Source organism: Oryctolagus cuniculus, chromosome 8, assembly GCF_051225735.1.
Source record: "Oryctolagus cuniculus isolate XC-2025 breed Fujian yellow rabbit chromosome 8, ASM5122573v1, whole genome shotgun sequence".
In the NCBI taxonomy this organism is placed as follows: domain Eukaryota; kingdom Metazoa; phylum Chordata; class Mammalia; order Lagomorpha; family Leporidae; genus Oryctolagus; species Oryctolagus cuniculus.
Window position 1 is genome coordinate 113,144,116 of NC_142874.1, and position 1,153,433 is coordinate 114,297,548.

The following is a 1,153,433-nucleotide window of genomic DNA, read 5'->3' on the forward strand; positions in this document are numbered from 1 at the left end:
GAAAAAATAAAAAGACTGTTCCTCAACAGTTGAGACAAGGGCTATTCAAAGTCATCACATCTCTAAGTGTCAATTTCACTTCCATAGATTACCTTTTAGTTGCTTTATTAGTTAGCACAGATCATGGAGAACATCTGATATTTGTCCTTTTGGGACTGGCTTATTTCACTAAGTACAGTGGTTTCCAGTTGCATCCATTTTGTTGCAAATGACAGGATTCCTTTTTTTTTTTACTGCTGTGTAGTATTCCATAGTTTACATATCCCATAATTTCTTTATCCAGTTCAGTTGATGGATATTTGGGTTGATTCTTTATCTTAGCTATTGTGAATTGAGCTACAATAAACATGGAGGTATAGATAACTTTCACATGCTGATTTCATTTACCTTGGGTAAATTCCCACAAATGGGATGGCTGGGTCATATGGTAGGTCTATCTTCAGATTTCTTAGGTATTTCCATTCTGTCTTCCACAGTGGCTGTACCAGTTTATATTCCCACCAACAGTGGATTAGGGTACCTTTTCCCCCACATCCTGGCTATCATTTGTTGTTTGTTGGTTTCTGTAGGAAAGCCATTCTAACTGGGGCGAGGTGAAACCTCATTGTGGTTTTGATTTGCATTTCCCTGGAAGCTAGTGATCCTGAGCATTTTTTCATGTTTCTGCTGGCCATTTGGATTTACTTTTTTGAAAAATGCTGTTTAAGTCATTAGCCCATTTCTTTTTGTTGTTGTTTATTTTATTATTAATTACATTACTGAAGGTTGGGTAAGCCAACAAAATGCAAGCATGTAACTGAAAAACAAATTTAGCTGACTGTACTACCACTGTCGTAAGACATTACAATAGTTTACTGACGGTAATTGGCAAGAGTTAACTTGGAAAATAACTTCATCCAGCAGTACATGATCAGTAGTACAGAATCTCTCATATATATCTCTCTATATATCTCTGTCTCTCTATAGGGAGCAAGGCACATAATGAAGCAAGAGCATACATTTACACAGAGGAAAATAGCAGTAAAACTAAGAAAAATTTTAACCTCTTCAGTGAGCTGTGCATAATACTTTGAATAATATCTTCTGTGTGATACAGTTCTGTTTGTCTTTTTCATGCTTTAGAAAAGTATTTTTCTACACTGTATCTATGGCAAAGCTCGCACATCCTGGAAGTCAGTGTAAGCTTTGGCTCAATTTTTTAAAAAAATATTTATCTATCTATTTTATTTATTTGAGAGGTAGAGTTACAATGAGAGGGAGAGACAAAGAGAAAGGTCTTCCTTCCACTGGTTTACTCCCCAAATGGCCGCAATAGCTGGAGCTGCCCTGGTTCGAAGCCAGAAGCTTCCGCTGGGTCTCCCACACAGGTACAGGGGCCTAAACACTTGGTTCATCTTCTACTGCTTTCCCAGGCCATAGCAGAGAGCTGGATTGGAAGAGGAGCAGCCAAGACTAGAATCGGCACCCATATGGGATGCCAGCGCTTTAGGCAGAGGATTAACCCACTGTGCCACAGTGCCGGCCCCTTGACTCCATTTTTTAAAGTAGTAGGGCAGGAATGGAGGCAGGGGCAACCCCAGTTAAAGTGCAACTTCCTTTAAAACAGTAAACAACGTTTTTATAACACTGAGCACAAGCTACTTGTATTTTACCTTACATGCACATCTCTGTAAGAGTTCACTAGTGACTCATAATAGAACTTAAGTAAATTCATTTGAAACATTCCAGTTAATGCTTATTTTCTAGAAGGATTATTTACAGGAAGAAAAATATTTAGGAGGTGGGCAGTCACGATAAATGGCAGTTTTTGGTATCAGGTTACAATAAACGTAACGAACAAGGGACAGCTTCCAAAAGGTAGGTTTTGTTTCATTTCGTTTTCCCCTGAAGTGCAGCAGACACGTGTTACTGCCTAGGAAGAGGCTGAGGCGTCAGCAGCCGGGAGCCTGCTCTAGGAAGCCCCTGTTGTCAGCACAGCCCCTTCTCAGCTCAGCTCTGCCCGAGCCCCTTCTCTGGTGTCTTTGGTACGAAGCAGCCAGACCTCATTTCCGTGATGAAGCCTCTCCTGGAAGACCGGCACTTCTTCCATTTCCTGTCAGGACACTCGCCTGCCTTTGCTTTCATTAGCACCTCAGAGTGTGAGTGAGTGAGTGTGAGTGAGTGTGAGTGAGTGAGTGTGAGTGTGTGTGTGTGAGTGTATGAGTGAGTGTGTGTGTATGAGTGAGTGTATGTGAGAGTGTGTGTGAGTGTGTGAGTGTGAGTGTGTGAGTGTGTGCGAGTGTGTGTGTGTGCGAGTGTTGTGTGTGTGTGAGTGTGTGTGTGATGTTATTCCTGCAAGAGTTCAAGGCCCTGATGATTACAGCAAGTGTTTTCTCTTGTAAATTGTTTAACAAGAGCAAACCAATCAGAGATTTTGTTTTTCTCCTTCTAATGTTACCAAGTATGTTTTGTTTATTTTTATTTGGAATTGATTCTACAGCTAGATTTCAGATTTTTTTTAACATATAGACAAGGGCACTATAAGAACCGAGCACTTTCTGGGAAAGGTGTAGAGATGTTCTCACTGGATTTTAAAATGAGCATCTCAAAAGACAGTGGGATGTTTACTTTTGTTCTACCTGTAGTTCTCTTTGGATCAAGTCTCTCTGAGTGGTTACGCATTCTACAGGGACAGCGATACCCTGCGCTCCTGCCATCGGATCAGCGTGGTGCGCTGGCCGCGGTGGCCATTGGAGGGTGAACCAACGGCAAAGGAAGACCTTTCTCTCTGTCTCTCTCTCACTGTCCACTCTGCCTGTCAAAAAAAAAAAAAAAAAAAAAGAAAGAAAGAAAGAAAGAAAGAAAGAAAGAAAGAAAGAAATAGTCATCTTCTCATTAAGAGTACAAGCCCGTATTATTGCACAAGCAGTCACCACACACAGTCATACAAGGTCACGGGGGCTTACCTGGCCTCACCTTGAGTGAAATCTGATTACATCAGTTACACATTTGTTAGCTCTGAGTTTATGCAGAAGTTTGGTGACATATTAAAATGGCATGGGCTTCTTACTTGTTTAAAACATGTGTTTGTAACATAAAATTGCCTTTAGTTGAGGAGCAAGGTGGCAAAGTCAGATCAAACCAGTCCGCGCTGTTACCTGGAATCCTGTGTAGGCTAACTCTGAACCTTACACCCTTGTACTCTCCAGAATGGCAGTGTCTGAAACTTAAACTGGATGCACAGTCCCTCCTAACCTTCATCCAAACAGCTGTCACTCTATCAGAATCACTGTACCCCCAATTTTGTTTGATCAACTCAACACTGTTACCAGTGACAAGTAAATGCCCAGTGGGCAGAGGGCGGCCGCAGGAGGGCAGATCACCCAGATGTAGACGCGTGTTGGGTACCGCGGCAGAGTCTGCACTAATTCACCCACATACATTCTCTAACGCAATCAGTGTTCGCTGACTTCTTGGTTCAGCAGGCTTTCTCATTGTAAACAGTTCCAGAAATTTTTAAAAGCCCAATTTACAGTTAAGTGGTTATTTCTATAAACTTCAAGATTGCTTTTCCCAGGTGAAAATTAGAGCCGCTTAGGAAAAGAACGTATCTAAATTTGCCTGAGTAGCTGAAGCCAAGTTGGTTCTACAATGAATATGGAATAGTCTAATGATTACACAGTAACACCATGGACCTGAAGTAAACTTACTAACCATGAACAGGTTCTGCCGCCCTTCAGAGTTGACGCCGAAACTTTTAAGTGTAGAGTGGTCCAATTTTCAAATTACCTATAGTAAAAATGAAGGGTGTCACTACACTTTGTCAGTACGGCCTCGTCCCCTGTCCTCTGTATTTGGGCCTGAAGAAGCCAAGCAGAGTGGCAGTGAAAGAGGGCATAGCACCAGGCTCATGTGACCGTAGGTGTTCCCGCAGGGGAAAAGAGCTACAGACATTCAGGGAGCTCTCACTGGAACTGCATCCCAGGCAGCACAGCACGGCAGGTTAAGCCACCACTCGCGATGCTGGCATCCCATACCTGAGTGCTGGTCTGGGTCCCGGCTGCTCTTTGAATCCTGCTCCCTGCCAATGCACCTGGGAAGGCAGCAATGATGTCCACGTACTTGGACCCTGCCACCAGGGTGGAAGACCCAGATGAAGTACCTGGTTCTGGCTTAAGCCTGGCCCAGCTCTGGCTGTTGTGTTGTCCATTTCTTAACTGGGTTGTTTGGCTGTTGTTGAGTTTCTTGAGCTCTTTATATATGCTGGATATTAACCCTTTATCAGTTGCATAGTTTGCAAATAATTTCTCCCATTTGCCAGTGTTCTTTAGACATCATTGCTTGCATGCCTTCTCCAAGGTTTTTGGAAAAAACAAAGAGACATGCACTCCACATACATTTTCCTGTTGACATCTAGAATTTTTCAATGCAAATTTAAATAGTTGTGGAGGATAGAATTTCTGGGATACTATAAATATTAGTGTTTAAAAAAAACAATTGTTGAAAGTGTCTTTGATTTGTAAGCAGGGAGAATGGTGAGAAGTACCCATCAACAGGTTGGACCATCTCTATTTTAAGTTCTTCTGAGTGAGAAATAGCTTGGTGAGGTTGTTCTTTCTCCAGTGTCTCATTCTGTACCCTGAGTGCTCAGTTAGCTTCATCTCAAGGAAAACATAGTGAAAGGTTGTTAGGTTTCTTTCTGTCAGGTCAACCCACATTGGACCTTTGAAAAAAATCAGATTTGGCACACTTTTTCATAAAGGACCTGAGAGTGTATATTTTAGGTGTGAGGGTCTTTTAGCCTCTGTTGTAACTATTCAACTCTCCCTTCTAGTGCACAATGGCCGTGGACAATCCATGGATGAATGTTCAGGTTGTGCTCCAACAGCACTGTTTATTCTGTTAGCATCAATCCCCATCTCCCATCCTGGTCTCCCTCCCCCTAGGCAGCCCCTTCTCTACTCTCTGTCTCTGCACATTTGTCTGGGTTCTTTTGGAAACCCACTTAGAGCTTGTTCTAGTGATTTTGTAAGAACCCAGTTCCCTGTATTAAATCCCTTTCTGCTTAAAATGCCTTCAATGGTTTCCATTTCTTCCACTGAATCATGACTGTGTCAGTCAGAATTAAAGGAGCAAAATGAGTGATATGGAGCTTCCAGCTTAAAAAATTATATAATTTATTTATTATAAATCAATATATTAAATATATTATAATATAAATATAATACTTTATATTAAGTGTAAATTTAATATAAACTATATAATGTAATTTATTTATATGAACAAATTTCATGCATTTTGTATACACAGATTTGGGGGGAGCTTCCGACTTTTTAAAAAAGATTTATTTATTTATTTATTTGAGAGGCAGAGTTACAGAAAGAGAGGGAGAGACAGAGAGAGAGAGAGAGGTCTTCCATCTGCTGGTTCAGTCCCCAAATGGCTGCAATGGCCGGAGCTGCACTGATCCAAAGGCAGGAGCCAGAACCTTCTTCTGGGTCTTCCATGTGGGTGCAGGGGCCCAAACACTTTGGTCATGTTTTGCTGCTTTCCCAGGTGATAGCAGAAAGCTGGATTGGAAGGGGAGCAGCAGGGACTTGAACCGGTGTCCATATGGGAGGCCGGCATTGTAGGCAGAAGCTTAACCTACTATGCCACAGTGCCAGCCTCAGAACTTCCAACTTTTTAAGAGCTTATTTTTAAATGTCTTATGATAGATATTAGATCACTATTATATTTAGTTTCCATATTTCCATATTTAAATATTTATTTACAGCTTCCCACAGAACTACATCTTTTTTGAGTATTTATGATGAAAAAATTTTGGTGTTTCACTTGCAGCTATGTAAGAAGGTAAATCAATTTTTTTAAAAGATTTATTTATTTGAGTGTCAGAGTTACATAGAGAGAGAAAGAGAGACAGAGAGAAAAAGAGAGAGAGAGGTTTTGCATCTGCTAGTTCACTCCCCAATTGGCTGCAACAGCCAGAGCTGCGCCGATCCAAAGCCAAGAGCCAGGAGCTTCCTCCGGGTCTCCCATGCGGGTACAGGGGCCCAAGGACTTGGGCCATCTTCCACTGCTTTCCCAGGTCATACCAGAGAGCTGGATTGGAAATGGAGCAGCCAGGACTTGAACCGGCGCCTATGTGGGATGTCAGCACTGCAGGCAGTCGCTTTACCCACTAGGCCACAGCACCGACTCTAGTAAATCAATTTTCAAAGTTCTCATAGGTGAAATGCAAGCAACAGCATCTGAAGACTGTGGTAGGCCAGATGTCATCGTCTCTGGACTGTCAGTGACAACATTGTCTCTGGACTGTTGTTTGAAATGAAGACACTGACTTTATATTTTCTGACTTTAGTCTCTATAAAAAAAGCCTATGAACTTTTGCAAGTTTTTTTTTTTTTTTTCTGGTTTGGTTACTTAAATGAAACAACACCATATGCTTACTATTTAAAACTTTGGAACAATATGCCGCGGCTCAATAGGCTAATCCTCCGCCTGCAGTGCCATCACACAGGGTTCTAGTCCTGGTCCAGGCACCGGGTTCTAGTCCTGGTTGCCCCTCTTCCAGTCCAGCTCTCTGCTGTGGCCTGGGAGTGCAGTGGAGGATGGCCCAAGTGCATGGGCCCTGCACCCCATGGGAGACCAGGAGAAGTACCTGGCTCCTGGCTTCAGATCAGCGCAGTGCGCTGGCTGCAGCGGCCATTGGAGGGTGAACCAACGGCAAAGGAAGACCTTTCTCTCTGTCTCTCTCTCTCTCTCACTGTCTACTCTGACCGTCAACAACAAAATAAAACAAAACAAAACAAAAAAACTTTGGAACAATATGGACATGATGGTTCTACTTTCAGCCACACTTTCTAGGGAGTTATTACAAGCCATAATTGATAGCTTTTATCCTTTGGGATCTTTCTGTGACCCAGGAGCAGCAAGGCAAACTCACTTTGTGAATTAGATGCCTTTTTGAAGTGCATCCTGGGACTTAAGATTTCAATGCAAAATCAGTGTGTTTCACTGGAGTCTCTTGGAATGCCTCATATAGTACCTAACCTGTACTACTCAGTGAATCTTTGTTGATACTGACCTCTACTGTAAGTGCTTCAAAGTCTTGGCAAAGAGCTGAGATGTAGATCTTCTAGGGTGTGAGTCAGAAGTGCACGTTGTGCCGGCGCTGCAGCTCACTGGGCTAATCCTCCGCCTGCGGCGCCGGCACACCAGGTTCTAGTCTCGGTCGGGGCGCTGGTTCTGTCCCAGTTGCCCCTCTTCCAGTCCAGCTCTCTGCTGTGGCCCGGGAGTGCAGTGGAGGATGGCCCAGGTGCTTGGGCTCTGCACCCACATGGGAGACCAGGATAAGCACCTGGCTCCTGGTTTCAGATCGGCCGCAGCGTGCCAGCTGGAGTGGCCATTTGCAGGGGTGAACCAACAGAAAAGGAAGACGTTTCTTTCTGTCTCTCTCTCTCACTGTCTAACTCTGCCTGTTTAAAAAAAAAAAAAAAAAAAGTGCACATTGTTAGTAGCAAAGGCTCTCTGCAAAGCCAATGCTATTTTTGAACTTAAAGATTTCATTTTTTTTCAAAAAGGGGGTACATATTACACAGAAATGACAAATGTCTTTATTTAAGTATTACATTTATGATCTGAAGAAAATGAAGTGATTCTTCTTGCCGTAACAGTTCAGTTAAGATAACACTGTTAATACTTGACAATTATAATTGCTTTACACTTTACTTTAAAGCACTTGGAAGTAATTTGATCCCAGTGAGATGGATGTGGTATGGGTTGTACCTATAGAAGCTAAGTGAGGTTTACTGACTTGCTCAAGTTCACACAGTTAAGAGTAGAGCTTGAACTAAAACATTTTGACTCCAGTGTTCTTCTACTTATTCTTTTTTAAGATTTATTTATTTATTTGAAAGTCAGAGTTACATAGAGAGAGAAGGAGAGGTAGAGGTAGAGGTAGAGGTAGAGAGAGAGAGAGAGAGAGAGAGAGGTCTTCCATTTGCTGGTTCATTTCCCAATTGACCGCAATAGCCAGAGCTGCGCCTATCCAAAGCCAGGAGCCTGGAGCTTCCTCTGGGTCTCCCACATGGGTGTAGGGGTCCAAGCACTTGGGCCATTTTCTACTGCTTTCCCAGGCCACAGCAGAGAGCTGGATCAGAAGTGGAATTGCCAGGACTCGAACTGGCGCCCATATGGGATGCTGGCACTGCAGGTGGTGGCTTCACCCGCTACGCCACAGTGCCGGCCCCAACTCCAGTGTTCTTTTCCCTACACACACACACACACAACATTTCCAAGAAACTGTCTTTGTTAAATGATAATTTGGGTAAGATGACTTTGGGGAACAATTTTGGGATGGCTGGCATATGTTACTGCAATTTTTGCATGTTGTTGCACTTCTTTCTCATATGGAAGCCAAGTGACAGTTTAGCACTGTTAAAATAACTCGGTAAATTAACTGTGGCCTGATGAGGGTGCTGTTATTCAATACATGGTTTGACAATTGATGTTCACTATAGATTATAATGTCACATAGCCACGTATTACTTTACTAAATTAATGTGTGAGTATATTTATCTTGGACCAAGTAAGAATATTGCAGTTTAATCTCACCTCTTTTTTTAAACCTGTAAAAAGAACTCGAATCAAATCTTTCCCCTCCATGCTGAACACAGCACAGAGTATCTTTTTTTTTTTTTTTTTTTTTTTTGACAGGCAGAGTGGACAGTGAGAGAGAGAGACAGAGAGAAAGGTCTTCCTTTGCCGTTGGTTCACCCTCCAATGGCCGCCGCGGCCAGCGCGCTGCGGCCGGCACACCGCGCTGATCCGATGGCAGGAGCCAGGAGCCAGGTGCTTTTCCTGGTCTCCCATGGGGTGCAGGGCCCAAGCACCTGGGCCATCCTCCACTGCACTCCCTGGCCACAGCAGAGGGCTGGCCTGGAAGAGGGGCAACCGGGACAGAATCCGGCGCCCCGACCGGGACTAGAACCCGGTGTGCCGGCGCCGCTAGGCGGAGGATTAGCCTAGTGAGCCGCGGCGCCGGCAGCACAGAGTATCTTTAAAACAGTAAGATCCTTCTAAAGGCTGGATTGATTTAACAGTGATTCTGGAGGGAGAGTGTGAGAATGGGAAGCCCTGCTTTCCCTAATCTGGTCCTAGCCATGCAGGTACCGCATAAAAATGATTGCCTGTGGCTTGGCCTCAGTTCTTAGATTAGCTTGCCTACAAGTTTGGCTATTGAAATTTATATTTACTGATGGAAAAATTAACCTCAGGTTCTGGTTTTGCATCCTAGATGTGCATTTGTGGATCGACGTGGTTCATACCTTCCTGGCTGGACCCCCTCAAGTGGCCTTTGAGCCGGTGTTGTCCCCGCCCCCTAGGCCTGGGAGGCTCTAGAGAGCATAGGGATGTGTGTGCACACAGCAAAGGCATGTACGCGTGCCCCTCAGCTCCCTAACCATGCCCACTGGCTAGCCTCTGGACAACACGTTAGTTTATTGAGACATAAATGTCCGATATATTGGACATTTGCTCCTTTAAGTTAAATAGTGCCAGACAGCAGTGACTGCCACTTTCCAGCCTGGAACCCGGGAGCAAGTTACCTTCCTTCTTTAGATTTCACTCATGTACAGGGAGTGCTAGTAATAGTTCTGACATTAAAGTGCAGGGGTGAGGATTTCAGTATACTATAGGAAAAGCGCTTTGCACATGGACGGATTGTTACAGCTAAAATGCTCCTTGAAATGAAACCTTTGACTTTATACTTTTGGCTTCAGTCCTTAAAAAAAAGTTTAACTTTTAGAAATCATTTGTATTTGAGTCTTAAATGTAAAAACACCAACCATATCATCATTCTATGAATTTACTATTGATGAATAATAAATGATAAACAGTCAGTATTTATACTCAGTCCTCCTGGACTTCTGATGGGGTTACATCCCAGTGTACACATTGTAGCTGAAAATGTAAGTTGAAAATACATTTGATACTTGGCTTACTGAGCATTATAGTTTAGCGAAGCCTACCTTATATGTGCTCAGAACACTGACACTAATCGACTGTTGTGTAAAATCACAAAGCCTATTTTATAATAAAAGTGTTGAATATTCCATATAATTTATTGTGTACTGTGACTGAAAGTGAAAACCAGAATGGTTGTGTGGCACCTTACCATTCACCTACATGGCAGGAAGCACACTGGGCCTCAGGAGTGCTTGAAGCACCGAGTTCCAGTTGCTTTCTGGATGATGGCATTGCTAGGAGGACAGTATCAACCATTTCTTTCTCTTCTGTTGAGGCTCAAGAATGGCTGGTAGAAGGCTCTGGGGCACCAGCGTTTGTTGATGGCTTACCAAGGTTAGACGTCTTCAGGAAGATGGCAAGTTCTGGCCGTACGGTTTGATTCTTCTTTTCACTATTCCTCTGTAAGAGCCCAGAGCAGCCCGTATGTGTCTCGGTGCCGTGAAATCTCTCATCACTGATGTGCAAAGACATCCATTTCTTGCAGCACCCTGTGCTACCACTGATTGTAGCAAACACCGCACCGTTGCTTTGCTGTGAGTTTTCTTGGTGCCTCCTCCTCTGCTTCAGTGTCTTCACTTTGTTCTTTTTCCAGTTCAGCTATCTCATTGGACGGCTTTTCAGCCTCAGTGCCAACAAGTCCGTGACTACCTTCTTTGTTCACATCCCATTCTAGCTATTTCCCAATCACTAATAATGTCTTGTTACTTACTAGTTCATCAACAGCAAGTTCTTTTGTGAAAGCTTTGAATGTGTTCACATACACCTTGAACCCGTTCTTTCAAATGTCATTCATGCATTGCTGTGTGACCTCTTCCCCTGCTACAGCAATGTTCTGGGTAGCATACAGAATGCAAAAACCTTTCCAAAACTCTGGGAGCATTTGGCTAGATTCAGTCACTTGCGAATATTTGTGCCAATGGTATGCTTCTAATGCAGCTATTGCATCCTTGTCCATTGGTTGAATGAGTGTGGCTGTGTTAGGCTGCAAATACACAACTTTTATTTTTTAATTTTTTTATTTATTTGAAAGACATAGTTACAGAGAGAGGGAGAGAGAAAGAGAGAGAGAGAGAGAAAGAGAGAGAGTGAGTCTTTGATCTACTGGTTTACTCTCCAATGGGTCACAACGGACAGAGCTGAGCTGGTCTGAAGCCAGGAGCCAGGAGCTTCTTCTGGGTCTCCCACGCAGGTGCAGGGGCCCAAGGACTTGGACCACCTTCTACTGCTTTCCCAGGCCACAGCAGAGAGCTGGATAGGAAGTAGAGCAGCCAGGACTTGAACTAGTGCCCATATGTGATGCCGGCCTGCAGGCCGGGGTTTTAACCCACTGCACCACAGTGCAGGCCCCAAACACACAACCTTTCCATCCAGGGTGCATGTTGCCAAAATGGTGTGGATGCTCTGGGGCACTGTCTAAGATCAGAAGGGTCGGAGTGGGATGTTGTTGTGCCTACAGTCATCTGTTGCTTGTGGAACAAAACAGTTCAAAAATCAGGCTTCAAACAATGCTGAGGTCCTCCAGGCTGTGCTTGTTGCAATAAACAGGAAGCTGGTGCTTTCTCACAGTCTCAAGTGCTCTCGGATTCTCCAAGTGGCAAGTCAGGAAAGGCTTTTATTTAGCCTTGCAGCATTTCCACCTCAAAGCAGCATCACCAGGTTTTTGAATGCCTTGGTAAATGCTCCAGGACAAGTTCATTTCATTGCTGTAAATATTTGTACTGGCAAATATTTCTCCTCTACAATTACCTTATTCGGCTCTTCCTTAAAAGCTTTGGCATCTTCAGTATCAGCACTTGTTGCATCACCACTGACTTTCACATTATGAAAATCAGGTCACCTTTCTGAAGCAATGGAACCATCCATGAACCTTAGCCTGCTCTTGTAGCAAATCAAAAGAACACCAGGCCTCAGGTGGGATCTCCAGCAGGCTAAGCAGTATCTGGTCTTCAATCCTTGTCTTAGTAGCTTTTCCTTATCATCAGTTGGCCCAGCTCTTTTTTTTTTTATGGTGACAGTGGATGTGACTGCAGTACAGTGCAATTCTTCTTCCTTTTCCTCTTCCTCCTTCCCCGTCTGGTGCTGCCGCTACTGCCACCTTCTCCTTTTCTTCCTCCTCTTCTTTTTTCTTTATTTATTTGAAAGGCAGAGTTACAGAGAAGGAGAGAGCTAGAGAGAGAGTGTGTGTGTGACAGAGAGAGAGTGCACTCTTCCATCTGCTGGGTCATTCCCCAAATGACCACAACAACCAGGGCTGGGCTAGGCTGAAGCCAGGAACCAGGAACTCTATCCTGGTCTCCCATGTGGGTGCAGGGACCCAAACACTTAGACCATCTTCTATTGCCTTCCCAGGTGCATGAGTCGGGAGCTGAATTGGAAGTGGAGCAGCTGGTTCTTGAATCAGCACCCATATGGGAGGCTGACATAGCAGATGGTGGCTTAACCTGCTACGCCACAACATGGACACCTACAATGCACTGCTTATCTTTGAGGTTGGTCATGATCATTGGTTGCAAAAGTCATGTGCAGCAGCCACTATTGGCTGCTGCCTTCACACTGGGCAGTTCTCCCCAGTTTCATCTCAAGAGTAATTGCCTTCCTTTTGCAGATGGGCATTTTGTAGGTATGAACACAAGCTCCAAAATATGGCCACCCAGTACCTCAGAGAGTAGGATTCTTTCCCCTCCTTATTGCTTGACCAACTGAGAGCTGTTGCTCACCGCAGATGCCCCGCACCATCAGGAATGGTACCAGGTAGTGTCACCTGAGAAAAGGCCGTGGAAGCCGTGGGGTTCTTGTTTTCATGCAAGAAAGAATTCAGGCGTGAGACAGAGAGCGAAATGATAAGGCTTTATTGGGGATAGGGCATCCGTCAGAACAGAAGGGACAGAGAGAGAACACCCAGTTGCTCGGACTGGGGGAGAGTGAGGTTCCATAGTTGAATGGAGAGAATACACCTGAGCAGAGAGCAGGGAGCCGAGCTTGCAGTCTGTTTGGACTCCGTAGGTGGTTTTTTTTTTTTTTTTTTTTTTTTAAAGAGTTAGAGAGAGACAGAGAGAAAGGTCTTCCTCCTGTTGCTTCACCCCCCAAATGGCTGTTACAGCCCGTGCACCGCACTGATCCGAAGCCAGGAGCCAGGTGCTTCTTCCTGGTCTCCCATGCGGGTGCAGGGCCCAAGCGCTTGGGCCATCCTCCACTGCTATTCCAGGCCACAGCAGAGAGCTGGACTGGAAGAGGAGCAACTGGGATAGAATCCGGCATCCATATGTGATGCCAGCACCGGAGGCGGAGGATTAACCAAGTAAACCACACGCTGACCCCGACTCCCTAGGTTTTTAAGGGAGTCTGTTTACCCATCTCGCCCTCTCCTCCAGGACAGGATGGGGAGTCCCAGCAGAAGAGTTTTTGGGTGAAAATTAGCAAATTCCTCCCCAGATTTGCTGGCCCCAGGCAGAGTAGAGGGGCTTCCTTAGAGCATCTGTGAAGGTTTTATTGCCCCATGTTATCAGGTCAGGTAACCCATTTGGTCCTGAGAGAGAATTCTCCTGGGAGCTCTCCTTGCGGGAAGGGCTGGGACCCCTTGGAAGGTATCAGGGTCTGGGCAGGACTTTGAAGTGCAAAATGCTGGGCTTCTGGAGCTTCCACAGTAGGTGCTGGTCTTCAGGGCCTTCTTGCACACACACAGTAGGCTGACTTTCTAACTTCCTGCCTAATGGTAGCACATTGGGAGCCTGTAGAAACAGCAAAATTCAACATTGAAAGTATGGTTTCTACTGAGTGCATCTCACTTTCATACCACTGTAAATTCAAAAAGTCCAAGTCAAACCATCCTAAGTTGAGGAATGTCTATTTTGTTAAACATACTTAGCCAATAGCCCCCAACTTTAGGAGGTAGTTTTTTTTTTTTTTTTTTTTTTTGTGAAGAGCGGGACTAGTAAGAGTAATTATAGGACTGATCACTTGAAATAGGGAACAAAGAGAAATGTCTATAAACTCAAAAGCAGGACCTTTAATGATAAGACTGTAGTAGGGAGAGATTCAGGGGCCATGCAGGAAATTAGTGGTTACTTTAGGGGAGAGCAACCCAGGTACAGGTGGCAGTAAAGGGGCTCAGGTTGCAGTGGTCCTAGCTACTCCCTCCATAAGCAAAGCCGTCTAACAGCCAGGATGGGTCAGTGCTGACGGTTGCCAGGGTGAGGGCTCGAGCAGGTCATGTAGAGTCAGATCCTTGTGTGCCTTATATCTGGAGAACAATTGTTAGGGGAAATGTACAAAGCACTTTGGGGGGCCTTTTCATTGACTAGCTATTGATATGCCATCTGTCTTTCCCCAGAGTTGTGTTCTTTTCTTTTTTTGTTGGTAGGCACTCTTTATATATTATGAATATTAACGTCTGTCCTAGCCAGTGTGTTGAAAAGTTACTTATCCTCAAGTTATTTACCACGTTTTGGTATTCACTACTTGTTTACATTGGAAACCCTCCGAAGCAGTAATTAAAAATAGGACCCCAGGTATTGTTGTTAAAACTTGTATTTGAAAAAAATAGTAATAATAATTTAGGTGTACAGAGGAAATATGTTGTGGGTAATGTAGAGTCTCACTAAGTTAATCTAAATATGAAAAGTAACCATAAGGGAATAGTGCTTTGTTCATCTGAGTTACTTTAAAATTCTAATTCCCCGTTAGGCATATTTATAATTGCAAAAGAAGGAGTTGGGGGTTTTCATATTTATTAGATTGACATTTGGGGAAATGATTCCTAATCAGTTCAGTGGCTCTGGGCTAAAGAAGCTATGGTGACTTCCTTTTCTCATTTTGTTTTCAGTTTTTGAAATGCCCTTGCTGGTCCTGTGAAACTCTCCCTTCCTAGTTAGCTCAGTCGCACCTCACTTCCCCGGAGGCTTCTAACCTTCTCTGAGTCCCTGCAGAATTCGCCAGGGAGGCCCTGTGACAGACATCTTTCTTGCTGTCAGAGCCCCACACTTGTCTGGGGCTCACTTCTCAACCTGTGATCTCAGGAATACGATCCCATCTCTAGCCTCTGAGTTCCAATCAGAATTGGCCTAAGCCTCAAACTTTAGTTTGCTTCAGATTTACATGCAGGGCTTATTAAGACACGGATTACTGCTACACCTCACCCCACCCTGCTCCAAAGCATCTGTTTCCATTGGTCTGGCTGGGGCACTTCTACTGAGTTTCTGGTTGATGCTGATGCTGGTGGTCCAAGGACTGACTTTTGAGAATCACTGATTTAAGTCATTCACGATGATTCAGTATCCCTTGGCAATGACTAGTTTACATATGGACATGTCCCAGTCCTGGCCAGTAAGGCTGGGGGTGTGGACTAACGGAGAAGGGTTATCTCACTACCAAAATTAAACGGAGACCTATTTGGAGGAAGTATTCCTATTTCTTGTACCATCTGGAAGTTCTGCAGTCACCCTGTGAGCAGAAGCAGTGAGCAGCAGGGGCCTAAGCACCGGCTCATTTCCTGCCACTTTTCTCAGGCCACTAGCAGGAATCTGGATTGGAAGAGGAGCAGCTGGGATATGCACCAGCACCCATGTGGGATGCCAGAATTGCAGGTGGCGGCTTTACCTGCTATGCCACAACACTGGTCCGACTTTTGATTCTTTTTTTTTTTTAAATTATTATTGTCTTTTCCCCAGTTGTAATTTCAATTTTATGTACAAATACATAGATACCACCTCATTTTTTTAGCTCTCAAAACTTTTTATTTTCAAACAAAAACAAAAAATCAGCTTCTTTAAGCTTATATAAACAAAAGCCTAACCTATCCCTGAGGATCTGTGAAGACTTTCCTATGAGAATTTCTTCCCATGAGGGTGAATTAATAGGTGATCAAGAGGAGGAAGAGGGATATTACACACTGACGTGTGCACAGTAGGTTACTGGGTCTGTTTATGATGAGGTAGCTGGATGATCCTGCATTACCTCTTAAGATGAAATCAAGTAACTCCACATTCTGGGAACACTGGCACATCACAAAGTGGATGAACAGCCATAACATACATTAGAGGTAATGGTTACAAACATTCATGTAAAGTAAAAACCTAACCAGCACACTTCTCACACGTAAGAAATACGTCCTCAGACACAGTGTGCCATTCTTCCCAACCCAAGAATCCTTTGGTACTAACAGCCAAGCACATCTGGCTTCCAGAAATACCTCCCAGAGATGATGGCCTGAGTGTCCCAGGCAGCAGAAGGTGCATCTTAGGAGAAGTTGGACCTCCGAATCATTCGAGTGGTGGATGTACATGGAGCTGGGGATTTACAGGCTGGGGCATTTGCAGCTGCACAGATTCACTTCTTGTTAATAGGTCTCCCAAATCCTGTAGCAACTCCGTGTCTGGTTTATGGCACATTTTCATCAGTTCTTCATATATTTCTGTTAATTCTTTACATCTTTGCAACATTTTGGCTTCCTTACATTTCTGCAGAGTCTCTGGACCTTCCTCTTCCAGTTTCTCTAAAAGCTTTTCTTCTTCCTGAAGGTGAATTGGATGCAGCCCCTTATACTCGGCGCTGTTTTTCTTTCTGTTGATGCACGTAGCTCACCCACAGACTGATGGTTGTTCTCGCGTGATTTAGGTTCCTTTGGTTGTTTTGGATCTTTTCCCATAAAGACCTCATTTGCCTCAAGAGCTTCTCCCTCTAGTCCTCAGCCATCACTTCAGCAGGGCAGTGTCTGTGAGCCTGGTGCTCTGAGAGTCAGAGCAAGGGACACAGATCAGGCTCTCATGCTCTTTGCAAAATACCTTCTTTGCCTCCTTGTGGGCCACACGCTCGTGCCCCTCACAGCTCAGGAACTGCTAGGGACGGGCCTCTCTGGCCTGGGAGGCCGTCTCCTTCACAGAACTGTAGGCCTTGAAGTCTCTGCACACAGGGCATCGGGCAGGGGTTTGGGCTTCTTGGCAGGAATGGCAGAGGTGGGGCCTACAGAAGCTGTGCCCACAGCCTGTGGGGAGTGGGAGGGTCAGGGAGCTCTGGCAGATGAAGCAGGGGAGTTCTTAGTGCAAGACTTGTGATGTGCCTGGACTCATTTTTGGGAAGGAAGAAAGCGATTATCTTCTCCCTAAGGAGCCTATCGGTGTTCCCTCCGCTGCGTGCAATAGAAGTTGGGCTATGAAGTCCACTCAGGCACTGCTGGTGGTGGTGTGGCTCACAGAAGTCTCCCCAGCTAGTTCCCCAGTTCTGGAGAAGCACCACATCATTTAAAAAATTTTTTTTTAAAAATTTATTTGTCAGATAGATTAGACAGTGAGAGAGAGAAGGAGACAGAGAGAAGGTCTTCCTTCCATTGGTTCACCCCCCAAAATGGCCACTACTGCCGGAGATATTGCCGATCTGAAACCAGGAGCCAGGTGCCTCCTCTTGGTTTCCCATGCGGGTGAAGGGCCCAAGCACTTGGGCCATCTTCCACTGCACCCCCCCCCCCCCCCAGGCCACAGCAGAGAGATGGACTGGAAGAGGAGCAACTGGGACTGGAACCTGGTACCCATATGGGATGCCGGCGCCACAGGTGGAGGATTAGCCAAGTGAGCCACAGTGCCGGCCCCCACCACATCATTTTTAATACTTAGCCTAGATGGGTAGAAAGCAACCAAATCACGTTTTTAAAATGCAGTAGAAACTTATGTGATATAATTTAAATATTTACTTAGAATTTAAAAAATTTTCATGATATCATCTCAAAATTCATTATGCTATACTGAATGTAAAAATGTAGGACATGCTTTAAACATCCAATTAAGAATAAATTTTAGCCAATACCTTGATGACACAGGAATATGTTGATACTGTGCTGAACTGATGTGGCAGCAATCAGGGAACTATTGAAATGAAAAAGTGAAAGGGACAATAGCAAGGATTTTCATGGTTACTTTGCAGAATATTTGTCTCTGATAAATGGACTTGGGCTTTTAAGGGAATTTTTAATTTATAAGCAACTCATTATAGTTATATGAAAAAATATGAGAACATATGAACAAAACTTAGTAATTTAGGATATACTTTTGTAAAAGTATGTTGACAACTACTAAATATTGTAATTGTATTTTTTTTTGACAGGCAGAGTTAGACCGAGAGAGAGAGACAGAGAGAAAGGTCTTCCTTCCATTGGTTCACCCCCAAAATGGCCTCTATGGCCGGCATGCTGCCGTAGCACCAGTCTCCCATGCGGGTGCAGGGCCCAAGCACTTGGGCCATCCTCCACTGCCTTCCTGGGCCACAGCAGAGAGCTGGACTGGAAGAGGAGCAACTGGGACAGAATCTGGCACCCCAACTGGGACTAGAACCCGGTGTGCCGGCGCCGCAAGGCAGAGGATTAGCCTAGTGAGCCGCAGCACTGGCTGTAATTGTATTTTGAACATCATCTAAAACAGAAAACATCTGATGTTAAATACTGATCTTTTATGCCTGAGTTGGATTTAGATACTGAGTATTTTCTATTGGGTAGAAAAGAACTTTTGAAATTTTTTCAGTGCTTGTAGCATGTAGTATTACTCCTCACCAAAATTTTATGAAATTTAAATGTTGGTCTAAAACTAGTTATTTTTTCCTTGAATATTCTAAATCTAAAACCTGACAATTTGGATTAGTCTTCAGATTTTCAGGACATGAAAGATACATAAATAGAGTAGCCAAGAACATGTTTTAACACATTTAGGATGTTTGCTTACAGTTAACACAGAAATACCTCAACTTTTAGATATCAAATAAAATATCCTAAGCAAACGTAGAAGGTATTTTGGTTCAAATGACTTCCTAGTTCAACTAACACATCATGTCAATTGATTTTTAAACCAATTTCTTTTTTTTTTTTTTATTTGACAGGTAGAGTTAGACAGTGAGAGAGAGACAGAAAGGTCTTCCTTCCGTTGATTCACCCCTCAAATGGCCGCTATGGCCGGAGATATACCGATCAAAGCCAGGAGCCAGGTGCTTCCTCCTGGTCTCCCATGCAGGTGCAGGGCCCAAGCATTTGGGCCATCCTCCACTGCCTTCCTGGGTCACAGCAGAGAGCTGGACTGGAAGAGGAGCAACCAGGACTAGTACCTGGCGCCCATATGGGATGCCGGCACCGGAGGCGGAGGATTAACCAAGTGAGTCATGGCGCTGGCCCCCATATTTCTTTTTTTTTTTTTTTTTAAAGATTTTATTTATTTATTTGACAGGTGCAGTTACATACAGTAAGAGAGAGAGAGAGAGAGAGAGAGAGAAAGAGAGAGACAGACAGACAGACAGACAGAGACAGAGAGAAAGGTCTTCCTTTCGTTGGTTCACTCCTCAAATGGCTGCAATGGCCGGAACTGTGCAGATCCAAAGCCAGGAGCCAGGTGCTTCCTCCTGGTCTCCCATGCGGGTGCAGAGCCCAAGCACTTGGGCCATCCTCCACTGCCTTCCTGGGCCACAGCAGAGAGCTGGACTGGAAGAGGAGCAACCAGGACTAGTACCTGGCTCCCATATGGGATGCCGGCACTGGAGGCGGAGGTTAACCAAGTGAATCATGGCGCTGGCCCCCATATTTCTTTTTTTTTTTTTAAGATTTTTTTTATTTATTTGACACGTAGAGTTACAGACAGTAAGAGAGAGAGAGAGAGGGAAAGAGAAAGAGAGAGAGAGAGAAAGACAGAGAGACAGAGAGAAAGGTCTTCCTTTCGTTGGTTCACTCCTCAAATGGCTGCAATGGCTGGAACTGCGCAGATCCAAAGCCAGGAGCCAGGTCTCCCATGCGGGTGCAAAGCCCAAGCACTTGGGCCATCCTCCACTGCCTTCCCGGACCACAGCCAAGAGCTGGACTGGAAGAGGAGCAACCGGGACCAGAACCGGCGCCCATATGGGATGCTGGCACTGCAGGCAGAGGATTAACCTGCGCCACGGGGGCGGCCCCAAACTCATATTTCTTGAAGCTTACCTGTGATCATTCCCTGGTGGCTCAGGTTGAAGGTGGATCACTGCAGGGAGGATTTGCATCTGTATCAGGGAGCTGTGGATGCCACCATCCGGCCTGAAAGAGAGCGAGGTATGGAAGGGGAGAGAGTGAGAATGCTCCCCACCCATTGGTTCACTCCCCAAATGCCTGCAATGGGGGGGTGGACTGGGCGCCCTGAAACCAGGAGCTGGGAGCTCAGTCTGGATCTCTCATGTTGGTGGCACAGACCCACGTACTTGAGCCAATATTCCCAGGGTGCACATTGGCAGGAAACTGGAATCAAGAGTGGAGCCCAGACTTGAACCCAGATACTCTGATGTGGGGCAAAGGCATTCCCGGCAGCTTACCTGCTAGACTGCATTGCAACACTTGGGTCTGTTTCAAATTCTGAGCGAGACTAAAATTTTTAGATCACTCCGGTAAAAATGCAGGCTGCAGTGAGGGTTGATGTTTTCCTCTTTCACTTAGCACCAGGATTAAAATGCACCCTCTCCTCCTAGAGGTCTGTTTTGTTTTTCTTGTATTTCACATGAGTTCTGAGGGCTTAGTGATTTTCTGTGGGGGAGGGTGGGGCGAGGGGGCAGTTCCTACTTTTTGGGAAACCATCTTCTGTGTTCCTTACCTCCAGGGATGGCTTTGAGCCCTACTCCCTGTGGCCCGTGAGGCCTTGGTGGCTTCAGGGTTCAGCCAGTCCCTCAGGGTGAGAGGCGGCCGCTGTGCCCCTTCCCCTCTGGGTGCTGTTTTCACCCAGTGTGCTCCCTCTGTGTGTTTATTACTAACTAGGATGCTCAGCCTTTTAAGGAAAAGACTGAACATCTTTTATTAAGTACTTGTATTGCTTATCGTGGGAGGATTAGCCATAGTACTGGAAATCCAACACTCTAGTTGAATTGACTCTTACGTTAATTGGAGCTCATGTTAAGTGCAGTTGGAAACATCTAGCTGATGCAGTTGAATGAATATTTTTACTTCCTCATATGCTGTGTAAAATTTATTGTTCAGTTTTCTTGTGCTTGTGTGTTCAATGTGAAAGTCTCTTATAAGCAGGAATTCCATCTCATGGTTGTTCAAACATATTCTTTATTCTCTGGAGGGATTGAAATATTCCCTCTGGAAGTCGCTATGAACTACTAAAATGCACCCAGAATTCCAGTGTGCTGTAATCCATGCTGTATCATGCAGACTGGATATTACCTGGGAAGCGACACAGAAATCATTTCTGAGATCATAGATCTCAATATGGACTGGGTAAGGTGTGACTAGTGTTTTATGATCTCTCTGCTTTTGTTTCTAAGGGCTGTACACGTAGCACTGACCCGTGTGTGTAAGAAGTACACAATGAATCATAAAGATGCATTTATAGGGGTAGCATTTGGCTTAGCCATCGACGCTGGCTGGGATGCCCGGATCCTGTATCTGAGTATCTGCATCCAAGTCCCCGCTCAGCTGTCAATTCTAGCTTCCTGCTAATGCACACCCTGGGAGGCGGGGGACTCAAGTACCTGCCTCCCTGCCACCCACGTGGGCGATCTGGATTGAATTCCAGGCTCCGGAGTTTGGCCCAGCCCAGTCTTTGTTGTTAGGGGCTTTTGGGGGAGTAAACCAGTAGATCAGAGTTCTCTCTCTTCTGTCTCTCAAATGAGTAAACAAATAGATAAATATGCATTTGTAGTCCACACTCCAGGTTAACTGAATTTGTGAGGAATCTGGTACGTGGACTTGGGTGCCAGCCTGGCTTGTATGAGGGTGCTTCAAAAACAATGTCAAAAAGTTTATAGGCAATGTTTATTACAAAAAGCCCAATGCATTGATTTTGCACCAAAATAAACTTATCTTTTATTTTCCATGAACTCCTCCTTTCTGAGTTATTATGCTTTTTCTGCACTTCACTGGCTACATGTACTTGGGCAGAGGGCTTCATTTCTCAGCCTTTGGTTCTGTACACTGGGGATGATCATTCTGATCTTGTGGAGCTGTCGTTAGTAGTCATGTTTGCAGTGGAGGATGGACCAAGTGCTTGGGCCCCTGCTCCCATATGGGGAGACCCAGTAGAAGCTCCTGGTTCTTGGCTTTGGATCAGCACAGCTCCAGCTGTGGCAGCCATTTGGGCAGTGAACCAGTGAATGAAAAACCTCTCTTTTTCTTTCTGTCTCTACCTCTCTCTTAAAAAAAAAATCAGTCTTGAAGGAGACAACAATAAGGCTGGCTGGCCTTTGCTCCAGGGTTTTTTTTTTTTTTTAAAGGATTTTTAGATTGTAAGTATAGTTTCTAATCAATTTACATCATTAGAAGGCACACATATTAAGCCAGTTTGGATTTTCTGTGATTATCACTCAAACTTATTTACTAATTATTTTTCTAAATAGCAAGATACATCTCCACTCAGTCTCCCCACCCCACCCCCAAATCAATGGTCCCATAAGAAATCATTTTGCCGTTAGCCTGGAAATGTTCCAAAAACGTAACGGCGTGGTGGCAGTCTGTGGCACGGCCTCAAGGGAGACATCAGATGGTGGTTCAAATGTGGCTTTCATGCTCTGGATCCCGCGTTGAAAGGAAAGATGCCGTGTGTCTCTGACAAGGTGGTGCTGAATAGGGTGTTCTGTCTCTGTCAGCTCATCAGCCTCTGGGGACGCACAATCCGAAAGCCATCAGTGGCCTCGTGGGCATTGCCTTTCATTGGCGTCTCTTCCGGGGCCTTGAAATACGGCGGGAGGGACCACGTGGACGCCAGCAAATGCTAATCATGTAGCAGCCGGCTGCATAAGCTGCTCTCATCTGGGGATTTAAAAACACTTTGCAAACACAGAAGTCATTAATCTTCACGGTGGCCCTCTGGAGTCATAAGCATCCATCACCACCCATCCTTACCACTGGGAAATCTGGGATTTCACTGGCACAGTGCAGGGCTGCAGGCAGGGGCCCAGGTGGGTCCTGGGATCCCAACTGTGATCAGATCATCAGGCTCTAGAACTGCTGTGGCGAGCAAGGCACAGCAGGAGGACCGGAGGCGTGGTCGACGCTCTGGAGCCAAGTTTGATTCTATGAAAGCTGTGGCTGTGGCCAGACCCCAGTCAGAAGCACTGGCCATCTTGGGAAATGTTATTGGGAAAAGACACGGCTTGCTTTTGTGGTTTTGGTCTTTTCCTTTCCTTGGTTATTTCTTTCCCTTTTTCCCCTGCAATTGCTCTTTTAATTTCATTTCTCACATCTGAAGTCATAGATTCACAGCCTTTGAGAGTACAAAGACATTGCCAGAGTTGGCCACTTTTGATCTCTCCGTGAAATTTTGATAATCTGGGCTGGGGTGAGTTTCTTGACAGTGAGGACTCAGGCGTTAGAGTAGAAGTCCATTCCTGTCACTCCATGTTTTATTGGGCACATTTTACTGGACCAATGGCAGGTGCTTCATACATATCTTCTGAATGAACATACGAATAAGGAGAGCCTTACCTGGCGTAAGGGTTGGAAGAAAAGCCACTGTGGCAGTGGCTGTACCTGTTCAGGTAAGGCGCAGAGGTTCACTGGATCAACCCAGACTTCTGGTGGCTACACTACTGGCTAGCACCTTTAATCAGCTCATGCCCCTAATTTTATAGAACAAGTTACCAAAGGCCACAGAGGGTTTAAGTGAAATGCCCCAAATCTCATAATTCTTAGAAATGCAGCCATATCGTAAAATCTGGGAAATCACTGGATTCTTTTCTACTTACGTAGAACCTAAAGTAGTTGGTGTAACATCTCTTCGTAAGTAAAGTCCTGCTCTGTCACCTGTCATGTGACTGCCCAGGGCCACTTCATTCTAATAAGCAGTCATTTCTTTACCTGTGAAATGCTCACAATGACACCACCCCTCGAGCATCACTGTGAGGATGAAATAAGATAATGGACACTGTGAGGATGAAATAAGATAATGGACATGAGCCTGTTAGGAGATTTCACAGTTTAATAATTATGTATTTTATAATTCTATTTGAAGATTTTATTTGTTTATTTGAGAGGCAGAGTTACAGAAACAGAAAGGGAGAGACAGAGAGGTCTTCCATCTGCTGGTTCGCTTCCCAAATGGCCACAGTAGCTGGAGCTGGGCCAGGCTGAAGCCAGGAGCCAGGAGCTTCTCCCGATCTTCCATGCGGGTGCAGGGGCCCAAGGACTTGGGCCATCTTCCACTGCTTTCCCAGGCCACAGCAGAGAGCTGGATAGGAAGTGGAGCAGCTGGGACTCAAAGCAGTGTCCACAGGGGGTGCCAGCACTGCAGGTGGAGGCTTAGCCTACTATGCCATGGCACTGGCCCCTATAATTCTATTTGAATACAAAGTTCCTAATGAAATGTTGTAGATAGTTCTGGCCAGTGACAGCCATTCCAAACCGAGAACCATTAGGCATTGCCTCATTGACAGTGTTGAGGTGAAAATATTAGGAAATATATTGCAGGGAGTTTGCTGGGAGCTTCCTGTATATGAGAGACAAGGCGGGGCTAAGGCAAGAGACTAAACGTCTTGTGAGTCAGTATTCTGTGGGAATCTCATCTGGATAGCCTGCAACTGCAAGTTAAACATAAAGTTATAATTTATGAGTTTATAAAGTTAATCACATCAAAAGGCTTTATATACAATAGAGGAAAGTGAATGAAAAATGTGAATAGATAAAAAAGTAAGGAGGAGGCCGGCGCCGCAGCTCACTAGGCTAATCCTCTGCCTAGCGGCGCTGGCACACCGGGTTCTAGTCCCTGTTGGGGCGCCGGATTCTGTCCCGGTTGCCCCTCTTCCAGGCCAGCTCTCTGCTGTGGCCAGGGAGTGCAGTGGAGGATGGCCCAGGTGCTTGGGCCCTGCACCCCATGGGAGACCAGGAAAAGCACCTGGCTCCTGGCTCCTGCCATCGGATCAGCGCGGTGCGCCGGCCGCAGCGCGCCGGCCGCGGCGGCCATTGGAGGGTGAACCAACGGCAAAGGAAGACCTTTCTCTCTGTCTCTCTCTCTCTCACTGTCCACTCTGCCTGTCAAAAAAAAATAAAATAAAATAAAAATAAAAAAAATAAGGAGGAACCGAGGGGTAGCTAATGTGGTCTTCATTTGTGCCGATGGCCATAAGATCGGAGCTGGTGTTTGTAACATTTCTGTCACCACGTGTTCTCTGTTCCCTTTGCTCCCAGTTTGCAGGTTGTGGTTGTACCTGGCGGGTGACCCAAAGTTCCTTTCGGGTTGGGTGTAGGCCTTTAGGTGTCCTGGTTGTGCTGACCAGCCGTCTTTATTACCAGCGGGGCATGGGGGTACTAGGAGCCACTGTCTCCTGGGTTCTGCTCGTTTTTGGCTCCTGGCCGTAGCCAGCATTGCCTGTTTTTGATTTCTGAGCTCAGTAGCTCTATGTCTTCACCCCTTCCTTGTCATTAGATTGTCTTTGTCTGGGTCATGCCTATGCTTATTTTGAGCATAACCACCCATAACTCTGGCATATTTTAAATCTGTGGTTGCACTTTTGGAGAGGAGGTGAAGACAGGCGTTGCTGTGTGCTGCTGAGCCTACTGGCACGTTGTGGTGCCCACTCTGATGCCCTCCGTAGGGGTCCTGACTGCCAGTGGGCTGCCGAGGCCTACAGCTGTGTCCTTCATGCAGTTGAACCTCATGCGCAGGGAGCTGCCTTGTGCAAGGTTGTGCCTCCTCTTGGCTGGTGTGGGTGTGAGGGGTCTCCCTCCTGGCTTCTGTTTGGAGCAGCTGTGCAGGGCATCCCAGCCCTGGAGCTCCCCATGGGAGGGACTGAGAGCTCAGCTGCAATGGCCTGCAGCAGTTTCTCCCTGCACCTCCTCCTGCCTTGGTCGCTTCCTTAGGTGTGGTGCGAGGGTGTTTCAGATTTGTGGACAGGTGGGTGTTCAGCCTAGCAGTTAAGACATGCACATCTCGATTTATCAGAGTGCCTGGGTTTGATTCCTGGCTCTGGCTCCTAATTCTGGCTTTCTGGGTGGTAGTAGGGGCGGCTCCAGTAACTGAGTCCCTGTCACTCAAGCGGGAGAACTGGATTGAGTTTCTGGCTTCTAGTGTTGGCCCAGTTGTGGGCATTTGGGAAGTGAAATGGCAAGTAGAAAGTCTCTCTCTCTCTGTCTCTCTCTCTTTTTTTATTTTTATTTTTGTTTATTTATTTATTTTTGACAGGCAGAGTGTACAGTGAGAGAGAGAGAGACAGAGAGAAAGGTCTTCCTTTTTGCTGTTGGTTCACCTTCCAATGGCCGCCGTGGCCGGCGCACTGTGGCCGGCACACCGCGCTGATCTGATGACAGGAGCCAGGTGCTTCTCCTGGTCTCCCATGGGGTGCAAGGCCCAAGCACTTGGGCCATCCTCCACTGCACTCCCTGGCCACAGCAGAGAGCTGGCCTGGAAGAGGGGCAACCGGGACAGAATCCGGCACCCCAACCGGGACTAGAACTGGTGTGTTGGCGCCGCAAGGCGGAGGATTAGCCTAGTGAGCCACGGCTCCGGCCTGTCTCTCTCTCTTTTAAGATTTATTTTATTTATTTGAAAGACAGAGTTACAGAGAGAGGTAGAGCCAGAGGGAGAGAGAGAGGTCTTCCATCTGCTGGTTCACTCCCCAAGTGACCACAATGACCAGAGCTGAGCTGATCTGAAGCCAGGAGCCAGGAGCTTTTTCTGGGTCTCCCACGTGGGTGCAGGGGCCCAAGCACTTGGGCCATCTTCCACTGCTTTCCCAGGCCATAGCAGAAAGGTGGATCAGAAGTGAAGCAGCCAGGACTCGAATCTGTGTCCATATGGGCTGCTGGCACTGTAGGCTGGGGCTTTAACTTGCTGTGACACAACGCCCCCCACCCTTGAATAAGAAAAAAAAAATTGATGGAAAAAATGGAATGAAAAGATAAGTTCATTTTGGAGCAAACATTTTTTTTTAAACTCTAGCATTTTTTTTTAAAGCATGTGCCTTTTCTGTAAACTTTTTGAAGACCCCATGTATCTCCTGAGAACATTCCACTGTGTCCTCTGGCACACTTCTCTCCACCTTGGAGCCTTTTGGGGACCCAGTCCAACTCAGACTGGCCACTCACCAGAGAAATTAGTCAGTGGCCTGCAAAAGACTCCTGTGCTTTGATGTACTGGATGTCTGTTATATTTTTTCTTAGCAAGCCTTCTCTTTTCTGAAATTGTTCTTTCTTTTGGAAACTATCATTCCCTGTGATTCCAGTCACATTATTTATTGCAGAGTTTTCCACATTCTGTGACTGTAGGCTTTATCTAGCCCAAATTAGAATTATTGCTTCTTGCAACTATGCTTTCTGAACTAGTTCACTAGATTAAAGCACTCCTTTATAAACCAATGAGTTAATAAACCTGGCTTACTAAATTGATCTACCTTTTTATTTTATCAAACACTTATTTTATTTATTTGTGGGGCCAGTGCTGTGGTGCAGTGGGATAAAGCCCTGGCCTGTGGTGCTGGCATCCCATATGGGCGCTGGTTCAAGTCCCAGCTATTCTACTTCTGATCCAGCTCTGTGCTATGGCCTGGGAAAGCAGTAAGACAATGGACCAATTCCTTGGGCCCCTTTGCCCATGTAGGGGACCTAGAGGAAGCTCCTGGCTGTTGGCTTTGGATCTCTCTTTTTCTGCCTCTGCATCTCTCTAACTCTGCCTTTCAAGTAAATGAATAAATCTTAAAAAAAAAGAGATTTATTTATTTATTTGAAAGGAAGAGTTACAGAGAGCTGTAGAGACACAGAGAGAGGTCTTCCATCCGCTGGTTCACTAACCAGATGGCTGTAATGTCCAGAGCTGGGCAGATCTGAAGCCAGAAGCCAAGAGCTTCTTCCTGGTCTCCCATGTGAGTGCAGGGGCATAAGGACTAGGCCATCTTCTACTGCTTTCCCAGGCCACAACAGAGAGCTGGATCGGAAGTGGAGCAGCCAGGGATATTTCATGTCATTAAGTGCCCTTCCATTACATACTTTTATTTTCTTCCCTAGAAACTTTTTATTTAGGGATTACAAACTTCGTACATTTCATAATTACAACTTTAGGAACATGGTGAGTCTTCCCACCTTGCCCTCCCTCCCACCTACTCTCCCACCCTTCGTCCTCCTTCCTCTCCTAGTCCCATCCTTATTTTTTACTAAGATCTATTTTCAATTAACGTTATACGCATATGATTAATTCTATGTTAAGTAAAGAGGTCAACAAATAGTATGAAAAAAGCTATTCCTCAACAGTCGAGACAAGGGCTGTTCAGTCATTGCTTCTCAAAGTGTCAATTTCATTTCCTTTTTTTTTAAGATTTATTTATTTATTTGAAAGGCAGAGTTATAAAAAGGCAGAGGCAGAGAGATGGAGGTAGAGAGAGAGAGACAGAGAGAGAGCGCGCGTGTGCGCGAGAGAGCCCTCCATCTGCTGGTTCACTCCCCAAATAGCCACAACTGCTGGAGCTGAGCTGATCTGAAGCCAAGATCCCAGAGCCTCCTCTGGGTCTCCCAAGTGGGTGCTGGGTCCTAAGCCCTTGGGCCATCCTCTGCTGCTTTCCCAGGTACATCCACAGAGAGCTGAATCAGAAGTGGAGCAGGCAGGACACAATCTGCTCCCATATGGGGTGCAGGCACAGCAGGCAGTGGCCTTATCTGCTATGCCACAGTTCCAGCCCCTCAATTGGTTTCTAACATGATTCTATCACGTTATGCAGGTAGCAGAATGTAAGATAGTGTACTTTGCTAACACTGGATTGTTTTCATAAAAGAATCTTGTCAGTTTGATGGGCAACATGGTGGTTTATTTCTTAATATTTTGTTAATCACCAATAGAAGAAACTTTTTTTAAAAGATTTTATTTATTTATTTGAGAGGTAGAGTTACGGACAGTGAGAGGGAGAGACAGAGAGAAAGGTCTTCCTTCGGTTGGTTCACTCCCCAAATGGCCTCAACAGCTGGAGCTATGCCGACCCAAAGCCAGGAGCCAGGAGCTTCTTCCCGGTCTCCCATGTGGGTGCAGGGGCCCAAGCACTTGGTCCATCTTCTACGGCTTTCTCAGGCCACAGCAGAGAGCTGGATTGGAAGAGGAGCAGCCAGGACTAGAACTAGTGCCCATATGGGATGCTGGCACCTCAAGTGGAGGATTAACCTGCGCCATGGCATTGGCCCCTAGATGAAACTTTTTTAAAAAATATTTTTATTTATTTGAAAGGAAGAATTACAGAGAAGGAAGTAGAGAGGGAGAGGAAAAGGGGGAGGGAGAGGGAGAGAGGTTGAGTTTCCACTCACTGGGTCACTCACTAAATGGCTACAACAACTGGATCAAGTCAAAGCCAGGAGCTTTGAACTCTAATCTGATCTCCCATGTGGGTGGCAGGGGTCCAAGCACTTGGTCCATCCTCCACTGCTTTCCCAAGTGTATTAGCAGGGAGCTAGATCTGAAGTGGAGCAGCTGGGACTAAAACTCGTACTCTGACATAGGATGAAATGGGGTGCTGGGGTCTCAGGTAGTGTCTTAACCTCCTGTGCCACTATGCCAGCCCCAAGACGTATTTTCATACATTTATTGTCTACCTCTCTTTCTGTGTCAGTATGTCAATTGCTTGTTCTGTCCTTTGTCCACACTTGTCTTGGCATGTTAAAAGTTTTCTGTATTGGGCCGGCGCCGCAGCTCACTAGGCTAATCCTCCGCCTTGCGGCGCCGGCACACCGGGTTCTAGTCCCGGTCGGGGCACCGGATTCTGTCCCGGTTGCCCCTCTTCCAGGCCAGCTCTCTGCTATGGCCAGGGAGTGCAGTGGAGGATGGCCCAAGTCCTTGGGCCCTGCACCCCATGGGAGACCAGGAGAAGTACCTGGCTCCTGCCATCGGATCAGCGCGGTGCGCTGGCCGTAGCGCGCTGGCCGCGGTGGCCATTGGAGGGTAAACCAACGGCAAAGGAAGACCTTTCTCTCTATCTCTCTCTCTCACTGTCCACTCTGCCTATCAAAAAAATTTAAAAAATGGAAAAAAAAAAGAAAAAAAAGAAAAAAGAAAAAGTTTTCTGTATTGTATGATGCAGGTTGTTTTTTTTTCGGTTGGGGTGTCATCTGTCTTTTAATTTTGTTTATGCAGTCTTTGGATGTATGCAGTGGTTTCCATAAAGGTCTTCACCAACCCTAGGGAAGAGACACTTGTTGGGTGAGATAGAAGGGAACAGACCAGGAGGCTGACAAAGCCTGCAGTGAACCCTAGCACCCTGACAAGGGCCCTGCCACTGTGTCCTGTGCCTCATTCAGTCTACAGGTGATGGAGCAGTGGTCTGGGGAGAATAAGAAGTAAGATTGAGGTCTCCTAACAACAGCATTGTCCATGACGGGCTGCATTACATTTTATAAAAAAGTAATTAATTTAGTGTTGGTGAAAAGGAATAATAAATTTCTTTTGTGCTTTTCCTATAATCTTATGCTGGCCACAGCACACGGAATAAGGAATTAAAAATGTCCCTGAAGCTGATTACATCTTTACACCTAGAATTGATGGTTCTAATTTATTTTTATTGATTGTGTAGCATTTTATAAAAGCTATATGGATGTCATGGTGCTTACCCAGAGCAAACTCACTGTGGCACCCACCATCCATCTCTAATTGTTAACAGTGTCTACAAATTAAAGTGGAGGCCTTTGAAACTGAAGAACAGGCTATGTCATGGTAGCTTGCCTTGTTGGCTCAAAGACTAGAAACAAGCAGCAAATGGCTGAATATTCCAGAAACGGACTTTGCCTCTAAGAGGCAGGATGCAGGGCTGTCTGGTTTAGCTAGTAAAAATGTGGAGCATCCAGTCGAGTTTCAGGTAAACCATGGATAATTTTTTTTAATATAGTCAGCTAGCATTTAACAATGGAGGTGCATCCTGAGAGATGCATTGTTAGGTAATTCCATCATTGCACGAGCATCATAGAGTGTCCTTACCGAAACTAAGACAGAGGTGACATCACTAGGTGACATAATATTTTTTAAAAGCTTTTATTTAACAAATATAAATTTCATAGGTACAGCTTTTGGAATATAGTGGTTCTTCCCCCCATACTTGCCCTCCCACCCCTACTCCTGTCCACCTCTTACTCCCTCTCCCATTAAGATTCATTTTTAATTATCTTTATATACCGAAGGTCAATTCTATACTAAGATTTCAACAGTTTGCACCCACACAGACACACAAAGTATAAAGTACTGTTTGAAGACAAATTTTACCGTTAATTTTCATAGTGCAACTCATTAAAATCAGAGGTCCTACATGGGGAGCAAGTGCACAGTGACTCCTGTTGTTGATTTAACAATTGACACTCTTATTTATGATGTCAGTGAGCAACCAGGCTTTTGCCATGAGCTTCCAAGGCTATGGAAGCCTTTTGAGTCCATAAACTCCGACATTATTTAGACAGGGCCATAAGCAAAGTGGAAGTTCTCTCCTTCTTTCAGAGAAAGGTAACTCCTTCTTTGATGGTCCCTACTTTCCACCAGGATCTCACTCACAGAGATCTTTCATGTAGATCATTTTTTGCCACAGTGTCTTGGCTTTCCATGCCTGAAATGCTCTCATGGGCTTTTTTTTTTTTTTTTTTTTTTTGACAGGCAGAGTGGACAGTGAGAGAGAGAGACAGAGAGAAAGGTCTTCTTTGCCGTTGGTTCACCCTCCAATGGCCGCCGCGGCCGGCGCGCTGCGGCCGGCACACCGCGCTGATCCGATGGCAGGAGCCAGGAGCCAGGTGCTTATCCTGGTCTCCCATGGGGTGCAGGGCCCAAGCACTTGGGCCATCCTCCACTGCACTCCCTGGCCACAGCAGAGAGCTGGCCTGGAAGAGGGGCAACCGGGACAGAATCCGGCTCCCCGACCGGGACTAGAACCCGGTGTGCCGGCGCCGCTAGGCGGAGGATTAGCCTAGTGAGCCGCGGCGCCGGCCTCTCATGGGCTTTTGAGCCAGGGCTGAATACCGTAAGGGCTGATTCTGAGGCCAGTGTGCTGTTTAGGGCATTTGTCATTCTATGAGAGGTGACATAATCTTATGGGTGTGCTGTTCTCTGTGTGACCTCTCACTGAATGAAATGTCATTATGTGATACATATCTGTATAATTGTGTCCTATGCATTATTTGGGGGATTGTTTGTGTTATGAAATTATTCATTGCTTATGTTATGTGAAATTTAAATTTATTAAGGCATCTGTATTTTATCTGTCCACCTAGGAAGAGGTACTGTTGGTTAAGCATCTTGAATACCAAACCCATGCACTGCATGTATTAGATGAGGTTGATTCTTTATCAGTCCATTGATAGTAGTTGAATGAACAAGGTGGTTTCCAGGAAAAGTCCACCAAGATCCTCAGTAATAGGAAGTGGAAATATTGCATTGGTTTCCTAGGATGACTGTCATGAAGCGACATAAGCTGATGGCGCAAAACACCAGAAGTGTGTGTGCATCAGAGTTCTGGAGGCTGGAAGTGTGAAACCAGGGAGCTGGCAGTGACATGTTCTCTCTGGCTCTGGCAGGGCAGTCCCTGCCTGGTTCTTCTGGGCTTCTGGTGCTTCCTGCTGTTTGGTTCACAGCCAGAGTGCTTCACTCTCCACTGCTGTCATCACAGGGCAAGCCCCGTGTGTCTGTGTCTTATATGGCATTTTCCTCTTCCTAGAAGGGCACCAGTCTGGTCGAGTTAGAGCCCATGCTACTAACCTCATCTAAACTTGATGACATCTGCAAAGACCCTGTTTCCGAAGAAGGTCACGTTTACAGGTACCAGAGATTAGGACCAGCTTATCATTTCAGGAGGACACAATTCAACATGTAAGATCACCTAACATCTGTGATTATATATTAACAGTTGGGAAACAAGTTTTACTGTAGGTATTTTTCTATTTGCCAATTCTAAGTACATATACTGCCCAAATCATATTCTACCCAATTATTCTCAACTGGAAAGATAATTATTTTTTAAAAAAGATTCATTCTATTCATTATAAAGGCAGACTTACAGAGAGAAAGAGGGAGAGATAGACAGACAGAAAGACACACACACAAACACACACACACACACACAGAGAAAGAGAGGTCGAGAAAGCTCTTCCATCTGGTAGTTCACTTCCCAAATGGCAACAATGGCTGGGGGTAGGCCAGGCCAAAGTCATGAGTCAGGACCTTCTTCCGGGTCACCCACGTAGGTGGCAGAGGCCCAAGTACTTGGGCCATCTTCTCTGGTTCCCGGGAGCATCAGCAGAGAGTTAGATCAGAAGTGAAGCAGGCCGGTGCCGTGGCTCAATGGGCTGATCCTCCGCCTTGCGGCCCCGGCACACCGGGTTCTAGTCCCGGTCGGGGCACCAGATTTTGTCCCGGTTGCCCCTCTTCCAGGCCAGCTCTCTGCTGTGGGCCGGGAGTGCAGTGGAGGATGGCCCAAGTGCTTGGGCCCTGCACCCCATGGGAGACCAGGATAAGTACCTGGCTCCTGGCTTCGGATCAGCGTGATGTGCCGGTCGCAGCGCCGGCCGCGGTGGCCATTGGAGGGTGAACCAACGGCAAAGGAAGACCTTTCTCTCTGTCTCTCTCTCTCACTGTCCACTCTGCCTGTCAAAAAAAAAAAAAAAAAAAAAAGTGAAGCAGCAGGGGCTGGAGCACTGCCCACATGGGATGCCGGGCTGCTGGTGGTGTTTAACATGCTATGCCACAGCACAGGCCCCCAAGATTTTTAAAAGAACAAATACAAAATCTGATGTGACAGTCTAGACTTCAAGCTTACATTTTTGTCCTTCAGCCCAAACTTGATATTGGAAGGAGGAAGCTCTGGGGACTGCTGCATTCAATCAGGCAGAAGTTTACATTCCTTGGACAGAGGGTAAAGTGTGCTTTTTGTAAAAAAAAAAAAAAAAAATCTTTTATTTGAGAGAGCAGGAGAAAGAGAGAGAGAGAGAGAGAGAAAGAAAGCACGCCTATCCGTTGGTCCATTCTTCAAATTCTTGTAATGGCCCTGACCAGGAGCTGGGAACCCCATTCAGGTCTCCCATGCAGGTAGCAGGAACTCAATCAGCTAAACTATCCCCTGCTGCCTCCCAGGGTGTGCATTAGCAGGCAACTAGAATCTGGAGTGGAGCCAGGACTCGAACTCAGGCACTCTGATATAGGATATGGGTGTCTTAGCCAGTAGGCTAATTGCCCACCCCTAAATTGTGCTTTTAAAGGAAAATAATAGTTGTTGGTGGACTCCCAGGAGTGACGTCAGGGGGAGGCTCCCACCATGGTCCCAGAGGGTGCTCTCACGCTCCTTCAGCCACTGCTAGTACAATCGACCCAGCAAGGGAGGGGGAGATGTGGTCTGAAACAGCAGTAACTTTTGCTTGGGAACTTGTAAGTCATTTTAGCCTTAAGGTGCTGTGGCAGCAAACTCACAGGAGCTGCTCAGCAGTGCACGAGCTGTAAAAGAGGACTGGAACAAGAAGCAGAGGTGGCCGAGTAACACCTGGCTTTTAGTTATGGTGTCAGGAACACAGGGTCGGTTCATCAAAGGCCACACCAGTCAGTTTTCTTTTCTTTTTCTTTTTTAAGAAAACTTTTATTTAATAAATATAATTTTAGAAAGTACAACTTTTGGATTATAATGTTTTTCCCCCATAATCACCTTCTAACCCGCAAACCATCCCATCTCCTACTCCCTCTCTCAACCCATTCTTCATTAAGATTCATTTTTAATTATCTTTATATACAGAAGATCAACTTAGTATATACTAAGTAAAGATTTCAACAGACTGCACCCACACAGACACACAAAGTATAAAGTACTGTTTGAAGACTAGTTTTACCTTTTTTTTTAAACTTTTATTTAATGAAAATAAATTTCCAAAGTACAGCTTATGGATTACAATGGCTTCCCCCCCATAACGTCCCTCCCACCCGCAACCCTCCCCTTTCCCACTCCCTCTCCCCTTCCATTCACATCAAGATTCATTTTTGATTCTCTTTATATACAGAAGATCAGTTTAGCATACATTAAGTAAAGATTTCAACAGTTTGCTCCCACACAGAAACATAAAGTGAAAAATACTGTTTGAGTACTAGTTATAGCATTAAGTCTCAATGTACAGCACACTAAGGACAGAGATCCTACATGAGGAGTAAGTGCACAGTGACTCCTGTTGTTGACTTAACAAATTGACACTCTTGTTTATGGCATCAGTAATCACCCTAGGCTCTTGTCATGAGCTGCCAAGGCTATGGAAGCCCCCTGAGTTCACCGACTCTGATCATATTTAGTTTTATCTTTAATTCGCATAGTACAACATGTTAAAGACAGAGAATTTACATGGGGAGTAAGTGCACAGTGACTCCTGTTGTCACATTTAACAATTGCAGGCCAGTTTTTTTTTTTGACAGGCAGAGTGGACAGTGAGAGAGAGAGACAGAGAAAGGTCTTCCTTTTTTGCCATTGGTTCACCCTCCAATGGCCGCTGTGGCCAGCACGCTGCAGCCGGCACACCGCACCGATCCGAAGGCAGGAGCCAGGTGCTTCTCCTGGTCTCCCATGGGGTGCAGGGCCCAAGCACTTGGACCATCCTCCACTGCACTCCCGGGCCACAGCAGAGAGCTGGCCTGGAAGAGGGGCAACTGGGACAGAATCCGGCACCCCGACCGGGACTAGAACCTGGTGTGCCGACGCCGCAAGGCGGAGGATTAGCCTAGTGAGCCGCGGCGCTGGCTGCAGGTCAGTTTTATAATTCAGACTGAGTTAGGGAAAAGAGGATCTTTAGATAATATAACAGCATTAAAGAAAAATTTGAAAAAAATGGAAAATCATAATTTTAGAAACCTTACACAAATATGTACATATTCCTCTCCTTTTATAATATTGTGACATGAGGTTTTCAGGTTAGTGGTTTACCTGTGACAAGTTGGAGCATTTTTTAAAAAATGACTTTATTTATTTGAGAGGCAGAGTTACAGACAGAGAGAGGGAGAAACAGAGAGAGAGGTCTTCCAACCACTGGTTCATGCCTCAGATGGTCACAACGGCTGGAGCTGGGCTGATCCGAAGCCAAGAGCCAGGAGCTTCTTCTGGGTCTCCCATGCAGGTGCAGGGGCCCAAGGACGTGGGCCATTCTTCACTTTTTTCCCCAGGCCATTAGCAAAAGCTGGATCTGAAGAGTGGCAACTGGGACAAAAATTGGTATCCATATGGGATGCTGGCACCACAGGCAGATGCTTAGGCTACTGTGCCACAGTGCCAACCTTGAAGCATATTTTTTATAATTTAAACGTGTCTTTCTTTGAAAAATAGTGGCCACCGCAAAGGAAACAATAAAAAAGTGAAGAGACAACTAAAAGAGTGGGAGAAAATATTTGCAAACTATGTATCAGATAAAGGATTAATATCCAGAACACATAGGGAGCTCAAGCGACTCAACACCAACAGAGCAAACAATCCAGTTAGGAATAGGTTAAGGATACGAACCGGCGTTTCCAAACGAGGAAATACAAATGGGCAAGAGACACATGAAAAACTGCTCAGGATCATTAGCCATCAGGGAAACACAAATCAAAACCACAATGAGGTTTCACCTCACCCAGATAGAATGGCTCTCATCCAAAAATCCAAAAATTACAAATTCTGGAGAGGATCTAGAGAAAATGGTACCCTTTTATACTGTTGGTGGGAATGCAAACTGGTACAGCCATTATGGAAGACAGTATGGTGATTCCTCAGAAAACTAAAAATGGGCCTGCCATAGGAGCTGGCTATCCCACTCCTGGGAATATTTCCAAGGGAAATGGAATCAGCACACGAAAGAGTTAACCTGCACTCCCATGATTATAGCAGTCAATTCACAATAGCTGAGATATGGAATCAACCTTGATGTCCATCAGTTGATGACTGAATAAAGAAGATGGGGTAGATACACAGGATGGAATACTACTCAGCCATAAAAAAGGATGAACTCCTGACATTTACAACAAAATGGATGTGATTGGAGATCATTTTGTTATGTAAAATAAGTCAGATTCAAAAGAAAAATATCATGTTTTCTCTTACTTGTGGTAGTTGATATATACAGATACACTAAAAAATAAAATAAAGGCCACCCAAATTTAAAAGTCATTTGCAACATAGGCCAGTCATATAAAAATAAGATAATGAAAGCATTAACCTGCTTGTTATGATCTGTAAGACTGGTTTGTGCTGATGGGACGTCGGAGAGCCTTGTGAGGGTTGCACACTGGGTTTCTCATGTGTAAACTCGTAATTCAGGTTTACACTTCTTTCACTCAGGTCGCTCAAGTCAGCTTGTAACAAAGGATTTTCCTTCTCATGATTTGTGTGTCAGAAAATGCTTTTTGAAACGGAGTTAGCTCTGATACATTAATATTTTTCATGGGTAATATTCTTAGGGGACATCTCTTAGTTGCTAGCAGCTTTTCTGAAAGCTTTCAGTCTGTAATCAGGGTGACACTCATCTTGGCAAGTCCGAACTCAGTAGATCTTTAGGTGATCGGATGCTTCCAAGAATCTAGACTGAGATAAGGTTGATGATGAGGGAGCCTTGTGTGCAGAGTTTCTTGGCTGGATTTTAAAATTGAACCATTGGTTGGCTCAACCACCTCTTATCACTCATTTCCTCTGCTTTTCCTCATTGGATGCTTCACAGTTAGCTGGTAGCTGCAACACTTCCTCCCTACTGACCTAGTCTTGACTCAGGTTCAAAGTCAGCCTGCACTGAGGCAGGGCACGCAGTGCCAGGTCCCTGACTTTCTGCTTAGCACTAGTCCTTTACTTTGCCTTGGGGTTTGGCACACTGGATTCTTTGACTCTCTGTGACTGCAGTCAGCCCAGGGTTCCTGCTCCAGTGACTACTGGGCCCTAGCACTGCTCTCTGCGATGCCTCTTTTGCATACCAGTGCGTGTCGGCTTCCCACCCTGGCTGTCAGTTCTGGGGCCTGCCACTTTGTCTTGTTTTTGCCAAGTTTCTCCCAAGAGTCAGGGCCTTGCCTCTACTTCTAGGCTAGGTCAGTTAGGCTTGCTTTCCCTTGGAGAAATGTTATAATGTTACTTTTGATTCTTTCATTTACTTATTTATTTAAGAGAGAAAGAGAGGAAGCCAGCTCCCATTCACTGGTTCACTCCCCAAATGCCTTCCATAGCTAGAGCTTGGCTGGGCTGAAACCAGGAGCTGGGAACCCAATCTGGGTCTGGCACTTGGGGGACCCAAGCAGGGACCCAAGTACTTGTACCATCACCTTCTGCTTCCCAGGGTGTACATTATCAGGAAGCTGGAATCAGGAATGCACCCAAGACTTGAACCCAGGCCTCCCATTTGGGATGTGGGTGTCCTCGTCTTAAGGACTACATCGAACGCTGTCCCCCTGCATCCGTCTTGACTCTGGATTCACAGGTGCTGTCCTTCACTCACGTGCTGAACGTACTTACCACTCTTGTCTTGGACTTTGTGGCTCTTTGTTTCATCAACGGACCCAGTTTCCACTGTGCCTGGGCTGTGTTCTCTGCTGGCTGGGGCTGTCTTTAGGTGAGTGTCCTGACCTGGTTCTGATCCTATCTGCAGATCCTTCCATCCCCTTCCTCCTACCTGCCCCGGGCTGCTGAGAAACCCTGTTCTGTCTTAGGCTGAGTTCTGAGACGCTGTTTCCCAAGCATTTGTAGAGGTGTCTTGAGAATGCTCACACCTCCTGATATTCCTCACTTCCGTATCCTGAGTTCCTTCTGTTTCTGCGTTGCCTGCTAAGGACCATGATAGGACAGTTTGGAGCACATGTTCAAAAATTGCCTGTTGATTAGTGAATATATACAATGAAGGAATGAGAAACCCTTTGCAGGTTGTTCAGGTTCAAAGCCAAAGCTTGGGGCTGACACTGTGGCTCACTTGGTTAATCCTCCACCTGAGGTGCCAGCATCCCATAAGGGCGCAGGGTTCTAGTCCTGGTTGCTCCTCTTCCAGTCCAGCTCTCTGCTGTGACCCGGGAGGGCAGTGGAGGATGGCCCAAGTGCTTGGGCCTCTGCACCCACATGGGAGACTGGGAAGAAGCACCTGGCTCCTGGCTTCGGATTGGCGCAGCGCGCTGGCTGTAGCAGCATTTGGGGAGTGAACCAACCAAAGGAAGATCTTTCTCTTTGTCTCTCTCTCTCACTAGCTAACTCTATCTGTCAAATAAATTAAAAAAAAAAAAAAAAAGCCAAAGCTCAAGAAGGCCACTCAGGTGGATGGGAGAGGGGTTGTAATTTAAACTCTGCATGACCTCAGTGCCCACAGGAAAGCTAAAGTGCAGTTGAAGAAATATCCATAATTTTCTCTGTAGCTAGGGAGTGTTACAACAGTTAGCAGAGGAAATATGGATAGGTTTTAACCTTTTCCCATGGCTTCCAGGTTTTCTTAAACTTATTTATTTATTTGGAAGGCCAGAGAGGGAGATGGAAGGAGAGGGGAGGTGGCGGGGGTGGTGGGGGGGAAGATCTTCCATCTGCCATACTCCCCAAATGGCCACAACAGCTCCAGCTGGGCCAGGCTAAAACCAGAGCCAGAAATTTTATCTGCATCTCCCACGTATGTGGCAGGAACTAAAGTACTTGGGCTATCACTGCTTCCCAGGTACATTAGCAGGGAGCTGAATTGGGAGCTGAGTAGCCAGGACTTGAACCAGGCACTCCAATATGGGATGCAGATATCCTGCGTGGAGGCTTAATCTGCAACGCCCACCCCAGCTTCCAGTTTTACTGATGGTGTCTTGGCATGTGAATTGTAACCTGTTATATTGCTGCAGTGTCTGTGATGATGCTGAAGAAATGACCATTGGTTTGTGTTATGGGTGGAGTAGGACTCAACTCTCCCCCAAACTCATGCAAATGTTTGAACTCTGATGTCTTAATGGTTGATGGGTTGAGGGTGGGGACTTGACGTGCATTTCTTTTTCTTTTTTTTTTTTTTTAATTTGACAGATAGAGTTATGGACAGTGAGAGAGAGAGACAGAGAGAAAGGTCTTCCTTCTGTTGGTTCACTCCCCAAATGGTTGCTACGGCTGGAAATATGCCGATCCAAAGCCAGGAGCCAGGTGCTTCCTTCTGGTTTCCCATGTGGGTGCAGGGGCCCAAGCACTTGGGCCATCCTCCACTGCCTTCCCAGGCCACAGCAGAGAGCTGGCCTGGAAGAGGAGCAGCCGGGACTAGAACCTGGTGCTCATATGGGATGCCGGCGCCTCAGGCGGAGGATTAACCAAGTGAGCCATGGCACCAGCCCCAGAGGGTGGGGACTTGCTATAATTATGGCCTCTGAGAGATGGATCTGGTGGAAGATCGTTAGGTCATTGGGAGCTTCCCTAGGAGGGTGGTTCTTTCAAGTTCAAGTTCAAGTTCAAGTTCTGCCTAGCTGCTCTCTCTGCTTCCTTGCTTCTTATGTGATTGTTCTTTTGCACCCACCATGACCAGCCTCCACTAGATTCCAGGCTTAGGGGCCACCTGATCCTGAACTATTAGCTCTAGACTGTAAGCTGAAATTAACCTCTTCCTTCCCATGAAGCTCCTCCTAGGTAATTTAGTAAAAGTAGCAAAAAGTGGATTAATATACTTTGTGTGTGACTCAGGCAATGCCTGAGAGCAGTGACAGGAGAGGGTCCTCTTGCAACTCCCCTGGAAGTAGAAAACTACCAGTGGGGTACCATGTGGTCCCTGATTTGTCATTCACTGGTGTTGAACCATAGGGAAATGTGAGCTCCAAGCAATGGGTCTGGTATTTTGTGTTCATAAACCAGGGCAGGCCTGGAGCAGGATGTATATTCTTATTCTAGCAAAGGTCTTGGTAGATCCTTAAAGGCAACTACGATGCCCCAGTGCTTGAGTTTCTCTGAAGAAGTTTTTAATCTGGTGTTTTGTGTGTGCATTTGTGTGTTTTGTGCCATAAACCTCTTTTTTTTAATTTATTTTTTATTTAGTAAATATAAATTTCCAAAGTACAGTTAATGGATTACAATGGCTTCCCCCCATAATTTCCCTCCCACTTGCACCCCTCCCATCTCCCGCTCCCTCTCCCATTCCATTCACATCAAGATTCATTTTCAATTATCTTTATATACAGAAGATCGATTTAGTATATATTAAGTAAAGATTTCATCAGTTTGCACCCACACAGAAACACAAAGTGTAAAATACTGTTTCAGTACTAGTTATAGCATTACTTCACATTGGACAACACACTAAGGACAGATCCCACATGAGAAGTAAGTACACAGTGACCCCTGTTGTTGACTTAACAATTTGACACTCTTGTTTATGGCATCAGTAATCTCCCTAGGCTCTAGTCATGAGTTGCCAAGGCTATGGAAGCCTTTTGAGTTCGCCGACTTTGATCTTATTCTGACAGGGTCATAGTCAAAGTGGAAGTTCTCTCCTCGCTTCAGAGAAAGGTACCTCCTTCTTTGATGGCCCCGTTGGTAGTCAACAGAATGTTTTTGAACACATAAAAGGAAGTATTGGATTATAAAGAAAATCAATGTTATTGGAATCTGGTAATCATAATACAGTAGGTCTAACAGGGGCTGGAAAAGGTACATTACTCAGAAGGGAATCAACAATAATGTGATGTGATAGGAAAATATCTGGGATTTTGATTGGTGATGAATGCGTAGGTGCTGCTAATATTACCGTAGCTTGTGCCGTACATTAGGGTGGAAGGAAACTTAAGTTAGAGGTTTGTGGGGAAAAAAAAAAGATTTTTTTTCTCTGACTGTGTCCCCAATGCCCTAAGTGGAGCACCCCTTTTTCTTTGGGTAAGCATAATCTGACTGCAAAGCAACCACTACAGGCTCAGTCAAGCAGGCCTCCCCATGGGCAGCCGTGGGATCTATAAGGCAATTACTCTGTGACAATTGAGCCTGGATTCATCGCCTCCCCTCTTTATGCATCTCTTTCTTCTGTGTCACTGCATGAGATGTGCTGGCCCTATCTTTACCCGAAGGTTAAGTGTAGTGATCTATGTCAAATAAAATATGTCACATGCCTTCAGGTCCTTACAAGCAAAGTCAATATTTACTAGGTGTAATTTCATCTAGACGGATGTGGGGAAAATTAAATGGGGGAGATTAGTTTTCATTATTCATGATTCTTTCTTTATCCAGTTTTTTTTCTCTTTGATGCCCTTCCTAATAAATATTGCCTCCTGATGATTTGTAGGATTATAATTTATAATTAAAAAATTGGACTAGTACTATTTTTTCCTTTAATAACATTTGGTTTGTTATTATATTATCATTAATAATTCAAAAATTTTTGTTAGTTGAAAGGTACTGAAAAAGCAAACAAAAAAAAAAAAAAGGAAAAAAATCAGCTGCAATTCCTTTACTCTTCTTTGGAGTTGCATGAAGAATTGAAAGTGATCTTGTTCTCAGTACTCTAACCCCCAAGAGACGTATGATTGTGTGGTATTTAAAATGGGTGTGCATGTGTGTGCATTTTATTGATCTTTGTGATCAACCGTGGTCCGCTCTAACACTGTTTAGCCTGGGTGCTTTTCCATGCCCTTTCTTTGGCAAGATCAGCCTTTTTGGGGCTGGCACTCTTGCCTGTGGTCCCTGGATTGGTCCCAGAGCCTTGTTTTCTGGGGACAGGGTAGGAAGGAAGCAGCAGCAGCAGGGCTTAAACGTTAAGGCTCTGGTCAGGAACAGGTATTTGAGAGGTGTTATCCAGGTTGGTTCACTTGACAATCTTTTAACATTTGCTCTCTTTGCTATCTGGAGAGTTTGAAATGCTAAATCTTCCCAGATCCCTTTGCAGTGGGGCAACCTCATCACATTTTTCTGCCAATAAAAAATAGATAGGAGTCTGTTAAGGGCTTCTGGGGAAGCCACAAAGCCAGCCCTGCCATATGATTTTCTTTAAAAAAAGATTTATTTATTTGAAAGGCAGAATGAGAGACAGAGACAGAGAAAGAGAGAAAGAGAAAGACACACACATACAGAGACAGAGAAAAAGGCAGAGAGAGAGAGAGAGAGAGAGAGAGAGAGACAACACACACACGCAGATCGATCTTCCATCTGCTGGTCTACTCTCCAAATGGCTGCAACAACCAGGCCTGGGCCAGGCCCAAGCCAGGAGTGAGGAACTTCATTTGAGTGTCTCATATGGGTGCAGGAACCCAAGTATTTGGACCATCTTCTGCTGCTTTCCCAAGTGCATTAAGAGGCAACTGGAGGGGCTGGTGCTGTGGTGCAGCGGGTTAATGCCCTGGCCTGAAGTGCTGGCATCCCATAAGGGCACTGGTTCGAGACCCGGCTGCTCCACTTCTGATCCAGCTCTCTGCTGTGGCCTGGGAAAGTGGTGGAAGATGGCCCAAGTCCTTGGGACCCTGAACCCACGTGGGAGTCCCAGAAGAAGCTCCTGGCTCCTGGCTTTGGATTGGCGCAGCTCTGGCCATTGCGGCCTCTCCTCTGTGTAACTGACTTTCAAATAAAAATAAATAAATCATAAAAAAAAGGCAACCAGATTGGACGTGATACAGCAGGGACTCGAACTACTGGTGCTTTGATATGGGATGCTTGCTTAATTTCCTGCACCATAACATCAGCCCCCAAACTGGCCACTTATTTCCAAGTCATTTTTTTTTTTTAATAGGCAGAGTGGACAGTGAGAGAGAGAGAGACAGAGAGAAAGGTCTTCCTTTTCCGTTGGTTCACCCCCCAAATGGCCACTGCGGCCGGCACGCTGCAACTGGTGCACTGCACTGATCTGAAGCCAGGAGCCGAAAACTGCTGCCGGGGGCAGAGCTAAGATGGCGGAATAGTGAGGGCGCGCACAGATAGTCTGGGAAAATTTAGTTTAATAAAAGTGGAGTTATGGTAGCCTCAGAAAAAGGATCAGGAAAAAATTGCAGAGGAAACTCTTCTGGATCTAGTGGCTGTGACTCAGAGGACCTACTGGGAGAACAAGGTCGCCCACCGCGCGGAAGCCAAGCCACGGGAGCCACAGGGTCTGCGCGCCAGTGCAGGAAGGGGAGTGGATGTCACACAGACACCAGCGGGGAGAGTTGGGACACCCAGGGCTCCGAGTCCACACATCGGCGCTGGAAGGGGAGGTGAGCTCAGTAACCCGAGACATTGGCGGGGAAACGGGGGTCAGAATCTAGAGGGGAGTGGGAAAGTGCACCAGACTGACTACAGGAGAGAAGGAAAAAAGGTGGGGGGTTTCTCCCTCCACCAACCTTGCAAAGGTTACAAGGCTGCAAGGTTTGCAAGAGCTTGCAAGAGTTTGCAAGGTTTCCAAGAGACAAAGAGCAGACCCTCACTCTGGATTTACATAACAACAGGGGAGAGCTAAGGAACTGAGTCACTACAATTCAGTAGCCTAGGCAACCCAGTGGGAGTCCAGAGGAGAAACAGAGCCTGCACAGACTCTTTGGGTAGAAGCCAGAGATCGGAAGCTAAATACCATCCATTCTGCTCAGCCGTGGGGTGCGGTATTACTTACCTCCTGAATAAATAAAATAAATAAATAAATAGAGAGAGATTTACCACGCATAACCTGAGGGTGTCACCTTTGTACACCAGTAACCCGGAAGAACCAAGCAGAGCTCTCAGGCCACACCCATCTCAAGCCTCCAAGGCTCCTCCAACCGCAGGCAGTCCACTTAACACAGACATAGTATAAAATAATAATAATAATAAAAAAAATGCACAGTGACAAAAGAAGAATTAACTATGCCAAGCAACAAACACAGAAATCGAGGGAACAAGATCAACGATGACACTATGATGCCTCCAAATAAACAAAACACCCCAAACCAAGATTATGAAGATGATGAGATAGAAGAAATGCAAGATATGGATTTCAAAAAATTTATGATAAGAACATTTAGAAATTTTCAAAAGCAAATCCTTGAACTACAGAAATCCTTATTGGACAGGATTGAAAATCTCTCTCGTGAAAATGAAATTTTAAGGAAGAATCAAAATGAAACTCAGAAACTAGTAGAACAGGAAAGTGTGACAGTGAAGAGAAATCAAAGTGAAATGAAGAGCTCAATAGATCAAATGACAAACACATTAGAGAGCCTTAAAAACAGAATGGGTGAAGCAGAAGAGAGAATATCGGACTTAGAAGACAGAGCACAGGAAAACATACAGTCAAACCAAAGAAAAGAAGAGGAAATTAGAAATCTAAAAAATATTGTTGGGAATCTACAGGATACTATTAAAAAAACCAACATTCGAGTTCTAGGAGTTCCTGAAGGCATGGAGAGAAAGAAAGGATTGGAAGGCCTTTTTAGTGAGATACTAGCAGAGAACTTTCCAGGTTTGGAGAAGGACAGAGACATCCTAGTACAGGAAGCTCATAGAACCCCCAATAAGCATGACCAAAAGAGATCCTCACCACGACACTTGGTAATTAAACTTACCACAGTGAAACAGAAAGAAAAGATCCTAAAATGTGCAAGAGAGAAACGTCAGATTACTCTCAGAGGATCTCCAATTAGACTCACAGCAGACTTCTCATCAGAAACACTACAGGCTAGGAGGGAATGGCGAGACATAGCACAGGTGCTAAGAGAGAAAAATTGCCAGCCCAGAATATTATATCCTGCTAAGCTCTCATTTGTGAATGAAGGTGAAATAAAGACCTTTCATAGCAAACAGAAATTGAAAGACTTTGTGGCCACTCGTCCGGCCCTGCAAAAGATACTTAAAGATGTGCTACACTCAGAAACACAGAAACACGGCCATCAATATGAAAGAAGGTAAAGGAAGAACACCTACCAGTAAAAGAGCATGGGAAGCTCAAAGCATATACTAGAAAATATCTCTGGGAAAATGGCAGGGCAAAGTCACTATGTATCAATAGTCACATTGCACATTAATGGTCTTCAGTTAAAAGACACCGATTGGCTGATTGGCTCAAGGAACACAACCCAACTGTTTGTTGCCTACAAGAAACACATCTCTCTAACAAAGATGCATGCAGACTGAAAGTGAAAGGTTGGAAAAAGATATTCCATGCCAACAGAAACCAAAAAAAAGCAGGTGTAGCCATATTAATATCAGACAAAATAAACTTTAATACAAAAACTGTTAAGAGAGACAAAGAGGGACACTATATAATGATTTAGGGTTCAATTCAACAGGAAGATGTAACTATTATAAATGTATATGCACCTAATTACAGGGCACTGGTCTATTTAAAAGATATGTTAAGGGACTTAAAGGGAGATTTAGATTCCAATACAATAGTACTGGGGGACTTCAATACTCCACTCTCAGAAATAGACAGATCATCCGGACGGAAGATCAACAAGGAAACAGCAGATTTAATCGACACTATTGCCCAAATGGATCTAACAGATATCTACAGAACTTTCAATCCTACAGCTAAAGACTTCACATCTTCTCAGCAGTGCATGGAACCTTCTCTAGGATTGATCACATACTAGGCCATAAAGCAAGTCTCAGCAAATTTAAACGAATTAGAATCATACCATGCAGCTTCTCAGACCACAGTGGAATGAAGCTGGAAATTAGCAACTCAGGAAACCCTAGAAAGTATGCAAACACATGGAGACTGAACAACATGCTCCTGAATGAACACTGGGTCATTCAAGAAATCAAAAGAGAAATCAGAAACTTTCTGGAAGTAAATGAGGATAACAACACAACATATCAAAACTTATGGGATACAGCAAAAGCAGTACTGAGAGGCAAGTTTATAGCAATAGGTGCCTATACCAAGAAATTGGAAAGGTACCAAATAAATGAGCTTTCAGCGCATCTCAAGGACCTAGAAAAACTGCAGCAAGCCAGACCCAAATCTAGTAGGAGAAGAGAAATAATTAAAATCAGAGAAGAAATTAACAGGATTGAATCAAAAAAAAAATTACAAAAAATCAGCCAAGCGACAAGCTGGTTTTTTGAAAAAATAAACAAAATTGACACCCATTGGCCCAACTAACTAAAAAAAGAAGAGAAAAGACCCAAATCAATAAAATCAGAGATGAAAAAGGAAGCATAACAACAGACACCACAGAAATAAAAAGAATCATCAGAAATTACTACAAGGACTTGTATGCCAGAAAACAGGAAAATCTATCAGAAATGGATAGATTCCTGGACACATGCAATCTACCTAAATTGAACCATGAAGACATAGAAAACCTAAATAGACCCATAACTGAAACAGAAATTGAAACCGTAATAAAGGCCCTCCCAACAAAGAAAAGCCCAGGACCAGATGGATTCACTGCTGAATTCTACCAGACATTTAAAGAAGAACTAATCCCATTTCTTCTCAAACTATTCAGAACAATTAAAAAAGAGGGAATCCTCCCAAATTCTTTCTATGAAGCCAGCATCACCTTAATCCCTAAGCCAGAGAAAGATGCAGCACTGAAAGAAAATTATAGACCAATATCCCTGATGAACATAGACGCAAAAATCCTCAATAAAATTCTCGCCAATAGAATACAACAACACATCAGAAAAATCATCCACCCAGACCAAGTGGGATTCATCCCTGGTATGCAGGGATGGTTCAACATTTGCAAATCAATCAATGTGATTCACTACATTAACAGACTGCAAAAGAAAAACCATATGATTATCTCAATAGACGCTGAGAAAGCATTCGATAACATTCAACACCCTTTCATGATGAAAACTCTAAGCAAATTGGGTATAGAAGGAACATTCCTCAATATAATCAAAGCAATTTATGAAAAACCCACGGCCAGCATCCTATTGAATGGGGAAAAGTTGGAAGCATTTCCACTGAGATCTGGCACCAGACAGGGATGCCCACTCTCACCACTGCTATTTAACATAGTTCTGGGAGTTTTAGCCAGAGCCATCAGACAAGAAAAAGAAATTAAAGGAATACAAATTGAGAAGGAAGAAGTCAAACTATCCCTCTCTGCAGACGATATGATTCTTTACTTAGGGGATCCAAAGAACTCTACTAAGAGACTATTGGAACTCATAGAGGAGTTTGGCAAAGTGGCAGGATATAAAATCAATGCACAAAAATCAACAGCCTTTGTATACACAAGCAATGCCATGGCTGAGAAAGAACTGCTAAGATCAATCCCATTCACAATAGCTACAAAAACAATCAAATACCTTGGAATAAACTTAACCAAGGACGTTAAAGACCTCTACGATGAGAATTACAAAATCTTAAAGAAAGAAATAGAAGAGGATACCAAAAAATGGAAAAATCTTCCATGCTCATGGATTGGAAGAATCAACATCATCAAAATGTCCATTCTCCCAAAAGCAATTTATAGATTCAATGCAATTCCAATCAGGATACCAAAGACATTCTTCTCAGATCTAGAAAAAATGATGCTAAAATTCATATGGAGCCAAAAGAGACCTCGAATAGCTAAAGCAATCTTGTACAACAAAAACAAAGTCGGAGGCATCACAATACCAGATTTCAGGACATACTACAGGGCAGTTGTAATCAAAACAGCATGGTACTGGTACAGAAACAGATGGATAGACCAATGGAACAGAATTGAAACACCAGAAATCAACCCAAACATCTACAGTCAACTTATATTTGATCAAGGATCTAAAACCAATTCCTGGAGCAAGGACAGTCTATTCCATAAATGGTGCTGGGAAAACTGGATTTCCACGTGCAGAAGCATGAAGCAAGACCCCTACCTTACACCTTACACAAAAATCCACTCAACATGGATTAAAGACCTAAATCTAAGACCTGACACCATCAAGTTATTAGAGAACATTGGAGAAACCCTTCAAGATATTGGCACAGGCAAAGAGTTTCTGGAAAAGACCTGGGAGGCACAGGCAGTGAAAGCCAAAATCAACTATTGGGATTGCATCAAATTGAGAAGTTTCTGTACTGCAAAAGAAACAGTCGGGAGAGTGAAGAGGCAACCAACAGAATGGGAAAAAATATTTGCAAACTATGCAACAGATAAAGGGTTAATAACCAGAATCTACAAAGAGATCAAGAAACTCCACAACATCAAAACAAACAACCCACTTAAGAGATGGGCCAAGGACCTCAATAGACATTTTTCAAAAGAGGAAATCCAAATGGCCAACAGGCACATGAAAAAATGTTCAAGATCACTAGCAATCAGGGAAATGCAAATCAAAACCACAATGAGGTTTCACCTCACCCCGGTTAGAATGGCTCACATACAGAAATCTACCAACAACAGATGCTGGCGAGGATGTGGGGGAAAAAGGGACACTAACGCACTGTTGGTGGGAATGCAAACTGGTCAAGCCACTATGGAAGTCAGTCTGGAGATTCCTCAGAAACCTGAAGATAATCCTACCGTTCAACCCAGCCATCCCACTCCTTGGAATTTACCCAAAGGAATTTAAATTGGCAAACAAAAAAGCGGTCTGCACCCTAATGTTTATTGCAGCACAATTCACAACAGCCAAGACCTGGAAGCAACCTAAATGCCCATCAACGGTAGACTGGATAAAGAAATTATGGGATATGTACTCTTTAGAATACTATACCGCGAAGCCAGGAGCCGGGTACTTCTCCTGGTCTCCCATGGGGTGCAGGGCCCAAGGACCTGGGCCATCCTCCACTGCACTCCTGGGCCACAGCAGAGAGCTGGACTGGAAGAGGGGCAACTGGGACAGAATCCGGTGCCCCAACTGGGACTAGAACCTGGTGTGCTGGCGCCGCAGGTGGAGGATTAGCCTATTGAGCTGCGGCGCCGGCCTTCCAAGTCTTAGTGAGAGATTTGTGTGGGTAGTAAGCCTTCATTCTCTGCTCAGATACCTTGAGAACAATCTCTTGCTGCTGAAGGAGCCACTTACCTCTCAATGTGCTACTGTTTTTGCTTCCTTTGCTTTATGGAATCTAATGAGTTGAAGCCCCGGATGTTTCTGGCATTTGCAAGCTGAAGGCCGAGCACCACCTGCCCAGAGCTGCCCCCTTTACTTCCACACGTGGACATAATGATGCGGCTTGTGGGAATCCAGCCTCCTGAGGTGCTCATGGGTGGGTTGATTAGCTCCAGTGGACTTTGACCAAGGGGCACTGGAGACCATAGGCAGCTGGGCACAGAAGTCCTCCTTTCCCTCCTCCCTGAATTGCTTCTTGTGGCCAGTTGCAGAGGAGCGCTTGTGCCCAACCAGCCTGCTGGCCAGAGTGCCTCACGTGTCTCTCCAGTTAATGAGAGGTGATCCCTTGGCCAGGAAGTGGGTAGAGTGTCACATCGCTTCCCACCTTTCCTTGCCTCTTTTCCCTTTGCTCTCTTCTCAACCATCATGGGCTTGCAACTTGCACATAAAGTCTCAGCATTCTAACCCTTCCTCCAGTTCAGCTTGCTAGAGGATTTGGGCAAAGACGTCCCTCCACATATGTTTATGATTGCTGTGCTTTGATTGTTCCCATCAACTCACATTGAAATGTAATCCCCATTGTGGGGTATTACAGGGTGGAGGCTTAACCTGATTGTGGTATCTGGAGGTGAGACCTGTGGGAGGTGATTAAGGTTAAATGCAGCCATGAAGGTGAAGCCCTAATCAAATGGGCCCGTGGCTTTAGAAGAAGGAGAGAGCTCATCACGGGCTGCACTGCTTCGCACTGGGATGTTGCAGAGTCTCCAGCAGCAAGGTGCAACCGCCTGATCTTGAACTTTCCAGCCTTCAGAACCATGAGCCAAAGAAGCTTTTATTCTTTCTAAATTACTCTGTGGCTTTCAGTTGTAGGAGCAGAAAATGGACTGAGACAGTGATGAATTGTCATGATCCAGCAGCTCTTATCTCGAGGGACGCTATAGGATGTAGTGAATTTTGATGTTTCCAAAATTGGTCTTTTAAAAAGCAATTCAAACTAAGGTCCCGTCTCTTCTTGATATTAAGCTGTGGTTATTGATGTTCATTGAAAAGTTCTTACAAAAAATGAGATGACCATTCCTTTCATCATATATGGTTATTTTTTGCTTATCATATGTGGTACATGTTAGTTACAAAAATCAGAAAATAAGAGGAAAGATAGTAATTACAACACAGATTACAGTTGGCTTATATCTGTCTAGCCACTTAATATATCTGTGCATGTTTCCTTTTTTTTTGACAGGCAGAGTGGACAGTGAGAGAGAGAGACAGAGAGAAAGGTCTTCCTTTTCCGTTGGTTCACCCCCAATGGCCGCTGCGGCCGGTGCGCTGCGGCAGGCGCACCGCGCTGATCCGAAGCCAGGAGCCAGGTGCTTCTCCTGGTCTCCCATGCGGGTGCAGGGCCCAAGGACCTGGGCCATCCTCCACTGCACTCCCTGGCCACAGCAGAGAGCTGGACTGGAAGAGGAGCAACTGGGACGGAGTCTGGCGCCCCGACTGGGACTAGAACCCGGTGTGCCGTTGCCACAGGCAGAGGATTAGCCTACTGAACCGCAGTGCAGACCTCTATTTTTTTTTTTTTTTACAAAAATGGGATCAAATAGTCCATCCTATTTACAACCAGCATTTTGTACTCAATATATTATAAATATATTTCCTTGCTATTAGTTCTATGTCATTCTTTTGCCTGGCTGCATGATACTCCATAATTTGTATAGCATGGACTAATATGAAGCAGGTTGTTGTGAGGGACAACTGGAATCAGTTACAGAATCATATATTTAAATGTTTTACTATAAGGCATGGTACTAATGTAAATCGTGATCACTGTTCTCTTTTACTGAACTATTGAGGACATGCTGCTGGTGGTTATGTGTCCCTATCCCTTTGGCTCTGGTCTTTCCTGAGTCCTCTAATCAGAAGAGGTTCAAGTAATTGTAATGAAACCTTTACGGCTGCAGCGCATGAGGTGTGAATTCTGCTGCCCTGAAGAAAACCCGTGCAGGATAGTAGGTGAGGTTAAGCCACGTGTCCCTGCAGGGCTGCTGAGGTCAGCTAACAAGTGAGCTCACCTGGTCAGACTTCTGCATGCTGCCCACCTTCCTACAGTCCTCCCCAGAAACGCGTGGCCACTACGTCCTGCTGGGGAGCAAGCGTGCACTACCATTTCAGACGTGTCAGACCTTCCTGCCACTGCCTAATGACTTTGGCTGTGCAAAGAGCAATGTCACCTGGAGGGGCTGTAATAATGAGCAATTTCTTCATCAATAATAGATGGAGCTAGTCAGCGCCAAGGTCCGAATAGTTAAGTAAATTGGGCCAAGACCCCGGAGGTCACTTGCTTTTCCATGATTATTAGGGAATAGTTTCCCTTCCTGGCTGTCTTAGAAAGCTAGGTGGGTAATTTACCAGTGTCTCGGAGGGGTATTCTTTGTGGGATAGCAAATGCCCAGATTTGGGTAGGAACTGGTAGCGCGCTGGGACCTGTGTGTTGAAAGCTTTAGTTAAAGCAGTTGTGAAGCTTCTGCATCTTTGCATCTTTACCTGGCTCGGGCGGAAGCTAAGGCACACACGCAGGCTAAGTAATACAAGACGCAGCTCTGCCGGACAGCTCACCAGCAGTATTGATGGTGTTCACGGGAGCCGAGGCTTTTTTTTTTTTTTTTTGCCTTTGAGAGTTTTCCCTGAGTCAGAAAATCTCCGTGAAAGGAACAAAGGATTTTTCCTTCAAGAATAAACACTTCTAAATATGGCCCAGAAAATTGTGGCTTGGTCTGTAGCATTTTTTTTTCTGTTTTGGGCAGGATTAATAGTGATTTTTGTTTTATTTATAATCTTAGCTAGAGAACATGGAAGGCTGTTGCTTCAGAGATACCCCCGAAGAACCACAGAGAGAGGGGCCTTTCCTTTTTAACACCTTGTCCCCTGTTGAAGTCCAAGGAGGCAGGAGACACCCCTGCAGCCTTGGGCCTCCCCTGCTTTCCAAGCTGCAGCCTGCACTGCACTTGCCCTGGCAGTGCAGCCCAGCCCCTGGGCCCTCAGCCGTCACCAGAGTGTGTGTTGAAGTTCCTGATAAGTGGCAAGTAAATACCAAGACGTGGGCTCACATCGGAAAAACTCCTGTGGTGGTCCCCAGACCAGCTCACGCTGGGCTAGGGCGGTGAGGGAAGCCTGGCAACCACGCAGCTTGTTAAAAATGGTTTTCCCAGTCCTGTTTAGAGTTTGGGTTTCTATTTCCGTCAACACACAAAGCCACCTCCTTTGGTGTTGGTCAGAATGTTTACTTTTCTTATTTATCAGCTTAGTACTTGTAAATTTCACTTGTTGGAATATTTTCTTTACTTTTTGGAAGAAGGGGGTGGTGAGTATTTATAACATAGGTGACCTTGTCCCACAGAAAACAGGCTAACTACCGTTTGTGTTTATTCTTGAGTGACCCTGGACGTAGCCTTCATTAGCAAAGCTGCCCTTTGTTAAACCCCAGAAGCTGTTTCCAAGGGATTTCTTTATACCCCTTTTCTTCCCGCGTCTTGAAGAATGCTACATCCCTGCTGTGAGCGGTCACTCAGCCACTGGCTTGTGGAAGGGTGGGGGGTGTGTGTGTGGTCGCAGAGGTCGAGGGAATTTGTAGTTTTGTTTATTCTCATTTTATTTGAAAGGCAGAGACAGAATGAGACACACACACACACACTCACAGAGGGGAGAGAGAGAGGGAGAGATCGAGCAAGAAAGCGAGAGAGCCATGTCTGCTGCCCCCAGGGTTGGCATTAGTAGGAAGCCGGATAGGAAGGGGAGCTGGAACTCCAACCCAGGCGCTCTGATATGGACTGTGGGCGTTCCGTGCGGCTGTACCACAATGCCCGCCACCAAACTCACTTTTGAGTTTAGTAGAAAATATTTATTATTTATTGTTCTGTGCTCAGAGCAGGTGTTTAAGCAATATTCTCAGGGATTTGAGGAAACAGAAAGGTGTTTCTATCTCTTTTTTTTCACATGTGGTAGAGTGAATGTTATGAATTTGTTATTAAACCAACAAATTATTATTAAATCTTAACAGTATTTTGTTTGAAAATAGATATTATAATTTTATACCACAAACACTTGTGTAAGAACAAACTCTTACCAGATTTTTTTTGGTGATGTTTCATCCGATTTTCCTTGAACTCTTTGCAGGGAGAAAATGACTGGAATATTATGAAAATAATTCATGCACATTAGTTATCCACATGGTAGTGCTTACGTATCTTTGTCCTAATTTGGGGCTTCTAACTTAGGATCTCAATAAATGTTTGCTGAATTCAATAAAGATAATTTGAGAAACAGATAAAAATCATTCAGATTCTCATCAATAAACATATGAACTATTAACATTTGGGGTATTTTGTTCCAAGTATTTTTTCTCCAAGAATAGCAAGCATTTTTCCTTGTTATTATTATCTTCATAACCATTGTTTCAACTGTTTTTTCCCAAGATGGAAAAATCTTTTTTCTCAAGATGAAAAAGACATAAAAATTCAGACCTTTAGAAATACATTAAATACAAAATACTTTATAAGTTTCTCAAAGACAATATATTTAACTGTTTCATCCATTCATTTCAAATACCTACTTATTATTCAATTCAGTTCATAGTTTACTTAGGTTTTTCATTATTATTGGCTATTTAAGATTGTCCTCCTAAATTTTTGCTATTATAAACAATGTTCCAATGAATGTCTTTGCATGTGAAGATTTTCCTATATTTATTTCTTTATGATAAAATCTCAAAATGGAATGACTGGGTCAAAGGCTGTGAGTGAACTTAAGACCTTTGAGAAAGATTTTCAAATTGCTTTCAAAATGGTTATGTCAATTTATATATTTCTACAGGGATCCATACAAATATCAGGTCTGTAACACTGTTGCCAGTATGGAATACTGCCATTCAACAGTGCACCTGAGAACTGCACAAGAAAACCAGCACTTGACTGCGGGTTTATTTTGTATTCCTGTAATTTCTGTTGGCGCATTTCCCACTGTTGGTTTGTTGGTTGTATTTTTTTTTATTTTTTTGGTAGATTGTCTATTTGTTATCGAGCTAGCCAGTTCCCTTTCCCTTATTGTGAACACTGCAAGATGGAATGCGAGTAATCATTTGCTACATAAGCTAAATTTTTGGTCTCAGTTTGAGAAGTTTCCATTTTTTATGTGGTATTTCTTCTGTTGCCTCTCAGCTTAGGAGTTCCTCCTTCCTCTAGAGTGTTTATACTTAAAAATTTTTTTATTTGAAACAGAGAGAGAGAGTTTCAGTCTGCTGGTTCACTCCCCACATGCACACAACAGCCAAGTATTCACATCATCACCTACTGCCTCTCAGGGTGTGCATCAGTAGAAAGCTGGAAGGGGAGTGGAGCAGGGAATTGAACCCAGGCAGTCTGATATGGGTTATAGGCATCCTGAGCAGCATCTTAACTGCTGTGCAAACACCCATACTTAGGGTTTTTCTCTTTTGTTTCTTTAGAGTGATTTATTTATTTGAAAGGGCAACAGAGAGGGAGACAGAGACACAAAGATAACTTCCGCCCACTTCTCCATTCCTCAAATGCTACTACAGCAGGGGCTGGGCCACACTGAAGTCAGGAGACAGGAATTCTACCTAGGTTCCCCTTGTGGGTGCCAGGAACTCAAGTATCTGAGCCATCATGCCTTGCTTCCCAGGCGCATGAGCAGGGAGCCGGATCAACAGTGGAGTAGCTGGGACTTGAAGTTGTACTCCCAAGTGGGATGAAGTTGTAGCTCCCAAGTGCAGCTTAACCCCTTGTACACAACACCCTCCCCTCTCCCCAATGGTTTTCTAGATCATAAGTTTTAACTACTTAATGTTTTAGTTATAGAAGGGGATAAAGTTCTCTATTGGCTTGCTTTTCAAATTTTTATCTCATTTTCTCTCTCTCTCTCTTACTTTCTTTCTAGATTGTATTTATTTATTTGCAAGGTAGAGTTACAGACAGTGAGAGGGAGGGAGGGGGAGGGAGGGGGAGGGAGAGAGAAGGAGGGGGGGGAGAGAGAGAGAGAGAGAGAAGTCGAGAGAGAGAGGTCTTCCTTCTGCTGGTTCACTCCCCAAATGGCCGCAACGGCTGGAGCTGCGCCAATTGGAAGCCAGGAGCCAGGAGCTTCTTCCGGGTCTCCCACCTGGGCGCACGGGCCCAAGCACTTGGGCCATCTTCCACTGCTTTCTCAGGCCATTGCAGAGAGCTGGATCAGAAGTGGAGCAGCCAGGACTCGAACCGGTGCCCCTATAGGATGCAGGCCCTGCAGATGGAGGATTAACCTACTGTGCCGTAGAACCGGCCCCATCTCATTTTCTTTGCTTCATTTACTAAACTCATTATGGTTTTCACTTGATTTCTTAATGATTAAAGACGTGCAACATCTTTACCTATGCTTTTTAGCATGTCAGGTATCTCCTGTTTAATTTTGTCCAGTTCAGCTTCTCCGTGGCTGTCGCGCGGCCCCAGCTCCCTCGCGTTATGAGGCTGCGCCCTTGGCTGGCCTAAAGATGACCACAAACTTCTTTTGGTACACGAGAAGATGTGGTTTGACAAAACACGATGATCAGAAGGGAACTTCTCGTCGGCGCAGATGAACGGGCCTGTGACCTTCTGCAGTGTGGTCCCCGAGGCCCCGCACAGGCTCTGCCTCCGGCCGCCTCGAAGTGGAGGCCCGGCCTGCCCGCTGGCCGCCCACCGGGGCTCGGCCCCGCAGACAGCCAGTGTCCCCCGCGACCCGGAAGGCGGCCACGCGGGCAGAGGACGTGGAGGACGGTAACACTGACTTGCCAGGCACTGACGACAAAGGCGGCCCGGCTGTGGGAGGCGAGGGGGCGGCAGTGCGCGGAGAAGGCCACGGCTGGTGGCCAAATCCTCCATCCTCCCGGACGTCCAGCCCTGGGCTGACGAGACGGATACGGCCCAGCTGGAAGGGGGACGGGCTGGCCTCGGGGGTGGGGGGCTACGGCGGCTGCAAGCTGCAGACCCCGTGCATGGTGGAGGCCGCGCAGGTGTGCCCGACCTCGCTGGCCGGAAGAGGAAAGCGCCTTGTTTGAGGAGCATGCGCAGAGCGCTGGCGGCGTCCCTGTCGGGATCCGAACGCCGAGGTAGCCCTCCGGTGATGAAAGACTGAGTCTCTGGAAAATATCTTTTTGTTCGATTTTATCTGGATTTATGGTGTTTTTATTGAGCTATGTATCCTATATCAGGTATGTGTTTGAATATTCTCCCTCCGGCTCATGCAGGAGTTAAATTCTCAAAGTCCTAAGTTCATGGTACCAAGAGAGCGGAAACTTAATCCAGCGACGATGTTTAGAAGTGAGGCTTTGGAGCATGATTAGGTTTAGCAGAAGTCGTTAGTGTGCAGCCCTTAAGATTGGGACCTTGTGGCTTTGAAGAAGAGGGGCCGAGGCCAGGCACACAGACACACACGCTCCCTGTCTCTTGTGGATGAGGCTCTGGACCGCCTGCGAACTCTGCCGCAAGGCGGGCGTCGCCGGATGGGCTCCTAGACCCTGCACCTCCACACCGCAAGCCTGGAGAGACTTCTCTGTAGACTGCATCGCTGAGGCAGTCTGTAAAGACCAGCACAGATAGTTTTATGGTTTCTTTTTATGATGCATTTCAAGTTAATTGTTCAGTCCCTCCATATGGATATCCCGTAGTTCTCACACCATTTGTTATCAAACACAGATTGACCATACTTGGATGGCTGTCTTTCTGGCCGTCGTTAATCTATATGTGTATTTTATACACTACCGGTTTGCTTTGATTACTTTGGCATTACTAAGACTTGAGGAGTGAGCATGTGGTACAGCAGTTAAGATACTACTTGGGATACCTGGGTTTGAGTCCTGGATCCACTTCCTATTCCAGGTTCCTGCTCATGCACACCTGGGAGGCAGCAGGTGATGGTTCAAGTACTTGGGTCCTGCACCCACGTGAGAAACGCAAATCGTGTTCTAGCTTCCTGGCTTTGGTCTGGTCCACCAACAGCTGTTGCTGGCATTTGGAAAGTGAACCATTAGATGGAAGGACTCATTCACTCTCTCTCTCTCTCTCTCTCTCTGCCTTTCTAATAGAAATCAAAATAAATATATAAAAATTAAAAAAGCTTTGGAATCAGATGTTATGAGTCCTTTGTTCTTTTTCAGAATTATTTTGGCTATTCTAAGCCCTTTACATACCCCCCCCCCCTTTTTTTTTTGACAGGCAGAGTGGACAGAGAGAGAGAGAGACAGAGAGAAAGGTCTTCCTTTTGCCGTTGGTTCACCCTCCAATGGCCACCGTGGCCGGCGTGCTGCGGCTGGTGCACCGCGCTGATCCGATGGCAGGAGCCAGGTGCTTCTCCTGGTCTCCCATGGGGTGCAGGGCCCAAGCACTTGGGCCATCCTCCACTGCACTCCCTGGCCACAGCAGAGAGCTGGCCTGGAAGAGCGTCAACCGGGACAGAATCTGGCACCCTGACCGGGACTAGAACCCGGTGTGCCAGCGCCGCAAGGCAGAGGATTAGCCCAGTGAGCCGCGGTGCTGGCCTACATAACCTTTTAAATTCTAGAATGAGCTCATCAGTTTCTACAGTAAAGCTTGCTGGGATTTTGACTGATATAATGAAGAATCTGAAGATCAATTGGTAAGTATCAACATCTAATTAGTGTTATGTTTTCTGACCGTGAATATAGGTTATATATCTTCATATATTTATATCTTTACTTTGTCTCAGTAATCTTTTGTTGTTTTCAGTGTAAGCCCTTGTGTACATCTAAAAAAACTTTAGGTACTTAATATTTTTCACTGGCATTATTAAATGGTATTAAAATTTTAATTTTAATGGTTTATTTCTAGCAATAAGAAATACAGTGGATTTTGATGTATTGCCTTTGTATCCTGCTACCCTCCTAAATTGGCTTATTATTTCTAGAAGCTTTTGTCCAGATAGGATTTGCCATCTAGGTGAGCAAGTTATGTCTACTAATAAAGACTATTTTATTTCTTTTCTAATCTGTATGCCTTTTATTTCCTTTTTTAATATACTACTGCTAAGGCTTCCAACAAAATGTTGAATAAGAGTGGTAAGAGAAAGCATCATTATTTCTGATTTTAGGGGGGGAAATATTCAACCTTTTTAGATGAAGAGTCATATTAACTGGAGATTTTTCATGTATCAGGAGATGTTATTCCATTCTGTTCCTAGTTTGCTGAGAGTTTTTTTTTTTTAAAAAACATGAATAGATTTTAATTGTTTTTCAAATGTTTTCCCTGCATTTATTGAGAGATGTTGTTTCTTCTATATCTGTTGATACCTCTGTAGTGGGTTTCATTGGTTGATTTTCTGATGTTAAACCTTCATTTCTGGGACAAACCTCATTTCATTATGGCATTGTACTCTTTTTTAATTACATATTTCTGGGTTTAAATCTACCTGTGAACCAATTGTTTCATACAATTGAGTGCCGATCACATAGGGTTTCATGAAGCATTAATTCTGTTGAAAGCAGTAGTGAGATGCAAGGTAAAGGTAGACCAGATATTTTTCTAAAACAGAATTTGAGGACAATAAGTGATTTGTTTTATTGCTGTGGTATTTTAACTGCTGCTAAAACAAAGCTGTCAGTTTTATGGAAGAGTCTTTAAAGACATAGAAAAATTTGCTGTGAATATACTTTTCATAAGACTCTGCCTTTTTTTTTTTTTTTTTTTGGTTTTGAAGTTGCCAGTTTATATTCCTGCTAGTGAGCTAGAGAAAGCTTTACAAATGGACTTCAATTATTCTACCTGCCTGAGAGCTGACAAATGCAATAGCCTGGATGTTTCTCACGGGCTTTACAATCCAATATTGAGGCTTTTCTTCCCAGTAGAATTTAAGTAACGTAAACAAAAAGAAAAGCACATGGGAGAATGACAATGTGCAGAGCCAAGTCCTTAGAAGTAGATCAGTTTTGAGTGGTGATCCGAGGGTTATGCTTGTGATACTGTTGAGGATTGTTCTGCGTTGTGTTATCTGAGGCTGTAAGTGCAGCAGTCTTTAAGCGTGCCTTTACATTTGTCATGGTGGAACCTCTCTGTCTGGTTGAAGTTCCAACTGGCGCCTCCAGGGCAAATGTGTTGGGAGCACCTAAAAATGTAGAACGAAGATCCCTGAGGTTTGTACTGAAGTGTGTGTAGCCTCTGAGAGCGCCATGTTCCTTGCCTCAGGACTGTCAGCTTTTTCCAGTGCCCCTGTGGTGTGCACTTAGAGGAAGGGACAACTATTCCAAGAATTAATCTGGAAGGCATCTGGGAATTAGCAGTCAGTAGTCAACATGGTTCCTCCATGCATGAGATGCAAAGCATCTCTATACACAAGTTAGTGTCTGGAAGATTGGTGGACCCAGGTGTTGTTTCCTGATATATAGATATTTAAGTGAAAGAGTGTTGGCTCGTTTGATCAGAAATTTTGATGTCAGAACCACCTGCATCACTCCAGTTATCCCAGGTTATAGACTTCAAAGTACTGAGGAGTAGTAGCTCTTTACTGAAAAAGAATATTAGGGGAATGAGGAAGAGAGGGGATAGGCGCCACAGGTTTAATGTTATAAAGTGTGACTGGCACATTGGTTAAGCCACTGCCAGGGACACCCACATCCCAAATTGCATGTGGGTTTGAGTCTTGGCTGTGCTCTCCATTCCAGCTTCCTGCTAATATGCATCCTAGGAAGTAGCAGGTGGTGGCTCAAGTGGGTGGGTTCCTGGCACTCACTTGGGAGACCTGGATTGAGTCTAAGGTCTTTGAATCTGACTTTGGCTTGGCCCAGCCCTAGCATTTGGGGAGTAAACCAACAGATGGGAGATCTCTGTATTTCAAATAAATAAAATACATAAATGAATGAACATTTAATGTTATAAGGAAGTAAACAAAAGTCAATGATTCTTAAAGTTAGATTTGTGTTCTGTGGGTCAACAGTGTCAGCCTTACCTGGGATCATAGAATGCAAATTCTCAGACTCCATCTCTGGGCCATTGAATTAGACAGTTGGGGAGTGGAGCCTTGTCACTGGTGTTTTCACAAGCCCTTCAGGTGCCTCTGAGGCATGGTAAGATTTGAGGGTACTGGTGTAGAGTGTTGGCTATCACCTCTGTAACCCGTGGAATTTCTAAAAAATACAAATATGCCCTGACTTTGCATGGCTTGACATAAGATTTTTTGACTCTGCAATTGTGCAAAGGAAACCATACCTAGAATTTGGAGTTTGGGTCTCTTCCCAGGTGAGTGATATTCTGGACAGTGGCAGTGAGCTGCACTCTCACTGAGTGCTACGATCCCGAGGAGAAATGACTGGTGCTCTCAGTGTGCTATATTGCCGGTGTTCTTTGGGTATAGATATTCACCTCAGGAGAGATTCAATGCTATATTGTAAAATTGGCCTTGTGTTAGATGATTTTTGCCAACCTACAGGCTGACGTCAGTGTACTGAGTACATTTAAGATGGGCTTGGCAGGTTTTGTGTATTATGTGTTTTTGACATAAAATTTCCAACTTATGGTCGGTTTACAGGGCTGTTAGTCAGTCAAGGAGCACCTGTAGACTGATGGCTGGACCTCATCCCTAGATGAGTTAAAGCAGAAGTTTTGAGAGTTGGGTCTGGGCATTGATATCTGTCAAATATTCCCCAAGTGAGTTAATATTTAGTCAGAGGATAGAGCTCCTAATATAGGTCACTGGTTTTATTTTGTGCTTGGTTTTTGGTTTTGATGTCTACTTTTTGATTGAAGAAAAAACTTACAAATAAAAGCATATGAATCATAAGTGTGCATGTGGATAAATTATCAGCAGGTGAACATATGTATGTAGCTAACACCTGCTCCTAGACATAGACCATTACCTGCCCCTTGTAGTCCCCTGAGCTCCTTCCTAATCACCTTCCTGTGCTACACCATATCTCAAAATCCATTTTCCAACTCCTAACACCATAGATTTGTTTTGTAGGACATAGGTTTTTAAAAGTGTTTATTATTGACGTCAAAATCATCTGGCATGTCTGTTAAAACACTGTCCAATATTCCTAGGCTCCTCCCCAGACCTTCTGAGTTAAATTCTTTGGGATAGAAGTGAGAATTTTAAACAAATTCTAAATAAGTTCTTTTGCGCTAAAATTTGAGAATAGCTTAGATCAATCATTGCCATCATTTATTTGGACTCTCTTATGTGCCAATACTATTCTAAGAGTTCTTTATATATTTATGCATCTTGTTTAATCCTTCCAAAAACACAGCTAGATCCTGTTATTCTTATTTTACTTTAAAAATTATTTATTTATTTAGAAGGCAGAGAGAGAGAGAGAGATTATTTTTAAAAGATTTTTTTTATTTGAGAGGCAAGTTACACACAGAGAGAAGGCGAGACATAGAGAGATCTTCCACCTGATGGTTCACTCCCCAAATGGCTGCAACATCTGGAGCTGGGCCGATGGGGAGCCGGGAGCCAGGAGCCAGGAGCTTCTTCTGGGTCTCCTATATGGGTGCATGAGCCCAAGTATTGGACCATCTTCCACTGCTTTCCCAGGCTATCAGCAGGGAGCAGGATCATAAGTGGAGCAGTCAGGATGTGAACCGGTACCTATATGGAATGCCAGAGTCACAGGTGGAGGCTTAACCTACTGTGCCACAGCACTGGCCCCAAGAGTGATATATTCTATCTGTCGTTCACTCTCCAAATGTCTGCAATGGCCAAAGTTGGGCCTGTCCGAGGCCAAGAGCCAGGAGCTTCTTCTGGGTCTCCCCAACAGGTACAGGGGCCCAAGCACTTGGGCCATCCTCCACTGCCTTCCCAGGCCATTGGCAGAGAGCTGGTTCAGAAGTGGAGCAGCCGGGACACCAACTGGTGCCCATAAGAAATGCTAGTGCCACAGGCGGAGGATTAACCTACTACACCATAGTGCCAACCCTGTTCTTTCATTTTATCATGCATTATTCAAGATTCCTATGTGAAGAGAAGGCCATCTGAGAATATGAATTATTATTGAAGTTGTAATGGCTTAATGTATTATCCCTTCAAGTGTTTTCCTAACAAATGAGTTTATTTGGAATAAAAAAGTGGAGTTTGGAGGAATTAAGGCAATGGTAGATGGATCATTTTGGATGGACATGTTTTGGGGCTTGGAGACATTTAGAATTAACTGAGTATATTCTGTGGGTGAGTGCATGCATGGTGGACCTCTGGTCTGTTTGGTGAGAATGTGAGGAAAGAACTGCATTCTCATTTGTTTGAAATTTGGTGAACAAGTCAGCAGTTGAAAATCTCAACTTCATCTCTCCAGAACTGAGGTTGGCAAGCTCTGGAGCATTGGGCCAATTCAGTGCCCTAGCTATAATTTAAAAAACATTTTAAAATATAAAATTTATCACTAAAAACTAAAAATTTATTATTAAAACATGTATTACTTAAAAACTGATTAAAAGGCAGAGGTGGGGGGAGAGAGAGAATGAGAAAGATCTCCTATAGACTGCTTCAGTCCCCATATGCCTGTAACAGCTGTGGGGCTGAAGCCAGGAGCTGGGAATTCAAGCCATGTCTTCCACGTGAGTGGCAAAGCTGAATGACTTGAGCCATCACCGCTTTGTCTAAGGGTCTGCATTATCAGGAAGATGGAGACAGGAGCTGGAGCTGGGTATGGAAGCCAGGCATTCTGACAGGAGACATGGACGCCTACCCCTTAAATGTAAAGTTAAAAAAGACTCTTAGTTTTTCTGTTGGAGCACTTGCTTAGGGATTGGGGCCCTTGTCCCTTGGCTCACAGAGCCTAAAATGTTTATCCAATCCTTTACCGTTTACGAACTCCAGGTGGAGAAGATAATTCCAACATTGCAGTTTGCACGGATGGAAAGAGATGTAGTCATGTTTGTTTTATGACATAAAGTCTTTATTTAAGACATGTTTGTTGGGTGATTATTATTATGCATGTATATGTGTGTGTGTGAGCCAACGGGCTGAGGTCCTCTGACACTTGTGTTGGAGGGGAACCAGGCAGTCCCCAGGCTCTGCTGATGCCTACCTGAGCACACCTTCCCTTGCAGTGATGTGGTTAGGCTAGCAGACTGGCGTAGAGTATCTGAATTTCTTATATAGATATTTCTGTGAAGCACAGCAGAAGGTTGTACTGTAGCCTGTTTCAGACAAGCCTGGAGCTTGTCAGGAGGAATCGCTCCCCAAACTTGCTTTCCTCAGCTCTCCTTGGTACCCATAGCCTCCTGCTGGAACTTGGTCTAGGCGGCCTACATCATCTCATTTAACACTCCGACTTCTCTGTGTGGCTTTATTCTCTCCCTTTTACAGGTGAAGAAGCACAGGACACAGAGACTTTTCGCATGGTTCTGGCTCTGATTCTTTTAATGTGGTACGGGGATGAGGGAACCAAACAGATGTAGACTAAAGCAGTGTCTGTCTTGAATCATCAGCCAAGATGGCCTTAGTATCAGAATGTCAAGTTCGTCTGTAAATAGGAAATCTATTTTTCCCCCTGGAATGCACAAGCAAATTAAAAAGCATCCTTTATGTGCAGCCGGAATTTCAGGAGCAGATGCTCGTGTTGCTGCTTGGTGCTCGTTTGCAATTCGTTCTGCAGGCTGTGGCGCCAGGCCAGCTCTGTTCAAACGTGGAACAGGAAACTGCCCGAATGCCTGACTTCTCCGGCGCTCCAGCATGAGCTGTGGGGCAAGGAGCTCCATTGCATTCACCCCGTTCCTTCTGCCTTCTCACCGAGGCCTGGAGGGCACATAACAAGGCACAAAGATTTTTCCATCCCTAACTGAAGATCCGCCTCCTAGCAGGAATTCTGGATGCTCTCATGCCACTCCATATGTCTTAATCCTGGCACCTGTCAGACGGAGGCTGAGTTATATTTCCACATCTCCAGCATCCAGCACAGGGCCAGCCCTAAAATAAGTCACTTCTTATGTATTTGGTGAATGCATAAGAGCTTACGTTTGTATTTAGGGGGAAGCAATTATTGTCAGAACCTTCCCTGATGGCTGGTTTTGACGGGGGTGGGCCCGAGTGCCTGATGACTGAGGAAGGTGTTCCAGAAGAGGAGGGAAGACTCAGAGAGAGGAGACGGAATACCAAAGGGAGTGCCATCTCTTAAGTCTTCCTTTGGCTAGCTGGAAAGGGAGCTGTTTGAGTGACATGGGGTAAAACTCTTGCATTTGTTCTTTTTAGTTTGTTTTTAAGATTTATTTATTTATTTGAAAGGCAGAGTTACAGAGAGGCAGAGGCGGAAGCAGAGAGAGAAGTCTTCTATCTGGTTCACTCCCCAAATGGCCGAAATGGCTGCAGCTGGGCCGATGTGAAGCCAGCAGCTTCTTTCAGGTCTCCCACATGGGTGCAGGGGCCCAAGGATCTGGGCTATCTTCTGCTGCTTTCCAAGGCACATTAGCAGAGAACTGGATTTGGAAGTGGAACAGCTGGGACTCGAATCAGTGCCCATTTGGGATGCCAGCTCTTTAGGCAGTGGCTTTACCCACTATGCCATAGTGCCGGTCCTTTGCATTTGTTCTTGTACAAAAATCATGCTGGTGGTTCCAATATCCAAAGGGTGCCACATGCTGCCTAGATCTATAGTTCTGTCCCCAATAATGGAGCTGATTTTGGACAAAGAGTCTCAGCAGAACCCTGAAGTTTTTGTGTGCTGGAAGACGTTTTTTCTTCTGTGACTTGGTTGTAGGGTTTGCATTGTAGGGTTTGCAGTTAGCAGCCATCTGCTGCCCTGACTCTATCAGTAGCTCCTTGGGGCCCTGTTGAAGAGTGGGGCCATGGTACACCTGGCAAGGGGAGTTAGTGGCCTGTCCACAGCAGAGCAGGGGTGCTGAATGGGACACGCCCAGGAGTGAACCCCACCGTAGATCAGTCTTTAACCAACGATGGATGGGAATCTGAGGGCAGGTACCCCTGACCCTTTGCTCTTTGCTCAGATGCACGGGACATGGGCATTCTATACTGCGCCCACTGTTCCCACACTGATGCAGCTCTGGCCACCTCCGGTGGTTTCTGGCTGGGGAGCTCTCTCTTTAATGATCACCTTCCCTCCCCTCTCGCCCCACTCACTTGCTGGGCCTAGCCCCAGCTTGCAGCATTTGAATTGCTGCCATAGGGTCTGTTGAGAATGAATTACAGGGCAAGGCCTTGTTGGAGGGTTCTGTGCAATGGACACTGGTGCCCTGGGTGTGTATGTGTTGGTTGTGCTTTGTGGTGGGGTGAGGGGTTGCAGTGCATGTTGAAGGGGCAGGGATGAGGTTGATTGGGTTTCTCTTGCCACTTGATTTCCCCAGCTCACTACAGACCATTAACTCTTGGGTGGTGAGAGGGTGAGAGTCATTCTTGCCTACAAGTAATTGCATCATCCTGGAGAATCTGTTCTGCTGCAAATAGAGTCCTTTGTCCCCAGCCCGGTCATCAATTCTGACGCAGCTAAAGTTGATGGTCTTGCTCTGCAGCGCCTCCTCGGAGAAGCCCAGACGAGCAGAGCCATTAAGCTTCCATTTCCAGCAGGTGCCAGCCTCCCTGCGCCCTTGCCCTCGTGCTTGTCTTCTCACCTGGCGGTGTTCCAGCGGCACCTGTGCCCGGTAGGGCATGTAGAGCATGTAGGCGAGGCAGAAGGGGTGCAGTCGCTCTGCTCGGCGCCATGTGTCTCCCGGTTACACAGTGTCAGCTGCAACCCATAGCGCGGGACTTAATAAGGCAGCGGTGTCAGAGCATTATGAGCGTGTCAGGATGATGAATTTGCTATAACAGTATCACCATTGGCAGCACACGTAACGCGCTATATCTCAATCAGTCATTTCTCACAGTCATGCATTCTTTTTGTCCTTTAGATTCTGAGTGATGCTTTGTAATGGTGGTGGTGAGAGGGGCAGGGATGGATACTAATTTTTGACAGCCTTGGAGTTAACTGTTGTTGGCAGGAGGCAAGGGACTCTCTCTCTCTCTCTCTCTCTCTGTGTGTATGAGAGAGAGAGAGAGAGAGAGAGAGAGAGAGAGAGAGAGAGAGAGAGAGATGGGAGTGGGGATTGGGAGAGGAGAAAGGGATTGGAAGCTATATTATTAGTAAAGCATGCAAGCCTTGGAGTGAACGTGTTTAGTGGTCATTCAGGAGACTTACGCAGCATCAAGCTTCACCTGCACTTCCTTTCCAGGGTCAATTTGCTCAGGCCTAGGGTGGGGCATCAGAAGCTGTGACTTGCAGCCCCTACTGTGACATCAGCTTGGAAAACCATCTCTAACACTGCATGTTTTCCTCCATTGCTTTTAGCTGGGCCACAGATCCCTCTAAGTGTGTGGCTGGCTTCTGGGCACAGCCTGGAGCTCCTACACAGGTCTCATCAATGCACCACTGTTTACTTCCACAAGAACAACTAAGTATCCTTCCCACTTGCTGCTCTAGTCTCCTTAAATTTTTTTGTTTGTTTGGTGTATAATTGTGCATATTTATGGGGTACAATGTGATGTTTTGATACGTGTATACACTATGCAATGATCAGATTAAAGTAGTTAGCATATCCACCACCTCAAACATTTATCATTTTTTTGTGATGAGAGCATTAAAAATCCCTTCTTTTAGCCACTTTGAAATACACAATGCATCATTGTTTATGGTCACCCTACTAGAGCACCAGAATTGGCTCCTCTTATCTAACTGTAACATTCACTCACTAATGTCTCCCCAGTTTCCCTGGTTCCTCCCCTATCCACTGGTAACCACTGTTCTACTCTCATCTTCTCTAATATCATTTCTTTTTTAGATTCCACATATGAGTGAGCACAGATGATATCTGTCTCTCTGCACCTGACCTATTTCACCTAATACAATGTCCTCTTGGCTCATCTAAGTTGTTGCAAATGATGGGATTTCAATCTTTCTTATGGCTGAATAGTATTCCATTATGTGTATACCCATCATATTTTCCTTATTCATTCATGTGTTAAAGGACACTTAAGTGGATTCTATATCTTGGATATTGTGAATGGTGCTGCAGTGAACCTGGGAGTCCACACATCTTGGTAGACTGATTTCTTTTGGATATATACCCAGTAGTGGGAGCCTTGGAGCATAGGGAAGCTTTAATTTTATTTTTAATTTTTAAGAGGGTGTTAAACAATTCTGTGCCAACAATTTTGGCAACTAATGTGAAATGCTAACATTAAAAATACAAATTCAGAATACTGACATGGAAAGAAAAAAACTTTGAATAGACTCATATGTGTTTCATTAATTCATTTAATTAAACATCTACCCCCCATCCTGAGATAACTACAGGCTCAAATAGTTTCACTAATTCTGCTAAACATTTAAAGAAGAAACCATAGAACAACAATATGTTCTTTCAGAAAATAGGAAAGGGTCAAGCATTTTCCAGCTTATTGTAATAGACCAGTGTGACTCTGGCAAGACCTAATGAGGACAAGAAAAAAATTATATAACTATAGTCCAAACAGTACAGCCAAAAACACCCCTGAACCAAACAGAAAGCAAGTTAAATCCATATCCAAAAAAAAAAAAAAAAGGTAAAAATAAAGTACAAATCACTAGGGTTTCCTTCTTTTTGTCTTTGTGTGTTTGGTCTTTCATCTGCGCTTTCATATGTCCTCATGGTGGTAGCTGTCATCATTTCACCCCTTTAAGCATTTCTTGTAGGGTTGGGCTGGTGGTGATGAATTCCTTCAGTGTGTGCTCATCATGGAAAGTTGTTATTTCTTTTTCTTTCTTTTCTTTTCTTTTTTTTTTTTTTGACAGGCAGAGTGGACAGTGAGAGAGAGAGACAGAGAGAAAGGTCTTCCTTTTTCCGTTGGTTCACCCCCAATGGCTGCTGTGGCAGGCGCACCGCGCTGATCCGAAGGCAGGAGCCAGGTGCTTCTCCTGGTCTCCCATGGGTGCAGGGCCCAAGCACTTGGGCCATCCTCTACCGCACTCCCTGGCCACAGCAGAGAGCTGGCCTGGAAGAGGGGCAACCGGGACAGAATCCGGCGCCCCAACCGGGACTAGAACATGGTGTGCCGGTGCCGCAGGCGGAGGATTAGCCTATTGAGCCACAGCACTGGCCATATATACAGTTTTAAAGGCATAATACTTCCTATTCTACCCTCCCTCCCTTTCTTTTTCCCTCCTTCCATCCTTATTTTTCTTTTAATTTTTACAATGATATACTTCAATTTTCTTTTTCATCACAAGCTTAAATCTGTACTAAATAAAGGATTCAACAAGTAGTAAGTAGAAAAAAAATGCTATTCCTCAAGAGTATAGGCAAGGGTTATACACAATAATCAAATACCAAAATGTCAATTTCATTCATATACATTACGTTTTTTTGTATTAGTTACCACAAATCAGGGAAAACATATGATATTTGTCTTTTTGGGACTATCTTATTCCACTAAGCATAATGGTTCTCAGTTGGATCTATTTTGTTGTGAAAAACAGGATTTCATTCTTTTTATGGCTGAGTAGTATTTCATCATGTATATATACACCATTATTTTTCTATCCAGACATCAGTTGATGGACAACTGGCTTGATTCCATATCTTAGCTATTGTGAGTTGAGGCACTATAAACATGGGAGGACAGATAACTCTCTCATATGCTGATTTCATTTCCTTTGGGTAAATTCCCAGGAGTGCTACTGCTGGGTCATATGGTAGATGGACTTTCAGACTTCTGAGGAATCTCCATACTGTCTTCCATAATGGTTGCACAGTTTACATTCCCACCAACAGTGGATTGGTGTACATTTTCCCCTACATCCTCGCCATTATTTGTTACTTTTGGATTTTTGGATGAGAGCCATTCTGACTGGGGTGAGGTGAAACCTCATTGTAGTTTTTGCCTTTGCCTGATGGCTACTGTTCCTGAGCATCTTTTCATGTGTCTGTTAGCCATTTGTATTTCATCCTTTGAAAAATGCCTGCTCATTTCCTTAGCCCATTGCTTAACTGGATTGCTTGTTTTGTTGCTATTGAGTTTCTTTAGCTTCTTATATGTGGGGAGCAACTGGGAGCAACTCGGACTAGACTAAGTTACTGGAATTAAGACTTATTCTATGCATCTGCTCTCCCACAATATGGCGCTGAGAAGGGAGAAACAGCTTCTACACAGCTGCCTCCAGTTCAACCAATAAACTGTAGGACCTGCTCCTGATTGGAGGAGAGCAGCGTACTCGGCGTGTGGGTAGCAGAGTTGGGATTGGTGGAAGAGGACTATAAAGGAGGAGAGAGACAACATGCACCAGGAACATCTAAGGGGAACATCTATCTGAAGGAACACCTGTGCAGCCCCCGAGAGAGCCGGCCGGCGGTGTGCCGCTCCCCCGCGGAAGTGGGGAAAGTGGCTAGGGGGAACCGCCCTTCCACGGAGGTGGAAGGGTCGGTAGCCAACCCGGGAAGAACCAGCAGCAAACCCGGGGAGGGCCGAGCAGATAAAAGAACAGCGCAGGGTCCTGTGTCGTTCCTCCACGAAGAGGGGGAGCGACACTTATATATTCTAGATATTAATCCATTATCAGATGTATAGTTTGCAAATATTTTCTCCCAAGTTTCTTAGCTTTATGTAATCCCATTTGTCTGTTTTTGCCTTTATTACTTGTGCTTCAGGGATCTTATCCAAGAAGTCTTTGCATATGCCAGCATCCTGCAGTTTTTCCTCTAGGAATTTAGTGGTTTCAGGTCTTATATTTAGATCTCTTATCCATTGTAAGTTGATTTTTGTGCAGGGTGTAAAGTAGGGGTATTATTTCAAACTTGTGTATGCGTAGATCCAATTTTTCTAACACCATTTACTGAAGAGACTGTTTTTTCCTCCAGGGAGTGATTTTAGCTTATTGACAAGGATTAGTTGGTTGTAGCTGTGTGGATTAATTTCTGGGGTCACTAGTCTGTTTCATTGGTTGACATGTCTATTCTTGTGCCAGAACCAAGCTGTTTTTTATTATGACTGCCATGTAATATGTCTTGAAATTTGGTATTTTTATGCCTCTAGCCTTATTTTTATTGCTTAGGGTTGCTTTAGTTATTCAGGTCTGTTGTGTTTCCATATGAATTTTTGGTTCATTATTTTCCAGATCTGGGAAGAACATCTTTGTATTTTGATAGGGATCGAATTGCTTTGGGTGGTATGGGCATTTTGATGATATTAATTCTTCTAATTTGAAATTGACACTTTGAGCAAACAGTTGAAGAACAATATTTTTCATACTATTTGTTGTACTGTTAGTATAGAGTTAATCTTATGTGTATAAAGTTAATTGAAAACAGGTCTTAGTAAAATAAGAATGCAAGTTGGAGAGGGAGGAGGAAGAAGGGTGGGAGTGTGGGTTGGAGGGCAAGTATGGTGGGAAGAATCACTATGTTCTTAAAGTTGTATTTATGAAATGTATTAAATTTGTACACCTTAAATAAAAGTGACCTGGGAAAAGAAGTTCTTCCAAAGAAGATGGAAGATTTTTCCACTTTTTGTGTCATATTCTATTTCTTTCTTTGATGTTTTGTAATTTTCATCATAGAGATCTTTCACATCCTTGGTTAAATTTATTTTCCAGGTTCTTTCTCAGCCATGCCATTGTTTGTGTATGTAAAGTCTTTTGATTTTTTCACTGTGCTTTATTTGAGAGGTAGAGCTATCGATAGTGAGAGTGAGAGCAAGAGCGAGAGCGAGTGAGAGATTTTCCATTTGCTGGTTCACTCTCCAAATGGCTGCAACAACTGGAGTTGGGCTGATCCAAAGCCAAGAGTCAGGAACTTTTTCTGGGTCTCCCAGATGGGGGTGGGGGCCCTAGCACCTGAGCTGTCTTCCACTGCTTTCCCAGGCCACCAACAGGTAGCTGGGTTGTAAGTCGAGCAGCTACTGGTACCCATATGGGATACGAACTGGTGCCTATATGGGTTGCCAGCACTGTAGGCAGAAACTTAACCTACTATATCACAGCACTGGCCCCAAGGCTATTGATTCTTTTATGTTTATTTTATATCCTACAACTTTACTAAGCTCTCTTATGAGTTTCAGTAGTCTCTCTCTCTCTCTCTCTCTTTTTTTTTTGACAGGCAGAGTGGACAGTGAGAGAGAGAGACAGAAAGAAAGGTCTTCCTTTTGCCGTTGGTTAACCCTCCAGTGGCCGCCATGGCTGGCACGCTGCAGCCGGTGCACCATGCTGATCCGAAGGCATGAGCCAGGTGCTTCTCCTGGTCTCCCATGCGGGTGCAGGGCCCAAGCACTTGGACCATCCTCCACTGCCTTCCCGGGCCACAGCAGAGAGCTGGCCTGGAAGAGGGTCAACCGGGAAAGAATCCGGCACCCCGACTGGGACTAGAACCCGGTGTGCCGGTGCTGCTAGGTGGAGGATTAGCCTATTGAGCCGCGGCGCCAGCCTTCAGTAGTCTCTTAGTGGAGTTTTCTGGTTCCCATATTTATAGGATCATATCATCTGCAAATAGGATAATTTGGTTTCCTCTTCCATTTATATCCCTTTGCTTTTTTTCATGCCTAATGGCTCTGGCTAAAACTCCAGAATTATATTGAATAGTAATGGTGATAATGAGGATCTTTGTTTGGTTCTTGATCTTAATGGAAATGCTTCCAGCTTTTCCCCATTCAATGTAATGTTGGTTGTGGGTTTATCTTATATTGCCTTGATTGTGTTAAGATATTTTCCTTCTATACCCAGTTTGCTTAGGGTTTTTATTATGAAAGGATGTTTTATTTTATCAAATGTTTTCTCTACATCTATTGAGATAATCATATGGCTTTTATTCTTCAATTTGTTAATGTGATGTGTCACATTAATTGATTTGCAAATGTTGAACCCTCTTTGAATCCCAGGGATAAATCCCACTTAATCTAGGTGAATCATCTTTCTGATGGGTTGTTGGATTTGATTAGCTAGTATTTTGTTGAGGATTTTTGCATCTATGTTCATCAATGATATTGGGCTATAGTTGTTTTTCTTTGTATCTTTTTCTGGTTTTGGAATTAAAGTGAAGCTGGCCTTGTGGCAGAGACCTTTGTCTTTTAATTTGACTTATTTTTAACTGACATAATTAAAGTTGTGGTAGAGGGGCTTGCGCTGTGGCATAGTAGGTTAAGCATCTGCCTGTGGTGCTGGTATCCTAAAATGGGCACTGATTCCAGTCCCGACTGCTGCATTTCTGATCCACCTCCCTGCTTATGGCCTGGGAAAGCATTAGAAGATGGCCCAAGTGCTTGGGCCCCTGTGTTTGTGTGGGACACCAGGAAGAAGCTCCTGGCTCCTGGCTTCGAATTGGTCCAGCTCCAGCTGTTGCAACCATTTGGGGAGTAAGCCAGTGGATGGAAGACCTTTTTCTCTGTCTCTCTCCCTCCCTCTGTCTGTAACTCTGCCTCTTAAGTAAATAAATAAGTCTTATAAAAAAAGTTGTTGTAGAGGCCTTCCCACAGTCAGAAGAAGAAAAAGGGAGGCATCTGTCCTGGGAATGAAATGTAGTTGTAACCTGATTGCCTATAAATGCTTCAACTGTAGCCCCTATCTGCTTATATGTAACCATTTCAGGTTCTATTAGCTAGTACAGAGCAATGATGTTAACCCCTGCCAGACAGCAGATGGCTCAGTATGTGTGTGGGGAAAAAAAAAATCATCAGTAACTATGTTCCTTTGCAGGCAGTATTATATCAATCCTGTATCAATTGTATCAATCCTGTGGCTGACATGTAACAGAATAGTCAATCAAATGAATGCATATAACAATATAAAGGAGACAAAGAGGCTAAAACTATTTATAAGAAAAAAAAAAAACAACCCTGGGGCCAGTGTTGTGGTGCAGTGGATTAACACCCTGACCTGCAGTGCCAGCATTCCATATGGGTGCCGGTTCGAGACCCATCTGTTCCACTTCTGATCCAGCTCTCTGCTATGGGCCTGGGAAAACAGTACAAGATGGCCCAAGTCCTTGGGCCCCTGTACCCGCGTCAGAGACCCAGAGGAAGCTCCTGGCTCCTGGCTCCTGGCTTCAGATTGGTGCAGCTCCAGCCGTTGCAGCCAACTGGGGAATGAACGAGTGGATGGAAGACCTCTCGCTCTCTTTCTCTCTCTCTCTCTCTGCCTCTCCTTTTCTCTCTGTATAACTCTTTCAAATAAATAAATCTTTTTTTTTAACTTTTATTTAACAAATATAAAATTTCCAAAGTACAGCTTATGGATTACAGTGGCTATTCCCCCCCATAACTTCCCTCCCACCTGCAACACTCCCATCTCCCACTCCCTCTCCCATTCCATTCACATCAAGATTCATTTTCAATTATCTTTATATACAGAAGATCAATTTAGTATATATTAAGTAAAGATTCCAACAGTTTGCACCCACATAGAAACACAAAGTGTAAAGTACTGTTTGAGTACTAGTTACACCATTAATTCATGTAATACAACACATTAAGGACAGAGATCCTTCATGGGCATTAGGTGCACAGTGACTCCTGATGTTGATTTAACAAATTGACACTCTTGCTTATGGCATCAGTAATCTCCCTAGGCTGTTGTCATGAGTTGCCAAGGCTATGGAAGCCTTTTGAGTTTGCCGACTCTGATCTTATTTAGACAAGGTCATAGTCAAAGTGGAAGTTCTGTCTTCCCTTCAGAGAAAGGTGCCTCCTTCTTTGATGACCCATTCTTTCCGCTGGGATCTCACTCACGGAGAGGTCTTTCATTTAGGTTTTTTTTTTTTTTTTTTTTTTTTTTTTTTTTTTTTTGCCAGAGTGTCTTGGCTTTCCATGCCTGAAATACTGTCATGGGCTTTTTAGCCAGATCTGACTGCCTTAAGGGCTGATTCTGAGGCCAGAGTGCTGTTTAGGACATCTGCCATTCTATGAGTCTGCTGTGTATCCTGCTTCCCATGTTGGATCATTCTCTCCCTTTTTAATTCTATCAGTTAGTATTAGCAGACACAAGTCTTGTTTATGTGATGATTTTGACTCTTAGACCTATCATTATGATCAATTATGAACTGAAACTGATCACTTTTACTAGTGAGATGGCATTGGTACATACCACCTTAATGGGATTGAATCCCTGGCACGTTTCTAACTCTACCATTTGGGGCAAGTCTGATTGAGCATATCCCAAATTATACATATCCTCCCTCTCTTATTCCCACTCTTATTTTTAACAGGGATCACTTTTCAGTTAAACACCTAAGAATAATTGTGTGTTGATTAAAAAAAAAAAAGAAAAATATCTTTTGTTCAGGGCTCAGGCTTTTGGATAAGAAATTCCACCTGGGCCTTTTGCCTGCGTAATAAAAGTCTATTCCCTGTTAAAAGCCCGGCCACAGCCTCATCGTTGGAATTTTGGAGGATTCCATCCCTTTAAATGGTTTTGAATAGTTTGAGAAGAATTGGGATTAGTTCTTTTTAAAAGGTTTTGTAGAATTCAGCAGTGAAGTCATTTGGTCCTGGGCTTTTCTTTGTCAGGAGAGGCTTTATTACTGATTCAGTCTCCATCTTGGTTATTGGTCTTTTTAGGTTTTCTGTGTCGTCATGATTCCTTTTTGGTAGATTGTCTATGTCCAGAAATCTATCCATTTCTTCTAGATTTTCCAATTTGTTGGCTTATGGCGGTTTGTAGTAATTCCTGATGATTCCTTTTATTTCTGTGGTGTCTGTTGTAACATCTCCTTTTTCAGCACTGATTTCATTTATTTGGGTCTTCCCTCCCCCCTTTAGTTGGGCCAGTGGTGTATCAAATATATTTTTTCAAAGAAACAGCTTTTCTTTTATTTATTTATTTTTTTTGGAAAGGCAGAGTGGACAGTGAGAGAGAGAGACAGAGAGAAAAGTCTTCCTTTTCTGTTCGTTCACTGCCCAATGGCCACTGTGGCCAGTGCGCTGTGGCCAGCACACTGCAGCTGGCACACTGCGCTGATCCAAAGCCAGGAGCCAGGTGCTTCTCCTGGTCTCCCATGCAGGTGCAGGGCCCAAGGACTTGGGCCATCCTCCACTGCCCTCTTGGGCCATAGCAGAGAGCTGGACTGGACGAGGAGCAACCAGGACAGAATCCGGCTCCCCAGCTGGGACCAGAACCTGAGGTGCTGGTGCTGCAGGCAGAGGATTAGCCTACTGAGCCGCGGCGCCGGCCAAGAAACAGCTTTTCATCACTGTTTTTTTTTTTTTTTTTTTTTTGTATCTTATTTTGGTTTTAATTTTGATTACGCCTTTTCTAATGTTAATTATTTCTTTCCTCCTGTGAATTTTGGTTTTGAAATGTATTGTTAGATCATTTATTTGATGTCTTTCTAATTTCTTGATGTATACTCTAACTGTTATAAACTTTCCTTTTTACCATTGCTTTAGGTTATCCCATAAATTTGATATGTTGTATTATCTTCATTTCTAGGAATTTTTTTTTAGTGTATGGTACCATTTTTATTAAATTAATTATTAAATATCCATAATAGAAAAATCTAGAGAGACAGAATAGACCAGAAGTTGTCAAGGGTTGGGTAGGAGTTGGGGCTAGAAATAAGATGACTGCAAATGAGGATTGGCATTCTTTTTGAGATGTTAAAAATACTGCAAAATTTTAATATTGGTTGCAGAACTCTCTAAATATACTGAAAACTGTTGATGTGTACACTATAAATTAAGAGCTTTATGTTATGTCATTTATATATCATCAAAGCCATTTAAATGACAAACATGAAAACCTAGTGGGTGGTTGAGTGTTTGCCCAGCAGTTAAGAGACCAGTTAAAGTGTTCACATCTCATATTAGAATACCTGTATTCAGTACCCATCTCTGGCTTCCGATTCCAGTTTCCTGCAAATGCACTTGGAGGAAGACACTTGGAGGAAGTGGTAATGGCTCAAATAGTTGTGTTCCTGGGGCTGCCCGTGACTATGGCATCCCAAATGGATGCCAGTTTGAGACCTGGCTACTCCACTCATTTCTAGGAATTTTTTAATTTCCCATTTGATTTCTCCTATGACCCACTGTTCATTCAGGAGCATGTTTGTTCAGTCTGCATGTGCTTGCGTATTTGATAGTTTTTTTTTTTTTTTTTTTTTTTTTTTTTTTTTTTTTTTTTGACAGGCAGAGTGGACAGTGAGAGAGAGAGACAGAGAGAAAGGTCTTCCTTTGCCGTTGGTTCACCCTCCAATGGCCGCCGCTGCAGCCGGCGCACCGCGCTGATCCTGGCAGGAGCCAGGAGCCAGGTGCTTTTTCCTGGTCTCCCATGGGGTGCAGGGCCCAAGCACCTGGGCCATCCTCCACTGCACTCCCTGGCCATAGCAGAGAGCTGGCCTGGAAGAGGGGCAACCGGGACAGAATCCGGCGCCCCAACCGGGACTAGAACCCCGTGTGCCGGCGCCGCAAGGTGGAGGATTAGCCTATTGAGCCACGGCGCCGGCTCTTGATAGTTTTTTACAGTTGTTAATTTCCAGCTTCATTCCATGTGGTCAGAAAAAGATACATGGTATGATTCAGTTTCTTTGAATTTGTTGAGACTTGCTTTATGAGCTAGCATATGGTCTATTCTAGAAATGTTCCATGTACTGATTTGTAATGAAATGTTGTGATATCAGTGTGGTTACTCTTGCTCATTTTTGCATTCTATTAGCGTGGAATAGCTTTTTCTATTCCTTCACTTTCAGTCTGTGTGTATCTTTGTTGGTATGGTATGTTTCTTTTCTTCTTCTTCCTCTTCCTCTTTCTCCTTTTCCTCCTTTATTTATTTGGAAGAGTTACAGAGAGAGGGAGAGATAGAGAGAGCTGTTTCCTGGGATCATTGTTGGGTAGGGCTGCTAGTCTGCTTCCCTGGGCCTGTGAGGGCTGAGCTACTCATGGTGGGCTACCTGGCTACTTTCTGGGGTCCCTGAGTTGTTCTCAGGTTGGATCAGCTGAGCTGCTCATTAGCTGCCTGCTAACTAGGGAAGGTGTAGTGTGGGCCCCTTTTTCCCTTGTGGATAATGCAACAGTGTAATTACTGACAGCTCTGCAGAACCTGGGAACTCCAATGTGGGACATGGGTGTCTTCAGGACTAGGCTATTTAGCCTGGCCCCATTATTGCTATTTTAGGTGATTCCTTCTTCCAACTCCCCTCTTCAGGAGTGTCTCCAATTATTTGGGGAAACCTCACACCTATGTATAGGGATTGAGTTCTTTTTCACAAAGATGTATTCATTTTGAATGTCAGTCACACACACACACACACACACACAGAGTGAGAGAGAGAGAGAGAGAGAGAGCGAGCTTTCATCTGGTGGTTCACTCCCTAGATGGCCACAATGGCCAGTGAATGGTTGGGCCTAAAGTGATGGTAGTCACTGTGGCAGATGTAACAGTATGAAGATGGGGACTCTGGTCCTCAGGTCTCTTAGTGTAGTCTGTAGTGACAGGGGTTCTCTCTTTGTGTCTTAAAGATCTTAGAACTGGTGTGACTGGAGTTCTTCCTATGTATTCCTCCAGATTCTCTCTCTCTCTCCCTCACGCTCCTTAGAGGGATAAAAATAAATTATCTGAAAAAGTGAGTCTGAATCCATAGAGGAGAAACAAGCATCCCTAACTGTCTTACAGTTTGTAATGTGTGACGCTGTCAGCGTAGCCTTCACTACTGGACAGTATTATTTCCTTTCCTTCCTTTTCCCTTCCAAATTGTTCTCTTTGGATTCTGCTGGGAGACTGAAGCACTGGTTGGGAGATCTTTTTGTCAGTCTCTGTCCTTCTTCTTTTCAAATAAATTTAGAAACATCATTCCATCCTCAAATGAAAATGATATACCAGTGTATTTTCCTGCAAAAGTTTAGAATTTTTACTTAGTATAGAGGTTAATTGTATATGTGTAAAGTTAATTGAAAATAGATCTTAGGAAAAAATAAGAATGTGAATAGGAGAGGGAGGAGTAAGAGGGGTGGGAGTGTGGATGGGAAGGCAGGTACAGTGAAAAAATCACTATATTCCTATAGTTGTATTTATGAAAAGTATGAAGTTTATATTCCTTAAATAAATGTTTTCTGGGGAAAAAATGAAAGATTAGCTCAAATATTTAATAATTTTGCCTCTATATTTCAGGCATGGAAAGCCAAGACACTCTGGCAAAAAAAAAAAAAGACCTAAATGAAAGATCTCTGTGAGTGAGATCCCAGTGGAAAGAACAGGTCCTCAAAGAAGGAGGTACCTTTCTCTGAAGGGAGGAGAGAACCTCCACTTTGACTATGACCTTGTCTAAATAAGATAAGAGTCGGTGAACTCAAAAGGCTTCCATAGCCTTGGAAACTCATGACTGGAGCGTAGGGAGATTATTGATGCCATAAACAGGAGTGTCAATTTGTAAAGTCAACAACAGGAGTCACTGTGCACTTACTCCTCATATAGGATGTCTGTCCTTAATGTGCTGTACATTGTGATTTAATGCTATAACGAGTACTCAAACAGTATTTTTCACTTTGTGTTTCTATGTGGGTGCAAACTGTTGAAATCTTTACTTAATGTACACTAAACTGATCTGTATATAAAGAAAATTGAAAATGAATCTTGATAAGAATGGAAGGGGAGAGAGAGCGGGAAAGGGGAGGGTTGCGGGTGGGAGGGAAGCCAATGTAATCCATAAGCTGTACTTTGGAAATCTATATTCATTAAATAAAAGTTAAAAAAATAATTTTGCCTCTAGCTGGCTATGAAAAAAGAAAAACTAAATTTTTTAAATTTTATTTATTTGAAAGGCAGAGTTACAGAAAGGGGGGGGGGAGAGAGAGGGAGAAGAAGAGAGAAAGATATCTTTTATCCACTGGTTCACTCCCCAAATGACTGCAACAACCTGGGCTTGGCTAGGTGGAAGCAAGGAACTACATCTGGGTCTCCCATGATGGTGCCAGGAGCCCAAGAATTTGGGCAGTTTGCTGCTGCTTTCCCAGGTGCCTAGCAAGGTGCTGGATTGGAAGCTGAGCAGCTGGGGCTCAAACCAATTTGATATGGGAGTTGACATCACAGTTGGTAGCTTTACCCACTGCACCGCAACACTGGCCCCAAAAAGATAAAGTCACTGAGCAATATTCCTAAATATTGAATATGGAATGGACCAAATGATTGGTTTCATGAGGATGGCAATAGAAGGAGGGAGAGAGGAGGTAGACACCCTGACTCTTATTTGGTGTCAGCAATGAGGCTATTTCTGTTGATTTCAATAACTGTTCCTTCATTTCAGCCTTGTGTCTTTCAATTCCACACACAGATTTTAGAATATAGCTGCTTTTTGACTGATTACTTAAATCCCAGTGAGGTGGAACAGCATTCAGATTGTTTATAATGACTATCATCAGTGGCAAATTAGTTTAGTCTGTCTCAGTTTATTCTCTTTGACAGCTTCATGTTTATTTCACACTATAGAGGCTGAAAAAGAAAACACGTGTAAGGGAGAACTTTTTTATTGTCATTTAATTATATGACTAATTAAACATAATCAAGAATGGGTTTAGGACCCTCTCTTGATCACAAAAGGATGCTGACCTGTCAGATGAGCTTTCTAGTAGATTTACATCATTGTTTTTATCACCATATATTGTTTTCTTTCTTGCTGAATTTTGACAAACTTCTACTTTTCTAGAAGGGAAATTTAAGAAATAGACAAGTCACGATCATTGCAAGCCATCCATGATTGGTTGGCATTTTGGATTTTTCCATTATGTCTAATGCCTTTAAAAAAAGCCTTCTAAAAATCCCTTTACTTCCCCATGAAGTCTAGAAATAAAATGTCTATAATGTAATAAAGTCTATATGAAAATTAAAAAGAATGCACTTTCTAGGATCTCACATCTTCTAGCCATGAGTCTGACAAATGATGTACCTTTACCTATGTTTTACTGCAATAGAAAGATTAGGGGGTGGGTGTTTCACCTGCTGGTTAAGATGCCCATGTCCCATGTTGTAGTGCCTGGATTTGAGTACTGGCTCTGGCTTCTGATTCCAGCTTCCTGCTAACGCAGACCCGAGATGGCACAAGTAGTTTGGTCCTTGTCACTCATTTGGGGGACCTGACTTGAGGTGCTGGCTCCTGACTTTGGCCTGGCCCAGCAACCACAGCCATTTCAGAGATTTGGGGAATAAACCAACAGAGAGGGGCTGATGTAGTGCAGTGGCCTGTGATGCGTATAGTAGCATGTGATCCCATTTAATAGCACTGATTCAAGTCCTGGCTGCTCCGCTTCCCATCTAGCTCCCTGCTAATGCACCTGGGAAGGCAGTGGAACATGGCCCAATACTTGGGTCCCTGCCAACCATGTGGGAGACCTAGATGGGATTCCTGGATATTGGCTTTAGCCTGACCCAGCTCTAGCCGTTGCAGCTCGGGGAATGAATGGAGGATCTTTCTTTCTCTGTCTCTACCTCTCTCTCTGTAACTTTTCTTTTCAAATAAATAAGTAAATCTTAAAAAATAACCCCAGAAGATAGAAGCTCAATCTTTCTCTTTGTCTTTCAAATAATTTAGAAGTTAATAATAATTTATAAATGATTTACTTATTTATTTGAAAGGCAGAGAGAGAGAGGAGAGAGAGAGAAAATGAGAGAGAATCTTCCTTCCTGTGGTTTACTTCCTAAATGCCTGCAACAGCCAGGGCTGGGCCAGGCCAAAGTCTGGAGCCAGGAATTCCATTTGAGTCCTTCATGTTGGTGGCAGGAATCCAAGGACTTAGGCCATCATCTGTTGCCTCCCAGGCACATCAGCAAAAAGCTAGATCAGGAGCAATGATGGAACTTGATCCTAGGCACTCTGATATGGGATTTGGGTGTCTCAAGTAGAGGCTTCTCCCACGTGCCACAATGCCTGCCCTGAGAATAATTTTTTCTCTCTTTTTAAAAATTTTATTTAAGGAATATAAACTTCATGCATTTCATATATACAAATTTAGGAACATAGTGATTCTTCTCGCCCCTCCCTTCCACCCATACTTCTTCCTCCTCCCTCTCCCATTCTTCTTATTTTTTACAAAGATCTATTTCAGTTACATTTATACTCATAAGATTAACCCTCCACTAAGTAGAGGAATCAACAAATAGTATGAAGAGAAATGTAAAAAAAAAAAAAAACAACACAAAAACAGATAAACAAAAAGCATTGCTACTCAACAGTCAAGACAAGGGCTATTAAATTCATCGCATCATAAAGTGTCAATTTCACTCCTATAGATGACCTTTTAGGCACTCTATTAGTTATCACAGATCAGAAAGAACAAATGGCATTTGGGACTGGCTTATTTCACTCAGTATAATGGCTTCTAGTTGTATCCGTTTTATTGCAAATGACAGGATTTCATTATTTTTATTGCTGTATGGTATTCCATAGTGTATATATACCATCATTTCTTTATTCAATCTTCAGTTGATGAACCTCTGAGTTGATTCCATATCTTAGCTATTATAGATTGTACTGCTATGAACTTAGGAGTACAGATAACCCTTTCATATGCTGATTTCATTTCCTTTGGGTAAATTCCCAGGAGTTGGATGGCTGGGTCATATGGTAGGTCTATATTCAGCTTTCTGAGGTATCTCTATACTGTCTTCCACTGTGGCTGTACCAGTTTACATTCCCACCAACAGTGGATAAGGGTTCCCTTTTCTGCACATCCTCGCCAGCATTTGTTTGATGATTTCTGTGAGAGCCATTCTAATGGGACTGAGATGAAACCTCATTGTGGTTTGGATTTGCATTTCTCTTATGGCTAGGGATCCTGAGCATTTTTCATGTATCTGTTGGCCTTTGAATTTCTTCTCTTGAAAAATGTGTGTTCAGGTCCTTTGCCCATTTCTTTCTTTTTTTTTTTAATTTTATTTAGAAATAAAAATTTCCAAAGTACAGCTTATGGATTACAATGGCTTTCCCCTGTCCCCCCATAACTTCCCTCCTGCCCGCAACCCTCCCAACTCCCTCTCCCTCTCCCATTCCATTCACATCAAGATTCATTTTCAATTCTCTTTATATACAGAAGATCAATTTAGTATATACTAAGTAAAGTTTTCAACAGTTTGCACCCACACAGAAACATAAAGTGTAAAATACTGTTTCAATACTAGTTACAGCATTCATTCACATTGAACAACACATTAAGGACAGAGATCCTACATGAGGAGTAAGTGCACAGTGACTCCTGATGTTGACTTAACAAATTGACACCCTTGTTTATGGCGTCAGTAATCACCCTAGGCTGTTGTCATGAGTTGCCAAGGCTATGGGAGCCTTTTGAATTTGCCAACTCTGATCTTATTTAGACAGGTCATAGTCAAAGTGGAGGTTCATTCTTCCCTTCAGAGAAAGGTATCTCCTTCTTTGATGGCCCGTTCTTTCTACTGGGATCTCACTCGCAGAGATCTTTCATTTAGGTGGTTTTTTTTTTTTTTTGCCAGAGTGTCTTGGCTTTCCATGCCTGAAATACTGTCATGGGCTTTTTAGCCAGATCTGACTGCCTTAAGGGCTGATTCTGAGGCCAGAGTGCTGTTTAGGACATCTACCATTCTATGGGTCTGCTGTGTATCCCACTTCCCATGTTGGATCATTCTCTCCCTTTTTTATTCTATCAGTATTAACTGGATTGTTTTGTTGCTGTTGAGGTTCTTGAGCTCTTGTAGATTCTGGAAATTAATCCTTTATCAGTTGCACAGTTTGCAAATATTTTCTACCATTCCATCAGTTGCCTCTTCACTTACCTAAATGTTTTGTTTGCAGTGCAGGAACTTCTCAATTTGATGTAATCCTATTTGTCAATTTTGGTTTTGATTGCCTGTGCTGCTAGGGTCTTCTCTAATGAGTCTTTGCCTATGCCAATGTCTTGTGGGGTTCCCCAATGTTCTCTAGTAATGTGATGGTATTGGGTTGCAGATTTAGGTCTTTGACCCATTTTAAGAGGATTTTTGTGTAAGGTGTTAGGTAGAGGTCTAGTTTCAAACTTCTGCATTCAGAGATCCAATTTTCCCAGCACCATTGTTGAAGAGACTGTCTTTGCTCCAGGGATTGATTTTTGCTGCTTTGTTGGAGACATGTTGGTTGTAGATGCATGGGTTGATTTTTGGAGTTTCTGTTTTGTTCTGTTTCTATATGTAGTTTGTTTTTGTGTCAGTACCAGGCTGTATTGATTAAAACTGCCCTATAGTATGTCTCAAATTCTGGTATTGTGATGCTTCCAGCTTTGTTTTTGTTTAAGATTGCTTTAGCTGTTTGGGGTCTCTTGTGTTTCCATATGAATTTTAGTATAATTTTTTTCTAGATCTGAGAAGAATATTGTTGGTATTTTGATTGGGATCTCATTGAATCTATAAATTGCTTTTGATAGTATGCACATTTTGATGGTATTGATTCTTCCATTCCATGAACATGAAGATTTCTCCATTTTTTGTGTCTTCTTCTATTTCTTTCTTTAACGTTTTTGTCAATTTCTTTAAATTACTTTACATTTTAGTTCAGTGTTGGATATGGATACACACATTCACACACACAAACACACATGCATTTTTTTTGTTGCAAACAGTGTTTATTTTGCTACTCTAATTGGAAGTATTCCCCAAATAATGAAACCAATGCATTTTAAAAAAAAATTTATTTGACAGGTAGAGTTATAGACAGTGAGAGAGACAGAGAGAAAGGTCCTCCCTCCGTTGGTTCAGTCCCCAAACGGCCACCACGACTGGCGCCGTGCTGATCCGAAGCCAGGAGCCAGGTGCCCCCTCCCGGTCTCCCATGCGGGCACAGGGGCCCAAGCACCTGGGCCACCCTCCACCGCCCTCCTGGGCCAGAGCAGAGAGCTAGATTGGAAGAAGAGCAGCAGAGACCAGAACTGGCACCCACACAGGATGCCCATGCCGCAGGCGGAGGACCAACCAAGCGAGCCACAGCTCCAGCCTAATCAATGCACTTTGACATTCTACCAAGAAAAGCCAATCCAATCTTCATCCTTTATATTTTCAGATAAAGGCATCAAGTTAAAATTTCTTATTATTTTTTCTTCCTGTAAGTTACTCTTTCCTCAATTGCTAGCCCTCAATTTAAATGTCACCACTCATTCTATCATGATGACATTTTTATATTGTGTATTTATAGGAATAATATATATATTGATTTAGTAGTCTTTTAGGAATATTTGCTTTTATAGACTTGAAAAAACTTTATTGTTTTGTATAACAAACATACAGAAAAATGTGAAATCCCAAGAATTATCATGAAATGAACACATTCTTGTATCCCCCACCCAGGTAAAAATTTCCATTTTGATTTATTTTCCAATCCACAGATTATTTAGATCTCTAGTTTTTAAAAAGATTTGTTTTGTTCATTTTAAAGACAGAGTGATAGGGAGGAACGGGGCAGAGAGAGAGAGATCTTGCATCTGCTGGTTCACTCCCTTGATGCTGTAACAGCTGGGGCTGGGTCAGACTGAAGCCAGGAGCCAGGAACTCCACCCAGGTCTCCCATGTGGGTGGCAGGGGCACAACTAGATGGGCCATCTTCTGCTGCTTTTCAAAGCACATTATTGGAGAACTGGACCCGAAGGAGTAGCTGGGACTTGAACCAGAGCTCATTTGGGATGCTGGTGTTGCAGGCATTGGCTTAACCCCTTGCTCCACAATGCCGGCTCCTGGGTCTTTAATTTTTAATATTCAGAATATGTGAAAGGGACTGTTACTGTGGCTCAGTGCATTAAGTGTCCATTTGGGATGCCAGCAAACCATTTCAGAGTGCCAGTTTGAGTTCTGGCTACTCCGCCTTGAATCCAGCTTCCTGCTAATGCACCCTGGGAGGCAGCCGATGATGGCTCAGTGCTTGGGCTGCTGCCACCCATGTGGAGACCAGGATGGAGTCCAGGATCCCTGGAGTGAACTAGCAGATCAAAGACCCGCTGCCCCCATATTTTGCCTTTCAAGTAGATGAAAATAAATAAATACACATTTAAAATTCACACAAAAACTTTTTAGTAGTCTTATTGGCATTCATTCGAGTCTGACTCAATATAGCCATCAATTGTACTCTATGTGATTTAAGTCTTTTGAAGTTGTTAAGGCTTGTTTTGTGACCTAAAATATGTCAACTTTGGCAAATGTTTTGTGTACGTTTAGAAAAGAATGTGTTTTCTGCAGTTGTTAGGCACATTGTTCTATGTACATTACAATTCTTCTATATCTTTAATTTTTTTTTTTTTGGGTGGTGGTTGCTGACTGATCAGTTACTGAGAAAGCATGATAAGTTTCTCACTATATAGGGACTTGTCTGTTAATTTATAAGGAAAAGAAATTCATTTCTCACAGTTCTGCTGGCTGGGAAGTCCACTTTCGAGTTGCTGGCATCTGGAGAGGGATTTCTTGCTGCATTGTCCCCTGGCAGAAGGCAGTGGGGTAAGAGAGTAGGTGCATGTGGGGGAGAGAGAGCCAGAGACTGAACTTGCATCCTCAAACCCCTTCATCATTGGCTTTGGTCCATTCATCCTTCAAGAGGGTGGGGTCCTGGTGACCTAATATCTCCCGGTAGGCTCCCCTTCCTCACACTGTGCATTGGGGATTAATATGCCTCTTGGGGGCACATTCAAACACTGTACTGGGCAATTAAAACCGTTATTATGATTTTGTGTATTGATTTTTATCTGACTTATTTTGTCTTAACGTCTGCTTTATCTGGTATGAATATAGCTACATTGGTTTCTTTTGGTTAGTATATACATGTATTTTTCTCATTACCTATGTACATATTTTTATTTTTAATAATTTTTTAAAAACCTATTCATTTATTTGAAAGTCATTGTTACAAAGTGGGGGAGGGAGGGAGGGAGGAAGGAAGAAAGAGATAGAGATAGAGAGAGAGAGAGACATCTTCCATCCTCTGGTTCATTCCCCAGATGGCCACAGAAGCCAGTAGTGAGGAGCTTCTTCCGGGTCTATCATGTGGGTGGCAGGGACCCAGGTATTTGGGCCATCTTCCACTGCTTTTCCCAGGCCATCATCTGGGAGTTAGTTTGGAAGTGGAGCAGCCAGGACTTGAACTGGTACCCATATGCGATACTAGTGTTGCAGATAGTGGCTTTACCCGCTACACCACAATACCGGTCCCCCTACATGTTTTTCTATCCTTATTTTCAAAGTGTTTCTCTATCAAATAGCATATAATATAATATAATCTTGAGTTTCAAAATCCAGTCTCATAATCTTTATCCTAACTGGGACATTTAATTTATTTAGATTTAACTATTGATATAGTTGGTTATAAATTTACCATCTTCCTAATTGTTTTCAACTTCTCACTTCTGGTCCTCTTTTGAATTAATATGCAGTTTTTTGAATTAGAGAGGCAGAGCAGGAGGGAGAGAGTGAGAGTACATGCTCACATCTGCTGCTTCTCTCCTCAAATCCATGCAATGGCCCGGACTGGGCTGGGCTGAAGCCTAGAGCTGGGAACTCAATACAGGTCTCCCAAGGGGGTGGCAGGTACCCAGCCATTTGAGCCATTACCTCTCAAGGTCTGTGTTATCAGAAAGCTCACATCAAGGGCCAAAGCTACGAATTGAAGTCAGATATTTTGGTGTAGGACTCAGGTGTCTTAACTAGGGTCTGAATTTGCTAAATGTTTTCATTATTCATTTTACTGCATAAACAGGGAGGAGTTACAAAATGTTTATGCTTTTAATGGTTTCTCTTATTTCTAGATTATAATTTGCATCCTTGATTTATCAAAGTGTAATATAAATTAGCACTTTTACATATTCTAGGAAAATTCTGGAAGTTTAGAAAAGTTTAACTGTTTATACCATCCTGATCTTTTATTGGTGTATATTTAATTCTCTGTATTTTAAGCTGTACAAGATAATATTTTTATTTCCAACAACCAGTATTTTTTTATTCTCTTTCTCCTCATTCTTTTATTTCTTGCATTTTTAATATTCTATTGAGAATTACTTTCCTCGTTAGGTAATTTTTCAAAAATAACAAGAGTTGTGTGTACTTATTGTAGATAGTAAGTTCTGAAACATGGGATTTACTTTTACTTGAAGGGTGCTTTTGGTATTTCTCAATGAGGGTCTAGAGTGGAAAATTATTTTTTTTGTCTTAAAGTGTCTGTATTATACCAGCTTTCTTGTAGGATGTTTGTGTGGAGTATAGTTAGCAGTTTCATACTTGGAATGAAAAAGTATACATTGTTATTTATTTCATTGCTTTGTTGAAAAGTGATATTTTCTTTTTTTGAAAGTGAGTTTTTATTTTCTGGGGCTATGCTCCACATTTTTCTCTTTGTGTCTCAGCAGTCTTGTGTCTCCAAGTGTTTTACTTTGGATTTATCTTGCTTGGGATTTTACAGGCTATCTTGGAGCTCTCTCACTAATGTGGGAAACACTCCCAGTCATTGTCCTTCCATTCCTACTGTCTTCTTCCTTATATGCTCTGTTTACCCTTTCACTATGCCACCTGTCTTTTTGTCCTGATAGTCCTCTTATTTTTCACTCAGTTCGGACAATTTTTAACATATCTTCCAATTCATTAATTTTCTATTTGATTATGTTTCTAGTGTGCTATTAATCCATATATAAAATTATACATTTCAATAATTTTATAATTCACATTTGGTTCTCTTGTATAATTTCTGGATCTCTCCCCAAATTTAAAGTCTTATTTTTTATTTCCTTGAACTTCTTAAAATATAGTTTTTGTGTATAATAAGAAATACAGACTTGGTCTTTGTCCCTAGTCTTTGGGGTGGTAAGATTGTCTTTTGTGTGCAAATGAAATGACAGGTTGGTAGGGGTCCCTAGACAGCTGGTCACCAAAAAGCCCAAGGTATGGGTAGAAGGTTGGAACTTTCAACCTTATCCCTCAACCCCATGGAGGGGAGAGAGCTTGGAAATCAAGTTAGCCAGTAACCAATGATTTAGCAAATCATGCCTGCAGAATGAACCCTCTATAAGTTAGAATGGCTCTCATAAAGAAATCAACAAACAATAAATTCTGGCAAGGATGTGGGGGAAAAAGATACCCTAATTCTTGGTGGGAATGTAAACTGGTGATCGTCAGTAAAGCTCTTTCATGCATTCTATGAGTTGTTCTAGCAAATAATCAAAACTGAAGAGGGGTTAGGGGAAACTCCAACTTTGTAACCAAGTCAATGAAATTGTGGTAACCAAGGACTTGTTATTTGTTTGGTGGCTGAAATGAAGGCAGTATTTTGGTCTTAAGCCCTCAAACCTGTGGAATTTGAGCTAACTCCGAATAGTTAGTGTTAGCATTGATTTAATTGAGTTGAATTGAATTGGAGGACACCCAGTTAGTATCAGAATTGGTTGTTGTCAGGAGGAAGAAATCTTGGTTATATTAAAGCTTGTATCCATTAGCTCCATTTCTTCATCCTGACTTGTCTGTATTTGTTTCTGTTTTTTCTTTTGTCTTTAGTCACTTTTTTGTCATTTTATATTCCTTGGTAATTGGATTGAGAACCAAAGAGTGTGAAGAGCAAGAGATAATTTGCAACTCTAGATGTACCACTTCAGGAAGATTTCTATTTGCATTTATGTACTTCTTTCCTCCCCCCACCTTCCTCCTCCTTTTCTTCTCATCTTCCTCTTATTGTTTTTAAGGATTTGTTTATTTCTTTGAAAGGCAGAGTGATAGAGATGGACGTTGTAAATGGCAGCTTATCCCACTGTGCCATAATGCCAGCCCCAGATCTTCTTAATATAATCTACATTTGAAGTGATAGGAAGTTGTTTCTTTTTTTTCTTCATGTAAAGATTTATTTATTTGAGAGGTAGAGTTACATACAGAGAGAGGAAGACACAGAAAGAAAGGTTTTCCATCTGCTGGTTCACTTCCCATATGGCTGCAATGTCTGGAGCTGGGCCAATTTGAAGCCAGGAGCCAAGAGCTTCTTCTGGGTTTCCTATGTGGGTGTAGGATCTCAAGCACTTGGGCCATCTTCCACTGCTTTCCCAGGCCATAGCAGAGAGCTGGATCAGAAGAGGAACAGCTGGAACATGTACTGGCACCCATATGGGATGCCAGTGCCACAGATGGAGCCTTAGGCTACAATGCCACAGTGCCAACAGCTGAATCTCAGTCTTGTATGTTCTGTTCTCAGTTTAACCTGGTTCATACTCATAGTGCATATTTCCTCAGGATCTTAAACCTAGAGTGTGGGGAGCAATCCGGACTAGACTAAGTTACTTGAATTAAGACTTATTCTATGCATCTGCTCTCCCACAATGTGGCGTTGGGAGAGAAGTAAACAGCTTCCGCACAGCTGCCTCCAGTTCAACTAATAAACTGTAGGACTTGCTCCTGATTGGAGGAGAGCAGCGTACTCGGCGTGTGGGCAGCCGAGTTGGGATTGGCGGAGGAGGACTATAAAGGAGGAGAGAGACGGCATGCATCAGGAACATCTATGGGGAACATCTAAGGGAACCCGTGCAGCCCCCGAGAAAGCCGGCCGGCGGTGTGCCGCTCCCCTGCGGAAGTGGGGAATGCGGCCAGGGGGAACTGCCCTTCCACGGAGGTGGAAGGGATAGTAGCCAACCCGGGAAGAACCAGCAGCAAACCCGGGGAGGGCCGAGCAGACGAAAGAACAGCGCAGGGTCCTGTGTTGCTCCTCCACGAAGAGGGGGAGCGACATAATGGTGCCGTGACTCGGATAGGAAACCTGACTCGGATAGGAAACCTAGGACGGATAGCAAACTTAGGAGGGAAGAAACGGGAAGAAACGGGAAGAATTGGGAAAATATCGGAGAGAGAGACTAGCAAACAGCCTAGGGAAAATACCGGAGAGAGAGACTAGCAAACAGCCTAGGGAAAAGCCGGACGAAAAGGGTGCCGGAAGAAGCTATTGAAAGCCTAGGCATAGACTCAGATACGGACTACGGGGGGAAGCTGGGAGAAATCTCTAAGGTCGAAAGTGAAAGTGAAAGCTAGAACAAACAGACTCGGACGCGGACTGTGGGGAGAGGCCAGGAGAAATGAGGGAGGAATATCGTTGGAGGAAAGCTTGGGGAAACATAGCGGGTAGAGAAAAGTGTTAGGGAAATTGAAGCCGCGGGGGGCAGGCCGAGGCAGATACGAAAGCCACTTTGGGATTCTCAAGTTAGCCCGGGAATAGGGGGCGAAAAGTTGAAACCAGAAGCTGAGACGCAAGCCAGATTGGGATCCGTCTGATTAGCCCGGGGAGCAAAGGACGGGAAGCCAAACCGTGGGGCGGAGACGTACGCTGGGTTGAATTCGCCAGGCTAGCCCGGGGAACTTAGATTGAATGCTAGTGGCGGACACGTAAGCTACACGCTGTGTGACTCGCGGAGGCTGCCGTGCGCAGAGAGAGCGTGCGGGGCACAAGTAGATAGGGAACGGGGCTGGCGTAGGCCGTGGTGCAGACGCGAAGGGCGTGGAGACCGCGGAGCGCGTGAAGCCAAGCCGCGCAAAGCCGGGAAGCTGCGCAGATGAGAGAGGCGCGGGCTGAAGCGGCTCAGCCGGGAAGCCGCCGAGAAGTAGCCTCGGGGCGGGCAGTGGGAAGCTGCGGGGATAAGAGAAACAGAAGTTTGGAAGTGGAGTGAGAGAAATGGGAATGTTGGCAGATAGAAGTAAAATGGGAGAAATAGGAATGCCCGGAGATAGAGAAATAGAGAAATAGAAAGGCCCCCCTCAACATGGCAATGAGAAAGCTTGGATTCGGTCTGCCCAATTAGTGAGGCGATGAGAACCTGCGGCGGCTAGCAGCTTATGCACCGCAGGTCACCGAAGACAGGCACAAATTAACATCAATAAGGCCTCCCCACAATACTACAATGTGAGAGCTTGGATTCGGTCTGCCTGATTAAGGCGGTAAGCGCCAGCAAGCAGCTCGACCAGAGTATAAGCTGCAGGTCACCGAAGATAGGCACGAACCAACACTAATAAGTCTCCCCCACAATACGGCAATGAGAAGGCTTGGATTCGGTTTGCCTGATAGGTTTTGTAAACACCTGCAGGCAGTTCTAGCAGAGCAGAGTATGCGCTGCAGGGCACCGAACACAGGCACGCATCAGCGCCTAAAAACCTCCTCACAACATGGCGAAGAGAGGACCCGGATTCGGTTTGCCTGATAGGACTTGTAAGAGCCTGTGGCAACTCTAGCAAGTAGAGCAGAGTGTGTGCTGCGGGACACCGAAGACAGGCGCGTATCAACGCTAAAAAATAAAAAGAAAGGGGGATCTGTGGGGAGCAATCCGGACTAGACTAAGTTACTTGAATTAAGACTTATTCTATGCATCTGCTCTCCCACAATGTGGCATTGGGAGAGAAGTAAACAGCTTCCGCACAGCTGCCTCCAGTTCAACTAATAAACTGTAGGACTTGCTCCTGATTGGAGGAGAGCAGCGTACTCGGCGTGTGGGCAGCCGAGTTGGGATTGGCGGAGGAGGACTATAAAGGAGGAGAGAGACGGCATGCATCAGGAACATCTATGGGGAACATCTAAGGGAACCCGTGCAGCCCCCGAGAAAGCCGGCCGGCGGTGTGCCGCTCCCCTGCGGAAGTGGGGAATGCGGCCAGGGGGAACTGCCCTTCCACGGAGGTGGAAGGGATAGTAGCCAACCCGGGAAGAACCAGCAGCAAACCCGGGGAGGGCCGAGCAGACGAAAGAACAGCGCAGGGTCCTGTGTTGCTCCTCCACGAAGAGGGGGAGCGACACTAGAGCCCAAGTGGGTTTTTCTGCTGCAATTTACTCCCCAGTGATCATTGAACTCCTACCCTGTGAGGCTGTCAAAACCATTAACCAGCTACTCAGCCTCTCCATTGTGTTTCCTGGGACATTGGCAGAGTTGTCTGGTAGAAAAGTGGCTCCAAATTCCAGACTCAATTGCTGGGTTTCTTTGCTGTTCTGGACCATGTCTGTGTAATTTTTCACTATTTTATCATCTCTCAGAAGTCTTCAAACAGATTAGAAAAAGTATTTCCATATTTGTTCAGCTTTTCAAGTAGTTCTCAGCAACAGGTTTGGTTTAAATCACTCATTCTGCATTAATGAAAGCAGAATCCTCTTTTATATGCCTCTAATACTCAAAGTCCTGGATTCTTGGTACTTAAAGATTTCTGGGGAATTGAAATTAAGATGAAAATAAATATTCATTTAAATTTATTTGAAATTGAATAAAAAGATATGCCAGTTTATAAAATCATGAATTTTTTATGATTGAACTATATATCACCTTTTAACATCCCCAGTTTTCTTTCAAACTTGTCCTGAACACAGGCAAAAATAATCCAACATTCTTTTTCCCAGTCTTTTAATGCGTTTGAGATAGGATGTTAAATTAAACAGGGCTTATGAACCAAGTGTGTAAGTCATCCGGGAACAAGAAACTATGCTTTGTAAGTTTAAATCCTTTTAAGTTTCTTGAATTCTTTTTCAGTCTATTTGGAAATTAACTCTAATATCTCTGGTCTGCGGACAAATGGAATTGATTTGGATTTCATCATCAGCTGAACCAGAACATCAAAGAGGAAAGAGCCTTTCCCTGAATGTTGCCAAAGTGTGGACAAGGCGGAGTTGGAGTCAGGTAGATGAAGCTCAGGGAGAAATAAAAAGAGGCTTCGTATGTATCTTCTAATCTCTACTTCGAAAATTTCCCTCCAGAGCTTATTTTTGCTCCATTATTGAAAAAGTTTTGCCATTTTCATGCACTTTCTCTTGTTTAGTAGATGGAGCTCACTGCCAATTATATTATCAATCTGTATCATATTATTCTATCATCATCAATTACTACCTCCATTACCCTAGCGAAGCAGTATGCCACAGTGTACTACCAAACCAAGGAAAATTTAGCTAATTTCATACTCCCTGCTTGCTAAACCTAGAATCCTTGGGATATGATTTTTTTAAGGGGAAACAGTAAAATTCATGGGAAAAGCATCAATTCTCCAGAGATTAAAAAAAGCCAAAACTCAATTATTTTTTTCATATACAGACTTGACTGAAAATGATTGAGTAAATAATAAGGAAGTAAAATAAAATTTTAGAAGAGGACATCCATAGAAGCAGTGTATTTTTTTTTACTTAGTAGTATTCATAGTCTGTTTCCTTTAAGTGTTTTCTCTATTTAGTGATGTGGGACTATGCATCCAGACTTACATGTTACTTCTGATTACACTGGTTACGTATGGCTTTTCATATGTGGGTTATTATCTTGTAGCTTATATATGCACATAATATTGAGTATTTCTTGAGTGTCGATGAAAAAAATAAATCATTGGTATGAGAAAACACTGGCATTATAAGGCATTCATCTGAAATTATTCAACCTTTCACAAGCAAATGAGAAAGATTACAGGATTAGACCAAATCCTGGATTCCCTTTCCTCTCTGCCTATCTGTATTCATAATAGTTGAAAGAGAGACAAATGAAGCTATTGGTTGCTCAGTCTTTAAAGCTTTATTACAATTTAAAAGCATTAAAAAAGAGAGAAAATGGAAAAATTTTATCAAAGGCTGGGGATGATCATCATATTGAGTAGCTGAAATTTCCATTTAATGACAATGAAGAATGAAGATAGGAGTTGTAAAGATATGGCTTTATTATTGATATCCTGCAGTCTTCTCAATTCCGAAGAATTGAGGGTGGAGCTTTCAAAGGCCTTTGTCAGGATGTGAAAGTGACAATTGGGCACCTCTCTGGAGAAAATGAAATGGGTCGTGATTTCTAATTCTATACAAACTGCACAGGACAAGCTCATAGCCTTGGATAGAATTCACAGCACAACTCAAGACTCCCCTGAATGGTTGCTCTGTCACATATACTCCCTGGACCCCAGGAGTGTGAATGGGTTATAGGGCAGGGCCACAAGAGCACCAAGCTGCCAAAGGAAAGGCACTCGTGTTCTCTCAGTATCTGTTTCTCTCCCCTTTCCCCAAAACGCCCTCCATTTCATCTTTGACTCCAGCCTGTGCCAACACAGCCCATGGGCTCCAGGGAAAGCAGAGTCCATCCCCAGTTCCCGGGGGTCCCTCATTGGTGGAAGGATAATTCAGTCCCCACTGTTACAATAATTGATTCTGGAATAGACATGTTTCCCAAATAACAGACACTTGCTGGGGACAATGGGGAGAGTAATTCCTTTGTCCTTTAGAGAGGGCCACTAGTTTGGATACATTCCTTTCCTCTTGACATGATGGGTAGGATATTAGGCTTGAAACTGCTGCAGCAAACCTGAAACAGATATGTGCAAAGAGAAGAAACAGAATGGAAGAGAAAAGAGCCATAACCCTGATCAAACTGTATCAGAGCATTGATTTTAGAGCTCTCTGCTTATGATTTTCCTTAATTGTTCAGGCCAATTTAAGTGAACTTCTTGTTTTAAAAAAAGATTCATTTATTTATTTGTTTCAAAGGCAGAGCATCAGAGAGGGGAGAGAGGAAGAGGGACCATTTCTTTGAGCTAAGATTATCACTGCTGAGAGAAAACAGAGACCTGTGATATTCAAGTCTACAATCAGATTGGTATATTTTACCCATCTGTTTTAATAGTGCTATCAAGTTATGACTAGTGAATTTCATAGTGTTTGTGGGTGGGGTGTGTCAAAGCTCTTGGAAGTCATAATACTTTAGATATGACTTTTTAAAAAAGAGTTTATTTATTATTATTTTTTTATTTATATGAAAGGTGGGTAGGGGAAGGAGAGAGAGAGAGACCTCCCATCCAATGGTTCACTTTCTAAATCTTGCATCAGCTTAGGGCTGGATCAGGTTAAAGCTGGGATCTAGGAACTCAGTCTGGGTCTCCCACATGAATGGCAGGTATCCAAGTACTTAGCCATCACCCACTGCCTCTCATGGTGCACATTAGCTGGGAGCTGGAATTGGAAGTGAAGTAGGGACTTGAACCCAAGCACTCAAATATGGGATGTGGATATCCCAAACATCTCAACTACCACATCAAGAAATAGCTTTTAAAAGCAATTTAATACCATTCTAAATGTATGGTGTAGTTTTCAGGCGGAAAATCTGGCTCTGCTGTATGAAGAACCCTAGTGACTCTGGACTTCTTTGTTATAATCTTAAGGCCTCTCTGTTCATTGTTACAGCCACAGAGACAGCAGTCTTATAGCTAAGAGTAACTGTAAAGCCATTTAAATAAATAAATAGCTTGGACAATGCCAAACGGAGATGGCCTTCATAAAATGCTGTGAAACTTAAGTCTTTTACTCATCTGTCTTTTGGAAGTCTTACTCACAGTTTGGTAGGTGGCTCTAATCATTCTTAGGTTCCTTCAGTTCTTCAGAACTTCAAAAATAGCCCTTTTTTATTTTATTTTTTTTTGTCCTAACTCTCTTACCTTGTGAATCTATGTTTTTTCTCTCTAGAGTACATTTTAGCCCTTTCCTATAAAAATCAATCAAGGCAATCTATAATTCTCTTATTTCTTCCTGCCACTCATTACTCAGATCTGCACAGTTAGGCCCAAGAGTTGCGTATGTGAGGAAAGAATTTTCCATGACATCATGTAAAAATATTGAACATTCATAAACAGCATTTTTTTTTATTGTTTAGCATCACTTCGATATGAGCAACATTACCTCTCCAACATCATTTCCTACCTTAGTCCCACTTCTGCCACCAAAGGATATAAGCAGATGTGTAGCATGGTCACAATTGCATTTTAGAAAGATCACTCTGATTGCTGTTTAAAAATGAACTGGGATTTTGCTGGAGTAAAGAACAGGAGAGACAGTAGGGAAATCAATTAAGAAATGACAGAATAGACCAAGAATGAGATATTGATAGTTTGGATCAGGTGACAGCAAGTGAGACAGATTTAGGTTGAAAGGTTCAAGATATATTTTGGTGATTTCTGACTAGGAAACAGAGGGGGTTGTTATCCAGAGTTTGGAATATAGACAGAAGATCTAGTAGTAGGGTAAAATACTGCAGGGTAAAATATTGAGATTGGACTTGGACGTGTTGAGTTGAGGACTTCCAGGGTATCTACTTGGGTGTTTATTTGGCATTTGACTTAGATAGGTCTAGGAGTCAGGCCAGAGATGTGGATTTTGGAGTTGACTGCTGAGCTGTGAGTTTGAGGAGCTTACCATAGAAGGTATACAGTAGAACTGGGGAGCACTGTCATTTAACTTGTGGATAAAGGAAACATGAGGGACAAAACCTGAGAATTGTTGGTTTAGACCAAGAGGAGTAGAGTCCCAATGATTGATTTATTGATCAGAGCACTGCAGATACAAGTATAGTGCTCAGTTCTGAGTGCCAGCAGATAAGGATGATCAGCGTGTCAGGAGGAAGGCCCCCAGGATGGGGAGAAATCTGGAGCCCACGTTCAAGTAAGGTGGTGAATGTTCTCATGTGGAAAAGATTTATGGGGAAATTATTTGTTACGCAGAGAGGGATTTAGCTTTGCCTTTATACTTCCAGAAGGGATAATGAGGAAGTAAAAGAAGCATGCTTCAGTTGATATAAAGAAAAATTTTACAATGTATTAAAAAACAGAATAGATTGAGTTGTTTGGATGAGCACCCTTTTTATAGAAGTGTTTGAGCATGTTCTGAGTGGCCCTTGGTCAGACATGGGGTTCCTACACCAAATAAGAAATTTAACTGTTAAGATTAGCTTCTTGTTTTAGAAGTCAGAAACTGTATGAGATTGATGCCTTTTTTATTTTTATTATTTAATCTTCTTTCTCTCTCTCTTTTCAAAAAGATTTGTTTATTTGAAAGGCAGAGTTACAGAGATACGGTGAGAGACAAAGAGAGAGAAAGATCTTCCATCTGCTAGTTCATTCCCCAGATGGCCGCAACGGCTGAGGCTGGACCAGGCTGGATCCAGGAGCTTCATCTGGGTCTCTCACATGGGTGCAAAGGCCCAAGAACTTTGGCCATCTTCTGCTGCTTTCCCAGGAACATTATCAGGGAGCTGGATTGGAAATGAAGCAGCTGACACTTGAACTGGTACTCACATGGGGATGCTGGCATTGCAGGCTACAGATAAACCCACTGGGTCACAATGCTGGCCCCTTTATTTGTATTTTTAAATATTATTTATTTGAAAGGCAGAGAAGTGAAAACAAGAGAGTGAGTGGTATCCTCCATCTACTGGCTTATTCCTTCAAATGCCTGCAACAGTCAGGGCTGGGCCAGGCTGAATCCAGGAGCCACGAACTCTATTCGGGTCTCCCATGTGGGTGGCAGGATATCAAATAGTTGGGCTATCATCCACTGCCTCCCAGGTGCGTTAGCAGAAAGCTGGATTGGAAGTATGGAGTAACCATGACTTGAACCAGCACTCTGATATTGGATGTGGGTATTATAATTGGTGGCTTAACCTGATGTGTCACAATGCCAGCCCCTGTATTTGTGTTTAATACACATACTTAAGGCTACTATGCATATAAGAGCTATGTTGTATCATTCAATGAGCCTTAAATGAATAGAAGTAGTGGCAGTTTATTCTTTGGAGGACCTAAGTGAAAGTGACATGAATCCCCGCCACGGTCATATCTGCACTCATGACATTTTGTTGAGAATTCCTCCGAGAGAGGAGGACTTAGGATTGAGTCAGTTTTGTGGCCTTGAACTGAGACAGTTGACGAGACGTCATATAATAAGAGGGCAAGATGCCCTCGGGGCTTCACATACATTTTATCAAAATGTTGTGAAGGAAAATCAATATTTTCCTGCTGGCAGTGAAAATCCACACCTCACCAAGTTGCTAGGGATAAACATTTTATTTTCAAACACCATGCCTCAGTCCCCCAACCTGAACAAGTGCTTCACTCTCTCTGGATGGAGCATGGTGTGGTAGGCTTGGCAATGACCCTGTTTTGGAATGAAAATACATTCTTCCTTCCATTCAAGGCTCTTTTTCTCCCAAATTTTGCTTCCATGAAGCTGTTCTTGGTCACCTGGTGTAAACTTTGATGCCATTCAAGCTTTCATTTCTTCTTTCTCTGTGTTATGTTTTTCCTTAACATTTATCTTACACAGAAACAGGATTTCAGATGAGGATTTGAGTGTCAGGGGTTTGTTTGGGAATTGATCCCAGGAAACCCAGTGGGGTATGAGAGATTAGACAGAGGAAGGGAAGGGGGCCTCTTCAGGGAGTGTCCACCAGCAGGTCACTGCTGTGGGCAGCTGGGACTCAGGCCCGTGGAGCATGTCTGGGAGGTGCTCTGAGCAGGCCTCTGCCACCTCTGAGGCCTGAGGAAGTCAGTATGGTTATTCCCCAGTGCACACCAGTCCCTGGGGAGGGCTGCTGTGGGGAGCTTGCTCTTTGGTGTCCCGACATATCTAGTCTGTATCCCCAGAGGCCAGAGAGAGGCTCCGTTTTGTGTCGCTCCCCCTCTTCGTGGAGGAGCAACACAGGACCCTGCGCTGTTCTTTCGTCTGCTCGGCCCTCCCCGGGTTTGCTGCTGGTTCTTCCCGGGTTGGCTACTATCCCTTCCACCTCCGTGGAAGGGCAGTTCCCCCTGGCCACATTCCCCACTTCCGCAGGGGAGCGGCACACCGCCGGCCGGCTCTCTCGGGGGCTGCACAGGTTCCCTTAGATGTTCCCCATAGATGTTTCTGGTGCATGCCGTCTCTCTCCTCCTTTATAGTCCTCCTCCGCCAATCCCAACTCGGCTGAGTACGCTGCTCTCCAATCAGGAGCAAGTCCTACAGTTAATTGGTTGAACTGGAGGCAGCTGTGCGGAAGCTGTTTACTTCTCTCCCAGCGCCATATTGTGGGAGAGCAGATGCATAGAATAAGTCCTAATTCGAGTAACTTAGTCTAGTCCGGATTGCTCCCCACAGTTTTGTTTCACCGCAGGCTGGATGTGAATGGGGGATCCAGAAGGAATTTGAGATGGGCACTGGTGGTATCTACTGGAAAACTTGTTACTGCCTATGCTGTGGCGATTTTTCTGGTTTATCTTTGTTATCTTTCTCCCACTATCATGAAAGCTTCATGAAGACAGGTATACTTCTCTGTTTTGTTCACTGTTTTGTGGTAGTAGAAACTTGGCCTCTGGGTTGTTTATTCATTATTTAGCAAATATTAATGGATGCCTCATCTGCACCAGGTTCTTCTCTCACACTCCATGATACTATGAGCTCCTGCAGGCTGAGTGGATCTCCACCAGCTTTGCCTATACTGAACCAAAAGAGCTAATTGCCCTTACATGGGTAAGATGGTAGTCAGACAAGCACATTTGCTGTAATGTGTATTTTTGAGGGCTAATGGATAACCATGACTGTGTGAGCTTCTAGGCTAGAGGAAGCTCAGTAGGGCACGGAGGAGAAAATGTAGACAACAGGTTAGAGTGCTCAGCCCAGCTTGCACAGAGCCTCCTTACTGACTGAGCGAGTTTGGGCACATGGAACCCGGAATCTGAAGCCTGCGTCTGGCTGACAGCAGGGTGCAAGTCTCAGGAGAAAGTTGCAACCATAAGATCTGCTAAACCGCACAGATGACACACTGAATTTGAAATCAACAACTTTTCCAGAGCATTCAAAAAATCATTAATTTATATTACACTTGCCATTTTACCATGTATTCAACTTTATTTAAAAAAAAACATTTATTTTATTTGAAAAGCAGAGTTACAGAGAGGAACACACACACACATGCACACACACAGAGATCTTCAATCCACTGGTTTATTCCCCAGACGGCCGCAATGGCTGGGGCTGGGCCAGGCCAAAGCCAGTAGCCAGGAGCTTCTTCCGTGTTTCCTATGTGGGTAGCAAGGACCCAAACAGTTGGGTAATCCTCTGCTGCTCTCTCAGGCCATTAGAAGGGAGCTGGATTAGAAGTGGAGCAGCCAGGGTTGGAACCAGTGTCCGTATGGGATGCTGGTATCGCAGCCGGCGGCTTTACCTGCTGCTGCAGAGTGCTGGCCTCCATCAGTTTTTTATCTGAAAATACTTGGCCCATCTTTTCATCCCACCATTGGTCTCTCTCTGAATCCTAGCTTTATTTGTTTGAGCTTCCCATTATTTCTTAATTCAGCAAGCTCATGGTTAGCTCTCACTTATCTGCTCTGTCCTTTGTATGTGCTCCATCTACTTCTCTCTCCCTTCCTCCCATCCCCATGTCCCATCCTCTACCCTTTCCAACCCATGATAGACACAATTAATCACTATTCTTGAAAACTGTGAGTCCTAGTGTATTTTTAAATTCCAATCGATTGACAAATACAAATGAATTTTTATTATACATTATTTGGAAAAAATCATACTTCTTACTCTTCTATTAATAGAGTTAATAAAGATTAAGTGGACTAAAAACAGTTTCAGGTTACATTTCTACATATTCTACTGTTGAATTTTTCCTCTGTGGTCAAATTTTCAGATAACCAAAGGTGTAGGTACACAGTCGTAGCTCCAATCACTCTTGTTAACAATTTTTGATGTGATTTCTAATTGCAGACTTTTCTATAACCAGCAGAAGAATACAGACTATTTTAAAATCACTCATGGAGTTCTCTAGAGTATATTCTCCAAATAGGGGAGAAAATTTATTCTAAATGCAAATCCAAACCATTTTTTAAGTGTAACAGCAGGGAGGAAAAAATTAAGAGACATTTGTTTTGTGCAGGCACATCTGGCTTGGAAGTAAAACCTTAAGAAAAGGCTACTTGGGGGTTGTTGGCAAATTAGGCCATCATTATCAGATAACATTTTGTCATATTATTTATCATGTGTTGTTAAGCTGAGCATTGCACAAAGCTAGATTAGTTACAGCCAAATTCCCATAGGAGAATTAAACCAGGTTGGGAAATTCCATACTCCAATTCATCAAGGCTTAGTAAGAGTGTCCATGGTCAAGGAAGTTGTATTTCTGGAACCCTCCTGTCCCCAAAATGGCATTTAGTCTGCAGTAAATCTGCCAGATCATCAGGTCACGTGTGGATCTACCAAAACCACACAGGTCTGAGACCCTAGTTTTTCTGTTCCCAGAAGCATCATATGATAGTGGCACAAAGACACAAGTAGACCAACCACTTGGTTGTGCAAAAGCTAAAAGGTAAATTAGACAAATAGAGAAAAAGCCTTTATAATATGTTAGAATTAGGGCCAACAAAATGCATGCTTTTTAACCTACATTTTTAACGGCTCCCTTGGTGTTCTATAAAGGTTTTCTCTCAAGTAAAACAATGAGCTCGCTGGTGTGATAAATTAGCAGACACCGTCTTTGGCATGAAGTATTCCTGTGTTGCAAATCACTGATTTTATTAGATGGAGCTCCAGCAGCAGTCTAATGCTGCCTCATGAAAAATCCATAACCGTTCAATCTAATTTTAATGATTTTGGAAAATAATCGTAGATATTTGAGAACAGCCCACTTACTCACATTCCCACTTTATAGTTGTGTCCCTGAAAGTGAACATGGTTTATGGATTTTTGTTGTTGTTTTTTTTTTAAACAATGTGAAAACCCAACTCAGTTCATCTTCACTGGCTCAATTCATATCCCACCTCTATTCTAAGCATATTTCTTGTACCTTGCAAATGTTTATAACTTGTTTACTTATTCCTTTTGTTTCTAAGCTCATTGGGGGAAGATAAATACTAATTCAGTTGGACATTTAGACGCCATTATAATACTTGGGAGGAATGTACATGATGGCTTGTATTTGTATTTCAGAGTAACTGAAAATATCTGTTCTTAACATTGTCTTTAGATATGTAATTACAGAATGGGAGGAATTTTTAAGATAAAAAATTGATGACAGCAATCTCAGAGTAGACTGTAACTCTGTTCTATTTGCCTTCTAATTTCATTTGTTTACCTATGTGTAAATCTTTATTCATGTGACATATTCATTGTGTGAAAGCCACGCTATTTTCCTATTTATGCAAACCTCTTGGGAATACACAAGGATTTGATGAGTTCTTGCAAATAGGTCACTACCTTTTTTTCTTTGACTGCAAGAAGCCATTTTTCTGCCACAAGCTTACTATCGGAGGAGAAAAGGATATTACTGTATTTCAGTGTGCCTTGATTCATGTTTATTAACATTACTGTCTATCCATCGATTAGACCATACACATTTTCAAGTATCTCAGGGTAAGAGAACGTGTTACTTCTCAGGTTCCACAGTTGTATAAATTCCTTTTTCTAGGAACGAATTGTTATATATCAGCATATGTTTTTACCATTGTAATCATCATGTGGCAACAGCAAATATTTAGCCTAATAAAACATTATTTTATCTGTACCTATGTTTCTATTTCTGTTTATTTTCTTGTATACTTTTTTCAGTGTAAAATACATTTATTGGTGTTTAATTTTAGCACTATGAAAACTTATTCTTTTATTTCATTTTAATGGCTTTAACTAGCATTTGTTGTTTGATGCTATTAGGAAACCCATTCTTTGCTGGATTAAGATGACGGAGCAAAGAGGGAGCTTATTTATCTAGTCTAGGAGAAGATAGTTTAAGAAAAGTAGAGAGCGTGCAGTCTCAGGGAAGAGTGAGGGAGAAAACAGCAGAAGAAACTCCATGAAGGTTGGAGGTGTACAACAGTCCTATGTGGAGGGTGTGGATGTGCACAAATCAGGACCCTAGCAGGTGAGAGCTTCCACACCAGGTTTGGAGAGTGAGGTGAGATTGAACTACAGCAGCCTAAGCCACTGGTGATAAAGCTGCAGGAAAAGCCTGGAAGGAATCTGGCTTTGAGCCCTGCAGGGGCTCCAAGTGTACCTGACAAACTAGAGGAGAAAAAATTGTGGGGGGGGGGTACATGTTTCTCTGTCCCTGATCATCCTGTAACAAGCCAATAGAGAGTGGGTGCCATTTTGGACATATGGAACAGTTGCACCAGCTAATGTCCATGCTCAGCAACTAGCCAGAGACTCCTGAGTCTGGTGGTAAGAACTTATAGAGGGCTGGATGCTGGTGAATGTAGGTGGCTTGTGTACTAGGACTGTGAAAATATTGAGGCTGCATGGGAAGTCTCAGGGTGTGGCTGAGACATTGGGCAGTCACGGTGGGAGGCTCCACACACTAAGGGCTCCCTGGTACCCTGGTGAGGGACATTGCTGGGGAACTTACTTACACTGCACAGATTGTGTGGTCCTTGTGGAAGTGCAGATGAATATTATACCCACTAGGTTTAGCGCCAGGCACTGGTCCCTTTGAGGAAAGGAAATGAGCTGAGTCTATGCCAACAGAACAGAACAGCCTCCCCTCTGTTTTAAAAAAAAAAAAGAGAAAGAAGGGGAGATTTACCACACCCAACCTGGGTGTCATTTAACTCTTCCTTTATCGTGGAACACTGAACAGAGCTCCCTGGCCACACCAAACACATGCTTCTAGGTATTCCCTGAAAGTGGAAACTCCGCTAACCCACACATAAGATAAAAGCCGCCACAGCAAAAAACAAGGAAACCAACAAGTATCTCCACAAATGCGGAATAATGAATGCATTAATTCAAGAAACAAGAATAAAGAATGCAACATGACACCTCCAAAAGAATACCACACCTCAGTACTAGATTGTGAAGATGAGACTGAAGAAATGCAAGAAATGGAATTCAAAATATTGATCGTAGGATTACTTGGAAGTAATCAGAAGCAAATGTACAAACTAATGAAATCCATATATGACATGAAAGAAAATTTCTTCCATGAAATTGAGATCTTAAAACAAAATGAAATCTTGGAAATGAAGAATTCAACAGAACAAATAAATGCAGTAGAAAGCCTAAACAACAGAATTGGTGAAGCAGAAAAAAGAATATTGGACTTAAAAGACAAAGCACAGGGAATTATATAGTTGGACAAAAACAAGAAGAGAAAATTAGAAAACTAAAAAACACTGTTGGGAATCCACAGGATACTATCAAACAATCCAACATACAGGTCCTAGGAGTTCCTAAAGGAATGTTAAAAATGTTAAGGGATCTAAAGATAGACATAGACTCAAATACAATAGTTATGGGGGACTTCAATACCCTACTTTCAGCAATGGACAGATCAACCAAGCAGAAAATCAGCAAGTAAACAACAGAGTTAGACATTATAGACCAAATGTACCTAACAGATATCTACAGAACTTTCAATCCTAAAGTTTCAGAATATACATTCTTCTCACCAGTGTGTGGAACTTTCTCTAGGATTGACCACATGGTAGGCCATAAAGTAAGTCTCAGTAAATTCAAAAAAATTGAAACCATACCATGCATCTTCATGGACCACAATGGAATGATGCTGGAAATCAGCAACTCAGGAATCTCTAAAACATACACAAACACATGGAGACAAAACAACGTGCTACTGGATGAACAGTAGGTAATTGAAGAAATCAAGAAAGAAATAAAAAAATTTCTGGGAACAAATGAAGATGACAACACAATATATTAAAACTTATGGATACAGCAAAAGCTGTATGAGGGAAGATTATAGCAATTGGTGCCTACATCAAGAAATTGGAAAGGCACCAAAAAAATGAGCTATCAATGCACCTCTAGGTTCTAGAAAAACAACAGCAAGTTAAATCCAAAATTAGGAGGAGAAAAGAAATAATTAAAATTAGAGAAGAAATCAACAAAATTGAAACCAAATAACAATACAAAAGATCAGCAAAATGAAGAGCTGTTTTTTGAAAAAATAAACAAAACTGACACACCATTGGCCCAAATAACCAAAAAAAAGAGAGAGAAGACCCAAATCAATAAAATTAGAGATGAAAAAAGGAATGTAACAACAGACACCACAGAAATAAAAAGAGTCATCAGAAATTACTATAAAGACTTGTATGCCCGCAAACAGGGAAATCTAGCAGAAATGGATAAATTCTTGGACACATACAACCTACCTAAACTGAACCATTAAGACATAGAAAACCTAAACAGATCCATAACCAAGACAGAAATTGAATCAGTAATAAAGGCCCTCCCCACAAAGAAAAACCCAGAACCAGATGGATTCACTGCTGAATTCTACTAAACACGTAAAGAAGAACTAACTCCATTTTTCTCATGGTATTCAAAATAAGTGAAAGAGGAAATCCTCCCAAATTCTTTCTATGCAGCCAGCATCACCTTAATTCCTAAACCTGAAAAAGATGCAGCAGGGAAAGAGAATTACAGATCAGTTTCCCTAATGAAAATAGACGCAAAAATCCTCAATAAAATTCTAGCCAATAGAATGAAACAACCCATCAGAAAGATCATCCACCCAGACCAAGTGGGATTTATCCCTGGTATGCAGGGATGGTTCAACATTCGCAAATCAGTCAATGTGATACACCACATTAACAAACTGCAGAAGAACTCTGGCCTCGAAATCAGCCCTTATGGCATTTGGATCTGGCTGAAGGGCCCATGAGAGTATTTTAGGCATGGAAAGCCAAGACACTCTGGCAAAAACAAAAACAAACAAACAAAAAAGACAAAAACAAAACAAAAACAAACCTAAATGAAAGATCTCTGCGAGTGAGATCCGAGATCCCAGTGGAAAGAATGAGCCATAAAAGGAGGTACCTTTCTCTGAAGGGAGGAGAGAACTTCCACTTTGACTATGGCCTTGTTGAAATAAGATCAAAGTCGGCGAGCTCAGGGGGCTTCTATGGCCTTGGAAACTCATGACTAGAGCCTGGGGAGATTACTGACACCATAAACAAGAGTGTCAATTTGTTAAGTCAACAACAGGAGTCACTATGCACCTACTTCTCATGTAGGATCTCTGTTCTTAATGTGTAGTTCAATGTGAATTAATGATATGAGTAGTGCTCAAACAGTATTTTGTACTTTGTGTTTTGTGTGGGGGCAAACTGATGAAATCTTTACTTAACATATACTAAATTGATCTTGTGTATATAGAGAATTGAAAATGAATCTTGATGTGAATGGAAGGGGAGAGGGAGCGGGAGATGGGAGGGTTGCAGGTGGGAGGGAAGTTATGGGGGGGGGAAAGCCATTGTAATCCATAATGTGTACTTTGGAAATTTATATCTACTAAATAAAAGTTAAAAAAAAACTGCAGAAGAAAAACCATATGATTATCTCAGTAGATGCAGAGAAAGCACTTGATAAAATACAATACCCTTTCATGATGAAACCTCTAAGCAAATTGGTTTTAGAAGGAACATTCCTCAATACAATCAAAGCAATTTATGATAAACCCATGGCCAGCATCCTATTGAATGGGGAAAAATTGGAAGCATTCCCACTGGGATCTGGAATCAGACAAGGATACCCACTGTCACCGTTGCTATACAATATAGCCCTGGAAGTTTTAGCCAGAGCCATTAGGCAAGAAAAAGAAATTAAAGGGATACAAATTGGGAAGGAGGAAGTAAACTATCCCTATTTGCAGATGATATGATTCTATATATAGGAGATCCAAAAGACTCCACTAAGTGACTATTGGAACTCACAGAAGAGTTTGGTAAAGTCACAGGATATAAAATCAATACATGAAAATCAACAGCCTTTTTATTTTTTTTTTAACTTTTACTTAATAAAGTTCCAAAGTACAGCTTATAGATTACAATGGCTATTCCCCCCCAATAACTTCCCTCCCACCTGCAACCCTCCCATCTCCCCCTCCCTCTCACTAGGCTGTTGTCATGAGTTGCCAAGGCTATGGAAGCCTTTTGAGTTTGCCAACTCCGATCTTATTTAGACGAGGTCATAGTCAAAGTGGAAGTTCTCTCCTCCCTTGAGAGAAAGGTACCTCCTTCTTTGATGGCCTGTTCTTTCCACTGGGATCTCACTCGCAGAGATCTTTCATTTAGGTCCTCTTTTTTTTTTTTTTTTTTTTGCAGGAGTGTCTTGGCTTTCCATGCCTGAAATTCTGTTATGGGCTCTTTAGCCAGATACGAATGCCTTAAGGGAACAGCATTTTTATACACAGACAATGCCACGGCTGAGAAAGAACTTCTAAGATAAATCCGATTCACAATAGCTTCAATAAAAAAATCAAATACTTTGGAATAAATATAACCTAGGATGTCAAATATTTCTATGATGAGAATTATAAAACATTAAGGAAATAAATATAAGAAAATACAAAAAATGGACAAATTTTCCATGTTCATGGATTGGAAGAATAAATGTCATCAAAATGTCCATACTTCTGAAAGCAATTTATAGATTTAATGCAATACCAATCTGTCGCTCCCCCTCTTCGTGGAGGAGCAACACTAAACCCTGCCTAGGTTTCCTATCCGAGTCACGGCACCATTATGTCGCTCCCCGTCTTCGTGGAGGAACAGCACAGGACCCTGCGCTGTTCTTTTGTCTGCTCGGCCCTTCCCGGGTTTGCTGTTGGTTCTTCCCGGGTTGGCTACCGACCCTTCCACCTCCGTGGAAGGGCAGTTCCCCCTGCCACTTTCCCCACTTCCGCGGGGGAGCGGCACACCGCCGGCCTGCTCTCTCGGGGGCTGCTCAGATGTTCCTCAGGTGTTCCTGGTGCATGTTGTCTCTCTCCTCCTTTATAGTCCTCTTCCACCAATCCCAACTCTGCTACCCACATGCCGAGTACGCTGCTCTCCTGCAATCAGGAGCAGGTCCTGCTGTTTATTGGTTAAACTGGAGGCAGCTGCGTAGAAGCTGTTTCCTCCTCTCCCAGCGCCATATTGTGGGAGAGCAGATGCATAGAATAAATCTTAATTTGAGTAACAGTCTAGTCCCAGTTGCTCCCCACAGATCCCCCTTTCTTTTTATTTTTGGTGTTGATACGCGCCTTTCTTCGGTGCCCCGCGGCACACACTCTGCTCTGCTTGCTGGAGTTGCCCACAGGTGCTTACAAGCCCTACCAATCAGGCAAACCGAATCCAGGTCCTCTCTTTGCCATGTTGTGAGGAGGTTTTTAGGCGCTGATGCGTGCCTGTGTTCGGTGCCCTGCAGCGCATGCTCTGCTCTGCTAGAACTGCCTGCAGGTGCTTACAAGCCCTACCAAGCAGGCAAACCGAATCCAAGCCTTCTCATTGCCGTCTTGTGGGGAGACTTATTGGTGTTGATAACGTGCCTGTCTTCGGTGACCTGCAGCCGCCCACAGGTGCTTATCGTCTTACTAATCAGGCAGACTGAATCCAAGCCCTCTCATTGCCATGTTGTGGGGAGGCCTTATTTTTCTCTATTTCTCTATCTCTGGGCATTCCTATCTCTCCTATTTTACTTCTATCTGCCAGCATTCCTATTTCTCTCATTTTACTTCTAAACTTCTATTTCTCTTATCCCCGCAGCTTCCCGGTGCCCGCCCTGAGGCTGCTTCTCGGCGCCTCGCCCCGCGGCGGCTTCCCGGCTCTGCGCAGCTTTCTGGCTTCGCATGCTCTGCGGTCTCTGCGCCCTTTGCGCCCGCACCATGGCCTTCGCGCCAGCCCCGTGTTTTCTCTGTTAGCGCCCCATGCACTCTCCCCGTTCGTGCCCCGCGTGCTCTCTGCGCGCAGCAGCTTCCGCGAGTCACACAGCCTAGCTCACGTTTCCGCCACCGGTATTCAGTCTAAGTTCCCCGGGCTAACCTGGCAGATTCAACCTAGCTCACGTCTGCGCCTTTCGGTTTGGCTTCCCGTCTTTTACTCCCTGGGCTAATCTGACTGATTCCAACCTGGCTTATGCGTCCGCCTCTAGTTTTAGCTTTTCGCCTTTTGCTCCCCAGGCTGACTTGAAGAATCCCAAGCTGGCTTACGTCTCCGCCTCAGCCTGCCCCCGCGGCTTCAATTTCCCTAACATTTTTCTCTACCCGGTATGTTTCCCTAACTTTTCTTCCAACAATATTCCCCTCTCATTTCTCCTGGCCTCTCCCCACAGTCTGTATCTGAGTCTAAGTTTCTTCTAGGTTTCACTTTCACTTTCGACCTTAGAGATTTCTCCCAGCTTCCCCCCGTAGTCCATATCCAAGTCTATGCCTAGGCTTTTGATAGCTTCTTCCGGCACCTTTTCCGTCCGGCTTTTCCCTAGGCTCTTGCCTAGTCTCTCTCTCCGGTATTTTCCCACTTCTTCCCGTTTCTTCCCTCCTAGGTTTCCTATCCGAGTCACGGCACCATTATGTCGCTCCCTGTCTTCGTGGAGGAACGACACAGGACCCTGTGCTGTTCTTTTGTTTGCTCGGCCCTTCCCGGGTTTGCTGTTGGTTCTTCCCGGGTTGGCTACCGACCCTTCCACCTCCGTGGAAGGGCGGTTCCCCCTGCCACTTTCCCCACTTCCGTGGGGGAGCGGCACACCGCCGGCCTGCTCTCTCGGGGGCTGCTCAGATGTTCCTCAGGTGTTCTTGGTGCATGTTGTCTCTCTCCTCCTTTATAGTCCTCTTCCACCAATCCCAACTCTGCTACCCACATGCCGAGTACGCTGCTCTCCTGCAATCAGGAGCAGGTCCTGCTGTTTATTGGTTAAACTGGAGGCAGCTGCGTAGAAGCTGTTTCCTCCTCTCCCAGCGCCATATTGTGGGAGAGCAGATGCATAGAATAAATCTTAATTTGAGTAACAGTCTAGTCCCAGTTGCTCCCCACACCAATCAAAATGCCAAAGGCATTTCAGATACAGAAAAAATAATGCTTAAATTCATATGGAAACATCCAAGATCCTGAATAGCTAAAGCAATCTTTTTTTTTTTTTTAAGATTTATTTATATTTGAAAATCGGAGTTAGAGAGCGAAGGAGAGGCAGAGAGAGAGAGAGATCTTCCATCCACTGGTTCACTTTCCAGTTGTTGGTAACAGCCAGAGCTGCACCGATCTGAAGCTAGGAGCCAGGAGCTTCTTCCAGGTCTCCCACATGGGTACAGGGATCCACGGACTTGGGCCATCTTCTGCTGCTTTTCCAGGCTCATAGCAGAGAGCTGGATCAGAAGTGGAGCAGCTGGTATCTGAACTGGCGCCCATATTGGATGTCAGCACTGCAGGTGGCGGTTTTTACTTGCTATGCCACAGTGCTGGCCTCCTAAAGTAGTCTTATACAGCCAAAACAAAGATGGAGGCATCACAATGCCAGATTTCAAGACATACTACAGGGTAGTTAAAACAGCCTGGTACTGGTGTGAAAACAGACTGATAGACCAATGGAGCAGAATAGAAATGCCAGAAATCAATCCAAACATCTACAACCAACTTATATTTGACCAAGGAGCTAAAATCAATCCCTGGAACAAGGACAGTCTCTTCAACAAATGGTGCTGGGAAAACTGGATCTCTGCATGCAGAAGTATGAAGCAAGTCCCCTACCTTACACCTTACTAAAAAATCCACTCAAAATGCATTGAATACCTGAATCTATGACCTGATTCCATCAAATTATTAGAGAACATTGGGGAAACCCTGCAAGACGTTGTCATAGGCAAAGACTTACTGGAAAAGACCCTAGAGGCATAAGCAATCAAAGCCAATATTCACAAATTAGAATACATCAAACAGAAGATTCTGTACTGCAAAAGAAACACTCAGGAAAGTGAAGAGGCAACCTACAGAATGGGAGAAATTAGTTGCAAACTATTCAACTGATAAAGGATTAATAACCAGAATATAGAAAGAGATCAAGAAACTTAACAAAAACAAAACAAGCGACCCAGTGAAGAAATGGGCAACGGACTTAGACATTTTTCAAAAGATGAAATCCAAATGGCCAACAGACACATGAAGAAATTATCAGGATCTCTAGCCGTCAGGGAAATGCAAATCAAAACCACAATGTGATTTCACTTCACTCCAGTTAAAATGGCTTTCATTCAGAAAACAACAAACAACAAATGCTGGTGAGGATGTGGGGAAATAGGTACCCTAATCTGCTGTTGGTGGGAATGTAAACTGGTAAAACCACTATGGAAGACAGTATGGAAATCTGAATATAGACCTACCATATGACCCAGCCATCCCACTCCTGGGAATTAACCCAAGGAAAATTAAATCAGCATATGAAAGAGTTATCTGTACCCCCATGTTTATTTCAGCTCAGTTCACAATTGATAAGACAATCAACTGAAGTTTCTGTCAGTTGAAAACTAGATAAAGAAATTATGGGAAATATACACTATGAAATACTACAAAGTGGTAAAAAAGATGAAATACAGTCATTTACAACAAAGGGACATGTTCTCCCTGACCTGTGATAACTAATAGAGCATTTAAAAGGCAGTCTGTGGAAGTGAAATTGGCACTTTGAGAAGCAATGACTTGAACAGCCCTTATCTCTCTTTTTTTTTTATTTGACAGGTAGAGTTACAGATAGAGAGAGAGAGAGAAAGGTCTTCTCTCATTGGTTCACCCCGCAAATGATCGCTGTGGCCAGTGCTGCGCTGATCTGAAGCCAGGAGCCAGGCACTTCCTCCTGGTCTCCCATGCGGGTGCAGGGCCCAAGCACTTGGGCCATCCTCCACTGCCTTCCTGGGCCACAGCAGAGAGCTGGACTGGAAGAGGAGCAACTGGGACCAGAACCCGGTGCCCAAATGTGATGCCGATGCCGCAGGCAGAGGATTAGCCAAGTGAGCCATGGTGCCGGGCCCGTAGCCCTTGTCTTGACTGTTGAGGAACAGTGTTTTTTTTTTTTTTAAGATTTATTTTATTTATTTGAAAGACAGAGTTACAGAGAGGTAGGGACACAGAGGTCTTCCATCTTCTAGTTCACTCCCCAGATGCCTGCAATGGCTGGAGCTGTGCCGATCAGAAGCCAGGGCTAGAGGCTTCTTCTGGGTCTCCCATGTGCGTGCAGGGGTCCAAGGACTTGGACCATCTTCTACTGCTTTCCCAGGCCATAGTAGAGAGCTGGATCAGAAGAGGAGCATCCGGGACTAGAACTGGTGCCCATGTGGGATGCTGGCACCTCAGCACTGCGCCACAATACCTGCCCCAGTGTTTTTTTTTTTTTTTTTAATACTATTTGTTGAACTCTTTACTTAATATAGAGTTAAACCTGTATATAACATCAATTAAAAATAGATCTCAGTAAAGTAAAGGGAGGAGGAAGAGAGTTGGGAGTACGGGTGGGAGGGCAGGCATGGTGGGAAGAATCACCATATTCCTAAAGTTGTAATTGTGAAGTGTATGATGTTTGTAACTTTAAGGCTGTATAGTTCTGCATATGTTCCTGCAGATTTACTTCTAAGGGTATTTTTAAAATTTTTTAAAAGAGGAAATACGTTTTAAAATTTTTAAAAAATTTTTAAAGTGTATTTGAAAGACAGAGTTACGGAGAGATAGAGACAGAGAGAAGTCTTCTATCTGCTGGTTTATTCCCCAGATGGCTGCAATGGCTGGAGCTGTGCCAATCTGAAGCCAGGAGCCAGGAGCTTCTTCTGGGTCTCCCACGTGGGTGTAGTGGCCCAAAGACTTGGCCATCTTCTGCTTTCCCAGGCCATAGCAGAGAGCTGGATCAGAGGTGGAGCAGCTGGGACTAGAACTGGCACCCATATGCGGTGCCAGCGCTTCAGGCCAGGGCTTTAACCTGCTGCGCTACAGCGCCGGCACCTAAGGGTATGGTTTAAAAAGGGTATCCCAAATCCCTTTAAGCTGGGTGGTAAAAATATCATTTTAAATGTTAAAATGCTCACAGGGAGAGGATTAAGGGTCTGGTAATAATAATAGATAGAATTAAAAAGGAGTGAATGGCCCAACATGGGAAGCAATCCACACAGCAGATTCATAGAATGACACTTTAAATAGCACTCTGACCTCAGAATCAGCCATTAAGGCATTCTGGTCTGGCTGAAAAGCCCATGATAGCCTTTTAGTCATGGAAAGCCAAGGCACTGTGGCAAAAAATGTCCTACATGAAGGACCTTGGTAGGTGATACCCCAGTAGAAAGAAGTGGTCATCAAAGAAGGAGGTATTTTCTCTGAAGAGAGAGAGGACTTGTACTTTGTTTATGACCTTGTCTAAATACTAGCGGAGTTTGTGGATTCAAAAAGCTTCGATTGCCTAGACAGCATATCAGGAGCCTTTGGTGAACACTGACATCATACATAAGAGTGTTAATTGCTAAATTAACAATAGAAGTCACTGTGCACTAGCTTCCCATGCATGACTTCTGTCCTCAAAGATTTATATTATAATTACGTCTAAGTGCTTGAAAAACATATATCATTTTTTGGTTCTTCTTTAAAGTTAATTTAGTGTCTAAAAAAAAAAAACCCCAAGTGAAATTAAAAAAAAGAAACCTATCTTTTAATAGATAGAAACTTTGAAAATAAATGGTAACAAAAATTTCCTAAAAGCAAATTTTCTAATTCCTAATTTTCCTAAAAGCAAATCAGAGTACTGGAAGAATAGTAGCAGAGTCTGTTTGGTTTCTTCAGTTTCCCCAGTTAAGACTTAGAGTAGACAAATCTTGAAACTTACAGATCGAAACAGAAGTAGAATTCGTCCACTTTCCTGTGTGGGTGTGCATGTGTATATAGGACTGTTTATCCAGCTAACAATCTTTTTGTTGAAATCTTTACTTAGTACATACTAAATTGATCTTCTGTATATAAAGATAATTGAGGCTGGTGCCGCGGCTCATTAGGCTAATCCTCCGTCTTGTGGCGCCAGCACCTCGGGTTCTAGTCCTGGTTGGGGCGCCAGATTCTGTCCCGGTTGCCCCTTTTCCAGGCCAGCTCTCTGCTGTGGCCAGGGAATGCAGTGGAGGATGGCCCAAGTGCTTGGGCCCTGCACCCCATGGGAGACCAGGATAAGTACCTGGCTCCTGCCATTGGATCAGCACGGTGTGCTGGCTGCAGCGGCCATTGGAGGGTGAACCAACGGCAAAAAGGAAGACCTTTCTCTCTCTCTCTCTCTCTCTCTCACTCTCACTGTCCACTCTGCCTGTCAAAAATAAAATAAAATAAAAAAGATAATTGAAAATGAATCTTGATATGAATGGGATGGGAGAGGGAGTGGGATATGGGATGGTTGCGGGTGGGAGGGAGGTTATGGGGGGAAAAAGCTGCTATAATTCAAAAGTTGTACTTTGGAAATTTATATTTATTAAATAAAAGTTTAAAAAAAGTATTTGAAAGGCAGATAGAGCAAGAGCAAGAGGGAGAGAGAGTGAGATCTTCCATCTGCTGGGTCACTCTCTGTATGCCTGTGACAGCCAGGGGTGGGCCAGACCAGAGCCAGTAGTCAGGAACTCAATCTGGGTGTCCCCGTGTGGGAGGCAGGAACTCAAGTACTTGAGTGAAAAACCTGCTGTCTCGCAGCATATGCATCAACAGAAAGCTGGTATCAGGAGTGGAGCCGAGACTCAAACCTCTGGTAGGACTCAGCATCCCAAGCAACTTCTTAACCACTTGGCCAAATGCTCACTCCAGGAAAGAACTGTCTTAACTTACAAATTTGTACTGAATTTTCTTGTGATGGGTGGGAATTCTCCAAGTGAATTCTAGAGAATATTGTGTTTTTCCATGGATTTGGTATGTTAGATATGAAGGTACTCTTCTGTAGCACATGGTAGGGCATTGTTTTCCACCTGAGGTATTTTCCAGGGACTGGGCTGTGGGGGGTAGTTGCCCCCCTGTCCTCCTCAGCCCATATCAGTATTGGTACTGATAGCTTCAATTCAGAATCTCCAATTCCTAAGTCAGTCCATAGACAATTCTGAACATGGTGGTTTTCCAATGATAGACATGGACTGGAGCAGCGGAGTATAGAATTATTAACAGCTGTGATTCTGTATTCAGGTGTTGGGAGTAATGCTGGGATTATACTTTGGAGGATATGCGTGCTGTGAGACACTCCTGTAGTGCCTTTCTTTTAGATGTTGATTGGTCCTAAACCAGTATATTGCCTCTTTCTTGACCACTTTCCTTTCTGAATGTTCTCACTTGGCCTGACATCCCGCTTCTAAGAGAGCTATGGTTCCTGAATACAAAAGTAAGATAGAAGGGCCAGTGTTGTGGTTTATTGGGTTAAGCTGCTGCTTACAATGCTGGCATCCCATATTGGAGTGTTAGTTCAGGTCCTGGCTGCTCCACTTCTGATCCAGGTGCCTGATAAGGCGCCTGGGAAGGCAGTGGAAAATGGCCCAAGTGGGAGACCTGAACGAAGTTACTAACTTCTGACTTCTGCCTGATGGAGACCTGGTTGTTGCGGCCAGTTGGGGAGTGAGCCACTGGATGGAGGCAGGTCTCTCTCTCACTCAAAATAACAAATAAATAAATAAGTAATTTAAAAAATTCAAATAGATTCCAGTTGCCCAGGAAGTAGTGAAGAACATCACCAGCACGTGTGGGGAGCTTCTCCTGGTTCGATCTGACTCACAGCCACTATCTGAATTCCTGTTTACTCTTCCTTATAGCTGTGACGGCTTCTAAAGAGCAGTTTCCCTGAGTGGGAAGGCAATTTGTACCCCACACGCACTGTCTCTTTCTGAACTGTCCTCAGTTTCTGAAGTTAGAGCAGTGGATAACCTGGGTTTTCTTATCTGTAATGTTAGTGGTGGTTGGTGCTGGGGTAAGGAGAAGATTTTTTTAAAGAAGATTTTATTTATTATTTATTTGAGAGGTAGAGTTATAGAGAGTGAGAGGGAGAGACAGAAAAGTCTTCCATCCCCTGGGTCACTCCCCGAATGGCCACAATAGCTGGAGTTGGGCCAATCCAAAGCCAGGAGCCAGGAGCTTCTTCTGGGTCTCTCACATGGGTGCAGGGGCCCAAAGACTTGGGCCATCTTCTGCTGCTTTCCCAGGCCATAGCAGAATGCTGGATCAGAAGTGGAGCAGCTGGGTCCTGAACTGGTGCCCATATGAGATGCCGACATTGCAGGTGGTGGCCTTACCCACTACGCCACCGCGGTGGTCCCAGTGCTCCACTTCTGACCCAGCTTCCTGCTAATGTACCCGGAAAGCAGCGGAGGGTGACTTAAGTGACTGGACTTATGCAGTCACTTGGGAGACCTGGATGGGGTTTTGGGCCCTTGGCTTCAGTGAGAGCTGCCTTGCTGTTGAGGCTATTTGGTGACTGAATCAGCAGATGGAAGATTCTCTCTGCCTTTCAAAAGAATAAGTATTTTTTAAGAGGGCTTAAATACTAAATTCTAGATACCATGCCATTTCATCTGTAAACACATTAGCATATATTTCTAACAGATAAAGATTTTCCAGTTGGCCTAAGCATCATATTTTTAATACTTTTTTAAAAATTTATTTTATTTTATTTTTTTTGACAGGCAGAGTGGACAGTGAGAGAGAGAGAGAGACAGAGAGAAAGGTCTTCCTTTGCCGTTGGTTCACCCTCCAATGGCTGCCGTGGCCGGCGCACCGCGCTGATCCGATGGCAGGAGCCAGGTACTTATCCTGGTCTCCCATGGGGTGCAGGGCCCAAGCACTTGGGCCATCCTCCACTGCACTCCCTGGCCACAGCAGAGAGCTGGCCTGGAAGAGGGGCAACTGGGACAGAATCCGGCACCCCAACCAGGACTAGAACCCGGTGTGCCGGTGCCGCAAGGCGGAGGATTAGCCTAGTGAACCGCGGCGCCGGCCATATTTTTAATACTTTTAAGCAATAAACAGCTCTTCAATATCTGGTTACTGTCTGATTTGTCTGAGTCATAAACATCTGAGTCATAACATTATGCTTAGCTTGATTCAGGATTCAGACAAGGCCCACAGATTGCATCTGACTGACAAATACATTGGATTCTCTATTTCCTGTAACTGGAAGAACCCAAGCAGGGTTTCTCAGCCTCAGCACTATTGACCATTTGGACTGGATAATTACTGGATGAGGAGGGCTGTCCTGGGCATCGTAGGCAGTTTCACAGCATCCCTGGCTTCTACCAGCTGGCTGCTAATGGCACTGGCCCCGGAGGTGACAACCATGTGTTTCCAGGCAGTGCCTGATGTGTCCTGGAACAAAATTGCCCTGGTTGAGGAACCACTGATCTGTTACTTTGATTCCATTTATGTTTAATTTTTTTGGCAGTTTTGGAGGACACATTGAGACAATAGCAGAACCCTAGCTTCCATCTCTGTCCCTTGTACTCTATTGCTTCCCTTTGCTTCTAGCATAAATTCTCAGTGGAGGTGAATTTCTCTCTTTCTCTCCCCTTTTTCCTTTTACAAAAAGTATTTATTTGAAAGGCAGAGAGACAGAGAGAGAAACAGACACAAAGATCTCCTATCTATTGTTTCACTCCCTAAGTGCCAGCAACAGCCAAGGGTGGAGGATTCCAAAGCCAGAAGCCAGGAACTCAGTCTGTCTCCCACATGGATGGCAGAGACCCAAGTACTCAAGCCATCACTTGCTACCTTCCAGGTTGCTCGTAAACAGGGATCTGGAATGGAAAGCAGAGCCAGGATGTGAACCCAGGGACGTGCGGGCATTCCACCTGCTGTGCTAAATGCCTGCCCCAGACCCTTGCTTTCCTCACTTAACAACACATTCTGGAGAGCAGTCTGTCTAACCGTGTAGCAACATCATCCTCATCTGTGGACTTGTGCTCTGTAACAGTACTGTGACCCTTCTTCATTCTTATGGAGCGTCCTACTCTGTTTTGTGAATATATCAAGCAACACCCTGTGATAGCATTAGGTTGTCTCCAGTCTTCTGCTATTACAAAAAAAAAAAAATGCTGCAGCAAATGGCCTTTCACTTAAATCATTTTACACTTCTGCTAGTATGTCTTTGGTAGGATTTCTAGAATCAGGCTTGCTGAGTCAGTGGGTAAATTGTGTGTGTAATCTTTTTAGATATTGTCCAAGTTTCTCTCTTTGGGGATATATTCTTTATTTCCAGTATCAAGGTCAGAAAGAGTGCCTTTTTCTTCATAGCTTCACCACAGAGCATATTGTCAAATATTTAGAATTTTGCTCATAAATTTTAAGAGATATTTGCTTTTCTTTTTCTCTGAACTGTGTCAGTTGCCTGTTTTTCTATAAATATCTTCGTATTCTTAGAGTTCTCTACCTATTAGGGATATTAAGATTTTGAAAGTGATTGAAATCTTCCCCTGTAAATTCCAGTTTGTGTTTGTCTTTTGATTTTGTTTGTTTGTTTGTTTAATGCAAGAAGTTTCTATTCTTATGGAGTTATATTCTCTTCCTTTTATTATTTCTTGATTTTATTTTTTAAAAAAATTTTCTACTTATTTGAGAGATGGAGGGAGGGAGGAAATGGAAAGGGAGGGAGGAAGTGAGAGAGAGAGAGAGAGAGAGAGAGAGAACGTGAGAAAGCATACTCACATCTGCTGGTTCACTCCCCAAATGCCCTCAACAGCGCAGCAGGGGTTGGGTCAAGGCTGAAGCTGGGAGCCAGGACAATCCAGATCTCCCGCAGAGGTGGCAGGGACCAGACCTAATTACTTGAGCTGTTACAACTGCCTCCTAGGGGTTTCTTTCTCAGGAAGCTGGTGTCAGTAGCCAGAACTGGGGACTGAATGCAGGCACTGTGATATGGGAGGGAAGCATGTTCACTGCTAGACTGCCCACCACTGCTTCTGGATTTTAAGTCAAGGAAAAGTTTTCTCCATTCCAGGTAATAAAAGAATCAGTCATGTCAGTCATGTTTTTTCTTTTCTTTTTTTTTTTTTTTTTTGACAGAGTGGATAATGAAAGAGAGAGAGAGAGAAAGGTCCTCCTTTGCCTCTCTCTCTCTTTCATTATCCACTCTGTCAAAAAAAAAAAAAAAAAAAGAAAGAAAGAAAAGAAAAGAAAAGAAAAAACAAAACATGACTGACATGACTTTGCCGTTGGTTCACTCTCCATTGGCTGCCGTGGCTGGCGCACTGCGGCCAGCGCACCGCGCTGATCCGAAGCCAGGAGCCAGGTGCTTCTGGTCTCCCATGGGGGTGCAGGGCCCAAGGACTTGGGCCATCCTCCACTGCACTCCCGGGCCACAGCAGAGAGCTGGCCTGGAAGAGGGGCAACCGGGACAGAATCCCGCGCCCCGACCGGGACTAGAACCTGTTGTGCTGGTGCTGCAGGCGGAGGATTACCCTATTGAGCTGTGGCGCCGGCCCATGTTTTTTCTTAATACTTATGTAGTTTATATAACATTTAGATTTATTTGGAATTAATTCTGGTGTGTAGGGTGAGAAACGGTTTCAGTTTTATATATTTTTTCTAAACCAACCAAAACTGTCCATAAGACATTCCACTTCTTTCCCTACTGATTTGAGATACTGCCTTATAACATCCTAAACCTCCATATTTGGTTGGCTGTATTTTTGGATTTTATTTCTTTTTCTGTTGGTCTCTTAATTCATTCGCCTGCTATGAACGTCTTATAATGTTTTCATATCTGGTGGGGTTGACCTCCCTTCCCCATTGTTCTTTTTTAGTATTTCCATGGATATCCTTGATAATTTGTCCGTTAAAATAAAGTATGTAATTAACTTCCCAGCTCTGAGACAAAATGATACTTATTTTGTATATGTTAAATTCATAAAATCACTTAAAGAGAATGAATGTCTTCATGATACTGAGTTTTCCTATCCATAAACACTTGCTGCAGCCTGATTCTGTGTCTTTCATAAGTGTTTCACAGTCTATGCACATTTTAAGGTTTATGCGATGTCAAGAGGAAGGCTGTCTCTCTCCCATTCTACATGTAATCTCCGGGGGGTGTGTATTCAGACTCATCCTGTCATTTGCAGCCGGGATCTGATATGCCTGATTCTTCCTTTGTGAAGCTTTGGGAGGCGGGGAGAAGAACTGCATGTAGAGAGTAAGGATATGGCTTTGGGGTCATACTCTCCTTGGTTTGAATTTGGCTTTCTCATTTATTGGTTCTGTGACTAAGAGAAAGGCTTCCCTGACGAAAAACAGATTTTCACCTTTAGTGGGTAATGGAGGAGCGGGATAACTTACATAAAGCAGCTAGAGTTGTGCCAGGTGTGCCTAAGAGCTCAGTTTACAGGGTTAATGATCCTTGCCATAGGCCCTGGCTTTTCCCAGTGGCTCTTCTGGTAGTGAATTGTTTACGGGATGGAACTAGAAGCCCTACTACAGGCCTTATAATGTGTTTGGAATCCAGGCATCTAAAAAACTACGTTTGTTAAAGTAAATCCATCCATCTCCTATCCATGTTAATTTCATTGGTGCCTGGCAATGCTGTGCTATTTTGAGCTTTTCCTTCTTTTCCCCATGAGTTGGCATATTTTTTAGACTTTATATTTTGTCTCCGTTTTACAAATGCTGGCATAACCTGCAAGTTGTGGCAGAAGCTTTGCTTGTGTGAGCAGTGATGGATCATCTTTCCTGGAAGGCATCAATCAACAGCCGCTAACAAGAATATGGAGTGGGGCAGGTGCGGGAGGGAGTGCGAAGGTCACTTTACTTGGTTCACTGACTACTTGTGTGAACCCTTCTGATTGATGTAGTCGCAATTTCTGCTGATTGCATCACTATTTCAGGGCGGTGTTGACTTGCTTTCTCCAAGTAGATTTCTGATTTTAGTTGAGAATCAGCATTCTGAACTTTAAAAATTTCGCACAGACAGCAACATGAATTGAGTACCCGCCATCTTGTGAGTACTACACAACAGATTTTTTTTTTTAACTTTTATTTAATGAATATAAATTTCCAAAGTACGACTTATGGATTACAAAGGCTTCCCCCCCATAACGTCCCTCCCACCCGCAACCCTCCCCTTTCCCATTCCCTCTCCCCTTCCATTCACATGAGGATTCATTTTCAATTATCTATATACAGAAGATCAGTTTAGCATATATTAAGTAAAGATTTCAACAGTTTGCTCCCACACAGAAACATAAAGTGAAAAATAATAGATGATTTTTTAAATGATGATGAAATCAGATCAGACCTATTCTCATGTTTAATCCCAGCAAGAGTCAAGTTGGGAATTGCTAATTTCTTCTTCTTTTTTTTTTTTTTTTTACCAGAAGATCAGTTTAGTATGCATTAAGTAAAGATTTCAACAGTTTGCACCCTCATAGAAACACAAAGTGAAATATACTGTTTGAGTACTCATTATAGCATTAAGCCTCAATGTACAGCACATTAAGGACAGAGATCCTACATGAGGAGTAAGTGCACAGTGACTCCTGTTGTTGACTTTACAAATTGACACTCCTGTTTATGGCATCAGTAATCTTCCTATGCACCAGTCATGAGTTTCCAAGGCTATGGAAGCCCCTTGAGTTCTCCGGCTCTTATCTTGTTTAGACAAGGTCATAGTCAAAGTGGAGGTTCTCTCCTCCCTTCAGAGAAAGGTACCTCCTTCTTTGAAGACCTTACACAACAGATTTAAAAGTAGGTAGAAGGCCCAACAGTGGTTTGCCCAGAGATTAGGTCTAGCTATGCTTTGGGGATCCAGACCTGGCTGACTGATCCATTTATAGCTCTGGGGGTGGTGGCATGAGGCTCAGTTACCATGCAGGGCTGGGAATACTGGTTCCTCCAAAGAGAAACCGAGGCAAGGAGCAGAATTGAAGTTGGGATCTTTTGCCAGAGATCAAGGAATGAAGTTTGATGCTGTGGCCAACACACCAATACGCGGCAGGCTTGTAGTCCAGAAACCTTGGTTGGAAGCTGTGGAAGCTGAGCAGATGGCGGGGCAGAAGTTAAGCCAAAGTCAGAGGAGAGGCAAACAGTCAGCATTTCTTTTGGGGGGTGGGTTGTGCTGACAGGAAGTGGGGTGCAAACACCAGCCTTTTCAGAAGGACACCCTCCAGAGTTAAACCAGTGAGCAGGGCCTTAAAGGGACCCTGTCCTCAGATCAAAGAGGCTCTGCGAGTTCAGAGCGAACGGATCCTTGATTTATCCAGTGCTGACCATACTTCAGATGTTTTGTTTCTTTACTGCACACATGCAGGGTGATGTCAATGCCTTCCCATCAGCCCTTGCTTGCCCTTTTGGTGGTTTTCCCAGAAGTATTTATGGATTTAGACTGATGAAAAATACACTTATTGGTCTCATGATAATCTATAGGAGTTAGAGGTGCCAGAGAGAACTGTATTGTCTTTATACTCACAATTTTTGAGACAGACATGCGTGCACACGCGTACACACACATACACATTGATTTATTTTCTAAAAATTCTTACCATTAAGTACAGGCACTGCTTTAGTGCTATAGATGCATGATGCATTTCTATATCGAAGATGTGTCTTTGTATGTAGAGGTCAGATTGATGGCAGCCTCAACCCGTCAGAACATGCATTGGAAACAGGTGATGAGAGAGGCCTGAGGCTGTGAACTGTTCAAGACCTCTCCTTAGGAAATACAGAATCGCCCTCAGGCAGCGGCTGGAACTCGGCAGATGAGAGCAGCAGCACTCATGGACCTCAGTGAGAAATGACAGCTGGCAGCAGAAGGATACAGAGGAACTCTTGATTTTATTTTTATTTCAGAGCCAGAGTTACAGAGAGAGGGAGAGAAAGATCTTCCATCCACCGGTTCACTCCCCAAATGGCTGCAACGGCCAGAGCTGGGCCAATCCGAAGCCAGGAGCCAGGAGCTTCTTCTGGGTCTCCCACATGGGTGCAGGAGCCCAGGGACTTGGGCCATCCTCCACTGCTTTCCCAGGTGCATTAACAGGGATCTGGATTGGAAGAGGAGCAGCCTAGACTTAAACCAGTGCAAAAATACTTCTGGGAAACTCACAAATCCCTTTGCAAATGCGGTCAGGGGAAGAAGAAAGAATCTACCTTGCAAATCTTGCAGGGATGCCATCTTACTGCTGAGAGCTTAGACATTTCTAGCCAGGGAGGATCCACTCGGAAAGTGCAGTTTGTGTCACTGCACAGATGTTGCTCTGCCTTTTTCTGCAAATTACCTGCTAGGGGTGGACACAGGGAATCCCACTGCAAGCAGAGGTCTCCACATCTCATTGCCAAACCTCTGGGCTGTGAAGGCTCACTGTGCCTGTAGTTTCTGGATTTGGTTTTGCTTGACACATTTTAATGACTTATTGATTATATTTTGCTTTATAGTAAAACTGTAACTCATAAGCATCTTGCTAAAGCAGAAACTTCCATTAGCTAGGTTTCCCTACTCTGTGTGTCTCTATGTGGAAAGAAGTTTTGCCACTAGGAAATAGGCTCAATGAAAACTTTAATTTTCATCCCAAAATTAAAAAAAAAATACAAAATTGCTCAATTAATACATGTCAACTGTACAAAAATAGACATTGTAATATGTTTACATTCACAAATATAGATTTGTCTCATCTCTTCCCCTTATTGGAATATTGGATGGTTGTAGTTTTTATTTTTTGCTTTAAATATCAATGCTGGTATAAATACAGTTGCATCTGGATATCTGTGGGGAATTGGTTTCAGGACCCCTGGATACAAAAATCTATGGACAGTTCAACTTCTTTGTATGCATACAACATACAGTTTTATGTAATCTATACAATACTTCCGTATACTTTAAAATTTCTCTGATAACTTAAAATTCCTATAATATTCCTATAAAATTCCAATATAAATATTATGTAAATAGTTGTTATACTGTATTGTTTGGTTAATAATGAAAAGAAAATCAACTTTATACACAGTCAGCACAAGTGCAATTTTTTCCCAATATTTTTGATCTGTAGTTGGTTAATCATCAGGTGCAAAATATTTGCATGCAAAGGGCTGAGTGTAATCCAGTACACATGTCCTACAGTAAGTAGTACTGGAAATACCTAGAAGTGGGTTTTCTTCCTTTTTGCTCTAAAAGAATTAACTTTTTACAGGATTTGTAAAAGTACATAATTACGGGGCTGGCACTGTGATGTGGTGGGTTAAGCTGCTTCCTGCTGTGCCAGCATCCTGTGTGTGTGCTGGTTCAGGTCCCAGCTGCTCCACTTCTGAGCCCTGCTAATGTGCCTAGGAAAGCAGTGGAAGATGGCCCAAGTACTTGGGCCCCTCACTCACGTGGGAGACCCGGATGAAACTCCTGTCTCCTGGCTTTGGCCTGTCCCAACCCTGGCTGTTGCGGCCGCTAGGGAGTAAACCAGCAGATAGAAGATCTCTGTCTGCCTCTGCCTCTGCCTCTCCCTTTCTGTAACTCCACCTTTCAATAAATATATAAATATTTTTAAAAAAGCACATACTTGTAAGTTGCCTTCCAGAAAGAGTAGGATGATTTTCATGTCCCATCAACTGTGAAGGAGAGTTCCCAATCCCTGCACTCTCACCAATAGTGGATCTGACTATATGTTAAAAAGCTTTGCTCATCTGATATCAAAAATGGTAATGGAATTTAGTTGTCTTAATTGCTTTACTGTGACTACTAGAGAGCATGGTCATTTGTTCATGTTATTATCTATTTATTTTTAACCCATTTTTATATTGAATTGCTAGACTTCTTTAAAAATTGATTTGTAGTAGCTCTTTATATATTTAAGCCAAAAATTACTGATCTCTTAAATATGTTGGAAATGTTTTTCTTAAATTCTTAGTGGCTTTTTAAAAATAAGATTTATTTATTTATTTTGAAAGAGTTACAGAGAGAGAGGGACACACACACACACACACATCTTCCATCTACAGCCAGGAGTCAGAAGCCAGGAGCTTCATCCTGGTCTCCCATGTGGATGCAGGGGCCCAGGCACATGGGCCATCTTCTGCTGCTTTCCCCAGGCCATTAGCAGGGAGCTGGGTTGGAAGTGGAGCAGCCAGGACTTGAACCAGCACCCATATGGGATGCTGGAGTCACAGGCAGTGGCTTCACCTGCTACCTCACAATGCTGGCCCTGATTTTTTTTTTTTTTTTATAATTCATGCTTTATTTCCTAAGGAGTTTAATGTTTTAGTTACATAATGAAAATTTCATTTCTTTTGAAAATAGTGTCTGTTCTTGAGACCATGTGTAGAAAGTCTTTGTATTATGTACATAGTCAACTATGTTTCCCATGCGTTGTAGATTTTCATTTTTATACTGTAGAATTAGGAATTCCTCTCATTAGGAATGCCTCTCATTATCGAAGAGAGATACCAGGGTGGCGTTCCAAGTATTTAACAACCAGTGTGCCTTGGGAGCTGACCAATCAGAATGGATGCAGCCATGAACACTGGTATTTTTTGTAGTTGTAGCTGAGTATCAGATCAGCTGTATACGACATTTATTTTTGCTCAGCAGTCAGCTGTGACCCTGGTGTTTCCCCATCCTTTTACAATACTTTCCTCTTAAATTAGGCATTTTTATATTTGGCTTTCTTTCTGGACTTTCCTGACTTCCAGTGTCATGACTGATATTCTGCCGATTCCGAGTAAGGCAGTAAGTTCAGCCCTACTTTGATTACAGGAGCTGCAGAAAACATTGGGATATCTTCTGCAATTCATTGCCCTGCTTTTTGTGGCTAGCAGGCAAGGAAAGGTGTTACCATAGTGATGGCACCCTGTCATCAGGAGGTAATAGGGCTGCTGTTACATAGTGCTGGCAGGAAAGAATGTAGTTTGCTCTGAGGTATTTCATTGGGACACAGTTTGATGCTCCTATTCCCAGTTTCAAAGGTAGGAGGAGAAATGTGTCAGCTGTGAACTTGGAAGGGCATCCTGCTAAGGGGCATAGACTCACCAAGAATGTGGATCTGAGCCATCTCACCAGGCGAGTGTTTGGACCGGGCTGTGGCCTTTTCCTTCCTCTGCCTCCTCTCCTTCCCTCTCTTCCCTTCCCCATGTCTCCCCCTCCCCCTTTCTTTGTTTCTTGCTCAAAACAAGCAAAATACTGATTAAATGAGCTTATACATTTTAGAAAGGTCCAAACAGAATTACTTTCCTTTTGTTTGACCAGATTCCTATGTTATTATATTTAAAATTGGGACTTTATTGGTGTTGAAAATCAGTACACAGACATTTGAATTTGTATACAATTCTTTTTTTAAAATTTTTAAGATTTATTTTATTTATTTGAAAGACAGAGTTACAAAGAGAGTTAGAGACAGAGAGAGAGGTCTTCCATCTGCTGGTTCACTCCCCGGATGGCTGCGACGGCCAGAGCTGCGCTGATCTGAAGGCAGGAGCCAGGAGCTTCCTCCGGGTCTCCCACGTGGGTGCAGGGGCCCATGGACTTGAGCCATCTTCTACTGCTTTCCCAGGCCACAGCAGAGAGCTGGATTGGAAGAGGAGCAGCTGGGACTAGAACTGGAGCCCATTTGAGATGCTGGCGCTTCAGGCCAGGGTGTTAACCCACTGCACCACAGGCTGGCCCCTGTATACAATTCTTAATGTAGGTTTCAGAAATCTAAAAAGCTGTGAATTGTCATTCTTTTTAAAGTTGTTCCAACTTTCCGGCTTCAAATTTGGAGGCAACTCTTCCACACAAGGATATCAAGTATCATTATCTTCAAAGGTTGATAAACTGCTACATAAATCCCACCCATGCAGAATTTCCTATCGTATATGCCACACACTCAAAATGTCAATCTTTCCCAGCACATTAACAAAATTATTAGGAAAACTGGACAACCACAGCCAAAGATGTTACAGAGTGCATAGGGTTCTTATAGAGCCACAAGAAGTGGTTATCTTCCTTTCCTTTCCTTTCCTTTCCTTTCCTTTCCTTTCCTTTCCTTTCCTTTCCTTTCCTTTCCTTTCCTTTCCTTTTCCTTTCCTTTTCCTTTCCTTTTCCTTTCCTTTCCTTTTCCTTTTCCTTTTCCTTTCCCTTTCCTTTCCTTTCCTTTCCTTTCCTTTCCTTTCCTTTCCTTTCCTTTTTCTTTCTTTCAGATTTATACATTTTATTTGAAAAGCAGAGTTACAGAGAGGCAGAGGCAGAGGAAGGGAGAGGGAGAGGGAGAGAGAGAGAGAGGTCTTCCATCTGCTGGTTCACTCCACAGATGGCCGCAATGACTGGAGCTGGGCTGATCTAGAGCCAGGAGCTTTTCTGGGTCTCCCACGTGGGTACAGGGGCCCAAGGACTTCGGCTGTCCTTCACTGCTTTCCCAGGCCATAGCAGAGAGCTGGATAGTAAGTGAAGCAGCTGGGACTTGAACCAGTGTCCATATGGAATGCCAGCACTGCAGGTGGTGGCTTTACCTGCTATGCCACAGTGCTGGCCCAAGAAGTGGTTTTCTGCAGGAAACAATTCTATTAAACAACAATATGATAGTAGAAGTACTTGAAAATTTTCAAGACAAGTAAATATACGACTCTGTCTCCAAATTGCCATTAAGTGTGCATTTTATAGTAGGATATAAAAACCACGCCCATGTATGAAATGCAAAGTTGACATTGAGATAGTCAAAGCCTCCTATAATTCAATATCCCACTGTTTTCTGGTTGTAACAAAAAATAAGCAACCAGAAAATGATCTCATCTCTTCAAAAATCATTTACACTTATTTAATGCATTTTTCTTGAATATTATATATTTAATTTATAATTTCCTTTTTCAAGGAATTTGTTAATTCATTAGATTCTCAGGGTCCAGCAAATTTGTGGTCATTACAACAATGAAATTCTCATCAATTCTCATGTTAATATGATATTAACGCAAAGACAACAGATTTAATGTAGTTCATAGATACAAGTCTAAGAATATAATGATCCCTCCTTCTTTCCATCCTGCCTTCCTCCCTCCCTTCTTATTTCTCCCTTCCTTCCTTTTGTTTCTCTCTCTCTCTCTCTTTTTCTTTACCTTTTTCTTTATTTTTGAGATAACATTTTTAATTTAAATTATAGTCACAGGCTTAATGCTTCTTTAAATAGAGTTCACAGGTAAAAAGTAAAAAGACCATATTTCAGCAGGAATATAGGCAAGGGCTATAAATAATAATAAAATGAAAAGATGTCAGCCAGCGCCGTGGCTCACTAGACTAATCCTCTGCCTGTGGCGCCGGCACCTCGGGTTCTAGTCCTGGTTGGGTTGCCGGATTCTGTCCCAGTTGCTCCTCTTCCAGGCCAGCTCTCTGCTGTGGCCCAGGAGTGCAGTAGAGGATGGCCCAAGTGCTTGGGTCCTGCACCCGCATGGGAGACCAGGAGAAGCACCTGGCTCCTGGCTTTGGATCGGTGCAGTGTGCAGGCCGCAGCACGCTGGCCGTAGTGGCCACTTGGGGGGTGAACCAACGGAAGGAAGACCTTTCTCTCTGTCTCTCTCTCTCTCACTGTCTAACTCTGCTTGTCAAGAGAAAAAATGAAAAGGTGTCCATTTCACTCATATTAATGCATTTTTAAAAAAATTACATAGGAGCTGGCGCCGCGGCTCAATAGGTCAATCCTCCGCCTTGCGGCGCCGGTTCCCCAGGTTCCAGTCCCAGTCGGGGCGCCGGATTCTGTCCCGGTTGCCCCTTTTCCATGCCAGCTCTCTGCTGTGGCCAGGGAGTGCAGTGGAGGATGGCCCAAGTCCTTGGGCCCTGCACCCACATGGGAGACCCGGAGAAGCCCCTGGCTCCTGGCTTCAGATCAGTGCAGTGCGCTGGCCGCGGTGGCCATTGGAGGGTGAACCAATGGCAAAAGGAAGACCTTTCTCTCTGTCTCTCTCTCTCACTATCCACTCTGCCTGTCAAAAAAAAAAAAAAAAATTACATAGGCAATATGTGAATATATCTTTTACTGTAAAACATTCAAATAGTAACAGTTTTATTTACTCATAAGTGTTTGTTTTATTATAGATGTAATGTGGATTTTGTTACTACGATTTTATGCAAAAGGAATTTTCTTGAATTTTACATTTAATGAGAATGAATTATCTAAAGCTCCTCATGCCCTTCCCCTGAATTTCCCAAAGTTTTAAGTACAGTATAGCCTGTATAGATATAATGGAATATTTGTATAGTAAGAATGTTCAATTTCATAAGACTCAGTTCTGTAAGAAGACTCTGCCTAGGTAAGGTCATAATTATGGATGAAGTTGTAGGCCAATGGCAGCTCAGCTAGGGAGGTCTAGAATAGGCCACCTGTGAGGCTTTTAGAAATCACTGATCGCCACAAAAGAATGGCTCCTTATCTTTATTTTTAGAAAGTTAAAAGGTAAATTATATATAGGTTTTCATTTACGAAATGTGATTTTGGTGAAATCTGAAATCACATAGAAGGCCTTCCCGTACAAGACTACTTCCAGAGTTAGCTACTTTTGACATTTCCTTTTTTGGTATTTACTTTTAGAAAGTTTTACATATACACAAAAATATGGAATATTCCTTAAGCCGTTCCCCTCCTGGATAATACTGTGATATTCTAAATCTTGTTTTGCTAATTAACATAAAGTTTTCAGTCTTTTTAAATATCACTCTGTGTAGATATGCTACTCTTTATTGTATTCAGCAGTGTGCTATCTAAATATACTGCAGCATATTGGTAATACTGTATGTTTTTAGATACTCATTTGATTATTTCTAGATATTTTTGCTAAGCAGAGTGGTGCAATATGCATTCCTGTATTTATATTTGTGTGTATTGTTTGCTAAATTTATGATTAAAATATCCAAAGTAAATTTCTGCAGTGAAAAAAGTATGTGTGTGTAAAATTTTGATAGGTAGGGCCAAGAGCCCTTAAAATATAGTACAATTGGTTTCCTTACCAACAGTGTGTTTAGTGTATAGATATATATGGGGCAGTTTAAAATACACATTTTAATGCCATTTTGGTCACAGGGTGGGTGCTGCAGCACAGGGGGTTAAAAGTTGCCACTTGCCACGCCTGCGTCACATCCTGGAGTGCCGGTTTAAGTGTGAGCGACTTTGCTTCTGATCCCTCCTATTGAGAATGCATGAGGTGCTGCAGCAGGTGAAGCAGGTGACAGCTCCAGGACCTGAGCTCCTGCCGCCTGCATGGGAGACCTGGATGGAGCTCTGGTCTCCTGGCTCAGCCTGGCCCAACCCTGGAGAGGGAACCAGCAGGTGAAAGATCTCTCTCTCTGTCCCTTTGCCTTTCAAGTAGATGAAAGTGAAAAATAAAACTTAGTCAATAAAAATGTACTTTTATATAACTTTCAAGTATATGCTTATAAATTGACTTCTAGAAAGATTTGGACACTTCTAATCTCCCACCAGCTATGACCAAACAGGTCATACTTACCTAGTTTCAAACTACAGTGCTACACCAAGGTCCTAGAAGCAGAGGTATACAGGGACTAATTCAGAAATTACTGGAAAGTAATAATTATTTTAGAAAATATAATTAGTGATAATTCCATATGTTTTCTATTTTTAAGTTGTAACTCATGAAATTTTCTTTAGGCAAATATTTATAATATGAAGGTGCTTCAAAAAGTTCATGGAATATATAATTAAAAAGTAAGCTTATTTTAGTGTAAAATTTTTGAAATTTATGTATTTTTTTCAAAATATGCATGTTTACCAATTTTTTGAAATCCTTTTTTTTAAAGATTTATTTATCTATTTCAAGGTTAGAGTTACAAAGAGAGGGAGAGACAGGGAGACAGAGGGGACCTCCATCTGCTGATTCACTCTCCAACTGGCTGCATCAGCAGGGGCTGAGACAGGCAGAAACCAGGAGCCAGGAGCTTAATCCAGCTCTCCTGTATTGGTGGAAGGCGGCCTAAGCACTTGAGTCTTCTTGTGCTGCTTTCCCCAGGCACATCAGCAGGGAGCTGGATGGGAAGTGGAGCAGCGCCCATACGGGATGCCGACATCTCAGGTGGCAGCTTTACCTGTTACTCCACAATGCTGGGCCCCCAAATAAACTTTCTTTTAATTCCTTTTTTTTTCTTCTTATATTTTATTGGGAAGGCAGAGTTACAGAGAGCAGGGAAAGAGATCTTCCATCTGCTGGTCTACTCCTGAAATGGCTGCGATAGCCAGGGCTGTGCCAGACTGAAGCCAAGAGCTTGGATGTCCATCCAGGACTCCCATGTGAGTGATGGGGTCCAAATACTCAAGGCATTTTCCTCTGCTTTCCCAGACGTGATAGTAGGGAGCTGGATTGGAATTGAGGCATCTGGGACTTGAACTGGTACTCAAATGGGTTGTTGACATCACAGGTGGTGGCTTAACCTACTGCCCCATGACACCAGCTCCCAATTTCATTTTCCATGAACTTTTGGATGTACCCGTGTATTCTGATCATTCTAAGTGTTTGGAACATTTTATTGGCTGTTCATTTTCTTTCCTTCAAGTTATTTCTGTTTTTCTTGATTTAATTCCCTTTTAATCACATTGGATAATCGCTCTTAATTTCCTTTGGTACTTTTCTTTCCCTGTTTCTCAGGTACTGCCTGGTTATGTCCTATGTGGTATGTGGGCTTGCGTGTGTGCTTAGTTAGTCCGATCACAGTGCTGCTTGATGTTGCCTTCCAACGCTTCAGTGCCTCTCTGGATCAATGAGTTAGGCCATCTTACGTTGCTACAACAAAGTACCTGAGGCTAAGTACTTTATTAAGTAAAGAGGTTTATTTGGCACATGATCTCCTGGCTGGGGGAGTTCCAACAGCACGATGCTGGTGTCCCGGTGAGGGCTCCCTGGGTGTGTCACACAGGGCTGAGAGACAGAAAGGAAACTGGCCTTGCGCAGAAGGGACCAAGATCACGACGTGGCCTCGGTTTACATTGACCTGATTGTACAGGAACTGTTGGTCCTTTAAACCAGCGTCGAGTCCCTCGTGACCAAATTACCTGGTTCTAGACTCTACCTCTGGAGGTTCTACCCCCACTGGAGGTCCCCCTCAAGTCATATTCCAGCCATAGCAATCAGTAAAGTTTTACGCATATGTGAGCCTAGTTAATGAAGTAATAATTACTTGTAAGACCTAATGTGATCAATAAGGATTTTATATAATAATGTATCTCAATTCAGATGTGATCTTCTTGTGTAACTCTTTTGTTTGGTAAATTATAATCTCTCTAGTTATTGTTCACATCCTTTTAAATTAAGAAAACCAGTTCATTGAAGTATGATTGGCATACACAAAGCTGTACATAGTGTACACAACATGATGACTTTGAAAGAATTATACTCTGTGCAACCATCACTGCAGTCTATTCCTGAAACACACCTGTCACCTTGGAAGTTTCCCTCCTGTCCTCGTTATTTATGTTACTATTTTTTGTGATAATAACATTTAATGTAACATCTGCCCACTTAACATTTTAGGTATAAATATTGTTATTGCTCACATTCTTTATTGAAGAGCATTTATGAATGATTTTTTTTCAAAATCTGACAGCTTTTTGTTTCATTAATTATTATAAATTAATCTATACTGACCTTGTTTTGATGAGATAATGTGACTTCACAGTGTTATAGAAAATATTAAATTGAAATCCAACAGAAATAAAAATATCACAACAAAAGTTATTCACATTTATTGCTTTTGGGTCTTAAGTGAGTTCTGTTTTTCTCTTCTCTCTATTAGAGGGGAGTTCAGAAATTGCATGGAAAATGGAGTTAAAGCGTAAGTTGATTTTGATGTAAATTATTTTTAAAATTTCTTTGAGACACAGAGTTACAGACAGAGAGGGAGAGACAAAGAAAGGTCTTCCATCTGCTGATTTACTTCCCAAATAGCTGCAATGGCTGGAGCTGAGTTGATCTAAAGCCAGGATCCAGGAGCTTCTTCTGAGTCTACCACATGGGTGTAGGGGCCCAAGGACTTGGGCCATCTTCCACTGCTTTCCCAGGCCATAGCAGAGAACTTGATTGGAAGAGGAACAGCCGGGCCTAGAACCAGTGCCCATGTGGGATGCTGACACTGCAGGTGGAGGCTTAGCCTATGCCACAGTGTTGACCCCACTAAAATCTTTATGAAATTTAAAGCAATATTTTTTTTAAATTTATTTTATTTATTTGAAGGGCAGAGTTACACACACACACACACACACACACACACACGCACACACACATATATAGAGAGAGAGAGAAAGAGAGAGAGAGAGAGTGTCAGAAAGAGATCTTCTACCTGCTGGTTCATTCCCCAAATGGTCTCAGTGGCTGGAGATGAGCTGATGCAAAGACACGAGCTAGGAGCTTTTTCTAGGTCACCCATATAGGTGCAGAGGCTCAAGGACTTGGGTCATCTTCCACAATCTTCCCAGGCCATACACAGAGAGCTGGATTGGAGGAAGAGCAGCCAGGACATGAACCGGTTTAGGCTTAGCCTACTATGCCACAATGCCAGCCCCAGTACAAAAATTTTTGAAATCCATGCATAGGAGGGTGTCTTCAAAGAGTTCATGGAGATCATACTATGAAAAACGGCCGGTGCCACGTCTCGCTAGGCTAATCCTCCGCCTTGCGGCGCCGGCACACCAGGTTCTAGTCCTGGTTGGGGCGCCGGATTCTGTCCCGGTTGCCCTTCTTCCAGGCCAGCTCTCTGCTGTGGCCAGGGAGTGCAGTGGAGGATGGCCCAAGTACTTGGGCCCTGCACCCCATGGGAGACCAGGATAAGTACCTGGCTCCTGGCTTCGGATCAGTGCGGTGGGCCAGCCATAGCGCGCCGGCCGTGGCGGCCATGGGAGGGTGAACCAACGGCAAAGGAAGACCTTGCTCTCTGTCTCTCTCTCTCACTGTCCACTCTGCCTGTCAAAAAAACAAAACAAAACAAAACAAAAAACAAACAAACAAAAAAAACTATGCATGGAATTCAAATATTTTGTTTCAAAATAAACTTACCTTATAATTCCTTTTTCTGGGGCTGGCGCTGTGGCACGGGGGGTTAAAGCTGGACTGAAGTGTCAGCATCCCATCATGGGTGCCGGTTCTAGTCCTGGCTGCTGCTCCTCTTCCATTCCAGCTCTCTGCTGTGGCCTGGGAAAGCAGTAGAAGATGGCCAAAGTCCTTGGGCCCCTGCACCCACATGGGAGACCTGGAAGAAGCTCCTGGCTCCTGGCTACGGATCGATGCAGCTCCGGCCGTTGCGGCCATCTGGGGAGTGAACCATGGGATGGAAGACCTCTCTCTCTGTCTCAATCTCTCTCTTTAACTCTGTCTTTAAAAAAATTCCTTTTTCCATTAACAACTTGAAGTACTTTCAATATTAAAAGTTAATAATAATAACCACATTTTGCTTTGTTTAAAAAGATAACAAATTAAACACAGGGTGTTTTTTAGCAGAGCTCAGAAGAGACACGCAAAAAGAGAGATAAAGAAAGGCATGTAAGGTACTAGAAGCGGATTTACAATTTATGATTCTGTGCCTTTGTTGATTCTTTAGAGGGCTGAGCAAAAGTAATTTTTATATAGTTCATTCTTTCTAGGAATGCACTGTCTAAGCGGGAGAACATATTAACTGCAATAATTGTGACCTTGCATTTGAAAACAAGTGTGAGTGCTGGATCATTGCTGCTTACAGGAAGCTTGTGCATTCTGAAAGGAATCCAGCCCTAAGTTCCCGTGTGAACTTGCTGGTGTGGGCTGCCGTGACAAAGTGCTGTAGAGAGACCAGGTGGCTCAAACAACGTCATCTTCTCACAGTTTAGAGGCTAAAAGTCCAAGATCAACATGTTGGGGTATTCGATTCCTTCTGGGGGCACCTTGTCTTGTGTCTTCCCATAGCCTTCCCTCAGTGTGTTGGGGCCCAACTTTTATCTTTCTCAAAGGTTATCATTCCTATTGGATTAGCACCCACCCTCATGGCCCCATTTTAACTTAACATCTACCTTATGAGGTCACAGTATGGCATCTGGAGGTGAGGACTTCAACAAACGAGTTTTTGGGGAAACACAGTTTGGCCCATAACAGCATCTGAAGAACTTCCCTGTCTAATGAGATGCTCTTTGGTGCCGTAAACCACGTAGTGACATATATGGTAGTGCTGAATTTCTTTGGAGTTAGGGATTCCTTTGAGGATGAAAAGCAGAGGCCCACAACCCAGAGACGTGTACATGTACATGCATGGTGAATTTCACATCCGGGAACCGACAGTCACTTCCTTCCCTGATGCTCTCCCTTATCTGTGCTCTAGGATGGAGAACACCTGGTACAAATGTGGTTAAGCCACAGAGTCAAGGATCTCAGTCAAATTATGCGAACTGGTTGTTTGTAATTCATCAAACATAGATAGGCTGGGCTAGTCCTGCCTTGTGCAGTCTCTGAGTTGGGGTCTATGAAGGATGACATGTGGCTATGCTTGGCTACAGAAAGTGGGCTTGAGCCATGGTTCATAGTGGATACGAGGAACATTCGATACTTGGGGTGACTTTCTACTTGGGGCCTTCCTCCAAATAGAAGTGAGATTCCTTCAGCACTTGAGGCTAACAGGGAACGAAATTTTACTTGAAACGGAATCAGATTTCTGGGGGCCGGATCTGTAACCAGTCACTGAAAGCAAGCAGGATGGATACCTTTAGCCAGGTTGTTGATTATAGAATGTAGATCTTTTGTCTTGGGTGCCAACATGCCACCCAGACTGAAGAAGACCCACGCAAGTCATGACCACAGTCACGCCACCAGAGACTGGGGTGATGCTGGTGGCGTATATCCCCCTAACATCAAATGTCACCCAGGCTACTTTTGCGTGCCACTTGGAGAGGAACCAGAGCTTCTGCCTGACTTGACAAATGGGGACATTGGACAGTGAGCAGATATGGGTAAATACCGGAAAAACGAGGCTGAGCTGCTCTGATCATTACATGGTGCAGTGAGGGCTACTGCAAGGTTCTGGGAAGGAAAAGACCCCAGAGCAAGCTGGCATGGTGAAGGCCAAAGTCGTTAGCAGAAAAGATGAAGAGAAAATGAAGTATGTGTGTGGGGGGGTTATTTTTATTTTTAAGATTTAACACAGAGTTACACACAGAGAGAGGAGAGGCAGAGAGAGAGAGAGAGAGAGAGAGAGAGAGGTCTTCCATTCGATGGTTCACTCCCCAATTGGCTGCAATGGCCGGAACTGCGTCGATCTGAAGCCAGGAGCCAGGAGCTTCTTCCGGGTCTCCTACGCGGGCGCAGGGGCCCAAGGACTTTGGCCATCTTCTACTGCTTTCCCAGGCCATAGCAGAGAGCTGGATCAGAAGTGGAGCAACTGAGACTTGAACTGGCGCCCACATGGGATGCCGGTGGCCCTGCAGGCGGCGGCTTTACTGCTATGCCACAGCGCTGGCCCTGGGGTGGGCTTCTATACTGGGGCCTTAAAGCTACATGGAAGGAAGACCATTAAATGCTAAGAAATGCATTTCAGATGAATGAAAGAAAAAGAAGGTGGAAAAAAAATTAGTCTATTTATAGACAAGGGCTCAAGATGGGCCCCATGCCATGGTTATACAGTTTTCCATAGTATGTATGGACTTGATTTGATGTTTAGACTGAGGCAGAGGATCTGTGGATGGCCCTGTTTTTTTCAGGTACATTATATAAACATGGTAATCTGAGGTCACTTACATTTTTTTTTTTTGTTGTTTGGTTGTTGTTGGTACAACCTTTTGGTAGGCTTTGTGTGTCAGGAAAAAAAATTAATATTTGATTTGATTGCAGTATTCTGTGACATTATGTAGTTTCTCTTGGCTTTTGTTTTATAGTTCATTTAGATTTGATTTAAATCTGGTGCCAAAACAAAACTTAAAAGTTGATTCAAAAAAACAGTAAAACTAGAAATCATATAAAATTCCTTATAACAAAATTCTGTGCACAAGCTAAAAATACAGTAAAGGAAAAGAAACCTTACAAATGTACCAGCAATACTTTAATTAAATTATAAATTTTTAATGTATTTTTAGTTTTGTGTGAATGTATTTTGTTGGCTTTGTCCTTCTATTCATTTGAAGGATTATGTAGTTTTGTTGTTACAAATATGTTTGCACCAGAAATTAATTGCATACAATGAATTGTTAGCAAAATCTAATTTTACCTCAGATTGATTGAATAATTTATTAAGTAAATTTATATCATATAAAATGAATTCATTTGAAGAAGGAAATTAGAGATCCTATACTTCATCAATTAAAGTAGTTCAATATTATTATTGTTTTTCAAATATAAGAATCCTTTCAATGTACTGGTTAACTTTTTTTCACTTAATCAACTCTTAGTTGTCTATGCTATTTAAGTGAAGAAAATCTTGGGTATACAAAATTAAGGTTGTTTTTCCCCCAACAAGAGTCTTAAGACAAAGCTTATGGGTTAAATGTTACATGAAATAGATATTTTAAGCAATGCTTATAGACTAGATAGTTATCAAGTTTAAACGATAGTAATGGCAGTAGTATTTACAATTTTCAATTCAGGTAGTGAGAGTTCCTTAGAAATGATTAGAAAAACTCAGAGTTTTTTTTTTTTTTTTTTTAATTTTTTTTGACAGGCAGAGTGGACAGTGAGAGAGAGAGACAGAGAGAAAGGTCTTCCTTTTGCCATTGGTTCACCCTCCAATGGCCGCCGCGGCCGGTGCACTGCAGCCGGTGCATTGCGCTGATCCAAAGCCGGGAGCCAGGTGCTTCTCCTGGTCTCCCATGTGGGTGCAGGGCCCAAGGACTTGGGCCATCCTCCACTGCACTGCCGGGCCATAGCAGAGAGCTGGCCTGGAAGAGGGGCAACCGGGACAGAATCCAGCGCCCCAACCAGGACTAGAACCCGGGGTGCCAGTGCCGCAAGGTGGAGGATTAGCCTATTGAGCCTTGACTATGACCCTGTCGGAATAAGATCGAAGTCGGCAAACTCAAAAGGCTTCCATAGCCTTGGCAACTCATGACTAGAGCCTAGGGAGATTACTGACGCCATAAACAAGAGTGTCAATTTGTTAAGTCAACAACAGGAGTCACTGTGTACTTACTTCTCATGTGGGATCTGTCCTTAATGTGTTGTCCAATGTGAAGTAATGCTATAACTAGTACTGAAACAGTATTTTACACTTTGTGTTTCTGTGTGGGTGCAAACTGATGAAATCTTTACTTAATATATACAAAATCGATCCTCTGTATATAAAGATAATTGAAAATGAATCTTGATGTGAATGGAATGGGAGAGGGAGCGGGAGATGGGAGGGGTGCAAGTGGGAGGGAAATTATGGGGGGGGAGCCATTGTAATCCATAAATGTACTTTGGAAATTTATATTTACTAAATAAAAAAAGGAAAAAAAAAGAAAAGAAAAACTCAGGTTTTATTCAGAATTTACTAGTTTTACTAATGTCTTTTTTTCTTTTCCAGGAGGAAAGCCAAAATACCTCATTGCTTTTATCACATAATTTCTATTGTTCCTATATCTTATAATAATTCCCAGACTGCAGGAATTCTGACCATTCTCTGTGTGTGAGAGTGTTTCTGGATATTTTCTCCACTGTGGCAGATTAGCAAAAAGAATCTTATAGGGCTTGGGGTTAAGGTGACTGGAATTTTAATTCCAATTTTGCTACCTAATTTGAGGGCATTGATTAAGTCACTTATGCTCTTCCAACTTCAGTTTCTTCATCTGTAAAGTAGAAATGATAACAATAATACCTATCTCAGTGAGTGGTGTCAGGATTGAATGTGAATCTACAATGAGTGGCAGTAATAAGTGTTGGTATTATTATTTCTTATTGTCTAGTGAAGATCCCAGAGAAATGAGAATTATCCCAAGAGCAGATGGCCAAGCATGATTTTATCAAGCTGGGGAGGGGGAAAGGCACTTAGCCACAACTTGAAACACCACCTCTAACATAGGCAGGAATGGGTTGTTCAGTAACATTAAGAGGCACTTCTGTTTCTTGCCAGCATGTTTATATCAAAGTGTGTAACACAGGGCCGGTTTCCTTCCTTGGCACGTTCCTGACCATTTGTAAAGAAAACGTTGAGCAGCTGTTCCTCAGAGAGGCAGATGGATGGGCGACATTTATGAGTTGTATTTTTTTTTTTTGATGGAGAAACTGAGGCACCAAGTCGTTGATTGTTTTTCTCAACCTACCGCATCCATGGAACGTCACATAGGAAATCACAGCTCATGAATATCTTCTGCCTTCTAGCTAAGTGCTGCAGAAAGAGTTGCTGATGGATGAGAGGGTAGACGTGGGGGGCTTTCTCTAAATGGAGCAGCTGAAGATTCGTGCTTTTGTGTTTGCCACAGATGGCCAACTGGTAGTACTTACTAGGGCTTCCCTCCCCTGCAGCCACCCACCCCCAAGTGACAGCTTTTTGCATCTTCTTGTCTAATTAAACTACCAACAGTGAATGCCAGTTATCTGCTCGTGTGACACCTCTGAATATTAAGTAGCTTTTGTAATTAATTATTTTTTGAGGGGGCTTGATCTGCTATAATTAAATAAATCTTTGAGAATTAATAATAGGTTGGCATAGTGTATGGACTGAAAAACACCGCAGGCAGCAAGCGGGCTTGGAGGGGAGGACTTTGCATGTGCGGCAGTGTCTCTATTGATCAGTCCTCGATGATCCGAGTGCTCCCGATGCTAACATCACAACATGTTTCTTCTTTATATTCCTGTGCACCCAGGCGGAACCAATTGTTTCTGCACAGGGTAAGATAGAAAAATGCAGATTTGCTTAAATAACTCACTGCCCAGCGAGGCAGCCTGCGTCAGACATGGGGACACGGCGCAAGCAGCTGTCTGGCTCGTGTCGCCCTCTGGGCTGTGACTGTGATGCCGTCCTGTAACTTTCGTGTCTTTTCGTGCTGGTGGTGACACTGACACCAGACAACAGATGCTGGCCAGACCTAGAAATCAAAGACACAGGAAAAATACCTCTAATGAAGTGGTGGTGTTTTCTGGGAGCTGGTGGGGTTTTGCAGAGCTGGCCCACCTGGAGTGTGTGCACCCAGTGTGCTCCACGGCCTGAGTGGGAGGATGCTCTTTCTGCCTTTGAGGGCCTGGGCAGCTGGCAGAGCAGGACAGACCTCACTCTGTGGGACGTCTGCCTTCTGGGCTTGGCATCCGGATGGCTGGCTTGTTTGGCAGAGGCTATTTAATTTTAGTCTGCAGGGCTCTGGGATGTTGCTGCCTACACTGGCTAGCACAAAGGTTTAAGCAGAAGCAGTGCAGGAGAAGGGACCATGGGTGAGCAAAAGGGAAAAGGGGTCATACCCATGCTTACATTTCAAGAATTTTTCCTGCCCTTTCCTCTCCCATGCCCTGTTGTCTTTCCTGCCTGCTTCCCCTATTCCTGTCGTTTCCCTGGTCCGCAAGTCTGGAATGTGAGTTCCTTTCGGTTAGCCTCACTGTTGACTTGCGTAGATTCCAACTTCCAGAGAAGAGGGATCACACTTTAGCATTCTAGGAGTTTCCATCTGGATGATGTCTTGGGAGCTCTGGACCGGCCCTGGAGAGTCTCGAATGTTGAAGATTCTGGGGCGATTCCAGAGTGGCTCACAGGGGTTTGACTTTTTTTTTGATAAACCTAGGAGTGGTTAGTTTAGGTGTGAGGATAATGGTTATAGTGATAATCATCATCATATATTGAATCCTGCACTCTCTGTAGACATACTGGTTTTCATGATAGTCACTTTAAAATAGGTACTGTATCTCTGTAGTACCAAATTAAAACATTATAAGAGATATCTAGTAAAAATCTCTCCCTTTCCACTGAGTTACCGTCTCCCAAAGAAACAAATACTGACTGTTACTCATTTCTTGCATAATCCTCCCGGAGATTTTTTTCATGCATAAATATGAAAATACATAGGAAAATCTCTGGATCTCTTTTCCCTGCACAAATAGTAACACATTACACATTGTTCTGCATACCACGCATCATCTTTACTTAACCCTCTCAGCAGTCCTATGTGGAATGAGCTGTTATTACCCTGTTTTGCAATTCAGCTCTAGCTGAAGAAGTCGCTCAGGGCAATGGAGCAGGCTTGTGCAGCTGGGATAACCCTGACCATCTGACTCGATCATCAGGCGGCTGTGCCGCCTGGCTCAGGCTGGTGGGAGCTCTCCAGGGCTCCTGCTGATTTGCACAACTTCTCCAGGGGCCCTGTGCGATGCGGACTCTCAACCCCAGACTCCAGCCAATAATCAGGGATTGCAGCCACACTTACCCAGTATTCTTTCATGAAGCAATGGATTTTAAAATTGTGGCCAAACACACATTCCGTTTAGCGTCTTAACCATTTTGAAGCATACAGTTTAACGGTGAGCACATTCACACTGCCGCGTACCTATCTCTAGAGCTCAGCTTACCATCTAACACTGAATATCCGTCCCTGTTGACTTCCTTTTCTCCCGTTCCCCGAGCCCCTGGCAGCCACCGTTCTGCTCTGTCTCTGTGAATGTGACGACTCTAGGCATGCCCCACAGGTGCCGTCGCATTATCTTTTTGTGACTGACTTATCTCACTTAGCATAAGGACCACAAGTCCCTCCTTGCTGTAGTATGTGTCAGAGTTTCCTTCATTTTCCAGGCTGAAAACTACCCCATTGTATGCCTAGAGCACGTTTTGTGTGTCTGTTTTACATCTATTGATGTAGACTTGGGTAGCCTCCGCCTTTTGGCTTTTGTGAATGATGCTAGTAGGGACATGGGTATACGTAACGTCTGTTTGTGGATATTAAATCTTTGGCTATCTACCCAGAAATGGGATTGCTGGATCAAATGGCAGTGCTATTTGGAACTTCCTAGGAACTGCCATCCCATTTTCCACAGTGCCTGCACCATTATACATTCCCACCACCAGCGCTTGAGGGTTTCAGCTTCTCCACACCCTTAGCAACACTTGCTGTTTACTATTTGTTTGTTTTTGCTAGTAGCCAGTGCCATGGGTGTGAAGTGGTGTTTCTTTAACATGCCACTACATCTTAATCCTCAGCTTGGGCCCACCTGCCATAGATTCAGAATTCTTCTCCTCTGAGACCCCTTCTTGACGGCAGAAAAAGAGCAGTGGAGGAAGCGCCAGCCCAGAAGGCAGTGAGGCTGGGGGCTCAGCTCAGTGCACCCACTCAGGTGTCCCCCACCTGGGCGCCTCGCCGACCTCCCTCTGGGCCTCACCATGGCTGCTTCCTCTCACTGATGATTCCTCAACAGAGCTTTCTTCACCTTTGTGGGAGGGGCAGGATGGGCTCCCATGGTACAGAGGAGCCTATCCCATTTCCTCATTAACTCACATTCTGCATTCTCCCTGGGTGGCTTCTCCCTTTGTCCAAGTGGGAGACTTTTTATGGCTAGTAACAATTAATTCAATAAGCCAAGTCATTGTTAGACATGTGCACCATTCACCTTTGCATTGTCATTTCTTTAAGAAAAAGTTTTCCCTGGGAAGAAGACAGGAGTGCGTCTCTTCTGCTGTGCAGAATTGCAGGAGAGGTCCTATCCTGTTGGTGATTGCCTTCGGCAATTTAGATGAGCCAGGATTTCTCATCTTTCAGCCCTGAGCTGTCTGGAGGTGTTTCTTGGGGATGATTAGGTGGCATTTATCGTTTAGTTTTGTAAACTTAGTGTCACTATGAGGTATTTTTCTGTAGATCGCAAGCTGTAGCCTCATGTGCTGCATGGCTTGCCTGCCATCAGGAAGGAGGTGGCGCACCTTAGTTTGTGGTGTAATCTATTGTCACGCAACTTTCTGTATGTCCTTGCATCTGACCATTTAAAAATGGTATCTTTTCTGGCCGGCGCCGTGGCTCACTAGGCTAATCCTCCGCCTAGCGGCGCCGGCACACAGGGTTCTAGTCCCGGTCGGGGCACCGGATTCTGTCCCGGTTGCTCCTCTTCCAGGCCAGCCCTCTGCTGTGGCCAGGGAGTGCAGTGGAGGATGGCCCAGGTGCTTGGGCCCTGCACCCCATGGGAGACCAGGAGAAGTACCTGGCTCCTGCCATCGGATCAGCGTGGTGCGCCGGCTGCAGCGCGCCGGCCGCGGCAGCCATTGGAGGGTGAACCAACGGCAAAGGAAGACCTTTCTCTCTGTCTCTCTCTCTCACTATCCACTCTGCCTGTCAAAAAAAACCAAAAAAAAAAAAAGGTATCTTTTCTAATCACAAAAGCAAATACACTTTCAGAGCAGAAAACTTGGAAAATGGAGAAAAACACACAGTTGTAAACATTGTAGTCGATAAGATTATGTCATAGATACTGTTTTACAGCCCATTCATTTGCTTAAAAGATTGTGTAGTTTTCCTATACTAACACCTATTCTTTTAGCATATTTGGTAGTGATAATATTCCTGGCATTATATCTGTATATAATTTATTGAAATGTTCTTTTGTTGTTGCACATTTAGACCATGTTGGTTTTGGTTGTTGGAAACTCTCATGAACATCTCAGTGTATATATCTATGAACATTATGTTATCTTTTTTTTTTTGACAGGCAGAGTTAGACAGTGAGAGAGACAGAAAGAAAGGTCTTCCTTCTGTTGATTCACCCCCCACGTGGCTGCTATGGCTGGTGCTGTGCTGATCCGAAGCCAGGAGCCAGGTGCTTCTTCCTGGTCTCCCATGCGGGTGCAGGGCCCAAGCACTTGGGCCATCCTCCGCTGCCCTCCCAGGCCACAGCAGAGAGCTGGACTGGAAGAGGAGCAACTAGAACTGGTACCCAGAGCCCCAACCGGGACTAGAACCTGGGGTGCCAGTGCTGCAGGCGGAGGATTAGCCAAGTGAGCCACGGCGCCAGCCAACATTATCTTATCTTAAAGTCCTCCTTCTGGGAAAATGTGTAGAAAGTTTTGTTCTGTAACAGGTGACCTGCCTCCACAGGGGGCTGAGTTGACATCTGTTCTATAACAGGTGACCTGACTCCACAATCCAGAGATGAGTGCTGAGAAGGGGGAGTGGCGAGAGCCCTTGCTCTGTGCATGAGGGTGGAGAGTGTCCGTGACTGACACCAGCAGTGGACTCACCCCACTCCATGGCGGCAGCGCTTTGGCAATTTCCTGTGGTGCCCAGAGTCCTAGACACTCAGGTTGCTCCTCGTTCTCCCTGCCTGCTCTCTGCTGTCCTGATGGGTGGGAAGCTGGGTGACGCTCATCCCTGTCCAACAACCACACCCTCAGAATGTAGATCTTTGCTTTTGTCTGTTTTGTGAGAGGTTCCCTAATCTTAGCACTCCGTTTCCTGAAGTAGCCTGTATTTCCTCAGGACCTTTCTTCAGTTCTTTGTTAGTCTACGTGCTGCTGAAGTGAGCACTCAGGGTGGAAGAGAGAAGATAGAGAGAGATAACTTATCTTCAGATCCCACAACAACTTACTGTACCAAAAACTCACCCTTTCAAGTAGATTTTTTTTAAATATTGTATTTTCAAATTAGAATAACACCATGATTGAAAACCTACATCTTTCTACCAGTTGACTTAGAATAAAATAAATCATAGATGTGGTGAAAAAAAAATGAGACATCTTTCTCTAAACTTTCTGTATTTTCCTTAATTAGGGATATTTATAGTAGACCTGCTAATTCAGGTAATGCAAAGTGAATGGCACATGTTGTTTATTCAAAGGAGCTAAATCTGCACAGAAAGTATAAATAGAGACTGTAAAAACACAGTTCTGCAGTGTGTTGGATGTAGCCCACATCTTGGTCTCCAGGGCAGAAGAAATGTAGGAAAGATTCCTCCTGCCTCACCTGACAGATGAGAAAAATGACTCGTATGACATTCAATGATTTGCTTGCTGTCATCATGTTTCCATTAATTCAAATATAATGAATGGCAGTTTTGCCTCCATTCTTAGAGGGCTTAGATGTAGGAGATGGCATAGTGTTCCCATCAGAAGCCCCCTTCAGGACAGAGGCACTAATTACCCTGACTTTGAGGAGTGCTGGCAGTGGACAGCACCCAGTGGGATCCCTCTCCAAGGGCTTCCTCTGGGCTATGGACTCTTTGCTGACTCTTTAACCAAAGTTACCCTCCTGTCCAAAGGCAGCTTGCATCTGATGGCTGGGGCATCTGCTTGATGCAGAGGGGCTTTGTTCCCTCAGCCCTGCTGGAATAGTGCTGGGTGGCCGCTAGGATCAGCTGAAGCCTTTGTGAGCCCTACATTGTGGCCCAACTTCTGCCCAGTGCTATCTCTTCCCTTCTCTCCAGGTGTTGCTCCTACAAGGACTTCTAATAAATGTCCTGTGTGCAAATTTCACTTGAGTCTGCTTCTCAGGGAACTGAATAGCACATGTGACAAAACTTTTGGGGGATATTTTTGATCACTTGCTCTTTTTTTTTTTCATTAATATTTTATTTTATTTATTTTTTGTTTTAACAGTTTTGTTCTTTTTTAACTTTTATTTAATAAATATAAATTTTCAGAGTACAGCTTATGGATTACAGTGGCTTCCCCCCCCATAACCTCTCTCCCACCCGCAACCATCCCATCTCCCACTCCCTCTCTCATCCCATTCACATCAAGATTCATTCTCAATTATCTTTATATACAGAGGATCGATTTAGCATATATTAAGTAAAGATTTCAACAGTTTGCACCCACACAGAAACACAAAGTATAAAGTACTGTTTGAGTACTAGTTAAAGCATTAATTCACATAGTACACACATTAAGGACAGAGATCCTACATGGGGAGTAAGTGCACAGTGACTCCTGTTGTTGACTTAACAAATTGACACTCTTGTTTATGGCGTCAGTAATCTCCCTAGGCTCTTGTCATGAGTTGCCAAGGGTATGGAAGCCTTTTGATTTTGCCAACTCTGATATTATTTAGACAAGGCCATATCAAAGTGGAAGTTCTGTCCTCCCTTCAGAGAAAGGTACCTCCTTCTTTGATGGCCTGTTCTTTTCTCTGGGATCTCACTCGCAGAGATCTTTCGTTTAGGTCATTTTTTTTTTTTTTTTTTTTTTTTTTTTTTTTTTTTTGCCAGAGTGTCTTGGCTTTCCACGCCTGAAATACTGTTATGGGCTTTTTAGCCAGATCTGAATGCCTCAAGGGTTAATTCTGAGGCCAGAGTGCTGTTTAGGACGTCTGCCATTCTCTGAGTCTGCTGGATCACTTAGTCTTTAAAAGAAGAGCTACCAGGAGGTTTGAACTGCTATCTTCTTTTTTAAACTGTGGTATTTAAAAGTGTTATTCCTTATTTATTTTAGTATTCAGAGATTTTCAATGTGGTTCAAGTTTGGATACATTTGTATACAAATACATGTGTATTGTATCAAATGCATACATATTTCTGGTATTGCAGTATCTTAGTAAGGATTTTAATTGCAACAATTCAGAAAAAAAATGTAAATTAATTCATTTTGCATTATCTTCTTTCCTCATCCAACAAATTCACACTCATAATTACAGGGAGGAGAAAATTCCTTGAGTTTTGTGTTTTGGAAGCAGGAAGGGATGATTGGTGAGAATAAGGAGATGGAAGATAGCCATGATTTTATGGAAATTAAATCTGAATATTTATAAAGAATTAAATAAAATAGAAAATACCCATGTATTTTTTCTCAAATACAAAATAGGATATCATACTCAGATTAGTTAGGATTTTTTAAAAGAAGATTTATTTATTGATTTAAAAGGTACCATTAGAGAGAAGATTTGCATATGCTGGTTCACTCCCCAGATGGCCACAATGGCTGGGTCTGGGCAGGAGCCAGGAATTCCATCTGGGTCTCACACATGGTTGGCAGGGCCCCACGCACTTGGGCCATCTTCTGCTGCTTTCCCAGGACATGAGCAGGGAGCTGGATTGGAAGAGGAGCAGCCGGGACTTGAACCGGCAGCTGTATATGATGTTGGCATCACAGGTGGATGCCTGATCCACTGTGCCACAATGCCAGCCCCAGGAGTTTTCCTCTTAACACACTGAGGAGCCCGTGTCCTGCCTGCTGTCAGTGTCAGCTGAATCATTATTTCACACAGCAGCAGATCTTGGATGCCTACTCAGCTGTAAACTCAAAAATCCTACTACAGTCTACATCCCAACATCAAAAACAGTATCTGCACTTAGTCTGTGTTTGTAAATGTTCATTGAGAGCCAGGTCAGGGCAGCTGGGACAGAGGCTGAGAGACTGAGTGTTCAGAACACCAGGGGGTAACCAGACCCCAGCAGTATCAGAGAGACAAACAGGGGCATCCCCAACATGGGTCCAAGCAGATGCCTTTGCCTTGCTGATGGCGGTCGCCTCTCTAAAAAGGAGGTGGAGAGCTAGGCACCAGTATCTTTAAGGGTGCTTGCTGATTCTCTGAGAGTCTTTTGGGACCACACAGGCTAGATCACTGGGATTGGGAAAGTGGTGTTGACTTCTTGTCACAGGGAAAGTGGGAGGGAAAGGTGGAGGGACAGTAGTGAATTTCACATGGAAGAGACTGGTCAGTAGACATCTTTCTCCTTCTCCTCCACTTCCTTCTTCCTCTCTTCCCACTCCTCCTCCCCCTCCCCCTCCTCTGCCTCTTCCTCATCCTTTTCTCTTCTCTTCCATTTAATTCCCTTGTCACTTTTCTCCTTCTTCCTCTGCCTTTTCTCATTTAGCTTTGGCAGATATTTCATTTATGTTCCAAAATAACATTTGAATAGTGGGGATGTAGGGGGGAAATGGTCGAGAACATCTGTAGAGGTGCAAAATACATTTGGGCACAAAAGAAGGTTGAAATTTAAGAGATGACAAGGAAAGTGGTTCATTCATTAAGTTTAGCATCGCCAGCTTAAAATCAATTGTAAATCAAGCTCTGCATTGTGCAGGGCACATTGGCTATGTGCATAAATCTAGTAACATTACTGCTGATAAAATCAAGTACAAGTTCAAGATGATGGGTTGTGAACCTGAATGGGAAGATATATAGGATTAGGCTGCATGGCCCAAAGCTTAATCTCTCTCAGCCCCTGTACATCATGGTGAAGGTATTGAGTTTATTTGGTCATTTGTGGATCAGGATTTGCATAAAATATTTATGACTTCTTGTGACTAGTTTGAGAGCTCAAGATGAATACTAAGCTTGAAAGCATTTATGTCGCAGGTGAAACCACCAGTTTTGTAAAGAGTACATTCCAATTTCTGTGGTATTGAGTTTATGGCATTTTGTATTTTCTGTGTTTACTTTAAACCATGTGTAAAGCACCAGAGCATCACGTCAGCCTCTTTACGCTTGTTTTTCACAACACAGTCTTTTGATCTGTGATGCAGGATCCTGGGCCCCACCTCAGGTCTGCAATATGGGGATAGTTTCTTTTAAAGCCACCGTGGCCATTTTCTGAGGCTTGCCCACACAGAGCCTTTTCATTGTGCATTATGGCGGCTAGGATGCGAGTAGCAGGCAACATCTCTGAGGCTCTAAATGATGCTGGATGGAATCTGTTAACGTGGAATCAGAGCGTATAGCTGGTGCCACTCATGCCAGACAAATGGCAAAGCTGGTGAACTTCAAGGGGGTGGGCTTTGTGATGGGCAAGTGCTTGAGTTCAGATGATCCGGGGGTGGGGGAGAGATCAATCTTCCATCTGGTTGTTCACTTCCCAAGTAGCTGCAGCAAGAACAAGGAGGCGGGGAGGGTCAAGTTGGAGCCAGGATCCAGAAACTCCTTCTGGGTGTTCCATGTGGGTGGCAGGGACCAAGTACTTGAGCCGTCAACTGCAGCTTCCAAGGTGAATTAGCAAGTAGCTGAATTGGAAAAGGAGTAGCTGGGACTTGAATTGGATCTCTGATCTCTGATACAGGATGCAGGAGGCCTATGTGGCAGCTTGACACACTGAGCCCTAACACCCGCCCTGCCAGAGGGTCTTCACCACAGTTGTATCTGATGACCTGGCTCATGCATGGGAGATTCTTTTAGAGAACTATATAGTCTTGGCCTTGAACAAAACGTCACAGGGAAGTGGGCTGTTTGGCAGGTTGTGAATTGCATCTGAGCTACAGCTGAACTCATCTACTGCGTGTACACTGCCTGGGCCCTCAGCTAGCCAGCCCTTCTGCCACTGTGGTGAAGCAGGCTGCAGGAACTACAGTGCCAGATGCGTGTGCAGCCGGGGCCCTGTATCTTGGTGCATGACGCACAAAGTCATACCCTGATGCCTCCTCACAGTTTTCAGCCTGTTCAGTGTGTAAGCACGCTTTCCCGCTCTGCTGCAGTAGCAGGAACAACTTCTTGTGTCCTTAGTGACGTAGTTCTTTATACAAAATGGCATTGAAAATGCACCCTTTATTTTACTTAACAGGTGTGTGATTGTCTCTGATATGCTCACAGGACATCTGGGGAAAAAGTATTGGAGGTATTCCAAGGATTTCTCAGTTACTGTAGCACTGGGACATCCTAGGGGCTGCTGCTTCTGTGTTGTACGGCGGAGACTCACCATGAGCAGATACAGTGGGCATCGAGGTGTGGTGGCTCCCTTGCTCCCTCTCTGAATGTTCCCGTCTGGCTATGAGGTAAGACATTTGGGTTCCCCCTGAGGACTTGAACCATCCTGACTGTAGAGAGAGCCCAGTGACTGCCTCTGTGCCAGTCTAGGTGGGAACTACCCTGCAGACCCGAGAATTGTGCTTACACGGTTGTCCCCTCTCCTCTGTGGTTTGGCTTCCAGCAGTTCCAGTTACTCATGCTCAACTGCAGTCTGAAAATATTACATGGAAACTTCCAGAAATGAACGATCCATAAGTTTTAATTGCACACGATTCTGAGTAGCGTGATAAAATCTCACACTCCCCTGCTTCTTCCTGCCCAGGGCATGAATCACCCCTTTGTCCAGCAAGTGCATCCCTGCTGTCTACCCTACTTGCCCATTAGTTAATCAGTAGCTTGGGCATCAGATCTACTGTGCTGGCATTGCAGTGCTTGTGTTCGAGTCACCCTTATTTTACTCCATAATGTCCCCCACACCCAAGAGTTGTGACACTGATAACTTCAACCTGCCCAAGAGAAGCTATAAAGTGCTTCCTGTAAGTGAAAAGGCTGAAGTTTATCATAGGGATGAATGTGTGGGAAAAAAACACAGCCTACACAGGGTTCGGTCTGTCTGTGGTTTCAGGCATCCATTTGGAATGTGTCCCCCATGGATAAAGAGGGATGACTGTTCACCACTGTGAGCTCCAGGGGGATGCACCTGCTTAGCTGGGAGGGGGATACGATAGGTTAGAGAGCAACGGGCTTCTGTGTCGGCATTGGTGACAGTGTTGCCCTTGGTTCTTGCCTTCTTGTGGAGTCTGCTAATTCTGAACTCTGGGCCTTGTCTGGAGCTGTGCCCCTTGTGAGACTGATCCTTACAGCCGCATCCACCGCACCCCCGCCCCTCCACCCAGCAGTCTCTGTCACACCTTAGCTGGCAAAGCAGGACTCTAGTCCAGATTCCTCCTGCTTCTCCAGATTCTGTTTCTGCCGGAATCTAGAACTTGCTCACACTTTGCAAGTTCTCCATGGCCAGGGACTGTGTTGATATGCTGCTCACTCCCTTGCTTCCTGTGTAGCAAGCACTTGATAAATGCAGGTGGAGTGTAGAATAGAATTGTGTATAGACTGGCACTTTAAAAGGAGATAGCATTTTAAGGTTTGAAACCTCAAAGGATAATTAGTTGAATAAAGAACATGAAAGCTGTGTCTCCTCCTGTCACAGCTATTCCTGTGGTTCCCTTGTTGCTGAGAGGTCTTGTCTATATTCTTTTCTGTTCTGAGGAATAAAAATAAAAATGGCTTTGCAATTCTAAAATACTGACAATAAAATTAGTCTGGAGCCAGTTTTATAGTGCAGCAGATTAAGCTGCTGTTTGCAACCCCAGCATCCCATATTGAACTGCTGGGTTGAGTCCTGGCTGCTCTGCTCTCAGCTCCCTGCTGTTGTATCTGGGAAAGCAGTGGAAGATGGCCCACCTGCCACCCAAGTAGGAGACTTGGTTGGAGTCTCTGACTCCAGCCATTGTGGCCATTTGGGGACTGAACTAGCAGATGGAAGATCTCTCTTTCTCTCTCTTTCTCTCTCCCTCTCTCTCCTTCTATCTCTTTCTGTAACTCTACCTTTCAAATAAATAAATACATCTTAAAATATATTTTTATTTGAGAGGACAGTGACAGAGAGAGACAGGAACGTGCACCTGCACACACACACACACACACACACACAGATCTTGTCTACTGATTTACTCTCCAAATGGCCAGTTCTGGGCCAGGCGAAAGTCAGTGGTCAGGGACTCCATCTGGGTCTCCCTCATAGGTGGCAAGGGCCAGAGTACTTGAGCCTTCATCTGCTGCTTTCCCAGGGACATTAGCAGCAAACTGTATCAGAAGTAGAACAGCTGAGACTTGAACTAGTGCTCCAATGAGATACCGCTGCCACAACACTGGCTCCAGACTGTAATCTCTGATATAATTATGCCAAGGCTACAATAAAGAGAAATTTGAGGCATATTTAAATTTGGTTTGATTTTTATTCTTAGATGCTTTAGACCTGGATTGCTGGGTTTAAATGGTGTCCTAAATCACACTGTCTTTGACAGGAAATAGAACACAAGCCTCATGGAACTGTCTAAATGCATCTTTTTCCTTTTAAGTGCCTTACTTATTGTGAGTTTTGTTACTTTTCTGGTGGAGGAAAGTACATTAACACAGATTTACTGTATAGCTAATTTTTTCTTGAAAATAAATTATTTTTCAAAAGGCAGCGTGAGAGGGGTGGAAAAGAAGGAGAGAGAGAGAGCACACACATACATGAGAGTAAGCTTCCACCTTGTTGGTTCACTCCCCAAATGTCTCCAAAAACCAGGACTGAGCCAGGTGGTAGCCAGAAGCCTGAAACTCATCCGGAGTCTCTTACCGGGGTGCCAGGAACCCAAGTGTTGGCGCAACTGATTGCTGACTCCCAAGGTGTGCATTAGCAGGGAGCTGGGATTGGAAGTGGAGCTGGGACTCAGATCCAGGTACTGTGATATGGGATGTGGGCGTCCTAAGTGACATCTACTGCTATGCCAAATGTCCACCACTCTGCAATTCAGAATTCCAAAAAGATCTGAAAAATCCTATTTTTTCTACAAGTTGGCTACAAATTTATTTGTTAGAAATACCAGAGTTTAGATAGGAGCATGCACATTTTTCTTTTCTTTTTTTTTTTCCACTTTACTGGATTTAACATGTTATACAAGTAATTTATACTTATAATGGTTCAAACAAGAAAAATGTACATGGAAAAAGTTTATTCTCTTTTCCTCTCTTTCCTCCAAACCCACCCCCTAATATAACCAGTGTTAATAATTTGGTATATATCCTTCCATACCTTTTTCTGTACTGGGCATAGATAGAGATAGAGATAGAGATAGATATTTAGGATTATAGATATTTAGGGTCACTTTTTAATATTTTCTTACACTGAATATTATTTGCCAAGGACATCCATGCAATTCAGTTATTACATCTGACTAGGCTTAATTAAATCTTTTAATTATTAATAGCTTTCTATATCCAAATTAATTAACTATTAATATCTTCCAGTGTCCAGCTTCTACTACCCCAATCTTTCTCATAAATCCCTTCATCTACCCTATGAAATAGACACTGTTATTATCAGCATTTTCCATTTGAGAAAATGAGGCCCACACAAGTTGTATCATTTGTGCAAGTCACCCAACTTAGGAAATCATAAAGCAAGAAACCCAGGCAGCCCTGCTCCAAAAGCTATGCACTTAACCTGTAAGTTAAATTCCTTCTCTAATTGTGTAATAATCCATGGATGAGTGGTTAATAATTTATTCAGCCATTTCCCTACTGATTGGAGGGCAGATATTTCCTCTTTTTTTCCCCCTTGTTTTTGGCTACTGTCAATAATGTTGAAATAAACAACAGTGAAATAAACAATAGTGTAATACTTACTGATTTCTGTTGAAGAGAATTCCACATGGATTTCTTCCTGATCCTAATTTGGGAGAACTCTACCAAGTCTGGCAGTCTGTACACTGATTAGATAAGGTGTTCTGGTTATCACAGTTCCTAGTCCAGTTAGAAATTTCTGCCTCTCCAGATCCTCTGAACACCCCACATACCCTTCTAGTACAAGACAGAGTAGAGAGCCCTGTTTAAGCCAACTTAGCCTGCATTTAGAAACAGGAGGAAGTGAACTGTAAGGGATTATCTTCTCCTAGATGTGTCAGATGCAATCACACAGCATGGATTTATGAAGTGAAGTGAAATATTTGTTTTGATTGCTCACTGATTAAGAATACACTCTAATGCACAATCTTGACAGACATCTAGGGCAGCTACCCTTCCTGTTCGAATCTGGGTCAGGGTTGCCCAACTTGCTCTAAAGCGGCGGTCTCATTTCATTAAAGGATCATGCAAAGAAGCCTCAGTTGGGACTGTCCGATTGGCTGCTTCATCCTGGGTGTTTAATGTTGCAGGAGCCCCAGCAGCTGCCCAAGTTATTGTCCACTCACTGATTTGTAATCTCAGTTTCTTTGTTGTTCTGTGTGGTTTGGATAAGCAGCTAGCTGGGGACCTTATGAACAGTGGATATAGCATTTAATACTAAATTGATTAATGAAGGTGCTTGAGAGAAGGTGCTAGACAAAACCTCATGTGTTGAAGATGTTTAGAAATGGGGTTTTGCAAAACCTGAAAATGATGTAAACAAATCATTAAAAAATCAAGAGATATGTTTTAAAAATTTAATCTAGAAGCACTGCAGGTTAGACATTTAACAACAGACTACTTCACTGTGCTACCATATGGAAATTGGACTTGGTTACTCTAAGGTAAATGATGAGATTTCATTGCTGAGAACAAAGGCATAGCATAAATGGGTCAGCCTTGTATTTGCGGCTGCAAACTATATTTTTGTGCACTTAGAGGTTACATGTGGATGGCACGTGGTCTCCTCTAAATTGGTTCTTTTAGTACAATGTAGACTTTAGGGTGATCAGCGGTCGGTCACATAGTTTGACAGACATGCATTCGTGACTTTACAACTTGATGAATGTATGGGTAAGAGTTTCTGCTGTCAAGAGCAACGCATCCCATCATCACTCTACTGAGATGTCAGTTCCTCTGTGTCTTCCCCAGCACTCCCTCAATCTCTGTTGATGTGGGGGAGGGGTGCAGGGCCATTGAGGTGAGAAGCCTCAGCCTTCTGCGTACGGGATATAGGATTCAGTGAGTTCCTTTACTCTGTGGATGTGACAGATATCTGCACCACACACCTGATCTTGAATAGCACTGTTTGCACAGCGAGAGTCTGTTTTTATACCTGTGGGACTAAGAGGTTTCCAGCTTCAGTAAAGGAATTTTAGTTCTGAAATCCTTTTTTTTTTTTCTTTTGATTTCTCTAAACTTTTTTTTTTATGTAGCTTGATCCTTTTGTGGAAAGGAAAAATTTCAAGATGAACAAGTCAATTCTTTGTTTAAACAGCATTTAATCCTCATTACAGAGAACAACAAACAAAAGATTGTGGTACATATCTTTGGAAAGATCTTTTGCAAATTTTTCTTCTACAAAAAACTATAATTTTCTTACAGATCGTGTATGTCTCTTTCAAAGGACTATACGAGGCAGCTAAATTTTATTCACAAAAGCCCCAAGTTGCAGTTTCATTGCTGAAGTAGATAAAATGCAGGGAGTCCCCCTCCCCATTAATTTGCCTCGCCATCTTCCTGTTGAGAGCATCACTGCTCCCCTACCCTACATACAAAATCATTGTGTCGACGACAGCTGGCACAGTACTCCACAGTGATTAAAGAAAACTCACTAAAGATATACCAGTGACTTTCATTTATCAACTGGACAATTTATTCCTTTATTAAACAATTTTATTAATATGAAGATTTAACTTTCCTGTAACATAAGAGAGATAATATAATATAATATAATATAAAATGGTAACAAATAAAAAAGGCAACCCTGCTCAGGTATCATCCAAAACATGATCACATTCAAAAAAAGAAAAAAAACCACCAGGATTTGGGAGACACACGTGCACATACACACACCCCAGCATGGACAGTGTATTCTTGGTATCTGAGGGAGGATGTACAGAAATTTTAACACCACATGCTGATGGCCGGACAAAAAGCAAAGTTAATACTGCCTGTGCTGAGCATACTTCAGCATCTACTCTTCTGCAAAGCAAGTTCTCGGGCTTGGGGCAGCCACCGCCTGCAGCGCAGGGCAGCTCGGCCAGCCTCCTGTCAGGGGTCTTCCCAGGCCGGCGTCTCAACAGACACTGACGAGCTATAGGGTTTTTTATTTTTATTTTTTCTTATTTTTTTTTGAAATGTTGCGAACACATTCTTTTATTTATTTGACAGAGTTAGTGAGAGAGAGAGAGAGAGAGAGAGAGAGAGAAAAGTCTTCCTTCTGTTGGTTCACTCCCCAAATGGCTGCTATGGCTGGTGCTGCGCCGATCCAAAGCCAGGAGCCAGGAGCTTCCTCTGGGTCTCTGACGTGGGTGCAGGGGCCCAAGCACTTGGGCCATCCTCCGCTGCCCTCCTGGGCCACAGCAGAGAGCTGGACTGGAAGAGGAACAACCGGAACCCAGTTGCCCATATGGGATGCCGGCGCCGCAGGCGGAGGATTAACCAAGTGAGCCATGGCGCCGGCCTCCAGATATAGGGTTTTCTTCCTGCCCTCTTGGGCTCCCTCTTAAGTAGAGAAATACAAGCGCTTCTCTACCCATACCAGTACCTACTGATGTCTGACGTACGGTGGAACAGAATAAAGGGTGGCTTCCCAGAAAAAGAAATTCTTTATGATAATTAGCATAGGCATAGGTGTTGGCAAAGTTAGGGACAACTGAAGTGCAAGTGGTGGTCCCTCTGGTGTTGGACTTCTTTCCTGTGAATGTGCATTTCTGGTTCAGACAACTGACTGCTCCTTGCGAAAAGCGTAGGCTAACTAACACACGATTGTGTCCCATTGTCTATGCTGGAGATAGGAAAATAGATTATGGACATTAAACAGTGATGAGCCTATGTAAGTCCTTAAGCTCAGCTGTTCTCCATCATGTTTCTATCTTTCTATATCGTTACTACATACTTATTTCCATTTCTAACTCAGCTCCAGCTCCAGTGTCACTCATCATGACAATTCTCTTTATATGCCTAAAGGCACAAAGGAGTTAAGAATGAAAGATCTCAGGCCGGCGCCGCGGCTCACTAGGCTAATCCGTGGCTCACTAGGCTAATCCTCTGCCTAGCGGCGCCGGCACACCGGGTTCTAGTCCCGGTCGGGGCGCCAGATTCTGTCCCGGTTGCCCCTCTTCCAGGCCAGCTCTCTGCTGTGGCCAGGGAGTGCAGTGGAGGATGGCCCAGGTGCTTGGGCCCTGCACCCCATGGGAGACCAGGAAAAGCACCTGGCTCCTGGCTCCTGGCTCCTGGCTCCTGCCACCGGATCAGCACGGTGCGCCGACTGCAGCGCACCGGCCACGGCAGCCATTGGAGGGTGAACCAACGGCAAAGGAAGACCTTTCTCTCTGTCTCTCTCTCTCACTGTCCACTCTGCCTGTCAAAAAAAAAAAAAAAAAAAGAATGAAAGATCTCTCATTCTCTAGTTCAGTCTCAGTTCAGTCTCCAAATACCTGCAACAACTAGGGCTGGGCCAGGATCTCAGTACAGGTCTTTCTCATGAGTAGCAGGGATCCAACAACCTGAGCCATCACTGGCTTCCTCCCAGGCTAGACATTAGCAGGAAGCCAGAATCGGAGCACAGCTGGGGCTCCAGCTCAGGCACTCCAGTATGGCATTTCACTGCATAACAGGCATCCCAAGAGGCATTTTAACTGATATGACGAATGCTTGCTTCATGGTTATCTTCTTGATGGATCATTTGTGTTATTTTAGTTACTAGTGCATTATGCCTAATGCAATAAGTTTTATACTGAAAAATCTAAAGCTCTGCTGAAACAGAGCAAGGAATCACAAGTTTCCGTGGTTTGGAAGGGGTTCCGCCTTAGCTTTCTGGGCTTTCTTTCACCTGTAGAGGGCAGGGTTTGGACCAGCATAGCCTTTTCCTTCCCTGAGAGGGGCTTCCTTGCCCCAGCAGATGCAGCTGTGAAACAGGGCCATGAAAAAGCACCCCGCGCCCCGACTTGGGCATGATCTCTTCCCTCATGATGGTCAACCAGGGAACTGCCGTCTTTACTGCTTGATCACATGGCCCACCCAGTTCCTGCAATGATGAATGACTATGTATGGCAATGGTGCCAAGACTCTGCTATAGGTAGAGCATGCCCTTTCGAAAGGATGTCGAAGTGGGAGTCAGTGGGATTCAACGGCTTTCCTCCAGTTTTTATGCAGTCACTGGTCAAAGAAAAAAAAAAAACCTGGTGAGTACAGTGCATCTTCCCATCTTTGCTTTCAGTTGGGTTCTGCTCTTCGCAGGCTGCATGGTTTCTTCAAGGCATCAGAGACAACCTTTGCATTAAGAGTTATCTTAGAAGAATAATGGAGCTAGCATCGATGTCTGTGTTTAATTTCAATTTAAATATTATTTTATAATAGGCTTTAGCTTCAATGTTCATTTATTCCCTCATGATAGAATTAGTCTTCATTACACAGAGAGTCTACGTAGTGCAAATTGAAAGGAGAATATTGATTCAATATGCGATACTTGTTGACCAAATCCGGGGAATGAGCAGACCCCTTGAATGACATCCTCATAAAAGGACTCCTTTGCTTGTTTGTGTGTTACTACAGGCTGCTGTTCTCTTGGTTCTCACGATTTTGGTCATTTCCAAGAGAGCAGCTTAGGTCACTGCCTGGGTGCTGTGAGAGCTTACTGGTCACCAGGAATATGAACAGGAGGACTGGAACAAATTGGCTGTTTTTGGTTCATTTTTTCCTCTGAATAGTTTAGTTCAGCACTCTTTGCTTTTCCTTGAAGTCATCAAGCCATTGGCTCAAAGACAAAGCAAGCACATCTACAGTCATATTTTGATTCTTCTTAATTTATCACAAAGTAAAAATTCAAGAAGATAATGTTATTTTATTCAGTAATCTAAAAGTGTGATTTTTATTATGTTTTCATGCTAACTTTAATATCTGCTCCCCACCCCCAGTGTGTTGGAAGAATGTCCCCTACTCTGCTTCTCCTGTTGATCTTGGGGCAGTCCCATGACACCATGGTTCTCAGTTAAATTCATGTTCGATCCATCCGTCCCCTGCTTCAGATCCGTTTCCTCAGCTTTTCCACCTTGTCCTGCACCCTGGCAGTCAGACTCTGCAGCCTCACCCTCTGACTTGAGGTTGGTTTGGCAAGTGGGAGCATTGGAAGAGATTAGAGGGAGAGAGGAGACTGAGGCCAGTGGTTTGTTTTCCCTGCCTTCTCTCTGTAGTGTTCCATGGATTGGCTGCATTTCACGGCTAGGTGAGTTTTTGCAAAGCATCTGTGTCCGGACAGCCTCTGTTCCCAGATTCCAGTGTGCACACTGCCCCTTCAGGCTTAATGGCATTTCCACAGACCAGTGATATTCACTCCATGTTGTCTCTAAAGGTTCCCTGTCGCTCCCCCTCTTCGTGGAGGAACGACACAGGACCCTGCGCTGTTCTTTTGTCTGCTCGGCCCTCCCCGGGTTTGCTGCTGGTTCTTCCTGGGTTGGCTACCGTCCCTTCCACCTCCGTGGAAGGGCGGTTCCCCCTGGCCACTTTCCCCACTTCCGCGGGGGAGTGGCACACCGCCGGCCGGCTCTCTCGGGGGCTGCACAGGTGTTCCTTCAGATAGATGTTCCCCCTAGATGTTCCTCGTGCATGTTGTCTCTCTCCTCCTTTATAGTCCTCTTCCACCAATCCCAACTCTGCTACCCACACGCCGAGTACGCTGCTCTCCTCCAATCAGGAGCAGGTCCTACAGTTTATTGGTTGAACTGGAGGCAGCTGTGTAGAAGCTGTTTCTCCCTTCTCAGCGCCATATTGTGGGAGAGCAGATGCATAGAATAAGTCTTAATTCCAGTAACTTAGTCTAGTCCGAGTTGCTCCCCACAGTTCCCCTGGCCCCCCGGCTGTGACAGGCCTTTATGATACTTTGTTCAGGTTACTCAGCTGGACTTTGCAATCAGTTCCTTGCTGGGGTCCTGATGGAAAATATAAGTCAATGGAAGCTTAGACTCCCCAGGAGGGAGCAGGGTGCAGAGCTTACCTTCCATTTGCAGAAAGACTGATCTGGGTGTGAGTGCATCCCAGTCACTGGCTAACTAGGAATAGAGATCATTTAACCGCTCAGAACCTCAGCTTTCTCAAATGTAAAATGGAGATAATATTCCTGTTTCATAGGACTGTTGGAAGAACATGTATGAGTACTCAAAAATCTTAATTATTGGTGGAATAGAGGGTCAACTGTTGGGTGCAGGGGTTAAGGCACCACTTGAGATGCCCACATCCCATATAAGAGTGCCTGGACTGAACGCCTGGCTCTGCTTCTGATTCCAGATTTCTGCTGTGAGTACCTAGAAGGCAGCAGGTGATGGGTCAAGAACTTGGGTCCCTGCTAACCATGTCAGAGTCCTGGATGGGGTCCTAGGATCCTGACTTTAGCCTGGCCTACCCCTGGCTGTTGTGGGTATTTGAAGAGTAAACCAGAGAATGGAAGAACTCTTTTTGTCTCTGTCTGACTCTCTTTCTGCTGTTCAAATAAAATGAAAAGAAATAAAAATTTTTAAAATGGAAAAGATTCCTAAAAAGAGAATACACACACACACACAGAGAATATGCTCTGAGCATGGATTTCATCAGTGTTCTCTGAGTACCTTGCTCACGGGTACCTGGTCTGATCAGTTACAAAGCAGTCATTTTTAGCTCCTCTTCCCTTTGTGTCACTGACCTTTGTCTTCCAAGTTATGTGAATCCCTTCCACCCCCACCCACCACCTTGGGCCCCACAAGTTCAGGCTTATTTAAATGGCAATGTACTTCCCACAAACGGCTGTGGCTGCCCTAGTAATCTTACCTTAAGTCTGTGGAATTTTCAGATGAGTCTTGTTCAAATGGTGAGCGGTAGAAGCAAGGGGTCCTTGGGGGAGTCAAAATCTTATGCTGGTGTCTTAACCCTGAGCGTTGGCTGCTAACTGCTTGTGTGTGCTGCAACCTTGGGTAATCCACCTGCTTTGAAGGATAGCTGCTTTTTGTGTCTGCCTTTTCAAAAAATATATCTCTAAAATGTTATGAGGCCATTTGTTGAAGCCTGAGATGTGTTGCAAGGATTAACTAATTGATTATTTTAAATGCTTTGAAACTGGCAGTGTGTTTCTTATTGACAGTGAGAAAAGCAGGCTGGGTAATTGTAGCAGGTTCACTGGGAATACAAACTGTACCAAATAGCTCTTCTAATTTGCTTTGGTATCTGGTAGGACTTGCTTATTGCATAACATGTCCCATTAAAATGAATTATTTATGTTATTACATCTAAAACATGACCTGTGAAAGTGTTTTAAGATAAAATGAGGCATTCAGACAATATACAAGACTTTTGTCAAGTGGAGTTGTAGCTGTTGAAACCGCTAGGGTTTTTCTGACCCAAGAGGAGTCCTAGGAAGCATGATGCATCCATGAGGAGCCTACTGTGTGTCAGGTGCTGGGTGTGAGTCTCCTGGTTCCCAGCCCTACAGACTAGAAGAGAAGGCAGTGCACAGTCACAGCCCTTGAGTAGCGTGTGAGAGGGGCCACTATGGATGCACACACAGGTGTAGGGTTGTGCAGTCCAGGGGTGATTAACTCAAGCTGGGAAGGTTGGCAAGAAATCCTAGAGGAGGAGAGGCTTGAGTAAGATCCATAACGACGAGAAGTTTGCAATGTGGTAAAGGTGAGAACTTTTTTTTTTAAAGATTTATTTATTTATTTGAAAGTCAGAGTTACACACAGAGAGAAAGAGAGGCAGAGAGAGAGAGAGAGAGAGAGAGAGAGAGGTCTTCCATCCACTGGTTCACTCCCTAGTTGGCTGCAACAGCCAGAGCTGCACTGACCCAAACCTAGGATCCAGGAGCTTCCTCCAGGTCTCCCACGTGGGTGCAGGGCCCAAGAACTTGGCCCATCTTCTACTACTTTCCCAGGCTCATAGCAGAGAGCTGGATTGGAAGTGGAGAAGTTGGGACTCGAACTGGCGCCTATAAGGGATGCCAGCACTGCAGGAGGCAGCTTTATCAGCTATGCCACAGTGCTGGCCCCTGTCTCTACTTCTAATTCCATCTTCCTGTTGGTGTTCACCCTGGGAAGCAGCAGATGATGGCTCAAGTACTTGGGTCCATACAACCCACATGGGTGATCCAGACTGAGTTCTTGGTTCCTGGATTTGGTTTGGCCCAGTCCCCACTGTTGTGTGAATTTGGCAAGTAAACCAGCAGATGGGAGATCTCTGTTAGCCTGTTAGTCTCTGCCTTTCAAAAAATGATAGTAAGTGCAAATTTTTTAAAAAGGATAAAGTTTGGGATGGGGCTTCTGAGAGGTTTGCTCTTTAAGGGAGTCTGTTAGTATTTGTTAGAGTTGGTTAGTCCTAGGAGGGGCAGTCTCCCCAGGATCAGGAAGGCCCCTCATGTCCAAGCATCACAATAACAATGCATACTTAGTTCAGGCCACACCCACCTGCCAATATACTACATGTTTGCCTCTTAATGGGGCAGTGCCAGTGTGGGACCAGGGTGGCTGATCAAGGTGCACCCCTTGGGCACAAGTTAGAAAGGGGTTCCAAGACTGTATAATCAAGATACAAATATGTTAATGTGGGGCTGGCACTGTGGCTCACTTGGCTAATCCTCCGCCTGCATTGCCAGCATCCCATATGGGAGCTGGGTTCTAGTTCTGGTTGCCCCTCTTCCAGTCCAGCTCTCTGCTGTGGCCCGGGAGGGCAGTGGAGGATGGCCCAAGTGCTTGGGCCCTGTACCCCATGGGAGACCAGGAAGAAGCACCTGGCTCCTGGCTTCGGATTGCCGTAGCTCCGGCCGTAGTGGCCATTTGGAGAGTGAACCAACGGAAAGAAGACCCTTCTCTCTCTCTCTCTCTCTCACTGTCTATAACTCTACCTGTCAAAAACAAAACAAAACAAAAGAAAAACCAAATATTTAATGCAATATTTTGAAGATCCAAGTTAAAACAAAATGTGCACGGTAAACTAAATATAACTTTAAATAGAGGCAGGATTACAAATAATGTTGTGGTAAGCCATTTTGGAATCTGAAACAAAAGGAAAAATGAATACTTTTTGGATTGTTGAAATTATTACGTTGAAGTGCTCTTTGGGAAATTCCTGGTACCCATGAAGGATTGTCTTTTTTTTTTTTTAACAGATTTATTTAATTTATTTGAAAGACAAAGTTACAGAGAGGTAGAGAGAAAGAGAGAGGTCTTGCATCTTTTGATTCACTCCCCAAATGGCCAGGATGGCTGGAGCTGAGCTGATCCGAAGCCAGGAGCCAAGAGCTTTCTCCAAGTTTCCCACATAGAAACATCGAAGCAAATGTATCTTCTGAGGGTCTGGAGCAGGGACAGGGAATGTCCAGCCTGCAGGCCATGTAAAGCCCATGACATCATTAGGGCTGGCCCTGCCAAGGCAACCACGAGTAGGGACTCAAAATTCGATAAATCTTGCAGGCTAATTTTTCAGTTGCTAATGTTGTATGGCCATGAATGATGTTATCAATATCCAAGTGGCCCTTGGCAGAGAAAAGGTTCCCCACCCCTGGTGGAGGAAGGTTGAGGTTGCCGGTGAAGACTGAGAGGCAAGGGCACTGAAGTTCATGTCCAGTCTGGATCTGCTGAGGAGCTGATGTGATTGACAGCCTTCCTCCTGCAGGGCATCTGCGTCTCTAGGCTCTCTCTCTCTCTCTCTCTCTCTCTCTCTCTCTCTCTCGTATCTGCAAGAGTCTTTTCCATATGGTTATGCAGTTGTTGGCACAAGTATCAAATGACTGGATGTCAGGGCTCTCTGAGCCCACCAAGGACCTCTGACATTTCTAAGGAGCGTTTCTGGAGATGTTCAAGAATTCCCAGATTTGCACGTGCCTCTGCAGCATATCAGTCCTCACAAAACTGGTAATTCTCCACTGGCTGGAGCAGTCACTGATGTAGGTCTAGGGCTGACATTATGGTGCAGTGGGTTAAGCCACTGCCCGGAGAACTGACATCCCATGTGGGCGCTGGTTCGAGTCCCAGCTGCTTCAATTTTTTTTTTTTTTTTGACAGGCAGAGTGGACAGTGAGAGAGAGAGACAGAGAGAAAGGTCTTCCTTTGCTGTTGGTTCACCCTTCAATGGCCGCCGCGGCCGGCGCGCTGCAGCCGGCGCACTGCACTGGCCGATGGCAGGAGCCAGGTACTTGTCCTGGTCTCCCATGGGGCGCAGGGCCCAAGGACTTGGGCCATCCTCCACTGCCCTCCCGGGCCACAGCAGAGAGCTGGCCTGGAAGAGGGGCAACCGGGACAGAATCCGGTGCCCCGACCAGGACTAGAACCCGGTGTGCTGGCGCCGCAAGGCGGAGGATTAGCCTAGTGAGCCGCGGTGCCGGCTCAGCTGCTTCAATTCTGATTGAGATCCCTGCTAATGTGCCTGGGAAAGCAGTGGAAGAAAGCCCAAGTGGTTTGGCTGACTGCTACAAGTAGCTGGCTGAATTTTAGAGGTCATGTTATATCAGAAATATGGATTTTTGATTCTGTAATCCTAGGGAATCCTGTAGGGTGTTCACACTGTGAGAGACAAAACTGAAGGGGGAAAAAATCTGGAAATAATAACAATAAAAAGAGTAACACTACTCACTTTTAAGCATGATACATATATTAACTCACTCAATTCTTAGAAAACCCCAGAAAGTGGTTCTTATTATTATACCCATTTTGCAGACAGTAAAACTGAGGTTCAGAGGAGTTAAGTGACTTACATGGTAGATAGCAGAAGTGGAGCTGAACTCAGGTAGGCTAGCTCCAGTGCCTTTGCTCTTAACTACCTTGCTCTATGCTTTCACTCTGTACAGTCTTTCCTCTCTGGGAAGGATGGGCTTGAGTAATGTAAGTGTTTTTAATGGTATGACCCAGATGTACTTTTTTGTAGCAAGAATTCAGACTAGGTGGTGGCATTGTGACATAGAGGGTAAAGCCACTGCCTGCAAGGCCAGCATAGCATATGGCTGAGACCTGGCTGCTCCACTTCTGATTCAGCTTCCTGCTAATGTGCCTAGGAAAAGCACCAAGAGATGACCCAAGTGTTTGGGCCCCTGTGCCCACATGGGAGATCTGAAAGAAGCTCCTGACTCCTGGCTTTGGCTTGGCCCAGCCCCACCAGTTGTGGCTATGTGGGGGCCACAGGAGATGGAAGATTTCTCGCTCGCTCTCTCTTTGTCTCTTTCCCTCTCCCTCTTTTTGTGTAACTCTGACTTTCAAATAAATAAATAAATAAATAAATAAGTCTTTAAAAATAATCCAGGCTATACTGGAAGGCATAAAGTATAAAAATAGATGGTTCCCCATATTCTTGCCTGCAGATGCAGTAAATGTTAGGGTTGTGTGTTTTCCCCCAGGATTTTTGTTGTTCTTGTTGTTTAACACAGTCTTGAAGTTTTCTTTTTCAGTTATCAGTGTAATAGACATCTTATGTATATATAATCCCACCTCCTCCCTGTAAGTGGCTGTTTTGGCAGCCGCATATTATTCTACTGAGTGGGTAAGCGATACATTATGGTTGCATGTTCCCCTATAGATGAATAGTCAGGTTTTAAATTTTTTTTGCCAGGTTTTACCCTTATAAATTCTGTGGTGACCATGCTCATTTGTTCTAGTCTTTTGCAGATTTATTTTTTTAGCTCTAAATCTTTAATCCACATGGAATTTATTTTGTGCAGGAGGTGAGATGGGGATTACAGTGATTTCCTGACTTCCCTCATTCGAATGATTACCCACCTGAAGAGATTCTGTCTCCAGGCACCCAGGTCAATACCCTGCATCTGTTACAGGAGTGTGTGGAAAGCTATCTTAAGGGGGAGTCCCTGTGGTGGAAGATGGGAGGTAGCAGGCTCAGCCAATCTGGACGTGAACAGGGAGTTCTGCTGTCTGGTTGGAATGCTGCATTTTAATGAGAAACGTTACTCCCAAATGTTTCCCTGCCGTGCTGGAGGGATTAGAGACCTCTGCTTGCTCATCACAATTCAGAACCTGCACATCAGAATGTCTAATTAGATCTTCTCTCTTGTGAAAGGTCAGCCCGTAAAATTGTCATGTTGTGTCACTCACTCAAGGTCTAGAAGTTACTCTGCTATGTGCGGGGTGGATTTTTTGTTTTTTAAGTTAAAAATTTCCCTGCTCATATCTGATGTCTTTTAGTAACCTTTGCTAGACTAAGATTCCGACAGGCCAGTGTGTGAAGGATCTTTGAAATCTCTCAGCCACTTAGGGCAATTCTAGTCCTTTCTATTCTTGTCTTTATCATTTTGGACACTGTGCTAGAGAGAGCTCTTATACCTTAAGGCTTTTGGTGTATTTGCCTTGGTGTTTATTTTCTAAATCACATGCAATTCTTTGTTTTGGGTTTTGGATTCTCTCATTGAATATTTTTTTTTTTTAACTTTTGACAGGCGGAGTGGACATTGAGAGAGAGAGAGACAGCGAGAAAGCTCTTCCTTTTCTGTTGGTCTACCCCCCAGTGGCCCCTGCGGCCAGTGCACTGCGGCTGGCACAGCGCACTGATCCGAAGCCAGGAGCCAGGTGCTTCTCCTGGTCTCCCATGCGGGGGCAGGACCCAAGGACCTGGGCCATCCTCCACTGCACTCCTGGGCCACAGCAGAGAGCTGGACTGGAAGAGGAGCAACCGGGACAGAATCCGATACCCCGACCAGGACAAGAACCCCGGGGTGCTGGCGCCACAGGCAGAGGATTAGCCTATTGAGCCGCGGCACCAGCCAATCTCTCTCATAATATTACTTTCAATTAATTTCCATGGGAGGAAAAATCCCCAAGATAAGCTGTGCTTTTCTGGAAACATTATCATCAGACTTAAACTAATGGAGCTAGGCTTTCTCAATTTCATCGCTTGGCTCTGAGTAGAGTAAGTTGGGGAGCTATCTTAATTATTTTACGCCACAAGGTTCTTGATTAGAATTCTGTGTAGAGTGACAAGTTCAGGGGAAAAGTAGAATTATGGGCAACCCATTCATAGGACAGTGTCTGCTGTCTTGCTCCACTTCCTCAGCCCTTACTCTAGGGGCCTCCTGTTGGTCTCATCAGCCCTCACTCCTGTGCTCTGTTGGGCTGTTAGCCTAGGGATCTGAGACTATGGAGAGTGGGTATTCAAGGCTTAAAGTGACCACTGCTGCTTTTTCCATCATATTACAGATTAAATTAATTTTTGTGAAAGTCTCAAGAAAATCTGACCACAGACGCCAGTATTTTCCCAAGTACGGCTGTGTCAGAGCTACCTGAGTGTTTAAACAGAATGCTGCCTATTGAATTCTGTCCCAGAATCTGAATCTCTGGTGCTGGAGTTCAGGGATCTATTTTTAACAAGCCTCCTGCACTATTCATGTGTACATGAAAGTTTGAGAGCCCCTGATTTATAGCATTACTTCTCCGGGAGAAATGTATTCCTGGTTCTACCCGACCGCTTCAAAGTATCCCTCTATCGTCTCACGTGTGGCTACGTGGGGCCTTGCCTGTGTGTGGAATCAGTGGCCCGGATGACAATCCCATTTGAAAAGTGCATGGTTAACAACTGGTGAGTAGATTACAGCTCAGGATATTCAGGTTAATTAAGTTCTCAGGTGTGGAGCCCGGGGACTCCACAGAGAGCGAGCGCCTGCCGGAATCAAGGCACGGAATGGAAATTCAGCTGGGAAGTGGAGCTGCGAGAGCCGTTCCTACATCTGCGTGGAGACGGCGGCTGCAGTCACTCTGTCCCTGGGGACTTTGGCGTCCCCTGGAATGTCCATTGCCCTACCTAACTCCTCTGGGGCTTATCTTTCGAGGGTGATTTCTGAGAGGACTTTTTTTTTTTTTTTTTTTCTGCTCTGCATCTTGTTCCTGACCTGGGATGCAAGCCCCATCTTGATCCTTCCGGCCACAAAGAGTCATTTCATAGGTCAGGATCTTCATAGAGGATTATGGAATGAAAGGTTAGGTGTCACCTGCTGTATCACCCAGCACAGAGCACACCTTGCGATCATGTGTTTAGTACTGCTGTCCCTGTCCTTGCAGCTGTTCCTGGCCACCTCCACACTCCATTTCATATCCTGGGCTCTCTCCATCTTGCTGGCTCCTCAGTCATCTCTCTAGGTTTGCTCTCAGGAATGCCAGATGTGGATGGCAGGGGCGGAGTTGGGGGGAGAGAAGCGTTTCCATCCACTAGTTCACACCCCAAATACAGTGAAGCTGGGAGCTTAGAGCGCAAATCAGGTCTCCCATGTGAGTGGCAAGAACCCAACCAAGTGAGCCATCCCTGCTGCCTCCCAGGGTCTGCCGTAACAGGAAGCTGGTTTCCAGAACTGGAGCTGGGAACTGCATCTAGGTACTACAATGTGGGACGTGGGCATCGGAACCCCTAGGTGAAACGCTGGCCCCTGTTTTACTCTTATTATCAGAAAACATCAACCGTTCTTGTGGCCCTACTCTCAAACTCACCCCCATCCCCACGACAGCATTTACCCATCCCCCACCAACCAGTGTGCTTGGCTGAACAAAAGGGCTGCCTCCTCTTTTCTTTAAGGAAATCCACCCCCCTTGGAATAAAATTTGGAGATTAAATAGCATTTTCCAAAGATGTATTATGTACTCTTCCATGAAAAATTAATTCTGCCTGGGCTTTCCTGAATGCATAAAAGTTGAGACAGTCTTTTCTTCCTGCATCAAGAGAGAAATCCTTTTGTTATGAGAGTCATCTGGAGAAAGGCAAGCAGGATTTTGCTAAGGTTTTAAAAGCCGAGAGCAAGTCAGTGCCCTGTCATCAATTAGCCTCATTAGCCCTTCAAACACTTTTGCTGCACATTTAGAAATATTTGTGGGGACTTAAAAACATTCTCGGGAAGTGGAATTAAAAATAAATTGACTCTGGTCCAGAATTTTTTGAAATCCATTCAGTTTTCTCATGATAGGTATTTTCTATGAACTTTTGGAAGATGCCTTGAATCATTTATATGTGTAGCCATGAAATATAAATATAAATGAAATCAGAATTATTTCCCACTTATCAGCAAAGACTGCTGCCGACACCAGGCAGGTGGCATATGCAAGGCCAACCCGTGATTTCTGTGTCACAAATCCTATTTTGAGAATAAAGAAAAGCAGAGTTAAGTTGTTTCCAGGGGGGTTTGCTTTCTCCCATGCTCTTACCTTTTGTGTGTCTGAGAGCTTTCAGTTTTGCCCGGGATGGGAACTCATTTCCCAGATGAGAGATCACTTTATTTAGTGCTCTTATTTTCTCTGTAAGTATTCTGACTTTTTTTTCCCCTAGTAATTTCTATTTTTATGCACCATGATTCTCAATTGGTGAGAAAATTATGATCTCATAATCTCTTTTCCTCGCACTTGCTGAATGATTAGGCTCATTTGCTGTGAGTTCCACTTCACGGTCGTGAAATAACGCCTCGCCCAGACTCTGGCTAAGCATGGCGGCTTGATGGCTTTGACCTTTTCCATGAAAACAGGGGAGATGACGAGATGTGACATGTGTGGAAATTGTCACTCAAGTGGGGTTATTTTGACCAATGCTCATACATGTTTTGCTAAATCCCCAGAAGGGGCCCATGGAGTGAGTGCTTTGCTTTTGGGGTTTTCTCATGCACGTGAGAGCCTTGTTATTTTTAAGCAATGGAGACTGTTTTTTTAAAAAAAGAAAGTCTCACTGATCACTAAGTACAAACAATGCATTTACATCCTGAATCACAAGATTTGTGAGTAGATGTATTACTGATTCTCAAGAAAACCCCCACTCCTGAGAAGCGCTGTTAAATTCACTTCATCTGCCCTGTGATAGATGTTACTCCCGCTGCGCTTAATTGGGGTAACTGACAAACTTAGATTCAGAGCATTTCAGCGACTCCAAGGGATGTATAAATATCTCACCAAATCCATTTAAACGGCGATCTGGATTTGGTCAGGGGTCTCCCCGTAGTAATTTGCAGGTGTGACTGATATTAACTTATAAATTTCCCATGACTGCTCCTTTGTTGGTTTCAGGCTCCCCCCCGTTCGGTAATGATTGCTCAGCAAGCATATTTTGCCTGCCTTCTCTGCAGGGCCTTTATGGCTCCACGATGTGCCTCTGTGTGCACGTGTGCGCCCGTGTTTTCAACAGCAACACACAAGACAGTATTTCTCACCACAGCATATTAATAGGAGCTTTTGGAGCCATTTTTTTTTTTTACTTGACACTTTTCCCTTTTCACTTGGCTGTGCTTTTAGTTAAGGGGAGTTGGATTACGTTTAGCTGAATGGGCAGTGACAAAACAATCATGATGCTGTGGAAACATACACGTGCTCTAGCAATCAGCACAATACCACACTTGGCAAATGATCCTATGGTACAATGCCAGTAATTCCCATCAGGGTGGGTTTGATGTCCAGCATAATAAGCCTAATGTGTTGCTGCAGTGGTGCTGATAAATTTATGCAGGGGTGGAAATGATTGATTTTTACAATTCACTTTCATTTTTGTGATTGAAAATGAGATTCTTATTCCTTGACATTAGAACATGATCTTTCTATATCACTTGTTCTCCCCTCCTCCCTCATTCCTACAGATTGAAACTATCTTACTTAGGGTTGATTTCCTCATCAGTGTCTGAGTCCTTTCATTTGAGAGACTTAAAAAAACTGGAATTGTTTTACAAAGATGAGTATGAACTCATTTGATCTTCACAACAATTCTATGAGATAGCTGCTTTTATTATTCTCACTTTAAAAATGAGAAACCTAAGCACAGACAGGTTAATTGACTTTTGTCTGAGGTCAAATACCCAGGAAGCTGTGGAAGTGAGATTTGAACCAATACAGGGTTGCAGATTGGAGAAGCGTGCACAGTCATGTGCACACACACATGCACACATACCAAAGGGACACTCATGCAATGCCTGGGCTCTTTTTGCAATATTTTGGACACACCCTTGAAAGTTATTGTTTACCTGAAGTTCAGCGTTATATCTGTGTCCTTATTTTATCCATTAACTTAAATGTAGATTGTTTGGTTCTTAACCTTAATGTTAATTCTGCCTAAAACCCAGGCTTGACTTTGCACACTTTAGATGGACACCTTTCTATATGTACCCAGGGTTTTATTGTTTTTTTTTTTTTTTTTTTAATTTTTTTAACTTTTATTTAATGAATATAAATTTCCAAAGTACGACTTATGGATTACAATGGCTTCCCCCACATACCGTCCCTCCCACCCACAACCCTCCCCTTTCCCACTCCCTCTGTCCTTTCATTCACATCAAGATTCATTTTCGATTCTCTTAATATACAGAAGATCAGCTTAATATACATTAAGTAAACATTTCAACAGTTTTCTCCCACACAGAATCATAAAGTGAAAAATAATAGATGATTTTTTAAATGATGATGAAGTCAGATCAGAACTATTGTCATGTTTAATCCCAGTGAGAGTCAAGTTGGGAATTGATAATTTCTTTCTTTCTTTTTTTTTTTTTACAGAAGATCAGTTTAGTATATATTAAGTAAAGATTTCAAAAGTTTGCACCCCCATAGAAACACAAAATGAAATATACTGTTTGAGTACTCGTTATAGCAATAATCTCAATGTACAGCACATTAAGGACAGAGATCCTACATGAGGAGTAAGTGCACAGTGACTCCTGTTGTTGACTTTACAAATTGACACTCCTGTCTATGGCCTCAGTAATCTCCCTATGCTCCAGTCATGAGTTTCCAAGGCTATGGAAGCCCTCTGAGTTCTCCGACTCTTATCTTGTTTAGACAAGGTCATAGTCAAAGTGGAGGTTCTCTCCTCCCTTCAGAGAAAGGTACCTCCTTCTTTGAAGACCTGTTCTTTCCACTGGGATCTCACTCACAGAGATCTTTCATTTAGGTTTTGTTTTTTGTTTTGATTTTTTTCTTTCTTTTCTTTCTTTTTCTTCTTCTTTTTTTTTTTTTGTCAGAGTGTCTTGGCTTTCCATGCCTGAAATACTCTCATGGGCTTTTCAGCCAGATTGGAATGCCTTTAGTGTTGATTCTGAGGCCAGAGTGCTGTTTAGCAGGACATCTACCATTCTATGAGTCTGCTGAGTATCTCGCTTCCCATGTTGGATCACTCTCCCCTTTATTCTATCGGTTAGTATTAGCAGGCACTAGACTTGTTTATGTGCTCCCTTTGACTCTTAGTCCTTTCATTATGATCAATTGTGAACTGAAAGTGATCACTTGGACTAGTGAGATGGCATTGGTACTTGCCACCTTGATGGGATTGAATTGGAGTCCCCTGGTATGTTTCTAACTCTACCATTTGGGGCAAGTCAGCTTGAGCATGTCCCAAATTGTACATCTCTTCCCTCTCTTATTCCCACTCTTATGTTTAACAGGGATCACATTTCAGTTTAATTTCAACACTTAAGAATAACTGTGTATTAATTACAGAATTAAACCAGTCATATTAAGTAGAACAGACAAAAAGACTACTAAGAGGGATAATGTATTAAGTTGTTCATTAACAGTCAGGGCTATGCTGATCAAGTCACCATTTCTCATAGTGTCCATTTCACTTCAACAGGTTTCCTTTTAGGTGCTCAGTCAGTTGTCACCAATCAGGGAGAACATATGGTATTTGTCCCTTTGGGACTGGCTTATTTCACTCAGCATGATGTGTTCCAGATTCCTCCATTTTGTTGCAAATGACTGGATTTCATTGTTTCTTACTGCGGTATAGTATTCTAAAGAGTACATATCCCATAATTTCTTTATCCAGTCTACCGTTGATGGGCATTTGGGTTGGTTCCAGGTCTTGGCTATTGTGAATTGTGCTGCGATAAACATTAGGGTACAGACCGCTTTTTTGTTTGCCAATTTAATTTCCTTTGGGTAAATTCCAAGGAGTGGGATGGCTGGGTCGAACGGTAGGGCTATATTCAGGTTTCTGAGGAATCTTCAGACTGACTTCCATAGTGGCTTGACCAGTTTGCATTCCCACCAACAGTGGGTTAGTGTCCCTTTTTCCCCACATCCTCGCCAGCATCTGTTGTTGGTAGATTTCTGCATGTGAGCCATTCTAACTGGGGTGAGGTGAAACCTCATTGTGGTTTTGATTTGCATTTCCCTGATTGCTAATGATCTTGAACATTTTTTCATGTGCCTGTTGGCCATTTGCATTTCCTCCTTTGAAAAATGTCTATTGAGGTCCTTGGCCCATCTCTTAAGTGGGTTGTTTGTTTTGTTTTTGTGGAGTTTCTTGATCTCTTTGTAGATTCTGGTTACTCACCCTTTATCTGTTGCATAGTTTGCAAATATTTTTTCCCATTTTGTCCGTTGTCTCTTCACTCTCCTGACTGTTTCTTTTGCAGTACAGAAACTTTTCAATTTGATGCAATCCCAATAGTTGATTTGGGCTTTGACTGCCTGTGCCTCCCGGGTCTTTTCCAGAGATTCTTTGCCTGTGCCAATATCTTGAAGGGTTTCTCCAATGTTCTCTAATAACTTGATGGTGTCAGGTCGTAGATTTAGGTCCTTCAGTCTCCCACTGGGTTGCCAAAGTTATGGAATTGTAGTGTCTCTGGAGAGTACTCACATGAATTCCGTGAGTTCTCTCCCCCACCGTCTCTTTTTTCACAGTCTCAGTTCAGTAGCACCACAAATTTACTAGGTCCTAATCTCCTGTTAATTCGCCCCGCCCAGAGTCAGGTTTTTCTGCTAGGCTCAGGGCCGGTGCAGACCTGAGGTTGCTCTGCTTATGACGTATGTCCAAGATGGCGCCTGCTCTTTGTCTTGCTCGCCCTTGAGATGTGAGCAGAGAGAGAGAAACCCGTGTCCGTACCAGTCACCTTTTTTTCTCTCTTTCTCTCTTCCAGTTAGCCTGGTGAACTTTCCCCCCCAGGGGTCGTTCCCTCTAGTCTCCTCTCTCCGCTTGCCTGCCGGTGTCTTGGGCTATTGAGGTTCAGCTCACCTCGTGTTCCAGCGCTGGTGTGTTGAGTCTGCCGCTGGTGTCCCGAACTGTGGGCTCCCACGCTCTCCACGCAGGTCCACCTCCCTTGATGTAGTCAAGGAAAGAAACTTCTGTTTCTACCAAGAAGGAGCGTAACGTTACTGTTCCAGAATTCGTATACTTTTTCTTTTTTCCTTTCTTTTTGGGATTCACCACCTCGTACACATTGAATTGGGACTGCCCTCTAGAATGTTCCCGGTAGCTTGTTGTAAATTCTCCAATGATATCGTGACGAGGCACTGTCCCACCGGTGTGCTGAACGGATTCCCCAGGAGGAACTCCATCTTGCACGGAAAGCGCGGCGGCGGACGGGGCGTCCAGTCTGCCCGCCCGGGTCTCCGCCGTCCCCAGCCGCGGTCCCGACCTGACTGACCGGTTTTATTGTTTAGAAGGATTCTTCTTCCAAGAGGTAGGGCTTACTATTTAAGATAGTTAGAAAATGTGTGTTTTTAATTTACTCTGTGCTCAGTATTGTTTCAAATATTAATGAGGCAAGGTTTCACCCTCCAAAAGAATTCACAAACTAATAGAAAAGAAGGATTTGTGAAAAAAAAAAAAACCCAGTTCTATTTTAATTCTATTCTATTCTATTCTTTTTTTACTTTTTTTGAACCAATTATTTATTTAAATGAAAAAATATTGAAGGAATTTTTTTATTATTTATGGCTTCCCCCCCATAACGTCCCTCCCACCCGCAACCCTCCCCTTTCCCACTCACTCTCCCCTTCCATTCACATCAAGATTCATTTTCAATTCTCTTTATATACAGAAGATCAGTTTAGCATACATTAAGTAAATATTTCAACAGTTTGCTCCCACACAGAAACATAAAGTGAAAAATACTGTTTGAGTACTAGTTATAGCATTAAATCTCAATGTACAGCACACTAAGGACAAAGATCCTACAGGAGGAGTAAGTGCACAGTGACTCCTGTTGTTGACTTAACAAATTGACACTCTTGTTTATGGCATCAGTAATCACCCTAGGCTCTTGTCATGAGCTGCCAAGGCTATGGAAGCCCCCTGAGTTCACTGACTCTGATCATATTTAGACAAGGCCATGGTCAAAGTGGAAGTTCTTTCCTCCCTTCAGAGAAAAGTACCTCCTTCTTTGATGGCCCATTCTTTCCGCTGGGATCTCACTTGCAGAGATCTTTCATTTAGGTTTTTTTTTTTTTTTCCCCAGAGTGTCTTGGCTTTCCGTGCCTGAAATAGTCTCATGGGCTTTTCAGCCGGATCCGCATGCCTTAAGGGCTGATTCTGAGGCCAGAGTGCTGTTTAGGACATCTGCCATTCTATGGGTCTGCTGTGTATCTCACTTCCCATGTTGGATCATTCTCTCCCTTTTTTATTCTATCAGTTAGTATTTGCAGACACTATTTTTGTTTATGTGATCCCTTTGGTCCTTAGTCCTATCATTATGATCAATTGTGAACAGAAATTGATCACTGGGACTAGTGAGATGGCATTGGTACATGCCACCTTGATGGAATTGAATTGGAATCCCCTGGTATGTTTCTAACTCTACCGTTTGAGGTAAGTCAGCTTGAGCATGTCCCGAATTGCACATCTCTTCCCTCTCTTATTCCCACTCTTACATTTAACAGCGATCACTTTTCAGTTAAGTTTCAGCACCTCAGAAGAATTGTGTATTGATTACAGTATTCAACCAAAGGTACCAAGTAGAACAAACAAACAAACAAAAATACTAAGAGGGATAATATATCAAGCTGCCCATCAACAGTCAGGGTTCTTACTTTTTTTTTTTTTTAACAGGCAGAGTGGACAGTGAGAGAGAGAGAGAGAGACAGAGAGAAAGGTCTTCCTTTTTGCCGTTGGTTCACCCCCCAATGGCCGTCGTGGCCAGCGCGCTGCGGCTGGCACACCACGCTGATCTGAAGGAGGTGCTTCTCCTGGTCTCCCATGGAGTGCAGGGCCCAAGCACTTGGGCCATCCTCCACTGCACTCCCAGGCCATAGCAGAGAGGTGGCCTGGAAGAGGGGCAACCGGGACAGAATCTGGCGCCCCGACCGGGACTAGAACCCAGTGTACCGGCGTCGCTAGGTGGAGGATTAGCCTATTGAGCCGCGGCGCCAGCCTCGATTCTATTCTAATTCTATTATTATAATTCTATTATCAATAGCTTTGCTGGACGATTAGTTGTCAGCTTTTCCCAGTAGGTTTGAAGAAAGCATCATAGAGTAAGGAATATTTGAATTGAGTCCTGAAGGTTTAATAGGAGTTCATGAGATGGAATAATAGATAAATGATGGGGGGGGGGGTTAGACCTCAACCTGGGCCTCCCACATGGTTGTCAGGGACTCAAGTACATAAGTTATCACCTATGTCCCCACTCCCACCCCGAGGCTGTATATCAGAAGGAAGCAGGAATTGGAAGCAGAGTCAGGATGCAAATCGAAGTGCTCCAATATGAGATGTGGGCCTCCCAAATGGCGTCTTTACCACTGTGCCAAAGGCCCAGTTCTGGGCCATTTTGAAAGCACAATTGACCTTTTGTTTTCTGTAAATTGCGCTTTCCTAAAATTCATGTTGATGTACTCCAGTATTGATGGTATTTGGAGATGGGGCCTTTGGGGAACAGTTAGGTTTAGATGAAGTGATGAAAGTAGAACCCTCATGATGTGGTTAATGCATAACTAAGAAGAGACCAGAATTCTCCTATCCTCTTTCCATTCCCCCATGAGGACACAGTGATTGTAGATGCCCATTCTCCGGAACTACTGAGGGCCCTGCAGGGTATGGCATTTTTTTTATTAATGGTAGCCTGAGCTGAGTGTGGCAGAGTTTGGTACCAAGAAGTGTTGTGATACTGTAACAAATATCATAAAATGTGGTCGCAGCTTTGTAACTGGGCAGTAGGTAGCGGCTAGAAGAATTTTGAGGTGCATACTAGAAATACGGATGTTCAAGCAGTTCTGGCAATGTCTCAGTAATGGAGACAACCAAGTTCTTTGCCACTATATGGCAAGGAAACTGGAAGACAGGTAAATCTTACCGTAAAGTTACAAAGAACTTGATTGAATTGTGTTCTAGTGTTTTGTGGAAGGTAAAACTTATGAGTGATGAAGCTGAAAAAAGCTTGTGAGTGACAAAATTGAATACTGAGCTGAGGATCTCTCTGTGAAAGTGTTGCTTGCTTCTTCTATTGTTTAGTAAAATGAAAATAAAAATAAAATGAAAAGTGGCTTGCTTTCCCTTATTGTTTGCTAAGATGTGAGAAGGGAGAGATCAATTGAAGGGACCAGCAAAAAGGGATCAGAACTTGAAGATCTGGAAAATTCCCCACCTCTCCATATTGCAAAATGAGAAAGATGGTTTTCATGAGAACACAAAAGATGTGGCTGAACAACTTGTTGATAAGGATTTTAGAGCGAGTGTGAACCACAACTTAATCAGCCACCCTAGCAGAAACCAGGAATACAGATGGGCTTAAACCAGCAGAAATGGCCAGCGCCGTGGCTCACTAGGCTAATCTTCTGCCTGCAGCACTGGCACCCCGGGTTCTAGTCCCAGTTGGGGCGCCGGAATCTGTTCCGGTTGCCCCTCTTCCAGTCCAGCTCTCTGCTGTGGCCCAGGAAGGCAGTGGAGGATGGCCCGAGTGCTTGGGCCCTGCACCCGCATGGGAGACCAGGAGGAAGCACCTGGCTCCTGGCTTTGGATTGGTGCAGCGCCCTGGCCTCAGTGGCCATTTGGGTTGTGAACCAACAGAAGGAAGACCTTTCTCTCTGTCTCTCTCTCTCTCACTGTCTAACTCTGCCTGCCAAAAAACAAACAAACAAACAAACAAACAAAAACCAGAAACGATACCAGTGGGAACTAAAGGAATTGGAGAAAATGGGCTGCAATGAAGGAAGGCTGTCGGACTTCTTAGATTTTTTGGGTCGGGACCCTAGAGCCATTTGGGAGCAAATGTGCCCTGTCCTTCAAGAAAAGAGAAAAAGGGCTACCAAAAGGACTCAGACATGATCAGAGCACCCACTCCCACCACAGTCTCAGAGGATACAGGCTCACCGGGCACAGTTTTCTCCTTGTCAGCTTCAAAGTGTGGGGTCAACGCCCAGCAGAGCCATGTGAGTGGGAAACTTGAAGAGAACCAAGCTGCATTCCAGTGGACCCAGAGGGCAAAGCACTGAACCAAAGGGGATTTTTCTTGAGCCCTAAGAACTACTGAAATTTTCTTGGCTAAGTTTGGACCTTATTTGGGACCTTCAGTCCTTCCTTCTTTCCAATTTCTCCCTTTTGGCATGGGAGTGTATACCTCAGACTGGTTCTGTCATTGTGTGATGGAAATACAAAACTTGTCTGGTTTCACAGATTCACAGCTGGAGAACAGTTTTGCCTCAGGATGAATTGTATCTCCAGAATCACTCATGAATGATTTAGATGATAGATGAGGCTTTGGGCTTTACTCTTCAGAGTTGATACTGGGATGAATTAAGACTTTAGGGGCTGCTAAGATGATATTAATGTATTTTGTATGTAACAAAGTCATGAGTTTTAGGGGTGCTGGGGTGGAATGCTGTGGACTGAATTTTATACTCTCCAAATTCATATGTTGAAGCCTTAACCTCCAAAGTGATGACAATTGAAGACAGGGCCTTTGGCATTGAGCAAATTAACCAAATACTTAGTCCAGTGCTGCCTATGTTGGTCCTGCTGCATTTGTTTTTAAATTTTATTTTGTTAGTGCTGAAGTAAAAGTAGAGAAGGGTTGAGAAATAAGTGGATGGTTGTTGAGCAATGTATATTTCAGGGTATTAAACATCTGGGAAAGGAAAATGAATTTCATAGGCATAGGTCTGGAAGGAAAAGACCTGGATTTATGTTATCAATAATATGAAGCTATTATGTGAAAACTAAACATCCATTCATTTTATCACATGGTATTAGAATATGGATTTAATGATATAGGCATTGAGCAAGAACTAAATTTATGTGAGACAGTTTTGCAAACTACATCATCCTATATGAATGGAAATTTTTACAAGAGTAGTTCAACTTTTCCATGGTGTGCCATTATTTGGATGGTCTCTGTAGTCTTGCCAGAGGATCATTTTTGATCAGGATGGCTTACCCTTAATCACATTTGCTATAAGGATCTTACGATCTCCTGAGTTACTTTACAACCTCGTGTTTCTGTGGTATGTAGGACATTATGCAAGGTAAGATGCTCCCACTCTTGAGAAGAAATTGGTTTTATATTCTAAACAACATACTGTGATGATGATAATGATAATTACTGAATGTGGATAAGTGGATCTGAATGCATTGCAAATAGTGGAAGGAAAAAGAGTTCTGATCTAAGTATAGAGGCCAAATACAATGATTTCATCGGTATGTATAATGCAGGAGTCAAAGGCACACAGCGTTCATGCCTGCAACGAGGTCCCAAGGACACTCACTGTATCCCACATGGTGGAAAAGGAAGTGTTGGAATCTGGGATCAGTAGCTAATATGTACAAAACCGGGCCTATCATACAGGTCTCCTAACTTTGATTTGATTTGTCCCAATTTTCTTTCCTTATTTTATTTATTTTTTTTATTTTTATTATTTATTTATTTATTTATTTTTTGACAGGCAGAGTGGACAGTGAGAGAGAGAGACAGAGAGAAAGGTCTTCCTTTGCTGTTGGTTCACCCTCCAGTGGCCGCTGTGGCCGGCGCGCTGTAGCCGGCGCACCGCGCTGATCTGATGGCAGGAGCCAGGTGCTTTTCTTGGTCTCCCATGGGGTGCAGGGCCCAAGCACTTGGGCCATCCTCCACTGCATTCCCTGGCCACAGCAGAGAGCTGGCCTTCTTTCCTTATTTAAAAAAAAAGATTTATTTGTTTATTTGAAAGGCAGAATTACAGAGAAGCAGAAGCAGAGAGATGGAGATAGATAGATAGGAAGGAAGGAAGGAAGGAAGGAAGGAAGGAAGGAAGGAAGGAAGGAGGGAGGGAGGGAAGGAAGGAAGAAAGAAAAGCCTTCCATCCTTTGGTTCACTCTCCAAATGGCCACAAGGGCTGGAGCTGCACTGATCTGAAGCCAAGAGCTTGGAGCTTCCTCCGGGTCTCCAACGTGGGTGCAGGGGCCCAAGGACTTGGGCCATCCTCTGCTGCTTTCCCAGGCCATAGCAGAGAGCTGGATGGAAAGTGGAGCAGCCGGGACTTGAGCCCATGTGGTATGGTGGCACTGCAGGTGGCAGCTTAACCCCCTACGCCACTGTGCCGGCCCCCCCAAATTTCATTCTTTGAAATTCTGCAACTCTGATGGGGGAATCTGTAAGTGCATTGAAGGAAACTGAAGTCAAAGAGGCCAGAATTCTCTGTAGTCAGTCTCCTACAATTGCGTGACTTGCTGCTGGTGAGGAGGAGTTTACTTGGCAATAGAGCCAACCTGAGGTTATATGGATCTGAGAGTTGTTCGGATTCAACCCACTGTTGAAATCCACAAGCATTACAGGCTCCCAATTTGGACCTTGGTAGCAGAGGATGAAGGTCAATTTACACCTAGTGTCTGGATCCCCAGAGCTTGTTTTCTTGATAACTTTCTCATTGATTCTGCTACATTTGTATTTGATAAAGTTGCTTTTGCCACATTAGATGCTTCAAATGGACAAACCTTTATTTCAACCTCTGTGGAAACTGTTTGTAACCAAATGGAACTCCAAGACCCAAATGAATAATAGTGCTCAGTTGTAAAATTTAATGCAGTGAAACTTACAATTATATCAGCGCTGCCATCCAACTCAAGTAAATCAATAGCTTCCCAGTTGCATTTGTACTTGAGAATCATTGTGGCAGTGGCAGATTTACTGCTGCAAACTTGAACTGTGAGCAGGTAATACCAATGGCATCTATCGACACAGCTCTGGCTGCCCAGCTGGAGGAGCAGAGGATGCCCTGGTGCACTCTTTATGGCTAATGCAAATTAGCAGGTAGTTGTGGGAATAAAGTTCTCTCCTTGATCTATGGAGGGAGATAGCTCGTCTGCAAGAGTTCATTTCAGACTGTAATTAGTTTATTCATTAAGGTTGAGGAATTCAATGACACAGCTGCGTGAGGTACCATTGAAAGCTACCTGAACATATGGCAGAAGGATAATGCAAATTTCGTTCCTGAAAGAAAAAAGGCAAAACGGTGGAGCTTTTCACTCTTATTTTGTATCCTGCAGTGATTTCCTGAAGGGGAATGGGGACTTACACTCCACACCTTCTAATATACATCAATTTTAGATGGGGGGGGGGGTTAGTATTTATTTCCTTGAGTGTTCCATAGAGTACATGTAAATGTACAACACAATCCCATTTCTATCTCTAGACATCTAGACACATACACAAAACACTGAATGTTGTTCTTTGGTTCCCAGAAAGAAAGAATAATGCCTTTATCTATGAGTATTAATAATTATTCATTGTCCCCTTCTGTTTTTAGAGTTAATTATTAGTCTGACAAGGCTTTAAATTTGCTTACAGATGTATATACAGAGGTGAAATAAAACTATCATTGTATCTGACTTTTCTAAGACTTAATGGTGATATTTATGTATATATAAATTTCAAATGTATGTATTTGGATAAACATATTCTCAGAAATCTGTTAATATGTATTGTTAAGATGAATTGGACTTAGACTTAGCCACACTTAGGTAAAGTTTAAACTCCAGAGAGTACTTAGTTACAAAAAACAAGGCCTGTAAAACAAGTAGGTTATGGAAAGAATCAAATCTTCATCATTAGGGAGGGAATTCAGTAGGTTGAAAAATTGATTAGAGTAAAGCAAAACTCAATTTGTTCTCCTATCCCACCTCCTACTCCCTCTCCCATCTCCTTCTTCATTATGGTTCATTTTTAGTATGACTTTATATACAGAGGACCAACCCCACGCTGATCATAGACTTCAACAGTTTACACCCATGCCCACATACAATATATAGGGTACAGTTTGAGGAGAGAATTTACAGTCGATTCTCATAATTCAATAGGGACAGGTCCTACGAGGGGAGCAAGTGCACAGTGACTACTGTTGTTCCTTTAACAATTAACACTCTTATTTATGATGTCAGTGATCGTCCAAGGCTCTTGCCATGGACTGCCAAGGCTATGAAAGCCTTTTGTGACCATAGACTCCGTCGGTATTTGGACACGGCCATAAGCAAAGTGGATGTTCTCTTCCCCCTTTAGAGAAGAGTGTCTCCTTCTTTGATGATCCTTTCTTTCCACTGAAGTCTCACAGAGATCCTCTGTGTAGGATATTTTTTTGTCACAGAGCCTTGGCTTTCCATGCCTGAAATGCTCTCACAGGCCTTTCAGCCCGACCAGGAAGCCTTAAGAGTTGATTGTGAGGTCAGAGTGTTATTTACTGTGAATGTCATTCTAGGAGTCTGCTGTGGGGACTGCTTCCCACGTTGGTCCTTCCTTCCTTTTTAATTATATTATTTTTACTGGGTACTTGATGTTATTTATATCATCCCTTTTAAACTGAGACCGATCTATCTGTTGTCTTTAACATTTAATATGATCATTTTAACAGTGAAGATGGCATTTATACCACCGATTCTTATGGGTTTGGAGCCCCATGGCTAGTTCTTAGGTTGTACCCTTAGAGGTAAGTCTGTATGACTGTATGCAGAACTAGACTGTTTTACAGTTTTAGACTACCTCTCCATCTCTTATTCCCCCTTTTATTTTTAACTGGGAACTTTTTCCAATTGCCTTAAAATACATATAACTAACTCTGTGTTACATAGAGAGTTCAGCATATAGTATGAAGTAGAGAAGTGAGAGAGAAAGAAAACAGAAAAAACCCAACAAAATAAAACAAAACAAAAAGGATATGCATAGTAAAAAGTAACAGTGGTAAACTGTCCCTTGACAATTAGGTCAAGGATTCTTGAAGACATTGATTCTAAAAGTGACAATTTCACTTCTATAGCTTTCATTTTAGGTATGCTATTAATTCTCCAAAATCAGGGAGAACATATGGTGTTTGTCTCTTTGGGACTGGGTTATTTCACTAAGTATGATGTTTTCCAGCTTGCTCCATTTTGTTGCAAAGGACCTTTTTAACTGCCATGTAGTATTCCATAGTGTACATATCCCACAATTTCTTTATCCAGTCTTTGGTTGATGGACATTTAGGCTGCTTCCATGTCTTCTTAGCTATTGTGAATTGAGCTGCAGTAAACATGGAGGTGCAGATAGTTCTTTTGTTTACTGATTTCATTTCCCTTGGGTAAATTCCCAGGAGTGGGATGGCGGGTCATACAGTAGGTTTATATTCAGATTTTTGAGTATCTCCATACTGTTTCCACAGTGGCTTTACCAGTTTACATTCCCACCAACGGTGGGTTAGGGTGCCCTTTGCCCCACATCCTTTCCAGAATTTGTTGTTTATTGATTTCTGTATGAGGGCCACTCCAACTGGGGTGAGGTAAAACTTCATTGTGTTTTTTATTTGCATTTCCCTGATGGCTAGAGATCCTGAGCATTTTTTCATGTGTCTGTTGGCCGTTTGGATTTCCTCTTTTGAAAAATGCCTGTTAAGCTTCTTGGCCCATCTTTTAATTGGGTTGTTTGTGCAAAACTCAATTTGAACCATTATGTCAGTCATTCTTCTGCTGTCTGTGTTGTTCATATATCATCTATGACCATTCCAAATGAAAATGTTACTGAAGTGGAAGCATCCAACTAGGGACCCAAACAGGTGTATGAGTGTAAGAGATCCCTCATACTTCTGTTCTTGCCAACTAATTTACTCTACAACAACTGCCAAAGGCTATTCATTGACTATGTGTGCTCATAAAAATGTGGCCTCTTACTCTAATGATGCTCAGTCCAAAATGATAAATGACACAGATGAGGCAAAATTCTCATATAACTAAAATGTTGACTTTGGAAAGATTTCCTTTAAAAAGCACAATAAGATGGTACTAGCAGTTTGTTCTTGGGAGTCTGATGATGAGAAAGCTTCACATCCACTGTGTGATATTCTGTGTTGTCTAAATCTTGTTGAACTGGATGTGTGTGTATTGTTTTCATACTAATGCAAGGCCTCTTATTTTCATGAATGCAAGCATACTTCTGCAGAACTGAATGTTTGCTGTTGTGGTTCTGAGTGAAAAGTGATAGCAGGCAGATGGTTATAGGTAAAGGGACACGAAGGAGACAACCACAGCTGTATGTGGTAGGTTAGGGCGAGAATGGGGATCAGAGTGATGACAGGGTCAAAACCCATATGCCTGTCAGAGCAAACCCATTAAATGCACCTATGAGAGAGTCAAATGATGCAATCTAGGAGGCAGGCAGGTAGCTTGATGTGGGATCTATTGCAGAGAGCAGCAATGCGACAGCTGGCACAGAGCTGGGATTGTGGGACTTTCCTAGATGCAGTAGCAAACCTAATATTCAACTCATCCCTGAAGACTTCCCAGTCTTTAAGCAAAACGATCCCCATGACAGAGAGAGACCTATTCAAACATACATAAGACACATGTGGAAACTCCCAAGTGTATTGATATCCAGGCCTTGACCCCAGTTGTATTGATATCCCAGATGTTAAGCTCATGAATGTATTACCACAGAGAATGGCAGAATGACAAGCTATTTCTCTGACAGTCTATGGACAATTCTGCCATTATTGTATTATTATTATTAAGTTCTTCCTGTAGGGTGTGGGGAAAATCGGCAGCATTCTGCATCTCCTGGAAGAGCTAATTTGGCTGGGTTATGCCTTGATTTTCCTGTCCTCTGCAATGGGGGATGGCCAAAGCTGGTTCCTCCCTGGAAGATGTAATTCCTAAGGAGCATCTATTGATTGACTTCTGTTTACTTAGCCTTTTACTGCTGTTTGGTGTATGAAGAAGAAGCAGAAGTTATAATCTCTGCCCTTGTGAACTTTATAGTTCTTTTGAGGGGACAAGAGAAAGAATTCTGTATTCATTTTTACGTTCAGCCATTCACTAATTATTAACAATGCTAGATTGATTAGCTATAGTAAAATATGGATAGATGCCCATAGCTATGTTAGTCTGTTTTATGTTGCTACAAGAGTACCTACAACTGGGTCATTTATAAAGAAAAAAGTTTTATTTTAGCTTGTGTTTCTGGAGGCTGGGAGGTTCAAGGTCAGGAGGCTGCATTGGATAAAGGCCTTCTTTTTGGTGTGGACTCTGTAATCCTGAGGCAGTGCAGGCATCCTTTTGCAAGAGAGGCACCTACAAGAGACAGAACCTAACTAGCTGTTATAACAGACCTGGTCTCTAGATAACCCACTTCATCCATTCAAATGCACAGAGCCCACTCACCTCTTTAAGGTCCTATCTGGATCCACCAGGTAGGACCTCATGATGGATATTAAATGGGAATTTTGGTGAGGATATTCAAATCACAGCCTGTGCCTTCAAGGAGATTCCAGCCAACCGAGTTCCTTAAATGAGGCAAAGCTTTGATTCTTCGCTTGCTCCCAGTGCCCCACCTTGCTTAAATCCTTTTTTTTATATACAAATGAAGAATAGAATAAAATTCAAGTAGGCCTTGTCGTATTAAAGCTTTGTTAATTTTACAAGATGGTTTCAGCACATTTACTAGTGCCTGATGAAGAATTGTGATAATTAAAATTCAGCTATACTAATTAAAACAAATGAACAAAGTCTGTTTAATGTCCTTTTCCTCACAATTTTAATTTCCTTTTTGCTTACTCCTGACTTTATAGAATTCTGTAATCCTCACTGGGACTTTCCTGTCATTCGGGAAATTTATGAAGTTATGCCGCTTAGGAAACCTGGAATAATTCTATAACAGTAATATTTGAATAAATTTAGGTTCCTGTGGGTCCATCCCTTTAAATCAATGAATTTAAACTAAGTATTCCAAAAGTCAGCCTTTCATGAAAAATTTTGACCAATGTTTATTAGCTTAATATGCTACGGTTAAAACTGAGGCCCCAAATGTTTACCTTCCCTTAATCTTGGGAGTTAGAAGCTATTTTTGTGATATGAAGTCAACTAAATAAAAGCTGCATAGAAAATGGAGAAAACAATGAAATCAAACATCAGCTGGGCTTGCCTCTGGGTGCTGGAACCATGAGGATATTATTTGTTTTTAAATGTCATTTCTATAGTTCTAGATTTTAAAAAATGAGAAGTTCAGATTGTTTTAAAACTACCATTCTGGGGGATGCTGAATGATGTCATGGGTTGAGGTGCTTTTCACAGCCAGCCAGCCTCGGCTCTCCCTTCAGACAGTCCACTCACAATCAAGAGGGAAGTGTCCTGCAGTTCATGTTGTTTTATAAATTTGTGTTTCGTATATTTGTTTATTTTCAAAAAAGATTTATTTATTTGAAAAACAGAGCTACACACACACACACACACACACACAGTGGGTAGGGGAGAAGAAAGTGAGATCTTCCATCTGCTGGTTCACCCCCACCAAATGGCCACAATAGCCAGGGCTGTGCCAGGCTGAAGCCAGGAGCCAGGAGCTCCACCTGGATCTCCCAGGTGGGTGGCAGCAGCCTGAGCACTTGTGCCATCTTCTGCTTCTCAGGTGCATTAAAAGGGAGCTGGATTTGAAACAGAGCAAGTGGGACTAGAACCTGTGCTCTGTTCTGGGATGCCAGTGTGGCAAGTGGCAGCTTAACCCACTGCACCAAAATGCCTGCCCCTTATATAATTCTTTAGAATCCTAACTCTTTATGTTCTTTCTGAGCTAATTTGAACCAATGGAAAGCTCAGCTTCATCCTTTTAGTTTAGTTTCACTTTGAAAAAAAAAAAAAGTATGGTGTTGCCCGAGGGTTTAGTGTAATATCAGTATCAATAACCACAGTAATATCTTTGCAACATGTCAGAATCAGAGACATAGGGAGTTTTGAAGGAAATCAGATTCTCACTGTCAATATGATTCCCACCTCCTGCTCCCCACCCCAAGAATAAGAAACATGTAGTAAGTGGTTCCAATTGAAGAGAAAGAGTTCAGGCTGGCTTCACAAGGGAGGGAAGAGACTTAAGGGCATGTGTGGTACACCTGAGATATGGGCCTTTGGGGAGGGCTTTGTGGTGCAGTGGATTAAAGCACTGCTTGGGATGCCACTTCCTGTGTTGTAATGCCTGGTTCAAGTCTTGGCTACTTCACGTCTGATCCAGCTTCTTATCAATATGCCTGGGAGGCAGCAGTGATGGCCCAAATACTTGGGTTCCTGCTTCCGGTATGGGAGACACACATGGAGCTCCTGGCTTCTGGCTTTGGCTTGGCTCAGCCCTGGCTTTGTGGACATCTGGGGAGTGAACCAGCAGATGAAAGATTTCTCTCTCAGGCCGGTGCCGCGGCTCACTAGGCTAATCCTCTGCCTGCGGCACCGGCATCCCAGGTTCTAGTCCTGGTTGGGGCGCTGGATTCTGTCCCAGTTGCTCCTCTTCCAGTCCAGCTCTCTGCTGTGGCCCGGGAGTGCAGTGGAGGATGGCCCAGGTGCTTGGGCCCTGCACCCACATGGGAGACCAGGAGAGGCACCTGGCTCCTGGCTTCGGATCAGTGCAGTGCGCCGGCTGCAATGATCTGGCCGTAGTGGCCACTTGGGGGGTGAACCAATGGAAGGAAAACCTTTCTCTCTGTCTCTCTCTCTCACTGTCTAACTCTGCCAATCAAAAATAAAAAAAAAAAAAGCAAAAAAAAAAAATATTTCTCTCTCACTGTCTGTCTCTCCCCACCCCCATCGTTCTGCCTTTCAAATAAATAAATTTTTTTTTTTTTTTAAAGAGAGATGTCCAGTTGTTGGTTTTACTTCCTAACTCTGCCTGTGCCTGTGTGGTCTTTTTTATTTTTATTTTTAGTATTTATTTATTTGTTAGAGAGGGAGGGAAGGAGGGAGGGAGAGAGAGAAAGAGAGAGAGAGAGAGATCTGCTATCCATTGGTTCACTCCCAAATGCCCACAGCAGCTGCGGCTTGGCCAGGCTAAAGCTAGGAGCCAGGAGCATCTTCCAGGTCTTCCATGTGGGTGTATGGACCCAAATGCTTGGGGCCATCCTCTGCTGCTTTCCCAAGCACATTAGCAGGGAACTGGATTGGAAGTGGAGCACCTGGGACATGAACAGGAACCCATATGGGATGCCAGCATTGCAGTTTAGGGGCTTAACCTGATACACCACAATGCTGGCCTGCTTAATGTTTCTGAGTTTCCTTACATGCACAAACATGGAACAGATTTTCTACTTCAAGACCATAAGCAAGAAATGTCCATGAGGCCAGCACCGTGGCTCAATAGGCTAATCCTCTGCCTGCGGTGCCGGCACACCAGGTTCCAGTCCCGGTCGGGCTGCCAGATTCTGTCCCGGTTGCTCCTCTTCCAGTCCAGCTCTCTGCTGTGGCCCGGGAGTGCAGTGGAGGATGGCCCAGGTGCTTGGGCCCTGCACCCACATGGGAGACCAGGAGAAGCACCTGGCTCCTGGCTTCGGATCAGTGTGGTGCACCGTCCGCAGTGCGCTGTCTGCAGCGGCCATTTTGGGGGTGAACCAATGGAACAAAGGAAGACCTTTCTCTCTGTCTCTCTCTCTCACTGTCCACTCTGCCTGTCAAAAACAAACAAACAAAAAGAAATGTCCATGGCTCACGTAGTTGTTATTGGAATGGAAGAAAGATGCCTATGGGTAGAAAAGTCCTCACCAGGGTTTGTATCCCTGACTGCCTCATCTCTGGAAAATCCATGCTTCTCAAGAATAATTGTCAAACTCAGACAGGAAGTTATGAATTACCATGACAGATTTTTGTTAACGATACTGAGTCGTCCTACAAGTAAGGAATCGGCACCACTGCCCACGCACCAATTACCTTCAGCCCTCACTAGGAATGTGTGCCTGCAGACATTATTTCATTATTTCTTGGCTCTATTTTTTCTCACAAGGATGCCATCCAAGAGAATACTTAAATAAAAATCCAGTTGTCATGTCTTGCTGTTAGCTGAGCAAGTGAGGGTAAACACCATCAAGGTTAAATGCCTTATATTAACCTCTGTTGAATAAGGTGCAAGAAGTACCCCCATTGAGGCTGAAGAACACCCAGGTTTATATTTTTTTCATATTATTATTTGAGAGGCAGAGGGACAGAAAGGGGGAGTAGGAAATGGAGAGCGAGTGAGCTCCTATCAGTTGGTTCACTCCCAAAATGCCCTCCACCAGGGGACCAGATAAGGGTGAAACTAGGAGCAGGAAACTCAATGCAAGCTTCTCACGAGGGTGGCAGGAACCCAACTATTGGAGCCCTCACCACTGCCTCCCACGATCCACATTAGTAGGAGGCTGGAGTCAGGAGCTAAAGTCAGGAATTGAACCCAGGCCCTCGGATATGGGACAGTGGCATCTGTTAGGCCAAAAGCCTGCCCCAGGCAGGCAGTTTTGATGACAACATGGTACCTTCCAAACTTGAACTTGGGTTAGCTGGGGCTATTGGCCATGTTTACTCCCTTGAAATCACAAGATGAGAACTGTTTAAAGTTGCTCCCCTATTTTGGGCCTGTGTATTGCCTGTAATTATGCACCCTGTTCCAGGTTACACTTGAGCATGTTTAATATCCTTCTCCTTCGCCTCTGCATTCTCATCAGGAATTATTTACTGATCAGCTACTATGGCCAGAGCACTGAGCTAAATTGTGAGAGATCCGAGGACGTTTGACAGAATCACTGCCTTCCATATCTGCTTGGGCGTTCTGGTTACTTACTCAAACGGCATGGAAAAGCCATGGTACCAGGCATCTTGATGATGAAAAATACCAGATGAGTGTGTGTGTCAGATACCCTGTGTTGACAGCGTAGTAGAAGTGGAGATTGAGCCATTGGTCCCTCTCCAGTTCTAATAGATGAAAACATTTTGTCTACTTTCAGTTTCCTCAGGTTATAGCAGGTGTGTTGCCGTGGTCCGCCTTTTCTACAGGCAGTAAAATCCTAAGGTGTCATCTAGAATTTAAGAGTCATGCTCCGTTAACACTAATGAGTGACTTATGGTGGAATCTTCATGGATCAGTCTGAACATCTCCCGATAGGTGTTGGTTCACATTTCATTTTCGTGGGCATCCCACCAGCCTGCACTAAAACTGCTTGCATCATTTAACCTGTAAGGTTGTCCAAAAACCCCATGATTTGTGGCTTGGAAAATATTCAGCTTGGTCCAGACTGTTATTGAAAATTTCCTGGTTTCTTGGTTACACACACTTTCATGCTTAGGTCAAATATAATTATAAATTTCCAGGTCTTCATTATTTCCTATAGGACTCAGGTCAAGATACTTTATATGTGGAATAAGGTGACTTTAGAATGACTGTCCTAACAATAATGAAATCATATAAATTTACTGCTAAGAAGCTAGAGATTTAAGCTAAACATCCATGACAATTGAGTTGCCAAACTGTATGTATTTGCCATTCTAATGGCTTATAAAATAACCTTCAGATTCTCAGGCATGTGGGTGAGCGATTTTAAAAATACTTTAATAAAAAAGCAGAAAGGACCAATAAAAATCATATTTCTATTTCCCATATAAGTCTGAATAGTGTTTATATTAATTGTGTCTACCCCGACTGCTAATTTAATGTCAGGACACATTGCTCGGCTGCATAATTCAAGGTCAGCCAAGAAGGTATTCTGTTACATGACTTAGTCATGAGCCACAGCTTGAGGCATAGCCCTCCTACCACTAATGAGTTACCTCCAGATTCCCTCCATAGCTGCAAGATTGTGAACCTTTGAACGGCTTCGGGGAAAGTCGTGGTGCCTGTGTGTTTGGCCCTTTCATTTGGGGACCTGGTTGTCTCCAGCATTTTCCTAACAAATCAAATCTGTTGCAGGCTGGCTGTTGGATTGGGAGCCATTAATAATTGGCAATTTGTAGCTGTCATTATGATGCTGGGGATTTTCCAGATGGCTTTTCCATTTCTCTTGAGAAGGACTAAGAACTTGCACTTATTCCTTTTGATGTGGCTTTGATCAACAGACACTGGTCATGGTCCTTGATCCACAGTAGGACAGAGGGCACCTGCTCACCAGGACTGTGGCTTCTGATGAAAAGACAGGGCTCCAGGAGGGTGGGCATGGGCTGTTTTCAGATAGAGGTGATGGAACTATTGGAGGGTTGGAAGTGTAAATTATAAAAAAAAATGCTCAATTGACTTTTAAAATAACAACCAGTTTTGAAGGGAACAGAAAGTAGGATGTTGACAGCATTATGTCTCTTTTGAGCCTATCTTGGTGCAACTCTCAGAGTAGGCACTTAACACAAATCTAAATAAAGAATAGTATTTTGGTAGCAAATAATTTTCTCATATCCATCTTTGGTCCCTATCTTGTCCCTATACCTCTGCCACCCAACCTTAAAAAAGGAGAAAAGGCGCAGCTATTTGGAATGGTAGCTAAGATGTTTGCAGCCCACATCAGAGTACTGGGTTCAGTTCTCAGCTCTAGCTCCCGGTTCCAACCTCCTGTTGATGAGCACCCTGGGAGATAGCACTGATGGCTGAAGAAAACTGGATCCCTGTCCACCCGCATGGGAGTCGCAGATTGAGTTCCTGACTCCTGGCTTCAACCCTGGCCCAGCCTCAGTCCCAGCCCCAGCCCCAGTCATTGTAGGCATTTGGGATTGAGCCAGTGGATAGAAGATCTCTCTGTTCTGTCTCTTTCTCTTTCTGCTTCTTGCATTAAATGAAAAATAAAAAAAAGAAAGAAAAAAGAGAAGAACAATTGCCTGTGAAGCTCCTTAGTTAACGCTGATGAGGAGCATTCTGTTGAATGGGAATGTCGTGGTTGGTAAATCTCGTTCCTGCAGGTCTGATGAATGTTTCAGCGTTAAGCTTATTTTTTCTGCCTTGGTTGGGATTCTCTGTCTAACGTCCTTTTCTCTATGGCTTCCTTCAGGTCTCTGCTTAAGTGCTGCCTCCTCCCATACTTCCCTTGGCCTGTGCTGTGGGCAGTAGATTCTCCTCCCTGCCCATGACATACTAAGTCCTCTGATTGCTTTGTTCTTCTTTGTGGCACCCACACTCCCCATGGGACTGCTTACTCTGCAGGGAGGCAGCTCCGTGAGGGCAAGGACTGTGTCTGTACTGCTACCCCCCAGAGCTCAGGACCTGGTGGAGATTCAAAAGGTATGTATTGAAGAATATATATTTTTTTCCCTTTTAGGCTGTGAATGTGGCACCCTGAGTCTCTACAAAAAGCAGCTATACTGTGCTTGTTATATTATCAGAAATTCTTTCTCTACATGTGCACTTCTTCAGATTTTACCATTTCTGAAACTGGGATACACATTAAAAATATACATTTAGTGTGGTCGTGGTTCCCATCCCTCAAATTTGCTACCAAATGGATATAGTTATTGGTATCTTAGGGTCAAGAACATTGTGCTAGAACAATCCTCCCTTCCCCGTGATGTCCATGTCTCATTCCCCAGACTTGTAAATATGTCACTTTACATGGGAAAGGGGACTTTGCAGATGTGATTGAGATAAGGGTAGCATGACAGAGAGATTATCCTGGATGGGTCCCATTGGCCCAGTATAATCACAGGGTCTGTATATGAAGGAGGTAGGAGGTCAGAGTCAAGAATCAAAGGCAATCTGATGACATAAGCAGAAGTGAGGGTGATGTGTGGCTGCGAGCCATAGAATGTGCACCTCCAGGAGCTGAAGGGACAAGGGAGTGGATTCTCTCCCTGAGTCTTGAGAGTGATGATAGCCCTGATGATCCATTTTAGATTTCTGCCCTTCAGACCTAGAAGACAGCACATTTGTGTTTAAGGCTACTGGGTTCATGATTTGTTACAGCAGCAATAGGAAGTTAGCACAGACAGGTTATTATAAACACTAGTGGCCACTGCATTCTGAAAACTTTAATGCCCGGTATCACGATCCTGGGCATCACCAAGGCATGTCATTGATTCCATCTTTCTGAGAAAAAATGTCATTGACTTTCCTGGGGTGTCATTATGGAATCTTTCGATGCTGTTTTTCAGATGCTGTTGCTGCCCCACCCATATCCTCTTTACCTACTCTAGAGATTTCCCTTGTGTAGTTCTTGTGATAGAGTGAGCAGTCATCCCTGTTTGGCTGTTTGATACTTAGGGGTTCACAGGAAGATGGACTTTTCTTTTCTTTTCTTTCTTTCTTTCTTTCTTTTTTTTTTTTTTTGACAGGCAGAGTGGACAGTGGGAGAGAGAGACAGAGAGAAAGGTCTTCCTTTGCCGTTGGTTCACCCTCCAATGGCCGCCGCAGCCAGTGCGCTGCGGCCGGCGCAACGCGCTGATCCAATGACAGGAGCCAGGTACTTCTCCTGGTCTCCCATGGGGTGCAGGGCCCAAGTACTTGGGCCATCCTCCACTGCACTCCCGGGCCACAGCAGAGAGCTGGCCTGGAAGAGGGGCAGCTGGGACAGAATCTGGCGCCCCGACCGGGACTAGAACCTGGTGTGCCGGTGCCGCAAGGCGGAGGATTAGCCTAGTGAGCCACGGCGCCGGCCAGGAAGATGGACTTTCAATGCTAACACCAGGAGATTCCTGTGGGAATGTGGATAGATGATCACCCTACCTGTACACAGGGTGGCCAGCTGCTTATGATGAGGGCGTTCTTGGGTCATAGGACCCTCTTCATCTTATGTACAGATGTGGTAGGAGTTTGAACTACAGCAACATCTCTTGAGCAATGAGGGGTGAGAGCTGGTGGCTGCGTACCCTGCTGCCCTGGCTCTGTTCAGTGAGAACCTTGTGAGGCACATTTCACGCCCTCCTCCAGGCATTCCTTCTAGAATTGAGTCCAGCTCATCCATAGCACTCATGAATGACCTTCTTATTGACTTGCCTTGCATAGCTTCCTTCTCTTACTTCTTCAACCCTCGCCGTGCTTCTTGAATTGTCTCCCAAATAAACTACTTGCTTCCAATTTTTGTCTCAGGGAGTACTTTTGGATGAACCCAAACTAGGACATCACCCTTGACTCAAGAATCCCAGAAGTGTAAAATCCTTCACATGGCCTCATACAGCTGAATCCTGTCCTGTCTCCCAGCTCCATCCCTGTTATCCTCTCCTTTGCTCACCAGCATCCAACCATGCCAGCCAGTATCAAGAATCAAATCTTTTCCACATTCCCCTCTCACATCGGTCCCTCATGCTTGTTGCTTTCTGGACGGTCTTCCCCGTCATCCTTTAGGTCCCTACCGAAATGTCACTTCCTTTTTGAGGTTTTCATCCTCCTGTGCTTTCCTTCAGGTCACTTCGTACAAATGAAAGGAGGTAAGTGAATTCTGCAAAGGGACCAAGTACAGGAATATCACATGAGCTGGTGGAAAGTAAGGCTTACTGGAGAAGCCCAGGCCTCTAAAGGGCCGTCATAGTTCATGTGTCCTTGTCCTTAGGCCCCTGGTCAACAGCTGAGATGCCTGTGGGCTGGGCACAGCTGTACAGAATCTGTGAAGTGTTCCAGGAACAGGTCCCTGTTGTGTACACTGCACATGTTTATAAGGAAACTGTGAGAGGCTGGGAACGCCTCATCCCAACACAACAGTGGAGGCATGTGGAGCAGAGAGATGGCCTTATCGGACCAGTGCTAGCCAGGAGAGGGCCCAGCACAATTTTTAAATGGAAAAATCCCATCAGTTATAAAAAGATGTTGAGTCCACATACCCAGTCTGTGTCTATTTATTTATACGTTTATACATGTATCACTGTCAAGCTCAATGTCAGATTGTAGAAGAGCGGAATTTCTTTTTTGAGGTAACAAACAGAACCAAAATATAAAAAGTAAAAATAAATAAACTTTCTCTACATATTCCGATAGCACACACACCACACCTTGGAGATGGTTGCTTTAAAGCAGTGCTCTCATGAGCAAACAAATCATCCAGGGAGCTTGTGAACGTGCAGATTCTGCTCCGGTAGGTCTGGCTGTGTCCTGGGACTCTGTGCGTCTAACCAGCTCCCAGGTGATGCCAGTTGGTTTGTGCACTGCACTTTAAGTAGCTGGGTTCTAAAGCTTGCTTTTCAAATATTCATAAGCCACTGGGATTTCGCTGCTCAGTTTAGACAGGGTGATAGGGCATTGTCTATTATTTTGGAATAATTTTCCTCTGTCTCAAGCTTCGCTATTTCCAGGCAGCATCTCTGGAATGTGCGTGACCTTTGCTGTGTTGTTGAACGATTACCCGTCGGAAAATACAAAAAGTTAAGGCCAATTCGGCCTGCTGCAAGTTCGTTGACTCTGTATTTCTCCTGGCCTTGAAAATTTCTCTAACAATCTGTTTCTGTTCCTCTGAAGAGATGGCAAAAACACACCAGACCCCATGAATGGACTCTCTGCTGGGTACTTTTTATGTGCCATCTCATTTCACATCTGGCGAGAAGGCAGACAGCAGCCTGGGTACAAAGAGACTCTCTCACACACACGCACGCACACACACACACACACACACACATGGCCGTGTCTTCTTACCCTCTGGTTGAGCTGCTGGCATGGATGCAGCAAAGCCTTCAGGCTACCTGTGGTCAGGGCTCAGGGATGCCGTGAGGATTTCCCAGTGAGCACGGAGCCTGCGTGATTTGTGGGCATTTCTGTGCTCATTGTCTTGCCTTCTAGGCATCTGTGGTGTTGTATCAGGAGGGCAAGAGGGTTCCAAATAGATTTAATATTCTTTGTATGAGCTTCAGCCATCTGCCCGCCAGCTCTCAGTGTGAGTATAATGTATGTTTCCAGAATCAAACACAAAGACCCTATTTTTTCCCTTTCTTTTTTCTTTCTTTCAAAGCCTTTTAGAAGAGATCATTTGTGTTTTCCTTATCTTTTAGGGTAGGTTAGTAGGGTCACCTTTTCTGTAATTATATTTATTTTTTTTATCTTTTCTGATGCCCCTGGCATATTTAAATGAATGCCTTACCCCTTTTCTGATCTCTGTATACCTCCAACAGATTGTATCATTGAAATAAATGTCTCGGAGAGCTGCGACACACCCTTGAAGTGTTTGGGGTTATTAACCAGCAGGCAGTCCTGGTGGGTGCACAGAAACCATGAATGTCAGGCAGTTTTTCCAAGGCTAAATGAGAGTTCTTTTCCTTTGAGGAAAACACTGTTGATGAGATATGCAAGCAGCTGTAGGTCATTGTAAAAGTTGTTTGGGTGTTGGGTCTTTGACCTAAGCTATTATGTCTTAAAAAAAAATAGCTGACATGGGGTACCTTAAACTCTTACAGAGGTGAAAACTAAGTTGAGCTGATCAAATGGAGTCCTGAAGATCTTACTCAGGTAGGTTAGGGAAATTGGACAGAAGAATTTGTAGAGCTCTTTTTTTTTTTTTTTTTTTTTTTTTTGACAGGCAGAGTGGACAGTGAGAGAGAGAGACAGAGAGAAAGGTCTTCCTTTGCCGTTGGTTCACCCTCCAATGGCCGCCGCGGCCGGCGCGCTGCGGCCGGCGCACCGCGCTGATCCGATGGCAGGAGCCAGGAGTCAGGTGCTTTTCCTGGTCTCCCATGGGGTGCAGGGCCCAAGCACCTGGGCCATCCTCCACTGCACTCCCTGGCCACAGCAGAGGGCTGGCCTGGAAGAGGGGCAACCGGGACAGAATCCGGCGCCCCGACCGGGACTAGAACCCGGTGTGCCGGCGCCGCTAGGCGGAGGATTAGCCTAGTGAGCCGCGGCGCCGGCCTGTAGAGCTCTTTGTATGACAGTTGGGTGGCAACACTGTTGGGATTCTCTTTGCATTATTCAGCAAGGCAAGTGCTGGGCAGAGCCTGAACAGAGAAAAGTGAACTTGGAATATTCTCTTCTGCAGGCTTGAGGGCATAGGGATCAACATTCTTGATTTTTGCTTATTTTCATTCTGTCAGCTCAATTTATATTTTCTTGCATTAGACAGTATACAATTAAAATGCTTCCCTTCTTCCTACAGGGTGGGCCTGAGAGCTCAGTCCTTTGGTGCTCTTCCAGTCTCGTGATGACGGGTTGTTGCCACCGTCTCATTCTAGCCACGTGAACTTGGGGAGATAGCGACATCTCCATGATGCATTTCCTAAGCTGTAAAGTAGGGATTAAGATAGTATTACCTGAAGGAGTTGGTGAAATTATGAAATGTAATAATGCAAAATAATATATCTGAAGTGCTTAGCATGGTACTTGCCACGTAGTAACATGCTGATCATTGTTACTGTTATTATGGGTAGAGTCACCCTTATTCAAAATGCTTGCGACCAGAAGTGTATCAGATTTCAGATTTTTTTTTCTAATTTTAGAATATTTGCATATTTATAATGAGATCTTGGGGATGGGACCCAAGTTATGGTTCATATACATATAATATACATATACATATAATATCTTAAATAATTCTTATGGTGTGGAATTTTCTACCTGTTGATCTTCAGAAAGTTTCAGATTGTGGAGCATTCCTGGCTTTGGAGTTTCAGATTAGGGATCCTCAACCTGTATCGTAGAAACAAAGGATGGAGAAAAACGAGAGAGAATTACAGATCATGACTTGTGCTGGAAGATGTTGTCTAAGATATGTCTCTGCCCCTGGAGAATTGAAAGGTCAGGGCTGATAGGGAAAGGAATAAAGAAGGAAAAATTACTTGAAAAAAAAAAATAAAAAGCTCTGGTTTAAATATGTGGAGGTGTGTGGCTGGGTGGAGCCAGAGTGGTGCAGGATTAGTCTTGGCCGCTTCCCTACGTCCCAGGGTGTTTGTATTTGGCCTCACTTTGAGTCATTTTGAACAGTATTGGTTGTAAGACTGATGGAGCTGCAGGGGAGACCTTGTCCCGATGTCTTGGCTCTCAGCATGTACCTGGTGCAGAGCAGACATGGGCCTCCGTGGAGAGTTAGAGCTGAACTGTCCCCCAGCCATTAGGGGGATGCAGTGGGTCTGGCCAGGGCCAAAGCCTGTCCCTTCAGTTGTTCCCAGCCCTTCCGTGGCCTGTCACAGACGGAGGTCACACAGCTGGGAGGGTGGGTCAAAGGAGGTATGTGAAGTCATGGAATGGAAAGAAAAATGGCATTTGGTTCACATCCTTTGGGGTGATCTTTTGGGCTTTTGGCTTTTGGCTCCCTGTGCCCGCCCCCTAGAGGACCTGGGCAGGCTCCTGTGTTCAGCACAGTCCCCACTGCAGGTCTGCTCTGGAGCTGCTTTCTCCCCATTGTACGTGTGACCTCTACACCACCACTGCAGGCTGGCCTTGGCTCTGACGCTCCTTGCGGCTCCCCATGGGTGCACTTGGCTCCAAGGGCTCTACGTGAGGCTTCGCTGTGTTTCCCAGTAAACTTTGGCTCTCTGCTCTTGTCCTGTCCTTCCTAAGGGTGCATGGTCATCTTGATGCTCTGGTGGGCTTTGCTATTGTCCTGAAGTGCTATTCTCCCTACTGGTATCACTGTCGACCTAGGTCCTCCCACAGTCACCCTGTTTCCTTTGCATACTGACTCTTGTGTGAGGGTTCTTAAAAATTTCATGGAAAATGTGTATTATGGGGGTCGGCACTGTGGCACAGTAGGTTACTCCTCCACCTGTAGCACCGGCATCCTGTATGGGCACTGGTTCTAGTCCCGGCTGCTCCTCTTCTGATCCAGCTCTCTGCTATGGCCTGGGAAAGCAGTAGAAGATGGTTCAAGTGCTTGGGCCCCTGCACCCACATGGGAGCAGAAGAAGCTCCTGGGTCCTGGCTGTGGAGAAGTGCAGCTCTGGCTGTTGCAGCCATTTGGGGAGTGAACCAGCAGATGGAAGACCTTTCTCTCTGTCTCTCCCTCTCACTGTCTGTAACTCTACCTCTCAAATAAATAAATAAAATCTCTAAAAAAAGGTGTATTATGAAAAAAACTATGATGTTTTTCAATTATATTTTGTAAAAAATAGACATCTTTTAATTCTACTCTCCAAGAACTTTTTGATATTAAGCCTCACACTAAGGGAGGGGTAGTTTAATATCCTATAATTCCTATAATATTTCGGCTTCTCCATTTATTGATTCAGTTTCTCTAGGCTCTTCTTCTCTTGTTTGTCATAATCTGAGTTCCTCTCCAGCTTGGATTGGAAGATGATTGAAAAACTCCTCAAATAACATAACTTCCTTTGATGTTGACCATCTGCCAATTATTTATTTTTATTTTATATGGTAAACATTTGTGCTCCTTTTTGTTTTTTGTTTTTTAAAAGATTTATTTATTTATTTGAAAGACAGTGTTACACAGAGAAGTAGAGACAGAGAGAGAGGTCTTTGATCTACTGATGCATTCCTCAAATGGCTACAATAAGCCAGAGCTGAGCTGATCTGAAGTCAGGAACCAGGAGCTTCCTCCTGGTCTCCCACATGGGTCCAGGGGCCCAAGGACTTGGGCCATCTTCTACTGCTTTCCCAGGCCATAGCAGAGAGCTGGATGGGAAGTGGAGCAGCTGGGACAAGAACCAGCGCCCATATGGGATGCCAGCACTGCGGGCCGGAGCTTTAACCTACTGTGCCACAGCGATGGCCCCCAACCATCAGCCAATTATAGTGACCTGAATCTTGAGCCTTTTCCACATTGCAGTATGTCTGCTACCTATCCAGGACAGCCAGGGCAGGGCTGGGAATGTCCAGTGTATCTCATTGCTCCTTGAAGTCCCTGGCCATCACCTTCAAGATGTGCTGCAAAAACTCTTCCAGCGAGTCCCATTATGGCTTTTCAAATAAGGAAATCTTCCTGCCAGTACTTAGGTTTGAGATCCAGCCCTAGCTTCTGCTCCCTGATACTGCAGACCTGAGGAGGTAGCAGGGAATGGTTCGAGTAGTTGGGCCCGGCCATCCTCAAGAGAGACTTGGGTTGAGTTCTAGGCCCCTGGCTTTGCCTTTGCCCAGCTGCAGCTGTTGCAGGCATTTAGGGAGGGCACAGCAGATAGGCGTTCTGTTTCTCTATTTTTTTTTTTTTTTGACAGGCAGAGTTAGACAGTGAGAGAGAGAGACAGGTCTTCCTTCCCAAATGGCCACTACGGCCGGCGCCGGCGCCGGCGCCGGCGCCGATCTGAAGCCAGGAGCCAGGTGCTTCTACTGGTCTCCCATGCGGGTGCAGGGCCCAAGGACCTGGGCCATCCTCCACTGCACTCCCGGGCCACAGCAGAGAGCTGGACTGGAAGAGGAGCAACCGGGACAGTTACTGGAGCCCTGACCGGGACTAGAACCCGGGGTGCCAGCGCCACAGGTGGAGGATTAGCCTAGTGAGCCGCGGCACCGGCCCTGTTTCTCTCTCTCTCTTCTTTCTTTGTCTCCCAAATAACCAAACAAGACTTGACAGCTTACTGTGCCAGGTCTCTAAATCACTGTGCCAGGGGAATAAGCTTAGCTCTGATGTGGTACCAGGATACCTCCAGGACATGATGCTGAGTTCTTTTCCCTCTGTCCACCTCTCCCACTCTCCGTTCCTCTTTCCTTCTTTCTTTTCATACCTAGCTTGATCAAAAATATTATTTTTTTTTCCTGGGCAAAATCTCATCCCCAGCATGACTTAGGGAAGGCTGCGAGTTTCACACAGGGGGAGCTGATGCAGTGATTCAGTGGAAAGAACACTCTCAGGAGTCTGACCCAGCTCTGCCAGTACAGAGTAGATGTGAAGAGTTAGGCAAGGTGCTTAACCTCTCTGGGCCTCTGAGACTTCGTCTGTAAAGGAGGACGAGGATGATAATGATGTGTCTGTGTGTATGAGTACATATACATGTAGTGGGAGATTGGACTAAATGATTTTTTTAAAGATTAATTTATTTAAGAGGGAGAATCTTCTATTTTCTGATTCACTCCCCAAATGGCTGCAATGGCCAGGGCTGGGCCAGGACAAAGGCAGGAGCCAGCAGCTTCTTCTGGGTCTCCTGCATGAGTGAAGAAGCCCAAGAATTCAGGCATCCTCCACTGCTTTCCCAGGTGCATTAGCAGGGAGCAGCATCAGAAGTGGAGCAGCCAGGACTCCAGATGCTGCCCTTATGGGATGCCGGTGCCACAGGCTGTGGCTTTACCTGCTTTGCTACAGCACTGGCCCCAGACTACTCAATCTTAAAAACACTCTCTTTTGTTAGAAATTAGCTTGCAGCAAGTAGTGATGATGCCCATTCTTAATATATATGAAGCTTTTCCCCTGCCTTCTTGGTAAGGCTGAAAGGGACCCAGGTGCAAGCTACAGGCGTGCTTATTGTACCAAGAAAGAAATGAGACAAATATGAAGTTTAAATCAATAGCATTAGTTGAACACAGAAGATGAAACCGTTTTTCCCCAAATTGTTTTGATTGCTGCCAGTAGCTGCTATTTGGTATGAAATCCATTCAGATCATCAAAAGCCAAAGAAACACACGGTGCATGAAAAGAGGTGGTAATTGGCACCATTGTAACTCTATACGGTGTGTGATCTCAGCTGGGAGGAGAGAGTTGTCGGATAACTTGTAATCTAATTTTCTTTGTTGTAAAATAGAATGTTACCATTGTATTTCTGTGGAATAATAATTATAACATCTCAGGCAGATGGAGTGCCTTCCTCAGGAGGTGTGGAAAGAGCTCTGCCTTCATGCATCCAGCCCCGTACACGCAGTAAAACCTGGGCTGGCTCACGTTGCTCTCAACCGCAAATTCCTTTTAACCAGCATCCCCTCTCATCTCTCCTGTGAGGATCAATGATTTTCATGCGATGAACCCGACACCCCAGGAGACAGCGAGGTGCCTTCCGAATCAGTGAATACTTATGAACCTTTCGGTGGAGTTTCAGTGTTAATTGCAATTTATGACAGCCTAATTTTTTGAAAAGTGGTAATTCACATGCTGCGTAGATGATCAAATAGTTGATTAACCAGACTGCCGTAGTTTCTGGCTACACTGAGAGTTCCCAGTGCCTGAGCACTGGCTCTCCCTTGGGGAGTCACAAAGGAAGCAGTGGTAGGGAAAGTGCTCTTCTTTATGTCTTGGCATAACGACCACAAATTACTTAGTCTGTACAAGTGATAATTTCCAGAGGTTTATTCTACATTCTCTTCTATGAGAAGTGAGAAAATAGGTAAGGTTTTAAAACAGATTATATTTGCCTCTTAAATATATCCTATTTGCCATCCCCAGAGACATGGCTATGGTTGATAACTGGACCATTGGCTCTTACAATAAAGGTGAGAGAATTTAAAATGGGATTTTGGATGTTTTTTATTTTATTTTATTTATTTGAAAGACAGAGTTACAGAGAGAGGTAGAGACAGAGAGAGAGGTCTTCCATCCTCTGGTTCACTCCCCAGATGGCTGCAATGGCCAGAGCTGCGCCGATCTGAAGCCAGGAGCCAGGAGTTTCTTCCGGGTCTCCCACATGGGTGCAGGTGCCCAAGAACTTGGGCCATCTTCTATTGCTATCCCAGGCCATAGCAGAGAGCTGGATCGGAAGAGGAGCAGCCGGGACTAGAACCAGCACCCATATGGGATGCTGGCGCTTCAGGCCAGGGCATTAACCCGCTGCGCTGTAGCGCCAGCCCCTTGGATGGTTCTTAGTAGTACAAACACTATACACCCCTTCAGGAGAGTATCAGGGCGGTAGATTTAGATGCGTTAATTGGTCCATTGTAAATATTTTATCAAAGCAATAAGATCTCTTTCTTCCTTCCTTCCTTCCTTTCTTCCTTCCTTCCTTCCTTCCTTCCTCCCTTCCTTCCTTCCTTCCTTCCTTTCTTTGAGAGGTAGAGTTACAGACAGTGAGAGGGAGAGACAGGGAGAAAGGTCTTCTACCTGCTGGTTCACTCCCCAAATGGCCACAACGGCCAGAGCTGTGCCGATCCGAAGCCAGGAGCCAGGAGCTTCTTCTGGGTCTCCCATGTGGGTACAGGAGTCCAAGCACTTGGGCCATCTTCTACTGCTTTCTCAGGCCATGCAAAAGAGCTGGATCAGAAGAGGAGCAGCTGAGACTCAAACAAATGCCTATATGGGATGCCAGTGCCACAGGCGGAGGATTAACCTTACTGCGCCACAGTGCCAGCCCCCGATCTGGTTCTAACTCATTGTCTATGTGGTTGTAAGCTGGGCAGTCCTATTAGACTCAACATAAAGCAATAAGATCTTAAATCAGTGAAGACTAACTTGGTGATTTTTAATGCCCAAATTCTTAATTATAAGATTGTGAATTGGTATTGTGCTCAGGTTCACAGCAAACAATCTATAAAACTTAGGAATGTGTAAAGAGAAAGTAAAAATAATCCACAGTTGCATCACCCAGAGAGAACTATTACCACATTTTGGTGCATTTGCATCCCTTTTCCCTCTATGTATCCATACGTGTAAACATTTTATGAACTTAGGATATACTACACATACTGCATTCTATCCCCTACCAACACTATATGAGGGGTCTTCAAAAAGTTCATGGAAGGCCAGTGCCGTGGCTCACTTTAATAATCCTCCATCTGTGGCGCTGGTACCCCGGGTTCTAGTCCCGGTTGGAGTGTCGGGCACTAGTCCCGGTTGCTCCTCTTCCAGTCCAGCTCTCTGCTGTGGCCTGGGAGGGCAGTGGAGGATGGCCCAAGTGCTTGGGTCCCTGCACCCACATGGGAGACTGGGGAGACCGGGAGGAAGTACCCAGCTCCTGGCTTCGGATCAGTGCAGCGCCGGCCATGGGGGCCACTAGGGGAGTGAACCAACAGAAGGAAAACCTTTCTCTGTCTGTCTCTCACTGTCTATAACTGTCTCTCTGTCTCTCTCTCTCACTGTCTAACTCTGCCTGGCCAAAAAAAAAAAAAAAAAAAAAAGTTCATGGAAAACACATAAAAATAAAAACCATAAAGGTAATTCAAAATATTTTTGCAACCAAATAAACTTATCTTTGAATTGCATTTTCCATTAACTAAAAATTATTAGAGAGATAGAGTGACAGATATACCAGAGAGAGAAAAAGACAGAGAGAGAGAGAGAGAGAGAGAGACAGAGACAGAGAGAGAGAGATCTCATCTACTGGTTTACTTCTCAAAAGCCTACATGGCTGGCCAGGGCCAAAGCTGGGCACTGAGTACTCAATCCAGATTTCCCACATGGGTGGCAGAAATCCAGTCACTTCACCCATTACCACTGCCTCCCCATGGTCTCAATAGCAGTAGGTTGGAGTCAGGAACCAGAAAACCAGCTATCAAACCCAGGCACTCTGATATGGGATGCGGGCATCCTAACTATTAGAAAATTATTTATTTTAAAGGCAGAGACAGAGAAAGATCTTCCATCTGCTGATTCACTGCCCCAAAACATGCCAGGGAGTCAATCCCATTAAGGTGGCATGTACCAATGCCATCTCACTAGTCCCAGTGATCAATTTCAGTTCATAATTGATCATAATGATAGGTCTAAGAGTCAAAGGCATCCCATAAACAAGACTAGTGTCTGCTAATACTAACTGATAGAATTAAAAAGGAGAGAACGATCCATCATGGGAAGCGGGATACACAGCAGACTCATAGAATGGCGGATGTCCTAAATAGCACTCTGGCCTCAGAATCAGCCCTTAAGGCATTAGGATATGGCTGAAGAGCCCATTAGAGTATTTTAGGCATGGAAAGCCAAGACACTCTGAAAAAAAAAAAAAAGACCTAAATGAAAGATCTCTGTGAGTGAGATCCCAGTGGAAAGTCTGGGGCCATCAAAGAAGGAGGTACCTTTCTCTGAAGGGAGGAAAGAACTTCCACTTTGACTATGATCTTGTCTAAATAAGATCGGAGTCAATTAACTCAAAAGGTTTCCATAGCCTTGGCAACTCATGACTAGAGCCTAGGGAGATTACTGATGCCATAAACAAGAGTGTCAAATTGTTAAGTCAACAACAGGAGTCACTGTGCACTTACTCCTCATGTGGGATCTGTCCTTAATGTGTTGTCCAATGTGAAGTAATGCTGTAACTAGTACTGAAACAGTATTTTACACTTTGTGTTTCTGTGTGGGTGCAAACTGATGAAATCTTTACTCAATATATACTAAATTGATCTTCTGTATATAAAGATAATTGAAAATGAATCTTGATGTGAATGGAATGGGAGAGGGAGTGGGAGATGGGAGGGGTGTGAGTGGGAGGGAAATTATGGGGGGGGCCACTGTAATCCATAAACTGTACTTTGGAAATTTATATTTACTAAATAAAAAAAAAGTGAATGTGGATCTGATTCACTGCCCCAAATGCCTGCAACAGTAAGGGCTGAGCCAGGCTGAAGCAGCAGATGGGAACTTAATCTGGGTCTCCCATGTGAGTAGTGTGGACCCAAGTACTTGAGCCATCATCTGCTGTCTCCCAGGGTCTACATTAACAGGAAGCTGGAAAGAAAAGTGGAGGCAGAATTGAAACCCGGGCACTTGTGTACAGACTGCAGGCATCCCTAGTGGCATCTTAACCCCTGCAGTAAACAGCTGCACACCCCCCCCCCCCCCCGCCAACCGACATCTTACCTGGTAGGCCAAATGCCCACCTCTTCCTTGAACATGCTTTTATAAACATATGCTTTAGATCATTAAATGTCGTACTGACTAGATGAACTATAATATATTAAACCCCTTTTCTGTTGGATTTCAGATGGTTTACATATTTTGGCTGTCTAGTGTTGTAAGTGTCTGTGTTTGTTCTCTTGTTCATCCATCCATTTATTAAATCAGCTTTGATTGAATATTGTAGGCCAGGCTTGGGTCAGGAGCTGAGATGTGTCATTAATCAAAACCCACCTAATGGTTAATGTTTATTATTGCTACTTACAATGGGCCAGGTATTTCATTAGTATTAGTATGATAGTTATGTGCATATATGAGTGTGGGAATCACTCTAGTAAATTATCAGAATAAGATGAACTAATTAAGTTCTTATGAGGTAGGTATTGTTACTACTCCCATTTTTTTTTTTTTTTTTTTTTTTGACAGGCAGAGTGGACAGTGAGAGAGAGAGACAGAGAGAGAAAGGTCTTCCTTTGCCGCTGGTTCACCCTCCAATGGCTGCCGCTGCAGCCGGCGCACCGCGCTGATCCTGGCAGGAGCCAGGATCCAGGTGCTTTTCCTGGTCTCCCATGGGGTGCAGGGCCCAAGCACCTGGGCCATCCTCCACTGCACTCCCTGGCCATAGCAGAGAGCTGGCCTGGAAGAGGGGCAACCGGGACAGAATCCGGCGCCCCAACCAGGACTAGAACCCGGTGTGCCGGCGCCGCAAGGTGGAGGATTAGCCTATTGAGCCACGGCGCCGGCTACTACTCCCATTTTCCAAATAAGGAAAGAGAGGCTTAGAGAATAGAGGTGTGACTTGCCCAGGATCACCCAGGTGGTGACTGGCAGAGCCAGAACTCGAGCCCAGGCAGCCTGAATCCAGTTTTGCCCTTTTAACCATGATGGCTACTCTGTCAGTAGAAAAGTTGCTTGCACCTGTGGATGTGAAACAACTTAAAATGTAGTAATCTTTGAGTGATTCTCTGAGTATTTTCTTAGGGTAGGTTCTAGAAATGAAAATACTGGGTCAAAGATATGAGCAACCCTTCTAGGACATGGTGCTGTAGTCAGAGTCCTCGGTGAGGGAAGACCAGGGGTGATAAGGTTATCCACATATTTGCTCACTTTGCTTTCTTGTCTTTTTGTCCTGGGTCTCTGTCCTTGCTGTAGCAGTGATGTCAGAGATAGGCATGGCAGCGACCCTGATCTGGGCTTGCCCTGGAGAAGGTCTGGGCGATGTTCCCGCCGCCCAGGCTGGATGAGCAGGTGGTGCCTCTCAGAACTGTTTATTTCCTCTTCTCACTACAAGAGGCAAGCTGCCAGGCAGGAGGGGGTCCAGAGAGGAAGCGCTCTTGAGAGGAACGGTCCTAGGTAGTTAAGTGAATGTAGAGTCTCTTAAGACAAACATCATCACAAGAATACACCTCTGCCCTCCAGCTGAAGGGTTTCTGATTTTAATGAATATTTAGTGTAGTCTCCCTTGCACCTAAATCATTGATTGTTCATCTGTGGCAAGTGCGTGTAAACTTTCCTGCTGCTCGTAGTCACTGCCCCACTTCACAAGCCTCACTCCCCCAGATAAACATGGTGCCTGTCTTGCATCCCCTCTCCTTGAGTCCAGCTTTCAGAGGGGGCAGTACTTGTACCAGAAGCACAGCCTTGATGTCCTAGACTTGCTCCTTGGATCTGCTGTGTGGTTTTGGACATTCTTTCTGGTTCTCAGTTTCTCACCTTTAAAGTAATACAGAGTTGTAGTGACAATCAAACAAAATGCCATAGATGCCATAAACAGCACTCTGGCCTCAGAATCAGCCCTTAAGGCATTTGGATACAGCTAAAAAGCCCATGAGAGTTTCTCAGGAATGGAAAGCCAAGACACTGTGGCAAAAAAAAAAAAAACAAAACAAACAAACAAACACAAACCTAAATGAAAGATCTCTGTGAGTGAGATCCCAGCAGAAAGTACGAGCCATCAAAGAAGGAGGTACCTTTCTCTGAAGGGAGGAGAGAACTTCCACTTTGACTATGGCCTTGTCTAAATAAGATCAGAATTGGCGAACTCAAGTGGCTTCCATAGCTTTGGCAGCTCATGACAAGAGCCTTGGGTGATCACTGACGCCATAAACAAGAGTGTCAATTGTTAAATCAACAATAGGAGTCACTGTGCACCTATGCCCCATGTAGGATCTCTGTCCTTAATGTGTTGTACTATGTGAATTAATGGTAAAACTACTACTCAAACAGTACTTTATACTTTGTGTGTCTGTGTGGGTGCAGTCTGTTGAAATCTTTACTTAGTATATACTAAGTTGATCTTCTGTATATAAAGATAATTGAAAATGAATCTTGATGAAGAATGGGATGGGAGAGGGAGTGGGAGATGGGATGGTTGCGAGTGGGAGGGAGGTTATGGGGGGAAAAGCCGCTATAATCCAAAAGTTGTACCTTTGAAATTTATACTAAATAAAAGTTTTAAAAAATAAAATATAAATTTGCAATAAAAAATGCCATGTGTAGAAAAAAATAAACTGAATTCACTGAGTTCTTATTATAAAGAATTCAAAATAAAATAAAAACTGTTTTAGGGGGCCAGCGCTGTGGTGTAGTAGGCTAGGCCTCTGCTTGCCGTCTAGCCATCCCATACGGGTGCTGGTTCTTGTCCTGGCTGCTTGTCTTCTGATCCAGCTCCCTGCCTGGGAAAGCAGTGGAAGGTGGCCCAAGTGCTTGGGCCCCTGCATTCTTGTGGGAGACCTGGTAGAAACTCCCAGCTCCTGGCTTCAGATCTGCCCAGCTCTTGCTGTTGCAGCCATTTGGGGAATGAACCAGCGGGTGGAAGACCTTTCTGCCTGTCTTTCCTTCTCTCTGTCTGTAACTCTCTCAAATAAATAAAAATCTTAAAAGAAAAACTGTTTTAAATACATACTTTGCTTATTCTTCAAAGTAACTGCTTCGTGAGCAGGAGTTTAGATTGCTTTGTGATTGTGAACTCTGGTTTTGATCACAGTACATTAGATGGCAAAAGGGACTTGGGCGATATCATTAAGGTGACTAATCAGTTAACCTTAAGAGAGGAGGATTATCCTGGTAACCTCAGATAATCATGTGAGCTCTTTAAAAGCAACACGTTTTCTTTGGCTGTTGGCCAGAAAGAAAGTGAGTGATTTGAACCCTGAGAAGGACTCAGTGTCGTGGCTGCTTAGCAGATGGACAGGGAGCATGAGAAAGAGGTCAGACAACTGCTAGGAGTGGACAGTGGGCTCTGGATGGCAGCCAGCAGGGAGACGGGGACCTCAGCTTTACAGCTGGGAGGAACTGAATTCTGCCTGTAACCTGAATGAGTCTGGAAGAGGATTTTTCCCAGAGCCTCCAGATAAGAGCTCAGCCTGATTGGCATATTGCTTTAAGCCCTATGCAGGTGAGCCCATTTAACTTGCAACCCATAGAACTGTGAGATCGTACAATGAGGCTGCTAAATTGTGATGATTTGTTAGGACAGCATTAGAAAACTCACACAAACCTTTTGTGGCCTGGAGTTTTTTTTATTGAGTCCACTATGTAGATGAGGACACTAAAGCCCAGGGGAATAAAGTCACTCACCTGAAGCATTGCTGCTCCTGGGTGTCTTAGTCTCATTCTGCTCTAAGGGAATACTATGGCCTGGAGGACTCACACAGAACAGAAATTTATTTCTTGCAGTTCAGGGGGCTGGGAGATCCCAGATCTCGGTGCCAACATCTGGTGAGGGCTGCTCTCTGCTTCCAGGATGGCACCAGGACCCTGCCTCCTCCAGAAGATGGGCAATCGAGGCGGTTCCCTCGTCAAGGCCTTTTGCAAGGGCACATAGTCCCATTCATGGGGGCAGAGCCCTAACGACTCAATCACCATCCAACATCCAGGCCTCTCAATACTGTTGCATTGGGGATTAAGTTTAACATGAATTTTGGAGGGGGTCGAGCGCCTCCAACCCATAGCGGTATCAGAAGTGGGAGTCAAGTCAAGGTAATCTGTCCCCAGGATGCTTGTTTGTCCCAGTGGCCCAGTGCCTGAGATATTCACAGGCTCTCATCCTGTATTTCTCTCTGTCTCTCTTCCTCTCTCTCTGTGTCTCTTGTTTTAACATGGCCTGACTGCCACATTTCTCAGCTATGCTGCTGGGGATGATCTGATGCTGTGGCAGGGGGCCCTGGACATTGAAGGATGTCATGTCAGCATACCTGGAGCATGAGTGTTGTTCAGGGGGGTAGGCCTTTTTCATTTTATAACAAACCTGAGTATTTCGAATAGAATTGTCTAGAATGTGGGAAACAAAAGCAGAGGTTGCAAAGGAAGTTTATGCTGTAGATCGTGTCTTTACAGTGAAAGGTGCTTGACTGAAGTCGTTTGAGAAACATGGAGTTGCCAGTTCCATACCAGTCTCACACCTTTCCCGTTTGTCCCTGGATTCCCACTGAGTCTGCCGTCTGGGTGAGAATTCTGGAATGAGGATCAGGAAATCTGGACCAGGCTTTTTCATCCCCATCCATGCAAACACTCATCCTCCCTTCCCTCAGGGTCACAAGCAATTACTGAGCACCTACTGTATGCTCCCAGTGTCACTCACAGCGTGGCACATTCGTTTTCATGCATATAAATGAAATGATTGGACAAAACTTTGTCCAGGGTCCCAGTCTGTCACCGACTCTCGGGCTTTCACAGTTCTCCTAAGAGCTGACTTCTGAATTGGACACAGGAGTGCATTTTATTTTTTCCTCAGAGTACAACCACGGCACCACCTGCAAGGAAATCTCCAGTAGGGGTGCGGCACTCAGATCGTGAGGTGGTCCTATACCTGCTGAGTCAGAAATCCTGGGAGTTAGGGACCAGGACTTGGCACGTATACACACTAAAGCTTGCACAGCAATGGGGATGCCAAATAAATATCCTTATAGGCCTGTGTCTTAAAGTATATTCTGTACTAAGACAGGCTCACAGGTTTGGAAAGAAGGGCCGCACCTGGCTGTAAGGGTCTCGGCCAGCCGGAGGCAAGGTCAGGAGGGAGCTGTGATTATTTATGCAAAATCCCTGGCCTGGGCCTTCGAAGCCCCCCTCACCCTTTGGTGGCTCACCTGTGTCTGCCCGACTCAGTAACGCGGCTTAAGGGGCGGACAGGAGGGGGAGTTTTTTCCCACGGGCTTTGGAAGGAAGGGTGGGGTTGGCGCAGGCTGGGCGCCCCCCGGGGGCAGCTCCTGTCTCCCAGTGGCCACTGGCAGGGTCAATGAGCTGACCCGGCCCGAGGCAGCCGCCTTTTCTCGACCTGCGCTAGCGCGGGCGAAGGCACCCCTGGCAGCTGGGGTCCTGGCCGGCTCCCACAAGGCAGCGCCTCTCCCGCCGCACACAAGGCACCCGCTCCGACCCAGCGGCGGCGGCGCCCGCCGGTTGCCCTTGCCCGCGCGCGGCCGCCCGTCCTCCGGCGCGTTGGCCCTCCGCCACCCCCTCGGCGGGGCCCTTCCCTCCGCCAGGGCGACCGTGACATTCAGCGGGAAAGGCGAGTGCCGACCGCGGCGCCCCGGCTCCCGCCGCGCCGAGCTCCCGCCGCCCACCGCGCTGCGCGCCCCGCGCTCGCCGGGGACTGCCGGGGGCGGGCGGCAGGCGCCTTTTCCATTCCCGGCCCGGCCCAGCCCGGCCGCCGCAGGCAGCTCCTGAGCCCCGGCCGGCCGGGAGCCTCTGGTCAGACCCTGCGGCTTGGGCTGTGGCGCAGGGCACGGCACGGCACGGCACGGCACGGCACGGGCACGGACAGGAGCTGCGCGCCGAGAGAGACCCTGCCCCACCGCTCGTCTATGGCAAAGTTTCTCGCCGAGCTTCTGGGCTGCACGTTGCCGAGCAAGGGCGCCTCTCCCATTTTCGAGGTAGGTGGAGGGTGTGTCCCCGCGGGCCGGGCCGAGCCTGGGGGTCCCCAACCAGGCCTCCACCTGGACGTCTGGGGCGGAGCCGGGAGAGGATGCGAGCGGGAGACCAGCAGCCCGGAGCCCGAATTCCTGGCTCCTAGGAGCCCCGCGAATCCGCCTAGCTTCTCCTCCCCTAGCTGACAGGTGAATGCATTTCTGTCAGTCTGGACTGAGTTTGGCTAGTTGCTCCTTTCCTCAAACGCCAGAGGCCCACCAAGGAACAGTATCCCGTAGTGCCCCCTTTACCGCCTACTTTGTCCCCTCCCTACCCCTTTTAGTCTGAAAAAATTAACAGAAGAATCTCTTGGTGAAAAGGTCTCTACCTTCCTGCCCCTGCCAGCCCCTCCCCTCCTCCAGCCTCCAGGGCGCTGCAAAGTCCACCCGAGTTATAACTCGGTTTTCCTGTATATGAGACACACAGGGTGCCGGCAGCATTAAAATGGGCTTTGCCAAATTAGGCGCAGCTCTAGAAGGCAGGTGCATCTCCTTGCGCACACCTGCCTGGTGTGGCGAGGAGGCCGGTGTGAGCGCCGGTGCGGAGTTGCTAATGAGAAGGTTGGCTCGCCCATTACGCTGTGGGGGCGGTGGCTTGAACTTGTGGTGGCTGCTGGGCGAGACTTTGACGCTGTGTGACCCACGCTTGACCTCCTTTGGCTTCCTTGGTCTCTGCCTGTCCCACTCCACCAGATCGCTTGGCCTGCTTGCCTGGCCCAGAGCGAAGTGGCTGTGACCAGGGTAAGCAGTGCTGCAGGCTGAGTGTCCACAGTACCTCCCAGCCGGTCCCAGGGGGCCCTGACAACGTTCCCTGCCTGCCTCAGGGCTGCTCCTGGAGCTGCCTGAGCACTCCCTGTCTGAGGTTCCCTGACCCGCCAAGAGAAACAGAACCTGGTCCCGTCTCTCCCGGACCAAGGAGTGTGTCCTGCGCAGCCTCCAAACTCTTAATGTCTCCCCAGGCCTTGTGGTCTTGTGTGAGCCTCTTCTCACCTGCAGCAGCTGCAGCCGTTCTGACCCACCCGAGTTGTAGGGTCACACTTGTTTCATTTTGGAGCTCAGCCCGCCCAGTGCATGATCTCTGCTCCTGACAGGATGGTTTCCAAGCAGGGAGATCCCAAAGCAGGTGATGAGGAGGAGCTGCGAGCAGCCAGGCTGGAGTGCCTGGGCAGTGGCCTGAAATCTGAAAGAATAATGAAGAGGCTGCAAAAGTAACGTTTTCCAGGCCTGCGGTGGGAAGGGGCTGGCTCCTTGGGCATGCAACGGTGCTGCTCATTTGCTTCCCTCTGAAACCAGGGATCATTCCAGGGACTTGAGGCGCTCCTTGGAAATTGTTTCCTCTTCGGCTTTCTCTCCACTTGCGTTTGGGCTTTTATCCTGTTACCAAAACCTATAGAAGGTGATGTTGGTTGTATGTGATACCTTTTGGTGGTATATTCAGGCAAAAGATGCCAGACCTTCATTTTTAAAAACTGATTGGCTCCCAGTCATTCCAGGGAGGAAATAGCTACCAAGATTAACAATAGGCATGTTTAGGCATTTTCCTTGGAGAGTCTGGGGGAAAGGTGGCTCCCCCTATCCTTAGTAACTCCATGTGTCCTGCTTCTGTTAGTTTCCACTCATTCACACTCCCTGTCTTTCTCCAAATGCTTGATCCAGTGTGGGCTGAATTGGCCTCAAGCACTCCACCCAGGTGTCACGGTTAATCAGGTGTTGCTGCAGAAGTTAAGTGATCATCCCTTTCCTACCTGTGGGGAAAATCAATGCACAGAGAGATGAAAAGCTGAGTCTGGAATGTGCTTTGAGGTTGCCTGCATTCCAGGCAATAACCCCTTCAGCGCATTCTTGCCAGTAAATGGAGAGCCAGTGGTTGAGCTCCCTGTACCTGGGGGAGGGGGAGGGGGAGAAATATGTAAAGAAGATATTCTTAAACCTTGCTATATATTCACTTCCTAGAAGTGAGGGTGCTAGGACTTTAATTTTAGGCAGCATTTGCTTCTACCAAACGCACAAATTCTAATGTGGGAGGTTACCTTTACTGTCAGGGAGCTCAATGGAAGAGGTGGGTGTTTTCATAATAAATGGCCTTTGGCTTCATTTTGGTTAGAGTGTGGCCAAAATGTGGTTTCTTTCTACACAGGCCGTTAGGTTTGCATAGAGGAGATTCTGTCCCAGGGGCTAACTCCAGGACCTCTTGTGTGTTTGCAGTTGTCTGATGAGGGGGAGTGGGTGACAGGCTATGGGGAGCATAGGGCTACCAGAGTGACTGTGTGTGCCTGCTGTACTGTCTTCAGGGGCTCAGGACATTGGAAGCACAAAGAATTGTAATGATCACTTTGTCACCCCTTTCCTTTACTTGTTTCTAGAAAATTATTCAAGTTGTTCCACAAGACTTGGTTTGCAAACTTAAAAAAAATTCTAGAAGAAAGCAAAGATGATGATGATGATGGCAGTGCCCTGAGCATACCCTAGATTTTGGGAACGGTGTTTGTTCCACACATAGGTAGAGCCCCTATAGAAAGAGTGTGTTTGCTCTGTAGTCTGATACCTAGAAAGGTGGGGCAGAAGTGTATGGGCAGGTAGTTTCAGACCCAGCAAGTTGCTATGTGCTTGGATGAGTGGGTATCTGGCCCTGGCATACATTCCTTCCACTTTGAGCTCGTATGTGTTATGAACCTGCCCCTGACCTCCAGCTTTACATGGATCCTGCTTTAGTGATAATCAGCAATGGAGTCTGAGTTCCATCACAGGAAGAGGCAGGAGAATAATATAGCAGAGGTGCCCCTTCCCCTGGTCTACAAACATGCATTTTTATTCGTCATCATCCTTTATCATCTACACTGGTGGGATAGCTTAAGGTGCCCCATCCATTGGTCTGAACCTGTATGGCTCTATAGAAAATGGATTTTCATTCCTTTGCTACTCAGACTTCAAGTATATTCCATGCATTTCCACATTCTGTTCTCCATCTGTGATTATAACTTTATTTTTGTCTACACACAATACATAGTAAGTATTGGTTATTGTCAGCTCTGACAGGCATTGTTCTACAGGGTATCGTGCAGATGATCTCAGCTGTCTTCCTGATAGCCACATGATACAGGTGTTAACTGCCTTGCCTTACTGATGAGAAAATTAAGGTGTACAGAGTTTAAGTCATTTTCTTAAGGTCACTCTCGTAATGCGTGCTTTGGTGACAATGCAAACCCGAGTGTTTTATCTCAGAGTTCACCTACCTCCTCCAACTATGGTTATTGGATATTTTGTGCTTTTTTTTTTTTGCTTGGTTTTTCATTTAATTTCTAGGTGCACACTTTTTGGAAGAAGGAAATGTAACTCTCCCCTCCCCCTTCTCTCAGGCCCTCACTACGTTGCCATTGGGGTGGCATCAGTGCTCGGTCCCCAGAGATGATCAGGCAAGGGCTGATTGAATCCACAGAAGTTGTTCCGGGAAAGCTTCGGCTGCAGTTGCATGACCCTTTATCGATAGCTTCTATTCATGGAGCATTCCCTCTGTTATGTCTTGTTTGTCCCCTCTGGTAACGCCACGAAGTGACATTGCCATCCCTGTTTTAGAAATGAGGAAACAGGCTCAGAGAGATTCCATGTGTTGTCCAAGGTCACTCTCCCACTGAGGTTCTGATCGGAGAGGTAAATCATGAATTCTGATGCCGCCGTGCTCTGCCAGCCATTCGCATCAACTCACCGGGTTTCCTGGCCTCCGATGTTTGTCTCGTCCCCTCCGTCTTTTGCATCCTTCATCCTTCTAATGACCCAGCTCAAATTAGAGGCTGCTTACCCCAGATTCTGTGGTGCCTCACCATTGTCTGTGGATCAGGCAGAATTTGCAAAGCCTCTGTACAGTATGGTCAATGCCTAATTTTCTTGCCTAATCTTTCCTTTCTCCACTATGTTCCTGGTATTCCCATACCTCTAGTCTATTCTCATTTTTTCCCTCTCTTTTTTTTTTCTCTCCTTCTCCCTCCCTTTCCTTCTTCCTTCCTGGGATAGGAAACTCCAATCTACTGATTGACTCTGTAAATGCCACACAATAGCAAGGTCGGGGTAGGTGAAGCTGCAAGCTTGGCACTCAGTCCAGGTCTCCTAGGTGAGAGGCAGGGACCCAAGTACTTGGGCCATCACCTGTGGTATCGTAGGATCTGTGCCAGCAGAAAGTTGAAATCTGGAGCCAAAGCTGGGCATTGAACCCCGGGACTCTGAAGTATGACACAGGCACATTACCTGCTACGATGATCTGGGATAAGTAAGTGGGCTAGGATACATGCTCACAACACCCCCATTTCTTGATCATGTCTTCTTGGCTCCAGGATGGTCCTCTGCCTGGAGTAGTCTTCCTATAATATGCAGCTCTTAAAGTTTCATCTGTCATCAAAGTTTAGTTCAAATGTTACCTTCAGACCCACCCCTTACTGGACAATATCCACCTATCCACCACGAGCCCACAGTGGCAGAATATTTGTGTGTGTGCATGGGTGTGTGTGTGTGTGAGAGGGAGACTTTGGACAACTTCCTGTTTGAACTTCTCAATGTTTCGGTTATGCCTTCCACTGGGACAGTGGTCGTGCTCAGTGGAGAGTGGTGAGGGTTACATAAGTTAATGCGCACACAGAACTTTAGGATGGTGCTCACTGCATGATAATTATCGAGACTGTTGCGTGTGTCCCTGACCTCCTCAATGTCAGGATCCATTGCATAGTGTTTGTACATAGTTTTACATAAAGTAAATGTCTGATCAAATTGATTTTGCAGTCCTAAAGGTTCGTGATTTTCTTTGCTCTTAAATTATTTATTGCTTATCTGAAATTCAGACTTAACTGTGCACTCTATATTTTTACTTGGTAACTATGGAAACCCTATGTTTCCTTCCCCCTCCTCCCCATGAGAACATAGACCCCAGTGTCCAAACTTGCTCACCTGTGGAACTCTTTCCCCATCTTTCCCTCTTTATTGCCTCTACTGTGCCGAAGATCTTGCCCCAGGTTATGGAAGCCGCTCTAGGGAATCACAGCTGGGTCAGTTCTGTCCTCACAAGTATGGAAATTCTGGTGCAGATGAGCGTCCCATTCCGAATGTCGTGGCGCTCACTGACAGCTGTATCACCAGCATTGGATTTGGATATTCCTCATGTGTTCACCAATTCATTGGCTCATTCATTCAACAGATTTTTTTTCCTTTTTTTTTATTTAGTAAATATAAATTTCCAAAGTACAGTTTATGGATTACAATGGCTCCCCCTCCTCATAATTTCCCTCCCACTTGCACCCCTCCCATCTCCCGCTCCCTCTCCCATTCCATTTACATCAAGATTCATTTTCAATTATCTTTATATACAGAGGATCAATTTAGTATATATTATTTTTTATTTATTTATTTTTTTGACAGGCAGAGTGGACAGTGAGAGAGAGACAGAGAGAAAGGTCTTCCTTTGCCATTGGTTCACCCTCCAATGGCCGCTGCGGCCGACACGCTTCGGCTGGCGCACCGCGCTGATCCGAAGCCAGGAGCCAGGTGCTTCTCCTGGTCTCCCATGGGGTGCAAGGCCCAAGCACTTGGGCCATTCTTCACTGTACTCCTGGGCCACAGCAGAGAGCTGGCCTGGAAGAGGGGCAATTGGGACAGAATCCGGTGCCCCGACTGGGACTAGAACCCGGTGTGCTGGTGCTGCAGGCGGAGGATTAGCCTAGTGAGCCACAGCACCGGCCCGATTTAGTATATATTAAGTAAAGATTTTATCAGTTTGCACCCACACAGAAACACAAAGTGTAAAATACTGTTTCAGTACTAGTTATAGCATTACTTCACATTGGACAACACATTAAGGACTGATCCCACATGAGAAGTAAGTACACAGTGACTCCTGTTGTTGACTTAACAATTTGACACTCTTGTTTATGGCATCAGTAATCTCCCTAGGCTCTAGTCATGAGTTGCCAAGGCTATGGAAGCCTTTTGAGTTTGCCAACTTCGATCTTATTCAGATAGGGTCATAGTCAGAAGTGGAAGTTTTCTCCTCCCTTCAGAGAAAGGTACCTCCTTCTTTGATGGCCCCATTCTTTCCACTAGGATATCACTCGCAGAGATTTTTCATTTAGGTATTCTTCTTCTTTTTTTTTTTTTTTCCCCAGAGTGTCTTGGCTTTCCATGCCTAAAATACTCTCATGGGCTCTTCAGCCAGATCCTGATGCCTTAAGGGCTGATTCTGAGGCCAGAGCATTCAACAGATATTGACTACTCTGTTTGTGCTACATACCCATGGAAGCTCAAGAGACACTCTGTGTTGACTGTGACTCACATTAAGAAATATATTTGATATTGCAATCCGTGATGCACATAGCTATTTTTACATGGATGTCAGGGACCCAAGTACTTGGGCCATCTTCTGATGCTTTCCTAGGTGCTGTAGCAGGAACTGGATGGGAAGTGGAGCAGCTGGGACTTGAACCTATGCTGCAACATGGGAAGCCGGAATGTGAGGCAGTGGCTTAACCCACTGTGCCAAAATGCCAGCCCCACCATTGTCTTTTATTTAAAACAATGTGCCTGAATTTCAGTTTCTTTCTTTCTTACCATCTACCAATAACAAATGTGCTTCACTGATTGGATTGATTCCCAGGGCTACATTTTGTGGATCTTCCCAGTTTTATATTTTAATTGACACTGTCCTTTCTCTCTTCAACCCATTATGTCCCATCATTCTTTAAATATGTCAAGACTTAAGTTGAGCAGTAAATATACCACTTACAGTAACTATTAAATAAATATTATGTCGTGGAAACATTCACAGAATTGAAAACCTGGGCCTTAATGGGTTAAGGTAGTTACATTTTCAAGCTGCTTTCTCTGATTTGCTTGTTAAAGATCTTGATTTTATCCATTACAATGAACAGCTGAGCTGCTTTGTGTAAATGAATCTTGTACACTCTCATCCATTTGGTTATTCTGATTGGCTTCAAATAGTGGCCATGTGGTCAGGCTATTTTGAAAGCAAATAACTTAGATGAGTATGGCTATAACTTCACGATTGGCTGCTGGCAGATGATCATGAGAGAGAAGTTTGAATAATAGTCCCTATGGCCACAACTGGGCTTTCTGTGAGGGTCATTTGAATTTTAAGCTAATGGAATGGGGTTTGTCTTATAAATTCACAGTTCAGTTTGTTTGAAGGCCGATTGGATTGCTGCACTGCATCTGAGCCACGGGGGCAACTTTGCTTACTTTTGTGTGTCAGCTGCTTTTAGACACCACATGTGGTCCTAAATGCATGCATTTATAGGAATATTTGGTCCCATTATGATTACATCGGTCTAATGGCTTCTTGCTGAGACATCGTGACATGATTTTTTCCTTTCATATTTTGATAAGGAAAGGCTGGTGTTTCATATCTGTCAAATGGCTGGTGCTGTCACAGGGAGCGGGGACAGGAGCCTAACTCTTTGACATATTTCCTTTTGCTTCTTTCTTTTCCATCTATAATGGTGTTTTGGTATTTGATGAATTTCTTTACACATTTTTGATAAAATACAGTCAGTCTGTAGTGACATTTACACTGGGCACGTTCTACCTGCCTGGCATTATCTATTGGCAACTTTTGTTTATATGAATTTGGGGTAAGGACTGGATGTTCCACCCTTGAGAAGTCTTAAATATAGCTAATGCCTCTTTCTCCAAATACCTATACTATATTAGGAATATTACATGCTCCTTTCAAACCTCTATATATTCAAACCATTCCCCTGTGTACCCAGCTGGAACCCACTTCTCCTCTCCAAGTCCATTGTCAGCCAAAAGCACCACCTACTTCCTTTTCATCTAGAGTAGCATTTTGGTGCCATCATTGCTTTCTTTTTTTTTTTTATTTTTACTTCCACAGACAATATGTGAATGATTCCTGCAGATTATTTCTTGTATATATACCTTTCTTTTTTTAATCCACTCTACTCCTCATTCATTGGTTTGACAAACATTTATTGAGCATTTACTAAGGAACAAGCAGCTGGAGGGCCTGTAGAGGATTTTACAATAAGCCATGAACTAATGGTCTTCCTTAACATCTTACTTCCCTCCACCCTTTCTGAACAAACAGCTAGTATACCACAGTGCTTTGCAGTGCCACTCTCCTGCATAGGAGACTACGTGATTTTCCAAGAAAGTTTATCATAGTTCCAAAGGCTCAGGTCTCTAAATTCTGTCTGGATTATTGTTAAGGTATTCTGTTAAGGTATCAGACCAAGCCTAGCCAAGTTTACTTCCTGTCATTGATTTTCTTCAGGGATCTTTACATGTCAAATATGAATTATTGCTCCTATGCTGTGGTTGAGGCTACCTGTCAGTCCTGTACCATGAGCCATGCATATTCTTTCCTTTTTTTCCTAACTGAACTCTAAATAATCTTCAGGGTCATGACAAAGAGCCAGCCCTTCCTTCATGAATCCTTCCCCAAACATGGCTGGCTTCCAGTCTGGCTCCCCCTCTTCTTAGCTATGTGATCTTCATTAAGGGAATTTCTTTTTTGTGTCTGTTTTATTTTCTGTAAAATTAGACTACTGCTAGTCTAATTAAACACGACAGTTCAAATAAAATACTTAGCATAATGTTTGTCATGTAGCAGTTCATAAATCATATTTGTGATAAAATAAGTATTACAGACTTTCATTTTGACCCTTATATCCTGAGTTATCACTATTTTTTGACAGTCTTACAACCTAGCTTACACTCTTCTGAATTCTCTACAGTTCTGAGCAAAACATAGGTGCTCAATCAATGCTTATTAATTCCAAAAACATTCCATATGCTGGTTCGGCAGAATCTGGGAACCAGTTTTCTTCTGGATATATTTAGTTGTATTTCATGATGATGTGGCAGCCACTGTCTTTCACTGCCTTGCCCCCTGATCTATGAGATGTATATTGATGTTAACTTAGGCTACAGTTGTATAATTCATGATAATGTCCTTCTTCATACAACTGTGGCAGAAGCAGTACCTCAAAGATTATGCCAATTATAAATGTCATGTACATGGATTTCAACCATAGATTGCAAAATATCTCCATACAGAGTTTAAAAATTTTTTTTCAATTGGTTTGCAAACATGTATCCTCAATATAGATCAAGAGAGGCAAATTCGTTCGCTAAGTCAGTTGTATTCATTGGATGTTTGTTTTCCATGCTGCTGGTAGAAATTCCAGCTGGAAGCCAGGTTAGATTACTCCAAAGTAACTCACTTTGCTGAACACCTCCCCAGTGGGCTTCCTCATCACATTCCCAGTGAGAAAGAGGGAGCAACGAGACTCCGCTTCCCTGGAAACTCTGTTGGGTTCCTGGACACGAAAATTTGCTTTCCTGGAGATTATTTGAACTTGACTGGAAGTCGAGTGAGGATGCCTACAGAGAGGCTCCTGGGGCGGAAAACTAGAGTGGCAGTGTTACAAATGGCAGTGAATTTGCAGGGGCCCCTGTATCTGGATTCAAAGCCTGGCTTATCCCTCACTTAACTGTTTGCTCTTGGAGGAAATCTCCCTTTCTCTTTGAGTGTCAATTTTTTTGTAGCTCAAAAATGAAAGCATCAGTATTCGATTTGCTTCACTCCCAGAAATGATTTGAGGCTCTCATGTGGTAATACATGTGAAAGGCCTTTATAAAATGTCAAGCATTATACAAATGTGAATTGCCATCCCTGATGCTGCCACAAAGAGAATGGAAGCAGAAGGCACATGATTGGCATCCTGGGCATGCAGGAACCTGCTGGTGAATGGACTGTCAGGCATGGTGTGAACAGTAAAGAATAAAAATGCTTCCGTTTGAAAGGTAGAGAGGAAAGATGAAGTGGGCAGAATTTACAAGCAGAGTTCTGGGCTCCTGAATCCAATGCTTAGGTCACAAAATTGGTCTTTTTGTCTTTTGTCTTTCTCAGAGGATGTCTTGGGGTACCACCTCAGGAACTTTGTGCCCTAAGACCCTTTGGTCTTATTCTATGGGGATTTATTTCCAGGTTGGTGTTATTCAGCTTGGAATGTGATTGTGAGGGGGTATGGTGAAAAGTGATCTGACTGTGACTTAGACCTCCTAAGAAGGCTGCAGGGTTGCATGGATTCCTAATGGTCGCTAGGTTTAAATTTTGCATTGGGCAGAGTCTAAATTTTACTGGAGGAAGTCCTTGATTCTTTTTAACTTCTCATGATGCCTGGGGTATCGTACCTGACCCAGTGCTGGGAGTCCTATGGAGAACTCAAAGCTGGGTAAGGTTGCTGAGCCTCGTGGTTCATGGGGAATCCCGAGGGTCTGAATGGCTCATCCTGCTTCTAGAAGTGGGCCCTCAAGGACGGGTGTTGTGGAACAAGCAGCGTGAACTGCTGCCTGAGATGCCAGCAGGCTATAAATGAGTGCTGGTGTGAGTTTCATGATGGCCCAAGTGCTTGGGTCCCTGCCATCCATGTGGAGTCTTAGAGCTCCTGGCTTCTACCTGGCCCAGCTCCAGATATTGTTGGCATTTGGGGGTGTGAACCAGTAGGCGGGAGATCTCTTTTTTTTTCTCTGCCTCTTTTTCTCTCTCTTTCACTCTGCCTTTCAAATGTATTCAATCAGTAAATACATATATTTTAAAAAAGAAATGGGTCCTCACAGTGGCCATGACTAACCAGGCACGTGAGAGATTTACATGCCTCTTACTTTGTCCCTGGGAGTCCTTGTTCTCAACTTTGTGAACCTGGTTAGTCACTGACATCTCTGGGCTTTGACTTCCTCTTTGTAAGGTAGGTATTTTAGTGGATGCTTCCTTACGAGCATATGTGATGCACTTCGCTCAGTGCTGGTGGCATTGTCCTTCATGACCGCAATCACAATCTTTCTGCTAAGCCTGTCTTTCAACATCCCATGGTTTTAATTTTTAAATATTAATAATTATTTAGAATTTGCCAGCTACTTACAGTCTGCACACTTGTATTGTGGCTAGAGGGGAGAAGGAGATTAGAGAAAAAAGGAATACTGAACATTTGAAAAAACATGGGTCAAGAGGCATCAAGATGGTGGAATTGGGAGGGAGCTTACTGCTCTATTCTAGGGGAAGAGAATTAAAAAATAAAGGTGGAGAGAGTGCAATGTCGGGGAAGAGTTAAGGGAAAAACAACAGGGGAAACTCCATGCAAATAAGAAGAACACTGTAGACCTATGTGGAGGGTGTGAACATGCACACCTTAGGACCCCAGCAGCCAAGAGCCTCATCACTAACTTTGGAGAGTGAGGTGAGACCAGAATGCAATAGCCCAAGCACTGGCGATAAAGCTATGGGAAGAGCCTGGCTTGAGTCTGGCTTGGAGCTCTCTGGGGTCAGTATACCTGACAACCTAGAGGGAAAGGGGGCACAGTTCCCTAACCATCTGGCACCAGTGTCCTGTAACCATCTGAGAGTGGTCAGGCACCATTTTGGACATATATAACAGCCGCACCAGCTTGTTTGGGCACTCAAAAACCAGCCAAGAGGAGATACCTGAGTCTGGCTGGGAGAATTTACAGGGGCTGGGTGCTTGTGACTATGGGAACCTTGTATGCTGGGACTACAAAAACATTGTGGCTACATGGGAGGGGACAGGGTATGGCTGGGTCTTTGGGCAGTCACTGTGGGCAGCTTCACACACTTGGGGCTCCCTGGTTCCTTGCTGAGGGTCATTGCTGCGGGATCTGTGCTCATACCGAGGACTGCATGGATCCTTTATGTGGTTCTTGTGGCAGCATTGATGAATATTGTACCCACTGGGGCTAGTGCCCAGATATTAGTCTCGTTGGAGGAGGGGAGGTAAGCTTAAGACTACGCCAACAGAGCTGATCAAACCTCCCCTCTGATTAAAAAAAAATTTACAAATCCCAATTTGGGAGTTACCATGGACATTCCCTTCACCCTGGAGCACTGAAGAGAGCTCCTTGGCCACACCCAGCACATGCCAAATGTATTCACAGAAAGAGCAGACACTCCACTAATTCACAGAGGCATAGTCCAAAGATAAAATCCATCAAAGAGGGAAAAACAGAAAAACACCAAGTATCTCCAGAAATGACTAAAAATAAACACAGCAATCAAGAAACAAGAATAAAGAAGACAACATGATGCCCCCAAAGGAACATAACACTTTAATACTAAAATGTGAAAATGAAGAGATTGAAGAAATTCTAGAAATGGGATTCAAAAAATTGTAGGATTACTTAGAAGTAATCAGAAGCAAATCCACGAACTAAAGAAATCTGCACATGACGTGAAATAAAATTTTTCTCCTGAAATTGAGATTTTAAAGAGAAATCAAAGCAAAATATTGGAAATGAAGAATTCAATAGAACAAATAAAAAAATGCAATGGAAAGCCTTAACAACAGAAACAGTGAAGCAGAACAAAAAGTATCCAAGTAAGAAGACAAATCTCTGGAAATTTTACAGTCAGACCAAAAAAAATTAGAAAGCTAAAAAAACTGTTGGAGATCTATGGGATACTATCAAATGACCCAACATATGGGTCTTAGGAGTTTCTGAAGGTGTGAAAAAGAGAATGGATTAGAAGGCCTTTTTAGTGAAATAATTACAGAAAACTTACCCAATTTGGATAATGAAAGGGATGTCCAAATACAAGAAACACATAGAGCTCCTAATAGACATGACCAGAAAAAACCCTCACCATGACACACTGTAGTCAAACTCTCCACAGTAAAACAAAGATTCTAAAGTGTGCACAAGAGAAATGCTTAATTACTTTCAGAGATCTCCAATTAGACTCACAGCTGACTTCTTATTAGAAACCCTAAACCCTACAGGCTAGAAGAGAATGGCAAGATATATTCCAAATCTTAAGAGAAAAAAACTGCCAATCCAGAATACTGTACCCTGCAAAGCTGTCATTTATGAATGAAGGGGAAATAAAGACCTTCCATAACAAACACGAATTGAAAGAATTTGTCACACTCATCCAGCCCTACAAAAGATGCTTAAGGATGTGCTACACACAGAAACAGAAACATCATCACTATGAAAGAAGGTGAGGGCAGGAAATCTCCCAGTAAAAGTACAAAGGAAATCCAAAGTAAACAATAGGAATATTTATGGAAAAAGGGCAGGGCCAAGTTGCTACTTATTAATATTCAGTCACTTTGAATGTAAATGGCCTCAACTCTTCAATTAAAAGATATAGACTGGCTGAATTGGGGAAAAAAAAGAAACTCAAAACCCATCTATTTGCTGCCTACAAGAAACACATCTCACCAACAAAGATACACATAGACTGAAAGTGAAAGAAAGGAAAGAGATATTCTAACAGAAACCAAAAAAGAGCTGGTGTAGCCATCCTAATATCAGACAAACTATAACACAAAAACTGTTAAGAGATAAAGAAGGGTACTATGCAATGATTAAGGGATCAATTTAACAGGAGGATGTGACTATAATGTATATGCACCTAATTACAGGGCACCAGGCTATTTAAAAGCAATCTTAAGGGCTCTCAAGGGAGATATAGACTCCCATACAATTGTAATGGAACTTTAATACCCCACTTTCAGCAATGGACAGATCAATCAAACAGAAAATCAGCAAGGAAACAATAGTTAATCGACACTATAGACCAAATGGACCTAACAGAGATCTACAGAACTTTTCATCCTACAGTTGCAGAATACACATTCTTCTCATCAGTGCATGGAACTTTCTCTAGGGTTGACCACATGCTAGGCCATAAAGCAAGTCTCAACAAGTTAAAAAAATTATCAAAATCATACCATACATCTTCTTTGACCACAGTGGAATGAAGCTGGAAATCAGCAACTCAGGAATCCCTAGAACATATGCAAACACTTGGCGACTGAACAGCAAGCTCCCGAATGAACATGAGTCATAGAAGAAATGAAAAGAGAAATCAAAAAACTCTTGAGGAACAGTTTCTTTTCATATTATTTGTATAGAGTTAATCTGCTGTGTATAATGTTAATTGGAAATAAATCTTAGTAAAAAATAAGAATGAGAATAGGAGAGGAAAGAGAAAGAAGGAGGGAATAGGAGTATGTGGGCAGGTGTGGTTGAAAGAATCACTATATTCCTAATGTTGTATTTATGAAACACATGGTGTTTATATACCTTAAAGTTTTCTGGGGAAAAAGATCAAACCTAAAAACAAAACATGGGTTATAAAATGAAAATTCCATTTCATTCTATGTATGTGTGTGTTTTAAAGATTTGTTTGAAAGGCACAGTTACAGAGAGAGTGTGATACAGGGAGAGAGAGATCTTTCATCTGCTGGTTCATTCCCCAGATGACGCAATGATGGGCCAGACCATGCCGATGCCAGGAGCCTGGAACTCCATCTGGGTCTCCTGTGTGGGTGGCAGGGACCCAAGCACTCAGGCCATCTTCTGTTGCTTTCTCAGGTGCATTCCCAGGGAGCTGGATCAGAAGTGGAGTAGCTGGGACTCGAACTGGTACTCTGATAGGGGATACCAGTATCTCACGTGGAAGCTTATGTCATGGCACTACAATGCTGGCCCTTGAACTAGCTTTACGAATTATGTTCTATCAGTGTGGAGGGAAAGAGATAATAATGACAGAAGGCAAATGGCAAAGAGAAGCTGGTGGACCAGACCCAGAAACAGGCTGTAGGATTGCAGATTGCAGGAAGTAGTTGGACTTCCTTCTTTTCCTCCGTCCCTTGAGCCTCTCTTTTCTGTGCCAGGAAAAAAAGAGCTTCACATCAGGTCACCCAAGCAGTCCTGTGTGGGGCCCTTTGGAGAGCAGAACTCGGAGGAGGGAGCCCTTCCAGCGCAAGGCAGGCACAAGGGCAGAGCAATGGCCAGCAGCTGCTGTAGGGGCAGTGGAGGCACAGGTGCCCTGGAGCCAGCATGGCCCAAAGGCTACCTGGACTGCTTCATGATGTCACTTCCCCCAAAGGACCCTCCTGATACGTGGCTCAGGTGTAAGGTGATTTCTTTCATAAGGTTTCATATTTGGGTCCATAAAACTGGTGCATGTAAACCTGTCGACTTCTTTTCCTATTGCCTTCTTGAATCAGTGTTCCCACGGGCTGCAGCAGGCACCACCCCTACCCCCCAGCATGCTTGTTCTTGATGTTTACTTTGGCCAAATGCCCTGCATGGTAAAATTTGCTTCTTATCCGTTAGAAGACAAGGTGGTATGGGAGAGGTCACACACACACACACACACACACGCGCGCGCGCGCACACACACACACACACAGAGTCGCCTACAGACAGACCCACAGATTGACACACAGTGATTTGCCCCTGGAATGGCCACGATGGTTCAACTATCCCATGACCCGTAGTTAAAGCAAATCCAGACATATCACTGACTTTATTGACCTATGTTGCTCCAAAACTTTAGATGTGCTTGTGTGTGTGAGGCAAAATACATGAGATACTCCGCAGGGGTCAGCAAGTTGAATTTCCTTTCTTTTTTGGGTTTCCTTTGATTCCCCCCTCCCTCTTGTCCAGTTCAGGAAGTTCCTTTCTAAGAATCTGTGACATGGCTGTGTGAAACTTTCATTTTTTTTTTCATCTCATTCTACAAATAGCAACTGATTTCATTTTTTTCTCATGTATAAAGAAATGGTGCATGTGATTTCACAGACTGGGAAGAAGTGATTGGAAAGCATCCAGCCGTGCCCTGGGGAACTCCCTAAAATTACTCTCTACCTTATGGGCCGTCCAGATTGTTTGCATGTGTGGCTGGGGAAGACGGCATCAGGGAAGAGGGATTTGGGAAATAAAATGTTCTCAAGCCCAGATGCTGTGAGTGAGTCAGATGGCCGGGTGAGTGCTCCTGATACCTACTGTGATTGGTAGGAGTGCATTTGCTTGGTGCCAGGTTTGTATGTCCAAGCAGCTGGGCTGGCGCCTGGGCTTCCCTGTGAGAGCAGCTCCCTCTCTGTGCGTTGTCTGGATTTCTCTTTGTGAATACTTCTTAGAAAAATGAAGGGATTCTCTTGGCTTACATTAGGTTGCATCTTTGGTTCGAAATTGCCGTGAATTAGAGACTAAGAAATATGTACTCAGAGTTGATGGAGACTAAGCAATAATAATAATGATTCCTTAGAATTTAATAAAGCACCTTATGTACATTATTTTATCAGAAGCTGAGAAACTATAGGGAGTTGTTTTACCCTATTTACAGATGGAAACACTAAGAAGTGGAGAACTAAGAATTAAGAAATATTAGCCATTGGAAATCAGCCATTGGATTAGCCATTGGATATCTAAAGATATCCAGCCAGTATTGTGATAATAAAAATAATTTACCATTTTTTCTATGTATGTATTCTTTAAAAAAAAAGTATCTATTTTGATTTTATTGGAGAGAGAGAGAGATCATCTGCTGGTGCATGCCCCAAATGTCTGCAATAGCCAGGGCTGACCCAGGCTGAAGCCAGGAACTAGGGACTCAGTCTGGGTCTCCCTTGGGGGTGACAAAAACCCAAGGACGTGAACAGTTACTGCTCCCTCCCAGCATGTGCATTAGCAGGAAGCTGGAATGGAGAATGGAGCCTGGACTCAGGCCCAGGCATTCTGGTACGGGGTGCAGGTGTCCCACGTGGTGACTTCATGCTGCACCAAATTCCTGCCCTTGTCATCTTTTTAAGTACGACGATGGTTACCAGTGATAGAGGGGTGATAGGAAATGGGGAGATGTAGAAAAAAGGATACAAAGTTGCAGATGTGTAGAGTGAATAAATCTAGAGATCCAATGTATAATGTGAGGACTATAGTTAATAATAGTCTACGATATTTAGGGTATTCGATAAAAGAGTAGGTTTTAGGTGTTCTTACCACACACAGAACTGTTGGGGCCAGTGTTGTGGTGCAGCAGGTTAAACTGTCGCTGGCAACACCAGCATCCCGTATCTGAATGTCTCTTTGAGTCCAGTCTGCCTTGCTTCTGTTCCAGCTCCAGCCAGTGCACCTCGGAAAGCAGAAGATGGCCCAGGTATTTGGGCACCTACCACCAGTGTGGGAGACCCAGATTGAATTCCAGGCTCCTGGATTTGGCCTGGTCCAGCCTTGGTCATTGTGGCCATTGGGAAGTGAACCAGTGGATGGAAGAACTCTTTCTCCCTCTTTCCCTCTGTCTCTCTGTTATTGTTCCTTTAAAATAGATAAAATCTTTAAAAAATAAAAGAGTGTGTGAGATGATGGATATGTTGATTTGGTTGGCTACAGAAATCATTTCATTATATATATCAAAATATCATTTGAGAGCTTAAATATATATATACATAAGTACTATAAAATATCAGTTGAAATCATTGATATGAAATTCTCTGAAAATCAGAAAGTGATTAATAACTTAAAATATCTATTTCAAATGCAGTTTGAAACACTGCAGGGTATACCCAAATATGTAAAATGTTGTTATTACTTAAATGAAAAATCCCATCCTTAGTAATGGACCTTTTTCCATTTCTGGCCTTGCAGATGAGTAGCATAAGCAAATGGACACAGTTTTTTTTTTTTTTAAACTTTTATTTAGTAAATATAATTTCCAAAGTACAGTTTATGGATTACAATGGCTTTTCCCTCCCATAACTTCCCTCCCACCTGCACCCCTCCCATCTCCTGCTCCCTCTTCCATTCCATTCACATTGAGATTCATTTTCAATTATCTTTATATACAGTTAGATTGGCTCACATACAGAAATCTACTGGCTGGCACCTTGGCTCACTAGGCTAATCCTCCGCCTTGAGGCGCTGCCACACCAGGTTCTAGTCCCAGTCGGGGTGCCGGATTCTGTCCCAGTTGCCCCTCTTCCATGCCAGCTCTCTGCTGTGGCCAGGGAGTGCAGTGGAGGATGGCCCAAGTGCTTGGGCCCTGCACCCCATGGGAGACCAGGAAAAGCACCTGGCTCCTGCTTTTGGATCAGCGCGGTGCACTGGCCGCAGCATGCCGGCCGCGGCAGCCATTGGAGGGTGAACCAACGGCAAAGGAAGACCTTTCTCTCTGTCTCTCTCTCACTGTCCACTCTGCCTGTCAAAAAAAAAAAAAAAAATCTACCAACAACAGATGCTGGCGAGGATGTGGGGAAAAAGGGACACTAACCCATTGTTGGTGGGAATGCAAACTGGTTAAGCCACTATGGAAGTCAGTCTGGAGATTCCTCAGAAACCTGAATATAACCCTACCATACAACCCAGCCATCCCACTCCTTGGAGTTTACCCAAAGGAAATTAAATTGGCAAACAAAAAAGCTGTCTGCACATTAATGTTTATTGCAGCTCAATTCTCAATAGCTAAGACCTGGAATCAACCCAAATGCCCATCAACAGTAGACTGGATAAAGAAATTATGGGACATTAACTCTATAGAATGTTATACAGCAGTAAAAAAAAAAAATGAAATCCAGTCATTTGCAACAAAATGGAGGAATTTGGAAAACATCATGCTGAGTGAATTAAGCCAGTCCCAAAGGGACAAATATCATATGTTCTCCCTGATCGGTGACAACTAACCAACCACAAAAAAGGAAACCTGTTGAATGAAAGGGACACTATGAGAAACAGTGACTTGATCAGCCCTTGTCCTTACTGTTGATGTACAATTTAATATTTTATCCCTTTTAGTATTTTTTTGTTTTACTTAATACTATTGGTTGAACTCTTTAATTAACACACAATTATTCTTAGGTGTTAAAATTTAACTGAAAAGTGATCCCTGTTAAATATAAGAGTGGGAATAAGAGAGGGAGGAGTTGTACAATTTGGGACATGCTCAATCAGACTTGCCCCAAATGGTGGAGTTAGAAATGTGCCAGGGGATTCCAATTCAATCCCATCAAGGTGGCATGTACCAATGCCATCTCACTAGTCCAAGTGATCAATTCCAGTTCACAATTGATCACACTGATAGGTCTAAGAGTCAAAGGGATCACACAAACAAGACTAGTGTCTGCGAACACTGATAGAATCAAAAAGGGAGAGAACGATCCAACATGGGAAGTGGGATACACAGCAGACTCATAGAATGGCAGATGTCCTAAACAGCACTCTGGCCTCAGAATCAGTGTGCTGCGCTGATCCGAAGCCAGGAGCCAGGTGCTTCTCCTGGTCTCCCATGCAGGTGCAGGGCCCAAGCACTTGGGCCATCCTCCACTGCCCTCCTGGGCCACAGCAGAGAGCTGGCCTGGAAGAGGAGCAACCAGGACAGAATCCGGCACCCCAACTGGGACTAGAACCCCGGGGTGCCGGCGCCGCAGGCAGAGGATTAGCCTAGTGAGCTGCGGCCGTGCCGGCTCGGCACAGCACAGCTTTGATGAGCTGTTTCCAAAAGTGTTCCCAAGACTTCTTGGTGCATAAAATGAGCATTAGTCTTCCTCGTCATTCCTAAGCATGCCCAGCTCTCCAGTTCCCTATGTCCTGGGCTGAGAATACTCAAGCCATGAGTCCTAGGGAATAGTGCGTCTTCTCTCTGGACTAATCATTCGTAAGGTACAGCAGGTTGGGGTGGTTGCCCAGGATGTTAGCTCAGGGGGTCTCCTGTCCCATAGGCGGCTGAATTATCAAGGGAGGAGAGTCATCATCACAGTTACGGCTCAGAGCTTTATAGCTTCTGAAGCACTTTGACCAAATCTTCCTAACAGCTTTTGAAGTAGAGCGTTCCCATTGGACAGATTTTGAAGCTGAGGTGCAGAAAGGAGAAGTGGATGTTCCTACGTAACCACAGCCAGAAAGCCATGGGGCTAGGACTTCAGCCGTAAGTCTCTCTTGCCACGTTCCCCCACTCTGTCTGTCTAGGAGTGTTACCTATGATGCCTTCACTGACATAGAGACAGCCAGGACTCCTATGCATGAATCGTCTCAACAATGAGCGCAACATCTCCATGGCAGAGGTGTGGCACTACACACTCCCTGTATCTGTGACTGCTCCCTATTGTTGTTATTTTATTCAGGAGGTAGATATACGCACACACATTAAGGCAGACAAATGGAGTTCCCACCTGCTGGTTCACTCCCCAAGTGTCCACCGTAGCTATTACTGTGCAGTCAAAGCCAGGAGCCAGGAACTTAATCTAAGCCTCCCACATGGATGGCAAGAACCCAGCTACTGGGGCCATCACTTGCTGCGTCCTAGGATCTGCGTTGTCAGGAAGCTGGAATCAGAGGCTGGAGCTTGAACTTGAATCCAGGCACTCTTACATGAGTTGTTGGTGTCGTAACTGCGAGGCCAAATGCCTATTTTATGGGTTTCCCATCCTTGGTTATCTACTGGAATTTAGATTCAAATGTTTCCTCTGTCATTGCCATTGTTATTTGTGTGACCATAGGCAAATTATTTAACTTCTCTAAACTTCAGTGCCTTCATCTATAAAACCAGGACAGTGGTTATTATGAAGATTAAATAAGAAAGTATATGTAATGTGTTAAGTACTCTGCCTTGTACATAATTAATGATAGGTTTGACCATTCTGCTTATTATTTTTCCTTATTTTCCACTTCCTGGTTGGGCTTGATTTGTTGGTTCCTCCTTATTAATTTTTGGTGGGAGTAGGTTTTGAGTGAATGAATAATAGCAGTGATAAAAGCTCAAGAGTAGGCACCTCCCTTATACTTTATCCTTTGTCTACATGAAAACCAAATTAGATTCTACAACATTAGCAGTGATAGAAGATTGGTTTTATTTCTTTTTTTCAGTGTAAATAAACCAGTATTTGTTTTTCTTTCTGAAATCTCTGGCGCCTACACATACTGAGCTTACTAATTACTCATTGAAAAGTGTTTAAGTCCAATTGTGTGTCCTATTTTTATGCTTGGTGCTATAAGAATCACAAAAGTAACAAGACAAGGTTTCTGCCTAAGTTTACCTGGGGCGGCTTGATTTAAAAGCATGAAACCAGAGGCGTATTCTGAGCTGAGGTGCGGTGGGAAACCACTGTGCCTGTTTGAAGGTAAAGTTTTCAAGAGTGGGTTTTTGTCTCAATGTACTACCAAGTGCTGTGACCCCGCTTACCATATTTCTGGAAAGAAAGAGCTAATTTCAGAAGAAATAGGGCTTTTCCAGATTGTTGCTGGAAGTAGACAGAAAGATGTTATTGTTGGTGTCTTAGCAGTTTCCAAGATACAAGTAAAGATTAAAAACAGTAAAAATATTACAAGCATGTCTAAACTTGAATTGTTTGTATAACCCTTTGAAACAATGTCTCTTCATTGGATTTTCTGATTTTGCTTTGTAGTTCCTTAGGCAAATTGTCTTTTTTTTTCTTTTTTTCTTTTTTTGACAGGCAGAGTTAGACAGTGAGAGAAAGAGAGACAGAGAGAAAAGTCTTCTTTCCGTTGGTTCAGTCCCAAATGGCCACACGGCCGGCGCGCTGTGCCAATCCGAAACCAGGAGCCAGGTGCTTCCTCCTGGTCTCCCATGTGGGTGCAGCACCCAAGCACCTGGGCCATCCTCCACTGCCTTCCCGGGCCACAGCAGAGAGCTGGACTGGAAGAGGAGCAACTAGGACAGAATCCAGCGCCCCAACCGGGACTAGAACCCGGGGTACTGGTGCCTCAGGTGAAGGATTAGCCTAGTGAGCTGCTGCACCGGCGTAAATTGTCTTATATGTAAAATGCTCTGAATAAAAATTTCTTACTGGCTTGCTGTGCAGATTAAATGAGATGTGATGTACAAACATTTAACATAGTGCCTAGCACTGGCAGCAGATCTGATGAGCAGTATTTTTCCATTTACATTGGTGAATATGTTCCTTTTGTTGCTTGGGTTTGAATTAATTCTTTCTTTTGAAATCATTTGCCCTGATGTTCATTTTTATTCTGCTATCCTCTGGAGCATTTCAGTATGGTCTACAGCTAGGCGTGGTTCTGCATGCACAGCCCATCAAAGAGTTAACAATGGTAAGTTCCAGCCTTTTTGGTTTGCTGGAACTACTTAATCAGAGAAATTATTATAGCTCTTTTTGTGCAACCCATTGATGTCCAAAGCAACTAATTAGAGAGAGGGAGTATAGAAAATCAATCTTTACTAACATTGACATTTCTTCCAATTTAAGCAATTGGTTTGCTTACGTTCTTTGTGAAAATCCATAGAGAGCTAGAATTATCCCAGATGACTACATGAAAAGGTTCTAATAGGTTCTTGGTGTTAGAGTGAAGATTATTTGAGTGCTAAATGCATCATCAGACTTTGGAAGGGGTCCAGCACATTACATGAGCCAGACAGGTGGTTTGCACTCATGATCCGCTGAAGAAGCTTCAGGCAAAGGAAGGTCAGTGTAATTCCTGGAGGCCCTCGCTGACATATAAGAGGGAAGAGGATTGTGTTGATACATCCTTTATCCCTTCTGCTCTTGATTTTTCTCCATCCCAGGCTCCAGGAAGGCAGCCGTAGGAAGTAGATCAGCAGGCCTCAGTTTCTAATTGGAGAGGACTGGTCAGAGACCGGCGAGAGTGGGGATTGTGAGGGCAAGGCGTTTGCTGTCCCAGCCCCTGTCTGCAGGGTCTGCTTTGGCCGGCTGTTTCCCTTCCTCTAGGATCACAGCTCCTGTAAGGCAAGCCTCTCCACTCAGCCTTCTGTTTCCATTTCTAGGACTCTCCCTTCCTTTGCAGCTTTAGAAGTGGAAATTTGGTAGCTTACTAGCCTCAAGATACTGCACAATGTCTTGTAGTTTTCTTACACAGTTCCTGCATTTTTTGTAAGTAGTGAAAGTTTTGTTGGCCTTTTCTGAAACTACCTTGAATTTGAAGATATCCTTTATTTCCTACCAGAACCCTGAATGATAAAGGATCAGTAGCATCTTCCTCTTGGAAGATCCAAATGACTGACTGCATTATTGATAAGCAAAAATTTCTGTCAATTCCGGGATGTGACACAGTGGGTTAAGCGGCTGCTTGGGATGCCCATATTCCATATCAGAATGCAAGTGAGTCCTGGCTGCTCTGCTTCCAATCCAGCATCCTGCTAATGCATCCGGGGAGGCAGCAGATGATGGCTGAAACACTTGGGTCCTTGCCACCCATGTGGGAGACCCAGATGGAGTATCCTGGCTTCAACCTGACCCAGCCCTGGCTGTTGCTGGCATCTGGGGAGTGAACCAGTGGGTGGAAGATTCTCTCTCTCTCTCTCTCTCTCTCTCTCTGTTGCTCTGCCTTTGAAATAAATAAAAACATATTAATAAATATTTTTGAAAATTCTATCAATTCATGAAAATGTTGTGGGCCTCATTATCTGTGTTAACTAAAAGTGGGTAAATTCACAAGAATGGAATATAGTGATGTAGCTTGTGTTGGTTGTAATTTGTGTTTAAATGAAGGTCATTTGGGTTAATGAGGATATTATCAGAGCTGCAATGATGCCAGAATCTCGAGACAGAGCCTTTAAAGATGGAGTGGGCCACAAAGTGCGTGGCATTTCAGCTTCTTAACTTGCAGACAAGGAGTCTGAATTCCAAGAAGTTAGATGAGGTGTTCAAGGCAAGACGACTAGTGGTTGTGCCATTTGGGCTGCTATCACAAAGTAGCATACACTGGATGGGTTTGTAAACAACAGAAAAGTATTTATCACAATTTTGGATTTTCTAAGTCCAAGATCAAGGCACTGGCAGACTCCGTGTGTCCTCTTAGACAGCCCTCTTCTCATGCTAACCTTACATGATGCGAGGGTGAGCTCCTAGGCACTAATCCTGTTCATGAGGGTTCTGCCCCCAAGACAGATCACCTCCCAGAGATGTCAACTCCAAGTACTGTCACCTTGGGGTGAGGAACTCAACATATGAAATTGACCAGCACCTAGGGTGCAGCAAAGGTTGATCTTGAAGCATGTCTGGTGATTCTGGGATTAGTGATGGTTTTAGTGCTCCAAATTACGGGAGATGGTTGAATTTAATTTCTGGTGAGTGAAATACAAGGAGTTGACTTTAAATGATTAGTTTGTAGTTAACTAGAAATGTGCTTGAGGCCAGTGTTGTGGTTTTTGATTTGTTTTTCAATGGGAAATTAAATGCAAGTAAGGAATTTCAGTTTACAGTAAATCACCTGTCACATCAGCTTATTCAAACAGAATGATGTTATGAAGATGTTAATGCTGTTTTAGAATTTGTTCATTCATAAGGGATTTTTTTACAGCATGATTCTATAAGTTTTAGAAAATATATATATTTTTGCTGAGTGATGAATTATGAAAACACGCAGACAAGAGTTCCAATCAATGTGTTCCATTATTAAAAGAGTTTCTAGGCAATTAGCTTCATTCTTCATTGTTTCATGTCTGAGAAATATTTGGGTTTCTATTGTGCATGTGGTGTGTACACCCTGAGAATTGGAATCGTTGTTATGTGGAAGGTGTCAATATTTATACCCTTAAGATAATAATAGCCTGCTGCAAGGGAGATAGAGCACAGATTATATCCAAATTGAAAAATAAATGGTAAAATGTTCTGCTCGTGTCAACCATCAGGGGAACCTGCTAGATAACCCTCTCAATTAAAGCGTAAGCCCCTGAGGTCAAGGGGGAAATTTTGCATTTCTTTCACAATCTTGTCTACCCCTTTACACAGCAGGCTGGGAAATGGTAATTACTCAGTAAATATTTGACAAATAAGTAATGAAACCATAATAGGTGTTCTTATAGTATTTAAGGAATTGGAAAGGGAGTTTAGTATAATCTATTGTTTTATCAGCTTCATAGTGGCTAGCCTAATGGCTTGTGCATCAGGAAAATTATTCTGCTCTACATTGTATTTGGGTGTGGTGATAATTTTTTCCTATTTATGTTTAAACATAGAAAAATTGGATTAATAATTCAATACTATCTCTTTAATAAATTAAAAAGTGAAACTGTTTAGGTAAACGATAACGTGATGGCTTTGATCAATTTTAATATGAAACATCATCACTTTTTCTGTGCATAAAACCTTGAAAATTAATAAATATAAACTGTTTATTGGCTTCAGCTTTTGCTTTTGATGCTATGATTTATAACAACAGTGACTCACTTCAGTTGTGTTGATTTTCCTTGCTTTGTTGTAATTTTCTAAGATGGTCTTTGCTCTAATTATGCTTTCCTGAATAATGCTTCACATGTACTCTATCACATGTATATTTTAGAATTTTCAATGACCAATTTCTCCTCTTGTAATGCAAATCTACTCCATTCCCTTTATAACATCATGAATGGGTGCTTCCTTTTTAACTTCAAGACTGGATTGATCATCTTTTAAATGAGAAATCTTTTTGAGAAACAGATTTGTTGGAAATATAATGGGCCAGTATATAATTACCTAGGTGTAAAAATCATATTATGATACTGACACTTTCTCCAAAAAGAAAGTTAAGTAGAAAGTTTCTCCATTGTACTCTGAGGAGGGGGCCTCAATGCCTCTTTGTTTCACATCCTATCAACTTAGTTCTCTTCCCTAAGGAATAGAATTTGACTCCAAAGAGGAAGAATACAAATCTGACCGGTTGCAGGACTCAGTTGGGGCCATATCTGTGAGTAGGTAGAATCTGTTTCTTCTTCCTGTCTTCCTTCTGAAGTGGTAAGGACCTGGGAAATCTCCACTTGAGAAAACGCACAGTTACCTCTTTCTCTTTGTTCCTTCCTTCTCTTTCCATTCTTTGTTACTAGAAAGATGTTCCTCTGAAGAGGTGCAGCAAGCAAGTTTTCTTGCTGTGTCTGGACTCACTCTCTTCCTTCTGCTTCCCAGCAAGTGTGGAGTTACCCAGAAAGAATATCAGTGCTAGACTGTGAGAACAGCCAAGCTCTTCAGTATTGCATCCCTAGCACTTAGCGATGTTTTCCGAAGAGCAGGCTCATCAAATGAGTACCCGAATGAGTCCATGTGTAATGCCGCGTCATCCTTCCCCACAGACCTTCTCGTTCCACTCTTACTTCCACCATCACTAAGGAAACTTGAATGACATTCTCCTCCACTAGTGCACATATTTAAGAAGATATCATACTTTTTTTTTTGCATGGACTCCTTTACTGTGTCTTTGGCCTTGAAAACTTTCAGATTTGAATTTCAGATGAACTGATTCCATTTGCTTTCAAATATTGAGATGCAAAGGAAGGTACGTTAGCATTCCTGGTATGATTTGCTCTTCCTTAGAGACAGTAATGCACCCTGAAATATTTTAGTGATATTAATTATAAATTCTAATATATTATGATTATAACTTTAATGTTTAAATTGATTAAGAATATTTGTGTGTATCTGACTTTTCACTTGATACATTTGTAATTTTTTTCAAGTTATGAGTATCATTCAATTGAGCAAAGCAACATAATTTAATGCAATTTTACTTTATTTTTGATGCATTCATGTGCATCTCCTGAGGCATGTTCTGTACAAATCTTCAATCACTGTTAATTGGAACATTCAGATAAAAAAATAGAGATTTTCTTAAAGTAAACTGTTTCTGTTGTATTCCAAGATGTTTATAATTTTGAAAGGTATTTGAAAAAATGGAAAATTTCTTTATTATCATAAATACCATCTTAAAATATGAAAATGTTTCATAAGCTTTTGCTATGATGTCTTTTTCTCCCCTTAAAAGAACCTTTTATTTAAGGAATACAGACTTCATGCATTTCATAAATACAAATTTAGGAATATAGTGATTCTTCCCACCATACCCACCCGCTCACCCACTCTCCTACACTTCCACTTCCTCCCTCTCCCATTCCCATTTTCAATTAACTTTATATACAGAAGACTGACTCTATACTAAGTAAAATTTCAACAATTTGCACAGAACAAAAACCAAAAAACCAAACCAAACCAAACAAAAAAACTGTTCCATAACAGTTAAGACAAAGGCTATTCAAAGTCATTGTATTTTGAAGTTAATTTCACTTGTATTTTAGAAAATTAACTTTAAAGAAGCACCCAGGAATGATACATATGTCTTTTAAAACAGCCCGGTTGACTTTTTTCCTTGAGTTCAGGATCCTTTCCTTATCCATGTGACTATCCATGGTTCTGAAGACATACTGTCTTTTTAGACCTATTTGTAAACTAATTGCAACCTGAGAAGATTTCTGGCATAATCTCCCCTCCCCCAACCCGCATTTTTAAATCAAGAATTCTATAGTGTTAACTAATCTGTTATAGCTTGTACTGGCCAGCCAGAACAATATTCTATGTGATTTCCCCACCACACCATGCTGGCAGGCCTGCCTCGAAGCCCGGAGGACCCAGCAGACATAAATGCACAGAACTCTGGGGTTCAGTTTAAAAAAGAAGTTACTATATTTTGAGCCTTTATAAATACTTTGGATACAAGAAAATATGTGGAGGGAAAATATTTGTTGGGAACACTAATGAAATTTCACTAACTTGTAACTCTTGTTTTGAGAGCTGTAAATCCTGTTTTTAGAAAAAAACTTTGAAGAACAGTCTGGGCTGATGCTGTGGCGTGGTGGATTGAGCCTCCAGCTGTGGAGCTGGCTTCCCATATGGTTGCAGGTTCGTGTCCTGGCTACTTCTCTTCCAGTCCAACTCTCTGTTTGTGGCCTGGGAAAACAGTGGAGAGTGGCCCAAGTTCTTGAGCCCCTGCACCCACATGGGAGAGCTGGAGGAGGCTTCTGGCTCCTGGCTCTGAACTGGCTCAGCTCTGGCTGTTGCAGCCTTTTGGGGAGTGAACCAGCAGATGGAAGACTTCTATCTCTCTCCCTCTCTCCATCAGTAACTCTGCCTCTCAAAAAAGAAAAGAAACCAGTCTGAGTATTTCCTCACCTTTGAGTCTTTTGAAGGCTCTCTTAAAATTTTGACTGACTTTGGAGTATTTTCCAGATGTGAACAATTACCTCACCTTATAGTTAGTTGTCTATTTAAGAAAGGAAGGAAGAAGGGTATGGTGAGAAGTGCCACTGTGCTCCTAAATCTGTATATATGCTATACATGAAATTTGTCCACCTTACATAAATTAAAAAATTATTTTAAAAAATCACTATACATGAGTGGCTTTAAAAAGAAGCATTTGGTTACAGTATTCAACCAAAAGTATTAAGTAGAACAAACAAACAAAATATTAAGAGGGATAACATATTAAGCTGCTCATCAACAGTCAGGGTGAGGGCTGATCAAGTCACCGTTTCTCATAGTGTTCATTTCACTTTAACAGGTTTCCTTTTTGGTGCTCAGTTAGTTGTCACCTATCAGGGAGAACAAGTGGTATTTGTCCCTTTGGGATTCGCTTATTTCACTCAACATAATGTTTTCCAAATTCCTAACAGGGATCACTTTTCAGTTAAAATTTAAACACCTAAGAATAATTGTGTGTTAATTACAGAGTTCAACCAATGGTACTAGAACAAAAAAAAAATACTAAAATGGATAAAGTATTACATTGTACATCAACTGTCAGGACAAGAGCTGATCAAGTCACTGTTTCTCATAGTGTCCATTTCACTTCAACAAGTTTCCCCCTTGGTGCTCAGTTAGTTGTCACTGATCAGGGAGAACATATGATATTTGTCCCTTTGGGACTGGCTTAATTCACTCAGCATGATGTTTTCCAAATTCCTCCATCTTGTTGCAAATGACCGGGTTTCGTTGTTTTTTGACTGCTGTATAGTATTCGATAGAGTACATGTCCCATAATTTCTTTATCCAGTCTACTGTTGATGGGCATTTGGGTTGGTTCCAGGTCTTAGCTATTGTGAATTGAGCTGCGATAAACATTAGTGTGCAGACAGCTTGTTTGTTTGCCAATTTCGTTTCCTTTGGGTAAATTCCAAGGAGTGGGATGGCTGGGTTGCATGGTAGGGTTATATTCAGGTTTCTGAGGAATCTCCAGACTGCCTTCCATAGTGGCTTAACCAATTTGCATTCCCACCAACAGTGGGTAGTGTCCTGTGCTGAAACTTAACTGAAAAGTGATCACTGTTAAATATAAGAGTGGGAATAAGAGAGGGAAGAGATGTGCAATTCGGGACATGCTCAAGCTGACTTACCTCAAACGGTAGAGTTAGACACATACCAGGGGATTCGAATTCAATCCCATCATGTACCAATGCCATCTCACTAGTCCCAGTGATCAATTTCTGTTCACAATTGATCATAATGATAGGACTAAGAACCAAAGGGATCACATAAACAAGACTAGTGTCTGCAACTACTAGCTGATAGACTCAAAAAGGGAGAGAATGATCCAACATGGGAAGTGAGATACACAGCAGACCCATAGAATGGCAGATGTCCTAAGCAGCACTCTGGCCTCAGAATCAGCCCTTAAGGCATGCGGATCTGGCTGAAATGCCCATGAGAGTATTTCAGGCATGGAAAGCCAAGACACTGGGGAAAAAAAAAAAAACCACCTAAATGAAAGATCTCCGCGAGTGAGATCCCAGTGGAAAGAATGGGTCATCAAAGAAGGAGGTACCTTTCTCTGAAGGGAGGAGAGAACTTCCACTTTGACCATGGCCTTGTCTAAATCTGATCAGAGTCAGTGAACTCAGGGGGCTTCCATAGCCTTGGCAGCTCGTGACAAGAGCCTAGGGTGATTACTGATGCCATAAACAAGAGTGTCAATTGGTAAAGTCAACAACAGGAGTCACTGTGCACTTACTCCTCCTGTAGGATCTTTGTCCTTAGTGTGCTGTACATTGAGATTTAATGCTATAACTAGTACTCAAACAGTATTTTTCACTTTATGTTTCTGTGTGGGAGCAAACTGTTGAAATCTTTACTTAATGTATGCTAAACTGATCTTCTGTATATCAAGAGAATCGAAAATGAATCATGATGTGAATGGACGGGGAGAGGGAATGGGAAAGGGGAGGGTTGCGGGTGGGAGGGACGTTATGGAGGGGAAGCCATTGTAATCCATATTCTGTACTTTGGAAATTTATATTCATTAAATAAAAGTTAAAAAAAAAATCATTTGGGCCGGCGCCGCGGCTCACTAGGCTAATCCTCCGCCTAGCGGCGCCGGCACACCGGGTTCTAGTCCCGGTCGGGGCGCCGGATTCTGTCCCGGTTGCCCCTCTTCCAGGCCAGCCCTCTGCTGTGGCCCGGGAGTGCAGTGGAGGATGGCCCAGGTGCTTGGGCCCTGCACCCCATGGGAGACCAGGAAAAGCACCTGGCTCCTGGCTCCTGCCATCGGATCGGCGCGGTGCGCCGGCCGCAGCGCGCCGGCCGCGGCGGCCATTGGAGGGTGAACCAACGGCAAAGGAAGACCTTTCTCTCTCTGTCTCTCTCTCTCACTGTCCACTCTGCCTGTCAAAAAAAAAAAAAAAAAAGAATTAAAAAAAAAAAAAAGCATTTGGGAAAGACGCAAGACTTAGACAAATAAACCATCAGATTACCAGATTACTAGGTGAAAACTCTAGATAAAATATGAGCTACCCTTATAAATTATGCTTAGCAGAGTTTTATATTGTAAGACTTTATTTCTTTTCAGGACTGTTTGAGATACTTCTTAGCTTGATCATGCAAATTGGATTGCTCAGTTTATTTCCCTCTTTATTTTTGTCATGATTTGACTGTCTTACTGTTTTGTGAAATGCTTGAAATCTATTTTGATAGTGCCTTTTAAAGTTTAATAAGATTACTTGTATTTAATTTAGAATACAGGGAAATGTTTAGAGACAGGCAGACACTGTGTCTTCCAAATATTAGCTATATGAAAAATAGCAACAACAAAAAATCAAACCCCAAACCAAAAACTCCTTAAATTAAATCCATGAATTCATTATATTATGTAAGTGAATAGTATTTGCTCCTAAATGTACTAGGAAAAATTAATTTGTGACTGTCTTGTTTTTCTTTTATGAATTTTGTTTTTAAATGAAGGTTATGCATATTTGTGTTTATAGTGTAATATTTCTTTTTTTTTAAAGATTTATTTATTTATGTGAAAGTCAGAGTTACACAGAGAGAGGAGAGGCAGAGAGAGAGAGAGAGAGAAAGAAAGAGAGAGGTCCTTCATCCGTTGGTTCACTCCCCAAACGGCTGCAACAATTGGAGCTGCGCCAATCCAAAGCCAGGAGCAGGAGCTTCCTCCGGGTCTCCCACGCGGGTACAGGGGCCCCAGGACCTGGGCCATCTTCCACTGCTTTCCCGGGCCATAGCAGAGAGCTGGACAGGAAGTGGAGCAGCCGGGTCTTGAACCAGCGCCTATATGGGATACTGGCGCTTCAGGCCAGGGTGTTAACCCACTGTACCACAGTGCCGGACCCTGTTTTGAGACATTTTAAAATTCCCTTCTTGATGTCCTCATTGACCCTCTGGTCCTTCAAGGGAATATTGTTTAACTGAAATGGATGGCTGCCAGGCCAGGCTTGGTGTGGGAGGATACTGCTGTTTGTTCTATCAGCTATGTAGTGGACACCTGACTGACTTCCAGGTGGGGCACAGGTGCTGTTTTCCAAAGTGGTTGGCTCATTTCACATTCCCTGTAGCAGTGTCTGATTGTTCTAGTCTCTCCAGATTTTCACTAGCACTTGGTAGAGTCAACCTTTTTAATTTTAGCCATTCTAGGATGTATGGAGAGATACCTCATTGTGATTTTAACTTGCATTTACCTAATGACTAGTGGTATTGAACATCTCATTATGAGCTTGTTTTCTACCCTTATAACTTCTTTGGTGAAGCAGCTGTTCAAATCATTTCCTGTTCTTTGCCCTTTATTACACAGTTTTGGGAATTTTTCTAACTTCAAGATAGAAACGCTTTTTCAGATGAATGATTTGGAAATCTTTTCTTCCTGTCTGTGACTTGTCTTTTTTTCTGATTAACTGGGAGTCTTGACAAGTAGTAGTTTTTGATTTTAGTAAAGTTCAGTTTGTCATATTTTCTTTTATGGGTCATGCATTTAATATGTGTCTAGGAAATTTTTATTTATCTTGCGATCAGAAAGATTTTCTCCTACATACTCTTGTAAAAGTTCAGTTTCTCCTTTTGCTTTTAGGTCCGTGATCCATTCTGACATAGTTTTTGTGCACAGTATGAGATTTGACCAAAGTTCTTTTTTTTTTGCATATTGATATCTGATTACTATAGCACCATTTTTGAAAAGATGATACTTTCCTACTAAATTGCCTTTTTATATTTTGCTCATTTGTTTCCACTCAGTTTTGCTCTGGACATAAAATTGCTCTAAAAATAAAATCCATTAAATAAAAATGAAAAAGGATACAACACCTCGTTTGGGGTAGACAAATACTCGGCTCAAGTTTGTAGAGTTCCTCCGCCAATCTTCCGAGTCCTCTTTGGGAAAGTCCCGCCTCTTACATACTCTGGTAGCTCTGAGCTCTGTCTTCTCAGTGCACTGGATACCCTGGGATACCCCTCTCCCGCCATCACCCCCAGGGGCCACAGCCTGGAAGCACTCTCAGGAGAGTAAGCCAGAACAATCACAGGCCTCACCTTATTTGTTCTTGTCTCTTGAAGATCATTGCCCGCTCTCCAGTGCCTTGAGAACCATTGCTTCATATGTCCTGGTTGTTTCAAGAAGGAGGGTATGGGCTGTTGCCGCGGCTCACTAGGCTAATCCTCCACGTGCGGTGCTGGCACCCTGGGTTCTAGTCCCAGTCGGGGCACCAGATTCTGTCCCGGTTGCTCCTCTTCCAGTCCAGCTCTCTGCTGTGGCCTGGGAAGGCAGTGGAGGATGGCCCTGCCATCCTGCATGGGAGACCAGGAGGAAGCCAGTGTTTGGGCCCTGCACCTGCATGGGAGACCAGCAGGAAGCACGTGGCTCCTGGCTCTTGGCACCTGGCTCCTGGCTTCGGTTCCGCGTGGCCAACTGGCTGCAGCGGCCATTTGAGGGGTGAACCAATGGAACAAAGGAAGACCTTTCTCTCTGTCTCTCTCTCTCACTGTCTAACTCTGCCTGTCCAAAAAAAAAAAAAAAAAAAAAAAAAAAAAAGAAGAAGGAGGGTGTGGGGCGGGCTGGTGCTGTAGTGCAATGGGTTAACGCCCTGGCCTGAAGTGCTGGCATCCTATATGGGTGCCGGTTCTAGTCCCAGCTGCTCCTCTTCTGATTCAGCTCTCTGATATGGCCTAGGGAAGCAGTAGAAGGTGGCCCAAGTCCTTGGGCCCCTGCACTTGCGTGGGAGACCTGGAAGAAGCTCCTGGCTCCTGGCTTTGGATTGGCGCAGCTCTGGCTGTTTCGGCCATTTGGAGAGTGAACCAATGGAAGGAAGACCTTTCTCTCTGTTTTTTTTTCTCCTCTAGTTTGTCAGGTACAATATCCCCCACTGGGCTCCAAGCTGGATTCCCTCCAGGCTTTTCCTCTAGCTTTATTGCTAGTGGCTTGGGCTGCTGCAGTCTGGTCTCACCTTTCTCCAAAGCTGGTGCGGAGGCTCTCGGCCGCTGGGGTCCTGAGTTGTGTGTGTGTGTCTACACCCTCCATGTAGGTCCACTGTGTCCCTCTAATTTTTGTGGCATTTCCTCTGCTGTTTACTCCCTAACTCTTCCTGAGACTGGACTGTCTCCACTTTTTTAAAACTATCTTCTAGACTAGAGTGATAAAGTCCCTCCATATTCTACCATCTTAATCCAGTCTCCAGAAAATGGGCTTCTTAAGCAGACTCTTAACCACTCGGGTAAATGCTTGCCTTTCAGCTTCCTTATGTTTAAAATGGGGAAAATGGTGGTGATTGTTAGGATGAACAGAGCTTGATCCACATCAATCTCAACAAATGTTGGTTGCCATTTTGTATATATATATATTTATATATACTTTTTAAGATTTATTTAAATATTTAAGATAAATATATAAATATTTAAGATTTACTTATTTACTTGAAAGTCAGAGTTACAGAGAGGCTGGGGGAGAGATAGAGGTCTTCCATCCACTGGTTCATTCCTCAAATGGCTGTAATGGCCAGAGTTGGGCTGATCTGAAGACAGGAGCCAGGAGCTCCTTCTAGGTCTCCCATGTGAGTGCATGGGCCCAAGGACTTGGACCATCCTCTGTTGCTTTCACAGGCACATTAGCAGGGAGCTGGACTGGAAGTGGAGCAGCTGATACTTGAACCAGTGCCTATATTAAATGCCAGCACTGCAGGCAGCATCTTTACCTGCTGTGCCACAGTGCCAGCCCACCACTGTATGTTATACTGTGAAGATGAGATGGCAGTTGGATTGAAATATTTTGTGATATTCTATCTCCTGACATAAAATTACTCATTTTTATCATAGAATCTTAGAGTTGGAAAAACCATATTCAAGTGTTACCTTCATTCATTTCTTCAGCTTCATTTTATTTTGCATTCTCAGTCTTTGCCCATAGAATAACAAACATTTAGAGGAAATTGAAAAAGCACTGGATTTAGATGACTGATGCTCACCCTGATGGTCATGCTGAATTGACCAGGCAACCATGACTAAATTACTGTATTTTTGTGTGTTCCCAACTTTTCACCTGGGGGTCAGTGTGTCTGTTTGTGTCTCCCTTTCTCTCTCTGTCATTCCTGTTATGTCCTGCTCCTGTTGGAATAACCTCACAATGGTTTGTCTTCTGAGAGAGTACTCTGTCCTCTGTAATGGAGTCTGTAGGAACAAAGTTCCCATTGCCCCTCAAGAACTCCTCTTGTCCTACAAATGGAATATTGTACAACCAGTGTCCTCACAAGTGATCAGGGGAATTCAACACCTCATTGTCACCACTTTGTGTAAATATTATTCATGGTTCTGATTTATTTATAACTTTTTAATCAATGCTTTTAAAAGTATATTTTATTTTAAATAGGTAACTGTTATGTATCTGTGGGGAACAGTGTGACTTTTCAATACAGTGTGCCATGACCAGATCATGGTAACTGGCATAGCAGTTGCCCAAATTTCAGTTTTAGTATTATGATTATTATTTTTTTATGGGTAGATTGAGGAATATTTAAAAACTATATCATGGTTGCCCTCTTCTTCCCAGAATCCCTCCTTGGTCAGTCTCTGCCTTTCACATTTATCCCCCATTTGAGATACAGTCAACAGTTTTTTAGAAACTTTGACCCAAAGGTTAATGAAATGGAAACTAGATTGTGATAAAAGAAACTAGCCTGGCCAGAGGTGGCTTGCAGGTGAGATCCTTTTAATGCAGGCATTTAATTTTTCAGGATGTGTCTGTCTGTGGCTTGGGATAGGTTGCTTTCTTATTACTTCATTTGCAAATGTGGTGATAGTGTATGTATATCATTTTAATGTGTTTCAGATTTGTAGAAGTCAATTTCTATTCTCCTGTCCTATAAACATGAGAATTACTAAAGAAAATTCATACAGCATACCATGCAGGTATTGGTTCTCTTCCTTATCATCAGAACTGTAATAGGGTTTTATATTTTGCCATGTAGAACACTTTTAAAAGTCATTTTGGTGAGCAGAGGTTTCCTTGCTTGCTTTTCTTGCCCTGACCTATTGCTTTTCTTGGTCTTAAACATCATTCAGGTTGGAAATGTAGGGGTGAAAAGCTTTTTCAAGTTTTCCTTGGTGTCAGTTAAACCAATTTCTTTTGGAATTTTGCCTTCCTTTAAGGAAATTAATCACTGTAGAACTAAACATGTCATCTGGTCATTTGAAACCTTATGGATTATATTTAAGTTTAAAATTGATTAGAAGCAGTGCTGGTACTGGTCTGGCGTGAGTGAGAAAGGAAGGAAGCAGGATTTGTTATTTGGCGTTGCCCCACCCCCACAATCTATCACACTACAAGAGCATTTTTTGCAGACTCATTATTGTGAGTGTTTCAATAGGCCTCACCATGAAAGGTGAGTGTATTAGAAACTTGACCTGATTCACAGGAGAGGAAAAGAAGAATCTAAGAAATTCTGAAAAGATCAGCAAGATGTCATTAATTCCCAAATTTCTTCCTTGTATACTGTTTCAACTACAGAAATACTTGAATTTTTAACAGCAGTAGTCACTACTGACCTACACTTCTTTCCCATGATAATTTTAATTAGGTTTCAGAGAAATTCAGGAACTAAAAAAGTTGTTATTGATTACACACATACTCCATTAAAATAATTCTATTAAAATAAACTTCAGGCACCAATATTTAGCCTAGTGGTAAAGACCCTAGTTATAACCATGTCCCATATCAGAGTACCTGGGTTTGTTACCAGACTATAGCTCCTAGCTCCTAACTCTAGCTTCCTGCTAATGCAGACCCTAGGAGGCAGTGGTGATGGTTTGAGTAAGTGGGCCCCTGTACCCACAAGGGAGACTTGAATTGAGTTCCCAGCTCCTGCTGCCAGCTCTAGCCAGGGACTATTGTGGGCATTTGAAGAGTGAACTAGAATATTGGGATCTCTCCCTCCCTCTCTATGCTACATGTGCGTGTGTGTATGTCTGCTCTCAAATAAATTTTTTAAAAATCTTAAAGTTTAAACTATGCAAAAGGTCATCTATGATAATAGTATGAGAAGGCACCAATGCAAAAACTATGCAAAAACTATTCATAGATTTCAACAATTTGTTGCATCAATGGGAGGGCATTAACACAGCAGTTAAAAGGCTGCTTGGGATACCCACATCACGCATCAGAGTGCATGGGTTTGAGTCCTGGTTCTACTCCTGAATCCAGCTTCCTGCTAAAACACCCTGGGAAGCAGCAGATGATGCTCAAGTGCTTGAGTTCCAGCCACTCCTGTGGGGGACTCAGACAGAGTTTTGGGTCCCTGGCTTCACCCTGGACCAATTGATTTATTTATTTACAATGCAGAGCCATAGGGAGAGGAGGACAGAGAGCATTAGAGCAAGAGAGAGAATGATATCCTCCATCCACTGGTTCACTCCCCAAATGGCCAGGGCTGAGCCAGGCTGAAGTAGGGAGCCCAGAGCACCATCTTGGTCTCCTATGTGGATGGCAGAGGCTGAAATACTTGGGTCAGCATCCATCGTCCACTGCCTTCCCTAGCATATTAGCAGGGAGCTGGATTGGAAGCACAGAGCAGCCAGGGCTCAAACCAGCACTCATTTGGGATGCAGTGTTGCAAGTTGGGGCTTACCCTTCTATGCTACAATGCTGGCCCCTACATGTGTGTGTGTGTGTGTGTGTGTGTGTACTGTGATAGACTTGGAGTTAGAGGATTTAGTGCAAATGAAGTTTTCTTCTTATTTGATCTCATTCTTTTTTTTGGGCCCTAGTGCAGTCTATCTGCTCTTGTCTGGTGCCTTGCAAGAAGATGTGACCTCCAGTTTGTAACTGTTTAATTCCCTATTTTTCACCCTTGCCAAGGTATTGTTTTTTAACCATCAGAAAAGCCTCCCATAGCAACTGTTAGTAAGAGTTAATCTATTCATTCTTATCTAGCTAAAACCTCAATTCCTGCAGGAAGATCTTCTATTAAATTGCTGTTCCCTCTGGCTGTGCCATTGGGACAGTATCAGCACATATATAAAATTCCATTTGAATAATAATGCTTCTCATGCATTTAATGTAGCTTTCATTGCAAACTGAGCTTCGAGTAAGTGAGCAATAATGCATTGTCCTGTCACCTTTTCTTGTAGGAGACCAATAAGGAAACCTTATGTAACCAGAATCTATATTTATTAAAAGCTTTAATGTTTCAGGGTGAAACAAATGTTGTAGGAAAACAAAGGAGGATGAGTTTAGATGAATTGGGTTCTGAATTAGAATTCATAGAATTATTGTTCCATGTTACAAGTAGGAACTGGTAAGCACATCACCAAATTTGCTGGCTTCCTCTTGAGTTTGGTGAATTGAGGGTATAGGGAATCAGGAAGACACAAGCTTGGGATGCTGATTCCCCTGGGGGGCTGGATTCCCCTGGGTTGTCTGCCTCCCACAGTGAAGACCAAGCTTTGTCAAAGAGTCCTCTCCACCCAGCTCCCTCACTTTGCGGTTGTGGAACTATTTTCTTTCTTTTCCCTTTCAGGTCTAGGGGTACTAACAGGTGCCTCGTTCTCACTAGACCTGAGGCAGTTGTGGTTTTTCCCTGTATTCTGCCAACAAATTTTTAATTTTTTTTTTTGCAAGGTAATAAGGTTTTATTGAGGATAGGGCATCCATCACAATGGAAGGGATAGAGAGTGCCCAGTCACTCGGACTGGGGGAAAGCAAGGTTACACGGTTGAATAGAGAGAATACACTTGGGTAGGCCAGGCAGGTGGCGTAGTGGAGAGCAGGGGCTGAGTACACAGTCTGTTTAGACTCCAGGTTTTTAAGGCAGTCTCTTTACTCCCTCCCCTTTCTCTTCCAGGACAAAGGATTTGTTGAATTTATGTAAATTAGCAAATTCCTCCTCAGGTTTGGGCATGGGGCAGAGAGGCAAAGGAGCTTCCCTTAGGGCATCTGTGAAGGTTTCATGGCCCCACGTTATCAGGTCAGGTAACCCATCTGGTCCTGAGGAGAGAGGATTCTCCTGGGAGCTCTCCTTGGGGGAAGAAGGGCTGGGACCACCTGGGAGGTTATCAGGACCTGGGCAGGACTTTGAAGTGCAAAATGCTGGGCTTCTGGGGCTTCCACAGCAGAGCTGGTTTCTTCAGGCCATTCTCTCACTACACAGGCTAATTTTTAACTTCCTACCTAACATCCCCCTAAAGAGAAAATACCTGTAATCTTATGGGGATAAATGGCTGAAGGTCCATTTTCTGTAGCTGCTTTGGAAGCTGATAAATGGGTGTCAAGATAGGTATGGGTGTTTTACTCTTGCTCTCTGTCCTATGGAGTTTGAGAGTGGCCTCTGAAAGCATTGTCCTGCTTGGTCCAGAGGGCTGGTCATCTTGTCTGATGAGGTAGGCTGGAAGCCTTGTATCAGAAGCACCTGGGTCTGGGTGGCTTGTTTTCTGTTAGAGACAGAACAAACAAGGACATTAAAATACAGTAGTCTACAGAGAAGCAGAAAGAATGCAGATGATATGTTGCTGAGGAGAGGCAATGACCAGGATTTCCATGACCAGATGTTAGGCCAGATATTTTAGCTTTGTCTGACCTGGTCCTGGAGTTGTCTGGCCTCATACAAAAAGCATCAACATGATTTTGTACCCATCTAGTTTGTCCCTAGTTTGGGGGCACTTTCTTGGGCATCAGTTAGCATGTCTAGGCCAGGCCTGTTTTGAAGGACTGAATTAGCAATCCCTTTGTGAGAGCCCTAGTCTTGGCAATTTTCAATGGATGAAAGCTGTGTTTTGTTTGTTTTTCCCAAAGGAGGGGGCTCTGCTTTGGCTCCCTGTTGTGAACCTGATTTAGGGACCTTGTTGTTTCCCTGTATCTAGGAATCTGTAACCTGTTAAGGAAATGACTGGCACTGCCTGAAGTTTCCAGAAGAAAAATTTGCTGTATGGCCCATATCCTCTCTGGGGCTGGTTTTCCCTCCCTAGGGGTGAGGATAAAGGTTAAATAATTCACGTTCTAGTGGACTAGCCATGCTTTCCCCCCACCTCTGGATGCCTACAAGCTATGTTTTGCTAGGAAGTTAAGCTAATGCGCAAGACCAGCGTCTCAGGCTGGGAAAGGAAACAGACTAACAATCAATTTACATTTAACCATCTACATTTGGTATTATTTTTCACTCCCTCAAGAGATAGATTCTTTAAGTCCTTGGTGTGGACCTGTCCAGATAGGAGCAGGACTAAGTTAGCTGTTACTCTAAGCCCTGTTTTTAGGAACTGGCAGGAAGAGCTTTTTAAACTTAATAATATTTGGATAGGCTTTATTAAGGCCTAGCCAGGTATATGTGGGGCCCAACCTATCTCTTGGGGGTGTTGGAAGGGAATTACAAGAGAGGTGTGAATCTCCTTAAGGGAGCCACTCTGTTGACTCCCATTCCATGGCTGGATTAGGAGGAGAGCTGAATAGGAGGCTAGTACAATGGGCAACTTACGTTTCACTGACCCTAGGCCATACCCTCAATAGCAATGGTTAGAGTTGGAAGCTGGGCAGAGCCTGGGCAGAGAGCCAAAGTCTTTTTAGCTGAGGGCCAACAGGGTCTGTGGTTCTGAACCAAGAGCCCTTTGACCCCCCGGGGCAGTTCCATGTCCAATGGCCTTGCTCTTGGCAGAGCTGACAGAAGCCAGTTCTGTCATGACAGCTGCTTGCCTAATGCCCTGGCTCCTCATATCAAAAGCAGGTGCCATTTGAGGTGGACTGGCCTTGTTGAGTCTTCTTGATGGCAGATCACTGTGGAAAGCAGCCATTAATTGGCCTGCTGCCTATCCTTACATTGCTCCTGCCTAGTTCTCTCCTCTTTCTCCTGGTCTTTAATAAAGTAGATCATGGAGGCAGCCTCTACGATGTCAGTCAAGGGGGTGCTCAACCCAACCGATTCATGATTTTTGAAGATTTCTTTTACTATCATCAGAGTAAGCTAGAAAGCTGTGGTCATGGGCAAATGCTGACACTTCGTATTTTTCTGTGAGTTAAAACCGCGCCCATGAGGAGAAGTATGACCTTTCAGGTAAGATCAACTGTGGTGACCTGTTTATATGTTTTGAGGTCATCGGTACAACTTCCTATCTCCCTCTACATTTGTTTAAAAGGGGAGTTTCTGCCCATTTACTGTGCACACAGAAAGATCAATCTAGCTGTAACATTATCTCATAATTTAATCTCATTTTCTGGCTATGCTATTTGGTCCTCTATATTGTGGCTAGGCATTATCACAGAAAAGGTCACAGTGATCCCTTTTATAAAGTCTGGGGATGAAACCATGCCTCACAGTGGAGAGTCCTGCGGAACAGTCCGCTTTCCCTCTGGAAGAGAACAGAGGAGAAGGGAGGCAGCAAGTTGGGCTTCCCTGATTGCTTAGCTTGACTTCCTGGGATTTCAGATTTCATTGGTGTTTGACCAGTGCTTACTGTGTAGCCTAGGTGATACGGAGATAGCCAAAGCAATCTCTCGGTGGGGGTGGGAGTCCCAAGGCTCTCAGACACCTGCCTTTCCCAGTTGCCCTTCCCTTTTTTTTTTTTTTTTTAAACAATCCCTCTGGAGTATCAGCTATGGCTACACCATGGCTGGGGGTGGGGTGGGAAGTGAGTGGGTGCTCCATATCCTTGGAGGGCTGTGAGACGCCAGGAGATCAATTCCACAGATCTGAGCCCATTTGAAGGAAGGAATACTGATCTGGATGGAGTTTTCTTTTAATCCTTTCCTGATCCCTTCGTGAATTCCCTTCACAGTTGCCAGAAATATGTCGCTGTAGAGAAGTCATGGAGTTCTTGTCTTCACATGAGAAAGAATTCAGGGGTGAAACAGAGCAAAGTAATAAGGTTTTATTGGGGATAGGGCATCTGTCAGAACGGAAGGAATAGAGAGAGAGTGCCCAGTCACTCGGACTGGGGGAGAGCAAGGTTACAGGGCTGAATGGAGAGAATTCACCTAGGGGGCCAGGCAGGCAGCTCAGCGGAGAGCAGAGTGTGAGCACCCTGCTGCCTACTTTTGTGAATACTGCCTGTATTAAACTTTTCTCATTTACCCATTTTCAATGAGTCATTTGTTTCCTGTTGGGACTCTATTCTACACCTGAGTGGAAACTGATATAGAGGTGTCACCAGAGAAAAAGCTGAGGGTCCTTGTCTTTGCTCAAGAAAGACCCTCTTTGTGAGACAGAGAGCAGTGGAAAGCAAAGTAGCAAAGTTTTTTAGGGTAGGGACATCCACAAAAACGGATGGGCACCTCTCCAGACAGAATCTGAGAGTGCCTAGATTACATTTAGGCTGGGGTTTTTAAGGGGATAGGTCTTGCCTTCCCACTTTTTCTCTCCCCCTCTCCTTCTTCTCCTCCAGAAAAAAAGGACTTCTTGGGTGTAAATATGAAAAAGTTCCTTTCTGAGTTTTCCGCTGCAGTTGTCAGACAGAGGAAGCCAAGGAGCTTCTCTCTAGGGTGCCCACCTTAGAGGAAGGGTGTTCATCAGGCCAGGTAGAAGGGGGGTGGGACCACCTGGAAGGTTGTCAGGGTCTGGGCAGGACTTTGAAATGTGGGTGCTGGGCTGGTGCTGCGGCTCAATAGGCTGATCCTCCGCCTGTGGCACCGGCACACCGGGTTCTAGTCTCTTGTTGGGGCGCCGGATTCTGTCCCGGTTGCTCCTCTTCCAGTCCAGCTCTCTGCTGTGGCCTGGGAGTGCAGTGGAGGATGGCCCAAGTGCTTGGGCCCTGCACCCGCATGGGAGACCAGGAGAAGCACCTGGCTCCTGCCTTCGGATCAGCGCGGTGTGCTGGCCGAAGCATGCCGGCCGCAGTGGCTGTTGGGGGTGAACCAACAGAAAAGGAAGACCTTTCTCTGTCTCTCTCTCTCTCTCACTGTCCACTCTGCCTGTCAACCTTCTCACACACATAGGCTAATTTCTGACTTCATACCTAACAGAAGTGCTTCCCTCCTCCCTTTTAACAATATTTCATTTATTTAAAGGGAAAAATGTTCATATATTTCATATATACAGTATTAATAGGATAATGATACTCCCAACCCTACCTTCGCTCCCTCCTAACTCCTACTCCCTCTTTTCTTAATTTTCTTTTAATTTTTATGACAAACTTTCAATTTTCTTTATAATCACAAGTTTAACTCTCCAATAAATAAAGAACTCAACAAGTAGTAAGTAGAAAAATCATTGTTCCTCAAGAGTACACACAAGTACTACAAACAATAATAAAATTTCAAAATTTCAATTTTCACTTCAAAAAATTTCTGAGTGCTGCAGGGACTCCTTCATTGACCAAACTATAGCCAGGCTCTGCTGAGCTCTCTTCTTGATTCAGCCTTGGTCTGCTGGGCCAAGCTGAGGGGACCCCTGTCCCTTTAACATGCAGTTGAGTTCCTCATGCCCCCAGGCTTGATACCTGCCTCTGAGTAATTTCCCACCCTTGACTCCCCCATCCTGCCAGTCCCCAGCTGTCCCTGTTCAGTGTCAGTCTCTCTCCTGCTATGAAGGTCTTTCCCTCCTGCAATATCCTTGAATAAAATCTTCCCTGTTTACCTTGTCCAGTGTGGTTTCTCTTTGGCAATGCTTTTTGGGTTGGGTATACATTCTTTTCCTTATTCCTTTCAGTACAATATCTTCTCTTATCAACCAGAGGAATATTAGTGTATTTTAAAATGTTTGATTTTCTATGCATTGTTTCTACATATTTAGAGTCTTTTTTTTTTTTTTTTTTTTTTTTGCTTTTCATATGAGGCAGTAAAATTCTGACTGGAAGTTTTGTGAGTGAAGTCGTGTCAGATGATGGTCTTTGATGTAGGATGATCAGCCTAAGCTGTTGTTTTCCCTCTGCCTTTTTTTTTTAAAGATTTTATTTATTTATTTGAGAGGTAGAGTTTAGAGAGAGAGAGAGAGAGAGACTGAGAAAAATGTCTTCCATCTGCTGCTTAGGTTTTCCAGAGAGAAATTTCTGGAACTCTTGCCTGCTGGAGGGAGATGTAAGTGTAAAGTGAGATCTGGAGTCAAGGGTGACAATCTAAGAATTGTCACCTTTTAAGATGTGGTTTTGTGAAGGAGGTACCTTTCTCTGATGGGAGGAGAGAACTTCCACTTTGACTATGGCCTTGTCTAAATAAGATCGGAGTTGGCGAACTCAAAAGGCTTCCATAGCCCTGGCAGCTCATGACAAGATCCTTGGGTGATTACTGACACCATAAACAAGAGTGTCAATTGTTAAATCAACAACAGGAGTCACTGTGCACTTACTCCCCATGTAGGATCTCTGTCCTTAATGTGTTGTCCAATGTGAAGTAATGCTATAACTAGTACTCAGACAGTACTTTACACTTTGTGTTTCTTTGTGGGTGTTAACTGTTGAAATCTTTACTTATTTTATGCTAAATTGATCTTTTGTATATAAAGAGAATTGAAAATGAATCCTGATGTGAATGGAATGGGAGAGGGAGCAGGAGATGGGATGGTTGCGGATGGGAAGGAGGTTATGGGGGGAAAAAGCCACTGTAATCCAAAAGCTGTACTTTGGAAATTTATATTCATTAAATAAAAGTTTAAAAAAAAGATGTGGTTTTGTGTAACCACTCTACTGCTATCGTGACACCCATTACTCGCTTGTCCCTGGTGTCCCCCAGCCCACAATGCCCCTTATTTACCGTCTCCAGAGAGAGAATCTAAAATCTAGGATCTCCCATGGGTGGGAATGGGGGAATGTTGAGAGGTCTAAGGGCCTCTTAAGCAGATGCTCAGCCAATTTTTCTTTCTTGTTTTTACTGACTCACTTTTCCACTCTTTTGGGTCCAGCATTTTGGTGCAATGGTTTAAGTCACTGCTTGTGATGCCAGCATTCATGTTGGAGCACCAGTTCAAGTCCTGGCTGCGCTGCTTCCCATCCAGCTCCCGGCTAATATGCAGAAAGCAATGCAAGATGACCCAAGTATTTGGGCCTCTGCCACCACGTGGGAGACTCGGATGGAGTTCCTGCCTCCTGCTTTCTGCCTGGCCCATTTGGGAAGTGAACCTGTAGGTGAAAGATCTGTTTCCCTCTCCCTTTCTCTGCCACTCTGCCTTTCAAATAAATAATCTTTTTTTTAAAGATTTTTTTTTATTTATTTGAAAGAGTTACAGAGAGAGGTAGAGACAGAGAGGTCTTCCATCCGCTGCTTCACTCCCCAGATGGCTGCAGTGGCCAGAGCTGCGCCGATCTGAAGCCAGGAGCCAGGTACTTCTTCCCGGTCTCCCATGCGGGTGCAGGCGCCCAAGGACTTGGGCCATCTTCTACTGCTTTCCCGGGCCAAAGCAGAGAGCTGGATTGGATGTGGAGCAGCAAGGGCTAGAACGGGCACCCATATGAGATGCTGGCACCTCAGGCCAGGGCTTTAACCTGCTGTGCCACAGCGCCAGCTCCAAACAAATCTTAAAATTTTTTTTTTCTCCTTTGGAAGTACAATGTGACCTCATTGATGGTCCTTTTCATGGTTCTGAGGAAATAATCCATAGTTTCCTTCATTGCTGGTTTAGGATTAAGCTTTCTTAGGTCTGCTAACTCAGGGGCACTTGTCTACTTTCTGCTCTACATCTCAATATTTTGTTTGTCTTCTGTTTTTTTATTGGTTTTTCCCAAAAGTAGAGTTACCAGAAGGTGTTCAATGCATCATGTGTACCTATGAGTAAATGCATTTATTTTAGGAATTTTTACAAGATATTAGCTAATTAGCTTTGGTTTACTCTGTTAATAAGAAATTCAATTTACCTTAATGTTCCAGTCCTTCCCAACAAACTCAGAATAAACAAATTGTGATGAAACCATTGAGTTATTATGTAACTAGATCTACTGGGTTTCCTTGACACCTTTCAAAGGATGTAAAGCAGTACTATATTACATAATACGATTGAAGGCCAAGGCTTTAGAACAGAATAAATTACGTAAGTGAAAACTCCCTCACTCACCATATTGCATCAAAGCTGAGGATTATCTCTGTAATCACTTAACAATAGAGGTCCCTATTGATTTTAACTGCTAATTACACCAGGGATGTGCCCTCTAGTTAGAATTTTAAATCTAATTCCACATAGTCTGAAAGTGCTTCCTGAACTCTAAGTGGGTTGTAATTTCAATAGAGAAAAAATGGCAGACCATGTCACAACAACATCTGAAAAGCTTATCCCACATGAAAGAACTTATAAACTTCTCCATCACCTTTTATCCTAGCAGCGTCTGGCCTTATATTTTGGATCAAAGAGTTATACATTAGGATAATTAAAGCCAACCCAAGTAAAATAAAACCTCCAACAAACTCAGAATTAATAAATAATGATAGAACTGCCCAGTCAGTAATACTGGATATTTCTCTTGTTAGTCAAGGGCATTTGAGTGAAAAATGAAACCTGATTAGAATTTAGAAAGAATTAAGCAAGGTGAGGAAGCATCAGGTGTAAACATAGAGGGGAATAATGGAGTCCTGCCTGGTGAAATCCAAGATTCATCTTTCTCTGAAGTCATGCCAAGAGTGCTTCTTGGGCCAATGTGAGTGACGTTCTTCATTTACAGAAATTATATTTGTTAGTGACTGGGATTTTTGAGAAATAGTTTAGGTTATTATCGACCAGCCACCCAGAATAATCCTGTTTAGCATAGGGTCCTGAAATGTCACCCAAACAGAACAAAACATCTGACATTAGATATAAAATGTGTTGTTAGGGGATAGGTATGAATTTTTGATTAGAAGATTAGCTTAATTGACTCCCTTTTGATGCCATTTCAAACTCATTATAATGTTCCATAACATTCCCAAAATGTTTTTTTAAAAGATTTATTTATTTATTTTAAAGACAGTTACAGAGAGGCAGAGGCAAAGAGACACAGAGACACAGAGACACAGAGACACAGAGAAAGGTCTTCCATCCATTGGTTCAGTCCCCAGATGGCCACAACTGCCGGAACTGGACCAGTCTGAAGCCAGGAGCTTCTTCTGGGTCTCCCCATTCCATACAGGGATACAGAGGGCCAAGCACTTGGGCCATTTTCCACTTCTTTCCTAGGCCAAAGCAGAGAGCGGGATCAGAAATGGAGCTGCTGGGACTTGAACTGGTGCACACATGGAATGCTGGCACCACAGGAGGAAGCTTAGCCCACTATGCCACAGCACCGGCGCCTTGCCTATCCCTTTTACTGTCCTGAATTTTTCTATAACCCAGTAACTAAAGAATTAAAACCTGTGGGTCTTCAGGGCCCTGCATTCATTGAGTGGTCATGTCTAGGATATATGGTTGTCAAGTACCTGGGCTGCCCGCTCCCCCCACCACCTATATTGCCTTCTCCCACTCACGGGGTGGGGGTGGGGGAATGCAAATAAGTTACAATGGGAGCTCGAGGTAGATTTTTTTCAGTATGCAAATCAGCTCTTTTTGGATGGGGGAGTATAGAATGCAGCATTTTGCCAATTCTGATGGTAATGTTTGCTTAAAAATGCTGAATTAAAATTAAACTTTTTGGGGCCGGTGCTGTGGTATAGCGGGTAAAGCCTCCGTCTACAATGCTGGCATCCCTTATGGCCTCTGGTTCGAGTCCTGGCTCCTCCACTTCCAATCCAGCTCTCTACTATGGCCTGGGAAAACAGTAGAAGTGCTTGGGCCCCTGCACCCATGTGGGAGACTTGGAGGAAGCTCCTGGCTCCTGGCTTTGGATGGCGCAGCTCCAGCCATTGCGGCCATCTGGGGAGTGAACCAGCAGATGGAAGACCTCTCTCTCTGTCTCACCTCTCTCTGTAATTCTGTCTTTCAAATAAATAAAATTACAAAAATTAAATCTTTTTCTTCAGTGTATGGCTTTTCACTTCTCTTTAGAAGTGTTTTACAATCTTGCAGATTAGCTATTGAAAAGAATCCATAGCCTTGGCTTAACTGATTCTTAGAGTGTAGATCATTTGTGCCATTGTTTGTTCAAGTATTTTTTTCAAGTTTTAAACTATTCAATCTGTGCTATAAGCAAACTGAGTTGTGTTGTTATTGGATTTGCATGCTTTCTGGCCTCTTGTTTACATATCAGCATTGATCTCATCAGTATTTCTTATGGTCTATCCTGGTCACCCATGTGGGTGTCAGTGGCCCAAGCACTCGGACCATCTTCCACTACTTTCCTTGGTGAATTAGCAGAGAGCTGGGTCAGAAGTGGAGCTACCGGAACTCCAATCAGAATTCATATGGAGTGTTGGTATCACAGGCTGTAGCCCAGCCTACTGGCCACAACTCCAGCCCTGAGTATTCTTATTCTTTTTGTCCTTTTGGTTAATTTGTTTCTAGATATCAAAGTCCTCTACATTTTTTCTAAGTATTGAAAGTAGTCTTTTAACATGACTATTTCCTAAAAGGCAAGTGAGAAATTTTCCCCGATTTTGTCACAACTGCCAGTCCCTGCTGAAGGGGGATGTTCTTTGTTGAGAGTGGGATGTGACCTTGTGCAGACACTGGGCAGAGTTTCCTGGGTGCCTGTTATAAGCCAGTAGTTATTCTTTCTTTGGTTTTGTAAGTTGCACATTCCTCCGTGCTTACTTAGATTTTTTTAAAATTATTTTTATTTATTTGAAAGAGTTGGGGAGGGGGAGGAAGGGAGCGAGAGAGGTTTTCCATCCATTAGTTCACTACCCAAATGGCCGCAATGGCTGGAGCTCAGCCAATCCGGAGCCAGGAGCTTCTTCCAAGCCTCCCATATAGATGCAGGGGCCCAAGGATTTGGGCCATCTTCCACTGCTTTCCCAGGCACATTAGCAGGGAGCTGGATTGGAAGTGGAGCATCCAGAACTGGAACCAGCACCATAAGGGATGCTGGCACTACAGGCTGGGGCTTTAACCTGCTGAGCCACAGTGCTGGTCCTATATTTAGATGGTAATGAAGTCTCTGGCATTACCTCTGCCTCTTGGGTGTCATCTACCTGAGTCTGAATACTCTATTGGAAGGAATGAAGCTGCCTCATCCTGGTGTATACTGATGCTGAAGGTCACTATTGCATAATGGAGGGGATGACTCTCTTCTACTGATGTCTTAAGCATTTACCCGAAGTGACTGGGATTTAACTTGTCCTGCTAATGTAGTTTTCCACTATGTTGCTATGTGAGTCAACAACAGAAAGCTCAGATGTCACAACCTTGACTTGGGTCTTCATTGCTTTCTTTTTCTTCTCAGGTTCTCCTGGGTGGGCATGGCCTTTGATGATGTAATTTTAGAATTTCATAATCATCAAATTCTGGGTTGCAGCTAAACAAAGCCCTCAACTGATAGTGTTTTCTCCAGCTGTTATGAATTCAGTGCTTCAAGAAAATAATTTTCCCTATAAAAACACTGGGGACCATGCTTAGAGTATAGGGGAAGACAAACAATTTCTTCTCTCCTCTCCAGTTCTTGGTTGTGACAGATCCCTGTAGTGAAAGAGAGATGAGCAATAGAAAACAAGCAGATGTTTAATAACACGTAAAGCTCCCACACGTGAGGGCGATAACCCCCAGCAATGAGCAAATCTCCAGAGCAGAGCTTGAAGAGCTGTCATGGACTTCAGGAGTAAAGACCCTTGTTCTCTGAGAGGGAGGCTCCCTACAAATAGAGATTTTCCTTTGTACTGTGTGCTTCTCAGAGCTTCTTGTGGTCTGCAGTTTCTCAAGATAAGTACATGGGGTGGGTATTTGCCCTAGCAGTTAAGATGCCGGTTAAGAGCCCCTGTCTCATATGAAGTGTCAGGGTTTGAATCCTGCCCCTGGCTCCTGACTCCAGCTTCCTGCTCATGCAGACCCGAGGAGGCAGCAGGTGATGGTTCAAATGGTTGGGTTCCTTTTTATCCGCTGGGGAGATCTGGATGGAGTTCCCAGCTTACAGTTTTAGCCTGGGCTCAGCCCTGTCTCTTGTGAGCATTTGGGGGTGAACACGTGAATGGAGGTTCGCTCTCTCTCTCTCTCTCTCTCTTTCTCTCTCTCTTTCTCTGCCCTGCAAATAAACAAATATATTTTAAAAATAGCTCAAAGTAATTCTCATGCTAAAACATATTTTGGAGTGATACATTCTGGTATCCTACAGATACATTTTGGGTGATATCCTGAACCCCATCAAAGTTTCAGCCTCTTGGGCCTCTAGAAGACAATTATGAGGGCCAGTGCTGTGATGTAGCAAGCCACCATCAGCAATGCCAGCATCCCATATGGGTGCTGGTTCAAGTCCTGGCTGTTCTTCTTCCAATCCAGCTCCCTGCTAATACACCTGGGAAAGCAGCGGAAGATGGCTGAAGTCCATGGCCCTTGTACCCATGTAGGAGACCCAGAAAAAGCTCCTGGCTTCTGACTTTGGTCTGGCCCAGCCCCGGCCATAGTGGCCATTTGGGGAATGAACCAGCAGAATGGAAGACCTTTCTTTCTATCTCTCCCCTCTCTCTCTCCTCCCTCCCTCCCTCCTTCCCTCCCTCTCTCCCTCCCTCTCTCTCTCTCTCTCTCTCTAATTCTGACTTTCAAATAAATAAATCTTCAAAAAAAAACCCCTAGTTTTGAAAATGTTATTTAAATTAAAAAGTAGTATGTTCTCAATGTAGAAATCTTAGAAATAATAAAAAAGAGCTGCCCCGCCCCCTGCCCCCACACATAGAAAGAACAACAACAACAATCATTATATCCACGGTAAGGTGGCGCGTTTCATGAACTTTTCCATATTGGCCTATAAATAAGGTCTCATCGTTGCACTAATAGTGTGCACACATTCTGTGTTTTCCATTTCCATTCTAGAGTCTTCTTTTTCAACTTAATTTTTCTGTTTATCCTTTGGCTACTTGCCAATTCACCAATTTAAAATGGTTCAATGAAAGTGTGTTATCATGGAAAGAAACAATTATTTGAGAAAGATTTCCCCTTCCCTGCTTTTTGTATGGGAAGGGTTCTGGAATATATACACCCTTCTCCCTCCTCACCTGAGACATGTGCTCAGTCATTCCCTTATTGCCCCCTTTCACCTGTTTTTTTTTTTTTTTTTTTTTTGAAAAAAAAAAAATGACTTATTTGAAGGGCAGAGATGTATAAATCTATGTGAGTGTATATTTCTCTCCCCCTTCCATCTGTCAGAGTGATGTCATTGGCTGGTTTACTCCCCAAATGCCCACAATAGTCAGGGTTGGCTGAGAACAAAACCAGGAACTGGGAACTCATTCTCTCTTCTGTGCAGGTAGCAGGGAACCAGGCACTTGGGCCATGGCTGCTGACTCCCAGGGTGCACCTTTGGGGAAGCTGGAATCTGGAGCAGAGCTGGGGACTAGAACCCAGGCACTCCGACACGGGATGCAGGTGCCAAATGCCCACGCTTTCTCTTAGCGCTCCAAGCACTTTTCATACACATATGTGAATAATATTAGAAATGTATTTAGACAAAAACAACAAGTAAAAGAAATGTTCACCTTTGCAGGCAGAGTTTTTCATTTTATCTGACATTTCCTTCCAAAGGTAAACACAGAATCTTGTGTGTATGCATCCGAGGAATCTTATCAGTCAGGATCGCACATGATCACCGATGCTGTGAACTGATTCATTGCTGTGTGTGCACTTCTGTCAGCATGCGACTGGGGCCTCTGTATTCAGGTAGCCAGATCTGTAACATACCTCTTCTCTGCCATGGGTCCCGTCTCAGAGGCCAGGCCTCCTCCTCCCGCTGCCGCCTCCCCTACCTGGGATTATGCAGATCTGGCTTAAACCTCTTTATTCTTTTCTGCAAGTGCACAGCATGTCGGGCTTCATTGCTGCGAGTAAATTATAATGGATTTCAGCTTTCACCAGTGACATTTGGAAACCACGCATCTTAAATAATATGGGTGCTGAGCCACGGGAATGGTCACCCTGTACTGGCAGTGAGAAAATACAAATAAAAGCGGAGTGCTGTAAACACGCAGAGGTCAACTCTTCACAGGAAGGTGGGGAGTCCTAATTATTTTAATGGAGCCATTTTTATGAGTTTTCAGGCTGGAAGCAAAGGACAATCTCATCTGCAGCAGGTACAGGGAGAATCAGGAAGGGCTTAATTTATTCTGTCAGAGAGTCAAAGCCATAAAACATTTCAACAAATCCAAACCATCGTTTGAGAAAGAACAAAGATGAAAAGCCGGCTTTGGATTCCACAGCTTGTGTCCTTCCTGCCCTTTAATCTGCACACCAGTTTCATGGTCAATAACGCATTCTTATCATTGATTAGTGCTCATTTTGATCTTATCAGGTATGCAGTTGTTGTGGAGGCGCCATTTCTTGTCGGAAAGAACTTGGCACATAAGGAGAGACGTAATGCGTGCAGGGTGTCAGGACAGAGCTTTGGTCATCTTGTAGGACCTGGGTTTTCTGGCTGCAGCCCACACAGGTGGGGGAAGCAGCATCACAGGAAGGGCCTGTGGGGTGAGGCTGTTTGGAAAGAGCGGGAGTGTTTTCCCAAAAAGCAGTGACCTTGAGAGATGAGATGAGTGAAGCCACAAATGCCAGTGCAGGTTCTTTTTGTTTTGTTTTTATATTTTTATTTGAAAAGCAACGAGAGAGAGAGAAAAAGAGAGAGAGAGAAAGAGAGAGAGAGAGAAAGAGAAAGAGAGAGAGAGAAAGAGAGAGAAAGAGAGAGAGAGAGAGAGAGAGAGAGAAAGAGAGAGAGAGAGAGAAGAGAGAGAAGAGAAAGAGAAGAGAGAGAGAGAAGAGAGAGAGAGAAGAGAGAGAGAAGAGAGAGAGAGAAGAGAGAGAAGAGAGAGAGAAAGAAAGATAGATCTTCTGGGGCGGAGCCAAGATGGCGGAATAGTGAGGGCGCGCACCGATAGTCCGGGAAAATTTAGTTTAATAAAAGGGGAGTTACGGTAGCCTCAGAAAAAAGAACCAGGAAAATATTGCAGACAAAACTCTTCTGGATCCAGTGGGCGTGAATCGGAGGACCTACTGGGAGAACAAGGTCGCCCACCGCGCGCGAAAGCCGAACCGCAGGACCGAGCCGCGGGACTGAGCCGCGGAAGCCGAGCCGCGGGACTGAGCTGCGCAAGCTGCAGGGTCTGCGCGCAAGTGCTCCAAGGGGAGTGCAACAGCGGGGAGACTTGGGAAGTCCAGGGCTCCGAGTCCACACATCGGCGCTGGAAGGGGAGCAGACCTGCGTGGAGAGCGTGGGAGCCCACAGTTCGGGACATCAGCGGCAGACTCAACACACCAGCGCTGGAACGCGAGGTGAGCCGAACCTCAATAACCCGAGACACCGGCAGGCAAGCGGAGAGAGGAGACTAGAGGGAACGACCCCCGGGGCAGGGGGGACTTCACCAAGCTAACTGGAAGAGAGAGAGAGGGAAAAAAAAAAAGGTGACTGGTATGGACACGGGTTTCTCTCTCTCCGCTCACCTCTCAAGGGCGAGCAAGACAAAGAGCAGGCGCCATCTTGGACATACGTCATAAGCAGAGCGACCTCAGGTCTGCACCGGCCCTGAGCCTAGCAGTAAAACCTGACTCTGGGTGGGGCGAATTAACAGGAGATTAGGACTTAGTAAATTTATGGTGCTACTGAACTGAGACTGTGAAAAAAGAGACGGTGGGGGAGAGAACTCACGGAATTCACGTGAGCACTCTCCAGAGACGCTACAATTCCGTAACTTTGGCAACCCAGTGGGAGACTGAAGGAGAATTTGAGCCCACTCTAAGGGCCGAACAGATTCCCTGTGTGGTCCTTGGGAAAGAGCTTCTGATCTCTGGCTCCTGTGGGTATATCATTTGCCTGCTAACTACCTCCAACTTTGTTCAGCTGTGCAGAATAACTTCCCTGTTGAATCAAAAAAAAAAGAGAGAGAGAGAGAGAGAGGTTTACCACGCCTAACCTGGGAGTGTCACCTTTGGCACACCAAACAGAGCTCTCAGGCCACACCCATCTCAAGCCCTAAGGCTCCATCAAAAACAGATAGTCCACTTAATCTAGAGTCATAGTATAACAAGAAAAAGCACCACAGTGAAGAAACCAAATATCTCCAATATGACAAATAACAAACGCAAAAACCAAGGTAATAAAAACAAGGAAGTCACCATGAAGCCCTCAAATGAAAAAGACACCCCAATTCAAGATTATGAGGATGATGACATAGAAGAAATGCAAGAAGCAGATCTCAAAAAATTGATAAGAACATTAAGAAGTTCTCAAAAACAAATTCTTGAACTACAGAAATCCTTAATGGACAAGATAGAAAATCTCTCTCGTGAAAATGAAATATTAAGGAGGAATCAAAATGAAACGAAACAACTAGTACAACAGGAAACTGGGATAGTGACTGAAGTGAAGAATTCAATAGATCAAATGAAAAACACATTAGAGAGCCTTACAAACAGAATGGGAGAAGCAGAAGAGAGAATTTCGGACTTAGAAGACAGAGAACAGGAAAGGATACAGTCAGACCAAAGAAAAGACGAGGAAATTAGAAATCTGAAACATATTGTCGGGAATCTTCAGGATACTATTAAAAAACCCAACATTCGGGTTCTAGGAGTTCCTGAAGGCATGGAGAGGGAGAAAGGATTAGAAGGCCTTTTTAGTGAGATATTAGCAGAAAATTTCCCAGGTTTGGAGAAGGACAGAGAAATCCTAGTACAGGAAGCTCACAGAACCCCTAATAAACACGACCAAAAGAGACCCTCACCACGGCACGTTGTAATTAAACTCTCCACAGTGAAACATAAAGAAAAGATCCTAAAATGTGCAAGAGAGAAACGTCAGATTACTCTCAGAGGATCTCCAATCAGACTCACAGCTGACTTCTCATCAGAAACTCTACAAGCTAGGAGGGAATGGCAAGATATAGCCCAGGTACTAAGAGAGAACAACTGCCAGCCCAGAATATTATATCCTGCAAAGCTATCATTTGTGAATGAAGGTGAAATAAAGACTTTTCATAACAAACAGAAATTGAAAGAATTTGTTGCCACTCGTCCAGCCCTACAAAAGATGCTTAAAGATGTGTTACACACAGAAACAAAGAAACACGGTCATCAATATGAAAGAAGGTAAAGGAAGGAAACCAAGGAAGGAAAGCTCACAGCAAAAGATCACAGGGAATTCAAAGCATATATTAGAACTTATCTTTGGCAAATGGCAGGGCAAAGTTACCACTTATCATTAGTCACATTGAACGTGAATGGCCTGAACTGTCCAGTTAAAAGACACCGTTTGGCTGATTGGGTTAAAAAACAAAACCCATCTATTTGCTGCTTACAAGAAACACATCTTTCCAACAAAGATCCATACAGACTGAAAGTGAAAGGCTGGAAAAAGATATACCATGCCAACAGAAATGAAAAAAGAGCAGGCGTAGCCATCTTAATATCAGACACCATAAACTTTACCACAAAAACCATTAAGAGAGACAAAGAGGGACACTACATAATGATTAAGGGATCAATTCAACAGGAAGATATAACAATTATCAATGTATATGCACCTAACTACAGGGCACCGGTTTATCTAAAAGATTTGTTAACGGACTTAAAGGGAGACTTAGACCCCAATACAATAGTACTGGGGGACTTCAATACTCCACTCTCAGAAATAGACAGATCAATAGGACAGAAGATCAACAAGGATACAGTAGATTTAAACGACACTATAGCCCAAATGGATCTAACAGATATATACAGAACTTTCAATCCTACAGCTAAAGATTATACATTCTTCTCAGCAGTACATGGAACCTTCTCTAGGACTGACCACATACTAGGCCATAAAGCAAGTCTCAGCAAATTCAAAAGAATTAGAATCATACCATGCAGCTTCTCAGACCATAAAGGAATGAAGTTGGAAATGAACAACTCAGGAATCCCTAGAGCATACGCAAACACATGGAGATTGAACAACATGCTCCTGAATGAACAATGGGTCATAGAAGAAATCAAAAGAGAAATCAAAAACTTTCTGGAAGTAAATGAGGATAACAGCACAACATACCAAAACTTATGGGACGCAGCAAAAGCAGTGTTAAGAGGAAAGTTTATATCAATAGGTGCCTACATCAAGAAATTGGAAAGGCACCAAATAGATGAGCTTTCTATTCACCTCAAGGATCTAGAAAACCTACAGCAAACCAGACCCAAATCTAGTAGGAGAAGAGAAATAATTAAAATCAGAGAAGAAATCAACAGGATTGAATCAAGAAAAACATTACAAAAAATCAGCCAAACGAGGAGCTGGTTTTTTGAAAAAATAAACAAAATTGACACCCCATTGGCCCAACTAACTAAAAAAAGAAGAGAAAAGACCCAAATCAATAAAATCAGAGATGAAAAAGGAAATGTAACAACAGACACCACAGAAATAAAAAGAATCATCAGAAATTACTACAAGGACTTGTATGCCAGCAAACAGGGAAACCTATCAGAAATGGATAGATTCCTGGACACATGCAACCTACCTAAATTGAACCAGGAAGACATCGAAAACCTAAACAGACCCATAACTGAGACAGAAATTGAAACAGTAATAAAGGCCCTCCCAACAAAGAAAAGCCCAGGACCAGATGGATTCACTGCTGAATTCTACCAGACATTTAAAGAAGAACTAACTCCAATTCTTCTCAAACTATTCAGAACAATTGAAGAAGAGGGAATCCTCCCAAATTCTTTCTATGAAGCCAGCATCACCTTAATTCCTAAGCCGGGAAAAGATGCAGCACTGAAAGAGAATTACAGACCAATATCCCTGATGAACATAGATGCAAAAATCCTCAATAAAATTCTCGCCAATAGAATGCAACAACACATCAGAAAGATCATCCACCCAGACCAAGTGGGATTTATCCCTGGTATGCAGGGATGGTTTAATGTGCGCAAGACAATCAATGTGATACACCACATTAACAGACTGCAGAAGAAAAACCATATGATTCTCTCAATAGATGCCGAGAAAGCATTTGATAAAATACAACACCCGTTCATGATGAAAACTCTAAGCAAACTGGGTTTGGAAGGAACATTCCTCAATACAATCAAAGCAATCTATGAAAAACCCACAGCCAACATCCTATTGAATGGGGAAAAGTTGGAAGCATTTCCACTGAGATCTGGGACCAGACAGGGATGTCCACTCTCACCACTGCTATACAATATAGTTCTGGAGGTTCTAGCCAGAGCTATTAGGCAAGAAAAAGAAATTAAAGGGATACAAATTGGGAAGGAAGAAGTCAAACTATCCCTCTTTGCAGATGACATGATTCTTTATTTAGGGGACCCAAAGAACTCTACCAAGAGACTATTGGAACTCATAGAAGAGTTTGGCAAAGTAGCAGGGTATAAAATCAATGCACAAAAATCAACAGCCTTTGTATACACAGACAATGCCATGGCTGAGGAAGAAATTCTAAGATCAATCCCATTCACAATAGCTACAAAAACAATCAAATACCTTGGAATAAACTTAACCAAGGATGTTAAAGATCTCTACGATGAAAATTACAAAACCTTAAAGAAAGAAATAGAAGAGGATACCAAGAAATGGAAAAATCTTCCATGCTCATGGATTGGAAGAATCAATATCATCAAAATGTCCATTCTCCCAAAAGCAATTTATAGATTCAATGCAATACCAATCAAGATACCGAAGACCTTCTTCTCAGATCTGGAAAAATTGGTGCTGAAATTTATATGGAGGCACAAGAGACCTCGAATAGCTAAAGCAATCTTGTACAACAAAAATAAAGCCGGAGGCATCACAATACCAGATTTCAGGACATACTACAGGGCAGTTGTAATCAAAACAGCATGGTACTGGTACAGAAACAGAAGGATAGACCAATGGAACAGAATTGAAATACCAGAAATCAACCCAAACATCTACAGCCAACTTATATTTGATCAAGGATCTAAAACTAATTCCTTGAGCAAGGACAGTCTATTCAATAAATGGTGCTGGGAAAATTGGATTTCCACGTGCAGAATCATGAAGCAAGACCCCTACCTTACACCTTACACAAAAATCCACTCAACATGGATTAAAGACCTAAATCTACGACCTGACACCATCAAGTTACTAGAGAACATTGGAGAAACCCTTCAAGATATTGGCACAGGCAAAGAGTTTCTGGAAAAGACCCGGGAGGCACAGGCAGTCAAAGCCAAAATTAACTATTGGGATTGCCTCAAATTGAGAAGTTTCTGTACTGCAAAAGAAACAGTCAGGAGAGTGAAGAGACAACCGTCAGAATGGGAAAAAATATTTGCAAACTATGCAACAGATAAAGGGTTAATAACCAGAATCTACAAAGAGATCAAGAAACTCCACAAAAACAAAACCAACAACCCAATTAAGAGATGGGCCAAGGACCTCAATAGACATTTTTCAAAAGAGGAAATCCAAATGGCCAACAGGCATATGAAAAAATGTTCAAGGTCATTAGCAATCAGAGAAATGCAAATCAAAACCACAATGAGGTTCTACCTCACCCCGGTTAGAATGGCTCACATTCAGAAATCTACCAACAACAGATGCTGGCGAGGATGTGGGGAAAAAGGGACACTAACCCACTGTTGGTGGGAATGCAAACTGGTTAAGCCACTATGGAAATCAGTCTGGAGATTCCTCAGAAACCTGAAGATAACCCTACCGTTCGACCCAGCCATCCCACTCCTTGGAATTTACCCAAAGGAATTTAAATTGGCAAACAAAAAAGCGGTCTGCAGCCTAATGTTTATTGCAGCACAATTCACAATAGCTAAGACCTGGAACCAACCTAAATGCCCATCAACGGTAGACTGGATAAAGAAATTATGGGATATGTACTCTTTAGAATACTATACTGCAGTAAGAAACAACGAAATCCAGTCATTTGCAACAAAATGGAGGAATCTGGAACACATCATGCTGAGTGAAATAAGCCAGTCCCAAAGGGACAAATACCATATGTTCTCCCTGATCGGTGACAACTGACTGAACACCAAAAAGGAAACTTGTTGAAGTGAAAGGGACACTATGGGAAACGGTGACTTGATCAGCATAGCCCTGACTGTTAATGAACAACTTAATACATTATCCCTCTTAGTAGTTTTTTTGTCTGTTCTACTTAATATGACTGATTCAATTCTGTAATTAATACACAGTTATTCTTAAGTGTTGAAATTTAACTGAAATGTGATCCCTGTTAAACATAAGAGTAGGAATAAGAGAGGGAAGAGATATATAATTTGGGACATGCTCAAGCTGACTTGCCCCAAATGGTAGAGTTAGAAACATACCAGGGGACTCCAATTTAATCCCATCAAGGTGGCATGTACCAATGCCATCTCACTAGTCCAAGTGATCAATTTCAGTTCGCAATTGATCATAATGAAAGGACTAAGAGTCAAAGGGAGCACATAAGCAAGTCTAGTACCTGCTAACACTAACCGATAGAATAAATAAAGGGGAGAGTGATCCAACATGGGAAGTGAGATACTCAGCAGACTCATAGAATGGCAGATGCCCTAAATAGCACTCTGGCCTCAGAATCAGCCCTAAAGGCATTCGGATCTGGCTGAAAAGCCCATGAGAGTATTTCAGGCATGGAAAGCCAAGACACTCTGGCAAAAGATCTCTGTGAGTGAGATCTCAGTGGAAAGAACAGGTCTTCAAAGAAGGAGGTACCTTTCTCTGAAGGGAGGAGAGAACCTCCACTTTGACTATGACCTTGTCTAAACAAGATAAGAGTCGGAGAACTCAAGGGGCTTCCATAGCCTTGGAAACTCATGACTGGAGCATAGGGAGATTACTGATGCCATAGACAGGAGTGTCAATTGGTAAAGTCAACAACAGGAGTCACTGTGCACTTACTCCTCATGTAGGATCTCTGTCCTTAATGTGCTGTGCATTGAGATTTAATGCTATAACGAGTACTCAAATAATATATTTCACTTTGTGTTTCTATGGGGGTGCAAACTGTTGAAATCTTTACTTAATGCATACTAAACTGATCCTCTGTAAAAAAAAAAAAAAAAAAAAAAAAAAGAAAAGAAAAGAAAAGAAACTATCAACTCCCAACTTGACTCTCACTGGGATTAAACATGACAATAGGTCTGATCTGATTTCATCATCATTAAAAAAAATCATCTATTATTTTTCACTTTATGTTTCTGTGTGGGAGCAAACTGTTGAAATCCTTACTTAATGTATACTAAGCTGATCTTCTGTATATTAAGATAATCGAAAATGAATCTTGATGTGAATGGAAGGGGAGAGGGAGTGGGAAAGGGGAGGGTTGTGGGTGGGAGGGACGGTATGGGGGGGAAGCCATAGTAATCCATTATTCGTACTTTGGAAACGTATATTCATTAAATAAAAGTTAAAAAAAAAAAAAAAAAAAGAAAGATAGATCTTCTGTCTGCTGGTTGACTCCCCAAATGGCCTCAAGGGCAAGGGCTGGCCAGGCTGAAGCCAAGAGGCAGGAACTCCATGTGGTTCTCCCACATGGGGGCAGGGGCTCAAGCACTTAGACCATTCTCTGCTGCTTTCCCTGGACATTAGCAAGGAGCGGGATCAGAAATGGAGCAGCTGGGTCTCAAACAGGTGCCCATATGGGATGCGACATTGTAGGCAGTGGCTTAACCTGTGGCACCACAGCACTGTCCCCACAGTGCTGGTTCTTGAGGCAAAGCAGCAGTGGGAATCAGTTTCCTGCCTTCAGTGGAACACATCCATGCCATCTAATCCAGAAGAGGAAGAAGCAGCTTTTCTGCCCCACATGCCCAGGGGAACCCTTCCTCATTTTGCACCCCTGAGTCATCTGGACTGGGCATTTGGTGTACTGGCTTGGGACAGTGGCACCTCCGCTTCTGCATCACATGTCTTTCAGTTGAGGAACCTGTCCTGGTCAACAGTGAATCAATTTGTTCTGACAGCCTAATTGAATGCCTCCCTCAAACAAGTGGGTCACGGGGGAAAGGGTAAAACCTCAATATGCAGATTGGAATCGAAGCTTCCAGAGAAAGCTGTTTTACAAATACAGATTTCTCTAGAGAAGTAGCCTCTGGAACATATGCAGGGCTAGTTATTTGCTCAGCAGGATGAATATAAATCAATCTATTTATATGACTGCTATTTTAATTTAACTTGATTCCTGCAGAGAGAGAGAGAGAGAGAAAGAGAGAAAGAGAGAGACTGACTGACTACAGAGTGGCCCCTACAATGAGAAATTTCTTGAAGTCTTGGGTATGTAGATCTGTTTTTTAAAGTGCCATACCGATTCCATTTAGCACATTTCATCAACGATGTTTAAGTTATTTGACATCATTAATATTTAGTAAGCTGCAACTTTTTCTTAAGTGGATTTGGTATTCATTTAAGTAGCCCCCTGGGAGTGTAGGAGAAGAAAGGGGCAGAAATTTCTCAGGTGAGAGCTCAGCAGTATGTTTGCTTCTTTCTATAGCCCTGTCTCCAGTTCATAGAGGAGCAAATGCAGGAAGCTTGGGCAGCTTACTAGAATCAGCCAGACTCTGGGTCTCCAGGTCCAAGCAGACATCAGAAAGGCTCCCCTCGTATCCTTTTTGGGCATAAATGCAGAGCACACATTACACAGGCACAGGTGTCCATCTCTCCTCGCCACCTGGAAGGATCAAGGTTGACCCTAAAGACAGTTCTTGCCTTTATCAGCCTGGAGAGGGCATTGGAGGAATCCGTGTGACAAGCTTTACTAACTGGTCTTGACCTTCCGCTTACTTGTTCAAAATCCTTGTCTTTTGAGCCTTAACTTCTCCAAAAATGTACTGTTTGTTGAAGATGTTATATAAACTGGAATCAAACCCCCTCTTGGAGAATTACTCATTTCCTCAATGTCCCCTATATATGAAGTGTACATGCTAATAATAAACTGCTACTTGTTTTTCCCTTGCTAATCTGCCTTTTGTTGCAAGGTCTGTCCCCTCAATGAGCCTAGATTGGGTGAAAGAATATTATTTTTCCTTCCCTCCACTATGTGACATACTGCATACTCTGACCTTGTAACATACTACTGACCTTGTAACAAATCGCCACACATTTAGTAGCTTCACAAAACAAAGTTTTGATTTTTCAGTTCTGGTCAGTTGTCCAAAGATGGGTCTCACTGGGCTAACGTCAAGGGGTCAGCAGGCTCGCAGCCTGTTTTGGAAGCTGTGGGGATGAGTCAGTACTCTTGCCTTTTCCAGCTTTGAGAGGCTGACTTTATTCCCTGAACTAGGACCCTTCCTTCATCATCAAAACCAGCCAGGGCTGGTTGAGTTTTTCTCCTATTGCATCGCTCTGATTTCTACCTCTGTCATCACATCTCTTCCCCTGAACCCCTCTTTGACCTTGCTCTTCCACCTTTAAGGACTCGGGATTATTTTGACTCACTTAGATGTTCTTCCCAGTTCAAGGTTAGACGGTCAGCAGCCTTGCTTCCCTCTGCCATGGAATCTGACATTTTCTCAAACTCAAGGGGCTAGGGTGTGGACGTCTTTGGGGAACTGCCACTGTCTGTTGGTGAGCAGTGCGTTTGCCTTACCACACTCTAGGAAGTCTCTTGTAGCAGAATAATATTGTGGCAAGAGGCCCAGGGTCTGCAGTCAAGCTGGCTCAGTCCTGAGTCGCTGCTTTCTAGAGCTAGCCGATCACATGGTCTGCACCTGGGCATCCATGTTTGTAAGACAGGACTGAACACTTGTGGTGGAGATTGAGATAATGTTCTCAAGGTGCTTGGCATTTACCAGCGCATGGCATAGAGTTAATGTTATTAATAATGATTGTTAATAATAATTAGCTGTTATTATTTATGGACGACATGCATGGGCTTTGCTGCATAAAAGGTTCCACAGGTAGTACTTTGTTAGCTTTCATACCACTCCATGGCACTTTCTATTAATACATCTATAGTTTATTACGAACTTCTTTTAAGTCAAAGTTATAATTGCAAGAAGTAATACAACTTAAAGAAAATTTTCGGGAGAGGAGTCACCGTGTTAGTACCCTAACATAATTATTCCTTTGTAAAGCACATCTGAGTCTTTGCACATGTTCTGTAGTTGTTTGTAACTTAGCAGACAGCATGGCCAATGTTTTTGTTCATTCTGTAGACGCTGGCTTGAGCACAATTAGTGTGCAGTAAATGCAGGTAGATGACAGAATGAACCCAAGGAGGCTGGAATGGCCAGAGGTGAGGGCACGGGCTGGGAAGCGGTAAGGCTTTTGCATTCTTTCATTCGTTTTTGCAGCATTGAAAATCCCCTAGAGCGTCACTTTTCTTTGATGTGTTTAAATTTTCTCAACTCAGCGAGGACATTGCAACTTATTAAACGTCGCCTTGATCAACTCAGTGAATTTGGCTTTAGTCATGTGCTAGTGACTGAAAACTGGTTTCAAATTCTCTAAAACAATAAGGGATTTATCAGCTCATGTAACTGAGCAGTCACAGAGGTAGGTCAGGCTTGAGGCCAACAGAGTTCACTGATGCCATCATTTTGTCCTTGTCTTTCTCTTCTCTGTTTTCACCATGCAGTTTAGTCTAAGGCTGGCTTCTCTTGTGGTCATAAGACAGCTGGGGCAGTTTCTAGGTGGGGGTGGGACTGCCTTGCTGCCTTGTTCCTGTCCTGCAGGAGGACAGAGCATGCTAAGTAGCACTCAAAGAAAAGGGAAGAAACTGTCCTTAGAAACCTCCAAGAAGCAGCTCTTCATATCTTGTTGGCTTAAATTAAGTCCCAGTCTCTTCTGTCATTTCTGAACCAAGCACAAGGGCAAGCAACGTGCAGATCAAGTGAAGCCAATAACAGTTCACCTTTGGCTGTGTGTGTGTGTATGTACATGCACACACACACACACCTTTTCTCCAAAGTGGAGTTGCCAAATAAAACATAGGATAGTCAGAAAGTCCGTGGGCTTGTCAGAGACCTTTATCACGCACAGTAAGAAGAAACATGTTTTCTAGGTAATGGAATCTAGCTGAGTTGGAGTCATAGGCTCCTGTTCCCTTATAAGCAATTCTCTTTAATCATCCTTCTTGCTCATCATCTTGTTAATTTATGGAATATTTTCTAAAGGTTTCAATGCTGATATTTGCTTTTAAAGTACTTCATTTATTCATTTGCAAGGATTTATCTAACAGCTACTTGTGCGAGCTGCTTTTCTGATGAGTGGAGTTTCAAAAGTGAACAAAGCACAGATCCCAAATTTGAGGATTTTACTACTGGCCAGAGCCTCTGAACTGCTAGGATCCTGGTCAGATTCAAGGGCGAATCTTTGTCAGATGTGCAGTCTGTTTATCATTGGGCCAAGAGAGCTAAATCTTTATGTCTGTATAGAGCAGCGTGGGCTCACTCACTTCTCTCAGAGGGTTCAACGTTGAGGAGCAGAGTTGATGCTTTTGGAAGAACTCAGTCTGTAGAAGAGATGCATGGTCAGCAGCAGACCCTGGTACCAGGAGATGGGGCACAGCCACTGGGACTGGGATATAGAGGGTGTAGCCCGATACATTCCACAGGGGTCTGGTGTGAACTGAAATGAGAGGTTTGAAACTCTGCAGTTGCATCACAGTTCATGACCTCTGTTGGGAGGCCCTAGAGAGAATCTTGGATCGAATCTGTCAATTAAAATTCTATTTTCTCTCCTTGAAGTAGGCCCTCTGGGTCACCCTGAGAGCTTCTACTGTTGATGAACTTCATACTTTAACTGCTTTGTCTCTAAATAGCTTTCTCCCTAGGGTGGCAGGTACAGATCCCTTGGTGCACATGAAACGTAGTTAAGCAATTAAGCGACTTCCTGCAGGTCAGTCAGGAATTCCCACAGGGTAAGCATTTAGATTAGGGGCAACTACTAGGGTTAAAACACGTGGCTTAAATTGCTTCCCCTCACCTAGTTGCCGTTTCTTCTCAATTTTGTGATAGCTGAGTGCTGGAAGAACAGAGGAAGCCTAAGTATGTTGGAAGACATTTAGTACTATCATCAAATAAAATCTCATGCAAAACAAAAAATGACTCATTCATGATATTTTGAGTCATTATTATACATTTGCAATTAGTCATAATGGTATTTTTTGCCAGTTTTCTAATTAGCATTACATTAATGGAGCCAGAGCAGTTTCAAGGTTTCCCTTCCTTTTGTTAGTTTTCTAATACCCATAAATACCATTAAGACAAGTTTAGATCCCTAACTTGAACCCCTCTATGCTGCCTGTGGGCTAAAGAAGGCAGGAGTTAGGACAGTGGAGTGAAGCAGATGAGGTCAAAATGCCACTTTTGTTACTAATAAAGGCTTAGCTGAAAGATGAACTTAGTTGGATTTTCCTACCCAGTCACTGGTTGTGCTGGACCAAGGCCTATGCTCTGTGGCTTAAGGAGGGGGTTGGGACTCCAGCTGCCTGGAGAAAATACTAAATAATTGGGAAGTAAATGGGAATATTTGAGGTGAACATGATTTTTTATTCCTCCAAAGTTCTCAAAGTAAGTCACCCCCCAGAGGTCATGGGTGTGACACTACATGAACTGCCTCTGCATGGAAGCCTTTGTCAAGAGCAGAGAAGACGTGTTACCTTTAACTGTGTGAGCAGCTTTTCTGAATATTTTATGTAGTTTATTTGCTTTTTATATACTGATTCAACCACACTGTCTTCCAAAGACTAGATCTCGGATTCTGAGCAGCCATGGACTTTCTGTATTTTCTGTCATCCCCTCTCCTACTCCTGTTTCTAAGTCTGGCCTGTAGGCTCTGGCTCCTTGAGGTCCCCTTCTATATCTGTTTTAAATTAATTATATTAAATCCCATATTTAATCCTGCTCAATAGGATTGTAGCTTGTCATGTGCCGGTCACTTTCTATGCTTGTATATTATCCCCTTTAATCCACCACAAACCTGGGGAGTAGGATTTATTCTTATTTGTAGATGTAGAAGCTAACTGTCAGTGTAATTCATCCAAGCTTAAAGAGAGAGTAATAGTGAAAACAGGATTCAAACCTGTCCCTTTCATGCCAAATATCTACATGGTGGCCAGCGCTGTGAGAAGCTGATAATCCCAAGTCTGTCTTTCTCCAGACTTGGTGGTTTTGAAGAATGGGTATGAACCAGAGAAAATGCAACTACCATGTCCTGTGAAATGAGAACAGTCACCCAAGTCTTTGCTAGAAGAGTGTTGGAAAGAGCGCAGTTGAGCCTTGGGCTCCCTGAAAAGGGAGAGGGAGGTCAGAGAAATGTAATCTGCATTTCTAACATGGGCATCTTAGCCCCGCTCTACCCAGAGAGAGGGAAGGAGCTGGCAGCAGCAGGTCTGTTTTCTAGCTTTGCTGCACACAGAACAGCCCTGGAGCAGAGAGATAGTCAAATGTATGAATAGTTGGTTAGTCTTTTGACCTGTTCTCAATCAGGCACATGTGCACAATTGCTGCCGCCCTACATACCCCTCTCTGCTAAGACATCTCTTCCTCTTCTTCCCTCTTCTTCCTAGTCCAGGAAGCTGGCAAGAGTGGAGTGCGTGGCAGCCAGCACTGCCAAAAACTCTGAGTTGCCTGGTCAATAGGAACTTTGTGGTGGAGGAGAAAGTAAAGAAAATGTGCATTCTATTTTTCTTAGTGAGTGGGCAGCTGTGCCCATGTATCCCTATTTCTTAGGATGCATGTCTTCTTAACCATCACTGTCTGGAACAGAATGCTTTCTTTTACTTTCTTCCTAGGGAAGAAACCGTTTCTTACTTTCTTCTCTGGGAGTACTATGTATGTCCCACCCCAACTTCACCCACCTCCAAAATCATTGGTTGAAATATGAAGACAGCCCGTCATTTAAATCTCATTTGCCTGTAGAGTTACCCAAGAAAGCATCATCAACTTGACCGTACCATGTGCATAGCAACTTGCTTTTTGACTTGAGACACTTGTAATTGTTATAGCTTAGGGATAGTGTGCAGCTCCATTTATCATGATTAATTCTCTTCTTTTCCATTTATCTGGGTAGCTTGTAAGAATAATAATAATAATAAAGTCTCACCCAGAACTAAGGGCAAAAATCTAAGCCTATGCTGAATGAATAACTATGACTTCCAGATGCTGGCAGTGCCCTATTGGTCTGTTGTGTGCTATGGGCCTGAGTCACATCATGAAATTCTAATTACAGAAGGGTGGCAAAGTGGATTTTCAAATATTACTAACTTAGAATTTCCTATAACATACTTAGAAACATACCAGGGGATTCGAATTCAATCCCATCGAGGTGGCATGTACCAATGCCATCTCACTAGTCCCAGTGATCAATTTCTGTTCACAATTGATCGTAATGATAGGACTAAGAACCAAAGGGATCACATAAACAAGAATAGTGTCTGCAAATACTAGCTGATAGAATAAAAAAGGGAGAGAATGATCCAACATGGGAAGTGAGATACACAGCAGACCCATAGAATGGCAGATGTCCTAAACAGCACTCTGGCCTCAGAATCAGCCCTTAAGGCATGCGGATCCGGCTGAAATGCCCATGAGAGTATTTCAGGCATGGAAAGCCAAGACACTCTGGGGAAAAAAAAAACCTAAATGAAAGATCTCCACGAGTGAGATCCCAGTGGAAAGAATGGGTCATCAAAGAAGGAGGTACCTTTCTCTGAAGGGAGGAGAGAACTTCCACTTTGACCATGGCCTTGTCTAAATATGATCAGAGTCAGTGAACTCAGGGGGCTTCCATAGCCTTGGCAGCTCATGACAAGAGCCTAGGGTGATTACTGAGGCCATAAACAAGAGTGTCAATTTGTTAAGTCAACAACAGGAGTCACTGTGCACTTACTCCTCATGTAGGATCTCTGTCCTTAGTGTGCTGTACATTGAGACTTAATGCTATAACTAGTACTCAAACAGTATTTTTCACTTTATGTTTCTGTGTGGGAGCAAACTGTTGAAATCTTTACTTAATGTATGCTAAACTGATCTTCTGTATATAAAGAGAATCAAAAATGAATCTTGATGTGAATGGAAGGGGAGAGGGAGTGGGAAAGGGGAGGGTTGTGGGTGGGAGGGACGTTATGTGGGGGAAGCCATTGTAATCCATATTCTGTACTTTGGAAATTTATTTTCATTAAATAAAAGTTTAAAAAAAAAAGAATTTCCTATAACAGGGTGTCCTATTGCCGAGTCTCTGGTTCATGGCACATGGCTTTTGCAGATTTACTCATTTCTCCTCTTAATACCAAAAAGTAAAATAAACAAGACAGTAAAAAATTCCATTTTCTGCATTTCCCAGGAGACTGTACAGTTAAGCCTTTAGGAAACAGCTTGATTTTAAATTCTATGCATAGATGCATAAGAAGAAACCATGTTTGATTGATTTTTCTCACTCTGTGTCCATCTGCTTTACAAATAAAACTGGAAATTCTGACAAAATTCTACTCCATTGATTTCTTTTATGGTTGGGGGGATGAGGGAGTCTACCAGTCATCTCTTTAAAATTGTGTCTTTTTGTTGTTTGTGGAGTACTTGAGAGTTTGTGTCCTTGAACTGATTCCCACGAATGGACTCATTTATGAACTTCAATAGAAATATGTAACCCACACATCCTTGGGTTTGGCAAGACCATTGAAAAAGTTTCTGTGGGTACACACAATTGTCCGTGGGTTTGGCAAGACCATTGAGAAAGTTTCTATGGGTACACACAGTTGTCCGTGGGTTTGGCAAGACCATTGAGAAAGTTTCTATGGGTACACACAGTTGTCCGTGGGTTTGGCAAGACCATTGAGAAAGTTTCTATGGGTACACACAGTTGTCCGTGGGTTTGGCAAGACCATTGAGAAAGTTTCTATGGGTACACACAATCTTTAGTTAGGAGGCGCTCTAAGTGTCATGTTGTAGATTGAAATAGGCAAGGTAGTTCTGGCTGAGAACAGATAGACCATTGAAGCTGATCAGTGTGGGGAATCTTGGCTTATTTTTAATGTGTTTCCATGTCAATAAAAAAATCATTTGACTCAGTTTTTGTTTTGTAATTGCAAAGAGTTGTTTGTGAGGGGAAAGTGATGAGAGAATACTTTAACTTGCCACAGGATCCTCCCTTTGCCTTTTCTATTCATAGCCTTTGTGCTTAATGAAGTGGTACACTGAGAAATGTTTCACACGTAGTGATCAAAAAATAAGTTCTGATTTATAGCATTTGTCAATTTCTGTGGTGTAAATAATCCCACTGTGGCCAATTTTAAGCCATGAATGTGATGTTCCTGAAAAGGAGTCGAGAAGACATGCTAGCAATAGGCTCTGGTGAACTACTAGGGTTTAACTGAAGTGTGACACCGGCTGAATTATTTTACATGAAGTAACCTCTCACAACAAGTGCATGACTGAAGTGCTGTAACCAATATTAATAGATGAGAATATTGATGCACCAAGAGGCAAATCAACTTCTCCAAGTGACATGGCCAGCACGCGGGATAGTGAAGATGTGCGTGCAGTCTGACTTCATAGTCCATGCTGTCAGCCACAACAGCACTTCACCTTCAGCCTTTGTAGTGGTGTCACCTCTACTACCACAAAATGAGTTGCTGAGTGTGCGGATTATAAAGTAGAAGATTGTTAATATTACTCTCTATATTATGTAAGCTCATCTCTGCAAATTATTTAAGGTAATGGCTAAGAGGAGTCATCAGTTTGGGGCTAAGGTAGTGTCCGTATGGGGAAACATGTCTATCCCAAGATAGAGTGCTCATTTGGAAAGATGGAGGCTGGGGAAAGCCTGTTGACAGATGGTGGTTGACAGAGGTAAGGGTCTGTGAGCAGGCCCTGAGTGACAGCCTAGGCTCCTGGCTGTGAGTCCTTTGTCACCCTATTGGACCTGCTTCGTGGAACACTTCTGTCTGGATTTCTTAGAGGAACACCTCTACTTTCTTGCCCATCTGCCAGATGAGTAGCTTTAAAAAGTGAGGTGTCTCCATCAATTGAGACACGAGCCCAAGGCATGGAAACACACCTGCTCAGCAACCCCTCCTTAGGCTGCTTGATGCAGTTTGGGTCTGTGAGTGTAGAGTTACATGTGTAAGGGTAAATGAGTTTGTAGAGGGATCCTAACTGATTTAGGTGTCATTCTGTTACAAAGAAATATACTTTCACTATTTTTTAACATTCAGTCAATGCCCCTACATTGGTTTCTAAAAGTCATGCAGATGTCTCTTGAAGGAGGTGATTCCTGGCCACCTCTAATTTAGTTCATAAACCATCCCAGTGTTTGTCAAGCACTGTTCCAGTGTTGCGGAGTCAACACAGACAGAAAACAGTAGCGCTTTCCTCCCTCACTACCACCACCCACCACCTCCTGTGCTCCGCTTCATGCCAAAACCGTTCACCAAAAACCTTTGTGTCCAGAACGCACTTCATAGCTAGCCAGCGGGTTTATATTCTGCAGCAACACTAGTACCTTGACGTTGGAATTTAATTTTGGCAAGCACACTCACAGAAAGCCTCGTGGTCATTTCCTCCAACCCAAACTTGCATTTTTTTGGTTTTCCATTTCTCAGTTCTTCTTTACGGACTTCAGCTGCTCCAAAGTGTTCTCCTATTTCATTGTCCAAAGTCAGCTCCAGCCACTTCTGTCTGTAAGGTAAAGACCCATTCACGTGCTTTGACAAATACAAGCCTTCTTCCTCCTCCACTCATTTTTAACAGAAGACAGTGCTGAGAGCTTATTCTTACTGATATGAGATCTGCATCCACGAATGTCCCTCCCAGCCCCCAGGCAGAGCCAGCTTTCTGTTTGGATTCTGGTAACTACTTTATCCTTTCCTTTCACATAGGACAAAAATAATTATGGAATTTCCTCAAATACAGTTTGGTTGTAGGTTAAGTAGTAATGATAGGGCACTTGAAATCATTACTCAATACCATAACTGTGTTCTGTCCTTCAGGAGGTACATCTGGGTTGTAACTTACGTCAATGTTGATTTTTATAGTGACGCTAATCAGCAGAAGGGTGGGTTTTATAGAATAGAGACTGTAGATTTGTCTGGCAACAAGCACTGTGCCCAGGCATTTTTTTTTAACTTTTATTTAATAAATATAAATTTCCAAAGTATGACTTTTGGATTATAGCAGCTTTTTCCCCCCACAACCTCTCTCCCACCTGCAACCATCCCATCTCCCACTCCCTCTCCCATCATTCACATCAAGATTCATTTTCAATTATCTTTATATACAGAAGATCAATTTAGTATATATTAAGTAAAGATTTCAACAGTTTGCACCCACACAGAAACACAGAGTACTGTTTCAGTACTAGTTATACTGTTAATTCGCATAGTACAACACATTAAGGACAGAGATCCTACATGGGGAGTAAGTGCACAGTGACTCCTGTTGTTGATTTAACAATTGACACTCTTATTTATGATGTCAGTAATCACCCGAGGCTCTTGTCATGAGCTGCCAAGGCTATGGAAGCCTCTTGAGTTCACAAACTCCGACCTTATTTAGACAAGGCCATAGTTGCCCAGGGATATTTGAGGGGTGCCCTTTCCCAGGCCTAAGCTGTCTTAAATATGCTCTTGGATAGGTCTCAGTAGCACCCACCAGTTACAGAGTGTTCAGGATTAGCATCCTGCAAACCAGGTTGTTGTGAAAACCAAGTCTTAGACTAAAACTTTTCTCTCATGCAGAATGTTACTCACAAGCACAGTCACATAACTTGTCCTGCAGGCAGAGGAAACCCCAGTTCTGGCTCCCTGTAGTCCCAGAAACATTTTGCAGGGAAGATTCACCTGCTGCAATGTGGCACTATTCCAGTGTCAGGATTCAGTGAACTCTTAGGAAAACAAAAATGGTCAGTGAACTGTTAGGAAACCGAGAACCTGTTGATCCATTGGCTGAGCACGAGGTGTTTAGAGATGAGGCTGCAGTGACAGGGCGCTTTACTTTTTATGCTTTTTTCATGGATGTGCAGGGAATTGTCTCAATCCACCTGTTCGGATACCTCTGATTTCACCAGTGGTCACCCATTTCTAGCATCTGTGATGCTTTTCACTGGTGACAAACTCTTTCAACATTATTAAGCCAATTGTCAAAGCCTCTGGTGTTGATCAGAGCTGAGAACAGCTGAAGGCTTGTGGTTTGTGTTTCTATTAAACTGTGGCCGACTTCCTCCAGAGTATGACTTTTCAGTTATGGAAACTGTGGTTAGATTGTAATTTAACAGTTATGCAGTGCCAACTAGGAGCTGCAGGGAAAGTATCCTTTGTCCCGAGATGTTTAAGATTCCGAATGTTCCTTCAAATTACAGGGCATCATTACTTCTCCCCTCCAAAGAGTGTCTCTTGGATGACAGTTTTCCTTTCTCCATGGCAGGAGATTATAAACAGAATGGACATGAATGGAGACAGTCTGGTTTGGTAGAAATACATCTTGGAATCATTGTAATGGGTTAAGCCTTAGAACTTCCTACATAAATGGATATCCACTTTCCTGGCATGTAAAATTGTTTCCCTAAAAAATGAACTGGAAAAAAAAGGCTTTAAAATGTAGGAAAAAAAATCCCCAGAAACCTCTATGTGGTTCCTTTGTTTTTCATTTATTTCAAATTCAGGGAGGTAAATATTCATGATGTGCAGACCATATAAAAAAGCCCATGAGAGTATTTCAGGCATGGAAAGCCAAGACACTCTGGCAAAAGATCTCTGCGAGTGAGATCCCAGTGGAAAGAACAGGTCTTCAAAGAAGGAGGTACCTTTCTCTGAAGGGAGGAGAGAACCTCCACTTTGACTATGACCTTGTCTAAACAAGATAAGAATCGGAGAACTCAGAGGGCTTCCATAGCCTTGGAAACTCATGACTGGAGCATAGGGAGACTACTGATGCCATAGACAGGAGTGTCAATTGGTAAAGTCAACAACAGGAGTCACTGTGCACTTACTCCTCATGTAGGATCTCTGTCCTTAATGTGCTGTGTATTGAGATTTCATGCTATAACGAGTACTCAAACAATATATTTCACTTTGTGTTTCTATGGGGGTGCAAACTGTTGAAATCTTTACTTAATGTATACTAAACTGATCCTCTGTAAAAAAAAAAAAAAGAGAGAGAGAAAAAGAAATTATCAACTCCCAACTTGACTCTCACTGGGATTAAACATGACAATAGGTCTGATCTGATTTCATCATCATTTAAAAAAAATCATCTATTATTTTTCACTTTATGTTTCTGTGTGGGAGCAAACTGTTGAAATCCTTACTTAATGTATACTAAGCTGATCTTCTGTATATTAAGATAATCGAAAATGAATCTTGATGTGAATGGAAGGGGAGAGGGAGTGGGAAAGGGGAGGGTTGTGGGTGGGAGGGACGGTATGTGGGGGAAGCCATTGTAATCCATAAATCGTACTTTGGAAATTTATATTCATTAAATAAAAGTTAGAAAAAAACAAAAACAAATAAAGCAACTCGACTTCACACTTTTCAAAAAAAAAAAATGTGTGGCAACTTCAAACTCTGCCCATATTAAGTCTGTATTTTTTTCTGATAATTTTGTGTCTCAATTCAGACACACTGATGGCTTGTTCCATTAAGGAAGAAAAAGACAAATAAAGAGAGTGGACAATTAACCTTCCTAACCAACCTGCAAAATAAAATATGCATGAAAACAAACTTTGGTTCTTAATTAGCTAAGGGCAATGGAAAACCAAGATTATGAATGGCCATTTGAAAATTAGGTTTGCAGACACTTCTGAATTTTTACATTGTTCAGGTTAGATGTCAAATCAATATCCCTAATTAGTGTCTCAGACAGCTCAGTGATAAAAATCTTAGTGGAGTTTCTTTGAGGGAGTTAGCTAGTTATGAGTTACTGATTATTGTTGTGTCCTGGGGAACAGACCTCAAATTTTGATGCCCACTGTATATTTTCAATTTATTTGAAAGACAGTGACACACACACACACACACAAACAGACATACACACATATACACACACAGTGAACAAGTAAGAGAGAGCAAGCCTCCGACTGCTGGTGCACTCCCCAAATGCCCACAACTTCTGGGCCGGGCCAAGGCAGAAGCCAGGAGTCAGGAATTCAATCTGAGTTTCCTACACAGGTGACAGGAGCCCAGATACTTGGGCCGTTACTGCTGCCTCCCAGGAATCTGGAATGAGGAGGCATATGTGCGTATTGAACCCAGCATTCTTTGCTGGATATAAGTATATTAACTTGACCTGATGCACAAGATTTGAAAGGTAGATTTGAATGCATGGGTTCCTATCAGTCCTGGTGGATTGCCTTTGCTTGCACTTTCTACGTTTCCAGCTCTTATGTCTTTGAACATATTCCCCCTAGTCTGCATTTGTCTAATTCTCTTCTTCCTCCATCTCTGACCTCTCCAATCTAAGCCATATAATTTATGTCATATTAAGGCTGAGATTTCTTCAACAATAGGGTGGTGGAGTCAGGAAGGAGACTTGGATTTGGATCTAGATCCATTCTGGGCCTTGGTGGTAGGATTAGAAGAACAGATCCAATTGCGACTGCTTGGAAGTTAGTAAGCATGGAAAGTTAACTATAGTACCTAGCAAGGAGGGTTATTTAAGATCATACCAAAGAAACAGGGATTAGGAAGGATACGACCCACCAGCCTTCCTGCTGTATACCAGGGACAGCCACCTTTAATTGATGATGACATCCTTTCCTTGGACCCTAGACATGGCCTTGAAGTTCTTTTCGATATACTATTCTATTCAAACCAATACACTTAAATGAATGGATCATTCTGGTTGGGTAAACAAAAAGCAGACAGATCTAGTGATAGGGAATTACAGAGCCGGCAGCCTCTGGAATAGCAGTCCTGAAGGCTGTAAGCGTGCTTGGAGAAGCTGTCCCGTGAACTGGCCTGGACTGCTCATTCTTTGGAAAGTGACAAGCAAAAGCAAGTCACAAAATGCTTGGTTGGTAAGATGGTGACATGGGAAGGTTGCCAAGATGGGAAACAGGATAGAGTTCCAGAGCCATGCTTTCAAGTGGGAACCAGCACTCAAGAAGCCAGAAGAAAGTCATTTTATCAGGTTTAGGGGGAAAAGTGGAACTTGGCTTAGCTTCAAGGAGAGCTTGATGCTGTTCCCTGGAGTAAGTGACCAGAAGGAGAAAATGATCTTCCCTGTGTACCTAGGACTGTTTGGTGCTTTACAGACTTGATTTTATTTTAGAGGCAGCCCCCATAGTCCTTCCCACCTAAAAGGAAGCTTATTCCCAGCTTGCAGAGGCCTAGTGCCAGGTCAGAGCCAGTACTTGCTACCTGCTCTCTTTTTTTTTAAGATTGATTTATTTATTTTTGAAAGGTATAGGGGCTGGTGCTATGGTGTAGCAGGTTAAGCAGCTGTCTGCAGTGCCGGCTACCTCTCCCTGTAACTCTGACTTTCAAATAAATGAATAAGAATCTGTATTTAAAAAAATAAAGTTACATGGAGAGAGGGAGAAAAGGAGAGGGAGAGGGAGAGAGAGAGATCTCTTCCATCTGCTGGTTCACTGCCCAGATGGCTGCAACAGCCAGCACTAGGCCAGGCCGAATCCAGGGGCTACGATCTTCTTCTGGGTCTCCCATGTGAGTAGCAGTGGCCCAAGTACTTGGGTCATCTTCTGCTGTTTTTCCCAGACCATTAGCAGGGAGCTGGATCAAAAGTTGAGCAGGCAGGACATGAACCAGTGCCCATATGGGATGCCGGCATCACAGGTGGCGGCTTTACGCACTACTCCACAATGCCAGCCCCTACCTGCTCTTCTATTACTTACCTTTTCAAATCCCCAGTTGGATCTTAAGCTCTTGAGGGAAGACACTGGGCCTACTGCTTGTATTTTCCTCAGGATCACACTTGACCTAGGTTCTTGGATACTCATTGATTGCTTCGTCTGCTACTGTGTCTTCCACTTCAGAAGAACCATATTTCAGGGGATTGTCTCTAAAAACAGATTTTTGTGAGGCGAAATCCTGATTGTCCTTGCAGTTGTGTAGTCACTGAACAAGCTGAGAATGACAGTAGGAGGTCAAGTCTAGATCTAAATGTGTTGTAGGTGATTGGACAGAATTCACCCAGTGGGATGTGCCCTGCACGGTACCTCCATGAGAGTAGGAGTCGGGGCTGAAAATGCAGAAATCTGTGAAAGGAAACAGCACAAAGTTCTGATAGCCTCTCTGGGATGGGCTTCAAGAGTCCTGGGACGTATACCCCTCGACCCCGTGCTCACTCAGCATACCCTTCATGTTGTCTGACATTCTGACCCTGCCTTCCTCTGCCTTTAAGTTAAGTGCTTGAAGTTGTAAAAATACAGTCCTTGTTGGTTCTCTGTTAAGCAAAATAAAAATGATGACACTCTTTCTCTAAGGGCTATCAGTTTTTTTTTTTTTTTTTGACAGGTAGAGTTATAGACAGAGAGAGACAGACAGACAGACAGAAAGGTCTTCCTTTTCCGTTGGTTCACCCCCCAAATGGCCACCACGGCCGGCACTGCGCTGATCCGAAGCCAGGAGCCAGGTGCTTCTCCTGGTCTCCCATGTGGGTGCAGGGCCCAAGGACTTGGGCCATCCTCCACTGCCCTCCCGGGCTACAGCAGAGAGCTGGAGTAGAAGAGGAGCAACTGGGACAGAATCTGGCGCCCAACTGGGTCTAGAATTCGGGGTGCTGGTGCTGCAGGCGGAGGATTAGCCAAGTGAGCCGCGGTGCCAGCCTTAAGGGCTATCAGGTTGAGCTTGGTGTTGCAAAAATAATTTGGGAGGAAAATTGTGTCCGGATTAAAATGATTACCCCATACAAAGGCAGGCGCAGTCCCTATTGCCCAACTGGGGCTACTTCCTTCAAGTACTCCTGCTGGACGCTGAGACACTCAAGTGAAATAACATGTGCTTGGGAGCTAGCTCCTTCAATTCTGCCACTTATTTGGACAAGATAATAAACACCTCTGATTCATGTTTTTGCTTCCTCTGCAGTGAAGATCACAAAACCTATATATATACACGATATTTATAAGAACATAGGAGAATACTCATGAACTGCATAGCATGTATTAGATGCCTGATAATAGTGTGGATGTTATTACCAGGGTTTTCATTAGTTTTTGAAAAGTAGCAGATGAGCCCATTTTTATCTTTTTTTCATCTCACTTTTCCTTGATCCAATAAAGTCCAACCAAGCAACCAAGTACAAAGTCATTGTAATGCCCTGCCTTTCTGTATCTTTAGTCGTTGGCTATGGATGTATCTACCATTTACTCATCACTAACGTAGCATGTACCATATGTGTGTGCAAATGCAAATACTGAGGCAATGGCTTACAGGAGCCGGAACATTTTACCCAAGTGCTCAGGGAGTTTAGTTGGTTGACAAGGGAAAGGTGAATCTTTGATCTATAATGCTGTCAAAGGAGGATGGCCCAGGTGCTTGGGCCCTGCACCCCATGGGAGACCAGGAAAAGCACCTGGCTCCTGGCTCCTGGCTCCTGCCATCGGATCAGCGCGGTGCGCCGGCCGCAGCACGCCGGCTGCGGTGGCCATTGGAGGGTGAACCAACGGCAAAAGGAAGACCTTTCTCTCTGTCTGTCTCTCTCACTGTCCACTCTGCCTGTCAAAAAAATAAATAAATAAAAAAATAAATAAAAATAAAAAAATAAAAAAATAAAAGAAGCAAACCCACATCTTGAAAGGTGTATGAATTCCAAAGTACATATATGGAGGCCATCTCTTTATTGCAGGCCCATCCCTGGCACGTTCTTCAACAGCTCAGTTTGGAATATTTGTTCCAGCTCTCAGATATTTCTCAATCCCAAGTGATATTTGTCAGCCATCTCTCATGTCTCTTATATGACATGACATGATGTGACAAATCAAAGTGAGATGTACTGAAGCAATCTTAACCCAACAGGGTCTTGGCTCAACTTTTTATTTTAAAGAAAAATATAAATTCATCATAAGAGAGAGCCTGCTGTGCTGTGTGTGTGTGTGTGGCCCTGGTCACTATAGAACTGTTTAGTATTCTACAAAAATATTTTTACAAGTTTAGTTCCAGTTACTATAATCATGACAATAATTTTTCACACCCTGGCACCTATTGAATTAGCAATGAAGATTTTTTTTCTTGAGCCATTATTCAAATGGATTCCATCTGCATTCAAATTAATTTCAAGATCATAGAAATTAACATTGGGAAAGGTACATTAAATCACCTCATCCATTTCTTTGCTAGGGGAAAATTGATCACTATATCATAATCCCTAGTGTTTTGTCCAGTATGTTTTAAATATCTTGAGTAAGTGTTACTTTGGTTCTGGGTGGTCATCTTGTCAAATTCCAGGGGAAATTCTTTTTCGCAGCCTCCTGGAATATAGATGGATTTTCTGATGCAGTGCAATTAGCCAGTGTGGAGAGTCTGTAGGAATCGGGCAATGAACTTTCCAGAAGAGTGTATGTGTGTGTAACAGGTATGTGTGCATTGATAGGGCTGGGTGAGATATGGAGAGACAGACAGAAGGAAGGCAACTTAAGAATGCTGTGTTTGATTATATTTGAGACTTGACCACTGTTTGCTTTCATTTTGTAATACTATGAGTGGCCTAGGGAGCAGAATGGGGGAAGTAGGCATAGTTACTAAAGTAAGGGGGGCGGGGGAGTGGGCGGGGGAGTGGCCGGTGTCATGGCACAGTAAGGTTAATCCTCTGCCTGAGGCGCTGGCATCCCAAATGGGTGCCAGTTCTAGTTCTGGCTGCCCCTCTTCCAGTCAAGCTCTCTGCTATGACCTGGGAAAGTGGAAGATGGCCCAAGTGCTTGGGCCCCTGCACCCGCATGAGAGACTGGGAGGAAGTACCTGGCTCCTGGCTTCGGATCGGCACAGCGTCAGCTGTAGTGGCCATCTGGGGAGTGAACCAATGGAAGGAAGACCTCTCTCTCTCTCTCTCCCTCTCACTGTCTGTAACCCTACCTCTCGTTTTCACTGTCTGTAACACTGCTCTCAAATAAATAAATAAAGTCTTTTTAAAAAATAAAGTAAGGGAGGAGCACTGAAAAATGTGGGTGGGTTTGATGCCAATTTGGGTTGTAATCATGAAATTTTTATGAGATCAAATAGTTAGAAGCCAACTGAAAAATTCTGCAACTTAAGATTATTTTTAATTTTTCATACATATGGATAGTTTGTTATGGATCTAAAATAGAACTTCAGAGTCTAGACATTCTAATATTATTTTTCTTTTTTAATCAGTTGCAGCCTTCCTGTTAGATATATAGATAGCTAGATAGAATAGGCACCTATATTCATATCAAGTTCCAGTAGCAAAATATTGTTGATATAGTGAACCTTTCCTTGATTATTGTCTTATTTAACTGAAGTGTTCTCAGTTTTCTTATTTATAAAATGAGGTAAAGTAGAAAGGCCAAATGAAACACTCCATAAATGTTAGGGCACAGAAATTGTGTGATTAAAACAAATTGCATGATGAACAACATGTTCTTTATTAAAACTAGACAAGTTTCATAGAGGTCAGAGAAGGATTGATTCCCTAGAAGTGACATGGAAATCACCAGGTTTTTTTCTTTGAGACTCTCATGGAATACGAAGGATCACACAGGTCTTGAAATCCATTCACCGTGTGTTGTGCTCCTTGAATTCCCACTTTAACTTCTGAGATGAGTATTTGTGCAGCTCCTGCCTGAATACTTTCTGTGAAGGAAAAATCATTAGCACTCAGGTCTTCAGTAATAATGGTTTGATGGTTCTCATTTCCAGTGAGATCCAAACTCAGCCTCCTGTACACTTCAACCAGTGCGTCCTAGACTTAAAAGCCATCTAGGACTAATCTAATCTCTTATAACAGTGCCTCACACATCTGAACACAAGTTGTCTTTGCTCCTTTTCTCAACCCTTGGAGCACTCCACCTCCAGGTTTTTTTTTTTTTTTTTTTTTAATCTAATTCACTCTCTCAGACACCACTGCTTTCTCCCCTTGGTTGTACGTGACTGACTGTCCTAAGTGGCTGCCCCAGGCAAACTCATTTTTTGGTGTTTCTGAAATACATTCCTTCCATGCTTGGGACGTAGCAGAGTAACAATCCATATTTGCTAAGTGGATGAGCTTATTCCAGCCAATCACATACAATATCTATCTAATATTATAAACCTCTGTCTAGAAAAAACGTCCCTTTCATACCCCCCGGATAATTTTCTTCTACAGTCTCAGTCATTAGAAGAAAAGATGAGACTGTCATTGCTTCCACAATGATCCATCCTTTTTGGTAAGCCAGAAACACAGCAAGAATTATGTCAAGCCTTCTAGTCCTCCAAAGAAGAGACCAGCTTGCCTCGAATTAAGAACTCGGTCTCTGCTAGCTGGAATGTGTTGGGTCTACGTTGTGCCAAGACTTCAGAGAGCTCCTTTAATCCCTGCGATGACATAGCATAGGTCATAGGCACCGATGTGACAGTATTTCTCAGGTCACTGCTCATATTTGTGAAGTCCTTGTGCTAAGTAGGAAAGCAGATGAGCCCCCAGGAAGCTCCCCTACCCTCTTAGGCAGCCCCTCCCTTCACCAGGCATCTTTGTGGGCTCACCCTCTTGGACAAGCAGGTGACTAACAACCAGAACACTCTTGGAAAAGCTTGTTGGCTGAAGAATGATGTTTTAATAATAAACACATTAAATGCCAATACGTTATTTTGTGGAAAATTTGGCCCCGCCTGTAAATCAAGGCTGCTTTGCTTGGTCACGTACAGTCTTACATAGATAAATATTAACAAAGCCATCAAGGGTGAATAAGGCTAGTAACTTGAAACTGGACTGTTTGTGGCTCCTGATGCCTTCATGTTCACTGACTGTGGCATCACTAACCTTGACTTTTCAGTTAAGTGGTGCTGTGCAGACAGAAGGTGGAGGAACCACCCCAGCGGGTTGCCTGCTGCCTGATGGTCCCCGCTCTCCAGCCCAGATATTTGTGTGATGATGAAAAGCTGAGCCCACAAAGAAGTAGAGGGGATGGGATGAAAGCGTGAACGCATCCCCCCTGGGGAGGCCAAATGTTAGATCAATGCTGTCTTCCAGCCACTGCAGTAACTGCGGAGAATGAGATGTTAATTTATGTGCAGTGGCATCAGGAGCCTGGGAAGCCTAATCTGTCTGATCCTCAAGCCCACATAGCTGCCTCTCTGTAACCTTTGGGCTCCCGCAGATGCAAACCTCTCCACTGGGATGGCCACCTAGGGGATCTGTGGACCAGGCTCCTGCTCTTCCTTTTCTGTCCCTGCTGCTGTGTCTTCTTCCTTGCAAGTCTCAGGTGCCCTGGTGGTAGCACAGTAAGGAAAACCTTGCATCCACATGGGACAATCAGTGACTGCCTGAAAATGTTTTACTACAACCTGCAGGTAAACAATGAAAATGCAATAGGTTTATTTTATATGGTTTTGAAGAGACTGTTAGGAACCGTGGAAAATAGCACCCAGCTTTTCAGTCCTGGAAAGTTGACCTTCCAGTGTGTTTATGATTTTCCCCACCTCCCCCTTCCCATAGAAAAGCCCACAATCTATCTTTTTGGGGGATAGAAGGAAGGTGGGTTGGGGAAGAGGTAAAGGGACCATCACAAAAATCCAGAATTCATGCCCAAGAAATATGAATCATTGGAAGTGCTTACATGGAAATTGGCCTGGTTACAGATGACAAACACATTTGTTGATTTAAAATGAAATGTTCCCAGAAGCACACAGGCTTTAATTGTTCCAATCCCAGAGCTTTAATGAACCCAGGAATAAGCCATGTTTTGTAGTATCTTTGTGGCAGGTGGCCTGGACGACAACAAAGCTCTGTTTAATAAAATTACCTCTCTAGATGTCATGAGAAGACTCAAGGAGCAGGGCTTTGCACTGCATTGCAAGTGGAGTATGCCAAAGGTAAGTTCCACCTGCTCTTAGTTTGTATTCTGTCATGTGTAGGACATCCTGTAGGGTTTAGTTATGTGCTTGACCTCAGTGAAGTTCTCTGTCCAGTTTTCTGATTTTTCTCCTCATCTCTCCCATGTTTCTTACTCAGGGGTGCATGGAGGAAAGATGACATGATTGGAGTTTGAAGAGGAGGGCAGAGGGCAAGTGGAAAGCTAATGACATGTGGAAGGGTCAGACTGGGTGAGGGGGCCTATCTGGTGGACCTCCTAGCTGATGACTCTTGCCCTCATGTGACTGTGTAGAAAAATATGATAGCTCTGGGTCCTGGGGAGAGATTTGTGCCGTCGTTTCCAAGGTTGGCTGGTTCTTGAAGTCAATCCACATGCTTCACTGGTTCACAGAATCAAGATGCAAGTGTCCAGTCTCCAGGGGTGTCTCTGCATTGTGTTCAAATTCATATTCACTAATTCCATTTATAGACCACCTCTCAGTAGGAATCATCTTTGAGAATACTGCATCCGTTTTACTTTACACTCACTCGTCTTCTTGGTAAGGTGCTTCATGCAGTGAAAACAGTTCTGGATTGCAAGTGGTGCAGCCCACTGGCTTTACCTTAAGTGCAGGCTTCAGCTAGGACTGGTCCATCAATGAAAGCTGGACACTGTGCGTTCCACTTTCACTCTCACTTCCTCTCTCTATATCTCTCCATGTTGGCTCTTTTTTCTTTAAGATTTATTTTATTTGAAAGGTAGAGTGACAGAGGGAGAGAAACAGAAAAAGAGATCCTCCATCCACTGGTTCACTCCCCAAATGGCCACAATAGCCAAGACGGGCCAGGCTAATGCCAAGAGCCTGGAACAACATCCGACTCTCCCATGTGGGTGGCAGGGACCCAACTACTTGGGCCATCCTGTGCTGCTTTCCCAGGTGCATTAGCAGAGAGCTGGGTCAGAAGCATAGCAGCTGGGACTCCAACTGGTGATCTGATAGAAGATGACAACCTTATAGGCTGTGGCTTAACCTGCTGTGCTACTGTGCTGCAGTGCTGGACACCACGTGGTCTCTGATCTCATGGGCTTACCTTTTGCCACTCTGGTCTCCATACCTTGCTGTCACCAGGCTACATGACGTGGCTTATCCCTGCATTCAGTGCTGTTTTAAAAGCAGGCAAAGAAATCTTTGTTCTTAAGGAGCTTACATCCTAGTTGGAGAGAGAGAGAGACAGTTAAAAAGATGCACATACATGTATGTATGTATATAGGGGAATGCAGGAGGCCGGGTAGAGCCTGTGATACTGTGCTGTTGCTCCTGCTATGCTGAAGAGCTCTACCAAGTGCCTGCCACACTTGTTTCTGAGTAGCCAAAGCCTGAACTTCTTTATCCTTCTTGGATTCATTTACTCATATTTGTTATTTATTGATATGAGCTTTTTGAAATATTATTGGCATGTAAAACTGTGTGTTTTTATATGCATATATATATCTTGTGAAATGATTACCATATCCCAGTTAGTTAACATATCTATAACATCTGGATAGTTAGTATTTGTGTGTGTGGCAAGATTTAAGATCTACCCTTTTAGCAAATTTCAGGTATAAAATGCAGTATTTTAAATATATACTTTGATTTTTAACTGACATAATTATACATATTTACATGCGTAAAGAGTAATGATCAGATCAGGGTGATTGGCATATCTATCATCTTAATCATTTATTATTACTTTGTTTTGGAAACATTCGACATCCTTTCCACTAGCTTTTTTGAAATACACAATGAACTCTTGTGAAAATGACCCAGCTGTTTTATTTTAAACTTTCATCCTTGTGCTGTATGTTTTACCTGCAAAACATTGTCATCCTAACAAAAACTTTGTACTCTTTGACCAACATCACCCAATTTCTCCCCATCCTCTAGTCCCTAGCAATTATTCTGCCTTCTACGTCTGTGAGTTTAACCATACGTGTAAGTGAAATCACACAGAGTTTTTCATTCTGTCTTATTTCAGTCAGCATAATGTCTTGCAGCTCCAGGTCTGTCCATGTTGTCACAAATGGTGAGATTTCCTTTTGTAAATAAAGTCAGAATAATGCTGTGCTCTGTGTGTGTGTGTGTCTGTGTGTATGTATGTCTGCACATTTTCTTTTTTTTTTTTTTTGGAAGATTTATTTTATTTATTTGAAAGTTACAGAGAGAGGTAGAGAGAGAGAGAGAGGTTTTCCATTCTCTGGTTCACTCCCCAGATGGCTACATCGATCAGAGCTGTGCCAATCTGAAGCCAGGAGCCAGGTGCTTCCTCCCGGTCCCCACGTGGGTGCAGGTACCCAAGAACTTGGGCCATCTTCTACTGCTTTCCCAGGCCATAGCAGAGAGGTGGATCAGAAGAGGAGCAGCCAGGACTCAAACCGTGCCCATATGGGATGCCAGCGCTTCAGGCCAGGGCTTTAATCCACTGCACTGCAGCGCCAGCCCCCACATTTTCTTTTTTATTCATCTGTTGAAGGACATTTAGATTTTCCCCCATATCTTGGCTATTGTGCATGATGCTGCCATGAACTTGGGAGGGCAGATATCTCATATACTGATTTAAGTTCCTTTGGACATTTACCCAGAAGTGGGGTTGTTGGACCATATAATGGTTCTATTTTTTATTTTTTTGAGGAACCTCTGTACTGTTTTCTGTAATGGCTACACTCTTTTACATTCCCATCAACAGTATGTAAGATTTTCCCTTTTCCCACATCCTTATCAATATGTGTTTCCTTTTGTCTTTTTGATATTGCCATTTTGGGTGTGAGGGGGTATCTCATGTTTTTGATTTACATTTTCCTGATGAGTATAGTTATGAAGCACTTTTTACATGCCTGTTAGCCTTCTTTTTTTTTTTTTCCTTTAGGGAAACATGTATTTAGGTCCTTTGCCCATTCAAAAATGGAATTATTTGTGTTTTTTGATTTTGAGTTGTATGAGGTCTTTATATATTTTGAATATTAACTTCTTCTCAGATATATGGCTTCCAGTATTTTTTCCCCATTCCGTGGGGTGCCTCTCCATTTTGTTATTTTCTTTGCTGTACTGACCCTCATCAGTTTGATATAATCCTACTTGTTTATTCTTGCTTTTGTTATCTGTGTTTTTGATGTCATATTAAAAATTATTGCCTAGATCAATGCCAGATATGTTTTCCCCTGTGTTTTCTTCTAGGAATTTGGTTTCAGGTCTTCTATCTATGTCTTTAATCCATTTTGAGCTGATTTTATGCATGGTGTGAGGCAGCGGGCCAGTGTTTTTTTTTTTTCTTTTGCATGTGAATATCCAGTTTGCCCAGCACCATTTGTTGAAGAGACTTCCATTTTCCCAGCATGCATTCTTGGCACCCTTGTCAAAGAATGAAGAAACTCTACGTGTTTACTTCTGGGTTCTCTCTCCTATTCCATTGGTCTGTGTGTCCATTTTATGCTAGTGTCATACTGTTTGGATTATTGTCACTTTGCAATTTGAAGTCAGGAAGTATGATGCTGATGGCTTTGTTCTTACTAATTATTGCTTTGGCTATACAGGTCTTTTGTGGTTCTAATATCCTTCATAGAGTTCTGTCACTTACCCCCATAGAAATGGGAGGAAGGGAGAAATTTTGCTGCAAACAGAGAACTGCTTCAGGAACACCACAGAAATAGACTGAATACAGTCATCCAAAAACCTGGGCGTTGCCTTCATCTGAGCCCAGGTGTTTGACGTGGGTTGATTGAACTAATTAATGATAACACTGAAATATTATGCTCATTACTACTCACTTCCAAATGGATGAGTATTGCACATAGACAGTGCTTTGCTATTTAAATAGAATGTTCTCATACACACAACCTCATTTCAGGCTCACAGCAGTCTTGCGAGGCAGGTGGAGCAGATAGCATCTTGCCCATGGCACTCTCAAGCCCATGCGTTTAGATCCTTCTGTGTCTCCCTGAGAAAGTAACCAAAGTTCACAAATCCCATTTCTCCATCTCTAACGTGGAGATATTAATGTTTACTTTGCACAGTTCTGATAAGGTTTTCATGGAAAAAAAAATGTAGGTAAGTTCTCTACACAGTGCCTGACACGTCTTGGGAATGCTAAATGACAGTCCCGTTGTTATTTGCAGTTGAGGAAACTGAAGCTCACAGGGCCGCAGGCTGCCTGCTGTAGGCTGGGTGCTTGCCTGTCCTCCCACCCCACTTCAAATTTGTGTCTTCAGAGCCCTAGGCTCCAGTGCGATACTATTTGGAGGTGGGGCCTTTGGGAGGCAATTAGGTTTAGATGCGATTCTGAGGGGGGAGCCCCTGAAAGGGCATTCGTGCCCTTAGAAGAAGAGAAAGAGACCAGAGCAAGGAAATGGCAAGGAGGAGGTCATCTGCAGACCACAGTGAGGTCCATGACCCGGCACCAAATCTGCCAGCACCTTCAGCTTAGAATTCCCAGCCTCCGGAACTCTGAGCAGTGATGTGGTGTGACCCACTCAATCTATGGTGTTCTTGTTGCAGTAACCCGATTACACTAAGACGCTGCCCAGGGCCATTGGTGATGGTAAGACTCTGTCACTTTTCCCACTGCAACCCCAAGTTCCTGTGACTCTGCTGTGTTATTGTTAGGAAGCTGTGGGTTACCCACACGAAGTTTCAGACTCGCGGTATTATCATCCCATGGCAATGTGAAAGTTTGTCAGATGACTGATGCGATTGATCTTGGGACGTGGTACTGATTTCAGGGGGAATGAAATCTGCAGTCAGAGACAAATAGTTTTTGGGGACCTGGGTGGTTTTCAGGTCCTGAAGCGTCCTACCAGGGCAGAGTGAGAAAGCCTTGGGGTGCTGGCAGATGAGTCAAGTGCTCCTGCTGCCTTTTTAAAATTTTTTTAATGAATTTTTTTAATTTATTTAACAGAGTTAGACAGTGAGGGATAGAGACAGAGAGAAAGGTCTTCCTTCCGTTGGTTCACCCCCAAATGGCCGCCACGGCCGGAGCTATGCTGATCCAAAGCCAGGAGGCAGGTGCTTCTTCCTGGTTTCCCACATGGGTGCAGGCGCTCAAGCACTTGGGCCATCCTCCACTGCACTCCCGGGCCACAGCAGAGAGCTGGACTGGAAGAGGAGCAGCCGGGACTAGAACCAGCGCCCATATGGGATGCCGGCACCACAGGTGGAGGATTAACCAAGTGAGCCATGGCGCCGACCCCCCTGCTGCCTTTTTAATGCAATAGGGACTTTATTTACCTAATCCCAGGGATCTTCTAAAAATATTTATTCATTTGAAAGATGGAGTGAAAGAGAGGAAGATAGGGAGGGAAGAAGGGAGAGGGAGAGAGAGAGAGAGAATCTTTCATCTGCTGTTTCATTCCCCAAATGCTCACAATAGCCAGATGTAGGCCAACCCAAGCCAGAAATCCATCTGGCAGGGGCCTAAGTGCCATCATCTTTTACCTCCCAGGTGCTTTAGCAGAAAGCTGTATTGGAAGCAGAGCAGCCAGGACCCCAACCAGCACATCACACAGGATGTGGGCATCAGAGTTAGTGGCTTAACTTGCTGCATCATAATGCTTGTCCCCCGCCCCCTGCCCCAAGGGTGTTGTTTTAAGTGATAGTATTTTCCACCCTGAGGTACCATGATGAATCATTTCTTGCATTCGTGCAAATGATTGACATATTCCTTGGACTCCTCCCTGACAGAATTGTTGGGGTAAATACATAGCTTGCACATAGTACTGAGAAGAGCTTACAAACAATTGCAACACCCACTGGCCTTTGTCTACCTTCAAGCACAACTACTTTTTTTTTTTTTTTTAAGATTTATTTATTTATTTGAGAGGCAGAGAGAGAGCGATGGTGGGGGAGGGGGCTGATTCACTCCCCAAATGGCCGCAGCAGCTGGAGCAGGGCCGATCCGAAGCCAGGAGCCAGGAGCTACTTCCAGGTCTCCCACATGGATGCAGGGGCCCAACAATTTGGATCTTCTTCCACTGCTTTCCCAAGTGCATTAACAGGGAGCTGGATGAAAAGTGAAGCAGCTGGGACTTGAACCCGTGCCCATATAGGATGCTGGTGCTGCAGGTGGCGGTTTTACCTACTGTGCCACAGCGACACATTACTTTTTAAATAAAAAGTAAAAAAAAGTTTTCCCTGTTTACTAGCTTTAAGATCTGGAGGATGTGGCCTAACCTTGATCTACTTGATCTGTCTACTTGATCCAGGCACTAATCAGGGTTCCAGGGGTCCCAAGTGGTATCTTAACCACCAAGCTAAACACTAGCCCTGACAACTGGTAGAGTTCATCATGGCCCAAGTTAGAAACACGTAAGCTGATCACTGGGTTGGTGATTTATTTTGTTCCAACTTAAAATATAAACAAAACACTTATGGAGTCTCTCTGTGCATCACCTTCTCTGATGGAAGTGTGTGACACAGGACAGATTTCATCTTAGTGTCAAACCGAAGAGGTAGACAGGCACAAAGTCTGATCATTCCCGTCCCTTCCTCTTCAATCCCCCTAGTCCTAATTTCTCCAGAAGTCCACTAGAATGGACACTGCAGAACTTGAATAGGCCTTGCAGTAGTCAAGGCTTCGATGTGCTGGGCTGGTGCTGTGTGCTCTGTGCTAACATTGGCTACAGAGACATAGTTGTTCGAGTGGGGCTCCGCGTCAGTTGGGTCTGAATGGGGATGGAGTTAACCCTCTCGTATCTTACTATAGGCCTAAGACAGAAGCATTTAGTCGTCAATTGCTAGTCAGTTCCAGTGGTGAGAAAATGCTAAGGACCAGGTCACCAAGGAGAGTCATTCATTTATGTATCTAATCCAGAACTTTCCAAAGTAAGCTCCCGATACCCAGCACAGCACCTTTGGTGAGCATTTCCTGTTGAAGGGATGAATGAGCAAGTAAGTGGAGGATAAACACTGTGCTGTGGAGCAGGTAAGAGACTGCTCAGAGAAGTTTCCAAGTGGAGGAGCTGTGGAAGAGGAGACTTGCCAGATGAGTAGGTATTTATGACGACATCAAGAAGTGTCTGACAGCCTGCAATGCTGGAATCCCCTCTGGGTGCCAGTTAATGTCCTGGCTGCTCTACTTCTGATCTAGCTCTCTGCTAATGACATGGGAAGGCAGCAGAAGATGGCCCAAGTGCTTGGGCTCCTGCCAACCATGTGGGGGATTTGTAAGAAGCTCCTGGCTTCAGCCAGGTCCAGCCTTGGCCATTGTGGTCATCTAGCGGGAGAACCAGCAGATGGAGAATCTTTCCCTCTCTCATTCTCTCTGTTAACTCTGTCTTTCAAATACATAAATAATTCTTCAATAAAACAAAAGTGGGGGCCGGCGCCATGGCTCACTTGGTTAATCCTCTGCCTGCAGCGCCAGCATCCCATATGGGCACTGGGGTCTAGTCCTGGTTGCTCCTCTTCCAGTCCAGCTCTCTGCTGTGGCCCGGGAAGGCAGTGAAGGATGGCCTGAGTGCTTGGGCTCCTGCACCCACATGGGAAACCAGGAGGAAGTACCTGGCTCCTGGCTTTGGATTGGCGTAGCTCTGGCCATAGCGGCCATTTGGGGGGTGAACCAATGGAAGGAAGACCTTTCTCTCTGTGTCTCTCTCTCACTGTCTATCTGTCAAAAAAAGAAAATAAAAAAGAAAAGAAGTGTCCAAGGCTCCTCCTGAGTCCTCACCGTGGGAGGACTGCACAGAGGGTGCAGAACAGGAGGTACTGGCAATACAGGAATAGAGCTGGAAATGAGAAGAAGTTAGCTTCATCTTCTTTGAATTTCCTGTTTAATAATTCCCAGCACTAACTGTGTAATCAGCACTATTCTATGTGCTTTGTAAATCCATTCTCAAAAAATGGTGGGAAACTGAGATTCGAAGGAGTTCAATAACTTACCCAGGTCACATGGTGACCTGCAGGTGGAGCCAGGGGCCACCACAGACAGTACAGCTGCAAGGCCGGCTTTCTTAATGCCTCCCCGTGGCAGTGCTTGTTGGTGATGGGAGACTTTGACTTTCAGAGCAGGGCAGGCACAACCCGATGGGGACTCCTGGGGGCTGTCTCCATACCGGGGCATGCAGGCTTCTTCCACCCACACAGACAGACAGGTGCTTTGCACTGGGATAACACAGTGGCCTAAGGAAGGTGACAAAGATTCTTCTCACCCTTTCCTGACTTTGCTGATGTGTGTACAAAGGAGGACAGAGCAGAGAGAGGGTCTGTACATGGGGTGGAGGGAGGACTGTAGTTCAGGGTTTTGGGAATTTATCTGTCTCTTTGTTCCCAGGGGGCGGGTGATTGCTGGTCCCATGCGCCTGGCGCTGCCCGACTGGGGCTTTTGCTCTCTGTTGCTTTAGATGCGATCAGAGTCTTCAGATCATTCCTGAATTGGGGATGAGCAGAGTCAGTGCAGGGCAGACATAATTTGAAGATGTCTTCCCTGAATTGCCTCAGCCAAATCTTGGTGGGCCTATTCAGAAAGTTTTAGGAGATGTATAAGCTGTATATACATCAGTCAAGAGTTAGTCTATTTCCAACATTTCTGGAGAGAGAGGTAAGCAGTCACTATGTTTAGGTGGTGGAGTGACCACCGGTTTTCCTGATCAACTTTTGCAAATGGCGTTCTCCTGGTGTTGTCTGTCTGTCAGTGGATGTAACGCCTGTGATGGCATTGGGCCATTTTCCCCAGAAGGCCCATGTGGATGAGATTCCTGAGACGAGCTAAGTGGTGGAGCAGCAGTCATTCAGTGTGCTGGGTTCCGCTGATCGAATGACTTTGGGTGAAAACAGCATGCAGCTATTGTTTCCAATAGATTTAGCTTCTCACCTGCCTTTCCCGACTGGTCCCTGTGGCGACTGTGCTTTGGCTTCTGGACCCAGGAGCTCAAGCACATTTCTCTCTCCCTAAAAGCAGTGTCATTTCCAGAGGGCAATGTGTGCTAGAAGCCTGTTCCCAGAGTCACTTTGTCAGGAGGGGGGGAGATAGTAAGAGACTTGGGAACAAACAAAGACATCCTTGACACTGGCGATTTATCTTGCTCCCTGCAACATGCCCCTTGGTTTGATAGCTGCACGGGCTGGCTGGGATTATTTATCTTGAGCTCCCAGGCTTTCTGCAAGGTGCTCTTGGCAGGCTCCCTTCCTGTTCCTTCCCTGCCTGGCCAGGCTCCTCTGCTCACTCGTCCACGTCAGAAGGCCGTCAGCCAGCGCTGTCCTGGGGATTAGAGGGCAAGGCGAGGGCCTACAAATATCTGAGGAGAGATGATCTCTTTTGAAGCAGGACTTTATCTGCTTTCTTTTTTCCTATCAGTGAAGCCCCAGGGAGCAGACACCTGGGAGAGTATCTGGCAGGTGCAAGGAGTAGCATACTGCGCCTCTCTCCAGCTGTGCATCTCCTCCAAGCGAGCCGGGTTTCACATTTTGCCTTCTCTAAAGAAAGGCATCCTTTATGCGGCCTTCTGCTCAGGCTTGTTCCAGGTGATGATCCCGTGGGACTGTTGCAGGGGCCTTGGGCACCAGCCCCCCTCCCCTTGCGCCTAAGGAAAGACTGCCCTCTACGCCTGACTTCTCCTGATGGAGTCCTGCTGCCTGTGTGCGTGTTCAGTGCAGGCTGGACCTTTACGTACTGTACCTTGCCTGGTTTCCCATCTTAGACTGTGCAGTGTGAAGTTGGAGCGGGAGTTGTTCAGGGGGCCTCTGGGTACTGGCTCTGATGTCTTTCCCCAGTGCACTCTATACTCTGTCTCACACATGCTGCCTCAAAGGACAATGTGGCCAGATTCTTGCAGGTTTTCTTGTTGGCAAGAGACGGCTGTTGTTTTCCAAAGGAAAGAGTTTAAAAAAGGGACTGTTCTCAGCAGTGCTGGTGAATTAAAGAACCAACCAGGGACACGCGGCAGCAGGACTGGGCAGAAGCAGGAACAGAGCAGGCGATGCCTCGAGAGGGTGGAGAGGGCCATCCGCCATCCTCCATCGCTTCACTCCCACTCCTCCTCGTGGCCACAGCTGACTGGGAGCCAGGGCAGGAGGCGAGGAGACACAGTGATGGGTCTGCAGAGGTCGCACTTCCAGGGCACAGAGCTAGCCAGGGGAAGGTAGAAAGTTTGGGGCTGATGGGCTGGCATGCAGTGGCGAGGGGCAAGTGGGAAATAGCACAGAAATGCTGATTTGTTGTTTGACGAACCCTTTGGGCAGTCTGGAACGCCTACCGATTCGTTTTCAAAATAATGTTTCCAAACACAGACATAAGCACGTAGGATTACAAAGGACACAATTAAGAGTAAAATACAGTTATCAAAATACCAAGAAGACTAAATTGTGGTACTTTAGTATAGATGATTGTGTTTTTTTTTTTTTTTTAACACATGAAGCCATAAAATCTAGGAGCAAATCTAACAATGACCAAACCTTATAAATGATAACTGTGAATGCCGCTTTAACGTACTTGCCGTGGCTGAATTGTCCATGAAAATATCTAGCATTTTTATTGGTGATCAAGTCTTTAATGTTTCTACTACTGCTATGTCTTGTTGCCTACATGGGTAGCTGAAGAAAATGCTAAATATCAGTTATAGTTGAGTGATGTAGATAAAGATATAATTCTGTGCCCCCCTCTATCTAATTTCAAGGACTTCTGACTTCCATCCAAGAACGCCCTATCTAGGGGCTTGGAAAAACCCAGCCTGGGAACTCTGGCCTTGAAGAGAAGCGCAGGGATTGTTACAGGCTGTTGCAGCGGTGATGGGAGCCTGAGCACTCGGAGGCAGCAGCATAGCTGGAATCCAGCTGCTGGACAGTGGGTCCTTGCTGGGAAGGGTCCTAGGGACCTGGACAAACCCATGCTAAGAAACAATGCCTGCGCCCGACTAGCCTGTGGCCTCTACTTCTGTTAAGGTCTCTCTCCTTGGTGATGCTAGAAGGCAAACGGTATGAGGACGTGAAATTTTAAAACTTGTAGGACCAGCGCTGTGGCATAGCGGGTAAAGCTGCCGCCTGCAGTGCTGGCATCCCATGTGGCCACTGGTTTGAATCCTGGCTGTTCCACTTCCTATCCAGCTCTCTGCTATGGCCTGAGAAATCAGTGGAAGATGGCCCAAGTGTTTGTGCCCCTGCACCTGTGTAGGAGACCTGGAAGAAGCTTCTGGCTCCTGGCTTCAGATTGGCACAGCTCCAGCCGTTGTGGCTAGTTGGGGAGTGGACCTTCGGATAGAAGACCTCCCTCCCTCTCTCTCTCTCTCTCTCTCTTTCTCTTTCTCTTTTTCTCTCTGCCTTTCCTTCTCTCTCTGAGTAACTCTGACTTTCAAGTAAATGAATAATTCTAAAATAGTAAAACCTGTTAGTGAAGTATAGATAAATTTACTTTGCATATATGCTAAGTGCATGGCTTGGTGAATTTTCATGAAGCAGAACTGGATTGTTACCAACATCCCAGGAACCTCCAGTGGTCCCCTTCCTGACACCCATCTTCCTTAAGGGTAACTATTATCCTTCTTTCTTTTTTTTTTTTTTTAAAGATTTATTTATTTATTTGAAAGTCAGAGTTACAGAGAGAGAGGAGAGGCAGAGAGAGAGGTCTTCCATCCGTTGGTTCACTCCCCACATGGCCACAACAGCTGGAGCTGAGCCGATCTGATGCCAGGAGCCAGGAACTTCTTCCTGGTCTCCCATGTGGGTATAGAGGCCCAAGGGTTGGACCATCTGCTACTGCTTTCCTAGGCCATAGCAGAGAGCTAGATATGATGTGGAGCTGCTGGGACTCAAACCAGCACCCACAACGGATGTTGGCACTGCAGGCGGCGGCCCTGCCAGCTAAGCCACAACGCTGGCCCCTATCCTGAGTTCTAACAACATAGAAGCTTGCTTGTTCTTATTTTTTATATAAACAGGATAATGAAGTATATTAGAGTACATCACAAAGTTCATGGAAAATGGAATTAAAAAATAAAGTTTATCTTGGTACAAAAAATTTTTGAAATTCATGCATTTTCCACAAACTTTCTGCGGCACAAACATTCTTTTGTGTCTAACTTCTTTCTCTCGACCTTATATTTGCGAGGCTCACCCATATTCCATTTAGTCAAAGATGATTCATTCGCATTGTGTGATTCATTCATTCATGATTCATTCTCATTCATGCTGTTGCCTGAATTTATCGTAATGTATCCATTCTGCTGCTGATGGGAATTTGGGTTGTTTTGAGTTTGGATTACTATGGGTAATAATTGTTTTTTTTTTTAATTCGAAAAGATGCCTTTAAATTGAATTGTTTGTGGATTATAAGTGCATGGGAGTAGACTTGGAAGGTCATAGGCTGAGAGTGTTCATCCTTAGCAGAAACTGCCGGTTTTCTAAAGCAAGTACATTGACTTAAACTTGCACCAGTTCCAATTACTCCCTATACTTACCAGTATGCAGCACTTTCCAACTTTTAAATTTTAGTCATCTGATGGTTGTGCAGTAATAAATATCTCCTTGTGGTTTTAATGACATTCTCCTGATGACTAATTCAGCCAGGCATTGGTCTTTGGGATAGCCCCTTTGAGGAAGTACCCGTGCAAGGCTGTTGCCAGTATTTCTAATGCCTGCCTCAGGACATTTTGGTCAAATTATTTAATCATTCTCAGTCTCCTCATTTGTTAAGTTAGAGTATTAATAGAACCAATTGATAGGGTTGTCATGGGGATGAAGAGAGATATGTATATAAAACTTGTAGCCTAGTGCCTGGTCCACAGTAAATGCTCAATAATTGTGACAATTTTTATTAATCCCCAGTGCAGTGCCCGTCATGGGTATTCCATTTGTACTCATTGAACAGCTGAATTTTGCCAATATTGTTGCAGTGGCATTGCAAAGAGGGTCTGCTAATGTTGGTTGCCTCTGTGTGGGAAGCTCGTGGGCTTGGAGAAGGAGTGGAAACTCATTTTTTTTTTTCTCTATTTTGTGTCTCTTGAATTTTTTTTTTAACAGTGTGAATGTATTTCCTATTAAAATTTCCATTTAAAATTAAACTGCACCAAGAATAGCTGAAATGGAATCGGAAATATTCTGGAATGAGGTTGAGGTGTGAGCTATGTGACCTGTGCTTCCCTGTCTACCCAGGCTGTGTATGGAGAATGAGCATGTTTGGAGGCGGTGAGGGGGAAAGCTTTTGAGGAAACACGTTTCATCAGAAAGGTGTGATGGCAATGTATTTGCGTTGGCCAGTGTTATGCTGCTGTAACAGAGGGCCAGAGACTGGTGGGGACATTGTCAACAGTAGAAACTTATGGCCGGTGCCGCGGCTCACTAAGCTAATCCTCTGCCTGCGGTGCCGGCACCCCAGGTTCTAGTCCCGGTTGGGGCACCGGATTCTGTCCTGGTTGCTCCTCTTCCAGTCCAGCTCTCTGCTGTAGCCCAGGAAGGCAGTGGAGGATGGCCCAGGTCCTTGGGCCCTGCACCTCATGGGAGACCAGAAGAAGCACCTGGCTCCTGGCTCTGGATTGGTGCAATGCACTGGCCGTAGCAGCCATTTGGGGGGTGGACCAACGGAAGGAAGACCTTTCTCTCTGTCTCTCTCTCTCACTGTCTAACTCTGCCTATCAAAAAAAAGAAAGAAAGAAAAACTTATGTGGCTTATGGTCCTGGAGGCCCCAGAAGTCCAAGAGCAGGGAGCTGGCATTTGGCAGGGGCTTCTGTCTACATGGTGACATAGAAGAAGGGCAAATGAACATGCACAAGGCAGAGATGAAGGGAGGAGGCTAGACTCGCTTTTATAACAAACATAACACACCCAGTCTTGTGATCACTAACTCACTCCCACAGTAAGGGCATTCATCCGCTCTCAGGCACCTCCTGTTAGGCCCCGCCTCCTAACACTGTCTCACTGGGACATGATTATGTTCCCAGCACATGACTTTAAGGGACACATTTGATCCAGAGCCATGTTCATGTAAAAATTATGAGAGTGGAAGGACAGGTAAATTATTCATGTATGATTAGTGTTTGAGTGTCCCCAGAGCTTAATGAGATGGGATGTGAATTAATGGTGGGAGTCAAAAAATATCAGAAGAACGAAATGGAGTGGAATGCCTTAGTCATGTTCAGTCCAGCTCTGTACACTCTCCCAGGCATTAGGAAATATTTTAGTCCAGGGTTCTTGAGGGTGGAGGCACACATCTCTGTGTCTCTTGGAGATTTGTTTATATATATATCCCATATATATATATATATACACACACACACACACATACACATACATACATATACATGTTCTTGGTGAAATTATGTTGATTTATCCTAGATTAGTCATCTTTGGGTAAGCCAGAAGGAGTTCCGGCTGTGTGTTTTAAAATGTTATTGTTGGTAATAACATTGGGCATCTTTTAGTTTACCAGAGGTTTTACGAAGTTTTGAAGTACTATTAAATTCATGCTCTTATTAGCTCTTCATACCATGCCCTGAGAAGGATGCATGTTGTGTTCTGCTTCCTGTGGGCAAGAGAACGGAGGCTCTGACAGGTGCAGGGAAATGAAGCTATGACTGGGAACCACTGAGGCTCTGGGAAGAATCCAGAGGCCTCTCCCACGGACAGTGATGGGTGTGACCTGCGCAGAGGCTTCTCCCACGGACAGTGATGGGTGTGACCTGCGCAGAGGCTTCTCCCACGGACAGTGATGGGTGTGACCTGCGCAGAGGGTGAGATGAGGAGTGGCCGGGAGGTTTGAGTGGAGGATGATGGATGGAGATACTTGAAATGGAGAGCTTGGTTCCCGCTGCCACCGGGGGAGATGGCTGTGGTGTCATTCCATGGGGCGTCCCTCTGGCTGGTGTCAGTTCTGAGCTTTGATGAGGTACCAAAGCAGTATGCATGACATCAGCCGTCCCTACAGTGACTTTCTAAATAGTCATCCGTGTGGTTTAGATAATGTGTGTGTGTGGTTATTCTTAAAATTCAGCATTTTCGGTAGTAGGCATTTAGCTTTGCTATTAAGATGCTGGGTAAGAAGCCCACATCCCCCCTCAAAGTGCCTGGGTTTGATTCCCAGCTCTGGCTCTTGACTCCAGCTCCCTGGTAATGTGGACCCTGTGAGGCAGCAATGATGACTTGAAGTGGGTGGGTTCCTGCCACCTATATGGGAGGCCTGGCTTGCAATGCAAGCTCCTGGATTGCGTTCCAAGCTTCAGTCTGGTCCAGCCCCAGCTGCTACAGGCATTTGAGGAGTGACCAGCACATGGGAGTGTGTCCTATTTTTTTTTCTCTCTCTCAAGTAAATAAAATAAAATAAATCAAAACTAAGTGAAATGCGAAACTAAGTTTCGCATTAATCACCATACTGCCCAGACTCTTCTCCTTTAGGAGTCCTTTGATTACTTCCCACATCGAAAGGGAACCGCATTTCACTCTGCTTGGTTCCCAGGTCATTTACTTAGACGCATTGGGTAGTGGGCTTGGGAAGCAGATTTACAATCACTAACATTTCACAAACGAGGAGGAGAAGACACAGAGAAGCGGGGTGACTTGTCCAACATCAGAGCCAGTTAATGCGGACATGAAATGAGCTCGGGAGAGGAGCAAGGGAGCTTTTCTATGGGGTTGAGCTTTTTTTCTTTTTAAAAAGATTTATTTATTTGAAAACTCAGTTATAAAGAGAGAGGGAGAGGGAGAGACAGAGAGAGGTCTTCCATCTGCTGGTTCACTCCCCAGATGGCCGCAATGGCTGGAGCTGTGCCGATCCAAAGCCGGTAGCCAGGAGCTTCTTCTGGGTCTCCCACATGGGTGCAGGGGCCCAAGCACTTGGGTCATCTTCTACTGCTTTCCCAGGCCATAGCAGAGAGCTGGAGCAGAAGTGGAGCATCTGTAACACGAACTGGCGCCCATATGGGATGCCGGCGCTTCAGGTGGCAGCTATGCCACAGCGCCTGCCAACTAGAACTGTTTCTTTCCAAGTGTTCACCATGACACAGAGTTCAAATAAAAGCTCCCTGCTAATGTGCCTTGGGAGGCTTGGGCATTTGTAAGGGAGCAGCCTTCCCCCCCACCCCCATGACAATGTGAAGCTCTCTCAGCCAACTGTACTTCCAGCAGCTTTGCTCTGCAGCACTGAGCCCTGGCAGCTGGGGGTGGGAGTGGGGCCGCAAAACTCTAGCTCAGGAAGAGCCATTGGTGGTGCATATTTGTGATGTTTCTAGTATGCAAATTCGAAAGCACGATTCATTCTTTAAAAAAAAATTATTTATTTGAAAGGGAGAGAGAGAGAGAGAGACAGAGACAGAGACAGAAACAGAGAGAATCTTCCATCAGCTGGTTCACTCCTCAGTTGGCTGCAATGGCTGGGGCTAGGCCAGGCTGAAGCCAGGAGTCTGGAACTTCATCCAGGACTCTCATGTGGGTGACAGAGACCCAAGGACATGGGCCACCTTCTGCTGCTTTTCCAGGTGCCTTAGCAGGGAGCTTTTATTTGAACTCTGGGTCGTGGTAAACACTTGTAAAGAAACAGTTCTAGCGACAGTCAGCTGTGTTCTCCTGATTCATAGACATTCTGTGAATATTCAAAACGGTTGAGAAACCTCAGACTCATGTCCAATCCGGAGGGCCCTGAGGTGTGGGGGTGCAGAATGTTCATGATGCCTATACACAGCCTTCACTGAAGGGCAAAGCAATGCAGTGAGACAGCACCCCTGGGGAGACAGACCAGGCAAGTGCATTTGAAATGCAAAACAGCCTGTAACTGAGAGTCCATACGAATGACTCCAGGCAGGAAAGCCGAGGTAACACTGGACTTACATTCCATTCTTTGCTCTCTTACAACAGGTGTGGAAGTTCTCCTCAATGCTGGAAGTATTTTGACCCTTAGCGTCCTCAGGGGTGAAGGGGGTGTTCCCATGAGAGTTCTAATCTGCTGCTAGCAGAAGCCAGGTCTTTCTGACTTAAGGGGAAAAGGAGGTGCTGGGCTGCTAATAGAATGTGTGAGGTTTGAGGCCCAGGCTTGGGCAGGCCTGGGTTCTGAGTGTCAGGGACATCTACTGTAGTGAATGAGTTCACCAGCCCTAGTCTCTTAGTTCCATGTATCCTCCTTTCCTGTGCGAATGTAGACAGTCTGGGGCTGGATCTCTGGGGATCCTCCTGGCTGAACCTGTTTTTTGGTTTCTCAATGTGTTAGCAAATGAGGTAGTTTAGCTGCCCCATTGCGTGTAAAACCTGATCAGTGGCCCCAAGTTCTGGGGAAAGAAAGGCTTTATCTGTGAGATTGGCCAGCATGGAGATAGGAATAAAACGCATTTCTGTCTCCCTGATTGGAGCCTGGGTGAAAGTCATAAGATGAGAAGCAGAAGTCAAGCTGTGGACACTGATAGGGAAATTTGTGGGTGGCAGGGCCTGCAGCAGGGCCTGGTGTGGACTAGTATGAGAGAGTCCGGTCAATGTGTGTTGTAATTTGTTGGATCCTTCACTTTCTAAACCTGCTCAAGTCTTTTGCTTCCACTCACCCTCCCTGCTTTGATCTCCCAGGAGATGCAGTGTCAGTTCTGCGTGTCATTGTGTTGCAGTCCTACTTTTAGCCCATGTGTGGCTCAGGGGTCAGCCTTGATCTGCTGGAGACTGCTGGAGGCCAGCCTGGTGGTGCAGCCTGTCCAAGCAGCTGAAATAGTAACCTGCCTTTTCTGGCTGGAACCTGTTGTTAAAGAATAGGGCAGGGAGGTTTGGGGGGGGAAGGAACAGGGAAACACAACAGAGGGCTTTTGAGTTTTGGGGTGTCAGGGGAGCCCTGCTCAAGGGGGAAGCAGCCCAGTTTCAATTCCCCACTTCTTCTGTTCATTCCTCTCCCTTGAGGATTCAGAGAACGTGGGCACTGACAGCTCTAGCTCCGACTCCCTACCGAGCAGGGCTGTGGACTGCATCTGGGGGTATGGGCATGGGGAATGAACCTGGTTTGTGTTTAGCTGCAAATATGCTTGGCATTTTTTCAGTAGAATTTTGATTTGCTTGGAGATAATGCACTTGTTGTCAACCTGAAGCTTGAAACATTTAATACAATTTTGTCATTTAATAAAATAAATAAGGTGGGAAAGGCTCTAGAGCTTGACATACTTGACATTTAAATCTAAACTTGCAAAACCACTTACTAGGCTAGAAGGAATGTGTTGTGCTTTCTTGGGACTACTGGGATGTGTTGTTATAGGACAGTAATTGGAAGTTGCATTTTTATTTTCTCTTTTGTTGAAATAGATTCTCTAGGTCAGGCCTTTCTCTGTGCTGGCCATACATTTAGCAATGGTAATAAGAACTACATTTTCGGGAACTATCTTTATGTGGAAATACAGTGTTAGTGAATACGTAAGAGCTTTTTTCTGCTTTTTTGAGATTCAGTTGGAGTGTAGCCTGAAGAACTGAAATTCACACTATCCAGTTTAGTGCATTTTACTCACCTACTTGGGAGTTTAATTATGTTAGGTATTTCTTCAGCTAAAAGTTACTGAGAATATTTGCATACTGCTACAAGTATTTTTAATCAGCAAGAATTAAGTAAACACAAAATACTGCTTTTCATGTTGTTTTTTCCCTCCCTATAGGAATACTAGTAGGTGAGTGAGGAATGCAAGAAAGAGACTCAATCTTAGTTTCACAGCCAAGTATAGCACAGGGTGCTCTGTGCATCTGGCGGTGTCGAGCAGCACTGCCCTAGCAATCATCAGCGACAAGGATGAGCTACGGAAATGGTGCCCTGTTGTTTCCCATCAGCTACCCCAGGTAGCATCTCCTGTAGGTATAAACCATCATGTATGCCTGAGTGGAAAGCCCACATATTCTTCATGGGAAAATGTGGCAGAGGTGGGCAGCTGTGCCCCCAAATGCGTGCTCCCCTTTCCGCAGAAGGCGGTATCCCTGGTGAGTAGCCCCCCAGCAGGGGCTGAATTCTACCCCTTCTTTGATCTTAGCGTGGCCATATTCTCATGGAAATGAAGTGTGTCACTTCCTAGCCATAGTGTATTGAGAATCAGGGGTGTTGCTTCCATGTTGTCCCTTTTCTAGGAGGTGTGGGTAAGTGACCCTGCCTGTGCATGGTAGAGCCACAAGATGACACCATTGGGAAGTGGGTTGCTGCCTGTCAGCTAGGAACAGCCACCTTGTATTCTTATCTCAGCAAGAAAGAAGTTTCATGTTTGAGTTTTTAATCTACTGAATTAGCTAGTACTGTCCTGGTATAGGAAGTATGCTCCCTTTCCCTGGGTATACTTCTGAGCTTGCCACTCTGTTATATCCTTGAAATTCTGTCCATATGAACTCATACTGGAAACAGATTAGTTTATACCTCCTATATTTATAACATACATAGGAGGACAAAAATACAAGAAGAAAAGCTAACTCTCCCTAGATTTATAAGCATCCTTTTACATTCTTCTCCCAGATATTTAGCACACTGGGAGATAGTATGGCATAGTTAAGGATATAGTCTATGGACTCATAATGCCTGGGTATAAATCTTGTCTCTGTTGCTTACTATCTTTGTGAACTTGGTAAAATTGCTTAACCTTTCAGTGTCTCTGGCCCTTCATCTGTCAAATGCAGATAACACTGCCCGTCTCTGAAGAATGTTATAAAGATCAGATGAATCAATAAAGCTAAGTGCTTAGCATGTTTTCTAGCTCATAGTAAATACACAATAAATGTCATTTCTTGTCATTATTCAAGGACTTTGTTGTTTTGGTTTAGCTTAAGACTCCTAAGGACCCCTGCATTTATTTTAAATTTTTTCACATTCATGTAGGAGAATCTGGGAAACCTTTATATGAAGGGATATGATATTGTTAAAATGACAGAAGCAAATCTACTACAGAATAAAACAGTAGCTACCTTGTGGTTTAGAAGATGTAAAAACATGATGTTGTACTTGTTATAGTACTTGTTATGTGTCATGTTTTAATTTTACATACATTATCTCAGTCATCACAAAACCCTGTAAATTAGGTGTTAGTTTTCACATTTTACAGATGGGAAAATTGAAACACAGGAAGGTTAAATTACTCACCCCACATCTCACAGTTAGTATGTTGCAGTTCTTGCTTCACACCCAAGAAATCTGCAGAGGCCATGCATGGGGAACTCTGTTCTTTTTTCTTTCTGTCTTTCTTTCTCTTTTCAAAAAAAGATTTATTTATTTGTTTGAAAGGCAGAGTTACAGAGAGGCAGAGGTAGAGAGAGAGAGGTGTCTTCCATCCGCTGGTTCACTCCCCTAATGGCTGCAACGGCTGGAGCTGCGCCAATCTGAAGCCAGGAGCCAGGAGTTTCTTTCAGGTCTCCCATGTGAGTACAGGGGCCCAAGGACTTGGGCCATCTTCTGCAGCTTTCCCAGGCCATAGGACTAGAGCTGGTGCCCATATGGGATGCCAGCACTGCAGGTGGCTTTATCTGCTACAGCACTGGCTCCAACTTTGTTCTTTTTAAAAACCTGGTCAATGGACTCTTTTTAATTTTTTTAAAGAAATACTTGTTTTCATTTATTTAAAAAGGAGGGAGGGAGGGAAAGAAGGAGAAAGAGAAAGTTTCTGTCTGCTGGTTTACTCCTCAAATGCCTGCAACAGCCAGAGCCTGGCCAGGTTGAAGCCAATAGCCTATAACTCAATCTGGGCCTCCCAAGTGGGTGGTAGTGACCCAAACACTTGCGATATCACTTGTGCATTAGCAGCAAGCTGAAATCAGAAGTGCAGTCAGGACTTGAACCCAGGTACTCACATACGGAATGCAGGTGTCCCAGGTAATGTCTTAACTGCTGTGCCTAATGCCTGTACCCAGGAGCCTCTCTTCTGTGAAGTCTTCTGGAAAGAAAGCTTGATCTGTTCAGGAGGTCGGTTCCAACCATCTGTGCCAGCCACCACTCTATCTTGTACTGCTTTGATTGCACCAGGAACCCCTTGTCTTGTAGTCATTTGTCATTTTTTTTTTTTTTTGACAGGCAGAGTGGACAGTGAGAGAGAGAGAGAGAGAGAGACAGAGAGAAAGGTCTTCCTTTGCCGTTGGTTCACCCTCCAATGGCCGCCGTGGCTGGCGCGCTGCGGCCGGCGCGCCGCGCTGATCCGAAGGCAGGAGCCAGGTGCTTCTCCTGGTCTCCCATGGGGTGCAGGGCCCAAGCACTTGGGCCATCCTCCACTGCACTCCCTGGCCACAGCAGAGAGCTGGCCTGGAAGAGGGGCAACTGGGACAGAATCCTGCACCCAACCAGGACTAGAAACCGGTGTGCCAGCGCCACAAGGCAGAGGATTAGCCTAGTGAGCCGCGGCACTGGCCGTCATTTGTCATTTTTGTGAGGCCTTACGCACATGGGCGAGGTTAGTACCTGCTGAACTCCAGTGTGTGTATATGAATCACCTGAGGATCTTGTTAAAATGCTGATCCAATCTAGTAATCTAGTAGGCATACTGGTTAATTTTATGTTTTGACTGACTAGACCGTGGAGTGCCCAGATATTTGCTCAAATATTATTCAAGGTGTTTCTGTGAAGGTATTTGTGCCTGAGATTAACATTTAAAGCAGTAGACTTTTGTGGAGACTGCCCTCCCTAATGTGAATGGACATCATCCTATCAGTTGAAAGCATTTAGAACAAAAAGGCTGATATCCGCCCTCCCTGTGCAAACCAGTAGGTGAGAATTCCTCCTGCTTGCCTGTCTTTGAGCTGGCACATCAGCTTCTTCCTGACTTTGGACTTGAATTGAAACATCAGCTCTTCCTGGAGCTTGAGCATGCTGGCTTTTGGACTAGAATGACACCATCAGCTGTCTTGGATCTGCAGTTCTCCAGCTCACCTTGAAGATCATGGGACTTGTAATCAGACAGGGCAATTCCTTTTAATAAATCTATGCTTACAGGGGGAAACGGAGCCAATATGATATTGGTAGGAGAGCCCCACGTAATGCAGTAGGTGTGGTGTGGCTCCATGAGAGTCTCTGTTTCTGTCAAGTTTCTTGGGCATGCTGGTGCTGCAGGCCAGCAAACCACATCCTGAAGAACAAGGGTAAGACTGTCACATCCAGCTTTGCATCCTTGGTCTTTAACCTGCAGTAGGCACCAGGCAGATTCTGTTGAATGTTTTGTATGATGTCTTTTTTTTTTTTTTTTAAGGGGAAGGGTTTATTGGTGGGGGGAAACCCGACAGACCACAGGGAAGGGGCGAAGAAGAAAAAGAGAGTATAAGAGAGAGAGAGATCAACAGAGAGAGTGAGAAATCAAGAGACATAGAGAAAGACCAAGAGAGAGTGTGTGTTCGGGAACAGGTCCTCGTAAAATTTTGCCGGGGGGGTGGGCAGGGAAGTAGGAGCAGTGAATGTATGATGTCTTCTTACCAGATGGAAAATTGTCTTTAAATGAAATCTAGAAAATAATGATAAGAAATAATTCTGAGAATTGTCTCTTCAACTGTAACATGGACCAAATTTGACCTGAATAAAGGGAGGAAAGAAAAGGTTAAATCAGAAAAATGACAAAGTATAAAACTAAATATCTAGGAAATGGAAAGCATGATTAATGAGACTGATTGGGACTGACTGAAATCCACCAGTGGTTAAGCATAGAGAAGATGAAATTAGCTTTAGTACTTAGGGTTTTAATAGCATGGATTTGAAACTAGGCACAGCCTGTGTATCTTAATGTTATTTAAAATTTAGTTCCATGCATTCATGCATTGAAAAGTCATTTTAATCATTTGTAAGGATGATAATGTATCCATGAAGTTTGAGCCCGATAACCTTCAGTTAGTTTCATGGGTCATTATTTTTTGCTATGGAGATGGTGCGGCTCATTGGCTGTGTTTCCTCTAGGAACTTTGTTCCTGAAGTTTGGTTGCACTATAATCAGCTTACAGATGCAGCCTTTAATTTTTATATGGCAAGTGTTGACAGGCTGCTTTGTCTCTGGCTTTGTTTTTTCTTGGAAACTAGGGTTTATTAGATTTAAGTCTATGACTATAAGATTAAAATTTCCTCAGGAGGCACATAAATGATGAAAATGCTGAAACAATAACAAGAGAAGATAATGGGAGTAAGACACATACACATAGATGTACCTGTACAATCTAAGAGACTCGCGATTGTAAGATGTATCATCGTTCAATGCATATGTATAATAGTATATACTGTTGCTTGAATTGAAAAAGAATGTTGCACTGTAATAGCAGTATTATAATGTTATAGTAATGTCATGTTAGTAGATTTCAGAGATGTTAATGTGTGAAAATTGCATTGCAGAATTTCTGAACTATATTGGGTATTAATGGATAAATGTATATATGTGTAGATACATAAATTAATTATTATATATATTTATTTGTATATACCCACTCAGATACACAGGCAGCTTTAAAGGCCCTGTCTCTATAAGTTGTAGGCCAGATTCTGTTTGGAAGGCTGCAGATACTGCTTATTGAATATACAGAAAAGTGTGTTTCCACTGGTTCTCAAAGCCTAGAATCTGAGATCATTAGTGACATTTTTAGGCTTATTTTAGATCTTGGGAGTCATTGAAGCAGAAATCCAATGTAGTGTTTATAGGGCCTAAGCTATTTCAAGCTTCCAAAATACTGCTTATTTTGACTGTGACTCTGGGAGCTTTAGTTAACAGAGAGAACTATAATTCATAGGAAGGTTATTTGGTTATTCTTGTGAAGTATGTGCTCCCTGATATATCCTCCTGTTGTCTTGATTTTTGTTGTTGTTGTTGTTGATGTTTTAGTACAAGACCTGTCACATTTTAAAATCTTTTGAGCTGGGATCTCTCTCAAATTGACCTTATTAATCAAACCAAATTGCCAAGCCTTTCACTTACATGACCTTGGTTAAAATTGCAGGTCAGGTTCAGAACTGCTTCATACACACAGAGCTCCCAGATGTTCAATAATGATTTTTAGTGCATGTGAACTTTGTGACAAGTAGCAATGGACTTTATGTGGGAAACAATTAAAATAGCATCAATACTCACTAATGTCTTGTGCCAAGGGATTGGAACTGTGAAAATGCTGTGGACCCCAGGAGCATGATGGATATTGTACACAAACCACAGTTTTCCTGGAAAAGCTAATGATCATTATTTTTCATGGATGAAGCTTTCATGTTGCCAATAAAACCTTTCTAATGGGTGGACGTGTGTCCCTCAGGAAACATGTTTAGGCATTGTTAAAATCTGTTTTCTCTCTTCCTTCTCCCCAAAGCCCCTTTAAGAGATTGATTATTTAATGCTGAGTGCTATTTTATTTCATGTGCTTTCTGTGGATATCTTGTACTTGAGATAAGAAGGTTAGTTTATTCACTGCTAAAGCAAGAAATAAAACATGAATATTAAGGGGCAACTGAGAAAGCAAGATAGCAAGACTATAGGAGGCAATAACAATAAGATCTCATTTTCTGAGACGTTTCCATTTGTCTATCAAAATTTGTGAAGTCAGGAGCTGGGACTTCTATCTAAGTCTCTGACATGGGGTATGGGCTCCATTACGTGAACTAGCACATGTTGCCACCCAGGAGCATTAGTTTGGAGCTGGATGGGAATTGGAGTAGTTGGAACTGAAACCAGACATTCCCACATGGAATGCAGGCATTCCAAGCAGTGATTTAACACATTGCACCACAATGCCTACTTCTAAAATACCAGTTTTTTGAAATTTGAAAAGGCAGAGAGAGAGGGAGGAGAAGGAAGAGGAAGAGAGAGGTTGATTTTCCATCTCCTGCTTCACTCCCCAAGTGGCCACATAGTTGGATTGGTCCGGTTGAAGCCAGGAACTGGAACTCCATCCAGGTCTCCCATGTAGGTAACAGGTGCCCAAGCGCTTGAACCCTATTCCACTGCTTTCCCAGATGAATTAGCAAGGAGCTGGATTAGAAGTGGAACAGCCAGAACTTGAACTGGCACCCCAGTATGGGATGTGGGTGTTGCTGTTGGTGGCTTAACCTGCTGAGCCACAATGCTGGCCCTAAAAATCTCATTTTTTTGTCTTTTATTTCTTTATTTTTTTAAAACTTTTATTTAGTAAATATAAATTTCCAAAGTACAGTTTATGGATTACAGTGGCTTTCCCCCCCATAACTTCCCTCCCATCCACACCCCTCCCATCTCCCACTCCCTCTCCCCTTCCATTCACATCAAGATTAATTTTCGATTATCTTTATATACAGAAGATTGATTTAGTATATATTAAGTAAAGATTTCATCAGTTTGCACCCACACAGAACATAAAGTGTAAAATACTGTTTCAGTACTAGTTATAGCATTGCTTCATTTTTAAGGACAGAATGACCATGGGCATTTTTTTCTACCCCTAGCATTGAAGGATAGGAAAAGGAACAATTCCAGGATCTAAAGCTGTATAGGCAGGACTGCCCAACAGGATCTGTGGATGTTGCCAGGCTCAGAAACTGCAGAAAGAGAATGGGGGAACCAGTACGCAACTTCACTCACTTTCAGCCCTCAGATATGCTGCAAAGGTACCGTCCGTTGGCTGGATCCCTCTGGAAGCCAGAAGGCAAAGAGCCATTGGTGCAGTCACTGTGACTCAGCCTCCTGAGGCATGGAGTCAGATGGGGCATGGGTCTGGAGGAGCAACAGAAAGGCAGCCAGTAGCCGGCTCTCCAGGTTTCAGGGCTGGGCTCAGGGACAGGTGCAGACAGCCCCTGTGCTCCTACCTACTCCTCTGCATGGGTTATGGAGAAGGCCTTCCGTTTTCCTTCACAATGGACCTAGGGGTCACAAAAATTCAATTGAAATGTCTGAACAGCCCAAAGTGCTAAGATATTTGTTCCTTCTTTAGTATCCAGTTAAAATGTCATTTGTAGCATCGCACAGTTCTGGAGGAACAGCCTTCCCTGGGTTCCACGAAGTTCAGCTTTGTCTTTGGCTCTTGATGACTATTTGTTCTGTTATTTCACCCTCCCTGGCTGGCTGCTCTTTCACTTTCGGGAAAGCATCTCTAATAATTATTTTAGATGAAAAAAGAAAGTTCTTATCTTAAAGCAATCTTTGTGGCAGGTAGATTTGGGAGTATTTTGCAATGTCAAGAAAGTATCTGTTTCCAAAGAAGATGAGAAAATTGCCTTTTAGTGTATATGTCAAGGTGCCAAATGCTTAGAGAAAAATGGTGCTCACTGTGACCAGGCAGATAAATGAATAAATGATGGTCTATTTTAATACCAGGACGCAGTTTTTCTGTAGATATCTGATTCATGAGGATTATTCAGTCATGTTTTCCAAAGTCTATTTGAATACCAATGATATAATAAACTGCTAAACTTCTTACTAAAATCCTTCAACATTTTCCTTAAAAAATTACTGTTTGCAGTATCTTAAATAAAGATTGACTTAATAGATTCAGATCTTTACACTGATATTCACTTACTGGAAGATAAACTTGGACTACACATTGGTTATATCTTGATTTTTATTTTTTTAATTTTTGAAAAATATATTGAAAGATTTGCATGTTAAAATGGAATGATATTGTGATGTTTTGATGAAAGCAAGTTATTCTTTACAGGAAGTAGGGAACCCCAGATTATCTAGAGATCTCTGGGAGCCCTAGGGCTCAGCATGGGGAGGGGTAGCCTTGGTGGAAAGTCAGTTTGATGATTATTCCAGGAGTATTGTTATCTAATTATTATCTGGTAACTGATTAATAGTAACTAATGTATAGCTTTAAAACTTAAAGTGCTTTTATTCACATATATTATTTTATCTAATATTCAATCCTATGAGAAAGTTATTGTTATTACTCATTGAAATGTAAATAAGGAAACTGTTCAAAATTGAGTGTTTATTTCTCTGGGAGGGAAAGCCAGAATCCAACTGCATTTTCTGAGTCTTCCATTTGAATCTCTTTCTAATTGTCTAACACTAGGCAAAAAGGCAGAACCGAGTTTGTAGCTGATCTTGTGTGGGAGAATACCTCCTTGACCAAGTACAGGCAACCCATGGAAAGGCAAAAGCAAGGCTGGGTTTATTGAGAATTGGACATTTAATTTAAAGCGGGTCCTTAAATGTAGACCCTTGATTGAGTAAGGACAACAATTTGACAACAGGGTGAAGAGTTGTTGGTCTTTCAAGAAATTCTTGTAATGAATGATCAAGTTGCTTGTCTCAGCAAGAATCTCCTGGAATAATGAAGCAATGCTAATGAAGACTATGGAAGAGTTAAGTCAGGCAAATCTCTCTTGTTGGGGACACTCTCCCCCTCCCTAATAGCTCTAGGCATGGAAAGGTGTCTGCATAGCCCCTTGCCCTGAGGACTGAAACATTCTGCGATAACTAAAGAACATCCTGTGCTTAAGATAACACGTGCCTGCTTGTGATAACTATGTCCTGCCACCTGACCTTCAACCCTGAACAGATCCTGAAACAGCTCCTCTTTCCCACCCTCTACTGCTTCCCCTAAGAAGCATATAAACCCCTGTGTAAAAAATAACTTTGCAGCTTGATCAGAACTCTTGTCTTGCTGCCTTCCTTGTGTCTCCTGCCCCTTTCATTCCTCCTTCTAGGTGCTTGGCCCTAGTTGACGTCCCGCGGGACAGGACACTCTCTCTCTCTCATTCTCTCTCGTTCTCTCTCTCTCTCTCTCTCTCTCTCGTTCTCTCTCTCTCTCTAATATTCTCTCTCTCTCTCTCTCCAAAATAAGATGGATCCCAGGTAGTTCCTTAGAGTCCACACTGTGTATGCAAATAGATGGTTTAGGTCCTTTGTGTTCCCCCATGGGGACATTCTGTAGCCTGAACTGAAGAAGAGGTCATTTATACCCAGAGCTGTGGGTATAAATGCTTCACCAGGATCTGAGGTGTCTGTGATTGTTTCATTTTTTTAAAGATTTATTTATCTATTTGAAGGGTAGAGTTACAGAGAGAGAGATCTATCTGCTGGCCCCCTCCCACAATGGTCACGATGGCTGGAGCTGGGCCAGTCTGAAGCCTGGAGCCAGGAGCTTCCTCTGGTTCTCTCGTGTGGGTACAGGGGCCCAAGTACCAGGGCTGTCTTTCTCTGCTTTTCCAGGTGCATCAGCAGGGAGCTTGATTGGAAGTGCAGCAGCCGGGACTTGAACCAGAGCCCATGTTGGATGCTGGCTCAGCTAGTGGTGGCTTTACTCACTGTACCACAGTTCTGGCCCCTGAATATTTTCCTGCTCTTAATGATCTTTTGTTAGAACATTTGGTGGGACAGATACCAAATGACAGCATCTAAGACCTTGAAGCTCACACATTTGAACACATGACAGAAGCAGATCTGGGATTATTACCCACAGTATTTTGGTTTCCTTTGTGTGTGTCTTGAATCATTTTAGTGGCATTAAAAAGCCAAGAGAAGTTGGTAGGCTGTTAGCACAATATCATCAAACAGCACAGGGCCCCCTCAAGAGGCCCGTGATATACACATCTCAGGCAGCTCTATTCTGAGCCACATCTGTCCAGTTTGTTCTCTGCTCCTGGTGCCATTGTGTAACTCTACTGCTAGTCTGTAAACCATGGCATCTAGAATTCGTCCTCCTTTCCTGGCCTCTTGCAAAGTTTGAAGTGAAAGAATTTGCAAAGAGAAGAAAGTAATCAAGAAATTCCCAAGCAGTTACTGATTTTGATTCTTGTAGTGGGGCCTAATTTTTCTCCTTTGGAATTATTATCTAATGATCTTTTTGTTCTAGATCACAAACTAATGGGTTAGAATGGACCCTAGGTGATCTCAGGGACAATCCCGAAAGCAGGCATTAGTAGACCAAGTCAGGAAGTTTCTGTTCCATTGTAGGTGGTGGTAAATAGGGTTTTCTTTCGTAAATACAGTAGCAGTCATTAGGGGTAATGTAGTGATCTACTGTTGGTCAAGAAATCCCTATGGGGAGGTGGCATCATGGTGTGGCAGGTAAAGCTGCTGCCTGTGATGCCAGCATCCCATATGGGCACCTGTTCAAATCCTGGCTATCCACTTCTGATCCAGCTCCCTGCTAATGGCCTGGGAAAAGCAGCAGAAGATGGCCTAAGTACTTGGGCCCATGTCACCCATGTGGGAGACCCTGATGAAGCTCCTGGCTCAGGGCTTCAGCCTGGCCCAGCTTTGGCCATTGCAGCCATCTGGAGAATGAACCAACAGATACAAGATCCCTCTCTGTGTGTCTCTCTTTCTCTCTCTCTCTCTGAAACACCCACTTTCAAATAAATAAAAATATCATTAAAAAACCATAGAGGGACGTCAATTAGCTCTGTAGCATTTTGGTGCCACTCTATAAGAAGAGCATTGCAGCATGGTGACAGCTGTGTGTCAAATCATTAAGTGGCCCTGAAGCCAACAACAACAAAAGAAAAGAAAAAAGGAAAAGTAATACATCATAAAATCTGTGAAAGGGAGACAGCTTCCAAATACACACCACCTTAATAAGCCACTACTGCCTTCCTAAGTGGCAAATGCTTTCTCAGAAAACAAAGTAAGTTTTCTCCTGAGATTTCACTTATGCTTCCAATTAATCTGGGGGCTTTTTGAAATGTGTCAGACCTTGCTTATGTTGCAAAAATAGTTGTGTAAGACCATTTTTGTTTATTATCAGACTGGAGAGAAGTAGTATCTCGAGCAAAGTCTGCAATGAATGCAAGTCCCTCACGGCCACTTTGGCTGCTTCTGTGCCCCACGCACATTCATTTCCCAGACTCCTCTGTGCTCGCATGGCAGGGGTGACAGCCCAAACACTTGACAGTTCTATAGATTACTTGTATACCTGGGTCTGTGTCCTGACGAGCTGTATGAATTTTCATACACTTGTTGAAGTTATTTGAGAAATGGAATTGGCAGTTCCAAAGGGAGAGCAAATGAAAAACAGAGAAAGGTGTAAGATGTTTTCACAAAGCAGCATTTCGACACAGAAAATAAACAGGTTTTGGACAGCATCCTTGTCTTTGAGGACATAGCCACGCACAGCAGGCCGTTGAGCATATCAGAGTAGCATGCTGTATTTTGATGTGTTCTTAGATGAAAGTATCCTGGCCTAAGTTATGCCTATATAACCTAATGTACTCAAAAATGGGCTGAGGATGTGCCGTGAGGTCGCATGAAGGTTACACCTTAGCTAACCAAGACTGTCACCTCCATAAAAGCGATCACTTCTTATCTGCTTGTACTATGCCAGAAACTGTGCTAAGTGATTATTTAACCTCATGGCAATTGAATTGAAATGGCTATTGCTGGCACTCACATTTTGTAGATGACAAAGCCAAGGCTTAGAAAGCCTAAGGAGGATAGTAATGGGCGTATGAACAAGCATGTGGTAGAGCACATATATAACTACAGGTCATTCTGACTCAGCAAAATACGAGCATGAAATACCCATTTAACTGTCCAAGGGATCAGGTCTGGGAGCAGTCCCTAGAAGACCCGAAAGCGAATGTCATTAACGTGATAGTCAGCAGGATTCCTAAATGCACAATGTGTTCTACAGTGGTGTCACAAAAGTACTAGGTGGTACATCTGTGAGAAGGTTTGTTTTGAATGTGTGGTTAGGAGGTCTCTGATCAGTGGCTCAAATTCTCCTCGGAGTCCTTGACAGCTGAGGTCTAGATGGAGATGACTGGAGAACAGTTGTGACCTCAAAGCCAAGTCGAAGTGATCTGAATCCAAGAAAGCAGAATCATCCTTTGAAAAAGACCAAGAAGCAGAGTTTGTCGGAAGCAGTGTGCATGCATCAGTCTTTGATTCTGCCAGGCAGGTGGGAGTGCAGGTCTCTTGACACTGAGATTATGCTTGGAGAAATGCAAATAGAGGCTTTATAGTAAAGTAGGAAATGTGGAGAGGATGCACTGTAGATGACCACAAGCTTATTCTGTTTAGGGGGAGGGGGTGCCTGAGCATTTTTTGGGGATGTAATAGGGTTTTTGGTGACTTGGAGGAAAACCTCTTATGGGGAACATAAGTGGATTTTACTAGACAGTTTTAGAGTTTAGACTTTCTATGTATTTCTTTCTTTCTTTTTTTTTTTTTTTTTTTTTTTGACAGGCAGAGTGGACAGTGAGAGAGAGAGACATAGAGAGAAAGGTCTTCCTTTTTGCCGTTGGTTCACCCTCCAGTGGCTGCCGCAGCCGGCGCACCGCGCTGATCCAAAAGCAGGAGCCAGGTGCTTCTCCTGGTCTCCCATGGGGTGCAGGGCCCAAGCACTTGGGCCATCCTCCACTGCACTCCCTGGCCACAGCAGAGAGCTGGCCTGGAAGAAGGGCAACCGGGACAGAATCCGGCGCCCCAACCAGGACTAGAACCCGGTGTGCCGGCGCCGCAAGGCGGAAGATTAGCCTACTGAGCCACGGCGCTGGCCCAGACTTTCTATGTATTTCTTTTTATTATCTTGAGAGTTGGAAGGGAAGCTTAAGTTTCAGGAGAATAAAATTAAAAACTAAGAAAAACACAGCTAGATAGGCTTGTGTGTATCAGTTTTGCTGCAAACACACTGTTTTGTCAACTTCTGTTTTAAATATTTGTTAAAATTGTTAAAAATTATATACTAATACAGTTTTAATGACTTTGTGACTATTTTAACATTTATTTAACATTCTCGCCCAGTGACTCTGGCTAAAACTTTCAAGACTATGTTGAATAGCAATGATGAAAGTAGGCATCCTAGTCTGGTTCTAGACCTTAGTGGAAGTTCTTCCAATATTGCCTTGATTGTGTTGAGGAATCTTCCCTCTATATCCAATTTGCTTAAGGCTTTCATCATAAAAGGATGTTGTATTTTATCAAATACTTTCCCTGTATCTATTGAGATATCATTTTTTTTTTTTTGCACAAAGATCAGCATTTTATGGAGGAAGACACTTAAGAGGCTAAGTAGCTTGTCCTAGTGTGAGATGAGAAAATGTGGAGACCCCAGAAAACCACCTGCAGAATGCAGGAAGGAATGCCCAAGGTCAGCCAAGAACAGGAAGTCTTCTTGGCTAAGGCTGTCCCTGTTGCCTGAGGATCATACTGACCACAGTCACTGTGCTCATGCCTGTGTGAACCCTATGGGAAGAAGAATTCTGTGCACTGTGGTGTGCATTGGCTCAAGTCATTGCGCAAGTCAGTTTGCAATGCTGTAAAACAGCAGGAGGCTGGCTCATCTCTGAGCATCTTCCACCTTTACAAAGCCTATTTCATAGACTCAGTCATCTGTGGGATAAGATGTTCTGTAGATATCAGGTCCATTTGATCCATGGTGTTGATAAGCTCTGCTGTTTCTTTGTTGATTTTTCTGTCTAGTTGATCTGTCCTTTGATGAAAGTGGGATGTTGAAGTCCCCTATTACTATTATATTGAAGTCTGTGTCTCCCTTTAGATACAATTTATTTAAATTTAAAAACAAATTGTTAAAATTTTTAAAAACATTTGTTTTAAATAGCCAGGTGCCCTGGTATTGGGTGCATATACATTTATTATGGTCATATCTTCCTGTTGAATTTATCTGTTATTCATTACATAATGCCGTTATTGGCCTCTTTGAACAGTTTTTCTATTAAAGTTTATATTGTCTAATACTAGCATGGGTATACCTGCTTGTTTTTGCTTTCCATGAGCATAGAATGTCTTTTTTCATCCTTTCACTTTCAGTCTGCTTGTATCTTTGTTCATCAGGTCTGTTTCTTGTAGGCAGATGATAGATAGGTAATGTTTTTTAATCCATTCAGCCAATCTGTATCTTTTAATCAGAGAGTTTAAGCCATTTCCATGAAGGTTACTATTGATAAATAATGACTTGGTGCTGCCGTTTTCTCATAAATACTCCTATTGTTTACTTTGGATTTCCTTTGTACTTTTACTGGGAGATTTTCTGTCTTCACCTTCTTTCATAGTGATGACCATGTTTCTGTGTTTCTATGTGTAGTACATCCTTAAACATCTTTTATAAGTGCTGACAAATTCAATTTGTTTCACATTCATTCATAAATGAGAGCTTTGGAGGGTAGGTACAGTATTCTGAGTTGACAGTTTTATTTTTCTTTTAAGACTTGGACTGTGTCTCTCCATTTTCTCCTAGCATGTAGGGTTTCTGATGAGAAATCAGCTGTCAGTCTCAATTGGAGATTCTCTGGAGGTAACATGGTTTTTCTCTCTTGCACATTTTAGAATCATTTCTTTTTGTTTTACTGTGGGAAGTTTGACTACAATGTGTTGTGATGAAGATCTTTTCTGGTCATGTCTGGTAGGGATTCTTTGTGCTTTGTGTACTTGAACATCCCTTTCTCCAAATTAGGGAATTTTTATGTAATTATTTTACTGAATAGGCCTTCTAATCCATTCTCATTTTTACACCTTCAGAAATTCCTAAGACCTGTATGTTGAGTCGGTTGATAGTATCTCATGAATCTCAAATACTGTTTTTAATGTTTCTGTTTTTTATAATTTTATTTAAGTTATATAACCTTCGTGTATTTTATATAACAGATATTTCTCACCCTACTCTCCCTCCCACCTATGCTCTAACCCTTCTTGTTTTTTAATGCTTTCCATTTTATTTTTTGACATATTGAATTCTTCATTTCTAATATTTCAGTTTGATTTCTCTTAAATCTCTTTGTCATGAGATTTTTCATCCATGTTATGTATGGATTGCTTTAACTCAGGCATTTGCTTGTCATTGCTTCTGAGTAATCCTATGATCGTTCTTTTGAATTCCTTTTTAGGCATTTCACCAATCTGTCTTCTCATTCGAATATTGAATGTTGTGTTCCCGTGGGGGAGTCATGTTGTCTTTCTTGTTCTTTTATCTTGTAATTCTGCTTTTAGTTTCAGGCATTGTGGAAACACTTGTAGGTTTTCTTCACTGATAGGTTTTATCTCTGAAGTATGCCACTGTGGCTTAGTGGAGTCTGCTCCTTTAGTGAGTGTGCAAAGGTGTGTGCAGGGTGGGGTCAGGGAGCTCTGGTCAGTGCAAAAGTGTGGGGCAACAATCTAGGGTGATACTCCTATATTGTTAGCAAGGAGGAGGGTATGTTCATGCCTGCTAGTGTAATCACAACCTCACCTCCCCTCTTCCAAGGTGATCAATGCCCAGAGTTAGCTGACAGTGTCTAGAACCCTCACCTACTCTGGCACATGAATTGCACAAAGGATCTGTGCAGTCCTCAGTGTGCGCATGGAAACCTTTGCAATGACCCACCTCCAGTCAGTCAGGGAGCTTTGAGCCTCTGACGCCAGACACAGTGATTGTGCAGAGACCCAGCTATACACCATGGCCTGTGGTGCAGTCACAGGATTCCCATAGTCACAGTGTGCAAGACTCCCAGTCACAGGGTTCAGAGGATCCCCTCTGCCCCTCTAGCCTGCCCTGACCACAGAGAGAGCAGAGTGATTTCCAGAGCCACCTGCCTGTGGATGTTGCACCTTGGCAGTCCCCGGTGCCTGTGAGTGCCCAGCCCCCTGTCAGCCCTCCAAGCCAGACTCAAAGTCAGTGGGAAGCACAGATTTTCCCTCTGGTAAAATTCCTTGGTTGTGCATGTAAGAGCCACCATGGCCACTACTGGTGTCAAGATGGCTCCTTCCCGTGGGTTGCTGGACACCATTTTAGCTGGATGAGAGAAAGAAATGTGCTTTTCCTTTGCTGGATTAGTTGGATACCCTACTGCCCTCTAGGGCTCCAGGCCAAACGCAAAGTCAGTGTGGTCTGTAAGGCTTTACCTCTACCAGTGACAGGCTGCTGCAGTCTGCTCTCGCCTCAGTCTGATATGCTGGCATCTCCTCTGGCCCCTGGCTGCAGAAGTCTTGTGTGGTGCCCCCTCTCACTATTGTGCATCCATTCTTTCCATGCCACTTGACGACTTCTTTTTTGTAGAATTTGCAGTGCATACTTCTCTCCAGCTCTCCCCTGGGAATACATTTCTTCCCTTTCTTCTGCTATCTTCTCCTCATCAAAATTAGCATGTCTTGGCTGGTGCTGTGGCTCACTTGGTTAATCCTCCTCCTGTGGTGCTGGCACCCCGGGTTCTAGTCCTGGTTGGGGCGCCGGATTCTATCCCAGTTGCTCCTCTTCCAGTCCAGCTCTCTGCTGTGGCCTGGGAAGGCAGTGGAGGATGGCCCAAGTGCTTGGGCCCTGCACCCGCATGGGAGACCAGGAGGAAGCATCCGACTCCTGGCTTTGGATCAGCGCAGCGCCGGCCATGGTGGCCATTTGGGGGATGAACCAACGGAAGGAAGACCTTTCTCTCTGTCTCTCTCTCTCACTAACTCTGCCTGTCCAAAAAAAAAAAAATAATAATAATAATAATTAGCATGTCTTTTCCCTATTCAGCCATCTTGGACTCTCAGACAAACTTTTCTTAAGGTCAAATGCGAGTCAGTTGGAAAACTGGATTTGTTTTTTCAAAAAGTCTTCCATACGTGACTTATCATACATTATTGTTCTGGTTGTGGTTAATGTTGACCACATCTCTTCATCTTGCATCTGTGGGATTGATTCCACAGACTGTTGCTGTCAGAAGTGGCGCAGAGCCTGGCACTCAGCTGCATCTTCTGCTCATGCACTGTTCCTGGTCTGGGCGCTGTACTTCCTCTAGGTCTTGGCTAAAATGTCCCCTCACAGGTTTCTCTTGTTATTCTTTTTCTCAGGCTTTTCACTTGCTTTATTTGTAATATATAACACAAATTTGCAATTATTTGTTTCTCTACTTCTGCATACATAGACTTATGTGTAAAGTCCTTGAGAATAGGGACCATTCCTCTTTTTTTTCTTTTTAAAAAGATTTTTAGTTTGTGTATTTCAAAGACAGAGTTACAGACAGAAGCTGAGACAGAGTGAGGTCTTCCTCATTTGAAAGGTGGAATTACAGAGAGGCAGAGGCAGAGGCAGAGGCAGAGGCAGAGGCAGAGAGAGAGAGAGAGAGAAATTTCTTCCATTCACTGGTTCATTCCCCAAATGGCTGCAATGAACAGAGCTGCGCCGATCTGAAGCCAGGAGTCAGGAGCTTCTTCTGTTTCCTACGTGGGTGCAGGGGCCCAAGGACTTGGACCATCTTTCACTGCTTTCCCAGGCCATAGCAGAGAGCTGCATTGGAAGCAGAGCAGCCGGGACTCAAACTGGTGCCCATATGGGATACCAGCACTGCAGGCAACAGCTTTACTGCTACGCCACAGCGCTGGCCCCAGGACCATTCCTGTTACACAAGTTCCTTGCTTGGTGTCTTGCACACAGTAGGTACCCAGTAAATACTTGTTGAGTGGATGATCTTGGAAGTCACTGTATCTCATTTTTAAAAGGGTTACAAGTCATATAGTTGAGCTGAGAGAAGATGGTGGAATAGTGACAGGGAGGTCTGCTCTAGGCTAGGTGAACTTGGCAGGAAAAGAAAGTGGAGAAAGTACCCTCTCAGGGGAATGTTGCAGTGGGAGGTCCTGTGAAAGCACTGGAAATGCCCTGCACCTACATGAAAGGCGCAGCTGCCCTGCAGTGAGCACGAACACAGCCAAGGACCCGGCAGCCTGTTCTGGGTGAGCAAGGTGAGGTCAGACTGCCTGGCCTGTGCCATTGTTGATTCAGCTGGAGGGAGAGCCTTGTGGACTGCACCATTTTTGAATTTGGCCTGGAACCCTCAGGGCAGTTGAACAACTGCTCACCCAGAGGGGAAAAAAGAGAAAGAAAAGAAAAACGGGCAGCATTACTCCCTCTCCCCTTCTCCCCTGCACCACACCAGGACCCTGTGGGAGGGCTGCCGCCATTTTGGACATAAGCAGGTAGCAGCTGCTCCAGCTCTTCTGAGTGCCCCAAGTCACTAGCAGAGGACAGTCTCTATCCTGTCGCAGAGGCAACCACAACAGTTCGAGTCAGTTGGTGGGGACTGTCTCCACCTTGCCAGTGGGGCAACAGAACCAGCTCCACTGTGCACATGGGGCAACAGGCAGGAAGGAGGAGCCATGACCAGTGAAGGGAAGTGCCACCCACAGGGACTCTTCTACATGCCCAGCACAACTGTGAGAGGAGTAGGGCTGTGGCCACCGGGTATGGTGCATGCTTGTGATCCAGGGATTTTATCAGGGGGAAAGAATCCACATTCCCCACTGACTCTGAGTCTAGCTGGGGGGATCCAACTTGATCCACCCCAGGGGAACACACATGGGCAGCAGCTCGGGGAGTCCCCCAGTCTCTCTTTGGACAGGAAAGGCTAGCAGGGTAGAGTGGATACCCTTGTGCTTCTTGACTGTGGGAGCCTTCAGTGCTGAGACTGTGAAAACATGGTAACTATGTGAGAGGGAGCAGGATGTAGCTGGGGTTCTGGGCAAGCTCTAGGTGCAGAGCCACACTTTTATTTTTAAGTTATTTATTTATTTATTTTCAAGGCAGAGTTACAGAGAGGCAGAGGCAGAGAGAGAAAGAGAGAGAGAGAGAGGTCTTCCATCTGCTGGTTCACTCCCCAAATGGCTGCAATGGCTGGAGCTGGGCCGATTCAAAGCCAGGATCCAGGAGCTTCTTCTGGGTCTCCCACACAGGTGCAGGGGCCCAAGGACTTGGGCCATCTTCTTTCTACTGCTTTCCCAGGCCATAGCAGAGAGCTGGTTTGGAAGTGGAGCAGCCAGGACTTGAACCAGTGCCCATATGGGATGCCAGCACTGCAGGAAGCAGCTTTACCTGCTGCACCTCAGTGCCAGCCCCCAGAGCCGCACTCTTGAAGCTCCTTGGTTGCCACAGTAGTTCACTGCAGCTGGAACCACGCTCTCCGTGAGGAGTGCAATGATCATTTGTGTGGTTCATACGACGGTGTGGATGAATGTTGAACACACTGGGGACTAACGCCAAGGCATTGCTCAGCTTGGAGGAGAGGAGGTGAGGGGGTGATCACACCAACAGATGTGACCATTCCCCTCATTTTGTTAATGTTAATAAGAGGAGAGCAACAATGCCCAACTTGGGTGTTACCCCGGATACTCGCCACACTCTGGAACACTGACCACAGTCTAGCCACATCCACCACACACTGCTCAGTATTCACTGAGAGCACAGACATTCCACTAAGTCACAGAGGCACAGACCAAAGATAAAAGCTATCAGAGGAAAAAAACAGCAACAATTAACGCCCCAAATAAATGCAGAATTATAATAAATTAATTCCTAAAAATAAATGCAGAAATTCAAGAAGCAAAAATAAGGAAGACACCATGACCCCATCAAAAAACACAACAACGTTTCAGTATTAGAATGCAAATATGAAGAGATTAATAAAATGCCAGAAATGGAACTTAAAAATTAATTATAGGATTACTGAAAAGCAATCAAAGTAAATGCATGAACTAAAGAAAATCATATGTGACGTGAATGATTTTTTCCCATGAAATTGAGATTTTAAAGAGAAATCAAAATGATATATTAGAAATGAAGAATCCAATAGATCAAATAAAAATGCAGTGGGAAGCCTTAATAACAAACTTGGTGAGGCAGAAGAAAGTATATCAGCACTAGAAGACAAATCTTTGGAAATCCTTCAGTCAGACCGAAAAAAAAAAGTAGAAAACTTAAAACACTGTTGGAGATTTATAGGATACTATTAAATGACCCAATATATGTTCTTAGGAGTTCCTGAAGGTGTGGAGAGAATGGACTAGAAGACCTATTCAGTGAAATAATTACAAAAAACTTGCCTACTTTGGGTAAAGAAAGGGACATCCAAGTAGAGAAAGCACATAGAACTCCTAACAGACATGGCCAGAAAAGATCTTTACCACAACACATTGTAGTCAAACTTTTTACAGTAAAGCATAAAGAAAAGATACTAAAATGTACATGAGAGAAAAAACAGATTACTTTCAGAGGATCTCCAATTAGAGTTATCTAACTTCTTATCAGAAATCCTGCAGTCTAGAAGAGAGAGGCAAGAAATAGTCCAAATCTTAAGAGAAAAAAAAACCTGTCAACCCAAAATACTGTACCTTGCAAAGCCATTGTAATTCATAAACTGTACTTTGGAAATCTGTATTTACTAAATAAAAGTTAAAAAAAAAAAGAAAACCTTAAGCAAAATTGGATATAGAAGGAACATTCCTCAACACAATTAAGGCAATCTATGACATATCCACAGCCTGCATCTTACCTAATGGGGAAAAATTGGAGGCATTCTTACTAAGATCCAGAACCAGACAAGAATGCCTACTCTTACCATTGCTATTAGGTATAGTCCTGGAAATTTTAGCCAGAGCCATTAGACAAGAAAAAGAAATCAAAGGGATACAAATTGGGAAGGAGGAAGTTAAACTATCCCTATTTGCAGATGACATGATTCTATATATATAGGGGATCCAAAGGACTCCACTAAGTCTATTGGAACTCATAAAAGAGTTTGGTAAAGTAGTAGGCTATAAAATCATAACAAAAACAATAGCGGTGTGTACACAGACAATGTCATAGCTGAGAAAGAACTTCTAAGACCAATCCCATTCTCAATAACTAAAAAAAAATTAAATACCTTAGAATAAATTTAACCATGGACGTCAAAGATATCTATGATGAATATTACAAAGCACTAAAAAATGAAATAGAAGACATAAAAAAGTGGAAAAATCTTCCATTTTCATGGATTGGAAGAATCAATATCATTAAAATGTCCATGCTACTGTAAGCAATTTATATATTCAATGGGATCCCAATTAAAATACCAACAACATTCTTTTCAGATATAGAAAATATGATACTAAAAATCATGTGGAAACACAAGAGACACCGATTACCTAAAGCAGTCTTAAACAACAAAAACAAAGCTGGAGACATCACAGTACCAGATCTCAAGACATACTGCATGGCAGTTATAGTCAAAACAGCCTGATACTAGCACAAAAATAGATGTATAGACCAATGGAACAGAATAAAATGCCAGAAATCATCCCATTCATCTATAACCAATTTATCTTTGACAAAGGAGCAAAAATCAATCCCTGGAACAGACAATCTCTTCAACAAATGGTGCTGGGAAAACTAGATCTCCGTATGTAGAAGCATGAAACAAGACCTCTATCTTACACAAAAATCTACTCAAAATGGATCAAAGACCTAAATCTATGACCCAATATCAACAAATTACCAGAGAACACTGGGGAAACCCTATAAGACCTTGGCATTGGCAAGGACTTCTTGTAAAAGACCTCAGAAGCACAGGCAATCAAAGTCCAAATTGACAAATGAGATTCTTAAAACTGAGAAGCTTCTGCACTGCAAAAGAAACACTCAACAAAGTGAAAAGACAACCAACAGAATGGGAGAAATTTTTTTTGCAAACTCTGCAACTGATAAAGGATTAATTTCCAGAATCTATATAAAGAGTTCAAGAAACTCAACAACAAAACAAGCAATTCAGTAAAGAAATGTGCAAAAGACCTGAACAGACATTTTTCAAAAGTAAATTCAAAAGACCAACAGACACATAAAAAAATGCTCAGGATACCTAGCCATCAGAGAAATGCAAATCAAAACAACAATGAGGTTTCACCAGACCCCCATTAGAATGACTCTCATGCTAAAATCACCAAACAACAAATGCTGGAGAGGTTGTGGTGGAAAGAGTATCCTAATCTACTCTTGGTGGGAATGTAAACTGATGCAGCCTCTGTGGCAGAAAGTATGGAGATACCTCAGAAAGCTGAATATAGACCTTCCATATGACCCAGCCATCCCACTCCTGGGAATTTACCCAAGGGAAATGAAATCGTTGAAGCTTAATTCACAATAGCTAAGATATGGAATCAACCCAGATGTCCATCAACTGAAGACTGGATTAAAAAAAATTATAGTGTATATACACTGTGGAATACTATATGGTGGTAAAAAAAAGTAATCCTCTCATTTGCAACAAAATGGGTGCAACTAGAAACCATTATATTTAGTGAATTAAGCTAGTCTCAAAAAGAAATACCATATGTTCTTTCTGATCTGTGGTAACTAATAGAGTACCTAAAATGTAATCTATAGGAGTGAAATTGACACTTTATGATGTGATGATTTTGAACAGCCCTTGTCTTGACTGTTGAGAAACAATGCCTTTTGTTTGTTTGCTTACTTTTTCTTTTTTTACATTTTTCGTCATACTATTTGTTGATCCCTCTATTTAGTGTAGGGTTAATCTTATGAGTATAAAGGTAAATGAAAATACATCTTTTTAAAAAATAAGAATAGGAATGAGAGAGGAGGAAGAAGCGTGGAAGTATGGGTGGGAGGAATCACTGTGTTCCTAAATTTGTATATATGAAATGCATGAAGTTTATATTTCTTAAGTAAATTTAAAAAAAATTTTTTTACACACACAAGTCATAGTTGATTTTCCAGAAGCTCCATAAAAACCTATTTATTTCAAGGATGTAATTCATAGCTCTAGGATTAGAGGCTTATTGACAGATTGTGAGAGTAGAGGCTGGAAAGTGGGATTCAGGAAAGTAGAACAAATAATTGGTTTTCATTTTCCTATATACAGATTCAGCTTTAGACAAATCATAGTTTGTCTTCAGAATTGTCATACTTCCTTTCCTGCAACTTTATTTCATTTTGACTGTTGTAAGGAATAAAAGAGATTATATCAGGGGTAAAAGAGAACAGAACCAGAGCTCTAGGGAGTTATTGAGAGTAAACATCCCTTCTCTTCCCTCCTTTCCTGTAACATTCTCTGTTTTTCTGCTGTCTGGTTTACTCTGCTTACTTATGACATGGGTTTTCAAAAGTCACCATGGCCAATGCTTACTGGAGACCTTTTTAGATTATAATTCTTAAGATTTAGTTATTAACTGTCTCAGAGTTCCATTTCTGAATTCCCAGCATAGAAATCTGATCTGCTCTCCTTCTCTTTCTCAGCTAAAACATGATGTACTTGCCAGCCTGTTTGTTGGGTTCCCGTTGGGTTAGTTGTCTGCCCTTGGACCAATCATCTCTGCCTCTGATAAGAAGTGATGCCATGTGATGGGGGGGGGGTCACACAACCATGGAGGCAGCAGATGTTGTAAAAGGAATGTGCATTGGCAGGAAAAAGCCACACCTAGTACATGTCTCAGTTCATAACACCCTCTACTCAGCCTGCCAGCTTCCTCACTCTGGCCCAAGCATCCATTTCAGACCCTAACCTAAAGCTTGCCCAACGTAATCCATAACTTTCACCTTGTGGTCAGTCAAAACCATTTACCTCAATGCAAAGGATAAGATCCCTATGTGTCAGGCACTGTGCCAGTCATGTGAGATACTGAGTTGAATAGAACAGAGCCCCTACTTTTAAGAAGTTTGCTATATAATTAAGGCAGTGAACGACATCACTTGTGTTTCAGTGTACTCAATGTTGTTATTACAGATGGGTCTAAGTGAAGTATGTTTTCAGAGTGTGCCAAGCAATGTACAGAATTCGACTTGAATAGAAAGAGAGAGCTGGGTAAGACTACACAAGGGAGCTGGCATTGCAGGTGGGGCTTTGCAGGTGAATTGGAGTTGAGTACAAAGTGAGGGCATTAGCAAAGCTGTAGAGCTATAAGCCCCAGCCTTGTCTGACAACTACAGTCCCTGGGACATGAAATACATGAGAGCAGGGATATGCTAGATTTGTGCTGGAAAAGAGGGGTGGAATCCAGCTCCTGGGCTAAGGGCAGCGAAACCCCAGGCAAGGAGTCATGCAGATGTGCAGATGGGATGTGAGAGAAACACACATTCCATATACAACCTAACTTCAACTTTATACTAGAAGTACATACCCATTTTTGTTGATTCAGTTTAGCGTCATGAGCATTTGCTAAGCATCTACTATGTATTTTTTTTTTTAAAAAAAGAGTTTAAAGGAGAGGCATGTTTTATGGCCTCATAGTTGGACCTATGGTTGTGAGTGATGTCTCCCAGGAAGACCATACAGATCAAAAATGAACTGGTGGTGGTGTTGGTGGGCAGAAGGGACTAACATACAAGATATCCCAAAATAGCATAATTGACATGGTAGGAGGAGATCCATGGGAGAGGAGAGAGAGAAGCCAAAGGCAGGACTCAGGTAAACAGGAATGCTTGCCAATGTCAGGAGCTGCAAAATGATCAGCTAAGGTGGAGAATGTGATTTGGCATTTAGGAAGATTATTAATAGAGTGGGATACAGAGCAAGGAGGCCGTGGGGGTCCTGGGGGCAGAGGGTAGCAAGGAACTATCTCTCAATCTCACTTAGAGCTAACCCTGGTCAAAGGCGTTCCATTTAACGTGATTTGAACACATTGTTAGCAGCTTTCAGAAAAGGTTGGTTGAGGAAGGAGATTGAAGTCCTTGGCCTAAATGAGGGTTCTGAGTTATTTATGGGTTTAATTTATCCCTGTGATCCATGTCCCCTGTTGATGCAGGCTATCAAGAGTTAGCTGCATTCTTTTATTCTTGAAAAAGTAGGGAGACTATTTAATCATAAATGAGTTATGCCAATGGAAATTTTAATAAAACTGTGCTGAGCTAGGCCTGGGAGGTTGCATAAGCAATGGGAGAGGGGACTTGTTCCCCTGGGTGTACTCTGTGCATGGACATCATTCTTAGGCCTGAAATCTGGTATTTAATCCAAAGAACTCACAGGGCTTTCATAATGAAGTTTAATGTATAGTCTCTGTGAATACATGCAGTGCAGAAAGCACAATTTTCTGGCCAGTATCGTGGCATAGCAGGCCAAGCCACCACCTACAACACCCACATCCTGTATGAACACTGATTCAAGTCCTGGCCGGGTCAGAAGTGGGGCAGCCAGGACTCAAACCGGTACCCATATAGGATGCTGGGATCACAGGAGGCAGTATTACCCACTGCCCCACAATGCCAGCCCCAATAGTATGCTCTTTTAAGCTACTTTACCTTTGGTGAAAATCAAGGTAAAGTCTGAAACCTCACCTACCTTTCTACATACTCAGTTTTTCTTTGAGGATAAGTTAGAGAGCCCAAAGGGTTACTGTCTTCTGGAGCTTTGAAGTCATCTAGTGCAGCATCTTTGTTTTTTGCAATGAGGGAACTGAGGGCCACAGAGAGAAATGACTTTTGCAAAGTGCAGATTTGTTAGTGTCAGGGCTAGTGGAATCCAGTTACTGGTTTAAAGTATTTGCCATAGAATTGAGTTGAAGGTACCGGCTTTACTACCGATGCTGTCAGTAAAAAGGCAATATGAGTAAAACCCTACCAATTGTCCTTCCTCAGTCATTGATTTTGTTGTTCAAGTTTTCTTCTAGAAAACAAATCTCATGCTCTTATTCCTTCGAAGAGGTAACAGTCTTCAAGGTCTCGCATTGTGTATTTGTGATTTCTAGACTCCTTTGGGTATAACCTGGTCCCTACCTACTTCGCTGGTTGTGTGTTCCCCCACCCTGAGCCTCAACTCTCCCTTTGGGACCTGCTTTAACCATGTGCAGTCCCAGACTCACTTTCTCTGGTCCCTTTTCCCACTCTCGGAAGTCCCCGTGTTCCTCCTCCCACCCTTGGCCTGTGTGCCCCCACTCCCAAGAAGCCTTCCTGCACCTGCCCCTTGTGCTGTCACCCCCCGGGCTGCTGCACTGGTTGCCATACCTGCCACTCTGGTGGACAGCCTTTGGTCTATGAGCTTGACTCTCGGACTAGGAGATCCTAGAGCGCAGAAGAACATTTTACTCTTTTTTATTTCCTGAGTGTTCAATGCCTGTGACGTATTGGTGCTCATTAAATGCTTAACAGAATTTAATCAAACCATAACAACAAACCTGGGTAGTTGTGAGCCCCTAATAGAAAATTGAAGTAAAATTGTGTATCACGAGCCCTCACCAGTTTGAAAGTAGCCTGCTTTGTCTACCTCTTCGGTCTATGCTCTGTAACCTGATGGGGAAATTGATTGATTACTCTTCCCCAGGGACACCATGTGTATTTGCTCTCTCCACCGTTCTTGTCTGTGGCGTTGCCCTTGCCTGTCAAGCGCGTCCTCCTTGCGTATTTAGCAGCTGTTGACTACTTCTGTGTCTGCAATTGAGCTGGGCTCTCACCGTTTCCTGCCTAAATAGCATTTCACTGGTGAAAGCCTCCTCAGCCCTACCCACATTTACATCTCCTTCCTACCGATCGTCTCAGCCCTCTGTTTTTTTTTTATATATTTATTTATTTATTTGAAACTAAGAGTTAAATAGAGAGAGAAGGAGAGGGAGGGAGGGAGGGAGAGAGAGAGAGAGAGAAATCTTCCATCCATTGGCACACTCCTCAATTGGCCGCCAACGGTCAGAGCTGGGCCAATCTGAAGCCAGGAGCCAGGAGCTTTCTCTGGGTCTCCCACATGGTTACAGGGGTCCAAAGACTTGGGCATCTTCTACTGCTTTCCCAGGCCATAGCAGAGAGCTGGATCAGAAGTGGGGCAGCTGAGACTTGAACCAACACCCATATGGTATGGCAGCACTGCAAGTGGCGGCTTTACCTGCTACGCCACAGCACCAGCTCCATTTCTCAGCCCTCTTTATCACTTTATACTTCCTAGAGGTCCTGCACATTTGGTACTTAGCATATGCTACTTTCAATCATTATTTTTGTTCCTTCTAGCCATATTACACACCTAGCCAACTAAATTATAAGATTCTGGAAGGTGGAGCTGTTTCTTCAGCTCCTAAATTTATGAAGAGCCTCAATAAATGTTGGCCAGTGATACAGAGGACTTGTGGGTGTTTTCCTGATGAGGCTCTGTGGTTTCACTGCTGATTCAGCTGGTGTGTGTGCAGTGATGGAAGCAGGTCAGCTGGCTCTGGTGTAGGGATTCTGGAACTGCAGGGTAACTTTGGGAAGCGTAATTGTCCAAGTTCATTACAGCTAAATATCTCCCATATGGGAAGATTAGATCACATAGATTTCCCCAAATTGCAGTGATTGGTAGACTTAATACCGTAGCAATTAAAATCTAGTTGGGATGGGGAGTAGTGGATCTGAGGAATATAGTTAGAATTTGCTTCTGTAAAAGCATGCCGTGAGGGGGCTATCCCTATTTGATCTTAAAGCACGAGAATCCGTGATGGTTGTAATATTTTATACTCATATGCAAATTGAAAAATATAGGGTTTTTTTTTTGCTGCTTTATGTATTTGTGTTTCATATTATACCTTAGTGCAAATGTAAAAAGGCCTAGGAACAATCCCCTTTTGCTTTCAGTTTTTGTTTGAGCTCCCGGTGGAGAAAGCCTTCAGATGCCTTTTCCTTTCCCCTTCCCCTTCCCGAGGGCTTCTGGGAGAGACACTGGACTGCCCTCAAAGAAAAGGCATTGGGAAGTACTGTTCCTTTAAAAAAAAAAAAAAGAAAGGCAACTCCTTCATATAAACATTTAATTATGTGCATCCAAAGATATCACAAAACAATGACAAAGGGCAGATTCATCCTATAAATATATTCGGAATGACTACTTAGCAAATTGGGGGAAAATCAATGTAAGCAATCTAGTAAAAGAAACACTAAGTAGATTAAATAATTAAGTGTACAAATCAAGCCACAGTCCCGCCTGAAGGAAATAACCCGAGGACTTAGCAGACCTCAATGGGCGTGTACTACACGTGCCTGAGGCTAGAGAGGCACCTGCTGATGACATCTTTGCACATGACAGCCTACAGTGATTGCGTGGACGCTGCCCAGCACTGTGTGCTTGACAGCCGCTGGCACACAGTGGGTTCCACAGCTGCTTGCGAATGGAGAGATGCATGCATGCATGACAGAATGTGTCGTCTCCTCCATCCGGTCAGCGATGAGGCTCTCTAGATGTGTGGACATGCATGGCTGTCCTTGAACCCTGGAAAGAGGAGAGCAACAAGTCAGGCCCCACTGCGGATGCCTCAGGGCCGTGCTAGTCCTCATGCTTTGTGGAAAGAAGATGTGGGAGGCTTTGAGATTTCAGGACCCAAAGAGAAAAGTACTAAGAACTTTGAAGGGTGTAGGGCGGGGAACGCATGTGGTGGGAATGTTTCTAAATGCTCTCTCAGCGTTCTTGATCCTCTTCCTCTTTTTGTGGTAGCAAAGACAGTTGCCTTGTCCTGTTCCATGTCCTTTCTCTAGCCAGTTGTAGCTAGCAAGAGTCGCAAGCTGGAGCCTGGGCTGCGCCATCTGGATTCTGTTAGTTTCATGACTGTTCCAATTTAGGGATCAGCGGACTCATGACACTGTGGTCATAGCTGGTTTCTGTGGCTTCCTGAGGGCAGGGCTGTATCTGTCTGCTCCTGCACTCAGCCTGTGCCCGTTTTGCAGTAGAACTTAATTTGCAGAATGAATGAATAAGGACCTATTCTACATCAGCAGAGAGTGGGAGAGAAGGCCTCTGGGAGGTAACTCTTGATTGGAGTACATCAAGTGAGCATATCTGATGTTTATTTATGTTTTCTTGGTGGAATTGTGTTTTCAGAGAATGCTCGATATTAGATTCCCACCCGTTAATTAGCTGCAGAGATATACCAACCCAGAATACATTAGAGTCGTTTGTCTTGGCCTTGTTCGTGCACGGAGTTCATCATTGTTTTATTTTGAGCACACTCCTCTTCCCCTCTGTGCTGGAGATTATGAATAGTAATAAGAGCTCCCCAGCTTCAGTCAGCGGCGTGCCTGAGAGGGATGTTCAGAAGCGATAGGAAAGATTCATCTCCCACGTAATTTGTATGCCGGGAGTACCACTCCTTAGAAACTCTGCTCTTTGTGGCTGACAGGGTTCATGATAGGGCTGGCAGAAGGAGCGAAGCCAGGCAGCCCGGGCAGGCAGGCAGGAAGTGGAGCCTGGAACTCAAGCTTGCTTCCCCCACCCCAGGGCTAGACAGCTGCTCTGTGTGCGCGAGGTGGGGCCACCGGGTGGCAGAGGGAAGGAAGAACAGGCAGATAGGTAGACCATATCCTACAAGCCGTCCTGGAAGACAGGTGTATAGGAGAGGTTCAAGTGTACTGGTTAAGAAGGGCAGCTTTGGGAAGTCACCCGGGTGTCCGTCGACAGATGAATGGATACACAAAGGTGCCGTGTGCATATCATGGAGTGTCATTTAGCCTGGAACGCGAAGGGCATTTGGAAGGCTGCTATGCCCGGGACGCACAACAGTCACAGGAAGTACGTTCTAACACCGACTCCGACCTGCATGAACCTTGAGGACATGATGCTGAATGAACTCAGCAGTCACCACTCTGTGATTCCACTCACATTAGGCGCCTGGAGTAGTCAAGTTCACAGGGACAGAAAGGAGCGTCGCGATTGCTGGGGAAATGGCGAGTTGTTGTTTAGGGGGTGTAGAGATTTGGTTGTACAAGATGCAGAAGTTCTGGATATTGGTTGAACAACTATGTGAATATCCTTAATGGTACTGGGGTACACTTTATGTTTTGTGTATTTTATCACAATTACAAAAATGTAAAACTCAGAACTGACCTCAGTAAATAAAAACAGGGAAAAAGGGGCAACTGTGAAGACAGGATGTCTGAGTTCCAACCCGGCTTAGCCACTGATTAGATGTGTACTGTGGACCAGGTAGGCTCTCTGGGCTTTGCTTCCCTTTCAAATGTAGGAGTGAAAATAATAGGACCTCTGTGATAAGACTGATATCTAAACGTATCTAATGGCACAATAACTGTTGGTTTGCACTGCAGCAGTAGGGAGAAGGTGTCACATTGCAAGTGACCAAGCAGATAGACAGTTTGCCTTAGAATGTCTGTGAGCGTTTTAAGCAGTGGACTTTGTGGCCCAGCAAACCAGGCTCAGACTAAGGAACTTTTTTTTTTTTTAAATTTATTTGACAGGTAGAGTTATAGACAGTGAGAGAGAGACAAGAGAGAAAGGTCTTTCCTCCGTTGGTTCACTCCCCAAATGGTCGCCACGGCCGGCGCTGCGCCGATCTGAAGCCAGGAGCCAGGTGCTTCCTCCTGGTCTCCCATGCGGGTGCAGGGCCCAAGCACGTGGGCCATCCTCCACTGCCTTCCCGGGCCACAGCAGAGAGCTGGACTGGAAGAGGAGCTACCGGGACTAGAACCCGGCACCCATATGGGATGCCAGTGCCGCAGGTGGAGGATCAACCAAGTGAGCCACGGCGCCGGCCCCCCAGAAGGAGGAACTTAAAGTCAGTTCTTAGTGGGGTGTACAAAGAGCAAGGTCTGCCCTCGTGCCAGAGTCGAGGAAGATGTATGGAGTTCATAGTAGGTGTCAGGTGCTGCTCAGTGGGCTAGAGAGACAACAGATCCTGCTCATGGGATGGCCAGTGGATTCCTAAGTCACTAAGATGAAAATTCAGTTATGGGAATTGGGATAGATGAACACTGCTTAATATAAAGCATAGTGCAGGAGCCCAGGCAGTTAGAGTTGTGGCACAGATAACAATTAGATGAACTGGAGTGCCTACATTTACGAAGACTTTGCCAGTTGTTAGTGGCAGAATCCCAAATCAAATGGGCCTGAACACAATATTTAATTTATTGCTTTCCATAACAAAAATCCAGTAGTATCCTGGCTTCAGGTAGGGCTGGATCCAGGTATTCCAATGATATTGGAAGTCTATCTCCTAGCAACTCTTGACTCTTCATTCCCAGGCGACTCTTCATCATGGTGTATTGTAGTCACTAAGGTCACTATATTCCACCAGGTGGACACTCTGGCCCTTCCTTGCCATGCTTTTTCTATCCTCTTCCTATCCCTTCCTGAACTAGGACTGTGCTGGGGGCAGAGGCAGGAAGCCGTGGTGGCACAGGGCAGGGTGATAGAGCCCAGTGCAAGTGAGAAGGGCATTCAGAAAGGGTTGATAGTGACCTGGCCCAGGAAGGCAAAAACCCACGTGGCATGAGGAGGGAGGGCATCCCAGCTGGAGAGTGGTCAGGTGCAGTGCGTCAGAGTTGGGCTAAGCAGAGCCTAAGCAGAGCATGCAGCGAGAAGGGCTGCTCGGTGTATGACGTCAGAGCTTGCGGTGAGGAAGGAGGGCGTGTGGGTTGTTGGAGACCAAGCAGGATGAAAGTGTCCAGCAAGGAGGGCACGCGGGCATGGAGTGTTGGAGCCCAAGGTGGGCAAAGGGGGCCTGTGAAAGAAGATGCCTGAGAGAGGGGTGCCAGAGCCTGGGGAGGCAGAGGGACCATCCACGCGAGGCCGGGGAGCTGGGAGAGAGGGCTCTGAACTGGGGAGGGGCCTGGAGCACTTTCTTCACCAGAAGCGGGCGGCAGAGATGGAGGCTGATCACATATGGTCACTGGTAAAATAATTAACTATGTTAAGGGTGACGGAAGCCAGGTTTCTTACTGTTAGAGAAACATGTCAAAAATACAGACAGGGAGAGAGCAAAAACCAACCTTGGTGGTAAATTGAAATCAGAGGTTTTGGTGTGAATTCTTAACCTTCTAGGATATATAGGTAGGTGGATAGGCAGGTGGGTAAATGAATGCATGGATGGATATGCAGAGAAATAAATATATATGGAAATGCATGTAGATCTGGCAGAGACTGGTTTTATTGTACATCTTTCTAGTTACCATTCTCCACTCTAAGGAACCAGAGAACCTTGGAGATGGGGGTGATTGAAAGACTGGGGCTCGGAAGGTACCAGAGAAGCCTGGAATATTTTGTCTGTGGAGGTAAGGAGTGGCTCAGAGCATGAGAGGGACAAGCACTCAGGAGGGGCTGGCGTTTGGTGCAGCCACTTTCAACACTGGCATCCCATATGGGAGAGCTGGTTCAAGTCCTACCTGCTCTACTTCCTGATCCAGCTCGCAGCGAATGCACCTGGGAAGGCAGTGGAAGATGGCCTAAGTACTTGGGCCCCTGCACCCACATGGGAGGCCCCAGATGGAGTTCCAGACTCCCAGCTTCAGCTGGCACAGCCCCAGCCGTTGCAGCCATTTGAGGAGTGAACCAGTGGATGGGAGATAGCCCTCTTCGCCACTCTGTCTCCCAGCCTGCCTTTCAAATAATAAGTACATTATTTTTAAAAGCACTCAGGAGCAGTTTGTGGGGCTCCCACTGACTACATCTGGGATAATTTGAGCTTCAAAATAAATAATGGTAGCTTATAACTCATTGAATAAAATGGGAAACCGTGTGTTCAGATTGAAATACATTGAAAGCTGATGAAGCGCTATGAAGAAAAGGTATATATGCAGCGTCCCCACGAAATAATTAATTACAAAGGGCCCTGAGGTGGCCTCTACAGACTGAAACTCCCTTGTCTTCTGCCTTCCACCTGTGCTTGGCCAAAGGGCAGTGTTGGCAGGTGCAGGGGCAGGTGAGAGGACGAATGGCAGGTGAAGGGGTGGGGTGAGTGGACGAATGGCAGGTGAAGGGGCGGGGTGAGTGGACGAATGGCAGGTGAAGGGGCAGCGTGAGTGGACGAATGGCAGGTGAAGGGGCGGGGTGAGAGGACGAATGGCAGGTGACGGGGCAGGGTGAGTGGACAAATGGCAGGTGAAGGGGCAGGGTGAGTGGACAAATGGCAGGTGAAGGGGCAGTGTGAGTGGACGAATGGCAGGTGAAGGGGCGGGGTGAGTGGACGAATGGCAGGTAAAGGGGCGGGGTGAGTGGACAAATGGCAGGTGATGGGGCGGGGTGAGAGGACGAAGGTTCTTTTTGCCAGCTGAGCTGCGCTCTGGCAGCTCTGTGCTCCAGCAGCTACAGCTCTGCCTGCTGGTGAAGCCTCTCTCTTTGCCCCGTGGGGCGGGCAGTGGCAATCACTGGCCACAGTTGGTAGCCTGGGGTGCATCCCTGTCCCCCCCCATTCATTCCCTTGACCCCGTCTATAGCTCTGGACAACAACATCTCATTAAACTCTCCCTAGGGTGCCTGTGTTTCTTTCCAGGAAGAAGGGGATGATGAAGGGCAACCAATAACAACCACAGCGGCTTCCCTGCTTAGCACTCACCAGTCTTATCCCCCACAGATACGATCAGGCCCACAGCTGTCCTGGCTGTGGCCCTAGGTGTGGGAAGAGAATGAAACCAGAGAGAGGACATCTAGAAGGGCCTGGTGGCAGCTCAGGGTGACCAGAGAGGAACTTTGTCCTGTCATTTGTACCAATGCTTTTCTACAAGGAAAGACTTCCTAAATTCCTATTGCAATCCAAGGTCCAGGCAATGAGGGGATGGCCCCATGCTGTGAAAGATTACAGTTCAGAACATCGTCTGCATTGAACTGTCTTCAGGATGAGTATCAAAAAAGGTGGGATTCAGGGGAGCATCTTGACTGCACCGTTAGCACCCTGTGAAGTATGAAGTGGCAAACACTCTGGTTTCTGGAACTTTCCACAGAGTCTTGTGTCATTCTAGAAAGCAAGCAACACAAGGACATGAAGTAGGAGACTTTCTTAAAGTGGCATCAGCTCAGAGGTGTCTTTTATCCAGCCTCTGAACATGAGGTGACACTTCCAAGCAGGCTACTACTGCCATAAGTTATTGCGTTGTTAATCACCCCGTTTGCAAGGTGATCCCTTTACAGCACCCCGTGGCTTTCAATTAAGGGAACTTAGACCAGAGCTCCTATTTAAGAGTGTTCTCCCATCAGTTTCATCTTGGGGGTTAAATTGAATTCTCTAATGTTGGGAGAGCAAAGTGAAACATCTCCCAATTCTGCTAAAAATAGCAGAGAAATGAGGAATTATAAAACTAGGACCCCATTTCCAACATAGACAGGATTGCTTGTGGGGAACATGGCTGGAGTTTGCCGGGAGAGGCCACTTACATCCCCTCTTGCTTTCTGTGAAAGTCTCACAGACAGTGTAGTCCATCACCCCTGCAACTTCAGATGTCAGAATGTTCATTTTCATAAATAGGTGTTGGAATGTGATTGCATTTGCCCCTCGCTGTTTTGAGCTTCGGGGTAATTTTAGAGGCACACTGCTTTAATTAACATTTACTTGTTAGAGGTAAAGGCAGAATTTCTGGTCAGCTCGGTATAAATTGATGCTAGATGAAAATCCTGGATGTCTGTATGGAATTTTCTTCTGCTGTTGCTGCCTCTTTGTGTGTGTGTGTGTGTGTGTGTGTGTATGTATATGTATGTGGGAGTAGACGATTAACACGACTAGTAAGTTGCTTTTATTTCAATGTCTTGAGGTCCACAATTAAATGCTATGCAGGCCTGGGCCCATATTTAAGAGTTAGGAGGGGCTGGCTTTGTGGCTTAGCATGTTAAGCCTCTGCCTGCGAGGTGCTAGTTTAAGACCTGGCTGCTCCACTTCAGTACAGCTCCCTGCTATTGGCCTAGGAAAGCAGTGGAAGAAGGTCCAAGTCCTTGGGCCCCTGCACCCACTTGGGAGACCTGGAAGAAGGTCCTGGCTCCTGGCTTCTGCCTGGTCCAACCCCGGCCATTGTGGCCTTTGAGGGAGTGAAACAGCAGATGGAAGATTGATTCTCTTTCTTTCTCGATCTCTCCCTCTTTGTAATTCTACCTTTCAAGTTAAAAAAAAAAATGAAAGGTAGGGATGCCTGATTTGTGAATGCTTCTTCCACAACGCAGCACCAGTTGCATAACAGTCCTTGCCCTGCCTGCCCGTGTGGTGGTGTTCTGTTCTCCTTCCCCTCTATCACCCTTCACTGGTTAGCTGCAGAGAGCAATCGTGGGGTCCTTGGCCACTGATAACAGCTCAAGTCTGACTTGGATAAGTTTAGGACCTACTGCCTCTTCTTCACAACCTCTGCCCTTTCTTTATGCAGTGGTTACTCATACAGTTTCCATGTAATCTCTGGTTTTCAATACTCTGCACCCAGCCAGTCTTCCTTGGGTAATTTTTCTTGTATAAACAGTAGATTGTTTAAGACCATGGACTTTGAAGCAGATGCACTGGTTCAAGTCTTTGTTATACCACTAGTCAGTAGAATGATTGCACAAATTATTGTGCTTTCTAGGCCTCAGCCTTCTCATGTTTAAGGTGGGGATAATAATGCAATTCCACTTAACTCTTAGCCATGTTATGAAGATCATGTAAAACAATACATGGAGGTTGGATGGTGTTGTGAGAACACATTGTAAGTGCTCAAAAATGTTGCTGGTGTTTGCTATTGTCATTATGATTTTATTTTATTTGAAAGGCTGTGGCAGACACAGACGCACACATGCGAGTGCACGTGCATGCACACACACACACACACACACTGGCATGGAGTGTTGGAGTCCAAGGTGGGTAAGGGGGGGCCTGTGAAAGAAGATGCCCGAGAGTGGGGTGTCAGAGCCTGGGGAGGCAGAGGGACCATCTACGCGAGGTCGGGGAGCTGGGAGAGAGGGCTCTGAACTGGGGAGGGGCCTGGAGCACTTTCTTCACCAGAAGCGGGGCGGCAGAGATGGAGGCTGATCACATATGGTCATTGGTAACTATGTTAACTATGTTAGCTCAGAGAAAGAGAGAGAGGGGGAGAGAGGTCTTCCATCCTCTGGTTCACTCCCCAGTTGGCTACAACAGCCATAGCTGGGCCAGGCAAAAGCCCCACATGGGTGGCAGGGACCCATGTACTTGAGTCATGACCTGCTGCCTACCAGAATGTACATTAGCAGGAAGCTGGATCAGAAGTGGAGGAACTGGGACTCTAACCCAAGCACTATGATGCGGCTCATTTGTTACTATTTTTATTTTGGTCTTTTCTTTATTTTTCTTCCTTGTCCTATATTTCTTTTCTAAATTTTATTCAATAGTTTGATAAAAACAAGTTATTTTTCCTTTTGATTTTCTGTCCCATCACCCCATTTCTCCTTTGTTGAAGTTGAGGCACAATAGACCATAGTCGGCTGCCAGCGCCAGCTAGTCTGGCACAGTGTATCTGCTGCCTCTGGGATTGCTGTTTTGCTGTTGGACTTACTGCTTAGGATTCTCAAATGACTCCTCCGTAGCTGCTCAAGGTCAGGGTGATGCTGGTGCTGCACTTGAAACAAACAAACAAACAAAAGCACAAAACCTTATACTTTGGAGGAGAGAGCATCAGACCTATTAGCATTGAATGCCATGTCTTGACATTTCTATACATGTTTCCTGAATTCTGGAATTTCTAGCTTAGGCTTTATTCTCTACAAATTACACATGTTTTTGATTCACATTACTGCTCAAGCTATGTAGGAAAATTAAACCAGTTCCTTAATTGATGCTGTTATTTTTCTGTGTTGTTTAATTATTAGTATTGTGACAGTTTGCTGTTTTATTTTTTTCTTTGCAATTGCATAGCATTTCAGTTATATTAGAGGTTAAATAGGCCTCTTTGGTGTAGCCCATAACGTTATTTTTAAGGGGCAAATATCTATAGTCTTTAATAACTAAGTATGAAAGAATTGTTTGGAAGGCCACGAGCTTGTAAATAGGGACTGACCGCATGGCAGGATGTGTGCAATGCAGGTGATATTTGATGAAGCTCAACGCCACTCCATCTAGATAAGACATTTGCCAGGGACCCAAGAACTCATTTAATGTCAAGTGAAAATGGTATTCCTTTAGAGTTGGATTGGCTTTTAATGTCCTTTATAAAATAAAGGCTTGTCCTTTAAGTCATGCTTACTCTCATGACTGTTGTATACGAAGGTCATACTCGTAGATGTTTATGGCATTTACTATGGTATAGAAGCCTATATTTCTAAAAATATAAATACACATAGAATTTATGTGCTTGTATTTATAAATTGGAGAAGTGCAAGAACTTTCAGAGTAGTTTGAGCAATTTGCCAGGAGTCAGCATGTTTCAGTTCTGTGGCCTACCCACATTGTTGAAGCAAATTAAGAATTCTAACAGGGGGCATTTAAAAGGGAAAGGGAAAGAAGCTCCGTCATTCAGAAGCTTCAAAGAGAAAGGGAGGAGGAACTTGCACCAAGTTCTTCTGTCTTCCTACTTGTCATCCCAAGTTACCGTTGTCCCTGGCAGACGAGTGGTTCTCAGGTGATAGTTTGTAGCCCATACTTGTGAAAGTGCACATTCCTGGAGTTGGGGGAGTTGCGTGCTTAACAGCATCTTTATGAGCACTAGAGTTTTGAGAACCACCATCTTTCTCAGGGTTTGGTTTACAATGAATGGGATGATAATGCCTCTTTTGACTCAGGTCTTGGTTTTGCTAGGATCTTCATTTTCCTGTATTCTTGACTTCATTGGTACAGATTTGCCAGGATCTATGTATTAGTTTGCTAGGGCCACCATAATAAAATACTACTGATGTGCGTCTTCAATAACAAAAATTTATTTTTTCACCATTCTGGAAACTGCAAGTCCAAGACCAAGCTGTGAGAATGGTTGGTTTCATACACAGGCCTCTCTCTTTGGCTTGTAGCTTTGTCTCATTTATGTGTGTTGTCTGTGTCTTAATCTCTTCCTTCAAGAATGCCATTCATATTGAATTAGACGTGCCCATCTGACCTCATTTTTGCCTTATTTATCTCTTTAATGACACTAGATCCACATGCAGTCAGATTCTAAGGCAATAGAGTTTATGAATTTTGGTGGGAAACAATTCTGCTCCTGACGACCTAAATGGATTTTAAAATGGTATTTGGATAAGTGGAAGATGAACACTACTGATTTCTTATCAGACTGCTTTCCCCATCCTCATTTCTGTCTGTCAGAAGGAAGCCTATTCATGACTGGGCCCACTTCTTCAAGGCAGCAGGAAGGAGGTAGGGACAATGACAACATGCTTTTCATTGGCTCTGTTCCTTTAAGATCCATTTCTCTGAAGGAAGGAGGGTCTATTTGCTATTGGTCCAGCTGCTTTAAATGAGTAAGGAGGTTGGTTTTCAAAGAGAATTGAAAAGTCAAAACTCTTCATAATTAATATTAGGGCCATTTTCTTCGCCTTTTTTACTGAGTGATATTTGCACTGATTCTGTAATAACAATGGTGGTTAAACCTGTTTGTGCTGTAGCATGCCTTCAAGTGAGGTCTCCAGACTGTACTATTAATCATTGTAGTTTTACCACTGCGCATTTGCATTGTAGGAAATAGTGGACCTGATTCACTTAGTAATGCCTTGATGAAATAGTGAACGTTATTAAGTTTGCTAGGTCTCAACACAAGAGTACACATCTTTCTAGTATTCTTTGTCACATTCAATTTTCAGTAGTTGTTTTCAGGAAAAATATCTGTGATATTGGATTATAAGCTGAACTACCCTCTTTTTTTAATGAAAGACTATTAATATTTTTCTCATTATATTTGAGAGAGATATTTGTTCTCCATCTACTGGTTCATTCCCCAAATGTCCACAATGACCAGGGCTGTTCCAGCCCAAAGCTAGCATCCTGGAACTCAATCTGGGTCTTCCACATGGGAGACCAAATGCCCACCTTACGAAGAACTACACACATAAAAAAAAAAAAAAAAAAAAAAAAAAAACACCAAGAAATAGGCCAGCGCAGCGGCTCACTAGGCTAATCCTCTGCCTGTGGCACTGGCACACTGGGTTCTAGTCCCAGTCGGGGTGCCAGATTCTGTCCCGGTTGCCCCTCTTCCAGGCCAGCTCTCTGCTATGGCACAGGAGTGCAGTGGAGGATGGCTCAAGTGCTTGGGTCCTGCACCCTCATGGGAGACCAGGAGAAGCACCTGGCTCCTGCCTTCAGATCAGCGTGATGCGCTGGCCATGGCAGCCATTGGAGGGTGAACCAACAGCAAAAGGAAGACCTTTCTCTCTGTCTCTCTCTCTCACTGTCCACAATGCCTGTCAAATAAATAAATAAATAAAATTTAAAAAAACACAAGAAATAAATCATGGTTCTCAAGTTCAAATAGTTGGCAGATACATTTGCAAAAATGGGTCTTTCAAGAAAAGCAACTGACTGTACTTGTTGTCCATGATAAAATTCAAGCTCTCTTGAGAAAATTAGAATGTTAGAAAACTTGTACTGCTACTGTGAACTTCATAGCTTAACTGCAGTTGGAGATTTTTCAGGTGAGATTAACAAATGTGATATTCTGGATATCATGTAATGAAACGGGACAACATGGAAACTTTGCAAAATTCATGCAACCACTGTTTCCTGAATGACCCGAATTTAACTTAAATAAAATGTATGATGCTACAAAAGATCTGTTCTAAAAGAGATCAACAGTTTTTTTTTTTTCTGTAACAGAGCAAATATGTTCACAATAAGATTTTAGACTGTACATTGCATCTAACCCTTAAGAGATTGCCATTTTTCAAGTTTTGGCATATTAAAAAGAGAATATCTACAGCTACCTGAAAGAATTATTTCAAATACTGTTGTTTGCCAACTATGTATCTGAATGAGGACAGATTTTGTTCATTTACTGTAAACAAATACCTCTTGAAATAGATTAAATGCAAATGCAAATATGAGAATATCACTATCATCTATTTAAATGAAACATTAGTGATTTGCAAAAATGAAGATGCCATGTTCTAGCTAAATTTTCTGTTTTGGTATATATGTAAAATTTATTAACAGGTATATATTATTGCTATTGTAGAGTGAATTAATATTTAAGTTTTTAAAATTTCCAATGTGTAATAAAGCGAATATCAATAAATATAACTTACATAAACAAAAACTCTTTTGGAGCCCTGATGTTTTTTGAGTGTAAAAGAATCCTGAGACAGAAAGATTGAGGAATGCTGACTTAGGAGGACATTTTTCTAGCTATGCTGTGGTAATTGGTTTAGAATTAACTTTGATTTGTGGTGCTCTTAAAGCCAAATATATTCACTATCTGAATACTAAGTAGAGTAAGCTTGACTTTTGCTTTTCTCCTATTGGGAGAGAAATCATGAGAAATATTCCCATGCACAGTTTGATGGCTGGTTTGTCCTTCTTAAACTCAAAATCAGTGTTGACAGTCATGAACAAACTGCATGAACAAGAGCCCTATGTAAGAACTCATGTTTCTGAGACATCTGTTTCATTCCAGTGAGAATTCATTTAAAGGAGCAGAGATGAACATCTTTGCTGTGGTGGTGCACTTGGGAATCTTGCCCTCAAGGTGCTCTGTTTGTGTTCTGCCTGTTTTTCCCTCTTGCCAGGACGTTTGTTTCCTACCTCTTCCTCTTTCTTCCTTGCTTTCATCCATTTCCTCCCTCTTTTTCCTTATGTTTTACTGTTGCTGCAAGTGTTTCTTCATGTGCTGCAGTTTTGCGTTGCTGTCAGCGTCCTCTCAGAAAGATGCTGAGTTGGTAACTATGAAGGTGGCACTGACGGAGTGTAGGTCTGCCTCTGCTTTCTCAGCTCCAGGACTTCAAAACATCTTTGCATTCGATATGTGAATGCACAGGAGGCTGTGCCCTGTTTCTATTCTTAGACTTCTAGAGGTTGGGAAGCGAAGTTGGGAGAAAGGATTTTAACTTAACACTTACACCTTCTAGAAGAAAATGACTTCAGAGTAAATTTCTCTATTATACCATGTTCATAGATTTCTTTCTCATTTTTCCTCTAGTCCAAAAGTCACTCCCGAGTTGGCCTGAAATCAAGCACCAAACAAAAGGTATGCATTTATTCTTTTGTATTATTCTTGTAAAAAGCAGTTATTTGGGATGTTTTTTTTTTTTTCATTTGCTTTACCTCCAAAATAATAAAATTGAATCGGAGAGAGATTGTTGGTATGACATAGAATTGGAGAGAGAGTCTTGCAATGCAGTGTCAGATTGTGAGAATCCCTCGATGGCTTACAAGCAACTGTGGGAGTAAGGTCAGATGTTTCTCTACTAGATTCGGCTCTTTCATTTTCTAAGTCCATCACAGTGAAGGACTTCGGCCCTATCACAGCTCATAGCTTTAACTAAACTTTATTCTCTGTTCTGCATCAACTGGAGAGAACGATCCTCACCTACGGCCTGCGGTGAATTGGGTAAAACATGAGCTCTGTGCATCAGAAAGAATTGATTTCAAATCTTTGGCTCTGTCCCTTTACTATATGACCTTACACATGTTTGCACCAAGATGATCATACACACTGGTTTAGTCTATCCTCTGGGTAAAGAGAGGTAATACGTGTGAAAGTTCTTATATCTGAGTGCTTAGCACATAATAGGCACGAAGTTATTTTTAACAATTCTACAACATTTCATTGATAGGTCAGAAATCTGGAACAATAGAAAATTTGAAATTGGAAACTCTTAATCTTCAGACACATTTACGTGCACACATATACACACATCTAAAATTGTGTTTTTCTTTTGAACCATGTGATGATGATGTGAGTGAGTTAGAGGAGTCCAGGCTCAGCTTTGGGGAGGTTCATGTTAAAGTATTATTCTAATGTGGAAGTTTGCACTGCTTGGAGGATAACAGACATGTTAATGAAGGACACCTTTTTTCCCCAAAAAAAGATGTGTTTTATTTATTTGAAAGGCAGAGTGACAGAGGCGGGGACAGAGAGAGAGAAAGAGATCTTCCATTCATTTGTTCATTCCTTAAATGGCTACAATGGTCGGTCAAGACTGGGCCAGGTTGAAGCCAGGAGCCAGGATCTCCAGCTGAGTCTCCAAAGTGCGTATGGGTTCCAAGTACTTGGGCCATCCTCCTCTGCTTTCCCAGGTACATTAGCAGGGAGGTTAGATCGGAAGCAGAGAAGCTGGGGACTTGAACCAGTGCCCACTGTGCCACAGCACCAGCCCCAGAATACCTTTCTTGATGACCACTGTGAGAGACAGAAAATACTGCAAGAACATACAGTAAGAGGTGGTTAAGATTTAAGGAGGTGACCCATGTAGAGGCACTAAGCCTAGCACCTGTGTAGATAGTAGCTCTCTTAAAGTTGATTAGGAAGATGCACAGCCCTGGGCTCCAACCCAGCCTCAACACTTCCTGGACAATCAACTGACACTGACCTTGTAAACCTTGTGCTCCAGGCACAGAATGAGCACTTTACCATGATGAACTCGTTTAATGTTCTCAGCAACCCTCTGAGATTGGTGTTTTAATAGGAAGAGCTGTTAAAAGCTCTAAAGTTGTTTGCTCTGTAATGGAAGCAGTGAAAAGGGAACAATAAGGTTCAGTAAGGCATGGAAGTAGCAAGTCCAGGGAGCAGCTGGGACCCCTGAGGCTAAGAGAACAAAGGAAGTTGTGATTAATAAGACTTCTTAGATATTTTGAGATAGGGCCCTACAGAGCTGACAGACCTCTGAGGAGAGGGTGCTGGCTGTGGATTCTGGTCTCCCCAAGGGGCACACAATGAGGTTGATTCTGCAGGTCCTAGGAAAATGCCATCTGGATCCAGTGGTGGTGCAGGAAAGGAAGCAGCATGGTCCTTCCAAGATAGGGCCCCTAGTGAGCACCCTGGAAGGAGTTAGTCCCTTCTTCCTTCTGTAGCTCCACAGCCTTCCTCTAGCGCCTCCTAGTGGCAGAGATAACAAGAATCCAACAGACTAAGCAGAAATTGGTTTTGCAAAGTCTGAGCCCCCAGCATCCTAAAACACATTATGAGAAGGTGGATTTGGAAATGAGAGATTATAACTGAGTAACTGATGCAATTATGAGCTCCATTTGCAGATGAGGAAATCAAGGCTTAAGCTATGTTAAGTTCTGTTTGCTCCAAGTCATACAGTTAGGAGAGGCAGGTTCAGAATTTAAACTCCGCCAGTTTGGCTCCAAAGTTTGTGACCTTAGCCAGTTAAAGAAGTGGCCATAGCCAAAAACAATTCTGTGACTCTTACTTTTTAAATCTTCAGAATGGAGATGATAGCTCTAAGCATGTAGAACTTTTGTAAAGATTAAAGGAAACAATATACACAATGTGCATATCATACTTCCATAAACATAGTAGGTGCTCAGTAAATACTGTTTCTTGCTAAACATGCCATTTTTCTCATTTTGAGTATAGGAACTTCATTTTGCCACAATGACTTTGTGTGTAATTTTTGTAGGATTGCCTTTCCCTTATTGTGGTCTCCTCTTTCATGAGTTGTTTGTTTAGTAGATCTCTACAACTTAGCATGTTTTAAAGTTTTCTATGTTGGAAAATGAACAGCAGAGAGAAGCTAATGCTGGAATTTGATCAATAGAGGCTTCACTGATGTCTTTAAAATCAGAATTTGTCAGGGTTTGTATCAGAGCATTGAGTTGGTCTTTCACTTCAGATTTTAAGCAGTAAGAGAAATCATCGTGTTTATTCATTGGTTCTTGAACACTACAATTATTAATTGAGTATGCAATTGCAGTAGACACTGTGCTGGCCATCAGGGCTGATATAAACACTGACAGATAGGCTCTGCCCTCAAAATGATTTCTCACAATATAGTGGGAAAGCAGCATGCAACACCTTAGCTGCTAATTCTCATTCTTCCTTGTTCTTGACAAATGGTGAGGTGTGTGTGTGTGTGTGTGTGTGTGTGCCTTAGTCTTATTTCATAAGCTCAATGCTGTCAAGTGGGCAAAACATGTATTGGGTCTATTATAGAGCTGACCCTGCCCAAGGCAGGTTTGTAGGTAAAGGGAAGTATGCAGAGGCAGCCAGCCACCTCTCCTGAAGGCCAGTCATTCATTTATTGGGGAATGGGTAAGTGTCAGATCAGACACAGGCAGAGAGTGAGAGAGGTAGACAAAGCTCTGTCCCTGGTTGCCGGTGATGTGATGTTTGTTTGCAGGGATGATAGAGTGAAGGATCCAGGCTGGATGCTGTGAGGCTGTGCAGGCCCTTTTGCTTTCACATGGGTGATAGTCTGGGAGACAGGACCTGGGAGAGCCCAAGGCCTTAGAGTAGTCAGGAGAAGGCCTTAGGTAGCAGCTAACTGGTAGATCAGAAGCCTCTCCTATTTACATCAAGCTATTTTGTGTTTTGTTTTTGCCCCTGCATTTCCTTTTGATTACAAGTGCTAACTGCATCAGCAGTCATGAAAGAACTCAGAGAAAGGCTTTGTGCACGTTCTTTAGCCAGTGTCTTATGGAGAAATGAATCTTGAAGGCCAGCATGGCAGTGGTGGTATCCAGGACCCTTGTGAGAGAACGACAAGGTCACAGTCTTGTGGTCAAGGTCATACTAGTTCTTTGAATCTTTCAGGAAATTTATGTGGAAAATAAGGATGCTGGGTTATATTGAGATATGTAGAACATGGGAATATCTAAAACCTATCCTCAATCCCCATGAATCAGAGGCAAATAAATTCACAGAGGACGAATCCTGGCAAAGGAATACTGTTACCTAATATAGAACTTCAGTGAGCGAGACTGAGATAAAGAGCAGACTCCATCTCTTTCACAAAACATGCTTGCTGCTCGCCAAGCATCTTTTCAAGATTTATAACAACATTAATAGAAAAGTAGCATACAACCAATGTTCTGGTTGCATTGCAAATGTTCAATGGTTATATAATTTGCATTCCACTCATATTTTTTTGACAGGTAGAGTCAGAGAGAGAGAGAGAGAGAGGTCTTCCCTCCATTGGTTCACTCCCCTAATGGCCACTATGGCCGGTGCTGCGCCGATCTGAAGCCAGGAGCCAGGTGCTTCTTCCTGGTCTCCCATGCGGGTGTAGGGGCCCAAGCTCTTGGGCCATCCTCCACTGCTTTTCTGGGCCACAGCAGAGAGCTGGAGTGAAAGAGGAGCAGCCAGGACTAGAACCTGGTGCCCATATGGGATGCCGGTGCCACAGGCAGAGGATTAACCAAGGGAGCCACGGTGCTGGCCCCTCCACTCATATTTTTAATATCACCTTGATTTTGTAGAGCAGTTTTAGATTCACAGCAAAAATGAACAGAAGGTACAGCGATTTCCCATTTCCTGTGCCCCAATCAGACACAGCCTTGCCTCTTATCAATAACCCATGAAATTAAAAGACAATGCATATTTTCCATTAACTTTCTGAAGCCCTGTACAACACCAAAAATGACTCCTACCTTAAAATATGGCTTTGGGTGATAACGATGTGTTAGATAGGAATCATTTTTGGTGTTGTACAGGGCTTCAGAAAGTTAATGGAAAATATGCATTGTCTTTTAATCTCATTTCCCCACAGACCTTTTGGTGTCCCCTTGTATGCTGTATGGGCCTTGACAGATGCCTGATGACCTGTGTCCATAATTGGTATCCTACAGAGTATGTCCAACTTTCACTGCCTAAAAGTCCCCTGTGCTCCTCCACCTTGTCATCCCTGTCTGTCCCCATTACCTGGAAACTACTGATCTTTTTATTACATCTGTTTTTAAAAATACTTTCATATAGTTGGAATCATAACACTGTGTAGCCCTTTCAGATTGGCTTCTTTTATTTATTAATACAATTTGCATTTTCACCATGTCTTTTCATGGCTAATAGCTCATTTCCTTTTAGTTCTGAATTGTGTTCTGTTATATGCAGAAGTACCATGGTGGATCCATTTACCTACTGCAGGACAACTTGGTTGCTTCCAAGTCTTGGCAATTATGAATAACATTGTTATAAAATGCATGTGTAGATTTTCGTGTGGACGGAAGTTTTTGATTTTTTTTTTGGTAAATACCAAGGATTGCTGGACTGTGTGAGAACAGTAGGATTAGTTTTGTAAGAAACCAGCAAAACTCTTTTAAACTGGCTATACTGTTTTGCATTCCCACCCACAAAGAAAAGAGTTCCTGTTGCTCCACCTCCTCACCAGCAATTTGGTGTTGCCAGTGCTCCTGTGCGGTGTATCTGATTGTTGTAATTTGTATTTCACTGATGACATGTGATGTGGAACATCTTTTCATATGCTTATTTGGCATCTACATGTCTTTTAGGTGATGTGTCTATTGAGGTCTTTTGCCCATTTTTGATTCAAGTTTTTTTCTTATTGTTGAACTTTATGTGCTCTGTGTATATGTTGGATAACAGTCCTTTATCAGACATGTCTTTTGCAAATATCTGCTGCCATGCTATAATTTGTCTTTTCATCCTTTCGATAATGTCTTTTGCAGAGAGAAGTTTTAAATGTTAATGAAATTCCAGTTAATTCTTTCTTCCATGGATCAAGTCTCTGGTGTTTTCATTCCTTTTATCATAGAGAAAATTTGATTTGCTGAAGCCTGTGTTAATAGTGTTTTAAATATCTTCAGTCCCCACCCATCCATTTCTCTGCTGTTTGGTGATCTTGCTTGCATTACCCTTTTTTCCCTATCAAAATCATCTTCTCAGAGAAGGTAAGTAAATTCATAGTAAGTTACCCTCAAACTATATGGCTTTAAGTGCAATCTCTCCTAAGGGTATTTGCATTTTAATAAGTAGTGGAGCTAATGAAATTGAATTGCAGGGGTGGAATGTCTGGCACTAGCAAGCAGGTTTCAGTTTTTGGTTGGTGGAAAGATCTTATCCTTGCTCCTAAAATTACATTGCTTACCTCTAAGATCAGCTCAGAAGGAAACATTAACTGGCGTGTGACCGGGAGTCACGAGGGTACTGCTGGTGAGGAGCCAGCACTGCAGGCTAGAGCTCAGACTCCTGTTATGCAGCCCACAATCGGCTTTTCTTCCTACCCCGTTCTCTGTCAACCTCCTTTTGTGAGTACGGCGTCCCTCTTTCCCAGTCAAGCGTGAGCTGTCCTCCAAACAGAAACTTGCTTTGTGAATCTTTGTGTCTTCTCCCTGCTCCTCCTTCTCTTGCGTCTAATATCCAAGAACTTCATAAATGTTGATGAATACATACTCCATGCCCCCACCTCACGGCTGTGCGTGTCATGCCATCAATAGTCATGCTTCCCAGCGTTAGTTTCTGGTATCTGGAGAAGTAGCTTTTAGTTTTTGTCACTGAAGACTGAAAAGGCTCCCAAAGAGTTCCTGTGGAATTATTCGCATTTCCTCTTTCCACCCTGATACCCAATTGGCCGTGTTGTCTTATCCTTTTGAACACTCCACTCAATACCTCCCCCTACTGGCACAACTTCCCCCATGTGCAGATTCCCACACCAGAGGGAGGCATTTGTTATGACTGATAAACCTGCATTGATGCTTCATTATCACCGAAGTCCACAGTTTATATCAGTGTTCACTCTTGGTGTTGCACATTCTATGGAGTTTGACAAATGTACAATGACATAGCATCCAGTCTAATAGAACATCAGACTAAAAATCCCTTTGTGTTCTGCCTGTTAGTCTCCCTCCCCCCAGGCCCTCGCACGGGTCTTTAGCATCTCCATCATTTTGCCTCACCCAGCGTGGCAGGTGGTTAGGATTCTCCACTGTGCAGCCATTTCAGGCCAGCTTCTTTGACTTAGTCATGTATCTTTATGCTTCTTCTGTATCTTTTCATGACTTGATAGTGCGTTTCTTTTTAGTTCCCAGCCCCATTGTCAGGATATGCCACAGTTGGTCTCGTCCACTCACCTACGGTAAGACCTCTTGGCTGTTTCCAAGTTCTGGCAATTATGAAAAAAGCTGCTAATAAGCACTGATGTGCAGGGTTTTGTGTAGACTCAGTAGGTATCTAACCAGAAACACAATTACTAGGCCAATATTTATTTGTCATTTTCTTCTCACCAATGACTCACAGCCTTCGCTCTGTTTCTCTCAAATACCTGACCAACTGTTGGGTTTTCCCACCTGTGCTTCTTTGTTTTGGGTTATGTTGTTCCTGCATTACGCTTCTGGGGCCGCAAAGAATGATCCATGGCCCGCTTGGAACGATGTAAGGGAATATTGAAACACTCTATAATCGTAATATACTTTTTAATGTAGCAGCTAGATTTGGACAAGATAAAAAGCAGAAAGCAGAGAATGAGTTTATAGCACCCGAGGGTTAAATTCCTGTCCCATCATGCGGTTCCTGCTAGCATCAGAAAGAGTGGCTTGGGCCTTTTCCATCACTGTGAGGGCCTGAATACTGCGTGTAGCTTAAGGGAAATGAACAGTCATCGCGTTCTGTTAGCAACATTTCTCCTTGAAGGTCTGATGGGAGATGGAAAGGAAATCAGACTCCCTAGAGCAGAGTCCACTTTATCTTTAGTTCATGTTATCTTTTTCCATGGCCTCTGCAAGAGGCCCAGCGGCATTCTGGAAGGTGCTGCCTGAATAGAAAGTGACAAAACGAGTGAGATGAATTTAAAAGACATAGATCATCTCCATGGGCTCACAGCAACAATGGCCCTAGGAGAGTTTACTGTTTCTCCTACTTTTTGGGGTGGGGATGGTGGGGTGAGGTGGGGAGAAGGAAGTGAATTACCTCTTTTGTACTTTGTGTAAAAAATGATTTTTATTTTTGATAGAGTATAGTTTCTGAGATAGTTATTATTTAAAGGATCAAGTTCTATATGTCAGACATTCTGACAGTAACTTTTAGAGTCATCTCTAAATTTCAGGCATAAAAAGACCCTGAAGGACAAACTGGGCATTTTAGCAATGTAGGTCAAGTTCCATTGCCATGAGCTCCAGGGGACTGGCTGGCTGTCCAGAGCTTTTATTCTTCTTGAATTTCTGTTACATATGATAGGGTTTGGAAGATATGAGCCCAAGGCTGAGACTTTGGGAGTGTATCATGTGTTCTTAAGATCTTATGTTGTAATGGACAAATGTTAGTTGCATATATTTATGGGTTTCAGTGTATCTTGGATATATAATGTGATGATATTTGTTAGCTAGTGGTCGGAGTGATTTCCCTCTTCATTTTATTTCCTTTCTTTTCACTTGCCTTGGTGGAGAGTGACCTAAGTTTGACCAGTGCTTATTCCTCCTCTGCATCTCATTCCCCTATGGCTGTGTCAGGGGTACCCTTCATGCCTGCGTTCTCCCTTTTCCTTTGCAAATACTCGGAGACTTCCCAAAGATAGAACGCATGCTCAGACCCAGTTCAGTTACAGCTTAGCATCTCACACTTGGTGGAGTCCACATCAGGGGTGGCAAAGGCCAGTGGTCTTAGGGACCCATTTCATCAAATGGGTTCAGATGTTTTCTCATAAATCCTGTGGGAAGCCTGGCCCCAGCTGGGTTGCTCAAAGCATTCACCTTGTATTTCTGGAGCAAAGGAAAAATAAGAATGTTGGAATGCAACTCACCTTGGTAAATATTAAGCACGTCACTGCCCAGCTCCCCTGTAAGCCTCAGTTTAATCAGGTGCCTTGGGCTGGTGCTGTACTGTGTTTTTCTAGCCCATGAGTTAAACTCAATGTTTCAGAGTGGCAATTACTCTGCAAAGAGAACCTGTGGGCTGAAACTTACTATGAGGAGGGGACAAGGGAGGCTTTCCTGGGAAATGTCATGGATCTGTGATGTAGCCCAAAAGTGCTACAGTTTCTCCCTTAAGAGAGAGGAGGAGTAACTGAAAAGTTCCTGAAGCTTCCACTCAGAAAAGCTGGCCTGCATACCCTGGGCCGGGCTGTCATGACACTGACACTTGGCTTTGGTGTTTGCAGAGAAAGTGTTTCAATTGCTCAAGTTAAAATCGCCCGGGCCTCAGAAACACTCAAGGTAGGGCTTCAGAAGAAAAGAATGAAAATGTGTCTCCTTCCTCTCTTTGTTCTTTCTTACAATAAAGACTGTTCTCCACTCAGGCATTGGAAATTCATATCTCAGACTTGTTAATTTTATCCATGTTTTAAGAGTCCTAAGCCAATATTTAGAATTGCATTTTCACGTACATATTTAGGTTTCTGGCTTGTGCTGGAAAATTGGGATATCTGGAGCGTTAGCATGAGTTTGCTAATGACCAGGGGCTGCTACCTCCTCTAACAGAGCAAGGAACCTCTGGTTTGCCATAGTCCTCAGTCCGGCGCCCTCTACAGACCATTCACTGCTTTCCTTGCCCCAGCGGCGTTTGAGCTTTGCGCCTGTAAGGTGTGGGATATTATCCTGTTTTTCCCTTTAATAGTTCTAAGTTCTTATACTAATGTCTTAGATCAGCCCTGTGATGTCTATTTAGCAAATATATGAATTAAGATTCAGATTTTCGGGCCGGCGCCATGGCTCACTAGGTTAATCCTCCGCCTGCGGCGCCGGCATCCCATATGGGTGCCCAGTTGCTCCTCTTCCAGTCCAGCTCTCTGCTGTGGCCCGGGAAGGCAGTGGAGGATGGCCCAAGTGCTTGGGTCCCTGCACCCACATGGGAGACCAGGAGGAGACTCCTGGCTCCTGGCTTCAGATCAGCATAGTTCCGGCCATTGTGACCGTTTGGAGAGTGAACCAACGGAAGGAAGACCTTTCTCTCTGTCTCTCTCTCTCTCTCTCACTGTCTATAAACTCTACCTGTCAAATAAATAAATAAATGAAAAGATCCAGATTTTCTTTGAATCATGTTGAACTTCAACAAAGTATGGATATAAACAAATATTATTGTGTTTACATTTAGGATAGTTCAATTTCCTGCAGTCCTATATGTTCTGTCAGGCCTTAGACTTAGAAAATGATGGTTTTACATTTTATTTAAACCAAAAAACCTTTCTCTTTACAATGAAATTGAAGGTAGACATTTACACATGAACATGCTGTCTTCTCACATAATGACATTAGTAACCCTGGATGTTATTCCAAACATGAATCTTTTAAGCCAAAAGCAAAATATTCCCAAACATCCATAATCCAATTATAAAAACCAAGTTAGGGATAAAATCAGAGGTAGAATTTAAGGAAAATCTGGGCACTGAAATATAAATAATAGGATTCTCAGACACTGGTACCTGAGCCGATGGCTCCAGAACCACAGGGCATCATTGCCATGACCAAGTGTAGGTCTAGGGTAAGGTGAGTGAGGCAGGCCCCAAATTCGCTAGGGTATGAACAACTCAGTAATCACCATGAATAATACTGGGATGAGTTCTGTTACGTCCCATACTTCTCCCCAGTTTATAGCTGAGAAACTGAAGGTTAAAGGTGTTGAGTAACTTATTCAAGGTGAACACCAGTTACAGAGCCAGGATCCAGGCAGCTAGCTCTGTTAGAGGAGGTAGCAGCCCCAGGTCATTAGCAAACTCCTGCTAACGGTCCAGAACTTGCTTCTGTCCATGGTTCTGTACCACCTACAACTGCCAGGATGACTCAGTCCATGGTTAGATCACCACATTCTGGGGATGATGAGGTGACTCCACTATCCTGGCAATACCCACTGGGTCAAGGTCATGACGTGAGGGCAGCTAAATTTATGTAGAGGGAAGATGTGACATGTCGGTTTTCTTATACTGAATGCTTGCTGTGCTATCTGATGTTGCAGAAAGGGTGGGTGGGGGAAAAGCAGCTGAGGGAAAGGAAAAGAGAGAATCAGGGAAGACACACACACTCAGGAACAGAAGGCTGAAGTCCAAGACATAAGTCCCTGCTGTTGGCAGAAGCAAGAGCAATGAGGATGAGGCTTGTTTTACCCCAGAGTTTGGGCCCAGGGTGTGGAGCAAAGGGAACCACACAGCTGATGTGGATTCTCATGAAACAGAGCTAAAACTGTGTTTTCCCCTGGCTCTTCTTCCCCTGCCCTTCCCTACATGTTCATATATTTACACATTTTAAAATGTATTTTTTTTTATTTATTTGACAGGCAGAGTTATAGACAGTGAGAGAGAGAGAGAGAGAAAGGTCTTCCTTCCGTTGGTTCACCCCCCCCCCCCCCACAAATGGCCGCTACGGACGGTGTTACGTTGATCCAAAGCCAGGAGCCAGGTGCTTCCTCCAGGTCTCCCATGCAGGTGCAGGGGCCCAAGCACTTGGGCCATCCTCCACTGCCTTCCCAGGCCACGCAGAGAGCTGGACTGGAAGAGGAGCAACCGGAACTAGAACCCAGTGCCCGTATGGGATGCTGGTGCCACAGGTGGAGGATTAACCAATGAGCCATGGTGCCAGCCCTTAAAATATATTTCTAATTGATCTTTTCTTAATAGCTGGAGAGAGCCTAAGGTGTTTACTGCAACCCCAAAGGGCCCAGCAGAGTGCCATTCACCACTCAGACTGGCTGTTCCCTCTCTCAGCTGTCCTGCCCTCCCATTCTCTGCCTTTTCCTTTCTTCCTGGCCACGCTGCCTCCTTAGCCATTGTTACACTTTCATGTGCAAGCTTTCATCCACTGAGCCAGTTTTCCTCTAGCAGCACTTCCTGAAACTGTAAAGAGCCCCTTGTTGGTGATCCCTGGCTGCCTGTCCACGTGAGTGCTCCGTTATCTGTCAGTTCCTCCATGCCTGTAGGGCTGGAGGCCCCTGGGGAGGAGCTGGGCAGGCTGCCTGGGGAGGGGCGGAGCCGCGGTGTAGCGAGTGCTGAACATGGCTGCCCACCTGGGAGGTGTATTTCCTGGAGGATATGTCCCTTCAGTTGCAGACTGTGCCCACTGCTGTGATGGGGCAGATCTTCCAGCACTGCTCAGCTCACAACGAAAGTAACACCAACTGTTACTGAGAGATCCAACTCAGTGTCTTCAGTCCTGTTAGACCCAACAAGCGCTTTTGACATCAAATATTTGACAAACATCTTGTAAGGGTGACCCCTTTATGATTTGTATGGCTAACAGGAGAGTCCCTCAAAAGGTTCATGGGAAATGAAATAAAAGATAAGTCTATTTTCATGCAAACATTTTGAAAATCTTTTTTTTTTTTTTTTTTTTTTTTTGACAGGCAGAGTGGACAGTGAAAGAGACAGAGAGAAAGGTCTTCCTTTGCCGTTGGTTCACCCTCCAATGGCCGCTATGGCTGGCGCGCTGCGCTGATCTGAAGCCAGGAGTCAGGTGCTTCCTCCTGGTCTCCCATGGGGTGCAGGGCCCAAGCACTTGGGCCATCCTCCACTGCACTCCCAGGCTACAGCAGAGAGCTGGCCTGGGAGAGGAGCAACCAGGACAGAATCCGGCGCCCCAACCGGGACTAGAACCCGGTGTGCCAGTGCCGCAGGCAGAGGATTAGCCAAGTGAGCCACGGCGCCAGCCCATTCTGAAATTCTTATGAGTGCTCAAATAATACATGAAAAATGCATATTATGAAAAAAGTGTATATATTATTTCAAACATTTTCACAGTGAAACATATTTTACTTTAATTTTCCTAAAAGCCTTTTCGAGTACCTTTATATAACCTATTTATGCATAATTTTAAAATTCTCTAACTTGTACAAGAAGAAGTAAGAGGAAAATAATTTAATAAATAGATAAAGTACATAAAAAGGCTGGTCAGGACTTTACTAGAGACACATAAGGTCATTCAATATTTCTATCTCTTTCTAGAGTTATTGAGAATGGGGCTGTGAGTATTCAGTCTGATACCTGGACCCAAGCTCCTGCATCACTGTGGAATGGTGGGAAGGGTAGTAAATGCATTATTTTTCCTACTTCTCCTTCCCACTGCTTCCCTGTGCTATGAGCAATAGCATATTTGTGATCTCAATTAGAGATTTGATATCTCAATTTAGACTTAAAATCAAATTGAGATTGTCCTTGGTCTAGCACAGAACTTAGCCCATTTGAGACTCTCAAAGAATGATTTGTGAATAGAACACATGTATAGGGGCCGGTGCTGTGGCATAGTGGGTAAAGCCGCCACCTGTAGTGCCGGCATCCCATATGGGCACCAGTTTGAGTCCCGGCTGCTCCACTTCCAATCCAGCTCTCTGCTATGGCCTGGGAAAGCAGTAGAAGATGGTCCAAGTCCTTGGGCCCCTGCACCTGTGTGGGAGACCCGGAGGAAGCTCCTGGCTCCTGGCTTTGGATCGGTGCAGCTCCGGTCATTGCAGCCAGTTGGGTAGTGAACCGGTGGATAAAAGACAGAGATCTCTCTCTCTCTTTCTCCCTCTCTCTCTCTCCCTCTCCCTCTCCGCCTCTCCTCTCTCCATGTAACTCTGACTTTCAAATAAATAAATATTTTTTTTTAAAGAATACATGTATATTAACAGTATTTGTGCTAACAGGATGTTGACATTTTTAATGTTTTCCAAATTTTCTGCTTTCTACAAATCCAGATTATTTATAGCATAGTTTCTAATTATGCTTCAGTTTCTAGTTATATTACCTGTGAAACAAAAAGATAAAAAGTAATAATTTTAAAAATTACTGGATTTATTACACTAATGAGTACATGTTCAGTTGCACAATGGACTTTTACGTATTAAATTTAATCTTTTGCTTCAAAGATTCATGCTTGAATCAACTCTCTTTTATTGTAATGAGTATTGTTGCAGACGTTAATTGTAATACCTGGTGTTCACACTGTGGTTTTCACCCAAAAATGCAGAAATATTTAAAAATTCTGTAATCCCTTAAATATGCCTACCAAAGAAGTTGGGCAGCAAATATTTACTATTTATTTATTTTATAGACGAGCTCATAGGTTGACTAATAAAGCAATAGCTGCAAAAAACAGAATGTATTTTTTTTCTTCCATCTGATAGGAAATATTCTTTTTTTTTTTTTTGCAAAGCTTTGGAGATTGTCTCTAAAGCTTATCATTAATGATGCTGGTGAGGTTTTCTGAAGTACATGTACGTGTCACTACAAACCCGAGTAGGGAGACTTCCCCTGCGGTTTTGATTTATAATTTCATTAGCTGCAGAATCAAAGACCAGATCCCCCCTTGTTTTGTTCTCTGGTGTTTGAATTCCCGGCAAGGATGTCTGCATGCTGCTTCCCAGATGGGGGCCTTTGATTGTTTCTAGTGGTCTTAGCTGCGGTTGTGCTGGGTCAGTGTGATAGCCCTGACGCTGTGTGCCTCCCGCCTTTGCCCTGCCCTGCCCCCGTCACAGCAGGATCAAACCTTGCAGGTGGGATGGATTCCCAGGCTCCTCCTTGTCAGCTTCTGGCAGCAGTTAACCAGTGGGAGGTACTGGGAGGTGGGACAGTGAAGAAGCCAGGGCACCGCCAGGTGATGCATGGTGCCTCTGCCTACTCCCTCTCACCCAGGTTGATGGTGGTTTCCTGCTGATGCTGATCTCTCAGCTGCTTTGCTTTCCTGTTGGGTGTCTCATGGCTGTTCCATGGCCATGATCCAAGTACATGAAGTGGTTCTTGATGTCCTAGCCAGACCCTTACTGTACAGGTATCATTATCTAAGGATGCATGCCAGCAAAGTGGACCATTGTCTCAGGGAGACTCTGAAAAATTAAAGCTTATAAAATTTACCTCATGTTAAGCCTCATGGAAGAAAATACTATGGGAAAACTGAGGAGATAATAACCGTATCATTTTGTAGGCAGGTATTTCTGAGCTGATGAAGTATTTTATGTACTGCTATAAAATGAGACGTGTTAATTACATGGGCTTGTGATTTTCTTTATTGTACACCTTGGATTTATAACACTTTGGACTTAGTGAGTGATCTAGTGTGGTATAAAGCAATGCTACTAAAATACATTAATTGAAATATTTAAGCATTTATCCATAACAGCACAATTTCTTTGTCCTTATTTGAGGCGCACATCTCCCTTAGAATTAGCATCAGACAGACTGGGAAATAAGTTTGTGTGTTTCTCTGAGACAGAGGAATAAGGCCTAGCCAGTGGCACTCGGAAGCACTAATGGGTAAGGATCTGTCTTCTACTGTCTTTCACCCTTCTTAAATCACCCAGTATTCTGCAGCGGGGAAACCAGTGGACTAGACGATCTCACCTGAGATTAGAGGCAGGATATGCAAGAGAGTTGAAGGAAGGATCTGTAAGGAAAGGAGGCTACAGGACAGGGCAGGGAACCAAGATAAGCAAAGATGGGAAGTCCGATCTTAGCCTGATCACACAGGGAGCTCCAGTTTGAATGGCACTTCACAGAGAAGTCCTGCTCCAGCATAGTGTGGCTGGCCTTGTACACCTGTGTCACTCAGTCCTTCGCTCAGGGCAGCTCCTGCGGTAGAAGTACTTGTACCCAACCTCCCAGGCATTTATGTCCATGGAAGGCAATCATCTGGGGGAAGATAGAGCTATAGGCACTTAGCAGCAACAGAGACAGCTGCTGAGAGATAAACTGACCTAATACAGGAGAGACGTGGGGACACCCATAGCAACTACTACAGATACTGAGACACACAGTATCCTGTCTCTGCTACATGCAGTCCCATTGGCACTGGTCAAGACGCATGGCCGGTCCAAGCCTCAGGTTCCTTATCTGTTTGAAAAATGAAATGGACAAGCAGTTAGTAATAATTACTACCCTCACTGTCCCTCATAAATGTACTTTGGAAGAAATCACATGCTATGAAAATAAATGTTTTCCTTCAGTCGTTAGTGTGTGGCAGCAGAGACCAATGCAGTGTTATAAAGCTATTTGAAAACTCCAAGTTAATCATGACCATGGTCTTACTGCAAGATGCTATGTACATGAGAGTATTTCAGAAGTTCAAAGAAAAGGGAATTAAAAGATGAGTTTATTTTGGTGAGAAAAAAAGGTAAAGTCCATTTCTATGAGGGATCTTCAAAAAGTTTGTGAAAGGGGCTGGCATTGTGGCTTAGTGGTTACAGCTGCTGCCTGCGACACTGACATCCCATATGGGCACTGGTTTGAGTCCCAGCTGCTCCACTTTTGATCCATTTCCCTGCTAATGCACCTGGGAAAGCAGTGGAAGATGGCTCAAATCCTTGGGCCCCTGCATCCATATAGAGGAGACCCAGAAGAAGCTCCTGGCTTCAGTCTGGCCCAGCCCTAACCATTGCAGCTATTTGGGGAGTGAACCAATGGATGGAAGACCTCTTTCTCTTGTGTCTCTCCTTTCTCTCCCTCTGTAATTCTGCCTTTCAAACGAGTAAAATAAATATTTTTTTATAAAAGTTTGTAAAAATGTGTATTATGATGAAAACCATGCCTGGAGACAAGGACTCGGGGAAGGCAATTTGTTTTGGAGATGACCCTAGGAGGCAGGAGTGGGAATAGTGAGGTAGGGATGGAGGAAAAGCCAAGAAACAGGTGTGCCACTGTGGCCCCTACTGGGGCATGGTGGGGCCCGATCACATGCACTTGAGGCGAGCTGCCGTCAGCGTGAATGAAGTCAAGGTCTGCCTAGCACTGTTCAGTCCACTGCCAGAAGCATCTTGCCTGCTGCATGACACTCTGGTTCTGCTCAGATTTTCCAGCATTCGTCATTAATTCCATCTGTCGTGAATCGTCAAAGACTACGCTGAACCCTGCCTCCAAGAAGAGATGTATCAGATCAGAGTTAGTGCAACATGTTATAGTTTGCATACTGCAGCTGATTCTGAGGCCACAATTGATATCTGCTGTCTCTCTCCTCCACTGTCCCTCCCAGACTTCCCTTGTCCTGAACTACTCCTTCTGAATGGCTTGGTTGGTGGGTGACCCAGACTGTCACCCCCAAGGTGCCTGACACTGGATTGACTGACTTTCCCAGTTGCCTGTTCCCTGTGATCACTAGGTCTTAGAAGCACTAAGAGATGCCCTGCTGAATTGCCTGATGTAGACTTATTCCCCCACCCCACTGTGTTGCAGCAACTGTGTCCTAGGATGATTGCAGAAACTCGTTCACTTCTGGTCCACTGGCGTGAGTAGCAAGACTGATCAGACTCAGTGTCCCATGGAGGAAGTGCTGTCTGCTGAGAACCAGGTCTCTATTCCAGTAAAATTTAGGTTGGGGAAACAGGAAATCAGTGAAGCAGTTGTGTCACCAGCCATGATAATGAGAGGCGCTGACCAGTGCTTGCACACTTGCCCAAGTGCCTAGTTTTTGGGTAGCCAGCACCGTGTGGAGCTATTGTTTGGATGCATGTAATGCATCCTGCAGAATAGCACCTCAAGTCTACAGGTTGTCAACATGAGTTGGTGCCATATCTGAGCAAATATGAGACTGTTTTGATGGTCAGGCTGGGTTCCTCTGGGTCCAAGGTCATGCATCATTATTGCGAGAGAACTCAACATAAAGTGAATATAATTCACACAGATGTCAACCCAGTTATAGCTTTTTTTTTTTTTTTTTTGACAGGCAGAGTGGACAGTGAAAGAGACAGAGAGAAAGGTCTTCCCTTGCCGTTGGTTCACCCTCCAATGGCCGCCGCGGCCGGCGCACCGCGCTGATCCAATGGCAGGAGCCAGGAGCCAGGTGCTTTTCCTGGTCTCCCATGGGGTGCAGGGCCCAGGCACCTGGGCCATCCTCCACTGCACTCCCTGGCCACAGCAGAGAGCTGGCCTGGAAGAGGGGCAACTGGGATAGAATCCGGCGCCCTGGCTGGGACTAGAACCCGGTGTGCTGGCGCCGCAAGGCAGAGGATTAGCCTAGTGAGCCGCGGCGCCGGCCCAGTTATAGCTGATACTAGAGGAAAACCCAAAAGAATGTCATTCAAGACACCAGATGTGACTGCTACAATTACCATCACAGATATTTTATGAGTTTTCTCCTTGCGTATGAGGCTGGGCTAGGGGCTGTACCATCTTTGATTTCCTATCCTGTTCAAATTGTTTTCTATCCTGTTCATATTCAAGAAACACAGTGTTAACCATTATGTGCCAGAATCTATGTTAGGGATACAAATATGAGTAAGTTTCTGTCCTTTGGGAACTTACCACATAGCACAGGAAATGAGAAAATCCTTCCAAAAGTTTCTGGACACATTGAATTAAAAGATAGTGTACATTTTTCATAGACCTTTTGGAAGACACCTAATAGATCTATAGCTGGTGAACTATATTTTTAATTGATTATTTTAATATAGGAAGAATATAAACGAGTAATTACTTCTGCCTGGAAAAGTATGAAAAGGCTTCGTAGAGGAGGTGGTATTTGGGTTGACCATTAAAAGATGGATATGGGTTTTCACAATGACATTGGTATGTAGGCGGAAGGCATGCTGGGCAGAGAGAACAGCATGAGCAAAGGCTTCGTGACATCAAAGAACATGGCGTGACCAAGAAACGACAGAAATACTAGGGACTAAAACAAGGGGGGTGGTTTGGGATGGGTACCTGAAGGGTGAGGGAGAGATGCGGTGAAAATGTTCTGAATCCCTACTTGGGTAGGCGCTTGGGAAGGGAAATGGGTGTCCCACATGTAGACTGGTGATGGGGAGGCCATTGTAAGTTGTCTGTGTGTGCACGTCCCTCGTCATTCCAGTCTCAGTGTTGTCTTGGAGACTCAGCGAGTCTTGGAACTGAAGGTGGTGCAGCCAAGTTGTAATATACCCCATCTCTGTGTTGCTCTGAGCTCTTACCTTCTGTAGCACGATGACACCTACATTCTTCCTACGTTGATCCCCGAGCTAGTGATCTCTTTGTGATGGAGGGGGAAGGGGCTCGGAGGAAACAGCCGTGAGCTATGGCAGAAGACCCTGCTGGATACCTGTGGGTTTTTTAAAGCTGCTCCCTCTTCTCTTCCACTAGTAGAAATGCTCATGGGACACCCTTGGGGGAAGGAGAGGTGCCCAGTGAGCCTCTGAGTTCTGGGGTATGTCATCTCCCTTAGGCATGTTAGGAAGAAGGGGGCTTCAGGACCCCTCTCTCTCTCTCTCTTTTTTTTTTTTTTTTTTGACAGGCAGAGTAGGTAGTGAGAGAGAGACAGAGAGAAAGGTCCTCCTTTTGCCATTGGTTCACCCTCCAATGGCCGCCACGGTTGGCGCGCTGCAGCCGGCGCACCGCGCTGATCGAAAGGCAGGAGCCAGGTGCTTCTCCTGGTCTCCCATGGGGTGCAGGGCCCAAGCACTTGGGCCATCCTCCACTGCACTCCTGGACCACAGCAGAGAGCTGGCCTGGAAGAGGGGCAACCGGGACAGAATCCAGCGCCCCGACCAGGACTAGAACCCGGTGTACTGGCGCCGCTAGGTGGAGGATTAACCTATTGAGCCACGGCGCCGGCCCAGGACCCCTCTTTAACCCCTGCTTTTTCTTATATTTCTGATACATTCTGGAGAGAATCCTTTTTAATTTCGTGTTAGTCACAAGACCCAGAAAATTGCTAGCTCCAGTACTTATTTATTACAGCCCCTAGAGTTTATAATTAGTTCTAATTAATGATAGCATTTTTAAAATGATACATATCACTGCAGAAAGTTTTAGGCTCGTGTGGCAGATGGTTCTGTACAAATGTGAGCACATCCTTCCTGCTTTAGCAGTGGGCACGGAGTAAGAGGAAGAAACATTCGTGTGTGTTCACTCTGATCCTCTGTTGTAAAGGCATTCACTTTGACACAGTTTTGAGCCCACAGTTTTGAGCCCACAGTTTTGAGCAGGTGACAATGACATGAAAAAGAAAAGATGGCTGCAGAGAGCTATGTACTTGGGTGATTTGTGGGGTAGAGCGGCTAGATGAGGAGGACTGACTATTTTATAACCAAATCTTTTTAGTGAAGTAAGGTTAGTACAAATCCATATGGTGGTTCTCTTCGTGGAAAGATGTTTTCTATTTCCCCAGTGGATTTTAGAAATATTTAAGTGGTATGAAAGAAAGGGTATGGTTTCACTATTTTATAATTTCATCCAACTGTTTTTGTTCACTTAATTAAAAATTTTAATTTGTCACACAAAAGCATGTATATGGTTCTTAGAGTCTCAAAGTACTAAGAGACACATTTAAAAAACATTAGTCACTCCATGCCCCAGCTCAGGGATATGCTCCAGTGACAATTAACTGCTTACAACTCTTCCTGTTCTATGACTTCCTATTTTGTGAAGTCAGAATTTTCAGTCTCATACCCTTTCCCCTCACTGCCTATATCTTTATTTAGTTCATAATTTTTAATTAAATCTATAGTCATGTTTTTGGCTATTATAGTAAATGTTATTTATGCTGAGCCAAACAGTAAGCTATGATCACATTTGCTTTGTTTTTGGACACCTTTTGTTTTTATTGGAATTAACAGCTACTTTATTCATACTTTTATGTACCTCACTGCCTTTGGCCCCAACTTACCTCCAGCAGGTTTGTGTCACAGTCCAATCTATCAGATCGTCTGTCCTACCCATTTCTTCTCATGAGACTTCTGGAAATTTGTTACTTGATTTCAGATTAGATTGGCGCTCCAGAGCCTGTCTCAGAACCGGCAAATGGCTCATGCACTGGGCTGCTTCTCTCTCAGGTTGAGGATTCCATGGTGCTTCCTTCCTTGGGCTATTTATTCCTCTTCCCATAGCTTCCTAAAAACACACAGGAGGTACATTTGAAGAGAGTGTTTATTCTACCATTATGCTTGATTGATAGTTTGGCTAAATCTAGAAACCTTGGTTGCAAGTCATTTTCTTTCAGAATTTTGAAGATATTCCCCTGTTGACTTCTAGCTTTTAATGTTTCTTTTAAGAAAATGAATGCTTTTCTGATTCTTGATGTGTTGCCTGTGACCTGTTTTTCCTTGCTAGAAACTCCTATGATCTCATTATCTCTGATATTCTCACCTTTCACAATGGTACTCTTAATTTGGGTTACTTTTCACTTATTTTACTTTGTCCTTTAAACAAGAAATTCATGTTTTTCCATTGTGTAAATTTCCTTGACTTGTTTTCTTGGGCATGTTTTCATCAATGACTTCTCTGTTCTTTCTTTCTGGTGCTTCTACTCTATTGGTTGGATTGAATGTCTTAGTTATGCTTTCTGTCCTATTTTTCACGTCTTTGTTGAATGAATACAGGGACTCTGATATGGGTTATTGATGTCCTCCGTGGTGTCTTAAGCATTGTGCTAAATGCTCACCTCTTTCTTGTCTTTTTTATGTTTATCTTTATAGTATCATATTTTTATTTCAAGGATATAATTTGGAGTTTTTTTAAAAAAGGTTTATTTATTTGAAAGGCAGAGTAACAGGAGCCAGAGGCTTCTTCTGGGTCTCCCCGGTGGGTGCAGGGGCCCAAGGACTTGGGCCACCTTCTGCTGTTTTGCCAGGTGCATCAGCAGAGAGCTGGATCAGAAGTGGAGCAGCCAGGACTTGAACCAGCACCCATTTGTGATGCCAGCATTGTAGACAGTGGCTTTACCCACTGTACCACAACACTGGTCCCTCATAGATATAATTTTTTAAAAATTAGGTTTAAATTGCCTACTTCTTTCCATACCCAGAAGATAATGCTAATATGTCCCTGTGCAGGAGAGGAGGCGACTAGTGCATTCCCATGCATGCTGGTGAGAAACTTCCAGATCTATTGACATTTAGTTAGTGTCTTTGAGGCCTTCTTTTCTCCCTGTACTGCCCCTGTCTCTTCAGAGTTGGTTTTGTTGTCTCAAGTATTTATTTGTGTGTCTCACTTGAGTATTGCAGACTCCCCACAGATGTTTGCAGTCTGGCTCTCCATTTGTATTTAAGGGCAAGTCTTTGGAAAGCTGGTTGGAAGTTGTGTTTATTTGGTGGGCATTTTTAACTGCTGAGCTTCACTGAAGGGCCATTCAGATGACACTGCTTTTTTTTATCAGGGGCCTTCAGATGTCAGAATCTATAATTTTTTTTATTCAAGATTTCTTTATTTGTTTGAAAGAGTTACAGGGAGAGAGAGAGAGAACGAATGAATGAATCTTCCATCTGCTGGTTCACTCCCCAGATAGCTGCAATGGCCAGGTTGAAGCCAGGAGATGGGAGTTTCTTCCGAGTCTCCCACATGGGTGCAGGGGCCCAAGGACTTGGGCCATCCTCCATTGCTTTCCCAGGCCATTAGCAGGGAGCTGGATCCGAAGCGGAGCAGCCATGACTCGAACTGGTGTCCATATGAGATGCCAGTAATGCAAGTAAAGACTTTACCTGCTTTGCCACAGCGCCAGCCCCAGAATCTGTAACCTTTTGTCTAGGATTGGGTTGCTTGTCCCAGCGATGTTTCCTTCCATTGTCTGGGAGTTCTGTTAGGTCTACAGACTTTCATGGAATCCCTGTGTTTTCATTGTCAGGTCTCACCTTTAGTCCCCTGTCTGCCTCGAGTCTCTGAACTGGACCCTTATCTTCTTCTGCAGGGGTGAGAAAGCAGTTGTCAGACCCAGCCTCAACTCTACCTGTGAGGGGCTCCCAGCCTGTGTGGGTTCCATGAGTGTTTCCAGTTCACCAGCATCTTCCTTTGCTTCCTCTCTGGCAAGTTATCTACTTCTCTATGGTCTTTGCTTCTTCTCTAGCAAGTATCTTCCTTCTCTATGGCTCCCCCCCCCCCCCATTCTATGGTGCGGTTAGAATTAAAACTATTGGCTAGACTAATCAGAGATAGAATTTCTGTTTCTGATTCTTATTTCCCTGAGAATTGGGGTGATTTTTGAGATGAGAGAGGATGGAAATATCTACTCTCTTGAACATGAAAATCCAGCCATCATCCCTTTAATTATAATTGAGAATAATTGGGGTTGACTAAATACGTTGCTATGTGGAAAGACTTTCTTCTCTTAAATTTCCCATCTGCTGAAAACTGACACACTGATCCTCTGGAAAATATACCCTTTCCTTAAACGTGTGGGAGCCAGTAGGGAAACAATGGAAGGGATTAATTGTGATTAAAAATCACATCGCAGCATTTTTTTCTCCTATCACTGATAGAGTGGGGGATTTTTTTTTTTCTGTCTTTTCATACACAGTCACTCTTCTCAATCACTTCAAGGCTAAGATAAACATGGAAGGTAACCAAATTTTCCAGGTGGCCTGAGGCACTCTGCACTTTGGCACAGAAATCCCAAGTGCAGTGCTGCCCTGTGGAAGGGGAGCTTGGCTCCCTGGTATTGTCTAAACTGATGTTGCCATGACAAGCAACAGAGGGGTAGAGTACGATGGTTGGATTAGGATGGGAGAGGGTGCTGAAGTCTTTCCTGAGGGAGCCAGGCTATGGGAGAGAGACAAACAGAAATCAGATTACAGGCAGCTGAAGAGGATGGTTGATGATGATTGATAGTGAGTACCTACTGCATGACAAGGACTGACATCGGAAGTGCTTCACTCACATTGCGCTGTTTAATCCTCATCAAAAACCCTGCACAGAGCATATCGTTACCTCTGTGTCATAGGTTAGGGGGCAGGAAATGCAGAGATTTCCCCAAATTTGCACTGGACCAGGGTTCAGGCCGTGGCTGCCTGGCCCCGGAGGAGTTTCTGCTGCTGACTCTGGTAGTGCTGGGGAAAGCGGGGAGAGAGTGAGAATAACAATGGATGGCAGCCCGGATTCAAGGAGCCGGTGCCCCAGGGGCCGAGTGAGCATGGCTGAGAAGAGGAGTGAGGGCAGGGCTGGGTAAACATTTGCTTCTGCTTCGCTGTGCACCTCCCAGCACTCCGCCATCAATTAGGGGGACCGTCTTGAAGAAGGCTGCCTCGGCTTTTGAACAGAAGACCCCAGGACATGCATTAACGAGAGGAGGGGGAGTCACAGCCGACAGAGGAATAAAGCTCTCGGAGGGAGCCCTGGGCCCCCAGTGAGGCCTGGAGCTGGCTGACAGTACAGCAGGAGCCCCCTGCCGCCGGGCTCCCCCCTGGCTCTGCAACCTCCCTGCTGCATCTCGGAAGGACTCTCCTGCCCGTATGACTTGCCTTATATGGGGCAGTTAATGAGGAGTGCCCTGCCAGGAGACACCTCTGCATCCTGTTGGAGCCTGGGCTTGCAACCAGGCACTTGGCCGTGGCTCTGCTGGCTCTGCTAGCTAAGTGCCTTTTCAGCAGCCTGCAGACTGAGCTTGGAGAAGCAGAGGGCACAGGCACAGAGACGGCACATCTCTCATTGAATTAGCCCATAGCTTTGCAGAGGAGCATGAATTTAGAAGGGAGTGCTGAGTTGCAATCCCTCTCTGTCCCTAGAATTTCTCTGGACAGGATTGAGTGGATCTGATTACCTGCTAATTCAATACAGAAGGAAATCCCTTACACAAAGTTGAATATTTACAGGGCTGTCTTCTACTTAGCTTGTTTTGATTCTAAGAGGAATTATTATTCCCCCTTTTCAATTACTAATTGCTTTGAGAAGTGGACAGGCAGGGAGGGAAAGAGATCTCTCATCAACTGGTGCTCTCCCCATTGCCCCCACTGCTAGGCCTCAGCTAGGCCAAGGCTGGGCACTGGGAACTCAGTCCAGCTCTCTCACATGGGTGACAGGAACCCAGCCTCCTGAGTCAGCACTGCTGCCTTGCAGGATTAGCTTTAGCAGGAATTTGGAATTAGGAGCCAAAGCTTGGTATGGAAACCAGGCTCTCCAATATGTATCTTAATGGGTGTTTTAACTGCCAGGCTAAAGGTGCACTTTTGTTGTTCCCATTTCAAACATGAGGGAACGGAGCCTATAGATGCTTCTTTAAATGCTGTACTCTAGGCACATAGAGGTTGAAACAAGCAGAACAGCACTGCCTGCTCCTGATCTGGAGCCCCTCCTCAGTACCACATCATGTTGCCCGCTGGGAAGCATTTGCTAAAGACAGTGACCACTCGAGTTTCCATGAGATCATCCCAGTGGGATCCGTGAGTCAGTTGGTCACTCCATAGGCATTCCCGTTTGTGGTTGTACTTGTGCTCAGTGTGTTTCCAAGAATGTGAGGAAAGAAGTCAAGTCAGGTTTTCTATCAATAAGTAGTTTACAGTCACATTGGAAGATGCAAAAGATGTAAACATGAAATACTTACAAGAACAGTTGAATTCTCAAGTACAGCTAATTGGTAAATGCAGAGTTGCTTGTGGACATGGGGGATGACATAGGTTGCCATGCTTTGAGAATGGGGATGAGGGTGTATGGGTGGATGTGCAAGATGTAGGGATGGAAAGATGAATGAGAAGTGAGAGGGCAAGAAAGGGTTTTCTAAGAGGGGAAACAGAATTAGAACAGGAAAGGGAATTCTCTGGAACAGCTTAAGAGTTGTGGCTAATGGTGCAGGAATTGAGGAATGTGTGTATGCAGATACATCAGAATATTCATGGGAAATGGAAATAAAAAGGTTCATCAATGGACATATCAACTAGACAGAAAATCAACAACAACAACAACAACAAAAAAACAACAGAACTAATCAACACTATGGACCAAATGGATCTAACTGATATTTACAGAACATTTCATTCCACAGTTGAAGAATACACATTCTTCTCATCAGTGCATGGAACTTTCTCTAGGATAGACCATATGCTAGGCCATAAAGCAAGTCTCAGCAAATTAAAAAAAAATTGAAATCATACCATGCATCTTTTATCACTGCAATGGAATGAAGCTGGAATTTAACAACATAAGAATATCTAGAAAATATGCAAACACATGGAGGTTTTTTTTTTTTTATTTGACAGGTAGACTTATAGACAGAGAGAGAGACAGATAGAAAGGTCTTCCTTCCATTGGTTCACTCCCCAAATGGCCGCTACGGCCAGTGCTATGCCAATCCGAAGCCAGGAGCCAGGTGCTTCCTCCTGGTCTCCCATGCGGGTACACGGGCCCAAGCACTTGGGCCATCCTCCACTGCCCTCCTGAGCCACAGCAGAGAGCTAGACTGGAAGAGGAACAACTGGGACTAGAACCCAGCACCCATATGGGATGCGGGGGCCACAGGCGGAGGATTAACCAAGTGAGCCATGGTGTTGGCCCCTCCACATGGAGATTTAACAACATGCTTCTGAATGAACAGTGGGTCATAGAAGAAAGCAAAAGAGAAATCAAGAATTCCTGGAAATGAATGAAGATGACAATACAGCAACACAATACTTATGGGATATAGCAAAAGCAGTGTTAAAAGTAAGTTTAGGCCAGCGCCGTGGCTCACTAGGCTAATCCTCTGCCTTGTGGCACCGGCACACCGGATTCTGTCCCAGTTGCCCCTCTTCCAGGCCAGCTCTCTGCTGTGGCCAGGGAGTGCAGTGGAGGATGGCCCAAGTGCTTGGGCCCTGCACCCCATGGGAGACCAGGATAAGTACCTGGCTTCTGCCATTGGATCAGCGGGGTGCACCGGCCGCAGCACGGCGGCCATTGGAGGGTGAACCAATGGCAAAAGGAAGACCTTTCTCTCTGTGTCTCTCTCTCTCGCTATCCACTCTGCCTGTCCAAAAAAAAATAAATAAATAAATAAATAAGTTTATAGCAATTGGTGCCTAAATCAAGGAATTAGAAAAACATAAAATAGCTAAGCTATCAATGCATCTCAAGGACTAAGAAAAACAATAAGTCAAATCCAAAATTAGTAGGAAGAAAGAAATAACTAAAAATAGAGAAGAAATCAACAAAATTGAAACAAAAAATACAAAAGATCAGTGAAATGAAGAGCTGGTCTTTTAAAAAAATAAACAATTGATAAACCATTGGCCCAACTAATCAAAAAAAAAAAAAAAAAGGGAGAAGACCCAAATCAATAAAATAAGAGATGAAGGAGGAAATATAACAACAGATACCACAGAAATAGAATCATCAGGATTACTACACAGAGCTATATGCCAACAAATTGGAAAATCTGGAAGAAATGGATGGAGTCCTGGTCACACACAATCTGCCACAATTGAGACATGAAGACATACAAAACCTAAACAGTCCAATAACCAAGATGGAAATTGAATCAGTAATGTCCCCACCCCCACCCTCACCCCAGCAAAGGGAAGCCCAGGACCAGATGGCTTCACTGCTGAATTCTAGGATGTGGAAGAAGCTCCTGGCTCCTGGCTTTGGACTGGCCCAGCTCTGGCCATTGTGTCCATTTGGGAAGTGAACCAGCAGATGGAAGATCTCTCTCTCTGCCTCTGTCTTTCTGTAACTCTGCCTTTCAAATAAATAAATGAATCTTTTAAAGAAAAATGTCCTTCAGTAACAGAGAACTCAAAGTTTGTGTGGTCTGCAAGGTTCTCCCGTAGGCAGTATCATCAGTGACACTGCTCCTGCAGTCTCCTCTCATTTCTCTTTAACAAGATGGCATCTCAGGGCCAGCACTGTGGTGTAGTAGTAGGTTAAGCCTCTGCCTGCAGCACCAGCATCTCATGTGGGCACCTGTTCAATTCCCGGCCACTCCACTTTCGATACAGCTCCCTGCTGATGGCCTGGGAAAGCAGTAGAAGGTGGCCCAAGTGCTTGGGACCCTGCACCTATGTGGGAGACCCAGAAGAAGCTCCTGGCTCCTGGCTTTGGTTCGGCCCAGCTCCAGGCATTGCAGCCATTTGGGGAGTGAACCAGCGAATGAAAGACCTCTCTGTCTCTCCATTTCTCTCTCTCTCTAACTCTGCCTCTCAAACAATAAATAAATCTTTAAAAAAAAAAAAAAAGGAAGGAAGAGGAAGAAGATGGCATCTGCTCCTGATGCTGATTCTGACACTGGTAGGAGTGGCACAGAGGAGCAGTGCCTGACTTTGTGAGGCCGAGTTTGGCACACTGCAGGAGTCGGGGAGGGCAAGAAGCAGGTTGGCTTCCCTGCTCCAAACCTAGCAGTTGCTTAAACCCCAGTCAGCTCCCCTGGCTGAAGTCAGTGGGTGACTGTGGAATTCCCTCTCAGCTAAAACTGGGGAGCCGGGTACGTAGTGTTTTCTTCCTACCTTATTGTGGTGAGGTAGTGGCTCACAGCTGCCAGCTGGCTGTGCCATGCGGCAGGCTGCAGCCATGTCCCGGTCCTCTCTCCTCCTGTCCCACAGAATCTTTGCTGTTTTTTCAGCTCTTTGCTGAAAATTTCAGCCTGTCAGGTCTCATTTTCTGTCTCGTGAAGTGTCCAGGTGAACTTCTGAGGGCTCCTTCAGTGAGGGAAGTTCGGGGAGATGCAGAGGGTAGGTCAGCAGGGGCCTCGCTCAGGAACTCAACGGGGGTGGATTTTAGTGACAGCTGGTGAGCTCTACCGCATCCCGGCTTCAGCATGTCCTGACTGTCATTCAGGCAAGCTCGTAGCTTGCTAAGCTTCCATTCCCTCCTTTGCACATGGGAAGAATATACTTGTCCTGCAAGGTTGTTGTCAGTCTTAAGTGACACCACTTAAGCAGAAATGCTGAGCAAGGGCTTATATATGAGCACTCTTTATAACCTTGTTACTTATCACATTCCAGTTTATTTAAGATACGTATGAAGACACTTGTGCTAACGTTTACTTTTCTTCAACCAGGGATCATGGCACATCCAAAGCTAGAGCAGCCCAAGGAGCATATGTGGTCCCACGTCTGAAGGTAGAAAGAGAAGTGGAGACTTTCAGATGAACAACTTTGCAACTGGCACCATGGCAAATACTCAGGCCAGGGTGACACATGGTATCCACTTGGTCATGTGAACTTTAGGTGAAGATGAGAATATTTTGAAAACTTCCTGCAGATCTGCTAAGAGAAGTTACATACTGGCCGGCGCCTCGGCTCACTAGGCTAATCCTCTGCCTGTGGCACTGGCACTCCGGGTTCTAGTCCCGGTTGTGGCGCTGGATTCTATCCCGGTTGCGCCTCTTCCAGTCCAGCTCTCTGCTGTGGCCCATGAAGGCAGTGGAGGATGGCCCAGGTCCTTGGGCCCTGTACCAGCATGGGAGACCAGGAGGAAGCACCTGGCTCCTGGCTTTGGATCAGCACAGCGCGCCGGCTGTGGCGACCATTTCGGGGGTGAACCAACGGAAAAAGGAAGACCTTTCTCTCTGTCTCTCTCTCACACTGTCTAACTCTGCCTGTCAAAAAAAAAATAATATATATATATATAGAAGTTACATATTGTCCCTGTAGAAGGCCATACGCTATCCTCATGGTGCTAGATGGAATGGAATTATCACAAACTTGTCCAAAAGACCAGAGAAGTAAGAGGCAGGAGCTGGGGACAGAAGAGCTGAGGAGTTCCAGGACTCAGGGCCCTGGGAAGGAGAGGAGGGACTGGGAGGGACGTGGAGCTGTGGTGAGCTGCCTCGGTCCTCCCTTTGGCCTGAATTGCTCATGGTTCACAGCTGAGGCCTCTCCTAGCTCAAGATCCCAGCCCCTCCCTCACCAAGAGGCAGTACCAGCCATGATGGCTTCCCCTAAGGGCCCTTCAGCTGGGCAGCTCTCTGGAGTTAGCTAAGGTCTCTGTTGCACCTGAGTTCAACTTTGCGTCCTGCCCAGGCCCATGTCCCTTGCCCTTCACAGTCGTGGTTCCTCATGAAGCTCCTGAATGCGATTCTCCGTCGCCACTTGTCTTCTGGGGAGCTGGACCTGTGAGAACAGGGACAGGAAGGAAGAGGAGGAGAAGAAAAAGGGATGAAAGCAAAAGAGCAGAGACCCCAAAGGGGCGGAAATTTCCCTGAGAGCCCGTCATAGACATTGGTCCTGAGGGAGTCTCTAGAGAATCCCGTGTGGTTAGCTGACGGAACTCCACCTTGAAGCAAAGGACTCTGGGTGCACTCCTCTGGGTTCTCTTGCTATGCTTGCCCAGCTACCGGTGAGTTTGCTTAATGATGGTTTGTTCCACTTAATTTCCACTAGCATGGGAATTCTGTAGTCAGAGTCTGCCTTGTGGAAGAAATCGGATTCCTCTCACCCTGCCTAATTCCCCCAACCATGGTCTAACTCACCCAGTTCTGCTCAGAACTGAACAATTTATGTGTTAGAAGAAAAGGGAAAAATACTACTCAAGTGAGAGGCTTTCCCAGGAGGGCTTAGGCTTGCGTCTCCTGCCAGCACAGTAAGTTTCGTGGTCTTTAAGGTCAAGCACACAGTGGACCTGCAGAAGATACATTTGAGAGGCTAGCACGGTGGCGTAGAGGGTAAAGCCACTGCCTGCAGTGTCACTTCCTTAAGGATGTGGATTTGAGACCTGGCTGCTCCACTTCCAATCCAGCTCCTAGCTAATGGCCTGGGAAATCAGTTGTGGGTGGCCCAAGTGCTTGGGCCTCTGCACACACATGGGAAACCCAGAAGAAGCTCCAGGCTCCTGGCTTCAGATCCGCCCAGCTCTGGCCATTGCAGCCATTTGGGGAGTAAACCAGTGGCTAGAAGATCAATCTCTCTCTGCCTTTTTGTAACTCTGTCTTTCTAGTAAATAAATGCATCTTTTAAAAAATACATTTGAAAATGAATTGCATGGGGTCTGCTGTTAGTGGGGTTTTCTGGATGGGGTATGTGGGGTTCCCTGGAAATGTGACCCCTGAGACGTCCTCCCTTCACACGTGCTCAGCCTTTATTTGTTTGCTGCCATTTGAGGGACTTGTTTGGTAACAAGAGCTCCCACTTGAAGGATGCTGTTAATATTCCGAAATTTCCTCCCATTTCAAGAAGTTCTGTTTTTTCTTTGCAGAAGGGTTTGCCACTCCAAGATTCAATTTCCTTGATAGAAGTGTTTTCCGGCCTCCCATGTGTGATGAATTCAGCGGAAGCGTTTATCTGTTGTGATCTAAATGTGTATTTGTTTTACCCAGAGCCAACAAGACAATTACAAATGTTGTCTCGCCTGCAAGCACAGGCTTGGAAATGCAGTTGTCACAGCAAAAGCCACAAAGCATATGAATCCCAGACTCTGGGCTGACACTTGACTAGCTGAATACATGCCAGATCCAGAAAGTGGAAAATGTTTTACGGGAGATGATGAATGTTTTTCTGCCCTGCAGAATTGGCAATGGGCTTTGCTGGGGCCTTAGTGTGGCCCAGAGTTGTTGCTGAAAGTGTGCAGACACAACTGTCTGTAGTACAACACACCCCTGGGTACTCCAAGAATATGAATCTTCACATGGAAGGGCTCTCTCTTCTCTCTCTTGCCTCAGGGTTCTCATCGTCTCCAAAGGCTCTGATTGGCCTCAGCCTCTGGGACTGACTCTAAGACTGACTGCCACTTGAGATAGTAGCTCACCCTGGAGCTGGTCAATGCTCACCTTGGAAGGTCCAAGGATGTGGCATCTCCATTGCTAACCTGGAGAGGGTGGAGCCCAGTTGGCCATTCATCCACATCTCATACAATCTGCTTAAAACCCATTAGTCCTCTCCTGCCCTGTGTTTAATAACCCTAGTAAGTACTTTTCTGGTCTCAGGCCCCAGCTAAATAGAGTGCAGAAAGCAGGGATGATAATGAAGATATATGGATAACGGTGCCGTCCTTGTCACTTCAGCTGAAAAAATGGGACTCAGGTGGTGCTGCTCATTGTGACAATTCTGAATATCTTGTGCTATCTTGAGATGGTTCCTTGGGGAGGAATTTTGTTTCATTTTCTTGTAGCTGTCACTCTAATGTACTGAAGGGAAGTTTTATTGCCATTTGCATATTCTTAAAGTTTACTGATTTTCAAGAAATGTGTGCCTGAGAAGTAGCCTGTGCTGATATATTTAGGAATTTGGAGTTTGTATTCCTGGTTGGAAATGCCAAGCCTGGCTGCTGAGTGAAAAATTCATTTAGTAGAGCTTTATGTGGAGGTAGTCCAAGGACTTGGGACTTAAAGAGAGAATCGCTATGAGTCTGGTCCACAAATAAGGGAGCCAAATAAATGGAAGCAAATAACTGGAGTCCAGGATGTTCAATGGAGTGATGGACCAAGTGCTCTGAGAGAGGAAAGAGGTGTGGGCTTTTCACAGTGCGAGGGACATTTGAACCAGATTTTGAAAATAAGTAGGAGTTTGGAGGATGAGGAAAAATAACCAAAATCACCGTGGAGTAAGACATAAAGCATGAAAAGAAGCGGAAGTACAACGCAGTGGGGTGTGTGTATGCGCACGCGCACACCTGTGGACTTGAGACCTGTTCTGTGGCCCAGAAGGTACAAAGAGATGGTTCAGAAGCTGATTAGATAGTCGAAGGGATTTACAGCAGGCAGGTGGAGTTGCACAGGCTCTCAGACAGGAGAATGGGAGTGGCAAGAGTCAATTCCTGCAGAGTAGGATGAGATGACTGCTCCTATCTTGACCTTTAAAGATAGGGACTTGTAAGCCGGCGCCGTGGCTCAATAGGCTAATCCTCCACCTTGCGGCGCCGGCACACCGGGTTCTAGTCCCGGTTGGGGCGCCGGATTCTGTCCCGGTTGCCCCTCTTCCAGGCCAGCTCTCTGCTATGGCCAGGGAGTGCAGTGGAGGATGGCCCAGGTGCTTGGGCCCTGCACCCCATGGGAGACCAGGAAAAGCACCTGGATCCTGGCTCCTGCCATCGGATCAGCGCGGTGCGCCGGCTGCAGCGGCGGCCATTGGAGGGTGAACCAACGGCAAAGGAAGACCTTTCTCTCTCTGTCTCTCTCTCTCACTGTCCACTCTGCCTGTCAAAAATAAAAAAAAAAAGATAGGGACTTGTGTGAGAGGAGCAGGAAGCTAGGCGTGAGGTCCTCGCTTCTGATTCACTAGCTGTGGGGGCTCTCCACCCTGGAGGAGAAGGGATGGTTCTGGTCAGCCTCACCCTGATGGAATGTGACAGCATTTGGGACAAGAGCTTTTCACATCACAGGAGATGCTGCATAACTTGGCGAAGCTGTTCTTGAAATCTTGGCTTAGGCTTTCTCCATTTCCTTATTGATTGCATCTGCTGTCTTAAGCTGTTCCCAAACTGTTCGAGCAACCCACCAAGCCTACAGGCTGGGAAAGGAAGACAAGAAAGTGGCAGCTGGGTTTTGCTAGGCTTGATGAGTTTGAGGATACTGAGACGTGCTGTGGGGAGTAGGCGCCTGAACACAAGTGCCGGTTGCAATGGCTCATTAGCTGCCCAGGTGTAAACCAGGTGGAGGCCGAGTGCTGGGGAAGCTGGGGGACCTCTTGGCACTGGGAGTTCTCATGCAGGCAAGGACTGCTTGTGCAGATGTCAATGATAGTGGAGGGGACTGGAGCAGAGATTCCTGTGTTCCTGCAAGAATTCAGGCACGAGACAGGGAAGAGTGATAGCCAGGGCAGCAAGGGCATCATCGGTCAGAATGGATGGGCATCACTGCAGATGGAATCCGAGAGAGAGTGCACAGCCATGCAGCCTGGGGTAGGCGAGGTTACATAGTTTAGTGGACAGAATACACATGGCAAGCCAGGCAGGCAGGCATCTCAACAAAGGTCTGTGAGCTCAGGGAGCTGAGAGTGGGGAGCAGTACACCTGCTAAGACTGGGCAGGTATCTCAGGAAAGAGCTGAGCGTGCAGTTTGCTTTCAGACTCAGGCATATAAGAGATAGGGGTCCAGTTCTTTCCTCCATTTCCCCTTCTCCCTATCCTCTTTTCCTGCATAAAGGGTTTGTTGGGTGTGAGATAAGAAAATGTCTCCCAAGGTTTTATTATTCAATGTTATCAGCCTGGGCAGAGAGCCTTCTGCGAGGTGCCTTCCTTGGAAGAAGGCTGTGAATGTTTATTGCACAGGGTTATCAGCCTGGGCAGCCCACCTGGTGCTGGACAGGAAGGATTCTCCTAGGGTGCCTTCCTTGGGAAAAGGCTGCGACCACCAGTAGGTCTTTGGGGTGTGAACCGGACTTTGTAGTGTAGAACACTGGGCTGCTTTCAAGCCATGCTTCTGAGGCTGCTGCATTTCTTTCCACGGATGCTTGGTTTTCTTTAGGCCCCTTTCCCACTCACAGGCTTCCTGTATAACGTGGACAGGTGAAGTCTCTGCCTTGGCATCAGTGAGGAAAATATAGCAGTTGTTGTGCGACCCCACCCCCACAATGTGCTTTTACTGTGGCAAATGCGATCCCAGAATACAATAAAGAAGGACTGAAACATGAAACGAATGTCTTTTAGACAGTAACATTTTGGTGTATGTGGTGCTGAACAGAGAACAATAAAGCCACTGTGAGATGCTTGTGCCACACTTGTTGGGGTCACTCACCAAGTTCATCCTGGGCAAGCTCAAGGATGATTGCATGACATGGTCCTTCAGAGCTCACTTGCAAATAGTGAGACTGCAAATGCTAAATCTACACATACCAGTGGTCTTTGTTTTGTGTGTTAGCTCTAGGCTTGATTCGTAGTTAAACTAATAGATCAGGTAGTAAAAATGCCAGCTAAATCTTTACCTTTTAAGTTCTTTTTATGTTGGTTGGAATCTAGTTATTTAGCAAGTACTTGATAACTGAGTTCTCAGCCATACAATGTAACTGAGACTGTAATAAGAGTCTATGGATGTTACTTTTGTCATTGATATTCCATTTAAGAGATCCTGAGCTGCCATCTTATACAGAGTCTCAGATTTCCCCCAAAGTTTCCCTCATTTATAACCAACATAGACATGGTTTCAGGTAGTTACAGTTTTAAGAAAATAGTTTGTTCACATCATTAGAAAGTGGATGTATTGCATGTAGCCTTCCAGTTCAAATTTCATATTGAAATATTTATCAGAAGTCACAAACTGAAGACTGAAGGTGGAGGCAGATTTGTTGTTTATGTGGCTTTCATAAAATTAGTTATTCACTAAACTGAGAGATTTTACCAGAAAGTCAACGTTCCCCAATGACACAGGTGTTTCAGCTGGTGGAGCTGAATCATCCCTACCCCACTGGAAGGGGCCTGGTGGGCCATCCCCAGGTGGCCCCAGACCCCCACAGTGCCCACTTCCCTTATTTACATTGCTTGCCAGACTCCTGTGGGCATTTCTTAAAATATTTATTTCTTCATTTAAAGGTCAGAATTACACAGAGAGGGAGACACACAGAGAGGTCTTCCATCTGCTGGTTCACTGCTCAGATGGCTGCAACAGCTGGGGCTATGCTGTGCTAAAGCCAGGAGCCAGGAGCTCCATCCAGGTCTCCCACATGGGTGCAGGAGCCTAAGAGCTTAGGCCATTTTCCACTGCTTTTTCAGGCCATATGCAGGGAGCTGGATTAGAAGTGGAGCAGCTGGGATACGAACTGGTGCCCATATGAGATGCTTGTGTCACAGGTGGGCTTTACTTGCTCCTCCTGTGGGCATTTAGTTATGACTCAAGCAATAGCTTATGATTGAATAAGCAAACATTGTTACCTAGAACTCAGATACAGATTCCTGAAAAATCATGGTGTTAACAAAATTCAACCATTGATCATAAAAGCTGTATTTGTGATATAATTTTTTTTGAATTTCTGGTCTGGGCTATGCAAAATTTTTAGTACTTCATCATTTCCTCTTTATCCAGCATTCTTTGAACATTTCTTAGGCAAGGCTATTATTTATTCAGCTTAAAAAATTGCAGTCAGAGAATTTGTTCTCTGGTCCCTCTGGTGGTCTTCCTGGCCTGCTCATTCAGGCTCATCCGCCTTCTTCATGCTCCTGGGGAAACCGGTCCTGCTCCAATTCCTTCTGTTCCCTCCAGTGCATTGTTCTGTGCACTGCTGTCAGTATTGTCTTGTATCTTGGACAATGTTATTTAGCAATGAAGCGTGTGCCTGAAAAATCGACATAGATCTTTAGTTACTATTTTGGTAAAAATACATACAGAAATCCAGTGTGACTACTTTAATATAAACAAAGCATTACATTGATCCATTCAGTCATTCATGTAGCAGGTATTTATTGAGGGCCTAATGTGTGCCTGATGCTGTTTCTCAACCTTAAGGACGTCCTGGTGCACAAAAGAAGACAATGTCCAGCCACATTCTAGTGGGAGAGACAAAACAGTGAAATCCTGAAGTTTGCAACAAAATAGGTGCAACTGGAGATCCTTATGCTAAGTGAAATAAGCCAGAACCCAAAAGACAAATGGCACGTTTTCTCTTATTTGTGATAGTTAGTATACAGCATGTAAGAATTGTATGGATGTCATATCATTTGGTATATAGTTATAAATAGTGCTTCACTAAATTATGCCGTGTAAATGACAGTATAGTCTTACTTTATAGGTTTAAAAAAAAAAGAAATGGAGAGGGAGGAAGAGCGAGGACTCTTGGAATACAAGTAATGCTTCGTTGTTAATTTTAGGTGTTGGTTATGAGTATGATCAGATGAACAACAACTCAATTACCTGTACTCTTATGTGCATTTCTTGGTATATATATATTGTAATTTAATAAAAACACTAACAACACTAACAAAAAAAGCCAGGTGCCTGTTGTTGCCATGCTGTGAGGAGCAGTGATGCAGGGCAGGAGCAGATTCATGGGGATGCTGTTCTATGTGAGCCAAGCAAGTGCGGCTTCTCTGGAAAGCAGAGACCTGAGGGAAGTAGGGTGAGAGGCAGGTGGAGGTTTATTGGATGCTGTGGGAGTAGCTTGTGTAAAGGCCCAAAGGCAAGAATGTTGTTGGTGTGTTCTGGAAAAGCCTGGAGGCTCCTGAGTCTGGAATGGAGTAACTGAAGTCTGTGGGCTTTGTAGGCCTGGAAAGGAATTTGAGTTTTACCTCCATTGTGGTAGCAAAGTCTGCAAGGAAAGTTTGTCATTCATTGAAAGATGGACTCCCGTTGAACATGTATCTGTATGCTGCATAGAGGAGCAGGCCCTAGATTGTCAATGGTGGATTCACACCTGACACCAACTGCAGGCTCCACTTGACTGAGGTGGTGCACAGAGCTTGACTGGAACTATGGCCGTTCTGCCATTGCCCTGCCAGTGCCCAAGGCTCCTAACAGCACTTTTCCTGACTCCTGGGCCAGCACCTTTCTGGAACAAGATCTGGAGATTCTTGCTGGGTGTAGCACACAAGAGAAGCCTTGTGTGCAGTGGGTTTCTCATGCTTTTGTGATTCTTAGTGTCCTTATATCAGTGTTCATTTGAGTCTTCTGGGAGAACGTGAATTCCAGCAATGATAAATATATGATCTAATCAACATGAGTAGGCACTCAGGACACCTGTGCATTTATTGGAACCGATGGTGAAAGTCCAGGCTTCGCAGCATTCTATTCAAATCTGCCCAGATGCATGTCCTAATTGGGTATGCATTTAGTCAGGTGCATCTATTAGGAGGTGTAATTCTGAAAAACTAATTTGTGATACTCCATTGACCAGATGATAAAAGCATTCACTTTCTCATACTCTAGAGCACCTCAGTAATTACTTAACAGTTTGGAATTATCATTCTCATAGCAACAACCATATCACCTTTTTTCTTATACTCCCTTTCCAGAAGGACACTGATTGGTCTGCTGTTCTAGTCGAGAGGGTGGCCCACCACTGAGTTCTAAGAAAGCTCCATAGGGGCCAGTGCTGTAGTAGAGCAGGTAAGGCTGCTGCCTGCATTGCTGGCTTCCCATACAGGTGCCGGTCCGAGTCCTGGCTGCTCCACTTGTGTTCCAGCTCTCTGCTGTGGCCTGGGAAAGCAGTGGAAGACAGCCCAAGTCCTTGTGCCCCTGCCCCCATGTCAGGGACCTGGAAGAAGCTCCTGGCTCTTGGTGTGGCTCCGGCCATTGCAGCCATCTGGGAAGTGAACCAGCAGATGGAAGACCTCTCCTCTCTCTCTCTCTCCCCTGCTCTCTCTGTGTAACTTAATTCTGACTTTCAAATAAATATTCTTTAAAAATAAAAAGCTCCACTGATAATAAGTGTGTCCCTTGTCAAAGGTTCATTTTTATCCTAAGCTTAAATGATTATTTTAGTATTGATTTATTTCCATTTTCTCTTTGGCATGATTTTAACTTAGAGTAATATTGCAGCACGACTCTAAATGTTACCTGGTTCTTTAGTCAAAATACTTCAGGCATCCTGGCTTTCTTGTCCAGTCTTAGTAGTTTTTTTTTTTTTTAAGATTTATTTACTTTGAAAATCAGAGTCAGAGGGGAAGAGAGAGAGCGAGAGAGCAATAGAGAGAGAGAGAGCTTTCATCTGCTGATTCACTCCCCAGATGGCCACAACAGCTAGCTGGGCCAGGCTGAAGCCAGGAGTTTCTTCTGGGTCTCCCATGTGGGTAGCAAGGGTCCAAGACTTGGGTCATTTTCTGCTGTTTTCCCAGGCTGTTATCAGGGAACTGGATCAGAAGTGGAACAGCCTGGACATGAGCTGGCACCCATGTGGGAAGCCGGTGTCACAGGTGATGGCTTCAGCTACTACATCACAATACTGACCCTTCCAGGTGCAGTGTTTGAACTTGGTGTTTGCTGTGCCTTAGCAGTTTTCCCCAACATAAGCATGGTGCTGCGTCCCTCACTTCCCTAGAATTCCTGCGTGAAGTTCAGCTTATTATGGAGGCTTTCCTGACCATCTTTTATAAGATACCTGACCCCTGGGCCGGCGCCGCGGCTCACTAGGCTAATCCTCCGCCTAGCGGCGCCGGCACACCGGGTTCTAGTCCCGGTTGGGGCGCCGGATTCTGTCCCGGTTGCCCCTCTTCCAGGCCAGCCCTCTGCTGTGGCCTGGGAGTGCAGTGGAGGATGGTCCAGGTGCTTGGGCCCTACACCCCATGGGAGACCAGGAAAAGCACCTGGCTCCTGGCTCCTGCCATCGGATCAGCGCGGTGCGCCGGCCGCAGCGCGCCGGCCGCGGCGGCCATTGGAGGGTGAACCAACGGCAAAGGAAGACCTTTCTCTCTGTCTCTCTCTCTCACTGTCCACTCTGCCTGTCAAAAAAAAAAAAAAAAAAAAAAAAAAAAGATACCTGACCCCTATCATACCCAAGGTCTGGCCCTCATCTCTTCTCTCTGCACTATTTTTCTCTATCACATGTATCGGCTCCCAGCGTGATTCCTGTTCACTTGGTTACTAGTTTATTGCCTCCTGCACCAGAATTCAGCTCTATGGAAGCAAGAACTGCTTTATCCCTAGTTTTTAGAACACTTATTCACAGAGGAGACATTCAATATTTTAAAAAATGATCTATGATGATTATTAGCTGGTGAAATCAAGATTGAGTCCCAGACATCTGTTAGTTGCATATTCTCATCAACTGAGCCACTTCCTGTAGCGATAACAAAAAGCTAACGTAAGTAATCCTCTAGGGGAGCTGTTTAGCCCAGTGTTTGAGATACTGTTAGGATGCCTGCACCCTGTATCAGAGCGCCTGGGTTGGATTACTGGCTCTGACTCCTGATTCAAACATCTTGCTAATCGGCACCCTGGGAGGAAGCAGATAGTGGTTCAAGAAGTTGCATCCCTGCCACCCTTGCGGGAGACAAAGCGCCAGGCTTTGTCCTGTCCCAGCCTGAGATGTTATAGGCACTTGGTGGGTAAGCGAGCAGATGGGAGCCTCCCCTCCATCCCAGCACCTGTCAAATAAATAATAAAGATTAAAAAGTAAAAAGTTTTTTTTCTTGCCAAGTATTTGTTCAGGTCCATTTTCTTTGTTGGGTTGCTTTCTCGTAGGAAATAAACTTGCAAGTGTTGGTCGTAACAACTAACGGGCTGTATTGGAGGGAGCCCGATCCTTGCTCCTCAAAGTGTGGTCCTTGATCATCAGCTTCGGTATCACCTTGGAGCCTGTTAGAAATGCAAGGTTTCAGGGCCGGCGCCGCAGCTCACTTGGCGAATCCTCCGCCTGCGGTGCCGGCATCCCAGGTTCTAGTCCGGGTTGGGGCGCTGGATTTTGTCCCGGTTGCTCCTCTTCCAGTTCAGCTCTCTGCTGTGGCCAGGGAAGGCAGTGGAGGATGGCCCAAATGCTTGGGCCCTGCACCTGCATGGGAGACCAGGAGGAAGCACCTGGCTCCTGGCTTCGGATCAGCACAGCGCCAGCCGTAGTGGCCATTTGGGGGGTGAACCAATGGAAAGGAAGACCTTTCTCTCTGTTTCTCTCTCTAACTATCCCTGTCAAAAAATTAAAAAAAAAAAAAAATGCAGGGTTTCAGAGCCCACCCTCCCTACTTCATCAGACTCTGCACTTTAATACAGGTGATTCCCATGCTCGATTCAAGTGTGAGGAGGACAGTTTTGGATAGCCAACTCTGACCTAGAAATCAGAGAACTTCTTGAGCTTGGTCACTTAAGTTGGTTTTGGACATCACTAGTAAAGACGTCATTTGAAGCTTTTTGTATTGCCATTTTTCCTGTGAAGTTGGAAGTGGATATAGATGTCGAGTCAGTCATTTAATCTGTCCTTCAGTTCCTTTCTGTAGGAAAAGAACTGTATTTGTATTTCTGTATTTGTGTGTCTGCATGTGTACATACACGAGTGTATGTGGGCATGTTTGCAGTGTGCCTTCCAGGCCTAAGCCAGAACAAGTAGCTTCAGTTCCCTTTTCCCTTTGCCTTTCCTACTCCTATCCTCAGAGTGACTGCAGAATTTTACAGATGGGGAGATTGACCTTTTTAGGAAAATGATGACCCTATTATAATGAAGAGAGCAGGCCACTGCCCTCATCCCTGGAAAAAATCCCAACAGTTGTGCTAGTTGGGTTGAAAGCTGTAGTTATTCGAGCTCTTATTCCATGTTGGGTCCTATGCTTTACAAGTTTATCTGATCAGAAGAACAACTTGGTGAGATGAAAGTGATGCTGTTATTATCTCATTTAAAATCATGGAAACTAAGGGCTGGAGGGGTCAGTTTGTCAAGTTTGAACAGTTCCTAGTGTAGAAGCTGAGATCCAGCCCAGGTGCTCTGGCCCCAGGACCTGAGTAGCTCACGACTTCTCAAAGAGGATCTTGCAAATTCACTAAGACCTGCTAGAGAGCAACATGGATTAAACATTGTGGAAGGCAACTGCAGGCACTTCAGCAGGACTCGTTTGAAAGGCAGACGTGAAATGTGGAATTTTGACCTGAGTGATCAGCTTTATTTATTCCTTTTGAGGCTCCTATTTTAACCTTTTGTTATGCAAAGCTGCCAGTGTGATTTCTCAGCACAAAAACTGTCCGGAATGATTAACAAGCTGTACTTATTATTCACTGCAACTACTAACAAGTAGAATAACTTGAGATTGTTAAAACTGCTCTCAAACCACCTTCAGGCAGTCATTAGCATGCGAGTGAGAGGAGGCAGCACAAAATGGTAATTCTCCGGTGACTTGGCGAGGGGAAGAGCAGGAGGAGGAGAAACCAAGATGTGTGTTTAACAGGCTTTCTGTGCTGGGTGTCCTACACACGTTATCTCATTTAATCCTCACAACACACTCATGGTGTTCTATCATTTCCCCCATTTTTAAAAAGAGGAAAAGCAAGGTTTGGAGCTGTTAAGTTCTTACTATGAATGTTACAACTGGTTACCAGCGTGTGGAGGCAGGTTTAGCACACCTCAAAGCTCATCCCTTCTCCCAGTTTAGCACTTTGGAGAAAAGCAGGGAGGTGCAAATGGTGGCCATTTTAAATATTACAAATATGGATTTCAGTTCCACATATTTATTTTTAAAATGCACACTTCCCCATCACCATTCAAAAGATGTCACCAATTCATGTTAGTGGAAACAGTAATAGAAGTACATTTTTAAAAGGTTAGGTATGTGGTTTCTAAATACATCAGATGTCCAAAACAAACAAAAAATTAGAATAGTGAATAACTGATCAACATGTAATCCAGACATCTTATCTACTGCATGTCTAGTTTTGGCAAATTGTCGATTTGTTCACTTTCTTTGAGGGAGGGGTTGGCTTTGTGTGCAGGTTGCAGAAGCTGTAACTATATACCTGCGTCTTAGCTTCCTTAGCATTGTTCCCCATGCCTGGTGTGCATTGATCTGTGCAGTAAACACACTGCACAGGAAATCTACCCCACACTTTACTGGGTTCAATTGCTCTAATGCTGGAGAATTCTCCAAAATGAAAGATGCATGCTGATTTCACCTGGCCTCCTCCTCATCCTGACCAAGACATAAGAGACGTTGATCCACATAGGTCAGTCCAGCCGTCCCTACGAGGCAGAATTCCTTGACAGATTTCTAGGGGTGTTGAGAGTCAGCAAAAAGAGAGGAGAATATCTTTTCATGTAAAAAATGCACTGTTTTTCTTCCAAAAGGAAGGCAACTGGGTCTCTCCATCACCGTCACCATCACTGTCACCGTGGGAACCTTCATGCTGGCTTTCTACATTTTGCAAAGGTGCTGTTGTTGCCTTTAATGAGGCGACAGCAGCCTCAGAAATTATCAGGGAATTGACATATTACGTGTCTTTCCCCTATTCCCAGTTCAAGCGGTTTTTCCCCTTTATAATCAAGGACTTCCTGGAAGTCCTCAAAGCAACTCCTTCTTTATGCCGCATTTTCTCGTAGCTTTTCCTTTCTGTGCATCTTCCATGCCTGTAATTTGGGGCATCATTTTTGAACGTGGTGTTATCAAAGCTCGCAGAGCAATCATTTTAGTTTGAATCACCCTTGCTGTGTATCTCGTGCTGATGGAAAAGGGAGGCCAGTTGTGTCTCCTGCCTCCTTCCCTACCCTGGGCTTCCTCACGTCCTCACAGTCACTCTCCAGTGACAGTATTTTTCAGCGTCCGGAGGCAGCCAGCAAGACTCTGATGTAAAAGGATTTGTCATTTTGATTCTAGTTGAAATGAACCATTTTGTACAGTACATGGAAAAAAAATATAGAAGTCTTTTCAGTGGATGAACAGCCTATTATCCATAGCAAAACTACTGTGTTTTATGTCTGTCTGAGAATTACTGATTATAGCTGTGGCCCAGGCAGGAAGCTGCTAAGCTGGTGTTGAATTGTCGTGGCCTAGAAATAGATGGGAGCTTTCTTTTTTTTAAGCACTTTCAATTGGTCCCATGGTCTCCATTTTCGAAAGTACAAATGAGCACTTTGGCTAGAAACCCTGAGGGTGCAAGGCAGCTACCTAAATGCAGGAGACGGTCTGTGACTGCTGTCTCAGTTCTGGAGCTGGAGGGGAATGAGGGCTCACTGGTTCAGTCCACTGGTGACAAAGCTTGCCCCTTTGAAACCTGTTTATCTTTGTAGGATGACCCATCAGCATTTCCCAGCCGTGTCTGTGGTGACTGATTTGAGAGGAAGATCAGTGCCTTATATGACTAATGTGTTTTGATTTTTGGCCAGAATACAAAATAGGCTTTTTGTTTTGTTTTGTTTTTTTAAAGATTTATTTATTTATTTGAAAGGTAGATTTACAGAGAGAGAGGCAAAGACAGACAGAGAGAGAGAGAGACCTTCCATCCAATGGTTCACTCCCCAGATGGAGCTGAGCAGATCTGAAGCCAGGAGCCAGGAGCTTCTTCCAGGTCTCCCATGTGGATGCGGGGGTGTAAGCACTTGGGCCATCTTCCACAGCTTTCCTGGGCCATAGCAGAGAGCTGGATTGGAAGAGGAGCAGCCAGGACATAAACTGTATGGAATGCCAGTGCCTCAAGCGGAGGCTTAGCCTACTATGCCCCTGCCCCGGCCCCAGCCCCGGCCCTGGCCCAGCACCCAAATAGGCTTTTATGGAGACTTAGCTACAGCTTCAGTGTTTGAACATCATGACCACCAAGGTTTAAGCTTACCTCTCTTGCTTCTTGCTTGTAAAAACCCTAACTCCAGGTGGGGCAAACAGGGTAAAGATGTAGTCACAGAACCCGTTGTTTGATATTTTGAGAACTTTGTAGTAATCACAGCCCCATTGAGTGCTTTTGGTTCTTGTACTCAGGGCCTGCTTGAGGAGGATCTCAGAGTGGCCACATATTGGGTTTAATGCTCTGCTGTCAGCTTCAGGAAATTCTTGATCATTTTGAACAAGGGATCCTCCATGTTTATTTTGCACTGGTGCCACAAGTTTTGTGGCCAGTCGTGCTTGCAGTTTAGTCTTAAATGACAGGTGGAGTGGGAACTCTGACCAAGTGTTCCTGTCTCTACTTACCAGTTGAGCTTGGTCCCCACTTTCTACTCTTGTTCTATTTTTTCTCCTTTTGTTTCTTCCATACGGGGCGGGGCGGGGGGGAGAGGGAATCTGAGTAGTAACACAGGCTAGACAGAGCCTGAGACGATGCTATTCCACATTTACTTGCTGTGTGTCCTTGGGCCAATGACTTGCTTCACTCAGCCTTACTTTATTTGCAAAATTAGGGAATAATAACAGCATTGAACTCCCCATATCTATAGAATAAATTAGATGATTCTTATTTAAAAAAAGTGGCACAGTACTGGTAAGCACTCAGTAAATGAGCTATGAATTTTATCTTTCACTGATCTCTAACATTTTATAAAAATTATTTTAAAATTTACTATAAAAATTATAAAAATATTAGAGAAACAATTTCTATGTCCCAGGTTCTTCCATTAACATTTTAGTATACTTTATTGTGTATCTATCCACCTGCGCAACTCTCTACCTACCACTAGTCCATCCTATTTTTTGCAATTTCTAAGTAAATTGCAGACACGAGTACATTTCCCTTAAGTATTTCAGCATTCAGATCATTAACTTGAGTTCAATATTTGGTTCCCATTTTCCTGTAGAGGTAATATTCACACAGTGAAATGCCCAAATCTGAAGTTTTTGTTTCCTTAAGTTTGACAAATTCTTGTGTTTAATTCATAGCTTTTGCTTGAGCTACAGTAATAAAGTACCATAGACTGGGTGGCTTATGCACAACGGATTTTTTTTATGATTTATTTATTTGCTTATTTGAAAGGCAGAGTTACAGAGAGACAATGACAGAGAGTGACAAAGAAAGAGCTAGAGAGAGAGAGAGATCTTCCATCCACTGGTTCACTCCCCAATTGGCCACAATGGCTGGAGCTGGGCTGATCTGAAGCTGGGAGCCAGGAGCTTCTTCCAGGTCTCCCACGTGGGGTGCCAGGACACAAGCACTTGGACCATCTTCCATTGCTTTCCCATGCGCATTAGCAGGCAGCTGGATTGGAAGTGGAGCAGCCAGGACTTGACCCGGTGCTCATATGGGATGCTGGCATTGCAGGCTGTGGCTTTACCTGGTACACCACAGTGCCAGCCCCACAACAGATGTTCTTGAGGCTGAACACCATGCTCAGGTTCCAGTGGGGGTCCTCTCTACACAGCTGCAGACTGTAGACTTATTCCCTCACATGATGGGGAAAAATGAAACCTAGCTACCTCCCTGGTCTCCTGATAAGGGCCCTCATCCCATTCATGAGTGTTCTATTTTCATGACCTAATTACATCCTAAATGGCCACTTCCAGATACCCTCATACTGGGGATTAGATGTCAACGTATGAATTCTTGGAGTACTGAAACATTCAGTTCATAACAGTTATGGAACTTAATCATTGCCCCTAGAAAGCACTTCATGCTCCTTCCCCGTCACTCCCTACACCATATTCTGCCCTGGAGGCGACCACTGTTCTATTTCTTTTAAGCCTTAGCTTTGTTTTGCCTTTTCCCAAAACTTCATATAAATGTAATCATACAGTTCACTCTCTTGTGTAAGACTTGCTTGCTTTTTTTTTTTCCCCACCCAGCATGTTTTGAGACTCATCCTTGTTAATGGGTATTTGGTGTTCAGTAGTTCATCTGTTTTCATTGCTGCAAACAATTCCGTGTATGATTGCACCACCATATGTGTTACCATTCTCCTGTTAATGGGCTTCTTGTCTATTTTCAGATTTTGACTATTAATAAAGCTTCTATGAATATTCCTATAAAGTTTTTTGTGAAATTCCTGAATCGGAGAGTAGCTATATAGTTTTTTAAAAAAATATTTTTAGTTTTATTTCTTTTTTTTCTTTTTCTTTTCTTTCTTTCTTTCTTTCTTTTCTTTTCTTTTTTTTTTTTTTTTTTTTGGACAGGCAGAGTGGACAGTGAGAGAGAGAGACAGAGAGAAAGGTCTTCCTTTTGCCATTGGTTCACCCTCCAATGGCCGCCACGGCTGGCACTCTGTGGCCGGCGCACCGTGCTGATCCGATGGCAGGAGCCAGGTACTTCTCCTGGTCTCCCATGGGGTGCAGGGCCCAAGCACTTGGGCCATCCTCCACTGCACTCCCTGGCCACAGCAGAGAGCTGGCCTGGAAGAGGGGCAACCGGGACAGAATCCGGCACCCCAACTGGGACTAGAACCCGGTGTGCCAGCGCTGCAAGGTGGAGGATTAGCCTAGTGAGCTGCGGCGCTGGCTCATTGGAGTTTTAAATTTGCAGTTCTTTGGTGACTAAGGATGTTGAACATTTTTTCATGTGCTTATTGGCCATTCATATATCACTTCTTTATTGGAAGAGTTGTTGAATTCTTGTCTGAGTTTTCCAGGGAAGATTTGCCAGAAAAACATTTATCTACCTCTAAATGCCCAAGACATTCTCCTACCCTTTCTTCTAAAGCTTTATTATTTAGCTTTCATGATCAGTGTATAATCCATTTCATGTTAGTATTTGTATTTGGTGTGAATAGAGGTTAAAGTTCATTTTTTTGGCATTCGGCTTTCCAGTAATATGGCAACTTTTCTCTGATTTTTCTTTCCCCATAAGATTGTCATTATCTCAAATTAGTCGTTCTGTTTCTTGTCTCTCTGTTGCATTGAATTTCTTGTTAATTATGATACCAGTTACACGCTATCTTAATTACTGTTGCTAACTAGCTAGTCCTGAAGTCAACTAATTCAAATCCCCCAGCATTTTTCTTCTTTTTCTAGAATGCTTTGGGGATTCTAGATCCGTTGCATACATTTTGGCATATATTTCATTAACTTGAGCTTGAAGATATAGCAAGTAAATGTTTTATGCAATAACCTGGTTACTTTCGGAAATTAAAATTTCCTTTTAAGCTTTTAGGATGTTGTGAATATTTTATAAATAATAAACATCCATTCAGTAATTTTCCAACACTGTATCAAAAATATTGTTAGTATTACTTTATTTTATACAAAGAGTAACTGGGACCAAGGGGTTAATTGGTAAATGCCGTAAGATTATTTGGTGAGGTAGGAATCATATTTTCTTTAGGGACAGTGAATTCTGGTAGCCCTTGCTGCCTGAGGCCAACAGTGTCAGTTCTCAATAAAAGAAGGAGCTAGCTTTGCCACCAAGTCTCAGCATATGCCAGCAATTACTGGTAATTGTCAGTGATCTTTGTTGCCTTATGTAGTTTGTATCATAGATTAGAAAGAATGCTGGTGGACTAGAATTCCAAACAACATTTGCATTCCAAACAATGTTTGGATTCCATGTTGGAATCCCTTCTAAAAAATGTTATAGCTAATTATACCTCCCTTCTAAATCTTAAACCATGAAAGGAGTACGTATAGAAGTTAGGTAAGACTCAAACCTTGACTCTGACGTTGGAACAGTGGATTCAGAATCTTATGTTTGAAATGGCCTTCCTGTTTTTTATCTCCTGAGTGGAGTCCACCCACTGAGATGTGGACTATATAGGTGGAAAACTAAAGGTCTCCCTATCCACACAGGGTCAGGACCTGTCCTGGAGGACATTCCCACAGAGAGGAGGCAGAAATGGTGAGAATGGATAGGATCTGTGTGCTGGTGGCCCTGAAAAGGAGAGAATCTAAAGAGAGCCTTGGCCAGACAGGGTATGGAGTCCTACCTCCTCCCATGGGGAAGGGCATACAAGCTAAAGAAGATAGAACAGGATTCCCCCTAAAACAAGAGAGGTGGGTTTTAGGTAGGAACGTTGGAAGAAGAATCTCTGCTGGTCCCTTGCAGCCATGGGAAACCCACTGCCTGCCAAGGCAGCATACTTACGTGCTTGTTTTGAAACATTTCCACCTATGATAAAATTTCTCCTTACGTTAAGTTGAAACTTCCTCTTTAAAACTTGCTTTTTAGTCCTGATTCTGTCCTCTTGGCCCGTATGGGCTAAATCTATAAACCGTTTCAGCAGACTTGAAGAATTTGAACTTGTTATTAAATCTTTATTCCTTGGCCTGCATTTTGTTTTCGGCTTTGTCACAGGTTCTGACATGTGCATCTTACATTTTCAGCTGCTCAGCACCCATCCATCTCTTCTCTCTTATTTTGTTAATGGTCCTCCAATTTTTCTTTAGGGAACCTAATTTTCCTGACTGTCCTATTTAATTGGGTGATGCTATGGTTTCAATGTTCCTGTCTTCTCCAAGATTCATGTTGAAACTTCGTCCTTAGTGCAAAGTTATTATGAGGTAGGGCCTTTGGGAGGTGATCAAAGGGCACCACTCTATGAATGGGGTTAATCCCTTATTAAAGGACTAGAGAGAACAAGGCAGGCCCCCTTTCTGCTTTCCATCTCTGCTGCCCTGTGGGGACACTTTTCAAGGCACTGTCTTAGGAGCAAGGACTCACCCTTACCAGACACCTAACCACCTGGTACCTTGATCTCAGATTTTCTTGTCCAGAGCAGTGAGAAATATTTTTCTCTTGCTTGCAAGTTACCCAGGTCCAGGTGTCTTAATAGCACCACAATTGGACTAAGACAAGTGGGGTTGAGTGCTGCCTCCTGCCTCTATTTTGCCCCTTTCTCCAGGAGTGGGTACTTGATCTCATGACCAGTCAGTGGATTTGAAGTCACCAAAGTCAAGAACTCACAAGAACTGACTTCCAAGGAAAGAGTTGCATACTTAGACTATTTATCTTCTGGGATACTGTAATACTAAAGCATTATGGGTATTCCAAATGATGCATTGATGCCAAGGTTAGCATCCAGTCGGTTTTGAGGAAGAGTTAGATACTAGCCAAAGATTTCTGCAGTTGCATTGACTTGCTGTCATTGGAATGACCTCTAGAAGGGCCAGGGAGAAGTCTTGGCTGTGTGTATCTGCATCCTCTGCCTCCTGCTGTGCATGTACGGGCAAGTCCTTCCTGCTGGGCATGATTGCCTCGGTGAAGCTGAATTGCTCTACTCCACAAAATATGCTTCTATGCTTCCCTTTGGATTCCTGCAAATTACAATGAATGATGAAGTATTTTTATTTTGTCCTCCTTATTTTCCATAATTAAGAATGAAATTTATTTGGTGAGCTGTACTGGCTACTGAGCATTTCTGCATTACCCAAGGTAATTGTTACTCAGAATCAGGTCTTTATTGCCTGCATTTAAAGCTTTATTTTTCTTTTGTTGTGGTTCTTGGCTTCGCTCCTGGCTGGGCTGACAAATTAATAGGCATCAGGTACTAAAAGTATTTGCAATTAAAGCAAACTGGTAATAAAGGTCACCTGTTCCAAGAAAGGGTTTCTTTCAAAAAGAGCTGTTTAAATCAATGCACATTGTGTGGGAATCGCTCTCTGGGCTGCAACCTCTTGTCCACAATCAGATTTTAAATATTTTTTCTGCTGATTCAAAGCAAGTAATAATCGCAAGTGCTTAGCTTTACCACATTTCCTATTTGTTGTCAAGTGTATTTCGAACTAGATGTCTGATAACAACAGAGGCAGGAGTAATTACACCTATTTTAGCTCCCTTCCTATTCACTGAGTTAAAAAAATGTTGAGTACTTCTTTTGTGTTCAAAGTTAGGGACATTGATGTGCAAAGATATAAACTCTTCCCTTGAAGAGTCAACATCTAGCAAAACACACACACACACACACAGAGAAGGGAGAGAGAGAGAGAGAGAGATGCTATACAACATGATTAGTTCAATAGAAGAATGTTTGAATCACAATAGAAGTTGTGATCAATTCTGTCTTGAAAGGCAGAATGTGCAGTCTTTGGGGAAGAAGTGTTTTTTAAGCGATGGGTAGGGGATGTGAGGTGGAGGGAGGAACCTGTGCCAGGCAAGGCAGCATCAAACCATCTTCTTTTGGGAGCCACAAGCAGTGTGGTGTTTCGGGAATATGAGGTATGGGGTGGAGAGCGGACATGGGGCTGGAGGATTATGTTGTGAAAGACCACATATTCCACCTGTGTTGGGAATAAAAGGACTTTTAAAAGAGGGAAGTGTCATGATGAGCATTCTATTTGGGCAGGTTACTCTAGAAGCAATCCATGAGTAGGTGTTACTTGTAAATTTAAGGGATTGCATAGTCAGCAGCCAACCCTTTATGATAAATTGGGTCTAGGAAATCATAAATAATTGAAATCCTCGTATGAAAATTATTTGGTTTAATCAGTAAAAAATAGGCCTTCAGCTTGGACCCCTCCCACTGCCAGTAAGTTAACTGTATTACTTTGGGAAAGTCGCTGTAACTTCCACTGGCCTCAGATTCCTCCTCTGATCAGTGAGGCAGTTGAATGAAAGCTCTTAAGTCCCTTACCAGGCTCAGGTTTAATGGATGTGAACCAGCGGATTCAGTTTCCTTCCTCACCCCAACTCTTATGAAAACTTAATTGGCAAGAAGGATTTTCTCCTGTCCTGTACTACCAGTGAAGCATAATGTATGTTATATTCTCTAGAAATAGGATACTTTACTTTGATGAATAAAGAATCGATTGACCTCTTTTTAGGACACTCTCTTGCCCTCCTCCCAAGAAAGCTATCTGTGCTTTGCCGAATCTGAAATTTTATTTCTTGGGTTCCAAAGCAAAGTTAGAAGTTCAATGATGTGAGAAGGCTGAAGACAGAAATCATGTTTTATTTATCTTTATATCTTCACTATCCTTAGCAGATTTTCTTTCTAAAGAAGTAACTTGCATAAATCTTTTTTGGACCTTTTTAATTGACTTGCTTCATATTTATCATATTATCATATTCTACACGCATTTCTTCGTCCATTTCTTCTGATTTTTAGGAATTAATTTTCATTAATCTCAAGGGTTAGAGACTTAACAGAAAAGGCAATAACTAGCTCTTCCCTGTTACTGGAATAGGTTGAAGAGCAGGCTCTTTCCGTAGTGGTCTTTATCCCAAGTAATGATCCCGGAATGATATGGAATCAAACTAGTTTTTTTTTTTTTTTTAATAAGATTTATTTATTTATTTATTTGAAAGGTAGAGTTACAGAGAGGCAGAGGCAGAGAGAGTAAGAGAGGTCCTCTGTCGGCTGGCTCACTCTTCAAATGACCGCAATGGCCAGAGCTGGGCCCATCTGAAGCCCGGAGCCTGGAACTTCTTCCAGGTCCCCCCATGTGGGGGCAGGGGCCCAAGGACTTGGGTCATCCTCCACTGCTTTCCCAGGCATATTAGCAAGAGGCTGAATTGGAAGTGAGGCAGCCTGGACTTGCACCAGCGCTCATATGGGATGCTGGCACTGCAGGCAGCAGCTTTACCAGCTGTGCCACAGCACCAGCTCCAAAACTAGGTGTTCTTAAGAAGAGGTTCAAGCCAATGCAAATGACCCCAGAAAATGAAATATGTGAGCATTTTTTATCCTCTGCATTAGAGTTTGTTCTAATATGACCCACTGGTGTGTGGATTAGGATGTAGCCATAGTCAGCTTGCATCTTTTGACCTTTTTAACACTGACCCTGATGTAATATACTTGACTTTTGATGTGATACTTCTGCCCCTCAACACCATTATAAAAGGGAGATAAAATACTAGAAAGCTGGAGACGTGAAAGTGTAAAGAATCATAGAAGGTACTTAAAATCATTTTCCAGTTATTAAAGTGATAAAAGGAGTACACAATTTCTATAGCATTTACATTTTTCAATACTTGGTTAATTCTGTTTTCTATATATTGGAGTTTGAAGTTCCTAGAACATCACCTTATAAAATTCCTAGAACATCATCCTATTGTAAAATTCGCATTCAGTACCCTCCATGTTCATTTCAGAAGGGCTTATGTAATGATGGAAGAAAACAAAGCAGCCTCTCCTCTCTCTCCTCACACTGGTTTGCATAGTTTGCGTATGATTCACATAATTTAATGTCAAAATGAACAGAATCTTGTTTAGCCTTTGCAGTTTTCTCACTGGTGTCCTTTAGTGTTTATTTTTTCCTCTGAGTAACTTAATCTGTGTTTGTTGATTACTTTTACTTGCCCTTCAGTTTCCAAAATGAAGCACTTTGGATTGTAGGAAACCCAATCTTCACTTTGCCCACTGGTGTGTGTTCTCTTTTATCTGTACATGTTTCAGTGATCAGTTGGCTTAGGAGTGGCTGGTTTCCTCATTATCCTGGGCTTTTAGGTGTTTATACTACATAAGACTTAGATTGTTTTCATCCTCGGGAGGAGTAATAAACAGCTTGGGAAAAACATGCACTGCTTCTTAAAAGCATGGGGCAATAGAATATGGCAGTTATAAACATGACACTCCATCCATGATGCCTGGATGTGAACCCTAGCTCTGCCACTTATTGATGACATACTTGGGTGGTTACTTAAACTCTCTGTGTCTCCATAGAACGAATAAACTGTATCTCTCTTACAGAGTTTGTTGAAAAATTAAATTAGTTCATTCATTTTAAAAAATTAGATGAAATCATTAGAGATATTTGCTATTGTCATTATTTGAGGTCCACACTAATTCCTACTTAACTTGGTACCAGAAAGGCAGATGGAAGGAGGGATCTGAAAAAAAAAAACTATATATATGTATATATATATACATATATATAATTGCTATTAAGAGGGACTCTAGACAGTTACATGTAAGTATAAAACTGTTCAGCCTTTAAATTAATCCCTACACCTTGTCACTTACATTACAAACAACAACAACAACAAAAAACCCTGAACAAAACAAACCTCCCAAAACACTGTTCCAGTATTTCATTAAAAAGTACTTATACCCATTTAACTCTTTATTTCTTAAAAATATATACAACATGCCTATAGCCTTATTTGTACAAAGAAATAAAAAACATCTTTCCGCTAGCTCTTCGTCTTTTAGTTCTCTCTCTCTTTCTTTCTTTCTCTCTCTCTTTCTTTCTTTCTCTCTTTCTTTCTTTCAATAAATAAAATAGTGATGTTCCTTATGAACAGGAGCGCCTTAGAGTCAGTGACACATGACATAGGACACTGTGCGTGGCACACTGAGGAGGAGGTCACATTACCCTCCTCAGAGAAGGTGTTGTAGTGGTCTTTCCATCCCCAAAGGATTTCTCCATTAACACCCGAAAAACTCAACCTGCATTTGCTTTTGCTTCCCGTGCTGTCTGCTCTGCATTGCTGGATTTTCTCTCTCCCTTCCTCAGTTCCACTGCATTTTCTTTTTCTCTCCTGATACAAATCACATTATCCACTGGACTTCTGTTAATCTTCAGTTCACCCTGTACCTGAAGTTTGTGCAGCAAAAGCCTCAGGCCTAGACACAGGACCCATTTTTTCTTATAAAGTAGAGGAAGGGGAACAGCTATGAAGGCATTGGTTTGGGGACCATTGTTTCTCAAGTAAAGCTGCAGAAGCATGTTTCTAATCTGGTACTTACCTCTTCAAGCTGATATATCTGAGCCTTTTACCACTTCTCTCTTCTACCTGTTTCTTAGACATCAAGTTTCTTAGACATCAAGTAGACATCACAGTCTACTCTTGGTGGAGAGCACGGCTGAATAGATTAACATGATAGTAGATCTCTGGGTTCCAGAGATTTCTTTTGAAGCTGAACATGGCTTATGGTAATATTTTTCCATAGATGATTCTAAAGACAATCTCTGCCCCATTGCTAAAGTGTTTATAAAATGTAGGGAGCAGTGGGAACTCAAAGGAGGAGTGGCCAGGTTAAGTGGGGGAAGGGATGACTTGACATGTAATCAAGTAGGAAGAGGTATTTTGAAGCTGTGATACTTGAAAGGTACTTTTAGAGATGAATACATGTTGAATAGTCATGCGGTCAGGGGACAATTGGGTAGAAAGGAAGGGATGTGAGAAAAATTCAGGCAAAGATACAAGCAAATACAGTCAGGAGATATTCAGAAGAGCCCATTCAGTGGGAAATGAGGAGTTTGGTTTGGGTGAAGCACGGGGTTCAAGGAGAAGCCTGGATTTATGGGGAAAACATCATAAATTGAATTTAGACACACTGAGTTTGTCTATAAACCTTAAAAGTGAAGATAACCAAGAGGGTTGTGTATGGATTTTGAATAGTAGCAAGTCCAGAAGTAGAAATATAGATTTGGGAGTTTTGCACATTGGAAGAATGGGAATGGCCTGAAGAAATATAATAATGATTCTGGATGGGGAGGTGATTATGGAAACAGATTAGTATATTTCAGGTTAGGATGTTAGAAGTTGAATGATCTTAGGATATGACAAACTCTAGGATGAAAAGATTCACATTAAGGTAAAGTAAAACAATATATAGGATAGCTTTTATAATTACACTTGAAAGTGACTTTGTTGTTTACAGAATTCTTTTTTTTTTTTAGATTTTTATTTATCTGACAGGCAGAGTTACAGAGAGAGAGAGAGAGAGAGAGAGAGAAAGAAAGAAAGAAAGAAAGAAAGAAAGAAAGAGAGAGAGGCAGACAGAGAAAGGTCTTCCTTCTGCTGGTTCACTCCTTAAGTGGCCGCAACCGCCGGAGCTGCACCGATCTGAAGCCCGGAGCCAGGTGCTTCCTCCTGGTCTCCTATGTAGGTGCAGGGGCCCAAGCACTTGGGCCATCTTCCACTGCTTTTCCGGGCCACAGCAGAGAGCTGGACTGGAAGAGGAGCAACCGGGACTAGAACCCGGCGCCCATATGGGATGCTGCGCCGCAGGCAGAGGATTAACCTAGTGTGCCATGGCGCCAGCCCCCTCCCCCTTTGTTTTTGCAGAATTCTTTTCAAATAAAACTATAATGGGTATCATGAGAAGTGGACCAGTGAGCTGAATATCTTGTTTTCCAGCTTCCCTAAGTTCTCATGCAATTGAGTTGCTGGTAGAAAGTAAACACTCAGTGGGGACATCTCTGTGGTGCAGCGGGTTAACGCCCTGGCCTGAAGCGCCAGAATCCCATACGGGCGCCGGTTTGAGACCTGAATGCTCCACTTCCAATCCAGCTCTCTACTATGGCCTCGGAAAGCAGTAGAAGATGGCCTAAGTCCTTGGGCCCCTGCACCCGCGTGGGAGACCCAGAGGAAGCTCTGGGCTCCTGGCTTCAAATCGGCACAGCTCCAGCTGTTGAGGCCAATTGGGGAGTGAACCATCGAATAGAAGACCTCTCTCTCTCTCTACCTCTACCTCTCCTCTCTCTGCTGTGTAACTCTGACTTTCAAATAAATAAATAAATATTTAAAAAAAAAAGAAAGTAAACATTCCTAGGCTTACATAAGCTTTGGCTTCTTCAAACTTCCATTTTTTTTAATTTTTTTTAATTTTTTTAATTTATTTGAGACACACACACACCCATACACACACACAGAGCTCTGAACTGCTGGTTCACTCCATGGATGCCTGCAATGGCTAGGGCTGGGATTGAATCCAGGAATGAGGAATGCATTCCATATCTCCAATGTGGGTGGCAGGGACCCAGCTACCTGAACCATCAACTGCTGCCTCCCAGAGTCTGCATTAGAAGGAAGTTGGAATCAAGAGTGAAGCTGGGACTTGAACCCAGATATTCTGATATGGGATGCAGGTATCTTAACTGCTAGGCCAAATGCCCATGACCGTACTTCTTTGAAAGAGAGATTTAGAGTTACATAATTTGCTCATTGTAAACTATCTCTGGAATTGCCAGTAGGGATATAGTGGAAATATTAGGGATTTACAGTCAGTAGTCAATATGAATGCCTCCCAAAATAAGGCAGGTTATAATGGGCCAACACAGACGTGGAAGTGCCTAACCACAGGTGAGGTTGGAGCTGCCTGAGGGCCTCCTCTAGGTTCTGCTCCTCCTCATGGTGAGGTTCCCTGGGGCAGAGTTGACTTGGGTACCTAATTGTCATCGTCTGAGGGTGTGAATGAACTTTCATTGTTGCTTGTTCAGACTATGTGCTGTTGCCTTGTTCTCTGCCTTTGAGAAAGCTGATTCCTGGGATTTGCCTCATTTCATCCAGCACAGTTTTATAGTGATGCCATATAGATGTTATATTCACCACTCTAGTCTTTTGGGCAGTACTGGATTCATTCCATTTATTGGAAGCAGTTCTTGCTGACCTGTACGTTCATGTGTTAATTATGTCAAGATGATTTTGATGATGATCAAACCCTTTAAATCTTTAGCCATTTATCAAAAATTAAGGAACTATAAAGAGATATATGTATAAAATATGAGGCTAGACAAACCTCCTTATTACTAACCTGAATTTCAGGTCACAAGCCATTCTGTGAGTTCCAGGTCTCCCGGACAGGAGAATCTATGGCAACTTTTCCCAAAGTAGATGTGAGGCTCCTACCAAAAATGTACCCCACCTCTTCTTTGGTCTTTTGTCTCCCATTTCACTCTGTATTATTGGGTCCATCCTGGTGGTCAGGGCAAGCGAGGAGCAATGACTAAAGGAAAAGCGAGTACATGTGTGAGACCATCCTGGCACAAAAGGACTGAGGCATTTCCTACAGGCCTCACTTAGCCATTTCTGCTTGCCTTACTGCAGGGTGTTGCAGAGAAGAGAGGAGGAAGACAGTGCCGTCCTCCTGCTGCGAGGCAGGAGCTGGAGGCGGGCAGGAGGGAGAATCCAAGAGAAGTCAGGATTCAAAAGCTCACATCCAGAGTAGACATTATAGTCCCAGAAACAAACATTTAGATTTGGTGCACCACAGCCTTTACCCTCTGTGATTCAATAGTGCCCTAGCCTCTGTCCCCATCACATGTTTTCTTTAGGTGTGGGAGAATAGTGATCAGTAGTTATATATTTATTCCTTGAACACATACAAGTTTTAATAACAACTAGGCATTATTCTAGGCACTATGTGAAAATATGTGATAGTGAGAAAGAGAGAAAAACAAATTTTGATTGTTCTGGATTTAAACAAAATAGAGACACCCTCAATCCCTCTGATATATTTAGTCTACCTTGGGAACAACTGTTCCATATCACGTGGGTGGGTAGTTTCTATAATACCACCTGTTAGATTTTAAAGTCTTGTGCTCTCTTCCTTCAATATATTTGTAAAGAATTTGTTAGTATACTATACTGAATTACTGAAGATTGGGAAATTATCCAGGTCTATTTTCATTCCAAGTTAAGACATTGATTGGGGACGTATCAGTTGATTGTCTTGGCAGGTTGCTTAAAATAGCTCTGTGGTGTTTGGTCTCCCGACAGCGTGGGTGAAGAGTGCCAGGTTATTTGGCGAGATTTCCGTCCCACTGTGCAGTCAGACAGACATATGCTGAGTGGTGGAAAAACCCGCACGCTTTTCTTTGCCTGGGGACCCGCAGACCCTCTGGGGATGGGGATCACAGTGGCTCACATGGAACTTGACATTGAAGACCCTCCAGTAGACAGATGAGGTGGTCAGTTTGTGTCTCTTGGTTGGGAGTACACCTGAGACACTTTGACTGAATGTGAGGTTTCTGTACTGCCAGTAAACTGGCTAGAGATTACCAGCACACAGGGATGCTCCCCTGCTGATTTTTGGCCAAGAAATTTGGCACCACAGAAGGCTTTCCCAGCCAGGCCTCCTGAACAAACTGGCCCAGAGTCTGACATTGCGAGTTGACAGTTCTCCAAAATGGAAGGTGAAGGTATGTCTTCCGGAGGTTTCAAGGTCTGTTTTTACCCATCTTGTTTTTATTTCTTCTCATAATTAATTTCCTATAAATAGTGATGATTAATGCTAATATTTTCTTTATGAATTTCTGTATTAATTGCATTTAAATTCAATCAACATGGTCTTTATGCTTGCTAAGTGAAATTATCAATTATTTGTAGAGAGAATTGGCAGAGCATATTCTCTGTTTTCAGTTGAGTTTAAGTTAAACTCTGCATTTGGGGCAGTTTAAGAGATTTCAATCACTTTCAGTGGTAGAATTTGAAAATTTCTTCCTAAGGATTATGAGCGAAGAGTCTGGTAGGATGAATTAGATATGAAAAATGTAGAGTTAATGATAGCATTTATCATCTTAGAGCAAGTTTGTTTTCCTTGTGGTGACCCTCTCTGTAGAGATGAACAGCATGAATGGCCGCAGGTTACTCGACTTTGACTTAAACAATTCATTGAAAACCCTTGATTCTTCCTTGGTGGAAAAGGGGAAATTTCTGAAAAGAGAGCAAATGCGGCCGTGTTGGCATGGATGTTGGGAGCTGCAGAACACCTTCACTTGGGCCACCCCTGGCCCCATGCTTTTACTACCTGCTCTGTGTTTGAATAGATTAGTGTCCCACTTGGGTGCCCATGTACTTAATCACTCACTCTCACTGTGTCTCTTTCTGTAGATCTCCATTTTTTGCCTTGTTCCTGGTTTTCACCAAACTGTATTGTACAGAGGTGTGATGCATTTGTGTCTTATTGACTTTTTTCTGCAGTTATAAACTGCTTTTTATATCAGAGGTACACAAGTTTTGCTCTAAATTTTCAATACTAACGGTTTTTATATTTTAGCAGCTAGCCACAGGCTTTATGACATAGGGTTACTCTTGTAAATTATGTCCTCCTTTGATAGCTGCCTTTCCTGTGTTGAAATAAGATTAGCTCTCAGTTAGTGTGATTGCCTATTTCTAGGCATGGGAGGGAAATGCATCTATGGACTTGAAAATTTCAGGATACCGTGGGGTGGGCAGGAGAGTCAGTGCCAAAGTGCTAAATACATTTTAAAACCCTAACTACTCCTCTTGGATACTTTCTCCACTGATATATTTATCTCATTTCATAGACATTATGTAATTTAATTTAATTTAATTTTTATGTACCATTGAACCCATGACTGGCAAACCTAAGTCCCATCATCTCCAGGTTAATATTTAAGAATTGCCAGATTCCAGGGGGCTAGAGAATTTTTTTGTTTCTCTTTTATATCATAATTTTGATGAGATCTTTATTTCTTATCATTAATTGTGGCACATGAATTGATTTTTATCTTATTTTACCTAAAAACAAAAAAGAGGAAATGAAATATCCAAATAATTGGACAAAAGAGATACTGTGACACAGGCAAAGGCGATGTCACTGCTGGAACTAAACCAATGACCGGTGAGTTGACAGTGTCATACTGTTATGGTCTGAGATGGTGCCTGGACTCTTTATGTTCAGCAGTCCACTTTAGGATGGAAGTACTTTGGGGAATATTCATGCAAATGTGAGTTGTCCAAAGTCTAAATTTATAAAAATATGACATCTTTATATAATAATTGCTATGATTTAAAAAAAAAAATCACTGGTCATGGGCAGGGCTTTATGACTGCCCAGAGGCCTGGAACCCAAGGGGCAGTCTTCAGGATGCCTTACAACATACCCAAAGATGTGTGATGGCCTTTGGCTTGGTCAAAGCCATTGTTCTTATAGTAGGGTATCTGTCATAACAGGTGCAACAGAACAAGGAGGTGCATATGTAGGCCACTTCCTGCTCCCAGCATTCGCTTTATTCTTTTGCTGCTACGATGCTGTAGACAAACTAGACCATTAGCTGTTTCCCCAAACATCCGTCCTTGCACCTCTGAGCCTCTGCTGTCATCTGCTCTGTCTGAAATGATTTTTCAGCCTCATTCATTTGACAAACTGGAACCTGTTATTGGAAGGCTTGGTGACCTGGAGTGGGTTATGATGGGACTTTTAACAACCCTTCACCTCCCCCACACCAGCCAAACACAAAATTATCCTTTCTCTGAAATTCCATAGCACTGTTTACTTCTTTGTCACATTTTAGTCTGTACAGTAATTAATGGACATCTATGTCTCTTCTACCAGATTAGAAACTCACCAGTGAAGAAAAAAACACATCTTATTCATTCACTTACCTATTGCCTATTCTTGTCTGCTCTGCCCTCCTCACTTTTAACTGGAATTGTGTATAGTAGATATTCAGACAGATATCAAATTATCCTAAAAGTAAATATCACTCAGCTCTGTAAAATAAGATTAATGCACATTTAAGACCATTTAAAATTATCTTAAAAAGGAAAGTAAAAAAATCTTGCAACTTTGTCTTTGAAGCTTCTTAAACCAAAATCATGATAATGTTGCATCTAGTAGGATAGTAACAGACCTCTTATTTGACTGCCTAATGTCAGATTCCCTGGACACACACTGTAACATGGAGATTTCTGTGCAGTTTGTGTATACTTACAATTATAGGCAGGAAGAAGTAATAGCTTTTCCTTATCCATTACTAGGTCCATAGCTGGGACCCCATAACAAAAGACAGGGTAACAAGGGAAAAATATAACAAATTTATTTAACCAAAGTTTTATGTGACAGAGAAAAGTTCAGAGAGCCAAAAGACCCAAAGATCCAGGAAAATCTGTTTTTATGGACATCTGGGCAGGAATATAATTGGAGGAAAAAAGGGAGCAGTCTGATATTGATAAGCTGAGCAGGGAGGCTTAGTAAGCCTGTGCGGCTTCTTTTTTGTCATCTTGTGTGATGCTTCTTGCCTCTGAGTACGGGGAGGACCCCTGTCACATGAGGGTCTTTGAGGGAGAAAGGACAAGATCCTTAGAGAGAGACCCTTTCCTGTTGCTGCAATTTTCTCAATTTCCTTCAGTTTAAAATGCTCCATATGCCCAGGTGCGCTGTATTTGGGTATCGTATGCCCAGCCCTGACATCGGTGCCTGCAGAAGGGAGGGGAGGGGAAGCAGGTTGGGGTACAGACAGCATGGGCCTCTGCTGATCCCTTGGCAAGCTCTGGAGATGGGTGGCACTGGAGTTGTGCCATGTCAAGTTGGGAGGGCTGAGTGTCTACATCACCATGGTGACCACTGATTGGAAGAGGGATGGTGACATTGAGCGAGGCAGCACTTTTTGGTTGAGAACAGTTGCTAGAGCATGACTCAGCTGAGAGCCATCAATGCCAACACTCCCAGCAGCTGGCGGAGTGGGGCCCTCAGTCTGGAACAGGGGACCCAAGTGTACCACAGCAGTGCCTAAAACACCACCACCACTGGGATCAAGTGGAGGAGCCTAGGAAATGAAGCCTACATCCAGAGATTCCCCATTTCAGCTTTAAAATATGAATGTGTGTTTATTTGCCAGGCTTTTAATTGCAGGAACAAGGCCTTCGAGTATGGGCCTTTGGGTGATGTTTTACATCTTAGGCAAATGACATCAGTAGATCATGTGTAACTATGCCGTTAATTTAGAGATGCTTGTGAAACACTGTTGTCTTTTGTACGCATAATTGAAAGCAATAGTTTAGTGATTTGTTATGTCTTCATTTTTAGGATTTGTTTGAGAGGCAGAGAGAGAAGGAGAGACAGAGCTTCCATGTAGTCATTCACTGTGCAAATGCCTTCGTCTGGGAGCTGGGGGCTCAATCTGGGTCTCACATGTGGTGGCAAGGGCCCAACTGCTTGAGCTATTGCTGCTGCCTCCCCGATGTGTATTAGCATGAATCCAGAATTGGGAGTGGAGCTGGGACCCAAATCCGGGCCCTCCAGTATGGGGGTAGGCATCCCAGTTGTTGGCTTAGCCCCTAGGCCAAATGCCCACCCTATCCTGGTTTTTAAATTTGATATTTTGCCATAGTATAATGCATGTATTTCAGAGCACAAATAGTTCTAAAAAATTTTGTCTTTAAAAATAACAATACTCCCCGGGGCCGGTGCTGTGGCGCAGCGGATTAAAGTCCTGGCCTGAAGCGCCAGCATCCCATATGGGCGCCGGGTTCTAGTCCTGGCAGCTCTTCTTCTGATCCAGCTCTCTGCTATGGCCTGAGATAGCAGAAGATGGCCCAACTCCTTGGGCCCCCGCACCCATGTGGGAGACCCAGAAGAAGCTCTTGGCTCCTGGCTTCGGATCGGCGCAGCTCCCACAGTTGTGGCCATCTGGGGAGTGAAGCAGCAGGTGGAAGACCTCTCTCTCTCTTTCTCTACCTCTCTCTGTAACTCTGTCTTTCAAATAAATAAAATAAATCTTAAAAAAAAAATAATAGCAATGCTCTCTTCTACCCTTCCTCACTCTTGATACCTTTTCTCCATGGGCACCCACTTCAACTCTCTTTTATGGTTTTCATCTGGCTTCACCCTTTTATAAACATCCCTAAGTTTATGTTTTTTAAAAAAGATTTATATATTTACTTATTTGAGAGAGTGATAGAGAAAGAGAGAGAGAGACAGACAGATCTTCCATCTGCTAATTTACTCCCCAAAAGGCGCAACAGACAGGGCTGGATCAGGATGAAGTCAGGAGCCAGGAATCCCATCCAGCTCTCCCACATTTGTGGCAGGAACTCAAGTCCTTGTGCCTTCATCCTCTGTTTCCCAGATGTATTAGCAGGGATCTGGATTAGAAGCAGCGTACTGGGATCAGAACTAGCACTCTGATATGGGATCATAGGTGTCCCCAGTGGCATGCCACAATGCCCTCCTCTGCTTAAATTGTTTTTGTTTTAGTTTTTAAGTTTCAGATTACTTTCTATGAGGATGATGAGTTTCTATGTGTCCCTCATTCTTCAATACACATCTCCCCTCTTGTCTTCCGAATATAGTAGTACCTAAAGTGTAGCTTTCCTTATTGATCCTATATTACTGCCATTTACAGTGGAGCCATGTCATTTATTATGATCACGTTTATTTCCTATGTAATTTTTAGAGGTTTTGCTTTTTGGAGTTGGTAAGTACCAAGAATTCTTTATGCCTCAGTTTCTTTAATTATACCTGTACCTATAAGGTAGTCAGAGCTATATGTGTTAATAGTTTTCATTGACTTTATCTTTTAATGTAGTGATCCCTAACTCATCTCAAACTTTCTAACAGAACTGTAAATATCTTTTCAGTAATTTTACTTCATACTAAAGAGTAAGTGAAAAATATGTATAGCCAACATGCCAATCTGAACCTTATAAGCAAGAATGTTATTTAACTGAGAGAGCAGTGCCTTTGGAATTCATGACCAAGGTGTGAGTCTACCCCTTCCTAACTGCATGATCCTGGGTTAGCATATTTGAGTTACAGTTTTATAATCTGCAGTGGGAGAACTGGGCTAGGATGATCCTTGGGGTCTTCTCCCACATTATGATTCAAACATGAGGTAAAGGATTTGCAAAAACACCAAATTATGAAGATCTAAGATAGTAAATGATGTTAGCTGCTACCACCTCTGGGTGGTCTCTTAACCCCTCTGGCAAGATTGTGATGACGTCACTCACCTGGGCTGAATGGGGAATTGTGCTGAGTCATTCTACCTGAGCAATTCGCCTACCCCTTTGGGACACCTGGTTGTAATTTGAGGGAGCCACCACTAAATGTCGCTGTAGGTCATATAACTAAGTGGCCAGGAGCTCTTTATGCTTCTGTTGTTCTACAAGCCTTGAGAACCACCATTTAGTCTTCTTACACATTTAAAACTACACAGTTTCAGTACTTAGACATAAAAAAAACCCTAACACAGAAATTAAGTATGATTTTAAAACATAGGTTTTGAAGCGCTCTTTACTTCTTCCGTATCTGTTTGTCCTCTAGTGCTGTTCCTGCATCTCTAGTGACTGGTATAAACTGGGTGAACTGGTATTTAAAGGAACTCCCAGTGGAGTAAATGGCTGACTCTAGCCTCCACCTTTCTGATTTTTTTCTCCCATCGAGGTAGGGATTAAGCAGAAGGAGGAAGTAGGGGTCTCTCCGTTTCCTGGTTCTGGCTGCTGTTGTGTCTCCAAGCTTCTCTAGAGTCCTAGACTTACTGTATTTCATTGAGTTTCATGAATACACATATATTTTCACATTTCTGGAGTTGGGATGCTTCATATAATCCATGGAACCTACCGGGCAGAGCCTCTCCTTTCTTCATGGTATCTTGTAATCACCAATGTCTTCTATGTGATAAAATACTACCTATAGATGATATTATGGTGTATCCTTTTTTAAAAAACTTTTTTAAAATATTTATTTACTTGTTTGAAAGGCAGAGTTACAAAGAGGTAGAGGCAGGGGGCGGGGAGAGAAAGATCTTTCATCCACTGGTTCACTCCCCAAATGGCTGCAACAACAAGGCTGGGCCAAACCCAAGTCAGGAGTCAGGAGCTTCTTCTGTGTCTCCCACATGGGTGCAGGGCCCCAAGCACCTGGGCCATTTTTTGCTGTTTTCCCAGAAGCATTAGCAGGGAGCTGGATTGGAAGTGGAGCAGCTGAGACTCGAACCGGCACCCATATGGGAAGCCAGTGGTGCAGGCAGCGGCTTTACCCGCTGCACCACAGCATTGGACCCTCGTATATCCATCTTAATTTATTAGAGTTTGGGACTGCTTCAAACATTGTCTGACAAATCAACTTCCTTTTCTAGTCTAATTAAGGAGCTCAGGGTGGAAGAGAGAGTAACATGAACAGTCTCCCAGGTGTCTGAGCCATGTGGTTTGCATGTATAATTGTATTTAAAGCTCAGAACATTACAAGCTGGTCTCTTGTTTCCCTTTTACAGGTGAGGATACAGGTCCAGAAAGTTCAGCAACTTATAAAGAGTCATGCTGTTACTAATGTGGCTCACTGTTGGAAACAGTGCATGTCTGTATTTCTTTTAAAATTTTTATGTATCTTTTGGGAGAGATAAAAAAACACTGTCTCAGGTTAGTTCCTTTCTTACATAGCTGTCATGACCAGAGCTGGGCCAGGGTAGAAGATGGAAGCAGGGAACGCAATTCAGAGCTCCCAAGTGGCTTGCAGGAATGCGATTACTTGAGCTTTACTATTGCTTTTCAGGGTCTGTGTTAGCAGGAAGCTGGAGTCAGGAGCTGGGGACGGGATTCCAAACTCCCGTACAGGATATGTGTGTCTTAACCAGGTTCTTAACTGCTAGGCTAAAACATCTGCCCCCATTTCTGTATTTCTCACTGCACTTACACCTTTTTTTACCAGGTTACTTTGTTCTTTTTTTGGGGGGGGGCAGGGGTGTAGCATGCCTCTTTAACAACAGAAGATGTTTCTAATGTGTTACAGAACTTTAAATGGTTCATGGGAAATGTGCATTATGAAAAACTCTACATGGATTTCGAATTTTTTGCACCAAAATAAACATCTTTTAATTCCATTTTCCATGAACTTTTTGAAATACCCCTATATAGAACTCAGCCTTCTTTGAACGATATAGAGTGATTCTCTAACAGCCCTTTAAAAATGTTGAATTCTCTGATGAAACGATCTGAGAGGTTTCTGAACTCCAGCCTCAATCAAAAGGAAGGAGAGAAACTCAATGCCTCCGAGAGATGACAGCTTCTCCAGAGAGTAAGCAGTGCTGGGAAAGAGCTGGGGCAAATCATGACTCCTTGAGGGCATCTGGATTCTCTTCATCTGCTGGTGGCCATTTTAGGATACAGCTTTCCTAATGCCTTGAGCTTAAAGACAGAGAGAGAGACAGTTCCTCCAAGACTGCCACTTACATCAAGCCAGCGGATCAACTTTAGGACATGGTTTCTATCAGCATTCACCAGCGCCCTGTAGACATGGGTTGCAGGCAAAATAGGAAGGATTTAGTCCTTGTCCCGTGGCTCTCCCAAGGCAGTGTTGAGAAACAGAAAGCAAATTGCTTTTGTGTGCCTCTTTGCTTTGGCAGTCCCCTGCGCTCCATGGCAAAGTCGAGAAGTGCAGAGAGGGAAGCAAGCAGTCTACTGATCATCATTGTTTGCACAGACCCAGAGTAGCTAAATTTCAATTCCCAGCACTCTCAGAAAGTGCTGGAATGCATTCCTTCCTAATTTCCCACCTCATATCCTGAAGGGCATTTGTTGTCTACAGGCTGTACTGAGGTTTCCATTTCCAAGCCTCCTCATTTCAAGTTTCCCTCATTTATGAATCTAAAACCAAAACATTAGCAATCTGCCAGAGGTTCTGTTCCATCCATTTATCTAGGAATTTATCATTGAAATACTCATTTTTAGCAGCAACTTGGGATTTTATGGCGATAAATAATGTGTTGTCTTATTTTTCAGTGATTCCTTAAATTGAGGGTTTAGGATTACGAATGTAGGAAATAATAGCCAAAAACTCATGCTACTGAGATACAAATTGATTTCTATTGTTCAGAGTTTCATTGACTTCTAAAGATAGCACTATTTGTTGAAGCAATTTTCAAATGATGTATTTAACTTTCAATCTCTTAAGGGACATAATGGCTCTATTATGTATTATCTGAGTGAAAACTATTGGATGAAACCTTTTTGCACCTAGTTAGAGCCATCCATCCATCTTCATAGTGATTGGTCTGGGAGGAAGGCCAAGTAACAGCCATGAGGTTTTCATTTTATCTCAAATTCTTGGACCTTCCAACATGAAGCTAATGAGAATTAAATGAATATATGCAGTAAGATGTAAGAAGTGACCCTGTAGCTTTGTGAATATTAAAATCAAGGACATCATTCAGTCTTTATCTTATGTGATTTCTTAGCTGCATTTCACTCATTTTGTCAACCATGTATTCCTGCCATCCTTCAGTGTATATATATTGAGCACTGCGCGTCATGGACTGTACCAAGCACAGAGAACACACTGTCAGTAAGACCGTCCCTGACTTTGAGGAACTAATACTCTGTGAGAGTACGGAGAAGTAGGCAGCTCAAGTGCACTGTGATAAGCCCTCTGATGGGTTAGGTATGCTGTGAGGTGGGAAGAGATAGCAGAGGAGCTTAATCCTGATTTGGGAGTTCATGGAGGGTTTGTTTCCGGAAGTGCTACCCTAAGCTTGCATCCGTGACAAGACTGTCATCTGGCTTTTCTCCTATTGCCCTGACTGCTTTTTGTCACTGTCCTCAGTTGGCTCGTCTTTCCATTTTAGTAAATACCAGCATTCACTGGGCTTGTCTCAGTCCCTTATTTCTTAGTGATCATACATTTTCCTAGGCAGTCTTCATGCTACTTGTGGCTTCACTCTGTCCTTCTATGCAGTTGGTGTCTAACTATATCTCTCAGCAGTTTTAGACTATTAAATTAGTGATGCACTCATTTTACCATGTACCAGAGTAGCCTAACTAAGAGATATGCATAAAGTTGTCACCATTAGCACTCACCGAGTTTTCATACTATCTATTGAGATAAGAAACTATATGAATATGGGAGAATGAAGAAGTGCAGGAACATTGAAAGGGAAGCCACTCACTGCTCCTAAAGGAGCCAGGGAAATCATTGCAGTGGTAAATGAAAATTTGCCTGGTGTTTAGGGAAAGGGATTTTTAGGCAATGCAGAAGGAATTAAGAGTGCATGTGAGGGCTTGGAGGTCACCCAGGTTTGTCCAGAGAACAGTCACAAGTGTCGTGTGGCCAGTTGACAGGAGGTCCAAGTGGAAAGCCTCAGGATCTAGCCTGATGAAATATGGTGTAGTCAGAGTGTCAGCAGACACTGTGCCCAGAAACAAGTACATTTTCCTGTAGGCATTAGGGAGCCATCACACATCTTTAAACTGGCAAATTTCAAAGTCAGATTTGGGTAGATTCTCTGGTGGCAGTGTAGAGGATGGACTGGTGGCGTGGGGAATATGATAGAAAAATAAGTGGTGACAAAGATCTGGGCAAAGGCAATGATGGGCAATGAAAAAAGAAATCTTCATAGTTTGGGGGTTTTCTGAACTAGAATCAATAGGATGTGGTGGGTACAGAAGAGAGAAGAGTGAGGAAAAAGTTGTTGTGGTTGAAAGAGTGAATAGATGGTTTCCCCATTAACCAGGATATGAGCAAGACATGGGATAGAGGAATACAGTGTGCTCAGTTTTGAGCCAGGAAGCTGCAGATGGCTATGAGGGTGTCCAGTGGAGATGGCAAGCAGGCAGTTGCAGACAGTACCTTTGAAGCTTGGGAGGGAGGATCAGGAATGGACAATTGCATTTAAAATAATGATCATTTCACTAGTAGTTGAAGCCATAGAAATAGTTGATCTTCATATTTAACACATATTTTTAAAGTATCTACTATTTTAAATCTCTTTATGAACATGGAAAAAAAATATCCATGAGTCCACTTCCTGCTAAGGTATGCGCTTGGAGGCAGCAGAGATGGCTTAAGCAGTGCAACCCAGGCAGGAGATCTGGATTGAGTGCTGGGCTCCTGGTGTTGGGCTGGCCCAGTCCCAGCTATTGTGGGCATTTGGAAAGTGACCTGGTAGATGGAAAAATCTCTGTCTTTATGTCTCTCTGCCTTTTGAATAAATAGTTAAAGAAAATGTAGATAGCATTTGTGCTATTCAGAATAGGAGTAAGATGACATGGCTATGGAGTTTGGGCAAAGGACATAATCAAAGCAATGCTGCGTGGTATGAAAACAGTTATTAGGGAAGTGCACATAAGGTATGGAATTGGCACAAAGCAGAAGGAGACCACACAGAAAAGATGGAAAACACACAAGAGGAAAAAAAAATCCAACGACGGAACTCAGCAGAACTCCTCAAAAGAATATGAAAGCTTCCCAGGATCTCTGTCATCCCTTGAAGGTGCATGTTATATCTCATTCATCTCTGAACTCCCAGTAGCACCTAGCCTAATCCTGGAACATAAATGACCAGTCATGTTTGTTGAATAAATGGTCCCAGGGCAGTTGGAAAAGAATGAAAGAAGCAGCAGCAACGTGGGATCTCCCCAAGCCCCGAGGAACCATGTCGTCATCTCCTGTTAGCCTTTTGCTTGAAGAGCCTGTGCAGGTGGAACTCGAACTCCGTGAAGAAATGAAGAGGCTGCCATTTAGAAGCAGGGTGAGGACTGCATCTGTCAGAGCGCTAATTATGCAATGCGCCTATGACTATCGGGCCTTTTTATTCTGATTTCTGTTGTGCAGTAAAATTACATAGCCATCGATTTCCTGTCAAGCCGTCACTAAGAGAGTCTGAGATAATGGGACATCACCATTCATTTACTAATGACAACGCAGGGCTTTACAACTGGAACCCATCTTGTTGGGCATTGCAACCTCCATTCTTGTTGTGTGGCCATTTAAATGATATGTAATACGCAGTAATTAGGAAAATGTCTGTCTTCTTTGACCTTTCCCTCTCTATCATATTTACCCACAAGTATTTCGCCCGATTAACTTACAAACACACATAAGTGGTGTTTATTTTTTTTTTATTTAAAGATGACTCAGTTTAGGTATATATTAGCATGCAGAATTACTATGAAAAAGAAAAAGTAGAAAAACATTGTGTTGGGGCTGGCACTGTGGCATAGCAGGTAAAGCCGCCACCTGTGGTGCAGGCATCCCATATGGTTGCTGGTTTGAGTCTCAGCTGCTCCACTTCCAATCCAGCTCTCTGCTATGGCCTGGGAAAGCAGTAGAAGATGGCCCAAGTCCTTGGGCCCCTGTACCCATGTGGGAGACCTGGAAGAAGCTCCTGGCTCCTGGCTTCGGATCCACGCAGCTCAGGCCATTGTGGCCACCTGGGGACTGAACCAGCGCATGGGAGATCTCTACCTCTCTGCCTCTCCTTCTCTGTGTAACTCTTTCAAATAAATAAATAAATCTTCATGAAAAACACTGTGTTAAGAGGCTTACAATAAAAGATGCTCATTCATCCCTACTCTCCTCACCCCTCAACACATACTCCAACACAGAGGATCTCTCCCAGGCCTGGGCGCCTTCACTGCCCACGCTGGCCGTCAGCTCCGTCCCCTTTTTTCCTGGGTACTTTGAAGGAGACAGTCTTCTCATCAGCCACCCACAGCCAGGCTTGGGACCAACTTACATTTTAACCCACCGCCTTCACCCAGTTAACTGTGGTCATGGTGGAATGTTTTCTCCTTGTTTTATCTGGCTGACATTTCATTTTTCAAGTTACGATATTTTTTCCTGGTTGTGTTCTAACTCTTGAGAAGATCAGACTTTTCTGGAGGGGGAGCTGTGGAATCTCCTTCAATGTGTTTCTTTCTTTCTTTCTTTCTTTCTTTCTTTCTTTCTTTCTTTCTTTCTTTCTTTCTTTCTTTCTTTCTTTTTTTTTTTTTTTTTTTTTTTTTACAGGCGAGTGGACAGTGAGAGAGAGAGAGAGAAAGGTCTTCCTTTGCCGTTGGTTCACCCTCCAATGGCCGCCATGGCCACGTGCTGTGGTCGCTGCAGCATGCCGATCCGAAGGCAGGAGCCAGGTGCTTCTTCTGGTCTCCCATGGGGTGCAGGGCCCCAAGGACTTGGGCCATCCTCCACTGCACTCCCTGGCCACAGCAGAGAGCTGGCCTGGAAGAGGGGCAACCGGGACAGAATCCGGCACCCCAACCGGGACTAGAACCCGCTGTGCCGGTGCCGCAAGGCGGAGGATTAGCCTAGTGAGCCGCGGCGCCGGCCCAATGTGTTTCTGAACACTTCAGACTGCAAGTGTAACCGTATGTGTGTGTTGTGTGTAGAAAACGACCCCTATCACTTTTCTTTCCTCTCGGGTATTGCATGTTGTTCCCAGGATAAGTTGTTATCGATGCCATTTAACTGGGAGCATGAGAACTCACCAGCATATACAAATATGAAGATTGTCTGAGAACAGGAAGGCCACTCACTGCTTCCTCCCTGTTCTCAGCCACTGACTTTTCTAGAGCCCAGGACTCAAGTAGCTTAGCTTTCCCTTGCCTTCCCCGGGGGCACCGTCATGTGCTTTAGTGACACAGATCCATCTTTGTCAGTGGGCATTTGTGAAGTCTTTGGAGTAAGTGTGGTTGGAGAAAGCAATGGAAGTGTCCAGATTTCTCAGAAATGATAAGAATATCTTGTTTATAGAGTACCCCTCAGAATACTCTCTGGCAGACCATCTTGCTCCCATTGTACAGGTATGGAATTCAGGCTCCAAGGATTTGAGTGGTGAGTTCCAGGCCACACACCAAGGGGCTGAGCTGGGATTTGAGCCCATTCTCTTTCCGTTAAGTTACCCTGCACCCAGGCGGGGCTCCTTTGGCCTACCCCTGCTTTCAGGTGAGCATCTTTTAGAAGTGGGGTGTCCAGTTATTCAGTAGCCATGGCTTGCTTTGCTCTTTTGAAAGCGGTGGTGATGCTGTGTTAAGGTAGAAGGAATGAGGAAAAAGGTAACAGAAGATACGAATTTTCTCATGCTCACTTCAAACCTGAGTCTGAGGAGGTAGGAGCTAGGACTGATTTGGAGACAGTACTTACATCAAGGAAATGTACCATCTTGGGAATGGAGAATTAAAATAATTAATTTGGTGAAAGAGCCATACTTTCTAAGGACTTACAACTGTGGAGGGTGATACTAATAATTTGCAACTGTGGGGAGCAACTCGGACTAGACTGTTACTGGAATTAAGACTTATTCTATGCATCTGCTCTCCCACAATATGGTGCTGAGAAGGGAGTAACAACTTCTACACAGCTGCCTCTCGCCAACTTAAGTGATGACCTGCAGGAGCTGATCCTGCTCCTGATTGAAGGAGAGCAGCGTACTCGGCGTGTGGGTAGCAGAGTTGGGATTGGTGGAAGAGGACTATAAAGGAGGAGAGAGACAGCATGCACCAGGAACATCTATCTGAAGGAACACCTGTGCAGCCCCCGAGAGAGCCGGCTGGCGGTGTGCCGCTCCCCCGCGGAAGTGGGGAAAGTGGCAGGGGGAACCGCCCTTCCACGGAGGTGGAAGGGTCGGTAGCCAACCCGGGAAGAACCAGCAGCAAACCCGGGAAGGGCTGAGCAGACAAAAGAACAGCGCAGGGTCCTGTGTCGTTCCTCCACGAAGAGGGGGGAGCAACAGCAACCATCTCCTCTCAGTTCCTCAAGGGCATTCAGTGAGTTAACTCCTAACTCCTCAGACTCAGGTTTGGAGTGAGCGTGAGAAAATCCACATCCCTGGCCAACTCCTACCAATACCCTCCCTGCTACCTTTACCTCAAGGGCACTAAGTGGGTTCCAGGGAGGTCTGCAGCTCCATGCAATTGTAGCAAATGATATTTCCTCCCGTGAGATGTTTTCTTTACTCCTTGGTGCTTTTTCTGGCTTCACCTTGTGCCAGACCTGAAAATCTGGGGCTGTCAGCTTCCAGGGCAAAGTGGCAATGCTCCAGTTCCTGAGAACCGTGAGTGTGAAGATGTTTTTGCATGCAGGGGAATATTTATGGCTTTGTCAGCTGCTGGCACCATAGGAGCGGGCTCAGATGGCCAGAGGAGCTTTAGCGGATGATGAATGTTTGAATAGAATGATCATCCAGGGAGCTGAGTTACAGTACTGCCTCTCAGCAGTCGGCCTGTCCTACACCAAAAACATCCCTAAAAGTAGAACCTCTTCATCCAGCAGTAGCACAGGCTCCAGTGTGACCAAAGAAGACAAACCTTTGCCTGTGGCATTGCTGTTTATGCCAGAAGGTCCTCGGCTGCCCATACCTTGGGATGTGGCCTGTATCCTCCCACCCTTTTTCATTGATTCCATCTGAAGATATGAGTGATGCAAAAGGCATATGTGTTTTGTACATCAGCCCTACTACATGGCCCAGAGCAAATGATCATTATCTTGGCCTTCATATTAATATTAATTCCTGAAGAGCAACATAGGGATAACTCTATTAAAGATATGAAAAATGCAAAGTATGTTGTTAACATATACAGTGTTTTAAGGTATGACTTTTACCTCATCCTAAAATAACCTTTCTGATAGGCAAGGAAAAAAAATCATGCTCTTTTGAAGACTGAAGCCAATGATCTAATCAGTGTTACAAGATTAATTGGTAGAACCAGGACCAGGGCTAGGTTTTCTGATCCCTGGATCTATACACAGGAGTAGACAAACTATAGCTGGCAGTCCACTGCCTATTTTTGCATGACTTACAATCTAAGTGTATCTTTCACAGTTTTAAATAGTTGGGGAGAGGGAAGGCAACAAAAAGATACTATCCAGTGACACATGAAAATTATATGAAACTCAAACTTCAGGTCTATAAAATATTACTGACATGCAGCTAAACTTGCTCATTTTTTCCTCTTTTTTTCAACTTTTATTTAATAAATATAAATTTCCAAAGTACAACTTTTGGATTATAGTGGCTTTTCCCCCCCATAACCTCCTTCCTACCCTCAACCATCCCATCTCCCACTCCCTCTCTCTCCCATCCCATTCTTCATCAAGATTCATTTTAAATTATCTTTATATACAGAAGGTCAACATAGTATATACTAAGTGAAGATTTCAACAGACTGCACCCACACAGACACACAAAGTATAGAGTACTGTTTGAGTAGTAGTTATTCCATTAATTCACATAGTACAACACATTAAGGACAGAGATCCTACATGGGGAGTAAGTGCACAGTGACTCCTGTGGTTGATTTAACAATTGACACTCTTGTTTATGGTGTCAGTAATCACCTGAGGTTCTTGTCATGAGTTGCCTAGGCTATGGAAGCCTTTTGAGTTCGCCAATCCCGACCTTATTTAGACAAGGCCATAGTCAAAGTGGAAGTCCTCTCCTCCCTTGAGAGAAAGGTACCTCCTTCTTTGATGGCTCGTTCTTTCCACTGGGATCTCACTCACAGACATCTTTCATTTAGGTCATTTTTTTTTTTTTTTGCCACAGTGTCTTGGCTTTTCATGCCTGAGAAACTCTCATGGGCTTTTTAGCCAGATCTGAATGCCTTAAGGGCTGATTCTGAGGCCAGAGTGCTGTTTAGGACGTCTGCCATTCTATGAGTCTGCTGTCAAATTTGCTCATTTACAGACTGTGTACACCTCCTTTCAAACTGCTGTGATAGAGCTGAGTTGTTGCAACAAAGCTCTTGTGGCCTTCAAAGCCTATATGGAAGAACAATAAATGGAGATCCTGATAATACTGCCTGCATTAGTTTGCAAGGACTGCTGGAAAAGGCACCACAAACTGGGTAGCTTAAAACAACAGAAACTGTCTCATAGTTCTGAAGTCTAGAAGTTCAAAATCTAGGTGCTGGCAGGGCCACACTCCCTCTAACTGGATAGAATCCTTCTGTGCCACTTCCAGCTTCTGGTGGTGGCCCATGGTGCTTGGTGCTCCTATGTAGCTGCATCAGTCCAGTCCTTGCTTCCAGCATAAACGATTGTCTGCACCTTGTTTTCCCTGAATGTGTATCTTTGTCCAACTCCCCTTTTTGTAAGGATGGTGGTCATATTGGGTTAAAACCCATCCTGGGGTCTGGGCTTGTGATGCAGCAGGTTAAGCTGCCGCTTGCCAAGCTAGCATCCCACATTGTAATGTGAGTTAGATTTTCAGCCACTCTGCTTCCCATGCAGCTTCCTGTTAATGTGCCTGGGAAAGCAGTGGGTGATGGCCCAAGTACTTGGGTCCTTGCCACCCATGTGGGAGATCCAGATGGTGTTCCATACTCCTGGCTTTGTCCTGGTCCTGCCCCAGGAGATGTGGCCATTTGGGCAGAGAACCAGCAGATGGAAGACCTCTCCTCGTTTCTCCTTCTGTCTTCTACTCCTTCCCTTCCTCTCTGTCACTCTGCTTTACAAATGAATAAATAAATTTTTAAAAATACACGAAGACCCACCCTAGTTATCACATCTTCTCTGGATCATCTATAAAGACCCTGTGTTCAGATAAGACCACCTTCCCAGGTACCAGGGATCAGAACATAAGCGTCTCAATTTGGGGAGTACAAGTCAGCTCTTAACGATGCTTTCTGCTAGTGTGCCCTCATTATCATTACTCTTCCTTCTCCCTGCCTTCCTCCCTTAGTCTCTCCTTCCCCCTTCCCCATTTGCCTTCTTCTGCCTTGCCTTGCTCACTACACTTCTGATATTCAAAAAGTCCCTACTATGTTCATATCTCTATGCCCATCATTGTGCTGCAGGATAGGGTAGAAAGATGATTAAGAGATGTTCTGTGGCCTTGATGAGCTAACAGTGCAATGCAGAAAGTATACAGCTGTAAGGAGTTTGTAAAAGGCCCGGTGGAGATTTAAAGAGCACTTAAGGATTTAAATTCTCAAATATCGGGTAATAATCTTTTCAAGTCACTGTTGTGGTCCCATCATTGTCAGTAGCACAACCAACAGTGTTTGCTCAAATACAACAGATGCTAAGATACACAGAATTTTAGTATAGCAGTTCCTGACTATTTATTAAAAGTCAAAATATATAGAAATGTTCTTTTCTTATTTTTTCTTTTTTTGCCTCAATTCCTTCAATGCTTCTTGCCGTCAGCACTTACGGATTAGGATGCTCTGGGAGGAACAAGGGAAGGCAGCCCTGGGTTTGTGATGGCAATGGCTTTAGGCAGCATTCCACTACAGCTTCGTGGACTGGGCTCCTGGCCACTCAGTGCCTTTTGTCCAAAGATGTTGCTTTCTCTTCTATCTTCTTTGAGGCTCTTTGTTGCTCGGCTCTCTCCTCCTGGTACTAATTGGCCACATTCAAAGACTGTCATGAAGTGCATGAAATGTATTCTGACAGCTTCTTGTGCCCTAGCCCCAAGGCACAGTCTCAGGGTCAGGGGTGCGAGGCAGGAGGCAAGGGGAGTGATTCCATTCCTCGTGGCGGTTCTAGTGGAGGCTATTTAAGGACAACATCACCCGGGTCTTCGCATTTTACTCTGTGCAGTTTGTAAACCAGCCTGAGTTCTCTTTGCTCTCTGCAGAGTGAGAGATTCCTACTCATTATCTCTTCCCAAATGAAACGAGTATTCTCTGCCTGGGGTTCACACTTACTGCTGACCTTAACTTTGCATCTGGACTTCATGGATACATTTCTTAGACTCTCTTCACCCTAGCCCTTTTCCGAGTGCTTTTTTGATCTCCTTTATCTAATCCACTATGATTGGGAAGGCCCCTTAGTGTTTATAAATGATGCTGAGTAAGAAGAAATTAATTTTGATTTATTAAATAACCATTGGCATTGATATTTTGAGGCTAAGACAACCTCTTTTTTTTTTCATTTTTAAATGAATTTCACACCGTGCTCCTGCAATGATCCCAGGGTACAATTCTCATGGCACAACCTAACAGATCAGAATGTGATTCATAGCTACCTTCTGGAGTAGTTTGGAAGTTCAAGTTTAACCATGTGCATGAAGGGGCTTTAGCAATGGAAAGCTTTGTATTAACATTAGAAGTTAATATTATTGCTAATTAAAATTATTCCCTGGAAATTCCAGAGACAACATTTATCACCAGTGTCAACTAAAGTTGGGTATAGCTTAGACTACTGGATCTTAAGGTGTGTTTCCTAGACCAGGGGTATCCACCATGCCTGAAAATGTGTTAAAAGTGTGAATTCTTGGGGCTGGCACTGTGGTGCAGCGGGTTAACACCCTGCCCTGAAGCACCAGCAGCCCATATGGGTGCCCGTTCTAGTCCTGGCTGCTCCTCTTTCAATCCAGCTCTCTGATATGGCCTGGGAGAGTAGTAAAAGATGGCCCAAGTTCCCTGCACCCATATTGGAGACCTGGAGGAGGCTCCTGGCTCCTGGCTTCAAATCAGTGCAGCTCCAGCCGTTGCGGCCATCTGGGGAGTGAACCAGCGGATGGAAAACTTCTGTCTCTCACTGCCTCTTCTCTCTCTGTGTAACTCTGACTTTCAAATAAATAAATAAATAAATCTTTAATAAAGAAAGAAGTGTGAATTCTTTGCCTTCCGTCTAAATCAGAGCTCTGAGGAGGAGCCCAGCAGTCTGTGTGCATACCCCCTCAGGTTTTTCTCCTGCCCCTGCCATTGGAGCTCCACTGGCTTGGATAGGTTTTGCTCAGCTGGGTTTGTGCAGGCTCTGATTTGACTGATGATTTTCTTCTGGGCTTTCAGATGTGAATGGGATTTTCTGTGCCTAAGATGTCAAAATTAATTGACTTCCCACAACATACCAGTCAGCTAAGTGTGCCATCTTTCAGTACAGGCCCAGATGCTAGGGTTGTGGGACCTTGAAGCATCAGCTTTGTGAAACACAGACTTCTCAGGGCTCATGGTAGGGGTCTGGGGAGGGAGTTTGAAGTGCTCCCTACTCAAGTGCGATAGTAATGATTGAATGAGCTCACTGTGAAGTTCTCAGTGAAATTCAGTAGAGCTGCACGGAGCTTGATTTCTCTTCTGGCTGTTTCTGAACATTGGGATTTTGCCTTCCCTCTACCATCCTTAGTCTTCCTTACATTATCACCACCTATTAATGAGTCTGGGATCCTCCCCTGAGGGACTCTGCCAGGTATTAGAAAAATTCAGTTGTCCCTTACCCATGCCGTATTTCCCCATCATGGCCCTGGATTATAACTGTGCTTTGTGGGGCCAGCACTGTGGCATAGTGGGTAAAGCTGCTACCTGCAGTGCCGGCATCCCATATGGGCGCTGGTTCGAGAGCCAACTGCTCCACTTCCCATATGGCTCTCTGCTAAGGCCTGGGAAAGCAGGAGAAAATGGCACAAGTCCTTGGGCCCCTGCACCTGCATGGGAGACCTGGAAGAAGCTCCTGGCTCTGGACCCATCCAGCTCCAGCCATTGCAGCCATCGGGGGAGTGAACCAGTGGATGGAAAATCTCCCTCTCTCTAATTCTGCCTTGCAAATAAATAAATCTTTAAGAAAAAAAAAAGCAGGACATACTGTCATGTCAATTATATAGAGGAATATTTAAAAAAAAGATGCTGTGACTGTCATCATATAAAAGTGGACAGTAGTTACTTACATAAAGTGAAAACCAGAGCTACAGATTCAATTAAGGGGGAGGAGAGAATGAGGTAGAGAAACATTAGGGGTATTATGGTGCTGTCATGTTGATCTACAGGGCAGAAGCACATGGTAGGTGTTCAATTAATGCTTATTGAATGACTGAAGGAGAAAGGAATTTGGGTTTGGGGAGCTAACCTGGCTACTTAACTTACAAGCATCTATCTTATCCCAAGTGAACAGACATTATGCCTTGATTGAATGAACTATTAGATATGTTTAGTTTTAAATGCAGGCATAAATAGATTTGATCTTTCCATGGTTCAGATTTCCTCCCATCAGCTTTCCCTTAATTATCCACAAGTGTTCCAAGCCTTCATTAGCTAAATAGGATGCAGATGATGGCCATTAGTCTGGGCTATAAATCCTGCTGGCACATTCAATGGCTTTTCACTTGGTTAATTGAAATTTTCAGTATTCATAGACTACAAGAAAACACTGTAATTTTATCATTTATTTAGGGGTATAATTTTTTTCCCTTTGGCTGATGTTTCATAATTATGCAGTTAAAAAAAAACAAATGCGATGCCATACTTTGCCTGGAGGAGATACCGCTGTGTTTGGTGTATATGTATCAACACTGGTGTACTAAACCATGAAGACCAAATGGAAATTTATATTTTGCTTAGAAATCCTAGCATTGGCTGGCTAAATTATCTAAGGAAGCACCCAAGTGGTGTGCACTTTGGGGCCCCAATGATTCAAGCATAAGAGACTTCCAAATTGTTGGGAATCTGAGTAGGTCTAGTCCTGATGTCTACCAGGGAGTGAGACATCATCCAATGTGTTTGTGAGGTGCAAACTGCACATATCAGATGGAGATTCTTTATGCAGTGTTATTCCTTTAAAGGGCTCTTAACTTTTCAGTTGTGTTTAACCATTCATCAAAATGAGCTGACCTCTGTCTGCTGGTGTCTGGCAGAGTGAAAAACACACGAACACACAGACATACAAAAAGGAACAGCTAGTGCTTGAAATAAAATTCCATAACATTCCCATCTTAGAGATTCACTTTCTGAATTCCCTAATTTTTCTAATCTAGTAGTTAAGCAACTCTGTTCTCTTATGCATGACTGTTCTAATTTAATCCAGTGAATGTTAGATGTTTGCTGTTTTTAAAATACATAAATCCTAGTTACAGACATCACACTGTAGAAATTGGCTTAGTAGTTAGAGTATATTTCTGTTTCTTTTCCTAAACCTAATTTACTGGGAATAAACAACACAGTAATAATTCTAAGAGGTAAATTCCCCCTTAAAAGGGGATATAGAACAGATGGTGTCTGTTTCCAGTGCTCAGACACTCTGTAAGTCATTCCCACCACTGGGAATCAGGGAAGCAGCTCACTTTCTGGAATTCTCTTTTGTTGGCTGGACAGAATGAAATGTCTATTTCTGATCTTCCATCTGTAGGTTCCCTGACCAAGAACTTACTAGGATCAGTTTTTCTTCCCAAGTTACTTTTTCTTCCAGGTCAACTTTGTTTCTGCTCACTTGGAATGTTTATACCAATGGGCATTAATTTAGGGAAGCAATGTTTTCAGCACTTAAATCTTCTAAATTAATAATTATTGTGTCTCAGAGCCAAATGCCAAGATATTGTGCTTTCACGGATTCCCTGTTGTAATTAATTTTATGTGATGGTCAACCTGACAGGACTAAAGGTTGCCTTGGTAGCTGGTGAAACATTACCGTTTCTGGGTGTATGTGTGAGGTTGTTTCTGGAAGAGATCAGCGTTGGAATTGGTAGAGTGAGTGAAGAAGATGCGTCCTCACTGGTGTGGGCCAGCATCATCTGAACTGTAGAAGAGAAAGTTGTAGGAAGGGCAAGTTCCCTCTCTCGGTTGTTCTTAAGTGAGAATACTCATCTCCGCTCCCAGCCTCAGAGCTCCTGGTCCTTTAGCCCTGGCACTCTGGGATTTGGCATCTTCACCTCCAGTCCTCACCATGCCCTCAGGCTCTTGACCTCACACTGGGAGTGACCTCATGGACTTTGCTGGCCCTCCAGCTCCAAGAGTCAAGCTGAATTACAGCAGCGATTTCCTGCCTCTCCAGCCTGGCTCTGCAGCGGGCAGATGGCGTACTGTGGGTCTTTGCAGCCTCCATATTCATGAGCCCGTTTCCACACTGAGTCTCCTCTTCTATACACGTACATCGCCTAATGGCTCTGTTTCTCTAGAGAACCCCGACTAACGCTCCCAGAAAACTGTCTCCAATGACGTGGTCAAGAGCTGACCACGTTATTCAATTTTTTAAAAATCAGAGTAGCCAGGATACTCATTGATTTTGAAAGAATGTGACTGATAAAATCAGACTTATTTTCTTCAGATTAGCCGGGACCCTCATGACCTAAAAGGAAATGAACTTGGTCTCCTTATTTCACAGTGAAGATGGCAGGATCTCAAGGCCTGTGATCTCTCTCAAGCTCTCAATGAGCTCTGGTGTGAAAGGACAAGGATTAGCACCTAGACTTCTCAGCAGATATTCTGTTTGCCTTTCTCTCCAAGGGTTCTGACCAAAAGGTTGCTGACCAACAGGCTTTCAGCTAGAATTAAGGGGGTTTGTGTTCATCTACAGTCAGTCTGCCACAGCCAGGATCCGCCCTTGGTAAGCGTGTGTCTGAATGGCATGTATGGTAGTGGACTCAGCCATGCTCCGCACAGATGTCCCTGCTCCTGCCTGCAGCTCTCAGCTTTCGCACTGAATTGCCCTTGGAAAGAGTGGTGTTGCCCAGGGGTCGAGCTGTCTTGCCAGGGCAGCCCCTGGCGTACCCCGGTTTGAAACAAGTCTGTGCGAGCTTCCACACTCCCTACTGGGTGGGTTAGCTGAGATCGTTATTGACTTTGCTGACAGTCCCACTTCTTCCTCCGCCCCATCTTGCACCCTTCCCTTTCTTTCTACAAGTAGCGATCCAGAGCATGCTCCCTAGCACACACGCTGCTGCGCTCCACCTCACAGTCTATTCTCTGTGGAACCTGCAACCTGTGGCTTTGGCTCTTTCACCATTACCTTGAGTGTCCAACAGGGTCCTTGTGATGTAAGTCCTCATATCCCTGCTGTCAAAAATCTGCCTTTGAAATTATTTAAAAAAATAAAATACCCAGTGCACAAGCATCTGCTTTTGGAAAAGATCTGCTAAACTCATTCCCCTTCAGAGGGGACAGACTAATGATGTTTAGTGCACAAATCCAATTTCCTCCATTGCAGTGAACCGCCCCCCACCCCATACCTTAGCATTCCTCATGAATTTGTCTATTGAGATTTCAAGCCTTATGCTAACAACAGAACTGTAATAAATGAAGTTTCAGGCCCTGGTGTATAGACAGAAGTAGGGCCTCACCTTCCTGAATACCTTTGGGGAATTGCTGAAACCGTCCCTTTGTAGTACTGCTCAGCCCACTCACAGGATTAGAGCCCAGTGCTTCAAAAAAGCCCGTGTGCTTTTCTATGCCCCTGCTCTTGTGACAAACACAGCATCATGCAAATTCGGGTGAAGGTGACTCATTAGGGGTTTCCTCTTTAGTAGAAAAATATTGATGCAATAATCAAGAAGGTCACAGCATGGGTAAGTCACCATGCTTTCAGTCTTTTATTTTCAGTAATTACAGTGAACATGTTATTGGAAGGTTTAGGAAGCCCACCCAAAGTCATTCACAATAGCTGCAATTAGGAAACCAGAATGCCAGTTAAAGTCATTTGAGGGGAACCAAATGAGACTGACCAAGCATATAAGTAAAATTCCCTTAGAAAATGACTGAATTCAGGATCTGGACTGCTACTGATCCATGCTATCCCTCTGTCACACTCCTTTCAGGATTGTACATTTGTCCATTGGCTTCCGTGGTTCCTTTCTACAAATGCAACACTTAGAGCTCCGCACGCATGTACATTCTTAGAGTGAAGTTAGTGTCACCTACCTCTGACTCTCAATTGTCCTCTGGACATGCTTCTTGGGTCACCTGAGACGGTTCTTGAAGGTTGAATGGTGTCATTTAATTTTGAAGATCATTTCCCCTTGGGCTGTAACACAAACGTGTGCATTCTTAGACGTGTTCCTTAATTCACTCTCCCCGCGGTGGCCATGCAGGTGCACTTTTAGCTTAGTTAAAAAGGCAATTATCGTCCTGGGGGTTGTCCCCACATGGAGGCTTCAGTAGGTGGAATTTGGTTCTTCTGTAGATCGTCACTCCCATTTGGGAAGGAAGATGAAACTTGAATTCAGGGTTGGGAGAAGAACACCCCACCATCAGACTTGTGTCTCCTGGGATGCCATAGGTTACGGTCGTGTGGACATGAGGGTCATTTCCACAATTAGCCCACTGAGAGTTTAGACCAATTCTTCTCAGCTGGGGGCAACGTCACCTCCAGGAAACATTTGGTGAGGTCTGGAGACGTTTTTGGTTGTCCCAGCTTAGGTGGGCAGGGGACTGATACTGGCATCTAGTAGGGGGAGGACAGAGATGCTGCAAAGCATCCTCCAGCACACAGCATGTCCCCTCACCTCCCGGCAACAAAGAATCATCTGGTCCAAAATGCTCATAAGGCTAACGGTGAACCCCCACTGGTTTAGCCAAGCCAAGTGGATAATAGATGATAGTTACACCTGTGGGTCTTATTCTGAAGGAGTCTCCCTCTCTCCCCCCCTCTCCCCCCCTCTCTCCCCCCTCTCTCCTCCCTCTCTCCTCTCTCCCCCTCTCTCCCCCTCTCTCCCTTTCTCTCCCTTTCTCTCCCTTTCTCTCCCCCTCCCTCCCCCTCTCTCCCCCTCTCTCCCTCTCTCTCTCTCTCCCCCTCTCTCCCTCTCTCCCTGTGCTTTCAAGTGCTATCATGTGTGGGGCTGCTTTTCTAGCACCATGCTTCCCACACATAGTTTTGTTCGGGTGGACTCTAGCCTAGTGGTTGAGCTGCTGATGGTTAGGAAGTCTTTGTTTCATATTTGAGGGCCTGGGTTTGAGTCCTGGCTCTGCCTCCCAGTTCTAGCTTCCTGCTAGTTCAGAACCTGGGAGACAGTGGAGATGGCTCGGGTAATTGACTTTCCTGCCAGTCATGTGGGAGACAGGAATTGAATTCTAGCTCCCAAGTTTGGCCTGACCCAGTCCCTGCTGTTATGGGCATTTGGAGAGTAAGCCCATGTACGGGAACTCTATCTGTCCATCTCTGTCTTTCTGCCTCCCAAAATTTTTAAAAACAAAGGTTTTACTTTGGGATAATGACTATAATATTGCCTGATGTTTTGCATCTATTTAGTACATATTTATCACAGGGTTTCTTTTTTATTGTTAGTTGCTGCAGGAGGATAGGATATGAAAGAGAAATCACTCATGAATAACACATATTACTTATATAATTGAAGAGAAAGTAGAAAAGTTAGATGAAAAAATCTCAGCATCATTTGTATGGCCAGCTGTAACTATATTCCTGTTCATTAGCTAGACAAGACGGAATAAACTTGTATGTAAATTTCAGTGTGACCTTGAATGCTAAAGTACTTTTTGAGTGGTTTATTTAGCTAAAAACAAAATATTCACACAAATATGTAAGAAGTCAACCACGGGGATAGTGAGCATTGAATTGAAGTGTTAAAGAAAGTGGGATATATATGATAAGCCCCTTCACTATTATTCAGGCTCACCAACTTCTTTAATAGGGAGACACTTCACTCTCCCAGCAGACTCATAACAGGTGTCATTTGAAAGAGCTTGGGCGTTTGGCTCCTGTCATTTTGCACTTCTCTCTTCAGGACAGAGTGTACTGTGTGATTAAAGGTGGGTTCTAGAATCAGACTGCTTGGCTATGATTCCTGACCTAAATATACCCAATGTATATGATCTTTGGCAGTTAACCCAACTGTGTTTCAGTTACCTTGTTTGAGAAATGAAGATAAATATAAGCCCTTACTTCACTGGATGGTTGTTGGCCCATAATGCACGATGGTTGTTGGGTAGGCTGGCTGTGTGACCAGTGAAGGCAGACGTATAAAATCCAGAGCAATCAGTGGAGTGACGGGAGGTAGTGCCTACCTTGGAATGGAAATCAATAGGGAAGGGTCAATACATTACACTGTGACAGTTCTGATGTGTTTCCCTCCTTCCTGTTTTGTAGACTACAATATTCAGCACATTGGCCAGTGAGAAGTCGTTATCTGACTGCAAGAAGGTAAGTCACCATCTACGAATTCCAGGATGCTGTCAGAGATACAGGGCTTCTGAATTGCTGATGTTCAGCTACACAGCTGCGGATGGAAGCACTGAGAGTGTTTTGATGGCGTATTGTGGCCCTCTTTCTTTGGAGATGGAAATGTGAATGGTGCAATTTAAGGATGTGGGAAACTCCATTATTGTTTGAGGTTTTGTTATAGAGAAGCTTTGTTCCATAAATGTCTCTCTTGCTATTATGTGATGTTTTATTCTACTACATGAGTATCAGGCAAGTTCAAAGCACATTGTACAAACTGCATTGCAGGCTTTGATATCTGTGTTTTGCAAATTTAGAGCTTGCAAACTTAACCCCAATACAATATAAAGATGATTTTGTATTTTGAAAGCTGATCATATAGCATAAAAATCTGGTTTGGATTCACCACAGTGAGATGTGAGAAGCTGTCATGCTTTGCAAAAGGATTAGCTCCACTAGCATCTGATGGAAGATGTCCCTGTAATAGATCGTGTCTGGGGACTGCCTGCTCTACTGCGTGGCTAATTCCTGGCCTTCACAGGCCAGGGGTCACTTTTATCCACCTCTTTAATCTCTGATTTAACTAGATCGTCTCCTTTTGAGGGGGAAAGAAGGGATTTCACAGTCCAAACAGCTCCAATAAATTCTTTGACACTATCTATTGATATGGAAAACCAGGTGCACAGAGTTGACCTGTGCATAATATATTAGTTATTTGGCATTTATTAAGATTTTATACCATGTCATTGTTTGCTGTACCGTTTCCATTTCTCTTGTTGCTTGGTGTAGAAGTGGGTAGCAGGGATACTTATCTTTAAAGGTGGTGTGGGGCCCACGGCTCTGAATACCATCCATCTCCTTATTTTGATAGTTTTCAAATTACCTACTAAATCTCCATCTCACTTGAGTGCTGTTATGTTTACCTTATTGTCTGTATCAGATATGAGTTGCCTATTATTTCTAGAATGATACATCTTAGAGAACAACAACAACAAAAAACTTTAGAAGAATGTTTTTTTTTTTTTTTTTAAAAAAACTTAGGAAAAAACGCAGCCTTTTCAGGGTAGGACTGCCATTGACAAGTGTTGTGGAGCTCTGTCTTCTACCTGAATATATTCTATTCACAAGGAGCCCAATGAGCCTGACTATTCACTGGTGACACAATCCACAGTATTCAAAAATTCTGTATTCTACTGAGTTGGTGCCTGCCTCCTGTAGATTCCCACTTAGTTGTTTAAGAATGGAGCCAATTCATATGCTTTCTTCTGAATCTCCCTCCCACCCCACCCCCAGGCTAGTGATTTTCTTTATCATTTCTAATAACACATATATGATAGGTTTCCAAGAGGATGGACTGTGGGGGTGTAGCTGTCTGGTTTCAAAACCCAGCTCTGCCATTTACCCCTTAACTGACTTGGAGTTGTTTAAGTAACTTATTGGTGCTCTGTTTTTATTGTCTGTAAGATGGGAATCATTGTACTTACCTTGTATAAGATATGCATTAATATACGTAAAGGGCTTACAAGAATGTCCAACACACATATTAGCCACTATTATTGTTGCTTCCAGTCCAGGTTGTCATTTTTTTCTCACAGTCTTTGACAGCAACATTAAGAATTATATGTCATTTTCTAGATATGGTCCAGGTGACGTTAAGGTCCCTGGACTCTTCTCTCTCGGTTCATCAAGCTTTGTTCACACACTCAGTGTGTGCCAGGCGCAGCATAAGGCATGGGCTATGTGGAGATGGCATGCTGGAGTCTTCTTGGAGTATAGCACTCACACTCCAATCATGCACTGTAAGATGGCATCGTGTCTTTTGCTTAAGCCATAGCCTTCTGTTGGTCTTGTGAGCTGCTGTTGAAACATGACTCTTACATCTATGTACCAATTCTTCAAGTACAAATGTATGCCATTATATTTACTCTTGTTCATTTTTAAATTTTGGTCAGCCCAGATAATTTGTAAATCTACCTTCTGTTATCCAGCATATTTACTACTTCTCCTAGTTCTTTTCATAAAGTTTATCATTTGAGAGGGAGACAGACAGACAGGAAATGCCTGACTCCTGGATTCACTCTCCAAAGGCCCACAACAGCTGGTGGGGCTGGGCCAGACCAGAAGTGGGAGACTGAAATTCATTCCAGGTTTGCCATGTGGGTGGCAGGGACCTAACTACTTGAGCCATCACCTGCTGCCTCCCAGAGTCTGCAGTCGACAGGAAGCTGGAATTGGGAGTGGAGTCAGGACCTGAACACATATGCTCCAATTTGGGATGTGGGTGTCCCAACTGGCATTTTAGCCTACAGGCCAAAATGCCCACCCTTCCCTAGTTCTGTGTTGTGTGCAAGTCCAAGTAGCATAGGTTATTTTTAACTGTCTCATTTTCATCAGGTAAAAAGTACATACGCTGTACCTATAATGTGACATGGACTGGAATATGGTAAACAAGTCACATATGCATTATTTTTATTCTCACAGAACTAAAATACCCAAGAGTTCTTTTGTGGGGGGGCAGGGAGAAAGAAACTGTTTATGTCATCTTACAGACTGAGGTTACAGGATGACAGCCCCAGAGTCTGGCATCTGGTGGAGGCTGGTTAGGGTCCATGCTGCGATTTTGATCACAGAGCGACCAGAGGAGAGAGAGCGAGCCCATGGCCAACTTGAACTGAAGTACTCAAACCTCTCAGGAGAACCTTCCCCCCCGGTTATTCCCCCAGTGACCCAAAGACTTCCCACTGACTGCACCTCTCAGACACCCTCATTGAATTGAATTTCCACCTCAATCCATCAAATGTTAACAGATACCAGAGTGGAAACGACTGCATGCATTCTGGGGGAGACAAATCCTGCTGTACCCACAACAGATCGTGCGATTTTTAAGTTGGAAGTTTGTAAGACCCCATTCTAGGAGTCCCAAACCTAATCTAGGAGCTGGGGTAAACTGTCCAAAGAAATGATATGTAGCAGAGTCCATAGAACAAATGAGATTTGGCTTTGTGAGGACAGGGTGGAGGCAGGAGAGCACCAGGTGTGACTGTCCAGTGCTGAGAAAGGGAGAGCTATAAGATGTTCAGTCTGGAAATTACGACTCGAAGTAGAGAAGGAGAGAAGGCTAGCAATGAGACAAAAGAGGGCCCAGTCGCGGAGGGCTGGATGAGAGTGTAGACCGACCTTAAGGGTAACAAAAAATGCATAAAAGGCTTTGGTTTGGGACAGAAGGTGTGTGTAACAGGATGTGCTTTTTATTTTCAGATCCCTTGACTGTTCAAGGACTGAAGCAGTATGAGTTCAGACCTGATGTTGAGGTGCAAGGCTACTATCATAATCTAGTCAAGAGATATTAGAGACCAGAGTGAGAATAAGCAGTGAGGTGCAATAGATATTTGGTTGATAACATGAACAGAATCTGACCATAGTTTGGATATATAGGAGAGGAAGTAGCCAAAGATACGGGCAACTGGCAGAATACTGCTGCCATTTTCTGAAACAGGAACACTAGCCAGGGGGCCGTGTTTTGTGAAGAAGTTGTTGCGCTTAGATTGGTACACATAAGTTTTGTGTTGTCTGTAAGATCACCTGGTAAGAGTGACCAGCAGACAGTCAGCATACCGATGTGTATTCCACATTGTGGTCTGGGCCTGTGGATATGGGAGGAATACACAGATGGGGAATGACTGAAAGAGTGGGAGTGGGTGAGATTCCCAGGGAGGGTATGTGGAGTTGCAAACAGAAAGGTTTACAAGGATTTGAAGAGAGTTAGCATCTAAGAGCTGGGAGATGACTTATGGACTTTGAAGGAAACAGAGAAGTCCCTTCTGGTACTTGGGAGGATGTACCAGAAGAATGTGGTATCTCAGATGCTGTCAGTACAAAGAAGGAGTCAGTGAATAGAGGTAGCATTGGTATAAAAGCCATTGCTGAAAGGACTGAGAACTCTCTGCTGGCTTTACTAATACCACAGGCCATTGATGGTTTTATTAAAATCCGAGTGATGAACATGGAATTCAGACTGCAGTGGAGTAATGATTGAATGGCGTGAGAAAAAATAGAAATGGTAGAAAAACAGAGTCCTTTTTAAAGGATTATTTTGCAAAATAGATGAGTCATGGATAGAGGGGTTATGGGACTCAGGGAAGTTATCTTAAACTGTTTGAGTGTGTTTCTATGTTGTTAGAAACAGGAAGGCAAAGGGTGAGGGGCCAAACCCTTACTTAAAAACAATCGAGAGATTTCAATTTTACTCACAATGAATTCCAATTCCTCTTGAGAAGTTACTCCTATTCCTATTGTTTCTAGCCTGCTCAACTTGAAGAGTCATTCCCATTGTCTAGCTTCATCTCCTTGTACTCCACGAGATGCTGCAGGCTGGAGCCCTTGATTAGACTGTTCCTGAGGGTGAACTCATTGAACAACTTTGTCCTGTGTACAAACTCTTTCCTCTCGCTGGAGTGTGTTCCTCTTATCTGCCTGGACAACTTTTACTCTTCCATGGAGTAAGACTTTCTGGGTTTCACCCCCTGTGTTCATAACATTTTCTATTTAGCCGATAGAAAAGCCCTAACAGCTGTCACATAGCTTGTCAGATGGCTACCCCATCCCCAGTCCTGTGAGAAGTGCTTACATTGCTTATTCATTAGATTTGTATAACATCCCTCAGAGGTTGGTAATGTTATTTCTATTATATTATAGACAGAACGTTTTGAGGCCTGGGGACATTGAAGAAGTTGCTTGAGGATACTGCAGTAGTTGATGCTGGGGTCCAGCTGTGAATCCAGGCAGTCTGATGCCAGAACCGTTTGCTTTTGGTATTTTTCTACCTTCTTCTCCCATTGAAAATCCTTCTTTATGGGTCCAGCTTCCCCTTGCACTGTCAGCTCTTTCTGGGAGGAATAATGATCGATTCTTATAGGAATCATAAAGCAATACCTTATAGATAATAAAAACTCAGTAAAGATACAGCCAATGAATTGGATTTGTTATCTATGGGTTATCAGTTAATGTGAGATTATTCTAGGATCATTTTGTCTTTAAAAGTCATCTTTTTTCCTTTTTATAGGAGTTGAGAAAAGAACATTTATAGTCAATTTATTTATGAAGGTCATTTCTGTACCAAAATAAGGTATTAATGGAGAGCTGGAAGAGTGATGTGTTTAGTTTTGCTAAAGATGGCACCCCCACCTCCAACACACAGACCACCAAGGCCTGCCTTCCAAATACCACTTTATAGAATCCTAAGAACCCTGTTTCTGATTTCTAGACAAAGACAAATTTACTCCTCACTTTGGAAAGCCTAGAAACATCTAGGGTAGATACTGGCATTCATTCATTCGTTAAGAATTATTTATTGAGTGCCTCCTATTGCCAGGCAGATGTTATTGTTAACATGTTACAGAGGAAAATCTAATGTGCTGAGACAGGAAGTGATTTACTCTAGGGCACATATTAAGTGCAAGTCCGGCTTTGAGAGGATAGGCCTAATTCATATCTTCTCATACTTTCCCTTTACAACATCTCCATCCCACACCATGTAAAGTAGAGTTGATGTCTGGGGAGTGTGTGGTGTTGATGAGCTCCAGAGAATGATCCCTAAGCTCCACCATGTCTAATGGCACCTGTTTTATGTTCATTGAAATTTACATCTTTGTGTCTTGCTACTTTTTATCTCTCAGTGTGGGATATTCAGGCACAGGTATTTTAACCCAGCACTTTTTTGGTGCAGAGGCATTCTGACACTGCACTAATAAACTTACAGCATTTTAATGGGAAAGTAATGTACACAAGAGATATCCTCACCCCTTCTCTGAGGCTTGCTCTGACCCCGAGCCCTGGGGCAGAGATCAAAGATAATCTAGGAGGGAAGGGCAGGTGAGGGTGATGGATGGGTGAGGGTCAGGGATAAGATGATTCCCAGGAATGGGTTAAAGTCTCGGATGTCTGCTCCATAAATTACTTGGAAATGAAAAATGGTGTTTTCCCCAGTTTGTTATCTAAATGGCCAAACTTTATCCTGTTGTAATTTCTGTCTACATATGGTAGGTAACCAGAACTCCTATCTATAGTAATAGAAATTAATAGAAATAGTTTAGAATAGTAATAGAAATGGTTTCTTTAGGTTGGATGTTTATTTTTAAAATTCAGCTACCATTTTGATGGTTTGGGGTGTGTGTGTGTGTCCGTCCGTCTGTCTGTCTGTCTTTGGCTGTATGTTTCTCCCTACTTTTTTTTCCCCTCTCCAAACTTCTGATATTCTAACAAATATAAAGGACTTTAAAATAAAAAAAAACTACTTTAAAAATAGTTTAGAAGCTATCCAGAAAATGTATTCCTATCGTAAAAAAAATGTTGGTTGTAGATAGGTGGAAAATGAAAGGAAATTCATCCGTTGGCACTGGTAATTGTGTGAGCTTGTTGTGGCTGTGTTAGCTGTTCCTTCTTTGACTTGGGTGCTATGCACTGTTACTACTGCTGCATGAATGTACCAGAGAATGTTACCTCATGGTCTCAGGCCACTGCGTGAAGTTTGTATTTCTTTGGTTTTTATTATTATTATTTCTAATAGACATTGGTCATGCACATGGATAAAGTAATTTTCTTTCAGGAAGGGAGAACTAAGAATGTTGAATGCAGTGGGCAGTGGGAGGATCCAAGCTTTTCATTGACGTTGATGAATAGGTCTCTGTGTAGATAGAAGCCAAGATAGTAAACAGCTTTTTTACAATTAATAAGTATATGGGTCCCTCTTTTAAAGATTAAGACCCTACGTCTAGATGGTGTTCACTGACCTCCACAGAGCTGGCTGGCCAGATTCCCATGACTCCCAACCTCTTGGCAGAATGTCCAGCCTGGCAGGTCACGGTGGCTTCTTCCCATGCCCTGAGAAAGGGCACAGAGATGAAGTCAACCCTGTTAGCCTTGAAGAAATTCCTCAGTTCCTCTCCAGAATGACAGACGCCCAGGTTCTCCAACAGTCACAGTGAAGGGCATCATGTCACATCATTTTAAATGCTGTTTACTTTTAAAATGGGTTTTTGGGGACGCAATAAGGGTTCATTCCTGGCAGGGTGCTATTTTTGCTAACTTGCTGTGGGGCGCTCAGCTGGACACAGGGAGATATGTACACATACATGAAGTTCTTATCCGGCTTTCAAATATACCAACACGGAGGGAAATCCCCATGACAGTTGAGCAGTGGGGAGTGGCTGCAGTTTTTCTTCCCTGCCTCCATCCCTTCCTGCTCCCCATCTCTCTTCTCCTTTCTTCCTCTCCCTGCTCTAGCAAAGACGGAGCTCCTAGCACTTACTGACTTGCAGTGTTTGGGGTGGGAGATCATTGCTTCTGGATTCCATGAACTCCCTTTTCAGTCTTACTGCCTGGTTCTTATTGTCGCATTTTTCCATTATACTCTCCTGAGAGGCAGAAAGGAGTGCGAATGAAGAGCAGAGGCTCTGGGGCCCTCGTTCTGTGATTGCAGTCCCAGCTCTACTCTCCATGGACTTTACAGCTTTGCTGGAATTGCTTACTCTCCCTGTGACTCATTGATCTTATAAAATGAGACAAATAATAATGGCAATCTGTGGAGTTGTTGTAAGGAATGGATATGTGAAGCCATGTAAAATTCTTGAACATTATCTCAGTAAGTGTTAGGTGTTACTTTTTAAGAAATTATTTAAATTCTACCTATTTATGGGATTTTTTTTGTTGAACATATTTATTTTTTTTAACTTTTATTTAGTAAATATAATTTTCCAAAGTACAGTTTATAGATTACAATGGCTTTTCCCCCCTATAACTTCCCCTCCCACCCACACCCCTCCCATCTCCCACTCCCTCTCCCATTCCATTCACATCAGGATTCATTTTCAATTATCTTTTTTTTGATCGATTTACTATATATTAAGTAAAGATTTCATCAGTTTGCACCCACACAGAACATAAAGTGTAAAATACTGTTTCAGTACTAGTTATAGCATTAATTCACATTGGACAACACATTAAGGACAGAGATCCCACATAAGGAGTAAGTACACAGTGTCTCCTGTTGTTGACTTAACAATTTGACACTCTTGTTTATGGCATCAGAAATCTCCCTAGGCTCTAGTCATGAGTTGCCAAGGCTATGGAAGCCTCTAGAGTTCGCTGACTTCAATCCTATTTAGACAAGGTCGTAGTCAAAGTGGAAGTTCTCTCCTCCCTTCAGAGAAAGGTACCTCCTTTGATGGCCCATTCTTTCTACTGGGATCTCACTTGCAGAGACCTTTCATTTAGGTCCTCCTTTTTTTTTTTTTTTTTTTTTTTTTTTTTGCCAGAGTGTCTTGGCTTTCCATGCCTAAAATACTCTCGTGGGCTCTTCAGCCAGATCCAAGTGCCTTAAGGGCTGATTCTGAGGCCAGAGTGCTGTTTAGGACATCTGCCATTCTATGAGTCTGCTGTGTATCCCACTTCCCATGTTGGATCGTTCTCTCCCTAGTATTAGCAGACACTAGTCTTGTTTGTGTGATACCTTTGACTCTTAGACCTATCAGTGTGATCAATTGTGAACTGAAATTGATCACTTGGACTAGTGAGATGGTGGGAGAGGGAGAAGAAGAGGGAGAGGGATCTTCTTCCAGGTCACCCATGTGGTTGCAGGGGCCCAAGGACTTAGGCCATCCTCTACTGCTATCCCAGGCCATAGCAGAGAGCTGGATCAGAAGAGGAGCAGCCAAGACTAGAACTGGTGCCCATATGGAATGCTGGTGCTTCAGGCCAGGGCATTAACCCGCTGCGCCACAGTGCAGGCCCCAGTTTCAGTTCTTACATTTAGGTCTTTGACACATTTTGAATTGAATTCTGTATAGATTGAGAAGTAGGGAATGAAAGTTAATTCCTCTGCATATGAATATGTAGTTTTCCTAGCACCATGTATTGAAGACGTTATCCTTCTCCAATGTATTTTTTAAAAGTTATTTATTTATTTGAAATGCAGAGTTACAGGGAGACATTGAGAGAGATCTTCCATCTGCTAATTCACTCCCCTGGTGGCTACAACAACCACAGCTAGGTCAGTCCAAAGCCAGGAGCCAGGAATTGCAGAACTGTTTCTCATATGAGTGGTAGGAGCCAGGTACTTGGACCATATTCTGCCACCTTTTCAGGCACTGGATTGGAAGCAAAGCAGCTGTTACTTGAACCAGCACTCGGATAGGAGATGCTGGCATCTCAAGCCGTGGCTTGGTCTGCTGTGCCACAACACCAGCACTTCCAGTGCATGATTTTGATGTTGAGAGTCAGTTGACCATAGATATATGGATTTATTTCTGGAATCTGTATTCTGTCCTGTTGATCTCTGTGTCTATTTTAATGCCAGTGCCATGCTGTTGGTTACAATATTTCTGTGGTTTGTCTTTAAATCAGATATTGTGATGTCTCCAACTCTTATTTCTGCTCAAGTTTGTTTTGCTTATTTGGGGCCCTCTGTGGTTCTGCACAGATTTTAGTAGTGCTTTTCCTTGTTCTGTGAAAAATGCCATGGACACTTTAATGAGGATTGAATAGAATCTGTAAATCACTTTAGGTAATATTTTAACAATGCTCATTTAATTTAAAAACATGGGAGACCTTTCAATTTTTTATTATTCAGTTTTTTCATTAATATTTTATAATTCAAATTGTGGAGGTCCTTTGCTGCCTTAGTCTAATTCATTCCAAGGTATTTTTTGGTATCTAATGTGAATTCATTGATAGTATATAAAAGTGCTACTGATTTAAATGTGTTGACTTTGTATACTACTTTACTGAATGTCTGTTTTAATAGGAGTCTTCTGGTATAGTATTTAGGTATTTTATATATAGAATCTTTCAACTGCAGAGAGGAATAATTTGATTTCCTCTTTTTCTATTTGTATGCCTTTCATTTCTTTCTCTTGCCTAATTTCTCTGGCTTCCAGTATAATATTAAATAAGAGAGGTGAGAGTGAACAACCTTGTTCTAGATTTTGGAAGAAATCATTTCAGCTTTCCCCATTTTTGCATGATATAGGCCGTGGGTTTGTCAAATACAACCTTTATTAGGTTGAGGTATGATCCTTCTATACTTAATTTGTTTAGGTTTTAATCACAACTGAATGTTGAGTTTTATCAAATGGTTTGTTAGTGTCTTTTAAGATGATTGTATGATTTTATCCTTCATTCTATTGATGCTTATTGATTTTTGTATGTTGAGCCATCCTCTATCCATGGCATAAATCCCATTTGATCATGGTGGATGGCCTTTTGATTTGCTAATATTTTGTTGATTTTTGCATCTATGCTCATCAGAGAGATTGGTCTATACTTTTCTTTCTTGTGAACTTGTCTGTTTCTGACATCAAAGTAATACTGGTTCATAGAATGACTTTGGAAGGTTTCCTTCCCTTTCAATTCTTTGGGATAGTTTGAGAAGAATTGTTAGTTCTTTAAATGTTTGATAGCACTCATCAATGAAGCTATCTACACCTGAGCTTTTCTTTATTGGTAGAATTTTTATTACATTTCAATTTCATTATTTGTTATTGATCTGTTGGGATTTCCTGTGTCTTCATGGTTCAATTTTAGTAGGCTATATATGTCCAGAAATGTATTCATTTCTTCTAGGTTGTTTAGTTTGTTAATGAATAAATTGTTCAGAATAGTTCCTAGTGAACCTTTGTATTTCTGTGATATGTTGTAATATCTGCTTTTCCTTTGTGATTTTATTCATTTGAGTCTTCTCTCTTACTTTCTGAGTTAGTCTGAGATTTTGTTCATTTCATTTCAAAAAATCAATTGTTTGTTTCACTGATTTTTTTTTTGCATTATTTCTTTAGTCTCTATTTTTATTTCTGCTCTGACCTTTATTACGTCTTCTCTTCTACCAATTTTAGATTTTCTTCTTGCTTTTCCAGTTCTTTGAGATACACTGTTCAGATTGTTTATTTGATATCTTTTTATTTTCTTGAGTGTAGACACTGCTATAAACATCCTGTTCAGTGATGCTTTTGTTGTATCTTTGAGTTTTGGTATATTATATTTCTGTTTTAGTTTGTTCTAAGACATCTTTTGGTTTGCCTTTTGATCTCTCCAATGACTATTATTCAGAAGCGTATTGTTCAGTCTCCATGTGTTTGTGTAATTCCTAAGTTTCTTTTGTTGTTGGTTTCTGCTTTTATTCCATTGCAAGTCATAAAAAATACATGATGGAATTTCAGTGTTTTTTATTCTCTTGAGACTTCATTTGTGGCCTAATATGATCTATCCTAGAGCAAGTTCTTTCTGTTGATGAAAATAATGTATATTCTACAGTTATTGGATGAAATGTTCTGTAAATGGCTGTTAGGCCCATTTAATCTATGGTATAGTTTAATTCCTCTCTTTGTTGATTTTGTTTTGTTTGGATGACCTATTGGTGAAAGTGGAGTGTCCCACTATTATTGTATTGGAACTTATATTTCTATTTAGATCTAATAATTTCTGTTTTATAAAATTGGAGACTGAGGCCGGCGCCGCGGCTCACTAGGCTAATCCTCCGCCTAGTGGCGCCGGCACACCGGGTTCTAGTCCCGGTTGGGGCGCCGGATTCTGTCCCGGTTGCCCCTCTTCCAGGCCAGCTCTCTGCTGTGGCCAGGGAGTGCAGTGGAGGATGGCCCAGGTGCTTGGGCCCTGCACCCCATGGGAGACCAGGAAAAGCACCTGGCTCCTGGCTCCTGCCATCGGATCAGCGCGGCGGTGCGCTGGCCGCAGCGCACCGGCCGCGGCGGCCATTGGAGGGTGAACCAACGGCAAAGGAAGACCTTTCTCTCTGTCTCTCTCTCTCACTGTCCCAAAAAATAAATAAATAAATAAAATAAAATTGGAGACTGCACTATGAGGTGCATATATATTGCAATAATATGTTTTTTCATTAAATTAGTCCCTTGATCATTATATAGTAACTGACCTTCTTTGTGTCTTTTTATAGTTGCATTAAAGTTTATTTTGTCTGATATAAATATAGCTACTTCTGCATGGAATATCTTTTAGTTCCCATTTGCATAGAATATCTTTTTTCTGTCTTCACTTTTGGTCTATATGTGTGTTTACTGGTAAAGTGAATTTCTTCTTTGACAGCATGTACTTGGATCTTATTTTGTATGCATTCAATAAGTTTGTATCTTTTTTTAAAAAAAGATTTATTTGAAAGAGTTAGCTAGAGAGAGAGAAATTTTCCATCTGTTGTTGTACTCCCCAAGTGGCCACAGCAGCTGGAGCTGGGCCGGTCTGAAGCCAGGAGCTAGGAGCTTCTGAGTCTCCCATGTGGGTGCGGAGGCCCAAGGACTTGGGCCATTGTCCAGTGCTTTCCCAAGTCAATTAGCTGGGAGCTAGATCTGAAGTGAAGCAGCTGGGACTTGAACCAGAGACCATATGAGATGCTGGCGCCACAGGCTGTGACTTTACCTGCTACACCACAGTGCTAGCCCCAGTTTGTATCTTTTTTTTAAAAAAAGATTTATTAGTTTGAAAGAGTGACAGAATACGTGCATGACTGATCTTCCATCTGCTGATCCACTTTCCACATGCCCATAACTCAGGTCTGAGTCAGGCTGAAGTCAGGACCTGGTCTCCAACAAGGGTGGCAAGGTCCCAGGTACTTTTGCCATCTTCTGCTTCTTTCCCAGTCACATTAGCAGGATAAGAGGCTGCTAATGTGGGACTCAAATTGGCATTCCAGATGGAATACTGGTGTCACAAAAAACATCTTAACCAGCTGCACACAATGCCTGCCCTCAGGTTTTATCATTTAATGGTGGGAATTAAACCATCTACATTCAAGATGTTTATTGGTGGTAAGTAATGCCTTCATCCTTAAAGTTTAAAATTTTTCTAATGTTTATTTTGAATTTATTGTTCATCGTTGTGGTTGGCAGTTTACTGTATTGATGAGGTTTGATTCTTTTCTATTTCTCTTTTGTGTTTTTGCTCTTTTGGGGGGTTTAATACTTTCACATGTTTTTGTAATATATCTCGCTTTTGCTTCTCTATGTAGGACTTCTTTAAGTAACTTTTGTGAGTTCTATCTGGCTGTAATGAATTCCCCCAGTTTTTGCTTTTCTTGGAAAAGTAATTGTTTTTACTTTACTTATGAAAGATAGTTCTGATAAGTAACATATTCTTGGTTGGCATTTTTTTTCTTTCAGATCTTAGACTATATTTGTCGCTCCCCCTCTTCATGGAGGAACGACACTAAACCCTGCCTAGGCTTCATATCTGAGTCACGGCACCATTATGTCGCTCCCCGTCTTCGTGGAGGAACGACACAGGATGCTGCGCTGTTCTTTTGTCTGCTCGGCCCTTCCTGGGTTTGCTGCTGGTCCTTCCCGGGTTGGCTACCGACCCTTCCACCTTCGTGGAAGGGCGGTTCCCCCTGCCACTTTCCCCACTTCCGCGGGGGAGCGGCACACCGCCGGCCGGCTCTCTCGGGGGCTGCTCAGATGTTCCTCAGGTGTTCCTGGTGCATGTTGTCTCTCTCCTCCTTTATAGTCCTCTTCCACCAATCCCAACTCTGCTACCCACACGCCGAGTACGCTGCTCTCCTCCAATCAGGAGCAGGTCCTGCTGTTTATTGGTTGAACTGGAGGCAGCTGTGTAGAAGCTGTTTCCTCCTCTCCCAGCGCCATATTGTGGGAGAGCAGATGCATAGAATAAGTCTTAATTCCAGTAACAGTCTAGTCCGAGTTGCTCCCCACATATATTATTTCATTCTTTTTTTTGCTGAAAAATCGTCTGTCAGTCTAGTGGGGTTTTCTTAAATGTGACTGGGCACTATTTTGCATATTTTAGAATTGCCTTTATGTTGTACCTTTGAATTTTGCTGATATTGTGTCATAGTGAGGATCTTTTCTGTTCATGCCTATTTGTTTTACTCAGGGCCTCCTTAGATTTTTCTCAAGATCGGGGAAGTTTTCAGCTATTATTTCACTGCATGGGCTTTCTATGCCTTAATTCCTTTCCTCTTCTGCAATCCCCAGTAGTTGAATATTTGTTCATAAAATGATGTCCCACAGGTCTTAGAGGCTGTGATTACTTTTCTTTTGTCTGATTGGGATATTTTTTAATCCATATCTTCAAGTCCAGGTGTGCCATCTTCTGCTTGATCTAATCTGTTGTTGAGGCTTTAACTGTATTTTTGGGGGTTTGACTTATTGTGTCTTCCAAGATTTTTGTCTGGGAGATCTGTCTGTGCTGAATTCCTCATGCATATCATGCATTGTTTTCCAGATTTTGTTAAACTATCCATATTCTCAAACCTCTTTGAGCATCCTTGTAATCATTCTTTTGAATTTCTTATCAGGCGTTTCATCAATCCCCTTTCCTTTGGGATCTGTTACTAAAGCTTCATTGTGTTCCTTTGAAGGCTTCAGAGTCTCTTGTCTTTATAGTTCTTCTGTGTCTACATCGAATGTCCACATCTGGTAGATCAGTTGTCTCTTTTGCTTTTAAAGCATGGCTTTCATGGTGAAATTCTTTTTGCTGAAGGTGTATCTTTGGGTGTTGGTTTGGTAAGCTACTTTGACTTTAGTTCCAGTTGGACACCAAAGTATAATTTCCCTATATTTTCTTCTTCCACAGTTGATGGCAGGGGCACCAGGGTTCTGGGGTGTTCTCAGTCCTAGCAGGGTGATGTTGGGCCCCCCAACAGCTAGCACTGCCCAGGTCGTAGGGGCCTGGGAAGAAATTGCAGGACTAGGCCCAAGTGCCTCTGTTTTGGTCCTGGGGGCAGGGTCTTCCTGATGTTCTTCAACTCCTTTCCCTTGTTGTACAGAGCACTATGTGAGTCAGGCTGAGTTTGTAGTCTGGTGGGGGTAGGTGCTGCAGTCCTTACTGATCGGGATAGTTTTGGGGGCCGCGGAAACTCCTTTCTCAAGGTGGCAGCATAGTTGCCACACCTGTGAGTGATGATAGGGCCAAGAAGAGACAAATGAGTTGCTTCACGAAGCAAAGCTGCTGAGCACACTCCAGTAGCTCCTTTTTTTTTTTTTTTTTTTTTTTTTTGACAGGCAGAGTGGACAGTGAAAGAGAGACAGAGAGAAAGGTCTTCCTTTTGCCGTTGGTTCACCCTCCAATGGCCGCCGCGGCCAGCGCATCACACTGATCCGAAGGCAGGAGCCAGGTGCTTCTCCTGGTCTCCCATGGGGTGCAGGGCCCAAGCACTTGGGCCATCCTCCACTGTACTTCCGGGCCACAGCAGAGAGCTGTCCTGGAAGAGGGGCAACCGGGACAGAATCCAGCACCCCGACCGGGACTAGAACCCCGTGTGCCGGCGCCGCTAGGCAGAAGATTAGCCTAGTGAGCCGCGGCGCCAGCCCAGTAGCTCCTTTTACAGGGCTGCGGTTTGGTGGTAGGTCCCTCCTGCCACTAGAATTGCCAGCACGAGGCAGCGTGGAGATGGACTGTGCCGGTTACCCTGCAGTGCAGGTCCAGTGGCTTCTTTCCTCTCTCTGCCTTCATCCCCTTTCTGTTTCTCCCTCTGCTGAGTTCCGGTGTTCTCCGTTAGGTGGGTGCTCATCCTGAAATGCAGCTATTTATTTACCGTTTTGGTTCTGCTCTGCGGAGATGTGAACTGGGCATCTCTGGCCATCTGGAAAATCCCAGGGTTGATCATTTTTATCCCACCCGTGTGCTTACAGAGAATAATCTGAGCCTTGATAGCTTTGAGTCAGGCTGATTTATTTGCTCCAAAAGAATAATGGTAGCAAGGAAAGTGCATCAGTAGATTTGGGCCAACATCAGCATTTGGAAAAAAGGTAAATGATGCCGGAGAAATACTCTTCTATGGGTCTTTAATTCTTAGTCATTATAATTTCTAATACTTAAAACACACTCAAGTTCAGAATTGTTATAGGATCCAGCTTTGCAGAAGCAAAAAAGCATTTCTCAAAAAATGAAGCAGAAAACCTTCCTGATTGTACAATGACTACATGTTTCTGTACCTCCAGCACCTGACACGATCTGGAGCACATGGTAGACATTTAATAATGCTTGTTAATTCATAACCTCAACATAGTGTTCCTCCAAAATTCTCCAGAGGAAGGCTTGTGGTAGAAAAGGAATGAAAGGGAAGAGTCCCTTCTTGGTGTATCTTCTTAGGCCAGCACCTTTTCACAGGTAGGAAAAAATACCTTACTACCTGCTTAGAGATGCAAAATAAAGCATGTAACTTCCCTCCGCCTCTAATAAATATCAGTCCATTCATTGGCTTTTCTAAATGCTGACGCTTTTCGAACATTAGCATTAATCTCGTATGTTAGGGGAGGTATCACTTCCTGTAGGCCTGTAGGCTTTTCTCTTCATTGGCAGACTTTTCAGTGGGTGGAGGATTTGGGCTGGTGACTAGGAGGTGCTGTTGGAACCATGCACTCCCTTGCTCGCGGTGTGGCAGCCACGAACACAGCTGAGGAGAGTGAATGCTGGTGAATCCCTCATGACGTTAGAGTGCTCAGTCCCTAGGCCAGGAATTTTTTGTTCTTAGACGTATTTTCAAAGGGAACAACATACCTACCTAGGGTCAAACCCAGTTGTCATCATTTACAAGAGCAAATAGCTTGTGGGAAATAGTCTCATAACCAGGAGGAATGCACCGCCTGTTTTGTATGTCTCCTACCCAAAGCAAGAATAGATTATAATCATGTTGTTGTGCCTGAGCTATAATCTACATTGAAGAAAATGTAGTGATTTTTTTTATAATAAAGTTATTTTATTTGAAAGGCAGAGTTACAGAGAGGGAGAAACAGAGACAGAGACAGAGATCTTTCATCAGCTGGTTCACTCCCCAAATAGTTGAAATGACCAGGGCCAGACCAGGCCAAAGCCAGGAGCCAGGCACTTCCTCCGGGTGTCCTATGTGGGTGGCAAGGGTCCAGGTACCTGGGCCATGTTCCACTACTTTCCCAGGCACATTAGCAGGGGGCTGGATTGGAAGTGAACAACTGGGACATGAACCTGCACCCATATGAGATGCTGGCGTCGCAGGCGGTGTTGTAACCCACTGTGTCACAATGCCAGCCCCTAAAATGTAGTGATCTTGTGTACAGTTTCATGATACCGATTTTTAAACTTTTGCAGCAGATTCTTACCTGCACGTTTGGTAGCATTACCTGGTGCCTTTTTGTTAGGGGTGGGCGTTTTGCAGATTGGGCCTCACTGCCAATTACCCCACTGTGGATGCTGGAGCATGCCCCGTGTCCTCTCGTAGCAGCTGCTGTAATTGTCACTGTCACTTCAGGATAAACAGCATGTTTGGATCCACAGATTGCCTAGATGCAGTTGTTGTCTGCAGGGGTAACACTGCTAATAGGCAGGAAGGTAGTGAAGGCAAATATCATGAAATATATTGCTGGGAGCCCCCTCTGCGGTGTAATTACCCTGGCTGCATCTGCATGAAAACAAGTTTTAAGAAGATGACCTTTGCCGACTGTGGATGGTTCAGGCATAACTGCCCATGTAATACACATTTTAGGATAAATTAGAAATGGTAATAATTAGCAGTATACATGCACACTGGAAAAAGAACAATTCCGAGTTCCACATAAAACACGGATTTTTGTCACAGTAATTCTAGACTGCCAAAATAATTTAAAAGGATAGCAGAAATAAAGGCGCGTTGACTAGTTATTCATGCAAAAGGACATTTAATAATTGTACTGTTTCTTGACAATTTATTTTTTGAGGGAAAAGGCCACAAGCTATCCTCTCCTCAGATGTATAATTGCCTGCCTGATTCCACTTGTTTTTTTGTCATGTACTAAAGATATTATGGTGAACTTTGTGGCTGGAAATTGTGTTTCCCTTGTGATTATGGAGTTTTTCTTCTTGGCTGTTATGTTATTGTACCTTCAGGGTACTTTAGCAACAGTTCCTTCTTCCTTTAGTGATCATTTTCCTTTCAGATTTTTCAGAATCTTACATAATCAAAAGTGGGGTATAGTTCTTTAAGTGGGGAACCTGTACACGCACACACACACACATTTAATTTTACATAGACATTCTGGAAGATTAAATTTTCTAGAGATATTTATCTTATTTTCTTAGTCTATAGCAGAATACACTAGAAGTGAAAAGCAGAAAAAATTAAAAGATGAATCAATACAAAGGGTGGAAAAAGTTTGTGTAAATTGGATGTCTGCACTAGCTTACAACCCTTTTTTAAAAAGTGGAGTAGTCAGAATACTTAATTTATCTCAATTAAGAATGATCGCTGTGCCTATTGTTGCTCAAAATGGGACCAAGTCACTCTACAATTGAGCTAATTGCATCCTCTGATCTAGCAGCTTAGCTCTCTGCTTTTCCTTTTGTTTACACAAATGATCTGTGTAGGCAAAAGCAGTCCCTCCCGCCTCCCTCCTCCCATGTTGATTGTTTGTCTTTATTATTTTAATTCTACACTTTGATGATGGCTATAATCTTCTCAATCATTGCTCAAGCCAACCACTAAATGAGACATCTGTGGGATGATGACCTCAGAGCTTCTTGGTTAAGGAGCTGGTGTGGTGGCTGCTCTGTGTGGTCCAGAATTTGCAGCACCTGGGCTTGTAAATTTCCCTGCAGGCTCAGGCAAGACACAGAGTCAAAAACAGTCTTAGGGACTGGGCTGTTTCTCCCTTTATTGGAGGTGTTGTAGCGATGACCTCCTTGATCATTTTGAGCTCAAATATAAAGATAATTGAAAATGAATCTTGAGGTGAATGGAATGGGAGAGGGAGTGGGAGATGGGAGGGGTGTGAGTGGGAGGGAAATTATGGGGGGGAAAGCCATTGTAATCCATTAACTGTACTTTGAAAATTTATATTTACTAAATAAAAAATAAATTTAAAAAATGAAAAAACCACTATGATTTCAACACTTGTGATGAAGAAGAATGGTGTTGGTAATTTTAGTACCAGTTGTGAATTCAACAATGGGTATTTTTTGAGGTGCCATTGTCTTCAGATCCCAGTTCATAATAGTGAATAAAGTGAATCAAAAACTTAGCTGTCATCTTGGAATTTATTCTGTTGGTAGGAGAGACAGACAACACACAGTACACAAAATAAAGTAATTACATAGTATTTTAGAATGTGAAGTGAAACAGTGGTAGGTAGGGTAGAGTGGGAAGTTGTTAGGAGAGGAACAGGTTGCAATTTTCAATAGGGTTGATATAGAACAACCCCTGAAACTGGTTGGAGGAGTTGCTATAGAACCCTCCTCCCCATACTGAGTCTGCTCACCAGGTACCCAAAAAGCCAAGCACTGACATGGGTATGGTGGAAGAAAGGGGTTTACTGCAGAGGACAGAGCAAGGAGCCAGGCCATTATCACTTATTTCTCAGACTCCCCAAGGGTTAGAGGTGAAGGTCGTTATGGGTTGAAGTTGGGATGAGAGGTGACGGTCAGCATGTGTCCATGTTCCTGGTTAGTTGGCGGTGCTTGTGGCCTTCCTTTGATTGGTTGGCTAACCTGTGTTCTATAGGGACTTTTTATCATGGGCAATTTAGCTTCATTCAGTATGGGAGCTCCATGCAGGTGGTACTTTTTGCCCTGGACCTGGAATTCCATGAAAAGAAATCCCTCAAGACATACTGACCCCCAAGGTGTTATCTATTGGAGAAGCAAATGACCTCATGGGTTCAATGATTAGAACCTTACATGGTCAGCTGCACCACCCCCTTAATCCATCGAGTTAATTCTATTAAGCGGTTGATTAGCAATCAGAAAGGCAGGGCAATGACACTTCAAGGGAGGGAGGCCAGGGGACTGGAGCCTGACGGTATCTGGGATCTGCATTCTGAGTGGTGTATGTGGGCTTGGTTTCAGAGTGATCCTTCAGGACATCATTTGCTCAAAGAAGAGGTGAGATCCACAGATCCTTAGGGAGAAGAGCATTCCAGGCTGAGGGAACAGTCAATGCCAAACCCTAAGACAAGGATGTGCCTGGAGAAGAGTAAGTAGGCTAGTGTGGCTGAGTCTGTAAAAATAACGAAGGCTCACATTTGGTAAAGCATTCTTGTGTGCTATGTTATGGGCCTGTGTATCCTTATCTTTAGGTTCTTGTCTCCTTGTAGATAAGAATTTAAAGCAGAGACATAAATACAGTAGACAAGTGAGAGAAGTATTTATTCAAGAGATAGAGTGAATATACATTCAAGTGTGAATGTGGACCAACCCGCACAGACATACCTGTCCTGCGTGGGCCAGAGAGCTACCTATCAGGTGAGAGAGGAGCAGGAGGCCAGAGAAGTACCTGTAACCACGGTTCAGCAGCCAGGGGCAAATCAGACTCTTAGGAGATAGGAGATGGTGCCCTAATTAATATGCAAATAGGGAGGGGCTTGATTTGTGTGAGGATTTCTGGGGGTTTCATAGCGCCTCCACATGGAGTTTAACTTCCACATGGCTGTCACGGTGCCCCCTCCTTCCTGGTCCTGGATGAGACAAAGGTGTGTCACAGGAAAGTGGTAAGGGGGTGGGGTCACAGTGCGGGACTGGCAGAAATTCCAGTTCACCTGTTCCTACCTAATCGTCCTGCCTTGTTTCCCCGTGTCACCAGGAACTGTAATAAACCCTGTAGAGGGGCTCATCTGTGTCATCCTCACAACAGCTTTATGAGGTATGCTCTATCACCATCTCCATTTCTAGAGGATGAAAAGCAGGCACAGAGAGCTTAAGATCACCCAGCAGTAAGAGGCAGACTGCAGACTGAGGTCTGGACTGGCTTCAGGGTTTTTATTTCCTTTACCACTCACAATGAACAGAGGGTCTCCGAGCAGTTTCCACTGGTGGCTAATGGCATTCCAGATCCGTGCGAGAGTTTTATTTAATTCAACAAATCCATTAGTGTTAATTAGACTAATATTACTTATTAATTCACTAGTAAATATATGTTATGTGCTAGGAATTTGAACACTGTGTAGTATGGTTACAAATGACATAAACCGATTAAAACTGGTTTAAGGAAAAATGACCCATGTAATTTAAAAAGTGCAGGAATAGTTAAGTCAGGTATTACTGGATCCAGATTCTTTTTTTTTTTTTTCTGTTGGATCCGGATTGTTACGTGATGTCATTAGGAATTTCTATCTTTTCATCACTTGGTTACACTTTCCCTAGTTTTAGTTTTAAGTTCCAATAGGATCTTCCCACCTAGTAGCAATTGACTATCCAGACTTGGAGAAAGAACTTAACCTATGAACATCTTTTAAAAAATTATTTATTTCATTTATTTGAAAGGTAGAGAGAGAGAGAGAGAGAGAGAGAGAGATATCAGTCATGATCAGTCTTCCATGTGCTGGCTCACTCCCCCAAAACCCACAACAGGCAGAGCTAGGCTAGGTTGAAGCCATAATCCAGGAACTTGGAACTCAGTCTGGGTCTCTCACATGGATGGCATCCAAATACTTGAGCCATCACCTGCTGCCCCTTGGGTGTGTATTAGCAGAACGCTGGATTGAAGTATAGGTGGGACATGAACCCAGGCACTCTGGTACTAGGTGTGGGCATCTCAAGTGACATCTTAACTGCTGGGCCACATGCCTGGAAGAATCTTTTTTTTTTTTTTAACCTAGATAGCTTTTATTTAAGGAATATAAGCTTTATGCATTTCATATATATAAATTTAGGAACATGGTGATTCTTCCCACCCTACTCGCCCTCCCACTCACTCTCCCACCCTTCTTCTTCCTCCTTCTCCTATTCCCATTCTTATGTTTTATAAAGATCTATTTTCAATTAAGTTTATACACATAAAATTAACCCTACACTAAAGAGTTAAACAAGTCGTATGAAAAAAAAAAAAAGTGTTCCTCAACAGTTGAGACCCTTAATCATTTGAAGTACATGAATAGCTTTCCAGAAATGCATTTTTTTAAAAAAAGATTTATTTGTTTATTTGAAAGAGAGAGAGAGAGATCTTCTATCCCTTGATTTACTCCACAAATGGCTGTAATGGCTGAGGCTGGGCCAGTCTGGAGCCAGGAGCTTCTTGCAGGTCTCCCGCGTGGGTACAGGGGCCCAAGGACTTGGGCCATCCTCCACTGCTTTCCCAGGCACATTAGCAGGGAGCTGGAGCAGAAGTGGAGCAGCCGGGACTCAAACCAGTGCCCATATTGGATGCTAGCACTGCAGACAGTGGCTTAATGCACTGCGCCACAATGCTGGACCCCCAAAATTCATTTTCCATGAACTTTTGAAGACTCCTCTGGACATGGATTTCAAAAAATTTTTGGCAGGTGAGTAAACTTATATTTAATTCCATTTTCCACAAATTTTTTGGAGTACTGTTATATAATTCAGAGTCCCAAGATTGATCCTTATTAGGGCCTTGCTTGGACAAGTAACCACCTATGAATAAATCATAATGTCTGGAGAGCCAGGATTTGCTGATTGATCTGGGCTGTAGGCCCGCCTTCAAGTCAAGGCTTTGATCAGGGCCATTCAAAACTCTGGAGTGAGGAGGGTAGGGAGTGGGTTCTACAAGGGAAGTTCAGAGAGATGAGCAGCTATATCCCACATCTTCCTGCATCTTCCGCTGCGTCGTGTCTTCCTCATTTCCTTCTTAATTTTTTTCTCATATCCTTTGGCTCTTAATACTTATATTTTACCTCCTATTTTTAGTTTTTCTTCTTTCACTTAGTAAGGCAAGAATTTATAAGCATGAAAAAAAATCATCAGGGATTTGGGAAGACACAGGTGGAAAGCAATTTTTGAAGTAAATTGTGTTTTATAGAGTTCTGGGTGTACCATTTCAGAATACTGCATTTCATAGCCCCTCTAGAGAATGAGCCTCTGATGTGGGAAATCATATAAAGTATTTAACATAGCTCATGTCTTGCATACCATCAGCCTTCAAATATTGATAATCAACTAGGTAAAGGGCAGTTTGCAAAATGCTTTGGGAATATAGGGTTGCAGTAATATATACAGAAAATGAGCCGCAATGGATTCATTTAGTGATAGTTAAAAGTGTTATCTGATGCCAATGAAATGCAGGGGTGAGAACACACCCAGAGCTGCGTACACCGTGTTGTTTCCGGCACGAGCTGTGTTTCACTTCTTTCCTTGATTCTGTCAGTAATAATGATGACAGTGTCAAAGAAGGGTGCAGGATGGAAAGACACCCTGTAAAGTCACCAAGGTGTTGCTAATTGAACTATTTCATTACAAGAGCCATGGGGAGGTAGAGGTAGATTTTGAGACATTTCATGACATTTGGGGTCTCCAAGGGTCCAGTACTCTGCCCTTCCCTTTGGACAAGCTCTGAATCTATTCCAGATTCTCATGCAGCCTGCTTTTGATACTTTATGTTTTATGTTTCTACTCAGCTCAAGTAGATATCAGCTTAGACAAGCATAGGTTGACACCTGAAGCCTGCTTATATTTGTGGTGATAACTGAATACATTCGTCTGAAAGATTAACAAGAAGAGTTACCTTTCTGGATTTTCATTATTGTACTGTATCTTTGTCTACAAAGTCCATTTTGTTGGGGGAAGAGCCTGCATTTGGCTTTTAAAGTAGATATAACCTAGCATGTTTTTTTTTCCAGCTATAATTTCTAGTCTGTGCATCTCAATAATTTTGCATTACTCTTATTCCTTTCTCTTTTTCCTCATTTTTTCTGTTGTATTTCTTTGCTCACTCCTTCTTTCCTTCCTGCCTTCCTAGTTTGACTGATAAATCAGATAACAAGGTATCAGAAGTTGTTTTCTTCTCTGTACCCTTTTCCCTACACACACAGGAAATTTAGCCAAATATTCAATATTCTTTAGGCCTTGGATGAGAGGATGGTTTGGATTCATTTAGATTCAATTCATTAATTAATCATTTAATGTACATATTGAAACTCTCCTGTGGTTTTTAATTTTTAAATTAAAAAATACTTATTTGAAAGGCAGAGTTACAGAAAGACAAGGAGAGACAGAGGGAGACCTTCCATCTGCTGATGCACTCCCCATATGGCTGCAGTGGCCAGGGACTCAGCTTCCTCTGGGTCTCCCACATGGATGGCAGAGGCCCACCACCTTTCCAGGTGCAGTAGCATGGAGCTGGATTGGAAGTGGAGCAGCTGGGACATAAACCAGTGCACAAATGGGATGCCAGGGTCACAGGTGGCAACTTAACCTGCTATGCCACAGTGCTGGCTCTTCGTAGGGGATTTTTGAAGCAAGGGTGGGGAACTTCCAGCCTGCAGGCCATTTAAGCCTCATGAAATCATTTAGTGTTGCCTTGCCAAGGTAACCACAGGTGAAATTCAAAATTCAATAAATCTTTAGCAGGCTAATTTTTAGGTTAATAATTTTGCATGGTTCACGGGTGATGTTTAAATGTCCAAATGGTCCAAGGCAGAAAAAAGGTCCGCTACCCCTGACTTAGAGGATAAAGGACAAATGAAGGCCTGTTGTAAACCAACTCATAGTGTATTGTTTGGGGGAATAAAACTATACTTGCAAAAATAAACCACAACATAGCAAGCTCTATAAAAAATGTGCAAGCTAAACACTTCCATAGTAGAGGAAAGGTGGTGAGGAAAGCTGTCTAGGAGAGCCGCTAACTTGTCCTCCAGTCCAGTGCTAAAGTCTTAACGGGGGCAACATCTAAATGCATGTCTGAATATTCAATAGGTCTACTTGGTGGCCGAGGACCGTTTATGTTCTGTGTCTGAGGCTGCAAGGTTGTGTTCTCAAGGAATTGCCTGCGCCATAGCAATGAGTGGGCTCCCTCTTTCGCCTTGCTAACACTTTAAATATTGTCATAAGAGATCATAAGCTCTGTCCTGCTCTGTTTGGGGTTGAGCCCAAATTTAATGATCTCCTTTCAAACTACAGACCATGCAGGCTTGCAGAACTGCCTATACACGTTGAAAAAAAAAAAATGGTGCTGCTGGTATGGAATTGCAAGATAAGCAGGGAATGCAGTAAATGACTCAGTGGGAGTTTTCCCCAAGGGAAGGTTAAAGAAAAGAGTGCAGTGGTTTTTGGCAAAGGAAACTGGTACTTAATGCAATTATTGCAACTCTGGGCACTTGGCTTGGCCCGTCAGGGAATTCAAACGTGAAAAAGGCAGAACTGCTCTTCCAAAGGTGAACCCGCATGAGCTCAAGTGTCCAGTGGAGATGTCAAATGGCCCACATCCCTGGCAAGGAGAGCCCTTTAATTAATTAGCACCTTGAGCTGGCAGCTTGCCAGAAAAGCACCTGAACATAGTACCCTGGGCAAAGAACTGTGCAGGGCCCTTTGCCAGCGACCTGCTGCTCTCCCAAAAGCCTGCGGTAAGCATCCACCTGTCTCCCTGGGAAAGACAGGTGCTGTGTCCTCCTGGCGAGGGATCTGTTTCTACTTGGCATTCTTTGGAGAGAGGTTGCTGGCAGAGCCTTTCCCCTCAGGCAATCCTGGAGGCAGGACAAGGATGAAAAGGAAAGTTCTGTTTTCTGTTTCTGTATCGAGAGCTAGGAAAGTGCACGCTGGGCAAGCAGAAGGTATCTAATGCAAGGCTGCACTGCTGGCTGGATCCGACTTGTTACCTTGCTTTGGAAATTTCCAGGTTATTCAAGTGGAAAGAGAGCTTGAGCCTCTCTGGGGTCATCAAGGGGATCTAGCATTTTGAGAGGTGTCCCTTCTTTTCCTGCTTAAGGTGATTTGGGGCTCAGTTGTCAGCAGCAGTGCTGCCCGGTGGCTCACAGGAGGCGTCCTGCAGCTTGGCAGCTGCTTGGCCTGCCCTTGCGTTCCCATGCTGCTCCGTCTGCTTGTGGTGCCATAGAGGATGCCCTCTGGAAGACCTGCTTTGATGGACTTAGAACAGAGATGTGCCTTCCTCCTTGGACAGAAACGTACTGTGGCAGAAGTCACGTGACTGCATGAGGGTGACTGCGCAGCTTCTGGTCCCAGTCCACCCCAGGGCATCCAATGTGCTTCCTCTTCTTTTAGCCCTGGGTCACTCTTCATCTTCGTGGGGAAAATTCTTTGATGACCATTTCCTCAAAGCTCCTCCTAGGAGCTCTCTAAAGTATTTCTGAAAACGCTTGAAGCTTCTAAAGAGCATAGTACAGGTTGAGTGTCCCTTGTCTAAAATTCTTGGCACCAGAATTATTTCATATTTTAAAGTTTTTCAAATGTTGGATTACTTGATAGAGTTTTTTTTTGTTTGTTTGGTTAAGTTTCCCTATCCTGAAAATCCAAAGCCCCAAATAATGCAAAAATCTGAAACTGTTTGAATGTTAGGTCACCACTCAAAAATTTTTGGATTTTGGATTTTCAGATTAGGGATACTCAACTTGAAATCTACTTTTACAGATCAAATGGGATTGTCAGCACCTTAAATATTATATAGCCTATGTTCAGCACCAAGGGACCTCATTTCCAGCTTATCTGTAACTGCTCGATGACTCTGGGTCCAAGTTGCCTGTATAAAATTTGGCCTCTGAAATCATTAGCTCCATGATGCTGAGTGGAGTTATTAAACCTCTTTGAGGGGGCAGCACTGTGGCTCACTTGGTTAATCCTCCACCTGCAGTGCCAGCATCCCATATGGGTGCCAGGTTCTAGTCCCGGTTGCTCCTCTTCCAATCCAGCTCTCTGCTGTGGCCTGAGAAAGCAGTGGAGGATGGCCCAAGTGCTTGGGCCCCTGCACCCACATGGGAGACCAGGAAGAAGAACCTGGCTCCTGGCTTCGGATTGGTGTAGCTCTGGCTGTAACGGCCATTTGGGGATGAACCAACAGAAGGAAGACTTTTCTCTCTATCTCTCTGTCTCTCTCTCTCTAACTCTGTCAAATTAAAACAAAACAAAACAAAACAAAACAAAACAAAACAAAAAAAAACCTCTTTGAGCCTCCATTTCCTCATTTTTAAGATGAAGAGGATAATGTTATTTACCAGCCACAATGTGAAACCCAAAGTCCTGAGTCCTCCAGGTCTCTCCATCATTTTTGGATGTCACTTCTCTTAAAGGGCTGGAGACAGTTCTGCCACCCCTCACCCCCATGGCAACTTATCAGTGCTGCACACATGCCGCAGACAGTGATGGACTGGAAAAGAGAGAACCACACAAATTACTGACATCAGAAAGGGGGAAACATGGATGCTTGCTGCAGCTGATGGTTGGAGAGTTCTGTTGACTGTGGGCCACTGACCCTGGAGTAGGTCTCTCTTCTGTTTCCAGGAGATAATTGCCCAGGCGCCTGGCTCTCCCTCTAACAGGGTTGGCTTCTGTTGATACCCTTCTTAGCCACTTCGAAGATGATATCAGAGAATAGGCCCTCTTGTGGGAACCACTTTCTTAGCCTACTTCCTGGTCACTTATCAGCCTCAGACCCTTTTCACTCCAGGATCTAGGACTTCTCTCAAAAACTTAGTTGTCTTTTCCTACTTGATTCCCATATGCACATTCGTAATTCTTTTACTATTTTATTATATTTATATAAATAGAACAAATTTTATGTATTCCATATACAGTTTTAAGAGCATAATGATACTTCCCACCCTACACACCCTACCACCCTCACTCCCACTCTCCATCTTTCTCTTTTTTTTTTAAATTGAAATATAACTTACATACAGAAAACACATGGATTCTAGCTATACCAGCTCAATATCCTTTGCATATTGCCACGTACCCACCATGGCACAGAGGTACAGCACTTTGCCTGTGCCCCCGCCTACTCCTTTACGTCCCCTAGTCAGGCAACCACTTTTCAGAATTTTATCACCACAGATGAGTTCTGGCTGCTTGTGAACTGTATGTAGGTGGAATCACATCCTATTTTCTCTTGTGCTTCTTGGCTTCTTTGGTCCAGCATAGTGTGTGTGACAGTCGTCTGTGCTATTGCATGTGGTGGTTCTTTTCCTTCTAATGCTCTTCTGCATTCAATCGCAAGGACACCTCATCATTTGTTAATCTATTGACGTGTTGCTGCACTTTTTAGCTGCTTCAGTTTCGAGGCTAGCATAAGTAGCAGTCCTGTGATTGTTATTGTACAGTCCTTATTGCCACAAGCACTCTTTCCTCTGGGCTTATACCCGAGGGTAGAGTATCTGGGCCAGAGGACACACACATTTATGTTTAGTGAGCACAGACTTCCTAATCTTTTTCCAGAGTGGTGTACCAAATCTTTTCAGTGTCTTGTAAGGGATTATATTACTGTAATCTAAAGCTCGGTGAGGTTGTACACTCTACACTACGTACAGTGTTTCCCCCCATGCTCCAATGCTGTTCATAGGACCTGGGGGAGAAACTGTTCTGACCAGATTGCCTTGTTGGCATGAGTCATTTCTATTCCTAGTGTGTTTCCTTCCATTCTGGAAAGAAGGTGCAGTCTACCCAGGGTTCTGTGAGGTGTGCTGGCTCCCTGATCCACTTTCTTGGGATATTTTCCTTTGGCAAAGGGGAAAGGGCTGGTTGAGCTTTATCTGCTCAAGGACCAGCACTTACCTGTCAGACTGACATCTGCTCTCAACTCTTGAAGGAGCACCAGCTCTCCTTGCATAGCCTCAATACCATCGGTGGGAGCCTGGGAGTCACACTCCTAAGTTAACAATGATTCTAGAACTTTCGTAATACCCATGTTTACAAATAAACTGCTCTGTGTTCAGAGACCCCTTTGGGGAGGGAAGGATACTGTGTTGTCTTGAGGAGCCAGCAGCACTCACTTTATGCCCACTCAGGGCAGCTGGCTCCCCTACCTCCTCCTTCTCAAGCTGTCCTCAGGGAAGGAAGCTGTTGGAGAATACTGTGATCTCCAGGCTATTCTGAGCACTGAGTGGATTGATCAAATGTAGGTCCAAGGTCAAGGAGTCTGAGGGATCCTGGCTAGGATTCTGGTCTTCAGCCTGCGCTGAGGGTAGGAGAGTCCTGGGGCTGGAATGGGATGAAGAGAAGGAAGCAGACTCTGCTGGCCCACTGGTGACCTCTGCTAGACTTGGTTTTAAAAAACTGTAGCTTTGTTTAGTGTGGTATGGTTAGGTTGATCTGACGTAAGGACAGAGGGGATGGACAACTGTATGCAAAAAACTTCCAGGGAGCGCCCTTTAATTCTGCGAAGGTTTTCAGTTGAGAGGAAATTCAGAACCCAAAATCCTAATGCTGTTACGCAGGACTACATTTTCTCTTCATTCTCTAGTCTTTGGTTTCAGTAGAATTCTTTCTGTTAAATTTTAAAACAACAGACCATAGAATTTGCTTTATCCAAGGTGTTTTCCCTGAGTGCCCCAGGTCTTGCCAGGTCGTAGTTGTAAACATCAACACTGAATACTTTTATCTGTCAATTCCTAGCCCCGACCTGTTGGCGCAGGCAACTCAGTTCTTGTCCAAGTTTTGCACACCCCGTGTTTCTGGAAGTGCCCGGGTGTTTTCCCACGGACTTGCCGGGTTTCCTCATGGAAGCCTGATAACTAGAGTGACCTGAGGGAGGACTGTCCCTGCCTTGGCTGATGGTGTTCCATGAAAACTCGGCTTCCCTGTCTGGGCACCACGTCCGGATCGCTGTGCTCCATAACCTTGCAAGGCGCTGCTGTGGTTTGTGATGAAATGGCAGCACACCTCTCTCTCCTGCTCTGCTCAGAAATCACACCCTTAGGCTTCAAACAGGCACTACTTTTGCTCAGAGTTTCACAGAGTCCTCATGAATATGATGCCTGCAGCTTCTCTTCTCACCACAGTTCTCTGGGGTCTCGTATCCCGAAATCTAAGAAGGAAGACATCCTAGCATCCCCTCTGTTAGGTGTGTCCACACTTGCCCATCTACTTTATCTCTTTATATCGGACAACCTTGCACCAAAATTTCTACACTCTCTTTTATCCAAATGCAGCTCCCAGTTTTCTAAGTTCATAAATATATATGCTCAGCTGCTCAGTGGCCCAGTTCCTTACAAAAGGAATCTTAATCCTGACTGGGTAGGATATTGTAGTATTCTACTCTTCTTACCTGGTGAGTTAGCCCCTGATGTCTGCTCACAAGACTTTCAGTTCTAGCAAAGGGTGAGGGTAAATTTTAAAAACTGCTGGTCTTTTGTTCCTCCAGACATCAATCAGTTGCTAGAGGAAATCCATGTCTGTATTGCTAATGGTGTTTATCCCTGTAATGTTGTGCATTTCAACAGTGTCTGGATTTAAAGGATTGAGAGAGTTAGAGTGTCTATAGATTCTTATCTTGACCTCCATTCACAGAGAGAAAAGGAAGCTAAGTCACTACTGAACAACCCATTCAACATCTGTGGAAGGAGGATTGCCTCCTCAGCACGTTCATAGTTGCCTTTTGTCCGCAGGCAAACTCTTTTCTAGTGGGATCAGCGGGTACCAGGTAAATTCATGACCTGGTTAGGAAAACCTGTCAATTTGGCTTCAATTTAATGTCATTTTCTTGCTATTTCCAACTGTGAATATTTTAAAAAGATATTACATGGAAGAATGGGCACAACTCCAGGAATATCGGAAAACTGAAATGAGATTGATTCTGTGAAAATTAGCTACAGATAACTATTTGTGCTCCCGAAAAATAACGTTGATTGATACAGGGGAGAGAACATTCTAGTTGGCTTGATGTAGTAGAAAGACATAGATCTTGGATCTGGTTTCATTATGGATTTGTGTCATTTGGAGGAAATCTCTTGGTTTCTGTCTCTATAGCCAGCCTTTTGTATCCATGGCTTTTGTATCTGCAGATTCAACCAAACATGGATGGAAAATATTTGGAAAGAAAAATTGTGCCTAGGCTGAACATGTACAAACTGTTTTTTGGTCATTACTTCCTAAACAATAGAGTATCACAAATATTTACATAGCATTAACATTAGGCATTGTTAAGTTGTCTAGAGATGATTAAAAGCAGGGGTGGGGAACATGTGGCCCATAGTCCATAAAAAGCCCACACAGTCATTTGGTTTGGCCCTGCCAAGGCAAGTGCTGGCAGGACTCAACCTTCCATATACCTCTAGCAAGCTACTTTTTAAGTTGCTAATTTTGTTTGACCCACAAATGATGTTATAAATATCCCAGTGGCCCATGTTAAAGTATATGGGAGGATTTGCCCCATGCAGACTTGCCATTTTCATTTATTTTTTAAAAAAATATTTATTTATTTGTTTGAGAGGCCAAGTTAGAGTGAGAGGGAGAGACAGGTAGAGAGGTCTTCCATCTGCTGGTTCACTCCCCAAATGGCTGCAACAGCCGGCTGAGCCGATCCGAAGCCAGGAGCTTCTTCAAGGTCTTCACATGGGTGCAGGGGCCCAAGGACTTGGGCCATCCTCTTCTTCTTTCCTAGGTGCACTATAAAGAGCTGGATCAGAAATGGAGCAGGCAGGACTCGAATGGATGCCCATATGGGATGCTGGCACTGCAGGCGGCAGCTTAACCTATGCCACAGCATTGAGCCCCAAACTTGCCATTTTCTATAAGGGACTTAGGTATCCATGGCTTTTCGGTATCCCATGCAGGTCTTCCATCCACTGGTTCACTCCCCAGTTGGCTGCAATGGCCGGAGCTGCACCAGTCTGGAGCCAGAAGCTTCTTCCGAGTCTCCCTCGCAGGTGCAGGGGCCCAAGGACTTGGGCCACCTTCCACTGCTTTCCCAGGTCATAGTAGAGAGCCGGATCAGAAATGGAGCAGCCGGGACTTGAACTGGCACCCATATGGGATGCCACCACTGCAGGTGGCAGCTTTACCCGCTATGCCACAGCGCCAGCCCCAGGTACACCATTTTTAACCCCTACTGCTGCTTGATCGTGCTGTAAAGAATAATAGGAGTTTGTTCATGGGATAGAGGAAGTGACAGTTTGGGGACTTTCAGGCAAATAAAGGAATCTCTTTTGTACTTTCAGTCCGATAGTTCGTTTCCTAAAATGTGGGGCAATTTGTGAAACCACTATTGCCACAGTAATACTGCAAATGTTGTGTAAAAAATGCATCAGGACTGAGTGATAGTCACCATAAAATTGGGTGAACTTGTACAAATATTCAGGGTGGTGTTAATAAAACATTTAAAAATCTGGCCTTGGGGGCCAGTGCTATGGCGCAGCGGGTTAAAGTCTCAGCCTGCAGTGCTGGTATCCCATATGAGCGCTGGTTCTAGTCCTGGCTGCTCCTCTTTTGATCCAGCTCTCTGCTATGGCCTGGGAAAGCAGAAGAAGATGGCCCCAGTCCTTGGGCCCCTGCACCCACGTGGGAAACCCTGAAGAAGCTCCTGGCTCCTGCCTTCAGCTCAGCTTAGCTCTGGCTGTTGTGGTCATTTGGGGAGTGAGCTAGTGATGGAAGACTGTTCTACCTCTCTCTGTAACTCTTTCACATAAATAAAATAAATCTTTTAAAAAATGACCTTGAAACATTTACCACTGCCAAAATGTAGACTTTAAAGAAATATAAACTCACTTGGGCCTTATTTACGCACTGCTGAGATCTGTTTACATTTGTTACATGAATAAGTGAATCAAGGGAAATTGGATTAGAACTTCTAGAACTTTCTATTCTGTTTGCAAACCAAAACACTAGGTCCTAGAGAGACTGGAAAAATAGTGGGTTGACTAGATGGTAAATATTGTGGCATTTAAGCAGCTTTATCCAGATAGTTCTGAGATTTGCCAAGGGAGAATGAGGTTATCTGCAAGGCTGTATTTTTCATTTAAAAACAAAGACTTATATCTAGTATAGGGAACAGCCAAAGATAAGCAGGAAATAGATATGACTCAGGAAATCATTTGAGTAAAAATATTCAGCATTGAAATATGTTGCAGGGATAAAGAATGAGAGTAGTTGAATTTCCAAGATCACCTTGAGTGGAGGATATTATTATGCAACAAGAATTTGCAACTGTAAGATAGACAAATACAGAAAACCTAGCTAGATTTAGAGGCTTTGAACAGAAGACGAGGAGGAGCAATGACAGTGGCATTGCCTAGTCACTTGAATTAGCTGAGCTGTCTTAGACCTGTGACTTTTCACGTGCCCTTCCTTTTACCTGTCCCTGCTGGTCTCTCAGGGAAGCGCTTCTTTCAGACCCGGTTCACGTGTGTGCTGTAGCCTTCTCTGACTCAGTGCCCAAGCCCATTAGATGTATGTTTTGTGTTTACAGCTCTCATTCGTATGCATTTATGGAGCACCTTTCAAGTGTCAAGTCCTCTGAGTGCAAAGATGAAGATAAAAACGTTGCTTGTAAAGGGCTCACGTTTGCAGCAGAGATGGGAAAAGGTGTGCGGAGGCTGGGCTGTGGGAGGAGGGAGTGCTGGTCATTTCACATGGGGGCTTCAGCCTGAGAGCCTGGGCGTGCATTTCCAGGATTGCCAGGCATTCACTGTGTAACACTCAGCTTTGTCTCGAATTCTTGGTTACACTGACGCACTTGTAATAGAAACCACACATGGTAGGTAGCGTTAAAGAAAATTGCACAGAACTCTGATCAATCTTGTCTCAACTCATTTTCAGATCAGATCAGATCTCTCTGCCTTATTGATTACTCTTATCAATCAGATTTAAATTTCTGACTCTACCCACTTGGAGGAATGGACCTGTTGGGGCCTGGGCCTTCTTTCCTACAATGCTGCCGGCTTAACGTCCTCGTCTGGCCTTCACCCCACCCTAGCCCTTTATACTGGAGCCAACCACGAACACAATCAGCCAAGGGTAGCTGGCAGCATTGAGGACTTAGACTCGCACCCTCCTCGTTCATTCTGACTCATTTGCCTTCCCTCTGCTCCAAAATCTGACTCATAGTTGATTTCAACAGCCAACTGCAGCCTGTTCCAGATTTGTCACACTTTCTACCTTTGCCGCTAGGATTTGGAGCTTTAGTTTTTAAGTCTTTAGTTTAGCTCACTCACCCCACTGCTCTCAGGTAGGTACACATAGGAGCATGTGTACACATACTGTCATCCTGAGATACAGGCGAATGGAAGTGTGGTACAAGATGAGCGGTGGGTAGTTGTCGGAGGTCAAGTGATGAGTGCCCACCTAGGAAGTGTGGGTTTCATCCTGCAAACCTTGGAGATTCTCTGAAGTAGGAGAGTGGCGTCTTAGAAGGCTCTCCCTTTCTAAATGCAGTGTGAAGATGATTCAGAGCTAGTTGGCTCTAGCAGGATGCTGCAGTATTAACCCAAGCCAGAACTAATGACTTGTGTCTTAACCTGGTTGTTTCTGGGCCTGTCCTTATTTCTGACTCTTCCCTTTGTAATTCACAAGACACTCTCTTTTTTTCCTACCTTTGTGTTCTGCCTGCCATACACTGGTTGCTCGATCGATCAAGGTTTTAAAAGTTGAGTCAAGCAGGCAAGCTGGTTCTGCACAATGGATGCAAATAGTCAGGAATCAAGGAGGAGATAGCAAAAAGGGACCAAAAAAGAGAACAAGCGTGGGGGGATAGGGAGATGGAAACGGATGAAGCCTAAAGTGTTAGGGAAGATATGTGCAGATTTCGACCAGGCACACGTCACGCAAGAAGAGTCAAGTGAGAGAGGATAGCAGTGCAGCTTCAGTGGCTGGAGAGAAGAGAAACTTGATGTAATTTTAGCTCCAGCTATGAAGCTGAATTCAAAGGAGAAAGCCATTGCACATGAAATAGCAAAGGAGAGCTGTGCACAGGTGAGACTGTTCTTGCATGAAGTCTGTAAGGAAAGGTACAGTTTATGCAGAATAAGAGTTTTGTGAATGCAGGTCTTCAGAAGACATGGAGAAATGATTTCAGGACGTGTATCTTTCTGCATGTAAGAATGACAGTTTAGGAGAAGAATTCAATTTACATCTTCAGAAAAACTGGTGAAGCCCAAAGAAACCAAATCTGAAATGTGAAACCAGCTACTTAGAATGAATTGACTAGAATATGAGATCAAGTTATAATGTTGAAATGAAATTTACAATATGGATAATAAAATGATGAATCTGGTTAATGGAATTAGCAATAATTATGTGCCACAGCAAATAATAATAGATGTGAAATGTAAACTCGATAAAATAGCTTTTGAAACTCTAGCTATGGCAACAATCCTGCCCTTCAACCCCCCACCCTTCTATATACACACATATACACACAAGTTAGGAATTCTTGGCAGGGAAAATTTTGGAAAAAAAAAAGTTACAATCTTATTAGAACAAAGAAGAGAAGGAATAATCAGCTTATGAAATAAAGTCGGGTGACACTGAAGGAAAAGCTGTGAAGATAGAACATTTCATTGTGAAACAAATCAAGGACAAGTAAAGTGGGAAAAAGTCAAACAAAGGCAATACCCTCCCAAACAGGGAAACTACAGAATTAGCAGCAGACTTTGTAGCTCAGGAAGTGGGCAGCACAAAGTTTGAAGAGGGTTAGGCATTCTGAGCTTATGAATTTGTTGTCGTGCTGGATAAAGCTCCTAGAGGATGGTATGGGGGAACCCTTTGCAAACGGGATAAAGGAGAAATAAAAATGAATATTAAAGACTAAGCAAGATATTGAGAACTGGAGACCACCACTCTATTCTGGAAACTTGTTACAAGAGATTTTACCTGCAGGACTAACCGCAGTGTTTGCTTAGATTAACAAAGGGCACGTCAAAAGATTTCTAATACAGCATACTTGGTGGGAAACACATGAATTAAAGGGAAATTCCAGAACATTCCAGAGGAAGCAGTGAATAGATGTTATGTTTGAATTAAGAACTGACTTTTGTTTGATCCAATGAGCTAGGATTATTTTTCTTGAAGACCATATAAAAATTAGCGGTGCTAATAAGATTTGCTATAGAATCTTAAGGTGCCCTCAGCCTATGTATTCATTTCTGAAATTGTTAAATAGAAAGAACAGGAAATGAAAGCATGAGGGCAATGATACTTGACAATATCAGTCTTTATTCCACACATGATCTGTTGTTAGTTTCTGTATCAATCAGGGTTCACCAAGAGAAAAAGAACCAGTAGAAGACCTACATGAAGAAGTTTACTGCATGTAATTGGTTACGCACTTAGCGGTTGGCTGATCACTTCCAAAATCCAAAGGGTAGAATGTTAGGAAGCAAAGCCTATGGCTGAATCTTCTGCTCATGATTGGAATTTCTTCTTCAGGGGCTCAGCTCTCATGACCTTTCTACTGGTAGAATCAGATCCGCCAGATTATTTAGGATCTCTTCCCTTATGTGGAGTCCACTGATTACATACTTCAATCACAGCTACAAGATACCCTCACGGCGACAGCTAGGTTAATGTTGGATTGGATGACTGGGACTATAGCCTGGCCAAGTTGACACATGAAAAGAAAACTCTCTTAAGAAAATTTGCTTAGAATAGAGTCTCTCTTCAGAAAATTTCCTAAGAATGGAGTGTTCAAAGAAAGAAGGTATATAATTAAAGGAGCTCAGAGAACATGCTGGTCATGCATCTCTGACAAAAAAAAAAAAAGAGAATGGATTTAAAATATAGGCCTGGACTATCAGAAATGCTGAATGGAGCAAAGTAATTTTTACATACACTTACTCATTCATAGATTTGCTCATTTGTCAAGCATTTGGTTCTGGTGAATGTATCAGACACTGGAGTTAAAGTGATGAGGCACGACCCTTCCAGTAAGTAGCCCCTAGCCTAATGAGGGAGTTAGAGACATAAAAATACAAAATAGCATGTTTTAGAATATGAGATTATAGAAGTGTGTATGGGTGCTATGGGAACAGCACGAAGGAGCCAAGTGAAAATGAAGTTGTGTTAAAGGTGTAGAAACAGATGATGGACCAGGGGAGAATTCTTGGCGAGCATGAGAAGACTAATAAAGAAAATGGGAATAAAAATAAAGTTTAACAGTCAGCAAGCATGGGAGGGTAACATTTCCTATGCTGGTTTTCCTCTTACATATTCATGATGTGTGGTTTCCCTCTCCCGGAGAGTGAATATGATCCCACCAACAGCAATGAATATCTTTTTATGGCCTATGAAAAAATAGCACAATCCCAGAGGGCAGCTGTACATCTGCTAGGCTAGAAGAAAAAGAACATGTTGTATAGAATTTTTTCTTACTTCAAGGTTACTGTATTTCAGCTTTGGGAAGCTAGAGGAGGACAATAATGGTTGGATACCTGGTAACTGAAATACTAGATGCCTGAGTCAGCTCAGAAGGTGACACTGGAAAGAACTTGGTCATATCCACCCAAAATGGCCCCAGGTGTATTATCTTCTTCCCCTCCCTCTAAGCTGCCTTCCAAAGTAGATTCCAACTGTATTGGCTTAGTCTCATGGTTGCAAATAACAGAAATCAATCCAAAGGCTGAACAAAAGCTGATTGATTTTTAGAATGTAGGAATGGCTCTTAGAATTAAGTGCAAGTAGGTGGGCTGATCTCAGAAAGAGACTGGGCCAGGCATTGAGATTTTCATCCCTTTTCTTCTCTCCTTTCTGCTCAGTGGCTTCATTCATGATGGTCACAGCCATACAGAGACATTGTCCTAATTTCAAATGATTGGGTGATTGGCCAGGTTGGGGTCAGGTGTCTGCCCTGTTCAATCAGTCATGGCCCTGGGCCAGTAGAAGAGATTTGAGGTCCCTCAAGGAGAGATGGGTCAAGGGCTGGTCAGATCTCTCCAGGGAAGCACACAGAAGAAGAATGGAGGTGGGAGGTATACCTTCCTCCTTCTAAATCTCACATGGCAAATTCCCTATGGCCATCTTCCTTTTATTTAATTTTATCTTGACCTGGAGGATGGGCCTTAAGATCATAGGCCTAGAAAATGAAGATGCCTGAGGTGCACAGAGAAATCTTCTAGAGATAACAGGCAATGTGTTTCGGTTGTTTTTCCCCACTTGTAAACTTGCAATAACACTGAATTACACATTCTCTCCTTTCTTCTCTCACCCCAATCTACCTACCCAGAAATTAAAAACAAACACTCCAACAGATCATTACCTTTCACTTTGCCCCTCCTATGTGCTCAGTTTGTGGAAATAGGTATCAGAGACTCAGAGGATGCATGAAAAATGGATGATGAGAAAATACAGTTTTTAATGTGCTGGAAGAATAGAATGGAAGGTTGTGGACAAGATTATATTCTATCAGTTCATGTTCTCATACAACATATTACTATGATGTATATAAAATGCCACAAAGTTCAAGCTGGAAAAAAAAAGCACTTGGGGTCCATTTCTTCTCTGGGCCTCATGTACACTGCTGGGACAGCCTGCACTCACCTCCTCCCTTCTCAGGGAGATAGGAGAAAGGCTGGTGAGATTGAGGCAGAAACCCCAAAGAGATGCCTGGCTGGAAAGAAGCTTGACACAAATCCTGAAATGTTTCTGACCCTGTCTAGTGGTTTTTGAAACCAAATTTATTAGATTGAACCCCTTCTCCATTCGCCATGCTGCTTCTCTGTGGATCTATAAGTGATGATAATTGCTCTATTTTTCTGAGCTTTAGCCCCTGTAATAGTCTTATAATGATAATATATTTTACATGGTAATACCCTAATAAGAATACTACATGTAAGATTAGCTGAATTGTATTTGACAAATTTAATTTTTAAAAAGCCAACAGGAAAAGCCTCATCCCAATGAGATTAAACGCTGACTTAAGTTCTCAAAGTGGGAAATTGCTGGAGGATTGATTTGGCCTTTATCACTGCCCTGCTCCCTACTCCCAGAGGGCTTTGCAGCTGTTCTCAGAGCCTGCACCCTGTGGGCTCATGGGTGAATGGTAGGTGAACCTCAGAGTGAGTTTTTCCTACTTCTGTGATTACTTATCTCTCAATGAGTTCTATAAAGACAAGTTAAGCAGATGAAATCTAAGAGAATGAGGTTAGAGGTTTATGGGGGGATATGATCACTAGGTTTCAAAATAATTCAGTGCTTCCTGGCTCTGGATCATTTTCTCCTTTTGCCAGAGTTCAACAGTGCAAAATCTCCATTGGTTTTGTAAGAAAAAGGTGGTGTGCTTTTTCACTGTATCAGTGGTTTCCATGGTTGGTTTTACACACACACACACACACATATATATACCTTATACCTTATATATATATATTTTATAATATATAATGTTTTATGAATTTGATAATGATATATTTTACATTAACATAATGCATTTTATATATATGAAAATCTCAACATGTCTGATAAGGGTCTCAAAGCTGAATTTTAATTTTGAAGGTGATCACATTGCATAATGCTTTTGTGATATGGAATGGAGTCGCCCTGTGAAATAGTACCAGGAAGGGAGACCACACTGACAGTGGCTCACAGAGAATGATTCTTGGAAGAATCCTTGTGTATCTTAAGTTTGCAAAGGAAGCAACTTTTGTTGTAGGGATTCATTGGAAAACAGCTTCAATTTACTATACTAAAGTAAATATGAAATCCAAGCTTAGTGATAATGGGAGATACTATATTTTTCCTCTTATCTCTTCTTGTGCCTACTGTAATACGTGGACTATTCTAAGGTTGTAGCAATTAATTTTATGTGTTAATTTGGCTAGGCCGTGGTGCCCATATATTTGGTCAAACATGATTCAAGATGTTTGTCTGAGGGTGTTTTGGGATGAGATGAACATTTACACTGGTGGACTTTGAACAAAACACACTGCCATTCATAAATGTATGAGCCTTCTCACATCAGTTGAGCAGCCAAATAGACCACAAGACTGTCTTCCTCCCAGCAAGAAGAGATCCCATAGTGCGTGGCCTTTGAACTTGAACTATAGCATCCACTCTTCCCTGGGTCTCCAGTCTGATGACCCCCTAGATTTTAGATTCAGCGGCCTCCGTAACTGTGTGAGCCGATTCCTTAAAATAAATCTGCCTCTCTATACTTCCTGTTCATTTTGTTTCTCTAGAGAACTCGCTAATATGGAAGTTGACTCTATTATTTAGAGGAAAAAGGAAAAGGGAAAAATTTTAAAAAGGAGGCAACTGCCTTGAGACGTGACTTCCCTTACAAATTTAAAAGGTTAGGGCTGGTGCTGTATCATCTGAATACACAAACTTGGGCGAGGTGATTGATTGATTAGGTAGTTTTCATCAGGTAGTGGAACTTCAGCTCTTTTTTTTCTAAGCACAATAAAATACCTTGGAGTCATAGATACAATCTCCTTTCTTTCCCTCTCCATGTGTCTCCTTCCCTGAAGCCCCATCCCTGTGAGTGGGTTGGCTTTGTGCCAGGTGGTCACGTGGATGCCATTGGCGTAGCATTTGATGTTGAGTACACCCCTTGGGTGATACTGATACACCTGCACAAGAATAGCTTGTGACACCTCTAGTGATCCTTAGGAGGGCAAGATCTATTACTGTGTAACGGGTCCTGACATTTGGATGGCACTTGGCAGTTTAGAAATCTCATTCTCCTTTCATCTGTGCACAAACGTCAAGAACACTTTGTTTTTCCCATGTTTATAAGGAAGGAGGTGCAGCCCACTTAGCTGAACTCACTTGCTGCAGTTTCATAATCTAATGGAAGGGGAAAGAACAACCAGTCCCTCCAGACATAGCTGCTCATCACCTGGAGGTTGAAAGTCAGCTTTCCCATAATGCCCTCCTCCTTCCAATTCGGTTCTACCCATTGGGTGGATTAGCTCCACACTGGACCCACAAGTTGCTTAGGTAATGGGATTCTGTTTGCATTTTCAAGGCTGTGCTTTCAAGGAAAATATTAGCAGTTCCCTGCTGCATTCTGGTGAATGGCCTCAGATGTCCATAGACTTTTTTTCCCCAAAACACAGTGCTGACTTTGCAAACTGCCCGATGAAGTGCAGGCACTTTGAAAACTCAGCCATCTGCACACAGCAGAGCTGAAAGAGTGGCATCCTAACAGTCAGTGGTTTGCAGTATAGCCTGACTTGCCCTACTTGCTACATGCATTCAAAGAAGAGATGACAGCAGGTTACCCATGTACCTGTTATCTAGGAATCTGAATTTGGAAACTGTGGGAATCATACTAAGAATAATTTATGATGGATTTTAAAAGCCCTCCCTCAAGTGGAAAATATGTGGCCCATGGTCTAGCCTGGCTTTTAACTGTGAATGAAGAGTAAATGAAGAGTTTCCTATGAGTAAAGGAACAGTCTCTAAATCTCAGAGAACACACACAGAGGACAAGAGCTATGTCCATTTCTCCTCTGTCTGCCCAAAGACTGTACAGGGAGCTCAGACACACAGATTAGAAGAACAGTGGCCAAGATCTGCAGACAGTTCTTTGTGGTTACAAAACACACTGCCTCTACAGTTAAGGAGGAATTAGCAATTCTTTCTTTCATTATGTTTTAGCCCTTCTTTCCTTGAAGGGGAAACTTGATTATCTGAATCTCTCTTCTCTACTGCAAAAACTCACAGTTTGTGAATACATCTTCAAATTGAGTTCACACGTGCCCTAATTATATGTTTTCATCCTTGTGAATTTATTTTTTGAGGCTTTTGCCTAGACATTTATAGCTGCTTCATTCTTTCTGGCTCAGTGCCACAGGGACAATTGTGCACAAAACAGACATTAGCAGACTCAAATACAAGATCGATCTCTTTTTGTGCTAATTACTGCTGTTTCTTGCTGACAAAAGCTTCAAATCTTAAAGAGAAAACAGTTTACCTGAAAAGCAGGGGCAAGATAGTGTGTGTGATTTTGTCTGGTTGTGTGTGTTCTGTGGCAGAGGGCACTGACTTTTGTGGTCTGTGTACAACCTAAATAGCAATTGTGGTGACAAGGCCAGCACTGGGCTTGCATCCTACAGCTAATAAACTGAGCCTCGGTTTCCCCATCTATACACCTGGCGCGATCACAGCCATCTCACTGTGTTTGAAGAACCAAGGAGATACTAAATGAGAAAATGCATTATAAGCTGTGCAGCGCTCCAAGCTTAGCTGTGATGATGATGAACCGTGAGTTTTGGAAGCTTGTTCTGCCCTGTCTGTTTTGAGTTGTTCTTTCCCCATTTGTTCTTTTAAGATGAACGCACTTGTCTGTAGATAGAGCAGTAAGAAGCAGCTCACACACACACGATTCTTTGGAGGTTTCTTTCTTAGAACTGTCAAAAGATTGGCCTTTAAAATCATAAAGTCACATAGTCTTGAGAGGCATTGGCAAATGGAAATAAAGTTTTATTGGAACACAACTTTGTCCAATTTAATGCTTAACTGGCCATGACTATTTTTGGTGTGCGATGCAGAATTGAGTATTTGCCATAAAAACAATGCAAGCCGAAAATTGTCACCAGCTGGCTCTTTACAAGAAATGTTGGCTAACCTCTCAATTAGATCAAAGGATCTGGGAAAAATAAAAGGGATTTTAACTTCTAGATATGAACATGTCTTGTCTTATCCCTGGTGGTTCAGTGAAATGGATGTTTTCAGGCATTGGTGGGGAGAAAGGTGTAGCCTTTCTAAATGGCAATTTTGAAATAGGTGTTCAGAGTTTGAAAAATTCACATCCATTTCTAGTCACTGAATATAAATACAATGAATATTAACAGTGTTTACTTCTGAAATAGGGGACCTCAAATGCTTTTGGAAACAAACAGAAGTTCTTCCTACTTTTAAAATTCCATGCTGGCACTTCAGAATCTGTTAAGCACCTGATAAAACTACGAACTTACCCACTTAGGTGACACTGGGGAGAATGTGTGTCCCTTGTTCAGTGCCCTTTCCATGCTGATGGTTTAAGAAGCTGTGGTGTGAAGCTTTTCAGTGGAAAGACATCCATTGATTTATGTATTTTACAGGTGGAAAGCCTTTTAAGGATTTCTCTAGGTTAAATAGATCCTGAGCTTTAAGACACTCTCTGTTCCTTCCAATCAAATGCTGCTGCTTCTCTCTCTCTCTCTCTCTCTCTCTCTCTCTTCCATGGTAATTATAGTAGCTTCTTGAGATGTCTTAAGGTTCAGTGAAACAGTTTTTGGTAGAAGAGCTAAAGCTTCAGTTGCAACATCTTGCCCTCAAACATAGAAACCAAAACCAAAAAATGTAATATCAGTTTCGAGCCCTTGCTCTGGCTTAAAAATGACATTATGCTGGACTCTGTTTGCGTGTATTATTTGCTTGTAATTGTTGTAGGCTGCAGTCAGTGTCGCTGGTGTAGTCAGTGATAGAATGAGTCATTGGTCTCTTAGCTTCTTCTTCTAGGCGTTGTTTCTGTCAGGTGGTGGTAACCCATGGCAACCAGGCACCCTGTGAGAGAGCAAACTAGCTTGGAGGTGTGCTTAGTATTTTCTTGGTGAGGAAACCTTGTGGAGATTTTTCCTTTCCTTGTTTGGATAATTCACTAGGAACCCAGTGCTGTGAAAGTCCTAATGAATGCACTGTGAGATTTGCTGCTAGTAGATGGCACCTACTTAACAACTTTTGAAGTTCAGTTTCAAGGCTGCTGGGGACTTTCAAGTACATATGCAAAAGCAAAGTGAGTGCTATGCAAAAGCATGTGTTTTCTCACACTCAGAGGTGCAATTTTGGTGATTACAGAGTGGCTTTTGCTTCAAGAAAGAATCATTAACCAGACTCATGAAAAAAGATTGTGAATATATTGGTTGCGACAATCGTGCACACGTGAAGGTAGCTTAATGTGTTCCCTGAGTAGCAAGGGACTGGATACCCTGATGAAAAATCCTTCACAAGACCAGGCTTTTCCCTCCCTCCACCCCCCGCCCCACCCCCCAAGCTAGGAATGCAATGGATATTATTTCTGCTTTTACTGTCAAATTTTTCTACAAAAAAAAGAAACACTTGCCAAACTGATGGTTAAACCTGAGAATGTAGACAAAGCAAGAAATAATTAAAATGTGCAGGAAAGGGCTCATTGTATTTCACAGGTACTCAGAGGCAACTCTTCCCAAATTAAAAGACAACATTAACCTTTTAAGGATAAGAGTTGAAGTATCTAAGTACAACTTTAACCAACACATAGCCATTTATTTTAAATCATGTTGTGAGGCAAGTCGGGGAACTATCACTAATGTCTCTTATTTAAGGGCTTATGATTTAGATAACTTCAGAGTTATCCTATTTTAGTTCACCCATGAAATCAATATTGTGAGAAAGATTAACCCAAGGCCGGCGCCAAGGCTCAATAGGCTAATCCTCCGCCTGCGGCGCCAGCACACCGGGTTCTAGTCCTGGTCGGGGCGCCGGGTTCTGTCCCAGTTACCCTTCTTCCAGGCCAGCTCTCTGCTGTGGCCCGGGGGGTGCAGTAGAGGATGGCCCACGTGCTTGGGCCCTGCTCCCGTGTGGGAGACCAGGAGAAGCACCTGGCTCCTGGCTTGGGATCAGCGCTATGTGCTGGCTGCAGCAACCATTGGAGGGTGAACCAACGGCAAAAGGAAGACCTTTCTCTGTCTCTCTCTCTCACTGTCCACTCTGCCTGTCAAAAAAAAAGAAAAAAAAAGAAAAAAAAGATTAACCCAAAATCCACTTATATTAAGCCAAAGGAGGAACATTATTTACTCCTCTGCGAATCCAGTGGTGGACTGCAGATGTGCCAAATGGCTAAAATGAGGGGTCACACAACACAGTCTTCATCTTCTTATTTCTGTTCCACTTGCATGTTGGTATATTTCTCTTCTGCTACTGACATGCTGTTTTTCTTATGTAACATAAAGGGAGTCTTGGTTAATTAGTTATGTTTCTGAGTGCATAGTGATATGGACAGACTTCCTCAATATCTACTCTTAGGATTCTTAAAGAAGGACTCCTATTGGCTTGTTATCTGTCATCTACCAGTTTCATAGTCATTCATTAGATCTAGGGCTGTATGGTGCTGTGATTGACCTGACCTGACCTGGCTGACTTCACCTGGCTACTTCTATTGATAGGAAGGGTGATTAAGAGAGTGTTAAGATGAGGAGCTCAATAAAGTTATCCCCCAGAAACCAGAATAGGTATGGAATGGGACAGCATTTAGGAGATGAAAATATTAGACTGTTTGTAGTATATTACAGGAGATATCAAAAGCCATAATTTTATTTTCATGCTCACCCTAAACGTGATTGGATTCAGTTCTACTAATAGCCACAAGTGGACTGAGGCCAGGGACTTTGGGAACTCCAGATTTTATGTATCTGTTGTTAATAAAAGACATTCTTTTTTATTTATTTTTTAAAACTTTATTTGAAAGGTAGGTAGAGTAGAGATGGGGAGAGGGAGGTGGGGGGAGGGAAAGAGAGAGAGCGAGCGAGCTAGCTAGCTCATCTGCTGGTTAAAATGCCTGCAGTGGGTGGGGATGGGCTGGCCTCAAGCTGGGAGTCAGCAGTGTAGTCAGGGTCTCTGAAGTGAATGGCAGGAATTGGATTACTTGTGCCACCACTGCTGGCTCCTCTAGTCTGCACTAGCAGGAGGCTAGAATCAGGAGCCAAAGCTGAGAAACAAACTGGCTACTCCAATGCAGGCGTCTTAACTGCATGGCTAAATGTCTGTCCTAATGAGGGACATTCTTAAATCTAATTGCCACACCTCCCAAGAACTTTCTCCTATATTTTATTTATTTATTTATTTATTTATTGACAGGTAGAGTTAGTGAGACAGAGAGAAAGGTCTTCCTTCTGTTGGTTCACCCCCCAAATGACTGACACGGCGGGCACTGAGCTGATCCGAAGCAGGAGCCAGGTGCTTCCTCCTGGCTCCCATGGGGTGCAGGGCCTAAGCACCTGGGCCATCCTCCACTGCACTCCTGGGCCACAGCAGAGAGCTGGCCTGGAAGAGGAGCAACCAGGACAGAATCCGGCACCCCAACCGGGACTAGAACCTGGGGTGCTGGCACTGCAGGCGAAGGATTAGCCTAGTGAGCTGCGGTGCCGGCCTCCTATATTTTAAAATATTGAATATCTATAAAATTATGACTTTTCTGTATTAATTTTTTTCTTTACAAAAAAGGTCTTTGTCCTCTTAACCCAAAATTAACAGGTTATTGAGAGACAAAACTAAAGTACAAATAGGCTTAAATAGTTTATCTGCACAGCACATCAAACAGAAGTCAGAAGTTAATCATGAATTTATGTCTTACTATGCATACTTTTCTTTTAAATTTTAGGAAGGCCAGGGTGGACCCAAGACTCAAGTATAATAAATTTCAGAGAGAGATTTAGCCAATAGTGATGTCATCAAACCGTTACTTGATGGCATGGCGTTGTTAGAGATGCATGGAGGACATCTGAAAATCCTGTTTCTTACTCAATAAATTATGAAAATTTTATAGACATTGACTCTATCTGAATGAGACTTTGTAGTCCAACCTTTGAGTTTGCAGTTCATCTAATAACTTGCCTGACACTCTGGGTGAATAATCCAAACTTCACAGTTGTTTCAAGACTCTTTCTAGCTAGGAAGCTCTGACCCAGGGCAAACTCCTTCAAGTAATTTTTCAGGTATGATGTCATCTAAATGGCCTCAAAGTGTAGGTTAGACACCAAATTATAGAATATTAAAAGCACAGAATCCCCATTTCTCTAAATATACATCAACATTTCTAAAAAATGCACAATTGAAAGTCTTGGTCCTGTATTTTACATGAAGAAAGCAAATGGGTTTCAGGCATAACTATGTTGGTAAAGGAGGCAGAAGGTACAGTGGCTGACACTATGCTTAAAGTCAGAGCATCTTAAAATTTCATTCTGGGCTGGCATTGCGGTACATGGGGTTAAGCTGCCACTTACAACACTGATACCTTATCTGAGTCCTAGTTCAAATCCCAGCTGCTCCACTGCTAATGGACCTGGGAAAGCAGTAGAAGATGGCCCAAGGACTTGGGCCCCAGCCACCCATGTTGAAAACCCAGGTGGAGTTCCTGGATCCTGGCTTTCAGCTGGCCTAGCCCTGGCTATTGTGGCCATTTGGGACATGAACCAGAAAGATTCTCTCTCCCCGCCTCTTCTCTGCCCATCCCCCAACTTTTCAAATAAGTAATGAATAAATATTTTTTAAAGAGAAGGCATTTTTTAAATTATTATTGACAGAGTCAGACAGAGAGAGACGGAGAGAAATGTCTTCCTTCCATTGGTTCACCCCCTAAATGGCCACTATGGCTGGAGCTACGCTGATCTGAAGCCAGGAGCCAGGTGCCTCCTCCTGGTCTCCCATGCTCGTGCAGGGCCCAAGCACTTGGGTCATCCTCCACTGCCTTCCTGGGCCACAGGAGAGAGCTGGACTGGAAGAGGAGCAGCCGGGACTAGAACCCAGTGCCCATATGGGATGCTGGCGCCACTGGCGGAGGATTAGCCACGGCGCCGGCCCCATGAATAAATATTTTTAAAAGATTTAATTCTGCATTTGCTATGTGACAACATTCTTGAACAGTTTCTTTACCCTTCCAAGCCTGTTTTCTTCTTGGTACACATCAGATAATGCTTTCTAGGTAGTTTTGTTGAAAATGCTAAGGAGGTAATGTTTGTAAAGGAGTTATCCCAGTCCCAGGTATGTATTAAATGCTTGTAAGTCTCTGTTTAAATTGTTACTTTCAACCATCACAATACGTAGTTTTACAAAATAAAAAAAACTACCAAAATCCATGCAAGATTGTGTTGTCTTTTATTTACTTTATGTCCTTTTATTTTCTTACGTCCTTTATTTACGTATGATTCTCTTTTCTTATTCATGGACCACAGGATGTGAGCCTAACTGTCTGAGATTGCTACGTTAGGACTTTTTTCTTGGTGTGTAAGGGGCCTGAGTGGTGTTGGAACCTCACTGGGGCCATCTTTCCAGATGGTTCTGCATATGCTCTGAAGTTAAGAAAGTATTGTCTATTATGTCAAGTCATCCTTCTCCTTCCTCACATGGGAAAATCACAGAGTGGCTTCTAGGAAAAGCTTTATCTCCCTTGGGAAAGAGGTGGATTTCCTCTTCTCAGATCAGAACGACTTGGGTGACGTATCACATTTTCCTCTTGCTCTTGTTTGTCAGGAAGACTGGAGTCGATCTTTTTGTTCAATCACAACCACCTGACTCACTTATATTTTGGATATTTACTTTTCTCCTGTTGGCCACTTAAAATCATGTTTCATTAATGTATTTGTATATACTGTATACAATTATATAAAGTATTTTTCTGTGCCTCATAAACTTTTGGGAAAGAAGTGAGGCATGTACACACATGCACACATGTAAGAGAGAATTTCATAAATTTCATGGAAAATGCACATTTTTGTTTAACTCCATTTTCTTCTTATCCAGGGTCTTTAACAAGTCTATAAAAAATGCATATAAAAAAGCATGGATTTCAAAAATTTCGGCACCAAAATGAAGTTCTTTCAATTCCATTTTTTACAGATCCCTTGAAGTGCCCTCATGTATGTGTGAGTGATATACAGAAATATTTTATTAATTTTTATTTGTAAGTTTGATACCCAAGTTTTGGTATCAACAACCCCTTAACACAATGAGTTTTTTCTTTTCCCTTTGTTCATTTCTTTCACAAGTTTGTCCAGCAAATATTTCTTGGTGCCCAGTTTGTTGGATTTATTTGAGAAAATGCCATGAACATGCATCCAAGATCCTTGTGGGGGTTTTAGACTCTTTTTAAAAATATTTATTTTCATTTTATTTTAAAGGCAGAGAGAGAGAGAGAGGGAGAGGGAGAGAGGGAGGCTGGACCAGGCCAGGCTGAAGCCAAGACCCCTGCATTCCATCTGGGTCTGCCTTGTGGAGAGCAGGGATCCAGGTATTGAGCCATTGTATGCGGCTTCTCAGAGTGTGCATTAGCAGGAAGCTACATTGGTAGTGCAGCAGATGGCACTTGAACTTGGCCCTGGACATGGGATGAGGGTGCCCCAAGCAACGTGACTTCACTGCTCTGTCTCATGCCCACCCTGAATATGAACACTTGAGGGGAAGGGCAAGTCTATTGGCATGAGAGTTGCTTTCATTTAAAAAGTTGAAATTTGAATAGTATGCTGTTAATTTTGCAGGAAAAAAACGATAGCTTAGAGGGAAGCCTGGGCTTTTTTTTTTTTTTTTTTTTTTTGACATTATTTGCTGAAACTAATGGATTTTCACTAGCGGGCCCATAGCCTCGGGTGAAATTGGGTTTTCTGTTTGTTATCTTGGTGCCTTTTCTACAATAGCTACAAATAAGATGTCCTTTCACATCTGTGGGAAAGAGAATGAATTTTGTTTTGTCACATCCCTGACTTTCTTCCTTAAAGACAGGGAGAAAATATGGCAGAAGAGCCCCTGGTTGTTGAATCCCATTTTCTTGTCATTCTGTAGTAGGCTTTATGATATTTCTGAGGACGACTTACTGTCCTTGCTTAATGTTGTTATATTTTCCTCCCTGTGGTTGTTTAAGGCAACAAGAGGCCTTTTATCCTATTTCATGAGGAAACGCAATGCATTATTTATCACACGTATTTTATTTATAGGCATCACTGCCTCCGGAGAGCCTGGGCCCCACCAAGGAGAACTCTTCCTGCGCTCAGGTCTTGGGCCTCTCTGGGGAGGATTCTTTTCACCTCTGAGAATTTTTTTTTTGTACTTTAACATAACAGTATATTTTATTTAGGAAAGCGGCTCCCCAGCGTTACGAATGATGGCACTCGGTTTGGATTTCTTTTCTTGATGTCTGTTCAGCTACCCCTGGGAGTTTTGTACCATGTTGGGCGGTAGACGGAACCTTGCTACTCTATTCTCCAAGTCTAGAAGAAAAGAATATAAATTAGCCTGTAGGTATATAATTTTTGTTGGTCTTTCAATCTTTGATTGTAAGAACAGCCACTATGGATGAGAAGGAATTCATGAATATGGTTTAGATCCCTGGTTATTAAAGCTGGAGTGGCCAGTGGTCTTGGTTTTAGCACCGAATGCCTTGTGTTCCAGGAAGTACCTCAGCTTGGAAGCACAAGAACAATTTGGCACCCTAACTTTGAAGCTCAAACAGAAACTGAGCCATAATCCATTAGGTGGCTGTGGACTGCAGGGTCGTCATTCCCAATGAGACTATCTTAAACACAATGTTTTATTTGTGAGCAAAAGGTCCGAACTTGTTAGCTTATTGGAGATCAAAGAAAACCTAAGCATCCATGCTTCGGGAAAGGTGAGGCTCAGGGTAGTTATGATGGTCTCAGTGGCTCAAGTTCAAGGAATTTTAATCTAGAATTAACACAGTTAATGTGAGCTAGCACCAAAGTTCCTCAGACTCTGTGTCTCTTAGTCCAGGTTTTCGAGAGCAAGAATTTCATTGGTTCAAATGTGCCTCTGGATAGATTTGTGTGAAATTTGTGTCCAAATCTGGAACATTCAGCAGTGGCTGGTACTCAGCTAGGGATGGATGGTTGAAACTGGGTGGCTAGCGGCCAGCCCACAGCAGCTGATCACAGTAAAGGCCCTCCCCTTGCCTTTGGGTGGTTTAGGAATAGACGTGAGACCTGAGGGGGAATCTGTCAGAGAGCTCCTGGAAGTAGTTCATAAATCCTCAAAGTCAGGCACAGTGTCCTCTGGAATATTGTCTTGTCTGCTTGTATGATCTGGAACTGTGGCAGCTATTTTTTGCTAGCAGTTGGAAGACGAGGTCTCTCCAAGAAGGTCAGATAAAAAGAGAAAAATGCTGAGTCTCTAATGACCTCCTGGAGCCACTGAATCAACCCAGAATCTGCCCCACCTCTGGACTACCTGTAATTAGAGAGTTAAAAAGCATCCTTTCATTTTTAAAGCCATTTTTAGAAACGCATAATGTATCCTATATCCTAGGATATAGAATGCCTTCTAGTGAGCACCAACTAGGTCATGAGTTCTAGGGCTACTTCTATGAATGGAATATGTTCATTAAGAAAGTGTGGAAGGAGGGGCCCCCTCCTGTCACCAGCATCCTATATGGGTGCCAGTTCGTGTCCTGGCTGCTCCTCTTTCAGTCCAGCTGATGGCCTGGGAAAGCAGTGGAAAATGGCCCAAGTGCCTGGGCCCCTGCACCAATGTGGGAGATCTGGAAGAAGCTGTTGACTCTTGGACTTGGATCGGCCCAGCACCAGCCACTGTGGCCATTTGGCAAGTGAGCAGTGGACAGAAGACCTCTCTTTCTGTCTCCTAACTCTGCCTCTCAAATAAATAAATAAATAAATCTTTTTTTTTTTTTTAAAGCATGATAGGAAAGAAAATGAGAGATACCAGTCTATATGACTAAGCCAGTGGCATGCAGCAGCTTCTCTGGTTTTGAACTTTAATGACTTCTTACATCTCTTTAAAGGGATTAAGAGGTTCTACACCCTCTCATCCACAAACACCATAGCTCTAGAACATTCTAAGAAGAGCTCAGTAGGCCATGAGTCCTGCTATCTGTTAGTCAACAGAGGACTTCAACAATAGTCATTGTGATAGGTTAGAAATTTAGTATTAAATCAGGAGCAGGAGGGATCTGAATCCCCAGAGCACACTACTGAGCAGTTCATAGTGGAGGGTCTACAAGGAAGTTCCATTGCTCAAGGCTAAACATTTTCATACCCGTCTGGGTGTAAAGCATTGTGGCTTTGTTTCCATGTTTATGTGACTGAGATGGAGCTCTGCATGTCATGATTGTTGATTCATCTCTGAGTCTTGGGCTTTCCCATGGCAGCAGGAAAGCTCTATGGAAATAGGTGGTATTAGATCTTAGAAAACTCTGACTGCTAAAACAGAGGCTCAGGGCTGGCTGCACAGGTGTGTGATCCATGCAGTCCACAGGCTGCCACCCTTGGAAGGGTCCGGCTCTGGCTTTAATGTGCTGCGGCTGCCATCTTGCAATTCTTACTAGTTTTGAACAAGGATGTTCTATAGTTTCATTTTTCACAGGATTCCACAAATTATGTGGCTGTTCCTGAAAATGATTCTATACCCAACTGGATCTACTAGCATCAAGTAGTTATATTCTTAGATCTGGTTAGGAAATAGAATGTTGGACGTATAGCCATTAGTTCATATTGAAAGCTCATAAAACAACGTTTGTGGAGATTGGTGGAAGGATTTGTGGCTGTTTCATTCCTCTGAACATGCTAAAATCAATATCAGGATTAAGTCGGACCAGAAATGCATAGTGACTGGACCGCGTTTGCTGCTCTCATTCCAGGTCTCCTGGTGCTGTATTGAATTGCTCTTTGGAACTCAGTCTCATACTGAAGGATGTCCAAAAAAAGTCCATGTTGCACGCAGAACTATTTACCTGAAAGATGTTGTTGAGGGGACTGTTTGTCAAATTATCAATTATCTTTACCCTGAGGATCAATGAAAGCTATTTCTCTTTATTCTCTGTGCCAAGAATGGCTGTGTTTTCCTGACCAATTTATCTCTTGAATTCAGAACTGTGTGACTGTGTCTCCCTCTCTGTGTTGGTTGTAAGGAGGCTTAGAAGCGTGTGACTAGTACATGTACCAACCTCATCCTTTGCATTTTGTGTAGTAACTCCATACTTGCTTTCATCTTATCCTCTATACACCATTTTTCCTCCACTTTCATTTTCTCACCCATTTTTTTACTTTTTTAACATCATTCTTTCATGTTATATTAGGTACAATTCTATAAGCTATCTTTGGTTACTTTTTATTGGAATATGGTAATAGCAATATATTCCAGATAAAAAAATTTTCTTATATGTATCATGTTCTTCTTGGCAACATACAAGGATAACTTTTTTTTTTTAATTTTTATTTGAACGGTAGAGACGGGATCTGTTATATACTTTTTCAATTCTCAAATGTCTACAACATCTATGGCTGGGCCAGGCCAAAGCTAGAAGGCTGGAGCTCCATTTGGGTCTCCCAGGTGGGTAGTAGGAACCCATGTACTTGAGCCATGACCACTGCTTCCCTGGGTGCTAATTAGCGAAAAGTTGGATACTGAAACAGTGTCTGGTATTGAACCCACGCACTGTAGTATGGAATGTGGGTGTCCCAAGCTGCCTCTTAACTTCTGTGCTGCACACCTAGGATAAATGACACCAGTGGCATTTTTACTGTGTAAAGACACAAAGGAGTCATTTTAGAATGGTGTTAATGCAAGAAATGGTAAGAAAAATGTTTGGTAATAATAAAATACGACTTGAAATGGATAGACTCTTAACCTGATAATCACTTATGTTGGAGTTTTACCTCATAGTGACTTCAAAAAAATTCCTCTTTTTGCCATGCTCTTATCTCTAAAGAGTTGATATTGATATATATGCTGTTTAATATTTAGAAGAGGTATTAACTGTTACTACAGTTTAAAAAAGCTGCCTTCAATAAAGATATTTTCTAAGTACAAAAATTTATTGCTGATTTTTAATAAGGATATTTTTAGTGCTGTTTCTTCCAGTTATTTATTTATTTATGTATATTTTATTTTTGGTAAAGAGTAGAGGGCTGCCAACATAGAAGATATAAATTTAGGAAGAAAGACATGGCATTGTGATATATAACTGAGTTGTCCTTTTGAAACTTGCACTGTCATGTTTTTCTCAATGTTTTTGTTCTAATGATTTATTTAGTGTTCATTCACAAATATTTATTGAGGATCTGTTATGTTCCTGAATTTTTTTAGGTACCAACTAGAAAACTAAGTATATCAGTAAACTGAGAACAACCTGCCTTCATTATTTCCCCCAATTTACCTCCACATATTTCTTGACTTTATGTCTTTTTTCCAATGTTACGTTTCCTTTTCTTATTGGTATGTTAAAATCAACTTTCCTAAGAGATAATATTTACCTGTATTCTAGGTTTTCCTCTTTTTCTTACTGATCAAATAGTTGGATGCTTTACTTGATTTGCTAGTGAACTACATATTTTACTGATTATGGGGGTTATGTGATGTGCTTGATTTGGGCTAATTTGCATAATTTTCTGATTAAACTACATATTAGCCTTTTGACCTTTGTACTTCTTCAAAGGTAGAGGATAATTAGCCTGCACAATTTGATAGAGAAAATTCACATCTGCTATTTTTTTTCATTTTGCCTAATAGACACTTGTGAAAATATATAGGTTGTCTTCCAGGCTAAATATGAATAAATTATTTTCATTCTGGTAAGCATTGCATCACTGAGCATTTTCCATATCTTTGTAAAAACTAATGCCACTTCTTATTCAAAATCAGTAGAAAAAATATTTCAAGGAGTCTGACAACAGAAGACAGAAATTTCTTGGCCTCAACAGCTTTTTTGTTTTACTTAGAAGGAAATAAAAAAAGGTGATGCTTTTCACAGGAATACATGAGTTTGCAGTTAGCACACAAATGACTGTGTACCACAATGTCTGGTTAGATGACGATTTGAAATTCTTTTTGTGAAGGATTGCAACTTAACTATGCAAGTCACCTCCCTGACTAGATGGAAGAAGGCTACCTAGACAAAGCTTTGTTCTGGCGATAATTACCCTGGAGGAAAGGAGTAGTATGACTTTTTTTTGGGCCACGGAGACTTTCATCTGTGGTCCTGTACTTTGTGAGGCTCCTTGTTCTCAGATGCTCTCTGCTGGATCACTGTCCGTTCCAAGCCCAAAAGAAATGCATCGGGAAGAAGGGGGAATTCTCACCTGCCAGTGGGTGCTCACCCTCTGGACTTCAAGGCTGGGTGGAGGGCGGATAAAGTTTTATCTACCTGGCTTGGCATTGCTTTCAGAACTATCACTGGCTGTGTTACTATAGCTAAAGAACAAAGATCTTTAAAGTCAAGGGGTTAACCTAGAAGGAACAGAATCTCCTTCCCTTGGAAAACCAGTCTTGCTTGCTTGCGCAAGGGGCTGAACCAGCTGCTGGAAACATAGAACACTAGGCAATGGCCTTTTGGGCTGTGTGAGCTTTCGATTGTGATGTGTGGCAGTGGCAGCCACAAGAGCACGGGCAACAGAACCGAAAACCAAGCCAAAATCAAGCGAAACTGGGCTGAGCACAGTTTCCAGCTTTCTCAGGGCTAGGAATTTGGGATGAAAATTTTAGTAAACTTCCAAGGCTGCTGGAGTGGGTAGTAGGGACCAGAGATGGGCATTTTTAATCTGGAAATAAATGAAATGAGATGATCCGATTACATCTATCAGATTAGTCCATGTCAAGATGTTTGCAAGTAGATTGGATGCAGTAGTCTTTCTAAAGCCACAACACAGAACAGTTGAGTTAAACAGCATTTGCAGATCAGTTGGTAAAATAACGTGATAGGTCTTTCCAGTAGTTAATGTGAGTGGTGTCATTTTGAATTAAACAGTTACCATTTGACTGTGTCTGTGAGTCTTAAGAGTATCCTTACTATTGGAGAAAGTCTGTGTGGAGTTGTAAATCCAAACTTCTTGAATTTCACAGCTCCTCCTGGGCCATGGCAGAACAAGAGCATTTGGTCTGTTTTCAAAAAAGTGCCTCAGACTGCTTGGGTCCACGACCCTTTTGTATTCTTCTCTCCACCTAGAAACATCGTTTTCTTGGGATCTGGAAAGAGTTTTATTTGGTTCTCTTGGCCCAAAGTGTTATGGACCTATGTATTTTAATCTTTATTCCAGATTCTAGCCTCTGTGGAGATAAGAATTCAAAGCAGAGGCTTAAATGCAGAGAAAGTAAATATATATTCATGTGAAAGTATGGGCCACCCACACAGAGATACTGTTGTGAGTGGGCCAGAGGGCTACCTATGAAGAAAGAGGGAGGGAGGAGCCAGGGAGGGATCTCCAAGCATGGTCAAGGGCAGGGGAAAAAGGACCCTCCCATGTTATCAGTTTCCTGTACGAGACGGGGCGGTGCCCTAATTGAATATACACACGGGGTAGAGTGTGGGTGGAGTTTAGTGTGAGGGAGGCTTTCATAGCACCTCCACCTGGAGTTTAACTTCGACGTGATCATCATGGCACTCCTCCTTCCTGGTCCTGGATGACACACAGGTGCAGACGGGTAAGGGGACAGAGTTATAATGTAGGACTGGTGTAAATTCCAGCTTGCCTATCTGTATCCAACGCCCTGCCGGTTTCCTAAATATCAAAAGTAGTCTCATCATAAGGCTTTGTTACTGATTTGCTTATTAATAATCCAAAATTAATAAGCTGTGTGGGTTCTTGCTGTATATTCAGAGAATTCTGAATACTGGCACAAATAAACTAGGTGACCTGGTAAGTTTTTAAGCTTTTTATTCAGTGAGAGCAATGCATAGGAGAGTGAGGGCTCTATCTAAAAGAGAAAAGGAAATCTGGATTCATACTGAGCACCAGGAGCCAGCCACGTAGAGGAGCATGTAGGCCGGGAAGCATGGAGTGGGTGGCCCCAAGGCCAGGGGATCAATGGCAGGGAGGAAAAAGGGGGGCAAAGGGAAAAAGGGCCGGGCCCACCACGTTTCAGGCCTTTAATCCACTTCCAAAAGGGAGTGGTTAATAAGTCTGATTGGCAGGTGGGTGCACAGGTGTGGTCAGGTAGGGGCATGAGCTTGCACGGGGGCATGGTGAAGGTGTGGTCTTCCAGCTCACAATCGGTTTTATCCTATTCGCCTGCGTACAACTGCTTTAATATGGAGTTCTTGTTTTTTACTTTCCTTAGCTCTCCAGTAGACCTTATTATCTTTATTTTTTTCTGTGGTAGCATTGGTTGAAATGCTCTTCGGTCCCAGCAAACTCCCCAAGGACATGTTGCACAATAGGGTTCAGCCAAGTGTGGTTTCTCATCAAGCTAAAGTGTGAGTTAGAGCACGTTTTTTGTTTCCGTTTCAAGAAATATGCTCAGTGGTTTAAAAACTCAGTATGTCATGGCTTGGAAAAGCTTTGGCAGGAGAAATAGGTTTGATATTGCCCAGCACAATGCCTATCACATAGTAGTCCCCCTCCCTCCCGTGAGTGCCTGTTGAAAACATGAATGAATAATTTCTTATTAAGAGACTATGATCTTTTAGAAGGGACAAACAAGAAATATTAATGTTAATATCATATTAACCAAATTTGAAAAAGGCTGCCTGAAGTCCCAACAAATAACTTATTATTATTAGAAAGAGAAACAGGGAGAGAGAGCCCATTCACTGATTTACTCCCTAAATGCCTGCAACAGTTGGGTCTGGGCTGAAGCCAGGAGCAGGGCACTCAATCTGGGTCTCCCTTATGGGAGGCAGGGACTCGACTACACTTGAGCCATTATGTGCTGCCTGTCAGGGTGCACATTAGCTAGAAGCTAGAATTGGGAGCTGAGCTGGCAACTCAAACTCAGGTGCACTCATACGGGGTGCACACGTCACAAGTGGCATCTTAACTGTTATGTTGAAGGCCTGCTCCCCCAGGGATAAATTTTGAAAAGAGGCCTAATGACTGGAATTTAGAAAAAGCATATGGCCTTTTCTTGATCCCTGATCTCTGATTGGGCAACCTAAGTGAGACAGGTGTGTACAGACAGTAATCACAGCATTTCTCGGGAATAAAGATTCTTCTCCTTCAAACTTTTAGTAAACTTTAAGGCCTTTGAACAAGTCAGCAGGGCTGCCCTAAGAAAGTACCAGAAATTAGGTGACTTCAGCACCAGACATTCTGGAGACTGGACGTCTGAGAACAAGGTGTTGTCAGGGTTGGCTTCCTCTAATGCCCTTACTGTGTGAGGGCTTCTCCCTGGGTATTCACATGGCCTTACCTCCATGCATTTCTGTGTCCAAACTTCCTCTTCCTATGGGGACACCATCATATTGCATTATGATCCACAGTAATAACTTTGTTTTAGCCTGACTACCCCTCTTTAGAACAGTATCTTCTGGCCGGTGCCACGGCCCAATAGGCTAATCCTCCGCCTGGGGTGCCGGGACACCGGCTTCTAGTCCCTGTCGGGGCGCCGGATTCTGTCCCGGTTGCTTCTCTTCCAGGCCAGCTCTCTGCTGTGGCCAGGGAGTGCAGTGGAGGATGGCCCAAGTCCTTGGGCCCTGTACCCACATGGGAGACCAGGAGAAGTACCTGGCTTCTGGCTTCAGATCAGCGCAATGCGCCAGCCGCAGCGCGCCGTTGGAAGGTGAACCAACGGCAAAGGAAGACCTTTCTTTCTGTCTCTCTCTCACTGTCCACTCTGCCTGTCCAAAAAAATAAATAAATAAAAAATAGAGAGAGAGAGAACCGTATCTTCAAATGCAATCCCATTCTAAGTTACAAGGGGTTAGGACTTCACTCTGTGAGGTTTGGGGGAAGGGAGGATACAGCTTGGCCCATATCATTGTCTAAGGATGATAAACACTACAGGTGAGCTATCTGAATCCAGAAATCTGGAATGCTCCTAAATCTGAAGCTTCCTGAACATCATGTTGGTACTCAAAATTAGTTTTTGGAACATTTCAGATTTTGGGTTTTCCCATTAGAGATGCCCCAATGGTAAAGTCAATGTAAATGTTCCAAAATTCAAGAAACACCCAGATCAGAAGCACTTGTGAGCAAAAGCATTTCCCATAAGGGTTACTTAGCCTCTGTAGCGAAGAATACAAAGTGTGGAAGGCATAGAACTATCTGGGGGCTGTAATTTTAAACTGGATTGTCAGGAGAAATCTCTCTGAGAAAGGGACACAAAGACCTGGAAGAAGAGGTGAAGGAGTCACACAGATGTAGGGAGTTCCAGGGCATTCCAGAAAGAGCTAGACAGTCCTGTTTCTCGTCTGTGATATCAGTAATGACTAATGGTTCTGAGGATACCAGCTTTTGAGAGAATGTGGAGAAAAGGGAAGCCATGTACACTGCTGGTGGGAAAGCTGTAAATTGTTGTAGCTACTTTGGAAAATATTTAGGCTTTTCCAAGTAAGATTGAAGATGATGACTTAACAATTCCAATCCTTGGTATACTCACAACGAAACCTGTGCCTGAATGTCAGGAGAAAATCACAAAATTATTCCAGAAACATGACAGCATTCTTAGAAGCAATAAATAGGAGCCAATCCAAAAGTCCATCAACAGTAGAATTAATAATATATTTTATGTATTAGTAAATTTAACACTGTATAGCAGCATAAGTGAATGGAATGCAGCTTTGTGTATGAAGACCGATGGCTATTAAACTCACAGTGTTAAATTCATATACAGTATGCTTCCACAGAGTAAAGTTAAATAATAAGCAAAACTAAATGATTTCCTTCATGCATACACGTGCACACACCCATTTGTGGTCAAATCAGGAAGAAAAGCAACAAGATGATGAACAAAAATTCAAGATAGAATTTAGTCCAGGGAAGGAAAGAGATGAGTTGGGAAAGACTACACAGAGGAACTTGAAGATATTTTTATTCTGTTTCTTAAGCTGTAAGTTTATTAGTATATGGGCATTTAAATAATCAAATATAAAAAACCCCTTGACATGTTAAAGTTAATACAGAAAAATATATCAGTCAGGAATTCAGCCATAGAAGATAGGTTAAGAACAGATTTTTGTTTTCAGTGTTTGGTGGTCAGGAACGTATATTCCTGCTTAAGTCAGAGCTGAAAAGGAGCATTTTCTCCAGGTACAGCCTGGAGGTTTGCATGGTGGGACTCTCTTTTCCCATTTAAGCAGTTATTTTTCTGTAAGAGTCAGGGGGATGCTACCCGTTCCTTAGGGTGATATTAATGCTAGATTTATCAATGCACCTTTTCTCCTCACACACTGGAAAAAGAAAGCTAACGTTTTGTCTCTTCGAGTGGAAGAGCAGATTCAGCACAGGGCCGAGTGAGGACCAGAGTCAAGTTCAAAGCAGGCACAGCTTTCCTTCCAGCCCTGCACAAGGCTCTCGAGCCCTCCTTCAAACACCTGTTCCTTTCCTTCTGCTCACAGGCCACTTGGCTTCTCTGTTGACCCGAGTCAGCTGCCAAGAGAGAGAAAATAAACTCATGTTCTCCTGTACGGAGGTCTAAGACTTACTCTTTTCCTTCTGGAGTTGTGATAATTTCAGGATATGAAAAGGACTGATAGTAGTTTCAACAGGGAAAAATCATTTTATTATGTGCCTACACACAGGAGCCACACACACAGTATGTGACTCAAAGAGGGGCAAGGTGGCTGAGCCTTGTATAGAACCAAGCCAAAGCAGGGGGACTTAGGCTTCCGAGGGAAGGCTGGGGGAGCAGGTGCACAGTGAAGAGGGCTGACTTGTGAACCAGATGAGTCTCCAGGTAACAGCCAGGTATCTGGGCCAGGTGTCAGACCCTGGTCTCTTCTTCTGTGAAAAGATCTTTTCTGGGCAGAAAGGGCAGGTGGAAATCCGATAGAAAAACCTGTTTCTAGCCAATGGCTCTTTACCTCATGCATGTAGTTTGCTTTTATGGATATAAAGTTCTTTTACAAAAAGACAGCTATTCAGAGCTGCAGTTTTTCTGCATAACCAACTTGAAATATGCCAAATAAATACAGAACTATGGGGGGTGCACTCAAAATGTTTATTGGCAAGTGGAATTATTGAAGTCCCTTTGCTTGTGCCTAGAGTTGGAAATCCTTTTCCTAGGTGATGTGTCTTTAATCAGAGTGCTATGTAGGCTTTATCTTTAATTTGTATCCACGTTCACACATTTCCTGTCTTGAGCCTCAGGTGTAGGTAAACAGCTGGAAATCCAGCAGAGTCAAATGATCTTAATACCAGTAAGCCCTCTCATTAATAAATGGAAGAGTCAGAGTTGAATCCAGATCTTCTTCCTTCTTGTCCTGTATCCTTTGTCTTATACCATGCTGCCTTGTCCTATATCCTTTGTCTTATACCACACTGCCTTTCACTGGTCTCCCAGTTGACTGGGAAATACGTCATTTAGGAAGGATTTCTGTTAGAAGTAACAAGAAACGAGAACAGAGGTACATAAAGAGTGGTTTATTCTTATCATGACACAGCCAGGGGGGAGATAGGCACCGCTGATATTGGATTAAATTAAAGGCTCAGAACCATCCTAACAGATGTCTTGATTCCCTCATGATCACAACAGTTGTGACAACTTCAGATACCATGTCTGCACACACACACATTGGGAAGTGGTACCAGCAGATTTCTATTTCTTTTTGTTTAGAACTGTGACGTATAGAATCTCTTATTAAAAGAGATGCTGGGCTGGCGCCGTGGCTCACTAGGCTAATTTTCCACCTGTGGCGCCGGCACTCTGGGTTCTAGTCCTGGTTGGGGTGCTGGATTCTGTCCCAGTTGCTCCTTTTCCAGTCCAGCTCTCTGCTGTGGCCCGGGAGTGCAGTGGAGGATGGCCCAGGTGCTTGGGCCCTGCACCCCATGGGAGACCAGGAGGAAGCACCTGGCTCCTGCCTTCGGATCAGCGCGGTGTGCTGGCCACAGCGCGCCGGCCGCAGTGGCCATTGGGGGGTGAACCAACGAAAAAGGAAGACCTTTCTCTCTGTCTCTCTCTCTCACTGTCCACTCTGCCTGTCAAAAAAAAAAAAAAAAATTTCCAGTGTAACATTTAATAACTATTATTAGATTTTTTAAAAAAGGAGATGCTGGGAAATTGCTTTGTCTGGTTCTGTTTGTTTTCCCACCTCTGTAGCAGAGGTAGGCGAAGAACAGTGTTGAAGCTGAGTTGAGTTGGGGTGAGCCAGCATAACCGTGACACTGGAGCCAGAGCTTTCCTTAGCCAGTAGCTGCACACACATTCTGTCTTCAAGCTTAAGAAGCTCTTTTTTATATTTTTATTTATTTATTTTTTTATTTTTGACAGAGTGGACAGTGAGAGAGAGACAGAGAGAAAGGTCTTCCTTTGCCATTGGTTCACCCTCCAATGGCCGCCGCAGCCAGCGAGCTGTGGCCAGCGCACCACACTGATCTGAAGGCAGGAGCCAGGTGCTTATCCTGGTCTCCCATGGGGTGCAGGGCCCAAGCACTTGGGCCATCCTCCACTGCACTCCCTGTCCACAGCAGAGAGCTGGCCTGGAAGAGGGGCAACCGGGACAGAATCCGGAGCCCTGACCGGGACTAGAACCTGGTGTGCCTGTGCCGCAAGGCGGAGGATTAGCCTAGTGAGCCGCGGCGCCAGCTAAGAAGCTCTTTGTAAACCCGTCTTCCATTGGCTGTTCCACCAGTGGACTGTAAGTCTATCAGTTAGGAAGAGGATTCCCGGGAGAGGTAACACAGCCATTAGCAGCAGTCCCCTGTGGTTGGGAGAGGTAACACAGCCATTAGCAGCAGTCCCCTGTGGTTGGGAGAAGTAACACAGCCATTAGCAGCAGTCCCCTGTGGTTGGGTGACTTCCTGATCAGCCTTCCGAGGAGCAGCAGCTTGTCTTGTCCTTGGGAACGTACAGTGTTGCCTCTTGCTTCCACACAGCAACACAACATCAGATAACTGGAGGCTGCGCAGATCAAAGAGTCTAGATGCTAAGGGCTGAATGTATTTTTATGTTTTAATTCAACAAAACATGAATATCAGGGTGTCATCATTGCTCTTTTTATACGCATTTATGTAACCCCAGGGATATGGTATATGCTATAAAGCAGTGATGGGCAGATAGTCTCTGTGAAGTGCTGTAGAGTTCATATTGTAAACTTTGTGCCATGACTGCCTTTCTTTTAGAATTAATCAACTCGGCTGTCACAGAACAAAACCAGCAATAGGCAGTATATCAATGAATGGATATGGCTGTGATCTAATGAAAGTTTATTTTCCAAAGCAGGTGGGGGGCCAGATTTTGGCACTGTAGACATGACTTGTCCACTTTTGCTTTAGGGAGAGGCTCTGGGATAATTCTCATCACTGGAGTAATTATCATCATCTCAAATAATAGTCAGGCATGCCTAATATTTATGTGCCAGACCTTCTTCTAAGTCCTGTTCAAATAGTGTTGGGTTTAGTTATCATAATACTTCTGTGAGTTAACTACTATTATTAATTCATTTCTTTTTTTAAGATTTATTTATTTGGAAGGTAGAGTGATAGAAATTTTATATCTGCTGGTTTATTCCCCAAATGACCACAACAGCCAGAGCAGTGCCTGGCTGAAGCCAGGAGCCAGGAACTCCATCTGGATATCTCATGTGGGTGGCAGGGACCTAAGCATTTTGGCCATCATCTGATACCTTCCTAGGCACATTAGCAGGGGGCTGGCTTAGAAGTGGAGCAGTTGGAACTCAATTGGCACTCAGATAGGAGATGCCAGCATCACAGGTGGAGGCTTAATCCACTGTGCCACAATGCCAGTCCCTATTAACTTATTACTTTGTGTGGAAGCCAACACAGAAGTTTGTCTTACTCATGATCCCTAGGACTTGATCATTTGGGTATTTAAATTCAGTCTGGCTTTGCTGTGTCTACTCTTCTGAGAGGGAAAATTAGAAAATAAAGCAAGAGTGTTTTTTCATAATCTATCCATGTATTCTTAGAGCCATCCAACCACTCATTGAAACCAAGTCAACAAATATGTATATATTGCCTGCTGTGTGGTCAGTGGTGGTGCGGCAGTGGACAGAGCTGACAAGACCCCTGCTCTCATAGGGCTGTCACCCAGGGCACAGTGCCAGATACATAAACAAGTGCGTGTAGACAAATCCCGTAATGCCACAAACAGCAGAGGATGCACAGGGGTTAGGTGGTATTGACAGAATTGGCCAGGGAAGGCCTTTCTGAGGAGGGCGATCAAGTCCTTGATGGGCGATGTATATAAGAAGAGCTCAGCGGCGAGGAGCTGTGAGGGGAAGGGAGTTCCCGGCAGAAGGAAAAGCAAGTGCAAGGCCCTGAGAGCAGGATGAGCATGGCCTGAGGGATGTGCAGAGTGCAGGCAGGGCCTGCTGAGCAAGCCCCGGGAGGCCAGCTCGGAGAGTTCTAGAGAGTTCCAGAGAGTTCGGGGAGTTCGGCAGGGGCTGACCCTGAGGCAAAGATGCAGGCTTTCAGCCTCCTTCTAGGTTTGCTAAGAGGTCCCTGGGGGTTTTAAGCAGGAAAGTGGGTGACCTGATTCCTAGTTTGACTGACTCTTTTCTACTCCAAGGAGAATGCAGGAGGGACTAGAGAGGGGACAGGGGCCTGGCTGGGAGGCCAGTGCAGAATCCAAGGGAGAGAGTGTGGTAGTCTGGTGTTGGGGCTAGAAATGGAGAGGAGAACTTTATCTGGGACTTTATTTTTTTTGTTGACGGGGTGGACAGAACTGATGGATAGATTGGATACGGGATGAGAGGCTGAGTGTGTGCCAGGACAGCTCATGTGGTTTTCCCTGAGCCCACGGCAGCATTTACAGAGAGGTGTGGGAGCCCAGGACAAGAAGCAGATTCTGGGGGGAAAGGGGCCATCAGGAGCTCTTTTCTGAAAAGTTATTTTCATAGGACTGCTCGAGCATGCAGGGAGCATGTCAATAGGCAGTTAGATGTAAGAATCTGGGTGACAGAAAGCCTGTTGTGGCTCAAAGAATTTCAGTGTTCCCTCTGAGTAGATGATTGTATCATTGAGTGTTGTCCCTGCTACATGTGACAGGAAACCCGGATCAAGCCAGGTTAGAGGGTAAAGGCATTTATTATTACACATGAGGGAGGCCTAGGTGTGGGTAGGCTGTAGACTGGCTCATCCAGTGCTTCAGTGAGTTCTTCAGGGACCCAAGTATTTCTGTTTCCTATTGAACCCTACCAAAGTCTCACAAAGTTGGAATTTGCAATGGAGAGAATGGAGGAGGAGCTGTTGGCGGAGGAAGGGGGAGAGACTGACTGGTTAACTCCAGCTTTCTTTTGGGAACAGAAATCTTTTTCAGAACTCTGCAGCAAGCTTTCGCTCACATCTTACTGGTCCAAATTGGCTTAGGCCTGCTCATTCCAGAGCCAGTCACTGGCAGTAGTCATAGAATTTCTGCAACTGATTTAGACAAGGTACCTGGAGTAGAACCACTTGGAGAAGTTGGTCTCCACGTCCGTTACTTAAATCCATGAAATCACATAGGGGAAAAGGTCAAGGTGTAGACTATCAGAGGTCCCAGGACTGTGCCCTGCAGAATGCCAATATGTGACAGTTGGCTTGAGGAGTAGGAGGAGAAAGCAAGGTGGAAGGTAGTAGCCTGGAAGGGAGTAAGAAACGCAGGGGAGTGTCATGTCATACAGGCTGAAAGGACAACGTGCAAATGCACACTGTGCAAAATGCAGCTAAAGGAGAATAAAGTGGGACACGCAAGTGACCATCAGATTTTATCAGGGTCAATAAGGTCATTTTACTATACAGCATTCATCCTGTATTGGGTCGGGGCTGGAGTCAGGGTATGAACTTCTTGCATAAAATCCCAATATTGGCACATTATTGGCTGTAGGAGAGGGTGAGATGTGGAACCAGTTTATGGTTCTTTCAGTTTACCGGTTGTGAACTTATAGTCATAGTGGAAAGTAGCTTTCCATAATAGGTCATGTTATGCTGGCAAAGGTGTTTTTTTTCATCTTTCAATGTCTAGTTTTTGATAATTGAGCATACGATCAGATGAAAATGTAATTGCAAGGAGCATGTGACAAAATCAGTCTCTTATTCTCCTTCATGGGATTCTGCCTTTCGGGTTCTTTTTTTCACAGCTGCATGCTTGAGCAGAGCACAGCTGTGCCAAGTACATGTGGGTCAATCTAGCCGGGGCTACACAGGTGGAATTTGCACGGATGTCAATGACAACTCCTTGTCCATTTTCCTGAGAAATAAAATCATGGATGGTGGATGTCGCATGAGTAGAATTCTGGAGATGAATCTTCAAAACCACTCCATCAAGCCCAGGGTGAGCTGTGATCAGAAGTCATGTAGTTGTCAGGGGAGGGGGTAGGAGCACAAAAAGAGATATGGCAGAATCATAACACAGCGAGTGTCACAGAGCATTTGGGCTTTCTTGTTTCCTTATTTATAAAATGTGAGTTTTTGACCCTCAAAATTCTGACCTTCTTTAGTGAAGGAACTGGGTTTTATTTACTTTTGTATTCTCAGGGCTTAAGTGGCATGCTATGCCCATAAAAATGTTATGTGCATGTAAGAAGGAAAGGGAGGGAGGAAATGGAATAAGGTATGTCGGCTTAAGACTGTGGTTACATAAAAAAAAAAAAAAAAAAAAAAAAAAAAAAAGAATGGTTCTACATCTTTGTTTGAAGTACAACCTGGCAAGAGTATCCCTATGTTTAAAAACTAGTTGCCCAAAAGGACTCATCAGTCCCCTTAAGCCTGTGCTTCATCCATGGGTGATTTTTGTCCCATGGGGACCATTTGACAACATATGAAGACATTGTCACAACTTGGATGTAGGGGGTGCTATTGGCCAGAGATGCTGCAAAAACATCCCACAATGCACATGACAGCCCCACAATGAAGACTCCTGCAGCTCCCAAAGTGTCAGTAGCTCTGCCTTAATCACACAGTGGTACCATCTTCTGCATAATAACCATGCATTTACTTCCCATTTCCTGGCGGAATGCAGCCTATAGTTATCCAGGTAATTATACCTGGCGGAGAGCAGAAGTAAACCTAGATTTCAGGGTCACGTGGACTTTACAGACAGACACCTTGATTATAAATAAGTTCAGCCTTACCTTCTTACATCCAGTTCTCTGGAGAGAAACTTCATGGTTATTTACACACAGCCTTAATCTAGTATACCCAGAGAGCACAACACACACTAAGCAGGAATCGTATGAGTGACAAGGTGTAAAGAGATGCGCCGTGTTTTGTGTCTCCCCATCCCCCAAATTGTGCTCAGATGGGACAGCACTAAAACATGGAACAGTGCTGCTGTGTCCACCAGCGTTTTCTGTGTGGAAGTAATCAGTGGGCTGGTGTCCAATGAGCTGAAGGATGCTGAATTAAGCCTCCACACAGCTGTCAATAGCAGGGAGATCCCCACAATAAAGCAGGGAGTGTGTGTGGATTGTTCCAAATCTGGCAGACTTCAGGGCCATCGCACTGCGTGCTTAGTTGTGATATCTCTCATTACAATTTTAAATGACGAGCTTGTTTTTTAATGCACATAAATTGCCTTCAATAGACTTGGTGATTGAACACTGTAAATATTTTTCTGTGGCACTAAAAATAGTAAGGAATCTGCAAAGCGTGTCTCTCTCCTTTTCTGCAAGGCTTGTCTTGCTACAGCACGTAAGCTCCTGGGTGTAGTCACTCACACGCCTCCTGCTTGCAGCCTCTTTACCTTCGGAGAGCTCTGTCAGGCCTGGTCAGATCCCGCTGGCCCTGGTGGGGCTGAGCTGGCCTGGGGAATCTGGGAGCCTCCTCTATCTGTGCCTGTGTGCCGCGTGGGGGTGGGGGTGGGGAATGCCTTTGGGAAAAGCTGCTGAACTGGGGACAAAAAGGGCCCTCCTCCAGCAGGCTGCCTTGTCACGTGCCTGGACGCCTGCACCTCTGTTCCTCCTGGCAAACAAGCAGCTTGCTGTTCCTGCACATTTTCCTGGGCCTGCCGTCCCCCGAGGAGCGGCTCATGCAAATTATGTGTGGCAAAGGTCGCCCTTCTTCCTGTTAGGTTGTCTGTGAGCTCTCATCTCTACCTTGCTGCACTCGCAGACTTGATGTGGGGCAGAAGTGCCCCGCCCCGATCCAGGCCCCAAGAATGTATTCCTGTACCATGCCCTTGTGCAAAAAGGACATATATATCCATGCTGGTGTTCTGAAAAACACATACATATCCATGTCTGTGTGCTAAACATATAAAATATATTTAAACATATGTAATATATTTAAACATATATAATATATATAAACATATATATCCATGCTTGCATGCTAAAACATGCATAAATATATATTCATGCCCATATGCTAAAAAAACATATCTATGCCTCTGTGCTAAACATGCGTATATATCCGTGTGTGTGGTTCCAAGTCCGATTGTCTTAAGATATTCCTAAAAAAAAGCCTCCCCCCACCAATTCATATATATATATATATTTTTTTTGACAGGCAGAGTGGACAGTGAGAGAGAGACAGAGAGAAAGGACTTCCTTTGCCATTGGTTCACCCTCCAATGGCCGCCGCAGCCAGCGCACTGCAGCCGGTGCACTGCGCTGATCCAATGGCAGAAGCCAGGTACTTATCCTGGTCTCCCATGGGGTGCAGGGCCCAAGCACTTGGGCCATCCTCCACTGCACTCCCTGGCCACAGCAGAGAGCTGGCCTGGAAGAGGGGCAACCGGGACAGAATCCGGCGCCCCGACTGGGACTAGAACCTGGTGTGCCGGCGCCGCAAGGCGGAGGATTAGCCTAGTGAGCCACGGCGCCGGCCACCAATTCATATTAAGGACAAATGGATTAAAATGAGAAATAAAAATCTCCTCCCCAGTACAGAGTTTACGGGAGTTGAGGATGACCTTCAGACATTGCACTCGTGTTTGCTGCGTGTTTCTAGAATGCTGATGCATTTCCAGCTTGCCTTATAATTTGAGAGAAGCACAGTGAGTTAGCGTGCAGGAAGAGTGTAGTTCTTTTGGTTCTGCTACTTTGTTTTCTCATGTTATTCCCTTAAAGTAAATTTTACATTTTTGTAATCTTATAGAGAAAGTGTAGAAAATGTTTCTGACTTCTTTCCCTTATATTGGAGATTGTCATTGTGTGAGTGAATGTCCTTTTTTGGAGAGATAGCAGCTGAGATTGGCAGTCCTGGGTCAGTGTAAGAACTCTGCTCAGAAAACAGGTGCTGGTCCTGCCTCCCAGCCTCTGTGTGTCTGTTTTTTTTTTTTTTTTTTAAGTTTATTTTATTTATTTGAAAGTCAGAGACAGAGGGGGAGTCCCAATCACTGGCTCATCCCACATCAGCCAGGGCTGGGCCAGACCAAAGCCAGGAGCTGGGAAGCCAGTCTGGGTCTCGATGTGGGTGGCAGGGACCCAACCACTTGTGCCAGAGTGTTCACCAGCAGGAAGGTGGGTTGAAGCAGGGCCAGGACTTGAACCCAGGCACTCCAGCATAGGATGCTGGTATCCCAAGAGATGTCTCAACCAAATACCTGCCCCCACTCCGTCTCTTTTGGTTCTAATATACTCTGCTGAGTTCTTCCAGCCGTAAACCAAGGAGAATATGAATCTGTTCTACCAGCTCTCCTACTTTTACATCTGGAGCCCCAGACTATTCCCCGGTCAAGATGTAGGCACGGTATTACTGGTGATGATGATCTGCCTCCATTGACTCCATCTGAAAATGAAAAGGCAGGTGCTCATGGAATCCCGGAGAAACTGGAGTGTCTGTGCTTTGCAGGGAAGAGAATGAGTGCCCTCCGTCTCTGAGAGGGGTGTAGGTGTGTGCACATGTGTGTGTGTGTGTGTGTGAGAGAGAGAGAGAGAGAGAGAGAGAGAATATGTGCTGAGGTCACCAGAAGCTGCTGGAAGGGAGCAGACCCGGGCCCAAGTGCCACATGGACACAGCATTAGGATAAGGGCTTTGGGGACTTTGTAGCTCTGGGGTGTGAATCTCCCCACCATGGTTGTTGTGGTACCATCAGACCTGAGGGACAGCCCTCAGGCTGCATGGAATGCAGAGGGGTCTTTTTAAAATTTTTTTTATTTATTTATGTTTTTGACAGGCAGAGTGGACAGTGAGAGAGAGAGACAGAGAGAAAGGTCTTCCTTTGCCGTTGGTTCACCCTCCAATGGCAACCGCGGCCAGCGCGCTGCGGCCGGCGCACCGCGCTGATCCGAAGGCAGGAGCCAGGTGCTTCTCCTGGTCTCCCATGGGTGCAAGGCCTAAGCACTTGGGCCATCCTCCACTGCATTCCTAGGCCATAGCAGAGAGCTGGCCTGGAAGAGGGGCAACCGGGACAGAATCCAGCGCCCCGACCGGGACTAGAACCTGGTGTGCCAGCGCCGCAAGGTGGAGGATTAGCCTATTGAGCCGCGGCGCCGGCCAGCAGAGGGGTCTTGCAAGATGAGAAGGAGAACTGGGATCCATCTCCTGGCTGTAAGTGGGCCTGGTGGTTCCTAGGAGCAGACTTGGGGCGCAAGGGGGCAGACCCTGGTAGTGGTTGTGGCCCGAGTCTCTCCTGGCAGCTCCTTCCTGAAGCAGAATCCTCAGGAGTGAATTTATGACCCACACTCTCCAGTCTTTTTTGAAAATAGTTCTGCTATCAACCCACTCACAAATAAAAAAAATTTATTATTCAGATTGCTAAGAAAATAGCCTCCACATTAGCCCTTCTGTTTCAATAGATGGGCAGAGCAGGCCACGTTTCTGTTCTGTTTTTAATTTTAGAACTTTGAGTAATGTTAAATTAAGACCTGAGGCTTAGTTACCAAGAGCACAGAAAATGTGTTCTTCAGGCCTCATGGTGAGGAATGCAAATGAGGATTCATCTTGAGAAGACGCAAAGCACAGAATACGCCCAGTGCTGGTACACGAGTGTACTTGTCGGTTGAGAGTGATAGGAGATGGGCTACAAATTGTAGCCCAGTGGGTCTTCCCTTCACTCATTTCTGAAAGAGAATATGATGGCAAAGTTGTCTTACCAACCACAGCAGTAATGACGCCGGCCTAAGAAATTATTTATTGGGCCTTATTTATTCTCAGTAAAGAAGAACAAAACCCAAGGGAGAGTGCAACAAGGAAGGAGGCAGCAGTAGCTGTGATGCCGGGCTCCACCAGGCTCTGAGACTGTGATGCGGGAATGTGCCAGCCAAGTCACCAAGGGGCCCCTGGTGTACCCGAGAATGGTCTCGAGAAAGCGGTTCAAGGGCTGGAAATGTCTTAAGTGAATGTGGAAATGAAATTGCAGTAAGGAAGTAGGGATGCAGTTGTTCCTTGCTATCCATAGGAGTCTGGTTTCCCAGACCCCCTGTGAATATCAAAACCTGCAGAGAAAATCAGTACTCCTGGGGCCAGCATTGTGGCGCAGTGCATTAAACTGATGCCCGTGACACTGCCATCCCCCATGAGCGCCGGTTCAAGTCCAGGCTACTCCACTACCAATCCAGCTCCCTGCTAAGGAGAATGGGAAAGCAGCACATGATAGTCCAAGTACTTGGGTCCCGGCCGCCCACATGGAGAGCCAAATGAAGTTCTAGGCTCCTGGCTTTGGCCTGGACTAGACAGGGCCTCTGCAGCCATTTGGGAGTGAGTCAGCAGATGGAAGATCTCTTTCTGTCTCTCTCTGTCTCCCTGTCTCTCTGTTTCTCCCTCTCTCTAGAAGTCTGCCTTTCAAATAAATAAATCTTAAAAAGAAAAGAAAATCAAATCCCTTATATAAAATGGTATGGTGTTTTATCTGTAGCTTATGATACTTAACAAAATGCATAGTCTATGTAAATAGTTATATTACATTGTTCAGGGAATAATGACAAGAAAAATGTGTCCAATACAGAAGCGATTATTTTTCAAATATTTTCCGTCTGTGGTTGATTGCATCCAAGGATGGGGAAGGCTGAGTGCAGTGCCTAGGGCTTGTTCAGAAGAAGAGGGAGGGCTAGGCAGTTGATAGTGGCAGACACTGAAATGCAGGAAGGTTTTCACTTACTAGAAAGCAGTGAGGACATTAATAGGTTGAGAGGAAGAAGCTTTGAAAGCAAGGTTGAAATAGAGGAAGAGGAGGAGGCAGCATGGAGAACCCCCACACAATGTGGGAAAAAGGCACACCTGATGCCCAGGAAGGGAATGTCTTGTTCTCAGAGGTGACAGAGAATGATACTGGGAGATCAATTTGATGATGGCGAGGAGGAGGAGAAGGGAGTTGAGCTTTTGCAAAGATGAACTCATCTCTTAACAACAGCAAGTAGGTAGGATAGGGGCTCCATGATCAATATGAAGTATTGAAACTTCTCCCCTGTGAAATGTGAGACAAAGTTCACCAACGCAGGCCCAGGAATTGCTGGGTGTGGGGAGCAACTGGAAGCAACTTGGACTAGACTAAGTTACTGGAATTAAGACTTATTCTATGCATCTGCTCTCCCACAATATGGCGCTGAGAAGGGAGAAACAGCTTCTACACAGCTGCCTCCAGTTCAACCAATAAACTGTAGGACCTACTCCTGATTGGAGGAGAGCAGCATACTCGGCGTGTGGGTAGCAGAGTTGGGATTGGTGGAAGAGGACTATAAAGGAGGAGAGAGACAACATGCACCAGGAACATCTAAGGGGAACATCTATCTGAAGGAACACCTGTGCAGCCCCCGAGAGAGCCGGCCGGCGATGTGCCGCTCCCCCGCGGAAGTGGGGCGAGTGGCCAGGGGGAACCGCCCTTCCACGGAGGTGGAAGGGACGGTAGCCAACCCGGGAAGAACCAGCAGCAAACCCGGGGAGGGCCGAGCAGACGAAATAACAGCGCAGGGTCCTGTGTCGTTCCTCCACGAAGAGGGGGAGCAACACTGGGAGGTGGAGCAGAGCTTGGGAGCCCTGAGGTGTTAATGGTCCTGGTTGATGTGAAGCTAGTACCTTTTTCAAAGGCACTCCATGGCCTGGGTAGAGGAACACAGAAGGCAGATGGTACAGGGATTAGGGAATCTGAAGGACAGGTGCAAGGGTCAAGGTTAAGTGGGTGAAGGAATTAAAGATCCCAGCCAGTGAGGAGCTGAAATAATGTCTGCTGAGTCCATCGTGGGAGAGGAAATGATGATGGGAGGAGAAAAGTAGGAAGTCCAGCCACATGGGATGTGAATGAAGTCTTAAAACAAAATCTTCAGAGTTAGGGCTCATGTGATACTGTTTTTATGGTCAAAAAATAAAATTTGGGGTTATGATAAAAAGGATTATTCTAGTAAAGTGTGATTAAAATCCATTGAAGTTTTGTTTTTAAAGGCAGAGATTCACCGTTATCACAATTTATAATGAAAAATAAACTGAGGCATAGCCAGCATTGTGGCACAGCAGTTTAAATCTCCACGTATGATTCCAATATCCCATATCAGAGTGCCAGTTCAAGTCCCGGCTGCTCCAGTTCTGATCCAGCTCCCTGCTAATGCACCTGGGAAGGCAGCAGAAGATGGCCCAAGTACTAGGAGTCCTGCCACTGTGTGGAGACCTAGATGGATTTCCTGGCTCCTGGCTTCCGCCTGGCCCAGCCCTGCTCTGTTAGCCATTTGGGGAGTGAGCTAGTGGATAGAAGATCTTTCTTGCTCTTTCTCTCAGGTCTCTCCCTTTCTCTCTCTGTTTTACTCCACCTTTTAAATAGACAATTAAATAAAACTTTAAAAAGAAAAGAAAAATACATAAGATGAAGTCTTTGTGAGGAGTGAAAGACAGGCCTAGAGCTGCAGAAGATGTGCACATTGGTAAATAATGGTGAAAGGATTTCCCCATAGGAAAGAGCGTTGACTTGCTTATTTGTTTTGCACAGGCTTATTTAAATAAAAGGAGTGGACAATCTGGGCTTTTCCATTTTTTTAATGTCAAATAAATCCCTGGGAGCTGGAGAAAAAGCATCACAGATGTGATTACTGCTCTAAATAATGAATTCTCCTTCAGTGCCACCAGATTGCAAGAGATTCGTGATGTGGTGCACTCATGATTATTGCTTTAATGAAAATGTGACATTAAGATATTCCCAGCGACGTGGTAAACTGCTGCTGAAACACTGGGCCCTTCATTAACCCTTGCACAACACACATCACAGGATGCATTTTCTGTGCATCAAAGCGTCATGTCTGAATCTCATGTATCTGACATGGACGTAGTTATCCTTCCCAATATATAAGGGAAGAATGTAGGTCTTTACTTTCCAGTTTGACAAGCACCATAAACCCACTGAAAGCCAGACTGACGAGTGGAACATATTGAAATCTTGGAGCACAGTTGTCTCGGAAAATGTTAAAATCTCTGTAAACCCAGTGAACCGATAGCCCCTAACTAGCTTAGATTTAGATTTTGTTTTAGTCCATTTTGTGCTGTTATAGCAGAGTACCCAGGCTGGATGATTTTTACAGAATAGAAATTTTATTTCTAACAACTTTGGAGGTTGGGAAGACCAAGGTCAGGTGCCAGGGCCCTGTCTCTGTGCTACTACAATGGCACCTTCAATGCCGTATCCTCCAGAAGGAAGGGACAGGGGCAGCCACCCATGCGAGGAGCCAGGTTTTTAATAAGGGGATTAATGCAATCATGAAGGCTCTGGCCTTGGAGCCAGTGGGCTAAGCCACTGCCTGCAACACCAGCATCCCATATCAGACTACAAGTTCAGATCCCGGCTGCTCTGCTTCCAATCCAGCTCCCTGTTAATGTGCCTGAGACGGCAGCAGAGGATGGTCCAGGTGCTTGGGCCCCCGCCACCCATGTGGGAAACCCAGATGGAGTTCCAGGTTTCTGGTTTCAGCCTGACTCAGTCCAGGCCATTGAGGACATCTGGGGGGTGAATCAATAGATGAAAGATACCCCTCCCCTCCTTCAGTCCCTCCCTTCTCTCTCTCCCTCCTTCTCTCTCTCTCTAATAAATAAAATTTTTAAAAAGGAGGAAGATAGAGCTCTCATAACCCAAATCCTCTCACTAAGTCTCACCTTCCAACAGTGTCTCCCTGGGGGTCAAGTTTGCAATCAATACATGGGCTTGGGGGACACATTCACACCAGAGCCGCCTTTATGTGTTGCATTGTTTCCTCTTTGCCTGCTTTTGAGAACAAAGTTGATAGAAACACAGAGAACAGGTAAACTTTGTGTTGGTTAAAAACAGTCTGTAAGACCAATCTATTTGGTTTCTATGACTCAAGTCTTTCACTTTTAAGAGATTTGGTGAACATATCAGGTCTTAGGTTGTGCTCTGGAATATTCCCCATTATTTATGGTGCAGTTTGATTTCTCAAACTGTGTGTCTCAAACTGCTGCACAGGAAAAGTCACAGCAAATTTACCTGAGCTTGACTTCCACGAGCTGGTGAGCAACATGGAGGCTGCCAGGGTCCTGCCAAGCGTGTACTTCTCAATTGAGTTTGAAAGACTGGACAACTGCTGGCTCTTGTTTTCCTCTGCCTGGTTTGATGTGATACCTGGCCTTTGCCACAGATAGTCTGGATCAAAGGGTTTGGTCAAAACAGAGCAGGCAGAAGCAACACAGAAAAGCCACAGAAGTGTGTGGCGACAGAGCCAGAGATGAGTGATGGACAGCCAGTGGGACTGGACAACTGGGACAAGGCAGCCCAGCGCAGCCTCTGCAAGCTCCGGGGAGCTCGTCTCCCTCCACTTCCTCCATCTGGAATCTTTTCAAGTAGATTCATATTCCATATGGCTGTTGCTGTGGTCTGAATGATTGCGTCTCCCCACGATTCCAGTGTTGAAATCCCAACCGCTGAAGTGATGACATTAGGAGATGGGGCCTTTGGGAGGTGATTCTGTCCTTGGATTTGGGATTAGTGCCCTTATAAAAGTGGCCCCAGAGTGCCACCTGGCCTGCTTCCACGGAGTGAGGGCACAGCAGGAAGGCGGCATCTATGAACCAGGAAATGGGCTCTTACCTGAACCCCTCTGCCAGCACCTTGGTTCTTGGGCTCATTCATCCAGAGTGTGAGAAATGCATTTGTTGTGTAGAGGCCAGCCAGGTTATGAAAGTCTGTTGTTAGTGCTGCCTGACTAGACTGAGCAGCTGTAGCCACATTTCCTGAGTGGCTGTTACTCTCCCCTCACCTCAGACTGCCCACGATTCAGTGTCAGAGTGTACAGACCTGCCCTTCCGCAACAAGACAGATCATCGCGCCTCTAGACTCGAGTTCTTTCTGGCCCATTCCTTGTCAGAAGCTTGTTTGCAGGAACCAATGATTGTGAAGGAGCAGCTGTAGGTGTTGTAGCCCTCCCACTCCTCCAGGGAGCAGAAGTGCTTCCCTTGGACCACCAAGGAACTGTCCACCTTGCTGCTTGAGGCCAGTCCCTTGTAGAGCTGCCTTAGATGATACACACTTCAGAATTAAACTGATCTTGGCTGGTGCCGCGGCTCACTAGGCTAATCCTCCGCCTTGCGGCGCCGGCACATGGGGTTCTAGTCCCCGTTGGAGTGCTGGATTCTGTCCCGGTTGCCCCTCTTCCAGGCCAGCTCTCTGCTGTGGCCAGGGAGTGCAGTGGAGGATGGCCCAAGTGCTTGGGCCCTGCACCCCATGGGAGACCAGGATAAGTACCTGGCTCCTGCCATCGGATCAGCACGGTGCGCCGGCCGCAGCACACTGGCCACGTTGGCCATTGGAGGGTGAACCAATGGCAAAGGAAGACCTTTCTCTCTGTCTCTCTCTCTCACTGTCCACTCTGCCTGTCAAAAAAAAAAAAAAAAAAAAAAAGGAATTAAACTGATCTTGACTCCCAAGCCAGGCTTTCCTGAGCAACGTCTGAGCAGCCTTTGGATTTAATTTCATTGTGGAATGTATTTGAATGCATTGCCCACCATGCCTCACGAAGTCTCTTTGTGGGACACATAGGAGACAGGAAACCTCATGTTGCTACTGGATAGTTGCCTTGTCTTCCTCTTAAGGAAACGAGGCATCTTGTAATGTTACGTTGTTCTCTCTCAGCTTTAGTCTTTAAAAAGTTAGACCTGGGGCAGGGTTTTGGCACAATGGTTAGGCTGCTGCTTAGAACGTCTGCATTCCATATTGCAGTGCGTGGGTTCAAGTCCCAGCTCTGCTCCTTTCCATTCCAGCTCTCTGATGTGCTCCCTGGGAGAGGCAGCAGGTGTAGTTGGGTTTCTGCCACCCACTTAGGAGACGTAGTTGGAATTCTTGGCTTCTGGGGCTTTGGCCTGGCCTGGCCCAGCTCTGGCTGTTGTGGGCATTTGTAGGAGTGAACCAGTAGCTGGAAGATATCTCTCTCTATTATTTTTAAATTTATTTGACAGGTAGAGTTATAGACAGTAAGAGAGAGAGACAAAGAGAAAGGTCTTCTTTCCGTTGATTCACCCCCCCAAATGGCTACCATGGCCGGCGCTGCACCGACCAGGCCGCTCCTGGTCTCCCATGCGGGTAAAGGCACCCAAGCACTTGGGCCATTCTCCACTGCACTTCCGGGCCACAGCAGAGAACTGGCCTGGAAGAGGGGCAACCAGGACTAGAACCCCGTGTCCATATGGGATGCCGGCACCACAGGCGGAGGATTAACCAAATGAGCTACAGCGCCGGCCTGGAAGATCTCTCTCTCTCTCTCTCTCTCTCCAGCCCCGCCCCGTGTCACTCTGTCTGTCTTGCTCTGCCTTTTTTTTTTTTTTAATTCTTTTTTTTTTTTTTTATTTGACAGGTAGAGTTATAGACAGTAAGAGAAAGAGAGACAGAGAGAAAGGTCTTCCTTCCGTTGGTTCATTTCCCAAATGGCAGCTCCAGTCGGCGCTGCACTGATCTGAAGCCAGGAGCCAGGTGCTTCCTCCTGGTCTCCCATGGGGTGCAGGGCCCAAGCACTTGGGCCGTCCTCCACTGCCTTCCTGGGCCAGAGCAGAGAGCTGGACTGGAAGAGGAGCAACCAGGGCTAGAACCCGGCGCCCATATGGGATGCTGGCACTGCAGGCAGAGGATTAACCAAGTGAGCCACAGCGCCGGCCCCTTGTTCTGCCTTTTAAATATATAAAAGAAATACTTTCTAAAAAGCAATATGGAGGTATGTTTGGGACCTAACTCTGAAAGTAAACACTAATTTTATCCTTTGCTTTCTTATAGTATCATCTATTTTAACTTTTATATTATCATCTGCTTTGACTTTTCTCATCTACTTTAACTCCTTCAAGAATAGTATATCCCAGCTGGCGCCGTGGCTAACTTGGCTAATCCTCTGCCTGTGGTGCCGGCACACCGGGTTCTAGTCCTGGTCGGGGCGCTGGGTTCTGTCCTGGTTGCCCCTCTTCCAGGCCAGCTCTCTGCTGTGGCCCTGGAGTGCAGTGGAAGATGGCTCAGGTCGTTGGGCCCTGCACCCCATAGGAGACCAGGAGAAGCACCTGGCTCCGGGCTTCGGATCAGCACGGTGCGCCGGCCGCAGCCCGCCAGCCACAGCCCGCCAGCCACAGCGGCCATTGGAGGGTGAACCAACAGAAAAAGGAAGACCTTTCTCTCTGTCTCTCTCTCTCTCATTGTCCACTCAGCCTGTCAAGAAAAAAAAATAGTATATCCCTTTGTGATTCCTGTATTAACAGCTAAATAAAATTGGTCTCTATTATGAAAGAAAATTATGATACAAAGTTTCTAGGTTTTGCAAGTAAAATGGCAAAAATGTTGCTCTTGATGCTCCAAGAAAATGAAAATAATGAGCTCATGACAACTAAGAAGCCCAGGAGTGCAAGCAGTTCAGTTCAAAGTACCTGTACATTGCACAGAATGACAGCCACGAGCTTTGTGCCATCCATTATAAGTCAGAAATACATGGCTAGAAACTGTTCTCTGGAGTGTGCTCTATAGAAATTAGTGCTTTGTAAAGGGTTCCATGATCCGAAATGTCTGGAACACTCAAAGGAGTGCGTTTAGCCTTTTTAGAAACTTAGCTCCAGGATTTCTTGAAGCCCTTAACATGCACGTGTTGTCAATCTCCTGCAGTACAGACTCGGTGGTGTAGGTTTTCCAAATGTATGTGGCCACTTATTTTTCCTGGACTGTCTTCCAGAGCTAATCTTCTTTGAGAAATGTGGGGGTAGAATAATGCATTTATAATAATTGTTATTATTAGAAAAGACTTTCTGTTTCTTCATAAAACATACAGGGCAAAGGCTTAGATGTTTATTGCTAGAATTCTTCATATTTTAAAATTGAAATGCACTAAGAACAAAAGAAATAAAAATGTTTAAAAGCCTCATGTGGTGTTTTGTAGACTTATTTAGTGGAGTCTTTCATGCTTAGTTTATTCCTTTTTAATTTAATGCTTAAGGTTCATAACTGTAGGGTAATGTGGTGTTGAGTAGGAATCCTTGGCAGCATGTTGATTTGCTGACTTAGTTACCCTTCAGCAAGGCACAATAGGGCAGTAACTGGTGTCCAGAATCAGACATGGTTTCAGTTTATGGCTCTACCACTTATTAGACATATGATCTTGAGACATTTCATAAATTCTGGAAGTCTTGGTTTCCTAGTCTGTAACGTATGGATTATACTTGCAGTATGCATGCCTCATGGACTTGTGAGGATTAAATGAATTCATATAGGTCATGTGTGTATATGCATATATCTGGTGCTTAGCACATGGTTTTTATGTTGTGGATACCTACTGGTTTTTAACTGTTAGGTTTGTTGTTTCAGCAAAGGCTTATTGAGCAAGTGGTAGATAGAGGTACTGTGTTGCATGCCAATACCAGTGTGGAGGAGTCTGGTGCTGTCCTTGCAGAGCTGTTGACAAACAGCAGACCTTTGCAAACTTTTGTACAGTTAGGTGTCTGCAGATTAACAGCAAATATGAGTACACAAACCGTGGAGTCACAGAAGAGAAGATTGTCAGTGTTTAGGGGGCAAGGGTGGAAGGTAACTTGCATGAGAATTCACAGTGGATGCTACCTTCGAGATGAGTTTGAGAGATAATTGTTGGCCAGGGAGGCCAAAGGTGTTGCCTAGGGGGATTATAGACAGGTTTGCGAGCACAAACTCAGGTGCAGGAAATTCAGGAAGCTGAAAGCAGCTCAGTAGAGCTGTGAATTGACTCAGGCACATCAAAAGTATGGTGAGAAATGGGGCAGCAGAGTTTGACAGTAGCTAGGCAATAGAGAGTCTTAAATCCTGAAGTGAAACAGCTGTGAGTTGGGCTCCACCATGGGTGGGAAACATCCGGCCCACAGGCCGTATAAAGTCCATGAAAGTCATTTGGTCTGGCCCTACCAAGGCAACCACTTGGGGGACTTGAAATTCAATAAATGGAGATCAGGCCAATTTCTAAGTTGATAATTGTGTATGACCGTGAATGATGTTATAAATACCCAAATGGGCCCTTGGCAGAAAAAAGGTTCCCCTCGCCCGTGTGTAGAGTAACCATGTCAGATGTGTTTGAGATCAGTATTCCTCCAAATGTGGCCTCTGCACTTGCTAAGTTAGCGTTATCAGAAATATAAATTCTCAGACTCCACCCAGAATTTCTAAATCAGTCTCTGGAAATGGGGCCTGGAATATTATATTTTGGCCAGTGTTCTATGTGATTGTTTTTGGTAACATTAAACTCGGGGAAGACTGTTTTAGACTGACCAGTCTGAGTATTGTAGAGGATGGACTGTGCATCCTACAGTGAGATGCAGGGAGATGAGATGAAGGGTGAGGAGTCAGTGTCCAGGCGAGGAATGATAGCAGCACCTGGATTAAACTAAGCAACGTGGAGATGAAAAGGAGGGGAGAAAATGACTAGAAATAGGTGAAGCACACTTCAGGGAGCCTTAGCACCTGGGTGTTGTATTTGGAAAAGGGAAGATTCAGAGGTGACCCCACGGTCTCTTGTGTTATAGTAGGATATGGTGCTATACATTAATGTAGGGAATATAGGAACAGCATAGAGTGCTTCGTCTGGGTCTTCTGCAATGACTGGGTGAAGTCGTCGTGACTTTTGTTTCCAACATGGAAATGTGCCTGTGGAGCCTTCAGGTGAAGACGCACTGACTGTTGCTTGTTGGACGTACGGACCCAGTGCTCGGGAATGAGGTCCTGAGCAGGGTTGTGGATTTAGGAGTCATAAACATGTGTGAAGCAGCAGCAGGAATGGTTGGGATTTGAGAGAGATCCGAGTGTAGAAATTTGGGTAATGACAGAGATTTCCCTGGGCCTTTATTATCAGGGTTCTGTTTATCTCTCTGATCTCATTTTGTATGATTTCCTCTCAGCAGTCTACACAGCAGTCAAACCAAATCACTTAAGGTTCTCTGAGCACAGTTGCTGCCTTAACCTCCAGGTATTTGCTTTAAAGATGGATTTATTTAAAAGCCAGAGTTACAGAAAGAGGGAGGGGGGAGAGAGTGAAAGAGGGAGGGGGGAGAGTGCAAGACAGCGAGAGCACTCTTCCAGTCACTGGTTCACTCCTCAAATGGCCACAACAGCTAGGCTGGGCCAGGCTGAAGCCAAGAGCTAGAACTCCACCCGAATATCCCACATGGATAGCAGAGGCCCATTTTCTTCTGCTTTCCCAGGCACATTAGCAGGGAGCTGGATTGGAGGTGGAGCAGCCATGCGGGAACTGGTGCTCACATGGGCTCCCAGCACCACAGTCAGCAGTTTGATCTGCTCTATCCCAACACCAGCCCCGAAACTTCCAGGTCTTTACACACACTGTTCCCCCAACAGCAATATTCCTGGCCTCTTTTCCATGTTTAGCTCTCTGTACCTAGCACACAGCTGTTGATATTTCAAGACTTACCTCCAAAGCAATCCCCTTCCCAGGAAAAGTGCCGCCCCCAGATATTTTTCTTAGAGTTATTGTGCCAGGTAAAGTGGACTGTTTACCACTGTGTTCTCTTGGTGCTATGGTCCTGGTGGTAAAGTCTATGTCTGTTTTAACTTTTTACCACACTCCCCAATGGGGTGCTTGACACATAGCAGGTGCTTAATAACTAACTAACTAATGAATTGTAGAAGAGTGGCCAGAAGAGGAGTTGTCAAAGGAAGACTAATAGAGGATGATATTATAAATAGGAGTGTAGGGAAAGAGTGGTGGCATGGAAACCAACAAAGGGAGTTTCTACAAAGAAATGCCAGGAATGTCAAAGCTTCCAAGCAATTATATAAAATCAAGTCTTAAAATGTCCAGGATCTGAGGATTGGGTCAGTAGTTCTCTTTCTCGAGGCTGGTTTCAGTGGGGGTGAGCTCTCATGGTAGGAATCGGATTGCAGAGCTGAAGAACCACTGGTAGGTAAACAGTGGAACTAACACTGTGAGGAACAGCCACATGACAGAGAGGGTGGAAGGGGACATGGGTCAAGGGAAGGCTGTTTGAAATGAGAGGTGATTTAATATGCGTGTTCTCTGAAGTAGGGCCTGATCTATCTAGGAAATTAAGGAAGCAGAGGAAAGACCAATAACTGTACAGTTCCAGCTTGGAGGAGAGGGATCCAACTTCAAGAAGACGGATTAATCATGAGCAGAGGACCTGGGAAGGGGTGAAGATGGCTTGGTGTCGATAAGTTTTTAGGGGTGAGAGAATGAAGTTCAGGGAGTTGAGGATTGACAGGGACAAGTTTATTGAGTGTGAAACTCTGTGTTGTATGTTTGTGTGTGTGTGTGTGTGTGTGTGTAGGGGGTGGTTTGGACAGAGAACAAGACCTGGGGGACATACTCATGAAGAGGAGTAAAGGTTCCAGGTGGTCATGAACAACCTGGCAGAGGACCTGGACAGAAATACATTATGCTTTCTCAGAAGGCAGCCCCCTCAGTTTCCGTTATGGATTACAAGGTTTTATTGATTCTGATGAGAATTTTTTATTGAGTATATAGGGAGGGCCATCAGGTCATTACTGATTTATGGTATTACACTTCAGAGACCATAACTGAGGACAAATTGTTTTGAAAGGGCTGTCCTTCCATAATTCAAAAGAATATCATTTGGGCCACCCTCTCCCTACTTATACACCATGTAAGTGACCTGAACATTTAATAATGCGATCTATGTGAGCTGCCCACACTACCGAAAGAAGAGAGAAGAATCCAATCATGTTATTGCTTCAGTGAAGTTTATAATATCCCTTAGTTAAACGCATGAGTAAGGCATGCTGTGCTGTCTTGAATTAACTATTAATCAGTATAGCATAGAGTGATATGCACTTTAAGATCATGGTGTTAGGTCTCAAGTGGCACTGTAATATTAAACATTAACACTTACTGAGTTCTTACATAATGCATATATTGTGCTACAAGCTTTCCTAGTATAATCTCATTTAAACTTCCTAATTCTAGGAGATAGGAAGGTTTTTTTTTTGCCTTATTTTGTAGGTGAAGGAACTGAGACTTTAAAAGAGGTTGCTTCTGTTTTAGCTTACCATTCAAAGGAAAAGATGGAAAATTCAGAGAGGCTGAAATTGAGTCACTTTCCAGTTCTGCATTTTAACTGCAATTTTGCAACTTTTCTAATTTAAAAAATTTAATAATTTTACAATACTGATTTACCTAGATAGGGATGTGCAAAAGCATTGGCCAGGGCAAATGAGCACTGTGCTCATAATGAATAAATACAGGGCACATGTGCCTCCCCATCCTGCTCCATGCCCGGTACAGACGTGAATAAACCATCCTCTGGGACCTCAGCTTGGTCTCCCAAACCTTCACAAGATAGTGTTCTAAGCAATCGCCACTAATTGATTTACCATCCAGAAGCTTGTAAATCCCATCTGGAGGACAGGAGTGTCAGATCAGATCCTCTGAGCAGTAGCCAAGACAGGATTAAAAACTACCAGGGCTTTCTTGTGGGAAATGACTGTGAAGACAAAGAGGAAGACCACAGTGCAGTGCTGATGGCCTGCTAAAGAACAGAAGGAAGGGAGGACTGGATGGGGAGGGTCTCAGACTGCAGTGTGATTCTGAGAATGTCTCAGGCAAGAGAATAGATTCCCAGAGCAAAGGTGTCTCTCAGAAGAGTCCCCCACAGGGCAGGAATCAGCCCACTGTCACGCCTGTCTCCTTAACAGCCTCGCTCAGTGGCTGTGGGTAGCTCGGGGGAAGCACGGCCTTGGAGTGGCAGCCGGAAGCTCCTCTTAGCAGGTTCTCTTGCTCAGGATCTGAACACACGCTTCCATGCCAGCCTCTCCTGTCCCTGCAAGTGTCCTAGCTGACAGCAGTGACTCGGCTGTGAGCTCTGTGCCACCAAGGCTGACAACTCACGAAGCCAACTCACCTAGTTTCTTTGCAGCTAGAACGTTATGCCCACACTTGTCTCTCCTGGAGTTGTGCCTCATCCTCCCGAGTTTGGGGGAATTTATGTGGAAGAAATTCCCATTGGGAAACTGTTGATCTTCTCACCATCAACTCCTGAGAAAGAAAAAGAAGTGGCAAACACTGTTATTTTGTAACTGATCCCTGCTTTGAGCACTTAATCCAATTGAAACTGTGTTCCAATTTCACTGAGCAAAAGCTTTCCATTTGGTTACAAGGCTTGTAAAATAGCAAAGTATGACTCATGAAATATCACAAAACATTAACATCTACAAGGAATATGTTTAAGATCTTCCAGTATTCCCTGATATTACAAACAGAGGCATATTTATACAGCTGATGGCTTTCTCCCAAATCATTTCTTCACGGAAAGACACATGCATTTATCTTTCTTATGTGATGGACATTTATTTTCTTTATAAGGAAACAGAGATTGGCATTTCCAGCGCTCCTAATGATAGTAGTGGGTCAGCAGGACCTTGCTTTAGTAACTCGGTTTGTTTCCTGACGTCACTCTCCGAGCACGGGAGAGTTAAGATGTGCTTGAGAAAGACATTGTAATGATGACAAGAATCACTCATTGATGGCCTAAAAAGTGTCAGGGCACTGTATCCGAAATACGTTAATATCAGATTTTTGCAACCTTGGGAAGCAGGTGTCGCTCATTTTGGATGTTGTCTGAAGCCTGCTGGTACGTTTAGCTGCTGGGGGAATGTGATATTCACGTGAGATGGCAGAGAAGCAGAGAAGGTCGCCAAGCTCACTGAGAGTAAGTGAGGGAAAACGTCTCGGGTGCTGCATGTCCGAAATCTGCTCAGTCATCTGCTCTGCTCTGGGATTCAGGGTGGTTCTTTGTGGGTACGATTTTCTTACAGGACACAAAAAAGAGGTAATTGGCTGAACCATTAAGCAGAGAAAATGAAAAGGAACGTTTGGCCACTATTTCTTTTTTAGAGCCTTATTACAAGTCCTGGAAAAATGTGTGTGACAGATCAAAACAGCCAGGTGTTTGGATAGCAGCCCTCTGAGGCCGGCTGGCGGTGGGCAGCTGGTCATCACAGTGGATGGGAGAAAGATTGTCTAAGAAAGCAGACAGCCTGAGAGGTCGCAGGGAGGCACCCGATGCGTGGGAGGCTGTGGGCGGGTCATAAATTATGTGGAAGAAGAATGAATTAAAGGAACACATTTTAAAAGGTACCGGGGTCTAATAAAAGGTCTCTCTCATCAGCAGAGGCAGACACCCGGCCAGGGAATTAGTTGACCCTTCAGATGTTGACGGCTCAGAAAACACACTCAGTGTTAGAGCTGTGGAGTGACTTGTGTGGACCCGCAATGTCGATTCTTTCAGAAAATGAACCACGAAGCTCAGGGATCTAAATCTTAAGCGAAGTCTCTCTAGGTTGAGGGAAGAGATGAAGGCTGCTAAAATCTGTGTGTGTGTGTGTGTGTGTGTTTATATATATATATTTTAAGGGCTGGCACTGTGGCATCTGCTACTTCACTCCCCAAATGGCCACAATGGCTGTGTGTGGGCCAGGCTGAAGCCAGGAGCCAGGAACTCCATCTGGGTCTTCCATGTGGGTAGGTGGGTGGGGGCTCTGCAGGTGTATTAGCAGGGAGGTGCATCAGAAACCGAGCAACCAGGACTTGAACTGGTGTTCATATGGGATACCAACATCAAAGGTGCTGGCTTAACCTGCTATGCCACCATTATCAGCCCCTTGGCTGCTCATATTTTGACAAATCTAATGTAGCCTAATGATAAAGTAACCCAAAATGCATGTCTTGGATTATAAACTCCCCATCCAGTGAAATTATGTAAGAATATCAATTGACTCTGCAAGGGTACCTCAGACATTTTATGGAAAAGTACATTTGAAAGTTAAGACCAGCGCCCTGCTCACTTGGCTAATCCTCTGCCTGTGGTGCCGATACCTGGGTTCTAGTCCCGGTTGGGGCACCAGATTCTGTCCTGGTTGCCCCTCTTCCAGTCCAGCTCTCTGCTGTGGTCCAGGAGTGCAGTGGAGGATGGCCCAAGTGCTTGGGCCCTGCACCCGCACGGGAGACCAGGAGGAAGCACCTGGCTCCTGGCTTCGGATTGGCGTGGCGGCCATTTCGGGGGTGAACCAACGGAAGGAAGACCTTTCTCTCTGTCTCTCTCTCACTGTCAAAAAAAAAAAAAAAAGAAAAAGAAAAGAAAGTTAAGTTTATTTTGTTGTAAAAAATTTTGAAATCCATGCATAGTTCCCCCTCCCCCCAGTATTCATTTCCATGAACTTTTGAATGCCCTCATATTTAGAAGGGAGAAATTGAGAGATTGTGGCCTCCTTCTCCATCCCTTCCAGTTCCCTCTGACTCTGCTTATATTTCCAAGAATGTACTGTAAATGACCACAGCACCACAAGAGCTTGTTTGGCACCTGTTTGATGTAGGCACAGTTCTAAGTGTTTTCTATAAACTAACTTGTTCATCTTCACAGTAGCTCCCCGAGGTGACCTTGTAACCACCCGTCTTTTACCGGCAAGGAAACTGAATCAGAGAGGGAATTGATTTAAAACAAACAAACAAAAAAAACCAAAAAACAAAAAAACAGCATCTAACACTTAATAGAGGAACGAAAAATAGTCACAGCATTGTCAAAATAATGTTGCCAATGATAGTAACTGAGAGCCGAGTTGACAGGCAGAAGGGCAGACAGGAGAATGGACTAGAGGAGTGGCCTTTTTTTTTTTTTTTTTTTTTCAGGCAGAGTTAGAGAGAGAGAGACAGAGAGAAAGGCCTTCCTTCCATTGGTTCACTCCCCTAATGGCTGCCACAGGCAGCGTGCTGCGCCGATCCGATCTGAAGCCAGGTGCCAGGTGCTTCCTCCTGGTCTCCCACGTGGGTGCAGGGCCCATGCACTTGGGCCATCCTCCACTGCACTCCGAGGCCACAGCAGAGAGCTGGACTGGAAGAGGAGCAACCAGGACAGAATCTGGTGCCCCGATCGGGACTAGAACCCGGGGTACTGGCGCCACAGGTGGAGGATTAGCCAAGTGAGCTGCGGCGCCAGAGGAGTGGCCTTTTTTAAGGGAGAAAAGGAGATTAGTCTTCAAAGAAAAAAGGTAGGAATCAGAGCTGAATCTCTAAAGTGGGACAAATTTTCATGTAGTAAGGGAACTTGAGTGCTGAAGACACTCTCGAAATCTTGGAAATAAAGTCCATTGTCTTATACTTTCAAGTCAGCCTAATGGTCATGCAGTCTTGAAAGAGCCCTAGAAATAAAAGACAGCAAAGCAGGGGGGAAAAGAGGTGGCAGAGGGGGAGGCGAGGAAGAAATGGGGTGGTGCTGTGCCCTGCGTGCTGATGGCCATCTGTCTGGCCCATAAACCCTCAGGGCTTGGCTCCTAAACCCGAGCACTCCCGCATATTCCGCGGCGCCCTGGGAGGGAAATTAACCAGGCGCCCCCTCCCCTGGCACAGCAGGCTGTTGTTGCACATATGTTCACACTGAGACCCCGACTCCCAGGAGAACTGCTTTTCACTGGTGCATGTGCAAGCGGAATCAGCCAGCCAGGAGGGGTCCGGGGCTCAGCCTAGCCCTCTTTGGCCCTGTCTCTATGCTTTGGCTCTCACTGCTGCATCTGAAGCAGGTGCACCCCGCCCTGAGTTCATGGACCAGAAGTCCCTGAACAGAGCAGAAGTCTCAATGCCAATTTCAGCTGGAGACTTGGTTGCCAAGAACTGGGCCAGAGAAAACACAAAGATGTTTTTTCAGCCAGCCAGAGATGGGCAAATGTACGGGTTTGAAGGGAGGTGTGGGGCAAATCTGGAGTCCCAGCTTCTGAGCAAGAGCAGAGAGAGAGGTCAGCAATGAACTGATTATGCCTTGGAGGTTTTAGGTGTAAGGGGATTCATGGCTCTCGGTGTCCTTGAAAAGGCTGGAAGCTGAGTCCTAAAACATGAACACCCCTCACTTTGTGAAGTTGCCATCAGAACACTGTGACCTTACATGACAATCTAGCTTCCTCATTCTACAAGGTGCCTGATGCCTTTATGACGTGAGCGCTTCACAGAGCCATTAGCAGAGTGGGCAGCTCTGGAGCGATGCTGCAGGTGCCCACTCCTGCCCGTCCTGCCCTCAGCTGCTGTAGCAGGGCTGCGGAATCTTTTTTTTCCTATCAATGGTCATTTGGATATACAAAATTGTCAGCTTAAAAATGAGCCTGCTGTGGATTTATTTTATCTTGACCCCTGCCTGTGCTTGGCTTGGCACGGCCAGACCAATTGATTTCTCAAACCCACATTCCCCACCCAGAAGGAGGGAGGGAAGTCCTTCCCTGCCTGTTTTCCTGCACCCTGGAGGTTACTGTTTCTTTTCTGAGGAGGTGCACATCTCCTGAAGTCCATCCTATGGAGGCTACGAGATGGGCTTAGGCAGTAAACTGGAGAGGAGACTGGAAGGGACAGAAATCCCTCTTCCTGCTGGAAATCCTAGCAGACCGGGGCAGGCAGAAGTGTGTGTGTGTGTGTGTGCGTGTGCATGTGTGTGTTTCAACAAACAACTGTCTTGGCTGTTGATCAGGTCAATCTTTGGGATAAACTGATAAACGTATTGCAAGACACGCGAATCTCCACATTGTTTATTGCGAAAGTGGCTTTCCACACTGTAATTATCTGGGAACCTTAAAACATCCGGATGTGTGGGTGCTTCCTCCCAGCGAGTCAGGTTCCTTTGGCCTGGGTGTGGCCTGCAGGGCAGGACTTTTAAAAGCTCTCCAGGTGGTGCCCATTTTCTTCAGACAAGGCTCAGAACCAGCAGTGTAGGGTTACTTTCTAATGAGAATCTTAGGGGCTGCTGGGTGTTGGTGACAGCATCAGTTAAAAGGAGAAGACAGAGGAGGACTATCAAAATGCAGGGCTTTCTGTTTACAAAACAGCAGTAGCAATGGCCATGAGTCAGTTGGGGGAGGGGGCAGGCACAGAATGCCTCTCAGTTTTATTCTTTTTTTTTTTTTTTCTGACAGGCAGAGTGGACAGTGAGAGAGAGAGAGACAGAGAGAAAGGTCTTCCTTTGCTGTTGGTTCACCCTCCAATGGCCGCCAGGGCCGGCACGCTGCGGCCGGTGTACCTCGCGGCGCCAGCCTCTCAGTTTTATTCTTGTCATTTAACCTGTGTGTATCAAGAAACAGGATGGTGAACTCAGGTGTCTGGAAGCTCAGGAAGCCTGCAGGCTGAAGGTACAACTTGATTAGCAGGGTGTCCTCTGGTTCTCCCGGGGAATTCAAGCAGTAGAATAATCTCTGTAAACAAAAGCCCCAGTTTTCAATGCACAGCAAGAGAGACACTGAGATGAGGCATTTAGATCCGTCACCCCTCCCGCCCATCTCTGGGTAAGCAGACTGCAAGGCCAGAAAGTGATAGCACAGGGGCTTAGAAAAGAGAAGGTCAGTCAGATTCACATTGTCCTTGTGCATCTCGGGATGGCCAGGAAGCTGTCAAGACACGACTTGACATTAGTCAAGGAATTGCCCTCCCTGTAAATCTATCAGGGACTGTCAGTGGGGACACAGCTTTGCCAAGCACTTGCTGTGTACTAGGCGTTCTGCTAAGGGAAGTATGTGTGTGAGCTCATTTATCCATCACATCGACTAGAAGATGTAGACACTCTTTTCCCTATTTTCTAGGTGAAGAAATTGAGACATTGTGTGACTATTTGACATACTAGTATCTTGCTGTCGGTAAATGGTAGAATGAGGAGTTTTTAAATTTTGATGTGTTTATCTGATTTTTAAGAGAAAGAGAGGGAGGAGTTGATTGATGTCCCATCTACTGGTTTACTCCCCAAATGCCTGCAATACCTGGGGCTGGGCCAGGCTGAAGCCAGGAGCTTAGAACTTAGTTTGAGTCACCCCTGGGAGTGGCAGGGACCAATTACTTTTTTAAAAAAATATTTTTATAGAGAACTTTTATTTAATAAATATAGATTTCAAAAGTACAACTTTTGGAATATAGTGGTTCTTTCCCGAAATAACTACTCTCCCACCCGCAAACCATTTCATCTCCTACTCCCTCTCCCATCCCATTCTTCATTAAGATTCATTTTTAGGCCAGTGCCGCGGCTTGCTTGGCTAATCCTCTGCCTGTGGCACTGACACCCCGGGTTCTAGTCCCAGTTGGGGTGCCAGATTGCTCTTCTTCCAGTCCAGCTCTCTGCTGTGGCTCCGGAAGGTAGTTGAGAATGGCTCAAGTGCTTGGGCCCTGCACCCACATGGGAGACTAGAAGGAAGCACCTGGCTCCTGGCTTTGGATTGGTGCATTGTGCCGGCCGGCCGTAGCAGCCAACTTGGGGGTGAACCAACAGAAGGAAGACCTTTCTCTCTGTCTCTCATTGTCTGGCTCTGCCTGTAAAAAAAAAAAAAAATTCATTTTTTTTATTATCTTTCTATAGAGAAGATCAAAACTCTATATTGAGTAAAGATTTCAACAGTTTGCACCCACACAGACACACAAAGTATAAAGTACTATTTGAAGATTAGTTTTACCATTAATTTGCATAGCACAACACATTAAGAACAGAGGTCCTACCTGGAGAACAAATGTACAGTGACTCCCGTTGTTGATTTAACAATTGACACTCTTATTTATAACATCAGTAATCACCCGAGGTTCTTGTCATGAGCTGCCAAGGCTATGGAAGCCTCTTGAGTTCACAGACTCCGACCTTATTTAGACAAGGCCAGAGAAAGGTGCCTCCTTCTTTGATGGCCTCTTCTTCCCACTGGGATCTCACTCAGAGATCTTTCATTTAGGTCATTTTTTGCTACAGTGGGGACCAAGTGCTTTAGCCATCACCGCTATCTCCTAGGGTACACATTAGAAGAGAGCTGGAATCGGGGGCTGAACTAGGACTCGAACCCAGAAACTGTGATATAGGATATGGGCATTCCAAGAAGTGCCTTTACTACACCAAAAGCCTACCATAGAGCGAAGATTTAAATGTAGATTTGTAACTTCAAAATCCAAGCTGTTAAACTGAGTTATTGTCCATGATCTATAGTCTCCAGGATATAATAATTTTGCCTTTTAAAAAAATATTTATTTGAAAGAGTTATGAGGGTGAGGGAGGGAAAGACAGTGAGAAAGATTTTCCATCTGCTGGTTCATTCCCCAGGTAGCCAAATGGCTGGGACTGGGCCAGCCGAAGCCGGTAGCCAGGAGCTCTATACCAGTCTCCCATGTGGTTGGCAGGGGCCCAAGCACTTGGACCATCCTCCACTGCTTTTCCCAGGCCATTAGCAGAGAGCTGGATTGGAAGAGGAGCAGCCAGGAAACAAACTGGCACCCACATGAGATGATGGCCTCACAGGTGGTGACTTTACCTGCTATGCCACAGCGCCAGACCCCAGTTTTGCTTGTTTTTTTTTTTTTTTAATCCTTTGATTCATCTCTTCCTAGAATCCAAATCTAGTCATTGTAATGATGAGTAATTTTTGTTTTTGACTTATTTAAAACTATGGCTTTTTCAAGAGAAAGTTTGCCAGTATATACAAGAGCCTCAAACAATGATTTGGGACAGAGTGTTTTCTTTATTCCATCTAGTCAATCTGCAGCAGGAATCAAGGACAATTTTAGTTGAGGTCATAGGTTTTTGTGGTGCAGCAGGTTGAGCTGCCACCTGTGATGCCAGCACTGGTTCGGGTCCCAGCTGCCCTGCTTCCAGTCCAGCTCTCTGCTGTGGCTTGGGAAAGCAGCAGAGGATGGCCCAAGTGCTTGGGCCCCTGCACCCACATAGGAGACCTGGAGGAAGCCCCTGGCTCCTGGTTTTGGCCTGGCCCAGCTCTGGCCATTATGGCTGTTTGGAGAGTGAACCAGTAGATGGAAGATCCACCCCACCCCCCAACTCTGCCTTTCAAATAAATAAATTTTTTTTTAAAAAAAGTGTTGAAGTCATCAAGAATTGCTGAATAAACTCATCTGATGACACATCCCATAAGTGCTGCTATTTTGACAACATCAAAAACTCAGCTTTCTGTTTTATAATGTTCCATTCCTGTTCTTGCTAATGGTTGTTACAACGTTTTGCTGTATCTGCCAGAGATACTTGAAAATCTTCCCAAGGCTGTCATCAGCAAGTAGTATAAAACAGGGCCAGGGGTTCTCTGCCTGTTAATACTTGGGTATATGGGATGAAGATGTGAGCCATGATGATATGTGAGCTTTTCAGCACTGACAAAGAGTCAGTGACAGAGGACCAAGGGACAGCGGATAAAGACCTTGTTAATCTCTACCTGAATGTGAGTGCATACACAGGAGTCCTCTTGCATGGTCTTCCACCCACTTCTTTTTATTTATTTATTTGACAGGTAGAGTTATAGACAGTGAGAGAGAGAAAGGTCTTCCTTCTGTTGGTTCACCCCCCAAATGGCAGCCACAGCCGGCGCTGCACTGATCTGAAGCCAGGAGCCAGGTGCTTCCTCCTGGTCTCCCATGCGGGTGCAGGGGCCCAAACACTTGGGCCATCCTCCACTGCCTTCCTGGGCCAGAGCAGAGAGCTGGACTGGAAGAGGAGCAACCAGGACTAGAACCCTGCACCCATATGGGATGCCAGCACCGCAGGCGGAGGATTAACCAAGTGAGCCACAGCGCCGGCCCCTTCTACCCACTTCTGTCCTGTATGGTTCGTGTGATAATCCAGCCTCTGCCAAGGTCTCTCCTTGGAGTGCAGGCTGAGTGAGTGCATCAGGCTTCAAGTAGTGTCTGAGCCTGCCCCACTCTTCGGAGGGCTGAGATGGGGAGGCTGTGCTCTGTCAGTGATGTTTTTCTGACCATTCCAGGATAGCTGGGGCCCCTAGCAAGGGGCCCTGCACTTCATCTCATGGTGTCAACGGGTGAAGGCCATCCATGTGGATTTATGAACTCTGCAGCACCTTTAAAACCTATTGCAACTTCTCCATCTTCTGAGATCAGAAAACCTAGAAGAAATAAACCTCAAAGATAGGTTTACTTCCTGTTAAAGCTTTTTTCTCTTCTGCATTTTTGCTTCCCCAAATAAAGCGTGTAGTGACTTGTGTTTTTATGCCTGTAGGCTCCTCTGACTTCTGGGCTCAAGGGCAGAATGGGGTTGAGGAAGTGAGGGAAAGAGGAAACGCTCTGCCCCCTCCCCTGGCAGAGCAGCCCGTGCATGCGTTGTCCCCAAACTATGGGATGATGTGCGAGGCAGACGTGGGAGATGTCCTTAGATGATGGGCCCAGGTTTTGTCTCCTTGAGGTGTATATTATAATTTGCATCTTTACATGTGTCAGTCTACATAATTCTACAATATAAATTATAGCTAAATGCATTTTGGAAATAATACAAATACAATGCCATGGTCTATAGATGCATGGTCTATAGATACAATGCCATGTGCCATGGTGGTCAAGAGGGCATTGTGGGACTTTGCGTGGTGCTCCTTGGCTCTCTCTGGTTTCCTGTGGTCTGTGCATGAGGACTGCAGTTCCCCACCATCCCCTGGGACTTGATGTGCTACTCTGGCCAATGAAGAATCCACGGATGGAAGCGCATCTCTGGGGGGGGGGGGTAGCTTTAAGAGGCAGCAGGCAGCACACAGCACTCGCCTTCCTGGCTCCCATGGTGCTGACCGCTCCCCCAGCCCCGTCCCTGAGGCAGTCACCTTTGTCCTGCAAGAAATAATCCCTTGTTGTTTGGAGCAGCTGAATCTTGGGGTTATTTAGGCTTGCAACATAGTCTGATTGATAAGGAAATCATCATGCTAAGGCCCCATTTGAAGGTGTAATAAAAACGTGACAACGGAAATTGCTCAAGACAAAGAGCTTGGTAATTTCTTATTTGTTTATTTTACCCGTAAGAATGCTTAGACCAGTAAATGTAAGAGAGGACTGAAAAGATGTTAAAATGCCATGCAGAGTCCCATAATGCCTCTGTTTTTGTTTCTTATTGTAATTGGGTAAATGCATGTAATATGAAATTTACCCTTTTAACTCTACCTAGTAAATCGTCACACCCTATCCCTCTTCTCCCACCCCTGGCTTTGCCTTTCTGCTCTCTCTCTCTGTGAGTTTGACTCTTCCAGGTACTTTAGGTAAGAAGAATTGTATACTATTTGTCCTTTTGTGTCTGATTTACAAACCTCATATTTATTTGCTTATTTGGTGAAAAGATTGGATTCTAGTTTTGGCTGGCCTTTCATTGCACACACACACACACACACACACACACAAATGTAAGAGGGGTAACAAGAGTCTTCCAGGAAGCCTGACTCTGCAGTGGGCCAGCTGGTGGTGGCTTTTCTGGCCAGAGGTCAGCAGCCTTCCCAAAGTGGAACACCAGAGCTCTAAGTCCTGTGTTTCCCTTGGGTCAGAGTTCAAGGATGCTTTCAAACCCCAAGTAGCCAAGATCTGTCTCCTGCTGACAAGGGAAAGGCAGATTGTTTTAGTCTGCAAATCGAGGAGGGTAGAGAATCTTGACTTCTGTCAGTAACAGAGGAAGGCTTGGTCCAGCGACAACAGATGGTTACTGCTTTCAGTAGGGGTTGTGACAATGGTGACAGGTCCCAAAGCCACAGGAGCAGTGTTCTATGAACCATCAGGGAAGGAGGGAAGGTTATCATTCTTTTTACTTGAAGAGAAGTCATGTGTCAGAAGCTGTCTGGGGATGGTTTTACCCTTTCTGTGGATTGCTTCTCTTTTCCCAGAATTGCATTAGAAGTGCATGTGGAGCCTAAAGTCAATGGCAGAGTGGGGAGAGCAGAGTCGAGGCACCCTGGTTGGAGAGTGGGAACTCCGCTACGTGGACGAGATCCCCGGAGACAGGCAGCCTGAGAGGAAATGAGTGAAATGTAGCGCCTCCAGGCTCTATGAGATTCCAGAGCCCAGGTCGGTGTGGTGGTGAAATCCTTGGCTTCTGGCTACTTTGGAGTTTCAGTTTAGAAATGAGCAGCATTGTTTGTTTTTTAAAGGGCCATGGGGAAGTTCATAATTGTTTGTCACACAGACAACAAACTACTCTGGCTTACTTACACATTTGCTTCATAGATACCATTCTGTCATCCATGTGTCAGGTGAGTAGGGGGTACAATGAGAGCATAAACACATAGGGTTTCCTCCTCCATGGAGCTCATGATCCAGTGAGGAAACAAATATATTGTTATTTTAAAAGATAGATTTATTTACTTGAAAGGTGCAGTTACAGAGACAGAGAAGTAGAGAGTGAAATCTTCCATCTGTTTGTTCATTCTCCAAATGGCCACAGTGGCCTGGCTGGGCCAGGCAAAAACCAGGAGCCGGGAGCCTCTTTGTGGTCTCCCACATGTTTGCAGGGGTGCACAGACTTGGGCTGTCTTCTGCTGCTTTCCCAGGCTCATGAGCTGGGAGCTGGATGGGAATTGGAGTAGCTAGGCTCAAGCCAGCACCATATGTGATGCTGGCACTGCAGGCCATGGCTTTAATCTGCTGCACCAGCACCACAACGCCAGCCCCCAGACAAATATTATTTACTCAGTAAGTCAGTCAGTAAGTATTTACTGGGTCTGCATTGTGTTTCAACCACTGAGGATCCTACAGAAAGCGGATGAGACACAGGCACGTCAACCAAGTGTTACATGGCAACTCCAGCGAGGGCTTGGAAAGAAAGGGGCTGCGAGCAGGGAGAGCTTGTGTAGCAACCTGAGGGACCGAGGGGTTCACCCACGTGAGCAGGGATGGGACGGGCAGTCCAGGCAGCAGAAACAGCACATGCAAAGCCCTGTGGCAGGAAGGACCTTGACCTTGATGAGAATGAAGGAGGGAGCTGATTGTGGTTGGAGTTGGGGAAGAAGGTTTGGTAGATGAGTTAATGTTGGAGGGGCCCATGGGAGCCATTTATAAATGTAATAAGAGTGTAGCGTATCATTTTCCTTGTTGGGATATTCATATCCCCTCTTCCTGCTGTGCAGAGAATCATGGTTTAGAACAGGATTTGGTAATCAGATTGTTGAGGTGGGAACCTTGCTCTCCCACTTACAGACTTTGTGACTGCAAGCAAGTTAATCAGCCTCTGTGCCTCAGTTGGCTTGTCTGTAAAATACGAATCTAGTAGCACCTACTTCATAAACTTGTCAAGAAAATTAAATGAGTGTGTGTGTGTGTGTTGCCTAGGACAATGCCAGGTACTAGTTATAAATATGAGCATCACTATTCCAAAGATATGTCCCAATTCATTTATGAATAAGAAATCTCCACTTAATTAAATGCAGGGTGTATAAATATCCGTATTAGGAATAGGGAAACCTAAAACTGTCTCTTTACTATGCATTTATGATATGGAAAATGCCTTCCTTAAGTAAATCATCTTGACAAAGGCTTCTTTCAAAGCTGAGATAATTAAACTGTCTTCTGCTCTGTGCAATGTGTATTTGAGATTTTTAGAAGATGGATTTTTTTTAAAATTTTTAAGTGACCAAGGAATCATTTACTGTAAGCATTTTTATTTCTAATATTTTCTTAGTTATTTGAAAGGCAGAGCAACACACGCACATGGGGCAAAGGTACAGAAATATCTTTTATCTGTTGTTTTGCTTCCCAACCAACTGCCGTAACAGCCAGGGCTGGGCCAGGCTGAAGCCAGGAGCCAAGAATTCCATTTGGAATGGAATTTGGAATGGGGTAGCAGGGGCCCAGGCACCTAAACTGGTCACCTGCTGCTTTCCAGGTTACACACCAGCAGGACACTGGATCAGACGCAGAGGAAGGACTTGAACCCAAGCTCTCTGATATGGGAGGTGGGCATCCCAAGTAGTGGCTCAGCCTGCTGCACCACAATGCCCACCCCAGCAGTGTATTCTTGATGGTGATTCCGGGGACACTTAGGGCTGACTAATAGCAGAACTTACCTTGCATCCTTTTATCATTTTATCACGAATGCAACTGAGCAGTCTTGGAATGGTAGAGCCAGAAGCAACCTAGAGATTAGCCAGTCATTTGTTCCGATTTAATTGGCTGTTGGTTTCTGCATGAAATGATCACATTAGAAGAAAAGAGCTGCCAGCTTAAAAATTTAATAGACAAGCAATTAATTTAACTGAGACGCTTCTGTGAAAATCACAAATACCATCTGCAGCTTCTCCTCTGGAAGGTGGCAATGCATTTTTGCTGAAGTTTTTATTTTAACTCTTTCCAAAGAATAAAAGCAATGAGCAGCTTTCCTTTGTCCCGGTAGATTTGGGAACTATGTGATTCATGCCTTTAAGTGGATGGTGCTGTGTTATTAAACAAACAAAGTTTTTTGAAAGCTCACAAATGCGTGCGGCCTCATGATGGATGCTTTTATAGGGTGCCGCATTTAATCCTCACGGTAATAATGTGGAGTCTGGGGCTGCCTGCACTGGGATACCGTCTCGCCCTCCCTCTGCTGTGTTCTGCTTTGCAAGGGGCTGCCGCCTGTCTTGTCCACTGGCTCTGGCCAGTGAGAGGCACTGGAGGGTGAGGTGGAGAGGGAAACCAGGATATTTTTCTCCTCCCTCTTGGCCTTGACCCACATCTTCTCTCTGGCTCCAGCTCCCAGGGGACTGGCCAGCCATGATTCCAGCTGCTTCTTGGTGGCCCCACCACGAGGCTCCGGTCATCTTGTCCTCTCCCCTGGTCAAAGGATGATGGAACATCCTGTTCTGCTCACATCTGCATGACCCCAGTGCCTGTGTTTGGCCAACAGTGTCCATCAGCCATGTAACCAGTTCCCTGTGTTACATTCTCTCTGTTAACTCTGTTTTTGGTTAGCCTCCAACTGATAGAATTTTTAAACATTATACCTGATTTTTTTTTTAACAGATAAGGAGACTGCAAGATAATTATCACCATCTGAAGTCCAGTATCACAATCTGATTAAATCAAAGGTCCTCACAGTCCTGAGTTCATATATAATTTTCCTACTGTAATACTCTGGGGCCTTCCTGGCTCTCTAGAGAGGGGGAATCTTTGCAGGGGAGAGTCCTGTTGGATCATCAGTGCCATGAAGGGTTTGTCCACAGCCCTATGTCACTCCAGCTGTAGGATGGAGACCTACAGAGGGGTGGCTCGGAAAGTCAACATCTGACATCTCTCTGGACCCGGAACGAGCAGGCCCTCAGGCAGTAAACCAGAAAGATGCTCTTTTGTGTTGCCCCTGAGACTTGGGCCTTTGGGAATCCTCCACAAGTCCATAGAGCCAGCCAGTTCTGTCCACTCATCCATGATGGATGTTCCAGGTTGAAGAGAAAACCGACGTCTTTATTCTTCACCTTGGATTTACTCAGAACCAGGACAAGGGTACTTCTAAATTATAGTTAACTCTCTCATATAATCAAAGACTTCGGACTTTACCATAATTTTAGGCTTAATTTTTAGGCTCTCTTCATAGGAATAAATCATAGACTGAAATGGTTTTGATCTGAAAATACTGAAAGACTCTTAGGGTAGCATTAATGTGTAGAGACTCCTCTTATGAATAACCTGGCATTCTATAAAGAATAAAGAAAATGTTAAACCGGCAGTAAAAGCACAGCCTTTAATTTCTCCCCCTCTGTTAAACAGTAAGAATACATATATGGCTAAGGAGTTAGGGTAGAGAGAGAAGGGGTACAGTGTGAAGCCATCAAAACAGGGAGTGGTTTAACCAGGTGTTTAGGAAAATAGGTAACATTGTATAAGACAAACTTAGGAGTGGGGAAGAGGGTCTGGTTAGAGAGTATTGCTATAATGCTATCATGTATCTATAGCATCTGTAGCATACCATGTATGAGTGTACTTACAAAGTCCATGGACAGAAGAATTTAAAAGGTAAATTCATTTTGGTGCGCAAGAATCTGAAATACATTCATCACTTTTTCATAATAAGTATTTTCCACAAGCTTTTTCAAAGCCTCTGTGTATATATTGCTATTGTGATTATTAAGAAGAAAGATCCCCGGGGCCAGCGCTGTAGCTTAGCGGGTTGATGCCCTGGCCCGAAGCGCTGGCATCCCATATGGGTGCTGGTTCGAGTCCCGGCTGCTCCTCTTCTGATCCAGCTCTCTGCTGTGGCCTGGGATAGCAGTAGAGGATGGCCCAAGTGCTTGGGCCTCTGCACCCACATGGGAGACCTGGAGGAAGCCCCTGGCTCCTGGCTTCGGATCGGCACAGCTCCGACCATTGCAGCCATCTGGGGAGTGAACCATTGGATGGAAGACCTCTCTCTCTCTCTCTCTCTCTCTCTCTCTCTCTCTCTGCCTCTCCTTCTCTCTCTGTGTCTCTGACTTTCAAGGAAAATAAATAAAAAATCTTTAAAAAAGAAGAAAGACCCCAAGGACTTGAACTAAGTGACTTGGAGTAGAAGCTGCAGGAGACTGATGGGGAGGTAGGATTGTTAGGACTGGATCACTGACTGGGGTCGGGACAAAGCAGGAGACTAAAACCGAGGATGGTTCTGAGGTCTGAGGTCCCATGACTTTCTCTTTTCTTTGCTCATATCCCATCCAACCCAAGTAACGGTCGTTCCGACCCTGGGAAGCTGGTTGATGCGCGTCCTTCCTCAGATGAGTGAAGAGCGCGGCACTGTCTCCATCTGAGTCCAAAAGAGGGCACGGGAGAAGCGTAAGTCAGCAGTGCCGTCCACCAAGCCGAGAGCAGCAGATACGGCGAATGGGGACCTTGCACTGCTCCCACACGGGGAGTGACTGCCACGACACTTTGCAGGAATCTTTAGCTCTCTAGAACATCCTTATATGGCAGGAATGTTGTACAGGGTCAGGCAACAGATGAGGTAACTGTCTACCTCAGACCCAGCGTGGTCACCGGGAAGCCTACATGGGGTAGATCCCATGCCTTGCATACCCTTCCGCGAAGTCAGGCTGGTCTGCGCACTGCCCTGTGGACAGGCCGTGCCCCTTCTCCCGTTTGTGTCCTGGCTTCTGTTGGTCTTCTCACCTGCAGGATCTGCCCCTGCCCAAGTCCAGAACTGTCAGCCTTCGGAGCCTGAGTGCCTTCTGCTGCCCTACTCCCTCCTAAGCAGTGTAGTTTTCATTTTTAAATTTTTTTTATTTTATTTAAGGCATACACATTTCATGCATTTCATGTGTACAAATTTAGGAACATAGTGATACTCCCTACCCTACCCTCCTTCCCACTCACACTCTAACCCTTCTTCCTCCTCCCTCTCCTATTCCCACTCTTAATTTTTACAAAGATCTACTTTCAGTTTACTTTATACTCATAAGCTTAACCCTACACTAAGTGAAGAATGCAACAAATAGCAAGAAAAAAACACTGTTCCTCAACAGTAGGGATAAGGACTGTAAACAGTCATTGGATCTCAAAATGTCAATTTGAAAGGCAGAGTCACACACACACACAAACGCATGCACGCACGGCAGGTGGAGAGCAAGGGATCTTCCATCCACTGGGTCACTCCCCAAACGGCTGCATCAGCCAGATCTGGGCCAGGCTGAAGCAAGGAGCCTGGAACTCAACCTGGATCTCCTAAGTGGGCGGCAGAGGCCCAGGCACTTGGACCATCTTCCACTGCTTTCCTAGGTGCATTAGCAGGAAGCTGGATTGAAAGTGGAGCAGCTGGGACTGGAACTGGCACTCTGTTATGGGATGAAAGCTTAACTTGATATGCCACAAGCCTGCCCCTAATTTGTTTTTCTTTAAACTATCACAATGTGTATATTTAATATTATTTTGCACTTTGTTCTACATTGCATTCTATTGCCAGCCCAAATCTATTTTCTGTTGCTATAATAAAATACCTGAGGCTGGATACTTTATAAAATATGTGGATTTATTTAGCTCACAGTTCTGGAGCTTCGAGAGCATGGTGCTGACTTATAATCATTGTCTGCAACTAATCGAGTGTCATGAGACCTGCATCCATCCCTTCTGAGGGTGGAGCCCCCACCACCTTTCTCCCACTAGACCCCCCTTCTGAAAGGTTCCACCACCTCAGCCCCACCACGATGGAGACCAGGCCTCCAGCACATGCAGCCCAGGGGACAAACAACATCTGAACCATAGCATTACCTTGGATTTCTCCAGTTGTGCTGGTCTTGTCTCTCCAACTGCATGCAGACTCCTGGAGGGAAGAACTCTTTCTTATTCCTGGTTATCACCCACTGCACCCAGTGCAGACGGACTGCTGGCTGAATAATGGATTGAGTGTGAAAAATGTGCCCCATCTTCTCCCAGCCACCTGTCTACCTGGTTACCTTACTGCTGCTTTTTCAGTGATTGGACCACCAGCAAGCATATGAACCCAGGCCACAAGTTTTGATTACAAAACCATTTCTTCCAGGCAGAAGAATACCGAGACCCTACAGCCTGCAGGCCCTGTGGAGAGGAGGGAGGGACAGAGACAGAGGATTCCTTTAGAAGTACAGCTTGTTCTTTGACCTGGGTGAACTTGCTTGCTGAAAGTTACTGAAAAGCAAAGCTGCTCAGGACAGTTATCGTCCGCCTTCAGACTCTGGTATGCCTTAGAAAAACAGTGAAACAGGAAATGACGTAGTCCACGAAATTCTTGGGGGAGGAGGGACCCTTGGGTCAACAGTGCTTTTTGCTTTAAGAACATTGGCTTTTATGTCAGTGTGAGATGCCAGCAGGTCACTGAACCGGGAATGCGATGGTGACTTAATATACATGTTGAATTTTTCACCATAAATGTAGATGTAGGTGTTTAAACTCTACTACAAATGATGAAGCCGAGATCTAGAGAGTTTAATTTAACAGCAATGAATTGCCTTTCCCAGGAAGCCTTCCCTAACCGTCAGGATGGGTTAAGCATGGCTGCAGCTCACACAGCAACCTGTGGTTTTCTTTCTTACGGTCTCTATGTATGATTTCATATAATAAATGGAATAATACAACAATCTGCTTTTCTATATCTGCCTGCTGAATTAGGCGGCTGCCTTGAAGAGGATAGGGGGGTTTAGGTCTGAAGTCTAGGACCTCTCCCTATGTGTTACATTGGCACTGCTGTTTTCATGCATGTCCTGGACCTTTTTTTTTTTTTTTAAGATTTATTTATTTATTTGGAAGGAAGAGTTAGAGGGAGTGACAGAGAGAGGGAGAGAGATAGAGAGATCTTTCATCTGCTGGTTCACTCCCCAAATAGCTGCAATGGCAGGGGCTGGTCCAGGCCAAAATCAGCAGCCTGGAATTCCATCTGCGTCTCCTATATGGACATGGGCTCTCTTCCACTGCTTTCCCAGGTGCATTAGCAGGAAGCTGGATGGGAAGTGGAACAGCCAAGACACGCACTGGCACCCATATGGGATGCAGGCTTTGCAGACAGCAGCTTTACCTACTGCAGCACAACACTGGCCCCAACCTTGGGGTTTTAAATCATGCCCTTCAGGGCTGGTGCTGTGGCATAGTGGGTAAAGCCATCGTCTGCAGTGCCAGTATTCCATATAGATGCCAGTTTGAGTCCTGGTTGCTCCACTTCCGATCCAGCTCTCTGCTATGGCCTGGGAAAGCAGTAGAAGATGACACAAATCCTTGGGCCCCTGCACCCATGTGGGAGACCCGGAAGAAGCTCCTGACTCCTGGCTTTGGATCAGTGCAGTTCCAGCCATTGTGGCCATTAGGGAGTGAACCAGCAGACAGAAGACTCTCTCTCTCTCTCTGCCTCTCTGCCTGTCTGTAATGCTGTCTTTCAAATAAATAAATGACCCTTTTAAAGAAAAATACCCTTCAGGAACAGAGAATAGGTATTCAAGGTTGGTCAGCATGTCCTCCTGCTCCACTGAAGGGAGTTTTTTCTCCTGAGACACCCATCTCATTGCATTTCAGTGGAGCCTGGTGTTTCTGGAGGTTAATGTCCAGAGAGGAGTGTCCTGGAGTTGCTCCCTGGAGAGAGGTTCCCGGGGATGCTGGAGAGCATTCCCGGTTAGTTCCATGGAAACATGACTAATGGGGCAATTCTCTCTGCCACGCAGCCTCCTCATGCTGATAGAGCGGTGAGCGCTGCCGAGCAGGACACAGGCCGTGCACTCTGCCCCTGAGCTCCTGGCAAAGAGAAAGCAGGCAGATGTGACTCACTCCGCTGCCTGTGGGCGGCCTCAACCTCAGCTGGCCCCAGCTGGGCTGACAGCAGCAACGTGTGATCGGCTTTGGTGCAGAGACAGCCACCCACCAGCCAGGGCTTTGTGGCAGGGAGGCCTAGGGTTTGCATCCTGTGAGAAGAAAATCACAGCATCAGTGAGCTTTCTCTGCCGCCCAAAGTCTCACTGGGCTCTGTTGATCTGGGAGGTTCACTAGATGATGCTGTGACATGTCCTAGATCCCGCAAGAAATCAGGTGCCCTGCTAGGGTGGACACCTGGGTGATCCCACTCCCCAGGCTGGGGCTCTCTCTAGAGACCACGTAGGAAAAGGAGGCACGAGCAGGTGTTTTGGAAGATGTGAAACCAGGCTAAGATCAACCTGCCACTTGGATAACTTGCTTCTTCAAAGCACCCACAATCCCCCAGGTGTTCAGTAACGGCACTGGTTTGACACAACAGCTTTCAGTGTTTCCTAGAGGTTTCTCATAGATGAACCCAAAGAGATATTTCAGTAGCACAGTCATCAAGTATGCGTTGACCTTTGTTGATGTAGAAGAAACAACAGCGACACATGCAAGCAGGGGTATAATTGGGGATCCTTTTCTGTGTCAGCAACACTGTGCCTTTCAAACAAGAAGCAGTGCTGTATAATTAAAATTACAATCATCATAAAATACTTTGAAAAAGATAATAAACAGCTTGAATATGCTAAACACGTCACTTGTTCACAACGCTTTGATGATGTGTTTCATCTTCACGGCTACTTCTGCTTACCCTCAGAGGCAGGAGCAGTCCCCACTTTGCCCATGAAGGGCCTGGAAGCAGAGATGGTCAGTGATTTGCTGAAGATCACACAGTGGCCTCTCTGAGAACCGGGACTAGAATCTTGGTTCTTGATCTAATGTTTTTGTGTAGTGAAGTTCATGATCTCTCATCTGAAATTCTGAACACCAGTAACAGCAGAAGTTTTTTTTTTCTTTTCTAACTTATCTGGTGGCAAACACTGCCTGTTCTGAATTCCCTGTTCTGAGATGATGTGAAGCTCTTGGTGTCCTCGCTGGGGAGGAAATTCAGGTGTTGCCACAGATCTTTTCATGCATCCAGTTACAGGTCACAGCCGTAGACTAGCACATTCTATTTGCTATATGCGCTGTGTTGGCTCCCTAAAGTCCCCCAGATTTTCTGAGTTCAGAAGCACACCTGAACAGAAAAGCTTTGGGTGTGAATTGTAGCCCTGATAGACTGGGCCATGTAACAGTCAGGAAGTGAGGAGTTTACGCTCATCAGATATTCTAATAGTCACTGCAGGTGCCATACCTAGTATTGCTGGCATTGAACAAATCAGACTATAATGAAATACATTAAAGACCAACTCAGCAGGTGTTATGAGGATTGAATAAGACAATTCCCGTAAATCATTCGGCTCAGTGTTCTGTTCCTAGGATGCATCCATAGCTGGTGTTAGCTATTATCTTTTTAATGAGATTCACATCCTCATATCAGAGATGAGGAACTGGTACTAGGCAGAGAGAGAGAGGTTAAGTGACTCGCCCAAGGTCACACGGCTGTAAGTGGCACTGCCAGGACTGGACATGCAGACTGTCTCTTCCGCACAAAGCATATGCATAAACAGTGGGGTAGAGGGAATTCTTGGAACTGCCAGGGAGTGCTGGACATTCTTCCAGATCATCATTATGGAAATTAATTACCGAATCATTGGACTGTAGTGTGTGGAAGTGCTGTTTAATAGCCTGCTGGTTAAGCCAGGTTTTGCTGGCTACAGAGAGGGAGAGAGAGAGAGGGAGGGAGGGAGGAGGAAAGGAAAGAGAAAGGGATTAAACTACTAGAAAATGCTTTACAAATAAAAAAGCTGGAATGACTGTATGGAGGGATTCAGCAACCTCTATTCCAGGGAATTATTACGAATACGGTCACTCCCTTGGTTGGATTGGATAAGGATTTTCTGGGAAAAAACTCTGTGGATCGGGCCAATGAAGCCAGTGGTTGGACGGGGTGAGGAGGGGAAGGGCGATCTGTGTATGGCTGATGAGAATTTTCTCCCCGGCCTTCCTGGTTTCCCTACTTTGAACCCAGGACTTCTGAGTGGATGGCCTCAGAGGTGGGTGTCTGAGAAGAGAGGAGTGCTGTGCCTGTCTCAGAGCTCCCTCCCCGCCCCCAGCCCCCTCCCAGCTGACGTGAGGGGAGCCCGAGTGCCTGGCACTTGTGGTCCATCGGGCCAGGCTGGCGGGAAAGAGAGCCCCTCAGAAGCTAAGCCCGAGATTAAGGGGGTCTCGGTGTGATTGTGTTGGCAGCTGCTCGGGCTCTCGCTGGTGCTGAGAGGCCCCCAGCGCTCCGCTCTTGAAAGTGGGCCCCTCCCTCAGACTCCTTGACATTTGTCCAGAGATTAATTGGGCTAATCCCCTTCTTGGAAGAATGGGTTGGCGGGCGTGCATGCGGGCAGGGGGTGGAGGCAGGCTGGGAGTGCAGAGGCGAGCAGGAATGAAAGCTTGGGCCTTGCTCGGCTTTTGAAGGAAGAAAAAAGAGCAAATTTCTCTGCTGTTCCTGGAGGAGGCTGACAGGTGGGCAGAGAGACTGCAGCTCCGCCTGGCTGTGCCAGAAGGCCTGTGCGCACCAGCAGTAACCACTCTTGACAGCACCAGCTGTCACTCAGGGAGGACGCACTCCCAGGACACCTCGGCCTGCCGTGCTCGCTGCTTGTACGGTGGGCAGAAGGTGAGAGCCCCAGAACGGGCCATCCCTGATGGTGGAAGGCACACATTGCTCCGATCCTTGTCTGAGCCAAACTCCAAAAAATGCATTTATATTTTGCTTTGAGTCAGGCATTAAAAATGAGCCCCATTTATTATATTATAATTAATTAATTTATTTTTGGTGAACAGAAGACAGGTACCCTGGACAGTGTTTTCTTAGGCTGTTTGCAGCTCAGGGGGTCAGGAAGCTCTTCCCCATATTATCTGATAGCAGGCTCCTGTGTACCAAGAGAATTTGTCATATGCCAAGGCACTGTTCGAAACATTGCGCATGTGCTAATTAATTTCTTCTTAACAGCCCATATAAAGTAGGTGCTAATGTTGTCTCCATATCTCAGAGTCAGTAACCTGTCTGAGGTCATTTGTCAATTGTAGCACCAAGACACAGGCAGCACAGTTTGTGGCCCTGCTGTCTTAACCGCTCCACTAGGTTGCGTGCACCACTAGCGAGGAGAAGGAAACCAGCATTCTTCCTGGGCTAGACCCGGGTCAGAACATGACTTCAGTGAGCCGGAAAAGGCAACCTGGGAAAGCTGAGGTCAGCTCCTATGTGCCTAGTTGAATAACAGGTAGAAAATTTCTTCCAACCAGAAAGATTCAGCTTGTGTGCTGTTTCTTTGTGAGACAGCAGACGCTGGTGTCCTACACAGGAAAGCACTGGCAGTTAATCAAATGAAGTTCTAAGAAGACAATCAATGAAGTCTATATTGAAAACCACTATAAAAACTATTAATAATAAGGAGTTATAAAAATCTGCTCGTGGGACAGGCATTGTGGCTTAGGGATGCCCAAATCCCATATCAGAATGCCTGGGTGAGTCCTAGCTCTTCCGCTTCTGGTCCAGTTTCCTTCCAGTGCACATCCTGGGAGGCAGCAGGTGATGGCTCAATTACTTGAGTCCCTTACACCAATGGGGGTGACCTGGATGGAGTTCCTGACCTCTGGGTAAGCCCTGCCTGTTACAGGCATTTGGGGAGTGAACCAGCTGATGGAAAATCTCCCCCTTTAACCTCTGCCTTTCAAATAAGTAGATTAAAAAGTCAGGGCCGGTGCTGTGGCATAGTAGGTTAAGCCGCCACCTGCAGTGCCAGCATCCCAGATGGGTGCCGGTTCTCGTCCCAGCTGCTCCAGTTCTGATCCAACTCTCTGCTATGGCCTGGGAAAGCAGTGGAAGATGGCCCAAGTCCTTGGACCCCTGCACCTGTGTGGAAGACACGGAAGAGGCTCCTGGCTTTGGATCAGCACAGCTCTGGCCGTTACGGCCAGTTGGGGAGTGAACCAGTGAATGGAAGGCCTTTTGTTTCTCTTTCTGCCTCTGCCTCTCTGTAACTCTGCCTTTCAAATAAATAAATAAATAAATCTTTAAATAAATAAATAAATAAAAAGCCATTGTAAGGTAAAAGGAAGTCTGCAAGGATATGAATATCTGTTGAGTCTTTGTCAGAGGGATGATAAGGTTCCAGAAATCGTTTTGGAAGGGAACTGAAATGACAAAGCAATGGTTAACATCAAACAGTGGTTCGAGAGTTTGGGGCATGTTTTTGTGCTTGTGTACACATGGGCAATCTTTGATTGGGAGTGACACTGGAATAGGCCCCCTAAAATATGAAATCGGAATATGGCCCCCTAAGTGTCCCATCTGGGGTGCCATGTGAAATCGGGATATGGGGTGTCATATGATATCACTGTATGCTTATTAATAAATTCTCAATATTAGTAAGCCTATGTGGGTTCTTGCCTAATATTCAAAGAATTCTGAATACTGGCATAAATGAATGAGGCAGTGTGATTCATTTTTCAGCTTTTATTTAGAGAAATGCATAGGAGAGAGGAGAGTGAGAGCTCTATCTAAAAGGGAAAGGGAAATCTGGATTTCGGAACCAGCCACATGGAGGAGCATCTAGGCCAGGAAGCATGAAGCGGGTGGCCCGAAGGCCACGCACCCTGTGCGGGCCCCAAATGGCAAGAAGCCAAAGAGGAAAAAAGGGCTGGGCACACCGTGTCCCAGGCTTTTAATCCACTTTCAACGGGGAGTGGTTAATTAACCTGATTGGCCGGTGGGTGCACAGGTGTGGCCATGTAGGGGCATGAGGTTACACAGGGGCATGGTGAAGCCATGGTCTTCCAGCTCACAAACCTGATCAATTTTATTCTGTATGCCTGCCTACAACAGGAGCTTCTAACTTACAGCTGCTTGTCTCATCTTGGTAACCCCCGAGCACACAGCAAGGAGCACACATTCAGCCTCTCTTCCTTGGGCTGTTTCCTTCTCCAGTAGCTGGAACCGGTCTCCTGGCCTGAAGGCCAGTACAGAGTCGCAAATGGATTAAGGAAGCAACAAGAGAAAAGGCGTGAACTCACCCCACCTTAATTGGTTTTCAAAACAATGATGTGATGAGGAAACTCAGGCCCAGTGAAGTTGCTAACCCAGGACCGTGAGGATTGGGGCATAGGTGCGGATCCGGAACAGCGCTTTGCACACGGCATCCTACTTGTCACCATGTCTGCAGCACCAGGAAACAAAGATTGCAAAGGGAGGGAAAGGAAAATGTTCTAGTCTGTTTCCTCCTGTGCTTTGCTGCCAGACCATTTTGCCACACCCATTACCAGTCTTCTTGCCAGAGGAGGGGAGGAAGAGCAGGTGAAGAGAGTTGGTGTCCTTGTTTCTTAATTCCCAATTCTGGATCCTTCACCCAGTTGAACCACAACCCCTCTCTCTCTCATTTCCCACCTCTGCTTTCCATCTTCCAGCTCATGGACTTGAGGACAGCTCCACTACTGCTGAGTCCTTAGGACAAAATGACCTTGGAGAGGCTGGCATTGTGGCATAGCGGGTAGAGCTACCATCTGTGATGCTGGCATCCCATATGGGTGCTGGTTCGAGTCCCAGCTGCTCCATCTCTGATCCAGCCCTCTGTTAATGGCCTGGGAAAAGCAGCAGAAGATGGCTCAAGTATTTTGGCCCCTGCAATCCATGTGAGAGACCTAGACCCAGATGAGGCTTCTGGCTTTGCCCTGGCCCAACGCTGGCTATTGTAGCCATCTGGGGAGTGACCCAGCAGATGAAAGATCTCTCCATCACCTCCCCTACCTCATAATTCTTTCAAAAAATAAATCTTAAAAAAAAGATCTTGGTATGTTGTATTAATCTCTACAGCCCGACAAATCCAAAGAGAAAATTTCCCTGTGTGTGCAGGGGGTTCTTGAGTGCAGGATTGCAGCTGAGAAGTCATTATAGCCAGCAAGGCTAGGAGCTAGAGGTTGTCAGAAGAGACTTGTTCCAACCCAAAGATTTCCAACTAAGCTGTGAAACAGATTGAGGGCTGCTGGCAAAATCTCTTTTTCATCCATACAGAGTCTTTGTTTCTGATTTAAAATAAATGCTCGGTAGTTTGCAGGTTGAATCACTTTTTAACGTGAAGATCAATATGTTAGCTATACCAGGTAATGAAATCTATATTCATTGGACTTTAACATGGCTTTGTTTGATAAATGACGGGAAATTAAACCAACTGTTCCTTCCTTATGTTGCCTTGGTGCCCTGGGTACAGCACACCGCTGCGTGCTTCAGAAAAATTCCTGTGGTCGTCTCCTCGCTTGCCTTTGCCTCACACCGCACGCTGAATGCCTGAGTTGCTTGGACGGTGTTTGTACTCATTTTGAATTTTAGTGTAACATCCTTCCATTCCTACCCTATCCAATCCATTTTCAACAGAGAGCTTTCGAAAACGTAAATCAGATTGTGTCATTCTCTTGCTTCAAACCCTTCAAAGTCATCCCACTGCGTTAAGATCAACTGTGCATGCCTGACCAGGACTTGCCACCCACACAGGTTCTGGTCCCTGTCTGCTTTCTGACTTGCCCCAGGGCTGCTAGCCTCTGTCCAGGGCTCCAGGGCCCAGGGCGCTGCTGCCTCAGGGCCTTGGAGCTTGCTCTTCTCTCTCTCTGGAATGCTCCTCCTCCGGCTTCTGTGTGGCTGGTTCCTTCTCATACCTCCAGTCTTAAATGCTTAAATGTCACCTTAATGTCACAGAGACCTTTCCCTGATCACACCATCTGAAGTGGATCCTCTGTGTGACTTTGTCTCTACACCCTGTTTATTTCCTCCCTGGGAAATATCACCATCCGCGAGTCCTTTCTTGATTGACTTTGTGGGGTTCTTTGTTACCGTCATTGGTGTGAAGGCCTCAGGAGGACAGGGTCCCCATCTGTTCCCAGCTGTGCCTTCAGCACAGAAAGTGGAACTTGGAAACAGCTATGCCCCGTGTATATGTGCATGAGCACAGGAATGAATGGACAAACAACAGAGATTTTCCAGTGGTCATTATCCTGCAGGAATCATGTGTCGAGATTCTACCAAAGATCTGTGACTTTTGTGTTTACCCCAGTAGATAGTGTGGATGCTCACTCTGGTGAACACACCAGCCACGGGGTGCCAAGAGAAAGGCTGCTTTGTTTATGGCAGAGCCTTGCCTGGGAGCAGAGGTAATAGTCAAGGATCCCAGTGATATTCCACATCCCTGCTACCTGTGCCCAGCCTGCCCACTCCCCACGCTGAATCCTGTCTCTTTTCCAAACCTGAGATAACCAGACTTTCTTTGGATACCCCAAGTACTAATGACAGTGAATTTGGGAGGTTCACTTTCATAGCTCTTTAAAGGAAGTATCTGCTTTTACAAGAAACTTTAAAATCAGTGGAGCTGACCACCTTCAGACATGATGTTTCTATTGCACTAGCCAAAGCGTTGTGTTTCTCTTCCAGGTCTTGTCTTAGCACCCAGAGAAGCAAGGGCGTGAGTTGCACCCCAAGGCTCTAAGCACTGAGGGTGTCGTCTTATTTGGCTCAGCCTGACAACACTCAAAGTCATTTTAAAAGGAAAAGTGACCAGCACTCTGAGAGATGAGGGTTACACCAGTACCCTTCTTCCCCTCAGATTATACAATCAGGCTGTTGAAAAATAGCTTTGGAAAACAGCTCCTACAAAGGAGTCACCTTGTAGAGGTCATTTGAAATGCGCCTTCTTACATGGAGATGCTTTTTCCTTTGAAATTTTGTATTCATCTATGCGCACAGCACTGGCTCACAGGGTAAGTTGCTGTAGCACTATATTAACATTAACCAACATAGACTCAAAGTAGAAAACAATAGGGATTTAAAAAAAATTGATTCAGGAAACTTTTATTTTTATGTCTACATTATCAGCTCTTTTGAGATTGAAAAATAATTTCCTAAATTGTGGCCTAAGGTGATAATCTCTTAAATATAGTCTCTGCTGTCAGCCAGGGGGCTGGAGTCCTTGTTTTGTTTATTGCCTTTGAATTATTTATAGATTTCAGGCCACCCCACTGAGCACCGTCTCATCTGCCAGGTGCATTGGGCCTCAATGGGTTGGAAATGAAATGTGGGGTCCCAAACAGGGGAAGGGGTGGCAACCACATTCACAGTTTATTTGCTCACAGATGTTCACATAATAGAAGCCGAAATTTAAGAAGTGGCTTCGTTCTCTTTGTGTTTGACAATAGACAAAGAAAACAGTTGTGTGGGAGTCCAGGCGGCAAGGGGAGAGAAAATAGAACTGGGAGAGGAGTTGGGAAGAACTGTGGTCCCCAGCACGGGCCCTGAGAAGCAGCTCATTGACAAAGGGATCGATTTTCACTCCCAGGAACACGGACCAGGGCATTTGGCTGTTTGTTGATGAATCATCAGCGTCTGACTTTTACATGAGCAAGGGACTTGGGCTTCATCCTGGATGCTGACTCCAAGGCCTGGCCATTGATTTCTCCCCTTGACCGGTGCCCAGAGGAGCTGTAAGGAGACCATGCAGTGTCAGGGTCCTGGCAGTTCCTGACACCCTGTGATGCACTGGCTAGGATGTTAGCCATACGCTTTCCGTCTGCCTGAGTCAGGACAGTCTGTTTTGGTCTGTGTTACTGCAGAGACCCGTCACATCGGGGTATTAAGTTCTGTGTTCCCTGGTCCAAAAGAGTTGGGGCAATGAGAGTGTAAGGGAGATGTAGATGTTTGGTATGACTGTGCAGGTTTGGACTTTCTAGGCTAGAAGTTTCAAAGCTCTGTTATTTCTCTCTGTGGGTGATGCTGCTATAATGATCATCAGTGGCCAAATGAACATCAGTGTCTAAATTATGACTTTTATGGTCTGAACAGCTAGATGTGTTTTATTTTTTTTTAAAGATTTGTTTATTTATTTGAAAGTGAGAGTTACACAGAGAGAGAAGGAGAGGCAGAGAGAGAGAGAGAGAGAGAGATCTTCCATCTGCGTGTTCACTCTCCAAGTGGCCGCAATAGCTGGGCTGTGCCGATCCGAAGCCAGGAGCCAGGAGCCAGGAGTTTCTTCTGGATCTCCCATGTGGGTGCAAGGGTCCAAGGGCTCAGGCCACCTTCTACTGCTTTCCCAGGCCACAGCAGAGAGCTAGATTGGAAGTGGAACAGTCAGGACTCGAACTGGCGCCCACATGGGATGCCAGCACTGCAGGCGGTGGCTTTACCTGCTAATGCCACAGCGCCGGCCCCACTAGATGTGTTTTAGGTTTGGCTGAGTCAAAGGCTATGATGTTTTTCTAGTATACTGAAGATTCATTTAAAATATATTTAATTATATTTTAAATTCCGTTTACCCAGAGTTCTCAGGTTGGGATGTATCTCCCTCCTGTCTTGCCCAGCAGCCGTGCCTGTCTCTATTGAAGCAGCAGCACACCAGGACTGTGCGAGTTTCCAGGCCATAGGCTGTGCTCTTGCTGTCTCTAAGCATCTTGTTTTCACTAGATTGAAACGAGAGCACATATTTTTGAGTCCTATCCTTGCTTTCTCTAAATCTTTGTTTTATGGATAGTAATAATAATACTCATGAGGCAGGGCAGGTTACCCTGTGTATGAAACAACTCTTAAATTTAATGGCTTCATTCAATAAACATTTATTTGTGTCCAGATGGGAGGGTTAAGGAGATGTTCTATCTAGCCCATGACCCAATTTCCTTCCATCTCATGGTTCTACTCTAGTGAATCCTTGGTGTTTTGTTCATTTAGTGGCAAATGAGAAAAAGAAGCAAATTTTATGCCTTGGGAGTATTTATGGGTCAGACCTAATGGAGTTCACATTACATATTCTGTTGACTAGAGTGTGTTCTTCCAACCACACTCTAGGATGAGGGACACTAACAATTGAGTTCAAGCTTCAAAGCCAGGAGAAAATAAGAGAACACAGATATCGGTGAATACGAACAGTCTCTTGCATATCTAAAAGCTGTAACGGGTGCTGGTGTTTGGTTCAGTGGATAAGCTGCTGCCTGGGGCACCTGCACTCAAATCAGAGTTCCTGGGTTTGAGTCCTACTTGTGCTCCCAATTCCAGCTTCTGCCAATAGAGACCCAGGAAACAGCAGGTGATGGCTCAAGTTTGGGTTCCTGAGATCCAGATGTAAGACCCAGGGTAAGTTCTAGGCTCCTGGCTTCAGCCTGGGCCAGCCAGCTACCCTCTTCCCCCTCCCCTCTTTCAAGTAAAAATGAATACATATTTTAAAAACAACAACTTGAAGCAAACCGTATACTTTTTACTATTCACTGTGAGGTACTACATAAGATATCTCATTCTTTTTTTTTTTTTTTTTTTTTTTTTTTTTTTTTAAGAAGACTTTATCATTCGCCCTATAAACTTGAAAGTGGTTGGCTACACATGCCCTGGGATTATTAGCTCCCAGATCAGAGCACAGAGTAAATATTTGACCAGCAACTGAATGCTTGTGTGCACACTCATCAGCATCATCTTTAGCAACACCTTCGTCCAGAGCTGACCCAGGAGCCTCTGAGGTTGAAGCAGGCGTTTGTACAGGTGCTGCAGGAGCGTGTTTAACACCTTTCTGATCATGCTGTGAACATCTGCCTCTGATGGAAATCATTCAGTTCAGCGCATGGAGTAATGACGGCCTCATAATATTGAACAGCCTTACCATGTAATCAGTAGTGGATGACAGGTTAATTACTTAGGATTTTCTCCTTCTCTGTTCTCCTTCTTGAGAGATTTCTGAGTTAGTGATAGATTTACTTGGCCAGTTAAGGAAATTCATCCTGGCTCTCTGCTTGTGGGACTCTCGAGATTTTAGACAATAAGATGTCCCATGAGGGGACTTCAAAAAGATTGCAGAAAAATGAAATGACGGTCTACATTTATCCTGGTGCAAAAATTTTTGAAACCTATGCATGTGAGAGCTCTAAAAGATCATGGAAAATTTGCATTGTGAAAAAACTGTACATCAGTCTCAGAATTTTTTTACCTCTTTTAGTTCTGTATGTCCATGACCTCTTGAAGTACCCTCATATTTGACTTACCTTTGAATTAAGTTGAACCATAGGGTTGTCTGGGTTACTAAATACTCGATGATCACACACCTGCTGTATGTGAAAATGCTCTGTATTGCGTGTCTTTTTTGGCCCATTATCCTTGGAGCCCTAGGACTTGCTTTATGCACATTGCATCTCCCTGGCTTTCTGACGCTGACTTTCTAAGCCTCGATGAAAGTTCACTAAAGTGGTTCTCAAGTGTGACCTTGGGACCGGGCATAACAGCATCACCTGAGAACCTGTTGAATATGCAAACCGAGCCCTCTGCAGACCTCTGAACTGAAGACTCTGGGGAGAGCCAGCAATCTGTGCTTTAAAAAGCTCTTCTGATACAGGCTAAAGTCTGAGAACCACTCATTGACTAAACTGAAATGGATGATTTAAAACCTGCACACACCTCAGCAAGATTTGTACTTCATTGTCCTTAACCATGTTTAATCTCTCCTTGTCCTGTAACTCAAGTTTATTTTCTTGAGGATTTATTTTATTTATTTGAAAGGCAGAGTGACAGAGAAAGAGCTCCTCCATCTACTGATCCACTCTTTTTTTTTTTTTTTTTTTTTGAACAGGCAGAGTGGACAGTGAGAGAGAGAGAGACAGAGAGAAAGGTCTTCCTTTGCTGTTGGGTCACCCTCCAATGGCTGCCGCGGCAGGCGCGCTGCGGCTGGCGCACCGTGCTGATCTGATGGCAGGAGCCAGGTACCTATCCTGGTCTCCCATGGGGTGCAGGGCCCAAGCACTTGGGCCATCCTCCACTGCACTCCCTGGCCACAGCAGAGAGCTGGCCTGGAAGAGGGGCAACCGGGACAGAATCCGGCGCCCCGACCGGGACTAGAACCCAGTGTGCCGGTGCCGCAAGGCGGAGGATTAGCCTAGTGAGCCGCGGCGCAGACCCCGATCCACTCTTCAAATGGCTGCAATGGCCCTGACTGGGTCTGGCTGAAGCCAGGAGCCTGGAACTCCATTGGGGTCTCCCACATGAGTGACTGGAGCCCAAATACTCGGGCTGTCATCCAGTGCCTTCCCAGGCACTGGATTAAAAGTGGAGGAGGCTAGACCCTGATGATCTGATATGGAATACCAGCATTCCAAGTGGCAGCCTAACCCATTGTGTGCAGCACTGGCCCCTTTAACAAAGTTTAAGTGAAAGATACCGAGAGCTTTTCTTCTAGAATCAGATATTTCTGAGATTTATCCACAATGGAACTGTTGTCATTTTCCCAGATATCCCATAAAATCCCAGTCAATATCACATTTAAACCTTTCAGATGGAAAGATCTGGAGGTATACATCTTTTGTATTTAAAATAGTTTCACACTAGAAACTTCTTTTGGAGTATTCCTCAAAGGGAAACAAAAATTTAATACAATACATGCTTTTAAGAAGTATAAGTAGCTTTATAGCCAGTGAAGATATGAACTGGAGCGTTAGATGGTGCAAATCTGATGGCTCTTAGTGACTTGTGGCCTAGGGCAAAGTATTTAGCGCTCATCTGGGTCTCCCTTGTGGGTGCAGGGGTCCAAGAACTTGGCTCTTCTTCCACTGCTCTCCCATGCATATTAACAGGGAGCTGGATGGCAAGTGGAACAGCTGGGACTCTAACCAGCACCCATATGGGGTGCATGTGATGCCTTAACCTTTTCTACATTTTTAGTAAGCTCCTTGGGTGACTCTCATGCCTAGTAGAGTTTGAGGAACATTGCAATAGAGCAACATATCATGTCAAGAAATGCTATCCCCTTAAAAAAAATTGCATGTCCTAACCTGTGATTGTTAGCCTGTGTGGCAGGAAAGGAAAAAAAATAGTCTTTGCACATTTAGGGCTGTTGAGATGGGGAGAGTATTGGAGTATCCTGCATTGCTCAGGAGGTTTGTGGATGTGCTCACAGTTATTAGAAGGAGGCAGAGGAAGTGCTACTCACAAAAAATGAGAAAGCGGAGACAGAACAGCAGATTTAAAGATACTGGCTTTGAAGATTGCAGTGTTCTGCCCACAAGCCAAGGGAAGCTGGCAGCCACCAGCAGCTGGAGAAAGCAAGGTAGGATTTTCCTTAGAGCCTTTGGAGGAGGGGAATCCTTGCCAATATCTTAATTTTTTAAAATTTTTTTGACAGGCAGAGTGGACAGTGAGAGAGAGAGATGGGACTAGAACCCGGGGTGCCAGTGCCGCAGGCGGGGGATTAACCTATTGAGCCATGGCACCAGCCTCAGTCATCTGTTTTTAAAATGTTTCTCTGTCTCTCTCTCTCTCCCTCTAATTTTTTGGATTCATTGTTAAAGCATTCCTCTATCACAGAGGAACAGATTAAAAAGAAAAAGGAAGAATAGAATCTTTAGTAAAATAATCAGTGGTTTTTCAAAAATTCCTTGTAGATACCTGTCAGGGTTGGTAATTCTCTCTCTCTCTCTCTGTCTCTCTCTGTCTCTGTCTCTCTTTCTCTCTCTCATCATTTAACAAGTGTACACTTTTCTTTTTGTATTAATTTTTATTTTTAATTAGTTTTTAACAGTTTCAATGTGATTTGTAGATTCAATTCTAAGAACATAATGATATTCCCTTCTTCCCTCCTCCTTCCTTCTCTCTCTCTTCTGTTTTAGTTTTTCCCGTAACATATTTTAAATTTACATTACAATAAACAGCTTAATAGTTTACCAAATAAGAAGTTTAACAAATAAAAAGCAAAAAGATCGTAGTTTAATGGGAATATAGATAACAGCTATGAACAATAATTGAATGGAAAAAAGATGATTTCACTCATATACCTTACACTTTAATCACAGACCATTAAAACTATGGTAGTATATAACATTCTTTTTTTTTTTTTTTTTTTTGACAGGCAGAGTGGACAGTGAGAGAGAGAGAGAGACAGAGAGAAAGGTCTTCCTTTACTGTTGGTTCACCCTCCAATGGCCACTGTGGCCGGTGTGCTGCAGCCGGCACACTGCGCTGATCCAAAGCCAGGAGCCAGGTGCTTCTCCTGGTCTCCCATGGGGTGCAGGGCCCAAGCACTTGGGCCATCCTCCACTGCATTCCCGGGCCACAGCAGAGAGCTGGCCTGGAAGAGGGGCAACTGGGACAGAATCCAGCGCCCAGACCAGGACTAGAACCCGGGGTGCCGGCGCCACAGGCGGAGGTTAGCCTAGTGAGCTGTGGCACTGGCCTGTATAACATTCTTAACAATGGGTTTCAGAAAGGTATAAAACAAAATTTTACAAAACTATATCTGCAGCAATACCGATACACACAGACATTTCTTTCTCTTTATTTTTGTTTGTTTTTTAGATTTTAGCTCCCACATATAAGAGAGAGTATGAGCTATTTGTCTTCTGGGTCCAGCTTATTTCATTCAGCATGATGTCCTCCAGTTGTGTACATTTTGCTGCAAATGGTAGAGTTTCATTCATTTTTATAGCTGAACAATACTCCTTTATGTATGTATACCACATTTTCTTTATCCATTCATCTGTTGATGAACACCTTGGTTGGTCCCAAATTTTGGCTACTGTGAACAGTGCTGCTATAAACATGGTGGTGCAGGTGTCTCTTTGATTCATTGTATCTTTTGGGTATATACCCAGCAGTGGGATTGCTGGGTCATACGGCAAATTTGTTTCTAGTTTTTATGAAATCTCCATACTGTTTTCCACAGTTGTCACACTAATTTTCATTCCCATCAACAGTGTATAAGCGATCTCCTTTGTCAATATCCTTATATCCTTGCCAGCATTTGTTACTCTCTATCTTGGATTTTAGCCATTCTGAGAGGGGTGAGGTGACATCTGATTATGGTTTTGAGTTGCATTTCCCTGTGATCTTGAGCTGGTCTCTGAGGTGGGTATCAGGGGTCCAAGCACTTGGGCCATCTGCTGCTTTGCTCAGCCCATTAACAGGGAGCTGGATGGGAAGTGAAGCAGCCGGGATTCAAACCAGGGCTCCGCTGTGGGATGCCAGTGTCACAGGCAGAAACTTAACCCATTGCTCCACAACACTAGCCCCAGATTCTAATATTTTCCTGCCTTACACTGATAGTCTTTGAACTTGCTGGGAAGGAGAGGTTGACATAGAGGTAGAAAATAGAATGGGATCTGCCAAGCTGTGACAGAAAGACCCGAGAAACAGAAAAGGGGAAAGAAGGGGAGAATGAATGACAGAAGGGGCTGGGGACCATTGTGGGAAAGTAGAAGTGGTTATGCAAATGTCCTGGTTGGGTTTCCCCCAACACAGACTTTGAGATGGAGATTTGTGTGCAGGGAGTTTGAGACCAAAGTCCTGGGTCTGGGGAGAAGTTGGGAGGAGGTGATCTGGTGTCAGCCAACCACATACACTGGGAAAGGTCTTGAGAGTTGTCTGAAGTCGGGGTGGCAGGGCATGAGTTTTTACAGCCCATGCCAACCAACCAGTGGATGCTGGCTGCCTTGCTGAATAGAGTGTGACTTTGGGGGAGGCAGCAGTTCCCTGCGGGGGTCCCATTGCTGTAGAACATCCTGTCCAGCAGCAGCTGTGCAGTGCTCCCCACACAGGGCTGGGGGAATTGAATAGCCTTATGGTGAATGAAGCCAAAATTAAATTAAGATATGCAGAAAGTAAGATTTAATTTTAAAATATTAATTTTCCCTTCTAGGGCAGATTCTCAACAAGGACCACATATCCTTCATGGAGAGAACATTGGTTCCTTGGGATGGAAAAATCATAGTCTTTTATCATGTCCAAATATACAACAGCAGATAAACAGATATATAACATATATCTTTGCCATTAAAATCTCACAGAAAGGGCTGGTGTGTGGCACAGCAGGTTAAGCCACCACTTTCAATGCCAGCGCCCATGTCAGAGCACTGGTTCAAGTCCAGGCTGCTTGGCTTCAGATCCAGCTCCCTGCTAAAGTATCTGGAAAGGCAGAATAAGATGACCCAAGTACCAGGACCCTGGCGCTCCCAGCAGAGACCCAGATGGAATTCCTGGCTCTGGCTTTGTCCTGGTTCAGCCCTGGCTGTGGTGGGCATTTGAGAAGTGAACCAGTAGATGGAAATCTTTCTTTCCATGCCTCTTCCTCCCTCTTTTTCTCTCCCTCCAAACTCCCCCCCCCACACCCCTGTTATTCTTCTTTTCAAATAAATAAATAAATCTTTAAAAATTTGCACAGAAGAGGGTGGTATTAGAAAAAATGCCTAAGAGTTCCTTATGGGGTGATATTGAGGAAATGGTTGAGAAACACTGCTCTTGGCAATTAATTAATATTAATTGTGTGTGTGTGTATGTATGTGTGTGTGTGTGTGTGTGTGTGTGTGAGAGAGAGAGAGAGAGAGTTGTGTGTGTGTGTGTGTGTGTTTAGGGAGTGGTGGAATGGAGTATTCTATTTAAAATACAATCTTTAGAATTCAGGCCAAGGAAAATATCCAAAAAGAGGGGAGTCCTTCCTTCCCCACAGGAAACCAAGAGATCGTGACAGAAAAGCCATTTTTTTCTCCTTTCATCTTTGGGCTTTTCAAACTCTTAGGCCTTTCTCAACAAAGTCCTTGAATCTTGGCTGTGATTCAGGCGATCAGTGTACAGGGAGCTGGTGGCCCCTTGCTTAGAGCAGTCCTAGGGTGGGAGTATCAGTTACCTATCAGGGAGAAGGGACTGAGGCCCCCAGCAGACACTCAATCCACGCAGTCACACGAAGCCGTGACAGCTTAGGACCTAGCCCATTAACTGGAGCTTTCTTCATTTGAGCACCCAATTTTCTAGGACAGGATGCAAGTCACTGTCCTGCCAAAGATGGATCCTCCCTCTGTGGCATCTGACACTCCATTTTTCTTAATTACCTTCCCGGTGGCACTCAGGAAGGTAGGAGCGTATCTCTGTGAGACTGAGAGAGGGCAAGTCAGACTCTCCAAGTGTGAAGCATTGTGTAAACTAAAGGGACCCATTATGATCAACAAGCTGTCAGAGGAAATAACAATGAAAAATTCCATTCAAAGAAAACAAATTTCTATACCGAAAGGAATCAGTTTCCAGTACTGTGTGGGTTGCGTGTGAACTAGACTGGGCCTTAACCCATGGCATCCACAAGGGTTATATATAGTGCCCCCTAGGTTTGTGTAGCACAGGAGTGGTGCAGGTACTCAGCAGTGATTAGGAAATACTTTCTGGGTGGATATTTATGCTGGTTGTTCTCTCAACTTCCATGATCACTGCCATGCCAGGGTCTAGCAAAACCTCCTCTGGTCTTCCTGGTGGTTTGACCAAAAGTGGGTGGAGAGTGTGACCTATTGTGTTATAGGTGGGTGCTACTCATGCCCTCCTTTTGTAGATCTGTGTGTCCGTTTAGGGACCAGAATTCCTCTGGCTCCATTTTGGCCCTTTGGCCTTGAATTAGTTTCTAGTCAAATACTAGGGAATTGGCTTAGGTCTGCAGAATAGTGGCTGTCCAGTCAGACATTCGACAAGCGGTTTTTGCAAAGCTGCTACGTGCCAGGCATTAGGCTGTATGTGGGAGGTACAGAGATAAATGACTCTGCCCTTAGTTAGTTGTTACTAAGGGTGTGGCAGCCCCTAGAAGATGGAGGGGGCGTTGTCAGGAGGACAAGGACAAACCTACTGGTGCAGGAGCTGCGTGGAAGATCTGCATTTGAAAGAAGGTTGTGCTGTTGGCACATATTGTGGGCCTCGTGGAAATAGTTGAAGACAGAAGGTCCAAGCGAAATCTTACTGATACTCAGAAAAGAGGAGAAAGACAAAGCTGCTGTGGCTCACCCTCATCCCGTCCGTAAGGAAAAGGAAAAAGACTAGTTGTGGCTGGTGTTAATGGTGTCGCAGGTAAAGCTGCTGCCTGCAGCACCGGCACCCCATATAGCCTGCGGTTCAAGTCCCAGCTGCTCCTCTCCGAAGTGCTCAGTTAGTAGATGGGACATGTTCTAGAATTCAGGAGGCAAGAAAACAGAGCCTAAAAGAAATGGAGCTAGATTTTAATAAAAATACAAAAGCTGTACATGTCAGGAAACCAAATATTTTTCTCCAATGTTTGTAATAATACTTGAAAATAGGACTTTGCATTTTGAGCAGCTAATAGCCAAAGTCACTAGATACCTTAATCTCTAGCATTTATGCAAAACAAGCTTTCTCTGGCCCTTCTTATTAGGAGACCAGGCTTTGAGTAAGGTGTATGTATGTGTGTGTTTCAAAAAGTTTCTGGAAAATGTTATTAAAAGATACATTTATGCTGGTACAAAAATTGTTTGAATCCATACATAGAAGAGTCATCAAAAGGTTCAAGGAGGGCATAGTAGGCTAAGTATCTGCCTGCAGTGCCGGTATTCCATATGGACACCAGTTCAAGTCCCCGCTGCTCCACTTCCTATCCAGCTCCCTGCTGATGGCCTGAGAAAGCAGCAGAAGATGATCCAAGTGCTTGGGCTTCCGCAACTGTGTGGGAGACCCAGAAGAAGCTCTTGACTCCTGGCTTAGGATTGGCTCAGCTCTGGCCATTGTGGCCATTTGGGAAGTGAACCAGTAGATGTAAGACCTCTTTCTCTGTTCATGGAAAATGTATGTTATGAAAGAACTATGCATGAATTTCGAGATTCTTTTGTACCCAAATAAACTCACCTTTTAATTTCATTTTTTACAGATATTTTGAAGTACTTGTACATGTGTGTGCATAGAGAGGTAAATAGATAGATCATGAAAGATAAATGTTAGTAGTAGCAATAGATTTGTCTCCCATCCAGTCTTTCACCCAGCATTTGTGACACCATTGACTGGCATTTTTGGTATGGATTATGTCCATGGAACAATTTTCTGTATGACACTAAGTGACATATACAAGGCGATTTAAAAATATGGAAAACATTGACTCCAAAGATAAGTTTATTTTGGCGCACACACAAAAAATTTCATGCATAGTTTTTCATACTATGCATTTTCCACGAATATTTTGAAGACCCCTCCTCTGGACATCAGATGTATGGCAGGGGTCCTGTAGGAACTGTGTACCAAGTAAGTGGGAGAGCAGAGATGCTGCTGACATTTTTACAAATCTGTAAAAAAGAGTGTTTCAGGGCTTATATGTATAATAAATCTGCTTGCAAAAGTGATAGAAGATTTTATGTGATGAGGAAGAAAAATTAGCCTCATGCCCGTGTACTTCTTTGTTCCCTGTTCACCACAGGGAGGCTGCCTCCGTGCAGCTGTTCCCCACAGGGAATTACATTTCAGTCATTAATGAAAGACACCCTTCAAGTGCAGCACGTGCAGCCTCTCCAACATCGAGCCAGAATACGCCCCTGTTCTCTGACCTTCGTTGCATACCTATCGTGCAGTCCATTTCACGGAGCTCTTCAGCGATGAGTGGTTGAAAGCCACAGGTCTTCCGAGGTAGCTTAGGGATGACTTCTTGTGCCATAAGCCGTTCCCTGGAAACTCACAAAGTTCTCTCCTCTCCACTCTCCTGGAGCTGGGGGCTCAGGGCTGCTCCACATGACCACTCAGAGCCTGCTGGGACCTTACTAGTTAGAAAATGGACAGAAAATTACAAAGGAGAAAGAAAAATGGTGGCCAGTGCTTTAAAAGTGCAAACCTGCAGATTTGTGGATGAGCGGGATGATAGGGCCCGAGGACTTGCCTCTAACTTTATGTTTTTCATAGTAATCCGTGAAAGGACCGTTCCACCATTCTCTGTGCAGCCAGGATAGCTGTTGCTACATGAATCACCTTTGAGAGAAATGAATATCTTCCTCGAAGGAGTTAGCATTATTCCCCTTCTCTCTTGTTAAGCCACTGGTCTTTAAACTTTTACTATTGTCTTTGCCTCTTAGCACCAAAAACTTGAGGAAACAGTCTCCAGAAATGTATAGATTAAATTGTGTGTGTGTGTGTGTGTGTGTGCTGTTGACTCTTTTATTATGAATATTACACAATCCCAGCCCTTGCCCATCAAATTAATCATATTGGAATGCCCATGGGTGTGAATAGCATTGTTATTTAGGCTATCACTTACTTGTAACTCTTAGCAAAAAGAAAAGTAGCTCATATGTCCACATATGTCTCAATATCCCAAAGTGAGAGACCTAGGATCAGAAGACAAAGATGGAGTGACTTCTGCCGAAGGCTGGCAGGCAGGTGATGACAGAAGTCGGCACGTGCCTCGTGCAACTCTAGTGCCTTGAACACCTGTTTTGTGCCTTAAAGCAAGACAAGTCCCTGCCCTAAGGAGCATCTGTTCTCCTGTGGGAGCCCAGAAGCCTGTTATAGGAAGTGCCTTTCCAGGGCCCACATGGCCCCCGGTTTGTGAGGGGGTGGTGTTGGTGAGGGAAATGAACATATATGCTCTGTCAGGTAGAGGGAAACTCGGGGAGGAAGGGAAAGGGAGGGTGGAGAGTGAGCAGACACACACACACACACACACACACACACAGAGGCGGGGGAGGGCAGGCTGCTATTTCCTATCAGGGAAACCTGAGGAGGAGAACTTGAGCCTGGAGTGAGTGCAGGGAGGCAGCTGGTCCTGTGAATTTGGTAAGAAGAGCATTGTGCGTATTGATTTTGGGTCCCATTCCCGCATGCCTTCTAGTAGGTGAGCAGAGCCCAGCAGATCGGGGAATGGCCCGAGGGGCGCGTGAGCTCCTTGGGCACAGCTGTGCGAGCCACGTGAGTAGGGTCCCAGGACTTAGTAACCTGCAGTCTGCTCCCCGCCAGGCCCAGCCAGGCAGCCCGCGTTGTGTGGGCTACTAACAGATTCCCTTTCCGGGCTGCCAGCGGGTTCTGAAACGCTACCTGTGTGTTGCTGAGCTTGGCCCTCTGTGTCTGCTTCTCGCTGATGAAGGCCCTGGCATCAGATGTCTCACAGACTCTCCTGGGTGTGGATTGCCATTGTCCTGTGTGAAGCCTTTCCAGGCCGTGCAAGCCCTTAAATCAGCAGCCCACTAGATCCCTTACTGACCAAATATGATAGAAAAATGGTCTTACACACCAATGCTTGCGCTTTTGTTCTGATGACAGAGAGGTGCTTTCACAGGTCTTTCTTCCCATGTGTCCCCACTGAACTTCTTTTTATTATAGAAATAACAATTTTTAAACACACCTGATGATTCATTAGTATAGAAACTTATAATTCTTTTCAATCAGCAGAATAATGGAGATGGCTGGCATGGACTCTAAGGCAGGCTGCCTGCTGCACATCTGCCTGCCACTTGCTGGCTGTGTGAACTTTTGCATGTGTTCTTTTATGTATTTTGGCCTCAAAGTCCTCATCTGTGAATGAGGGTGTTATACTACATGTGTAACATAATGCATTTAAAATAATACCGGGTATAGAGTAAGCACTAAACATACATGACTATGACTAGCCTAGCTTTTGATGTAAGTTTCTTTCTTTGTTTTCTCTTAGATCATTTTATCAAACTTGTAATTGTGAATTTTTAACAGCTCATAATGCTACTGAATATGGATCAACAGTTAGTTAAACATCATATTTTAGGAAGCATTTGACTGTTTCTGTATTTTTTTTTTTTTTTGACAGGCAGAGTTAGACAGAGAGAGAGAGACAGAGAGAAAGGTCTTCCTTCTGTTGGTTCACCCCCCAAATGACCGATATGGCCTGCGCACCGCGCTGATCCGAAGCCAGGAGCCAGGTGCTTCTTCCTGGTCTCCCATGCGGGTGCAGGGCCCAAGCACCTGGGCCATCCTCCACTGCCTTCCCGGGCCACAGCAGAGAGATGGACTGGAAGAGGGAAAACTGAGACTAGAACCCTGCGCCCATAGGGGATGCCGGTGTCGCAGGCAGAAGATTAGCCAAGTGAGCCACAGCAACGGCCCCTATTTCTGAATTTTTACATTTGGGGTCAGTGTTGTGGTGTAGCAGGTTAAGCCACTGCTTGGGACACCTGCATCCCATATCAGAGTGCCACTTGGAGTCACAGTAACTCTGCTTCGAATCCAGCTTCCTGCTAGTACACACCCTAGAAGGCAGCAGGTGATGGCAAGTGCTTGGGTCCCTGTCGTACATATGGGAGGCCTGGATTGAGTTCCAGGCTCCTGGCTTTGGCCTGCCCCACCGATGGCTGTTGAGGGCATCTGGGAGATTGCATAAGTAGATGAAAAATCTCTGTGTCTTTCCCTCTTTCTCTATCACTCTGCCTTTCAAATAAATAAATCTTTCAAAAAATGAATGTTTACTCTTACAGACAACTTGGTAATAAAGACTTTTGTACATGTATCTTTTTTGTATACTTTTGTTTGTAAAAGAGAAATTCTTAAAAGTGTGATTGCTAGACCAAAAGTCTTGAGATTTTAAAATGGGAATAGCTATCCCCAAATGTCATAGCACTTTGCACTCATACCAGAAATATATGAGTGCTCATTTCCCAATGTGCTCACCAGTAGTGAGTGTTATCAATCTTTCATTTTTTTTTCCAGGCCAGCAGGCCAAAAATAGAATCTCATTGTCATTTTAGTTGACATTTCTCTGACTGCCAGCGAGGTTGAGAACATTGAAGGGTTCTAAGCAGGGACGGGGCTTAGAAAGATTTCCTGTGTGAAACATCACCAGGGCTGCTACTGGGCAGCTGGGTGAGGATGGGACTGGGAAAGTCTGGTCTGGAACTCAGGAGGGCGTGAGGTTATTGTTTTGACAATAACTTCTGCTCTCGGGCATCAACCTGTACGCTTTGATCTGGGTCCCGGGTGCCAGCAGCATCATTTGTTTCCTGTTTCAGACAGTTCAACAGCAGCATTGGTTGTGGTGGTCGTTCAGACTCCACACGTCCGCACTAAGATCCTATCTGATATTCCCCCCTCCCCAAACCTACTCTTTCTCCTGTTTCCTTGAGTTGGTTAATGACCTCCCGATCTCCCTAATGAAATACAGCAGTGTGGAGTCAGCTTCGCGTCTCCCCCGTGCCAGCTGGTTGCTCATCAAGCCCGAGGATCCGCCTGTCATTCTGTGTGGTTGTCACCAACCATGGCACCTACAGCCTCTTTTTCTGGGTTATTGCAATAGCTTCACTGGGACCATCTGATCCCACACCTTCGTTCTCTTCTTTGTACTTGGAATCTTCTTCCCTCCTTTGCTCCTGCGTAGTGAGAAGGACCCTTCTCCCAAGCTCTGCTGGAGGGTCCCTGTGAGTGTGGGTACACTGTTCTTCACACTCGGGCTGCCACAGGACGAATACTTCTTTTCTCTTGCTCCTTTGGCACTCTGCACGTTCTCAGCTGGCAGAATCCCTCCACGTCATCACCACTTGCATACACAGAACTCCTTTCTCCTTCAAGTATCCATGACCTCCTTGCAAATATGGGCCACGTTTACCTCACCTTTTTATCCAGCAACAATGCCCAGCAAAAGGTAGACCCTAGCAGTTTGTTGAAACAAGGAAAGAAGACTGGTTTAAAGTTTTGCTACATAGAACAGAATTGTTAATAAAGAAGTCTTTTAATTTTTTTTAAGTTGTGAAGCAGCACTTGCCCCCTGTAGAAATTTTTAAAAATTTATATAAAGGCAGCAAATCTCATGTATTTCATATATACAGTTTCAAGAGCATAATGATACTTCACAACCTACCCTCTCTCCACTCTGGCTCCCATCCTCCCTCCTCCTCCATGTCTTATATTTCTTTTTTTTCTTAAGATTTATTTATTTGGTAGGCAGAGTTACAGAAAGAGAGAGAGAGAGAGATAGAGAGAGACAGATGGAGAGATCTTCCACCCACTGGTTCACTCCCCAACTGGCCATGATGGCTGGAGCTGAGCTGATCTGAAGCCAGGAGCCAGGAGCTTCTTCCAGGTCTCCTGCATGGATTCAGGGGCCCAAGCACTTGGGCCATCTTCTACTGCTTTCCCAGGCCATAGCAGAGAGCCGGATTGGAAGTGGAGCAGCCAGGGCTCAAACTGGTGCCCATGCGGGATGCCAGCACTGCAGGCGGCGGCTTTACCCGCTACACCACAGTGCTGGCCCCAATAAGTAAATCTTTAAAAAAATAGTTTGAGGGGCAGGTGCTGTGGTGTACCTGGTAAAGCTGTCACCTGCAGTGTTGGCATCTTATATGGGCACTGGTTCAAGCCCTGGCTGCTCCACTTCTGATATGGCTCTCTGCTGTGACCTGGGAAAGCAGTAGAAGATGACCCAAGTTCTTGGGCTCCTGTACCCAAGTAGGAGACCTGGAGGAAGCTTCTGGCTCCAGATTGGCCCAGCTCCAGCCATTGCAGCCATTTGGGGAGTGAACCAGCGGATGGAAGACCTCTCTCTCTGCCTCTGCCTCTCTGTTACTCTGCCTTTCAAATAAATAAATAAATCTTAAAAAATTATTTTAAGAGTCTACAAGCAGTTTGCCCAATATTTTTCTGAGATTTTCAACTTTATACTTCATCCTGTAATGTATGAAAGGGACCATTTTGTCACAACATTCCCAACAGTGGATGTTAACAATTAAGAAGAAATCCCTGATAATTTGGTAGAAATGCTGCTAGCAAGTTTTTACAGGTTAAATCTTTTTTTTTTTCTTTTCTTTTTTTGACAAGCAGAGTTAGGCAGTGAGAGAGAGAGACAGAGAGAGAGGTCTTCCTTTTTCCGTTGGTTCACCCCCCAAGTGGTTGCCACGGCTGACATGCTGCGCTGATCCGAAGCCAGGAACCAAGTGCTTCCTCCTGGTCTCCCATGGGGTGCAGGGCCCAAGCACCTGGGCCATCCTCCACTGCACTCCCTGGCCACAGCAGAGAGCTGGCCTGGAAGAGGAGCAACCAGAGCAGAATCCGGTGCCCCAACCGGGACTAGAACCCGGAGTACCAGCACTGCAGGCGGAGGATTAGCCAAGTGAGCCACGGCACCGGCCTTACAGGTTAAGTCTTAACTTCTTCAGGAAATGAAGGCTGACAGAGACTTCATCACTCTGGAAAGATTTTCAAGAAGGTTCATGTCTGTTCTGATGACTGTAAGTGTTCAGAGATCCCTCTAATGCTAAGCCAACCCGAGAGCATGGGTTGGTGCACCATTCACAGGGTGCGCAGCTCTGCTTCCAAAGTGGGTGTCATAAACACTACGTGCTATGTCATGCTTGGGTAGGAGTGACAGCTTATAGAGATGGCAGTTGAGGGCCCCTGGGGGAGAAGAAAGGAAAGCAGCAACTTGATGAGGGAGTAGCCTGGAGAATCTACAGAAAGACCAGCTGACCATAAATCATAATTTTATGACCAAAGAGTGGTTTAAAAAGGTTACTGGGGGTTTGCTTTCTTTTTCTGCTAAAACACACATACTCACTCACTCACTCTGCATTAATCAGGCCTGAGAAAGGGCGGACTGGCCCAGTAAGACCTTGTTTCTCCTACCTCCCTTTACATCAGAACACTGTTCATTGAGCCCTGTCTTTTGCTGCGTTGGATTAATTCTGTGGAGCCATCTGCCTTTCCTGCACTTGTGAACTGCAAAATACAAGGTTTGAGTTTCCAATCACTGTCTGGAAATTGTAATTTCAAAGTGTCCAGAGCTGGAAGTTGCTATTTGTAGCCGATACTTTCCAAATGATTTCTAGAACCTTCCAGATGTTTCTCAGTAATCACCACCCCTTTGCTGTCCCCGTTGTTGTTTCTTAATCAAAAACCTGGTGTGGGGAGCTGAGCTGCTGCTTCCCTCCCTTATTCATTTTTGGTGCTCAACTAAAGCCACTGGCAAAGGTGTATTTGTTGTCTACTTTATGGAGGACCTAGAAAAAAGACGAAGGAGGCTGGCTGACTCTCATTTCACCAGATATTTCTGTTTAGGAAAAAACTACTCTAGGTTATTCACAACAGAATGAAGTTCTGTTTCCAGAGAGGTTACAGTCAGATTTGGTAGAGACACACGGTTATTAACAGAATTGTTTCAGTAGTAACTATATCAGTTCAGGACCAAATGCTGGGCTGCAACTTAGAATGCAGACCACAATTAACAAATGACTATCTTCTGGAGCCGAACAATTTAGAAAGAAGGTGCAGATGAATTGTTCTCTCTTGAGCTTTTATTCCATCCTGTCCAAAATAGTCCCCATTTTACAGCTAGAGAAGTTGAGGCTCAGGGGTCTTAACTAACTTGTCAAGCAGCACCCTGTGAGTCAGGACATAGGCAGAAACAAACACCACACGTCTGTGGCTCAGTGAAGGAGTTATCCTGCCCGGACCAGAAAATTTTACATAGTGATTTGTAAGGAATAAGGTTTTAGTGGCAGTGTAAAGGTCTTTAGAGAGAAATTAGATGACTTTTTTTTTTTTTTTAAAGTCAGGAGCAGACGTTTGAGGTATTCAAAGGGATAAGTGGTGTAGGTATACAGGTCAAATTGCAATCGGGAGACATTTAAATAGATTGTCTAAATACTTTCATAATAGCTGGTGGGTGGACCTCCAATGTTGGGTGAGAGGATGATGTAAGATGGGGAAATGATCTAAATGAAGACTGCAAAAAGCATGGAGGTCTTGGCCATGGAGTGGACGAGGTTGGTGATAAGAAGGGGAGAGCACGAGGTGATTCTGTTTGGAGGCTGAGGGCAGGTTTCATTCAGTTGACACAGACTGGGACCCATGAATTCTCAGGCAGCCAAACCAGCAATTCTCTGACAGCACTTCCAGGGCCAGAGGAGTGCGGGCCTGGAGAGAAGTTAGAGTCCCCAAGTTAATTCCCTGAGGTGAGCTATCAGATAAGGGCGACTGAAACCCTGAGGAGGAACTGTCCTCAGAAATGAGGCTCTGGGGTTGTTGAGTGTGTTTCTCTACTACAAGAGCAGCAGCACCAACCCTGTCCCCACTTTTCTGCCTTGTTGGGGGACAGTGCTCCTTCATGCGGCACATGGACAGGTAGAGACTGAAGCTCTTTTTTAATCTATGTATTTTCATTTTATTGAGAAAGAGAGAGAGAGAGAAAGAAACAGATAGAGAGAGATTTTTCATCTGTTGTCTTCCATCTATTGGTTTACTCTCCAAATGCCTGAAATGGCAGGGGCTGGGCCAGACTGAAACCAAGAGCTTGGAATTCAATCCAGGTCTTCCATTTGGGTGGCAGGGACTCGTGTACTTGGACCATCACCTGCTGCTTCCCAAGGAGCACATTAGCAGGAAGCCAGATCAGAAGTGGAGCCAGGACTCGAACCAGGCATTCCGATATGGGATGCGAGTGTCCCAAGTGATGTTTAACTCCTGCACAAGGTGCCTACTCATAGAGTTCTTTAATAACATGATTTCCATGGTGAGGAGGTATAAAGTTTTCAATCTCCTTGCAGAAAAGTAGATGTAACTAGTACACTAATTTGGATTTCTCTAGCTCACCCTGACTAGCAGAATTCCTGAGGCTTCCTTTAACACATAGCATATTCCTGCTCTTGTAGTCATACAAGTTTGGCCAAGTCGGTAACAAAGAGATCTTTGGCTACAAGGATGTCCTAAACAGATGTTGATATAATGAGTAGCTCATGGAATAATTGCATTTTCATGTTCCAGAGGTGTCTTTAGTTCAATAAGAAGGGAAATAATTATGTAAGTGTGATATTACATGACCTTATTTAATGGCATTTGGTGAACAATGGGGAGGAAGCCAGACAGGGCATCTTCAGCGACATAGAAGAATCAGGATTTTAAAGTGGCTTCTAATTTACTTGCATTGTTGCGAGTAGGCTGAGGAAGTGTAATGTTAATGGGAGGTGTTAAGTCCTTTTGTTCCCAGTCCTTTTTGAGTAGATGAGACCTTGAGCCAATAGCTGTAATTAGTGGTGCCCAGATGCCAACTCTTTGATCAGAAATGAGAAAAGGAGTGCAATGCATGACCTACTGGTGTCTGGGGAAGAAGAGAGGCTGAGGTCCTCCCATCCCTTCCTTCCCCTCCTCGCTCCCTCCGCACAATCCTCCTCCTGCTCACCACAGATTTTTTCCTACCTTCTCCTAACTGGCTAGGTTATCCGTGCGGACTTTCTGCCCTGGAAATCATTATATATTGGGTCCTAAGAATGTATTTGTAGGTCGGTAAGTACCTGCCAACTCACTCTGAAGAACCTAGTTAGCAGGTGTTTACTGAAAACCTACTATATGTCCCATGCTAGTTCCTCTGCCAAAAACATCAAAACTTATGCTCCCAGCTAGGATGCCATGGTCTGGGATTTGGACACTCCTGGGACAAGAGTTCCTTAGTGAGTGAGTGTCATGTGCTGCCAAGGCTTCTCAATGCCGAATTCCTTTCAACTTCTGTGGTGTGTGTGTGTGTGCGCGCGCGCACAAAGTCAGAGTTACTGTTGCTGAGCCAGGGGCAGAATGGAGTAAAAAGAGACCTGAATCGAGGATTCTACTAGGATTTTTTTCACTTTGCTAGGAGGTTTTTTCTGGTTGTCTAACTTTGGCCCAGAAAAATTAATTTTAATTTTAATTTTAATAGCGACAAAGAGAGATTTTCCAAACACTGGTTTACTCCTTAAATGCCCACAACAGCCAGGGTTGGGCCAGGCTGAAGCCCAGGGCCTGGAACTCCATCCAGGTATCCACATAAGTGATAGGGCCCTAAGTACTAGAGCCATCATCCCAACCTCCCAGAGAACACATTAGCAGGAAGCTGAACTGGAAGCTGAGCCAGGACTCAAACCCAGGCACTCTGATATGGGATGCGAGCATCCCAACAAGGATGTAACCAGGGTACTACAACACCTGCCCCAATGTTGGGCAAGTTCTGTGGTTTCTTTATATCTCAGTTCTCCCATCTACTAAAAACAAGTTCAGCTAAATGCCGTTTATGCGCCTTCCCTCAGCTCTAACATTATTAGCATATTCTATTTAACTTTATTTTTTTTAAAAAAGATTATTTATTTGAATGATAGAGTTACAGAGATGCAGAGGCACAGAGAGGGAGAGGTCTTCCATCCGCTGGTTCACTCCCCAAATGGCCACAATGGCCAGAGCTGCACCTATCCGAAGTCAGGAGCCAGGAGCTTCTTCCATGACTCATGTGCGTGCGGGGCCCAAGGGTTTGAGCCATCTTCTACTGCTTTCCCAGGTCATAGCAGAGAGCTGGATCGGAACTGGAGCAGCTGGGACTCGAACCGGCACCCATATGGGATGCCTGCACTGCAGGGAGCAGCTTTACCCGCTATGCCACAGCGCTGGCCCCCTATTTAACTTTATTAGGAAAAACTGGCACTTTCTGTACCTTTCAAGTGCTTGATAAACTGTTGTGAACTATACTGATTTGATGACATGTGTAAAAGAGAGTTTGCTGGCCATTCAAAAACAGTTTGTTGACATCCCTGAGAAGCACATCCACTGGAATGGATTATCTGCACGATCTAAGCCCACTCCTCTTTTCACTTGGGGGTTTCGTGTGTGGGACAAACAGATAACTTTGTTCACAGGAGATAAAACTTCTGAAGTTAAGCTATTTTACTGCATCCACTGTGGAGAGGCCGTATTTTTCATTTTATGGAAAAATGATGCTTTGTTTTCATAAGATTAATATGGGCATAGAATGTTTCCATGGTGGAAATGGGGAGATTAGGTGGGAGGAATATAGGGGAATGAGAACCAGGTCAGTGCAATACAGATCCTAATAACATTTATGTTTCTTTTAGGAGGGAAAAAGACACAGCTGTTTTTATGCATCTAAAATAAACAAAGACTGTCATTTAATTATTCAGTTACATACTCCCTATAAGCTGGATCATCTATTTAAATTGAATGGTCACAGCACATTTTTTGGGCCTTTGCTACTTCTCCAGCTGAGAAGTTTACTCTCTGGGTTAACTTCAACCCAGTCATGCAGGTCTGCCTGTCCTTGACAGCAGTAGCACCTAGGACATGGCAGGTGAGCGTAGGGTGGGGAAGGGGAAGTGGGTCCTGGGACCCACTGAGGAAACCCAGGCTCTCTAAGAGGGCGAGTTGGTGCCTTTCCCTGTGATGTGCTGTATCCTGTGATTCTAGGGCACGATCACCATTCCTTTGGTTGCTTTTGACACCTGTTCTTTTGAACCAAAGTTGGACTCTTCCACAAGATTCCCTTCCCAGAGTTTAAAGCTTGCTCTGATCTATCCCCAATTCACTGCAGGCTTTTGTTCCCTTGCCCATTTCTGTCACCTTCAACTGCAGGACGCAGGACGATTTTGCTAGCAGCTAAATCTGGTCCCTTGATAACTACCAAAGGCAATGGCTTCCAGCGGGGGCCTCCTTGGCCTTGGGCTTGCTGTGTGGTCAGACTACTGATTGCTGCCTCTGATGTTTGTCACAAATGCCCAGGAATGATGAGATCCCAGGGTAAGCTCATTTTTCTACCTCACATGTGAATTTGAAGTTTCATACAGCCGGTACAAAGGGGAACAAGTGGAAGGCCGGCCATTAAACAGGACACAGTTCCTCTTGGGTGTCACTTCCGCATCTGGCCAGTGAGGAGTGTTATCTGAGGTCATTGTCACCTTCAGTACACCCAGGACATCCACAGTTTTATCACGTGTGTCTTCCTGAATCCCTGTTCAAATTCTGTGCACTCTGTGAGGCCTCGTTGGTCAGACTACCCTGCCTCCATCTGAATTAATTCTCTTTGTGATGTCATCTCACTGCATATTCTATTATACCTCTTGCTACAGCTCGCTTTGTATTTTAGACCTTGGATCTGACTGTCTCCCTTGCTGGCCTGTTAACTCCTGGGTGTCCTGGGCTGCTCATGTCTTATTTATCTTGTCATTTCTTACAGTGCTTTCTGCATTTCAGGCAGGCGCTTAGAATTGTCTGAGTTGAACAGCTTTCACTTGCAGTCATAAGGTAAATGATCTCTGGGCTAGGCCTTAGGAATACAGCAGGCAGAATCTCAATTTCTATTAACCTCTTCAGAAGTTTAGCACTTGAGGTGCTAGTTAGCTCCTTGCTCCCAGACCAAAATTAATTAAAAGGACAGCTGGCTCCAGGAATTCTAGTTCCCTAATGCATTTTTAAAGTTCTGTAGCAAACAAGGCTATTTCAGTTCCTGCCAGATTAATGATCCCATAGAGAAGCAGCCTGTACAAATATTCCGGAGATAGCAAATCTTAGGATTCATTGAAAAGAAATGCAAAATGATGCTATGCATTGTTTTTCTCAAGGGTTTACTGAGGGGCTGGCGCTGTGGTGTAGCAGGTAAAGCTGTCACTTGCAGTGTTGGCATCCGGTTCAAGTCCTGGCTGCTCCACTTCCCATCCAGCTCTCTGCTGTGGCCTGGGAAAGCAGAAGATGGCCCAAATGCTTGGGCCTCTGCACCCGTGTGGAAGAACCAGAGGAAATTCCTGGCTTCGGATCGGCGCAGCTCCGGCCATTGTGGCCATCTGAGGAATGAACCAGAGGATGGAAAACCCCTCTCTCTTTTTCTGCCTTTGCCTCTCTGTAACTCTGCCTTTCAAATAAATAAATAAATCTTTAAAAAAAAAAAAAAAACTAGTTTACTGAGTCTTTAGTATGTCCACAGTATTGCAGGTCATAAAAGCTGAAGGAACAGACCTCTGCCCTTAAGAAGCTTACAATTTTACAGGAAGTTGTAAGAAAGCACTGAAGTAACTCCAGTGTGGGGCTGAGATTCATCAGTGCGGTGAGCGAGTGCAAATATGCCAATTACGGGATTCAGAGGAGAGAAAGCCACATCTGACAGGAAAGTCCAAGAAGCTTCCAGGACAATGTAGAATTTGAGGATGGCATTGAAGGAGAAACAAGATTTTAATAGATGATGGAACTGCATGAACAAAAGTGAAGAAATTGAAAAACCGGAGCATAGAAATCATGGTCCAGTATATGCAGAATGTAGATTACACGTAAGGAGTGATGAGAAAGTAGAGGGGAGGTGGCGGGGGGCGGGGGGGCGGCTCTTGCTGTGGACTCTGTTGGATCCCAGAGAGATGGTTCATCCTGAAGTCTGTAAACTATTGGGTATTGGAACTCTGGTCTGAGGAGTACTGTAAACCAGGGGCTGGCAAACTCTGGTGGGTGACCCAGTGGGGCTTGGTGGGAATCTTACTGGTCACAGCTTTGTCCACCTTTGTGTCTTGTCTGGGGCTGCCTGAAAGAGCTGAGTGGTTGTGACAGAGACACAAGGCCAAGGGACTCAAAGCCTTAAGTATGTACTATCTGACCTTTGACACAGTCTGTTTGCTGACCCCTGGTAGAAACCTCCTTCCTTCACTTTTTGACCAGTTCAACAAAAATTTGGTTCTTAGGGTTAGGGATATGTGTGGGTATTTTTCCCTGTGATTTAAAGTTGGGTCTTTAATTGCCCTTTGGAATTATTCAAAGAGTTTAAATTTTGTGTAATTAATATGGCTTCTTCAAATGTTCTGAGAAATATTCCTTTGTCTCACACTTTTGGCTAATCTTATCAGGGCCAAAGTTCATTCAATATTTATATCAGTGAATCAGGTATAAAATAATAATGTAAAGTTATAATCTAAATAATGCTAGAAGGGAGAAATTTACTATATTGCGAGTTAAAGGAGGTCAGTTTGCACTGTTTAAATAAGACTTAATTTGGCCTCCTTGTCAGTAACTGCTCTCTCCTCCTAGGTAGGATGACAGCGAAGGGAAGGGTCTGGGCCAGTGTCCCCACAGCCTCATCACCACCACTTCTCCCACTTCTACTCCTGCAGTGATCAGCTGAGGCAGGGGTGGGCAACCTTTATTCTGCCAAGGGCCATTTGGGTATTTATAACATCATTTGAGGGTCATACAGAATCATCAACTTAAAATTTCTACTGCTATAGGTTTATCAAATTTTGAGTGTGGCCTGTGGTTACCTTGGCAGGGCCAGACCAAAGGATTCTACTGGCCTTGTGTGCGCCTGTGCTGGACGTTCCCCACCCCTGAGCAAAGGGAACATAAGTAGTCCCATGAGGACTGTGTTCATCTGCTGTGGCTGCTGTAGCAAACACCATAGCCTGGGTGGCTTACACTACAGAAATCTAATTTTCTTTTTGTTCTGGAAGCTAGAAGCCCAATGTCAAGGTCTGGGCAGGGCTGGTTTCACTGGAGACCTCTTTCTGTGGCTTGTAGGCAGCTGTCTTCCCCGTGGCCTTCCCTCTGTGCATGCCTCCACTCCCATCTTTGCTTTCATTAGGACGCCGGTCAGATTAGAGCAGGACCTACCCCTATGACCTCATTTTACCCTAACTCCTTCCTTGAAGACCCTGTTTCCAAACACAGTCACATGAGGTGCCAGGGGTTAGGTGTGAACCCGTGAATTTTGGGGTACCGGAAACGATGCCCAGTTTTTAGACTGTGCACTGTTTTTATTTGTATATTTGAATTTAGTTGAAAGGATAACCATTTAGGAGAAACTATAAAGTTTCAAGAGCAACACTCATCTCAGTTCCATTTGTGTACAAAAATTGTGACACTGTGGGTGTGAAAGAGTGGAATACATCCCCGTGTGAATCAAGCTGGGCTGCCATCTGTTTACCACTGACCTTTCAGTTAACTCTGGCAGGGCTTGGCCTCCAGTCTCCTCACACCAATGCTATTGGCTCATGTCCCTAGAGGGCAGCTCTGAGAATCTCCTACTCCTGTGGCATCTTAAGGAAAGGAATTGTGTCCAACTTACCTATGAACCTTAGGAGCCTCGCTCATTGCCTGAAGAGTGATGGGTACTCAGCTTGTTCATGGAAATGGGAATGCAAACATATGACATAGGTGATGTTCTAGTTACCCACCTGCATAATAAGTGACTTCAAAATGTAGTCACTCAAAGAAGCGTTTTCTTATTCACAAATTCTGTGTAAGCCAGATTGACTTAGATTTGTTCCACACACCCTGAACCATGGCTGAAAAAGAGTTGAGTGCTGGGAATGACCTGATGGCTGGGGTTTCTTCACTCATATACATTGCACCTGGGCAGAGCTGACTTAACAATGTCAAGTGGAGCAGTCACTTGTGGGCTGTATGGCCTGGTCCTCGTAGCTGCAGGCTGATCAGACTTCTAACATGCTGGCTCAGTGCTCCAACCACAAGTATGCCAGGAACAGGGCGGAATCTGCAGCATGTATTATTATTACCCAGCCAAGGGCATCACACTGCATCATACCTACCATGCACGCATTCTGTTGGTCAAGGTGTCATAGGCCTACCTGAATCCATGGAGAAAGGGATTAGATTCCACCCCTTGTTGGGGAAGTGATACTCTCCCATGGTGCATGAAAAATGTAGAATGGGCACTATTGTTGTAGCCACTTTTGGAAAATAAAATCTACTACCTAAAAACAATCAAACTAGCTTTATCATCAGATACTATACAGAATTCTTTTTTTTTTTTTTTTAGTCACCATATGTCAAAGAGGCTTGAGAATGAATAATAATATATTCACCTAAGATCAACAATAGAGAACTGGTTGAATAAACCCTCTCGTTGGTCTTACCCAGCCATCAAAAATAGCTATTTATAGCAATGTGTAATAACATGGAAACGTCAGCCACATTACCAGTTAAGGTGGATTAGAGAACGCAGCCTGAATTGTGGCCACAGTCAGGCTTCCTATTAATTCCCTTCCTGAATTAAATACTCCCACCCGGAATTATAGGCTTTCTTGGCCATCATGCTTTCTTTATAGAGAAGCCAGAATATATGCTTATGTAGGCAGACAGATCTAGAAAAAGGACACTCGTATGCTGACATTTTTTTAACTCATTAACTCAACCCAGATGGGCCAATGGAATGTCGGATTTTCCAGCTCACCAATCAGATGTGAGACACTTGATGCCTTGGAGATGGAGAATAAGGCCAGGAGCAGTTCCATGTTTTCAGTTCTTACGGAAAATGTCTTTCCTAAGCAAAGTCTGAGTGGTGGAGGTATGTTCCTCGGCTAACATTTACATAAAAGTGAAAAGATACATTGTGACTCCATACACATATAGCACCTCTACCCACCACCCACACACTTACCTAAACCCTATGTAGAGAAAAAGGAGACTGGAATAGGATACACCAAAATAATAATACTAGTTATCTTTTGGTTGCAGAACTATAGATACTATTTTTTTTCTTTCCTTCATATTTCAGTATGTATCATTTTGCATGTAATTAATACGAGTTGCTCTTCAGTGAAAAATCTATGCTGACTAGAACTTAGAAAGTAAGTTAAGTTAGTCATCTCTGTACAAGTTAATTACAACTCTTTGACTCCTGAAACTGTCTCTTTTGGAATATGTTCTGTTGTATAATTGCTGTAAAAATTAGTGAAGCACTTTGTATTTTTTTAAAGGTATTTTATTTGAAAGGTGGAGTTACACAGGGAGAGAGAGAGAGAGAGAGGGAGGGAGAGGGAGAGGGAGAGATATTTTCCATCCACTGGTTCACTCTCCAAATGGCTGCAACAGCTGGAGTTGGACCAATATGAAGCCAGGAGCCAGAAGCTTCTTCCAGGTCTTCCACATGGGTGCATGGACTCAAGGACTTGGGCCATCTCCTGCTGCTTTCCCAGGCACATTAGAGAGCTGAATCAGAAGTGGGGCCACCAGACTCGAACCAGCACCCATATAGGATGCTGGCCCTGAAGGCGGTGGCTTTTACCACTACGCCACATCGTGGGCCCCGGTGATGGCCTTTGAAAAAAAAAATCCCGAGCACAAATCTCACTTACTGGAAACTGGAACAAATAATCTAAATCTAAAATCTGATAGTCTTTGAAGAAGTGAAAAAGTTAGGTAATAAGAAAAACATTAAGGTACAAACTGGTGAAAGTTCTAAATACACACACACACAAACACACATATATCTGTTTTAAAGTTGATTCTCAGAAGGATTATGCAAAGACAACAACAGCACTTATTGTCTTAGGGTAACGGACTTATCAAAGTCTGTAGTTTTCTTGTTAGTATTTTGTAGTGTTTTCAGTTGTGAGTGTGTATTCCTGTAATCCTCAAAACAAGAAAGAGACAAAGCAAGTTCAAGAGCTAGCCAACCAGTGAGACCAACAGAGAGATCATTGATTTGGATTTGGGTTTGCTTTGGCATAATTTTTGCCAGGAAAAAAAAAAAAAGAATGAAATTTCCAATTGGAGAGGGAGCAGAAATGAGCTTTTTCCCTGAGCTCTGAGCTTGGTCCTGGCCTGGGTTTGGATTCAACAGTCAGGGACTTCTTTAAAGGAGGTAACAGCAATTGTCCCTGCAAAGGCATAGAATGAGGTGCACCTGCAGACCCTTGTGGACTGCCGATGCGGTGTCTGGGTGCTGAATTCGGCACATTTGTGTTGTCTTTGGCATCACGATGTTGTAAGAAAGTCGAGAGGTTTAGAGTAAAAATCTGGCATTTGGTGTCTAAAAAGTATGAAAGCATTTGGTGTGCATTTCAGTATGCTTGACACAGCTACTGGGAAGGGGCGTGACTGCCATTGGTTCCTGTGACTTCAGTGACGCAGGTATAGAGCTGTGGTTGCAGTTCATCATCGCGCTAATTCCGCTCCATGGAGTAAAAGGCCAGGTCATAAGCCCCTCAGGCTTCAGGAGACAAACATTCTCTTGCAGGAACATGTGTCGTGCACAGCCTTGGCCTGCGTATTCACCTACGACACCTGCCTATGCCCGCAGTCATTTGAAGTCACGACCCTCTGGAGGTAGCAGGAGCCAGAGGAAGCAGGTCTCCCAGCCCTGCACCAGGCTGGGTGAGACCAAGGGAAGGGTGTGATTCTAGGAACACGACACACCCCTCTGTCATCCACCCTGGAGTTTGAAGGAGGTCTTGACCCTGCTGAAAAGCTGAGTCAGTCAGAGAAGCTTAAGGAAACAAACAGACCCCAAATCTCAGTCGTAAGCCAGGGGGTTTTATTTCTTCCTTATCCTACACGCTTGGCTATCATGTATGAGCTCGGAGCTTCGCTTGCCATCATTATCACACCAGCACCTCAGCCCACAGCGCAGACACCCTCTGGGACATTGCCAATATCTGTTGCAGAGGAAACGAGTGCTCTGGAAACTTGCTCAAGGGCACGGCAGAATTCCACTTGGAAATACCGTGTTATTTTTGCTCACATTTCACAGCCAAAGCGAGTCACATGACCGTGCCTAACCACAGAGGCTACACTTGGTACCATCCAACATGCCTGGCAGTCAGAGACCTGGAACGGTTTGTCAGGTAGCACTGAGGACCATGAACTCTGCCTCTAGAATCTTAACTTATTGGTCCTGCAGAAAGCGTTTGAATTGGTGCATCTTGAATTGAGCTTTAGAAAGAAACGTCTGGGGCTTGTGCTGTGGCATAGTAGGTGAAGCCTCCGCCTATGGCACCTGCGTCCCACATGGGCACCAGTTCGAGTTTTAGCTTTTCCACTTCCAGTCTGGCTCACTGCTAATGGCCTGGGAAAGCAGTGGGAAATAGCCCAAGTGCTTGGGCCCCTGCACTCATGAGGGAGCCCCTGAAGAAGCTCCTGGCTCTAGGTCATTGAGGCCATGTGGGGAATGAACTAGTGGATGGAAGACTTCTCTCTCTGCCTCTACCTCTCTGTAACTCTGCTTTCAAATACATAAATCTTAAAAAAAAAGAAAGAAATGCCTCATAGTCACATGATTGGTGGTGTTGACAGCCGTATTAGCTGGGGTTCTCCAGAGAAGCAAAACAAACAGGAGATTATTATATATCTTATAATAAATCTCTTCAGTTCTGTATTATATGTATATCACTGACTCGGTGCATTGGACAGGTTTATATTTTCCTACAGGAATGCCTCAGTATTGTTCCCTGGAAGACTTTAGTGGGTGTTTAGAGGCATTCAGACAGACATTTTAATCTTTCCGGAGAATTTTAGCTACTGAGAAGTCACATCTACTGTCGTCAAGATTTATACTGCTTTTTATTTTTAAAGTGCCTCCGTATGATTTGTTTTCGTAGAGAGAGGAAGGTTATTTATTAAAAATGTTCATGCAGACGTGGAAGAATGTTGGCCCACAAATGTGACCTGCAACTGAAAGCAGTCTGGATATTTATTTCCTGGCATCAAGGAGGGATGATGGAGACTATTTCTATATGCTGATTAAATAGAAGATGCAGAAAACAAGGATTATACTAAAGTACACTTAAAGGAAATAGGTGCCAGGAAGCTCCATATTGCTAATGTACAACTTGGAATTCTTTTATCTTCATCAAGTAATCAAAAACCTTTTTGTGAGTTTCTATATGTTTTACTTAGGCTGTAAAAAGGAGACATGGAGAATACTGTTAGAATTTCTTTTATGAATATCTTCCCTTTTTAAACATGTCATCCATAATGACACAGTTATTGGTCCTTCAAGTCAGGCTCATTAAAGACCCTCAGGGCTTGGAAAGCAAGATCACAGTGCCCCTTGGTTGGTCATCTCTTAATCCATGGAAGTGTGGGATCTGAGTTGCACTTATCAGTGGGTTTCTAGTACCTGGGTTTGTATGGCATAAATAGTTTGGATTGAGAGTAGGAGTAAAGATGACCTCCATAAAAGGAATGGTAAAATGAACTGTCCTTTTGAGCAAGTGTGTGAGCGCTCTGAATGCCAACAATCACCAGAAAGTCTGGTCTCCTGGCTTCCTGCAGCCAGCTTCTCCCGGTCCCAGCCTCACCTTCCTCAGGGCCAGCCCCTTGGCTGTCTCTCTACTGGACAGCCGATACGCTAGCTGCCCCCAGAGAGAAGCAGTTCTGTTCACATTAGGCTGCCGCCTTTCCATCTAAGGACTACTGAAGGGCTTTGCAAAGAATAAAGAAATACTTTTGATGATCATGCAGACCATGGTATCCAATCTGATAGGTAGAGAAACTGAGCTGGAAAACTTCAGACAAACCAAAGGCCATTCTTGGTGTATAGCAGGTGACATTTTCAGATGGCAGGCACAAGTTGTGACTGTGATTCTGGGTGATGTGATTAAGTCACAATTCATAGGCTTACTTATTTATTTATTTGTTGCATCTTCAAAATTAGCTCTAAAATTAAGCATAATTAGACTTAGCTCTTTTGTGGTACCTTTCACCCAGGAAACAGCAAGTGCTTCACAAATATTAATTAAGCAGCACAACACTCCTTTGAGGAGGGTAGGAATTATCCTGCTCTCAGATATGGTGAAGAATTCAGCAAATTATCCATGATCACAATGGGGAATGCTATCCATGGTTCCACACAGCTGAAGTCTCTCTGTGGTCTTCTTCATTTGGAAAATCTTCTAAGTGTGTTAATAACCCTTTGTGACAGGTATTTCCAACAACTTATTATCAACATTTTCAAGTTATTTTTAATATTGTGAACCTTCTCTCTCTATATATATCTATTATAAATTTTAAGTCACAGCTTAAACTAGAGGGAGCTTTTTGGCATTTCTTTTGATTAAAGTATAGCACACTAAGTAAGAGCTCACTGCATAGCATATAAGGGCACTTCAAAAAGTTTGAGGAAAAAAGAAATTAAAAGATGGGGTTTATTTTGGTGCAAAAAAAATTTAAAACCCATACATAGTTTTTTCATAATATAAATTTTCCATGAACTTTTTGAAGATCTGGTATGACTCCAAGTCTTACCAAATGGTAATCTGACTGATTATAACCTGAATTATAGTTTGGAATATTAATATTTATTTGAGACATTCAATAAATAACTGTACATTGAATATAAAATATTTATATCTGAAGAAATACACAACACTGATATCTTCAGAAATGAAGTGAGCGCCAATATTGGTTTATTGAGTCTTTTTTTTTTTTTTTGACAGGCAGAGTTAGACAGTGAGAGAGAGACAGAGAGAAAGGTCTTCATTCTGTTGGTTCACCCCCCTAATGGCCGCTACAGCCGGCGCTGCACCGATCCGAAGCCAGGTGCTTCCTCCTGGTCTCCCATGCGGGTTCAGGGGCCCAAGCACTTGGGCCATCCTCCACTGCCCTCCTGGGCCACAGCAGAGAACTGGACTGGAAGAGGAGCAACCAAGACTAGAACCCGGCACCCATATGGGATGCCAGCGCCGCAGGCAGAGGATTAACCAAGTGAGCCACAGTGCTGGCCCCCCCCCATATGGTATCTTAACCACTGCACCAAATGTCTGTCCCAAGGTTTTAAAATTTCCTTTTGAGACATATTAATGATTAATATATAATGATCAGTTGATTCCACTTTGGCTTCTCAAAATCAGCTCAAGCATCATTACAGATGTGCTCTTTAAATGCTTGAGTTAATGTATGGGTTAGTTTGGAAAATTGTTGGCTTTAAGCATTGAATTCCCTGGAAGAGGAAGCTTGGACAGAAAATTGCTATGGGATTTTAATTTGTTGGATCCTAGATCAAGGAGCCTCATGTTGAATGATACTGTTGAGATGATAATGGTTGCAGTGATCTGAAGAGAAGTGTAGGATATTTCTTTCCCTGAATCTCTTGTTGCTAATTAAATACATTTCACAGATTCCTCAATCACCATCGGAGCACCATTTGTCTAAGCCCATGACACCTTTTCACCATCTTGTCCTGTCTCCCTTTTCCTATCTCAGAAAATGGTGATGGTTCCTCAAGCTAGAAGCCTATGTATTCTTTTTATTATTATTATTAAGATTTTTATTTATTTATTTGACAGGTAGAGTTACAGATAGTGAGAGAGACAGAGAGAGAGGTCTTCTATCCACTGTGGCCTCAGGTGGCCACAACAGCTGGAGCTGTGCTGATCCGAAGCCAGGAGCCAGGTGCTTCCTCCTGGTGCAAGGGCCCAAGCACTTGTGCCATCCTCCACTGCCCTCCTGGGCCACAGCAGAGAGCTGGACTGGAAGAGGAGCAACCAGGACAGAATCTGGCACCCCAACCGGGACTAAAACCTGGGGTACCGGTGCTGCAGGCGGAGGATTAGCCTAGTGAGCCGTGGCACCGGCCATGGATCAATTCTGTTTCTACTTAACACTCTCCAGTGATTTCACATTGACTTTAGGATAAGGTCCACCATCATTAACTTGGCCTTAAATGTGACCCGTGTCTCCCTTGCTTCTCTGCCCCCAGAGGTTTCATGCTTCAGCAACACAGGCCTCCTTTCTGGTCCTTGAGAGCACATGTTGTCTTCAGTCACATGGTTTCTCTGTGTTCTTTCTTTCCCTGGCTAACTCCTGGGGGTTCTGCAGGTCTCAGACTTAACGTATTTCTTCAAGAAAGCAGGAGCTCATGCTTCCATGCCTCACATGGTTGGGTCTCTCCATGGTATAAGCTCACAGCACCTTTACTTGCAGTTATGGTTCCTACTTAGAATTTTGCATTCAGTGCTTAATTTCCCTTCTAGTCTATAAGCTTTATGAGAGCATTGATTCTGTTTTTGAAGTTGTTACTTATTTCTGAGAGCCAAAAAAAGAGAGAGATGAAGGGATAGTGAGAGCTCCCATTGCTGGCTTACTTCCCAGTTGTCTGCAATAGTCAAGGCTAGGCTGTGGCCAAAGATGGGAGCTGGCAAGTCTCCCATGTGGACAGAGGTGTCCTAATCAACACCAACCCCTAGGTCAAATGCCAGCCCCAGAGCAGTAATCCTACTTCATTTGTTTATGCATCTCTACTATAAGTGCTCAATAAACATGACTGTCTGATTGGATCATGGTTTTCTATAGCCTAGATTATGCTGTTAAAACCACCAAAGGAAACAATAGAAAAATGTTTTCAAATGTTTATATGATACTTAAAACAGTGAAATCAATGAAGGAAATTGTCAGTTTGTGAAACTAAGGATAGCAAATCCTTCAAAGGAGATTATCAAGACTTTATACTGATACTTACTGTATCCAGTTTTCCCAGATTGATTTTGTTACCAATAAATCTGAATCTCTCATATGGGGAGCAGGGACCCAGGTGCATGAGCCATCATCTGCTAACTCCCAGGCTCATTAGCAGGGAGCTGGATCAGAAACAGAGTAGCTAGTGCTAGGGCTTGCACCTGCTAATAAATCTGGAAAGCGGCAGACATGGCTCAGTACTGGGGTGCCTGCCACCCACACGGGAGATGCAGGTAGAGTTTCTGCTTCCTAGCTTTGGCCTGGCCTGGCCCCAGCTGTGGCAGGCAATGGAATGCGAACCAGCAGATGGAAGATTGCTGTGTCTCTCTGCTGTTCAGACCATCAAACAAACATATCAACAGAGAAACTTGAATCACCTGGAGGTTTTAGTATGAGGGCAAATTCCTGTTCCCATCAGAAACCTAGCGAATTAGAATCTCTGGAGTATGAGGACAGGAAACTAATTTTTAAAATAAAATCCCAGTGTTTGAAAACCATCAGTCTAGTGCTTAGTCATTCACAGGTTTAGGGGATGACAACGGGCATACATGAGATGAACTTCGGGGAATACAGGATTACAGTTGGTGCATGCCTTCATCAGTAAGGTCACGCTCGTCAGCCTTAGCCTTGAAACAAGCCTAAACCTCTACTGTGGTAGAAGTCATGAGAACACACGCTGAGAGCACCTTGGAAGATCATGTGGTTAATCTTATTTCAGACATATTACACACAAACCGTATTTGACCGTTTTTTATTTAAAGATTTATTTGAAAGAGTTACAGAGAGAGAGAGAGAGAGAGAGAGAGAGAGAGAGAAACAGAGAGGTCTTCCATCTGCTAGTTCACTCCCCAAATGGCTGCAATGGCTGGAGCTGGGCTGATCAGGAGCCAGGAGCTTCATCCCAGTCTCCCATGTGGGTACAGGGGCCCAAGCATTTAGGCCATGTTCTACTGCTTTCTCAGGCACATTAGCAGGGGACTGGATAGGAAGTGGAACAGTAGGGACTCCAACTGGCACCCGTGTGGGATGCTGGCACTGCGAGCGGAAGCTTAACCCACTGTGCCACAGCTCTGGCTCCCATATTTGTTGGTTAATGGTCTGTTTCTTTATCAAAGATGTGAAAGGATAGACACTTGGTAATGTATCTGTTTTTTTTTTTTCACTGAGTCAGATAATTTCAGATGATCTTTCAATTCAACCAAAACTTTGTGCCTGCATGTAGAATCTGTTTCTTCCGTTTGGTTCTTTGTAAATGTGAAGAACAACTGACAATCGCCATGTTCAAGTCCTTACATGAAGATACCCTCTCTTCCCTCAGGCCTGGTGCTCAGACTCATTGAGTTGGAAGAAACCTTAGATGCTGCTTAAGATGAATATCCTCATTTTACAGACAAGGAAACAAATGCAGGAATTAGCTACCACTTGGCTGTAACTCTGCCAGAGTTATAGGCATATGTCAACACTTCAAAGTGATTTTTATCGTGGGTTAGATTTTTTTCACGGTGGAGCTGGAAAGCATCTGGCCCATCTGAACTCAGATCTGGCTCAAATGCTTCTCTGTCACTTACAGCCTTCAGATTTCAACACAGGATTCAAAATACTCAAGCTTCACTCTCATTATATGGTAAATGAGGATAAAATCTGTTTGACACAATTGTATTGAGAATTATGTGAGATATAGGGCTATGCCCTGTATATAGTAGGTGCCTCATTGGAAAACCCATATGTTAATGAGGCAACTTTGGGGAAGGCAGGTCAGCACCATGTATCAGAATGTTAGGATCTGCACACTTGTGACTTGACAATTCCACTTACTATAGTGGAAGCAGGCCCCGCATGCAAAGTTCAGAAACCTCACTCATCCTGAGGGCAAAAACTTGGTTTATTTTTTAATAGAGATTTATTTTATTTATCTGAAAGGCAGAGTTAGAGAGAGAGAGAGAGAGAGAGGTCTTCCATCTGCTGGTTCACTTCCCAGATGGCTGCAGGAGCCCAGAAGCCTCCCCCCTCCTCTGCCTTTCAAATAGAAATAATTTGTAAAAAAAAAATACATTCATGCCATAACCCCATCCCAGACTTTTTGAGCTAAAATGGTGAAAGACAGGTATGGCTATGAATACCTGTCGTAACCATTAGGCTTTCTATTTCTACGCCTCTTGTATGTGGTCTGCTCATTAAAAAAATGCACTACTGTACAGACCAGGACCTTAATCAATTATTGCTGCCCTGTTTTCACCTGTCAAACTCTTCTGCAGCATCTTTGAATTGCCTCCGGGAGATCTTAATGGAGAACCCTAATTAGGTGCAGATGCACTTAAGTATTTCTGTTCCTTACTAATGGTTGGGTGTAGGTTTCCTTCTCTCTGTCTTCAAGGAAGCTGATGTTCTAAGGCAGCCACAGACGGCAATAAAAACATGAGGAGGAAGGGAGGAAAAATCTTGGAAAACGCAAGGGTCTGCTGTTTCCCAGACATGCCCTAATCTGCTTTTGACCTTGCTCCAAAAGGAGTGGTTTCCACCCCAGTATGTGTGCAGTATAAGGAACCCTACTGGGGCTGTTCTGCCTTAGCTGTCAGCCTTTCTTTTCTAGAAGCCTGGCACTGGATCCGTGGGATCTGCATGGCTACTTGCTAAGAGGGGGGCTGGTGCTTGGGCCCTGCTTTGTCCCATCAGCCATCATCCTAAATAGCAGCGCTGAGCCTGTCCCTTCTGCATCAACATCCCTAGATTGGGTGGAACTAACTTGTGCCCCACGTAGTTTACAGATGTTCATTAATGATATCCTTCTACTGCTAACCAGCCTGGCCCGGTAAATAAGCAGGGAGCTAAAATAGTTTCTCTTTACATTTGAAGACAAAAAAAAAAAAAATACTGAGGAAGATTTGCGAGGTGAAAGAATCTGCCCCAAGCAGCCCGGATGCTGGGAGAGCCAAGCAGAACTCCACTCTGGTGATTCCAGTCTATCAGGCAAGATAGCCTCCAGTGTGCTGCAAGGGCCGTCTCCCTCCTGCTCTGTCTTCTGACCCCACCTTTTCTTCGGAGACAGACAGCAGGCTTGGAAGAAGGGTCAGCTGTCTGGGTGACTTGGCGATGACTTCCATTAAGACGGCTGCTTGCTCCATAATGACGAAATTCAATCTCACAGTTTAAATGCTTGTCCCAAAATATTTCGAAATGTGAAATACATACGAGCCAAATGACAAAAATGTTTTTTAAAAAAAACAAAAACATGGGCTTCTTGTCATCCACCACACTAGCTGTTGCCATGTCTGTTCAGTGAGTAAATTATTCTTTCTGATCTTCATTTCTGATGATATCCAGATGGCCTAAAAGTCAATCTTTTCTGTGTGAGAGAGAAACCCTCTGTGAAGTTATAGTGAGTAGCCATCATGTTCAAACAGTGCGAGTAGGAATTAAGTGACAGAAAGATGATCTATACTCCATTAATAGTGATTGATATTTAAATAATTACAGTGGCTGTGTTAAGCTTGAGGCTGGGCTTTGTTGTTAAAGTTCTTACCTCTTAGATGAAGACCACATTTTTCTCCCTTAATTAAGGACTGTTATCAAGGCCAAAGTTGCTAACATCAACTTCTCTTCCTTTCTGTTTCCCCTAGACCTTCTAGAATTAAAATTATGTTTTGATGGGCTTAAAGATATTCTGTAGTCAGCCTGCTACAAGTAGATTCTGAAAGCTTGAAATGGATCATATTGTGGGTTACAGTGTTTAAGGTTTATTGTATTTCTTTTTAAATGTAACCATAGTGGTGGGCATTGTGGTACAGCAGGCTGAGATGCTGTTTGGGATACCTGGATCCCATATCAGGTGGGTGTCTGGGATTGAGTTCTGCCTCTGCTTATGATCCAGCTTTCTGGAGGTGATGGCTCAAGTATTTGGGCCGCTGCTACCCACACAGGAGACCTGGATGAGTTCCAGGCACCTGGCTTTGGCCTGGCCCAGCCCCGGCTATATTGTGGGCATTTGAGGAGTGAACCGGTAGATGGATGATATCTCTCTCTCTGTGTCTCTCTCTAAGCCTTTCAAATAAATAAAAATAAACATTTTTATAAAGCAAGATTAAATGCTAATTAATAATAACTTTAAAGTTAATTTCTATTTAAATTACCATCACTACTACCACTTTGAAAAGAAAATAACAATTTTCTGTTTCAAAATGAAAATCGATATTAACCTCTCTTTTTTTATAAGATTTTATTTATTATTTATTTGAGAAGTAGAGTTACAGACAGTGAGAGGGAGAGACAGAGAGAGGTCTTCCAACCACTGGTTCAATCCCCAAATGGCTGCAACGGCGAGAGCTGGGCCAACCCAAAGACAGGAGCCAGGAGTTTCTTCTGGGTCTCCCATGTGGTTGCAGGGGCCCAAGCACTTGGGCCATCTTCTACTGCTTTCCCAGGCCATAGCAGAGAGCTGAGTCAGAAGAGGAATGGCCGGGACTAGAACCATTTGGTTCTAGCCCATATGGGATGCCGGCATTGCAGACAGAGGATTAACCTACTGCAACACAGCACTGTCCCCAGCCTCTAACTCGGAGTGTCCTGTGCTAAGCACCATAGTAGTTGCTCCCATTTATTATCTCATTTAGTATTTTTTAGAGTCCATGTTCTGGAACGTAATTATCAATAGTTTTTAGCCCCCGCAGAAACAGGGGCTGAGAGCATTTCAGTAGTTTTCCCACAGTTGTCCAAACTGCAAGGAGAGGAAGGCTGGACTCAAAAACCCAGACTCTCTCTGCTTCGCTGCGTAGCTTACTAGTTTAGAAACCTCCCCAGGCCATGTTCTTGTGCAGTGAGTGAAAGGTGAGAAGCTTTGCTGTGCCATTTGCTCCTTTATATCTAGAAGCCAAATGGAAACTGGCAATACTTCACTTCCCCTTCCCACTCACAGATCTAGGAAAAAAGAGGTATTAAATAAAATTATGAGAGGCCATTGTTTTTGGCTGAGCTCCTGCATCAGCCCCCACAGACCAAACCAAAATGGAACCCCTTGTGCTAAGTGCCAAACAATTAAATTGAAACTTCAAAGAAGCAGGAAAATCCCCAAACAGATCAATTTTTCCCAAAAACTCCATCCAGAGCACTGCTCAGAAAGGGCCCAGCCAATGTGAGGGAGTCTGATAAGGAATTCCCCTGTTCCTTACCCCTCAAGGAGAATGACCTAAAGTAACCTCTTGTCAACCAATCCACTGCTTGTATTATCGTTCCCTTGTTCTTGCTCCAACTGCTGTGTCAAACCGACTGTTCTGCCAGGCCCAACGGAGCACCTATTTTGTTTTTTTTTTTTTTTTTTTTTTTTTTTTTTTGACAGGCAGAGTGGACAGTGAGAGAGAGAGACAGAGAGAGAAAGGTCTTCCTTTGCCGTTGGTTCACCCTCCAATGGCCGCCGCGGCCAGCGCGCTGCGGCCGGCGCACCCCGCTGATCCGATGGCAGGAGCCAGGAGCCAGGTGCTTTTCCTGGTCTCCCATGGGGTGCAGGGCCCAAGCACCTGGGCCATCCTCCACTGCACTCCCTGGCCACAGCAGAGAGCTGGCCTGGAAGAGGGGCAACCGGGACAGAATCCGGCGCCCCGACCGGGACTAGAACCCGGTGTGCCGGCGCCGCTAGGCGGAGGATTAGCCTAGTGAGCCGCGGCGCCGGCCCGGAGCACCTATTTTGAATGGATACAATGTTGCCCAGTTCACAAACCCCTAATAAAAGGCAATGGGACGTCAACACTTGATTTATTGACATTTTATCTTTTGACGCAGGTTAGAAGCTGTTGATTTTCTCGTTGGCTGGGTTTGGGGAGAGAAGCCTACGCAATTGTGTGTTATAGGGAGACCCTCAGATACAGAACTCCCAGCATGTATTCTGTTGTGAAAATCAAAGAAAGCATCAGAATTTGGAAGATACTTGGGGGCCGGGGAGAAAACGGGTATTGCCATATGGGATTGACTAGAGGATTTCAAAGATCTAAAAATCTCCACTTTTCCTTTCCTTTCTTGCTCCCTCATCTCCCTCCCCCATTCTCCTCCCCTCCCTGTCTCTCTCATTTCTGTTTTTATTCTCTCTTTCACTCTCTGGCTTTCTGATTGTAAACAGCTTTCATCTGTGACTCCCCAGGAGGCTGTTGCACCCCCTGCCAGCGAGACACTCGCAGCTGCCCGCGACTGCTGGGGGCGTGGTCAGTGAGCCGCGGTCCTTGCTACTCCTCGCAGTGTGGCCTGTGAACCAGCAGCTGGGCACTGCCGGGAATCTGTCAGAAGTGCAGGGTCTTGGGCCCCATCTGAGACCCTGAGAATCAGAGTTTGCTTTTTTCATAAGGTCGAACTGAAACGCACAGGAAGTCAGAGACACACGCAGCCCCAGAGGGGTCTACTAGGTCTCTCTCCCAGAGCAGGGCCACTGTTTCCAAGGGGAAAGGGCGGGGCGGGGTGGGGGTGGTTCCAGGGTCCTCCTGTAGAACAAGGGCTGTTCTGGGTGTTGGGAGCCATGTGTTACCACGGAAACACAACTGCACAACACTGCACAGGTAACTGGTGGGAATGCTACACACCACTCTACTTCCACCATGAATAAGGTTGCCATGAAGCAGGTGCTTGGGGACTTGAGCTCCTGTGGGAGCCGTATCCTCGATTCCCTGCAAGGGTACACAGACCTGCACATATGCATGCACACGCCACCCCCACATCAAAATAGACTGAAAAGAGCAGGTAGAGAGAAACCCAAGTCTATATGGGTCTACTGAGTGGTAGAAAATGTACAGCTTTTGCCCTACAGATGAAGCAGAAGGTAGAAGATCATCAAGTTATCGTGAGTGTGCATTCAATTGCTAGGCAAATTTCATTAACCAGAACCTCTGCATATTTAATAGGTTTATAACTGGCGTTTTCAGTGATGACCTCATCACATGACTAAGTGAAATCATGATTACATTAAGTGATGAGATCCTGAAATTCTAGTTATCAAAGACTAATTATAGTAAAGTTCTCATGTTTATAACATAATCTTAAAAGTCAGTTTCTAAATGACTTCAAGTGCAAAGCATATATTCTAGCCTAAATATTATATATTTTTAAATGTTTATTTATTTATTTATTTAAAAGGCAGAATTTACAGAGAGTCAGAGGCAGAGAGAGAGGTCTTCCATTATCTGGTTCACTCCCCAGATGGCTGCAACGGCTGGAGCTGTGCTTATCCAAAGCCAGAAGCTTCCTTTTGGTCTCCCATACAGGTGCAGGGGCTCAAGGACTTGGGCCATCTTCCACTGCTTTCCCAGGCCATAGCAGAGAGCCAGATTGGAAGTGGAGTAGCCGGGACTCGAACCAGCGCCCCTATGGGATGCCAGCACTGCAGGTGGCAGCTTTACCCCTCTACACCACAGCGTCAGCCCCAATATTATACATTTGAGCCTCACTGTCAGTAGGTTGACAGAAGTTTCCTCTTTCTGGAGTTGGAGACCATGCCATGAGCATGGCAATTTAAACAGTCTCCCCCTTGCCAGTCTCTGGGAGCCTGTCTTTTATAATATTCCTTTCTTTCATAGCAAGTAATAGTTTCCCAGAGCTTGTCCTCTGTAACGGCCACTCTTCCTGGCACGGGGTTGTGTCGTTCTAGTAGTCTATTCCTGTTACGGTTCTGCCTGGCTGAGTGATGGGAGGCTGTTTTGGAATCCCTTTGGGTCTCAGTTGTGCCCTCTGGGAAATGTTGAAGTCGTAAGCTTGCCTGGGTTCTATGTTCCCTCTCTTCCTATGCTAATACTCTAGAGTCTACAAGCAGAATATTTTAAAATAGAATGTGTCCACAAGGATTTAAATGGATTCAGCTGGGTCTCACCACATGCTTCCCGCGCTTCCATGCATCCAAAGTCTGTATTTCCTGAACTGCCTCTCTTTCCTGAAGTGTGACTTGTGTCAGATGTCAGCTCAGCTACTGGGAGGAGCAAGAGAGCTGGCTGGTGGTAAGGTACTGACTGGTGATCACTCACCGACTTCTGACTACAGCACGGCTTCAGAGGTTTATTTTGTTGTTGAAATGTTCACCATATATTCAGGAAAATGCAGAATATGGCCTGTGCTAATTATTTGAAAATTACAAAACATTGATAATATAGGGGAATAACTCTCTACAGAACCAGGTTTTTGAATGGCAATATATGCAAGAGAAAGAACATAAGCTTTGAAGTTAGGATTTGTGTTTGGGACTGGCATTGTTGCACAATGGGTTAAGCTGCCATTTGCAACACTGGCATCCCATATCAGAGTGCTGGTTTGCATCCTGGCTGCTCCACTTCCAATGCAGCTTCCTGCTCATGTGCCTGGGATGGCAGTGGAGGATGGCCTGAGTATGTGGGCTCCTGCCCCCATGGGAGACACAAGTAGAGTTCCAGGCTGCTAACTTCAGCCTGTCTCAGCTCTGCCTATCATGGCTGTTTGGGGAACGGATCAGGATGAAAGGTGATGGATGGAAGATGTCTCTGTCTCTGTCTCTGTAACTCTGCCTTTCAAATAAATAAATAAATCTTAGAAGTATATATAATAAAAAGAAGGATTTGTGTTTGTGTAATATCCATTATTTACTGGGTAATTCTGGGAATGAAAATTACATTCTCTAAAACCCAAACTCCTAATGTCTTAAATGGGGTAAAGCTATGCACTTGTAGAATTACTAGAAGTGTTCAAGATAATGTACAAGGATCCTGGCAGAGAGTAGAAGCTCAATCAATGTCAGTTATTACTTGCAACTAGAAGGATGATTTCTAAGTGCCTGTTTGTAAACCAGCATGATCTTTGAGATCATTTTCATAATTCCATGAGAAGTAGTATAAAATGGTTATAGTGCAGGTATTTTTCCACAAATTTAAATTTTTATCTTGTTTCTTTTATGCAATGATATTGACAGTAGTTGGTAATTATGGTTTTTAACTTATTTAGCAAAATAAAGAACTAGTAATTCTAAGACAGCCACCCATATTTTGCTTGTCTCATCTGTCTGATCTATGAATCCAAAATAATAGGATTCATTGAATTAAGACACCCTAATTGTACTGAATGTTAGGGTCTACTGAGTGGGATGAATTTCACTATCAAATCATTTTAATGAGAGCAATTGCATTCCTTATCCATTTCAAGCATCAGCCAGTTACTGTCTCCTGAATTCTTATACTACCAATCAACAGAATAACTCAGCCCATACTCATGTGCGTGTGTGTGTGCTTGCATGCATGTGTGTGTTGTAAGCACCGTTTCTAGGGCCAGTGTTGTGGTGTAGTGGGTAAAGCCACCGCCTGCGATGCTGGCATCTCTTAATGGGCGATGGTTTGTGTCCTGGCTGCTGTATTTCTGATCCAGCTCCCTGCTAATGACCTGGGAAAGCAGCAGAAGATGGCCCAAGTCTTTGGACCTCTGCCACCCATGTAGGATACCTGGAAAAAGCTCTGTTGTGGCCATCCAGAGAGTGAGCCATTGGATGCAAGATCTATCTTTCTCTGTCTCTCTGTCTATATATATCTTTCAAATAAATAAATAAATTTTAAACAAAGAAGAAAACCCATTGCCAAATATGATCTTAGTGTTTTGTGTCTTTCCCAACAATGCAAAGACACCATAGAGCCTAAAGCCCTGTATTCAAACTTCCAAGGTTCAAGTCCTGGGTCTACCACTGGCTGACTGTGTAACCTCCAGCAAATAGCTGACTTCTGTGTGCTTCAGTTTCATCATCTATCAAATTAAAAAAAAAAAAAAAACCAAGAACCTATATAATAGAGTATTTGTGAAGACTTATGAGATAATATATGCATATAGTGTAATTCCTGATCTATGGTAATGGTTCAATAAATAATGGCATAAACAGCAGATAGACAAGCAAACATAAAGCCAAAAAAGGCCAGAAAATTAGCATCTCTGCATCTTTTTCCTCCTCTATGTAATACCTACTTGACACATTTTTTTTAAAGATTTTATTTATTTATTTGAGAGGTAGTTACAGACAGTGAGAGGGAGAGACAGAGAGAAAGGTCTTCCGTCTGCTGGTTCACTCCCCAAATGGCTGCAATGGCCTGAGCTGTGCCAATCCAAAGCCAGGAGCCAGGAGCTTCTTCCGGGTCTCGCATGTGGGTGCAGGGGCCCCAGGACTTGGGCCATCTTCTTCTGCTTTCCCAGGCCAAAGCAGAGAGCTGGATTGGAAGAGGAACAGCTGGGTCTAGAACTGGCACCCATATGGGATGCAGGTGCTACAGGCAGAGGATTAATCTACTGTGCCACAGTGCTGGCCCCTACTTCACATATTTATTGTCAGTATCAAATAAGATATGATAAGTAACCCAACTGTGTTTGCCTCATAGTTGCACAATAAATGTTTTATGTACTCCTTCCCCTTTTACAAGTCTGTATTCTACATTGCCCTACAACTGTCCTTTGCCCATTGTAATAATTAATAGGCATTTACTGCACCTCTGTACCCATCTCTTTGTCACTCTGTCACCTGCATTTTCAGTTACTCTGTGAGGGAAAGCAGAGCCTGATACTGGGTGGGACCATGGTTACCAAGACCTGCTGGCCATTGCTCTGCTTTGGCCAGGATTATTGTCTTCTGCTAGAATTCTCTGATGACAAGAGAGGTTATCAGCAAGGACCTGGATTAGAACCATGTATGATATCTCGTCGCAGCTGGGACAGATATGGACCCAGCGCACTCTTTAAAGATAGGACACATTAAGAAGCTTGTGTGTGATGTCTCCCTGTTTTCCGAGAGCTGCTTCTTCCTTTTTGTGATCCTCACATCATCAGCTCCTGAGGCAGAGGTGGGCTGCACTGCTGGGCTCCGCCACCAGCCCTGGCACAGTTGGGGAAACTGGACCACACTTTCCAGCTCATATTCACACGTCCCTCCTGGTAAATCAACTCCTTTACAAAGCAAATACCAACCTCTTCTACAAGCCATTTGGGAGTGAGATGATGTTTTATTTTCACTGCTGGCATTAGGGTAATGTAAGAAAGAGTGACTGTGGAACAAATCACAAGGGCAGTTTTCAATAGAAAAAGGCCCCCAAACCCTGCCTTCCTGTAATGTTCTACAGAACAAGGATACAGCGCTACTTGCTTGAATTCTGTTCCTGTGCCTGTTCTCGGCCTCTTAGGACCTGGAGCATGTTTCTTATCCTTTTTTTTTTTGGTAACACCCCTCCCCCCAATGGATGCACCACTTTGGAGAAATTTCTTAAAAACATGAGTGTTTACAAGGAACAGTTAAAACTGGCTCTTCATCCCCTGAAGCTGTGCTCTAGCAAGCATTGGGTTACAGGAAGGAAGGTGTGTGCTGCACAGGGCCCAGTAACGGTGGCACCGGCACCTTGCCAGGATCGGGAAAGGAAAGAGCCATGGAGGCTGGCATGCTGGCTCTGGGCACAGTTACTGCAGTGTGCTGCACCACAGGTGTCGCTCAACCTTCCTACCTCTCAGAAGAGACAGTTCCTTTCCTGTAATTCAGTCACTTAGCCCAGCTCCAAAGCCAGTGCAACTGCTGGGGAAGAGACTTCGTAAAATCTCCCCAAATATTTATGCTGTTGCTAAAGCTTTGTGCGATGGGTCAGTTTAGACTAGGCTTGGTGCCCTTAGCCTTGCATCCTTTTGAACTTGACTGCTGTGTTTCTCGGCATCCTGAGAAAAATGAGATCAGGGTCCAGGAGAGCCTCACCGCCCCCACCTCCACCCCGAAGAAGACAAAGAGGGGTGAGAAAGCAAACATTTCCTGATAGCAGCCAGGCTCCATCAGCTGTTCTCAAACTGAAGTTTCTCAGAGGTTGTTCATGGTTGGTTTTGGTTTTGTTTTTGTTTCTATAGGGCACTTCAAAAAGCTCGTGGAAAATGTGTGTTATAAAAAAGCCATACACAGATTTCAAATTGCTTCTGCACCAAAATGTATCTTTTCATTCCATCTTTCAGGACTTCCGCAAACACCTTCATTTATCACTTTTTTTTTTATTACTTTAAGAATTTCTTCTTGAAATAGATGCACTTTATGAAACATAGTTTTGTCCTAAGAAATGGCTTCTAAGAAATTATGGGTTTTATATTCTATGTTCCTAACACGTTAAAAAAATCTGGCCGGCGCCGCGGCTCACTAGGCTAATCCTCCGCCTTGTGGCGCCGGCACACCGGGTTCTAGTCCCGGTCGGGGCGCTGGATTCTGTCCCGGTTGCCCCTCTTCCAGGCCAGCTCTCTGCTGTGGCCCAGGAAGGCAGTGGAGGATGGCCCAAGTGCTTGGGTCCTGCACCCCATGGGAGACCAGGAGGAAGCACCTGGCTCCTGGCTCCTGCCATTGGATCAGTGCAGTGCGCCGGCCGCGGTGGCCATTGGAGGGTGAACCAACGGCAAAGGAAGACCTTTCTCTCTGTCTCTCTCTCTCACTGTCCACTCTGCCTGTCAAAAAAAAAAAAAATCCCAGGGGTGGGTGTTGTGGTGCAGTGGGTTAAGCTGCTACTTGGGATGCCAGCATCCTATACCAGAGTGCCTGAAGTTGAGTCCTGTCTCTGCTTCCAGCACAGATCCCTTCTGATGCACCTGGGAGGCAGCAGGTGATGGCCCAAGTACTTGCGTCTCTGCCACCCACAAGGGAGACCCAGATGAAATTCCTGGCTTCTGGCTTTAGCCTGGCCCAGCCCTGATGTTGTGGACGTTTAGGGGAGAAGTATGACCCAGTAGATGGAAGACCCTCTCTCTCTCCTTTCCCCTCCCCCTCTGCCTCACTCTGCACTTTCTTTTCTTTTTCTTTTTCTTTTTCTTTTTTTGTTATTATTTGACAGGTAGAGTTACAGACAGTGAGAGAGAGAGACAGAAAGGTCTTCCTTACGTTGGTTCACTCCCCAAATGGCTGCCACGGCTGGCGCACAGGTGCTTCCTCCTGGTCTCCCATGTGGGTGCAGGGGCCCACGTACCTGGGCCATCCTCCACTGCCCTCCTAGGCCACAGCAGAGAGCTGGACTGGAAGAGGAGCAAACGGGACTAGAATCTGGCACCCATATGGGATGCCAGTGCCGCAGGCGGAGGATTAACCAAGTGAGCCACGGCGCTGGCCCCTCACCCTGCCTTTTCAACAAACAAACCCAAGACAGCTAAAATTAAATGCTAAAGTATGTTATTGAAAATTGTCTTATGTAACACTACTGATACTAAATTTTGAAAAATGATGAACTGAGTTGCCCCACAGCTGAAATTGAAATCAAGAATTAAGATGATGGTACTGGCATTGTGCCGTAGTGGATAAAGCCACACCTGCAATTCCAGAATCCCATATAGGCACTGGTTCGAGTGCTAGCTGCTTCACTTCTGATTCATCTCCCTGTTAGTGAGCCTGGGAAAGTAGTGGAGGATGGCCCAAGTGCTTGGGACTCTGCCACCCACGTGGGAGACCTGGAAGAAGCTCCTTGCTCCTGGCTTCAGCATGGCCCAGCCAGGCCATTGTGGCTATTTGGAGAGTGAGACAGTGCATGGAAAACCTCTCTCTGTGTGTGTGTGTGTGTGTCTGTCTCATACACACACACACACACACACCCCTACGCACATGCACACCTACGCACACTCACACACTCTCTCTGCCTTTCAAATAAATACATATTTAAAAAAATCAAGATCACATTACTAATATAGGTTCAGAAATGTAGATTCTTAGAGGGCTGTTAAAGGGTCATAGACAAATGGCATTGAAAGATAATAAGAATTTTCCATGAACTTTGAAGCCCAGGTTGTAGAAAAATCTATGGGTGCCTCATGGTGTCTAAGGCCTCCTTCCCTCTCTGTCTGCGCTCAGCTACTCTAATTCTAATTCTAAATTCTAATTCAGCTACTCTATTCTAATTCTTGAAAAAAAATCACATGCGCCTGAAAAATAGGATTGTCCCTTCTCCTCTGTTTCGTGTGTACTTGGCCTGCTTTTTTTTTTAAGAAATTTATTTTTTTTATTTATTTGAGAGGCAGAGTTACAGTGGATCTTCCATCCATTGGTTTGCTCCTCAAATGGCTGCAATGGCTGGAGCTGGGCTGATCTGAAGCCAGGAGCCAAGTCCTTCTTCCAGGTCTACCACATGGGTTCAGAGACCCAAGCACTTGGGCTACCTTCTGCTGCTTTCCCAGGTCATTAGCAGGGAGCTGGATTGGAAGAGGAGCAGCCAGGACCTCAACCGGCACCCATATGGTATGACGGCACCACAGAGGAGGTTCAGCCCACCATGCCGCAGACTGGCCCCTTTGCCTGCATTTCTAAGTTCTTTGCTTCTTTAGTGATTGTGGTCTGTGAGTGGCCAGCCTCAGGCTGACAGTGCCTGCATGTAGGGGTTCCTTTGCCTTGGATTCCTCTGGCATGTTTCACTGTGTTCTCTGGTTTCTGTTATTATGGAACTCTTGACAGTCAGCTAGTATGAAAGGCTTCAATGGCTCTGGGAAGGTCCTGATCTGGAAGAACTCTGTGTGAGCAGGCACAAGGCCATTGTCAGTTAAAAACCAAGTCCTCTGCGAAGAGAATTGGTGAGAATCTTAAAACAAAATGAGTCTGCTTCAAGCTCTCATAAACATTTTAGATCTGAAATGTGAAAAATGCGGGCCACCCTCACTGGTCCTCTCATCAGCTGCTGCGCCAAGCTGGGTCCAGGGCTGTGAGAGTAATGACTCCCAAATACTCTCCCACATGATCTCACGCTTCTCACATGCTCCCCAGAGACATGCGCGGTGCCAGGGGCTGGAGAAGCAAATACAAAGTCAGAGATGCTCAGGCAAACTACTTGTCTAAAACCCAATCTTCTTCTGCTGGTTTAGGACTCTCCTCACTCATCTGAGTTGCCTCACTTTTTTGTTTAAAGCTGAAAATAATATGCATAATTTGGCACAAAATAAAAATACCTAAGACCTAAGACGGCAATGAGAGGACCCATGAGGGTGGTCCAGCCTTACCAAAATACTCTGAATGAGATGCAGATTTTCTTTTAAAATGATTTATCTAGTTATTTACTTACTTATTTATTTGAAATGCAGAGTTCATAGAGAGAGGGGGAGACAAAGATCTTTCATCTGCTGTTTCACCCCCCAGCATGGCCACACAGCTGAAGCCAGGAACCTGGAACTCCATCTGCGTCTCCCACATAGGTAGCAGGGGCCCAAGCACTTGGGCCATCTTCCACTGCTTTCCCAGGTCATAGCAGAGAGCTGGATTAGCAGTGGGGCAGCCAGGACTCCAACCAGCACTCACATAGGATGACAGAGTTGCAAGTGGCAGCTTAAACAGCTGTGCCACAACACCAGATCCCAAAATGTGGATTTTTTAAGGGGCAAAATTTATAAATTAGCACTGAGAAATGTTATTATTGCTTCTGTAGTTATTAAATTCACAAGAATTCCATTGATAAAAATATCACCTGGTGTTATTCCTCTGGTAAATGGATTGAACATGGAGCTGGGAGACTGTACTGTCTACGTTGAATTGTTTGTCTGGAGGCTTCTCTGTACTGGTTCAACCCTTCAGTTTCTGTCTCGCTGAAGATGGGTCATGCCATCTGCTGAGCAACTCAAGTGCAGGGACACACAGAGACCCCAACACTTCCGGTGTCTTCTTCCTCTGAGTTTTTCATTAGGTTCTGGAGATCGTAAATTCCTGCATCATACTTATCCACATGATCAAGTTTCAAAACAAAGTGACACAGCCCAGGGAGGCCTGGGGCTGGGGTGGAGGTGGAGCGTCTGCAATGAGGATGTTCTGTGGGAGCTGCCATGCTGGGACTTCCCTGAGAGACAAGCAGAAAGTGCTGTGCCTGCAGTACTGCCTCTCATCCCATCCACATCCCAACCACAGATGGATGTGCCTGAGAGTTGCAAGCCCTTTACAAGGATATCTGAACAATGCTTTGGGTTCTTAGACATTGGGAAGGAGTCCTTCCTCATCAACATATGAATGTCTTAAAACTTAAAGCAATCTAAAAAGCATGCATGTGTAAGAAGTGCACCAAACGTTTTTTAAATGTTTATTTATTTTCTTCTATGTACAAAATAACGAGACAGAGAGAGAATTCTCCATCCACTGGTTCACTCTCTAAATACCTCAACAGCCAGGCTTGGGCCAAGCTGAAGCCAGGAGCCTGGCACCCTATCCAGATCTCCCACATGGGTGGCAGGGTCCCATGTACTTAAGTCATCATCTGCTGCCTCCCAGTGTGCATTAACAGAAATTTGGATTGAAAGTGGAGAAGCTGGAACTGAATCCCAGGCACTGTGATATGGGTTGGGGGTATCCTGCTGAGCCCAAATGCCTGCCCCTTGGGGAGCGTTTCTAGGGATTGAGAATTGTTAATGATTTTAGAAAAACGAATCTACTGACATTGTACAACCAAACAGGCACTTTATATAAAGAATAACAGAGGTTTGAGTTTAGTTGATGAGACCCACCCAAAAAATGAACAAAGAGAGCACTTCAAGGAAACCAAGGCCAAATTTCCTTCCTTACTCGTCTGCATTTCCATCTTCTACAAGGTTTCTTTGGAATTCCCCACACATCTACCTTGTGTCGCCACAATTTATAAGGCAAGGATAAGGTTCTTTGAGTTTAAAATGATTTGTTCATTCATAATTCAATGCAAAGCTCTACTTAAATAAATACACTAATAAATAATTGCAGAGTTCCTTAATCCTAGAGCTCTGTCTTCAGCCCATTTAATTTCTGCACTTGGCGTTAGTGCCATACACACTGATAATTCATGTATGGAAAAAAAAAAAAAGGACATTGCTTGACTGACGAGTTTTTTCTGAGTAGCAGCTACCTGTCATTCTGTCCAGAGGACACCTGTCATTACCTTGCAGAAAGAGTGCCCTGGTCTTCTCCACCCACCGGATCCTTAGATCTGGGAGTGAGAATTCGCATCAGTCTACAGACCTGATCCCTCTGTGGTTTAAGCAAGGGAATGCATCACAGTGGGAAGTGTACTGGAAACCTGCTTTCTAATCTTGGTTTTGCCATTGAAACAGTGGTTTAACCTCTGCTTCATACACCAAAAATGTTGGATTACCTCTGGGCTTGTCTCACGTACCAAATAAGAGTTGGTGGTCACGGCGTGCTGAAGCACACAGAGACAGAATCCAAGATTGCATCCAGTAAGGGTGGGAATGAGGAGTTTCATGGACAGACTAAGATTCAGGCTTGTTCTGATTGGTTAACAACATCTGTCTTAGGTCGTAACATGCGAACCTTATATGTATTAATGCCAGCTAATGTACTACAAGGAACATCTCAATTGTGTCTTAGAGAGATGTGACCCAATGCCTTGAAGAAGCAGTAAGATTGTTTGATAGCTTTTAGAACCAAAAGTAGAAATTTCTCTTGATCAAGATAGCTTTTTAGATATTCAATTCTTTTTATTTTAATTAATTCATTTTGATTTAATTAATATTGAGGGACAGAGAGACAGTGAGAGGGGAAGCTATTCCCATCTGCTGGTCCACTCCTCAAATTCCTACAATGACTGAGGTTGGGCTGGGACCAAGAGACTTGATTCTTTCAAAAGCCGTACCCAGCTCTCATCTTCTCCTTCTGAGTGTTAATTACCAGTTGGGATCAATGGCCAGATTATGCACTCGGTAATGAGTGGCAGTACCCAGATATTGCATCCTCATTCACTGTGGTAAGACAGGACCTGGGAGGTTTGGTTACCAGTCAATCAACTCATAATACTGTGGATGAGATCTGCTCTGAGAGGTATTTCAATGAGGCAGATGTCATAAAATGACTCAAGTGTCTGTATTCTCTGGAAAAAGCCATAGAGTTGTAGTGTTGATTTCCTCGCTTTGGGATTTGTGATAAGTGCCTTGACGAGTTTTATATATACAAGTGTGTCTTTTTGCATGGTTGTTTCATGAAGATTTTCCTGGCTCCTGAGAACCTCAGAAATTCGAGGGAGACTTGGAATGCAGTTTATTTATCCGTGAGAATCATTTACTTGAATTAAAGCCGAGGTTTCGTAGTCACCACTCATCACCCTCTGTCAGCGAATTTTGTATTTGAGTAGAAGCCAGCGTTTGGGGTTTCTGGCCTTATTTTTCTTTTTCATTGGATCTATTCCTAAATTTTAGAAAACTGTTGAAACACAGTAAATTGGCTTCTCCCCCGAACAATAGGATATTTACTTCTTCCTCTTGGCTCTACCTCAAAGATATTGAAGGAATCAAGCAAGATACAGGAAGTGCTTGGAGGCCCACTGGTGCAACTCACTCCTGCTGTTACCATCTTCCTCGTCTGCTGGGTTGTTATCTACCTGCAGTTTCCATGTGCAAGAGCCCTGACTATTTTCCTTGGGTACAGAGATGCCATTTCCAGCTCTCAGCAGCTGCAGAGCTCTGAAGAAATCGTTTTGGATGTGATGCGATGATTTTTACCTTAATCTACAAAACGAGTTTTTCCACTTTGGTATTTCTTACATGTCTGGGAGAACTTATGCAACAGAGGCTGCTACCAGGCCTAGGGGTAGATTGGCAAAGTCCTGAGCAGTCTATACTCATTAGACTTCTGCAGGGTGTTTTCTAACATCTACTCATTGCAACAAAGCGCAGGAGTCACTTGTCATGGCTTTACTGCCTTAAACAATCTTTTAATTCCAAGAAGCCAGATCCATTTATCTTTAGAGAGAATACATTTTCTGAAATTTTTTGAGATGCAGAAAATACAGGTGAAAAGAGAGACAGAGGGAGCTCCCATTTGCTGCTTCACTCCCCAAATGCCTGTTGTCCATATGGCCTGGGTCTTGGCCAGGCTGAAACCAGGAGCTTAATCCAGGTCTCCCTGCTGGGTGGCAGGGACCCAATCACTTGAGCCATCACCACTGCCTCCCAGAGTTTGTACTACAGGAAGCTGGATTCAGGACCTAGAGCCAGGGATCGAAAGGAGGCACTCTGCGTTGGAACCCAAGCATCTTAACTGCTGTGCCAGATTCCTGTCCCTGAGAATGCAGTTTTATTTCAACTGATCTCTCCTAGACTGTGAATTTCAGTGAACTGTTTCCCTGTCACTAGAACTGGTTGACTGTTTCTCTGTCAATATCAATCTGTTCTTTTTCCTTCTCAATCCATCTCCTCATCCTCCATCCCATAGGAGCAGTGGTAGGTAGGGTAAAGTTGAAAAACTAGATCTCTGAAGGAGAACAAGAACCTGATTTGTAGAGTTTGCCAATATTGTGGGGTAGTAGATAATCATGGCTGTTTTTATGTTTTGTGTTTATTTGAAAGGAGAGAGAGACAGAGCTCAGATCCACTGGCTCACTCCCCAGATGCCTACAATGGCCAGAGTTGGGCCAAGATGAAGCTGGCAGCTGATAACTCAGCCCAGGTGTTGTACACGGATGGCGAGGATCTAAGTACTTGAGCCATTATATGACACCTTCCAGGATGTGTATTAGCAAACTCCTGGGCTTGAGAGTGGAGCTGGGCACTACAATATAGGATGTGGGCATCTCAAGTGGATCTGAACCACTGTGCCTTATGGGTATTTTAAAGCTACCAATGTGACTTCATCAAACATGGGAAGAGATGCACAGGAGCCACCATTTTATAGTAACTGCATCATATAAAAATAATAGGTGTAGGGGCGGGCACTGTGGCACAGTGGGTTAATGCCCTGGCCTGAAGTGCCAGCATCCCCTCTGGTTGCCAGTTCTAGTCCCGGCTGCTCCTCTTCTGAGCCAGCTCTCTGCTATGGCGTGGGATAGCAGTAGAAGTTGGCCCAAGTCCTTGGGCCTCTGCACCTGTATGGGATTCCTGGAGGAAACTCCTGGCTTCTGGCTTCTGGCTTCGGATCGGCACAGCTCCGGCCATTGTGGCCATCTGGGGAGTGAACCAGCGGATGGAAGACCTCTCTCTCTCTCTGCCTCTCCTTCCCTCTCTATGTAACTCTTTCAAGTAAAATAAATAAAAAATCTTTAAAAAAATAGGTATAAATAAATTTACAAACAAATAATTGAAAATGTAGTAAAATAATTAGGAGGTGATAAGATTTGAATATGTTTCCTCTGTTTTCAAATATATTGCATTTGTTAGTTTTTATAGCTAAAATCCTAATAACACTTGTGTTTAATAAGTGGCCACAATATTCCTGAGAATTTAACAGTTGGTTCTTGTGAGCTCATGTGATCTGCTCTGATTGCCCACCATTCTACAAGATATTGAGAAAGTAAAGTGTATCAATTTTCTGGGAATGTTTGAAAAACTTGTGACTCTAAACTCACACCCTAAGCAAAGTCAATGAAAGAGCAGGGTTGTGTCTGTCTAACATGCTTTATTTGGTGCCAGCACAAAGCCTTGGCATCGGTGCACTTAAAGTGTAGATTGTATCAGCAGCAAGAGTAGTGAGAACAGGCTTGCCAGGGAGGCCACTTCTGAAGACATCAAAAGAGCTCTTTAAAAAAATTGAAAAGAAAACAAACAGAACCTAAGAAGAAGCCAGAAGAATTTGGAGGGAGACATCTTGACAGAGTTAATCTAGATAATGTGAACACAGAAATAGTATTAAAGCTATCTGTCTGGGAAGGCAGTACTGTAGGTATCATTGTTCATTGTGTGAGCCATGAGGGAGGCACAGAAGAAGGGCCAAAAGGAAACAAAGCCTTAGGGTTTTATGTATGTAGGTAGATTAAGAACATATAATTTGTATTTACCTTGGCTACAAGGCTGAGACCACCATAAGGCTGTCTTCAAAGCTTGGCTGCTTGGTTGAAAAAGTACAAGGTTCCAGGAGGAAACGTGAATTTTACTGTGTTTAGCAGTGGTGGGATAAGAAAAGTGAAAAGATCTTTCGTCTTCTCCAGAAATTGCCTGCAACCAGCATGCTCTGTGACTCCCCACATCCTGTTGATTCCACCTTCTCTACAATGCCAAACATTTGTCTGGAAATTTCTTTATCCAGTTGTTGCACAGCCCTCCTCCCTGTCTCCTTTCAACTTCTGCCATCCTTGGAATTAATTACAGCTTGTGTTTCAGTACGGGGAAGGTTCCCTTGACCTCAAGTCCTAGCTGGAAGACACACTGAGTTGAAATGTTTTGCGGGACTGGTGCTGTGGTGTAGCTAGTAAAAGCTGCCGCCTGCAGTGCCGGCATCCCATATGGGCACCGGTTCTAGTCCCGGCTGCTCCTCTTCTGATCCAGCTCTCTGCTATGGCCTGGGAAAGCAGTGGATGATGGCCCAAGTCCTTGGGCCCCTGCACCCACATGGGAGACTCAGAAGAAGCTCCTGGCTCCTGGCTTCAGATCAGCCTAGCTCTGGCCGTTGTGGCCATTTGGAGAGTGAACCAGCGGATGGAAGACATCTTTGTCTCTCTTTCTGCCTCTGCAGAAGGAGAGGCAGAGAGAGAGAGAGAGGTCTTCCATCTGCTGGTTCACTCCCTAGATGGAGCCACACTGATCCGAAGCCAGGAGCCAGGAGCTTCTTCCAGGTCTCCCACGAAGGTGCAGGGGCCCAGGGACTTGGGCCATTTTCCACTGCTTTCTCAGGCCATAGCAGAGAGCTGGATTGGAAGTGGAGCAGCTAGGTCTCGAACCTCCCATATGGGATGCTGGGATTGCCAGGTAGTGGCTTTACCCACTATGCCACAGCGCCAGCCCCAAATCTTTTTTTTTTTTTTTTAATGATTTGCTTACTGGTTTTCCCTCCAATAGACTTAAACTCACTGAGGATGAAGGCATGTCTTTTGTATCCCATGTGCCTAGAGAAATCCTAGTTATATAAGAGGTGCTCAATAAATGTGTCTTATAAATGAATAAAATAATGGACCAATGCCCACAGAGGAGACAGAATGCAAAGGAACCTGGGAGGCTGTCCATTGCTTCATGCACATAGTAACATTTACATTACCAGGTGATCATACTGTTGTTCCTGCCATCTCTAAATCAATGAGCAGAACAAAGTCAGTAAAGGACTTTCTTTCGATGAATGTACCTCCTGTTGCCCTTCTTCGTGCTGGTCCCTGTTATTCTCTGATCAGCCATATTTGTATCTGTTTTCCTCTTTCCCCAACTGCATTCTGGGGCTCCTTGATTAGCATATCAAATACAATGGCTCATCTGCAGAGGAGGGCAGTTGATCCCAGGACAAGGGCCACGCCACCTTTGCGCACCTGTGTTACTTCTCTCCTCCCTTTACCTCCACCTGAATAATTAAATGCATGCTCTTTTGTGTTGCATCTCTGCATTCTGGCAATCACTGCTATCTATGTATTCATGGAGACAAAGTGGAGTAAGGAAAAATTACAGGTTAGACAGGCCTCTGGTGATAGCCTAAATTATTATCTTTGCAGAAAGCAAAAGGTTGACGTAGGCCTTTTATACACCTCCAAAGACATGAAATTCAGGTTCTAAATTAGAGGTAGAATTCCATTATGTAGTTTGGCCACTTATTCTTGGGTGTGTAGGCGATGTCTGGAAGTCAAAGCCTTTAGCACCTGTAAATGAACTGTTTCAGTTGGAGGATTTGTCACTTGCATGGTTTTAAATAGGCAGATATGCTTTGCCCTTTGAGTCTACGGAGATTTACTTCCTTCAGTCTGTGAGACTAAGCATGAATTCTTTTCACTGCCCTCTCAAAGCCATTTATGCCCAACTGATGACAGTCTGTCAACAGTGAGACTCCAGCATGTGGGATGTCCCACTGACGCGGGTGAAAGGTTCAGTCCTAATCTGCACTTTTTCTGCTTGCTTCTCCTCTCTACTAAGTATGAGAAGCCCAGACACTCACATTAATCCTTCAAAGGCTTCCAGAACAGTCTGAACAAGACGTTAACATGGTAGTTTTTATCTCCTTAGCTACTGGAAATGGTTGTTTGGAGGCTTACTCGTTAATGGTTTCTTCTTTCTTTGTTGAGTTAGATAGCAAATGTTACAACTGGCAATAGTTTAAAACCTTGAATTCCCCATGGGTATTTATATTCAACTTTTTTAAAGGATAGAAACCTCCTATTTTGCTTAATGTAGAACTAAGTTTTGTCAATCCTTTGACTCCGCTGAGAAGTTTAAAAGAGTTTACGAACACTGTCACATTTGTACCCATGTAAATATCAGGAATATTGGTTCAAAATATTTTATCTACATGAATGTCATTAAGAAAACCTACATTAATTGCTTTCTTTATTTTTAGTAACATATTTATTTATTTATTTATTTGAAGGACAGAGTGACAGAAAGGGAAAAACAGATCTGTCCACTGGCTCCCTCCCCAGATGGCCTCAACAGATGGACTAAAGCAGGAGCCAGGAACTCCATCGTGGTCTCCCAGCTGGGTGGCAGAGGCCCAAGTACTTAGTCTATCATCTATTGCTTTCCCAGGCACAATAGCAGGAAGCTAGATTGGAAGTGGAGTGACTGGGACTTGCACAGGCACTACAGTAGATGCTGTGGCTTAACCCACTGCACTACAATGCTGGCCCTGGTAATTACTTCTATATAATTTTTAAAACATTGTTTTTCAAACCATGAACTAGTCTTCCTGCATCTTTCCTGGGGAGTCTGCTTAAAATTCAGATCCCTGGGACTTATACAAGATATCAAATATCAAAGACCCAGGAATCTGCATATTTAACAGGCTCCTAGATGACTCTGATATGCTTTGTAGACTAAATTTAATACATTACAAAATACAGTTCCAGAATTACCCTGTCTTTTCTCTCTAAACACAGAGAAACAGAACTTTCCCCATCACTGCTGTTAGCTGATAAAAGTACATTGCTGCACAGCCACATAGGTGGATATGATGGTAGAACCTGGACAGCAGGGGTAGAAGTTTGAGATAAGCTCTAAAAATTGATAGCGTTATGAGTCAATAGAAGAGTGACAGTTGAACATTATGGCCCATTATGGAATAGTCAGACTCAATCACTATAGGTGGGACGGAACAAGTAAGTTTTCTAGGCCCCAGGAAATGTGCTTGTTTCTCCACATGACGTCTGTAGGTTACGTTATAGATGGTTAAAAATTTCCTGGACTCATTCATCCATTTACCCACCCATTCATTTATTGGACAGATAATTATTAGGCATTTACTTTCTCTTAGGCACTATGCTAAATTCTGGAGACATAGACATGAGCAAAAGAGATGTGTTCCCTGCCATTATGAGATTTATAGCAGCATAAGGAGGAGGATATTAAATAAATAATCTTAGAACCACAGAATAAGTACATAGTTGCAATTTGTGGTAAATACCATGAAGGAAAACTACATGGTGCTGGGAGAATAGGACAACAGGAACTGATGCTAACCAAGCTATAACATTTGAATTTATATTGCAACTGGTAGCTCAGCAGAACAACCTGGGTGCTTCTTCTACATCTTTTGTTTTATTTTATTTTATTTATTTATTTATTTTTATTTTTTTGACAGGCAGAGTGGACAGTGAGAGAGAGAGACAGAGAGAAAGGTCTTCCTTTTGCCGTTGGTTCACCCTCCAATGGCCACCGCGCTGATCCGATGGCAGGAGCCAGGAGCCAGGTGCTTTTCCTGGTCTCCCATGGGGTGCAGGGCCCAAGCACCTGGGCCATCCTCCACTGCACTCCCTGGCCACAGCAGAGGGCTGGCCTGGAAGAGGGGCAACCGGGACAGAATCCGGTGCCCCGACCGGGACTAGAACCCGGTGTGCCGGCGCCGCTAGGCGGAGGATTAGCCTAGTGAGCCGCAGCGCCGGCTTACATCTTTTGTTTTATATGTAATGAACAGCATCACACTACTAGCTACCATCATTGAGGGTCAACTTTCTGTCACAGAATCATTGTAGATGTTTGCAAATATTTTCTCATTTACCCTTCTCAATAACCCTATGAGATTACATGTTTCAACTGGGGTTCAAATCCTGGTCCACCCAATCTCAGTGCCTGTGTTCTGTTCAGTACAATACATTAACTAGGTGCCATAGATTCGTAGAGTTTCCAAACCAGATGGCAAGTGGAAAGGCATCTAGCCCTCTACCTAATACTCCATTTTATGTATGCAAAAACAGGGGTTAAGCACCTATCAAAATTCATGTCCAAGCTATCTGAAAACAGAGCTGGGTCTAGAAGCCAGGTCTTGAGTCCCAAACCAAAGGTCTTCTTACTCTGCCTTGTTACCCTGCATATCAGTTGCTTGTGCCTGCAGGGAACTTAGCATGTAATTGATTTTGTGTGCTAAATTTTAAAAACTTGTTGGTATAAGATGCAGAGATAATATCCAGTTATCAAAAATTTCACTCTACTCTTCTTTTTTAGTATTAATAGCACCCTTCTAAGTATTCAAAACCCATCTTAGGATCTATTAGTAGTAATGTGCTACTCTTTACACCCAAATGCTATGCTGCCAGGATGCTCTCCATAAGAATATACTTCTCACTTGCATTTTCCAATGTGGAAATGTATTTATTTTCTATACACCCTGGGCACAGTAATGCAACCCTGAGCACAGTGTGGCAACATACCCAGGGTCCATAGACTTGCAGGATAGATGTGGTACATCTGACTTGAGCATGAATTTAGTCGATGATAAATATTGTTAACCCTTTCCTTTAAGACTATAGCAAACATGACAACGTTATGGAGTAGAAAGTGAAATTAGAATGAGTTTTTAAGATAAATAATGACTCCAAAGAAATTTTATTCATGTAAGCAAATGCTTCAAATTAGCATCTTGAAAAGCATACTATGTCCCCTTTCCCTCCAAGATGTGCATATACCTACCCACCTACCACATATGCCCACTCCTCTTGCCACTAGGTAAAAAAAGAGAAGAAATGGCGTAAGTTCGTTACACTGTTAGGGATTTGCCAATTCCTAATGGTGTCACATAGAGGAAAAATGTTGAGCTTTAAGATCAGTAAGGCTAATCTTGATAACGAAACTCCATAGGCAGGTGACTTCTCTACTCTGAACCCTAGGTTCTTCGGCTATGTAATGGACATGTTTCGGTATTCAACATAAGCCTATTTTGGTTAGTAGATACATGTAAAGTATCAAGTGCTCTGAGACATAGAAGGCACTCAGGAAATAATAGTTGATCATGATCACATGTTTGTCACATGGCAGGCAGAGCATACAGGCATGGACTGTGGCCAAGGAAAAGGAAAGCTACTGGTTCGAGAAAGGTTGACACCACCCTATCTCCGTTTCAAGAGCTTTGAAATAACATTTGAGATTAAAGTACACAAATGTTTGTGTGTACACACACTCACACACCTGTATTTATGAGGGGTCAGGAGAAGCAAAGAGTAGGTGGGATAGATTGGACTGGGTGTGGGAATAGGGACTTAACCTTGAAGCTTTTGCCACGTGAGAAAGGAGCAAATATGAGTAAGACTAGGGGTCACTTTCTATCTTGTTGCTGCCCCTTAAACATTAATTCATATATAAAAGTGGAACAATTGGATATGACTTTTTCTCCTAGAGATTTTAACTCTAGTCTATTTTTCTTTTTGCAACAACTGCTAAAAGAGTGATATTATTTGTGATATTAGGATCAAAAAATACATGTGCCAAAATTTGTGTGACTCTTCTTGGATTTTGCCCTAAATTTCAACTTTTTTATCTTCCAGTTTATTTTCCCACTTCCTGTTTCCAAGGCCAAGAGCTTTAAAAAGATCAGAAAATAATCATCATACAGTATTAGAGCCACAGGAAAGAGTGTTTTTATGAGTCAAGTGCGAATTAATCAGAATTATATGACTTAAAATATTTTCAGAAAGCTATATATAATTTTATATGTAAAAAAATGGGTTTGGTTCATGAGGTATGGAAACTACTGTCAGTTGACGAAACCAGCCAACAAATTCCATACTCCTTAGGCATTATGTTTGTAAGTGCCCGCCCACACACACCCACGGAGCACAGTTCTTTACAGTGCCCCTTCAGTATGGTTCTTTCAGGGAAGAATTGAAGAGAGGGCAATTGCTCTGAAAATGAGAAGAGGGTTGAGTGTGGCTGTTGGCCAGAGAAGAGGCTGCTGGAATGAATTCCAAGCCTTCTTCAGAGAAAATATTCTTCCCACTCTGTTCTCTCCAAGGAATCTCACTACACCCATTAGTGATGAACAGATCAGCCTCCCAGTATCATCTTCTCAAGCTACAGAGAGGACAACTTCATGGTCTCTGTCTTCAAACCAGCAACATGACCACTCGTTTCTTAATTAAGCTTATGAGGAGTTTTAATGTCTTTATTCTTTAATTTGTTTAAAATGTTATTTCTCTTTTAAGATTTATTATTTTTTTGGGACCAGTGCCGTGGCAAGGAAGATTAAGCCTCTGCCTGCTGTGCTAGCATCCTTTAGGGGCACCATTGGAGTCTGGGCTGTTCCACTTCTGATCCAGCTCCTGGCTAATGCACCTGGGAAAGCAGAGGAAGATGGCCCAAGTGCTTGGCCCCTGCACCTACGTGGGAGACCTGGAAGAAGCTCCTGGCTTTGGCCTGGCCTACCCCTGGCTGTTGCGGCCATTTGGGGTTGAACCAGTGAATGGAAGATCTCTCTCTCTCTCTCTCCTCTCTCCTCTCTCTCTGCCTTTTAAGTAAATAAATCTTTCTGTTTTTAAGAAAATATTGATTTATTTACTTGAAAGTCAGAGTAATAGTAAGAAGACAGAGGGATTGATCTTCCATCTGCTGATTCACTCCCAAATGGCTACAATGACCAGGGCTGGGCCAGGCTGAAGCCAGGAGCCAGGAACTCCATCTTGTTCTTCCATGGGGTGGCAGGGGCGCAAGCACTTGGGCCATCTTCCTCTGCTTTCCAGGTGCATTAGCAGGGAGCTATATTGGCAGTGGAGCAGCCAAGACTTGAACAGGCACTCATATGGGGTTGCCAGTGTGGTGGGGGCTTAATCTGCTGCATCACAACATTGCCCCCTTAATGTTATTTCTAAGAATAAAAAAAATTTGAAGAGAATTAAGAATCTTCCTGAATCACATTCCTCAAGACTCTGTCATCCTTCTAGGTCAGATATACTTCTTAACACATCTCCTTTTTATACCTTTTGAGTATATTCAGAGCTACCTGTCCCTTTAAGAACAGGAAAGAGCTGGAGATGACACAGCTCTCGGAAATGCTTACTTTTCTTCTGCCAATCATCTCTGAACATTGCATCACACTCAGATCTACCACAGTAAATTCTTGCCAAGCTTGTAGGTGTCATTGGCCGGGCCTGCCTTGGAGAGAAGATCCACTGATCATCTCATAGCATATGACCAAGGCATACACAGAGGGAGGAAAATGCTGACAGTCTGGATCAAAGGCAGGGATGGCCTACACCGGATGCAGGTGATTGTCAGGACGAAAAGCTCAGGCCGTGTGAATCATGCTTGCTTCAAAGAGAAATCATGAGGCATGGCATCCTTAGGAACTCGTTCTGCTTAGTGGCAACAGAATGAGATGGAAAAGAACGTATGGGAGGGTTTCTAACAGGTACCATTGATAGACTGATGATTGATTGATTGACAGGCAGAGTTAGACAGTAAGAAAGAGAGAGAGAAAGGTCTTCCTTCCGTTGGTTCACTCCCCTAAGAACCCGGGGTGCCGGCGCCGCAGGCGGATGATTAGCCAAGTGAGCCACGGTGCCGGCCTCTAACAGGTACTTTTTAAGCATTAGCTTCCAAGAAAACCATGGGCATTCAGGTTTCACATACTCGAGAGTTTAAGTTTATTTTTCTCCTGATTGAGTGTCATTTCACAGACACAGCCATAAGTAGGAATTTTTTTTCATAATAGGTACTTTTAGATGATAATTGTCAGTGCAGAGGGTCAACTCTGAATTGAGGTTAAGAACACTCGCCACGTGGAATGAATTATTGGTGCCTTTCTCTGTTTTAGCAGGAAAGGAGAGTTCGGAATTTGCAACTTAGTACAGATTTGCCTAAAACATTTCCTAGCCATGGGCAGTTATTTGCAGAATGTGAACCGTAAAACATTTCTTCATTCAACAAATACTTATTGAGTTGGGCCTGTGCTCCATGCTGGGAGAAAAAAGAAAATGCAAATTCCTGACCTCATAGAGTACATACATCAGCAGAAGGGAGGCATGACAAATATTTGCACAGGTCGCTGGAACCCCCAGATCTCCCATGGGCCCCACCAGTAAGTACCCTGGTTTCTCAGCTGTCAAGAGTATCCTCAACGTCTTGCCCACTGCTGCATCATTATCTCTGCTGCATCATTGTTTCCACTACATATGTCTAGGGCCTACTCAGTCTCACGGAGTGACAATCTCTACTTGAGAGGGAGGGAGGGAGGGGGACAGTGAGAGAGGGAAGGAGAGAGCGCGAGAGAGAATTCAACCATCCACAGGTTCACTCCCCAAATATGTGCAATGTCTGGGAGCCAAACTGGTAGTCAAGAACTCAATCTAGGTCTCCCACTAGGGTGGTAGGAACCCAATTACTTGAGGACCTCTGCTGGCTCCCGGGGTCTGCATCAGCAGGAAGGGGGAGTTGGGAACCAAGACTGGGACACTAACTCAGGCACTCTGATGTGGTATATGGGCATCTTAACCTCTAGGCCAACATCCATGTCCAATCTCTGGCTTTTTAACAGAATTCTCAAAATATGTATGAGCCATAAATTCTTATATCTGTGAACATTTTTATTGTGCTAAGGCTTTACAGTGTTTCTGTAAACACATGAGCAAGCATGTTGGTTTGTGGTTGAGTGAGCACTGGGCTGTGGTTTTCAGACACAACTTTCAATGTTGGTTCCTCCAATTACAATTTTGCTTTAGTTTCTTTATCCCTAGACCACTGCAGAAATACATGAAATGGTGCCAAGTCCAAGGTCTGTGCTTGATTCTTTTGGCTTCTTTTTCTAATTAGTAATAAATTATTGATAAATAATGTTAAAACACAAGCCATAGAAATGGAGAAGAAATTTGAAATATTTATAAATAACAGATAAGTAGTATTATTCCTAATATGTTTAAAAAGGAATTCCTACAAATCTTTAGGTAGAAGATAAATGACTGTTTTGATTGGCAAAGAGTGTATACAGGTGAGTCACAGAGAAAGAACTCTGAATTAAAACATACTCTATAATCTACCAAGTATATGCAAATTAAAATAACTATGAGGCACATGTTACTGTAATCTTTCAGATTAGTAAAAATTAAGAAGTCTGACAATACCAAGAGTTGTTAGGGTATGGCTGAAATGGTACCCTCCTCACTTTCCGATATGGGGGTACCATCTGGTAAATTCAAGGTGTAGTACCTGGTTCTCAGTAAGTCCATTTCTGTGTCCATATCCCACAGAAACTGGTGTGTGTGCACAGAGTCATGTGACAGCATGATTACTGAATCAGCATCATTTGTAAAAGTAAAAACTTGGGAACAATCTTGATGTTCATTGCTAGAGGAGTGGGTAACTAAACTGCACAATTAAGCATGATGACCCAAGTCAGCTGGGTAGATCTTAAATGAAAACAAGAAGAAAGAAACACTCAGTATGAATCATTTACATAAACAAAAAGAACACAAATAATATTACATATTGTTTTGTGATGCATGTTATCTATGTAAACTTTATTAAAACAAAATGAGTCATACAAAAAATTCATGATGTCTGTTGCCTAAGAAAAATAATGGGAAAGTGATAGATGGCTAAGAAGATGTTTGACTATATCTGTCATTTAATGCCATAAAGTCAAAATATTAAAACCGAGAAGGAGTAAATGTTAACAGTTGATGTAACTGGATCATAGGGCTATGCATGTTTGTTGTTATATTATTAGTCATAGTTTCCTGCAAATCAATGTTTCTGAAGATTAAAAGAAGGGAACCTGTTATTCTTCATTGTTCCATAGCTCTGTTTGAGTAGAGACAAGAGGTAATGACTAACCTGGAATGCAACGAGGGATGCTCATGGGAGGAGGGTCTGGGGAACGTGGAAGTTCCCACCAGACATCCAGGACTGTCCCATGGAGGAGGTCTCAAGATACAAACTGGGGGCTAGTGCTGTGGTACAGTGGATAAAGCTGCTGCCTGCAGTGCCAGCACCCCATTCAGGTGCTGGTTCAAGCCCCAGATGCTCCACTTCCGACCCAGCTCCCTGCTAATGCTCCTGGGAAAGCAGCAGAAGATAGCCCAAGTCCTCGGGCCCCTGCACCTACGTGGGGGACCCGGAAGAAGCTTCTGGCTCCTGGATTTGGATCAGCCCAGCTCCACCGTTGAGGCCATCTGGGGAGTGAACCAGTGGATGGAAGACCTCTCTCTCTGCCTCTGCCTTTCTGTAACTCTGCCTTTCAAATAAATAAGTAACTAAATAAATCTTAAAGAAAAAATAGAATACAAACTTTGTGTGTGTGGTATAATTGTATTTGTTTTCATCCTCTCAGCTGCTGTTTGTATAGACAGTGAGATGGCCAGGCAATCGGGGAGAATAAAGAGCTCCCTTTCTTTTCTTCTAGGTCCCCCCTTCTCAACCTATGTGAGGTTTGGCAGCCACCACTGGCTGCTGCTCTTGGCTTCCATTTTATCTTCCTTTTAGGTGGTTGCCGGGAAAGTGTAAAGGGAGCAAGGGAAAGAGAAAAGGAAGGGGAAAGTGAGTGAGTGGGTGAAGGAAGGCGAGGTCTTGGTCTTTCAGCTGAGGATCCAGTTCATGACCTGAAGGAAGCAGGGTTTTAGAGATGAAGGCTCCAGGAATTCCTGACTTCCGGGTGCCTGAGAGGTTTTGAAGTGACCCGTAAGTCCTTGCAGCCTGACATTCAGAAATGCTGCACACACATACACACACACACACACTGAGTGCAAACCCCTCTCCAGCCTCTTGTGTTTTCATCAAACCCCCAACTTGGTTGGATAGCATCTGTACTCAAGAACAGAAATCAGTGTGCCCAAGAGCGTGGAGTAGAATGTACCATGTTCATTCTGACGTGCTTCTTCATAGTGCTCCAAATGATACGGCTCAAAGGAAAAGAGAGTTAGTCATTTGTCTGTAAAATTGAGCTGTTGTCAAAAGACTTTTAACTTTGATAACCCACATAGGTTTTCCTCTTCTTGGGAGGAGGATAGGTATTTCTTTTGTTTACTATAAAAGAGCTGGCAGTGGTTCTAAGTAGCATGATCGTAGGACTAGAAATATCAGTGTCACCCAGGAACTTGTGAGAAACACACACATTTGGGGTCGACGTTGTGATATAGCAGGTTAAACTGTTGCTTGTGACACCAGCATCCTATATTGGAGTGCTGTTTCCAGTCCCAGCTGCTTTGCGTCTTATCCAGCTCCCCGCTAATGTGACAAGGAAAGCAGCAAAAGATGGCCCACGTGCTTGAACCACTGCTACCCACGTGGCAACTCTGATGGACTTCTGGGCTCCAGGTTTTGGCCTCACCCAGCCCTGGCCAATACAGCCCTTTGTGGAGTGAACCAGTGGTTGGAAGATCTCTTTCTGTCTCTACCTTTTTCTCTGTCATTTTGCCTTTCAAATAAATAAATCTTTTTTTTTTTATCACAAAATCTGGGGTTCTGCTTCCGACTATTACTGATTACAGGCCCAACCGTCTGTGTTTTTCCCAAGACTGCTACAGGTTAAAGTGTGAGAAGCTCTCCCCTAAGGAGCCAGCACCAAAAACACGTCAGAAGAGGAGAATTCAGGACTCGACTTCAAGACCGATGAGTTGTGCCACCTTAGCCAAATAACTTGTTCGAATGAAGTGGTCTTATAGAGCGTGAGCCCCACAAATGTGCATTGAGTGAGTAATGTCTGTGAAAGTTCTCTGAAAACTGTGAAGGACTGTACGATTTAAGCTGTTAGAATTGTTGTTACGTCATCCTGTGAGTTGGTTTCCTTGCTAAATCAGCTGCTTCGATAGAAGCATCTCTTCTTTTAAGTGACATTGGCTAATATCTATGAAGACTTACCAAATTCAGCAAGTACAAATTTGGAGAGGAGTCAGGGTTAACTTGTATTTTAAGTAAACCACGGGTATTTAAAAAAAAAAACATAAATATTTTCCAAATGTTGTCTGGACATAGTTGTGCTAAAAAATACTCATTATTTTAGATAAGTCCTGTACTTAACCTATTGTTCTATATTCAATATGGCAACTCTATTTTTGGTGGTTTTTTTAAGGTTAGAGACCAGGTTTTATTGAGTCCAAAATGTCCATGTATAGAAAAGAGTGCTTAAACTTACTGCCCATGTAGGATCTCTGTCCTTAATGTGTTATACTATGTGAATTAACGGTATAACTACTACTCAAACAGTACTTTATACTTTGTGTATCTGTGTGGGTGCAAACTGTTGAAATCTTTACTTAGTGTATACTAAATTGATCTTCTGTATATAAAGATAATTGAAAATGAGTCTTGATGAAGAATGGGATGGCAGAGGGAGTGGGAGATGGGATTGTTGTGGGTGGGAGGGTGGTTATAGGGGAAAAAGCCGCTATAATCCAAAAGTTGTACTTTCAAAATTTATATTTATTAAATAAAAGTTTAAAAAAGAGAAAAGAATGCTTAAAGCTGCTTGGGAATCTGGTGATGGGATTTGCCATACACTGGGAAATCATCTCAGAAGGAGATGGCTGAGTCTAGAAAGAGGCTAATGGCTCAGACATCAGGGATCTTCTGGGTTCTTGTGATTCTCTTGGTCTTTTCCTCGTCATCACAAAATGGTTGCAGGAATCCTAAGCATCAGCCCCTCACAGAGCCTTCTTGTCAGGCAACTTGATAATGTCATTGGGAGGAACTGCTTTCCCAGAATCTTTCCAGAAAACTAAATACCTAATTTTTCCAGTCTCGAGAATGGAGGTAACCAAGGGGTGGGGACAGGATTGGAAAGTGTTGGGCATAGCTAATTGAAAGTATTAGTGCCTAGTATATGTCATTGTCTGGATTTACATACAAAGACGTACAAGGCAAAGTTCCTGCCTTCCAGAGCTTCTATACTATTCAGGGAGGCAGATATGAAATGGAGGAGTTGATGTTATTTGCTCTGTGCTTTGTTAGAGATGTGTACTGGGTGTAATAGGAGCTGCCAGGAGAATTACTCTCTCGGACCAGGAGTACAGAAAACATACTGCTGCTTAGCACATTGCAGATCCTTGGGGTACTGTGAGGATTGAGTCATCGTATGCATCCTTGTGCGACATATATCAGTATATACAAGTGGTCTCCAAAAAGTTCATGGAAAATGTGTAGTATGAAAAAGCTATGCACATACTTCAGAGTTTTGCCACCAAAACAAACTTCTCTTTAATTCCATTTTTCCATGAATTTGTTGAAGTGCCCTCATATTTGAATGTAGGTATGTATGTATACACATACACACAAATCATTATTTTAGTTGCTGGCTCATAATAGGGACCCAAGAGATGTTGCCTCTAAACATGATTATTATCCTTCTGGGGCCAGTGATTGACAGGTCCCATGCCTGTCCATCATTGATTGGCTGATCTAATTTAGATGTGTCCTGTCTGTCATAAGGTTAGGAAGTTGAACAAGGAGTGAAAATGAGCAGGAAGCAAGAAGAAAGTAAAACCAGGGAAATTAAAATTCATAGATCTAAAGAGCTACCTAATCAGTGTTTCTCAATATTTTTATAGCTCATGCTTCCTGGTGTGTGTGTGTATGTGAGAGAGAGAGAGTGATCCTAATGTAATTACTAATATATTAATGCTAATTAAAATTTAAAGTGAATTCAGCTATAACTAAAAAGAAATCCAACCATGGGACAAAACACAGCTTTATTTTCAAAGTGCATCACATTTCCCCTCACTGTGCAAAGCCCTCTCTTCTGCTTACCCTCTTAGGAAATTTGTGATTTGGAGAGCATATGGACGAGTGCTTTTTCATTCTGTGGTTCCCCAGGTCCCTGGAGGGTACCATAAATAGCACCTAAGGGGTTGAAGGGGAGGCTAGATTTTCTGGACTCTGCTGTATAAACAACCTCATATCCTCCTCCTCCAGCACGTACACACACACACATACACACACACACACACACACATCACACAGGACTTCTATTTAGCCTAGAGGTTAAGCACCAGGTTGGGAGACTCAGACTGTCTGTCTTCCACTAGCTGTGTGGCCTTGAATAAATGTGTTAACCTTCTTGTGCCAAAGTTTCCTCGCCTGTAAAACTGCGCTGACAACAAAATCTCCTGTTTTATGGAATCATTAAGACTGGGAATTACATGACGTAAACTCTAATTGCGCAATGATTGTCCATTAGTGGTAGTACCATTTTAGTCCTAGATATTAAGGATTTGAATATGGTTTATCTCAACACCAAAGAGTTCCACTGCCGAAATAAAAAGGAAAAAAAGGGAAAACAACCATTATTGTAATACAATCCTCTTCTATTACTGAGGCCACTGAGACTTGGAGAAGTTAAGTGACTTGCCTGGGATCATTTGTTTAGTGGTGGATTGAGATCTAGACATAGGGTCCCAGACAATCATGGTAAAGTTTTATGAACTCACCATTCACAAAGTTTCACAGCTCAAAATAACTTTACCTGAATGATTATTAAGCTGGCACCAGAGACCAACTGCCCATATTATTTATTTATCTATTTAATTTCCAGTACTGGTTTCCTTGCCTTAAGGAATGTAAACAATGTAATATCTACTTTAACAGTAGATATTAGTAACCACCCTACAGATCCACAGACAAGCTTCTCTTCCTAGTCTCTCTTCAGTGGCTACCCATACGTGGTTCCACTCAATAGTCTCAGAGGGCACTCCCTCCTGGCAGGCTGCACCCTCACTAACCTGCTAAATAAACTGAGAACATAGGCTTCCAAAACTACAATTTGTCTCATCTCATGGAGAAAGCCATCTATTCCTTATGGGTGTCAGTTTAGAAAACTAGAATTTATCTTTTACTCTTCTCTGTGCTCCCCACATACCTGTATTACCTTCTATAAAGCATTCAAGGCCTTGATCTAAAACCTAGGTCTGCCTGGTCTCACTAATAGCCTCTTCTATTAGCTGAGTCATTCTCCTCACTGGACCCAGCAGATAATAAATTCATCTAAACTGGGCTTCTGCATTAGGAGCTATCATCACACTGGACAAGAAGTGCAAGGAAGGCAGTTGGAAAGTTGACCCCATGGCTCCTCTCTAATTTTCTTGTGTGCCCTCATGATGCAAAAGTGGTTACAACAGTCCCCGAGATCTTGTCCTTCCAGGACTTCCTCCTCTATGTGGCTCTTTGTTTATCATGGAGGAAAATCTTTCCCAGAATCCTTCAGTAGACTTGCTCTTCTGGGCCAGATTGGGTTCTGTTGTCCGTGCCCTAGCTGCAGAGGCAACTGGGAGACTTCATGGTGAAAGGCAGCCTATGTCAGGGAGGGGAAGGTTGTTTAGTAGTTGTATTATTCGGCTATGGCTGCTGGAACAAAGTACTGCAGTTGCAGTGGCTTAAATAGTAGAAATTCCTTTGCCCACTGTTAGTTTTGGGGGCTGGACATCTGAGGTCATGGTGTTGGCAGAGTTGGCTTCTCCTAAGACTTTTCTGTTTGGCTTGTGGATGTTTGACTTCTCATGGTGTGGTTTTTCTTCTTTGTAGGCACATCCCTGCTGTCTTCATATAAGAACCAGTCAGGTAGGATTAGGACCTACCCTAGCGGCCTCATGTTAACTTAAATCATACCTTTTATTGAGCATATTCTGAGAGGTCAGTGTTGTGGTGTAGTGGATGAAGCTGCTGCCTTCAATGCTGGAATTCCATATGGGTGCTGGTTCAAGTCCTGGTTGCTCTGCTTCCAATCCAGCTCCCTGCTAATGCTCTTGAAACAGCAGCAAAGGCAGCCAAGTACTTGGGCCCCTGCCACCCACATGGGAGACCCAGATGGAGTTCTAGGTTCCTTACTTCAGCCTGGCTCAGCCCTGGCTCTTGCAGCCATTTGGGAAGCGAGCCAGCAGATGAAAGATCTGTTTCTCTCTATAACTATTACTTTCAAATAAATAGATAGATAAGTCTTTAAAAAAAAAAAGACAATCCCTTCAAATACAGTCACATTCTGAGGTACTGATGGTTAGAGCTTCAATTTGTAAATTTTAGGAGGGAATACAATTCAGCCCATAACAGTAGGCAATTAATTGTGCCTGTCACACAGTGAAAACTTTCTGTCTGCCCCAGGGCCTTTGCTTGTGCTATCCTTCCTACTTGAATTACTTTCTCCTTTCTAGATGTTCAAAATACAATCATTTTCCAAAACAAATCCAAATCCCACTTCTCATAGTGGTCCCATCCCTTGCCTTTCCTTTTGTTCTCAGCCCACTTCAATTGAGCTCTACCTCAATTTATATGCATACATCCTTATCATTGAAGATTTGTCAGCCTTCTGACAAACTTGATTGTTTGAACTTGCTTAGAACTGAAGACAAGTCATGACAAATCGCATAGTACGAGTACTTGTTAGGACAAAAGCTGGATTTTCATTTTAATGAACTTTGGCTTAAGTGGAGGAAGGATTTATCATGCTGAGATGGGAATGTGTTCTGAAATCTTTTTGAAGATCTGCAATCAGTGTCATATGCTGAAGTGAGCTTGAGGGGCGTGGGGTGCTCCTTCTGTGATCTTTTAAGGGGGCCTTAGAAAAAGAACTAGAAGATGAGTTTCTAGTTATAAAAGGGAAATTGGTTGGGTACCTTATTATATACAGTTGAACAGTGATCAGGAGATTCACAATGGAATTACAGCCTCGTGCTATCTCCTTTCTCCTCCCTCCCTATTATCCTTAGTATAATGTGCTAGTATGGAGATGGAAGAATGGCAATTTCAAGATTAAAAAACTCAGTTCATCGACTTTTATAGCAGCATCTAGGCCTCAATTTGATTTTGAAATGTGCAATTAACTTCTTAGTCCTTTATCCAAAGAGTGTATTTCTCCAAGGAGGAGAGATCTGAAATCCCTTATAGACAAGATCTTCCTGAGTGTGGAATTCATGTTTGTCACAACTTCTTTTAGTGATTAAAAGAACTCTTTTCATTTGCTTATTTTTTATTGGAAAAGTAGAGAGACACAGAAAAAAGACAGGGATTGAGAGAGAGAGAGAAAGAGAGAAAGAGAGAATGAATCTTCCATCCACTGGTTCACTCCCCAAATGCCTGCAATAGCCATATCTGGGTGAGCCCAAGCCAGCAGCCTGGAACTCAATCTGGCACTCCCACATGGATGGCAGGGACCCAACCATTTGAGCTTTCGCTGCTGCTCCATAGGGTATGCATTATAGCAGGAATCCACAATCAGGAGAAGAGCTGGTACTTGAACCCATTACTCTGATATGGATGCAGGTAGACCTCATCAGTGTACCAAATGCCTACCCCTGGTGATTTTTTTACTAATACACTTGCAAGGTTATATAAAATCTGGAATTTAAAACCAGTGTGACTAGGTGCTCCTACTTAAGGCTTCAGTGCTTTCAAGTCTCTAGGTGTCACTGCAAAGGTCTTTTTATCTCTGATCCGCGATGCACTTCAAAGCAAGGGACACATTTTGCACATCCTCCTGCCCCACCGTCTGCTTTCTATGCAGGTTTTATTGAAAGGAAGCCAGGGCACACCTACAGACACGACGTGTGCACAAAATAACAAGAATCCGGCGTTGGGCCCCCCAAGGCTAGTCTCCCACCCTATGATGCTATGAGCTGAGAAATTGGCCTTCACGTCCATAGTGCCTCCTAACAGGATCACAAAGAAAACAGCTTCAGAAGTTCTGCTTTATGACTGCATGGCCTGCTATTTTGTAACCTGCACATTCGCCATGCTTCCTTATCTAAAATCAGCAGAAGTCTACCAACTTTAATACCTAATGTTAAACTGTAAATGACTGGTACAAATAAAGTGCGACAGGAAGACCAAGTGAGATACATGAGCTCTGTCTGACAAGGGAAAAGTAGTAGATGAGCTGAAAGAGAGGCCGTCTTGAAAGGTGCATTGGGAAGGATTTTATGATTGGAGAGTGAAGAGTTCTAGGCAGGGGTGGGCATGGGCTCAGCTGTTAAGACACCACTTGGGACACACATCCCCCTCTCGGAGTGCCTGGGGTCAGTGCCTGGCTCTGCTCTGATCGCAGCTTCCTGCTGATGCACACTCTGGAAGGCAGCAGGTGACGGTTTAAGCGCGTAGGTCCCTGCGACCCAGGTGGGAGACCTGGATGGAGGTTTTGGCCCCTGGCTTCAGATTGGATCAACTCTGGCTACTAAGGGCACTTGGGAAATGAACCAGTGGATGAAAGAGCTCTGTCTCTGTCTCACTTCCTTTCAAATAAATAAAAATAAATTACCTTACAACAGCAGGGTGGATGAAAGTAAAGGGTGAACTGGAGGACTAAGAGCAGTGGCAGAAGCTGGGGGCGCCAGGATGAGGGTGGAGAGACAGTGCTTCAGAGAGAGGAACCAACTGCACAAGCCAGGTCGTAAATGATGCAAGGTACTAAGAAGTCAGAAAAAGGAACTTCGGTGGAATAATGAAGTACATAGGGAACTATCTTGACAGTAGTAATTATAGTTACTATTACAGTGTCAATTACAAAGGAAGGGACTGTAGATCCATAGTAATAAAGCACTTAGCAGAAAAAATGACTGTATTATTGTGTGCCCAGGTGTACCGGCAGGGCTGTGCACGTGTATTTAGATGCTGGGTTTGTTCAGAGGTCAGCATGTTCTGAGAAGTCTTGCTGCAGTGGACAGAGATGGGGCCAGGTCTGACAGGTCAGGAGGCTTGAATTATCAGAGGAAGGGTGAAGGCAGTGTCCCTGCGCTACGTCTCAGCCGCAGGATCACAACTGTGGGAACAGAGGTGGCAGCTCTGAAAGGCAGTAATGTTCAGCCCAGTGGTTTTGAGGGAGGTTAAGTTGGAGTCAGTTGGCTTATTCCAGTGCTCTTCAACCTTGACTGCACACTGGAATCACCTAGAAATGTTTAAAAAATACCGATATCTGGATCAATCCCAACCCCAAGGATTCTGATTGAATTGGTCTGTAGTGTGAACTGAGCAGTGGGAGGGTTGAGATCTCCCAGAGTTTGGAGAATTAATGATAGAAAACATACAGTGCTTATGTACCAGTCACTGTCCTCAGTGTGAGACACACGTAACTCATCAATTGATAGTGCTCCTATCAATCCCATTTTTTAAAAGAAACTGAGGTCAATGACTTTCTCAAGTTCACACCTGGCCTGTGGAGGGTCAAGGTAGACGACTTCTGCATCCCTGCTCTAAACCACTGCTGCATACGAAGTGCCTCCATTGTAACCGCTGAATACATTACTCATGCATTTCTTTTTTTTTTATTTTATTTTTTGACAGGCAGTTTGACAGTGAGAAAGAGAGACAGAGAGAAAGGTCTTCCTTCTGTTGGTTCACCCCCTAAATGGACACTACGGCCAGCGGGCTGCGCTGATCCAAAGCCAGGAGCCAGGTGCCTGCCCCTGGTCTCCCATGTGGGTGCAGGGCCCAAGGACCTGAGCCATCCTCCACTGCACTCCCGGGCCACAGCAGAGAGCTGGACTGGAAGAGGAGCAACCGGGACAGAATCCTGCGCCCCGACGGGGACTAGAACCCGGGGTGCCGGCAGTGCAGGCGGAGGATTAGCCTTGTGAGCTATGACGCCGGCCACTCATGCATTTCTATACGGAACTAATATCAGTGGCTAGGGGGCGAAAGAGAGACCAGGAGGATGGTGGCACCATCCATAGAAATGGGGAAAAGAAGCGAGGCAAGAAAATCGTCATGTTCCAGGAGACTCTGCCACATCATGCCCTGCCCAAGGCCATCCATTGCCTAATCCTCTTATTCCCTCTTGGAATAATTAAGTCCACCCTAGAACTAGATTTGTGAGTGGGAGACCTCCCAGACTCTTCGTTCTCTAAGCTAAATTTCCTCCAGAGACCCCCGAGTCCCCCAGGGCCCACAGTCACCAGGCAGGGCTGTTGTGCGTGGCTGTTCACGTTCTCTATAATCTCAGGGCCACATCCACACCATTGTCTATGCCATCCATGGAGTTGTGTATGCACAGTCTGCAAGTTCAAACTCTTTCCCCAAGTAAGGCCAAGCAAGTGGTATGCTGGGCCGGTGCAAAATGAAAATGCAAGGGTCCCATAATCAAAAAGCGGGAAGAAAAGTTGATAAAGTACGAACATTTTAAATGCTTTAAACTTCCTCCCTCTTTCGTGTTCTCCCTGTCATCTCAATGGCTTTACTGTTATTTGATGTTGCTGTCCCTTCAGCATGGGGGAGTAGTACAAGTTCAGACTCTCACAGGTGTCCAGGGATCCCACCCTGCAACTCAACCCAGCATCTCCTAGTTCCCCACTTTTTCCAGATACCAGATCAGCCCTCATGCTTGCCCTGGAAGGGGACAGAGGGTGGAATGAACCAATCTTCCCATGGACTTGCTGTCCCAACCCACAGTGATTGGGTTTGGAACCTCCAAACCAGGCCATGCTCCACACCTGGATCCAGATGCAGGAGAGACCTACCTCCCCTCTCTCGTCCTCTCTTCCTCACTTCTCACCTCACCCTGCTTCCCACCCCACCACTGCCATCCACCACACATGCCATGATGATGCCTGTCTGGGGTTTATGCTCTGTTCTGGATGCCAGGGCTCACACACTGGATCTTTTTTTTTTTTTTTTAAGATTTATTTATTTATTCAAAAGGCAGAGTTACAGAGAGGCAGAGACAGAGAGAGAGGTCTTCCATCTACTGGTTTACTGCCCAAATGGCCGCAATGGAGCCAGGAGCTAGGAGCTTCTTCTGGGTCTCCCACGTATGTGCGGGGGCCCAAGCACTTAGGCCATTTTCTACTGCTTTCTCAGACCATTAACAGAGAGCTGGATTGGAAGTGGAGCAGCTGGGAGTCCAGTCGGCACCCGTATGGGATGCCGGCACTGCAGGCTGCGGCTTTACCTGCTACACCACAGCACCATCCCCGCCACACACGCACTGGCTCTTGATCCTCCCTGTATGCATTCAATGTGTGCCATGAATGAAGGACAACGGCAGTCATTGAGGGGTGGGGAAGGGCAACTTGGGCAGTGACAGACTTTGGCAAGGAGTTTGGAGTTCCCTTAAAGTCACAAGAATATGTGCAACCAATCGGTATGCTCTTCCTCATAGGGTGATACATTTACAATAGATGCATTCAGGTTAGCTACATTTATTTTTAGGCTAAGACCCAGTACCCGTTGGCAGTCAATTCCCATATCTCCAGTGTTCTCCCCTACCACCACCACAACCCTAGAAAACCACTAATGCACTTTCTTGCTCTATAGATTTGCTGATTCTAAACATTTCATATAGAGTCGGACAATATGTAACCTTTTATGTCTGACTTCTTCCACTTAGCATGATGTTTTAAATGCTCTTTCATGTTATAACATGTATCAGCACTTTCTTAATTTTCATGGTTGAGTAGTAGTCTGTTCAATGAATGTACTACATTTTATTTATCCACTCCTCTGTTGATGGATATTGGATTTTTTCCTACTTTTTGGTTATTACAAATAATACTGATATGAACATTTGTGTATAGGTTCTTGTGTGTCATTTTTCTCATTGAAAAATTAATTTATTTTAGAAACAGCTACTTGCCTGCTATGTTGACATTTTTGTGTGGATGTGTTTCCATTTTTCTTGGTGTAGGATTGCTGGGCGCTTGGTAAATCTGTGTTGAACGTGCTTTTTTCCCCACAGCATCTGTACTATTTGACATTTTTCTTTTCCTGCAATATATGACGTTCCCAGTTCCTCCACAACATTACTAACACTTATTATTTGCATTTTTGGTTTTGGCCATCCTATTGGGTGGATGTGTGTCGTTAATATAATTTTGATTTGCATCTTTAAGCTAATGATGTGGAATATCTTTTCATGTCCTTATTGGCAATTTGTGAATCTCCTTTGGAAAAGTGTCTATTCAAATCCTAAACCCATTTTCCACTGGGTTATTTTTTTTATCAGTGTTCTAAGAGTTTTTTTAAATATATTCTATGGGTGCAAATCCATTATCAGATATATGGTGGGCAAACATTTTCAATTCTGTCTTGTAGGTCATCTTTTCAGTTACTTGAAGCACAATTTTTTTAAAAAAATTTGATGCATTCCAAATCATCTATTTTTTTTTTCTTTTGTTGCTTGTGCTTTTGTTGTATTTAAGAAGGCTGTTTAAGCTAAGGTCATGAAAATTTACTCCTATGATTTCTCTTGGGAGTTACATTTTAGTTCTTACATTTAGATCTGTGATCTATTTGGAGTTAATTTTGTGAGAAAGGGGTCCAACTTCATTTCGCATATGGATATGCAACATTTGTTGAAAAAAATGATTCTTTCCCCATTGAATTGCTTTGGCACCATTGTCAATAATTTATATGTCTGGCCTTATGTTGCCTTGTCTTTTGAGTGAGAAAATAATCCAAGTTTGCTAAATTCTCGAGAATATGGTGCTAGTACTGTCCTTTGTCTGATTTATTTTATGTCACTAAAATATTTTAAGTATTCTACCATTATCTTTTTAAAAATTGATCCATCTAATTTAGTCTTTGACTCCTTCATAAGGAAATTGGTGGTAAAAAAAATTCTTTTTTTTTTTGTTTTGTTTTACTCTTCTGAAAATGACAAGCAACCAAGCAAACTACGGAGACCAAACTGAGGGCAGAGTTGCACCTGCGCAGACTGTTTATGTCACGCATTTCCCAAACAACTCTTTCTCTTGGCATACTTTCCTTAATGCATAACCCAGCTGGACTGACAGTAGGTTTTGTGGCACGGTAACCTTGCTTAATTTTTTCTTTAGGTTTATCACTGTGGATTTTTTATATACGTCTAGCAGTCTTGTTTATCAGTCACTAATATCTTAAAATCCTTTCCAAATGTGCATTGTTCCTCTGCCCTGAAGGTAAAGCACAGTACTCTTTAACAGCAAAGCTCACGTGGCCAGTGGTTCAGGAGCAGAGAGATTGATTGACCTCCCTCTGGGTCGTGTCCTCATTAGTTCAGCCAGAGGATGAGGTGCAGAGGCTGCAAAGGGGTGAGCAGGCCAGCCAGGCAGGGCCACTCTCCACTGAAAGGTGAGGCAGCCTATGGGGACTTTCAGGGCCTGTTCAGCCTACTGAGTTCGAGAGACAGACGGTGGGCAGCCAGCCCTGGGGCAGAGCTACTCTGTATCCCAAAGGGCGCAGCTGATTTCCTAGTCCAAGCTGCCCTGGCTGTGGTCTCTGTAAGTTGGCCTAACAGAGCAGAGGGCAGGTTGAACCCAAAGAGGGAAGCAGAAAATTATTCTGGGACGGAACTGGTTCTGCTGAGCCTTGAGATTCAGTGGTTGCCTCCCCACTGCCACATTTCATCCCTTAGTGGGGGTGGTGGGGGTGACGTAGACATAGGACAGAAAGGAGTCTCGGTGAGAGCAGAGAGCACTAGGAAGATAAACAACATGTGATCAGCCTTGACACATTTTTGCGAGCTGATGTAAGGAATCAACTGTTTTGTTTTCTGAAACTAATGCCTGGATAACTCTGTAAAAGTGTCTGAGAAATTAATTTGCTGATGATTCTGTAAGGCACCTATAATTATGCCATTTGTATGATGTGTGCCAGCTTCTACTTTGTTCTCGTGTGTGCTTGCCAGAGATATCAAATAGTTCTATTCCTCCATCAGACATGAACATGCTGTCCTTGCTGGAGTGATTTTTTCTATGTGGGTGAATGGAGGATAGAAAGGTACAAGTAATCTATCATTTATTTCCTTTGAATTTTCCTTTGAAGGACAGTGTATTTATTCTTTAGAATGTGTAAGATGGATGTATTTGGAGTACTTTTATAGTTTTAAAATTCTAGGTCTCTCTCTAAACTTTCTACTAAGTTAAGAGTTTTCAAACTCATTTGAATTAAGACATGCTTTTAAATTCAAAATAGCCATGGTTAATGGTGAGTGCAGATCCCAGTGTAGGGGTGGTATTATACCTGCAGGATATTGAGAAAAGTGTCATCACAGACTAAGGGGACTAATGGAGTATAGTGGAGATGCTAAATGTATTGCAACGTAAAGGACCATCCTACAAAACCAAAAATTTCTGTAGGATGTGAATAGAGTACCCTGCATCGAGAAAAATAATTCAATCACTTGACCTGGCGTCTGTGTGTGTGTGTGTGTGTGTATGCTTGTACACGGACTGACAAGTACATGTCTGCACATCCAGGGTCTGACAATAGCAACAGTCACAGCTTGGTCTAATTCAGTGCTTGTTTCCCTTCCTGCTTTTCCTGTGATCTAGATTTACCCCTACTCTGTCCCTACCATCTTCCCTGCACAGCCTTGTTCCTGCCCTCTGATCCTGGTATTCACTCCGTTACTCTTCATCATAACAGCTAATATTTGTTAACTTAGTAGCAGAGAAGATAGTGCATAGTTTTCATCCATTATTTTATTCTGACCCCTTATTAATCCCAGATTGGGGGGGCCAATGTTGTGGCGTGGCAGGTGAAGCCACCATCTGCAACCCCTGTAACACCGGCATTCCATATGGGTATTGGTTCGAGTCCCAGCTACTCCGCTTCCATTCCAGCTCCCTGCTAATGCCCCAGGAGAAAGCAGCAGAAGATGCCAAAGTGTTTGGGCCCCTGATACCCACATGAAGACCTAGATGAAGCTTCTGGCTGCAGGCTGGCCCAGCACTGGCTGTAGTGGCCATCTAGGGAGTGAACTAGTGGGTGGAAGATGTGTGTGTGTGTGTGTGTTTCTCTCTGTCTCTCCCTCTCTCTCTGTAACTCTTTCAAAATAAATAAAATAAATCTTTAAAAATACATACCAGATGGACATTAGAATGACATTCACAGAGGTAAAACTGAGGTTTTGAGAGGGTTAATTTCTTGCTGAAAATCAGAGGGAACAAGAGTAGAGTGTGGAGCTGGAATTTGATCCCAGGTCTGTCCAACTGCAAAGCTGTTTCTCGGACCTGAGGTTGCACTGTGTCCCTGGCCTCTGTCCCTTGCAGTTGAACTTTGTTCTGCCTCTGGTCAGCTCGCTTGCCATGCGCAATGTTCCCCCTTCCTTCCTTATCCTCATCCCAGGCGCCTTGGCCTGGCCAACTGCTACTGTGTCAGCAGTCTCACATCCTTGCAATCCCCTTTTGGGTTAGGAACCTGGTCTCTGGGGCCCCAGTCACTGGCAATAATGACAACGTTTCAGTGCTGTTCCCGAGTCTGTGCCCCTTCCTGTTCAGGGAGGGGTTTTGCCTTCTATAGAGCTGTGTCTTCAGTTGCTCCGCCTCGACCTGGCACACACCAGGTGCCACCCAGTTGTCTAGGAGATGTGCAGATGGCTGCTTGGTCTCACTCCTCAGGCTCAGCCTCTTCCAGCAGAGGCTCATGTGGGCTTTACCCCCAGCCTCAGCCGTCCAGTCACAACCCGCCTTCCTGACTGGGACCCTTTGCCAGTGAGCTGATCAGAGCCTGGGTGGGGAGCCCGGCAGTGATGGAGAACAGAGGCGGGGGTCCAGCAGGAACTCGGTGGCCCTGTGGCAGGACATATGGGACGATGGGGAGAAACTAAACTAGTGGTGCGGACTCCGTGGCCGTGCAAGAAATTGGCACAAGGCTTCCCGATCCAGTGATCTCCTCCAACCTTAGTGTCATTGAGATGGAATACAACCTGGTCTAGTGGGGTCCCCACCCCCAAAATCCTTCAGCCAATGTGAGAGGAAAGAAAGCCAAGGAATTCATGAGGAAAAACAACAAAGAAAGAACATTTCTTGAGTAATGCTTTTGACATTTAGCATCAAAGAAACAAAGCTCATTACATCCAAGTCAACCACTCAGGTGCATTTTTGTAGAATTATGTAACCCATCCACATAACTATTACCTTGTGACAGTGCTTACAAGGTGATAGGAATATCAAACAGGTGCAGGTTCAAGTCCGTTTTTGCTTATTTATTTTTCCGTCTAATCCTTACCATAATCCTGAGAAATGGACATTGTTTTCCTTATTTTACATATAAGGAAACAAATGTTATGTAACTTGCCAGAGGTCAAACACCTCCTAAGTGGCTGAGGTAGAATTTATCCTCAGGTCTGTCAGAATCTAAAGTCCAGCATATGCGCCACCGCCCTGGCTGTGGGCAGCTCTTCCTGGGCATGCTCCTTTCACTTCCTCATTCTTACAGAGAGTGTGTCCTGTGTCACCTTGGGCGAGCCAGTTGGCTGAAGAAAGCACGAGGAAAAGGAGCCTCAGGTGTGACGGGAGTAGATGGCTGGAGAGGAGGATACTTTTTTAAAAAAATTATTAATTTATTTGAAAGAGTTAGAGGTAAAGAGAGAGAGAGAGAGAGAGAGGTAGAGGGTAGAGTGTAGAGGGTCAGAGGGTAGAGGTAAGGTAAGTAGAGCTTGGCTGGGCCAAGCTGAAGTCAGGATCCAGGAACTCCATCCTGGTCTCCCACATGGCTGGCAGGGGCCAGCCTTCTGTTGCTTTCCAAGGTGCATTAGCAGAAGCTAGATTGGAAGTGGAGTAGCTGGGACTTGAACCAGCATTCCGATATGGATGCTGATGTGTTAAACAGTGACTTAACCCTCTGTGTCACAATGCCCACCCCTGGAAAGAGAGATACTTACCTTCTCAGATACTTACCTTGCCCAGAAAAATGGCCTAGCACTTCTGCCAGGCTGTGGGTGCAAATGGTCTGTGATAGAAAAGTGAAGACTTTATTCATTCTTATCCAAAATTTGTGTTCTATATCCAGAAAAATATTCAGTCTGACTCAACAAGGAAACCTAAACTCATAAATAGATCTTCCTGAACATAATCAAAATGATAATTTCCTCCTCTGGGCTAGACCAGCCCTGGACACCCAACTGCATTTACCATCTATCTGCCCATCTACTGTGCTATTTCATTTTGTCAATCCATACTAATTTTCAGGCAGTGCAAAGAGTTGGGTGTTTTTCTTTTTTTTTTTTTTCTTCCTGCAGCTCATATCCTTCTAGTCTCCAGAGGCAAGCATGACTGCTGTAAGTCAAATCGAATTTGCAATTTCCGTGGTAGCTTTTATCACTGTTGTGCAAGCCCTGTCTTTTTATAAACCAGCCTGAGGAGCGGCATTGATACCTGCACATCACCTGTCTCCACAGGGTCGGAGTTGAGAAGTCCACTGTCCTTTTAGTCGGGCGATGTGGCCGTGGCCTCGCCATGCCATGACATGCTCTTCTGTTCCTCTGAAGTGTTTGCTCCACACGTGGTTCCATCAGCAAACCTGGCCCATTGCTAAACAAAAGAGCAGGTGGAGGTGGGAGGTTGCGAGTGCCCTTTGGAGGTTAACATTTTAAGTGTGTGCATAAATATGCCCATTTATGAGAGAGTCACTTCCTGTCCCCTGAGCCCTCTGCAAACACAGGACACTGTCATGAGGTGTAAGAGGTAGATAATTACAGGCAGGCTCCAGGGACCTGTTCAGAGCTTGTCATCAAGAGGGCTTCTGACGACAAGCAGGTGAGCGCTCTATTCTCGTTGTCCAGAGAGAGAGCGAGCGAGCTGATGAGAGTGAGATTTTGGCTTCATAGCCTGTCTGCGAGCACTGATGCAATCAGCTTTTGATAATTTACAGGCTGTTTTTCTGCTCGGTGAATGATTTAGGCCCTTTTATTCTGTGATTGCCAGCACTTCCCTCACAAGGCGGGCAGGGGAGGGGAAACCGGAGAAAGCTCAAGCAGGAGCATTTTTCCGCTCAGCGGCAGCATCGCTGAGGAGCTGGCTGTGGCCTGGAGAGTAGCCCCCATAGCTGCGAGGCCGTGGGATGACTTTTGGAGGAAAGTACCTTGAATTTTTTGCTGGCATCTATTTTTTAAAGTCCACATAGATGAAATTCTTTTAAACAAGATACATGATTAACTCCCATTTCTGTGCCCTAAGATATAAATAGCAAGGTCCATGTCCCTGTGACTCAGGATCTCGCTCTGCATTCGGCATGGTGGCCCACACCCTGTTCTTAAATCTGTCTCTCCCTCACTCCCCTGTCTCTGCACTCCTTCTGTCTCCCTCCTACCTCTCTGAAACACCCTCAGCCTGCTTTGCCAACTTATTCTCCCATTCAATTCCATACAGGGGAGCTGCTCCAAGCTCCGTAGTCGCCTCCTTCTTTGCTCTGTTCTCTTCCCCAGAGCTGTCCCATCCCATCCTGTGCCCTCACACTCAGCTCCCATTAGTGCTAAAGCGCAGCATCTCACTGCCTGACTTCCGGCAGGCATCTTAGACTTAATTAATTGACAATCAAACTAAACATCATCCCTTCCCTTCCCTTGTCCACCCAACCCACCCTGTTCTCAGAGATGCTCATAATTAAGAATTTCCACTTATCACATAAATTGCTTTCACCTTCTCTGAAAAGAAATCTGGATGATCGAGTTACAGTTAAAAGTACAAATATCCTTTAACCCAGAAATCCCACCACTGGGGTCAAACTTACTGAAATCAAAGCACTAGTCTCTATTAGGCTATATGCAGGAAGATGTCTATTGTTTGCGGTAGTGGGAGTCTGGGAACAATCCCCATGCCCATCAGGGGAGAATAGATGACAATGAATGACAGCCATTATGCAGCTCTCTGATGTGAAAGATAAATTCTGTGATAGAGTGTGAAGTGAAAAAAGCAGCTTGCAAATTAATATGTATATTATCCCATTATTGCAACTGCAAAAATAGCAAATATCTCTACATATGTAAATGTGTCTGTGTGCTTGAATAGACATGGAGAGCGGGGCGTATGCAGCGCACTCGCTGTTGTGTTCCTAGTGGGGCCGTGGTAGGGAGGAGCACACACGTGGTACCTTAGTAATAGTTGGAAAAATGTCTAATTGCTCATCCTCCCATATTTCTTGCTCATCGCTCAAGCAAGAATGTTAGCATCATCCTGGACTCATCCTCCCCTCTACCTTGTGCAATGACTCATCGTTTTTGTCCGTGTCCTCCTCTAGACTGTGATGTCACTGAGGGCAAGGACTGGGTGAAGTTCATCTTGTCGCTGTGACTTAGGATCTCGCCAGCATTCAACACTGTCTCTCCCTCACATCCCTGTCTCTGCACTCTTTCTGTCTCCCTCCTACCTCTCTGAAACATCTCCAGCCTGCTTTGCCAACTCCTCATTTTCCCATTCAGCTCCATAATTGGGAGAGCTGCTTTAGATTCCATAGTCGCATCCTTCTCTGCACGTATCTTTCAACACATGTTCTTTTTTAAATATACTTACTTATTTGTTTAGTTGTTTAGATGTGAGGTGACAGAGAAAGGGAGAGACAGAGAGAGATCAATCTTCTGTCTGCTGATTCACTCCCCAAAAGGGCACAATACCCAGGACTGGACCAGGCTGAAGCCAAAGCCGGGCACTCCATTCTGGTCTCCTACATAGGTGGTAGAGCTCCAAGTACGTGGGCCATCATTTGTCTTCAGCTGGATCAGAAACAGAGCAGTCAAGACTCAAACTGGCACTCAAATACAAATGCTGGAAATGGTGCTTTAACCCACTGTGCCACAAAATTGGCCCCTTAACATATGGTTACGGACTTGAAATGAAGGTTTTATTGTGTGACTGCCCCATATTTCTATTACGTGCATATCTCTTGGCTTCTATTTCTAGTTCAGAGGGATAGCAGTTCTGACCAAAATGCTCAAGTCACACACTGCCTTCCCCTACCCTGCTTTGGAGAATGCAGCTGTGGATTATCCAGTACCATGTTGTATGCTTTTTCTTCCCAGGTCTAGTTACTAGGTCTTCTCCTACACATATTCATACCCAGTACAGCATCCCACTTGAAGTATCATTTGGAGTCCCTTGGCTAGGAGGCAGATAACACAAGCAGAAAGCAGTCCCTGAAGGGCTGTATGCATATTTTCACTGAAATAGGCAAAGAATAGCACCTGTGTCAAACACAATGATGAACTTGGGCAAACATCCACGTGTCACTCAATGTCAAATATTTGGAAATACAAAGCAACACTTATAAATTTTAAAACTAATTCTTTAAATACTTTTATCTCTATTTTGCAGATTGGATAGGGGATCCCATCTAGTGAGCCTTGTGTCACACCTGAGAAAATCTCTTGCCATCCATGGCCTTCTTCATACACCTGCACCTACTCTCATACTCACACAGTCTGCACTGAACTCTACTGAAACTTCAACTTGCTAAATAGTGATTTCACTGGCTTGGCTCCAGTGGCTTTCCAGGACTGATGATTAGTGTCTGAGTCCCCTAAAAGGGCAACAGCGGATGTTCAGTCAGACTTGATGGATGAATTGCTCCACCAGTCTTTCTTCTAGTTCTGCATCCACTATTCCATTCTGCATTCCAGAGCCTTGACGAAAGTCTGACCCAAAGGACAGCAACTAGCCACCCTCACACTGTGTTGGATTGCACAGTACATTGAATAACTAGGCATGATGTCATCTTCATGCAAAGGGACATCAACATAGGATCTCTTAAAGCAGGTTGAGTTAATTCATCAAGGTGCTATTTATATTCTTAACACATCCCAGGCTGAGTGTTCCAAAGCAAAATATCAGATATTAATCATGCTCCTCATTTGTTCCTGGAGGTGGCCATATGCCGCTGTTGGCATTTTACTAGTAGAGAAAGTAAGACAGTAAGACACTCTTATAAGAGAAACAACTTGACCTTCTATTAAAGAATTTAAACTCTACAAACAGTAAGATTCAAGTAGTTAAAAATAACTGACATGAACCTTTTTGTGTTTCCTCAAGAAGGCCACTCTTTGTGATATCTATACATAATTATATATGTCAATAGGTTCTAGGCTGAACTTGGTCAGTAGATAAAATTTCATACAGGAGTTATGCTTCTAAAACCTTGCTGTCTGTGTGTTTTGCATTTTGAAGAGTTTGTCCATCGGGCTGGTAACTATGAAAGGACTTGTTTTTCCTATATTGGAACTCACTCTTGCATATGTCCTCCTCACTCCCATCAGTGGCCTATTCCAATTGTAGTCAAACTGTGGGGGAGGTCTTCTTACACATCTTGACTTTGCATTGAGCCCTCCTTCCCCACCACCCTCCTGGCCAAATAGGAAATGCAACCCCAAGCAGTAAAATGCCCTTTGAGTGAGTGTAATCTCCAATCATCAGAAGTTAGTGGGAGTTTGCCCAAGGAGAGGAATTAGAAATCAGCCCATAAAAATAAATGAATCTGTTTCCATAGTGACGGGAATCTTTCTCTCCGTAGTTTTTATCCTGTATTCGCCCACAGATCCCTTAGGCAGAATAACAATAAACTCGGAGAAAACATTTTATTATCTTAATGGATTCTTAATTTAAAGCCAAAAGACTTTAAATTATCTTCCCAAGAATACCATTGGCCATAACTTTTGGAATTGCATTCCTGAACAGACTTCCAGGACTATCATCTCCGAGAACCCACCCAGGCAGGAGGAGTGGGGTGGGGACACCCAGTGGGTAACACATGCATTTTGTATTCAGCCTTTCCTGGTGGGTAACGCACCTGTCGTGTTTAATATTTCATTGGTGAAGGAAATGTGCATCTGTCTGTGTTCATCTGCCCGGTGAAATTTTGCGCTGATGAGGCCTACATGCGGTGAGCACGACACTGCTCCCTCATTAATCCCCTAAATCGTATTCCACAGCAACCAAGAGGAAGCCGTACTGACAGCAAGACCTGAACTGCGTTCTCTGCCCCCAGGGTCAGCTCCAGGGGACCTTTTACGTTTGCTCGGACAAGCTGTGCCTGGGCCTGGGCCTGCCCATGCTCAGGAGGCTTACGGAGGCCCAGCAGCTGTAGTTCCAGAAGCAGGGATGCAGGAACAAAGGACGCAGAGAACACATCCCTGGGCAGACAGATTCTAGAATTTGGGTGGGAAGCTGAGAGCCCCACCAGGAAGGCAGAGTTGGTGGAAACGTCCTGTGCACACACGGCAAACTCCTGGTGCTGCTTGGCCACGTGGGGAATGGTGTAGATGACATGATGAAAAGTTGTTTCAGGATTGCGGCTTGACCTGCAAGGCCGCACTGTCGGGGAGAGCAGGGCGACAGTGACTTCCACAAGCAGCACCGGAGAGAAGTTTCAGTGAACACGTCCGTCTTTATTCACAGTCACGGAGATTTTTAAAGGGCAGGTAGAAGGGGCGTAACCAACTCAGGGGAACACTAATTCTATAGGACAGAACCGACATTGGCACCAATATGCTTCTCCCATCACCTTGAAGGTCATGTGTCTGGGATAACTTTCCAGGTGGTCCTAATGGGCCTGGGCCGCATCCGGGAGCAGTTTGCCTGATTGGCAATTACAGGGCCCTCTAACAGGGAGTGGGGGTGGGGAAGAGTATGGGTCTTCAGCTACCTGTGAGCAGTCAGATTGTGGGGTCCTTTCCCGGAGGCGTGGTTTGCCATCCCCTCTCAACCTCCTGCATAGGCAGGGCAGGCAGACTCCCCACCAGGTACAGTATCACCCACAAGGATGGCCACAAAACAGAGCATGAAAAGACTGAGTAAATATGACTTTCTGAGAAACCGTCTCAGTGGAAAAGACTCCTGACTGTTCCTTAATTCCTTGTCAGGGTGAGCATATGTCTTGATTTTCTTGGAAGGATTAGGTTTTATGCTCATTGTCCCAGAGTAACTATTAATGCCCTTACCATTCTCAAAAATACCTCTATTTTTTGAACAATAAATTCTGAGGACCTCTGACTTCTAGTCCACACTGGGGAGTCTAGTCTTCCACCACTGACATTTTCTCTGTTTTTGTTGTTGTTGTTGTTGTTCTATAAAACACCTGTGGTTTCCAGACAGATTGGTGTCACTTCCCCATAAGGTAGCAGCTACCAGGTGTAGACACTTTCAAGTTAAAGATGAATGGGGCTGGCCGGTGCCGCGGCTCACTAGGCTAATCCTCCGCCTGCGGCGCCGGCAGACCGGCTTCTAGTCCCGGTCGGGGCGCTGGATTCTGTCCCGGTTGCCCCTCTTCCAGGCCAGCTCTCTGCTGTGGCCCGGGAGTGCAGTGGAGGATGGCCCAGGTGCTTGGGCCCTGCACCCCATGGGAGACCAGGAAAAGCACCTGGCTCCTGCCATCGGATCAGCGCGGTGTGCCGGCCGCAGTGCGCCAGCCGCGGTGGCCATTGGAGGGTGAACCAACGGCAAAAGGAAGACCTTTCTCTCTGTCTCTCTCACTGTCCACTCTGCCTGTAAAAAAAAAAAAAAAAAAGATGAATGGGGCTATGAAGACTTTTTGTCAAGATGGAAAGTAGAGAATGAAGGAGTTGCTTCTTCCTTCTATTGTAATAGTTAAATTGTATAATAACCCCTTATTTGGCTTTCCACGCTTGATGTGAGGTTGTTGAGGATAAAGGGAGAATATTACCTGTTACTTCCAAGGGCAAGTTAGAGGTATTCAGTAGATGAGTGTGGCTGCATTCATAAAGGGATGACTATTGCAATAGTTAGGGGAGAGTTTATTTGGGCCTTGTACCAGATACACTTTGAAGGGGTGGGGTCGGGTGCTAATTCATGACAGTAAATGGCGAGGCAAAACAAGATGAGGGACTGGAGAGAACAGTATTTTCTGTCTTCTCATCATTTAGCTTTTCCCTAATTGCAAAATGTTACACGTTAATTTTAGGATATTTAGAAAGAGAAACGGGCCAAAAAAAAAAAAAAAACAGAGAGAGGAAGAAAGAAAAGAGAGAAGAGAAGGAAAGAAAAGAAAAGGAAAAAAAAGGGAAGGGACGAGAGGAAGGAAGGAGAGAAGGAAATCACTTACATCCTAGAACAATCATGACTTCCTTTCTGAGGAACTGAAGTCTTGTGCCTCTCACTCAGGTTCACCTGTGGATAAATGTATGTCTGCGTATTCATATGGTTCTCAGAACACAGCATCTTATCAGGATCACTGCACTGTGAGCACTGGCAAGCTTCCTCATACACTGTAGTCAGTGGGGCTGGTGCTGCTTGCGATGCCAGCATCCCATATGGGCGCCACTTCATGTCTCGGCTGCTCCACTTCTGATCCAGCTCCCTGCTATTGGCCTGGGAAAAGTGGGAAAAGATGGCCCAAATAATTGGGCCATGGCCACCCACATGGGAGACCCAGAAGAGCAGGCATTAGCTTCCTGCTAATCGCCACCCGGGGAGACAGAAGGTAGTTGCTCAAGCACTTGGGTCCCTGCAACCCACAAAGGATGCTGGCTTGAGTCCTGACTCCTGGCCTTGACCTCACCCAGCTTTGCTTGTTGTACCAACTGAAGATACACCTCTCTCTCTCTCTCTCTCTCTCTCTCTTTCTCTCTCTCTCTGTCTCTCTGTCTCCCTGTCTCTCCCTCCCTCAATCCCTTTCAATAAAATCAAAATGTTTTAAAATTTTTAATGGATAAGATGATTTTTATTCCTGTTTTTTGGGCTCAACAATGTTCTTTCTGAGTCTATCCAGTCTAAAGGTCTTCTGCCTTTGCCAGAGTCTTCTGTCACCAGGATCAGGTGAGCACAGTCAGGAACACTGTGTGTGAAATCAGAAGATTGGTACATGCATTCAGAATTAGCTACTTCATTGCTGTCTGACAACTGAGTGAGTTCTGTAACCACTTAGAGCCTCATTTTTATCACCAAGGAGGTATTTATTCTCAGAACATAACAGTGCATCAAGGAGATCAGAAAGATACTTGAGAGTATCTAGGACAGAGCTGGTAATCGGTGGCTGGTGGGTGATGTAAAGAGAAGGCAATATGTTCTTTAAGGTTCCCTAAGGAATGGCGTTGGTGGAAAAAACACAAAATTTAGAACATGAAGATGGGTTTGCGATTGGACTTAGAACCCACTGACTATGAATATAAGGCAATTGACTTAAGTTTCCTAAGCCTTAGTTTTCTTATCAACCAACTGACATCATTTATACAATAAAGTGTTGATGTAGCAAATTTTGCATAATTGATGACAGTGATGAAAATGGTAGTCTATTAGTAAAGTTGGAAGGTGAAGGAAGGGGACAAGAGGAAGAAGGAGAAATTCTTTATGCTAAAGATAGATGAGAGACTGACATTACTTATTTCTCAGATCCTACAGTTTCAAGTTGAGGCTCTGTTGCAGCTGTTTTACTGGAAGAATTAGAAAAAAATGAAAACAAACAAAAAGGCACAGTGCTTAATTCCAAGTTCAATGAGAATTGCTGAGGTTAGGCAGGGTCGCATCTTTTGAAAGCCCTGTAGACCATGTTCATAGGCTTCCAGGGCTCACGTGTGTCCATGCCTTCTAAAGAAAGCCACTGGCAGGAAACACGGCTAATTTTCATTACTCAGGGGGCTTGGACAGGAAACTCATTGGTACCCTGCACCCGCCATGGTGGCAGGAAGATGGAAAAGCCGAGAATGCACTGATTGGAGCTGGGGGAGCTGGCCTATCTGTGGAAAGTCACTCCTTCTCAAGACGCCGGATGCTTTCAAGCACAGAGTTCAAAGGCAGTGGTGTGTTCAGCTCAGCAGGGAAGGCCCCTATGAATTTCAGATGTGAGGGATCATTGCAATTCTGGGCATTCATCCCTCCTGTGGATGACTGCAGTGACTCCCTCCCTGTCTCTTTTGTCTCTAGTTTAACCCTCTGCAAGCTGTTTTCACAGAGTTTAGCGAGAAGCTTGTGTTCCTATCTATTTCAGCATAACTGATTACTCCATACACAGCGGCACGAAACAATGCCCACGTATTCGCTCGCATTTCTGCAGGCACCTGGTTGCTGGAGTCTCTGCTCAGGGTCCCAGACCAGGCTGAAAGTGTGGTGTTGGTTTACTGTGTTCTCATCAGGAACTCAGGATCCGCTTCCAAGAACATTCAGGTTTCTGGCAGAATTTGGTTCCTTCCCATGGTAGGACGGGGGTTCCTGTCTCCCGGCTTGCTGTCAGCCAGGGGTCCGTCTCAGTTCCTACAGGCCCTCCCGTTTTTTTGTCACATGGCCTCTCTGGCAGCGGAGAATTTCCACACATCCGATTTATCTTCTGCTTTGAATATCTGTCAGGAAGAGTGCAATCCCTTTTAAGGGCTCCTTGGCTTAAGGCAGGCTCACCAAGGGTAGACTCCCGCACTTAGGCCCCTAACTACAGCTACGGAATTCCCTCACAGAAATACATGCTTTGCTGTGTAATTCAATCACTAAGAGTGTTCCTGGACCAATAATTGGACCTTTGAAGCCCGGAGCTTGGATAGTTAACTCACCAGAGACAGAGCTGGTCAGAGGAAAGTGTTTATTGCAAGAAGCTGCAGTCTTGGGGAAAGAGCAGTCTTTTCTCCCCAAATGTGCTCTTTCTGCCATTCAGACCAGCCAAGAGGGTTTTTAAAGGACCAGGGTAGCTGCCCAGGTGGTGGGGGGACGTGGAGGGAAAGTTAGAAAAAAAAAATGAGTCCAGTCACCTGATAAGTAGACAGATTTTCCAGGTGTTTTTTTTTTTTTTTTTTTTTTTTTCTGATGATAGTCCTGGCAATCCATGGTGTCGGGCAGATTTATTTATTTATTTGAAAGTCAGAGTGACGGGGCGGGGAGCAGAGAGACAATGAAGAGAGAGATCTTCCATCTGCTGATTCACTCCCCAGATGGCCACAATGGCCAGGGCTGGGCCAGGCCAAAGCCAGAAGCCAGGAGCTTCCTCCAGGTCTCCCACACGTGCAGCAGGGGCCCAAACACTTGGGTCAACCTCTGCTGCTTTTCCCTGGCCGCTAGAAGGACGCTGGATCAGAAGTGGAGCAGCCGGGACACAAATTGTCACCCATATGGGATGCTGGCATCACAGGTGGCAGCTTTACCTGCTACACCCAGTGCTGGTCCTTGGAAGCCCTTACCTGGTCATGGGATCTGCCATTCCAGTTAGCCCCTTCCAGTAGGCCCCTGAAATTCTCATTATTATTTATAAGACTCGTCACGGGTACCTCAGGAGATCAGTCATGGGTAATTCATGATGTTAGTAGTTTTTGTTAAAATATGAAAAGAATGGAAAGAAAGATGCCTTTATTACAGTTACAGGAGAAGATATGTAGACATAAGGGGCTGAGCTGGGTATACACGTAAAATTTTTCAATAGTGCTCTGATTCAAACATGATTTGGTTCCCAAACTCATCAAGGGCCTTAAACTCCATAAGTTAATAGTGCTAAGAGGGTAGAAATCTAATCTAATTGTGGTGTTTAGCAGGTGGGCCTAGTGGGAGACCTTTAGGTTGATTGGGTTATGCACTTGCTAAGTAGTTCCTGTGTGACGATTGGTTATAAAAACCAAGTCAGGCCCAGCCATTCTCTGTGCCTCCTGCCCCACCTCATGATCTCAACTCTGCAAGTGCTCCACCACTGCTGTCTGCAGCCCTCACTAGCTGCCCAACCCATGTCGCTCTCCAGAACTGCGGGCCCAAATCAACCTGTTTTCTCCGCAAGCAGCTTATCGCAGGTATTTTGTTGTAGTAATGAAAGGCTGACTAATACAAATAGCTACTCATTTCACTGACCAGATGAAGTCCATGTTCCTTAGCGTGGCATTTAGACTCTCTGCAATCAGCTCTAGTTACTCTGTGCTCCGCAATTTGCTCCAGCGACATTATATTTGCATCACTATATTTGCACTTTTTGTGGGCTTTCAAATACTTTTTTGTTTCTTCTGAGCTATGCTTAATGCTAGCTCCTGTGCTTAGAATGCCTTTCCTATCCATATTTACAAGAATAACCATTCATAGCCCAGCACAGCTTTCATCTCTATGAATCTTTCCCTAGATTCACTCGGCAAATACTCACTGAGCCCCTTCTGTGTGGCAGTCACTCTTCCAGGTACTAGAGACACAGCTGTAAATTTGATAATGTCTCTCTCTCTCTCTCTCTCTCTCTCACATACACACACACACACACACAGCTCAGCTTCTAGCGGAGGAGGAGGCAGGCAAATGCAAAAATAAAAATAAAGTTTGTCAGATGGTGATAGTGCTATGAAAAAAGAGTAAAGCAAAAAGAGACAGAGAATAATGGGTGAGCTGTCATTTTATATCCCATCAACACATAACGCTTCTGTCATAGGTGACATTTAAGCAGGGACCTGAAGGAAGTAAAGGAGTAAACAGTGCACAAAAATGAAGGGAGAGCCCCAGGGTCTCTGCCCTTGCTATTTCTTCTGTCTCCATTATTTGCTGAATGGATGAATGAACCAAAACCAAAAAAAAAAAAAAAAAAGTATTTCAGGCAAAAAGAGCTGCAAGTACAAAGGGTCAGAAATAGAAAAGCTTCAGTGCTTAGTTAATATTTGCCTGATCTGATGTGAGCATTAGACTCTTCAGGGTAGAACTTGAGTCAGGTGAGAAAGAGGAAGGTGCATAGAAGTCAGGGTTAAGTTCTTGGGCAGGAACAGCACAAGCAAAACCAGGTTGCATGCACCAACTAGGTAGAGTGAGCTCAGGGTGGAGGGCTAAGCCCCATGGGGGTTCTGGGCCAGAAGCAGGGAAACAGAGGCCATGTGGACAAGTTGGACTCATTGAGGGTAAGGATCTTAGGGGCAGTGGGAAGCCTGAATTGATCCCTGGCTGTGGATTTGTTATCATCCTCAACATTCCCTTTGCACTTTGAGAATCTACTGCTGTTTATCTCAATCCAGCGAAAGTGACAATTTTCAGGACTGGAGGTGGGAATTAATACGGGTGTCCCTTGTGTCTCTGATATCTAGCAAGTGACCAATAAACACAGTCTCCTCTGGCCTGATCAGGGAGCAGAATGAGGTGCGGTGAAGTGTGAGAGGAGGCAGGACAAGACCTGGTGCTTTGAGGAGGCCTTCCAGATTGTAAAGAAGCGGGATCTTCTCAGGGTAACCTGGGAGAGACAGTGTTTGCTGAAGGGCTATATGTTGATTCCGTCTCTAATTAGGACAACAACTAGAAAGCTCTCATGGTAAGCTCCAGGAAATGAGAAAGTTCACTCGTGGACCTTCTTTCTCTCTTGCTGAGCCTACCTCCCAGCATCAGCTTTGTTTTCCTTTCTTTGTTAGGAGGGTTTTTCTACTTAATCAGTTTTGATGGCCCCGTAATTTTGAATTCCACCTGCCTTTGACTTGCTGTGAATCCAGCTCCACTTCATGGGTTTCTTTTTTTTTTTTTTTTACAACTTCAACTCATAGCACCAGTAGTATGGTGTATCTGTGTGACTTAATTCAAATTTAGGAGACAGAGAACTCAGTTGTCCCAGCTCATCTTTTTTAATTCCAGAAAGCCAGAGGATTAGCTTGGTCGGTGCAGATGCTGCCTATTAGCTTAATTCCCTGAAGCCTAGACAAGAATAGGGAGAGGGAAGAAAAGAAAAGTGATTGTGTGGTTTAAAATGTAGTTGCTTAGGTCTCCAGGGCTCAGGGTTCACTCAAAAGATGGTGTGTGGGGGTGAGTGGACACAAACTGGTGTCTGATTTGGAAAATGAGACAGATTCTTTCCTAAAATTTATTTTATTTATTTGAAAGGCAGAGTTTTGTATAGACACACACACATATATGCACACATTTACATATATATACACATATATGTACACATATATATGTGTGTATATGTATCTATATATACATAGAAAGAGAGAGAGATCTTCCACTTACTGGTTCACTCCCCAAATGGCTGCAACAGCCAGGAATAGCTCCTGCCAAAGCCAGGAACCCAGAACTCCATCCAGGTCTCTCATGTGTGTGGTAGGGACCCAGGTACTTGGGGCCATCTTCCACCACCTTCCCAAGTGCATTAGCAGAGAGCTGGACCAGGAAGCGGAGCATCCAGGACTCAAACCAGGGCTCCAATATGGGATGCCAGCATTGCAGGAAGTAGCTTAGCTCACTGCACTACAACACTGGCCCTGAGACAGGTTTTTGAGGGAGCTTAACCAGGGAGCTTCAATATCAACCAGTGTGACAGAGTCCCATTCTCTCATGCTTGTGAGAGAATAAGGGGATCAATATTCAGGAGCCAGCAGAGGCCAGTTCAGAACAGAAGACAGTGAGCAATCGAGGAAGGAGTCTTAGGAACATCTCTAAGGGAGCCTGATCTATTTGTTTTCAGAGGTCAGCACCTGCCACATGTACCTCACTGGGCAATGCAGGAAACAGGACAAGTCCTCAAGGCCTTAGCCTTGTAGAGAGATGCATTAGACTAACGCAAGGCAGGAACTGAACGGAAGCAGGGCGTCCATCTATTCAATGACAGTCAGTGTGTCCCAGTGCTTGGGTCTCATTCACTGAGGATTTCCTTGGCTCTGCAGGAATACAGCAACCCTCCCCCACCCTTAGCACTTACCCTGCCCCATGTGTCATGTGTTTTTGTTCATAAAGCTGTTATCTTTCTGAAATTCTGCCTATTTCATCCACTTGTTTATGTTTTGTTTCATTCCTGGGACCTCAGTTCCATGGAATCTTATCTCCAATGGAGCAGGAATGTTCAGTATTTTGCTCTGCATTGTATTTGCAGCATGAAGAGAGCACCTTACTCAATGATTACTTATTGAATAAATGAATGGATTCCACCATTTACCTAAGTTACACAGGAAGGAAGAAAAATCACATTCATAGTAAATGAACACTCCTGGCATGCATTGATGGGGCGTTAATATTTTACTGCATTGTAGGATTTTCCTCTGATTGGGCATAAAAAAGACAACTTCAACACGTTTACCATTGTAACGGTCAACATAGGTTACATTATGCTGTACTAACAAATTAGACCCTAAAATCTGAGTGGCTCAACTTAACACAATGGCACAAAGCAGGTGCCCTGGTGTGGTTGCTCCATAAAGTCACTCAAGAACCTCGGCTGGCTGTCTCCAGTGTCCTCTGGCACAGTCCCGTCCACCTGATCCTTCAGAGTTTGCTACTCCAAGAGACATGAGAACAACCATAGCACATCGCCGTCTTCATGTCTGCTCAGAGCCCATTACTGGAACCACTTGTTTCTCCAGGATGACCTCCAGGAAGGCTGAGAGGGCCTCCCCTGACTTAAGGAAGGAACAGAGAATCAGCTGCTGTAGTCACACCCGTCTCTATCACACTGGTGACCAGTGCCATGGGGCCAGCACTAATATTTCACACAGAAAGCACCCAGCACAGAGTCAACTCTTTGGATTAAGTTGTTTGGCTTAGCAAGACTTGAAATTCACAGTTAGAACTAAAGAATGATCATTACATGAATGCTATAGCATATGTATGAGTCACATTTAAAGCAAAAGTTTTAAAGAAACACTGGGAAAAAAAACCAGCACTAAGATGTCAAGAACTGGTCATTGACTCACTCATGTGGTTCAGTCAAGACTCTGGCATGCTGGGAAACTGCATAAGTACAGCACCTCCCAGGACTTACTCCTGTCTCCCCACTGAGAAGAGTTTGGTTTTTCCCTCCTATTAGTGTGGAGTGGCTCCTGCAGCATCTATTTTTCTGAGTCATCCACGTGGATCTGACCACCGAGGCCTCATTAGGCAGGAAAAGCCAGTGCTCATAATCTTCTGAAGACAACAGATTCTGGGATTCTTTCTTTCTTTTTTATCTTATTACAAAGGAAATTCCATCATATCAGCTCAGTCACTGACCTCGAATACTCAGACTTGGCAGGAGGAGTTGTGCATAATGTCAACACAGTGTTTATAAATTCACCCTGCTCCCCACGGGAAATGTGTGCAGAAGCGGTTGTATAAACAGGCAGTGTAGGCGGACAATTAGACCTTTCCCAGTCCTCTCAAACTTAAAAAAAATAGTAATAATTTCTGGGTAGACTCCTAGTCACATTTGTTTGTATAAGTAAAAGAAGTGGAATATTAAGCATTTTTTAAAATAACACTCTTTTATAAATCTGTGTTCATTGTAAAAAAAAAAAAAAAGAAAATGCAAATATGCTCCCAGAATGCAAGTCAGCAACAAGGACTCAAAAAAATATATACTCATCGTGACCTATTTTGCACAAGGCAGAATGGTAGATATTTGGGATATATAGTGAGCAAACAGAATTCTGCCCCCCTACAGTTCTGTTTAGAGATAATCACTATTAAATATTTCAATGTTAAGCTGAAATCCCTCTGGTCATTTTTGTTAGCACACATACGCACACCCACACATTCATAATTCACCACAGAGGCAGAAGCCAGTGGACACAGTCACAGCCTACAGCTGTGTGGGGTGTGGCCCTTCTTCAAATCACAGTCATCCTCAGAGTCTGTATCAGACCCTCAAAATAAGCACTTGAACATTGAACTGCTGTTGTGACATGCACATTATAGATTACAAGATGCAAGCAAACATCTGCATCTGAAAAATAATTTTTCACTAAATTCACACAATTCATAGCTATGTCTCCAGTTTTTGAGTGGCACCTTCAGAAAGTAACCAAGGGGGCTGGCACTGTGGCTTAGTGGGTAAAGATGCCGCCTGCAGTGCTGGCATCCCATATGGGCGCCAGTTGGAGACCCGGCTGCTTCACTTCTGATCCAGCACTCTGTTATGGCCTGGGAAAGCAGTAAAAGATGGTCCAAGTGCTTGGGCGCCTGCACCCACATGGGAGACCAGGAAGAAGCCCCTGGCTCCTGACTTCAGATCAGCCCAGCTCCAGCCATTGTGGCCATCTGGGGAGTGAACCAGTGAATGGAAGACTTTCTCTCTCTCTCTCTCTCTCTCTTTCTCTCTTTCTCTCTTTCTCTCTTTCTCATTCTGCCTCTGCCTCTCTGTAACTCTGCCTTTCAAATAAATAAATAAATCTTTAAAAAAAAGTAACCGAGGGAATAATCTTCTCAGTCTATTACAAGGTTAAGCTGACTTTTAGTGTTACAGCTAACACTGACATTAACTAGATTCTAAATTTCAGCCAAAACAAATAGATTTCACAGAGACCAGAGTTCAAAACTAGTCAAAAGTAGGGGGAGTGTCTTAGATAAAAGTTGGTAAAAGAGCTCTTCCTTACCCTGTGCATTCTGTCACCATGCTTCCTGTCATTTATTTAGCAGCCAGTACTAGAAATTCTTAATTCTTATCATGCCAGGTCAAGTAGAGTTCAGATAAAAGTCAGATATCATGATAAATTAAGTGGATCAGCTTTCTTTATTACTATTTATATGCATATAGTAATAGTAAGGCTAATCTCTAAACTTAAAAAGAAACAGCTAAGAAGAATATAATGGCTGTGTTGCCATGTTTAATTCATGAATCAAGAAAATCCATTAAAATTATACATTGGGCAAGAAGGAATTAGAGAGTGATTCAGTGGAGCTAAACATCAGATTGCAAATACCTGAATTCCAGGTTCCAGGCCAGCAGTGGCAGCTCATTCTCAGAGTTTGTAGCTAGGTTTTTCAAAAAATTCAGAACCTCAATTGATCATTCCCCATCAAGAGCTTAATTCCTACCTCAAACTTTCTTTAACTAGTGAGAGGGTGTTTTCACGGTTCAGAAGTAATTTTTTAAATGGTTATAAATCAAATTCTGGGGACCCTCAGAATAGACTGTCCTTTCTGTGTGTTGAGGATTGAAAGATGCTCATTCGCTCGGTCTACATCTTCCCGCAGTTGCAGGAGTGGCTTTGCATCTCTGCTGTGCCTGCCTTCTCAGAAGCGGCTCTGTGTCTCTGACGATGGCAAGGTGTGTCTCCCTGCCTGGGAACATGGTGGAGGGTGAAGCACACGAAGGTGTTCAGACTCACCTGCTGTAATCTATCAAGAAGTCGGTTGCCCACCTTCTGAAGCCTGAAGTGGCACCCTGGGAGCAATGGTTGGTATGCATGTGGCCGCGAACCAGCCACCCTGGTGCGCACTGCAGGAGCAGAAAGCACTGACACCCAGACTCGCTCTGCGTTTGGATGGAGGGCACAGTTACCGCTTTTCCTCAGGGCTGATTAATTGCACAATTTGCATTTGGCAATCGCTTGTAAATTATAAACAGCAGGCAATAAATGCTATTGTAGCTGCTCAATGGTAATTTTTAGACAGGAGTATTCAAAACAGAATTGGTTTATGAAACAATGTAATTAAGTAAAATGCAAACAGAAAACATTTCCACTCTTCTTCCACTCTACCCTTGTCTGTTTGGCCAAGGGAAGCTCTTTGTTTTAAGGACTGATCATTCTATTGATTTCTAGGCGGTTCCAAGGTTGCCTTTAGGTGTTGTTTGAGTTCATAGGTGTAGCCATGTGATACACAGTCATCTTATTGTGAAGCAAATCTTAATTATTTGTGAAATTTTCTTTTTATGTTACTCGTGTGTTAGAATCACAAACTTAAAAGCAGAATCAAGAGAAACACCATCCAAAGAAGGAATTCTCTTTGTTTGAACAAAGGGTCCCTGAAGCACTTATCAGGGGTTATGGACCAGGAACACTTTATGACAATCAAACATCAGGAAACCGGCACCAACATAACAACTCAACAAGGTCAAACACCTTTCCATGCTAACCAACCAACCAAAACACATCAATCTTACAACTTATAAAATTCTCAGATTCTCATGTTAAAGCAATACAGTGTTTTGATAAATTGATTCAAATTTAGTAGGTATCTAGAAGAATGAAATAAAGCAGAGCACATCAACAAACAGGATTATATTTCTTCTCTACTATCCACGCACCCTGAAAAAAGTCATCTTTTAAAAAGAAGAGTGGAGACATGAAGAAACATATTGCTGTTTATGACCTGGTGGCATTCTGATCTGCAGTGTTTTAGAGATGCAAAATATTTTCAGAATATGAGTTACCATTATTACCCAAGACTGTTTTCAGCTCAGTTGGAATGCAGCACCAGTAACTGCCGGTAATGGAGAGTATTCACAGTTTGTCATGCACTCCACTCCCTGGAATGTTCTGTCATCCTCATGACACATCTACTGCCTTCTGTTGGATAGTCTACACAGACACTGGAAAGCATAAAGAACTCACGAACCTGGTTGGTGCTGTTTAATATCAGAGTTAACATATTCTATTCTAAATAGCATCCATAAGTTAATCAACTCTTCTTGGCTTTCAAATGAATTGATATCAGTGTGGTCCACTGGTGAACAGCACAGTCTTTGAAGCCACATAATCTTGAGTTCATATTCCTCCTGATTCATCATTAATTACTCCTGATCTTAACCAAGTTATCTCAACTTATTAAATGTCAATTTCCTAGTAAATGTTAATCAGTCTACTTCATTGAGTTTTGCCTACCACAGTACCTGTGTAAAATTGTCAAATAAGGAAGATAGCCAGAAATAATCTCAGGTAATCAGTGTGTGTGTGTGTGTGTGTGTGTGTGTACATGCACACAGTATCTGCTTGGTAAATAGTCAGTACGGGGTTTGCATAATGACCTCAGGATCTTTCTCCTTGTTTTCCTAAACGTGGATTAGCTCTCTCTGGTGTTGTCACATGTCTTGTGAAGTTTCTATTTGAAAGCAACAGAAACAGCTCTGGCTAATGTAAGTAGAAAAAGAAATGTGATTAAAAGATACCATTAGAGGAAGTATACATTTGGTGGACCTCATGGTGGTATAACCACTTTGGAAAATTATTGGCATTGTCTACTCAGATTGAATATATGGGGAATCTATGATACAGAAATTCAATACCCAGTAATATACCCCATAGAAAAACATGAAGGGGGCTGGCGCTGTGGCTCACTTGGTTAATCCTCTGCCTGCGGCGCCAGCATCCCATATGGGCACTGGGTTCTGGTCCTGGTTGCCCCTCTTCCAGTCCAGCTCTCTGCTGTGGCTTGGGAAGGCAGTGGAGAATGGCCCAAGTGCTTGGGCCCCTGCACCCGCATGGGAGACCAGGAGGAAGCACCTGGCTCCTGGCTTCAGATCGGCACAGCGCCAGCCGTAGCAGCCATTTGGGGAGTGAACCAGCGGAAGGAAGACCTTTTTCTCCGTCTCTCTCTCACTGTCTAACTCTGTCATATAAATAAAAATAAAAAAAGAAAAACATGAGCATGTATGCACCAAAAGGCATGGATAAAGATGCTCATAATGGTATTACTTGTAATAGTTCCGAACTGAGAACAATTCAGATGTCCATCAGCAGTGAAATGGGTAACGTGTGGAGTCTTTACAGAGCAGAGTGCCACAGGGCAAAGAAAATGAATGAACTGCAGCCGTGCACACTGGTATCGTGAGCCTCATGATGGTGAACAGCGCAGATCCAAGAGAATCTATTCTGTTTAATTTCATTTTAATGTAGTTCAAGAATAGGAGGGAAAAAATCCTGGCTTTAGAAACTAGGATGGCAACTTCCTTTGGAGGTAATGTGTGGGAGAGGCTGTGGGAGGGTTTCTGCATGGATGGAGTCTTTACTGACCTCCAGGTTGCTGAACAGGAAGGTGCAGGTAGCTTCTGTCCTCTTTGGCCCTGGAGTTCTGGGAAGCCCCAGATCACCTTGCTGTGAGATGAGAGAGGAAGCCAGGTCCACTAAGAGACACAGGGCAGGTATGACAATATCTTGAAAGATCCCATATATTGGATTTTTGCCTGCTCCCACAGGAAAATTAAAATAAAAATGTTACCACCATGCATTCTGTCCCTAAGAGAAAATTATTGTAAATCAAATTTTTTTGATAGAGGGGGAGAGAGACAAACTGTGTGTGATACTATACATTCTACTTTGTGAGGCAGGCTCATCTGCTTTCTTGCATAGAGTATTGCTTCAAGAATGAAAGGCAATGGCAAATATGCCTCCATCACTGGGTCTTTCCAAGGAGGAGTTAGTCTTAAGAATAAAGCTATGAGGTGGTTAGGGGAGGTACAAGAAGCAGTAATAGTATCTTTACTTCGTTTTGGAGGAATCAGAAAGAGAAAAGTCTCAAATCCAGACCTGCTGATGCTCAATTCTGTGCTCTTCAATCTCAATGCAGTTTGAATAATAGATCACACTTCTCAACAAAGAAAATGACACAGCTGGCTTAATAAGAGCAAAATGAGCACACAGCAGGTGCCTCCCTGCTCCTGTCCACACAGGAGCCACCTTGGATCTTGTCCTGAATTCCAGCCCCGGGGAGGGCTCTGCAGTCAAGGGCCAATTGCTGCTTCCACAAAACACTGTTTCTCTTTCTGACAGTAGAAACATAATCACGATTAAATACCTAAAGTAATGTGGATTACATGGTATAGAGCCTGCAACAGACACAGTATGTTTAGGGGCATTTATTTTATGTGTTTGCCCCATTAAACAGTAGATTAAAATGGGGAGGTCTGCTTGTGGCTCATAAATCACTGTGGTATGGAACGTGCAGTCAGGGAAGGTCAAACCTCAGTGATGGGGCACACGCAGTATGGGGTGCCCCACAGCACCCTCCTCCCCATTACACTCATCGGTTACTCCTCTCTGCTCTATTTCACGCCCAGAACCTTATTTCGAGAGTTTATCAGTCATTTTCCCCTTATTGTGAATTAAAACCAATGTGCCGTATCTCCCAAGGTAATTTGCACGTTAAGCCTTTCACTAATTACTAAGCACAGAGTGAATGTGTGTTCCCTGGAGAAGAGAGTCCAGGTGCAGGGATCAATGGGTGGGGTGGCTTGCACCTTTCTGCCTCCCTGCTCTCCAGGGAGTTATGTCTGTGGGTTATGGCTGCATATCATCTGCCAAATAACTCCACTGGATTTCCCTAACACAAGATGTTTCTAGGAAGACTAGTTAAGAGCTATATTATTTAGGAATATTTTTACTGATATGTACTTCTTAGACATATTAAAATATTTCTGATCAATTTTTAACTTCAAGAAGAGGAGACTGATGGAAGTATCTTCCATGCTACCTAAGTTCAGGGAAGTTCCTTATAGGAATCAGTGAGAACTGAATCTAAGAGTCACTACAAGGCAGAGAAACAAGGAAAAGCCCTATAGATGTGAGAAGTTGAGTTCGATCATAAAGGATGTCTGGGCATTTTCATTTTTGTATTATTTTAGCGTTACATAAAATCTTGTACCAATAATGTATTTCATCTTTGGCAATAAACATTTTATTTGTCTAGCTAGTCTCAGAATCCATGGCCTACATGGAACCTATAGTTCAAGTACGCACAGGTGCTTGGACTACACAAAACTCAAAAGTGTCCAGACAGATGTTGCTACTGACTTTAGAAGCCAGTGTGACTCTCTCTGTCACTTGTACTTGAGCTGGACTTTGACTTGGGGAAAGCACAGCAGTGTATCAAGTACAGGCTGTCAGAGTCCTCTACCCTTTTATCGAGATAAATTTGTCGGTGAGTGCAGGTCTCACCTGTTAAGCCAAGCATGCCGTGGCAGTTCAGACAGACAAACCAGTTGTTAAAATATAACCGAATTTTGTCCAGTTTAATTTGTTTCTTTGTCTTTTAGGGGGTCAGAAAGTAGTTGTATATATACAACTGATACATAAAAAGTTGTATTATTTATGGCCGCCATTGTGGCACAGTGGGTTAAGCTGCCACCTGAGATACCAGCATCCCATATGAGCACTATTTTGAGTCCCAGTTGCTCCACTTATGATCCAGCTCTTTGCTAATGTGCCTGGGATAGCAGCAGAGGATGGACCAAGTGCTTAGACCCCTGCACCCAAGTGGAGACCCAAGTGGAATTCCAGGCTCCTGGCTTTGGCCTGGCCCAGTCCTAGCTTTTGTGGCCGCTGGGGGAGAGAACCAGTGGATGGAAGATCTCTCTCTCTCTCCCCTCTGTGTGTGTGTGTGTATGTGTGTGTATAATCACTGTAACTGCCTTACAAATAAATAAATAAATCTCTAAAAATATTATATGTATCTATGAAGCACCATCTGCTATTTTGATACCTGCATACATAGTGCAGTGTTCAAATAAGGATAAACACATGTCTCTCCTCAAACATTTATCATTTCTTGATGGTGAAAACATTCAAAATCCTTCCCTCCTGCTTTTTAGAAAACATGCCCAATACATTGTCTATAGTCACCCAATACTGGAAAAGAACACCAGAAATCCTTTCTCCTATACAACTACAACCTATGGCCTCTTAATCAACCCTTCCCCCATCTCCACACTCTGGTAGCCACCTTTCTACTCTCAGCTTCCAGGGGGTGAGTCAGCTGTGTGTGTAACTGCTTCCCAGTGGGCTTGGTGGGTATCTTGCCTGTGCTTTCTTTAAAAAAAGAATAAAAAAGATTTATTTATTTATCTAAAAGGCAGAGTTACAGGGGCAGAGAGAGAGAGAGAGTGAGAGAAAGAGAGTGAGTGAGTCTTCCATCCTGTGATTCAGTCTCCAAATGTCTACAATGGCCAGAGCAGGGCTGATCCGAAGCCAGGAACCAGGAGCTTCTTCTGGGTCTCCTATGCAGGTGCAGGACCCCAAGGACTTGGGCCATCTTCAACTGCTTTCCCAGGTCATAGCAGAGAGCTGGACTGGAAGAAGAGCAGCCAGGACCTGAGCTGGCACCTATATGGGATGCCAGCACTGCAGGCAACGGCTTTACCCGCGCTACACCACAGCGCTGGCCCTTGTGCTTTTTCGCCTGGACATGCTTCCCCTTTTAGCAGGACTGGCTTCTTCACTTGCAGGCCCCTGCAAAATGTTGCTATGGGGCCCTTTGTCCGAAAAGCAAGGGAAAATGTTCCATTCAAGAGCTGAAATCAAAAGTATTTACAGCAGTCTGAATTTATCATGGTATTTAAAAATTTTCTATTTGATGTTCTAAGTGAAGAAAAATTTTAAATTATTGGTGTGAATTTTCTCTTTCTTTATATTGTGCCACATCAGCAGCTCTAAATGTAAATATAAAAGCACTTCACTCATATGCAGAATCATGGAAATTATACAGTTTACATTCAGCTGTTTTTCCATGCATATGGATTGCTTTCTTGACAGAGCAGTGGACACACTGCCCGGCTGCCCTAACTGTTTTTATTCTACTCCTTGATATACACACTTTCTACCCACACTCTCTATCATAGGCTTGCTGAAAGGAAAGAACTACGGATCATCCCAGCTTTTCTTTACCTTCTGTGTCATTGTTTCCCTCAGAAGTGGTTTGTTGGTCAATACAGGAAAGTAGCATGAATAGAAAAGATGTGATAGGCTCCTTGGTTGTTTGTATTTCTTACAATACCATTGCCTTCGTGTAGCATTCCAAGCAAGTTCTGGTTCAAATGCAAAGCATCCTCTTTGAGGCTGTCAGTGTCTTTGTTATTCAGATACAGCCATAACATACTCACCTTGCACTTCCTTTGTGTCTCTGAACTCCCAACACATCATGGTTCCCCTTGGAATTATGTGTTCAGAGAATACTGCAAAGTCTCTTAGATAGGGTGCGGGGAACAGCAGATAAACATATTGTGTTTATCTCTTCTGCAAATGCATACTCTCCATTTCTCACTGGGCTTCACTGCTGGTTTCTCTGCTAACTGAAGCAAAATTTTAAAGATAAAATTAATAATTTTTAAATGGCAACAGCGTAGCACCATACCAGGCCTGAGGCTCTTCTGAGTGCCCAGCCCCATGCTACTGCACAGGTCATAAGTGCATAAGTCGGGCCCTGATAAAGCTATGGTGAAGGCAGTGTATTGCCAAAGTGTCATACAGAAGGATATCTACTACATATATTTTTTAAAGATTTTATTTATTTTTACTTGAAAGGCGGAGTTGCAGAGAGGAAGAGGCAGAGGCAGAAAGAGAGAGATCTTCCATCTGCTGGTTCACTCCCCAAATGGCCTTGACAGCTGGAACTGGGCCAGTCCAAAGCCAGGAGCCAGAAGCTTCCTCTGGGTCTCCCACGCAGATGCAGGGGCCCAAGGACTTGGGCCATCTTCCACTGCTTTCCCAGGCCATACCAGAGAGCGGGATTGGAAGTGGAGCAGCCAGGACTCGAACCACTGCCCAAATGAGATGCCAGCACTGCAGACAGAGGTTTAACCCGCTACAGCACAGCGCTGCCCCCTACTATCTTTATTTATGTCTTGTTTATTTATTTACACTACCTCTGCATGTTTTGTTCCTTTGCTCTGGACCAAAACAATATGCTACAGGATGAGAGTCAGCATCCACATGAGTATACAAACTTTTTGTGCCATTGATGGACACCCTCTGTTCCCATTCCTCTCTCAATCTCTAGAAGCATCTCTACTCTGCTCAAAGACAGGATTCTGGAGGCAGGTGTTATGGTGCAGCAGGTTAAGCCACCTCTTGAGATGCCCATATTGTAGTGCCTGTTTGAGTCCTGGCTGCTCTGCTTCTAGTCCAGCTCCCCATTAATGTGCTTGGGAAAACAGTAAAAGTTGGCCCAAATACTGGGGTCTCTGTCACCCATCACCCACGTGGGAGACCCAGATGGGGTTCAGCCTGGCCTAGCCCTAGCTGTTATGAGCATTTGGGAAATGAACCAGCAGATGGAAGATCTCTCTCTCTCTCTCTCTCCTTCTCTCTCTCCTACTCTCTCTGTCACTGTACCTTTCAAATAAAGAAATATTTTTTAAAAAGACACAATTCTAGTTCCACATGGATCTGGATAGAGATAGAATATGGACAGGGCCAGCATTGTGGTACAGCGAGTTAAGCCACGGCTTACAACACAGGCATCCCATATTAGTGCTGGTTCAAGTCCTGGCTACTCCACTTCTGATCCAGCTACCTGCATCTGGAAAAGCACCAGAGGACGGCCCAAGTGCTTGGATCCCTACTTTCCACGTGGGAGATGTGGATGGAGTTCCGGGCTCCTGGCTCCTGGCTTCAGCCTGCCGAGTTTCAGGGCCTCCAGCCCCACAGTCCTTTAATCCATTCTTCACCACAACACTGGACCGTTCCTTGCAGAGCATGACTAATCTGGGGGCTTCCTTGGTCTCCTGCATCTTTGTGATGGTGAAGGCCCTTCCCGCCTCTCCAGCTTCCCGTGCAGCCTATGACCTTTCAGAGAACTGGCGGTTACTTAAATGTGTTTGCCCTCTCGTCTCTCTATACGAGTGCATTTACCCCCTGCCTGGAAAATCTTACTGCCTTGTCTTTGCATGCCCCTCTCTTCCTTGTCCTTCAAGAATTGTCTTAAGAATTCACCCATTCATTTATTCAACTATTCATTTATTTGCTCAAGAAATGTTTGTGCGTGCCTGTGAAATGCCAGGTGTTGTGCTCGAGTTTGGGGATTCAGTGAAGGACAAGAACAGAGGTGGTCTTGATCCTTGGGGAGCTTAGTGTCATGGGGAGATTAATAATATGTGCCCTTTTATTAAAAGTCACGCAAGGTGGCCAGTGCTGTGGCGTAGGGGGTTTAGCCACCGGCTTCAGTGCTGGCATTCCACATGGGTGCGCCAGTTCAAGACCCATCTGCTCCACTTCCGATTGAGCTCTCTGCTATGGCCTGGGAAAGCAGTAGAAGATGGCCCAAGTCCTTGGGCCCCTGCACCTGCATGGGAGACCAGGAAGAGGTTCCTGGCTCCTGACTTTGGCTCAGCTGAGCTCTGGCTATTGCAGCCAATTGGGGAGTGAAGTTGGCCAGCAGATGGAAGACCTCTCTCTCTCTCTCTCTGTTTCTCTCTCTCTCTCTGCCTCTCATCCATGTGTAACTCAGACTTTCAAATAAATCAATAAATCTTTAAAAAAAAAAAGTCACACAAGCATACACGCCAACAAATGCCCTGATTGATTGCCATTTTGATGAAGGGTATAAAGAAGAAATGCATTGTGGGAAGGGAGTATAGAAGGAAGTCAGAATAACCCAGTGGAAAGTGCATGTGGAGCTGCCTGCTGGAGGGAGAACAGACCCACTTAAAGGGGAGTAAGCAGTGGGGTCTGGGGACAGGAGGAAGTATCTGGAAGACTGAAGAGCACAAGCAGAAGTTCTGTGACAGCAGAGAAGCTGACATTTCAGGCACGGAAAGGAGGAGGAAGATGCTGCGGTGTGGGTCAGAGAAGCAGGAGGAGGCCTGAGCAGAAAGGGCCTGCTAGGCCCGGGTGAAATGTTAGTCTGCGTCTCAGAACATGGGAAACTTCTGCAGTGTTTGATGCAAGGGAAAGAGAATACCGTGGGAGGGTCACAGCTACATTTATGTTTTAAAAGGCCTCTCCAACTGGGGCTGGCATTGCCGTGCAGTGGGCGAAGCCAGCACTTGGGATGCCCACATCTCTTCTCAGAGGGCTGGTCCAGGGTGCTCTGCTTCCAATCCAGCTTCCTGCTGATGCTCCCCGGGAGGCATTGGATGATGCCCCAAATACTTGAGACTCTGTTCCCCCTCCCCCAAGGGAGTCCTAGGTGGAGTTGCTGGTTCCTGGCTTCGGCCTGGTCTATCCTGGGATGTTTCAAGCATTAGGGGATTGAACCAACAGATGGAATCTTTTTTAAAAAAGATTTATTTATTTATTTGAAAGTCTGAGTTACACAGAGAGAGAAGGAGAGGTAGAGGTAGAGGTAGAGGTAGAGAGAGAGAGAGAGGTCTTCTATCCACTGGTTCACTCCCCAGCTGGCTGTAACAGCAGGAGCTGAGCTGATCCGAAGCCAGGAGCCAGGAGTTTCCTCCAGATCTTCCCACGCAGGTGCAGGGGCCCAAGCACGTGGGCCATCTTCTACTGCTTTCCCAGGCCATAGCAGAGAGCTGGATTAGAAGCAGAACAGCCGGGACTTGAACTGGCGCCCATATGGGATGCTGGCGCTGCAGGTGGCTGCTTTACCTGCTATGCTGCAGCACCAGCCCTATATAGAATCTTAATCTCTCTCTCTCTCTCTCTCTCTCTCTCTCTTTAAAATACATAAGCCAACCTTGCTTTATAAAAAAAATAGGTGTGTGGGAGGACGAAGAATGTACCTTTAAAGCCAGAGCTCCACAGCGGGGAGTGTTCCTTGTGCCTTTGGTGCAGAGGCGCACCGGCCTCAAAGAAGCCCCTCCTAGTCCCTCAGCTCCACCCTTCCGATGTCCTTCCCTTTCCTATAATCCTGTTGGGACTCTGTACTCGGGTCTTCACTTCTTTCCTTCTAGGAACCTGACCATAACCAACCCTATCTCAATATCCACTTTCTGTGTAAATTCCGATTATTTCAGTCCTACACTATTCCTTAAGTCTCCTCTAGACTTCCTGCCACTTTGCTAGTCTCGACATCCAGGCGTTAGCTTATCTTTCCTGGTTGGCAGCAACAGCCGCCCAAAGTTTCCTGGTTTACAATCTTTCCTCCACTCCAATGCATCCTTCTGTCTGCTCTCCAAGTAATCCATTGAAACCCTGCCATGAAAGAACCATGGGATTCCTGTGTGTCTTTCCTGTACCCTCTCTCGCCATCCCAGTCCTACGGTTCACACACTCAGCATTCCCTTTATCCCACACCTCTTTCCTTGCATGCATGGTTTTTCTGATTCCACATCCACCACAAACCTCTTGCTGTCCCCAGACTCTCCCCCTCCTCCTGCTGCTGTTTGGTTGTGGTTTCAGTGTGTGTAGGAAGTCTGGTTCCTTGGATGGCGGTGATAAGCTGACAGTTTAAGAGAAGGGGCCTAGTGGGAGGTGACAGGGACGTGGCTGACCTCTGGAAAGAATGGCTGCTGGTCTCTCAGAGTAGATTCAGTCTCTCAGGAATGGGTTGTTGGAAAGAAAGTCAGCTGTCTCAGCTCTGTCTCCTGCTTCCTCTCTGGCCGTGGGAACTCTGCCTCTTGCAAGTGTTCCCACCGTGATGCCAATACCAGGCTGGGATAAAAGCCAGGAGGCCCTTGATGAGCAAATGCAGGTCCCACTTCCTTGGGCCTCCAGAGCTGGGAGCTAAATAAACTTCTTTTCTTTATAAAGTGCTCAGTCTCGGGCATTTCATAATAGTAGCACAAAATGGACTAAGAACGCCTCCCACCCCACACCACTTCTTTGCCTGCCTGCCCTTTATTCTGTCTGTTTAGCTCATGCACCACCTCCTCCTGGAAGCCTCTCAGCCTCAGGCAGCTTCTCTCCTGGGTGCGTTGCAAGCCCCTCCATTTGCTGCACTGCACCTCTGCCTGCCTCTGTCTTTGGTGTTTCCTGCTCCTTTGATGCAGTGCCGGTTTACCTCCCTCTCCCACTAGACTTGGCGGATGCTCCTTGAGAAAAGGACAGCATTTTATTCACCTGGGTATCCCTGGTGCCCTCTCAGTACTGAGGTCCAGAACTCCCTGCAGTCACACCTCTGCATCCGCTTTGTTGCTGGTCACCATGGCACCCTCTGCTCCATTCATTTTGAAACCTCCCTTTCCTGTGCCAACCTCCTCCTGCCTGGAAGCCTTCTCCACTGACACTGAGACTCCCTTGGGCTAGGATGTGTTATGTAACTTTTCTAGGGTCACCATAATAAAATACCACATTCTGGGTGACCTACACAGCAGGAATTGCAACAGTTCTGGAGGTTGAAAGTCCCAGATCAAGGTACAGTCAGGGTTCGTTCTTTCCAAGGCTGTTCTCTTTGGTTTATCCATGGCTGTCTTTTCCCTGTGTCTTCGCATGGTCATCCGTCTGTTATATCTGTGTCCAAATCTCCTCTTCTGATTTTTTTTTTAAAGAAATACTTATTTGACAGGTAGAAAGACAGAGACAGATAGACGGTTGGATGGTTCATTCCCCAAATGCCTGCAAACAGTTTGGAGCTGGGCCAGGCCAAAGCAAGGAGTCTGGAATGCAATCTGGTTCTCCCCTGTGGGTGGCAGGGACCCAACTACTTGAGCCATCACTGCTGCCTCCCAGGGTACGCATTAGCAGGAAGCAGAGTGAAGAGTCAGAGCCAGGGATTGAACTCACGGATTCACATGGGGCTCGGTGTCTTAGCTGTTCAGTCAAATGTCCACTCCTTAATCTGCTCTTCTTGTAAGAACACCCAGTCAACTTGGATTACGGCACATTCAGATGACCTCATTTTTTTAAGTTTTTTTTTTAAATATTTATTTATTTGACAGGTGGAGTTACAGACAGTGAGAGGGAAAGACAGAGAGAAAGGCCTTCCATCTGCTGGTTCACTCCCCAAATGGTGGCAATGGCTGGCGCTGGGCCAATCCAAAGCCAGGCACCCAGAGCTGCTTCTGGGTCTCCCATGTAGGTGCAGGGGCCCAAGCATTTGGGCCATCTTCTGCTGCTTTCCCAGGCCATAGCAGAGAGCTGGATAGGAAGAGGAACAGCCGGGACTAGAACTGGCGCCTGTATGGGATGCTGACATTGCTGGCGGAGGATTAACCTGTTGCACCACATTGCCGTCCCCATGGTGGCCACATTTTTAACCTGATTACCTCTTTAATGACCCTTCCTCCAAATGTAGTTATTTTCTAAGGCACTGAGGGTTAGGACTTCAAATTATGAATTTTAGAGGACAGAATTCAGTCCATAACATGCTTGCTACCCATTAACACATTTCCCAAAATTGCTGCAGATGGCCAAGTAACTCCCATATTCAGAAATGCAAGTTGTTGCATGCCTGACTCCTACCTCTGTTAAAAGCACTGTTGCAAACTTAATTCAGGGCCCCTTAGACTTCATTCTTCTGGGATCATTTTGGGTATGAAGTTGACATCCAGTGACCTAGGGGAACTGAAGAGAATGATTTTTTTCCTAAGTGATATTTCTCACATTAGTATAGATGACTTCCCATTTTCATTTCCCTTGTTACCTTTCCTGAACTCCTGAAGAATCTTAAGTTCATATCAAACAAGAGAATGCACTGTTATGCGCTGTAACTCACAGAAGTCTTGCATTTGACATTCCAAAGAGGTATCTATTTTGTATAGATCTCTTTTGACAGAGATCAGAGATTGTTGGTTGTTTCCAGATATATTGCCTTTTTGAATATTTTTTAAAAGCTAATTATGCATTTTGCTTTTTGTTGCTAAAGAAATAAAACTCAAAGAGGTTGTGTTCCAAATATGTGTCAAAGCTAGTTTTCAATCCAGGTCTTTAGACTGGGAGGCCAGTGTGCTTCTCACTAAATCATTGTTATTTTACTTATAAAGACCTTCGAGGCAGAATACTTATTTTATAAGCATTTACCATTTACTTCCTTTATCAACTTATACTTGAGTACCTTAAAACATTTTAAGGGCAGGCATGGTGGCAGAGTGGGTTAAGTCATCACTTGGAACACCTGCCTCCCATACTGGAATGCCAGTTTGAGTCTTTGCTACACCATTTCTGATCCAGCTTCCTGCTAATGTGTCCTGGGAGGCAGCAGATAATGGCTCAAGTGATTGGGTCCCTGCCACCCATGTGGGAGACCTGGGTGGAGTTCTGGGCTCCTGGATTTGGCATGGCCCAGCCCTGGCTTTTGTGGCCATTTGGAGAGTGAACTAGTGAATGAAAGATCTCTCTCTCTGTCTGTCTCCCTCCCTCTCCTTCTTTCTCTTTCCCCCTCTCTCCCTCCCTCTTTCCTTCCCGATCTCCTTCCCTCTTTCCCTCCCTCTCTCTTTTTCTGTCTCCTTGCCTTTTAAGTAGATGAAAAAATTAATATTTAATAAATATTTAACTTAAAATTTTAATTTATAACATAAATGTGTTTAATATTTAAAAACAAGTATACTCAGTTAAATTTATTTAATAAATGACATATTCCATTATGTACCTTTTATAATTTGACAATTGTAATTCTCATTAAACATTTTTATAAACTTCTACATTTCTTATAAATATATTACATAGAAATTGTGAAGTTATCATAGAGCAGTTACAGTATTTGGATAAGATTTTGCTAGTTGGCAACAGTGGAGGAGATGTATATATTAAATTATAATAGAGAATCATAGGCACTTGTTATTTTACTCTGGAGAGAGCACCATGAAAGAAAAGCAATAAATATTTTTAGTAACATATAAAATAATAGTAGTATTTATGTAAATTCCTTTGCTTCCTATAGGGTTTATGTCATCTGATGTTATATTTGGGGAAACTGAGGCTTAGCAAGGTTCAGTAGCTTCCTCAGGGTCCCAGATCTATTAAGGGACAGAGCAGGAATTAGATCCCATGGTTCTGACTCCACGTTCATTGACTTACTGTGACACAACTAAAGAAATCATGGGATAGAAACATAGTCAGGATTACTCACTAAAAGCTGGCGCATGTTGGGTGTAGGCACTCGAAGCCAGTAAAGAGGACCTTGGTCATTGGGTGTGAGTTACTGAACTTCTGTGGCTCTCAGTGTCTTCATCTATGAACACGAGTTGAGTTATGGAATTTTCCTCATGACTTTGCTATGGGTTTTTTAAGGTTTATTTATTTGAAAGGCATAGTTGCAGAGAGAGGGAGATAGAGAGAGAGAAAGAGAAAGGAGATCTTCTATCTGCTGGTTCATTACTCAAATGGCCACAACAGCTGGGGCTGGACCAGACCAAAGCCAGGAAGCTTAAACTCCATCTTAGTCTCCCATATGGATGGTAGGGACCCAAGGACTCGAGCCATCTGCTGCTGCTCTCCCAGGTGCATTAGCAGGGAGTTGCATTGGAAGAAGGACAGCTCAGACTCGTACTGGCAATCATATAGGTTGCTGGCATTGCAGGTGGCGGCTTAACTTGCTACACCATAATGCTGGCCCCAAGTTTGCTGTTTAAAAAGTCAGTGTGCATGTGTGTGCATGAGTGTGTTTGTGTTTACAGTCATACATATGTACCTGATGGATCAGTTGGGGATAGCCATGACAACCAGCCCAATCCTTTTGAAAGGCAGTAATTGTGTAATAAATAATAAGAGCTGTCAAAATGTTTGTAACATTGGTTCAGGTACGCTGTTCTGGGAATATATTCTAAAAAAATGCTTCAAAACACACACACACACACAGAACAATTAATTATAGGGAAAATGGAAATAAAAAAATATCAGGCTACCCAATGCATTATACTCTATCTTGTTAATGGAACATTGTGTCATTTCTAAATAGTATATATCCAAAGATTGTTCAGCTACACAGAGAACAGGCAAGACGTGAGGCTCAGTGAATGCAAGGGCATATGAAGGTGATAGTCTCACTCACACACCTGCATCTGGGCAAGCCTGGCAGGAAACCCCGAGCCGTGGGAGTGTGGTGAAGGGAGTGCACCTGCTGCCTTCCGACGTCCCATTAACCTGGAGAGCTTCCACTGCGCTTGTTGTAATGTTCTTTGTAATGGTAGCCTTGTGGTAGGTGCAGGTGGTACTGAAGATGCATAAAATATCAGGAAGGGAGGTAAACACGCAAGGGACAGTTTAAAAATCAGCGTGTAAAGCATCCAGGAAATGGAAATTTAAATGCAAAACTTTCGCAGTGCTTTTAAAGGCAATGGGTCCCCAGGGAAGTGCAGAAGAGTGTGTAAGCAGGTCAGGCCCCAACAGGATCCTGCCTAGAAAACTCAGAAACCAGACCATGGGTGAGTTTCTTCTCCCCCAGGACCTCCTTTGCTTGCAAGTGTGTGATAATAGCCCAAAGGGCAGGAGGAAAACGTGGCGGTAGGCACAATTTACTTCAATTCACCAAAACTGTACTCGTCGGTAGAAAATGGGAGGAAGTCTGGTCAAGCCTGAGTGAGTCAACGTGTAATTGCCCTCCACCCAGTTCTCCTCCCTTCCCAAGGCCACCTCACCTCTGTCTGCCTGACCCTCTGAGGAAGGAACTCCAGCTGGGGTGGGTGGGGTGAGCCCAAATCACTGTTTGGTTTGCCTCAGCAGCCAGGCTGGGGGCAAGAGAGAGCAGGGACCAGGGCAGGGGTGATGACCGAGATCCCATTGTTCCAAGATCTTTCTCCTTCCTCGGCTGAGTGTTGGAAGCGCCTCAGTTCCCTGAGCATCCAGGTCCCCGAAGCAGCTGTGTGGCTTTGAGCAGCGTGAGGAGCTAGTGCAGTGCTTTGTGACGCATCTTAGAATGCACACTCCACATGCATGCAGGGTGCAGGTCTTTTTGCTCCTGATAAATAATGAGTGATAAGGCGAGGCTGCAGTGAGGAATAGCAGTCTCTATGGTAGAATCTGCTTCCATTTCAAAACATGATATAGTGTTCCTAGCCTTGAGGTGTGGGGAAGAGTGGTGTGCGGTTGATGGGCACAACCATCCATGTTTTATATGGAGTGAAGTATGCATCCCTTCCTTTACTGTTGCTAGGTCTTTTAAGTTGCTGGGGATGCACCCAAAGAAGGTAACATTTGGTGTGATCCTGTTATGGGCTTATGTATCTTTACCTTTATTCTAGCTTCTTTAGAGATAAGAATTGAAAACAAGCAGAGGCATAAACACTGTGCACAGCTGAGAGCAGAATTTATTTAAAACGAAGAAAGATTGAATATGCATTCCTCTGTGAGTGTGGCCCACTCAACACGGGGAGAGTGGGTCAGACAGCTGCCTGTGAAGAGGGGGCAGGGAAGGCCAGAGAGAGACCCCCAAGCAGCATGGTCAAGAGCAAAAGAAGGGCTCCTCCCGTGGTATCAGTCTCTTCTTCGAGACACAGGATGGCAGCATAGTTGAACAGACAAACGGGGTGGAGTGGAGCATGTGTGGGGCTCTCTGGGATTCTCATGGTGCCTCTGTGTGGAGCTTAACTTCCACGTGGCCATCTGCTCCTTCCTGGTCCCGCCTGAGACAGCATGGAAGAGTGGGTGTGTTAGATTGGCAGGTAAGGGGGTGGAGTCATGGTGAAGGAATGGCAGAGGGCTCAGCTCACTTTTCCCTAGCTACTTCCCTGCTGGGCTCCCCACGCCGTTGCCACTGCTCAACCAGCAAGCTGAGCCTGCCAGGGACCCCCGATGTCTCTTCTCCCTGGAAACCTATGTCTTTCGGTTCCCTTGCACCGGGAGCTGCTCTGCTACTTCAGGAACCAGGGTGAACACTGAAGGTGTCATTACATGCAGTTCAAGGTCTCGTGCAGGAGTCTAATCCTAGAGTAGCACCAGGCACTTTTCATGTGAAGGTGTCAGAGAAGTTCAGGAGCTTTTTGGAGTGCTTGAAACTTATTATGGGAAGGAGAAAAGGGGGCAATGTCTGCCCACCACCGTTTTTTTGTTTTTTTGCCTTTTTTTTTTTTTTTTTTTGCAGAGATCTGAAAGGGATGACTGATTTGCCCAAGGACTCAACAGTGGCTCTCAAATTCTAGTTCACTCCTCTCCCTGTTCCAGGTCTGTTCTCAGCACCCACACCCTACATTCTTCAAATGGTGCCTTGACAGGGGACAACAGTAAAGGCCAGCTACTCAGTCACTGAGCTCCATGCCTACCCCAACAACAGTTGCCTGGGAGGAAAACCTAAAAACCAGGGCAGAGAGTAGGAGAAGGACACACCATCTAATAGTATCTATATACCCACCACTACTTTGTGTTTCGCCCATATGCCCATTATTTCAGAAATTCCCTTTTATGTGTGGCCTAGAATTGTAACACCCTGTCTTAACCAAACAAATAATTTATAGGTAAGAACTCTTTGTTTTGCAACTGCTGGGTAGTTGTAGTTTTAAGTATACCCAAAGCAAACGTATCAAGGGACTGCGCGTGGTCTAAAGAAAATCAGGCTGCACAGCACCCTAAGAAAGCTAGTTACACGTTGCCATAGCAACCGGACCAGCCTCAGACTGAAGGGCAGAGTTCTGCAGATTCATCTACTGCTTCCGCAGATTGACTTCCTCAAAGCAGAATCATGTTTCCTGTTCAACACTGAGACTGTTATTTTCATTTAAAAAAAAAAAAAAAAGATGCTGTCTCAAGTTGATATATTTTGGCCTTTTCCCTGGTGCCATTCAATGTCTTTTTATCTCTGGAAGGTGGAAGTTGGTAATGGAATCCTTTGGAACTTTCATCTGTGCATTCATTAATATGGTTGGGACCTGCGCCAGTGGGGTTTGATGGTAATTACACTTTGATGGCTGGAACATGACCTGTGAAATGAGTTTCTGGTCTCAGTTTAACTCCTCATGGGCAGAAATCCACATGTCTCTCAATCCAACCAGAGCCCCTGCTTTCAGACCCCGAGAAGAACTCAGAGCTGTGCGCGGCTTCTCAGGAACCACGGACGACCCTTCCAGGCTGCAGATATCTCTGCAGCTACTCTCCCAATGCCATGTGAGAGCAGTGTAAATAACACAAACCACGTTTACAGGCAGGGCCACCCTGGTTGAGAGGACAAGCAATTTGCCATGGGTAGGGAGGGGTAAGCTAATTAGGAACAGCAGGGTAGAGATTCCAGAGGGCACACTCCATTCCTTGGCTGAGACCATGGAGAAATCTTCCTTTTCCTCAAGAAACACAGCCAATTAATTGGACAGTGGGCAGTGAGAATGGGTCAACACTTGCTGATACATTATTAAAGTTCATTTTGATCGCTTCTCGGCCTTTTGGCTAAGATCAAGTGTAAAGTTCATTTTGATTTTCTGGGGGTGCATTGATAGAGTTAAAATGTTTCGGTAACAAATCTCTTGATGTCTCTTCTAATAAAGACTGAGAAGAGAGAGTGAGAAATTTGTGTAATAAAAATTGGGACTGGGAGTTTCATAGAGTTGGATTCAGTGGGGTATTTTGGAAATCAGTAAAGGCATAAAGTGACTCAGCTTATGAAAAGAAAGTGTATTCTAATTGGAAAAGAGAAAACAGCTCCTCCATTGTATAAGACTTGTGCTAGACTGGAGAGGATGCAACATAACTAAGATATTAGTCCTGCCCTCGATGGTCCACACTCCCTACGGGCAGTGTGACAAGTTCTCTAGTGATAGCACCGTGGGACTCTGGGAGGGAGAAATCTGTTCTGACTCCAATCCGAAACACAGGAAAGTCATGAACTCTTTCCTAAGGAACTTGAGCTGGGCTTAATTGGACAGGTAGGAATTCAAAGGCATGTACTGAAGAATTAGAAATCAGGAGCAGCATCAACAAAGGCACAAACCGGGCACTATTCTCCACCAACACACTGACCAGTGTGGCTGAAGATTTAGGGTCAGTTGTGCAGCCAAGTTTGAAATGAAGCTGACAAAGTTAAGGCTCTTTTGGGAGGTTTGCAATAATCTGTAAAGAATGTTAAAAATCACCCCATAAGGAAGCAAAGATTTGAAAAACAGAGGTTTACATGTGTTCATCGTTTCTAAGAAATGAGATCTTAGTGCAGTTTTTTTTTTAATGGTTCATATAATCTGATTTTTATTCTAGGAAGATACCTTCACAGATAAAAATGAAAATGTTTTGAATTTCTGTCAATATCCATGTATGGATTCTTTCAAAATCTCATAAATGATGTTGTATTATGCCCCTGTACAAAGTTAAATGGGTTTTCACAGACTGCAAACTGAAGAGGTCATGGAAAAAATGCTGACTCAGGTATTTCCATGACAGCTCTTCAGTTTAAATGCCTGAGGCACTGTTGTGAGTAGCAGGCAAGTAGCTCTAGGCAGCTGGAGAGCCAGTTAAAGCCCTAAAATTTCTTCCTCTGTGTTTTGCTTTTCGTAGGAGCAGCCATGGAAGCCTTCTGTGTACAGCAGCCTGACTCCAGCTTGCTTTACAAGCCCGCTGATTGAGAAGCCAACAGGCAAAGTAAGAATGAATCTGCTTCCAGTTGACCAGTGTGATTTGAGCCCACTGGCCATTTCTTTTGTTTTGAGCTATTTGGCTGAAATTAACCAATTGATCGCATAAAAGTGGCTGAAAAAATTCCCAAATGTGAACTGTTTGGTCAATCCTAGTGGGACTTGTCCTAGGCAAAACATTGAGTTTGAGAAGTGCTCACCTGAGATTCCCTGGCCTCAGTACCTGCCTCTGATTCCATTCCAAAGACCTCCCCATTTTCTTTTAACCTTCCCATCTGTCACCTCTTTGGCCCATCTTTCCCTTCCTATCAGAACTTGCTAGAAAGAAAGAGGGTACTTTTAGTCATTGACACCGCAGTGTGAAATTCAAACAGTATGCAATACTTCTCTTAAAGTATTTTTCATTTAAATCATCTGTGGATTGAAGACTTTGCTTCTGGAAATTACAGATGCACTCCTGAACTGCTTCTTTGGTTTTGGATCACATTCCCAGCTGTCAATCCCAACAGGGCATGTACAGCCCAATGGGAAGAACTGAGTTGTCTGAAGTCAGCCTACCTGGGTTCGAATCCCAGTGCCTGTCTGACTTTGAGCAAGTCCCCTTGAAAGTAACATGATAATACTACCTGCCTTATTGCACTGTCACAATTACTAAAGAGTGTAGTATAAATCTATAGAAAAAGCCTTAAACCTATACCCAAGCACTCAGTGAGTAATGAATGGAAATGAATTGAATGAATGAATGAATGAGTGAAAAGCTAAATAAAAAACTCAGAGAAACCAAATGCCCAATTTGCTTAATCCAAGAAATATGAGAAGATGACCTATTTCAGGAAGAGAAGCAAAATTCAATTCAGTAGCTCACGGTCCCTTTCAAGGCCCAACCTAACAGAACGACCACTGCCTCCCCACCCTCTCCACTGTGGTGCATCCCAGCCCACGCACAATCCAACATCTAGATTGAGACATAGTCACTGCTGAGAAAGCTTAAATAAAATTCCTTTAAATAGGGCTTTTCCCTTTAACTTACATACATGGAGATGTCCACGAAGTTCACAGAAAATGAGCATTATAAATAAGCTATGCATAGATTTCAGGAACGTTTTGCACCCAAACCTGTCTTTTAATCCATTTTTCCACAAACTTTTTGAAATACCCTTGTATGTGGAGAGAACTAACGTTTTTAAAAGGAAATGAGTCTATTTTCCCAGCTAATTCTTGGTAAATTTGCCTTGGCTGCAATTCCTGCCCAGGCAGCTGTGTGCAGGGTGTGAAATCCCGGGTGGACCAGCAGCCTCCTGCTTGCGCTGTCAGCAGGGCTGACGTGTTGCAGGCGTAGCAGGGGAGCAGCCCAAGTTTCTTGGGACAGTGTTTCTGAACTTTTTGTTCGGAGAAATCTGCACTTCCCGTCTGCTGACTCCAGTTCAAAGTGACAAGAGTGTCATTTGGCACCAAGATAACCAATCAACAAAACATGCCCTGAATGTCACAAAACAAGTTGGCAACTGTCCCAACATTCACTGCCTTGCCCCACCATTGTCCCCTCCCAGCATCCTTTGCCTTTGTTTATATAGGCTCTAAATAGACCACCACTTTGTCATGGGGATGGAGAGAAGGCATTTCAAAGGCTGAGGTCAGAAGTCAATGAACCCCCGAAGGAGGCTCTTCTGGCTCAATTTCGTTTCAAACCAATAGATGGTCTTGAGTTTACTCAGTGGTTTCCTAGACCTGATGAGGAACAGAAACAGTCATGTAGAAAGGTTAGGGGGTGATTTTTAGAAAGCTTTCCAGAGACTGGAAGTGAAGCGGGACCAGTATGGCCATTCTTGGGTTAGTGCTATGATTCCTCTGTGTGACTATTAGATCTTCCTCCCAACCAGGGCAGAATCAGCAGGTAGGTCACCTGTATGGTGTCAGCAGGACTGTCTTGGGTTGAGTAGAACTACTTTCAATGGATACCCTTGCCCTCTCTTTTCTCATAGTTCTGGCTTCTGGACCTAATGCATCTGCTACAGATTATTCTTCTGAATTCATGTGTAATCAGCTCTGATATTCATCCACCTGAGGGAAGAAAATGACACTGAAAATATAAGCCAGGCTAACCTGCAATTATATAGGGATCAATGGAAGGCAGCATTTGGGATAGATACTTGACAGTTAGCATCAATCTACCCAGAATCCAAACCTTCTCCTTCTCTGCAAGAAACTTTCTTTTGAGTGTGAGGCTGGCCTGTTAGGATCTCTGCCACCTGAGATCTGGTGCCCCACGCTGAATCAGGAACTACTTTTTTCTTGTTGTGGTGAGAGGAAGGGTCTTGTAAAATTTTCCAGTTCAAAAACAGAAGAATCCAGGGCAAGCTCATAATAGAAAAAAGAGTATTTTGGAGCCAACTTGAATCTTATAACTGGATAAATCAAGTGGTGAGTCTTTTCTTTAATGGCTATGATTAGAGGGTAAGTGGGAATAAAGGAGGAAGCCCCTGGAACAGGAAGGGAAACAAAGAAATTACTCAGTATATAGGCGAGCAAACTTAGCATATATGAGGATCCATCCTCAGATAAAGAAGATCTGAGTCAGCACCTTTTGAGTGGAACTTACAAATTTATGTAAATATAAATGCAAATATTAAAAATACGTGTCATGAGATTTCCTGGGGATATACTAGAGCTTTGTCTCTTTTTCCTTTGCAACTGCCAAGGATTGTGTTGTGAATGCTGGAGCTGACTTTATCCCACCAAATCCTACAATGTTTCGACCAGAGGACTTTCCTTTGTCATTTCTAGGAAACTCTCTTGAGGATGAATTAAGACAGAGTACTGTAGATGATAAACATGGTACTCCCAAGAGGTTGCGCAGGCTAACAGTAAATGCGAAAAGGATTTCAGGATTTCAATAAATTAATAAGAGATCCAAGGTGGACTACAGAAAGAGAATTAGATAATGATGATGGAAACAAAGGCAAGAATTTAAAGAGATAGAGAGAGGCAGCATTGCAAGATGATGTAAAATTCACCTAGTAAGCCCTCCTACAAAATTCTCATTTATGCTACTGGCAAAGCATTGTGAAGACCATAGCAGGTCCAGACAACCCTATAAAGTGCCATGTCCTCAGCAAACAGTATAGTATCCTCCAGGTACACAAGCAGAAAGAGTTGTTTTGGATTAGGGACTGCCGGTGACCCTGACAGTGGCGACCTACCTTTCTCAAAAGAATTTAGGCCACAGACAGACTTGGCCATGATCCAAAGAAATGTAACTTGAATGCATTATTTGATTTGACTAGAGGGAAATGGAGAGAAAAACCACTTTGAAGGAAAGTGGTGTTATTAAATGGAAGGGAGGCTAAGAAAGTAAACAAGACTCCCTGAGCCTTCTGTATTTCTGAGCAAGTAGAGGGGAGACTGATGGAGTCAGGTGGAAGTCACTGGGTAAACAACAGATAAAAAAGAAAGGAACTGATGAGTTTAGAATCAACAATAGAGCTGCTTTATTTCACAGTTGGGAGACATCTGTGGGAAGAAAGAATAGATGTCTTTTTCACAAATTAATCTTTAGCTCCTTTTACTGCTGGTCAATTTTTCTTATCAAAGGAATGTTAGCAAACATTTTGTAAGAGTAGTCTTCTGAACCACAGTCCTGTTGAAATCATTGAACTTTACATTACAATGTCATGAGTGAGTCTGGACCAACAGCATCGATTCTGTAAGAATAGACTTGAGACTTAAGATTCATTATTTAGGGTTCTCAGTGACCCAAGAAGATGGGGAAGCCAGCCCCCAAATTAGCCCGTGACCTACTGCTTCTTCCAAAAATATTAAAGGTCCTGAATGGAAGAATTATAAGATAATAATTCTTAGCAAAACAAGCCCTTGTGATTTCCATGATTATAAATAAATAGTCTTGGGTTTTTTGTATGTGATCACTCCTGATGTGGCTAGATCTTTCGCTATACATTTAGCATCTGGTTATTGAGACAAAGTACATTAAGCCAAGTATATTTCTTCTTGACTTCTTGTGACAGAGTGAAGAAAACTTTCAGGTTAAAGATTCGTTTTGTTCTTCTTAAATAACAAAAGCTGTGTCTGGGCATATGTCCACCCAGCTAATGAGTAGGTTTTTCAGCCTCTCTTGTAGTTGGATGTGGCTAGAGGATGATTTATGGCCAATGGGATGTGAGTGGAAACAGTAATGCAATTTGTAGGTCATACCCTTCAGAGGAAAGTCCCACTCTTCTTGCTGAATGGAATACAGATATGGTAGCAGCAGGTGGAATGCAATAGCTCAAGAGAGGATGGAAGAAACGACATTGAAAAGTTAGAATCTTTGTAGAATCCTCAGCTGCTTGTGCTCCAACTGGTATTGCCTAAAAAACAGAAGCCAACTTCCAACTCCTTTATACCACTACTATTTTGGTCATTTTTACTGTTACTGCAATGATATTCTAGTGCAAAATTACACAAAGCAGGAGAGAAAGCGTAGACAGTCTATTGTAGGAGAAGTCATCTAGAATCCAGTGAGGGTAAAAGGCAGGGCCTGGGACAGTAATCTCTGTTAAAGGAATGAAAGTGTTGACTCGCTGACACCCAGCTCCCATACTCAGCCTGGTTGAGAAAGCAGAGACAAGGAAGCTAACTTCTGGTTTTGAGAACCAAGGGATGAGCAGGACTGTGCTGCAGAGAATCTTTCTTTGAGTTCAGCAGTAGTAACCCTAAATATCTAGTTGCAAAGAAATTGTCCTCCGGACTGGGGCAAACAGTTTTCTACTGAGTATACTCAAACATAGCAAATGACATTTCGATTGCTACTTACTGTATGCAGGAGCTGTTGTTAGCTAAGAAAGATTCACGAATGTCTTCAGGTCTGTATTTGGCATCGGATTCTGATCTTTCATCCTCTGAAAGGTGTCCAGATTCCCTGGGCAAACATCATGGGCTTCAGCTTTTGCTATAACACCACTGTACAGGGTACTGGGGAAGAGTGAATTGTTACCTGACACTTCATTCTAGATCTGTCTGCCTTTTAGTTAAAATTAAGTAACGCTTCTTTTTTTTATTTTTAACTTTTATTTAATGAATATAAATTTCCAACGTACAGCTTATGGATTACAATGGCTTCTCCCCCATACCGTCCCTCCCACCCGCAACCCTCCCCTTTCCCACTCCCTCTCCCATTCCATTCACATCAAGATTCATTTTCGATTATCTTTATATACAGAAGATCAGTTTAGCATACATTAAGATTTCAACAGTTTGCTCCCACACAGAAACATAAAGTGTAAAATACTGTTTGAGTATTAGTTATAGCATTAAATCACAATGTACAGCACGCTAAGGACAGAGATCCTACATGAGGAGTAAGTGCACAGTGACTCCTGTTGTTGACTTAACAAATTGACACTCTTGTTTATGGCGTCAGTAATCACCCTAGGCTCTTGTCATGAGCTGCCAAGGCTATGGAAGCCCCCTGAGTTCACCGACTCTGATCATATTTAGACAAGGCCATGGTCAAAGTGGAAGTTCTCTCCTCCCTTAAGAGAAAGGTACCTCCTTCTTTGATGACCCGAAGTAACGCTTCTTTGGCATAGTAAGTTGACTCTCGAAAAGGTCAGGTGTTACCACTATTGCATGTTGGGTTCATTTCAGTTTCCTTTGTCAATTGCCTAACTGAGACAGGCACAGAGTCCATGGGCAGCGCCTGTCTGTTGCGAAATGTATGAAGAATTTTATTTTGTTATTCAGTCAGGCATTTTCATCTTATCTTTGCTCATAATCATTGCGAAAGTGATATTCTGTTACTATCCTACTGTATTTAACTAAACACAAAGAATTAATGATTTAGTCATTATTTTTGAAAGAGTGACCTGGAAAGACACAGAGAGAGATACATCTTCCATCTGCTGGTTCACTCCCCAAATACCCTCAACAGTCCAGGAGGGGCCACATCAAAACCAGGAGTCAGGAACTCCATCTAGGTCTCCCATGTGGGTGGCAGGGACCCAAGTACTTGGGCCATCAACTGCTACTTCCCCAGGGAGATTAGTGGGAAACTGGATCAGAGGCAGAGCAGCCAGATTGCCACACAGCACTCTGAGTAGTAACTGTGTGCTGTACCACAATACCTGCCCAAGATGAAGAATTTTTACAATCAATATCGTTAGTACTGTTTTGTGGATAGTAAATAAACAGAAGTGGAAATATATCCAGATATACCTTAAATTTAGATTCCTGGATTCTCACCACCACTCAGACACAACTTGGCCTGATGTTTACTACACTAGCTATGTCCTGAGGCATCAGTCCGACTGGGTGAAAAATGCAGCCTTGCACAAAGACAAGAAGCCTACCACCCCAACATTCCTACCCGGCAAGAAAGCTGTGTTAATAGGCTTGATAAGCTCAAATGAGTTGTCGTAAGATTGAATAAATATGCTTAAACCAAAGGCACTGCAATTTTTGTCCTCTCATAAGCATAAAAATATTCAATGTTGACTCCCAAAAGCCATGAAAAAGTGAGTATGAATAATTAATATGTGTAGGATGTGTTTATTAGGTTTATAAAATTAATTTCCAAGCATGTAGATTCTTTCACCACTATAAAAATGGGAAACAATAGACATTAGAAACAGATGTCTTTTTTGTTCTTCAGGTCTGGCCTTACAGCTCATTTGTAAAGGTTGAAATATGCAGTACAACAGATAAGGACTACGTGCACAGATATGCACAGACACACATACATGACACGCCCTCCCCAGACTGTGCCACTGTCAAAGGGCATGCAGTCACATGTGTATTTCAGAGACAGTGTTTAGTCCTTCCCTGTCTCCATGTGCTGATACTTTCCCTTAACACTGCCCCAGTTCCTCTCCCAGAACCCAGCTGAGAAATATCTACAGGAACTTCCGATGGAAAGATGCTAAGGAGACTGCCTGTTATATTGTTGAGGTAGAAGTAAACTTTAATTTGTATCACTTGGGAGTAGAAAAAAAAAATCAGAACCTGAGGCTGTCATAGGATAAATATGCATTTCTTTCATATAGCTGAAAAAAAAAAAATCAAGCTCCAAGAAATTGCACTCAGAAATTATCAGCAGAATTCATGCAGTTTTCCTGCCTTCCCGGTACTCTGGGTACGCTTAAGGAAGCCCAATGAAGCATGTCTTAGAAATATTGCATTCTGAGCTAAGAGCTAGCCAAGCACCCACTAAGAAATACAGACATTGAGTACCTACCATGTCTGAGACATGCAGCAATAATAATAAGAGCTACCCTTGTTTGAGGACTTGGTGTCAAATAGAAACCTAAGTCCTTTATAGCAGTGTCTGTCTTAATCGTTTCACAGATGAAGCCTAGAGGATAAACAGGTGTTCAAGGTCACAGAGCTGGTAAGTGGTAGAACTGGCATCCAGACCCAGGCAGGCTGGCTCAAGCACCTTTCCCTCAACCACCTGCTGGAAAGATTGTTTTCCCTATTTTTTTTTTTTTTTTTTTGACAGCGTCTTTCCTATTCCTAGTGGAACTATGATCAAAGTTTCCTGATAGGATGCAAGTGGATGCCAAAAAAAAAAAAGTATGATCTGGCTTATGTTATAGGTCACTCTGGCCACAGTTAACTAACCTTGGATTTTCATTTTTCCAGAAGACCTTGGGTATAAATAGCAATGCTGCACAAATGGGAAATAATGTGCGCGCTTGCAGCGTTGAGCTGCCCCTTTAAAGATGGTTGCTTTATAAAGAACTTGAAAGGGGGAGTGAGCTGGTAAGGTGGCACCGTGAGGTGACTCAGATCAGAACAGCGTTCTTCAGAAGCTGCTTCATACATTTAGGTGTCCCAGTTTATCGCCTCCGGGACAAGGGGGCTTAGTGCTCACCTAATCCGTGAGGCTAAGCCTTTCATTTAAGAACCTGCACGCCCTCTGCCAAGAGTCAACATGATATTATTAAATATCCCTCCAGTTCAGTCTAACCAAAGAATCACAATAAAGTCAAGGGTGGAGCTGAAATCTCCATTTGCCACTAATGCCTGTTAAGGTTTTGCATATGGGCAGCTTGGATGCCTGTTAAAATAAATGAGTACGAATGAGGTGAGCAGAGCGCAGATCACATAAAAGTTTATGGTCTGAAGAGTAGGGAGGTAATTGGGGTGCGATGAACTCCCCAATTGTGTCTCTGTTTTTAAAGGTCATTTCCTGCATTTCATGAGAAGTGAGGAATTACATCTGGGCCCCCATAGAATGGTGCTTGTACCATTATGAATTTATTTCTGCCTGCCTCATTTTAAGCTCAGTTGATTGCATGCCTGTCTTTAGCACTGGCTCGTAATCCCCTTGGCTAGGGGTTGGGGTGGGGCAGGATTGTGCCTTATTCATTATTTATGTCCCCAAAGCACCAAGCACATTCTTTCTACATAGTAGCTGCTTGTTAAGGAGAGGGAGTGGGAGGAAAAGAAAAGGAAAGGCATCCTCACCTTGAGGAATTGGAGGTCCATGCTTGGTGATTACCTGAGTTCAGGCTGCACTTCATTAAATGCCTTTCAGAAAGCTCTCCAACAAATTCCTTAGTGACAACTTCAGCTTTACCTCCAAAGACAGCTGCTGACAGAATGATAATTCTCCAACAAACTTATCTACTCATTTGCAAAAGTCAGAAACCACAATTATACACAGAGGACTTTCCAAGGGAATCAAAGGTAAGGATTAAAACAACATAGAAAAAAGGAGAGACAGAAAATGTGGTTCTCATGCTCTGTGGTGGGGAAGTTGTTTCCTCCATGCCACGCACCAGTGGAAGTGTTCCAGCCAAGTTCAGTAGGAAAACCGTAACTGCCAAAGCCAAAGGATCCACTCCAATTCCCCTCTAACTTGATCTCTGCAGCACTTGGCTCAATTAAACTGTTCTGGAAAGTCGTTCCTCCCTTGTATTTTGTGAATGCAGACCATTCTCTCTCTCTCTCATCTGACCTTCTCAGTCTCTCTTATAATACTTCAGTCATACTTCCAGTTTTCTGTTCCATCCCTGGTGAATTGCATTTTGAGCTAGACATTGGCTAAGTGTCCACTAGGAAATAAACAGACATTGAGTACCTACCATGTGTGAGGCACACGGTAATCCAAGGCAATTTGGTATAATTTATAGCAACAATAGTAATTACAGTTTTCATTGTTTGATGACTGTGCCAAATGCGAATGTAAATTATTTATAGCAGTTTCCCATTCAGTCAGTTTACAGGTGACGCCTAGAGGATAAAAAACTTGTCTAAGGGCACAGAGCTAATAAATTCTATTGGTTCGTTTACTCTCCATGTTCAAAACTAACCTAGTGAGCCTCTTCCCCTTCTGCTTCCCTCATTGAGTGGTTCCTGCCTTCTACCCAACAATTCATGTCATCCCTAATTGCCCCCTCTCTTTTGTCTGTTTAGTCAGACACCAAATTCAGATGCTTCAAAAGCCGAAACATCTTGCCCTCTCCTTCTCCATTGTGATGGCTCTACCTATCATCCTTCATCCGGATATTGGATACAGATTGTAAATATGACCCATTCCGTTGACTAGGGGGTGGGATGGCTTCCCCATGGCTACTGAATGAGCTCGAGTCTCTGAACAGCAGAGTGAAGCAGGTGTGACACATCTGCCCTTCCAGCCCCAGCCCTCGCAGCCATTCCTACCAATGCTGCCCGCAATGCTTTTCAACGTTGTACCATTCTCCATGCTCTTCCTCCTGCTCTTTCCGCATTCATTCTCTCCTCCTTTTCAAAATCTGTCTTGCAAGTTACATCCGCTTCTTTTCCTCCCCTGCTGTAACCTCTATTCTGCACGTTGCATTTTCTTCTACTGTATTATTGCTCTCTCTTGATGGAAGGTGTTTGCTTGTATTTCTGTCTCCTCTTAGTAGTGAGGCACATTTTATATTTTTGTGTTGAGCATGCGGCTCAACGTTTGGCACACACTAGGAACTGAAGTGTCCCGACATTCTGTTTGTGTCTGTGAGTAGCTTCTCTATTCTGCTCACCACGTATCTGGAATCTGGAGTTCTTTCCAACCTAAAATTCTGAATTCTTCTCTTAGTTTATATATGTTAGAGTTCTCTTGGCCAGAGTACCAGACTTTCAACTTTCAATAATGAGGAAAGCAAACACTTCTTTTCCTCGCAGATGATTAATGCCTATGATTACATTGGAACTCACTGTAAGAAAAGGAATGATTTTATCAGTTAGAGACCATAAAGACAGGTACCTTGGCCAGTATGAATTCCTCTCTATTAACTGATAACAATGAGATAATTGAAGAAGATAGGCATATTATCCTATTTAAGTGATTCTATCAGATCTATTTTCTTAAAGAGAATTGCAGTGGGAGTTAGAACTGTCTGCTATGTCTTTGTGGTCAGGGTTTCCAGGTGATGTATGTATGAAAAGGAGGGAAAAATTGCTTACTGACTCTAGCTTGGACTTTTCATATGAAGTCCATTACAGAAGAAAATTAGGCTTCTTGTACCTTGAAAATATCTGGCCTTTTTAAAGTTGAGCATTCTGCTAGAGGAATGCCAACTGTGAAAAGATGAGAATATGCACATGTGAGTTTAAACAATGCACGAATAAGAGTTGACAAAACTAAAATCCACACTCTGGCTTTAGTCAATAGTGATAATAATAATAAAAAAAACTTTACTGACATGCTTCATTTAGAGAGCATGAAATACCAAAAAATCAAAATCCTCATACACCTTCATTTCAGAATAAAATGACTGTTGCGATGAGTAAAATATATATTTATAACTATATAATCACAAAGAGTTATTGACTGTATTAGATGAATATCATTTGTTTAGTAGTGCTAGGGTATTCTGAAAGATTAAAAAGAAATTATCAAGCCATAAGGGATATAGGCGCTGATTGGAAGGTAATTTAAATGTCACCTATTCCAACTTCCCATCTGATGCTTAATCTGTCTGACAAACATCTGCCAAGCCTCCTGTGAATATTTTCAGTGAGGGAGCTTTCTGCTTCCTGGGGCAGCTCATTTCATGTTTATACAGTTCTTACCATTAATAATAATTGAAACTGAGTGCTTGATAAGTGCCAGAACTTGAGCCAAGAGTTACATTTTCTTTTTTTTCTTTTTAAGATTTATTTATTTCTTTGAAAGGCAGAGTTACAGAGAGGCAGAGACAGAGAGAAAAAGAGAGAGAGAGAGAGGGAGAGAGAGAGAGAGGTTTTCCATCCAATGGTGGTTCACTCTCTGAATGGCTGCAATGCCTGGAGCTGGGCTGATCCAATGCCCGGAGCCAGGAGCTTCTTCTGGATCTCCCATGCAGATACTGGGACCTAAGCACTTGGGCCATCTTCTACTGCTTTCCCAGGCCATTAGCAGGAAGCTGGATTGGAAGTGCAGCTGCCAGGACTTGAACTGGCACCATATGGGATGCCAGCACTGCAGGCAGCAGCTTTACCCACTACACCACAGCACCGGCCCTGGGGTTTCATTTTCAAAACTCCTATTTAATACTGATCACAGCATTATGAATGATGAATACTACTGTTATTATTTCCATTTTACAAATGTTGAAATTGAGGATTAGTAAGGTTGGTTCACTTGCCCAACCTCACACAGCTGGTAGATAGAGGACCTGGCATTGTCTACATGGTCTGCATTCTTAGACCTTACAGATAGGCAACCACTCTAGCTCAACTTGTCCCTTAGGTTGACCTCTAATCTACCCTGTTCATGAGTCCTAATTTAATGTCCCACACAATGGGCGACAATAAACAAATTGAATCCCTTTTCCACATGGTAACACTTCAAATAGATAAAGGTTGTTATCTTATCGATTCTATTTCTCCAATCTTCCTCTTAGATTCACAATTGCATTGTGTTCCATTTTTTTTTCTTACAGGAGATTATTTTAAGGCACTCACTATCATGTTCATTGTCCTCTGAACAAAATCTATTACTGGCTCTTAATGTACACAGCATAAAACTACATTTTATGTAAAATTGGCTTTATTGGTAGAGTAGAATCACAGGGTGAAGTCATATGCTCGTGGTCAACCAAGGTGACTATTTTTGGGTAAACTTTATCTCTGCTATTCTATATTCTGCCTATTTTTTTTTAACTTGAGTTTAGAATTTTGTATTATCACAGTTATATTTTGTCTTATTAGTATGGTTTACTGTGCTAGAATGCTAAAATTTCTGAGAATCAAGATTCTGTCATCTAACATGTTTTATTTCCATTTGTACCCATTATATATTGTAAATTAAGCCATCTCAAACTTAGTGGATTAAACTAATGACTTTTCTCCTAATTCTGTGTACCAGCAGTTGGGTTGGGCTCAGCTCAGTGGTTCTTTTGGACTTGTCTGGGGTTCACTTACGCAACTGTGGTCACTGCCAGGTCAGGTGAGAGCTGGTTGGTCCAGAAGAACCTCAGCTGGGATGACTCAGAGCTGGCCTCTGCTCGACATAGTCTCTGTTCCCTCAGCAGATTATCTTGGCCTTATCCATGTGGCAGGGGAATGGCATCATAACAGCAAGTGAAATGAAGAAAGGCCCCATGAATCCTAGGCTAAGGACAGGCACACCCTTTCTCGCCCCGTGTTACCAACCAAACTGTTTCCCAAGATCAGCAACGTTCAAGACTGGAGAAATGGGCTCCCTCTTTTGATAGGAAGGTCTTCAACATCACTCTCAAAAATCCTACACATGAAGACATGGAAATTGTGGCCATTTTAAAAATATTCCATTCTCTTAGGATCATGTCATTTGTGGATTATCCTTTCAAGTGTTACATAGGATTTTATTTCAATGAGGTCCAACATTAAAGCCCTGTGTAGCATACTGCTTGTGCTCTTGTAATCTAGTTTGACAACCATAACCAATATGCTGTAAACAGTCAAAGAAAACAAAATACGTGCTAAACTAATCCATCTGTTTCTAAAGATGTGTAATTTTAAAGAACAGAGGACCTCCCTCAGGAAAATGCCTGTAGATGAAATTAAGCTGGGTCCAGACTTGAGGGAAAAAAAGACCAAAATCTAGACTGGCCAAGGGGAACAAGAAAGATGTTCAGGTTAGAAAATTAGCATGCATAAAAGCACACAGGATCAGTACATAGAGTGATGGTTTTAGAGCATTAACTCTGAAGAATGAATGGGAAAAGGAAAGGGTGCCTAGATGGTGGGATACTTGAACTTGAATTTGAATTTGCTTTATTAAGCCATGGGCAATGATATAGATGGTCCTTAAGCAAGATGTTAATGTGATTTAGATATTTGCAAAACTAGCCTAGCATTAGTTGGACTGGAAGTTTTTGGAGTCAGGGAAATCATTCACAATAAGTCTTATACACCATCCTTCCATTTCCCAACTCTGATTAAAACTAAGTATTTGATATGTATTTTCCTAGAGTAGAAAAAAAATAGCCTAAATAATTTCATTTTTGCCAATTTAAGGAGCAGACACAAGGTGCCAACATTTGGAAAGAGATAAAATGTTCCTTCTCTTAAAGAGGGGAGAAGGAACTATAACTCCTTCTACTTACATTTGAGTCATTATATCATGTAGATTTTTTAACAATTTAATTTAAAGTATACACATTTCATGTATTTCGTCTATACAGGTCTAGGAACATAGTGATTCTTCCCACCCTAGACTCCCTCCAACTCATGCTCCCACCCTTCCTCGTCCTTCCTCTCGTATTCCCTCTCTTAATTTTTACAATGATCTACTTTCAGTGTACTTTATACTCATAAGACTAACTTTACACTAAGTAAAAAGTTCAACAAATAGTAAGAAGAAGAAGAAAAAACACTGTTCCTCAACAGTAGAGAAAGGGGCTGTAAACAATCATTGAATTTCACTCCTATTTAGTATATTTTTGGTACTGTATTAGTTACTACAGAGAAGGGAAAATATATGATATTTGTCTTTTTGGGACTGGCTTATTTCACTAAGTATAATGGTTTCTAGTTGCATTCATTTTGTTATAAAAGACAGGATTTCATTCTTTTTATGGTTGAGTCGTGTCCCATAGTAGATATATATACCATGATTTCCTTATCAGTCATCAAATGAGGGACATCTGGGTTGATTCCATATCTTAGCTATTGTGAGTTGAGCTGCAATGAACATAGGGGTACTGATCATTCTTTGCTATGCTTACTTCATTTCCCTTGGGTAAATTCCCAGGAGTGGGATTGCTGGGTTATATGGTATATCTATTTTCAACTTTCTAAGGTATTTCCATACTGTTTTCCACAATGGCTGTACTATTTTATATTCCTACCAACAATGGATTAGGGTACCTTTTTCCCCACATCCCCACCAGCATTTGTTGTTTGTTGATTTTGGTATGAGAGCCATTCTAACTGGAGTGAGGTGAAACCTCATTGTGGTTTCATTTGCATTTTACTCATGGCTAGTGATTCTGAGCATTTTTTCACATGTCTTTTGGCCATTTGAAGTTCCTCTTTTGAAAAATACCTGTTCAAGTCCTTTCCCCATTTCTTAACTGGATCGCTTGTTTTGTAGTTGTTGAGTTTCTTGAGCTCTTTATATAGATTCTGAATATTAATCCTTTATCAGTTCCAAGGTTGCAAATATTTTTCCCATTCTGGTGGTTGCCCCTTCACTTTGCTGAGTGTTTCCTTTGCAGTGCCGAAGCTTTTCAGCTTGATGTAATTCTGTTTATCTATTTTGGCTTTGATTGCCTGTGCTTCTGGGGTCTTTTCCAAGAAGTCTTGGCCTGTGCCAATGTCTTGCAGAGTTTCCCCAATGTTCTCCTCTAGTAATTTGATGGTATCAGATTTTTTTTAAGATTGTTTCTCTCAATGGTAAAATAATGGTTTGCAGGAATAAAGAGCTGACACTTTCAAGACTGAAAAACTTAGTGATTGAACAAAATAATCACAAAAATGATAGTTTTCTATTCTAGAAGTGCTATATACTGTAAGAGGATACAACTGGCACTCAGTCTCCTAAGATGTTCTTTCAGATGCAGTTCCGCTATATGGTCTATGTAAAGAATGAGTCTTTCTCTAATGTTCCAAGGTCAAGACACCAAGAGTGTTGAGAAAATTACTGAGTGTTTAGACAACAAATTGTGTTCCCCTTAGAAAAGCATTGCAACCATTCAAAATTCCATCACTAGACTGAGTTTTGGGTTCCTAGCTTTTTATTTATTTATTTATTTATTTATTTTTGACAGTCAGAGTTAGACAGTGAGAGAGAGAGACAGAGAGAAAGGTCTTCCTTTTGTTGGTTCACCCTCCAAATGACCGCCAACGTGTTGTGCTGATCTGAAGCCAGGAGCCAGGTGCTTCCTTTCTGGTCTCCCATGCGAGTGCAGGGTCCAAGCACTTGGGCCATCCTCCACTGCACTCCCGGGCCACAGCTGAGAGCTGGACTGGAAGAGGAGCAACCAGGACAGAATTTGGCGCCCTGACGAGGACTAGAACCCTGGGGTGCCGGCACCACATGTGGAGGGTTAGTCCAGTGAGCCGTGGTGCTGGCCAAGGCTCCTAGCTTTTTCCTGGCCCAGCCTCAGGTATTGCAGGCATTTTGAGAGTGAACCAGTAGAAGGAAGATCTCTGTCTTTGTCTTTCTCTTTTTTCTCCCTCTGCTTTTTAAATAAATAAAAACAAGTGAATGCAGATTTTTATAATGATATTTAAAAAATCAGGAAATATTGAGCCTGACCAGATATTAGATATGAAAGAATTATTCTTAATATTGATGGAGATGTTGATTGTTGTTTATAAAGCTGTTATCAGCTACAGATATATTCTGTAGTATTTCTGTGTTATATAATATTATGTCTGAGACTTACTTTGGAATGTGCCACCAAAAGAACCTTGGGGGAAAGGAAGAGAATTGATGAAACAAAAATTGCAGAATATTGATAATTGTTGAATGTGGGGGTAGTAAGTACATGGGAATTCATTATAATATTTTCCTACTTTTGTATATGTTTGAAAATATCCATTCAAATTAGGTGAAAGTCTTTGGAAGAAAATCACAAAGGAAACAGTTTATATAATCCATTACATAAGTAAAATCCAGAACCTCTATGCCTTCTTAAAAAAAGGCTAGGGAAAATATTAGTTACAAATATGGCAGATGAAGAAATATATTTAAATATACACATGCATATACATATACCCGTGGAGATTGATAGGAAAAAATACTAAGAAACAAATAGCTAAGAGATTTAAATATAGACTTCAAAAGGGAATGTAAATTGCTTATAATATTCTTTTAGATATAATCATAAAAAAGAAAATTGAATTATTTTGAACTTCTAAATAAAAGTTATCCTCTAGAACCTAATGTGTCTTTTATGCCTTGGGAAAGATTTACTTCCTATGATCAATAGAGAAAAATTTCAAAATAGTAGCAATCTTTTTATTAATGCCAAAATAGAGTCTTGTGCTGTATAGTGAGGACTATTTTTGGAAAGTCTTTCCGACACTTCTCCAGTGCTGATAAAACTCTGGCCAAGAACCCTTGCTGGGGAAGAGGAGGGAGTGTATCAGAGAGTGGGTTGTGTCAAGGAAGGGCTTCACAGTGTGCCTCTAGAGGTGTTGACAATGTTCTGAATTTGATTGATAGTGACTATTCCCTGATAACTGTTTCTTAAACTCCACACAGAGATCTTGTGCTCTTTTTGGTAAAAGCATTATAATTTGTAATAAAAAAAATTTTAAGGAAGCCTCAAGTGTGGCCATCTAGATGATTGAGCTGTCGTGTGGTGGTTGGCCTGAAATCACTGAGTGGCCAAGGAGAATCTAATTACCTTAGAATTGAGGCTGACATGAGGGTGAGCCTGAGATCTCTGTAAAGGCAGAAACCGTCTCCCAAGAGGAACTCTTAACTCATGCTTGGTGCTGGGGTTTCCAGAGGCCTTCTTGGCTGTTAGGTGAATGTTCAGTTTCAGAACTACCCTGAAATTAAAGAACTCAGGAAAATCCAGGACTCTCCTGAGATGTTTTCTTTTTCTTAGAATCTCATCCACAGGGGATATTTTAAATGGTCAGAAGATTCCCTGTGTGTATTTTAAATAAAGATACTGTCATCAGGCCTACCTGAGAATGGATAGACTCCACAGGGAAGATGGTCTTATCCTTAACTATTTTCTTCTTCCTACCTCACTCCCTCAGTTGAAGGTAAAAGGTTGGGATTTGGTTAAACTATGATCTTAAAGAACAATCAGGTTCTTTCCCCATTGCTAACTTTCTGCTCCATGGTGCTGTGAGTGGTTTGTAAGTGACATGTCCAACAGGCCTGTGTGTTAAACATTCATAATGGTCAGTAACAAATCCTAGTCTTAGCACCAGGTGTTCAGTAATGATTGTCTGTGGTCATGCAGTTAGAAAAAACCAGATATCAAAGAAAGATGTGGCTGTTTGTGAATACAGTTGTGGAGATAATCTACTAAAAATATTTTTTCTGTAAAACCTATGAGTGACTTCAGATGAGTAAAAATATAAATGTAATAATTCATCTTTAATGGCTTCTAGTAAGTCATTGCATTCTGTATCATTTAGAACAAGTAACTAAGTTTTTCCTGAAAGTGTATAACTCTCATTATGCTCTGTCATTATTTGTCCACACTTCTCTTTTTAGTCTCTGACTCCATCAAATTACTTGCAGCTAGAATGTCCTGTTCTTTCCTCAAGGAAGTCTCTCCTAGGGACAAGAGATTTAGTTTTTAATTTTCATCCATGAGTTTAAAATGTTAATTAAGGACAGATAGCAATGGCACTTGGTTATTTACAACTCCATTTGGATATAATTTCTTGGTTTTGGAAAAAATAAAACTCTTTTCTAATTATGGAAGAAATACTCCCTCAATCTTCCTCTTTAGGGTAATTTGGAAAATTTAGGAAAAGTCAAGAAGGAAATAAAAGTTTCCACAATCCAAAGATAACTACAGTTAATATTTTGGTATATTTACATTCATTTTTGTTATGTGAGTTATGTTATTTAACATGAAGTTTGTTTTTAAAGATTTATTTTATTTATTTGAAAATCAGGGTTACACAGAGGAAGAAGGAGAGGCAGAGAGAGAGATAAAGGCCTTGCATGCACTGGTTCACTCCCCAACTGACTGCAATGGCCGGAGCTGCGCCGATCCAAAGCCAGGAGCCAGGAGCTTCTTCCTGGTCTTCCACGAGGGTACAGGGCCCCCAAGGACTTGGGCCATCATCCACTGTTTTCCCAGGCCATAGCAGAGAGCTGGATTGGAAGTGGAGCAGCCGGGACTCTAAGCAGCCCCCATATGGGATGATGGCACAGTAGGCGATGGCTTTACCTGCTATGCCACAGCACTGGCCTCCTACTCAACATTTTTTTAAAAGGTTTATTTATTTATTTGAAAGGTAGAGGCAGAGAGAGAGAGAGAGAGAGAGAGAGAGAAAGAGAAAGGTCTTCTATCTACTGGTTCATTCCCCAAATGGCTGCAAGGCCGGAGCTAGGCTGGATCCAAAGCCAGAGTTTGAAGCTTCTTCTGGGTCTCCCGTGTGGGTACAGGGGCCCAAGGGGGCTTAGGCCTTGTTGTGATGGTTTCCCAAGTGTGTCAGCAGGGAGTTGGATCAGAAGTGGAGCAGCCAAGTTTGGAACAGGCGCCCATATGGGATGCTGGCATCCCAGGCAGAGCCCAACTTGCTAAGCTACAGCGCCAGCCCCTACTCAACATGTTTTAACTTCACATTATAGCATTAGCATTTTACAATGCTATTACATAGATTTCAAAAATCTCAATTTTAATAACTAATATTTGAGTGTATTGCTATAGCTTAACTTATTTTTACCAACAGTCAATTGTGAACTTATTGGTTGCTTCTAACTTTTGTCTTGATAAATAATGGTAAAAATAGATAATGTAATTTCCTAGATCTATGTAAGTTTCGAATATTACTTCCTTATTGTTTCTAGCAATGTGTGAAAAGGTTAGAAACTTAAAATCTCACCATACATACTGCTCTATTTTGCATTGCAAAACCGCTTTCAGTCTAAGTTTCTACCAGTAGTATGTTAGACAGTTGATTTCACTCTTTCCAAAAGCAATGTTGTAAGTTTTCATCTTTGCTGCTTTGATAGGATAAATCATGTCTCATTGTTTTCATCTGCTGTTGTCTGCATACTAGCAGAGTTGGTTTTGTTTTCTGTATCCATTTGTTTTTCATATTTCTGCTTCAGTAAAGTGTATGTGAATGTCTTCGATCCTGTTTCCTATTGGAACTTTAGTGTTTTCATAGTGACTTTTTTTTACACATGTGACAAGGTCCATAGGAAAATATAGCATGTGGTTGTTTAATTGCTGAGTGTTTGTAATTGCTCCGCCTTTACCTCTCTCTCCCATTCATCATGGCCTTACTCATAAGAAGGAATGCTGACTCCGTGGATTGGAATATGAAAAGGTGAGAGAATACAGGCTACACTGATGTACATAAGAACAGGTGCATAAATATATACAAAAAGAAGATTAGAAGTATAGAGATACTTGGTTGGGTGGGAGTAGGGGTAGGGGACAGAGAGGAGGTATGAAGATAGCCAGAGGTTGGAAACATTTGGTAGAAGGGAGAAGAAGGAGACCAGAAAAAAAAAGCCAGAATGGGCTTCTAACTGGGGGCAAGATGATGAGGGATATGAGCAGTTGCTCTGATTACTGAACTTTTGATTAAAATTATGGACAAAGAGTTTTTTTGTAAATTTTACTGTGTTTTATGTGGTAGAACCTCATGTTTGTTGCTACCTCTGCCCCTCCAAAAAAAAAGTGTCATTTGGGTAAAATGGGCTGTAGGAGGGGATAAGAAATCCTAAGTTTATTTTTTAGCTTAAAATCACATGATAAATAGAAATAATCACTCATAATTTTAAATGAATGTTTTTCTCTGACCTTAATTATTTAAGGCTTTCATAAAACTTTATACCAAGGGTATATATTCAGATTTTCCCAGTTGGCATAACATATTAATTGGTTGAGATTCTAAATGTAGGTATTCTTTCATGAGAGTACTTCAAAATTTAATGAAAAATTGAATTAAAGTGTTTTGAAGGAAAAAATTTTGAAACCCACACGTAGTATTTTTTTAATTAATTAATTAATTAATTTTTTTTGACAGGCAGAGTTAGTGAGAGAGAGAGAGAGAGACAGAGAGAAAGGTCTTCCTTCTGTTGGTTTATCCCTCAAATGGCCACTACGACCGGTGTGCTGCGGCCAACGGCGCCAATCCAATGCCAGGAGCCAGGTGCTTCCTCCTGGTCTCCCATGCGGGTGCAGGGCCCAAGCACTTGGGCCATCCTCCACTTCCTTCCCGGGCCACAGCAGAGAGCTGGACTGGAAGAGGAGCAACCGGGACAGAATCTGGCACCCCAACCGGGACTAGAACCCGGGGTGCTAGCACCGCAGGCAGAGGACTAGCCTAGTGAGCCCCGGCCACCCACACATAGTATTTTATAACCATATACAATTTCAATGAACTTTCTGAAGACTCCTCATATAGAGCTGTAGAATAAGAATCTACACAGGCATTCTAGGAAGAAGATAAAGTTACTGATGGAACTTAGACCAAAGATTGTCCTTTCCTATTTGGGAACAGTGTTTTCTTTAACCAGATCCTGTAGGAAGCCTCAGACGCACATATGCTGTAATGAGGTTTGAGAGAGCACCCTCCCCCACAGTGAAGCAGGTGACTTGGGTCAATGCTGGCAATCAGTTGTCACAACAGGAAGTCTTCTCATATCATTTATATCATTACCACACTTTTGGACATCTAAGTAAGTCTCTTTTATCTGTATATCTCCATAGAGTTAAATTTACAGATGTATGAATATGTATGTTTGGAGGGACCCAAGTTCATCTTTCCTGAGAGTATTTGAGTGGTGTCAGTATTTACATTTAATATGAAAATAATTATTGGAAGAATGGTTTTTCATGTTTAGGATGAGGTGAAGATCTAGGATGATTGCTTTTTCTCCACATTCCCCAATTACTTCCAGAGCCATCATGGGGAAGTTCATTCCCTCCCTGTTAGTATATGATGCATAGAGCTAATTGTACGTTTTGAATATTTATTTTAATCTGGTGACCATACTGCTTTTAACATTTAATTAGAATGTTTTATTGTTCTCCTGGATTTTCTAAACAGAGATGTATACTCCCTATAGCTAGAAATACAATATCAGAAAGATAAAATCAACTCCATTTATATATATATATATATATATATATATACATGTTTTCCTCTCTTTTATTTATTTATTTTTTCTTTTCTCGCTGTCTGTGACCAAATGTATCTGTGAGCCCGACCTGGGGGGACAGGGCTCATAAGTCACAACTCCACAGCCTTTTGGGCCAGCACCTGCCACAGGCAGGCAGGTGTCTAATTTGACACAGCTGTAGCATTTTTAAATATTTTGGTCAAAAGATATTCCAGGGAAAGTTTCGGGATAGCTTGCAGCTAACCAGTGACACTTCTGTTTAACTCTGTGATAACACAAGGCTGTCCATTGAGACCACTTTTGTTGGGGAGACATGACAAATGTCATTTCATCTACTCATTAACTTTGTGAGGAAGGCGTCATTAATACAGAACACATTTAACCCCGGTTAAGTACATAATACGTCAATTCTGCCCTATGATAGATGAGGAAACCCAACTGTGGAGAAATGAAAAACTTGCCCAGTGTCAAGTGTGCAGTAGCATTTGAGCCCAAGTCTGTATTAGCCTAGTCTGTTCCGATCTCAATGTTGTTGCTTATTTGACCTTCCAGTAAAAGCAAAACCTTCCATTTGCAAATAGCTTGAAATTTTATAAAATGCATTTACACACTTCATCTCGCTTTTCTTCAGAATTAACCTTTGGGTTAAGTAGGCCCTTGATCATTCCTAGATAAAATGAACGAGACACTGAAACAGAGCCTCAGTGGTGGTTAAGCTACAGCGCGGCGTCTGCCGTCCATTCTCTGCAGACAGGTAGTAAGTGAGACAGCACTGAAGAGAAGGCCGCTGCATCTCAGAGTCGCTCCCGCTGCTTTAAGTAAAACTGGGTTTTCTCTCCTGTGGAACTGATGATAATGAACTGGTGAAATTTTGTGAGAAGACTGGTGTAAGTTTAGGGGTTTGGAAGAAATTCAGGCTAAAAAGATTAATTGTCCCATTATGGTGGGAAGGAGGGCCCACGTGAGAATTTCAAGTCAGTTTGTGTGAAGGGACGTGATAGATTCCCCGCTACCACCAATTTCAAACCCTACCAAGAGCAGCGTTTGGTCTTATATTTTGAAACAGACTCCAGCATGGATTCCTCACAGCCTGATGGAGGTTTCCCAAGCGTGTGTGCCCACCTATGAGCTGATACCATTTCTGTCTTTCTTTTAATAACAATTGGGGTGTGTTTATGTTCTTTCCATCTCCCTTAGAATGAAAGCGTAGATTTGGGCTTTAGGCACGTGTGTCATTCCTGTACTCCTACTCTGCTCATCTCAAGGTCACAGTGGCCTTTATCCCATTTTCTCATCCCCGGACTAGATCAGGTTGGGGTGGAGCTCTGACTGCTAACTCTGAATTGCAGTGACATAGAGAACTGAGAACTACTTGCTGCGCCCTCCATAAAAACAATTTGTAATGAGTTCAGCTAGCAAAACAGTACTCAAGGGAGTTTTCGGAAGGCAGGCTAGATTGCTCTGGGCTAAATTCTACTTTTTACGCTAGTGTGTGTGCCTGGGCTTGAATGTGTGTTGCCATTTCTGATCAGAATGATGGAGCTTTTTCTTGACTCATTTAGGCAACTGCAGGTCTTAGACCTCCTAATACCCGGGGGATAATTTTTAATGGCATTACAATAGCCAATTTGATTGGCAGTTTGGCTTTTCACACATGATAGTCATACGCTGAAATATTATGTAGCCACTAAATGATAGTCATACTCTGAAATATTATGTAGCCATTAAACATTAGATATTTAAAGAATGTGTAAGAATTTGGGAAGACATTTTCTAATTGTCAACTTAAAAAATGTCAATTCAATCCCAGTCCCTGGTATCATCCCCTACCCAGCTCTGGCCATGGAAGGCATTTGGTGATCAAACCATAGAGTGAGAGCACTCTCTCTGTCTCTCTCAAATAAGTTTTTATTTTTTTATATTATTCAGCATTGTCTCAATTTGTAAAAGTTGAAAAGCCCACACAGACTTTCCTGCCGCCAAATCACAGGGCAAGGGAATGGCCAAGCTGTGCATCTCCTGACTCTTAGTCCTGACTGATCTCAGCCGCACACTATACTGCCTTCCCTGAACCAGAAGAGATAAATGCCTCCTACTGCAAGTCAGAGCCTGCAGATCATGAATCTTTGCATGTACAACCTACCTGCAAACTGTACTTTGAATCTTTCAGGATTGGAAGTTTGTTAAAATTATACCCTGTTGATGAAACAGAACTCCAATCCTCAGGTTTCCATAAGCCATCATTCATTTTGCTCTGAGCTACATTTCGCTGCGGACTTCTGCTTACACATGGTCAGCTCTGTCTGCTTCATGTTAAGTACGAACAATGGAAAAGCAAAGGAAGAATGAGGAGGTTCCCAGAGGTGAAGTACAATCTCCCTCTATACTTGGTCTCTCTCTCCGTGGGGTGCTTTGACTTCCTTCCCTTTGCTGTGTTCCCTCTTGATGGTTTAGCATGGTCTCTTAAGAGAATTCCGTCTTTTGAGTTCAGGGTGAGGTGGAGGCTGGGATGGGCATTAAGGCAGATCTATGATATGAGGGAAACGGAAAGGAAGGTTAGAAATATCTTTAAGTTTTCATTCCAAAACAGGACTTCAAGCTGAAATGAAATACCACCTCTGGCAGGAAAAGGTTCCCGCACAGCTTTGAAACTGGCTCCTGTGGAACCTGGGGGAACAAAAGTCCCAAGGGATTGAGTGAATGCTGGGCATCAGAATGCAGAGATAATCCTGGCTCTAAGGCACTCACAGTGTGACAAATCCCCCTGCACAGAGCCTCAGAAAACGAGGGGCAGCGTGCAAATAGAAGTCCTTGAACTTGATTTTTAGTTTATTTAGGGTTTATTTCACGGTTGACTTAGAAGAGGTTGAGCTAATATGATGCATGTCCCTTGAATGACAGACTCAAGATTCAAAAAGTCTCAGTAATCCGTAAGGATAGCTTGAAACATTACCCAAAGGGAAAAAAGGAGATGAAAACTTTTAAATATAAATAGATGCAAAATATGAAACTCAGAAACAAGCAAACAAACTTTAACTACAAATAAGGAATAGGCTGGTGTTGCTTAATGGTAGTTGACATAAAAACATAGTTGAGGTTCAGTTTATTTGAAGCTAATATGTGTCAAGCATGTCGAAAGCCCTGAACATGGGAAACAATGTGGGAAATCATTCTTTTCAGGTTTTAGTTTTCCATATGAGAAAAATGGCAAAAGCAGACTGAAACATGCTCCACGTAGGGAGGAAGGTCCACAAACTACGCCTTAGCAAATAAGAACACTGCTTGGGGTGAGGATATTTACTTTGGGGAATGGGAAGGAAGAATATGTATCCTGGTTTTCAAATGTCTGTGAGATTTTCATGGAGTTAGAGGGCTTTGGTTCCAACCAAAGTTTGAATGGACAGGAGCAGAGCCCATTTCAAAATGAAGAGGATCTCTGTAAGGATCAGAGCTATCCCTAAAGCTGAATGAATATCATGTGAGGAGGCGTGGTCCCTGTTGTTAGAAGAGCTAAGCAGAGGTTAAAGAACATACCAGATGAAGGTAGGATTTCTCCTAAGACTCATTCTATGAATGAATCTCTGTATTCACAGCTTAATGGTAATTTAAATAGTTTTTTTTTTCTTTTAGTGCTACCATTGCACTTGCTATATAAGGCAGATATTGACAAAATTAGGATATTAAAATGACTTAGAATAACAGGTAAACATCAGCAGTAAAGGTTGTCACCATACATTATTTAAGTAATGGGTTTGCTTATACTTGTGAGTGTGCAAAGAGATCTCTGAAATGTTTACTTCCAATTTCCTTGGCAAGAATTTGTTGAGTGTTGCCAAGTGCCCTGTAGGCACTGTAGGGTCAAGATACAAAGACGCAAAAGACATAAGCCCACAGAATTCAGTTGTATTTAGGATTATAATGCAAATCATGTTGAGGATGATATGTTCTTAACGCTACAATGAACTTCTGTTTTAAATTCTTTCTTGATTGAATGTTCCCCATTATGTTAGATGGTTTGACAACCTTAGAGGAAAGTTCTTCAAGCATACCTTGATGAACCATCCCTAATGTTCTAGTAACTTCCATGTAAAACTTTTTAATGTATATCCATTAAGAAAAATGGCTTCCTGACATTCTTTTAAAATGGAGAACAATTAAGTGTGTATTTATTGGAAGTACCTTCCTCTATGCTGCTTTCTTTGAATATGTGATGGGTTTTATTCAAAGTACTTATACATGAGATATCTTTTTATCTTATTAGTTGAGCTGGTGAAATTTAAGTTCTGAAGAAATTTCAGATAATTAGAGGTCCTTTGATTTAGAGTATTCCACAGTTAATGTGTGAGCAGGTGTTGGCTCACATTAAGCACTGAGATCAAAACAGAGTTAAATGGGAGGTTGGCTTTGCAGAAGGCTTCAGTAGTGTCCAGCTGGTTCTTTGGACTTCTGCTTAGACATGAGGCAGTGGACAAATCACTTTCCGATATTATTTGCTCCTTGAAGGCTTTGCAACTAGCTTCTGCTGCTTTGTGTTTTTTACAAATTGCATCAAGTTGTTAAAAAAAAAATAGAGCAACCTCTAAATTTCCATTTATTTTGCAAAAACCACCACATCTATGTATGAAGGATAGGGAGTAGAACTTGAGAAGAAGTTTTTTTTTTTTTTAATTTGTTTCTCTTTTTTAAAGGATTATTATTTTTAGTTTTACATTTTACCACATTCACTTCATATGTACACATTATATATGTAAACATATTTGCTATTTTTTTCTTGACCAAGAATTTATTGCTATGTTTGAGCTGAAAGGTGATGCTTTGTAACATATTCTCTTTTTTTTAAAGATTTATTTATTTATTTGAAAGGCAAAGTTACAGAGAGGCAGAGGCAGAGAGAGAGAGGTCTTCCATCCTCTGGTTGACTCCCCAGATGGCTACAACAGCTGGAGCTGCGTGGATCCGAAGCCAGGAGCTTCTTCCAGGTCTCCCACAAGGGTGCAGGTACCCAAGAACTTGGGCCATCTTCTACTGCATTCCCAGGCCATAGCAGAGAGCTGGATCAGAAGTGGAGTAGCTGGGACTTGAACTGGTACCCATATGGGATGCCACCACTGCAGGAGGCAGCTTTACCCACTATGCCACAGGGATGGCCCCAACATATTCTTAAGATGAGTGAATTGCTGAAAGTAACCACTAACAACCTGTTTGCAGATACAAGAGTCTTGTAAAGTTGAAAAAATAGACCTCTCAAAACTCATTGTAAACTAAGAGTGGGTTGTACAGGTGAGTCACATGGAATTAGTTGATCCGTATTATTCTGTAAATGTTAAAATACATGAATTGGGTTTGTTTAGCAGGTAGAGAGCCATATACACTCATAGCACTGTCATGGATAGCTATTAAGTGATTCCATTGAATCAGGAGAAGTTGGTTGTAGCTATAATTTATCAATAGTCAGGAAAATAATTTACCCAAGGACGTTCGCTGGATCAGGAGACTATATCAGGTCAATTGGCTCTGCTGAAACGGCAATGCAAACGTACAGAAAAGCGTTTTCACAGAAGAGCTCCCACTTCGTGAGGGACCTGGGAAAGTCTCATGAAAGGGACGCAGTTCACAGAGAGAATGCTTGGTCATTTTCATCGTCAGAAAAAGGCCCCATGTATAAAGTTGCCAATAGGTAGACCTGGCGCTTGCAAGTAGAGCTTTTGGACCTCACCAATTCACTACTTCATTTGAACATTAGGAAAGCATCTTTTGTTTGAAACAACAACTGCACTGTTTAAGTGGTATGTATCATTTAAATGAGTGGTTCTAGGGCCGACGCTGTGGCGTAGTGAATAAAGCCGCCGCTTGCAGTGCCAGCATTCCATATGGACGCCGGTTTGAGACCCAGCTGCTCCACTTCCGATCCAGCTCTCTGCTATGGCCTGGGAAAGCAGTAGAGAATGGCTCAAGTATTTGGGTCCCTGCACCCGTATGGGAGACCCAGAAGAAGCTCCTGGCTCCTGGCTTCGGAACAGCGCAGCTCCGGCCATTGCGGCCAATTGGGAAGTGAACCAGTGGATGGAAGACCTCTCTACCTCTCTCTCTCTCTCTCTCTCTCTCTGCCTCTCCTTCTTTCTGTAACTCTTGACTTTCAAATAAATAAATAAATCTTTAAAAAATAAATCAGTGGTCCTAAAAGTTCCAGTGCATGATAGTCCCCTAGAGAGCTTGTTGCAAGGCAGATGTCCTGGCAGCCTGTGCACGAGAGACTCTGATGTAGTAGGTTTGAGGTGAGGCCCCGTAATCTGCTTTCAGAATCAGCACAGTGGTAATTTTGATGCTGGTTCCATGAAATCCACTTTGAACAAGTGTGGGGAGCAATTGAGACTAGACTAAGTTACTGGAATTAAGACTTATTCTATGCATCTGCTCTCCCACAATATGGCGCTGGGGAGGAGTAAACTTCTACGCAGCTGCCTCTTGCCAATTTGACTGATAAGCTGCAGGAGCTGATCCTGCTCCTGATTGGAGGAGAGCAGCGTGCTCGGCGTGTGGGTAGCAGAGTTGGGATTGGTGGAAGAGGACTATAAAGGAGGAGAGAGACAACATGCACCAGGAACATCTATCTGAAGGAAACATCTGAGCAGCCCCCGAGAGAGACGGCTGGCGGTGTGCCACTCCTCCGCGGAAGCGGGGAAAGTGGCAGGGGGAGCTGCCCCTCCACGGAGGTGGAGGGGTCGGCAGCCAACCCGGGAAGGACCAGCAGCAAACCTGGGAAGGGCCGAGCAGACAAAAGAACAGCGCAGGGTCCAGTGTCGTTCCTCCGCGAATGGGGGAGCGACAAACAAGTGTGGAAAAAACCTGGACTTTGAAAGTGGACAGGAGACTACAAATCCTAATTTAGTTCTCATTTGTCAGTAGCCTTAGACAAGGTACTGCATTCTACATTGGGGGTTCCTTATCTGTACCATGAGGATATGTACTCCTATGGGACTATTGAAAAGATAGAATGAAATGTGTTTAGAAATGTTCATTTTCTCCCAAAGTCTCATTGGTCCAATCAAAAGCTAGCATTAAGATGAAATTTGGAGGGAAATCTATGTCTGCTGTTAGTACATGACTATGCACTTAATGCCAATACTAGAATACTTCGTAGCATGAAGAGGATGCTATTAGTCATTAAGCTGAGATGGTTGATGTAAACCAGGCCTATATGAGGAGCCTTCAAAAAGTTTGTGGAGGGGCTAGCACTGTGACACAGTGGGTAAAGCCGCCGCCTGTAGTGCAGTCATCCCATATGCACAAATGTTTGAGTCTTGGCCGCTTCACTTCCATTCTATCTCCCTGCTAATGCACCTGGGAAATCAGCAGAAGATGGCCCAAGGCCTTGGGCCTCTGTAGCCATGTGGAAGACCTGGAGGAAGCTTGTGACTCCTGGCATCAGCCTGGCCCGGCCTTGGCCATTGCAGCCATCTAGAGAGTGAACCAGTGGATGGAAGATCTCTTTCCTTCTCTCTCTCTGTAACTCTGCCTTTCAAATAAATAAATACAATCTTTTAAAAAATGTTTGTAGAAAATGTGTTTTTGGTGTAAAAATTTGAAATCCATGCATATTCTTTTTTTCCTAAAGATTTATTTATTTATTTATTTATTTATTTATTTGAAAGGTTGAGTTACAGAGAGGCAGAGAGAGAGAGAGAGAGAGAGAGAGATCTTCCATCTGTTGGTTCACTCCCCAAATGGCTGCAACAGTCGGATCTGAGCCAACCTGAAGCCAGGAGCCAGGAGCTTCTTCTGGATCTCCTACACAGGTGCAGGGGCCCAAGGACTTGGGCCATCTTCTACTGCTTTCCCAGGTCATAGCAGAGAGCTGGGTCAGAAGTGGAGCAGCTGGGACTCTAACTGGTGCCCATATGGGATGCTGGCACTGCAGGTGGTGGCTTTACCTGCTATGCTGCAGAGCCGGCCCCCATATGTACTCTTATAGTCATCTTAATTACCAGTAAGATGAAAGACCACATATTTGCACATTTGAAACCTGGTCTACTCTGTGTGATTCATAAACTGAGAGGAGTGGATATGGTCTTTGTGGTTGACTTTGGAACAGCCTTAAAACCATTCTTAGTAAGCTCCTTCCAGTCAAAATTCAGCTAATGCATTTGTATTGCTCCTGCATTGCCTAGCATTATTACCATTACTGAACATAGAGCTATTAGATGGATAACCATCAGTAACTTATTTCCTGTATCAATCCAATTATTTCCAAATTAAAGATACTCTGAATCAATAGTTCTCATTTTCTGTTCTGTCTGAACATTTCTAAAGCACCAAAATGCTGTTCAAATTCCTCTATTTTTTTCCTTCTATATAAAACACTGATTGCCAGTCAACCAATGTCTTCATATACCCAAGGATACTATTTTAACAATGGTCAGTCTTGCCTTTGAACAGGATATTATACTTGCTATTGATAGATACTTGGAAGTCATGATAAGAGAGACAGTAAATAAGAGATTTTAATTATTTTAATATCCTTGAGTTGAAATTATTTGACATATAGAGAAAATGGAATATGAAAACATGTTGATTTGAGGATATTTATTACAGAAAAGTTTGTATTAGCAAAGGACCAGAAAGAATCTATGTCCAACAAGATGGGGTTGCTTAAATAAGTAATGGTAACAATTCTCAAAATGTGGTCATAGTCTCCTAGGGATGAGTGCAACATGAAAGCTATTTTCTTAGCAATACTAGGACAGTATTCACCTTTTTCATTGTTTCAGCATTTCCAGACGGTGCAAAAGCTATGGTGGTAAAACTACTGGTGCCTTAGCGTGAACCAAGTATTCTTCCATGCTTAATAGTTTCACTTAAAAAAAAAAAAAAAAAAAAAAAGGAAAGAGAAAAACAGTTTCACTTAGCATTCTTGATAAAGCAGTGCCAATGACCAATTTAATTAAATCTCACCCTTGAAAACTTGTCTTAACATTCTCTATGACAAAATAGGAAGCATACAAAAGAATTCCTGTCCTTTGTCCCTTTCTTGACTGGAGTATTTGGGTTTTTGCTGTTGTTGAGTTTTTTTAGTTCCTTATATATTCTAGACAGTAATTCTTTGTCAAATGCATCATTTGCAAATGTATTCTCCCATTCTGTTGATGGTCTCTCCATTCTGTTGTTTTGCAGTGCAAAATCTGCTTAGTTCAGTATAATCCCATTTATCTGTTTTTGCTTCTGCTTTTTTTTGGTGGTGGTGGGGAATCGTATCCAAAAATCATTGGCCTATGCCAATGTCTCAAAATGTTTCCCTTTTGATTATTTTTGGTAGCTTCATACAAATGGCCAACAAATACATGAAAAATCATTCAGTTTCACTGGTCATCAGGAAAATGCAAATCAAAACCACAATGAGTTGTCATCTCATTCCAGTTAGAGTTGCTATTATCAAAAAGACAAAAAATAGCAAAAGTTCCTGAGGATGTGGAGAAAAGGGAACTTTTATACACTGTTGGTGAGAATGCAAATTAGTATAGCCATTATAGAAAACAGCATAGAGGTTCCTCAAAAAACTAAAAAAAGATCTGCCACATGATCCAACTATTCACTTCTGAGTGTATGTAAAGGAAATGAAATCAGTATATGAAAGAGATGGTTGCACACCCGTATTCATTGCAGCACTAACCACAAAAGCCAAGATATGGAATCAACCTGGGTGTCCATCAACAGATGAATGGGTGAAAAAAAGGTTGCATACACACACAGTGGGATATTATTCAGCCATAAAAGGAATGAGACCCTGAGGCTGGTGCAGTGAAATAGCAGGTAAAGCCGCCACCTGCAGTGCCAGCATCCCATGTGAGCACTGATTGGAGTCCCAGCTGCTCCACTTCCCATCCAGCTCTCTGCTATGGCCTGGGAAAGCAGTGGAGGATGGCCCAAGTGCTTGGGCCCCTGCACTGGTGTGGGAGACCTGGAAAAAGCTCCTGGCTCCTGGCTTTGGATGGGCACAGCTCCAGCCATTGCGGTCAATTGAGGAGTGAACCAGTGAGTGGAAGACCTCTCTCTCTCTCTCTCTCTCTCTCTCTCCCTCTATCCCTGCCTCTGCCTTTCTGTAACTCCACGTTTCAAATAAATAAATAAATCTTAAAAAAAAAAGAATGAGACCCTGACGATTGCTGCAAAATAAATGGAGATGGAGATTATTATGTTAAGTAACATAGACACAAAAAGAAAGACAAATATCATATGTTCTCTCTCACATGTGGAAGTTTAAAAAAAAAATTGGTTTGAACTTAGAATAATGACTATTAGAGGGTGGGAAGAGCATGGGAGAGGGGATAGGAGGTTGGATAGCAGGTACCAGAGCAGAGTCAGATAGAAGTAACAGGTTTGAGTGTTCTCACGGCATAGTGGGCTGACTATGGTTCACTACAATGTGTTATGTACTGTAGAAAGCACTGGAATAGAGGAGCCGGTAGGCTCCAAACACAAAGAAGAAAGGGAAAGTCCAGTTCCCCGGTTTGATTGGTTTATGCTTATATATTTCTTGAAATATTACTCCAACCCCATAAAAGTGTACGAATATTACATGATAATCAAAAATATTTTTAAAATAAAATAATTTAAGGGAAAAAGCATTTGTGCTGCATACCACAGTGAGAGATTTATCACAATTTAATGAAATTGTTTGAGTTGAAAATTGAACTATAATGAAATGTTTGTCTTCAAAAAAAGACTTACAAGACATATTGATTCAGAATTGGGTATTTGACAGATGCTTTCTCAAAAGTAAATGTATGTGAGTGAAATCGACATTTTGAGATTTGATTATTGTTTATAACCCTTGTCTATGCTCTTGAGGAACAGTGGTTTTTCTATTTGCTACTTGTTGAATTCTTTATTTAGTGGAGGGTTATGGTTGTGATACTAAAGTAAATTGAAAATATGTCATTGTAAAAACTAAAAGAAAAATAAGAAAATAAGAATGAGGGAGGTAGGGAGGGAGTGGGGGAGAGAGAGTAGGGTTGGAAGTATCATTATGCTCTTAAAACTGTATATATAAAATACAGGAAATTTTTACCTTTACACAAATTAAAAAATTTTAAATAAAGGTAAATGAAATGAACTTGCCACTTCAAGGGAAACAATAGAACGCGTATCTTCATGATGATAAAATTTGAGCTTTTGAGGGAAATTAGAATGTTGGCAAGTTTATATCTGCTCCTATGAAATTGGTAAGATTCTACTATTGAAAATTTTCTAGGAAGGGTAGTGGTAATGTTAGTGAATATAATTGTATGATGCAATAAAATTTATTAACATTTGGAATATCTGTAAATAACTGAATTCTATTTTCCAGATGCTTAATGCATGATGCTACAAAGTCACAAATGGATAAATGATTCATTCAAAGAGTAAGATAGACCACTAGATTTTAATATAACAAAGTAGAAAAATTTATTAGCATGGTTTTGGATTCTGTATTGCAACTAATATTTAAGAATTTTGATGAGTTTAAGTGCAGTCAGAGAAGAATATTCACAATTGTCTGCAAAGGCTATAAAAATACTCCTCCCTTTTCTAATTGTGTATCTGTGTAAGACCAGATTTTCTTCATATGCTTCAACCAAAACAGTATTTTACAACAGATTGATTGCAGAGGCAAATGTGAAAATCCAATTGTCTTCCATTGTGCCAAATATTAAAGGGACTTTCAAATTCTATAAAGAAGCACCATTTTTTCTAAGTACTTTTACTTTGAAATATAGTTATTTTTAATTGATGAAACCTATTTCTCAGTTAATACATAATTAATATATTTTTAATTTTTATCAGGGTTAATTTCTATTAGATATTTATATTGATAAATAAGTATCAAGATAAATATGAAAAACTCTTTGGCATCTTCAGTATTTTTAATGTGTAAACCTCCTGCGGACCAAAAAGCTTTAGAATTACTTAGTTGTGATACATGAACAAAATGGAATCTTACACTGTCGAAAAGAATAGAGTAGACTTTTAAGTGCTTATCTGGAATTCACTGCATTGTACATTGTTAAGTGAATGAAATAAGTGCCTAAGTGTGTATTGTATGATTCCATTTGTATAAAAAGGGAGTAATAAGATATATAGAAACAGAATTACATATATATACATATATGGTTATTTATGTGTATATCATATATACACACACAGAGACATATACACATCATTAAAATAAATAAACTGTGGATACATTTGGAAAAGTGGCCCAAGTTTTACGTAGATAGGAGAATAACTTCTCATGGTATATCCTTTGGTATTCTTTAATTTTCTTTTATCTTATTCAGGAAACTACTTAGTACTTAAAAATAAAAATCATACAAAAAGTGTTAGATTGTCCAACAAATATTCCCTTGAACAGAACTAGCCATGAACGCTAGGACTATGAACACTGCGTTTCCCAACTTTGGCTCATTAACTATTAAAAGAAATATCTCCTTTTGAGTTCACAGTTTCAAATGTTACCTTCAACCATTGCAAGTGAGTGCTTTTTGTCCTGCTTCCTATCTTTCTGCAAACATTTAGTTTTCATTAGTATGAAGCAATTTTACTGGGAGTGCTTATTTTTGTTAAAGTGGAATAGCAAAATTTCACAGACAGGAAATGTCTTTTCTTCTTGCTGGATTCAGTTTATCGGAAGAGGGAAAGAAAGACAAACAGAACACCAAGGGCGGAGAAGATAAGCATCGTGGTGGCAGTAATTACCACAAAGAATAAGGGGAAGGATTCAGAGGAGGAAGGGGTTGGGTGGGGATGAGAGTGGATGAGAATGGAAGGAAGAAGAACATTATGGAAAGAAACCAGGAGAGGAGGGGACCTGCACTAGTACAGGGTCAGACAGCTGGTGGGGGTGGGGGGTCGGAACTAGCAATGAGAGGGAAGGATAGAGAGAGACATGTGGGAACAGAGTGGGAGACAAAAACCAACGGGCTGAAGAGAACTCATTTCCAGCAAGCGACTGAGGGATCGCTGGCTCTGGCTGCAGGAGCACTGGGAAGGAAGAGCTAGCTGTCCACGGGAATGCAATAGAAGGCCAGCGGCCACGACTTCGGGCCAGTGGGCCACTAGGGAGTTTTGGCTTAGATGAGACTCTATTTGGATATGAACTCTGGGCACACAGTTTCCTGGCACAGTGAAGGGTCTCCTTTAACCTTCTGTCCCTGTGTTCCATTTGGAAAGCTGCTGCCTGGTTAGGGGGGACGTGGAGCTGAGATGGGTGAGCGAAGGGCAGGAGCAGAGAAAGACATCCCTGTGATCCGCAGCCTGTGAGGAGGAGAAAGAGGGGGCGCTGAAAGAGCCCTTTATCTCTTGGCCCCGCAGCTGGAGACTGTGTGTCTGTCTCCCCAGCTGAGCCCGAGCCCAGCCACTTCTGACCCAGACAGTCAGTGACAAACAGTGTCCCACCCACCAGCTCGGACGGTGGCCAAGGAGCTGTGGGAGGCAGGGGTAAGCAGAGCAGCGTCCAGGCCAGAATATTAGGGAAATGGAAACTTTGAGAGAGAAGAGGAAAGAGGGGCTTAGCGTCAGCAAAAGTGAAACTGTCCCAGTAGAAAAACTCAAATTGAGGAACAAGGGTATGAAGAGGAGCTCTCACTCAAACAGGTTAACGATATACTTGGCTGGAGTTTGAAAAGCTTATTTTTTATTTATTTCAAAGGCAGAGAGAGAGAGAGAGAGAGAGAGAGAGAGCGCGCTTCCATCTGCTGCTTCATTCTCCAAATGCCCTCAATGGCCAGAGCTGGACCAGGTTGAAGCCAGGAGCCAGGAACTCCTAGCAGGTTTCCCACGTACGTGGCAGTGACCCACGTACTTGAGCCATCCCTTGCTGCCTCCCAGGCTATGCATCAGCAGAAAGCTGGATCCTGGGTCAGCAATGGAAGCAGAAGTAGATCCCAGGCACTCTGAGATGAGACGTGGGTGTCCCCAGCGGTGGCTTCACCACTGGACCACAGTGTCTGCCCTCAACTCAATTCTGACTTACAGTTTGCTTATTATTCAACTTGAGGAGAATTTTGGGGGGTTCCATGTCGGTCATTGGTTAGATTTGTTCTCATCACCTGGTGCCAGATCGCCCAGTTTTATCATTTAAGGCTCAGTTCTGGCAACCAGATTGTGTCTAGCCTTGATCAGCTCTTTGCAAGTGGCTTATTGTGTGAGAGAGGGAACACCAGACAGCTGTACCAGGCAGCAGCCAAACTAGCTGCACCAGGAGGCTTTCCTGCGTCGTTGGTGTAGAACATTTATTAGCCTTCAGTGGACAGGGGATGGGGTGGTGGGGTGCACATCCACAGAAAACGAGGCTGGGACAATTCACTCATACTCTTGTCTTCAGGGATGCTGTGACCTGTCTATATGGAATCAATCTACGCAGGGACTAGCAATGTAATAGTCCTATTATCAGGCCAACACTTGAAGAGAAGCAAGTGTTCTTGAGTAATAAGAAAAATGGGCCAAAAGTTTTAAAATTACAATCAAAAATGAGTTATCCTGAGACATCTGGGGATGAGTCATCCAAGACAGCTGACAATTTTTCCTTGAAGCACTAGAATATTTTTATTTCTTACTTGGAAATCGTATTGAAAACAGTTCATTCTTTGCTTTCTTACAGTATATTTTCATTATAATTTTGTATTTCCTTTATTAGTGTTAACTGTTATTAACACTGAGTTGTTTTCCTCTCTAATTACATCATGCTGATCTGGGTGCTATGAGAGGTTATATGCTTGTCTGCCCCTAGGCATCAGCCCTCGATCTAGACATGTCAATGTTTTCTTTCTGTAATTTTCCGTCCCTTTCCTTATTGCCACACTATCAGCATCTACTCCACCCTACTATTCTCCCTTTCCTGGCTGCTGTCTCTAATCTATTAAGGGCTTGGAAGTCAAATAGTTTTGTGAACAAAAATTATGGATCAGGGAGTAGGGAACGAGCTGTGTGAATCATCACACAAGCAAAGCACCTGAACTTCACTGTGCTGAATCTGTCAATCTGTTGGCTTCAGCATATGAAGTTTGGGACATCACTTGGATGCTTATAGTTTTTTGTTTGCTTTATTTTATATTTTCAGTTAACAGAAACTGGCTGGTGTTCTTTCAGTGTATATCAAAGAAATTCTATCCAATTGTCAAAGTTTCACTAAAAAGAAACTCAAGAGTGGAAATAAAATTTGTGGAAAAGAAGGGTATATTTTCTTCTTTTGTTTCAAAGTGCATTTATTTTCTAAAAACCTAATTCATGCCTGTTTTATAAAACTTGATAAAGAAAACTGAAAAACACAAACATCTCAAAAATCTTTCCAAAGATCCCTACTATTAGGATTAAATTTTTTTAAGATCACCATTTAAAAGAATGCTGGTTCTCTTTCGAATGAGAGCAATGAGACAGAGTTACAGACCTCTACTCTTTTTTTTGTTTCTTTTATTTACATTTGTATTAATATGAAATGAATATATTTCCTGTAGTTCATAGGTATAATTCTAAGACTATAACAATATTTCCCTCCCTCCCATTCCTTTCTTTCTTTATTAATATTTGTGGTAACATTTTTAATTTACAGTCAAAGGTTTAATGCTCTACTAAATAAAGAGTTCACCAAATCATAAGTAGAAAGACCACAGTTCAGAAGGGATGTGTATAAGGGCGATAAACAATAATCAGTTCCACAGATGTCAATTCTACCCATATAAATTAAATTTTTATACTGTAGTCATTTTTATGTACAGTTTATAAACTCTCTACTTAATATATTATGAAATTTTTGCCTTCCTACATACTCTCCATGAAGTTTGATGATTGTATAATGAGTGCATACACTTTAAAAAAATAAAATTTATTTATTTGAATGGCAGAGTGGCAGAGAGAGAAGGAAAGACAGAAACAGAGATCTTCCACCTGCTGGTTCAATCCCCAAATGACCACAACTGGGGAGACTGAGCCAGGCCCAAGCCAGGAGCCAGGAACTCCATGTGGGTCTGCCATATGGGTAGCAGAGATCCAAGGATGCAGGCCATCTTCTGCTGCTTTCCCGGGTGCATTAGCAGGGAGCTGGATTGGAAGTAGTGCAGCCAGGACTAGAACCGGTGGCGGTATGATATGAAATGCTGGTATACCAGGCAGCAGCTTAATCCATGCCAGTCCCTAAAGGCAAATACATTACTGATCATATGAGCATAGTACATGACAGTGTATTTGTATTTTTCTACTCTTTTAGGAATTTATATATTTTGGACATAATTTTTGTTTATCAGATAGTTATAATTTTCCCTTAATATTTTATTTTGTCAATTATAACCATATAGGTTAATTTTCTGAGAGAAAACATTCTACAAAGATATGAAGTGTCTGCTATAACTAGTACTCAAACAGTATTTTTCACTTTGTGTTTCTATGTGGGTACAAACTGTTGAAATCTTTACTTAATATATACTAAACTGATATTCTGTATATAAAGATAATTGAAAATGAATCTTGATGTGAATGGAAGGGGAGAGAGAGCTGGAAAGGGGAGGGTTGTGGGTGGGAGGGAAGTTATGGGGGGGAGCCATTGTACTTTGGAAGTTTATATTCATTAAATAAAAGTTTAAAAAAACACAAAGATATGAAGTGAAAAATATAGTTCATTTGAATGGAGATTTTCTTGACAGCAAACTCTGAAAACACACTAATCAAAGACATCTGGGGTTGTTTTGCTCAGATGTCAAAAAGTTTTCTCTCTCTTGCTTATTTTAAACTCTGTCTTATTTTATTCAAAACAATGATTTTTTAAATGCCACTCCTTTTTGGAATCTCTTATATTCTCCAACTAATAGATAAAATCCCTTGCCTCCTTTTGAAGAGTCAGTGACTACGTCCTTAGACTTAAACCATGTGTGCTGTTTTTATATTCATTGCTAAGTAGAAGATGGTTTTGCCTGACGGCATCCAAATGGAAGGAGAAAATTGCTCTGAAAAGACGTGCATGCTAGAGGGAAAACCAGGTCACCATCATCTTCCATACACATACGTTCCGAGAAAGAAAACATAGCTCTTATCCCTCTGCTTCTGAAATTAAGAAAAAAAAAAAAAAAAAGATAGCAAGGAACTTAAGTCTGTTTTATCACTTAATGATTTATTAGAATTTATTAGTTATGATTCCCTAGCATGAGTTTCTGTCAGAGGAGAAACATTCCCATTTACATTTGGAAACGCTATGATAGACTTAAGACACTGGACTCAGGTGGTTACCCTTTTCCCAAAGATTTCTGGTGACCACGAGAAGGAGACTAAATGCAGCAGGTAAAAGTTACATAACCCTTCTGCTTTGGGCAGTCTAGCCATCTCAGATCTGCTAGCAGCATGCTTTCTGAACCTGAGCTGGTGACCAGGCCTCCTTCTTCATTTCTAACATGGAGACTTTACATGAGCTCTCAGAGAACCACAGGGTGCGACCTGAACGGAATCTCAGAGAGAGGAGGCATTAGAATGCTGATCTGAGACGCTTAGGGCTTTGGATGTCCTTTGCTTACCACACTGGCCCCACTCCTGTGGAGGTGGTGGGAAAACAGTGCCTCCTCCCATCATCATGACAGCTGCCGCTTTCATTTCCTCCTTTGGAGGAACCCCCTGCTCTGACGTTCAGGAAGGCTGCTTGAAATAGCAGTGAAAGCAGAAACTCCAGGCAATATAGGAAACACCGAGTGGACCTACATGCAGGCGAGGGAACCCTGGCTGGCTATTGTGATGAGTAATTTGGAAGGAAAGGTATTTAACAATATCCACTTTCTCAAATAATACCTTCCTTAAATGCATGTTCTCCTTAAAAGATGCTAAACATCTGGGTCAAAAATTTCAAGGTACAACCTTCCCAGGAAGTTTTTTTTATAGTAGAAGTAGATGTTGTCATCAACTGTCAGAGGTCAGTTGGAATTTTTTTTAAAATTTTATTTAGTAAGTATAAATTTCCAAAGTACAGTTTATGGATTACCATGGCTTTTCCCCCCCATAACTTCCCTCCCACCTGCACCCCTCCCATCTCCCGCTCCCTCTCCCATTCCATTCACATCAAGATTCATTTTCAATTATCTTTATATACAGAAGATTGATTTTGTATATATTAAGTGAAGATTTCATCAGTTTGCACCCACACAGAAACACAAAGTGTAAAATACTGTTTCAGTACTAGTTATAGCATAACTTCACATTGGACAACACATGAAGGACAGAGATCCCACATGAGGAGTAAGTACACAATGACTCCTGTTGTTGACTTAACAAATTGACACTCTTGTTTATGGCGTCAGTAATCTCCCTAGGCTCTAGTCATGAGTTGCCAAGGCTATGGAAGCCTTTTGAGTTCACTGACTTCGATCTTATTCAGACAAGGTCATAGTCAAAGTGGAAGTTCTCTCCTCCTGGAGGATTAGCCTATTGAGCCGTGGCACCGGCCAGAATTTTTTTTTTTTTTAATAAATTTCCATCAATTTACTAAATTAAGGAGGCAAGTTAGCAGGCAATCAAATAGAAAAGCTCTTGAAAGAGGCTGATAGTAGAGATGGCTTATAAAGAGTGCAGAATCATCAGAGCCTTATTTTTATGGCTACTCTATGGGTTCAGTATCCCTTATCCAAAATGCTTGGGACCAGAAGTATTTCAGGTTATGGATTTTCTAATATTTGCATATACATAATGAGATAACTTGGGGATGGGACCTAAGTTGAAGCACGAAATTCACTTACGTCTTCTAGACACCTTATACTCATCCCATAGCCTGAAAGTAATTTTGTACGGCATTTCTCATGCACCTGCACTTTGACTGCTGCTTGTCACGTGAATTCAGGTGTGGAATTTTCTACTTGTGCTGTCATGTTGACACTGAAAGTTTCAGACTTCTAGAGCATTCCAAATTTCAGATTTTCGAATTGGGTATGTGTGGGGAGCAATCCGGACTAGACTAAGTTACTCGAATTAAGACTTATTCTATGCATCTGCTCTCCCACAATATGGCGCTGGGAGAGAAGTAAACAGCTTCCGCACAGCTGCCTCCAGTTCAACCAATTAACTGTAGGACTTGCTCCTGATTGGAGGAGAGCAGCGTACTCGGCGTGTGGGCAGCCGAGTTGGGATTGGCGGAGGAGGACTATAAAGGAGGAGAGAGACGGCATGCACCAGGAACATCTATGGGGAACATCTAAGGGAACCCGTGCAGCCCCCGAGAGAACCGGCCGGCGGTGTGCCGCTCCCCTGCGGAAGTGGGGAATGTGGCCAGGGGGAACTGCCCTTCCACGGAGGTGGAAGGGATAGTAGCCAACCCGGGAAGAACCAGCAGCAAACCCGGGGAGGGCCGAGCAGACGATAGAACAGCGCAGGGTCCTGTGTCGTTCCTCCACGAAGACGGGGAGCGACAGGTATGCTCAACCTGGGCTACTTATTTTGCCACATGTGTGTTTGGTGTGGTTATGGACTTGCTACTCTGGATGGCCAAAGACACTGCCCCAAGTTCAGCATCACTCTGCATTGTTGCTTATTCTCTGAACTATGCAGTAGTCCCAGCCACTTCCAAGGCATTTTCTGCCTTTTTTTTTTAAACCACAGCCCATAATGGAAATGCATCTAAACCATGAAGCAGCACTCCTGAATGTGAATATATACATATATGTGGATAAGGAAATATATCCAAAAAAAAAAGTCTCCAGAAATGATAAATTCACCATATGAGATGCAGCATGAGATTCTCTGTTTTAATCTCTGTTGCTTTGCCATGGTGACACATGATACTGACTAGGTGTCCACAAATAGGTTTTAGTCACAGCTTGAAAACCATTGGCCTGGATGAATAATACGTATGATAAATATAATAAGAGTAAATAATAATACTATAACAAAAACTTCAGCCAACAGAACCTGGGCCTTCTTTAGGCAATTCGGTTAAGAGAGACCCAGGGCGTGAGATGTGGGGAGATTTTCTGAGGCAAAAATAAATAAAACTGTGACATCCACTTTGTCCCACTGTAACTTTGTTCCTGGGTCACCTAAATAGTGTTGTATGGAAGTCTGAAAGATCTAGTCTAAACATACTCTGGTCTTAACTGGACTTGGGAGTTAGAAGAGAGCTTAGATTTATAAGACACCATTGCTTTATGAGCTGCTAAGAGGGAAAAAATGCTTCTAATTATGAGTATAAAATGCCACCAATTATAGGATAATTAACAGAAATGTTATAATGTGAAAAAATGTACATTTTAAAATCTACGTTGAACTAATTACTCCCTTGGGGCTCTCCTCAAGGCTTCTAGGTCCCCTGTTTTTTCCTTAATAGGACAAATGACAGTTTTCTTATCCACATGGGAAATTATCCAGGGTAGCAGTTTATTAATTTTAAATCTTTATTTATTTCATTTATTTTAAAGCAGAGAGACTTAGCTACAGAGATAGAAAGAGATCTCACATCTGCTGATTCACTCCCCAAATGTCCACCACAGCCAGGGCTTAGTCAGCTTGAAGCCAGGAGCCTGGAACACAATCCAGACTCTCCAGAGTGAGTGGCAGGGACCAAGGACTGGAGTCATCACCTGTTGCCTCCCAAGGTTTGCACTGAGAGGAAGCTGGATTGGAAGCAGAGCTGGAACTTGAACTCAGGAACTCCAGGATGGGATGTGGGTGTCCCAAGCAGCAGCAGCAAACACCTGTCCTAAGAATTCCAATTGGAAAGGCATCCTCAGTGACAATCTGGACTGGACTCTTTGTGCTGAAGAACATGATAACTAGGGACCTGATGTGACTTGCACCAGACAAAATACCGAAGTAGAGACAAAAGGAAGGATGTTTTGTGTGTTTTTTTCTTTTTTGCAAAAAAATAAAACATAAAAAGATCTAGGATGGGACCTGCCATGTGGTACAGTAGATTAAACCGCAGCTTGCAATGCTGGCATCCTGTATGAGCTCTGGTGTGAGTCCCGGCTGCTCCATTTCAGATCCAGCTCCCTGCTAATGCACCTGGGAAGGAAGTTGAAGATGGTCCAAGTGCTTGGGACCCTGCCATCCATGCAGGAAACCAGGATGGAGTTCCCCCTCCTGACTTCAGTGTGGCCCAGCCTGGGCCCTTGCGGCTATTTGGGGAATGTACCAGCAGATAGAAGATCTGTCTCTCCCTTTCTCTGTGTAACTCTGCCTTTCAAACAAAACAAATAAATCTTTAAAAGACAGACAAAGATCTAGGTTGTTAGACAGGAAGGAGAAAATAGAGGTTATAATCCAAAGCCTCTGATGCATTTATTTTGTCTCTCAGTTTTGGGGAAGGAATTGGTTATAACAAAAACAAGACCATGAAAGGGGGAAATCAGAGACTCCTTTTGCCTTTTGAATCCAGTGTCTTCATTCTGTGGGGAAATCCAAATTATAACCAGAAACTAGCTTCCTACAACATCATTTTCATTATAATATTCTCTTCCCAGGAACTTGGGAGCTACCTTGGCTTCAAACCTAGTAACATATTTTTTTTTTCTATCAGGTGATTAGGATCTCCCAGCATCATTTTATTTATGTCTAGAAATTATATCCTGCCTTCTTCTCAAAAGCATTAGTTAGATCAGCCTTTCACCCACTTAACTTAATAGAGTCATATTATCCTCATTCTCACTGATTCTTGATAAAGTCCCAACCTGCGGTGTAAGTAAATCCACCTGTCATCATCCACATGTGATGTGCGGCTTCCCACTTCCAGTCCCTTACAAATACTCCTCATTGCCAGTTCCTGTCTATCTTTTGCTTTTATATCCAGCAGTTACTGCTCCCCCTCCAGAAAACATTCTTTAACCTTGTTTGGGGACCAGCATTTGTGGCAGAATGAGTTAAGCCGCTACTTGCAATGCCAGCATCCATGAGCAGAGTGCTGGTTTGAATCCTAGCTACTCTACTTCAAATCTAGCTCACTGCTAATGTTCCTTGGGTAGCAAGAATGATGGCTCAAGTACTTGAGTTCCTGGGACCCATGTGGGAGATCCAGGTGGAATTCCTGGCTCCAGGCCTCAGTTTGGCCCAGACAACCATCTGTGGAGTAAACCAGAGCATAAGAGATTCTCTCTCTCTCTCTCTCTCTCTCTGTCTCTGTCTCTGTCTCTTTCCCTCTCTTTCCCCATGTCACTGTCTTATAAATAAATAAATAATTTTTTTAAAAAAATTACCCTTGTCTTGTGATCCACACATGCTCAAGACATATCCTACATCCCTTTCATTTTTGCTCAGCAGTTTACTTGGAAGATGCTTTCTAGTTGATCTGTTTTCACACAGTATGTTCTTAAGGGCACCACTTTTGTAATACCTCTGATTTCAAGGAAAATGCTCAGCCTAAAATGACTCCGGACACATGTGGCCCATGTCCTCAAAGAGTATAATACCTAGTAGGGAGGAATATTCAAGTACACACACACACACTTCCCATTGAGACACAGGAAGAAACAGGAACAAAACAACAAAGCTATGTCAATGTTTATTCATAAAGTGTTGCTTCACCACATAAGGAGTAGCTGATGGGACAGATATTTGGCTAATTTGAAGATTCTGGTCTACTCTTCTCAACACTCACTATCTGCTTCTTAATATTGAGTCCATAATTAATCACTTCCAATTCTTCAAGGATGTTTTCTCACCTCTGTGTCCTTATTCTCATTGTTCCTAGCTTGGAGTAGTTCCACCACCTTCTTCACCTGGACCCTGTGTGTCCTCTCCAAAATCTTTCCAAAGAGTTCATTCTTACCACCACTCCCCACATTCTCCCCTTCACTGTGCATCCGTGGGCCATGAGTCACAAGGCTTCCGTCATAGCGCACGCCATGGTGTTGTCATGGTCTGCTCACGTTTCCCTTCTCAATGGCTTCAGGGGTACTTGAAATAAGGTGCCACGGCATCCTGGATGAATGGAGTTGGCAACCCTAATTTGTGACCAATTTATATTCTCCCAGGAAAACAAGAAGAAAATAAACGCAAGAGAAATGCTACGTCCAGCACTGGAGGGAAGAACACTTTGTGGGGTGAGTGAGCCGACAAGAACCAGTTATTCCTCCTTGATTTGGGGAGTTCTTAGAGGCAAGTTTCTCTTTAGAGTTTACCTTTGATGGGGAGTAAGTAATACAAACATGTTAACAGCATCTTAGAACAAAGTCCCATCTTCTAAAAGGTTAGAGCCAGCTGGATTTCTGCTGCCAAGCTCATGAGGCAGCCTTAGAAACACTGTTTCTCTTTTTAATGATGCAGCAATCTAATCACTGCTGTAATATTGTCTGGGTTGGATAGCTCATGTTATATTACTTTGCTTATTGGCCCTTGACTTATGGTTTTCTTTATCCTTTTCAACTAGTTGTGGATGTGTTAGCATTCATAAAATTCTGCTAACTCACTTCAGTTCATTTTATTGTCTACCACTGCTGCCATCCCATTGGCAATGTTTTGAGAGTCAGAGGAGGAATCTTCTTACAGAAGGAATAGGCAAGCAAGGTACATTGTCAAGAAACGAATCTGAAATACCTAAACAGTAGTCCTTTCACATTCTAAAGTCATAAACTGAGAGGCATTCCTTTCATCTTGCTAGACAGACTATGGGTAGGACTCAGACATGAATCACATAGAGTGTCTCACTGTCTTGCTCTGCCAGAGGTCAGGAAGTTTAGCTTAATAGAAATAGAATGGACTCTGGAGTCATATAAATGTCGGTGAAATGTCACATACAATGTAAGGATGATGCAAAGGGCACCTGAGTCACATAAAGCTTCATAAAGCTCCTCTGTTTGCCACCTTGGTGATGTTGGGCAGTTTACATTACCCCTGTGCCTCAGTTACCTCATCTGTAAAATGGGATGTCAGACACTTGCTTCATAGGGTTGTAGTGAAACACACATGAGAAAGAATATATGTAAATCTCATATATGTTTAATTCCAGGTATATATTAAATGTATACAAAGATTGGTGATTCATGGTGTTACCACATCCAGGCTATTTTATAAAAACATTATTATGTTAAATAATTTTTCATTGGTATCTCTGATTCTTCAAAGATTTAAATTTGAAAAACATAGTCAGTAGCCTATGGGTTTCAGCAGCAGCCTTGACATTGTAGATTTAGAATTTCTTATGTAACTTTTCTCATTTTGTCTTGATTTTCATTCAGGATTTACTGCTGGGTTACCTCATGCTACACATTAGTATTATTAAAAGTTGAGTCACATATTGGGTCCAGAATACCATTATTGATATTCAACAGACGTCCTTGTATATGGAGTCCTTGGTAACAACTCTCTGGTGGTTTCTCTTGGCTTCATCCATTACTTTTGAAAACTTTATTGATCAGGAAAAACCTGAGCTGGGCGGACAACATCATTAGATGAGTCGTAAATTCAAGAGACTGCTTTCAAATTATTTTGTCCATGATCTATAGCAAGATGGTACAAAGGCAATGAGAAAGAAGAGGGATTTACTCCAAAAAATACAACTTTGCTTACTTAGGCCATGAGGAGTTGCCTCAAGGTTCTGTTTATTCAATCAAGGTGTGGAGATGAGGGGAAGGAGAGATCAAGCCTACTTAAAATAATGCAGCATTTTGGAAAGTTATTTCTAATTTATGAGAAATGGCAGATTATGAAATAAAATCCAGGTATAGAAATATTAAAATTTCAAGAGAGTGGTGGGATTACAGGTGGATTTTCTCTTATTTATGGTTATTTTCTTTTAAATGGTAAGTGCTTACATCTTACGTAGTAAGATAAAAGTCAATAAAAAAAGAATGTGGTTTAAAATTTATCAAAATGAAGTTCAAGATGTTTATATCAGTACTTGTCATCTGTATCAACTCATCTAAACTATTGGTGTAAATGTAAAATGAAAAGTGGAGTATATTTGAAGTATCTTGGCTGGTATACCCCTGGGAGCCTCAGTGTTGGCAGCAATATTGTTCAATACCTTGGAGAACAAGACAGATTTCTATAATGTTCTTTCTCTGTTGATGTGGATAATAACAGCTTCCACAGAATATTTTCAAAGGTACTTTGCTTGCATCATTGAGACTCACCTGCACTCTTCAGTATTTCAGTAAATGCAATTGATTGAAACTGTGTTGTTGTTAAAATTATAATCCTATCATAAGAAAGAAAAGAATCTGTTTATCATTGCAAGGGAGTGGCCCAGAAGCTGCATGGTAAAGAAGTGGTTTATCTTACTGGTAGTAAGCTTGCAGGGCTTATTATAAACCCAGAGAACTAAGAGGAACTCAACAAGCAGGATTTGATAAAAATAAATTATATTCATAAAAATGAAGGTTGACATATTTTGCAGAAACTTTCCCAAAAAAGCCAGCTTATCTTATATTTCAAAGTTAAATCTTAGTAATTAAAGTTAAGAAAATGAATAGTAGAAAGACTTACTATATAACTGCTTACCACCAAGAACAAAACATGCCAAATGTCAGGCCACAGAGTCACACGGAACCCAACTTCCTCCTAAAGCAGGCAGGATAAAAGCAATCATGTAGCAGATGGCTGTGTGTTTTCAACTTTGGTTAGTTTCTGGTTGGAAGATGGAAAAGTCTCCTTCTGAAAATGATTCCAAGCAACCTAGAAGGTGAATTCTGCTGGGAAGCAGCCAGTAGACATTGACTTTTCAGTTAGACCTCAGGTGGAGGAGACAGGAAACCAAGAGGCAGCTACTTTGAGAGAAACACTTCCAATAATTCCACTCCTGTTAGTAGGTGAGCCTCTCCCTCTCATGAATTAAAATCTGGTGTTGATTGAAAGCAAGAAGATCCTTTGGGAATGCCAGGAAAGTGTGGTGTGATATTGGCTTGCTCACTTTTGTATAACGATTCTTATCAGACACGAGTCCTTTGTGAGAGAGGAATTGGAGTGTGGGCTAATTACACAGTTCTTTCATAAAGTCTTGTGATTAGTCTCTACCTTTTCCTGCAACTTTAAACACTGCTTGTCTTGAATGAAAAATTATATGGTCTGTGAATCATTGATCTTTCTTAGTTATTAATTCTAATTTATCCAGGAATCTATAGACAAGGAGGTCTACCAATAGAAGCTTCAAGCAGTGATAGGCAGTCATATTTCTAGTCTTTCCATTTACAGACTTTTCAGGGGTGGACATTTGGGAAATTCTACAAATTCTTAAGCCCACTTTTAGTGGAACAGAACATGATTTCTACTATGATAGTGACACCATTCTAACAGTTAAGGAGAGAAGGGGGGCCGGCGCCGCGGCTCACTAGGCTAATCCTCCACCTAGCGGCGCCGGCACACCGGGTTCTAGTCCCGGTCGGGGCTCCGGATTCTGTCCCGGTTGCCCCTCTTCCAGGCCAGCCCTCTGCTGTGGCCAGGGAGTGCAGTGGAGGATGGCCCAGGTGCTTGGGCCCTGCACCCCATGGGAGACCAGGAAAAGCACCTGGCTCCTGGCTCCTGCCATCGGATCAGCGCGGTGCGCCGGCCGCAGCGCGCCAGCCGCGGCGGCCATTGGAGGGTGAACCAACGGCAAAAAGGAAGACCTTTCTCTCTGTCTCTCTCTCTCACTGTCCACTCTGCCTGTCAAAAAATAAAAAAAAAAAAAAAAGGAGAGAAGGGGGAAGTTGTGTATTGGACTCATTACATATTACCATGACTTTGTAATTAATTTATTAGAGTAGTCTCAGAAGAAGCTAGATTGTGGACTCCATGTAGGTCTCCTGTCAGTCTGTACTCATAAATACCAGTGGTTTTAATTATAGTAGGAAGTGTCATTTCTGTCTACATATCATCTTTTTAATTAGTGCAAAGATTTTTCCAAATGTTTCTCAACCAAGTAGTGACCCATTTCCTGATCAGTAACAGTAATTTGATCATTATAAAATCTAATGTCCCTAAAAAAGGAATGTTCACATATACTATCAATATTTCTAAATATATAATTATGTGATGTTTGTCATAAGGATGGATTCTGCATTTTTAAATTATTTATTTATTTGAAAAGCAGAGCAACAGAGAGGGGGGAAGGGGTGGCAGGGAGGGAGAGACACAGAGAGCGAATCAATCTTTCATTCATTAGTTCACTCCCTAAATGACCGCAACAGCCAAGACTGGTTCAGGCCAAAACCAGGAGCCAGGATCTTCCTCCAGGTCTCCCCCATGGGTGGCAGGGGCTCAAATATTTGGGCCACCTTCTGCTGCCTTTCCAGGCGTATTAGCAGGAAGCTAGATCTGAAGCAGAGCAGCCGGGATGTGAACCAGCTCTTTAATATGAGATGTTGGTGTTGCAAGCAATGGCTTAACTTGGTTCACCACAACCGCAGCCTTGGATTCTGGATTATTTATCAAAGAAATATTTATTGAGAAATTGTTAGTACCAACTAATGGGGAAATCTCCTCTTAGGGCATTTAAAAATCAGTGAGAGAAACCGACAAGTGACACTAAGAAGTCAGAGTGATAGATGTGAACTTTGAGTACAAGGATAATGTGCTACAATACATTTAGTAATTAATTGCCTCCTTTTTCTGAAATGTGTAAGGCTACACTAGCCTCAGGGCCAGCTAGATCTAGGGGCTCAAACAGTAGAATCAGGATCGGGATGCTTTTCTTACTCCCTCCATCTCTCAGATTTGCCTTCTTTGTGAAGGTGTCATTCTCCGACAGCAGATTGGTTCCGACAGCTCCAGCCCAACAGATACTGCAGCACATTAGCTCATGCAGAAGTTCCAGGACTGGGTCTGATTAGCTCTTTTTAGGTCATATATCCACTTCTGATGTAAGCACCATAGTTCCTATGATAGGGCACCATCACTGGCTCTCCAAGGAAAAATTGGACTACTACGAGGAGAAGCAACAGATGCCTACATGCATGGTTGCTGTTTATGTTAGACAATATGAACTCTCATAAGCATTAGGTCTGGTGACTTTTCTTTCCCAATTTCTACTTTATATCATGTATATACATTCTAATCTTGTATATAATCTATAGGGAGGGGTCTATTCTATATTATTCAAGGTGGACATCAAAGACCTGAACAATATTCAAATGTACCACTAAAAAGTGGTTTGAAAGAGACTGTGTTGGAATGGAGAGTAGAATGAAGGGAAGGGAAAGGATGGAGAGGAGGAGAGGAGAGGAGAGAAAAGGAATGTGAAAAGGAAGGAAGCATGGTGGGACCAGTAGAGCACAGTCCCACACCCTCCGATCCATTGGTGTTTACACACTGCTTCTATCAAGGATTGTGGAGATTTGTGCCATCGGCTTAGAAAAACAATAGACTAAATGAGCTACAATGACTTATAAGTAATTAAAACATTCCAAACTAAAAGAAATGTTTTTCAACTCTTTAACTTTTATCTTAGATACTTGAATAAAAACAAAGAATAAGCAAGTAAAAAAATCTTGACAATAATCTGTCTTTTGAAAGAAGGATATTTGTTTGATATTCTAAAATGTTGTTTGAATAATACTTTAACATGGCAGGTCAGTTATATAAGCAGGAAATAAATTATAAGCAAAAACACATAATTGTGTTTTTCCACAGGACCAAGATGTTCTAATGGTTTCCCAGTAAATGAATTTACTTTATTAAAGATCTGTTTTAATAAGTAAAGGTCATTACTGGCCATTACTACCACGAGTATGTCATTAGCAAACAAACAATCAAAAGTAAGCACATTAAAATAGAAATCCAGACCTGGAATAGTCATATATTAAAAAAAAAATGAAGCCTAAGTACTTATCTTTTATATGTTCACAAATCCTTCTTTCCAATTTAAGAGCTAATGATTATGTTAAAAAATTAGCTGTACCTCACTATACTTTATATCTCTTAACTGGTCTGTTGTAATATTTATCATTTGCATTCTTACAAAATTTGTGACATGGTTTTGTGGGAAGGATTTGTGACAGGTGTCATTTGCCTGTTTACATGTCTGCCTTTACACCTGGACTATGAGCTCCTTAAAACATCAAATATTTATGTTTGTATTCCAGGTAGTGTATTTAGCTTCTGCAAAAGTATTCAATAAATGAGTAAAATAGTGAGTGAGTAGGTGAATTAATAGACTGTTCCATTTACCTGACTTCCTGAACACCTGTTTATCTTGTTTATTTTTTTTTCCATTTTAAGTGCTTATAACTCAATTCTATACAAGTTAGCCAGCTCCCAAGTATAAACTTGCTTACAAAATTAGGTTATAACATGTGCTGACAGTGGGGAATGACGACTGGGGCTGGGGCCAGGTTCTCGGCTGGAGCATAGGTGTGCAGGCAAGGTCTGAATAACACAGGACCGACTCACCAGTTGTCTTTTTGTGCTGGGTGAAAAACACATTGGATAGATCATGTGGGTGCATTTGGCCAATTCTTGAGTCTACTCCAAAAGAGATTTTCATGGAGGAAGGGCCCTGCACGGGTTCTGGAAGATGATTAAATCTAAGGGAAAATGCTAAGGTGACCAGCCAATGGCACATTTTTTTCCTTCCAAAAGAATGAATGAAATTCTGTGCACATGTCAGGCTGCTGCTTGGATTGTCTCTTCCCATTCGACCCAGCAAAGGGAGAAGGTAAGTCAGAACTGGAAGAACTCTCTTCCTGAACTCTCTAAGAATTGGGGCTGCAGGGTAGACTAGGCTGGAATCCCTCAACTAGAGTGTTTTCTCCCATTCAAATGCATAGTCTAAAAGGAAGAAATTGAATTCCCATCTTAGTGTTTGCTCAAAACCAGAGACTTCTGTCCTCTTTCCCATCAGGGCTATGGCTATGAAACAGTTTCTAGCTTCTGTGCCAACCCCATATCTGCTTGCCTACTGAGGTGGAAAGGAGGAGGTAACTCCTTTGGGGTCGGCGAGAATGGCCCTGTGTAAAGTGTCTGCTGCCTGCTCCTTACGACCCGAGTCTGGACAGTGTCCCTCATGTCTTCCAGCTTTTTCTTTCCACGTGATGACGCACAAAGGCAGAGGGTCAACTTCTTACCTTTCTCTCTGGACGCTTGTCAGCCAGCGGCAGGGTCAGTGAGACAGGCTCATGATCTTCGATGCACCGGGCTGGGTGGTAAGTTTCCTCTGAAGTCCCATGTCTCCCTCGCACTCCCAGGCCACTCCAAAGCCTGAGTGTGTGGAGGGAGGATGGAATGACATATGTTGGCTTTAGATGCGAATGGCATTCTCCAATCTAAATTTACCATAGCTTACAGGGCCTCGTGGGCACTTAGTAAATCAGGTTCTTTAATAAACCAACAAGTGTTCATCAACAAGCTGTCAGCTCTCCCAGTCTGTGCTGTATCCACTGGAGTCAGGGTGCACCATCACCCACCTCACATACACCTGAGATGCTGCACTGATACTGTTGAGGCTCAGGGTATCAGTGGAGCAGGTGCCTGACAGGGTAGTAGCAGAGGGGTGACATGTGTCCCTGCCAAGCCAGCCCAGAGGGCTTGATGGGGCCTTGGTGAAGCTCACTAGGTCCATCTGGGCTTGCTGGAGCAGCTGAAGGACAATGAGCAGCGCTTTGCTAGGTACTGACGGAGGAGCTGCAGTGCCAGGTACCGGTAGAGGTCTGCTCATGGTTACATGGGAACGTGAGGTGCTGGCTACTGACCCAGGGTTGGGTGACAGTGTGCCGGGCCACTGTCTGTGGCTACTGAGGAACTGTGTCATGTAGATAAAGTGAGTGCGACTTCTTAAGTGATCTCTTTCTTTTTTTTTTTTTTTAAGACATATTTATTTATTTGAAAGTTAGAGTTACACAGAGAGAGAAGGAACGGCAGAGAGAGAGAGAGGTCTTCCATCTTCTGGCTCACTCCCCAGATGGCCACAATGGCCAAAGCTGCACCGATCCGAAGCCAGGAGCCAGGATCTTCTTCCAGGTCTCCCATGTGGGTGCAAGGGCCCAAGGACTTGGGCCATCCAGGCCATAGCAGAGAGCTGGATCGGAAGTGGAGCAGCCGGGTCTCGCACCCGTGCCCATATGGGATGCCAGTGCTTCAGGCCAGGGTGTTAACCCGCTGTACCCAAGTGATCTCTTTCGTAGTCACAAAAAGATGACCCCTGGGAGAACCCTCTTACTCTCCATCTGAGCACTTGTTCATCAGAGCCCCTAATCCAAAGCGGTGACTGCCTTGGGGATATGAACCCATTCACAACATGAAGTACTGGCTGTGGTGCGTGCTGCCGTTTAAATGACGACCAGCTGAGAGGTAAGCCACTTCTGTCATGTGGCATTAATGTGCTACTTCAAGTATTTTAAATGATTTTGTATTTATTTCCACAAGCACTGAGTTTGGATTAGGGTGAGAAGTAAACTCGCAAGCTAGAAATGAAGGTTTATTCCTGAAATTATTTTTCAAAGCCAGTATCATTAAGTGGATTCTCTGTGTTCTAAAGAAATTCTTTTTTCTTGCCACCTAAAAAGCACCTGGCAGATCAGAACTATTTGGTCTCAAGGTGAATTTCTTCCAACAAAGTTATTATTTCAAAAGATACTGCCAGATCTGCATACGTTTACGTCTGAAGACTATTCTAACAAGTAGATGCTGCTTAATGCATTTTTAAAATTTGACTTTTGACTTTGCATCTACATACATGCTTGTATATATGTATATATACAAGAACTTTTGCTATGAAATTCATCAGCAAATACTATGGCTATACTTTTATATTATGGTTATGATTTTATATATTTCTACATTTCCTTCAATTTTTATTTATTCACTTTATTTCCATTTTCACATATTAGCAATATTTGTTTTGCATTTCAATGAGATGAAACCTAATATAATCCTGAAGCCACAGAAATACTTCTGTGTGTATTACAATATTCATATGGTTTCTATTCCTGTACCTCTCAAGAACAAGATTTAATCAGTTATTCTCCATAGCCTGGTTCAGTATTAGAGTTTGAGGGTTTTCAAAGAGCAAATTCATATCTGAATTGAGTGTAATAAACCTTCACACCATTAATTTAGAATCATGTATTTAAGGGATTACTTAAAAATGACATTTGTTCACAGTATTCTCACTGAGTAAGCAGTCCCTAGAATGTTTTTCCAGCTGTGTTGACAAGTTGACAAATAGAAAGACATCTTCTTTGCAATCTTGACCCTGTAGCTTTACCTCAGAGGTGCTAGCAGTAATAGTGCTCTGTCCATGGGAATATAATTTGGCATGATAGAGTGAAGTGGTGGTCTTTTGACAAAAGGAGGCCGGGTCTCAAATCTCAGTTCTGCTACTTCCTAGCTATGTGATCTTGAACAAGTTGCTGTGTCCCTGTGCACCCCAGTTTCTCCATATGTGAAATAGGGGTTGCACATGCATGCTGAGAAAATTAAGTAAGACCACGTTTGTTGAGTACTTCTGACTTGGTAGCACTAAGAAACACCAGTTTTGATAGCACATTTCTGCCTGGAAGTTCAGCTCTCTGTGTGGGTTTAATCTTCCATTCATCTTTATAATAATTACAAAATCATAGGACTTTGGAGCTAGAAATTACCTTAGAGATCAGTTAATTAAGTGGTTATTTCATGGATGGGGAAACCAACATACTGGAAAGTTAAATGATGTAAGAAGTTTTTACTCTATATTTTTCATAACAAAGGAATTGAAGGCAGAATTGCTACTTGTTCAAGTTACTATTTGAAAATGTGAGGGATAAAAACAACCTATAGAGAAAGGGTAACAGCTGTGAGGCAAGTTCTAATGACAACTTAGGGCTCAAACCTAACGTAGAATACACTCAACCTATTCTGCTACTTATAACTCACCGCAATGCTTTGGAGAACTCTGAAACTTATAAACTGAGGTCATGTTGTCAGCTGCCCGGTGTCTGGAAGTGGACATTCACTGTGATTGAGAAGTCAACATCCCGAAGATATTTTAGATACACTTGAGGTATTTTCATCTGAGACAATAGTCTCAGGGATATTAATTTGACTCAGAGAATTAACAACTAGGCCCTAATTCCCACCATATTCCACATATAGAGGGCTTTATTTTCATATACAGATCAAAAGAGTTACATTTGAGGAGTGTTTCCCACTTGGAGTCTTTCACATTACCCATAGTTAAAATTCCTATTGTGTACATAGCTGTAATAGTTGCTTTTTTAAAAAACTGCTTCACTTTCTTTTAAACTTAACTGCACCCTAAACAATAATAGCCAGGATGTGGTACATTGCTATACTGAAGATATTTTTTCTCTGATAAAGATAAATGCATGACTTTGAAAAGAAAAGTGGCCTGTGTATACCACTTAAAATAGTCTCATCTTCCAGCCCGCACATCAGTGTTCTGTTCCTCCTGCTCATCCCCAGGGTTGTTCAGAACAAAGTGAGGTCTGCAGTGACAAAGCCCTTTCCATTCTCAATACTTGGTCTCTGAGATTAAAAACAAAAAGAGCCACCATCACGGATCCATGTGTTCTTCGGAGGGCGGAGGAGATAGGAGAGATAGGGTGTGATCCATGTGCTTTGGGATAAACACCAAGAGAACATAAAGGAAAATGCACTATAATTTCCTGTTCAAAAGGTTGACTTACAGGATTGAATGACCACAATTGGGAAGTATTGTTTATTTTCAGATTACTTCCAGTAATATCAAATTAAATCTAAGTCTTACTTATCAATTTGCATTTTTTCAAAGAAGCTTCAAATGAAAACTAACATTCTTTAATGACATTCTTAAAAGCCTATGAAAGTTTTAGCCCCTAAAATAATATTCTTTCTAAAAATAAAATATTTGAATAGGGACAAATGGAAGAAAGAACGTAAAAATCAGCCTTTATTAATGAAGAATGTATATTTTGGAAAAGACCCAAGAGAGTGAAAGGAAATTGCAGCCCCACATATTCCCCTGTAGACATTGAGCTCTTGACTGGGCTGGTTCATTGTCAAAAAGTTCCTTCTGGTCACCAAGAACTAAAAATTTCATTCTGCCACTTTTCTCAACTCTAATAAATTCATTTTGTGTTGTTTGCATTAAATATGTAAATAGAATCAATTTTTTTCAGAAAGATAGGGGATATATATGTGTGTGTGTATGTGTGTGTGTGTGTGTGTGTATATATATATATATATATATCTGTACCTATATAATTAACACAGACATAGAATGCTTTTTTGGGAGAACTTTAGTAAGCATTGATTTAAGCATCACCCAAACTGTGCACTAGAATTTCCATGCAATGTTAAATGAGTGTTCCATTAAAAAAAAGGATTCATAAGCAAATACTGCTTATAATGGATTTAATGAAACTAAAAACATGCAATATTATATACATTTTTGATTATCCTAGAAGAGCATAGGGCAGTATTCTCCCAACTTTAATATGTGTATGAAAATGTGTATTCAGGGGCTGGCTCTGTGGCATAGCAGGTTAAGCTGCTGCCTGCAGTGTTGGCATCCCATATGGGCACCTGTTGAAGTCCTGGCTGCTCCACTTCTGATCCAGCTCTCTGTTTATGACCTGGGAAAGCAGTGGAGGATGGCCCAGGTGCTGGGGCCACTGCACCTACATGGAAGACCCAGAAGAAACTCCTGGCTCCTGGCTTCAGATCAGCCCAGCTCCACTGTTGCAGCCACTTGAGATTTAAACCAGGGGTTGGAAGAGATTCTCTCTCTCTCTCTCTCTCTCTCTCTCTCCCTCTCTCCCTCTCTCCCTCTCTCCCTCTCTCCCTCTCTCCCTCTCTCCCTCTCTCCCTCTCCCTCTCTCCCTCTCTCCCTCTCTCCCTCTCCCTCTCCCTCTCCCTTCTCTCTCTGTAGCTCTGCCTCTCAAATAAATAAATCTTAAAAAAAAAAAGAAAGAAAATGCATGTTCAATAGAGCTGGGATTCAGCCTGAGGTGCTGCATTGCTAACAAGCTGATTCCACTGGGGACCACACTTTGAAAAGCTGGGGTATTTTTCACAAAATGTAAACTCACCAGTGAACTAGGCCCCCTTGTATAGTACAGTTTTTGAGGTTTCTAGATCATTGGTTGTTGTGTTGTCTGGCAGATTGGTGTTTGTTGGTTTTGAAAATAAACTTCGATGTTCTGCAATTTTTGTAATTGTTAGTATAACTGAATCCCCTCACTTTATATAATGGTGAGTATCAACCTTACAAAAATACTCGAACCATAAAAGGTAAAACTTATTTTTACCTTTCCATTGCCTTGTTTTACTCTGGCTGTTCTTGGAAGAACTTTAAATCCTACACTCTTTCAGGAAGGGATGCACGGTTTAGGAAATAAAGGGATATGTGGCTTGAGTTCTATTCCAATAAAGATTGTCCTCAATTCACAAGCATACTAAAAGTGTACTTGACTCTTACAATCAAGCTAAAATTATATTAGCAAACAATTGTTCTTATTTATATTGCTAACATTTTTTGTAATTATGCAGAGAATCACCCAATATCTTTAGGTATACAGAAAGCCAGCCAGCCATTTTACCTACTCATCTACCACTACCCACTCACCTGTCCATCCACCTGTCTGCCTATACATCCATCCAATCACATATCCCACTCTCCACCCACCCACCGATTCAGTCATGCATCCACCCACTGTCCACCTGTCTACATGTCCACCCACTCATCCATCCATGTGCCCATTCCTGTATATAATTCATTTGACGGTATTTATGTGGCACTATTTCTTTGTAAAAGTACAGTAAAAAGCAAAATTAACCTCTGTGTATAAGGCAGGCAAAAGATTAAATTCCCACTATGGTGCAGTCTCCTCCATCATTTACTAAGCTTTCATTCTGTACAAAGGCTGGGGTGGTGATAGTGCAGGGATTAAGTGTGCTGCCTGCAAGGTGAGATGTGAGGTATCCAACATAGCTCCTCAACATATGGCATTCCTAATTCTTGATTCCAGGAAAGATTCCTTCAGTCCTCTCCTACCACAAAGGCTGGTATTCCCCTTCATGCTACTCGCTAGCCAGCTGAACCATGCCTTTGATCGTACTTTCCCCTCCACCTGCATTGTGCTTCCTGTCCATCCTCTATGCCTAGCGTATAGTCCAGGACATCTCTTCCCTCTCCAGGAAAGTTTTCCCAGGTCTGCTCTCCTCTGATTTGTCATCCACATCTCTTTTGACCTTGTATTCTAGTTCTTTATGGGTATGTCTGATCCCATCTATTAGACTCTCGTCTCCCCAGAAAAATGAGACTTGTGCTTGATTTATCTTTGCATCCTTCACAGAACCTCATGCAGGGCCGCTCAGTAAATCTTTCTGGAATGCATGAATCAACCTATCCACACTTCTGATTGAATGAAGACTGACTGCTGATTTCATGAGAAACTGAGGAGTTGGAGGCTAAGAAATATCCAGTGTCCATAAAATTCTAAATCAACTGTGTGGACTCTTTTGGATAAGTCTTTTATAAAATACTTTGCTATGCCTTCAACTGAGAGTGTAGGAGTGTTTCAAAGTGACGTTATGCTTTTGATTTAATGAAAGGATTGCCTTGCAGGAGCATAGGCTATTAGAAGAATATATTCACAGTCTTAGATGTAGTTATTCTTACAGTATTTTCCCCCTCTAAAACATTCCTTCTATTAATAGTCAATTCAATGTCAAACTTGTAAAGAATCACATAGAGTTATAGTTTGAAACTTTTTATCCAGTGATAATTTCCACTGCTACCCCTGACTTTCAGGTCGCATTAGGGATGCAAGGTCTTTTTACCACCAGCAAAATTCTTACCTAACTTTTTTGTTTAAGAAAATGATTATAACTATTCATTTCTTTGCATTGTCCCAAACACTATATGAATTCTCAGTCATTGTATCAGAGAGAAAGAGAGAGGAAAATGACACAGCTGGTAGCTGAAAATCATCCTTGGATTGTTCCAAGGCTGAAGATAAGAATGAATTTGTGTTAAAATTTTATTTTTCTACAAATGTATTTCTTCAATTTGTACTCTGATACTCTTCACGTCCTAGTGTTTGTGCCTTTGCTAATTTGCATAATTGTGTTGGGATAGGTTATGGATTTTATCAGGGTTCTTCTTCTCCTCACCTTTATCATCAAAATCTGCTTGATTACAACTTTGAGTCCCATCTAACACGCACATCTTTACTTTGAGTAGTTACAGGAAAATGTAAAGATGGTTGCATTAACGTGTAATCAGTTGTCCATGTAAATTTCCCTGAACTTTTTCAAGCTAGAAGTGGAAGTGGCAAGCTCTCAGGTCTGGAGCTGCTCCTCAAATGCCCAGGACGTCCTGGCATGGTTACTGAGTGGTGACATTGGCGCTCTGCTTCTTAGGAACGCTTGGTCGGCCCTGTCCACTGAATGTACTGTCATGCTAGAGGAATCATTTCTTTTCAGAGGCAATGGATCCTCGTGGTTCACATACAGTGGTTGAGACCCATGTATCATATCTTGCTGTGGCCTGCAGGTCTTCTCCATGGTCTTCCAGACACGGACCACCTCTGCTACTGCCCTGCTTCCCCTGGCCTTGAAGCTGGGGCTGTAGCCTTGGGACCTCTATCAGGAAATGAGCTGTGGTTTTAAAAATCTAGGATTTTTGCCCCCTCATTAAATAGAAGCAAAAGAGAAAAAGGGCAAAAGAAGTACATGTCAGCCAAACATAATTGTGGGGAGCAACTCGGACTAGACTGTTACTGGAATTAAGACTTATTCTATGCATCTGCTCTCCCACAATATGGCGCTGGGAGAGGAGTAAGCAGCTTCTACGCAGCTGCCTCTCGCCAATTTGATTGACTGAGCTGCAGGAGCTGATCCTGCTCCTGATTGGAGGAGAGCAGCGTACTCAGCATGTGGGTAGCAGAGTTGGGATTGGTGGAAGAGGACTATAAAGGAGGAGAGAGACAACATGCACCGGGAACACCTGAGGAACATCTGAGCAGCCCCCGAGAGAGCCGGCTGGCGGTGTGCCGCTCCCCCGCGGAAGTGGGGAAAGTGGCAGGGGGAACCGCCCTTCCACGGAGGTGGAAGGGACAGTAGCCAACCCCGGGAAGAACCAGCAGCAAACCCGGAAGGGCCAAGCAGACAAAAGAACAGTGCAGGGTCCTGTGTCGTTCCTCCGCGAAGAGGGGGAGCGACACATAATAATTTCCCTGTCTTGGAGCCTTGAACAGTTTAGTGGATAAATATTGGATCCGTTTTTAATTTCCAACACTCCTGAAAGGAACACTCACCATAGGAAATCTAGACTCTTACTGGATGCCCCATCTGGCCTGCCTGCCCTTGAAAACCTCCCTTGACACGGGCATCCTGTCTCAGAAGGCCCTCACTTACACATCCCGCCCTCCTGCCAGTCAGCTGCCCAGCATGAAGAGCCACAGAGAAGTAGCCCCAAGGGGTACCACACCTAGAGTCTCATAGCATCAGTTATGCACCTCTGCCTTCCCCACCAAACTCTTTCACCTTGCAAAGCCTTGGAGGCAAGAGGGACCAAAGGAACCATCAGCACTTTCCCCTTGAGAGACCTGGAGAGGGACCCATTCCAACATTTCCTACATCGTCTCCTTTGGAAAATAGAATGTACAGGCCAAGCAACCGACTTCCCAGTGAATTTAGAGCACCAACTGCACTCAACTTGGAGACTGTCTGTACTTAGACTGAGGAAGTGAGTTTGCGCATACAAAGTACTGTCTGAGTGCTGTGTGAGCGCTTAACTTCTTCTAATATCATTTAGTTCTCTAAAGACAGGAAACTGCAGGCACCTGCTTTCCCACCCATTCAGGAATCGCTTCGCACCTTTTCAGAAAAAGAGCTGAACTATGAAATGAATTGTGTATCGGATTGGAGCGGAATATTTTCGCAGCCATTCAGAAGTCTTTTTTTTTTTTTTTGATGATATGTCATCAGGTAGCGAGTTTATGAAGTGCTGCTATAGAAATGCTTGGTCTTGTCACTCAGATGTGAGAGCATGTTAGGGAGTGGGAATTCACAGTCGCACATAATTTTTTCCTTGCAGCTGGGGAAACTGAGGCAAAGGAAAGAACATTATGCAGGATCTCAGGAGGGAGTCTACAGTTTGGAGAAAATGATCTTCACTTTGTCATGTCCAGGGGGCTGGGTGAAAGCTCATCTTAGGTTCAAATAAGCTTGGTTGTCTGGGAGATTATTGGCCAAGCGATCATTGAAAAGGTGGTATGTTTTGGGAATAAGGTTAGTTATCAGACTTCTAACAAAGACAAAATTTAAGAAAAAAAATACATTTTTATAAATTTTTAACAAGTTCACTTTTATTGGAACTTGTTGGATACTAGCAAGAAAATTAGTTTAACACAAATTTAAGAGATACTTTATTTATGAAAAATAATAAAACTTACTCCCCAATTTAAAGTAAAATACTAACACCATAGAAGGTTGCTACATGTTTTCTTTGATAGCTTGCATTTTCCCTTCAACGTCTAAAAAGAGGTAGCTACACTCTCGATTTTATGTTTTTCTTATCTGTGGCTTTCTTTTAATGGTTTTAATCTTGTAAGCATTTATCACTAGCCAATCCAATGTTGAGTTCTGCTTGTTTTATTGTACTTCAAAGAAATGGTACCGTGTTGTGTGTATTTTTTGGCACCTTGGTTTTTCATTCCAATATTATGTTTTTAAGACTCAGGGGCTGGTGCCGTGGCACAGTGGGTTGCTCCTCTGTCTGCGGCGCCGGCATCCCATATGGATGCTGGTTCTAGTCCTGGTTGCTCCTCTTCCAGTCCAGCTCTCTGCTGTGGCCCGGGAGGGCAGTGGAGGATGGCCCAAGTGGTTGGCCCCTGCACCCGCATGGGAGACCAGGAAGAGGCACCTGTCTCCTGGCTTTGGATCGGCGCAGCTCCAGCTGTTGCGGCCATTTGGGGAGTGAACCATAGATGGAAGACCTTTCTCTCTGCCTCTCCTTCTCACTGTCTGTAACTCTGTCAAATAAATAAATAAATAAATAAAAATATTTTTTAAAAAGACTCACATATTATTACTGAAAGCAATAGTTTTAGTTTACTCATATTCATTGCCATATAATAGTTTAGCATATGGCCTTATCAAAATGTATTCAGTCATTTTGAAAGTGTACGTTTGAAATAAGAAGTAAAAGGCAAATAATTAGGGCTAGGCAGATGCACTTATCCAAGAACTTATGTAGCTAAGTAGGTGTTAGTGTTTTTTTACTGCTATAAAAAAACAAATAAAATTTATAGTGTACCCCAATACACATATACCCATAAATATTTGAAACAGTCTAATGAAATAATACTATTTAACCAAGTATGATGTTGTCTAATGTTTCTCTTCTGGTCCATTCCATATCATTTTAACTTTTTTAATGTTTATTTTTATTTATTTATTTTTCATCTTACTTGAGAGAGAGCGAGATTGATCTTCCATGTGCTGGCTTCCTCCCTAAATGTCCACAACAGCCAGGCCTGGGCCAGGCTGAAGCCAGGAGCCCTGATCCATCCAGATCTCCCCAAAAGGAGACAGGGGCCCAAGCACCTGAGCCATCATCTGCTCCCTCCCAGGATGCCTTACAGGCAGCTGGATCAGCAAGTACTCTAATCTGACATGTGGGCATTCCACAGCTTAGCTTGCTGTGCTGCATTGCCCACCCCTATTTTTACTTTTTAATTCTTCACTGACATTAAATGAGTCCCTCTAGTTTGATTTCTTTACCCTGTGTGTTCCAAATCACAATTTGAAAAACACTGTTTTACCCTGAAGAATGATTTCATACTTCAGAAAGTATAGCATGCTTAATTTTAATACTATTAATTGGATTGGGGGTTAGGGGAAAAAAATATAGCAAAATCCATGAAATACTTATGCACATTTTTAATTATGATCAGTATAATGATAAGATCTTGTCCTCATATCAGTAAAGCTTGTTAATGAGAAAAAAAAAGTGTTCTACAGATTTAAATACTTCTAGGAGTCTCTTTATCTAAACAAAACATTGAAAAAAATCCAGCGCAAGATAAAGGAGAGTTTAGCAAAATAATTCTTCAAATCACTTTGGCAAGTGAAATTTGCCATGGGAAAGAGGAATGTACTTTTTCCACTTTTATGTGCGTGCATGTGTGATAGGAGGTAACAGGCGATGTTCTCGTTCAGGGTACACCTTCCACCTGGACATCTGCCCATGGCTTTCTAACTCCAAGCAACAGACAAAAGATACCAATAACCTGAGCTGTACACCCATGTCACTTTACATGAACCCACCGCAGGGAAAATGCTATCTTCTAGCCTCCTAAGGGGGACATTGAAGAAATGTCTCTGCCATCCAACCCCAACTGCAAACCAGTCCTAACTCCCCTTTGTATTTTAGCAGAACTGTTGGGGATTTACCTTCAAGAAAGGAATTTGGGGTCCTCAATGAGGCGCCCCAGATTTTAGAAATTTCCATTTGCCTCTAGGCCTTGTCTCTCTTGCTTAGGAATAGGATTATTCTGTACTAGAAGAACTTGCAGTTTTCCCTCCAAGGAAAGCAGGAAATATTTTTAGGAAGGATTAAAAACATATTTTTATAATTATGATAATACTGGGTTAGTCTTAGATTATAAATTAGCTACTTCCTTCTTAACCTTCTTTTGGGTGGTGGGGGCCCAAACACTTGAAGCATTTTCCACTGCTTTCCCAGGCACAGTAACAGGAAGCTGGATCAGAAGTGGAGCACTGTGGGGAGCAACTCGGACTAGACTAAGTTACTGGAATTAAGACTTATTCTATGCATCTGCTCTCCCACAATATGGCGCTGAGAAGGGAGAAGCAGCTTCTACACAGCTGCCTCCAGTTCAACCAATAAACAGCAGGACCTGCTCCTGATTGGAGGAGAGCAGTGTACTCGGCGTGTGGGTAGCAGAGTTGGGATTGGCGGAAGAGGACTATAAAGGAGGAGAGAGACAACATGCACCAGGAACATCTAAGGGGAACACCTGTGCAGCCCCCGAGAGAGCCAGCCGGCGGTGTGCCGCTCCCCCGCGGAAGTGGGGAATGTGGCAGGGGGAACCGCTCCTCCACGGAGGTGGAGGGACGGTAGCCAACCCGGGAAGAACCAGCAGCAAACCCGGGGAGGGCCGAGCAGACGAAAGAACAGCGCAGGGTCCTGTGTCGTTCCTCCACGAAGACGGGGAGCGACATAATGGTGCCGTGACTCGGATATGAAGCCTAGGCAGGGTTTAGTGTCGCTCCTCCACGAAGAGGGGGAGCGACAGAGCACAGGTACTGGTTCTCTGATATGGAGATGCCAGTGTCTCAAGGAGAGGCTTAACTTGCTGCGCCCCAACGCTGGCCCCTTGTACATAGTTCTTAACATACGTATTGAAAATCTAAAAGCCATGAATTGTTGTTCTGTTTTAAAGTTAGTCCAGTGACTTTCCAGCTTCATATTCAGATTTGAAGATACTTCTTCCTTAAGACACTATCAAGTACCAGTATCTTCAAATGTTGATAAGCGGTTATCTGAATCTCACCCATGCAGAGTTTATTGTCATATACACCATCTATTCAAATTTGTAATATTTCACAGCATATTAGCAGAATTATCAGGAAAAAGTGGATGACTGCAACCAAAGATGCTACAGAGTGCACACTATTCTGAGAAAGCATAAAGAGTGGTTTTCTGTAGGAAGCAGTTCTATTGAACAACAACATGGCAGTACAAGTAATCAAAAATGTTCAAGACAGATTAAATGTACAACCATAATGCCGAATTGTCATTTAGTATGTATTGTAGGATATATAAAAACCCACCTATGAAATGCTAAACAGGCACCCAAGACAGTCAAAGTCTGCTGTGTACTACGAAGGAAATTCATCTTTTCTAGATGCTATTATTTAAGAAAGGTCTTATCTTTCTTTTTGGAAATAAGCTCAAGGTGATTTTCCCATAAAGAGTAATCTTTATGGAGCTCCAAAGATCTTAGAGTAAGTCTTGTTGATGGTATTTTTCATTATTGGAAGAGGATTTAGATTTGTATCAGATTTAAACACATCCACAATGTCAGCTTTCCTTTCAATAGCAATATAAACAGATTCCTGTCCCTTGTCTAAATAAAAGGAAAGCACTCTTGGTTGTAGGAACTTAAAAAATTAATGTTAAATAAAACAGGTTCCCAGAAGCTCCCACTCTCAGACCATTTGATGAACTTAATTTAACTAACTGTAATTGATTGCATAAACAGATTTTCCGGGAAAGAGGCATAGACATACAATACACAGATAAACATTCAAATGCTGAAATTTCTTTGACCATCCACTCATGGCATTATCCCCTTTATCCACTTCCTTTTGAAAACACAATGCAGTTTTCCCCTAAGTAAGACTTTATCATGATGTACAGTGTCCTTTTGTCAAGTTAGTCCTATCCAGTTTGTCATTGTGTTTTATCAGCATATGATGCTATCACATGTCACAGGGTTTCCTGTGTATATTTGCTTCCCCAAATAAGTTTTAAGCCCCTGAATCAAGGTTCCCCTTATACTATTTATAATCTCACTATAGAGGCAGCGAAGTCCTAGCCATGTCACAATCACCCAGTGAATGCTGACTGATTGATTGGTTGGTACTTCCACAAATCTACTCTAGGATCCAGTGGAATTAAATCCATATTTACCCCAAATGAAGCAAGGAAGCGAGACCTCATAACAGAAATTGTTCACCTTCCCTTAACCTCTTCCTCAGGCCCCTCTGGTTCATCAGTGACTTGCAAGTGTAGCCAATCCGAGAAGGAGCTCCAGCTGGAGTTAAAAAGTCTAGGTTTTAGTAGTGCACTTTAGCCAGGAGTTTAAATTGCCTCAGTATTCTCATCCATAAAATGGGGAAAATTCACCTCAATGGTTTGAGGACTGAAGAAAATACTTTATAGAAGATACTTAGGGAGGTCATTATACCTTCTTAAGTACGGGTGCCAACTTGACACTTGAAGTTGGTTTTTTTTTTTTTTTTAGATTTTTGACAGGCAGAGTGGACAGTGAGAGAGAGAGACAGAGAGAAAGGTCTTCCTTTTGCCATTGGTTCACCCTCCAATGGCCGCCGCGGCTGGCGCGCTGCGGCCAGCGCACCGCGCTGATCCGATGGCAGGAGCCAGGAGCCAGGTGCTTTTCCTGGTCTCCCATGGGGTGCAGGGCCCAAGCACCTGGGCCATCCTCCACTGCACTCCCTGGCCACAGCAGAGGGCTGGCCTGGAAGAGGGGCAACCGGGACAGAATCCGGCGCCCCGACCGGGACTAGAACCCGGTGTGCCGGCGCCGCTAGGCGGAGGATTAGCCTAGTGAGCGGCCGGCCTGAAGTTGGTTTTATCAAAGCTTCACAAGAGCCAAGTCTGTAACCTTTTCCAGCTCCCAAACCCGTCAGGGAGTGGCACCACTAGCCATCTGCTTGTGCAGGCCAAATTCTAATAGACCTATTCTCTGACACTCCTCATTCCCTCATCCACATTTCCCACTTCCAAACCAATAGAAACCCATTGCCTCCCAAGTCTTCGCAGACCTCTCCACCTTCTGCAACCACCAGATGAGGCGCCATGGCCATCTCCCCTCACTGGCTCACCGTGGTGCCTCCTATGGAAACTGCTGTCATCCTCCGTGAGCGTCTCTTCTCCCATTACAAGCGTGTCCTTCCCTTATGAATGCAGTCTGGTCACATCATTCTCTTACTGCCTATCACTTTTTGCACAATTGATCCTCAGATCCTTGACCAACGTGACTGTTCCATACTGTACAGGATATTTTCTATCTTTAAAAAGAAGATTTATTCCTTTATTTGAAAGGCAGTTGGGCAGAGAGAGAGAGAGAGAACTTCAGTCTACTTGTTCACTCCACAAATGGCTGCAACTGAAGCCAGAAGCCAGAAGTTTCATTCAGATATCCCACATGGGTGGCAGGGGCCAAAGCACTTGGGCCATCTTCCATTGCCTTCCCAGCAGCGATAGCAGGGCACTGGACTGGATGTGGAGCAGTCGGGGCTTGAGCCAGCAGCACCCATATTTGATGCTAGCATCGTAAGCAGTGGCTTAACCCACTGTGCCACAGCACCGGCCCCAACACAGGATATCTTCTGTCCACCCCTCCTGCGCACTCCATCCTCCTCTACCCTGCTGTGTGTCCCAGTAGCTGAGCTTCAGAGACGTCCTCAAGAAGTTCTAGCCCTCACTCATGTCCTGTCCATTTGACTGAAAACTCACGGGCCATGCAAGGCGGCCAGAGACTGCAGAGTGGAATTCACTCCCGGCCTTTCTGCCTGCTTGGAGGCTCAGCCTAACTGCGTGTCCCTACAGAGGGCCACGCTTGCTGCAGGAGTCTCTTTCCTGTAACTATGTTCTCTGATAAACACTCCTCCTTGCACTTGGATGTCCAGGCAGAGGAGCAGCCTCCCATCCTTGCTGTCCCGGGGCCCTGTACGTCCCTTGTGGATTTCCCACAACACTACCGCAATGAGCCACTTTATGGAAGCGTCCTCACTGGCTCTGTTGAAGCGTGCCCGGGGTGTGCTGCTAGGATCCCGGCTGGTGGAACTTTCCCTCCCTGCTGGATTCTCTGGCTTTTCAATACTTCAGCTATTCCATGTCTTCTTCTGCTTCTAGATGAATCTAACTCATCCCTGAAATTTCAGCTCAAATATCGCTTCCTCGTGGAAGCTTCTCTTGACTCCCTAAGTAGGTCAGGCGACTCTGCAATCCGCTTTCCTGCTTCTATGGAATTTTCCACAGCACTTGTAATATGATAGCAAATTCATCACTTAGTTGAAGGACGTCTGTTCTGTGACTATGGGCATCTTGTCTGTTTTGGTCACCACCACACTGATACTTAACACGGTGTCTGGCACACATGGTGCTCAGAAAACAAGAATGAATGAATTCAACTTGCTAGCCTCTCATGATATGCTGGTATTGCAGTCTGTGCAAGGTGACCACATGTATATATTAATTTTGTAGAGCCACGTCACACATGCTAATCACATTTTGGGCAAAGAGAGTATTTCTTATTGCTCCAGTCAAAATGTCCAAAGCCAAGTCGTCCCCAGTCCTTTTATGGTAGGAGTTTCCTGACTGCTTCCTGGCCTCCAAAGACTCTCATGCTCTGCTTTATTGTTTTCCTTGCAGAATGGGTTTCTCCTTCCCATGATCCCTTCTTTGGAGCCTGGGTTGTCGCTTCCCCCAGATCTTTGTGGCTGATCCATCATCTCCTTTTAAGTTCTGCTCAAAAATCTCTACATGGAAGCCTGTTGTGACCACACCATTTAGAACTGCCGAAGCATCCCACTCTCCTAATCCCCCCATTCCATGCTATTTTGATAACTTATTATCCCCCTCTAATGTCATTTATGTATTTACACGGCTTATCATTTTAAAGATTTATTTATTTATTTGAAAGGCAGTGTGACACAGAGAGAAAGTTCTCTTATCTCCTGGTTCACTTTCTAGATGGCCACAATGGCTAGGGTTGGTCCAGGCGGAAGCCTGGAGCCTGGAACTTCATCTGGATCTCCCACATGGGTGGCAAGGATCCAAGTACTTGGGTCATCTTCCACTGCATTCCCAGGCCTATTAGCAGGAAGTGGCCATTGGAAGTGGGGCAGCCAGGGCTCGAACTGGTACTCTGATATGGGATGCTGGCATAGCAAGAGGCAGCCTAACCTGTGATCCCTCAGTGTGGCCCCAATGATGCCCATTGTTTATTGTCTGTCTGCCCTAAAGAAATCCATCTTCACAAGTGCCTGCACCACTGCCTGGCACACAGTCGGCATTCGAACATATTTGTGGAATGAATTAGGTTGACATCCTTTTCTCAACCTCTGATTGACCTATCCCTCTTCATCTTCAGCTACTGTTTTTCTATAATGAAAGGCAATAATAGATTTAGAGGTTCTTCCTTGATCCATCCCCCATCTATACAAAACTTGCTAGTGGAAAATTTTTAGAAGAAACCCTATATTATGTAAAGGAAATGCCCTTACCATGCCTACATTTAAAATTCTTAGTTAAGCAATGTGGATACAGGAGTCATGATTCTGGATTCATCATCCTGCACAAAGTATTGTGGTATAGATAAAAAGGAAGGTGAATGGCATCAAAAGTCCATAACGGTGTAGATGCGAAGTCTAATCTCTATTTGCCAAGCAATTAATTTCGGTCTCCATCCTCTCTGCAAGTCACTTTAGAAAAGATGCATGATGATTTATCACGTAATCTAGTAAAAGGAACTCCATATGCATTTGTACTTGGGCCGTTCTGTGTTATTTTGCCACTCATATTCAAAACAATTAGTCAAGATTCTGTAAGATCCCGTGTGATTTATTAAACATTAAACTTTCAATAGCATTTTGGGCCACCTCTTATTTTTTGCATACTTATAATCCACGCCCTTTATACATAGTTACTCTCTAGTAACCAGAATATTTCAACCATTATTCCAGAAGGAAATATCTCTTAAATGCCTAGCAGATCCTCATCCTTGCATTTTTTTATTAACCAGAACACAGCACTTGTGAGCATGCTAAATGTTGGGAATTTACTGTCTTAATAACAACTACAAAATATCTTGGTCTGAAATTACTTTTACGCAACTGTCACTCAGTGGCTGAGGGAAGACTGAAGCCTGGTTAGCATTCATGTCAATTCTCATACCTCATGATACCCAGCTCTCTCTTCTCTAGGCTTCTATCTCCTTTCTCCTCATGATTATTCATGTGAAAATCTAATTGTTTTTTCCTCCTCTAACTAAAACATGACAGAAAACTTTATCTGAAATATTTTATGGATCTTTTTTCTCATTTGCATTGCATGTTAATAAAAGTCATTAGACACTACAGGGGAGGGGGAGGGGAGAAAAATTGATTCTCAATTCTTCCATATATTTCATCACAAGGATAAGAACTATTAATTTTAGGATATTTTTTTTCATGGCTTTTTTTTTTTTTTTTTTTGCGCACATTCATGCACACACAACAGTGATCTGAAACATGGCAATAGTGGGAACTAGGGGAAAAAAAAGTGCCAACCTATAAAAGTGACATTTATAAAAAACACACCAGAAAGGGGGAAAGAAAGCAGAAGGCAAACCTAGCTTCTGGGGTAAAGGTTAACAACTGAAGTGTCATTTAGACTTGATGATTTGCTTTCTGCTCACTTAGAACTTTCAGGGAATTCCTTTATGGTCCCAGGCAGCTTTCTGGGCAGGCAGGGGGAGGGTGCCAGTTAGCCCTAATTATTACGTTGTGTTTTGCATTCCCACTTAAACAGCTAACCCCCTTTTTTTTTTTTTTCCTAATGGGTCTGGACTCTGGCAGCCACAGCTTGAACCAACTGAGCTGTTCTTTCTCTAAATGGCCTTTTGTGTGTGGATAATGACCCCACTCTCTTGAATAGGGTTTCTCTCTCCATGCTGCAGCTAAATGCATCATTGGCAAAAACAAAGAGAAATTGCAGTAAAATGGTACATAATGGCCTCCTGGGGGTGGGGGGAGCCTTGGCTCTCAGACTTCCACTCTTTCCATCACCTGTGGTTTCATGCAGAATAACATTTGCCTTGGAGCAGGCGGACTCAGCCCCTGGGATCTGGGCTGTGTTCTGGCTGTGGACTGGGAAGACGGGCTGTCCCCGAATCCAGGGGCGCCTGAATCCAGGGGGTGCAACACGGCTCTGCTTCTGTACCTGGGTCACTGGCTGAGGAAGTGCTCAGGAATAGCAGTGTCTGTCGTGTCAGTCCCAGGTTTGGGCCCTGTGCTACAGTCCAGTCTTGACCTCTGAATTCCCCATGGCCATTGGTTACCCGGCAGTCTTTGCAAAACAAATGAATGAATGCCCTTGGTATCCCATCACTCTATGGATGAGATTTAGAATTATCAAAACAAATGCTTCCCCCATAATAATAATGGGAAGTAATGACGTCAAAGTTCATGAAATTGAAGCCAGTGTTGTGGCACAGCAGGTTAAGTCGCCGCCTGCGACACTGACGTCCCATGTAGGACTGCCAGTTCGAGTCTCAGCTGCTCTGCTCCAATCCAGCTCCCTGCTAATGTACCTGGGAAAGCAGAAAGTGACCCAAGTGCTTGGGCCCCTGCTACCTCCATGGATGACCTGATGGAGTTCCTGACTCCTGACTTCGGCCTGGCCCTGACCTGGCTGTTCATCTGGGGAATGAACTAGTGGATGGAAGATCTCTCTGTTTTTCATCTGTCACTCTGCCTTTCAAATAAATGAATCCTATGTAACTTTACCTGGTACTAGGAGTTTACAATAATTTCTTTAAAAAACTAGTTCATAAAACTTTAAAGCAGATTCTTGGCTCAACTATCTTACATTTCAAAACTAATTAAGGAGCTGTTTAGGTATTTGTGTAGTCCTTGTGTTTTTCATTATCTCAGAGTAACTCATTTAAATAAGGCAATCTTTTTTTTTAATGATTTATTTATTTATTTGAAAGTCAGAGTCATGCAGAAAGAGGAGAGAGAGAGAGCCTCCATCCGCTGGTTCACTCCTCAATTGGCCGCAACAGCTAGAGCTGCGCCGATCCAAAGCCAGGAACCAAGAGCCAAGAGCTTCTTCCAGGTCTCCCACGTGGGTGCAGGGGCCCAAGCACTTGGGCCAGCCTCTACTGCTTTCCCAGGCCACAGCAGAGAGCCGGATCAATCGGAAGAGGAGCAGTCGGGTCTCAAACCAGCAGCCATGTGGGATGCCGGCACTTCAGGCCCGAGCATTAACCCGCTGCGCCACCACAGTGCTGGCCCCTAAATAAGGCAAGCAATCTTAAGGTCTGCAGACCATATGTATTGGTGAAATCTCAGTCCCTGGTCTAATTCACTACCTTCTCCTGCGCTCCCTGTGTTTATCCTCCTTTGCGTAGACACAAAGTGTAGAAGCACAAGTCAGCAAGAGCTGGAGCTCATGCTTCCTCCTAAGCCCTATCCCCTCCACTGCACCTTGTTTACTCACCACTTACTGCAGTCAATCCATTTCTCCTACTTCATCCCTTGGGTATTTTAATAGTTGCATTTAATGAGCTAATAGCTTATTACGGGTTAATAAAGGGCAGTTAGAGATGCTGGGGTACAGTTCTTTGAAGATCTATAAGGGACATCCCTTGTTGATTTATTCACTCCTTGCTCTGGGTGCCTCAGCTTATAAAAGGGATCTAATGATACCCATCTCCTTTGCTAAAACAAGGCAGACACTGGTGTGATGTGTGTGTGTGTGTGTGTGTGTGTGTACTATTTGTAAAGTGCAGCCTCTGTATAAGCAAGAGGGCAAGAGTTGGCTGGAATGTGGACAGCATGAAGAGGAAGGGGTTGCCTTCTCCTAAGGACGAACTTCAACCAACTTCGATCATTTTTGTTTCATAGTAGGGACCCTGCATAGGTCTGAAGAGTGTAGCAGTTTTATAACACGCTGTTCATTTTAAAAATCAAAGAAAAGTGTAGTTTGGAGAAAATCCAGGAATCAAAGAAAAGTGACGTTTGGAGAGAACTCAGGAGATCAAACTCACTCTCTGTGGAAGTGCGATCCGGCTGCTTTTGTCTGCTTCTAGTGCTTCCCAGACATTCTGAAGCAAGTACAGATGTGTCCACTTGCTTTGGGCTGTGGCTGCTGCCGAGGAGAGTGTTGTCAAAGAGAAGTGCTGACCAGTCTGAAAACCTGGACTTTCTGTGTGGGCTAAGCACCTTTGGACTCTGTGGAACTTAGAATTTAGGTGTGATCTGATCTTTAAGAGCCAAATAAGAATCTAGAAGGTCATGAAAGTTTCTATGGCTGATGGGTTTTAGAGTAACTTTCCTCTTCTTGAGGCTGTTTGTTGGTCTACGGATGTGTCATCCTGAGCTGGCCCATTTGCCTGTGACCTGGATCAGCATGGACAGGCTCGGAAAGCGTCGTAGACCAGGGGCAGAACAACGACAATTAGATCAGTGCCGATGAAATAGTGAGATGCTGCAACACTTGGCCATGTGGGATTTGCTTATTCATAAATATTAGGGTATTAGGGTCCAGAGATGGAGAAGATAAATAAAGTAGGGTGATCACTACTCTCGGGAGAACACATTCCACTGGGAAAGATGCAAATGTAAACAGATTCATTGTAGATAACAAAATATGGCTCTCATTATTTAATTCAAGTGCATTCCTCCCAACATTATAGGATTTGCACACCCTCCCTTATTTAATCTCACAAGAGCTCTGTAGGTACATATAATTAATATGCCTTTTGTACGTACTGAGCCAAGGCACAGAGAGATTTTCATCCTTATACAGGTCACATAGCAGTGGGGAGTGGAGTCAGGATTCACACCCAGACCCTGAGCTTTTCACTGTGGCCTCTGACAACATGTTCTGAAAGGGAGCTGCAAAAGAGTGACCAGGAAACCCTGAGGAGGGATTACCATTGTTTTAAACCATTGTTTTATTTTTATCTTCCACATATAAGTATTGTCAGGAGTTTGGTTCATTGCTGTTCATCTTTCTACACAAAGGGTTTTGCTGCCTTTTTTTTTTAGATTTACTTTTAAAAAATATTTTATTTCTTTTTATTTGAGAGGTAGAATTACAATAAGAGGGAGAGACAGCAAAAAAGATCTTCCATCCACTGGTTCATTCCCCAAATGGCTGCAATGGCCAGAGCTGAACCAATCCAAAGTCAGGAACCAGGAGCTTCCTCCCCCATGCAGGTACAGGGGCCCAAGCACTTAGGCCATCTTCTGCTGCTTTCCCAGGCCACAGCAGAAAGCTGGATAAGAAGAGGAGCAGCTGGGACTAGGACTAGTGCCCATATGGGTTGCCTGCGCTACAGCAGAGGATTAACCTGCTACACCACAGCTCCCGCCCCTTTGCTGCCTTTTAAAAACACATAGCTGTAATATGACATGCATTGTACATTTGAAACAACACGTTTAACACAATAATATAAAATAGTACTAAGAAATGACAGATGAAGTCTATAAAACCCATCATGTAAGGGTGCTCATGGCCCAAGAAATATGATTATTTGGGTACATTTTTTAAAGATTTATTTATTTATTTGAAAGGCAAAGTTACAGAGAGTCAGAGGCAGAGAAGGAGAGAGGTCTTCCATCCTCTACTTCACTCCCCAGATGGCCACAATGGCCAGAGCTAGACCGTTCCAAAGCCAGGTGCCAGGAGATTCTTCTGGGTCTCCATGCAGATGCAGGGGCCCAAGAACTTGGGCCATCTTCATTGCTTTCCCAGGCCATAACAGAGAGCTGGATCAAAAGTGGAGCAGCCAGGACTCAAACCAGCAGCCATATGCAATGCTGGCACTGTAGGCAGCAGCTTTACCTGCTACGCCACAGCGCCAGCCCCATTTGGGTACATTTTTTAAAAAATTAAGAAGTGGTCATTTACTTGTATAAAGTATAAGAGGAGTGTTCAAAAATTCATGGAAAATGTGTATTATGAAAAAACTATGCATGGATTTCAAAAAAAATTTGCACCAAAATAAACATTTACTTCTATTTTCTATAAAGTTTCTAGAGTGCCCTTGTATAGCATGATGATAAACAACTTATCTTTAAGAACCCTCAGTATGAAGGGTCACCTTCAGGTTGAAATAACCAGAAGTCTCAGGTACCAAAAAGACATTTGCAACTTTTCCATCCTCTTGTTAGTGAAGCTTAATTGTTTATCAGAATTGTAAATGCATTTATAGTCTTACTAATATCCACCAATATTTGCAAAGAAGTCAGCCGGAATATGTTACTTTTATAGTGAGTCTGTTAAAACAATGGAAATGGGGGAGGGGAGTATAATCATAATTAGAGCCAGTGTTTTCATAAAGTCTGTCTGTTTAAGTTTTAAAGATGGTGTAAACAGGAGCACACTGCACTCCATGGAATCCACCTCTCACCTATTAAACAGGCACAGGAAACTCTTGTTAGAAAAATGAGGGAGTTGCTGGAGGGAACGTGCTTCAGATTTTTTAACTGTAGCTACTGACTTCCATTTTAGAAGCCAGTTCGCACCTTCGAAACCCCAGCTGATCTAATCAGATTTTTCTTTCAGCATGCCAAGAAATGCGTCTAACAAATGAAGCCCTCCCGTGGTGGCTTGATTTCCTTTCTGCTTCAGTTATTTCCGATAAAATACTGACGTGCAAAGGGAGCAGTGTTCGGAGAGCGCTGGTCACTGAATCGTAGCTGCACGTTGACATCCCATGTAGGGTGGACTTCCTTGAAGAGGAAAACCCAGTGCCTGGGGAGAAGCACTTCCCAGGCTGGCTGGACAAAAGCAGAGTAAAATTGCATGGCCATGGAGTCGTAAAAAGACTCTCGACATCATGCCTGTCTTTTTCAGTAGATCTCTCTCTCATGTCAGTGTGAGCGTATTCAATAGTATGACTTGGCTTAAATCTATATCCAAAATAAGCTTGAAAAAATAGCTGTGTTCTCCGACCTAGGCACTGTACTGAGATGATCTCTCCTGGTCCTTCAGAGAACACTGTGAAGTAGCTACTCTGATTTCCGTCACCATAAGAAAAGAAAAAGGAAGCACACACTGTTACATTATCCAGTTCGCAGTCTGCAGTGAAGGAGGGGCAGGGCTGGCACGTGAACATGGGTAAAGCTTCCCAGAGGTTTCTGTGTGGCCACTTCCTCATTGGAAATCCTCAGTGGCTAATAGCTATTGGTAGCCAGCAGCTCATCAACCCAGCTGACAAGAGTAGAGCAGACCAGGTTATATCTTTGGGGTGTAGGGAATGAGTGAAGGCACGGGGGGATAGGAAGACATGGAATTTTTTAAAAATAAACTTCACAATCCAGTCTCCCCTGCGAGCTGGTGAGTCTGTCTACTCCCATTCTCAGGTTCATTCTGGAAACTTCTGTGCCCTGCCTTCATGCTGTCTGGCGTCTAGCTGGCCTCAGCTAAAGGAAGGCCCTGGCAGGAGAATGAAGGCGGGAGGGGCAGCAAGGTCAGGGCTTCTCTTCTCCACGTCCTCCCTGTTCAGCGCACCTCTCTCCAGTAGCTCCATCTCTCCTGCCCCTTCAGTCTCAGGGGTGGTAGCAGCCTCCTGTTGCTCACATGTGGATGCTCCAACACTGCTTATCGCATCCTTTAATCCCACAAACCTCTTTCAGTTACTCTTTTGTTAAAATGTCGTCTCCTTTTTTAGACAGATTTTTTCATTTGTTTATTTGAGAGGTAGAGTTACAGAAAACGAGAGGGAGATACAGAAAGAAAGGTCTTCCATCCATCCACTGGTTCACTTCCCACATGGCCGCAACAGCCAGAGCTGCACCGATCCAAAGCCAGGAGTCAGGAGCTTCTTCCAGATCTCCCACACAGGTGCAGGGGTCCAAGGACTTGGGCCATCTTCTACTGCTTTCCCAGGCCATAGCAGAGACCTGGACTGGAAGAGGAGCAACAGGGTCTAGAACTGGCACCCATATGGGATGCTGGTGCCGCAGGCAGAGGATTAACCTAGTGTGCCACGGCACCAGACCAGTTACATATATATTTAAGAATTTGTTTTGTTTGAAAGGCAGTTACAGAGAGAGACACAAAGACACACACACACACACAGATCTTCCATCTGCTGGCTCACTCCCCAAATGGCCACAATGGCCAGGGCTGGGTCAGGTGAGCCATGAGCCAGGTCTTCCAAGTCTCCCACATGGGTGCAGGGGCCCAAGCACATGGGCCTTTTTCTGCTTCTTTTCCAGGCATATTAGCAGGGAGCTGGATTGGAAGCAGAACATTGGAGACTGGAACTGGCACCCATAAAGGATACTGGTGCTGCAGGTAGTGGCTTAACCTGCTATGCCACAGCACCAGCCTCAATAAACTTTATCTTCTATTTCTATTTTCCATGAACTTTTTGAAGTCCCTCCATGTTTTTCTTAAAATTCTAGCATTGAGACTTTTCTCCAGTACCATGAAGGGCTATAGTTTCTTTGCTAACAGTGAAGATTCTAAAATGAATTCTAAAAGTATTTACTGATCACCCCTCATCCAGATCTGTTTCCAAGAGTTTACAACTGAAAATTTCATGGGAACAGATGGAATTTTCCAGAGTAGGCTGAAGCTGAGTATCTGTGCCTCTAGAATGGTTGATTTTCAGAAGATAAAGAGATGATTGTGTCATGAGATAATTTATGGAATTATTAAAGCATTTCCCCCTAACCCTTTCCAAGTAATGCACAAGACGGCGGGGCTTCTTTGCCTCTGGGAAGCAGTGTTTTGAAGGAAACACAAGTTTCCCACAGAAAACTTGCCTTCCTGACTTTTCTCCATGGAAGCCTGTACTTGTAGGTGGGAAGGCAGAGATGAAGGTGGTGGGGGCAGGACATGGAGAAGACACTGCTCCCGACAAGGAAGGGAGCAGGCCTGCTGCACAGCATCCCAGAGAGGTGCCATGGCTCTGTGTCCCCTGGAAGGCTGAGCTGGGTACTCACAGGTGAGAAAAGGACCCCAGGGGGCCAGACCAGAGCCTCAGCGAGGGTTCCTGTGGCAGACAGGATTTCCCTGTGCAAGCTCTGCCAGCAGCACAGAGCCACCTGCTTTGGGGGGACACAAGTGGCAAGACACCAGGGCACCATAACTTCTTCAGAAGCTTGCTTTTCAAATAAAGCAATTGCACACTTTCAGATCCTATTTGCTTGATTTCCCAGCAACCTGACAAAGTGTCCCCTATTTTCCCAGTATCAGGGCCATTTAGTGGATATCAGCTCAGCTCAAACCTATACCTAAACTTATTTGCAAAACCCTAGGCTGCTGTTGAGAAATGAAATTGTAGTTCCATGGATAAAGAAGAGCATTCCTTCCAAAAGGGCAATGAGTTCTCCCTGTATGCTTGAAAAGGAGAAGAGGGGAAGGAGATAGCAGGGGAAAGGATAGCAGAGAGGATAGGAGTTGGCAAGCTATGTCCCTTAGGACCAAATCCAGCCTGATACCTACTTTTGTATGGTACATGAGTTAAGAATGGGTTTTATGCTTCCATATGGTTGGAAAAAAAATAAAAACGCAGAAATACCCCCCCAAAATTCCCCAGTATCCAAAGCATATTTTGTGACACATGTGAATTTTAAAGTCTTACTGGAACACAGCCATACTCATTCCTTTCTGTGGCTGCTTTTATGCCATAACAGAGTTGAGTTGTGTTGATAAAGACCTGCAAAAGCCTAAAATATTTAAAAATATCTGGCTCTTCACAGAAATTTTCTGACCCTTGATGGTTTATTTTAAAAGTATTATTTTTTTTTATTTTTGTTAATATAAAGAGAACAAATTTCATATATTTCATAGTTGAAAGGGAGGGAGAGAGATTGATAGAGAGATCTGCTGGTTCATTCCCTAAATGACTGCAACAACCAGGTCTGGGCCTGTCAAAGGCCAGGAGCCAGGAACTCCATCCAGGTCCCCCGTATGGGTAGCAGAGGTCCAAGTACTTGGGCCATCTTCTGCTGCTTTCCCAGGCCCATTAGCAGGGAGCTGGACTGGAATCAGACTGGCCAAGACTTGACTGGCACTCTGATATGTGATGCTGGCTTTACAAGCAGTGGCTTAGCCTACTGCCCCACAACACCAACCCTGCGTGTGGCAATTTGTGTCCCTCAGCTTTCAACTTAGCTATCCAAGAGAGAATCTTGTCACCTAACACCTAGCTTTACTTCTGTTTATACAAGGAGGGGAGGATGGCTATTACTCACTCAGGAGTGAGGTTGGCCTCAGAAGAGACTAACTCCAAAGAGAGGGCTGTGTTCTTTAACTCATGGATAAGCAGAAACCAATGCATGTTGAATGAGCTTAGCCTGACACAGGACATTCTTCCTGTGATTATAATAATAATAGCTTCCACTTGCAGAACTCTTTCTATTTCTGGTTCTTCTATTAGCAGCTCAATCCTCAAAACAACCCAGAAGGAGAGGCATTTTAAGGATATTGTAAAGGTGGTGCAGTTGATTGAAATAAAGGTGTTTGTGGCAGGCATTTGGCCTAGCAGTTAAGTTGCCCACGTCCCACATCAGAGCACCCAGCTTTGATTCCTGGCTTTACCCCCAATTCCAGCTTCCTGCCAGCATGCACCCTGGGAAACAGCAGATAATGACTCAAGTAGTTGGGTGCCTACCACCCATTTGGGGTACCCAGATTGAGTTCCTGGCTCTCGCCTTTGACCTGGCCCAACCCAGGAATTTGGGAAGTAAACAAACCAACAGGAGCTTGGGAGCTCATATGTCTCTATTACTTGCCCCCTCTCTCATGCTCCCTGACTCAAGTTAAAAAAAAAAATGTGTTCTGTGTGGACTCCAGAGGAAGGGTAGTGTAGAGAAAGTGCTTTGAAATACAGTACAAAAGGCTAGGATTTCTGCCCACTTGACATGAGGGTTTGGTCTTGTGTCACAGAGGAAAACACTGACTTGATGGAGTTGTTATAAGGAATTGATGACCTACCTTATGGGAAAGCACCTAACAGTGTCTGGCAAGTAGTGGTTGCCCAATAAATGTCACTTTGTTTCCTTCCTCTTGTTCTCCAAATTAAATTTTATATTTACTAAAATGTACTCTGGGTGTCATAAAGAAATATTGGCAGAGTAGAGCAGCAATTGATAAAATGCTTATCCAAAGGGGCAGGGGAGGGGGGAGAGTATAGGCAGGAATGGGGCGGGAACACTGGTTCACCATATACATTGTCCATATTGTTTGGATTTTAAACCAAGTGAATATAATTGCTATCAAACCATTAATTGAAAAAGTGTGTAATGAGGTGAATTTGTCACTGGTAACTTTTTGAACCTTCCTTGTAGACAATCGTACTCGATAGTGGTTCTCCTCAATGTGATTTTATCCTATTTTGGTCCTTTTTCTCTCTATTTTAGATTTAATTTATTTCTTGACTTGAAAGCATAATAATCCCAACATCTTGGCTTCCAATGTGTACTACTGATTCTTCAAAACTTAGCTTCTGAGAGGTGTTGCATCTGTTTTCATGTATTCTTTAGTAGGTACCATACTATTTACCAATATTATATAAAATTAAACCATATTTAGAAGACATAAGAATTTTTTTTCTAAACTTACCAAAATATTTAAGCAGCTTGTCAATGTAGAAATATGTTGAAGCTTCTCTACAGGCTGCACAGGACCCTCTGTGTCCTGGACCCTGCTTTCCTCTTAGCCCACCTCCAGGTGAGTGCTGCTTCCCCTTCCAATGTCACCACCCTATTTGCAGCTCTCAGCATCTCATGCTGTTTCTCACCAAAGTGCCTGTCACTTAGGACATGCTTAGAAAATATTTGTTAAAATGATGAATGACCAGTAAGCTTGAATAACCAATAAGCTTTCAGCTAAAGATTCAATTTTCCAGATTGGTGTTGCCATGAGGAAGAAACTAAGTAGGCTGAGTTATTTAACATATGTACATCCCATTCCTCTCACTGATTATCTGTAATTTTCTAAATTATTAAATTGGCTTTTATGAATCAGTCTCTCATGAGTTCAGTTAACATAGATCAAGCCATCCATGGGTGAACAGGTTAAAACAGTGAGCCTGTGGCTTGATACATGTCCTGTGGAAGGAAGCACAAACAAATGTAATCACCTCCACTCACAAGACTCTCGCGAGTTCTTGGCCCTAAACCTCGCCCCTGTTCCATTCCAGGTTGCGGTAACCTGTCGAAAATTCCTCTCTTCTCCTCATTCTGAAAAGCTCATACATCAGACTCATTAGTTGAGATTTTATTCAAGGCTCTTCATTAACTGGGCTCAGTCTACTCTTTTCAGAACCATCTCACCCAATAAACCTCCCTGCTCTGATTAGCCCAATTTCTTGAAGACATGTGATGTGTTCATGCATACCTTCAAATCTGAAATCATGTCCTTCCCATTACAGAGGTCTCCCAGATTTGTTTTATTATTGAAGTGCTTTGTTGTCTTTATGCCAATTAAAATTCTATGTATCATTAAAGCCTACTTGAAAAACCATCACATTCCTATCATCTTTCTTGGCACCTGCTGTTTATACCCAAACATATAATGACTTAGCTCTATGTGCCCTAACTGCTTCCTGTTCCATGTAACTTTATGCACTTTGTCTCCTCCAAAAGAAGGAATTTTCTTCTGAGACAGGTTAGGTTTTCTGCTTCTTTTTCATTTCTCTTACTGCTGCCATTGAAGTTGCCCGACAGAGTAGATATGCTAAGGGTACTAATTTAGGCCATTTAGCCTCTTTAATAGATCCCACAGTCTGGATAATTTATAAAGAACATTCCAGACCACTCTGGAAGCTGAGAAGTTCAAGGTCAAGGCACTGCCAGGTTCTTTGTCTGGTCTCTGTGCCTTGAACATTGTCCTCACATGGTAGAAGACAGAAAGGCAAAAAAGGGACCAACTCCCTCCACCAAGGCCTTTTATGCACATCCCTAATCCCACTCAAAGGGGCTAGGGAGGTGCCCTCATGGCCTAAACACCATGGCAAAACCCTGCTTCTTAATACTGTCACCTTGGCAAGACCTGAATTGGGAAGGACACATTCAAACCATAGCAGATATTAATCAGTTAAACTGGATCTCCAGAAAACAATTTCAAATTTGGAGGCAGAAAATGAAAACAATGAATTAATAATATGTGTCATGGTAGGTATTCTGTTTTATTATCCAACAAAATGCTACCAAGTGTTTATTGTTAGCCTAACTTTTTAATGATGAACTGACATTTTTGAAAGTTTAGTGACTTGCCCAAAGTCACACAGTTAGTATGTGGCAGAGCTGCAATTTTCAAACCCGTCTGCTTGGTGCCAAGACTTCTTAAAAAACCTGTTTCCATTCAATATTTTACTGTTACAACAATCTGTGGCACTGAACAGTATAAAATGATATTATGCACTTAGTGGGTAATTCGATGAAAAACATAGTCTTGCCTGCAAAGTGTTTTTAGTGTCTTTGTTTTAAAATAAAATTGAGGGGCCAACACTGTGACATAGTGGGTAAAGCGCCACCTGCAGTGCCACCATCCCATATGGGCGCCGGTTCAAGTCCTGGCTGCTCCACTTCTGATCCAGCTCTCTGCTATGGCCTGGGGAAGCAGTAGAGGATGGCCTAAATCCTTGGGCCCTTGCACCCATGTGGGAGATCTGGAAGAAGCTCCTTCCTGGCTCCTGGCTTCAGATCAGCACAGCTTCAGCCATTGCTGCCAACTGGGGAGTGAACCAGCAGATGGAAGACCTCTCCCCCCGCCCCCTCCCGCTGCCTGTCCTTCTCACTCTGTGTAACTCTGACCTTCAAGTAAATAAATAAATCTTTAAAAAATAAAATAAAATTGAAATTGCACAGGGGACAGCTTGTCTTTATCAAATAAAATATGGAAACATAGGAGACTTGATGGGGGAATGAAGTCAGTAGTTGGGGAAACAAAACCTTCTCAGCTGAGTTAGCTAACAAAGAAATCCTGAGTCTAGACCAGCTTCATGCTCCCAGACTTTTTGGAGGGTCAGGAGAAATATCAAAAAGGATCTTTCAAAATCCAGATGTTTCTCTTCTTTTCTCCTTTGTTTAACTTTAGAAGCCAAACTAATATAGTAGTACAAGCTTAATCCCTAACACCTCCCAAGGCTGGGTATTTAATCTGGTGGTGAAGACCTACGTTAAGATGCATGCATCCCACATTGGTGTTCCTGGTTTCAGTTCCAATGGCTCTGGTCCCAGCTAATGCAGACCTTGGTAGGCAGCAATGATGGTTTATGAAATTGGGCTCCTGCCACCCATGTCGGAGACCTGTATTACATTTGTGGCTCCAGTCCTGACCATCCTGGGCATTTTGGGAATGAGGCAATGGACAGAAGTATTTCTGTCTGTCTCTCTCTCTCCCTCTCTCCCTCTGTCCCTCTGTCCCACCCTGTGTGTGTGTGTGCATGTGTGTTTCTTTGTCTCTCTGCCTCTCAAAGGGAAAGCAAGCAATAAAAACATGTTCAAAACAAAACTTAGACCCAATATACAGAGACCAAATGGCAAAAAGCAGCATCTTAAATTTTTGGTTTCTATAGCAGAGTACCCAAGACTGGGTATAATTTATATAAGACAGAAGTTCATTTAGTACCGGTCGCAGAATCTGAGGAGCCTATGAGTGTGGTGCTATATCTGATAAGGGCCTCTGGATGCATCTTAACATGACAAAGGGCAGAGCAGGTGCCCTGATGTGCTCTGTCTTCCTGTTGCAAGGACAACAATGACATCATGGGGACTCCATCTTTATGGCTCCATCTCTCACCACCTCCAGAGACCATTGACAAGGGGAGCCAGCATCTGCTCAGCTTTTGGTGGAAGCCTGTGTGTATCTTCAACTCATGCTGGAAAGAGAAGGGGGAGGCTGGCACCGTGGCTCAATAGGCTAATCCTCCACCTTCGGTGCCGGTATATTGGGTTCTAGTCCCGGTCAGTGCACCAGATTCTGTCCCAGTTGCCCCTCTTCCAGGCCAGCTCTCTGCTGTGGCCCAGGAGTGCAGTGGAGGATGGCCCAGGTGCTTGGGCCCTGCACCCCATGGGAGACCAGGAAAAGCACCTGGCTCCTGCCATCGGATCAGCACAGCGCGCCGGCCATGGCGGCCATTGGAGGGTGAACCAACGGCAAAGGAAGACCTTTCTCTCTGTCTCTCTCTCTCACTGTCCACTCTGCCTGTCAAAAAAAAAAAAAAAAAAAGAGAGAGAGAGAGAGAAGGGGAAACAGACACTTGCAAAACAGGAGGGGCAGTCCCAGCAGATTGACAGATGCCCTGGGAGAAAGGCATCCATTCCTCTGAGGGACCCCTCCCAACGCTGCCACAGTGGCAGTCACTTTGGTGAGAACAAACCAGATTCAAACCATAGCAAGCAAAACTTGACAGTTCTTTGTTAAACACCCATCTCCTTGTTCCATCTCCTGACCTCAACCCCATTATCTGTCATCCTTCTTCCTGCGCCCCAACCTGTCCTGGAAACAAAGTATGTTTCTTTTCTCTCCTTTCCCTCAGGTGAGCCCTTTCATTGCCCTCTGCTTCCCCCACACCGGGGTACCTAGGTTGGGCAGCAGGCAGACACAGAGAGAATCCTCCCCACCCCCCAAGGAGAGTTGCAGCCCCCCATATGAGATGACCACAGAAAAGCACGCTTCATTGACATCGTCTTTATTTCCAGTTATCCCCACTGTTTCTCCTGCACCGAGATCTGGAAACGCTCCTGATAAGTCACCCCGGTGCACATCCTCTTGCTATGGATACTGACGCCGGATAATAAGAGGAAGGGAAAGGCTGAGGGGGAGGCAAGGGGCTTTCTGCGGGGGCTGAAGCTTTCCTTACATAGAAAAGCCATTTCCCTTTACTCTCACCTCAGGCTTGTTTTAATTTTAAGCTATTAATTTGAAATAGCTAATCAGTGCCACAGGCAGACACAGGCTGCCAGGATTGCAAACTCTCTGCCCTTCTCTAATCAACCCCAAAGTGATAATGATTTATATGTATCGTGTGCACTCAGTCGGAGACGCCTGGGCACTTCCCACAAGATGATCGGTGCAAAGCATGCAGTGGAACTTTCAAATTCATACTGCTGGCTGCGGGCCCGTGGAGAATGGTGATGTTTTCACAATGGAACAAGAGCGTGAACACACGCACTTTAAAAACAAAACGAAACATACAAACTCTAGGAAGAGATTTCACGAGGCTTATTTTAGCCATCTATTTGGACAAGTATCGTTTGGTTTTGAATGTTTATCATTCTCAATGGGGCCCTAATGGAAATGCCCCCCAAGAGTCCCCAAAGAGAAATAAGGTTTACATAGCATGAGCTCTCATCACTGCTCCGATACCAAATATTTACTGGGAAGCAGGATGGGTTTCTTCATTTAATGAGAATTCTTTGGTTTGTCTTAATGAAGCAGGAATTAAGCGTTAACTGTAGCACTTAACCCACTGCTGTGATGTATCTGTCTTTATTAAGGAAGTCTCCTGTTTACTTGGCAGGTCACAGCAACCTATACATATGAGGGAATTGGTAAGAAAGAAGACCATTGATTCTAATTGAAATGACAGCGGGCATTTGAGCAGTATGTGCTAGTCTGCATTGACATGTTACTGCTGCCCCACTTAGAGCTTGGTGCTGTCTTGTACTCGAATGGCCAAGCAGCTCTCCCTGGGCTTGCAGGGCCGTGTCTTGGCCTCCTCCTTCCACCTCTCTCCGGGGTCCCCATTTCCATAATGGGGTGCTCGTTCAAGGGAATAATACCACTCCGGCATCATTAGGTGCCAAACCCAGCCTAGCAGCTTCCCTTGGAGCTCTGCCATCCAAGTCAACTGTGGTGTTGACCTAGTTGAGATTATGAAATGCCTTGGCAGCATTGTAATCCCAGGGGGCACAGTTGCAAAAAGATCAGTTTACATTTACTCCAGTTGGACTCATCTTGTCCACCAGAAAGCCTTTCTTAAATGAAGGTGTATTCAATACCATAATTGAAATGTACTCACCATTCAAATAAGTAAAGTCCTGAGAAGAAATATTTTTATTATTGGGTCCATAATAATATTAGAGAGAGGGAGCCATGAGAAAGAAGGGTTGTGGGAAGCAAGAGAAGCAACTGAAGTTGAGTTTTCAAGTAGAAATTCTATTTGATATGCTAGTTTGTGGTGGTGCTATTTTATTGTCATGCCTGCCTGCTGGAGATCTTAGAATACACAGCCGCATCTAACCTGCAGACATGCTTTCTGGATCTGCATATTTTCAATTTATTGAATTTGGGAGACATGTTATACAGATTGGGGGTTTCTCACAGAAATACGGATTTGGAGAGTTTTAAAAATCTGTCAAAATACCCCTTTATTATTTATGTCTCAGATTCTTTTATAACTTCTGTAATATGCCTTTTTTCTGGTCATAAGAATCCTATAATTTTTTTTGTCCTTTACTCTAGATTCTTTTGTGTCCTAACCTAGTATCTTAATGAGGAAAGAAACCCTATATTTCCTAGAATGGGTAGGAATGTGTACATCTTTAGGTTCTGTTCTCTGTAGAATTGGTTTCCCACTCAGTGTTAGAACTGTGGAAAACAAGCAGAATACTGAATGAACTTGCTCTGTTGCATGACAGCAAGGTGGCCAGTTGATAAAGTGAGCCAGACATCAGATCCAATCCTTGCCCAGTACTGTTTGCTTAGTTCCATATCGGACAGTGACTTGGTGAGGTGCTATCTGCAGAACACCCCGACACCTTGGGAGGAGGGAGCCATGATCCAGCTGCCCCCATCCAATGCTGAACAAATCTCCCGCGGTGGTGTTAAGGGAACTGAGCATGCTCCTTTAGGATGCCCCACGGTCCTTCTGGTCCAAGGTTTCTCTTTCCCCGTTATCACAGGCATCATCCACCTGAGATGATTCCATCTCAATGTGCATGTTACCTATCAAAATGGATGTCACAGTACATTTCCCCCACAGGAGACAGCCTCTGTGGCTGAACGAGGCACATGTTCTGGGTTGTCACCTACTCTAGAAACCCCCTGGGTGTTACAAATGCTCCAGATTTATAGCTGCTAGTTTTAGGGGGTGTGAGTGTGTAGGAGACTGTCAATCAAACATGGAGCTTAACATTTACTGTGACTTTTGATGTTGAAAAAAGATTCCTTTTCTTCCTCTGCAGTAAGGACAGAAATGGAGTGGAACAACTTAATTAAAATCCTGGCAGCTTATACTTCTCAGCCACTGATAGCTTCCAATCAGCACTTCTCTGGAGCATTCTTTGTCGTTGTGGAGTGACTCTGGAGCCAAAAGAAACATCATTCACAAAATAAGATCGCTTCTCCTGTGCTCTTTCGACCCTCTCTGTTAAGAGCTGAAGGCCACAATTTTGTGGACTGCTCGTGAATGCTTTTCCTTCTCTCTGCTGTCAAGGGAAGTGTGGGGGAACATCACATTTCATAAGCAAATACCTAGAAAATAGCTTTATTAGCAGGGATCAGCTTGTCTTTATCTATGCGTAACCAATTGAATTGTCTGCCTACCAGCACCAGCTGATGCCTGAGGAATACATAACAACAAGCTTCCTGGTAGGACTGTAAGATTATTTTTGGTCCTTGCGGTCCTGGAAATAGAAATAGACCGGAAGAGACTTATTTGTACATTGGCTTCTTTGCTCTGTGAGAAATTATTTGAAGAATTATTTTTACACTGAAATATTTGACTATACAAGGGTTGAGAATGTGATCATGGAATATTCCTCTTTCAGAAGATGTAAGCCGGTGGTCCATGGGCCACGCCCAACCAGCAGGCATCAGACACACTGTCTGTGGCCTATGTGTTTTGCCATGAATTACAATGCGAGACATTTCATGAGAACTGGAAATTTCTTATGGAAACATGGACTTGGGAATTTTTTGAAAATCCATCAAAACTGAATCTTTACTATTCCCAGATGGGAGCTGAAGAGCAACTGCGCCTTTTACATGAAGCACATGCCTTCCAACAGTCGAATCCCTGATGTCGGGCGTCAATCCTCCAGTTACCCCTACAGGTGGGACAACTCGGGTATAAACCCTCCAACTGCCCCACTGTAGACAGACATGAACCCTCTAGTTTGCCCAGTTCTCCTAATCCCTTATACAAATCCCCAAATAACACCCTACTGTAGGCCTTACCGCAGACTTTTGACGTTTTCGGATCCCTGTTCTTGATGAAGAACTCTTTGATGTCATCCCGTTTGTCAGCAATGGTAAGAGAGAAACTCGGATAAGTGCTTTTTTGAGTTCCTTAAGCAACTTCCCTCTCAAGGAAACATGCTGTCCTGTTGAGAACCTATCCTGTCCCAGGCACCCAGCTCACCTTCCTATTGGACGCATCACAGCCACACCACCAGGTACACAATTGCATGGAGAGAACGGAGTTCTGTGAGACTGAATCGCTCGCCTGAGATTGTGCAGTGCTTGAGTGGTAACATCACATTACCTTGCCTGAGTCCAGCACGGAGACTGTCCCACTCTGCCTCCCAGGGACATCAGAGGACACTCCACAGGCTCTTATTCCTTGGACCACATCCTCGTTGAGGTTAAGGAATTGAGTACAGAAGCGTACAACACAGAGGGAAATTCTGAATGTTCTCCCCTCTGTTGCTACATCATCATTGCCTTCTTAGAATTGCAATAACATTACCTGCTCTGGTTTTTGAAAGCACTCAAGACAAACCATATCCCTGACTGATGGACGGCTCCTGTCGGCAGCTAGAAGGTTGGCATCCATGGCTTTTATTCTTTCTCTGTGTATTCTCCCCTCAATGGCTGCACAGCTCTATGGAGCTCAATTTGTAATAAAAACGGTTTAGTGCAAACCATACATACATAATGGTCTCTGATTTCCCCCTAGGCTTTGAAAATCTCTCTTAATTATCTGCCTGTAGGCTTGGAATGTCTTTGCCAAGTCTATCTTCATTTACTGAAGAGTCTCCAGCGTACGACTTTTAGGGGGATTTCTTCAGAAGTGGAAACGACTCCCAAGCCCGCAGGTTGAGGAAGGTCAGTGGAGTAATAAAGTTGACTTCAAACTTCCTGGAGCGACCATGGCTGTTAGAAAAGGCACTCTGTGGCCACTCAGCCAGGAAACCTGTGAAAGCCGGGTGAGGGCGGCCAAGCAGAGCGAGAGCGGGATGAGGGGGGATTGTTTAGCTGAGCTGATTCCCTAGGTGATCTGGAGCCCTTCCTCCTGCTCTGTGCACCTCTGACTTCCTGCTCGGCCCCCACACACACACACCTGCACCTTTCTCATACTGCCACTCATGAACCCTTCCATGTGCCCAATGACTCGTCCCAACTCCTCTGAGCTCCTAGGCAGAAGGACACGTCTGCGATCCTCTCTATCCCCTTGCCCAGCTTGTGTCTGACCTCCACCCTCAGCACCACCCCGTCACATTATCTATTTGCTTTCTTTTTTATTTCTCTCTCACACTTAACTGTAAGCTCTTTGAGAATAAAGATCTGACCTCATTTTTTCATTGCTATGTTCCTAGCACTTTGTGCATGGCATGTAGTAGGAGTTCAAGAAATACGTTATTGAATTCCTACTATCTGCTTAGGATCTAAACATCAATAAGGCATGATTCTCACCTTCAAGGCGTTCAGAGAATTTTCAGAAAGGGAGATATAGCCATAGATGCAACTCACATGATGAAAACTTGACTTGTATTTATGACTTCACCAAAAGTGATGTAGCGGCTCAGCTATTGGATTCCATGGGTATGAGGGTTAAACATATGTTTCTTCTTGACTAGGCCATGTGGTAACCAGGTGTTTGGTCAAGCTTTATTCTGGGTGTGTCTGTGAGGCTGTTTCTGGATGGGATTAACATTTGAGTCAGTAGACTGAGCCAGGCATTGGGCAAGCCTCATTGGATCAGTTGATGGCCTGACTAGACTGGCAAGGCTGACCTTGCAGGAGTGAGAACCCCTCCTGCCTGATTGCCTAGAGCTGGAGCACTGGTCCATGATCCCTAATGTTGGACTGAAACATTGCCTCTTCCTGCGTCTCGAGCCTCCTGGCTTTTGGACTAAAGTGCATGTCTTGGGCTGTTTCATCCTCCTTCGTTGTATGAATCAGTTCCTTATAATATACCCAGCGGTTTTGTTTCCCTGTGCCCTGGCTAATACAGTGGGCCAAGCATACGCAGTTTCAGAAGCATCATTCCCCAAGAGGCAGATGCCAAACACAATTAGATGTGCAAGAGGTTAGCTGAGGAAAGAGATAATGAAGGATGAAGGGGAAGGCGAGAGCCAGTGTTGTGGTGGATTGGGTTAAATGACTGCTTGGGACACCAGTGGCATCACATGTTAGAGCAGGGGTTCTAGTCTTGGCTGCTCCACTTCCTATCCAGCTCCCTGCTAATACACCTGGAGAAATAGAAGATGGCCCAAGTGCTTGGGCCCCTGCCACCCACATCGAAGACCCAGGTGGAGTTCTTGGCTCCTGACTTCAGCCTGGCCCAGCCCCAGATGTCATGGCCATTTGGGGAGTGAACCAGCAGATGGAAGATTCATTGTCTCTCTCTTTCACTCTCTCTCCTCTCTCTCTCTCTCCCCCTTTCCCTATCCCTCTTCTTCTCTCCCGCCTTCTTCCTCTCTGTCACTCTGCCTTTACTATTAATAAATATGTATTTTAAAAAAAAAGTGGGAAAGAAGTGCAGTAGTTTGGGGCAGCCCATGATACAGTTCTGAGAGGAGTGAACAGAGAGGAAAGGATTAGGCAGGAAGAGTGTCAGACCATACCACAAAGGAAGTTTTGGTCAGGCTGACGGAGAGTCCCTGAACCAAGAGTGCCTACTTGAGGAATCTCCCTTTAGGTAGGAATAACCCAGCCCTCACAGCCCCACTGCACACAGTCATTGGCTGGGGGGGCATGGCCTAGCGATGAGTGCTGCAGGAGATCCAGAGCAGCTCCTGACAGTTGTCAGTCCGCTGCACCTGACACATGGGCTCTGGAGAGCTAAGCAGGGCACCTTCACGCCCAGTGCTGCTACCAGGCCCTGCTGAGACTGGCCTGAGCTTTTGAAGTTTGTGTAGTCATCAGTTCTCCTAGGGAATGGTCTTGGAGCCTTTACTCATACTTGCATTGTATATTTGCCAAAGTCAATCTTGGAGCTACTTCTGCTCAGAAGTAAGAGTGAACTGGTTGAATAATGATGGTGGTGGGAATCCAGGGATAGGCATGTGTGGAAGCTGGAATGTCTGTCAGCTCTGCCTGGGCCAGGCATACAAGAAAGCAGGCTCCTGGCACCCTGAGTGATGGGAAGAGGACCTGGTTTTGGAAACTAACACTTCACCAATCCCTGGGCCAGCTTTGATACCTGCACTCTGCCTGACAGTGGCTATGGCTCTGAGGCTATGTGCCACACCATAGACACATTTCAACAGAGCTGGAAGGAATATGTCAGAGTCCAGCTCTTCATAGCTGGAGCAAAAAATCTCCCATGGGTAGGCAGAAAAAGATATTAAGCCACCTGTTCTTCTGGCAAACCACATAGCGCTTGTTTTGTTTAATAGTTATAAATCAAATTCCTTCTTTTATTCCTCCTTTAGGATCAACATGTATTAGCAATTCAGAGGACTTGTGTGGGCTGGGCTGCCCTGGTAAACATTCCCCTTCTATAATGTATTTCCCTACTCTACAAATTAAGAGAACTGCCACTTAAAGCCTGTAAAAAAAAAAAAAAGCAACCCTGTCAATGAACTTGGATGGAATCCTAGTGCTGAGACATTACTGAGTGCTAGACAGGAATCTGGAGGTCATTTACTGCTCCACGTAGGAAAGTGCACAGCCAAGGTCGCTGCGTTGCTGATGGCAGAGCACGATCAGAACCCAGGACTTTGTTTCACAAGCCGGAGCTCTGTCCACCATGGCTTTCTTCTCGGATTGGATCCTGCTTTTCAATTCCTTTAAACTGAAGACATACTCACTTTACCAAAAATGTTTCATAGCCTCTGTAAAACATGATTTCCCCTTTTCTAGGAAACCACGTGTTTTCTCTGGCTAGGAGTTTGGTGACCCGACTTAATTTTAGGAGAAAAAAACGATACTGTGTTCCAGCAGTGTGTAAAAATGTCATTGCTTTGAAAAGGGACAATGGCTGAAGCCTAAAATAAACCCTGTGAAAGGAGTCAAGGTTAGAGAAGCTCAGGTCCCCAAATCACCCAGCTTTGTAACTGGTAGAGCAGGCACTGGTTCACTGATCTGGAAGATTCTGGCAGCTGCTTGGTTGTAGTCTCAGAAACTTCTTTGAGCTGGAAGGAACCTTGGCAATTATCTGGAAGGAAATAGGACCCCAGAAAGAACAAGTCCTGTGACCGTGGTCACAGGGCAGTTAGACATGGAATCCACGCTTCCAACTCTTCGTCACATGACGGGACAGAATCTGATGAGGTGTCCAAGGATGAGGCTTTTAAGACAAGCAAGTGCAAATAAGGAAGTCCTGCCAGAAGTCAGTACTGCTGCTCTCATAATCACTGTGTGGCTCTTATTATGTTCCAGGTACTGTGTTAGGGCATGACGTGGATTGATAACTTCTTTGCACGGGGCTGATTTTATTTGTCAACTTGCACCAGACTCTGTGGTAGCCATGACCCCAAATCTCTCCTGGTCTAGGGCAAGAGAGGTGATGGGTGAATCTTCTTCAGTGCAGGACCCAGGGTGAACAGAAAGACCCTACTTGATGTATGCCACTCTCGAGGCAGGAGGAAAGGACCCTTGACCCAGAAAGCGTCTGCTCAGTCAAGGCATATGCCACTTCGACTCAGTGCCCCTGGTCATCACAAATCACATGGCCAGGACTGATGTCACTGAAAGGAACACAGCAAGTCCCGGGACAACAGCCAGGGATGGTGCAGTGGGTTGACTGTGTTCTCCCAAAGCTCAGGTGTTGACATTTTCACCCCACTGTGATGGTGTTGTGTGGGTGATCCTGTGCCTGGCTGGGAGACTGCCTGCCTAGCCCATGTAGGAGGTTAAGAAGGCATGGCACACCATGCCCTCCTTGGGAAAACCCTGGATGGAGACCTAGCACACTGAGAGCCACACATGACCTGACTGCTGGCAGGTGGCAGGGACATCAGGCACATTTTCCCCACCCCCATTTCCTGCTGAGGGGCCTTATAATTGTCAACTAGGTAAACAACTCCTGATGTGGCCCAGACCCATAAAACCATCTGGAAGACTACATAGGCCACATGACCTTCAAGCTGGTTGAAAAAGTGTGGAGGCGTCAATATCTGCTTTTCTCTGTAGAATTAGTGTTGCTGCCCTGAGCTAGCTACTCCTCTTTGCTTGCCCTATATTATAAAAGCTTGTGTCTGACTGTTAAACGGACATGTTCACCAAAACTGTCTCTGGTGCTCCTTGTCAAAGAACACTGTTGCCCCACCATCCCGTCAGTGCAGGCCTCGAAGGAAGAGTCCACAGTGTTGGAGGTGAGGTCTTTCAGAAGTCATCAGGTAGTGGGGGCTCATGAATGGAATTAGTGCTCTTGGCCAAGAGACCACAAAGAGCTCTGTTACCCTCTCAGTGTCACCTGAGGACACAGAAGAAGCCAGCAGTCTGCAGCCAGAAGCGAGCCCTCACAAGGACCCGGCCATGCTGGTACCACAATCTCAGGCTGCCAACCTGCAGATCCGTGGGAAACGAATGTTTGCTGTGTAAGCCATTCCGTCTATGGTGATTCATTACAGCAGCCTGAACGGACTCAGACAGGTGTGTGTATATGTGTGCGTGTGAGCGTAAAAGGCAGTGAAGGAAGTGAAACAATATTGCAGTCTTTCACAATGGGAGTCACCACTGCACATTTACGAGCGCATTTGATCATCACAACAAAACTGTTGAGATGGTTTATGTAACAATAAGAGACAGAGCTTGTATCTGAACCCATGCAGTTTGCTTCAAGACCCAGTCCTAATCAAGAGGCCCAGCTGCCTCTCAGGATCTGCTGCCTTTTATTCACTTGCTCCCTCACCCCCCTAAAGAGGTCCCCTCTTCCTACTCCCGTCACCAACTGGCAAAGTCAGTCTAATGCCTATCGCCAAGACTTCAGCCATCTGTTATTTTTACCTGCTTTGCCACATTCATTTATTTATTCAAAAAAATATAGATTGAGCATCTGTGGGCCTCAGATGTGATACAAAGCAGTAGGCAGAGAGTGGGTGCAAATATAAATCAGAAATAGATGATGTGCCCTGCACACACAGCCCTTATTAATGTACATATAAGTGAACTGCATGGAATAAAAGGATAGTTTGTGAATACATGGCAACTTATTGTTCCATTGCTATAGGAAGACTACAGGACTAAGAGAATTGTTCTGATTAGGGAGCTCTAGAGAAGGGGAGGGGAGAAGAAGAGGGGAGGGCACTTAGTTTGACCTTTGATGGACAGGCTGGGCCTGAGGATGGGTGTATGGAGGAGAAGGAAAGAAATTCATGCAGATGGGTGTGGGATCCTGCCTGGAAGAATTAATACCCTGCCTCAGTTACACATATACTGGTGAGCAGGAAGAAGTTCTCACTCTCCCTTTTTAATTTTTGTTTGTTTGGAAGGCAGAGAGACATACAGAAAGATCTCCCATCTACTGGTTCACTCCCCAAATGCCTGCAACAAGAAGGGCTGGGCCAGGCCAAAGTCAGGAGCCAGCAACTCCATTCAGGTCTCCCATGTGGGTGGCAGGGACCAAAATACCCGAATACATGAGCCATCACCTTCTATCTCCCAGGTGGTCAAACTTTGTAAGTTGGTATCTGTATTCTGTGTCACACTGGCTATGATGACTACAAATGAATACTTTTATGAATCCTATAATGATCTCTGAGTAACATACGTACCTTACATTGTGTTTCATAAACATTATAGTATTAATTTGGTAGGCATTATCTTCTAAACTATATCAAATTTTAGAAATTCTGTTTGTCTTTTCTTCACTTATAAAAAATACACCAGGAGCCACTGCTTTGGCATAGTGGGTTAAATCCACCTCTAATGCCAGCAACATATATGACTGCTGGTTCAAGTCCTGACTGCTCCAATTCCTGTCCAGCACCCTGCTAATGTGCCTGGGAAAACAGTGGAGGATGGGCCAATACCCATGTGGGAGACCCAGAAGAAGCTCCTGGCTTCTGGCATTGGCCTGGCCCAGCCCTTGCTGTCATAGCCATTTGGGGAGTGAATGGGTAATGGAAGATCTCTGTCTCTCCTTCTCTCTCTATATATATATATATAATTCCACCTTTCAAATAAATAAATAAATCTTTAAAAAAATGCACCAGCAGCTTCAAAATTGAAAGTAGGGACCAGTGTTACAGCACAGTGGGTTAAGCCACCACCTTCAGCATTGACATCCCATATCAGAGTAATGTTTTAAGTCCAGGCTGCCCACGTTGTGATCCAGATCCCTGTGAATGCACCTGGGAAAGTAACAAATGATGTTCTAAGTACTTGGCTTTGACTTGGCCCAGCCCTAACCATTAGGACCATTTGAAGCATGAACCAGTGCATGGAAGACCTCTTTCTCTCTCCATGTCTCCTTCTCTCTTTGTCACTCTGCTATTCAAGTAAATAAAATCAATCTTAAAGAAAAAACAACAAGGATTTCATGTCTTCCAATGCTTCTACAATGAAGCAGTAGAACCAGTGTATAATCCTCTTGGCTGGGGACATTGTTCATTCATTCTCTCAACAAATATTGAGCCCTTGCTATAAGCAAGGCATTCTTCTAATGCATGAGAGACACGCATTTCTGCCCCCACGGAGTCTGCACTCTGCTAAGTGTGTACACAGAAGTGGTGAGAGCGGAAAAGCTAACCTGCTCGTTTACAGAGAGAGACCTTGACAGCCACATGGACCACTGTCGAGTTTCTTCTGCAAAGCAGGGAGTAGCTGAAGGTTTTCTGCTTGCACTTGGTGGGAGCTGGGCCTGGGACAGGATTGGGTAAATGAGGCAGCATTGCAGCAGGTGGGAGTGAGATAGAAAGGACTTGGGCCGAAGCAGGGGCATCCTGAAGCAGTGCATGCTGGTGTTCAGCAGGTGAGAAAGCAGTTCTGGACCAGGGAGTCAGGGTGCTGCACAGGCTGGACAGGATGAAAACAATCCCCAGGAGAGGGCACACCCAGAGAGGAATTCCTGATAGCATGACTGCGGGACCAAGGGAAGAAGGGAAAATCAAAACCCCTGACCCGTGCAGCCTCGTCCCTGGTATAGGTAAAGTGGCTGAGCCCAAGAGCGCTGTGCTGAAAGATGACCCTCGCCTTGCAGGCTGCTCTCAACATTTAACAGCTCTAAGACTTTTGACAGTTTTGTGTAACTCTTCAGAGATCTGTGAAAGTGAGAAATAATCCCTAAATGCAGGGGTTATTAGTATAGATTATTAAATATAATATATAGTATTACATAATATATTTATAGAACATTATTATGATATCCCTAAATGTAGGGGTGGATGTTTGGCACAGTAGCTAAGACACCATTTGGGGGGCCAGCACCATGGCTCACTTGGCTAATCCTCCGCCTGTGGCACCGGCATCCCATATGGGCACCGGGTTCTAGTCCCAGTTGCTCCTCTTCCAGTCCAGCTCTCTGCTGTGGCCCGGGGAAGGCAGTGGAAGATGGCCCAAGTGCTTGGGCCTTGCACCCGTGTGGGAGACCAGGAGGAAGCACCTGGCTCCTGGCTTCGGATCGGCGCAGCACGCTGGCCGTAGGGGCCATTTGGGGGGTGAACCAACAGAAGGAAGACCTTTCTCCTTTCTCTCTGTCTCTCTTGCTCACTGTCTAACACTGCCTGTCAAAAACAACAACAACAACAACAACAACAACAAAAACCACCATTTGGGACTCCTACCTCCCATATCTGAGTGCTGGAGTTTTTTTTTGTTTGTTTGTTTGTTTTTTGTTTGTTTTTTTTTTTTTTTTTAACTTCCTTCCTTTGATTCACTCCCCAAATGGCCACTATGGCCGGCACTGCACCCATCCGAAGCCAGGAGCCTGGTGCTTCTTCCTGGTCTCCCATGCGGGTGTAGGGGTCCAACCACCCAGGCTATAGCAGAGAGCTGGACTGGAAGAGGGGCAACCAGGACTAAATCCGGTGCCCATATGGGATGCCAGCGTCGCAGGCGAAGGATTAACCAAGTGAGCCACGCATGCCCAGGCCCCACAGGGGTTTGAATCCTAGCTGTTCTGATCCAGCTTCCTGCACACCTGAGAGGCAGCAGTGATGGCTCAGTTCCTTGAGTCTCTGCCACCCAAGTGGCAGCCAGGATGGAGTTCCCAGGTCCTGGCTTCATCATGGCCCGGTCCTGGCTGCTGTAGACATCTGGGGAGTAAACCAGCGGATGGGAGATCTCTATCTATCTGTCTGCTTGCAAATAAAATGAAAATAAACAGATAAATAAATTTTTAAAAAGATAAGTGTAATGCACAGAACACAGACTAGGCTCAGAGCAGCTTGTGATTATTATGGTTAGGCAGAAGATGAACTGGCTTAAGGCATACGTTTGAAGTGACTGCGTGATATCCGGAGAAAATGCTGAGTCACAAAGACGGGTGCTTCAGATGAGCCCCTGTATCTGTCCATAATAACAGTGTGAGAGCACTTCAAAGAGTTCACTGAAAATGGAATGAAAAGCTAAGTTTGTTTGATACAAAAACAATTTTTACATTCACACATACAAGGGATTTTCAAAAATTCATGGAAAGGCCGGTGCCGTAGCCCAATAGGCTAATCCTCCGCCTGCGGCACCGGCACACTGGGTTCTAGTCCTCGTTGGGGCGCCGGATTCTGTCCTGGTCGCTCCTCTTCCTGTCCAGCTCTCTGCTGTGGCCCAGGAGTGCAGTGGAGAATGGCCCAAGTCCTTGGGCCCTGCACCTGCATGGGAGACCAGGAGAAGCACCTGGCTCCTGGCTTCGGATCAGCGCAATGCACCGGCCGCAGCGGCCATTGGAGGGTGAACCAATGGAAAAAGGAAGACCTTTCTCTCTGTCTCTCTTTCACTGTCCACTCTACCTGTCAAAAAAAATTCATGGAAAGATTATTTTTAAAAACTGCATAAATTGGCCGGCACCACGGCTCACTTGGTTAATCCTCCACCTGCAGCGCAAGCACCCTGGGTTCTAGTCCCGTTCGGGGCGCCGGATTCTGTCCTGGTTGCTCCTCTTCCAGTCCGGCTCTCTGCTGTGGCCCGGGAAGGCAGTGGAGGATAGCCCAAGTCCTTGGGCCCTGCACCCATATGGGAGACCAGGAGGAAGCGCCTGACTCCTGGCTTCGGATCAGTGCGGCACACCAGCCGCGGCGCACTGGCGTAGGGGCCATTTGGGGGGTGAACCAATGGAAGGAAGGCCTTTCTCTCTGTCTCTCTCTCTCTGTGACTGTCTAACTCTGCCTGTCAAAAAAAAAAAAAAAAAAAACTGCATAAATTTAAAATCATTTTAAACCAAAATAGCTTTATCTTTATTTCAAAAAATTTCTTTATTTGAAAGGCAGGAGAGAGAAAAAGAGAGAGAGATTTCATTCATTAGTTCACTCCCCTAATGACAGCAATTGCTGGGACTGGGCCAAACCAAAGCCAGGAGGCTGGTGCTCCATCCAGGTCTCCCACATTGGCGGCAGGGGCCCAGACCCTTGGGCCATCCTCTGCTGCTTTCCCAGGCATCTCAGCAGAGATCTAGATTGGAAGGAGAGCAGCTAGGGCTAGAACCGGCCCTCTGATATGGTAAGTCAGCACTGCAGGCAGTGGCTTAACACGATGTGCCACAGCACCAGCCCCAGCCATTTCATTTAATACCATTTTTCATGACTGTTATGAAGCACCCTTGTATCTTACTGCAGGACATCCAGAGATGTTGCATGGACACTCAGAAAGATGGGGGGCTTACATGTGTTCCTATGTGGATTAAAAACAATGTACTAACATTTATTTTCTGAGCCTTTACTGTGCTAAACATTTGACAAGCTTAGCTTAGTCCTCACAACAAGCCTAGGAGGAAGATATGGTAGTCATTATTTTTAATTGAATTAATTTATTTGCATTTTGTTTGAAAAACAAACACAGACACAGAGAACAGGGAGTTAAAAAAAGGAAATCTTTCATCTATTGGTTCACTCCCCAAATACCCACAACAGCCAGGTCTGGGCCAGGAGAAAGCCAAGAGCCTGGAACTGCATCCAGGTCTGTCATGTGGGTGGCAGGAGCCCAGGTACTTGAGCCATCATTTACTTGCTTATAGGGTGCACATTAGCAGGGAGCTGGATTGGAAGTGGAGGAACAAGGACTCAAACCAGATGCTCCAATATGGGTCGGGGCTGCCCCAAGCAGTGTTTTAAAATGCTTGCCCCTGTCGTTACTATTCTATAGATGACAAGACTGAGATTCAGTTAATTAATCTTAGCACAGCTTGTGTAGCTAGTGTGGGACAGAACTCAAATTCATGTGCCCTGGTCTCCAAAGTCCCTACTCTTAAAATATTGACGGTTTGGAGGCAGCCCTCAGTTTTGCTTAGGAACTCTAACTCCCTCTTCCATGATCCTGCTATGCATCCCCCATCTGTCCCAAGGATGGCACTGGTTCTGCTGGGTTTAAGAGGGAATGAGTTTGCTGACAGTCCTGCCCAGGCCAGCAACAGCTTTTTGTGGATTGGAGGAGATTTTGCTGTGTCCTCTCAGACACCCATCACCATCGCACTCAGCTTTTGGACCCTGGAAAGGTAGTCACTGCTTCCGGGTGTGCCATGCCCTCCTTCTGACAGTTTGACCAAGCTCTCGGGCTGGAAGTTAATGTGATGGAGCACAGCAACCCATCAGCCAGGACCTGGGGTGCATCTGGGCCCTCACCTCTTGCTCCCTGTGTGATCTGGGGAAGTTCCTTGCCCTTTTGAAGTTTCTTTCTCTTCCTCATTTGGAGAGCAGAGACAATGACTCCAGGCTCACAGCAAACAGCAGACAGGGGAGCAGCCTGCAGAAGGGATCACTGGACCCTGCCCTGTTCTGCTGGGGCCCAGGTGGAGGAGTGAGGAAGACTGGGCTCTGAGCCCCCGATGCCCAGGGAGTTGTGATCCATGGAATTCTGCCTGACTCCTTAATCAGACCACCTTGAATTTTCGTGCGATCCCTTTCTTCTTGTTGTTTCCCAAGTTGAGTCATATTGAGTGATTTTTCACTCCAGGAAAAGTGTCCCATTGCCAGGAAGAGCTCTGTCCCTTCTGTTTTTGGGCTAATCTTAGCATTTCCTGGGTGGATTACAGGGCGCTCGAGCCCTCCTAGAACAGAACAGAGGCAGCTTTCTGACTCAACTTGAGTTTAACATCATGCATGTTAATAGCTTTGCCACTTCTCAGGGACCAGATTCCAGCAATAAAGACTGCTATGGTATTCTTGCCTAATAATTGCCTATATGTGGATCTGACAAATTGGCTTTCAAACATCCATGGCACAAAGATGGCATTTGCGGACCAGTTTGTGGGAAGAATTCGATATTATCAGAAGAGCACGTGATGCAGATTGTTCTATGTGTAGTTCAGGGGAGCTTGACTTTGCTTCTTATTCTAAGTCATTCCCTTTGAAATATTAACTCCGCCCGCTGAGCATTGAGCTCCCTTTTCTTTTAATCAACATCCACTTCTCACTTACACAGCCCCGCAAGCAGGCATTTTCTTGTTTTTCTTTTCTTTGCCTTTAATGTACGATCTGGCCTGTCTAAGCAGGCACCAAAATGCCAGCGCAGTGGAGCGAATAATCGGCATTTACCCTGGGCTCTGCCACGTTTTCCAAGCAGAAGGCCGGTGGAGCTGAATGAGTGGGGGTCTCTGTGCCTGTGGCTTTGTGCGGCAGGCCTGCCAAGCATTACTATTCCAGCCCTTAAACCTGTGCCAGACTGTTAATGTCTTAATGCTTATTCAAGTGTCAGGGAGTGCTGGCAGATGTCAGAGAGAATGGGAGGCTGTCAATAAGGAAATCACTTACATTCGCAGGGTGATTGCGGCAGTCTGTCAGGTAGGCTTGAGAGGATGTCAAGCTGAAGAGAGGGAGGGAGGGAAAAGGGGGTGGCAGCGCGCAGCCTTCGGGGAGGGCCCTGTGTAAAAAAACGGTTCAAGATGTTTTCTCGCTATGTGTAGAGCTGCACTCCAGGTACGCAGCAGTCGCAGGTCAAGAAGTAAACAAGAGGATGCTCCCTGCTCCTAGAGATCTGGAGCCCTCGAGCTGGGTGGCAGGGATCTTTTGTTTCTTGACACCAATCAAATGATTCAAGCTCTTTGCAGAGAAGGAAGCAGGAGTCAGTTTCTTGGTCTCTAGAAACACATCGGTTTCCATACCTTATGTATCTCATTCAACAGCTACCTACCAACTCCCTACTATGTGCTAGGTATGGTCAATAGCATAGTGACTAAACACACAAAGGAAATATATTCTTAAAATTCTGTGTAAGAGGTGCCAGCACTGTGGCATAGTGGGTAAAGCCACCACCTGCAGCGTCAGCATCCCATGTGGACACCGGTTTGTGTCATGGCTGCTCTACTTCCCATCCAGCTCCCTGCTAATGTACCTGGGAAAGCTACAGAAGATGGCCCAAGTGCTTGGGCCCCTACACCCACATGGGAGACCTGGAAGAAGCTCCTGACTCCTTTTTTTTTTTTGACAGGCAGAGTGGACAGTGAGAGAGAGAGACAGAGAGAAAGGTCTTCCTTTGCCGTTGGTTCACCCTCCAACGGCCGCCGCGGCCAGCGTGCTGTGGCTGGCGCACCACACTGATCTGAAGGTAGGAGCCAGGTGCTTCTCCTGGTCTCCCATGGGGTGCAGGGCCCAAGCACTTGGGCCATCCTCCACTGCACTCCCTGGCCACAGCAGAGAGCTGGCCTGGAAGAGGGGCAACCGGGACAGAATCTGGCGCCCTGACCGGGACTAGAACCCGGTGTGCCAGCGCTGCAAGGCGGAGGATTAGCCTAGTGAGACACGGCGACGGCCTGAAGCTCCTGACTCCTACCTAATTCAGATCAGCCGAACTCCAGCCATTGTGGCCATTTGGGGAGTGAACCAACGGATGGAAGATATCTCTCTCTCTCTCTCTCTCTCTGCCTCTCCCTTTCTCTCTGTAACTCTTCCTTTCAAATAAATTAATAAATCTTAAAAATAAGTAAATAAATTTTGGATAGGAAGAAATGTGCACCCTGGATGGCAGCAGAGGATGGCTTAAGTAATTGGCTCCCTACAACCCACATGGAAGACCTGGATTGGGTTCCTTTCTCCTAGCTTTGGCCTGACCGAGCCCCAGCCATTGCCGACACTGGGGGAGTAAACCAGCAAATGAGAGATCTGTCATATCTTTCTCAGTCTCTCTGCCTTTCAAATAATTAAATAAATTTTTTTAAAAAAGGTATCATTAGATATGCCTATCTTTTAGTAGTTGTGAGTTTCTGAAAAGGTTCATTTTAATTCACACATAACTTCTGGATTTCTTGGAATTCATATTAAAATTCTGGGGGCAAACATTTAACCTTGTAGTTAGATGCTTGCATCCCACCTTGGAGAACCTGGGTTCAATTCCTAGCTCTGGCTCTTGACTCCAACTTCCTACTAATGCAGACCACAGGAGGTAGTGGTGATGGCTCAAGTACTTAGTTCTCTGCCACCCACAGGAGATGCCCAGATTGAGTTCCTGTCTCCTGGCTTCAAACTGACCCAATCCTGTCCACTGCAGGCATTTTGGGAGTGAATCAGAAGATGGGTGGTCTCCATATCTTTCTCTCTGTGTCTCTGTCTCTGTCTCTCTCTGTCTTTCAAATAAATAAAAGTATTTATTAGAATTTTTAAATTCTAGGGAGGAAGAGGCATCCCCTTGCTGTGTGGGTTTGAGATGAAGAATGTGGGTGAGGTAGTGTCCCAGCCATGCCACTCTGCCGTGCCTGCCTGTCATCTCGGCCTGTGTGGGGAGGACTTGAGAAATGAGCCCCTGGAGGAAGAAGCTGGAGGCCACCTTGACTTTAAAATCTCTCTTAGTTCTGATCTTGGTCCCAACTGGCTACTGTGATTCTCCTTATGACCTCCTTGTACCTGTGATATTTTATTGTGCCTCATTTCTCTACTTGTCTTTATTCTTGGTACCCATTCCTCCAGTGTGTGCACATGAGTCTGTGCATGGAAGGGGAGGGGAGTGAAAAATACTGTTGTCTTTTGTCAGCACTCAGATGCAGTGGTCTAATTACAAGAAAAAAAAATGCTGGCGTAGTTACAAAATTGACCTTCTCCATGCAAGGTGAGGCCCCTCAGCATCACCCTGGAAACAGGAGACACATCACTGCATTTAAAGGAAACAAGGAAATTCTGTTCTTGCTTAACAGTGGCTTTTTAGGGCTGTCTACGCTTAATTTCCCACATTTCCCATTGTAACATAGCTCCCCTTCATACTGTAGAATTTCTCCCAGAAGGAATAAAGGACAGGAAGCCAGGTACTTTTGTTAGTTAGTTTTAGACTAGTCAAGAAAAAGCAAGCATTTTAGTGATGGCAACTGCAAGGTTAATGGAGCCCAAGAGGACAAGAGTCAGGCACAGGGCACTTTCTCACTGAATGCCTGGAAGATCCTGCAGCAGTGGCCTGTCTCTGTAGGACAAAACTGGCTGGGTTAGATGGTTGGTGAAAGCTCAAGTCTAAATGTGGTCTGGATAGGGAGATGGCCCTGGACAGATTCCTGTGGGCCTACTCTCCATGCGCTTCCTGTCCTACACAGTGCCTGGCTCCTCTCCCCGGGGAAGCGTGTGGCATCCAGATGAGAGCGTGCTCACGTCCACGTCAGCCCAGTCCTCCCAGGACATTTCCAGTGTACAATGGCAGCGAGTCTTGGGCCCCTTGTGGATCAGGTCCCAGGGCTCTGGGAGGGTCCTCTGAACCCCTACAGTGCTCTCCTCAAGGGGGACCATGCACAGTTCTATCGGGAAAATGTGGTAGAACTTAACCCACCCCGAAGGGATTCTCCCAGAGACCCTTCCCATTTCAGGAAAGAGTAAACTAGTTTCTATGTAGACTTAGTTTAGGTTTCTTTGTTTTCCTTGCTAAGTGGAAGCAGAGGGAAATCTGGTAGGAAACTGTGACCCACGTATTAGCTTTGAAATATCTGCTGTCCTTGTGTCTATGGGTTCTCTGTACACCCAAGTACAGTCAACCCATGCCTTCCTACTGTAAGCTGTATACTAAGCTGTGGGTGAAAGAACATGGGCAAAAATCCATCAATCCAAGACTAACACTGAAAGAAATTCTTAAAAACACAGAAAAGCTTACTATCAGTAGATATGATTAATATCAGGACAAAATCCCTGGGGATGACATACAAACATTAACAAAGCATTACATACCCCATATGCATTGACTTTCCTACTTGGTTACTTGTTTTATAGCACTCATTTTACTAACTGACTTTTGTTTTTTAAAAAATGAAAACCCACTGGTATCACTTTTTAAAATTTTTTAATTTATATAAGGAGAACATACTTCATATTTTTAAAAGATTTATTTATTTATTGGAAAGTCAGAGTTACACAGAGAGAAGCAGAGGCAGAGAGAAAGAGAGGTTTTCCATCTGCTGGTTCACTCCCCATTTGGCCACCAACAGCTGGAGCTGAGCCAATCCGAAGCCAGGAACCAGGAGCTTCTTCCTGATCTCCCACGTGGGTGCAGGAGCCCAAGGACTGGGACATCTTCTACTGCTTTCCCAGGCCATAGCAGAGAGCTGGATTGGAAGTGGAGCAGCCAGGACTCGAACTGGTGCCCATATGGGATGCTGGCACCGCAGGCGGTGGCTTTGCCCGCTACACTACAGCGCCAACTCCTTTATATATTTCATATATACAGTTTTAAGAGCATCATGATACTTCTCACCCTACCCTCCCTCTCTCCCTCCCTCCCTCACTCACTCCCACCCTTCCTCCTCCTTCCTTGCTTAGTTTCCTTTTCATTTTTGTGGTGATGTACTTTCAGTTTACTTTAGAATGACAAGCTCAACCCTCCACTAAATAAATAACTCAACAAGTCATAAGTAGAAAAACCCCTGTTCCTCAAGAATATAGACAAGGACTATAAACAATAATCAAATCTCAAAATGCCAATTTTGCTTGTATACGTTACATTTTTTGTACTCTGTATTAGTTACCACAAATCATGGAAAACATGATATTTGCCTTTTTTGGGACTGTCTTATTTCACTAAGTATAATGGTCTCTAATTGCATCCATTCTGTTGTGAGAGACAGGATTTCATTCTTTTTCACAGCTGAGTAGTACTCCATCATATATATATGATACATACACACACACACACACACCACAATTTCTTCATCCAGTCATTGGCTGATGGACATCTGGATTGATTCCATATCTTGGCTATTGTGAGTTGAGCCGCTATAAACGTGGGGTACAGATACCTCTTTCACATGCTGATTTCATTTCCTTTGGGTAGATTCCCTGGGTCATATGGTAGAGCTATTTTGAGATTTCTGAGGAATCTCCAGTCTTTCAAAATGATTGTACTAGTTTACATCTCCACCAACAGTGTACTGAGTTTCCATTTTCCCCACATCCTCACCAGCGTGTATTGTTTGTTGATTTCTGTGTGAGAGCCATTCTGACTGGGGTGAGGTGAAACCTCCTTGTAGCTTTTATTCATATTTCCCTGATGACTAGTGATCCTGAGCCATCCCAGGATGTCTCTGTTAGCCATTTGTATTTTACCTTTGAAAAATGCCTGGATATATAACGAGCTCAAGAAACTCAACAACAGCAAAACAAGCAATCCAGTTAAGAAATGGGCTGAGGATATGTGCACAGGAATCCCTCTCTTTAAAATATCAAAGTCCATAGTACGTTCAAAGGATTCTCTTCTTTTCTCCTGCCCTTGTTGAGATTGCTGTTGATCTAAATGTTTATTTTTGTTTAATCTGGTTTATTGACCAGGTACTTGTCATGGGACAATGAGAGAAGTAAGTCAGTAACTATCATCAGTTATTAGGATAACTTCTTTGCATGAATTGTCTCACTAAAACTTCAAGACAATCTGTGATTCCTATTTTACCGGTGGAAACTGAGATTTAGAAATGTTGTACAACTCAAAGAACCTAGATTAGTCATCCCAGTTCAAAGGTCATTCTTTCAGGCACCACGACCCTCAGCTAAGATGTATGCCTCTTTAAATGTTCTTATAGTCTCATGGTATTATAACACCTTGCATCTTTCCTCAAGTTCTTTCTTCATTTCTCCCTCCTCCTTTCCCTCCCTCTATTCCTGCCTTCCTACCTTCCTTTATTATTTGAAAGACAGAGACAGAAGAGAGGGAGGGAAGGAGCACACACACACACACACAGAGAGACAGAGAGAGAAAGAGAGAGGTTGATTGATCCCATTTACAGATTCACTCCCCAGAAGCCTGCAATAGTCGGGCAAAGCAAGAGCCAAGACCTCCATCTGGATTTCCCGCGTGGGTGGCAGCAGCCTCCTGCAGCCCTGTGGCCTCCCGAGTGCATTAGCCAGAATCTGGATCAGAAGTGGAGGTGGACTGGCTCCCAGGTGCCGTGATGTGGCATGTGGGCATCTCCAGCAGTGGTTTACTCCACTGCGCCACAGTGCCCACCCTTCCACCATAGTTCTTGTACGAGTTCTTAATCTTACATTCATTTGTGTAATGATTCAATATGTGTTTTCTCTAGACTCTGTATTCTAGGACAGCAGACACCATGTCTATTTTTGCTATTGGGGAGCCTGTTACATTGTAAGTAAGATTATAATGCATATTGCATGAATGAATAATGGAATGGCTTAATTAGTGAATAAATGAACCTCTATATTTAACTTCAGAATCTGACAGCTTTACTTTAGGTGGCAAAAGTTGCTTTGTAAATGAAGTCCTCAGAGAGGAACTCCATGTAGTGCTGTGCAACATGCTACTCTATGGAGTGCTAGCCAAGTGCCTGGGTTTGAATCCCAGCCTCACCACTTTTGAGCTATGTATGGAACTTGCCTCTTACAGTTATGAGGATAAAATCAGTATGCAGCCTCTCAGCACAGCGCCTGGTTTTTGGCATCTGTGTATGTGCTGGGTATTATCATTCAGAAACTTACTCAGTACACAGAAATAAAATATCCCAGACTAATTTCATTCAGAGACCCTTGTGTGCTGGCATTTATCCATTTGTTCAAACTTCTGTTCTGGTCCACCTGATAGGAGGGACCTAAAGGTGTTCATTTTTAAAAAACCTTTATAGGGCCATCGCCATGGCGCAGTAGGTTAATCCTCCACCTGCAGCGCCACCATCCCATCATGGGTGCCGGTTCTAGTCCCGGCTGCTCCTCTTCCAATCCAGCTCTCTGCTATGGCCTGGGAAAGCAGTAGAAGATGGCCCAAGTCCTCGGGCCCCTGCACCTGCATGGGAGACCAGGAAGAAGCACCTGGTTCCTGGCTTCGAATCGGCGCAGCTCTAGCCATTGTGGCCATTTGGGGAGTGAACCAATGGAAGGAAGACCTTTCTCTCTGTCTCTCTCTCTCTCACTGTCTGTAACTCTACTTCTCAAATAAATAAATAAAATCTTTAAAAAATTTAAAAAAACCTTTTTAAAAAAGTTTGAAATTCATTATTTATTTCTCCATATGTAAATATACATGTTTGTGTGTGTGTATATATATATATATATGTGTGTGTGTGTGTGTGTGTATGAATATATGGGGCTAACATTGTGACCCAGTGGGTTAAGCTGCTGCTTCTGACACCAGCATCCCATATTGCAGCTCTGGTTTGAGCTTTTGCTGCTTAGCTTCCAATACAGCTCTCAACTAATGTTCCTGGGAAAGCAGCAGCAGATGGTCCAAGTGCTTAGACCCCTGTATGTAAGGTGTGGGTCAAGATCCAGGAGCTTGGCTTTAGCCTGCTCCAGCCCCAACCGTTGTGACCATATTTTTGGAGTAAACTAGCAAGGGAAAGTTATCCCTCCCTCCCTCCCTCGCTCTCCTCCTTCTTTTCCTTTCCTTCCCTTTTCCTCCCTCCCTCTTTCCCTCTCTCTGTCACTCTGCATTTCAAATAAATAAAACAAATGTTTTTTTTTTTTCTAAAAAAAAAAAAAAGGAGAAATGAGGGGCTGGCATTCTAGTGTATCAGATAAAGCTACTGCCCGAGATGACAGCATCATATGGGCACCAGTTCAAGACCTGGCTGCTCCGCTTCCAATCCAGCTCCTTGCTAATGTGCTTGGGAAAGCAGCAGAGATGACCCAAGTCCTTGGGCCCCTGCACCCATATGGGAGACCTGGAAGAAGCTCCTGGATTCTGGTTTAGGACAGGCCCACCTCTGGCCTTTGCAGTCATTTGGGGAATGAACCAGTAGGTGAAAAAAATCTCTCTCTCTCTCTCTCTCTCTCTCTCTCTTTTCCTCTCTCCCTCTCTGTAACTCTGCATTTCAAATAAATAAATACATCTTTAAAAGATTTATAAAGGAAAAATGAGACATGAAATTAAAGCACTTGCCTGGGAACTTGTCCTCACTTCTGCTTCTGACTACCTGATTTTGAGCAACTCATTTATCCTATCTAGGTTTCCTTTTGCTCATCAGTAAAAATGAGACCAATCATCCCTAAAATGTATGCTGAAATTATTTTTCCTTCCTCTGCCGTATCTGGTTAAATCTATCATTATAACAGTAATAATAGTATTGTTTTCAGTGTATACTTCTCCTAAATCGTTTTCACTTTTCATGTTACTGGCTCATCATATCAAATTTGGGAAATATTCAAGTTAGGTACAACCCACCCTCCTTTCCAGATAAAGAAATGATGCTGAAACAGAGAGAGGACATATGACTGATTGTTAAGGACACAGAGACCCTAGAGCAGAGGGTTTTTGTGATCTGTCAGGCTTTTATGTTGCACCTATTGTATGCATCGGGCCAGGCAAAATGCTCATGACATTCCTGCACTAGAATGCACACACAGACACACACACAAGATAAGTGTAGTAGATGCTGAGAAGCAGGCGACTAAGCCACAGTTACTTTCCACCCTACCAACTCGTCTTTGGAGCAAGAATCCCTCTTTGTCTTAGATTAGATTTCCCTGTCGCTGTGGGCCAGCCCCCAGTCTCTTGTGGCATCCACAGAAAGCTGAGTGACAGAAAGAGGTTCGTTTGACTTTGACACCATTATCTCAGTGTTATGTAAGCACCAACTTTGGGGTAGATATCTTTCCACAAAGTTCTACTTGAACTCCACCTCAACCTCTGTGTGTTTAAATGGAATCTCCCACTTTGAAATTCTGGAGAACAACAAAAGCATGCTTGGAAATGAGCTTGAGAAGTTTTCTTCTGAGGTTTTTCCCGAGTCCATGTTTTAGGACCGTGGGTGTATGAGAAATATGCAGGGGTTCAGTTTCATTTCCAGTGAAGCCAGAAATTCAGAATTGATTCTGAAACTTCACAAGGAGAATAAGGGCTATAAGAACGTTTGGGATACTTTCTCATTTTACAATATTCATTTTCAGAAGTTTTGTTAGGGCTTTATGGAATACTAATTTTTTTGAATATATGATATTTTCACACAGTTGCAGTACCATGTATGAAAAGGTGTCTTGTGACATTTCCTCCCACTTCTGCCTCCCACTGTCTTCTACCCACCAAGTTCTCATTCTCTCTCCCAAATCGTTAACCACTTACCACTTCCTTATTTATCTGCCCAAAGGTTTTGTGTGTGTACGTGTGTTTGTGTGTGTGTATGGGTAAAATAACACAGTACAAATATATAGTCCATCTTGCTTCCTTTTTATACAACAGTGTTTCTACCTTACTTCAATAAAGATTAGATGCACCATCCATATAAGGCTGTCTTACTGTTTTCTTTTGTAATTGCAAAATGATTTTGTCAACATATCAGAATGCATTTATCCTGTTCCTTATAATGGATGCTTTGATGCTTCTAATCTTTCACCATGAGAATGTAGCTGATGTTGCTCATGTGTTATTTCATCTGATGAGTGGGGTATGCCTGTAGGATAATCTCCCTTACTTAGAATTGCTTGATCAAAAGATGTGTGCATTTGTAGTCCTCTACAATACTGCAGATTTTTGCCAATCACCTATATCCTGAATGTTAATTAATATTAAAGAGAAAAATATCTTGGAACAGTTTTAATTTACAATTGCTACTGTAATTAACAGTAAGCACTTTTCATTTGTGTAACAGCCTTTTTGGATACAAACTGCATGTGCGTATCTGTTTTGTTGGTGATGATTTTCACAGAGTGGCAGTATGATAGGTAAGTGCATAGTCAGCTCTTTCCTAAATTAGGCTTCTTCTTTAGGAGGAGGTGGTCATTCCTAGCCTTTTTTTAATTTAAAGCTACAGGGGGTTAGTTGTGGCAAGCGCTCAAGAACCATTTTGGGTTCTGAGATTTGGCCAAAGTTGAATTCAAACAAATGCAAGCGTAACTGTACCCCAAAGCCTTCCTCCACATGGTTGAAATTTTCTCAGTAAGTCTGAAAGAAACAACAATCACTCAGATGAATTCCCAGTCTTTCTTCCTCCTTAGGTAATTTTGGAACTATTTCACCAGCACTTACCATAAGAACTGGAAAAACTGGTAATATGAAAGGAAAAAGAGCGGGAGGGAATTGGCTGGGACAGAGTTAAATTAACACTAGCAAAATGATTACTCTTTTTTCCTCTCTCAGAAGTTTGAACATTTCTTTTTTTCAACTGGTAGTTTTTGGGAATTTGGAACAAAGTGCCTTTTTCTGATTTCTCTAAACATACTATAAAGTTAACCCATTGGTTTCATAGCACATAATGTAATCAAAAAGAAGAAAACCAAAGTATGAAAGGAGGCTAAGGTTTCCTGTATCTGGAATATTAATCCATCAACAATTGATCCAGTATGTATTATTGAGCAGTAACTCAGCCATGCATCGTGTTGAAGTGAAAATAGGTGGCAGTAGACAGAAGAGGTGTGCATCTGGCCATTTCAGAGCTGAGATTCTAAGCCAGTCACTCTCTGGAGCGTCACAAAAATGCCAATGCCTTTGTCCAAGTCAACAATCTCTGGGGATATAACTCTGGAACAAATATTTGTAAAAACCCCAGGTAATTCCAAGTGAAGCCAGAGTTGCAAACCGCTGGTCTAGCCCTACCCCAGAAGATAGTTAGGAAACCACAAATATTTTGAAGAGGAAGTGGTTGTGGAAATTTTGATATGATGACATATGAACCTATTTAACATTGACTTTGAAACATTCTTGCCATGATGTTTAACTTAAAAGCAATAAAGACCCATGACCTACATTGTTATTTATAGATAGCATAGAGAATAGATAAACAAGTTAATGACACCTTGAGGTAAAATATCAGACAAATCCAGAAAGTGGTACTTTCTTCAAGATAAGTGGCTTTATTTCTTCAAAAAAAGGCAAGAAACCCTGGGGCTGGTATTGTGGCATAGTAGGTTAAGCCACCACTTAAAACGCTGTCACCCGTATTGCAGTTCATGTCTCAACAACTCTGTTTCTGACCCAGCTCCCTACTAATGCACCTGGGAAAGCAGTAGAAGATGGTCCAAGTACTTGGGCTCCTACCCCAAAGTGGGAGACCTGGATGGAGTTCCTGGCTCCTGGTTTCTGCCCAGCGCTGGCTATTGCAGCCGAACCAGCATATGGAAGACTCTTTCTCCCTCTTTCTCCCCTACTTTCCCTCTCCCTCTCTCCATCTCTCTGCCACTCTGCCTTTCAAATAAATAAATAAATCTTAAAAACAAAGAAAAGGAGAAAAGGATAAGGTGTGAGGTGGAAACTGATACAGAATAAGAGTGAAGAAACACCCACAACATATAATACATGAACTTTGATAACACCTGATCAAAATATCCTCGGGGCTAATTGTAGAAATTTAAATATGTACTAGAAATTAGATGCTATTGGGGAATATTGTTGATTTTAGGTGATAATGACATAATTATGTACATACCAGAATATCCTTACTTTTGGGAGAAGCACATTTAAGTATTTTTAAGGATGTCTGTAACTGCCCAATGGGTTCTTTGACACCATAAAATAAAATCACACAGAAGATAAGCAAATACCGTCTCACTTTCTAAAGAAAATAGGAAGAGGCTGAGGTATTCAGGGTGACAGAGGCTGCTGAACAGTGGTGATAATTACATTTAATTAACTACCTTTTCTTGTGTGAGTTCTATATTCCAGATACTGTGCTAATGACTTTATCTGCATGATTTAATTTCATTTTTAAAACAAGTATTATTATCATTGAAGAACAGTGTTTTTTTTTTTTTATACTATTTGTTGAACTCTCTACTTAGTGTAGGATTAATCTTATGAGTATAAATTTGCTAAAAATAGATCTTTGTTAAAAATTGGAATGGGGGGCTGGCGCTGTGGCTTAGTGGGTAAAGCTGCCACCTGCAGTGCTGGCATCACATATGGGTGCTGGTTCAAGTCCTGGATGCTCCATTTCTGATCCAGCTCTCTGCTATGGCCTGGGAAAGCAGAGGAAGATGGCCCCAGTCCTTGGGCCCCGGCACCCACATAGAAAACCCGGAAGAAGCTCCTGCCTAATTGTTTATGTGATTGTTCTGTAGAAGGTGTTCTTATAATTTGGAAGGCCTCATCTTTGGAGTTAGACCCAGTGGGTTTAAATCTTGGCTCTGCCATTTTTTAGATGTTTGTTCCTGGGTAATTTTTAAAAACTTTCCTAGGTTCAGCTGCTTCTTCTATGAAGCTAGAAATTATAGAAGTTTCTTTTTTAAAATTGTTATTTATTTATTTCAGAAGCAGAATTACAGAGAGAGAAGTCTTCCATCTGCTGTTTCACTCCCTAGATGACTGCAACCTCTGGACCTGGGCTGATCTGAAGCCAGGATCTCCCATGTGAGTACAGGGGCCCAAGCACTCAGGCCATCCTCTGCTGCTTTCCCAGGCCTTTAACAGGGAGCTGGATGGGAAGAGGAACAGCCGGGACACAAACCAGGGCCCATATTGGATGCCAGCATCACAGCCTAAGGTGTACCTACTACACCACAGCACTGGCCCCAATTATAGTAGTTTCTAGGATTGCTGTGCAGGTTAAATAAATATATAGGCATGATCACTAGTGTATATTGGATGATCAATAAACATGTGTTTTACTCTTCCACCCATTTCCCTTAAATTTATTTTTGGAGAGCTGCAAATATTCAAATTAATTGCCAGGACTGGCAAACTCTCAACTTGACCTCAGGGCCCATGGCTTTGAATCCCTAAAGCCTACAACAGAACTCAACTAGTGTTCAAAATATGTATTTGGGGGCCAGCACTGTGGCACAGTGGGTTAAAGCCCCAGCCTACAGTGCCAGCATCCCATATGGGTGCCAGTTTGAGTCCTGGCTGCTCCGCTTCTGATCCAGCTCTCTAATATGGCCTGGGAAAGCAGTAAAAGATGGCCCAAGTCCTTGGGCCCTTGTACCTGCATGGGAGAAGCTCCTGGCTCCTGGCTTCAGATCAGCTCTGGCTATTACGGTCTTTGGGGAGCAAACCAACAGATGGAAGACCTATCTCTCTCTCTCTTTCTCTCTCTCTCTCTCTGGCTCTACCTCTCTCTCTGTAACTCTGTCTTTCAAATAAATAAAAATAAACCTTTAAAAAATATGTATTTGTTAGTGTTCAAACATCAATGTGATGGTCATTAAGAGTCATTTGTTAAGGCTATGCCAGGTAGTAAATGTTTCCTCTAGGAAGTTGAAATTAAGATCTTATAAAATAGTTTCCTAAAACTCATGCAAAAAGTTATTAATGATCTGTTTGGAGCCTATGAAAGTTCATTTCAGATAAATGGAATTGTCTGAGGAAAGTCACTGGGGTTGGGAAGGCTTTGGCTGTTTTTTGCTGTGTTTTCCTAAGACCTCTCGTCTACTCAATCAGATTATTGTGCATAGAAAAGTGTAAATAAGAGGTAAGACTGGAATGTTTGGTTGAAAGCCTTGATTGCCTAAATATAGCAAAGAGTTGTCAGTTTTGAAGCAAATGAGCAATCAAGTTCCTAACATACCACATGGCAGATACAGTGTGTGTGTGTGTGTGTGTGTGTGTGTGTGTGTTGGGGCAGAGGGGCAATCAGGTAGGTGGTTATTTCTCTAATCTTTGAATGCAGTAGGACCAGTAATGGCAATGGAAAGTGAGAATTGCAGAGATACAGCACAAGAGAATACAGCTGCTGACTGACGTGGGCCACAGGCTTCAGAGGAGGTCATGTAGGCAGGGAAGCCTGAGCTGCCAGGAGGAGAAAGGCTCCCCCATCAGCAAGGAAACTGGTCAGGGAGGGAGCTGGCTTGGGAGAGGTGCCCTTTAAAACCTAGTTACACTGCATCCCATAGTTAGAGGCAGGGAGTCATAAAGCTGAAGGCCTAAAACTATGAGCTGTATCCCTTCTCAAGGTAGGTAGGAGAGCAGCTAACTTCTTATGGTCCATGGACACAGAGCGAAAGAAAGGAATTAAAAAATGTCTCTTAGGGCCAGTGCTGTGGTGTAGCTGGTAAAGCTGCCACCTGCAGGGCAAGCATTCCATATGGTCACTGGTTCGAGTCCCGGCTGCTCTGCTTCCAATCCAGCTCTCTGCTATGGCCTGGGAAAGCAGTGGAAGATGGCCCAAGTGCTTGGGCCCCTGGGTCCATGTGGGAGACCCCGAAGAAGCTTCTGGCTCCTGGCTTCAGATTAGTCCAGCTCTGGCTGTTGTGGTCATTTTGGGAGTACACCAACAGATGGAAGATCTCTCTCTCTCTCTCTCTCTCTCTCTCTCTCTCTCTCCCCCTCTCCCACTCCCTCTCCCTCTCCCACTCCCTCTCCCTCTCCCTCTCCCTCTCCCTCCCTCTCTCTGACTCTCCCTTCCCCTCTCTGTAATGCTATAAAATAAATAAATAAAACTTTAAACAAACTGTGGGGTCAGTGCTGTGGCATAGGGGGTAAAGCCGCCTCCTGTAGTGCCAGCATCCCACATGGGTGCCAGTTTCAGTCTCAGCTGCTCCTCTTCCAATCCAGCTCTCTGCTATGGCCTGGGAAAGCAGTAGAAGATGACCCAGGGGCCAGTGCTGTAGTGCAGCGGGTTAACACCCTGGCCTGAAGCGCCAGCATCCCATATGGGCGCCGGTTCTAGTCCTGGCTGCTCCTTTTCCCATCCAGCTCTCTGCTATGGCCTGGGAAGGCAGTGGAGAATGGCCCAAGTGCTTGGGCCCCTGCGCCCACATGGGAGACCCGGAAGAATCTCCTGGCTCCTGGCTTCAGATCAGCGCAGCTCCAGCTGTTGTGGCCATCTGGGGAGTGAACCAGTGGATGAAGACCTTTCTCTCTCTCTCTACCTCTCTTCTCTCTGTGTAACTCTGACTTTCGAATAAATAAATAAAATCTTTAATAAAAAAAAGAAGATGACTCAAGTCTTTGGGCCCCTGCACCCGCAAAGGAAACCCAGAGGAAGCTCCAGCTGTGCAGCCATTGTGAACCAGCAGACTCTCTCTCCCCCACCCCCCCCTTCTGCCTCTGCCTCTCTGTAACTCTGCCTTTCAAAAAGTAAATCTTTAAAAAAAAAATTCACACACACACAAAAATAAAGCAAATTGCTCTGTTAGTAGGCACAGACTGGCCTGGAAGAGCCAGGGCCTTAAGCCGGTGGTATTCCCATGGGATCTCTGATTCCATCTGCTTTATGGATAGACTGGGTGAAGGAAAGGGAATGACTCAGGAAAGTGAGTTTCCAGGTGTGCTTAGTAGATCAAAACGTAGCAGTGTTTTCATTCACTTATTCAACAGCTACTGAGCACCTACTGTATACCAAATATTGTGGGCATCAGGATGAAACAAAGCCTTTGATAGTGCAGTTTTTTATTCTAATTATTAGGATTTTTATTTTAAATCTAATTATAATAGTAAATTCTTAAGAAAATAAAGAAAAAATATTAGAAAGTATAAATATCCTCCCAAGGTCTTTTTGAAGTCTCTTTTCATTCTTAGCAATAATCTAGCACTAACTTTTCCTGGCAATATTCATAGCTGACTTCTCATTGTTGAGGTCTTTCTTTAACAGACCCCCTTCCTGGAGGCCCTCTGTGCAGGATCCCACAGCTGTTCTCATCCTCTGTAGTGACTGGTCATTTATTCTTTTGTACAGTGTCTGTCTTTTTGTCATGGATGGCACTCCCATCACAGCAGGAACCTCATCTCATTTGTGCTCATTGGATTCCCAATGCCTAAGGACATGGTCATAGAAGATTCTTAATAAATATCTGGATGGCGCCACGGCTCACTAGGCTAATCCTCTGCCTGGGGCACCGGCACCCCAGGTTCTAGTCCCGGTTGCTCCTCTTCCAGTCCAGCTCTCTGCTGTGGCCTGGGAAGGCAGTGGAGGATGGCCCAGGTCCTTGGGCCCCTGCACCCACGTGGGAGACCAGGAGGAAGCACCTGGCTTATGCCGGCTGTAACGGCCATTTTGGGGGGTGAACCAATGGAAGGAAAACCTTTCTCTCTGTCTCTCTCACTGTCTAACTCTGCCTGTCAAAAAAAATAAAAAAAAAATCTGAAATCTTGGTGATCAACCATCTGGGTTTGGTTGGAACTGAGGGTTTGCCCAAGACTATGGGATAAACAGAACCATGCTGGTTCAGGGCAAATCAAGACAGCTTGTTACCTATACAGAATGGATATCTGCTGAATAAGAAATTATTCTGAGAAACAGTCCTCCCATCATTGAGGTTGGATCTCAAGAGTGTTTGACCCAGAACCACAGCAGAGGTATCACTCTGCCAAGGTCCAGTTGCAGCCCCCCCTTCTAGTGTAGGCCTAAGCCTTAAGGAAAAAATGAAAGCAAATCCCCAGGGACTCCTTCAGTCATCCAAAAGAGCAGTATCATAACGCAGGCTTTGCACACCAGGCAAAAGATATGCCCATAATCTCTAACTTCAATAGGGTTGAGTCTAATCTATTGTTTCTAGGCTTCTCAAGCCTCTTGGTTACTGAGGGATCCAATGGAACCAGTCCAAAACGTAACAATTAAAAAGTCTTGGGAAATAGCATTGAAGACAACTCTGAATTGCTGTGGCCTAATCCTCTCACTTTAGAGTTGAGAACACTAAGAATCAGAGATGTCAGCCTCCCCAGTAGTGAAGCCTGCTTTATGGGAGCCTCTTTACTTTGTAAAGGTTGGCCAAGGGCTCTTGCTCCACGGGTGGGACAGGGAGGTCCTCCCACTGTTTGCACTCAGTAGGTTGTCATGTTTTGCATTTCCTTCCTCTACCTCCATGCTCTGGAAGGAGTTCTGTTAGCCATTTTGCAAATGACAATTCAAAGTGCATGTTGTTTCTCCCTAGGAATTGCTATTCTGCAAGATCAAACATTCCTTCTTTCCTGCGGTATAGGTTGATTACTCCTGGATTTTGGAGAGAATGTACTTGGCAGATTTTAAAAGAGAGAGGAAGGAAAGATGGATAAAAGGAAGGGGAGGGGAAAGAGAACCCAAAAACACCTGTAAAGATGTTTCAAGCCTAATAAGCACCTTGCTTGGGAGGTGAGATGTTCCTCAAGTTCATGTCCTTGTGATCAACTTTAAAGGTTTGCTCTGACCATATATGCATGTTTGTTTTCTTTTGTTTTCCATGTTCATTTTTTGTTTGGCTGTGTATTCTCAATCTAAAGATGACACTGGGTCTGCCATTAGTCAATGCAAGAACTGGGACAGGACTAACACAAGCTGCATCTATTTAGAGATGTTTTCAAAACAGTACGTCCTGGTTGAACTATTTTGGGGGAAAACACAGCATGTTGGTATGTTGGAAGTTAGGAAGTTTGAGTTCACGACTGACTTTTATAACAGCTGAGGCATGGCTTTTTTAACTTGGGAAGGCAGGCCATTTTTTAAGTTTGTTATAATTTCTTACCAAAACAAAACAAAACAAAACAATGCACAGAACTTAAGACAAATATTTTATTTATCTGCAGCGCTTGATGCAAACTCAGACATTCTATTTTGCCCTTGGCTGTGAATTTCTTGCTGTGAAAGGTATTAGATTGGTACTTCGGTAGAGAAGGCTTTTGTCTGTCTTAGTCTCTTAAATGATTGAGTGAGAGTTTGGGTCAGAAAACATCTCTCTTTTGCTTCCAGCTCGTTCCAAACTCCAGCTCTGCCAGCAGCAGCCACACCTTTCACCCCACCTCCCCCCTTCCACATCCCCCCTCCAGACTCCCCCCCCACCCCCCAGTCTCACAACAGACCGGAAGTCTGGGCCATTCCACTCTCAGAGGGACCTATGTGTATTCAGGCTCCTCTCCTTCAGCTCTTCAGAGACAGCTCATTGGAGACACTGATGGGGATAATTGTAGATTCTAAAATTATCACTGGTTAATTCCAGGCCCTAGAAACATTAATCATATGCTAATGGTGTTAATCTGTGGGAGAGTTGACTTTGAAGCTGGTTCATTGAAGAACCAAGCTCATTTGTGTGTTAACGATGTGTCACAATGCACATCACTGTCTTCGAGGGGACAAACACAGTCACAGCAGAAAGCAGGAGGGGGGCTGATTTGATCAGCTACACAAGAGGTGTAACATTCTTTAATAAACTTTACATCTCCTATATTCTAATTTTGCACAGTAGGGCCAAATAAAATTCTCTGGCCTGTTGATTGGCAGTTACATTTTATAAGTGTGATTAATCATCAAACAGGGGAAAGTCAAGCACTAACTTCACCAGTGTATCTAGGCATCATTTTAAAATGTAAGCTTTCAATATAGAAATACAAGGTTTTGGAATATAGCTATATGAAAATTTTTAGTTTTAATTATAAGATTCTTTCTTTTGGGGGAGATGTTTATAAAATAAAAAGGCACAAACACATGTGTGCCCAGTGTTCACAAATGACAATATTGAAGATTTCATCATGATTGTTATATGCCTTTCTGTATAAGAAATCAAAAAGGCAGTCTCCTTGGTCTTCCTGTCCCAGCGCCACTTCTGCGCCTTCTCAGACACAGGCCTTCTCTTTCTCCACTGACATTCCATTAAACTGTAGGATCTGTTCCATTAATTTTTGTGCTAAAATAAAGTTAACATTATGTTTTTCTATAACAGTATCTAAGCATATTACACAGAAATGTTGGCTTTACTGCTGAAGGAATAATTATCCATGTGTCAGAATAAATGTTTGCACAACTTACAAGTTTAAACTTCACAGAACCATCCAGAAATCATAATTCTTTAGGGAAATGCTCTAACACTTTAAAAAGACAATATAGTCTTATAAAAAATCAATTACTTTATTACACAAAAGGGAAAACACTTTAGGTACATGCTTTTCTGATAATAACGGTAAATGCTAATTAGAGAAATATTTCGATCAGCATTTTTTTTTGGATATACCTTATAGAAGCTGATTATTGGTGCAGAAACATGGAGACCTTAATGATAAAGCAATCAAAGTGTTTACTATGTGACTACCCTAAATATTAAAATAAGGTAATAAATGGTATTAGTAACAATCGGAAAATTCCAATAAAAGGCATTAACAATTCTGGAGAATTCTCCTTTATTATTTTTTCAAAAGGTTTTCAACTAAGGATATTTTTCATCTATACCTGAAAACAAATTGTACTTCTTTCCTGTCAAAGTGATTCCATAGATTCACCTGTCCAGAAACAATTAGGAAATAAAAGCACACAGTGCTTGAAGTCCTGAGATTATTATCTGGACTCTGAGTGGTGTGACTTTACTATTATCTTGTTAGTGTTGGATGGATCATTTCATCTTACTGGGATACAGTTTCTTCAACTCAAGAATGCCTTGGTTGGTGATACAGGGATGACAAAAGCTTAAAAGAAGTGATCATTAATATTTCTCCCAACTCTAAAATATTATTATTCTATTACTTTCTACCTTCTCTCAATATTCTAGGACATAAATTGGTCATTAGTCAAAACTGAGGGAAACTTCTAGCAAAATAATCAGACAACATTAAAGGCAAAGAATCTGAAATTTTTTTGAAAGTTACCTTAATTCATTATAAGATCAACTCATTCAGAAAGGAACCAAGCAAAAACTGCTGTAGTGAGAATTACAAATGGGTTTTTTTATATTTATTATTCAGTACAAAGATGTTATAATATGAAGAAGATCTGAATAAACTCATGGTAAACATATCTACTCAAAACAGTGACAATCAAAACATATCTAATCAAAACGATGTATGTTTAAGATTATTAACTGTCTTTTTTTTCAGTGTGGAAAAGATAAGTTACTGTGCATTATGTAATCAGAGAAGAGGCAGACAATCCCCTGACCTTGTGATCAAATCAAGTTCTTATTGCTTTTCGATCATCAGTATTCTTCCTGAGAATGTTGCAAATCATTACTTTGTAGGAGGAAACAAGAAATGGTAAATGGGTGAAATAACAGTGCTTATTAAAGGAAAAATAATGAAGTTTGGTTTCAACAGTCCTTGTCTATAAAGGAAGAAAGATATAGTGAATTTTTTTTTTTTTACATCTTTGTAGGGAGTTGGAAAAGGCAACATATCTGTTGTGGAATTCCCCATGCAGTTATTACATTCTTTCATACAACTTTAGGGTCTGGGAGATAAAAAGTGACAGTGATAAAGAATCGCGTGAACATGTGAAAGAGATTTCCGGAAATCATCTTTTCTAGTCACCTCCCTTTATTTAGGAGTAGCTACTTAAGTTTAACCAGATGACTCTGTAGAATATATTTAGCGATCCCAGAAGAGGGAAATGTATGCCTGCCGTAATGACCACTGTCAGAATTCAGTGACCCTCACACATCCAGTGTCCTCCCTAAATGAGATAATGGATGTGAAAGAGCCCCGTCAACTATAACAAACCTTGGAGGTTAATGCTGAGATGGTCATCCCCAGGCTGACCCAGTTGCTGGTTTCATCACAAAAATTCCTTCTAAGTGGCAGGTTCATTTTACAGTCATGAAGGGATTGATGGCACTGGGCACGAAAACAGGATCTTGAACATCTCAGTGTTTATGTTCTTGCTTTGGCTAATGCATCTCATCAGGGTCCAGGGACAGCTCTGTGGAAAGGCCCTTGCCAAACACAAGCACACGCGTCCATTACCACGCAGCTCCAACAAGGTCCCCTCGTAAGCTGGGTTGGCCCACGGTCACACATCTTTTTACTCAGGCTAGAAGCGGAAGCGGGCTTGAAAACAAAGCCCACCAAAGAGCCTCCTTCCTCGTTTCCCTCTAGGACCACAGTTAATGAGGAACAGGAAGTATTGGGAATGTGTGCACAATAACAAGCAGAAAATAAGTTTCTCTCCAAGGCTTGGAGCTGGGCTGGTCTAGTTGGCTTGTTACAGGCCTTAGTGTAAGAACCCGTCTTTCCTTTGCAGCCGTGTGGGTGAGAGACCCCAAGATCAGGGGTCCCAGGAAGTCCTGTGGTTCTTCAGTATCTTTGTCCTGGATTCATCAAATCCCACAGTACTTCCTCCTTTTCTGTGAGGGCAGAGTAAGGGTGGAATAGTTAAATTTTCTCCCCCTGCTTTAAATCTAGTCTCTATGAAATAGCAATTCCTTTTTGTCAATGTAAAATAGTTTGGTATCTGTGTAGTATTCTAGGTATCATAGGTTATTTTACTTCTTACATATTAAAAAAATCTATTGAAGCTGTTATCTATTCCTATGTACCTTTCCCTATTTAGTCCTTTCTGGTGTTTTGGCTTTTTCTTCCTCTTTTACAAAACAAGTTTTTAACATTTGAGGACAGTTATGCTTTATGAGATGTCCACTTAAGGTTCACGTGTTTTAAAAAGTGTGCAAACCACAAATGATGGTATTAAATTTGCATCCATAAAGAAGTAAGCATGTCTTTGAGACAAATAATATCATTGTTTTGAAGGAAAACCACTGGTTTCTGGCTTAATTTAAATACACATGTCTACTAGTTTTAAATATTACTTCATAAATCTTACAGTAAGTAATCAAATCAATTTTATGGGGTGGGAAGACGGGTGCATTGGACTCAGAGATATATGGCTTTAATTTATGGTTTCTCCAGCTGAGTGGTCTTGGTGAGTTATAAGCCTCATTCCTGTATCTTGGAAATGGAAATAATTGTCTCTGTCTCATGGTCTCAATGAGGATTAAAGTTAATGTAAATAAAAAACGTACCACAGGTTGGTAAGCCACCAATATTGGGGGAACGGGATAAGCAGCATCAACACGTGTTAATGCAGATAGATGCTCAAAAGGCTAAGTGGGAGGGAAGGCAATGAGAAGCCAATCAGACTGCACAGTAACATCTACACTCACGCGGTCCTCCAAACACAACACTGTCCTTGCTCCTGAACGCTAAATACAGAGTGGCAAAAACTCGGATGTTAGATGGGAAGTGAAAGGTGTGAGCATAAAGGAAAGTGGGTTGATGTGATGACTGCTTGCTCTCGTGCACCTTAGACACAAGAGGGTCAGAAAGGACGACGCTGTTTAGCCCAGAGACTGCCATGTCGTAGACAGGCAGTAGCAGCCCCTGGTTTTGAACACTGGAGTGAGGCATTCTCAACAGGACTTTATTCCCATCGGTATCACTGCTGCTGTTGCGCTTACTGACATTGACAGGTGTAAGCACTGAACCATTGGAGTCAAAGGAACAGGAAGACACTGTGAGAAGAAGAGAATGGAAAGACTCTTGTGGAGGTAGAGAATAATGGAGATATACTAGTAATGACAGCAATTATTTGTTGAGTGCTTCTCATGTGCTAGGGTTTAATTCACTCATTCAGTCCCTCATTGCTTCAATACACACTATTGAGTGCTTGTTATATGTCAGACACTCAATAGTGTGTGTTGAAGCAATCTCTTAAGGAAGCCTGAGTTACTCCAACTCTTTGAGATTTTATTTATTCATCCATCTGAAAGGGAAAAGACAGACATCTGCTACCTGCTGGTTCACTCCTCTAATGCCCACAAGCCAGGGCTGGGCCAGGCTGAAGCCAGGAGCTGGGAACTCAATCCCAGTTTCCCATGTGGGTGGCACAGGCCCAAGTACTTGAGCCATCACCTACTGCCTCCCAGGGTGTGCATAAACAGGAAGCTGGAAGCAGAAGCTGTGCCAACACCCCACCCAGAAACTTCACTATGGATTTGGAGTATCCCAAGCATTGTCTTAATTGCTGTGCCAAACACCCACTCCGTTCAACCCTCTTCATCTATTCCTACAATACTAGCCATCTCAAGCGCAAATGACTTGCCCAGTATCATATAGTCTATTCCAGAACCAGAAAAAGAAAACCGAGCTTAAAAAAATGACCAGCCAGCACATCCACAGAGCTGCACAGGACCACGCAGGCCTCCCATCTTGCTCCACATGGCTGTGTGGCTCTCATTTCAACTGCACGGTCGCCACAGGGGAGCCAGAGGCTCAGCTAGGTGAGAGCGAGTGACTAAACCCAGGAGAGGCTCATTTACAGAAGGAAGGAGGGAGGCTGATAGAGAGGAACACAAGTCAGACGGGGCATGCATGACGGAAATGACGTGAGGAAGGAGCTAGGAACAGGGCCGGGGTGAGAGGGGGAGGGCTTTAAACTGTGTCTTCTCCCAGAATCAGGGAGGGATGGTAGGGACCACGCAGCAGGGACAGCAAGTGTTCCTCTGGCTCGTCATCCTAGTTACAGCCCTCCGGGACAGGTATGAGTAGTGCCGATCATACACCCACTGCTGTTCTCTATGCAGTCTGCAGCTCAGAAAGCCTACTTTCCTTACTCAAGGTCACGTGGCGCGCAGGAGCCAAGTGACCCTGTAAAATGTTCCCGTCTCTGCCTCTTTTCGCTCTGTGTTTCCATTATTTCTTCCCTCAGCCTCCTTTTATGTGCACAAGGTGAGGTGTTGAGGTCTCACCTTTATTTCTAAAATAGTTACCAAGTGTCCAAGGATAGAGTGAGTATGTGGTTCCCATGACAACACAGCCGTTCCTGGGGACTGGCTTCCCGCCTGGCCTCCAGAATCCCGTTTCAGAGCGGCCCTCCTTTGTGAACTTCAGCGCTCGTCATTTCGCGGTGTTTGGGGGTGGCTCGTCGCGCACTGCCTTTCCCTCTCCAGACCGCAGCGCCTGGCCTCATTTGGCCATCGCGTGCCCCAGCGTTGCGCACCACGTCCTGTGCTTCCTCTTCTGCAAGTTGCACGGACGGTAACCTTCGGCTCGTAATGATTATGTTCGGAGATACTGCACAACGAGTCGGGCCGGTCTTTATAGGTATAAATGAATACACACACACACACACACACACAGCGCTGCGCAAACAGCCGGTCTTTACAGGTATAAATGAATACACACACACAGCGCTGCACAAACAGCCCCGGGCAGGTGCACTCAGGGCGTAACGCACGCCGCCTGGGCGAGCCCGACCGGCGCTGCTGCAGAACGCGGCGCGCAGGGCCCCGGCGGCCTCCGCGGCGTGGGCGGGCCCCAGGCCCTGGAGCGGCGGGAGTCCCCGGCCCACTGGGGCTCGCGGGCAGGTCCCGGGGCGGCGTGGGCGGTCAGCCGCGCCGTGATTGGCCCGCGCCCGGCGGGGCGGGGCGGGCGCTGGGGAAGGGGGTGTGCGCGGCGGCCGGGGCCGTAGTTTCAGTATAAACAAGGAGCCCGGCGGCACAGGGCCGATTTTCCCCTCGGCTTCCCGCGCTCTTGCGCTCCCGCTCCTTCGATCGCATTCGTGGACGCGCTGCAAACGGCCAGGAGGCGGAAGACCCGGGTGACCGGCGGGTAGGTGGTTCGCGGGCCAGGCTGGTCTCCCGGCAGGGTCCCGCGCCCGGCGGCGGCGGGGGTCGCGGGACTGTGCTCCGCGCCGCGCCGTCCTCGGAACCCCGCGAGCTGGGCTCTGGGGCTGCGCCCCGCGGCCGGGTGGCGATCCTGGGGCCGGGAGAGCGCTGCGCCCAGCGCCAGGCGAAAGCCTGGGGCCGCAGGAAGTCCCCCTGCCGGGCCGCCGCGCTCCCAACAGGTGCGAGGCTGAGCCGCGGAGTCCCGGGCGGGGATCAGCGTGGCTGGAACGCGGCTGCGTCCTCCCCGACCCCGCACCCAGGCCTCCGGTTGGAGATGTTGGTAGTTTCTGAGGCTCTGTCGGAGTTCAGGTCGCGTCTCATCTTTTTCCCATCCGTCTTTCCTTCCCGTGCACACCTGCGTTGTTTCCTTCTGTTTCTGGGCTACCTTTTTCCGTGTGTGTGTGTGTGTGTGTGTGTAAGTTTATTTCTTTGTCGGTGCGAGAGGGTGTGGGGTTCGACTCTTAGGAGAAGGGGGCAGGCAACAGAAACCTCTACCCCTGACTTTCATCCCTGGTTCACCTGGTGCCCTTGGGAGACACTGAGTCGCATTGCTTTTTGTCTGAGCTCAAGTGAGTCGCCTTGGGTCACCGGCCCGGGAGATACTCATAGGAGGTTGGGGGTTACAACTGGGAGTCTCGCGTGCTGTCAGTGTGAGGGAGGCTGTCGGACACCCTCACTGCTGTACAAGACAGGGGTCTCCGCGCGCGGCGCGTGTGCGTGTGTGTGTGCTTGGTGCCATTTGAGTATTGCCAACCAAACTGGTGCAGTTCAGGCGAGAGCAACGTAGCTGAGTCTTCTGACCGCGCATGGGGAGCCCCGTTCGGATGAAGAGCACCCGGGAGGTCCAGGCAGAGACTTTGTCCTGTGACTGTGGATGCGTGGGTCTTCGCCTGTGAATTCAGTGTGCACGGATGAATGCGCACACACGTTTGTGTATGTGTGTTTGGGCTGAAGCGTCTCCAAGGAACCCTTCGTCAGCAGCGCCATGTGATGACGGTCAGGAACTGCTGGTGTGGTGGATCTATATTTAGCTCCCATGATCTCTCGTGGCCCAGGGGGCGTCTCTGAACCGGGTGCATAGAGGGCAAGAGGCCAGGGGACGGGGAGGCGCTCTTGCAAGACATCTGGCACAGTCAGACTCAGATGGGGTGAATAATTAGTCTTTGCCCCTGAAAACAGTAGCTACAGCTTGGCTTGTGATGGCTGAGCCTTGAGAAAAACAAGGGGCTTTACAGTTAAGCCACATATGTACCTGGTGGGGGATTTGGGAGGAAACAGCTGATCAGATGAGGTTTAGAGCAAATGTAGATGCAATTTCCAAAAAAAAAAAAAAGGAAGGTGAAAAATTCTTGGCTGTTGAGATTTTTTTCAAGACAGGAAAGAATGACAGCTTGTTTGGCCCTGTGATTGTAGGTGATCTTATTTGGGGGTGGGGGGACGGATGATGGCTGAGTCAGTGAGGACCCAGGGCACTGGTGACAGAGGTCAGAGTTCTTGGGCAGTGCTTGCCATGTCATGGCCTTCACGTGGATTTTTTGCAGTGGAGACAAGATCAACCGCTGAACAGCAAGTTTTTTTGTAGGTATTCTTACCCTGTGTGTCCATCAATCCTTTGTTTTCCTTGGGATGGTAATGTTCTGGCTACTAAGCCTGCCGGCCTTGTTCTTTCCAGGGGTCTAATGAAGTGTTCAAGTCTTTGAGTTGATTTCTCGCTTGGAGCATTTGCAGCCTTGCTCTATTTATGTGCTCCGCTAGACCTTTTATCGGATGCTACCGCACTTGCTAGCGTGGGGTCATGCTGTCTTGTGGCAAAAAGCATCCCCAGAAAATATTTGGATCTGTTATCTTTTTCGCACAGCTTAGCGTCTCACCTTCTCTATTCTTACGTGTATATAACCAAATATTTCTAAGTATGTATCATATAGCAATATATATTTCTATACTAACATTTCATGTTCATAATCTAAATTAGCTCCCAGTTAATGGTGTACAGTAGACACAGTAAGACTGATGGAGTGCAGTCTACCCAGAGGAAGGAGAAGCAGTAAGGAAATGGAATGGGGAAGCACAGGTCCATGCATGTGAGCTGAGAGGTCTGATATGGCACAGGACTCAATGGGATGGTCTGTATCCATTTCCAAAGGCTTCCTGAGGAGTTGGACTTGGGAGGCGGATTGGATGGTCCTAAAGAAGGTACCCCCTTGGAAAGGAGGTGGGGAAAGGGGCTTACTCTGCCTTCCTTGGGAGGAGCAGCCAGAGTCCCTGAAGTAGGGATTGTCTCTTGATTCCAATGCCACAAATAACAAATGGAAAAACCATGATAACACGTTGTGAAGTCTTCAAGAGGCGACCTGGTCTGTCGAAAATGCTGCTTAAGGTGTATGGGATTTTTGCTGGGAGTGGCTGAACTCAGATATCACTTCCTTCCCCTTCTGTTTTTCTAGAACTATGGTTGTCCTTTTGTGGTTTTCCGGTTAAATCCAGGCAAACTAGATCTGTCTCCCAGCCTGGTGCTGGGTGGATTTCTGCCAGGCGCACGAGAAGACCTGGGGCCTTACTGGGTCCTTTACCCTCTCCTCAGGCCTGCAGATCTGCACGCTGGGGCCTGGAGCTGGTGGCTCCCTCTTGGCTCTGTCCTAAAGGCTTCGTTTTGTTGTGCCGTCACCTCATGCACTTGCACCCTGTCATAGGAATGGATGCAGGAAGGGTGAAGTGATGTGTGGTTAGGTCTTCAGCTGCTTTTTGGGTCCATGGGAGTAAGGAGGGTACAGTGACCTTTCCTTGTGCTGATACCTTTATATAGAAGTTTAACATTTTCTTTTAAAAAATTTATTTATATGCTTATTTGAAAGAGAAAGAGAGAGAGGGAAGGAGAAAGAAAAGTCTTCCACCTGCTGGTTCACTCCCCAGATGGCTGCAACTCCCAGGTCTGGGCCAGGCTAAAGCCAGGTGCCTGGGACTCCTGTGTTGGTCTCTCACGTGGATGGCAGGCACCTGAGCCATCCTCTGCTACCTTCCCAGGGACGCTGCATGAGACGCAGAGCAGCTGGGACTCTAGCCAGCACTCAGATAGGGGTGCTGGTATGGCAAGTGGCTGCCCAACCTGCTGTGCCACAGCGTGGCCCCAGATTTGACATTTTCTTGGACAGTCTTTGGCTTTGTTTTCTCTGTGAGTTTGAGTGTTAAGAATTATGAATTTCCAAGAAAGTGAAGGTCAAGATTTCCTCTTAGCCTATTAAATCGATGTTGCTGTCTACCAAATTTTTAAGGTCTCTATTGACCAGTCACTTTGTTTCCTTGGGTTTATGTATTATTTAATTTCAGGGTCTCTCTGTATCTGAAAATTGTTCAGTTGAGTCCAATTGTATTAGGAAACCCTGGGATGAAAATGAGTTTAAGACAGAGAAAGCGCAAATGAGCCTTGTAAGAGAGGAAAAGACTCTGTAGACCCAATGTCTATCTGTTTACATAAAAGAAAAGAATGGAGGGGGAGGGGTAAGCATAGCTTTTCAAGAACTTACAGCCAAAAAAGAAAATTATTGCAGTCATCATGTTACATAAAAAAAGATAAGTAGAAAATTCGACTTCTTACCAAATGTCCTCCCTAAGTGTCAGATTATGTTCCTGCTGAAATGAATTGGATGTCGAAACATAAATCTTTTCATAAGGGGTGCTCCCGTATGATGTTCTACAATTTAGCTTGAGGTCTATCAGGTACTCATTTTTGCTGTTCATTGTAGTAGCCACACGGAGACATTTAATGTAAATTTATTTTAAATTAAGCAAAATGTGGAAGTCAGTTTCCCAGTTGCTCTGGTACTACCAGTCCCAACAGCTTCCTGTAGCTGGGAGCTACTGTACTGGACAGTGTGGAAGAGGAACGTTTCCAAGATCCCAGAAAGTCCTTTCTGATAGCCCTTGATTAGATAATGATGAATTTGATTATCCAGATCATTTTTATTCCTCTGGGAGTTCTCATCAGAGAAGCGCACCAAAGACTTTGGGAAGCGGGACGGACTGGCTTCAGCGGCCAGTGGGCTTCACTTGTATAGCCTGAGTGCAGCCACTTTCCCAGCTCAATAAGCGGAGAACCCTCACACCAGTTTCTCTGTATTTTTTTTCTCTTTGCTTTTCTAAACCTGTCCCAGCTGTTACTGCTGGAAAGCCCCAACCCTTTCAAACACAAGGGAGAAGGAGCCATCTACTGTTCATATCAGGAACTGCATGAAAGTAGGAGATGATAAACGTACTTAAGGCTTGATGAATGACAACTTGTATTGGATATTCAGTTCCCACACAGTGCAGCCTTATCTCTTAGGAAAGTTTTAGAGGACCTTCCAGACCTGTTTAGAGTTTCTGTGTGCTAAAATGCCATTTTGTGTTTTGATAAACTTCTAACAACATCCACAAGACAAAAAATAACAAAGCTTTATTTTTCTTCCTGGGAAACCAAGGGTGGTAACCCTTTGAGTCAGAAGTCCCTTGCCCCATCAGCTAAGAACTACTGAAGTAGCATTGAGAACAAATCAAACAAAATGCAAGTTCATGTTTTTGTAAGGGTGTTTATAACTCACAGAGGGGAGAAATAATATCACATTTCATTGTGGAGAGAAATAGGACTTCCAGCCTCAAAAATACTGATGTTCCTCCCTTAAGTCTGATGTCTGCAAAGCCTCTGGGACTCAGTGCCAAAGAATGTACTTATCTCGGAGTTCCTTACTTTCTGTCCACATGCCAAAGAAGTGAGTGGATCCTGTATCGCCACCTTAGAGTTATTTTCCTCTCCATACAATATTTCCTTTTTCAAGGAGCTTAGCAAAGGTGTAGCACTTAGACAGTTTCTGGAGATGCTAATAGAAATATCTGTTGTCAGGATTTCCCTGTCTGAGAAAAGAAATAAGATAATCCTCTAGATGTTTTCAAACTCAAAATAAGCTCTGTTTTTAGAGTCAGGAACTTGACTTTTGCCTTTCGCCTGGACTCAAACCCAGAGTTAGATTCACCCTCGAAGGGTGCAAGCTTTGTATTCTTCAAGCAGTGCCAAGAGGGAGCTAGAACTGAAGAGGCTGGCTGGAGTATGCCTTATAATTCAGATCACTGCTGCTCACAGTGAAGAAACCCAATGTTGAAGGTTTATCCACGGTGCAAGTTCCTTGGAAATCCAGATGGGAACTGAGGAACCAGCAGATCCAAGGTATTAAATTAAACTTCTTCCCACTAAACAGATCTGCTCTCAAAGTTCAGCTCTGATGGGCAGGACTTCCTCTGCTTCAGAGTTCCTCTTCTTTGTCATCGGTCCTTTTTAGTTGAGATACAAGCCCAGCATTTGAACGGAAATTAAAGTATTATGGCCAACGCAAAGGCATTGACTTTAGCACAATATCTCAGTAAAGCACTGTGCCATGAAATATGGTTTTTTAAAAAATATTTATCTTTCTTTTGACTCCTACATTTTCTATCTCATTCTCAGGAGTGTAAAGGAAATGCTGAATTGGCATTCTGGTAGGGATTTACAAGGCACCTGTAACGGACATTGAGGGATAGCTTTTGATTTAGGTCCCACACCATCTTTTCCTCGACCTCTCTTCCAATTTGAATAGTCACCTGAAACCACCTTATCCTGGCGCACCTGCTTTGTCATAAATAACCGCGCGCAACAGCAGCCACTGATTCAGACACAGGCTGCTGTTTGGAGAGAGGCAGCTTTTCGTCTGGTGTTGTCGTTGCCCTGAAACCATTAGGCATGCTTTTCAAGTCCACTCGTCCCATTAATCACCCAGAGCTTGCTTCCTTGCCGCCGGATCAGTGTGAGCCTGAACTTTTTCAGGGTCCTTGGAAGAACATGATATATCTTTGTGACTGAATTAGCTGGCCCTGGAAGATGCCTCGGCCGTCAAGCAACGTTTCAGCTTACCAAATCAATTTCAAGAATGAATATTCATCGTGTGTACCTGGGTTGGATATACCTTTACTTCCTGGAGGAAACCTTTCCAACATACCCTGCCCTCTGTACCCTAATGTGGGGGTCTCTAAGCTTTCCCAAAGCCCATTTCTGTTGACTGTTACCTCACTGCATCTCCTCCTGCCTCAAAAGACTGCCCAAAAGCCGTTTTGCATAGCTTCACTCAAACCTAAAGAGTCCCCATTTTTTGCTTCTCTTTAACTCAGTTTGATTGCAACTATCGGGAAACACAAGTATTTCTGGGTTTTTGAGGAACCTGGATGTGCTGGACCAGGGTTCCCTTCAGGGCTAACAAGCTCTACTCTGTGGTAGAGAACTAATAAATGGGCTCCCATGCAAGCCGGCACAGCGTCCACTGATTCTGGGGCTGGAACTCCTTGAAAGTATGATTCTGTGGGGGGATGGGGAAAGAAGTTTGTGATCTCCCTAAAAAGTTAAGAACCACTGAATAGAATAATATTTGGGGTTGCAAGAGACTGGCTGACAAATGAAACTCTTTTGTAAAGTGAGAAACACTCGCAAGATGAACCTGTATGATTTCTATGAAGTTAGCACAGAGATTCGCCACCCACCCACCCTCCCAGGAAATGACTCCTTTGAAATTTGGCTTAACAGTAAACTAATGACGGAATTTGACTTGCTGCTATGTCAATTTGCCTTGCGACGCTTGGGAAAGAGTCAGCTTAGCCTTGCTTCCTGGAGCAGTCGTTAGCAAGTGGACTTGATAGTACCCAGAGATAAATACGGCTGTGCATGCCCATGTCCAGTACTTTGGATCTGAGTTTCTTTCTTAACAAGAACTAAGCCAGTGTTTGATCTTCTGGGCCTCACTTTTCATTTCCAGAACAGGGCTAATGACCTGGACATGGGCTCTGAGTAATTCTGAACCAACAGGAGCCCTTGGTGTGGGTAACAACAGGGAGGCACTTGAGAAAGAACAAACCACTGTGTTTCTCTTCTTCGATGTTTAAAACCAAGATTCACACACAGTACAGTACTTTCTGTACCATGCTGCGGACTTCTTGTGTTGACCAAATGCTCTGTCACACAGGCAACAGAGCCTTCAAGGAAAGCCTAGGCTGGCCCCCTGGCTACCAAGTGTCCAGATGATTCTGTATGATTACTGTGACTCACGTTCTTTGTCTGTTTTTTTTTCCTAGATATCTACAAAATATATACAAAAATATTGTCATTTTACTGGGCCCAACATCCCATCCATCATAAGATGCTCTGTTCTTTCATATGTTGCTAAAAACTCCCTGTCAGTTAAATATGTTTTCTTATCTCTCAACTGTTTTCATGCACCTCAGTTTTTAATTTGTATTTTTGTTTGAAGTACATGTTAGAATCTCTGAAATCTCTTTGTCTCCCTGTGCTTTGATTACCAAGGTCAGTGGCTTTAATACTGCTGTTGACAATGTGACTTTAATGAGAGTAATTAATGCTGTTCATGTTTCTTTGGAGCCAAGATTTATGTAGAACAAGTAAAACATATAAATTATCCTAATAACCTATTAGATGGATTCAAGACACATTGGCAGGCTTTTTCATTTTATGGCTAAACGTTAGAAGTTCAAAGAAGACCATTTGCAGTCTGGCATGATGTAGTGCAATAAATTTGGAACCTAGGTTTGAAACCCTACCTTAACTGTCCCTTCCTTGATATGTAACCCTTGATGGATAACCTTGATGTGTAGCTTTTCTGAACCTCAGCTTCTTGTGCAGTCAAAAAAGTATAAGGCTACCTGCCAGATGGGGCGTAGTGGAATTCAGAAAGGCATGGTGGCCAGGACACTTAACAAGTGGGAACCAGTGACATTTTCAGAGCATTCCGTGCTGTGGATCTCAGGAGTGGAGCTTGCAGGGGAATTCAGAGACGTCAAGGCTGTGGAATGGGGACACCTTTCCTGGCACATAAGATCCTCTAGTGAGAACGTATAGCTGACAGAGAGAGGAGGAATTAAGGACTGGAAACATTGTCCAAAGCACACGGAGAGGTACCAAACTATGACGACTGTGCACAAAGAAGGGTCTGGAGTCCCTGTCAGTGCATTGCATCTCTGCACTTGGTTGATGATTGCTCTGCGCAAGTCAGCAGTCAGGGTGGCTCCTAGAAAATGAAGCCCACCGATCAGCAACGTAGCTTTGGGCTAATTAGTAGGCAGAAGGTGGCCTGTGGCATCCTCTCTTCTTACAATTGATTTTTCAGGCAAAATGAGTTCACCAATGAATTCACCTTGCTTTGGTTTCCATGACTATTTTGTAGCAGTTTCTTCTGGCGCCTTGTTGGAGAGTGCTTTCTAAGTGTTGATAGTTTGTAGCTCTTCAAAGAAATCTTGCGAGTGATCCATTTGCAAAGAAATAGTCCTAGGTGACAAATTCCAGATCCTTCTTACTCACCCACCTGTCCCCAGGCAACCACTGCTAATTGATTGCAGTTGGAAAGTGAAATGAAACCTACTCTCTAATGCCTGGACCAGGTGATGTCTGTGGCAGAAGAAATCCCAACTGCTAGGACAGAGTGAGTTCCTTTTCTCAGCCTGCATATGAAGGCCACTATGTACTTCGTTAATAGCTGTTGGCTTTTTTAACCCGGAGGCAACCAAATCCAGACAGAGGGCTTTCCAAGGTGGTCGGAAGTAACTTCCAGGTGCTTCTCGTCTCGGCTCCTCAGCTGTCCATTTTAGGACATTCTGATTTCTCAGGCAAGGGTAGCTTGATTCTTCCCACAAAGGACGGCTCATTTACAGCGATTATATTGCATCAGGCTTGTACTTGTGGAAAACTGGCTATCTGAAGAGTACTTTGCCCACTGCCTTTATAAATTGTTCACGTTGAGTTATTTATTTAACTACAGTTTCCACATATGAGCTCTTCCCAACTAAGGGGATCTGGGTGACACTTGTGCTAACTAACATTGCAGCCCATCACGCCTGATCCTTTGGCTTTGATAACCATGCCCTACCCAAGCTAGGGGTGTGGAAACTGTGACCTTGATACAGACAGATCTCCTGCAAAGAGTGGTTCTTAGTAACCACTTTGCTTCCCATCTATGGCTATTTTTCCATGGGTCTCTAAGTTCGCCCTTGGCACTGGTGTGTGGCTGGGACAGAACACCCAGAGCGGAAGTCTTGTTTTGATTTCTTTGTCTTGATGCTGCTTTTGCTAGGTTGGCTTTACTGTTGGTGTTTGCCCCCTAACACTCCAGCTCTGGCCGACCCTCTGGTGAGGCTTCTATTCAGGGGGCCTTGCTCCGTGTCCATCCTGAGCTGTAGCAGGAACAGATGCACCCGGATTGATGGATGTGACTTCCCTGGCCAGGCTCCACACCCCACCCCCATTTAGATGCAAATATCTTTTGATATCTTGAAAAGAAGGATTAAGCCAGGTTGTGTCCTCCTGCAGCCTCCACACTCCCTGTGAGCACAAGGCCTGAAGTTTGGCTTCTCCTCATTGTTTGCCTTCTGAAACCCTGAGTCTGGGCGGCTCTTGAATGCCTTCATTGTCCAGGCGTGCTGCCAGAAACCAGGAGTCTATTCTCCCGGCCTGGTGCTCTGTCCCTAGAAATCCAAGTAATAACTTAATAGCCTCTGGTCTCTGCTGAGCGCCCTGTGACAAGGGCTTTGTGAGTTGCAAAGCACACAGATGGAGAGGAGCAACTTGTCTTGGGACTGTCACAGGCCTCCTTGTTGCCCATCAGGTGTCTTCCTAGCCTGCCTATTTACTGAGAGCTGACATTCCCAGAATTGGACTCCAAGCACTGAAAATAACAATGTCCGATCTTCTAGGAAAACCTAGGGCTTCCCATTGAGTGTCTTGATACTTGCATACACAGGAGGGGGCTTCAAAAAGTTCATGGAAAATGCAATTACAAGAACATTTATTTTGGTACAAAAGAAGTTTTAAGATCCATACATAGTCTGCTCATTGTATGCACTCTCCATTAGCTTTTCGAAGTCCCCCCTACATACATAATAAGCACACCCACATGCACTGTGTATTTTACTCCATTTGCAAGTTAGCTTTCTCAGCTTCTGTTTTGCTTGTCCCTCTTGGGTATGCTGTACCTCCTCCCAGCCAAATTAGAAGGCTTCTTCATTTTACATCAGGGAAATAGTCCACATAGTGCACTTAAGCAGTCCAGTCACCCTTCACAACCAAACATGAAGGAGTGATACCCAGATATGGCAGCCAGAGGCTTAAATGGAAGTCTACTTTCACTCTTTCAGGCTGAGCATTTTAAGGTATTTGTATGAGATTGATGCTCAGAAGTATGCGTACCTGTGGCACTCAAAGAGCAGTGTGGTTCTTGTTGCACTATCATCCTGTGTCAGAGCCTAAACTCAATTTTTTAAAGATTTTATTTATTTTTATTATTTATTTGAAAGGCAGAGTTACACAGAGAGTGAGAGAGGTTGATCTTCCATCTGCTGGTTCACTCCCCAAATGGCTGCAACAGCCAGGATTGAAGCCAGGAACCCGGAACTTTTCGCTGCGCTCTCGGGAGCACTAACAGGGAGCTGGATCAGAAGTGGAGCAGCTGGGACATGAACTGGTGCTCACAGGATGCTGGCATCTCAGGCTGTGGCTTAACCTGCTGGACCCCATATTTTTTTTTTTTAACTTTTATTTAATGAATATAAGTTTCCAAAGTACGAATAATGGATTACTATGGCTTCCCCCCCATACCGTCCCTCCCACCCACAACCCTCCCCTTTCCCACTCCCTCTCCCCTTCCATTCACATCAAGATTCATTTTCAATTATCTTAATATACAGAAGATCAGCTTAGTATACATTAAGTAAGGATTTCAACAGTTTGCTCCCACACAGAAACATAAAGTGAAAAATAATGGATGATTTTTTTTTAATGATGATGAAATCAGATCAGACCTATTGTCATGTTTAATCCCAGTGAGAGTCAAGTTGGGAGTTGATAGTTTCTTTTCTTTTTTTTTTTTTTTTTTTTTTTTTCAGAGGATCAGTTTAGTATGCATTAAGTAAAGATTTCAACAGATTGCACACCCATAGAAACACAAAGTGAAATATATTGTTTGAGTACTCGTTATAGCATTAAATCTCAATGCACAGCACATTAAGGACAGAGATCCTACATGAGGAGTAAGTGCACAGTGACTCCTGTTGTTGACTTTACCAATTGACACTCCTGTCTATGGCATCAGCAATCCCCCTATGCTCCAGTCATGAGTTTCCAAGGCTATGGAAGCCCCCCGAGTTCTCCGACTCTTATCTTGTTTAGACAAGGTCATAGTCAAAGTGGAGGTTCTCTCCTCCCTTCAGAGAAAGGTACCCCCTTCTTTGAAGACCTGTTCTTTCCACTGAGATCTCACTCACAGAGATCTTTTGCCAGAGTGTCTTGGCTTTCCATGCCTGAAATACTCTCATGGGCTTTTCAGCCAGATCCGAATGCCTTTAGGGCTGATTCTGAGGCCAGAGTGCCATTCAGGACATCTGCCATTCTAGGAGTCTGCTGAGTATCTCACTTCCCATGTTGGACCACTCTCCCCTTTATTTATTCTATCGGTTAGTGTTAGCAGGTACTAGACTTGCTTATGTGCTCCCTTTGACTCTTAGTCCTTTCATTATGATCAATTGTGAACTGAAATTGATCACTTGGACTAGTGAGATGGCATTGGTACATGCCACCTTGATGGGATTAAATTGGAGTCCCCTGGTATGTTTCTAACTCTACCATTTGGGGCAAGTCAGCTTGAGCATGTCCCAAATTATATATCTCTTCCCTCTCTTATTCCTACTCTTATGTTTAACAGGGATCACATTTCAGTTAAATTTCAACACTTAAGAATAACTGTGTATTAATTACAGAATTAAACCAGTCATATTAAGTAGAACAGACAAAAAAACTACTAAGAGGGATAATGTATTAAGTTGTTCATTAACAGTCAGGGCTATGCTGATCAAGTCACCGTTTCCCATAGTGTCCATTCCACTTCAACAGGTTTCCTTTTTGGTGTTCAGTCAGTTGTCACCGATCAGGGAAAACATATGGTATTTGTCCCTTTGGGACTGGCTTATTTCACTCAGCATGATGTGTTCCAGATTCCTCCATTTTGTTGCAAATGACTGGATTTCGTTGTTTCTTACTGTGGTATAGTATTCTAAAGAGTACATATCCCATAATTTCTTTATCCAGTCTACCGTTGATGGGCATTTAGGTTGGTTCCAGGTCTTAGCTATTGTGAATTGAGCTGCAATAAACATTAGGCTGCAGACCGCTTTTTTGTTTGCCAATTTAAATTCCTTTGGGTAAATTCCAAGGAGTGGGATGGCTGGGTCGAACGGTAGGGTTATCTTCAGGTTTCTGAGGGATCATATTTTTAAAAAATAAAATTGCCTGTTTTCCTCCTTGCTCTTAAAGCTTAGTGCCAATCTAGTTGGCTTTTCCTTTCGCACTGCAGATTGCTGACACCGCGCTGTCTTCCCTTCTCTGTAGGAAAGCATGCCTCAGACGCCTCCCTTCTCAGCGATGTTTGACAGCAGTGGCTACAACCGAAACCTCTACCAGTCTGCCGAGGACAGCTGCGGAGGGTTGTGCTACCATGACAACAACCTGCTCTCCGGGTCCCTGGAGGCCCTCATCCAGCACCTGGTACCCAATGTGGACTACTATCCCGACGTAGGTGTTCACTTCTTCTGAAACACATCTGCAGTGTTGAGCAGAAATGATAATACAGTAGGCAGGGACCGGGAATTCCTCTAGGAAATTTTTTTCAATAAGAAATTGCATGTTGACTGTTGAGATCAGTTTGAGCCTGAGTGTGAGTCAGATTTTGGTGTACTCTAGTTATCAGTTTCTTTTCAAGCTATGTACCCCATTGTAGGCAGTCCAGTACCATCCAAATGAGGTCTACATAGAGTTGTCTCACACATACACATGGGTCCTTAAATAGAAATGCCACAAAACATTGGAAACTCCCAGAATATCAAATGCTCCTTTGGTTTTCAAGACCATCACTGTGCTGGAAAAAGTGAACATAGCCAGGGAAAGTAGGTGGAGAGAGCACAATATTTCTACTCAAGATGTGGTTCCTTATAGATTGGACATCAGATGTTGTGTTAGCTTTTGTTTTATGGTGATAACTTACATTCATATAGACAGTGCTTTCTAACTTAGGGCATTCATTTTGTGTTGTCTCAATCTTTATATTACTACCAAGAGGATAGAGAGGAGAAAACTGAAATGAAGGGTGCTGAGTGTTCACTCGTGGTCTCCCTCCCAGCATCAGGGAGCAAACCCAAGGTTTCTTTCTGGAGCAAGTGATTTCTATCCCCCTCCCTTATACTGCAGCTGCCTCTGTGGCATCAAGTTCAGTAGCACAAGGAGATTCACTAAGCAGCTGGTTATTGGTAAAGATTTTATGAAAATATCCAGAGACTGCATTCATTGATTTTTATAAACATAATAATAACCTCAGTGTGCAAAGGATGGCTTGTGCCTGCCACACCAATTCACCATCCTGTTTTCTTACTGAGTTATCTCTCTGTGAGATTTGTTGCATAGTGTTTTCAAATATGTTGCCACACAGGGAAAACTTGTCATCAGAAGTAAAAAGAATTCCTTATTCAGCCCTGTTAAGTGTTTATGAGCTCCTGGAGGTGCCTAAGGGGGCTGGGGGAGAAGCCCTGGAATTTCTCTTTTCGCCGGGAGAGCGAAACTGTTCTGGAAAATAAGCACAACTTCATTACGGGCTTCTGGGGAGACAATGTGGTTAAAGAAAAGTAGAGAGTGTTAAATTGTGCTTGATCAAATTGCATGGCCCTGGGGCGAGTGAATAGGCCCTTGGAGAGGCTGTGTTCAGTGTCCTCCCACAGACACTGCAGCGCGCTGCACAGGCATACTGGGCATTCTTGAGCTGAATGTGGGTAGGGTGGGTGGTTTTTGTTTGTTGTTGGGTTTTTGAGTGTGTGTGTGTGTGTGTGCACCCATAGAGTGCAGTTTTTATTGGCTTTGGTTTTGGTTCACAATATCTGGACACAACCAGATTCTGTATGGGGGGTGTATTTCAGTTGAGCTTCCTTCTCTCAAGGGTGCAGTTCATCCTTCTTCACTGGCTCCCTGACGATGAGTGGGAAATGTGCTCTGAATGGTTCCGGGAGCCAAACTCACCCTGTACTTCTGTTATTTTTAGTGTGCTTTAAGGGAGCGGAGGCGGCAGAGGCTAAAGAAGATACCCCCGTTACACTGTTCCACTGCTGGTCGCCGTTCCTTTTGACCCTGCAGATGCTAATGCTGCTTGAGAGAAATTAGTGAACGGAGACGTAGAGTTGATAGGAAAAATCCTAACTTCAGAGAGCGTGTAACCATGATGCTGTTTTTCTCTTGCTGCAGAGAACGTACATATTTACCTTCCTGCTCAGTTCCCGGTTATTTATGCATCCCTATGAGCTCATGGCCAAAGTTTGCCACTTATGCGTAGAGCACCAGAGACTAAGTGATCCTGAAGGCGATAAGGTAATGATACATTCTGAACTTTACATTTTTTTTAACCTAGGTAGGCCCACACTATGGCTTAGATCTTGCGAAGCTGATTTTCTTAAGTAACCCCAGCATAGCTCCAGGCTGAAGTGCACACAGGCAAAGGGAACTGGGATGGTCTAGAGAAAACAGTGTAAATTCAATCATTGGAGGAATCTGGGGTCCCAGAAGCACTAGAGCTGCTTCTTCCAACCCAAAGACTTTGCTCTAGAAGTGTATCCATGACACTGTTTGTAATGATTTATTTGATGTAGTCCACAGGGATTCAAACCACCGAATTCAATTTGCTTTTTTGTCCCCCCTAGAACCAGATAAGAAAAATCGCACCTAAAATTGTTCAACTCCTGACAGAGTGGACGGAAACATTTCCTTATGATTTTCGGGATGAAAGAATGATGAGGAACTTAAAAGATCTGGCTCACCGCATAGCCAGTGGCGAGGAGGTGGGTAACCCGAGTTGGGCACAGCCACTGGCTTTTCCAGGCACAGGCTTGGGTGGGGGAATGGTGCTGAGATACGCATCAGAAGCTCACCTGCTTCCTTTCTGTTTGGCCTTTGGGCATGCCCTACACACGGCATGTTGGTCTGTTGGATATGCCAAGTGGGGATGATTACACCCTCCCACTTCAGAGGGAAAAGATCTGGAGGTATAGGTGATTAATTTGGGGGTATGTTCTTGTCGATTCATGCACAGGACTCGTGTTGTAAATAGGCTTTGATTTCATTTGATTTTGCTTTTGCCTTTCATCCTTCCACAAAGTTTTGACATGGCTTGTTATATAACACACAGCATATTAATAGATTTAAACACTGAGATGTTGAATTGATAACATAGTAATGTATTAGCAGATAGTAAGAACTATATGCATAAATCTTAAGTAGAAATACACTATGGAAGGGAAAAGCAAATCTATGGTACTGACAGCCAGTAGAGCAGCTTCTGGGGTTTGAGTTGAAGTTCAAGGTAAAAGAGAAATGCAGTTGGCTATATAATTTTCAGTGTCAGGAGAAAGGTACATTCATCTTGAGGGCATTAAATGAAACTATTAAAAACTTTCTTTGGGGGCTTTGTTTAGAGGGCTTAGGCAGAGGTGCTGTGTGTAGCGCTGGGTACAGTGTTCACAACAGAGACTCTTGATCAGAGCTGAAGTCATAGATTAATGTGCCTACTGACAAGGCTGACACCTGGGGGAGGAGGAGAAGACAGAGAAAATGATCCAAGCCTTCAGGTGCCTGGAGGTTGATCCAAGGCTAGGACCCAGCATAGGTGCAGATGGAGAGTGAGTCTCTGAGATAATCTTCCATAAATATCCCTTCCGTCAACTGAGCCTTTGATAAGAGCTAACTAGCTGTGACAAATTCAAGGTTATCCTCTTTGAAGCAGGCCCGGAGGGCTGGTCTTCTGTGTGGAGGCGGGTTGGGCAAGGCTGTCTTTGTAGTTTCCATGTTGCTGCTAAGCTTCTGGGAGCAAGCTCGATAGGCAGGGAAACAACATTTTCATAGAGAAAAGAGTAGGCAAAGCGCTTGGCAGTTGACAGTGATGTCTCACTTTACTTGTCTTAAAGTGCATTTCCCCATCATGAATAATCTTCCCTGAGAACTCCTTCTTCCAGTGATGTGCTGGAAAGATAACATAACAGGACACCCTATCTGTTCTGTCTAATTCTTGTGAGTACATGTTAACGCCATTTCCCCAACTTAACAACAACAAAAAAAATCAGAGCAGAATTATGTGAGATTAACACTTGGAATATTTCTATACGGCTTTCTTGCTTTGTGTTTTACACATGAAAATCACTCAAAAGGCGGGGAGAACTGAAAAGAGCCAAACAAGCAGCCTTTTGACCCTGGCTCCTTATCCTGGGTTAATCATATAGTCTTGGTAGACCCTGGCTCCTTATCCTGGGTTAATCATATAGTCTTGGTAGACCCTGGCTCCTTATCCTGGGTTAATCATATAGTCTTGGTAGACCCTAGCTCCTTATCCTGGGTTAATCATATAGTCTTGGTAAACCCTGGGAAGTTGAGAAGGTTTTGAGCATGAAAAGAGAAATCAAGTGTCACTGAGAAACTGATTAATCTAGGAGTTGACTGGAGAGCGGTCACCTGCCAGGATAAGCTTGCGTTTCCCAGGGAGGTGTTTTCTTTGGCTGCGTCCATCCAGGGTTCAGGAATTGGGTCCACACTTGATGGTTGGTTGTTGTGTGCTTTGGCAAATCCTCCAAATTCTTTACCCCTTCCTCATCTGTCCGTCAGAGTTAGCAGCTCTCCGTGAATGTCCTTGTCAGCTCCAAATTCCATGTATGTGTGCGATGCGTGCTCTTTGCCCGGCAGGCTCCTTATCTGTCTTGAGCTTAGGCGCTCCTCCTGCCAGAGACCCCCACCCCCCCAACTCCAGTTACACCCTCCCTCCCGTTGTTGCTCCCCCCTTCACACACCCTGTGATTAGTAATGACTTCCTTTTTTATTGCTTATTTTCTAGGCTCCATGCTGTGCCCTCTTTGCTCACTCTAGCGTCCTTAACTGCCAGCTGAGAGCCTGCACCTTAATAGGCTCTTGGTCGTGTTTGGGAGAACGAATGAATGAGCAAACAACAAAATCAGCTCCTGGGTTAGGAGAACTGTGTCTCCTTCCACTGGAAGCAACCTGAGCATGGGTCTGCCTGGTTGCTTCCTGTCTCTGACTTTCGATGTATAGAAATATATACAAATTTATGTTCTTGGCAGCCAGTGAATCCAGGTGTGCCCTCTGTATAATTTAGTCAGGTTCTTCTGAATCTGTTAGGACAGTTCCACATAATTTGGCTTAATATGTTTCCCCCCTGGGGATCTGCCCAAAATGAAGTGGTTTATTAGGACTTGCCTGCAAGAAACATGAAATGAAACTAATGATTGAATTACATGACAAATGACTATAGTGGGTAGAATGCAATTTTCTCTTCCTTAAGGGGCTGGTCTTTATAATAAGAACTTCTATCCTTATTTGCCAGGTAATTACCGTCGCTGGCATTTGAAGTTATAAAGAAGAATAAGTGCATATTTAGCAATTCATGACTCAGTGAAGAAGCATGCGCAATAACACAAAGCTTGATTTCTCAAATGGAATCAAATGGTGGCAGGAAACTTTTGAAAGTGGTTACATACATTTCTCTCTCTCATGTCCACACACACACACGCACACTGCTATTTGAATAACCTCTTTTTCTATGGTATACATTTTTTTCCCTTATGTGAGGATCCTTCGAAATGTTTGTGGAAAAATGCAATTAAAAGTTGAGTTTATTTTGGTGCACAACACTTTGAAATCCATGCATACTTTTTCTACAATACACTTTTTCCATGAGCTTTTTAAAGACGCTTTGTATGCAAGGATTTCAAAATGTTTTGCACCAAAATAAACTCACATTTCAATTCCATTTTTCCATGAATGTTTTGAAGTACCCTCATGTTTTGCTGCTGCTTCTTGTTCCCTGGCTGTACAATTTCGCCACTTGTTCCTTTAAAAACTCTTTAAGTGCAGAATAAAATCAACCTCCAGAAATGGTAGTGGAGCATTTGTGCTCACGTGCTGCTGTGTGTCAGAATCGATTGAGGAACGCTGACACTGTGTTGCACCTCAAAGCAATCCAGGGGTCTCTTGGGGTAGGACTGAGACTGCAAGCTGATTCCCTACAGCTATCTCTTTTGCTGGACAGTGGTATCCTCAGGTGGTGACCTGAAGAAATGTGGTAGTTTTCGGGTTAAGATACTTTCTGTGGGAACCCGGGGAGGGAATGGAAAAGATGTGTGATACAGGAATGAGAATGTGCATGGAATAGAACATATCATGAGATACAGAATACTGGTGATGTTTTTTAAAGATTTATTTATTTTTTTGAAAGTCAGAGTTACACAGAGAGAGGAGAGGCAAAGAGAGAGAGAGAGAGAGGTATTCCATCCGCTGGTTCACTCCCCAATTGACCATAATTGGCCCAATTGGCCAGAGCTATGCCGATCTGAAGCCAGGAGCCAGAAGCTTCTTCCAGGTCTCCCATGCGGGTGCAGGGGCCCAAGGACTTGGACCATTTTTTACTGCTTTCCCAGGTCTTAGCGGAGAGCTGGATCGGAAGTAGAACAGCCAGGACTTGAACCGTTGTCCTTATGGGATGCCAGCACTGCAGGTGGTGGCTTTATCTGCTACTACGCCACAGCACTGGCCCCACAGATAATATTTTGAAATGAGTTGTTGTAAGTGTTCCAAGTGAAAACACCTTTTATTTTTTTAAACACGTCTTAACATCTATGTTATCTATGGATGTGGTTTGTGTTTGTGTGAGTTTGACATTCATCATATCTTACTTTTTCACTCAGTAATATATCATGGGAAACTTTCCTTGTCAACAGACAGTGGTGACCTATTTGGTATCCCCACATGGGACTGGGCTGTGGCTGTTCTTTCTAGAAACTCTGTTCTTAGAAACAGAATTTATTAGAGGAAGAGAGAGAGACAGACAGACAGAAAAAGACAGAAAGAGAGAGCGCTCCCTAAATGACCACAGGGCCTGGGTCAGCCTGAAGCCAGGAGCTGGGAACACAGTCCAGGTGCTCATGCGTGTGGCAAGGCTCTAATTACCTGAGCCATCGGCCTGACTCCCAGGGTGTGCATTAGCAGAAAGCTGGAATCAGGAGTCAGAACCAGGAATAGAACCCAAATACTCCAATATGGGACACAAATGCCTTAGCTAATAGCCTAGATGTCAAAATCCTCAAGCAAGTAAATTCTTCAGGCAGACATTTTAGAAGTTTTCTTGGGAAGACAATGAAAGTCCCTCAACCACATCAAACTATGTTTAATGAGTAGTGAGTAGAGTAGTAATACAATGGCAGTAGTGCGTTGCTCGTACAGATCAACTTGTGTAACCGTGGAACTCGAGCATAGTGACATGGGGGAGAGTTCTTCCAAAAAGTCGTGGAAAAATGGAATTGAAATGTAAGTTTATTTTGATGTGAAAACATTTTGAAATCCGTGCATAGAGCTTTTATAATTCACATCTTGATGAACTTTTTCAACTACCCTGGTACCTCCAAGAATATGTAAGACCATGGGAAATATTTACATACTCTTTAGGAGTCGTATCTAATTCTCTTGTAGGCATTTTTTATGACACTGGGGTCAGGGCGCTGAAGAAAGCATTTTAAAATATCACTCCACATTGTGAAACAAGAAGGGATGGTAGAACAGGACTGAGGGAATTAAAGTGACCCTCAATTCCATCTTGAACAGCTTGGAATTCCACGTAAAGAGCCATTTGTTTTCCTTGTCAAGCACACTGGCAAATGGATAGCATCTTCTCAATGCTAACCATAATGCTGTCTGGAAGGCAGCTCTTTTTTAAGTTTCAATTTTTAAAGCATTTGGGTACTTCTTTGGTGATTTTAGGGTTGCCTGAGAACGTAGGGAAGCATCAAGGTCATCTAATGGACCAGTGAAAGATACAAGTGGAAAAGCAGTGACAAAAAGAAGGCCGTTTGTGCTTTTTATCTTCAACTAGGAAAGAATGGACCACTTCCAGAAGTGTTGTCATTTTCCTCACCTGCAAACACTTCTTCATTTAGTTTTCTGTAATGTGCTGTGTTAAACAAAATTGCCTCTGTAAAAAAAAAAAAAAAAAGGTTCTTACACTTACTGGGTTAATCCCATTTAATTTTTAGATAACGAATCTCAGTAAATGATATTACGGAACCTTTAACAAGTTAATGAAACACACACATTGGCCTTTTATGTCTGTGACTTCCCTGGGACTGTCCTCCTCTGGAGCTGGTGTCTCAAGGATCCCGTTAGCATCAACTCAGCCCATGCACCTTTCTCTGGTGCAGGCAGCATTTACCTAGCAGCATAACTGTTGTTTGGCAATTTTTTGGCCCAAGGGGTGGTGTAAAAGAACGCCGTAACTTTTTTTTTTTTTAATTTTTTTCTGACAGGCAGAGTGGACAGTGAGAGAGAGAGACAGAGAGAAAGGTCTTCCTTTGCTGTTGGTTCACCCTCCAGTGGCCGCCGCGGCCGGCGCGCTGCGGCCGGCGCACCACGCTGATCCGAAGGCAGGAGCCAGGTGCTTCTCCTGGTCTCGCATGGGGTGCAGGGCCCAAGCACTTGGGCCATCCTCCACTGCACTCCCTGGCCACAGTAGAGAGCTGGACTGGAAGAGGGGCACCGGGACAGAACCGGCGCCCCGACGGGGACTAGAACCCGGTGTGCCGGCGCCGCAAGGCGGAGGATTAGCCTAGTGAGCCGCGGCGCTGGCCCGTAACTTTTGATAGCTGTACCCTAGAGGTCAATTGATTGTGAAGTCATTTCTTTGACTTAAGTGTTTTAAACATCAAGAAGCTGACGCTTAGCTGACGCTTAGCCGTAATACACACATTGCCCTTTAAACTGGTTTCTCTAAGTATGCGGTTGTAGCATAATGGAGTGGTGAACAATGTTGCACCTGGTGATAGCATTATGGGGAGAATTGCTACATGGGAGAATTTGGTTGTGAACTCTAGAACTGACTCATAAATGCAAAAGAAACAGTCATGAACCAAATAGAGGTCAGACTGCAAAAACGAGTATCCTCTGATTCCTCATGGTAACTCGTGTTGTGTGTGGGGATTAGCAAGGTGCTTGGGAGAACAGGGGAAAGAAATGGAGTGTCTATGTCCTTAGACCTTTGAGATGGGCTATGATGGCATGGAGATCAGGAAGGTAGCCCTAAGCAAAAGGACCAGAGAACATTTAGTTAAATAATAGTATTCGGTACGCTGGATCCACTCACTAGCTATAAAATGTCTTAGTGTTTCATGGACGCACCTGATTGGTGCTCTGAATAGCAGGTGGAGTAAAGAACTAAACCTTACACGTCTGAAAAGATACCGGCTGTTCATGTGTCTTAGCTGCCAGAGCTGGCTCGGTTCTCGTGGGGGTACCCTGAACCGGGCTGATGCTTCAGGGGGAAGGTAGAGTCATTTGGAGACATTGTCTCTGAGTTTGCCTGGCGGCAACCAAGGACACCCAGAGCGAGGACGTCATCGTGTGCTTGTCCTCCCCCGCCCCCCGCAGACGTACCGGAAGAACGTGCAGCAGATGATGCAGTGTCTGATCCGCAAGTTGGCAGCGCTCAGCCAGTACGAGGAAGTGCTGGCGAAAATCAGCTCCACATCCACAGACCGGCTCACAGTCCTCAAGACCAAGCCGCAGTCCATCCAGAGGGACATCCTCACCGTCTGCAGCGACCCATACACGTTGGCCCAGCAGCTGACTCACATAGAACTGGTAGGGCTGCTCTCATCACCCCTGCCCTGAACAATTGTGGGTTTGATTTGCTCTGGCAACCAGACCATGTGTTTGCCAGCGGTCATGTCATGGAAGCGGTCAGAAGCACCCAGATGGGAATAATCTACGAAACAGCCAAAACCTGCTTTGTTTAGGAATTTGAATATGAGTGCTTCTGAGATTCTGGGAATTCCCTTGTAAACCAGGCAGAAGAGCAAGAAGCATGTTGCCCTTCCTCATCCTTTGCCTCTTCTTAATTTCCCGCATTACTCCCTCAGTCTTGCGCCCTCTTGTGGAATGTTGACCTTCGCGGAAAATTGCCTCTGTTTAGATCTTGCAGGTGATGAAAGTGTTGGGGCTTAAAGGAGTATTTTATAAACTACTTGAAGGAACGGGAGCTGGTGCCCAGACTCAGTAGAGGGAGTTGACCATCCGTTTCTTTCTGTTTTCTTCAGTATCATTGACCTGCTGCTGGATTTGTCTTTCAGGAGAGGCTCAACTATATTGGGCCAGAAGAATTTGTCCAGGCGTTCGTGCAGAAGGATCCTTTGGACAACGACAAGGTAATCAGGAGTTCAGCCCTGAAGCTAGAAATGGGATTCCTTAGTCTGTGGTCTTGGGTAGAAAAGCTAGAAATCGAAACCATTCTCTTTTTGGTTTTTACATCAGAAAGTTGCTTCTCCCATTAGCCATGTCTGATTCATGGCAGTTTTTCTTGAGCTGGGTCTCCCGAGTGCCTTCCTTCATAGGATGTTCTTACACCATCACTACCTTTTAGCCTTTCCTTCCTCCTCATTGGGAAATTCAATTCGCCTTTCACAGCAAGTAGCTGCAAGCATTTGTGGTGATGAGGGTGGAGGATGAAAACACAATGGATTTATCAGATTAAGTCAGAAAGAAAATAAAAGCAAATGCCCCGCTCTCTGCTCATGATTCAGCAATAGCAGGGGCGGGACAGGCAGGAAGCGCATCCAGCTTGCTGAGCGAGGGTCCTCACTGCTTCGGGCGGGTTTTAAGGTGACTCTCTCATGACAGGCTTGTTGCCTGACGAAAGCCCACACGTCAAGAAAGCAGTCGTGGCTGTGGACTCTAAAGTCAGTGTACACAAATAGGCATCTGCTCCCCAGTGACTTCTAGACGTACGTTCACTTGTTAGGCAACGTAGCATCACCACTGATGGAAGCCACTTTTGCGAGGAGCAGCAGCAGCTGTTTTCCGGCCTTAGAATGTTTCTCTTGGCACAGGAAGTGAAGCTCATGTTTTGCAGCAGGAGGCTCGTGGACTCTTCTGGGGATTTTTTTTTTTGTTTGGAAGGAAGGAAAGAGGAGTATAATTAACCTCTTTAAGCTTGGCCTTGAACTTCAAGATGAGATTAACTTCTCTGGCTTTTGAACAATGTGTTACTCACCCTACTGAAGACTGGTAGGGTAGGTGTCCATTGATCCACATTAGGAGATAGTTTCTTGGTACACGAAGCTCCAAAATTGTGTCCTACGACTTAATTCGCTGAGAAAACGTCTCTAGTCCCCTGTTGTCTTAGCCTTTCCTGGCTGTGTGGAGAGCAGTCAATGCTCACCTCTCATTACTCAGCCACGACTGTTTTAGAATGCAGCCAGAACCCCTCCTTGGAGTTGTGCTTCTGAGGACAGATCCCAGCCAGGGTAACCTCGTTTCCTAGGAAGAGAGGGATGGGCACTTGTATGACTGCACAAAGTACATTCCTAGTCCTTGTGGCTTCACCGGTTTTGGTATTACTGGAAGGACAGTCTAGAATGTTAGAGGACCACTTTCTCGTCCCCTCTTCCCGCTCTTCTCCCGACCCTTTTCTCTTTCCATCTCTTTCCCCTGTATTCTCTCTGGTCCTAGAAAGCTCCCCTAATCCAAATCCAGAATAAAGGCCCATACCCGACAAAATGACAGCCTGATCCATTCTGATTCCCTCCACCTCATCCGTTCTCGTTGCTCTCTCCCTAGAGTTGCTACAGCGAACGGAAGAAAACACGAAACTTAGAGGCCTATGTGGAATGGTTCAATCGCCTCAGCTACTTGGTTGCTACGGAAATCTGCATGGTGAGGAAGTAGATCTTCTCTGTGTCCTAGCTCTCAGTGTTGTTTTCTCATACTTCCTTTACAACCGTGGGGCTGCCTGTTAGGTAACTGTTCTCCCGTGGCCTTTCCCACACAGCCCGTCAAGAAGAAACACCGAGCAAGAATGATCGAGTATTTCATCGATGTGGCTCGGGAGTGTTTCAACATCGGCAACTTCAACTCCTTGATGGCAATCATCTGTGAGTATTTTCTGGAGGAAACATGCACTCTTCATTTTTTTTTTTAATGAGTACTATAAAGCAAGTCCCCTGTAGATTTACAAATAGTCTGGTTTTGTGCCTGAAAACTGCTTTCTAAACCTGGGTTATTTTAGAATGTCCATAGCTGCTTTGGTGTAGGTGTGTGTAATCTCTCTTAAGTATGTAAGAATTCATTTAATGTTTTAGTTAATTTATCCCCAGCTAAGTATTCGTCTGTAGAATTTTATTAGAATACAACCATACTTTGTTTATGTAATGATCTAAGGCTGTATCTGCACAGTGACAGTATTTTGTAGTTAAAATACTGTCCCTATGGCCTGCAGTTCCTAAAATGTTTATTTATCTCCCTTTATTAAAAAAAAAAAAAAGCTCAATCCCTTCTCAACATAAATGGTAAATTCTCTCTTTCTCTCTCTCAATGTCTAACTCTGCCTGTCCAAAAAAAAGGGTATCAATTAAGTTGTTTCTAGATTTAAAGAGAATTTGCAAGAGAAAGTTGAAAGTTGGAGCTTATTGGTAACTTAATAATTTGCAGGATTTTTATTTGTACTTAATACTTTTTAGGAGTGGAAGTTAGAATGATTTTTCTTATTTCTCTGTTTCAATGTTCTCCTTCTCCACTGCTGCCTCCATTTTAAATGGGAAGCTGGAATGAATATGAGCCCAGTCTCTCGACTAAAAAAAACCTGGGCCAAAGTGAAGACAGCAAAGTTTGACATTCTTGAGGTATGTGGCATTGATGCCGTACTGTGAAGCAACATTGTACACCTGGAAAGTGGCATTCCTCCGTATGGTCTGCCTCTCCGTAAGATAGTACTATAGACCTGGGAAAAGAAAAGAAATTGGAATTGAAAGAGGGGAAATAAAACAGGTGGTGGACCTATCCTTTTAGAAATACAGGTGTCCATTTGGGGGCTAATTGATGGGAGAAGTAGTGACCTGTCAATCATATCACATTATATATCAGATTGGAACAGCTGAGAGTTTGCCTACAAGCTTCATTTACCTACAGTGTCTGAGAGACAGAAATACTCATTCACCATCCTTTCAACAAATTGAGCTAACCTGTATAAAATCCTTCCTAAAGAATTCTGAAGGTAGTAAGAATTGTGCACAAGGGCATGAATGTTTGAATCTTATTTATCTTTGGATTCCTTGGTTTGTTGGCCCTTTGAATCTGCTATCTTTGGCAGCAATAAGAAATGCTTTCCCTGGTTTTCCCCAAATTAGGAATTTCCATTAGATACATTATGTGATTTTATATATATATATATATATATATATATATAAGTATATATAAATATAAATGTATTTTCCTTGTTAAATGGTATGCGTCAATATTTGCAAATGATTTGTTAACAAATGCGAAGAACAAGTTCACTGCAAAGTGTCGGGTCACATGGTTGACCATCAACTGGCCCACTGTGTTTCAGATGAAACCAGGAAATATTTCTAGAGCTAGAGTTGGACTCTGTTACCAGTTTTAGGGCTGATCTCAACAGTTAATCTGGAAATGTTTGGTTTAGTTTTAACAACATTAAGGCTGACAGCAGCTTCTATAAACAAACCACGTGTCAGGAAAGAAAACACCTGTGTTCTAAATGTGTTTCATGTACATGTGTGTGCTTAAGAGGGATTAATCATTTTCCTAGTGAGTTCCCTAACTTATTTTGAATTTTCAAGATATTGTTCAATCTGTGATCTTGTAAACTTCCTCCCAGGGAGGAGTAGTGAATATTCTTTTCTCATCCACAGCATCAGATGGACCCTTCCAGCAATTTCTATAATTACCGCACAGCTCTTCGAGGAGCAGCACAAAGGTCTTTAACTGCTCATAGCAGCAGAGAGAAGGTACGTACTGAAAGCACCGTGTAATTCACGCTAGAGTTGCCATGTCGCACATTGTGAACAGCCACGCTGAGCCAACTGCAACTGTTCAGATCCGACAGAGATGTGCATTCGAGAAATTCTAGCACTTAGCACATAGGGAAGGGAATGCTAAGGGGAAGTTGGACTGAGGAAACAGGTGGCTTGATGTAGGACTTTGCAAATACATATTACTGTGTTATTACTTACATTGAAGGGGGTCTTAGTTGTGTTTCAAGCAATAAATTAAGTCATATGTTAAGATGACTAATAGCATTGCAGTGATTTGGCTTAATGGAAAATAGACATTTAAGCTTTGTACAAGGTAGCTGACTTAATGCAACCTTTTCTCTTAAAAGAATTAGCTTACCTCCCATGGTTAAGTCATTTATTTTCAGAAAGTAGGTTAGTTGCTATAGTGTTAGGCCTGCTGTGACTAATTGGCTGTGCAAGTGGCAGGGAAAAGTGCAGGGATGATATCTGAGAAATTAATGCTCCTACTCTCTCTACCCTACACTTAGACAAGTTAATCCCATCCTGGATGTGCCCCCCTGGACTCTGAGGTTCCTTTCGGGGCAACAGTTGAGTGTTACATTTTCCTACAGAGAGGAAGGCTGAGTGTTTGAACATTTGATCACTTGATGATCTTGGTGATTGTGTTATTTGAGAAGGAACTACCCAGTTATAGCAAATGGACTAATGAAAATTGCTTGATGGAGGAAATTTTCTATTAGATCCTGTCTTCAAGCGTGTCTTCAACGAATAAAAGAAAATGAGGATGAAGAATATTTAACAGCATCTTAGGGAGCTCCCTCTAAAAAGCTTCAGTCTTGATAATCGCAAATAAAGACAAACACAAAAGCTGCCTTCCAAAATCTCCAAACTGGTTCTTAACACAATCTGAAATGTCAGTCCTGATCATATTTGATAGATCCCTAAAGACATTACATTTTTAAAATTAACACTGACAAAGCCAAGGAAGGGGTGAAGTAGAGCCAGCCATCTCTCAACTTAGCCCAGTAGGATTCTCCAGCTTTGCAATATTACTTGCTCAGATCCCAGTACTGCTGTTACTAGATTGAGAAATGGTCCAACCTGAGGTTTTCTAAGACTCAGAAAATGAGCACAAATGTGAGAGGATCCCAGCCCACCTAGTCTCAGGGTGCAGGGGAGGCTGCAGGTGGCTTTGGCAGCTTTCTCAGTGCTGGATGCCAGCCAGGCGCTCTCTGCTGGGTCCTCAGTGGGTTAGGTAGGCTCTGCCTCCAAGAGGAGTCCTAGGAAGCTGCCGCTCTGGCCAAATTCTGAAACTCAACCTGCAAAAAAGATTTCACTAGTGGGACTTCTACAGCTTTCTTTTTCAAGAAAAAGTCCCATGTATTCACCCTTTTTGTATCCAAGAAATTGGAATTTTTTTGGTCAATTAAAAAGTATTTGTAATGGATTTGTTCTGTAACTTCTAAAAATGGATTCGGAGTGGGCATATGAATTACACTCTGCCATTGATAATGAAATTTATTGAAGAGGTAGACAGAGACAGAGTAAGTTCCATCTGCTTAACTCCTCAAATGTGCACAATGGCAGAGGCTGGACTGGGTTGAAGCCAGGAGCTGGGAACTCAGTCTGGGTCTCCCACATAGGTGGGAGGAACCCAACCACTTGAGCTATTATGGCTCTCTCCTAGGGTCAGCATTCCCAGGAAGCTGGAATCAGGAGCCAGAGCCAAGTGTTGAAGCAAGGTGCTCTTGCTATGGGACATGGGGTCTTAGCTGTCATTTTAGCCACTAGGCCAGGTGCCTGCCCCTCTTTCCTTTTTTGAGGTTAGGGGAAGTTTTTCTTATTCCAAAATAAAATCACATTTTTTTATTTTAATGCTTTGTCATAGTAAGCCCATCTTTTTTTTTTTTTTTTTTTTTTTTTTTTTTTTTTTTTTTTTTTTTTAAGATTGATTTATTTGACAGGCAGAGTTGCAGGGAGAGACTGAGATTTTCCCATCTGCTGGTTCATCCCCCAAATGGCTGCAATGGCCAGAGCTGGACTGGTCCAAAGCCAGGAGCCAAGAACTTCTTCTGGGTCTCCCACATGGGTACAGGGGCCCAAGCACTTGGGCCATCTTCTACTGCTTTCCCAGGCCATAGCAGAGAGCTGGATTGGAGGTGGAGCAGCCAGGACTCCAATCAGTGGCCATTTGGGATTCTGGTGCAGCAGGCAGAGGCTTAACCTTCTACGCCACAGCACCGGCCCCAGTAATTTCCTATTTTATAATCTTTCTGTCAACATGATTAGGATAATAGAAATCTTTGCTCTTTCACATCACAAGTTTATGTGCTTACGGATGTGCCTGGTTTTCAGGCCAGTGGGGACCAGGGGTGCGAATGTGGCTTCCAGAGAGCTGTCAGGGGATGTGAGGGTGATCTGGCTGCGACATCCGTCACTCCATGCATCACCGGGGTTGATGCGGCTGATCTGGCTGGCTAGGCGGGTGTCCCCTTCCTCCCTCACCACTCCACGTGCATCCCTCCCAACGCTGCGTGCTTGGTCCAAGAGGATGACCTTCCCCACTAGAGGAGGACCGGTCTTCAGTCAGGGGTATGCGAGTAGCTGCCCTCCCCTGCTAGAACCTCCAACAAGCTCTCGGAGCTGGCAGAGCCACATGGCCCAGGCATCTCCTCTTTGGGCCCCCAGTTCCCGGGTTCCCCCATGGAGGAACTGATCCTTGGGGTTCCGTAGCTCTTGTTTTGTTGTCCATGTGGGCAGGGCCACGCAGGCTAGAGCCAGGGTCTGTGTGGGGTTGTTTTCGGAGGTTTCAGCCCGGGGCCTGCACCCTCTCTGCGGCATTTACTTTGTTGTGCGCTGGTCTGTGCTCGCATGGTGGATGGTGAGTCAGAGGGGGGTGCGCGTGTGGGAGGCACGCAGAAGCTGCGGCTGCTGAGCACTGTGTCTCAGCGATCCAGTCTTCCCTCTCAGCACTGTGCTGTGAAGAACCGTTGCCAGCCATGCAGTTGATATTTACAATAATTTTTCACTTTTGCCAAAATGTAACAGTTGAAAGACATCCCCATCTCCAGCTTCCTAATATTTTCTTAAAAGACTTCCTGTCCCTTTTATACACACAGCAGGTGAATAGTGGTTTGTTTTTTTTTTTTTCTCCAACCTTCAATAAATTTCAGTGATCAGGAAAGAAAAAAGTTTATGTGTTTAAAGTGTCACATCTCTAGGTACCTAATAGAGAAAAAAATCAAATCTGTCTCCTACACAGGAACCCTAAAATGTGTTTTTTCTGTATTTGTGTTTCTATGTAAAGTTATTAGCCATTACTTACAGGATTCCATGGCATCCTGTTTCTATGCCTGTGAACCTGATCCTCCCAGCAGCGGTCAGTTCTGGGTGAGGAACTGATGAGAACTTCAAGGTCTAGTTGCCGAGTCTCTGAACTGAGAAGCTTTGAAAGAGCCTGGGAAACATTATGCCTCATGAAGTCCTCCTACCAACGACATCGTTGGCAGGACCTTCTAGAATCCAGACTTTCACTCTCTCTGCTTAATGACCTGTACATTTACTTAGCTTGTGGAAATCCAAAGTCCTAATAATGCTCTGGATTTTTACTATGTTGGATTTGTATAGAGGCCACAGGTTTGAGGGGAGTTAGCCACAAACAAAGGAGTAGTTGAGGAAGACTGTGAGGCTATCAGGAAAGGAGTAGTAAAGCACTCTGTTAGATTATTCCTGTGGATAATAACCTAGTAGATTTGTACAGTCAGTAGCACAGCACCTTGCAGGCTCCTATGAGTGCAAAAATCACTGTGCCACCTAGAGTCTATAATCCAGCTAAGGACAAATGACTTGAACTTATGAGAAGTTTGAATATTGTCATGATACAGTAAATGATCAGCCCTACATGAATCTCACAGTTTAAACACCAGAGTAGAGCATAGAAATAAAGTTCTTCCTTAAAAAAACCCATGTTGAGGAAATAAGACACAGGATCATGTTTGTACAACATTTGCATTGCAGAGAGTTTTGAAAATTTGGAATTTACTGTATCTGACCTTTGTTTTCCATGAATTAGGGGTTTAGTAGGATTTAATGTATTTTATTTATTTATTATTTTATTATTTTATTTATTTTTTATTATTTTATTTTATTTATTTATTATTTATTATTTTATTATAAACAAATGTTACCTCATCAAACCAATGAATTGAGGCAGGAAAGTATTATCAAGGAAGATTCTGTTTTTTTTAAACAACTATTACTTGTAATTACACATTTATATTCCTCTTTCACTTGAGGCACATCTAACTCACATGTTGTGCAAGGTCTATCTGAGGTGATTTCCCGGGAGAACAGGTGCTAACTTGTTCTGTCATATACAGGCCAAGTGTACTCAATAGGAAGTTGGTAGCTAATACTGCCTAAAACCCCACAATATATTAAGCAAGGCCTTCCAGTATAAAATAAAATCTTCTGAAAAAAAGTTCATCTAAAACATAGATACTTTACTGATGTGTGGGTTGTGTTAGAGAGAGGAGTCTCACATCTTAAAATCTTGGTACCTGTAATGTTAGGTATTCTGTTAATATTTTGGTGTAATGAAGCCATTGTTAAAGAGAAAGCAAGAATTCTTTAAGACATTTTTTCCTTTCATCTTACCTACAATTTCTTCTTTACAACTAGATGTTAGTGTGTACTAGCATTAGAAAAACTAGGAAAAAAATTGTAGGAAAAGCATTACCCTGTCCACTTCCCAACAATACTTGTCCTTGCTGTGTTTGGGTTGTTAATAGCGTTTACATCTTAAGCACAATGGCAGTAGGGGGGAAACTGGTCTCATACCACTTTAATACATTGTGGCCTTTCATGTAATTCAAAGTTAATGTCCCTCATTAATCTTTTGTATTACTTGACAAGAGGCTAAATGTTTATTTGCCCAGACAAACCAGAATCTTTTTTTTTTCTCTAGATTGTGATACCATTCTTCAGTCTCTTAATCAAAGACATTTATTTCCTCAACGAGGGCTGTGCCAACCGCCTTCCTAACGGTCATGTCAATTTCGAGGTGAGTGTGAAAAAGTAGTGTGCAAGCAGAGGGTGAGGGGCGGCTTCTCCAGCCTTGTGTCCCAAGCTGGTATCTGAAGCTGATTCTGCAAATTCAGAACAAATGTTCTCTTTCCCTACTACTTTATAAGAAATCAACAAGACTAAGTAAACTGTAGCTGATGCATTATTATTATTATTATTATTATTATTATTATTAGAGTGAACTTCAGTTAAGTTTTAGCAATACCTAGCAAATAAAGTTTTTATTCAATTAAGAAAATTATGTAATGCAGAGGTTTGAAAACCAAAAGGAAGTATTCTGAATATGGAATTGTTTCTTTCAGGCTCCAATTTTTTTTTAAATGACGCCTTTAAATTCTTTTCTCTGATTGTCTTCCAGAAATTTTGGGAATTGGCCAAACAAGTGAGTGAATTTATGACGTGGAAACAAGTAGAGTGTCCGTTTGAGAGGGACCGGAAGATCTTGCAGTATCTTCTCACAGTACCAGTTTTCAGTGAAGATGGTGAGGCCAATGAGTTGGAACTGCCGCTAGCATCCCCAAATCCTGTATTTAGGAAATTAGTATAGAAATGCATGGTGGTGCTTGGTTCTTTGTGTTGTATGAGGGCTGTCCTCTGTCTCTCCCACCTTAAGGGTTTTTGTTGCATAGAAAACCTTATGACTTATTCCTTAAATATTTTTACTTAATAATCATGCATAAATAGTATTTTTCTTTAAGCATTCTTTCTGGCATAGGAGGGGCTTCAAAAAGTTCGTGGAAAATGCACATTGTGAAAAATCTATGCATTAGTTTTTTGAAAATTGAAAATTTTGGGCACCAAAGTAAGCTTCTCATTGTTTTTGAAAGGCAGAAAGACACAGAGATCTCTCATCTGCTGATTCACTCCTCCAGGTGCCTACAACAGCCAGGCCTGGCTAGGCGACCGCCAGAGCCAGGAACTCAGTCTGGGTAACTTACGTGGGTGGCAGGGACCCAAGTGCTTGAGCCATCAACAGGGTCTGCATTAGCAGGAAGCTAGAATGAGGAGCAGAGGCAGAAGTTGAACCCCACACAGCAATATTTTCTTCCAGGCTCATAATTTGTGATGACATTCCGAAACTGTATCTTAACTGCTATACCGAATGCCCACCCCTAAACTTATCTTTTAATTAAAGTTTTCCACAGAATTTTGTAGTACCATTGTACCACATCTGCAAAACTTTTGGCACAAGCGGAATGTCATGGAAATATTTTTTTTTCATTGTTTGGGCTTGCTTCAATGGAGAAAAGGACGTTTTGTGTGTAGATAGGGTAATTTGGGGAAGGAAATCCAGAACAGTAAATTGCTATCCCCTGCTGTTTGAAAAAGTAGTGCGAAGATTTGACCTGTTAAAGCTTTTGGGAATTTGGGGGCTGGCGCTGTGGCGTAATGGGTAAAGCTGCCACCTGCAGAGCTGGCATCCCATATGGGCACTGGTTCAAGTCTCAGCTGCTTCATTTCTAGTCCAGCTCTCTGCTATTGCATGGGAAAGCAGTAGAGGATGGCCCAAGTCCTTAGATCCCTGCACCCCTGTGGAGACCCAGAGGAAGTTCCTGGCTTTGGCCTGGCCCAGCCCTGGCCATTGTGGCCATTTGGGGAATGAACCAGAGGATGGAAGACCTCTCTATCTCTCTGTGCCTCTGCCTCTCTGTAACTCTGCCTTTCAAATAAATAAATACATCTTTTTTTAAAAAAAAAAAAAGCATTTGGAATTTGAAACAAAAAAAGTAATTAAGTATTTACAGAAAGAAATCACCAGGAGAGAGAGTTCACAAAAGACTTAGAGATTTATTCTACTGATTTTTTGTCCTAATATGGGAAGCAATAACAAATATTAACTAATGATTTCTCATAGTAGATTGATAGTGTTTACAGTAATGAGTGAAGAACATTTTGGGTTAATATTACGTATTTCAGAGGAAACATGCTTGTTTTTAATCTCTATAAATAGGATTAATAACAAGCCTTTAAATTTCTGGGTGAAGTTTCTTTCTGCTTTAAAAATAAGAAAAACATATTAGAAGGATGGAAAGTGGCCCCAGAGACCTGCCTTCTTACCACCTGAGGGCTTCTCAGAGCTAAGCTCCCAGGAAAGGACCTCCACTCCTTTGTAAAGAACGTGCCATGGAGTGCGTGACAGCGTCATGTGACCTGAATTGAGTGTGCCTTTAGCCTCATAAATTCTTAGTTAATAAAGTGCCTTTTAGGCCCAGACATTCTTGGGGTTTGTTGAGATGGTCAATCAGATGCGATACCCCGTGTTCTTTGTGAAACAGTGAAGTCTCTCCATCATGATGCGGTGTCTTGAGAGCATGTTTTGTGACAGGGTTGGGTTCAAGTTGAACAGGGGATGGATGGGGTGTATGTACTGGGACAAGGCACAGTGGTGATGCACTCTTTCTTCATGTTGATTGTAGCGCTCTACCTGGCTTCTTATGAGAGTGAAGGCCCTGAAAACCATGTAGAGAAAGACAGATGGAAGTCTTTAAGGTGGGTCTCCTTGCTTCTCATTGTTGTGCTGCTCTACAGGAAATGACCGTTTATTTGAAGAAAGCTGTGTGCTTTGTGCGGGAAGTCCCTGCCTACTGTCCCAAGTCCTCTACACCGTGTATCCTGTTACCCACATCTCTGTGGCCTGTAGTTCTCGTTACCATCATTCAGTTTTATTGCCTTTCTTTGTTTTGTTGTGCTTGATTTTTGCACTTGCAGATGAATGATGATATTGTTCTTGTAACCCTCTCCCATTTTGAAATGGAACGAGGAACTGAAATTATCCCTTGCTATAGTTGAAAGAAAGCACCAATTCTATTTGTCGAAAAGATCCAAAGTTCAGCCCTTATTTCTGAAGGGTTCTTCAAACACTAAAATTTTATTTGCCTTGTGATAAAACAGAACTAAGTACAGCTGACTTGATAAAGTTGGGTGTGTCACTTACCAACCAGATCTCAGTACTCACTGGTTTGAAGGAGAGTTTGGACTTGTAAACTAATCTGGAGTTTTTTCAAATTTGAAAGCTTTGCTATTCGGTTAGTATTTGCAGACGGATCTCGGATAAGTAACTGTGCATTGTAAGCATTTGAGGTGCTTTAACAAATCAGTCCAGGATACAGTATACAAAATCGAGGTTGCTATCATTGTTTTTCTACCAGTAAACTCTGGGAATGTGCACCTTCTTGTTCTGGAATTGCTAGGCTTATTTTCTTTTCTACCTGTTGTGGTCCTGGCATCATTTCGGAGTCTTCATTATACTTGATGTTAGAGCCAGGATGGCTAAGATATTCACGTACTTGGTTTTGTGAGGTCTAGTTTGTTTCAAAGGATATTTTAGGCCTCTTTCTTGGTACCTCTCAGGGAGGAAGGATGAGGTGAGGGACACACGTGTTGGAATTACTTTGCTTATTAGAACAGGTCATTCTGATGGGTAAGGGCTGGAGATGTGTCTTGTATCCACAGACAGAAGGTACAGTCAAGGCTTGCAGTTGTGAGAATATAACAGGCTCACTTAGCTGGTGCTCAAACCTATTTTTTTTTTTTTTTACAATTATGTGCCAGCCAGGGGAACAACATTTTGTATTGAAAGACATTTGCTTCACTCTCTTAAATTTTCATGTACAAACATGAACCTCAGAGTAAGCATCTTGCTGGATAAAAGATTTGGGAATTAGTCTTTTTTAAATTATCCATTTTTTTAAAGGTTTATTTATTTTCTTGAGAAACATAGCTACAGACAGAAAGAGGGAGAGACAGAGAGAAAGGTCTTCCATCCATTGGTGCACTCCCAAAAGGCCGCCACAGCCGGAGCTGAGCCAATGCGATCCGAAGCCAGGAGCCAGGAGCATCCCCAGGTCCCCCACGCAGGTGCAGGGGCCCAAGGACTGGGGCCATCTTCTACTGCTTTCCCAGGCCATAGCAGAGAGCTGGATCAGAAGTAGAGCAACAGGGATGCTGGCACCGCAGGCAGAAGCTTAGCGTACTGTGCCCCAGCGCCGACCCCTCAAGTTATCCTTTTAAGATGACTCTAGCCTTTTTTATCCTATATTTCTGCTTTTTTATCCTTCCTTTCTATTTTTTGAGGCCCTTGGGATAACTTAGATATTTTTACTTTCCTTATAGTTGTTTAAAACATTGGTGAGCACGTAAATTGGTATGCATAATTGACACCTGGCATCCCTGTTACCTGTGGTCTCGAGACATATTAAAATAAGCCAGACCTACCTACAGTTTGGTGTTTTTTTTTTTTTTTTTTGACAGGCAGAGTTATATAGTGAGAGAGAGAGACAGAGAGAAAGGTCTTCCTTCTGTTGGTTCACCCCCCAAATGGCCACCACGGCTGGCACTGCACCGATCCGAAGCCAGGAGCCAGGTGCTTCCTCCTGGTCTCCCATGCGGGTGCAGGGCCCAAGCACTTGGGCCATCCTCCACTGCCTTCCCGGGCCACAGCAGAGAGCTGGACTGGAAGAGGAGCAGCCAGGACTAGAACCGGCGCCCATATGGGATGCCGGCGCCGCAGGCGGAGGATTAACCAAGTGAGCCACGGCAGTGGCCCCAGTTATTTTTTTAATTTATAGAGTTTTTTTACTTACTTATTTGAAAGGCAGAGCAACAGAGAGGTATTGAGAGAGAGAGAGAGAGAGCAAGCGAGAGCTCCTCCAACCACTCCCCAAATGGCTACAACAACCAGGGCTGGGCCCAGCTGAAGCCAGGAGCCCAGGAACTCCATCTAGGTCTCCCACATGAGTGTTGGGGCTAGAGTACTTGGGCCATCATCTGTTGTGCTACCTTCCCAAGCACATTAGCAGGGAGCTGTATTGGAAGCAGAGTAGCCAGGGGATGCTGATGTCCCATGTGGCAGTTTAACCCCACACCAACACAGCACTGGCCTCCAGTTATTTTTCAGACATTACTATTCTATGACAGTTTCCTGTTGATCAGTGGTTAGGGTGCAGAGATTAGCATGTCAGAGGCTTGATAGTAAAAGTTAAAGATTGAATTTTATAATTTCTTACTGTTTCTCCGTGTGCTGTATATGTACACAGTGTACAATAACATATGACAGTTGGCTGGTTGAAATGTTACCAAAGAATTCCGTGGAGAATTTAGAAATGTGAGGTGAAAAAGAGGGCGCCCTAGCTTAAATTCCATCCCAAATCCATGAATCGCTCTGCAGTTAACTCACTTGCTTCTGGGAAGGACTGGTTGAGGGACAAGCAGTGGCACAAAGCACTGAGTGACATATGAGGAAAGATTGACGCAACACTGAAGGACTCGTTTCCGTGTGAAAGTTGGATTTGAGGAGACTTGAACTACAAGCTCTCCTCTGTGTCTACACTGTAGCCAGGCACTGTCTTGTCCACGCCTCTCTACTCCTTGGTCCACCTCCCCGCTGAGCGCAGCTGTGCGAAAGCAGCTTCCTCTCTTTTTAGCAGCCACCTGTCGGTTGGTGCCGTGTGTGTGGTTCTGTTCCCTGCTGCCATGGAAGCCTGTTCAGGGCCAGCAGCGGCCCCTTCCCCAGCCCTGCACACTCTGTCTTGTGCCCCATTGCTCTCCAGCCCCTGCTCCTGCACTGCTGTGGGATCGGTGACTGCAGGTGTTGACCAAGGCATAGCAACCGGCAACTGCATGAATGTCACGTGGCTACTTAGTATTCTGGAATGATAGTAGCTACCTGGAAATTTGTCAGTATATCAGATTTGAAGACAAGCAGGTATTTCTACACAGACGCTTCCTGTTGTCCCTGGAGCCATTCATTGCAGGCCCGTACATATATCAGTGGCAGTGACATACACCTTTGAGGGCACACACCTTTCTTGTCACCTACTACTTAAATGCTCCCAGTGGTCATGGAAGCTGGAAGGTGAAAGAGGCTTCTCTCTTCTAAATAAACACTTCTGCCTTCAAACCAGTGCATAACGGAAAGCTTTGCAAATCATTTTTGTTTTAATATAAATAAGACCACTCAACTTACAGATGTATCTGTACACAGGGCTTTGGCCATCCTCACTAATAGCTGTGTGGTTTCAGGGACCTAAAAGAGCCAGTAGGACTTCAAAGCTTGACTCTCCCCCCATCCCTACCCCCATTTTAACCATGGAAAATCAAACTTAAAACAGGAAAGATAAAATGACTAGCAGGCAAGGCATTTTATTTTAATCCAACTTCAGGTCGTCCGCCTCTTCTCAGGACTGTCTTCTGTGTTCGCAGGTCCAGCCTCCTAGGCAGAGTTTAACATACGGGAGCTCATTGCTGCTGCTGCTGCTGCTGCTGCCGCCGACACACACAACACACACCGTGCAGATTGCCGAGGGGCTGGCCTTTGTTTTCTGATGTCACATTCTACAAAAAAAAAGAATCAGGAAAACTGCACAGTCCTCCAAGTGCCGCACTCGGCCAGGCAAGCGCGTTCACTGGCGAGCAGATGGGGAACTGATCACCCACGGCCGACAGGTCCACGCCGATTGTGTGCGGCTGCCGTGTTCACGGAAGACACTTGAGGAAGGCTTCTCCCCAAAGATCCTGGCTCTGCACATGATTCATCTCCTGGAATTTCCATGTGAATCACAGCGCTGCACCTGGATCCAGTTCGCTTTTGTCTGTGTTTGTTTTTTTTTTTTTTTTTTTTTTTTTTTGGTTGAACATTTGCTGCTAATGGGACTTACTCAGCTAAGTGCTGGCTCTTAGGAAGCCCATGTGTCTTTGTTAACTTAAATGAAAAAGGGAGAGGAGGGAGGGGAAAACACCCTCACTTTAGATTCCAACCCTTAGCTGGAGCAGCTCGGGCAGAGAGGGACAGACTGGCTGGATGCTGCCTCCGAACTTTGCCCCCTGTGTTGTGTGCAGTGTAGGAGGTTCCTCTCCCCCCTCCTCCGACAAGGTTTTGAGTTGGCTGCTGGTTAGCAAACTCGTTTGTACCCATATAAGTTATTTAATATAATAATGAAGCTCAACACTGTGGTAGGAAAATAGCCACTAGGAAAAAAAAAAAAAACAGCAGAGTTTGTCGTTGGACTGCTTAGCAAGCGAGGACTTTCTGGTTGATTTTGCCTGAGCTGTTTACAACGGACCACTATGTTCTACAGAGGCATTTTTCAGTCTTTTTTTTTTTTTTTTGTTATTTCATTTTCTTGTAAATTTAAATAATCTGACTGTATAGGTCTTGGAAAAACCCACAGCATAATGGCCTAATTGCAATTTAATTTTTTTTAACTGTTATTTTTCATTTCTTGTCAGTCTCCTGGAGACTAAGCCTATAAACAAAGAACACACTGGGGAAGTTAACTCCAACCCCCCACTGCAGGGGGGAACAAAACCAATGGGAAACACCTCTTTGTTAACTCAAGGACTGATTGGATTGTGAAACAGTTGCCCTTGTTAAACATCTAAATAAGCCTGTGGTTGCTCTGCGAACAGCCATCCTATTTATTTACTCTAGGAGAAACTGTAGAGTAGTAATCCGTGCTAATGAAACAACAAAACACCACGTCTAAAACAGAGATGTATTTAAAAACTTAGTGGCATGGTTTCCAGAAACAGAGCATGTCTGTGTGCTGTGCGCCATCTCAGCACGCCTCAGATGTCTCCCAGTTGCCTCTTAAAAGCCATCAATACATTTTACACTCTGCGGTCAGGATTCGTGGCGTCTTTTCTTTTGTGGACGGGTTGTTGGGTGGGTGGACTATAGGCAAGATCTTCCAAACAGGTGACCATGCCTGGAAGCGAGTGGAAGTCTTTCAGGGTATGTACACGGGCATTGAGTTTCCAAAGACGGATAATGGTGGATATTTAATAAATACCATTTGCCAGGCTCTAAGTTTTAGCAGACATTATGTCATCATCTGCCTTTTTTTTTTTTTTTGGTGTAGAGACAATTAGAAAATAATAATTTGTCCAAGGCCAAATGACTAATGAGAAGCACAAAGATTGGAACTAGGCCTTCTGATTCTAGAACTCAGATTTTAAGCCACACCGCCATGGCAGGTGCAACTTCAGCATCCTGGCAAATCACCTGGGGTCTTGTTTCCCTGCAGATTTTGGTCCTGCAGGTTTGGGGTGGGGTCCAGGGGCTGCTGATGCTGCTGTCCTGGGAGCCTGCCTAGAATCCAGGGCTCTCTTGTCCCATTTGTCCCCCTGAGATGTTAATTTCTGGGGGTTATCCCAGAGTGCCACGGGAAATTTTCTGCTACATTTTCCCAAGACAAGGGGGCCACACCACACCACAGAGGGCACCAGGGAAGCAGCGGTGCTGGTTGGGAGCAGAAGCAGAGGTGAGAAAAAAGTGTGTGGCCTTTATTGAGGTGTCCCAGGACGGGCACAGCAGGGCAAGGTAGCCGGTTCCTTACTGGGGAGCTTGAATATTTCCAGCAGGCTCTGGGCTGTGAGGCGGTCTCTAGGGTTCTGGTACCCAGGCCTGGGGTGAGTTAGGCCAGTTTCTGTATTGGCTTAGAGTGTGAGAGTCAGATAAAGAGGGAGGTTGTAGGACTGGTTGGTTTGCATACGAAAAGGATATTCCTGGGCCTAGCACCTGGCTGAGTTACCTTTCCCTGGGAAAGTCAGACTCTGGCCAGCAAGATACTTAAGATGTCAAAACATCACAGGATGCGGGAAATGTGGTTAATACAAGTCCACAGTGCTGCCCGTTTCCCCGAACTCTACCGCCTCACTTGGTAGCAGCAATGTTAGCCTCCCAGCCCTCTAGGTCAGGGGCCTGCGAAGTGTGGCTGCTGGCCAAACCCAGTGCTGGCTGCCTGTTCTGCGTTGCCCACAAGGCATTGGTGGCAGAAACCAACAAAAAGGTTAATTCATGGCCAGCGCCTCGGCTCACTAGGCTAATCCTCCGCCTTGCAGCACCGGCACACCAGGTTCTAGTCCCGGTCGGGGCATCGGATTCTGTCCCGGTTGCCCCTCTTCCAGGACAGCTCTCTGCTGTGGCCAGGGAGTGCAGTGGAGGATGGCCCAAGTGCTTGGGCCCTGCACCCCATGGGAGACCAGGATAAGTACCTGGCTCCTGCCATCGGATCAGCGCGGTGCACCGGCCGCAGTGCGCCGGCTGCGGCGGCCATTGGAGGGTGAACCAACGGCAAAAGGAAGACCTTTCTCTCTGTCTCTCTCTGTCCACTCTGCCTGTCAAAAAAATAAATAAATAAATAAAAAATAAAAGGTTAATTCATGACATGAAAATTATGTGAAACTCAAACGTCAGTGTCTATACGTCAAGTCATGACCGTGCTCCTTTGTTTTCTTGCGGCTCTCTTCTGCTGTAACTGTGGGTCTCAGAATCTTCAGTATTTACTCTCTGGCCCTCTACTGAAAGCATACTGCCCCCTGATCTAAGTGGTCTATAGTTTACAAAAGCGCTATGAGCGCTCTCTTTCAGCATTAGATACCTAAATGTGGCTGCTGAAAAAAATTTTCTTAACCTGGCCTTGGGCCTGCAAAACCTGATTCCAAGGCTAAATGGGTTTTCACAGATTGCGTTCTCATGTTCATCCGTAGCCTCTTGTTTTAAAGTCCAGGGAAGCCAGAGGCTTAAACCCCGCGTTGACTGTGGACATCGTGTAGTATTCTCCCTTTTGTGCTGTGTGTGTATTTGGGTTCCTCAGCGGGTTTATGGGTGGCTTTTACAGTTTAGTTGGCTGGATGGAGGCCTGGGCAAATACAAGCGCAAACATGGCCCTGAGCTCCTGCCATTCAGGTTGTGCTGTGTCCGGGCACGCCTTGCATTCCAGAGCTGCTGGGCCCCGAGGGGCCCTCTCTGCTCGCTGGGATTACGGAGGTAAAAAGAGAAGACTACATCCCTTACTCCTGGAGGCGTCCCCTGCTGTTGAGGACACAGTGGAGTTCCCCACCAACAAAGACGCCTAACTGGAAACTGATTGTCTCGCTTTTGTCTTTGGGGGATTTTAGCCTCACCTCTCCACCTCACCTGGCTCTGGCACCGCTGCTATTTCCTCTTACCTCGTTCTTCTAGTACTCTTTGATTTCCTTTTGTACCTTGTTTTTCTAACTGCTGTTTGCACATCCTCTGAATAGGAGCCTATGAACACATAGCCCACATTGAAAGCCAAGTTGCTCAGCTCCATCAAAATGGAGCTGTAGATGAACATCCTGTACCTTCCGCTGGGGTGCTTTTCCTTTGCCCCTTGGTCCCTCGGGACAAAAGACAGTGCTTACCTCTCTTGCAGACCTGTCTCCTATTCTGATGGAGAATTTGCAACCGAGAAGCACTAAGCAGCTTAGGCTAATTTTTCTGTTGGAGGTAGCTGGGAAAGGTTCAGAGGAATTCCCGAATTCGTTTCCTGTGGGGAAAAATGTGGTTAGCGACCTGGAAACTACTAGGGAAACAGAAAACATATTCTGATGGCGACTCTATTCTTTATTCTTAACAAACTTGAAAAGGAAAGGCTTTTGTCAGACTTGGGCTTTTAGCGGTTTAGTAAAAGAAAAAAAAAATGGGGCACTCCCTGGATAATTCAAGCTGAAGGTTTTTTTCCTTGGGTTTGAATGATTAGATAATTGTCTCAATTCTCTGCTTCTTGCAATCAAGATCACTTGATTCTACTCAACGCTAACAAAGAGAGGTTGGGGTTCAGGGTTTACGTATCCAAATTCTAGTTTAGGAATGTGTCATTCACAACTGTAAACAAGACTGGTTCTATGAAATAACTCAACCATCATTCTATACTTAGGAATCAACTCTTCTTAAAAGATGCCCTTTTTTTAAAAAATGTAATGCAATAAGGCAATTCTTACATAGTCAATATGTTTTTAGTGCAAACATCATTGAGCAGGCTCAAATTCTGCTCTGCAAGCCTGAAACCGTCACTTTTTTAGAAATTTTAAGATTTATTTATTTATTTGAAAGGCAGAGTTACAGAGAGAAGGAGAGAGAGGAGAGGTGAGAGGGAGAGAGCGAGCTTCCACACACTGGTTCACTCCCCAGATGGCCCAATAGCCTGGCCAGGAGCCAGGAGCTTCGTCTTTGGCTCCCACCTGGGTATCAGGGGGCCAAAGCACTTGAGGTATTTTCCACTGCTTTCCCAGGCCATTAGCAGGGAGCTGAATCAGAAGTGGAACATCTGGGGCTCAAATCAGAGATGCCGGTGTCGCTGTTTGCCATGACGTCGGCCCCTTGCTTCATTCCTCTAAGATTCTGTGTAATAAGAGGTGCAGAACCACATTCTGAACAGTAAGAAGCCGCTGGCTTGGAATATTATGAACTGTTGGCTGATTTAAGTGTGAGTGTGTACATGATCTGTTCTAGCATTTCTCTAGGTAGGTTATAACTTAGGGAATTGGAAAAGAAGGGGACTGAAACTTCTTATACTAAAGAAGAAAAGTATGTACTCCTTGATGAATGCCAAACCAGTGGGCTTTCTATCATGAAACAATGTTTGCTTTCTTTCCCTCTTTCCACCTACGCGGCTTGGAGCAAATCAAAGTGTGAAATCATATTTCTCTGGATGATTCATTGTGGGAAAGTGAGTCTAGCAGAAGGTGTTGTCAACTGGGTTGAGACAAGGCAGTTGGAGGACTGTAAGCGTTGTTCAATTTGTAGGGTGATCATGGTTCCTCCTAGAGGCAGGTGAACTGTGATGGGGAATAAATGCATGCTCAGTAAACAGATATTGAAAACATGAGCAGGGCGATTGTTGGCCTGGTTCTCATGGGTGATTCACAGATTTCACTTGAGTTGGCTGAGTAAGTCTCAAATGTACACCTAAAATATCTAGAGAAGTCAGCAAAGGACGTTGAAAACACTGAGAGTTTTTAAAAGTATGTGATTATGGGGCCGGCACTGCAGCATAGCAGGTAAAGCCGCCACCTGCAGTGCTGGCATCCCATATGTGCGCCAGTCCTGGCTGCTCCACTTCAGATCCAGCTCTCTGCTATGGCCTGGGAAAGCAGCTGAAGATGGTCCAAAATCTTGGGCCCCTGCACCTGCTTGGGAGACCTAGAAGAAGCTCCTGGCTCCTGGCTTCAGATCGGCCAGGATGCAGTCATTTGGGAGGTGAGCCAGCAAATGGAAGACAGCTCTCTCTCTGCCTCTGTCTCTCTCTCTTTCTGCTTTTCAAATAAATAAATAAAATCTTTTAAAAAAATCTTGAAAAAAAAACCAGAATGAGCTTGAAAAAAGTATGATTATGGATTAGATTTTTGCCACTTATTAATTAGTACCAAGAAACATGGCAATAAATACATCCTCAACAATAAAATAAAACTCCATCATAAAAAAGAAAAAACTGGCTCCACATGGTTTAAGGACATGGGCTACATTTGAAATCCACTCTATAAGATCATTAAATTAAGAATGAGGACTCAGAGGTACGCCTCTCTCCCCCCAGATTTCTGGGACTTTAGGAAGGTCTTTCAGAACCTCAGAATCCTCACCCTTAAGTAATGGGTCTGCACTAATTGATATGGAACGGGCTGTGGGAGGTCTGAGTCTCAGCTTGCTGGCTTAAAAGGGGAATTAGCAAGTCAGTGCAGCAGCCTGCATCTCTGCCTCCAACCTTTGCCTTCCTGCCTGACTCCTTTGTATAATTGTATTTGTAGAGAGAGGGGATAAGAGGCTAATTGCTCCCCAGTAGGAGACAAAGTGATAAAGGCTCAACTAGCCCCTCCAGTTGCAGGGTAGGGTCCTTCGTAGTACAGAGAGTCTGGGATCCCTTGTACAATTTCAAGATTGTTGGATTAAGAAAGCATATTTTCTAAAGACTGCAAAAATATCTTTGTTGCATTGACTGCACCTTTGTCATAGTAATTGTTGTAATTGTGCTTGTTGATATAGACAAAAACATAATGGAGTGCCTGTTCACACTAGTCATTTACAAATGAGTCACTGTTTGGCTTAAAAGACCAAGACTTATAGGGGTGGTATTTAGCCTAGCAGTTAAGACACTAGCTAAGATGGTCAGGGTCCCACATTGGCAGGCCTGGGTTCAATACCCAGCTTTGACTCCTGACTCCACTTCCTGCTAATGCAGACCTTGGAGGCAGCAGGTGAGCGCTCAGATACTTGAGTCCCTGTCACCAACGTGGGAGACCTGGACTGACTCTCCATCTCTGGCTTTCTGCCTCTCGAATAAATATGTTTAAAACTTTTCTTCAAAAGAATAAGATGTAGAAAATAGTTTATTAGAGTCCACTTCTGCATTTAATTCACTTTTACCTCTTGAGCAAGAGGGGGAACCTCCTTTGAAGGCAGTGCCAACAGCAGTCAGTTGTTGAATTTGACATGTGTGTCCTGGGGAATCCTGCACTAAAGGGAACCTGAAAAGACAGGCGTCGGTCCTGGGATACTGGGATTCTGGGATTCGGGGATACTGGATGCCTTCTCTCCTTGAACTATAAATGCTCATGATTCCCAAGCAGGAGGCGTCTGCAAAATAGAAAACAGTTAAAGGAAGAAAAAGACAATCAAAAATTCCTAAAGGGGAGAAACATGTAGAGGGATATGTAGATGGATAGAAGATCTTTCTTTCTCTGTCTCTCCCCTCAAGAGAGGTCTTCCATCCGGTGGTTCACTCCCTAAATGGCCACAAGGGGTTGGATAAGACCAGGAAGCAGCCGGAGCCAGGAGCTTCTTCTGGATCCCTCACATGAATGGCAGGGGCCCAAGTACTTGGAGCATCTTCCACTGCTTTCCCAGGCACATTAGCAAGGCGCTGGATTGGGAGTGAAGAAGCCTGGACTCAAACTAGTGTCCATATGGGATGTGGCTGAACCCACTACCCACAAGGCTGGACCCAGTAAATAGCTTTTGGGAAGTGGCAGAGTTTAAGAAGAGGTGTGACATTAGTGTGGTGTCTGAGCAGCTCCAATACTCAAACTCATTTAAAATGTAATAAGAAAACAAGCCAGGAAATGTGTTCTTTCAGGAAATCACAAACTATTTGCTGTTAAGATAGATTTTAGATAAATGAATAGAACTGGAGAGAGGATTACTTTCAATTATAGTAATTTATTGAAAGGTCTCCATCAAGTCAATTTTATGGAATTGTAGGAAATAAGCATTGCCAACCTCTCTCCACCTGTTCATAAGTTAACAAGGCCTTCGTGAAGGCTAAAAAGGAGTTGGCTGGAGTGCTTGCTTTTTTTTTTTTTTTTTTTTTGACAGGCAGAGTGGACAGTGAGAGAGAGAGACAGAGAGAAAGGTCTTCCTTTTTGCCGTTGGTTCACCCTCCAATGGCCGCCGCAGCCGGCGCACCGCACTGATCCGAAGGCAGGAGCCAGGTGCTTATCCTGGTCTCCCATGGGGTTGCAGGGCCCAAGCACTTGGGCCATCCTCCACCGCACTCCCTGGCCATAGCAGAGAGCTGGCCTGGAAGAGGGGCAACCGAGACAGAATCCGGTGCCCCGACCGGGACTAGAACCCGGTGTGCCGGTGCTGCAAGGCAGAGGATTAGCCTACTGAGCCTCGGCGCTGGCCGAGTGCTTGCTCTTTAAACCAGTTCAGACTTAGTGGGGAGCAAAAGACAACCAAACAGGATCTTTGGTGACCCCCTCACCCTAACCCAGAATTGTAAAATGATTATTTCCCTTGCAGGCATGCAGAACATCTGGTCCACAGGCCATGTAAGGCCCACAGAATCATCTGGCCCAGTCTTGCCAAGGCAACCACAGGCAGGACTAGAAATTCCATAAATGGCAGGCTAATTTCTAAGTTGATAATTGTGTATGGCCTGTGAATGATGTTGTAAATATCCACATGGCCCTTGGCAGGAAAAAGTTCCCCCTCTTCTTACATAATTAGGATAAAGGGTTAATCCGATTCCACTGTGATGGTCAAGGCTGTGGAGTCTATGTGACTGATTCTTCAGCTGTGCCCTTGAGTGCTGTAAGGCTGTGAGAGTGCAGGTGCATTACCAAGGAAGTCTTCCCTACGGAACTGTTCAGAGCTCAGAGCACAGCAAAGGCAGCTCTTTGATTTTCCTCCTTAAGCTATTCTTTCTCTGCCAATCTTGAAAGAACCTAAAGGGAGTCTCTCCTGGCCCCTCCTGCAGGCCCAGGTGTGGTTGCTGGGCCTTTCCCTCCCAGGCTCTTTTTCTTCACGGACCTCGCCATCCCACTGGAGATGGAAGCAGTGAAGGAATCCGCTTGTGCTAAGGTCGGCTTTCTCTTCCTACAGCACAGTTCCCGGGTGGAGTCAGGTCTAGACTCTTTTTTTGGCTTTATCAAAGAATTCCATCAATAATCCTTACTTGGAATGGGCCTGAGCCCCGGCAGGTCTGTAGACACGTGTCCCGTCCATGTCTGAAGAGCACTGGGGGAGAAGGGAGGAGACGCAGCCCTGCTGATGACCACCAACACTGTGGCCAGTAAGGCTGGTAAGTTCCCACACTCGCATGATTTCCCAGTGCTTTCTTTCAGTCCAGCTCCAAATCAACACGTCCCTTTCTTCATGTTTTGCTGATCTTAGCAGGGAATAAGATTTGAAGGTTTAACATTGTTCCTCTAATTCATACTACTATGTGACTGAGAATCCCCTTAGGCTGGCTTTCCAGCTGGAGAGTTTTAGAGCTAACAGCTAACATTTAAAAATTCATACAGTGAAGGGGAGAGATGTAGATGGGAGGAGCTCAGGAAGTCATAAAGTGTAAGAAGTTTAATGGTATTACTGAGGTGGTGGACGCATTTAGCCATCTAGCTGGTTGGTGCCTGGCCTGAGACTAGAACCTCAATCCAGGACTGTCGCCCCTGCGCTAAGTGGATTCATTCCAAAGCAGGCCGGCCTGCCCCAGAGCCTGCCGATTTACTCCCCTAAGCAATGCTTGGTGTGTTCGGCTATTCTTCTAGGACTTTTGAATTCCTAGATTCTCTTTGTTCAGGAGAAAATGGAGTTCATTTGAGATTGAGTCCCTGTGTATACTACAAACTATGCATGGTGCTGGAGATCCCAAGACAGGGCAAGACCCAGCACCCTCACTCCTTATCCCCTGGGGATACAGCCCTGCTGGTGCAACAGGTGTGCAGCAGGTGTTCAGAGCCCGTCTCTCAGGCCAGGCCTCTTAGCTCCCTTGCCCGGGGCAACCAGGGATTTCTCATGACCGCTGCAAACCCGAGCTTTGGTGACTGTTGGCCTGTGGAACTCCTACTGCAGCGGTGAGCACAGGACCAGGCAGCCATGTCCCGGCCCGTCCTTTGATCCTGCTCAGGACTGAGGAGGACAGCTGGGAATTGGAATCCACGAGACTCGCGGTCACCAAGCTGTTTAGGAAGGGTGCTTTACTGTGACTCCCCTCCTCTGACAAAGCCCCCGTTTCCTAATGGGCACGAAAGCTTTTCATAGACTGGCAGCAGCCCTGCGGAAAGACACAAGCAAAGTGCTCTGTGCAGGGACCCACTTTGTGTTTGTGGTGGTTAAGAATATGATGAAGTTGAGGCTTTGAGGGGAGTCAGGGGCTGATGGGGAAAAGATTCTGACTTCTCCCTGAGGGATTGCACTTTGTACTGAAAGCTGCCGTGGAATCGCTGAGAACTGTGGGCAGTGAAGTCAAGGTCACAGGCACATTTTAGCAAATAGCATGGGCAGCTCAGTAGAGGCTGAATGGTGGCAGTGGTGGGAGAGGGGGTTTATGAGAAGGGACCAGAGAGGAGATTCTTGCCTTAGAGCAGACGAGGCATTAGGGAGCCAATGCCGGGAGGATGGCGAGCAGGAGATGGCTTTGGGGAACGTGGAGGATGTACAGGTTTTGGGTGAAGATGACAGAACGTGTGGATACCATTGAGAATGCAGAGAAGTTGAGGCTGGCAAGCAGCAATTGTATGGAGGTCTGTGTTCTGGGTTGAATTGGGTCCTTCCACAAAAAAAAGCTATGTTGGGAGCCCATCCCCAGTGTGGAGATGGGGTCTTTGCAGAGGCCGTTGGATCCCAGACGAGGTCATTAGAGTGGGCTTAATTTGACCTATGTCCTTCAAAGGGGGAAAATTTGGACACACACACACACATACAGAGAGAGAATGAACCTCATATGGAGATTGGAGTTAACATTGGCATAAACCAGGGGATCACCAGGCTAGGGGAGTGCTGCAGCGGGTAATTTCCTGTGCTTTCAGAGGGAGCGTGGCCTGCTTACAGCTACCTCTTGGACTGCAAGCCTCCAGAGCGTGCAGATAATACACTTCAGTTGCTTAAGCCACGCAGTTTATGGGACTTCTCATGGCATCCGTAGAAAAGGAACACAGTCTTTCTCTTTAATGGTTACATTATTCTTTGAGTGAACTCTGCCATTAGTTATATCCCTTAAATGAAGTGGAGGGTTATAAAGGGATTTAGCAATACTTTACCTTGGACTCTACAATGAGACCCATTCCGTTTTATTGCCAAATATCTTTTTAAGTTCCATATTTCATTTATTTTTATTGCCTTCACTTGTATCCTATCTTGATCAGTATGAAGGGAATGGGGAATTTGAATAGAATACCCAAATCAATGAAATGCACACCATGGAACTTGATGTGAACCAGTTTGAGATCCAACCCACCTTAAGCTGGAATAGATGAGACAAACCATAGAGGCAGAGAGGACTCCAGAGAAAATAACGCATCCTTCAATTATAGACCCACACATTGAGATCCAGAAAATCAGTGTGACCTTGGACAGGTGATTTAACGAGTTGGTGCCGGATTAAAGATTTAATCTCTGAACCTGTAGCAAGTTTCTTCTCATACCACTGGTGAAGTGCTGAACTTCTCTTTGAACCGAATTCATCTGATCCCAACTCCAGTTTTCGACTATAATTACTAAAAGTCAAGTGATCAGAGATTCCCCCTCCTTTGGCAGTTTAAGAAAAGAGCTGTAATTAACAGCAGCCCATAGGAGAGCAAGTGGGAGGTATGTGTTCAGAGAAAAGGGATTTAATTTAAAAATGTACCCCACTGATCCTTCTCAGTCTTCTTCACTAAGTACCCCTCAATCTCAAAACACCAGATTCCCCCAGGATTCAAGGACTTCTTTTTGCTTTTTTTAATTTGTTTATTTGAAAGTCAGAGTTACAGAGTGAGAGAGAGGGAGTGAGAGAGAGAGAGAAGTCCAGATAGACAGAGAGGTCTTCCATCCTCTGGTTCACTTCTCAAATGGTCACAATGGCCAGGGCTAGGCCAGGCCAAAGCCAGGAGCCGGGAGCTTTTTCCAGGTCTCCCATGTGGGTGCAGGGGCCCTAGGGTTTGGGTCATCTGCTGCTGCTTTCCCAGGCCATTAGCAAGGACCTGGACCTGAAGTGGAGCAACCAGGTCTGGAACTGGTGCCCTTATGGGGTGCTGGCATTGTAGGTGACAGCTTTACTAGCTATACCACAGTGCTGGTCCCCAGGGACTTTTTTATTTGCTTTCACTGCAAAGATGATTTTATCCAGTGCCATCGCTTTAAAGTCCTCTCCCACCTGGTAACTTTTGCTCTTGTAACTCTAGGCCTCTCACCTAGAAGTAGACTCACCCTGAAGCTTAAACTTTAGGGCTTCTTATTTGACCAATGCTCCTCACCCCCTTCTGATTTTCTGTGACTAATTTTGTCCTGAGTCATGTATGCTTTGGCTTAAAGAAGCTTCTCCACCAAATGGCATAAACTGCAAGTTCCACAAGCCTGACTCCAGCCCTGACTTCAGGTTGGAGCACAAGATCCCAGCTGGGAGGGAGTCCAATAGCAAATTGCAGGAGGCTTGGAATAGACTCCCAAACTCTTGCTTGCCTGTGGCCTGTTTGCCACCGTTCAGCGAGGGTAGTCCTTTAGAAGGCAATTCCGCTCGCATTGCTCTCAATCCCACAGCGGTTTCTCATCTCACTCAGCGTGAGCCCCAAGGTCCTGCAACATCTAACCCTGCTGCCCCTCTGCCTTCACCTGGGGTTGTGAAATGCAAAGGCCCTCTTTGCCTTGTCCTTGCCACTCCCTTGGCCTGGAACATTGTTCCCAGGACAGCCCTGTGGGTTATTCCCTCTTCCTTCCTTCTCAGCTTTCTGCTCCAATATTGCCTTCTCCGTGAGGCCTTGTGACTCCCTTAAATCAGCTGCTCTCTCCCTAGCCTTCCCTTTAGGTCAGACTAACAAGACAAATCACTATTCTTCCATGCTAGGCGCCGGTTAAATCCCTCCTGTAAATAAATTGATTTACTTACAACTGTCCTATGAAACGGAAACGATGATTCTTATTCAAGTGGTACAAAAATTGTGGCTTTGAGATATCAAAATTCACTTACAGTCACAAAACTGCTAAGTAACGGAGCTCATATTTCTGTGTCCATCTCTTATAAAGCCGTGTGGCATTGTTCTGTTCCACAGATAAGGAAGATTCCAAAGATATATTAAAATTTGATTTTGGAAGTTCAAAGAAATATTTCTGACATCCTATTGGCAAATAAATTGGGAATGTATGACAGCACAGTTGGGAGATGCAGAGCTTGCTCAGTGATGGTTGCTACGGAGTGTGAGCCCATGGATCAGGATCCACCTGGATTCAGGTTGGTAGTGGTCAGTGTTCTCACTGGTCTTGCTCTCATTCTTATCATTAACCAGGATGAAGGTTTGACAGGTCACAAAACTGATAGGCATCAGTGTTTTTTTTTTTTTTTAAAAAGTTGATTTTAGTCATTATTATAGCAAAATAAAACCAAATGAAGCTGACAGACTGAAGTTAAACTTTGCATTTAGGTTCAAAACCCAATCTTGTTATTCGGGTTAGATATGATAGGTTGCACAAAAGTTCAGGTAAAGTAACCTAGTGGTTTGTAACTGACCTAATTTCATGTGGACGACAGTGAGGCAGCTATCGTCTTCTCATTAAGGAAAACTCTTCATCTAGATGGAGAGAGAGTTGAGGTCACTGGGATTTCTAATCTGCATCTGTTTTCTTTCATCCTGTTGTTTTGCATTCCTATTGTTTTCAGTTCTGATTATGAGGCTTTAAGGGGGACATTGATAGAGTGCCAAGAAGATCTGACAGACAGTAAGTCTTAGGAATCAAAGCCAAGAGACAGAGAGTTGTTAAGCCTAGAAGGAAATTATCACAGTAAGAAGGCTTACCCTACTGAGTCAAAGGGAAGAGTTAGGGGCAATAAGTGACAATTACAAGGCGGCAGATTTGAAGTCAGTGTAAGAAACACCCTGGTCCATCAATATGCCCCATGTCCCTACTGGTTATGGAAAATATTTCAGTGGCTAATAACAGCATGATCCCGCCCTCAAAGTGCTTGCTGACCAATGAGAGATGGTTTGGGTTTGCTCAGTTATCAATGGGGACCTGCTTGCATGCAGTCATTGCTGTAAAAGTCGGCGGAAGCAGCACAGAGGAAGGAGTGATTAATTCTCTCTCCCTAGGTGGTCAGGGCCACTTCACAGAAGTGATAATGAAAGCTCAGGAAAGAGCTTTTCAGATGTGTAAGTGCTAGGGAACTATTCCCAGGAGAAACCAGGAAGGGAATTGGGGCTATCCTAAGAATGGGATGAAGCCAGGCAATTTCAGGTGAAATCCTTCACTTTTGATGCCCTGGGGAAGTCTGGAGCATACATCACACCCCAGAGTTTCTTCCCCTAGGGGCAAAGGAACTGGGCTTTCGTGCTTCCATACCAGTCTGTCATTGGCTATGAGCCCTTCTGATGGCAGGAAGGGGTGGAGGGCTATGCATCTCCCAGGCATATCATGCACAGTCTGGGTATTTCCACAACAGTCCTCGGAAGGTCATAGGTGTGGTTGTCTTAAGTAGCAAGACGTGGAGAAGGTGGAGATTGCATGCAGGATGATGTTAAGGGATCACACATGCATGGTGCAGTACTTTGAGCTGAGCTTTGCTGGGCATGTCTTCTGCTGGCCTGGACTAGCCTTGTTCTCATGTTGGTGGTCAGCTGGGTTTGGCTGGTTGACAATGGGGTGACTGGCCCCTCTCTCCACATGGCCTCCTTCCCTCAACCCTAGGCCTGAGCCTGTTCACGTGGATTTCTCAAACTCAGAAAAGCAAGAAGGGCACACTGGTTTTGAAAGCCTCTGTGTGTGGTGGGATTGCTGCTTTATGGCCAGAGCAGGTTACATGTGCAAGCTCAAGTCAAGGGGTGGAGCAAAACACTTCATCTATTGATGAGAAGAGCTCCAAAGGCACTTTGCAAAAGGCCATACATACAGATTTTCCATTTATCAGAAGCTTCAGGTGCCAAGGAGAGGGGCTTGGAACTTGATTGTATCTCCTCCTCAAGGAGCCACTGAAGATTTTGTAGCACTGGAGTCAGATGACCCCACTTGGTAGTGAGAATTGTCCCTCTGTGGCTGTACGAAAGAAGGATCAACAGGGGGGCACTGGAGGTGACGAGACTGGGTGCAGATGAAACAGAGTGAAACCTGAAGCAATAGAGCAGCAGTTCAGGATGGAGAAGAGTGGGCAGGATCCAGAATATCTAAGAGTTAGAATGGACAAGGATTGAAGATATAATAAGTTGAGACAAAAATAACACCTGAATTTAAAAACATTATTGTTTTGCTTTTTACAAGAATGAAATTTACTTTATTTATGGGAAAATATGTATATATTACATATAACATGTGTATATAATTTATATATTGGTTAGTATTTATTTGATACACTGTTGTCTGTACATACTTAGATATCAGTCATTTCTAAATGAATATTTCAAGCTACATGTGCATCATGTCTTTATGTCCAATTAATTTCCATAAAATCATTGGTAGACAGAAGTAGATACGGTTGTACCCCATTCCTTTCCAATGGTTTCATTAATTTGTAGTCACAGTCCGGAAAATATAAATGTGGAAGTCCAGAAGCAGGTGTGCATGTATGGCTCAGCAGTCATTTGGCCCTTTGGGTGCCTGTATCCCATGTTGGAGCCCCTGGTGTGAGTCCTGACTACTCTGCTTCTGTTCTAGCTTCCTACTTATGTGCGCCCTGGGAGGCTTTATGTGTTGGCCACTGCCACCCATGAGGGAAACCTGGATTGAGTTCCAGGATCCTGGTTGTAGCCTGGACCAGCCCTGGCTGTACAGCATTTGGATTGTGAAACAGTGAATAGTTGATCTTTATTCTCTCTTTCTGTCTCTCTCACTTTCTATTTTCTATGACTTTTGTATTTATTGATATATAGAGGATAGGTTTCATGAATTTCATAGATATGATTCCAAGAATACAATAATACTTTTCTCCCTCCCTCCTCCTTCCTTTCCTTCCTTTTAATTTTTTTTTGCAATAATGTGCTTTCAATTTACTTTATAATCACAGATTCAACATTCCCCTAAATAAAGTAAAATGTAGATAGACTGCTGTTTTGCAGGGGTATGAAAAACAATCAAATCACAAGATGGATGGAACTGGACACCATTATGCTTTGGGAAATAAGACCCCAAAAGACAAATATGTTTTTCCTGATTGGTTATAGCTAATACATAGTGTACAAAAGAAACTTCTAAAACATTTCTTTTTTCCTTTGAGAGACAGAGAGATAAAGAGAGATAGACAGACTCAGAGAGACACAAAGAAAGCTCTCATTCACTGGATCTCTCCCAAAATGCCTGCATTGGCCAGGGCCAAAAGCATGAGCCAGGAACTCAGTCCAGGTCTCCTACACGTGGGTGGCAAGGGCCTAATTACTTGAACCTACTGCCTCCCAGGGACTACATTGGCAGGAAGCTGGATTGAGGAGTCAAAACCAGATCCAGAAATCAAATCTGTGTGTGAGACAAGGCCATCTTCACCGCTAGGTTCAACATTTCCTTCTTATGATTTTAGATTAAATCAATTCACAGTAAGAATTTCCAATTTCTCTTGGACCCTAAATACTTCTCTCTTCCCATCGCATTTACTTTCTTCAAAACTCCTTCTACCCTCATCACTATTCACTTCTGTCTCCTGATACACCAGAAAATTGAGGAGGTCAACAGGAGTAAATCAGGGTTACTTCTAACTTCCTGCACCTGCTCCTCATGTTCCTTTACAAGGTGTGCGCACACCCAGTGTGGCTACTGGCCGGGCTCTTGAAGGGCAGTGCCGCCTGCTCCAAGGTCAAGGCCTCTTCCCATGTGCTCCATCACCTCCTGTACTTTCATTGGATCTTGTCCTATCTGCTTTTACAAAAGGTTATGGTTCCGAATATGAGTTTTCCATATTATGGGGAAAGAGGGATTCCATTTCTTATAATGCAAATATATTTTAGAGGCACACTTTCAAACTTTCTGTTATGGGTGTAGCAAGCAAACAGTCAAGTACTTCAAAGACAGTTTGGACATTGTATACAAATAAGGTGACCAACAGTGATGTTTCCTTGTATCCGGTTCTAACTTTGGAACTGTATGTTAACCCTCTACTGAGTCTGTACACCATGTTTTTCACAGAGTAACTCTTTTCTTTCACCTGAGACAATAAATCGTCAGTGAGGTGTTGGGGCCCAAAGGAGATGGAAATCCTGGAAGGAGATCAGAGAATAAGAACAGACATGACCGAGGGAGTGGGAGGCTGCATTTATGTGCAAACATGAAAGCAGAGCTAACTGGGCAATGACTAATGACATGATAACTGTCTGCAAACACCAGTGTGTGTGATTGTGTGCCAAGACGTCATTGCCTCACTCGGCACAAAGATACGATCTGAGCAGTAACATAGTAGACAAAAGAGAGTATCCTGAATTACTACCACGGGGGTGGAAATAGATTGAAGGGATCTCTCAAAACTACTTCCTGTCTGAGGGCAGCTCCCTAACATCCATCCATCCATCTGTCCATCCATCCATCCATCCATCTCTTGTTTCAACAAACTTTAAGTACTTAAGGAGCTATAAAAAAAAAGCTCTTCCGCTCTTACCACTCACACTTCAGAAGTACCAGTCACTAACCTTTCTTCTCTTTCACTTCTTAAATGCTCTTCCCGAATCTGCTCCATTGTTTTCCCCTAACACCATCTAGCAGAGACACGATTGCTAAAAAAGGCTAAAGCAATAGCAAAGTGATATGTATGTTAACTCATTTCAGGAAAAAAATAAAACCCAAAACAGCTTTGTCATTGCATTCCAGGCCACTGTTGATCCCGGAGGCACTAGCCTGGAGCATGGGTATGGTTCAGTGCATACTGTGAGTTGTGGTTGCTGACCCCTCATTCACTAATTCTCCCTATCTCCTATGGGATATTGATGTATGGCTTCTGTCATCATCCTCATGGATCTCCAGTAGCAGTGTTGGTTGGCCCATTTCTAAGCAGAGGTACTTCTTGGGAAATTCATCATCAGCATCACTGAAGCTAAGGAAATCATGATTTCACTATTGCCCATTCATCCCATAGAGTCACCTTGTGTACAGACGTGGTGTAGGCTCTTTGCTGTTGGTTAAAAGCTGGCATCACAAGAATGCCCAAGACAGGGTCTCAGCTTCAGGGAGCTGTCTGGGGACTGCCTTCACCACCAGTCACAGTTAGTTAGGAGCTGCATTTCACAAGGGATCAGTGTCTAAAGCTCTGTGTGGGTCGATGGGTATAGAGGGTCCTGGGAACTGCGTATGTCAGTGGGATAGGGTCACGTAGGAAGGAGTTGAGCTCAGAAGAAGCTGTGAGCTTCTGGAGGAAGGATCAGAGAAGGCTTAGTTAATTATGGTGAGGCCAGGGCTAAAGGTGGAAAATTACTGAATTTCTTAAGACCAACCATGGAGATTGTGTGAGTCTGTGAACTCCTACAGTGGCTCCCACGGAAAATGCCAGTGACAGCTCAGAAAGAGCTGATGGACCTAACAGATGATTGGGGCATCTGACTTGCAGTAGAATCCAGGGCATCTGGAACAGAGAGGACTTGGGACGTGTGGATAAAGGCGTGGATGCTGAACTTTGGAGCAGAACTGCCAGGTTTCCAAAGGCAAAAAAAAAAAAAAAAAAAAAAAAATTCAGCATTTGCCGTTTCAGGGGTCTTTACTGCCATCAAGTGGTGAAACAAACCTAGTTCTGCATGAACCCAATATGAATCAATTTTTCTAAGCAGCAGGGAGGCTGGAATCTCTCAAATTTGAATGTAGTTCTTGGATTTGCAAGCCTTTATTTGATTAGGGTACCATCATAATTCTGGAAAGTTCCCTCTTGTTATAAATTCCCTCGATCTCTGTTTCTGGCTCTAGTGTTCAATTCCTGTAGCTGCAGGGCACAACTCTATTATTGGAGAAATGCTGCCACCTTGTGGCAGATATACCAAGACGCTTGTGTGTGTGTGTGTGTTGTGGGCGATATGGCAAGAAGCATGCAAATGCCATTTCTTAACAAATGTCCAAGAGAGACCTGGGCACTTTAAAGGAGAAATTTATACTTAAGCAAAAGTATGAGGCAAGCAGAATTAGTCTTTGATATTTCTGTGCTCCTTAATATGGGAAAAGGGCATGCATTATTTTTGAGTTGTCATTTGGACACTTTGGTGTGACTTAGCATCAGTTTCCTTATCTGTAAGATGGACATAAGAATACATAGAGCACACAATAAATATGAATAGTTTACTTTATTTTCTCCCTCCCTTCTCCATTATTATCTGCTGCTTGTATTTTTCCATCCTCCGGATAGAAACAGCCACCTGCTTACCTGGATTCACACTAAAGTGTGTGTAACGGTTGTGCTGTTTCCTAGTCATGGTGCATTAAATGCACGTGGAGGTGCAAGAATAACTGTTTAACTTTACAATGGAAGGTGATTCTCTACACCTTGAACCCTCCCCACTCCTCTCTTTGGCAGTTTCTAGTTTTTTGAGTTCAGTTCAGTAGAAGCTCAGGCAAACTGAAGAGTCCTGTTCCTGAGTTCCTGTTTTTAAAAACTCTGCCTCCACTCACCCCCGGCAGGCCACGTTGTGAACCTTGTCACTCCCTTTGGTACTCTGCCAGCCTGCACAGCAGATCTGGAATGGGGGTGAGTCCACGGGTTGCACAAACACAAATTTCTCAGGGAGAGTGCAAGGACGTGGTCCAAATCTTATCTACGTCCATTCACATTTGACATTTGTACAGCACACAGCTTCCTGCTTGTTTACAGTGGTCAGAGGACCAATAGGTCACTGAGTTGGAGCAACAGTGTTTCCAAAGATTAATTAATTCGAACGGCAGAACATCGGAGAGAGGCAGAGATAGCGATCAACCATCTTCCATGAGCTGGCTCACTTCCCAAATGGCTGCAATGCACAGATCCAGACCAGGCCAAAGCCAGGAGCCTGGAAGTGCATCTGAGTCTCCCATGGGTGTAGCAAGGGCCCAACTCTTTGCACAGTCCTCCCCTGCCCTCCCAGGAGCATTAGCAGGGAACTGTATCAGAAGCAGAGTAGCTGGGACCTGAAGAGCCACTCCAACATGGGATACGGGCAGTGCAGGTGGTAGCTTAACCCACAAGGTCACGACATTGGCTCCTGGGGCTACCTTTTTAATGAAATCTTAGTTTTTCACAATGAATCAGAAACAAGGCCATCAATTTCCCCTTTCCAAAGTTAACAACTCTGAAGTTGGTAACCCACACACAAGAAACCTAGGACTTCCTCCATGACTGAAACAAGACATTTTGTTCATTTCCAGATCCCAAGCGCCACCTTTAATTATTAGGTAGTGAAGGAGAAAGAGATTCCATCCTGTCTGGCAGACCCTCAAGGAAGTGGAGCATCTGAGACTCACCTTCCCACTTCACCCAAACAGCCAGCAGAGGGAGCTAGAGCTTCCTTGTAGAGAAGGTGGCTCCGCTCAGCCGAGCTGAGGGCTGTTACCCACTTCCCCTGTCCACCGTGTCTGTCTCCCTGTGTGACTCCTAGCTCTTCTTCTCTTCAGTTCACCACATTTAAGAACTATAGAATCGTCACGTTTTCAGCTTGGGGGAGGCGGGACTAGTTGTATTGGCAGATGCACATTTCTTAACAAACACTTGGCCTCAGCCTTGAGTTCTAGATACATGCAGAAGACAAGTCAATTACATAATAAACCCAGTTCTTTGTCAGTCGTGGCCATTCCTGCGAGGTGAGGAAGGTGTCAGGTGGGAAGGGTTGGGGCGGATGCTGTGTTAGTGCTTTGCTGTGTGTTACCTGGCAGTGTTTTGTTAGCACAAAGACAGCATTGCCTGCGGGGAGGCCCGGTTTCCAGTTTTGCCTCAGATTCCTACTTCCTTCCTAAATGATGTTTTGGATATCGTGCTATGCCCATCCAGGGGCCCAGAACAGCCTGCATTGGCACTGGCCACGCCCAGGTCATGTAGGGGGGCGTTCCTTTGTTCATCCCTTTCCAACTGGTGACAAATGCATTTGCCTCCCAGAATGAAACGGCATCTCTCTGCAGCCCAGGGGTTTTCTGACTCCCTGGAAATGTTTCACATGGATTTGGGTCAGCCAAGCAGTGATTATGGATCATTCCTGTCTTACGATGTTAGGGCCGGGAAAAGTCAGTCCACGGAGCATAGCACATGCACACCCATACCCCTCAGATTTTAATTCCACGGCCTGGGTCTCAATCTGCTGGCAGGAAAACGTGTGGCCAGATGCCATGTCACTGGGGAAGAATGAGTATAAACTGGCGATCCTGACCTGGAGTTCACGCGTAGGTTTTAGGGGACCCGTGGCCCTCTGCCATGGGATATAAATGCTCTGTGCACTTGTGTGAGGAGGAAGCCCATGTGTGTCACAGCATCTTCAGAAGGCTTTCCAATCCCCCAAGATGTACGAGGTCCACCAGACAGCTTTCCACCGTGTCAGAATGTGCTCCTCCAGATCAGTGAGTCATTCTCTGAGCGCTCAGCTAATGAATCCATCATAGGGAAAAAAAAATACTTAACGCACATCTACGGGATATCCAATACATGCCAGGCATGTCCATAGAAGGCCGTGTAGCTCATCTAATCATCTCAACAACCAGGCAAGGTCTCTATCAGTCCCCACTGATCATGGGGGAGGAAATAGAGGCCCACAGAGGTCAAGTACCTCGGCCAGCAGAAGCTGGGATCCAGACTGGTATTGACAGGCTCCACCCGGTGTGTTGATCACTTGTTGTCTTGGTATCTTCTCCTTCTCCCTTTCTTGTTCTTTAGCTCCCCCTGCTTCTGTTTTGTGAAAAATCAATCCTATCTGGCAGGTGTCTGTCCTTTCCCTCACGTGTTCTTGGCAAGCAACAGAGTCATACCCTGCTGTGTCAGCCGATATAGATTTCTAATGATGAGCGGTATCTTACCAATATTTAGAATCTTGGTAAAAATTTGAATTTCAAACTGCTTTTGCAAAACCAAAAGATCCGCCAATACTGAGCCCATGTTCTCTCCTGGTCTGTGGAGCTGGGCCGAGCAGATGGGGCCTGGCCTCCAGCTCATTGCAGCCCTCATCCCTCCCCATGGCGTCTCCTCGCCAATCACCTGCTGGGAGCCTTTGGCCTCTGAATTTTCAATTCCTGGCTTCTCCCTTCTTTTCCTCCCTGCTTTCTCCTCTCTCTGCCTTCCATACTCTCCCCCAACTCTGGGCTCTCCCTCCCCAGCATAAACACCTCTGCATTGTCCTTGGTTTCTCTGCCTTTTTCTCTCACGCTCATCTCTGCTCTCTGTCCCCTCTTTTGGTGTAGAACTAAAGACGAGAGGCAAATGGAGACAGTGCTGTCTCTTTAGTCTACATAGGGACTTCAACAAGTTTGTGGGATATGTATGTTACAGGGAAAATGCATGAGTTGCAAACTTGTTGCACAAAAGTAAACCTCTTTTAATTCCATTTTCCATAAACTTTTTGAAGTACCCTCATATGTGTTAGTTCTGAGGAGCTGAGGTACCAACTACAGCTACGCTGACCCAGGGGTTCCCCTAGTGTTTGCCTTAAAAGAACAACTAGGCAGATGGAAGTATATTGGAAGCCAGTTTTATTCCAACTGTATTGCCTCTTAAAAATGACCAAGTTGGAGATAATGGAAAAACATCGGCAGATCCATTGATTTGCCTGTGCTTGCCCCATCCTTCCAACATTCCATTGGTCTTCCAGATTTGAAGTTTCCACATCCATGGGTTCAAGTAACTGTGATTGAAAATATTTGAAAAAACCTGTGTCCATCCTGAACATGTAAAAACCCCTTTCCTTGTCATTACTCACCACACGGTACTGCATAAGAACAATTTACATTGTACTAGATACTATGAGTAATCTAGAGAAGATTTGAAGTATATGGGGAGGATAGTGTAGGTTATGTGCAAATACCATGTCGTTTTGTATAAGGGACTTGAGCATCTAGCAATTTTGGTATCCACAGGGGTCCTGGGACAAATAAATCCCAGTGGATACCAAGGATGGCCGTGGAAGACAAGTGGACTCCAGGCTCCTTGAGCTACCACGGATTTTCCTGTAACACTGAGTATGTGAATCAAAATTTTGATTTTCAAAATTTTGCTGTTAAGCTTTTCAAGCCTAACATGATTGGATGTTTGCTTACTTTATGATACTTTATTTACATATGTAAATTTAATATATAAATTGTGCTAGCATTCCAACATGTCACTTTTTCTCTGTTACTGGTCTTGAGAGGCAGGCAAAGAGGGTATAAAAGACAGCCGTGGAGAGATGCAATAGTATTAGGGCTCCCGTGCTTGAATTAGTAAGATGCTTCCATTACGTTCCCTAGTAACTGTGTTTCTACCAGTTCAGTGGTGGTAAAAGGAGGAGATGGAACCCAGCAGGGAGGAGGGTGGTATGTTTTTGGAAAAACACCCTCAAGGCTCTGCAGGTGGCCACCGTCTCTGCATGCATCATCGTTATACGTGGTATGGCCTTCACAGCCCCACCGTTTGTTCAACAGAATTGTCCTAAGTAGTGTGTAATGACAATCAGTTTGGGTATTGATTCTTAGTGGATAGTGGTTCTTATCTCCAAGTGTATCTGTATGAATTTATTCATTACGTTTTCCGACAGAACACACTTCAATACATTTAAAGGCATTAGCTAGTCCAATGATTTGAACACTTAGGGCTACAAACCACTGATGGCAACCACGTTAATGCTGGAGGCACACATGCTAGCACCATCCGTTACTAGGCTGTGCACTGACCACATGAAGTACCACATTTTACAGTCAAGGGAATTGAGAGCCACTAAGTTAAATTCAGTTTACTTTTTTTCCATATAGAAGTCCTTGGCTGGGTGATTCTTGTTGGACAAGAACACGTCACAGTAGCAGTAGTCCTGTTGTTCCAGGCTGGAGCTCCTCCTGCTGTACTCCCCTTCTTGAACCAAGAGAAGGCCCCAGGGAGGGAGGACTCCTTCGGCAGTAACCCCTCTGATAGTTTGCTCCAGTGACATTGGTGGTGACAGCCTGAAAGCACTTCTTGTTCTCCTTGTCTCAATTTCCCAGGGTGGCATGAGAAGGCAAGGTCAACCTGTGCAGGGGTCGGTGGGGCTGGAGAAGCGTCTGCACTGTGATTTCTTCTTGCTCAGCTTCCCTCCTTGTCTTTGCTTGTAGGCACAGCATGGGCATTATCCTCTTAGCTAATAAAATCTGCTTTTCAAATGTGCCTTTATGGAGCCTGTCTGTTTCCCTAATGCCTTTGGCCAAGACCACAAAGCCAATGTGTGGTGCATCCAGGAATTGCATTAGCACTGATAAGATTCCCCGAAGAGCTACTATCGTCCCTGTTCTATTTCTTCATGGGCCATTGGTCACTGTGAAACCACATACTTTACAGAAGGCCTTAGATGACCCTGAAGAGCTCATCAGAGATCCAGGAAATGTGGGGCAGGTATTTGGTACAATGGCTGAGCTGCTTCTTTGGAAGCCCATATGGGAGTCCCTGGTTCAAGTCCTGGCTCTTCTGCTTAGTTTTCTGCTAATATGAACGCTAGGAGACAACAGGGATGGATCAAGTCCTTGGATCCCTGCCACCCAACATGGGAGACCCAGACTGAGTTCAGGACTCCTGGCTTCGGTCTGTCCAGCCCTGGCTGTTGCAGGCATTTGGGAAGTGAGCTAGTGGATAGAAGATCTCTCTGTGTCTCCGCCTTCCGCCTTTCAAATAAAATGAAAATAAATAAATAAAGAATTAAGACCCAGAAGACTAATTTTGTTCCAGGGTCTACCATCAATGTGGCCTTGGATAGTTCCCTATGTTCTTCTAATTCTCTCTCTTTCGCAGGTAGGGTTGTTGAATGAGACTTTTTCCCTTTTGTTGAAAATGTCAGATGCTTATTTTCAGCAATTCAGCTGCTGTGTTTCATCTTTTAAAAAGATTATTTATTTGAAAGGCAGTATTACAGAGAGAGAGGGGGACAGGTGGAGAGAGAGAGACAGACAGACAGAGAGAATCTTCCATCCGCTGGTTCACTCCCCAGGTAGCAGCAGTGGCCTGTATACTGGGTCAGGATAAAGCCAGGAGCCAGGAGCTTCTTCCAGGTCTCCTACATAGGTGTCAGGGGCTGGAGAAGAAGCTGTAGCATTTCGAATGTCTTGCACCTGTGTGTAAAACACTGTTGCAAATATTTGGTGGTAGTGTGTGTGCTTGGGGGTGGTGGTGGTGGATGCAAAATAAAGAAAGGAATGAAGAACTTTATGATGATGTTGTTATTCCCAGTTTACACACACATAGACTGAGGCTTGGTCACACAAGGCCACTCACCTGGGAGGATCTGTTGTTCGAACACAAGTTATCTTGATTCAGTGTCTCATGTTTGCCACAAAGATGATAGAATATGCCATTGTTTCCAATGGGCTTTTATTTTTTAAAGATTTATTTATTTGAAGCTCAAAGTTACAGGGATGGGGGAGACACACACACACACACACAGAGAGAGAGAGAGAGAAGAGAGAGAGAGAGATATCTTGTATCCACTAATTCACTCCCCAGATAGCTACAACAGTAGGGGCAGGACCAGGCTGAAGCCCGGAGCCAAGAGCTTAATTCAGGTCTCCATGCAGATGCAGGTGCCCAAGGACTTGGGCCATCATCCACTACTTTTCCCAGGTCACTAGGAGAGAACTGGATCCAAAGTGGAGCATCTGGGGCTCAAACCTCGTTGCCTATATGGGATGCCAACATTTCAGGCAGCAGCTTAACTGCCATACCCCGTCGCTGGCCCCTGAAGGGGCTTATAGTCTCGCGCAGGAGATAGTATGTGTACAGTAACTGTAATTCACCTGACGGTCCCTGAATTCTGCCTGGTAGTCAACACAGGGCTGTGTGATAATGGTAAATGCAAAAATTGCTTAGGATTATGTTTGGGTGTTTGTTATTGGTGATGATGTTACCGTGGTTACTACTTGAACTTCCCGGTTCTGAATTGAAGGCTGCACATGTGTGTATGCAGAGGCTCTGATGTTAACGGGTAAAGTCAGCCATGGATGACAGCAAAGGCTGGTGTCACAGGGAGGCTTCAGCTCTCTAGCAGCTGTGAGGAGCAGGCCCTGGCACTGTTCCCAGACTCTGCACCAAACGCTCTGTCTATGGCTTGTGCAGCCTTTTCTGTGAGTGACGAGGACAACTCCTCCAAGAATCAGTGCTGCTGCTCTGAGCTTGCCCTGTGGGTGTTTCCTAAGGGTGAGTTAACACCATTCTCCAAATGTGGGAAGGCAGGATTTCAGAAGTCCCACCGCAGGGTTCTGTAAGCCACCTAAGGCTCATGCTCTTGCAGAGGTTAAATCCCAGGCCAGATTCCAGATTCTTATCCTCTGAAGCTCTATGAGAGACTTATTACTGCATTCAGAGCCTAAGGAACTGGCCCAATAAAAACAAACCAATTTATAACTGTGTTACAGACACATTCCGCTTGTAACGCTCAACCAAGAGGCATTACACGCTACATGTGCAGCCCAGTGACCGTTGCTGTTGCCAGACCCGAGGCAAAGGTTCATTTGATTTTTAGATTCAGCATTCTTGGGATCAGACAACCAAGCTCTGCATGCCCAGAAGGCTGCTCACATTGGAACACCTGTAACCATTGCCCGAGGATTTAGGAAGCACTTGTTCCAGCTGTCAGCCTTGCCAAAAGCCTCCCCACTCCAGAGAAATGAGATCTGGCCCCGTGCAGAGGGCAGGGGACCCCCAGCTTGCATCACATTCTTCCAGGCTTAATCTACTCAACAAGCAAAGTGGAAACAGCTTCCACGCCACTCACAGCCAACTGCGTGTCCAGCGCGGCCTAATGTCACATGGCAGCCATAACAGTAAGGAACTCTACACCCGCTTCCCCCAGGGGGATCCAGGACTCCCTGGGAGGGAATGATCCTTGGAAAGGCAGTTCTTCCACACGAAGCAGGACAACCTGAGGTGCACCTGGAGAAAGGTGAAGCTTTGCATGCCAGCGGTAGTTCACTGGGTAGTATTTATTTCTAAATTGTTTCCTTTCTTCAGAACAGCTATGGTAAGGAGATGGCACAGTCTGGATCACGTGCGTCTGGAACTTCTACTAAGATGACAGCTAGTCCCTTCGAGAGTGGCCCAGTTAGATAGTCACACAGATAGCCTTTTCGTGCCTCCGTGACTTTATTCCTAGGAGCAGGAACTGGGAAAAGGCGAGTCGAGGCTGACTTCACGGGGCATGGCAGATTGAGCCCTGCGAATGGGCTCCAGTAAGTGTGGGGGCTTGTGGTTTCGGAGCTCACACTTCGCTGAGTGTCTCGGCCAGCCCCTGGGGGGACTCTGTGCAGAGATCAAGTGTCGGTTGGTGTTTGTGTAGTAGTTTTCTGACATGAAAGTCATAATTTCAAAAGTTATTTCTAGCCAAGTCTCTTTGCCATTTAACTTCTCTCACTGCAATTTCTTATATCCGGTCTCTTCTTTATTTACAGCTAATGTAATATTGGGTAACCTGAAAGAGAGTTAGATCTGAAGGTTTTTGTTTTTTTTTAAAACTTGGTTGAGAAACCAAGAGGAAAAATAACCATTTGAAAAATTAAGTATTTTCTGCCTGATTAGAAACAGAAGGTTGAATTTACCTTTGGGGCAGACTATCTTTTTTTTTTTTTCCTGGGGAAAACCAAACAAAACAGAAATGCTTTCATGGCAGACCAGTTCAGTTATGCAAATGTATCTAGCACCGTTATTGGAAGAGGAGCTGAGTTCAGGGAAGCAACCTAAAACTGGGAAATTAAATGTTCCGTTGGTAACACAGACCACTGACCTTGAGTTTGTTAAGCTCTTCTAGGAGAGAACTTCAAAAAGGTCATGGACAAATGTAATGGAAAGATACGTTTATGGAGTGAAACTTTGGTCTAGCTGTGAAGACACCCATGTTCCATTCAGAGTGCCTGAGTTCAACACCCCACTCTCCCGACTCCAGCTTCCTGCTAATGCAGACCCTCAGAAGCGGTGGTGATGGCTCAAGTAATGGGGTTCCTGACACCCATGTGGGAGACCTAGATGGGTTTCTGAACCCTGGCTTTCATCCTAAGCCTGACCCTGACCATTGGAGGTATTTGGGGGGAATGGATCAGCATTTTCTGTCTTCCTGTGTTTTATCCATTTTTAAATAAAACAGCGTTTTTGAAATACATACCTAGGTTTTTCATAATATGGATTTTTTATGGGCTTTTGGGAGACTCCTTGTTAATTGCTGTATCCATAGCACCAAGAAGCGTTCAACACAGAGAACGCGGAGCGGGCACGCGTCAGCACTGCTCCAAGGCCTGACTCACGCTTGCTGCCATCGTGTCACTGGTCATGCAGCTCCTTGTTACAGGGTGAGTTGGTCTCTCTTATGCTATAGTAGGGTGGGCCTTAGCATATGCTGTGTGTTTCTCCAGATGTGTCTAACTTGAATTCTTACAAAATAAGAATATAAAATAAGGAAATAATATAATAATAATAAAAATACAGGAAAACGTCATTTAAGTTGAAACATTTTGGGTGATTATCTTAGGAAGAGGAGAATAGAATATGTTTTATTTGTTTGCTTTTTTATTTTTTGGAAGTATGCAGGTACTTTAAAAACTTTATTTTAAGATGAAATTAAAGTTCAGTTTATTTTGGCCTGCTCAGATTTTTGTAATCCTTGCATAGTTTTTTTTTTTTTTTAAGATTTATTTATTTGAAAGAGTTATACAGAGAGAGAAGGAAAGGCAGAGAGAGAGAGAGAGAGAGAGAGAGAGGTCTTCCATCCTCTGGTTCACTCCCAATTGGCTGCAATGGCTGGAACTACACTGACCCAAAGCCAGGAGCCTGGAGCTTCTTCCAGGTATCCTACGTGGGTGCAGGGGCCCAAGGATTTGGGACATCTACTACTTTCTCAGGCCATAGCAGAGGGGTGGATTGGAAGTGGAGCAGCCGGGACTCGAACTGGTGCCCATATTGGATACCAGCACTCCAGGCGGCAGCTTTACCTGCTACACCACAGCCCCGGCCCCAGGTTTGTTTGTTTGTTCGTTTTTTTAATCGTATATATTTTTTAATCAGTTATTTGAATAACTCTGATATACATGGATTTTAAACTTTTTTAAACCCAAATTATCTCATCTTTTTAAAAAATTGTGTTTATTTGAAAGGCAAAGTGACACACACACAAATACACACACAGAGAGACAGAGAGAGAGAGATCTCTTTCATTTACCATTGGTTCGCTCTCCAAATGGCTGCAACAGCCAGGACTGGGCCAGGCTGAAGACATCATCCAAGAACTCCATCTAGGTTTCCCTCCTGGGTAGCAGGGGCCTAAATATTTGGGCCACCATCTACTGCCTTCCCAGGTGCATTAGCAGGGAACTGCTTCAGAAATGGAGCAATCAGGGTTGGACCCTACACTCTGATATGGGAGGCCTGTGTTACAAGTGGTGGCTTAACCCACTGTTCCCCAATACAATCACCTTGAACTTAACTTCTAAATTGATTTTCCATGAACTTTTTGAAACCTTTTCTATAAAGCATCCCAACTGGGTGGAGAATCAAGGAACCCTGCAAATGAAAATCGATAAATGTTGTTTGGATACATAGTACTTACAGCCTGTAGGTCTAATAATATTTCTCGATTTTCTGCAACTGCAGATTATTAAAGTCTATTGGATCACAGTTGTTGAGCTCCTAAGTGTAAATCCAGTCTCTTTGTCCTGTGGCACAGAGGGTTTCTGCTGTGACTCAACAGCATTCAGTGCACAAAAAACTGTAGTTAACAAAAGGCTCAACTAGGTGGAAAAACTCCTGGATTGATCTGGCTCCTCTGAGCTCAGCACCGACATGTTTTGTGCTGACAGGTAAATATTGACCAACACAGATATGAGAGCTTTAGGCAGGCAGGCAGGCACTGCTCCTGCACGAAGGCCACCGTTTTCCTTGAAGATTTCAAAAGGTGATTGCTAGTCCAGCATCGCATGGCCCAGTCACGCAGAGCTCCCTTCTGCTGTTTTGGGAAATGTGGGTAATCCGGTTACCCGCCTGAGGGAGTGAGAAAGGCTCATAGAGATGGGGAGAGAGAAGAAGCAGGAAGTGAATTGTAGCAGGTGAATAGTGTGTCCTAACAGGGAACTGGAGCTAAACAACTAGCCAGAAGTGATTAGAGATAGGAGGAAGGTAAATTTCTAAGCCAAGAATGTGGGACGTTAGTTCAAAAATGAATCCTCCTACACTCACTCTGAAAAATGTAGTTTTATTATTTCTACTCCAATACAGAAAAGTATTTCTCTAATTTGTCCCTGAATATGAATTCATGTTGTGGCCCATGGTGGGTACAATATTATGTAGGTATAGCAAGAGGGACATTAACATTTTATGCTTCTTCTGAAGATTAAGAAATGATTCCCTAGCTAAATATTGAAAAACGGTAATAACATTATTCAACCACAAAGGCAGACTCTGGTACATCTAAATAGTGAAAATGATTGTTAACATTCATTGTATGCTTCTTTTTTTATTTAAGATTTATTGATTAGTTTGAAATAAATAAGGCAGAGTTACAAAGAGGGAGAAGCAGAGGCAAAAGAGAGAAAGAGAGAGAGAGAGAGAGAGAGAGATCTTCCACCTGTTGGTTCACTCCCCAAATAGCTGCAATGGCCTGGGCTGGGCCCCGCTGAAGCCTGGAGTCAGGAGCTTCATTTGAGTCTCCCATGTGGGTGCAGGGGCCCAAGTACTTGGGCGTCTTCTGCTGCTTTCCCAGGCACATTAATGGGGAACTGGACCAGAAGTTGAGCAGCCAGGACTCAAACTGGCACACATGTGGGATGCTGGTGCTGCAGGCGGTATCCCAACCCGCTGCACCACAGCGCCGGCCCCTACTGTACACTTCTTACATAACAGGACTGCTCTAAGTACATTACGAGTACTATTTCATTTAATTTTCATTCGACCTTAGGAGGTGGAGTATTCAAGGTCAGTTTTCCCTCCATGATGTTTCTCATTGTCCCCCATCCCCTCTGGCCCCGTGCTAAGTTCAGTCTCACCATTTCTGTCCTGGAGCACTGTGTGGTGCCATCTCCCTGGTCCTCTTGCCTCACTGAACATGTTGCATGTGGCCTGCTGTTCCTGATCTCAGCTGGATTCGAAGTACATGCTCACTTTGAACAGGTGAAGAACCTGGACTTTCCCAGAAGATAGAGCCAGCCAGCTATTGCAGACACCTGCGTTCAGACAGATGCGCAGGATTGTGCTGAAAGCATCCTTAGGGAAAAGCTGTGGGTGACAGACAGTGAGAGCTGCTGCTGAGGAGTGAAGAAGGCAATTTCAAGGGCGATTCAGGACGGCTGTTGTCGGCTAGATCTGCAGGTGCCATTCTCAGCCAGGAAATACAGGCAGAATGAGCAAAGAGGTGGGCGGCCGGAGCCCAGAGCGCCGGGTGCCTTGGGTGGGACGCAGGCAGAGCAGGCGTGTGTGTTAGCATGCAGTAAGGAGAGCATCCCCTTTGAGTCCGGCTGCTCCCAGGGCTCCTGTTTATGTCTCTAAGGTTTTTATCATTGACATAAGAACAGTTTTGTTAACGCATTTCCTCAACAAGATCTGCTACAGAGGCTGCACTTTGGACAACGTGCTGCCCCAGCCTCAACTCTGATGCTGGAGCCAACCCGAGGACCTGCCCAGACACTGCCCAGCGCTCACTGATACAAAGGAAGCAGAGTCGCTCTCTGCAGGGACAGCTGAGATAAAAGCCACCTTGGGCTTCCTCAGCACAAGGAACCCATGCCCTGGGAGCTCCTCCACATCTCTGCTTTTGTGGTTTCCTTTCTTGTCTGTGGTTGGTCCCCCCGGGTTGGTTTGCAGGAAAGTTATTCTGGGAACATGCTACTACCTCAGGCACATGGAGCAGAGCGGGGTTGCTCTGTCTGGAAGTCCAGGGGATTCTGGGGTTCTGTGTGGGGGTTGCCTGGCTGGCCTCCCGGAGGCTGGGGAAGGGCCAGGGGAGCTGAGTCCAGGGGGAGGGAGGCCACAGAGCGGGAGCTGCTTCTGTGCCCTGCTCCCACGCCTGTACCATGGAGGCACCTCCATACAAATACGTCACTGCCTTGAGGGTCACAAGGAGTCCCGTGGGAATCTAAGTATTTTTCAGGAGCATTTTGTTCAATCATAGTGTAGGTAGAAGGGTACTTCAACAAGTTCATGGAAAGTGTGATTAAAAGATGCTCAGTTTGGTGCAAAAAATCCAAGCTCTATGCATATGAGGGATATTTAAAAATGAAAATGCATATTATGAAAAAGATACACATGGATTTCTAAAAATCTTGCACCAAATAATCGTTTCATTCCATATTCCATGATTGTTTTGGAGTGCCCATTTTAAATGTCGGCAGTGTCCATTAGCAAAGGGGACGCTAAGGTAGAAAACATCTGACTCACAGCGCTTCCAGGGCTGGGAGGTCACAGGGAGTGGCCCGGATCCCAACTCAGCCCTCAGGAGTCTCTGTTGAAACTTGGGATTCCTCAAGCAGTTTGCGAGACAGGAGCAGCCCAAGGAGAGGAGCACGTGGCTGAGCTATTAAGAGCGAGCTTAGAGCCCCCCAGGTCTAGGGAGCACACCCACCCAGGAAGAGTTATGTGGCCTTGAAAAGGCCCCTTCCCATTCAGCTTTCCCACTAATAAATGAAGACGGTGACTCTTTTCCCCGCTCTACAGCTTTGGGCCCACGAGCTGATACCTTAGAGGCTGGCTGACTAGGGAATAAGTGACAGTTTTCTCTTGGAGCAGACCCCCCAATGCTCTGTGGATACCTTTTCTTATCATCCCTTTCTTCTTCATGAATACTTCCCCCACCCCACACCAGCCTCTCAAACTAATATAATCACCCAATCAATATTCTAATTAGTCCATTATAATCTGATTGAATTGATAAGCTGATAATCGAATTAATGTTATGATTTAGGGAAAATGGCATAGTAAAAGCTCATAAGTGCCAATATTACTATTTATTTGCCTTTACCTATGGAGTACCTGAGATATTAGATAAAGTCATCATTCATTGGATCTCACAGACTTCTGTTCTTTGTTTTTTCTTTATTAGTGTTCCATAAGCTTGGTGGTGTGGTGGGAATTTAATACAAAGTTCTAAACATTTTCAGGATTAACTAGAGTAATGAGGAGCTGTCACTTGCTCCATTAAACTGGCTCACTAATGGCCCATGAGTCATCAGATTAGTGTGTTTGCTCTCTGTACAGACAAATGAGACTCCACACTGAAGCAACAGTAACCTGAGGATTCCATGCCCAGGATGGGATGTTGGGCAGTTAGCGCCTTCACCTTTGCTCTTTGTCCCTGTGACTTTCTAGCAAGTGGACTGGAAGCTCCGACAGGGGAGTCCCCACAGCCAGGCAGTTCCACACATGGCTTAGTTCTCTCCCCCACAATTTTCTGCTCTTTCTGAACTCTTCCCTCTTTGACTTCAGAGTAGTAAAATAAGCTGTTTGAAGGCAATAAAACTGGCACCAGCATTGTGCAGTGGATTAACCTACTGCCTCTGACCCCAGCATCCCACCTGATAGCTGATTCAAGTCTCAGCTGCTCCACTTCCTGTCCAGCTCCTTGTTAATGCACCTAGGAAAGCAGCGGAAGATGGCCCTAGGACTTGGGCCCCTGCCAGCTATGTGAGATACCCAGATGGAGTTCCAAGATCCTGGCCATGGCCTGGTCCAGCCTTGAATGTTATGGCAATTTGGAGAGTGAACCAGCAGAGATGGAAGATGTCTGTGAATCTATGCCATTCCCTGTCTCTGTCATTCTGCTTTGAAATAAATACATAAATCTTTAAAAGAAGAAAGTAGTGAAATTATTTTTCCTTAAATGAATTCCTCAGTTCAAGAGGATATAAATGAGCTGTCAAAAAAAAAAAAAAATCCCCTAAAAAGGTTTTCCTACGGAAAGAGACAGATCCACTATCCAGCCAATGATTATCAGTATCTTCTATGTACTAGGAGTTGTGAACATGCAAATCTTAGGTTAAATGAAATTGATTGAAATAGTCAAGATTTTCCATGAATTTAGAGGAAGAAGAGATAACAGAGCAAGCTATGTACCCAGAAAATCAGTTCCTTCAATCCTGTTTGCCTGCTTCTTCCTCCTCCTGCACCCCAATCAACATGCAAACTTTGGGTCTGAGACCCAGGACAGTGAGGGGGCATCTCCAAGGCACAGCCGGTGGTTAAAGAACTGCTGACCCTCCCCCAGGGCTGGCGATCTCCCCCGACCTTTTGGGGTGAGACAGGAAGTACACTGCACAGGTTTTTTGGACAAGAGAGGACTTGTCATGGGTTTTACAAGATGGATGGAATTTGGAAAAGCAGGAATTGGGAAAAGTGATTCCGGCTGGAGGAAATGATAAATGCAAGCAAGGCCAGGAAAGTGGGAAAAGAAAAACCACATTCGGGGAGCACTGAGTTTTCTTGGTGGGTGAGATCCAAGGAGGGAACTAAAATGAACATAGGACTTGTCCTTGAACCCTGCACATCAGCTCTGTGGTTCCTGCTTTAAAACTTTTGAAGACTGCTTGTTTAAAGTTCAGACTCCTTAGTAGCAAATTAGCAGCCTTTTCCATGTTGACTTTAATCTCCTTCTCCTGTCTGTCTGTCCTTCTGCCACCCAAGACTACTGTTCCCCAAACAGGCCTTCCTGGGCACGCTTGTGACCCTATGGTGTGCTTACACTGTTTGTTGTTTGGGAATGCTTTTCTCTCTTTCCACCTGGCCAAATCACTGCGTGTGTGAAACCTCCTACAGCCTTCTTCCCTCCTTTGCAAATATAATTAGTCATTTCTGCCTCTGCTACTCCAGTATCAGTGTTTCTCCCTCATGATGGTACTCTATGTAATCAGGACTTTAAAACATCCGTACTTGGGGCTGCAGCAGGTAGACACCACCTGTGATGCCAGCATACTTTATGGGTGCAGGTTTGGGACCTGGCTATTTCACTTCTGATCTGGCTCCTGCTAATGTGCCTGGGAGGGCATGGAAAATAGTCCAAGTGCTTGGGACCCTGCCGCCCATGTGGGGGATCTGGAAGAAACTCCTGGCTCCTGGGTTCACACTGGCCCAGCTGCTGCCATGGCTCCCATTTGGGGAGTAACCAGCAGATGGAGGATCTCTCTGTCTCTCCCTCTTTCTCTTTCTGTAATTTTGTCTTTCAAAGAAATATTTTTTTTTAAATCTATACTGCGAGTGACTTGAATACTGGGATCTTGTACAGTGTCTTAAACTTTATAGGTACTTCATTACAGTTTACTGCATGAATGTGAAGCCTGAGTGAAGATCTATCCATTCACATTTTCATTAGATTCTAGAACATTCCAGAATATTCAGTGTTGTGTGACAGTAGAAGATCAGAACCAAAGGGTATATTGTAGAGTAAGGTTGTGGCTTGAATTGGAAGAGTTTTAGAGATGAGATTCTTTTATACAAGCTCAGTGCAATGACAACGTAGAACCAAGGGTCCAGAGGAGGGGCCAACACCTTAGTGAGGGATGGGATGGACATGTAACCTCCCCAGTGTTACCCTGTGTGAAGAGAAATACAGGGAAGAGAACTTTAGCTTCAGACCTTCCTAAAAGTTCTAAGTTGTCTTCTGGGTCGGAGTGCTTTGGGATTCCTAGTCACTGACTACTTGCCACAGAACGTATTTAGGATGCTCAAAGCAAATGGGTTGAATTGTCTGAGACTAATAAGGACATGTTTCTCCTCTATCTTAAGGACTAAGCCAATGTGATTGTGAGTCGGGGACTCCCTCACTTCTTTCTTCCATAGGCCCACATCATGTTCTTTGCCCTCAGGATCTATCATCATCTATCTATCATATGAGAGGTCTACATGAACTGTCTCCACACAGTAGATACTTGAATCCTATACAGAGAAGAAGGAGGCGTGATGTGATGCTTTAAACTATAAGTAACAGAAAATCAGTCCCAAACTGGCTTAATCAGGAAATTTGTTAGTTCTGATAACTCGAAGTCAGTAGTATCCTCAAGGATTTGGGTTCATTCTGTCTGCTCTGCTCTGTTCTGTGTCAATTTTATTTTCTTTTAAAACAGATACTTGCATTTATTTTTGTTTGAAAGGTAGAGGGAGGGAGGGAGGGAGAGAGAGAAAGGCTTCTATCCACTGGTTCATTCTCCAAATGCCCAAAACAGCTCAGGGCTGAGCCTGTAATTCCATCCCACAGGGGTGGCAGAGACCCAGCCATCACCTGCTGCCTCCCAGGGTACACATTAGCAGGATGCTGGAGTGGCAAGTGGCGTCAGAACTTGAACCCAGGCACTTCAGTCAGGGATAAAGCCACTCTAAGCAGAGTCTGATCTGCTGTGCCAAATGCCTACCACCCAACTTCATTGTCAACTCAGAGCTGACCAAAGATAATCAGGGCTCGCTACACCTAGCAGGAGATGAGAAATGTCCAGAGATGGAGTGCAGGTTCCTTCCTTTCGCTGATTAGGCCCTCACATCTGTGATGCAATGGAAGAGCAGCCAGGAAAACTGCAGCACGAGTGGGCAGAGACTAATCGGAGTCTCCCTCAGGGATTAGAAGTGAAGTGGAGATGAGAGCAGCAACTAGGGTACCCCGAGAAGCGGTGGGGGTTGGTAAAGCAGAAGAATTCAGTTTTGGGAAAATCGTGGTACAGGATCTCTACAGGGCTAATAAGACAGAGTGATTAAAATGTGTCCCTGCCTAGGGAAAAGCCACCCTAACTAAAGTCAGCGTCTCGATTGAGCATGCTTTTATTGTCTGTACACTTGGATGAGATTTGGTTTCAGGATGGAATGTTTTTATGGTATTCATATGCCATGAGCTTGTAAATCCAAGGTTATTTCATAAGAAGGCTACAAATCTCCATCAAGCTATGGCATTTAAATGTTCTCCAAAGATTTGAGATATATTTGAAGAAAATAGCACGTAAAAGATGAGGAGTAATTAATTAGCCTTAGGAACTTGCATCATTAAAATGTGCAATAGTGAAAGAAAAAGCAAATAGAATTAGCCAAAACTGCATGAAGCATAGGATGAGATTTTTTACCTGAGGAAAACAAATGTCCTAAGAGCACCTGTGGTTTACTTCAGCGAGTTTACTCATGGTGTTAACCTTAGATAATTGAGATAATACAGAGAATACCACCTTTTTGGGTACACTACACCAAAGCATGAAGTTTGCAAGGAGAAAGTGTAAAGGATGGGTTTTTGGAAGAAGTACTTCAAATACGTCTCTAAAATTGCTGCACTAATATTATAATCACCTGGAGAGTGGCTGTTTATTTAGAAATTCTGATCTCATTGGATGGGGTGATTTAAAAAGCCCTCACCCAGTGATTGAAGTGTACAATCAGGTTTAGATGGATCTAAAGCAGGCCAGGGCACCATAGCGAGGCCATCCACTCTGGGCTTAGGCCCCAGGTCTGATGTCTAATGGCAAGAGACTTAAAATCTTAGGTCATTGATTCTAAGATGTGCTCCACAGCCTCTGCCCACCTTTGCCAAATTTGTCCATCTCTGTGATTGGGATGAGGCCAGCCTGCACGGCACGTGCATCTCCGCCTGCAGCCGGGGTAACAGCAGATTGGAGGAAAATGCCAGGACAAGCAAGGGCTCCTTTAAGAAGCACAGCATCTCACCATGCACGGGTATGCACTAGAGTAACAGGTGGTAAAATCTGTCCAAATAAACCTTACAACAAAGGTAAGGAGGAAAATTCTAAGTAGGGCAGAAATCTGAGTTATAACTTAATTGGTAGTAATTTTTCCTGCTTAGTGGCACATAATACAATGGCATGGTTTGGAATTCATGATATCTTAGATTTGATGAAACATGGTGATAGTTTAGCATTGGAGTACAGATATTTTCTTTTCTTTTTTTTTAAAGATTTATTTATTTATTTGAAATTCAGAGTTACACAGAGAGAGGAGAGGCAGGGAGAGAGAGAGGGAGAGAGAGAGAGAGAGAGGTCTTCTATCCGCTGGTTCACTCCCCAGATAGCTGCAACGGCCTGAGCTGTGCCAATCTGAAGCCAGGAGCCAGGAGCTTCTTCCGGGTCTCCCACATGGGTGCAGGGGCCCAAGGACTTGGGCCATCTTCTACTGCTTTCCCAAGCCATAGCAGAGAGCTGGATTGGAAGTGGAGCAGCCGGGTCTCGAACCAGCACCCATATGGGATGCTGGCGCTTCAGGCCAGGGAGTTAACCCACTGTGCCATAGTGCCAGCCCCTTGGAGTACAGACATTTTCAAAAGACAAATGTGTGGATTATAGGATTGTATTAAAGAAATATCCACTTTTTTTTTTCTACTGTGAGAACCAGATCCTTGTTTTCTTGAAAATTAAATTTTTCTTACTGTCACAACAAAGTTGTTGATGCACTCCAATCTACCTTCTCCCCAAGTAGTAGTCTTTTTTTTCTAACCCTGTTGTCAATATCTTTTGTTGTAGTTTTAGGCAGTCATATACTGACTTTATAGTATTTGTTAAAGGGTGCTAAGAAGTTTGTTCTTGACAAATGTAGCATCCATCATCAATACCCAGAATTCAATCGATAGAAATATTTTATTTTGGGGTAAGATATTATTATTGCAAATTTCTTACCATATGCTTGGCAGGGGTAGTACATATGGTATCTGTTTTCTCACCAATGATTAAATTGGTTTGTGGGAGTATTTCAAGTGTGTGGATATCTGAAGATAGGATTTGATGCAGGAGAAGAAGGGGAGAGGAGAAAGAGTAGGAAGATGTGTACAAGGCAGTGGGTTGCTGGTTTACGACCTCCAGGAGGGAAAAGCCCTTGTCTGTAGCACGTGCCAGTTTCTATGGTGTAACTGCCCCTTCTGCACCATGGCCAATGTCAAGGTACTAACCTGCTGTCATTATGCACAGACTCAGCTCTCATGAGCAGGCAGGAGCTAGTTTCAGCATACCCCTGAAACATGGGAGTTTCTCCAAGTATCCAAGGGATTGCAGGAGCACAGGGGAACCTGAGAAAATTCTTCAAGCAAAGAAAAATCAAAAACATTAGAGGGCAGGTGGGAGGGGCAAAGTTTTGTGGTTTTCTCAGGTCTATGGAGGGAGCCATCGTCCAGGGCTATGCCTCCTGTCTCAGGATGATTCTCAATTGATTTCCCAGTTTTTTGAGTCTAATGGACACAGAGTTACAGTCCCACCATTCTTTATTTTTTTAAATTAAAAAAATTTATGGGCTGTTTTCATGACTTCATAGTTCAATGGAGAGTGGATTATTTCTTCAGCTAACATCTGTAGAATTGAGCTGTAAATCTGTGCATCTGGGTGTTCAGTTACTTCTACTCACATGACAGGCATGCAAGCATTTTTGGCATTTGATCAAATAAATTAGAAGATTCTCTTATTTATGGTTCTCTTAATTATATATGTACACACACACACACGTATCCCATTATCTGTAGGAAAAAGGCGGGTGCTCCAAAACAAGTAAATTCAAAGGGAGTAATTCTGCCACTTTAATCTCTTTTTAAAAGATTTATTTATTTGAAAGACAGAGTTACAGACAAGAGAGAAGGAGACAGAAAGAGCAGTCTTCCATCTGCTGGTTTACTCCCCAAATGGCTGCAACAGACAGAGCTGGGACAATCCAAAGTCAGGAGCCAGGAGCTTCTTCCAGGCCTCCCAAGTGGGTGCAGGGAGGGGCCCAAGCACTTGAGCCATCTTCTGCTGCTTTCCAGGCCATGGCAGAGAGCTGGATTGGAAGAGGAGCAGCCGGGACTTGAACCTGTTCCCATATAGAATGCTGGCGCTGCAAGCGGAGGGTTCATCTACTCTGCCACAGCACTGGCTCCTACTTTAATCTTATCAGTTATTCAATAAATGGGAATGTCTGTTATACTCTGTCCTTCAAAGAGAAAGAATCATATGAAATGCTAAATATTTCAGACTTTTGAGAGAAATGAAGACATTGTACCTTCCATAGGCACTTTGGCATTAAAGAAATGATAAATGTTTATTAGAAAAGAGGCACAGGTGGCCGGCACCGCGGCTCACTAGGCTAATCCTCCGCCTAGCGGCGCCGGCACACCGGGTTCTAGTCCCGGTTGGGGCGCTGGATTCTGTCCCGGTTGCCCCTCTTCCAGGCCAGCTCTCTGCTGTGGCCAGGGAGTGCAGTGGAGGATGGCCCAGGTGCTTGGGCCCTGCACCCCATGGGAGACCAGGAAAAGCACCTGGCTCCTGGCTCCTGCCATCGGATCAGCGCGGTGTGCCGGCCGCAGCGCGCCGGCCGCGGCGGCCATTGGAGGGTGAATCAACGGCAAAGGAAGACCTTTCTCTCTGTCTCTCTCTCTCTCACTGTCCACTCTGCCTGTCAAAAAAAAAAAAAAAAAAAAAAAAAAAAAGAGGCACAGGTTACAGGCAGCCTTGGAATCTGCTTTTCTCTCTAATTAGATACGTGCCCCATGTCACCTTCTCCATTCCTATCCCAGATCAGCCCCTTCCTCGTCAAAAATCAGGATCCTGTACTCAGGAATAACCTGTAACCGTTTTGTGGATAATGACATAATGGATGTAAGAGATGTGGTCAAATAGGAGATTTTAGGTGAGAGATGTAGAGAGTGTTGGAATACGTTCCACCATTTTTAAGCACAAAACAATTTTTTAAATCTATAATTTCATGATTCTATATGAAACTGACATATGAGCTTGGATTCATAAGGTGGTTGTGGGGGCCGGCACTGTGGCATAGTTGGTAAAGCCACCACCTGCAGTACTGGCATCCATATAGATGCTAGTTCGAGTCCTGGCTGCTCCACTTCTGATCCAGCTCTCTGCTATGGCCTGAAAAAGCAGTAGAGGAGGCCCAAGTCCTCAGGCCCCTGCACCCACGTGGGAGACCTGGAAAAATCTCCTGGCTCCTGGCTTCGGATTGGCATAGCTCTGGCTGTTGCGGCCATTTGGGGAGTGAACCCGTGGATCAAAGATCTCTCTCTCTCTCTCTCTGCCTCTCCTTCTCTCTCTTTGTAACTCTGACTTTCAAATAAATAAAAAACTAAATCTTTTTTTTAAAGGTGGTTATGAAAGTTCTTGTGGTTATGGCCCCATCTTTGCTGCTCTCCTCCCCTTTCCGGGTGCACAAGGTCTTCCCTCTGTCTTGGGAGAGGCCCTGGATGGTCAGCAGGAGAATGGGCCTCTGTGTGCACCTTTGCTTTAACCAGAACGATGTGCTTATTTAACTCTCATTTGTGCTTCCAGCCCATGAAAACCTTTGTTGAGCTTGGAACAGTGTCAGAATTTTGATGGGTCTCAAAAAATTGTAATATTTCTTTTCCCACCCCATTTTCATTTTTTTTAACAAAAATGTTATGCCCCATGAACTGTTTAATGGAAAACACCCAACAAAGGAGAAAGTCTTTGTTCAGCTAATCAAGTAGAGAAAAATGGTGTAGGAGTTTTCTGCAGATAAATAAATGACATTGTTTATAGATAAAACTGATCAGAGTCTGCTATCAGAGATAGCGAAGAGCTTCTTTAAACGTATATATTTAGAAGATATATATATATATACACACACACACACATATATATATATAGCATCTGTACTGTGGCAATTCCAAAAGTTTGCAGAAAATGGAATTTATAGATAAGTTTACTTTGGTGCAAAAAAATGTTTTGGAATCCACACGTAGTTTTTTCATAGTACACATTTTCCATGAACTTTTTGAAACTCTCTCATCTGTATGCATGTATGTGTGTGCGCACTTTTCCATTCATATTTTCCTATGAAATAGTCTCTTGGTTAGCTGTTTGGGGTAAGCATCCATAGCCCTGATTTGGTAATGTTAAGTTTTTCTAAGGATACACAGGTCACTTGCAACCGTATGCAGCTACATGCTTTCTGCTAACAAAACCAACCTTTCCAGGGTAATGGTTTCTAAACTCCCGACGTCTCCCGGCACCTCGGCTGGGTGAGCAAAGTGCAAACTTCACGGAACGGGCAGGTCTGAGTCTTGGGCATGAGCTGGGGACAGGGTTCTCCATTCCTGCCTTCTCAGACACCTCTTGCTCTTCACTGCCATCCCTAGCCAGTTCAGCCACGAGAGCCATGGGCCGCCCAAGTGTTTATGGGACACCTGCACCTGAGGGTTTGATAAGGAATTCCTGCTGCGATAAAAAGTGCTCTTAGGTCAAGCGTGCTGTGGTAAAATTAATTGTTTTGAGACTGTGTGTCTCAAGCCATCTATAAAGACCATATTATTTACTGCCTAGGATACCACCTGGGTAATGCAGCTGTCTCGACCATTCACACACACACACACACAGAGAGAGAGAGAGAGAGAGAGAGAGAGGAGAGAAATGATATTCTAGGGGAGGTTTTATTTGGGTTAAAGCCATACTCTCTTGAGGTTTTGTTTTTCACCTAATTGAAAACATCTACAACCTTCCTGCCAAAGAACCCAGAACACAGGCCAATCTGGAGATGGGGCCTTCTCGTCTCCAAACCATGAATCATTGATGAATTTGCCTCGAACGCAGCCCTAAGTATAACGTTCTGCTTATCAAATAAAAATAGTAGCAAACAGCAGGATCACTGAAGTGACAGCTCCTTGATTCTCAGCCAAAAAATTGTCATTGGGCTTTTAGTCCCCAAATGTTTCATGGCAGTAGCTGAAGTGAGGCTAATTTTAAAGCTCTCGGGCAGCTCTGCAAACCTACTTTCCGCCTTTCCTCCTTGGACTGCTCAGTGCGCGGCTTACTTTGCAGTTTGACTTTTCTTACCCTGTGTGCCCCGCCTCCATTTCTCCATATGCATCTGAATACTGACAAGGCCCTGCTTGGTTAATTTATCCCTCTTAATTTATCAGTCTCAGTTAATTTATCTCTGAGGTCCAGTTTCTTTGACAAGACACAACTAAGGGGAGCAAAGAGCATTTTGAGGTCAAAATAGAGGAGGCTATTTTTTTTAAAATGTTTATTTAATTGAGAGGCAGAGAGAGAAGGAGAGCATTCCCACCTGAAAGCCAGCTTTCCAAATGCCCACTAGGGGCATCAGGGCTGGGCCAGGTTGAAGCCAGAAGCTGGGAACTCAATGCGGGTTTCCCACAAAGGTGGTTGGAACCTAAGCACTTGAGCCATCACCTGCTGTCTCTCAGGACTGACACCAGCAGGAAGTTGGAACTGGTTAACTAAGATCAGGGTGTAGCAAACTGCAGCCCACAAGACTAATTTGACCCTTTGCCTATTTTTGTAAATAAAATTGTGTTGGAACACAGCCACACTTATACATTTACATGGTGCCTATGGCTGCATTCACACTACAGCAGCAGGGTTGGTGAGCTGTGACAGTGTACTCCATAGAATCAAAGAGGTTTACTTTCTGGAACTTTATAGAAAGTGCTTTCCCCACCCTGACCACCAGAGGTCAGTGCTTGAGGACTTTTCTGGATTTTGCAATCAGGCAAGTAAGTGGACAAGACTTCGGAGCTCAGGAATAAAGAATGGGATAAACCTCCAGGAAACGGGGGCAGCAGGGCAACTTTGGCCTTGGTACATGCATCAGTGGTGAGCTGTCTGTCAGCACTCACAAAGCTGGCTGTATTTCATTGAGGAGAGCATAATTTGGGTGGTGTTTCCTAAACATTGTTGCAAAGAACATTAGGGTCATGCAAAAGCTACATCATTTCATGACAAAAGGAATCCCTGGGGCAAATAAGTTTATTGAATACTTGGGCTAATCCACATTCAAGTTTTCTTTACTCCAAGACTGATAATTGACTAATGTGTTGTGGAATACAAGAGAAGTATAATGAGCATGGTATTTCTCAATCTTACTTGACCATAGAAAGAAAGTCTTTCTTAGAACATCCAGAAACATCTTGTCATGGAATACAGTCTAGGAGTTCTCTCCAAGGTCTCAGCCCACATGAAGTCCAAGTGTTTCCTTTTCTCAGTGTTAATTGCAGTTCTCTTTTCCAGCTCGCAGTGCTGGTATTCACTGGGTACACGGGAGTCTGGCTTGTCCAGTTGTTCGATGTCTTGAATTACTCCCATACTGATTGGCAGATAGCACCTCATCTGAGCCCCCAAACACCCCTGTGGCCCTGGCTATCCTGGGTTTTTTCATGAGCTCCTCCACATCTCTGCTCATTCTAGCAAATGAAGCTCTCACTTGACAGGGAACGGGGATCAAGGAGGAAGAGATCCTAGGATTATGCTCCAGTACTACTAGTGTGGGTTTTTTTTTCCCTTAAAGTTTATTTTATTTTTTTTTTGAAAGATGAAGTTACAAAGAGAGAGAGAGAGAGAGAGAGAGAGAGAGAGAGAGAGAAGCAATCTTCCATCCACTAGTTTGCTCCCCAAATGGCTACAACATCTGGGGCTGGGTCAGGCCAAAGCCAGGAGCCTGAAACTCCATCTGCCTCTCCCATCTGGGTGGCAGGAGCCCAAGCACGTGGGCCATTCTCAGTTGCTTTCCCAGACACATTAGCAGGGTGCTGGATTGGAAGCAGAGCAGCCGGAACTTGAACCTCTGCTCATATGAGATGCCAGTGCATCAGACTGTAGATTAAGTCACTGTGTCACAATGCTAGCACCCCCAATTCCATAGCCCCCGTCACTGTGGGTTTTGACTGGTTATTGTCCGTGCCCTATAGGTCTTTAAATAATTTTAATATCACTTTCCAAATGTTAGCATAAGTACATCTGTTTTCTAACCCCCTAAAATATCTTGCCTGCAATGATGTAGATACCACAGAATTGCTGAAGCCCAGTGGATTATGGTGGCATAGCAAGTTCAGCAGCATCAGGACGACTGTGCAAATGTGCAAAGTTTAGAGCAATGGCCTAAATGCTTACTAGGTACCTCATCTCGTCCATCTGAGAAAACACAGCTTATTGGAAGTGATGTGCAAGCCAAGGAATTATAGACCTCGGATATTGTCTAAAAGGCAAAAAAAGGAAAGAAGGAAGGCTTGGAATTTTAATGATAATTAATACATTTTTGACACATCTTAGTAGTAATTGATCCATATCCATGTATTAGAAGCATTGGTGTGGGGCCGGTGCTGTGGTGTAGAAGGTTAAGCCATCACCTGTGGTGCTAGCATCCCATATGGATACAGGTTTGATTCCTGGCTGCTTCACTTCCAATCTAGCTCCCTGCAAATGCACCTGGGAAAGCAGTGGAAGATGACCCAAGTTCTTGGGCCCTGACACTCATGTGGGAGCCCTGGAAGAAACTCCTGGCTCCTGGCTTCAGCCTGGCTCAGCTCTAGTCATTGTGGACAACTAGGGGAATGAACCGGAGTATGGAAGATTTCTCTCTCTCTCTCTCTCTCTCTCTGTAACTCTGCCTTTCAAATCAATCAATCAATCATCTTTTTTTTTTTTTTAAAGCATTGGTGTAATGGGGGATGCAGCCGAATAAATGACCATTGTAATGTGGTAGAGAAATGCTGTGATTAGGAGAAGCCAAGGACCGAACACCTTAAGCCACATCTTTTGTTTTTTTGAGGCTTATTTTACGATTTGTTTGAAAGACAGAGTGACAGGGAGAGAGGGAGAGACAGAGAGAGAGAGAGAGAGAGTGAGAGAGATCTTCCATCTGCTGGTTCACTTCCCAAATGACTGTAACGGCCAGGACTGAGGTAGTCAGAAGCCCAGAGCCTGGAACTCCATCTGGGTTTTCTGTGTGAGTGACAGGGGCCCAAGCCCTAGAACCATTACCTGCTGCCTTCCCAGATGCATTAGCAGGGAGTGGGATCCGAAGTGAAGCAGCCAGGACTGAAACCCCTGCCAGAATTGCAATGGCAGCTTAACCCATGATGCCACAACACTAGTCCTGCAAGTCTTAAAGTAGGGATTAGTTAGGACGGGAAGGGTGGAAGAGATTCTTCAGGGAGCGGGGACCAGGTTTTCAAAGCTTGGTGCTTCTCCCCCTGCTCTTTCCTTTTGCAGCCACACCACAACACAACACAGGGCCCTGTCTTATTTACTTTTATGAGCTAAAAGAAATGTCTCCCTCAACTGCTCCAGCAGGCCCACCTGATGAAAGTGAAAATGATGCTTCCGTTCTCTTTTAGGATTTCCTCAGAATCTTCTTAAAAATGTAAAATGACACTAAGTGATCACCAACAGAGCAGGTTACCATGTATTAGGCACTATCCTAGGGATATTCTGACACGGTTTTACTGACAACTCTTCGGATTGCCAAGCAACAGATATCCATTTCCAACTATTTCATGCATAACTGGAATGCAGTGTCAGTCCGCTGAATTAATTCACAGATACAGAAAGTTAGCTAGTTATCGGGAAGAACAGGGACTAGGCACTCGGCAGATATCAGGAAACTAAGAAGAATTCTATCATTCTTCTTCTCCTCTTCCCCTCTGCCTCTTTTAGAGACTATTCCTGGCATGGCATGCAGACAGCTAAATACCATCACCCACATTGTCACTCCCCTGGTGGAGGAACCAACCTGCATTGTCTGCTGTCTCTTGGTTCTAGATCCAGATTCTGGAAGAATTTGTTTGGATCAGTTACTATTTCTTCAGTAATGGGTGTGGTGCTAATGTCACACAGTACAGATCAGGTTATTTCAATCTCTTTGCTCCTCTGTGCAGGTGAAATTTTCAAAGAGACACAAAACCCAACTATTATTATACTCGTGCCAATTTAGTGTAACAACAGTTTGTAGGCAGGTGTTATTGTTCCCATTTTATTGAAGAGATAACCGAGGTTCAGAGGCATCCAGTGACTTCTAGTAGATAACAAAGCCAAGAGCCCTAATCAAACCTGCCTGACTCCAAAGCCTGGTGATCTGCCCTCCTTGTCTATTTCTCAGTTCCTGGCTAGGACACAATTTGCTTCAGATGGGAGATGATAACCTCCTTAGGCAGAGTTGATCGAATACGTTCCCAGTATTACAGAAGTTGTGCCAGTAGGATTGCCATTCCTCACCAGAAGTAGAACCAATCAGGAATAAACAAGAGCATCTTCCTGGGATCTGTTCCCCAGGGAGGTGGCAGAGCCCTTGGGCAGAGTGCAGGATCCTGGGTAATACTGCTAAGGACTCCATACCATCTCCCCTGAGAGACTGGCTGAATCATGAAGGAAATAGCCGCATGTGCACATACAGTTTAAGTTTAATAAAAAAGACATTATCGGGAAGTCAGGGTTCAGGAACCATCCTGAATGGCTTCTTATCCACTTTTGACAGAGTTATGCTCATCCAGAGAGAAGCGAGAACTGCTTCATGTCAGCGATGCCCATGAGCTCTCCATGGTCTTGTTGGTGCACACCCTTGTCTGTCCTTGAGCGGCTGCAAGCACAGGGTCCATCTGGTCTCAATTACAGAGTTCACGCACTCCCTGGTTTTGCTCCCTTTCACGTAAGCAGGATTTCTCAGCAGGTCTAAGACACTCAGACCGAGAGCCCCACTGCCCTGCCTGACTTCATTTTGTCCTTAGTGCCCCCTCTTTCCCAAATTTCCCCTAAGGGAGCTTCTGTTTTTTTCTTCTCTCGACAGACACCTTTCTCCTTGGTCTGTTTCTCATCTTTTCAATGTTTTGCTCTTCATCCTGTTTTAACCCGAGGGGTACTAATGCATTGGCCTCCCTATAAATGTCACACAGTCATTCACGCTCATTTAACTGGAGTTCCTACTGAGCGACTCTGGCATGCACTTTGGCCATGCTCTTGTCAGGCACTTTTCTGTACCCCTCCCCGCACCCCACTACACTAAGCTCCTGGCCTCCCTCTTGAGGTGTTTCTAGTAAATGTTGCCAGCTTCACCTTGGTGAGTCCCGCAGTGCCATCTCACTATTCCTGTGATCTCTTCAGCGCCCTCATTGGCTTCCCCAAGCAGGTGGGCAGCAAATCAAAATCACCAATGATGGCAAAATGCAGGTTTTTCATCTGAGTGATCTGTGGATTATCAATCAACAACTATTGATTAAGCGCTTACCTACATGGTCCTCAGCTCAATGTAGAAAGCCCCAGGTGGCCGATCCACCAACCAATCCATCAAGAACAGTTCTTGTTCTGGGGACAGTTATGAACTAATAGACACAAGAAGACAATGGATTAAAAAAAAGTCAGTAAGGAATCAGTACCCAAAAGAAAGATGTCGGTCACTAGATTATTTTAGAGCTCAGAGGAGGGGAGGGCTTCTGTTCAGGGTGGGCTGAGCAGGTAAGCCAGGGAGAAATCAAGATGAGAAGACAGAGAAACATGGACCTTGCTCCATAGAGTGTGCAGAGGGCCGTGTCAGAAGAAGAGTGACCTGGAGGAAATATGTGGGAGTTGAGGCTAAGCAGGTAGCTGGGACAACTTGGGAACAAGACTTAGATTGAGAAAAGTAAAACCAGGGTCTTTACTACAGACATCCCACGTTTATGTTCATGAATATCCCATGCTGTTATTGCTCCTTCTCTTGTTTCCCTCTCTTCACTTACCTTTTAATTAGTATAGAAAGATAGCAAGGCCTCCGTTCATCAGATATTTAGGATGTTTATTTTTAGGCAATAAGATTTAGGATCATCTGTGGGTTTTTTTTTTTGTGGGGGGTGTTGTTTAAAAATTTGTTGTCTTTAATTTCTATCATTTTTATAAAAACAATTACATTATCCCTAATGGTAGAGTTAGAAATGTGCCAGGGGATTCCAGTTCAATCCCATCAAGGTGGCATGTACCAATGCCATCTCACTAGTCCAAGTGATCAGTTTCAGTTCACAATTGATGATAATGATAGGGCTAAGAGCCAAAGGGATTACATAAACAAGACTAGTGTCTGCTAATACTAACTGATAGAATCAAAAAGGAGAGAACAATCCAACATGGGAAGCAGGATACACAGCAGACTCATAGAATGGCAGATGTCCTAAACAGTACTCTGGCCTCAGAATCAGCGTTTAAGGCATTAGAATCTGGCTAAAAAGCCTATGAGAGTATTTCAGGCATGGAAAGCCAAGACACTCTGCCAAAAAAAAAAAATAGTGACCTAAATGAAAGATCTCTGCGAGGGAGATCCCAGCAGAAAGAATGGGCCATCGAAGAAGGAGGTACATTTCTCTGAAGGGAGGAGAGAACTTCCACTTTGACTATGACCTTGTCTAAATAAGATCGGAGCTGGCAAACTCAAGAGGCTTCCATAGCCTTGGCAACTCTTGACAAGATCCTCACGTGATTACTGACGCCATAAATAAGAGTGTCAATTGTTCAATCAACAACAGGTGTCACTGTGTACCTACTCCTCATGTAGGATCTCTGTCCTTAATGTGCTGTACTATGTGAATTAATGGTAAAACTACTACTCAAGCAGTACTTTATACTTTGTGTTTCTGTGTGGGTGCAAACTGATGAAATATTTACTTAGTATATACTAAATTGATCTTCTATATAGAGAGATAATTGAAAATAATCTTGATGTGAATGGGATGGGAGAGAGAGTGGGAGATGGGAGGGTTGTGGGTGGGAGGGAGGTTATGGGGGGTAAAAAGACGCTATAATCCAAAAGTTGTACTTTAGAAATTTATATTTATTAAATAAAAGTTAAATCTTTTTTTAAAAAAAGTCATAATTGCAAATGTACTTGGAAGGAAGTTAAAAAATGACCCCAAGGCCTTTGTGTCACGCAGGGGACAGGCCACAGTGGGGCAGCGTAGCTCCAGTTACACAGAGGGACGCTGTCAGGGTTGAAAAGGTCTCAGGTTGAATTCTTTCTAGGAGTTTGTGAGCATTTTCCTCTCTGAGGCCAAAAAATGGTTAAAAAATGAAAAGTAAAGTCTAATACTTTTCTTTAAATTGGGTTTAATTCTTTGTTTTAAGATTTATTTTATTTATTTGAAAGACAGAGTTACAGAAAGAGGCAGAGACAGAGAGAGGTCTTCCATCCTCTGGTTCACTCCCCAGATGGCCACAACGGCCGGAGCTGTGCCGATCCGAAGCCAGGATCTTCTTCCCGGTCTCTCACGTGAGTGCAGGGGCCCAAGCACTTGGGTAATCCTCCACTGCCTTCCCAGGCCATAGCAGAGAGCTGGATCAGAAGAGGAACAGCCGGGACTGGAACCAGCGCCCATATGGGATGCCGGTGCTGCAGGTCAGGGCTTTAACCCACTGTGCCACAGCATGGGTCCCTGGGTTTCATTTTTTTTAAAAGATTTATTTATTTGATATTTAGAATTAGAGGGAGAAACAGAGAGAGACAGAAAGAGAGAGAGAAAATCCACTAATTTCCTCCCCAGAGTGGCAATAACAGCTAGTGTTGTTAGGACCCAAACACTTGGGATCTCTTCTACTTCTTTTCCCAGGTCATTAGCAGGGAGCTTATTGGAAGAGGAGTAGCTGGGACTCGAACTGGAGCCCATATGGGAATGCTAGCGCTGCAGGTGGCAGATTTACTGGCTACACCAGCCCCCTAATTCTTTTAACATGATGGAAGTCAAATAGGTGCAGTTTCTCAAGTTATCAAACTTTTTAAAAATCCCTGTGGGTTTCACACACATAACAACCTATCACTCAGCCTGTGGAACAGTTAATAGCCAAATATTGAGTTACATTCAAATTTAAAGCACTTCACACTCTACCACTGGGGACTTCTCCATCTTCTCGCCCACACCATCTTGCAGGCTTGCCAAGGAGAAGCTGGGTCCCCGGATAGCCTGATCCAAGTAGACATTGTGTGCTTAACTCTCGGACAATTGCATCGTTCCTCCTAAAACTAGCCATCATCACAGACTTATGCCGTGCATTATCTCAGGTCAAAGGAAAGAGAACTAACACGGACTCACCTGCATTTTAAGTCAGGAGAAGTCTTAGAATTTTGTTCTAATTATAAGTCTCTTACAGTTTGATTGGCTTTTGAGAAAACATTTGTTAAAAAATTCCCTATTGTAGTTGCAATTACCTTGTCAAACATTATAGTGCAATGTGCTTTCATAGATTACTAGGTGAGTTAAAGCCTGCTGCTCACATCACTGCCAGCCTATAAGGCTAACATTCATCTTATACTCCATGCCAGAATCTGTGGCATGACATATGTTTTAACAATTGAGATTTGTTCTCCTTTTTTACCAATATTTAAATGTATATTGTAAAAAAAAGCCCACTTATGTGATTAAAAATTGAGAAAGAGAAAAAAACCTAAAACAGTTTTGGGACATGCACAAGATTGTAAAATTTAATTCTCAAAGGATCAATATTTAGAATGGCGAATGAGTGATAACAGTGGCTATTACATATGCCTTGTAAGGACATGGTTCACTCACTGAACATTCAATGTCAGCTCAAAGCTTTTCTTTTCTTTTCTTTTCTTTTTTTTTTAACTTTTATTTAGTGAATATAAATTTCCAAAGTACAGCTTATGGATTACAATGGCTTCCCCCCCACCAATAACTTCCCTCCCACCCGCAACCCTCCCCTTTCCTGCTCCCTCTCCCCTTCCATTCACATCAAGATTCATTTTCAATTCTCTTTATATATAGAAGATCAGTTGAGCATATATTAAGTAAAGATTTCAACAGTTTGCACCCACATAGAAACACAAAGTGAACAATACTGTTTGAGTACTAGTTATAGCATTAAACCACAATATACAGCACATTAAGGACAGAGATCCTACATGAGGAGTAAGTGCACAGTGACTCCTGTTGTTGACTTTACAAATTGACACTCTTGTTTATGGCATCAGTAATCACCCTAGGCTCTTGTCATGAGTTGCCAAGACTATGGAAGCCTTTTGAGTTCACCGACTCTGATCATATTTAGACAAGTTCGTAGTCAGAGTGGAAGTTCTCTCCTCCCTTCAGAGAAAGGTACCTCCTTCTTTGATGACCCGTTCTTTCCACTGGGATCTCACTCTTGGAGATCTTCCATTTAGGTTTTTTTTTTTTTGTTTTTTGTTTTTTTTTTTTTTTTTTTTTTTTTTTGCCAAAGTATCTTGGCTTTCCATGCCTGAAATACTCTCATGGGCTTTTCAGCTGGATCCGCGTGCCTTAGGGGCTGATTCTGAGGCCAGAGTACTGTTTAGGACATCTGCCATTCTATGGGTCTGCTGTGTATCTCACTTCCCATGTTGGATTGTTCTCTCCCTTTTTTATTCTATCGTTAGTATTTGCAGACACTAGTCTTGTATATGTGATCCCTTTGGCTCTTAGTCCTATCATTATGATCAATTGTGAACAGAAATTGATCACTTGGACTAGTGAGATGGCATTGGTACATGCCACCTTGATGGGATTGAATTGGAATCCCCTGGTATGTTTCTAACTCTACCATTTGGGGCAAGTCAGCTAGCTCAAAGCTTTTCAATAACTATCTGGATAGTAGTTTCAATCCCTTGGTTTGCTTCATTAGTGAGAAGTATCCTATTTTCAGAATAATTGCATTTCAGAGCTGGGAAAGACCTTAGCAACTTCCCAAACACTAGAGCAAAAGACAACACCATCTGTGAGGCTTAAAAACAACGATGAGATCTTGTATATGATCATAAAACTCTCAGTTGCTCACCAAAGAAATGGGATGATTATAGACAAAGTAGTTGTTTAAATCTGTTCTGTTCTTTCCATATTTTCCCCACATTTCTATTAAATAATATCTTGCCACAAAAATCTGTAACATTTTAGTAAATGGTAGAATGGTCTTCCATCATGTGGGAGAATCATAATTAATTTAATAGTTTCATTCCATTTTGGAAATGTAGATTGCTTTCTGAATCTTTATTAAGATAAATACCCTCTCTTTATGTGTACTTCTGAACATAGTTTAGGATTAATTTTTTTTTTTTAATTTTTTGACAGGCAGAGTGGACAGTGAGAGAGAGAGACAGAGAGAAAGGTCTTCCTTTTGCCATTGGTTCACCCTCCAATGGCCGCCGCGGCCGGCGCACCACGCCGATCCGAAGGCAGGAGCCAGGTGCTTCTCCTGGTCTCCCATGGGGTGCAGGGCCCAGGCACTTGGGCCATCCTCCACTGCACTCCCTGGCCACAGCAGAGGGCTGGCCTGGAAGAGGGGCAACCGGGACAGAATCCGGCGCCCTGACCGGGACTAGAACCCGGTGTGCCGGTGCCACAAGGCGGAGGATTAGCCTATTGAACTGCGGCACCGGCCAATGGCTACATCATTAAAGAGATAAGGAAAACAAGATCCAGACCGTGTAGTTGAGCTACCCACATTTGCATGATTGTGGTGCAGCTAACATAGAGCCAAACTAGCTTGACTTTTTTTTTTTTTTTTTTTTTTTTTTTTTTTTTTTGACAGGCAGAGTGGACAGTGAGAGAGAGAGACAGAGAGAGAAAGGTCTTCCTTTGCCGTTGGTTCACCCTCCAATGGCCGCCGCTGCAGCCGGCGCACCGCGCTGATCCGATGGCAGGAGCCAGGATCCAGGTGCTTTTCCTGGTCTCCCATGGGGTGCAGGGCCCAAGCACCTGGGCCATCCTCCACTGCACTCCCTGGCCATAGCAGAGAGCTGGCCTGGAAGAGGGGCAACCGGGACAGAATCCGGCGCCCCGACTGGGACTAGAACCCGGTGTGCCGGCGCCGCAAGGTGGAGGATTAGCCTATTGAGCCACGGCGCCGGCTAGCTTGACTTTTAATTGGGCGTTCTTTCGCTTCGTAGTTCTGTAGCTCTGCTTTCAAAAGAAAATAAGTAAATAAATACAACTTTAATAACACATCCAGCACATCCAGTGAAGTTAGGAATATCATAGATTTCTTTCCCCATCACAAAATTTTGTGTCACAAATAGATAGCCTTTATTACTCTGACTTCTACATTGTATTCCAAGGGATAGGAATTTCTCTTAAAAATGTCATTGCCAGTTTGATGCATAGGAATGCTGGGGACAATTTTCCAATGGGAAATTCCGGGGTTGGGGTGGCGCCCCTGCCACAGTGCAATCTGCTATGTGATGTGCGCAAGGGGGCCCTCACAAAGAAGGGACCAGTTTCTGCTGCTTGCCCCTGAACCTCCAAAACTGTCTATGTGTTTGTTATTTGGAAGGCAGCTATGCTCACCACTATACCACCAACGCTAACGCTGTGTTTGTTATTTGAAAGAGCATCAGAGAGAGAGTTACAGGTGGGGGTGTTGGGGAGAGAGACACCTTCTGTTTTCTAGTTCACTCTTTAAATGGCCATAACAGCCAGGGCTAGACCAGGCTGAAGCCAGGAGCCAGGATCTGCATCCCAGGCTCCCACATGGAAGGCAGGGGCCCAAGTACTTGGACCATCTTCTTCTGCCTTCCCAGGAGCGTTAGCAGGGACCTGGATTGGAAATGGAGCAGCCAGGTCTTGAATTGGCGCTCACATATGGGATCCCAGCAACCCACGATGAGGGGTTGTCTGCTGCACCACAATGCCAGACCCCGAACCTCTTTTCTTTATATAGCACCCAGCTTCTGGTATTTTGTGACACCAATGGAAAATAAGCTAACACAGGAATTTGCTTATCTATAAAACTTGTATCTCTCCTATTTCAGCCCAAACTCTTTAAAGTTACGCAAAAGTATTTCCACTTTCCAAAATGCTCTCAGAAAAAAAAAAAAAGTTCTAATTTAAGTCAAGAAACTTCTAGGCAAAGGCGCCTTTTCTTCCTCTTGTAAAAATTGATTTTTTTCTTTACAATGTAGATAATCAACAAAACTTCAAGAATCAAAACTTCTGCAAGTGCCTATGGTAACCCAGCCCTTCGATGGATCTAGGAACTCCCTCCCCCGCCTGGGGTTTGCAGCCCTAGCCCCGCCCCCCCACTGCTTTTATAATAATGATATATGAGGGTCATATACAGAGGCTTTCCCGACATCCTCTAAATTAAAAGTCATTGGAGCAGGTAGTTTAAGGAACAGATTTATAACAAGTTTCAAATGAAACAAAGGTATTCCTCACAGCTGTGAGCCATCTGCAGCCAATTTTCTCATACTCAGGGTATACCGAAGATGAATATTCTCCCCATACCCACTCCACCCCCTCAGCACACACAGGGACTCATATAATATGCCACCCAGAGGAACCTTAGCGATTCCAGAGTGAACAGCTGCTCACTCTCCCTATGGCCTCTCTGGAGTAGTTCATATCGATTTCAAATCCTTGCGACACTCACTAACCAGACTCTGACAATGCTATTTAACCTGAAAATGCTGCTTAGACAATCAGGATCATTCTTAATTGCTACAAGGCTCACAGCTATGACTGATTATTCAGTGAGATCATGAGTAATACTGGAATTATAGTCAGGATAATTTCCCATAAGAGTGAAGAGAAGAATATGATTATATAGCAATATATCCTAGGGGTCCAAAGCAGAGCTTGGATCTGACAGACACTGGCTTAAGGTTTTCTACTTGCTGTGTAACCTTGGCCTCTGTTTTCTCAACTGCAGTTTGGGGATATAAATAATACTGACCTCAGTGGGTTCTCGGGAAGATTAAACATGATAATAGTTGTAAAACGCTTGGTAAAATCTCGAGCAGGTATTTAGCACCAATAAAGATTAGTTATTATTATTAGTTTTATGAATGGTAATACTTTCAAAATAGCCTTCCTGATGATCACATAATAAAATAGTAAGATGTGAATGCCACAGGTAATCTCTTTGATCTATCATCTTATAGTATTGCATCCTTCACTACAGGATAGAAACCTGTGTTTATCCCAGTATTTATTTCCCAAATTTTCCTCCATAGAGGACACATACACACACACTGGGGATAAATGAGATAGGGAAGTATCAGATTGAATACAATTAAGCAGTCTTTCCTGCAGAACTTCCCAGAACATGTATAGGTTGTCAGTCATTTTCAATGTCATGGTGGCTTGGTGATGGGAACTGAAGTTTACTCTGTTCCCCAATTTTTTTTTCTTGACAGGCAGAGTTAGACAATGAGAGAGAGAGAGAGACAGAGAGAAAGGGCTTCCTTCCGTTGGTTCACTCCCCAAATGGCCGCCACGGCAGGCACACTGTGCCAATCCGAAGCCAGGAGCCAGGTGTCTCCTCCTGATCTCCCATGCGGGTGCAGGGCCCAAGCACTTGGGCCATCCTCCACTGCCTTCCCGGGCTACAGCAGAGAGCTGGACTGGAAGAGGAGCAACCAGGACAGAACTGGTGCCCCAACCAGGTCTAGAACCCAGAGTGCCGGCACCGCAGGCGGAGGATTAGCCAAGTGAGCCGTGGCACCAGCCTACTGTTCCCCAATTTTAAGTGATGAAAGAGCAGCCCCCATAGCACAGAGAACCTTATTTTATATCTTATAGATCTTTTATATCTTATTTAGTGATCTGAACTTGGTGTTCAGTTACTGCCTTCAATTGGAAGCCTTATGTCATAATGATGTAGTTGGCACAGCTTTCTGGTCACCTGAGTTCAATGCAGTCCAGCTAAAAACTGCCACCTCTCTTCCAGGGTGCTAGAGGTGGTCCTCTCCCTTCAGCACAGACATTCTAGGTAGTGAGGGAGCCCTGTTGGTGGCTTCACCTCCCTCCTCCTCCTTCTTGGGGGCTCTATTTCATTTGTGTTGGGATAGGAAAGAAGACAATGTTTACAAAGATCATACATTCTTTATAGTTATAAAATAAATAAGAATGCGAATTAATACCCTACTGTGTGCCATGGGTTTGTAGGGGTGCAGGTGAACTGTGGAGCCCTTGTGTGACTTGATATGCCAGACATCCAAAAGCCAGTTCTCTCAGAGGCATCTGCTTACATCCTCTAGGAGGCAGATCTTCACTACGTGATACCTGGATGAGCTCCTGACTGACTCTTTCAAGTTTCCTAGTTCTCACCAGCATGGTGCATCCCACAGCCTCTTGCTTCCAGGGATACCTCACTAGCTGGATTCCTCCTAGGTGGGTCCCGGGACAATGGCACAAGCACAGATATGTACCAGGGAGTGTAGGTTATTCCACTGCCACTCCTTCCCTCCTCTCTCTAATCTTCCACAACCCGACTCCATCACAGACCATGGACTACCTCATGGGCAGGGGATTAGATACACATCTCTCTTCCTTAGAAGCATCGCCAATTCCTCAGAGAGCCTCAGCTAGCACCTTTTTTACTTGGTATCTGGGGTGAAGGAGTAACCTCTCTTTTTACTGGGAGAGAAGGAGCTATGTTCTTACTCATTCAGATCAAAGACCTTGAACCTATGGCTTTTCCTTTCCCACTTCCTCCTTCCCTATTCTTCATGCATAGAAAATGGGGCTGGGTTAAATGAAGTCTTAAAAAAGGGAGGGACAGCACTGTGGCATGGGAGGTTAAGCCTCTGCCTGCAGTGCTGGCATCCCATGTGGGTGCTGGTTCAACTCCTGGCTACCCACTTCTGATCTAACTCCTTGCTAATGTGCGTTGGAAGGCTGCAGATGATAGTCCGAGTGCTTGGGCCCCTGCATCCACATGGGAGACCCGGAAGAAGCTTCTGGCTTTGGTTTGGCCCAGCCCTGGCCGTTGCGGCCATTTAAGGAGTGAACTAGTGGATGGAAGATCTTGCACTCTCTCTCTTTGTCTCTCTTCTCTCTGTATCTTTGCCTTTCAAATAAATAAGTAAAATCTTTAAAATAATAAAAAAATAAAATCCAGCTGGGCTTGGGTGGTGATGGCAGTTATCAGAGGTAGGTCAGCAGCCACTCAGCAAACCCCAGAGATAGTGAGGATCTGGTCTCCACTGGCTTAAAAATCTTCATGCTTTAGAATGAGGATTGTTCCTGACTTGGGCCTTATTGGGCAGAAAAGCCTGTCCCACACTTTTGTAACAGCTGTTAAAAGTCCTTAGGCTGTCGGGTGGGCGCCATGGCTCACTTGGTTAATCCTCCTCCTGTGCATCCCATATGGCCGCCGGGTTCTAGTTCTGGTTGTTCCTCTTCCAGTCCAACTCTCTGCTGTGGCCTGTGAGGGCAGTGGAGGATAGCCCAAGTGCTTGGGCCCAGGAAGAAGCTCCTGGCTCCTGGCTTTGGGTCCGCGCAGTGCTGGCCATAGCGGCAGTTTGGGGAATGAACCAAGAAGGCAGAGCTCTCTCTGTCTCTCTCATGGTCTATAACTCTACCTGTCAAACAAATAAAAAGAAAAAAAACCCCTTAGGCTGTCAAAATCTGTACCATACAGTTCAGCAAAGATAAGATTGTAAATTTCATAAAGACAGGGGCTATAAATTGTCTTGCTCATTTTTTTCATCCTTCACTATTTAATGGGAACTCATTCAATGTTTGTTGAATGAAAAAATAAATGAACAAGTGATTAAATGTAGTCATTTAAATGTTGGATGGATAAGAATCACTTGGGGAACCTGATGCTAATACAGATGCCCAGAATTCAATGCCAGGAATTCTCACTTAAAAGGTCTGGAGAAGAGTAGAGTATACTTGGAGAAATATTTGGTTGATCCATGAGTAGACTAGTCTTAGAGGATTTTACATCTACTGCTTACAATTGCTTCAACACACACTTCGCACGGGATTTTTAGCCACTCAGTTTTGACTGTATATGAAAAAGAATCTATTCAGGTTCAAATACACACAGGACAAACAGGTAAGACTGGAGAGGAAATAAGGCACAGAACTGACATCTGAATCAAGGCTTTGGGACTCATGAATGTATAACATCATAAGGGAGCCATGTAACCACTTTTGACTTTTACATGTGGGTAAAGGTTGCTTTACTTATTGTGATTAAATCACATGCTAACATGCCACAAATCAAGATTCCGTCATTCCTAGGGTCCTTGTCTGCAGTGAAACCCAGAAGGAGCCATGATGGGGTGGGGGAGAGGAAGCTGTGGGGCTTCCATTTTGCAGGTGGTACCTGTTAGAAGAATAAATTATGGATTCGATTCTCTGGAGGTTGTAGTCCAATGTATTTCACAGCAAGGAATAAAAATCGTAACCTCAGTACTTCCCCAATGTGGTCAGCCTCATTGCAGGATTTGAAAGTGCGCACCAGGGATATGTGTACCCTAAAGAACTTGATGTAATTAGGGAAGGTTTCAGCAGACAAGGGTTAAACTTTTCACAAAAATGAGCTCAAATATCTACAACTTGTTCTATTTCACTTGAAATTATGTCATTGAAGTAAACATACAGAAATGTATTCCATATATGTGTTTTCATTCTCAGTTACATTGCTCAAATTCTTTTTTCAGAAATATAGAATACAGATTGTAAAATTCATCGCTTATTATGATCATGTAATAAATAACAATGGAGTTTAATTACACTAGATCAGGTTATTATTATATTATAAGCCTTGCCATTTACAAGTGTTTTCCTAAGGTGAGAGCACATTAGTTTTACCATCAGGTAGCTCTGGAGTCCCAGAGAATAATGAGACAAGACAGGATATACGTGAACTCGATCACAATGGCAAAGGGTTAGCATGATGACCTTGTCAGAGCCAAAGTCAGCAAGAACTTGGTCCAGTGTTCACCCAGGGGGCGTCATGCCAAAGTTCCCTTCCTCCCCTCTTCCTTTCCTTTTTTCTTTCTTTCCCTCCCCTCCCAGCCCTTTCCCTCCATTTCCCTCCCCCTCCCTTCTCCCTCCCTCCCTTCCCTCTCCCTCCCTCTTTCTTTCTTTCTTCCTCAACTTCTGATTAAAAATTTCTTTTTAAAAGATTTTAAAAATTTACTGGGAAGGCAGAATTAGGAGAGAAAGAGAGAGAGAGAGAGAGACAGGGGAGAGACAGAGAGAGAGAGAGATCTTCTGTCCCTTGATTCACTTCCCAAATGGCCTTAACAACTGGGGCAGGACCAGGCTGGAGCCAGGAGCCAGAAACTTCTTCCAGATTTCCCACATGAGTGTTGGGACCCAAGCACTTGGACCATCTTCTGCTGCTTTCCCAAGCCATTAACAGGGATCTGGCTCAGAAGTGGAACAACTGGGACTTGAACTGGTGCCCTGGGATGCCAGCACGACTGGTGGCAGCTTAACCCACTGTGCCACAGCACCGGCCCCCTGATTTTTAATTTCTATTTGGACAGCCTTAAATGGCTAACAAAGGAGACACTGTAATCTGGAAAATCATACTGAACCACTACCTAATTCCCGAGTCCTATAAGAGGGATCAGTTTTGAGTCTATAGTGTCTTTGGTCCCCCGTGGACATGTTTGCGAGTGGGAGTGACCATGGGATAGTGAACTTGGGGAGGGGGATGGGCCAGGTGCTTCCAGTGACCTTATGAAGGCCACTCAGAACTGACTTATTAGAGGTCTGAAGTTTCCCCAGCATTTCACTTCCTTTCAGCACAGAGCTGCAGGTACTTGTGTAGGGTCATTATAGAAAACCCAGTGTGCATCTAGACTCCAAGGGTAGCGTTCACACAGCAATAGGACATCTGCGTCATCTCTCTGAAGCTCCAGAGAAGATGCTGGGTGAAGCAGAGGTGGAGCCCTGCAGGACAGGCAGTGACTTCTTGGGTCACTTCTCTCTGTCTGTAAAGCCAGTGGCTCACTGGTCCTGTCCAAAGCATGGCATTGCTAGTGGCTCTAGGGGCTGGCATTTGTCACACCTATAAGGCATATTTTTTATCTAATCACTATCCCAGTTATGTTATGCTAAGGATTATTTGCCTTGTATTTCAAGAAGTGTTATTGATTTAAAAAAAAAAGCCATCTGTCTGCCTACGCATAATTTCTGACACTGAGGGTAGAAATAGGTCTTACTCAACACCCGGCCACTAGATTACCCTGTGTTCTAGGCTCACCAGGACCCCTGCTGTGTGACAGAAAAGGGTTGTCTTGCTGAGACCGCTACCTCCTGTGGGACATGGAGCCATAGACTGCAAACCTAGAGGGCTCTATAAAATGCTGAGTGATTTGTGGACCTGAAGCAGAGATTCTAACATGCACCTTAGCTTCAGGGGTCTTTGTCAGTGTTGTGAGTAAAAAGAAAAATCAGGAGTGTTTTAACTATGTCCTCTTTTTTCCCTCTTGCTTGCATTATTTAATGGAAGTATTCAGGAATAGCAGGAAAAATAAAAAAATAATTCTGCGAGGTGTAATTATGACCTCTGATTACACTGTGAATCAATATCACACATACATTTATGTCTTGTGTGAAGCTTACAGCTCTCCTATGATATCCAAGCACTTTTCTGCTGAGTTAACAGAAAGACATCTTGCTTTTCACTGCCAAATTTCTTCTGCAGGTGCACTATTCCCAATCCATTCCTTTAAATAGTGTATTAACTCACAGTTTTAGGTGAGATCCTGATGATCAGCTGTAGGTTGACAATTTGAAAACTATTCACAGTGTATATTCTTCATCTTCTTTATTCTTTCTTTAAAAGAATATATTTATTTTGTTCAAAAGTCAGAATTACAGAGAGAAAGAGAGAGAGAAAGAATCTTCGAATTGATGGTTCACTCCCCAAATGGCCACATGGACAGGGCTGGGCCATGCTGAAGCCAGAAGCCAGGAACTTCATCTGGGTTTCCCATATGAGTACAGGGGCCATGTTCTACTGTTTACCCAGGTGCATTAGCAGGGAGCTGGATCAGAAGTGGAGTAGCTGGGACTCGAACTGGCAGGCATATGGAATGCTGGCATTGTAGATGGTGGCTTACCTCACTGCCCCACAGCGCCGACTCCCTGTTAAGTATTCTTTAGATGAATCTATATCAATAGGAAAAAGCCCAGTTAGAGGTAGTCTGGGCATTAAAGTGAAATTACTACATTTATTTCCTTATTTAAGCATTTTTATTTATTTGAGAGGCAGAGATTGCAATAGAGAGAGGACATTTCCATCCACTGTGTCATTCCCCAGATGCCCAGGAATGGGGGACCCCGTCCATGTTTGCTACATGGGTGGCAGAGGTCCAAGTACTTGAGCTTCCAGGGTGCATATTAGTATGAAACTGGATGGGCAGCAGAGTCAGGACTCGAATCCAGGCATCCAGCTATGGATGTCCTAACCACCGTACTGAATGCCTGCCCCTAAATTATACATTCAAATTATGTATGCATGTGTGTCTTGTCTTAAGATATAAACTGATATACATCTCTAAATTGGTAGGCACATATACATTGTCTTCTGATTGCTCACAACCTAAAACTAAGAACTAAGTGAAGTTAAATTTTATGAATCAAATATTAAATAAATTTTTTTTTTATCAAACTGTTCTCCAGCTCTTTAAATGGGCTTAGCATAGTGGGATAAATTTTGCCAGATTTTCAAATGAGTCGAATGCTAACTTTTCTTTCTTGACCCAAAGAATAGCCTGACCAATACACTTGCCCTGTTCATTATGACCGTAGCACAGCTCCGTACATGCCATATAAAAACATACGACAATGGAGAGAATTGGTAAACTTCTAAAACTTCCACATGGTGTTGACTTGTACATGTGTCTGCCTTGCGGACTGAATGTTGTCTTCTCCAAATTCGTATGCTGAAGCCCTACTCCTGGATGAGACTGGGTTTGGAGCTGGGACTTTTCAGAGGGAATTCCTTTCGGATGAGGTCCTGAGGGTGGAGCTCACATGATGGGATTAGTGCTGTTACAACAGGGCAGGAGAGCGATCTCTTTTTATCCTGGCCCGCTCACCCAGGAAAGGCCACCTGGCACAGGCCATACGCAAACACAGTGAGAAAGCAACTGCCCATAAGCCAGGAAGACAGCCCTCAGCTGCAGTAAAGCCTGCCAACACCTTGATCTTAGACGTCCAGCCTCCAGAATCATGAGCAATAACTTTCTATTGTTTAAGTCACCCAAACTCTGGTGTTTTGTCATAGCAGCCTGAGCGTAGACACTATGGATTCAGTTATAAATGACTGAAGAGTCTTTGAGAGCAGGTTAAGCTTGGGGTTTACTTGTCTCGCACACACAATGCAGGGAGGAGATGCCAGTGAGGGCAGGTAAGGTGGCTTCCCAGTATATGTGTGAGCCAGTCTACGATCTTCAGCTTGAAGCCCTCATCTCCATGCTTGTCGTCTTATGTCACAGAATGGTTGCAGTGTATACAAGTCTCCCCTCTGTCTTTCAGGTGTGAGAAAAAGGTGGAAAGAAAGTTGAAGGCTATCATGTTTTCTTTCTTAAAAAGTTAGTTTTTTGAAAGGCAGAGCAGCAGAAACAGAGAAAGAGAGAGAGAATCTTCTATCTGCTGATTCACTCCTCAAATGACCATAGTGGCCAGGTCTGGACCAGGCTGAAGCCAGGAGCCAGGACCTCCATCCAGGTCTCCCACATGGGTGGCAAGGACCTAAGTACTTGGGCCTTCCAAGGTGCATTAGCAAGAAGCTGGAACAGAAGCAAGGGACCTGGGTCATAAACAAGTGCTCCAATATAGTAGCCTGCACTTGCAAGGGGTAGCATAACCCCCTGTGCCACAAAGCTGACCACTATTCCATTTTCTTACTGCAGCTGTGCCTCTTTCCTTAGGAAAGATCACCCTCACCAGGAATTTCTATCTCCCATTGGCTGAAATTGGCATATGACCACTTTGAGCTGTGGGGGAAAAATGCTGCACACATCTACAGATCCTGGGATTTTTGAGTTGGGAAAAGTGGTTAGTAACTGTACCACCAGGACGTGCATCATCCATCCAGATGCTGCTTCTCATAAATCATCCTTGTTTGGAATATATTTGCACCCTCTGTGAGAATCACAATGCCCAATTCTTCCCTCAGCCACTGCACTCGACTTGAAGTCCAAGATTCCTCAGTGATGAGTGGCTCTCCTTGTCAGATCACAGTAGGCACCTACTAGCCTAGGATACGGGAGTGACCACTGAGTGTCGGGTGTGCCTTGGGGGCGCGAATGTAAGGCGCCAACAAACAGCATCTACCTTTTACACCCTTCATGTCATCTATAACCTTTACAATGCTGTTTGGCGATGTGGTCACAAAGCCGAACAGAAAGCAACCTTGAACTCTGTCCAGGTCAGAATTCTTACAAATTGAGTCTTTGCAAACTCTGTGGTGTTGCCTAATGCAGTGAGTTGGTTTTGTTGTGTCTACAAATCATCAAAACAACGAGGCGACTCAGTGAAGAAAAACAGAATCCTGGGTTCGTTCAGTCAGGATGACCAATCTTGTAACCTTGCAGAGGCACAAATGCTGAGTGCTTGCTTTCTGATACCCTCGAAAAAGAGCTCAACCAACAAACAAGTAATGAACATGTCTCGAATGCACTTACAACACCCGCCTCTACCACCTCCTAACACGAGCCGTCAGAGAATTAACAGCCTCTCCACTCTTTCTGCACAGCCTCTACTTCTTCCTTCAAGTTTTGAGGAAAATGCCAGGACTCCTAGGAAGGGCTGTGTCCCATGGAGTGGTTCGCTGTAAAAGCAACAGTGCTGTCTGATTTATGCTCCCTCTGTGACGCGGAAAAGGCAGGCGCTGCTTGTAGACCACGCGTTAATTAACACCACTGTCTTCCCGAGGCACTTGGCAGCTTTGCTTAGCTCTTGATCAATGGGAAGAGAAACAGCAAGAAATGCTCTGGCCCCCAGAGCCAAGGTGGAGAAGCGTGGCTCACGTGGAAGCGCTCACACGGCCGTTTGGAACGTAATATCCCGATCCTGGATTACTGAGCAGAGATGCGATATGGTTGCTCATGAACCATTCAAGAAATGCAGGCCAACTATTTTAAGGAATCCACTGAGTGTAGGTTTGGCCCTAAATTCGGGTGTCTCTGGGCCCTGTAAGGACACCTAAGGACAGCTTCAGGACTGTTAGAATGTAAATGAGGCTTGAGCTACAGCTGCATTTCCTTTAGCCACTAGAGGGCAGCATGGCACAGAAAGTGCGGTGCCTGCCAAGAAACTCTCTGCCTTCTGGGGAGGGGGCTGGCCAGGAGGGAGTCTTCACAAAGCAGATGGCCAAAAACTAACCCCGGCAATGACCACCATGGGAAAAGTTAAACAGATGTGTGGGGATGGCCGCATGTTTTTGGAATTCATGGTGGTTAACTAAAGAAAATCACATGTACATAGCTAGATATGTATCCTCCATATCAATCTTGGAAAAAAGAAGGAAAAGCTACTCAGTTAAAGCCGGGGCAAGACACCACGGAGCAACAGGCGGGATCAAGTGCAGTTTTCCTCTTGGGGAGGGGGGTAAAGACACTTGCAAGCATTTAGAACCAGACTGACCCAGGTTGATAAACCAGGGCCAGAATTTACTCAGCTTTGTGGTGTTGGGCAGATTGTTTGGTTTACTCGTCTGAAATATGTGCAGAATAACAATTGCTTCTTCATGGAGGGATTTTTAAAAAGTATACATGGGGCCAGAGCTGTGGCACAGCAGGTGAAGCTGCCACCTGTGACGCTGGCATTCCATGAGAGCACTGGTATGAGTCCCGGCTGCTCCACTTCCAATCTAGTTCCCTGCTAATGCTCCAGGGGAAGCAGAGGAAGATGGCCCAAGTACTTGGGCCCCTTGCATCCATGTGGGGAACCTGGATGGTGTTCCGGGCTCCTGACTTTGGCCTGGCCTAGCCCCAGCCACTGCAGCCTTTTGTGGAGAGAACCAACAGATGAAATATCTCTCCTTGTCTCTCTGTAACTCTGCTTTTAAAATAAATACTTTTTTTTTCCTTTTTTTTTTTAACTTTTATTTAATGCATATAAATTTCCAAAGTACGACTTATGGATTACAATGGCTTCCCCCCCATACCGTCCCTCCCACCCACAACCCTCCCCTTTCCCACTCCCTCTCCCCTTCCATTCACATCAAGATTCATTTTTGATTATCTTAATATACAGAAGATCAGCTTAGTATACATCAAGTATGGATTTCAACAGTTTGCTCCCACACAGAAACATAAAGTGAAAAATAATAGATGATTTTTTTTAAATGATGATGAAATCAGAGCAGACCTATTGTCATGTTTAATCCCAATGAGAGTCAAGTTGGGAATTGATAATTTCTTTTTTTTTTTTTTTTACAGAGGATCAGTTTAGTATGCATTAAGTAAGGATTTCAACAGTTTGCACCCCCATAGAAACACAAAGTGAAATATATTGTTTGAGTACTCGTTATAGCATTAAATCTCAATTTACAGCACATTAAGGATAGAGATCCTACATGAGGAGTAAGTGCACAGTGACTCCTGTTGTTGACTTTACCAATTGACACTCCTGTCTATGGCATCAGTAATCTCCCTATGCTCCAGTCATGAGTTTCCAAGGCTATGGAAGCCCTCTGAGTTCTCCGACTCTTATCTTGTTTAGACAAGGTCATAGTCAAAGTGGAGGTTCTCTCCTCCCTTCAGAGAAAGGTACCTCCTTTTTTGATGACCTGTTCTTTCCACTGGGATCTCACTCACAGAGATCTTTTTGCCAGAGTGTCTTGGCTTTCCATGCCTGAAATACTCTCATGAGCTTTTCAGCCAGCTCCGAATGGCTTTAGGGCTGATTCTGAGGCCAGAGTGCTATTTAGGACATCTGCCATTCTATGAGTCTGCTGAGTATCTCACTTCCCATGTTGGATCACTCTCCCCTTTATTTACTCCATCGGTTAGCGTTAGCAACGAAATCCAGTCATTTGCAACAAAATGGAGGAATCTGGAACACATCATGCTGAGTGAAATAAGCCAGTCCCAAAGGGACAAATACCATATGTTCTCCCTGATCGGTGACGACTGACTGAACACCAAGAGGGAAACCTGTTGGAGTGAGGTGGACACTATGGGAAACGGTGGCTTGATCAGCATAGCCCTGACTGTTAATGAACAACTTAATACATTATCCCTCTTAGTAGTTTTTTTATCTGTTCTACTTAATATGACTGGTTTAGATCTGTAATTGATGCACAGTTATTCTTAAGTGTTGAAAATTAACTGAAATGTGATCCCTGTTGAACATGGTGGTGGGAATGGGAGAGGGAAGAGATGTATAATTTGGGACATGCTCAGGCTGACTTGCCCCAAGTGGTGGAGTTGGAAGCATACCAGGGGATTCCAATTCAATCCCATCGAGGTGGCATGTACCAATGCCATCTCACTGTTCCAGGTGATCAGTTTCAGTTCACAGTTGGTCATGGTGGAGGGACTGGGAGTCAAAGGGAGCACATAAAATAAATACTTTTAAAAAATGGAGTAGTATATATGTCAGAGTTTATCTTAGCTAGTTAATCCTCAAAAAAATTAGTCAGACTATGACAGGGGAGGTCCTATGGCTTAAGGTTGGGAATAAGCTTTGTCCTTTCCAAGACTTTAAGTTTGGGACTTGGGCTCTTTTTTTTTTTTTTTTAAAGATTTATTTATTTATTTGAAAGGCAGAGTTACAGAGAAGCAGAGGCAGAGAGAGAGAGAGAGAGAGAGAGAGGTCTTGCCTCCGATGATTCAGTCCCCAGATGGCTGCAGTGGTTGGCTGGAGTTGAGCTAATCCAAAGGCAGGAGCCAGGAGCTTCTTCTGGGGCCCAGATACTTGGGCCATCTTCTACTGCTTTCCCAGGCTATAGCAGAGAGCTGGATCAGAAGTGGAGCAGCTGGGACTCGAACTGGTGCCCATATGAGATGCTGGCAATGCAGGTGGTGGCTTTACCTACTCTGCCACAGCTCTGGCCCCAGGAACTTGGACTCTTAAGAGATAGGGACTAGCAAAATATGGGTGGAGTAGGAAAAGGAAGAAGAGTTGACAATGCACTATGGCCAACATGCTAGTGCTCTGGGTTTGGAGTAGCTGAGCTACCCAAGTGACATGCTGTGCTGGCCAGTTACTGGCTGTGCCTCCCAGGCTGTTTGTAGAGAGCAGGTGGGCTATGATGGCAGGCCAGAGTTGGGCTGGACTGAACAGCACCTGCTGATTTCTGCTGCCTGTCCTTTTGCTTTTAAAATGCTCTGCTGAGCTTGTAGCGGCATGGCCGGAAAAGCCAACAGGTGAGTGGTTGAGCAGGACTGCTGGGCAGGGGAGGGCTGCCCCTGCCTCTCACACTTACTCGTACTTGGCTTGGGACTCTTCTTCCTTTCTTCTTTTAGTCCTGCTGCTAAGCACAGCAAACTCCCCCTGAAACCATCTCTTCTGTTTATCCATCCAACTAAATATTTATTGAGGACGCAACTGTGCATCTACCAAGAACACCGTGATGAACAGAGGTCAGTGCTTGGCTCCAACGAAGCATTATTTCTGGTCAGGAAAGCAATAGTAAACAGGCAAGCAGATGTGACCCTTTCTGACAGTGGCTAGGCTGGCGATACCCGGGAAAGGGTGCAGGAGATGGAGTGGTCACAGAAAGATTCCCTGAAAGATGACATTTTTTTTAAAGACTTATTTATTTATTTGAAAGTCAGAGTTACACAGAAAGAAGGAGGTACAGACAGAGAGAGAGAGAGAGATCGAGAGAGAGAGAGAGGTCTTCCATTTGCTGGTTCACTCCCCAGTTGATCCCAATAGCCAGAGCTGAGCCGATCCAAAGCCAGGAGCCAGTAGCTTTTTCCGGGTCTCCCACGTGGGTGCAGGGGCCCAAGGAATTGAGCCATCTTCTACTGTTTCCCAGGCCATAGCAGAGAGCAGGATTGGAAGTGGAGCAGCTGGGACTTGAACTGGTGCCCAAATGGAATGCTGGCACTGCAGGTGGTGGCTTTACCCACTATGCCACAGTGCCAGCCCCTGAGAGATGACATTACAACAACAGACCTGAAGAATGAAAACAAGCCATCCACGTGCAAGTGCAAAGGCCTTGGAGAGGACCTGCTGCAGTCAGGGGCAAGCCCGAGGCCTGCGGGGGCAGTGAGTGAGGGGTAAGCTCTGAGGTTGGTTGGTTCCTCATGTTCAGTTTCCTTTAAAGCAAAAAGAGGAGTGCCTTTTAGACCTTAAGAAAATGTCCACTCCTTCCAGGTGACAGAAGCAAGTTTGTGTTTCTGTTCTGAAGGCCCTGTGCGTGAGACACCTGTTTCTCTCCTAAGTCTGGCTGACCCAGCAGGCAGGCAGGGCCCTTGCTGCCCCCCAATCTCTGCAGAGCCCAGGCCCAAGTCCTGATGAATGTTTCCCTGACGGTGGTGAGCCCCCGGGACTCACTCTGGTCATGGGGAGCATTAGAAAGCTGTAACCTTCTATTAAAGTAAAGCAATGCCACCTATTTTCTCTGTTCCCAGTGAGGTTTAGTTCTAAGAAGACTCAATGAAATCAAATCTCCTTTATGAATTCAGCAGCACTGACGGCATCATGGCTACAGGACGAGCCAGGGGCAAAAATCTCCATTTCCTGGCATCTGGACCACAGCAATGAGCTGCTCAAGTCTCAAATGGTTGCATTTGTTTATTTATTTATTTACAATTGAAATTCTGGAAACAAAATTAGGAGCTTTGCCCTTGAACTTCTTATGGACACCAGAAAAGTTGGCACCTTGGGGTCCACATTGTTTGCTGTGCTTTGTTCAAACAAGCCTCACTGAGCCAGCCGCCATCCAGGGTCACATGGACGGGTCTTGCTCACACCCTCACTTGGAAAGAGCAGGGCATCAGGGAAGCACCGTGCACAGCTCTCAGAACGCAGCTCCTGCGGCACTGCTGCTGAGTTATTTAGTTGACTCAAGCAGAATTCTCCTCTGGGCAATAAAGACAGCAAGCTTTATGCTAAAATATTCTTCAATTCACGCACTAAGGGCTCTCAGATTTTCAGGAAAAATTTTAGTTGAGGAGCAGGAACAAGGATGATGAGAACTTTTCAGCTATTACCAACTTCAATTTCCTTGACCACACTGATGTTCTTCTCCCTTGGCTGAGCCTTGAGGTTCAGGTTCATCTCCAGCTCCAGGACAGCTTGGGGGAATGTCGCTCTCAAACTCACATGGTGTTGGCTCACCATCGGGCTTGAAGATCTTGGTGCAGGAGCCAAACGTGGCTTCTCCTGGTTGAGCACTGGCTGAGGAAGAGCTCAAGTGGTGACATTCAGAAAAAACAAGGTAGCGTAGGTCCCTTCCCCTATTCATAATGTGTTTCCCATGTGATCTGGGAGGGAGAAAGTTTTGAGAGTCCACGTATGGAGCACACTGTCTCTCCAACTCCTAGCATCCCAGCATGGTGCTGGTAACTGGTCCAGAGTGAAAGTGGTAGCTTGTGGGGAGCAACTCGGACTAGACTGTTACTGGAATTAAGACTTATTTTATGCATCTGCTCTCCCACAATATGGCGCTGGGAGAGGAGGAAACAGCTTCTACACAGCTGCCTCCAGTTCAACCAATAAACTATAGGACCTGCTCCTGATTGGAGGAGAGCAGCGTACTCGGCGTGTGGGTAGCAGAGTTGGGATTGGTGGAAGAGGACTATAAAGGAGGAGAGAGACAACACGCACCAGGAACATCTATCTGAAGGAACACCTGTGCAGCCCCCGAGAGAGCCGGCCGGCAGTGTGCCGCTCCCCCGCGGAAGTGGGGAAAGTGGCAGGGGGAACCGCCCTTCCACGGAGGTGGAAGGGTCGGTAGCCAACCCGGGAAGAACCAGCAGCAAACCCGGGGAGAGCCGAGCAGATGAAAGAACAGCGCAGGGTCCTGTGTCGTTCTTCCACGAAGAGGGGGAGCGACATAATGGTGCCATGACTCGGATATGAAGCCTAGGCAGGGTTTAGTGTCGTTCCTCCATGAAGAAGGGGAGCGACAGTAGCTGAAGGTTATGCAGAGTTACCAGTGACTGAAACACATGCTTTTACTAGAAGAAATAGAATTCTTTTTTTTTTGGTATTTTATTTTTTAAATTTTATTTAACATATACAGACTTCATGCATCTTTTATATATACATTTAAGAACTTAGTGATGTCTTAAAAGTGCGTGTCTTATTCTCTGTATTCACGTAACTCATGTTCATTGAGCACTTACTATGTGTTGGGTAGCAGATGTGTAAAGATTGACAAGTTTTCTGTCCTTCAGTAACTCATAATCTACACAGGACTGGGATTTCAACCGCTCCCCCACCGCTGGGGGCTAGCCAGCTCATACACATGCAAGAGGGTGGCTAGGTGCTCTTGTAAGGACAATGCTAACTGACATTGGCCCCTATATTGAGTGGACACAGGAGGTGGTGGCGTTTGTGGCAAACGGGACAGTCCCTACTGCACCTAAGGGAGGAGCAGGTACTCATGCAGGAATGTGGTTGTCGTGTAGAATGGAAGCCCAGTGTTGTTGCATCTTTAACTTTTTGAAAGAAGTAAGAAATCTGTATTATTTCATAAAGGGTGCTTTATTAAAAATGTAGACAACTGATTTGTTTTTGTGAGGAACAAAACAATAACTTTATTAGCTACATACATTAAAATTCATACATTTTATATAACACTTTAGATTTCCTACCTACATCTATGTCAATAATTCAGATTTTTGTTAGAATAAAACAAAGTATTTCTTTATGCGTACACCTGATTTTGGTGTTTACATACAGATAGATACAAGATATATAAAATAAAAATCTTACCTATCAAATATCTGTAATTAATCTCCCCAATAAATCTGAGTATCTAATGCACATCCTCTTATTTAAATTGTAAAACAATTTAATGTCACGACCTACTTCCATGAAAACATACTCTAGTTTACATTTGACTTGTTGACTGCCTACAGGAAGTTAATTCACAGGGCAAGGAAAATTGGAGCAAAGCAAAGGAAGAGCAGAGGCTTGGACATATTCGTGACAAAGCACATGCAAAGTCTCTAGTGTGAAATGCCACCAGGAGAAATAAAATCCCACCTCTGCTGTGTCATTGTTTCTATAGGATGTTCTCAAATGTGAATCTCAACATCATGGCCTTGGCCTTCCCTTCTTTAAATAGGAGTGGCTGGGAAAGAAAGGAGGCTCTGGTTAGGATAGGTTTATAAACCAAAGAAATGCAACAGTTGTAACAGGGTCTGCCCCTGCCAACTACTGAGTGAGCAAGAGTCAGATGATGGTTTCCCTCCAGCCCGAGCATTGTCATCAGAACTTGTTTGCTGCCTTGAAATTTACTTAGTGCTTTCTGAAGAGAAGAGATATACAGACCAGTATCTGAAGGGTCATCCGGGCAGCAAGGCTGGGAGCCATTGCAAGGAACCCAGGGAAGGGCACAGCCAGCCCGTGCGTGGGTTCCCCCTAGCAGTGTTGAACACAGCCTTTGTATACAACAACCCCGTACACTACCTAAAAGAGCAACACCAGTTGAAAGAAATAGCCCAGATGTTTCTCGTTGCTTGTTAAATAAAATACCACAGAGCAAACTGGGGGAGACGGCATCAAAGTTGCCTGCAAAGCTGTGAGCGGCGCCCCAGCTGTCCCTCCAGCTTTCCTGTGTGTGCTGTGGTGCAGGGCCATGTGCTCCTCGGGATCTGGCCTGCCCCGGTCTGGAAAGCACACAACCAGAAATGGTGTCACAAGGACGCCCACAGCGGATTCTTCTGCAGAAAAGAAGCTTCTTTCTTCAGAAAAAGATGAACCAGTGCAAGGTTCTCCAACAGACTCTTCACCTCCAAGAGAAGTAAGGAGTTCCCATGTATATCTTTTTTTTTTTTTTTTTTTTTTTGACAGGCAGAGTGGATAGTGAGAGAGAGAGACAGAGAGAAAGGTCTTCCTTTGCCGTTGGTTCACCCTCCAATGGCCGCCGTGGCCGGCGCGCTGTGGCCAGTGCACTGCGCTGATCCAATGGCAGGAGCCAGGTGCTTCTCCTGGTCTCCCATGGGGTGCAGGGCCCAGGCACCTGGGCCATCCTCCACTGCACTCCCTGGCCACAGCAGAGAGCTGGCCTGGAAGAGGGGCAACCGGGACAGAATCCGGCACCCCGACCAGGACTAGAACCCGGTGTGCCGGCGCCGCAAGGCGGAGGATTAGCCTAGTGAGCCGCGGCGCCGGCCTTCCCGTGTATATCTAAAACCACAAAGCAGGTGGAGGCTAATTCAGAAATCCTCCGTGTCAGGGTCCTTGGTCTGACTTGTTTCCCTCAAGCCAGAGCACGGATGTGGGAGCTCCTGAGCGTTTGTGGCTTGTTGTACTTGTTGTCTTAGATTCCTACCCACTTCCATGCCACCAGCCTGGTTTGGGAAGGCCCGTATTTGCTCTTGGGCTGCTGGAACCCACTTGGCCCAGTTGAAGCACTTAGGAATTCATGAACCCCTAGGAGCATCCCTACAAATGACTTAAGAGGGCAGGGGTCTGAATCTCCCAATTCTTCTACCCCTTAGTACGTTTGGTACCTTTCTCAGAGCTTTCCATTTGGATCAAGCTCCTGTTGCCCGCTGAGTTAACTGGCTTCATAATACATTCCTATTGACTGCTTGTTCTCTGCCTCATCTATCTGATCTTCTTCCCCAGTGAACTAGGCATATTCAATCCTCATCTCAGGGCATGCTTTCAGGGGAACCCAGCTCAAACCTACCTCTACTAAAGTAATTTCCCACCTTTAACACTTATATGCAAAGGAAATACATCCTCTCAAAAGCAGGTGGTACCACAGGTGCAAATCAGCTGACATGTCCTATCAAATATGCAACCACCTGCTGACTCTATAGCCATGACGACTTTGGGATTACCAACCTCACCCTTGTCCAGTGCCCTTCACTTTCTCTGTGCTCTGCTCTGCTTGTAGCTGGGAGGAATTCAAGTTTAGGATAGACCAGTGAACAGCAGATTACAGCTCAGTGTTTCTAGTCCCTCCCTACTACTATAAGGGTTGTTCTAGTCCAGCATTCTGAGCTGCTTCTGTCCCTGCTTAGGGCAACACAGCAGCCTGCTGGGCTGGGTACAGTTTAGAGACTGTCAAAGACACTTTGGTCACATTTCTCAGCTATGTCTATATCCTGCTGCCTTGTTGGGGCTCCATGTGGAAGGGTGAAGTAAGTAGAAGAGTGAAGTGGGATGGCTTTAAGATAAGAGAGGTGGTCACTATCTTACTCCAGCTAATTGTTGCTATGATACAGTATGGGCCTGGGGTGCCAGAGAATCTGAAGTGAGAACTGTCATGTAGCATCTCCTGATAGTAACTGTGTGTAACCAAGACAGAATGATAAATTACAGTATTGAGGTGAAATGAAGTGTATCTCTATGGGCCAGCCGTATAGCCTGTCAGTAGGCAAGTCCTGACTTAATTTTATGTATGTGTGGGTTGCAGGGGAGGGGATACAATGAACTAAGCAAAGAATAAAAAAGAAATCTTAGAACCAAAACTCTGTCTGCCAATTTTCAAAAAATATTATCCCAGAAAAGAAGACAGTATAAAGAACCATATTAAATTTGAAGAAAAAGAAATTTCCAATCTAGTTTCAAATGAGGAAAAGCAGGGAGTGGAAAGAGAGCTCAATTTAAGTCAATTCCCAGTGATTGAGCCTGCACAGTCTTTATTCTCCTTCTAATGGCTGTTTCATCCTCAAACTCAAAAGCAGATACCATTGAAATTCACAAGCATTTCTTCACTTTGAAGCTGATATCATTCCAAGTATGATCATGAATGCTCTCACTCAGACATAACCACTAATCTGTAAGTGTAGCTCCTAAAATGTTAATTAAAACAATACATTCAACTTAGGACACCAAAAAATAAGCCAGGGCCAGAGGAATGCAAGGGCTTGCTAAATGAAAATAGGTCAGCTGGGATCCAATGATGACTTCAATGCAGATATCTCATGTCCTAGATCAATGCCGTGGATTTATTGGGAAGGATTCAGAGTGAGGACTGCATACAAATTTGGAGCCATTGCCCAGGGAATTGGTCTAAAGTTCTCCATAGTGAGATCCACCTTTCCTTTTAGAAGGCTGGGAGAGGAGATTTGGGGAATGCGTAAGAGTGAAGGAATCTTCATGGTTAGGGCTCTGGTTGAAAGTCCAAATAAAACAAAGTCAAAATAAAACAAAACCCAACTCCAACCAGTCTAAAGCTAGAGGAAAAGTGTTTTCTCCTACAACAAAATATTCCAGGAAAGGATGGTTTAGCTCCCTCCAGGATCTCTGGTGATGTGATCATGACTCCATTACACCTCTCTCATGGCCCTAACTGAACACCCACACAGAAGCTCCAGGATAACACACTAGTCTCAGGTTCAAGTCCAAGAAGAAAGAGTGTAGCTCATCCTGTTCACTCAGCCCCAAGCTCCAGGATTAGCTCTGCACCAACTTGAATCACATACCAACTCTTTTTTTTTTTTTAAGGATTTATTTATTTATTTGAGAGGTAGAACTACAGAGAGAGAGAGAGAAGGAGAGACACACAGAGAGATCTTCCATCTGCTGGTTCACTCCTCAAATGGCTGCAATGGCCAGGGCTGTGCCATGCTGAAGCTAGGATCCAGGAGCTTCTTCCCTGTCTCTCACATGGGTGCAGGGGCCCAGGGTGCATTAGCAGGGAGCTGTATTGGAATGGAGCACCTGGGACTTGAACCGGTGCCTACATGGGATGCCCGCACTGCAGGCTGCAGCTTAACCTTCTATGCCACAGTGCCAGCCTCGTGATTCCAAATCTTGGCACAGTCCTGTGTCCAAGAGAACATTTGCACCCTGACTGGCTAGGACTGTGTTGGGTCGCAGGGCACAGTATTGGAGCTTTTTGTTGTGTTTTGATTTCCCCTCATTCATATTTTTCCCTAAGTGCTTCAGTTTGGGTACTTTGTGCTGATCTGCCTTTCAGTTAATGAATGTTTTATGTTCCCATCTGCTATTAAATCAATTTGTTGAGTTCTGGTTTTCATATATTATGTTTTTCAGTTTTAAACTATCCATTTGATTCTTTTTTATAGATCCACTTATAGATGTGTATAAGTATATTCAAAGATGCATTATTTGGAATAGTCAAAATTAGAACCAAAATAATTTCTACCAAAAGTGGAATGTGGGGTAGGCGTTCACTGGGCAGTTAGGATCCTGTTTCATGTGCCCCCATCCCATAGCAGAGTGCCTGGGTACAGTTTCTGGCTCTGGTTCCTGACCCCGGCTTCCTGCTAATGCACTCCTGAGAGACAGCAGTGATGGTGCGAGTAGTTGGGTTCCTGCCACCCCCAGGGGAGACCTGAATTGAGTTACCAGTTGCTAGCTTTGGCCCTGGCCTATCTTTGCTCTTGTTGAGGGAATGAACCAGGAGATGAGGGCTTACTCTCTCTGTTTGCTTGTTTGTTTCTGTATATGGATATGTGTGTGTGTGTGTGTGTGTGTGTGTGTGTGTGTTTGGATGTTCCCCCATCCCTGTCGCTTAAATAAATCAATAAATTTTTAAGTGGAATAGATAGCAAAGTTGTACTATGTTTATAGGATGAGATACCATATGGGAATGAAAGTGAGTCAACTCCACGTATATTCAACATTATGCTTGAACGTTAAAAGCATACAACTAAGACAGAGAAGTCAGATACAAAACAATGTATGATTATCTTTATACAAATTTCACCAACTAGTTAGGAATAGATATTTGACAGCAAAATATCAGTAAAAGCAAAGACATAATCTATTAACAAAGCCAGAATGTGAATTTCGAGGTACACGTGTTATATTTTGCTTTAAAGACAGAGTCATATAAGGGAAAGGGGCAGCCGTGAGTTCTGGCATACCTATGAGAAGGTGGTGGTTTACTTCTGTCTTTTGCTTTTATGGTCACTTTTGTTGCCTTCTTTAAATACTATCACACACTTCTCATAGTGATGAAGTTCTTGCTTTGTGGCCTGAACTCTACACTCATCCTAACGTGTGGCAAGCAATCTTATCTCTAGACCAAAAAACTTAGTGTGCCTTCTAGGAAGTTAGCTCACTGTCTCTGTCAACTCTATGACAGATAGTAGCTGCCTGGCAGGTGGGAATCAGACAAACCAGACTAACACTGGGAGTTAAACTAAAAAAAAATCAGGCAATGGATCTAAAGATTTTTAAATTCCTGCTAAATAATAGATAATATTTACTCAATATTTGCAAATGCTAATGTCCTAAAAGTGTTACATACTAAATCCTTACAAGGATTTTATGAATTAAATAGGATTATTATCTTAGTATTGCAATGTAGGAGACTGGTGTTTAGGGCATTTTCAACCTCAAGGTCATATGGCCAAGATTTAATAGAAATGATATTCAAACAGACACCATCTGGCTCCTCAGCCCTTGTTTAGTCCTCTCACATTATAATATCTATTAAGGAGATGCAGTGGCTCTCAGGCCTTCATCATACATGGTATTATTTAGCAACAGAAGTGTAGAAAATCACAATTATTTGGAAGTTCAAATCATGGTGTTTTGCAGAAAGACGGAGTCCAGCAAATAGACTCTGGTTCTTATGGTCCCATTAGTTTAGGGCTATTTCCATAGAGAAACTGGATATAGCAGCCTTCATTAGCCTGGAGATATTAAATGTTTTAATTATGCAAATAACCTCTTGTGTTCTGAATTCTTGTTTAGCATGCAGCCTTCTGATTATAATTTGACTTCTCAAAAAAACCTCTTTGGAATTTATAGTCTCTCCATTTGAATATTCCATTCAAATCTCCATTTGAAAATATGTTATATCTTTTATATCTCATTATCTACCAACATATTAGCTTTGCTATTTGTATATTAGTTTCTCAAGCTATAGAAACATGTTAGAGACTAGCCTTGAAATCTGCATCTCCAGAAATCTGACTTCCGAATCTAGAAGTTTGAAGACTACTTTGGGAAGTTCTTCCAAGTAAATTCATCATGCAGCTTTACTTATTTGGGTAATATTCCATTAATGTTTTTCTACTGAGACCTTAACCTTGACATGGGGTTTCACTTTTCTGTTTAATATGTGTAAGCATATCAATTGTTGTTATCTGGTAGCAAACTGTCACACTGCAAGGCCAAATAAACCATGAAATCATTTGATTTCAGTGAACTAATACTGTAGGAAGTGGTTTGGAGGGGGCCCTTCCCCCAAGTTCATATGTTGGATCGCTAGCCTATAATGTGATGGTATTTGCAATGGCGCCTAGGTTTAAGATGAAGTCATGAGGATGGGGCCCTTGTGATGGGATTAGTGCCCTTATAAGAAGATCTACCAAGTGCTCCCCACACCTGTCTCCTTCCCTCTCTCCTCTCTTGCTGTCTCTGTGAATGCACAAAGAGGAGGTCATGTGAGTCCATAGTGAGATGTAGGCCTTCCACAAACCAGGAAGATGGCCCTCACCATCATCTGACAGTGCTATTGCCCTGTTCACGAATGTCCAGCCTCCAGAACCATGAGAAAATAGATTTCTGTCATTTATGGCACCCAGACTACAATATTTTGACCTGGCAGCCCAATCAGACTAATGTAGGGATTAATGAAAAATAGAGAGATAACCATTCTTTGAGGAACTGAGAGTTGCAATAACAAGGGTACGGCAGCATCAAAAGCTGGAAGACATCATTTCAGGGAGAAGAATCTGGAGAGCTACCTTTGCTTCCTGGAGGACTGCCTTGGGCAGGGCTTTCTGCTCTAGGACTTACTTCTCTCTGTTTTTTTCTGTTTGCTACCTCTGTTTCACAAAGTGGAAGTGACACACTCATTGTTGACACTCAGGGAACTTTGAGAAAGTAAAAGTAAAAGAAGTAAAGAATTTTTTTTTTTTTTTTTTTTTTTTTTTTTTGACAGGCAGAGTGGACAGTGAGAGAGAGAGACAGAGAGAGAAAGGTCTTCCTTTGCCGTTGGTTCACCCTCCAATGGCCGCCGCTGCAGCCGGCGCACCGCGCTGATCCTGGCAGGAGCCAGGAGCCAGGTGCTTTTCCTGGTCTCCCATGGGGTGCAGGGCCCAAGCACCTGGGCCATCCTCCACTGCACTCCCTGGCCATAGCAGAGAGCTGGCCTGGAAGAGGGGCAACCGGGACAGAATCCGGCGCCCCAACCGGGACTAGAACCCGGTGTGCCGGCGCCGCAAGGTGGAGGATTAGCCTATTGAGCCACGGCGCCGGCTCAGAAGTAAAGAATTTGACTCTCTAAAAATGTGCTGTCAAATAGTAATCCTTTCACAGACCATTCTTGCCTTTCAGGAAGAGAATCAGGTTATAAAACCCAGGAATGCAGTTAGCAGGACTGTTAGATGATGTTTGATTTTTTTAAAAAAAGCCTAAGCATCTGACCATGGTTTTTCCAAGTCAAACAGCAGTTTAAAAACTAAGAGGCTTTGAAGTCATAGGCCTGTCATGCTGTGAGTGACTTCTCTCTCTCTCCTGAAATAGTAAATGAGCTCAGATGAGAAAATTTGCAGATACTGTTTGTGTCTCTCGGCTTAGAAGGTCATTTGTTAAGAGTCTGTCCTAGAAACTTTACTTAGATCCTATATTGTGGTGAACCACTTTTTTTTGGAAATGTATAAGAAAAAATTTCAGTAGGATGAGAAAGACTTATTTAACCACATTGTTATTACATTTAAACATCAAAACTGTCATTTTCAAATGAAAATGACATTTTCAAATGAAATATTCAGGCTTTCAGCAAATCACATAGAAAAGCAACACCAATACTGAGCTTAAAATCCTATGAAGAGGGACCAGTACTGTTATGCAGCAGGTTATGCGACATGGCTACTCTGCTTCTAACCTAGCTCCCTGCTAACGCACTTGGTAAAGCCGTGGAAGATGGCCCAAGTGCTTGGCCCTGCCACCAATATGGGAGACCTGGATAGAGTTCCAGCCTCCTGGCTTTGGGCTGGCCCACCTCTGGCCATTGCAGCCAGTTGGGGAGTGAACCAGGTGATGGAAGATTTCTTTCTGTCACTTTGCCTTTCAGAAAAATAAAATAAATCCCAAAACAAAAATAAACTCTTGATGACAGGGACTTCTTTAAAAGACACCAATAATAATAGCTATCTTTTCCACTGTACCTACAACATGACAGTCATCTTGCTTTTTTTTTTTTTTTTTTTTTTTTTTTTTTTTTTTGCATTACTTTTCACTGTTGCAAGTCAATGTCAGTGTAAGTTTTCCTAATGGATAAGGAGTAAGAGGTTCAAAGTGGTTATATTATTGGACCAAGAACACACTATTAGAAGAAGCTAGATCAGACTGTAAGACCAATTTTCTTCCTCTGAAATCCACCTACTTTCTGTTATTGTGTCATGTGGCATCCTTAGTGTCATCTACATTTCTGGAAAGACTCCATCAATCTGTAATGAATTGTATGTCACCAGGAAAGCAGAATACCTGCAGAGAACAATAAACACAAAAGAAATTTGCACTGGGGAATTGGTTTGATTGACTTGAAGAAGAGTGATGCAGTTGGGGTAGTTATAAATTGAGGCAGAATGGGTGGCTGGCTCCCTGCAAGATTAGAGGTGTAAAGGCATGTTTGCAAGCAGATGCCTGCGCTAAAGAATGGCTTAGTCTGCTGGGCAGATCCATCCTGTAAAGAAAGAAGGTGTCTTATTAGCTTCACATCTCCTCATGGTGATGCTCACAGGATAATCCAACTCCCCTCGTTCTGATTCTGTGTTCCCTGAGCAATCTTCCGATAGGAATCAAGTTTCCTCGGTAGATTTCTCTCTTGGGAAGGAAATGAGTGGACAGACTGCCATGACTATCCAATCTGCTTGGCACTGTGATTTCTCACTGGAAATTCAGTTCCTGCCTTCTGTACTTTATGTAGGTGGCTGATATGAGTCAGGTCTCTAGGCCTGACTTCTCAAGGCTCTGGGTCTGTGGAGCTGATAATAGCAACCATTTATATTTATAGAGTAATTTACAGTTTATAAAACCTTTTAACCCATGTCATCTCATTTAGCTCTCACAATATGTCAGTGAGACAGTTATGATATCTGTCTTATTGAGACTTGGAAAGGTTAAGTGAATTTCTCAAGGTCACAGAGCTAGTTAGAGAAAAACAGGATACAAAACCCAGAGTTTCTGTTACTGAATTCCGAGTTTTTCCACTATTGGTGCCAGGAAAGATCAGGGATTCTAGACACTTATGAGGTAAGTTTGTAACAACTTGTAGCCTTACTAACATTCTGCCATCACAGGACCTCCTCCTTTTGAATGGAGGGGGATTCGTTTCAAAGCTTATTTAGGCGTCACCTGCTACCTCCCCATTCCCCAGCCCTAGGAAACCACTTACTTACTTTCTGACCCTATAGATTTGTGCATTGTTTTATAAAAAAATTTTATTTATCTGTGAGTCAGAAAGGGCACAGGGAGAGATAGAGATAGAGATAGAGGAGAGAGAGAGAGAGACAGAGAAAGCGCTAATTCCCCCCAATTCCTGCAACAGCCAGGGCATGGCTGGGACTAAAACCAGGATCCAGGAACCAGGAAGTCAATCCAGGTCTCCTACATAGTGGCAAGAACCCAACTACTTGATCCATTACCACGCCTTCAGGGTCTACATTATCAAGAAGCTGGAGTTAGGAGCTAGAGTTGGGAAATGAACCCAGGTACTCTGTTGAGAGACAGACATCCTGACCCATGTCTTAACTTCTAGGCTAAATGCTCACCCCTGATTTTTGTATTTTTGGTATCCTACTTAAATAGAACCAGGCAATATGTATTTATTTAATTTTTTTGCATAATGTTTTTAAAGTTCATCCATGTGTCCTTGTGTCCTGCATTTTATTGTATTGCCATATAATGATCCATTCCATGGATATACTGCACTTTGTTTATCTATTCATCATCTGGTGGACATTTGGGTTGTTTTGAACTCACTGACTATTTTAAGTAGTGCTATTATGTACATTAATTTACAAGGCTTTGTGTGAATATGTTTCCATTTCTCTTGGGTATATAGATAGGAGTAGAAAGGCTGAACCACATAACTCTGTGGTTAAACATTTGAGGAACCACCAGAATATTTTTCAAGGTAGTAGTGTTCCATTTTATCCACATTCTCACTGATATTTGTTACCATCTGATAGCCATCCTAGTGAATGTGAAATGGCATTTTAAAATGGTTTTGATTTCTATTTCTCTAATAGTTAGTGATGTTGAACACCTTTTCATGTGCTTATTGGCCATTTGTATATATTTGGAGAAATGTCTAGTCACATCTTTGGTCTTTTTTAATTGTAATTTTTCTTTTTTAAATGAGTTTTTTAAAAAAGACTTATTTTATTTACTTGAAAGAGTTACAGAGAGAGGTAAAGACAGAGAGAGAGGTCTTCCATCCACTGGCTCACTTCCCAGATGGCCTCAATGGCTGGAGCTGCATGGATCCGAAGCCAGGAGCCAGGAGCTTCTTCCAGGTATCCCACGTGAGTGCAGGGACCCAAGGATATGGGCCATCTTCTACTGCTATCCCAGGCAATAAGAGAGAGCTGGATTGGAAGAGGAGCACCCGGGGCTAGAACCAGTGCCCATATGGATGCTGGTGCTTCAGGCCAGGGCTTTAACCCACTGCACCCTTAAATGAGTTTTAATAGTTCCTTTGATTGGTCTATATAGAAGTCCCTAATCAAATATATAATTTGAAAAAATTTTCTCACGTTCCATAGATTATATTTTCACTCTAAATGGTGTTCTTTGCAGCGCTAGAATTTTTAATTTTAATAGTGTATCAAATTTTTCTAGTTTTCTTCTATTGCTGTAAGGATGATTATTTTTGAATAAGGACAAAGCCTGATTAGAGGTATGAATGGCTTTTTTTCACAATGACATACTTTCAGTTTATTTTATGATCATAAGATTAACCCTCCATTAAGCAAAGAATTCAATAAATAGTAAGAAGAAGAAGAAAAAACACTATTCTTCAACATGACAAGGGCTGTAAACAAAAGTAAAATTTCAAAATGTCAGTTTCACTCATATACATTATTTTTTTTTTACTCTATTAATTAGCCTAGATAAAGGAAAATATACGGTACTTGTGTTTTGAGGACTGGCTTATTTCAATAAATATAATGATTTCCATTTTCATCTATTTTGTTGTGAAAGACAGGATTACATTCTTTTTTGATGGCTGAATAGTATTCCATGCTTATTTTTGCAACATTTTTCTTTATCCAATAATGAATTGATAGACATCTGGGTTGATTCTATATCTTAGCTGTTGTGAATTGAGCTGTAATAAACATGAGGGTACAAATAACTCTTTCATATGCTTATTTCATTTCATTTATATAATTTCCCAGGATTGGGATGGCTGGGTCATATGGTAAATCTATTTTGAGCTTTCTGAGGTATCTCCATAGTGTCTTCTGCAATGGCTGTACTAGTTTACATTCCTACCAACAGTGGATTAGGATATCCTTTACCTACATCCTTGACAGCATTAACTATTGATTTCTGTATGAGAGCCATACTAATTGAGGTGAGGTAAAACCTGCATTTCTCTGATGGCTGGTGATCCTGAGCATTTCTTTGTGTCTATTGGCCATTTGAATTTCATCTTTTGAAAAATGCTTGTTTAAATCCTTTGTTCATTTCTTATCTGGATTGTTTGTTTTTTTTGTTGATAAGTTTTTTGAGCTCTTTATAGATTCTGAATATTAATCCTTTATCATTTGAATAATCTGCAAATATTTTCTCCCATTCTATCAATTGCCTTTTCACATTGTTGAGTGTTTCCTTTGCTGTAGAGAAGCTTCTTATCTTGATGTAATCCCATTTGTCAATTTTGGCTTTGATTGCCTATCCAAAATTGGATCTTTTCCAAGAAGTCTTTGCCTATGTCAATGTCTTGCAGTTTCCTCAATGTTCTCCTCTATTAATTTGGTGGTATCATGTGGTAGATTTAGATCCTTAATCTATTTTAAGTTTATTTTTATAAGGTGCAAGGTAGGAGTCTTTTATTTTAAAGTCTTTGAGAACAAGTTTTATCATTAATTAAAGAAGCACCTAAGGAAATAAGCAATGGAATTGGACACTTAGGCATAACTAAATTTATGAGACATAAGAATATCCTCCACTTAATACACTAAAATTAAATAAATCTTTGAGAACAAGTTTTTTTTTTTTTTTTTTTTTTTTTTTTTTTTTTTTTTTTTTGACAGGCAGAGTGGACAGTGAGAGAGAGAGACAGAGAGAAAGGTCTTCCTTTTGCCGTTGGTTCACCCTCCAATGGCCGCCACGGCTGGAGTGCTGTGGCCGGCACACCGCGCTGATCCGAAGGCAGGAGCCAGGTGCTTATCATGGTCTCCCATGGGGTGCAGGGCCCAAGCACTTGGGCCATCCTCCACTGCACTCCCTGGCCACAGCAGAGAGCTGGCCTGGAGGAGGGGCAACTGGGACAGAATCCGGCGCCCCGACCGGGACTAGAACCCGGTGTGCTGGCGCTGGTAGGTAGAGGATTAGCCTATTGAGCCGCGGTGCTGGCTGAGAACAAGTTTTACTGTTAACTCTTATAATACAACTCTTTGAGGTTAGAGGTCCTGCATGGGGAGTAAGTGCATAGTGACTCCTGTTGTTAATTTAACAACTAACACTCTTATTTATGATGTCAGTGGTCACCTGAAGCTCTTGACATGAGCTGCCTAGGCTATGGAAGCCTTTTGTACCCACAAACTCCATAAGTATTTAGACAAGGCCATGAACAAAGTGGAAGTTCTCTTCTCTCTTCAGAGAAAAGTACATCCTTCTTTGATGACCACTTCTTTCCCCTGGGGTCATGTCCCTGTAGGACATGTTTAGCCACAGTGCCTTGGCTTTCCATGCCTGAAATGCTCTTGTGCCCTTTTTAGCCACACCAGAATTACTTAGGGGCTGATTCTGAGGTCAGAGTATTACTTAAAGTGATTGTCATTCTATGAGTCAGCTGTATGGACTGCTTCCCATGTTGGAGCATTCACTCCTTTTTAATTCTATTTATTATTATTAACAAACACTTAATCCTATTCATATGATCACTTTAACACTTAAAATGTTATTTTTTTCACCCAGCTGAAGGGGATTTGGGGTCAGGTAGCAGTCTTGTTTCATACTTCTGCATGTGGAGATCCAATTTTCCCAGCACTATTTATTGAAGGGACTGTCCTTGCTCTAGGAATTGATTTCAGCTCATTTGTCAAAGATTAGTTAGCTGTAGATACATGGGCAGATTTCTGGGGTTTCTATTATGTTACATTAGTCTACATGTCTATTTTTGTGCCAATAACAGGCTGTCTTGATTATAACTGCCCTGTAATGTGTCTTGAGATCTGGTATTGTGATGCCTCTGACTTTGCTTTTGTTGTTTGGCTTTTTTTTTTTTTTTTTTTTTTTTTTTTACAGGCAGAGTGGACAGTGAGAGAGAGAGACAGAGAGAAAGGTCTTCCTTTTACCGTTGGTTCACCCTCCAATGGCCGCCGCAGCCGGCGCGCTGCGGCCGGTGCACAGCGCTGATCTGATGGCAGGAGCCAGGTACTTATCCTGGTCTCCCATGGGGTGCAGGGCCCAAGCACTTGGACCATCCTCCACTGCACTCCCTGGCCACAGCAGAGAGCTGGCCTGGAAGAGGGGCAACTGAGACAGAATCCTGCGCCCCGACTGGGACTAGAACCCGGTATGCTGGCGCTGCAAGGCGGAGGATTAGCCTAGTGAGCCGCGGCGCCGGCTTTTGTTTGGCATTTTTTTTAGCTACTTGGTGTCTCTTATGTTTCCATATGAATTTTAGTATCATTTTTTCTAGATCTAAGAAGCTGTCGTTACTATTTTCATTGGAATCACATTCAATCTGTAAATTGCTTTTGTTAGTATGGACATTTTGATGGTATTAATTTGTCCAATCCACGAACAAGGAAGAATTTTCAATTATTTTGTGTCTTCTATTTCTTTAATGTTTTGTAATGGTCATAGATATCTTTTACCTCCTTGGTCAAATTTGTTCCAAAATATTTAAGATTTTTTGTAGCTATTGTGAATGGGACTGATCTACAAGCTCTTTCTCAGTCAGGGCATTGCCTGTATTTACAAAGGGTATTGATTTTGGGGGGTTAATTTTATATCCTGAAACTTTAAAAACTCTCTTATGATTTCTTTCCTTTTTTTTGAAAAAAAAAAAAAAGATTTATTTATCTATTTATTTGAGATGTAGAGTTACAGAAATAGAGAGGGAGAGACAGAGAGAGGTCTTCCATCCTCTGGTTCACTCCCCAAATGGCTGTAATGGTGATCTGAAGCCAGGAGTTTCTTCCTGGTCTCTCACATGGGTGCAGGGGCCCAAGCACTTAGGCTCTTTTCCACTGCTTTCCCAGGCCATAAGCAGAGAGCTGGATTAGAAGAGGAGCAGCTGAGACTTGAACCAGTGCCCATATGGGATGCCGGTGCCTTGGGCAAAGGCTTAACATACTATGCCACAGTGCAGTCACTTAGTGGAGGTTTTTCTTCATTTAAGGCAAACAAATTTCACGTAATTTATATATACAGATTAAGAAACACAGTGATATTTCCTACTCTACTTTCCCTCCTGTCCATGCTTCCAAATTTTCTCCTACTTTCTCTTATTCCCTCTATTAATATTTGTAATAATTTACTTTCAGTTTACTTTATACTCATAACACTAGCCCTACACTAAGTAAAGAGTTCAATAAATAGTAAAAAGAAAAAAAAAAAAAAACTGTTCCTGAACAGTAGAGACAAGAGCTGATAACAATCATAGATTCTCAAAATGTGGATTCACTCCTATATATATATATATTTTTTTTTTTTTGGACAGGCAGAGTGGACAGTGAGAGAGAGAGACAGAGAGAAAGGTCTTCCTTTACTGTTGGTTCACCCTCCAATGGCCGCTGTGGCCGGCGCATCATGCTGATTCGAAGCCAGGAGCCAGGTGCCTCTCCTGGTCTCCCATGCGGGTGCAGGGCCTAAGGACCTGGTCCATCCTCCACTGCACTCCTGGGCCAAAGCAGAGAGCTGTACTGGAAGAGGGGCAACCGGGACAGAATCCAGCGCCCCGACCGGGACTAGAACCTGGTGTGCCAGTGCTGCAGGCAGAGGATTAGCCTATTGAGCCATGGCGCTGGCCAACAGCCTTTTAATACAAAGTCAATGCTATGGCTGAGAAAGAACTTCTAAGATGAATCCCACTCACAGTAACTACAAAAAAATAAAATATCTTGGAATAAATTTAATGAAGGATGTCAAAGAACTCTATGATGAGAATTATCAAACATTAAAGAAATAGAAGAAGATACAAAAAAATGGAAAAACCTTCCATGTTCATGGATTGAAAGAATCAATATAATCAAAATGTCCATCCTTCTAGAAGCAATTTAAAGATGCCATAAATAAGAGTGTCAAATTGTTAAGTCAACAACAGGAGTCACTATGTACTTACTCCTCATGTAGGATCTCTGTCCTTAATGTGTTGTCCAATGTGAATTAATGCTATAACTAGTACTGAAACAGTATTTCACACTTTATGTTCTGTGTGGGTGCAAACTGATGAAATCTTTACTTAATATATACTGAATTGATCTTCTGTATATAAAGATAATTGAAAATGAATCTTGATGTGAATGGAATGGGAGAGGGAGCGGGAAATGGGAGGGGTGCGGGTGGGAGGGAAGTTATGGGGGGGGAAATGCCATTGTAATCCATAAGTTGTACTTTGGAAATTTATATTTACTAAATAGAAGTTAAAAAAATACAAAAAAATTCATTGTGACACCAATCAAAATACCAAAGATTCTAAGATCTAGAAAATATGATATTGAAATTCATATGGAAACACGGGAGACCTTGGATAGCTAAAGCAATCTTAAACCACAATAACAAAGCTGGAGGCATCACAATATCAGATTTTAAGACATACTACAAGGCAGTTAAAATCAAAACAGCTTGGTAGTGGTAGAAAAATAGATGGGTAGTCCAATTGAGCAGAATAGAAATGCCAGAAATTGATCTAAGCATCTACAATCAACTTATATTTGACCAAAGAGCTAAAACCAATCCCTGGAGCAAGGACAGTCTCTTCAACAAATGGTGCTGGGAAAACTGGATCTCTATACAAAGAAGTATGAGCCAGTACCCCTTCCTTACACCTTACACAAAAATCCATTCAGAATGGATTGAAGACCTAAATCTACGACCTTATGCCATCAAATTATTAGAGGGTATTGGAGAAACCCTGCAAGACATTGGCACAGGTAAAGAATTCTTGGAAAAGACACCAGAGGCACAGGAAATCAAAGCCAAAATTAAAAAATGGGATTACATCACATTGAGAAGCTTCTATATTGCAAAAGAAACACTCAGAAAAGTGAAGAGGCAACTGATAGAGTGGGGAAATTATTTGCAAACAATGCAACTGACAAAGGATTAATAACCAAAATATATAAAGAGATCAAGAAACTCACAACAGCAAAATAAATAACCCAGTGAGGAGATGGCCAAAGGACTTAAACAGACATTTTTCAAAAGAGGAAATCCAAATGGCCAACAAACACATGAAAAAAATGTTCAGTATCACTAGCCATCAGAGAAATGCAAATCAAAACCACAGTGAAGTTCTACCTCACCCCAGTTAGAATGGCTCTCATACAGAAATCAATAAACAACAAATGTTGGCAAGGATGTCAGGAAAAAGGTACACTATTCCACTCTTGGTAGGAATGTAAACTGGTAAAATCATCTTGGAAATCAATTTGGAGATACCTGAAATCTGAATATAGACATACCATATGACCCAGCCATCCCACTCCTGGGAATTTTTCCAAGCAAAATGAAATCAGTAAATAAGCACCCCCATGCTTATTGCAGCTCAATTCACAATAGCTAAGCTATGGAATCAATCTAAATGCCCATCAACAGAAGGCTGGATAAAGAAATTATGGGATATGTACTCTATGGAATAATACACAGTGGTAAAAAATGAAATCTGATCCTTTGCAAGAAAATGGATGAATCTGAAAAACATCTTACTTAGTGAAATAAGCCAGTCTCAAAGGGACAAAAACCATATGTTCTCCCTGATCTGTGATACCAAATAGAACAGCTAAAAGGAAATCTGTAGAAGTGAAATTGATGCTTTGAGAAGCAATGACTTGAACAGCTCTTGTCTTGACAAGAGGTATTTTTTTTTCTTAATGAAGAATGGGACTGGAATGAGAGAGGGAGGAGGAGGTGGGCTGGGAGTGGGGGTTGGAGGGTGGGTATGGTGGGAATAATCACCATATTCCTGAAGTTGTACTTAAGAAATTTGTATTCATTATATAAAAAGTTTCTTTGGGGAAAAAAAAGTTCTAGTCCTTTGCCCATTACTTAACTAGATTGTTTACTTTGCTGTTATTGAGTTTCTTTAGAGATGCCGGATATTAATCCTTTATCATATGCATAGTTGGTTGCCTCTTAATTTTTCTGAGTGTTTCCTTTGCAGTGTAGAAGCTTCTTAGCTTTATGTAGTCCCATTGTCTATTTTGGCTTTGATTGTGTTTTTGTTTCGATTTTGTGTGTCCTAGCTTAGGTATTCTTTCTTCTGCCTCACTGAATCTGTTATGTTTTCCCACTGTATTTTCATTTGACATATTGGAATTCCTCATTTCTAATATTATTTGTTTGATTTTTCTTCAAAATCTAATTTCACGGGAAAATTTTTCATCCATTTCATGTATGGATTTCTTTAACTCTCGAATTTTCTTCTCATTGCTTCTGAGTAATCCTATGATCATTCTTTTGAATTCCTTTTCAGACATTTCATGAATTGCTTTATCTCCACATCCTAATATTTAAGAGTTTGTTCCTTTGGGAAGGTATATTGTCTTTCTTGTTCTTGTTTCTTGTATTTCTGCATTTACTTTTAGGCAATTGTGGAAACACGTGTGGTTTTTTTCCTCTAATGCATTTTATCTTTGCCCTGTGCCTCTGTGGCTTAGTGAAGTGTCTTCTCTTTCAATGAATACCTGGAGATGTGTGCTGGGTTTGACCAGGGAACTGTGGTCAATGCTCAAGGTTGCAGCAAGTATCCAGGGTGGTACCCAATTTGGGCATGATAGATCCCCCCTGTTGTCAACAGGGGAGAGGTTTCATCATGCCTGTTGGCATAATCACACCTCAGCTCCTCTCTTTCAAGATGATCAATTACTGTGTGTGTGGGGGGGTTAATGCACAGTAGGTACAACCCCCCTCCCCCATCTACACTGACACATGATCCACACAAAGGATCTGTGCATATCTCAGTTTGAGCACAGAACCCTCTCAATGAGCCACCACAGGCCATCAGGGAGTTCCGAGCCTCTGTTGCCAGACACAATGATTACCCAGAGAACCAGCTGCACCCACACCCTATTGTGCAGTCACAGAATTCCCATGGTCATAGTATACAAGGCTCCCACAGTTATGAACTGCATAGAATCTGCTCAGTCATATGAGACTTCTCCATCCATGGAGAAAGCAGAGATGTTCCCATAGCCAAGGGCATGGGGTAGAAATCTGAAACTTTGAACACTAGAGGCTGAGATATGCTGAGAGGATGGAAGCACCTTATGGTCCTTCGTGGGTACCTAACACCATCAACCCGCTCAGCCAGACTCAAAGTCAGTGGGAACACTGATTTTTCCCTCTAGTAAAATTCCCTGGTCACACATGTGCACAAGAGCTGTCTACAGCCTCTACTGGTGTCAAAATGGTGCCTTCTTCCAACCGGTTGTTGGATGCTTTCATGGGGAGATGGGGAAAAATATACCTTTCTTATACTGGATTAGTGGTTACCCTGCCCCTAGTTATGGCTCCAGGCCAGACTCAATATCTGTATGATTTGCAATGCTCTCCCTCAGGCTATTTCACCATGGCACCTGCAGCTACAGTCTGCACTCACCTCATCTCAATGCTGGCGTGTCCTCCTGTCCCCAGCTGCAGGAATCCCGTGTGTGTTGTCCCTATTCACTGTTGAACTTCCACACTTTTCATGCTGATCCATGGTGTTCCTCTTCCTCCTGTGGAATTCTCACTGCCACCTTCTCTCCAACTCCCCCCTGGGAATGCACTTCCTCTGCTTTTCTCTTGCTATTTTCCCCTGGTCAGAGGAATCACATCATTTCCCTATTCAGCCATATTGGAATCCCCAGATTTCTTTATCTCTTGAATTTGCTTCTCATTGCTTCTGAGTAATCCTGTGATTATAGTTCGGAATTCCTTTTCAGGCATTTCCTCAGTCTCTTCATCTTCACATTATAATATTGAAGTGTTGTTGTGTTCCTTTGGGGAAGTCATATTATCTTTCTTGTTCTTATTTATTGTATTACTGTATTTATTTTTAGGCATTTATGGAAGCACTTGTTGGTTTTCTTCTCTGATGGGTTTTATCTTTGCACTATTCCTCTGTGGCTTAGTGGAGTGTCTTCTCCTTCAGTGGATATCTAGAGACATGTGCTGAGTATGGCCGGGGAGCTCTGGCCAGTGGTCAAGGGTGGGGCGAGAATCCAGGGTGGCATCCGTGTTGGGCATGGTAGATCTCTATTGTCAGCAGGGGTGATGGTGTGATCACATCTGTTAGTGTAACCACAACCTCACTTCTCTCTTCCAAGGTGATCAATGCCCAGGGTTAGCTCACAGTGGGTACAACCCTTACCCACATTGGCACATGAACTGCATAATATATCTGTGAGGTCCTCAGAATGAGCAATGCCCCCAGCCCCATACACTCAGGCAGCTCTGATCCTCTGACATCAGAGACCCAGCTACATCCCACGCCCTATCATGCAGTCACAGAATTCCCACAATTCATAGCACACAAGGCTCCCACAGTCACGGAGTGCAGAGATCCTCTCTCAGCCCTACAAGCCTGCCCTGTCCATGAAGAGAGCAGAGACGTTCCCAGAGCCATGTGCCTGTGGGTTCTCTGCCTTGGCTGTTTGAGCCCTGGAGCCTGTGATAGGTTGAGATATTTGAAGCACCCCCAAATCCTAAGGCTTGGTGCCCAAGCCTCCTTCAACCCTCCCAGCCAGACTTAAAGTCAGTGGTAAACACAGATTTTTTTCCTCTGGTAAAGTCCTATGGTCATGGGTGTGAGAGCCACCACAGCTTCTACTGGTGTCAAGATGTCACCTTTTCCCTGCCGGGCACTGGGCACCATTGTGGGGAAATGGGGAGAAAGAAATGTGCTTCTCTTTCACTGGATTAGGTGGGTACCCTCTCCCCACTGCTAGATCTACAGGCCAGACTCAAAGTCAGTGTGGCCTGCAAGGCTCTCCTTCATGCAATATCACCAGTGGCATGGGATGCCACACTCTGCTCTCGCTTGGCTCTCAGAAGCTAGCTTCTCCTCCAGCTCCTGGCTATGGGAGTCGTATGTGGTATCCCTGCTTGATACCGTGTACTGCTCTTTCCGTGCTGCTCCATGGCATACCTATTCTTTCTACAGGATTTCCACTGCAAACTTCACTCCAATTCTCCTCTGGGAATATACCTGCTCTACTTGTCTTTTGCTATCTTCTCCTGTCAATATTGTCACTTCTTTTCTCTATTCAGCCATCTTGGAATTTCTGAATGACTCTAATTATTATTGCAAGGTAAAACATAAAAGAAAAAATGATCTCAAGATAAATGTCTACTTTCATGAAGTTTTCATCGTGATTTAAAGAATAAGTAAAGAAAGATAAAAGAACAAATAAAGAAAGAATAGAAACATTGAAACAAATATTAACAGCAGCTTGGTACTAGCAATGTTAATTGTCCTGTTTCTTTGTTGTACAAACTTATGTCAGCATAATATACCCATCAAATAATATGTTTCATACTTGGATTTTTTCATGTCTTCATAGAAATGAAAAGAATCATGACTGTATTGTAATTTTCCTTTAAAAACTGATATAGGTCAAATATGTTGTTCATAATTGTGTAAGACTTGAAAAATTATTTGAAAGGCAGAGTTACACATAGAGGAAGAGACAAGAATGAGAGAGGGAGGGAGGGAAGGAGAGAGGAGAGAGAGAGAGAGAGAGAGAGAGAGAGGAAACCTTCCATCTGCTGGTTCACTCCCCAAATGGCTACAATAGCTAGATCTGTGCCAGGCCAAACCCAGGAACCTGAAATTTAATCCAGGTCTCCCATGTTTGTAGCAGCAGCCCAAGCAATTGGACTGTCTTCTGCTGCTTTCCCAGGCCCATTAGCAGGCAGCTGGATGGAAAGTGGAGCAGTAAGGACTCAAACTGCTACTCATTTGGGATGCGGGTGTCATAGCGTGGCTTCATCCTCTGTGCCACAATGCCAGCCCCTAATGATTTATTTTAAACTCTTTACTTTTGTATATGTATGGATTTCATTACTAAAGTGGCACTTTGGTTTATATGGAAGTCTTAAACTTCTTCTGAACGTATTAGAGTCCTTTTTAAGAAAACAAGATATATGTACCTCCTACCTATTACACAATTAGATTTCCTCCCCAGTCTGTTGACAGATATTTTATGAGTAACATCTGCAATATCCAGTAATCTGCTGCATGAAATAGTGCTGATTTCATTAGAAAACAATTTGCCTTTCAAAATACTACTTCATATAATCTAAACACTCTAATAATATAACTTAATAATATGTCATCAAGGAAAATGCTAGGTACAGCAAAGGAAAAAATAAGCATATTCAGTTCAATACTGAAAGAAATGTTGAGTGGAGAAACTCTCTTTATCCATGCTTTTGCACATATATGTATCATTAAGATGTTAGTAGTGGCTCTGTACCCAGATTTATATGTAGGTTTAGTTTTATTTACTCATCAAAAGTTAATTTTGAAGTGTAGATGGGCTACACACTAGTAATAGGATGGTTATGGAATTAAAGCAACATTCTTAAGCTCTTAATAATAGGTTTAACCAAACTGTTATTTTTAGGAACATAATAACTTTATTAAACCATATAAGTATAAGCAAGCAAATACTGTATTTAAAAATGAAGTCTGTGGGTAACTCTGAAATAAACCAAGCTTAGTTTATGATTTCTTACCTTCCCCATTTATTTTCAATTTTTCTCTTTCAGCTAATTCCAGCCTTATTTTTTACTAGGAAATTCTTCTCTGGCTGAACCTACCTGTCTTATGTGAAATCTGAATCTTTCTCAGATTTGGACCAGCTTCCCAGAAGTTAGGATATTTTGGTAACAAAGTGATTTTTGGATTCTTTTTTTTTTTTTTTGACTTGTTTGCTTCTCCTCACATCTAACTGATTTATTTTTCCAAAATTTGCGTCTTTCTCTTTCACTGCCTTCCCGGGTGCATTGGCAGAGAGTTGAATTGGAAGTGGAGCAGCTGGGATTTGAACCAGCGCTCCAATAGGGGACACTAGTGTTGCAAGTGGTGGCTTAACCGACTGTGCCACAATACCACCTCTGGTTATTTTTTTCCAGTAATTTCCTTCTGCTTCCAAACTGTAAGAGTAACAGCTAATGATGGAGATAAGGGTCCTCAGACCCCCAGAAAGACCCTGGAGGCCAGCTAAGGTGACTTGAGGCACTAGGTTGGCTCTCTCTTCATGGGTTTCTGCTTGGCTTTCTTGCCTGGGTTTTGTGAAAATACACATGAAGGAATGTTCCTGAATGATTTCTGCCACTTGCTAATTCATGTCCTCACTCCTGCTTCCACGTTTGAGCTCTATGCTTCCCAGTATTTTTTTTTAAACTTAGCCAATTCCTGCCAGTTGTACTTGTTATTATAACTGTTTCATCTAGTTGAAAATTAGGGAATATAAGGAAGAAATAAGTACAAAAAAATCTTTTGTTGTTATGAAAATGAAATTTTTGGGGAAGGGTTTAAAATTGAGTCACTTAAAAAGTAGTATACATGGGGTCAGTGCTGTGGTGCAGTAGGTTAACGCCCTGGCCTGAAGCACTGGCATCCCATATGGGCGCCGGTTCGAGACCTGGCTGCTCCACTTCTGATTCAGCTCTCTGCTATGACCTGGGAAAGCAGTAGAAAATGGCCCAACTCCTTGGGCCCCTGCACCCACGTGCGAGACCTGGAAAAAGCTCCTGGCTTTGGATTGGCACAGCTCTGGCTGTTGCGGCTAGTTGGGTAGTGAACCATCAGATGGAAGACCTCTCTCTCTTTCTCTCTCTCTCTGCCTCTCCTTTCTCTCTGTAACTCTTTCAAATAAATAAATAAATAAATAAATCTTTTTTTTAAAAAAGTAGTATACAAAATGAGCTGTAAATCTTCAATGTGCAAAAATGAAAAAAATTTTATGCAAAAAAAGTGCAAAAAGATTGTATTCAAGATGAACCATAAAAAATCTGTGGAAAATGTGACAGGTTTAATTAACTAAGTTTAAATTAGAAAGTGGTCTAATTGCATTCATTTGTTTTTTAAAGGTTTTATTTAATGAATACAAACTTCGTATGTACAGCTTTTAGGGATATAGTGGTTCTTTCCCCCTATTCCCGCCATCCCACCCCCACTCCCATCCCACCTCCTACTCCCTTTCCCATTCCATTTTCCATTAAGCTTTGTTTTTAATTGACTTTACATACAGTAGAACAACTCTATACTAAGTAAAGATTTCAACCGGTGCTCATGTGGTATGTTGGCCTCGAATGGGGCAGCTTAACCCACTGTGCCACGACGCCAGCCCCTAGAGTTGCTACTGAGAGAAAGGGAATTCTCACCTTTCAGAGCGTGCCCGTGCCCTCCCTTGACTTTCCCTCTTCACCTTGCTAAGGAACGGCATCCACAGGGAAGGGACGGGAAGTGGGGGTGGAGTGGTACCAGAGTGGACTTGAGGCTCAGTGAGGTTGCTTCAGCCAGAGATGTGTCTTCTCACACTTTGTCTCTCAGACAGAGGGCCTCCGTGTGCCCTCCACCGGGAGTGTTCTCACTGCAATCCACCTTGTGATGCTACAGGCCCAGAGAGCATGTCTGGGAAATAACAGGTGCAGAATTGCTTCTAAAAGTCTGAGGTCCCACACCGGCGACGTGGCTCACTAGGCTAATCCTCCGCCTGTGGTTCCGGCACCCCGGGTTCTAGTCCCAGTTGGGGCATCAGATTCTGTCCTGGTTGCTCCTCTTCCAGTCCAGCTCTCTGCTGTGGCCCGGGAGTGCAGTGGAGGATGGCACAAGTGCTTGGGCCCTGAACCCACATGGTACACCAGGAGGAAGCCCCTGGCTCCTGGCTTCGGATTGGCGCAGCGTAGTGCTCTGGACGTAGTGGCCATTTTGGGGGTGAACCAACAGAAGGAAGACCTTTCTCTCTGTCTCTCTCTCACTGTCTGACTCTGCCTGTCCAAAAAAAAAGTCTGAATGGGCACATTGGGGACTTTCCTCTGTCCTTCTTCACACATCTCTCAGAAGCCTGTCTTCCTCCTCCACACCAGAAATTCACTGGGGTTTCAATCAGGGGCCCTGTGCCCCCAGGGCAATCCAGACACCAGCAGGGGCTCTGGCCAGAGTGCTGAGACTTGCCCTGACACCTACACCTGCATGTGGGTGTATGACACCTCCACGGTGTGGTGTTTTAGTAGCCAGCTCAGCACCCTTCATGCCTCCTCCTGGGAGTCCTTCAGCCTCCTTCCCCTGAGTCAGCCCCTTCGCTCTTTCGTCCTCTGCACTTTGCCCTTAGTCTCCACCTCTGTGGAAACAGAAGCTGTCATTCTTCCCTTGGTTTCCTGTCATGCTCTCCTGCACTGGCTCAGGGCTGTGTAACCTGTGCAGCTGCACAGATCTTTGGCCTCAGGGCAGCCCTAAGCTTGGTTTGGTGCTCTGCTGCCACTGTTCTGAAATTCTTAACCATTTCTGAACACGGATCCTGCATTTTCATTTCATACAAGATCCTACAAATTATATTCTGCCTGTCCTGTCTGTGACACCCCCAGCATACCGGTCCACTGTCATGGTTAGCCTCGGGACACCAGCCTCGCCTAAGGCCCTGTGCAGAGATGGCAATAGCAATGCATCTGAGGCTCCTGCTCTTTCTCTCCTTGCCAAAATGAGCGTAATTGTACCCATGGCTGGAAGGAGTCAGTGACACGAGCTGAGGCTGCCATGGGGATGTGAGGGGTTGAGCGTCAATTTAATGAGCTCATTTGGATTGAGATGCTGAGAGCTAATATTGACTCACTCTTTCCTTCTCCAAGACAGTGTTTAATGAAGAGCGAGGAGAAGGAACAAATTCCAGCATCCTCGTCCTCCTCCTCTGCCATGGCCTGGGAAAACACAGGAGACCTAAGCTGCTAGGGTGGAGATGCAATTTGAACATGAATTTGGAGTGATGTGGTTATTGAGTAAGATTGGTTTTTTCTATTCAGTCCTAGCTTTATGTATACAATAAGGAGTATAAGGTGACCTGCCCAACATCCATCCAGAGGCAGAGAAAGAGTAAGGTGAGAGGCTGGGTTCAAAGAGATGGTGGCAAGAGGGAGAAAGGTTTTTGCTGGTACCTAATCGAATCCAACTCATTTAATAAAGTAGATCTGAGAACAATATTGCCATAAGGCCCATGGGAGGTTGAACAAACAGATCAGGAGAGTATAACCTGTATTAAACCACAAAAACTATATAAGTCTCCCCCAGAATAAGTCAGGGACTTATCTAGGTCCTACTGAAATAATAACCAGTGTTTTCAAATGCTCACTATGTGTTCTAGGTGTTATATCATATCTGCTTCATAATGAAGTATTTTAACAGATGTATTTGGTTGATGAGAAAATTGTGTGTGAAAGTCACAAAGTCACATAGTGGGTAAGTAGAGGATCCAACATTGAAAGCCAGACCAGCCAAGCTCCAAAGTCCCTTGTCTTAGTCACCACCTTATTTTGTCCTTAAAGGAGCTCAAACACTGAATTATTGAGATTTTTCAGCGTGCACTTCTGGCCAGTCTTCTTTGTGATAATCAATAAGCACTAAAACAGCATAATTTCTATTTCTATACTTCAAACAGTAATTACACTAAAATTAAAAATTCAAATCAAATTCAAATTCAACTATCTGTATAATTTTGAACTTCCCATTCAGCTGAAAAAAAAGGACAAAGATGTTAACCCAACTTTCTGTCTATATAAAACTTCAGGTTGGTAAGGAAACACTGAGAATTACTGTTCTATACCAACATCTGATCAGTAGGGGAGAAGTCCTTGGTGAAGCAGGGCGGTGCCCTATAAGAGGGCAAGGCCATGGGCAGATGCATCCTCTGAGTTCAGGAAAACAGCCTAGAGCTAAGAGAATGGAATTAAGCTTTCAGAATTGCAAGTAACCATGGAAATGAGAGGACTGTATCTGAGGGGCAGATGCAGCTCCTCAGAACACTCCTCATCAATCTTGGCTTATGCAGGAACAGGCATAAGAAGTGAAGGAAGGAATGCTTGAACCAGGAGTTGCATGGACCCACAAGGATACCATGAAATAAGTGATAATTAGAATAAATGAAAATTTATACAACCTCCCCTAATCCCTGCTGAAGTATCAGACATGCTCTACTTCGATATTTCAAGAAAATAGTGTCTGAATCCACCCCAGCCCCTGTCCATTGCCAACTCCCCACCCCACACTCCCGAATAAGTTTAGAGGAAAGACTTCAGACTGTTGGCATTGGGAGAACCCCATGCACGACAGGGACGGGAGGGGACCAACCGACACAGTAACTGTTCTCCCTCCCTCATCCTGGGAACCTTGACCTTGTCTTTTGGTAATTCTCCCATAAACCTCAATTATCTGAAATAGAGAAAGATGACATTAAGAGCACAAAAATGGAATTTTCTTTTTATATCTTTTTTTTTAATTGAAGAGAGAGAGAGAGAAGGAGAGGGAGAGAGAGAAAAGGGAGAGTTATCTTTCACTACTGGTTCAAATGCCTGTGAAAGCCAGGTTGAGGCCAGGAGCCAGGAATTCAATCTGAGCCTCCCAGTTGGGTAGCAGGGACCCAAGGATGTGAGCTGTCACCTGCTGCCCACCGGGGTGCACATCATCAGGAAAGTGAATCAGAAGCAGAGTAGTCAGAACTCAAACCAAGCCCTCTGATATGGATGTAGGCATTTGAATCTGTGATTTAAGCATATTCCAAATGACTACCCCCATAGTAATAATTTCTAACAGCTAGAAATGAAACTTTTTTCTACCCACCCCACCTAGCCTTTATGGCATGTGGTAAAAGAAACATGTATTAGTCAGAATCTCCTTCTATCAGAGGAATGTGATCTTGGGAGAAAATTTTTAATTAGTGGATTTGGACATGATGGCAAGGGAACCATGCAATAGGACCATAACCACACCTGCCTCAAGGGGCAGCAGTGAGCATGACATGTTCCAAGACCCAAAGCTTGGTGTACAGCAACTGTATCACAATTTTCTATGATTGCCTTCTCTAGGATCTTACTCAGGTTGAGTTAGAAGATAAATTGGCCTTTATCTGCCATATTTACCTTTCTTCTTTAAAAAAAAAACTTTGTTTTCTATATATAAGCTACCACAAATGAGAGAAAAGATGATATTTGTCTTTTTGGGTCTGGCTTATTTCACAATAACAAAAACAGTAACAACAAAACTGAATGCATAAGAGTGAAACTGACATCTTTTGATTTGATTGTCATTTATAGCCCTTGGCTGTATTCTTGTGGAACAGTGGACTTCCTACTTTTTTACTTGTTAAACACTTTGTTTAGTGGAGTATTAAGTCTGTGATTATAAAGTAAATTGAAAGTATGTTATCACAATGATTAAACAAAAGAAAAGAGAGGAGGTAAGGAATTATCCTTATGTTCTTAGAATTGTGTCTTTGAAACATGTGAAATCTCTTCTCTTTATATTATTAACAATTTTTAAACATATTAAACTTTTTATAGATTTATTTGAAATGCAGAATGATAGAGCAAGAGAGAGATCTTCCATCTGCTGGTTCACTCCCCAAATGGCCCCAGTAAACCTAGAACTCCATCTAGGTCTCCCACATGGGTGACAGGGGCCCACACTTTTAGATCTTCATCTATTATCTTCCCAGGCACATTAGTGGGAAGTTGGACAAAAAGTGGAGTAGCTGGGATTCAAACTGGCACTCTGATATGGGGTATAGACATTGCAAATGACAGCTTAGCCTACTATGTCACAATGCTGGCCCCAAACTCCCCCTGCCCCAAACGAGGACATTGGCCCATCTTCAGACAATTCACCTCTGTTCTTTGTCATTCCCTAAGAGAATACCAGCTTTCCTGCAGCTTCTCCATTCCATTCTCAAGCAGGAAAATATACTATTAATTCATAAGGGCCAGGGAACGTTGCATAGCTGCTTACAATTTCCACCTCTATTTGGAACTTGGACCTTGTTCCAATAACTACCACTTTCCTTAACAGAGAACTTGAGTGGAATGGACATTTGGCAGTTCATGCTTTATGTCATCCATCCCTGAGACTAAGCCTGTGTTTTCCTTGTCTTGTTCCTTTTCCGGAGTTTGAAGGAATTTTCAATGCTTTTGACATCTTGTATCAAGGTATTCAGAGCTATAGTGCTCTGCCTGCTATGCCACATCTGCCCCTAGTGGAACTGAGGACCTCTGAGACGTGAGTGGTGAGGTGCAGGGAGAATTTGGGCAGTGTCCTTTCATACTCACACTGAAAGACAGTCCTTTTTGCATAGTAAGGGGACACAGAGAGCAACAAAGAATTGAAAGATCATCCTCTGCAGCTTAGGGCAGGAAGCCAGCTGCTCCCAGCCCTCACACAGCTCTCTGCCTCTGGAGAGCCTGAGTCTCCCACCTACCACCCTCAGTGGTGGTTACAGTGATCCCAAGATGGCTTTATTCAGTTCAGCCATAGGTGAAAGATTGAAATCCACAAGGGAAAGAACATTTATGAAAATCAATGCAGAATGTGGTGTGCAAGTGTAAGTTATCTGATTGCTAAAAGCACAAAAATGAATCCTGTTTGAATATTCCTGGGAACATACCCTTCAATAATACAATAATAAAAAATAATAATAATACAAATCCACCGGTTTTCTTGGGCCCAATCTAACCTCATTTCGTTAACCTTGAAATAATAACATCAGGTCATGCATGCTTGAAAAAGTTTTTGGAGTTCACTTCTCATATCGTTAGTGGGTGTTTTTAGTCTTTGTTGATTTATGGATTAATTAATTTTATCACCATGAAGTGATCTATTCCAGAAGCATGATTGTGTTTTCCACGGTGCAACATCTTCTAAGCATTGTCTAAAGATAGGGATTGTTTTTCTCAGGGATCTCAAAATGTGAACAATGGCATAAACTGCAGGGGGAATGTGTGCTACTGTGCTTTCAGCAGCTGAGTTTTGCTCCTTGCCTTGCCCTGGAGCCAGCTGTGTGATTTTTTGAAATAGTCAAGTAATCTCTTGGAGTTTCCATTTCTTTAACTTGTAAAATGTGAGTGCTATACTACAACCTAAGATTCCTTGATTACAATCAATTCATTTACAATGATTGTACTTTTTTCCTTCTTTGAACTTGGAGTTCGATACATCACCGCACAAGATTCACATTTTCTGGCACAGATTCCAATTGAATTTGTCAGCTTCCTACTTGATTCCCATCTTTCTCCTCTTAGAATAGTGAATACAGCACTCACAGAATTGCCGATGAATTTAAGTGAATGATTTTAAATCATTTACATCCTGATGTTTACATCATGCTTACATCATTGTCTTTTAAGCTGTTTTATGGATAATTCTGTGGAAAAGAGCTAGCATACCAGGCCTGACTACTCAGGCAACCTATGCCTGGCTGGCTTACAAGGCTGACCATTGTCTGTAGTTGGGAAACTTGGAATTTGGGAAAGTTCAAACCAACTCTACTAGTAAGAATGCCTCACTGTCTAAACTGGGTGAGTTTGACTTATGTTTATTTGGTTTATGTTGAGTGCCTACTTTCTTTCTGGAAGTCTAGGGTTTCCACAGGTGCTAGGTATAGGATGCCCACGTGACCAGCTCCCAGCATGAATCCCAGACCCTAAGACTCTACTGAGCTTTCCTGGCAGGCAGCATTTCCTGTGTACTGTCACAACTCATTGCGGGGAGAATTAAACACATTGTTGTTGACTCCTCTGCTCCTGGTTGCCTCTGGACTTTGTCCTATGTGCCTTTTTCTTTTGTTGATTTTTGCTTTGTATCTTTTTGCTGGAATAAACCATACTGGGGAAATCACTGTGTGTGAGCCCTGTGAGTCTCAGGATCACTGAAACTGAGGGCTGACTTGGGGAGCTCCGACGTAGTCTCTTTGAAACATTCCCTATTCCCTGCCTCACTTCAGGAGCTAGTTCACTGTAGAGATGTTCCTAGCAGGGAAAAGGAACTGTGCCAACTCTTGGTACTAATTCCCAGCCTTGCACAATCAAATGCAACGTGTGGCCACGTTCATTGAGCCAGGGTATAAAGCTACTATGGTGTTTTTATCCAGATGTTTCTGAGAACATGGATATTATAGAAGGGTGACTTCCAAATTAATTTTCAGCTGTGGAATGGTTTGTGCATAGAAAATCCCCAAGAAGGCTTGTGTGTGCAGCATCTTAGAGTAGGGCTCCTATGGTGGAGGAAGGCCCAGAGCCTTGCCTACTTATCATCTCTCCACTTCCTGACACTGAGCTGGGAAGTGTGACGTGGTGTTCAGTTATTGTTTAAAGTGTACAGATGAGCAGCTTAATATGTTATCCCTCTTAGTATTTTTTTTGTTTGTTCTACTTAATACTTTAGGTTGAATACTGTAATCAATACACAATTCTTCTTAAGTGCTGAAACTTAACTGAAAAGTGATTGCTGTTAAATATAAGAGTGGGAATAAGAGAGGGAAGAGATGTGCAATTCAGGACATGCTCAAGCTGACTTACCTCAAACAGTAGAGTTAGAAACATACCAGGGGATTCGAATTCAATCCCATCAAGGTGGCATGTACCAATGCCATCTCACTAGTCCCAGTGATCAATTTCTGTTCACAATTGATCGTAATGATAGGACTAAGAACCAAAGGGATCACATAAACAAGAATAGTGTCTGCAAATACTAGCTGATAGAATCAAAAAGGGAGAGAATGATCCAACATGGGAAGTGAGATACACAGCAGACCCATAGAATGGCAGATGTCCTAAACAGCACTCTGGCCTCATAATCAGCCCTTAAGGCATGCGGATCCGGCTGAAATGCCCATGAGAGTATTTCAGGCATGGAAAGCCGAGACACTCTGGGGGAAAAAAAAACCTAAATGAAAGATCTCCACGAGTGAGATCCCAGTGGAAAGAACGGGTCATCAAAGAAGGAGGTACCTTTCTCTGAAGGGAGGAGAGAACTTCCACTTTGACCATGGCCTTGTCTAAATATGATCAGAGTCAGTGAACTCAGGGGGCTTCCATAGCCTTGGAAACTCATGACAAGAGCCTAGGGTGATTACTGATGCCATACACAAGAGTGTCAATTTGTTAAGTCAACAACAGGAGTCACTGTGCACTTACTCCTCATGTAGGATCTTTGTCCTTAGTGTGCTGTACATTGAGATCTAATGCTATAACTAGTACTCAAACAGTTCTTTATACTTTATGTTTCTGTGTGGGAGCAAACTGTTGAAATCTTTACTTAATGTATGCTAAACTGATCTTCTGTATATAAAGAGAATGGAAAATGAATCTTGATGTGAATGGAAGGGGAGAGGGAGTGGATAAGGGGAGGGTTGCGGGTTGGAGGGACGTTATGGGAGGGAAGCCATTGTAATCAATATTCTGTACTTTGGAAATTTATATTCATTAAATAAAAGTTAAAAAAAATAAAAAAAAATAAAGTGTACACCAGAAACGTGATCACATTATCTCCTGGTGAGCTGCTGAGTGCAATGACAAAATTAGGTTATGATAATATCGTGTTATGTCTTTAACAGGAGCACCTGGAGAATCACAGATGCCCTGCTAATGGCACTGGAGTCCGCCACACCTGGCTTGTTCCTCGTATGTCAAAGAAAGAATAGGGAACTAATGGTGTTTAAATCATCAATTATTAGAATGTCCTTTGTTTTGGGGACATGCTCAAGCTGATTTGCCCCAAATGGTAGAGTTAGAAATGTGCCAGGGGATTCCAATTCAATCCCATCAAGGTGGCATGTACCAATGCCATCTCACTAGTCCAAGTGATCCATTTCAGTTCACAATTGATCACACTTATAGGTCTAAGAGTCAAAGAGATCACATAAACAAGACTAGTGTCTGCAAATACTAACTGATAGAATCAAAAAGGGGGAGAACGATCCATCATGGCAAGCGGGATACACAGCAGATGTCCTAAACAGTATTCTGGCCTCAGAATCAGCCCTTAAGGCATTCGGATCTGGCTGAAGAGCCCATGAGAGTATTTTAGGCATGGAAAGCCAAGACACTCTGGGAAAAAAAAAAAAAAAAAAAAAAAAACTAAATGAAAGATCTCTGCAGGTGAGATCCCAGTAGAAAGAATGAGCCATCAAAGAAGGAGGTACCTTTCTCTGAAGGGAAGAGTGAACCTCCACTTTGACTATGACCTTGTCTAAATAAGATCAAAGTCGGCGAACCCAAAAGGCTTCCATAGCCTTGGCAACTCATGACTGGAACATAGGGAGATTACTGACGCCATAAACAAGAGTGTCAATTTGTTAAATCAACAACAGGAGTCACTGTGCACTTACTCCTCATGTAGGATCTCTGTCCTTAATGTGTTGTCCAGTGTGAATTAATGCTGTAACTAGTACTCAAACAGTATTTTACACTTTTTATGTTCTGTGTGGGTGCAAACTGTTGAAATCTTTACTTAGTATATACTAAATTGATCTTCTGTATAGAAATATGATTGAAAATGAATCTTATTGTGAATGGAAAGGGAGAGGGGAGGGGTGCGAGTGGGAGGGAAGTTATGGGGGGGGGAAAGCCATTGTAATCCATAAACTGTACTTTGGAAATTTATATTTGCTAAATAAAAGTTAAAAAAAAAAAGAAAATCACAAGAGGCATCTTCTCTCCATTTTACAGATCAGGAAGTAAATGCATGGTCTCAGAGTTGCATTTGAATCTCTGCCTGCCTCTTTTCGCATTGCATATTGCATCCCTAAGTGTCAGCCCATCAGGGCATGTACGACTTGGCTGGACAATTCTGATCACTAACTTCATGAATGGTGGTCCTTTATTTTGTAACTGCTGCTGTCTTTTCATCTGATTGAAAAATGGCTAGAGGGCCCTACTGCTATAGGTTTTGCAAAATAGTTGGAGGGATTAGGGGATAGACACGTGCTTTTCTCTCCTCAAAGAGGAGGCATTGAAATCTAGATGAGCATGTAGCCAAAAATACCCTCGGCCGTCCGGTAGTCCTTGCTATACTGAGCACACAGGAAATGTGCTTTAATTACCACCGCTAACTGGAAGAAATGCTGTCTCTGATAACTTCTTGTCAGCCTGTTTCCTAATTGTCCCCAGTTTTTCTGTTTCTTGAAGTTGTGCTTCAGTGAATCTGTAAGGCACTTCCTATTCCCTCTCAGCTCATGATTATCCCACTTCAGTTGCCATCCAGCAGCTGTCTGGGATCCAGCTCTCATTCTCCAATGCTTGTGGGCCATCCAGCAGAAGGGCATTTCTATGGACCCTGGCTTAGCTCTAAGATGGTGTGGTACTATTTCTCCACTCAGAGGATGGACTATTGAAAAATGAAAGAGGGTAGGACAAAGTTCATAGTTAGAAATACCCAGTATGTTATCAGGTGTGGTTCCAACAGGTGACATGCACTTGGAGAGCAGAGGCAGCCTGCGTTCATATAGATGTTGGCTCCCTCTCTCAAGGACCACTGACAACAGTGAGATGCTTCACATTTCTGAACACTGCTATGAAGCATGCTGGGAGTAAGAGGTTTCGGTTTTAGATAAAGACGGCAGGGCACTGGGAAACTGATCAGCATGGCAGGAAAATTGGGTTATAGTCCACAGATACAAGTACAATATTTATTGTCACAGACCAAGCAGAAGCAACACAAATGGTCTTTGGGTCCAGTCGGGCTCTGGAGGCCTGTGGAAAGATTTTAAAAGTATTAGCCACTTAGTTCCTATGGTATATTTTAATTGTTATGCCCTAAGGAATATCAATAATTCTACAAATTAGGAAATAATTGCTCTGGGAGTTGAAGAACTTTGTCTAAATTACTATCGTTTGTAGGTGGGAGAACCTGGCTATGAGCCTTGTATGGCTGGCCTGAAAGCTGGTACCTATTGACTATGTCACTTTGTGAGCAAGCAAGGGCAGTGGTATCCTGCCGTGCAATTCACAAACTGAACTCTTTGTCATGGCCAGAAATGGGACCTCCTTTGTTCACTCCTTATCTTGGATAATGGCACCATGATCCACGGGTACCAAGTCTAAAGCCTGGGATTCATCTTGGCACCTGCTTCTGCCTTGCTCCTCAGTACTCCAATCATGTCACAACCTTCACTGTCTCTCTCCACCTCCAGTTAAATGCTACCTCCACTACACACCCTACCATCCTCAGCATCCTGTAACATATTGTGTGCCTGTCTTCCTCATCCACTTTAACTATTTCCAGAGGACAGGGAGGTTTCCCACGCATCTTTGTGCACCTAGCAATTGGCAAATGACTGTCACAAAGTTGATACTTTAAATGAATGATAGAAAGAATAAATGGATGAATGAATGAATGAACATGAAAATATCCAGAAAGTATATTTCTTATTTAAATTTTTCCCTTTAGCATTAACTATAAGAATTTTCACCCAGGAGTATTGAATATTATAGTGGACATTGTCCTTGGTCACAGTTTTGTAATGTGTGGGAGGGAAATGCCAGGTACACAGTATTTTTATGGCTTTAATAATCACTAATTAGATACTTTTGATGTATTATTATTATTAGATAATATCAGAGAAAACAATGCTCCTCCAAGGTACTTCCTCAAATATTCAATTTTTTAAAACAACGGTACAGAATAGAAACTCCAGAAATCAATCCAAGCATCTACAGCCAACTAATCTTTGACAAAGGAACTAAAACCCACCCCTGGAGAAAGGATAGTCTCCTACACAAATGGTGCTGGGAAAATTGGATCTCCATGTGCAAAAGTATGAAGCTAGGCTACTACCTTACACCTTATAAAAAATCAACTCAAAATGGATCAAGAATCTAAACCTATGACTTGATACTATCAAATTACTAGAGGAGAATGTTGCGGAAGCTCTGCAAGACATTGGTATAGGCAAAGACTTCTTGGAAAAGACTACAGAAGCACAAACAATCAAAGCAAAAATTGACAAATGGGATTACATCAAGCTTAGGAGCTTCTGCACTGCAAAAGAAACACTTAGCAAAGTGAAGAAGCAAACAACAGAATGGGAGAATATATTTGCAAACTATACAATTGATAAAGGATTAATATCCAGAATCTATAAAGAGCTAAGGAACTCAACAACAACATCAAAGCAAATGGTCCAGTTAAGAAATGGACAAAGGACAGAGATTCCAAGATGGTGTATTAGGGAATGACATACTGCTCTAGGCTAGGGATGAACAGTGGAGAAATAAGTGTAGGAAGTGCACTCTCAGGGGAGAACTGGAGAGGAAACCACACTGGAAATCCTGCAGGATGAGGAGGAATGCCTTGGATCCATGTGGAGAGTGCAGACTCGCAGCAAGAACATGAGTACAGTGCACGGCTGCAGCAGCTGAGAGCTGGGTGGGCAGCGGCTTGGGGATGGAGGTAAGCCCAGACTGCAATAACCTGTGGTAATAAAGACAGAGGGAGAGCAGGGCATGAGTGGGGACTGGAGCCCCGGGGGTTATGGTTGCTAGCAGTTGCCTGCAGCTCCAGTGGAAGTAGAGGGGTACGTTTATCTCACCCCAACTTTCCCACAACAGCACCCACTGCCCGGCTGAGAAAGGGTGGGCACCATTTTGGGTTTTGGGCAGGAGCTGCAGAAGACTTTTTGCACATACACACAGCAACTGGCTGAGACAGGACGGCATCCTCTCAGTTCCACTTCTGATCCTGCTCTCTGCAATGGCCTGGGAAAGCAGTGGAAGATGGTCCAAGTCCTCGGGCCCCTGCACCCATGTGGGAGACCTGGAAGAAGCTCCTGGCTTCAGATCGGTGCAGCTCTGGCCATTGCAGCCAACTGGAGAATGAACCAGCGGATGAAAAACCTCTCTCTCTGCCCCTCCTTCTCTCTGTGTAACTGTGAGTTTCAAATAAAAATTAAAAAAAATGAATGTCTAGATCATATTCAAACACATGGAGACTGAACAACATGTTTCTGAATGAACAGTAGGTCATAAAGGAATTCAACAGAGAAATTAAAAAATTTCTGGAAACAAATGAAGACTCAATACATCATATCAAAACTTACAGAATACAGAAAAAGCAGTGCTAAGAGGGAAGTTTATAGCAATTGGTGGCAATATGAAGAAATTGGAAAGGTACCAAATAAATGAGTTATCAGTGCATCTCAGGGACCTAGAAAGACAACAACAGGAGAAATCTTTTTCTTTTTTCTTCATACTATTTGTTGAAGCCAAAATCATGAGCCAGAAACTCCATCCAAGTCTCTCACATGAGTGGTAGGGGCCCAAGTACTTGGGCCATCTTTCAATTCCTTTCCAGGAGCATTAGCAGGAAGCTAGACTGGAAACAGAGCAGCTGGGATTCAACCCATCACTCTGATATGAGATATGGGCAATGCAAGTAGTGGCTTAACTTAACACTGGCCTTGTATGATGTTAAATAATATTGCACATGAACCAAAGTTTGTGTACACTGAGCCATCAGAAAGCAAAAGTGTCACTCTCCCAGCCACCCATGTGGACAACCTGTCATTGTCTGAAACCATCATTCCTGACTCTGAATCTAATTGCCACTAATAAGCAATCATTTTGTGACACTATGATTTGACTGCCCCTCATATGAGATCAAGTGTGGAACTTGCTACAGTAGTGTCTTGTCAGTGCTCAAAAAGTTTTTAATTTTAGAAGATTTTTCTATTTTTGATGAGGGATGACCAGTCTGGATTACATTATTTGGTGGTCAACTTCAGTGCTATAAGCATTCATTCTTTCACAAACAATTGTTCCTTTACCCACGGGGAGATCACCAGATGCAGTCATTAGCACCTCTGTTCTTTGTCATAGATTCTACCACCAAGGTCATAGGTGCCAGGGCCGAGGATAGGCCCACCCATGCTATAGCTATTGCTAAAGAAGCTTGCTAGGCTGATTCAGTTGTGGGTCTGCTGATGAGTTGAGTATCCAGGACAGGAATATTTCTTCAACATTTGCATGGGATAAGAACTATAGTTTTCCTCAACTGCCTATGTTTTATCTTATAAACACTGTGAATGTGATGTTTGATTGTTTTCTTCTTGGCTTAAAAATTCAGAAATGATATGAATAGAACATTTTCATATACAAGTATTTATTATAATATTTCCCCTGGTTTATAAAAAATATTTTGTGTATACTTAAAATTAAATCTGATTGCTTTTTCCATTATGTATCCTAAAAATATCAAACATTTTTAGATAGAATTATGTTAAAAATATAAGGATGGCTTCTTTGTGTGTAAGGAACAATTTTTAGTATTGTCTAAGTCAGATGTCTTTCAGAAAAAGTCATTATGATTTATCATCTCTGACCATTTTTATTATATGGAGTGTAATAATATACCCTAACAGGAAAAATCCAGTTAATAAGGTAATAAACTTTATTTACATCTCTGAGAGAAGTAGACAAGGGCACTGGATTTAAATAAATACCTTTTACATTCACTGAATAATGTATTTTTAGGGGTATATTAAATATTTTCATGCATTCACCAGGCGACAGTGCTGAGTATGTAAGACTGTTCATTTGCTTAAGCATTTCCTAGAATTTATCATGAAGTTGTCTCCATGCATAAACAAAGTGAAGATGAATTTTATTTCTAGAAAATGTCTCTCATGTGCACAGTTGGGGTCTGTCTTGTATTGTTAACTACAATGTTTACTAACTAGTTAAATGGATGAAAAGACCCTTGGTATTGTATCTGATACTATTTAATAAATATTAACTAAAGAATCAAGAAATTACCCAGGTACTTCACTACAATTCCTATCAATCCATCTCATTTGATCAGATTATGGATAATTTGATCTTAAAGCCAGGTGACAGAGAACCATCTGGGAAGATGTTCCTCAGTCACAGTGCCTCAGTCACAGGCTGCATGGCAATGCCAACCAGCACTCCCAGAAGTAAGCACTCAGGATCAGGAAGAAAGATGTATGAGATAGGCAGGCTCCAACCTCACTGGCACAGGATTGTGTTAACCACATCCTATTTGCAGAACAGATGCTTCCCTATAGTCGTCATTTAAGTGCACAAACAAGAGTCAGAGTTTGTTTAGACCAGGTCTAAACTTGACCTTGTTTTTGTGGGACTCACCTTACCATATTCAGTGTCTCTGTTCTGTTAGTATATTAGGAATGTTGCTCCCCACCTTGTGCTATATGAAGATGTGATGAGCAAATACCTCGGGTCTTTCCAGGAGTCCAATGAGTGACCAGCAAAGGACTTGCCACTTAATTTTAAATTTATTTTTATTGTATATTTAAGTGTCCAACATGATTTTTGTATGTACATATAGGAAACCTACATCATACATGTATACACATATGATTACATGATGATTACGTAAATAATTACTACAGTGGAACAACTGAAATATTTCATCTCTTCTCATGGCTACTCCTGTTTTTGTAGTAAAAGCATCTGAAATCTTCTCTCAGCAAATTTCCAGTAGATCTCTAAGCTTACTCATTGCATGTAACTGCAGCCTTGTATCCTTTGAGCTACATTTCCTCCCTTTCCCACCCCAGATAACCATCATTTTACTGTTCTTATGCATTCAACTTTTTAGATTCCATGTGCAAATGAGATCACACAGTACTTTTCTCTCTGTGCCTGATTCATCTCACATACCATAATTTCCCCCAGGCTCACCTATGTTGTTACAAACGGCAAGATATTCTTTATAAAGTCTGAATAATAGTCCATTGTATTACACATCACATTTTGTTTACCTATTCGTTTATCAAAGAACCCTTTGGTTGATTTCTTTAGCTATTGTGAATGTTGCTCCTGCAGTAGGGATGATGTAAGCACACTGATTGCATTTTCTTTGAATACCTGGAAGTTAACTGGTGGATCACGTTGAAGTTAATTTTTGAGAAATGTCCACACTGTTTCTGTGATGTTCCATTCTGATTTACTTTCTCTCCAGCAGAGGAGAAGAGTTTTCTTTTCTCCATATGCTCCCCAGCACTTGTTCTCTCTTGTCTTTTTGAAAAATAGCTAGCTAAAAAGTATGAAATGGTATCTCATTGTGGTTTTGTTTCCATTTCCCTGATGATTCATGACATTGGGCATCTTTTCATGTATTTGTTGGTTATTTGGAGAAATGTTTATATAGGTGCTTTCCTTTTTTTAAATCAAATTGTTTTATTGCTATTGAGTTGTATGAGTTCCTTATATATATTGGGAATTGACTCCTTATCAGATACCTGGTATATAAGTATTTTCTCCCCATCCATCAGCTGACTTTTCATTTCATTTTATTGTTCCAATCATTCTGTAGGAGCTTTTCAGTTTGGTGTACTCGTGTTTGTTTATTTTTGCTTTGGTTGCCTATTTTTGCTTTGGTGTCATTCCAAAAATATCATTGCCAGGGCCAATGTCAAAGAGTCTTCCTCTGCTTCCTTGTAGGAGTTTTACAGATTCAGATCTTAAGTGTAAGTTGTTAATCCATTTTGCACTGTTTTTTTGTGTGTGATATAAAGTAACTCCAGTTTTATTTTTATGTATGGATATCCAGTTTTGTTTAAAAATCACCATTGCTACTTTATTTTCAGAGATGTTGCTACATGATGGCATTCTCTAAAGCAGTGTATTCTGGGAGCATATTTATGGGTTCAGAGTCCTAGTGGTAGACCAGACTCCAGTCTGAGCACAGTTAGGCTTTTTTTTTTTTAAAGGGTTTTTATTTATTTATTTGAGAGGTAGAGTTACAGAAAGTGAGAGGAAGAGACAGAGAGAAAGGTCTTCCGTCCGTTGGTTCACTCCCCAAATGGCCACAATGGCTGGAGCTGTGCTGATCCAAAGTCAGGAGCCAGGTGCTTCTTCCTGGTCTCCCATGCGGGTGCAGGGACCCAAGCACTTGGGCCATCCTCCACTGCCCTCCCAGGCCACAGCAGAGAGCTGGCCTGGAAGAGGAGCAACTGGGACTAGAACCCGGCACCCATATGGGATGCCAGTACCACAGGCAGAGGATTAACCAAGTGAACCACGGCGCCGGCCCCCACAGTTAGGCTTAAAAGAAATAAGGTATATGAGGGCCTTCAAGAAGTTCTTGGAAAATGGAATAAAAAAGCAATTACTTTTTTATGCAAAAAATTGAAATCTATGCATAGCATTTTCATAATGGGACTTTTCTATATATATACACATTTTATTTATATAAAACAAACAAATTTCATGCATTTAATATATAAAGTTTTAAAAGCATAATGCTACTTCCCACCCCACCATTCCTCCCTCCCTTGCTCCCTTCCTCCCTTCTCCTCCCTTTCTTATTTTTTTTTTAATTTAGCTTGTGATCATAATGGTTATTTTCCATTGACACTTTGAAGGCCCCATGTATTTGCATCTTTAGGTTTCCTTTTACCAACGTGGGGCCTTCTTGGAGGGTGGCTACTCACCCAAGGAGAGGATCCTGGCCCTAGAAATTGTTGAATTTCAACTTCAGCCCCATCAAATCCCAGGGCAGGATCCCCAGATTTCCATTTATCAATACTGTAATCCTGATAGAAACTACCATTCACAAGCACCAGCCTGTGCACCAAGCATGAGATTAGGGTCATTATACACATTGTCTCATTAATTCCTGAACCCAGAGGGAAACTAGGAAAGAGATCCAAGATGAGGGCCATAAGAAGGTTGGAAGTTATAGGAGTCTTCGTAACTTTCTTATATGGTTATTTGATGTTTTGGTAACCTTTTTCATCGTTTCAATTACTTCAAATGATAGGGTCATTGTTTTAGGAGTCACAAGAAAATTTATGAAAGCTTTCCTTTACTCTAACGCCTGGTTTGAGGCAAAACAGAATCCAGGCTTGAGAAGACAGAAGCAACACAAGTGAAAAGCAAGAGACCCTAACGGTGTACATGGTCCAAAGTAGCTCTGAGGATGGGGGAAAGCCCTGACTTCTGGAGTTAGCTCGTTTCCCCTGGTGTCTACATCCCCCTTCCCTGCTGCACCAGGTTCAGTAAACTATTATGATGCCACTGAGCGCGGAATTGGGAAGAAATGACACGCGTGACTTGTTTGCTGATTGGGCGTCAGCTCCAGAACATCCCTTAGAAGAAAAGTGCCAGGAACGCCCTGTGTGCTGAGGTTGGGGCCCGTGAGGTCATTCAGTGTCCTCACTGAGCTTGGAGCTGCCCGAAGCTGGAATCTGCTGATTCCCCCTGATACCCTCAACGTCTAGCACAGCATGCAATGCGCAGCATGCTTGTGCGTGATGTGAGGAACGAGAGCCTGGATTTGTAATTTGGCTCTTTACTAGTGTTTGACTATGAAGGTGTCACTTAACCTCTGTAAGCTTCGTTTTCCCTTACTTGAATGATTAGAATCTAAAGTAATTCTTTCATGTCATTTCTGTCTCTGAGAGGATATGAAAATGCACTAATTTTCTTCAAGATACATGTTTATAATTTTTCTTTGAAGGAGGTACCTTTCTCTGAAGGGAGGAGAGAACCTCCACTTTGACTATGACCTTGTCTAAACAAGATAAGAATTGGAGAACTCAAAAGGCTTCCGTAGCCTTGGAAACTCATGACTGGAGCATATAGGGAGATTACTGATGCCATAAACAGGAGTGTCAATTTGTAAAGTCAACAACAGGAGTCACTGTGCACTTACTCCTCATGTAGGATCTTTGTCCTTAATGTGCTGTACATTGAGATTTAATGCTATAACTAGTACTCAAACAGTATATTTCACTTTGTGTTTCTATGGGGGTGCAAACTGTTGAAATCTTTACTTAATGTATACTAAACTGATCTTCTGTAAAAAAAAAAAAAAGAAATTATCAATTCCCAACTTGACTCTCACTGGGATTAAACATGACAATAGGTCTGATCTGATTTCATCATCATTTAAAAAATCATCTATTATTTTTTACTTTATGTTTCTGTGTGGGAGCAAACTGTTGAAATCTTTACTTAATGTATGCTAAACTAATCTTCTGTACATAAAGAGAATAGAAAATGAATCTTGATGTGAATGGAAGGGGAGAGGGAGTGGGAAAGGGGAGAGTTGTGGGTGGGAGGGACGTTATGGGGGGAAGCCATTGTAATCCATAAGCTGTACTTTGGAAATTTATATTCATTAAATAAAAGTTAAAAAAATAATTTTTCTTTGATTTCTTGCTTTTTAAAAACCATTATTTTATCATTTATTTTTGTTTGAAAGACAGAGAGACAGGAAGCGAGATAGTCACACACACACACACACACACACACACACCACGCACACACACAGATTCTTCTATCTGCTTTCACTCCCCAAATGCATACAATGGTCAAGTTGGGCCAAGCCAAAGCCAGCAACCCAGAATTCTTTTTCTTTTTAAAGATTTATTTATTTATATGAAAGACAGTTACACAGAGGCAGAAAGGGGTGGGGGGAGAGAGGTCTTCCATCCCACTGGTTCACTCCCAAATGGCTGCAACAGCCAGAGCTGGGCCAATCCGAAGCCAGGAGCTTCATCTGGGTCTTCCATGCAGGTGCAGGGGCCTAAGGACTTGGGCCATCTTCTACTGCTTTCCCAGGTTATAGCAGAGTGACAGATCAGAAGTGGAGCAGCTGGGACTCAAAATAGTGCCTATATGGGATGCTGGGACTGCAGGTGATGGGTTTACCTGCTACACCACAGTGCTGTCCCCCTGCAACCTGGAATCCTATCTGCATCTCCCCTGTGGGTGGCATGAACCCAAGAACTTGGGCCATCATCTGCTACCTTCTGAAGCACATTAGCAGGAGGCTGGATCAGAAGTGGAGCAGCCAGAACCCCATTTGGCACTCTAATATGGGGTGTGGTTGTCCCAAGAGGCAGCTTAACCTGCTGTGCCACAACACCCAACCGGAGAAGAGACCTAGACATTGAGTTCATGTCAGGTTGAAGTTGTGGGGGAATTTTCTAGATTCTAGCAGCAGCCATCCTACTCCTTGTAGACCGACTGGATTTCTCTGGGGCAGAAGAGAATTACTATCTGGAACTAAGGACTAGCTGACATTAAGAACTAAGGACTAAGAGGTGGGGCAGGAGGCTCCCCAGGGTATAAGGTGAAAGAGCAAACTCAAAACCTAATCAGCCCCTTCTCTATGACATGGATGTTTCTCTTCTTAAGTACACTCTAGAGTGTCAAATCAACCACAAGGGGAAATAGGGAGGAAAAATCTGATAGAAGATCTTCAACATCTTCTGAATGATAAACCTGAATGATCAAGAAAATAGTTGAGCTGGGTTGAGTTTCAGAAATGAGTAGACTGATCTATCAGGTTCAATCATGGCTGGTAGCCATACGTTAAGCCTGATTATATTGAATTGATAATTGTGGAATGCTTACTTGACAAAATCATAATCCATCTTAACATTTTGTTAGAAATTTACACCATGTTCCTTGGTCTTTCATTGTTTTCAAATACACTTCCCTCTTGCTTTTTGTAAGGCAACAATTTTTACTTCTAGATTCTGAATATCTCTTTTGCTTTCTGTAATGCAAAGTTACACAAGTGAGCAATGTTCCCATTTGCAAATTTTGTCAGTACTTTGGGAAGGAATTCATCTCTGTCTGGAGTTTTGTGTTTATTTAAAACCACTAAGAGCTTTCCAACTGCTTCCCACTTATCGTGGGTTCCCATTCCCTTGCTGTCATGTTCATTCAAGCTTTTCCAGCTTGAAGATTGCTCTTCTTTGCGGATTATGGTGTACTGAGTAGATAGATAACACTTATTTACCGTCAGTGTCAGTTGTGGTTGATAAATGAGGGTTTGTGCTACAATTAAATGTAGTCCTCAGGTCATATAATCCAAGTGAAGTGGAGAGCTAATATAAACATACAAGTGAATGCAATCAAGAGCATTTTTTAATTGGTCTAGATGAAGTGGTTTTGCATCTTAAATTATTTGGAAACTCTAAGTGTCTCATTTTGCACAGAAAAGGTTCATTGGCAACAAAAAAGCACTGTGGGAAGATTTTTAGACAATTAGATTGTTGTTGTTGTTGTTGTTTTTTTTTAAAGGTGCATTTTTATTTGAAAGGGGGAAGGGAGAGAGGAGAGATTGTCCTTCTCCAAATGGCCCCAATGGCCAGAGCTGGGCTGATTCTAAACCAGGATCTAGGAGCTTCTTCCAGTCTCCCACATGGATTAAGGGGCCCAAGGACTTGGACTATCCTCCGTTGCTTTTCCAGGTGCATTAGCAGGGAGCTGGATGGAAAGTGGAGCAACCAGGACTTGAACCGGCACTCATATGGAATGCTGGCACTGCAGGTGGCTGCTTTACTTGCCAAGCCACAGCGCCAGCCCCTGGCTATGCCACTTTTTTTTTTTTAAGATTTATTTATTTATTTGAAAGCCAGAGTTACACAGAGAAAAGGAGAGGCCCAGAGAGCAAGAGAGAGGTCTTCCATCTGCTGGTTCACTTCCCAAATGGTTACAGCAGCCAGAGCTGCACCAATCAAAAGCCAGGAGCCAGGAGGCTCTAATGGGTCTCCCATGTGGTTGCAGGGGCCCAAAGACTTGGGCCATCTTCCACTGCTTTCCCAGATCATAGCAGAGAGCTGGATCAAAAGTGGAGCAGCTGGGACTCAAGCTGGTCCCCATATGGGTATCGGCACTACAGACCTGGGCTTTAACCTGCTGTGCCACAGTGCCGGCCCCTATAACATTTCTGATCTTGCTTGCTGATAATGCATTGTGAAAGCAACAAATAATGGCTATAGTAATTGAGTTCCTACCACCCATGTAGGAGATCTGGGTGGATGTTTTGACCATTGGGGAGTGAGCCACTGAATGGAATATTTCTCTCTCTCTCTCAATCTGCCTTTCAGGGGCAGCGCTGTGGTTCACTTGGTTAAGCCTCCGTCTGCGGCGTCAGCATCCCGTATGGGCACTGGGTTCTAGTCCTGGTTGCTCCTCTTCCAGTCCAGCTCTCTTCTGTGGCCCAGGAGGGCAGTGGAGGATGGCCCAAGTGCTTGGGCCCCTGAACCCGCATGGGAGACAAGGAGGAAGCACCTGGCTCCTGGCTTCGGATTGGCGTAGCTTCAGCCGTAGCAGCCATTTTTGGGGGAAACTAATGGAAGGAAGACCTTTCTCTCTGTCTCTCTCTCTCTGTCTAACTCTGTCAAAAAAAAATCTGCTTTTCAAATTAATATATATATATTTAAAAATTGACATCCTTCATGCACAGAACATACTTAATAATGCAACATAAACAATTTAGAGTCCACCATAGCTTGATAGGAACTGCTGAAAAAGAACCGAACATAAATTTGTAGCAACTTTACAAACCCGGAGACAGTTTGGGTATGAGGTTATGTGTTTTAATACCCTTGATTATCAATAATTTCAAAAAGCAGACTGAGATCAGTCCTGTTAGAAGAATGAATTTCTCCTTTATTCCCCTTTATATAATATTTTAGTAAAACCCATGGTCTTGGGGCCGGCACAGTGGCATAGCGGGTGAAGCCGCTGCCTACAGTGCTGGCATCCCATATGGACGACGGTTCGAGTCCTGGCTGCTCCACTTCCCATCCAGCTCTCTGCTATGGCTTGGGAAAGCAGTGGAAAATGGCCCAAGTCCTTGGTCCCTGCATCTGCATGGGAGATCTGGAGGAGGCTCCCGGCTCCAGCGCAGTTCTGGTTGTTGCGGCCATCTGGGGAGTGAACCAGTGGATGGAGGATCTCTCTCTCTCTCTCTCCCTCTCCCTCTCTCTCTCTGCCTCTCTGTAACTCTGTCTTTCAAATAAATAAATAAATAAATCTTAAAAAAAAAAAAACATGGTCTTATCAAGAGGTAATAAGAGAGTGTGCAGCTGCTGAACCTGTTGGGAAAAACAGTTATTGAGCTATGTTAGCTGCAGCAATTATTTCATAAAAACCTTTTTATATCATTCTCTAGATTTTTGCAATGTTACAAATATCTTTCAGCTTCTTAAAATTTGTAATTGATGGAATTGATGGAAGGGTGTTTCAAATTGTCAAGTGCTGCCTGGACAGTTGGCTTGGCACTGAAGCTCTTTCATTCAGGCTCCACCTTACTAATTGTGTATCCTTGGGCCACTTCCTTTTCTTATCTGTAAAATGGAAAGAAATGAGCCCCACTTACAGGATTGTGGTAGGCATTTCACAGTGATCTCTCTTATTATTACAGGTTATAACTGGGATTCGTTACCAAGACCCGTGTCAAATAATGCTTCTGAAAAGCTATGGGGGAGTTACAGAGACCTTTTGAAATGAATTCATTGCTTTTTACTAACAGGTATGAATTTTTATTTTAATACTTTCATTTATATGAGATTTACAGCCATGAATATAATGCTGACGTCTAGTTTCATAATTAATGGTATCTTGAGTTTTTAGCTTAAGTATTATGAACGAGAAATACAGCATGTTGCTAAGCCTTAACTATTTTGTCACATCGTTTATCTTGTATAACAACAATAGTAGGCACTGTTAAATAACCAGGACCTTGCAGATATCCTGAGATTTTGGTTAGTTGAATTAATCATTATTAATTATTAATTCATCACTCTTTATCAGTTTTTTAAAGTATATCATTTTCTTATTTTTTAATATTTATTTCCCCAGAATAGCTATAAAGAAAAAAAAAAAACTCCCAAATTTTGATTCTTTTGTTCTTCCTTACCCCAGCAGGAGAGATTTCTCCTTTTCTCCTATTTGAAAACTTTCTTCCAATCCATAGCCATATCACTCGTAGAGCTAATCAGGGGAATGGGGGTGCTTAGCCTTAGAGATCAGACAATAAGATAGGAGCAGAGAATTGTGAAGAAAATGACACCACTCACTGGTACTACAAGAAAAAGCTAGGGGATGCTATGTATGTGCCTTCCATGAGCACCTGAGTCTACTTTCCTGGCAACAATGTTCTTTCATGTACCTCCCCAACAGTGATTCTCTTTTGTCAGTGAATTTCCAAACTTGATGACCTCCCCTGTGGATTACTTAAATGTTTCAGTTATAACTGGTATACAACAAAACACCCTTAGTTTGGGACTGTAGAATGGTAGCATTTTATTATGCTCATAGATTCTGGGGGCTGTGACTTAGGTATAAAGTTTCCTTTCCTCTGCTCTTTGACACCTGGGCTTCATCTGGGAGGACTGGAAGAGCTAGTGGTGGTGACTTGAATGGCTGAGGGCTGGAATCATCCAGAGGCTTCTCCACTTAGTGTCGATGCCTGGGCTGCTTTCATTCAAGTTTGGCTTTGTCTGGAACTGTTGCTGGAGAGTCTACTTGTGGCCATAGCACTTGCACTTCCTCATGGCAGTTCAGGACACCAGGAAAACAAGGTAAAAGATGGATGGCCTTTTATGAGACAGCCTCAGTAGTAACAGTATCACTTCTGTCATACTTTATTGATAGAAGCAGTCACAAGCTTACCCAGCTCCCAAGAAAGGGGACAAAGACCCCATTTTTCCAGTGAAAAAATGGTATGGGACTTCCAGCCATGTTTTAAAATCGCTTCAATGTGCAAATTTACCTTAACAACCGAGGACCGGGAAAGAACACCTACAATGGACTTCCTTAGACACAAATCTTAAGAGAGAAATCTTGGTAAGAAAAGTGAGGTAAGCTACTGTGCAATCCAAGAAAGGCAGTGTTCTGTAGGCCAGAAAGGGCTTTGTAGGATGGAGACTGACAAGTTGATATCCTGTACTCTATGCTTGAGACTTTCGATCTTGAGGATCAATTTCCCTGGTTGGCATGAAGAGACAGAGATAATGTGAAGACCAACATAAGCCTTCTGTTAACATACCAGATCAACGAGACAAACCTAGAGCAAAATTCAATAGCTGCATATACTCAGTCGTGATTTAGACGAATGGATCACAGTTAATTAGAAAGGAAACTATGATTCTTATGTCATTGTAAAGTTTAATTTTGTGAGAAACGTCCTGGTTTTAAAGACCTAAGTCATTCTTCAAGTCACATAACCATATGTCTGGTTTATCTGTGAAATAAAAAATAATAACAAGAACAAACATTTTGAGTGTTTATTATGTACCAAATATTAGACTAAGCACTTTATATGGGTTTAATCCTACCAATATTTTTATGTTATCTGCTTGTTAGAGTGGAGAACTGAGGCTTATGTAGATTATGTACTTAATGAAGTTCTGGAAGCTGGTAAGATATATAGTGATAATTTGAATCCAGCTGGCATATTTTATAATGCTTAATGATAAAAGTTTTTGCTAATGTGGTTACCCATTTAGTATGATACCAATATAATATCAAATTAAATTCTGTCTAAATCTAATTAATCTAAGCCAATAAATATGTGCTGGATAACTCTTCAATCTAACTGAACTGGAATTTGGTAAGAGGTTAATGTGAACCAGGCAGTGGCATTTGGAGTTGACAAGATGAAGCTTCATCTTCAATGAGAGCTTATTCTCTATTAGAAGAGTAAAAATACAGAGATAGATAATTTTAAAAAATTATCTATTTATTTGAATGCGTGACACAGAGAGAAAGAGTGTGAATGAGACAGATAGTGGTGTTGGTGGAGGAGAGATAGAGAGATTGATCTTTCATCTGCTGACTCACTCACCAAATGCCCACAAAAGCCAGACTGGCCAGGCTGAAGCCAGGAGCCAGAAACTCCAACCAGGTCTCCCATATGGGTGGCAGGAGCTCAACCTGGGCCATCATCTGCTGCCTTCCCTGGCACATTTAGCAAGAAGCAGCGTAGCCACGCGTCACACTGACACTCCAATGTAGAATGTCGGCATCCCAAGCAGGGAATTAACCCCCTGCACCACAATTGCTGGAAAGTCCAACTGAGTTTTAAGCACTATCTTGGTGCTACAGAGGTTAAAAAAAATACGTAATGTCTACTGATGTAATATCTGCCTTCAAATACTGGCAGATTAAATTAGTGTATGCTAAATCTTTCTTTTTCCTTTTGTGGAAAGCATTTCCCATTAAATTTAGTTTCTTAGTTGCATAATTCTCCCTGTAACCATAAAATTTGGCTTAATAAATACTAGCCATTATCACTGTTGTTGATTCTCTTATTGTTCTCTACAAATCCTTATGTATATTGAAATGTTTTGATCATGTTGTCTATTTTAGCAGTTCTTAAGTCCTCCCTCCTGGAGTCCTCCATCCTTCTCCAATTTCTACTGATTTCTCCTAGAATTGCTGTGCAGGCACCATAGCACATATTTAATGCCCTAGGAGCTACTACGTTTGGAAAACATTTGTCTTCCTCTTCCTTAGTTTAATCCATTGCTTTACATGGATTGATTAACTGACTGACTGACTGATTTCATCTACCAGTAGCTTTCTAAGAAAGGGTATGTCAGAGAATGAATTTTCCACATGACTTTTCTTCTAGGGGTCCATGTCTCTTTTGGAATGTTTGCTGTCTGCTACCTTTGTCTTGACCTGTTTTCTTCTCTGGAAGTTTTTTGGAAGCTTCTCCTTATGTCTGATAGTCTAAAATTTTAAAATAATATTCACTTGTGTGACTTTTCTTTTTTCAATTAAATGGGATGGGTATTCATTGAGCCCTTTCATTTTCCTTTAGTTTCATCACAGGAAAGTTTCTTGTATTTGTCTTCCTACTGTGTTATTTGTTGTTTTCATTTTTAAAATTTCAGGAACCATATTATTTTCTGAAAGGTTTTACAAAATCACTTTGAGAGTCTCAAATGCTGCCTTTGATTTGATTTTGCTCTATACCTATCGAGAGTCTTCTGATTAGAGTAGTGATTTCTACAACAATCATTCATTCATATGACATAAATTCAGAATTTAATTTGCTTACATTTATTTTATGTTGTGCTCCTTGATTTGCAGTCATTTTGCTGGACACTTGATGAGATTCTTCAAGCTGCAAATTAGGGCCTCAGAGAAAAATACAACATAATATTTAAGCTTGTTAATTTCATAACCTAAGAGTTAAATCATATTTTATTTCTTTACACCTTTTCAATGAATCTTATGGTCTTAAGCAATACTGAATTTATACTTTGTATTTAATAAATAATGTTTATTAAATATTATTAACATTATTAATAAATAATGTTGACATTACTCTATGTATTTGTTATACAGACCTGTCATGGACTTATTTAATTTCTTTCAGTTCCTGGTGTCATTGGGCATTATAAAAATTATTTATTGAATGAATAAATGGTGGAAAAGTAACCCACCAAGAGAACAGTTTTTAAAAAATAACTTCCTGTTCCAAATTAATTTTTATTTGTGTAATATATGTAGCGAATGCATTAGAAAACCTTGCCTCTTAGCTGTGACATGATATACAGGATAAAAGCAAGGTAAATGTGAGTACTTCTTGGGTTGTGTTTGTTTGAAGGACACTCCTGTTCTCAGTGGCCATTGTAATATTATTTTCCTCTGGGAATACTTCTCCAGTGTATCACAAAATTCAGTGTGAGAAAATAGCCTTTCCTTTATAGAAACTTGTTCTGTGTTTAAAGTGAATAGAAGCCATCTGTTCAATAAAAAGCAAAATGCTTACAAAGAAACCATAACAAACACATCCATTGTATGCTGTTCACACTTATGATATTATTAGATCTCTTTTAAATGAGAGACACTTAAAAACACAGCTTGAAGTATAGCCTTAGACTTTGCTAATTTAGTCCCTTTTTTTTTTCTATCTCCCTTCAATTAACCTGATGGGGTAAATTGGAAAGCATAAGTCTCTTGTGAGCCTAACTCAAGGTCTCAATTCATCAATGTCTTAGTGTTTCTAAATTTCTCATAATGTTCTCCTTTAAATGCAGTGTAGGTTTGCATATTGAATGTTTTAGAAAGGAGATTTCTAAGATGCTTCAGATTTGGCTTTTAGTGGATGAAAATGATAGGCTCTGTATAGTTTGTTGATACTTTTCATATGAAAGCTGATTAGCACTTATAGCTAGGCAAATACTGGGCAAAGTTTCATTTGATTTTCTCCAAGATTGATCAAGATTTTCGCTTGTCTGTCTCTTGTTTTCTTCTTTTACAATTTCTTCCTTTCTAAGGGTCATCAAAGTAGGATGTACTTTTCTCTGAAGGGAGAACTTCCACTTTGAATATGGCCTTGTCAAATACTGATGGAGATTGTGGACTTAAAAGGCTTTCATAGCCTTGGCGGCTCATGTCAAGAGCCTTGGGTGATCACTGATGTCATACATAAGAGTGTTAACTGTTAAATTAACAACAGGAGTCACTGTGCACTTAACTCCCCATGCAGGACCTCTGTCCTCAATTAGCTGTACTTGAGAATTAACTGCAAAACTTGTTCTCAAACAGTTTTTTTTTGTTTTGTGTGTGTGTGCAAATTGTTGAAATCTTAGTATAGAGTTGGTTTTCTGTGTATAAAATTAATTGAAAATGAATCTTAATGAAGAATGGGACTGGGAATGGGAGAGGGAGGAAGAAATGGGATGGGAGTGGTGGTGGGAGGGCGGGTACGGTGGGGAGAATCTTTATATTCTTAAAGTTGTACTTAGGAAATTTGCACTCATTAAATAAAAGGGTTCTTTGGAAAAGATAAAAACAATTTCTTCCTTCCTTCACATCTACATGAAGAGGCACAAATTAACTATCAGCTTATTCTTTGACAATGTTCCCATTGTGTTTTGTGGTTTCCCTGAAAGATGTAGTCTGATTAGATAATATGGTGAGACAGGGCTGCTGAAGGAGGTAAGAGTAAGGTGAGTGGGTTGCGTGTGTGACAGTCTTCAAAAGAACCATCAATAGGCTGTGCCTGGTCTGGAATGCATTTTATTATTAATTTAAATGGACATTATGGCCTAGGAATTGCCATCTGGTTCTAACACCAGGCTAAAAGGGCTTTGAGAAGATCACATAGCTAATCACCCTATCCACCTCCCTCCCTTCCCTGCCAACCTACCCTGTGCCAGACACCACGCTGGTGAACAAAACAGATGGAAAGATACTGACAGAGAGATAATTTATATATAGTTGATAATTTATGTATGTATTATCTTCTAGAGTAATAGGTGAAGTGAAGAAGTCTAAGGCAGAAGAAGGCATAGAATATGCTGGAAACAGGGAGTGAGACTACAGAATCTATCCAAACCCACTGGGTCAGAATATCCAGGGGTATGTGAGCATGGCTTGTGAATTATAAACACGTTCCCTGTACTAGTCAGAGTTTCATGACTACAATTAAAACCCCTGAAAGTACGTTCTTAGGAAGGAACAAGGTTTGTTTTGGCTTGCAATTTTAGAGATTCATAGTCTAACACTGGGTGATCCCAAAGATTTAGGCTTCTGATGAGACTAGAGGATATCGTAGGGAAGATCACATGGTGAGCCAGGAAACAGAAAGAGACAGGAAGCACCTCCAACTGTCTCATGAGAACTCTACAGGAAGCATTTTCAGCTTGTACACCCAACTGTCTCGTGAGAACCGCCCTACAGGAACATGCTAGCTTGTACACTCATCTGTCTCATGAGAACCACCCTACAGGAAGCACACTCAGCTTTTACACCCAACTGTCTCATGAAAACTCCCCGTAAGGGCAGGCCCCCAGTGACATAAAGATCTCCCACTAGGCCTCCTCCCAGATGCCATAATTATATCATGTATCCACCTTTCATCTACCAACCATTAACATTAATCCATTAACCACTAACATAAGACTTTGGGGTTTAAGAGACAGCAGGAGTTTAGAGAGACGAATCCTGTTCAAACTCTAACACTTCCCAACGGATTGTGATAATTTACACAATTTGAGAATTACTGATATCAATTCCTAGTCATGCACTCATTTCCTAAGTTGTAAAAAGCCATTCTTCTCCAAGTTTCATAGATTTTGTCTTTCATTCAGATAGCCTTGCTCCATTTGTTTTTTTCCTTTGAACACACTGAATACATCTTAGCATCCCATGCTCTTTCCCATTTACTCACATGCTGATATTTGAAGGTTGGCTTTCAGAGGAGACAGTGAAGTCAGTACTGGACATCTAGCCTGAAAGGCATAATGATTGGCCACAGTAAAATAGCCCAGAGAAGATGTTATTTAAACAACAAGAGTTCTAACAAAATAATTAACTATTATATTAGTTTATTTAATTATACAGCAGTATTTTTGTTTGGACAAGAGGATGCAATTCCATTTCCTTCGGTGAAAAAAATGCAGAGTCATAAATTTTTATTATCTTTATCTATGGAAACAGACTATTCTGGATGTCTCCAACATCATACAACATGTTGACCAAACATTTGGACAAAGTGATAAATCATGATGAACTTTGTCTAATGCTCTTATTAGTGAAAGATTAAAAGTTAAAATATCCAGTAAATGATTTAATAAGTAACCCTTGCTCTTCAGAAGCATAAGTATTGGGTCTTCCTGTAGGGAACTGTATTGGAAACACAATTATTGGCTCTCAGCTGCTCTTAGCAACCACGTGTTTGTCTGTTAGTAGATCCTGGAGTCCCTATTTGAGCTGAATATTTGTGCAGAGCACATGAAAATGCCTTTTCTCTGGAACTCTACCTGAAACATGAGAAATGGGATAGAAATAAGGGTAGGAAATCAGTAGGGCATTTCCTATTTATTTTCCAATGAGAATGTGTTTTTTTTTTAAAAAAGATTTATTTATTTGAAAGGCAGAGTTACAGAGAGACAGAGGTAGAGAGAAAGAGAGAGAGAGAAAGAGAGAGAGAATCTTCCATTTGCTGGTTCATTCCCTAGATGGCCACAACAGCCAGAGCTATGCCCATCTGAAGCCAGGATCCAGGAGCTTCCTCTGGGTCTCCCACAAGGGTGCAGGGGCCTAAGGACTTGGGCCATCTTCCACTGCTTTCCCAGGCCACAGCAGAGAGCTGGAGTAGAAATGGAGCAGCCACGACTTGAACTGGTGCCTGGTGTCCACATGGGATACCAGCGCTGCAGACCTGGGCTTTAACCCACTGTGCCACAGCATCAGTCCTGAGAGTGGGTTATCTTTAATTTACTATTTTAAAAATTACATAGGCCAATATTATTTTTGTTTTTTAAGCATATGACTTGAAGACAATCTAACTTAACTTTGGCTTCAAAGCAAAGTGGATACACTGGGATGTATACCGATTAAGAAAATACAAGTGTACTTCAAAAAATTCATGAAAAAATAAAATTAAAAGAGAAACATTTTGGCACAAAATTTTTGAAATATATGTTTTTTTTTCATAATACATATTTTCATGTACTTTTTGAAGACCATCCACATACATGGATTTCAAAATTTTTTGCACCAAAACAAACTTATCTTTTCATTTCATTTTGCATTTTCTCTTTTCTCTTAAGAGACTCTTCCTTTTTTGAATGGTTTCTACCCTTAAAATTGCTGGGGTCTTTTTGTAGCACTTCAGGAGCTAAATAAGTAAGTCAGAGGCATTCTGATATAGTAGAGGTAGTTCTAAAGTTGAATGCAGAGGAGCTGAGTTTGAATTCATGTTACTACTAATTATTTATATAGTTTTTATGAGCTTCCATTTTTACTGGAATAAACTGAAGCAATGCATAAATCCGAGGGCTATTGGAATGACTTAACAAAATCACATGAAAAAATCATCGGGCAAGCTGTGTAGCTTACAGAACACGCTCAACTGACACTAGTTCATGTAACGGGACAGGAGGTTTCATCCAAGAAGTGATGCACATTATCCACTTGGTGAATCTTCCTATGCCTGTAGGAGACCTTCCATACAGAAGAATTTATTCACAATGATTTTAGTAGAAATTTTGCACTTCTTGGGAATTTTTTTTATTACCTTTGTTGCATGTGATCATACAAATAAAATGCCAGGACCTTTCAGGCAGCATTCTACAAAATAGCGTCATTTAATAATACCCTCCATTAAGAAAATATCTGCTTGCTGCAAAAAATTATCTGAATAGTCTGTGTCCTTGGTTCTGTTGGTCCCCAAGATAAAAGAAAATCAGACCGTGTGTGGGTAGGTGATGGAAGAAGCTGGGGTGTGTGTGTGTGTGTGTGTGTGTGTGTGTTTGTAGGAGCAGAGCATTATTATGAGGATTCTGGTATTAAAAGTGTAAGTGTGTGAAGGACTAGAGTATGATCATGGGCTGTGTTGCATGTTACCTTACCTTTTCAGGTCCAAGAGGCTGTAGGCACCTTGGGGGCTTCTCCTAGACAGCAGTGCAGGTTCACTCTTGTTTGATCCTTTTCATCTTGGGTTGCCACAGTAGGAGTGGCAACAGCACTGAGCTTCAGATCCATCTTTGCAGACAAAGGGAAGTCGTAGGGCTTTAGCCAGAATGTGTAGAGAACATAGGATGGCTTCCCTCTGGCCTTGCTTTGTAATTCAGGAAATATGCTGATTCCTGGGAAGCATCACTGGCTGCTTATGGGGCAGAAAAATGAAATACCCTCTTCGAGAGCAACAGAACCTAGGTGTGGTTATGAATATGCAGCCATGGCACTTGCCTTTTTGTGCTACAGTTCACTGAGCTTGGCATCTACACATTGGACTAAGCAGACAAAAAGTTTGTAGCAGGAGAACAACTTACAAATTGTTTCCTTTAATAAAGGACAGAGGGTCTTTTTATCATTCTTTTCTTTGTGAGTGCTATTTTTACATTGGATTAAGCCAGGAAAACTCTTTTAAAATTAGTCTGTACCTATTAAACATTTCATAAATGTTTTCTTTCAGTGTGAGAGATATAAACACTAAATGATTAGAAGTGGAAAATGAATTAGTACAATTCTAAAACAGCGTGTTATTCCAAAATCAAATAATGTCGGAAGTGCCTCTGGTATATATTCATAGCCCATTAGTAAGACACTATTGTCCATGCAGATTTGGTTTTAAATTGCTTCATGGGGAAAGATGTTGATTATGGGTAGGCTCTTTTCTGAAACTGTTTGCCAGTGGGGCTAGAATGTAAGCTTATGGAGTCTCAGAACTGGTTTTCCTGAAGGCATTTTCCCCTATAAAGGTAGTTCTCTTCAATAAAGCAATCTCAAAGCAATTTCCTCAAAATGTACACAGGGTAATGCAACACAGGAGGGGTGAAGGAAAGCAAGGGAGAAACTACGACGTGAGCCAAGGTCTGGCCTTACACTCGACAGGCCCTAAGGCTCACTGGGGGAAGGTAAGGCATAAATAGGACCTGAGTTAGGCAGCAGTGGTGGATCTATGTCCAAAGAATGGTGCAGGCAGAAGGATTTCTGAGAATGGAAGTCCAGCCAGTTGGATCAGACTGTTGGTGTAAGTGCAGTTAAAATACATCTCCCTGGGGGGCATTACTTAAAAGTAAAAGGGAATGGACTGAAGCAGGTGGAAAGCTGTGTGAGTTTTATAGACGTGAACTTGGCATAGCAACAGCTCCAGGGCTTGCAGATTCAAAATGCCGTAGAGGAAGTGTTCCTTAAACTGTGCTTAACATTTCTAAGTCTCCCAGGAGTCAGACACAGTTCCTTCACTTGCTGGGTGGGCATCTTTTCTTTAACTAAAGCCATCCTGTGTCAGCGAGGGACTGAGGAGCACGGTGACTTTGTTCCTCTTCTTAAGACTACTAATGGGGGAAATGGAGAACTCGGAGTCTAACTCACAATGCACTATTTTGGGGAATGCAGAGTGAGGTAGCTGGGCTGATTCTTCTTTTCTTCTGCCCCAGGGCCTACAGGCAAGTGTGCAAAACCTTATAGGCCAATAAAATGTGAATACAGTAGTCAGGCTCTGAGGGTGCCCTTTAAAAACAAACACATTAGCCTGAATTACTCCGAAAATCAATTTGAAACCTCAGTGACTTTGCTCTTACTGGAAGAAGTTTCCTCAGACTGTATCTGCTCCATTTTTTTCAACTCTAGAGTAGTAAAAGATCCATTATTGGATGTATTTCAGCGGTTATTAGTTTTTTGTTTTTTGTTTTTTTTAAATCTATAAAGCACATACAGTCTGAACTAATTCAAGATTCTGTGGTTCTCACACTTGTGGGTCTTGGAAGACTGCTGCTGGGTGTGCCCTTGAACTGCCTTTCCTGACTTTCTTTTCACGACTCAGCGAATTAATTATCAATATTTTACTAATTTTGCCCATTGATTTCCTGATTTCTTTAAGGTGTCTGTATTGTCTTACATTGCATTGAGTTTCCTTACAATAATTATTTTGCATTCGATTTCTGGCATTTCACAGATTTCCTTCAAGTCAGGACCTCATTCTGGGGAACTATTGTGTTCTTTCAGAGGTGCCACAATACCTTGCTTCTTCATGTTTCTTGTGACATCTGTACATCTGGTATAATAGTCCTTTCTTCTTTGTGGAGTAGGTTTTATTAGAAAAGAGTTTATAGTTTAGCTGGAATGCAGGGTATAACTTGGCTGGTTGTTTTGGCTTTGGTTCTAGTTGAGCCTAGGAATGTAGCCTCTGAGTGATTTCTTTGGTTTAACCAATGTCAGCTGTGCCTACAAGCGACACAGTGGTCTATCCTGCCGCAGCTTGTAAGGAAGTGTGACTTTGGGGTGAATGAGGGCTTCCTAGGATGGGTATGTTCAGTGCCCAGAGAATTCAGCGTCAGTTACACTGGGGATTGTGATATTCAGGGCCTTGTTCTTGGTGCTAAGGGATACAAAGGGGGCTGACCCTTGTCCCACTGGTAAGCCTGGGTGGTGCTGGGGCTTGCGGCACAGATAGCTATGGCTCTAGGACTGTGTGATGTGGATGGACCCTTCCTCAGGTCCTGCTAGAAGGGAGCATTTGTAGTGGGGCTTGTAAAACAACACCCCTATCCCAGGACCAGGGCACGTGGACTCAACCCTCCTCCAGTCCTTGTAGGTGATTACACGGTATACAGGAGATTTTGCTCTAGGAAGGTATGGGTCTGAAGAGGTGGAATACAGGCAGATACCTCCATAGATCCCATAGGGTGCATGCTGGTGGGTCTGAGGAAATGAGTACTTACTGTTACAGCCTTGGTGTTGCAGGGTACACTGGAGCCCATGTCAAGTTCTCCCATGGTGGGAGCCAGGTGTTGGGGTCAGTGGTAGCCTGAAGCGGAGCAATACACGTAGAGCATTCTGGGTACCATAAGCAAGTGCAAAACTCCGGAGGTGATAATACCAGCTGTAACAGTCCCAGTTCCACAAGCCATGGATGAAACTGCCCCCGGTTCTCACTGGGTGTGCAGCGTGTTGCTGGGGTTTGTGCCTGCAGATCCCAGCGCTGGGAGTGACGAGTTGTGGAGGGAACTCCCTCAGGTTGGATCCAGTTTTTTTTTTTTAAGATTTATTTTTATTTATTTATTTGAAAGGCAGAGTTACAGAGAGAGGGAGAGAGAGAGAGAGAGAGAGGAGAGAGAGAGAGAGAGAGAGAGAGAGAGAGAGAGAGAGAGAGAGAGAGAAAGAGAATCTTCCATTTGCTGGTTCACTCCTCAAATGTCTGAAGCAGCTGGGATTGTGCCAGGCCTAAGCCAGGAGCCCAGAGCTTCTTCCAGGTCTCCCTTGTGGGTGCAGAGGCCCAAGAACTTGAGCCATCTTTCTCTGCTTTCTCAGACAATTAGCAGGGAGCTGGATCGGAAGTGGAGCAGCTGGGTCTGGAACTGGTGACCACATGGGATACCAGTGTTACAGGCAGCAGCTTAACCAGCTACACCAAAACGTTCACCCCAGGATCTGGACTTTTTATGGGCTGCTGCTGGTGCTAGCCCCCAAAAAACTAAGGGGAACGCGTCTGGATAACGTAGAAGGAGTGAGCACAGCTCTTGGGGTTATGACCCAGATTCCCACAGTTGCAGGATGCATGGGGACTGTTTTCTGCCCCATTAAGTTGCCCTAACTCTGGCTCTGGTGGCTTCTTGTAGCAGCAGAAGAGAGATCAGCTCTGTGTGAGTCTACGCTGCTGAGCCTGGTGCTAAGTGAGTGTTGGGGAGGGGAGGGCGGCAATGTGGCTTCCCTTCTCAGAGCCAAGCAGTCGCTCAGACGTCGGGCTGGAGTTAAAGGCAGTGAGAGACTGTGGAATTCTCCCCTGGCTAACGCTGTGGGCAGTGGGGTGCACAGCACCGTTTCCCCACCTTTGCTTGGGAAGCTAGCGACTCATCGCCTGCAGCTCGCTGCACCAGGCCGCCAGCCTCAGCAGTGTGTCCGTCTGTCCTCTAGCCCTGGCTCAGGGAGTCTTTGTTCTGCTCTGACACTTCTCCACAGACGCTTCCTGTCAGTCAATCTCCTGGAAATGTGGGTCTCTCTCTTTGTTTTTTATATCTTCCTGTGGCCGAAATCCCTGTGATTCCCACTATTCAGCCATCTTGTTAATACACAAGCCACTTCTTACAGTAGCATAAAACATTTTAAAGAGAAGGCTTTCTTCTAAGCTTTCCTTGTGTTAGGTATGGTATCTACAGGAGAGAATGTAGCACTCTCTGATTGACATCTTTGTCATACTTAGGTAAAGTACAGAAAATATAGAACTTTTCTGTATTTAAATAAATGTAGTGTTTTAGTTGACTGGATTGAAAGTATCTACTGGAGTTTAGAAAGAGGTTATCTTCAAGTAAACGCCATCCCCAAATTGTAGACCTTTTATTTTGCTTACAAAAGTTTGTGTCAACTAAAGCAATCTGAAAGAAAAAGTCAAGAAAAGATAAGAGAGAAAATATATGTCCATAAATTGCTGAAAGAAAAGTTGTATTTCACATCTGGTTATGTGAAGCAACACCTTTCCCCCTCTGTGACTCATTGAAACAAATTGTTGAGAACAGGACCTTGTCTTGGTAAGAGGACAATACTCTACACTTGGGTAGAAAGTCATGGTGATAAACGATGTGGGCGGCTGGCGCCGCGGCTCACTAGGCTAATCCTCCGCCTAGCGGCGCCGGCACACCGGGTTCTAGTCCCGGTCGGGGCGCCGGATTCTATCCCGGTTGCCCCTCTTCCAGGCCAGCCCTCTGCTGTGGCCAGGGAGTGCAGTGGAGGATGGCCCAGGTGCTTGGGCCCTGCACCCCATGGGAGACCAGGAAAAGCACCTGGCTCCTGGCTCCTGCCATCGGATCAGCGCGGTGTGCCGGCCGCGGCGGCCATTAGAGGGTGAACCAACGGCAAAGGAAGACCTTTCTCTCTGTCTCTCTCTCTCTCACTGTCCACTCTGCCTGTCAAAAAAAAAATAAAATAAAAAAAAAAAATAAACGATGTGGGCAAGAGAGAGGGGCGATTTTGTTGCCTTTTTTTTTTTTTTTTAGTTTCCATTTTAGTACTTTATTGTAGTTGCTATTTAACTCTATTTTTTTTTCTTTTTTCAAAAATATTTATTTATTTATTCATTTGAAAGAGCTACAGAGAGAGGGGGAGAGACAGACAGAGATCTCCCATTGGCTGATTCACTTCCCAGATGGCTGCAATGGCCAGAGATGGACCAAGAGGAAGCCAGGAGTCAGGAGCGGGTACAGGGGCTCAAGGACTTGGGCCATCTTCTATTACTTTCCCAGGTGCATCAGCAGGGAGCTAGGTCAGAAGTGAAACAGCTGGGACTCAAACCAGTGCCCATATGGGATGCTGGCATCACAGATACCAGCTTAACTCACTGAACCACAACTCTGGCTCTTATCTGAGTCTATTTTCACCAATGAGGCAATATTGTGAGATTTTTTTTCCCTCCTCTCTCTTCATCAGCTTTGGAAAAGACATAATTTTAGTCCACTCTATATTAAAAAGGCTTAATTCACCACTAAAAATACTCAATAAATAAAAAGTAGGAAGACCCAGTTCCACAGGTGTACAAATAAAGGCTAAAAATGACAATCATATCCTCAAATGACCATTTAATTAATATACTTTTTTTTTGTATTCTATATTAACTGCCACATATCAGAGAAAACATATGATATTTGTCCTTTTGAGACTGACTTAATTCACTAAGCATAATGGTTTCCAGTTGCATCCAGGATTTCATTCTTTTTTATGGCTGAGTAGTATTCCATAGTGTGTGTGTGTGTGTGTGTGTGTGTGCGCACGTGTGTGGGGGGGTGTGATTGTGTCACATTTTCTTTATCCATTCATCAGTTGATGGCCATCTAGTTAATTCCATGTCTTAGCTATTGGGAGCTGCTGTAGGCATGGGGATTACAAATAACTGTTTCATATGCTGATTTTATTTTGTTTGGGTAAATTCCCAGTAGTGAGATGGCTAGGTCATATGGTAGATCTAATTTCAGATATCTGAGGAATCTCCTACTGTCTTGCCTAATGGTTATACTAGTTTACATTCCTTCCAACTGTGGGTTATGGAACCTGTTTCCCCACATCCTCACTAGTTTTTATTGCTTTTGTTTTCTACATGAGAGACATTGAACTGGGATGAGATGAAACCTCATTGTAGTTTTGACTTGCATTTCCCTGATTGCCGTTTGTATTTGATCCTTTGAAAATTGTCTATTCATGTTCTTTGCCCATTTCTTGATTGAATTGTTTGTTTAGTTGTTGAGTTTCTGGCGCTCCCTAAAGATCCCAGATATTAACCCTTTGTCATATGCATAGTTTGCAAATATTTTCTCCCATTCTGTTAGCTGCCCCATCGCTTTGTTAAATATTTCCTTTGCAGTGCAGACACCCTTCTGAGCTTCATGTGACCCCATTTGTCTATTTTTACTTTAATTGTCTGTACTTCTCGGGTCTTTGCCAATAGGCTTTTGTCGATGTAAATATCTTGCAAAGTTTTCTTGATATTTTTCTCTAATAATTTGGTGTCAGGTTATATATTTAGATCTTTGATCCATTTTGAGTTGATTTTTGTGTAAAGTAGGAATCTTATTTTTCTCACTTCTGCATGTGTAGATTCAATTTTTCCCAGCACCATTTGTTGAAAAGACTATCCTTTCTCCAGGGATTAATTCCAGCTCATTTGTCAAAGATAAGTTGGTTGTTATAGTTCTCTTTCTTTGTTGTATCTTTTTCTGGTTTTGGAATTGAGGTGATGCTGGCCTCACAGAAGGAATTCGGGAGGATTCTCTCCCTTTCAATTGCTTTGAACAGTTGCAGAAGAATTGGAATTAGTTCTTCTTTAAAAGTCCAGTGTAATTCAGCAGTGAAGCCATTTGGTCCTGGGATTTTCTTTGTTGGGAGTGTCTTTATTGTTGATTCAATTTCTGTCTTGGTTATTGGCCTGTTTAGGTTTCCTGTGTCTTCACGACTCAATTTTGGTAGATTGTATTTGTCCAGAAATCTATCCAATTTGTTGGCATATAGTTGTTTGTAGTAATTCCTGATGATTGTTTTTATTTCTGTAGTATCATTGTCTTTATTTCTGTGGTATTATTCTTCATCTCTGATTTTATTGATCTGAGTCTTCTCCCTCTTTTTTTTGGTTACTTGGGCCAATGATGTATCAATTTTGCTTATTTTTTCCCCAAAAAGTCTGCTGTTCATTTCACTGATCTTTGTATCTTTTTTGTTTCAATTTTGTTTATTTCTTCCATAATTTTAATTATTTGTTTCCTCCTACTAATTTTTCATTGTTGTTTGTTATTTTTCTGAGTCTTTGAGATGCACTGATGTGTTTCCAATTTCTTGATATAGGCACTAGTTGTTATGAAGTTCCCTCTTGACACTGCTTTTGCTGTATCCCATAATTTTTGATGTTTTTTTTTGTCATCTTCATTATTTTCTAGACATTTTTCGGTTTCCTTATTAATTTTTTCTATCACCCACTGTTCATTCAGAAGTGTGTTTTTCAGTGTCCATGCATTTGCATATAATTCTATAGTTTATTTTTTTTAACTTTTATTTAATGAATATAAATTTCCAAAGTACAGCTTATGGATTACAATGGCTTCCCCCCCATAACGTCCCTCCCACCTGCAACCCTCCCCTTTCCCACTCCCTCTCCCCTTCCATTTACATCAAGATTCATTTTTGTTTCTCTTTATATACAGAAGATCAGTTTAGCATACATTAAGTAAAGATATTACATTGTTCATTTCCAGCTTTGTTCCATTGTGGTCAGAGAAGATGCATGGTATGATTTCAATTATTCTGAATTTACTTGGACTTGCTTTATAGCCTAGCCTATGACCTATTCTAGAGAAAGTTCCATTCACTGATGAAAAGAATGTATATTCTGTAACTGGGATGAAATATTCTGTAGATATCAATTAGGTTCATTTGACCCATAGTGTATGTTAGTTCTGGTGTTTCTTTGTTGATTTTCTCACTATTTGATCTTTCCATTGTTCAAAGTGGAGTTTTTAAGTTCCTCATTATTATTGTATTGGATTCTATGTCTCCCATTAATATTTCTTTTAAATTGCCAGGTGCACTGTATTTGGTGCATATATATTTATTTTAGTCACACCTTCCTCTTGAATTTATCCCTTAAATCATTACATGGTGCTCTTCTTTATTTTAACAGTGTTTGTGTTTGTCTATTTTTTCTGATTTTAGGATGGCTACCACAGCTTATTTTTGCTTTTCATTAGCATGGCTTCTATGGCTGGAGTAGAGGTAGTTAGGGAATGGTGAAAAGTGATGAGGACAGAAACTAGAAAAGGAAAGGTGTAGAATTGGTTGAGCTTATCATGAGTATCTTATGGGATATAGTAAAAATTGGGACTCTTGCTGTGAACAAACTTGGGAGCCACTCTAGATCTCATCAGGAGAATGATGCAATCTGTGAAACTGATTAAATGTATTCCTCTCCACCCCCCCCCCCCCAATTCATGTTGAAGTCTAATCCCCACTATGGTGGTATAAAGGAGCAGAGACTTTTGGGAAGGACACCAACTTAATGGTAAATTTTTGTTACCAATAAATTATCCAGTATAAGATATTTTTGTTATCATAGCCAGAATAGACTAAGATTATCTGACTTATTTTGAATCACTCTAGCTGTTTGGGAATAATCACAAGGGGCAAGAATGGCAACTGAGAAACCAGATAGGAGACTACATCAGCAATGCAGGTATCAGATGACGGAGTCTGTGTCTAGTAACAGCAGTGATGGAGGTTAGAGGTATTCTGAAGCTACCACTGCAAGAATTTCCCAAGGAACTTGTTTATATCAGACCCTGCAGGATGCTGCAGATGGGCATCTGTTGAGGACAACTCCAGTAGTGCATTTTGCCTTAGGTCTGTCTGTGTGTAGGTCAGGTTATGCAAGACTGTAGCCCCATTCCTCTGTTATCCTTTATTCATTTATGGATTTTTAATTTTTTTTTTAGTTTTTGAGAGGGGATTGGAGAGAAAGATCCCATCTACTGTTCATTCCCTAAGTGTTGGTCCAGGATTTGAAGCCAGTAGCCTGGAATTCAGCTCAGATCTCCCAAATGGGTGGCAGGAACAACATGACTTGAGTTATCAGCATTGCCCCTGAGGGTGTGCATTAGCAGGAAGGTGGAGTCAGAAGCTAGAACCATGAATGAAACCCAGGTACTCCAATGTGAGATGTGGCATCTTAACTGCTAGGCTTACTCCTCACTTATGTATTTCTACTTATGTATTTGTTGTATGTGTTTTTCTTGTTAATGAATTTCTATCTTTGAAACTTAGGGTAAAAAGAATGTAAAATAACATTTAACCATTGTACAAAGCACTCCCTGTGCTAGGCATTTTAACTGCATATAATGGCTTTACTAATTTTAATGAGTGCTTACTTCAGGCCAAGCACTGTGTTAAACACTATTATACAGATCATCTTATTTAGTCCTCTAAATAATAATCATTGAAACCATTATTACCTGTATGTATGTGCAAACTGTCTCCCATTAGATTAGTTCCTTGCATACAGGAAAGTTAAGTACAGGCATACCTCAGAGACATGGCGGGCTTGGTTCCAGACCATTTTAGTAAAGCAAGTCATAGAGGCTGGTGCTGTGGCCATTTGGGGGTGAAGCCACTGCCTGTAGTGCCAGCATACCATATGGGCACTGGTTCAAGTCCTGGCTGCTCCACTTCTGATCCAGTCTCTGCTGTGGCTGGTAAAGCAGTAGAGGATGGCTAAAGTTCATGGGTCTTGCTTCTGGTCCTAGCTTTGGATCAGTGCAGCTCCGGCCATTGCAGCCATCTGGAGAGTGAACCAGCAGATGGAAGCCATTTCTTTCTCTCTCTGCAATTCTGCCTTTCAAATGAATAAATCTTTAAAAAATAAATAAAGCAAGTCATACAAATTTTTGGTTTCCCAGTGCATATTAAATTGTTTTTATACAATAATCTATTAAGTGTCCAGTAAAATTATATATAAAAAAGATGCTGGGGCTGGTGCTGTGGCGTAGCCTGCAGTGCCCCCACATGGACGCCGGTTGGAGTCTTGGCTGGCCCATTCCTGATCCAGCTCTCTGCTATGGCCTGGGAAAGCAGTGGAAGATGGCCCAAGTCTTTGGGTCAGTTTACCTACATGGGAGACCTGGAAGAAGCTCCTGGCTCCTGGCTTTGGATCAGTCCAGCTCTGGATGCCTGTTGGAGTCCTGGCTGGCCCATTCCTGATCCAGCTCTCTGCTATGGCCTGGGAAAGCAGTGGAAGATGGCCCAAGTCTTTGGGTCAGTTTACCTACATGGGAGACCTGAAAGAAGCTCCTGGCTCCTGGCTTTGGATCGGTCCAGCTCTGGCTGCTGCAGCAAGCTAGGGAGTGAACCAGTGAATGGAAGACCTCTCTTTTCTCTCTGCCTCTGCCTCTCTAACTCTGCCTTTCAAATAATAACTAAGTAAATCTTTAAAAAAATGATGCACATACCTTAATTTTAAAATGCCCTATTGCTAAAAAATGCTAAAAGTAATCATTCTTCAGTAAGTTGGAATCTTTTTGCTGGTAAAAGGTTTTGCCTTGATTCTGATGGCTGCTGAGTGTTCAGGGCATCAGTAGCTGAAGGTTTGGGTAGCTGTGTCATTTCTTAAAATAAGACAACAATGAAATTTGATGCATCAATTGACCCTTCCTTTCATGAAAGATTTCTCTGTAGCCCCTGATACTGCTTTCGTAGCATTTTACCCACAGTAACTTTTTTTTTTTTTTTTTGACAGGCAGGGTGTACAGTGAGAGAGACAGAGAGAAAGGTCTTCCTTTTCTGTTGGTTCATCCCCCAATGGCCGCTGCGGCTGGCGCGTTGATCCGAAGCCAGGAGCCAGGTGTTTCTCTGGTCTCCCATGCGGGTGCAGGGCCTAAGCACTTGGGTCATCCTCCACTGCCTTCCCGGGCCACAGCAGAGAGCTGGCCTGGAAGAGGGGCAACCGGGACAGAATCCGGCGCCCCAACCGGTTCTAGAACCCAGGGTGCCGGTGCTGCAGGCAGAGGATTAGCCTATTGAGCCGCGGCTCTGGCCAGTAACTTTTTTTTTCAAAAGATTTATTTATTTACTTGAAAGTCAGAGTTACACAGAGAAGGAGAAGCAGAGGCAGAGAGAGAGAATCTTCCATCTGCTGGTTCACTCCACAGATATCTGCAATGGCCGGCACTGCAGGCGGCGACTTCACCCACTGTGCCACGGTGCCAGCCCCCACAGATTGGAGTCGGTTCTTTCAAACCAAGTTGATTTATCAACTGAGTTTATGTAGTATTTTAAATCTTTTATTGTCATTTCTACTATGTACACGGCAACTTGACCAGCAACAGATTACATGCAAAGAAACCACTTTCCTCATTCACAAGAAACAACTCCTTATTTATTTTACCATGATATTGTGGCACTTCGGTCACACCTTGCTATATCTATGATATCTGCAGTTACTTCCTACACCCAAGCCTGGAACCTCTTAACAGCATCCATGATGTTTGGAATCAACTTCTTCCACATTCCTTTTAATGTTGAATTTTGAAACAGCAGCTTGTCAAGACATTAGATTCTCATGGTCACAGTAAATGCATGATAATTTCTTTAACGAATTGTCATCAATACTCACATTAATCAAATATTAATATAAGGAGAACAGATTCTATGTAGCTCATAGATATAATACTTTCTTTAAGGTTTATTTATTTATTTGAAAAGCAGAGTTTACAGAGATAGAGAGAAGGAGAGACAGGGAGAGAGAAAGCAAGAAAGATAGAGATATATTCAATGTGCTTGCCAAATGGCTGCAATGGCTGGAGCTGGGCCTGTCTGAAGTCAGGAGCTTCTTCTGGTCTCCCATGTTGGTGGCAGGGTCCCAATAACTTGGACCATCTTCTGCTGCTTTTTTCCCAGGCCATTAGCAGGCAGTTGGATTGAAACAGGAGCAGCTGGGACTCGAACTGCTGCCCATGTGGGATGCTGGCATTGTAAGCAGCTGCTTTACCCCTGGTGCCACAACACTGGCCTCAGTATATTATTCTTAAACATTGACTTGACAAAGATACAAAACAGTTTGAGAAAACTAGAAAACTATATTTGCAGCAGTACTGAAACACACAGGCATTTATTTTTCTCTCTCTCTATTTTCTTAATTTTAGCTCCCACATATAAGGGAGAAGATGCATTTTTGTCCTTCTGAGTCCAACTTATTTCACTCAACATGTCCTCCAGTTGCAAACATTTTGCTGCAAATGGTAGAATTTTATTCTTTTTTTAGCTGAATAATAGCTCATTGTGTATTTATATACCATTTTCTTTATCCATTCATCTGATAATGGACACCTTCGTTGATTCCATATTTTGGCTGTTGAGAACCATTCTGCTATAAACATGGTGGTACAGGTATCTCTTTGATACAATGTGTTCCTGTCTTTTGGGTACATATGGGGAAGTGGGATTGCTGGATCATATGGCAGATCTATTTCTAGGTTTTAAGAAATCCCCATACTTTTTTCCATAGTAGTTACATTACATTAATTTAAATTCTCTTACAGTGTATAAAATTTCTCCTTTCTCCACATCCATGCCAGCATTTGTTACTCTGTCTTTTGAATAGTAGTCATTCTAATAGGGGCGAGGTGATATCTTATTGTGGTTTTGATTTACACTTTCCTGATGGCTAGTGATGTTGGGCATTTTTTCATATATTTGGTTACCATTTGTATTTCTTATTTTGAGAACTGTCTATTGAGGTCCTCTGCCCATTTCTTAACTGACTTTCAAATAAAATAAAATAAAATACATCTTTTAAAAAATAGAATATTATTAACCTAATTGATTTTCTTTTACATACACCTTGACACTTATCTCTTACTGTCTTTTTTTTTTTTTGTCAGGCAGAGTTGGAGTGAGAGAGCGAGACAGAGAGAAAGGTCTTCCTCCCGTTGGTTCACCCCCTAAATGGCTGCTACAGCCAGCGCGCTGTGCCAATCCGAAGCCAGGAGCCAGGTGCTTCCTCCTGGTCTCCCATGCAGGTGCAGGGCCCAAGCACTTGGGCCATCCTCCACTGCCTTCCCAGGCCACAGCAGAGAGCTGGACTGGAAGAGGAGCAACTGGGACAGAATCCAGCGCCCCAACCGGGACTAGAACCTGGGGTGCCAGTGCCACAGGTGGAGGATTAGCCAAGTGAGCTGTGGTGCCGGCTCTCTTTCTGTCTTTAGAAATCTCTCCTTTCCCTTAACTTTTGACAGTTTAACTACAGTGTGCCTTGGAGAAGATCTTTTTTTGTTTGTTTGTTTGTTTGTTTGTTTGTTTTTTGGTTGAGTCTGCCTGGGGTCCTTTGAGCTTCCTGTATCTGGATGGCCAAGTCTCTTTCAAGACCTGGGGAATTTTCAACTATTATTTCACTTAGGTTCTCAACACCTTTCTCCTTCTCTTTCAGGAATCCCTGTAATACAAATATTTATTTAATGGTTTCCCATATTTCATGCAGACTTTCTTCATTTTCTTTATTTTTGCCTGATTGGGTTATTTCAAAAGTCATTTCCTCCTGATCAGAAATTACTTCATTTGATCTATTCTAATGTTAAAGCTCTGGATAATTCTTTATTTCACTGATTAAAGTTTTCATTTTCAAAATTTCTATTTGGTGCTTCTTAATATTTTTATCTTCTTAGTGACTTTTCCACTCATTTCACCCATTGCTTTCCTCATTTTAAAAAGATGTCTATCTGTATTCTCTTGCATCATATTGAGTTTCCTTAAAACCACTATATTGAGTTCTATTTAGGGTATTTCATAGATTTCCTTCAGATCAGGATCTAACTCTGGAGAACTGTTGTGTTCTTTGTGAGGTGTCATGTTACTTTGCTTCTTCATGTTTCCTGTGTCCCTATGTTGACATGTGCGCAAATGATGTAATAGTCCCTTCTTTATGGAGTAGGTTTTTATTGGAAAAGAGTTTATGGTTTATGTAGAATGGTATGTTGGTTTGGCTTTTGTTCTAGGTGATCCCAGAAGTATAAACCTTGAGTGATTTCTTTTGATTGCTTTAATCAATATCATCTGTGTCTATACATGACACAGTGGTCTAGCCTGCAGCAGTTCATGAGGGTAGAAGTATGACTTTGAGGTCTATGTGGGCTTCCTAGGATCTGTTTGTTCAGTGCCCAGGGAATTTGGTGTCAGTTACGCTAGGTATCGTGATAGCCAGGGCCTTATTATTGGCGCTGAGGAATACAAAGGGGCTTGTCCCCTTGTCCCATTGGCAAACCTGTGGTACTGGGGCTTGCGGTGCAGATAACTGTGGCTCTCGGACTGTGAGATATGGATGGGCCTTCCTCAGGTCCTGCCGGCAGTATGCAACTGGTGCTGTAGGTTGCCCTGACTCTGGCTCTAGTCATTCTGGTGGTGGTCTCTGGGGCTTAGGGTGGCAATGTGGCTTCCCTCATTGGAGCCAAGCAGTCACTCAGATACCAGTCAGCTTCCCAGGCTGGAGCTACAGTCGTTGGATACTGTGGAGTTCTCTCCATCAGTTAAAACTGCTAGGTTCAGGGCATGTGATAAGCTCTTCCTACATTAACTTGGGGAGATGGCAACTCCCAGCCATAGCTGGCTGCACCATGCACCTGGCCTCATCAGCGTACCTGTACTCCTTCCTTGCTGTCCCATGGAGTCTATGTTCTCTTCTATCACTTGTCCACTGACGATTTCTGTCAGTCAGTTCCTGGAAACATGGTTCTTTCTTTTGTTTTCCTTGTACATTTCTGTGAGTGAGGTCAGCATGTCTTCTCACTGTTCACCCATCTTGGATCCCTCTAATGTTAATTTTTTTTTTCATTTTTAATTTATTTTTTATTTAGTAAATATAAATTTTCAAAGTACAGTTAATGGATTACAATGGCTCCCCCCCCATAATTTCCCTCCCACTCACACCCCTCCCATCTCCAGCTCCCTCTCCCATTCCATTCACATCAAGATTCATTTTCAATTATCTTTATATATAGAAGATCAATTCAGTATATATTAAGTAAAGATTTCATCAGTTTGCACCCAGACAGAAACACAAAGTGTAAAATACTGTTTCAGTACTAGTTATAGCATTACTTCACATTGGACAACACACTAAGGACAGGTCCCACATGAGAAGTAAGTACACAGTGACTCCTGTTGTTGACTTAACAATTTGACACTCTTGTTGATGGCGTCAGTAATCTCCCTAGGCTCTAGTCATGAGTTGCCAAGGCTATGGAAGCCTTTTGAATTTGCCGACTTTGATCTTATTCTGATAGGGTCATGGTCAAAGTGGAAGTTCTCTCCTCCCTTCAGAGAAAGGTACCTCCTTCTTTGATGGCCCCATTCTTTCCACTGGGATCTCACTCGCAGAGATATTCCATTTAGATCTTCCTTTTTTTTTAGCCAGGGTGTCTTGGCTTTCCATGCCTAAAATACTCTCATGGGCTCTTCAGCCAGATCCAAATGCTGTAAGGGCTGATTCTGAGGCCAGAGTGCTATTTAGGACATCTGCCATTCTATGAGTCTACTGTATATCCTGCTTCCCGTGATGGATCGTTCTCTCCCTTTTTGATTCTATCAATTAGTATGAGCAGACACTAGTCTTGTTTGTGTGATCCCTTTGACTCTTAGGCCTATCAGTGTGATCAATTGTGAACAGAAATTGATCACTTGGACTAGTGAGATGGCATTGGTACATGCCACCTTGATGGGATTGTATTGGGATCCCCTGGCATGATTCTAACTCCACCATTTGGGGCAAGTCCAATTGAGCATGTCCCAAATTGTACATCTCTTCCCTCTCTTATTCCCACTCTTATATTTAACAGGGATCACTTTTCAGTTAAAATTTAAACACCTAAGAATAATTGTGTGTTAATTGCAGAGTTCAACCAATATTACTAGAACAAAAAAAAATACTAAAATGGATAAAGTATTACATTGTACATCAACAGTCAGGACAAGAGCTGATCAAGTCACTGTTTCTCATAGTGTCCATTTCACTTCAACAGGTTTCCCCTTTGGTGCTCAGTTAGTTGTCACCGATCAGGGAGAACATATGATATTTGTCCCTTTGGGACTGGCTTAATTCACTCAGCATAATGTTTTCCAGATTCCTCCATCTTGTTGCAAATGACCGGATTTCATTGTTTTTGACTGCTGTATAGTGTTCTATAGAGTACATGTCCCATAATTTCTTTATCCAGTCTACTGTTGATGGGCATTTGGGTTTGTTCCAGGTCTTAGCTATTGTGAATTGAGCTGCAATAAACATTAATGTGCAGACAGCTTGTTTGTTTGCCAATTTCATTTCCTTTGGGTAAATTCCAAGTGTTGTTCATAGCATTTAGAATGCACAATCCCTTCCAGAAAGTTTTCAATTTATTCGCACAGATTCATGAGAAGAATCACCATCTATGGCAGCCAGAATTTTGGGAAAGGTACTTTTTGGATAAATTGGGGCTCTTACTGTGAGTGAACCTGGGAGGCACTGTAGGGTTTTAATCAGGAGAATGACATATTCTGTTCTGTACAGTAATTTGGAGAGTCAAAATTACTCTTTAATCCATGAGATACAGACTGGATTTGTGAGCAGGCAGAAAGCCAACATTAATATCATTGTACATATCAATAAGAGCTCCTGGATGACCAGGTGCAAAATTAACAAGAAGTAATATGTTGAAATAAATCTTTTTTTCTAAGCAGGAACTTTCAACAGTGGACTTAAAAGGATTCAGTAAACCATGTTATAAGCAGTTATGCTGTCATCTAGGTTTTGTTGTTCCATTTATACAGTACAGGCAGAGTAGATTTAATATAATTCTGAAGGGCCTAGGATTTTCCGAATGCTAAATGGTCACTGGCTTCAATTTCAGATCACCAGCTGCATTAGACCCTAATAAGAGAGGCAGCCTATCCTTTGAGGTTTTGAAGCCAGGCATTGACTCTGTTCTTGAGCTATGAAGGTCCTAGATGGCATATTCTTCCAATGGAAGGCTGTTTTGTGTACACTGCAAGCCTGTTCACTGTATGCACCATCATCAGTTAACATAGCTAGATCTTCTGGGTACGTTTCTGCAGCTTATACATTAGCACTTGTGCTTCACTTTGCACTTTTTTTTTAAAAAAAGATTTATTTATTTATTCGAAAGTCAGAGTTACACAGAGAGGGAAGAGACAGAGAGAGAGAGAGAGAGAGAGAGAGAGGTCTTCTTTCTGCTGGTTCACTCCCCAATTGGCCACAATGGCCAGAGCTGTGTCGATCCAAAGCCAGGAGCCAGGAGCTTCTTCCAGGTCTCCCACGCAGGTGCAGGGGCTCAAGGACTTGGGCCATCTTCTGCTGCTTTCTTAGGCCATAGCCGAGAGCTGGATTGGAAGTGGAGCAGCCAGGTCTCAAAACGGCAACCATATGGGATGCTGGCGCTTCGGGTTAGGGTGTTAACCTGCTGCGCCACAGCACAGGCCCCTCACTTTGCACTTTTATGTTTTGCAGATGACTTATTTCCTTAAACCTTGGAAGCAAATATCTGCTAGTTTCAAACTTTTCCTCTGCAGCTTCCTCACCGCTCTCAGCCTTCAGAGAATGGAATAGAATGGAATAGAGTTAGGTCCTTGCTCTGGATTAGGTAGTGGGTGATTTGATCTTCTATTCAAACCATTAAACTTTCTTGCTATCTATCAACAATAAAATTGTTTCACTTTCTGATCATTTATGTGTTCATTGCAGTGGCACTTTTAATTTCCTCCCAGAACTTTTCCTGTGCATTCACAATTTGACTCATGCAAGAGGTCTTGCTTTTGCTCTGTTGTGGCTTTCCACATAACTTCATCTAAGCTACGCTTAATTATTTCTAGCCTTTGGTTTAAAGTGAGACTTTGTGGCTCTTTCTTTCACTTGAAAACTGACAAGCCACTTTAGGGTTAATAACATGGCTTAATTTCAATAATACTGTGTTCAGGATGTAGGGAGTCCTGAGAACAAGGAAAGAGATAGGGGACTGGCTGATAGGTAGAGCAGTCAGAACTCATATGATGTGTATTTTAAGTTCACCATCTAACAGGGCATGATGCTCCAAAACAATTACAATGATAACATCAAACATCCTGATCACACATCACTGTAACAGATTAATGAAAAATTTGAAAAATTGAATGAGTTGCCAAAATGTAACAGAGACACAAAGTGAGCTCACGCTACTAGAAGAATGACACTTAGAAATTTGCTTGATGCCAAAAAAAAAAAAAAAAAAAAACAACCCATTACTTTGTAACAAAAAATGATATCTGTATAGCACAACCAAGTGAAACACAATAAAGCAAGCTAGGCCTATGTACACCATAGTCCCAGGTATGGTATGTTGAGAATAGTACAGGTTGAGTGGATATAAGTTGATTGATGTTGTGCTCATTTCATGAGCTCATCTTATACCAGATGCAGGGTCAGAGTCTACTTCTTTGTGTTCCCCAGAGTACACACTGCGTAGTGCGTGCATCAGAAATGCTACTCATGGCATATGTTGGTTACTTAATCTATTTCTATCTTTGTGATTCCACAATGACTCTTTCAGTTCTCACCCAGCTATTTTGTCTGCTATGACTCTTATGAGAAGAAACAAACACTCTTTTTTTTTCCCTGGAACATTTTTATTGTACTCCCACTTGGGCAGTTAAAAATGAATCTGACATCAGACCTCAAACAACAACAGTGTTCACATGGACTTACTTATGTTATCTTTCTTTACCAGTCTCCTGAGCTCTCCTAAGAATACTAAATTTATAGTATTCTTAATTCCTTCAACGGGTCCTACAGGGGAGTGGCAGAGAGCTGGTTAGTATTTTGAGCCAAGACAAGAAAATGTGGACAGATATCATAATGTAGGTCTATCCTAATTCAATAGTCAGAAGCTTAGGTTGGTATCCCAAAGAACAAAGAACATAGAAGATCTTATAAAGGATTATTTTACTGGTACATACTAGCTTCTTGCCCTGTTTTGAGTATTTTCTTTCTTTTCTTCCTCTTTCTCTCTCTCTCTTTCTCTCTCTCTCTTTTTCTTTCTTTCTAATTTTAAAGATATTATTTATTTATTTGAGAGGCAGAGTTACAGAGAGAGGGAGAGACAGAGAAAAGTCTTCCATTCATTGGCTCACTCTCCAAATAGCTGCAATGGCCGGAGCTGAGCCAATCCAAAGCCAGGAGCCAGAAGCTTCTTCTGGTTTCCCATGCAGGTACAGGGACCCAAGCACTTGGGCCATCTTTTGCTGCTTTTCCGGGCCACAGCAGAGAGCTGGATAGGAAGTAGAGCAGCCGGGACAGGAACTGGTGGTCATCTGGGATGCCAATGCTGCAAGTGGAGGCTTAGCCTACTATGCCACAACACAGCCCTCCTTGAGTTTGTTCTTCATTCACAGACCATATTGGTAGTTTCCACTTGTGAAAACCAAACAAATACGCAATCATCAATTACAAGTAGTTCATACTTCAAGGATAATGTAATATTTTTCTCTTTTCCTATCTTAAGAACATTGATTTCTTTTCTCATCACAAGGGTCTGTATTAGTCCACTTGGACTCTCATAACAAAATACCATGTCTGGGTGGCTTAAGCAACAGAAATTTATTTCTTGTGGATCTGGGGGTTGGGGAGTCTGAGATCAAGGTGCCAGCCAACTTAGTTAACTGCTGAAGGCTCAACTCCTGGCTTGCAGACGACTGCCTTCTAGCTGTGTCTTTAGATGGCATCCCCTCATTTGTTGGTAGAGAGAGAACTCTGTTCTCTCTTCTTCTTCTTTCAAGTACATTAAGTCTGTCTGAGCAGAGCACCTTCCCATGACCTATTCAACTTTAACCACTCCAGCTAAGGCCTATGTCCACATGCAGTCACATTTGCAGTAGTGCTTCTATCTATGTATTTGGTACAGTGTGAAAATGGACACAATTCAGTCCCTAGCAAGGTCCATCTTTGCCACTTATGTAAGATTGGAACTTACCTAGTGAATTACTGAGTATAAATCTTCTTTATCTGTAGAATAATTGCTCTTACTACTGATTATTTAGGAGTGATAGATCTGTTTCTGGGATAGCTGAGTATATGTTATTCCTATTTCAAATGAAATGAATAATAACTTTAATGGTAAAAGCAGATGTGTAAAATCAGCCTTGGGGGACTGAGTGCTACTGTGTAGTGTGTCATCAGCAAATTTTATTAACAATTTAGAAAGTCTCTAAAATGATCAGGCAAATCCATTCTACTATATGCTCTAGGGTAAAAATACTCATTTCCAGGTATACTAATTTCCTTTTTATGCATTATGTTATAATATTCTAAGTTAACATAATATTCATATTATTAAAATTTATATTTTTGCCTTGTGATATAGTCACAATAAAACATGTCATTAATCCAGCAATGTTATAAGAAAGAAGAATGTTGTTAATCCATTTTAGGCATTAACATACTAGAATCATATTCAACCTCACCTAACCTATGTTTCTATGACTTTCTAAATTTTTGTTAATTTAGTGAAATAGCTGGCCAATACAATAAGTGAATATTTGAATCAGTTTTTTGATCAAATACATGTGATATTGATTGTATTGTTTATCTTAAGTCAAAAATATAAATTGTGATGTTAAAGACTCATTTGGTATATGGCCTGCCAAATTAGAAGCTTTTGATACAATCCTGGGAGAGGAAGAAACTTTAGAGATCTTTAAGCTCAACCCCTTTTTAGTAGGTAGAATTGTTACTCCAGAGGCAATGTAAGAAGGGAAGTGCCCATGCCCACCAAAACCTGGAGTAGGACTTGGGGCCAGGTCTTATCCAGTTGTTTCAAGCTTCTCACCTGTATCCTGTCTAGGTTTGTGTTATTTCTAAAATATGCTGCCATATTCTCTAGCCAATAAAACATTGCTAAACTAGTAATACCAGAGAAAGTTCTTGACAGAAGGTTTTTAGAACACATGGAAATGTTCTTTTTTTTTCTTAAAGATTTTATTTATTTGAGAGGTAAAGTTACAGAGAGAGAGAGAGACAGAGAGACAGAGAGACAGAGAGAAAGGTCTTCCATCCACTGGTAAACTCGCCAGTGGCTGCAATGGCTGGAGCTGGGCCAAACCGAAGCCAGGAGCTAGGAGCTTCTTCTGGGTCTCCCATGTGGGTACAGGGACCCAACTAGTTGGGCCATCTTCTACTGCTTTCCCAGGCCATAGCAGAGAGATGGATCAGAAGAGGAGCAACCAGGACTAGAATAAGCACCCAAATGGGATGCCAATGCTTCAGACAGAGGCTTAGCCCCCTATGTCACAGCACCAGCTCCTAGAAATTTTCTTAAAAGGATATGTGAAGTAGCTTTTCCAAGGTATCCAAAGAACTATAATACCTTTAAATTTTTTTGCATTATTTAGCATCTGTTTTAACATTTATCTTTTTAATATTTTATTTATATAAATAAATTTATAAATGTACATATAAATATATATTATATATTATTATACATATTATATATAAATATATATAAATTTATATTTATTTATATAAATACATGAAATACAAATTTCATGTATTTCATATTTGTGGTTTTAAGAACATAATGATACTTCCCACACTAGCCTCCCTCCCCCCTTCCCTTCTTTCTCCTCCTTCCTGTCTTATTTTTCTTTTAATTTTTGCAATGGCATACTTTCAATTTACTTTATAATCACAAACTTAACTCTCCACTAAAAAAAAATTCAACAAACATTAAGTAGAAATAACACTGTTTCTCATGAGTATAGACAAGGGCTATAAACAGTAATCAAATCTCAAAATGGCAATTTCATTCATGTACTTTTTTTTAGTGCTTTGTATATTAGTTACCACAAATCAATAAAAACATGGTATTTGTGTTTTGGTAACTGATTTATTTTACTAAACATAATGGTGTTCAGTTGCATCCATTTTGTTGCAAAAGACAGGATTTCATGCTTTTTTTATGTCTGAGTAGTAATCTATAGTGTATATGTACCACAATTTCTTTATCCAGTCATCTGTTAATGGACATCTGGTTGATTCCATATATTAGCTATTGTGAGTTGAGCTGCTATAAACATGGGGCTACAGATAACTCTTTCTTATGCTGATTTCGTTTCCTTTGGGTAGATTCCCTGGAGTAGAATGATTGGGTCAAATGGTACATGTATTTTCACATTTCTGAGGAATCTCCACAGTCTTCCATAATGGTTGTACCAGTTTAGATTCCCACTAACAGTGAATTAAGGTATCTTCTCCCCCATATCCTTGTTAGCATTTGTTATATTTGTTATTTTTCGATATTTGTACGATAGCCATTCAAACTGGGGTGAGGTGAAACCTCAAAGATCCTGAGCATATGTCTACTGGATGTTTGTATTATAATAAGTTTTCTTAGAAACTCATAGTTACAAAAAGTTAATAGTTTTTAAAGTTTAAATCATTTGTCTGAAAGGATGTCTGACGTTTCTTTGCTAGTTCCATCCCTCTTTCTCAGTTCTCTTGCTTTGCATTCATGTTTCAAATTTATGAAACTTCTCTTCCTTCTCTCACTAGCCCTGAAGAATCCTCTCTTACTAACCAGGTACTAGGAGTAGTGCTGAGAAAACCATGCAAGCCCAGACATATACCTTCAGTGAGGAATTGATGAATTGTCACCCTTTGTTTTTGAAAGCTACAGAAACACAAGAATAGGACTGTGTATATTGTTGTAAAAGCCACATTGCAATCATTTCCTATTTCTAAGTGATGCATGATATGAAACAGCTGTTTTAAAGATAGGGCAGGTATGTTGAGAATCATGTACATGAAACACTTAAAAATTTTGCATTGGTTTTGATAAATAGTATGAGACTTTGAGAGAGTCTGAATGTTTTCCAACACGTGATATGTTGAGATTGCTGTAATATTTATGTGGCTAAATGGTCCAATTCAAGGTTGAAAAATGACTTGGTTTTCTCATGCAGAATGATAGAGTAAAAACATTGCATCATTGAATTGAATTAAGATATGATATATACTAAAGAAGTATATATATAAGTTTATAGATAATATATATTTTATATATGTGTGTGTATATATATATGTGTATATATATATACATATATATATATTCTACTATATAGAGAGTAGGGACACTGAATTCCATGAGAGCTACAAAGACAAATTAGAGTGCTGGAGAAGATAGGCATGTCAACATTTAAACAGCATTGGTTTGAAGATGATCAAAGCTATGATAAGAAGTCAAGAGACTTTAGATGAGGGTGGGAGAGTTTTGGGAAGGATAGGGAGACACTGAGGTTAGTATTCTCCAACAACAAACAAACCCTTCAAACAAGAGAAAGCACCACAAAATATATACTTTGCCTCCTTCACAATTGCTTCTAGGCCTGTTGACCAACCCAGATTTCAGTTCCTAGGAGTCATGAGAACAACTTTCAAAACCAGGCTTTTTGGGATCAAATCCCTGCTCTACCTCTGACTAACTGAGGGACTTGGGAAATTGCTTAACTTCTTTGTGCTTGGTAAAATGGAGATGATGATAGTGCATGTCCTACGGGATTGTCATGAGAAGTGAGTAAATATACATAAAAGACTTTGAGAGTTAAATGACTCAACTCAGAAGGTCAACCTGGCCCACCATAGAGGTGATGGGAGAATGTGGGCTAGAATAGAAAAAGGAATTACTTTCCCTTACGTTTACTAAGGACATCATATTTTCCTTTAAAAGTCTGTAAAAAATGAACAAAAAACCTCCCTGACATTACTAAAACATCAAGCTTATAATTTCAAAATTAAAAAGTCCTAGGAAATGTGAACTTGATGACTTTCATTTTAACAGTCATTTCATAGAGGTTCTCAGTTCATTTTATTGGAGATGAAAATTCAATCATTTTCTGAATCAAATTACAGAGGAACAGATGAGTTAACATTGTTTTGTAGACATATGACTTCCTGATTTGTGGGTCAGAAAGGAGAAAACACCCTGTCTTCATGTAGCTGTGCCCCCTCCCCCAGCCTTTATCTGAGGACAACAAGGTTCTTTCTGGAGTGGGAGGGTATCCAACTGTGCAAAGTGTCCCCTAGACTGGTGGCTCATTTCAGAAGCAGCATTTTGGTCAACACAGCAAAATGCAAGAGATTTGTTTTACACTCATGTACTTTATAGGCACCTGTCCTAAGAATTGTAGAAAAATCTATTTTTTGGATCTAAATTAGATATTTTTGGGTGTTTTCCTTTCAAGATTTTTTTTCCCTACAGATCATTCTGAAAAAATACAACAGAAATTACTACATAACTTACTCAATGATTTCCAGAAGCGAGATTGCTGGATTATATGGTAGTTTGTCTTTTAAAAAGATTTGTTTATTTATTTATTTATTTAAAAGGCAGAGTTACAAAGAGAGAGACAGAGAGAGATCTTCCATTCACTGGTTCACTCTCCCATAACGGCCACAATAGGAGCTTCTTCCAGGTCTCCCACTTGGGATGCAGGATCCCAGGCGCTTGGACCATCTCACATTGCCCTTACAGATACATTAGCAGATAAGTTGGATTGGGTTGGAAGTGGAGTAACCAGGAAATGAACCAGTGCCCATCTGGGATGTTGGCATCACAGATGTTGGCTTAACCCACTGCGCCACAATGCCGATCCCCATATGATCGTTCTGTTTTGAGTTTTTTGAGGAATGCTCATACTGTTTTCCAGAATGACTATACTAGTTTTTTTTTTAACTTTTATTTAATGAATATAAATTTCCAAAGTACGGCTTATGGATTATAATGGCTTCCCCCCCATACCGTCCCTCCCACCCGCAACGCTCCCCTCTCCCACTCCCTCCCCCTTCCATTCACAACAAGATTCATTTTCGATTCTCTTAATATACAGAAGATCAGTTTAGTATACATTAAGTAAACATTTCAACAGTTTGCTCCCACACAGAAACATAAAGTGAAAAATAATAGATGATTTTTTTAAATGATGATGAAATCAGATCAGACCTATTGTCATGTTTAATCCCAGTGAGAGTCAAGTTGGGAATTGAAAATTTCTTTTTTTTTTTTTTTTTTACAGAAGATCAGTTTAGTATACATTAAGTAAAGATTTCAACAGTTTGCACCCCCATAGAAACACAAAGTGAAATATACTGTTTGAGTACTCGTTATAGCATTAAATCTCAATGTACAGCACATTAAGGACAGGGATCCTACATGAGGAGTAAGTGCACAGTGACTCCTGTTGTTGACTTTACCAATTGACACTCCTGTTTATGGCATCAGTAATCACCCTATGCACCAGTCATGAGTTTCCAAGGCTATGGAAGCCTTTTGAGTTCTCCGACTCTTATCTTGTTTAGACAAGGTCATAGTCAAAGTGGAGGTTCTCTCCTCCCTTCAGAGAAAGGTACCTCCTTCTTTGAAGACCTGTTCTTTCCACTGGGATCTCACTCACAGAGATCTTTCATTTAAGTGTTTGTGTTTTGTTTTTTTTTTTTTTTTTTTTTTTTTTTTTTTTTTTTTTTTTTTTTTGCCAGAGTGTCTTGGCTTTCCATGCCTGAAATACTCTCATGGGCTTTTCAGCCAGATCCGAATGCCTTTAGGGCTGATTCTGAGGCCAGAGTGCTGTTTAGGACATCTGCCATTCTATGAGCCTGCTGAGTATCTCGCTTCCCATGTTGGATCATTCTCCCCTTTATTTATTCTATCGGTTAGTATTAGCAGGTTCTAGACTTGTTTATGTGTTCCCTTTGACTCTTAGTCCTTTCATTATGATCAATTGTGAACTGAGATTGATCACTTGGACTAGTGAGATGGCATTGGTACATGCCACCTTGATGGGATTGAATTGGAGTCCCCTGGTATGTTTCTAACTCTACCATTTGGGGCAAGTCAGCTTGAGCCATGTCCCAAATTGTACATCTCTTCCCTCTCTTATTCCCACTCTTATGTTTAACAGGGATCACATTTCATACTAGTTTTCATTCTGACTGACAGTATACAAGGGTTTCCTTTTCTCCACACCATCCACATAGTATTTGTTATCTTTTTGTCTCTTTGGTAGTAGCCAATCTAACTGGAGAGAGGTAATATTTCATGTAGTTTCTATTTGCATTTCCATAATTGTTAATGATATTGACTATTTTTTCATGTGTATATTGGGAATTTATACATATTTTTGGAAAACTATCTGTTTAATTCTAACACTCCCTTTCAAATTTGGGTTTATTTTTGGCTATTGTTTGGGTTCCTTGTATATCCTGGTTATTGACCCTTTTCAGATGCATAGCTTGTGTCGCTCCCCCTCTTCATGGAGGAACGACACTAAACCCTGGCTAGGCTTCATATCCGAGTCACGGCACCATTATGTCGCTCCCCCTCTTCGTGGAGGAACGACACAGGACCCTGCGCTGTTCTTTTGTCTGCTCGGCCCTCCCCGGGTTTGCTGCTGGTTCTTCCCGGGTTGGCTACCGTCCCTCCACCTCCGTGGAGGGGCGGGCCCTCTGCCACTTTCCCCACTTCCACAGGGGAGCGGCACACCGCCGGCCGGCTCTCTCGGGGGCTGCTCATGTGTTCCTTCAGATAGATGTTCCTGGTGCATGGTGTCTCTCTCCTCCTTTATAGTCCTCTTCCACCAATCCCAACTCTGCTACCCACACACCGAGTACGCTGCTCTCCTCCAATCAGGAGCAGGTCCTGCTGTTTATTGGTTAAACTGGAGGCAGCTGTGTAGAAGCTGTTACTCCCTTCTCAGCGCCATATTGTGGGAGAGCAGATGCATAGAATAAGTCTTAATTCCAGTAACTTAGTCTAGTCCGAGTTGCTCCCCACAAGCTTGCAAATATTTTCTCAGTCCTGTAGGCTGTTGCTTCACTCTGCTACTTGTTTATTAGGTTTTTAAATTTAACTGAAAAGTGATCCCTGTTAAATATAAGAGTGGGAATAAGAGAGGGAGGAGATGTACAATTTGACACATGCTTAATTGAACTTACTCCTAATGGTAGAGTTAGAAACGTGCCAGGAGATTCCACATCAAGGTGACATGTACAATGCCATCTCACTAGGCAAAGTGATCAATCTCAGTTCATAATTGATCATAATGATAGGATTAAGAGTCAAAGGGATCACACAAACAGGACTGGTGTCTGCTAATATTAACTGATAAAATTAAAAAGGAGAGAACGATCCAACATGGGAAGCAAGATACACAGCAAACTCATAGAATGGCAGAGGTCCTAAACAGCACTCTGGCCTCAGAATCAGCTCTTAAGGTATTCAGATCTGGCTGAAGAGCCCTTGAGAGTATTTCAGGCATGGAAAGCCAAGACACTCTGGCAAGAAAAAAAAATGACCTAAATGAAAGATCTCTGTGAGTGAGATCCCAGTGGAAAGCATGGGCCATCAAAGGAGGTACCTTTCTCTGAAGGGAGGAGAGAACTTCCACTTTGACTATGACCTTGTCTAAATAAGATCAGATTGGCGAACTCAAAAGGCTTCCATAGCCTTGGCAGCTCATGACAAGAGCTTCGGGTGATTACTGACGTCATAAATAAGAGTGTCAATTGTTTAATCAACAGCAGGTGTCATTGTGCACTTACTCCCCATGTAGGATCTCTGTCCTTATTGTGTTGTACTATGTGGGTTAACGGTATAACAAGTACTCAAACAGTACTTTATACTTTGTGTTTCTGTGTGGGTGCAAACTGTTGAAATTTTTACTTAATATATACTAAATTGATCTTCTGTATATAAAGATATTTGAAAATAATCTTGATGTGAATGGGATGGGAGAGGGAGTGGGAGATGGGAGGGTTGTGGGTGGGGGGCAGGTTATGGGAGCAAAAAGCCACTATAATCAAAAAGTTGTACTTTGGAAATTTATATTTATTAAATAAAAGTTAAAAAAATAAGAGATTTATTTTTTATTTGAAAGACAGAGTTAGAGAGAGAGAGAGAGAGAGAGATCTTCCATCCACTGATTTTCTCCCCAAATGCCTGCAATGACCAGATCTGGGCTGACCCAAAGCCAGAAGCCAAGAACTGCCTCCAGGTCTCCCACATGGGTGTAAGGGCCCAAGTGCTTGGGCCATTTTTGCTGCCTTCCCAGGTGCATTAGCAAGGAGATGGATCAGAAGTGCAGCAGCCTGTGGCTTGAATTGGCACCCAGATGGTATGATGGCACTGCAGGCAGCAGCTTAACGCACTACACCACAGTGCTGGCCCCACAGTGAATTATTTTTAAAAATTGCTTTTTATTTCTTTTGATAGTATTTTCTTGAGTAATTTGCATCAAAGTTCAGCAAGGATATTGGTCTGTAACTTTACATTTCTGTTGTGTCTTTGGTTTTGGTATCAGTGTAAAGCTGGCTTCATAAAATAAGTTTTGAAGAATCCCTATTTCTTATTTTTTTGTATAATTTGAGAAGGATTGGTATAAGTTTTTTTTAATGCTTGGTAGAGTTCAGCAGAAAAGCCATCTGGTTTTGGGCTTGTCTTTGATGATATTTTTTAAAAATTATTGATTCACTCTTCCTACTTATAATCGGTCTTTTCTCCATGACTCAATCTTGGTAAGGTGAATTTGTCAATTTCTTTAAGGCAATCAAATTTGTTCGTTGGTAATTGCTCATGATTTGTAAAAATCTTTTGTATTTGTGTGGTGTCAGTCATAATGTATTCATTTTCTTCTCTGATTTTATTTAAATCCTGTACCTTTTAAATTTAGCCTAAGTTTTGTCAATTTTCTTCATCTTTATTTTCATTTTTAAGAAACTTGAATGAGTGAGAGAGAGAGAGTTCTTCTGTCTTCTGGTGTACTACCCAAATCTCCATAACATCCAGACTAAAGGCAGGAGCTTAGAACTCCATCCAAGCTTCCCACATAGGTGACAAGAACTCAGGTACTTGAACCATCATCTACTGCCTCCTAGGATGCATGTTAGGACGAAGCTGGATGAGAAGTGGAACAGCTGGGCCGGTGCTGTCGTGTAGTAGGCTGAGCCTCTGCCTGTGGAGCTGGCATCCTATACTCTAGTCCCAGCTGCTCCACTTCTGATCCAGTTCTCTGCTATGGCCTGGGACAGCAGCAGAAGATGGCCTAAATGCTTGAACCCCTGCACCCATGTGGGAGACCCGGAAGAAGCTCCTGGCTTCAGATTGACCTAGCTCTGGTTATTAAGTCTATTTGGGAGAGAACCAGCAGGTGGAAGACCTTTCTCTCTGTCTCTCCTTCTCTCTCTGTAGCTCTGCCTCTCAAATAAATAAATAAATAAATATCATTAAAAAAGTGGAATAGCCAGGAATTGAATCAAGCACTTTGATAGGGGTGTAGCATCTCAAGCAACAGCTTAAGCCACCATGTCCCTGTTTCATTACATTTTTATATCTTTTTAAAAATCTTTTATTATTTTCTGCTCTGAGCTAGCTAGCTTTCTTTCTTTCTTTCTTTCTTTCTTTCTTTCTTTCTTTCTTCTAATACTGGGTTTGCTTTGTTCTTGTTTTTCTAATTCTCTGAGATACAGTGAAAAGTTGTTTATGTTTATGGTATATTCAATGCTTTTTTGGTGTAAGCATTGATTGCTATAAATTTCCCTCCTTTATCTTCTTTTGTTATATCTCTAGGCTTTGGTATATTGTGTTTCCATTTTCATTCATTTCAAGAACATTTTAAATGTCCTTTTTAATATCTTTCTCAACCCATTAGCCGCTCAGGACTAAGTTATATAATTATCACATATTTGTAGATTTTGTTTTCATGCATTTCTTGGCCATTTGTATTTCTCCTTCAGAGAATTATCTATTCAGATCCTTTGCCAATTTCTTTATTTTTTAAAAGATCATATTGATTTTTTGGAGGTAGAGTCACAGAGAGAGAGAGAAAGAGACAGAGAGAAAGATGCTCCATTCTCTGGTTCATTCCCCATATGGTTGCAACAGCTGGAACTAGGCTGATCCGAAGCCAGGAGCCAGGAGCTTCTTCTGGGACTCCTATGTGAGTGCAGGGGCCCAAACACTTGGGCCCTCTTCTACTGCTTTACCAGACCATCAACAGAGATGTGGATCAGAGGAGGAGCAGCCAGAACATGAACCAGTGCCCACATGAGATGATGGTGCTACAGGCAGATGCTTAGCCCGCTACACCACAGTGCTGGCCCTATCTGCAGAGTTTTAAAAGGCTATTTGTTATTGATGTCCAGTTCTATTGTATTCTAGTTAGAAAAGATACCTGGTACAATTTCTGTTATTAAAGATTAGCTGAATGGGCTGGTGCTGTGGCATAGCGGGTGAAGCTGCCGCCTGCAGAGCTGACACCCCATATGGGTGCCGGTTCAAGTCCCAGCTGCTCCATTCTGATCCAGCTCTCTGCTATGGCCTGGGAAAGCAGTGGAAGATGGCCCAAGTCCTTGGGCCCGTGTACCCATGTGGAAAGACCTTGAGGAAGCTCCTGGCTCCTGGCTTCAGATTGGCACAATTCCAGCTATTGTGGCCAACTGGGGAGTGAATCAGCGGATGGAAGATTCCTCTCTCTCTCTGCCTCTCCTTCTCTCTCTGTGTAACTCTGACTTTCAAATAAATAAATAAAATCTTTTAAAAAAATTAGCTGAGATTTGTTTTGTGACCATATTTGTCACCTTTTCATTTCTTTCACTAAAATACCTGAGAAGAGCTACTTAGAAAGAAATAAGGTTTATTTAAGCTTCCAAGTGTAGAGATTCAAAGTACAAGATTTTGTGGAGGAACCCCACTGATTTATGCATTGGTGGTGAATGTGGAGATTGTGAAGATCACATGGTAAACCAGGAAGTAGAGAGGGAAGTGAGGCTAAACTTGCCTTAAATGACCACCCCTCTCATGAGACTATCTTCTAAGGGCAAGTCTCCAGTGACCTGAAGACCTCCCACTGGGCCCACCTCCGGGACAACACAATTAGAACAAGTCTTTATCCTTAATGCATTGATGGTTTAAGACTCACTTCTGTGAGTTGGAGAACCAATCCTGCTAAAGCATCACAGTGACCTTTGATCTGGTTGACCCTGGAGAATGTTTTATTACTTGTGAGAAGAAATGTGTATTGTATAGCTATTGAATGGAATGTTCTGTGGACAACTGTTAGGTCTAATCAACTCAGGGAGCAGCTCAACTCTGCTGTTTCCTTGTTGATATTCTACCTGGATGATGTTAAAGTCCTCTCCTGTTACTGTATTAGAGTCTACTTCTCCATTTAGGTCTATTAATGTTTGCTTTATATATTCAGGTGCTACAATACTGAGTTCATTTATATATATTTATAATTGTTATTTCCTCTTGCTGAACTGAACCCTTAATCATGGTATAAAGACCTTGTCTCTTTTTACTGCCTTTGATTGAGAATCTAGTTTATCTCATGTAAGTATGGCTATTTATGCTTTCTCATAGGTTCTATTTACATGGTATATCTTATTTCATTACTAGAGGTGAAATGAACCTCTGGAAAGCAGCATTTATCTATTTTTATTTTTTAATTTTTCTAATCCATTCAGTCACTGAGAGAAAAATTGCCAGCCCAGAACATTATATCCTGCAAAGCTCTCATTTGTGAATGAAGGTGAAATAAAGACCTTTCATAGCAAACAGAAACTGAAAGAATTTGTCGCCACTCATCCAGCCTTGCAAAAGATGCTTAAAGATGTGTTACACACAGAAACACAGAACACGGTCATCAATATGAAAGAAGGTAAAGGAAGGAAACCTCACAGCAAAAGATCACAGGAAGTTCAAAGCATATATTAGAAAATATCTTTGGGAAATGGCAGGGCAAAGTTACTACTTATCAATAGTCACATTGAACGTTAATGGCCTCAACTCTCCAGTTAAAAGACACAGATTGGCTGATTTGGTTAAGGAACAAAACCCATCTATTTGCTGCTTACAAGAAACACATCTTTCCAACAAAGATACACACAGACTGAAAGTGAAAGGCTGGAAAAAGATATACCATGCCAACAGAAATGAAAAAAAGAGCAGGTGTAGCCATCTTAATATCAGACAAAATAAACTTTAACACAAAAACTGTTAAGAGAGACAAAGAGGGGCACTATATAATGATTAAGGGATCAATTCAACAGGAAGATATAACGATTATCAATGTATATGCACCTAATTACAGGGCACCGGTTTATTTAAAAGATTTGTTAAGGGACTTAAAGGGAGACTTAGAATCCAATACAATAGTACTGGGGGACTTCAATACTCCATGTCTTTTTCTCTCCCTCATATCTAAAAGATAGGTTTTGCTGACTACAGTGCTGATGGCTGGCAGTTTTTTACTTTTAGTACTGTGAAAACTTATCGCAGGCCCTCATGCTCTATAGGATTTCTGCTGGAAACCTGAAGCCAGGTAATTTGGGACACATTTGTGTGTTATTCTTTCCTCTGTCTTGCATCTTTGAGAATCCTCTCTTCATCTTTTTTAAAAATTTTAAAATTTTTTATTTTTGACAGGCAGAGTGGACAGTGAGAGACAGAGAGACAGAGAGAAAGGTCTTCCTTTGCTTTTGGTTCACCCTCCAATGGCCACCGAGGCCGGCGCGCTGCGGCCAGCACACCGCGCTGATCCGATGGCAGGAGCCAGGTGCTTCTCCTGGTCTCCCATGGGGTGCAGGGCCCAAGCACTTGGGCCATCCTCCACTGCACTCCCTGGCCATAGCAGAGAGCTGGCCTGGAAGAGGGGCAACTGGGATAGAATCTGGTGCCCCAATCGGGACTAGAACCTGGTGTGCCAGTGCCACAAAGCGGAGGATTAGCCTAGTGAGCCGCAGTGCCACCCCATCTTTTTTTTTTTTAAAGATTTAAATTACAGAGAGAGAGAGAGAGAGAGAGAGAGCAAAAGAGAGATCTTCCACCCACTAATTCATTCCCCAAATGGCTACAACAGCCTCAGCTGAGCCAGGCCGAACCAGGAACCAGGAGCTTCTTCCCAGTCTTCCACAGGGGTGCAGGGGCCCTGGGACTTGGGCCATCTTCTGCTGCTTTCCCAAGTACACTAGCAGGGAGGTGGATAGAGTGTGGAGCAGCCGGGGACTCAAACTGGCATCCATATGGAATTCTGAATTCTGGCTCTACAAGCCATGGCTTACTCCACTGCACCACAGCACCAGACCCTCCTCTCTTCATCTTCAACTTTGGAGAGCTTAAATTGATTCTTGGAGTCCACTCAGTTAAGTGAATGTGACTGGTGACCTCTGATGTTCCTTTATACCTGGAAACTTTTATATGTCTGGGTTAGGGAAGTTTTCTATTGCTGTCTCTTTTAACATGTTTTCTACTCCTTTTGTATTATCAAGTCTGAGTGGAACCCCAATGATTTGAATGTTTGCTCTTTTCATACTGCCCAGAGTTCCCATAAGCTTCTTCATTTGACTTGATTCTCTTTTTCCCCTCTTCTGACTATATTTTCAAATAGCCTGTCTTTGACGTCACTGATTTTTTTCTTCTATTTTATAGTTTATATATTCTGGTTTTGATTCTGTTTTTTTTTTTTTTTTTTTTTTTTTACTTTTGCTTAGTGTACTTTTCAGTTGAATGATTTCTGTTGGACTTATTTTAATAAGTTCCATCTCTCTGTTGAAGTATTAAATAGTTTCTGGGTTCTGTTGAACTTCATTGTTTATTTAAAACACATATTTTAAATTCTTCTTCTAAGAATTTGCAAGTGTCAGTTTCTATCTGGTTGGTTTCTGGCACCTTATTTTGTTAATTTTTTAAGATCATGTTTCCTCTAAAGTTCTTGACATTTGTTGGCATATGATGTAATCTGTGCATTGAAGAATTAGTGATTTTTCTGATTCTTCATAATCTGGATTTGTTTGTCACAGTCCTTCTAGAAATTCTAAGCAGTCTCCTCATTTTCTCTAAGCCTGTGGACACTTCTATTTCTGCATCAGATGGTGCCCTGATTCAAGTTTGCTGCAATCTGCTATTGATGTATTGTTACTGATTCAACTGTCTCATTGTGGCTGGACCAGATAAGGGCTTTGAGGCAGAGTCCTGAGCTCACCTTTCTGCCCTACTCCCCGGAGTCTGGAGTCTTGGCTTCCTGTCTGCCAGATTGGGGAGGGGTTGGAGTGGTCCTTTGGCTGCTTGATTAGAGAGGATCTGAATACTCAACCTGCAGGTGGTGACCCAGAAGAAGGAGCCACAGGGCCCTAGCCAATGCTGGCTTTTATCATGGTAGGCATAGTAATGGGTATTAGGCCCGAGGGCTGTGCTCTATTCCCTCTTTCTGCCCCCAAGCAGGTGGGAAGGTGTCACCATGCTATACTACTTAGAGCTAGGAGAAGGGTGACACAGTCAACATTTTCCATCCTGCTTTCTTGAACTGGTTTTTTCTTATTATTTTAATAAAGCCAGGCACTGTGGTCTCTCACTTGTCTTTCTTATCTCTTCTAATGGTGATTTGGTGTGTGAATAGCTGTTCAAATAGTTGTCTCCAGGGAGTGGTGGTTGCCAGAGGGTCTTACTCAGCTGCCCTCTTACTCTGCCTCTATATTAGGTTTATATCCATTATTTTTCTTGTTTTTATTTGATTTTTAGGGGGGTTGTTTTCTTAGAGATAACATTTAAATAGTCATGCCCTCTTGATTTAGTTGTCAGCAAGACAGTAGAGGGAATTTAGACAAGGACTTAAAAGTATGGTAGTAACATAGTACTTAAGGGATGACTCCATTTTACACCCATATTTGGTAATAGATCACAGGGAAAAAAGAACAGATAAGTAAGATTTCTAAGTCACCAAGCTAGGCAGAGCTCTTGCTGTTCTCTTAAAGGACTAAGACTACAATTCATCTCTTTGTTACTACAACATGGATAATGTTGCAAACCTAACAATTTTAGAATATTTTTCAATTGTAACACTATTTCTTGAAGTGTTTTATAGTATAACAATAGCTATTGTTCAATAAGAAATATATTAAAAGAAGGAAGAAAAGGTAACTAGCTAAATTTTGGGAAAATACTACATTAAAGAATGTTACATAGAATTCTTTCTTGAAGGATATCCTACTGTCTTTAAGATGTCAGTGTGTGAATTTGAGTCTTCAAGTTGGGATGGAGATAACCACCACTATGCCTTTCCCAAAAACTTTTAGGCTTAAACTTTGGGGGAAGTTTTGAGTTACAAAAACATTAAGTTTGGATCATTTCTTTCAAATACACAGCTTCCACTGAACATCCAGCAAAAGTCTTATGGGTGATGTCAGTTCAAATGTCTTCATGAACTGGATGAAAATCTGAGGTGGTTATAAGTACTCTGTAGCTATGAAGTCCAGATCTAAACACATTCATATTCAAAATTTTTTTTTAACAGGCAGCGTTAGACAGTGAGAGAGAGACAGAGAGAGAAAGAGAGAAATGTCTTCCTTCCGTTGGTTCACTCTCCAAATGGCTGCTATGACTGGCGCTGGGCCGATCTGAAGCCAGGAGCCAGGTGCTTCCTCCTGGTCTCCCATGCAGGTACAGATCCCCAAGCACTTGGGCCATCCTCCACTGCACTCCCGGGCCACAGCAGAAAGCTGGACTGGAAGAGGAACAACCAGGACAGAATCCGGCGCCCCAACAGGGACCCGAAAGCATTCTTCTTACCAGGTATATTGATTGACTATAGCTTTATAACAGATTGTCATAAAATATACCATATTTACCTTGAGACAATTTTTATTAACAACAGCTGTACACAATTATGGTATACCATGTGACATTTCAATATATGTGTATAATGCATATTAATCAAATCAAGGAAATCATCATTTCCCGCTCTTTGGCATTAGTTTATGATCTTCTTGAAGATCTTTTACTTGCACATAAAACATATAATAGCTTACTGTGAACTACAGTCACCCCACTAAGTAACACTAGGAATTTATTCCTTCTTTCTAACTCTGAGTTGGTACCTGTTCTCAAACCTCCATCCTTTGCCCCTACTCCTCCCAGCCTATTCTATTCTTATTTTTTGTTGTTGTTGTTTTCTAGCTTCTACATATGAAGGTTTTTTATTTTTTAGCTTCCACATAAGAAGGAGGACTTATGGTATTTTTCAGTTAAGATATAGGCAAAGGATTTGAATAGTCATTTCTCAAAAGGAAGAATACAAATTACCAACAAATGTATAATAAAATACTCACTATCACTAGTCATCAGAGAAATGCAAGTCAAAACTCCAATGAGATATCACCTTACCCCTGTTAGAATGGCTGTTATCAAAAAGACAGAAGGTAACAAATGCTGGTGAGGAGGTGGAGAAAAGGGAATACTCACACACTATGGGCAGAAATGTAAAACAGTGTAGCCACTATGGAAAACAGGATGGTGATTTCCTAACAACAACAACAAACCACAACACAGACTAGAAACAGACCTGCTGTATGATCCAGAAATCCCAGTACTGGACATATACCCAGAAGACATGTACTCACTGTTTCAGAGATACCTGCGTCACCGTGTTTATGCAACACTGCACAACAGCCAAAATACGGAGTCAACCAAGGTGTCCCTCACCAGATGAATGGGTAAAGAAAATTTGGCACACATAAATACATATACACATTGGAGTATTATTTCCATAAAAGGAATGAAATCCTGTCATTAGGGGCAACATGGATGGCGTTGTAGGACATTGTGTTAAATGAAATAAGCCAAACAAATAAAAATACAGCATCTTTTAGCAAATATTTATGACTTCATGTTCTGTGGCTTGGGAATTTGGAGGAAGCTTAATTGAGTGGGTCAGGCTTAGGGTCCCTCATCAGGTTTACAGTCACATTTCATCCAGAGCTGTAGTTATCTGAAGGCTTGACTGCGGCTGGAGGTTTCTCTCAAGCTAACCTATATGACTATTGGCTGGAGATCTCAGTTCGTTGCCACACGGGCTTCTCTATAGGACTGCTCACAACATGGCAGCTGCTTCTTCTAGAGTGAGTGATCCAAGAGAAACAAAGAACGAACAGAAAGCTGTGGTACCTTCATGTTGCTTCTAGTTTTACAGGTAGAATTGTTCTCACAGGGCCATCATAGCTGAAATATGATCTCTGAGAGGCCTTCTTCAACTTGCCTAAAGTGGACTCCTCTTCTGTCACTGTTTATCCAATTACCTTATTTCAGTATTTATGAAATCATCAGTCTCCAAAACTATTTTATTGGTTAATTAATTTATCTTTATTTCTAGAATGTAAGCACCATGAAGACAAAGATTTTGCTTGATTCAATCATTGCTACAGCTCTGCCATCTAGGATAGTGACTGGCATCTATTGTATGAATATTTAGTGAAGAAATAAATGTATATGAGTTTTTGTTTCCTGACATCTCCTTAACACTTGAGATTATCATTTTTTTGAGATTATCATTTAAAAAGGCTTTGAATTGGTAGAAATCTGTATTTTGTTCATGGTGTAACTTTATATCCTTGGTCACTATTTAGGTGGAACTTCTTTTTCCCTATTTGTTTACCGATTATCGTAGTTCAACTTTTAAGAATCTGTAACAATTCTTTATTTAGCAACTTGTTTACTGATATATATGTGACTGTGGAAAATTATTCCAAATGAATTTCTCTATCCAGGTCAAATCAGACCTTTGAATTCCAAGGTGACGGTGACAGAGACTGATCATTTCAATAAGTATGACTGAAAGGACTCATTCTGTTCTTGGAAGTGTGGTCGCAGCTGCTGTTTGCAGAGTTGGAGACTTCTGCTTGCTCTGACTGAATCCCCAGTGTTAGCCTAAGGTCTTTAAAAGCACAACCCCAACAGACCAATCTGACAAAGCTGGGCCTCAGCATTCAAAGCTGTGCTTCAGGGAATCCTTAAAATATCCTCCTGCCCCATCCTGCTGTGGCTGCCCTACTTTCTCTCACAATTATGAACGTTCCTTGAGTGTCTGGTGGTCATCTGTTTCCCACGCTGGGCCAGTTCCTAAAGCCGTGCCAAGCTGAATATCACTTTCCTTTTGGACTCTCTGGATGGCCATTTCCTGTTGAATAGATGTACAGGGAATGCTGTTGGAAATGCTGAGGAGAGCAGTGGCTTCTGAGGTAGGTGCAACTCTTCACATGCTCAGAGCTGGGTTTCCAGCTTTGAAGTCAAATTCTATCTGATGATGTCCCACAGGAGGTTAACCTTCTTGGTTATGTTTCCTTCTTTGCCAATCTGTACAATTTGGATTGACTGTTTGATCACATTTTTCAGGGACTGCTTCTACCTCTACATGACTGAAGAATCTCTTTAAATATAGGTAGATTATCCTGGGACAGTTTAGCCTGTCTTGATCATCTATCTACTTCTGTCTATCTATCTATCAATTATCTATCTATGAGGCTATTTCAGAAAGTTCATGAAAAATGGAATTTAGAGACAAATTTATTTACATGCAAAAAGCTTTGAAATTATGTATCCAAGGGGTCTTCACAAAGTTTATGAAAAATGCATACTATGAAAAATTCACAGTTTATGAAAAATGTATACTGTGAAAAAATTAAGTATGGTTTTCAATTTTTTGCATCAAAATAAATTCATATCTTAGTTCCATTTTCTGTAAAGTTTTTGAAGTCTCCTCATGTCTCTTTCTTTCTACATATGAATCCACCCATCCATCCAGCCATCCAGCCATCATCTTTCTATGAAAAAGAGGAGAATGAATTATGATAAGTGAAAAGTTATGAGTAAATATGGTACTCATAAATAAAACTCATAAATACTCATAAATATTTGTGATGAGGGACTGCATTGTAATTACCTAGAATATGTTTAAAGTAAAGGCATTTTAACAGTGTTTTCCTCTATTTAATATGACAAGGAAGTGGTAAGAACTTTAGAGTTCAGTTCCACACTGAGGTTTTAGTTATTATAAAATTAGATGATTGGAGTTGGGTAGAGTTGGACCAAGGAGTGAGAGAAAGTCTTCATGCTGCCCTTTAATTAGGTATTGACTGCAAGCTTTTCACTGTACATTATAAGGACATAATTGAAGTGTGTAAATGTAGTACATCAAAGTTAAAGTGATTCTTCTATAAAAATTCTGTGTGAAATTTCAGAAACTCTTTGCCATACTTTTTTTTTAAACTGACTTGGCTTAAGTTCAACATGTAATTGAATTGGGGCAGTGATAGAATCTTCTACTCAGAGATGATTGCAAAATTGTTCTTCTTGAATTGTTAATGTAGATGTGAAATTGAGGTCATGCTGTTAATTCTTTTTGTTGTTGTTTTTGATTGAAAACAGTACGGCATTTTGGTATTTTCCTCTAAGAAAGGGCAGTCCTAGTCATAATCTTTTATTTCATTTTCTTAGAGAGCAGTTTAATTGGGCCATGGTCATTTTCATTTCCATTTAGGATTCAGCTGTGGGTCTGACTATATGCAGAATGTAACATCAGAGGCCCCACTAGAAAACTTATTTTAGAAATTACTCGCTGTAAAGGACCTGTGGGCTTTTGTGGCTTGCCATAAGTATACGGTTCCATCAGTAGGGAACATATACCTTTTTCTTTAGAAAAATGCCTCTACCAACTTTTTTACTTTAGTTTTCTCATCTTTGCAAAAATAAAGAATTTTGTCTCTCAGTGTGGCTGATTAACTAATTTGTTGTACAAAGGAAAAGCAAGTATCTTACTAGACACTTTGCAAGTCACAGTCAGCAAAGCCTCTCAAAAGGCCCATGTTTTAAAACCTGCTGAAGTAGGGGCTGTTTGGGCAAGAATCTAAAACCCATGGTTGTTACCTACTATGCTAAGCACCATCATCTATCTCATCTATCAGGACTTCTCTGAAAGAAGTTGATATTTTTCACTTGCTACATTTTCTTTGCAATTTCATTCTTGTTTTGCACTGAGTACTATATTTGTTCTTTACTCTTTGGAATTGAGTTACACTATATAACATAAAATAAGGAAAGTGAAGCCATGGTGAAGATTGAGCACATCTTAAGATCACATTTCTATTAATTGGTGCACTGGAGAAAGTTCATTCCAGCTCCTGCGAGCTGATTGTGCTTATTTCTTCCTAATAATACATTCAGTTGTATCACATCGGAAGTTTGAAATGAGCTATGGTGGGAGGTTTCACACCATAGAAATTGGAAAACATCACGGTAGGTATGGTTTCCCTCCAAAGAGACACTGTTGTTAAACCCTGGTGTTCGAACAAGAGTTGAATTCTACTTGCCAAGCGGATGCAACGTATCATGTGGTCCTGAGACACAAATTCGGACCCCTCTGATTCTCTTTTCCTAAACCTCATGGAAAAAGACCACTTGGGTGAGAAAACACTTAACTGAGGTCTAATATTCTTGAGTTTGATGCTAATCTCAGCTGCTATGGTTTGCATATGGCTTGAGCCTATCTCCCAAGGACTTGTGTGTGGGAGGCACAGTCACCAGTGTGCTGATGTTGAGAGGGGTGGAACAAACAGAGAATAGGAAGGTGAAAGTTAATCATGGTAATCCATAATGCCACCAATTGGTGGCAACAATGCCACTATTTCAGTTACAAAACAGTTCATGTAAACTGAGACTATAAAGTATTGAGAGATATTATTTTGAACCAGCACAAAATTGGTATATCTAAATATATTTTCTTTGAAAGTTGTTACTGTGAATATGATGCACTTGTTCCACTCTGTGGCCATTACTCAAATCAGTTTCAAAACTCCTTTTGAAACCAGTTTCAGAGAAATTTTAATGAAGCACAAACACATTTTATTACTTTAAAATCAAATATGTAATGATACACGAATGCTAAAATACCTTCATTCTTACCACATTTTGATATGGACCAGGTGTCATCACCAAGCATTTCTCTACTAACTTCTCTTTGTCCCCAGAGCTGTGGTTCCCAGCAAGGAGTAAGTGCTGTGTAGCTCCTGCAGCCTCCACCTCTGAGATCCATTACCTGCACTACAGTCTCTCGGGTGCTAGGTTGTGGTGGGTAGGGACAGATCCTGGTCCTGGCTCTCTCCACTGGTCCTCTACACACTACCTTTCCGAGAGTACCATATTTCTTACTGGAGCAGCATTGAGCGGTTCCTGGTCAATGAATGAAACATCAGTCTCCAGTTCTCATAGTCAACTTAAACCTTATCAGAGTTCTTGTGGGATTGTCCCTCATTGTATTCAGAGAGGGAAAAGTCCTCTTCTAGCAAAGGAAGCTTCAAGGAAGCAATAGTTACTTTTTATTAAAAAAGACCCACTGTGCTGCCCTAAAAGATGAACTCTCTCTGCCTCCCAGTTCTTATATGGTGCTGTGGTATGGGAAGAGGGGAAAACAGGAATGCCTTGCACTAACAACTCAAGTCCTGGAAGGGGGCAGACCCCAACTTCTCACAGTTTTTAGGAACTTAGCACCTTTTTTTTTCAGCCAAAGCCACAGTTGTTTAAAAAGGCAAGGTCTCATCCAGCACCTCATGTGGAATCCTCTTGTAAAAATAAATTTAGTTTTTACAGCTTATATGCCTCAGAGTCCAGTGTGTGAAAAAGTGCAGGCGATGCAACACGTCGGACTTTTAAATGCTATGGCAGAGAGGAAATGGTGACCTTGTATGTGGATATGCTCGTGCGAAAGTTTGTGCATGGAGAAATCAGCACCTTCCTCTTCTTCCAGTAGCTGCACAGGTCTCCAGAGGGTTGTTCATATTACTGTTCATTCATTTAGTCTTAGTCCTAATCTTTTGAGGAACACTCTTATATTTTATAACTTTATCTTGTAGTACTCCTCCTATCATTTGTAAAGAAAAGGTGGAAGCTCATGAAGAGAAGAAAAGCTTTGAGAAATTGTGTGACATATAAGGTTTACTCATTTATATGCTGTTTAGAGAAGCAAATTCACCTAACATGTGCCACTGATTGGAAACAGGTGGACACAGTTGTAGAGCAATGGTAGGAATGTGAGAAATGTGGCTCCTTTAGAATTTCCCTGTTAAGTCAGTATTGACATTTGAGGAATTAGATGCGTTTCATTTAGAACTGCTTTGAATGGTGGCTGGGGTCAAAGCTTTGCTGTATACAATGTGGAAATGGGAAAGAATCAGAGAGCAGGTAGGTAGACTGGAGTGGGTTCGAGGATGCCAATGGTGACAGCAAGGGCAGAGGAGATGGATTGAAGGGTCCCCTGCATTAAAAGGCAGGAGGAGTAGGAGAAAGGGCCCTCTGGGAAGAGGTGCTTATTGTGACTGGATTCTACTGTGGCCAGCCCCTAAACAGTGCTGACACAGACCAAAGGATTGTAGCTCCAGGACGCAAACCACTGAATAAATTCTCTAAGATGAACAGCGTGAACTAGGGGAAGGTGCTAGATGCATACTTGACACATCATGGAAATTCAATTAGTGTGTGCTTTCCTTCCCTTCCCATGCTTGATCGTGCTACCAGGCAGCACATAAAACACGTGGCACGACTGTGGGTCAAAGCATCATGGTGACAAGATTTTCTCAGCAGTATTTCTAAAGCAAGTGAAAGTTGAAGCTGACGTGTGAAATGGTGGAGTGAGAAAAACAGCAGAGTCACAGATCAGGATAGAAATAAAATTCTCACTTTGCCTGGAGTTATGAAGGAAATAATAGGAATCTATCTTCCCTGTGGGGAAGCAGAAGTAACTGTAGGCCCAATGCTTTCATCCCCAGAGGCCAATTCGTGAATTTGTGACCATGACCATGAAAATCAAACCAAGCTTAGAGAAGAATATTGGGAAGTTATAAAAACAATCAGGTGTGGACCCATAAGTAATGAACCATACCCTTTAGAAGGAGGTCATGATGCATAGGATCATTAAAAGGATAGGCAGCTCGGCCGGTGCCGCAGCTCACTAGGCTAATCCTCCACCTTGCGGCGCCGGCACACTGGGTTCTAGTCCCGGTCGGGGCACTGGGTTCTGTCCCGGTTGCCCCTCTTCCAGGCCAGCTCTCTGCTGTGGCCGGGGAGTGCAGTGGAGGATGGCCCAAGTGCTTGGGCCCTGCACCCACAATGGAGACCAGGAGAAGCACCTGGCTCCTGCCTTCGGATCAGCGCAGTGCACTGGCCGCGGCGGCCATTGGAGGGTGAACCAATGGCAAAAAAAGGACGACCTTTCTCCCTGTCTCTTCTCCCTTTCTCTCTGTCTCTCTCTCTCTCACTGTCCACTCTGCCTGTCAAAAAAAAAAAAAAAAAACAGGATAGGCAGCTGTCTACTTCATCTGAGCATGTCCCTATTTCTTGTGTTGCCTTTTTTAGTATTTCCCTCCAATTATGAAATTAACATTTATTTTTTATAAAGTTTGTATCCTTTATTTTTTTTTCAAATATTTATTTATTTGAAAGAGTTACACACAGATGGAAGGAGAGGCAGAGAGAGAGAGAGAGAGAGAGAGAGAGAGAGGTTCTCCATTCGCTGGTTCACTCCCCAATTGGCTGCAACAACTGGAGCTGTGCTGATCCGAAGCCAGGAGCCAGGAGCTTCTTCCAGGTCTCCCACATGAGTGCAGGGGTCCAAGGAATTGGGCCATCTTCTACTGTTTTCCCAGGCCATAGCAGAGAGCTGGATAAGAAGTGGAGCAGCAGGGACTTGAACTGGTGCCCATATGGGATGCCGGCACTGCAGGCGGCTTTCCCCTCTATGCCACAGCACTAGCCCTGATTAACAATTATTTGTAAGAGAAAAAACTCTTGGTGAAAATTCCCTCTTTGCTATTTGACTGCTCAATCTCAGTCTTCCTTTAAATATTTAACACACACACACACTACAAATTTAGCTATAATTTCTCATTACCTAGAAAGTCAATCCCATTTCCCTGAGTCTTGAGACCTAGAGCAGATGTCACATTAGGGAACTGACTCCTTCCCGAGGGGTTCTTAGGCTATTCTAATGCATTGTAATAATTGTGAAAAGGACTTCAGATAACTCTGATCTGTGCGATAGGTCTAAAGGTCCTCTAGATATGATATTGGCTCCTTGTATTCATCTCCAGGATGTTTGTTGTTTTCTGCTACCTGCAATGAACTCCTTGTTTTTAAAAATAAGATAGCCTTATTCTCTAACTATTTTATTCATGTATTCATCTATTTATTTATTTATTTATGAGTCAGAAGACTCCTGTCCAGTAGTTCACGCCCCATATGCCCACAAGAGCCAGGACTGGCCAGATCAAAGCCAGCCAGGAGCCAGGAATGCAGTTTGGGTTTCCCACTTGAGTGGCAGGAGCACAATTACTTGGGTCACTATTGTTGCCGTCCGAGGTCAGCATTAGCAGGAAACTGGAGTCAGGAACTGGAACTGCGTATAGAACTCAACTCTTCCTAGGATATGGGCATCTTCACTGACATTGTAACCGCTGGGTTAAACAACAGCTCTAGGTAGCGTTCTTTTTTGGGGTGGAAATTATCCCTCTTCCACTGTGTGTGCTGTCTTGTGCTACCATTTGACAAGCCCTGCCTTCCTCTTATGCATCATGCTCAGCTGGACTCCAATGGAACTCTCTACATATTTAAGTAGGAGGAGATTTATTACAGAGTACTGGGTCTCCAGGAATTATTTGTGGAACAAACCTTGTTTACAAAGAGAAGCTGAGGAATTAGGAACCATGGTATCAGCTTCTGGTTGCCACTGCAAAAATTGCTCCCAGATATGTGCCTTAGCTGTGACTGGGGAATTTTATATGTCTGCTGGGACCGCACCTAACAGAGTGAACAACCTATGCCATGCCTCTCCATACTTTTTAAGTTTGTGGCTGGATACTGAGACCTCAGATAAAAATGGTGCAGAAAAATCAAACACCTTGACATCCATGCTCCAAATCAGAAATTGCAGAAGCAGCACAGGTGTGGCCTCTCTCTCATTTTTGCCTTTCTGATCTCACATAGATGCATGTGATCGGCTGGACATCATGCGCCTTTTGAACCACTGACTCTCAGGAGACCTAGGAATAGTCCTTAGTTTTCTAGTCTATACGGTGACCGATACTGGAAAGAGATCAGAATGGATATCAAACATCAACCATCAGATGCATGACTGACTCTCTCCCCTAGGCTTTGATTCTTGAGCCTAGTGGCTAGAGGGCAGAGGACACCTGGCTGGAGCCAATAGAACCCAGTGTAGTAGCCTGAGCACTGGCCACTTAGATCCACACAAGGCCTTGGTTTCTGTGCTTTAAGGCTTCTGCTTCTGTAGGTTTCCCTTTGAGTCTGAGAGCCTCACCGTGACCTCGCATGATTATCCTTTCACCTGCAGTTAGCCAGAGCTGAGTTCTGTTATTTCTACCCAAACCACCTTGATGGATACTTTTCTGAGCCCTAGCTTGTAGCATCAGCATCCTCCAGTTCTTGTTGAATGAAAGCATTAACTGCATGTGGAGCTGGCTGCTGCTTACTTGTGTTAGTAGCACTCTTGGACCTCTAGTTTCTTGAACTCGAAAGCCACAGGCGATATCACCCAAATCAACTTCTCCTGTTCTTTTTTTTTTTTTGACAGGCAGAGTGGACAGTGAGAGAGAGAGACAGAGAGAAAGGTCTTCCTTTGCCGTTGGTTCACCCTCCAATGGCCGCCACGGCAGGTGCGCTGCGCTGATCTGATGGCAGGAGCCAGGTACTTCTCCTGGTCTCCCATGGGGTGCAGGGCCCAAGCACTTGGGCCATCCTCCACTGCACTCCCTGGCCACAGCAGAGAGCTGGCCTGGAAGAGAGGCAACCGGGACAGAATCCGGCGCCCCGACTGGGACTAGAACCCGGTGTGCCGGCGCTGCTAGGCGGAGGATTAGCCTAGTGAGCCGTGGCGCCGGCCCAACTTCTCCTGTTCTTAAAGATGAATTTGAAACACAGGGAGTAGCTAAGCTCATTTTTCCACTTTTTGTCAAATACATTCCTTTATTATTGACGGTATAGGAATTCTTCCTGAAATAGTTCGTGGACATTACAAGTACAGTCATCTGACAGCATGCAAATGTCCTTGAAGACAAAAAGGTGTATAAATAACTTAATTTCTTTTTAAAAAGTAGCATACGTTTTAAATCGCTCCTGTCATTAACTAAGAGTTTTATTATAGATGTTGTAGCCAGACTTGTGAAAAATTTATAAAGATCTTATGGGAGTCTCTTTGATAAGGAAAACCATACTCAGTGGAAAGCTTTGGAGATTTCAAATTCTCAGTGGAAAGGCCTTTGGGGTTTTTAATGAAGCAATTGGTTTTCCCTTCTTACATTTGAAAACTACAATGGGCCCATCTGTCACAGCCTGCAAAAAAATATTTTCTGATGAAAAATGTTCCACTAGGTTTTCTATAGTAGTGGTCCAAAGACTTTGCAAAACATCCTTAAGGAGCTTCTACAGGAACTTCCAATTTAATGAATTTTAACAGCTGTTTCTGCCACTAGCCCTAAAGTGGAACTTGATTTCCCCCGAGGCAATCCCATTAATTTGTTTTTATTATTTTAGGATAGCTAATATGCTTTAGCTGGCTGGGTTCTGACACTAGGAATGGTGTGGGTGGCACTGCAATTCTGGTTCTAATCAGTGCTCCTCTGAGGGCTTCCCCTAAAGGCCACCCAGGTGGACGGTGGGACAAGCGCCAGTGGTGCAAAATCGCTCTGTTCTGTACCCAGGGCAGAGCGTTCCTTCCGAGTTCTCAGGAGTTCAGACCACTCAGTGGTTTCTGGAGGTGGCAGAGGAGGATGCGTGTTATTTCCTCGCAGCTTTTAATGTGCACCACATCCTGCAGGTGTCTAAGCCCATACATGTTGGAGCGCATTAGGAATGCAAGGCTGGGAGAGCTCTGCTTATAACACAGCTTGGCTTCTGAGTTGTGGCTTCAGATGCTGTATTAGTGCTTTAAGGATAATCTGCCCTGCTGATGTCCAAGTGCTATTACATATGAACTACGTGGAGATAAAGTTGAACACACTTTGAAAAGAAATACTACCACAGACTTATCACGTGTTTCTTTTGGACAAGGAGCCTAATATTAAACTTACCTAAAAGCTTTTTGCCTTATGGATTATCTCTCTCCTTACAATTAGGCTAAGATCAGGTTTCTTTCTCTTCTTCTTATTTAAAAATAATCTTATTGGCAAAGGTGAATTCAAATGGGAAAGGTTAGGATATTTCTTGCAAAGTCTGAGCAGTTTGGTCAGTAAAGGTTCTCTCAATGATTTATTTCTGGTTAATCACTTTGGTCCATCTAAAAATTATTTACATGATAGAATGAAGCATGGTGTGGTCAGTTAAAGTCTTTTAGGCAAATTAATTTGTAAATCTCTAACATAACTGGTCAGTCTAACAAGGATGCATTTGAATTGTTAACCGAATGTGCAGATGAGTTCATTTTGTCTCAAAATGGGCTTTGGGGGAATATGTAAGGAAAGAATGAAATTGTGTACTCAGACTGGCTCCATGTGGTTTGTGTTTGCTTACATCTTTATCATAACAAATCATTCCTGGGTTTGCCTGACTCACAAGATCTAGTTTTCAGAAGCCAGTTACTCTGCAATTGATTGAGTTGGAAGTGATTTCTCAATGAGCAAAGTTACTCTGTTATTTTCATTTTTATTCCCCTGTACATAAACTTGACACATTTTTCTTTGGTTACTGTTTACCAGTTGTGGAACAGGCATAGCTGGAAAGATGTGGGTGTGGCTGGACCCATTTAAAAACATTTTTTTCTCCTGATTTCAAGAATTATACATATTTACCATATAAAATATGGAAAATTCAACAAAGCATGAAGACAGAGATGGAAATCACCCCAAATCTCAACGTTCAGAACCAGTTGTTTGTAACATTTGGAATTTTCTGTTTTTTATTCATTATACACATACATATTTCATTTTCACAAAATTTATACTATTCTGTGATCTTTATTCTTGTCAAATATTACTCATTTTTCTATCCAATGAATATTTATTGAGTTTCTTCAATGATAACGTCTAAATACCTGTAAGTATTCAATACGGTCTATTCCTTAGTTACTCATTCCCTGCAAAGGGTGGGAGACCATGGCCCTTTCCTCTCTATTGTGTGTGCTTTTAGTGTTCAGCTTGGTGGTATGTCTGAAATACTCTCAGTTGATTTTCTAATGACTCTAAAGTTTGAAGGATTCATAAAAATCAGAAAATATTGTCCATGAGTATATGATCCACTACTTTAATCTCTATCAGTAGAACTGATAGCTGTCATCAACACTGACTATGCCAAGACCATATACCTTATATCAAAAACTCTTTCTGTAATTTTAATAACTTAAAATCCTGAAATGTTTTATTTAATATGAAGAATTATATTATGTTCACTTTTTCTGCCATATTCAAATAAACTGAACATGTGTTTTGTAGAGTATGTGTAAATAATCTGGTTGGGGCGCCGGATTCTGTCCTAGTTGCCCCCCTTCCAGGCCAGCTCTCTGCTGTGGCCAGGGAGTGCAGTGGAGGATGGCCCAAGTGCTTGGGCCCTGCACCCCATGGGAGACCAGGATAAGTACCTGGCTCCTGCCATTGGATCAGCGCGGTGCGCCGGCCGCAGCGTGCAGGCTGCGGCGGCCATTGGAGGGTGAACCAATGGCAAAGGAAGACCTTTCTCTCTGTCTCTCTCTCTCACTGTCCACTCTGCCTGTCAAAAAAAAAAAAAAAGAAAGAAAAAGGATACAAAGGTGAATATGAACTGATCTCTACTTAGAAACCTCACATCCTATTTGGGACTGTATTAGGCTGCCCAGGGTGCTGTAACACAATACCACAGTGTAAGTGGCTGAAACAATAGATTTTTTTTTCATTGTTCTGGAGGCAGGAATTCAAGATCAAGGTACCGGCAGATTCTCTTTCTGCTTAGGTCTCTCTTCTGGCTTGTAGACACCTCCTTGTTGTGTCCCACCTGGCCTTTCCTTTATACATGATGGAAGAGCGAAGTCTCTGGTGTCTCTTTCTCTTTGCATAAGGACACTAGTGTTATTGGGTTAGGGTTCCATCCTATGACTTCATTTAATCTGAATCACCATATCTCCAAATACAGTCATATTGGAGGTTAGGACTTGAACATAGGAATTTTTGGAGGGTCATAATTCAGTCCATAATAAGGACCCATTGGGGCCAGCATTGTGGAGTAGCAGGTAAAGCTGCTGCCTGCAATGCTGGCATCCCACAAGGGCACCGGTTCATGTCCCAGCTACTCCACTTCTGATTCAGCCCCCTGCTAATGGCCTGGGAAAGCAACAGAAGATGGCCCAAGTGCTTGGGCCCCTGCACCCAACTGGGAGACCAGGATGCAGCACCTGGCTCTGGCTTCATCTGGGCCCAGCCCTGGCTGCTGTGGCTAACTGGGGAGTGAACCAATAGATAGATCTCTCTTTATCTCTCTCTCTCTGTCTCTCTGTCTCTCTCTCGGTAACTGACTTTCAAATAAATAAATAATCTTTAAAAAAATAAGAACCCATTTATGAATACAGTTACCTAACATTTCACTGGATTTGTAACAAAAATATAAAGTGTTATAGCAATTTACAGGCTTGAGAAATTAATTCTGACTGGGGACCCTGGAAGCCTCGCAAAGGAATTCAGCATTTTTGTTTTAGTTAGAATTCCCTAGACAGACCGTGTTTTGAGGATTCTCATGCAATTGATTTGAGGACACGCTCTCAGCAGAAATGGGTAAGGCAATGGGGAACAGAGCTGGGAAGAGAAAGAAGCCAGTGTAAGGGTGCCTGCAGAGGGAGCTTCAGCCTGATATGCAGGGAGCCCTGGAGGTTGCGGTCCCTCTGAGTCAGTCTGAGTTGACTCAACGGGAGCCGAGCTGGGTTACACACTCCTGCACCAGACAGTCAGAGGCTGAGGGTTGCCAGTGGCCGGTGAGGGTGAGAAGGGTGCAGGTGTTGCACCCGCCTTCCCCCCCCCCCCCCGCCTTCAAGCTCTGCATGGGAGTATATGGAACAATGATCCTGCCACAACGGCTCTCAGTTTCAGGACAGTCCTCTGAACAGAGTCATGGATACAGGCTATTAGAAGAGCATGGAGCCCAGGGCAGAGACACCCAGGAGCATTCAAAAGGATCCCAGAAGCTCTAGGGGGGAACACTGGCTGTATTCATTGCAGTGTTGGGCATCAAAAGGAAAAAGAATAGAATGAAACAGATTCGGAAAGATGGAAAGACGTTCTAGACCCATGCTGTCCAATCCGTCAGCCTGTAGCTCCATGTGACTGGGACTACTGTAATGCACAAGGCAAACACAGAACATGTCCGTCCACAGGAAGAGATCTACTGAATGGCACTGTATCTAGGACGGAGGAGAGCAAAATCTTACAAATGTGAAGGAGGAAATCGTTCTGTAACGATGAAAGTCAAGATAGATAGCTGGCATACACATTGTGAGTAAACCATTAAAGCTTTGGAAGCATCGATCCGGTGATTGTAGGATCAAAACAATAGCTGTTGGCCAACAGTGCTTACTACTCTGAAAACAGAAGTTGGCAGTACCTATGTTAGCAGTCCTATATTACCTTCATACCTGGCCCTACGCTAGGCATCTTGTGCCGATAGCTGGAGACCTACTATCTTGTTCTGTCTTCTGGCATCTTTTTCCCTCTGGCTCCCTTTCTAGCCATTTCTCATGTGTCTTGTTCTACTGCCTCCCTATAGATCCATGCTTAATTTTTTTTTGACCGGCAGAGTGGACAGTGAGAGAGAGACAGAGAAAGGTCTTCCTTTACCGTTGGTTCACCCCGCAATGGCCGCTGCAGCTGACGTGCTGCGGCCTGCGCACCATGCTGATCCGAAGCCAGGAGCCAGGTGCTTCCTCCTGGTCTCCCATGAGAGTGCAGGGCCTAGACACTTGGGCCATCCTCCACTGCACTCCCGGGCCACAGCAGAGAGCTGGACTGGAAGAGGAGCAACCGGAACAGAATCCGGCGCCCCAACTGGGACTAGAACCCGGTGTGCCAGCGCCGCAGGCGGAAGATTAGCCTATTGAGCCACAGTGCTAGCCTTAATTTTTAATCCTGATTAAGAAGATGTTACATTTCCTACCTGGAAATTTAAATGTCTGGCCCACTCTTATGAACTTCCTCACAATCAGTTCCCCATCATCTATAAGGCTTCAATTGTGGATATAAAGCTGTAGGAAAACATGGGGAGGGGGTAGACTGAGACAAAATCAGGCCAGTGAACTTGGAAGTACTGAGCATGTTGAGTAGACATGGACATGGAGTAATGTTGTGTAGATATGGAGATGAAGTAAGGCAAGAACCGAAATAGACAGGGGAGATAATTAATGAAACAAGGAAATTTAGGGGGCCAGCACTGTGGCATAGCGGGTAAAGTCCTGGCCTGTAGCACCAGAATCCCACCTATATGGGTGCCAGTTTGAGTCCCAGCTGCTCCACTTCCGATCCAGCTCCCTGCTAAAGCGCCTGGGTAAGCACTGGAGGATGGCCCAGGTGCTTGGGCCCCTGCACCCATATGGGAGACCTCGAAGAAACTCCTGGCTCCTGGCTTCAGATCTTCTGAGCCCTAGCCATCACGGCCATTTGGAAAGTAAACCAGTGGATAGACGACCATGCTCTTTCTCAGTCTCTGCCTCTCACTGTAACTCTGTCTTTCAAATAAATAAAAGGAATCTTCAAAAAAAAAGAAAGAAAAGAAAATTTAAGGCGCTGAGTGATCTACATTGTTGAAAATTATCTCTACCTTCATCTCAAAGGGGAAAGGACATATTTTCCACCAATACTATCTGCATAAAAGGGAAACAAAGCTATTGTATCATTAAGTCCTTGTTCTTTGTGCTTCTTGTAGAATGAAATCTTAATGAATTCATTCCTACTCCATTGTTTTTTCAACCTACATTGTTTTCTAGATATGAATTTGTGAGAAAAGAGAACGACAGAACTGCAGGCTTAAATCATGGTTTTTAATATTAGTTAAAGACAGGGATGGAGGAGAGAGACAGACAGGCAGACAGATAATGCTCATCAGTGGTTCACTCTCCAAATGCCAGAAAAGGCCTGGGCTTAGACTTAGCCTAGGCTTGAGCTAGAGGCTAGGAACTCAACCATGTCAGCCATGTGAATGGCAGATACCCAACTATTTCAGCCATCACCTGCTGTCTCCCAGGGTCTCCATTGGCAAGAAGGCAGAATCAGGAGCCAGAGCCAGAAATTCAACTCGGGCACTCATAGATGAGAAGCAGATGTCATAACTGGCATAATTTTCTCTTTCTAAATTGTTGAAAAAAATTCTGGTAAACAGCATGTAATATCAATATTACCATTTTGATTATTTTTAGGTATGCATAAAGTTTAGTAATGTTAAGTTGTTTTAGACTGTTGCATAACCAGCCTCCACAACACTTGCCTCTTGCAAAAAGCTTTATTCCTATACAGCAATTCCCCATGCTCCTCAGCCTTTGGCAGTTGCTGTTCCACTTTCTCTCATAATTCCTCTCTCTATGGCTTTGCCTACCTCAGATATCTAGTATAAATAAAATCATGGAGTGCTTGTCTTTTTGTGACTGGCTTCCTTCATTTAAGGTAATATCCTCATGCTTCATCTGTGTTGTAGCACATGTCAGAATTTCCTTCCTTTTTTGGGCTGAACGATAGTCTGTCTTATGTATATACACATTTAAAAAATCCATTCATCCATTTGTGGACTAATGGGTTGGTTTCTGTCTTTGAGCCATGGTGAATAATGCTGCTATGAATCATGTAATTTTTCCAGATAGATATTGAGAAATATCATTAGTTGGTACAAGTCATCTTTAACTTCACATATTTAATATTCAGAAGGGCAATCTGAATGCACATCAGGAAATTTAAAACCATGAGAAGCGTCTGTAAGGAGGCAGGTTCCCTTATTCAGTCATTTTATTATTTGTATTCTGTATCTTGGGCCCTCGAGTCATAGTGATTACAAGCAGAAAACTATTTTTGAAGGTGTTGAATATCTTATTATGCTTTCCTGTTATCATTATTTAAGATGTAATTAAATTTTATATAGTATACTATGATGTCTAAGGCAGAATGCTAATCTAACACATAGTTGCAAGATTCATGAAAAGTAAACATTGAAATAAAAATCAATTATGGGCAACATTTTCTCTAACCAGAAAATGTGCTTAACCAGAACATAAGCATTCCAATGCTTACTGACTGAATTGCAACTAGGAAGAATTCTGCCTCAGAGGATGTGAGCCCTTGGTTTAATCAAATGTTTAAAGACTGAAAATGGCATTTGTGTGTGGTTAATTTGGGGTAGTATGTCCTCAGCCAGATGCAAGAACAACATCATTTCAAATAGGTTCTTTCAGTGTTGAACTTAACCCCAATACACGAGGCAAATCTTTTTAGAAAGATGAATTCTTCAGCCAATTCAGCGGAGTTTCACCAACCATAATTTTTGCTGTCATGAATGCCTTCTCTTAGGATTTCTGTTCCTTTTTTGGGAATCTGTTAAATTGCATGGTGAAGTCTTTTTGCACCGCATACTTGCTTGTGGTCCCAAGCCCATGGAAGGCCTTGCTACTTGTCTGGTCAGCTGATAAACAACTTCACAAACACAGCCATCGTGAGCAATGGATAGTCTTCATTCTTTTTTAAGTTACAGTGGTATCTTCAGTGTGGGAGAAGGAATGTGTGATATTGGGTGGATGGCAAATATTCAGGTATCTGAAATATTTTTGTGGGGATGGGAAACAGTCAATCCCATTAGTTTCATTAACCCAAAGCAAATCTTAGTACACTTGAGTCACAGTTTCATTTCTTCACTCCTTTTAGGATTGTCAAGGTATTTATATTCAACCTGTAACTCAACCTCCTCTCCCATCCCTAGCCTGGCTTTTAAGGAATTAGTGATTATTATTATATCCTGATCTTATACTTCTGTTTTTAAACTCTCAATGTGAAGAATAGCAGGGCTGAACTTCTGGGCTAAAGGGCTTGGCTTTCTCTTTTCTCTATCTCAGCGTTCTTTAAAAAGGAGCACGGCAGATACAGGAGAGCAAAACTCAGAAGCCCGACGCTGTTGGCAAAGCTCGTAATCATGGCCAGCTAGCTGGCTTCCATGGTTCTCACATTCAATGCCATCCATGAGTGGTAATATCTGTTCTCTCTCATTCCAGCTCCTTTCAGAGGGATATAATTTTGTCACATGGGCACTGTCCACTAAACCATCCTGAACAGACAGCGAGTTGTATAACTGTGTACATGGGCAAGGGACGCAGGAGGAATTTGAGGCTGTGGTACACAGTGACCCCAAACGGGGAGAGACTTCCTGGAAACTGAGCTTTAGCCGAAACCCAGGAGTTTAAAAAAGGTAAGAAAGTAAATGTCAATTTATACCACTGGAATAAGTTATTGACAGTGGATTAGAGTAGGAAAAAAAATCATAGTAATTATCTACACATTCCTATCAACTATGTTATTTCATAATTTAATAATATTTCTATTAGGTTTTAAAATGGTTTCTCCCTGTTCATATTTGAAAATGGTATTTTAAAAAATGAAAACAGAAAATATAAAAAGTATGATTGTCTATCTAGTAAACTTATTTTCCTGTTTGCCTTCTCTGGGCTCATGGACCTCAATGGGGACTTTGTAAGCTAATTTGTCACATGATTCTCACTCACTGGAGAACTACAAGTGAAAGATATATGTCAAAGACCAAGTAGATCGGATCAGAGGTTTATTTTTCCAATTCATGGAAACTATGCACTTCCCTTTAGGAAAGGCTTTAGGTTGGCATTTTTGCTTTTGCTTCATTTTGACCCATGTAGGTCATTTGACCCAATAGGAGGGTAATTCAAAGAGCTCGTGAACACTGAATTAAAAGATAAGTTTATTATAGTGCAAAAAACTTTCGAAATCCATCCATTGCTATAAAAAAGAGCTATATATTGACTATATGAATAATTTATTGAGAGCCTCTTCACACTCTTCAAAGCATTGTTTTATTCATCCTTAATGTAATCCTATGAGGTAGTTACTATTCTCCCATTTTACAGAGACAGGAAAATGCGCAGCTGGATGACACCTGCTGAATTTCTAGCAGATGGTGGAATCAGGATTTAGACACTGGTCTGTAGGAATAAATGGCTTGAGGGTCTGTAGTCTTAACCATTGTTCTATAAAGCTCCCTGCTAGCTTTCTGACATGTATTAGACCCTCAAGGGCTCCCAGATATGTCTTGGCAATATCTGGGACAAATGGATGATATTATCTTGGTACTGGAAGGCTGATGTTTGTGATGGACTTTTATGAAGTTTGGGGATTCGGAGCATAGGATAATATGAGGAAGTATGCTTTAAGTGATTATGCACTCTTGCTCTTAATAATGTCATGTATTGCTCATTTATTCCTTTTCAATCAATATGGGAAGGTGTTCTTTAAAATGACTCCGAGTTTACAGATGAGGAAACCATAGCACAAAGAAGCCAGGTGACTTGCTTAGAGTTATACAGGTGGCAAGAGGAAGAACAGGGACTGGACAAGTCCAGTCCAGTCCAGTTCCAGAGACCCGTGTTCTTATCCACTGCACTGCATCGCTAGGATCTGTGTCCATGCAAGCATATCCACATGATATGTGATTCTTATGACTTGGTGCCGACTCCAGCATTTTGATGCCATTCTTTCCAGTGATAAGTTACACATGCAGAAAGCATGCACATCCCGTGTGTCCACATTCACATGATGGTATATACTCCCAGGTCACACTCCTCAGCCCTTAGTACAGGCAGAAAGTAAATCACATAGGGAATTTGACCAAGATGAGTAAGTCCTATCCCTTAGCCTGTCCTCTTTATCTCTGCTGCTTCCGAAGCTATGTGCGTAGAGGGGAATGAGCTGGGGCTTTGGAGGGAGACCTGGTTACAATCCTGGCCGCATCACGCTGGCCAGGGCACAGTGTGGCCTTGGGTAGGTGGCACAGGTACTAAGTGTTGGTTTTCTTTATAAAATAGATACGTAGCACTAACGGGACTGTTGTGAGGAATGAAGAGGTCGTTTGTAGCACGTCTCCCGTAGCCTGCTGGCCTAGGAAACCCCGATTCCTTCCACCTCGCCTCTAGTGGAAGGCAGTGCAGTCATCTCAGCACTTCAGCATTCTGTTTAGAAAAGCATTAAAATCACTAAATCATTGAAATTCATGTGAACTTTTGGAATATCTAATGCCCAAGAGGGTTTTTAGGACATTCAAATATCTGATGATCTTCACATATGTAGCAACACAGCAGTCACAGGTGGCATCTGATGCCCCAGGGGGTGACTTTGTTACAAAACTTACCTTAATATTTTTTTAAGATTCATTTATTTGATCTTCTGTCTGCTGGTTCACTCCCAGATGGCTGCAATGGCCTGAGCTGGGCTGATCTGAAGCCAGGAGCCAGGAGCTTCTTTCAGGTCTCCCATGCGGATGCAAGGACCCAAGCACTTGGGCCATCTTCTACTGCTTTTCCAAGCCATGGCAGAAAGCTGGATTGGAAGAGGGACATCCGGGACTAGAACTGGGGCCCAAATGGGATGTCGATGCCACAGGTGGAGGATTAACCCACTGCACCACAGCGCCACAGCACCAACCCTCTGACTGGGGCCAGCACTGTGGCATAGCGGGTTAAGCTGTCACCTGCAAAGTCAGCATCTCATATGGCCATTGGTCCCTGTCAGCATCCCATATGTCTGCTGTTCCACCTCTGATCCAGCTTCCTGCTGATGCCCCTTGGAAAGCAGTGAAAGATGGCCCAAGTGTTTGGGGCTCTGCACCTGAATGAAGTTCTTGGCTCCTAGCTTTGGCCTGGCCGTTGCAGCCATTTAGGGGTAAACGGTGGCTGGAAGAATCCTCTGTCTGCTTCTGCCTCTACCTCTCTGTAACTCTGCATTTCCAATAAATAAATAAATCACTAAAAAAATGATTATTCTGACCATTGTGTGGCTGATTAGTTTAGCCAGTATGAGTTACATGTGTCATGGAAACCATCAAGATAATTCATTGGATGAAAGCTCTGTGTCCTGGAACTTGGAGTCATAGTGCTCACACCTCAGGCGGCCATTTTCAAACAGAGAAGCAGGGAAGGTAGAGGGACATTCCTGCCTGCTGTTAGGAAATACACCTTTTACCTTATTTTTTAAAAAATCTGCTGTTTCTACTTATGTTTTTAAGATTTATTTTATTTCTTTGAGAGAGACAGAGAGGCAGAGAGAGAGAGAGAGAGAGAGAGAGAAGGCTTCCATCTACTGATTCACTCCCCAGATGACTACAATCACCAAGGCTGGGCCAGGCCAAAGCCAGGAGCCTGAAACTCCATCCAGATCTCCCACAGGAGTGACAGGGCCCAAAGCACTAGGGCCAGCTTCTGCTACCTTCCCAGGTGCATTACCAGAGAGCTGGATCAGAAGTGGAGCAGCCAGAACTTGAACTGGCACTGGTATGGGATGTCGGTATTATAGGTAGCAGCTTAACCTGCTGTGCCATGAGGTTGTCCCAACAATTGCTTGTTCTTAAATAAATTGATATTCCTGCACCGAAGAAGATTATCTCTAGACCTTAGAGAATTTCTTGAGTAGGGGAGAGCCTTTCCTGAACAGGGAGGGTTGCCAGAAGCTTTGAGAAGGAGGATTCCAAGGGTGACTTTCACAAGAATACAGATCTCAATGTCTTTTCCATCTTGAGAGTTTTGGGGGGAAATGCCTGATACGGTCTGGCACACAGCCTTTCTGTGCAGGAAGGACGCCACTAAGGAACACATCCTTGTTCATTCTGGCAAGATCAAAGAAAGGAAATGATGAAAGAGAGCCCCGAGGAGCTGGAGATGGCCTGAGTGAGGAGGGAAGCAGAGCAAAATGGGAGACTTCTCATGCTCTGGGACGTCCAAACAGAAGAAGTCGGTGACCAGCAGGAAGAAGAAGGTAGAGCGGCTGCCACCCTACCAGAGAGGAAAGAAGGGAAAAGGCCCCTGTGGAAGAAGTGCGGTCTATGCCACACCAACGTTCTGCAGCTACAGACCATGACAATACATGGTCAAAGCAAGGGACACTCTGGACAGCTTGATGATGAGGCTGAGCTCTTATCTGGTATGGGCCATTTGCAAAGATAAGATTAAATTATCCAGGACTTAATCTGCATGCACAAGCCAGATAAACTTTGTGTATTAATGAACTGAATTAAAGTCAAGTAAAAGCATTAGGCTTCCTGGAACATAGGAAATGACAGAAACGCAGTTAAAGCCGATGCAGAAAACAAAGCAGTGTGAAGATCAAATAACAGCAAGACCTAGCCAGCTCCCCAGACAACCACAAAGGGAAAATGTTAACACGCCGAAGCAAAACAGTAACAGGCCCTTAATACAGTGAGAAATCATGGTGGGGGTGGTGGCGACAGTGACAGTGGTGAGAGAATTGTCTAGAATTTTTGGTGGAGCATCCCAAAGAAACTGAATTTTTGCAAAAAGTTTTTCAAAACAAAAAAGGCATCTTCCTATAATGTTGACCCAGGTATAAATTGTACTTGAGGGTATGAATGATTTTCCTTGAAAATAAAGCACTAGGCTGGGTGTTGTGGCACAGGTGATTAGGTAATGCAATGTGCAATATGCACTGGTGGTTTCTGCATATGATGAATCCATTGAGATTCAGAATCATGAATTGCCGGTTTCCCAACAAGACAGCAACAAGGCTGCTTAAATAGGTAGGACCTTGTGAAGCATTTCGTGGTCACAAGTCTTAGTGTGCTTTAACACGTAGGGAAGACTGAAAGAGGAAAATACAGAACTTGAAGTAAAGGTGAATTAACTAGAAAAACTTCCTGTGAGGCGAAGAACTTGCCCATCAAAGCAATTCATAAGTGCTTTGAGATATGGCCAAACACATCTGTGCACCCTTTGGAGTCCTAAGTCAAATTTGATGACTAAACACATTTAACACTTTCTGTCAAAAAGTAGATTTCTCATTTCAATATTTACTCAGTTGGGGAAACACTTGTGACATGCATGAAATGTAACGTCACAGGCCTGTTTATTCTGGGGAGAAGATTGGCATTTACAGCCGTAATGTTCCATGTAAATATATAAACCACGGCTCCTAGCTACATGAGGATGCTACAAGGTGTTTGTTTTGATTGCTTTTTACAAAATTGGGCGTGTTAAACTTGGGCAAAAACAGACTCTAAATGATATGAGTACTTTCAGCAGAGATACTGACTGAAAAGCATTACCTTTAAGTTTGAGGTGCTGGTGTACTGAACAGCCCAAAGGACAACCTGATTTAATTTAGCAAAAAAAATAATAAATTAAATCTAGTGCATCCTTTGAGTGCTGAAGAGACTGTGTATTGAGAGGATGTTGATCTCAGCAAGTTTTCCATGTAACTAGCACAGCACTTGTAAACCAGTAATATCTGTAAGTGTTTAGTCTATTTTTTAAAATTTATTTATTTATTTGAAAGGTAGAGTTACAGAGAGTCAGAGGCAGAGAGAAAGAGAAGTCTTCCATTCACTGATTCACTCTCCAGATAGCCACAATGGCTGGTGCTGCACTGATCCAAAGCCAGGAGCCAGGAGCTTCTTCTGGGTCTCCCACACAGGTGCAGGGGCCCAAGGACTTGAGCCATTTTCCACTGCTTTCCCAGGCCATAGCAGAGAGCTGGATCAGATATAGAGCAGCCGGGACTTGAACCGGCGCCCATATGGGATGCCGGCACTGCAGGCAGCAGCTTTACTCGCCATGTCACAGCACCAGCCCCTAGTGTGTGGTCTTAAAACTAAGTGGTGGGGCTGGCGCCGTGGCTCACTTGGTTAATCCTCTGCCTGTGGTGCTGGCATCCCTTATGAGCGCTGGTTCTAGTCCCAGTTGCCCCTCTTCCAGTCCAGCTCTCTGCTGTGGCCCAGGAAGGCAGTGGAAGATGGCCCGAGTGCTTGGGCCCCTGCACCCACATGGGAAACCAGGAAGAAGCTCCTGGCTCCTGGCTTCGGATCAGTGCAGCGCCGGCTATAGCGACCATTTGGTGGGTGAACCAACAGAAGGAAGACCTCTCTCTTTGTCTATAACTCTGCCTGTCAAAAACAAAAACAAAAACAAACAAACAAAAAACCCAAAAACCAAAAACCAAAAAAACAAGTGGGAAGTGCACTGAGATTCAATTAAATAGCCATACTCGATAACCTTCATTGTGTAACAAACTACCTTAGGGCATGGTAACTTAAAACAACAACCATTTATTTGGTCTCAATTTCTCAGGTCACCAATTTGGACCAGGTTGAGTTAGGCTGTTCTCCCCATCTTTGGGATCTTGGTTGGTATTATAAACTGACCTTGTCTCTCCCACCTCCCTAATTGTATGCTAAAGTCCTAACCCCAATACCTGAGATTGTTGTGGTATTTGGAGAGAGGGTCTTTACAGAAATCATTGTTAAAGTCATAAGGTTGGGCCCTAATCAATATGTCTCGTGTCCTTATAAGAGGAGATTTGGACACAGACTTGGAGAGAGTAGGATAATCTAAAGATACAGGGGGGAGACCATGGGACCTGAAATCATTTGTCTAAAGAGAGAGCCCTGGAATGGATCCTTCCCTCACAACCTTCAGAAGGAACCAATACAGTAGCAAACACTTTGAGTTTAGACTTGGCAGCCTCCTGAGCTGTGAGAAAATATGCATTTGTTGTCTAGGCCGACTGATCATTGGGATTAAAGCTTTGCTCTGGCAGCCCCTGTGTGCTTATAGAGCAGGCTTCCTCCTGCATCTGCAGGCAGCTGGTGGGGCGGCCAGCCTGCTGACTCCGATGCGTGCAGCCGGAACAGCTAACTACCTGGGACCTCTCTCACTCTCCAGCAGGCTAGCCAAGCTTGTGCACTTGTCCACAGGGCATTTGCGGATTTTTAAGGAAGTCAGTGCAGAAGCTCTAAGACCTCTTGGAACTTAAAATTGGCACAACATCCTGTATCCCATGTCCTACTGATCACACACTAGTCCCAGGGCCAGCAGATGCAACAAGAGGGAATAAAAGACCTTGCCTCTGGGCCAAGGATGTGAAGGCTACTGTGGCCGTCACCATCCCCCACGGTGGCCATTGACTTTACAACAGTAAAGCTCTTCCATAGATCAGAAGCATCAGACTAGGTTATGTTCCAGTATGAATTCTGGAAACCCCTCGGAATTCTGACTTTTGTCAAAATTAAACTAAGGCCAATATCTAGGCAATAAGGACTAGGTTTTCAAATATTAGATGATTTTCCATGCTGCCTATTCCTATCAACAAAGAGTGTTTTGTGCAGCAGCTAACAAGTTAATAGTGTCATACAGCAGCTATAAATCACGGGTTAAAAAGAAAAAGAAAAAAAGCAAGACTCTCTATCCAATGGTCTAGTTATCAGATATCAGTGTTAATGCTTAGAATCAAATAATTAACATCATCCTAGGAAATCATTACTTACTGATAGCTGCCTTTCCCAAGTTCAGATTGTTGAAAGCACAGTTCACTTACTTCGCCTTAACAAAAAAGACTGTCTGGAACCCTCAAGATCATTTTTGAAGGTGAATCTCATTGACTGCTAATTAATTAATTCACTTATTGAAAAAGTATATGTTAAAGGCTTTATTGCTTGCAAGTTTCCAGTAATATAGCAGCAAACAAAATGAACCTGACCCTTTTCTCAAAGAACCCCAGAAGAAAACATTAAATTAATAATAGCACACATAAAACAAAGTTGTAACATTTCTACAAATATAAAGTGTGCAATAAAAGACCATTCAGTAAGCATGAGTCAAGTGGGTTATTATGAGCTGGTTACATGCTTGACACTGGCGATGCCAAGGTGAATGAGTCAGACACATGCCTTTCTTTCTTCTAGTATGACAGGAAGGCTGAAAGACTGATTAGCTAGTTAATTAAAATCAACAAGGTGTTATAACTGTCATATCATGTAAGCACTTTGGCAAAAACACACGAATAAAGACCAAGACAAAGCAGGTCATCTTTACAGACTGTGATCTGTTAGCAATGTCCTAAGAAGGTGTTATCGAAGCTGAGACTGAAAGATGAAGGAAGCTATCATATTAAGAAGAGGCGGACAGATGCAGCGGGTGAAGCCATTGCCTGTGACACCAGCATACCATATGGGTGCTGGTTGAAGTCCCAGAAGCTTCACTTTTGATCTCTTCTATAGCCTGGGAAAGCAGTAGAAGATGGCCCAAGTGTTTGGGCCTTTGCATCCATGTAGGAGGCCCGGATGGAATTCCAGGCTCCTGATTTTGGCCCAGCCCAGCCCTGTCCATTGAAGTCATTTAAAACCCTCTAACTCTGCCTTTCAAATAAATAAATAAATAAATAAGTCTTAAAAAAAAAAGAAAAGGAAAGATAAAGAAGAAGAGGGAGGCAAATTCCAGGTAGGGGAACAAGAAGCACAAAGCCCTGAGTGGTGGCTGATCCTGATATGATGGAGCAGAAATCTTAACTGAAGACCAGTACCCAGGGAGGTGGAAGATTGCAAGCCAGCTGGGAAGAGTCAGATCATGCAGGGGCAGGCAAAGAAGCTGGGATTTAACTCTAACAAAGTGAGAAGCCACTGAAGGATGTTAAGCAGCAAGTGGCATGGCCACTTTACAGGTGTGGTTTGCTGCATGTGGACAATGGATTAAGAGGATGAGAAATAGGAGTTGTGGGACCAATTGCAAAGTTGCTGCAGTAGTCAGGTAAAGAGCCATAGTGACCTAGGCTAGGGCCAAGGGATGGAGCAAAACAGGATGGACAGGGTAGTCTAATGGGAAGGCATGAGATAGAATAGAGACGTAGGGAAGACATTAAGGTTTTATTTAAGTAGAGAGTGGTGGTGTAGGGTTAAGAGAGAAGACTTCATGCATGTTGTGAAAGCAGGGCTGAATTGAGCACTGAAGAATCCCAAAGTTCTGACCAAAGCGTTGCTCTCCCTTTCTCCCAGCAACATATGTGTCCCTAAGGAATTCAAAATAAAACAGCATTAGATCTCTGAACAGGTGCACTCGAGTTCCAGAAAATTCACGTTTCCTCCACCATGTACACATTAGTACTGTTATTCAGGTCTTCACAAAACTCATGGAAAACAATACTATGAAGAAACTATGTACAGATTTCAAAAAATATTTTACCTCCAAATAAACTTATCTTTTAAGTGAATTTCCATAAAAGTTTTTGAAGTATCCTTGAATTTTTGAAATTTCAAATATTAGATTATTTCAGGATGGTTTTGATGTGAAATCCTGAGCAGGGGCTGACTCATTTGTTTACATGCAGCTTTTAACAAAGCCACTGCAAATGGAAAGGATTTGGAGTGTTTTAACCATTTTTTTTTTAAAAAGATGACTTACTTTTTGAAAATAAAATGTTTATTTGAAAGGGGAGAAAGAGAGAGAGGGAAAGAGAGGGAGAGAGAGGGAGGGGGAGAGAGAGAGAGAGAGAGAGAGAGAGAGAGGGAGGGGGAGAGAGAGAGAGAGAGAGAGAGAGAGAGAGAGAGAGAGATTTTTCCTCTGTGGATTCACTTCCCAAATACTCAGCTGAGGCTGAACCAAGTTGAAGCCAGGAGCCTGGAATTCAACTCAACATAGGTCTTCTATGTGGGTGACAGGGACTCAAATACTTGAGCCTCTACAGCTACATCCTGAGGTGTGCATTGATCAGCAGGAAGCTGGAATCAGGAGCTGACACAAATCCATGTACTTGGAAGTGGCATGCTGATGTTCCAAGCAATGTCTTTAACTGCTTTGCCAAATGCCTGTCTGAGTTTCAGCAGCAGCCCAGCCCTAATGGCAACAGCCAGGGGCAGATCATGAAGTTATTGGCCAGCTAAATTGGGGCAGTGGCTTAGAACAAAGAGATAGGGTGGGACATTAAAGAGGAAGAGGAGTAGGGAAGTTAGGACATGACCGCAGGGACCCACGTGGACATGAGTGTGTGGTTGGGTGACAGGTGTTGGTGGCAGTGGAGTTCACTTTTTCATCAGTTACAAGCCAGGTCAGATGTTTCTGGAGGTCAATTTTGATCAGACAATGAGCAGCTTACTTACTCTAGTTCTCTAAAAATACATTATTTTTATCTCACGTCTCTATTTTGACTGGAGAAAAACAGAGTGGAGAGTTACTTTTGCTTGGTGCAAATAAAATGTCAAAAGCAATGTATCGGTCTACTGACTTCTTCTTTGAAAGGACTAAAACATGTCATCGTTTTTATATTTGGAAATTCACTCTCACTTTGTTCTCTTTTGATCTGTATGGTTTGCTTTAAAGATAATACTGTAGCGACTCTAGTCTGTATGTCATGCAGTGGCTTTTAACCAAATGCATTAAAATTCTGACCTTACCTATAATAATTCAGTTTTGACCGTACCTGCTTAATTTTTCCTTTTTGTGTTTTCATTTTCCTTAACTCTCTTATTAGGCTATAAGCGACTTATCAATACTTGCATTATTCAATTCTTTGGTTCACAGGTTTTGTAAACTTGAGGCAAGTAGCCCATTCATCTTCATATCAGGAGCAAAAACAAATGGTAAGAAACAAAGCAGCCTCCCAGTCTGCTCCTGGAAGGGAATTCGGACAGTCTCTGCCCGCTGGGAGCTTGCGAGGCACTCTGGGAGTAGCTGTGCATGAAATGACATGCAGTGTTGTGAGTGGAGGCTGGCAAAGGCAGGGCATGTCTGTCAGTGAGGAAGCAGGGGAGGGAGAGGGTTAGGTGTGCACAGCAGTGTGGGGAAGAACATTAAAGGGGTGCCAGAGGAGCGGTTGGAGGACAAACCAAGTTCAGGGAGACACCAGGCAAAGAAGCAAAGGGTAGTCAGAGATGATAAGGTTTCAGAATCCTTATATATCCCGGCATGGACCGATAAGAACTTGAGCTCAGAGATAAGTAGGAGCAAAATCACACAGGATTTGCAGGCCTCGTCATGAAGCTTGGACTTGGCGGGGTGAGGGTGGGGAGGGCCTTCGTGTGGCAGTAATATGCTCAGATTTACATCCTGCAAAGGGCTTGTTGGCTGCAATGTTGGGATGATGACTTTTTAGCATCATATACGAGGGTACTTCACAAAGTGCATGGAACACAGTTAAACATTTTATTTCCAAGCAAAAACTTCTGTGAAATCCATAGGGATCTTTAAACATTTCATAGGAAAGGAACATTATTGAAAAACTTGTGCAATTATTTCTAACTTTTTGGAACCAAAATAAATTGATCATATATATGTTATCATATATATGTATATAACATATATTAGAATTATGTATACATATAATGTATGTATACAGATGTAATTACATATAATTACATATACACATATATAATATATACATTTATAACTTTCTTTTATATATATAAAAATCATATTTCATTCTCTAATCATCCTCTCTCTACCTTATGGTTACTATTCCACTCAGCATATTTCCTCACTGCCACACATACAAATGATTGGGACTCCCCAGCCAATTTCTTTCTCTGGACACTTGCAGTGGTTTCCTAATCGCTATTTCTGCCTCTAATCTTTTCCCTGGACCTTTGCTCTTCACATGATTGCCACAGCAGTCTTTCTGTTATACAGTTTTGATCATATCACTTTGTTACTTGGAAACATCGATGACTCTTCAATGCCATGTACAAACACCTTGCTTTTTTGTAATGTGTCCAAAACCTGTTTTCTAGACAGAAATTTACTTATTTCACCTAAATAATAACTCAATTAATTAAATATTGTGATTCAAAGACATTCTGATATACTGGTTTTATGACTGCATTGTTTCAGGTAGGTTTCAGACAAGTGGGCAGAGGGCCTCTGCCTCACTCCCACAACCACACTCACTGTTACCTTCAGTTACAAAATTGATTAATCAAGCATCCTGTTGTAGGTTGACCTGTCTTCTCTCAAAATAAATGTTGAAGCTCATATCCCCAGCACTGGTGAATGTGACCTTATTTGAAAATGGCTCTTTGCAGATATAATGAAGTTACAACCAGTTCATTAGGGTGGGTTCTCATTCACTATGGCCACTGCCCTTATGACAAAGGGCAATTTGGGTATAGTCATGCAAGAAGAATGATATGTGATGACAGAAGCAGAGGGTGAAGTGCTAGAGCTGCAAGCTAAGGAATGCCAAGGACTGACATCTGCCACTGGAATCTAGGAAGAGGAAAGGGAGTATTTCCCCGTACAGGTTTTAAAGGGAGTGTAGAATAGCTGACATCTTGATTCCAGAACTGTAGCTTCTGGAACTGGGAGACAATGTATTCCTGCTGTGTTAAGCAACCAGGAAGTTTGTAACGGCAGCCCTGGGAAACCAATATACTGTACTCTTTAGGGTGCGAAGGAGCCACAAATCCATCCTCTCTCAGCCTCCAGTTGCTGCTCTGGGAGCACTACTCTTTCATGGCAAGGGTGCCTCAGACTTGGGGAGAAAAGTGCTGCCACTGTCCTTTTCTATATAAGTTTATAGCACTATCTCTGCAGACTTTATGGTCTATGGCTGCCTGTTCAAGAGATTGTTTATGAATGTTGTACTCTTCCTGTTCTTGATCCGAGTGCAGCACTGGAAAAGGCATAGCTTCACCCACAAGGACAAAGCACAGTGAGCAACCAGTTACCCCTGAATCCAATCTGTGCCTTCAGCTCAGTGGTAGCTCATTTCCAGGCAAACTTGTTCTTTGATAACAGCTGTAAAATGTGACCTGGTCTCCTATTCACAACTTTACTCCTCTTTTAATCTCCAGCTCATAAGTTCACTCTAGCAAAGACTTTGTATCTTTTTTCTTTTGAACCTCTAAGGTATTGCAGGGAGTAATATTTGAACAAAAACTGTGACATTCTCTCCTAATCTCAACAAGGACCCCATATGTATATTGTTGAGAGAATACTGGATATAAGACACAAGTGTCATGTTTGCATCCAGAACTCTGTAATTTGGGCTTAGAGAAGTTACAAGGGGTGGGGTGGAACTGAAACCCGGTTCTTTCTTATCAAAGAATCAGTGCTCCTATTTCTTCGTATCTTGCCATGCCAGAGATCTTTCTTAAGTCCCCCTACCCCCTGCCCACACCAAATAGTCACTTTCTCCTCGAAGTTCCTACACAGTTTGGTTTGCTCATACTTTTAATGAGACAGCATGTTTTATTTTTGTTATTTATTTAAATGTGTGGGCCCACTAGGTTGAGTTTGGCAAGAAGGGAAATATTTTTTTTTCTGTTTCAGTAATAGCCCATAGTGGATGCCTAACAAATACAAAGTGACTTCAGAAAGTCCATGAAAAGGAATTAAAAGATAAGCTTACTTTGGTTTGAAAAATTTTGAAATCCATGCACATGATGGGTGTTCAAAAGGTTCATGGAAAAGCCATGTAAGGAAAAAAAACATAAATTTCAGTTTTTTTTGACAGACAGAGTGGACAGTGAGAGAGAGAGACAGAGAGAGACAGAGAGAAAGGTCTTCCTTTTCCGTTGGTTCACCCCACAATGGCCGCTGCGGCCAGTGCACCGCGCTGATCCGATGGCAGGAGCCAGGTGCTTCTCCTGGTCTCCAATGTGGGTGCAGGGCCCAAGTACTTGGGCCATCCTCCACTGCCTTCCTGGGCCACAGCAGAGAGCTGGACTGGAAGAGGAGCAACTGGAACAGAATCCGGTGCCCCGACCGGGACTAGAACCCGGTGTGCCAGTGCCACCGCAGGTGGAGGATTAGCCTATTGAGCCGTGGTGCCAGCTGTACATAAATTTCAAAAAGTTTATGTACGATAATAACCTCATATTTCAATTTATTTTCCATGGACTTTTGGAAATACTTTCCTATTTGTTGAATGGATTGATGTATGCTAAATAAATTCACGTGAGGAGTATAGGATTATAGAGCTTTCTCTTTGGAAATTTGTGGAAGATAGAGTTCTTGACTTTTTCAGAATTAAAGTCTGTTGATTGAATGAATGATTTGGTCAGTGAAAGAACAGTTGAATGAGAAATCAAACTAGATGTTTCCCTTCCATAGTTTACAAGATTTAGGAGCAGGTGGAAAAAGGTCATACCAAAGTCCAAAAGTTTGTCTAATCTCTGTCAATCTCAGATCAAATGCAACTAGTCTAATTTCAAGATCAAGAAAATATATTAAAATTGAGAAATGCTTTTGTTATTTCATTCATTTATTCATTCACTCACTCACACTTGGGAGTTGAGAAAGCCTCCTACAGCTAAGTAATTCTCAAGTGGGTTTTTTGGGGGCAGGGAGGAGGTAATTATTGGAAGATAGAACTTGGGGAAATTTGTCAGGCCATTGGCTGAACTCACACACAGCCACAGTGGTGACTGCCTCTGAAACCACCTGTGACATATGAAGTTAAGCTCACCAATCAGACCAACGGTTCTCAAGATGTGGTCCAGGAGTCCCCTAGACCTTTTCAAGTTATCATACTTCTTTCAGTTCTCACTTATTCAGTGGAGCTTCCCAGATGCTGTATCGTTCATGATATAACAATAGGGTGACAGTAGATGCCAATATTCAAATTTAGCCACTTTTTACTAAATCAAGTATCAAAGAGATCTGCAAAAATTATACAATAATGCTTCTCTTCACTAATTTTTTAGGAAATAGTTATTTTTATGAAATATGTAATGGCTTTATAATAGTCATTTTGAATGAATAAATATTTATAAAACTGTCTTAGTTTTAATTTTGAATATGATAAATAATGATAGATATAACCCACATAAACAAAAGTATGTCGGGGTCCTCAATAATTTTAAGACTATAAAAGTCTGCTGAAACCAAATGTGAGAACCACTGAATTAAACAAACATGGACTCACAAGAAGGTTCAAACTCACTGTCCTCTCAGGAGACATTGCTACAGAATGTTTCGTTCTCACTGGCGTGTAGGCTGGGTGGAAAGGCAGGCGCAGTTGAAGTCCACATCTCCTTTCCCATGTTATTCCTCTTAGGCTGCTGCATAACAGTAGCTCTTCTGCTTGCCCAGGAATCTGCAGCTACAACTGGATGTTTCATCTCTGGCCTGAGGTCAAATTTTGGTGTCTACTCTTCCTACTGCAAATGCCTCAGCGTGTCCTCCTAGCATCATGGGACCTCAGTTTTCACCCAAAATCTTTTGAAGGGTGAGTCTCTTCAATCAGTTACTGGAAGGTGTGTGATAATTATGTTGTTTCTGGAATGTTTTCTCAATAAAGGAGCCATTCAGTAATGGGGAAATAAAATAATTCTTATTCACTGTTGCATAATCTCTAATAAAAATCTTGAATTAAAAAAGCTGATCCACAAATATTCTTACTTTTATTAACTTGCCAAAAAAAAAAAAAAAGAAAACAAAGCTAGTGTTCAATATTCAAACACTTATCCAAGAAATGTTGAGTATGCATTATGTGTTTGGTACACACTGTGCACGTTTGTAAACCTCCATTCTAAAAGTTGTTCTGAACCCTATGACTGTCCCCGATAAAGAATTTCAGCTCTTATAAAGCGAAATAACTGGAGACCAGGACAAACTGTGTATAAAACTTTATTACTTTCATTAATACAGGAACCTGTTTTAAACAGACCAGTAGTTTAGTCCCAACAAGGGTTTCCAAAGGGAAACTAGATGTGTAAATTGCCAAGTCGGCAACAAATAAGACAGAAACCAATTAGAGCATCCTCTAGCTGCGGTTAATCAGTAGTTATTCCCATCAGCGAAGTCACGAAATGGAAATAAACAGTAGCCTCTGACAATGTGCTAAGACAGAAGCCTGTGTAGCTGTGATTCAGAGGCTGGCTCCACAACATGCTGGCTGGATACAGGTCTGGAGAAGATTTATTATGCACTGCTGTTGAGCAGATGGTTCTGCCTGTGTTATGGCGTCAAATGAGCTCACTTAGTGGTCTACTGTTTACACAGACAGAGCAAAATCTGAAAAACAATTTGACCCAAGGAAGGACTGAAACTAAACAGGATTCCCAATTAACTATTTCAGGGAAATATTATTGCTCACTGATTAAATGAAACTTTTGGTGTCTGGAGGACTTTCTGGTGGGAAGAATCGGTTACAGACAGTTGGGGTTTGGGAAATGCATCAACTTTATCTCTCCAACTAGGTCCTAATAGACTTAGTTCCTCTTGAACAGTTGCGTGAAAAGATAAATGTAATGTAGTTCAAGCCAGGTTTCTGCTGTTTAAATGCCAGGATGAATAAGTCATAGCCCCGTGTCTAAATGGCATCATCCTTTAACCTGAAAAAGCTAAGTGAGAAGAATCACTCGAATTATTTTTATTTATCTTCCAATAGTTTGAAGGTAAATTTTCACTGTCACTGAAATAAATTATTTGTATTATTTTATATAACAGCAACATAAGCAGTAGAAAACAGAGACAAGCAAAAACAGCCATATTAAAAGACAGCGTAGCTCCCCTAGCTGGTGCTAGACCACATAAATGTTCTTTTTTAATGTATGGTTTGGGCTGCCATTTATAGTGCTGTTGCTGTGTGCTATTTGGATTTGCTGGGACATGTGACAATTGCGTGCCAAACCAAGTAGCCCATCTCTGGTTACTGCACAATGGGTTGTGCTGAGAGATGGAATTATTTCCCAGCATTCAAGAGCTATGTTGCATTCTGGCTGGAAGTTATAATGGGGTGTTTTTTTTTTAACATTATTATTTTATTCACTGATCTTCATTGAGCAATTACCAAGGAAAACAGGTCATCTGAGCTGCATAGGTAGTTATAGTTTAATCATAAATAGGTACATGAATATATGATACTACACTTGATCTCAGCCAAAAGGCCGAGAAGCGATGATGAAAATATGATAATAAAACTACCTGATACAAGCTGAGATACGGGCTGAAGCTCCACCATCTTCTAACATTGGGAAGAAAGGCTGGAGGTAGGCTAAGGCTATGAGTGTGTGTCTGGAGTGTACACACCTCTAGACATGAGTGCTTATCATTGTGTTTGCTGTTCCCTCTGTCTGACCCTCTGCCCTCAGGGCCAGTATTCCATTTAGGATCGCCTCATGGTCTCCACCTTCTAATCCTCAAAACCATCCTTCTCCTGTAAAGATTTACCATCAGGCTGCTGGTGCCTCCCGGCCTTTGATCTTCCAGGCCACGTTAGGTCTCATGGTGCTCTTAGCATTACTGGAATGCCCAGCCGAAGCAGGCAGGGCTGTTCTCCGGAGCCTGGCTATTCAAAGTGTGATCTGTGGATCAGCAAAAAATAGCATTGTCTGGGAGCTCGTGGAAAATGCACTGAAGGATCTCAGCCCTCTCCCAGATCTACTGAATCAGCCTGGATTTTCTCAGGTGATCAGATGCACATTAAAGTTGGAAAAGCACTGATCTAGTGTCTCCTAGGAGGCCAGCAAACTCCTGCAATATCAGACAAGTTATGAAATGCAGCTCCAGCATGCTGGAGAGCCACATTAAAGGTCTGAGAGTTTATTGTAACAGCAATGGAAAGGAATTGGAGGTAGGACCTTTCCAGGGTCCCTAAAACTCTACAGTTCCTTGATAACTGAGGGCCGTGGGCACTGTGATCGTATGCCTAGTGTACCTATTAGTGTAACACTTGGGGCAGGGGAGTGACAGAATGTGCTTTGAGTTTGAAAAGACCACTGTGACAGCAGTGTACAGAAGAGGCTAGTGACTAAGCTGGGAGCAGGATGAGCTGCAGGGAGACAGTGGGGACGTGTGCAGAGCAGCCTGGGCAAGAGATGAGGCTGGCTGTGGTGCTGCAAAGAATCCAGTGAGCATCAGAAACATGTCTGTGGCAGAACTGCTAGGACTTTTTGATGGACTATCTAGGAGGGGCAGAGGGAGGAGACAAGGATGACTTCCTGACATTCACATGGAGAAGCTGAATTGGATGTTAGCTCATTTGTGTAAGAGATACAGGAGGAGGAAAAAAAAATCTTAAGGAAAAGCTGTTCCTTTACATATGGACATGATGATGTTGAGGGGCCTGTATCTTAGATGGTTGAGTGAAAATACTGAAAAGGTAGCCAAATAATCTGTTCTGGGTCATAGAGGAGAAATTGCAATTGGAAATATAGATTTGGGAGTTACTGGTATATGGGTGGTGATTCAAATAAGGCTGTTTTTAGGCTTATTCCCCACCCCCCACTGCAGAACTACAAGGGGTCTTACTCTACTTTTTAAGATTATTTATTTATTAGAAAGGCAGAGTGACAGAGACAGAAGAAGAGACAGAGAGAGAAATATCCCATCTGCTGGTTCACTCTCCAGATGGCCACAACAGCCAGAACTGGGCTGGTCCGAAGCCAGGAGCCTAGAGCTTTTTCCAGGTCTCTCCTGTGGGTGCAGGGGTACAAGTGCTTGGGTCATCCTCTGCTGCTTTCCTATTCACATAGATGGCAGCTGGATTGGAAGTGAAGCACCTGGGACTTGAATTGGCACCCATATGGGATGCCAGCGCAACAGGCAGCAGCTTTGCCTGCTATGCCACAAGCCTTCCCTGAGATCCTACTTTTAAGAGCATGCTGACCACAGGGAGGAAAGAGACCTTGCTCAACAATGCAAAGACATTCAATATTTATGGCTTACAGGCCAAGGGTTCCTCTTATGACCCCAGCTCCAAATAAGGTCACATTCCAGGGTTCTGGGAGCTAGGACTTCAACATTTGAATTTTGGGAGGGGGTGGATAGCAGTTCAATTTATCATAAAGTATTATTTTCCTTCGAAGAGTCAGGCCAACTACCATGAGTCCTTGGTGAGATGAAGGGTTGAAGAAAGAGGAAAAAACTTGCCATTTACAGTTTAATAGCTAAATGATGAGTAAATTAAGCAGGATTACTAGAAACCATTTGGGACCTGGATGAAACTGATAACAAGAATTTACAGTAGGGGTGGGGCATTTGGTCTAGCAGCTAGGAGACCTACACTCCATATCAGAGTGCCTGGTTTTGATACCACACTCTGGCACCCAATTGCAGGTTCCTGCTTGTGGGTACCCTAGGAGGCAGCAGGTGATGGTTCAAGTAGTTGGGTCCCTGCCACCCATGTGGGTGACTTGGATTGAGTTCCTGGCTCCTGATTTTGGCCTGGCCCATCCCTGGCTGTTTTTGTATTCAGAAGTAGAATTGCCAATGGATTGTACATATTTGTAATTGGGATCAAGCCTGCCAGATGCCTCTCTAGAATGAATTTGCAATACTAATTTCCTGCCATTGACCTGAAGTTTAAGTTTATGAGAACAGAGTCCATGTAGGCCTTATTCTACCAGCACTCGTCATCCAAGTGCAACAAAGAAGGTACAAAGCAGGCTTCACCTGGTTGTCGAGGGCAAGAATGTGACATAATGCACTGCTTACTAAGCTGCAAGCAAAGACAGAGAACAAGTAAATAGAAAAACTAGCAGTCACCCTAAGGTCAGCAACATGTGAGGAGAATGTAATTGAGCAAATAAACTTGGAAGACGGAAAGTTGTGGTCACAGGATAGAATGTCTGTTCTTATTCTGAGTTCTCTAGAGAACAGAGGCCAAGGCTTTCACATGCTGAGATTTTATTGGGGTGTTATCCTAAGGAGAGATAAAAGGGAAATGAGAGAGAGAGAGACGGAGAAAAGACTAATTCAAGGTGGTACATTAGTGACCTGTCTCCGGCTTCTCTACACAACAAAACTGGCTGCTGAGTCATGCTACACAGCCCCAAGCACAAAACTGTGGCTTCTCTGAACAGCTCCTGGGTGGGCAGGAAGGGTGAACAATGTACCTGTTGTCTTGTTCCTGGCTCCTGTCCCTCAGTGGTCAAAGTCAACTCCACAGGGTATTAGCTCCACCATATTTCTGGGTTGTGTTTTGGGTCCTTCCAGGTAGCAGCTGGGGAAGCCAAAGCCTCTGTGGGTTCAGTCAAGCCATCCCAGGGGGCTGAAGCTACTGAGGCTCTGCTCCCTCCACGGTGCGTGTTATGGAGGCCATGCTTGGCTGGCCCTTAATCCAAGGAAGGCCAAGGTCAATGACAACACTAGCCTTGGCCTTACAACTATGAGCCCCATGCTGAGAAGCAAAGCAAAGGTCTTAGCCTTGGGTGCACACACACCCACCCTTAGCATCAGTGACTTTAGTGGCGACTGCAGGTGTGACTGTGGGAGTGGGTGGCTGAAGCTGATCGAGACAAAGGAAATGTTGGCTATTGGAAGACTAAAGTGTCGAGAAGGTGAAGTGCTGCATGGGTGGTCTATGTGGACTTTGAAATAGTGCAGGATGGTGGAAGAGCAAACACTGGGAGTCTGGTGAATAGACTGTATACACCAGCTATATTACTTCATGGATTCCTATAACGAGAAAGAGTATCCCTAGTTAGGCAAGTCAGGGCAGATAAAACCAGAAAATTAAATGTACTTGTATTTCAGTTTGTTATAGTAAAATTTACTATTACTTGATTGATAATTAAGCAGATTATTAATTTCTAAATTAAGTACCATTCTTTCAAACAACTGTCTTTATTTGATTGATAATTAAGCAGATTATTAATTTCTAAATTAAGTACCATTCTTTCAAACAACTGTCTTTATTCCAAAAGGAAAATCAAGATCACCCTCCAAATTCCTGGTATAGAATTTCAGGAACATAAGTACAGTGCTTCTGGGTCGTGAGTTGAGGTTCTCTATCAACTCTATGGCTGTGCCTGCTATGGGAGACATATAGCAAGATGAATCAGATGTGAACCATGCCCTGTCAACACCTGTTTGTCAGGGGAGATAAGAAATGTAGAAAGATGACAATAATACAAGGTAGAAAGTGGCAAAAACCATCTAAAAGGCTGATAAAGTGTGGTACTGGGGGAGAAAGTGAAGACATTTAGAAGTTGTGATTGGGATGTGGCGGAGAAAGAGAAGAGATTGTTGCCAAAGACAGAATCCTGGGAAGATTTGGCTTGAGTGGGAATGGGAATAGAGAAGGAAGAGCATTCAAGAAAGATATGGGCCGGCTGGTGCCGTGGCTCACTTGGTTAATCCTTCGCCTGTGGCACCAGCATCCCATATGGGCGCTGAGTTCTAGTCCCTGTTGCTCCTCTTCCAGTCCAGTTCTCTGCTGTGGCCCGGGGGCGGGCAGTGGAGGATGGCCCAAGTGCTTGGTCCCCTGCACCTGCATGGGAGACCAGGAGGCTCCTGGCTTTGGATTCGTGCAGCGCTAGCCGTAGCAGCCATTGGGGAGTGAACCAACAGAAGGAAGACCTTTCTCTCTGTCTCTCCCTCTCACTGTCTGTAACTCTACTTGTCAAATAAAAAAAAAAGACGTATATGGGCAAGATGGATTGATTCCAAGTGGTGGACACGTGGAGGTTCTGGCTGCTGCCTGCGGAGCGCTGGGAAACAGCCCACGTGTGCCCGGAGCTGATGCTGATACGGCTTACTCTCCTCCCCACCAAGGACCATGAAGGAGAGTGTTGGTAACTGATAGGCCACCGTCCTCTTGGAAAGAGAAGACAGGAATTGAGAATGATGCTTCCAATGCCGGGCATGGAAGGTTACATGATATTAGCAATGAGCTGTCATGCAAAGAGTGGAGACAACATGTGTTGGATTCTCTTTATCTTAAAGTCTCTTTAAATCTTGGTAAACATTTAAAAAAATAGACAGTAGAATAAAGAATGTGATTTTAAAATTGACTTTTTTAATAAAATTATTTTATTTATTTGAAAGTCAGAGTTAGAGAGAGAGGAGGATAGAAAGAGAGAGAGAGACATCTTCCATCTGCTGGTTTAAACACTCCCCAAATGGCTGCAATGGTCAAGGAAGGGCCAGGCAAAAGCCAAGAGCCTCTTCTGGGTCTCCCACGTGTGTGTGTGGGGGGGGGGGGCAAGCACTTGGGCATCTTCTGCTGCTTTTCCCAGGCCATTAACAGGGAGCTGGATCAGAAATGGAGCAGCCGGGACTCCATCCAGTGCCCATATGGAATACCTGTGTCACAGACAATGACTTTAACCCACTATGCCACGACACTGGTTCCCTAAAAGTTGTTGTTAAACAATGAAGAAACTTGAGCTGCTGAGTGTTCTGAAGGCCTAAGAATTAATCCAACAAATATTGCTCTGAAGTCTAATAAATAATGGAAATGTTAACAGGTGTAAGCAACTGGCATCACCCCATTGCCATGGGATCCCAGAGGAGAGACCCACCATCCTGCATGGTCAGTGAGACTTCAAGGAAGAAGTAGAGATTATGAGAACTCTGTTGGAGTCTGTTGGTACAGGGATCTCACAGCAGTGATGTGGAAACCTGGGCAGCAGGAGCCCCAAAAGCAAATGGCACCTTTCCTGGGTTGGAAAAGTGATTGGCCAAGCCAATCAGAAAGAAGGGCACAGTGAACCTGAAGTTGTAGGATCTGCAATGGAAATGGCTGCTCTTGGGGTCGCTGTGGAATGATAAGCAAGCCTGAAGATACATGAAAGTGTGAAGGGGAGAAGGGAGCAAAACCAAAGAGACGGTGGAAAGACAGAGTGTGGACACCTACAAAGGGGTTTTGTCCCTTATGTCCCAGGCAGAGCTGCTGGTGCTACAAAGATGGAGGCTCAGCTTGAGCCGTGGAGGATTCTGAGTTGCAAGTTCAAATGCTGTGAGCTCAGGGATGCTCTGATCGGTGGCCTGATAATACAAGGGCGACTATAGAACCTCCTGTGCAGAAATGAGGCCCAAGGAAATGGGATTCAGGTTGGATAAGCGTGAAGCACAGTTTAGTTACCCAGGGGCTTAGGAGTCTGAGTTCAGCACGGGAGCCTTCCTGGACTCACTCCCCAGCTCAGCCCCTTGGATGCAGATTCTTAAAAGAAAGGGAAAGTAGGAGAAACTGAGAGACATCCGGAAAATATTGGAGCCAAATGGGGGACATTCCTAAAATTACCCTCGCCATCTCCATAGGCTACCTCTGAGCCTCGGCATCACAAGAACCCTAGGGCTCTGGTGACCATGCTTAGTAGAGACCATGATGCCCAATGGAGCAGGCGCACAACTAGCAGGAGCAGCCTGACTCCTGGATGTGTGTCCTGCACAGCCAGTGGCCCAGGGAACCATCACAGAGGGGTGAATGGAGGGCAAAGGCCCATGGATTTTGGCTTCTGCCTCTGTAGAAGCACAAGTCAAAATTGGAGGCTCTGTAACTACACAGCCTGGTTCTGCAACTTGTTAGCTTTGTGAACCTGATGAAGATTTTTAGCTCTCCGGGTTTGCTTCCTGAGGTACACTTACCTATTTTGGCAGACAGAGTAAATGAGGAATTGCAAGCCAAATCTTTAACACATGGTGCAGTCTGACTTCATACAGAAGGTTCCTTCTGCTCGAAGGTGCTTCTACTCACACCCCGTCTGACTCTTACACATCTTAAATTTAAATGTTATTTTTCAAGTTCCTGTTGCAGACTCTGGTTTGTCGACTTAACACCACTGCCACCTTCTTTATTTTGTGTCTCTCGTCCTAAACAATGCCATCCTGGAGGGTTCAGGAGCCAAGATCCTGAAGAGCCCAAGTCAATCACAGCCATTCTCCCCTCTGTTCCTGGTGACTTAGGGGTAGGCAGGGGAAGTCTCCTGGAAGTTTCTGAGAAAGATTTCTCCATTCTTGCAAAGAGACGCTGTCTGCTACCTTTGGGCACTGACAGTATTGTCTGGAAAAACAGGGGGTGCTCCAGCCCTCCTGGGGCACAGCTGCCTGTAAGAAAGGCAGGGGAGCTAAGGGACACAGCACAGGTCCTTCCGTGACTTCGTGAAGTTGCTCAATTCACCCAGCGGAGCCTCCTGACCTTGGGACTTCTTGTGATATGCATCCATAAATCTATCATTCAAGCCAGTTTAAATTGGCTTAATTATTAAGTGCACCTTCCCCCATCTAAATGATGAACCTGTGTTTTTTTTTCTCTCTCCTATTCTCCTCCAGATTATTTTCACACATATAGTTACTTTCATGTTTAACATCTGTTTGTCCCCAGGATTCTACAAATTGTTCATCACTGAATTCCTAGTTTCCAGCACTGGGCCTAGGACAAAGGGGCTGCCGAAAGCGTATTTGTTGAAATACTAAAGAAAGGATGTAAAAATGCCCACTGGCCTCCGCCCCTTCCCCTTCCTATTCTGTCTTCTTCTCCAGCTTCATCATGGCACAGCTGGGAAAGTATGGGATTGCTAGGTGGTCCCTAAGATCCCCTGGAAATCCGACCGGGCGAGTAGCCCTGGGCTGCAGCCAGCAGTGTCAGCGGCGTTCAAGCTTCCGCCGCAAGGAGCAGTGAGACAGCACGCATCAGGTAGTCGGCCTGCAGGTTTGACTGCACCAAGACTTATCAGAACTGTTAACTCTCACTTTGTGTGTGATATGCTCTGCTTTTCAGTCTTTCCATATTATTTATACATTACTAGCTTTGACTCAATAGATCACTGCTAGGACTTACTAATTAGCGACTCACGATTTGAGAAAACCTGGACTAATACAATGTAGACTTTGAAAAAAAAAAATCTCTGCTTTTCTCCTCTTTGTCATTTACCTGCTCAACAAAAAATCCAGTCCATTGACTTAAAAGTCCATCGCTGGACTTCATTATCTTCCCTTTTCTTATTTCTCACCCCGGCCTCCTATGGCCAGGCTCCTATGGACCTGCCTGAAATGTACAGATTCTGGCCTAAGGTCATGAAAAAGTACTTTGTACTTTTGCTTATTTTTCCTCAGCACAGAAACAAACAGGGCTATACTCCCCATCCTCGGAAATGCAAGGACCCCATTCAGCACGGTCGGAAGGTAAGTTTGTGTGTGTGATACCGTCCGCCAGTGAGCGGGAGCCTCTCCCAGCCTGCGGCTCGGACCCCCGGCGCAGCCGGCTTCTGACAGCCTCTGGACGCTGGGTGAAGAATAGACCCTCACTGTATGGCCCACGCCTCGACACAGAAACTGCCCTTGTCCGCCGTTGGGTTTGCCGGTGACATTCCTCCCGGGGCAGGAGGAAAAGGGAAACGCCACCCGGAGACCTCGCCACTCCAGAGCACAGCAAATAATGCGGTGGGGCGAATATATATATTTAGAAAACCATAATGCACGCCTCAGGCGGGGAAAAACCAAACCAGGGACTCCAGAGGCCAGGGGGGAGAGGTGGGGAAGGCAGCTCCCGGTCAACACGCAGGGGCGGGAGGGCTCCTGTCTGTCCCTCGACTCGGCTCCACCGCGGCCCCTACCGTCGCGTGAACTGGCAACCCAGGGACAGGTTAAGGTTCCGGAGCGCGCGGAGGGCGCGGCGCCACGCTGCCCCGGGTCCCACCGAGGAGAGCAGGTCCGGGGCCCGGAGGGCGAGGTGGCGAGAGGCTGCTGTGGAAACAGAACAGAGGGATGCGGGAGAGGGAGGGCCAGGAAGAGGAAACTCCCTGAACTTTCCTCCCCCTGCCCCCCCCCCTCCCCAGCGCGCACACTTGAAATAGAAATAATGACACGAAAAAAAAAATTGCTTACGACCATGGCGTTATCGCCCTACTTAAGGAGGCTCCGCCGGAGGGCATGGGCTCTCAAGCGCACACTGCAGCGGGGCCGGCCGCGGGCTCGTCTCGGGAGGAACGGTTCGGGCTGAAGTGGGTGCGCGCGCCGGTGACCCCACCTCTGGGGAAGCCGGCTTCTGCTTGTCCGCGCGCCAGCCCGCCCTGACCCCCGCCCTCCTCCTCCTCCTCCTCCTCTTCCTCTCCCGCCCTGCTTCCTCCCTCCCTGCTGGCCTCCTCTGCACCGGCCCCCGCGGAGGAGCGAGGCGGCAGCACCGACGCCACCGCCGCCGCCGCAGCGCCTGCCCGCAGCGCGCTCGCCGGCGCCCCCAGCTCGCACACAGCGCGAGCGGCGGCTCCTGCAGCCCCGGCAGCCCCGGCAGCCCCGGGCCCGCGCTGCGCCCCGTGTGCACGGCCCCGGCGCACTGAGCTGACCTGCTGTGGGTTCGGGCGCCGCGAGCGGCTGGGGAGGGCAGCGTGGGAGAGGACACCGAGACGCAGGGGCCGCGGCACGGGGGTGACAGCTGCGCACCTGGAAAGTTACCCGGCTGACTGGTGAGGCTTTGGGCGTGCGGGTGCGCGGGGAGGGCCGGGGTCGGGCCGCGCGGTGTGCGCCTCGGTTGCACACCCAGCCCGTCTCCTGCGTGTGCTGTTTTCCTGTGGACCTGTGCGCGCGTGGCGTTCGCTCCCCATGTGGCATCTCCTCGTGGAGCTCGGTATGGCATATCTCACTGTGGCAACACCGGCGGCCCGTGCTGCTACCTGAGGCTGGGGGCTTGGCGGTGCTGTCAGGGCTGTGCGCTCCCGGCATCGTTTGCCCAGCTCTCGGTAGCTGCTAGGACTTTTACAAGTCCTTGTAAACTTGTGTGGGTGTCCTGTGTCACTCTCGGCGCCGAGAGACGCTGCCACATTTCTGGATTTCCTGGTGATGGAATAAGAGCAGACTGAAACAAATCAGCCACTTGGGACATAATAACAAAAGAAAGTGGGTTCAGGTACAAGTACACAAGAACTAGGGGCCACATGCGTTGCAGTTGAGGCCAGCCAGAGCTGAGAAAAGAAGACACGTCGCAGTCAGAATAAATGGGTAGGAAGGATGCTTCTTGGACAGACGCCTTGGTTTCCTGGTCGTCAGTCAATCATCCTTTTTCCAAGAGAGCGGGGTCTGCCCCCACCCTGAACAGCATGCAAAAGAACAACACACCTGCTGCCTGCCACACCCCCATATTACAGTCCGTTAGAAATGATCTATTTTCTTCCAAGTTTCTATTTAATTCACGAGAAGGCGAGCGTCCCACATAGCACACAGCAGCGGTGCCAGTATTCCTGTTTAGTTTTGCATAGGAGGGGATGAGCTAATATGGTAGAGACTCATTTTTGGAGAATTAGGGATCATCCTCTCCATTGGAACATTGTGTAACTAAGAATAAGCTACATAAAAAGAAGATGCTCTTTCTCTTTTGCGTGAAATGCTTCGCTCCAGTCTTCCCAAGTCATTATAAATGAGGCTAATGAGAATTCACCTCACAGGGAAGGCATATGTTGCTTGGATGTTGCCCAAGTCCTGTGGCCCCATGTTGTCTCGCTTCCTCTAGGCTATTTTTCTATCTTCTCTTCTCTGGTGTTTTCATTTTCTTTTTATTCCATCGTTCATTATTCTGGGCTTGCAAAAGCTCTGAAGTTTGCAGTATTCTGAAAATGCTTTGCACGATCCTTGGCCCCATCCTGAAGTCCGGACTAGGAGCATCAACTGTATCTGTAGTTGTCTGTAATTGGCTTTCCATCCTGACTACTCCACACCAGGGAAAATTCAACACTTGCCCCTGGCAGCTCATTTGCCTTGACAAGGCTGTGGGATTTGAACTACAGCTTGCTTACCTTTTGAAAACCTATCTTCATGGCCTCTCTGAAACTTGTCCTAGAGCTCTTCTTTGACCAACTAATCCTTCTGCTTCTCCGCTGGTTGCTTCTCCTTTCCCCCTTTTCCACAAATAGTATCCCTAGGTATTACCTATATGTTCATACTTTAACAATAGAGGCATTCCATTATTTTCTACCTTATTGATTCATCTATCAATGGGACTTCAGGTCTGACCTCTATTTTAAAAAAAATGTTTATTTATTTATTTGAGAGGTAGAATTACATGGAGAGATAGAGAGAAAGGTCTTCCATCCATTTGTTCACTCCCTGAAATGGCTGCAACAGCCAGAGCTGGACCCATCCAAAGCCAGGAGACAGGAGCTGCTTCTGGGTCTGTCACAGGTGTGCAGGGTCTCAAGCATTTGGGTCGTTTTTCCATTGCTTTCCCAGGCCATCAGCATGGAGCCAGATAGAAAGTGAAGCACCCAGGTCCTGAACCAGAATCCATATGAGATGAGGCGCCACAGTTGGGGGTTAGCCTACTAGGCCACTGTGCCGGCCCCCAGTCTGACCTCTGTAGAGCAATCTCTTTCCTTGGCTCTTCATTGTTTCTGCTTGCCAGATATTTTCACCTTGATGACTTCAAACTCAAGGCGTGTAAATCCTGGCTCGTTGCTGGTTCTCATTCTGTCATTGTCACGATGTCTAGCCCATAGGTGGTGCTCCCTGTGTCATTTTTGAATGCGTGAAGAGTGACTGGTGTTTCCTTCCTCCAAGTCTTCCAAGATAAAAACATCATGATTCTTGTGATTCCCCTCATGTGTGCATCCATGTAATAACCAGGTTAGAGACTACCCTGCAATGTCCCTCCACACATCCTCAACTTTTAGTATTTTTTTTAAAGATTTATTTTATTTATTTGAAAGAGTTAAAGAGAGAGGTAGAGACAGAGAGAGGTCCTGCATCCGATGGTTCACTCTCCAGATGGCTGCAATGGCCAGAAATGTGCCAATCCAAAGCCAGGAACCAGGAGCTTCTTCCAGGTCTCCCACGTGGATTCTGGGGCCCAAGGACTTGGGGCCATCTTCTACTGCTTTCCCAGGCCGCAGCAGAGAGCTGGATTGGAAGAGGAGCAGCTGGGACTAGAACCAGGGCCCATATGGGATGCCGGTGCTTCAGGCCAGGGCTTTAACCTGCTGTGCCACAGTGCCAGCCCCTCAACTTTTAGTATTAAACTGTCGACAGCCCCTCTCACTTTAACCAAGGCCATGGCTGCTTCTCATCGTATCTACTTTCTTTCTGACCTCAGATTGACCTAGACACGCTTCCTCTTCTCTTCGCTGATCTCCGGGGCACTTCCATCTGCTTCTCCAGCTTCAGGCGTCCCTCATGGATCAATACCTGCTAAATATCTTCAGTTTCCATTCTTTTGATTTTCTAGTCCCTCGTTTCTTGCTGCTTACTGAAATTCTCTCTCTTCTGGTTTCCACAGCTCTGTCAAATTGAGTATGTCCGAAGTTAAATTCATAGTTCTACTCTTAACCTGCTGTTCTCTGGCTAATGACATCATCGCTTACCCAGGTGCTGCAATGTGGACTTCCAGCTCTTTCTACCACCACTCAGATTCCGACACCTATAATCTCTTGGCTTATACTGCTATGCTTTGAACATTTTCCCCCAAAACTCATGTAGTTTAATCCTCAAAATCTGATGTTAATGGCACTACGAGAAAAGGAATTTAAGCCAGTTGTGATATTGACAGCTCGAGCCTTTGAGAAGTGATGAGATTGGATATTGGGGTAGAGCCAACATGACCAACTCCTGGTGGCTGAATACATGGAGTGAGGGAGGAAACCAGTTGGAGAGGCCGTTTGTGCGTTCCTGCCATTATGTGCTGCAGCCAGGGGCACCCTCACCAAAGCCAGCTCTATACTCTTTGGACTTGGAACCTCCAGAATCTTGAGCCAAAATAAACTCTTTATAAAGTGGCCTGCCTCAACTATTTTGTTGTAGTCATGAAAAGCTGACTCTCCCTCCCACCCCCCTGAACACACACACACACACACACACACACACACTTCTGTGTGTTTATCTGTTAACATAGCACCCCTCCGATAGCTAATGAATGGCATGCTACTAACTTTGATATTCAAAATATAAGCTATGTGGCTTTCATCAGATTCACTGTGAGCATTCTCCTGGAGGGAGAGAGGGCACTTCAAAGAGATTGGCAGCCTTCAGAGGTGCTGAAACTTTGGTGTAATAAGCTCATGTGACTGCCTGTCAAGAGGAAGTTATTCTCTACATCAAGATGCTGTGGACAGAGAAAACAAGCAGTGGATTCAAAACTCAGCCCCAGGTCAATAGTCACAAGGTCACATGGACAGATGCTTTGAAATGTGGTGTTGATGGGAAATTGAGCCCTTTCTCACAAGGACAACTTGGAAGAAGCAGGGACTTATGTATTCAGTGGTGGTTAATTATTTTCTAAAGGTACTATAGTAAGCAATCTAGTGGCAAAACCAACCTGCTCTGCATGATTTTCGTATACACTTAGAATATTATCTATAAAAGCCTGTGTAATTCACGCCTCTGATTTCAAGCTAAGCTGCCCATATCATAAAAGGAATCTATTCTGCTTTCCATGATTTACTGAAGGGAAGGAAATTATTATTATAGTTACCTATAGCCTTCACTTTTACGGAATCTCTTTTTATAATGTCATTCTCTTCTGGTTACCATGGAGATGATCCATTTTTTTTCCCTCCAGTTCAACAAATCCAACTCATTTAATAGGGTTGGGACTCTGGACTGGTCTTACGCCTGTATTTATCACCCCTTACTTTAATTGATGCCATAGTTTCTTAGTTTGTCTTACTTCTTCTAAACTTCTTTTCACTCAATTCCATATTTATTCCCAAGAAAATTATTTCTTAAAGGACAGAGTTGACTATACAACTACGAACAAACCTTGACATGCATTAAAATCCATATATACCTTACTTTAATATTCTTACTTTTTTAGTGTCATTACTCATCATTTTCTTCTCACCCGTCATGTATTTCAGCTGTTACCTGAATATGCTGTCAGGTTTCCTGCAGTCATGTCTTAGTACATGCTTTCTGTTTTAAAGTGGTTTTAGGTTTATGAAACAGCTGGCTGAAATCAACCAGCAGTTCCTTTGTGTGTCTCCTCTCACCAATTTCTCCAGATCTTAGCATCTAGCAGTACTAATAGGCCATATTGATATGTTGTTATTAAGTAAAGACCATAATTGATATTAGGGATCATCCTTGTGTTGTATATCTCATGAGTTTTAACAAGTGTGTAGTGACATGTGTATACTATTCTAGTACCGTATAGAAGAGTTCCACTGCTCTAATAATACCCTGTGTTCCACCTGTTTGCATCTAAGTTTCAACAGTTATAAATAAAGCCGCTATAAACATTTGTGTGCAGGTTTGGGTGAAGTCATATGTTTATCAGTTGAGGAAATACCAAGAAGCACAGTGCTGGATTGTATGGTGAGAGTGTATTTAGCTTTGTAAGGAATGCCAAGCTGTCTTCCACAGTGGCTGCATCATTTTGCATTCCTATTGGCAATGAGTGAAAGTTCCTGTTGCTCCATATCTTTGTCAGCATTTGGTGCTGTCAGTGTTTTGGGTTGTAGCCATTCTGACAGGTGTGTAGGGTTTCTCATGTTTTAATTTGAACTTCCCTAATGACACGTGAAGTTGAGCATCTTTCACATGCTTATTTGCTGCCTGTGAATCTTTGATGAAAGTGTCTGCCCATATCTTTTGCTTACTTTTCAGTTTTTTTTTTAATTGTTAAGTATTAGGGATTCCTCCTTTATTATTTTTTAAAGATTTACTTACTTACTTATGTATTTATTTATTTTAAAGACAGGGTTACACAGAGAAAGAAGGAGAGGCAGAGAGAGAGAGAGGTCTTCCATTCATTGATTCATTCCCCAATTGGCCACAATGGCTGGAGCTGCGCTGATCTGAAGCCAGGAGCCAGGAGCCTCTTCCAAATCTCCCACGTGGGTCCAGGGGCCCATGGACTTGAGCCATTTTCCACTGCTTTCCCAGGCCGTAGGAGGCAGCCGGATTGGAAATGGAACAGCCGGATTCAAACTGGCTCCCCTATGGGATGCTGGCTCTGCAGGTGGTAGCTTTATCTGCTATGCCACAGCGCCGGCCCCATCCTCCTTTATTAGATATGTGTTTTGCAAGTATTTACTCCCAGACCATGAGTTTGGGTTATTGATATCATTTTCTTACCACTTCCTTTACAAAGTAGAAGCTTTATGTTTTAATAAAGTCCATACGATCACTTTTGCCTTTAGTAAAATCATACTTTTAATCTTTTATTTTTAAAAAATCTGCACCAAACCTAAGATCAGCTAGATTTTCTTCCATTTTCTTTCTGTGTTTTATAGGTTTTTGTCTTACATTTAGGGTGATGATCCTTTTTGAACTAATTTTCATAAAAGTAAGTTCTGAATCTAAATTCTTTGTTTTCCCCGTGTGTGGATGTCTAGTTGTTCCAGTGTAAGTTGTTAAAAAGACTGTCCTTTCTCCGTTGTTTGGCTTTGCGCCTTTGTCCCAGATCAGCTAACTGTATTGTTTGGGTCACTTTCTAGGCTGTCTTTTCTGGTCACCAATCTTCATGTATTTTGTTTCACCAGTGTCTTCAAAGTCAGTTTCACTCTTCACACTGCCTTGATGATTGTGGCTTTGAAATCTGTTTAGAAGTTGGTAGTGCCAGTTCTGACTTTATTTTCCTATCATCTTGTGTTATTTTATGACATAGTTTTGATCAGTAAATTTTTCTAACAAAAATTATTTCATTGGGTAAACAATATTAACAGTAAGACTAATACTAATATTTATTAAACACCTACCGTATACCTGTCATGGCTTCTCTCATTTGACCCATTGTTTTGTCTGTCTGTCATCTCTGTCTACCTGTCTGCCTGTCTCTTCGGTTGTTGACACTCAAGCTCAGTATCTTGCCCAAGGACATACACTGTCACATATGTTAAGTAAAAGTGCTCAGATGGGGCCTCCGTCTCTGTGATCTTAGCGAGCACTCTACTATCTCCCGTCCTTTCAGAAATGCATGCAGCTATATGAAAAACAAGTGTGTGTGTGTGTGTGTGTGTGTGTGTGTGTATTTATATCAGACTCCAGATGGGTAGAGAAAGAAATACATGTGATCTTGATCACAGCCAAGATTTTGGTTTCAAATTACTTTAGGGCTGGAGGAAAAACAGACAACAAAGCTTGATTCCTCCCACGTTGACTGCCAGGTGTTAATCCGCCTGCCAGCGCCTTCACAGTTTCTCTCACTGTCTTTGTGTCTCTTCTGTTTATCACTGGGCGAATAGCATTTCCTAAATGGTGAGGAAATTAACGCAGTAATGCAAACTTATAATATCCTATGATTGCCCGCTCCTCTTGCTAAATGCCACTGTTTATGCTTCCTGCTTCTCATTCCTGGACTCAGATGAGAATCAACACATCTCTGGTGAACCATGCCTTGTGTTGCCTCCAAAGATAATTAAGTGCGCCTTTGGGTTTAAGGATTTCACTGTAATATGTGGAAAAAAAAGTAGGGGCTGCATGAGGGAGTTCCACAGCACAGGAGCTCCTGCAGTTCTGGAATTGGCTCTGTGTGATTTTCAAAGCGTTTTCATTTCTATCTTTCGGTGAGGTTTGTTTCCAAGGCTGTTCTAGAACAGCTCCTTTTCTCAGCAAAAGATGCAGTTCAGGCAGAGTAAAATCCCTCTCTCTAAGGGAATATTTGTGCTTCTAGAGACCTCTTGTCTGGGGAGCGGGCATGTGGTGTAGTGGTTAAGCCTGGGTCTGATGCCTGGCCCTGGCTTGGACTCCAGGGTCGTGCTCCTGTGGACCCTCTGGGGCAGTAGTGACAGCTGAAGTAATTGGGTTCCTGCCCCTTTGTGGGAGACTTGGATTGAGTTCCTAGCTCCTGGTCTTGGCCAAGTCCTGGCAAAGTGCTGGCTGTTGCAGGGATTTTTGGGAGTGAATCAGTGGATAGGAGCTCCATGTGCATCTGTCTGTCTCTCTCTCTGTTTCAAATAAATAAATTTTTAAAAATAGACTTCATATCTGAAGACATCAGTTTACTAGACATCTGTCCTATCCAGAAGTGAGCCCTCTGGCTTCCCTCACAATAAGACATCAGGTTCCAGTATCTCATCCCACATTATGATAAGAGCGACTATTTGCTTGATGCCTACTATATGCCAACCATTGCACAGGGCACTTTCTAAGCATAATCTTCGGAGTAACCTTATGAGACAAGTATAAGTGTATCCACTTTATAGATAACAAAAACTAAAGGTCAGAGATTCTAATTTATAGAAGGCTGGAAAAGGGCAAATTGTTTTCTAACCCTGAGTGGCCTGACTCCATCACTCGGCTAAATTTTGGTCTTTCTCTCCAAACTCCCTTCTTATTACATCATGTTCTGCCTTCTGAATATAAAATTGACTTTAACAAGCCGTAGTTGCTAGATTAATGGAGCAACATCCTGTGGTTCAATTCTGCTTGTGACTAACAATACGTATTTGAGAACTAGCTTATTTTAGTGACTGATACAGGAAACAGACTGAACCTAATTAGGTTTTATGAAACCAGAGATTTGAAGCTTTGACTTCAGGGACGACAAAATTTAAATGAGTGAACTAAGAAATCAGACTGCTGTTTAGACATTTAATAACTTACTTTTCTTAACTTAGTGATTTGAAAGATGAGTTGGTTACTCTCATTTCACTCCTCTTTGGAATTCTAAATAGCTTGAAAGATTTATACAGCTTCCAAATTGACTTCATTAAAACCAGGGAATAGTGGGTGTTTTGGGAGAATTGAACACCTTCTGCCTAATTGTGTTTCATGTTTGTAAAATTATTAGATTGGTACAGAATTCTTTGAATACTAGGCTAAAGCAAACATGACTCTAACCCTTTTCATAGTGAGCATGCCAAAAGTGTTTTATCTGTCAAATTTGACTGTAAATCCATGAAGGAATGTGTCCCCACTGTATAAGTAGTAGATGACACTTATTTAGATCTTACTCTACAGTTGTTCTTTGAATAAAAGAGGAGTTGCTAGTTTAATATTGTATTGTAAAGTTTTAGTGTTTGCTTTTTTTTTTTTTTAATAAAGCAATTGCCTTTCCTCTTAAACTTCCTCTTTCCCCACTGGCCTAAGAATGCTTGTTCACGAACTAAAAAGCCCATCTAGAGGGATCACAGCTGCATGTTAAAAATTTGTGCATGTATTAATTTAAGATACCTTCGGGAGCACCGTTCTCCTGCCTGCAATTCAGAATCTCATTCAAGTTTATTCTCAGACTCCAGTCTAACATCTTGTGTACTGCTTCTTTGGGATGCAAGTATGTCCAAGGCTATGTCCTCAGTTTTCCATCTCCTGAGCCTTCACATATATTCTTCATGTAAGAGAACGAAAAATGCTGCCAACTCAAAGAAAACTTACAGGTGATGCCTACCACATCTTGCAACAGAGACAGGCAGTTCTCTGGAGGCTAATGTTTTTTAATGACAAGTTTTATTTGAAAGTCAGAGTTATGGGGGGGGGGAGCAGAGAGAATGGGTCTTCTATCTGCTGGTTCACCCCCCAGATAGCCATAATGGCCAGGGCTGGGCCAGGCTGAAGCCGGAAGCCAGGAGGTTCTTCCAGGTCTCCCACATGGGTGGCAGGGATCCAGGCAGGCATTTGGGCCATCCTCTGCTGCATTTCGAAGCTGTTAACAAGGAGCTGGATCAGAAGTGGAGCAGCCGAGTCAACTGCCATCCATATGGGATGCCGAGTCTTAAGAGGCAGCTTTACCTGCTATCCCACAAGGCCAGCCATACAAGATTACTTTTATAAATACATTCATTTTCTGTTTGTACCATCTGTGTTATGCAACTTACAATTTTTGATTCTATCTGAAACTGAGATGCTGTGTTATATTCATGCATCCGTGCCTTTGGTGTTGTCAAGACCACAATTATTTTGGCAAGGCTAGAGAAATATATCTAAGCATTTCATTTCTTTCTGAGCTAAATTTGGAGGCAGAGAGGGGCAAGAATCTGCAGGTTGTAAAATGTCAAAGTTACTTGTTTCTCTTCTGATTTTCAATAACCAGACCTACTCCAAGCATAGTTTACAAAGGTTCTAAAGTTTCTTGGACTATCATTGTCAAAAATCACATCTATACAAGAAAAATGAACTTTAAGTAGGTCGCCTAAAAATTCTTCAGCGTTAGAGTCATTAATCAGACCAGTATTTCCCAACTTTCACTCATCTGAGTTCTGCTCTTATGATTTTCTCGTATGTACTTATTACCTGCAGATTATTTGTTTTTAGTTTCATTGAACTGGCTCAGTACACCTAAATACCTAACTTAGCTCCAACTAAAGCAATAATATCCATGAATCAGAACTTGGTGTGGTGCTAATTGTTTGTATGCCTAATAAATGTTAAATACATAGTTATTGAACCATTAAAGTTTCTGAGTCAACTAAGATCATTCCTCATCACTCCTTATCTGCATAGTACATCTTGAGAAGCCCTGGATCAGTGAACACATTGGGATCTACCCGAGGATATTTTTGATAGGAAAGCACTAGAAATTTTTGGACACCTTGGCTGTAGGCCATAAAGTAAAGAAAGCAGTAGAATCTGGATGTCTCTGTTTCCTTCTAGTGACCACAACCCAGAAGGTCTTAATGTTATCAGAAATATGATATCTTAAGGTACAGACAGTAGGAGAAGAGCAATAACAAGGCCTCCCCAAGTCTGCCTCTGCCCTCTGAGAGATGCAGGTGTGTTATTCTCTAACGCAGGGGAGGTGTTTCACTCTGGCTGCACAAGGAGCTGTGAGAGCTGTGAAATTTCCAAGCCTCTGTTACTGTGACTGCTCCTTTGAGTTTTATCTTTGCCATGCTGACCTCCAAATCGCAGTTTTGTTGTGAAGCGTTTGATGGTTGTCCCGCAGATGACCAAAGAGAGCAGCAGGTGATACTAGCCGTGTGTGCAGAATGCTTATGTGTAGAGCTGTCGTCACAGTGGGACAGGGGAGAGCAAATTCTAATGCTAGGTTCTCTTCATGGTAGGAAAAGGAAAATTGATCAGTAGCATTCCTTCTAGACACATGGGGAAATTTATTGCTTATCCAATGATGCTGACCGGTGTGTTGCGACTTATGAAGCAGGCTGTACGGAGAGGGTAGGGGTGCTGCTGGAAAATGGAGCTTCCCTGGGTAATTCCCAATCCTGTGCCCTTTCTCAGGTCCCTGAGCAAAATGGGAAATGGTTCAGTGAAACCCAAGCATTCCAAGCATCCAGATGGCCACTCGGGGAACCTCACCACGGATGCCCTGCGGAACAAGGTGGCAGAGCTGGAGAGGGAGCTGAGGAGGAGGGATGCTGAGATCCAGGAGCGGGAGTACCACTTGAAGGAGCTGCGAGAGCAGCTGTCCAAGCAGACTGTGGCCATCGCCGAGCTCACGGAGGAGCTGCAGAATAAGTGCATCCAGCTGAACAAGCTTCAGGACGTGGTGCACGTGCAGGGAGGAAGCCTGCCTCAGGCCTCTCCAGATAAAGTGCTTCTTGAGGTGCACAGGAAGACCTCGGGGTTGGTCTCCCTGCATAGCAGGAGGGGAGCAAAGGCTGGAGTGTCTGCTGAGCCAACAACCCGAACCTATGACCTCAACAAACCCCCCGAGTTTTCCTTTGAGAAAGCAAGAGTCAGAAAGGACTCCAGGTAAGAGGTTGCTGCAGTTGCTGTGCCCCTTTGCCTCGTGAAAGTGAAAGTCTGGAGTGGGCTCCTTAGGAAGCCTCCTGAATGGTAACGGGCTTATTCACCCTTTCATGTTTAGGGATGGAAGGGTTTTTTCAAATGGTTTTGTTGTGCAAAAGGGTCTCCCATGAAGCAGTGCTTTTCTTTAAAGCATGACTTGCACTTTACCTGGACTTTGAAGATATGTGTATCTGTCTCTCGCCGAGAAATTGAGTTTACTGAAAGTCATTTCATTCTCTTGAAAACCCTAGGGGGAATGAAGAGGTAGGTTTAGGAAGTCTAAACTTCTCTATCTAGTAGGGTGGAGTTAAAAATGTACAGAAATCTGAGAAGGTGTTCAGTGCAGCTGTTAAGACATCCCTTGGGAGGTTCACATCCCACATTAGAGTGGGTTCAAGTCCCTCTTCTGCACTTGATTCCAGCTTCCTGCTAATGTGTATCCTGGGGGGCAGCAGGTGATGGCTCAAGTAATTGAGGCCCTGCAAGCCACACAAAGGAGACTTGGTTTGAGTTCCAGGCTCCTGGCTCTGGCCTGGTGTGGCCCTCACTGAGTCAGGGTCCCTTTTCTGTGTGCTTTTCATTTTGTTCTGAAAAAGTAATTAATTATTCATTTGAGAGGCAGAGAGAGAATGAGAGAGCGAATGTGGTCCCCTTTGCTGGTTCACTCCTGAAATGCCTGCATAGTGGTCTGGGGCTGCTGGGTAAAGTTAGGAGCCAGGAACTCAATTCAGGTTTCCCAGGGGGGTGGCATGGACCCAAGTACTTGAATCATTACTTGCTGCCTCCCAGGCTGTGCCTTCGTAGGAAGCTGGAATCTGAGTCTGAGCAGGGAGTCTAGCCCAGACACTTGGATATGGGGTGCAAGCATCCCAACTGGCATTGTCACTGTTATGCCTTATGTCCACCCCTTATGTTCAATTATTAATTGAAATCATGTCTTTCACAATGATAATATCTTGGCTGAGCCTGGATCTCTGATGCAAAATGCACAAACTGTGAAATTAAATCAAATTTTAATTTATTCACAGATAAAAGTAATATAAATCAAGATAGAACATCTGACTTAAACAAATGATTACTTTGACAACAAAATTATAAAAGGACGTTTAATTCATCAATTTGCTGACAGTGCTTGGCAAATAGTGAGTGATCAATAAATATTTGTTAAAGAAGCTAGTCATGCTGGATTATTAATCATGATAATCTGTGACTAAAAGAGCTCTAATTAATATTAGATTTCAGGAGAATTCTATTAAGCCAGAATTTTGTTATTAATTGGCTTAAAAAGGTTTTATCTCTTTCTTTTTCAATAGTAATAATCACTTATTTTTAATTGTATGAATTCAGAAATCATAAATGTCACAAACTTATGCTTGTTTTTCAGAAATTGAACATCATCCAGGGTTCTCTTTTGATAGATCAGAGATATATCAGTGTGTAGTACTGTTATATACTGTGCATTATATTGCATAAATAGGTTTATATAACATCTAAAATACTTTTCAAATAGCAGTGTGTTTTTATATGTAGGACAGCATGTAAGAGAATTTAATAGCAATCCATCTTCTTTGACTTCTCCCTACACATGCCTCCAGAATTCTGCTCTTGAACCAAGATTATGTCATTGCTTTGTTCAAAGACTTAATGTTCATCCTGAGGCAAAACACCATTCTTTCAGTGTTGAGCAATCTAAGATAAGCATATTCCTATGAATTTCTTTATTAGCTATTGTAACCAGGCAAAGAAAATCAGTAGGTTTGCACAATTTCTGGACCAAACCCACACAGTGAGTAGAATTCAGGAAAGACAGTCTGTCCCCTGAATTAGGATCACCAGTGATTCCCCTCATCATACAGGAAACACAGATGGGTGCCCGTCTGGGTGAAGGTCAGGTTGAAGAAAGGGGCTCGTTCATTTCTTAATGATTGGTGCTAAGGAGACCAAAGTAGATTACCCATGCCCATATGCTCAGCTTCTTTCAGAGGGCCTTGTGGTTCTAAATTGAAAAATTAATAACATATGGAAACAACTCTTTTTCCATTAATTGGATTGTGCCTCAATTTCCCTTGCAAAAAATACAAACATATCTCTCCCTGAGTCCTAAATCACTAACTACACACAGACAGCTAATTCAGAGACAATTTTCTGAATTTTTTCATAAATGCTCAATATTACAGTTCATTTTCCATTTCAAAAGTTATCACTTTAGAGAAAAGCCAAAATAATATTTGCATATTTTTGTATTTCTTTTCTACAATTTATCCAACATCTTAGGAAAAATAATTTTCTGGAAGATAGAGCCTTAAAAAAGATAGGCGTATCCTTCATGATAAAAGGATGGTGTGACTTGGCTGGTTGGTTTGTTTTTCTTTCCTAAGAAGTTCCTGCTCAGTATTAGAGAATTTTAGATCATCAGTTAAAATAGCTCCTCTGTTTATTTCTTGGACTCTTAGTTCTCTTAGTTTATTTCTTGGACTTTTACAAAGTTTCACAACAGCATTTATGACCAAATTTGTTCCTACCAACATGTTTCAACTACATCTTGGATTTGAAGTTCCTCCTCCACATTGGATCGGAAAGGCATTAAATGGCTTTTCTGTCTTTGTCAAAAAGAATGTCTTTTGACTACTTATCAGTGAGGAAGAAACTGAAGGCAGACTCTCCTGGTGACAAACTATAGTCAAGAGACAGGAAGCACTGATGGAACCAGAGAATAAACTTGATGGGAAGATAGATTTGGAACTTGAGAATTCGGTTTCAGTAATCCACGAGAGACTGTATATCTTGACCTATTAGTCTGCGATTCTGCCGAGGCCCTTGTTGCAGATGAATTGTGAATGGTACAGGGGCCTCATCACTCTTGAGGCTTCCCAGTTCATGCCAGCTTTGTTGTCCTGTACCCACCAAGTGTACTGCTAAGGTCTGAAAGGGGTTACAAAAACTGTGTAGTTACATTTCCCTGCTTTAAATGGGGGGACTTGTAATAGCCCTATGATGGGATTGGGGAATTCTGTCTCTTGCAATTTGCAGTTGACATCTATCTCTTGAAAAAAATCAGGGGTGTGCTGCTTGAGATCAGTCTCTGGAATAAGTTAGCACAGTCCAGTGGAACCTTTTTGCAGTAATGTCCAATATGGTAGCCAAAAGCTGTGCATGGCTATTGAGCACTTGACTCCTGGCTAATGCCAGTAAGGACACTGGACTTTGAATTTTAAATAATTTTAAGGGTATTGGATAATAGAGTTCTAGACTGCATGGTTTTGCCTGTAGCAGTGCTTACCTGAGATGGAAATTATGACAGAGTGGTTTGGGGACACATCGTAGACAAAGTTCAGTTTTAGAACAAAGCCATAGAAAATGAAAATGTGCCTGTCAGACAGAGGTAGGCAAAGTGTGGAATTGCTGTTGAGCCACACCAGCCTGTCCACTGTGACTTGGCATTGTGCCTGCTGACTGTTTTAGATCTTCAAAAGCCTGCAGCTCTGTGGGCACGTGGCCTGTTTCTATTACAAGCACTCAGCTGTATTGAAGTACTATAAACCACATGATGAGACAGACTATTACAATATATCAAACACTGTGATCTGTGATTTAAATTTAATATGGTGAACATCAGAAGACTTTTGACTTAAAAAGAAACTTAGAGCTAGTTTCATGCTAACCCCTTCTCTGAAGAAGTGAGTGAACAGGTGCAGGAGAATTACAGATGGGCATGGTAGATGGCAGAGCTTAGATTGGAATTCAAGACTCTTGGCTCTGAGGCCAGGTCTTTCTGCCTTCTGTCCTGCTCCAGTGTTGTCAGATCTACCCACAGAGATGAAAGCCCTCCAGCCAGACCAGTCTGGGCACCTGTCTGCCTTGTGATGACTTGTCCCAGTGATTGGCAGTAAGATCAGTTGGTGTTTCCTGGTGCCTCCTGGCTTCCTCCATACAGAGTTGACCATTACAAGGGGAGCCTGCCCATTGCACCAGCATTTACCAAGGATTAGATCCTCAGAGGGTAGGCCCTGTGAGAAAAGGACATGGAGAAAGGGCTTGATCCATCTCATGGCACAAACTGGGATATCTGAAAGGTCAAATATGGATTTCCAAGTCCTGGAAATCAGAGGCAAAGAGCAGGGAAGAACTCAGATAGCATTTCTGTCCCTGTCTGACCTGCCTTGGGCTCCAAGATGATCACGCACCCACAGGTCAGACCTCTTAGTGAAATTAAGTTTGCTGTTTATGTAGACATTGTTTCGCAAACTTCAGCGCTGGCAGAGCAACGGTATGGCTCATGCTGAACGTCTGGTGGAACATAGGCAGATTAATCAGAGACATCTGGCTTTCAGGAAGAATGGGTAGACTATCATTTGGAACTATTGTTCTCTCATGAAAGGGAAGATAGAACAAAGGCCTGCCATCTGACTTGAGATGCGAACTCCAGTTTTAGGAAGGACAAATGCTTTTGTTTGTCACTGCCAGCCCAGGAGCAGAATAGGTAAAAGTGCAAAAGGCTGGTGAGTCATACGTTGAAATAGGATGTGGGAAAGGAGCAAGAAAGAGCACGTTTGTTGTTATTTGTGCTTTTCTAAAGCAGTGTGGAGCACTTGAGTGTGCATTACAGAATTGTCTCTCCTTTATTGAACAGGAATGTTTCTGTGAAAAGGTTTGCCTATCACTAATTGTATGTGGCCACCACTCTGAATGCTTCTCAAATACTGAGTCATTGAATCCTCACAACAGACTTAGAACATAGGTAGTGTTATTATCACCCTCATTTCATATATGGGAAAACTGAGGCATGCGGAACTCTGTAACTTGCCTAAGGCTGGAACCAAGATTCACAAACAGAAATCCTGCTGTCTGGGGTCTGGTCTAATCACCCTGCATGTGATTATCCCAGGATAAAAACATGTTTTGAAATTTGTATTTGTTGTTTGTGTATCTGTCATTTTAGAAGCATGGGGCGATGTGGCAGAGAAAGAGAGAGAGAGGGAGAGAGAGAGAGGGAGAGGGACATCCAGTGAAGGGGACTAGACCAGGCTAAAGCCTGGAGTTAAGAACTCAGTCCAGGTCTACCGTGTTGGTACTAAGGACCAAGTACTTGAGCCATCACCTGCCACCTCTCAAGGTTTGTATTAACAGGAGGCTGGAGTCAGAAGCTCAAGCCAGGAATTAAACCCAGGTACTTTGATGTGGGAAGAAGGCGTATTTAGCCACTAGGCTAAATATATGCCTTGGCTTCTAGACATTTCAGCTGAGAAATCTCATAAAAAATTAAATATATAAGGAAATATTTTTACATTGTTGTGATAAGAACTCCATGCTATTGTTACTTCTCTCTGAAAACTATCCTTCCAGCAAGTGCTGCTCTGCTCTCAGGTTACGGTAGACAGGAATTTTGATTGAGGGGAGGAACCCTTGTCCCCTGCCCATGAAATAGTGATTTCCATGTTGCCACACCAAAGGATCTGTATTTAGATTTTAGATAAATAAGGACATGTTAAAGAGTGTGTAATAGACTCTGGATTATCAGTTAGAGTTTAAAATTTGTGTACTTTCAATAGTTAACCATAAAAAAAAATTGGTGCATGTACATACTTACTGTCACTTCTACTTGGGGCTTTAGAGAAGAAAAAACCAAAACCAATGGTATCTGTATAAAGAGGGAAGAAAAAAAATTTCCAGTTGTGTGGTGGCCTGGTAGCCAGAGGTGCAGGTTACAGGTCGGTGAAAGTTGTCAGGATGCTGAAAAAACGCAAGATTCTGTTGTGTAGCAGCAATGTTCATGTCAACACCTGCGTCAGAACTGGCTGTGCAGGGATGGAATGAGAGGACCACGTTATCAGCTAACTGTTGGATGCTTGTTGTTTCCCATGTGTTGCCTCGTGAAGGCTTTGGATAGATCCAGTGAGGCGGGCGCGGCCTTTCCCTGCTACTGAAGGTGAAGTTAGAGCTCGGAGGCATTCGGCAACTTGCCGGAGGTGGTAGCCTTGCACTTCCTCCAGCCGCATGTCCAGCGAGCCTGTGCAATGTCAACCGCGTCCTCTCTACCTGCATTTACAGGCTGTGCAGCCTACAATGTTAATGGCTCCCTTGGGGATGCACAACCACACCACGCTGGAGGCTTTTCTGCAGGGGTGAACAGTTCTGCTAAAGAAGGGAGAGGTACAAAAAGCACAGGGACGTTTCAGAACTTGGTGGCATTGACAGCTGCTGTGACATCTAGGTGAAGGTAAATGAGCTCTGGCAGCCTCTCTGAGCCTGGGCACTCCACCCTCTCACTTCTGTCTCGGCCTCTTCTTCTCTGGAGGAGTGAGAGGCCCCTGAGTGCTGCCCACTCTGCCTCCTGCTTTGGCCCACTCTCAGCCTCTCAGGTGATCTTCTCACTGGTTTCTTTCTGCCCTTTACTCCTTCACACTTTATACTCTTATACTCAAAAGTTCCAGTCTGACATTTGCTGGGTGTGAGGAGAAATATTTAATCAAACCTCAAAAAATGGGATTAAAAGATTTGACTGTTTAAATTAAAAAAAATTATTTATTTGAAAGGCAATAAAGAGAGAGCAATAATTAAAAAAGCAATGGGAGGAAGGGGGAGAGAGAGAGATAGAGTTAGAGAGAGAGAGAGAGAGAGATTTCTTTCATCTGCTGATTCACTCCTTAAATGACCTCTAACAGCCAGGGCTGGGCCAGGCTGAAGCCAAGAGCCTGGAACTCCATCCAGGCCTCCCATGTGAGTTCAGGGAGCTGGAGCCAGGCTGAACAGCTTAACATGCTGTACTATAAATGCTGGCCCTGACTTCTGTGCTTTTGAATAAAAGTGTATGTGCTCATTGTCATTGTTAGCACCATGCTGACTCTGAGGAGCCTGCCCTTGCTTTATACTTTTTGTTCTACACAAAAATCATACCAATTTTTGACCCAACAGCCTTGGCTAGCTGCTGAAGCATCTAAGATTTCTGTTTCTCCTTCAGGTTAAGACATTCAGTTCAATATTTATTGAGTGCATATTGAATCCACGAGGCTTATTCTTTAATTCTGCTTTCCTCTACTTTTACTCCTCTTCTTTCTTTGTCCTTTACCTCCCAAGTTTTTTCACTGATACTTTTATTTTATTCTTTCCTTTTCTCCCATTAATCAAGGACCATCAGTACCAATTGTGAGCAGCAACTACAGGCCAGGCACACTGGGCGTGGCCTGTCTGTGATAGCTGTCTCACTGACTTTCACTGTAAATCTATGGGTATTACCATCTGAGGCTTAGCATGCAGAAGTAACTAGCTCATAGTCATTGCCAGGAATGCCTAAAGCTCCTTTAACCTTTCCTGGATGTTAACACAGGTGCCTCTAGACTGCAGCAGCTATACAACCTGCAGTCATTTTATTTTGCTTGCTGTCTTCTTAGTATATAGGATATTTATAGCAATTCCAAATATGTTATTTGTTCCAGATGAGTTTGTTCAGGTGAATGGAGCAGTGTTGGGTTTGAACTACTGTCTTGGAAGTTGGGCTGCAGCCTCCCTCTGTCCTGACTTCTATCTTCTGAGTGCCTGCTGAAATGTGATGGCTTGTTCTGACTCATTTTTTTTCTCTCTGAGACATTCCAAGCCATTCTGAGCACTGTCTGTTTCCTTGCCATATCCTGGGTGAAAGACTTTGGTGAAATAGCATAGTTGAGAAGACAGTGCCTTTCTTCTGCTTGTTTGTTGGATCAGAGGGAAGTGTTGCCCCCTGGCCCTTGCCTGCTAATAAGCAGTGCCATGAGTTGGCAGGGGGCTGCCCTTTGCTTTCTGGAAGCTGAGCTACTAGCTCCTGCCACCTGACTTTTCCTAAGGTTTAAATAGCAATTCAATTTTTCAAGAAGGGAAAAGATCTGAAGAGAAGGTTAAAACGGTTTCTTTTTTCTAAAAGGATTTATTTATTTGAAAGCGTTACACAGAGACAAGGACACTCACACACACACCACACACACACACATGCACACAGATATTCCATCCACTGGTTCACTCCCCCAGATAGCCACAATGTCTGGGGCTGGGCCAGGCGGAAGCCAAGAGCCAGGAGCTTCTTCCAGGTCTCCCACTTGAGTGGCAGGGACCCAAACACTCAGGTCATCTTTCATTGCTTTTCCCAGGCTATTAGAAGGGAGCTGGATTGGAAGTGGAGCAGCTGGGACATTAACTGATGCCCATATGGGATGCTGGCATTGCAGGTGATGGCTTTACCTGTTATGCCACTGCTCCAGCCCCAAGTATTATTTTTAGACTCATTGGAAGTACCTTTTTTGTGAAAGATAACATTTCTTATATTTATTCTTACTGTTGCCTTTCTGTGAAGTCTCACTTTAGAACAATTTGTCTTTAGAAGTACTTGTTGTATGTTTTTTTTCTTTTGTTGATGTGCCTCTGTGTGTGTGTGTGTGTGTGTGTGTGTTCTGTAGCCAGGAATGGATAGAAGATAATTTAAATATATTTTATCCTAAAGTGTGAGTGATCAGGACACCCAGATACTCATGTAATCCCCCAGGGTCATTTTTTTAATTATGCCAAATCAATCTTTTAAAAATAAATTGAGCTGTGTATTTTTAAGAGATAGAACTTGATGTCATGGGAGATATAGAGAGTAAAATGGTTGCTATAGTGAAGTACATTAACATATCCATTATGTCATATGGTTACCCATTTTTGTTTGGTTTGCTTTTTGTATCAAGAGCAGCCAAGTTGATTTTAATTGGTGAATTTTAAGAATATGTTTAGACAGCTAGGGGCTTACAAATTAAGCTCTGGGAAATGGGAGGGAAAGAAAGATCTGGAACTTCCATTTCTTTCTGTAGAGATGAGGAAAAGGGAAATAAAAACTTAAGAGAACAAGCTATCACTTGAAATTTCTTGGAAATAGAGACTCTTAGAAACTTAGCTGAGCTTGTTTCCTGTTGCCCCATCATCAGTTACCACCAGCTTAGCAGTTTAAACAGCACACGTTTGCCATCTCGGAGTTCCCACAGGTCAGAAGTCCAGGCAGGGTGTAGGTCCCTTGCTCAGTCTCGCACGGCTGCAGTCAAGGGGTCAGCAGGCTGTGTTCCTTTCCAGTGCTGTCTGCAGGAAGTGGTTCTCTTCCACGCTGATGCGATTGTTGGCAAAATGCAGTTCCTTGCTGCTGTAAGACTAAGGTTCCCATTTTCTTGCTGGTGGTCACCCAGGGGTGACCCAGGGCTCCTTGCTGTGTGTCCTCTTCCTGTAGGCCCTCCACAGCCGCCAGTGCATTCCTTCATGACCAGCTACAGTGTCTGTTTACAGTTGGTGAAGGGTGACATTGGGTCTAACAACCACAGCAGGGCTGTCCCATCACTGCTGCTCTATTTTGTCAATGAGGAGCAAGTCCCAGGTTCTGTTCCCACTTGTGGGGGCATGGATCATACCAGAACATAACAGTGGTGCTGGAGATCATGGGGCCATCTCAGGAGTCAGGACGCCACTCCAGGCCATCTGCTTCTCTGAGGTGTGATTCCCTGGTTTGGTTAAGAGCGCTGTCCATGTTGAGTATGTAAAACCATGCATAAAAACTCCAGAGTCTTGTATATCATGTTCACATATGCATCATTCACAATAAACCCAAGGTAAAAGCAGCCCAGTGCCATCAATGGATGAGTGGAGAAACAAAATCCAGTGCATACCTGCAATGCCATAGTATTCCGCCTCAAAAGGGAAGTTCTGGCCCACGTGACAGCATGAATGTCCCTTGAAGACATTCTGCTAAGTGAAATAAGCCAGGCACAGCAGGATAAATATTGTATGGCCTCAGATTTATGAGGACCCTAGAGAAGGGAAATTTATACAGACGTGAATGAGAAGGGAAGTTGTCAGGGTAGGAGGGAGTGAGAAAAGGAGTTAGTGTACACTGGTTGCTGTGTTTCTGCTTGGGAAGATGGAAAGAGTTCGGCCAGGGGGGATGGTTGGCAACCAGTGGGAACATCCTCAGGCTTCTGAATACCCTGATAAATGGCTTAAATGGTACATTTATGTCATGTCTGTTTTGTCATAGTTGAAAGCAAGAGTCCTGGCTCTAACTGGACAGCATGAGCATAAACATGAAGGCCATATTTTAGTTACACACAGGATGCTGGGAGGTGGGAGAGGACACTAGAGGTTAACTCACTTCTGGGTTGATGCGTTGTGTTGCAAACGAACGTTGGCTATGTCAGAGTGCTGTGACAACATTAACTGATTACTATTCATCAATGATTGTTAATTTCTTAATATCGTTGCTTGACTTTGGGATTAGCCTGCAGTAAAGACATGTTCCCAGTGCTATAGAAATATGGAGGTAAGAGACAACTTCAGACTCCTTACATTTTCTTGAGTACAGCTGCAATGAATTCTGAGTGCAATGTGGTCACCTTGGGAATATGAAAAAAATATTGATCCTTGAATCCAGTCTACAAGGAGTCTGATTTAACTGATTTGAGGTGGGAGCCCTGGACACAGGGGTTTAATGAGAGCTTCCTTGATGATTCTAACATGCAGCCAAAAACCACTGTGCTACAAGGACAGGCTTCCCCAACACTGACTCCTGAAATAACTCAGTTTGATCATCATGAAGCAATACTAATTACAACGCTATTTACCATTTATACCTGATTACCATGCTGTGCAATGATGGTTATGCATATCACTGAGTGCGTCAGGTTAACTTCCTTGTAAGTTTTGGTTGTTTTCAACATTTCATTATTAACCTTGGTTCTTTAATGCTCACGGGAATAGGATCATCTGCACAGATGTAAGAGAGAGGAAAAATGTTTGTTGTGAGTGTCAAGCAACAGTAAACATGATGAAACTACAACCGTGCTTAATCATATGGGCAACAGATAGGAGAATTGACAGGAGAAAGTCATGCTCATTTTCTGATTACTCATATAATGACCTCATCCTTCTCATGCTAGTTTCTCAAATTATAAGCATGTACATTTATTAGGTGTTTTTGTTGTTGTTTGTTGTAGGTTTATCACTTGAACAAAAATTTCTATGGGAGGGGTGGAAGAGATGCTTACTGAGTTTATCATCTTTGTCTTGTTTATAGGTGGTGACATTTCCCCCTCTATGCTTGTCCCTGTGTCCATAATTTGTACATTAAAGGGAATAATTTGGTGTATACTAAGTACAGTTCTAGATGTTGGGTAATAACAGGATGAAGACAGCACTGCACACCCTTGAAGATAGAGTCCCTTCAGGGAAATTACAATTTATTTAGTACTGTGTGATTCATGTTCTTTTTAAAAAAAGACTTACTGGGGCCGACACTGTAGCCCCAGTGGGTTAAATCCCCAGCTGCAGTGCCAGCCTTCCTCATGGGCACCGGTTCGAGTCCTGGCTGCTCTACTTCTAATCAAGCTCTCTGTTGTGGCCTGGGAAAGCAGTAGAAGGTGGCCCAAGTCCCTGGGCCTCTGCACCTGCATGGGAGACCTGGGAGAAGCTCCTGGCTCCAGGCTTTGGATCAGCAGTCATTTGGGGAGTGAACCAGTGGATGGAAGACCTCTCTCTGTCTCTATGTCTCTCTGTAACCCTGTCTTTCAAATAAATTTAAAAAAATTAAAGAAGACTTATTTATTTGATAGGCAGAGTGTGAGAGAGAGAGAGAGAGAGAGAGAGAGAGAGAAAGAGAGAGAATCTTCCATCTGCTGATTGACTTTCCAAATGGTCACAATGTCCAGGTCTGGGGCAAGTAGAAACCAGTAGCCAATGACATCATCCTGGTCTCCCACGTGGGTGCAGGAACCCAAGCACTTGGGCTGTCTTCTGCTGCTTTCCCAGGCCATTAGCAGGGAGCTGGATCAGAAGAGGAGCAGCTGGGACTCGAACCAGTGCCCTGATATGGGAAGCTGGTATCACAGTCAGTGGCTTTACCTGCGGTGACACAATGCCAGCTCCTGTGTGATTCATGCTCTAAGAGAGAAGTGAATGAAAGAAGGAGCAAGCATTTGTTTAGTGGACTAGGAAATCCTTTATGGCAGAGAAAAGCGAGAGCTGGGTTTGGGTGGAGGAATGAACTGTGGGGAAACTAAGTGGCCTGGGACATCTGGGGACCGGCAAGGCATTCTGGGGTCTGTGATACCCCGGACACTGGGAGAGTGAAAGCAGGGGAACTGGATTGTCAGAAAGTTCACTAAATTTCAAAATGCTCGTCCTTAAAGAGAATTCTCTAAATGTTGAGCGTTTTGGGATGTTCTCACTCAGTTTTTAAGTAGCTGGTAACCTGGTGATTTATCATAGTAATTGCTATCCCTTATGTAGTATATTTTATTCACTGGGCACAGTGCTTAGTGCTTTATATCATTAATAAATTTAATTCTCATAGAAATCTTATGATCCTTGTTTTTATTATTGTTTCACTGCTCAGGAAACTCGGAGATTAAAGGACTTGCTCAAGGTTCCACAGTTAGTGGCAGAGCATGGAATCAAACCCTGGCAATCCCAGATCCAGATCTGTGCTCTTAACAAATGTGCATTTCCATATGCTCTTGCCAAGCAGGTTTTCCATTTCTTGTGTCAGATTTTATATGGTGTATTTTCCCAGGGTTCCTAAAAATTGATACATATTTTAAAAATAGTTATGATGCTGTTCACTCGTTTTTCAAATCTTTAATATCTATGCTGATGTCTACTCATTTGCAGTATTAGTAATTGTATTACCTGTCTCCCATGCTTTCTTCCCCTCTGGCACTACATCTTGTTGTGAATTTATCAGCTTTATTAGTCTTCCAGAGAAGCTGTTTTGGACTGTGTTGGTTCTCTTCATTATACTTCTCTCTGAGTTATTATTTTATGCTTCCATTTTGTCATTTTCTGCATCCCCCCCTTTTTTTGAGTCCAATTTGCCTTTCTTTTCTAGATTTTTCTGGCAAACACTTAGATAATTTATTTGTAATCTATATTCTTTTGTTTTAGCTGTTTAACACTATAGATTTCTAAGCATCACATTAACTGCACATTGTATGTATTTCTTTTTTCAAAATATTATTTGATTTTCTTTATGACATAATACTTGGCCTATAGACTATTTAAAAATGTATTGCTCAATTTTCAAACATTTGATAATTTTATGATTACATGTTTTTAATTTTTCTTAATTTATTTTCATTTTATTTGGAAGACAGAGGGAGAAAAAGAGAGAGTTAGATATTCTACCCTCTGGTTCACCCCCAGATGCGTGCAGTAATCAGGGCTGGGCCAGGCTGAAGGCAGGAGCCCAGAACCCAATCCGGTCTCCTATATGGGTGCCAGGGACCCCCATGTGGCTGTCAGGTCTCCCATGTGGGTGTCCCCTGCTGCCTCCCAACATGCATATTAGCAGAGCTAGATTGGAAGTGGAGGAGTTGGGGTACAAAATGAGTGCTCTGAAATGGGGCACAGGTGACCTAAGCAGCGACTTGACTGCTGTGCCAAATACCTATGCACAGAATTATATTTTGTTATTGATTTGTAGCCTAATTCTACTGTATTCAAATCTGTGTTACTTTAGATGTAAAAGCAGTTGCAACTTGTTTTATGGTTTCCCAAACTGTCAATTTACATGAAGATTCCATGTGAACTTCATAAGAATAAGTATTAAAAATTTATTGAATACAGACTTGAAATATCCATTTCATCAAAAGACTGCATGGAGTTTGACAGTCAGTTATTTAGAGCTTCTAGTTTTTAATTTTGCCTGCTTGTTCTATTATTTAGAGAGTGCTGTCCAAATCTCCCAAAATAAGTATAGATGATTTGGCCATGGTTTCTTTTAATTTTGTCAATATTGCTTTATATGTTTGAGGGTATCATAATAGATACATACAAATTTGGAATATTTATATATTGTTGATTACATTGCTGTGATATATCCCTCTGTATTTTTAGAAATGTATTTTACATTAAAGTTTACCTTCCTGTATCTGGAAAAATTTATTTTTAATTATTGTTCACATAGTATATATTTTTCCATTTTTAAACTTTCATCCTTTCTGTGCCATTATCTCTAACACTTGTCTCTTACAAGCAACACACATATGTATTTCTCTTTTTATTTTACTAGTATGATAATTTTATTTTCTAATTGAGGAATTTGGTCCATTCATATTTAATGTAAACACAAAATATTTGGGTTTAAATCTAGCATCTATTCGTTACTTCTTTGTCGCACTTCTTTAGTTTCTTTTTCTCTACTTTCTTGCCATTTTCTTGGATTAATAAGTATGTTTTTATTCCATTTTATTTTTGTTTATTTTCTAGTTAAGCATTCTTTGACTAATCTTTTAAGAGTTAGCTTAAATTATGATATGCATCATTAATTTATTAAATTTCTGATACAGATTAGAATTTTTATCTGTTCCTGAACCTTAAATTATGCTAACTCGGGGCCAGCGCTGTGACAGACTAGGTTAATCCTCCGCCTGCGGCGCTGGCATCCCATATGGGCGCCAGATTCTGTCCCGGTTGCTCCTCTTGCAGTCCAGCTCTCTGCTGTGGCCCAGGAAGGCAGTGGAGGATGACCCAAGTGCTTGGGCCTTGCACCCACATGGGAGACCAGGAGGAAGCACCTGGCTCCTGGCTTCAGATCCGCGTAGCTCAGGCCGTTTCGGCCATTTTGGGGGTGAACCATCAGATGGAAGACCTTTCTTTCTGTCTCTCTCTGTCACTGTCTGTAACTCTGCCTGTCAAGTAAATAAATAAAAAAAACTTTAAAAAATTATGCTAACTCGATTTATTGTTTCCATCTCATTTTTTCATTTATTGTTTTCAGACATTAATTTGCTGTATATTATACACTCTACAAGGTATTATCATTCTTTGGTAAAGGCAAGCTTCCTTTACTTACCTACATATTTATTTTTTCCATTGCTATTTCTTCTTTCTAACATCTTCTGTTTTCCACCTGGGATCAAATTCCTGCTGTTTGGAGTGATGCACTGTTATGTGTTGCCCACAGAAAAATATTTTGAAATGTGTTCATTTTGATCTCATATTTGAAGGCTGTTTTTACCATGTAAAGGTAGTTAAATAGGCTTTCTGAAACATTTTGAGAATATTCTACTGTGTTGTGGCTTCCATTATTTCTGTAAGTCAATCAGTCCTATTGTTGATCATATGAAGGCAATGTGTTTCCTTTTTATAGCTGACTTTTAGATTTTTCTTTTTGTATTTGGTTTTCAGCAATTTGACTATCATAGACCAAGATGTGGTTTCCTTTGTGTTTGTTTGAAGTTTATAATGAACCTTACCTGTTACTTGATGTTTTTTCATTGATTTAAGAAAATTTTTGATTATAATTAAAGGATGAGGAAGACAAAAGTTGGGGTTCCAGGCACTCTATGGAGAATTCTGGTAAACAGCATTTCAGATGGGATACATGAAATACTGCAACCTAGAAGCAAAGACTAATCAAAATATACTGACTGTCTCAAAAAAAAAAAAAAATCCTGCTTGAGTTAAAATTATTTGCTCCTGTTCTAACTATCTGCCACAAGCAAAAGTAAATCTTTTCTGTAAAAATTCACACAATGTTTAGACTCAGAGTTTTGTACAATTTTTCCATAACGGATAGCTGAGATGGCATCAAGAAATACCAGGCATACCAAGAAAACAGATCAAATGACAAACAGCCAAAAACCAGTACCTTGATCTGTTATGTGTCTCTTTCTATAAAGACAGTACTGTTCAGGAGCCATATACAAGTCAACTAATCCCTTACGAGGAAAGCAGAGGTGAATGTTAAGCTCATGTTCTGTTGTGAATCACAATTCCACATGTGGATGCTGTGCTGGTAGATCACCAATACTTTCAACAGATTTTTTCTCTTTCTCTTTCTCTCTGCTTCTCTTTATTTATCTGAACAGCTTTGATGATTTTTTGAGGGGCAGAGAGACCTGTACTGATAGTAGCTGACAAATCATAGTTGTAGGAGGAGTTGAAAAACTCATGTTCTTAATTCATGATATATACTTCCCTTAAACAAGAGAATCAAGTTAGGACTCATCTCACCAAGAATTGGTTATCCAGTTGGGAGAAAAATCCATAGAGAGAAACTTTCTATTATTAAAATATGTGGAACTGGAGACCATTAAGCTTAGTAGAAATAAGCCAGATCTATGAAAGATAAATATCATATGTTTTCTTTGATTGGCTGCAGCTAGTATATAGAATACCCTAAAAAAGTAAAGCATATTAAGCTAAACTTACATCCTGTGATTTGACCATTGTCTATTTACCTTTGCCTACACCCCTGCAGAACAGGAGTCTTATCTACCTTTTACTTGTAGAGCTTTTTGTTTAGAGGAATAATTGAGACTCTGATTATAAGGTAAATTGAAAGAATGCTACCACAAAAAAATGAAAATAAAAGAAGGAGGAGAGAGGGCAGGATGAACGTATTCTATTCTTGGAACTATATCTATGAAATTCATTCAGTTTGTCCTCGATATGTTAATAACTTTAGGAATACAATGAGGATTTTAAAAATATCATGTTTATACACTAAACTAACCAATAAGGATCTATGAATTTTAAGAGCATGGACCATGTTTAAGTAATTTCTGTGTCCTAAGTAGGTTCTTGCTAAAATTTACCAACTGTACATAAAAATTATTGTGCCTGGAAGATCAAAGTGGAATGAAAGGCTTGTATGAGCTACAGCATCCGTCTAGAAGCGTGAGGCTTTCTTGGACAGACCAAGGAGAGAAGAAGCAAAGTCAGAGGCGAAAACGTGTTCCAAGCCTTAAGCTGAAGCTGGCAGATGTAAGAGACAGTGAGGGTACCGATCTATCTGTAATAAAATACTTGTTTTAGGGAGGAAGAACTAGATTAATAGAGTGGAGCCGTGTTGTAGGAAATGATGAATATTGGGTTAGAGTGTGTTAGCTTTCTTCTATGGGAAAAGATGATTTCATAGTTCTTCAGTGGGTTGTCAGAAATTTAGTTAAACGATAAGGAAAGAAAAAATACCTTAGAGTTTGAGAAAACTGGTTTAAGCAGATTTGTTTGCTACAAGGCCTGTTTTAATCTTTGAAGTGTGAACTGTACATTTTCAAAATCCCTTAGTCAATACATTTTTGCTTCTAAAGAAGCTGTTTATAAACACTGGTAAATTAGAATATGTAGGCATTGAGGAAAACTGGCTGGAATATTACACTATCATGAAAGTCCATGAAAACAGAGATTTTCCAGTATAGTTCACAGTTCCACTATTTGATTCAAGAAAATTACCTGCCAAATATATGTTCTTGGTATATTGCAGTCAGGTGAATTACTGGTTTCAGGAAAGGTAATGATGAATTCAATTTTTTGGTCAATTTTTTGCAACATTTATTTGTTAATATGGTAAAGAATAGAGTTTAGGAGACAGATGCTAGAAACTGAAATTCCAGGAAAGAAGCCATTAAAGTTGTACAGACCTAAGATTTTTTTTTTTTTTTTGGGCTGTGGGACAACCTTGAAAACAGAAGATAAAATCTATGAGTGATATTTTGTAAAGAGAATTCATGTAGCTTGGTGATACATAAGATGAAGAGGGAAATAAATTCTGAAGGTACTCAGAGTTTGAATGAGAGCAGAGAGATTGAAGGGAAGAAGTAGTGTCTGTGTAGAAGACTCTGTCCTGTTTCCTGCATGGACCTTCGTGATCTGACAGATGGACTCATGAGGGAAGCAGTTATTCTAAGAAGTCTTAGCTTGTGTTTGAAAACTTAAAACATTTTATAAAAATTTATTTTAATTTTATTTTAAAGCTGAAAGAGAGAGTCCTTCCATTGCTGGTTCACTCCCTAAATGCTCACAACAGCCAGGACTGGACCAGGCTGAAGCCAGGTCTGCAGAATTCAAGCCAGGTCTCCTGTGTGGGTAGCAGGGACCCAAATGCTTGAGTCGCCATCTACAGCCTCCCAGGGTGCACAGTATCAGGAAGCTGGATTGGAAGTGGAGTAGCCAGGACTCGAACCAGGCACTCTGATATGGGATGCACACGTAGAGATCCTAAGCAATATCTTAATCACTATGCTAAATGCCCACTCCAAGAATTCTTTGTATAGAAAAAGATTGCTAGTTTTCAAACTGTAAAATCAGTGTTCAGAGAAAGCTTGATTGAAAAATATAGAGAGGAAATGCTACCTTAAAAATCATGCTGTGGGGCCCTGGGCTGTAGCATAGCGGGTAAAGTTGCTGCCTGGGGTGCCAGCATCCCATATGGGTGCCGGCTCAAGTCCTGGCTGCTTCACTTCCAATCCAGCTTTCTGCAACGGCCTGGGAAAGCAGTGGAGGATGGCCCAAGTGCTTGGGACCCTGCACTCCCATAGGAAACCCAGAGAAGGCTCCTGGCTCCTGGCTTCGGATTGGTGAGCATCTCTGGCCATTGCAGCCATCTAGGGAGTGAACCAGTAGATAGAAGACCTCTTGCCTTTCAAATAAATAAATACATCTTTAAAAAATGCTGTGTTTATGAGAATACACTGTTCAGATATTCTGACTTAGCCAATAAAGGATCCTTTCTTCCTGTCCAATAACTTTATGATATCTACATAAAATCATGTTAATTAGAACATTTAAAATGTATGGTAATAAACATTGAGTAACTTTTTTTTGGAAGAAAAAACATAGAGTTCTAGGGGTATTAATAGTTTGGATTTTAGGATTGATAGATGTGAGATTGGAAATGTAGGCTCTGTCTAGTCTACACGTACCTAGAGTAAAACGTGAGCCAAACCAGACTGCCACCATCTAATGAGCCCCACGGGAGAGAACTGTCTTCCTCAGAAGAGGCAGTGGGATATAACAGAAGTAGCACCAACTTTAGACTCAGATTTAGATTTACTCCTATGAAGAATAAGTGTTTTTTTTTTTTACTTCTTGGAGTAGGATTGGTAATTATCATACAAGATAGAAGTGAGGATGAAAGAAGGTATAAAAGAGCTGGTGCCACAGACACTAGGCACACTCCAGGGAATGACCATGTTTCAGTTCCTTAAATATAACCTCTTCCCATCCACCAGACTTATGTTCCATCCAGAAGTCATGTGTGCCTTAGTAGTGTGTCTAGGAAGCCTGAGAAGGTCTGCAATTCTGGTGATTGGGAGTAATTATACAATTAGGAGTGACAATACAATCAGCACAATAATAATAATCAGGAAACGATTCAAAATTACCTCACAAGTAAGGTGTGGTAATGAAGTGAATCTAGATAGTAAAGCATGGTTGTCACTAATATTAAGTAATGGATCTTCTAAAAATTTTTATTTATGCATTTGAGGGACAGACAGAGACAGAGAGCTCCCATTCATTGGTTCATTCTCCAGATGTCCTGAATGGTCCTGGGCTGGGCTTGGGACCAAAAACTCCATCCAGGATTCTCACATGGGTAGCAAGACTCCCATCACCATAGGCATCATTTCTGCCTTCCAGGTTCTGCATTAGCAAGAAGTTAGAGTCAGAAATGCAACTGGGTGTTGAATCCATGCACTATGATATGGGATGTGGGCGTCTTAATTGGCAGCTAAATCCTTACACCTAACATTTCTTTTCTGCCACTCCAGTGAGAAGAAGCTCATTACAGATGCCCTTAATAAAAACCAGTTTCTGAAGAGACTGGACCCTCAGCAGATCAAAGACATGGTGGAATGCATGTACGGCAGGAACTACCAGCAAGGGAGTTACATTATTAAACAAGGAGAACCAGGGAATCATATCTTTGTGCTAGCAGGTGGGTTTCACAGAATTTTTCCAGTTATAAATATTTTGAAAATATTTGTGAAAATGCAAAACCAGTTGTTCTCTTTGTAGAATATCTAAGAGATTAAGTTCATGATATAGTAACATTGCTTGTCTAATATGATGATGAAAATATGTAATATTTGCCCAATAGTTTCTGAAGATCAAACATCTTATAAAATACTTAAGGAAGAGGTTTAATTCCATCTAGTTTCTGACCCTATAAAACAGCTTCTTTTTTCTCCATGTTACAATTTGAGACTATGTCTTATAATCCAAAGCTACACAGCTTATTAGTAGTGGACCTACAATGCAAATTTAGACAATCTGACTTAAGAATTTGTGCTTTTAACCACAGTTCCAGCTACTCAAAGATGTGCTTCCCTTCAAAATATTGCTGCTTATATTGATGTTGTAGGTAACTGTATCAGAAAAAAATAATTTTTGTGGTTCTGGAAAATACTTTTGATATATACCAATGCTTTCAAAAGATAATTTATGTTCACGTAAGCAACAGACAAGTCAAATGGAATGCCTCACAGTTAAAACTAGTATTTTTGGAATCACTTAAATGGTTCTCTTCCTCTGTGATCCCTTGAACATGTTTGTATGCTGAGATTATAATGGTTAGAAAAGCAAAGGGTTTATTTCTGTATAGATTTTATAACTGCTACTTCAGAAAACTTTTTGTAGATAAATAAGCATGAAATTATCTGAACAGAGATTGAAGCTTTTGAATGCCATGCCAAATTCTGAATGGCTTCACCTTGTTGAGTTTTAGGAAACAAAGTTAACCCTGGCTTATGCAGATAGAGTGGTGACCTGAGATGTGTCATGCTTTCTGTTTGGCATTGAATTTCCTGATCATCCAAGCAATGCTTTTATTCCTTGGGGCCTTAGGTTTAGGACAGAAGTTGCCTATCTAAATGATAAGACATGTGTTATCAAGTAATAAACATATATAATTCTATTTCTGGTGTATAAGAGAGTGTTTTTACCTACATTTATTCTTTAAACATGACAGTCATAATTGTTTTTGTAGTATTCGCCATATACATCTTTTTGAGCACCTTTAAAATTGTATAGTCCTTTCCAAATGATTATTCTAGTCAAGTAGTGGAGTGTACTGCTCATAGCCAGGCTTTGGTTTTTTGTGGACAGGTGAACCAGAGCAATTTTTCTTTCTTGCATTTTTTTGCTTGGTTGTTTCTTATCCATTTTAGCAAGGCTAGAGCATTCTGGCAAGAGGAGATAGCCAATTAAGTCAACAAACATTTATGGAACCTGCTGGACAGGATGCGAAACTCACGTCAGCTCATCTTGTTCCTTGCCACTAACTCTGATGAAAGGTTTTGAGGGGGGAGAGGTTGAGCAGAAGTCAGCATCAGTGCAGCTATTGAGATCAGGGCTATACATGGAAATGAAAATTGGATGGTTTTTTGGTTGAATTAATTACAATGTCATGTAAGGACTGAATTGCCTGGTTTAATTATCTGGTTGAGCGAATTAATTTTGTAATTAAATATCTCCCCTTTATAAAATATAGCAAATAGTAAAAGCATATTTAGCTTAAACTTTTGATATCCCATATAATTCTTCAGCATTGCTCAAGTCCTATGAGCCATAGCCAATTAAAAAAGTCCTTGAAATGCATTAACATCCATGATTTCAACTGGATGTTAGCAGTAAGTGGTTTTGATGGAATAAAATTTAGCTGTAATGGGAATTTATTAAAATGCATATCTAATCTGTAGAATTTGGAGGTTTTTTTTCTTACTGGAATATAAATCCTATCAGATTAAGTGTCTTTCCTCTTCTCTACATTCTGATGCGCTGGCAGATCTGTTGAATGAATGAATGGGCAGAGATGACTCAGAGCTGTTTAGAAAGAGGTGGATTCTTTAGGAAAAGAGACTTTGCCTCACCTTTTCTTCTTCCTCTCAGAATTTAGATATATTTTGCTTACAATCTGGGTTGGGTAAGGTTTTGTTTATGCTTGTTTGAAGGGATGGGAGAAGAATATTAATAAGGCAAAAGAACTATGAGAAGGTAATCTGGAGTTCTCCATTCTTTGCCTAGGTACACCTAAGTGCTAAGCACTTTTCTTAGCCTCTTAACATTTATAATTCGTATATGGGGTCTTCAAAAACTTCATGGAAAACATGTGTAACGGGAAAAACTATGCATGAATTTCAGAATTTTTCACCAAAGTAAATGCACATTTCAATTCCATTTTCACAAACTTTTCAAAGGACCTTTGTATGCATTACATTTGAATGAATAGTGGTGGAAGCACTGGGAAGAAACTCGTCAGTCATCCAGCCATTAACTAGAGCCATGGCTCAGAGCCAGGCAGTCGACTCCGGGGCAATTCTCAGTTATCACAAGTTGCTCTGCCTTCGCGTTGAACAATTCTGCTGTGATTTCAAGACACACAGTGATTGTTGGGCTTCTGGTAAAAGAGAGTTTTATGCCGTACCCTTTTGATAGGGTAGAATGAACTTCAAATAAAACGCTTGCCACCCACTGCTTCAGGAAGGATTCTGTTACAATGGTGACCATACACGCAAGTGTTAATAATGGCTAATACTTACATAGCACATCCTATGTGCTAGCCATTCCTACCTAAGTTAATTTATTTAATTCTCACAAAGACTTTATAAAGTGGGAATAGTAATTATTATTATCTCCATTATTGATATGGAACTCCAGGCAGAAAAGGTGATATTCTCTAAGTGACCCAGCTAATAAGGAGTAAGTAGAAGAGCTAAATTTAGGCTGGTGCCTCGGCTCACTAGGTTAATCCTCTGCCTGTGGCACCGGCACTCTGGGTTCTGGTCCCAGTTGGGGTGCCGGATTCTGTCCCGGTTGCCCTCTTCCAGTCAAGCTGTCTGCTGTAGCCCGGGAAGGCAGTGGAGGATGGCCCAAGTGCTTGGGCCTTGCACCCTCATGGGAGACCAGGAGGAAGCACCTGGCTCCTGGCTTCAGATTGGCACAGTGCGCCAGCTGTAGCGGCCATTTGGGGGGGGTGAACCAATGGAAGGAAGACCTTTGTCTCTCTCTCTCTCTCTCTTACTGTCTAACTCTGCCTGTCAAATAAAAAAATAAAATAAAAGAAGAGCTAAATTTAGTCTTTACTCTGAACCACTGTATTAAAATGTGAATTATCACCTCATCTATATGTTTTTTTTTTTTTTGACAGGCAGAGTGGACAGTGAGAGAGAGAGACAGAGAGAAAGGTCTTCCTTTGCCATTGGTTCACCTTCCAATGGCCTCTGCAGTGGGCGCGCTGCGGCCAGAGCACCATGCTGATCCAAAGGCAGGAGCCAGGTGCTTTTCCTGGTCTCCCATGGGGTGCAGGGCCCAAGCACCTGGGCCATCCTCCACTGCACTCCCTGGCCATAGCAGAGAGCTGGCCTGGAAGAGGGGCAACCGGGACAGAATCCGGCGCCCCGACCGGGACTAGAACCTTGTGTGCTGGCGCTGCTAGGCGGAGGATTAGCCTAGTGAGCCATGGCGCCAGCCTTCTATATGTTTTGTACACTCTTCATTTTTTTTTTTGAATTTATGGAATGCAGGCATATTCTCATTATTTTTGTTTTTCTTAAATTCTGTCAATAGAGGGTCGACTAGAGGTATTTCAAGGGGAGAAATTGCTGTCATCTATCCCTATGTGGACTACATTTGGGGAACTAGCCATTTTATACAACTGTACAAGGACTGCCTCTGTGAAAGGTAAGAGGATAAAATGCTCTATCTTAGAATTATACAATGCTAAAGGTAACCTAGCTAAGACTTAACTCTCCTGATCTAATGTATTTTTGTCAGCCATTTTGCTCAACATGCTCTTATTAATAGAAACTGCTGCACCCATGAAAGGATTTATACTGAGGCATTTGTCTAAATAACTTAAGTTAAAAATAACTTTTACATAAGAGAACTCCGTACAAATTAGGAAGACAGCCTTGAACCAAATGAATCCAACATTCACTGTATATTCTGCTACATGGACATGTGCGTAATGTTGTTTTCTAATCTCTATTTAGGTATTACATATATAAACCAGAAAATTAAATAAGCCAATGGAAAAATATAAATATCAAAAGGGATATGAATTAATGCAATGAGAATATTCATGAGTGACTTTTGGGATTAGTTTAATTGCTTCTCTTAAGGATTTCTGGTTTTATTGAATTTATTCATAGTCATCTTGAGTTTTCTTCTGAAATATTTAGATATAGCATTTCTTAATGTTTAGGACTGGATTTATATGTATTAGCATTGAGGAAGTATTTGATAAAATGTAGATTCCATGATACCACAAAAGTAAAAATAATCAGGTATTATTATAAATAATTATACACCAACAAATTTGATAAACTAGAAGAAATGGACAAATTCCTGAACAGATACACTTTACCAAGATTGAGTCATGAAGAAAAAGAATACCTAAATAGACTGATAACCAGTAATGAGATTGAATCCGTAAAAAAAAAGTCTCTGATCAAAGGGTCACTTAGGACCCACTGGCTTCACTGCCAAATTCTACAAAACATTTAAAGGAAAACTCATATCAGTTTTTCTTAAGACAGTCCAAGAAATAGAAGAGGAGAGAATTCTTCCAAATACATTCTAAGAAGCCAAAATTACCCTGATACCAAAATAAGGCAAGAATACAGCAAAAAAGAAAGCTACAGGCTAACATCCTTGGTAAACGTAGATGCAAAAGTCCTCAACAAAATACTAGCAAACAGATTCTAACAGTAAAGTAGAAAGATTATTCAGCATGATCAACTGAGATTCCTCTTAGCTCTGAAAGAATGGTTCAACATATGCAAATCGATATACATGACATACTATGTCAACAAAATGGAAGGACGAAACCCATGATCATCCTGGTACATACAGAAAAGGCATTTGATAAAATCCAGCATCCATCACTAAATTAGGTACAGAAAGAATGTATCTCAACATAATAAAGACCATACATAACAACAATTCAACAGCAATATCATACAGAAGTGGGAAAAGCTAAAGGATTCCTAAGATGTGGAGGAAGACATGGATGCTTACTTTTGCCACTTTTATTTAACATAGTACTGATAATCATAAACTGAAAAATTAGGCAAGGAGATCTCTAGCTGGCTGTCCGGCTCTGTCTTCCTCTGTCTGTCTTTCAAGTAAACAAAATCTTTCGAAAAAGAGAAGTTGCTCTCATAGAAGTTTTTTTAAAAAGTTATTTATTTATTTGAAGGGCAGAATTAGAGGGGGCAGAGAGAGAGAGAGGGGAGAGAGAGAGAGAATCTTCCATCTACTGGTTCTCTTCTCAAATGACTGCAATGGCCAGGGCTGGCTAGGCTGAAGCCAGGAGCCAGGAGCTTAATCTTGGTCTTCCACATGGCTGCAGGGAACCAAACACTTGGGCCATCTTCCATTGCCTTCCCAGGTGCATTAGCAGGGACTAGAAGTGGAGCAGCCAGGATTGGAACCAGCACCCATATGGGGATGCTAGTTCTGCAGGTGGCAGCTTAACCTGCTGTGCCACAGTGCCAGCCCCTCCCATAGAGGTTGAGAGCAGAATGGTGATTAGCAGAGGCTGGGAAGGGTAGTGGGGAGAGATGGATAGGGAAATGTTGATTAACAAGTACTAAGTTGTAGTTAGACAGGAGTCAAAAGTTCTGTTCTGTTGCAGTGTAGGGTCATCATTATAAATGAAAATGCACTGCATATGTTTCTTAAAAAAAACTGGACGAAAAGGCTTTGAATCTTTTCATTGTAAAGAAATAATACATATTTGTCAAGATAGACATCTTTACCCTTATTTGGATATTACACAATGTATACATTTGTTGAAAAATCTTAAAATTTCATATATGTGTAGAATTTTTATGTCAGTTCAAAAAATAAATAAATCATAAAAAAGTACAGATTCTCGGATTCTACCCTATATCCTGAAACAGAATCTCTGATAATGTGCTACCAAAAGCTGGGTCCATGTCGCCAGTGCCAAATCAAATAACAAGGACAAGGCTTTGCGGTAAAGGGAAGAGAACATTCATTCAATCTGTCAACAGATGAGAGGGTAGCAGACTTCCTGGGCTCAAAGACTACCGCTCTGCTGGATAAGGCTGTTTTGAGGCTTATAAAGTGGTTACAAGGAAGGGAGTGCAGGTATGGCTAAATTCATTAAAGAGCTGGTGTCAGGTGCCAAGACCTATTACTGCCGGCGCCGCGGCTCAATAGGCTAATTCTCCGCCTGCGGCACCGGCACACCGGGTTCTAGTCCCGGTCGGGGCGCCAGATTCTGTCCCTGTTGCCCCTCTTCCAGGCCAGCTGTCTGCTGTGGCCTGGGAGTGCAGTGGAGGATGGCCCAAGTGCTTGGGCCCTGCACCCCATGGGAGACCAGGAAAAGCACCTGGCTCCTGCCTTCGGATCAGCATAGTGTGCGGGCTGCAGCGCGCCCACTGCAGAGGCCATTGGAGGGTGAACCAATGGCAAAGGAAGACCTTTCTCTCTGTCTCTCTCTCTCACTGTCCACTCTGCCTGTCAAAAAACAAAACAAAACAAATCAAAACAACCCTATTACTGACTGATGGCAACACATTCCTTCTCTGTTGCTCGCAGTCCTTGAGGTCCACATGCGGTGAGTTTAGATCCTGCCTGAGCAGGTCCTGCTCAGCTAAAGAAGTTGAGATAAGGAACAAGGCAATTTATGCCTTGTGGCATGGGTGGGCAGGAAGCCCGCAGTCCAGGCCTGAAACATCACCTGCCCAGCTTTCCACTTAAGTAGTAAAAATGCTTGCTTACCTTATTTTCTACCTGGTTACAGATGGAGCTCAGTGACATGTGTTTTTATTATAATTTTAATTGTACATACTTATGGGGTATGTCATCAGTCAATAATTGTGTTCAGTGTGTGAACATCAAATCATGTTCCCATTTCTGAATCCTTAAACATTTAAAAATTGTGATTCGCCATAACTGTACATACATATGGATGTGTCAGTCCATGTAGCAGTCCATGCAGTGATCATTTCCCTCACTAGGTCAGCGCTCTGGGGTTGTAGCCTTGGAGCTCTGCTCCACTCTTTGCTCATAAATGTATAAATGTCTGTTGTGAGCTACATTCACCCCACTGTGCTGAGTAACGCCAGGAACTTATTACTTTTATCGCTGTGATTTGGTACCTGTTAAGGGATCTGTATTTTTAACAAGAATATTAAGAGACCTCTAATTGACTCTAAAGTTTGGTAAATCAGAGCTTTGTAGACTCTCATTACTCCACCCCCCCCTTTTTTTTGAAAATCTTATAACTGAAATTTCATCTAGATTTTTGATTAAAGCTTCACTCTGCTACACTTCATTTTAAAATTCTGTTTGCCTTTTATGTGTTTCCTATATTCTCAAAGACTTTCTTCCTTACTCTCTTTAAAATTATTTGTATACATTTTATACGAAGTGGCCATGAAGATCCTTAAAATATATTGACTCTTTAGTAGCCATGCCCAAATAACATAAAAAGATCCGCACCCAGACACATACACAGAGATATCTTTCAATTACCTGCATGTGAATTCTGAACTCTGGCTTACCTACTGGCTGCCTGCCTTTCTCTTTGATCATGGCTGTAGCTCCTACTTGGGAATTGTAAACTAATTTGAATATCACCCTAACCAAAACATAATTAGGAAGAAATCTTGTGCTACCCACTTCCAAATCATGACTCATTTCAAAGCCAAAATGATTTATAAATTACTATTCATTTTACCGTCTCCTTCCATTTGCTGTTTAAATAATACACTTCCCGAGAAATATCAGTATCTGGGAACATAGAGCAAATGCATGGATTGTTTTTGGATTGCTTTCTTCGAGTGGTGCTAAACAATATTTTATTGTTTTGTTGCTTTTTTAAAGCTATTACCAATGTGAAAACATGGGCTCTAGATCGAGAAGTTTTCCAGAATATAATGAGGAGGACAGCCCAAGCCAGAGACGAGCAGTACAGAAACTTCCTCAGAAGGTAGGAACACACTGGAGTGAAGTGCAGACGATGGCGTAGCCATGTCGTGGATATGTTGATTTTATCAGAAAAATTATTTTACTAGGACCCTCTCTCATTTAGGCATTTACCATGGGATTAAGTCAAAGAAGCAATAAGGATTCCTTTACAGTAAATGCTACTACACATTAAAAATTATATTTAATTCCCACTAGCCCTGTGCACTGATTTATTTCTCCTTCTAATCTTTGCCTTGTATTGTAGGAGCCAAAATGTATAGTCTGGAAAGATTTGTAAATTCCTAAAATATTTGCCTCAGTTGCTCCCCTGGCTTTGAATGACATTTGAAATTTGAAGGATATAGCAAAAGATAATCTTTCTAATAATGCTTTGACTAGAATAATATTAAACTTAATTTATTATATTATCCTTATTTGCTTTACCTAAGACACTCTTCTTTGCATAGCTATACCATCTTCCAGATTATTATTAATAGTAGCAAATTATGGAAAATGTTACCATACCTGTCCTGATGACATGGATTCTTGGAACACACTTAGGTGTGACCAGTTCTTCCATCACCAACTTTAATTTATCAATTTATAGAGAAGCAAATGTTTACGTAACCAAAAAAGTCTTTTCCATGTAAACATTTTTTTGAGCATATGAATTCCTTATTTAAACTATTTTTGTAACTTTGGTAGGAGCTTTGACAGTCTCTGAAGCTGCAATATATACTGTCATGAAATGTTATTTTTGATAAATGGTAATAATAATAATAATATATCATGTGTTTTCCTAAAAATAAATTCTAGGTTCTTCTTAAGTATAGTATAGTGATTTTATCTTGCACACAAGCCCGTGATACTGATGTTTTTAGGGCTGTCCAGTACCTAGCCTGTAATGAGGACTCAGTAACCATTGAATGAACACATTGTTAATCAGTATAGCATTGCAGCTGTTACAGTCTCCCATATAAAATCTTGCTGGTTTGTTCTTCCAGAGGCAATAATGACTCCTGGCAGAGAGCTGCCATAATGACAAGCAGGTGCCTTACCTATAAGCCAGCCAGTGTCTTAGCCAGCATAATATGGGGTCTAACTGAACATAGGTGGTCTCAGAATCCCACAACTGTGCAATTGGATCACCATTTCAAACTGATAAGTCACATTTATTCAAAGACCAAAGAGAGACAAGTAAATGAACCAGTGCTCATATGCTATGTCTGAAATAAAGCCTGAAATGTGTTCTGTCTTAGTGCAAGGAGCTCTGAAAATCTACTAGCACATATCCCTTCTTTCTTTTTTCTTCTCTGCCTTCTTTTTTGTTATTTCATTCATTCCTTCAAAAATACTAGTTGCCAGGTGCTAAGTATTGTGGTGAATAAGACACACCTGATCCCTGTCTTCATCGAGGAGAGACAAAAGATTTTTCTTCTTATTTCTTTCTCCAGTCATCCCCAAAGAAGACAGATGGTCTAGACTAGATGATGAGCACACGTTAATCAATGATAAGTGATGGTTACGCTTCTACCATTTGATCAATAGGCAGATGTACTACGGCAATACATTTTTTTGTTTCATAATGTACAGTAAATTCTCCTTCTATTTACATTTTATTTGAAATATGTGATGTATGAATATGTTGTATATACAGAAGTTATAAACAAACTAAATACCCATGAAGATACTACCCGACCTAAAGAATGGAAAGTGAGCACTTATGAGATTTCCAGCCTCCTGCCCCAGTCCCTCCTTGGCAGTGGTGTACATTCTGTGGTACAGCAGTCATTCCTTGGTAGTCTTGATAATTTTGCCTATAACTTGATTTGCATTATTTGTGAATTTTATAAAGATAGTGTTATTTTTGCCACTCGTTTTTTTACTCCATGTTTTTTTCCAAGAACCTCTCATGTTTGTTAGTTCAGGCATTTCTGCTATTGCAGGGCTGCATCACCTGACTACTTTTTCTGTCCTCCTCCTATAGAGCTTGTTTAGCGTTTTCAGCTGCAAATAACTTTGAAGCAAACATTCTTGTACCTGTTCCTGACCATGCGCCTCCAGGTGCATTTGAGTGAGAGTCAGCCTAGAGCTCTCTGCCTTTTCATTTACTTTTAGAGCGACATCGTTTTTCCCTTACGGGGTGTCAGATTTTAGATAGTAAGGAAGTGTTTATCTTACGAAGTTATATTGGTGGATCTGAATAAAAATGGGTAAAGTAGAAGAGGAATTTTGTTTAAGAGAATCATTTAATCATATTGATTGGTTGATCATACTCAGTGGAATTTCTACTTTTTTTAAATAATAGTTTTCATTTTCTATTTCATTCTCTGTATGTTATTATTATATGTTCAATGTGTTCTGATTACATGCTTCTGGCTGCTATTAATTTTACAAGACAGTAGAATGTGACCCATAATCAAAGATCATTTCAATGTTAATTCCATGTTTCCTCTGGATTCAGTCTTTGCTTAATTCAAAGATTTGGATGAAATTTGATCCTCACCCAAGCCAACAGAAAAGATACAGAGATGGGGAGAGGAACACACTTCCAGGTGTGATTCACTTTGAAAACCAACGACAAATGTACAATTTTCCCCCAATAGAGACACAAAGTGGTCTTCTTTCCTTTATGACATGTTACTATTTTCATTTATTTACCTGTTTTAAATGTCTGTGATTATATATATAATTTTTAGTATATGAAATTTAGCTACACAAGTGTTTCCTGTTATTTGAAAGATTAATGTACATTATATTTTAAGATGAATATAGAAATTTCAGAATCTACATACAATCTATGTATATATTTATACAGGGAGATAATTTTAAAAAAAGGTTTCTTTTTAATTTTGAAGTGTATCCTTGCTGAAGAACTTACCTGAAGATAAATTAACCAAGATCATCGACTGCTTGGAAGTGGTAAGAGATTGTAAAATAAAAAATAAAATTCATTAGAAGATTCTAGAATCTAGTATTATTAGCAATGTAAATGAATAAAAAGGAAAAGATAGTAGATCATCAGTCTGCAGAAATCAGGAGCCTTTTTCATTGTGGCAAAACATAGGCCAACTTATGTTGATTAAGGGGCTGGGAAAGGTGTACACTCTATTGAAATGTATTAAAATGGATTTTATTTGCATGTGTAAAGTGAAATTTGATTTACATATTTTAATCTTTTAGCATATTTTATAAAAGTAATTTGTCTTACTTGAGGCGTTTGGTTTTCTGCAATTAACATCACAATCCCATACAGAGTTTCATAGCATAAAGGAGTCAATGAGGCAGAGTTGGGAAATGTAGCAGAGAAAGGGGTGTGTTGGTGACACGCTTCGCTTCTGAATTGGACTGTGAAGTGCTCTGTACGTGAACTCTCTAGGCCGTGAAAATGCTTCCTAAGAAACCTGTACTTAAGAAGCACTGTACCTATTTTAACATCTAGGGGAAAACAGGATATTGAAATGTGTTCAAAAACTCATTTTAGGCATCACCCAGATGGTTGGTTTGGTTGGTTCAAGTCCAAGACTAGGCAAGTTCTATGAATAATGCTCTTATGACATGTACCTTGGATTCTAGTGATACACATTTTATGAAAACCTCTTCAGATTTCAGAGATTAAAATTCAAAGCAAATAGCCTTTCTAACGTTTTGGAGACTCAATTTCCTTGAATCCAAAATGGCTTTCATGGAATTTAAAGGAGGTTGGGAATAGTAAAGGAATCACATGGAGATTTTAAGCTTTTATAAAGCTGTTCTCAAGCCGGCGCCGCGGCTCACTAGGCTAATCCTCCGCCTAGCGGCGCCGGCACACCAGGTTCTAGTCCCGGTTGGGGCGCCGGATTCTGTCCCGGTTGCCCCTCTTCCAGGCCAGCCCTCTGCTGTGGCCAGGGAGTGCAGTGGAGGATGGCCCAGGTGCTTGGGCCCTGCACCCCATGGGAGACCAGGAAAAGCACCTGGCTCCTGGCTCCTGCCATCGGATCAGCGCGGTGCGCCGGCCGCAGCGCGCCGGCCGCGGCGGCCATTGGAGGGTGAACCAACGGCAAAGGAAAACCTTTCTCTCTGTCTCTCTCTCTCTCTCACTGTCCACTCTGCCTGTCAAAATAAAAAAAAAAAAAAAAAAAAAAAAAAAAAAATAAAGCTGTTCTCAGTGGGAGGGGGAAAAAACCCTCCGAGACTGACTGTTGACAGATTCATACCTCTGTCAATCACAACATACAATGTAAACTAATATCTGTTGAGAAGGGAGCGGGGGCCATTTTATCCTTAAGTGTAAGTGACACCAGTGATGTTTCCATTTACAATTCATGGAACCCATCCAGCAGTTTATCAAGGACAGACCATGATGACACAGTGCCCGGCCCTGTGTCCCCAGGGGGTTCGGATATGAAGTCATTTTCAAGAAGTCTGTTTACCCTGCATCTCTTGGGACTTTTCTCAGTGTAACATAACCCAGTCACAGATGTTGCAAATTAATAATTCATCCTAATTTCTGAGGGCATTTTTTTAAAGTTAGTGAAGCCCTATATTTTTTGTTAACCGAGGAAATCTGTTTTTAATATAATACTAATAGAGTAGATTCACCAGAGGGGAATTCCATGCTGACAGAAAATATGAAAATTTAGCATCATTAAAAATAAATGGTAAATTAGACATATTTATAGCAACTACAGGCAATAGCTACAGAATACATAGATGGGGCCTCAGATCCCGCATTAATTAACACACAATTTGAGTTTGAAAAGTCTCATCTTTTCAAACACCCTGGCAAAGTTTTAGGCTATCTCAGTATTTGCAGACAGCACAGTTAATAAAGGGCTCTTTATTCATACCTAGCAAACAAATGTGTCTCTGTAATGTGTGCAAATTCTCAAACGTGAAAGTGATTAGCAAGGGAGTAATGGATCTATTTAGCTCTAAGAAAACACACGACTTAGCAGCATAGCTTGGACTAATGACCCATCAACAGGGTCCTGACAACACCAGTCCCTAAGGCACCAGAGCTATGACAGCGCCCCCGCTGAGTTCCAGGGCTGGCTGTCCCACACACTGGCTTCATAATCTGTGGGAAAAACAGACTGGATCTGTCATACTGCTTAGAGGTGGATTTGGGAGCTTTCTTGGAGTGTGAGGAGGGGGTGGGAGTTGAAGGGGGTGCAGAGTTTCCCATCACAAAGCATTCGGCCCTGATGTGTTTCTGAAGACTTAGACTGGGGACTTCCTACACCACATGGCCATGGCCGTGTGGAGCTCCAGTGGTAGAATTTGCTTTAGCTTAAATCATGAGAACGTTGACTTCTAGAGGCAGCTGTTGACTTTAAGCCTATTCTTGCATTCTGATGAGAAAGTGAGTGTGGGAATAATACCAACATTCTCACCGTGTGCTTTCAGAGTTAACTAATGGGGGCCTGTGTTGTGGCCTAGGGATTACGCCACCTGCTGTGATCCTGGCATTCCATATGGGCACAGGTTCCCATTCCAACTGTTCCACTCTTCATCCAGCTCCTGGATGAAGCTCCTGGCTCCTGGATTCATCCTGGTCCAGCCTAGGCCATTGAGGCCATTTGGGGACTGAACCAGTGGATGGAAGCTCTCTTTCTCTCTCTCTTGTGTGTGTGTGTGTGTGTGTGTGTGTGTCTTTCCCTCTGTAACTCTGACTTTCAAATAATAAATACATCTTAAGAAAAAGACATAACAGATCCAGTTGTGCAGGACAGAAGATGGGGCGAAAGGAGTTTATGTTCCCACACACCCCACACATGGTGATGCATACAGGAAACACGGGATTTGATGGTGCTGTCCTGTGTTGCAAGCGTGTGATTAACCGTGGCATTCCCTGACTCTCACAGGATTCTGGAACTGGACCCAGTGGTGCCCTTTCACAAAGCCACGGGTGCAGTGGGGTGGAAAGTCCTCACCCTTACTCAGACCCAGCTATGTTGGTGGCCAAGCACCACCCCACACAGATTGAACCAGAAACCCCATTAAGGGCCCCCAAATTCAGATCTTAGCATGATAATGATGGGATGCTTCAGCTCCTAAAGCTTAAGAAGCACTAGTTTAGTTATGAAAAGGATGCATCTGTTTTTGCTGCAGTCTGGCTCTTAACTCAGGAATGTTCCATTTTTAATCATTCTTTTAAAGTTTAATTTCTTTTTCTAATTACTTCTTCTTACTAATGGCTGCATAAGACAAAGAAGTTGTGTCATTTTAATGATGACATCCAGAGCCCTAAGAAAGTCGAGATAATTGTGAATTTTGACAGTTTATGATCCAGTGAATGATAGGTGGGACAGCTGGTGTTGTAGAAAGTTTACCAACCCAAGTCTGGAGAATAAGGTGTGGTTCTACCTCCATCACCACCTGCTGTCAGTTAATTGTGGTGGACATTGGAGTTTCCCCAACCACAAAATATAGGTAGTCTGCCACCTCATTGGTATTTAAATTGGTAGAATTCTATAGAGTTGGTACATCCAAAAGGGGAGTAAGCAATTTTGATTTTCCTTTTGTAGGATATGGTTCCTTGAACAAAACCAACCAGGTACTAAATCATGCCTGAGTTGTTGACAGCATTCATCTGATCCAGATGTGTTGCTTGAAAATTTCTAAGACGTTTTAAGTATGGTACCTGGAGAACACCCCCCCACACACACACACACATACACACACACACACACACACACCTGGTAACAACCCAAAAAAACTATAAAATTTTTAAACAAACGTGAGTACATAGGCACATGGGACATGGAAGGGTGTGTGTGTTGGTGTATTGTGCATTAGTTGTATATCATCCATACTTTCTAATGGCAGGTCTGGTCACACACTGAAGACTAAGGAAATCGCAGGCTTGCTCCTTTGTGTTTCCCTCCATCACCTTGGAATCTCCTTTGGTTTTTATAGGCTCCTTACAGGTGCACAGGGTCCGGCATTTCCCAGGTTATCACTGAATTCTTATTTGCCCCTCTTGCCATTTACCAAATAAACCCTCTTAAATCTTCTAGATATCTTCTTTTCTTTCTACTTTTTAAATATTTATTTATTTGAGAGACAGGGTGACAGACAGCCAGAGAAAGAGAAAGACAGAGTTACAGACAGAACTCTCATTTGTTGTTTCACTCCTCACATGTTTACCATGGCTGGTCTGGGTCAGGCTGAGACTGGGAGCTGAGCAGTCAATCCAAGCCTCCCATGTGGTTGGCAAGGACCCAAGTAATAGAGCCATCACCTGCTGCCTCTCAGGTTCCACATCAGAAGGAAGCTAGAAGTGGGAGCAGAGGTCAAATGTCTGCTCCTAAACATCTTCTTTGAAAACATCTTTCTCAGACTGTAGATGACAACTCATTACTAGGTCACAAAACTGATTTAGAGAAACATTTTCAAAAAATCTAAGTAGGAAGCATTATTTTGGAAAATATGCTTTCATTTTCTAGAAATATCTGTATGTGTGCATGTTCTTGTATGTGTTTTGGGTATAAATGTCATATGTATTTCTTACTGTAGTTCAAAGTGAAAAAATGCATGAGAATCATCACTCTACAAGTTAGGGTCTATGGCTTCTTGCTTCTCTCAGAGACCCCTTTGCAATGTAGCCACAGGACAATAACCACACTGTTTGTATTTCTCTTTTTGGTCTCGCTGACCACCCTGACTCAATTGGCTGCCCTCCCCAGTTGACAAACACTGGGTAGTCTAGCATCACAGCCAGGACTCACCACTATATATTTTTGGTCTGACCTATTTCCACAGTCTTTTCTGATCTATGAAGTTACTGTCAACACACTGGGAGGTATTATTTATCTTCCTTCCATGGTTTGGGGTGACAAAGAATCATCCCTGGGAAAAATACCACTAGGAAGGCTGTCCCTAAGAAATAACAAAGCTCTTTCTCAGTGTCCTCTTTCAGGATTTCTCCCCTTGAATGAATCTCATGGACAGGAATTAGGGGCCACAACTCTGTACACAGAGAACAGCCTCGCAGCGCTGGAGCAATTCTCCATATTCCTCTGTTGCTTGTGAATGCTAGGGACTGAGACCAGGGTGGGAACAGGAAGGAGCTGGGGGCAGATTCCCTGAGGCAGGAACATCTAACGTGACCCCAGCAGTTTTAGCAAAGATGTAATGAGGACACCTAGACCGTAGTTTTGTGGCTACTCCTTAAGGATCATAATCATGTCTGCAATGAAATCAAACTTGTATATTGTGAAGATTTTTAATAAAATGGGAAAGAATGAAGAGTTGGGGTAATCAAATCTTGATGCAAAAAAACTCAAAATATTATTGTTTGAATAAAGTAGAAGTTTGCTCCCACTGACCTAACAGTCCAGGAAAGATGATCCTGATTGGCGCCACACAGACACTCAGGAAGCCAAGCTGATGGCTTTTTTGCCCTTTCAGCATGGTTTTCCAGATCGCTCTGGTCCATGTCACTCCAATTTGGAAAAATATGTGAAGATATGTTTGCAAAAGTGTTCATGGGCCTGGCCTGGCACACGTCAGTTCTGGTCAGATTCTTTAGATAGGTGTTAATCACATGGTTGCCACTGGGAGACCGTAGAATGTGATCTACCTGGATAGCTGTATGACCCGTGGAAGGCTTGCATGACCAGCTTGTAGCCTCTGATACAGGAGCTCACGCTTAGCACATGCCTAGTACATACCAACAGCACCACTGGGTACTTTAGCTACACTCTCTTATCTGCTCCTCAAACAATATGAGGTGTGGTAGGCAATGCAACCTTAATTATATGCAACAGAAAACTGAGGTCTAGAAGATACAACAGCTAAGCAAATCTTTATCATTCTGTCCTTAATATGGCAATCATTAATCTTTTACTGTGCTAGAGATGCCCTTGGTGCCTTGGAAGACACTGTCTTTGATTGGCTTGTCGTGGTAGGGACAATTGTCCTTACAAGGTTCCAGATCCTAATTCTTATATTGTGTGACTATGTTGTTGTGTGGTACAGGGAACTCTGCAGAGGTGCTGAGGGTTTGGGACATTAAAATAGGAGATTATCTTGGATTGGTGAGGTGGGCTGAACGTAATTACAACAAGCCCTTAGAAGCAGAGAATTTTCATTGGTTGGAGTCAGAGCAGTGGAGCAGAAGTAGAAAGCAGGGAAACTCTGAGGGTAAGAATTTTTAAAAAAAAATTTTTTTTTTTTTTTTTGACAGGCAGAGTGAACAGTGAGAGAGAGAGACAGAGAGAAAGGTCTTCCTTTGCCGTTGGTTCACCCTCCAATGGCTGCCGCGGCCGGCGCACCGCGCTGATCCGATGGCAGGAGCCAGGAGCCAGGTGCTTTTCCTGGTCTCCCATGGGGTGCAGGGCCCAAGCACCTGGGCCATCCTCCACTGCACTCCCTGGCCACAGCAGAGAGCTGGCCTGGAAGAGGGGCAACCGGGACAGAATCCGGCGCCCCAACCGGGACTAGAACCTGGTGTGCCGGCGCCGCTAGGCGGAGGATTAGCCTAGTGAGCGAGGGTAAGAATTTGAAATGCCATTGCTGGCCCTAAGATGCAAGCAGCCCAGGGCAGGCACTGACAGAGGCCACCAGGAAAAGAGGTTCAGCCTTACTGAAAGGCAGTGAACAGATGAGGACTTGATCCCACAACTGAATCTTGCCAGCAACTTCTATGGTCTAGAAAGTAGACTTGCCCCAAACCTCCAGAAACACAGCCCTACTGCTGCCTTGAGTTCCGTCTTCAAACACCGTAGTAGGGAAACCTGGTTGAGTCATGGTGTGCCTGGACTTTCTGACCCACAGAAACTGAGAGATAATAAAAGGGTGGTGTTCCAAGCCACTAGTTTTATGGTTATTTGTTCCAGCAGCAATAGAAAAACCAATGCATTTCTCTAAGTCTTTGAGGGCAAATGTCCTTATTTTAATTTTATAGATTCATGGAAGTAAAATTCAATACAGAACTGGGATTTGAATCTAGCTCTGTTTGACTGCAAAGTACTTTTTACTCCCAAGATTTTATACATTCTTCCATGAGATGTTAAAATGTCTTACACATGTAGTGCTTTGCAAATAAAAGGTATAGTTATTAGACAAAGTAATATTTATTCTATAAGTTTAAGAAGTCTTTGAGATTAAATATCCATGAAAATATCAGAAAACAACAGACATAATAGTTTAGTTTGGCATTTATTTTGCACCCCAAAAGAAAAATAAAAGCTGTTATGTTATTAATTATGCCTCTAAGAATATTAAACAGTCCATTTTTGTTTGTGTAAATAATTAAGAGATCCATTTTAGTTCCATGACTTTGAGACAAGATCAAATTAAGGCAAAGTAGAGACAGACAGTTTAATCCATCTTGGTTTTCTAAGATAGTGAATTGCTCTTTTGGTCTGACAGGTGGATAAATTGCTTTCTGCTGCCCAGGGATTAGCTAATCACACAAAAATATAAGAAAGAAATGTTTATTAATACATACAAAGGCATGATAATTTGAAATTTCATGAGAATAAACCTACACTTAGAAGAATTGGTATGCAAATAATTCTAATGTAGCCCTTTTATAACAAGTCTTTGGAATTGACACATATGACCAAGCTATTTAGTGTGTGCATAGAATCTTCCTAGTTGTAGATCTTCAAGGAATGAGAATTTAAGACCAATATTCTTTTTTTTTTTGAGACCAATATTCTTAACAACACCTAGGGATGGATGGTATTTGTATTTTATTTTATAATTGTTTGTCTTTTCTAACTCTAGAGGCAACTTTCAGACTATTGCTAATTGCAAAACAGTTTATAGCTGGATGATTTAGGTGCAGGTCACCTGCATTTTAGTGATTAGCTTGCTGCCATTTCACTTCATGTCTTAGGTCCCCGTTCCTGAAATTGAATGTTTCCAGGGAAAAAAACATAAGTGTAAATAATAAAGCAAAAGCCTCCTTGCCTTTCCACAGTTTATGACTGCAATATAAGAAAAACTCACAGTTAAAACAAACAGAAAATGAAAGAAACATGTGTGGAACACTCATTTCACAGACACAGGTGTCCTGTTGCCTTTATGCCCTCAGTTGGGTGTCTCCACTTGATCTAACCTTTACTTTCTATCTTGTCCCAACAGGAATACTACGACAAAGGAGATTACATCATTAGAGAGGGTGAGGAGGGAAGTACCTTTTTCATTTTGGCAAAAGGAAAGGTAAATATTAATCAAACCTGACTTATAATAAATTGGGAAAGTTTGTTATTTTTTATAAATGAAATAATATTCTGTATTGTAGCATAAGACTTCCTCTGTACTGAACAAGTAAGGGAGCATGTACTAAAAGTCCTGTAGGATTCTGTCTGAATCTTGAGTTTGGGGGACAAGCCACAGATTGTGAGGGGTTCCGTCTAAGCCAGTGACTTCACTGTGAAGTTCCATTGACTTAGTGAAGTCAGGTCCCTTGACTTTCTTTGTACCTAGCTTCTTTGTGTATAACATAGCTAGATTTATTCTAAGATTCCTACTTGTTATGTGTATGTGATCCTCCATTGGCTCAAGATCCTAAGAACATTTTCCCATCCAATATTTGTGACAAGCAGCAGATGGAAGAGAATGAACTCAGCCATGGAGGCCAGCGATGGTCAGGCATCAAGTTTTGAATCCAGTATGGCCCACAACTTCCAATTCATGCACAAGAGCTTAAGTTGATTAAGATGCCCAAACTTTACAGTGTAGGTAATAGGTAATAAGTAGATCTTTTTAACTAAATGTTCAGTGGACAATATGTTGCCATGTGTTTCTGTGTTGACCATTAGCAGTGTTCCTCAGATGTAAAAGCACTTGTGAAATATTGAAGGAAAGAGGCAAATTCCTAAGCACAGGCGTCTGTACACTGTTGGATTTTTAGTGTGTTCCTTCTTCCCTGGAAGGGGTTATCATCGGAGAGCCAGGCACTGCCCTTTGTAAACTGGCTTCTGGTTGAACTTTAAACGGGGCCCCCAGGGGAAGGAAACACAGGAACAGAATAGCTTCGAATCTCTGAAGTCTTCAACACTCAGAATCACTTCTTACCATTTTCCCCCAAACTGGATCTCATGCTCAGAATTCTAGCTAATTAGAATTAAAAGTCCAGCTAATGAACAAGTTGCATTCATTATTATTATTATGTTTTAAGTGTTAATTCCCCATGGCATATATGAATGCCAATCAGAGTTTCCAACCAGCGTGAAGCAACCTGTTACCATGGTGAATTGAAATATTCTAACCACTAGGAAGGAATATCTAGGTTCTTGGACCATGGATTCCCATGAAGGTTGTGACCCCTCTTCTAATCCACACTTTGCATTTGGATTTATTGGATACATAGGAGTCACCCAATCTTCATACACCAGATTTAGAACTCGATACTCAGCCTTATTCTGATTCATTTGTCAACTCAATTAGGATTTTGAAACAGCAAAAGGTTCCACAGAACTATTGTTATTTTCACCAAAAACCTATGGAAAACAATTGCTTTCTATAAATTTCTTAATGTATAAAATAAGTTTGAGAGGTAGGGTTTGAATGGATGGTCTTCCTTTTAGAATCATTGGATTATGGTAAGCCATGAGATTTCTCACAACAATTAAAATGAGCTGAGTGCCATAGCTTGATATAACTACTGCAAAATCAAAGCGAAGCCTTGTCTTTTACATTAGTCATCTAATTTATCTAAACCTGGAAGGTTTGGTTGACTAAATAGGTGTTCAGATTCTCCTTTTTCATCTCTCTTTCTCTCTCTTTCTCTCTCCCTCTCACCATCATTTAGGTAAAAGTTACACAGAGTACAGAGGGCCATGATCAGCCACAGCTGATTAAAACGCTGCAGAAAGGAGAATACTTTGGAGAGAAAGCTCTTATCAGGTGAGCTCATGAATTTCTATGGCATACTTAAGTAAAATGCTTTGACTATTTTCCATGTGAAGTCACTCATTTAGAGTTGTCAAACTGAGTTGCCAAAGTGATGGCAGCAAATATCCAGGATTAAATAAAAATTGCAAATTCATTTCTTTTTTTAAAGATTTATTTATGTACTTGAGGGGCAGAGTTACAGACAGAGGGAGAGGCCTTTTTTGTTTTTTTTTAAAGATTTACTTATTTTTTTTGAAAGGCAGAGTTACAGAGAAGCAGAGAGAGAGGGAGGTCTTCTATCCACTATTGGTTCACTTCCTAGATGGCTGCAATGGTGGAGCTGCGCCCATCTAAAGCCAAGAGCCAGGAGCCTCTTCTGGGTCTCCCACATGGGTGCAGGGACCCAAGAATTTGGACTATTATAGTAGAGAGCTGGATTGGAAGTGGAGCAGCCGGGACTAGAACTGGTGCCCATATGGAATGCTGGCACTGCAGGTGGCGGCTTTACCTGCTACTCCACAGCAACGGCCCTGCAAATTCATTTCTTAAGACAGTGTCATGCTGGAAATAAGTGTACTAATTTTGTATGGGAAATAATGGGAAAGTCTGAAGTTTGTTAGTGAAAATTAAACTAGTGTTCTATAAGAATTTTTAGTTGTAAAAAATCAGTGAGAAAGGTTGAAAATGCAAAAATTGTCCTTTTCCCTTAAGAATAAATTTTTGTATTTTGAAAGTATGAAACATTTCCCTGTTTAAAAAAGTTCCCTTGAAAATAGATATAAAATAATTACTTTACATGTTTTCAGTGAGTTTAAATCATAAAATTTAACATTTTCTTAAGAATTTTTATCAGTTTATTTTGCAAGTCTTAGAAGCAACTAAATAGAATCTATTTGAAATTTCTACCTAAACCTTCAGTCTTTTGAGGTATGAGTTTATTTACTGTTGATCCCATTCATGAAAGAAATCTTTTTAAGTGCTAATCAAATGGTCCAGAGGACACTTTGTATACTTCCTGGAACTCATAAAACCTCAACTCTGAAAAAATACATTTCCTAAATATAAATACTTTTATAAAATATCAAGTTAAGCTTTGGAATAACATGCTGTTTTGGAGCTAAGTATGTTTTTTAATGAATAGTTGAAATTATTTAAGAAATCACTTAAATGGTATGTTATGACTACATGGCTTTTATTTCAAATTTGTGCTCATAGAAAAGGAATTTTTTCTATGAAGCATCAGTTCTGGTGATTTGTATGTCAAGTTTATTAAGTACAAAACAAAGAAAAAAATTCAGAAATTTCCAAAGACAAGTTTGATTATTTAAAAGTTAGGAAACTTTTATTTTTTAAATGAAACTCAAACATCAAAACTTAATAATTAGTAAATTAAGTTATAACTTAATTAATTAAAAAGTGAAATTGGAAAGTAAGCTGAATTTTCATGTTCTAGTGGATGATGAAGTTTTTTAAATAATAAGGAAATTTCTATTATTTTATTCATTTTTATAGAACATGAGCAGCTCATTCATGCAATATAATACTGACATTCATTATCCAAGACTTCAGTGCGTTTGTTCTTAACATAAGAAGTTATTTTTCTCAGATTCTAAGCAAAGCAACTAAAACTTAGAATTGCACAGAACTTTATTTTTAAAAAATATTTAAATATGTATTTGTTTGAAAGACAGAGAGAGTGAAGGGGTGGGGAGGGAGTGGAGAGACAGAGAAATCTTCCATCTGCTTGTTCACTCTGCAAATGGACACAACAGCCAGGTCTGGGCGAAGCCAAATCCCGGATCCAGGAACTCCGTCCTGATGTTCCACATGGGTGATAGGAACCTAGTATTTCACCATCATCTATTGCCTCCCTGATGCATTAGCAGGGAGCTGGATCGGAAGTGTAGCAGCCACACTTGAGCCAACACTTCAGTATGAGTGTCTATGCTTGACCTATCTACCTCTATCTCCACCATCTGTCTCTATCTCTGTTTCTATCTCCATCATCTCCATCACCTCCATCTCCAACTCCATCATCATCTCTATCTCTTTTCACACATAAATTTAGAACAGACTATCCTGCTCTTGATGGAAACATCCATGAATCTTATGTAGTTTCAGTAGCATCTTCTCGCAAAGAGCCTGTAAACTCGGTAGGGTCTGTGCATTGTATCAGGAGCACTCTCGATGTCTGCTGGGTGGTTAGGGCACTTCCCTAGGATGGTCATGATGTGCTGCCAAATGTTCTCTGTCCCGATGCTAATGAACAACGAAGGAACAATGGTTTTCTTGATGCCATTCTTGGTGATGGTTCCTAGAGCAGTCCCAAAGGGTCCTGCTCCAGGATGTGGTTGTTATTCTTTGGTCACCCTAAATGAATCTCAGAGCACTGGGTACCACTTTGAGGTGCCTTTCTCCAGTGAGTGCATAACTAATAGAGAGAGGAAACCAATATATGTAAAGGTCTCCAGAAGAATACTTTACCTGACATGTGGCCCGTTGTTATTCTTAGGTAATTAAATCTACCATCATTGGATAATATAATTTATTGTATCTAAGATGTCAGTTCTAAGTTGTGCATTCCATTATATATCCCTGAGAAGAAAGACAATGCAGTTAATTACACAGTTACTCATTAATTCTAAGGTACATTGTGATTTCAGAGATGTTAATGGATGATATAACCTTTATGCTGCGAAATGAGAAAGTCTATCCGTATTTATTTAATACACTGGGTGATATGCTACTGGGTTTTACTCTTGGGTTTATCGTATTTTAATTATCTGTTTTCCCAACCAACTTCTCTAATCAGCTGATTCAGTTTTGCCTCTTTGCTGATTGCTGATTCTCTGTTGGATCAGGGGAGAGCTGTTTCATTGTTGCAGTCACAAGCTCAGAGCAAAATTCCACACAGAGCTGGTGTGCTTGCTTCTTTCTCTGCATTCTCAGATTCTTCGTTTCCATCTCCCTCACTGGAGAAACCTTTCAAGTGCCCCTTTTTTGGGGGGGGAAAGGGCTTGGGTACAAATTAGCATGTTATAATAAAGTATAATCTTATGAAGGTGTAAATAAATGATGGCTTTTTCCCCCAACAAATTAGTAGATTCCCTAATAAAAATGGATGCTTAATTTCTAAATGTAATGAAAATTGACTTTCCTTTTCTGTCTGCAGTGATGATGTCCGATCAGCTAACATTATTGCTGAAGAAAATGATGTCGCCTGTCTGGTTATTGACCGAGAGTGAGTATCCTGATGCTGGAGAAGGCAGGCTGCTGCCACTTTTGAAGCCTTGTTCTGCTGCTGCTCTAGGGTGCTGATCTGTTTTCTTATTCATCACCACTTGGAAATGCTGGCCAAACCTCAGCTGAGAGTACATTCTATTAAAATTCATGGCAGTGTACTGGATCTTTTGATCAGAATCTGTCTGTGACAGTGGCAGATGCTGGCAGGCTAAATATTTTGTGTTCAAAGTTTGTACATAAATATCAGCCATAGACTGATTTGAATTCTGCTTCTTCTAGAGAAATAATCTTACTAAAGATCTTACAGATTTTTTATGCCACACAGTGGACAGTTTCATAATTTAATTTCTAAAAGATGGCCAGCAGTTAAAAAGTTTGGAGCAAAAGCTCTCTCTGAAAAAGTATAGAGTATTCATTAGCTGTATGTGATTCCAGAGAAGTATTAATTTAGCATTTGCAGTAATTTGTAAGTGCCAATATCGATATTAAGAAATTATAGTCAATATTAATTTCTGAAGGTATTGGATTATTTTTCAGAACAGGTGTCATATAGTATCTTTCACTTAATACAAATCCTATTTGAATCAGGCTCTTTGGATTTCATACTGATCAGTGAAATGTTTGTTGGTTATCTACTGGGTACAATAAGGGAAATTCTAACATATCAAAGCTATATTAGTATAGTCAAAGAAATAGGGAATACTCTCTTTCTCTGTCTTTGTCTCTCTGTCTCTGTCTGTCTCTCTATAACTCTACCTTTCAAATAAATAAACAAATATATTACTTTAGAAAGAGTGGAAATAGGCTTAAATTATGAGTGTGTTCAGATATAAGGGATGTTTGAAAATCAACTGTCAAGCAGAAATTATGTTGGTGTAATGCTATCCCAGTAATACTTGTTTTTGTAGAGTTCCTTAAAAAACATTTACATGTGGAGCCTGCATTGTGGCGGAACAGGCAAAGCTGCTGTCTGCAGTGCTGGCATACTATATGGGTGCCAGTTCCCATTCTAGCTGCTCCACTTCCCGTCCAACTCATCTAACGTGCCTGGGAAAGCAGCGGAGATGGTCCAAGTGCTTAGGCCCCTGTACTAATGTGGGAGACCTGGAAGAAGCTCCTGGCTTCTGGCTTTGGCCTGGCCTATCCCTAATGGTTAGTGGCCATTTGGGGAGTGAATCAGTGGATGGAAGACCTCTATATCTTCCCCTCTGTATGTAACTCTGCCTTTCAAATAAATCTTTTAAAAAATTTACATGCCCTGAATAGCATTAGCTATGTGATAAAATCTTATAAATTGCTCCAAAATGCTAGCACTGAAGATACATAAGAAAAAAAAACAACTCCTTTACTCTGTGATCAGATATGTTTATGTGATATCTCATGTATTTATAATTCATGAAAAGGAACTGATGATTTTACATACTTTACAAATTACTTGGAAGTTTATAATTTTAAAATGTTAATCTATTTGTGTATATCAGAAAGTCTATAGCATATGTAGTACTACACTGGACATAATGAGACATTACAATGTTATGTGATTTTTCTTATGGGTGAGAGAATTTGAGTTTGCTATTAATAGGTTGACTTACATCCAAGTTTCTTGATACAGTTTGGCTACCCCATCACAGTTAGTATTGGCACCTCATTTCATTCTGAAAAGTATCCCAATTTGGATGATAAATCATATGGTCTTCCTAGCAGTGTCTTATAGAGTGTAGAAAGAGCCTGTGATGATGTTCCCAGAGCACTGTGTATAGCTTATCATATCATTATTCACACTCTGCTTTTTAAAAACACATCTGTCTTCTCAATGTTCTGTAAGCTTCATGAATGCGGAAACAAGTAACTTGCTCACTGCAGCTGCACTGCCAGCATCTGACATAGTCTTGGGCATATGGGATGCTCACCAGATGGTAGCGAATAAAGGGCACCATCTTTGCAAGAAATGTAGTGAGTGAACGCCTATGGCTTTTTATTTCCTCCTTCCTAATTCAGGATTTGAATACAGGCTTAGAGGGAATACAGTGAAAGGAGAGTTAAGGTTAGAACTATACTTCTCATTTTTAAAATGTAAAACATGTGCAAAACTCATTATGGCAAGAGCTCGAAGCAAATGGAAGGTGTGATTTGTGACATCTCCATCGTTGATTGTGTGGGGCAAATCTGAAGGGAAAAATGATTGGCAAACCAAAAATGCAAGGCAGAAAATGATGAGAAATGCTTTTTCTTCTCATTGGTTGCCTCCTTTGATTTGTAAACACAAAGGATCAATGATACAGTTTCCAATATCAATTCTACATATCATGGTAACTTTAATATTCTTTAAGTTATTGAAAACCAACTACCAAAGTCATGCATATCCATATAGTTAGTCTCTCATAAGCTTAAGACAAATGTCACATTTTCTTGGTGATTATCAACACAGGGATTTTATTTTGTTCTATTTTGTACTGTTTTATTCAGAACGTTCAATCAAACTGTTGGCACGTTCGAAGATCTCCAGAAATACCTTGAAGGGTATGTGGCAAACCTGAACCGTGATGATGAAAAAAGACATGCAAAGTAAGTGCAGGGACATTTTCCTAAACTGGATGTGATCTCTGGTTGCTGATGAAGGGGGGAGGGGACTTCGGGGTATGATTCCCCAGGTGGTAATTTTTACTCTGCCTTCATTAGAAAATGCTGGGAGTGTTTTTCATTGTTCTTCTGCAAAGATACCACTTACCAGTAGAATGGGGGTCATTTAAGTCTAGGAAGGGTCTTCTGTAAGTTGGAGGAGTATGTGTATTTAAAAAATTATGCATGGATTTCAATTTTTTTAGCATCAAAATAAACTTATTTTAGAATGCCATTCCCCTTGAACTTTTGGAAGTGTTTTTGTAAAATAAGTTGGCTTTTTTATTTTAGGTGTTGAGTAAGGTTGGAAATTTCCTGACTGGGGACTCTTGGAAAGAGATTTTTTTTTACGTTGTCTAGTAACCTAGCTCAAAGGGACATTAATACCTGATTACAGGCAAGGTGCAGGATTACAGTCAGAATTTTTCAAAATATGAGGGAGCTATTGTCTAGGGATGTGTGTGCGGAGGGGGAGAGTTAAATTGGAGTATAAATGTAGCAATAGTAATGAAAATATTTTAGTTTAATAGAAAACTCTACTCATTGGAAATTATTCTCCGAAAACTTATTTAAGAGTGGATACTGAAATATTATGTTAAGCAGATCATGTTACTGAAGCTGTATGATAAAAAAACTTCTGGAAAACTGAAGTTTCAATTAAAGTAGAGTATTTAATCAGTACATAAATAGGTTTTTTCAAGGAATATATTTGCAAATTTTATGCCAAAAGCTTTTGACAGTAATAATTTGTGAATTTAAGACTCAGAGCAGCAAGCCTTAATTAGAAGAATAATATGGGTATTTCCAAACAACAATATTTAGATATAAAGGAAGAGATGTACTGTTCATGTTTTGTAAACCAATTTATTCTGGGTGAGCCATGCAAACTTCAAGATCTGATAAAAATAGCAAAACATGACCGACATTCCTAGGGTGACACATTCCTGTATGGCCAGCAATGGAAATGCCTTTCTGGATTTCATTACCATTAATGATTTCATTGAGACATATTTTAAACACTACAAAAATTCACCCATTTTACGTCTTTATTGATTCAATTTGATTTCCACGTATTGCTTAGGGTGTGTGTCGTTTGTGTGTCTCATTGGTTTTCTCTCCAGATGTGCCTGAATCGGATCCTATCAAAGTTGAGGTAGTTATTTATGGCAACTACAGGCAGAAATAAGCCTGTTGTAAGCCTAGGATCTATGTGTGGCATGACTGCTGCCTGACTACAGGGGCGTGTGTAAAGTTTCCCTTCTCTCCTCCAGGAGGTCCATGTCTAGCTGGAAGCTGTCCAAAGCGCTCTCTCTGGAGATGATTCAGCTGAAGGAGAAGGTGGCCCGATTTTCCTCATCATCCCCATTCCAGAACCTTGAGATTATCGCAACACTGGGCGTTGGTGGGTTCGGAAGAGTTGAGCTTGTAAGGGGTTTACGTTTCAAGCATCTGAGAGAAGCCTTTTTGACCGTTGTTGTTTTATATTCCAGCTTATCTTGGAGGAAAATGTGAATTGTTATTGCTCTCTTAAACATTGCTTTCAGCTGAAATCGAGAAAGTAAATTTTTCACTCTGTATATTGTATGGTAGCAGGTCTGTGCTAGTAAGTAGCGGGTAATAATTAGCTGTGATTTCAAGCTCCTTTCATTGCATCCTTTTTAATTTTCTCCTGATGGTAATTATCAGAGAATGTATCAAATAGGCCTTCCCAAGTGTTCTAACACATAAAAAGTGTATTTTCAACAGCAAAATGTGTTTATATAAACGCTCATGACATATTCATTGCCTGTCAGCAAAGAAAAGGAGAGTGTGCCCTGCAGAAATTTACAGTTATCCTTGAAGCAGCTCCACGCTCATGCCTGTATTAGGCTTTCATTTTCCTCTTTTGGGAGGTTGCTCAAATTTTCTATCAGAAATAAAGAAAAGAAGATGAAAACCAGCCCTCTGTGGTGTTGAGCTTGGTCTGGTTTCCTTTCTGTTTGCCACCTCACTGCCCGTCTGGGCTTGATTATCAATCTCCAAGGAGCAGCAGAAGGGCTGCTATCTGATTGAGTGTTCTGAGGATGCTGCAGAGTGCAGATCTGTGAGCTTACTGGGTACGGATGGCTCAGAACCCTTAGCAATTGCCCGGTCCTTCTTTGCATATCAAATTGCTAATGGTTCACTGGACATCACCAACCTCAAGAATTCTGCTGACACCTCCATCTGCTCAATGGCCCCGGGCACAAGTAGATTGGAAATGCTGCAGGAGACTCTGGCCTGGGCACCTCAACCCCAGTGCACATTTCTTCTTTGACAGGAGTATGGGATGTTCTTTACAAAGGCAAAGGACAGTTGTAATGTCTTAGGCCATAGGGAGAGATAAAGGTAGTATCCATTAGCAGTGATGTTTCTCACCAAAACCCATGGCTAAGGATTGAACTAACAATACTGAGATCTGTTTTCCTCGATGTTAATAATTGAAGCAATAGTTGCACGATTGATTGACAGTCATACGCAGCAGTAATGGCAAATGTGCTAACGCATGAGGTACCACTCAGCTCTGCACCATCAAGTTACTTGTTTAGTATGATCTATCTATGGAGCTTTACATCTGTCAGAAAAACACCTACTGCAAAATCTTCCTTTTCTTTGTTGGGAAAATCCGGATTGTGCATTTAGAGCAGCACTCTCCAACAGAACTTTCTGGGTTGATGGAAATGTGTTTGTGCTGTTTAATAGCATAACCAGTGGGTGGATGTGGCTGGTGCCACTTAGGAACTGGATTTTTAATTAATTGAAATTTAAATAACTTCATGAATGAATGGTCACCTTATTCAGTAGTGCACATGTAGAAGTAGATTTTAGTTTGCTTTGCTTGCAAAATCAAAGAAACAGATATTAACAGCTTTTTAAAGCAAAGGTCAGTTTTTCATGTTATACAAAATAGAAAATTAAATCTCTAAATATTAAATCTTTCAATAAATTTTTTCTTATTTTCAGTACACACATTTTTTTTTTCTTGACAGGCAGAGTGGACAGTGAGAGAGAGAGACAGAGAGAAAGGTCTTCCTTTGCCGTTGGTTCACCCTCCAATGGCCACCGCGGCCGGCGTGCTGCAGCCGGCGCACCGCGCTGATCCGATGGCAGGAGCCAGGTGCTTCTCCTGGTCTCCCATGGGGTGCAGAGCCCAAGCACCTGGGCCATCCTCCACTGCACTCCCGGGCCACAGCAGAGAGCTGGCCTGGAAGAGGGGCAACCGGGACAGGATCCGGTGCCCTGACTGGGACTAGAACCCGGTGTGCCGGCACCGCAAGGCGGAGGATTAGCCTGGTGAGCCGCAGCGTCGGCCCCAGTACACACATTTTAAAACCAAATATATGACTTATTTTGGAAATTATGATGGAAGATAGTATTGTACACCTAAATGGAATTCAGTTCTAGAAGGATAAGAGTTTGAACTTTATCTATACTATTTAATGCAAAACAATGTTAACTGCTTTAGATATATACTTCATGTTTTTGATGTATACTTCAAATCTTTCCCAGAAATTTAATTTTAAAGACTCCTTCCATTCCTTACCTAGGTTAAAGTGAAAAATGAGAATGTTGCGTTTGCAATGAAGTGTATAAGGAAGAAGCACATAGTGGACACTAAGCAACAGGAGCATGTCTACTCAGAAAAGAGGATCTTGGAAGAGTTGTGTTCTCCATTCATTGTGAAGTAAGTGAGCAATTGGCCTGCCCAGACTTAAGATTGATTTTTAGGGTCTTTTGAATATTTTCATGCGAGATAATAGACTGGAGAGGACAAGAGGGAGGCTGCACTCTGATTCTTCCGTTGAAGTCACAGCAACAGTTGGAAATTTGAGATCTGGAGTGAGAGCTTTGCAGCTGATTTTCTTCTTGAGTAGGCTTCGTGTGTGTGTGTGTGTGTGTCTACTAGACCTATTGCAGAATTTAGGAATAAGGAAGCAAGAATTCTATGATACCCATTGGAGAGTGTGCTCATGTTGAGTTTTTGCAGGAAGTGACCTGTAGCCTTACGGAGAGGAAATACCCTGACCCTAGAAGTGCCTAAGCACCAAGAGAACCACCTCTTATTAGTTGTTCTTTTTTCTGTAGCTACCGTTAAAATGTGGAGGGGAAAAAATGTTATTCTAGGCCCCAGCTCTCTTCACTTAGGCATTCATGGCTTAGTGGGGTAAGGCAGTTTTTGTTTTCATATGTCTTAATGCCCCAGAGTGCAGTTTTAGCGATTTCTAGGTCATGTAAAGTGTCCCTATAATGAATAGAATTTATGCTTTTTGATCAAATGCCTTGAGAGAAACTTACTGCCTCTCCAAATTCCCAGACCCGTGTTTTTTCCAAGATTAAAATAAAAGTCTGAACCAAGGCAATGCTGGCAATAGAGAGTCATCCAATTATCTTTATATTAACTATGTTCTCAGGATGCCCTTTTTGAATTAATATTTCATTAACAGTCTATGATGAGCAGCTTCAGGGCATGGATTTGGTTGTGTTCATTTTCTCATTTCTAGCTCTTTACAAAGTATCTGGCATATAACAGGGCAATAATAATGTTAGGAATTAAATGCTAATGACAACATGTATTAAGAAATTAACATATATCAGCCACCTATATTTATATCTCTATATTTAATAAAATGTATCGTTAATAATATATGATCGATCCATAACCAAATGAATATATATGTCCAAGCAATACATTTGAGGTTGCATAGTTAATAAATGTCCTATCTGATAGTGGAGCTGGGGCAGCTTGGTTGCCAAGCTCACTCTGAACCACTTTGCTAGACTGCTGCTTTTACTCCTACGTGATGTAGCTGCTCTGTTGTCTGCTTTGGCTTGAGCATGGGCCTAAGGAAAAAAGGGGCTCCTTTGATTATTACTACCCAGAAACTGCTTTCCCCCAGTGTTGATTATGGTACCCTGCCTACGTCCCACTCCAAGACTGAGGACACCATCTCCCCAGCTCCTGAGAGTGTCGCTAGCTGGGAACTCTAGTTTACCTCCTCTGTGGGCATCATTCTTAGATGCCCAAGGTCATACTTTCTCTCCAGGGACATCTTGTGTCCAAGAAGAGCAGAGCCCCTTAAAGTTGGGGCTTTTGTTGAAACTAGACCATAACTCTACTCTCCTTCCACCTGGATTTGTTTCCTTTCCTCCCATGGTACTCCCCTGTGCACAGCCCACTCAGTGTATAGCTTACCAGTGTCACTGTCAGAGTCTTCTTCCAGTGGGGTCCAACATCAGTTGAATATCTAGGGTACACCAGACTTGGGCATGAATCACCGTTACACAAAGTGGTTTTCACAGTGACATGTACCAAGGTGTCTGGCTTTCTGGAGGAAGGATTTGATAGCTGAGACAGTGACCTGCTCTCTGAAGACGGTGGCCTTGGATCTTGGCCTTGATAAATGAATAGAAACTTTGACATTGAATCTGGGATTAAGAAATTCAGTCTGTGGGTAGAGGAAGGGCTGTCTGAGAGATCCAAATGAGCAAAAGCAAGGCCATAGGGAAGATCAAAGAGAATTTGGCAAGATGCCCAATGTAGCTATAAGATGTCTGTATGAAGAGGAAGTTCATTGTTCAAAATGTTATTGATGATAGTCTTAAGCAAGTTTAAAGAGGTTTGTAAGCTAGATTTCTAATAATATCCATGTTTCTATCTGTCTTCACAGACTGTATCGAACTTTCAAGGATAACAAGTACGTCTACATGCTTCTGGAGGCATGCTTAGGTGGCGAGCTGTGGAGCATATTAAGGGACAGGTAATGACAAAGTCATAAGCCAGAGCTTTTTGCCTGTCACATCTGGTGTAACGAAGGCTATGTTGATGATCATTTAAAGAGGCCTGAAGGGAATTGTTAGGGAATGATTATAGGCATATGTTATCACTTCATAAAACAAAATAATACTGTTTTCTCAGCTAATGTGACAATGGTGTCATCTGCACAAAGGTAATCATTGTCATCTAATTTTAGGTGTTAAAAAATCCCATGTGTAGTGAGGCCATGAACTATCCAAGGTTACCTGGCCCTTAGGAGGTTGAGTTAGTGTTTAAAGTCAGATGTTTCTGATTCCAGAGCTTCGTCTTTAGCAGGGTGATAAAGAGAGCGTGGGTGGGGAGTGGTTACACCCTTACTGCAAGGCAGAGGGAATTGTCTGCAAATTGTCAGTTTCAACAACAACAAAATAAAACAGTGTTTTCTATGTAATGAAAACCACACAGATGTTTATTGAGTACCCCTAACCCCCCCCCCCGCCCCCGGCCGAGTGAAAGATACCATAGCAGGCAGTGGGGTTGGGAGGTGGGGGCCAGGTTCTAAATGAGATAATGTAAACTCTTATTTCTAACAAGTTTATAGAGTTTATTTGGGGAAACCAAGTGTGTACCTTAAAAGCATTTCATTGTTCAATGTGAAACTAAATGATGACTAAGAAGTTGGCACTCTGTAGTTAGATACCAGATAAATGTTGTAGAGAGTGAGCTCTGAAGAGAAGAGACAAAGAAAAAATCATAGAAGAAGGATTGCAATTAAGTTCTGAAGGCGACAGAAATTCAGAAAAGTAGACAGGCAAGGACACTGCTTTAAATCAAGCAAAGCAGGGAATTTAGGATGTTTTTAGGTGTCTTTATGAACTAGGGACAGAGGAATTTGAGTAGAAGACAAGAACAATTGAGGAGGAAATAGGAAAGTAGCTTGGCACTAGACTGTGGGAGCTTAATGCCAGGCCAAACGTGTAGACCATTGTACCTCGGCCAGTGGTTCCCTCACGCTGGCCGCACGTCACAGTCACGTGGGGAGCCTTCACAAAATGTTCTGGGCCTGGACACCAGAGCTATGATTAATTTCATCTGGAACAGGTTCCTGTAAATGATATTTTAAATGCTTTTCAAGCAAATCTAATGTGCATTCATGGCTGAGAATTGCTGACCCAGGCGAGGAAAGCCCACTGAGTATCTGGGTGGAAGATGAATGTAGAAATGTGTGGTTGGATGGAGAACCTGGAAGAGTGGGGAGGCCTTCATGAGACTGCCAAAATCATTAGCTTCTTCCATTACTCTTTTAAGAGAAAAAATTTATTTAGAGAATCTAAGAAATTTAGAAAAAGTTCCTGATACCTGGAAAAATTCCTATTATGTAAGTAGCAACCCAATTTTACAGGTATAGATGCTGAGACTCAAACACCTTGCCCAAGAATGTATGAGAGGTCTACAAAAAGGTCACAGTGCATATTATAAAAACTATGTATGGATTTCAATTTTTTTTGCACCCAAGTAAAATCATCTTTTAATTAAAATTTCCATGAATTTTTGAAATACCCTCATAGTGAATAGGAGAAACAGGAGTCAAACCCAGTTTCTCTCACTCCACAACCATACCCTTCCATTCGTTATGCAACAAATCGCCACAATACTTAAAAACTTCAGTATGCAAACTCAGGGCAACTCTTAAAAGATCAAGGGGACACAAAACATTTGGAAGGAATTTTGGTTCCATTTCTCTGTATGTAACTGTCACATGCTATATAAACAGGACATGAAGATAGTCACATAGTCGTTTTTCAAGCAGTAAGTTACAGAAGTCTGGTTTGAGATCACTGCTGAGATAGTTCAGTTTTTTCCAGAGTTTGCCATAGATATCTAGAAAAAAGGTCCTTTTCTTCTTATTTTTCTTTTTTAATGTTCATTTGAGATAACCACAGTTGTATGGATGTAGACATTTTAAATTTAAAGAAGCAGCTCCTTTTTACATCAGCTGTCCCTCTAATTTATTGGCAGTATAACATACATTTTAGTGCTGATACCCTGTAAAACATTTATGTCATGTAAGTTTACCAATGCAATAAGTGTTTTTACTGGTTACCTCATCTCCAACAATACTGCTCCATAACCATTCCCCAAACTCCCCATATTGCCTTGCATAAAACCGTCATCCCTCTCCGTAACAACTTTAGAGTGCACCAGAGCCACCTAGAACACTGGCAAAGAGGTATATACCTAAGGTACTAAGAGGAAAATGTATGTCGTTGCAGAGGCAGCTTTGATGAGCCCACCTCCAAATTCTGCGTAGCTTGTGTAACAGAAGCATTTGATTACCTACATCGACTTGGTATTATCTACAGAGACCTGAAGCCAGAAAACTTAATTCTAGATGCCGATGGTTACCTTAAACTGGTAAGACAAGTTCTTTAACTAACGGTGTCATATGAGAGATTTCCAAAAACAACATTGTGTAGATGTTGCCATGTTATTTTTAATTTTTGACAATGCTATTATTTTCACTTGGAGTGAAATGGCCTTTGAAATTGCATGGTGGAGGTAGGCAGCAGTGTTATAAGTGCATTGTTTTTGGCCTAGAAATTGACTTTACAATCATATTTGTGATTCCTACTGAAAATGCCTTCTAAATCACATTCTGTTAGTTTATTGTTTCATAATTTTTATTACATTTTCATTGATTCCTACTACAAACAGAGACTGGCTATAAAGCATATGGAAAGAAGATAGTATGATTCCTCCCACAAAATAACTATAGGGTGAGAAGGTAAATATAGAAAATTAGAAGTTTTCCCAAATCTTTCTGGATGATTCTTATCTGTAACTGAGTTTGAGAATCCCAGCTAAAGACTGCAGGCTTCCTGTGGACAGACACTCTCCCTGCTGTCCGTCTTTGTAATCCACTGGCACCTAACATGAACTGCCTTGCCTATCACCCTAAAGAGAAAAATGCTGCCAGTCGCATAAACGGCTCTCTGTGAGAGAGTGTAATAGAGCTGCAGAGCCATCCCTGGCGTCTCAGGTTCTCCAGCCCACAGTGGGGAGCCCCCAAGGATGGGAAAGACATGGAGTCCTGAGTCCATTGTGATAGACCTCATGGGTATCAATCCATCTCTGAATGTAACAGAGATATTCCCAGGATAGTACATGTTTCTCACCTCAGAACTGCTATATAAGGAAATAATAAGAGCTGCCATTTAATGAGTGGTTACCCTCGAAAGCCACTGGACTAAACCTTTCACAATTAATCTATTTAATAATTTTTAAGATATTTTATTGTCCACAAGTTATATTTCTGTAATTTAGCCTTAGGAGTTAAATGTATTATGTGTAATTGCTAAGAGATTTCTTTCCATGGTAAAGGAGTGAGATAAAAGTCCTTTCATGTGAAATCTGGCTAAAGTCCAAGAAACATTTTGATCCATTCAAGCTTTATTTTGGCTATGAAAGACAGCTTTGAGAGCTAGTGAGGTAGGAACACAAGGCCTCAATCACTCCTCTTATTTATACTTCCTTCCTAGGCTGCGCTTCCCACAGCTCTATATTGAAACCCTTTGGAGTATTCTAGAATAAAACCATCATGAGAGACGCAAGCTATGCATTATATTCCTCTATTCCTTTTCATAGCTGTCTTTTAAAAAAATCAGATAGTATATTCAGTATTTGTGGGCACAGAGATCAGTAACTCTCCTTGTTATCTGTTGTTATCAGGCCCACTAATTCATTTGCCAACCAGCCAAATAAAGTATAAGGACTAAAGCTGTTAGAGATGAAAAGAAGCAAATGTTGACAATTTCTATTGCTAACTAGATATTAAACTAGATGTAACTGAAATTCTCCTGCTTTCACATGTCTAAAAATACTAGCTGAAGCATGAACAGCAGTATCACAAATGCATGGCCAAGTTTATGAGACAGGATGGGAATTCCCTTGGGGCTGCGAACCAAGCTGGAGTGTAGCGCATGGTGGAAATCAAACACTGAAGCTGCCAACTTGGGTACGCCCTGCAGTCCAGATGACTTAGAGGTTTGGATTTAACTGGCCCCTCTGGCAACAGGAGCCCAAGCGTTGGTCCTTGGCAGCATGTGAAATTGAATTCAAGGATATACTATCAAGCAAGGAGTCCTGCAGATTAAATGCTGAGAGAAATGGAAAACAGCAACTAGAAATATCAGATCTGTAAAGAGAGAGTACAAGGCAGGAAGCGTGCTTTATTCATTATTGGTTTTTCATAGAAGAACAAAAGTCAACTCTGAGAATTCTTGGCTACAGGCTGGTCTACGTGGAGGTTAGGTACCCAATCTTTAAAGAAGAAAAATCCAAACAAGAATTTTAGTGAAAAAGGATCCATATTGGTAGCATGCCCAAGTTCCCATGTATATTTTCTCTTGAAGAATGTACTCTTAACTCAGGAAACAAAGAACTCCTGGAGATAAAGTTCCAAGGAACAGACATATTCATTTTAAAAAATAAAATAAATATGTACAGGAAAAAATGTACCATGGACACCAGTTGTCAGAAACAGAGCAGAAGCACATACACAAGTTTTCCTAAATACAAGGAGTAATCTGAATAAAAAAACATAAAATAAACAGATCTCATATGTTTTAAAAATAAGAGGAATTAGGGTCTGACGCTGTGACGCAGCTGGTTAATGCCCTGGCCTGAAGCGCTGGCATCCTATGTGGGCGCTGGTTCAAGACCTCGCTGCTCCACTTCCAATCCAGCTCTCTACTGTGGCCTGGGAAAGTAGTAGGAGATGGCCCATGTCCTTGGGCCCCTACACCCACGTGTGAGACCAGGAAGAAGCGCCTGGCTCCTGGCTTCAGATTGGCACAGCTCTGGCCATTGCGGCCATCTGGGGAGTGAACCAACATGGAAGACCTCTCTCTCTCTCTCTCTCTCTGTAACTCTGTCTTTCAAATAAATACAATAAATCTTTTTAAAAAATAAAAGGAATAAAATACATAAAGAATAGAGACTTTCAAAACAATATCTAACAAATTTGAAAAAGTAATGAAACGTATTAAGAAATGAAGAACATAATAGTTGAAATTAAATATGAAATAGAGTAAGTTCCACTGTACTGTCCTCTTGATGAGCTTAATTATAACACACACACACATACACCCCCACTGTGAAACCTATGGAAAACAACCCAAAGTGGGTGTTCAAGCCTTGTAAAAGGGGAATGCCACGTGTGCAGTCTATATTTAAACAGATACAATACAACTCCTCACTTCAAGATTTTCCTCAGTGTATAAGGAACAAGGAATAGACCTGTATGTAGTTAAAATCATACCTACTGCTGAAATAGTAAACATTTTTTATTAGATTGTGAACAAGAAAGAATATCTGCTCTTACCACTTTGATTTAATATTGTAATAGAGATATCAGCAAATGAAATAAACAAGAATGAGATGAAATACCTTAGATTACAAAGGAAGGTGCTGTCTATCTCTGTAAACAACCTGAATTTTTATGTAGAAAGGTCTAAAGAATCTACCAAGAAAAAAAAATAAATTAAGCATGATTATGGGTACAAAGTCAATATAAAAACAAAATTCTGGGCCGGCGCCGCGGCTCACTAGGCTAATCCTCCGCCTTGCGGCGCCGGCACACCGGGTTCTAGTCCCGGTCGGGGCACCGGATTCTGTCCTGGTTGCCCCTCTTCCAGGCCAGCTCTCTGCTGTGGCCAGGGAGTACAGTGGAGGATGGCCCAGGTGCTTGGGCCCTGCACCCCATGGGAGACCAGGAAAAGCACCTGGCTCCTGGCTCCTGCCATCGGATCAGCGCGGTGCGCCGGCCGCAGCGCGCTGGCCGCGGCGGCCATTGGAGGGTGAACCAACGGCAAAGGAAGACCTTTCTCTCTGTCTCTCTCTCTCTCTGTCCACTCTGCCTGTCAAAAAAAAAAAAAAAAATTCTGTTCTGATATATTAGCAATAAAAACTTATAAGTGGATTAAAAGTAAAATTTATTTATAATAGTATCAAAATTATAGAAGTACTTGAGCCCATGCTACCCATGTGGGAGACCCAGATGAAGTTCTTAGCTCTTGTCTTTGGCCTGGCGCATATCTGGCTATTGTGGCCATTTAGGGGAGTGAAATAGCAGATGGAATCTCTCTCACCCTCGTTTTTTTGGTTCTCTCTCTCTCCCCTCTCCCCCTACCTTTCAATTAATTAAATCAATCTTTAAAAAGTACATTCTGCAAAGGAATACTGTTCAGCATTATAGAAGAATGAAATATTCCAGATAATATGAATGGACTTTTAAAACTTTATTGAGCCAAAGAACCTACACATAAAAGAGTACCTTCCACATGATAACATTTATCAAAATTCTAGGATAGATGGTTGAAATCAATATGGTTGTCTCTGGGAGGAGCAAGTGACTGAAAAAGACCCTGGGGGGCATTGTCTGAGATTCTGGGAATGTCTCTCTCTTGGCTGGGGGTTGTGATTATATGAGTAGAATCCATATAAAAATTCAATCACACCAAATACCTGAGTATTTTATGGCCTTATATTATATATTAATTTGAAAAATGCAATGGGAAGGTGAATAGCAGACGATCGACAAAGAGAAAAATTTGTGAACTGAAAATTAAATTTATATAGAATGTGGTATAAAAATCTGGAAGAAAAGAAAATGAACAGACTTGGAGAACATTGTGAGAAGTTCTTAAAGGTTAATTGGAGTCCTAGACAAAAATAATACAGATAATTAAGGAAAGTATTAAAGGAAATAAAAAGAAAAAGATAAATTGGACTTCTGAAAATTTTCAGAAATTTTGATAAATTTTCTGGGAATTATAAAAACACCAACCATAGGTAAAGAAACCCTAAAAGATCCAGATAAGGGCAAATTGTGTTTGTTCTAGTTCCGGTTTTTGCATAACAAATCACTCCAAGACTTAATGGCTTAAAAACAAAATAATTACTTAGGACTTCACAGCTCAGGAAACTGAGTGGCTCTGCTGGGCATCTCTGACGCGAGGTCACGTGGAGTTTCAGTCTCATGCTGGCCGGGGCCGTAGTCACTGGAAGCTTGTGGATCTACTTGTCCCCAAGTCCCGTGTGAGTGACCGTTAATTGGAGAACTTCATTCTCCTTCGTGTGCATCTCTTCACGGTACTGGCTGAACGTCCTCCTGCCGTGGAGGCTGGCCTCGAGTCAGAGTGAGCCATCCAGGGAAGCAAGGCGATGCCCCAGTGCATTCTACGGCCTGTTCTCAGGGTCTAAGACAGCTCTTCACTGCGTTCTGGTGGTCACACGGGGCCACCGTGGTTTCCTGCAGAGAGCTAGATCACGGAGGCGCTCTTGGATTTTGCCATTTTAACAGACGTACAGAGCAGCAAAAGTACTGAAAGTTATCAGAGAAAAGACAGCTTACGTTTTATAAAGCATGAAAATTAGACTTTCAGTTGGTATTTCAACAGTAACAAGAGAAGCTGGAGTACAGTTGAATAAAATCTTAACAATTCCGAGAGAGACAATAACTGACACACTTGAATAATAAATAAATCCAGGGAAACTGCCTTTTAAAGAAGGCTGAAATAGACATTGTAAATCAAAGATGCAGGCTGTTCACTCCTCCATACAAAGGATGTGCTTAGGGGAGTAGAAAAATGATCCCTGAGGGAGGGTCTCATATATAAAAAGCAGTGAAAAAAGTGTTAGCCAGTTTAAAAATTATGGTGCAAGGTAATCATTATCATTCTAATATATAGTATTAAAATGAGGGTATACTAAGTAACTGCCAATCAGCAACACAGAAAGTGAGCATAGGATAATTAGAATACAATAGGTGGAGAAATTATCATTTTAAGTAAGGTAGCAAAGGAGAAACAGGAAATCTGGAAGGCAAAGGGGAACCATAAATTATGAGAATAGAAAGAAATCTAATATATCTAAATGCACTTAATTCTCCAGATAAAAACCAGCTAGCAAACAGATTTTAAAAATATTGAAGTCAGCTATCTTATGTTTATAAAAGATAGACCTAAAATATGAGAATGCAAAAAGACTGAAATTATAAAGATGGGAAAATATATAGCCAGGAAATGTTAAACAAATTTAAATGCAGGTTTCATTATGTTAGTATCTGAGAAGAGGGTTTTTTTTTAAGATTTTTTTTTTAATTTATATTTTTTATTTTTTTGACAGGCAGAGTGGACAGTGAGAGAGAGAGACAGAGAGAAAGGTCTTCCTTTTGCCGTTGGTTCACCCTCCAATGGCCGCCGCGGCCAGCGCACTGTGGCCGGCGCACCGCGCTGATCCGATGGCAGGAGCCAGGAGCCAGGTGCTTCTCCTGGTCTCCCATGGGGTGCAGGGCCCAAGCACTTGGGCCATCTTCCACTGCACTCCCGGGCCACAGCAGAGAGCTGGCCTGGAAGAGGGGCAACCGGGACAGAATCCGGTGCCCCGACCGGGACTAGAACCCGGTGTGCCGGCGCCGCAAGGCAGAGGATTAGCCTAGTGAGCCGCGGCGCCGGCCAAGATTTATTTATTTATATGAAAGGCATAGTTACAGAGAGAAGGAGAGACAGAAGGTACAATGGCTGGGGTGGGGCCAAAACCAGAAGCCAGAAGCTTCTTCCAGGACTCCCACATGGTTGCGGGGGCCCAAGTATTTGAGCCATCTTCTGCTACTTTCCCAGGCACATTAGGAGGGAGCGGAATCAGAACTGGAGCTGCTTGACTGGAGCCAGTGCCTATATGGGATGCTGGCACCACAGGCAGAGGCTTAATCTGCTACCCCGCAATGCCCCAGAGTATTTCTTCAGGTGAAGGAAGTTATCACATGATGATAAGAGGCCCGTTTCACTACAGTCTTATATAATCCTAATCTTTTATTTACCTTATAAAATGTTTCAAAAATCAGAAGCATAAATTGATAGATAAGGAGATATGAACAATTGTAAAAGTTTAATAAATATATCCCCAAATTGTTAGAACATTTAGACCAAAAGTCATCAAAGATTTAGAAAACATGTGTACACCGCAACTAATAAGCTTAATCTAATGGGCTTGTAGAATATTATTCCCAATATGTGGAGAACACATATTAACAAAATTTGATTGTGCACTGGTCCATTAAGCAAGTTTCAGCAGATAGCGAGAATAGGAGGTGGGCCGTCTGCTGGCTGCCCAGCAGAGCTGCTTGGCCGAGGGTGACTGAGGGGGCTGCGGGAGGGGAGGGGCTCTGGTGACAGTGTGGTGACAGTGCAGCAGGAATGCCATCTGGGTGACGGGCACTGTGCTCAGTCCAGCCTTGGACATGAATGTCTAAGGGTGAAAATGTCTTTAAGAGTGGCTTTGGCCTTATTATATAGATCCTGATAAAAAGCATCATCATTTCCCCTCATCAGTTCTTGAGGTTGGATACATAAGGAAAGCACGTGCGGGAAAGATTTTTTCGTTTGTTTGTTGGCAAAAACCAGGGTAAGCCTGGAGAAGCCATCCAACTCTGGAAAAGGTCTGGATTTGGGGTGGGGTGTGTCTCTGTAGGCTGTAGAGGAGTGCCCTTCCATGAAACCTAGAGATGATGGAGTTGAGGTGAGCAATGAAGCCCTTGTTCTGCCCTTCCTACTTGGTTCATGATCAAGGTTGCCATCTTGCCTTATTCCAAAATGTATCCCACCTGGGTCCTAGCTCACCACACTGGGGAACTTGCTGGGTGGGGAGTAAGGATTAAGGAAGCAAAGGACCATGAAGAAGCTGGCGTGGTCATATCTCAACTGCCCAACCCATAAGTTCCTACATCTTTCTTCATTTTCTAAGCCAAGGAGAGTCGGCGAAGGCAATAATGGTTAACAGTCATTTATCTGGGTAAGAACAATGTGAAGGTGTAGGACAGTACTTAAAGAGTTTAAGAAAAAACTTGCCTTCTTCTCAACCCCAGTGGCCTATATAAAGCCTGTTGAGTGTTGATATTGTTGCCTGATTATTATGGTCTATATACTTCTCTATACTGAAAGCCCCATGATAGCAGACTGTGCCACAGTGTTTTCGGCTGGATTTAGCAGATTGCTCAGCATATAAGAATGAAAAAAAGGCCAATGAAGCAGTTCCTCTACTTAATCTCAAAATCAGAACAGAGTTTTTGTTCTCTGATCCCAGTGTATTTGAAGTGGAAATCAGGAACAATAACAAACAAAACAAAAAACAAAAAAACAAACAAACAAAAAAAACAAGAAGAAACAACTAACAAAAAAAACACACATCAGCATTCTGAGGACATTTCAAAATAATGCAAGGATTTGTAGAGAATAAATTTCAATGAATATTAAAAAGTACTTGTACAATAGAGAATATACTACATATCAACATGTGTGGGTTGCAACTAAAATGTTAGTCAACAGTAATATATTCAGCCTTTAATGTTTCAACTAGGCAATAAGAAAGGATAAAATTTGTTGAGCTGAACATCCAACTTTGGATAATAAAAAAGGAGAAAATAAGGGTCAATGTTGTGGTGCAGGGAGTTAAGCCGCCACGCGTAATATCTACATCCCGTATGAGCACTGGTTAGAATCCTGGCTGTTCCACTTCTGATCTAGCTCTGTGCTAATGCCCCTGTGAAAGCAACAAAAGATGGCCCAAGCATTTGGACCTTGTCACCCAAGTGGGAGATCTGGATGGAGTTCTGGGTTCCTGGCTGGTCCAGTCCCGGGCTGTTGCAACATTTGGGGAGTGAGCCAGCAAATGCAAGAATCTCAATCTCTCTCTCTCTCTCTCTCTCTCTCTCTCTCTCTCTCTCTCCCCTTTCAAATAAAAAAGGAGGAAATAAATAAAGCCAATGATAGGAACTTAATAATAGTAATGAACTTAACATGAATTGATAAAATATAAAATAGAGATTTATTTGTGTATTTATTTGAAAGGCAGAGTTACACCTAGAACTCCATCAGGAGCTCTCAGGGGCCTAACAACTTGGGCCATCTTCGGCTGTTTTCCCAGGTGCATTAGCAGGGAGCTGGATCAAAAGTGGAGCAACTGGGACTCAAACCATCACTCATTTGGGATGCCTGCATCACAGGTGGTGGCTTAACCTGCTGTACCACAATGCTGACCCTCTCTTATTCTTAGTTGATCTAGCAGATAACAGTTTATTCAAAGTATATGTGCATACATATGTAGAGAATACTGTATTGTCATTATTACTTTGAACAAACTGCTATGTGTTTTATATGATTGAATATGCTTCACTTATGTATGCTTATATGTAAGTGAAATAAATACAGTAGTGATAACAAGATGAAGGAGAGAGAGTAATAAGGATCATTTTGTTATAATAAGGTACTCTACCTATGAAGTGTTATCATTTGAAAGTGGACTTAGATTAGTTGTATATTGCAAACTCTAGGGCAACCACTTAAGTTAAAATAAAAGTATAGTTGGTATAGTAAAAAGGGGAAAATTGAATCATAAAGGCATTCAGTATAGTTTACACTATTGTATTATATTCTGTATAAAGAACTGAAAGAGGCAAGCAAGTAGGTTCCAAACCCAAAGACAAGGAGCTGGAAAGGCTAACTATTTGGTATGATGGGTTTGCATTGTGTATATGTGTTGAAACATTAAACCATACTCCATACAAATTTGTAAATTTCACATGTCAATCCAAAATTCAAAAGAATAAAAAAGTATATACTGGCCGGCGCTGTGGCTCAATAGGCTAATCCTCCACCTACCGGCGCCGGCACACCAGGTTCTAGTCCCGGTCGGGGCGCCGGATTCTTTCCCTGTTGCCCCTCTTCCAGGCCAGCTCTGTGCTGTGGCCCAGGAAGGCAGTGGAAAATGGCCCAAGTGCTTGGGCCCTGCACCCCATGGGAGACCAGGAGAAGCACCTGGCATTCCTGCCTTTGGATCGGCGCGGTGCGCCGGCCGCAGCACGCCAGGCATGGCGGCCATTGGAGGATGAACCAATGGCACAAGGAAGACCTTTCTCTCTGTCTCTCTCTCTCACTATCCACTCTGCCTGTCAAAAAAAAAAAAAGTATATACCACAAAAATCAGAAAAAGAGTGGACAGCAAAGGGGAACAAAGAACAGGGTAACAAATTGATAACAGTAGCAAATATGATAGATATAAATCTATCTCTTGTATTAGTAATCACTTTGAATATATAAATTCAAATCTAAATGCATGAAATAAAAGACAGAGATTGTAAGGTTGATCAAAAAACAAGACTTCAACTATTGATTTCTTACAAAATTTCCACTTTAAATATAAAAACACATACAGATTAAAGATAAGTGGAGCAAACCTACTTTGTGAACACTAATCCAAAGAAAGTGTGAGTAACTATATTTTCAGACAGAGCAGACTGTAAAACAAAAGCTATGAGGGATAAAGAAGGGTACTGTATGATGACAAAAGGTTCAATTCTGTAAGAAGATATAACAGTCTCTAATGTATACATGTTTTACAACAGCATCAGAATACATGAGGCAAAAACTGATAAAACTGTAAGAAGAAACAGAATAATCTACTATCACAGTTGGAGGTTTCTTTTATAAATGGACATACCCAGCAGGTAGAATGCCAGTAAGCATAGTCAGATTTAACCATACCATCAATAAACTGGATATAATTGATACCTACGGTCAACTTCATCCAACAGAATACACATTCTTCTCAAGCTCACATGGAACAGTGGTCAAGATAAACCACATTCGAGGCCATGAAACACAGCCTAAGAAATAAAAAAAAAAAAAATAGAAGTGCAATGTCTGCTCTCATTCATTAAATTAGAAATCCCAACATAAATTTAAAAGTGAATTAAAGTGATAAAGTAATTTATCAAACTCTGTGGGATATAACCAAAGTGGTGCTTAGAAATAAATTTTAAAATTAATTAATTAATTTAGTTTTTAATGTGATCAAATTTCATGTGTACCATATATATAGATTTAGGAACATAGGGATACTTCTCACCCAACCCTCCATCCCGCCCATGCTGCCACCCTCACTGCGCCTTCCTTTTTTATTGTTCCTTTTAATTTTTACAATGATATACTTTGTTTTATTTTATACTCATAAGATTAAACCTACACTAAGTAAAGAATTCAACAAATGGTAAGCAGCAAATAACACTGTTCCCTAACAGTAGAGACAAGGGTTGTAAACATTCAACAAATCCCAAAATATCAGTTTTACTCATACATATTACATTTTTTTTGTACTCTAGTAGTTACCATAGATCAGGGAAAACATATAGTATTTGTCTTTTTGAGACTGACTTATTTTGCTAAGTATAATGGTTTCCAGTTGCATCTATGTTATGGCAAAAGACAGGATTTCATTATTTTTTACACCTGAGTAGTATTCTGTTCTCTCTCTCTCTCTCTCTCTCTCTATATATATATATATATATATACATATATATATACACACACATATATGTAATTTGTTTATCTAATCATCAGTTGATGAACATCTGAGTTGATTCAATATCCTACTCTTGTGAATTGAGTGGCAATAAACATATGGATACAGTTAACTCTTTGATATACTGATTTCATTTACTTTGGGTAAATTCCCAGAAGTGGGATTGCTGGGTCATTTGGTAGATCTATTTTCAGATTTCTGAGTTATCTGTATACTGTCTTCCACAATGGCTGTACTAGTTTACATTCCCACCAACAGTGGATTAGGGTACCTTTTTCCCCTGCATCCTTGCCAGTATTAATTGTTTTTCTTCTTTTAAAGATTTATTTATTTATTTGTAAGTCAGTGTCACACAGAGAGAGGAGAGGCAGGGAGAGAGCGAGAGAGAGAGAGTGAGAGAGAGAGTCTTCCATCCACTGCTTCACTCTCCAGATGGCTGCAATGGCTGGAGCTGCGCCGATCCGAAGCCAGGAGCCAGGAGCTTCTTCCAGGTCTCCCACGTGGGTGCAGGGGCTCAAAGACTTGGGCCATCTTCTACTGCTCTCCCAGGCCACAGCAGAGAGCTGGATCAGAAGTAGAGCAGCTGGGTTTCGAACCAGCCCCCATATGGGATGCTGGCGCCCCAGGCCAGGGCACCAACCCACTGCGCCACAGCGCCTGCCCCAATTGTTTTTTGATTTCTATGTGAGAGCCATTCTAATTGGCATGAGGTAAAACCTTTATAGCGTTAAATACATGTATTAGAAAATGAGAAAGATCAAAAAGCAATCATTATGGTTCTAACTTAAGAAACTAGGAAAAGAAGAAAAAATTAAATACGAGTAAGCAGAAAAAAATAATAATACTTAGGATGGAAATTAATGAAATTAAAAGCAGATAATTAATAGAGAAAATCACTTGAAACAAATTCTTTTCTTAAAAATATCAATAAAATTAATAAGGCTCTAACCAGCCTGACTAAAAATAAAAGAATGGCCATAGATTACTAATATCAGAAATGAAAGATGGAATATCACTACAGATTCTATGGATATTAAAAGGATAAAGAAATAACACAAACAACTTTATACTCATAGATTTGTAAGCCTAGATGGAATAGACTAATTCCTTGAAAGATACTATCTGTCAAAAAAGTCATCCCAGAATAAACTGACAATCTGAATAGGCCTATAACTATTAATAAAATTAAGTCAATAATTAGTGAACTTTCATAGTAGAAAATATGAGACTCAAATGCATTCACTGGTGGACTCCAGCCAACATTTTAAAGAAGAGATCACACCAATTCTCTACAATGCCCTTGAGAAGGTAAAATAAAGAGGATACTCCCTAACTTATTCTTATGAAGCCAGCATTGCTTTAATACCAGAAGCAGACAAAGACACTACAGGAAAACTGCAAACCAGTGTCTCTCATGAATATAGATGCAAGGATCTACAACAAAGTATTAGCAAAATTGAATCCAACAATGTATAAAAAGAATTATATAACACAACCAAGTAGAAGTTATCCCAGATGTGGAAGTCTGGTTCAACATTTGAAAACCAATTAATGTAACCCATCACATCAATAAGCTAAGCATGAACCCCCACACACACGATCAAATCAATAAATGCAGAAAAAAACTCCACAAAATGTGATATACTCATCCATTATAAAAACTCAGTAAACTAGCACAAGAGAGGAGCTTGCTCAAATTGATATATAATAAAAGCAGAAACCCTACAGTCAGCATCTTACTTAATAGTGAGGAACTAGAAGCTTTCCCAGTAGGATCAGGAACAAAGCAAGGATGTTGCCCCTCTCCATTTCTTTTTTTTTTTTTTTTAAGATTTATTTATTTGAAAGTCAGAGTTATACAGACAGAGGAGAGGCAAAGAGAGAGAGAGAGAGTTCTTCCATCCACTCGTTCATTCCCCAATTGGCTGAAACGGCCAGAGCTGTGCCAATCCGAAGCCAGGAGCCAGGAGCTTCTTCCGGGTCTCCCACGTGGGTGCAGGGGCCCAAGGACAGGGGCCATCTTCCACTGCTTTCCCAGGCCATAGCAAAGAGCTGGATTGGAAGAGGAGCAGCCAGGACTAGAAGCTGCACCCATATGGGATGCTGCCACTTCAGGCCAGGGTGTTAACCTGCTGCACCACAGCACCGGCCCCTCTCCATTCCTTTTTAACATCATACTGGAAGTCTAGTTAACACAACAAGAAAATAAGTAAAGATATGCATATTACAAAGAATTAAATAAAGGCATTTTTCTTTCTTGCAGTTGACATGATCATCTATGTGTAAACTCTGGGGAAAAAAAATCAACAAACACATTTCCTGGAACAAATAAGCAATTAAACAAGGTTGTAGGATACAAGGTTAATATGCAAAAGTCAGTTGCTTTCATATATCATAGTGATGAACATTTAGATTTTGAAATTAAAAACACTTTACTATTTATATTAGCACCTCTAAAATTATTTTCAAATATGTATTTATTTATTTGAAGGGGAAAGTGACGCCAAGGGAGGGAGTGAGGAATGAAGGGTTGCAGGGTGTGTGGGGGGGCGGGGGGAGAGAGTGGAGGTGAGGAGAGGATCTTCTATCTGTTGGTTTACTCCCCAAATGACCACAGCAGCCAGATCTGTGCCAGGCCAAATCCAGGAATTCCATTCATACCTGGGCAGGGGCCCAGGTAATTGATCCATTTTCTGTTGTCTTCCCTGGATTATTAGCAGGGAGCTGGACCTGAAGCAGAGAACAAGGATTTGAAGTGCTCTTTGATATGGGATGCCAGTATTGCAGGTGGCAGCTTAGCTCACTGAGCCACCAGGCTGGTCCCTCTAAACTTATATTCTTACCTTTAAATATAAAGAATATGTGTCAGAACTATATGGTAGAAGTAATAAAAGATAATGTAGGCTAGCGCTGCGGCTCACGAGGCTAATCCTCCACCTTGCGGCGCCAGCACACCGGGTTCTAGTCCCGGTCGGGGCGCCGGATTCTTTCCCAGTTGCCCCTCTTCCAGGCCAGCTCTCTGCTATGGCCTGGGAGTGCAGTGGAGGATGGCCCAAGTGCTTGGGCCCTGAACCCCATGGGAGACCAGAATAAGTACCTGGCTCCTGCCTTTGGATCAGCGTGGTGCACTGCCGCAGCGCGGCGGCCATTGGAGAGTGAACCAACGGCATAGGAAGACCTTTCTCTCTGTCTCTCTCTCTCACTGTCCACTCTGCCTGTCAAAAAATAAAATAAAATAAAAAAAGATAATGTAATTGAAATAAGAACCACAGTGGTAATTTCCTCTAACAAATGATATAAAATGGCACTACCATGTTATTTTGGATGATGTGACAACTTTCCCTAAGTGTATATTAAAGACTATTTATTTGGCAAAAAAAAAAAAAAAAAGAAGTAATAAAAAGAAGAGTAAATAAATAGATATTTTATGTCCGTGAATACAGGCCCACAATCATGCTCCTTCGTATTTACCCATAAAACTTGAAAACATAGGTCTATGGAAAACACTTGCATAAATATGTTGATAGGAGATTAATTCGAAACTTAGAAACAACTGAGATATTGTTTAGGAAGCAAATCACTAAATTGTGATAAACATTGACAATGGGATATTAATCAGTGCTGAAAAGAAATAATCAGACATGGAGAAATCTGAAAGGCATACTGCTAAAAATGAAACCAATCTGAAAACCACATATTATATTACTCCGATTATATGGAACTTTGTAAAAGACAAAATTATTTAAAGGTCTGTGGTTGACAGAGTTTAGGGGAGATGGATGAATAGGCAGATCACAGACTTTAAGGTAGTAAAATATTCTGTATAATATTAAGGTGATGGATCTATGTTGCATATTTGTCCAAAACCAGAATATACAACACCAAGAGTGAACTTTGGTGGGGATGTTGACAACAGGGGAAGCTGTGCATGTGCCAGGGAAGGAAAGAAATGAGAAATCTCTGTTCTTTCTTCTCAGTTTTCTAAAAAAAAAAAAAAAAAAAAAAAAAACTAAATTAAAAATTTCTGTTAAAATAAATCAGTAACTTTAAAGATTAAGAGAAAAATAATATCACCTCAATAGTTACACAGTTTTGATATGTTTTTACCTTCAGTCAGGGTAAAATCTCTTAACAAACCCAATCAAAGATATTTAATAAAATTAAGAGCAAACTATGTGCATAATGATGGGACATTAAAAGTATTTTCTTAGAAGTTGATGGCATAAGAACTTCTAGTCAGTATTTGTTGGAGGTCCTACCTCATACAGTAAGATATAAATAAATTAATATACAGACTAGAATTCAAAAAATAAAATGTGGTTAATTCTATAGAATGTAACAACAAATTATTAGAATTAAGTAGAGAGTTCAGTGTGCTTATGGGATATACGATTAACATTATAAGAACCCAGTGTTATTTTTGAATGTCAGAAACACAACTGATAAATAGAAATGCAAATGCCATTTACAAAACGCATGAAAATGCAGCTCATCTCAGACTAAATCTAGCAGAAATATGTAAGAGCTTTATTGAAGAACATAAAAACTTGTAGGAATATACTAAAAAGATTTAAATTAATAAGTCATGTGGCCCATTCTCTTCAAATCTGTCTCAGCTTTCTTTCTGGTAAGTTACAGTTAGTGAAATGTTAGTAAAGGTGATGTGCAACACTTTTAAACTTGTGCACAGCTCAAACCATGGGTTTTCTGGTTTGTTGCCAATGGCCGTAGCTGATTTGAAGCTGGCAGAGCCCTAAGAAGAAAGGAGCCAGCATACCTAGATCACTGGTTACAGGAAAGTCCCTTGCTTCTCAGGCAAATCCATTATGCAAGGAAGAAGAAAATTAATGTAGAAAATAAAGTTTTCATACCTTCTTTGAAATAGCAATAGCAGTAGCATGCATTTTTTACCCTAACTCAGAGCAATGCCCAATATTTAAAAATAGGGGGAGTAGGTGTTTAACTTGGCACTTAAGATGCCCACATCCTACATTGAGGTATCTGGATTTCATTCCTGGTTCCAGCTCCTGAGTCCAGCTTCCTGCCAATGCAGACCTTGGAAAGCATTGGTGATAGGTCAAGTAATTGGTTTTCTGCCACTCACGTGGGAGATCTGAATTGTGTTCCTGGCTCCTGGTTCCTAGCTTTAAGATAACACAAATGTCCATCAATAACATAATGTACCAAAAATCATGAAGTGCTCATTAAATTATGTTATGCTACAGCAGTGAAAGTACTTGAACTTCATTATGAATTAAATTCACAGAAATAACTTTGCATGGATAAAAAGGCAGATTCCCTAAGAATACATTCAAGATTGATCTACAGTTTTTAAAATGAAAAATACTTGGTACCTAAGGATATTAGATACATGCAAAAATCAGAAACAAATGGAAGCAAATAATAAATGCAAAAATCAGAGTAATGTTGCCCTCTTGGCATGGGCAGGTGGACCCTAGTGGAGGGGCACCCAGAATTCCCACAGCACTTTTCTTCTCATACTTAAACTGGTGGTGGGGCAAAGGTATTTTCATTCTTATGCTTTAAAACTTGTATGTGTATTCTACTATTTTATATGTATCAGATATTTTCTAACTTGAGAAAGAAAAACAATTCTCAGGTCCAACCATATTCTTGTTGCCAAAGCATTATTATTTGTGCATGTTAAGCTTTACCTACTAACGTGCTTAATGCATACACACTGCTACTTTGTTCCTGAGACACCCTCTACTTCTTCATCAATTTTCCTGTTATAAGAAGTTTCCATTTGAAACTTAGTTCAAATCTCATCTCATACAAGTATCTATGACCTTCCTAGATCTCAATATATGTCATATATTAACTAGTGTTAATGGTTATCCTATCATTTTTTTAAATTTCCACCAGGCATGCTTAAATATCTACTTGTATTACAAATGCTGTATAGATACAAAATGAATAAAACATAATGGCTGTTCTCCAGAAGCCAGATTTATTCACACACAATTAGACAGGGCTGCCATCAGGGATGTAATTGTGGAAATATAAACCATGTTAAGGAACATCACAGGAGAAAAGAATTGGTTCTGTAATCCCTTAGACTTATCTGAGATGAACCTCAACAGCTTTTTCCAGTGAAGTCTGTATATACAAATCTTCCCTTGCCTTTCTTTGCCCACCTGGTACTGAACACTTGAGGTATTGAATCGCCACATCCCCCTAAAGCCTGCTCATTGCTTGAACCATTTCTCCCCCCTCCCCCCATCGCCTGGCACTCTCACTTCCAGGGGATAGGAATCATCCACTGTTGTCTGTTTCAGCAGATGGACGCTAGTATCAGAGGGACGCTAAGTCAATGTTGGTTGTTGGCTGGCCAAATAAACAGATTCCATTTTGCCCTTGTCTAGACGTGGGTTAAGAAAGTGCCCTAAAAATTCTATATAAATATTTTTTTAATGTTCTGTCTCCATGAATCATCTGGCTTAATTAGACGGGTCACCTTCTGTCCATTTTTTAATTGACTGAGAGAACTAATATCTGACAAATATACTGACCCAGAAAGAAACTTCTGGGAAAAAAAAAAAAACTCATACTTACTGGACAGCAGCTCCAGCAAGCCACAAAGTGCATTTTCCTGTTTCTTAATTGATGCAGTCATTCTTCAGACTTAGAGACATCTTAAAATCTTCTCATTTATTAAAATCTTTGGAGACTTAATGCTTTTTAAGCTTTTAGCATAATGTGAGCCATCTTTAATAATGAGAGTTTCATGGGAAAATCTGAGTACAGCTTCTCCAGAGATATTTCCCGAGGAGAATTTGAGAAAATTAAGGGTGCACATGTGTGTATGGCAGGGGAGCCCTATTTTCTTGGCTCCTAAAATGATCCCTGTAAAGCATAAATCAAGCCATGCCATACCCCTTCTCTGAATTGTACAATGACTTCTCAGAGAAAGAAAGCACATCTGAAGAACTCTCTCGTTTCAGCCCATTCCATAATCTGCCCTAATTTCTGTCTCACATTGTGGCCAGGCAGTCCTGGCACTTCACCATGCATTCCTGCCTCAGGGCCTTTGCAGTAGCTCTTCCTGGCAGAATAGCCCTTGTTCAGTTGTTTACAGAACTCTCTTGCTTCGCTCAGGTTTCCATTCAGCCCGCCCCAAATGCTACCTCTTGAGAAAGGCTTTTCCTGTTCACCCTATTTACACGTTTATGCTGTTCCCTGTACCTAACTCTTGCTGTACATTACTTCTTAGCAAATTTCACCATCTGGCATCATGTATGAAACTACATTTTTTGGCTGTTACCCTTCCCTTCTTCTGATTATGAGCCTTACAAGGACTGGGGCTTGGTCCATACCCTTGTGCTTGGTACACAGTGGTATTCAATAAATGTTCATTGAATGAGTAAGTGAAAGGACTAGTGTTGTCCAGAGGGATGACGTAAAAACAAGATTGAAGCTTTGTGGTGGTGTTCACGATACTATGGACAGAAGTAGCTTGATTTTATAGACAATATACAGAATCTCACATAGATCTGAGATCTACTATTTTAAGCAAATGACTTTGGATGGGTCTAAGGGTTCCATTTCCTCTGACCAAATGAATGAGACCAAAGTTGATATGATCAAAGGAGATAAAGAAAATGGCATTTTCATACATCTTAGGGTTTTGATGTAATTGCTGCTATCTCTCTGGGCCAATATGCAAATACTTCAAAAGCAAAATCAGCAATTCAAATTAAAATATACCACTTTCAGAGCTGGAAAAACCCTCCTAAATAGATGATGAACTTCCAGTCATTCTGAAAAGGAACACTTAAATGTAATTTTATAAAAATGAGTTGAAAGGCTGTTATAAACCAACAAAATATAATATTTGTATGTATATGTGCATTCAAATGTAGTTAAAAACGTTGCTTTATTATCTCTTAAATTTTAGTCTTCATAAAATTAGCTAGGAATCTCATATTGGTTCTTTCTCTGAGGAATAAGTAGATATGGCTAAGCTCAGCTGGTTACAAATTTAGTTTTATAATATCCCTAAGCCATCTTTTAGATATAATATTTGCAAGTCATTTTGTATGAATGAAAAGAAAACCAATAATAGTCCACTTTAAATTAGTTGTTTTCCAATCAGAAAGCTCTTGCTCTTCTGTTAAATTTCTAAGAGATTTATTTAAGGTAAAAATATTTTAGATATTCATATTTATCACTTATTGACCCACACTGTTTTACCTGAGGGCTTATTTTATTATGTTACCTTTGTTCATTTCGTGTTTTAGTCAAGATTAGTGCCATGTTATTGAGATGGTCCATGTATAGTGAAGCTACTAAAATACACAAGTTGAAGCCAGGGAACAATGTGTGTGTGCCTGCTTTCTTGAGGAAAGTGGAGGGTGATTTTGTTAAAACAGTTTCTGTATGTATCATACATGAAAAATCCATGCTGTATGCCCCTGTAGAAGGAATCTTGGTTTTCCAGGGCAGGAGGTTTGTCATATACACTGCCTCAAGACCAAGAGGGCTGTTCTACATCTTCAACCTTCTTTCCTGTCTGTTCTGTGCACTATGTGCTTTGAATAACAACTCAGAGAAGTGCAAGGGCCTATTCTGAAAAGACACAGGAGTAGCACTGATTCATTACCCTGGATTTGTCCCTAATCCTCAGCCAGGGCCAACCTCAGATGTTACCTCCTCGTAGCAGCTTCTCCAACCTATTATTCTGGAACTATGTATTTTTCTAAGATTTATTTATTTACTTGAAAGGCAGAGTCACAGAGAGAGTGAGAAAGAAATAGAAAGAAAGAGATCTTCCATCTACTGTTTCACTACCTAAGTGGCTACAATGGCTGGGGATGGACCAGGCCAAAGCCAGGAGCCTAAAACTCCACCCGGGGTTCACAGGTGGCCCTCTGAGTGTATGCTTTGTTCCCTGAGGTACCATGTCTGATGCTAATCATGTCTCTGGTGGTTTTCTCTATGCTGTGAGCTTCTCAGAGCAATCTTTGTACCTTGCAGGTTTAGCACAAAGCCTGGCCTGTGGTGGGTGCTGTGTGGATGCCTTCAGAATAAGTCAGTGAATGCAGGCACCACCCACTATCCACCTCCCTGGGGGAGCCTGGAAGTGTGCAGGGCCTGCCAAAAGTGGGTTGGGATGATGCTGGCTTTGCTGTGGACTGCTGGAGGTGTAGGCTGCACACACTGTGTCTAATGGATTTTGAACACTGTCCAGAGTTTTAAGCATCTGTTTTCCCAGCAGTAGTTCCATTCTCAGACTCCATTTTGCTATTATTTTCACTTCCACAATGGAGTTTTAAGTGTACAGGAGTTAATCACCTTCCCATTCCTTCCTCTTCCCAATGAATGCTAATATCGATTTTTTTTTAAGTCCTGCTTGCCCTGAGCTTTATGCATCGTTATATCCCAACCCCTTTTCTAAACTGCAGTTTTTTTTTTAAAAAAACATGTTTTTGAGTTTTACTTTATTTATTTGAGAGGTAGAGTTACAGACAGTGAGAGGGAGAGACAGAGAAAAGGTCTTCCATCTGTTGGTTTGCTTCCCAAATGGCCGCAATGGCCAGGGCTGCCAGATGCAAAGCCATGTGCTTCCTGGTCTTCCACGTGGTTGCAGATGCTCAAGCACTTGGGCCATCTTCTACTGCTTTCACAGGCCACAGCAGAGAGCTGGATTGGAAGTGGAGTAGCTGGGACTAGCACTGGTGCCCATATGGGATGCCAGGCATCACAGGCAAAGGTTTAACCTACTGCGCCACAGCGCCAGACCCCACCCCCTTTTCTAAACTATTCTTTTCCTCCAAGTGTCCTGAGCAATTTGATCCACACCTGATCCTCAAAGGAATATATGAGTGTGTGCGTGCGTGCGTGCGTGCGTGTGGGTGTGTGCACTTGCATGTGTTGAAGGAAAGTATGAGAAAAGAAGGTTTAGAAAGTTAGAAGGAGGTTTTGGAACATTTTGGAAGTTAGGGAGACTTAAAAAGGAGCATGAGTTTCATGGCCTCTGAAAATGTCTTTGACATTCTTTTCTAGGTTGACTTTGGATTTGCTAAAAAAATTGGATCTGGACAGAAGACATGGACGTTCTGTGGGACTCCAGAGTATGTGGCTCCTGAGGTCATTCTTAACAAAGGGCATGACTTCAGTGTGGACTTTTGGTCACTGGGAATCCTCGTGTATGAGCTACTAACGGGCAAGTAAGTAGCCTCCAGTTTGGGTTAGCTGTTCTTTAGAGAAGTGTGAAAATAACTTAATAATGAGAACCAATTTATTATGTAAAAGATGATCATTTTTGAAATGTTTCTGATGCCTTTCCTCTTTCTATTGCTTCCAATGCAGGGAGCTTGCCAGTTTGTATTATGGAGCAAGTATTCAAGATGGTTAAGGAAAGCAGAATTGCTAGTGTTTCCCAAAATGGCAAGGTCCTTGTTATAGATAACACATTAAATATGCAAAGGCTTCACAACTGAGCATAATAGTAAGAGGAGGAGTAAAAATTATAGGCTATGTTATTGTTTCTTCTTTTTTGTAATTGAGAAAAATAGCAGTCCTGTTTCAGTTAAATTTATTAATCATAAAACTAAATTTAGCCTCAGATTTCCATTTTCCCATCATCATTAACCAGAAATGCTAAGAGAAAGCCACATTGCTGGATTTAAATTTTAATCTCCTTGTCAACTCCTTTCTAGAAGTGATAATGAACAGAGACAAGACACAGCAGGGGTTTAGCGGTGAAAATTGAATTGTCACTCCCAAAGAGACTAAAAGACTATTACCAGGATACCTGATACTTAACACACATTCACACATATACACACACACACACACACCCAACACACATCTAAGCTGTTTGTAATGTAAGAGGACTTCAAAAGGTTCATGATAAAATGGAATTTAAAAGCAAGTTTATTTTGATGCAAAAAAATTGAAATACATGTCTAGTTGTTTATAACAGTCATTTCTCACAATTTTTTGGAAAACCCTTCCATATGGACTCACGCTTGTGAAGCATTCTACAGTTTCAAAGCACTTACATTTGTATTATGTAGGTTAGTTTCCACAAACTTGGGTGGAAGGTAAGGCAGGAAATATTACTGCTATTATGTTATTATTTAAATTTTATAGTTTAGGAAACCAGCTGAGAAGACTACCTGCCTTAAGACAGTAATTTTTTCTGACTCTGACTGTGACCCTCTTTCTGTTACACATACACACACACGTGTGTGTGTGTGTGTGTGTGTGTGTGTGTATGATATTGTGCGTGGACACTCAGGCTTCAGATCAATTTGCTTTCTGGTTTTCTATCTCCATTTTTCATTAGCTGATTCAGTGATCCACGTTACCCTTTATAACCAGATATTCTCAGTCCTAATTTCAGAGACGCTTCACACATGGAATGGTTTAAGAAACACTGGAGTGAGTTCATTGATGGGGATATCAGTCTGAGCACACCCTTGGCAGAAAAGCAGCTTACGGGATGTTCTTGAGCTTTGACACTACCAAGTCCCGTGTTAGCTCACCTGTGACTGCATTGTACATCTTTGTCCACATGTATTGAGTGAATAGATCTGAAAGATCACTTTATATTATCTGTACTAATTTTCAAGCATTCATTGCTAAGATTCTAAAGGAAAGAAGAAAACATTTTCTGATAGTCATCCAGACTATCACAAAGACTTCTCTTTTAAGCGTTTGTTTCTCATCTTTGGGAAACTAGTCAGTTGCATTTCTAAGAGACATGTAGGGAACTGCAGAACACTTATCTCAGTCTTCACCAGCTAGGATGAATTGTAACAAGGAAAAGAGAGTTAAAGTAAGGAAATAAGGAAGTGGGGTGGGGGACCTAACAATTTGGAATTGACCAGATGGCCTTGAGCTGTCATAAAAAAGTTGGGACATTCCTTTTGCAAACATTTCCATGGAAGGGCAAGGTAAAAGTTAATTTTAAGTGCCCCGAACTCTAGAATATCAGGAGGAAAATGGAAATGAAAAAGCAAGTAAAGAACAAACCAATCCAAACAGTGTAGTTGGAAACACATATGTTGGAAATATCATAGCAATGTTCTTTGTTTTTGGTCTCATTTTCTTTACGAGGGAAACATGGAGTATTAAATAGTCGGCGTGCTGACTTTGCTTATTGGCAAGGGTGGGAACTCTCAGTGTCAAAAAAAAAAAAAGTGTCAAAAGGACTCAAGCATGACTGAGATACAGCAGAGGGGTTCATGAAAGTTATCTTTAATTTTCAAAAAGCAAATGATAGCAAAGGTATGAAAGTGTTTTTCAAGGCAAAATATACGCATGAAAACGTTACCCAACTTCAGTGGTCAATTTTCAGTCCCATAGCGATATTTTCCTTCAAATACCTCTTTCCCTTGACTGCCAGGACCTCCCTGTCTCTCCTTTTCCCACATGGCGGCTCCTTCTTTGTCTCTGTAGCTGGATTCTCTCAACTTCCTGAGCACTCAACATGGAGCCACTGCAGGCACTGGCCTCTTCGGTATTCGCTTGCTCCTTGGATGTTAACGTCAAGTTCCATGGCCATAAATACCATCTGATGGTCCCCACATTACAGCTCCATTCCCATTCCCGACAGCTTCCCTGAAACCATCTGCCTGCTTAGCCTCTCCATGTGGATGTTCAAAACATAACCCTTGATTCCTTTTCCTGTAACCTGGTTATCACCTCACCCCCGCCCACTCTTTTGGTAATGATAGCTCCAGCCTCTAGGCACCCGGCCAAAACACTAGCATCTTCTTGAAACCTGTCTCCCATTCACTATGTCAACCCCATTCACAAATCCCTTTAGCTTTACTGTCTGTCTCAGATCTGGCTGCTATAACTAAGTGCATTTACTTCTCATTTGGAGGCTGGAAGTCTCAGATCAGGGTGCCAAACTGCTCAGGTTCTGGTGAGGGCCCTCTTCTGTGCTATAGAATACCAACCTCTCCTCTGATCCCTACATGGTGGAAAGAGAGCCAGTCAGCTCCCTGGCCTGTCCTAGGGAGACACTGACACCACTCATGAGGCCCTCACTCTCATGACCAAGTTACCTCCCACAAACCCTGCCTCTGAATACCATTGCTTTGGGTTAGAGTGTGACCATATGAATTTGGGAGACACAGCTTTCTGACCATTGCCTGTTCTGGAGAGATCCTTTGTCTATCCATGGCCCACCACCTACGGCACCACTGTTTTAGTCCAGGCTCTTAGGTCTTCTTTCCATCCTCATCTCCATCATCCCAGTTCATTCTCCACAAATTATGAAGATTACTCTGGCTGCTGTGAATTAGACCAACATTCATAGAATCCCGGATTCTTACCATAGGCCACCAGATCTGTATGATGTTGCCCTTGACCCTTGTGTTCCTCTGCTGCTTACTGCAGCGACCACACTGCCCATCTCACTGCTCCACTTCTGGGACATGGCCTTTGTACTTCCTGTGCTGGAGCCCTCTGCCCACAGATTACTGTGTGGCTCAGCCACTCTCTGTTTCCACCAACACCTCTGCTCCATTTTCAATATTCATGAGAAAGGCATTTTCTTTTCACTCTGTTTAAAAAAAAAATCACACTTTCGGTTACTCTCTGTTCCCGCTTTTATTTTTCTTTTCAGTGCTCATCACTACCTAAGAAATTCTGCATGAATTTCAGTTTTTTTTGCACTGAACTCAAGTTACCTTTCAATTCCATTTTTCCACAAACTGTTTGAAGTGCCCTCCTATGTGTGTGACATTGGTTAAGTGATGCGAAATTTGTGAATTGACTTTTGGCATACATTCACGTTTTTTAAAAATACTAAGGAAAGAGAGAGACAGAAAGGAAAGAAGGAAATAATGGAGGTAGGGCGGAAAGAAGGAAGAAGCAAGGTAGCTCCCAATGTGTCTCCGACTCTGACCTGAACGTGTCTTATTTTGAATGTTCTCTAGCCCACCCTTTTCTGGGATTGACCAAATGATGACCTACAATCTGATTCTCAAAGGAATTGAAAAAATGGATTTTCCTAGAAAGATAACCAGACGACCTGAGGATTTGATCCGGAGGCTTTGCAGGTGAGAATGACGATAAGTAACCTCTTGGCTTGGAGACACCACAAAGGCTTCCAGTTTCTGTTTCCATATGGTTTTAAATTCTGTGCTTACTTTTGGTACATTTCTCCGTAGCTGAATTATATTAGACAGTCAGGATCTATTTTGCTATCTGAGATAGGAGTTTGAGTTTGTCTCATGTTATAGAACCACAGTATCTAATAGTTTTAAGAGGTCTAAATTTTACAGGTTACCTGTGGGAATCATCTTCATCTGCCATAGAGCAAAAGAGAACCACAAACCTTAGTTTAAAAACTGGGTGATTAATTTATAGTTTTACTATCTCAAGACAAAATCAGTGATGATGATAAAATATTATATATCCTCTTTCCATCTTCATTTTAAAAAGAATATTCCTCTTTTAAATTACCCCCCGATTTCTACTTACTATTAAAAATCATTTATCAAGGAATAGGACACTTCCAGATTTTTTTGTCTAAACCTCATTTTGCTGATATTTTTGTGCATTTGAACTTTTGAAAAAGCATTATAAAGTTGGCTAATAGGAATTTCTGCGTGCTTCTTAGATTCCAGCTTAGATGTTAATGATTCGCTAAAGCTTTCCCAGGTTTTCTCAGCTGGATTGGCAAGATAGCACCCTCCTGTGCTTCTGTTAGGAATACATAACTCTAATTCACTTGTGCTCCCACTTCCTACTCCCCATTAGGAAGAGACCCTGTTGTTTTAATCTCTCTATATTCAGATACCTGGTCTACAGCAGAAATTTTATGAATGTTGTTGAATAAATTAATTAATGAGACAAATTTAAATTTTAATGTATAATTCACTCAAGTATAATTATTAAAACTAGCTTTAAAAATTATTGTTTTAGGCAAAACCCAACAGAAAGACTGGGAAATCTGAAGAATGGAATTAATGACATTAAGAAACACAGGTACATAGTTACTTGTTCTTTGCCTATAAAAATATAGAAACTTATAGCATAATTTTGAATCCTTAACAGCTTCTCTCAGTAAACCAGAAGGGTTCCTATGGAGACTTATTTTCCCCCTTTTTGGTGCCTTTTTCTGTTTTACTAGAAGTAGTTACAGTAATTTATCTCAAAGTGATTTCTGTAATGCTAGAAATCAATGAGTAAAGTTACTAAACAAGTTACAAAATCATATCTTGAGGTCATTGCAATCTAGTTTTTTAACCACTACTATCTTTATTACTAGCTTTATTACTAGATTCTGTTGATGAATTTCTAATGGGCATTTAATTTGTAAATAAAGGAGGATTAGTCATTGGTGTCAATATTCAAGATAATGGGTCAGCTAAAACCATTGTTAAATAGTACAGGTTGTCTCAGACTTAAGATGGTTCAACTTAGTAATTAATGTGAAAATGAAGCACATTCGGAAGATGCCACACTTTGAATTTTGCATGTAGATCTTTTCCCAAGCTGGTGATATGAAGTATAATACTTCCACTTTCATGGTGCTGGACTGCAGTAGCAGCCAGAGCTCCCACGCAGCCCAGAGTTCACAAAGGGAATTGAAAGACCGATGCTCCAGTGTGTTGTATTGCTCAGCTGTGATGTTAGGTAGCTTAGGTGGAGTCAATGCACCTTCAATTTAGAATATTTTCAACTTATGATGGGCTTACCAGGACATGACCCATTGTAAGTTGATGAGCATGCATTTTGTATTTCAATTTTAATTAATGTTATATATTCATTTTAAATCTAACTTTCCAAAGTGTGAAGCCTCATTTTTTTTATTTTACTTTTTGAAATAAAGTACGCGGATTGCACAGAACCTTAAGTAATGCCCTATCCTCATGCAGCAGTTTAGCATGTGCCTTTCTAGTTTTGTACGTTTCTGAACTGGCCTTCTGAAACGATGATAATTCCGTAGCACATATTCTCTGATTTTATTAACTATCACATGTGGCATATCAAGCCTTCAAGATTTTTTTTTTAATCAGTGTCTAGCTAAATCCTGCAGTCATCAAAACATTTTCATTTTGTGTAGGATTTGTGAATATAAAAATGCCACTTTTTTTTTTTTGGACAGGCAGAGTTAGACAATGAAAGAGAGAGAGAGACAGAGAGAAAGATCTTCCTTCTGTTGGTTCACCCCCCAAATGGCCGCTATGGCCAGCGTGCTGCGCCGATCTGAAGCCAGGAGCCAGGTGCCTCCTCCCAGTCTCCCATGCGGGTGCAGGGGCCAAGCACTTGGGCCATCCTTCACTGCACTCCTGGGCCACAGCAGAGAGCTGGCCTGGAAGAGGAGCAACCGGGACAGATTCCGGCACCCCAACAGGGACTAGAACCCAGAGTGCCCGCGCCGCAGGTGGAGAATTAGCCTATTGAGCCACAGCGCCGGCCAAAAATGCCACTTCTAAGAGTACAATGTGTACTACAAGAAATAAGCTTGGTAGCTTCAACATTGAAAACCTTTGGATGTACATTGGATTACATTTGGATGTACATTTGGATGACATTGATGTAATCCCTTTTAGAAATAAAAATCTCTCTCGACGTTTCATCCCCAGATAGATATTTTCACGGAAGAATCAGGAGGGCATCAGCCCAGTGGGCGCATAGAGGAGAGGTGTGGCTGCTGAACAGAACCATTATTCATTTTCCTCAGTAGCTGTGGCTGGGCATCAGCTTCCAGCGCTGCTGTGCATAGACAGGAACTTACTTGAAATACAACTGTGTATTTCACATTGTAAATTCATTGGAGTTCTGCCTTCAGGGTGTGTCAGGAAGAAGAAGTGGAGGAGGGAAATTAGGAGGAGGGGAAGGAGCAGAGACACATGGTGGATTTCTTAGACATGCACATCTCCTAGTATTTTAGTGTTCATTGTTGTCATCCTTTTGATTGCCCCCAGTCATAAAGTTCATTACTGTGTTGGATTCCAGTTTATCCTCTTCCTGCATGACTTGCTGTTGTCACCATCATTTTTCTCACTATCTAATGACACATAGACACACCATTCATTCTGTAGACAGAAGGCTCCCATCAATGCAAGTCGCTCTTTCAGTGGATTTCCCACGTCCCTCATTAAAGAAGAGTTATGTTTTACTCTAGGGTAATTGGGAAACAGAAGTGATAGCCGTGCTAACAGGCTGCAGCTTTGTTCTTTACTTCTTATTTACCCAAGGCTCATTTCAATGTAGCTGTCAGATTGTGACCCACACGCAAATGGATGCTAAAAGATTTTCTCACCTCTGCATGGTCAGAAAGGAATTTTAATTTCTTTCTCTGTAGGGATTGGTTTGCTTGTTGTTAGTACTGGCAGGATTGTCTCAGTCCTGAGTCCTTGTGGAGCCTGGGTGCAGGAGTCCAGGGGAGAGTTAATGAAGGTGCACACGTCTACACAGTGGCTTATGCTGAGCGCGAAGAGTTCCAGCCCATTATTTCACTCTATTTTCATGGTGCTTATGAAGCTATAAAGGGAGGAGTCGAGGATTTCAGAACAATAGACCTTTTTCTGCCTCCAAATAGAAGTTTTTTTAAGAAGCCTTCAAGGTTTATAGCTTTTTTTTTTTTTTTTTCAGGCAGAGTGGACAGGGAGAGAGAGAGGGGGATAGAAAGAAAGGTCTTCCTTTGCCGTTGGTTCACCCTCTAATGGCCACCGTGGCCAGCGCGCTGTGGTCAGCGCACCACGTTGATCCGAAGGCAGGAGCCAGGTGCTTCTCCTGGTCTCCCATGTGGGTGCAAGGCCCAAGCACTTGGGCCATCCTCCACTGCACTCCCTGGCCACAGCAGAGAGCTGGCCTGGAAGAGGGGCAACCGGGACAGAATCCGGCGCCCCGACTGGGACTAGAACCCGGTGTGCCGGCGCCACAAAGCAGAGGTTGTCTAGTGAGTTGCGGCGCCGGCTTATAGCTTTTCAAGTCAGTATAGTTTTGGAGTTAAAAAGAAATTCTTTTTAAAGTTGCCATCACATTTTCCTACTCTAAAGTAACACTTTTTTTTTTTCCCTTAGAGGGCTGTTTACCTCATTTTGTATTTAACAAAAATCCAATGTGGCATATTATAGGGGTTTATCCATTCTGTGTTAAATCATATTTCCTAAAAATAATTATGGAGTTCCTCTCCCTCCTGTTTACAAACTAACTTGCAGTGAAGTCCAATTGTTAGAGTCTCCTGACTCTTGTTTCAAAAGGGAACGACTGTGCTTGCAGGGTCTGGTTCAATCTTTCCTGAGAGGAAGAGGAATAACTTGTTTCCAGTATTTTAATATCATCTAAAATATTTTTTGATCTCTGAAATGGCTTTCAAGGATAGCCTCTATAAGACTTCCACAAACAAAGGAATAATTTCTGTGCCATTACTACTAATATTTCTCTGGTGACTACTTTTCACACACAAGTGAATGCTGGCTCACAGTTGCTGAACATGTGCTTAGTGTCCAAGGCCAAGTGTCAAGTGAATGGCCACTTGGCCACTCATGTTAAGTAATTACTGCCATGGGTCAAAGTCTAACATGTACTCTGCAAAAAAATGCACAGGTCCTGTGATTCAATAGAGGGTTACAGTAATCGTTTTTATTCATTTGTGGACTACCTTCTGGGTAGACATCATTGAGAGACACGTTAAAAAGAACTGTTGTTGTATTTAGTGGCGGAAAAAAAAAACGAACTGTGCATCTAGAAGCTGCTACAAATGCAGCATTGGTTTGTTGCAGATGTGATGGGTGCATAGGGAGGGGACTTCTGTGGTTTCACAGCAAGGGCAGAGGAGGGAGGTAAAGCAGCTGGACTTCTGTCTGGCACTCACTCCTTGACTGAGGTTCTGGTACCTTCCACTAAAATGGCACTTGGCATAAAGAATGGCATCTAAAAAGAAATGTGTCAGAGAGTGCTCTCTCTGTTTTTAGTTTTTTGCCACTGCTAAGCTTAAACTTAGAATAGGAAATCCTGCGAAAGATTGAACTAAAAGCAACTCTGGAGGTGAGAAGAGAGAGAAAGGGAGAAGAGTGTAAATTCCCACATGACTGACAGAGGAATGTCCGAGCCTCCTAAAAGCTTCCCTGCCTTCCCACACACAACCCTTCACCTCCCTGCGCCATCCCAGACCCGGTGCTCATTCTCCATATAGCAGTCAGAATCATCTCTTTAAGACTAGAACATTCTAATGGCTTCTCATCACACATCAGTCATTCAACAAACACTACCCGCGTCCCTGTCCTGAGAGAAGCACTGCCCCAAATTTTAAAGGCATTGAAAGATAGAAAAGAGACGAACATTCCTGCCTTCATGGAGGCTGCAGTCTAGTGGAGAAGGGAAAAACTAAGATAGCTAAGTAATATATCAGACAGTGGGAAGTGCCAAGGAGAAACGTGGAAGTGGTGGGGGCTGAAGAAGTGTGTGTGTGTGAAGGAAGAGGGGTTGCGATTTTAGGTTTGATGGCCAAAAAAGACCTCGCAGAAAAGGCAACCTTAGATGAAAGACCTGTATGTGTTGAAGGACAGAGCCATGTGGAAATCCAGGAAGGGAACAAATCTAGTCCTTAAGGGGGGGTGGCATTCCTGGTTTGTTGAAAGAATGGTGAGGAGATAAATGAGGAAGGGAGACAGAGAAAGACAAGGAAGACGGTGGGAAGATGATGTGAGGGTGGTGATGGGAAGAGTGGGTCGGTAACGCGTGGGAGGTGAAAATAAAGGCATGGCAAAGACTTGGCCTCTTGCACTGAGTCACATGGTTGATCCTGGGGAGTTTTGTGGGAACTGGTTGCATTCTAAATGATCACCCTTGCTGCTCAGTTTTTGCCCAAGGACAAAGCAAAAGGCTGTCTTTATTCTAGCAGAATGAAAATTTTGTGGATTGGTTAGATCATGAATACAGATACATTTTGAAGGTAGTACTAAAAGGATTTGCCTGTGGATTGAGGGAGGATGTGAGAGAAAGAATAACTCCATTACCTTGGGTTTAAGCAACTGGAAGGTTGAAGCAAGTTTGCTGGACAAAATTTGGAGCTCTAATTTGGACCTAACATATGCTAGCTGCCTATTGCACATGCAGGTGGGAGATGATGAACAAGAGTTACAGATGTCAGCCTGGAAATCAGTGAGGAGGTCTTGGTTGGAAATAGACCTTTAGGAGGAATAAATACAGAGATTCTATTTAAAAACATAAGACCGAATGAGACTACCTAGAGAGTGGAAGTAGTTGGAAAGAGAAGAGACCCAAGGAGTGAGCCTTGGAGTGCACCAACTTCATGAGGAAAGAGCAGTGGCAAATGAGGAAAGAACCCAAGAAGGGAGGAAGAAAACCTGGACAACAATGGGCTTCGAAAGCCAAAGAGAGTGTTTCAGAAAGTGAGAACGATGAACTGCAGGAAATGCTAAAAGGTCAAATAAGGTGACAGGGGAAGTGAGGTGGTTCCGTGGAGTGGAGGATATGAAACCTGATTGTGTAATTGCTCAGGAGAAAGTCAGTATATCAGGTGATTAGACAGCTCCAGGAGTTCTCTAGTGGGCAGGAATGAGAGTCCTAGGGGAACTCAGGTCAAGGGAGGGTGTTTTGTTGTTGGAAGAAGTAAAGCATTTCTGTGTGGCTGGGGTTGATCCAGCAGGGAGGGCACTGAAAATTCAGGAATGAGAACTATAGGAGTATGTTTTTGCAAAGAGAAGAGGTATTGGAATCAAGTATACAGTATAAGGATTGATCTTCAGTAGAAGCAAAGGCAATTAATTCATCATATAGAGAGAAGGTCACTCACGGATGTGGGTAGGTGGGCAGAGATGCTGGTGGGAGATTGTGGAGATTTGCTTTTTGCTTCAGTTGTCTCAAAGAAATAGGAGGTCAGATCATCTCTTGGGGCTGAGTATTGGAAGGAAGTTCTAAGTTTGGGGAGGGGGAGGCAGAGAGTGAATTAGCCCAAGGAAGTATGATGGGAAAACTAGAGTTAGTACTGAGCTGCATTAAATACTCACTTGAGGACAGTGGGCATGGAGTTAATGTGACAGCCAGCCAGGATGGCTGTGTGTTTCCCTCTGGTCACTCAGAGCTGCACTGTTGCAGGCAGGGAGCCTGCCGCGGAATTCCTTGACAGATTACCTGACATTCTAATACGTTATCAAGTAAGTCATCTCCTCTGTACTTGTCTCATTTCCCAGGTGGTTAAATGGCTTTAATTGGGAGGGATTGAAAGCGCGGAATCTTCCATCACCCTTACGAAGAGAGGTATGGTATTTAATATTTTACTCTCTTGATTTGGGGGGTGGAGATTAGTTGTTGTGATCACGTTTTAGGAGTGTATGTGCGCATACACATGCATGTAAGTGGTATATTTAGGTGGCTTGTAACAGCTTTTAAAAATCTCTTTGAAAAAGATTTATTTATTTATTTGAAAGGCAGAGTTACAGAGAGGCAGAAGCAGAGAGAGAGAGAGAGAGAGAGAGAGAGAGAGGGAGAGTTCCATCTGCTGATTCGTTCATTCCCCAAATGGCCTCAATAGCTGGAGCTGGGCCAATCTGACGTCAGGAGCCAGGAGCTTCCTCTGGGTCTCCCATGTGGTTGCAGGGGCCCAAGGACTTGGGCCATCTTCCCAGAGAGCTGGATTGGAAGTGGAGCAGCTGGAACTTGAACTGGCACCCGTAGGAGATGCCAGCACCACAGGCGAGGTGACTTTACCTGCTACGCCACAGCACCAGCCCCAGTAGTTTTTCCTTAATTAAGAGAAACTGTCAGGAATTATAATTGCAGCGGCTAAGTAGTATTGCCTATTTGATGGGTATTAGCTCACTTCTCAGGAACCTATTACATGCCCGTGCCACCAAAGTCACAAAATAGTCAACGTTGCTCAACTTGAAAGATAGCTCTAGAAATAAAATGTGAACCACATATAAGGGTACTCAAAAATTTTGTGGGAAACAATGGGATTAAAAGTTAACTTTATGCTGGTGCAAAAAAAATATTTAAATCCAGGCTTGCTTTCTTTTACAATATGTGTTTTCCAGAACATTTTGAAGACCCTCCTTCCTACATATTTTTTTTAAAGATTTATTTATTTAGGCCGGCACCATGGCTCACTTGGCTAATGCTCCGCCTGTGGCACCGGCACTCCGGGTTCTAGTCCTAGTTGGGGTGCTGGTTCTGTCTCGGTTGTTCCTCTTCCAGTCCAGCTCTCTGCTGTGGCCCGGGACTTGAGGATCAGTGAGGTTGCTTCAGCCAGAGGTGTGTCTTCTCACACTTTGTCTCTCAGACAGAGGGCCTCCGTGTGCCCTCCACCAGGAGTGTTCTCACTGCAATCCACCTTATGATGCTACAGGCCCAGAGAGCATGTCTGGGAAATAACAGGTGCAGAATTGCTTCTAAAAGTCTGAGGTCCCATGCCGGCAACGCGGCTCACTAGGCTAATCCTCTGCCTGCGGTGCTGGCACCGCGGGTTCTAGTCCCAGTTGGGGTGCCAGATTCTGTCCTGGTTGCTCCTCTTCCAGTCCAGCTCTCTGCTGTGGCCCGGGAGTGCAGTGGAGGATGGCCCAAGTACTTGGGCCCTGAACCCGCATGGGAGACCAGGAGGAAGCACCTGGCTCCTGGCTTCAGATCAGTGCAGCGCGCCGGCCATAGCGGCCATTTTGGGGGGTGAACCAACAGAAGGAAGACCTTTCTCTCTGTCTCTCTGTCTCTGTCTCTCACTGTCTAACTCTGCCTGTCCAAAAAAAATTATTTATTTATTTGAAAGTCAGAATTAGGGAGAAACACAGAGAGAGAGAGAGAGAGAGAGAGACATCCTTCATCCTCTGGTTTTACCCCTAAGATGGCTGCGATGGCCGGGGCTGGATATCAAGCTCAAGTCAGGAGCCAGGAACTTCATTTGGGTCTCCCAGGTGGGTGGCAGGGGCCCAAACACTTGGGCCGTCTTCTGTGGCTTTTCCCGGGCCATTAGCAGTGAACCAGATGGGAAGTGAAGCATCTGGGAGATGATCCTGCACCCATATGTGATGCTGGTGTCCCAGGCAGCGACTTGACACACTGTACACAATGCCTGCCCTCTCCTACATAATTTTAAAATTTTCCACTAGCCACATTTTTTAAAAGATAAAAGTAAGTAAATTGGATTCATTTAAATAATTGATCATAATGTTTACAAAATATTATCATTTCAATATATAATCAATATAAAATATTGATAAATTGCATTTAATTTTTCATATTAAATTTCCAAATCCCAATGAATTTAACTGTTAGAGCACATCAGTTTGGGTGAGACACATTTCTTTTTTTTAAAGATATTTTTATTTACTTGAGAGGCAGAGTTAGAGAGAAAGAGAGGGAGAGACAAAGGTCTTTCATCTGCTGGTTCACTCCCCAAATGGCTGCAACAGCTGGAGCTGGGCCAATTGAAGCCAGGAGCCAGGAGCTTCTTCCAGGTCTCCCACATGGGTGCAGGGGCCCAAGGGCTTGGACCATCTTCCACTGCTTTCCCAGGCCATAGGAAAGCTGGATTGGAAGTGGAACAGCTGGGACTCGAACCGGCGCCCATATGGGATGCCGGCACTGCAGGCGGTGGTTTTACCCACTATGCTACAACGCTGGCCCCAAGTGCTCAGTCACCATGTGTTGCTGACGGCTGCCTTATTGGACAGGGAACTTCTAGAGAAGGCAGAACATCAACTAACTTGGGGGGAAAGATGAGGGATGAGTCAGGAATGAAGTCAATATCCCCCCACGTTATGCTGGTCTTCCTTCCTTCCTTCCTTTCTTCCTTCCTCCCTCCCCCCCCTCCCTCCCTCCCTCCCTCCCTTCCTCTCTCTTTCATTTCTCTCTTTCACTCTTTTGTTTTAAAATTTATTTGTTTTATGTGAAAGGCAGTTACAGAGAGAAAGGGGAGAGACAGAGACAGTGAGAGGTCTTCCATCTGCTGGTTCAGTCCCCAGATGGCCGCAATGGCCAGGGTTGGGCCAGCCCAAAGCCAAAGATTATCAGGGACCTAGATCAGAATTGGAGCAGCCGGGATAAGAACTGGCATCTTTATGGGATGTCAGCGGTCCAGGCAGTAGCCTCACTTGCCATGCCGGAACATCGACCCCTGCTGGTGTTCTTTCTAATAGACTTGTGAAAACCTGTGTCTCCTCGTGAACATGTGTACATTTACATCCGAGGGTTTGTTTGAATCAAAGCTTAAATAGCTGTAAAGAATTTAATTTCCAGTATTTTATAAATATTAACATTTTAAAATATCACTATTACGTCATTCCTCAGATATATTTACTATATAACCCAAGTACTGTTGAGATTTGATACCAATCAGCCATTTAAAAACATATAAATATAACATCACTCATTTTTCTCCTTATATTTCTATTCCATTTTCCCCTAAAATTTCATTCTAATGTCAAATGCTTGTTTGGTTGATAGTCTTTCTTAGTCACTCTGTAATACCTTTAAATTTTAGTTTAATGTTTTTAATTTTACAAATATTTCATTTGGACTTAGTTATAACTACATTTATAATTATTTTTAGAGCATGCAGTGTCAATATATATTATTTATAAATGTATCTATAAAAATTTGTAATTTATATATTATAAATTATAGATATATCTATAAATTAAATATAAACATAAAATATATAAATAATATATGATACTTCATATATATTAAATTAAATGGAAAAATTAAATTAAAAGGTAAGTTTGTTTTTTGGTGTAAAAAGATTGAAATCTGTGTATAACTTTTTCATAAAGTATTTCCCACAAACTTTTTGAAGACCCCTTGTATAAGCAAGAAAGAAGAGTTTTATTATAACTATGTCATTTTGAGCTCCATTTGAATGGTCTTTCCCCTCACTGCCCCAAAACATTAGTATCTATTATAATTATTATTTTTACTGCTCTTGTTTGCACATATTTTTTGCTGAAGTTTTTGTTTCTTTGGTTTCTTCTGGGATGTCCTTCTCTTCTGTGCACTTTCTCTGGTTTAGGATAAGTGTTCCATTTCAGTAGGAATCGTGGCAGTGGGTCGGGGGAGATCCTGTATGGCTTAATCCAACACCAGCTCCATGACTGCAGCAGTACACTGTGGGTGTTTTGTTCACCTGTATGCATTCAGTGATCAAAGAATCTACTTCTAACTTTCAAATTCAACAGTACTGTCTGAATTTTTAAGAATGTGCAGCAAAAACTTCGCACTGTTATGGGCCACCAACCCTGTATCTAGCCCCCCTGTCTGGCCTGGGTACACCGGCCAACTCCGTCATTGTAACAATAGAGTGGCACATACTGCTTCTTTAATGTGACATCTGGAAGATTCCTTAGCGGCTTTTCCTAGATGCATTTTCTTCATGTCCTGTTCAAGTCTCATGGGTGTTCTTACAGTGAACATGAAGTTTCAGACCTCTTGATTTGCATTTTATGGGGTTTTCTGGGTAAAATGAGTAGCAGCCATTTTCACAGGTCACCTCAGGCCACTTACAGCAAGAGGAAGCCAGAAATAGAATTTATTTCTAACACTCTTTCAGCAGGTGATACAATTAGGTACTACCTAAGTTTGGTTGAAGATAAAGAATCAGAAACTACCTGATTTGCCAAACCATTGAATCCTAGAGTCATTTCATGTTTTCATTGGGGTCATTAACACTTTGAATTGTCCCTTTGTTTCGCATTCTGGATCCTTACATAGATCAATTGGCCATAAGAAAATTCAAGAAACTTTTATAAAGAAGAAAAAGAATTCTGGTAAATTTTGATTTTTTTTTAATATTTGCTTTTCAAATATTTTAGAATTTGAGAAAAATTAGATTTGATTTTCGTCACTTTTTCTTTAGGAAATAACTCCTCATGCTAAGTAGCTCCTTTCATATGGAATCCAGTGATCAAATCCTTTAGTTCTAAAAGGGAGATCTCATAAGGCAGAGATGGTATTTCAGGGTGCTAGTTGTTTTTCTTTTCCTTGTGTGTAACTTACAAGTGGTTGCAGTGTGAAATCAGTATTCAGTCACAAATGCAATACTACCTATGAGAGCATGCGGAGTCTACGTTATCCTCACCTTTGTTTTAATCCTTTCTGTGTTAGCTCAGTGGACCTATCGATCACAGCTACTTTGACAAGTATCCCCCTGAAAAGGGAGTGCCTCCAGATGAACTTTCAGGCTGGGATAAAGACTTCTGATGGAAGAAGAGATGATTACGGCCTAGACACTACAGAAGAAGACTCGAAGGACCAGTAATCCAACACTGATTATTTTCTCTTCAGAGTATTTATAATATCTTTTGGAAGACCGTTACAGAAAAGAAATCCCTGCGCAGGAGATTGAGAAGAGTGGTAGGGATGTGGGTCTGTCCTATCATGTCTCGTTTAGATGCTGTGAATTTTCATGTATTTCATTCTCTGCCTTTTTCCAAAGATTGAAGGCTATTCCATTCACCTTTCCACAGTCAGACCTATTTTTGCTTAAGTATAGTCTTCTCTATAATCGATCGCCTCTTCCCAGTCACACTCTTCTTTCTGTCCTGATTAAGACTTTAAAGTGATCTTGCCTTTGAACAGCCAAGTCATGCAAGTAGGAAGAACGCGAGTGCAATCTGGAAGATTTCTCTGCTTCAGCACTATGGCATCTTGAAAAGGTGGTCTCCAGAAATCATGGTTTTCAGTGGATGTCCTTGACTTCCACCTGCATTCAACCTAGGAAAATGTTAATTCGCTTCTGATACCAGTCTGAGAAAAGGCAAATTTGAGTGTTAGTCAGTAGTATCTCTTCCTAAATAAAAGAGCCAATTAATCCAATCATATAAATATATATTCATTTGGGGAAGTTAGAAAAAATAACCAAAGCAAAAACTCTTTTTCTTTTTCCTGTGATGAGCTGTGATATTTCAGAGGCTTCAAAAATCTTGTTAAAGGTGGTTGTAATGTGTGATTAAATCTTGAGACTTTGGAAAGGTTTTATCAAATATATTGAAATGTTTTCCCAATCAGAGTGAAAAATAGCCTGGAAAAAAATTGTAAATGGCTACCTTGCCATTATATGTAGGAGAGAATGAATTCTAATAGGTATAGTTGCTGACTCCTTGAAACTCGGAGATATTTTTGCCAGTTCTGTGATTACTGCTATTAATAAACCAAAAGAAGTATAGAACAACCATAGTTAATTTTTAATGAAAATCTCCCTGGCAAATGTTGATGCACTGTGATTACAGCCGAGTGAACAGCTCTTTTTAAAGACGTTTGAGTCATAGATGTGTTTGTGAGTTTAGACTGTTAAGGCAGGCTAGCCACCGAGACGTGATGGGATTTTAGCATCTGCCCTCCTCCTTGCAATCTTCAGATAACCCACAGGAGGGTCTCAGGAGCGCTGGACCCCAGTCCTTGAGAACTTGACTAGGAAAGTGCAGACTATCTGCTGACTATGACTGCTCCCTTACCTCCTTTCGCAAAGGGTGGAAGCAGAACTTTCTCGATCTTTTTAATTAGCAGAGGGAAAATAGCATTTAGGGTCAGGCCTTCCTCACGCTTCTGGCGATAATTTCCTCAGATAATGGTCTTTGTGCAAAGCAGCCTCTGCTCAGTTCCCACCTATGATTGTGTCACGCAGAGAAAGTCAGCTAAATGTGTCCTGTAAGTGAGATAAGGGAGACCCAAACCAAGAAGGTACATCATTCACAAGTTGAATTTTTACATTTAGAATCTGTCTGCTGAACCAAAGAGCTTTTGTTTCCTGGTGTAGTATTTTTAAAGATTAAGTATTGTACATAGAAGAACCATTTTTAATAGAATTAACCTGCTTCAAGAATTTAGAAATCTTAGAAGATTTTTTTAAAGATTTTTATTTGCATTTGGTTTGTACTGTATGTTTTTCCATGTATATATTTTAAGATTACCAAAAGGTAGGAAATATATGTATTGGACGGACATTAGAACTGTACAGTTATAATAGCAATGATATTCTCAAGGGAGATCAGTAGTCAAAATTTAAAAAAAAACCTTCCTATACAGAAATAAAAACCAATTTAAGATACTGCAGGTTTATTCTACCTATCATTGGCCGTATCAACATGAGATCCTCACACAGGATTTTTTTTTTTTTGTGCTTCCTTTTGAGTACTTTATAAAGATATGTAAATGAGAGATTAAACCATCATAAAATCCTAACTCCACTATTTCCTAGCTGGGTGACCTTGGGAAATGTCCTGTCCTTTTTTGAGTGCCAGCTTTCTTACTTGTAGAAGAATACATAACAAAGTAATATCTATTTTAGAGACTTGTATTGAGGATTATATTTGCCTGGTATCTGCAAAATAATTAATGCTGCACAGATGAGAGCTACAGTTACTGTATTCATTAAAATTAAAGGGGCCTTAATAAGCATTCAGTTCTTAAAACTTTATGTAATACTGTTATCTGTATGCAGAATTGTACCAATTAAATCCAGTGTTTGTCATTCTTTTTTCTTTTACGTAAGTAAAAAGTGTTGATCAAACTTCAGTGTATAAGATGAAGGGTTCATTCTCACCAAAATGAAGTGCTTCCTTAGACTAACTTAAATTTTAATTATTATGAATTAAGAAGATACACACACACTAGAAAACATAGAATTTATCCCTATATGTACAACTCTATCGTATTCCTAATCATTAAATCATTCTTAATCTCTCTTTTCTGGGGAATATAGCTAATTTTTCATTCTTGAGCTTTTTTCTTTATTGTCTTTCTTGATTGTCATTTCTTAATCATCTCCAAATATTAGAAGGAGCGGAATGTGGTAGTAAAAGAGAAGAGATGTAGCATCAAGTAAGATCTGAGTTTGAATTCCAGCTCTGCCTAGATTCCCTTGACCTTGAACAGTAAATCACTTCTTTAGTCATCTGTAACTTAAAGACTTGAAACTTTGGGCTACAATATTATTACTAGTAGGTTATTGATAATAATTTGGAAATAAATATCTACATCTATTTCACTGGACATAATGGTAAATCCTTGTTCTTTGTTGCCAAACATTATACTAGAAGTATTTATGTGCATGATCTCATTCATACAATATTCAAAAATAATTATAAACATGTTGTCTATTGACTGCACTAAAAGTGAAGTATTGGCATCAAGTATATATTTCATTCACAATTTGGCTGGGATTGTGTTACATGACCTTGAAACAGTTTACTTCAGAGCTTAGTCACTGAAAATAACCATTTTGTTATTTTCATAGACTCTGTGGTCAAAGAATTTTGAAAACACATAGCAAGGAGCTACAGCATCAGGTGGGAAAACTTACAGACTGAGAAATGGTTCAATGGCTGGTGGCTGGAATTATTTGCCATCTTATTCACTGACATATCTCATACCTGGGCTAAATATACTCAGAGACCAGGTGGAACTGAACCTGGATCCCTACGCATGTCTTCTCCATGACTTGCATTCCCCATCTCATGACATCCTTAAATTAGACTCATTTTATGTCAGTACAGCGCTTCAAAAACCCATTATTCTGTCCAATAAAGGGAAGCTGCACTATCCTTTATGGATTAGCTTTAGAAGTCACATAACATCACTTCTGCCATACCCAACTGGTAGAAACACAGACCTATCCAGATTTGAGAGAAGGGAACATAAACTTTATTTATTACTGAAGGCAGTTTCAAAGAATTTGAAAACACGTTTTAAAATTGCCACCGTCTACTACCTGGCCACATCTTACTTACACCACTCCCATATGCAAAACAAATTGATTCCCTCCCATTAGCCTCCCTATGGATATCATCAGGTCTAAGCTTAAGCTCCAGGACCTTGTCATCTAAATCCAATTCAGCTGTGGTTGACACCCCTCACCCATAATTGTTGCATGTCATTTTTTGAGATCTGAAATGAGTAAAAAAAGTTGCTGTTTTCCTCGACACTCAAAATTGGATGGAGACCTGAGCAGGGAATAAGCACATAACATAAACAGAGCGAGAAAATGGGAGGCACAAAGCAATCCCTAGTCTATGCTAATTTTGAAATCTAGCCTGACACATGTTGCCATTTCTCTGCACAGGGCTCAATTTTATATCCTGTTAATTTCTTTTTATAGGTCTTGGCTGTGCCATCTTAATTCTTGGTTCTGCCTTCTGAACCATTCTTCCTTTTCCATGAGTGTAGCCAGGATTTGAAACTGGATAGACTTCTTAACCAGTTTCCTGCCTGTAAAAGTATGATGCTAGAAGTGCCTTAAAAATTTATTTCTATCTCTTTGTTCCAAACGGACACATTTTCTTTAAAACCTTTGTCAATTTCCCATGGATGAATTAATAATTCATTCCATTAGACATCAACCATGGTCACAAATCTTGTTTGTAAAGATGCTTTGAGAGAGTTTCCTAAGATTCCTAGAAATTCTGTTTTTTTTTTTTTTCATTTTCTTTCATGTCAGCAAGTTAAGCCTTTTTTTTATTTCTATTTTTTTTAACTTTTATTTAATGAATATAAATTTCCAAAATACGGCTTATGGATTACAATGGCTTCCCCCCCATAACGTCCCTCCCACCCGCAACCCTCCCCTTTCCCATTCCCTCTCCCCTTCCATTCACATGAGGATTCATTTTCAATTCTCTTTATATACAGAAGATCAGTTTAGCATACATTAAGTAAGATTTCAACAGTTTGCTCCCACACAGAAACATAAAGTGAAAAATAATAGATGATTTTTTAAATGATGATGAAATCAGATCAGAGCTATTGTCATGTTTAATCCCAATGAGAGTCAAGTTGGGAATTGCTAATTTCTTCTTTTTTTTTTTTTAACAGAAGATCAGTTTAGTATACATTAAGTAAAGATTTCAACAGTTTGCACCCCCATAGAAACACATAGTGAAATATACTGTTTGAGTACTCATTATATCATTAAGCCTCAATGTAGAGCACATTAAGGACAGAGATCCTACATGAGGAGTAAGTGCACAGTGACTCCTGTTGTTGACTCTACAAATTGACACTCCTGTTTATGGCATCAGTAATCTCCCTATGCACCAGTCATGAGTTTCCAAGGCTATGGAAGCCCCTTGAGTTCTCCGACTCTTATCTTGTTTAGACAAGGTCATAGTCAAAGTGGAGGTTCTCTCCTCCCTTCAGAGAAAGGTACCTCCTTCTTTGAAGACCTGTTCTTTCCACTGGGATCTCACTCACAGAGATCTTTCATTTAGGTGTTGTGTTTTTTTTGTTTGTTTGTTTCGTTTTGTTTTGTTTTTTTGCCAGAGTGTCTTGGCTTTCCATGCCTGAAATACTTTCATGGGCTTTTCAGCCAGATCCGAATGCCTTTAGGGCTGATTCTGAGGCCAGAGTGCTGTTTAGGACATCTGCCATTCTATGAGTCTGCTGAGTATCTCGCTTCCCATGTTGGATCACTCTCCCCTTTATTTATTCTATCGGTTAGTATTAGCAGGTACTAGACTTGTTTATGTGCTCCCTTTGACTCTTAGTCCTTTCATTATGATCAATTGTGAACTGAAATTGATCACTTGGACTAGTGAGATGGCATTGGTACATGCCACCTTGATGGGATTAAATTGGAGTCCCCTGGTATGTTTCTAACTCTTTAAGAGCACATGTACAGCACATGTTTGAGACGGTTGCTATTTCAGTTTGAAATGGTGCCATGGGTAACTTCAAAGATGGCTTCCAATGATTCCTGTTTATCATCTTCATGCATTTTTATACCACCCCCCCTTGAATGTTGGTCGAACCCGTAGACTGCCTTTTAATAAATAGAACAAAAGTGATGAGATCAGATTACAACAAAATCACTTTGCTTCTGTCCTATTCACCTTCTCTTGCTCACCCACCTACCAGCTCTGATGGAAACTGGCTCCCACAAAGTGAGCTTCTTTATAGATACACCCATGTGGCACGAGTCCCTGGCCAACAGCTGGTGGAGAAATGAGACCTTCAGCCCAACTACTTGGATAAACCAAATCATGCCAACCACCACATGAGTGATCTTGGAAGCAGATCCTTCCACCTGCAGAGCCTTCTGATCAAACTGCAGCCTCAGCCAACACTTTGATGGCAGCCTAGCGAGAATCCATGAGCCAGAGAACCCAGATAAATACTCCCAAGTTCCTGACCCACAGTATCTGTGAGATAAGTGTTGTTTTAATACTTCAGGTTGGGAAGGACAGAGGGAAATAATGTGTATCAAGCAAGAACAAAATGGACGCAACAGAAAAGGATAAATTTGAGTCCTGAGGGAAATCTAGAATTTGTGCTGACAAAACAGTACCCATGAGAACACGCTAGAACCTGCATCTGTATTCCATGGTTGCCAGCTTTGGGGACATTGGTGACCTGCACCTTTCACATATTTCTGACTGAAGTTGAAGATGTTCAAGGAGCCATCTGATTGGAGCTGGAGGAGCCACAGGCCTGGCTACAGCTTTAAACCAACAAGGTGAGCCAGCAGATGAGAAACAGGCATGAGCCGCAGCAGTGCTTGTCCTTGTGCTGATTTCCAGAGTGCGAATATGGCTGTTCTCACTTTGCCTTTCAGATCTGCAAATACCTCCTGCAGAAAAGCCTAACTCGAGAGTGATACCAAGAAGGAAACTCTGAGAAAAATACATGGGATCCTCAAAAAAATATGGAAAATGCATATTTTGAAAAAAACTGTGGATGGATTTCAAACATTTTTGCACCAAGAAAAACTTATCTTTTAATTACATGTTTGACGTATCCTTTTATTTCTGTCTCAAACTGGCACAAGGCATCCAGTTTGGAAACTAGTGAAATATATAGTGCATAAATATTCTTGTGTAATTTAGTTTGAATTTTTAAAGTAAGAAAATTTGTGTTCTCTTTTTCCACCTGATATTTATCAAAGGGTACAGGCCACATGACTCCATTGAAAGTAACAACAATTTGTCTCAGGTGATTTATAGGCAAGTTATAAACTGAATTAGAGCTGGAACATTTTCACTTGGAAGAATAAAACCAGGACATGAGTGTTTTTGTTTATTTAATTGTGGGTTGCTAAATTAAAAATTGAATGATGAAAAGTAACATCAAATTTGTTCTGATAAGTATAAACTTCTTCAGAGTGGAAAAAACACCAAATGGACATGCATTGAGCGAAAAAGCAGAAGAAAATGTGGTAAGATAAAGGCAAAACACCAACAGTTGACCAGTCCTGGATGCAGAGAGCAAATGAGGCTTTCTCTCTAGGCAGATGGGGGAAATCTGGGTGTCTCAGTGGAACACAGGCTTACTATGAGTGAACTACCAAATCCTGCTGTTGAAAATTTAGAAAGATTCTTAGATTGCTAAACAGAAAAATGTTGGCTCTAGACTCTTCTCCTCTTTCACACTCAGCTTGATCAGCCCAATTTAATGCTCTGTGTTCAATTTGGAGTTGAAGAAGGATGGTCAAAATATTAAAAGTATATGTATTAATAACTAAACATTAGATCTGTGAGTCAAAGCTAAGGTAAAATTGAGGGTCTATAAAGATTGAAGTAAGAGGAAGCTCTTGTTGAAGTGGGTAACAAATGAGAAGAAACATGGAATGCATGACTTAATTCACTCAACACTTATTAATTGAACACTTACGTTCCAGTTACTGTTCTAAGTGCTGAGGATACAGCAGAGAGAAAAATCTCAGTTACACATATACCCACATTGTTAGACAATGCTTCTAACAGTGATTTTCTCCAGTGATGTGATCAGAAATCTCCTGTCTCGATTTTCACATATAACATATATTTGTGAAATTCAAAACAGAGAATAACAAATGCTGACAAGGATGTGGACAAAGGGGAACACTTATGCACTGTTGGTGGGAATGTAAATTAGTGCAGCCTTTGTGGCAAACAGTGTGGAAATTTCTTTAAAAACTAGAAATAGACTTGCCATATGAGCCGGCAATCGCACTACAGGGTTTATACCCAAAAGACTTCAACACAGTGTGTCAAAGAAATACCTGAACCACCCTGTTTATAGCAGCACTGTTCACAATAGCCAAAATTTGGAACCAACCATGGTGTCCATCAACAGATGAATGGATGGAGAAAATGTGGTATATGTACATGATGGAATATTATTCAGCTATAAAAAAAGAATGAAATGCTACCATTTGTAGCAAAATGGACTTAACTGGAAGACATTATGTTGAGTTAAATAAGCCAGACCCAGAAAGATGCCACATGTTCTCCTTTATATGTGGGAGCTAAAATTTAAAAAATAAGAAAAAAAATAAAGAAATGTCTATGTATCAGTGTTGCTGCAAATATGGTTTTATGCCTTTGTCAAACCAATGGTTAAGAATGTTATACTACTGTAGTTTTAATGATTTGTGATTACTTTAAAATTTACTGCATATGGTTGAAATGGTCATTTTTCCATTCAAGTATTGTTTATAGCTTTTTAGCTATTATCTGTATTCCCAATCATCTAGGGTCTTTTGGTTTTTACTTGTTACTTTTTGTTTTTACTTGTTAAACTTACTATTTGGTGAAGTATTAAGCCATTTTACCATAATGTAATTTTAAAAGATGTTATCTCAAAAGCTAAAAAAAATGACAAAGGGAAAAAGAAAGAAGGGGGAGGAAGAGAAGGGAGGAAGGGAGGAAATATCATTATGTTCTTAGAATTGTCTCTACAAATCACATTGAGTCTGTTAAAAGCTAATTAAAAATTAGAATAAAAAATACACTAGAAAAGAAAAAATAAATTTGAATTGTGGAGGTAGGATGGATGTCAGAATGACCATTGGAAACATAAAGGCCCGAGGGACATGTGACCACATCAAGTCAGTTTACAGATAGGAGAGTACCGTAGCCTTCCTCAGGTGGCTCTACATGCATAACCCATGAATTTCCAAGTTTTCAATTCTTTGGCTACCTCAATGGTAATATGTGTTTCAAAGTTACCATAAGTAAGTAGTGTATATTAATGAATTAATGAATTAATGAATAGATTGGCTGTCTCTCAAGCAATAGTGGGTGTCTTCAATAATTTGTGGAGGGACAGGCATTTTGAGCACAGAGGTCAATTTGTGTCTTGGAATGCCCACATGCCGTATTGCATGGTCTTTCAAATCCCAGCTACTCGGTTTCTGATCCAGCTCTGCTAATGCTCACTCTGAGAGGCAGCGGCTAATGACTCAGGTACTTGGGTCTCTCACATGTGGGAGACCCAGATTGAGTAATGGGCACCTGGCTTGGTCCAGGCCCAGCTGTTTCAGGCATTTGTGGAGTAGAGCAGTAGATAGATCTCTCTATCTCTGCCTTTCAAATGAAATGAAAATGAACTAAAAAAATTAAAGTCTATGGAAAAATTCACATTATCTTTTTATTCTATTTTTCCATAAAAACTTTTTGAAGCTCTTGATATTTCTGACTATTATGCCAGGCACAATTCTATGTCTGCTGTTCAGCCGTAACAGTAAACATGAAAGTAATCACTTTCATCAAGAATATATTCTAATTGTAAGGAGATGGTTGTAAATAGTTAAATTAAAGGTATTGCAAAATTAGCTCAACATAAAATGTGTGGATAGAATTTTAATTTAGAGCTAGCATGTGGGAGGAGCCGAGGTGGGGCGGGGTGATTGGATGAGAAGTGTCACCCGGCTTGGAAAGGATCCCATAAAATACCTTCAAGAGTTCCTCTAGGAAAGTGGTTCTCAAATGAGAGTGGGTGTTATATTTTTGTAGAGAACTTCATAAACATATCAAGACCCAGGCATCATCCCTCTTCAAGGAGCCTTGGCCTCTCTGGAATTTATTAACTCAGCTCTGGTAAGCCAGAAATTGCGAGAAGCATTGTTCTATCAAGTTCTCAGTTGCTCAGATTCTCATTCAGCATCTCTTCTTAGTATATTTCTCACCAAAATGGAGGAATTATCAACACTCAAAGGCAAGTTGTCTACCTGACTGTTGGGCTAGTTCATAGCTGAGGTCTCTTTGTCACCTCTGGCCTGGCACAGGGCCCAGGGTCTCCCTGAGGGCTCATTGTCCTTGGTTACTTCCCGCACTAGGGAACTTTAGGTTTTGACCACAGTAGCCTCCAGCCCTGCCTAGATCTTCTTTGCTGCACTTAATGCAAAGCCACCTGCTCAGTGCCAAGGTCATCTCCCGCAACCACCTCCCTTGACAACTCTGAGAGTTACAGACTCTGTTCTCACAACCAAGAAGCCAAGGGGAATCTGCTAACTGTGTAGCTCAGGGTCTCCCCTTGCCCAGCTAAGCTGTGGCCCCAAGGTTATTGTGTGGTGATTTTCTCCTAGGAAGACCCAAACACATGGGCTTCTTCTCCCTCTTTCTTTCTACAGCTCCCCAAGGGTTTCTAGAAAGTGCAGGCTTTCTCCACTTTCCGTTCTGTCTGGACTTTCCTCACATACATAAAACTCTTTGGGCTCCTCCACAAAGCCCGTTCCTTTAGAAGCTAGAGGAAGGTGTACAGGAATAAACAGAATCCTTTCTTAGGACCAAAGCTTGGCCTTTGCATTTCCAAAGCCTAACAGCCTAAGACTTTCTCAGTGAAACCAAATAGGAACTAATCCTTATGGGCCAGTGGATGATTCTAGAAAAGAAGCAAGATTTATTTTCAGAGAGCAAAACAAGATCATATTAATAATTTATAAAGAATTATTTCCCCTTTACAAAAATAAACCAGAAACTTTCACCCAAGTGATCAATGTTCTGGTACAATTAAATAGGGCCTTGGGGTAGAATGCAGCTGAACAGAGGTGAGAATGGCGTTGAATAAATGGTAAGGAAATGCCTTTCTGAGTAGGTGACATCTGAGCTGAGGACTGTATGGTGAAAAGGAAGCAGGCTTGAGACAGTCTAGGAAAGCGTGTTCCAGCCAGAGAAATCCAATGCAAAGGCTATGGGGTATTAATGGATTTGGAATGTTTCAGAAACATAAAGATGTCTGTAAGTTTCCAGAATAGTGACAGTTCAGAGGGCCTGAGTATGAGAATCTCAGAGGCCACAGTAAAGAGTTTGGTTTTTATTCCAAATGAAACATGAAGCTGTTTTATCTTTTTTTCCCCCTTTCAAAGCAGAGGAGGGACTTGATGTGATTTATGTTTTTGAACTCTGGTGGCTGTGCTATGATAGAGCATAGATCTTGAAAAAAAGAAGCAGGCAGACCGGTGAGCAGGTAGTTGATTCCCTTAATTCGCTGGGGGTCTGAATGGGGGCAGGCTCAGACTGGAGTGTTGAGTGGGTGAGGGCCAAGGAGTAAAGTGATGGATGGGAGAGGCGACCGGGTTGGATGGGAAACTGACAGAGGAGAAAGAGCGAGGGTGACTCTTAGCATTTTCAAAGTTCTAAATGAGTAATATGCATACAAATGTGTTTGTGTTTGTGTGCACACAAATGCCCGTGTCAAATACCTTTTCCTCTTCTAATAACGATCTGGACACCACGCTCCCAGCCATTTTTCCAGAACGGTTGACTGATGTTGGTGATTACAGCTGTGCCATACGGAAAGGAAAAGGATTCACAATTCATTACTTACATGAATGACAATGTGTTAAATATTTTTTGTGTGTTACCTCATTTAAAATTTTTGCTTCAGTTATGAATTTATTCTACCATTATAAATCAGGAAATTTAACCTTAAAGGGAAAAGAAACTTACAAATAATTTTTTAATAACATTTTGAAAAGACCTACTGTTGTGTGTCATAAACGTTATTGCTCAGAATGGGTAAGATCATTACCATTACCATGACCATTTATGGAAAATAAAAAGATTTTAAATCCTCTTTGTTGTGTGGTGGTGATGTCTGGATTGAAGCTACTTAAATGGGCCAGTGTTGTGGTATAGCAGGTTAGGCTGCTGCCTGTGATACCGGCTTCCCATAAGGGTGCTGGTTCAAATCCTGGTTGCTCCAATTCTAATCCAGTCCCCTGCTAATGTGCCTGGGAAAGCGGTGGAAGATGCCCAAGTGCTTGGGCCCCTGCCACCCATGTGGGAGACCCAGAAGAAGCTCCTGATTCTGGCTTCATCCCAGCCCATATATTTTTCTTGATGACCCTATTTAGAATTGCAAGCACCTCCTTTCTCTCTCTCTCTTTCTCTCTCTCTCTCTCTGTCTCTCTCTCACTGTCCATTCTGCCTGTCAAAAATTAAAAAAAAAAAAAGAATTGCAAGCACCTTGGTACTCTTTACCCTCCTCCCCTCTGTTTCTTTATTCTATAGCTTTTATCACTTTCTAAATGACGTGCATTTCACTTTTTTACCTACATATTTTGCTTATTTTCTGTCTTTTCCCTGTGGAATGTAACTGATGAGCACACAGTATCTACATTGTGTATGACAGTGGCTCAGCCTGTCATGGGCACTCAACAAATATTTTTTGGATAAATGAATGAATGACTGAATTCATGAATTACAGATGATACAGCTGAACCCAGAAGAGTTAAATAACTTCATCAAGTGATACGAAACTTCATTATAGCCCCCATATTTTGTTCGCCTAATCCAATATATTTTCCAACAGACTTTTATCTCTATGATATCCAATTAATGAATTAAATTTGAATTTGTTTTGATACATGTAAATACTTACACACTAGGAGTCTCATGCATGGAAGACAGAAGTTGGATTATGAATTGGATCTTTTGATTCCTCAATCTATTTAGATTCGACTGCTTCTTAGGAAATCAGAGCTATAGTCTAACACAGATCCTGAAGTGCACTAATTAGCATGTTAAGTGGAAGAACACATAAGACCAAGATGTATATTTATATGAATGTCATGGGATAGATAAATTATCCAACAATTCCATTTTTATGCATGTAATGGGATTACATAAATTATCCTGCCTAATTTACAGCAAATTCTGTGACTGTTAGTTTGAATTCTGAAGGAGACCATTATCATTATCCAACATTCTGTCTCATTTCAAGGTGCAAGAACCATTCTATTCCCACACACTTTTGCCTACGAATGTCAATGTGTATTGGGGAGTTAGGGAGAAAATAAAACATTATGTTATTTTTCTACCTGAGCTGTGCTAGAGGAAACCTGCAAGGGGAGGCAACATTATAAAATGTTTCAAGTATCAAAAATGCATCATGGAATTTTTGTTTTAACCAGGGAGCTTACTCTGTTTTGCAAGTCACATTTATGGGACTGTATTACCAACTGGTCAAGTGATTAGTTGTTTTCCCAAGGGGGTCTTTTACATGTCTCAGCCTTTCTTAAGTGAACTGATGTAAAAGTTGATTTAGAGAAGCTCTGTAACATTTGTTCCAAACTTTAGCTGTTGGGGGAGGGAAGACAACCATATTCAGGTGTATTAGGATAGATTTGTAAGATGAGATTTCCCCTATTTCAAAATGAGGATTCCATTTGGTGAAACTTAGGCAGTTCATTTTTTTTTGTAAAGGTAAAGCTAAATAATCTTGAATTCTAAGAAGTGTGAGTGTTCCATGTTATAAGTGCTGTTCCTTGCACTCACACTTCCTCCATGTCTCACTTGGGTTTTTATTGGATGGGTTGCATGGGTTTTCAGCTCTCCTTGTTGTGAATTAATTATCCATTGGTGAGGCTCTGCAGGGGAATTTTGAAGCTGCACTTAGATATCAATACTCTTCCCACCCCATCTTAATTTTTTTTTAAAGAATATACTGTATATCCTGGTGGTGACCAGATAGTTTTGGTTCTAATGGGTTTGTTTACAAACTACAAGTTGAAGAAGTATTCAAAGCTAGAAAGGACGACACTTGCTGTGTCTTCTGTGACAACTGACTGAACAACAAATAATGGGACAAAAGCCATTTCTGAATCTTCTTTCCTATATAACTTACATTTGAACACAAAATCAGGAAGACTTCCATCTAAATCCACTTAGAATTTATTTATTTTTTTGATTGAATTTAAACATTTGAACTTGTTTTTATTCATCTGAGGGGCAGAGAGGGAAAGAAACAGAGGACACTTCCATCTGCTGATTCGCTTCCATCTGCTGATTCGCTCCCCCCATGCCAGAGTGGATGACGGGGTCCCAACTACTTGACCCACCACCCCCTGCCTCCCAGGGTGTGCATTAGCAGGAAGATGGAATCAAAAGAGCTAGAACTCAACCCAAGGGCCCCAGAATGGGATGTGGGCATCCCAACTGGTGTCTTACTGGCTGTACCAAGTGCCCTTCCTGTTTCTTGTTTTCCATTTCAGTGTAGTAATATTCACCGTAAGGCAAATGAAGGAGCTCAGAATGCTCTTATTTTTTCGGGGGGGGGGGGCAGAAATAACTGATTGAAAACAGTTATATAGAATACTATTTTTCTTTTAAAAAATAATAAAGAGGGGCCGGCACTGTGGCATAGTGGGCTAAGCCTCCATCTGTGGTGTTGGCATTCCTTATGAGTGCGAGTTCTTGTCCTGGCTGCTCCTCTTCCCATCCAGCTCTCTGCTTGTGGCCTGGAAAAGCAGTGGAAGATGGCCCAAATACTTGGGCCCCTGCACCCATGTGGAGACCCGGAAGGAGCTCCTGACTCCTGGCTTTAGATTGGCCCAGCCCTGGCCATTGTAGCCATTGTGGCCATTGTGGCCTGTAGATGGAAGACCACTCTCTCTATCTCTTCCTCTCTCTGTAACTTTACTTCTCAAATAAATAAATAAATATATCTTAAAAAAACAATAAATATAGGTAGAGGGAGTGAGGTGGGGAGAAAATGGGGAAGAGAGAGTTTCTTTGAAGAGGGGGAAAGGGAAAGGAACACGTAAATTCAACCTCAAAAATTCCACTGAAGAGTCTCACAAATAATGAGTTCACACCAAACAAAAAGTCAACATCCAGTGATCTCCAGCCTTGTGTGGAATTGAACCCACTGGGAGGAAAGGCTACCTAAGAACCATACACCTGGTGGGGCCACATCTGATTAACCCAAGGGGGTCGCCGGTCCATAAGGAAGCTGGGATGCAACAAGCTTCCAGTCTTGTTTCTGCAGGCTAATAGCTGGACTCCCTCTAGCGGCCATAGTAACAAACGGCTCTGGCTGCTCAGAGACATGAAACCAGAGCGCTTAGAGGGATGCGACACTGCTGCTGTCAGAGGACATTAAGGCCGCTAAGTAAAACAGTTCCACGCAGAGCCGCTAGGTCCTTCTGTGGCAAGAGCCCAGCTCCCTTCCGTTGAAGGAGCTGTTGTGGCCGAGGCCTTAGATGTAGAGTGCTTTGCTCTCTTTCAAGCCGATTTTACAAGGACAGGGGCTGTGTGGTGCGTTTTGTTGTTATTTGAAATGAGGGGGGGATAATAGAGTACTAGTGGGGGTGAGAGGAGAGTTGTCTGAGAAGGTGTCCTTGGGGAGGGACAAAGCCCCTGCAGGACAGCTTCCCCAGGTCTAAGCGGGCAATATGCGAACACATTCCTCCACTTTCTGTTAGCGGGTGCTTTGTGGGTGGGCTCCGGGGCTTTCGAGTTCAAGAGGTAAAATTTTAATGTAAATATCTAAAATGGAGTGCAGAACGTGCTAAATTCCATACCAGAAGGCCAGGTGAGAGGTATGGTATTGATTTGTAGGTGGTAGGAATGGGAGCTCACATGAGTATCAACCTACATCTGTTTCTGTCTTGTCTATCCATGGATCCATCAATGTCTGTATTTATTCTTTCTGTGTACACACACTAGAGACACATACACGTACAGTCGATCAAGTGAAATCCGTAATCAATAAAATACAGATGGTGCAACATCAACGACAAATAACGTTTCACATTGTTAATGTGTAAATAGCAAATGAATAACTACAAGATACAATCTCCTTAGTAACAAAATGGGCAAAGGCTATCAACAGGTCACTCTCAAAAAAATTGTAGATATCCTAAAGTATGTTACAAATACATTTGCACTTATTAGAAATTATATAAGTTGAGTCAACTTTAAATTAATTTAAATATTTATTATTCAATTAAGTAAGTTTTATTTTTACTAATAAAGTTAAAAGTGCTGATTAGAGCAGCAACGTTTAAAGGGTAGATCATTGCTAGCAGTGGACGGGCCACGGAGAAAACAGGCACTGACAAGGGGAGTGTATATTGCTGATCCATTCGGAGGAAAGCCGGGTGATATGAATAAACATGTAAAAGATTGGAGTTTTCAGAATATATCTGCAAGAAACAATTGGATGAACAACTACCAGAACTGTTCAGTAATCTTTATTGTAGCATTTTATATTATAGCAAAAGAAATGACAAAAACCAACCATGCAACCCTAAACATCTTGCTATTTGTGAATGGTTAATTACTTGGTGTCTAACCGCATCATAGATTATTAGACGATAAAGAAAGATTATGTAGATTAACCTCTAAACATAAAATGTGCATAACGTGTCAAGGAGAAAACTGCTTGCAAAAGAATATGTACACAATGCCACAATTTTATTAAAATAGCAAACTACGTGCACGTGAAAGATATCCAAAGGATATAAATTAACACATTACCAGTCATTATCTCTCAGTGCTGGAATTATGGGAACCTTTTCAGGTTCTTTTTCTTTTTATACCTTTCTTTGCTGTATTTCCTACCATTATGATAAACTATTTTTATTAGCAGATAAACTAATTAAATCCATTTTATGGAGGATAGGAAAGCCTGAGTTACTGGTGCAAATTCCCATGAAAATCTGTAGCTTTATTGTCTACAATGTTTCCTAATCTGAACGTACAATTTCCTGCTTCAGTTTATAGTACTGCAGAGGTAAATAAAGGGACCAACAAAAGAGACGCAATTTTTCACAGACCATAAAAGTCCCATTTCACTGGTGAGAAGTTCTCTTTTCCTATCCCTTAGGCACTACATTAAGGCTTCATATGGAAGAAGTTAAAAAGGAAACTTGTGAAGACACAAAGACTCTCTCTGAAGGGAGTGTGGTACCCAGAGGGCTTATAGGTCAGCTCAGGATGCAACCCTCTGCCGGCAGACAGCCCATCGGGGGACCCTTGCATATGCTGTGGTCATTCAGTGTGAAAACTAAGGCAGTGGTCAGTGACAGCTCAGCCTAGACAGGGGAATGATGGACGCCCCCCGCCCCGAGATATATGAATCTTTTCATGGGCTCAATATGTAGCCCTCCTATCTCCCCATTCCCAATACAGGCTCTGATTGCTTCCCGTCTCAGCAAGACCACAATAGCCTCAGCTTCTCCTCAAATCCTTGCAAAGATACAAAGACCCTAAGCTTTGTCCTTTTTGTCAAAATTACTCCATGTGCTGCCATGAGACGCTAGACAGACTTGTGAGTTAATTCCAGTGCTGCTGCTAAATATTAATGTTGTCCATAGGCAAGTAACTCAGGTCTCTAAAATGGCAGTTTCTTCATCCTTATAAAGGGGGAGGTTGCATAATTAAGTCATTCCCCGTGTATGAAAACAAAGCAAGTTATTAACTTCTACTTGTCACAAAATGGCTGGTTTTATATTTTATTAAGCAAATGAGATAACTTTTGACAGTGAAGGGTTTTTTTGTTGTTGTTTCACTTTTTTTAATTTTTAGTTATGCCGAGGTTAATTGGCTTGGGAAAATTGAGGTGTCTCCTCATTCTGGTTATAAGAGTCTTAATTTGATTCTCTCAAACTGGACAACATTTGTAATGGATGGGGCTTACTTATTCTGAATCTGGATGAATCCTTAGGGGACGTGGGTTGGGAGAATCTGATTCCCTGAGCATCTATGCATGGTGCATATATCACCTTACTAGTATTTACTTGCATGGCAGTGTCCCCAAGGTCTGTCATGAGAGCTTACCTCCCCAGTGCCGAGCATATTGTACAAGGTCCACAAATGTTTAGTGACTTCATGACCAGCTGCCGTGGAACTGTTAGTCTTAGGCGCCAGGAAACAGTCCCTGAATTTTCTGGCTGGTTCCTGGCAGTGAGCCCAGCTTTCTAGCAGGTGGATAATTGTATTCTAATGCTCAACCTAATGCAGCAGCAACCATCTCTACTACCTATTGGATCAAGCAGAGAGGTCATTGATTGTTTCTCTCCATACTATGGAGTGGGAATTTCTGGGAGAGTCAGGACACCTGCTGGCTTTCTTGGCACCCTGTGCTGTCACTGTGCTTTGCTGCTGCATCACAGGTGGAGTCAACCAGACGGGAGCTCTTTGCAAGCAAGCACCAAGATTTTCTGGTTTGTGTTACATTCCCAGCCCTTATCAAGTGCCCAGAAGACCTCAGTAAGTATTTATGGGATGAGTAAACAAAAATGAGAATAATGAAATAATTATGAAATAAAGAATCAAAAAACAAACAGGAAGAACATTATAATTTTCCATATAAATTTAGAAAACTTATTTTATCTTTGAGCCTTGTTTTTGATATGTATAAAATGAGAATAACAATTCCTCACAGTATGGCATCAGACATGTGAGTTGCTATCATGTGTTATAAGCTCTGATAGAGTCAGCTTCTAAATCTTACGGCTATCCTACTGGCTTGAATTCAGAAGAATCTGGGCTCCAATGTAACTTTTATTAATTCCTGGATTTTGAAAATGTTTCTTAGTTTCTGCAGATCTCTTTTCCATTACTGTAAAGATTGAACATGGTGTTGTGAAATAAATTTGTATTATATATTGCTCAATACATGATATATATTATTATCACTATTATTCTTCAAAACTAAGATTAAGGTATAAGAATTTTATGATTTCTGTTTCTACTATGTATGTAACATCTGTAACATTAAGGAGTGTCATGAACACTCTTATTCACAATTAGAAAATGAGGAAATTTTATTAGGTTTGGGTATTAGGAATTTAGAGTACATTGATAGATCCAGTACATAGAAACCAATAATAACTAAAAGTTATGGGGTATTTTATGGTGCACAGAGTATTTTCACAACCTCAAGATTCACAGCACAGGAATCAACAGTGGGCTCTTGAGGTATTTCCGTGTATTATTGTTTCTCACTGTGTTATTTGGGAGTTCCCGTGAACACTAAAAGCCATGTGTAACTCATTTACCTGGCTGATTTAAGAGGAGTTAGATAACTTCCAAAAGTTTCCACTCTCCCTTTCCTAGCCAGAAAATCAGAATGCAGGTGCATCAAGAGACTACAGGGATTTAATGTAGATTTGGGGAGTGGGTGGAGGATATTTGGAGAAACACTCTCTGTACATATGTATGTATGTGTGTGAGTGCCCACAAAGGCATGCCTGTGTGTACACACTACACATGAGAGGAAGGTAACGGAATGAGAGCTCTTCCTGCGTTCAATGAGAGACAAACTCTAGAGAAAGGAAATCACAGTGATTCATTCTGAGCCATGGAAGAATTTCAAAGGAAGAATTTACAACTCTGCCCTTTTTAGAAGGCTCTCGTTTACTCATTTGCTTGTTTCTCACATAGATTTGTGAATGATTCACAAACCTAAACCTTTATATACCCATGTGTAATTATGTGAAATGAAAATGCATTTTTGTACATTGAATGTTACCAAAGAAACTTTAAAGGTGTTAGGGGACATTTGTAAGGCACATATATTTTTTTAAAGATTTATTTATTATTTGAAAGGCAGAGCTACAGAACAGCAGAGGCAGAAGAGGCAGAGAGAAAGAGAGAGAGAGAGAGAGTGAGAGCAAAAGAGAGAGAGAGAGAGAGAGAGAGAGGTCTTCCATCTACTGGTTCATTCCTCAATGGCTGCAATGTGCAGAGCTGGGCCTATCCAAAGCCAGGAGCCAGGAGTTACTTCCAGGTCTCCTAGATGGGTGTAGGGGCCCAAGGACTTGGGCCATCTTCCCTCTGCTTTCCCAGGCCATAGCTGAGAGCTGGATTGAAGGTGGAGCAGCGGGGACTTGAATCGGGATGGGATGCTGACACTGCAGGCGGTGGCTTTACTCTCTACACTGGAGGGACGTATATTCTATGCACTATAGAGATTGAAGATTCTGCCTCTAGAAGTGTGGCTTTTCTGGGCAAACACGCAGTATCACCTGGAGAAGTGGCTGCTTCTGTCTAATTTGTACTCACAACGTTCTATTGTAACCTTGACAATACCTACCTTTCTGTGGTTCTTGTTTGTTTGAAAGGCAGAGCAATAGAGAACAGAGAGGGACACACACACACACACACACTCACACAGAATGAGAGAGAGATCAAGAG

At 43.2% G+C, this 1,153,433-nt stretch overlaps 2 protein-coding genes, 2 long non-coding RNA genes, 1 other non-coding gene and 2 pseudogenes across 10 annotated transcripts; 2 read left to right on the plus strand and 5 right to left on the minus strand.

The window, feature by feature from the left end:
* Positions 1-16,265: 16,265 nt before the first annotated feature.
* LOC149125119 (tripartite motif-containing protein 51-like) lies at positions 16,266-56,660 on the minus strand (annotated as a pseudogene).
* A 139,296-nt stretch (positions 56,661-195,956) lies between these two features.
* Positions 195,957-212,274, minus strand: LOC149125120 (uncharacterized). Its single transcript, XR_016212477.1, has 3 exons — positions 211,622-212,274; positions 196,652-196,723; positions 195,957-196,318 (listed from the first exon to the last, which is right to left on the minus strand). It is a non-coding gene; the product is annotated as an uncharacterized LOC149125120 (long non-coding RNA).
* Positions 210,222-824,910, plus strand: RASGEF1B (RasGEF domain family member 1B). Of its 4 annotated transcripts, XM_051820184.3 has the most exons (18): positions 210,222-210,598; positions 350,994-351,041; positions 434,265-434,318; positions 662,769-662,852; positions 707,024-707,092; positions 798,697-798,879; positions 800,593-800,715; positions 801,045-801,182; positions 807,817-808,029; positions 808,518-808,592; positions 810,004-810,099; positions 810,215-810,317; positions 810,985-811,064; positions 812,094-812,189; positions 817,165-817,260; positions 817,642-817,765; positions 819,701-819,773; positions 823,485-824,910. In XM_051820184.3, the coding sequence occupies exons 1-18, from the start codon at positions 210,530-210,532 to the stop codon at positions 823,507-823,509; spliced, it is 1,749 nt and encodes a 582-aa protein (XP_051676144.2). In that variant the 5' UTR covers positions 210,222-210,529; the 3' UTR covers positions 823,510-824,910. The 4 variants fall into 4 exon arrangements, with proteins under 4 accessions (XP_051676144.2, XP_089159309.1, XP_089159310.1 ...); XM_089303183.1 differs by lacking the exon at positions 707,024-707,092 and having other exon boundaries at positions 210,223-210,598; XM_089303184.1 differs by lacking the exon at positions 662,769-662,852 and having other exon boundaries at positions 210,223-210,598.
* LOC127483341 (small nucleolar RNA SNORA5) lies at positions 684,116-684,242 on the minus strand. The gene has a single exon (XR_007909536.3). It is a non-coding gene; the product is annotated as a small nucleolar RNA SNORA5 (small nucleolar RNA).
* Positions 824,911-1,021,321: 196,411 nt separating the features above from the next.
* Positions 1,021,322-1,021,402, minus strand: LOC149125121 (U2 spliceosomal RNA; annotated as a pseudogene).
* An 8,202-nt stretch (positions 1,021,403-1,029,604) lies between these two features.
* On the minus strand, positions 1,029,605-1,030,239 carry LOC108178064 (uncharacterized). Its single transcript, XR_016212061.1, has 2 exons — positions 1,030,053-1,030,239; positions 1,029,605-1,029,911 (listed from the first exon to the last, which is right to left on the minus strand). It is a non-coding gene; the product is annotated as an uncharacterized LOC108178064 (long non-coding RNA).
* Positions 1,030,240-1,030,266: 27 nt separating this feature from the next.
* On the plus strand, positions 1,030,267-1,136,304 carry PRKG2 (protein kinase cGMP-dependent 2). Of its 3 annotated transcripts, XM_002717087.6 has the most exons (19): positions 1,030,267-1,030,627; positions 1,041,261-1,041,734; positions 1,061,306-1,061,472; positions 1,065,102-1,065,215; positions 1,069,395-1,069,500; positions 1,072,337-1,072,400; positions 1,080,558-1,080,635; positions 1,082,230-1,082,324; positions 1,085,485-1,085,553; positions 1,088,022-1,088,120; positions 1,089,446-1,089,599; positions 1,091,741-1,091,877; positions 1,093,862-1,093,951; positions 1,096,221-1,096,362; positions 1,117,390-1,117,553; positions 1,121,283-1,121,405; positions 1,122,274-1,122,336; positions 1,128,519-1,128,585; positions 1,133,419-1,136,304. In XM_002717087.6, exons 2-19 carry the CDS (start codon positions 1,041,274-1,041,276, stop codon positions 1,133,512-1,133,514), a joined length of 2,289 nt encoding a protein of 762 aa, XP_002717133.1. In that variant the 5' UTR covers positions 1,030,267-1,030,627; positions 1,041,261-1,041,273; the 3' UTR covers positions 1,133,515-1,136,304. The 3 variants fall into 3 exon arrangements, with proteins under 3 accessions (XP_002717133.1, XP_089158759.1, XP_017202964.1); XM_089302633.1 differs by lacking the exons at positions 1,093,862-1,093,951; positions 1,096,221-1,096,362; positions 1,117,390-1,117,553; ... (2 more) ...; positions 1,128,519-1,128,585; positions 1,133,419-1,136,304 and having other exon boundaries at positions 1,030,499-1,030,627; positions 1,089,446-1,089,576; positions 1,091,741-1,091,874; XM_017347475.4 differs by lacking the exons at positions 1,030,267-1,030,627; positions 1,041,261-1,041,734; positions 1,061,306-1,061,472; ... (5 more) ...; positions 1,085,485-1,085,553; positions 1,088,022-1,088,120 and having other exon boundaries at positions 1,089,446-1,089,576; positions 1,133,419-1,133,660.
* The last annotated feature ends 17,129 nt before the right edge of the window (positions 1,136,305-1,153,433 follow it).

Excerpts from the sequence above, each read along its gene's own strand:
- PRKG2 (XM_002717087.6), top strand. The coding sequence starts at position 1,041,274 with ATGGGAAATGGTTCAGTGAAACCCAAGCATTCCAAGCATCCAGATGGC. Across the intron at positions 1,082,325-1,085,484 it reads GGAGAGAAAGCTCTTATCAG|TGATGATGTCCGATCAGCTA; the intron begins GTGAGCTCATGA and ends TTCTGTCTGCAG. Across the intron at positions 1,091,878-1,093,861 it reads TGTTCTCCATTCATTGTGAA|ACTGTATCGAACTTTCAAGG; the intron begins GTAAGTGAGCAA and ends CTGTCTTCACAG.
- RASGEF1B (XM_051820184.3), top strand. The coding sequence starts at position 210,530 with ATGGCAAAGTTTCTCGCCGAGCTTCTGGGCTGCACGTTGCCGAGCAAG. Across the intron at positions 210,599-350,993 it reads GCGCCTCTCCCATTTTCGAG|TCCAAAAGTCACTCCCGAGT; the intron begins GTAGGTGGAGGG and ends TTTTTCCTCTAG. Across the intron at positions 808,593-810,003 it reads ATCCTTTGGACAACGACAAG|AGTTGCTACAGCGAACGGAA; the intron begins GTAATCAGGAGT and ends CTCTCTCCCTAG.